The following is a 1,153,433-nucleotide window of genomic DNA, read 5'->3' on the forward strand; positions in this document are numbered from 1 at the left end:
TTAGTGGGGGATATGCCGGGCCATGAGGTTGCAGATTGTGTTTGAGTACAATTCTGCTGCTGCCGCTGATGGCCCACAGCACCTCATGGATGCCCAGTCTTGAGCAGCTAGATCTGTCTGAAATCTATCCCATTTAGCATGATGGAGGGTATCCTCAATGTCGAGGCAGGGCTTCGTCTGCACAATGACTGTGCAGTGGTCACTCCTACCGATACTGTCATGGACGGATGCATCTGCGGCATCTGGTTAGTGAGGATGAGGTCAAGTATGTTTTTCCCTCTTGTTGGTTCCCTCACCACCTGCCGCAGACCCAGGATCGCAGCTATGTAATTTAGGACTCACCAGTGTTGTTACCGAGCCACTCTTGGTGATGGACATTGTTCCCCCACCCAGAGTACATTCTGCGCCCTTGCCACCCTCCGTGCTTCCTCCAGATGGTGTTCAACATGGAGGAACAGTGATTCATCAGCTGAGGGAGGGCGGTAAGTGATAATCAGCAAGAGGTTTCCTTGCCCATGTTTGACCTGATGCCATGAGACTTCATGGGGTCCGGAGTCGATGTTGAGGATTCCCAGGGCAACTCCCTCCCGACTGTATACATCTGCACTGCCATCTGCTGGGCCTGTCCTGCCAGTGGGACAGGACATACTCAGGGATGGCGATGGTGGTGTCTGGGACATTTTCTGTAAGGTATGATTCCATGAGGATGACTATGTAGTATGTCAGGCTGTTGCGTGACTTGTCTGTGAGACAGCTCTCTCAATTTCGGCACTAGCCCCCAGATGTTCATAAGGAGGACTTGGCTGAGATTGCCATTGTCATTCCAGTGACTAGGTCGATGACGGGTGGTCCATCTGGTTTCATTCCATTATTGTGACTTTGTAGCGGTTTTGATACAACTGAGCTTGCCAGGCATTCAGAGGACATTTGAGAGTCAACTACATTGCTGTGGGTCTGGAGTCACATATAGGCCAGGCCAGGTAAGGACAACAGATTTCCTTCCCTAAAGGGCATTAGGAAACCAGATGGGTTTTTACAATAATCAACAATTTGTAAATGTGTTCCTTTTTAAAAGTATTTCTAGCTCTATGATTGTTATTAGACTTTTAATTCAAGATTTTTATTGAATTTAAATTCCACCATCATGGGATTTGAACCCTAGTCCCCAGAGTATTATTCTGGGTCACTAGATTACTAGTCCAGTGACAATACCACTACACCATTGCCTCTGCTGAAACATGTATATACATTGTTATAGACATACAAGTCTTACAAAGAACAAGCCACGCTGCCAGTCATGCACCCTACAAATAATCATAGTTCTTGCTTCAAAGTTAAGTTTTTGTATTGGCAGTCCCAAAAGTACAGTGTATGCACCATTTTTCTTTCAAAAACCCCATTCCACAGTTATGCACCAACAGGCCACATTGCTTTCTTTCTAAGACCACATTTCTCAGTTTAGTAGTATCAGATCGGGCTCCTTTATTTTAACAATTTCTTTCTTAGTTATGTACTTACAAACCTCATTTCTCATCCAAAAACCTCATTTTATGCTGTCTGGCAGATCTAATTTTTCATTTCCAGAAACCTTCCTCCAAGCTATTACACTTGTGTTTTAGATTTCCTCCTTCAAGACTTCAACTCCCCAGTTACGTACTGAGTGACAGATTAAGTTCCTCTAAGCTTTACTTGCCTGTTATTCGCTGACAACACTCCCCTTCCACTACTACATGGGGGCATTTCCTGTGTGCCAGGTCCAGAGAAACTAGAAACACATAAAAAGGAGAACATTTACAATTTTGCTACATCGAGTAATCTTGGAAAGACTTCCTCCTTATTTATTTTTCAAAGCCCTCATTTGCAGCCAAACACTGGCTTTTTTTGTCCATCCACCACTTTTTTTTAGGAGGCAAACTTGCCTATTAAAAAAATATTATAGCAATTCTTCACACTGGATCAGGTGATTTTGACAATCACAAAGTCACAAAGCAATATTAATGAAATCGGCGCTGCCAGTCTTTTAATTTTAATACCTGTAGGTTCTTTGGCACTTATAATTTTTCATCTCATTTACATTTGTAACTTGCCATAGATTGAATGAAAGTGAAGTAACAGAACTGAATATTGTTGTATAGCAAATTTGCTTCTGAGTATAATATTCAATCAGACAAATAAATTATTAACTCAGTTCAGTAGCAGAGTAGGTATGTGTTAACAAGAAGTGCTGGTAGTTCCCTGGTGTTAGCATCGTCTCTGGTAATTTAGTGCTAGTGTGAAGGAAGCACACCAGGTCCCATTCACCCATTACCCTTGTGCATGCCGACTTACATTTGCTCCTGGTTAAGCAACATCTTGATTTTAAAATTCCCAACTTTGTTATCAAATCCTTCTTTGGACTTTCCCTGCCCAATCTCAGTAATCTCCTTTGGCGTTACCTCTGAGATACCTGTGCTTCTCCAACTCTGGCTTTTGTGCACCCCCGATTTTAGACACTCCACCTTTGGTGGCCATTCTTTCAGCTGCTGAGTGCCTAAGCCCTGGAATTCCCTCTCTAATTCTCTGTACCTCCCTTTCCTCCCTAAAGACACTCCTTAAAACCCACCTATTTGTCCATGCTTTTGGCCACCTGCTATAATGTGGCTTGGTGTCAAATCTTGTTAGATAACGCTCCTGTAAAGTACTGTAGAATGTTTTACTACATTAAATGTGCTAAATAAATGCCTGTTGTTGTTGAATGTAGATTGTATCATTGTATTTGTCCTAGCACTTCTGACAGTGATAAATAATTTCCAAGTCAGTATCTATTTAAAGTATTCAACTCAAGTACTTTACTCAAGCTTCCTATCTCTATTATAGGTCTTTGGCTCTAAATGGTAATGGGAAAGTCAAGTTTGGAAGCACCAAAATAGAGACAGTGGACAATTTCAAGTACCTTGACTCTGTGATAAACACCAAAGTTACATCCAAGAATAAGATCCAGGTTAGATTAGCTACAGCAAGAAGTGCCTTATGTAATGTCTGGAAGCTCAAAAGCATCAGCATGAAGCTGAGAAAACATCTAGTACAGTCACTAGTGTGGAGCCTTGCACTCTGTAGATGTGAGAATTGGACTCTGAGGAAAGAGGACGAGAGGAGGACAAAAGCTTTTGAAATGTGGGTATTGCAAAAGATTCTTTGAATCAGCTGGATGGACAGGAAGACAAATGAGTGTGTTAGATCAAGAGTTCAGGAATCAAAAGGGTTGCTGAGTACAATTAGACAGAGAAAGGTAGCCAAGCACATTAGAAAGGAAGACCTGACGGCCTTGTCCTGACAACAATTGAAGGATAAATTGAGGGTAAAAACAGAAGAGGAGGAAGAAAAAATGGGATGGGTGGATAGCATTAAGAGATGTCCTGAGGAAGGCTTGAGGAAAGCTAGACAGAAAGCAAGACAACGCCAATGGCCCCACTAACACTATGGTGAAAACAAATGAAGAATTACCCTATGATCTGGATACATTTGGCTACAGTGAATATCACAGTTTAGAACTAGTGACCATTTTGAATAATATGCTGTAGTTTAAAATTTGAGTTTCAAGGGTACAGTACATTGATAGTAATAGGTTCGCCAGTTGCAATCCAGCAGTTTCCATACAAACGTTAAGAAAGACTGAGTGAGTTAACTCATGTTGATTTCACCCTTCGCCTGAAAGGTGTGGTCTTGTGGCTCAGATAGTCACACCCCTACCTCTGAGCCAGAATGCTGGGTTCAAATCAGACTCCAGGCCTTGTTGGCCATGAAAGAATGAGCCACTGATGTAGGCAAGCCAGTGTGTATCAGTGCTGGCCACAGCCATGGGTAAATGACAAGGGTTAGCAGTAGGAAGGGCATCCAGCTGTAAAGCCACCTGCTGAATCCAAAACTGATGGTTGATTATAGATGAAGAAAGACGATCAGTCAGCATTATGGTCACCCCCCATGTGACATGAGTAAAACTGAGAGAGATGAGAGATGTCATTCTTCTCCTAAAGATTTAGTCCTAAAATGTCAGGATCTTGAGGACAAAGTTATTGTAATCTGATTGGCTAAGGAGAGAATTTGGAATGGTGCCCAGTTATAAGGTGGTGAGGTCGGTGGCAGGTGTAGGGCAAGGGTGGCAGGTAAGTGCTTGGGGGCAGGTTGAGAGATGGATGGGTGAGAGGCTAGGGTGGTAGATGGGTGGCAGGTGGTTGAAGGAGTAGGTTGGCAGGGGTAGGGTGGCAGGTAAGTGGGTGAGAGGGGAGGATGGTCGGTTGGTGAGTGAGCCAGTGAGGGGGTAGAGTGCCAGGAGGGTGAGTCAGGCTGTAGGGTGGAAGGTAAGTGCGTCAGTGGTTTGAGTGGCAGGTAAGTGGGTGAAGAGGTACATTGCTAGATGGATGGGCAGTAGGTTGGCAGGTGAGTGGTTAGGGTGGCAGGTAAGTGGGTGAAGGTATAGGGTGCTAGGTGGGTGAAGGGGTAGGGTTGCAGGTACGTGGTTGGGCCATAGAGTGGCAAGTGGGTGGATGAGTAGTTAGGGTGGCAGGTGGGTCCGTGAAGGGGTAGGGTGCCAGTTAAGTGGGTGAGGGAGTAGGGTGGTCGATAAGTGGATGAAGAGGTAGGGTGGTTGGGGGTAGGTAGCCTTGTCAGGGGCCGGTCAGGGGTGTAGTCATGTGGTCGGGGCTAGTTGGGTCAGAGGTTAGTTGGGTCGGGTATGTTGGCGGTGTGCGGATCTGGGAGGTCAGGGGGCTGGGTGGGTAGGCGTGGCGGGGGGTCCAATGGGGAATTGTGGGTCAGTGGTATAGTTTCCCAGGTGTTAGAACTGGTTTTAATCCTTCCAACCTTTCCTGGGTAACTATTCTGGTAAGTGTTTTGGAGGGTTACAGAATCAAGGGAATTGCCCATCGGAAGTCCAAACTTCCTGGGAAATTCCTGCGTTGGGACTTCCAAGTGATCCACCAGCACATCTTGGGGGTTTACCCCTGGAGATTGGAAGTTCTGGGCCAATATGTATTTGCATTTACATAGCATTAGGTAAAAAAAGGATAAGCAGAAGTCAGGAGTTTTTCAGAGGGCTGTAGGTTTGGGTAGTTGTGAAGGGAGCAGTATCCTACATACGATAGAACTCTCAAAGCTACAGTGTGGCACATCCAGAGTCCTGGGAACAGATGACAGCCCGGCTCCCTCAAAACATATGGGCCCGAGTTTTCACAAAGTCGGAACAGCTTTGCACTTTAGCCAAAATAGCACCAGAGCCCCAAATCCGGGAGTCCCACCACCTCCACCACAATCATAACCGGCACCCACTATTTTTGCTGGGGGTAACATTATTTCACACATCCACGGTTCACTGAGGCATTGGCACATTTAAAAGTGCAGCTGCTCTCAATCAAAAGCAATTTTCATCACCCAGGTTTCTGAAACACAACTCCAGGGCTCTCCAGATTCGAGGAAATGTCTAAACCAACTGGAGCTCTTCGGAGAGGTCAGGTAGCCTTTTGAAGAGGTTAGGTACCCATTTAGGATTGTTAAGAGTAGACATGAATGTGCATAAAAGGTGGATAAGGTCTGTGGAACTGTCAAGCTATCATATCATTTAAATCCCCTGCCTTTTAAATTTTGAGGAAAAAAGCAGCCTGCTTGTGACTCAGTTGAAAGAAAATTGGTGCTTGCAATTTCAATTGATGTTTGTTGACATAAGCCTGAGGCATATCATTATAGGATTAGGTTTGACTGCTTTCACAATTTGTCATTATCACAGTGGGGGCCTGTAAATTCAGTTTGACTGATAGCTCCAAGTGGTTATAAGGGATTAGCTGTCTTTGATATGAATATGAAAAAAACTAACATTTGTAAGGGTTAAGCACTTGAATGGATCTAAATGTATCGGATGGGCTTTTATCAATAAGTGTTTTCGTAATATAGTGAAGTCTGTGATAGATAATTATAACTTTAGTTTATTTACCTCAACATGGTTCCTGAGGTTTGCCCATGGTAGATACTGGGTGAGTTGGCATAGGGGCTATAAAGGGCTATGGGTATGAGTGGGGGGGGTCATGAGGGTCATGAGTTAGCACTAAGTTGGCTTGGAGGTTATGGTGGCCATAGGAGATGGGTAGAGGGGCATAGGTTGGAATGGAGAGAATGACTGGCCATGGGGTGGTGGGCATGAGTTAGCAAGGATGAGGCATGTGACTTGAGGGTTGAGGGCCTTAATGTTTTTATTATAAGTGGGATGAAGTCCCAGCGCACCAAGGGGGCCCTTTAACCAAGCTGCCTCGGCACTCAGCAACCACTGTGGCTCCCTCCAGAGTTTTCGCGGCGGCAGACCTGACTCTAGTTAGCAGCCACGCCCCTGGAAAGAAAATCGGAACATTCGAGGAAGTTTCTCCCGACTGTGTACCCAACTCAGGAGCAAAAATTCAGCATAGTGAGGAAAACAGAGGAAAATATTAAACTGTCTATAAAGAAAAAAATGCAAAAAGCTGGTATCAATTTCAATTTGTGCTTTTATTTTTTTTCAATGTAAAAGACAATAAGGCATTACAGGCAGGATATTTATATATCCAATTCACATTGCAGAACAGTAAGCTACTAAGATAAGCCAATTTAAACAACTAAGCAACTTTTAAATGTAACCTTTAAAATTTATTCAAGTTTTGAACTTTGGCTATATCATTCAGTGGGGGGAGAACTTCATTTTACGTTAGCAATCATGACCAAGTTTCTAACTTCCAAGCAAGACAGTAACCGGTGCTCCTGATGCAGACCTGTGTCAGATTGATAAGAGTATCTCCACGTTGTACTGTAACCTACTTGATATGCATTGTTTGATACAGAGGCACATCTTAAGTAGAAAGGATTTACTGACAGCACCAGTGTCAGGCAATGCACTCCAAGCATTGAACCTTGTATGCCCTTGGCCCTGTAACAGACGGCACATCGCAGACCTCTCACCACAAGAACTGATTAGATCCACAGGAGATTTGTGATGGTGATGAAATGCCAGAATTGAAAGGCATAGGTGAAAAATATTCAATCTTATTTCTAATGGACCAGTGACCCTATAACCAACAGTGTACAAGACATTATCATGCAAAAGCTGTCAACCAGTTAGTTAAGTGATGGAGTATTTCTGGTAAACACCTCATTATTGATGCTTCTAACAATGGATAACTATCAGGTTTATTGTAAGAATTAAAAGAGAATTAAGGTATAGATTAAGCCAATTTATATTTGGATTAGGAAATGAACCCTTCCTAAGAATCTGCTTACTTTTTAGAGCAGTTTCAACATCTAAAGTACTTGGATCTCCCTTCTAATCTTCCATGTGCACACTGACTTATATCATGCAAACACATTGTAACTTCACATAGTTAGAATCATTTAAGTAATAAATGTAGCCTCAGTTTTAATAAATAAAAATAATTCTGGCATTTGATAAATAATTAGTGACTTCATTTGCTTCTCTCTAGCAATTCATTCATACTAGCCAAACATTTAATTATCTTGCCAAGTAGTAAAGACTTTTAAATGTGCTTATTTATCTATTACCTTACCTGAATCAATTATGAAGGTAGTCAGTGTCTCCCAAGTGCACATATGAAAGCATTATGACTAGTTTCCCAAACTATTTAACAACACTGATAAAATAAAGCACATTGGCTTAAAAATAAAGCACTTGATAGTTGTTATCTATGGGCAGAATTTTACATCCTGCGGGCAGGGGCGCGCCCGACCCGATCGGGCGTAAAATAGCACACGATGACATCAGGTGAGCATTCTGACATCACCGCGCACTCGTGCAATATGTCGGTCGGCTGGCACGAGTGGGTGCTGGAGCCACGCCTGCCATTAATTAAGAACAATCCTATTGATGGCGATTTTTCATTGCCTGTGCGATTCCATGCTCGTTACATGGGCAAAACGGGCAGGAGGTCAGCCGACATTTTCAAAAACCTCAACCACAGGCGGGATAAAAAGGGTCAGCAGCATTGCCAGTGCGAGTAGTGGGAAGTTTGGTACATAGTTTCTTGCTGGTGACTTATTGGTACTAGGCAGCTTCAGCTCTGTTTGGGGCTTCATTCTTAACATTTCCAGGTTTCATTTCAGGACTCCTTGGTGTTTCCAAGGGCTCTGGAGGATTCAGACCAAGGGCCCCAGAGGATTCAGATCATGTGGACCTTTCCAGGTAACAGACAGCCTTCCGTTACCCTGGTGATGGGGAGTGTGGTCTCCGTTGGAGGCCCATCCTCTGAGGAGGAAGAGAGGGGCAGAATGGAGATGAGGTCAAGTGCCGCAATGCAGCCTCCAGGGGAGGGAACTGTGGGAGGAGAGGCACAGGTACAAGTGGCGCAGGGCCAGCAGGAAGTTCAAGATGGAAGGGATCGCAGAGGACGCCAGTATCCTGCTGCCAGGGTTTACAGGTGGCGGTGCAGCTACCTCAGTATGTCTGAGGTGCAATGTTGAAGGAGGCTCCGCTTCTCCAGGGAGACCGTGACCTCCATTTGTCAGATGATCAGCCCTGACATCAGCTCCGACTGTGGGTGGACACCCCATGCCTGTGGCTCTGAATGTCACAGTGGCCCTTAACGTTTATGCCTCCAGTTCTTTCCAGGGCTCAGTGGGGGATCTGTGTGGAGTCTCCCAATCAGCTGTCCACAGTTGCGTCAAGCTGGTGACAGAGGTTCTGTTCAGGCAGGTACTGACCTTTATTCTTCACCATACGGACGAGGCCAGTCAGGCACAGTGAACCAGAGGCTTCGTAGCCATTGCTGGCTTCCCCTGTGTCCAGGGTGCAATAGACTGTACACATGTGGCCGTCAAGGCGCCAGCAGGTGAGCCCGGTGCCTTCATCAACAGGAAGGGCTTCCACTCCATGAACGTGCAGATAGTGTGTGATCACAGGATGCAGATTCTGCAAGTCTGTGCAAGGTTCCCTGGCAGTTCCCATGACGCCTACATCCTCAGACACTCCCAGGTGCCGAGGCTCTACAGTGCTCCAGCCTGACTGGACGGATAGCTGCTGGGTGACAAGGGCTATCCATTGAAGAGGTAGCTCATGACGCCTCTCCGCCACCAAAGAACAGAGGCAGAGAAGCATTACAATAAGAGTCATGCCTCCATAAGGGCGCTGATAGAGAGTACCATAGGCCTTCTTATGATGCGCTTCCAATACCTGGATCGTTCAGGGGGAGCACAACAAAACCCCCCAGAGCAGGTGTCACTTATCGTGGTTGCATGCTGCACTTTCCACAACCTGGCACTGAAAAGAAGGGACCCACTGGAGGAAGAGGATCTTGACACAGCTGCACAGGCCACAGAGGATGAGTCCAGTAGTGAGTCAGAAGAGGAGCATGGTGAGGAGAATGCTGAGGACATGGAGGCAGACCTTCGTAACCTCCAGGGAGGCAGGGACACCAAGGACGCCTTGATCCAACGCTCCTTCAGCTAGGATGCCAAAGATCAGCTTTGACTGCATGCCAGGGCTGCTGCCTCCATCCTGGATGTCTGAAAGGACCCTTTCGTTTGAACCCAAGGAACACTCAGTACCTGTGCACTAAAGTTCAGAGCCACTTACGTCCAGCATTACATACTCGCATACCCTGTACCAATAAAATAAAAAGGGGAAGCATAGTCAGGCCATGACGACAATCCAAACAATTTACATAACCTTCTCTGGTCTACATTCCCAGACCAGTATAGATAATATAAACATGAACATAAAATCACCTGTGATCTGTCCCTCTTGTGCTCATGGTGCCTTTAACTTACGTTTGTGAGTGCTACGTCTTGGTGCTGCCCCTCCCAACCCCCGCCCCACACTGGCACTGGCATTGGAGAGACAGCCTGCTGACTTTGCTGTCTTGTTGGCCTTGATGGCCTTGGCGGTTGTCCCCTGGCCGTGGAGCCTGTGCTAGCCCCGCCTGGGAGGGAGCGGCCAGTGTCATGGCTGGCATCTCCACAGTATTGCAGCCTCATCAAATGTCATGTCACTGGCGGAGCTGCTACCACCATCCAGAGCACCCCGAGAGGAACCCGCAGAGCTGACAAGCAGCTCGCGAGGTTGCTCTGGACCTCTCTGCTCACCATTGATGGACGGGCACCTAGCTGAGATACTGGGTGCCTTATCCATCTCCTACACTGGCACTGACCATCTGAGTTCACTAACTGTGTGAGGGCTTGCAGGTCCGAGTGCAAACCCAGGAAACTCTCATTCTGTCCCTGGAGCTGCCTCTGCATGAGAGTCGTCACTCTTTCAGTGGAGGAGGCAGTGTGCTTGGCCATGAGAGCCAACACTGTGCTCACACTCCGCATGGACTCCTCCATAACAGAGACCATGGCATGCATACCACCATGGATCTCCGCCAGATCCTCCTGCACATCTCGCTGGACATCCAGCATCTACCGCCTAATAGATACTCCGAAGGCTCATCATCTACCTTCGGCTCAGCATCGCCCTGGTCCCCAGCAGTCCTCCGACTGCTAGAGCCCTGGGCACTATCTTCACCTGCCTGCATCTCAAGCGAGTGTGAAGTGCCCTCACCAATGTGCACTGAGATACTAGTCGCTGATCTAATTCCCACCAAGGTGCTGGTATCTGCGCTGATGCCTGCTTCAGAGAGCAGGTGTGACACAGGTGCAACTGCAGCCTGGTGGTCCTCCGGCATCAGGGGTGGCCCTTCGGGGTCCACAGAGCGAATGCCTGCTGGTGAACCTAAAAGGGAAAACAAGGACATGTCATTTGTTAAAGTCGTCACTCTGTCAATGTGTATGTCAGGCACCCTGGTGAGACAACAGAGTTCTGCATCACAGTGCCATCATCTTTCAATGATCAATGAGGACTCCAGGTGTGAGGCTCCCATCAATGAAGACGCTACACTAGAATGGTTGCACAATCCGAAACTCTCACCACTGTGCACTGCGCTCTTACCTTCGTCTGGCACCCCCCACATCTCTATGTCCGGTTGCACATGGGGCATGCTGGCTCTCGAGCTCCAGGATGTCTTGCTCAAACCTGGTGAGCAGCAGCTCAACAAGTACCTAACTATTTTAATCCCATTTTCCAGCACTAGACCCATAGCCTTGTATGCCATGGCATCGCAAGTGCACTCCAAATACTACTTAAACGTTATGAAGGTTTCTGCCTCTACCACCTTTTCAGGCAGTGAGTTCCAAATTCCCACCGTCCTCTGGGTGAAAAAATTCTTCCTCACATCCCCTCTAAACTTTCTGCCCTTTACCTTAAATCTATACCCCCTGGTTATTGATCCCTCCACCAAGGAGAAAAGTTCCTTCTTGTCTACCCTATCTATGCCCCCCATAATTTTATACACCTCAATCATTTCCCCTCAATCTCCTCTGCTCCAGGGAAAATAACCCCAGCCTATCCAATTTCTCCTCACAACTAAAACTCTCCAGCCCAGGCAACATCCTGGTAAATCTCCTCTGCACTCTCTCTAGTGCAATAACATCCTTCCTATAATGCGGATTCCAGGATTGCACACAATATTCTAGCTGTGGCCTAACCAGCGTTTTATACTGGACCAACATAACCTTCCTGCTCTTATATTCTACGCCTTGGCTGATAAAGGCAAGTATCCCATATGCCATCTTAACCACCTTATCTACCTGTCCCACTACCTTAAGGGACCGGTGGACATGCACACCAAGGTCCCTCTGATCCTCGGTGCTTCCAAGGGTCCTATATTCATTGTGTATTCCCGTGCCTCGTTTGTCCTGCCCAAGTACATCACCTCACACTTATCCAGATTAAATTCCACTTGCTACTGCTCAGCCCAGCTGACCAGCCCGTCTATATTCTCCTGTAATCTAAGGCTATCCTCCTCACTATTTACCACCCCACCAATATTTGTGTCATCTGCGAACTTATTGATCAACTCTCCTACATTCAAGTCTAAATCATTTATATGTACCACAAATAGCAAGTGACCCAACACCGATCCCTGTGGAACCCCACTGGACACAGGCATCCAGTCAGAATAACACCCCTTGACCATCATCCCCTGCTTCCTGCCACTCAACCAATTCTGGATCCAATTTGCAAAATTACCTGGGATCCCATGAGCTCTTACCTTCATTATCTGTCTCCCATTTGGGACCTTATCAAAAGCCTTGCTGAAGTCCAAGTAGACTACATCAATTGCATTGCCCTCATCTACGCACCTGGTCACCTCTTCGAAAAATTCAATCAAATTGGTCAGACTTGATCTCCCCTTAACAAGACCATGCTGACTGTCCTTAATTAATCCCTGCCTCTCCAAGTGTAGATTAATTCTGTCCCTCAGAATTGCTTCCAGTAGTTTCCCCACCACTGACATTAGACTGACTGGCCTGTAGTTGCCTGGTTTATCCATTCCTTCCTTCTTGAATAACGGTACCACATTGGCTGTCCTCCAGTCCTCTGGCACCTCTCCTGTGGCCAGAGAGCTGTTGAAAATTATTGCCAGCGCCCCTGCTATCTCTTCCCTTGCCTTACTCAACAGCCTGGGATACATTTCTTCCGGCCTGGAGATTTATCTACTTTTAAGCCTGCCAGACCACTTAAAACCTCCTCCCTTTCTGTGCTAATTTCTTTAACTATATCACAGTCCTTCTGCCTGATTTCCATACCCATGTCACCCCTCTCATTTGTGAACACCAACACAAAGTATTAATTTAGAACCCTACCTACGTCTTCCGGCTCCATATACAAGTTGCCACCATGGTCCTTAATGGGCCCTACTCTTTCCCTAGTTATCCTCTTACTCTTAATGTACTTGTAAAATAACTTTGGATTTTCCTTTATTTTACCTGCTAATGTTTTCTCATGCCCTCTTTTTGCGCTCCTAATTTCCTTTTTAAGTTCCCCCCTACACATTCTACACTCCTCTAGGGCTTCCACTGTTTTGAACCCTCAGTATCTGCCATAAGCCTCCCTTTTTCTCTTTATCCAATCCTGTATATCCCTTGACATCCAGGGTTCCCTGGGTTTGTTGGTCCCACCCTTTGTCTTTACTGGAATATGTTGGACCTGCACTCTCCCTATTTTCTTCTTGAATGAGTCCCACTGCTCTGATGCAGATTTACCTAAAAGGAGCTGCTCCCAGTCCACACTGGCCAAATCATATCTGGTCTTATTAAAATCGGCCTTCCCCCCAATTTAGAACTCCGATTTCCGGCCCATCCTTGCCCTTTTCCATAACAAGCTTGAATCTAACGGAGTTATGTTCGCTGTCTGCAAAATGCTCCCTCACTGATACCTCTACCACTTGCCTGGCTTCATTCCCTAAAATTAAGTCCAGGACCACACCCTCTCTTGTAGGACCTTCTATGTACTGGCTTAAAAAGCTCTCCTCACTGCATTTTAAGAATCCCACTCCCTCTAAGCCTATCACACATAGTGTGATAGTTAATGTTGGGGAAGTTGAAATCCCCCACTATTACTACCCTATCATTTTTACACTTCTCTGAAATTTGCCTACATATCTGCTCTTCTATTTCTCTCTGACTCTTTGGGGGCCTTTAGTACACTCCCAGAAATGTGATTGCTCCTTTTTTGTTTTTCATTTCTACCAATATGGCTTCATTTGAGGAGCCTTCTAAGATGTCATCCCTCCTTATGCTGTAACTGATTCCTTGATCAATATTGCAATACCCCCTCCTCTTTTACCTCCTTCCTTGTCTTGCCTGAAGACCCTATATCCTGGAATATTGAGCTGCCAATCATGTCCCTCTCTCTGCCATGTCTCAGTGACAGCAATGACATCATACTTCCATGTGTTAATTTGTGCCCTCAACTCATCTGCCTTATTCATCAGACTCCTTGCTTTAAAATAAATACCATCCAACCTTGCCAAACTCCCCTGTGCCATAACTGGCCTATAATTTCTATGCCTTCCAGACTCACTTGCTCTCTTTTCTAATTTTGGCTGTGTATCTCCCCCTGCTGAATCTCCTCTCATGATCCCATCCCCGTGCCAGTTAGTTTAAACCCTCCCAACACCACGAGCAAACCTCCCTGCAAGTCCCATTCCGGTTCAGGTGCAACTCTTCTGCCTTGTACAGGTCCCACTGCCCCCAGAAATGGCCCAAATGTCACAGAAATCTAAAGCCTTCCATCTTGCACCATCTCTCCAGCCACGCATTCACCTGGACTAATCTCATATTTCTATACTCACTAGCACGTGGCACTGGAATTAAACCACCGGACGTAATCCACAGATTACTATCTTTGAGGTCCTGTTCTTTAATCTGCTTCCTAGCTCCCTAAATTCTGCTTGAAGAACCTCATCCCTCTTTCTACCTATGTTGTTGGTACCAATATGTACCACGATCTCTGTCTGTTTGCCCTGCAGCCGTTCAGTGACACCTTTGACCCTGGCACCAGGGAGGCAACATACCTTCCTGGAACCACGTCTATGGCCGCAGAAATGCCTGTATGTTCCCCTTACTATCATGTCCCATACCATTATTGCTCTTCCCTTCTTTTTCCTCCCCCCACCCTCTCCGTGCAGCTGTGCCACTCACAGTGCCATGAGCATGGCTGCACTCCCCAGATGAACCATCACTCTTGCCGTTTTCTATCACTGATGAAAGGTTCTCGAGCGAGATGCACCCTGGGGATTTCCTGACTACCTACCTGACACTTTTCTTCTGACTGGTCACCCATTCCCTCTCTGTCTGCACTTCCTTAAGCTGTGGGATGATCACGTCTAAAAACGTGCTATCCACGAAACTCTCAGCCTCGCGGATGCACCTCAGTGTCTCCAGCTGCAGCTCAATCTCTGAAACTCGGAGCTCAAGTAGCTGCAGCTGGTGGCTCTTCCTGCACACGTGGTCGGTCAGAGCACAAGGACTGTCTAGGACTTCCCACATGTTGCAGGCGGTACATAACACAGGACTGAGCTGCCCTGCCATGCCTTTAGTTGGAAAAAAAAACCCTTACTTTAAGTTAAATACAATTAAAAAATGTTAAATTATTTATGTACTTTAAATAAAAACTAGAACTCTTTCCTTTCCTTAGCTTAATTTATTTTAAACTGGAAAGAAACACTTACCCACTACTCACCCATCAGCTCTCACCTTTGTGCTGACGTCACTTTTTGAAGCTTCCCCGCACTCGCGCTAGTTCTGATCTCTCCGCCGCTCTCTTCTGCTGTCTTGTGATGTCACTCTTGTTATTTTCAACAAGAACTGACTGCAGGACACTTCTCAGACTGCTTCAGTGTGATGCTGACTGCAGGATGCTGTTCCCAGACTCACATCCGAGTTGTGGCCCTCGAGCCGCAAGGCACCCAGTCCAAGCAGCCAGGGCTCACCCCCTTGGACAGCTCTGGCATCATTGACAGTTGGCACTCAGACTCTAGGACCCCTGAGGTCCACAGGGGGACGGCCACACCTTAACACTTCGGTATACTGAACAATGCCAATATGGTACTCACCCTTCCTGAGCACTTCTGGCACTGCACCCATGTGCGCCGCACCATGCTAAGGCTGCTCACTGGCGCTGCCATCTGCTCTCATGCCCTCTCAGTGAGGTGCAGTGGCCTCTTCTTTCCATCTCTGGGAGCAAGGGTGTCACTCCTGGCAGCCACCCCCTCCAGGAGGACGTCGAGGCACTTGTTCAAAAAGCAATGGGCCAAGTGCCCAACTGACCTGCCCTCCCGCCTGCGGTGTCCAGCCGTACTCGACTCCATAACTTTGATATTGAGAACTTAGAGGAGTTGTTCTTCTGTGGTTGCCTTCCAAGGGCTGCCTGAGCTGTTTTTAAATCAGTCGCCGGGTTGCCATTGGACCTGGCGGTCGACAGGCCCCTGCCCCCACTCGGCCCTTCCCGACCAGTGAGACACGTTTCATGCTGGACAGTCCTTAATTGGCCCTCCAGCGTGAAATCGCGGTCAGGGGCCAATCGTGGGCGGTGGACCATTTCTCAGCCACTCCCGTAGCCCACCCACCATGCCCGCCCGAAAACCTCAAAATCCTGCCCTATGTCCTTTCCACTCTTTTAACTGAATGCTGAAACATTGATCATTTCACCATCCACAAACATTTATATTAAGTCATTACCTTCACAAATGAACTAAAACATAATGTTGGTACTGACCAGTTGGCCAGGCAATATCAGTGGAAAGAACAAATGAGTTAACATTTCAGATGTGAACCAACTGTCAGTTATGGGCTACACACAAAACATTAACTCATCTGTTCTCTCTCAAAGATGCTGCCTGACCTTCTGATTTGTTCCAGTCTCTGCAGTTTTATTGTGTTCAGATGGGAAATAATACATGTGTGGTAATATTCATACTGGACTATTGCTGCAGGAGTCCTGAAGTATTGACACCAGCCAGGCACTATCTCATTTATACCACAGGTCCCTCATTTGAATACTTCTATCTAAGAGAATAAAACACATTCAGAGGTCCTACTGTTATGCCTTAGAGCCCCAAAATTCCATGTTGAGTCAGCTGAAGTATGGCAGGTTGGGGTTTCCATCCATCCAACATCCCCAGCGGTCCTCATCATAAACTGCGAGGTTAACTGATTATTATTTTGCTGGCGAGATCAAAGGCGCATATCCAGCCATTGATGTGGGAGCCCCAAAGAAGTTATAGAGGGGACGAAATGGCGAGAATTTAGTGGCACTACATTTAAAGCTCAACAACTCTTGCAGTAGTATCAGCATGCAGCATTCTGGAGGCATTGTTCCAGCAGGAGCCTGCCAAAAGAGGTCATCCAGCTTCTCATTGTTGTCAACATCTTCCTGGCTGAATTTAGGACAGGGTTGATGAAATGATGGAAATGGGTGATAAGCAAGTTGCCAAGAAAACAGTCAGGACAATGCAGAAGGGGGATGCACAGTTACTGAGAAGTTATTCGCTAACCACAGGAGTTGTATCCACTGCAGGAAGCTGTTTAATGACTTCACAAGGTTAGCATAGGAAAGTCTGATGGCAACAAGCTGCCATTCATCTACATTAACTTCACAGAATATAAACTAAATTAATTCAAATATGCAGTTACAAACATAAGGATGAAACCCAATGGACTGTACAGACTCCTTCACGAGGAACAATTAAATTATAACACTGGAGAATTTTATGATGCATGTATACACTTTTATGACTCTTTTTCTCTGTGGGAATTCTAAGACAAGTCATATGAATACCCCAAAAGTAGTAGAGTGGAAAACAGAAGAAAGATAAACCAGAGGAAAAAAAAGGGAAAAACATTAAAAAAGGAAAGGAAAAGGGAAAGGAAAAACTGATGAAAAAGATTCAATAAAGAACATACCAGCATTGGAAGAGTAGAGACTAGCTGAGATGTAAGGCTAGAAAAGTGGGGAAGATTTAGTGATTTACAAAGGAGGAAAAGGAAAATGAATGCATTCACAGGCAGGCAGCCAATGGAGGTTATTGAGGTCAGAGGGATGATTAAGTGTTGCAGGCAGCTACAATTTGAATGAGCTGGAGTTTCTGTATGGTGGAGATTGAGAGTGCTACAAGGAGAGCATTGAAAATTGACCCTAAGGTGATGTAGGATTAATGAAGGTCTCACTGGTGTCATAGGGACTGAAACAGACATAGATGGTCTTGCTGATACATTGCATGTGGGTTTTGAAATTCAGATTAGGGTCAAATAGAAGACTTAGAATTGAAATTGTTGGCTTCAACCATAGAAATTAGTAGGCAAGAGGTCTTGTTCAGTGAGTACCAGGAACTAGGAGCTAAATTACAGGTCCAATGGGACCTGTCACGGGCATAAGAGCTGTACTCAAGCATGAGGTGAGAGTGACTACCTTTGACATTAAAGGCAGCATATGACCAAATGTGGCATCAGGGACTCTTAGTAAAACTGAAGTAAATGGGAATTGGGGGAAAACTCTCCACTGGTTAAGGTCATACCTAGCACGAAGGAAGATGGATGTGATTGTTGGAGGCCAATCATCCCGTTCCAGGACATCACTGCAGCAGTTTCCTACATTACGACAGTAATGACACTTCAAAAGGACTTCATTTGCTGTAAAGCACTTTGAGATATCTGGTGGTCATGAAAAATGCTATGTAAATGCATGTCTTTCTTTCTTTTTAGTGTCCAACCATCTTCAGCTGCTTTAGCAATGACCCTCCCTCCATCAAAAGGTCAGAAGTGGGGATGTTTGCTGATGTTTGCACAGCATTCCCTTTTGTGAAACCTCAGATCCTATAACAGTCCATATCTAAATGCAGCAAGACCTGGACAACATTCAGGATTGGTCTGAAAAGTGGTAAGCAACATTTGTGCCAGGAAATGCCTATCTCCAACAAGAGAGAATCTAACTATTCACCCTTGGGATTCAACAGCATTACCATTGCTGAATCTTCCACCATCAATATTCTGGGGGTTACCATTGACCAAAAGCTTAACCGGCCTAGCCATTTAAATACTGTGGCTGCAACAGCAGGTCGGGGACTGGGAATTCTGCGATGAGAACTCACCTCATGATTCCCTAAAGCCTGTCCATCATCTACATGGCACAAGTCAGGAGTGTGATGGAATACTCTCTGCTTGCCTGGCTCAGTGCAACTCCAACAACACTCAAGAAGCTCAACACCTTTCAGGACAAGGCAGCCCATTTGTTTGGCAACCCATCCACCAGCTGAAACATTTACTCCTTCCCCCATTGGTGCATAGTGGCAGCTGTGTGTACCATATAGTTGAAAGCTCCTTTGACAACATCTTCAAATCCATGACCTCTACCTTAAGGGCAGCAGATGTATGGGAACATCACTACCTACGCGCTGCCCTTGAAGCCACACAGCATGGCAGCACATCGCCATTCCTTCACTGTTGCTGAGTCAAATACCTGGAATTTCCTTCATAACTGCACCTACACCAGGTGGACTGGAGTGGTTTAAGAAGTTGGCTCACCACAACCTTCTCAAGGACAATCAGAGATAGTCACATCGCATGAAAGAATGAAAAACAAGTTTTCCAATGACACAAATGTTAGGCAGCATTGTAAACAATATAGATGGAAGCATAAAAATACAAAGTGATATTGACAGTTTAAGTGAAAGGGCAACAATCTGGAAATGTATTTCAATATGAGCAAGTATGAGGTCATTGATTATGAATGTAGAAAGGTTAGAACAGGGTACATTCTCAATGGTGAAAAGCTAGAAAAAGTAGAGATCCAAAGAAAATTAAGGGTCCATGAACATAGGTCATTAAAATATCATGGTTAGGTGCAGAAAATAATCCATTAACCAAATGGCCTTTATATCTAGATGGTTAGAATACAAGGGGTTGGGAGTTATGTTACAATGCCCTAGTTGAACCACATCAGGAATACTATGTTCACTTCTGGGCACCAGACCTGAGGAAAGGTATGTTGGCATTAGGGGGAGTGCAGCATAGGTTCAGCAGAATGATCCCTGGACTGTGCTGGTTAAATTATGAGGAGAGATTACACAAATTAGTGTTACATTCTTTGCATTTCGATGTTTAAGGGATGATTTGATTGAAGTTATCCAGACATTAAGGGAAATTTAAAGGATAGACAGGAAGTATTTTCACTATTGGGGAGTCCAGAACTAGGTAAAGTAGACTCAAAATTAGAAGCAAACCTTTCAGGAATGAAGTCAGGAAACACCTCTCCACTCAATGGTGGTATAAGTTTGGAACTCTCTTCTGTGAACAGCAATTGATGATAATTCAATTGTTAACTTTAGATTTGAGTGATAAATTTTTATCAACTTAAGGTATTAAAAGATATGGGGTAAAGGCCGGCATTAGGAGTTAGGTTGCAAATGAATCATGATCCCATTGATTGACAGAACAGGATCAAACATCCTAATGGTCTCCTCCTGTTCCGATGTCATTTAGAGCAGCTATTTGAGCCGAGCTTCCAACACCAAACATGGCCCTCTGATATCGGAGAGAGCAGAGCTGAAAGAAACTATAAGCATACTAGGGACTTCCTCGGTCCCAGCCTTTCTATGTTGAGAATTGGTATTCCAAGAGAGTGAGTCATTGAAGTGGGGGATGTTTTAGAATGGTAGTCGACCAGAAAGGCAAATGTTCTGGAGGCATCGTACTGGAAAAGTTGATCTGAACTGGGGCTGCGAGACTGTGGAGTTGTTGAGCGTCATGAGTTTTTTTCCCACAGAAAAGAGCTCCATGGGCAGAGACCATCATGAAGATGGTAAAAACTGTGCTGCAGCCACAGATATGCGGCCTGGCACAGGCCCAGTTCTCTAGGTGCAATAGACCTGCACATTATTTTTACATCAAGGAAAAGTCATTTCAGGGGAAAATCTTGGGAAAGAGAATTCTTGAGAAGCAAGAAATTTTAATGCCATGACAATGAAATATTATCTTAATGAAATACCTCGATGAAATATCCAGTTATGAATTGGATGTCCTCAATGAATTCAATTTGTTTAGATAGGATATGGAGTTGTGTTTCTTAGATCTTGAAGTCACAGAGCCCTACAAGCAGACAGTAAAGTTAAAGATAGTGATTGACAATGAAGGTCATCATCGCATCAACACTTCTGAATTGTCAGAAGCAGACCAGAAAGACCCATCTGAACTCTGGATACTGCAAGAGGATCATTTAAGAGTTACCATCAACTTCACAATCCATTGACTTTAACAGATGGCCTTTGACAAAAGCCCAAAGGAGCTATTGACCAGTTTCTTAGTAGATGTTGGGACAAAAGCAGAGATTCTGTTTTTTCTGATGCAGAATTCACTGACAGAATAATGGAGCTGGTAATCATATCGATTTCAAGAGAGACATTTCAAAAGGATCTGCTTGATAAGGAAAAGGGGCACAACATTGACTTAAAGATGGAAGAACATACAAGTCTTTAGTTGCAGCCGGCAATGTCTGTAAGCATTGGGGCAGCAATAACCATTGGTGAGGTAGCTAAGGCACCCAGACAGGACAAGGCATGTGGCAAGTGCAGTCTAATGCGTAATCATGTAACTGTCCTGCATTTAGACCATGCCTTGCAGGTACCTCTAAAAGGACACTGGGCAAGATTGTGTAGAAAGTCTGACAGCAAGGAAGCGGTCAGAAGCCACAGCAAGCCAAAGCTCAGCAAAAACAGACGCCGCAAAATGGCAAGAATAAGGAAGAGTTCAACAAACACCAATTCAAACACAGGCATGTCTATGAGGTAGGCAGTGACCTGGACAGCAAAGAAGGCACTGAGAAAGATGAACATGAGTTCAAAAGTGAAAAAGCTTTCCATATAGGTGACAGTCGCACAAGGTGTGGGTGTAATCACCCAACTGGAAGTTTTCACCACAGTTGAGATCATACGTCCTAGTAAAAGTGGCAAGCACAAACTACAGCTGAAGATAGACATTGGGGCACATGGCAACATTTTATCACTGCGGATATACCTGGAGAAGTGGAAGTCTATGTTACAGCCAACAAGGTCTAGGCTCACAGCATAAAACAGTTCGCCAATCTACTGCGTGGAAGTATTGACAGTGAAGTACAGAGCTGGAAGTTTTGCATGATTACCACAAGTTTTCTGCATTGTTGACACTGATGGACGAGCGGTAGCAGGACAGCCAGCATACAGTGAGCTCTGGATTGTGACGATTCAGCATTCAACATCAGTAAAGCAGTAATGGTAGATAGTCAAGGCAAGCATGACCCAATTGAGTCTATTCAAGATCTTCCACAGAAGACCCAGATAGGTGTGACACCGTGGGCAGCTTTATAGTTGATGTCATTCTTCACCTGAAAGACGAAGAGTTTCTTCCAGTGTTCCTTCCGGTCTTCAAACGAACAGTCTTGGAACAAAAAGGGATTATTCGCCATGTATAGCAGCGTACAGATTTGTCTAGCTCTATAATCACTATGATTAAGAAAGACAGCTAGAAGGGGCAGAATTTTCTGCACCAGAGATGAAGTGTGGGATGGGTTTGAAAAGCAATGTGTTTCCCGCAGGCCTGCATGGCAGGTTTCCATGCCAGATCATCAGCTTTTTAGCATGAATGTGAAGCACATTGTATTTTGTGGTGGGGCGGGCTGGGATTCACCCGCTCCACCGTGACTTCATCAGATCATCTTTCCAGGTGCCATATTTAAACCGCACCCTCGCACATCATTCACTCTCTACAGCCCAGGGCTGGTTGTGGCTAGTGATGGCCCCCAAAGGAAAGCAGCCGACTGCCTCCAAGTTCAGCAACAATATGCTGGGGGCACCTCTGGACACTGCGGAGGCACACTGAGACATTTTTTACCCCTGTGATGTCAGAAGGAGGTCCACCAACCTCACCATGCCAGCTTGGGAGCAGGTTGCCAGGGCAGTCAGTGCCAATGCTCCTTAGAGGAGGACCACCATCCAGTGCAGGAAGAGGATGAATGATCTCATCCACTCCGCCAGGGTAAGTCAACCTTCTCCTCACTTTCAACTCTCACTCTCACAGGCTCACCTGGCATTCGCAATGTTACATTCCATAGGGATCTCACACAGTACCACCATGAAGGATACCACCACTGACTCCACCGCACACACTTTGACATCTTCATCTTTTCTCACACCCTTTACAGCTCACGTCTTCAGCCCTTACACAGGACCATCCAACACACACAGAGGTCAGGCATCCTTACCATTTGCCTTGGCATCCGCCCTGCTCACGGTCTCTCCATGTGTCTTTACGCCGGACAAGAGCACCCACAACAAAAAGCAGAGACCCCAGACTGGAGCGGGGATGCCTGAGCTCAGGCCCCTCACCATCTCTGAAGACTATATGGCAGAGCTGGTTGGCGAGGACCTGGACAATGCCTGCGTCCAGGGTGAGACTGGTGCCTCCCAAGCTGGTGAGAATCCATCAACAGCTCATGGGTCACCCGACAAAACTGTGAGTGCTTTGTAGTGTTCTTGACTCTGCAACCTCATTATCTCTTCTCTCCTTGACAGGCATCAGCAGCAAATGGAAGGGGCCCAGCAGCAACCAGCCCATCAGCCCCAGCCCCCATAACACCTTGGATGAGGATCTTGTGGACCCACTAGATGCAGAGCCATCACAGCGTTCACCCGCACCCTCCACCAGCACAGAGACACACACCTTGGTGGGACCTAGTTCCAGAGCAGGCTCGGGATCTCAATCTGCTGAACACAGCACAGGTTCTGGTCCACAGCAGGTGGAGGCCGTGACATCCAAGGCCACTGGCTCTTGGAGGAATGCTGACAGCCAGTCTCCTGCAGAGTCCAAGTCAGATGACGAGCCCCTGGACTCGGCCCTCACACAGATGTTGGAGCTGCAAAAACAGACACAGGAACATCAAGCAGGGTCACCAGATTGCAACAGACGATGGAGGAGTCCTTCCATGTTCAGTTTGGTGTTGTTGCTTCAACATGCCAGTGCACTATGGTCAACACTGGTAGGATGGTGATCGCCATGGAGACCTTTGTTCAGGACATTGCACCTGATAGTCACCAGGATCTGCACTCCATCAATCTAGCCGTAGGTGGGATCCATCAGTGGCTAAGTGAGAGGTGGGCGGGGCAACTTGACCTCACTCCAGGTGCTCCTCCTCAAGTAGTCAGGCATGGGCACCCATAGGGAGGAGAACCAGCAGTTGGACACCCTGTGGCCATCCACTCAGGTGACTCCAGGAGTGTCCAGCTGATCTCAATCCCCCCTTTCAGAGACACCATCATCTGCAGCTTCACAGGCCAAGGAGGGTACACTTGTCCCACAGCAGGAGACCCAAAGCAGGTCAGGGCCCTCTGGGCATCAGTCCTGTAGCAGTCATCAGGCTGCTTGCACCTCTGCTGTGGATGTCAGGGAGGTACCAAGATGTAGTGATAGGGTAAGAAAAATTAAGAAAAGCTAAGAGCGCAAAGGTAGCGTGAGTGCCCAAAATCCGTATAGAATTTGCATAAAAGTAAATAGATTTTGACTCACTCCACTTTTCATGTTGTGTTTGCCTCTTCTATCTGGTGAAACGCTCTATAGTTTTTCACAGATGCTGCCCCACTCCTCCCAGATGTCTCCCATAGTCTATTTCCACTCTATGGTGTCTAGAACCATATCCTTATAGTGCCTGGCCATTCTCTGCACAGTATCAACATGAGTGAAGCCTCTGCCTCTAAGAAATTTGTGGTTGGCCAAGGCATCTCTGAGGCCTGCTTCAGAGGTTCACATGATGTTGCCTCATGAGTTTAGAACCTGGAGGCTGCTTTAGCCCCGATGTTTCTGCATTATAGAATGCTCAATGTGGACCTTACAGGATTGAATAGTGATGCACATGGAGTGGGTACATCTTTCATTGGCCTCCATGTACTTTCCATAAGTCTTGAGTGAGTTTCGCATGTGAACCCAAACTCGACCTCTCATGTCCACCTGCTATGTTACCTCATGCCAGCAAGTACACCTGAGCATCACCCCAACATTAATCCCCACCTTCCATGATTTAAAGGTATGAACCTCTGATACATACTGAGTCTTGCAATTCCTGGTTAAAACTGTGTGATCTTGGAGTTGTGTGCAGCAGCCCCACATGTCTGACTTGGACATGGGAGGACGCAGCGCTGGGTCAGAAGGTCTGGCTAGCGTCTCATCACATTAAACCTCTGCCAGCTCTGAGTTGGTCAATCGACATGGTAATGTGCTGCTTACCATTGCATTGGTGTGCCTGGGTTTCATGTGCATTTATCAGACTGTTGGAATGAAAATGTGGAGATCACAAATGGGATCAGAGCAAGTCTCTGAGACATCTGACGTGTGCTCTTTATTATCATCGACTGGGGTCCTCAAGGCCCAGATGCACTGTCATCATTTGCTTTCAGGCCCACAAATGCCATGGCTAGGCTGCAAGGGACATTGGGAGACTTCAAATGGAGGCATGGTCATGAGTGCTTGACAGATGTTGGACTATACTGCTCCTGAAGATTTCACACTCCACTGAAAGGTGAGCTGAAGTGCAGCCTTGCATCCATTACTGCAAGTTACAGATGACTGCGTCCTGATGATATATCTAATGCTGGGGACTGGGTATGATGATGAGGCCTGAACACTTGTTTTGCCTAAATGATTAGGGATGGGCAATAAATGCTGGCCTAGCCAGCGACGCTCAAATCCCGTAAATGAATTAAAAAAAATAATTTGGGTCAGTTAAATGAAAATAGAGAGCTGTAGTTCCTCAACACAATCTGAGAAATGTTGCCAAGGGTGGAATTTTCCGAGCCCCATGGTGGCGGGCGTGATAGGTGGCGTGGGCGGAAAATATGGCGCAATCTGCTTCATGAGGGCGTGAAGGCAGGCTGCGATTGCCCACTCAGCCCGCCAACGGCTGGCCACTTTCCCCGCCACCGGTCGATGGGAAGCTAGTTGTAATACATTAGCATATAATTAAAAGACCATCCCGCCCGGCTTTTGGAACCCCGCCGTATCGGTCCGTCCGCATCGGCGGGAAAGCATGTCGCCGTGTTTCACAACAGCACACAGGCGACGTACACTTGGGGGGAATTGAGGTGAGTGAGCAGCAGCATTCTCCACAGCTCGCCCATTGTTTACAGGCCTCGGGGCGCCGGGGGCAACCAATGCCTGGCCCCGGAGGTGACTGCTGAGGGGGAAGGGGATGATGGCTCCAATGTGCGGGGGCGTGCTGGCCTCGGAGGCAACTGCTGAAGTGGGGATGTCTAGGGGCAAATGCTGATCAGCCTCGGAGGTGACCATTGTTGGTGGGGGGCAGGTTGGGTGGTGGTGGGGGGGGGGTCAAGTGCTGCCCTGGCGCTGCATCTTGCACACAGGCAATCGAGGTGAGGGAAAGGTAAGTGAGGGCAGAATGGCCACACATTAGGGACGCCTGTATAAACTGATTATGCTTCGGAAACTGAGACAGATCAGGCGCAGCCACAGTGATATGATTGGGGTCAGGCTCCTAGCCTGCCCGCTCATGCAAGCAATGCGGAGGCACCAAGCGCTCCATACCTTACCCCCTGCCACCCCACCCCCCTACCCCGTCGGCACAGACTTCGAGTCCGCCACCACTTTATTGGACCGCGGAGCAGTTGGACTGCACACGCTGTACAATCTCCTCGCCAACGCTGGTCATGTAGCAGTCACTGCTGGAGGTGCTCACAGCCCCTTGCAATCTCAGCATCCTGGTTTGGACCAGTGTCCCCATGGTGCAGGTTGACAGGGCAGCCATGCTGCGCACTCATCTCTGGCCATCCGAGGGGTGACCAGCACTCTCCAGGGAGCATTAAAGGGCTGACACACGGCCAGGAAAGGTGCTAAGCACAGCCATGATAACCATGTCTCTCTCTCTCTTTCATGCTGCAGGAGGACCACGTCAGGCTCATGGATCCTGGTGACCTAGCTGTATGCCTGATTGCCTTGAGAGACTGTAGGAGACTGAGAACAGAACAACTAAGGCTCCTGACTGCGCAAAGGCAGGAGCAGCAACTTCATGAAGAAGGGGCAGCAGGGGCTCCCCACAAGCTGCACAGGAGTGACATCGAGCCATGGTCTATAGACCCCACCAGCCATTCCTGCAGATGACTGAGAACCAGTGTCACCGATGACTGCATATGTCTAGGGACCTGATAGTTCACGTCTGCCACTTATTGCAGGATTTGGCGCCAAGGGGACATGGAGGGTATCCACTGCCAGTAGCTGTGAAAGAGACCACGGTGTTCAATTTCTATGCCAGTGGCTCCTTTCAGGGCTCCACAGGTGACCCCTGTGGGACTTCACAATCCACCACCCACAAATGCATCCATGAGGTCACGGATGCCATCTTCTCCATGGTACACAGCATTTCGCCTGGGACCGGGAGAGCCAGGATGCAAGGGCCATTGGATCCGCCCTGATCTCGGGATTCCCACAGGTGGAGGGTGCGATTGACTGCACCCATGTGGTGCTCAGGTCTCCACCACTACACTCAGTGGACTTCATCAACCGCAAGGGCTTTCACTCACTTAACGTGCAGCTGTTGTGCGACCACCAGAAACGCATCGTGCAGGTAGGCACACAGTTTCCTGGGAGTGTGAATGACACCTACATCCTGAGTCGCTCGCAGATCCCTGGAGTCTTCCAGGGTCCACAGAGGCTGCAGGGTTGGCTCCTCAGGGACAAGGGCTACCCACAGAGGCCGTGGCTGATGACACCTGTGCAGCGGCCTCAGACTGCAGCAAAGCAACGGTATAATAAGGCTCATGCAGCAGGTCACAACTTGGTGGAGCAGACCATTGGGATGCTGAAGATGCAGTTCCGGTGCCTGGACCAGACTGGTGGAGCCCTGCAATACAGTCCACAGAGGGTGTCATGCGTCATTGTTGTCTGTTACGCCCTTTACAACCTGGTACACCACTAGTCACTGCCTGCCATCCGGAAAAAGACACATTTATTCCCACTCTTTGTTTCCGGTCTGTCAACCAATTCTCAATCCACGCCAGTGTATTACCCCCAATCCCATGTGCTTTAATTTTGCCATTAGCCTCTTATGTGTCATTCCGATCTTTAGTTCGGCGGGCTGGCACTGGAGTTGGCTTTGTGCCCGCCAAACTGTCAAAGGCCTGTTAACCCCATTAATAAACTAATTAAAGTAATTGTCAGAGCTACCCATCCAAGCTTAAGGTTGGCGGCAGGCGAAGAGTCCAGGCGGCCTTCGCATTTTTCATGAAACCTCATCCACGGGCAGATTTATTCATGAAATTAAGGTTTTTATCAAAATTCATAAACATGTCCCAGCTCATGTGACACTGTCACATGAGGGGACATGTTTGAATAATTTTTTTCTTTTTTTTCCCAACATTTCATAATGAAATTAATCTCCCTGAGCCAGCTTCATGCCTCAGGGAGATTTCTGCACTCTTTTGATTGCAGGCCCGGACTCTCCCTCCTCCCCCCGCCCCACCGCCCGCACAGGTAGCCTTAAGCACTTAATTGGCCCGCCTTCGTAAAATGACAGTGCGCAGCCAAACGCGGGCGACAATCAGCTCTGCGCCCACTCCTGACCGGCCCACCTGATTGGGAGAAAATTCTCCACTTAAACTGCCTCAGTCACCAATCTCCAGTTGAAACTCTCTGCTGCAGCCAAACACAGCACTCCAGTGCAGTAGGGTGGTAATTGGGCCAGGTTGGATTTGTCCAGATTTTTGGGGGCGGGACATATCTGGGCAGTTTTTCAAATTGCTGGGTAGATCACAGAATCACAGAATTGTTACAGTGTAGAAGGAGGCTGTTCGGCCCATCGTGTCTGCACTGGCCCTCTGAGCTTTTTAACTTGGTGCCCATCTCCTGCCTTTTCCCCGTAACCCTGCACATTGTTTCTACTTAAATAATCATCCAATGCCCTTTTCAATGCCTCAATCGAACCTGCCTCCACCACACTTCCAGACAGTGCATTTCAAACCCTAACTACTCGCTGTGTGAAAAAGTTTTTTCTCACCTTGCATTTGCCTCTTCTGAAAAACACTTTAAAACTGTGCCCTTTGGTTCTCGATCCATCTATGAGTGAGAACAGTTTCTCGCTATCTAGTCTGTCCAGACCCCTCATGATTTTGAAAACTTCTATCATGTCTCCTCATCGCCTTCTCCTCTCCAAAGAAAACAGTACCAACTTCTCAAATTTTTCTTCATGACTGAAGTGTCTCATCCCTGGAACCGTTCTCGTGAACCTCTTCTGGACTCTCTCCAATGCGTTCACATCCTTCCTATAGTGTTGCGCCCAGAACTGTACACAATACTGCACCTGAGATCTAACCAGTGTCCTATGTAATTTCATCATAACCTCCCTGTTCTTGCACTCTATGCCCCTATTAATGAAGCCTAGAATACTGTATACTTTCGAAACAGCTCTCTCTGCCTGTCCTGCCACCTTTAATGACTTATGTACATATACACCCAGATCTCTCTGCCCCTGCACACCCTTTAGAATAGTATCCTCTATGTTATACTGTCTCTCCATGTTTTTTGTACCAAAGTGTATCACCTCACATTTTCCGCATTAAACTTCATCTGCCACCTATCTGTCCGCTTCACCAATGTGTCAATGCCCTTTTGAAGTCCTACACTGTCCTCCTCACAGTTTAAAATTTTCCCAAGTTTTGTGTCATCTGCGAACTTTGAAATTGTCCCCTGCACATCAAGACCTAGATCATTTATATATATCAGGAAAAGCAAGAGTCTCAATATCGACTCCTGGGGAACTCCACTGTTGTATCTGTAATGCAGCTGCAGAACTCCAGTATTGTAACTGTACTTGAACAGCTTGGCTAAGGGCAGAGCTAATTCTGGATCAGTAGTCTTAATTACCACTGCTGGAAGTTTGTCAGAGCCCATAGCCTGCAGTATCCAGAACCTTCAGCCATCTCGATCAGTGAGGGGAGACTTCGGCCTGAGTGAGACAGAGATTGACTGAGTATATTTGGGAATTTGGTTCAAAGTGGGAATTTGGTGCATATGGGAAATAGGTGCTTTAGGTAAGGTTTTCTGCAAGAAGTGCAACTTAGAATAGGGTGCTGGGAGTTGGGTAATTAAGGGAGTTGGGGAAGGGAGGGAAAGAGCCTTCAACAAGTTGTCATACTCTGCTCCTGGAGAAGAAGCTAGTTATTTAGTGAGTACCTGGTAAGTAACTAAGGTTTCTTCTATTCCTAAGGTTCAAAATAGTTTAGCAACTGGTGGTAAAGTTAATAAAATATATAAAAACAAAAGTAAAATATATAATTGAATAAAATAATTAAATAGCTAATTAGAACACATTAAGGATGTCAGGTCAGGTAATATGTGTCACAGCTGCAGGGTGTGGGAGCTCCTGGATGCCAGTTTGATCCGAACACATCTGCAGTAAATGTCTGAAGTTGGAGCAGCTTTGGCTCAGAGTTTATGAGCTGGAGGTTGAACTACAGACACAGTGATGCATCAGGGAGGGCCAAAGTAACCTGGGTTATTTGTACCAGGAGGCAGTCACAGCTCTGAGGAGGTCTTCTGATTTGGTCAGTGGTCAAGGACAGGAGAGTGTGACTGCAAATGAGGCAGGTAAGGGGGTTCAGAGGGCAGGAGCGCAGAAGCTTCGATCCTTGCAATTGTCTAACAGGCTTGAGGTTTTTTCAGTTTGTTTGGATGAGAATGGGGGCTGCAGGGCGGATGAGCTAACTGTCCATGGTACCGAGATACAGGCAGCCATTCAAGTGGGGGGAGCAAAAAGGAATGTAGTGGTAGAAGGGGATAGTGTAGTCAGAGAGATTGACACCGTTCTCTGCAGCAAAGAGCAAGAGTCCAGTCGACTGTGTTGCCTGCCCAGTGCCAGGATTCGGGACATCTGCTTGGGACTGGAGAGGAACTTGCAGTGAGAGAGGGAGAACCCAGTCATTGTGGTCCATATAAGTACTAAGAACATAGGGGAGAATTTTCCCCCCAATGGGCGGGCTGTTCGGGGGTGGGTGCAGGTGGGCACAGAGCCGATTGCCACCCGCGATCGGCTCTGCGCTGCCATTTTACATGTGCGAGCCAATTAAGGCCCAACCAGCGTGAAGCGGCTCCCGAGGATAGCAGGAGTGGGTGGGCAGTGGCGGGGGTGCAATGACTGCCAGGCCCAATGGTGACCTGGTGGCCTGTTCAAATAGAGCGCTGGCAGCCTTGCAAAGGCTGTTCATCATGGCCAGCAGAAGGGCTCCCCAGAGCGTTGCTGGACAGCAGGCCAGGCCAGAGGGTAGGGCAGCAGGGCAGTGTGCCCCTTGGTTTTCAGTTGAATGTCTAGCTGCCCTCCTGGAGGAGGTGGCAGGACAGCGAGAAGTCCTCGTTCTGAGGGACGGGAGGTGGAGGCCCTCTCTCCACCTGACCAAACATGCCTGGGAAGAGGTGGCAGACATAGTCAGCTCTCATGACGTGGTGTGACACACGTGGGTCCAGTGCCACAAGCGATTCAATGGCCTCTTGCGCTCGGGAAGAGTGAGCACCATGTTGGCAGAGGTCACTTAACACAGCAGGTAGGCTTTTCACTCCCCCCCGCCCCCCCAACCATCCCCCTCATATTCTCTCCCCCCACCCCTCCCACCTACCCACCCACCTCTGAGTGCAGTTACAGTATTGAATCCTTCACGGCATGTTTCCCTCACTAGGTGGGCCAGCAGATATTGCTGATGCCTAGTTGACTTTAAAGGGTAGTGCTCAGATGGGTTCTGCACCTGCAGCGTGTGTGACACTGACACCCAGAGTAGAGTTTTTGGGACTACCTCAAGGATCTGCACCTAGGCGCAGTACTGGAACTGCAAAACGTGTCAAAGTCAGGGTGCTAACATGCTGGCGGGGGGTAGCTTCCAGGTGGTGGGGCACCAATCCATCTGTTGCCCTTGGTGTTCTATGTGCTTGTGCCTCCTTGCTTTGCAAAGTTAGACTTTGTGGTGCCAAATGTGATGGAGGCAGCATGTGGGCAAGGGGGGGTCAGCCCTGGCTTCTTTGTGTGAGTGTGCAGCAGCTGCGGGGTGATGAAGCACTGGAGTCCTGCAATGTCCCACTCTGGTTGAGTTGGCAGGGATGTGATGGGAATCCAGGTACAGGCTGGACTAATCAATGTTCTTCTCTCCTTTTCAGGAGAAGACTGCACACAATTCCACCAAGTGGATGTGGACTGGCGGAGGCCAGGCCCTGTTGGCCATCGTCACCAGATACGAGCAGGAGACGATGGATCCGGAGAGGTGCCATGTGCCATGTGCGTCATTTTACATGTCGGCGTGTGGGGCCTGTCCCCACATGCCAATGAGAAAATTCTGGCCATAGGCAGGACAAAGAAGGAAGTTCTGCATAGTCAGTATGAGAAGCTAGGCACCAAATTAAGAAGCAGAACCTCAAAGTTCATAATCTCTGGATTATTACCTGAGCAATGTGCAAATTGGCAAAGGACACATCAGATTAGGGGGAGGAATGTGTGGCTCAAGGTCTGGTGTGGGGGAAGTGGGTTCCAGTTTGCGGGGCACTGGCACCAGTACTGGGGGAAGTCGGATCTGCACCATTGGGACGGTGCTGGGACTGGTGTTCTTGTGAGCTGCCTAACTAGAGAAGCAGAGAGGGTTTTAAACTAAACAGTGGGGGCAAGAGGTCAAATTTGGGAAGATGTGGCAAATCAAAGAGCTGACAACATGCAGAAGAAAAAGGTATCATTACGGGAAATGAAAAACAGACCGTGACAGGAAGGGACAGAAAGTGCAAGCCTAACAGTAAGTCAACAGATGAAACTAGAGGTTATAAAAATAATAAAACCTAAAACTAAAAGCTTTGTATCTGAATGCATGTAGCATTCGAAACAAAACAGATGATCTGAGAGTGCACAGAAATAAATGATTACAATTTTTGATGGTCATTACGGACACATGGCTGCAGGAGGACATGGATTGGGACCTGAAAATTGAAGGGTACAGGATATTTAGGAAGGACAGGAAGCGAGGAAAATGTGGAGGGGTGGCTGTGTTAGTTAATGATGGAATTAGCACAATAGAGAGGGACGCCCTACATTCAGGAAACCAGGACATGGAAACGGTGTGTGTCGAGATGCTAAATGGGAAAGGCAAGAAGTCACTTGTGGGAGTTGTGTACAGGCCCCCTAACAGTAACCACATGGTAGGGTGGAGCATAAAGGAAGAAATAATTGGATTTTGTCAGAAAGGCACAGCAATAATCATGGGAGATTTTAATTTACATATAGAGGGAAAATTTGGTGTATGAGAGAAAGCTAGCCAGAAATATAAAAACAGATAGTAAGAGTTTCTATAAATATTTTAAAAAGAAACAAGTTAACAAAGTGAGTGTTGGTCCGATAGAAAGTGAGTCTGGAGAATTGATAATGGAAAACAAGGAGACGGCAGATGAATTGAACAGATATTTTGCATCAGTTTTCACTACAGAGGAAACAAGTCACATTCCAGAAGCAGCTATAAACCAGGAAATGGAAGTGGGGAGGAAGTCAGGAAAATTACAGCCTCCAGAGAAGTGGTACTGAGTAAATTAGGTCTTAAAAGGAGTGTTTGGTGAGATAGTTGATGCATTGGTTTTAATTTTCCAAAACTCCCTAGATTCGGGGAAGGTCCCATTAAGTTGCTGAAGGGAAGAAGAGACCCCAGAGCGAGGGCAACTCCACCAAGGGCAATAGGAGACCCCACAGGGAGGGCAACAAGAAATTAAACAGTTGAAGGGACAGTTGATTGTCCTTCAGGATCAAATGCAAAAGGAATGCATAACCATTCAGCAACATGAAGAAATGAAGGCCGGCTCAACAGTAGAATGGAAACACAGCAGAAGTAACGCAAAGAGGGCTCAGGGGAAACCCTGGTAATTGGAGTGGGCTCACAAGAAGCCCTGGGGATTGTGTATAGCTGGATACAGCCAGGAGACAAGAGTTTGGATAAACTCTAAGGCAGTGCCAGTGCAGTGAAGCTAGGTGTCTAGCAAAGAGATGAAAAATCACCTAAATGAAGCTATAGAGGCTTTGGAAGCAAAAGTCACAGACTTTCCCAAGAAGCAGACAGATAATAAAATTTTGGGAGACTCAGCCACTGAGCTCAGACAAGTTGAACTTTCAACTTAAAGAAGTCTGGCCAACAATGAAGTCAAAAAGAAGGCCAGGATTAAAGTTTGTGCTAGAAAGAAGAAGACCTGTAGAAAGAAGATACAGAAACACTAATTGGGCCTCCACCCGGTTGAGGATAAAGTAAGAGGCATAAGAGAGATACCTGCGCCAAAGAACGCCTCAGAGCTCAAATCCTTCCTAGGAATGATCAACTATTATGCGAGGTTCTTACTCAAATTGTCTACAGTGCTTCCCCCACCCCTGCATTCTCTACTCAAAAAGAGCCAATGTTGGTCTTGGGAGGCACCCCAGAAAGAAGCTTTCATAAAGGTGAAACAACTGTTGCACTCATTCAATTTATTAGTGTGTTTTGGCTGGGTGAGGGAGTTGGAGCTGACATGTGACGCATCCCCCTATGGAGTGGGAGCAGTGCTCTCTCATCAGATGGACAATGGCATGGAGCGGCCAATAGGTTATGTATCAAGAACGCTCACCACAGCAGAAAAGGGATACTCGCAGATAGATAAAGAAGGCCTGTCCATCATCTTTGGCATCAAGAAACTTCACCAGTATGTACACGGCTGCCATTTAACAACCGTTTCAGACCACAAACCATTACTAGGATTGTTTAGTGAGGGCAAGGCTATACCACCCATACCCTCAGCAAGAATACAATGATGGGCTTTAATTCTGGCAGCATACAAATACAATTTCACACATCGGCCTGGCAATCAAATTGCAAACGCCGATGCCCTTAGTCATTTGTCTTTACAAGAAAATGATGAGCACTTCCCCATTTCACAGGAACTTGTTTTACAATTAAATTTCTTAGATTCATTGCTGGCATGTGCTCGACAGATCAGACACTGGGCAAGTCGGGACCCAGACCTATCTCAGGTACGAGAACAAATGCTACATGGTTGGTCACAGGTGCCCATATCTGATGAAATGAAACCGTACTTCAACAGAAGACATGAAATAACCAGCCAGGATGGCATCTTATTGTGGAGAGCATGAGTGATAGTTCCTCCAAAGGGAAGGGAGCTACTTTTAATCGAACTACACAGTGCCCATCCAGGAATTTCCTGAGAGAAGACCACAGCACGCAGTTATCTATGGGGGCCAGGGATGGATGGTGAAATAGAGAGTTTAGTGAAGCACTGTGTGCAATGTCACCAACTACAAAAGTTGCCAGCGACAGCTCCGTTACACCCATGGGAGTGGCCAGGTAGACCCTGGACACGGTTACACATTGACTATGTTGGACCTTTCCTGGGAACAATGTTTCTGCTCATTGTCGACGCCCATTTAAAATGGTTGGACGTATATGAGGTGATGGCACCAATGTCGGCCACTACAATTGAGAAACTACGGGCAGAATTGTGCCGTCGGTGAGCAGGGGGCGGGGCCCGTTCGCCCACACGTAAAATGACGTGGGATGATGTCGGGTGGAACCCCCGACGTCATCCCGTCCCATTTAAATTTTCGGGAAGGTGGGGGTGCAGCAAAATCAGCTGCGGGCCCGCCGACCTGTCACTGGTCAATTGAGGCCATTGACAGGATCAATCAAACAATTAAAGGACCTGCCCGTCCAACCTTAATGTTCGTGGGTCAGCCAGGAGCCCTGGCGGCAAATGGAAAAAACATGAAACCTCATCCACTGGCGGGATGAGGTTTCATGCAGGGTTTTAAAAAGTTTAATAAAGTTATAGTGTAAATTATGAACATGTCCCATCTCATGTGACATTATCACATGAGGGGGACATGGTAGGGAATTTTTTAAAAAACATCTTTTTCAAAGTGGAAGCGATCTCCCTGAGGCTGCACTTAGCCTCAGGGAGATGTGCGCTCTTTCGTGTGCATGCGTGAAAGAGCACACTTTCGCTTTTGGGGAATTCCCCCTGTCTGCACAGGAAGCGCATAGCGCTTCCCGCCAGACGTCACGCTGGGCGGGCCTTAATTGGCTCACCCACGTAAAATGGCAGTGCGGCCCGCTTCTCCGGTGGGGATCGGCTCCCTGCCCGCCGGAGATTGGGTTGGGCCCGCCCGCCCGACAGGCGGAAAATTCTGCCCTACATCAGAGTTTTGCCAGTCACGGACTACCAGAAGTAATCGTTTCCAAAAACAGCACAGCATTTATAAGTGCTGAGTTTCAATGGTTCATCAGCCTCAATGGTATCACTCATGTGAAAACTGCACCGTACCGCCCTTCCTCAAATGGATTGGCCGAAAGGGCGGTTCAAACGTTCAAGGTAGGCATGAAAAAGCTAACTGGCAATTCCTTGGCAACCACGCTTTCTTATTCATTACAGGACTACCCCTCACACAACAACAGGTGCCACAACTGTGGAGTTATTGTTGAAACGCCATCTCAGGATGAGATTGAGCTTAATAATGCCGAATTTAGAGAGGAAGGTGGAAAGGAGTCAGGGAAGCCAGAAAACTCGACATGACTGGCATAGTTGTGAGAGGAAATTTACTGTGGGAGAGCCGGTATACGTGAAAACATTTCGGGGAAAGACCAAAGTGGCTACTGGGTGAAATAAATGTGGTGACTGGACCTCTATCTTACCATGAGGAAGTGGAAGGCCGGATTATATAATAAACATGTGAACCATTTAAGGAAGAGAGAGACAGCTCACTAAAATTTGGTTCCACCAGTGATCATGACTAGGTCTGCATTTCCTGTCGAGGATACTCAACCCAGGACTGACATGTCTGATGTTGCTGTAAGAGTTGAGGATGCAGAGCTGCAAATGCCCACTGGAGTACCTGATGTTCAGGCAATTCCAGAAAAGGAGGTTTCTGACAAAGAATCTGAAGTTGTGGAGCTGTCACGCTCCACACTTACCAGGGAAACCACCTGAAAGACTGAACTTGTAAATTTTTTACCCAGTGTAAATATTATGTTGTCTTTAAATATATGTATTTGTAAATGTAATATGCATAGCTGAGTTAAAGGGGGAGGGAATGTAGTAATTATGGGTTTATTCAGTGTATAATATACCTTTTAGAATAATACTTGTTCAGGAAGATCACATGATCTGTGGTAACCAATAGGAGAGTAGCGCCGGCTACCTCAAGCAATCAGTGCTGAGATGGAGTTGGAGTTGAAAGCACACATGTAGTTGCTGCTGAGTATACTGTAAATAAACCCAAGAAGTGCCTGCAGATCAACTCTATCATTAATAGTACAACTCGGGGCCATCCTACAACACAAAGATACTGTAAATGAGAGCTACAAGCCTAATTATACTCTGGGCTATAACAAGTATCCATGTCACATTCGAGCTGTTATTTGACTCAGAGAACTTAACAATTTTTCGTGAACCTTCAGTATTTCCATTACTAAAAACCTTCTTACATGGTGAAATGGTACTAAAAGCAACTCAGTGTCCTATTTAAAGCAAACAAAATCAACTTGTTAATGGAATTCCATTTCCATACCAATGGGCTGGTTCCCAACAACATTGATTGGGTGAGGTAGTCAGGAGCCTGACTGTTGTTTTGGAACAATGACAAACTTTCTATCGCACTCAAAGCAACTCAAACCCTTTTAATGGATTGCTCAGGCTTATGTTGCCAAAATAACTGCATGTGCCCACTCATAAGCATAACAATTATACTGCTACCACTCTCTTATAAAGAGCTAGTCACAATCATCTAACATTTTCCAAATATATTTTTAGCTTTGAGTCAAACTGCTAAAGGTCAAGGATAAAATATAAGTTCTGGCAGCTTCATTCAAATCCCTTGTGACTCCAGTGAAAAGAATAAAACCTGCCCTTAATTTACCAATCTTACCTTTCGGGAAAATTGTTTTAATATTTTTTTTTAAGAAGGGAGAAATGAAAGTGTTACCTCAGGAAATGGAGAGTATCCTTGTGATGTTGAAGTTCATTTACATTAAGCACTGTTACTGAGTTCAAAATCAATTAGTTCCTTGAAATAAATATCTTAATAGAAATAGAAAATGCAGAAAACACTCACCAGTATCTGTGGAGAAAGTAACGGAGTTAACAGGCATCATCAATTGCATGCATGCGGTTCTGCAGGCACCCACATCGAGGGGAGTGAGGATGATAGATTGTCTCGCTGTTTCAATGGATGATTGTTCAGCAAGGAGGCCAGTTGTTCACCTTCGAGACTGGCGTCACCTCATATATGAGGTTAAACCAAGACTTGATCTGCAGAATCAGTTGCAAATATTACATACACAATCACCGATAGAGGGGTGGATGAAGGCACTGGCTTTGTGACGTGCTTACTTGTCCTCTAGTGCTCTGACTCTGTTCTGGTCAAATATTGAGATTGCTTGATGGCAGATACTTCTCCATTTGGATCTGTCCAAGGTTCTTTTTTTCCCCCATGTAGTGTGGTCCAACTTACAGAGACTGAATTTCAGAATGTCTTTTTATCTAAATTTGGGAGATCTGATGGTGTGGGTTCCCGTGCTCAGCTGGCTATTTAATACCACCTTTGAGATTCGGGAATCCTCCATGAAAACCACATGGCTGACCCAGCGAAGCTGAGCTCTGATGAACATATTCTCGGTACCAGGTATGCAACACCTTCCAAGAACTCCAGTGTCATGGATTTTGCCCTGCTACTTGATGTTGCAGAAAAACCTTAAGCAATGGAGGTTGAATGCATCTAGTTGCTTTCTATGACACTGGTAGATTGTCCATGCTTCACAGTCATAGAGAATTAATGTGAGAACCAGTGTCTGGTAGACTTTGATCTTTGTCTTGAGACAAGCCCTGTGCGATCTCCATTGTCTGTGAGTGAGCCTACCAAATGCTGAGCTTGCTTTTTCCAGGCAATGGGCGATTTCATCATCAATGTATTGTTGTTGGAGAAGATACTCCCAAGATAGAAGAACTCCTTAAATGAGCTGAGGGGTGTATTGTTGATTGTGACTATGCGATCTTAGAGATAGAGGCAGGTTGGCACAAGATCTCTGTCTTTTTAAGACTATTGTAAGGCCAAAGCATTTTGAGGCTCAAACAAAGAGGCAACAAGCAGCTGGATGTCCTTTGGAGTTGCGTATGAGAGCACAGTAGTCCACAAACAGGAGTTCACTTAGCAGCTGTTCTGTGATCTTTGTGTGAGCTTTGAGTCTTTGCAGATTGAAGAGGTTTCTGGATATCCTGAACTGAATGACTACTCCTATGTCGAGATTTTTTAGTGCATACAAGAGCATAGTCAAAAAGTAGATGGCAAACAGAACTGGAGCCATTGCACAGCCTTGCTTGGTACCACTGGTGACAGGAAAAGTATCTGATATGGCACCATTCTGCATCACACTGGCCATCATAAAATGAACGGGACGACCCTGATCATCTTTTCAAGGCAGTCATATTTGTACAGCACCTTCCCTAGGCCTTCACAATTTACTGTGTCGAAAGCCTTAGTCAGATCAACTACATCATGTAGAGCTCTTTATTCTGCTCATGGGGCCATTATTGAATTTGATACACTGCAAAGGTCATGTCAACCGTTCTTTGTCCAGCATGAGAGCCACACTGTGATCCCACAACTGCAGAGGCTACCACTCTCTGAATATGCAATTTGTGTGCAACCACATCAAGGAGTTCATATCAGGTAATGCCTGTTATCGTAGCACCAATGATGCTTTTATCCTGCAGCAGTCTACAATATCAACAATCCTTGTGACTCTAAGAACCATCACAGATAGCTCCTTGACAATAAGGGCTAACCACTGCACACATGTGAGGAGAGAGGACCTTCAATAATAGTTGTGATGTCACCTGCAGCACCATGGAGCAAGCCATTGTTCTGAAACAAAGGTTTAGCTGCTTAGTTCACTCAGGCGGATTTTTCCAAGGGGGTGTCCATGTTTGTGTGGGGGTCTGTATTCTTCACAACCTTGAAATTCTGAGGTCCCAGCCACTGCCTTTTGGTGTAGGAAGGCTACCTCGGGAGGAAGAGGAAGAGGTGGAGGAGGCAGGGAGGACAGCACATCCACTATGTGCAAGTGGGTGAAGCGAGAGAGTTTTGCTTGAACTTTCCCACTCGAACACGGATGCTGCATTTTCTAATAGTACATCAATACCATCCATACCACCTTGGCATGGGTAGCAGCAATCTTGACTGGTTGGCTAAGAGGCAACTGCAAGAGCAGAGGGCAAGTGGCAACAGTGGGAGCATAAACGTCATCCTGAGAGAGGACTACAGGTTCATGCCCATGTCACCATTGCCATTCCTACAGGATGACACCTAAACAATTCTCATAACTTGCTGGAGTACTGATTTCTGTGCTGATGTGTGAACCAGCATGCCCCATTAAGCACTGAGATCCATATCTACAATGGTACCTGTCTGTGCCTGATTGGCAGCAGTGTGAGTCTGCATATACCAGCAACCAGGATCTCATGATCTCCATTTGAGCTTTTACTACTGCACTGAGACATCTAGATGCCTCTACTGGGCTGCAGTGGAAGTTTGAGACAGTAGCCAGCAGAAAGACCATCATGGGTTGGTCTGGCAATGCTGTGATGGAGCTGCCCACCACTTCCATTGTGGAAATCATGGGCTCTAAGCTCTGTATGATATGACATGGTGGAACTGGACTTCTCCATGATCTTTGCCAGTGATTGGATGAGTCAGATCAAGGCCCAGTGTTTCTTCCTCAGTTGGACTGTTGTCCTCATCCTTCCTCACAAGGCTGCAGTGACTGAGCAGCTGACAGTTCTTGACAATCTGAAAGCATAAAAGCATAAGCGGAGGTGAGGCGAGGAGTAAGGGAAGGTTGGGTGGGGAGGAAAGCAGGAGATTCATGGTCACACCATCAGCAGGTTCCATTTCACAATGAGGGTGAGTAGTGATGGAGAAGCTTCATCATCCTCAATAACCTTGGCAGCACCAGGTGCTACTGGCACTCTGTGGCATTGGTCCTGATAATTTAAAGAATCATCTCCTCCAGGGCATTGATAGGATGCGAGCGCGTTGGCCCTCCTCACTTCTGTGTATCTCCCTCCTGTTGTGGGTCACATTTGCCTCCAAGAGAGAAGGCAGAATGCCAGTGACTGGGGAGCAGTACTTTACCACGGGCTTTGGGACCACAAGGTTTGGATGAAAAGGGGTCCCAAGCAGCGTCCAGGAGAGGGGGGTGCACAAGGTACTAAATACCGGGGCCCGTGCTCTAGGGGGACCCCAGCTCATTGGCCAAGTAGCCTGTCAATCTGGATGGTCAGTGTTCAAAGCAGCCAATCTGGTGCATCGGCCATCCCGAATGACAGGATACATGGCCAATGATTGCTGTTGTTCTGAGTTGGATTCCTCAATCCTTTCTTTCTTGGTTACCTTATATCAGAACTCGTGTGAGGGCTGTTCTTTCTTTCCATAGGAAGTTGGGCATTGATGCTTTCTTCACTTCAGACCTGGCTGCAGTGCAATGTAATGTAAAGCACCTAGTGCCTCACCACTACCCCCATGAAGCCTTTCTCAACCTCCTCCCTCTCAATGGTGTGTGGCTCTGGCCCCTGAGCCGGGCCCTCCCTGACCCAGCCTCCTCCCTCTCAGTGGTGTGGGCCTGAGCTGAGCACTTCCTGACCCAGCCTCCCCCTCTTGCTACTTTCACAGCCGTCCCAAACTCCTCTTCAGTAATATTAATCCTCAGGAATTAATTAATAAAACCACCTAGAGTAAAGCATTAACATCAGAAGAACATAATGTTGATGTAATGATGATGTAACATCACATGATCGAGTAACAGAGATCTTGGAAGCAGAAGTTCCAGCCTCAAACAAAGGTGCCAATATGTATACAGCAGCTGAAAATAAATAGTAATGGTTTTAACAATTACAGTCTCGGGCAGCTGACTTTAGGAGAATAGACAAGCCCCAAAGAACCCTGTCAACACCCAAACACATTACTAAACATGGTGGCAGTGGACAGCCAGTAAAAGACTCAGAAAAAAACTCCAAGAAGCAGCTACAGACCTGGCAAGTCAACAGATCCTTCAAAGAAGAACGAAAGGAACATATTCAAAACTCACTAAAATGTTGGAGCATTGCGGGTACAGCAGATGCAAGCTGAGACACAGACCTGGAGTCCAGATAACAGTGAGTACAGACCTGAAGAAACAAGCAGCAACAGTAAAGCAGCAACAATTCCCAGGCTCAGTAAAATCATGGAATCCACATTGCCATTCCCAGAATGATTTGAGAGAGTTTAGGGCTCGCAAAAGGTTCAGCACTGGGATAACTGAAGAAAGAGATTTTCAAGATATAGAACCACTTCTACTTTGCACAAAAAAGAACAAAAGATTGGGTCAGTACATTATTCTATGTGATTGGGGCTATTGCTGACGATATCATGGCAAGCCAGAGAGTCAGTGAGACTTCAACTTCTTATGAAGAAGTCCAGTAAGCATTTGAATTCATATTGCAGTGTTTACAAAAAAAATTAATTATTAAAAGAGATAAAATTTAACAAGCGAAAGCAAAGACGTGGTGAGATCATGAATTCATTCATCAACAATCTATACAGGCTGGCAGAAAATTACAGCTATGGAATACTGAAGGTTTGATTGATTTATGATCGAATGGTAGTTGGGGTCTTGGATGAAGCTCTATCAGAACTCTTGCAGACAACAGAGGAGTTAACTCTGTCCAAAGCAGTACAAATTGTGAGACAGCCTGAGCTCGGAAAACAAAATAGAGCATTTGCCATGGAGGAGGCGAGATTCCATGGAAAAGAGTGAATGAGGCCATTCAGCATGTACACCAGAAGTGAGAAAGCACACCAAAGCAGAAGCCTGTGAAAATGAGGAAGAGTGTGCCAACCGCCATCTTGAAATGCTCATGGTATAGCAGGAAAAACCTGTTCAAGCGGGAAGAATGCCCAGTAGTAGAATGCCCACAACTGTGGAAAAATAGGACATTCTAAAACTATCTGCTAATTCTACTGATCTAAAAAGCTGACACCCTGCGAAAAGAAGGAAGAAGTATTGAAGGCAAATCACATACAAGAAGTGGAAGAACCACAGAGAAAGAAAATAACTTTGCCAGCGGAATTAATTAAAAATGAAAATAAATACTGCTGTATTAAACTTGAAGTGGACGGGAACTCCACAGAGTTTAAATTAGACACAAAGGCAGGAGTTTCTGTCTTATCCAATAAAGTAAAATGGCCTGAGCCCATTACACTACAGCCTTCACCTATCAAGATATAGGGTCCATCTGGGACTAGACTGAAAGTCATAGGCTAACACATGGTAAAATTGAACCTCTGTATGTCATCCATAATCAAATTCTCCCTTACTAAGAAGGAAGTCATGCTTATTGAAGCTAATCTCTAAAGGTGACGAAGTTGCTGATCAACGTTACAGCATTTCATTCAGGAAAGAATTTCCAAGATTATTTTCAGGCACGGAAAGAGTATATGCCATATGGCTGGCTCCACAAGAGAAGAGCATGACCGTAGAGTTAGAACACTCCTGAAAGTCTTACAAGCCTACCATTGAATGAAAAACATGAATTTGCCAAACCTCTGATTGCATTTCTAGGTCACATTGTACAAGCCTCTGGAAAAGCCATCAATTCACAAAAAAACAAAGGTGCTAAGAGAGTTTACACACATTACTGAGCTTCAGAGATTCCTTGGTATGGTCAACAAAGTAGGCAAGTTCCTACCAAATTTGGCAAAGGTTAATGAGCCTTTGAGGCAGCTGTTGAGACAGGGTCAACAGTGGTGCTAGAATGTGGACCAGCAAAATGCTTTTGAGAAATCAAAAATCTTTTAATTTCCCCTGGAATTTTGGAACATTATTTTCCCGATCTACTGACCAGGGTAGCAGCAGATGCTTCATCAACAGGTCTGAGTGCAGTACTATTTCTAATTCAAAGAGATGCTAAACATAGACCAGTTTACTACACTTCAAGGTCACTCACAGACACAGAGAAAAGATATGCTACAATTGAGAAGGAAACATTGGCAACAACATGGGTATGCGAGAAATTCTTGGATTACGTGATGGGATTGCAGTTCAAAATTGAAACAGACCATCAGCCATTAGTCACTCTTCTGAGCATGAGAGGTTGCAAATGTGCCATCTAGAATCCAACGGTTCAGATTAAGATTAATGAGACATGACTCCATAACAGAATACTTTCAAGAGAAGTACCAGATGACAGCAGAAACATTATCAAGTTGAAGAACCAATCTCGAGGATTTGCATTTCATCAAGGACATGGAAGCATATAGATCTCTCATTACTCAACACCTACTGGCTACTGCAAAGAAGCTGTAGGAGATAAAACAAGCACAGCAGCAAGATGACAAATGTGTCCAGATAAGAAAATGCTGTCTGGAAGTATGGCCAGACTATACTCCTAGCAATCCAGTGCTACGTCAGTACTTCAAACAGAGAAAGCACCTCACAATCATTGATGAGCTCCTAGTTTTTAATGACAGAATAATTATTCTGAGAACACTCCAGCTTGATATTCTTCAAAGATTTCATCAAGGTCACTTAGGGATAGCAAAATGTCGAGCGAGAGCCCAGCAATCAGCCTGGTGGCCCAGCGTTACTTATTCTATAGAAGAAATGATTTCTAATTTTCTAACGTGTACAATGAATAGCCAAGAGCAAAAAGAATCACCATCACTTTCTACTTTTCTGTCAAGGCCTTGGGAGCACCTGGGAATGTATTTATTTGATTTTAAAGGCAAAACATTCCTTATTGTCATTGACTACTATTCAAGGTGGATTGAAGTGACCAGATTTCACAGCATCACAGCGGAAGCAATCATTCAATCTCAGAAAAGAATTTATGCAGCACCTGACATTTCGGACATTGTGGTGTCAGATGATGGTTTGCAATTTGCTAACGAACTATTCCAAAGTTTTGTGAAGGAATATGGATTCATTGACGTAAAGAGCTCACCTCAGTATCTTCAAGCAAATGAAAAAGCCAAGGGAGGTGTACGAGCGATCAAAGATATGATGAAGAAGAATGAAAATCTTTTATTAAGGAGAAACCATGGTGCATTAATATCCTTGGAAAGAAAGCCAATAGAAACTTGAGCTTACTACTCAGATCCTGAAGGAGATAAAGAAAAAGAAATAAGACAAAGCTCTGCAGCCACCCAGGAGCAAGAAATTCATACTGAACAGAGAGAGTGGAAAGTCCTCGACCTCAGAAAGAGATCAGAACAAGATCAAGGAGATTGGTCAAGGCACTTCAGAGAGTAACCCTATGAAATTTGAGACTCTGAGACCAGAATTTTTAGCTCATCGGGTGGGTGCGCGTCAGACCCAACCGAGTGTAAAATGACGCGCGATGATGTCGGGCGAGCGTCCTGACATCATTGCGCACTTGCACGATATTTCGGCCAGCAGGCATGTGCCTAAGTCGGCAGCGCACTCGTCGACAATTAAAAGGCCTATTAAGACCATTAAAAAGGTAATTGAATGAAATTTTTTGCTGCCCGTCCAGCCTTACGGTTGGTGGACAGGCGACAAGGCCAAGCAGCCTTTGCATTTTTTGGGAAACATGATCCATGGGTGGGATGAGGTTTCCAACAGCAAATAAAAATAAAATAAAAATTTAAAAATGTAATTAATAACATGCCCCTGCTCATGTGACAGAGCCACATGAAGGGACATGTTTTATAAGATTTTAGAGATCTTTATTTTTTATTTTGAAAAATGTTCACCTCCCTGAGGCAGCCCTGTGCCTCAGGGAGCTTTTCCAGCGTGCACCCGTGTGCATTCGTGAAGTTTGTGCTCCTCCTCCTCCCCCCACCACACAGGCAGCACTGAGCTCTGTCACGCGCAACTTACGGGCCTTAATTGGCCCACCAGCGCAAAATTGCGGTCCGGCCCCGATCACAGGGGGCGGTTGGCTTCCCTTCCCGACTGCCCCCACTGAGCCCTCCTGATGAGGGAAATATCCTCTCCTCTGGAAGGAGATGTAGGAGAATGTATAAAATTAGGATAATGACTTGGAGGAGATGTAGAGTAAAGGTTATGGTTCCAAAGAAAATCAATTTCCACCTCCAGGCTTGCTTCAACAGGCTCCATTTTAGATAGATATTCATGACACAACTGTAGGTTCAGTTTTTGCTTCACACAATGCTTTAATAATGTTCATGCAGTTCAATCTAGAATCTGACACAAGACAACACTTATTTTAGAGTTTAATTCAAGCCTATCACTCAATTTACACTACAATACACTACACTACACAATCCAAAGCTGCTTAGTGCTGATACAAAATGAGTAATGCAAATGCACCGTATTGCTGTAGTAGATGCCCAGGATAACCCTCATCCCTTTTCCTATTATCCCATGTTAATGTTGCAATCCTGTCACAATGAAGTGCATGTTCTAGTTGTATGACAGTGGCTGTTACTAATTGGTGAAAGGTTAGGGCATTATTTTTAACTATATATAAGAAACAGTTTCCCCCCACTTTTGCTGGGGTGGGGTGGAGGGAGGGAGGTGGTGCTGGTGGGGAGGGGAGGAAATGGAAGTAAGGAGGAAAAGGGAGTCTGTACCTATGTTCTTGGGATTTTGTGAATAAACCTATGTTAAGGAAAGACTGGCTCCAGATTCCTCCTTTACTCAGTGAATGAGAAGTGAATTCTAAAATCCCAAAGACAGGAAACCTGGTTAAAGACTGTACACTAGTGTAAAATGCAGCAAAAATCCTAATGCTAATTAAGGCCTTGAAACTCATCAGGACACAATCTCAGCAGAGTTAATGGAGTCAGTGGAATGACATCCCATCAGCGCAAGTGACCCAGACGCACTCCCCAACACTGGTCCTGTGCCCCTTGGCCCACATGCAAGAATTTCCTTTGAGAAGAAGTCCAATTTCTTTGACTGGACCCATTGGTATGACCAACTTTCAACTATTTTGCACCTAGTATCGATAATCTGTGTCAAGATCAGGAGTAACTTACAACCAAGTTTGTCAAATTTATTAGAGTTCTTTGAAGATTGATGAAGGGACCTAGTAGCTGTACTATATTTGGATTTCCAAAGGCATTTGATAAGATGCCACTTAAAATGTTACTTCACAAGATAAAAGTTTATGGTGTTTGGGGTGATATATAAGCATCTTACATAGTAGAGGACTGGCCAGCAAATAGAAAACAGAGAGCTGGGATAAATGAATCATTTTCAGGATGTCAAGCTGTAACTAATGGAGTGCAACAGGGATCAATTCTGGGGCCTCAACTGTTTATGATCTATATTAAGAGCTTGGACGAAGGGACAAACTGTATTGAAGTTAAATTTGCTGATGGCATAGAGATAGGTAGGAAAGCAAGCTATGAGGAGGATAAAGAAAGTCTGCAAAGGGACATAAGTACGTTTAGTTGAAGTGAATTGTAATCCTAGCCCCTTTTTGGGACTCTTTCAGATCAGGCATACTCCTCAGATGACCAATCGCACTTAAGGTGGAGAAAGACATACCTCATAGAAATGGATCTGAAGAACTGATCTAACTCTTCCCAAAGAAAAGGAATCACCAGAGAATATTATTATCCTCCAGATAGCCTTTTTAACAAGCTTTAGCTAGATTATAACAACCCGGGTATTGTAAGGGTCAGGGCATCTCTCCTCACCAATGTACCTCTTCACAGGTGAGTGTACAGAGATGGGTTTTTGAGTTTGGATACTGAGGACTTTATGAGACAATATATTTTCTAAATTATATAACAGCTTAATAAAGAACTGGACATCTAATTCACTTTTGATGGTAATTCAAACGCAACATTAACAGTTCTAGGAAAAGGAGGCATAATCTTGTTCCTAATAGAGAAGCCAAGCCTAATTTAATGTTACAGAGAGATATTTAAGATATCCATCAATATTTAATTCAGTATTTTCCTAAACCCCTGAGCAGAAAGCTACCAAGTCTAGCAAGAAACTTCTATCCCAAATAAGGTGAGAACCACCATTATTACATTACAGCAGCTACCTTTACCTTAGCAGATGCTGGAGTGAATCCAATGAATCTAAAAATCCTACTGTGTAGTTCTAATATTTATACCCTAAACAGACTAAACCAGCAGGAAGCATGTTGAGCACTCATGCTGGGCAACATCCTTCGTTTCTCATCAACATCATTCATTTTTAGTCAACATCCTTTCAATAAAACAGGATACGGAGAGATGCAGATAGTGGTCACTTCCTTGCAACAACCAGTTCCCAGGATTCAGTTAGCAAGTTATTTGGGGTCATCCTTAAGTTCTCCATTGTTAGGTTCTAGAATCTTACAATTTACCAATGCCTTGCTGAGGTGATATAAAGGCTAATTCCTGCTTTTTCAGAATTGCCTTGTGTTAGAGGATACACCACAGGGTGTTGCTATCCTTGAGCACACAATTATGCCAAGGCATGTTGATAAACTTTTAAACCTTTGTCCAGCAGATGAACTCTGCTTTTAATTTTTAATTCCTACTTCATAGGAGAATCACTTTTTTAAATATTACAACTCAGTATTTATTGCTGCATTCCATCACATAGTGAGTGGACAGAAATCTAGCGGATGGTATATAATGTGGGAAATGTAAGGTTGTCCACTTTGGCAGGAAGAACAGAAAAGCAGAATATTATCTAAATGGAGACTTACTTACTTAGATTAAGTTCCTCCGGTCCTGTGCAGGACAATGGGCAACAGAACTCTGTCACCGGCCCTGGTCCATTGTAATTTCTTTCACTCCAGCCAAAGTGAATATAGAGAGAGACTGGAGAATATTGCAGTACAGGGGGATCCCGGTGACCTTGTACAAGTTGTGGCACTGCAAGTGTAGGCCTAGATTGGTTTCTCAAGTCCATGAACAAGCCATCCTCCAGCAGGTCTCAACTAAACACAACTGGATCCATACTATTTTCCTGTGGGTTCCACCAGCCTCCCACTGGAATTAAGGAAGAAGTCCAACAAACTCTATGCAGACTTTTGGAGACATGAGCCTGAATTTTACACTCTCCGGCCAGCAGATTTGTAGATGGGGAGGTGAGCATGAATAGCATGAATGGGCTTCTCGCTGGGTTCCCACCTGCCCCGACCTCTCAGCAATTTTATGCTGGGGCCGGCAAGACCTCGGATGGACCGCCCACTCTTGCCCCAGTTGAGGCCCTTAGTGGCCAATTATTGACCGCTTAAGGGCCGTTTCCCGCCCAGCCTCAATTTTTAGGAGGAATTTTGAGGGAAACCCAAAAATAATCGGATTTAGGTCTCGGGTGGGAAGTGGTGGCGCTTCCATCAGAAGCCCTCTTCTAACTTTTCCCCCCCACTTCCCCTTAAGGTCCATTAACCACTGAATCTTCCATCCCCAACCCCTGTTCTCTCCCCAACACCCCAATCCTCTATCCACCCTCTCCAGGCATCCCCTGCCCTCCCCACCCCGAAAATCTACCCCTTCCTGGAATCCCAAGGCTTAGGTTGCGGGGACTGTGTGCAGTGTCAGTCCTGCCCATTGCAGCTTCTGGCGCTCTAGGGACTAGAGAGCTGCCGGTCACTCAGATTGGTGGACAGCTCTATAAGGCAGGACTTCCTGCTAAGTGAGGGGTGGAAGTCCCGCTTGCAGCCAGTTAACGGTCATTGGAGCATGAAAGGGCTGCGGGGCAGGCAGTGTCGGCGGGGATGTGTTCCCCGCCGACTCTTCAGCTGGTGGGACAGGAAACCCCACCACCCTAAAAATCCTGCCCATAATGTTATTTTGCATGTATGACTTTGCATCTGAGAGCCTTTCATACCAGGAACATGTAAGAGGGGTAAATTTGGTTGGATGTTAATACCATTCAATTAGGGTCATAAAACAGGGTAGCAGGTATCTTGTAACTGCTAGAATTGTAACTGAACCAACCAATAGAACATTTCTACTCATGCTATGGTGTGTGACAGTGATCAAAGCTAGCAAATCTAACTACAAAGTTTGGATTATTTGATTAATATTCAATTATCTCACCTTTATTTCTGATTGTGTTTCATGAAATCAATTGTGTTGACAGATTGTAATGGAGTTTGGAACAAGGCCATGGAGATAAATATGTTCATCTCTGTACTCCAGCAACATCTAAAAGAATTTCTGTAGCAGGACATAGTGTTCTTCTTTAATTGGCCTCTTTCATGTGATTGCCGCAGGTCAAAGACATTTATGCTGAATTTTAGATATATAATGAAGTCAACCTCTGCAAACTGGAAGTCAAAGTGAGTTGAGTAATATTCATGGACAGTAATGATAAATAAGTTGAACCACCAAAAAAAGGAAGTAAAAGTACAATGCTTAATAAAGAGCACAGTGGATTATATTACTCTGCTTTCATCTGTAGATTTGAATCCCTTGAAAAACTGAAAACGTGAAAGTCTTCATTTTGTTTCAGGATTGCTCAGGGTCCAAAATGAAATTAGACTGAATGTCCTCTGCCTATTCTCAGAAGAAATTAGCTCATACCACAGACCTCCTTCACATTTAATTTAAATGAGGTCACCTCACTCAGTGAGGGCAGAGAAATACATGGAGTGTGGAAAAATAGAAACCCTGTAGCGCAGAATAAGTATTTTGTGAGGATGTGACCAAATCACTTTGGTGGGATAGTTTCAAGGATGTTTTCCCACATGGGGAATCTAGAACTAGAAGGCACAGTTTCAGAATATCGGGTCTCCCATTTAAGAAGAAAATGGGGAAGGGATTTTTTTCTCAGAGGCTTCTTAGTCTTTTGAATTTTCTGCCCCAGAGAGCAAGGGAGGCTGGGTCATTGAATATATTTAAGACTGAGTTTGACAGATTTTAAGGGAGCCTGGGACCAGGCAGAAAAGTGGAGTTAAAGCCACAATCAAATCAGCCATGATCTTGTTGATTGGCAGATCAGGCGTGAGGAGCCAAATGGCTTACTCCTGCTCCTATTTCATATGTTCTTTTGTTCTGAAATTCTTTTACAGTAGCTACCCAAAATATAATCAGACCTGGAGTGCAAAGGAAAATATGTTGTCACCTAGTATTGTTATTAGGTACTTTATTGAAGTACTCACATTAGGATCACAAGATGAACCTTATGCAAGACTTTTTTCTGTTTTCGGTAAATCGTAGAATTTTGTAGCACTTTCACTTCCTCAGTTGAAGTACGCTCCCAGTTTTGCCAGAGCTGTCAGTACCTCACCAGGCTGATCATTGCTCATGAGCTAACTTAGACAGTGAGTGCTGGAACGTAATTCAAACATAGGGCACCACCACTAAGGCCCAACATTTCAACTACCATTTAAGGCCCTGCTGGACTGCATACCAGGTCTTGCTGCAGCAATTTAAGAGCACCATCTTCCCAAACTTTCACTGCAGTTCTGCTGCTAATCTCCCTTATATGGTAATAATATTCAAGAGGATACGATTATGCAGAACAGCCATGAAAACATTGAAAACTATCCAAAGATGTTGTCAACAGATGTTGTCAGGAGGGTCACTCTAAATGTTCGTGAATTATTGAAAATTATTGGTCTGCAAATGCGAAGTTCTAGTGACCAGAGTTAGACTGGTGACAGACATTTTTTTATTCGTTCACCAGATGTGGGCATTGCTGGCTAGGCTTACATTTATTGCCCATCCCTAAATTGCCCTTAAGAAAGTGGTGGTGAGCTGCCTTCTTGAAATGTTGCAGTCCATGTGGTGTACCCATGCTGCTGTTAGAGAGGGAGTTCCTGGATTTTTACCCAGCGGCACTGAAGGAATGATGATATAGTTCCAAGTCAGGATGGTATGCGTCTTGGAGGGAAACTTGCAGTTGGTGGTGTTCCCATGCACCTGCTGCCCTTGTCCTTCTAGGTGGTAGCAATTGCAGGTTTGGAAGGTGCTTTCTGATTTTATGGTGGAGGGAAGGTCATTGATGAAGCAGCTGAAGATGGTCGGGCTGAAGACACAACCCTGAGGAACACTTGCATTAATGTCCCAGGACTTAGATGATTGACTTCCAACTACTACAACCATCTTTTTTTGTGCTAGGTATGACTCCAACCAGTGGACAATATTTCCTTTGATTCCGATTCACTTTAATTTTCCTAGGGTTCCTTGATGCTGCACTAGGTCAAATGCTGCCTTGGTATCAAGGGCAGTCACTTTCACCTCATCTCTTGAGTTCAGATCTTTTGTTGTTGTTTGGATCAAGGCTGTAATGTAATCAGGAGCTGAGTGGCTCTGGCAGAGCCCAAACTGAATGTCAGTGAGCAGGTCATTGCTGAGTGAGTGCCACCTTAATAGCACTGTCAAAGACACCTTCCATCACTTTTCTGATGATCAAGAATAGACTGTTGGGGTGATCTTTGACTGGATAAAAGCAAAATACTGCAAATGCTGGATATCTGAAACAAAAACAGACGTTTTTCTTTCAGTCTGAAGAAAAGTCATACGGATTCAAAACGTTAACTCTGTTTTTCTCTCCAACAGATGCTGTTCGACCTGCTGAGTTTTTCCAGCATTTTCTGTTTTTGTGTGTGATCTTTGACTAGGTTGGATTTGTCCTGCTTTTTGCGGACAGGAGTGGGCAGTTTTTAACATTGCCTGATAGATGCCATTGTTGTAGTTGAACTGGAACAGCTTGGCTAGGGGCATGACAAGTTCTGGAGCACAAGCCTTCAGTACTATTGCCAGAATATTGTCAGGTCCCACAGCCTCTGCAATATCCAATGCTTTCATCCGTTTCTTAATATCATGTGCAGTGAATCAAATTGGCTGAAGACAGGCATCTGTGATGATGGGAACCACAAGAGGAGGCTGAGATGGATCATCTACTTAACGCTTGTGGTTGAAGATTGTTGAAAATGCTTCAGCCTTTGCACTGATGTGCTGAGCTTCCCCATCATTGAGGATGGGGATATTTGTGGAGCTCCTTCCTCCAGTTAGTTGTTTAATTGTCCAGCACGATTCATGACTGGATATGGCAGGACTGCAGAGCTTAGATCTGATCTGTTAGTTATGGTATTGCTTAGCCCTATCTGCTGCATGCTGTTTCCACTGTTTGGCATGCAAATAAGTCCTGTGTTGTAACTTCACCAGGTTGACACCTCATTTTTAGGTATGCCTGGTGTTGCTCTTGGCTTGCCCTCTTGTACCCTTCATTGAATCCTCTGGCTTGGTAATAATGTTAGAATGGGGAATATGCCAGGCCATGAGGTTACAGATTGTGATTGTATGCAATTTTGCTGCTGCTGATGCACCTCATAGATGCCCAGTCTTGAGCTGCTGGATCTGTTTGAAATCTATCCCATTTAACATGGTGGCAGTGCCACACAATGCAATGGAGGGTATCCTCAATGTGAAGGCAAGGCTGTCTCCACAAAGGGCTGTGCAGTGGTCATTCCTAACAATGTTGTTATGGACAGATACACCTGCAACAGGTGATTAGCGAGGGTGAGAGCAAGTAAGTTTTTATTCTTGTTGGTTCCCTCACCAACTGCTGCAGACCCAGTCTAGCAACTAGGCCCTTTAGGACTAGGCCTTTAGGACTAGAGATAGCATTGGCCATGGAAAGCACTATAAGAGATTCAAAAGTCATACAGGGTGCGCAAAATGATGCTGCCCTCCACATCAGGTGGGAAACCTCAGCCAAAAATGCGAGACTCTGCCGAGAAACGGGAAACAGCCCCCTCAGCTGAAAAATAAGAAGGAATGACTTAGCAGCGAAATCAAAGAATAATTTCAACAGAGGTGGAAACAAGCAGTCCTTTAACGATCGGCAGTTTAAAAAAATTGTATGTTATTATTGTCACAGAAATGGACATATAATGAGGCAGTGCAAGCAAAGATTCAAGGAGGCTTGTAAACAAAAGAAAAAACCCAGTGAGACCTACAATGTAGAAGAGCCTGAAAAAACAAATTCAGACATTTACTCATTGTTTAATCTGAAAGTTGTAAAGACAGAACCAATATTTGTCACAGTGAAAGTAAATGGCAGACCTGTTAGAATGGAAGTGGACATAGGAGCTTCCAATACAGTAATTGGGGGACATACCTTCAGATATCTGAATAATGGTGAATATCAATTAAATTGAGAAGAAACTGTCAAACTAAAGACATGCAGAGGTGAAGGCATTCAAGTAAACGGCATAGGCAGAGTAACTGTCCATTATGGAAGCCAATCGGCACAGCTACTGGTGTTGATATTGAGAGGCAGAAAACCAAGCCTTCCAGGGTGAAAATGGCTTAGGGAAATCAATCTTGAGTGGCCACTGAGATTCCAAAAGGAAGCTGGACGCATTTCTGTTTTGGAAAAGGAATGTGTTAGGACTCAACAACCTGAAGAAACGTAGGCTGTCTTAAGCCAAAACATGGTTGAACAACAGAGGGAAATCAAAGAGACCCTACTTGATGACAGGGTTTGAGATGAGGTGAGCAACCTTCAAAAGGAGAAAGAAAACCTGCTGAAAGACCTTCACACACTACAAGATTCCCTCAGGTTAAAGATGGTACCTCTGGAAAAGTACAAAGAAAAAGAGAAAGAATTCAGCACTTCTCTGAATGAACTGAAGAATGAGTTGGCAGAGAAGGCACAAACAATGTTCCATTTTCCAGGAGGCAGCAACAAATACAAAAAAGGATGGAAAAGCTGAAGAATCAGCTAAATGAACCAAAAGAGGCTTTGGAATCAAAGCCGGAGGATTTTCTAAGAAGCAGAGATAATGAAATTTTAGGAGATTGAGCTATTGAGCTCAGTCAAGAGGAGCTTGCATCTGAGAGTAGTCTGGCCAATAGTGAAGTCGAAAAGAAGGCCGAGATTAAATTCTGTGCTAGAAAGAAGAAGGCACACAGAAAGAAGATACAGAAATACTAATTGGGCTTTAATTCTGGCAGTATACGAGTACGCTTTCATACACAGGCCTGGAAATCAAATCTCAAATGGTGCACTTAGTCGTTTGCCTTTAAAAGAAAATGACGAACATATCCCAATTCCACAGGAACTTGTTTTACTTTTAAAATTTCTTAGATTCCTCACCAGTATGTGCTCAACAGATTAGAGACCCAGTCTTATCTCAAGTACAAAAACAAGTGCTTTATGGTTGGTCACAAGAGCCCGTATCTGACTAAATGAAACAATACTTTAACAGAAGGCATGAAATAACCAGCCACGATGATATCTTATTGTGGGGAGCAAGAGTGATAGCACCTCCAAAGGGAAGGCAGCCATTGTTAATTGAACTACACAGCGCACATCCATGAATATCCCGAATGCAGACCATAGCATGCAGCTATCTATGGTGGCCTGGGATGGATGAAGAAATAGAGAGCTTAGTGAAGAATTGAGTGCAATGCCAGCAACTGCAAACTTTACCATCAGCAGCTGTGTTACACTCATGGGAGTGGTCAGGAAGACCATGAGTATGGTTAAACATTGACTATATGGGAATTTTCATGGGAACTTTCAATGAGCATGCTTTCCTCTCATTGTCAATGCCCACTCAAATGGATGGACATACATGAGGTGAAGTCACCAATGTCAACTGCTACAACTGAGAAGCTACCTCAAAGTTTTGCCATTAACAGACTACCAGAAGTGGTCATTTCTGATAACGGCACAGCATTTATGAGTGCCGGGTTTCAATTGTTTATCAGCCTCAATGGTATCACTCATGTAAAAACTTCACCCTACCACTCTTCCTCACATGGACTGGCTGAAAGGATGGTTCAAACATTCAAGGCAGGCTAACTGAAACTAACTTCCAAAGCAACCAAGCTAGCATGCTTTCTTTTCCATTATAGGACTACCCCTCGCACAACAGCAGGTGTCACACCTGTGGAGTTATTGATGAAACACTGTCTCAGGACATGATTGACCTTAATAATGCCGAATTTAGAGGGGAAGGTGGAAAGGAGTCAGGGAAGCCAGAAAACTAGACACGACTGGCATAGTCGTGAGAGGAAATTTACCGGAGGAGAGACGGTATACATGAAGAACTTTGGAGAAGGACCAAGAGGTTACTGGGTTAAATAAGTGCAGTGAATGGACCTCTATCTTACCACGTAGAGGTGGAAGGCCGAGTCATATGGAGAAATGTGGATCATCTAAGGAAGAGAGAAACAAATCACCAAGGGCAGAATTTTCAGGGTGACGTGCAGGGGGACGGGCTCCACACATCAGCGCGTAAAATGACGCGCGGTGACGTCGGGCGAGTGTCTCTATGTCACCGTGCGCCATCGCGATATTTCATTGGTCGGGCGCGCCATGATGTTCGACGCGTGCCCGCCATTAATTAACGCGCTAGTTAAGGCCCTTAACGCGCCAATCGACACCGATTTTCAGGCGCTCTTGCGATCTTCGGCTCAGCGCACGGACGCAACGGGCAGGCGGGTAAACAACCTTTTAACAAAACTCATCCACAGGCGGGATATGAGGACTCAGTGGGGTTGTCAATGTTTTATGTGAAGTATTTATTGCAAAAAGTGTTTTAAACTTGCCTGTGTGATCTTTAGCAGTTCAGAACGAATTACAGCAGCTTTCTGTGTATTTTGAACCTTCAGGTCAGCACTCTGCAGTCAGTAATCTTTATCGGGCCTGCAGCTTTCTGGAGGCCTCCCTTTAGCCTGGGTATGGGTTCTGACATGTCCACTGGAGGCAGCTCCTCTGAGGAGCAAGAGAGGGCTAGAATAAGGAGGAGGCCAGGAGTGGACAATCAGCCTCCAGAGGAGCCACCTTTAGGAGTACATGCGCAGGCACAAGGGGCGCAGGGCCAAGAGTTAGTCCAAGGTGGAAGGGGCCACAGAAGACGCCACTATCCTGCTGCCAGGGTATACAGGCGGCGAAGCAGCTACCTCAATATGACTGAGGTGCAGTGCCGAAGGAGGCTTCGACTGTCGAGGAAGACAGTCAACTACATCTGTCAGATGATTGGCCCTGAGATCTCCCCTAACTATGTGGGTGGACACCCCATGTCAGTGGCTCTGAAGGTCACAGTTGCCCTCAACTTCTATGTCTCTGGTTCCTTCTGGGGCTCGGTGGGTGATCTTTGTGGTGTCTCCCAGTCAGCTGTCCACACTTGTGTCAAGCAGGTCACAGACGTGCATGCAGGCATGCATTGACCTTCACCCACTACCGCTGCGACCAGGCAAGTCAGACACAGCGAACCAGAGGCTCCACGGCCATTGCTGGCTTCCCCCGTGTCCAGGGTGCTATAGACTGTACACATGTGGCCATCAAGGCGCTAGCAGGTGAGCCCGGTGCCTTCGTCAACAGGAAGGGCTTCCACTCCATGAACGTGCAGATAGTGTGTGATCACAGGATGCTGATTCTATAAGTCTGTGCAAGGTAGCGAGGCAGCTCCCACCACGCTTACATCCTCAGACAGTCCCAGGTGCTGGGGATCTTCAGTGCTCCAGCCCGGCTGGATGGTTGGCTGCTGGGTGACAAGGGCTATCCCCTCAGAAGGTGGCTCATGACGCCTCTCCGCCATCCAAGAACAGAAGCTGAGTAGCGGTACAATAGGAGCCATGCCTCCACAAGGGCTGTGGTGGAGAGAACCATTGGTCTTCTCAAGATGCACTTCCGTTGCCTGGACCACTCAGGGGGCGCACTCCAGTACCCCTCAGATCGTGTCTCGGTGATAGTGGTAGCATGCTGCGCTCTGCACAACCTTGCGCTGGAAAGGGGGGACACAGTGGACGATGAAGACCTTGACGCAGGGGATGCGGCTGCACATAATGAATCCAGCAGTGGTTCGGAGGATGAGGAAGCACAGGGCAATGATGACGCTGACCTGGGACTACACCAAGGAGGCAGGGACACCGAGGAGACTTTAATCCAACGATCCTTCAGCTAGTTCCACACAAATGGATCAGCAGGACCAGCCTTGCCTGGCGCTTCCATACGTGGCACTTAAGCGCTAAATTTTCCACTTCATCAGCTGCAACTAAGGGCTTTGTACATAAACCTCAATGTCCACTCAAACACTCATGATATGTCTGTGAAACATACAAATGCAGCACAAAGGAGCCTCCCTCAGCCATGGTAACACATGTGGATTCTATACTCATCCATCATATCGTGCAACAAAATTAATTCCTAACGTTACAACGTCAAAAAATATAAATTCCCTAATCTTGGGCCAACACAAAAGCACCAGTGAGAAACCCGTAGTGTGCCTAAGGTACCTTATCCTTGTGTTTAGGGGTGCTACGTCTTGGTGCTGCCCCATTGCTCGGAGTGGCTTCTGAGACAGCCTGCTGACTCTGCTGTCCGGTTGGCCTCGATGACCTTGGCAGATGTCCTCTGGGTCGTGGAGCCAGTGCTGGCCCCGCCTGGGAGGGAGTGGCCAGTTCCGCAGCTGGCATCTCCCCAGTCGTCGCAGCCTCAACGGATGCACCGGTCACTGGCAGAGGGGCGGAGGAGCTGCTGCCCTCATCCGGAGCGCCCTGAGAGGAGCCTGCAGAGATGACAGGCAGCTGCTGCGCCGACGTGAGGTCGCTTCGGACCTTCCTGCTCACCATAGATGGATGGGCACTGAGCTGGGACACGTGGTGCCCAGACCATCTCCCACAATGCCAGCTGTGAGGGCTTGCAGGTCCAATCGCATCCCCAGGAGAAGCTTGTCATTCTGCTCGAAGACCCTCTTCTTGAGAGTCGCCTATCTTTCCATGGAGGAAGCATGACGCTCTGACATGTGGTTCATGGCATCACTGACACTCCATGTGGATTCCTCCACCATGGACACCAAGTGAAACACATTCTCATGCAACACTCCCAGATACTCCCGCACACCCGGCCACATTTCCTGCAGCTGCTGTGTAGCAGACGACTCCAGAGGCACATCATCACGGCTCGACTCAGCATATACCTGGTCTCCTGCAATCCTCCAGCTGCTGGTGCCATCAGCACTCTGTCTCTGCCATCTCCTCCAGCGATTGTGAAGTGCCCTCTCCACTGTGCCCCAGGACAATAGCCGATGTAGCAAGCACCACCGATGTGCTAGTCTCTGCGCTGGTGCCTGCCTCGCTGAAATGGTGTGACGCATATGTGACAGTTCAGGCCTCTCAGGTGTGAGAGGGGGCATCTGCAATTCCTCCTGGTGGCCATGCTCTGATGATGCTGAAATTAACAACAAGGACAGGGGATCAGTTAGCATCCACAAAGTGACTTACTTCATCCCTTTCCCCCTGGCTCATTATGCGCTCAACCTTCCAGAACCTAAGGAGACGAACATTGGTGGAGAGGCAAATAATCAGGAGGAGACCCGAACATTATGGGCAGATACAGACGGGCTGGTCAGATGGCCTAAGGAATGGCACATGGAATGTTACGTGGATAAGTGTGAAGTGATGCACTTGGGCAGGACAAACAAGGTATGGGAATACACGAGAAATGATAGGACCATAGAAAGTAAAGACGATTAGAGGGACCTTGCTGGGCCTGTCGACAGGCCCATTAAGGTAGCGGGACAGGAACATAAGGTGTTTAGCATGGTAAAAGCCATACTTGCCTTTATTAGCCGAGGAATAGAATGTAGGAACAGGGAGGTCATGTTGCAAGTGCAGAAAACACTGTCGAGGCCACATCTACACTTCTGCGTTCTGTTGTGATCAGTGCTTCATGGGAGGGATGTGATTGGAGTGGAGAGAGTGCAGAGGTTCGTGACCAGGATGCATGCTGGCCTGGAGAATTGGAATTATGAGGAAACATAATTTGCCGTGGAGCACAGGAGATTGACGGGTAACATTATTGAGATTCATACCATTATGAGAGGCATAGATCGGGTGGACAGAATGCAACATTTCCCCTTGGTGGAGGGATGACTAACCTGGTGACATTTATTTAAGGTAAGGGGCATGAGATTGACAGGTGAGGTGATCAGGAATTTTTGGACAGAGTAATCTGGGACGCACTGGCTGAAAGGGTGGTGGAGGCACAAATCCTCCTAAGATGTAATAAGTATTTGGATGTGCTGTAGCGATGCCATGGCATACAAGGCCATGGGGATAGTGGTCAGAAATGGGATAAGGTGACCTTGGAAGGTGCTAGACACGCGCATCTTCGAAGATGCATCTGGGAAGACAGAGCAGATGGGACTGTGGGCCTCAAATACCTGGCCGCTCCACCCCAGCCTCACCAACACCAGTGGACCTGGGCACATAGCGCCTTTCTAGCTCCAGGGCCTCCTGCTCAAAATAGCTCAAGATGACGAGCTGGGCCTGGCCGCCACCAGTGCGCGAACGTTTATGCACATTTTTCTCCTGCAGAACAGAGAAGACCATTTATTGGGGCTGATCGCTCATGTACACTGCACGTGCACGCCGCACCCCAACCACATTGGCCCATCTGAGGCCTCCAGTGCCTCTTGTCCACGCTACTGGTGATTGGACACAAAAATATAGTACAGCTGCTCCCAACCACCCCCAATGGCCACCTTGGACACATTCTGCACCCATCGCTTTCAGAAACACACGGTCTTAGCTCCCATAGCAAGGAGGTGCAACTAGGTGCAGTGCCGGGGCCACCAGATGGCTCTTGGCCACGAGACCTTGAGGCTCCCCTTCCACAATCTCATCATCGTGAATAGGACATGTGTTGGAGTTCTGAGTATGTGCCTAGCTGCGTCTCCTGCAGGTTGCCCCCAGTCTAGTCAAGTGCGACTAAGAGCAACACATGGTGCAGTGGAGAACCCATTTTCCCATGAACCACTGAGGCTGATGTAAGCGTGGTCACTATCTGCTTGACCACCCAGCGTGCAACAAATGCCCAACATGATTCAATGTAGTCACGACAGTAAGACTTGTAGTGGGGGGGCCCTCAAAGGCTAAGGCTACCTGCTGGGTTAAATGCCTAAGGCCAACATGATATTCACCCTTCCAGAGCGCAACAAATCATTGAAGCGCTTATGGCACTGGATCCTGGTGCGCCGCACCACGTCCCGGGAGCTCACCACCTCCGCCACCCCCTCCCGGGCACAGTTCATCATGTGGGGGGCCCCCCTCCTCCCATCCTGGGGAAACATCACCCCCCGCCGTGCTGCCACCTCCTCCACAAGGGCAGCAAGGTAGGCATTGGAAAAGCGAGGGGCACATTGGCCCCCCGCTGGCCTACGCTGCAGCCTGCCCTGCTTCTGGCCCACACCCTGCAGCCAGCCCTCCTCCTCTGGCCTTCCCTCAACATTGGCCTGCTGTGCAGATCCCCTGTGGTGCCACCTGCAGCTGACCATTGTGAACAGCCTAAAGGAAGCTGCCAGGCCTTTTTTTATACAGACTGCCGGGTCACCATTGGACCCGGCGGTCTGTACACTCCCGCCACAAACTTCAGACTCCCGCTCTCCACAGGAGTGGGAAATGCACTGGGCGAGTCTTAATTGACCTGCCCGTGCAAAATGGTGGCGCGGCCCAGATCAGCTTCAGCCTGCCTAACAGAAAATTCAGGCCCAAAAATTGATCCCACCAGTGTTCACAACCAGGTCAGTGTTTCCTGTTGATAGTACTCAACCGTTACAGACATGTCTGACATTCCTGTAAAAGTTGAGGATACAGAAATGCAGGTTCCCACCAAAGCACCTGATGTTCAGGCAATGCCGGAAAAGGAAGTTCCTGACAAAGCATCTGAAGTTGTAGAGCTCAGACGTTCTACACGCAGAAGGAAACCACCAGAAAGACTGAACTTCTAAATTCCTTAACCAGTGTAAATATTTTGTTCTCTTGAGAAATTTGTACTTGTAAATATGACATGAATATCGGAGTAAAGGGGGAGGGATGTGGTAATTATGGTTTTATTTTGTGTGTAATATACCTTTAAGAATAATGCTTGTAAAGGAAGATTACATGATCTCTAGGAGAGTAGTGCGGGCTACCTCAGTAGTCAGTAGTTAGTAGGGTAGAGAAAGAGGCTGGGATTTTCCGTGGGCGAGGTGACGCCTCAGCCAGAAGTCCATTGACTTGCGGCAGGACCGGAAGATCCTGGCGGTGGGCTGGTGTGGAAAATGCCGCCCAGAGTTTGAGTTGAAAGCACACATGTAGTTGCTGCTGAGTACCTTGTAAATAAACTTAAAGTTGCCACCTAAGAAGTGTCTGCTGATCAACTCTATCAATAGTACCAACTCGACCACCACTCACAACACGAGGCCAGCAAGATTACCACTGCATCAACGCCTGGATTCCAAGGCCAAGAGCAAAATGGGGCTTCCTGATGAGTAGTTTAACAAAAGTTAGCAGTTTTACTTTCATTTGGCCACCTGCTGCAAGAGACTTTTGGTGCATCAGAGCCAACAACTGGAAGGATGCACCCTGTGGCAATATGAAATATACGTTGCATTTATTAAACCTCTGGACAAATGAACAGCTCTACAAAATTAACTCATAACTTTCATGGACGCATTTTAGCACTCCATCAATTGTCAACCTTTCTATAGGGGAGAAGAAAATTACCTATTTGTTATTTTATGCAATTTTATAGCAGGAAGCATTCAAGAGTCTGAAATGGAGAAGCAGGAGAGGAAACAATCGTGAACAGAAGGATGATTAAATTTTACGATGATTGTTAAAGTAGATTCTTACTGCCAATGATTTATAAAAACTTTATGACATCAGTTGGAGTGTTCTTTCAGGATTGATATGATAATCAACCCTCTCATACCCTGTAGTATTGCTCAGCTGGAGACTTGATGTATATTTGCAAGGAAATCTCAAGTTGATATTCTCAAATCTGAGCTCCCTCTATTTCCATAAAACTATATTCCATTTCTGAAATGCTACTTTTCATGTTGTGCGTGAAACGCAATCTGAACCTAACGATAGCACCTCACTTGGTGATACTACATTGGTTCGAACATTTTTGGATTTTTAAAAAACCTCTTTACACGTTAAAACCCGCAAGAGGCTGGAGATTACAATTCATTAACATCCATTATGGTAATCATCTAAGGTTAGATAAATATTCCTGTGGAATTTTATGAACAGTATACAAAACAGCAAAGAATAACCAAGAATAATAAGGAGTGAGAAATTAGAGCAGGGGAGACAGTTAGCTAGAAAAAATATTAGCAGGATATAGATAGCAGGAGTTTTCTACAGGTATTACAAAAGGGAAAGATTAACTAAAGTGAGCATTTGTCCTCTAGAGAGTGAGCCTGGAGAATTAATAATGGAAAATAAGGAAATGGTGGATGAACTGAACTGGTATTTTGCATCTGCCTTCACTGTAGAGGATGAAAATAACAACCAAGAAATAATTGTGAATCAGGAGGTGAAAGGGAGAGAGGAACTTCAGCTGCTTCATCACTGACCTTCCTTCAATCATAAGGTCAGAAGTGGGGGTGTTTGCTGATGATTGTACAATGTTCAGCACCATTCGCAACTCCTCAGGTAATGAATCAGTCCATGTCCAAATGCAGCAAGACCTGGACAATATCCATGCTTGGACTGAAAAGTGGCAAGTAGCATTCGCACCACACAAATGTCAGGCAATGACCATCTCCAACAAAAGAGATTCCAACCATTGCCCCTTGACGTTCAATGGCATTACCATCATTGAGTCCCCCACTTACAACATCCTGGGGGTTACCATTGACCAGAAACTGAACTGGACTAGCCATATAAATACTGTAGCTACAAGAGCAGGTTAGAGGCTAGGAATCGTGCGACGAGTAACTCACCTGACTCCCCAAAGCCTGTCCACCATCTACAAGGCACAAGTCAGGAGTGTGGTGGAATACTCCCCACTTGCCTGGATGCATGCAGCTCCCACAAGAACCTTAACACCATCGAGGACAAAGCAGCCTGCTTGGCTGCCCTCACATCCACAAACATTCACTCCCTCCACCACCGATGCACAGTAGCAGCAGTGTGTACCATCTACAAGACGCATTGCAGGAATTCACCTCGGCTCCTTCGGCAGCACCTTCCAAACCCACGACTGCTACCACCTAGAAGAACAAGGGCAGCAGATAAAAGGGCACACCACTTGCTGGAAGTTCCCCTCCAAGTCACCATCCTAACTTGGAAATATATTGCCGTTCCGTCACTGTGGCTGGGTCAAAATCCTGGAACTCCCTTCTTACCGGCACCATGGTGTACCTACACCACATGGGCTGCAGCGGTTCAAGAATACACCATCTCACGAGCAATTAGTGATGGGCAATAAATGTTGGCCATCAGCAGGAGATTTCCTTGCCCATGTTTGACCTGATGCCACAAGACTTCATGGGGTCCAGTGTCAATGTTGAGGACTCCTGGGGCAACTCCCCCCAGACTATATACCATTGTCCTGGGACAGGTCATACCCAGGGATGGTGGAGTCTGGGACATTATCTGTAAGGTATGATTCCTTGAGGGTGACTACGTCAGGCTGTTGCTTGACTGGTCCTCTCCTAATTTTGGCACTAGCCCCCCCCAGCTAGCTGTTTGCAGGGTCAACAGGACTGAGATTGCCATTGTCATTTCCAGGTGACTAGGTCAATGCAGGGTGGTCTGTCCAGATTCATTCCTTTTTTGTAGCAGGTTGTTACAACTGAGTGGTTTGCTAGGCCATTTCAGATTCAACCACATTGCTGCGAGTGGGTAGGCCAGAAGGGCATTAGTGAACCAGATGGGTTTTTACAACAATCATTTCATGGTCATCATTGGACTTTTTAATTCCAGATTTTTATTGAATTCAAATTCCACCACCTGCCGTGGCTGGAATCAAACCCAGGTCCCCAGAGCATTACCCTGGGTCCCTGGATTACTAGCGACAATACCACTAGGCCATCACCTCCCCATGTCATAACCTGCTTAATAATAGATTCCATCATTTTCCCTGTGACAGATCTTAAGCTGACTGGCCTGTTGTTTCCTCCTTTCTGTCTCCCTCCTTTCTTGAATAGAGGAGTCTGCAAAGGGACATAGGTTATTTATGTGAGGGACAAAAATTTAGCAGATGGAGTATAATGTGGGAAAATGTGAACTTGTCTACTTTGGCAGGAAAAATAGAAAAGCAGCATTTTATCTAAATAGAGAGAGGTTGCAGATCTCTGAGGTAAACAGGGATCTGGTTGTCCTGGTACATGAATCAGGAAAATTTAATATGCAGGTACAACGAGTGATTAGGAAGGCAAATGGAATGTTGGGAAGGGGAATGGAATATAAAAGTAGGGTTGTTTTGCTACAGGGCGTTGATAAAACCACATATAAGGGTACTGTGTACAATTTTGGTCTCCTTCTTTAAGAAATGACATAATTGCATTAGAAGCAATTCAGAGAAGGCTCACTCGACTGATACCTGGTAGGAGGGGATAATGTTATGAGGAGAAAGTGGAAAGGTTGGGCCTGTATCCATTGGAGTTTAGAAGAATGAGAGGTGATCTTATTGAAACAAAAAGATCCTGATGAGACTTGACAGAATGGATACTGAGAGGCAACCTGCTAAATGTATCCAATGTGATCGTCAGGTTACCTGGCTTGTACCTAATCTCACTGTCATAACCTTGACTCTTATCAAGAGATGTTGAAAACTTGGCAGTGCACTGGTCAATGGCTTTTGCCAAATCATCCCTAGTGACTTCTGGTCAATCGCTACCACAAATCTTTTGCCAAATTAATAGGCATGAAAACACATGGTTCTAAACACTAAAGCTAATGTTTCCCATTCAGAGTAGTTGGATTGTGTTACAGACAGAGATTTTGAAGCAAATGCAATCAGTTTGCTTTTTTGTAATATACATGCTCCCAGACCTTTCTGTGTAGTCACCTCCATTGGATCGTAAAATTGCAATGTTGATGCTTCTGATAATTTCTGCCTCAGTGCTTCAAAGAAGTATTTTAGGTCTTTGTGCCAAAGGAAAGGCACATCCTTTCTCAACAGCTTCCACAGGGTGGATGATTTTTGAGTGAAATTGGGAATGTATGGAGATAGGAAGTTAAAGAGCCTTAAACCTCTTTGAAGATTGTCCTTATCTTGATGAGTTGACATGCTTTAATAGCCTCTATTTTACTTGGATGCCAGTACTGGAATAAATAGAACTGAAGGAATTGATCTGCTGCACATTGATAACACATTTCACACTGTTGAACTGGCTAAGAGATGGTCCAAAAGGAAGTCATTGAAAACAGTCTCATCTGAACGGGATACAAAATGTAGTAAGCTCTTGGGACCTCTCTGCAAGATGTACTGACCAGTATCTATGCTTTGCATCAAGCTTCGAGAAATACTTTGCATCTGCAAATTTCAGATTTAAACTCTTCTAATGTAGGTATTTTCTAAGAACAATGTTTCAAAGCTGCATTTAAATGTCATGGATCAAGGCATATTCTCAATGATTTGTCCATCGTTATGACACATGATTGAGCTGCACCAATCAATGTGTTTTTGTATACTTCTAATGATTCCATCTTTCCCCATTTTAACTAATTTGACCTTCAATTTGAATTGTAAGAGGAAGCTGCACTTATGTGGTGGATCAATTGACAGACTTGTATTACCCTGCAAGTGTAATGTTGCAGTTCTTTTGAAACTGCCAAGTTTGATGAAATATTCTGGATATTTTGATGTTAGGCTGTGAATGGAGATGATAGGATTAGTTTCTGAGGTTCATCTGCTCTATGAGGTCTGACTGATTCCATGGATTGTCATTAGTGTAAGGTCACAGCATGCCAGTAGACTTGCGATCGGCATGCCTTTAGCCTCCACGATATAGAACATCTGTGACACCGAGATGGATTGATTGCACTTAAGTCATAGGACATGGAATTAGCAAACCGTGGTACAGTGAAAGTTGTGCAGTAGTAAGTTTCACCATGGTCTTCCATGACTGTGGATACATGCCTTTTAAAATTTGCAGAGGTAGCATGTTGGCACTTGCCCCTGTGTAAGTCTTGGCCAATAATGAGTAGTTACCAACTTTCTTAGGGCAGATAGTTCGAATCTTGGATGGTATGGTGGTATTTATGTTTTTCAGGGGACTGACAATGTGAAACTTGTGTTCACCGCTCTTTGTCTCCTCGTGCACGTCATCGTCATTTTATGGTTTGTCAATCACCTCATGTATGTATTTCTTAGGAGATATCGGACAGTCATTCTTATTGTTTGAAGGTACCCATTGTGTACGGCCTACCTGGCTCAGTGCCAGGCTCTTTGTAGCTGCATCAGCCTTTGTTCTTGTGCACAATCATTGCCAATGACCCTTTCTGCTACATTGCTACATGCCTTGCAGAATTGCTGGAAAGCCCAGGTTGATGAAGCTTATGGGTCCTGGGCACAACCCCAATTGTTGACGCACTCACTAGAACACCTAAACTTAGTAAAACATTTGGAAGGTGTGTCAACAACTGGGGTTATGCTTTGGACTTGTAAGCTTCATCAACCTGCGAGGATCACTTTGTACTTATGTCCTTCCTTGAGCCGTTATTCAATGCTATATGTTTTGGGCTTGATTAGCAGATCTTTCTGCAATGCTTCCATGGGAATGGATGCATTCACCAACTCAACAATTTTGTCTCCTAGTCCTGCATCTGAAAAATCACAGTGCAATCACAGTCTCTGCATCTGCTAATGGATTGGTCTATGGATTCTGTAAGCTGTTGTCCAAATGACATGCACTCTAATTGATGAATGCCGAATTTTAACTTGATTCTGAACTAGCTTTCCAATGTAGTCCATATCTTTTTGGGATCCTTTAGCTCTTCTCCTGTTAATCCTGACATTTTCAGCCTGTGTAGACCTTTATTCCTAATTGCTAGGCAATTTTTTTATGGCCTGCTTGTCTGGTCCAGACGCACCTGAATCAAGAAACCATAGCTCTGTACACTGTTTTAAAATTTTGAATTCCGTTAGTAAGTCAACTGCACCCCAATTCAAACTGGTGAACTTTATAGACATTTTGACAATATCACTTTGACCTTCCTCCTTGTTTTATTCAATTTATTGCTCAACAACTCCCAAAGCCACCCGTTATAATTGCAACCTTCTCTGGCCCGCTTTTTATAATGGTTTTATTTGTTTGATTTTTTTTGTTTGACTCTCCCTCACTTGCTATCGATCCGGCCCACACCCTGGTCACTTGCCTTTCCTGACTGAGCTAACCCGGTGCTGGTCCTCTCGACACATTGTCCCACTCAGGGAACTGACAGGTTATGCACTGCAATCTCACCACAATGGATCCGTCTGCTTACCAGCTCTTTATTTGAGCACAGTGTCTTCAAAGCTTTTCTGTGCAAAGTCAGCAGGCTGCAGTTTCGACACTCTCCAATGCTGTGACTCCATTGCAGTCTGACCAAAATATCTAGGGTCATTACATGCTATGAAGCACAATATAAGGCTGTTCACTATGTTGTACCTGTACTTAACCTTGCTGCCATGCTGTTTGACTACCACTAAATACCATGTTGTGTTTTTATAATGATATAGGCACCAATCATTCATAAGGGATTATGTAAATATGTTATTGGTTCATTTAATTAGGCTAGGCACATGAGAACATTTATACAAAGGTAGAGAGTTTGAAGACATCAGTGGTAGAGCTGTGTGTGCTGTGTTCTGCTCACAGGCCAAAGTGAAATTGAGACTGGATTACATGACGCACTTCCCAGCTAGTGGTGGCATGCTGCTATTCCTTAAAGGTATATTACAACACTCCTAATACGGGATGAAGACTCCAATGTCTGGAATGCCACCCCCGGACTTGGACCACACACGTTTACTTGGATGTTCTTGTCCTGCAGGAAGACAGAAGTATTGATTGTCATCCCAATGGTTGCATAAGCAGTTCAGGAGCACGGATGCCCATGGCAGCTGCTGAGCCCTCCCCAGTAAGTGATTAACAAACAGGATGTCCTGTAACTGATAGAACATTGAGAGCATGAAGTGGCTGATACACACTTAGTGCACATGTCCCATCTGCTGGTGAGTGCTTCAACCCAAACTGTTGTCTAACATCCTTGTGCGTTTACACACTTACACTGCCTGATGCCTTTCTGAGTGTCAATTTTCAATGAGTAGACAATGTCACTTACCCTGGCAAAGCAAAGCAGAGCAGATCATCCATCCTCTTCAGGCAATGCTGGGCATTTCTTTCGTTGGCCCCAAAGGTGCTAACCTCTGCTGTGACCTCCATCCAGGCTGCCATTGTCAGGCAGCAGGGCCTCTTGCTGCCATCCATGGGAAACAGTACCTCCCGTCTTTGCTGGATGGCCTGGAGGAGAATCTCCAGGGAGGCTTCACTGCACTGTGGGGCCACATGTTATATGCTCTGGGACATTCTTGTTGATAGACTCTTGAGGATCAGTGAGACTGAAGCTTCTGGCCTGCAATAAACGAATGGCTGTCTGGGTGCTCTTTAAATATGGTACCAGACATTCGAGCCATGATGTAATGGCAGGGACAGCCAACTTCCTGCATGATCCCACTACAGGATGCATAGGTAATGAGCTGAACAGCGCAAGATTGTGCATGGTCAGCCCGCCCAGTGGGAATCACTCCCACTTCCATACCCGGCACAAAACATAGACTCCAGAGCAAAAGATTCCAGCTAGAGTGTCAGCTGCCTGCATTAAAACAAACAAGTTGGCTTAACACAGACTAACGATAGAGTTCAAGTTATCCATTTTTAAGTCTGTACAGCCCTTGACCAATTGCAAGTTCTTCTATCTAGTCTGTCTATTGTATAACAATTGTTCCCTCTGTCAAACATGTTTATGACAACTCAGTAAATGATGAAAATCGATAATCAGGAAATTTTCCAATGTCCGATGTGGAGAATTGACTGTAACATTTAGTTTAAGGATACTTTTCAGTAAAAATCAATTTATGACCGAACATGGGACTCAAAACCATGACCTGAAAACTAAGATTCTCATTACTTACCTCATTACCTACAAGAATAATGTTGGTAGGAGAGACATGATATCAATAACTCCTGTAACATAGTCAACCACCAGTGACTGCTCAGTAAGTTAACTCAAATTAGTTGAACCCAATTTTGTGCCTCCAAAAGCAGGGGTGTAAACCTTATTGTGCAAATTGTGTAAAGCTTATAATATTATAGCTGGAGCCAGCTTCTAAACATTGTGAGACACAGTTCCACATCTGTGCATGAGCCAGCTGTGCATAGAAACATAGGGCAGAAATTTACATTCGACCGATTCGGTGGCGGGCAGGTGGCCGATTGCCGCTGGCGAAACGGGCCGCGCCGCCATTTTCCACGGACGGGCTGATTAAGGCCCACATCGCGGCTTTGCGACTCCCGTGGAGAACGGGAAAATAGTTACGTGGGCGGGCGGCCTCAGACTGCTAGTTCCAATGGGGAGCCGACAGCCTGTTTAAAGAGTGGCCAGGCAGCCTGCTTGAGGCAGTGCACCATGGCCACTCAGAGAGGTAGAAATGCTCCAAGGAGGGCAGAGGAGGAGGAGGTGGAAGAGGAGGGGGGCAGGCTGCAGGAGAGGCCAATGAGGGGGCCACTGTGCACCCAGATTCTCGGACGCATGCCTTCCTGTCCTCCTGGAAGAGGTGGGAAACCAACGTCAAATTCTGTATCCTGAGGATGGGAGGAGGAAGTGGGCAAGGCTGTAAGCGCCCATGATGATGTCAGACGCACTGGCACACAGTGCCAAAAATGCTTCAACGATTTGCTGCTCTCCGGACGGGCTATTTGAGGCAGAAGGCAGCCTTAGCCTTTGCCCACCACCATGTATGGCTGCCGTTACTGCATAGGGCATCTGTCGCATGCTGGGTGGGCAAATGGGTACTGACCATGCTTACATCAGCCTTAGTAGTTGAGGAGAAGAAGGGCTTTCTTGCGCAGCATATGTTGGTTTCTGTGGCATTTGAGTAGTTTGGGGGCAAGCTGCAAGGGAGGCCGGCAAACACATACTCAGAACTCCAACACATGTCGCACTGATGGTAATGACATGGTCCCAGGGGTGCCTCAAGGTCTTTTGGGCAAGTCCCATCTGCTGGCATCGGTGCTGCACCTATTTGATCCTCCTTTCCATGTGCGCTAGGACCCGTGTGCTATTCAAAGTGATGGACGCCAAATGTGTCCAAGGGGACCATTGGGGGAGGGGTTTGGGACCAGCCGTACTATCTTCTGGTATCACTATCACTACTATCACTAGTAGTGTGGACAGGAGTTGCTGGAGGCCTCATATGGCCCACTGTGGTTGGGGTGCGGCATGTGCATGCAGAGTACATGAGCGAACTGTCCCAATAAATCCTCTTATGTGTTTTGCAGGCAAAAAGTAACCACAATGCCTGGGTGTGCCTGAGGACTGGTGGTGGGTGCGTCCTCCTCCAGCGCCTCACCCCATTCGAGGAGCAGGCCATGGAGCTGGGTAGGAGGCCAGGGTGGCCGGGAGCGGTGAGGCTGGGGTCCAACGGGCAGGTATTTGAGGTCCAAAGTCCCATCCACTCTGTGTGCCCACCATCTAAACCATTGATGGTTGCTGCAATTGTTAATGCTGCAACACTGCTCATTCACTGACTGAGGCATTCTGATGTCTGGGTCATGCAGAAGGGACCCTCGTCCCCTTGAGGACTAGCCTCTCCACTACCTTCCAAAGTCACCTTATCCCATTTGTGACCACTATCACCATGGTCTCACATGCCATTGGATTGCCGCTGCACACCCAAAGACTTATTCCATTTTCGGGGGTTTGGGACCTCCTGTGCCCTTTCAGCCAGTGTGCCCCACATTACTTTGTCCAGAAGGTCTTCAGCACCTCAGCTGTGATCCTCATGACACTCAACTTAGATGAATGCCACCAAGTTACTCATCTCTGCATCAAGGGGAAATGTTGCCTTCTGGCCACCCGGTCTATGCCGCTCCTTACAGAATGAAGGGCAATAATATGACCTCTCAATCTCCTGAGTTCGGCGGAACGACACAACTGTTTGAAATGTTTCCTCATCCGCGCAACTATTCAGGCAACAATGCATCCACATCAGATACCTCTGCACTGTCCCCTCTCCTCTGGTTCTTTACAAGCCATGTGCCAATCATGAGGCCATCTGACCAGCCTGTCTGCATGTGTGTTTAATGCTTGGGGCACGTCGTGACTCATTTGGACCTCACCAATGTTCTTTTAAGGGTCTTTGAGGGTGAGCTACTTACGAGGCTGGGGGGGGGGGAAAGGGATGAAAGGTTGAACTGACTGTACGCTAACTGATGCACTGTCCTTGTTGTTAATTTCAGCATCACCACCAGAGCGACCTGCACCTCGACTCCGTAGCCCCCGTTCACACCTGAGGGCCAACATGTGCAACTTGCGGCACATCATTTCAGCCAGCCAGGCACCAGCGCAGACACACACACCTCGCTGGGGAATTTACCGTCGGCTAGTGTCCTGGGTCACAGTGGAGAGGCCACTCCAGCAGCCAGAGGGCTGCAGGGGACAAGGCACATGCTGAGTCCGGCACTGATGACGTGCCTCTGGAGTTGTCCCCATTGCAGCAGCTGCAGGACAGTCGGCAGGAAGTGTGTTTGTATCTGGCAGAGTTGCATGAGGGAGTGGTTCAGTTGGTCTCTGCGACGGAGGAATCTAGGCAGAGTGCGCGTGAAGATTCCTCCCTCAGGGCAGAGCTTCAGGCTTCCTTCAATGAAAGACTGGCGACCCTCATAGAGAGGGGCTTTATCCAAATGGATCAAAATATGATTGGGATACGCTCTGACCTGCAAGCCCTCACAGCGGTTCTGGCCACAGGTGGTGTTTTCCATTGTGGGAGATGTTGTGGACACCAAGCGCTGGCACTCAGTGCCCATGCATCTGCGGTGAGCAGGGAGGTCGAAAGGGACCTCACGTTGGCGCAGCAGCTGCCTGTCATCGCTGCGAGCTCCTCTCATGGTGCTCTGGATGAGGGCAGCAGATCCTCCGCCCCTCTGCCAGTCAACGTTGCTTCCGTTGAGGCTGCAACAACTGGGGAGGTGCCAGTTCAGGAACTGGCCACTCCCTCCCAGGTGGGGCCATCACAGGCTCCACGGGCCAGAAGACGCCCGCCAAGGTCATCTAGGCCAATAGGATAGCAGAGTCAGCAGGCTGACTCACAAGCCACTCCGAGTGATGGGGCGGCACCTAGACGTAGCACCCGTAAACAAAAACATAAGGCACCTTAGGCATTCTCTAGGTATGTCACTGGTGATTTTGTATTGGCCTTAGAATAGGGACCCCTTTTTGTAACATTGTCGAATTATCATGTGGGCTTTAATTATGGACAGAATAAAGTCTGCCTTTGTTACCATGGCTGAGCGTCTTTTCATTGTGGTGCTTTTTTTCATTTTCACATAATTATCATGAGTGTTAGAGTGGACATTGATGTTTCTGTACTAAGCCCTTAGTTGCAGCTGATGAGGTGGAAGATGTAGCACCTAAGCGCCAGGCAATGCTGGTCCTGCAGATCCATGTTTGTGGAGCTAGCTGAAGGTTCAATGGATTAAAGTGTCCCGGATGTCCCTGCCTCCTTGCTGTAATAGTGGGTCGGCGTGCTGCCCCTTAGCATCGCCCTGTGCTTCCTTATCCTCTGAGCCACTGCTGGATTCATCATGTGCAGTCTCATCCATTGCATCAAGGTCTTCATCGTCAAATGCATCCCCCCTTTCCAGCGCAAGATTATGGAGAGCGCAGCATGCTACCACTATCACAGAGACGCGATCAGGGGGGTACTGGAGTGCACCCCCTGAACGGTCCAGGCAACGGAAGCGCATCTTGAGAAGACCGATGGCTCTCTCCACCACAGCCCTTGTGGTGCCGTGGCTCCTATTGTAGCGCTCCTCAGCTTCTGTTCTTGGATGGCGGAGAGGCGTCATGAGCCACCTTCTGAGGGGATAGCCCTTGTCACCCAGCAGCCAACCATCCAGCCAAGCCAGAGCACTGAAGAGCCCTGGCACCTGGGAGTGCCTGAGGATGTAAGCGTCGTGGAAGCTGCCTGGGTACCTTGCACAAACTTGCAGAATCTGCATCCTGTGATCACACACTATCTGCACGTTCATGGAGTGGAAGCCCTTCCTGTTGATGAAGGCACCGGGCTCACCTGCTGGCGCCTTGATGGCCACATGTGTACAGCCTATTGCACCCTGGACGCGGGAGAAGCCAGAAATAGCCCCAAAGCCTCTGCCTCGCTGTGCCTGACTTGCCTGGTCCCAGCGGAAGTGGATGAAGGTCAATGCCTGTCTGAACAGAGCGTCTGTACCCTGCTTGACACAAGTGTGGACAGCTGATTGCGAGACACCGCAAAGATCACCCACCGAGCCCTGGAAGGAGCCAGATGCATTGAAGTGGAGGGCAACTGTGACCTTCAGAGCCACTGGCATGGGGTGTCCACCCACACAGTTAGGGGAGATGTCATCTGACAGATATAGTTCACTGTCCCCCTTGACAGTCGGAGCCTCCCTCGGCACTGTATCTCAGTCATATTGAGGTAGCTGCTTCACCGCCTGTATACCCTGGCAGCAGGATAGTGGCATCTTCTGCGGCCCCTTCCACCTTGGACAACCTCTTGGACCTGCGCCCCTTGTGCCTGCGCCTGGCCTCCCAATGGTGGCTCCCCTGGAGTTTGATTGTCCGTATTTGCAGCTGATCAGGTGGAAGATGTAGCACCTAAGTGCCACGTGTGGAAGCGCCAGGCAATGCTGATCCTGCTGATCCATGTGTGTGGAGCTAGCTGAAGGCCCTTTGGATTAAAGTGTCCCAGGTGTCCCTGCCTCCTTGGTGTAGTAGTGGGTCAGCGAGCTGCCCCTCATCATTGCCCTGTGCTTCCTCATCCTCTGAGCCACGGCTGGATTCATCATGTGCAGCCTCATCCATCGCGTCAAGGTCTTCATCGTCAACTGCATCCCCCCTTTCCAGCGCAAGATTGTGCAGAGCCACCACTATCACACAGACACGATCTGGGGGGAAACTGGAGTGCGCCCCCTGAGCGGTCCAGGCAATGGAAGCGCATCTTAAGAAGACCGATGGTTCTCTCCACCACAGCCCTTGTGGTGCCGTGGCTCCTATTGTACCGCTGCTCAGCTTCTGTTCTTGGATGGCGGAGGGGCGTCATGAGCCACCTTCTGAGGGGATAGCCCTTGTCACCCAACAGCCAACCATCCAGCCGAGCCAGAGCACTGAAGAGCCCCGGCACCTGGGAGTGTCTGAGGATGTAGGCGTCGTGGGAGCTGCCTGGGAACCTTGCACAGACTTGTAGAATCAGCATCCTGTGATCATACACTATCTGCACGTTCATGGAGTGGAAGCCCTTCCTGTTGACGAAGGCACCGGGCTCACCTGCTGGCGCCTTGATGGCCACATGTGTACAGTCTATTGCACCCTGGACACGGGGGAAGCCAGCAATGGCCGTGAAGCCTCTGACTCGCTGTATCTGACTTGCCTGGTCGCAGCGGAAGTGGATAAAGGTAGATACCCATCTGAACAGAGCGCCTGTAACCTGCTTGACACAAGTGTGGACAGCTGATTGGGAGACACTGCAAAGATCACCCACTGAGCCCTGGAAGGAGCCAGAGGCACAGAGTGGAGGGCAACTGTGAGCTTCAGAGCCGCTGGCATGGGGTGTCCACCCACACGGTTAGGGGAGATCTCAGGGCCAATCATCTGACATATATAGTTGACTGTCTCCCTTGACAGTTGGAGCCTCCTTCGGCACTGCACCTCAGTCATATTGAGGTAGCTGCTTCGCCGCCTGTATACCCTGGCAGCAGGATAGTGGCGTCGTCTGTGGCCCCTTGCACCTTGGGCAACCTCTTGGCCCTGCGCCCCTTGTGCCTGCACAAAGGTGCCTCCCTTGGAGGCTGATTGTCCAGTCCTGGCCTCCTCCTTATTCTATCCCTCCCTTCCTCCTCAGGGGAGCTGCCTCCATTGGAGAGGTCAGAACCCATAGCCCCAGGCTAAATGGAGGCCTCCGGAAAGCTGCAAGGCCGAAAAAGATTACTGCGTGTAGAATGCTTTCACTTTACACAAAAACCTCATGGACATCGATGAGAACTACTAACAATCACACAGGTATGTTTTAAACACTTTCATCAATTATAACTTCATGAAAAACATGAACAACCCCTCTGAGTCCACATATCCCGGTATTGCAAAAGTTTTCTTAAATAATCTCCTACCTGCCTTCCCGTTGGGCCCGTGCGCCGACCCGAAGTTCGCACCGGCCCCTCAAAATTGTACACAATTGGCAAGTTAAGGGGCATAACGAGCCCTTCAATTAATGGCAGGCAAACTGAGCATGTCCGCCCACCGAAATATCATGATGGCGCGCGCTGACATCGGCACGTGTCATTTTACCCGCTGAGGTGTGGGCTACGCCATCCGCACATCAGCCAGAAAATTCTGGCCTGTGTGTGGATTAACAAAGGTGAATGTGATGAAAGAAGCGGATTCATATTCCATACCACGGTTGGTATGTTGACAAAGTGGAACAAGCACATAAACCTCCCTGCACACCCCCCCAACCCCTGCCACCTCCCCACTATCTAATCTAAAGCCCTCTCTGCAGCACTAGTTATACAACCTACCAGGACACTGGCCCCAGCACAGTTCATCTGTTGAGCTTCTTCTTTCCCCAATGCTGGTACCACTGCTCCATGAATCAAAACCCATTTCTACCAGTCTCTGAGCCAAGTGTTCAACTCACTGATCTTATTTATCCCATGCCAATTTACTCGTGACACAGATAGCAATCCAGAGATTATTATGTTTGTGGCTCTGTTTTTTTAATTTAACCCCTAACTGCTCACACTCCCTCAACAGAACCTCGTTCTTAGCCCTACCTATGTTGTTGGCATCGATGTGGATCATTACAACTGCATCCTTCCCCTCCCACTCCAAGTTCCTCTCTAGCCCCTGAGGAAATGTCCCTAACTCTGGCACTGGCAGGGAACATGACCTTTGGAATTAACAGGGGAGCATTCTCCACATGTCAGGCGGGCTGAGTGAGAGTGGGTGCAGGTGGGCGCGGACCCGATTGCTGCCCACGATCCGGTCTGTGCCGCCATTTTATCCGGGTGGCCAATTATGGTCCACCCGGCATATTTCTCAACTCCTGAGGGTAGCGGGAGTGGCCAGGCGGCAGCGGGTGTGAATAGACTGCCGGGTCCAATGGCTTGGTAGCCTTTGCAAGACTGCTCACAATGGCCGGCAAAAGAGCACAGCATGCAAGTCCGGAGGGTAGGTCAGCGGGGCAGGCCAGGCCGGAGGGTAGGCCAGTGGGGCAGGCCAGGCTGGAGGGTAGGCCAGTGGGGCAGGCCAGGCCGGAGGGTAGGCCAGTGGGGCAGGCCAGGCTGGAGGGTAGGCCAGTGGGGCAGGCCAGGCTGGAGGGTAGGCCAGTGGGGCAGGCTAGGCTGGAGGGTAGGGCAGCAGGGCAGTGTGCCCCTTGTTTCTTGGGTGAGAGCCTAGTTGCCGCCTGGAGGAGGTGGCAGCGCGGCAGGAGGCCCTGATTCCGAGGGACGGGAGGCGGAGGCCTCCCCAGCTGACCAAACATGCGTGGGAGGAGGTGGCCGAGCATGTGAGCTCCCATTATGAGGTGCGGCGCACATGGGTCCAGTGCTGTAAAAGATTCAACGACCTCCTGCGCTCGGGAAGGGTGAGTACCATGTTGGCTGAGATCACTTAATGTAGCCGTCACCCTTTCCCCCCCAACCACCCACAACTCTGAGTACAGTAACGGCATTGAATCTTTCATGGTATGTATCCCTCGCTGGGTGGGCCAGCAGATATGTCCCATGCTTAGTTCACCCTGAGAGGATTGAGCAAGGATGGGTTCTGCACCCACAGCATGTGTGACATTGACACACGGAGTATCGACTCGGGGTGAAACTCAAGGATCTGCACCTAGGCGCAGTGCTGGAACTGGGAAGCATGTCAGGGTCAGGGTGCTAACATGATGGGAGGGGAGCTTCCAGGTGGCGGGGCATCAATCTATCTGCTGGTCTTTATGTTGCACGTGCCTGTGCCTCCTTGTTTTACAAGGTTAGACCATGTGATGCCACACGTGAAGGAGGCAGCATTTGGGCAAGGGGGGGTCAGCCCTGGCTTCTTTGGGTGAGTTGGCAGCTGTGGGGTGACGAAGCACTGGAGTCCTGCAATGTTCCACTCTGGTTGAGTTGGCAGGGATGCGATGGGAATCCAGGTACAGGCTGAACTAATCAATGCTCTTCTCTCCTTTTCAGGAGAAGACTGCACACAATTCCACCGAGTGGATGCGGACTGGCAGAGGCCAGGCCCAGTTGACGATCCAGGCACCTTTTGAGCAGCAGGCCATAGATCTGGAGAGGTGCCATATGCCCAGGTCCACCGGTGGCGGCGAGGCTGGGGTGCCACGGGGAGGTATGTTTGCCGAGCACTCAGGTCACCATGTGTGTCCCAGCAGCCCTGGCACTGCTGAATGTTCAGTGATTGAAGTTTGCAACATGGGTTGACCATTGATTATGGAAGGATGAGTGCATAATGATCCAGGGGACAGACATGCACATTGACATTGTCTCCACTTTAACTAATCAAATGTCCTTGTTCTTCCTTTCAGCATCACTGGAGTAGGGCCAGGAGGAGGAGACAGAGGGGCCACCTCTCACACCTGAGGGCACAGAGGGAATCCACACACCAGCATCACACATCTCTGCCAGGCAGGCACCAGCGCAGATACTAGCACCTCAGTGGGAAGTAGGTCTGGAGCTAGTGTCCTGGGGCATGACTGTGAGGGCATTTCACACTTGCCTGAGGTGCGGGCAGAGTCAGAGAATGTCCAGGGTGCCAGCAGTCGGAGGACCGCTGGGGACCAGGCACATGCTCGGCCAGTGGCTGATGATGTGCCTCTGGAATTATCCATGAGGCAGCGAACGCTGGAAGTGCAGTAGGGTGTGCGGGAGGACCTGGTGGAGATACATGAGGCGTGGCATGGTGCCTGTGCTGGAGGAGTCCACGCGGAGCATCACCAATGCAATGAGCCCCATGGCCGAGCGCCATGCGTCCTCCATGGAGAGAGTGGCGACTCTCATGGAGAGGCTTCTCCAGGAAAACAATCAGGGCCTCCTGGGGTTGCGCTCGGACCTGCAAGCCCTCACACTGGCATTGACCTCAGCTGGTCATTGCCAGTGCGTGAGATGGATTGGGCACCAAGTATCCCAGCTCGGTGTCCATCCATCTGTGGTGAGCAAGGAGTTCCGAAGCGAATTCACATCGGCACAGCAGGCGCCTGTCATCTCTGCGGGCTCCCCTCAGGGTGCTCTGGATGAGGGCAGCTGCTCCTCTGCCCCTTTGCGTAACCGTGGCATCCGTTGAGTCTGCGGCGACTGGGGAGATGCCAGCTGTGGAACTGGCCGCTCCCTCCCAGGCGGGGCCAGCACAGGATCCACGGGCCAAAGGACGGCCACCAAGGTCATCGAGGCCAACAGGACAGCAGGGTGAACGGGCTGTCTCAGATGCCAGTGCCAGCGAGGGGACAGCACCTACATGTAGCGTAAATTTAAGGCACCTTAGGCACACCACAAATTTCTCACTGGTGCTTTTATGTTGGCCAGTAGTTGTTCATTGAAGACTTGGTGTGATGTGCCAAACCTTTTTTTTTGGTTTATGAAGTTACGTTTGTTCTCTCAATAAACTTTGGCATGTTGCCATGCCTCAGGGTGATTCCTTACTTCTGCAGGTGGGCAGGACCCATGATGTTATGGGTGAGTTGTTTGATATTGAGCTTTATTGACAAGGGCCTTAGTGAATGTTCCTATCCAGGCAGGTTTAACACTCAGGTATTGAGTATAGAGCCTGCAGCACTGGTGTGTGTTGAAGGTCCATGTGTGGTGGGCTAGCTGAAGGTCCTTTGGGTTAAAGCCTCCCAGGTGCCCCTGCCACCCTGGGGTATGCCCGGGCCAGCGTCTACCCCCTCAGCATTCTCCTGTGTGTGCTCACCCTCGGACTCACTGCTGGACTCATCATGTGCAGCTGGAGCAACTGCGTCCACATTTTCCTCATTCACTGCATCCCCCCTTTCCAGCGCCAGATTGTCGAGAGCGCAGCATGAAACCACTATCACAGAGACATGGTCTTGGGGTTTTGGAGTGCGCCCCTGGAGTGGTCCAGGCATCGGAAGCGCATCTTGAGAAGACCGATGGTTCTCTCCACCAGAGCCTTTGTGGAGACATGACTCCCATTGTAGCGCTGCTCGGCCTCTGTTCTTGGATGGCGGAGAGGCGTCATGAGCCACCTTCTGAGGGGATAGCCCTTGTCACCCAGCAGCCATCCATCCAGCCGGGCTGGAGCACTGAAGAGCCTTGGCACCTGGGAGTGTCTTAGGATGTAGGTGTCGTTGGGAGCTGCCTGGGTACCTTGCACAGACTTGTAGAATCAGCATCCTGTGATCACACACTATCTGCACGTTCACGGAGTGGAAGCCTTTCCTGTTGACGAAGGCACCGGGCTCAACTGCTGGCGTCTTGATGGCCACATGTGTTCAGTCTATTGCACCCTGGACGTGGGGGAAGCCAGCAATCGCTGCGAAGCCTCTGGCTCGCTGTGTCTGGCTGGCCTTGTCCCAGTGGTAGTGTATGAAAGTCAATGCACGCCTGAACAGAACGCCTGTAACTTGCTTGACACAAGTGTGGACAGCTGATTGGGAGATACCGCAACGATCACCCATCGACCCCTGGAAAGAGCCAGAGGCATAGTAGTTGAGGGCAACTGTGACCTTCAGCACTACTGGCATGGGGTGCCCACCCACACAGTTTGCGCAGATCTCAGGGCCTATCATCGGACAGATGGAGGTGACTGTCTCGCTTGAGAGACAGAGCCTCCTTCGGCACTGGACCTCAGGCATATTGAGGTAGCTGCTTCGCCACCTGTATACCCTAGCAGCAGGATAGTTGCATCTTCTGTGGTCCCTTGGGCTTCCTGTTGGCCCTGTGCTCCTTGTGCCTGCGCTTCTCCTCCCAAAGGTGGCTCCCCTGGAGGCTGAATGTAGACTTCTGGCCTCCTCCCCCTTCTAGCCCTCCCTTCCTCCTCAGAGGAGGTGCCTCCAGTGGAGAGCACAACTCCCATTCCCAGGCCAAGGGAAGGCTTCTTGAAAGCAGCAGGCCCCAAAAATGATCTTTACTGTAAAGTCCTGACCTGAAGGCGGTTACTCCTGTCCAAGCAGCTGGTATGAGTTTTGAAGTATTCCTGCTCACACAGGCAAGTGTCAGTAACTTTCACAATTAAATACCTGACAGATACCACTCGCGACCCCACTCACCCCTCTTATCCCGCCCGTGGATGAGGTTTATACAAATGTCTCCTACCCGCCTGCTCGTGAAGATCCTGTAGATCGCATGGGCCCTGAAAAATTGCTGTCAGTTGCTGCCTCAAGGGCCTTAACTACATGATTAATTAATGGCGGGTGCGCATCAGAGAACATCGCGCGCCTGCCCACCAAAATACCACGAGGGTGCGCGGTGACGTTGGGACGCTTGCCCAGCGTCACCACGCGTCATTTTATGCGTCGGTGTGCAGGGCCCACCCCGTGCAGGCCAACAGGATAATTCTGGCCACAGTGTCGCCTGCGGAGAAAATGATGTATTCCCTGCGGTCTTCTACTACAACTACTTTTCTTTCTACTCCTCCCACTTGAACGGCTCTGTGCACCACGGTGACGTGGTCAGTTTGCTCACCCTCCCTGCAGTCCTTGCTTTCATCCACACAAGCTGCAAGAACCTCAAACCCTGTTGTAAAATTGCAGTTTCTGAGGACCCTTTATTGCTACCTTCATAGGCCCCATATTTGCCTCACTTGTAGCCACACCCTCCTGCCCCTGGTCACAAGCGAAATTGAGAATACCTAGCCTAAGGTGTGCAACTTCCTCCTGCAAAGTGCCTGGGTAACTTTCCCCCTCCTTGATGCATCGCGGTGCCCAAAGCATGGACTGCAGCTCATCAACTCAGAGCTGAAGTTCCTCGAGCTGCAGGTATTTACTGCAGATGTGGCAGCCGGGGCTCACATCGATGTCCACCAGCTCCCACATGCAGCATCTGCAACACATTGATAAAAGCAAAATATTGCGGATGCTGGAAATCTGAAACAAAAACAGAAAATGCTGGAAAACTCAGCAGGTCTAACAGCATCTGTGGAGAGATAAACAGAACCAAGGTTTCAAATGCGTACAACTCTTCTTTAGAGCCAAAGGGAAGTAAAAATGTGATGAAATTTATACTGTTTAAGGGGAGTGGAGCAGATGAAGCTGGATAGAAGGCCAGTGATAGGTGGTGGCAAAGGAAATATTGCCAAAGATGACATGAACAAAAGGACAAAGGGGTGTTAATGTTAGTGGTACTGCCTAAAAGAGGTGCTGATGTTGGCATTTAGTTCAGAAAGCAGAATGTGATAATAGCAGGACAAGGGTAAGCACTCTGGAAAGAACAACATGAACAAGTGACAGATAGCCCTTGTGGGGGTGGGGTGGGGGGAGGGGATGGTGGTGGGGAAAAAAATTAAAAATAGGATAAAAAGTGGGGATAAAACAATGAATAAAAGTGAAAATAAATAAAACTAAAAAAGCCCGCTGCATTCGCTTCTCCCAACGCGGTCTCCTCTACATTGGAGAGACCAAACGCAGACTGGGTAACTGCTTTGTGGAACATCTTCAGTTTGTCCGCAAGCATGACCCAGACCTTCTTGTCGCTTTCCATTTCAACACACCATCCTGCTCTCATGCCCACATGTCCATCCTTGGCCTGCTGCAATGTTCCAATGAAGCCCAATGCAAACTAGAGGAACAGTAACTCATCTTCTGATTAGGCACTTTACAGCCTTCCGGACTTAACATTCAGTTCAACAACTTCAGACCATGAACTCTCTCCTACATCCAATCTCCTCATCCAGAGGAGAGAGCGAGAGGAGGACTCTGGGACAGGCAGTCAGCAGCACCTAGAGGAGTCGGGAGTTGAAAAGAAGCGCGAGAGGAGCCGGGAGTTGAAGAGGAGTGTGAGAGGAATCAGGAGTTGAAGAGAAGTGCGAGAGGAGTCAGGAGTTGAAGAGAAGCGCAAGAGGAGTCAGGAGTTGAAGAGGAGTGCGAGAGGAGTCGGGAGTTGAAGAGAAGCGCAAGAGGAGTCGGGAGTTGAAGAGGAGTGCGAGAGGAGTCGGGAGTTGAAGAGGAGCGCAAGAGGAGTCTGGAGTTGAAGAGGAGCACGAGAGGAGCTGAGAGTTGAAGAGGAACGTGAGAGGAGTCAGGAGTTGAAGACGAGCGTGAGAGGAGCTGGGAGTTGAAGAGAAGCTGGGAGAGCAGGGGTCACTGAGGGAGTTCGGTGAGTTGGGAACAAGGTGATCCTTTGAGTACCGTGAGTGCGGCCGGGTAAGCATTTACTACTTTTGTTGCTTATAGTTTTTAAGGTCTTATTTTGTGGTTCATCATTTGTAGGGGCTATATTCTGTAACAATGAGGAGCAGGGAAGAAGGGCCCGAGAGTAATTGATATTATGTATCTTCCAAAAGGTTTAATTTAATTTAAAGAGGTAAGTCATGGCAGGAGAGCTCAAAGCCATGGTGTGCTCCTCCTGCTCTATGTGGGAAGCCAGGCACATTTCCGGTGCCCAGGGCCAGCATGTGTGTGGGGAGTGTCTCCAGCTGCAGCTCCTGGAAGCCCAGGTTTTTGAGCTGGAGCGGCGGCTGGGGACACTGTGGACCATCCGCGAGACGGAGAGTGTCGTAGATAGCACGTATAGAGACGTGGTCACATCGCAGGCTAAGAGTCCACAGGCAGGAAGGGAATGGGTGACCACCAGGCAAAGCAAGAGGACTAGGCAGGTAGTGCAGGAATCTTTTGTGGCTATTCCCCTGCAAAACAGATATACCACTTTGGATACTGTTGGGGGGAATGGCCTCTCAGGAGAAAGCAGCAACAGCCAAATTTGTTGCACCATGGTTGGCTCTGCTGCACAGGGGAGGAGTAAAAAGTGTGGGAATGCAATAGTTATAGGGGATTCAATTGTAAGGGGAATAAATAGGCGTTTCTGTGGCCACAAACGAGACTCCAGGATGGTATGTTGCCTCCCTGGTGCTAGGGCCAAGGATGTCTTAGAGCGGCTAGAGGACATTCTGAAGGGGGAGGGTGAACAGCCTGTGGTCGTGGTACACATTGGTACAAACAACATAGGTAAAAAAAGGGATGAGGTCCTAAAAGCAGAATATAGGGAGTTAGGAAGTAAGTTGAAAAGTAGGACCTCAAAGGTAGCAATCTCAGGATTACTACCAGTGCCACGTGCCAGTCAGAGTAGAAATAGCAGGATATATTGGATGAATATGTGGCTGAAGAGATGGTGTGAGGGGGAGGGTTTCAGATTCCTGGGGCATTGGGATCGGTTCTGGGGGATGTGGAACAAGTACAAACTGGATGGGTTACACCTGGGCAGGACCGGGACTGATGTCCTAAGGGGAACATTTGCAAGAGTGGTTGGGGAGGGTTTAAACTAAAATGGCAGGGGGATGGGAACCTATGCAAGGAGTCGGAGGAAGGGGAATCAAAGACATGAACAAAAGACAGAAAGCGGAATAAGAAAAGTGATAGAGAAATCAAGGGCAAGAATCAAACAGGGCCTCAGTGAAAAATAGTGGGAATGGGACAAGTAATGTTAAAAAGACAAGCCTTAAGGCTTTGTGCCTTAACGCGAGAAGCATTCACAATAAAGTGGATGAATTAACCGTGCAAATAGATATACACAGGTTTGATATAGTCGGGATTACGGAGACATGGCTGCAGGGTGACCAGGGATGGGAGCTGAACATCCAGGGGTATTCAGTATTTAGGAAGGACAGACAAAAAGAAAAAGGTGGTGCATTGCTGGTTAAAGAGGAAATTAATGCAATAGTGAGGAAATATATTAGCTCTGATGATGTGGAATCTGTATGGGTAGAGCTGAGAAACACTAAGGGGCAAAAAACGTTAGTGGGGGTTGTATATAGATCCCCAAACTGGAGTGGTGATATTGGAAATGGCATTAAACAGGAAATTAGAGACGCATGTAATAAAGGAACATCTGTAATTATGGGTGACTTTAATATGCATAGAGATTGGGCAAATCAAATTCATAAGAATACTGTAGAGGAGGAATTCCTGGAGTGTATACGGAATGTTTTTCTGGACCAATACGTTGAGGAACCAAGAAAAGAACAGGCCATCCTTGACTGGGTATTGTGTAATGAGAGAGGAATAATTGGCAATCTAGTTATGCGAGGCTCCTTGGGGATGAGCGACCATAATATGAAAGAATTCTTCATCAAGATGGAGAGTGACATAGTTGACTCTGAGACTTGGGTCCTGAATCTTAATGAAAGAAACTACGATAGTATGAGGCGCAACTTGGCTATGATGGATTGGGAAACGTTACTTAAAGGGATGATGGTGGATAGGCAATGGCAAACATTCAAGGAGCGCATGGGTGAACTGCAACAATTATTTATTCCTGTCTGGCGCAAAAGTAAAATAGGAAAGGTGGCCAAACCAAGGCTTACCAGGGAAATTAGAGATAGTATTAGATGCAAGGAAGAGGCATACAAATTGGCCAGAAAAAGCAACAGACCCGAAGATTGGGAGCAGTTTAGAATTCAGCAAAGGAGGAGCAAGGGATTGATTAAGAAGGGGAAAATAAGGTACGAGAGTAAGCTTGCAGGGAACATAAAAACTGACTGTAAAAGTTTCTATAAGTATGTGAAGAGAAAAAGATTGGTGAAGACAAATGTAGGTCCCTTACAGTCAGAAACAGGGGAATTTATAATGGGGAACAAAGAAATGGCTGACCAACTAAATACATACTTTGGTTCTGTCTTCACAAAGGGGGACACTAATAACATACCAGAAATGTTGGGGAACACAGGGTTTAGTGAGAGGGAGGAACTGAAAGAAATCAGTATTAGTAGGGAAATGGTGTTGGGAAAATTGATGGGATTGAAGGCCAACAAATTCCCGGGGCCAGATAATCTACATCCCAGAGTACTTAAGGAAGTGGCCCTAGAAATAATGGATGCATTGGTGGTCATCTTCCGAGATTCTATAGACTCTGGAACAGTTCCTGCAGATTGGAGGGTAGCTAATGTAACCCCATTATTTAAAAAGGGAGGCAGAGAGAAAACAGGGAATTATAAACCAGTCAGCCTGATGTCGGTAGTGGGGAAAATTCTACAGCCCATTATAAAAGATTTAATAGCTCAGCACTTGGAAAACAGTGGCAGAATTGGACAGAGTCAGCATGGATTTATGAAAAAGAAATCATGCTTGATAAATCTACTGGAATTTTTCGAGGATGTAACTAGTAGAGTTGATGAGGGGGAGCCAGTGGACATGGTGTATTTGGACTTTCAGAAGGCTTTCGACAAAGTCCCACATAAGAGCTTGGCATGTAAAATTAAAGTGCATGGGATTGGGGGTAGTGTATTGAGATGTATAGATAACTAGTTGGCAGACAGGAAACATGCTTTCAAGAAGGAGTTAGATATAGCTCTTGGGGCGAAAGGGGTCAAAGGGTATGGGGAGAAAGCGGGAGCAGGCTATTGAGTTGGATGATCAGCCATGATCATAATGAATGGCGGAGCAGGTTCGAGGGCTGAATGGCCTACTCCTGCTCCTAGTTTCTATGTTTCTATATCTCTATCCTCACCCCTTTTTAATTCCCTTTTTTCAATATTCATTTTCATGTTTTAATTTTTATTTTTTGTCCACTTATTTTTATTTATTTTCATTTTTAATAATTGTTTTATTCCCACCTTTTATCCTATTTTCAATCATTTTTCCCACCACCATCCCCTCCCCCCACCCCACCCCACCCCCACAAGGGCTATCTGTCACTTGTTCATGTTGTTCTTTCCAGAGTGCTTACCCTTGTCCTGCCGTTATCACATTCTGCTTTCTGACCTTAATGCCACTATCAGCACCTCTTTTAGCCAAAACCGCTACCATTAACACCCTTTGTCCTTTTGTTCATGACATCTTTGTCAACCTCTCCTTTGCCTCCACCTATTGCTAGCCTTCTATCCAGCTTCACCTGCTCCACCCCCCTTAAACAGTATAAATTTCATCACTTTTTTACTTCTCTTTAGCTCTGAAGAACAGTCATACTGACTCGAAACGTTAACCTGTTTTTCTCTCCACAGATGCTGTGATACCTACTGAGCTTTACCAGCATGTTCTGTTTTTGTACCTGCAACATGTCACCTGCTTTAACATCTTTATTGTGTTTTATTTAACTAATTAAGTTTCAAATTTAGATCACTCAACTATTATCTGCAGTTAATTAATTAATTGATAAATTTAATGCAATACTCATATCTCCCCGGTACCAGTTTGTACTGCTGCCCCTGTTTAGAGGGATAAAATCTTAAAACTCACCAATCACTCACCTACCTTCTCATCTAATTAATGCCTTTGAACACTCCAGGTACTGGAGGCTGAAAAAAGATATTAAAAACAGAGCGTCCTTTCCCCCTCTGCACCAAGTTCCCAGGTTAGCACTCGTTCCTCATCGTACTCAGACCTCGTTGTCTCCATGCTTTATTATGATATCAAATCCAATCTCATAATGAATCCCAGAAACCAAGTGCCCAACCATCTTCAGATGATTAATCAGTTCCACTAACCTGTACAAGGTGGAATCTCGTAAAACATTTGTCCTCGTACTCCGTTTTAAATACTGGGGCTGTCTTTTCAGATTGCGCTCCTGTGTAAAGAAGCAATCATCAATCACCTCTTTGAAATCCCTTGTATGTTCTCTTCTTCATCTGATTTGTCCTAATCATTGCCTTTCCTAAAGCATTGCTTGCAGGGTGTTAAAATCATAAGATCATAAGAAATAAGGGCAGGAGTAGACCACTCAGCCCATCGGGCCTCCTCCATCATTCAATAAGATCATGATTGATCTGATTATGGTCTTATCCCCATGCCTGCCTCCATAATCCTTGACTCTGTTGCAGATCAAAGATTTGCCTAACTCAGACTTGAATATGTTCAACAACTAGTGCACTCTGGGGAAGGGAATTCCCAAGACTCATGACCCTCTGAGAGAAGAAATCCCTCCTCATCTCCGTCTTAAATGGGAGACCCCTCACTTTGAAATTGTACCTCTAGTTCTAGATTTCCCCATGAGGGGATCCCAAAGATCATGCTGTCCACAACAGCCTTTTTTGTAAAAATAGCTTTTGAGGGATAGCAACCATAAGGTTGTTCCATGTTCCACCCAAACCAGTAACACAGAATGCTATTCACTAAAGACCTGCACGCTGACAGCAATCCTTTTTAAAGTTTAAAATCTCAAATGTAAAAAATTGTATCTGCCTAACATATATATGCATTTTGCTTCTGATTGGTTCTTTATTCTAATTTCTGCTGATATTACAGTTACAGTATCAACCAGAATGAAATGCGCCCAAGTATATTATGAATAATGCCTTGGCTCAGTGGTAGCACTCTTGCTTCTGATGCAGTTCAAGATCCACTCTGGAGACCTGAGTGCACAATCCAGTCTGGCACACCAATGCAGCTTGAAGAGAGTTTTGCACTGTTGGACATGCTGTGTTCTGGGTGAGACATTAAATCATGGCCCCATCTGCCATCTCGGTAGCCGCAAAAGATCTCTGGAATAATTGAAGAGTAGGGAAGATCACCTGATATCCTAACTAACAGTTATCATTGCATTGATCTCACTAAAACATATCTGGTTGCTTAACTCATGATATTTGTGCGACTTGCTTTCCAATTTGACTACCATGTTTCCCCACCTTAAAAGGAATTTGATGGGTGTGAACTAATTCAGGACATCTCAAGGTCATGAAAATGCTATACAATTTTTTTTTCCCTTTCCTGTTGTACTGAAACATATTGACAGTGGAATGTTAACAATTCATTACACCTCTGCTTGAAAAAGAAAAGTTGATTTGGGAGAGTGATATTTCAAACATTCCCTCATATGTCCATGTCGTACTGAATTTCATTTCTTTTACTGACTTCTAACTATTCAACAACAACAACTTGCATTTATATATCACCTTTAACATAATAAAATGCCCCAATAAGACACTCCACCTTTGTATTATAAAGCAAAATTTTACACAAAGCCACTCAAAGCAATTGTAGGTCAGATGACCAAAAGTTTGGTCAATGAGGAAGGTTTTAAGGAGTGTCTTAAAGGAGAGAAGACAAGCGGAGAGGCGTAGGGAGGGAATTCCATAGCTTAGAACCTAGGCACCTGAAGGTGAGGCCACCAGTGGTGGAGTAATTAAAATTGGGGATGCTCAAGAGGCCACAATTAGATGAGTGTAGAAATCTCAGAGAGTTGTGAGTGTACTCAAATGATTACAGAGTAGGGAAGGGGCGGTGCCATGGAGAGGTTTGAAAACAACTATGAGAATTTTAAAATCGAAGCATTGCTTAACCAGGACACAGTACAGGTCAGCAGAGTTTTAGATGAACTTTTGTTTACAGAGTGTAGAATGTTGTTGGGGTGCAGCCAGGAGTGTGTTGATGTAGTCAACACAAGAGAAACACAGAAGAGTTTCAGCAACAGATGAGCTGAGGCAGGTGTGGGGCGAGGTGACCATGAAAATAGGCTGTCTTAATGATGGTGCAGATATGTGTCAGGAAGCTCATATCAGGGCTAAATATGATAGCAAGGTATCATTCCATGAACAACTCTGGTTCAACTTCAGACAGTTGCTGGGGAGAGAGATGGAGTTGATGGCTGGTGAAGGGAGTTTGCAGCGGGGACGGAAGTCAATGGGTTGAATTTTTACGTGAATCAAGGAGATACAGCATCCGGAGCCGAAAGCAGGTTCTGAGCCTGTGTGAGCGGATTGTGTACATGTGAAAACTAATGCTGTACTTTCAGATGATGCTGCTGAGGGGCAGTATATAGATGAGAACTAGAAGGGTGCCAAGGATAGATCCTTGGGAGACACCAGAGGTAATAATGTGGGAGCAGAATAAACTGTTGCAGATGATACTCAGGCTATGATTCGCTAAGAATGGAACCAAGTGAGAGCTGGCAATGGTGGAGAGGCTTTGGAGGAGGATGGTGTGGTCAACCATGTTAAAGGTTGCAGACAGGTCGAGAAGGATGAGGAGGGAAAGTTTATCCTTTCACAATCACATAGGGTGTCATTTGGGACTTTGATAAGAGCTTTTTAGGAGCAGAAACCTGATTAGAGGGATTCACATACAGACTTTCAGGAAAGATATACACAGGTATGAGAGGGAACAACATGTTCAAGGACTTTGGAGGTTTCAAGGAGTTGGAGATGGCATCATAGTTTGCAAGGATGGTGGGTTCAAGGGTTGTTGTTTTGAGGAGAAAGGTGACATAGGCTGATTAGGAGAGAGGGACAACACCTGAAGAGAGAGAACCATTAACAATATTGACGAGTATTGGAACCAGGAAGGGAAGATCCCAGCGATGGCCCCAGTCAGCCCACAAATGGACAGTTAACTGTACAGGTTGGCTGCCCACATCAGTGCGGTGGGTATCTTATGCAGACTCTGACGTGACTGTGGGCAGGTGTCGGGCCACTTCTTCTCAGAAACTCTTCCTGGCCACACCTCGAAGCCTGCCTCCAAGGATCGGGAAGATCCTGTCCAACATCTCTCAACAAAAACGGCAAAAGAAGCCAGACAACTTAATTTGTACAATGAAAATATTTCTATTTGAGTTAATTAGTGAACAAAACCTTTAAACGATTTGGAATTCTGAATCTGAAATGAAAATACAGAAAACAACTGCTGCTAATGAATATTACGAAATGTTTTTAAAAATTAACTGAATTGAAAAGATCATGTTATTGTATAATTTTAACCACAACATTTATAATTAAGCTTCATGATGAACAATTAGCTCTTTGCAAAGGACTAAGAGTAAAATTTGTAACACCCAATTAATAATTTTTAAAACAAGTACCAATTATATCCAGGAATAGCATGTTTTTGGCCAAATTGGTGAATGGGTTTAATTATAATGCTAAATGAATTTAAGTAAAACTAAGCAATCAATCTGAAAAGAAATGTAATTATAGATTGAATGGAAAATATTGTTAAAATTAATTCAGTGTGGTCAGGTCACTGTTGGAATTAGATAATGAAATTTACAATAAAAAAACTAACCTGAATCCATAAACACTGAAATAATATGTAATTTAATGGTGTTTTACTACTATAGAATAACAACATAATTCCAGCATTCTTTGGAATATATATTTGATTAGCTGTTATCAGCAGGGCTGAAAAAGACATCTGGTCATTAATTTTTAAGCATGAACACCACACTGAAAGCTGAAGATATTTTTAAATTTAGTATCTTTCCTTATTGCGTAACAGTTTCAATTTGTAAGGCATTGGTTAGTTTTTTGAGAAGAGGGATATTGATAGTAGATTTTGAGAACAGGATAAAAGGAGAGAACCATTAACAGCATCAACTAACATGAGGGCCAGGAAGGGAAATCGAGTGGTCTGCAGTTTAGCAGAAATAGGGTTGAGGCAGAAATAGGGTGTGCCATCTCCACGATGCACCACAGCAACTCGCCAAGGCTCCTTCGACGGCACCTTGCAAACTCATAACCTCTGCCATCTAGAAAAACAAGGGCAGCAGAAGACACTCGCTGGCTCCCCTCCAGGCCACACACCAACCTGACTTGGAACTGTGTCACCTTTTCCTCACTGCCACTGCATCAAAATTCTGGAACTTTCTCCCTAACAACATTGTGGGTGTTAACTGCACCAAATGGACTGCAGTGGCTCAAGAAGGTGGCTCACCACCACCTTCTCAAGAGTAGTTAGGGATAGGCAATAAATGCTGGCCTGGTCAGCAGCGCTCACATCCCATGAACGAATTAAAAAATAAATGCTGCTACTTTTACAGGTATTCCTGGGGCAAAAATTTTCGCTTGGCAGGCGGGCGCACGCCCAACCTGCTCGAATTTGAAATGACGCGCGTTGATGTCAGCCGAGTGTGCCGACGTCACTGTGCAGTGGCACGATAGTTCGGTCGGCGGGCGCACGCTGGAGCTGGCAGCACACCCGCCGACAATTAAAAGGCCTGTTCAGGTCATTAAGGAATCAATCGAATTTAAATTTTCGCTGCCCGTCCAACCTAACGATTATCAGGGTCACATGAGGGGACATGTATCATAACATTTTCATTATTTTAATTACTTTTTTTTCATATGTCTTCATCTCCCTGAGGTAGCTCTGTGCCTCAGGGGGATTATGCAGTGCTCACTCGCGCACATGCACGAAGTTTAAGGCCTGCCAGCATGAAATCGCGGTGCGGTGCTGATCGCGAGCACCCTGCCAAGCCTGCGCACCAGGGGCAAAATTCTGCCCCTGCATTTTTCAAAGGAAATGAAGAATATCCAGTTAAAATAGGCAAGAAAATTAAATCAAAGTTTTGTTTTTCCTTTCTAAATCTGATTCTGAATAATACCACTGTTTTCAAGAATTATTGCCTGGAACTCTATGGGCAGGATTTTCCCCCCCCATCGGGTGGGAAGTTCAGGAGCGGGCACATGCGGGAATGCCACCGATCAGCGCCCCCTATTGGGGGCGCGCCGCCATTTTACATGCGCGGGCCAATTAAGGCCCACCCAGCGTGACGTCCACCAGGAAGCGCTATGCGCTCCCTGTGCGAGCAGTGGGAAGGTGGGGGGAATCCCTAAGCCAGGAGTGCGCTCTTTTGCACTGCCTCAGGGAGATCAGTGCCAAATTTAAAAATGTTAAATATCTAGAAAAATAAAATTTCCCTTACATGTCCCCTCATGTGAAACTGCCACATTAAACTTTTATTAAAATTTTAAAAACCTACATGAAACCTCATCCGGCCTGTGGTTGAGGTTTCACGCTTTTTCTGAAGCCCGCCAAGGCTCCCGGCCTGCCCGCCAACCTTAAGGTTGGACGGGCAGGTCCTTTCACCAGTGCTGCTAGTTTTTAAATGGTCTCAATTGGCCGCTGACAGGCCGGCGGGTGCACAACTGATTCGGCTTCGCCCCCGCTGACCTGAAAATTGAAATGAGGCGGGGTGGCGTTGGGAGTTCCGCCCGACGTCAACCCACATCATTTTACACGTCGGTGAGCGGGCCCCGTCCCCCACTCGCCAACCTCAATATCCTGCCCTATTTTTTACCAAATTGTCCTAGAAACAAGATCATGCCTGGAAACAGGCACATTGGGGGGTGGGACGCACATGCTGCATGTTCCTGATCCTGTGGCCCTCGGCAGCTGCTTAAATCCATACTGGGAACTGATTGAAATTATTCCAGCGTGCAGCCAGGCTACCTGTGCTATTCACTAACTGGTGTCCTTCTGTGGAATGGGAAATCAGGTGTCTCTGATACCGCTTAAAGGCAGCCAGTAGCTCTTCACGGGAGGTTCTCTGTGGCACCAGACAGCTGGGAAACTGATGAAACCATTCTGAATGTACACACCATTCAGCTGCAGTTCACTTCCAGTTGGTTTTCCACTCAGAATAATAGTTAATGAATAAGTGTTAATAGGGATCAGCATTGGAAGATTATGTTGAAATTTGTTTTAAATGAAATTATGGAATTCATGCTCCCCCACTGATTGGTTTGATGGTAGGTGGGCGCTTGTTAAGTCCAGGGAGTGGCCTGCCCGCCACCTACCCGCACACCTCTGCCCTCACCACAATTATACCTGTGGAGGGAATGGTGTCAGGCAGCCTGCCAGCCAGTGATCCAGTTGAGACTTAGGTGCGAAATTAATGCCCACTTAAAGGCCTCATCCCACCAGCACCGGGATTTAACAAGCAGCAGGAGAGTCCCATGCCAAGCACCATGCCTGACAGGTTTCCCTGTGTGGGCATGTGGTGAGCAGGGGGGATCCTCCTTAATGAGCCAAGATGTTACACCCCTCCCCACCACGTTGCCCTCCCCCCTCCCACTCCCCCCTGGGGCCTCAAACCCAGCACCCCACCCCCATCCCCGCCTCGCCTGGGCCTACCAATTTGATACCCGGTGAGACCCTTAGCACATACCTAAATCCTACCCAGCACAGCATGCCTCTGTCCCGAAATGCTACAGAGTTGCCAGCCTCTGATTGGCCAGCAGCTCTCTGAGATGGGATTTGTTGATCCAGAAGGACGGACGTCCCACCTCGAGTCTACTAACAGCCAATTGGTCATTTAGTGACTGCAGGACAGTTAGTGTTCCCCTCTGTGGGCTCTCCCCAGAGCTTTTAGCTGGGGTGTGGAGCAGCGAATCTGGCGTCTCATATAATTGGGTCCTATGAGTTTGTTTTCAGAAGGCTTCAAGTTAATTCTGCCACAATTAAATGATTTTTCTTTCTTACTATAAGATTAAAGCTACTTGTAAAAGAACTACATAACAAATTACCTGAAATCCATAGCCAAGTGTTGGGCCATTTCTCAATTTACAACTGTGATATATGTGAAAATATAAGGCAATATGAATAGAAACACATTTATGTTAAAAGTGGACCTCCAACTAAACAGTTGCCTCATTTAGAGCATACATCTCTCAATATGAAATTAAATATTCATTAAAATCTGTGTGCCACATACACATGTAGGGCAGAATTTTCCATTTGTCGGGCGGGCGGGCCTGACCCAAACGCGGGCAGGTGAGGACAAGGTTGCCGCCAGCGATCGGGGCTGCACCGCCTGTTTACATGGGCGGGCCAATTAAGGCCCACCCAGCATGACGTCCGCCGGGAAGCGCTGCACGCTCCCTGTGCGGGCAGAGGGGAAATCCCTAAAAGCGAGAGTGTGCTCTTTCGCACATGCCCAGGAAAGAGCGCACTCATCTCCCTGAGGCTGGGTGTAGCCTCAGGGAGATCAGCTCAACTTTTAACAATATTAAAAATAGAGAAAAGAAAAATCCCTTACATGTCCCCCCATGTGACAATGTCACATGAGTTGGGACATGTTCATAATTTACAGAACAACTTTATTACAATTTTTAAAACCCGACATGAAACCTCTTCCAGCCACTGGATGAGGTTTCATGTTTTTTCTAGTTGCCGCCGGGGCTCCTGGCCTGCCCGCCAACCTTAAGGTTGGACGGGCAGGTCCTTTAATTAGTTAAATGATCCTGTCAATGGCCTCAAGAGGCCATTGAAAGGTTGGTGGGCCCGCAGCTGATTTTGCTGCGCCCCCGCCTTCCTGAAAATTTAAATGGGGCGGGGTGACGTTGGGGGTTTTGCCCAACATCATCCCGCGTCATTTTACGTGTCAGCGAGCGGGCCCCGCCCCCTGCTCGCCGACGGTAAAATTCTGCCCATAGTGTTGTCATGCAATGCAAAACAAAGATTCTACCAATTTAAGGCAATTAATGCAAATTCTACAAATTCATATTATGGACCTTCTCTTTAAAAAAAAAATGCTCAGAGAAACAGAAGTTCTGAAACAAGTGCGACTTTATTGCTAATAAAGTCAGATCCTTAAATACAAGATTATTTATTTTTCCACTATTCTTATCACACCTTTTCCATCATTTTTTCTTGCTTTTGTGATCACTTCAATTAATTTCCTCTTTCTTTCTTTGAAGTTTTCCATTTTCCAGTATCTTTCTTATTTTTTTTACCACTTTAACTTTGCCCTCTGGTAACAAATTTCAAGAAATTTGAACAATGAAGCAATGTTTAAAATAGAAATTATTGCAATTCAGTCTCATTACCAACTACAAATAAAGAACACGAGGCATAAATTGTATTATTTATCAGAATTTACTGAGCAGTATGCACATTCATCAATCTCTGTACCAATCAGCATCAAAACAATCTTAAAAGTGATTTTAGTTGCACTGGGTGCAGAAGATGATTAACTTCATCTGCACATCATGCAGACTTATTAGATAACACTTAAGGTATATTACAAAAAATGTTGAGGCACTGGAAAAAGTGGATAAGTGGATGAGGGAGGAAAATAGAAAGGCATCTTCATAGAGATAAATGATGTAAGATGGGAGGAGACTTATGTGGAGCATAAACAAATGTGCTAGACCACACACAATATCTTACAAAAAGGTTGTAGAGGCACTGGCGATGGCGCAAAAAATATTTATGAGCTTGAAATCAAATCTAAGATGTTAAATCTTTCAGAAAAGATTAGACAGGCTATGGTTCATTTCTCTAAAAAAGAGAAGCCTGAGAAGTGATCATGTAGAGGTCTACATGATTATTATAGAGTTTGATAGGGTAGACATAGAGAAGGTGATACCGCTTGTTGGGGGGTGTCCAAGACCGGCTGCAGTACACCAGTACGGCTGTCCCAGTACAGTGACAACACTGGCACAGACCCGGCAAAGTGGAAAATTGCCCAGTTATGTCCTGTACACAAAAAGCAGGACAAATCCAACCCAAACAATTACCGCCCCCATCAGCAGGTTAGAGGCTAGGAATCCTGTGTTGAGTAACTCACCTCCTGACTCCCCAAAGCCTGACCACCATCTACAAGGCACAAGTCAGGAGTGTGATGGAATACTCTCCACTTGCCTGGATGAGTGCAGCTCCAACAACACTCAAGAAATTGACACCACCCAGGACAAAGCAGCCCGCTTGATTGGCACTCCATCCACCACCATAAACATTCACTCCCTCCACCACCGACGCACAGTGGCCGCAGTGTGCACCATCTTCAAGGTGCACTGCAGCAACTCACCAAAGCTCCTTTAATAGCACGTTCCAAACCTGCAACCTCTACCACCTAGAAGAACAAGAGCAGAGATGATTGGGAAGACCACCACTTGCAAGTTTCCCTCCAAGCCACATGTCATCCTGACTTGGTTCCTTCACTGTTACTGGGTCAAAATCCTGGCACTCCCTCCTTAACAGCACTGTGGATGTACCTACACCATATGGACTGCAGCGGTTCAAGAAGGCAGCTCACCACGGACAATAAATGATGGGCAATAAATGCTGGCTTGGCCAGCGTCGCCCACATCCTGTGAAAGATTAAATAAATAGGTAGATCAATAAATGAATATAAAGTAGTCAGCAATAAATTCAATAAGGACTTCAGAAGAAGTGTCTTTACCTAGTCAGCAATTGGAATGTGGAACTTGGTACCACATGAAGTGGTTGCAGTAAATAACATAGATGCATTTAAGAAAAACTGGATAAGTACTGGAGGGGAAAAAAAATCGAAGGCTATTTTGATAGGTTGAGGTGATGTCAGGTGGGAGGAGGCTCATGTAGAACATAAACACCAGCATGGAGCTGTTGGGCCAAATGGCCTGTTTTTGTGCTGTAAATTATATGTAAGAATGTCATCCTGTAACTCATTGTAAAGAAACTGCTCCAGCTCACTGAGCTATTACCATTGAGTTTACCTTACAGGCTCATTTTTCCTCTTATTTAACAATTTTCTTTCAATCCACACAAATTTTTTTATACCATTCTGGTAATGTGTTACTCACTGGCTTACCTTTTTTTATATATTCATTCGTGGAGTGTAGGCATCGCTGGCTAGGCCAGCATTTATTGCCCATCTATCTCTAATTGCCCTTGTTCAGGGGCATTTTTTTTAAGAGTCAACCACATTGCTGTGGGTCTGGAGTCACATGTAGGCCAGACTAGGTGAGGAGACTCCCTTTACTAAAGGGCATTAGTGAACTAGATGGATTTTTAACAACAAAAATAATGACTTCATGGTTATCATTAGACTTTCAGATATTTTCTGAATTCAGATTCCACCATTGTGGGATTCAAACTCAGATCCCCATAGCATTACCCTGGGACTCTGAATTATCAGATCAACAACAATACCATTATGCCACCACCTCACCCTATCTCTCATTGGCACTATTAAAGAGCTAGGTAACACTCTCCCCTAGTATTGTAGTGTGATAAGGGGTGTACAGCTGACAGAACATAAGAAATGTGGAAGGTAAGGAATAGAAAAGACAATATTAATTATATCATTTCCCATGTACTTAGAGCCATACATAGAAGCCACTGACGCCATTTCTTTTACTAGATCCCAAACAACAGATCCAAATCCTTCTACTCCCTGTCATTTTTTAAACAAATTGTGCATTTACCAATCTATAATATAGACTATTTTTGGATCCTGTACCCTGGTTTGTCAGGACTTTAAGAATCCGCGTTGCATAATTGTTTCGGGATGACCGAGTTGGTACCAAGACAGGGAAGAACAGTAGATCGTTCTTAGAAGCAACACATTCTGTTTATTTACAAAAAGAACTCAGCAGCTACACTTGTGTGCTTACGACTCAAAACTCTGTCTTTACACTTCGAACTCTAACTCTAGACTACTGACCTGAGGTAGCCCGCGCTACTCTGCTATTGGATACCAAGATCATGTGATCTTTCATTACACATTCATCTTAAATGTATATAACACATCAGATTACTACAACTATGCCTTAACAATTATGAACTACACTATTTACATGACTAGCATCATAGTTTTTTAAAGATTTGATTGTAGTTATTGCTGGAATAGCTGCCTTCCATTACAAATAAAAAAGAACAGGTGGTGATGTTGTAACTAACCAAACTCATATGGAAATCTGCCAGTTTGAAACTCAATTTATCAAATCCTTTTGGAAAATGATTTCATCCTCCATTTTTTCATGTGCCTGTGACAAAGGGTTCCAAATAAAGTTATGATGTAACCAAAAATACATTGGATGGAATTTTCCATTCTACAGACTAAGAATGGTGGTGGGTGGGAAAGTCTGTGTGGCTCCCACTGAGCGGCAGGGTGGATTTTCGCACCAGATCTTCTTCTTTTAAGCTCATTAATTATGCATCAGCGAAGAGCTTGTTGAATCCCATGGTGGAGCGGGCAATGATTCGGCCACCCTGCCGTTACCCCATCGGTGCCAGGATCTCTGGCCCATATTTAAATGGCACCCACACACACATTTACTTATTGCAGGTCAGGTGTGGGCTGAAGGTCAAAATTTGCATGGTGCCCAAAAGGAATAAACCCTCTGAGGCCTCCCTGGAGAAACTCCACTCCAAGAAAGATGAGAGGTCTTCTTTCTGAGGGATGGGAGCAGGAGGTCCACCAAACTGACCATGCTGGCCCGGGAGGGCGTCACTAGGGCGGTCAGCACCCACAAGCCACAATAAAGGATTGCCCTGCAGAGCAGGAAGAGAATGAATGATCTCATCCGCTCTGCTAAGGTATGTGAACCTTCTCCTCACTCCAAACTCACATTCTCATAAGGGCATCAGGCAGTCTTAGCAGTAGGGTCCACAGAGATATCACACATGACCAGCAGATGGAACATCAGCACTGATTGTCTGACAGACACTTTAAGGTCCCCATCTCATGTAAAATCCTACACAAACAGCACCTTCATCCCTTTCTCAGGCTCAGCACACACAGCAGGCATGCATGCTCCTGAACTGATCTTTCATCCATAGTTCTCACAGTCAATCCATCTGTCTTTATGCAGAACAAAAAGGGTGAGACCGAAGACCGGAGGAGGGACCTCAGAGTTGAGGACCGTCTCCAAGTACGAGGAGCAGGCCACAGTGCTGGCTGGAGAGGATGGAGATCATTCCTGCACACAAGGTAAGATTGGCCTCCCTCAATAAGCTATTGAGGGTCTATCAAGTATATATCGGTCACATCCACCAGCGCAGATACACACATCGCAGTGGGACCTGCTTCTAGAGTAGGCTTGTGTTCATAACCTGGTGATCACCTCACAGACACGAGTCCACAGCAGGTGGAGGCAGTGACAGCCGAGGTCTCTGACAGCCTGAGGACTGCTGGAGACCAGGATCCTGCAGGGTCTAAGTCCGTTGATGAGCCTCTGCAATCAGCCTAAAGACAAATGGTGGAGCTGCAAAGACAGGCACGGGAACATCAGGCAAACTTGTCAGAGGCCATCAACAAACTAGAACAAAGAATGGAGGAGTCCATCCACATTCTGTCTGATGTCGTTCTCCAGCATGCAAGCACATCAAAGTCTCAATGGGGAGGGTGGTGGCCACCTTGGAGACTCAGGTCCAGCAGTTTCTGCTGGATTTGCGCTCAAGCCTACACTCCATCACTCTAGCCATGCATGCATTCCAGCAGTGGCTAGGCGAAAGGCGGACAGGGCACATTGACCTCCCTCCAGGTGCCCCTTCTCCCCAAGGAATCAGGGACGGGCCCTTGGGCACCTTAAGGGAGGAGGAGCGTCAGCCTGATACCCCAAGGGTATCCACCCAGGAGGCTTCAAGGGCGTCCTGTGCTCCAAATACCCTCTGCCTGTTACCAATGAACTCCAGCAGGTCAAGTCGAGGAAGGTGAACCTGACCCAGAGCAGGAGACCCTTAACAATTCGGGACTTTCCAGGCCTCGGGCCTCCAGAGGATGCCCAACAAAGTCATCTCAGACAACAGGGCATAGCAGTCAGCAGGTTTCTTCCACCTATGCTCTGGCTGTCGGGGCTGCACCTAGATCATAGCAATAGAGTAAAAAAAATTAAGAAGTTGTGAATGCACAATGGTGGCACGAGTGTTCAATCACTGTGTATACTTTTGGTCTCATCCCTCTCCAAGTCTCAGGTATTAAATGGCTCATTATGTTGCAATAAGCAGTGTCCATTCAAGGCTACCAAATGACCCCCTGCCCCAATGATCTCCCATCTTGTCCCTCAGTTCCATGAAGTCTCACTCAATCTCATCACAGCCAATTGCCTTTAGTTCCACATCAGCAAAATGAACAAAGGCACTTCCTATATGAAAATGATAGTTGGACAATGCACATGTAAGAGTCACGTTATCATCAAAGAGCCAACCCTGCATGTGCCAAGGGCCCTCAAAGATCTGTAGTACCTATGAGTGACACAAGTTACAAGATTCGTGAGAGCTCCCTGGGTACCTAGCACAAACATGCTGAATCTGCTTTCTGTAATCACAGATTAGCTAGAAATTTAGGGAGTGAAATCCTTTTCTATTAATGAATTTCACAGGCCGCTTCCAGGAGCTCTCAAGGCTACATGTGTGCAGTTGATGGCATGCCCAGGCCGCCCCTTGTAGGTGAAGTACGTCCTGGAGGTCCACAGGTGAATGAGCACCCCCCTCTGATATTTCTGCACATTCACAACAAGGGTCTTGATCAGGGTGAATACACTAATGTTCGTCAGTAGCTTGCCTCCATTAGCCTACACATTCATTGTTGACAGTTTGTACTAATGTCATGGCTGTAAGCATTGTGTCCTGTAAGCCATGATCATCAAAATGAGAATATTGAGGCTTGAAGTGCACATGTAGCTTCTGTCCAGCAACCGTGGACCTTGATTGTTTCACCCTCCTACCCTTTTTACATGCCTTTGTCAGGAACAAATGTCCAATTAGACCAACTCAAATGTAACCCCAAGTCTTAATGATTCTCACATAATACGCACCATTAGTAGAGGAGCAATGCCCCTTTAATGGTCATTTGACCCTCAAAGCCAGTACTCAATTGAGCCTTGTTCTCCATGGCTTGAGCAAATAATTAGTAGGGTGCCCCTTCACTCGGCCCAATAGAGTAGTCCTGAACTCCTCCCACATGTCTTAAGACCCCCCATATTGTTTTTTTTTAAAGTTTGCTTTTCCAACTGCGTCATTAACCATTAAAGGCAAAGATGGTTCTCCTAACCTTTGTGAGTGCCGCCAACACCTTCCAGCCTCACCTTGTCACCCACCAACCTCCCCCCATCCTCCTCCACAGTCACCGCCTCCTAATTCCCATCCCTCCTGTTACTATTCAGCCACCCTTGTTACCTTTGACCCTATCATTGTTAACATGGATGTTCTCCCCATAGTTCCCTTCAAGGTTGATGTTCCCTTTGCCTTTTGTTGATCTGACCCCTTCCTTTCCTGAGGCCACATGCACCCTTTCTTTCTAAGACCCACCCCATGTGACCAACCAATATCCCCTCATGACTTTACAATTGCCGAACTACTGAATCCAGGTGCCTCCCTTCAATATAACAGTGCCCTCTGCTTCCCAATACTATGATTCCAACCCCAGGAAAAAATGCCTCAGCCCTACATACCATTCTCTGCATGATTGTCACTGCCAGAGAGGTCTTCCCCCACGCAAGACTGTGAACAGACATGGGTGCCAATAAGAGCCCTCTAACATGGACCACGGAGCCCCAAGAAAGTCTGCTCAGTATGCCCCCGACAGCATGGCCTCAGACCCAGGACAGTCTGCTCAGTATGCCCCAATGGTGTGGCCTCAGCCTAACTCCTCCTCTGGCAGTCTCATAACTCTTGCCCCGTGACAGTCTTTCTCTACTCACGTCGAAAGGAATTTTCCCATTCTGCCCGTGGCGGGTTTCATGGTGGGCGGGAGTGGAGCATCCAGTGGCAGCAAAAAGTTGGATACCTGCTGGCATTAAAAACAGTTTGCAATTTCCCCGATGGTGGGTTAATGGCGGGTCGATTATCCCACTGACTAGTGGCATGAACACCATTTGCATTCATTAACATGTCATGAACGCTCATTTAAACAGCTGCTCGCCGGAATCTTGCCAGGCCTTCCAATCTTGTGTCACACCAGCAGGAAATTACATTGGCCTCAGGCTCATTTGAAAAGGGGTGGTGTGCACCAAGTCAGACCTCAGTTCACAGGTAACTTCGAGGTGAGTGGAACATACCTGCCATTGCACTGTGCCAGTCTTGTTGCGATGAACGTCACACTGCTGAGGCTGTAGGGTTGGTCTGCTCCTGCTCTTTGCTTACTTTGTCCCGAAGAACACCGCTGTGCTGTGGCAGGCCTCCACTTTCAGATAGTGACCAGTCCTGTGGCTGGGGGTGGGGAGTGCAGGGGTCTTCTACACCTGGTCGCTGAGACCATTATCCACAAGGACACCACTGCAGTGATAGTCAGAACTCCAATTTCAAAAACTAGCACTTTGAGAAGGGGTATGGCATGAGGCAAGGGCGTGGATGACAAACATAAGGTGGGCAATGGGGAAGGAATGCTGTGGAAGGGTGAAAATGATGGGGGTAAAGGGGAGAGAAGGCTTTTAGGGGGAAGGGTGAACATGAGGGGGTCAATGGGGAGGGAAGGCTGTGGAATGGCTGTGAGGGGGAAAGGCGAACACAAGTGGGTCCTTGTGGTTGCCCTCCAACTTGTTGTTGCTTATTATGACGCGGCTGATAGTGTTCCAGGCGGATCAAATCCACAAGGGAATCTTGATCCTGCTATCACAACGGTTTTGCAATTTGTATTTATTTTGAGATGCATGCATTGAATTCAGAAGTAATAAGTCCACCAAGACGTTTAGAAGCTGCAACACAAATTAAAACATTTATTAACAAAAGAAAATTTGTCAAACCCATAAATAAGATTCCAATTACTTAATACTATAGTAAATATTAAAATTCCTGTCTAACCTGACTCCCAAATACACCCCCTTATATGGCAACAGTTCCAAAGAGATTTTAAAGTTAGAAAGACAGGCCAGAACAATTATCACCTTTAAGGGCTAGATGTAGCAGACTCATGCGGACATGGTTTACGGCTGTTTCACAAGCTTCTGCTAGATGTCACAGGGCCTCTCCCAATGTAGCCTTTCATTCTCCCTTATATACGTTTTCTCTCTTTTTAATCGGTAAATTCTATTGTTTGATATTTATTTGCAAATGTACTTCTCCATAATATAAACTCTTCATAGTGCCAATATTGTCAGTAACTTTTGGGAAAAATAAACACACTGCCTGGCCTAGCTTCTCTTGTTAGATGTAAACGTGCTACTATCTCTGAAATTCAAACCCTCCCAATTTATTGAAAAATGCAAATTCTTCTCACACCTTACATTCCAAGATTTCAGCTATGTTTACGTATTTAGCATTTCAAACCCCTCTCTGCCCAACTCCTTTTGATATTTCCAAACCTCCAGACCAGTTGTCTCGATTCAATTAAATTCCACACACACATAGAAGCTATCCAAACACCACTATTAACCTACTTTTACAATAAATCACAACAATATTATGCAAATTATTATACTTTCATAACATTGCCACAAGAGTGATCAGGAATCTGCTTAGAAAGAAAGGAGGAAGATTTCCTTGGGATGAAAGCCACTGAAAGTCAAGGGCTTCATTAGCACTGTTAAAGGGCTACTCAGAACTCAATGGCTTCACATCAGTCACTGCATCTCAACAGTGACACAATTGAATGTAGAATTTGGGAATGCAGGCAATAGTGAAGGAGGCACAGCTGTATATGGCATTCTGTCAATGAAGGCTTGTCACGTATTCACCAGATTTGACACTCCTAACGGGCCAAAGGGCATCCACTCATTGACAATGAGCAACTGATATATGCCACATCAGAGATTGGAGCACAGAGCCAGATTGGGTCACTAATTTCAGTTAAACCTGAGCATCCCACGCAGGGCTCAAATACATATTTACATATCTGCAATGCCATCTTAGTCACCTCGATGTATATGCTAGTGTCTCAGGGACAAGGTGGCATCTGCCACCATGCAAGTAGGGCAGGAAAAACTATGGACCCGTACAGTTTCCAAATGTCTCATCTTCTGAGCTTCGCTTCTTGCCCCTTGAATCATTAATGTCTTCAATGTTTCCTTTCAGAGAGAAGGCAAAGCGCATAGGGATCCAGGGTTCAATGCTGCCTTTATCAGGGTCCTAATTCAATGGAGTGGGTGAAAGAGAGAGAGGCAACACCATGCGCAGCCCCAGCAGGAGGCCACACCTGAGGGGCATGTTCAAAGGGAGCCAGAGCATGAACAGGACGGTCAGGAAGACAGACTCAGACAATGGAGACAAATTGCCAGACCTAGGGTTTATCGTAAAAGTATCTCATTTTACAAATGAGTGAGAGGCAACGCCATGCACGTCTGCACTTGTCCTGAGTTCTGGTACATCACATATGCCACATTTTTCGTGATGACCTGATGCCATGTGGAGTTAGAAACATAGAAAATATGTAATTTGGCCCTTCAAGCCTGCTTTACCATTCAATATGATCATGGCTGATCCTCTATATCAACACCAAAACCCCTGCCCTCTCCCCATACCCCCTGATGTCTTTAGGGTCCAGAAATCTATCTATCACCTTCTTAAATATGTTCAATGACTTGGCCTCCACAGCCTCCTGTGGTACAGAAGTCAATAGGTTCACCACCCTCTGAGTGAAGGAGTTTCTCCTCATTTCAGTCCTAAATGGCCTACCCCATACCCTGAGATTGTGACCATTTTTTCTAGACCCCCAGCCAGAGGAAACATCATCCCTAAATCCAGTCTGTCCAGCCCTGTCAGAATTTTATACTTTTCAATGAGAGCCCCGCTCATTCTTCTAAACTCCAGTGAATACCGTTCCTCATATGGCAGTCCTGACATCCCAGGAATTAGTCCAGTGCACCTTTGTTGCACTCCCTCTGTAACAAGCATATTTAGGGTAGGACAGGTAGAGCTCAATAGGGGGCCAGTGATAGGTGGAGGCCAGGAAGAGACTGTCAAAGATGTCATAGACAAAAGGAAAAAGAGGTGTTGATGGTGGTGATATTATCTAAGGAATGTGCTAATGGGGACATTAAGGGTAGCAAGCAGGACAAGCTAGTGGCAGATGGCCCTGGTGGAGCCTTATTGCGAATGCTTTGTGCATTCAGATACAATGTCTTTAGACTTGTCTTTTTACACATTTTTTTTGACTTATGGCCCTATTTGCTGCTAGGCCCCGTTTCCTCTGCCTCCCACTTTTGCTTTTTACTTTTCTGTCTTTCTTTTCTATCTTTGTCTCCCTGTCTTGTGTCTCCCCACTCAGTTCCCCATCCGCCTGCCACTCTAGTTTAAACCCTCCCCCACAGTACTAGCAAATACCCCTGCGAGGATATTAGTCACAGTCCTGTTGGGGTGCAACCCATCCAGCTTGTACAGGTCCAATCTTCCCCAGAGTTGGTCCCAATGCCTCAGAAATCCAAATCCTCCCTCCTGCACCTTCTCTCCAGCCACGCATTCACCCGGTCTATTCTCCTATTCCTGGTCTTGCTAGCTCATGGGAATAATCCTAAAATTACAACCTTTGAGGTCCTGCTTTTTAATTTATTTCCCAGCTCCCTATATTCTGCTTGCAGGACCTCGTCGCTCTTTCTACCCATGTCGTTAGTACCGATATGGACCACGACCTCTGCCTATTCAAACTCCCCCTTCCGAATGTCCTGTAGCCGCTCAGTGACATCCTTGACCCTGGCACCAGGGAGGCAACATACCATCCTGGTGTCATATCTGTGGCCACAGAAATGTCTGTCTGTTCCACTTATGATAGAATTCTCTATCACTATTGCTCTCCCACATCCCCCGCCATGCAGCTGAGCCACTCGTTGTGCCACAGACTTGGATCTCACTGCATTTCCCTGAGAAACCATCTCCCCCAGCAGTATCCAAAACAGAAAATTTGCTAGAGAGGGCGATGGACCCAGGGGACACCTGCACTACCTGCATAGTGCCTTTACTCTGTCTAGCGGTCACCCATTCCCTTTCTGCCTGTGCACTCTTTACCAGCGGTGTGACCATCTCGCTGTATGTTTTTAAAAATGTATTCATGGGATGTGGGCATCATTGGCTAGGCCAGCATTTATTGCCCATCCTTAATTGTCCTTGAACTGAGTGGCTTGCTAGGCCATTTCAGTGGATATTTAAGGCCACATTGCTGTGGGTCTGGTCCACATGTAGCCCAGACCAGGTGAGGACAACAGATTTCCTTCCCTAAAGGACATTAGTGAACTAGATAGGTTTTTACAACAATCTACAATGGTTTCATAGTCCTTAGACTTTTAATTCCAGATTTTGTATTGAATTCAAATTCTACCATCTGCCGTGGTGGGATTTGAACCCAGATCCCCAGGTCAGGAGACACAAGAGAAGGATTACCCTGGGTCTCTGGATTACCAGTCCAGCGACAACACCACTATGCTACCACCTCCACTTATTGATAAAGATCTCAGCACTGCAGATGCTCCACAGCCTCTGCTTCAGATCCAAAATGCAGGTTTCAAGTAGCTGCAACTGGAGACACTTCTTGCACACATGGTCACCATGGACACTGGAAGTGTCCCTGACTTCCTACATTGCACAGGAGGAGCATGCACATGCAAATACACATACACATCAGATAAATCAGCACCGTAGACGGCCTGCTTTTATGCTCCCTGAATCTAGCTTCTGAAAACCTGTTTAATTCAGTTATCCAATTAACAGAGGCATGAGGGAGGAACTGGCCAGAATTGACTGGGAGATGAGCCTAGCAGGAAAGACAGTGGAACAGCAATGGCAGGAGTTTCTGGGAGTAATTTGGGACACACAGCAAAAATTCATCCCTAGGAAGAAGAAGCATACTAAAGGGAGGACGAGGCAACCATGGCTGACAAGGGAAGCCAGGGACAGCATAAAAGCTAAAGAGAAAGCAGACAATGCGGCGAAGAGCAGTGGGAAACCAGGGGATTGGGAAGCCTACAAAGACCGACAGAGGACAACTAAAAAAGAAATAAGGAGGGTAAACTAGCCAGTAATATAAAAGAAGATTGCAAGAGTTTTCTTAGATATATAAAGGATAAGAGAGAGGCAAAAGTGGACATTGGGCCGCTGGAAAATGACGCTGGAGAAGTAGTAGTGGGGAACAAAGAAATGGCAGAGGAACTGAATAGGTACTTTGCGTCAGTCTTCATGGTGGAAGACACGAGTAACATCCCCAAAGTTCAAGAGAGTCGGGGGGCAGAGGTGAGTATGGTGGCCATTACTAAGGAGAAGGTGCTAGGAAAACTGAAATGTCTGAAGGTGGATAAATCACCTGGGCCAGATGGATTACACCTCAGAGTTCTGAAGGAGAAAGCTGAGGAGATAGTGGAGGCATTGGTGGTGATCTTTCAGGAATCACTCGAGTCAGGGAGGGTCCCAGAGAACTGGAAAATCGCTAATGTAACCCCCCTGTTTAAGAAGGGAGTGAGGCAAAAGATGGGAAATTACAGGCCAATTAGCCTGACCTTGGTCGTTGGTAAGATTTTAGAGTCCATTATTAAGGATGAGATTTCAGAATACTTGGAAGTGCATGATAAAATAGGGCAAAGTCAGCATGGTTTCATCATGGGGAGGTCATGCCTGGCAAATCTGTTAGAATTCTTTGAGGAGGTAACGAGTAGGTTAGACAAAGGAGAGCCAATGGACGTTTTCTACTTGGACTTCCAGAAGGCCTTTGACAAGGTGCCGCACAGGAGGCTGCTCAGTAAGATAAGAGCCCATGGTGTTAGAGGCAAGGTACTAGCATGGATAGAAGATTGGCTGTCTGGCAGGAGGCAGAGAGTGGGGATAAGGTGGTCCTTCTCAGGAAGGCGGCCGGAGACTAGTGGAGTTCCGCAGGGGTCAGTGTTGGGACCACAACTTTTCACTTTATACATTAATGATCTAGATGAAAGAACTGAGGGCATCCTGGCTAAGTTTGCAGATGATACAAAGATAGGTGGAGGGACAGGTAGTATTGAGGAGGCGGGAAGGCTGCAGAAGGATTTAGACAGGTTAGGAGAATGGGCAAAGAAGTGGCAGATGGAATACAATGTGGGGAAGTGTGAGGTCATGCACTTTGGTAGGAAGAATGGAGGCATAGGCTATTTTCTAAATGGGGAGAGAATTCAGAAATCTGGAGTGCAAAGGGACTTGGGAGTCCTAGCCCAGGATTCTCTTAAGGTTAACTTGCAGGTTGAGTTGGTAGTTAGGAAGGCAAATGCAATATTGGCATTTATTTCTAGAGGACTAGAATATAAAAGCAGGGATGTGCTGCGGAGGCTTTATAAGGCTCTGGTCAGACCACATTTAGAATATTGTGAGCAATTTTGGGCCCCATATCTCAAGAAGGATGTGCTGGCCCTGGAGAGGGTCCAGAGGAGGTTTACAAGAACGATCCCAGGAATGAGAGGCTTAACATATGAGGAACGTTTGAGGACTCTGGGTCTATACTCAATGGAGTTTAGAAGGATGAGGGGGGATCTGATTGAAACTTACAGAATACTGAAAGGCCTGGATAGAGTGGACGTGGGGAAGATGTTTCCATTAGTAGGAGAGACTAGGACCCGAGGGCACAGCCTCAGAGTAAGGGGAAGACCTTTTAGAACAGAGATGAGGAGAAACTTCTTTAGCCAGAGAGTGGTGAATCTATGGAATTCATTGCCACAGAAGGCTGTGGAGGCCAGGCCATTGAGTGTATTTAAGACCGAGATAGATAGGTTCTTGATTGGTAAGGGGATCAAAGGTTACGGGGAGAATGGGGTTGAGAAACTTATCAGCCATGATTGAATGGCGGAGCAGACTCAATGGGCCGAATGGCCTTATTTCTGCTCCTATGTCTTATGGTCTTATGGTCTTATGGTCTAGCTACAAGCAGAGCCTGAATGAGCCCTGCTTTAAAGCTAAACTAAAAGTCACCTTCTCCCAGCCCAAGGAGCAACTTTTAGTTAATTGCATACTTAAGGGAAGACTAGACCAGATAGAAATTAGCCCTTAAATTAAATTAACCCTTAAAACTTCCTCAATTCACCAAACCCCAACAGGAGCTTTCTAATGCAGCCCAAAACAATACTCCTGTGCAGACAAGGCAGCACCAGAGATGGTTTTTATGCTCCTTGAATCTAGCTCCTGCAAACCTATTCCAGCCAGCTGTCCAATTAACTAACTGAAAGCAGAGCCTGAATGAGCTCTGCTTTAAAGCTGGACTAAAACTCACCTTCTCCCAGTGGGAGGGTATCCCCTGCCAGTGGCTTTGAAGGTGACCACAATGCTTAATTTCTTTGCCTCTCGGTCTTTCCAAGGATCAACACAGGATCTGTGTGGCATCTCTCAATCGGCAACACATTGATGGATAAAGGAGGTCACAGATGTCCTTTACAGAAAGGCACATCATTATGTCATTATGTGTGCTCCAGGCAAAAATAGCCGGACTGCAACATTCACTGGTTTCACCTCCATCTCAGGCTTCACAAGAGTTCAGGATGCAATAGACTGCACCGATGTGACTATACAGGCTCCATGGCAGCAGGCCTTAGTGCTTATAAACTGCAAGGGCCATCATTCCATCAATGTACAACTGGTGTGTGATCACCAGAAGCACATACTGCACATTGGTGGAAGGTACCCTGGGAGTTGCCATGACTCCTACATCCTGAGTCACTCCCAAGTCCCTGAGATTTTCAAGGGGCCATTACGTCTGCAGGGAAGGCTGCTTGGAGTTAAGGGGTATCCACTGAAATGCTGGCTGATCACACCGGTGTGTCACCCCCAGAGTCATTGAAGGAGAGGTACAACACTGCTCACAGCTCCACATGCTGCCTTATAGAGCAGGCCATAGGGCATCTGAAGATGTACTTCAGATGCTTGGACCACTCAGGTGGCGAACTCCAATGCATTCCCGACAGAGTTTCCAGCATCATCGCAGTGTGTTGCGCCCTTCACAATCTGGCAATCCAAAGAGGTGAATCCCTGCCAGAGGATGAACTGGAGGAGGATGAGAGCTCATCGGAGGATGAAGATCTGGAGGCTGGGGAACCTCAGGAGGCTGCTGAGGGTCAGTATGAGTGCGATCACGCCATGGAGGAAGGAAGACGTGGGAGACGTGCCCGTGATACGTTAATCGCTGACAGGTTCCAAGAAGAATAAAGTTAATGAGGGAATATGGGCATATCTCTCCTAACCCTCATTGCCATTTTCTTTCATCTCAGGCATGCTTAACTGCTCGCAGTGAGAACGAATCCTGCATTTACACTTGTGCATTCTGCCCTCATGAATCGCCAGGCCATGGTCTTTGCTTTGATCTGCGATGCCCTGTCAGTGAGCTCACTCTGGGAACTGACAGTCCACTAAGGAACAAAAGCGATGTGATAGAAGGCTTGAAACCTTCTCCGCCATCTAATGATGCAAATACTACTGTGGCTGAGATGTGGACATGCCCAGGGATCTCCTCCTCCTGCGTGTGTTTTTTCTTCTGCCGCTACCACTGAGGAGACACAAATGCTGCTGGAATATCAATGCTGATGAGCTGCCCTCACTCAATGGTGTTCCTTAAGGGAGAAGGGTTAGAACCGCTTACATCACACATTTCCAATAAAGATTTAAACACATCCCCCTGACATCACACAAGGGTGCGGAGACTAGTTCAACTGGGGTTGACATCACAGGAACGTGACTCTCACAGTGGGACACTATCACTGAGTGGGAGCAAGGCTAAACCTTGAAATAAGAGGCTTCCAAAGTGCAAAATCACAATGCCTTCAAGTTGACAGGGACATTCACATAACCTTCACATAACCATCAAACGTATTCATAAAGTGCAATTTCTTTACATGTATAGCACACCCGTGACCCAACAGTGACATCAAAATTTCTTAACTTTCCTAACTCTACCGCTATGCCTGGGTGCAGCCCCATCCACAGCAGAGGTGGAGGCAGCCTGCTGACTGCTACGTCCTGATGACTGCAATGACCTTGGTGGACGTCCTCTGGTGGCCCAAGGCCTGGAGATCCCTGGCCTGATAAGGGTCACCTGCTCAGGGGCAGAAGCACCCTTGGTGACCTGAGAAGCTGAAGTGGATAGGGTCACAGGCAGAGGGGGTTGTGAGCGGCTGTACATCCTTGGAGTGTCCTGAGAGGATGCCCCTGGGGTGTCTGGCTGATGCCCATCCTCCCTGTGGGTACCCAACGGCACTGTCCTGACTCCTGCAGGAGGTGGTGCACATGGAGGGAGGTCAAGGTGCCTCATCCCCATGTCACCTGCATCTTGATGGTGCCCCCCAGGGTGTGTGACCATGGAGTGCAGGGCCGAGTACAAATCCGGCAAGACCTGCTGGACCAAAGTCTCCATGGTGGTCACCAGCCTTCCCATGGTGACCTTGAGGTGCTCGCATGCTGGAGCCACAACATCAGACACAACATGAATGGACTCCTCCATCGTTCACGCTGGTCTGCTGAGTGAATGCCAAACCTTTGCCTGATGTTCTGCCGCCTGTTATTGCATCTCCAGAATTGATTTGATGGCCGCTTCCAGAGGCTCATCATCTGACTTGCACTGAGCAGGTGGCTGGTCTCCAGCAGCCCTCTGAGCACCAGAGACCTGGGCTGTCCATGCCTCTGACTGCTGCGGGGACAAGTCAGTGAGGTGTTCTCTAGAAAGTGAGTCCTAGCCTAATCTATAGCTGTGCCCCACCAATGCTTGTGTCTCTGAGCTGGTGTGGGGTGCGTGTGAGTGCTGCAGCAGTTCTTCCAGAGCTTCCTCTTCGGACATGCTCTGGAGGCTCGCACAGGTGCTTGTCTGCTTTGTGGACCTCGATCTGCTGGTGCCTAGAAAATAGAAAATAGTTTCAGTTGATGAGCATGAGCAAGGTAAGACTACATATGAGTCACTGTGATTGTCAGGACTTGTTGAAGTGATGGAGCTGTGATCCATACTAGGTTGCTGGGAGAGGCTGATCTCCCCTTCCCCACAGGAGGGATCCCTGTCCTCCCCTGCCAGCTCGGCTGCAGCCTCCTCAAACTCACTGTGGGCAATGATGTCGGCCGTCCCTCCCCCGGTCTGCGCTCTCTCGCGCCTGTTGTGCGCCAGCTTGGCCCGTATGAAGAAGAAAGAAAGGCATGTGATGAGAAGGGATGAGAAGAGGTTGTGTACGATGTATGTCCACTGTATGTGGTGAGCCTTCCTCAGAATGGCCAGAGGATGGGGTGTGAGCAACATGAGAAATGGAATGGTGGCGGTGTAACAGTCTCTGTGAGGGAATGTGTGTTGATATATGTCTGCCACTACTGGTTGTGTGAGATCCCTGAAGAGAGTAGCCGTGTGAGTGCACACTGCCACATTGGGAGTTCGATATTGGAGGGAGTTGAAGGGTGACTTTCCCTGAGGGAGCAGATGAGATCATTCATCCTCTTTCTGCACTGGACGCTGACCTGCTCTGCAATGACCTCACAGGACGGAGAGGTGAGGCTGGTGTGCTTCCTGCAGCCATCCCTGGGATACAGGACATGCCTGTGTACCCGTAATCCTTTGATCAAGGCCTGGAGGGCCTGGTGGGTCAAGCGGCGTGATGCCTTCTTCTTGAGGCTTTTGGCCTTCTTCTTGTGGCTGGAAGACATCTCTGCATGTGTTCTGAAGACAGGTGGGCTGAAGAGAGTAAGGTGTATGTGTTGGACTGGCGTTCAAATGTGGCACCCAGACCTTCAACATCGCCAGCTGATGAATCAGCTCCTGACCTGCCAGGAGATTTGGCCCGATGCTCGCTTGTGCATAACTAATGAGCTTCCAAGCGCAGAATTGGGCGTGAGTTCCCTCCATTCCAGCCAGCGGGGTGGGCGCTGCCGAAACCACCCCCCCCCACCGCACATTGTCTCATAAATGGAAAATTCCGCCCTTTTTTCCTTGACAGCCCCCCAAATCCTGCCTCCATCTTCCCACTTCCCCCTCACGTTCCAGCCCCACCCACAGTCCTGCCTCTGTCATCCCCCTCCCCACTGGTCTTGCTTGCCGTGCCCAGTCTTCGCACAGCTTGTAAAACAGACACCCAAACTCTCGCAGCAATGCTCTTAAAGCTAGGCAAAAGCAGCGTTGACTGGCTTTGAAGTCATTGATGAAGTGAAGCTTATGAAGCGCATATCACTTATATACGGTCTGGAAATAGACCGTTCTAATTATCCGCTGGAGGGGTGCTTAACTTGGAGGAGGAATGTAATTCTGGTGAGTTTGCCTTTTAATGAGAATTCATGAGATGCAAATGGAGCTCCCGACGTAGATCAGCAGGAAACTCGACCCGCCTTTAACCCGGCCTCAAAGCTGGGAGAACAAAATTCCAAACTAATTTTCTGCCGCTGGGAAACTGACTTTTGCCACTCTCGAAGTTTTGTGCCCCGCCCACAATGATTCCAGCTACAGAAACTTCTGCCCATCCTTATTTTTGAATCACTGTCGAATAAATGTTGGCACAGTCTTGGCACATGTAGCACGTGTCGGTAGAGTTCTCTCATTGCAAGTGGTAAACTGCTCCCTTATTCTGGAATAGTGTTATGATATTTCTCGATTTAAGTCAGAAAATTATCTTCACAAATGCCTACATTTTCACTTCAATGAAAGTAACAGAAAATATTTTATAAATTGAGAACGCAAGAAGAGGTGGAGGTTTGTACAAAGTAAGAAATCAACAAGTTGAGACCAAATTGTTTTATATTACTTCATGCTCATAAAACCTCAATGAGGAAAAGCCAAATGGAGGATAAAGAAATGGTTATTGCATGCTAACAGGATTCATTCTGCTTGTGATAAATGACATTACTCCTGCTGCATCATTTTAGATATGATTGGCAAGTCAAATTTGGCACACTTTTCTGGAACCACTGAAGTGGAAGTCAAGCTGGTTGACAAGTATAAAATCCACATTACTTTTCTCGATTCATCACACATTGATGGAATTATGTTTAAACCCATGTAGAGTACAAAGAGCAGCATTTACAGAATATCTATAGAGATTATAGGTCTCAATAACAAGCCTTATGAATACAGTCAGATTTTACTTCATTCATTATATCATTTATTTATTTTGTGGAGATCATTATGGTCTTGAATTAACAATACTATTGGTGTTAATGGGTATATTTCCAGAGGGAAGTCACTTAAACTTATTCTACCTGGCAAAAATTGGTAATGCAGCGATTAAAATCAAAGTGGTTCATATAACATACTTTTACTACCCTACAGTTATCTTCAAGCAACTATGAATTTATGTTAATTGTGGTCTTATTTTATAAATAGGACCCCAAAGCTACTTTAATAGCCTACAGAGTGGGATGTGCACTCTGGAAGCTTCATTCAGAAGTGCCTGTTGGACTGGAAGCAAAGGCCTCTCCATGGTAATTTTTAAAAAAAATGTAATTATGGTTTTATTTAGTGTGTAGTGTACCTTTAAAAATAATACTTGTTAAGGTAGATCACATGATCTGTAGTGACCAATAGGAGAGTAGCATGGGCTCCCTCAGCAGCCCTGCAGAGATAGAGTTGGAGTTGAAATAACATGGGTAGTTGCTGCTGAGTAAATTGTAAATAAATTTAATGTTTCCTCCCCAGAAGTGTCTGCAGATCAATTCTATCATTAATAGTACAACTCAGCCACCCTACAACAAACTGGTGACAAGGATAAATCAGATCCAGTACTGTCCCTGGCCCAGCGATTGTGAATATCTAAGGATAATTAAAAAGAAAGGAAGATATACTCACCAAGTATGCTGTCACTTTAAGTTAAAGAAAAAACCGGCCCTGATCCAAATGGCTGAGAAGTCCCCGGAGTACTCCCAACATTTAAAAAATAACACCAAAATTGCAAGACCCTGAGTGAGAATCCGCATGATGGGTGAGCAAAACATTCAAAAAAGAGAATCCGCACTTAAATTATAAAATAGGCAGCAGCCCCACAGGCTCAGCTTGCAAGTAAAAAAAAGAAAAACCCCTGCAGAATCACCCAGAAAAGGGAGAAGAAATCACTGCTGTGTTTTTTCCAAACAGGAACAAAGTTTTACGAAGTTAAAAGAGAAGACTCACGTCGCGGGGATCCCACCAAAACTTGCAAAACACGGGAAACACAGCACAGAAAAACCGACAGCAGCAGAGGCAGCATGGGTTAAAAAAAACAAGGCGACTGCTCTTAAGGTGGCAACATATTTAAAGTAGTAAATACAATAAAAATGGCTATGGTAAATTAGAAGAGACCACAGAGAGAGCGCCTCTCTGCCTTGGGGAACAAGAGACCCCAGAAAGGGCAACTCTTCCCAAGGGAATAAGAGACCCCAGAGAGAGAACAACTATGCAGAAGTCAACAAAAGGCCCCAGAGATAGGGCAACTCTGTTGAAGGCAACAAGAGACACAGAGAGAGGGCAACTCCACCAAGGGCAACAGGAGACCCCAGAGGGAATGCAACAAGAAATTAGCTGAAAGAACAGTTGATTATCCTTCAAGATCAAATGAAGACTGTCTTAAACAATAGAATGGGAACACAGCAGAAGAAAATCGAAGAGGGCTCAGGGAAAGTGCTGGGAGTTGTATATAGCTGGATATAGGAGACAGCAGTTCAGATAAACTCCTAGGCAGTGCCAGCTCAGTGAAGCTAGCTGTCTAGCAAAGAGCTGAAGAATCAGCTAAATGATGCTAAGGAGGCTTTGGAAGGAAAATTTGTAGAACTTTCCAAGATGTGTGTAGGTAATGAAGTCATGGATAGCTCAACTACTGAACTCAGGCAAGTTGAGCTTGCATCTGAGAGAAGTCTGGTCAATAGTGAGTTCAAAAAGAAGGCTGGGATTAAAGTCTTTGCTAAAAAAAAAAGAAAAGCGCACGTTCCAAGCGAGGGAGGTAAAATATTTGGGTCCCTGGGTAGATTCACAGGGCCTCCACCTTGTTGAGGAGAAAAGGAGAGGCATCAGAGAGGCACCTGCACCAAAGAACGCCTCAGAGCTCAAATCATTCTGAGGAGTGATCAACTATTATGCACGGTTCTTACCTAAACCGTCTACAGTGCTGGCTCCCCTGCATTCTCTACTCAAAAAGAACCAACATTGGTCTTGGGAGGTGCCCCAGAAGGAAGCTTTCATAAAGGTGAAACAATTATTGCACTTATCCAATTTATTAGTGCATTATGGCCAGGTGAGGGAGTTGGAGCTGACATGTGATGCATCTCCCTACGGAGTGGGAGCAGTGCTATTTCATCGGATGGATGACGGCACAGAACAGCCAATAGATTATGTATCAAGAACGCTCACCATAGTGGAAAAGGGATACTCGCAGATCATCTTTGGTGTCAAGAAATTTCACCAGCATGTACAAGGCCGCCATTTTACAATCGCTTCAGACCACAAACAATTGCTAGGATTGTTTAGTGAGAGCAAGGCTTTATCACACATAACCTCAGCAAGAATACAATGATGGGCTTTAATTCTGGCAACATACGAATACACTTTCGTACATAGTCCTGGCAATCAAATCGCAAATGCCGATGCCCTTACTCATTTGTCTTTACAAGAAAATGATGAGCACATCCCAGTTCCACAGAATATGCTGTGACATTCCACATGTACCAGGAAACTACCTGAAAGGCTGAACTTGTAAATCCCTTACCCAGTGTAAATATTATGTTGTCTTGAAAAACATGTACCTGTAAATATATGTATAGCTGAGTTAAAGAGGGAGGAATGTAGTAATTATGGTTTTATTTAGTGTGCAATATACCTTTAAGGATTATGCATGTTAAGGAAGATCACATGATCTGTAGTAACCAATAGGAGAATAGTGCCGGCTACCTCAGCAGTCAGTGCAGAGATAGAGTTGGAGATGAAAGCACATGGGTAGTTTCTGCTGAGTACATTGTAAATGAAGTTACTGTTTCCACCGAAGAAGTGTCTGCAGATCAATTCTATTATTAATAGTACAACTTGGCCACCCCACAGCACTTGTGTTGTGCCAACATGTGAAGTAGTTCTCCTGAATTATTGGTTGCTGCAACCCCTGCCTTCCTGAAACTTTTCGACCCTGTAATTTACCATCGCCAAGTATTATATTTGCCCAAATCCAAGCAGCTGCCTCTGGACATCAATTTAGTTTGAACAGTTGAGCGGGTCCTTTTAAAATGGACCAAACATCCCACTGCACCTCCTTTTTCTTTTCCTTTAAAGATAATTGAAAAAGAAAACCGGAGGATGTGTAAAAAAGAAGCTTTCAATTCACTTTTGCCTGTTTTACTCCAAGACTAATTCCACCACTTTGCCTAAAAAAATTCCAACAGCTCACAAATATTATTCCTGTAAAGGCATGGCTTTGGGGGCAACAGTAAACTGCTTCTGCTCTGTAGAGAAAAGAAATCCTCTTGCGGCAACAGTTTTACTAATATCCTCTCAAAGGAGATGTATGCATGAGTTCCTGAACAAGTGAGATTGTTGTAAGCTCACATGGGAACAAACAATGTAGCAAATGGTGCAGTGTGTGATGATATGGTTAACTTTAGTTGTTGAATTCTGGCCAAGGTTCCATAAATTGCATATGGAAATGTACGGTGCAATCAAGTGTGAAAGGTATCATCTGTAATATTTTGATCAGCTGTCATTCTTTGATGGAGATTCATAACCATCTGCAATGCAGAAGACTACAAATCAATCTCCTAGGTCACTCAACTAAACAAGGCACAAATATGCAACCAGCAGCCAGAAAGTTAAAAATCAGAAATATTTCTCTCGGTCAATTAAGAATTAAGCATGGATCGTTGTAATATGTGGCACAATATCACATAATGTACAAGCCATAATTTTAAAGTAATTAAATCCGTCAGTTCCACAATTTGAGTTGCACCAATTTTACACTAATGGAAAATGACTTATTCCTGCTGATGGCCTGGGGAAGAACTTAAACCAGAATTTCATTGCTCAACTTCAATAGAACACAGGGGCCAGGATTTTGCCCTCATCGGCGGGCTCGGCGGGGGTGGTGGGAGCGGTTGGGAAGCCGACCGCTGCCCGCAATCAGGCTACGACCACAATTTCACACTGGTGGCCCAGTTAAGCCTCGCCCAGCGTGAATTGCGCTCTGCAGCGTTGCTGTAGGGGGGTGGTGGGGGTGGTAATTGGAGGAGGGCGAGGGCACAAGTTCACACATGCGTGCGGGTCACGCGCTGGAAAAGCTCCCAGAGGCACAGAGCTGCCTCAGGGAGATGAAGATTTATGAAAATAAAAAATAAAGAACTTTAAGTTGTTAAAAAACATGTCCCCTCATGTGACTCTGTCACATGAGCAGGGACATGTTATTAATGAAAAGTTAAAATTTTTATTTTATATTTAATTGCTGTTGGAAACCTCATCCCGCCTCTGGATGAGGTTCCCTAAAAAATGCAAAGGCCGCTTGGCCTTTTCACCTCCCCGCCAACCGTAAGGTTGGACAGGCAGCAAAAAATTACATTTAATTGGGGCTTTAATGGCTTTAGTAGGCCTGTAATTGTCAGTGGGCGCGCTGACAACTCCCGCCTGTGCCCACTGACCGAAATATCGCGCAAGTGCGCGATGACATCAGGACGCTCGCCTGACATCATTGCACGTCATTTTACGCTCGTCCATGCATGCCGCTTGACAAGCTAACAATTCTGGCCAGGAAGAGAGAGAATGTTGCAAGCTGTGCCATGTGGAGGAAAGTGGTACTGTCACAAATGCCAACTCTCTTATCCTCAAGACTTCAGGCCAAGGCCTGAAAACAGTCAGGGCTAACAACTTACTTGCCTATTTTCTGGGTTTGGTGTTTGCGATTCACACCCTACCAGCATCAGCTTCATTGGAGATGGGCAGCATGCAGTATTGGTGCTGTCACCTCATTTATGCGATTGCAGTGTGGGGCCATGCAAGTTCCTCACTGCTGGCTGCCTGTTTGTGCATCTGGCAACCTCTGTGCTCAGTGAGGGGCCAAACAGTTTTGTGCTGAGAGCATGTGTTGCAGCCAGCACCCAGTTTTTAAAGGCTGTCAATCTCCCTAATAGGGAAACTGCATTGAAAGGCACTGCTGCAATTTAATGCATGGAAAATGAAACACCAGCGCAGAGACTGGGTCCCAGAGTGACAATGCAGTGCTGGAGGTGTTAGTGGTGGAGATGGGTGGGAGGAGAGATGCCACGGTCCTGCAGAGGACCAGGAGGCCCTCAGTAAGTGAGTGGGAGCAGGTGACCAGGGAGGTCAATTCCCGGTGCCTGTACGCAAGGACCTGGCAGCAGTGCCACAAAAGCCCAATGAATTCATGCAGGTGGGAAACATCAGGAAATGCGACTTCACATAACATTTCCTACCCACTACACCAGCAACCTCTCACACTGCTCAATGCACCACACCCTATCACACACGCAGCAGCACTCCCTGGCACCAGGGCTCACTCTTCATTCAGATACACACACCTACCAATGCTGCTAGCCTCACACCCACCTTCACTGCCTCCAGATACCTTCAGGTATTCAGCTATGGCATGCACATCACGCTACTATGGTGCTACACAATCGGTGGCATTTTGCCCTGTCCCTTGCAGGACAAGGTATCACACAATCCAAGAGAGCACAGCAGTGTCAGTGGGAGACAAAGATCTCTTCATTTCCTCAACCCCAACAGAGGAGATAGGTCTCAGTATCATGGGGCCAGTTGCAACGGAACCCATGGCATCTCACATCACTGAGAACATTGATGATAGCATGTTCCTGCCTTATATGGACTCGAAATGTTAACTCTGTCTTTCTCTCCACAGAAGCTGTTAGACGTGCTGAGTTTTTCCAGCATTTTCTGGGTTTTTTTCATATTTCCAGCATCCGCAGTATTTTGCTTTTCTCTTTTCAATTGCCAGCTCCCCCATCCTGCTATCTGGCCTAATGAACAAGCTGCTGATAGTGTGATCATGGACCTCTTGCTTCCCACCCCAACCCCATTTCCCGCACATCCTTCTGGCTTTCAGACAGCCGGGAACTGCTACCTGGCCAGCCACAGCAGTCTCAAGAGGAAAAGAGAGAGGGCGCAAGCACAGCACTAATGGAGAGGTCCTGTCACTAATTGCCCTGACATTTGCAGCCACCAATTCTGGCACTGCACTTACCTTGGGAGGCAAGTATAAAGTTGGGGTCAGCATGTGGTGTGTCACGTGGGCATGAGGGAGCTGCAACCAGGACAGGGTGAAACAATGGTTCCTTTCACCAGTTCACCAAAGGGCAAGGTCACAGATGAGTTCTGCTGCAGAGGACTCAGATGAAGACTTCAATCCGGCAGCATATGGAACAGCACTGATGGGTACGCACACTGAGATGTGAGGTGCATTGATTGGCCTGCCAGATAGCTTCCAGTCACTGTCAAGGCGCATGGAGGAGTCTAACTCCAAGTTGGTGCAGCATTTGTCCTTTCCACAGTTCCTACCCCATTTTCCTATCATTCTGCAGACCCAGAGGTGCTGCCACTTGCTGTCCCCATCGCTGTCGCAGCCTTTGTGTGGATGGTCATTTGCTTCCCTGCCCTCCATGAGAAGATGCAGCAACACTCTCTGGCGAAGCCAGGAACTCACCACAACACCTGCAAGAAGACTCCAGAGTACTTTCAGACACTTTGCAATAGCAAAAGTTCTTAAAAATGGGTGCCTGACCCTTAAAGAAAGGCTCGCGCTGGGCCTATCTGGCAGCTTCATGCCTGTTGTTTGACAAATGACAAACAAATAGGCTGCCTGGACTTGCTCAGTCAAAGGTGTCCTGAAGTTGACTGGGTGCTGTGATGTTAGGATCGTGCTGCTTCACAACCTGTGCTGCATGTTGTGGATGCCAGAATGCATGCCCTTCTGAAGAGGGATTTCTCACCTTAGAGTGGACTCATCCAAGATTTGCACGAGTGTGGTAAGTGGCGTTTTACCCACTGGCCTCAACAACAGCTTTTCATGCCGTATTGCCCCTTCCCAGCATGTCTTGCCTCATAAGTCATGCATTCCCGGGAAACATGCCGGGTGGCTGGCAGGACAGCCTCCGATTCGCCTGCCCCGCTGTTACCTCAGGCCTTCACTAAACCAGGTGCCATATTTAAAAGCCGCCCCTGCAAACATCTAGCACTCTTCAAGGGGTAGAAAGCTGCTGGGAACTGATAGCTGCCAAAGGGAGGAAACATGCTGCCCCCAGATTTAGCAACACCTCCCTTGGGCACCTACTGGAAACAGTAGAGGCTCACCAAAGTCCTCTACCCCGCTCTTGTCAAAGACCAGCAAGCAAGGTAACCAATCCAGCATGGGAAGTTGTGGCAGCTGTGGTCAGCGCCAATGCCCTGCAAAAGAGGACAGCCACCCAGTGCCGCAAGAGGATAAATGATCTCTTCCGTTCCACCAGGGTAAGTCACTCGTCTGATCACTCTCAACTCACAAACTCACAACCTTATCACACATCCACAAGGATCTCACTCACTGCCAGTTCAAGGGGCATCGCCATTCACTCTCCCACACACACCTTCATCTACCCTGCGGATCGTGTCCTCATCCCGTCCATGGCCCCACTTACACCCACACGTGCCAGGCATCCTTCTAATCTGGCCTGGCAGGCATCCTTCTTACACTCTCTCCACCTGTAGTCATGCAGGACAAGCTGGCAAACAACAAAGGGAGAGGTCACAGACTGGTGGAGAAATGCCTGACATCAAGGTCAGCACAGACCTTGAAAAGAGAGTCATCCAGCCGGTCCTTGACTCAAACCCCAAAGGCACCTTGGAAGAAGAATCTGATGGCAGATGATCTGATGATCATTGAAGGCCAGCCATAGCGCTCACCCATACCCTGGACCAGTGTAGAGCCACACACCTCGGTGGGACCTAATTCTAGAGTGGCCTCGGGATCACAATCTGGTGAGCACATTACACTGCCTGATCCACAGCAGGTGATGGCAGGGACTTCCCAGGTTTCTGGCATTCAGAAGACTGCTGGAGTCTGGAAATCTGCTGAGTCCCAGTCAGATGAGGAGCCTCTGGACTCGCTCATACCTCAGCTGGAGCTGCAAAGGCAAGCTCGGGAACATCAGGAAGGGATGGCTGCTGCACTCCTCAGATTGTGATGGAAGAGTCCGTCTGCCTTCAGCCTGAGGTGATAGCGCTGGCTCAACAATGGTAGGATGACGGCCACCATGAAAACCTCCAGCAGTGTCAATGCAAGAGGGGTGCAGGCAGCTCAATCTCACTCCAGCTTCTCCTTCTCCTCAAGAGGTCAGCCAGGCACCATAGGGAGGAGGGTCAGCAGGTGCACACCCTGGGGCCATCCACCCAGGTGACTCCAGGAGTGTCTGGCCCATCCAAAGCCTTTCTGTGACCCCTTCAGCTCCAGCTGTACAGGCTGAGGAGGGTGCCATTGCCACACAGCAAGACCACGAAAGCTGGCCAGGGCCCTCCAGATCTCGGCCCTCCAGAGGACGCCCATCAAGGTTGTTACGTACAGGGTGTAGCAATCAGCAGGCTTCCTCCATCTCCACCGTGTATGTCAGGGGAGCATCAAGACGTAGCAGCAGGGCTAGGAAGGTAAAGAAGATGTAGTTGCACAGCCTGGGCATGGGTGCTACTCACTTGTACATAATGTTAACTATTGTAAATAAACTCCAAAAATGTCACCCTGTCTACGGCTGCTTTTTATGATGAGCATGTTTGTGTCAGTCTGACGTGAAAGCTTGGTCCCTGCACAAGATGAAGGCAGGTGTCTAAGCCTAGGGCCTCATCCCTGTGCTTTGCTCAACCTTCCCAGCACACTGATGGTGTCCCTTCACAAACGCTGGACACATCAATGATACCCGCACTTTGATGCGGCTTATTATGGCTGCCAGAATGTCCTGGGCTAGAGGCACAGAGTTCCGTCATTTCCTCTCTGTGCTCTCAGCATGGGAGGTGCAGCTGGCCCCCCATCTCATCAGCATCTGTGTCCAATGACAGTGTGGTGCTGAAGGGTTCAACTCATGAAGGATGCCATCGGATTAGGAGAAATTAAAGTTTCCCTGCTGCATCTCCATGATGTGACCCTGTACACAGAGCGCAAGCGAGGTGTAATCAGCCAGACAGGAGTCAGACATTCACATAAGCTACGTAAGGATCCTTGGAGTGCCCCCATTACATGTTGTCATCATCCTCCTGGAATGTAGGGACTATGGGCATCCACTGTCTCCATGACAGGAGCCTTATCACAGAGGGTATGTGTGGTGCCATCAGCCAGATAGGAGTCAAATGCTCAGAGATGCAATGTGAGGACCTGTGGACTGTCCTCACTGCATGTGGTCATCATCCTTCACAAATCTAGCAGCTGTGAGGACATCTGGAACGTGCCTGCCTCGTCTGGGTAATGCAATGAACTCATCGCTGGCATCCTCGCCTTTGAGGACCTCCTCAACCTTGCCCCGGCAGCATCCTCCTCATCGGAGGAGAAGAGCAGCTCCTCCATCTCCTCCTAAGCCAGCTCCTCCCTGCCTTTGCAGTGCCAGATTGTGAAGGGCATCATCAACCACATCAGCCACTCTGTGGGTAGCCCTTGTCCCCGAGGAGCCAACCCTGCAGCCTCTGTTGACCCTGGAAGATGTCAGGGATCTGATACTTACTGAGAATGTAGGAGTCGTGGATACTCCCTGAGAATCATGTGCAGACCTGCAGGATGCATTTGTCGCAAATCAGCTGAAAATTCAGCGAGTGGAAGCCCTTGTAGTTGATGTAGTTGACTGCTTACTGCCGTGGAGATCTGAGTGCCAAATAAGTGCTGTTGATGGCACCCTGCACCTTTGGGAAACCAGAGATCTGCGCAAATCCCAGCACTCTTGCTTCCTGGCTTTCTTGGTCCTCGACAAAATGCACAAAACTGTGTGCCTTCGCAAATATGGCGTCCATGACCTCCAGATTCACCTATGTGTGGAGGCTTGTGATATCTCACAGAGGTCATCTGTGGAGCCATGGAAGGAACCACTGGTATAGAAATTAAGCACTGTGGTCACTTTCACAGCCACTGGCAGTGGATGCCCTCCATGTCCCCATGGCGCCAAATCCTGCAGCAGGTGACATATGTGACCCACCAGTTACCTGGACATGTGCAGTCTTCGGCAACACTGGTTCTCGGGTCATCTGCAGGAATAAGAAGCGCCGTCTGTAGACCCCGAGTCGAGCTAGGTGCCAACACATGATGACTCGCTGTGGATCTTCAATGGCATGTGCGGGAGCCTCTTCTTGAGGGTGCTGCTCTTCCCTCTGTCCAGCCTGGTGCCTTCATTGCTCTCTTCTCCTTCATCTCTGCTCCCTGTAAGCCATGAGGCATACAGCTAGGTCACCAAGCTCCATGATCCTGATGTGCTCCTCCTGCAGGATGAAAGAGAGCGATGCGTGGGTTAGTATGGGTGTACTAAGAATTTCTCTTGGTTAAATCTGAAGGCCCCTTAATGCATCTCAGAGAGTGCTGGCCACCACTTGGATGGCCAGAGTTTATTGCACTGCATGGCTGCCCGAGATCCCACCCACCTCTGTCCCGCTCCACCTGACCGATTAGCGGCAGCTTTGCCCAATGGACTGCAGGCTGTGGTCTCAGCTCAGGCACAGACATACTCCTAACCCACACTGCAAGGCTGCACTGTTAGTTAGAACCATGGGGGAGACTGGTCCAAACCTGAATGATGACATTGCAAGGGGCTGTGAGCACCTCCACCAGTGACTGCTCCATGGCCAGCTTTAGCAAGGAGATTGTACAACTTGCCCAATCGTCCAATTGTTCTGCAGCCCCCTAAACCACACATTAATCTGCAGTCTGTGCCCAAGGGGGTGAAAGGTTCAGGAGCATTTGGTGGCACTTTCATGCCTCTGTGTGGCTTGAGTGAGCAAATAAGCTAGAGGCCCAACTCCACGCATGTCAATGTAGCAGCGACTGAACTGTCTCAGTTGGGGAAGAATGCTCACTTAATACAAGGTTTTCTTAATACGCGGCTGCTCCCCACACCCACACCCACACCCCTCAGGTGCTTGTGCATCAGACAGTGCTGCCTTGCTCCATACCCTTCGCCAAACACAGGGCAGTCCTTGCCCCAGCATCACACTGTCAGCCAGCTTGGAAAGAGCGACTGGCCTGTGCCCACGCCTGAATGCTCTTCCTTGAAGTCGAACAGACAACCCTCGTGAGTGCTGCAGAACATTAGTGTGCACTCAACCCTGAGTTCCTCTTAAAGTTCAGCTCACCAGCTGCACATCTTTTAAATGCTGCTGCGAAACATTTCAGTGTGCAATCACACCGACGTGCCCAGATGATCCAGCATGGGGGAAACAATTCAGGCGGGCAGGCAAGATAGTGAGCTGCAAATACATTGAAATTAGGCTCTCAGCATTGGGTGGTGCAAAAGGCAGTCTGCCATTGAAGGACGGAGTGGACGATCGCAAACTGGTTTCACGACAGTGTGAAACCGATTTTTGGCCTTCACGTCATATTGTCCACTCATGCCTGCCATAACATGCGACGCCAATGGGAGCGGAAAATTCTAGCCTCAGTGTTTATTATGGATTTAACAATGGTTAAAAAATTCATATATTCATCTTCTGTTTTCAAGGATTTTGGTTTGAAAAATAGATTGTTAAACATTGCATTTTCTTTTGAAATTCAAGCCCTTCTTTGGGAGCTTGCAGAAATGATCTGTTCAGAACATAAGAAATTCGAGCCGCAGTAGGCCATTTGGCCCATCAAGCCTGTTCCGCCATTCAATAAGATCCTGACTGATCTGATTGTGGTGTTGACTCCACTTTCCTGTCTGCATCCCACCATAACCCTTGACTCCCTTGTCAATCAAAAATCTGTTGAACTCAGTTTTGAATATATGCAAAGGCCCAGCCTCCACTGCTCCCTGTAGAAGAGAATGCCAAACACGAACAGCCCTCTGAGAGAAGAAATTCCTCATCCTCAACTCCATCTTAAATGGGAGATCCCTTAATTTTAAATGGTGACCCTAGTTCTAGACCCCCCCATGAGGGGGAACATCCTCTCAGAATCTACCCTGTCAAGCCCCCTCAGAATTTTATATGTTTCAAAAGATTACCTCTCATTCTTCTAAATGCCAATGAGCGTAGGCCCAACCTGCTCAACCTTTCCTCATTAGACAAACCCTTCAACCCAGGAATCAATCCAGTGAACCTTCTCTGAACAGCTTCCAATGCAAGTATGTTCCCCCTTACATAAAGTGACCTAAACTGTAGGCAGCACACTGGGTATGGTTTCACCTATGCCACAGGTTTAGCAAGGCTTCACTACTTTTATACTCCATCCTCCTTTTAATAAAGGCCAGTATTCAATTTGCCTTCCTAATTTCTTGATGTATCTGACTTTTTGTGATTCATGTACAAGAATGAGATCCTTCTGTACTGCAGCATTCTGCAATTTTTTAAATATTCATTTACAGGATATGGGCATTGCTGCCTAATCCAGTATTTATTATCCTTTCCTAATTGCCTTGAGAAGGTGATGGTGAATTGCCTTTTTGAACTGCTGCAGTCCATTTGGTGTAGGTGCAGCCACAGCGCCGTTGTGGAGGGAGTTCCAGGATTTTGACCCAGCGACAGTAAAGGAACGGTGATATATTTCCAAGTCAGGATGGTGAGTGGCTTGGAGTGGAACTTCCAGGTGGTAGCATTCCCATGTCCTTGTCCTTTTAGGTGGTAATGGTCGTGGGTTTGGAAGGTGCTGCCTAAGGAGCCTTGATGAGTTTCTGCATGAATGAGAAGCACCGTTACACACTGCTGCCACTGTGCATCAGTGGTGAAGGAAATGAATGTTTGTCAAAGGGGTGCCAATCAAGCAGACTGCTTTGACCTGGATGATGTCAAGCATCTTGAGTAGTGTTGGAGCTGCACTCACCCAGGCAAGTGGAGAGTACTCCATCACACTCCTGATTTGTGCCTTGTAGATGGTGGACAGGCTTTGGGGAGTCAGGAGGTGAGCTACTCTCTCTTTTTATATTTTTATAATATCCAATGTATTAATGCTGTTGCTTTAAGACTGTTTAACATTCCCTCAGTACTGACACATTAAAGAAAAGAAAAGCTGAAGTGAAGCATAATCACTGAGTAAAGAGTTCAAACTAGAAAGCTTACAGCCTCCGTATCAATTATTAATATTTTATTAAAAAATGTACAACCTGAGGGGCATTACAAGCTGGTAAAACATGCAACAGAATCAATGAATTAAGAGCTCAAATGGTATATATTTGCATAGTTTGAAGAGATTTCAAAAGATTTATCTAGTGCAATATCTATATCCCACAAATCTATCTGTGATACTGAATTCAGCAGCTCTTTTTTCTGTTGTCACTGCCACAGTATTGACTAAGCACACATTGGAAATGATGACCTAAGTCAACATGTTGAAGAGAGGCCAATTTAGCCAGGAGAGCAAGAACACTGAAGTAAAAAGTTCATAGGACTGTGTGGGCTTTGGTGAAAGAAACAGATTTCAGTTTCTCCAATGTTTCCTGAAGGTCTTGCCTCAAGATTGTTTATTCCATACTTAAGACTCAAAGCACCATTAAGAGAACCAGAATAGAAAGAAAGGCTTGCATTAATATAGTGCCTTTCGCAACCAGTGGATCAAAGCACTTTACAACCAATGAAGTACTTTTGAACTGTAGTCACTATTGTAATGTAGGAAATAGGGCAGCCAAGTTGGGCATTGTTGTGTTTTATGCCCCAGAGATATGCAGAGATAATACACTCTAGGTTAAATGCCTGACCAGGAATTTTATTCAATGCTTTAAAATGTCTGCTCTCATGCTTCCAGCTGCCTACCAACAGTTTAGTTTCTCTTTCTTCCAGGCTTAGCTAATCACACATGGTGAGCAGTCAACAGACATACATAATTAACCACCAAATAATTGAACACTACAGGCACAACAAGCTTCCACAACTAGCATTTGAAGAGCATTGGGGGTGAAATTGATTGTTGTGTAGAAAAGGCGATTGTGATTTGGCAATCAGTTTTATATCCTGCCCAATTTTCTTTTCACAGGGAGTATGATGGGATGGTCATTTAAAAGATAAAGTGCCTTATCAGCAATTGTGAAACAGAATGTTCCTTCCCCAGTAGAAAATGTTGCAACTCACGAAAACTTTTTTTCGAGCCATAAGCATATTTCCAAATGAACTTTTGAACACCCTAAATTCTTGCCTACAATTAATTTATTATTTAATGCCAATGAAACAGCTTAAATTCCTATAAGGAGCACATCTACTTGGAGGGGTGGGGTCTTCAGGCAGCTTTATACCTGTCCAGATGGGATTTTTTTCATTCTTTCATGGGATGTGGACATCACTGACAAGGCCAGCTTTTGTTGCCCATCCCTAATTACCCCTTGAACAGAATGGCTTGCTAGGCCTTTTCAGAGGGCAGTTAAGAGTCAACAATGTTGCTGTGGGTCTTGAACTACATGTGGTTCAGACCAGGTAAGGATGACAGATTTCCTTTCTGAAAGGAACACTAGTGGACAGATGGGTTTTAACAACAACCTGTGTTAGTTTCATAGTCACCATTACTAAGGTCAGCTTTTAATTCCAGATTTTATTAATTGAATTCAACTGCCATGGATGATATTTGTACCCATCTCCTCAAAGCATTCACCTGGACCTCTGGATTACTAGTCCAATGATATTGCCACTATGCTATCACCTTGGGCACAGTGCAAATTGGACTTGCATGGTCCAAACTGGTAAAATGTGCATCAAATGAAGCTGAGAATCTGTTTGACATCACAATCTGGCTACTGTGAAAGATTCTGGTGCTCATGTGGTTCATTCGCACTAGCACTCTCACCTGCTTGGTGTGCTGTTTATCTGTGCCAGAAGTAGTTGGAAGTAGCGTGTCAGTCTTTTTCAGCAACCCAATTTTTTCAGCCATAGTCCTTTACAATCTAGGAAACCCTTCTATATCTCATGATACTTCACCTGTAATTATCCATCTCATAAACAAGCTGTTGGACTTATGAAGTTAACTATATTATTAATAGTAGCCAAAATATCCAGAAAATATCCCAGGCAAAGGACTATCATAGAAAACATTTGTAGATAGCATTTTCAATTTGAGAAGACATTAGACTAAAAATTCATTCCTACAACAACTACGTAGTAAAACATCCCAAGGCACTTTGTAAGGATGTAATGACAAAAAAAAATTGCACCAAGCCACAGAAAGAGTAGATCCAATCAATGAACAAAATATAACCCAAAATGGCCAGTTGGCATTAGGGGAGATTGATTCAAATGACCTAGTTGCTACTTAGATTTAATGGCACTCTTTTTTTTAAAGAATATAACACCTAGGAGAACTGGTAGGCTATATAGCCCCTCAAACCTATTTACCCATTTAATAAGATCATAGCTGAACTTTTACATCAAATCTACTTCACGCCCTGTCTCCATATCCCTTTATTCTCTTAATGTCCAAAAATCTATCAATCTCAGTCTCGAGTATAATTAATGACTGGACGTTCACAGCCCTCTTCAGTAGAAAATTTCAGATTCATTCAAAACCTTTTGGATAAATAAATTTCTCTTCATCTTAGTCCTAAATGGCAAACCCTGTATTCCCCAACCCACACCCAACCCCTAGTTCTAGATTCTCCAGCAAAGGAAAACAGTTTATTAGCATCTGCCCTGTAAAGACTTCAAAGAATTTTAACATGTTTTAATGAGTTCACCTCATATTCTTCTAAACTCCATAAAGTATAGACCTGTTCTACTCAAACTCTCCTTATAGGAAACCTTTTCCTCCTATAGGAATCAATTTAGTGAACCTTTGTTGCACTTCCTCTAAGGCAAGTACATATTTCCCCAGATAAAGAAACACTACTCTAAGTGTGGTCTCACCAAAGCCCTAAATAACTGCAGCAAGGCTTCCTGGGCTAAAAAAAATCATTTTCTCACCTTTTCAAGGACAGGGGTCACTGTAGCGCAGGCAGAAGCCACCCAATGCCTTAGTGTTACAGTGGAAGGTCAGAAAGAGGTAATGAGATCCACGTTTGCTGTCATGCAGCCCCAGACCACTGCCATCTTGGCTATGGATCTCAATGCTGGAAGAGGCTCGCAAGGTATAGCAGCCACCTTGCAACCTGTCTACAAACAGATTACTTGGATTGCTGAGGTGCCTTCCCAGGGGAGTGACAGTGGGGGAGGGGGTTCCTTGTTTATCTGAGAACATCTTTAGCTGTGAATGAGGCAGTCAATGGAACTGCAAGTTTCAAAAATGTGCCTCAGATCAGTTGAACTGCTGTGTGAGATCTCAACCTGCTGACATTGAGAGTTTCTAGTGCATGCACAGCATAGCCATACTAGCGTCCTTCCTACAGGGTGCTGCACAAGCTGTACCAGAAGGGGCAAGAAGTGCTTTGGGTACCATTTTCTGAGTTCAGAGCTTGTATAGCACCAGCACCAACAGTGTTATGAAGCCCAATTTCACAGCCCCTTGTGCCAGGACTTTCCAGCCTTGACACCAGCAGGCATCGTCACAGGCAGGATGGGACAATTTAGGGAGCCATTAAAAGTCAATGGCTCTCCTCATTTTGGCCCTAAGTGGCTTCCCCCTTATTTTGAAATTGTGCCACCTGATTCTAGGTTCTCCAACCAAGGGGCACATCTTACCTGCATCTATCCTGTCTATCCCTTTAAGTGTTTTGTAGGTTTCAATGCGATCACCTCTCATTCTTCGAAACTCTAGAGAATACAGGCCCAGTTTTCCCAATCCCTCTTTATAGCACAGACCTGCCATCCTGGGAACAAGTCGGGGGAACCTTCATTGCACTCCCTCCATGACAATAATATCCTTCCTAAGGTAAGGGGACCAAAACTGCACACAGTACTCCAGGTGCGGTCTAACCAAGGTTCTGTACAATTGAAGCAAGACTTCACTACTCCTGCACTCTTGCGATAAAGGCTAATATACCATTAGCCTTTCTAATTGCCTGCTGTAACTGTATGTTAGCCTTCAGTGACTTATTGACGAGGACACCCAGGTCCTTTTGTAAATTTACACTTTCTAATCTCTTACCAATTAAGAACTACTCTGTGCATCTGTTCCTCCTAACAAAGTGGATAGCGTTACATTTTTCTACATTATATTCCAGCTGCCGTGTCCTTGTCCACTCACTAAGTCTGTCCAAATCCCCTTGAAGCCACTTTGCATCTTCCTCACAGCACATTCCCACCTAGCTTTGTATCATCCATGAACTTGCAAATGTTTGGTTCACACATCCAAATCATTGATATATATTGTGAACAGCTGGAGCCAAAGTACTGATCCTTGTGGTACCCCACTAGTCACAGTCTGCCAACACAAGAATGACCCCGTTAATTCCTACTCTCTGTTTTCTGCCTGTTAGCGAATCCTTAATCGATGCCAATATATTACCTCCTATCCCATGTGCTTTACTTTTGCTAATTAACCTCCTGTGGGGGCATTTATCAAAAGCCTCCTGAAAATCCAAGTATACGACATCCACCGACTCCCCTTTATCAATTTTGTTAGTAACATCCCCAAAAAAATCCAATAGGTTTGTCAAACATGATTTCCCATTCATAAATCCATGTTGATTAGCCCAATCATTTCATTAACATCCAAGCGTCCATTTACCACATCCTTTATAATAGATTCTAGCATTTTCCATATGACTGATGTAAAGCTAATAGGTTTGTTGTTTCCTTTCTCCCTCACTTCTTAAATATTGGAGTGACATTTGATACCTTCCAATCTGCAGGAACCATTACAGAACCTATAGAATTTTGGAAGATAATCACCAATGCATCCGCTATCTCGATAGTTACCTCTTTCAACATCAACTTAGCATCTTCATTGTCCAAACCCATGACCGCTGCCGTCTAGAAGGACAAGGGCAGAAGACACATGGGAACACCACCACCTGGAAGTTCCGCCCCCAAGTCACTCACCATCCTGACTTGGAAATGTATTGCCGTTCCTTCACTGTCTCTGGGTCAAAATCCTGGAACTCCCCCCCTAACCACACTGTGGTGTACCTATGTCACTTGGACTGCAGCAGTTCAAGAGGGCAGCTCACCACCACCTTCTCAAGGGCAATTAGGGATGGGCAATAAATGCTGCCTAGCCAGCGACACCTACATCCCATAAATGAATTTTAAAAAACCACTCTGGAATGTAGGCTATCAGGCCTCGGGTCGCAAGGACTTATCAACTTCAAGTCCCATTAACTTCTCCAATACAACCTGCTTACTAATACAAGTTTCCTTCAATTCCTCATTCTCCCCAGTCCTTTGGATTTTTAATTCTGGGAGATTTCTTGTGTCTTCCTCAGTGTAGATAGACACAAAATGATCATTTAGCTTTGCTGACCTTTCTTTATTCTCCCTTATAAATTCCCCTGCCTCTGCCGGCGATTTATAAATTCCCTTGACTCTGCCTGTAAGAGACTTGCTTAATCACTTAACTGGTCTATATTCCTGCACTGCTTCTTTACATCCTCCTCATCGCTCACTTTCCCACCTAGCTTGCTTTAAAAAAAATGGTCAGGCTGTCCAGTTTATATCAGTGGCTTCTGGTGCTCGTTAATTGTCCTTGAGACAAAGTTGTTCACTTACCATAGCACCCGCACTCCATAGATAGGGGTGAAGTTTCCTTTTATCTATTTGAATCAATCCAGTACTTCATGAGAAAGAAATCAATGCTTTAGCATTTCTTCTGGCCCAAACATGTTTTTTTTAAAAAAACATGATAAACAACACCTCAGAATGCAAGATGTTTAACATTGCACAAAATACTGGTGAATAGAAACTTATTAATTCATAAGTTAGAGACTGCACTGTTGTAAATGACTGGGGTTGAATTTACATCCACAATTTATATATAACTATCCGCCACTGACTGCATTTTGCTGGAGAAATTGGCATATGTGCCTTTATCGGGAGAAGCTGCTGTGGTTTTGGTCATGAATTCCATTACATTGAGATTGTAGAGAATTGTTTTAAATAGATTTTTACAGGAAATATGAAAAGATTACAGGGCAGCAGTGTATTATGTAACCTGAGCTCAACTGAACTGTGCAGCTACACTAAGATAAAAGCTAAAAACTGCGGATGCTGGAAATCCAAAACAAAAACAAAAGTACCTGTAAAAACTCAGCAGGTCTTGCAGCATCTGTGGAGAGGAGCACCGTTAACGTATCGAGTCCGCATGACTCTTCAACAGAACTAAGGAAAAATAGAAAAGGGGTGAAATGTAAGCTGCAAAATATTTGGCAATAAATGCCAAAATTCCATTTGTCTTCCTTATTACCTGTTGTACCAGCATACTAACTTTCTGCGACTCATGTATGAGGACATCCAGATCCCTCTGCACTGAAGCATTCTGCAGCTTATATTTCACCCCTTTTCTATTTCTCCTTAGTTCTGTTGAAGAGTCATGCGGACTCGAAACATTAACTGTGCTCCTCTCCACAGATGTTGCCAGACCTGCTGAGTTTTTCCAGGTATTTTTGTTTTTGTTTTGTGCAACTACACTCTTTGCGACTAAACATATACCAAATACTGTCAATATGGATGTAATCTTACAATTTAGTGCATGAAAATTCTAAAATATTAAATTTGATAATTAAAGGTTTTGAGTATTATTGGCCTTACGAGTTTCCTGGCCACAGCCAGTAATATTTATTAATAGAAAAGTATTCTTCTCTAAATGTGCAGCTAACCTGTGATCACTGAAAGCAAATAATGCATGTTTGTGTGAGGTACCCTAGGAGGTTACATTTTGAGTCACTCGTGGGTGCCACAGATATTTGAGGGCCCTCGGCGTGGCTGATGATGCCCATTTGCTATCCACAGAGTGCATCTGAGGAGAGAAACAATGCTGTACATTCAGCCACAATGTCCTCAATAGAGCAGACTATTGGCCTCTCAAAGATGCTCTTCAGATATGTGGATCAATCAATTGGGGTTTTCCAATACTTTCCACAGAGGGTGTCCTGCATCATTGTTGTTTGCTGCCCTCTAAATAACCTGGTGTTGCAAAGCAGGGAAGGGTTGCCACATGCAGACATGGAGGAGGTACACGTCTCCTCAAACATGGAGGACATGGAACGGGATGATTTTGGAAAGGCAAGGATTCTGATGTGACATATGGAGAGGCCATTACACGGGCACGACGCGGAGCATGTGACGGTGAGACACTCATAGCAATGAGGTTCCAGGAGGAGTACATAAGAACATAAGAACATAAAAACTAGGAGCAGGAGTAGGCAATTCAGCCCCTCGAGCCTACCCCAACATTCATTACGATCATGGCTGATCTCATTTTGGCCTCAACTCCAATTTCTCGCTCTCTCCCCATAACCTTTCAACCCATTACTAATTAAAAATCTGTCTATCTCCTCCTTAAATTTATTCAGCGTCCCGGAATCCACTGCACTCTGAGGTAGTGAATTCCACAGATTCACGAACCTTTGAAAAAAGTAATTCCTCCTCATCTCGGATTTAAATCTACCATCCCTTAGCCTAAAATTATGGCCTCATTCTAGAATGCCCCAGAAGGGGAAACATCTGCTCCACGTCTACTTTGTCTATCCCCTTTAGCATCTTATATACCTCAATTAGATCTCCTCTCATCATTCTAAACTCTAGCAAGTAAAGGCCTAAACTGCTCAATCTCTCCTCATAAGACAAGCCCCGCATCTCTGGAATCAATCTAGTGAACCTCCTCTGAACCGCCTCCAGTGCAACTACATCCTTCCTCAAATAAGGGGACCAAAACTGTGCACAGTACTCCAGGTGCGGTCTCACCAAGGACTTGTACAGTTGCAACAACACTTCCCTATTTTTATACTCTATTCCTTTGGCAATAAATGCCAAAATTCCATTTGCCTTCCTTATTACCTGTTGTACCTGCATACTAGCTTTCAGCGATTCATGGACGAGGACACCCAGATCCCTCTGCACTGAAGCATTCTGAAGTTTCTCTCCATTTAAATAATAAGTCGCCTTTTTGTTCTTCCGACCAAAATGGATAACCTCACACTTATCCACGTTAAACTCCACCTCCAAATTTTGCCCCATTAACCTAACCTGTCCATAACCATTTGTAAATTTCTTATTTCTTCAATGCAACTTACTTTTCCACCTATTTTGGTGTCATCTGCAAATTTAGCTATAGTACCTTCTATCTCTGAATCCAAGTCATTAATATAGATTGTAAATAGTTGGGGCCCAAGGAGCGAACCCTGTGGCACCCCACTAGTTACAGCTTGCCATCCAGAAAAAGACCCATTTATCCTGACTGTCTGCTTTCTGTTGGTTAGCCAATCCTCTATCCAAGCTAATTTTTCACCCCTAACTCCGTGTGATCTTATCTTTTGTGCAGCACCTTATCAAAGGCCTTCTGGAAGTCCAGATATACTACATCTACAGGATCCCCATTATCCACTTTGCTTGTCACATCTTCAAAGAACTCTAGCAAATTAGTCAAACATGATTTACCCCGTTCTTGTCTACACAGGGAGCAAGAATCTCAAACCTGTTGGATAAGGGCAAGGGCTGAGGCTCCTGCAGTGCTACTTCCTGGATCCCTCTACCTACCTCACTCATAGTCACACCCTCCTGTCCCTGACCACTGGCCGAATTTAAGGTAGTTAATCTAAGGGGTGTGACTGTCTCCTGAAACACAGCGTCCAGATAACTCTCACCCTCCCTGATTTGTCGCAGTGTCTGAAGCTCAGACTCTAGCTCATCAACTCTGAGCCAGAGTTCCTCGAGCAACCAACATTCGCTACAGGCGTGGTCACTAGGAACCACAATGGGGTCCACCAGCTACCACATCATGCAACTACAACACATCACCTGGCCCTGCATCTCTATTTTATTTAATTCGTTTTTAAATTTGTTTTTAAATTTCCTACTGGTCTTTAGTTTATCAATCTGTAAAATATTTCTCCTATTTACCTTTAATCTGAAAGCAAGTTAGAATAGAGATTCAAAATACACTTTTTAAAATCAATTGGAACTCGCTCTCTCTGCTGAGTTGAAGCTGAAGTGTTAGGCCTCCGATCCTGGGCCCCAGTAGTCACCCTTAATCTGAAATCCACTTAGAATAGGTAGTTCAAGCTAATAGTTACTTACCAACCAATGAACTTACGGTTTTCCTGTGATGTCACTTTTTTTTTCACTCGACGACGGTGACTGCAGAGGACACTCCTCTCGCTCTCTCCTCTAGCTGCTTCTGACTGCCTGTCCCAGGGTCCTCCTCTCGCTCTCTCCTCTAGCTGCTGCTGACTGCCTGTCCCAGGGTCCTCCTCTCGCTCTCTCCTCTAGCTGCTGCTGACTGCCTGTCCCAGGGTCCTCCTCTCGCTCTCTCCTCTAGCTGCTGCTGACTGCCTGTCCCAGGGTCCTCCTCTCAGTCTCTCCTCTAGGTGCTGCTGACTGCCTGTCCCAGAGTCCTCCTCTTGCACAGGTCAAGACAAGCTGAAACAAGTGCAGATCTCTTATCCCTTTGATGCAGGTGTAATGAACTTGATTTTCCAGACAGGTTTGTCATAAGAAACAGTGAACGTTCTTTATAGGGTTTCAGCAGCAGTTACATGCTTCCATCAAGAACCACAACTAGACACAAACTCCACCCCTAAGGTTCCCCGCACTTCAGGCTTGTTCATTCACACTGTCATGTGATACTGCACGGTACAATAAGTCTTAAAGCTACAGTCACTACATTCCTTAAAGCTACTGTTATTACACATGGCAGACATTAAGACCTTCTTTGTCATCTTCAATATCTAATGAAAGGTTATAAATCTCAAAATGTATAGTCACATTCAAGCCTAAAGATGGCCTCACCCTTGGGAGGCTAAGCACCCTAGGGAACATGTGGCCAATGTGTAATGTGATAAGCACCCCACCAGTACTCACTCTAAACAACTACACATTGTGCAGTCCTTTCAACCATGGGTGAAAATTTCACTGGCCATGGCAGCCTTTAAGAGGCGGAAATGCCACTGCAAACATCAATACACTCATGACAGTGTGACAGGAGCTTAGCAAGGCAGCTAAAGGAGGAAAATCATCTACTAATGCTTATTGCTTGACTGTCTGAGGACAGAGCTACTTCCAGACAGCAGCATCGTTCCAAATGCCAACTCTCTTATATCATTAATGCTGATTTACTGAACCCCAAGATGCCATTGCTCTTCAGGATGCTGTGATCTGTCACTCTACAGCATGGATGCAAACCTGCGAGTTAGGTTACTCCTGTAAGCGCAAAGAGTTCTATAGCAGGACGATCGTGAGATCATTGACAAGCACTCATGACCTTGCAATCGTCGCAAGCCTCCAAAGTTAATGTCTGACACTGCCTTGGCATCTGGGAGAGAGATGGCCCGGTCAGCATGACAAAGCATTCAATGATAACTTAGCACCCTCGTAAATACTGATGAGCGCTCAGAAGATGTGCCAGAGCATCGCTTTCATTTCGCTTCAGTCCTCCACGTTTTCCATATCCCAAAGTGCCATATTTCAGATGAACCTGAAGACACTGATTGTACAGATAAGTAATGAAATCCATATTGCTTGTCCTTCTGTGACCTAACACAGGGATTCCGTCAAGCCAAGCTAGGCAGGCCTTTAGGTGCAAACTAACACCCTCGCACATAATAGGCCAGCATCATGAGGATGAGCACGAGCCTCTGACATCACAGACTTATTATCATCGAGCAGACATTTCAAATGACAACAAGTGGAACCAACTTCCATTGGCCTGCATCATGCATGTGGAGAGTGGGAACTAATAAAGGAGTAATGTTCAGCTGTAAACACGGTAATGAGATAATGCTGCAGGCAGGCATAAAAAGCTATGGTCCTCAATGATAAATTATACTGTAACCAAATCCTGATAGTCATAAAATGAAGGCCATAGCAAAGTGAACTTGGTTGAAATTACTCCACCATGGGTCGTGGTGAATACCTATTGCATCCACAAAAAACAGACTTAATGCTGCTGCATCAGGATAATCAATAACCTTCCAAGGACAATTCTCATGAGGTCACATTATATGACCCTCTGATGTAACGCTTACGGGTGCATCGTCCAACCATCATGTTCATACAGGAACTGCCTTTGTTCAGATGTTCCCCTGCCTGTCTTTGTATCTCCAAAATTTGTCTTCGGGTCGACTGCAGAGTCTCGTCATCAGACTCCAATTCAGCAGGGGCCTGGTCTCCAGCAGTCCCCCAAGTCCCAGAGACATCGGCTGTCACTGCCTTCGCCTGCTGTGAACACGTGTCAGTGAGGTAATCACCAGATAATGACCCTGAGCTATTCCAGATCTAGCATACACTGAGGTGTAAGTATCTGCACTGGTGGAGGGTACAGGTGAACGCAGTGATGGGTCTTCTACAAATGGACCCTCAGCATCCTCATCTTAGGCGAACTGGGGGCAGGGGCTGAGGTGCTGGCTGGAGGATGTCCTTGGCCTTTTCTTGCTGGTACCTGGGATAGGGAGGAGGGAGAATTAGTGATTGACTAGGCAAGCTCCTACATTTTGTTTCACTCATAATCATGGTCTGTGTGTGGCCAATGAATACAGGATGCATCTTCACTGGCTTGTTGGGGGAGACCAATCTCATCTTCTGTGCAGGAGCAATCTCTGTCCTCACCAGCCAAATCAACAAGCCTCCTCTTCGAAGGGAGAGAGGACACGCAACTCTGGGGTCCCCCCCCCACCCCACCCAACCCTGGCCTGGGATCTCTCCTTCTTGTTGTGGGCTATCTTGTCCTGCATCAAGATAGACGGATTGATTGTGAGCACTATGGATGAAAGTAGAGTTCAGAAGTATGCTTGACTTCCGTGTGTGCTGAGCCCTCCCCAGTAAGGACTGAAGATGCCATTTAAGCAGGATCTTACATGAGATAGCAAGCTTAAAGTAGCTGGCAGACTTTCTATGCTGATGTCCCATCTGCTGATTGAATGTGCCACCGCTGTGGACTCTAATCCTTAGACTACCTGATGTTCTTATGAGAGTGTGAGTTTGGAGTGAGGAGAAGATTCACTTACCCTGGCGGAGCAGGTGAGGTCATTCATTCTCTTCCTGCACTGCAGGACACTCCTTTTCTCTTTGGAGAGGGTGCTCGCCACCCTGGCAACCTCCTCCCAGGCTGCCGAGGTCAGGTGGGTGGGCCTCCTGTTCCCATCCCTCAGAAGGAGGATCTCCCACCTTTCCTGGAGAGCCTCGAGGAGAATTGCCAGATAGCCTCGCTGAACTGTAGAACTGAGGGTTTGGTCCTTTTGTGTGCCATTTTTTCATCATCACATCAACACCTGAGTTGCAGAGAGGGAATGTGTGTTTGGGTGCTGTTTAAAATTGGCACTAGGGCCTTCAACCCCATGAGGTAACGCTGGGGCGGACGAATCACTGCCTGCCCCGCCATGAGATTCAACAAGCTCCTCGCTGATGAATAAATAATGAGCTGAAAAGCAGAAGATTGGGTGCGAAAACCCGCCCCACCACCCAGCTGTAATCACACTGATTTTTCCACTCGCCTCTGCACTTAGTCTCCAGAATGGAAAATTCCTTCCTGAGAGAGAGAGAAAGAGAGACTTTTTAAATTACACCTCATGTTGTCCAGATCATACATGCAAACTGGGAAGGAAGTCATATTTACTGTCGAAAGAGAAGCTTAACCAATAACATTCACCTGAAAAAAATGGAGATGAGTTGGAGATTAATGAGAATAATCATGCAAATTAGCACTCTGAATCCGACTTGTCACTGCTAATAGTTGTTGAGATGTGATGTGTATACACCTTTAAGGAGGTGTTTCTTAAACAGCTGTCAATCATTACCACCACTGACACAGCAAATGAAGTTTACTCCCATGACTATCAGTCAGTCAGCAAGCAGCAGGGTAGAGAGCAGATACTTATCCTGTCTTCCAGTGAACTTTATCTGTATATAAACAAAAAACTACTGCGGATGCTGGAAATCCAAAACAAAAACAGAATTACCTGGAAAAACTCAGCAGGTCTGGCAGCATCAGCGGAGAAGAAAAGAGTTGACGTTTCAAGTCCTCATGACCCTTCAGCAGAACTGAGTAAAGTTAGGAGAGGGGTGAAATATAAGCTGGTTTAAGGTGGGGGGGTGGGGGGAGAGAAGTTGAGGGTGGGGTGATTGTGGGGATAAGCAAGCAGTGATAGGAGCAGATAATCAAAAGATGTCACAGACAAAAGGATCAAAGAGGTGTTGAAGGTGGTGATATTATCTAAGAAAATGTGCTAATTAAGAATGGATGGCAGGACACTCAAGGTACAGCTCTACTAGGGGTGGGGTGGAAAGACTGACAAGGTATTAGTTGTAGATTTAAAAATAATGGAAATAGGTGGGAAAAGAAAAATCTATATAAATTATTGAAAAAAACAAAAAGGAGGGGGAAGAAATGGGGTGGGGATGAGGGGAGGGAGTTTAAGATCTAAAGTTGTTGAATTCAATATTCAGCCCGGAAGGCTGTAAAGTGCCTAGTCGGAAGATGAGGTGCTGTTCCTCCAGTTTGCATTGGGCTTCACTGGAACAATGCAGCAAGCCAAGGACAGACATGTGGGCAAGAGAGCAGGGTGGAGTGTTAAAATGGCAAGCGACAGGGAGATTTGGGTCTTTCTTGCGGACAGACCGCAGGTGTTCTGCAAAGCGGTCGCCCAGTTTGCGTTTGGTCTCTCCAATGTAGAGGAGACCGCATTGGGAGCAACGAATGCAGTAGACTAAGTTAGGGGAAATGCAAGTGAAATGCTGCTTCACTTGAAAGGAGTGTTTGGGCCCTTGGACGGTGAGGAGAGAGGAAGTGAAGGGGCAAGTGTTGCATCTTCTGCGTGGGCATGGGGAGGTGCCATAGGTGGGGGTTGAGGAGTAGGGGATGATGGAGGAGTGGACCAGGGTGTTTTTGGGTCCGCAAGAAAGACCCAAATCTCCCTGTCACTTGCCATTTTAACACTCCACCCTGCTCTCTTGCCCACATGTCTGTCCTTGGCTTGCTGCATTGTTCCAGTGAAGCCCAACGCAAACTGGAGGAACAGCACCTCATCTTCCGACTAGGCACTTTACAGCCTTCCGGGCTGAATATTGAATTCAACAACTTTAGATCTTAAACTCCCTCCCCCCATCCCCATCCTGTTTCTTCCCCCTCCCTTTTGTTTTTTTCAATAATTTATATAGATTTTTCTTTTCCCACCTATTTCCATTATTTTTAAATCTACAACTAATACCTTGTCAGTCTTTCCACCCCACCCCCACTAGAGCTGTACCTTGAGTATCCTGCCATCCATTCTTAATTAGCACATTTTCTTAGATAATTTCACCACCTTCAACACCTCTTTGATCCTTTTGTCTGTGACATCTTTTGATTATCTGCTCCTATCACTGCTTGCTTGTCCCCACAACCACCCCACCCTCAACTTCTCTCCCCCCCCACCCACCTTAAACCAGCTTATATTTCACCCCTCTCCTAACTATACTCAGTTCTGCTGAAGGGTCATGAGGACTCGAAACGTTAACTGATTTCTTCTCCGCCGATGCTGCCAGACCTGCTGAGTTTTTCCAGGTAATTCTGTTTTTGTTTTTTATCTGTATATAGTCTTATCTTCAAATAAAGAACCCATATTATTGCTTCACCATTCCATGCATGATTGATACATTTACGCTGAAAGAAAGAATAATGATAGTTAATCCTTTTCTAAAACTATAAACCATCATTTATAAATGCAATGCTCCTGGATTACCCTGCTGTTGGCACGCTTCAGAGTGCTTTTCATTACAAAGGCAGTTATGGTGCAGTTTCACAGGAGGTTCCTTGTCTTCATGCATTGTGCACCAAAATCATAAATCTATTCTTATGGAATGAAGTCTGCTCTTAATTTTTTTTGTCTTATCTCTCTAAACGCTGTTTATTAGCTTAAAGGTGTGTTCTTTTAAAATACTGTGCAATAATAGAACAATAGCTTATTTCAAAACTCCTAATTGGTTAATATTTACTTGGGTATTTAGCTCCAGCATCTAGCCTCAATTTCCTAACCTATTTATGGGATTTATAGTTTATAACTTTGCCTGGATTTCCCTCTCAGCAATCTGATTCCCACATGTAACCCCTTATACCATGTGAAAGTGATCCTTGTGTGATCCTCATTCTATCCCCTCATCTCTTGAAGGGATTCTGCTTGACATGTTATTTTATAGGCAAACATTCCAAGCAGAAGTCCCATATTCAAGTTTTTCACTTTGAGCTGCTGAAGAGTCTAGGTGGTAAAGTGTATGCTCCAAGTCAATTCTGCACTGCTTCAAGGACATCCTGTGTATTCATTTTGCAACCATTGTGTCAGTGTATCGTAAACAACTAGAGGTCATAGGACCATTTTCGCTATCTGAAAGAGTTACTATCAAAATAAGCTGATTTAAGCAATGCCTCAATTTTAAAATCGTCATCCTTGTTTTCAAGGCTTTGTCCTCCCTATCTCTGTAATCTCCTCCAGCCCCACAAACTTCTGAGGTATCTGCGCTCCTTAAAACTTACCTCTTTTACCAAGCCATCGGTCATTTGTTGTAACATCTCTTTATGTGGCTCGGTGTAAAATTTTGATTGATAATGTCCTTGTGAAATAACTTGAGATATTTTATAATGTTAAAGATGCTATGGCCTGGATTTTCGCCATGACAGAGCCTCTCCATCATTGCAAAAATCCTGGAAATGGCCGAAAATCCTAAGTCCTGCCACTGAGCCTGGAATTTCCCATCATCACAGGAGTGGAGTCGGGCCAAGGTTTGCACATGTGGGCCATTTAAATCACCAGCTGCCTCCACGGAAGTGGGATTTTGGAAGTCTGGAATCACGAGTGTGCAGATTAGAACAGGTAAGAATCTTCGTGGATTCTAAGGATAGCCAGGAGGTAAGGTGCCCTTTTGGATAGGGTCCTGGGACACCTTTGGGAGAGGTAAGGCACCCTTTGGGAGAATTAGGCACCCTTTGGGATTGTTTAAAGTCAACATGATTAAGCACTATTTATGCACAAACTCATTGGAACTGTCAGGCTGTAGAAGAGTGTCCAGCTGTCCAGGAAATGTCCAGCTGTCAAGGAAATGTTAAAGAGCTGTCCAGTTGTCAAATCTGTCAAGCAACTATACAAGGATACTATGTGAGGTGGCATGGAGTGGTTAAGGGCAAATGGTGGTGGGGAACATGCATTAGAATAAGTTGGCACTAGGTTGGCTTGGGGGTAAGGGGAATGGGGGTGGGTAGAGGGGCATTGAGTTGGCGTAAGGGTATGGGGGAATAGGGGTAGGTAGAGGGACACTAAATTGGAATAGAGATGTGAGGGGCCACAGGGGGTGGGCAAAGGGTAACTAAGTTGGCATAGGGGTGTGGGGGCCATGGGGATGGATGGAGAGCATGAGTTGGCATATGTTGGCAAAAGTTGGCATGGGTGGGACACATGAATTGTGTACGGGAGGTGAGGAGACAAGGAGTGAGGGCCCGAGGGATGCTTTATGTCTTTTAAAATATTTCATTCATTCAAACATAATACCGGGGCACAGGAACAGGCTTTGCACCCAGCCCACCTCCGTGCCCAACAGCCTGTGGATTCATTCCGGGGTTGCCTGCCCCAACTCCTGTTTCAGTCCACACACCCCCACCCACCACCGAACCCCCCGCCTCCAAACCCTCCCACCACCCCCCCTCCCCAATCCCTGCACCCCACCCCACCCCAGCCCCACCGGGGTCTCCTGACTCCGCAAATCTGACCAGGGGACAAAAATATGGGCCTATATAAAGACAAGATGTTGTTAGATAAAATTATTTTTCATCTATCTGATACAATTCAGTCACCCAGGATAGGGAGAAAAGACATTTATCAAGCTCGCTCTCCACAAGTCTCGCACATAGAATGGCACCATTGGGGAAATGTTAAAGTATTTGTCCATTGAGGGTAAAGAACATATCTGGATGACCCAATGGCACAAATACACAACTTCCATTGATGCAGTCAAAACCTTAGCAAGCAGTCAAAACTGAAAGACACAATCGGCACTGTACGGTATTAGCAATCTGAATTTAATTTGATGTTTTGATAAACGTCTCTGCTGCCTCTCCCTATCCTGCCCAACTCCCCACCCAATTTCTTTTTAGTTAGCCTCCTGCTGCTTCAGTAGAGTTCCTGTCAATAAATAAATCACCTTTATAGCAGTAACAGAGTTAATTAAAACATCCTGCAAGAGGCTGAAACTAAGGAGAATTGCTCAGTCTTGGGCATGTTAGCATCAAACTCTCTGCCAATTTCAGCTCCCCAAAGAGGTTACCTGATTTTTTATATGTATTTGAACTTGAACCATGAAATGCAGTATATTCAAAATCAATAATATCAAGTCCCACCTTCAACTAAAGAGCTTACATGAATATAAACTACTGAGAACGTGCAGGTGTTGCGCCGATTTGAAATTCAGCTTTGTAGAAGCTGCCTACACATTACCTAGATTCTGTACAAACTTTCCAGAAGACTGTTCAATGTAATTTATGAATGAAAAGGCTAGTTCTGCTGTTTTTCCTCCATACGTAAATTTATCAAACAGCAGTTGTTCTTTTTCAATTTTGTGGTTAGGGGCCCATGGTCTTTAACTTAGCTCACTGAAAATGAATGTGGATTTTTAAATGTCGAGGTTTCTGCAAGACTAATTTGATAAAGGTAGGCCTAGATTTTGCAGAATTGTGGAGACTCCATGGAGCTTCTAAAATGGCAGACAGCCCAGAGATTTGGAAGTCCCACCCTCATTTCTGATAGATCCAATTTTTACCAGTATGCGAAAGAGAGTGGGGCATGATTCACACATGAGGTAAACCCAAATTCAGCAGGGCCATTTGAACTCAGTGCTGAGTTCAAACAAACCCCATTTTGCCTTTGTAAGAGCCTTAACCTGCAGTGTGGGAGTCACAAAACTTTAGAGTAGATGTAAATGCCCTTGAAGGGCAGGTAAGGTCTGTAGAACTGACAATATGAAAAGTTATTTAAAACCTTAGCCCTTTAAATATTAATAAAGCAAACTGCCTATGTCAGTGAGAGTTGAAAAAACTCTGTTCTCACAATTATAATAGCTGTTTGTTGACATTTCTCCACGGGCTATCGTTATGTCATTATGAATACTTCACTGCTTTCCACAAGCTGTAATTATCTCAGCAGGAGATCCTAAATTCACAGCTTGATCGACAGCTCAAAGAGGTATTAAAAGATTAGCTGTGTTTGATGTGGGGCATGAATGGAAGTACGTTTTATAAGAAATTAACCTCCTGAGATTTAAAAGGTTTGAATGAACTTTCAAGAATAGGAGGTTTTTTTTTAAATGTATTGAAGGCTGTATTAGATTTTTAGAATGCTATTTTATTTCATCTCAACATGGCTCCTGAGTTCTTTCCATGGTGGATGCTGGGTGAGTTTGTATGGCCAGTAAAAGGGCCAAGGGGGTGGGTGGGTTGGCATAAGTTGGTAAGGGTTGGCATGAGTTGGCACATATTGGCATGAGTAGGTATGGAGGGTATAATGGGTGGAGGGGTGAGGGATGGCTTTCTATGCAAAATGTTACCTTATAAGTTTGGTTGCAATTGGAGAAATAAGAGGTTAGGGGGAATTATGTTGGATGGCTGCCCATGTTGGGCAATTGTTCAAAATAATAATTTCTATTACTTTCTTTTCAAAAGAGTTTCTTGTCTTGTGGGTCCCTCTGGCAAAGACGCTTTTAGTACCTTTTGGTGAGGACTAGAGGGCCTAAGACGCCACAATATAAGTGGGACAAAGTCCCAGAGAACCAAGGTGGGCTGATTAAAAGGACTACCTCAGCACTCATCCACACCCCGTGGCTGCCTAGGCTCCACTTCCAGAGCCAGCAGGCTCCAACCCACACCCACAACCCCCGGAGAGAAGATCACACCATTTGGGAGCCTTTCTGCTAAGGCAGGTCCAATAAGCTGGAAATTTGCCAAGTTGTCTTTCATGATCATGGCCCCTTCAATGCTTCATGGATCCTCCAGCTCTGATGACCACCCTGGTCTGCAGCGGGAAAGGAAGGCCTCCTCCATTGACTGGTGCCCACTGCATGCATCGGAACCACTCCAGTGGTGACAAAATGCCAGCAGGGCCACAAAATTGCCTCTAATTGGGCCTTAACAAGTGTAATTGGCTGCTCACCTCCATGGAGTGGGTAGTCGATCTGATTCCCAATCTGCCCTTAGGAAAGTTCCTCAATGGTGGGAATGCATCAGGAAGTCATCGTGGCACAGCTCCCTCCTATTTTCCTGGCTGTCCCACCTCTAAGCTGGCCATCACGGTGTCAGGAAAACTCAGCCCAAAGTCACCAGGATATATCTCTATTCAATCAGTTTTGCTGGAATTCTACATTATTCCACTGTTCTGGGAAGAACTGCATCCTCTCAGCAAGTGGAAATGCTGAATAAAATAATCACATACTCAGTCCCATGGGTCAACATCATATGACCTGTTCTCAGAATACGTAGGCAATAAGTTTATATCTATTTCATTTTTGCAGCAAGGTCATCATTGACAATACCAGTGATGCATCACATAGCTCCGACAGTAACTGCATAAATGCTGTAAATACTGATGGTAGACTTGCTGTTTTCAACTCTAGTAATTTGAGTTAATACAGACAAAAATGAGGGGCATAAAATATTTATAAAACCTTTCATCTTTTATTTAAACACTGGACCTAAAACAAAAGCTTTACTTTCTCTCCAGCTGTTTTACTGGTCAAGAGTTCTCTGAAGAACACAACAGTGAACTTCAATCCATACAATTCAAACAATGTCCCACATGGTTATTATTGATCAATCAGAATTACTGTGCTGAAACAACAATCCCATTTGTGCTATGGTAACTTTGAAAAGACTGACGTGAATCAAAGGTAGTTTTACTATCATCTTCACCATAGTCCATTGTCCCTGAAGGGTACCAGTTGTGCACAAATTCAATCAATTTTGGATTTATTGGACTTTTCAAAGTTAAACTCAGTTCTATGATTAAAAATAAATGATCTCAGAAAAAGGTCCTCCAAGCAGTTTCTGGCTTACGCTCCAGAATTGTCACATTATCTATTTATGTCAGAATTAGAAGAGGCAGGAAGCTCAAAAGAGAAGTATTCCTTCTAAACATATGGGACAAAAGCTTTTTTACCTACTGCTCCATCTGCTGATCTGCTGAATATGCACAATAATTTTACAGTTGTTGTGATTGCAATCTAAAATCATAAGTTCATAAAAAATAGGAGCAAGGATAGGTCATTCAGCCCATCCAACCTGTTCTACCATTCAATATGATAACTGCTGATCTGATTGTGGCCTTCACTCCACTTTCCTGCCTGCCCCATAACCTCTGACTCCCTGGTAGACCAAAATTCTGCTTAACTCTGCCTTGAATATATTCAATAACCCACCCTCCACTGCTCTCTGAGAACAAGAATTCCAATGACTGACAACCCTCTGAGAGAAGAAATTCCTCTTCATCCCTGTCTTAACTGAGAGACCCTTATTTTTAAGTTGTGCCTCCTGATTCTTGATTACCCTACGAGAGGAAGCATCCATTCGGCATGTACCCTGTCAAGCCACCTCAGAATTGTATATGTTTCAATAAGATCACCTTTCATTCTTCTAAACTCCAATGTGTATGGGAGGCCCAACCTGCTCAACCTTTCCTTACAAGACAACCTCTTTATTCCAGGAATCAACCTTGTGAACCTTCACTAAACTGCTTCCAATGCAAGTATAACCCTTCCTTAAGTAAGGGGACCAAAACTGGTGTGGTATCACCAATGCCCTGCATAGTTGTAGAAAGACAACTATTTTTATACTCAATACTCCTTGAAATTAAGTCCAACATTCCATCTGCCTTCCTTATTACTTGCTGTACCTGCATGCTAACGTTTTGTGTTTCATGCATGAGGACACTCAGATTCCTCTGTACTGCAGAATTTTGCAGTGTCTCTCCATTTAAACAATATTTTGCTTTTGCATTCTTCCTGCCAAAGGAGGAAGCCTCACATTTGGCCACTTACTTAACAGACTTTGCAGTTGTATCCTCTTCACTACTTTCTTTCCTACCTATTTTTTTATCATCAGCAAATCTAACTGCAATACAGTAAGTCTCTTCATTCAAGTCATTAAATTAGATTACAAATAGTTGAGGCCCCTGCACTGATCTCTGTGGTACTCCGCTAATTACAATTTGTCAACTTGAAAATGTCTCATTTATCCTGACTGCCTGTTTCCTGTTGGCTAGCCAATCCTCTGTTTAAGGTAATATATAACCCCCAACACCATGAGCTGTTATCTTGTGCAGTGAGCTTTTATGTAGCAACTTGTCAAATGCCTTTTGGAAATCCAAATACACTACATCTACTGGTTCTCCTTTATCCATGCTGCTTGTTACATCCTCAAAAAAACTCCAATAAATGTGTCAAAATGATTTCCCTTTCACAAAACCATGTTGACTTTGCCTGATCGCATTATAGTTTTCTGAATGTTCAGTTACTAACTCCTTAATAATGGATTTGAGCATCTATCGCAATGACAGATGTTAGGCTAATTGGCCCATAAGATTGTTGCCTTCTGTCTCCCTCCTTTCTCTAAATGCAAATGTATTGAGTTTTATTTCATATATTCATTATTATTATGAATGAAATGTGATAAAATTAGCGAAATTGTTACTGTGTTTTATGTTGGTTTGTTTGCCTTAAAGTTTCTGCTCGATTGCAGTGGTTTCCTTGGTGTATTTCAGCCAAAATTGCCATAACTGTGCAAAAGATTCCAGAATTTTAAGCACAGTTTATTTTCAGTAGAGCTCTGATTTCTACTAGTTATTAAAAATTCATGCTGAAAAAGGCCCCGCCGACAGAATTGGCCATGCCTCCAGGATGGGAAGAGTGTCCTGCAGTCAGCATCACGCTGAAGCAGTCTGGGAAGAGCGTCCTGCAGTCAGCATCACGGTGAAGCAGTCACTTCAAAAAGAGAGCTGATTGGTGAGTAGTGGCTAAGTGTTTTTTTCCAGTTTCTTTTCTCCTGTTTAAAATAGATTAAGCTAAGGAAAGGTAAGGGTTCTAGTTTTTATCTGAAGTACATAAATAATTTAACTTTTTTACCGTATTTAACTTAAAGTAAGGGGTTTTATTTCAACTAGAGGCATGGCAGGACAGCTCAGTCCTACATTATGTATCACCTGCAACATGTGGGAAGTCCTGGGCTCTTCTTGCGCTCTGACTGACCACGTGTGCAGGAAGTTACACCAACTGCAGCTACTTGAGGTACGAGTTTTGGAGTTTCAGCGGCATCTGGAGGCACTGAGGTGCATCCGCGAGGCTGGGAGTTTCATAGATAGCATGTTTTTAGACGTGGTCACCCCACAGCTTACGGAAGTGCAGACAGAGAGGGAATGGGTGACCATCAGTCAGAAGAAAGGTGTCGAGGCAGTTAGCCAGGAAATCCCCAGGGTGCATCTCGCTCGAGAACCGTTTTTCTCTGTCGGAAAACGGTGAGAGTGATGGTTCCTCTGGGGAGTGCAGCCACGCTCATGGCATTGTGAGTGGCTCAGCTGCACAGTAGGGGAGGAAAAAGAGGGGAAGAGCAATAGTGGTAGGAGACTCGATAGTAAGGGGAACAGACAGGCGTTTCTGTGGCCATAGGCATGGCTCCAGGTTGGTATGCTGCCTCCCTGGTGCCAGGGTGAAGGATGTCACTAAACGGCTGCAGGGCATTCTAAAGGGGGAAGGAAAACAGACAGAGATCGTGGTACATATTGGTACCAACGACATATATAGAAAAAGGGATGCGGTCCTGCAAGCAGAATTTAGGGAGTTAGGAAGCAGATTAAAAAACAGGACCTCAAAGGTAGTAATCTCTGGATTAGTTCCAGTACCACGTGCTAGTGAGTATAGAAATAGGAGGTTAGACCAGATGAATGCGTGGCTGGAGAGGTGGTGCAGGAGGGGGTGCTTTAGATTTCTGGGACATTTGGACCATTTCTGGGGGCGGTGAGAGCAGTACAAGGCGGACGGGTTGCACCTGAACCGGAATGGGACCAAAATCCTTGCGGGGAGGTTTGCAAGTGCTGTTGGGAAGGGTTTAAACTAACTTGGCAGTGGGATGGGGTCCTGAGAGGAGGTTCAGTAGGGGAAGATACACAGCCAAAATTAGAAGAGAGAGAAAGTGAGTCTGGAAGGCATAAAAATTATAGGCCAGTTAAGGCACAATGGAGTTTGGCAAGGTTGGATGGTATTTATTTTAATGCAAGGAGCCTGATGAATAAGGCAGATGAGTTGCGGGCACAAATTAACACATGGAAGTATGATGTCATTACTGTCATAGAGACATGGTAGAGAGAGGGACATGATTGGAAGATCACTATTCCAGGATACAGGGTCTTTAGGCGAGACAGGGAAGGAGGTAAAAGAGGAGGGGGTAACGCAATATTGATAAAGTTGATCAAGGAATCAATTGCATCAGTAAGGAGGGATAACAGCTTAGAAGGCTCTTCAAATGAAGCCATATGGGTAGAACTGAAAATCAAAAAAGGAGCAATCACATTGCTGGGAGTGTACTATAGGCCCCCAAAGAGTCAGAGAGAAATAGAAGAGCAGATATGTAGGCAAATTTCAGAGAAGTGTAAAAATAATAGGGTAGGAAGAGCGGGGGATTTCAACTTCCCCAACATTAACTGGGTTAGTCATAGTGTGATAGGCTTAGAGGGAGTGGAATTCTTAAAATGCATCCAGGAGAGCTTTTTAAGCCAGTATGTAGAAGGTCCTACAACAGACGGGGCGGTCCTGGGCTTAATTTTAGGGAATGAAGCCGGGCAAGTGGAAGAGGTATCAGTGGGGGAGCATTTTGCAGATAGTGATCATAACTCTATTAGACTCAAGGTTTTTATGGAAAAGGACAAGGACAAGCCAGAAATCAGAGTTTTAAATTGGGGGAAGGCTGATTTTAATAAGATCAGATATGATTTGGCCAGAGTGGACTGGGAGCAGCTACTTATAGGTAAATCTGCGTCAGAGCAGTGGGACTCATTCAAGAAGGAAATAGGGAGAGTGCAGGTCCAACATATTCCAGTAAAGATTAAGGGTGGGACCAACAAATCTAGGGAACCCTGGATGTTGAGGGATATACAGGATTGGATAAAGAGAAAAAGCAAGGCTTATGGCAGATACCGAGGGCTCAAAACAGCAGAAGCCCAAGAGGAGTATAGAATATGTAGGGGGAACTTAAAAAAGAAATTGGGAGAGCAAAAAGGGGGCATGAAAAAACATTGGCAGGTAAAATATAGGAAAATCCAAAGTTATTTTACAAGTACCTTAAAAGTAAGAGGATAATTAGAGAAAGAGTAGGGCCCATTAAGGACCATAGTGGTAATTTGTGTGTGGAGCTGGAAGATGTAGGTAGGTTTCTAAATGAATACTTTGTGTCGGTGTTCACAAGTGAGAGGGACGATGTGGGTATGGAAATCAGGCAGTAGGATGTGAAATAGTTAAAGAAATTAGCATAGAAAAGGAGGAGGTCTTAAGTGGTCTGGCAGGCTTAAAAGTAGATAAATCTCCAGGCCTGGGTGAAATGTATCTCAGGCTGTTGAGTGAGGCAAGGGAGGAGATAGCAGGGGCACTGGCAATAATTTTCAATACCTCTCTGCCACAGGAGAGGTGCCAGGGGACTGGAGGACAGCCAATGTGGTACCGTTATTCAAGAAGGAAGGAAGGGATAAACCTGGGATCTACAGGCCAGTCAGTCTAGCCTCAATGGTGGGGAAACTATTGGAAGCAATTCTGAGGGACAGAATTAATCTACACTTGGAGAGGCAGGGATTAATCAAGGACAGTCAGCATGGGTTTGTTAAGGGGAGGTCATGTCTGACCAATATGATTGAATTTTTCGAAGAGGTGACCAGGTGTGTAGATGAGGGCAATGCATTTGACGTAGTCTACTTGGACTTCAGCAAGGCTTTTGATAAGGTCCTGCATGGGAGACTGATAACAAAGGTAAGGGCCCATGGGATCCAAGGCAATTTGGCAAATTGGATCCAGAATTAGCTGAGTGGCAGGAAGCAGAGGGTGATGGTCAAGGGGTGTTTTTGTGACTGGATGCCTGTGTCTAGTGGGTTTCCACAGGGATCATTGTTGGGTCCTTTGCTGTTTGTGGTATATATAAACGATGTAGACTTGAATGTAGGAGGGTTGATCAGTAAGTTCACGAATGACACGAAAATTGGTGGGGTGGTAAATAATGAGGAGGATAGCCTTAGATTATGGAAGGATATTGACGGGCTGGTCAGATGGGCTGTTCAGTGGCAAATGGAATTTAATCTGGATAAGTGTGAGGCGATGCACTTGGGCAGGACAAACAAGGCATGGGAATACACAATGAATGGTAGGACCCTGGGAAGTACCAAGGATCAGAGGGACCTTGATGTACATGTCCACCAGTCCCTTTTAAGGTAGCAGGATAGGTAGATAAGGTGGTTATGAAGGCATATGGGATACTTGCCTTTATTAGCCGAGGCATAGAATATAAGAACAGGGAGGTTATGCTGGAATTATATAAAACGCTGGTTAGGCCACAGCTAGAGTATTACGTGCAGTTCTGAAATCCGCATTAGAGGAAGGATGTGATTGCACTGGAGAGAGTGCAGAGCAGATTTACCAGGATGTTGCCTGGGCTGGAGAGTTTTAGTTATGAGGAGAGATTGGATAGACTCCCAGGGGGCATAGATTTAAGGTAAGGGGCAGAAGGTTTAGAGGGGATGTGAGGAAGATTTTTTCACCCAGAGGGTGAAAAGAGTTCACACCAACCTCCAGCAGGATTCGCGATCCGCCATGGCGGAGACCATCGGATGATCCCACTGTGTTTTCACACCAGCGTGCAACTGATTCCTGCCCCCCCCGCCGAATTCTCCCCACCCCACCCACCATGACGCCTGCTGTAAACAGGAGGGGACAATTCTGCTCTTTAGGTAAATCATGCCTTTTCTATTTGCTTAGTCTCTTATTTCAGAAATTCTTCAGAAATCAAGATTACGTCAGGAGATATTCCACATATCTCTTACACGCTACAGTACAAAGTGATCAACAGCACAAACTTCAAGATAGAAACAAATTTAATTCCATTTAAGTAATTCTGGATGTTTGCCTAATGCTGTTCCTGATGCTGTCTTTTCACAATGCCTTAAAAGCCTGCTGGTGGGTCTGGAGCTCAAGTTCCTTTATTTTCTCAGAGATTATTGGAATTAAAATGTATCAAATGCTCTGTGTTAACTCAATTGATAACATTTCTCGCCTGGCGGCCGAGATGGATCATCCACTTGGCACTTCTGGCTGAAGATTGTAACAAATGCTTTAGTCTTATCTTTTGCACTGATGTGCTGGGTTCCTCCATCACTGAGGATGGGGATATTTGTGGAGCCTCCTCCGCCACTGAGTTGTTTAATTATCCACCACCATTCACAACTGGATGTGACAGGACTGCAGGGCTTAGATCTTATCTGTTGGTTGTGGAATTGCTTAGCTCTGTCTATCACTTGCTGCTTATGCTGTTTGGCACGCAAGCAGTCCCGTGTTGTAGCTTCACTAGGTTGACATCTCATTTTTAGGTATGCCTGGTGCTGCTCCTGACATGCCCTCCTGCCTCTTCATTGAACCAGGGTTGGTACCCTGGCTTGGTGATAATGGTAGTGTGGGGAAATATGCCAGACCATGAAGTTACATATTATAATTGAGTACAATTCTGTTTCTACTGATGGCCCACTGCACCTCAAGAATGCCCAGTCTTGAGTTGCCAGATCTGTTCAAAATCTATCCCATTTAGTACAGTGGTAGTGCCACACAACACGATGGAGGGTATCCTCCATATGAAGGTGCGACTGCGTCTTCACAACGACTCTGCGGTGGTCACTCCTACTGATACTGTCATGGACAGATGTATCTGCAGTGGGCAGGTTGATGGGGATGAGGTCAAGTCTGTTTTTCCTTCTTGTTGTTTCCCTCACCACCTGCCACAGTCCCAGGATCGCAGTTATGTCCTTTAGGACTCGGTCAGCTCGGTCTGTGATGGTGCTACCAAGCCACTCTTGGTGATGGATATTGAAGTCCCCCACCCAAAGTACATTCTGCTCCCTTATCATCCTCAGTGCTTCCTCCAAGTGGAGTTCAACATGGAGGAGCACTGATTCATCAGCTGAGGGAGGGCGGTACGTGGTAATCAGCAGGTGGTTTCCTTCTCCAGCTTGACCTGCTACCATGAGACTTCATGGGGCCTAAAGTTGGCGTTGAGGACTCCCAGGGCAACTCTGTCCTGACTGTATACCACTGTGCTGCCACCTCTGCTGGCCGGTCCTGCCGGTGGGACAGGACATACCCAGGGATGGTAATGGTGGCGTCTGGGATATTATCTGTAAGGTAAGATTCTGAGGATGACGATGTCAGGCTGCTACTTGACTAGTCTGTGAGACAGCTCTCCCAATTTTGAACCAAGCCCCCAGATGTTAGGAAGGAGGGCTTTGCAGGGTCGACAGGCCTGAGTCTGCAGTTGTCGTTTCCGGTGCCTAGGTTGATGCCTGGTAGTCAGTCTGGTTTCATTCCTGATTTAATTTTCTGTAGCAGTGTGAATGGCTTGCTTGGTCTTTTCAGAGGGCATTTAAGAGTCAACCGCATTGCTGTGGGTCTGGAGTCACATTTTTTTTCTTCATTCTTTCATGGGATGTGTGTGTCACTGGCAAGGCCAGCATTTGTTGCCCATCCCTAAACGCCCATGAACTGAGTGGCTTGCTGGGCCATTTCAGAGGCAGTTAAGAGTCAGCCACATTACTGTGCATCAGGAGTCATGTGTAGGCCAGACCAGGCAGATTTTCTTCCCTAAAGATCATTAGTGAACCAGATGGGTTTTTACAACAACTGATGATGGTTTCATGGTCACCATTGCTGAGTCTAGCTTTATATTCCAGATTTATTAACTACATTCAAATTCCACCAGCTGCCGTAGTGGGATTTGAACTCATGTCCCCAGAGCATTACCCTTGGTCTCTGGGTTACTAGTCCAGTAACAATACCAATGTTAGCACTCCCAAACCCCCAACCTCGAGGGGAGGCTATTGCTTTCCATCACAAGAACAATTAAGCTGTTTGTATTAATGAACAAGGCATCGATGATCTGCTTGATGCACTTGTGCATGTGTAGATGTGTTAGTAATAACCTGGGAGGAACCAGAGCATCAAAGTTCATGGTAGTGGTCACCTGGAGAGCCACTGGCAGTGTTGTCCTTAAAAGTGGAGGTTAGCTGCCAGTCATGGCCTTCTTGACATACCTAAGATTGTAACAGGAGTTCCTCAGCATAGTGTCCTTGGCCCAACCATCTTCAGCTGTTTCATCAATGACCTTCCCTCCATCATAAGGTCAGAAGTGGGGATGTTTGCTGATGATTGTGCAATGTTCAGCATCATTCATGTTTCCTCAGATACTGAAGCAAGCCAGTCAATGGTTCCCATTCCAAAATGCATTTCCTAACTACCAACTCCATTCCTCTCCATTTCAGCAACACCTGGACAACATTCAGGCTTAAACTGAGAAGTGGCAAGTTACATTCACGCCACACAAGTGCCAGGCAATGACCATCTCCAAAACGAGAGAATCCAACTGTTTCCCCTTGACATTCAATGGCATTACCATCACTGAATCCCCCAATATCAAAACCCTGGGGGTTACCATTGAACAGAAACTGAACTGGACCAGCTATATAAATGCTGTAGCTACAAGAGCAGGTCAGAGACTGTAAATTCTCTGGCGAGTAACTCACCTCCTGACTCTCCAAAGCCTGTCCACCATCTACAAGCCACAAATCAGGAGTGTGATTGAATGCTCCCCACTTGCCTCGATGAATGCAGCTCCCACAACAGTCAAGAAGCTCAACACCATCCAGGATAAAGCAGCCACTTTATTGCCACCCCATCCACCACCCTCAATCCCTCCACCACCAACGCACAGTAGCAGCAGTGTGTACCATCTACAAAATGCACTGCAGCAACTCACCAAGGTTCCTACGACAGCACCTTTCAAACCTGTGACCTCTTACACCATGAAGGACAAGGGCAGCAGACACAAGGGAACACCACCACCTGCAAGTTCCCCTCCAAGCCACTCACCATCCTGACTTGGAACTATATTGCCATTCCTTCACTGTCGCTAGGTAAAAATCCTGGAACTCTCTCCCTAAGAGCACTGTGGGTGTACCTACACCACATGCAGTGCAGCAGTTCAACAAAGCAGCTCACCACCACCTTCTCAAGGGCAATTAATGAGGGGCAATAAATGCCAGCCTAGCCAGCGATGCCCACATCCTGTGAAAAACAAATGCCTCCATGGATAATGATGGTACCCCCGTGACAACCATTCCAATTCTCTTTTTCTGCAAAACACTGAAGGATAGAATAGCGCTCAATTCATATCCTATATTGTCAATTTCAGTTTTAACAATCAAAAATGGAGCAGCTCCCTTTAAGGAATCTCTCCTTAAAAGGTCAGAGCATGACTGACTTTTAATTCTTATTACCTGTGCTGCATTGAAGGCTGCATGGTTACTTTGTGAAAAACAGGGTGTTTCTTGAGGATTTATTAACTTGCCAGTTAACATAATAGCAATAAATAGAAAATCTTAGGTGTGGTAAGCCTTCAAACATGCTGGATATATCCTTCCTGTACATTAAGTTGTGCTAGTCTTCCCCTGAAAAAAATCAACCTTTACCCCCACTGTCCATGCAAACTACCGTCCCATCTCCATCCTCCCTCTCATCGCCAAAGTCCTTAATGTGTTGCTACCTCCCAAATTCATTCCAATCTTTCCTGAACATCATGCTTGAATTCCTCCAATCAGGCTCCCACTCCAGCCAGAGTAGCAAAATGGATCTTAACAAAGTCATAAATGGTATGCTATGTGACCTGCCTACAGCCTTTGACACGATTGATATCATTGTCCTTCAACGTCTCTCCACTGTCTCCCAATGCGGTGGGACTGTTCTCATTTAGTTCCATCCTGATCTACCCAATTGTAGCCAGAGAATCACTTGCAATTGCCTCTCTTCGTGCTGCCACACCATTAGTTCTGGTGTCTGCCAAGGATCTATCCTTGCCCCATCCTATTTCTCATCTACATGCTGCCCCTCAGCAACATCATCCAAAAGCACAGCATTAGTTTTCATGTATATGCTGATGATACCCAGCCCTACCTCACCATCACCTCTGTCAACTCCTCCACCATTGCTAAATTATCAGACTGCTTATCTGACATCCAGTATTGGATGAGCAGATATTTCCTTCAATTAAATATTGGGATGACAGAAGCCATTGTTTTTGGTACCTGTTCCAAATTGTGCTCCCTAGCTACTGACTCCATCCATCTCCCTAGCAACAGTCTGGCATTAAGCCAGTCTGTTCACAACCTTAGTATCACATTTGATCCCAGGATGAGCTTCCAGCTTCATATTTGTGCTATTCTTATGAGCGCTTTTATCGACCTCCGTAACATCACCCGCATTCACCCTTGTCTCAGCTCATCTGTTGCTAAAACCCTCATTCCTGCTTTTGTTACCTCTAGACTCAACTATTCCAATGCACTCCTGGCTGGTCTCCTACATTCTAATCTCCATAAACTTTCAGAACTCTGTTACCCCTGTATTAATTTGCAGCACATCCATTTCCCTATCATCTCAGTGCTCACTGACCTACATTGACGTCCTGTCAAGCAACTTCTTGACTTTAAAATTCCCATCCTTATTTTCAAATTGCTCCATGGCTTTGCCTTTCCCTATCTCTGCAGTCTCCTCCAGCCTCCTAACTCTCCAAGTTATCTACACACCTCTAATTCGGAACATTTGTGCATTCTCAATTATAATTGCTCCACCACTGGTGGTCATTTGGTCATCTGTCCGAAATATCTCCTTTTGTGGCTCGGTATCAGATTTTGTTTTATAATACTGCTGTGAACCGTCTTGGGAAATTTCATTACATAAATGTAAGTTGTTGTTGCTGTGGTCTATAATGAAGGTTTTAATAGCTTCAGCCTCAGAGCTTAGATGTGGTTCAAATGTTTCATATTCTAGTGCTAAGTGCATGCTGGCTTATTGGCAAAATGTGCCACTGTGTCATTAAATGTGTACTTTATATTGAACATTGCAACATTTTGAATTTACCTTTTGCCTGCTGATGCAATGCGTCAAAATTTCAATAATGTGGATAACAAATTTCCAGATCAGTTTACTTCTCCCATATTCCTGAACAATAGTGTTGATGTAAATTTTTAGCACTCTCAAAGTGAAGAAATGCATTAATTAACAGAAGTATTTTGGTCTCTATGAAATGAGAACAATATTCAGTGTGGTACAGACTTGTATTTCTATTATTTGCTGTGCTCATTTTCTCATCATTCTTTTATCCTAACTTAGTTATTGATACATGTTTTAGCCTTTTCAAGCATACTTCCAATTAAAACTGTGCAATATTAAAATATGAGAGTAGCATAACTTTCACATGAAATTTAATTTGCCTCCACTTTCCATGAGTGGTATAAAAAAGATCTAAGGTAAATATGAAGCACTAATTTAATTTCCCCTTTTGCCAGTAATCATAGTCATCCATTTATTGTACCTGGAACGGCTGGATCAATATGAACTCGGAGCATTGTTCTGAAACTTTCCATCAATTAAATACAACCAGAAAATGCTAGAAATGCTCAGCAGGCCAGGCAGCTTATGTAGGGAAGGAAACATAGTTAGCAGGCTGCATTTTAGCACACGAACAAGGGTGTCTTGGGTTTGAGTAAGATATTAAAATTTTAAATATCTGAAACCTGCTCCCAATTCATCTCTAACCCACCCACTTCTGGGTTTTACTGAGAGATGGCAGGAAGAGGCAGGCAGGCAACCAACTCCCAGGACTCAGGTTGGCAATTTAAATATTTTACTGAGGCTGGCAGCTCTGATTGTGGATTTTATATTGGATAGCTAGGTTCTCCAGGGAAACCTGGAGGGAGGTGAGGGCATGCTGGTGTTAGGTATTTCATTCTCCCCCCACCCCCCCAACCCCTCTTGACATTCCCACCTGATACCAGGATCAGAGCCCTTGATATATAATGCTGTTGCCTTTTGTGATCTCCAGATGTTGTTAACAATCACACTTTAGACTTTGGAAGTTCAGAACTCTTTCAATTTAATATTGTCATGCTGTCTTGAACATGTAGGTCCCAGATTTAACTAATTCTGGTACACATCACATCAGTCTCTGCTGTAGCTGTGAAATGTGGCCCCTCGGAACACTACACACATTAGCTCTTAGCCAAGTATCTTCTAGCTATTTACAGACATTTACATATAATACAGCAGTATATAACAGCCCCCCTCCCCCACCTTGGCTTAAACCCCCCCAGAGTCGTGCCTCAGACCTATATAGTCATGCGGCCCACTCCAGGGCGGTCTCCACAGGATGAAAAGCCAAACTTGCTAATCAGGCTGAGACCAATCAAGGCCAACAGACACAATGGTTGGCAAGGCCAGCAGACACTCTGACGAAGGATCATACGGACTCAAAACGTTAACTCTGTTTCTCTTTCCACAGATGCTGCTCGACCTGCTGAGTTTTTCCAGCATCTCCTGTTTTTGTTCCGACAGACACATATCATGGGTTATTGTCCGAAACTCCTTGTGCTGCCTCCCTCTCCTTCCCCTCTCCACCAAATGTCCTGCTTACGTAACCCACCTCTTTTATTACCCAGGCCAATATTTTAGGTCGGTGACCTTTTGGGATTTGTTACAAATGTAACAGGTTTTAAGCAATAGAAAGGCAGGAAAAGGGATGGAGTGGGGAAGAAAAAAAGGAGGGTCCATGATAGGGTGGAAGGAGGGAGAGATTGAATAAGCAGCAGAATTATTACCAGCACCTGCTGTCTGGAAAAATGGGAGCAGAGATTATATGATCTGAAATTGTTGAACTCAATGTTGAGCATGAAATATTGTAAACTTCCCCAAACTTTCATTAAGCTTCATTGGGCAGTGTAGGAGGCCAAGAGGTAGAGTGAGAGTGAGTAACAGGGAAATAAATGGCAAAAAACTGTTAGCTTGGGGTCACACTTATGGGGCAGAATTTTATGGCCCCGTTTCAGCGGTGACAGGGCCGTAAAATGGGGTGAGCCGTTATAAATCCCATTGACAACAGCGGGAATGTAAAATCCCGCTGTCATAAAATACTGCCCATGGATTGAATTTAAGTAAAATCATCACCCAATCTGTGTTTGGCCTCCCCAGTATACAGGAGGCCACATCCTGAGCAGTGGGTACAGTATAACAAATTGAAAGAAGTACAAATAAATCACAGTTTAACCTGGAAAGAGTGTTTGGGACTTTGAATGGTAGGAAGGGAGGGGGTGAAAGGGCAAGAGTTACATCTCCTGTGCTTGCAAGGGATTTTTTTTTTAATTACTATTTATTCATGGAATGTGGGCATCACTGGCTAGGCCAGCATTTATTGCCCATCCCTAAATGCCCATCCCTAATCGTGGTGGTGAGCTGCCTTCTTGAACCGCTACAGTCCATGTGGTGTAGGTATGCCCACAGTGCTCTTATGGAGGGTGTTACTGGATTTTGACTCAGCGACAGTGGAGGAATGGCAATATATTTCCAAGTCAGGATAGTCAGTGGCTTGGAGGGGAACATGCAAGTGTTGGTGTTCCCGTGTATCTGCTGCCCTTGTCCTTCTATGTTGTGGGTTTGGAGGGTGCTGTCTAAGGATCCTTGGCGAGTTACTGCAGTGCATTTTGTAGACGGTACATGCTGCTGCCACTGTTCATTGGTGGTGGAGGGAGTGAATGTTTGTGGATGGGAGTGCCAATCAAATGGGCTGCTTTTTCCTAGATGGTGTCGAGCTTCTTGAGTGTTGTTGGAGCTGCACTCATCCAGGCTTTGGGAAGGGGAATGGGTGATGAGGATGCTGAAAGATTGGAGCAGCTTTTGCAGAAGTGACACCTTTATATAGCCTGGCAGTATTTCTGGCAATGATATTGCATTTTATGTATTTTCTACCCATACACCTCCAATCAGTTTGCCTTTATGTGTGATGCATTTTTTGAGAAAATTGACGAGGGAAACTAAACTGTCTTTCTGCACATTGGTCTATTTTGCAAATCTGCAAACATATTTCATTTTCATTAATGGGCTCACCTCAGTGTTTGTTTAAGGAGTATCTGCCTTTAAATATTTCACAATCATTTTAAAAACAAATGAGTGTGACAACAATGAATGTTGCATTTTACATCATATTCTGAAGGACTAGCACCTATGATCTTATGGGGCAGCGTTTTCCCGTCGGCGAGCCCGCGTAAAATGACACACGGTGATATCGGACGGGCGTCCCCTCATCATCATCTCGTGTCATCCTGATCCTCAATTCGGCGGGCATGCAGCGGAGTCAGCTGCGCGCCCGCCGAACTGTCAAAGGCCTATTAAGGCCTGTTAAAAACTAATTAAAGTACTTAACTGAGCTGTCTGTCCAACCTTAAGGTTGATGTGCAGGCTTAGAGCCCAGGCGGCGTTCACCTTTTTCAAGAAACCTCATCCACAGGCGGGGTCAGGTTTCCTGAAGGATTTATTAATTAAATAAAGATTTTTGAAAAATTCATTGACATGTCCCAGCTCATGTGACACTGTCACATGAGCTGCGACATGTTTTAAAAGTTACGTTTTCCTTTACTTAAATTTTGAAACCTTAAACTGATAGCCCAGAGGCACAGAGGTGCCTCAGGGTGATCTCTGCGCTCTTTCACGCGCATGAAATTTCTGCCCATGCACTCCAAAATATAAAGGATGAAAATAATCAAGACCTTCAAAATGGAATAGGTCACCAGTTGATTTCAGACATGATACAATTTATGGACAAATAAATGCAGTCCCTCAGGCCATCTTCACAGCTAGTTCTGTTGCTAAAATTCATTCTAGGGAAGTGTGAATTCAAAAAAAACTGTATTTATCTTATCAGCGTGCATGGCAGAGGCATTACAAGTGAAACAATATCAAATTTCCAAGCTCAGTGCTGCAAGGGTAGATAAGATCAAGAGATTCTGAAAGTGCAGATTCTGCTTCTCTTGCAGCAATTTACACCAAGACTGGCTGTATAATAATGCCCACATCACCCTTCTCACCTGCTCCATTTCCAAAGACAATCTTTAAGGTAGCATCTCAAGATCTCTTGTGGGCACAAATGTGGCAGGCAGTATATCCGTTACAGGGAGCTTCACCACCTCAGATAATGTAGATCACTTCTAAATGTTACTATTGTGCACATTTTAGGTAGATGTAGGACTACAAAATGGACATGGCCCATTGCCGGGCATAGGAATCACAGTGCTCAATTTTACAGTGCCTCACCAAGCTGATGCAGGCAGCATGCAAACTTTGTGATTGCAGCATGCAGTCCTGCGCTCCATGCGCTGCTGACTGATTGTATTCTCAACTGGGGCTTCAGCTGCATGTGAGGTTAGGACTGTGGTGAATTATAATCCTCGCTCCTTTTTGGGACAATCCCAGATCAGCCGTAATTCTCAGTTAATTCCTCTCAAATTTAGGTTGAAAAAGACTGGTCCTCAGTATACTCAATAGGTCTGAAGGACTGATCTATCCCTCCCTAGAGGAAAGGAGCTCCCTAGCCTTTTCAACAAGTTTGAGCCAAATGATAATATTCCGGGTATTATCAGGGTTTGGATATAATCCCTCAGCAATATACCATCTGCCAAAGAGAGTATGGAGTCAGGTTCACGATTTCACAATAGAGAAGACTATGCGAAGCAATATAAAACCTAAATTATATAGATCTTTATTAAAGAACTGAACATGCAATTCAGAGTGTGGTGAAAACTGCCAATCACAACGTTCAAAAGTTCTAGGATAGGGGAGAAAATACAATTTTTTTTCAGTAGAGAATTTGGTTTTTAAATTCAATTATTGTTTCAGTGAAATGCTTTAAATAAGACATCTGTTGGATCCTGGTCACTAGTTTAGTTGGACTAATGGATCCTGGTTGCGTGCTTGTTTCAGGATGGCGGAGTTGGTACCATAGACGTAACAGATCAGTTGACACTTTTTATGTAGAACACATTCTATTTATTTATAAAGAAGCTCAGCAGGTACACTTGTGTGCTTACAACTCAAACCCTGTCTCTACATTACAGACTCTAACTCTAGATTACTGACTACTGACTGCTAAGGTAGCCAGCACTACTATGCTATTGGATACTAAGATCATGTGATCTTCAATTAAAGCACTCTTCTTAAAGGCATATTACACATTAGATTACCATAACATTCATCAATTATTAAAGTAACATTTACCTTAATTCCCCGAGTGAAGACGACAGAGTTGGTGAGATTACTCTATCCTAGCTAGGAAGAGACTTATCATTACCGTACCCTAATAGTTGTACCTTTACCTTGTTGCAGGCATCTAGTTCATAATTCGTATGTTTTAGAATAGAATTTTTAGTTTTAGGATTTAAAGGGTAGAATCTTACCTATGGTGGGTGGGCTGGGCGGGAGCGGGTGTGGAGCCAAACGCCACCCGCGATCAGCTGCGCGCCGCCCGCGATCGGCTGCGTGCTGCCATTTTATGCAGGCAGACCAATTAAGGCCCGCCCAGAGTAACGCGCAGCTGGAGCGTTACTTGTGCGGGCGGGGGGAGGAGGGAGAATCGGAGCCTGTGCTCTTTCGCACTTGCATGCTAAAGATCGCAGCAATCTCCCTGAGGCATGGAGCTGCTTCAAGGAGATTAAGTGGATAATAAAAGTTTTTTAAAAATAAAAATAAAAATTATTTAAACATTTCCCCTCATGTGACAGTGTCACATGAGCTGGGACATGTTTGTGAAGTTGACAAAATGTATTTATTAATTTTATTAAACCCTCAGGAAACCTCATCCTGCCCATGAATGAGATTTACTGGAAAATGCGAAGGCCTCTTGGGCTCCTTGCCTGCCTGCCAACCTTAAAGTTGAACGGGTAGCATTGTTAATAGGGAAAATTGCTTTCTTAATGGCCTTAAGGCAGCGCGCACCCGCCAAACGCAATATCGAAATGACACGTGATTACATCGGGACGCATGCCCAACGTCATCTCACATCATTTTACGCCTGCCCGCGCATGCCGACGGCAATATTCTGCCCACAGTTTTAACTGTAGATAAAAGGGGCATCTGGTTAAGACACTGATAAATAACCCTAATGTAAAGGCAAACTAAACAAGTCTAGGTTTAACTAACTCATATTTATCTTACAAGATCAAAGTTGATTTTGGAAAAAACTTAAACAATAGGTGACCCACCTCTGGGCCTCTAAGCGGAACCAGAAAGTCTGGAGACAGGGTGTTGTGAGAGGTGGACGAGTTGTTATTATTGATAGAGTTGATTAGCAGACACTTCTGAGGTGGAAAACTTCGAGGACAGGGTGTTCACTTTGTTGGGCAGGCACAGCATGTGGGCCTGGGAGCGGCCTGCAATCGGACCCCAACTGCGATTTCACGCGAGCTGGTCAGCCAGTGTGAAAGGTGCACTGAAACGCTCAGTGCTGCCAGGGTGGGGGCAGCAGGAGGGTGAGCGCTGAAATCTGTGCATGCGTGGGGTAGCACCCACTGACAGCTCTCTGTGGGCACAGAGCTGCCTCAGGAAGCTGAAGAATTGGGCACTGACCAATAAAGATTTTACATATGATACAAACATGTCCCCACATGTGTCCCTAAGGGGGACGTGTTAAAAATGATTTTGAAACATTTTTTTAAAATTGCTGCTGGAAACCTCATCCCGCCCATGGATAAAGTTTCATAAAATATCCAAAGGCCGCCCGGCCAATTCGCCCACCCGTCAACCATAAGGTTGGACGAGAAATTGCGTTCAATTATTTGTTTAAGGGCCTTAAAAGGCCTCTTAATTGTCAGTGGGCGTGCTGATGATTTTCACCTGCGCCCACCAACCAAAATATCGCATGAGTGCGCAATGATATCGGGACGCTCGGCTGATGCCATTGCATGTGATTTTACACCCAATTGGGATGGGCACGTGCCCACAGGATGCAAAATCCTGCCCTAGTTTATTTACAAAATTACTCAGCAACAACTATACATATGCTTTCACTTTAAACTCTACCTCTGCACGACTAACTACTGAGATAGTTCACGCTACTCTCCTATTGGGTACTAAAGATCATGTGATCTTCCTTAACAAGCATTCTTCTTAAAGGTATATTACACACTAAATAAAACCATAATTACCACAGAGGGCCATTACATCCATTAGGAATATAAGATATTCATATGGGTTACAGAATCAAGGAGTTATGTTGAAGGTAATATAATTGATTTATATTTCTGTTTGTGACCATCCCAAAGCATGCCACATTGTCACAGAGATGGGCTCCATGGGTAAAAGGCTATTTTGTTTATGTTATTTGGCCATTTGCTTAGAAAGCAGGCAATTTCAGTTTTGCTTTAATGTAGACTGCATCTCACTGAGTTGGGAGAGCCAAAGGAAATAAATGTTAGTCAGTCCTGCATCTTAAACAGAGAAAATACTAACTTTATCATTGACTGTGCAGAATGCACGTGAGGCTTGAGCTCAGTTTGGAATTGGTGAGGGGAAAAGAAGCTGGAAGATTTTCCATTTTGAAGTTACATTCATTAACCTTGACTACCATGTGAGGCCATTGAACTTTGAACTTTTTCTGACACTACAGCCAGCTCATCAAGGCCAGACTCCCTAAATTGATCTCCACGACTATCTACTCCAATTTCCTTCACGGCGTGTGCCTGGAGGGCCATCTGGCCCCCTGTGGACACCTAACTCCTTTCCATCTCCTTTCCATCTCTTGGACTAAGGGCTCCGGCCCTGCATCTGAGAATCTTGGAGCATCTCTTTGGCCTGTTGTTCCATTGGTAGACTTATTCCTTCTCTGAAACACTTTCACAAACAACTCCACTGGCTGGTGTAGCCTGAATGTACCTCCCATTTTAAGAGGTGCAGGCTGCCTTTAAGAAGCACAGGATCATTGTAAACCGTGTTGTGAAGGAATCCAGGTAAAGAAATGCTGCTATAATGAGGGGTTATAAGGTTAAAAGAGTTATCTCTGTAAAAATAAGAGCTTAAAAAATTAAAAGTGGTTCAAAATAGAGTTCAGTCTGAATGTAGGAACTTGCCTCTTCTTACAGCAATAAGGGAATCCCTGATAAGACAGATGCACAAGTAACATTTTTTTTGCAAACTGTTAGTTTAGTAGGTTAGTGAATGTAACTTCAAAATGCCATATCCTAACCACTCCAGCACCAACCTCACATACTCTTCAATGTCCCATATCCTCATTGTTCACCTATTCAGGACATGTGCCTAACATTCATCCCTTACTTCATCATCACACATTTACCGCTGCTATGAGCCTCATACCCACATCGCACAGCTTCAACATACTTCCAAATTTTCAGCTATGACAGGCTATCATCCAAACACATTGCAACACACTCACTGACACTCTTCCCTCCCTCTTGCAGGACAAGGTCACACATAACAGAAGGGAACTGGCAGGAGGACAGGCGCGCTGTATCTCCTGAGCCCTTTGTAGGAGACAGTGATCTGATTTATTGGGCATCAGTAACTGAGGCCATTGCGACTGGCATCACCAGGAACATTCAGGATGGTGGTATGATCCTGCCTTATGTGCCTTCTTAAATCCCACCTCACTCTCATCCTGCTATCTGGCATGAAGTGCAAGCTGCAGATGGTGTGACCTTGGACCTTTTGTTTTCCACCCCACACCCTCCTTCCCTCACACCAACCTTTCTCTTCCCATCATCTGTATTCAGATACTCAAGCACTGCCATTTGGTCAGTCCCAGCAGCCTCACTGTGTAGAATGTGAGTAGGAGCAGGCATCTGATGAAGAAGCACCATCACTTGATTTGACATTCACAGCCACCATCTCAGGTACTAGCACTGCACAGGACCTATTTGTGGTGGGTCACTGGGTATGAGTGGTCAACAGCTAGGCCAGGGAAAAGATAGCCCGTGTGCCAGCTCACCAGATGGTGAGGTTACTGCTACAGAGGACTCTGATGAGGACTTTGATGGGGTGGTGTACAGGAGAATACTGATGGCTGTGCATGCCAAGATGCTAGGTGCATTATGAGGCTCATCAGACAAACTGTTATCACCGTTCAGAAGCATGGGAGACTCCAGCTCCAACTTGGAAGAGACTATTGGGCAGAGCTTGGAGCCTATCTTTTCCAGCGTGGAAATGATGGTCAACACCATTAGAGCACATGCAAACCCAACCATGGTGCAATGCCTAGTGTCAGCTTCCATTGCCACTCAAGCAGAAGCCATTCAACATCTCAGGGGAAAATCAGACTGATAAGATCCATGCTTGTTGCCTTGGGGACTCGGACTGTTGCCATCTTGGTTGCAGACGTCAGTGCTCAAAAGAGCTTGCAGGGTATCACTGCCCTGTACTTGAGGGGACCATTTTAAGGATGAACAGGGTTGGTACAGCCATGTTTTGCAATGGAAGGAAAGTTGACTGTTCCTCCGCGGTATTAAATCCAGGAAATTTTAACTCTCAAGCCTCATCCATATGATCGTGGTTGGTCTTCCACCTGAACCAGCAGGAAAAGCTCTGTGGCTGGTGGTAAGAACAGGATTTTATGCAGCGGGAGGCTGTCACCATTGACCAAATCATATGGTCCTCGGTAATCAGGTAAGTGGGTCTGTTAAGGAGGGAGGTATCGGATGGTTGGAGGGGGAGGGCAGCCGAGGGAAGGGAGGGCCCTGAAGGAGCACTGCAGATTGAAGAATCCTCACTGATGTATAAAAGTGGTTGAAATTGAATAACCCCTGAAAACAAGTGGCATGTTGTGGAGAATGAATAATCTGAGCCCATTGTTTGAGCTGTGAATGGGATGCAATTTTTGTGCTGCCTGCTCACTTCCATTGGCTGGACACATCATCAGGGCCCAATCTCATGAGTGCCTAGCACTACTTAAAGGGGAGGTACACTCTGGCTGCTGATGATGCTGAGATAATTCTGAATATTGAGTGTCCAGAGGTTAGCCCGTAAGATTCCAGATGTAGTGCAGGAAGAAGTTTAATGATTTTGCATGAGTTGTGAAGAACCTTCAAATGCCATATCCTCCAACATCACTAACCTCCTGCACTGCACTTTTTTCCACATCCACACCACTCATCTGCCAAACAGTCTCTATCAATTAGGACTCTTACCTAACATTCATATATTCTCACTGAAACACTTGGCAAATCTCACCACTTACACTGGCAGCTATTCAACCATGACAAACACACCACCCAAATATATTGCGTGACATCCACTGACATTCTTCCCTCTGTCTTGTAAGATAAGGTGCTAAACAACAGGGGGCTGCAGGAATTAATAGAAGGGCAAGAGGCATATCTGTATGTCCATAGAGGAGACAGTCCTGGCCATTGTGGGAGAGGGCGTTGCTGAAAGTCCTTCTCTCCCTTTTCTTCCTCCCTCTTCTCCTTCTTCACCCATCCAGAATAAAGAAGACCTGCAAATTGATTCCCATGATTTTAACCATTCACCCTCCAGCCCCATTTCTGCCAGGCAGGTAGAATTAATCTCGGGTCTACATAATGTAAGAAGAAAACTGCAATGGAAAATCTGGTGAATAGTGAAAACACTGCTGTTTGAAGGCATTTGTTTATACAGTAGTCTCAGATGCAATCCCCCTAGCTCAAGTTGACACATGAATTAACCAGCCAAGAGTATGGAGAGTACCTGTCTGCTCTCATTCACTCCATTTCTTTCCAAGGGGAAAACTTACCCTCCAAGTTCACTATCACTGATAAGAAATAGCATTGACTTCACTAGTCATTAGAGAGCTGAAACTCATTGAACCATATCCCCAGCAAACATAGCTCAATTCTTTGTGTAATTTGTACTGTTCTATACTGTTCCAAAAAATTACCAAAGTGTAGAAGGGAGTTGTTTAATGTTTAAAACAGCCTAATCAAGCCAGCCGGATGTAAAGGCATATGCCAATTAATCAAATGCTTGGAAAATGTTTACATATTAATAGGCAGTGTATATACACGATGACAGGAACAAAACAAAACACTGTGGGGAACTTTGGCAGCTGCAACTCATCTGGGCAGGGAGGTTGGGTGGGGGGAAGGGCAAAATAAAATGGAATAGGGGGCTTACCCAGGGCCTGACATCCTGATCCAGCCAACTGTAATTTTGCATTGGATGGACCAAAAATATCTTGTCCCAGTGACGAGCCAACTGTTTAACCTCCTAGCCACTTAAGGACTCTAAACCTTAAACCTGCATGGCATTCCAATTAGTAAAATCTGAAGGAAAGTGAATTTAGAGCCAGGGGAGACCCAGACAGATCATATTAACATTCTTTTGGGTTTCCTTATGGCGAGAAGTGCTCCTCTGAACCTTACAAGGAAACCTTAAGATTTTCCTTTCAAAATGACCATGAATCCCTCTAGACCCCACCTTCCTCCCTATCACCATCTCCTCCTCCACCAACCATACACCCAAGTACCAGGAATCATGCCCCAACATCAGTCTCCTGCCACACCACCATTTCACTTCTGCTCCCACTGGCCATGTGTTGATTTCTGCTGAGTTCCAAGGGGAGTGCTACCTGTAATATGGAAATTGCACCCAGAGACTACATTCTGTCTAGGCCTCACATCGCATTGGCAGGTGAGCTTGCTTGGTGCAAGCATGCACTGACCCACTCAATAGGTATAAACTCATATCTATTACATGCAAATTCAAAATTTTATGTTACATTCCAGGTTCTGAAGTGTGGTGTACAAAACTAGAGGTCATAAATATAAAATAATTATTAATATAATTAATAACTAAGGATGTGGACTGGGCTTTAAACAATAGATGGAGGGGAAGGTTCGGGTGAAGAGAGTTTTAAAAATCTAAAGAGAATGGTCGAGGCATCAGAAGAGTATAGCGATGTGGGAAAAGGCAAGTAGACTGGGACAGGAAGGGACAGAGAGTTTAACAAAATTGTACATTAAGTGAATAATATCTTTGCAGGGAATAGAAGTAGAAAGATAAAAATAAAGGTTCTTTATTTGAATACACAAAGCATCTGCAATAAGATAGGTGAACTAGCGGCACAAATAGAGATAAATGATTTAGATCTAATTGCCATTACAGAGACATGGTTACAAGGTGATCAAGGTTGGGAAATAAATATTCCAGGGTATACAATATTTTGGAAAGGCAGATGAAATGGCAAAGGAGGAGGGGTAACCCTGATGGTAAAGGATGACATAAGGACTTTAGAGAAAATGGATCTGGCCTCAGAAGATCATGAAGTGGAATCAGTATGGGTAAAAATGAGAAATAACAAGAGTCAGAAAACACTGGTGGGAGTAGTTTTTAGGTCCCCTAACAGTGGTATACTGTTGGGCAGAGCATTCAACAAGAAATTATTGGAGCTTGTAACAAAGGAAATGTAATAATTATGTGGAACTTACTCTTCATATAGTCTGGGACAATCAAATTAGCAGGAGTGGTCTAGGAAATGTGTTTGTATAATGTTTCCATGACAGTTTTTTGAAGCAATATGTTTGGAACTGACTGGGGAAGAAGCATCTTAAATCCAGGGCAAAATTTTATGTCCCGCAGGCAGGTGCACGCCTGACCTGATTGGGCATAAAATAATGTGCAATGACGTCGGGCGAGCGTCCCGAAATTATCATGCACTCATGCGATATTTCAGTCGGCGGGCATGCACAAGAGTTGGCAGCATGCCCGCCAACACTTAAGAGGCCTATTAAGGCCATTTATCAATTAATTAACAGCTATTTTTTGCTGCCCTTCCAACCTTACGGGCGGGATTAGGTTTCCGACATTAATTAAAAAAAAAACGTTTTGACAGAATTTTTATTATGTCTATGTCCATGTGAGTGAACCCTATGTGGGGGCATTTTTTTCATATTTTCCCCATTTTTATTTAAGGGTTTTATATTCTTCAGCTCCCTGAGGTAACTCTCTGCCTTCAGGGAGCTTTCATTGCGCGCTTCCTCACGCATGCGGAGACTTCAATGCTTGCCCTCCTCCCGCTCCCCCCGCCCCCGCCCCTAGCCCCCACCCTCCCAACCCCGGCAGCTCTAAGTCTTTCAGCATGCGCTTCACTCTAGCTGACCATTAATTGGCCAACCAGCGTGAAATCGCAGTCAGGGGCCGATCACAAATGGCAGATCATTTCCCAGCCACCCCTGGGTCCACTCGCCCCGTCCGCCTGGCAACCTGAAAACCTTGCCCCTCGTACTGTGTAATTAAGCGGGGTTGATTAGTAATAGTAAAAGATCCACTGGGAGATAGTGATCATAATACCTTTCAATTCCATGTTAAGTTTGAAAATAACATATTCAAATCGCAAACAAGAATCTTAAACTTAAACGAAGCCAATTACATAGGGATGAGGGAAGAACTGGCTATGGTTAATTGGATAAATAAAACTACAAGGTATTGATGTAAATGAACAGTGGGAAACATTTGAAGAAACAATTCAAAATGTTCAACAAAAATATATTCTATTGAAAAACAAAAACTCAGCAAGAAAGACCCATCCGTAGCTCAGTCAGGAAAGTGTTAGATTGAGTGAAGAGGTTTACGATGTTACAAAACACAGTAGCAAGTCTGAGGATTGGGAGTGCTAGAAACTAGCAAAAGGCCACCAAAAAGTTAATAAACAGGGACAAATAGAATACAATGGTGAACTGGTCAGAAATATAAAAACAGATTGTAAGAGCTTTTACAAGTATATAAAAAGAGAGTAGCTAAAATATACTTTGGTCCTTTAGATGCAGATACAGGAGAAATAAGGGATGAGGAAATGACAGAGGCAGTGAACAAATATCTTGTGTCTGTCTTCACAGTAGAAGGCATAAGTTTCATACCAGAAATGGATGGTAACATAGGGGCTAAAAAGATGAGGAAATTAAGATAATTAATATCAGCAGAGAAAAAGTACTGGGGAAACTGAAAAAAGTGAAATCTGACAAATCCCTGGGGCCTGATGGCCTACATCCCAGGGCTCGAAAAAAGATAGCTATAGAGATAGTAGATGTGATAGCGATGATTTTCCAAGGTTCCTTAGATTCAGGAACAGTCCCATTAGTTTGGAAGTTTTCCAATGTTGACCCAATTTTTATGAAAGGAGAGAAACAGAAAACAATGAACTATAGGTCAGTTAGCCTAACATTAGTTGTTGGGAAAATGCTGGAATCGATTATTAAGGACATTTTAACAATACACTTAGTATGATTAGAACAAGTCAACATGGTTTTACTAAAGGGAAATCCTGTTTGACCAATTTATTAGAGTTTTTGAAGATGCAACTAGTAGGATAGATAAAGGGGAACCAGTAGATGTCGTATACCTAGATTTCCAAAAGGCATTTGATAAGGTGCACACGAAAGGTAATACAAGATAAGGGTTCATGGAGATGGGGTAATATATTAGCATGGATAGAGGATTGGTTAATGGATAGAAAGCAGAAAGTGGGCATAAGCGCGGATTTTTCAAGTTGACAGACAGTGAATAGTGGAGTACCTCAAGGATTAGTGCTGAGGTCTCAGCTATTTGCAATCTATATTAATGACTTAGATGAAGAGACAGAGAGTAATGTATTTAAGTTTGCTGATGATATCAAGCTAGGTGGAAAGGTAAGCTGTCAGGAGGAGACAGAGAGGCTGTAAAGAGATACAGGCAGGTTATGTGAGTGGGCAACAAGATGGCAGATGGATTGTAATATAAGGAAATGTGAAGTTATTTGTAAAAATAGAAAAGCTGAATGTTTTTAAAGGTGTGGAACTTGTAAGTATTGATGTTCAAAGAGACTTAAGTGTGCTCATACAAGTAATGCAGAAAGTGAGCATGCAGGTGCAGCAAATAATTAGGAAAGCAAATGGCATATTGGTTTTTATTATAAGGGGATGGGAGTACAAAAATACAGAAATATTGCTACAACTGTATTGGGTTTTTGTGAGAACACACCTGGAATATTGTGTGCAGTTTTGGTCTCCACATTTAAGAAAGGACATATTTGCATGGGAGGCGGTACAGTGAAGGTTCAATAAATTGGTCCCTGTGATGAGGGGGTTGTCCTATGGGAAGCTGAGAAAATTGGGCTTATATTCTTTGGAGTTTAGAAGAATGAGAGGTAATCCTATTGAAACATACAAGGTTCTGAAGGGACTTGATAGGGTAGATGCTGGGAGATTGGGCGAGATTTTGCAGCCTTGCCCGCCACCGGAATCATCCAATCCCACTTAAAATCAATGGACTTTTGGTTGGGCCACCAAATCTTCCATAGCAGGTCCTGCCACAACGGGGCCGGAAAACCCCGGCCATTGTTTCTGCTGGTCAGGGAATCTAAAACATGGGGGCACAGTCTCAGGTTAAGGGGCAGTTCATTTAGGACTGAGATGAGGAGGTATTATTTCACCCAAAGGGTTGTAAATCTTTGGAATTCTCTACCTCAGAGAGTTGCTCCATCATTGAATAGATTGAAGGTTAGGATAGACAGATTTTTGATCTCTCAGGGAATTAGGGATATGGGGAACAGGCAGGAAAGTGGAGATGAAGCCCATGATCAGTCATGATCATATTGGATGGCAGAGCAGTTTCAGAAGGTCACATGGTCTGCTCTTGCTGCTATTTCTTGTGTTTTTGTAATAAATCCAATAAGGAATACCTGAAAAAGCTTCTTTACTCAGAGAGTCCTTGACATGTGAAAGTTGCTATCACAAAGGGTGATGAGGTTTCCAGAATAGATGCATTTAGTGAGAAGGCAGGGAAGTACATGAGGGAGAAAAGAATAGGATATGCTGATAGGGTGAGACGAAAAGGGTGAGAGGAGGCAACGGGGCCAAAGGCCTGATTCTGTGTTGTAGTATCTTAATTGCTCCATAATTTTGGTTAAGGACTAAGGGACTTAGATCTTGTGGTAGAAATAATGGTGAAACTATTGATAGTGAGGTCACCATTATTAAAGTTTAAATTGGACAGCAATTTCCATGGATCACAAATGGACAGTTGGACACAGACATCTGAAAGTTGCTGTTTAAGTTGCCCTGTGCCTCCAGAAGCTTGTTTATATCAGTATTTCATTGAGACGCTCAGCATTCCACCACTTGGAGCAGTGTAAATTTGCTCTGCTCACATGATAGAAACCTACTGAACTCACTGGAAGAAGTTATGGCTCATCCATTCCAGCCTAAGTAAATTTGTAATGCCATTACTTGTTCTATTACTGACAAACAACCTCTCTGTCACTGAAAATTAACTTGTATAAATGTGGAGCTGCATTCCTTCAAATTTTAATTAATGTTGGGGATTTTAAAAATAATTTAATTGTTTTCAGCTTTTTCTTTGTTCACTCTGTCCATCTCTTTATTTCACTTTCTGTACATGATTTAATATTTAATCAAATATTCTAATTTATACATTCTGGTTCTGACTCTGCACTGCTCAGTGAGGATTCTCCAATCTGATTGATTAAGGAGACAAAGGGCCAGATTTTCATCTTGGAGACATGTAGCTGGAGTCAGGAAATTTACCACTTGGCAGACCCACCTTGGCAAAAACTGCCTCGTCTGACACAGTTTTTGATACTTGGTTGCGGGGATGGGGGTCGCTGATATGCGGGATGGATTCAGGTCTGTTGCCCCTAGAAGCAGAGCAGAGGCGACTGCAGGGATGGCTGAGCACTCAGGTAGGCTGTTTAAAAGGCCCTCCTTGGTTCTATTGGATGCTGTCCCAGTTGTTTGCTTTTATTTTAACGCCTGTATTCCTTATCCTTCATGCTCCCTCACACTTCCATGCTTACACATGCCAACCCATGCCATCCACATGCTCCAATGGCTCCTTATATCATCCATGCCAACTCATGGCAATTCCATGGCCATTCAACCAGTATACACACTGCACAGAATCAATGAACCTAATAATAACAATGGCATGTGTGGAAGTGCTTACAAATACCCATTCATAATTTTCTTTAACAAAACTGCTGATGATACAAGCCTCTAAAAATGTCAATCAACCAGACCTTTACAGTATCAATAACAGAAGCTACAAGCAATTAACACTTCTTTATCTTGTGCAAATAGGGATTCATTATCCATGCTTGGCTGAGAGCCCAGACTGCCATAAAAGGTTTTACATTGTTGACACAGCTAGGGAAAGCTTTGCCTGATTGACAGCTTTATGAGATTACAATAAGCATTACTTTTCTGTGATCTTTTTTGTCAATGACTTAATTTTTATTTAGATATGAAGATATGAACATATGAATTAGAAGCAGTAGGCCATTCTGACCCTCAAGCCTGCCTGCCATTCAGTAAGCTCATGACTGATCTGATGGCAGGCTCAATTCCACATTCCATTGCCTAACCCCGATAACCTTTGACTGTCTTGTTAGTTGAGAATCTACCTACCTCTGCCTTAAAAAAAATGTCCCTGCTTCCACCACTCTCTGGGGAAGAGAGTTCCAAAGATTCATGAACCTCTGAGAGAAAAAAAAATTCTTCTCAGCACCATCTTAAATGGGAGACCCCTTATTTTAAAACTGTGTCCCCTAGTTCTAGTCTTTCCCCTTTGCATACTCCTTATGTCCTTTTCAAGTCCCCTCAGAATCTTCTATGTTTCAATAAGATCACCTCTCAATTTTCTAAACTCCAATCTAGCCTGTCCAACCTTTCCTTGTAAGATAGCCACCAAACACCCAACATCCCAGGTATCAGTTGAGTGAAACTTCTCTGATCTGCTTCTAACACATTTACATCCTTTCTTAAATAAGGAGACCAAAACTGTACACAGTACTCTCGATGTGGTCTCATCAATGCCCTGTACAACTGTAGCAAAACAACCCTACTTTTATATTCCATTGCCCTTGCAGTAAACAACAACATTCCATTTGCCTTCCTAATCACTTGCTGTACCTGCATACTAACTTTACCTCATTCATGTGGGACACCCAGATCCTATTTGACAGCAGAACTCTGCAATAATTCTCCATTTAGATCAAGCTAGTCCAACTGGCAGCCTGCAAGGTGCATTGTGGCCTCCGGGCCCTCTGGAATTGGCCCACCAAACTTGTTGACATTCAACTGACTTACATTTGAAAAATGCTGCAAAGCTGCTCATCTGCTCACAGGCTGGTTTCTCCCTGCATTTGCTGCTGATGGGCTGGGCAGCAAATGCAGGGAGAAACCATCCTGTGACTGAATGAGCAGTGGGGAGGTCAGTTTTCAAGTTAGGTTCCAGGAGCCGAGGTGTGCCATGGAGCAAGAGCAAGGGGTAGAGTGAGCCTTGGAGTGAGAGGGAGAGTAAAACCGAGCCTTGAGAAGGAGAGGTAGGGTGGGCCACAAGAGAGCAATGGAGAGCAGGCACCAAGAGGGAGGAGGGGGAGGGGGCCTCAGAGCAAGGGGGGAACGGGCCCCAAGACAGAGAGAGAGAGATGGCCTCGGCATGTGGGTGAAAGCGAGAACGGGTCTCGGAGTGAGAGGGAGAGCGGGCCTCAGAGCGAGGTGAAAAGCAGGGCCCAAGAGGGAGAGGGAGTGTGGGCCCTGAAAGAGAGAAAGAGAATGGATATTGGAGCAAGAGGGAGAGCGAGAGTGGACCTTGGAGTGAGGCGGAGAGCGAGAGAGGGCCTTGGAGCAAGGGAGAGCATGGGTCCCAGAGCGAGGGGGAGAGCGGGCCCCAAGAGGGAGAGGGAAAGCAGGCCCAAAGAGAGACGGGGGTAGCAGGCCTCGGAGTGAGGTGGACAGCGGCCCCGAGAGGGACAGGGAGAGCGGGCCCCGAGAGGCAGAGGGAGAGCAACAGCGAAGATCAGAGCGAGAGTTAGAGCGAGAGTGGGCCTTGGAGTGAGTGGGAGCGCAGGCCTTGGAGCAAGGGGGAGATTGGGACTCAGATTAAGGGGGAGAGTGGAAATTGAGAGGGAGAATGGGCCTTGGAATGAGGGAGAGAATGGGCCTTGGAGCAAGGGGATGAACGATAACGGGCCCCATAGTGAGCGGGAGAGCGAGAGCGAGAGCAGGCCCGAAAGCGAGCAGGAGAGTGGGCCCGGGAATGAGAGAGAGAGCAAGAGTGTGCCTCGGAACAAGGGAGAGAGCAGACTTCAGAGCGAGAGTGGGGTGAGATTGAGGTGTGTGTGTGTGTGAGAGGGGTGGGTGGGTGTGAGAGAGAGAGAGGGGAAGAGATTGAGTGTGTGTGTGAGGAGCAAGAGTGAGACTGTGTGTTTGTGTGTGTGTGTGTGAATTGGGGAGAGTATGAGAGTGTGTGTGTGTGAGATAGGGGGGGAGTATGAGTTTATGTGTGTTGTGTGTGTGCTTGTGTGTGAGAGAGAGAGAGGAGAGGGGAGAGCCAAGAGAGAGAAAGAGAGGCCAGGAATTTCAGTGGTCGGGCGGGATCGACGGGTGGGCTTGGGAGCAGTCGAGGAGCCGACTGCTGTCCGTGACTGGGCCCCAACTGCGATTTCACGCTCGCTGGTCAATTAATGGTCAGCTAACATGAAACGCGTGCTGCAGCGCTCAGCACTGCCAGGGTGGAGGCAGGAGGAGCACGAAAGTTCACGCATGTTCGCAGGTGAGTGTAGGAAAAGCTCCCTGAGGCACAGAGCTGCTTCAGGGAGCTGAAGATTTTCCAAATAAAATATAAAGATATTAACATGTTAAAAATCATGACCCCTCATGTGACTCTGTCACACGAGGTGTTATGTTTTTTAACTCTCGCTCTGAGGCCCACTCTCACCCTTTCTCCGAGCCCCGCTCTCCCATGTGACTCTGTCACATGAGCAGGGGCATGTTAGAGATGAGTGCAAAAAGGATTTTTTTAAATCACTGGTCGCAACCTCATCCCTTCCGTGGTTGAGGTTTCACCAAAATTGCAAAGGTCTTTTGAATCAATTACTTCGTTTAGGGCCTTAATAGGCAGCTTAATTGTCGGCGGGCGCGCTACCAACTCCCGTGTGTGCCCGCCGAATAAAATACCATGTGAGTGCGCAATGACATCGGGATGCTCACCCAACATCATTGCGCTTCATTTTACACTCGTTCGGTCGAGCACACGCCGGCCCGATGAGTGCAATATTCTGCCCTGAGTGTGTGAGGGTGTGTCTGGCTGCATCCCAGTCTCAGAATTCTCATTCACCCTCACCTCCACACACCAACACGCTCTGTCAACCAGCCTCACACTGGGTGTGTGAATGAGCACCCTGAGACTGGGAATGAGCCAGGCATACACATATACTCACCCTCTCACACTCTAATCATCATCATTATTTATTACTCATTTAAAAAACAAATCAGTTTATTGCTTTGACATTGTTTTTTTGCTCAGCAAGTTGTTTCGTTTCATACAGCATTGTTTCAGCATTTTTTAAAATTCATGTTTAATCTTGTGCCAAATCTTATCTTTCTGAAATTTGCTCACTGGCCCCTTGAGTGAGAAAAAAATTAAAATGTGCCCCCCTCCCATGCGAAAAGGTTGGACAAGCCGGATTTAAATAATATGTTGCTTTTCTATTCTTCATACCAAGGTGGACATGTTCACATTTTTCCACATTATACTCCATCTGCCAATTTTTTCACTCACTCAATTAACCTATCTATGTCCTTTTGCATACTCCTTATGTCCTCTTCATAACTTACCTTCCTACCTATCTTTGTGTCATCTGCAAATTTAGCAGCCATACATTTCATCCCTTCATTCAAGTCATTGATATAAATTGTAAATAGTTGAGGCCCCAGCACTGATCCCTGTGGCACTCCACTCATCACATCTTGACAACCCAAAAGCATTTTTTAAGCGGTTCCATGCATGACATCATTTCTGTGGGGATCATTTACTCTGTACAGAGTGTATACTGAATGAATGGCATAGAAATGCCATGAGTTGGTATGAGGGGTGTTACTGACTGGAGGGGGATTAATTTGAACAGCCCTGATTTCTCCACTCACTACCCATCCATAAACAGAAAGGGGTTTTTGATTTTTGATTTCCCCCTTTATACGTGGTACTGTATTTTCCCCAACCCTTTAGTTTTGGAGTTATCCAATCCTCCATTAATAGCCCCACAAAGGGGATTGCACTGTCCACCCTTTTTACATTCATACAATAAAAGAGGTATAAGGGAAAGAAAGAGGTTCAGGGCAAGACCATGGTTAAAATAAGAGTTAAGGTTTCATGTGAGCCCAGAATCCAGAATGGCATATTCCTTCAGAGATTAGCAGGCTGAAAATGTTGCAGTGTATTCTGACTTTCCAGAAGTGAGGACTTCCATGGTGGAAGAAGGCATGTAGAGATGAATTAGTCTTGAAGGCACAGATACAGATGTTCCAAGGTTCCAGTAATTCACCGTGTAGATGAGGGCCAGACCGTTAACCTGAACAGAAGTATTTCTGTTGCTACCTGTTGGATGATAAAATGGTAGACAGAGGCAGGCTTTTTTCCTGGAGTCTTGCTCCTCTTCTGAGGTCAAACAGGGACTGAAGATAAAATTCAAGAGCTGTATAATTAAAGGAATTGAAACAGCTCAAGTCTCGGTCATGTGACAAGGTGGTTTCGGGTCGAGCTATTCAGCTAATGAGTTGATTGGTTGAAAACCATTTTATTATGGAGAAGGTAATGGTGAGGCCATTAACAAAACATTGGAGATTAGGAGTCACAAATAGCTCTTCCTTTGTTCTGGTTGGTGTAGGCTTATAATCTACAAATCCATTGTGTTGGCTTGGCTGCAATATTTATACAATAAAGTCACATTCCAGGATGATGAGTTGGCATTTGTCCATTGGAACAACTTAGAATCCTTCAGAAACCAGCATGTGATCAGCTGCAGCCATTTTTCTCAGCCCAGCAATTGTCCACATGAGGGGCCATTGAGCTTTGGTGGGGGCATGAGTTGGCATGGAGGTGGTTTGGGGGCAAGGATAAGACTTTTTAAACTAACCTTTCAAAAGGTTCTGAATCCAACTCCTCAGTTCACGACTCCTCTGAGGGATCATGAACTATAATCATAGAGAAGTTGGCCCAGTTCAATAAAAATTGCAGGCGCTAGGAGATGCCTATCCCTGCAATGGAAGTGGCCAGCTCCGGAGTCCAGGGTGCAGGTTTGTTACCCACACCCTTAGCCCACACAACCGAAAATTGGGGTCGCTGGGAATGGGGGCAGGAATCTTGGAATCGGAATCCATCCGCCATTTTTAAATATTCCTCACCTTTGTTCCAACATGGTCGGAGGCATGAAAATCTGGGCCAAACAGCTGCTTGCCTTGTTCAAACATATCCCAGATCCCTGCATAGGACTCTATGCAGAAATTACTTTCAAGTCACTGCAAGTTCGAATGCAAAAGCCCATAGAAAGTCTGTGCCTGTGTAGAAAGTCTGCAAATTCCTGTATTGAACACAGCTTGTATTCATTACATAGGAAAATGTCCCAAAGCGTATCATTAGAAATGTACTCAAAAAAATTACAGCTGCCTCTTAAATATAATAGTAATATCCAGCAGTGGCAATATTATAAAATCAGGCTATCCCATGGGTAAATGCTTGCACTGCTATAATTTGCAATGTTACTGTCAATAAGTACAACAGCAAAATTAATGAAGATTATGAAATTCTGCTGTTACAGATCAAGGACAATAATAAGAAACATTGTAAGAAAATGGTAGAAGCCTCCTTTGATTCTTAAAATATTGTATGTTTCAGATTGAGTACAAAACAGAAAGGTAGCTATAGATTGTACATAAAGTCCATTAACTGCAGTAACTACAGTAGCATTTTAGAGAATTAGCTGACACTTAATGATTGTTCTGCCAACTCTAGCCTCAATGATATTTAGTTCTGTATCTATTCACAGCAAAGTTGATTTTTTTTTATTGGGGTTCAATTTATACTGCTAATTATGTAATACATGATGTTAACCTTCCCCTAAAATATTTGCCAAATATTGGAAGCAGATATCAAATGAAACAAGCAATTTTCTTGGTTTGTAATGACCTTTCAGCAAACCAAGATCATGTTCTGAAAAGCGATTGTTGTTTAAAGCTATTCATTTGTCATATATTGATCATAATTGCATAGAGTTACCATAGATATAGTGCCATACCATTATAACAGAACATATGTTTGACCCTGGCCCGATAACAGGTCACTGCTACGTTGTGGGAGGGGGTGGGGTGCAGGATGTGAGGGAGTTTATGGAGCCTGCAAGAGCAGGAAATGTGGCGTATGGAGTGACTGAATTAGGCAGGAGCCAAAATTTCTATCTCTCAACGGTGGGTTAAGATGCAGGAATTAAGTCAGCAGTGTGTTTGTGGCGTGTTGGGCCTCATGCCATCCTGTAGCGGGTTCCCACTTTAATACATTTGCAGTCCATGTATACTCATTAGAGTAATTTTAAAAAGAAATACACCCAACCTTCAAGATAAAGTCAGTGGTGTATAAGGCACCCGCTTCATGGTCCTTTAAAGGTGGTGTGCATTAGCTTTGTGCAGTTGTGTCTGAGATCAGCAGCTTTCCTTATTTAACTCTGTGGCAGAAGGGAAAGGAGCAGGATAATGGCAGCTTGATGGAGGCTCGGGACTGGCAACAGTGAGTCAGTGGTGAGGGGAGAGGGGATTATGCATTGGGGCCAAAGGAATGGAAGAGGGATCTAAAGGAGTGCATAGGGTGGGACCAGAGGCATTGAGGAGTGGAAGACAGAAGGGCCTGGCATCCTGGGTGTGGTGGGGATGGTGGGAACAGTCAGTCAAGATAAGAAAATGAGGGGCCTAGAGGGCGGTGTCAGTACTGTCCACATGTGGGTCCATTTCAGGGTGTTGGCTGCCAGAGTCCTTGTGGGGCTTTGAGTTCACCTACTACATTTCAATTATCCCCTTTGAGAGTGATCTCGGACAATGTCCTTCACAATGCATAGAAGGGAGGGCCGGCTGGGCCTGCAAGTTCAGCCATGTCTCACAGAGTGGCAAGTACAACACTGGACACTAACGTGAACATTCAATGAAGAGCGAATGCAAAAACACAGCATAGGGCAGAATTTTCCATGCCTGTTGGCGTCGGACGTGTTCAGCGGCATGAGTGGACAATATGGCAAGAAAGCCAGAAATCAGTTTCAGAACATCATGAAACCAGTTTGTAATTGTCCGCTCTACCCGTCAATGGCGGGCCATGTTTCCCACTGTCGGACATTGGGAACTTCATTGTAATACATCTGCGTATCATTATAAGCCCAGCTCGCTGGAATCATCCCCCACACTGGATCATCCAAAATCAAACCGATGTGTTTCACAACTGAACATAAGCGACGTGCACCTGGCGAGCTGCACCTCGCTGGGAACTTTGAGGTTTGATGACCTACCTTGCTTCGGTCAGCACTTGCAGTCATCAGCGCCAGACTTCACAGACAGCACCACAACACTTTTAGGGGAGCCCATGGGCAGGTCTCTACCCACCAGGTCAGCCATATGTGGGTGGCTTTTCAATGGCTGCAGGGCAAGGTCTTGCTTGAAGAAGGGGGAGAAGTGACGTCAGGCAAGGTAAGAGGCTGCAGGGCGAGGGCTATACTGGGAAGGGGGATATCCCGGGCTGTATCTGGGGGCACAAGTTCATCTGTTCAAGTGGCCTCGAGATGGTGAGGGCTGAGGAGGCAGTGTCCAGAGGAGATCAGGCCAGATGGAGATGTGAGGGTGTGTGTGAGAGAGTGAGTGGTGATATCCCTTGAGCTGGCAGTGAGTGAGATGCCAGTGAATGTGCGATTGGCTTGAGTGTGTGAGTTTGGAGTGATGAGATGGTTGCCATACCCTAGCTGCATGGATGAGATCATTCATCCTCTATCTGCATTGGATGGCCAACCTCTTCTGTGCAGCATTGGAACTGATCACCACTGCCATCGCCTACCAAGCCGGAGTGTTAATGTTGCTGCACCTCCTGCGACCAGAACAGGGGTAGAGGGCATCACAGTGGGCCTTACGGCATCCAAAAGGTGCTTGAGGGACACATCACTAACCCTTGGGCCTGCAGTCTCCTTGCCTTTCAGGGCCATGTCTACTGTGCATCAGTCCTGGGCTCGGAGCACTGAGAGGTGTACATATGGCTGCACTTAAATGTGGTGCCCGACGTGATGAAGCGGCGAGGTGACAGCATGGCAGCCGAACAGGAGCCTGCCTGCCATCGAAACAGCGTGTTTCCCAGGAACGCATAATTAATGAGGTCAGACTGGGATGATATGGTGTGAGGAGCCACCATTGCATTCGGCAAGTAAAACGCTCTTTTTCCCTGCCCGCTAACGCACTTAGTGCAAGTCTGGGATGATTCCGTCCTATAATTTCTTCCACAATAAAGAAATATCCCTAACTCTCCTGTAACCAACATGAGGCAGGCCAGTACAGTTAGCTCACTAACTAAGCTGGATCTCAACAAATAACAATGATGCACATATGAATAAAGGTTAAACCAATTAAATATTTACAAATGAAATTTAAATGTGAAAAACACCCATACCACCTTTTGTACTCTCAAGAAGTCTTATGTTAATGGCAATGTGATTATGGAGGAAAGTTGTGACTGTGATGCAGAATCTCCCTATTTACCCAGGAGCTCTTTTATAACCTACTTGTAATTGCAACATTATCAGCTGACAGCAGTTTTCACTACTGAAAAGCTTCCCCCGCCACAGGATCACACGTGTCTCCTGTGCACACTGCTGGCACTTTAAATTATAATTGTAATCACATTGGGACCAGCAAAATAAGTGGCACGCACTTCCTGTTCCAGTGGCAGGAACGGCCTGTCACAAATAAAATTCCCCCCGTTTGTCTGTCCATTCTATATTTTATTGGCTATTAATTGTCCATGGTTTCTTTGTACAAATAAGCACACATTTTTTCACACAGAAGCTTTGTGCTGGCTGGGGGCAGGGTGGGGTGGGGGGGGGGGGCTGTTGATGTCCAAAAATAATCCTAAAAATAGTTAATACTACTGTAAAAAATATCTACATCATATAGGAGAAAGACTGTGCCTCTTGGGGTTAGTCATTGAATCCAGGACATGAAACATGAGCAACTAAATGGCCATTACAACAGAAATGTTGTAAACTTTTAAAGACTTCAAAATTTTGTATTTACAAATTTATCTCCATTTTCACCATCTTCATCTTCATCTTGGATGGCTTAAATGAATTCAATACACTCAGATCTATAATGATTATAGTAATAGAGCTGAGCTGTAGGTAGTGCTGCATTTCATTGAAGACATACAAGTAAAAATAGCACCCCCTTACTCTATTATCATGACCGCAATAACACACTGTTATAAATCATTATAATCTCCAACATTATTGCAGTCCCTTCACAATTACATTTTTACACCATTCTTCATGCATGCCTTTTTATGGCTCCCACTCAGCATCATAAATTCTACTTTGTTTACTAATAAATTGGCTTTAAAGCAGACAAAAGGATCAATGCCTTTGACAGGGAACAACTAATCTTCAGAAAACTTAGAGAAAAAAATATAAAATGCAATTCTCTGTTTATCATTGCTATGTGTGTCCTTATATTACCACTCTATTTGTAAATGTAACTAGTCATGTTGTGTAGGTGGTGTAATCAGCAGCAGTGACCTTCCAGTGCTTTGTATGTGTTTCTGCACAGTGTGTTAGTGAGATATTTGACTGGGGAAATGTGGGTGCAATTGCAGCTGAATTTGACCATATGCCTATCACCTATCACCATGAGAGCCATTGCAATAGACGGTCACTGAATTCTGATCAGAAGCAAAAAGCTTGTTTGGCTTTATTTCCCTTTATCTCTTCCATGTCCCAGGTGCAATGAGCCAGTCATGGTGTCCTAACACAAAGATAAAAACAAAAAGCTAAAAGCTACTGCGGATGCTGGAAATCCAAAACAAAATAAAAACAGAATTACCTGGAAAAACTCAGCAAGTCTGGCAGCATCGGCGGAGAAGAAATCAGTCAACGTTTCGAGCCCTCATGGCCCTTCAGCAGAACTGAAGCATAGTTTCAACAAGGGAGAAATATAAATTGGTTTAAGGTGGGTGGGGGGGAAGAGACGCATTGAGGGTGTGGTGTGAGCAGATAATCAAAAGATGTCAGAGACAAAAGGGTCAAAGAGGTGTTGAAGGTGGTCTTGCATTCTTAATTAGCACTTTTCTCAGACAAAGACCACCACCTTCAACACCTCTTTGACCCTTTTGTCTCTGACATCTTTTGATTATCTGCTCACACCACACCCTCAATGTGTCTCTTCCCCCCCACCCACCTTAAACCAATTTATATTTCTCCCTTGTTGAAACTATGCTTCAGTTCTGCTGAAGGGCCATGAGGGCTCGAAACGTTGACTGATTTCTTCTCCGCCGATGCTGCCAGACTTGCTGAGTTTTTCAGGTAATTCTGTTTTTATGGTGTCCTAACAACTTACCACAGATCAGGGACTGAATCTAGCACATTACCGGCCTGAGTGACTCAGTACCACAAAATGTACTTACTGCACCACCAGGGATGCTATTTACGTGTTATTTGCTCTTAAACTGTTTATTTTTAAAAGGTTTGTAACCCAACACTTGGGAAGTACAAATAAAAGGAATAAATAAAAGAATCACATGCTAGAAATATAGAGCAGAAAATTGTTAGAGCAATTGGACCATTCAGAACAACACAACACAAAGCACTCCCGAGGTGTTATTGCCAAGATTTTTGACTTCTGTTCTCCCCAGCCCATGATTTTCTGCTTATTAAAAACAATATACTGGCAAAAGTGCATAATAGCCTTGAAAAAGATGATAAAAGCTGCTTATAGAGAAAGTAATAAAGTCTTTAATGTGTTGACCCAGAATGCACTTTTATGAGGCATGTCAAAACCCACCTCACAGAATAACCCAGAGTCACATCAAAGCCAAAATATTAGAAAAATACAATCAAAAACTTTGGCCCAAAGAGGAAGGCTCTACTGGAGGGCTGGAAAGTAGAAGATTAAGGGGAATATACATAACTATATTTTGTAATATTTGTCAATCGTCAGCATCAGCATCCATATATCCACAATACAGATCTGGTGCTGTCAATCTTAGGTATAAGAGATTGGTCACCCAGTGTTACATTATAATTCTCTGTCTTAAGAGGTTGCAATTTTATTTTCCTCAGGATCGTCAGCTCTCAGCTCTATATGAAGACAAGTAGTAATGCTTCATTGCAAATGTAATAGTACTGTAGGAACATTTTCCTTATAAAAGTCATAAATATTGAGAATGCTGTGATTTCTGTAATTCATGATCTATGCATCAGTCAGTCCTGTATGATAAAGAATGTAGAATATGTTAAGAAATCCGCTATTCTCAGCTTACATCATATGAATCTAGAACAAATTTATTTTCAAAGACCATTGCTTGGATTATGCATGGTTGATTTAAAATTAGGTTATAATTCAACAAGGGATACATTTGGAATTATAATGGATGCACAAAGTGCCAATGAAATCTGTTAAAGTCTGTATCTGAAAAGTGCATGTCATATTCATCAACAATGCTGTACCAAATGTGCAGCTTCATTTTAAATAATTACAGAGGTTCAAGTTCAGTTTGTGCACAGATGCATCTATGAATCTTTCTGATAGCTAAAATTTCTCCTGATTTAGGTTTGACACTTACTTGGATAATTTCCAAGCATTTTGTGTGGTAAGATAAGCATTCTCCCACGAGAGAGGCAAGCTTTTCTGTAATACAGTCCTTAGCAGAGGGTCATAATACAGCAAAACCCTTCAAATTAATATTGAACCTTCTCAACTTAAAAAAAAGAAATCAAAACACCTTTACTGATTTACTGCAAGAATTGAGCTTTGACGTAAATTATTTTCCCAAGTGCAACTTGTCTTTTAGTCATTTAGGTGGATGCTCTCCTGTGGTCTTGAAATGGTAAGTCAAAGATTATGGCCACTCTCTCTCCTACCTGTGTCTTTATGTTGTTATTTCTATCATTCACTTATATTTCCTTTCTTCTGTCCTGCTTTAAGAGGGCATTAAAATTACTAAATGGTTTTATAGGGTAGACATAGAGATGTTTCCACTTGTGTTCACGGCTAAAACTAGGAGGTCATAAGTATAAGATTGTCACTAATAAATCCAATAAAGGGTTTAGGAGAAACTTCTTTACCCACAGACTGGTAAGAATGTGAAACTTGCTACCACATAGAGTAGTTGAGGCAAATAACATAAAAATTAATTCTGTTTTTTAACCCATCATTTTGGCTTTAACAGCCAGCGCATAGGTTTACTGAGCTGCCAGGGTTAACAAGGCGAGAACACAGGGAGGGAGTCATTGATCAATAAAACTGACAGGATGAAAAGTCTTTAAAAAGACTATTTAAAAGGCCTGTGCTCACAGCATTTGTTCAAAGTGTGTTTTCACTGCATCCAGTGATTTCCTATTTTATGGAAGTCATTTTGCCTACCTTGGACTTTACTCACCTTGCTCTGATCTTCCTTGCTGCCAACCTCCATTGCAGCAAAGGAGTAATTTATCTTGGATATCTGGTCAGGATTAAGAGGAGCACAACACCAACAGGACCAGTACCAGGAACAACACCAACAAAGCAGCCACAGAGGACAGAAGAGATAGACACAGAGCACCAGCTCAAAGGGAATTATAGATCCAGCACAGGATATACAGGCTGAAGATCAGCTTTCTCGACAGTATCAGTGCCTCAGGAGACTCAAACATTCACAACAGGTCACTGCTCACATCTGTAACATATTGGAAAAATATCCATTTGCTAGTGAACCAGGTGGGCACGCATTGCCAGTCGGTGCCAAGGTCACTACAGCCCTGAATTTCTTCATGTTCAGCTCCTTTCAGGGATCTTCTGGTGACATCTGCAAGATTTCACAATCTGCTGCCCACAAGTATATGTCCTGGGTGACCATTGCCTTGTTTATATCCACTTTGCTACTGATGAGGCCCATCAGAAACAGAGTACTGTCTCATTTGCTGCAGTGGCTGGATTCCCAGAGATACAGGGAGTTAAAGACTGCACACGTATGGCAGTTAAGGAGCCTTCAGTTCATAGAGGAGGTGTTATCAATCAGGGGGATTCCACACAATTAATGTTCAGCTCGTATGTGACCACCGGAAGGTGTTTTTTATGCATGTCTGTGCAAGATATCCAGGAAACTGCCATAATGCTTTCCTTCTGCAATGCACACATCTTCAACAGGTATTTGTACCTGGAAGCAGAGTCGGTGGGTAGCTTCTTGGAAAAAGGACTAGTTTGGAAAAGTTTGGAGGCAGCCACAGGACTCCCATGTGTGGAGGCAGGCTATATAAAAGGCCTGCCTCAGTGCAGTGACACTTCATCCCAGTTAAAGTAAAAGCATAAAGGTCCACAAACCCTCACCCCTTGTGCCCCTTCACCCTTCAACACTCCCCATGCCCCATCCATGCCACCTCAAGCTCCCCACCCACCCCCTTTGAGGAGCCCGTAGTGATCAGGGGGCCTGTAGTTGCTTATGGAGCAGCCCATGAAGCCATGACAGACTCATCCAGGCATGGTTCAGGTGAGCTCAGTGTGTGAATACTTATGGCATGACAAGACTAAACCCACTGCCTCATCCAACCCGCACAAATCATTCCCACAGTCAAAAATCTTACCATTTCATCCACACCCTTTGCATGTCTTCCACGTCTTCCACATTGAAAATACTGTTCTCCTAAAGGCTAGTATATATTTGGAAGACAGGAAAGAACAATGGAAACTTTAAACAAAATGCATGATTAATTTACAATGTGCAATACTTTAACACACTGACATTTTTATAATCACCCAGGTGAATCTCCTTGTGCAACTAAAGAAGTTTTTATTTTCCTTTTCTGATTAATTTGACATGGTGCTACCCCTTGGGGCTTGAGCAGAGCTGGAGGCAGCCTGCTTGTCCACTGCACTGACAGCTGAGATGCTAGTGATGGCTGTCGTCTGGGCTTTGGGGTCTGTGAGCACATAAGAACATCAGAAATAGGAGCAGGAGTAGTTCATTTGGCCCATTGAGCCTGCTCTGCTATTAAATAAGATCATAGCTGATCTGATGGTGACCTCAACTCCGCCTTACTGTCTGCCCCCCATAATCCGTTGACCCCCATATTGATTAAAAATCTATCTAACTCAGCCTTGATTATAATCAATGACCCAGCCTCCAATCCTTGCTGGGAAGAGAATTCCAAACCCTAACGATCCTCTGAGAGAGGAAATTTCTCAACTCCATCTTAAATGGGAGAATGCTTGAGGGGAATATTATAGCAACCTCTCTCCCTCCCAACCCCACAACCCTGATGGGCATGTTTTTGGTGGGGGAATATGCAAAATATGTCAGGTGAGTAGCCCATTGCCTTCCCACCCACCCCCAGCCCGGTCCCCTTAATATGGGTGTGGGTAAGGAGACAACAGCCACATGCCCTTAAGCCCATTGAGCCCCTTTACCATCCAATTAAGTGGAAATTAAAGGCCTCAATCCGCCTCTGTTGCCATAATATGCTGGACAGTGGAAAAGAGGCGAGAGTGGGAAGGATGTTTTTTTCACGAAAGTTGGATGAAAAAGGGGAGGAATGGTTGGTACCTCTTTGGAGATGCCCTATGTGCATTAGGAGCACCCCCCACCCCTGAATATCGTACCACCTCTGTGTGCTACATTGCCTGGGCTCCAAAACTCACACCTCCCAGCCCCCTCTCCCTAAGGCACCCAGTCCATTCCACAAGAAATGCCGGACTCACCTTGTCCGATGTCCATGACGCTTCTTCTAGGCCTCCTTGCAGTCCCAGCAGCTCCCACTACTCTGTCCTGATGCTGCTGGGACTGCAAGAGCTGACAGCCAATCAGATTGGCTGGCAGGCTCGAGGGTGGGACTTCCTTAGTCCAACACTCAGCTTGTTAAGGCTGCACTACAGCGTAATATTGCTGCTGGGTGGCCTATTTTAAAGTTGGTCTGTTCTTCTTTGGGGAGGTGGGGCGGGTGGGGGGTGGGAGGATGGGGGGGTGCGGGAGGTGGTGGGGGGGTGCAACTGAGCAGTACAAACCCCATCCAAAAAATATTCAGCCCCTAAATTTGAAACTGTTCTCGCTAGCTCTAGATTCCTCCGTGACAGGAAGCATCCTCTCAGTACCTACCCTGACAAGCCCCCCAGCACCTTATATGTTTCAAGGAGATCACCACTCATTCATCTGAACCCCACTGAGTATAGACTCAGTCATTCCTCATAGGACAACCTTGTTATTCCAAGAATCAATCTAGTGAACTAGGCTCCCACCAAAGACTGTTCCACCCACACCTCTGCAGTGGGGGGATTCAGTCATCGGGACAGGACGTAACTTATGGCAGTTGGGATGAGGGAGGCACGGGATGTCTTGAGCAGAGTTGCTGTTTCCATTTGCTCTTTTTTCTTTCCTCTTATTGGCCTGGATTTTCACCCTGGAGGCGGCTTGGCCCACCCACCTCCGGAGAAAGTGCCTGCAAAGGCAAGATCTTCATCGTTGCGGGGGTGGGGGGTGCGAGTCGAGCCAGGCAACCTGGGAAAAAGTTTGGAGGCATCCACAGGGGCTGCCATGCGCAGAGGCAGACTATTTAAAAGTCCCAGCCCCGTGTGTGCACTTCATCCCAGTTAAAGTAAAAACACAAAGACCCTCCAGCCCTCACCCCTCACACCTCCTCACCCCCCAAACACTCTCCATGCCACAACCATGTCCCCTCATGCCCCCTCTTCCAAGATCTGCCCTTCCACCCACCCCCATGGCCCCTCATGCCCCTATGCCAAGCTATGGCACTCCATGCCCAGTATACACTATATTGAGCTAATGAACCTTATGTGACAGTAGTATGTGTTAAAAAAAGTCCTTTAAAAACAGGTAATTTATTCATAACTTTCTACTATGTTGAAAAAAAGTCATTTCACTACAAGCCAATAAATATGTCAATCATCCAGACCCTTGAAAATATCAAGATGAAAGACTACAGACCCTTGAAACCATTTAACGTTGTGTAAACACATACTGTGAATTTGACAGCAGATATCAGAGAGCCTGAATTGTCAATCAAGCAATATTTTCTCTAAGGCACAGGTGTTTCAACAAGTGTAATAGATTTCTGGGCTCTCAGCCAAGCCTCATTATGTATGCTTAGCTGAGAGCCCAGACAACTATTAGAGTACGCAAACACCTATGCTCCAGAAAAAACATTGTTGATTGGCAGCTAGGATCTATGATATCTGCTGCCAATTTCACAATGTTAGATGGTTTCAAGGGTTTGTTGGTTTTTTATTGCTTGTTTGTTATTGATGCTTTAAAGGGTGGGGGGATTGACAGTTTCATTGGTTTGTAGTGAAATGACTTTATTTTTAACACCGTAAAAAGTTATGAATGGATAGCTTTTTTTAACACACCCTACTGTCACTATAGGATTTGTTGGTTCTCTACAGTATAGAGATGGGCATAGGTGTGCCATAGCTTGGTAAGGGGGGCATGAGAGGCCCATGGGGGGGGTGAGTGGAAGGGCAGAGCTTGATACAGGGGGAATGAGGGGCCATGGGGTGGTGATGGGTAGAGTTTAGTATAGGGGGCATGAGGAGCCATAGGCCTTGGGTGGAAGGGCAGAGCTTGGCATAGGGGGCATGAGGAAGACCTTTAGAACTTACCTTTTAAAAGGTCTTGTCATGTGGACTAGGGTTCACAACTCCTTTAGAGGTCTAGTCCAACTCCATGAAAATTGCAGAGAAGTAGGACATACCCATCTCTGCAATGGAGCCGATCAGATCTGGGGTGCCGGGTGTGGTTGTTTGAAAGGAACCAGTCCGCATCCTTTAAATATAATCCCAAAAATCAGACAGCCCAGGATTGGGGTTGGGAATCCTGGAATGGAGAGCTGCCCAACATTTTTAAAGGGCTACCGGGTCATTCCAACTCAGTGAAAATCCAGGCTATGGTCCACCTGCACTTCTCTGTTACCCATTTTGGCGGGGTGCCGAATGGCCAAGTTGAAGTTTTCTTCCATCTTGTTTAAACTGGCAGTCTGAGTTTGCAGCACAGTTCAGGGCTAGCATGCACTTGGTTACCTGTCATGTCTGATGCGCTATTCAGGTGGCCACTCACTCCATGGTGAAGGACATCAGCACAAACACACTGAGACATCAGGACACTCATTTTTGTGATAAATTCCTCCAACCTCTCACCGAGAGTGTGCAGTGTCTCTGGAAATGCTGACAGAGGCTGGGATTCTCCGGCCTCACCCGCTGCCGGGATTTTCCAGACCTTGCCAAAAGCCAATGAGCATTTGGCTGGCCTGCTGCATCCCCCACAGTGGGTCCCATCACAGCAGGACGCGAAAATCTCAGCCAGAATCTCACACATTCCCTGTCGCTGTTCCAGAATGGGATGACCTCTGAGGCTCAACATCTGCATCCAGCTGAATGGAACTTGAAGGGCCCTGCATTGCTCCTTGTTGCTGTCTCCAACATCTGTTACTAGTCATGTGTGAAGTGTGGTTCACCATGTGGCAACTGAGTTATCTCCCTTAGACTCACCTCTGAGGTGTGTGTATCTGAGCTGATGGAGGATGCTGATGAATCATGTAACAGTGCATCACCAGAGTGTGCAAACCCCTCAGGGACTCCTCATCCTCCTCCTGCACCAGCTCATGTGTCACACTTGATGGGTATGTAGGAGATGAAAGACGTGATTTAGGATGAAATAGGGAAAGCATTAAAACATCACAAAATTGTGCAGATATTTACATTGCAGTTAATGGTGACACTGAGTGGTATGTGCCAGGTGGCAATGTGATTCCTAATTCAGCACCAAGTATGTAGGAGATCCCGCCTTCCCCAACCCCACCCCATCCCTCCATTGCCAATGGCCATGCACTCCGCTGCCCTGCCAATCACCAAGACTGCCTCTTCCACAGCGGTCAGGCTGGCTCCGTTCCCTGCCTCTCCCTGGATTTCTTTCCCACAAGGAGAGAAAGCAGAGAATTATGAATGTGAGAAATGGATTGTGTGGAGAGGATGGAATGACATTTGTGGAGGGTGACTGTAAGGGATGAGTGTGGGATAGAACTAGGTTGAAGGTGAGTGAGAGTGCTGGCTGTTCAAATGGAACTGTGAGGCGGTGCCTGGAGAGATAGGAGTGAGTGGAGCTTCAAGGTCTATTGGCCTGAGGAATGCTGCACAGGAGAATGCTGCAGAAGTCAAAGTGTGGGATTTGACACCCAAAAGTAGAATTCCATTCGTCGTTCCTGCCCTCATGAGATCATTAAACCTCTGTGGCATTGAATTCAGGTTCAAGGAACCATACTCCTTCTGCTCTCTTCCTCCGTCACTTCCACCCATGCCTGCTTGAATTGAAAGACACGCCAAATCCTGTGAAACAGCACTGCAGCCTTTCATAACTCGCAGCTGGACTTATGGGGAAGAGTCAGAGACCGGGGATGAGGGGTTGTGCGGGGGGGTGGGGGGTGGTGGGGTGGAGGCAGCCTTCCCGTGTCTCACCTCCATCCCTGTGGTTGCTGAAGCCTGGGGAAGCAATGTGCTGTTGAGCCATTCTGACCGCTGCAAGAGTCCCTTTAACTAGAACTCCTTCCATTAACAGCTGTAGGTAGTCACCATGCCTGTGCTCTGTGACTAGTTGTGAAGCTTGGAAATAGGATGCTAATGCCAAGGCTGGCTTAAGCAGCCACAAGAAAGCCCCCTTCTCTGAGAAGCAGGTGCCTGACCAGCTGCTCCTTCCAGGAGCATGTCTGTGAGGCTAAAGTTCAGCCCTAAATCTTCCTGCTTCAGTTCCTCTCTTTCCTCCTTTAAACTGCTCCTGAAAACTTATCCTTTTATCAAGCTTTTCATCAGCTGGTCTTATGTGTCCTTATGTAACAAGGCACCAAATATTGTTCGATAATGCTTGGAAAGTGTTTCAGAACATTTAGTGTGTTAAAGGTGCAATGTACAAGTTGTCGCTGTTAGACTCATAAACTCATAGATGTTTACAGTGCAGGAAGAAGCCATTCGGTCCATTGTGTCTGTGCCGGTCAACAAAGATCTGACTACACATCCCATTTTCCACTGCTTGGCCCATAACCCTGGAGGCTATGGTAACGCAAGTGAATATCTAAATACTTATTAAATGTTATGACAGTTTCTGACTCAACCACCCTTTCAGGCAATGAGTACCAGGCTCCCACCACCCTCTGGGTGAAAACATTTCTCCTCAACTCACCTCTTAGCCTTCTACCTCTTACCTTAACTCTATGCTCCCTGGTTATTGACCTCTCTACTAATGGAAAAAGTGCCTTCCTATCCACCCTATCTATGCCCCTCATAATCTTATACGCCTCTAACAGGTCCCCTTTCAACCTTCGCTGTTCCAAGGTAAACAACCCCAGCCTATCCAATCTTGCCTCAGAGCTCAGACCATGCAGCCCAGGCAACATCCTGGTAAATCTTCTCTGCACCCTCTCCAGTGCAATCACATCCTTCCTATAATGTGGTGACCAGAACTGCACACAGTACTCCAGTTGTGGCCTAACCAGCATTTTATACAATTCCAGCATGACCTCCCTGCTCTTGTATTCTATGTCTCACATAATAAAGGCAAGTATTCCATACGCCTTCTTATCCACCTTATCTACCTGCCCTGTTACCTTTAGGGATCTATGAATATGAACAACGAGGTCCCTCTGATCTTCAGTACTTCCTGGGGTCCTACCATTTCCAGGGTCCTACCTGTTGTATAAAATATAGAGGAAAATTCCAATGGTGGGGTCAGGGGATGAATGTAAACCTACTGGCAATGTGCTACTGCATCATGGGGTGTCTAGGAGAATTTGTGAGTTATCCCAGGAATACATCCAGTACACATTTATAAGACCTTTGAGAATTGATGTGTCACTGTGTCAATGTAAAGCCTACAAAACTTACCTGGATAAAGGAAATCAATCCATTTTGAAGCTTTCATTTCTCTTTAGTGCAAAGGCCTTTATCAGAGGACCTGTGGGATGCTCAAAAATATATTAGTGGTTTTACCAGATACATTGCTTGCACGCTTACAAAGAAAACTTGCATTTATGTGGCAACCACAGGATGTCTGAAAGTGCTTTACAACCAATGAAATATCTCTGAAGTGTAGTCACTGTTTTAAGAAATGCAATAACCAAATGCTCAGAGCCGTCTCATAAAAACAGCAATGTGATAACGACTGGATAATTCGATTTTTTTTCTTATGCTGGCTAAGGCATAAATATTGACCAGCGCACTGGGAATATCGCCCCCACTCTTCTTCAGAATTGTGCTATAGTGATCTAAGAGGACCTCCGGCTGGTCCTTGGTTTATCATCCAAAGGTAGCAGCCTGAGAGTGCAGCACTCTCTCAGAGCTACACTGGAAATATCAGCCTAGACTTTTGTGCTAGAGTGGGGACTGAACCCACAGCCTACTGGCTCAGGGGCAAACAACTGAACCACAGATGAGGGCACACCTGAACCATGTAAAATACTTCATGCTAGGATTTGGAATGAGGTTTACAGTATTAGATATAGATGGACAGGTGTTCTGCTCTGCAGACTTGCTTTAGTCGTGAAGTAGACTATAATCCTAGCCCCTTTTTTGGACTATTTCCAATTAGGCATATTCCTCAGATGATCACTCTAACTTAAGGTTGAGAAAAACAGGCCTCATATAAGCGGTCTGAAGAATTTACCTAACTCTCCTGGAAGGAAAGGAAACACCAGAGAATATTGCAGTCTTCCAGATAACCTTTTTAACAAGCTTCAGCTGGATTATAACACCCGGATATTATAAGAGTCTTGGCATCTCTCCTCAGTAATGTACCTCTCCACTGAAGAGTGTACTAAGATGGGTGTTCAAGTTTGGATACAATAGATTATATGAGACAATATATTGTATAAATTATATAAAAGTTTATTGAAGATCCGAACTTGCAATTCACATTTGATGGGAAATCAACGACAATATTGATAGTTTCAGGAAAATAAAGTATAACCTTGGGCTGAATCTTTGGCTTGGCGAGTGGGGGCGGGGCCCACTCGCCGAGGCATAAAATGACGCGGGGTGACGTCGGGTGTGCGTCCCGACATCACCGCGCGTCATTTAGATTTTCAATTCGGCGGGCAGGTAGCAGAGTTGGCTGCGCGCCCGCTGAACTGTCAAAGGCCTGTTAAGGCCATTAATTAACTAACTAACCCTATTGAGAAAGCTGCCCATCCAAACTTAAGGTTGGCAGGCAGGCGAAGAGCCCAGGCGGCCTTAGCATTTTTCATGGCGCCTCATCCACGGGCGGGATGAGGTTTCATGAATGATTTTGAAATCTTGGAAAAATTTTTAATAAAATTAATACACATGTCCCAGCTCATGTGACAGTTTCACATGGGGGGACATGGTCTAAAGATTTCTTTCTCCTTTATTAAACTTTAGAAACTTTAAACTAATCTCCCTGATGCACCTCTGTGCCTCAGGGAGCTTTCTGCGCTCTTTCACGCACATGCGCGAAAGAGCACACCCCGACTCAGGGAACCCACCCCCTGCCCGCACAGGGAGCGCACAGCGCTTCCGGGTGCGCATCATGCTGAGCGGGCATAAATTGGCCCACCCATGTAAAATGGCGGCGCGGACCTGATCGGGGGTGCCAATTGTGTCCGCGCACACCCGTGCCTGCCCCTGCACAACCCCCCCGATGGGGAGAAAATTCTACCCCTGTTAGAGAATTAGAGAATCCAGCTTTAAATAATGGAGAAGATTTTCCCCTCATTGGGCATGCGTGGCAGGAGGGCCGGGGAGAGGCTGGGAAACAATCCGCCATCCGCGATTGGGCCCCAACTGCAATTTCACGCTGGCTGGCCAAAATTAGTTTTTTAAAAATGTATTTTATTTTTAATTAACATCAGAAACCTCATCCCGCCCGTGGATGAACTTTCCTCAAAAATCCAAAGGCCACTTGGCCTATTCGCCCGCCAACCATAAGGTTGGAAGGGCAGGGAACAATTCACTTCAATTGATTGGTTAATGGGCTTAAATGCCCTCTTAATTGTCGGCAGGTGCACTGTCGAGTGCACCCGCCGACCAAAATATCGCGCACTATTTTACTCTCGTGCATGTCGGGACATTCATGGCACCATGCTTGCAGACAGGACATCAGTACAAGGACTGGGTATCGATAATTATTGTCAAGGCCATTGAAGGACTACCAACACAAGGCTAACTATGGCTCGTAGGACCTGGGTCTTTTGACCCAAATTAAGACCCTCGTTGTGAATATGCAGTCACGTCTGAGTGGAAGTTCAGCCATCTGTCATCCTTCAGGATGATCTCATCCTGCAAAGGATGGCCTAGGTATACAATGTGCAAAGTAAGGGAAAGCCAAGGGGTGGAGACTGCATTCTTGCCTTGTATATGGAGAAAGACCATTCCACAGAGACTCAATTGTCTATTCACAGAAACAAGGGGGAGTGGAGAATGCAGGCTGCAGGTAATGCTGCCTTGGTGATAGCTAAGATTTGAATGAAGAGAAGAAGGGCCCGTCACCGATTGTCACAGCTCCAGGAAGACTATCACCCTGAGGAACAAGAGCCAATTGGGCTCCAGGAAGACCCAGATGCTGATGAGAAGGGGCCAAATCCACAAAGACATTTGGCATAATCAAGGGCCCATGAAAGATGCAGCGCCTACATGGAGATAAGTGAAAGACAGTGCCGCAGGCACCTTTGCTTGTCTAGTGATTATGGTAGCTCACATTTGCCACTTTCTCCGTGAGGAACTCATGACAAGTGGACTTGGAGGACATCCAGTCCCTGTAGCTCTGAAGGTCACCACTGCAATGAATTTTTTTGTCTGCAGATCCTTCCAGGGCGCCTTTGATGACCTTTACAGAATCTCACAAGCGGCCACACACAAATGCATTAGGGAGGTGGCCGATACCCTTTTCAATAAAGCTCACCATTACATGCAGTTCCACATGGATGATGCAAGCCAGGCTGCCAGAGCTATTAGATTTGCTGTGATCTCACGCTTTCTGCAAGTGCAGGGCACCCTCGACTGCGCACATGTGGCCTTGAGAGCTCACTGGCAGCAGCCTGTGAGATTCGTTAATAGGAAAGGATTTCACTGTCTGAACATCCAGCTTATTGGTGATCACAGAAAGCAGATCATGCATGTTTGTGCTAGCTATCCAGGGAGCTCTCATGACTTGTACATTTTGGGTCACTTGCAGGTGTCAGAGATATTTGAGGGAGCTCGGCGCTTAGAGGGTGGGTTCCTTGGTGATAAGGAGTTATCCCCAGAAGGCATGGCTAATGATGCCCATCTGTTGGCCACGGAGTGCATCTGAGGAGAGATACCATGCTGCGTATTCAGCCACAAGGACCGTAATAGCACAGACTATTGGCCTCTTAAAGGTGCATTTCAGATATTTAGACCGATCAGGCGGGTCTCTACAATACTAAGTACAGAGGGTGTCCCACATCATTGTTGTTTGCTGTGTCCTACACAATGTAGCACTGCAAGGGGGGGTATTTTGCCACGGGGAGACATGGAGGAGCTAGGTATCTCCTCAGATGTGGAGGATGTTGAAGGGAATGATTCTGAAGAGGGCGAGGATGCAGATGAGTCACATGAGGATGCCATAGCATGGGCACAATGTGGAAGAGGTGCCCGTGACAACCTCATAGCTACAAGATCCCAGGAGGAATAAGCTGAAAACAAATTGTTACGAGGCAGTTCTCTTCATGCTTTGATGCAGGGGACACTACAACACCTTCATTTTCATCTTCAACGTGTCATAAAAGGTTAACAACTTCACAATGATCACTGAGGAAAGATAAGAAGCATAAGTCACCTTCAGCCCTAACGATGGGGTCATCCTTGAAAGGTGCAGGAACCTAGGGACCATGCGGCTGCTGTGGAATGTGCTTAGCACTTCACAAGAGGACATCCTCAAGCAACTGCACATAATGCAGTCTTTTCAACCATGGTGTGAACAAGTCAGTAGATATGGCATTCTTCAAGAGGCTGAAATGGTATTGCGCACATTGATGCACCCATGCCAATGTGACAGCAGCCTAGCAAGGCGGCTCTAAGAGGAAAAACATTTTTTAATGGTTAGCACTGGTCCATCTCAAGAGGGAGCTACATGCGGACAGCACCATCTCTCCAAACGCCAGCTCTCATGCATGATTAATTTTAGTTTCTACACTATAGGTCATAGGTCATTGATTCTAAGCTCCAAGATACCATCGGACATCAAGACACAGTGATCTGTAACTTGGCATCATTCACCAAAATCTGGGAGTTAAGTTAGCATTGTCCTCACAGAGAGTGGTTCGGTAGGACCGTCACGTGATTACTGACAAGCATTCATTACCCTACATTCGTCAGAAACATGCCAAGTATATGTCCTGCATTGCCTTGGCATCTGGGAGAGATGTGGCCCAGTCAGTTTTGACACAACAGTCAATGATAACTTATTCCCTTCATCAATACTGCTGAGCACTCAGGAGATGTGCTGGAGCATCGTTTTCATACAATCACAGTCCTTGACTTAGTTCATTTCACAAAAACCAATTGTTTCTAGGAACCCGAAGTCAATGAGTGCACAGTCATGTCATGACTTATGTATGGATTTGCATTCTGTGACCTCAGAGGGATCCTGTGAAGCAGTGCTAGGCAGCTACTCAGGAACAAACTATGATTCTCACAGGTAAGTAGACAGGTCATCAGGATGAGCGCACATATCTGACATCACACACTCATTCCCCTCTAGCAGACATTTCAAATGTCACCCATTGGAACCAGCTTCCATTGTTAAGTTTCATGTATGTGGAGAGTGTGAATGAATAGAGGAGTAATGTTCAGCCTTAAATGCGGAGACAATACCACATTGCAAAGAGGCATGAAAGGCTATAGTGCTTGACGATGAATGCAGCTTTAACCAAAACACCTCAGTCACAAAATAAACACCATTGCAAAGTGCAACTGGGTGAAAAGACTTCAATGTTGGCTGTGGCAAATGCTTATGACATCAACATACTGTAGACTTCTGTGCACAGCATCAGGAGATCATATCGCTGATGAACAATTCTCATGAGGTCGCATAATGTCTGCCGAAGATGTAAGGGTTACATGTGTCTTGACCAGCCATCATTTTCATACAGGAAGTGCCTTTGCTCATGTTGCAGGTATGGAACTAAAGATGATTTCACTGTGATGGGATTGAGTGACACTTAACGAAACTGAGGGACAAGATGGAAGATAATTAGGATGGAGGGGAATTCATCTTGAATGAACATAGAATTTGCATCACATCGATTAGCCATTTAATACACAAGACATGGAGGAGATAAATGCAAAATATATCTATAATCATTCAGATTACATACCCATGCCACCATTGTGCATTCAAAACTTCTTAAATCACCTAACTCTACCGCTGCATTTAGGTAGAGTCCCAGCATCCGCAGCAGAGGTGGAGGCAGGTCTGCTAAATCCTGTTGTCTGAGATGACTTTGGCAGGCATCCACTAGATGCCTGAGGCTTTGAGGGCTCCAGGCTGCAAAGGGTGTCCTTTTCTGGGGCAGGCGCACCCTCCTTGGCCTGACCTGCTGGAGTTGACGGGGTCATGGATAAAGGGGATTTGGAGTTGCAGGACACCCTTAGAGTGCCCGAGGGCCTGGTCTTCAACAGTCCTCTGAGTGTCAGAGATCTTGGCTGTCACTGCTTCTTCCAGCTGTGAACATGTATTTATTAGGTGATCACCAGAATGTGATCCCGAGCCTACCCTAGAACTAGGACCCACCGAGGTGCATGTATCTGTACTGGTGGAGGGTGCAGGTGAACGCAGTGATGGGTCTTCATCAGTTGCTTCCCTGCCTCCTTATCTGAGGTGCTCTGGAGTTCTCCCTCCGCATTTTCTTGCTCATGGCTGGAATAGAGAGAAGAGATAATTAGTGACTGGCTAGACATATAGGTCATAGGTCATTGTCTGCATATGACCTATGTCACGACCAGTCCCTGGGCCAAGTCCCGCGCTTTGTTAACTTCCTGAATGAGACCCCAATTTTGTTACACTCCTGGATGAGAAGGAATGGGTTGGCTCCCCTTCCTTATCCAACCCCCTTGGTTGGTCACAACAAGGTTAATTTAAAAAGGATCCCTTCCCTTGTGGGTACCTTTTCCTAGTGCAAATGTATTTATTTTTAGGAGGAGCCAATTTAATCAGGCTTTCTTGAATCAAAGAGAGAGTAAGTTTATTAGTTACTAAAACCCAAGAAAAAAATAATAAAAACACGGCACACATACACACGGATTGGAAATGAGAAGTTAAGAATTCAAACATAAGTTTAAAAAATTGATACTAGTAAGTTTTGGCTGGAGGAGGACAGCCCCTACCCCAATGTTGCTCGCATTGATGGTTACTTTAAATGCTTGGTTAAAGTTGGTAACTGCAAGTGCAGGCTTGCTGATTAAAATGGCTTTCAGCTTTTTGAAAGCTGTCTGGTATTTCTCAGTCCACACTACCCTTGCTTTTTTCTGTAGTAGGTCTGTGAGCAGGGTGGCTACTGTGCTGAAATTTGGGATGAACTTGCGATAGAACCTACACCTCCTCAAGAACTTCACAATTTCCCGTTTCATTGTGGGAATGGGAACTGTGCTACTTTGTGGCTCTGGGCAGTACTTGTCCTTGACTGACTACAAGTCCTAGATATGTCACCTGAGCCTTAGTGAGCTTGCTCTTTGCGCGATTGACCACTAGGTCAGGTGGCTACTTTCTAGAAGAGGGCTTCCAGTTGCTCTAAGTGAGTTTCCCAGGTGTCGCTGTACACTAGGAGGTCGTCTAGGTACACTATGCAATTGGATAGGCCTGCCACTACCTGGTTCACCAGCCTTTGAAAGATGGCTGTGGCATTTCGGAGTCCAAATGTCATGACTCGACACTGATGTTATGCATCCACTGTTGCAAAGGTGGAGATTTCCTTCACACAGGCAGACAAGGGAACCTGCCAGTATCCATTGTGTAAATCTATCTTTGTAATGTTGGCTGCTTTACCTACCCTGTCTATGCAGTTTTCCAGCCAGACTATCAAGTAGGAGTGGACTCTGGTCACTGCATTAACTTTTCGGCAGTCAATGCAGAACTTGTGGAGCTGTCCAGTTTGGACAGAAACAGAACTCGAGAGCTCCAGCTGCTGCTTCTAGGCTCAATTAGTTGGTGCTCCAGCAGGTAGTTAATCACCCCCCGAACCTGGGCCAGCTTCTCTGGACCTAGACGATAGGCATGTTGCCTTTTGGGGGGTGCCTCTCCCACATCCACATCATGTAGAGCTAGTGTGGTGCAGCCTGGCTTGTCCCTGCATAAGTCTTTAAATGTAGTGAGCAGCCTCGTCAAGTCTGCTTGCTGTTCTGCACTTAGTTGGGTGAATAAGGAGTCTAAGTTTGTGAATATCTCTGCGTTGGTTAGTTGGGTAGTAGGGGGCTCAATGTGGGCCTCACCTATGTCTCCCTCCAATTCATCCCCACTACTACCTTCATCCTTTAGGTTGGTGGCAATGGGAAAGACCATTACCTGCTCATCCCCTTCTCAGCTGTGATTTTTCTTTATTGTGTTGTCTTGACACAGCCTTTGCTTTTACATGGGGCCTCAGTTAGATAGTTTACCTCCCTGAGCTTCTTTTCTACTCTGGATGGGCCACTGAACCAGGTTTTTAAGGGTTCACCTGGCATTGGTAGGAGCATTAACACAGTCTCATGGCTGAAAAGTTCGGGCCCTGGCATGTTTGTCTGCTTGTTTCTTCATAGGTGTCTGGGAGATTTCAAGTGTTCTTGGGCCGCATCATAGACTCTCATGAGTTGCTCCCGAAACATTGTTACGTAGTCTAGCATGCAGACTTCCTCCTTCTGCTCTAAAAACCTCTCCTTGATTCACTTCAGGGGTTTTGGCACTTGGTGCTTGTAAACTAATTCAGAGTCAAACCGGTGGATTGGGTGAGTCCATGGTAGTGAACAGAAGAAATCCCAGTCCTTTATCGCAGTCATGAGGGAACTTGTGGCAGTATGCCCTGATCATTGTTTTGTGGGTCTGGTGGTAACATTCTAGTTCCCCCTGCAACTGCGGGCGATACGATGAAAAATTCAGCTGGGTCACACCTAGGTTACCCATGACCTCCTGGAATATTTTGAACATGAAATTTGAGGCCTTATCTGACTGGACGTGGGCAACCCCATACCTGGTAAAGAATTGGGTCAATTCCCTCACCACTGTTTTGGCAGATATAGTTTTCAGGGGAACAGCCTCTGGGAAGCAGTTAGCCACATCCATGATGGTAAGGATATATTGGTAGCCCCCTTTTGTTTTGGGGAGGGGCCCCACACAGTCCACTAACACCTTGCTGAATGGTTCCCCGAGAGCCGCCATGGGAATCATAGGTGCAGGTTTTATTGCAGGCTGGGGTTTTCCCACAACCTGGCAGATGTGGCAGGTTCTGCAAAACTTTACTACATCCCTGTGGAGATGTGGCCAGTAAAAATGGTAGCTGATGTGGGCTTGGGCTTTGCATATACCGACATGCCCAGCCATCGGAATTTCATGAGCTAGCCATAATATTTCCCTGATGAGTTTCCCTGTAGTAACATTCAGGGGCTGCTTCTGCCTCAGCTTCAGTATATGCAGTCTGAGCTAATGTTTTTAACAGTGGGTCAGCTTGCTGGTCTGCTACCAAAGACAATCTATTTATTACCTCCTTAGGGTCTTCTAGATTCCCAAAAAAAGGTTTCAGATAACCAGGCCATAGGGTCTTCTGTCTGCAGTGGCACTTCAGTCTCCAATGACAGAGCTTGTCTGGCCATGGACCATGTTAGCACATAGTCAGAGAAAATGCCAGGCACTTTCTCCTGTAGCTGTTCTGTTTCCCTGACCTCAGTGGGCTTCTCTGAGTGAATTACCACTGACTATGAGCAGCAAAAAAGGCTGTTTTAAGTGTGTACCAGTTAGTGCTGGGGGCATACTGTCAGAAATTCCATTCCCTCAGGAAATAGCCTGACCAAACGTACCTGAAATTTGAAAGGCTTAAGCAACTTGCTTTTGACCAATGGGTGCGGGCACTTAAAACAGAAGCCACTTACGAAAACCTCCATCAAATAATTGGGCTTCTCTGAGACCATTGGGGATTCTATTGCCTTTCTTCCCATTAGGTCATTGCTGAGAAGCAAGTTGACTCCATCCACAGGCAAACTGGAGGCAACTCCCACGGTTACTGGTCCTAACATAAGGTCGCACCCCAGATGCACCGAGTATAAAGGGAGGGGCACGTACCCTCCTTCAATCCCTTTTACCAACACCTTGGCACTTACTGTACTCTCTGGTGGAAAGATCATGCCTTTTCCCAGCAGTCAAGTTTTGCTGGCCCCTCAGTATCATTATAGGCTTACTCACCTCACCCTGGGGAAATGTGGCCACCTTCCTTCAGCTACAAAATCCTCGTAACTCTCAGGGCTTTGTTTAAACTCACGCGCACTCTCAGAAGTCCATCTACAGGGATTCGGGGATGCAGTCAGGGCCATACTCTGGTCTGCTATGCTCTCTGACTGACTCCCATTCTCTGAACGGGGTGTATGTGCCCCAAAAAATGCCATTGGTTTTTCCCGTAACCTCCAGCAGCTGGCCCAGAGGTTCCCCTACCTTTCGGCAGTTAAAACATACAGGCTTCTTGGCTTCACTTTTCATCTCAGCGCCACTCTTTCTGTCCTGAGGAGGACCCCAGCATCTCCTTCTCGCCCATGGGTGCTCAGTTTCCTATCACTCTCTCCACCTCCATTCTTTCCAGTTGGTTGGGGGTGACTTGGGGAGGGTCTCTTCTGGGACAAGGCTTTGTAGATCAGCTCATAATCATCAGCCAGTGTGGCTGCTTGACTGGCCTCTGTTGACATCTGTTCCTTTATGTGTGTTCTTCTTGGGAAGAGTATGGAGTTTTTAAACTCCTCAAGGAGAATTATTTGATGGAGGTTTTCGTAAGTGGCTTCTGTTTTAATTGCCCACACCAATTGCAAGTTGCTTAAGCCTTTCAAGTTTCAGGTGCGTCTGGTCAGGCTATTTCCTGAGGGTACGGAATTTCTGACGGTATGCCCCCGGCACTAACCGATACACACTTAAAACAATCCTTTTTGCTGCTCATACTCAGTGGTGATTCCCTCAGGCAAGAGGGAGTAAACCTTGTGAGCTTTTCCTGCAAGCTTACTTTGCAGTAGTAGGGACCAATGTTGGACTGGCCACTTTAACTGCAGTGCTAACTACTCGAAAGACATAAAGAAGGCTTCCACCTCTGCTTCATCAAATTTAGGGATTAAATGAGCAAACAGGATTGCCTCAGCCCTTAAGTCTGAGCAAGTGGTATCTTCAAGGTACACAATCCTGTCCCTCAGCTCGAGCCATTTTAGTTTAAATTCCCTTTCCCTCTCTCTGTCCTGAAATTATCTCTCTTCTCTCTATGCCCTTTCCTGTCTTTCCTCTTTCTCCCTTTCCCTTTCCTTTTCTCTTTCCTGAAATTCCAATTTCTGCTGCTCCAATTTTTATCTCTCTACTGCTACTCTATCCATTTCATCGTCCTCAATTTCCATCTGTAGACCATTGGTCAAACCTTTTAAAATTTGGGGTTTCCTGGCTTTCAGGCAAAATTCTAATCCTAAGGACCTCGCTTGCTCTTTTAACTATTAGAGGGACAGAACTGTTAAATTTTCATAAGCACGTCCCTTCTGTCTGCAAAAACATTAGGATCAAATGTGGACATTTTTACACTTTAGTAGGGCAGACTCAATAAAACTTTTTGCAGTTTTTAAAATTGGTTTCAACTGAACAATTTACTTCCCCCATTCTAAGTCTTTCATTTTGTCTGTGGGAACTTTTCCAGATGAGCACCCAGTTTGCTATGACCAGTCACCGGGTGAGGCTCCCCCAGTGTTAACTTCCTGAATGGGACCTCAATTTTGACATGCTCCTGGGTGAGGAGAAACGAGTTGGCTCCCCTTCTTTATCCAGCCCGCTCGGCTGGTCACAACAAGGTTAATTTGAAAGAGATCTCGTCCCCTGTAGATACCATTTCCCAGTCCAAATATATTTATCTTGAGAAGGATCCAATTTAACCAGGTTTTCTTGAGTCAAAGAAAGAGTAAGTTTATTAGTTACTAAAACTCAAGATAAAAAATATAAACACAACACACAGAGACATAAATCAGAAATGAGAAGTTAAGAGTCCAAATAAAAGTTAAAAGAAAAATATACAAATTATTCTTTGGCTTGCCCATGAGGCATAGATGGTGCTATGTTATAGCTGTTAAGTTGGATGATTCTGGTGAAGCTGACTTTGGCAGTTTCGCCATCAGTTTGGAGATACTTGGTATTGCAGGGTAACTGAAGAGGCTGTCCTATTTTCTTTCTGATTGTGGCTTCTGCTGAGACTTGCCTCCAACAACAGAGAGAGAGAGGGAGACTTCACCTACAAATGCATGGGTGGCTATTTGGTCTTCTTGTTCTCACAGTACACCAGCACACATTACACTGCTCTGCAACTAGCTTTTTAACCCATTTTCCTTGTGTATTCCATGAGGAGAAAAAGTCATCTTGCATTCATCTCGGAACTATTTACACATTCTGAGATATAAATCAACAGGAGATGGGTTTTTGGGTGATTGCTGAGATGTACAAATTTGTCTCCACAAACACAGGAAGTTAAAGTTCAGTCTTTTGCATCCTTCCTATTTCACTTTCAAGTCTCTCTGCTTGAAAAAGGCCTTGACACCTTTTCAGGTGCGATATTCCATATTCTCTCAGGACTGGTCTGTCAGTATAATCCACATTAGGAATCCAGAAAGTCACTTTACATTATCAGCCATCTTTTGCTTAGTGCCCTTGCTTGTGTTTCTTTAAAAACACACACGTCTGCTTAAAAAGTTCAATATGCCCATAAGTAATTTGTGGCTGTAATTGCCTTTTCATGACACATGTGTATACTGGATAAACCCTCACTGACTTATTGGGGAGGCTGATATCACCTTCCCTGAAGGATCGATCTCCATCCTCTCCAGCGAGCTCTGCTGCTTGCCCCTCGTGGGAGGAGACAGCTCTGAGTGCTGAGGCCTCCCCCTCCAGTCTTGGCTCTCTCCCATCAATTGTGGATGATCTTGTTCTGGATAAAGGCAGATGGATTGACTGTGAGCACTATGGATAAAAGAGCATTTCAGAAACATGCAATGCTGCTGTGTGTGCTGTGCCTTCCCCAGTAAGGGATTAAGACACCCTTTGTGCAGGATCTTACCTGAGATGGTAAGCTTAAAGTGGCTAGCAGACATTCAACGCTGATGTCCCATCTACTGATCCCTGTGGACTTGAACCCTTTGACTGCCTAATGCCAATATAAGAGTGTGAGCTTGGACTGAGCAGAAGTTCCACTTACCCTGGCAGAGAACATCAGATCATTCATTTCCTGCACTGCAGGGCACTCCTTTTTGAAACCATGGGTGCTGACCTCCCTGGCAACCTCCTCTTAGGCCAGCGTGGTCAGATGGGAGGACCTCCTGCTCCCATCCCTTGGAAAGAGGGCCTCCTGCCTTTCTGGCACAGACTGGAGGAGAATCCCCAGCGAGGCCTCGCTGGACCATGGAGACAAGGGTGTGCTGCATCTGGTCAGCATGGTAATGTAGGCATTCAGCCCACACCTAGCCTGCAGTGAGTGAGTCTGTGCGGGTGCCGCTAAATAGAGTGTCAGGGCGTTCACCCCTATGAGGTAACAGCGGGGCGGATGAATCACTGCCCGCCTCACCACGAGATTCAGCAGGGTCCTTGTTGATGCATAATTAGTGAGCTGAAAAACAAAAAATTGGGCATGAAAATCTGCCCCACTGCCCAATGGGAATCGGATCAACTTTCCCGCCTGCCACTGTACTTAGTCTCCAGAATGGAAAATCCCATCGAATGACTCTCAAGTTTTAATCAGGGCAATTTCTGACTTTTTTATTCCAAAACCACATCAGAACTTCTGTAAAGTTACATGTCACAGCATGGATATCACTGATCAATAAATTTATATCAACTTGGCACTGTCAGTTTACAAAGACTGTAAGCTTTTATTTGTTTACTGAAGATCTTAAACTTGCTACTGACGCTTGCCACTTTCTGCGAAGGGTGCAAAGCAATTCTAGTCTTACATGCTTTGCTTAATCTGTGCCAGGCTGCAAAATATTAAGAGACTGCTAATGCAAAGTCTATCTCACCTCCTCCTTAGGGAAGTGCAAGATTGTTAATTCAAGCTCTATTCAAATTAAACCGGTTGGCATTTTTACAGGGCATTTCTCCAATTTAAATTAAGGATTAACTTGCATTGAATGACAGTTGTAATATGTCCCTACATATAAACAAGTTGAAGATTCCGGTCTCTCTGAAGTTCACCTTTTATGGCTGACTGGAGAGTTAGTCATATTGGTCATTGTACGTTGAATGTACATTCAAGTAAAATCCCGCCATTCGGTTGGGGGAGGGGGGGGGGGGTTATGTTCCCGCGAAACCTCACAAATGGCGAAATCGTGACCGACAAGCATACTTTATAATGGGAGTCAATTAGACAAGTTCCAGCCATTTTAAAATTTTACATGAATAAAGGATTAAACGTAATAAAAACTATGGCCAGAATTTTCCAGCCTCGTCCCAGTGGGGACAGGACTCTAAAATGTGACGAGCCATTTTAAACTCCATTGACTTTGCGGGAATGTAAAATCCCGCTGCCTTAAAATTCCACCCTATGTTTTTAATACATTTAAAGAGGAATTTGCTGGACAAATTGTATAATAAAACAAGTAAACAAGTAAAATGTAAAATTTGTCACACTTATAGTGCTTTACTTGAGATTGGAGCTGGAACTGTGATTAGGAATTAAATCGCAGCAACAAGGAACACCCATGTGAAAACAATGGCTGACGACGCACATGCAGTGCACACTTTCGACTACAGGAAATACATCATGGGCATCTTTTTTTAAAACGTTAGGTGTTTTTTTTCTTTGTTTTCACATTTTCTAAAGATGGCTTCTATTTTTTAGTTTTAAAACTGCGGATAAGTGAACATTTGGGTCCGGTTTGGGTGAACTGGTCGGATAAGCACATTTACTTTTAAGGTGGCTTTTGGACGTCCAGTGCATCATAGAATCACAATTTACAAGTAATCATGAAGCTGCCAGCAGAGTCAGGTGTTCCTCCCCTTCCCAAGAAAATAGCGGTGTTAAAATGGCCATGAGGTGGGAAAAATGTATAAGTGATTTTGATTTTGATTTGATATTTTTTATATGTTGACTTTAATTCCATTCCATCTGGTTTTCACTGAGTGAAAGGGACTAAAACTCCCCTACTGAGTTTCTATAACCAAGCAACCATCCTTTTCACACAGAGAACGTTACGTGTGGAACTCAAACGATCTTTCACATGCAGGAAGAATTTTTAATTTCACATTTTAATTCAGTCAAAGAAAAGGCAAGTAATAGGGTAATGCTGCTCCCATACTGCAACTGTTTTAAAAAACACAAGTTTGCTGCCGTGTGCCTCATTTTAACAGGTAAATTCATGTTGTTGGCTGGCACCAGACTATCGATTAAGTACCTGTCTATCTTCATAATGCATTCACTAGTCAAATACTGATAACATCAACCCTGTTTTGTAAATTTGAGATTCAGGGGCTCAACCACATATGCTCCAAGACATGGCTTTTTATGAAACATCATATCAATCAACTGGGTGACACACACCACCACAACAACAAATGGAAGATATTAGAAATGCTCTGCCTCCGAGCTTGTCCAGCACAATTACTTTCAATCAAATAGGAACCCAACCTGCTCTCAAAGAACATATTGAAGAATTCAAATTAATCACACTTGTAACATTTATATTTTTGTACATTTTTTTCTTTTCCCTTCCGTTTTTGATCATATAAACTATTAAGTGCATTTCACAATATAAACAAAAGTATAATTAAGAATGTTGGCATATAATAAATTAGCTCTTATGCCACCAAGTATTTTATCAGTTCCGTTGAGAAAATAAAGCTATGTTTAATGTTATGAGCACGTGCTATTTTGTGGGATGAAGGCCTCCTTCCTGTGTTTGTTATAATCTGATCCAATAGGGGATATGATACCATGGCAAGAATTTTCTCATTGGCATGTGAGGGTGGGCCCCGCACACCGACGTGTAAAATGATGCGCGGTGAGGTTGGGCGAGCGTCCCGACGTCACCGCGTGCCATTGTGATATTTAGGTGGGTGGGCGCACAATGCTCTCAGATGCACGTCTGCCATTAATTAATCATGTAGTTAAGGCCCTTAAGGCAGCAGTTGACTGCAATTTTTCAGGGCCCATGCGATCTTCAGGACGTTGCACGGGCGCAACAGGCAGGTGGGTAGGAGGCATTTGTATAAACCTCATCTACGGGCAGGATAAGAGGGGTGAGTGGGGTCGCGAGTGGTATCTGTTAGATATTTAATAGTGAAAGTTACTGACACTTGCCTGTGTGAGCAGGAATACTTCAAAACTTATACCAGCTGCTTTGACAGAAGTAAAAGCCTTCAGGTCAGGACTCTACAGTAAAGATCATTTATTTAGCCTCAATTGTACCACTGCTCGGCCTCTGTTCTTGGATGGCGGAGAGGTTTCATGAGCCACCTTCTGAGGGGATAGCCCTTGTCACCCAGCAGCCATCCATCAAGCCGTGCTGAAGCACTGAAGAGCCCCGGCACCTGGGAGTGTCTGAGGATGTAAGCATTGTGGGAACTGCCTAGGTACCTTTAACAGACTTGCTGGGCTGAATTTTTCCATCAGCGAGCTGGGGGCGGGGCCCGCTCGCCGACGCGAAAATGACATGGGATGACGTCGGGGGGAACCCCCAACCTCGTCCCGCCCTATTTAAATATTCAGGAAGGCGGGGGCACAGCGCGATCAGCTGCAGGCCCGCCAACCTGTCAATGGCCAATTGAGGCCATTGACAGGGTAGTTAAAACAATTAAAGGACCTGCCCGTCCAACCTTAAGGCCGGCGGGCAGGCCAGGAGCCCCAGCGGGCTTCTGAAAAAACATGAAACCTCATCCACCGGCGGGATGAGGTTTCATGTAGGTTTTAAAAAACTTTATCAAAGTTTTTGTGTATTTTATTAACATGTCCCATCTCGTGTGACATTGTCACATGAGGGGGACATGTTAATGATTTTTTTATTTTTCTATTTTTAAAGTTTGAAAAACTTTCAGCTATCTCCCTGAGGCAGCACTTTGCCTCAGGGAGATGTGTGGTGTTTTGTGCGCATGCGCGAAAGAGCGCACTCTCGCAGTTGGGGAATCCCCCCGCCCGCACAGGAAACGCATAGCGCTTCCTGTCGGGTGTCACACTGAGCGGGTCTTAATTGGCCTGCCCACTTAAAATGGCGGCGGGGCCCGCTTCTTCGGTGGGGATCGGCTCCCTACCCGCCGGAGATTGGGCCCACCCGCCCAATAGGCTGAAAATTCAGCCCGCAGAATCAGCATCCTGTGGTCACACACTATCTGCACATTCATGGAGTGGAAGCCCTTCCTGTTGATGAAGGCACCGGGCTCAGCTGCTGGGCCTTGATGGCCGCATGTGTACAGTCTATTGCACCCTGGATGCGGGGGAAGCCAGCAATCGCTGGGAAGCCTCTGGCTTGCTCAGCCTGGCTTGCCTGGTCCCAGCGGTAGTGGATGAAGGTCAATGCATGCCTAAACAGAGTGTCTGTCACCAGCTTGACACAAGTGTGGACAGCTGACTGGGAGACTCCGCAAAGATTGCCCACCGACCCCTGGAAAGAGCCAGAGGCATAGAAGTTGAGGGCAGCTGTGACCTTCAGCACCACTGGCATGGGATGTCCACCCAATGGGAGAGGGGCGGAGGAGCTGCCGCCCTTATCTGGAGCGCCCTGAGAGGAACCCGCAGAGACAACAGGCAGCTGCTGCGCCGACGTGAGGTCGCTTCGGACCTCCCTGCTCACCGTGGACTGAGCTGGGAAACTGGATGCCCAGACCATCTCCCACACTGGCAATGACCAGCTGAGGTCAATGCCAATGTGAGGGCTTGCTGGTCAGAGCGCATCCCCAGGAAGCCCTGATTGTTCTCCTGGAGGAGCCTCTACACGAAAGTCACCGCTCTCTCCATGGAGGAAGCACGATGCTTGGACATGAAGCTCATTGCATCAGTGATGCTCCACATGGACTCCTCCAGCACAGACACCATGCCACGCATAGCCTCATGTATCTCCGCCAGATCCTCCCGTATACCCTGCTGCACTTCCAGCATTTGCTGCCTCACAGACGATTCCAGAGGCACATCATCAGCCACTGACCGAGCATGTGTCTGGTCCCCAGCCTTCCTCCGACTGCCAGCGCCCTGGGCACTCTCTACTCTGCCCACACCTCGAGTGAGTGTGAAGTGCCCTCACTGCTGTACCCCGGGACACGAGCCAAAGATCTAATTTCCATGGAGGTGCTAGTATCTGCGCTGGTACCTGGCTGGCAGAGATGGTGTGATGCTGGTGAGTGGATTTCCTCAGGGCCCTCAGGTGTGAGAGATGGCCCCTCGGCCTCCTCCTCCCGGCCCTGCTCTGGTGATGCTGAAAGGAAGAACAAGGACATTTGATTAGTTAAAGCGGAGACAATGTCAATGTGCATGCCTGTCCACCGGATCATTATGCGTTCATCCTTCCACAATCAATGGCCAACCCATGTTGCAAACTTCAATCACTAAACATTCAGCAGTGCCATGGCTGCTGGGACACACATGGTGACCTGAGTGCTCGGCAAACATACCTCCCTGTGGCACCCCAGCCTCACCGCCACCAATGGACCTGGGCACACGGCGCCTCTCCAGATCCATGGACTGCTATTCAAATGATATCAAGATGGCCAACTGGGCCTGGCCTCCACCAGTCTGCATCCACTCTGCGGAATTGTGTGCAGTCTTCTCCTGAAAAGGAAAGAGGAGCATTGATTAGTCCAGCCTGTACCTGGATTCCCATCGCATCCCTGCCAACCCAACCAGAGTGGGACATTGCAGGGCTCCAGTTCTGCATTACACCCCGCAGCTGTCACACACTCACACAAACAAGCCAGGGCTGACCCCCCACCATTGCCCAAATGCTGCCTCCATCACATTTGGCAGCACAAGGTGTAACCTTGCAAAGCAAGGAGGCACAAGCACTTGGTACGCAAAAGCTAGTAGATGGATTGGTGCCCCGCCACCTGGATCTCCCCTCCCAGCATGTTAGCACTTTGACTTTGACCTGCTTCGCTATTCCAGCACTATGCCTAGCTGCAGATCCTTGAGTTTGCCCCTGATTCTATACTCTGGGTGTCAGTGTCACACATGCTGTGGGTGCAGAACCCATCTCAGCAAAACCCACATGGTCAACTAGGCATGGGCAATATCTGCTGGCTCACCTAGCGAGGGAAACATGCCGTGAAGGATTCAATACTGTACCTGCACTCAGAGTTGTTGGGGCGGGGCGGGAGGATGGGGCGCATTGTGGGGAAAGGCTGATGGCTGCATTAAGTGCCCTCAGCCAACATGGTGCTCACCCTTCCCGAACGCAGGAGGTCATTGAATCTCTTGCGGCACTGGACCCACGTGCGTCGCGCCATATCATGGGAGCACACACTCTCGACCACCTCCTCCCATGCACGTTTGGTCAGGTAGGGAGGCCTCTGCCTCCCGTCCCTCAGAAACAGGACCTCCCGCCACACTACCACCTCCTCCAGGAGGGCAGCTAGGCTCTCATCCGAAAAACGAGGGCACACTGCCCCACTGCCCTGCCCTCCGGCCTGGCCTGCTCCACTGGCCCAACCTCTGGACTTGCCTGCTCACCAAGAGCCCTCTGGTGAGCCCTTCTACCTGCCATTGCGAGCAGCCTTACAAAAGCTGCCAGCGCTTCGTTTAAACAGGCCGCCGGGTTGCCATTGGACCCGGCGGTCAGTGCACTCCCGCCACCGGCTGCCCACTCCTGCTGGCCTTGGGAGTCGAGAAATACACTGGGCGGGCCTTAATTGTCCCGCCCACGTAAAATGGCAACGTAGACCCGATCACAGGCAGCAATTGGTTCCGCGTCCACCCGCGTCCGCTCCTGCTCGGACTGCCCGACATGGGGAACATTCTCTCCCACAAGTCTGCATGCATTCAAAATGGAGATGGGTGCATTGTCTTTGTATGGGAGTATGGGTTACAGCTGATGCTCCAAGTCATTGAAACAAAATAAAGAGTGATAGATCTTCAATTTGTTGGATACTATTAAACGTTTGCCAGTGAGTCAGCAGCTTATTTTAGATCTCTCCCGAGTTGTATTTCCACAATGGAGTGATAAAAACAGGCTGCTGACTCACGAGTGCCCATCTTACAGTATCCCACAAAGTCAAGATCAGTCCCAGGAAGTTTCACTCTGCATTTGAATGTGCTACACTTCACTTGTAATTCCTGATGGGGGCGGGGCCCGCTCACCGACATGTAAAATGACGCGTGGTGACATCAGGCATGTGTCCCGATGTCACTGCGTGCCCGCTGAACTGTTAAAGGCCTTTTAAGGCCTGTTAAAAACTAATTAAAACAATGAAATGAGCTGCCCATTCAACCTTGAGCTTGGTGGGCAGGCGAAGAGCCCAGGCGGCCTTTGCATATTTCATGGAACCTCATCGACGGACAGGATGAGGCTCCATGAAATGTTTAAAAAATCAGTAAAATTTTTTCCAAAATTTCATTAACATATCCCAGCTCATGTGACACTGAGGGGACATGTTTCAAAAGTCTAAAAATCCTTTATTTAAAAGTTTAACACTGAAACAAATCTCCCTGAGGCACTTTTGTGCCTCAGGGAGATCTCTGAGCTCTTTCATGCGCATGTCTTAATTGGCCCATCCAAGTAAAATGGCAGCGCGGACCCGATCGGGGGCGCCAATTGGGTTCACACCCGCCCCCGCCCACCCCCGCGCACCCCCTCCCCGACAGGGGGAGATTTCTGGCCATAGAATTTATGGCACAGAAACAGGCCATTCAACCCCTGTGGCCAATGGCTTTTTTATGTTTCACACAAGCCTCCTCGTGTGGAACATATTGAGACATATTTTGCCCCATTCTATCAAAATATCCATATTTTCCTTTCTCCCTCATGCACTGATCTAAGTTCTCCTTAACTGTATCTGTGCCATTGTCCCCAATCAATTCTTATCAGTCTCTTTGGTGCAGTGACCTACACACTCAATTAAAAACATACTACTCTGCTAAAGTAACATGTAGCAACTTCAATGACATTGTGCACAGTGGTCACATGCAGCTGCACCCCCTCTTGGCATTATATCCTCTAGAGTCGCTAACTGTAATTAAATGTATTCCTGGAGGTTTCATCATCTGATTTTCCCCCACGCTCCACGCACTAGTCGGCTAACACATCCATCCTGGTGATGCACTGTCTTCCTATCCCAATTGGAAAGCAAAAGAGGCTTGTTACCCAATTGGATGATGCTTGACTGACAGCCAAACAGCCTTTTTTCCCATATTCAACATTTTTATATCGGGTAAAGAGAAATGCTCAAAGAAAATGAAAAAAAACAATATTTTTTCTTCATCTCTTCAGGGTCTCACATGGTGTCTTGGAGATTGATTTTCAATTCCTGGGGCAGAATTTTGAGGTCGGTGTGCGGGCCTGTGCCCAACCCTAACGGACACAAAATCGCACGAGATGACATCGGGCGAGCGTCCCGATGTCATCCCACTCTCGTGTGATATTTCGGTCGGCGGGCACGCACAAAAGTCGGAAGCGCGCCTGCCCACAATTAAGAGGCCAATTTGTGTAATTAAAGGTGCAATTGTCCCTGATTTTTTGTGGTCTGCCCAACCTTACAGTCGGGGGATGAGCAAGTCAGTCAGGCGGACTTTGTATTTTCCATGAAACCTCATCCAAGGGCGGGATGAGATTTCTGTTATTAAATAAAAAGAAAGTAAAATCTATGGACAGCATTTTTATCATGTACCTGTTCAGGTGGCTGATTGTGATGCTTGGACATTTTTTTCATGATTTAAAAAATTTTATTTAATTGTTTTCATGTCTTCAGGTCCCTGGGGCAGCTCTCTGCCTTCAGGGAGCTTTCATTCAGTGTTCGGCCACGCCTGCGCTTACATCAGCACCCACCCTCCTCCCACCCTCCACCCCAGCGGCGCTGAGCATTTCAGCGCGCACTTCACGCTGGCTGGCCGTTAATTAGCCAGCCAGCATGAAATCGCGGTAGGGGCCGATCGCTGTCAGTGGTCTGTTCCCCGGCCGTTCCCGGGCCTGCCCATCGAGCAGCCCGCCAAACTGAAAATCTTACCCTGGAGACTCGAGATCAAGCCTGGAGTACTGGCAACCCTAATATCCTCTCAGTCTGAGCAGTGACCAGTGGGCCACAGCCATTGTCCCTGAGGCCAAAAGCTGTGAACTGCATCAGGAATCTGCTTGGCATCTGCAGCTGACTGGGAAATTCAAATGAGCCGGATTTGTATCATTTAGACTAAATTCGAGTTTGACGCATGATTGAGAAGCATGAAACTGACCATAACTACAAATAATTTGCTGATTGGACAGTTTGTCCTCATGGGCAAGACTTACGATTTGGAGCAGGGTTAAATCACCGGGAAGAAATGTAGAAAGCCCTGCCACTTCAATTGATATAATCAGGAAAGTGAATGCTTTCAGACTGCAAAGAAAGTGGAAAACCTGCCCATTACATTTTACTCAATACTCATTAGTTTACTGATTTAGACCTTAATATGGTTAGATTAAGCTTGCAGCTTTTGAAAATGCGACCAAAATATGGTTAACATCAACAGCCACTGCAGTCTGACCTTTTGAAAGCCTTAATACAAAAAATTAACAGACGCTGCTCAGCAAGAAATTTTTCCCAGTTCCATCAAGTTCAGAGACAACAGCAAAATACTTCAATCTCACAGAAATGGCGCATGACCAACTACTATTATCCTCTTCTTTGCTGCTGTACTTGCCATTAGTTTTAGTAAGTGGTTCAATTAAATAAGATTCAGAACAACTAATACACTGGGGCAGCAAACTCTTCATTTTAATTTCCACCATTAAACTAATCATATCAATCTAGCTTTAAATTATAGCTAGTAAAATCTATACACAAAGAAACAATGATTACATCCCCTTGAAGCTATAACACCAACTATAAACAGAGATGTGGACAGTCAAAACAGGGAAGCAGAACAAATCCTATGAATGTTTCAGAAAATCATATGTACTGATTAGGTAGCATACCACAAAGCATATAATTCAATATAATTAAAATTTTCAAATATTTCCAAGAATTTGTTGGATCTATTTCTGGAACAATTGCTATTTAAACCCTTTTACCATCGCCTCTAGAACTTTAATGAGGTATGGTAGCTCCCAGATAACTAAATGAAAGTGCACAGCTTAATTTAAAGTCATATAAACAGTTCAAACAGGTCTACAAATGCAAAATAGAATTTGTCCAAATCCTCCACTTTTCATGTGAATTTCACTCCTGGGTCAGCTTTGCAGAGACAGGAGAATTTCTGGCTTGGTGAAACGTACCTTTAAAAGTGACTGCCTGGAAATCAGATTTTTGTCCAGTGCATTGGGGGTTTGGAGGGGGTGGGGTGTGGCTGGATTAGAAGTCAGGGCGGGAAACCCCTGAAGAAGCGAGGAGGCTGCCGGTAGCGGAGGTGGGCTGGGCAGAAGACCTGCCTCAGGGATCTGGCACGGTGCCCAAAAAAATAAATAAATAAAACATAAAGGCCTGGATTTTCTGGCCCCATTGAGGGTGGGACCAGCTGCGGGCGAGGCGGAGCCCCAACCAGAAGTCCATTGACTTGCGGCAGGACTGGAAGATTGTGGCACTGGGCAGGTGCGGAAAATCTCACCGTTCATTCCAATGCACAATCCCTTATAACAACAAGCATGGCAATTCATAGTTCCACATCAAAGAGTCTATAAGCATTTGTAGTTGTTAATCAAACTGTGAAATGGCAGGCACCCTACTGTGATAATGGATGTTTGTGGAATCAGTCAAGCAGCAGTAATCCAGTAAGAGAAGCCCTTATGCTCATGCCAACAGACAGGGAGAAATAGCAAGCCATGTTTTTTTTAACACTCCGGGCATTTATTTTCCAAGATTTAAAGGGCAGGACTTTTAAATGCCCTGACATCTTGACAGCTCCCTTTGACAGGTGCTTTTGAAAGGTCCTCTTGACACTTTTCACAGATCCAATGATGGGTCTCATTGACAGGTGCCTTTGACAGTTTTAACAGTTGATTTTGACAGGTCTCTGACAGTTCCAATGAGCTTGACAGTAATAAGTGTATGCACTTATTACGTACATATATGCCTATTTTTCACAATTTCAAAGGGCACCTTACCTCCCCCAAAGGGCATGTGACCTCCCCCAAAGGGCAACTGACCTCTCCCAAAGGGCACCTGACCTCCCCCAAAGGGCAACTGACGTATCCCAAAGGGCACCTTACCTCTATAAAAGGGCACCTGACCTCCCCAAAGGTGTTTTGGGATCAGATCCATAGGGGTACATTATGTCTCCAAAGTTGTACCCCGGCTATCCAAACAAATCCACAAAGTTCAGACCTGCTTTTACCAGGTTTAATCTGCACACCTTGTGTTTCGCACTCCAAGGCTGCAAAAATTCCACGTCAATGGAGGCAGTTGCTGTTTAAATGGCCTGCTGCCTCTGTAAAATGTGCAGGCATGAACTACCCCCTGTGAAAATGGGAAAGGCCATATTCATGGGCAGGGCTTACTATTTTTGGGTAGTTCCACTATTTTCACCACAATGGAGAAGCTATCCATCATGCTGAAAATCTGGGCCCAAAAGAAAGGCTTCGATATTAGCCCTCCCATGATGGGCAGGCGAGAGTCAAGGCTGGGGCAGAAGGAGGGGGATGGTTGGGGTTAAAGACTTTAATATGGGGAAAACGTCCTCAACAAACTGCGCACATGATCACCCCCATTTGTACGATGGATATTGGGGCATCCAAATATCCTGCCCTTATTAGCATATTTGTATTAACAAAGTGCAATTGAGAATCTGATTTAAAACTTGCTGCTGCTTCGCAGATTTTTTAAGGATTGGGAAACCCAGCAGTGAAGGGGGACCGAAGTCACTGACTCCACAAGGTAAATGCCTCCCTCAGCACTCCTTGTGGGCCAGGAGAAATAGAAGTGTTCTACCCAGAGTCTCAAGGAGGCCTGCCGATGGAAGCCTTTTTCTTCCCTTGTGCCATTTTTGCCAACCTCCCCCCACCTCTGCCCAGCTTGAAAGGCCTCAAACTCTCCCAGCCACTATCACTCACCTCCCTCATTGTTGATCCCTGATTCTCAACCTTCCCCCTCCCAATTGCCAGGGACTGTCCCTAAGGGTCACTGGATGTGGCCTACTGCCACTGATTTCTCTCCCCACCTCCCTTCCCACACAAATCTGGCTGTGGCCAGGCTGTCAATTTGATGAGCTGCCAGGCAGGAAATGGAACAAATCAAATTATTGCCATTAAGCTCAGCAGGAAGCCTGCATCTTCCACCTTGCTGGATTCTTTAGCTGTTATCAGCCACCCTGCAGCCTGTCCATCTTACCTTAAATGCAGGGGCCAATACCCCAGAATTTGCTACAAGAATAATGTTGACTTCACATGCACAGTGCTCCAATTTTAACATGGGATTTGTGCAAGAGAATCACTAATACATATTTAGTAAGCTGACAGCCCAGGTCATGACAGGTTTGGCTCTACAGAGTGTCAGCACATGTAAGTTCCTACTTCTTGGCACAAAACTATCACAATTGGCTGCATAAGAGGTCCAGGCCTCAGTCTTGATTCACGCATGTAGACATTTTTCTGGGTAATTTACAATCAAGTTTTATAATGACAAACTAATGCCTCCTGCAATAACAATAACAGAAGTTCAGAGGGACCCCACCTCCACCACAATCAGATCACCCCCACAAACCCCCCCAACCCCATCTCCCCCACCCACAGCCTGCGGTTGGGCCCTCCTGGTGCAATTGAAGCTCCCCTCTAGCAATTGGGCCACCCCCACAAAACCATTGACTGCCTTCCCCTCGCTATCACCATCCACCCACATGTCTGCCTCCAGTGCGTCACCAACACTGCACCCCTCCCAACCCAAACACACCCCATCCCCTCCCCACACCCCGTTGACCCTCCAAACTACTTGTAGCCACACCAGCCTCCCCTCGTGACATCTATGGCAGCAGCAGGAAGCCTCCCTGCACTGGGGCTGCAGCCTTTGCTGCAGCGTTTCACACCCAACAGGTGCCCAATCTATCAATCAAGGTGCCTTCTAGGTGGCAATCCTATTGAAAAAAAAACACACATGCCCGTGGAGTTAAAACTCAACAGTGTTACCAGAACCCCTCCCTCCTGACTTGGAAATCTTGTCGCAGTCAAGATCAGGGGTGAAGAAGTATGAAAAATGACCAGCTGTAACTAAGATCTCCCAGCACATGCTGTATTAGACCTGCTCAGAGTAGATTTAAAAGCCACATTTGCTTTCAAGGAAAAATGGATAAACTGAAATAGAATATTCACAAAATACTGCACCATACATTTCCCTAGTAATAAATATTTACACAGTAAATAAATTACTTGCTTTTATTGTTGGGTTTTAATATTTTATAACATTAAAACCCTGCCAGTACTAATATATTTTACATTACTTCAAAAGAGCATTTTGTGCAGTATCCTTGTGTAGATTTATGGTTAATGTCCATGTTTATGCAGAATAAAACAATCCAAATCATGTGTGACTTCAGCATGTGTATGCCTCATTGCACTGTTGAGCTGGAGAGATGAAAGATTGCAGCTGTGCACTCTGTGTGAAGCTGCCCTGTGAAAGATACTTCTGCGCAAAGGAAAACTTTCAAAACTCTGATTAGATTCATCAGTGCTTGCTTCTTACCTGAGCTAAACTACATGCAACTCTTTAATCTCCAAGTCTACCATAGCCACTAACAGGTAGATTTCCTAATCATCATCACTGGTGACAAACTCTGCCCATTGTATGTGTAAAACAACAGATAAGAGCTTCATTTTAACATTGAAATGTATTTTAACAAACATATTTCTATAAACATAGGGCAGAATGTCCTGCTGTCACTGGTGGTGAGCTGGGATGTGGGAAGGGGATGTTAATAGGCGGGATAACAGTGTACCACAGCCCTGTCACCTTCTCACCTCCACCGGAATTAAGTTCTGGATGGAAAGGTCCTTCCTGTCCCGCTGCCAATTGAGGCCTTTAAGTGGCCAATTAATGACCACTTAAGGGTCCCATCCTGCTGCCACTGGTATTAATCCAGCTGCAAGCGGGCCTGTCACCATGCGATGTGCACAGCAGCTAAAACTATGCAGCCAGCTTGTCACCTCTGGCGGTGGGGGTTGGAAATCCCTTGAACAAAGGCACTCAGTGCCTGATCGAGGGCTCAACTCTCCCCACAACCCCCACCCCACAAAACCACCCCCAAGTTACTTAACTATGGCTATTGGTTGCCCCATGATCCTGGGACCTCAGTAGATGTTTGTCCTGCAACGGCCATTGTGGGACTGCTGAGCACAAGAGCTGCCAGCCTCTGATTGGCCGGTAGCTCTTACTAGGCGAGATTTCTGCCCCCAGGTCTTGATTCCAGGGAAAGACCCACGTCTGGTCTCAACACTGCCTCATTGGCTTGTGATTCAACTGGTCTTTCTGAAAAGAGGCTGCATGGGTCTCTCACCAGACTTCTGATGCCTCAATGAGATTCCGCCCATAATTACCAGTGATTCTCACCAGAAATCTGATCTACATTGAGCTTGCCTGTATAAACTGTGTGGTAGGACCAGGCATATTTAGCAGGCAAAGGCAAACTTACTAGTCAATTTTAGTACTTTCCATCAATCATAAGCAGGTGCTAGCAGCCTGAAAGTAGCATTAGGTCACTTACTGCTATCTTGGGTGGGTTCTTGGATGAGCTGCCAGATCACTTGGCTGTTCCAGGTTGGAGGCCACTTGTGGCATAAACATTGAGGTCCTGTGACTTACAAAGGGCCCTGTTGGCAATTTGAGGTTTAAATCATGCAGCATTCATTGTACTGACAACAAGTAGCCTCAATAAATGATAACACTCTATTAGCTTAGTGGGTGACCACTGGAGGCTGTTCTGAAAACAGTCAACAGAAATGTTTAACTTTTATTTTTGTGGGGTCAGGAGGAACAGAAATGCCCCAACTGGCATGGCAGAAATACGTTAGCTAACTGCTGGCCATCTCCATGCTCACCTCTCCTTTTCCCAGACTCCCGATTTTGGCCAATTCCGCATAAGAATCAGCTGATTTTCCCTCCCACCCAAATGATGAGTTGACTCAGAGAGCTGGCTTGGCCTGTGTAGGTTGTTAGCTGCATGCAACTGAGGCTTGGACCTTCAGTTGAAGAAGAGGATGAAAGGAGAGATACATGAAATGTCAGACCTCAAAAGTTGACCACATGTGCTCACCCTTACTCACAAAGCTGTATTTCCAGTCAGAGGCAAACTCCTCCAAATATGCCATGGAAGATGAAGGTACAGTTTATATTTTGTCCAGACATTTCCCCCTTCTAGCAAAAGGTGAAGCAGTGCCTTTAAACAAAGCTGCAGCCTACTTACAACCAGCTCTCATGGGCAGGCCAGATCAGGGCCAGAGGCTTGTTATAAATAGTTTGCCCTTGGGAAACCCCATGAGATCAGTCCAGCACAATTTTAGCGAGCATTATGCTCACTGCTCCAAGGTGCAGCCACTTTAGCAGCGGGACTGTGAGAAAATTTACCCTCAGGTTCCTCAAGCTGGGCAACCAGTTCTTCCTGCGCTTCAAAGGCCATTAAAACTTGCTGTTACCCTGACCCAGGAGTTTTTGCATTGTAAGCATCATCTTATAGAAATGACGAGCAAAATGTTTGCTTACTTGACACTGGATTATAAGTAAACTGAATGTTGTAAAGTTTCACTATAACTGAAACTGAAAAATAGAAACAGATCACGGATTGAAGCTCCTTAAATAATCTTTGAGGGAGCTTTATATAGATATTATACATGACTTTGAGGGATAAAGCACCATTCACTAGAATCAATCCAGACAGGAAAGGTTTAAGCTTTGTTTTAAGTAAAATGAAAAACCAGTCAGCTTTTCTTTTACCTTTGTGTGTTGGACCTTAGCTCCATTTTTCTTAAAAGGTTTTTTTTTGGACCATTCATCTTAAATTATAGATGTCTTTTCAGCAGTATGGACATTTTGATTTTTGTACCAGGGAATATACTGCAGAATTTTGTCAATTTTTCTTTTTCATGAGTACACCGAAAATCAATACAGATAATTTTACATTTCTGCTGTGGATTCCTTTTCTATTATTTTACTGGCTGCATGTGGTAAAAAAAAACCTGTACAAATCAAGTGGTTTGCATTCAAGAGTAACAATAGTAGTTGTCTGTTTTTGCAGTTGGGTTCTGATTTGCTTTCTTATTATATTCACTAGAGATTCCAGTATCATTGTAGTTCATCGTTTGGTGAAAATAACTTTGCAGATTTTCGTTGAAACCTGGTGGAAATCGGCTGAAAGTGCCCTTCTGTCGACAAAGTCCTTTAAGTGTTTATTATAAACATCTGCACCTACAGTACAAGCCAGTATGTTTTTATAATTCTGCTGTAAAGCATGGCCAATATGCCAGATTGATGGTCTGACCTTCAATATATACAGGGGTTAATCTTACTGATAAACTGCCGCATCTGTTTTTATTATTGCAGAGAGAGTGCTGCTGATTTAAATTGCTGACCACGCATTGCTCTCTGCTCAGAACAACAGATGTCTTGAGCATACATGATACATACACGCACAGAGCCCCTTCACAGATGTTCAAAGCTGCTTAAATTTTTAATCTTGATGAACATGATCAAAATTCAACTTTAGAAAACATTTAAACGTTTTTTTAAACTAAAACAAAGAGGTAAATTTTCATCTTCACTAACCGAAGGGGAATCAAGCTGGGCAGATCAACTACACTTTGTGAACCTGCCTGAATGTTATTACATTGATTCCAATCACAGTGAAAATTAACAATCCCCCCAAAACTTTTGAAAGATAACTTTTGACCAATTGTAGTGATAATTGCAACAAGTGAGAACCTAATCATTGTAATAATGCCTTCTTAAGGTGGCACATTGCAAAATGTTTATGCTCCATCAATTTGACAGCTATACTCACAAAGTTATACCAGAACCTTTGCTTTATGGAACAAACTATCATGAATTAATCTAAGAGTTACCGTGTAATTGGGGTTGATTTTCAAACAATTGCTTTCATTGGGTGGGAGGTGGGTAGATTTACTCAACCACTTGGGGGTATTGCTAACTTCTAAGTGCAGACAAAATGTACAAATATCTTAGTCCATTAACATTTTTTCCAGGTGATTTTATTCACCATATTAAGATAATCATACGTTTATAAAATGTAATTTTTTTAACTCCATCAATTCATGCATCTAAAAAATGATCAGTTGCCAGAATCTAAAAATGTACATATAAGATAATCAATGAGTTTCTCTTTTAGAAATAGCAATTAAACAAAGCACAGTTTATTTACTAAATGCTAGTACATTAGTAACACTGCAAGATTCCTCTTCCACGTATTTAATGCGTGTTATCAAGCTTCATATTTTTCTTTTTGAGCTTCTGTTTGTTTGCCATTTTCCCCAATTTATTCAGATCGCATATACTAACCTGGTTGCTTCATCTTTGTAGACCAGATGTGTTCTGTGTACAGCAGATTTCACTTGAATATCTACATGACAAGTCAAACAATTTATCATCTCAAGAGGACGTAGCTAAGGTTTACTGAAAAAAAGCTCAGCATTAGAAAATTGGTCAGTGTATTAAAACGCAATCATTTTACATTATCTGCACTTACCAGTGACGACTGCACGAGTGTTCCAGTGATATAAGTACATAATTAGCTCATCCATATTCTGTTCCAGAAATGAAATTTATTTATTCTATTTACTTAATACATTTGATTCTAATACATGTAAATTCAGTGTTGCTTCCTCATCTTGGCCACAAAGTAATGTACCTCTGCACTTAAAAACCTGAGGGAAAAAAAACAATTTCCCTCCTCCTAGTCATCAATCTGTCTATAGCAGCATATTTCTCATGAGCAGATCACCTAAATCCCAAAAATGAAAGGATATTTCCTTTGGGGAGCAACTGTTTCAGGAAACTCAAATGGATTTCTGGGGTCTCAGCCAATCCTCATTATGTATGCTTGGCTGAGAGCCCAGGCAGCTTTTAGAGCACAAGAGTACCTGCTTCCCATAGGAAGCATTGTTTCATTGACAGCTCAGGCTCTCGGATCTCTGCTGTCAATTTCATAATGTTTGTCTACATAAGCTGTGCTTTCAGGGGTTTGTGGTTTGTGATGTCTGATACTTCAAAGGGTCTGAATGATTGATACTTTGATTAGCTTGAGTGCAGACTTTATTTTCAACACAGGAGAAGTTATCAATGAATTACTTTTTTTCAAATCCTTTTTTACACATGCCGCTATACATTATAGGGTTCATTGGCTCTATAAAGTATCCAGTGAGTCAATGGGCATGAGAGGACATATGGGCAGGTGGAAGGGCAGAGCGTGGCATAGGGGACATGAGGGGCTTTTTGAATTTACTTTTTGACAGGTCCCCTGTGGCAGATGAGGGTTCACGAAGCCTCTGAGGGGTCGTGAACCATGAATCTTGAAAAGCCTTTAGAAAGTAGGACATGCCTACCCCAACATGTTGGGAGTGCCAGATTTAGGCTTTTGACAGGAACCAGCCCGCAACCTATAAAGGTACTCCCAAAAATCCGAAAGACCTGGAATAGTGTCGAGAATCCTGGAATCGGGACTCTCCCACCATTTTTAAAGGGCTCTGAGCCAGACCCCATTCGGTGAAAATCCAGGCCAATGTTTCCGATTATAGCCTGCCTGATGAAACTCTGTTTTGCTCTCTGTCTCTACAGAGCAATTCCAACATTTTTTTTGCTTTTATCTCAGGTTTTCGGCATCTGCAGTATTTTGCTACACCATGGTCAGGATTTTTCAGCTGGCATGCGGGGGCGGGCCCAACATGCTGACACATAAAATGACGCGTGATGATATCGGGCGTGCGTCCCTACATCATTGCACTGTCTAGCGATGTTTCGTTCGGCGGGTGTGCGCCGGAATTGGCTGTGCCCCTGCCGATATTTAAACAGCCTATTAAGGCCTTTAAGAAAGTAATTAATGCAATTGTTAACACTGCCCGTCCAACCTTAAGGTTGGTAGACAGGCACAAAGGCCAAACAGCCTTCACATTTTTAACCTCACGTCCATGAGCAGGACGAGGTTTCCTAAAGCTTTTATTAAATAATTTTTTTTAAATTCCGAGATATAAAAACATGTTCCATCTCATGTGGCACAGTCACATGAGGGGACATGTTTAATTAAAGTTTTCCTCCATTTATTTAACTATTTCAATATCGATTCAATCTCCCTGAGGTAGCTCTGCACATGCACGAAAGAGTGCTGACCCGACTCTCCCTCCTCCCCCTGTCCGCACAGCTGGCGCTGAGCGCTAATGCTCGTGTCTTACACTGGGTGTGCCTTAACTGGCCCGCCCACGTAAAATGGCTGTGCAGAGCCAATCGTGGGTGGCGATCAGCTTTGCAACCACTCCCACCCGCTCCTGCCGAGCCCACCCATCGCCTGAAAAATTCAGGCCTTTTTCTTTGAAACTCCTTCTAGAGCTACACAAATCCATAATATCTCGGTTATGGACACCCATTCAGATGTCCTGCTGGTTGGCCCAGTTGTTTTAAATGGCAGGTAGCATGCACCAGGCCCATGAAATTAACGATAAAATACATCATTGTTACTCTAGAAATACCTAGAAAAAGTAATCCAAACCATCCCCGCTGATGCAATTATGGATGAAGATATTGGATAGGGGACAACCTTGATGGTGCATAATCTGGGCTCACAAATGACGAATGCCTGCCTGGGCAAAGTACTCATGGCACTGTTTCTCAGAAGGAGACAAAGGGGGTCATTATTGCCTTCACCATCTGGACTGTAACCTGGCAGAGAGGATCACTTGCCTAATGTAGAAAGCTGCCTGATTTTCATTCATTGAAATAAATGGGATGGAAATGAGCAGGTTCTACAGCCAACAGGCTATCTGCTCTGCCAAAATATTGCCCAGGCAGTGGAGGTGAAAAATGGCCCCCATTGAATTCTGAAAGAAAAAGGGTTAGAAAATGCAAGCAAGAAAGACTTGTTTTTATTCATTCACAGATGTTGGTGTCACTGGCTAGGCCAGCATTTGTTGCACATCCCTAACTGCCCTTGAGGAGGTGGTTATAAACAGCCTTCTTGAAACACTGCAGTCCGTGTGGTGTAGGTGCACCCACAGCACTGTCAGGGAGGGCGTTCCAGGATTTTGACCCCAACGACAGAGAGAATGGGATTCTGTGTGGAGCCCCCTGCTCCAGTTGGTTGTTTAAGTGAGAGGCGATGGTGTAATGGTATTGTCGCTGGACTAGTGATCCAGGGACTTGGGGTAATGCTCTGGGGCCCTGGGTTTGAATCCTGCCATGGCAGATGGTGGAATTTTAATTCAATAAAAATCTGGAATTAAAAATCTAATGATGACCGTGAAACTATTGTTGATCGTTGTAAAAACCCATCTGGTTCACTAATGTCCACTGGTTGGAGTCATACCTAGCACAAAGGAAGATGGTTGTGGTTGTTGGAGGTCAGTTATCTCAGCTCCAGGACATCACCACAGGTATCCTTCAGGGTAGTTTCCTCTGCCCAACCATCTTCAGCTGCTTCATCAATGACCTTCCCTCAATCACTAGATCAGAAGTGGGGATTTCGCTGATGATTGCACAGTGTTCAGCACCATTCATGACTCCTCAGATACTGAAGCAGCCCATGTCCAAATGCAACAAGATCTGGACAATATCCAGGCTTGAGCTGACAAGTGGCAAGTAACATTCGCCCACACAAGTGTCAGGCAATGACGATCTTCAACAAGAGAGAATTCACCCATCGCCAGCCCCTTGAAGTTCAATGGCATTACCATCACTGAATGCCCAGATATCAACATTCTGGGTGTTACCATTGACCGGAAACTGAACTGGACTAGCCACATAAACGAGGAGGTCACAAGGGCTAGGAATAGTGCAATGAGTAACCCACTTCCTGACTCCCCAAAGCCTGCCCACCATCTACAAGGCAGGAGTGCGCTGGAATACTCCCCGCTTGCCTGGATGAGTGCAGCTCCCACAACACTCAAGAAGCTTGACACCATCCAGGACAAAGCAGCCCACTTGATTGGCACCACATTCACAAACATTCACTCCCTCCACCACTGACGCACAGTAGCAGCAGTGTGTACCATCTACAAGATGCACTCCAGGAATTCACCAAAGCTCCTTAGTCAGCATCTTCCAAACCCATGACCCATCTAGAAGGACAAGGGCAGGAGATAGATGGGAACACCACCACCTAGAAGTTCCCCTCCAAGCCTTTCATCCTCCTGACTTGGAAATATATTGCCGTTCCTTCACTGTCACTGGGTCAAAATCCTGGAACCCCCTTCCTAACAGCACTGTGGATGCACCTACACCACATGGACTGCAGTGATTCAAGAAGGCAGCTCACCACCACCTTCTCAAGGGCAATTAGAGGTGGGCAATAAATGTTGGCCTAGCCAGTGAAGCTAACATCCCACAAATGAATAAAAAATAATTGTCCACTACCTTTCACAACTGGATGTGGCATTCTTGCACAGCTTTCATCTGATCCATTGGTTGTGGGATCTATTGCACGCTGCTTCCGATCTTTGACAGGCAAGTGGTCCTGTGTTGTAGCTTCACCAGGTTGATACCTCATTTTCAGATATGCTTGGTGCAGCACATGGCATTACCTCCTGCACTCTTCATTGAATCAGGGTTGATTCCCCATGTTTGATGGTAATGGTGCAGTGGGGATTATGCCCAGTTTTGAGTTTTGAGTTGCTAGACTGATTCAAAGTCTATAGTACGGTGGTAGTGCCACACAATGGAGGGTATCCTCAATGTGAAGACAGGACTTTGCCTCTACAAGGACAGTGCGAGTGGTCACTCCTAGCAATACTCTCATGGACAGATGCATCTCCGACAGGTAGATTGGTGAGCACGAGGTCATATAGGTTTTTACGCTTGTTGGTTCCCTCATCACCTGCCGCAGGTCCAGTCTAGCAGCTATGTTCTTTAGGGCTCAGATAGCTCAGTCAGCCGTAATGCTACTGAGCCACTCTTGGTGATGGACATTGAAGTCCACCATCTAGACACTTTCTGTGTTCTTACCACCCTCCAATTGATGTTCATCATGAAAGAGCTGAGGGGGCGGAGGGAGTGGGGTGCAGTCGGTGGTAATCAGCAAGAAGTTTTTTTGCCCATGTTTAACCTGATACCATGCAACTTTGTGGGCTTCTGAGTCAACACAGGACTTCCAGGACAAGTCCCTGTCTACTACATACTACTGTGCCGCCACCTCTGGTGGGTCTGTCTTACTTGTGTGACAGGGCATACCCAGGGATGGTGATGGTGGTGCCTGGGACATTGTTTGTAAGGTATGATTTGATGAGTATGACTCTGGCAGGCTGTTGCTTGATTAATCTGTGGGATTGTTCTAATTTTGGCACAAGCTCCCAGATGTTAGCAAGGAAGGCTTTGCAGGGTTGTTGTTTCCAGTAACAAATTTGATGCTGAATGATGCATCCAATTTCATTTAGCAGTTGTTTGATATGACTGAGTGGCTTGCAAGGCCGTTTCAGAGGGCACTTAAGAGTCACACGTAAGTCAGACCAAATAAAGACAGTCAATTCCCTTAAAGAGGCATTAGTGAACCAGATGGGTTTTTACAATAATTTAATTCCAGAGTTTAATGAATTGAATTTGAATTCCACCAGCTGCCATGGTGTGATTTGAGCCCTTGTCCCCAGAACATTAGCCTGGGCCTCTGGATTACTACAACAACATTGCCACTATGCCACCACCTTCCTTGCATTTACATGACACCTTTCATGACCACAGAATGTCCCAAACCATTCCAGCCAATGAATTACATTTGAAGTGTAATCATTGTTGTAATGTAGGAAATGTGGGGAATGTATGCACATCAAGCTCCCACAAACACCAATGAAATAAAAAGCTTAGGCTGTCGGTTTTAAACCATTGAGGGATAAATATCACCCAGTACTGGGGAAATTTCCCCTGTTCTTCTTCAAACAGTGTTGTGGGATCTTTTACATCCACCTAAGTGAACAGTCAAGATCTTGCTTTAATGTCTCGTCGGAGGTGACACCTCTGTCCTACCCCTAACCCTCACCTCTGTCAGTGCAGCACTCCCTCAGTACTACACCAGAGTGTCAACCTCGATTCTGCACCCAAGTCTCTGAAATGGGAATCGCACCCAAAACTTTTTGACTCAGAGGTAGGAGTGCCACCTCTATCCCACGGTTGACAAAAAATTGTGTAATTACATACTTTATAAAGATCATATAGCTCTCAAAAGTGTAAATGGTAATTGTTCATTGGTTATGTAGATAAATAAGTTTAAGTCATTATTCGATAACCACTCAATATTTTTTCCTAAAGCATATGGTCTGAAGTACAATAATGCACTGTTGTTTAATGTAGATCTGAAGTTGCTCTGCCCTGCATCAAAATCCACTCAATCATCAGTGATTGTACAACCTGCATATTCCTGGAGGGATGGCCTGTTGCTTAGTAACCTGTAGGCTGCAATTCAGCATCCATAGACTTAAAATGGTTGTTCTTCAATATTTAAAAAAGTACCCAGAATCTGCAACAAAAATATAATTTACTCATAAGATTATTTGGATATGAAGAATAAATTGCACATTTAAAAAGAGATTGTTTAAGCAATTATTAAAATGTAAACTATTATCAATAATATTATCAATAATTTTTAATGGTATAGCCTCAACTCTTCCTCAAGCAATATTTGTCCTCATAATGTAAGTAAGGTGAACTAAATAATAAAATAATGTTGCTTCACTCTTGGTAATGTTTTTGCTCCCTTCAGTGAGTGCACTTTATAGACGATTTGAAGCAGGTCATTAAGCCTGGCACTGAATGTAGTTATGTGAGCCTGAACAGAAGAAATAAAAAGGAATTTATTAACTCCCACAACACATATCCACACTCAGTGGTGTGAATGTGATGCCCTGTTTTAACATCCACTTCACAGGGCTGCCGATGAGTTATTTTGCCCAATGGGTTTTTGAGATGGTTTGGTTCTGAGTGCACGAATGAAGAAGGGATGCCCAGAGGTGATCGACAATAAAGCACAGTAATTGTACAGATAAAAAGAAAGAACATAGAAAAGAAAGATAGACAAAATAGGATGCAAGGGAGATAAAATAAAACAATAGTTTTACAAGACAAACTTTATTAGGATTTTTTTTAAAAGTGAGTATTACATTAATAAGCTTCCAATAATCTCAGAACTACATCAGTGATCTAATTAGATTCCAGGACTTCACAGTTTGTGTGATAAAATTATAAAAACATGGCAGTTCCAAGGAGCACAGGATGCCTTGTAGATGTTGACAATCTAAGGATTACTCTAAGATAATCATGTTGAAAATTGTAAAAACATTTGAAAATTAAAACAGGTAATGTTTAATTGAACATTACAGTCCAACAATGTAGGTATGATGCATTGTGGCTAAGTTACTGAACTAGTAATTTTAAAGCCTGGACAGATGATCCAGTGACATGGGGCTGCAACCAGGCACCAATCTGGCAGTTGGGGAATTTAAATTTAGTTAATAATGTAAATCTGGAATAAAAAGCAAGTATCCATAATGTGGCCATGAGAATACCGGAATGTCATAAAAACCCATCTGGTTTACTAATGTCCTTGAGAGAAGGAAAACTGCCATTATATTCAGTTTGACCTATGTGGAAGTCCAGACCAACAGCAATAGTACAGCCTCCTTCGAAAGCCAGTGCATATCAGAAGCAGAGAGAAAACGCCAGAAGAGGAAACCCCGAGCCAGCAACTCTTCCAAAACTCAATTCGCCCGCAGTATCCTGCAGCAGAACCTTCCGGGCATAGAGCAGCCATAGCAACCATCTATGCACACACCAGAACCCTACCATACACCCCAGATGATGAATATGGTCATCTTTGCCTTGAAGGAAGGACAAGAAGGACGTTTCAAGAAGACGGTTCAATACCACCTCCTCAATGGCAAGTAGGGATGAGCAATAAATGTTGGCCCTGCCAGCAACTCCCATTTCCTGTGAATGAATTTTTAAAATTGTCACATTAATTGACATTCTGCAAGCTTGATTAGATTGCTTAATTAAAGACATGCACCAGAGGATTTCCTGATATTTCACAAAAATATACACTAATAGTTTTTACCTTAGAATAATTTTACTTCGAGTTTTCAAACACTTGTAGTCAACTGTGTAATTCAACAACTCATTATTTTGATAATAAATGCCATATCACTGTTCCTACAAATTAATGCCAGTAACATAATTAAAAGGTGTCAGTCAATTCACACAATCGATTCTCTTGCACCTTTCTTTGGTTCAAAATAGGTAATATTGTTTAAGATCTCCATGCAATGTTCCATTTCACGCATTGTTTTATATTGTAAGCTGCTTTATGATAATTTGTGTCAAGGCTACAATTCAATATATATGTAATAATTATCATTAGTCAAAATTTGTCTTTTATCCTACTAATTCATGAGATACATATTCGTTTGTGAGCTTTATTAATCAACATCTCCAACCTACTTCAGCAATCTCCCAATATGCAATTGGAAGAATTCCTCTCAAATGTTTAGCATTTCTTTTGGCACGAGCAAAGGCACAGGCTTTGGGCGTGAGAAGTCTGAGATCAGGAGTTTCCTTTCTCATGAATGGATTTGTGTTCCTGTCTCGCAAGAGACCTTTAGACTGCTCACTGCCTACCATCCCAGGAGATACTTTGGTTATGATCTTCCAGAGTTCTGGAGATGCTAGAAAGGCCCCTAGGTATTGGAAGGCAGCAAATGAAATCCTGCTATTCAAGAAAAGAGGAAGGAAGAAAACAGGTAATGACTGGTAGGTCACCTAATATCAGCAGCCGGGAAAAGGCTAGAATGTATTTTTAGGACCATGATGACAAGGCACTTGATTGGCTTGAGCCAACATGGATTTATGGAAGGGAAATCAAGCTTGACAGATCTGTGTGAGCTTTTTGAGGATATACCTAGCAAGATTGGTAAGGGAAAACCAGTGGTTGTAATGAATTTGGATTTTCAGAAAGCATTCAATAAGATTCCGTGCAAGAGGTTAGAATGTAAAATGAGGGCATCAGGGTAATGAGGACTCAGAGTAATATATTACTTTTTCCCCGTCCTTTGAGGCAAAGGTAACCACGTTCTTCATCTGGGGTGTTTGGTAGGTTTTTGGTGGGTACGTAGTATGCTAAGGCCAAAATGTGTCTGGAAGGTTCTGCTGCAAATAGGACAGGATACTGCAGACAACTGAGTTCTGATTGAGATGCTGGCTTAGGATTTTCTCCCCTTACGTTTTCTCTCTGCCTCTGGTGTGCGCTTGCTTTTGATGGAGGCTGCACCATTTTTATTTGATTGTGCCAGGTGCAGTGATTCTGGGCGAGCTTCTTCCAGGACTCAAAACTCCTAAGTGAAGCCTTCAAAGTGCCCTTTTAGCACTTCCTTTCACTGCCATGAGAGTGCACACCAGACTCAAGCACTCCATAGGAAATTTACTTTGGTAAGTGAATGTCAGACATTCTGTTTATATGACCAGCCCAACTCAATTGTGACTGTCTCAATATGGTGTGGATACTTGACATACCAGCCCAGGTGAGCATCTCAGTCTCTGGCATTTTGTCCTGCCATCTGATCTTCAGAAGGTTCCAAAAGCAGCTCAAGTGGAGCAGGGCATAAAGTGTCTACAAAAGGATTTAGATATGTTAAGCAAGTGTGCAAAAACTTGGAGAATAATGTGGAAAAATGTGAACTCATCCACTTTGACAGGAAGAATAGAAAAACAGTTTATTACTTAAATGGAGAAAAATTACAAAACTCTGTGTACAGAGGGATTGGGGTGTCCTGGTACATGTATCACAAAAAGCTAGTATGCAGGTGCAGCAAATGGTTAGGAAGGCGCATGGAATGTTGTTGTTTATTGCGAGGGGAATAGAATATTAAAGTAAGGAAATTTTACTACAATTGTACAGGGCATTGGTGAGACCACATCTAGAATACTATGTGCAGTTTTGAGAAAGGATATAGTAGCATTAGAAACAGTTCAGAGAAGGTTCACTCAGCTAACTCCTGGAATGATGGTGTTAATTTATGAGGAAATGTTGGACAGATTGGGTCTGTATCAGCAATTCGCCAAGGCTCCTTCAAAAGCACCTTCCAAACCCGCGACATCTACCACCTAGAAGGACAAGGGCAGCAGATGCATGGGAACACCATCATCGGCAAGTTCCCTCCCAAGCCACACACATTCCTGACTTGGAACTATATCGCCGTTCCTTCACGGTCACTGTGTCAAAATCCTGGAACCCCATCCTAATAGTACTGTGGGTGTGCCTACCACATATGGAGTGCAGTGATTCTCCAGCAACATCTCAAGTGCAATTAGGGGTGCTGGCCTAGCCAACGATGCCCACATCCCATGAAAGAATAAAAGACATTATAGTTTGAAAGAATGAGAGGGGACCTTATTGAAACAGAAAAGATCCTGAGGGGCTTGACAGGGTGGATGCTGAAAGGATGTGCCCCCTTGTGGGAGAGGATAAAGCTAGAGGACACAGTCTAAAAATAAGGGGTCTCCAATTAAAGATTGTAGTATGAAGATGTTTTTTTCCTCTCAGAGGGTCATTAGCCTGTGAAATCCTCTTGCCTACAGACCAGCGGAGGCAGGATCATTGAATATTTTTAAGGCTGAGTTAGGTTCTTGGTTGAAAAGGGTGTCAAAGGGTATAGGGGATAGGCAAGAAAGCATTCTTGAGGCCACAACCAGAGCAGCCATGATCTTATCAAATGGCGGAGCAGGCTTGAGGGGCTGAATGGCCCACTCCTGCTCCTAATTTATATGTTTGTATGTTCGCATGTAAATTAAAGTGGTTGGTCTGAAAGTGGCAAGATGCTGGTATGCAGGGCAAGTCTTGCTTGTATAGAGGCGACCATTGCTATTACAACTGCTAACCCCATTTTTCTGATGACCCCTTCCCACCCTGATGATCTGCACCGTCTCTTGCATTGAAGTCACCAAAAATTATTAGTTTGTCTGACATTGGTATAGTAGCAAATAAGGAGTGAAGGCCATCATGGGATTTATCCTTGAGGGTTGCTCATGGTAGGGGTGTACAGACTGATAAGAGTTGCTTGCCTGTTGCTATGCTGGAGGAATTTAAGCACCATCAGATGATAATTAACACCCTTGAGAAAGTAATTCAACTCACTGATGAGAAGTTTCATGACAACAAAGCCTGTGCCATCTTTGCGCCATTCTTCTTTTCCATGGTGTTATGACCCAGCTGATGGTAAAGCTGAGTTATTTAAAAATCCCAGAGGGAAACTTTAAACGTAAATTATATTTTTAAGGGGTATGTTTGAGATGCAACTCTAAATTCAGGAATCAGACCACCAGGTTCTCAAGAGGTTTTTATTTTAATCTAAATGGAACATGTTGTTAAGTTACAATACATTAAACACATACACATGGCTAAAAAATTACTACTATCATAACTTTTAACAAATTCCCAGACTAACCTCCACGAAGGCAACAGCTACCCATACAGTTTTAAGCAGACACCAGGCAAAGCATGTTTACCTTACAAATTCGAGATGAGGTCCCTTTCACTTTGGTTCCTTGCAGACACAGTGGTAGGCTTACAGGCTTTGCTGTTACATGCCTCTGCCCTGTACACACAAAAACTGTTGTCTCTTATATCCAGCACAGCTCATTAAATGTAAATTCTCATTGAATCGCCAGCCCCCTTGAAACTTCATCTCTTCTAACAATAAAACTCCTTTCTTAGTACCAATGTTGTTAGTAATATAAACATATTGCTTGGTCTCTGCTAGCTAGGTGTTAGGTTTCACCCCAGTTCTTGAATGCTCTACTTAAAAAAATACAAATGCACTCTACCTCTCTTACATCTCAAAACTAGTACACATCAAAGCACCCAGACCAGCTGGCTTTAATCCAATTAAGATACGCCCACAAACTAAACCTCTATTTTTACAAGAAAAATAATTTCCAATAATATATACATTAATAGGTTCATGACATCTCCCTCCTTATTAAAAAATTAGTGTTATAATTCTAAAATACGGCATCATTTTTAATAACCCATCTCACACTATTTCCTATACTTATTACACTATTAAATTACCAGATGCAAGGATTAACATCACTCTACATATACACACAAGTCCTTGGTATCAACAGAAATCACTCCAGTTCAGTATCTAGGTTTTTTAAAATGTCCAATTTTCCTTTAAGCTTTAAACTTATGATAACACATCTGCAAACAGATTTTCTCTTTCAGCAATATGTATAATCTGTAGATTAAATGGTTGGAATAATAGACTCCATCTGAAAAGCCTTGCACTTTTGTTTTGAAATTTGTCCAAAAACTTGTAAGGATTATGGTTTGTATAAACAATTATTTCTGATTAATTGTTTGCAGCATAAGTTTCAAAATGCTGCAATTCTAACAATAAACCCAAAGCCTCTTTTTTGATGTCTCTGTTGTACATTCAGCTTCCGTGAAAAATACCCTATCGGTTTTGCAATTCCAGTGTCATCTTCTTGTAACAATACAGCCCCAATGCATACATTGCTTGCATCAACAGCCAACTTGAATTGCTTGGTAGAATTGGGTACTGCCAAAACTGGTGTCGTAGTTAATACAGTTTTCAAACTATCGAATGACTTCTGACACTCCAGTGTCCATTGGAACATCTTGTTCTTTTTTAATAGTTCAGTCAGTGGAGCAACCACTTGGCTAAAATTTGGTACAAATTTTCAGTAAAACCCACTCATGCCCAGAAATCTCAAAACTTCTTGTTTTGTTGTAGGCACTGGGAAATCCACGATAGTCTTGACTTTCGCATCTCTCGGAGCCACCTTACCATGTGCAATGGAATGGCCTAGAAACATAACCTGCACTTTTGCAAATTCACTTTTAGCCAAGTTCATCACCAAATTAGCTCCTTGTAGTCAAGTAAATAATTCTTCCAGATGCTGTAAATGCTCCTCCCATAACTGACTGAAAACAATTAGATCATCAATATAGACAGCACAATTGCTTAGACCTGCAATTATTTTGTTTGTCAGTCTTTGAAATGTCACAGATGCATTCTTCATAACAAATGGCATGATTTTAGGATGATATAGTCCACCTGGCATTACAAAAGCTGATATCTCCTTTGCTCTCTCTGACAATGGTACCTACCAATATCCTTTTAGCAAGTCAATCTTTGTGATAAATTTGCTTGTCCCACTTTCTCAAAGCAATCTGCCAACCATGGTATGGATTATGAATCAGCTTCTTTCATCACATTCACCTTTGATAATCCATACACAGTCTTTATGTTCCATCCAGTTTCGGTAGCAGTACAATAGGCGAACTCCAGTTACTGCAACTTGACTCAATGATTTCATTTTGAAGCATGAAATCAGTTTCTTTTTGTACATGTGATAACTTTGCCAGATTTAATCTATAAGGATGTTGCCTTATTGAAGATGGTATTTCTATACATACATTATGTATAGCTAAATGTGTTTTCCCCAACATATTTCCACAAATAGATTTGTGTGAGTGTAATAGCTTTTCCAATTCACTTTGACAATTGTTTGGAAGGTAACTCAATATGTCATTTAAATTTTCAAAAAAAAAAACCCTCATTATTTAATTTGATTAGAAGAAAATCAATTTCAGAGTTATGCACTTCTACCCCTTTCTCATCATCCATCTAATACCTCTTTTTTTTCCTCTTCCCTGTCAAAGTACTTCTTAAGCATATTTACATGACACACCATCTGTTTCTTTCTTCTATCTGAGTATTTTTTAGATCATTTACTTCACTCAATTTCTTTTCAATCCTGTAAGGCCCACTAAATCTTGCAATTAATGAATCACTTAGTACTGGTAACAAAACTGGAACTTTCTCTCCAGAACCAAAGCTGCGAGTTTTAGCTTTCTTATCTGCCTTCATTTTCATCACTTGCTGTGATATCTTTAAATGTTCCCTAACCAACTCACATGCTCTGTTCACTCTTTCCCTGAAATTTGGTATATAATTCAGGAGAATAGTTTCTGAATTTTGACACACTAATTTCTCGTGAATCAATTTCAGTGGTCTCCTTACCTCATTGTAATAAATGGGTTCAAAAGGGCTAAAACCAGTCAATGCATTAGGACTGTCTCTAACAGCAAATAACAAAAATGGAATTCCTGTATCCCAATCCTGCGCATAATCCTGACAACCCATAGTTTTTAAAGTTTGATGCCATCTTTCCAAAGCTCCTTGTGACTCCAGATGGTAAGCTGTTGACTTAAACTGTTTTATCCCCAAACTGGTCATTACTTCCTTAAACAGCCATTACATGAAATTTGACCACTGATCTGATTGTATTTCTTTAGGTAAACCATATCTTGTAAAAAAAATTAATTAACTCCTCCATAATCTTCTGAGTTGTAATATTTATTAAAGGTATCGCTTCAGGAAACCTGGTAGGCACATCCATTATTGTCAGTAAATACTGATTTCCACTTTTAGCCTTAGGGAGGGCTCCTACACAATCAATCAAGGCCCTGGTAAAAGGTTCTTCAAATGCTGCTATTGGGATGAAAGGTGCCGGCTTAATCATTACTTGTGGTTTTCCTATTATTTGACATGTGTAACAGGTTCTACAGAATTTGACTACATCCCTATGCAATCCTGGCCAAAAAAAACCTTGGTATCTTTTCCTGTGTTTTCCTAATTCTTAAATGTCCCCCCATTGGAATTTCATGAGCAATCCTCAGAATCTCATTTCTATACCCTAATGGGATAGCAATCTGATGCACCTCCGTCCAGCTTTCATTTGCTGAGACATGATACAACCTCCATTTTCTCATCAAAATATCTTCCCAAGGATAATAACATACCAGAATACATTTTGCTTCTGTTTCTGAATAAGCTTTCTGATATAACTGTTTTAATTGCAAATCATTTTTCTGTAACTGTCCTGTATTCCTTTCTCCTGAACAATGTTATCAAACACAATGCCAGCTAATTGGATTTTGACACCTGTTTCTCGACATTGAACTGCCTGCTTAACTAATTTGTCTTGTTCATCCCTATGAGTCTTTGATCTTGTTACAATACAATCAGGAAACAATCCAGGATGCTCCTTCTGTAACACCTCTGTTGAAAATACTTCTACAGGTGCTCAACTACCATAGGCATCACCCACATTTGCGATCCAGCTATAGCATTACCCAAAGTAAATTGAGCCCCTGCAATGGACAATTTTTCAACCACTCCAACTATAACTTCACCTGACTTCTATTTGCTCTTTTAATTTACTTTCCATAATGGAATAGATTTAGAATCTCCATGAACCCCACTTATTATTACCTGCCCCTGCAATACTCCCTTTGAACAACAAATATCACTATTCCATGACATTAAGGATTGACTAGCCTTAAAATGCTCTTAAAATGTCTCTTAATATGTTAAAATCTTTACCTACTCCACCCTGTACACATGGAAAGACTTTCCCTTCACATACAAAATCTTTAGTCATTTCTGCAACCTGCTCCTCAAAATTCTCTTGAGTAAACTATGAACAAATTCGCACTTCTTCACCTTTCATTGATTCTCCCTCTTTCACCTGTACACAAACCATTTGTTTCTCCTGTGCCTGAGCTTCAGAACCCACAGTACTTTTATTCCCAGAGCTTTTCTGTACGCCAACAATTCCAACAGATTTTTCCTGCAATCTCCAACATACTGACTGTGTGTGCCCCACTTTATTACAATGAAAACACCTCAATTTTTGAATGTCACTTCTACCTTCAGCACCTTCCTTTTTATTCTGAGAAAAAACTTCCTGGGAACTTCCAGCTACTCCTTCTGTTCCCTGACTACCTACCTTCTTTTCACCTTCCCACTTTTTACCCTTTTCCAACTTAAAAAGGTGACAAAAAATTGTTTAGCTCTATGAATTAACTCATAATCATCAGCTACCTCTGTTGCTTGTCTTACAGAATCAACCCTCTGTTCTTCCGCATGAGTTCTCACTGCTGAAGGAATTGAATCTTTAAATTCTTCCAAAAGAATTACTTGACTAAGAGCTGCATAGGTTGTTTCTGTTTTTAACACCCATATCCACCGGTCAAAATTACTTTGTTTTACTCTTTCAAACTCAGCATAAGTTTTCCCAGGCTGTTATCTCATATTCCTAAATTTCTGCCTGTATGCTTCAGTGACCAACTCATATGCACTCAAAATAGCCTTTTTCGCCACATCATAACTCACTGACATTTCTTCCGATAGCGAAACATATATCTCCTCCACCCTACCTAACAACTTAGACTGTAATAATAATGTCCAGTTTTCCTGTGGCCATTTTGTCTGTTTAGCTAGCTTCTCAAATGAAATAAAGAATGCGTCAATATATTTTTCCTCAAGCTTTGGAAGAGTTTGTCTAAATTTAAACATCTCCCCACTGGGTTCGACACTGGAGATAAATCCTTCCTCACCTACTAGCATCTCTTTCTTAACTGCCAACATTTTTAGTTGGAATTCTCTCTCTCTCTCCTTTCCTCTTTCTTCCTTCTCTATTTTCACAATTTCCAATTCCCTTTTAAAAGCATTTCTCAGTCCTTTGCTTCTAAGTTAAGCTATCGAGTTGGGGGAATTTATGAGCACAGTGGCAATCCAAGGATAATTGCTGCTGCTCAGAGGATCCTGGCCATTAAAAAAGAACAGATCTTTCCTGTGGATTTAACAGCTTCTATTGTCTACCTAAAGAAACTGATGTACAATGGCCTCACAGATTTATTGATTGTCGAATGGAATTCCACAGAATGGGTGCAAGGAGAACTTATTCTATCATAAATAGATACAAATTGATGAAACTCAAACTTTATTCTATGTCTGGGACCATTTGTGTTGACAATGGAAACCAGATACTCTGACACCTGACAGAAAAAAGCTTGTGATAAGGAACGTTTATTGACACGCATTTTGAAAGTAGCCTAATGTCAGTCAGCATGGGAGACAAAGAGACTCAGAGGGAAGAGATACCACACCCAGCAAAGGAAGGGCCCTGCCTAGAATCCACCAACAGGTAGAGAAGTGAGGCTAGCCTTTTACCTACTGATTTGAAGAACAAGACAGTTCTTTGTTACAGGGGCTCAACTCTACCTGGACTGGAGCAAAGCCAGGAGCCTGCTATTGCATGTAGCAAGCCACTGTGAATTCTTCAGCAGAAACATTCAACCTCTATTTCTTCAGTGAAACAAAAGAGAATCATTCGGCCTGCAATGTGTCAAGCTTCCATCTCAAAACACTCAAGTATAACAGTAATTTTCTGGACTTTTTAAAAACCTAAGTGCATACTACCTCTTTGTAATCAATTTTTTGTATGTGTGTGCATGTGCATGTGCATGTGTGTGTGTGTGCGCGTGTGTGTATGCGTGTGTATTTGTGTGTGTGTGTGTTTGTGTGGGTATGGGTGTGTGCGTGTGTGGGTGTGGGTGTGTGTGGGTGTAGGTGTGTGTGTGTGTGTGTGTATGTGGGCGTGGGCGTGTGTGTGGGAGTGGGTGTGTGTATGCAATGTTGTGTGTGTGCGCGCGCGTGTGCACGTGTATGTGTGTATGCGTGTGTGTGTGCATGCGCGCGTGTGTGGGTGTGTGTGTGTGTGGGCGTGGATGTGTGTATGCAATGTGAGTGCACGCGTGTGTGTATGTGTGTGTGTGTGTGTGAGAGTGGATGCTGTTGCGAGTACATTTGGGTGTTGAGAGACAAACATCTATTATTCCTTCTTTTTTTAAAACTATGAGAAAACCTGTCTATTTGTCTGCTCTTGGGAGTCACAGTTCTCAAGGGGTTAAAACACTCTTTCCCATTCAAGCAAATCTATCTGAGGTCAGTTGAGAGGTGGCAAAAGAGGGAACTATCCTACTGTCTCCCCAGCATCTGTAACAAGTCTCAAAGCTGGTGTAAATCCTTTCTGGGCAGAATTTTCCTATTGGCATGCAGGGGCGGGCTGGCACGTCCGTGTGTAAAATGACGCGTGGTGACATCGGGCGAGTGCCCCAATGTCACTGCGCACCATTGCGATATTTCATTGGGTGGGCGCGCGATGATATCTGATGCGTGCCCGCCATTAATTAACGGGCCACTTAGGCCCCTGACTCACCAATCAACGCCGATTTTTCAGCGCCTGTGCAATCTTCGGGTCGGCGCACGGGTGCAATAGGCAGGTGGGTAGGAGACATTTGTATATACCTGATCCATGGGCAGGATAAGAGGGCTCACTGGGGTAGCGCTGTCAAGTATTTATTTTTCAAAGTTATTGAAACTTGCCTGTGTGATCTGCAATACTTCAAAACACAAACCAGCTGCTTTGGCTGGACTCATAACCCACAGGTCAGCACTCTGCAGTGAGGAATCTTTTCTGGGCCTGCAGGTTTCAGGAAGCCATCTGTTAGCCTGGGAATGGGAGCTAAGCTCTCCTCTGGAGGCAGCTTCTCTGAGGAGGAAAGGAGGGCTAGAAGGGGGAGGAGGCCAGGAGTGGACATTCAGCCTTCAGGGGAGCCACCTTTGGGAGGACAGGCGCAGGCACAAGGGGTGCAGGGCCAAGAAATGCACCAAGGCGGAAGGGGCTGCAGACGATACCACTAACCTGCTGCCAGGGTATACAGGTGGTGAAGCAGCTACCTCAATATGTCTGAGGTGCAGTGCCGAAGGAGGCTCCACCTCTCAAGGGAGACAGTCAACTATATCCGTCAGATGATTGGGCCTGAGATCTCCTAACTGTTTGGGTAGACACCCCATGCCTGTGGCTCTGAAGATCACAGCTGCCCTCAACTTATATGCCTCTGGCTCCTTACAGGGCTCAGTGGGTGATCTTTGCGGTGTCTCCCAATCAGCTGTCTACACTTGTGTCAAGCAGATCACAGACGCTCTGTTCAGATGTGCATTGACCTTCATCCACTTCCGCTGGGACCAAGCAAGCCAGACAGAGCGAGCCAGAGGCTTCGTGGCCATTGCTGGCTTCCCCCATGTCCAGGGTGCAATAGACTGTACACATGTGTCCATCAAGGCACCAGCAGGTAAGCCCGGTTCCTTCATCAACAGGAAGGGCTTCCACTCCATGAACGTGCAGATAGTGTGTGACCACAGGATGCAGATTCTGCAAGTCTGTGCAAGGTACCCAGGCAGCTCTCATGACGCCCACATCCTCAGCCACTCCCAGGTGCCGGGGCTCTTCAGTGCTCCGGCTCGGCTGGATGGTTGGCTGCTGGTTGACAAGGGCTATCCCCTCAGTAGGTGGCTCATGATGCCTCTCCACCATCTAAGGACAGAAGCTGAACAGCGGTACAATAGGAGCCACGCCTCCACAAGGGCTGCGGTGGAGAGGACAATCGGTCTTCTCAAGATGCATTTCCGATGCCTGGGCCACACAGGGGGCGCACTCCAGTACCCCTGAGATTGTGTGTCGCTGATAGTAGTTGCATACTGCGCTCTCCACAATCTTGCGCTGGAAAGGGGGGACACAGTGGACGATGAAGGCATCGACGCAGTGTGTGTTGCTGCACACGATGAGTCCAGCAGTGAGTCTGAGGATGAGCATACACAAGGAACTGCTGAGAGGGTAGATGCTGACCCAGGCATACTTCAGGAAGGCAGAGACACCCGGGAGGCTTTAATCCAACAAACCTTCAGCTAGCACATCACAGATGGACCTCCAGGACAAACCTGGGCTGCAGGCTCCATGCGCGACATTTAAGTGCAAAATTTGCCAGGTTATAAAAAAGCTGAATGTCCAACAAAGCACTCGTTCCATTTTTGGAAACCATCCACATGCAGAAGAAAAGAGGCACCCACGGTGACATATCTGAATTTAATATGTCAAGCAAACAAATGTATGCAAAAAAAAGACAATAATGTTACAAATCAGAACAAATCATAAGGACCTTATCTCGGGTCAACACAAAAGCACCAGTGAAAAGCCCATGGTGTGCCTAAGGTGCCTTATTTTTTTTTTCCGGGTGCTGCGTCTTGGTGCTGCCCCATCAGTCCTCGCGCGCTCTGCCGCGTTTTGAGCATTCTTCTCCTGAAAATGAGAGACGAGCATTGATCAGTGTAAATTGTACATGGACTCGCTTTGCGCATGGTCCACCCCAACCAGAGTGGGACATAACAGGGCCCCAGTGCCTCCTCATCCCGCTGCTGCCGAACACGCACACAAAGATGCCAGGCCTGTTCCCCAACCCACCTTGGCCACATGCTGCCTACAGCACATTAGGCACCACACGGTATATCCATCCATAGCAAAGAGGCGTGAGCACATGGCACACAGAGGGCAGCAGATGGTTCATTGCTGCACCACCTTGAAGCTCCCCTCCCAGCATGTCATCACCCTGACTTGGACATGTCCTGCAGTTCAAGCGCAGAGCCGAGGCGCAGCTCCTCCAGGTTGCCCCCAAAACGCTCATGTGGGACTCAGTGTAACACATGCTGCGGGTGCAGAACCCATCTCTTCACCACCCTCTCAGGGTGACCTCGGCATGGGCAATATCTGCTGGCCCACCCAGCAAAGGACAAATGCCGTCAATGATTCAATGCAGTCACAACACTCAGACTTGGGGGGTGGGGGGTGGGGGCAGCAGGGGGGAAAGCCAACCTGCTGGGTTAAGTGACCAATGCCAACATGGTACTCACCCTACCAGCGCGCAACAAGTCATTGAAGCGCTTGCGACACTGGATCCAGGTGCACCGCACCACATCGCGGGAGCTCACCACCTCCGCCACCTCCTCCTAGGCATGTTTCATCATTTGCGGGGGCCTCCTCCTCCCATCCTGGGGGACCAGCACCTCCTGCCGTGCTGCCACCTCCTCGAGGAGGCCAGCAAGGCAGTCATCTGAAAAACGAGGGGCACACTGCCCCCCCGCCCTACTCTCCGGCCTGGCCTTCCCCGAAGGGCTACCCTCTGGCCTGGCCTGCCCCAATGGCCTACCCTCCAGACTTGCATGAACTTCATTGCCCCTCTGCACAGCCCTTCACCCAGCCATTGAGAGCAGCCTTTCCGAGGCTGCCAGGACCTTCCTTCATACAGGCCGCTGGGACGCCATTGGACCGCTATGCACGGGAGTTGTGAAGTACGCTTGGTGGGCCTTAATTAGCCTGCCCACGTAAAATGGCAGTGTTGACCTGATCGTGAGCATCGATTGGGTCCGCGCATGCCCGCGCCCGCTCCGGCTCCTGCTCCGCCCCCATGCCAACCAGAAAACTCAGCCCTTTGAATTGGAACTTTCTTTAGGAGGTTCACCAATTAGGTAGCATTCCCATTGGCCCAAAGTAGCAATCAGTTATATGTTTGTAAATAAACTGGCATGTTCTTTCACTTGCAGCTATGTTATTTTTGATGTCTCTGGGAAAATCTCATCCAAAACAACTAAAAGCAACATTATTAATGAAGATGCTAGCCAATAAACCTATTTTATTAGGTTGCCTGGATTAAATTCCACCCATGGTACGCATCCATGCTGTAGCCAAGACAATGGAAATTCATGCTCACACAGAGCAAAACTTAATCCTGCCAATTGAAGAACTGGCAAGAAAGTGGCATTGCCTCAATTGGGGAAGGCCCACCATATTAAGTGCCTATCCCACCCCCACCTCTGAGAGCTGCTGCCAATCAGAGGCCAGCAGCTCTCCATTGTAGGCAGTGCCAAGTGGGAGCAGAGTGGGATGCTGGCAATGCACCCATCAGAGGCCCAAGATCAACAAGGTGCCTGAGGCCATAGGTGAGTGAGTATGGGTTGTGCGTTACAGGGTGAGGGTCATGGCTGAGTGGGGCCTGGGTCGTGGGAGAGGGGGCAGAGAGGAATTGGATGCAGGCGCAAGGTGGTGGCTTTCAGCAGACACCCTTGGTTTGGTTTTTGGGCATCCTGTATAATGGGAAGAGGCCCTTAAGTGGGCATTAATTGCCCACTTAAGGGCCTCAATTAGCACCCAGGCAGGAAGGCTGTCCATGAGTCTTCCTGACCAGAGACGAGAATGCACTCGGGTCCCCACCTGACAACTTCCTGCCCAGTTAAATGCCTACCTTGCCTCCAAACTTGCTGCCAGGAGGGTATTAAATTCTGCCCATAGTATTGTGAATTACACTGCCCACCACGCCATGCATGCTGATCCCCGACTACTTGACCTGGAAAACACTGTAACCCATGCTTGTCACTAATCCAGCAATAAATTAGTGACCATACTCTTTAGGTGAACTATATGTGGTCCCTACAGAGTTAAGATAATTCAAAGTTGACTTAGCTGCAAATGGAAGTTCAGGATCAACTCAATTATCAGTAGCAAATGTGATAGCTGAACAGAAACCTGAATCAGACGGGGGTCCTGCAGTTATCCAGGGCAAATGGCCAGTCTATTTCACTGCAAGAACCTGGAGATAGGGAGAGGTTCAACTTGTTATTCAGGGCTTGGGCATTTTCCCAGTCACTGTAAATAACCCAGAAAGCCAAGCCCTAATAAGCAGGCTAGTCATATTTGGACAAGTAGCAGAAAAGTTATTGGCTTGAATTTTTCAGTCAGTATGCGGGAGTGGGACCAACATGCCAACGTGTAAAATGACACATGATGATATCAGGTGCGTGTCCCAACATCATCGCGCAGTCTCGCGATGTTTCGTTTGGCGTGCATGCGCCGGAGTTGGCTGCCCGCCTGCCGATAACTGATAGGCCTATTAAGGCCATTAACAAATTAATTAGTGTCATTGTTACGCTGCCCATCCAACCTTAAGGTTGGTAGTCAGGTGCAAAGGCCAAGCTGTCTTTACATTTTTAGGACACGTCACCCACGAGCGGGATGAGGTTTCCTCAAGCTTTTATTAATTAGATTTTTTAAAATTCCGAAATATGAAAACATGTCCCATCTCATGTGACACAGTCACATGAGGGGACATGTTTCTTTAAATTTTCATTGGTTTTTATTAATGTCTTTAACAATTGGTTCAATGTCTCTGAGGCAGCTCCGTGCCTCAGGGAGACTGAAGTGCCCTTTCGTGCACATGCGCACTCTCCCTCCTCCCTCCACCCGCACAGGTAGCAGTGTGCTCTACCGCTCGTGTAGTACGCTGGGTGGGCCTTAATTGGCCCGCCCGCGTAAAATAGCAGCGTGGTGCCGATCGCAGTTAGTGGTCAGCTCCGTGACCGCCCCCAGCCATTCCCGTCGGGCCCGCCTGCCGACTGAAAAATTCAGGCCATCATTTCCATTCTTTGTAAAGCTACGGTTTGATCTGGCTAAACCCCAGAAATACCCCTACACACGTTTGTTCTGCCAACTTGTTCCATTGTGCCTTAGACTTAAATAAATGGAAGAGGTCCTTACATAGCCCTGCACAATACTTGGCAAACACAAAACCTACAAGTTTGTGGTTTCTCAGTGTTCTGAATCAGGGTCTCTTAAACATGGCAATGATTTCTGATGCATGTCAGGCTAATTAAAAAAATCTGCCAATTTATGGAATTCCCAGCCCATTGATATCAAACAGACCTCAGCCTCAATAAAACTGTAAATGCTTCATGCATGCTCAGTTACTGTGGTGTTTATAACTGTTATTTAGCAGTAATAAAGGAACACAAACATTTCCCATTTATTGTCAGTTTTATACAACATATGGCTTGCATTATTTCATTCTCTCTGCACTTGTTTGTATTATATTATAGCAACATTATGCTTTAATATTAATGAGGCCCATCATGGCCTTATGACAGGACCTCATTATATAACAACTGTTTACAGCTGCTACCATTTTAAATACATAATAACCAATTTATTTCCTATGTTTGGTACACAACAATAGCATTTCTTTAGACAATCATATTTATTATTTTATTGATATAATTATAAGTAACAGAGTTTAATACTGGAAGACCAGTTATGATCTCCCACTGTATAATGACATGCATTATTTGAAGTGTATGTGCTGAAGTATTTGATTTGAAATATTGCAATACCCATGCATAAAATTCCACAGCGCTCTGATAATCCATGTTGTAGGTAATTGTGATGGTACAGTGATTTTTTATTCTGAAATATGAAATTGTTCAGTGAGAAAAAAATCACAAGGCTCTTTTGCCCCCTTTACTAATACAGATAAATAGTTTGTGCAAATGCAGTAGACCCTGGAATAATGAGCCAAGAATGAAAAATCCAGGTAGATTCCTGTGCTGTCAATGTTTACAATACACTATGTGCAAATACAACATCGGTTTTCCTCCTCAAAGGCCTACTCCTGCACCTGGCCAACGTAGCTATTAACAAGTCTAGGCAGCGGGTGGTTCAGGGGTTGTCCAGTCTGACTGTCTGCCCCTCTATCACGGCTACGTTTGCGGCCGGGTGGGTCTGGAAAAGGAGCAAGCGGTGTCCACTGGTATGTTAGAGGCCTTCCGTGATTGGTGGGCGCCGCAGGGGCTGGGGTTCATCATCACCCCTGGAAATGATGTTTTGGTTTAATTAGTTAAGTTTCCTTTCATGCTTTTTTTTTTAGTTATGGTGCCCCACCAGGGGCTGTCACCCCCCTGCTTTATTGATTTTTGTTTAATTTATTGATTTTTGTTTTACTGAAAAGAATATAACATGAGTTTTGATAAATCAGTCAGCAGCCCTCTAATAGCTTGATAGAATTCAGTAATTAAATGCTCCACCAATGATCAGTGTCATTGCTTTTTTACTACCTTCGTCAATGACTTCTTAAATTTGCTTTTGGGATGTGGGCATTGCTGGCAAGGCCGGCATTTTTAAGTACAATAACTGTCATGAGAGAAAAAGTACTAGGGAAACTAATGGGGCTAAAGGCCGATAAGTCCCCAGGACCTGGTGGGTTGCACCATAGGATATCAAAGGAAGTAGTTACAGAGATAGTGGATGCACTGGCAGTAATCTTCCAAAAATCTTCAGATTCTGGGAAAGTCCCAGATGATTGGAAAACTGCCAATGTAACACCCTCATTCAAAATGGGAGGGTGACCAAAAACAGGTAACTATAGGCCAGTTAGCTTAACATCTGTCATTGGGAAAATTTTAGAGTCTATTATAAAGGATGTAATAGCAGAGCATTTAGAAATGCATAATATAATCAAGCAGAGTCAGCTTGGCTTCATGAAGGGGAAATCATGCCTGACAAATTTATTAGAATTCTTTGAGGAGGTAACAAGCAGGATAGATAAAGGGGAACCAGTAGGTGTAATGTATTTGGATTTCTAAAAGGCATTCGATAAGGTACCGCACATAAGGCTACTTAATCAGATAAGAGCTCATGGTGTTGGGGGTAGTATATTAGCATGGATAGAGGATTGGCTAACCAATAGAAGATAGAGAATTGGGATAAGGTGGGCATTGTCAGGATGGCAACCTGTAACTAGTGGAGTGCCACAGGGATCAGTGCTAGGGCCACAATTATTTACAATATATATTGATGACTTGGATGAAGGAAGTGAATGTATTATCGCCAAGTTTGTGTTATCGTCAAATAGGGTGGGAAGGCAAGCAGTGAGGATAACACAAAGAGTCTACAGAGGGATATAGACAGGTTAAGTGGCAGATGAAACATGGGGCGGAATTTTCCCAGAATTGCACATAGTGCGGTAGAAGGCGGGTAAAATGGAGGCCTACTCACTGAAGAAAATGGCGGGTTTTCGTGCCATATCTTCCCGAGCCCGTCTCATTATTCATTCATTCCCGGGAAACACGCTGTTTCCATGGTGGGCGGGCTCTCATTCGCCCACTCGCCATCACCCCGCTGTTGCATCACGCCGGCCACCATCTTTAAAAGGCAGCACCAGCAAAGTGCTCATCGCTACAAGCTCACTGCCCAGGAGACATGGCCAGCAAAGGAAAAAAGGCTGCAACCCCCAGCTTCAACGACGGGTCCCTTGAGCGACGGCTGGATGCCGTGGAGGCCTGACGGGATTTGCTCTACCCCTGCTCAGGCTGCAGGATGGACAGCAAGTTCACCAACCTGGCTTGGGAGGTGATGGCAGCGGTGGTCAGCGCAAATGCCCTGCAGAGGAGGACAGCCACCCAGTGCCACAAAAGGATAATGATCTCTTCCGTTCCGGGTAAGCCATTCTTTTCATCATTCCCAACTCACACACACACACAAACCCATCACACATCCACAGGGCCCTCACTCACTGCCAGTGCAAGGGACATTACCATTCACTCTTTCACACACGCTGTCATTGTCCTCATCCCATCCATGGGACCACTCACCACCCATAAGGTCAGGTATACTTATCATCTGGCCCGGCAGGCATCCTGATACACTCTCCCCATCTCTACTGGTACAGGACAAACTGGCTCACAACAGGAGGGAAAGGTCGCAGACAGGTGGAGGGATGCCGGAGATCAGAGTTTTGACAGAATTCGAAAACAGAGTCATCCAGCTGGCCGACGATGACTGGGACCGGTCCTGGGCTGACGGTGAGGTCGGCGCTGCTCTACCAAATGAGGATCCAGCAGTGCAACATCCATCAGACAACCATGCCATGAATGATGTGTCCTCTTTCACAGGGCACTGCCATGCACTAATTATCTCCCCTTGCTTTTGCAGGCACATCTGCCAAACAGCCGACAAAGTCCATGACCCAGGGCCTCCAATCAAGCCCCAAAGAAACCTCTGAAGATGAATCTGGAGGCACCCTCCCTAAAGTCCCATCACCGCATTCACCCACACCCTCCACCAGCACAGAGACACACACCTCGGTTGGACCTAGCTTTAGAGTAGCCGCAGGATCACAATCCGGTGAGCACGTTGCACTTTCTGATCCACAACAGGCGGAGGCAGGGACTTCCCAGGTCCCCGGCACTCGGAGGACTGCTGGAGGCCAGAACGCTGCCGAGTCCGAGTCAGATAACGAGCCTCTGGACTTGGTCATGTCACAGTTGCTGGAGCTGCAAAGGCAAGCTCAGGAACATCAGGAACTCCTCAGATTGCAAGGCACGATGGAGGAGTCCGTCCGTCTTCAGGCTGACGTAATAGCGCTGACATTGCTACACACCGAGGTCAACACCGGCAGGATGGTGGCTGTCATGGAGACATTGGCGCGGGACGTCGCTCCTGCACTGCTGCGCGGGCTTAACTCTATTGCTGTTACCATAGTTGGCCTCCAACAGTGTGTACGTAAGAGGGGTGCTGGGCAGCTCGATCTCAGTCCAGCTACCCCTTCTGCTCACGGAGTCAGCCAGGGGCTCTCGGGCACCCATAGGGAGGAGGATCAGCAGGTGCACGCTCCGGGGCCATCCACCTAGGTGACTCTGCGAGTGTCCAGCCCATCCGAATCCTCTATTCCTATGACCTCCGCAGCTCCAGCTTCACAAGCCAACAAGGGCGCCACTGCCACACAGCAGGACCCCAAAAGCAGGCCGGGGCCCACCAAGTCTTGGCCCTCCAGAGGACGCCCAACAAAGTCATCAAAGACAAGGCGTCACAGTCTGCAGACTGCCTCCACCTCTGCTGTGGATGTCTGAGCACCTTTAAGTAGGGCTAGTCCCCATCACACCAGCATCTGCGACCAGTGATGCTGTGCACCAGCTCCTAAAGGGCTGAGGTGCTGAAGGCGAACTCAGCATCAGATGTGTCTAAAGTTTCATGGTTGCGTCTCTGAGCTGGCCCTGATCATGGTGCACAAGCGAGCTGCCCTCGGCCAGACAGGAGTCAGACATTCTCAGGGGCTATATGAAAATCGATGAAGTGTCCTTACTGCATGTTGTCATCATCCTCCTGTGATCAAGCCACTATTAGGGCCTCCACTGCATCTCCATGACAGGGGCATTCTCACAGAGGGTATTGGTGCTGAGATAAGCCAGGCTGGAGTCAACTGTTCACAACTGCAATGTGAGGGTCTGTGGGCACACCTCACTGAATGTCGTCATCATCCTCCACAAATCTGGCAGCTATGAGGGCCTCCTGAGTGCGCCTGCCTCGTCTAAGCAGTGCAAGAGCCTCATCCCCATCATCGTTACCACTGAGGACCCCCTCACCCTCATCCTTGTGGGTGTCCTCCTCATCGGAGGACACCTCCAGCTCCTCCATCTCATCCTCAGCCAGCTCCTCACCCTGTTGCAGTGCCAAGTTGTAAAGGGCGCAGCAGACGATGTGTGACACCCTCTGTGGACTGTATTGCAGGGTTCCACCAGACCGGTCCAGGCACCGGAACCACATCTTCAGCATCCCGATGGTCTGCTCCACCAAGTTGTGAGCTGCTGCGTGAGCCTCATTATAGCGTCGCTCTGCTGCAGTCTGAGGCTGCCGCACAGGTGTCATCAGCCAAGGCTCTGCAGGTAGCCATTGCCCTGAAGGAGACAAACTTGCAGCTTCTGTGGACCCTGGAAGACTGCAGGGATCTGCGATCGACTCAGGCTGTAAGCATTGTGCACGCTTCCTGGAAACTGTGCGCATACCTGCAGGATGCATCGCTAGTGGCTGCATACCCGCTGCATGTTCGGTGAGTGAAAGCACTTGTGGTTGATGAAGTCCACCGAATGTAGCGACTGAGACCTGAGCGCCACATGAGATCAGTCAATCACACCCTCCACCTGTGGGAATCGTGAGATCTGGGTGAATCCAAGGGCCCTTGCAACCTGGCTGTCCCAGCCCTGGGCGAAATGCGTAAAGTTGTGTGCCAGGAAGAAGATGGTATCCGTGACCTCATGGATGCATTTGTGGATGGTGGATTGTGAAATCCCACAGAGGTCACCTGTGGAGCCCTGAAAGGAGCCACTGGCATAAAAATTGAGCACCGTGGTCACTTTCACAGCCACTGGCAGTGGATGCCCTCCATGTCCCCTTGGCGCCAAGTCCAGCAGTAAGTGGCAAATATGAGCCACTATGTCCCTAGACATGTGCAGTCGTCGGCGACACTGATTCTCAGTCATCTGCACAAATGGCAGGCGGCATCTATAGACCCTGGGTCCCAACCAGCCATGGCTCCCTGTCGCTCCTGGGCAGGGTGTGCGGGACCCCTGCTGCCCCTTCTTCCTGAGGTTGCTGCTCCTGCCTTTGCGCAGGCACAAGCCTCAGTCACTCTCCCCTCCATCTTCGCTCTCTGTAGGCCATTAGGCATACAGCTTGGTCACCAGGATCCATGATCCTGCTATAGTCCTTCTGCAGCAAGATAGAGAGAGAAAGACGTGGTTATCATGGCTGTACTTAGCACCTTTCCAGGCCCTGTGTGACCGCCCATTAATTCTTCCCGGAGAGTGCTGGTCACCCCTTGGATGGCTAGAGATGAGTGCGCTGCATGGCTGCCCTGTCAGCCTGTGACATGGGGGACACTGGTCCAAACCAGGATGCTGAGATTGCAAGGGGCTGTGAGCATCTCCAGCAGTGACTGCTACATGACCAGCGTTGGCGAGGAGATTGTACAGCGTGTGCAGTCCAACTGCTCTGCGGTCCAATAAAGTGGTGGCGGACTCAGAGTCTGTGCCGACGGGGTAGGGGGTGTCTTGGCGGGGGGTAAGGTATGGAGTGCTTGGTAGCCCTTTAGTAGCCCATTGCTTGCATGAGCGGGCAGGCTAGGAGCCCGACCCCAATCATATCACTGTGACTGCACCTGATCTGTCTCAGTTGCAGAGCCATGGTCAGTTTGCAGGTGATCCTAAGGTGTGGCCACTTCCTTCGCCCACCCTGACACCCACCTCGATTGCCTGTGCATGGGATGCTGCGCCAGGGCAGCACTTGACACCTCCATCCCCCACCCCCGACAATGGTCACCTCCGGGGCAGGACGGCACTTGCCCCCAGACAACAATCCCTCAACAGTCGCGTCCGAGGCTGGCTAGCTCACCCCTGAACACCGCACCAAGCCCCCCACCACTCCACAGTCGCCTGCGGGCCCAGGCATCAGTTTCCCCCGTCCCCCCGGCGCTCCTGAGCCCTGTAAACAATGGATGAGCTGTGGAGAATGCTGCTGCTCACTCACCTCACTTCCCCCAAAGTGAAGGCCGCCAAGTACACGTCGCCTGCGTGCTGTTGCGGAACATGCCTGCAGGGTTCCAAGAGCCTGATGGGATGGCCTGTTAATTATATGCTAATGTATTACAATTAGTTTCCCTGCGGGAAAGGCAGCCTGCCATTGGCGGGCTGAGCAGACGATCGAAACCTGCCTTCCCGGCTGTCGTGCAGCAGGTCGCATCTTATTTTCCGCGCACCCCACCTATCGCGCCTGCCGGCAGCAGGCTCAGAAAGCTCCGCCCATAATGGGGGAAAATGTGGGGTTATGCTCTTTGGCAGGAAGAATAGAGGAGCTGAGTATTATATAAATGGAGAAAGACTGCAAAAGGCTACAGCACAGAGGGATTTGTGAGTCCTTGTGCAGGAATCACAAAAAACTAACATACAAGTTCAGCAGGTAAAAGGGGAGGAAAATTGATTGTTGGCCTTTATTTCAAAGGGAATGGAGTATAAGAAGAGGGAATTCTTGCTAAAACTATACAAGGCACTAGTTAGACCACACCTAGAATACTGTGAACAGTTTTCGTCTCCTTATCTAAGGAAAGATATACTGGCATTGGAGGCAGTCCAGAGAAGGTTCACTAGGTTGATCCCAGGTATGGAGGGATTTTCTTATGAGGAGTGGTTGAGTTGTTGGGCCTGTACTCATTGGAATTTAGAAGAATGAGAGGCGACCTTATTGAAATATATAAGATTCTTAGGGGGCTTGACAGGGTAGATGCTGAGAGGTTGTTTCCCCTTGTGGGAGAGTCTAGGGCCAGAGGGCATAATCTTAGAGTAAGGGGCCGCCCATTTAAAACAGAGATGTGGAGGAATTTATTTTCTCAGAGGGTAGTGAATCTGTGGAATTCTTTACCACAGAGAGTTGTGGAGGCTGGGTCGTTAAGTATATTCAAGGCAGAGATAGACAGGTTTTTAATAAGTAAGGGAATCAAGGGTTATGGGAAAAAGGCAGGAAAGTGGAGTTGAGGATGACCAGATCAGCCATGATCTCATTGAATGGTGGAGCAGGCTCGATGGGTTGAATGGCCTACTTCTGCTCCTAAGTCTTATGGTCTTATTGTCTTACAACAGATTAAGCCATTTCAGAGGTCAGTGAAGAGGCAAACACAGTGAGGTGTTCTGGGATCATGTGTAACCATAGAATAAGGATGGCAGAGCTCGTTCCATAAAGGACATTAGTGAACCAAATTGGTTTTTACAATGGACAATTTCATGGTTACTATTACTGATACTAGCTTTGGATTCACAGAATTTAATAAATTCCTCAACTGCCATGGCAGGATTTTAACTCATGTCTTCGAATTAATTGCCCAGGCCTCCGTTAACATAAGCACAATGCCACCATAGGATATAGGTGTTAGAGGAACAGGATGCAGGTATTTAGATTTTTGTGAGCCTTAGAACAGAGACAAAAATAAATGACGACTCACAGATCTTGATGTAATGGGTTCATGTTTGGCAAATGGCCTTTCACTTGGATAAAGAGAGGCTTGGGTTTTGTCGGCCAACAAGGGCCTGTGCACTGGTTGGAGAACTGGTGGGGAACTCTGTCAGTTCCATGGGGGTCACCCAATGAAATCAAGTGTGAGCACTGTTGGGCCTTTCCTGCGATTGAACTCGCAGTGACATTAGTGCCCGCTGCTGAGGGCTGCCGGCCAATCAAAGGTGGCAATGCACCCACCAGATACCCAGGATCACCATGGAACCCCAGGCCAAAGGTGAGCGAAAGCAGGATGAGGGGGTGGGGTGCAGGTGGTCGGAGGCAAGGACAGGTGAGTGGCTTTAAGTCCCTCTCCCTGCACCCTCCCCAACCCTTCCCACTATCCCTGAAGCCAGGTTCCACAATCAGACACTGAGTGCTTGACTATGAAGCACCCCTATCCCTGTCAGGTCACTGGCTACAGGGTTTGCAGGGCATCCTTCCAAGGGCACAGTGAAGCCATGCGACCCTCATGTTAATCCCTGAGCCACCACTAAATTGCAGTGGATTCAGGGATAATGTCAATTGGCACATCCCACCTCCAGAGGCCAAGATTCCCACGTCAACCCCTTCCACCCTCCGACGTAAAATGGGGGAGGCTTTACTGCCCCCAGGGCACTGATGTGGGACATCTCCTGTGCTTAAATGGACACAGCCACCATTTTTCCTCGACGGTTGCATTAATTCCAGCTCATTGTGTTATGCCCATGGGCAGGCCCAACTTACATCCGACAGTTTAGAGAATTTGAACACTGTTAAGAAAGAGATCTTGGTGTTGTAGTACATAACTCTTTTAAGGCTCATAACCAGTGCTGTAAAGTGATAATGGAAGTAAATATCAGAATTAATATTGAATATTCTAGAATATAGAAAAATATATTTGATTACATTGCTGAGGTGAATCAATATGAAACAAAAATAACTTACTTTGTCCTTGCATAAAACCTGTTTAAGCCTCACTTACAATACTGTTATGATTCCTTCACATATTGTTATAAAAGACTTCGGAACAGGTTCATGGGACACCACAAGAATTATACCCAGCTTAAAGTACCTTAGTTACATAAGTATACTTAAAGAGCTGTGCCTATTTTGTCTACTTACTTTAAAGGTGTATGGGCTTCAGGTTTACAATACGGTTGTTTGAAATAATGAAGGTATTAAACAGAGTTCATGTCGACAGGCAATTTAAATTAGATTCAAGATAATGATTAGCTTTCAGGTTGTATTTGAGAGAGAGATAGTGAAAGATGAAAGCAATAAACTGGAAAAAGCCAACCCTGAAGGAATAAGGATGGAGGTCGGGAGAAAAATATTGACATACAAAAAGATAGAATAGTGGACAATACTTGAAGGAGAGATTGATAAAGTTTAAAAGAAATATATTGCATTGAAGATAAGAGTAAACTCTTATGAACTAATGAACTATGAATAAAATTAAATTAAAAAGGTATTCATAAAGTACATAAATATTAAAGGAGAGGAATGCTAAAGGATAATTAGGAAGGCAAAGAGAAAATATGAAATGAAATTATCAAAGAATATAAAAAGAAATAGTAAAGTGTCTTATAGTTATATAAGTAACAAAAGGAAAAGATAGGGATAGAGCTACTAAGGGCTGAACAAGATAAACTCAAATGAGATCATGTTAAACTGGCAGGAATATTGAATAAATACCTTCCCTCTGTTTTAACTGTAGAAACTAACAAAGAGCAGTTCATGAGGTAAAGGGAATTTTGCAGCAGTTAAGATAAAAAATAATGGAGCTATTAGATAAACTGGCCAAAATGCCAAACAACACAAACAAGCTAGCAAAATGGTTAATAAATGGCAAAGAAATGTTAGTGACCAGAAAGAAAGATATAAAAAGACTGTCTAAAATCCAACTTGAAAAAATGGTGTAGAAGATGTCAAAGGCAGCAAATTGTGGTGATCTGTATGAATGCAGGTATTAGAAAGATTTCAACAAACTACGATTGCCAAAGAAGAGAAATATAGACAGATGGAAGAATGCCTGCCTGGTGTGACTATACCATCAACTGGGTTGTATTCCAGATGACAGCTTTGTGGTACAATATGCTTCTCGAGGATTGGTTTACAAAGCCACCCAAATGCTCAACAAAGATCCAACCAGTCTGAAAACTCCACTTTTTTAATGTGAGAAACAATCTTACTTGATTATCGAACGATTGTCAAGGGAGTTGGTTTACATTATGGTTCCAATAAGGTTTACAATTTATAGACAAAGTTAGCACTGATGGCATAGGAGGAGTGCATTAAATAATGTCTAAATTGCTTCTAGCTAGGTTACATTGGTATGCGCAATTGCATTCTCTGGCTCTGAAACATCTCCGCATGTAAAACAGTTCTGATTTGTTTTAGACTGGTAGCTGTCCCATTAAATCAGACAAAATATATGAGACTTTAAGAAGCTCCTTGCAGCATCATCTGATTTCATTATATTTCTACAGCCACATGAGGGGTAAAAATGATTCCCCTGTCTGACCACTCCAAAACTGACCATAACAGGATTTTGTTGTAAATTTAGTGAGGACGAAGGTATTTACTCACTGTCTGTGCTTAGCCATTTATGTGATAATTGCAAAGAAACTAGTCGGGCAGGCTTTTTTGAGTTTGAAACAAAAAAAGGGTTAGCTTTCATTGAGTTAAAAACCGACCCAGAAAAAGATATAAAAATATTTAGAAAAGTAAACCAGTGTCTTGATCTTTGCACCCCATTTACAGGCACACACATGCAAAATTTAGATGTTATCCTGTAGCCAAATTAAAGTTCAATGTTGAAAGGTAAGAAAATTGAAAGTTCACTGTTTATAATTCCTTTGCTGGTATCTGTGGCTGTGGCAGGCTTTTCTCCACAGTCATCTTGAAGTTCCAGGAGTGGAAGCCCATGTAAAGCTGCAGTTGCCGCTTTACTACTAGAAGTAAACTCCAGACTTTGATGATTTTTGCACCTGATGTTCCTTTCAATGGAAATTCAATATCTCTGCGCTGGATTTTTAAACTGTAAAAGATAGGGTCTTAACTTTGGAGAGATGAGACGGGCGCTTGTTACTGCTTCACTGGCAGCTTTTCCAGACTACTGCTTCAGTAGCTTGCATGTTATATTAAGATATTCAGAAAATAGTTACTTCAGTCACATGAGCTCTCTCCCTATAATCATTTCAGAAGTTGTTTGTTTAGCTGATGTCTGAACTGACTGGCTTTTGTTACCTGGCCAAGATGATTAGATTCTGTAATGTCCCAGCCATTAACTAATGAATATCCATTGTCCATCTTGATGGTATAAGGAGAACACAATGTAACTATTGTCCTAGTAGAATTTCTGCCTCCTCTTGAGAGGTAGCCTTATAGAAATGCAAATGTGAGTGAAGTTTTCAGTAAATCCTTTTGAAGGAGTTCTTGATGTCAGCAAAAGTAAAATTTCAGAGAAGGATGTTGTGGCATGTCTGAATTGTAATTCACATTGGAACTTTCCAGAAACTGGTCAACTTGCAATACCAGATGTCAGGCGACTTGTGGCAGCCATCTTAAGTCAGTGTCTTTTCTTGCTTTTAAAAAGTCCTTTTAAGCAGTTCAATATATGTTTGATCAGCTGGTGAAATTACAGGTTGATATCGCTCGTGCACACATCACATCACCATAACAACACATAATGTAAAGTTTGCTGTTATAATCTCCCCAGAAACTGGTTTGGGAGTCACTTTAACACATAATTTTCAGATATATACAGACTTTCAGTTAGGAATATGACAACCTATTATTTTTAACTCAGCCTTGCAGTTAAGAATTTCTAACAGGCTTGCATAATAAGATAAGGTCTTTAAATAGGATTGGTAGGAAACAAACATAACCCACTATATAAGAAAGAAAGACCAGAGAAACTGAGGGACTATGGGTCAGTTAGCCTAACATCAAAAGTAGGAAAAATGCTAGAATCAATTGTTAGGGATTTGGTAACAGGACACTTAAGAAATCATAATATGATTAAGTAGAATCTACACAGATTTATGGAAGGGAACTCGGGCTGAATTTTTGCCACAGAACAGGGAAAAAGGAGGCAGGTCAGAAACCCGCCTGTGGTGTGAAACTGATTAAATTTCAGATTTTCACAGGAGTGAGCCCTGAATTGATATGGGAATTGGTTTCCTAACTATTTAGAATCAGTGAAGGTGGGAATGGAGGAGACGAGGTGAAGTGTGGGGCTCATTTTGACACCCTACAGAAGCCATCTCTGAGGCTGCTGGCTGTCCTGTGGGAGAGATCTATGGTTTGTGACAAACGTATTCCACTGAACTAGGGGGAAGTGAGATGGCACAGAGGAACTAGATGCCTGGCACCCAAAGCAGGGCAAACCCTCACTTCATCAATACTGTCCTGGGTCTAATACTGGGGGGTATGAGGGAGAGGATGAGGTGCACTTCGCAGAAGGTGACAGGAGGAAGCCATCTCATCATGCTACAGGCACATCTCTCTGTTCCGCATCATCCCCTCCATCTCCAAATCCTCCTCTTCTCTTAACTCCTGCTCCTCCTCTGATGAACCATCTCCTTCAAGGGCTTCACCAGCCTCAAAATCCTACCTCTCTGGAGGTATGGATGTTATGGAGGGTGAAGCAGATCACCACAGTGACTGATACCCTTGCAGGGAGGTATTGCAGGGCAGCACATGACCAGTCCAGAATCACGCCTTCAGAAGCCCGGTGACCTGTTCGGTGGTTAATCTGCTGATGAGGTGCCATTGATAATACAAGCGCATCTGTCTGGGGCTCTTGTAGAGGGGTCAGTAACCATCTCTTCAAGGGACATGCCTTGTCCCCTAGGGTCCATCCACACACTTCAGGGGTTGGAGTGGAGATCTGAGGCAGCCTGGACTAGTGGAGGATGAAGGAGTCATGGCAGTTGGCAAGAAAACAAGAACACACATGGAGGAAACTCTTGTGATCACAGGCTAGTTGGACACTGAAGGAGCGAAAGCCTTTCCTGCTGATGCATCTTACTGGCCAGTCACAGGAATTGAGAGATAGAGACAAAATTCAATGTCCACTGTAGTTGTGAAGCCGAGTCTGTCATTAAATGAATGTGCAGTCCAACTCTGGCAATGAGATGCAGTGGTGTGCAGCCATTTTTGAGATGCCACTAAAGGCCACAGCTGATCCTTGGAAGGAGCCAGAATGAAAAGGCTCAAGCCCACAGTGACTTTGATCATTACTGGCAGGTCATAGAAACCAGGGCTACAAGGTACAAGGTCTTCATCAACGAGGGCACAGGTGGCTGTGGCCATCTGCCTGGAGAGTGTCAGTCTCCTGTAGCACTGGTTCTAGGTCATCTCTGTTGAGTAAAAGGTTAACACTAACACTATGCTAATAATAGCTACTAAACATATGTACAAGGAGCTATGTCATAATGATGTCACTCAAAGAGAGATGAGTGAGAAGAACCCAAGGGAGGAGCAGTGTACTGATCTTCTGTAATCTTGTATTTGGTTAGGAATGCAAATAAAAGTACATTTAAGGAAAGATCTCTGCCTTCAGCCAGATCCCTTACTAGATTAAGATACCCAATGTCTCCCGAGACAAACCAACAAAACGGGGGAGTGCAATGGTGTTGTCGCTGGACTAGCAATTCGGAGATGCAGGGTAATGCTCTGGGGACCCGGGTTCAAATCAATAAAAATCTGGAATTAAAAGTCTAATGATGACCATGAAACCAGTGTCGATAGTCATAAAAATCCATCTGGTTCACTAATAATAGGGAAGGAAATCCGCTGACCTTACCTGGTCTGGCCTACATGTGACCCCAAACTCACAGCAATGTGCTTGACTCTTAAATGCCCTCCGATATGGCCTAGCATGGCACTCAATTGTGTCAAACTGCTACAAATCCTCAAAAAAGGAATGAAACCAGACGGATCACCTGGCATCAACCTAGGCACTGGAAACGACAACAGCAAAATCAGCCCTGTTGACCCTGCAAAGTTCTCCTTACTAACATCTGGGGGCTAGTGCCAAAATTGGGAGAGCCATCTCACAGGCTAGTCAAGCAACAGCCTGACATGGTTATCTCCACAGAATCATACCTTACAGATAGTGTCCCAGACACCTCCATCACCATCTCTGGGTACGGCCTGTCCCACTGGCAGGACAGGCCCAGCAGAGATGGCGGCACAATGGTATGCAGTTGGGAGGGAGTTGCCCTGGGAGTCCTCAACATTGACTCCAGACTCCATGAAGTCTCATGGCATCAGGCCAAACATGAGCAAGGAAACCTCCTGCTGATTACCACGTACCTCCGTCTCTCAGCTGATAAATCAGTGCTCCTCCATGCTGAACACCACTTGGAGGAAGAATGGAGGGTGGCAAAGGCACAGAACATACTCTGGGTGGGGGATTTCAATGTCCATCACCAAGAGTGGCTCGGTAGCACCACTACTGACCAAGCTGGCCAAGCCCTAAATGCATGCAAGTCCTAAAGGACCAGAGTCCTAAAGGACATAGTTGCTATACTAGGTCTGCAGTAGGTGGTGAGGGAACCAACAAGAGGGAAAAACATACTTGACCTCATCCTCACCAACCTGCCTGCTGCAGATATGTCTGTCCGTGACAGTGTCTGTAGGAGTGACCACCATACAGTTGTTGTGGGGACGAAGTCCCACCTTCACATTGAGAATACCCATTTTGCATGGGATAGATTTCAAACAGATCTAGCAACTCAAGACTGGTCATCCTTGAGGGTCTGTGGGCCATTAGCAGCAGCAGAACTGTACTCAAATACAATCTCTCACCTCATGGCCCGGCATGTCCCACACTCTACCATTACCATCAAGCCATGGGATCAACTCAGGTTCAATGAAGAGTGCAGGAGGACATGCCAGAAGCAGCACCAGGCATACCGAAAAAAAATGAGGCGTCAACCTGGTGAAGCTATAACATGCATGCCAAACAACATAAACAGCAAGTGATAGACAGAGCTAAACAATCCCGCAACCAAAGGATCAGATCTAAGCCCTGCAGTCCTGCCACATCCAGTCGTGAATGGTGGTGGACAATTAAACAACTCACTGGAGAAGGAGGCTCCACAAATATCCCCATCCTCAATGATGGAGGAGCCCAGCACGTCAGTTCAAAAGGTAAGGCTGAAGCATTTGCTACAATCTTCAGCCAGAAGTGCTGAGTGGATGATCCACCTCGGCTTCCTCCGGAGGTCCCCAGCATCACAGATGCCAGCGTCCAGCCTATTCGATTCACTCCATGTGATATCAAGAAACGGCTGAAGGCACTGGATACTGCAAAGGCTATGGGATCTGACAATATTCCAACAATAGTACTGAAGAGATACACACAAAAAGCTAAAAGCTACTGCGGATGCTGGAAATCCAAAACAAAAACAGAATTACCTGGAAAAACTCAGCAGGTCTGGCAGCATCGGTGGAGAAGAAATCAGTTAACGTTTCAAGCCTTCACGGCCCTTCGGCAGAACTGAAGCATAGTTAGGAGAAAGGAGAAATATAAGCTGGTTTAAGGTGGGGGGGGCGGGGGGGGAAGAGAGAGGTTGAGGGTGTGGTGATTGTGGAGATAAGCAAGCCGTGATAGGAGCAGATAATCAAAAGATGTCACAGACAAAAGGATCAAAGAGGTGTTGAAGGTGGTGATATTTGTCTAAGAAAAGTGCTAATTAAGAATGGAAGACAGGACACTCAAAGTACAGCTCTAGTGGGGATGGGGTGGAAAAGACTAACAAGGTTTTAGTTTTAGATTTAAAAATAATAGAAATAGGTGGGGAAAGAAGAATCTATATAAATTATTGAAAAAAAGGGGGGGGGGGGGAGAAACGGGGTGGGGATGGGGGGAGGGGGAGTTTAAGATCTAAAGTTGTTGAATTCAATATTCAGCCCGGAAGGCTGTAAAGTGCCTAGTCGGAAGATGAGGTGCTGTTCCTCCAGTTTGCGTTGGGCTTCACTGGAACAATGCAGCAAGCCAAGGACAGACATGTGGGCAAGAGAACAGGGTGGAGTGTTAAAATGGCCAGCGACAGGGAGGTTTGGGTCTTTCTTGCGGACAGACCGCAGGTGTTCTGCAAAACGGTTGCCCAGTTTGCGTTTGGTCTCTCCAATGTAGAGGAGACCGCATTGGGAGCAACGAATGCAGTAGACTAAGTTAGGGGAAATGCAAGTGAAATGCTGCTTCACTTGAAAGGAGTGTTTGGGCCCTTGGACGGTGAGGAGAGAGGAAGTGAAGGGGCAGGTGTTGCATCTTCTGCGTGGGCATGGGGAGGTGCCATAGGTGGGGGTTGTACTAGAGCTGTACTTTGAGTGTCCTGTCTTCCATTCTTAATTAGCACTTTTCTTAGACAAATATCACCACCTTCAACACCTCTTTGATCCTTTTGTCTGTGACATCTTTTGATTGTCTGCTCCTATCACGGCTTGCTTATCTCCACAATCACCACACCCTCAACTTCTCTCTTCCCCCCCCCGCACCCCCCACCTTAAACCAGCTTATATTTCTCCTTTCTCCTAACTATGCTATAGTACTGAAGACTTGTGCTCCAGAACTTGCCATGCCCCTAGCCAAGCGGTTCCAGTAGAGCTACAACACTGGCATCTACCAGGCTAAGTAGAAAATTGACCAAGTATGTCCTGTACACAAAAAACAGGACAAATCCAACCCGGCCAATTACCGCACCATCAGTCTACTCTCGATCATCAGTAAAGTGATGGAAGGGGTCATCAGCAGTGCTATCAAGCCGCATTTGCTTAGCAATAACCTGCTCACTGACGCCAAGTTTGCACTCCACGAGGGGCGCTCAGCTTCTGACCTCATTACAGCCTCGGTTCAAACATGGACAAAAGAGCTGAAATCCCAAGATGAGGTGAAGTAGGAGTGACTGCCCTTGACATCAAGGCAACATTTGACCGAGTGTGACATCAAGGAGCCCTAGCAAAACTGGTGTCAATTGGTATCAGGGGGAAAACTCTCCTCTGGTTGGAGTCATACGCAGCACAAAGGAAGATGGTTGTGGTTGTTGGAGGTCAGCCATCTCAGATCCAGGACATCACTGCAGGAGTTCCTCAGGGTAGTGTCCTAGACCCAAACATCTCAGCTGCTTCATCAATGACCTTCCTTCCATCATAAGGTCAGAAGTGGGGATGTTTGCTGATGATTGCACAATGTTCAGCACCATTCGAGAATCCTCAGGTACTGAAGCAGCCCATGTCCAAATGCAGTAATACCGGGACAATATCCAGGCTTGGGCTGACAAGTGACCAGTAACATTCGCACCACACCAGCAATGACCATGTCCAAGAAGAGAGGACCTAACCGTTGCCCCTTGACATTCAATGGCATTACTATTACTGAATTCCACACTATCAACATCCTGGGGGTTACCATTGACCAGAACTGAACTGGACTAGCGATATAAATGCTGTGGCTACAAGAGGAAGCCAGAGGCTGGGAAACCTGCAATGAGTAACTCACCTCCTGACTCCCCTAAGCCTGTCCACCATCTGCAAGGCACAAATCAGGAACGTGATGGAATACTTTCCACTTGCCTGGATGAGTGCAGCTCCTACAACACTCAAGAAGCTTGACACCATCCAGGACAAAACAGCCTGCTTGATTGGCACCACATCCCAAAACATTCACTCCCCCCACCACCAAGGCACAGTACCAGCAATGTTTACAATCTACAAGATGCACTGCAGGAATTGACCAAGGCTCCTTAGACATCACCTTCCAAACCCACAATCATTACCATCTAGAAGAACAAGGGCATCAGATAGATGGGAATATTACCAGCTGGAAGTTCCCCTCCAAGTTACTCATCATCTTGACTTGGAAATATATTGCCATTCCTTCACTGTCGCCGGGTCAAAATCCTGGAACTCCCTCCCTAACAGCAATATGGGTGTACCTACACCACATGGGCTGCAGTGGTTCATGAAGGCAGCTCATCACCACCTCCTCACGGGAAATTAGGGATGGGCAATAAATTCTGGCCCAGCCAGCGAAGCCCACATCCTGTTAAGGAATTTAAAAAAACGGATGGTGGCAGCATTGATTGTAAAAGCAATAACAATAAGGTAAATGCATAAGACTTATAATAATGAAAGACTTTAAGTAAGCTAATGTAATTCCATATCCATGGGATAAAGACTTGGGGTGGGGGTAGGGTATAGTATAAGGGTCTGGGTTAATGTGGGACTGAGTGCAGTACTGCCCACACAGAAATAATAAGGAACAGTGGAAACAGCCTGGAGAGAAGCCCAGCAGTGACAGAGAGCATGGGTAAAGGACTTTGAGGCCAACCTGGTAGTCAGACCAGAAAGGCAAACCGTGATGACAGTCCAGTAACTAGCACGGAAAGCAGAGCAGGAAGCGAGAACCTTGACCCAGGGTGAGCATTGTCTTCTACCCTACCTCTCCCAGAATTGTCCCAGAACATTAAAAGATGGTTTGTTAATATATAGATAGTGGTCGATGTTTTTGAAGAAACCTCCTCAGACTTCCTATAATCTCGGGAAGATTTGACACCAAGTTAGGCTGTATAACTGGCTATAAGCTAAAAGCAAAGTACTGCAGATGCTGGAAATCTGAAACAAAAAGAGAAAGTGCTGGAAAAGCTCAGCAGGTTTACCAGCATCTGTGGAGAGAAAAAAAAGTGCTAACGTTTCAAGTCCTTATGACCCTTCTTCAGAGCTAAAGAGAAGTATCTGGATCTTCTATCCAGCTTCACCTGCTCCACCCCACCCCCCCTTTAACAGTATAAATTTCATTACATTTTTACTTCTTTTTAGCTCTGAAGAAGAGTCATAAGGACTCTGTTTTTTTCTCTCCACAAATACTGTTAGACCTGCTGAGTTTTTCCAGCATTTTCTGTTTTTGCATAACTGGCTAGGCAGGCTGAGGAGCAAAGGCAAAATCAAGTTTTTGTAAGGGATGAGAGAGAAATTCCACAGGAAAAGTCCAGTGAAACCATTCATTTTGTTGAATGTGAAATTGAAAGTACATCACAGCAACAACCAGGGAAACACATCAAAAGGGCGCCAACAGCCATTTCCAATGCCCCCACTACGTCACGGAGATGATCCACAGGCACGAAGAATGTCCCACCTGAACCGTATAGTGGTATAGTGCCGTGGGTGTGGCAAGGTTGGTCATTTTAAAACAATGTGTTGTTCAAAAAAGCCTGTGTTTGCAAAGCAGAAAGAGGCTCTGTACAAGAAATACAGGAACCAGACAACCAGGAAGTCACTTTCCCAAGGGAAATAAAAGAAAATAAAGGCTAATACTGGAGCGCTAACATTGAAGTCAACGGACATGTGGCATTTGAATTGGATACAGGAGCTGGAGTCTCAATTTTATCTGATGGACTTCAGTGGTTGCAAAAATTACTCTGTAATCTTCATCAACCCAACTCTAAGGTCCAGGAGGAATCAAACTAAATGTTAAAGGTCAGCTTAATGCAACATTAAAATACTAGGATAGAAACATCTCTTATACAATATGAGCAGAATTTTCCCATCCCGCCTGCTGCCGGGATCACCCAGTCTTGCTGAAATGCAATGGACTTTTGGTTGGACAGCTGATCTACCGTGTTGGGTCCCACCATGACGGGGCCAGAAAATCCTGGCCTATGTGCCATTCAGAACCAGGAATGCTCTTTGTTGAGCAGGGAAGCCTGTATAGATCTGAATTAATTCCTAAAGTAGGTCAAGTCAAAGGACAAGAAGATAGAACTTTATTTGAGGAAGTTAAGGCCTTCATGACCTCAATCACTCAATACTTGCCAGCAGCAGAGCGGAAGTTGCAAGAATGTCAAGAGGCTCAAAGGTGAGATGAAGAGTGTAGACAGATTCGCACATGCTGCCTTGATGGACAGCCACAGCATATTCCTAGTAACCCTATCCTGAGTCAGTACTTTGAACAACGTTGCCACATTAGCATCATAGATGACCTCTTGGTCTATAATGAGCGATTGGTGGTACCATAAGCTCATGGCATGCTGGACGTTGGTCTCTGACAATGGACAACAATCCTTTGTAACAGCATATGGATTTGTCCACATCACAAGATCACCGAAGTACCCTCAGGCCAATGGGGAGGCTGAGAGAGGGCTATGTACCATGAAAGACCTGCTTAGAAAAATGAAGACTTTGAGCTAGCCCTGCTCAATTATTGCCCTACACCATTGCAGAATGATTTCACCCCATGTTTGCTTTTGATGGGCTGCCAGCTAAAAATCCAACTTTCTTTCGTTTCCCACACATTGATATCAAATGTCACGGTAGAAGGCAATGGTCATACCAGAACAAATGGTAGAAAGTTACAAAGCAAATCAGGCCTGTACTATCATAATGGTAATGGTTATAGAACGTGCCTGCTAAGGAAGTCTTCCTAGTCTTCTGTACGTTAGCAGCAAGTCTTTATTAATTACTTGTAACTATATATGATATATCAACACTACACTAACCCTAGCTCTGGGTCATGTGTCTTCTTACATCACTGTGTGGGCAGTACTGTACTCAGTCCAACATTAACCCGGTATATGCCAGACCCTTACACTATACCTATCCCAAGTCTTTACCCATGGATATGGAGTTACAATGATTTACTTCAAGTCTTACATTGTTATAAGTTTTATGCATTTACCTTATTGTTACAACCTTTAATGCTATTTCAACATTATCGTTATTACATTATTAGCACTGTTACAACATTCTCACTACCCCATCTACCCTTTAACTCCTTGAAGTTAGAGATTTGGGCAGTCTGGAGGCCATATAATCCTTCTATATCTTGTCCGTCATTCTGTTAGAGGAGTGGTTAGCTCTGTTGGTACTGGTTCTTGCTGTTGGTTTCAAGGTTGGACTGGCATTTGGGTATGCTTTCATTCTTTTCTTCCATTTGTTACACATAGGAGAGAGAGAAACTGAACTTCTTTATCCTCTCCCCCTTTGTCAGTAAACAGAGATGTTTTTGTATTATTCTTAAAGTAGGCTATGGCATGTTTCCCCAAACCCTAAGTTGGTGTTATTCAGTTTACTAATAACTCACAGTAAACTCACATTATGATTAACTCAGAAAGTTAGGTTATTCTGTTAAGATCTCCAACTGAGGTTACCCCTGGACAAGCCTGATCCCAGAGTGGAACCCAGCTTGATGGATCCTAACTTTTAATTGTTTGTTTAGATACGTGGAGAGGAGCTACTGAACAGAGTCACCGGAGTCAGCTAATGGACTTTTAACAAAAGAATAAAACAATTATTAAACAAGAAAAGGTGAATTATATTACAACACTACTTCACCAACAACTATATCTTTACAGATATATACAAATTTGTACAGGTAAGGCAAATTACAGAAGCTATCTTATACTCTAATGTCCACAGTAAGTACATAGTCCATGTACCAATAGGCACCCTGTGGTCAGACACACCACACTCTGAAACCAAGTGACAAATGCCACCTCAACCAGATGCTATGGATCTCTCCTCAACTCCCCCCAGGTCCTTGTCACGCCGTGAGCCAACCAGTCTCACTGCACTCCATCTTTCACACGAGGGTTTCTAATCTCTACTCACCTTGGAATCTTCTCCCAAACCGACGATTTTTCTCAGACACCTTCTGCAAGGGTTCACCTCCAGGTTTCAAACTCTCCTTCTGATGTTCCTCTTCCTTGGGTTGCCACACGCATTCAAGCTGTCTTCCACACATTCCCTCTCACTGACTCCGCTGTGACCAGTACCACTGCTTCACATGCCCATAGGAAAGAGTTATAGACCATTATTTCCATTATTTTTAAATGTATTTCCACCCATCATTTTTCTATACCTTTTATGCCCTTTTAGTCTTTTTTCACCCCACCCCCACTAGAGATAACTGTACCTTGCTTGTCCTGCTCTCCACTCTTAATTAGCACATTCTTTTAGATAATATCACCACCTTCAACACCTCTTTGTTCTTTTGTCTGTGACATCTTTTGGTTATCTCCTCCTATCACTGCTTGCTTGTCCCAACAACCCACCCCCCCACCCCCCTTCTCCCACCCCCCTTAAACCAGCTTATATTTCACCCCTTTCCTATTTTTACTTAGTTCTGTTGAAGGGTCATGAGGACTTGAAACGTCAACTGTGCTCTTCTCCGCCGATGCTGCCAGACCTGCTGAGTTTTTCCAGGTATTTCTGTTTCTGTTTTAGTTATAGACCTTCAATTGTCTCTTTGTACATTCTTGCCTCACTTTAAATCTGCTTTCTGCAGCTTTTTTTCTTTAAATATGAAGCTTGGAGCCTTTCTTTTTGCCCTTTACTCTTAACTTCATTATCAGGACCCTTTCCATATTCCTGTCCTTCATTTGACTAGATGGTCTTCTTGAGGCTTTCCCCTCTTTCGCTCCCCTGAATTTTTGGGGTTTTTCTTTAGCTTGGGACTGGCTATCTTCCCTTCTTGCTCCAGTCCCTCTCTGGCATTTACTTTCAACCAACTTTAGCTTGGAGCTGTCTATCTGTCTCTTCTGGACTGCTTCTCTGGCAGCTATCTTCAAAACCAGCTGAACTCCAATAGCTTCCAAAACAAACTGCTGTTTCTAGCTTTTCTGCGTGTGTCTGTGGGAGGGGCTTGGCTATTGGACCCCTCTTGCAAGGTGGTGGGAGGGGGGCAGTGTTCGCAACCTCACATACATATGCACATGTATATAGTAAGGGGGGATAGAAAAGAGGAAGATTTACAACCATGGGCAACAACAATAAAAAAAAACACAAAAGTAAATGTTAGTTAACATGGGGCAGAATAAAGCTGCCTCAGGGAGCTGAAGAATTTTGAAAATAAAAATTAAAGAATTTAAAAATGTTTACAACATATCCCCTCATGTGACTCTGTGAGCAGGACCATGTTAGAAACTAGTTTGAAAACACTTTTTTAATCACCGAACGAAAACTCATCCCACCCATGGATGAGGTTCTGCATAAAATCCAAAGGCCGCTTGGCCTTTTCGCCTGCCCGTCAACCATAAGGTTGGGCGGGCAATAAAAAATTTCATTTAATTAGAACTTTAATGGCCTTAATAGGCCTGTTAATTGTCAGCGAACGCGTTGCTGATCGAAATATCACCTGAGTGCACAACTACATTGGGACACTGCTCAACATCATCGCGCAACATTTTACACTCATTCGGGTTAAGCACGCGCCCACCCAATGAGCGTAATATCCTGCCCATGATTTCTGGAGCCCAAGCAGTCAAAGTCCATGGGGTGTTTCCTTAGTGGTTGAGTTCATTCCAGATGAGTTTCTGCTTGGAGACAACAATGCAAAAATCCTTGAAATGAATAATGATGCAGCATGGTGGGGTTTCTGAGCTTAGGCTGCTTCGCAGGCGATGATCAGAGATGCTTGGCAGGCTGAGACTTTTTTTAATTGGTTACAACAACGAACCTATAGTTCTGAAAGAGAAGAGTGATCCAAAGACTCAGGGCGGAATAGTGCTTTCCCATTGGCATCAGGCATCATGGTGGGCATGAGTGGTCAATATGGCGGGAAGGCCAAAAATTGGTTTAACCCTGTCGGGAAACACGTTTGCAACCATCTGCTTCACCCATCAATGGCAGGCTGCACTTCTGGAACTTCATTGTACTACATCTGCATATCATCTGCAGTTGAGGTGAGTCGTGGGGGGTTGGGAGAGGGGGCAAGGGCAGCACTCTGGTTGAAGGTAGTGCACAAACACTTTCGGGGTGGGAGGTGAGGGAAATGGCCACGCATTAGGAAAACCTTGTATAAGATGGCCATTCATCTGCAGCTGAGACAGTTCAGGCATAGCCACATTGACATGATTGGAGTGGGGCCTCTAGCTTATCTGCCCACTCAAGCAACGCAGAGGCAGGGAAGTGCCACCAAGTACTCCAGAGCTTTTTACCCCTGGGGCACACACTGCAAACTAAGAAGTATTTTAGTGGACTGCAGAACAATTAGATGACTGGGTACAATGTACAATCTCCTTGCAAAAGCTGGCCATGGAGAAGTTATTCGTGGAGGTGCTCACAGCCTCTTGCAATGTCATCATTCAGGTTTGGACCAGTCTCTCCCATGGTTCAAGCTAACAGTGCAGCCTTGCAGTGCAGGTTAGGAGAATGCCTGTGCCTGAGCTGAGAGTACAGCATGCAGTCCAACAGGCAAAGCTGCCACCAATCGGTCAGGTGGAGTGGGGCGGAGGTGGGTGGCCTTTCGGACAGCCATGCTGCGTACTAAACTGTGGCCGTTGAAGTGGTTGTCAGCACTCTCTGAGATGCATTAAGCGGCCTTCAGACTTAACCAAGAGAGATTCTTAGTACGCCCATGCTAACCCAAGCATAGCTCCCTCTTTATCCCTGCAGTGGGAGCACATCCAGAAGTATGGAGCCTGGTGACCTAGCTGTATGCCTCATGGCTTACAGAGAGCGAGATGAAAGGGAAGAGAGCGATGGAGGTATCTGACTGGGCAGAGGGAGGAACAGCGCCCTCAGGAAGAAGGGGCGTCTGGGGCTCCCGCACATGCTGCTGAAGAGCCACAGTGAGCCATTGCTGGTCAGCGCCTAGCTATAGATGCCACCTTTCATTCCTACAAATGACCAAGAACCAGTATGGCCGAAAACTGCGTATGTCCAGGGATCTGGTTGGTCGCATCTGGCAGCTGCTGCAGGGTTTGGTGCCGGGGGACAGGGAGAAAATCCACTGCCCTGGCTGTGAAAGTGACCGTGATGCTCAATTTATATGCCAGTGGCTTCTTTCAGGGCTCCACAGGTGACTTCTGTGGTATATCGCCTGCCCCCGCCCATAAATGCATCCAGGAGGTCACGGACACCATCTTCGCGGAGGCACACAGCTTTGTGCATTTCACCCAGGACCAGGAAAGCCAGGATGCAAGAGTGGTGGGATTTGCCCAGATTTAAGGTTTCCCACAGGTGCTGGGTGTCATTGGCTGCACTCACGTGGGGCTCAGATCGCCGTTGCAACACGTGGTCAACTATGTCAACTGCAAGGGTTTTCACTCACTGAATGTTTAGCTGCTGTGCAACAACCGCAAACACATCCTGCAGATCTGCGCACAGTTCCACAAACTAGGTGTCCACAACTCCTACATTCTCAGTCGGTCACAGATCCCTGACATCTCCCAGGTTCTGCAGAGCCTGCAGGGATGGCTCCTTGGGGACAAGGGCTACCCACAGAGGACATGGCCGATGACACCAGTGCGGCCTCAGACTGCAGCAGAGAGAAGGTGTAATGAGGCTCATGCTGCAATTCGCAACTTGGTGAAGCAGACTATCGGGATGCTGAAGATGAGGTTCCGGTGCCTGGACCAGTCTGGTGGATCCCTGCAATCCAGTCCACAGAGGGTGTCACGCATCCTCTTCGCCTGCTGCGCCCTTTACAACCTGGCTCTGTAATGGGGAGAGGAGCTGGCTGAGGAGGAGGTGGAGGAGCTGGAGGTCTTACTCGTTGAGGTGGATGAGGATGAGGAGGTCCTTGAATGCAAGGATGCCAGCGATGGGGCCATCGCACTGGCCAGACAAGGCAGGCGCACTTGCGAAGCCCTCATAGCTGCTAGATTCATGGAGGATGATGACAACATGCAGTAAGGAGACACCATAGATCCTCACATTGCATCTGTGAACATTTGACTCCAGCCTGGCTGAGGGTAGCACACATACCCTCAGTGATAAGGCTGTTGTCATGGAAATGCAGTGGAGGCCCTTATAGACACTAGATTCCTGGAGGATGATGATGACATGCAGTGAGGATACTCCATAGATCTTCACATAGCCTCTGTGAATGGTCTGACTCCTGTCTGGCTGAGGGCAGCCCACTTACACTCTGTGATCAGGGTCATATTATGGAGACACAGCTGTGAAACTTTAAATGCACCTAATCCTTTGTCAGCCTTCAGCACCTGTCCCCTGCAGAAATACAGTGTCACCGGTCACAGATACTGAAGAGATGGGAGCCAGCCCCACCTCAAAGGTACTGAGAGCACACAGAGAGAATGACGGTACTCTGTGACGCCAGCCCACTACATTCTGGCAGCAATGATAAGCACCACTGAGGTGCAGGCATCAGTAATGTGTCCAGTGACTGTCAAGCTGGACCATCGCTTTGGTCTGAAAATAACACACTGCACAGGGAAGAGACCCTGGACTCAGACAGCTGCCTTTATCTTATGCAGGAGCCAAGGCTTCACATCTAAGTGACACAAACACTGCTTATCATAACAAGGAGCCATAGGCAAGGAGACATTCTTGGCAGTTTATTTACAATAGTGAACAGTGTGCATAAGTGATTAACACCCATGCCCAGACTGTGCTTCCTGACTGGTCTCAGCTGCAGCTTGTTACTGCTGAACTGTGTGCAGCTGCTGTGGGTGTGCTTGGTGCTGGCTGTTCTTGCTGTTGTTTTCCTGTGGCTGTTCCTGCTGCTGTGGGGTTTCCTGTGGCTGTTCCTGCTGCTGTGGGATTTCCTGTGGCTGTTCCTGCTGCTGTGGGGTTTCCAGTGGCTGTTCCTGCTGCTGTGGGATTTCCTGTGGCTGTTCTTGCTGTTGTTTTCCTGTGGCCGTTGCTGCTGCCGCGGGATTTCCAGTGGCTGTTCCTGCTGCTGTGGGATTTCCAGTGGGTGTTCCTGCTGCTGTGGGATTTCCTGTGGCTGTTCCTGCTGCTGTGGGATTTCCAGTGGGTGTTCCTGCTGCTGTGGGATTTCCAGTGGCTGTTCCTGCTGCTGTGGGATTTCCTGTGGCTGTTCCTGCTGCTGTGGGATTTCCTGTGGCTGTTCCTGCTGCTGTGGGGTTTCCTGTGGCTGTTCCTGCTGCTGTGGGGTTTCCTGTGGCTGTTCCTGCTGCTGTGGGATTTCCAGTGGCTGTTCCTGCTGCTGTGGGATTTCCAGTGGCTGTTCCTGCTGCTGTGGGATTTCCTGTGGCTGTCCCTGCTGCTGTGGGATTTTCTGTGGCTGTTCCTGCTGCTGTGGGGTTTCCTGTGGCTGTTCCTGCTGCTGTGGGATTTCCTGTGGGTGTTCCTGCTGCTGTGGGATTTCCTGTGGGTGTTCCTGCTGCTGTGGGGTTTCCTGTGGCTGTCCCTGCTGCTGTGGGATTTCCTGTGGCTGTCCCTGCTGCTGTGGGATTTCCTGTGGGTGTTGCTGCTGCTGTGGGATTTCCTGTGGCTGTTCCTGCTGCTGTGGGATTTCCGGTGGCTGTTCCTGCTGCTGTGGGATTTCCTGTGGCTGTTCCTGCTGCTGTGGGGTTTCCTGTGGCTGTTCCTGCTGCTGTGGGATTTCCAGTGGCTGTTCCTGCTGCTGTGGGGTTTCCTGTGGCTGTTCCTGCTGCTGTGGGATTTCCTGTGGCTGTTCCTGCTGCTGTGGGATTTCCTTCGAATCCTCAACTGGAGCAAGAAGACTACTGCCAATAAGGCTCCTGCTGCTGCTGCTGTAACTACCTGCTACTGCAGGGCAGGGCCTTGTGAGGCCAAGCAAGACATGAAGAGCCTGGGAGTAGGAGTTTGGGGAGAGCCGGAGGGAAGAGGACCCGACTCCAGCTGGAGGGGGAGGACTTTTGCTGCAAGAGGTGGATGCCCGGGGGAGAAAAGAACTGTCTTTTTTCTGTCTGGTTGTCTGCAGGGGGAGGAATAGAACATCCAAGCAGGGAGGGCTCTGAGAGACTGAACTTTGAGGGGAAGAAGACCTCTACCCTACTCTGCCCTCTCTTATCTCGCCTGGGTTAGCGAGCACTGCCCAGAGCCAGCTCCATCTACAGATATTTACCATCGTTCCTGAACTGTGCTTGGGTGGTGCTAGCTGCCCAGGTGAAGACTCCTCTTCCCCCTGCAGCAGAACATTGGAACACTACCCACCCCCCACCACCTTTGTCCTCTCTGTCTCCCCCTCTCTACCCTTTGCTCTCCCCTACTCCCACTTCCCTTTGCCCTGTTTGTTGTGTATATTTTACCTGTATTGGGGTGGGTGCAGCACTCCCGGATGGCGGCGACAACATCTTTGCCAGTGGCAGGGCTGCTCGTGCCACCTATGCGGGGGCGGTGGCTTCTTCGGCCCCTGCATCGCCTGTGGCCCCGTCACCATTTAAATTGCTGAAACGTCAGCTTGGGGTGAAGTGCTACACCCACCCCACAATGGCCATCGAGACCTGCATAAAGGCTCCTGGCCGGAGTTGTCAGCCCCTCAGACTGCAGCCTCGAAAATGCCCGAGAAGGCCGTGTTCTTTCTAAAGACTGACTGGGTGGTGCAGCTCACCCTCGAAAAGAGGCTCACGGTGGGAGGGGCATTCCTGGTGGTGGACGCTCTGGAGGCCTTTGCAGAGGCAGCAGCAGAGAGGCTTTCGCCCCCGATGGGCTCCTCCTCCCCCAACCTCTGTCATCTGAGAGAGGCAAGGTCGGGGGTGGTGCCGATCCCGCTCGGCCTGAAGGATGCCAGGAGGACCTCATAACTCATGAGGTTGGATGTGTCCCCTCCCTCAGTGAAGAGGTGGTGGCGTCTCCACCCCATAAGTCCACGCTCTGTGGGGAACCCAAACCCCCCCCGTTCCCTTGTTGCAGTCCCCTGAGCAGGGCCCCTCGGGGGTCAGTGAGGTTATTGCCCTTACGGAGATGCCCCACCCCCAAAGTGCCATGTGACTCGCCACGGGACTGCAGCAGTCCCCTCATGGCCCCAACCGTTATGTCATTGGGTGGCAGTGACGAGGAAAGCCTCTGCGCTCCCTACCAACCTTCAGCGCCGGGCACCTCCGTCCTAGGTCCAGAGCTTTTTCCAGACTTGCCAGGCAACCCAGTGCCTGAGGGGTAGTGGGGCTCTGAGCCGCCGCCACCCTTTGGCTCATATCCCCAAAGGAGACCAGAGAGGACCCTTCTGCCCTTGATCCTGGGGGTGGGATTGAGGTGGAGATGGAGCCGATTGGCAGCTCCGAACCAGCCCCCGTACTCAATACAGGGGAGGGGTTGGAAGCTGGAGGAGGGCGGGGTTTTGGTGGTGAGAACAGGGGACTACTTAGAGTCATTGTTAGATGAGGTGATGGATCCCCTGGTGTCCCCCACCAATTCTCCCCTCATCCCTTTATGGGAGCTCCAGGATTTTTTAGCGAGTTATTGCGATCGCTGAGACAGGGTCCAGTCGGCCCTGGACCGGTGGTATTCTTTTCCTCTCGTGTTCTGGCCCACACAGGAGGCCCTAAAAGCCCCTGGCCTGGATCAGAATACTGAAGAAGGGTCCGCACATTTCTCGCTAGGATCTTGAAGGGGAGGAAGGATTAAAATAGTCCTCACCTCCTTACACTGGACGTGCTAATGGTAGCCCATATTTCTGACAATGAAGACTACCATAGCCAGCCTCAATATCCATGGCAGCAGGAACACACAGCGCAGGTTCCAGAACCTCTCAGTCCTCAGGGACGGGAAGTATGCAGTGTGCTTCCTGCAAGAAACCCAAACCATTCAGGGAGACAAAGCAAAACAAAGTAGGGGACGTGGCGCTTCACTTTGTGAATGTGTACGCTCCCCTGGGCGCGCAGCAGCAAGCGAGCTTCTTTGAGGAACTGTCCACTCAGCTGGGCTCCATCGACGCGGGTGAGTGCATCATCCTCAGGGGGGAGTTAAACAGCACCCTCGAGGCCTGGAACCATCATGGTACCCAGCACCACATGCTAGGTGTGAGTAAGCTGAGGGGCCTGGTCGGGTCCTTCAGCTTGATGGATGTCTGGTGAAATCTCCATCCTGACTCCAACGTTTTCACTTTCGTGTCACCTGGAGTTGGAGCGTCCAGACTCGACCGCCTTTACCTTTCCCAGGTGTACGTGTCCTGCGTTCTGTCGGCTTCTGTGCAGCAGGTTCCGTGCACGGACCACCGTCTGGTGTGGGCGGAGCTCGCTCCATCCTGCACTCGGACAGGGTCCACGTACTGGCACTCTAACAACCTGCTGCTGGAGGATGAGCAGTTCCGGGACTCATTCCGTCATTTCTGGGCCGGCTGGAGAAGGAAGTGGGGAGGGTCATGAGGACTCGAAACGTCAACTCTTTTCTTCTCCGCCGATGCTGCCAGACCTGCTGAGTTTTTCCAGGTAATTCTGTTTTTGTGTTGAAATGGGGAGACTGATCCTCCTTGAGGCTCTGGTGGGATGTGGGCAAGGCTAACATCTGTGTCTGCAAGAGGTTCAACAAAAAGGCGAAAATTCAGGGTCGAGGAGTCTGAGAAGGAGGTGCTCGACCCGGAGACATGTCTCCGTCAGCCCAACGTGGACTCGGCCCTGCGGCTGGTGTACAATGAGGAGAAGGGCGCGCTGCGGGACCTGCAACTTGTCGGGTCCTGGGGTGTGAATCCGGTACCTCAAGGACCTGGACCGTGGCTCCCCCTTCTTCTACTCACTGGAAAAATGGCACGGGGTCCGTCAGCAGCTCCATACACTGCTGGCTGACGACGGATCCCTTGTCTCAGATCCAGAGGGCATCAGGGCCATTACCTGAGATTATTACACTGCCCTGTTCTCTCCGGATCCATCCATCGAGGATGCTCGGAGAGTATTGTTGGAGGACCTGCCGCAGGTCGGCCCGGAGGGCGCCGGAAAGCTTGAATCCCCTATAAGCCTGGGGGAGCTGACTGGTGCCCTCGACAGCCTCTCCGGGGGCAAATCCCCGGGACTGGACGGGCTGACCATGGAGTTCGTCAGGGCGTTCTGGGACGTCCTGGGGAACAGCTACGCAGGGATGCTGGGGGAGGCTATCGCGACCAGAGATTGCCGTGATTGCCCTGCTGCCTAAGAGGAGGGCTCTCCGCCTGCTTAAGAGCTGGTGCCCGGTCTCCCTCCTCAGCACCGATTACAAGATCTTTGCCAGGGAGGGGAGTGCGTCAGGGCTGCCCCGTCTGGCCAATTGTATTCTATCTACGTGGAGCCTTTCCTGTGCCTCTTGCGGAGGAGGTTGTCGGGATTGGTTCTCCGCGGGTTGGGCATCGGGGTGGTCCTCTCGGCTTATGCCGATGACGTGCTCCTCATGTTCACTGACCCGGCTGACCTGCGGAGGATGCGCGAGTGCCAGGAGGCCTACTCTGCTGCGCCCTTTGCCAGGATCAACTGGGACAGTTGTCCTGGACTCCTGATGGGTCAGTGGCAGATAGACCCCATACCCGAGACGCTCAGGTCTTTCACCTGGAGCAGGACTAGCCTCCTCTACCTGGGGGTCCATCTCTGCCCTGCTGAGGAATCCTGGCCAGCGAATTGGCAGCAGCTGAAGACAAAAGTCACCACTCGCCTGCGGCGCTGGACAGGACTGCTCTGAGTGCTGTCTTACCGGGGTCAAGTTCTGGTCATAAACTAACTGATTGCCGCCATGTTGTGGTACCGGCTGGTCACTTTGACCCATCCCCCGGACTTTGTCACAAAAATCCAGAGAATACTTATCGACTTCTTCTGGGACAAAAGGCTGCACTGGGTCGCTGCTGAGGTTCTGAGTCTCCCGCCTGTGGAGGGCGGTCAGGCGCTGGTGTGCCTACGCACCCAGGTGGCGACCTTCCGTCTTCAGGCTCTGCGGCGATACCTTTACATTGAGCCCCCTCTGAGATGGTGTACATTGGCAATGTATTTCTTCCGCCAGGTGCACAGCCTGAATTATGACGTGCAGCCCCTGTTTATAGACCTGAGGGGCCTTCGTGGCTCCTTGCAGGCGTTGCCCGTCTTTTACCAGGGCCTGATCAAAGGCTGGAACATGGTTGCCTCACGATGCAGTTCTCTGCCGTCAGGACTAACGGTTCTCATTCTTTTCAGTGGCTGGCGGAGAGGAAGGCTGTGGCTGCCAGGGTGACCAGGATTGAGGACGTTCTGGGTGGCAGAGGAGTGGGCTGGATGCTACCAAAGGAGTTGGTGTATCGCCCATCCGTGGATGTCTGGCTTGTGGCCATTGCCATTCAAGACCTTAGGACGGCCGTGCTCGCCCCCGGCGTCTTTCTGGGTCTCAAGGTGGCGCAGGTGTGCGGTGGTCTTCCATCCGAGCGTACCCCTGTTTGGACGGAATTCCATATTGTCCCCAAGCCCCGAACCTTCCCTCGGGAGACAGTGCCCCATAACCTGAGTTGCCTCATGGAAATGCTCTCCGTGGGCTGCTGCTGCACACCCTTCACTTCCTTGCCCTCGCCCACTGCCTGGACATGCCCTGGCGTGCCTTGTTGCCACAGTGGAGGTCTCCAGTGGGGGGCCCTCTACAGAGGTGTCCTCCCATTTTCCATCGGGGACCTGGGGTGGAGGGTGTTGCATGCAGCAGTCCCATACAACTGCAGGATGTGTCAGTTCACGGACTCCCAAGGTACCTACGTCTTTTGTGGCCTTGTGCAGTCCGTGGACCTCATGTATGTTAATTGTTGTAGGTTACACCCCCTCTTTAGTTTCTTGAAAAACCTTTTACTGTTGTTTTGTTTGCATTTCAGCCCCACGCTCCTGATCTACGGGTGTGGAGGGGGGGCTGAGAGGGAAGAGGACCTCCTCGTGAACCTGCTCCTGGGCCTGGCCAAGTCGGCCATTAACAGGTCCAGGCAGCGGGCGATCGAGGGGGTCATCCGACCCGACTGTCTGCCCCTCTCCCACAGCTACGTTCGTGGCCGGATGTCCCTGGAGAGGGAGCACGCGGTGTCTGCCAGCAGCGTCGAGGTCTTCCATGTCCGGTGGGCACCGTGGGGACTGGGGTGCCTTTTAGACCCTGTTAATCACATTTTGTTTTTATATCGGTAAGTTTCCTTTGCATTTTGTCTTTTGTTTTTGCAGCTTCCCTTTAAGGGGCTGCTTTTACTTTGTCCCTGGTTTTGTTTATTTAGTTTAATTGTTTTGACTCAAAAGAGTTACATCTTCTTAACCTTCCTAACCCTGCTGCTCTATCTTGGTGTTCCCCCGACATCTGCAGCGGAGGTGGAGGCAGCCTGCTGACTGCTGTTCCCTGTTTGTGATGACCTTGGTGGGCGTCCTCTGGAGGGCCGAGACCTGGAGTTCCCCGGCCTGTATTTAGGGTCCTGCTGTGTGGCAGTGGCACCCTCCTTGGCCTGTGGAGCTTGAGTTGTTGCAGTCACAGGATGAGCTAATTTCAATGGGCCAGACACTCCCAAAGTTACCTGGGCGGATGGTCCCGGGGTGTGAACTTGCTGATCCTCTTCCCTATCAGAGCCCGAGGGCCCCTGGCTGAATCCTTGAGGAGAAGGGGTAGCTAGAGTAAGATCAAGCTGCACCGCATCCCCCTCGCTTACTGCACTGTTGGAGGCCAACTTTGGTGTCAGCAATGGAGTTGAGCCCACGGAACAGTGCAGGACTGATGTCCTGGACCAAGGTTACCAAGGCGGCTGCCATCCTACCAGTGTTGATCTTGGGGCATTGGCATGCCGGCATGTTCACCTCAGACTGAAGACGGAGAGACTCCTCCATCGTGCTTTCAATCTGAGGAATGCAGCGGAAATCCCTTCCTGATGTTCCTGAGCTTACCTTTGCAGCTCCAGCAACTGAGGTATGACCAAGACTAGATGCTCATCATCTGACTCGGACTCAGCAGATATCTGGCCTCCAGCAGTCCTTTGAGTGCCAGAAACCTGGGAAGTCCCTGCCGCCGCCTGCTCTGGATCAGGCAGTGTGATATTCTCACCAGATTGTGACCCCAAGGCTACTCTAGAACTAGGTCCCACCGAGGTGTGTGTCTCTGTGCTGGTGAAGGGTGTAGCGGAGTGCTGTGACAGTCTTCAATTGGGGTTTCAGCAGATTCCTCTTCCGAGGTGTCGTGGGGTTTGATTGGAGGCCCTGGGTCATGGAACCCCTCACTTTTTCCCAGATGTGCCTGCGAAAGCAAGGAGAGCTAATCAATGCATGGCAGTGAAACAGGACACATCACTCGCTGTACGGTTGTCTGATGGATATTGCACTGCTGGATCCTCACTTGGTTGAGTACCTCTGACCTCACTGTCAGCACAGGACTGGTCCAGCTTGTCGCTGGTCAGCTGGATGACTCTATTTTCAAAGTCTGTTAGAACCTTGATGTCAGGCATTCCTCTGCTGTTTGAGATCTCTCCTTCTAGTGTGCCAGCTTGTCCTGCATGAATACAGCTAAACTGTAAGCAGGATGCCTGCCAGGCCAGATGATAAGGGTGCCTGGCATATGTGGGCGGTTCCATGGACAGAATGAGGACATTGAAGGTGTGTGTGAGAGAGTGAATGGTGATGTCCCTTAAACTGGCAGTGAGTGAGATCCCTTTGGATGTGTGATGGTTTGTGAGTGTGTGAGTTGAGAGTAATGAGAGGAGTAACTTACCTTGGCAGAACGAGGAGATCATTCATAGACTTTTGGCACTAGATGGCCTGTCCTCTTTTGCAGGGCATTGGCACTGATCACCGCTGCCACCGCCCCCCCAAGCTAGGTTAGTGATGTTGCTGCCCCTCTTGCAGTGGTAGAGGATATCATGGCTGGGCTCCACGGCTTCCAAAAGGCGTTCCAGAGACGCATCACTAAACCGGGGCGGGGGGGGGGGGGGGGGGGGGGGGGGGGGGTGGGCTGCAGTTTTCTTGCCTTCCAATGCAGCATGTCTTCCATGCAGCAATCTGGGCTGGAAGCACTGAGAGGTGCGTGAGCGGCTGCACTTTAAATATGGCGCCAGGCGTGAGGAAGCTGTGAGGTAACGATGTGGCAGGCCCGCCTGACATCAAAATGAATGTTTCCCGGGAATGCATGGTTAAAGAGGCAGGATTGGGGCAATACGGCATGAAAAGCCGTCATTGTGGCCAGCAGGTAAAACATTCTTTTTCCCACCTGCTACTGCACTTAGTGCAAATCTGGGATGATTCAACCCTCAGTTTAAAAAGTCAACACCCTGATGACAATGTAAGATCTCTTTTCAAAGAGGATCCAAAGGAAATACTGAATCCCGAGGATAGAAAGCACAGAGAATTTCTTCTGGGTCTGCAATTTACACCTGCTCGTATTCAAAAGTCAGGGACACTATCAGATGTCAGCACTGTTGCTCTTGAAAAGGTTACCTAATCTAGATTAAGGTTGTCCACCATCCAGCCCTTCTCCAACCTGGCCTATTTTTCCTGTGGCTTCTTCTTCTATTGTCACCAACAGTAGACCTGACCCTGCCTTTTTCAGTGGCCGTACTTTCTCAATTTCCACTTCTTTTCTTCAGCAAAGCCCTATGAGATGCTGGGGCTCCGATTTTCTTGACAGAAAATTCATTGCTTCTTCGCTCTGTTCAGCAGATGCTAAGGACCCTTCACCAGAGCTGCATGATGGCTGAAGAGCTGAGAGGGTCAAGACTGAAGTTTAGGTTGAACATGTACGAGCAGGGGAGAGAGAACACCCTGAGTGGGACACAGCCAGAGTGGGTATTCAGAATTTGGTGCAAAGCGGGAATTCGGTGCATAGGGGACGGGGTGCTCTTTGCATTTTTTCCTTGCTATCCAACTTGTTAAATCTTCAGAGCGTGGATCTTGCCCTGCTGCAGCAGGAGAGGCTACAAGGCAAAGGAATCACTGGTAAGTAGTGGGTAAGGCATTTACTACTTTAATTGCTTATAGTTTAAGGACTTTTTGTGCCTACAGTTTGTATATTCTACAGTAACGAGGATCAGGAAAGAAGGGCCCTCGAGTAATTGACTTAAAATGTTTAATTTAAAGGGATATGTCATGGCAGGAGCACTCAAAGCCGTGCAGTGCTCCTCGTGCTCCATGTGGGAAGCCAGGGACATTTCCAGTGCCCGGGAGCAGCATGTGTGCAGGAAGTGTGTCCAGCTGCAGCTCCTGGAAGCTCGGGTTTCAGAGCTGGAACGGCGGCTGGGGACACTGTGGAATATCCGCGAGTCTGAGAGCACCATGGATAGCACATTTAGAGAGGTGGTCACACCTCAGATGAAGGGACTTGAGGAAGGAAGGGAATGGGTGACCACCAGGCAGTCCAAGAGAAACAGGCAGGTAGTTCAGGAGTCCCCTGGGGTCCTGCTCGCAAATCGGTATTCCATTTTGGAGGCTGATCAGAGCGCTGGTTCCTCCAGGGAGTGCAGACAGAGCCAAGCTTCTGGCACCACAAGCAGCCTGTCTGTACAGGAGGGGAGGAAGGGAGGAAGAGCAATAGTAATAGGGGACTCTATAGCCAGGGGAACAGATAGGCGCTACTGTGGCCATCAACTTGACTCCAGGATGGTATGTTGCCTCCCTGGTGCCAGGGTCTGGGATGTCACTGAACGGCTGCAGGGCATCCTGAAGGGGGAGGGTGATAAGGCAGAGGTCATGGTACATGTTGGTACCAATGACATAGGTAGAAAGAGGGATGAGGTCTTGCATCAAGAATTCAGGGAGTTAGGCAGTAGACTAAAAAGTAAGACCTCTCGGGTTGTAATCTCTGGATTACTCTCAGTGCCACGTGCTAGTGAGCACAGAAATAGGAGAATAGGGCAGATGAGTATGTGGCTTAAGAGTTGGTGCAGGTGGGAGGGTTTTAGATTCCTGGATCACTGAGACCATTTCTGGGGAAGGTGGGACCTGTACACGGGACGGTCTACATCTGAACCAGAGCGGGACTAACATCCTTGCAGGCGGGTTTGCTAATTCATCAGGGGGAGGGGACACAGAATGTTAGCAGAATAGGGACACATCATGATACAGTAAAACAATCAAGTCAGAGGGAGTACAGCTGCAATAATCTTCAAGGGAGTAAGGCAAGGCTGGATGGCCTCTACTTTAATGCCAGGAGTATTACAGGTAAAACGGATGTGTTAAGGGTGAGGATTGACACGTGGAATTGTGATATAGTAGCCATCACTGAGATGTGGTTGAGGGAGGGCCAGGATTGGCAGCTCAACATTCCGGGATATAGAATCTTCAGGCAAGACAGGGGAGGGGGTAAAAGAGGAGGAGGCGTTGCATTATTAGTTAAGGAGTCAGTTACTGCAGTAAGGAGAGACGATATCTTAGAGGGGGCATCAAATGAAGCTTTCTGGGTAGAGCTTAGGAATAAAAAAGGGGCAACCATATTATTAGGTGTTTATTATAGACCCCCAGATAGTCAGCAGGAAATTGAGGAGCAAATATGTGCACAATTTGTGGAGGTGTGTAAAAACAATAACAATAGGGTAATTATATTAGGTGATTTCAACTTTCCCAACATTAATTGGGCTAGACATAGTGTTAAAGGCTTGGATGGAGTGGATTTCTTGAAATGTGTACAGGAGAACTTTTTAGATCAATAAGTAGAGGGTCCAACAAGGGACGTTGCATTGCTGGGGAATGAAGCTGGACAGGTCGCTGAGGTGGTGGTGGGAGAGAATTTTAGCAATAGCGACCACAGCATGGTACAGTTTAAGTTTGTTATGGGCAAAGAAATAGACAAGTTGCAAAAAAATGTTTTGGACTGGGGGAGAGTGGATTTTCATAAATTAAAGCAGGATCTTGCCAAGGTAGACTGGGAACAGTTACTTGTGGGAAAATCTACAGAGGAACAGTGAGGGGTGTTCAAAAAACGAAATGGGGAGGGTACAGGCTCAACATGTTCCCTCTAAGGTGATAAAAAGGAATAACAAGCCCAGAGGACCATGGATGACCAGAGATATTCAGGTTACGATGAGAAGGAAAAGAGAGGCTTTTAGCAGGTACAAAGGAAGCAAATCAGCAGAGGCATTAGTGGAGTACAGACAGCGGGGTGGAGCTTAAGAAAGCAATTAGGAGAGCAAAGAGGGGATATGAGAACGCTCTGGCTGGTAAAAGTAGGGAAAATCCCAAAATATTCTATAAGTATATCAATGGGAAGAGGATAACCAGGGAAAGAGTAGGGCCCATAAGGGACCAAGGGGGCAATCTATGGGTGGAGCCAGAGGACATCACTAGAGTGTTGAATGAATACTTCACGTCCGTCTTCACTCAAGAGCATGAGGATGAAGGTATTGAACTATGGGAGAGAGACTGCGAGGTTCTTAAGCAAATTGATATAGGAAGTGACAAGGTATTGGAGGTGTTGGCAAGCTTAAAAGTGGACAAATCTCCAGTTCTGGATGATTTGTGTCCCAGACTGCTGAGGGAGGCAAGGGAGGAGATCGCAGGGGCTCTGACCCAAATTTTTAATTCCTCTCTGGCCACGGGGGAGGTGCCAGAGGACTGGAGAACAGCTAATATGGTTCTGCTATTTAAGAAGGGTTGTAGAGATAAGCCAGGGAACTAAAGGCCAGTGAGTCTCACGTCAATGGTAGGGAAACTATTGGAGAAGTTTCTGAAGGAGAGTATCTATCTCCACTTGGAGAGGCAAGGTTTGAGCAAGGATAATCAGCATGGCTTTGTCAGAGGGAGGTCATGCCTAACAAACTTGATTGAATTTTTTGAGGAGGTGACCAGGTGTGTAGATGAAGGTAGTGCAGTTGATGTAGTTTAGATGGATTTCAGCAAAGCCTTTGACAAGGTCCCACATGGGAGACTTATAAAGAAGGCAAATGCACATGGGATACAGGGTAATTTGATAAGGTGGATTCAAAATTGGCTTAGCTGTAGGAGGCAGAGGGTGATGACAGAAGGATGCTTTAGTGACTGGAAGCCAGTGTCCAGTGGTGTACCACAGGGATCTGTGCTGGGTCCCCTATTATTTGTCATTTATATAAATGACATAGATGACTATGTGGGGGATGGGATTAGTAAGTTTGCGGATGATACAAAAATTGGCCGGGTGGTTAACAGTGAGGTTGAGTGTCTTGGGCTACAGGAAGATATAGACGGGATGGTCAAATGGGCAGATAAGTGGCAGATGGAATTTAACCCTGAAAAGTGTGAGGTGATACACTTCGGAAGGAGTAATTTGACAAGGAAGTATTCAATGAACGGCATGACACTGGGATGTTCTGAGGAATAAAGGGACGTTGGCGTGTGTGTCCATAGATCTCTGAAGGCAGAGGGGCACGTTAGTGGGGTGGTGAAAAAGGCATATGGGACACTTGCCTTTATCAATCGAGGCATAGATTACAAAAGTAGGGAGGTCATGTTGGAGTTGTATAGAACCTTGGTGAGGCCACAGCTGGAGTACTGTGTGCAGTTCTGGTCGCCACATTATAGGAAGGATGTGATTGCACTGGAGAGGGTGCAGAGGAGATTCACCAGGATGTTGCCTGGGATGAAACATTTAAATTATGAAGAGAGGTTGGATAGACTTGGGTTGTTTTCGTTGGAGCAGAGAAGACTGAGGGGCGACCTGATCGAGGTGTACAAGATTATGAGGGGCATGGACAGGGTGGATAGGGAGCAGCTGTTCTCCTTAGTTGAAGGGTCAGTCACAAGGGGGTATAAGTTCAAGTTGAGGGGCAGGAGGTTTAGGGGGGATGTGAGGAAAAAGTTTTTTATCCAGAGGGGTGGTGACGGTCTGGAATGCACTGCCTGGGAGGATGGTGGAGGTGGGTTGCCTCACATCCTTTAAAAAGTACCTGGATGAGCACTTGGCACATCATAACATTCAAGGCTTTGGGCCAAGTGCTGGTAAATGGGATTAGGTGGGTAGGTCAGGTGTTTCTCACATGTCGGCGCAGACTCGATGGGCCGAATGGCCTCTTCTGCACTGTGATTCTGTGATTTTGTGATCAACACAGCAAGATATACACGATAATAATTCATGGTGAGGACAATGTGGCATTTCAGTTGGTAACCATTGCGAATGTATTTCTTGCAATAATAAATACCAATTAACTCAACTATTGAAATATACAGATGTAAAACAAATATCGACAGTGTCATATTCTAAATATAAGCACACTGAAAGAAGTTGCCTAGTCTTTGTTGTAAAAAAAATGAGTCTTAGAAAATGTTGGATCAAAAATACACAATGTTGGAACCAGAAAGATATTGGTAAATCTTTCAGATGTATGCATGAGAGCTAAGATTTTGTTATTCTAATTACTGAGGAGTCATGGCATTTATTACACAATATTTTTTCAGTGAATAAATGCGACTGCAAGTCAACTTTCAATCATTGTGGCAATTCAAGCATTAATAAGCAAACAATAATTTTCTACTTTATTTATTTAGACCTGTTCTGTAAAATTTGCCTAAGGATTGAAATGTGTCATTATTTTTGAGATTTATAACATTTCTAAGTTACTGAATATGAAAGCTTTTGATGGAATTTTCCATACAATTCTGTGAAAGAGGGAAGTGGTGCTAATTAGATTGCACATTACATTGTGACCTTGCAGGGGATGCTTCAGGCTGGGGTTCTGTTTAGTGGAACCTTTATTAACGTAGGATTCATGTATAATGTGAATTAAAATGCCATTTTCACCTAATGCCTTGCCTGTAAGAATCAATGGACTTAAATTCTGCATAATATGCCACCTAAATTAGACAAGGGCAATTAAAAAAAATTCTCTCAAATGGAATTTCTTTTATCATGGTAACCTACTTTTAAAGGACCATCAAACAGAAGCATTTTCCTTTACCTACATTTCTCATTTATAACCATACTGACACACATCTGTCTTTTATTTATAAGATTAGAATTTCAAGGAGCAAAAACCATTAGAAATGTAAGTAATGAGGGAGAAAATGGCAATGATGCATGCAGGTACTTCCTCAAGAGTCTGAGGCACCATCTGCACTGTCTCCTTTCAATCACAAGCAGCCTCCTTGGATTGTTCTGTTAGCTTGCAGTTTATTGTTGCTGAGCAGGCTTGTTTGATGATTAGCCTGCACAGGGAGGGCGAAGAAAGTCAGGCTTCTAACAGCATACCTTGTTAAAATGCAATGGGCAAAGTAATGCATTAATTAGTCTTTGCAGTGCAGACCAACCGAATCATTACTTATTATTACTGTTATTTTGTTCCCTCTACACTTGTCAGAACTAACTGTAAAAGATGCAAAACTCAAGACCTTGGAACGGGCAGCAAATGAGACAGTATCAGATGTGGCGAGAAGCTAGTAACTAACTCATAATAATGATAAAAGCTTCTCCTTTAGCAAACAAAAAATAATCAGCAAATATCAATTTAAATATAAGAGGCATAAACTGTTTCATTGCTATGCCTGATGTCCTACATGTATGGAATGAACAAAATGTATTGATACAAGCAATATTCAAATCTCTTTGGCAGGAATAAACCTGTTGCGAAGGGAAATTTCGTCATGGTGGTGCACTTCCTAATCATGATAAACAACTTTTGGTTTTGACTCCTGTAATGCAATAATAGTCTACTGCAGCTTTAATGTACTGGATGCACTTTCAAGAACTCAGATCTACATTTTAATCAATTATATTTTACTGCAATTAAAATCAAACTTTAGTAATAAGCCTTTAGCTTTATCTAATATGGTTAATATGTTAATCAATTAGAGCGTCAATGCTTATTATTAAAACCCATTGCTTTTCCTGCAGAAATGTAATTTGCCAAATGTCTTTTTTACAATAGACTTAATTACATTTGCAAGGTATGAGTATCAGAGTAAGAATTGGTATATGTATAGTCACTTAACATTCACAAATATATTTTATAAATACGCACGGACAAGACTGTATGGATTTTATGTGCATACACATATGTTTTACTGGGAAAATTTTCAGGTGACCAACAATTAAGTTACAGGCAAGCAGTTGAAGCCCTCTGCATCCACAATCCAGTCAGTCTGAAGCCTGACCAGCTTAACAGCAGACCTCAACATCATTCCAAGTGATGGACCAAATGCACTCCTCTACTGCAAGATTCTTTGCAGGCAAAAAAAGTCATAGAAAGGCAAATGGGTGCACTGTACACAATAGCAAGGAAGTGACATTGAATTTGTACAAGAAATTGTTTAGGCCACAGCTGCAGCATTGTTTATAATTCTGGCCATTCAATTATAGGAAGGATATTGGGTAACCTGAAGATTGAATAAAATGTTAAGAGGAATGAGACCATTTCAAGAAAGGCTCAATAACTGGATCTAATCTTACTGTAACAGAAAAAATTAAGGGGGAGGTGTCTAAATGAAGTTTTAAATTAAGGAAAATTGTTTCCATTGGATCATCGTTTCAGATTTCCAGAGCACCAAGTGAGCCTTTTAAACAGCCCACTTCCACACCCAGCAGCTCCTGTGGCTGTCTCCGAACTGTTTCCGGGGACACTGGATCCGATTCCAGCATGTCCCACCAGAATGCAAGTCCTTCCTTTTCAGACACTTTCTCCTGAGGAGGGCTGGCCAAGCCAGGAAAATTCCCAACTCCTGCTACCCACCTCTAGGATTAAAATCCAACCCTATGTGCCTGATCAGGCCAATTTTTGACCCAAAGATTTTTGAGAACATTGGACAGAATGTCGTAGAAGGTAGTGGGATCCTAAGTACAGGATTTGCTTCCATTTATTTCCTCTCTGCCGCCACTGTGCCTCTATAATAAGAAGTTATGACTTAAAGCATGATGCAACTTGATTGACAATTTGTTACCATTTTGAGGATTAATAGCAAGCTCCTCCCAGTTATTAATGACAACGCTGCCTTGCTTCATGGAGAGCTCCAGAGTGTCTTTGAAGCATTTTCTTTACCCTTCCCTGGAACGCTGGCCATCTGAGAGCTGGGAAAACATGATGTGGCCCAAGAGATGCTTTTTCACCAACCGGACACAGTGGCCAGGATTTTCCCCTCGGCGATTTGGGGGCGGGGCCCGGTTGCCGAGGGGAAAATGATGCGGGATGATGTTGGGAGGAATCCCCGACGTCATCCCGGTCCCTTTAAATTTGTAGGAAGGCGGGCGGATAGCAAAATCAGCTGTCCACCCGCCGACCTGTCAATGGCCAATTGAGGCCATGACAGGCTATTTAAAGCAATTAAAGACCGGCCCGTCCAACCTTAAGGCTGGCGGGCAGGCCAGGAGCCCCAGCGGGCTCCAGATTATTGATGAAACTTCATCCACTGGCAGGATGAAGTTTCATGTCCTTATTTTAAAATATTAATGAAGTTTATGTGGTCTTTATTAACATGTCCCATCTCGCATGACATTGTCACATGAGGGGGACATGCTAACAATTTCTTAGTTTGTGTACTTTTAAAGTCTTTTGGACTGTCACTGATCTCCCTGAGACAGGACTTTGCCTCAGGGAGAAGTGCGCTCTTTTGTGCGCATGCACGAAAGAGTGCACTTTGACAGTTGGGGAATCCCTCCCCCCGCCCGGAACAGGAAGTGCTGTCGGGGATGCCGCTGGGCAGGCCTTAATTGGCCCACCCACTCAAAATGGCGGTGGGCCCATTTCAGTGGCGGAGGTCGGCTGCCCACCCGCCGCCAAGCCGGTGGGGCCCGCCCACCATCCAAGGGCAAGATTCTGCCCAGTGTCCAGCCCATCAAAATTGGTTTTGCAGGAGTTTTGCCTTTGTGCTTGTGGAGCTGGCTTCAAGAAGGACCCTAGGGGTTGTTCGACGGTTCTCCCATGAATCCGAAAGATTTGGTGGAGGCATCGCTGATGGAATTTTGCATTCTTATATGTCACTGATACACAGTCCAGTTTTCACTGCTCTCTACACTAGGACTTTTATTGACTTCCATTGGATGGTAAATAAATAACAAGAGGGCATAGACAAATTTTGTCACCAGAAAATTGAAGGGGATGACATTATAATTGTTTTATAGGCACATTTTTTAACATGTAATGCTTCAGCGCACTTGGCTTTAGAGACAAAAGCCGGGCAGAAGATCCCACCCAGAGACTATGCAACAGATTTTCCTTCTCTGTGCTTAGGCATAACCAATCGCCTGGGTAAAAGTGCGCAGAAGAAGTCAGGACCTGAAAGATCACGTACCTGAGAGAGCCACCTGATCTTCCCTCATCTACTTATATATTGTAGATAGATACAGTATCAATTTTTAGAATCACAAATCTTCCCTCTCTCATTTAAACTGATGAAAAGTCAGGTAAGCTCTGGACCAGGTGTGCTACCTTTGCTGCTTTATTTATTTTCCTTGACACAATCCATTCAGGCAATGAAAAGGAGGGAAATCTTCTCCAACTACTGCGTTTAAAAGGGAATTGCATAAATAGTTAAAAAGAAAGAATATAAAATTATGTGGAGAAATGGGTTAAAGAAGATAGCATCAGTTGAAGAATTGGGTTGTGACACAGGTATCATGGTTTTCTGTGTAACATTCTTGCTTTCTTCAACGTAAACTTACCAATCATACACAAGGTGCATGTACATCTCCCCCTTTTGTCTAACTAAAGGCTTACGCTTAAAGAATCAAAGTATTTACATGACAACAAAATAACATTTCATCTGAATGTGCTTTAACACACAGCAATAAATTTGCAAGTCTTTGAAACATATTGACGGTTTGTTTTTCTGTCCATCTTCAGTTATGGTGATCTTTGCTAGAGGCTGCTCTATGTTTTCAGAATGCTGGCTAGGGGTGCTTTCTTTGTGCTGTGTTTTAGACAATGTTCTAGTCACAATAGGATTGCTTGCTATTTCTGGTTGTGATGTTGTTCTGATTTGGCTCTGTTTCACCACACTGACTTCCCATTTGGCATTTGTACTTGATGCAATCTTGGTTCTGGGCAGAGGATGATGATTTTTGCTGGATTACAGGTGTCATCAGTGGGGTGTTGTACTTGAACTTTCTGTCCAACGTTCAGGTGGGTAATTTGTTACCCGCATACCCGCATCTTTCACCTTCCCTGTTTTTGGAGTACTCCTGGGAGTATCAATGGGTGATGACAAAGGTGGGCTGTCTGCCGAATAGTCGTTCTGCATTGGTTTCACGGTGCAAAGTTTGCAAGTTTGGAATCGGCATACGTATTTGTTTAAACAGTGTCATATAATCTGTTGGCTAATGATCTGCGTTGCAGAGTTATGTGATCTTCTCCCAGGGTAAGCATAAGGTTTCCAATGGTGCTTCTTGTGGTCCCTGGTCTTTGTCATTGTCTTGACGATACCATGGATGGGGACCAAGGACAGTTCCTTGCTCGCTGGTAGGCCTGTGATCACTGGACCTGTGGGGTGCACAATATAAGATATCTGGTGTGACTAGGGTGAATTGTTGTAATGACACTTAAGTGTAATGGATCCCAGGGACGGAATCTCTGAGCCATTGTACTCAGTGAGCTTGGCAGAGGTTGGTTGAATCATCACTTGCCACTTCTGTGCTAACATACATTTCTGTGTATGAAATAGAAGGGTGTTTGCACCTACACCAGTATCCAATTTTGCATATAGGTTATGCTGACCCTTCCTCTGTGGGCATCTAATCTGGATGGTGGCAAAGGCTTTGGTTGGTACCACTGTGCCAATACATTCTTTGATGTTCACCATGCTGAATGTCTGCTCACTTTGTGTGTCATCCTCATCAACTGACTGTGTAGTTTGGCTAGACATTCTGTAGATCTTGTCATTACACTGTTGTTATCTGCTCTTGGTCGTTTAGAATGCTGTACCTGGCTGGCCTCCGGCTTTGGCTTCTGATGATGTCCAACCAGTTGTTCTGGCTTTTGCTTTCTGCATTGGCTCTTCCATTGTACCCTGGTGCCACATGTCTTGCATACAGTGTTCAAATCTGGGCATTTTCTGGTTGCATGTATGAGGCCGCACCTCTTGCATTGCCTGTATTGGCTGCTGTGCCAATGGTGGATGAATTATGCATTGCCTGTCTAACCATTAGCAAGGTTGCTTTCTGATTTGCATCCACTTTGTAGTAGTGCTTCCACGGTATAACCTTTACCTTGGTCCAAGAATATTTTTTCATTGGGTAAATGCTATCACAAGCTTGATTATTCTGTCAGCTAGCTCTGTTGCCGTGAAGTCACGTTCATGCCCCTTGTCTCTGCGTCTACAAATGAAATGGTCAATGGTCTCCGTCAGTTGTTGCCTGAAAGACATGAATTCCAAATGAAGTATTCTGAAGTTGAGCTTCACTCGTAATTGATTGGAGTGTTGACCATATTTTTCTGGATTTTTAAGATGATCATCAAACAGGCCTGACATGCTCAGTCTGTGGAAGCCTTCATTGCCAAGAGCAATTTTAATTTTAATAGCTTGTTTATCTGGGACGGAAATATTGAGGTCTGGAAGACAAAGCTTGATGCATTGTCGGAACAAAATAAACTGAGATAGGAAATACGTGCAAAATACTGCAGATGATGGAGATCAGAAGCAGAAAGTGCTGGAAAAACTCAATAGGTCTGGCAGCATCTGTGGAGAGAGAAACAGTGTTAATAGCCAGAATATTGCCATTGCCATGCGGGGGCGGGCCCGACACTCCGGCACGTAAAATGACACGCAATGACGTCAGGCGTGCGTCCCAACGTCATTGCACGTCATTTCGATATTTCATTCAGCGGGGACTCTCAATGGCCTGTTATGACCATTGAAAAACCAATTAAAGTTGTTAGCGACACTGCCAATCCAACCTTAAGGTTGGCGGCAGGCAAGGAGCCCAAACGGCCTTTGTGTTTTTCAGGACCCTCATCCATGGGCGGGATGAGGTTTCCTGAAGGTTTAATAAATTAATTAAATAAATTTTGTAAATGTACAAACATGTCCCAGCCCATGAGGGGACATGTTTAAATAATTTTTCTGTTCATTTATTCAAAAGTTTTATTATGAACTTAATCTCACTGAGGCAGCTCCATGCCTCAAGTAGATTGCTTCACTCCCTCCTCCTCCCGCCCGCACAGGTAGCGCTGAGCACTACGAGCCGCATGTTATGAGGGGTGGGCCTTAATTGGCTCACCCACGTAAACTGGTGGCACACAGCCAATTGCGGACGGCGATCAGCTCTGTGCCCGCCCCTGCCTGCTCCCGCCCAGCCCGTCTGCCATAGGTAAGATGCTGCCCAATGTTTCAAATCCAATATGGCTCTCCTTCCGAGCTGATAGGAAATAGGTTGCTGTCCAATTGAGTATTGGAAATTTTGTGGTCATCTTTCAGTTTTTTGCAGGATATTTAATGCTATCTGGAACTTTTCATCCTAAGCAAGTTTTTTTTTCCCCCAGCTATTTTAGTTAATTTAGCTCTGAATTCTAATATCTTTAAGTGGCCACTGCCTTAACTGGCCATAAAATGTTTACTTCGGCGAGTGGGCACGCGCGTGCCCGACCTGCTCAAGCATAAAATGGCATGCGTTGACATCGAGCGAGCGTCCCAACATCAACGCGCAGTCGCACGATATTCCGGTTGGCGGGCGCGCACTGGAGTCGGCAGCGCATCCGCTGACAATTAAAAGGACTATAAGGTCATTAAAGGGTCAATTAAATAGAACTTTTCAATGTCCATCTAAGCTTATGGTTGGCTGGCAGGCATAAAGGCCATGCGGCCTTTACACTTCTTTTGAAACCTCATCCACGGGCGGGATGAGGTTTCCAACAGCAAATAAAAATGAAATTAAAATTTCCAGATTTCACTTATACCATGTCCCTTATAATCTTAATTATTATTTTTAAAAAAACTTTCCAGCTCTGTGCCTCAGGGAGATTCTCAAACATGCACTCGCGCACATGCGCAAAGCTCCTGCTCGCCCCACTCGCACTCCCCCGCTGCCCGCACAGGCAGCACGGAGCGCTGCTGCTCGTGCTTCACGTTGGATGGGCCTTAATTGGCCCGCCAGCGTGAAATCGCCTTCCTGCCTCGATCACGGGTGGCGGTTGCCTTACTGCCCTCCCCCGCCAAGCTTGCCCGACAAGGGCTAAATTCTGCCCATAGGTTGCTTAGTTTGACTGCAATGGTTGGGCTGTTCAATCTTTCTTATTTTTCCTGGTTAAACTCTAAGCTTCACCCACTATGCTGTAATTTGGGTGGGACAATGGCTGCAGACTTCAAAAATGAAAGCAAAACCCATAAAAAAAAGCTTTTTTTTTTGCAGGCTTCTTCTAGATATTAGGAGCTGTTCCTGGATAGATTATTTTTCCCAGTTCAGTCTGCAGTATCTAGTTTCAGCAGTAATTAAGTTTCCTGCCTGTGGAGTGTTAGCTGTGGCTCAGTTCATAGCACCCTCGCCTTTGAATCAGAGGGTTGTGGGTTCATGTCCCACTCCCGGAAACCAAGAACTGTGATTGTACTCGGAAGAGTTGCAATCTGTGACTGTTGATAACTCGAAAGAATTTTTTTTTTAAAGTGAGACCATCTGCAGTCTGCTGCCTAATTTCTGCTCCTGCTTAAACTCTGCAGCAGTTAGGCTTTTACTAATTAAGCTCTCCCAAATCTGAACAATCTTACCAGAGCCCAACGACGGCAGGCTGGAGAGAGATGCAATCTCAGACTGAAGGTATGTTGTTGTCGGGTTCCTACTGGGCTGCAGAGCCCTTACACACTGTGAGTCTTGATAGCTTATAACATGTCCCTATAACATTTCACTTTCACACCAGCTCTTTTCTTCTATTGTGTGTGACGGGGTTGAGGATTGTATATTTTGCAGGCACATCTTCAAAACCCATGCTTCCACCATGTTGCATTCTTCTTTTCTTCGACATAAACATACCAAACATGCACAAGAATCGGTGAACCAATAATGTGGGTACTTTATTTGAATATAAGACTATATACAGATTGTATTCACTGCAAGACTTTGAGGCACTGTTGATTGCAGTCTGCCTACAAGCCACGGGGCTAATACATCATATCCTGTGAATGTATTTGTTTACATTATATAAGTAATATATTCATATGTAAATGTTTTATATAACTTGAATTGAAAATGTGTATCTGTTTTTTACATTGATATAAAATCTTGAAATATCAATTCAAAACAAAACGGGTAGTGGTGTGTTAATAATGCATGCTATTATTAATATACAAATTGGCTAGCAAGTTCATGGGGCTTAAGAAATACACAGTGGGTTTCAAATCTCCAAAAATTGCTGGTTAATTTATATGGCTCCATTTGTGTTGTACAATGACATCTCATCTTTAACCTCCCCTATATTTAAGATGTGCTGGATGAGCACGTTAATTATCTATTAAACTGTCTGTGGAAAGTTGTTCTGCAAAATGTTCAGCTAAATAAAAACTGAGAAAATCGTTGCTTTCAAGAGTACAATTCCAGGTGCTTGCTTTAAAGCGTGGGACTCCGTGGTTTCTCAGCACAAATCAACTGGTGTTCTGTTTGGTTCCACTGCCATTTAACTGCTAATAGACACCATTTGCTGGAGGTAGTTCTACTGTCATTCTAATCTGTTTACTTCATGCTGTCACGACTCACTGGGGATAGCGCACTGCAGTATCAAGCCCCACTGCTCCCCGAGCCCTGACAAATGTGAGAAGTTTAATCAGACCACCAAATTGCCCCAATTCTACTTATCTGTCTAATTTAGGTTAAAAGAATACAAGCACCAGTTTTGTAAACTTAACAAGTAAATAACTGTTCATTAAACAAATTGTCTATAACCAGTGGCAAAAGAATGAAATATGAACTGCTAACTTTTAACTCTATAACTTAAACTCTACCCCTTCTTACACACACACACAAACGGCAGAATTTCCCCCTGGTTGTGCGGGAGCGGGCATGAGTGGGCGGGTTCCCAATCGGCGCCCCCAATCAGGGGCGCACCACCATTTTATGTGGCCGGTCCAGTTAAGGCCCGCCCAGCGTGACATGCGCCTGGAAGCGCTGTCCGCTCCCTATGCAGTCGGGGGCGGGGGGGATTCCCTGAGCAGGTCTGTGCGCTCTCTCACGCATGTGCGCGAAAGAACACATAGATCTCCCTGAGGCAAAGTGCCGCCTCAGGGAGATCGGCTCAAATGTGAAAAACATATTAAAGAATAGAAAAAAAATTACAGACATGTCCCCTCATGTGACACTGTCACATGAGCTGGGACATGTCCATAACTTTTATTTGGAGAGTGTGTTAAGATTTTAAAACCCTCATGAAACCTCATCCCGCCCGTGGATGAGGTTTCATGTTTTTTCTGAAGTCGGCTTTTTCTGACTCGTCTGTGCGCCGGCCGGCCTGAAAATCTAAATCATGCAGGGTGACATTGGGACGCACGCCCGATGCCACCCCATGGCATTTTATGCCTTGGTGAGCGAGCCCCGCCCCCGCTCGCCGACCGGAAAATGTTGCCCACACACACAAGACACACAAAACATGGGGCAGGATTTTGCACTCGTTGGGCGGGCTCGGCGGGAGCAGTCAGGAAGCCGCCTGCGATCAGGGCCGGACTGCGATTTCACGCTGGCAGGTCAATTAAGGCCCACCCAGTGAAATGCATGTGGCAGTGCTCAGCGCTGTCTATGTGGTGGGGGGAGGAGGGCGAGTGGGGAACTTCGCAAATGCACACAGGTGTGCACGGGAAAAGCTCCCTGAGGCACAGAGTTGCCTCAGGGAGATGAAGAATTTAAGCAATAAAAATAAAGAATTTTAAATTGTTAAAAAACATGCTCCGTCATAGCACCAATCCGGAGTTCAGTATTAGATGGGTTGACTTTGATTGCATTCTTCCAAATTCCTTGCTGACACGAGGTGGTCCCTCAGCACTTGCAGCCTATGGTTCTCTGGTTGAAACTTGCTTTTAATGTCTCTACTGGTGATTTTTCCTCTTTTCCTCCTGACTGAGGTTTCTTAAAGGAAGTAGGATACAGCGGTGTGAGGAATAGCCAGCTAGCTACAATGGCAGGATTACTGGAGTCTTGCAAAACACAGGAGAGAGAGGTTTCAGACCTTTCCTCTTTTCAGGCTAGGAGCTGATCTACTCCACTATCCTCACGCAGAACCTGCCACTTGGTCAGGAGCCAATCAAAATGCCATCACTAGGCAGTTCCCTTTTAAACCAGGTCTCCTTTCCGGCACCATTCTGTCCAACCTGGCACACACTGTTCCAGAAGATAACAGCATCGTAGATTTTCTTCTTCGTGCTCCAGTGAACATCTCTTTTAAACAGCAGACATGGTAGTTTTTAAAGCCACAGTCCAATCTTAAAACCAAAAAATGAAAATATGTCCTTTACAATACTGAATTAAATATTTTCTCCATTGTCCCTGTATTTGACCTTTTCAAAACAGGATAAGTTTTGTTACAGTATTGTTTTGGCTTCCCTGTTACTTGATGGTTTATTTTGTTTTTTCAAGCAACTGAGTAGCTCTTGTTCTCTATATTGTGGTTTATGTCATACACATTTTCAGCGATCATGTTGTGTTTTCTCATTGCTAATAAACAACAGCTAGCTAAAAGTTTGATGTACCTGCATCGTTGTCATTACTGTGATGGAACAGACCCCGTGGCCCCCCAAAGTGAATGTTGTTGATTTTGTACAAACTGTGAGGATAGTACATTAGCACAGTTAGGGCAGGCCATATAAACATTTTAAGAGTTCATCAACAAGGTCTAAAGTGTCAGAACAGCTTAAAAACATTCTGACATTGCAGGTGTGGTGGAAGGTTCTCACACACAAACAGAGTAGCCCAAATGTTTCCAGCTCTAAACGGAGCAATCATGCAATCCCTTCTCTGGTGTTCTGGAACTTTTTACCAGCCTTATTTTGGCCAGGTTATACCCACTCTGAGCAAGTTTCATTGGATCTATCAGCAGGTGTTACTGGGTGGAGTTTCCTTGTAAACCTTCCCAGTCATGTCTTCTTGACCTGGAGGTGGCTGGCAAGAGACCCTCTGACAGCCCATCCAACAGAATTTCCCAACCTCCGTTCCAGGGACAGAATTCTGGTGGAACACGGTTCCATCCCACTTTCCACACCCCGTTCTCCTGCTACTGACTCCAGTGCATGGTTCCAGACGTGTGAAAAATTATCTCCGAGGAATCCGATCAGTCAATGTTCCCCAACATGGTAAATCAAAAAACTCATTCCTTTCAAATTTGTATTTGATATTAAAACTCAAAACTCAATTGGGCGTAATGGAAATCTGCTTTGATAACTTTTCAAATTCTGTGAAGATTATTTATGAGAACATTAAGAATATGGATTGAAATCTGTAGAATAACTTTCTTTTCACTCAAGGCGTGTTTTGCTATTAGTAAAGCAAATGGGTATTGCTGTCTTAAAAAAAACATAGCAAAGCATTAAAGGCAAACTGCTTAGTTGTTCAACATTTAACTACTTTATGAATCATCAAATTTGCACACAGTCTATCCTTCTGCATACTGAATCAACTGGTCCAAGGACAATATTGGCAGAGACCTGACATCCATTTAGGTGGGCATTAGGTCGCTGAGAGATAATGCTAATTAGCTTAGTTTTGACATAGTATCCCAAATAGTTGGCATACTTCCGGAACAAGTACACTGCATGAGAAACTAAATACCAAATGTGCTATGTATGAGTGGATCCTCTCAACTTTTCTGCAATTTTTTGTGGATGGCATGTCATTTTATCAATGACGTTTTAAACAGCATCCATTTATTGAATTAAATGCACAGCTCTTATAATTTTGAATGGGGACTTTTATTGGTGTTCTGCAATTTGGAATAGATCAACCTCCATTGTATTCTTTTGTTTTCTTCCACTCTTTAATGAGGCCAGAATTTATCTGGACAGTGCAGGTGGGCCTCAGCTTCACATATTTCGTAGTAACCATTTTGACTAACTTTCAGAAGAATAGAGCTGAAAAGACCCTTCTTATCCAGGGTCACTTATGTTCCTTTTTTTTATTGCACTTGGTTCAGGCTCATTTCATAATATTCCTTTAAGTTGTTCCCTCAGTTTGACAGTGACAACACCATCTTAACTTCCCTGTCCTTCTGAATCCCTGTTGTCAGTAAAACTTGAAGGTCTCTGCCATTTCCAATTTTACTTCCTAATATTTCCTTTGATCTATTACAGCCAATGGCCTCAGGATTTATATATTTTAATGCCACTAGCCTTCTACTTTAGTTTATCTTTTATTCCACTAGTGAGTCAGAAAATTTGATTTATGTCTTTTAGGATAGTGCTACATATTTATTCTGATATTGATATAAGAATGGTACTGCTCGCTGTTCTATCAGTAAAGTATTCATTTTCTCCTTTAATGACTTTGGGAGACATTCTCAGCCTGTTTTGTGTTACAAAATCAGAATTTCATTCCTTACAAACAGGTTTATGATGTTATTATGTGTAGCACATGGACAAAATCACCCCTCCCCCATAGACTTTAATGTTCTGTGAATGTAAACAAAAAAACCTTACTACTTCTTCTGCCATCCCTAGCATCACCCCCTGCCTAAATGATCACTTGTTGTACTGAAGCTAATTATCCACTATTTCGGAATCCTTTTTTTTGGCTGAAGCATTTTTTACTTGTTTCCTATGCAATCATATCTTTCACTGCCCAAGAAATTCAGACCATGTTTTTGAAATTATCCTGTCATTCCTTAACAATATTTGAATTGTGCCATTGGTAATTTCTTTTGAAAGGTAATCCATTTTTTCATTGTTATTTTCTTATTGACTTCAGCTTTCAAATCAGCACTGCTTAGCTGTGCCTTCCTCGTTGCAACACACTGGCTTTTTGAAAAATTCTATTTTCTGCTGCTGTTTCTAGCCTCTACTTAGAGCAAAATATCCCATCTATATATATATCCATCCTCTAATTGCAAACTTCACCCTGCTCACAGCTAACTGTTAAATCAAATGCAATTTCCATCTTTTACACTTGAGTGGTCAACCATATGCCTGTTATAGAAATTGTCCAATTTTCATCAATATTGATTTCAAAAACACAAAGACAGACATGAACGATGCGATAGTTACAACATTCAAAATTAAGAAAATTATGGGTTGGATTTAATGCAATTGGTCATTACAGGAAACATGGCAGCCAGGCCCACTTAATTGCGGGAGGCCCAATTTAGTGGTGGCTCAGGAATTAAACGGGCGGCTAGCTTTCCTGGACCCTCAGATGGTTGCCCATCAAACCGTGTTGTAGTCAGGCACTCAGTGCTTGATCAAGGGTCTCAGCATCAAGAAGGGGGCACTGGGGCACTGCAGCCACCACCATGCCCTTGCCTCTGACCATCCCTGCCCCAACCTCCTGCAACCCCCATCCCACGACCCCATCCCACCTTCACTCACCTTTGGCCTGGGGTTCCATGATGATCCTGAATCTCTGGTGAGTGCATTGCCACCAGCTGCCACTGCTCTCACTGGCGCTAGCAGCTGTGAGGAGCTGCCAGCCTATCAGATGCAGGACTTGCACTTCCAGGGACTTCAAACATGGGGAAGACCCAACAGTTGCCACTTAAATGCCTGAAGGGCACTTGATTCCATCAGGTCCCCCACCTGGAACTGTCAGAGGTTCCCCGCCTGTTCTCTGACTGGTGGGTGAGATCCCCCGTCAGCCCAACAGCATTCTGGTCTATGTTTCAGTTCTGGATGTAAGCTTCAGAGCTGATTCATTGTTTTCTATCTGTCATTACAACATTATGTGTCAAGAAAGCAAAAAATTGTAATATTTTTCATCTGGTAGTATCACTGGCATCTTATGTACTGGAAGACAGCTGTTGGGGGTTTCTAAATATGTTTTTTTTTTGTTATTCATGGGATGTGGGCATCCCTGGCCAACATTTATTGCCCATCCATAATTGCCCTTGTTCAGAGATCATTTAAGAGTCAACCACATTGTTGTGGGCCTGGAGTCACATGTAGGCCAGACCAGGTAAGGACAGCAGATTTCCTTCCCTAAAGGGCATTAGTGAACCAGATGGGTTTTTATGACAACATGGTTATCATTAGACTTTTAATTTCAGATTTTGTTATTGAATTCAAATTCCACCATCTGCCATAGCAGGTTTCAAACTCAGGTCCTCAGAGCATTACCCTGGATCTCTGGATTACTAGTCCAGTGACAATACCACTACACCATTGCCTCCCCAATTAGACCAAGAGCCAGAGTGATTGCAAGAGTCTAAAACCAACAGTAAGAAGTGGTTTTGATATGTTAATGAACCAAGAGGAACTTCAATCAGAGTTTTACATAAAAGCAATAACAGGAGTGTTTCTGAATTGAGGTGCTTTAGTTCGAAGGGTGATACATGCATGTCGTAAAAATGTGTAAGTAAGGTAAAGATATGGTAAGTTTATTTTTTATAAGTCTAAGAGCTAGGGTAAAGTAGCGTATAATCAATTGTGGGGAGAAAGCATTTCTGAAGACAATGGTTGAGACAATAGAGAGATCAAAGGGAAGGAATGCATTTACAGAAATACTGAAGCCTAGGTGGGAGTAGTTGTTTAGATCTCCCAGAAGACAGCAGGATAGCTGGTCAGAAATCCCAGAAGACAGTGTGAACAAGGCTAGGCTGGAAGAACAATGTGCTGTCAGCCTCAAAGCTCAAAGGGGAAAAAAGGCACTGTGTGGTAAAACTTACTGGAATTCTATAGATTTTGAAATCTATAAGGATAGTTGCTGAACAGAAAAAGGGAAAGTCAGCTCTGAGTGTAGTTAAATTAAGATCTTGTGAAACTGTTTTAAAGTACTATTTACTGTGTGAAGCCATTCTTGCATTGAAGTGTACTTGTGTTTTTTTTTTGCTTTATTCATTTAATAAATGTTTACTCTACTATAAAGTCACCACAAGTAGTTGGAGATATCATTTTCTGATTTCAGAACCTCTCGTCATACTATACAAATTGCAAAAACTGTTTTGGCAGATGTTTTAAGTTTCCCTCTGGGATTTGGGCAGCTCAGCATTTACCATCGGACATGCCATAACATATGACAGTGATCACACTTCAAAAAGACTTTATTTGCTGTAAAGCATTTTGGGATGGCCTGAAGTTGTGAAAATTTGCGATAAAAATGCAAATATTTCTTCTTTTCTTTCTTTCTATAAAATTTCTCAATTCTCTTTCCAGTATCTTTGCAGTTTGTGCAAAGCCTTCCCACCACTAAAGCAAAGTCTGACATGGAGTTCCTTCTTCACTACTTATTCACATCTGTTTTAACGTAGGCTGCACAAGATTTTTCATGACTGGATTTTATCAGCACCTTTAACAAGCAAAATGCTACACTTTCCAACTTTTTGCTCATTTTTTGGGGTACATTTTTGAATAGGATCAACTAAATAGGGTCATTTCTCCTTGTAATATATTTTCTGTTTGCGTGCATTTATGTTTCTCTAAAATGTCAAGCAGAGAGAGAGGTTATGATATATTTTGCATTTAATATGAGAGATATTGTTATAGCTGGCAAAATAGGGGCAAAGAAGAGCAAATATTTTTGGTATCTTCACATATACTTTTTACTTTTTGGGGAACAGTGGGGAAAAATTGAAAGGATTAGCAAGCCATTTATCAGCTTGTTGGACAGCATCATGAATGCTCCTTCCATGGCCAACAAGTTATGGGATAGGGCTTGAAATGGAGCTTCTGGCTCAGAGGCAGGAGCGCTACCCGGCTGAACCACAAGATCTCTGGAAAAGTAAGTCAGAGTCTATTTAGGTTCTGAGACAATGGGTGGAACCTTTCGTTTTGATCAGGTATCTCACATGCTGGCTGAAAAAGCAGCGAGACACCCACGCTGACTCTGAGTTGGAAGGCCTGCTGTGTCTTGTGCCCAGCAGGCAGTTAATTGGGCAGCAGCAGGCCTTTGTCCAGGCTGAGGATCCTGGAAGAGGACTTCCCACCCACCAAGCGCTGCTGGTCAATCAGAGCCCAGCTGCACTTGCAGTCGGCAGTGCCATGGAGGAGGCTGCTGTCGGAATAACACCCTGAAGTCTGAGGATTGCGGAGTGACCAAGGAAAAAGGTAAGTGCTGTTGGGGGGGGTGGGGGAAGTCTCACAGGGTTAGTGTTGCAGGGTGGTTGAGGGCTGGGGGGTGAAGGGGTGTGGTCAGCAGCAAGGGCAGGGATTGGCTGTCAGTGGCCACCACCCCTGCCCCATGCCCATGCCCTTGATCATGCACAGAGTAGTGCAGGAAGCCCGCACAGTTTTAGCAGGTATGCAGGCCGCATGTTGGCAGGCTGTTTGAGCTAGGAAGATTGCAGTGGATGTGGGATGAGGCCCTTAAGTGGTTGTTAATTTACCACTTAAGGGGCTCAGGTGGAGGTGGGGCACAAAGTTCGTCCATGGGCCTTCCCACCCAGAAGTTACTTCCAGCGGAGGCGGGAAGGCATCAGGTATCAGTCCCGATGCCAACTCACCAAACTTTCAGGACTGCCCACCGCCTTCCTTGCCTCCTGTGGGGGACGAAGATTCCAGCCGTTGATGTTTGCAGATAGATTGCTGAAAGTTTGAAGCAAATGAGGATTTTTCCTTTACTAAGTACCTAACAGCTAACCCAGGCTGATTTTCTTGAGTTATTTGTAAACTTTGGGACAGGGTGAATAACTATACAAAGATGCTGGGAGTTATGGTAATTAAGGTTTTAGTTAGTGTGTAATATACCTTTAAGGATAATATTTGTCAAGGAAGATCATATAATCTTTAGTACCCAATCGGAGAGTAGCACAGGCCACCCCTGTAGTCAGTAGTGTAGAGATGAAGTTTGAAGTGAAAGTACACGTGTAGTTGCTGCTGAGTACCTTTATAAATAAACATAAAGTTTCCACCTAAGAAGTGTCCTCATTTCTGTCTTCAATGAGCGACCCCTTATTTTTAAACAGTGACCCCTAGTTCTAGATTCTCCCATAAGAGGAAACATCCTCTCCACACCCACCCTTTCAAGACCTCTCAGGATCTTAAAGGTTTTAATTAACTCATCTCTTACTCTTCAAAATTCCAGTGGATACAAGCCTAACCTGTCTAGCCTTTCCTCATAAGACAACCTGCCCATTCCTGCTATTAGTCTAGTAAACCTCCTCTGAACTACTTCTAACGCATTTACATCTTTATTTAAATCAGGAGACCAGAACTGTACACAATACTCCAGATGTGGTGTCATTAATGCCCTGTACAGCTGGAGCATAACCTCTCTACTTTTGTAATCAATTCCCATCACAATAAATGATAACATTCTATTAGCTTTCCTAATTACTGCTGTACCTGCATACTAACCTTTTGTGATTCATGCACTAGAACACTCAGATCCCTCTGAATCTCAGAGCTCTGAAATCTCTCACCATTTAGATAATAAGCTTCTTTTTTATTCTTCCTGCCAAAATGAACAATTTCACATTTTCCCACGTTATACTCATTATACATTGGACAGAATTTTGCCCATGTCGGGCGGGCAGGCCCCACCAGCTCGGCGAGCGGGCAGCCAATCACCGCCACTGAAATGGGCCCCGCCCCCATTTTAATTGGGCGGGCCAATTAAGGCCTGCCCAGCGGGCCACCTGACGAGAAGCGCTATGCGCTTCCTGTGCGGGTGGGGGGATTCCCCAACTGTCAGAGTGCGCTGTTTCACGCATGTGCGTGAAAGAGCGCACATCTCCCTGAGGCAAAGTGCTGCCTCAGGGAGATCGCTGAAAGGCTGGCAAATATAAAAACTAGAACAATAAAAAGTTCATTAACATGTACCCCTCATGTGAAAATGTCACACGAGATGGGACATGTTAATGAAATAAACAAAAACATTATTAAATGTTTTTAAAACCACTATCAAACCTCATCCCGCTACTGGATGAGGTTTGTAAAAAAATCACCTACCTGCCTGCCTGTTAAGCCCGTGCGCCGAGCCAAAGTTCACATGGGCACCTCAAAATCATCGACGATCGGCAAGTTAAGGGCCTTAACAAGGCCTTTAATTAATGGCGGGCGCGCGTTCCGCTGCATAGCGCACCCGCCAACCGAAATATCACGATGCCGTGCACTGACATTGGGACCCTCGTGTGACGTCAGCACGCGACATTTTAAGCACTGGCGTGCGGGCTCCGCCACTCACACGTCAGCCAGAAGATTCTGCCCATTATGCCAGATCTTTGCCTGCTCACTTAGCCTATCTATGTCACTTTGAAGCCTCCTTTACTTTCCTTTGTTTTGTCAGCAAATTTAGCCACCATTCCTTTGGTCCCTTCATCCAAGTCATTTATATAAATTGTAAAACTTTGAGGCCCAGCACTGATCCCCATGGCACATCGCTCATCACATCCTGCCAACCAGAAAAAGACCCATTTGTGCCAAATCTCTGTTTCCTGTTAGCAAGCCAACCTTCTATCCATGCCAATATGTTTTTCCCTACACCATGAGATTTTATTTTCTGCAATAACCTTTGATGTGGCACTTTATCAAATGCCTTCTGGAAATCTAAGTACAGTACATCCAGTAGTACAGTACGGTTCCCCTTTATCCACAGCGCATGTGACTCCTTCAGGGAACTCCAATAAATTGGTTAAACATGATTTCCCTTTTACAAAACCATGTTGACTCTGCCTGATTGCCTTGAAGTTTTCTAAGTGCCCTGCTATAACATCTTTAATAATAGCTTCTAACATTTTCCCTAAGACAGACGTTAGGCTAACTGGCTTGCATTTTCTTGTTTCCTCCTCCCTCCCTTTTTGAATGAAGGAGTAATATTTGCCATTTTCCAATCTAATGGAGCCTTCCCCGAATCTGGGGCATTTTGGAAAATTAAAACCAGTGCATCAACTATCCCACTAGCCACTTCTTTCAAGACCTTAGGATGAAGTCCATCCAGACCTGGGGATTTGTCAACCCACAGCCCCAACAATTTGCTCAATACCACTTTCCTGGTGATTGTAATTATCCCAAGTTCCTCTCTCCCCTCCATTTCCTCATTTACAGTTATTCCTGAGATGTTACTTGTGTCCTCTATGGTGAAGTCCGAAGGAAAATACCTGTTTCATTCACCAGCCACCTCCCTACTTTCCATTATCAATTCCACAGACGCCCCCAACATAGGATCAACGCTTAATTTTCTTATTTAAATATCTATAGGCCTGAAACTTCTGTTTGGTATGCGGGGGCATGTGTCCCGATGTCACCACGCATCATTCCGACCTTCAGTTCAGTGGGCGCGCACCGGAGTTGGCTGTGCACCCGCCGAACTGTCAAAGGCCTGTTAAGGCCATTAATAATCTAATTGAAGTAATTGTCAGGGCTGCCCGTCCAACCTTAAGGTTGGCAGACAGGCGAAGAGCCCAGGCGGCCTTCGCAATTTTCATGGAACCTCATCCACAGGCAGGATGAGGTTTCATGAAGGGTTTATTAATTCAATAAAATGTTTCAAGAAAATTCATAAACATGTCCCAGCTCATGTGACAATGCCACATGAGGGGACATGTCTGAATAATTTTATTTATTCTTTTTCTCAATTTTTGATAATGAATTGAATCTCCCTGAGGCAGCTCCGTGCCTCAGGGAGATTGCTGTGCTCATGTGCGAAAGAGCGCAGGCCCTGACTCTCCCTACCCCCCGACCTGCACAGGTAGCGCTGAGCGCTTCTGGGTGTGCATCACACTGGACGGGCCTTAATTGGCCCGCCCACGTAAAATGGAAGCACGCAGCTGATCGCGGGTGGTGTTTGGCTCCGCGCCCACCTGCTCCCAACCGGCTCACCCGACAGGGAGAAAATTCTATCCGTCTTTATGCTACTAGCTAGCTTTCTCTCATACTCTAATTTTTCCCTCCTTATTAACCTTCTTTTCACTCTTTGCTGTTCTTTATATTCTTTCCAATCTTCTGACCTACTACCCATCTTTGCATAATGATATACTTTTTCTTTAACTTTGATACTGTCTTTAACTTTTTTATTTAACCACAGATGGTAGGCCCTCCCTTTGGAATGCTTCTTTCTCATTGGAATGCATATATTCTGTGTATTCTGAAATATCCCTTTAAATGTCTGCCACTGAACTTCTATTGACCTATCCCTCAACCTCATTTGCCAGTTCACTTTACCTAGCTCTGCTTTCATGTCCTCGTAATTACCCTTATTTAAGCTTAAAATACTAGCCTTGGGTGCCCTCGTTTCTCCCTCAAAATGAATGTAAAATTCAATCATATGATGATCGCAGCTACCTAAGGGTGCCTTCACTATGAGGTAATCAATTAATCCTATCTCGTTGCACAATTCCACCTCTAGTCTAGCCCGCTCACTGGTTGGCTCCAGAATGTGCTGTTCTAAGAAACTATCCCAAAATCATTCTATGAACTCCCCATCTATGCTACCTTTGCCCATCTGATTTTTTCCAGTCTATATGTAGATTAAAATCCCCCATGATTATTGCCGTATCTTTCTGGCAAGCTCCCATTATCTCTTCTTTTATACTCTGTCCTACTGTGTAGTTACTATTAGGGGGCCTGTACACCACTCCCACGAGTGACTCCTTGCTACTTTCATTCCCCATCTCAACCCAAACCGCTTCTACATCCTAGTTTCCTGAACTTAGGTCACCCCTCTCTAATGTGCTAATACCATCATTAATTAACAGAGCCCTCCCTCCACCTTTTCCTAACTTCCTGTCCTTCCTAAATGTCACATACCCTTCAATATTCAGGTCCAAATCTAAGTCGTCCTGTAGCCATGTCTCTGTAATGGCTATCAGCTTGTGCTTATTTATTTCTATTTGCGCTATCAGTTCATCTGTTTTGCTTTGAATGCTATGTGCATTTAAATGCAGAGCCTTTAGTTTTGTCCTTTTATTGTTTTTGTAGCATCTAGCCTTATCTGCTGATTTACTCTTAGATTTCTACTCTCCGTCCTTTCCTGTCACGGTCTGCTTAACATTTCCCATATTAAATCTTGTCTCTCCTGCCTTGTCTCTATGGCTTAGCACATCTTCCCAAATTTGATCACTTGCCCACACTATTCAGTTTAAAACCCTCTCTACTTCCCTAGTTAGGTGGCTCGTGGGGACACCAGCCCCAGTACAGTTCAGGTGTAGACCGCCCCAACAGTACAGATGTCACCTTACCCAATACTGGTGCCAGTGCCCCACGAACCAGAACTCACTTCTCCCACACCAGTCTTTGAGCCATGTATTCATTTCTCTAATCTTATTTGTCCTATGCCAATTTGCACGTGGCTCAGGTAACAATCCAGAAATTATTGCCTTTGAGGTTCTGCGTCTTAATTTGGTGCCTAGCTGGTCATACTGACTATGCAGAGCCTCCTTCCTCATCCTGCCTATGTCATTGGTACCTACATGGACCTTGACCACTGGATCCTCCCCTTCCCACTGCAAGTTCCTCTCCAGCCCTGAGCAGATGTCCTGAAACCTGGCACCGGGCAAGCAACAAGCCGTCTGTCCTCTCGCTCTTTGCTGCAGAAAACAGTGTCAATCCCCCTCACTATACTGTCCCCTACTACCACTACATTCCTTTTTGATCCCCCACTTGGATGGCTTCCTGTACCATGGTCAGTTTGCTCATCCACTCTGCAGCCCCCATTCTCATCCAAACAAGCTGAGAGCCTCAAACCTGTTGGGCAATTGCAGAGGCTCACACTCCTGTACTCCTGCCCTCTGGGTCCCCTTACCTGCCTCACTCGTAGTCACACCCTCCTGTCCCTGACCCCTGACCAAATCAGAAGATCCTATCCGAAGTGGCGAGGCTGCCTCCTGGTAAAAAGCATCCAGGTAACTTTCTCTCTCCCTGATGTGTCGCAGAATCTGCAGCTCGGCTTCCAGCTCAATGACTCTGAGCCAAAGATCCTCAAGCCACAAACATTTGCTGCAGACATGTTTGCCCTGGGTCACAATGTTATCCAGGAGCTCCCACATGCTGCAGCCTTGACACATCACCTGTCCTGCCATCCTTAATGTGTTTTAAATATAATTACTTAATTATATTAATCACTTATTTATGTTGCTTTCTTATATATTTTATTAACTTTACCACCATATTGTGTACTATTTTAAGCCTTAGGAATAGAATAGAACTTACCCACTTACAGCTAGCCCCTTTCCCTGTAGTAGAGCAAAAACTAATTTCTATGGGGTGATAAAGATAAAAAGAGGAAACAAACAACTCCTTCTCCCCTCTAGTAATTATGGTTTTATTTAGTGTGTAATGTATCTTTAAGAATAATACTTGTTAGGCAAGATCAGATGACCTGTAGTAATCAATAGGAGAGTAGCGAAGGCTACCTCAGCAATCAGTAAGAGATAGAGTTGGAGTTGAAAGCACACACATAGTTGCTGCTGAGTATATTGTAAATAAACTTAATGTTTCCACCCAAGAAGTGAATACAGATCAGCTCTATCATTAATAGTACAACTCAACCATCCTACAACATCAACCCCTTCACCGAACTCCCCTCTCACCAAAGTCCAAGTCATTCATTCAGTTAGTCAGCTACACTCCATTTGCCAAGGTTGCACTAAAGAACCCTTAATTTATAGTAAACTGAACTGGGGCTACGATGATCCAGAACTCTCTCTGTAATGATTGTTGGAAAGCCCCACCTGAGCGGTCCAAACATCTAACGCTCATCTTTAGGGGGCCTGCCATCTGCTTAATCACAGACCTGGTGGAGGCATGTGCAGCAATGTAGCTCTCCTCTGTGGATGGTGAACTGGCGTCATCATTGAGGTTTTCAGGGGGTATCCCTTGTCACCAAGGCACCAGGCCTGCAATCGCCAAGGTCCTTCAAAAACTTGTGGCACCTGGGAGTGGGTCAGACTGTATGCATCATGACATTGGGAACTGAGCACAAACATGCAGGGTTTGCCTTCTTTGATCACAAATGAGCTGCATGTTCAAAGAGTGGCATCCTTTCCCATTGATGAATGTGACTGGCTGTTGCGAAGGAGCTCTCAAGTCTATATATGTGCAGTCAAATGCACTCTGCAGTTACGGGAAACCTGTGATTGCTGCAAATGCTAAAGCTCTTGCAGCCTGGCTTTTGGGATCCAGGCGGAATTGAACAAATTGCTGTGCTCTCCTGAACAAGGTGTCTGTCACCTCTCGGATGAACTTTGTTAATGGCATGTTAATTATGTTGTTAGGATACAAAGATAAATGGCATATTTTAATTAAGTTCTTTGAGCACATACAAATAGGAAACAGCTGTGACACTGAATGTGTGAGGGGAGAGCTAAGAGACTGGACAACGTTGATAAGTCGATAAACTCTCTCAGTCAAGAACAGCTGTGTCTTGGTTTTAACTTCATCAACCGGCTAAGAATCTATTATCGTTCATAACAGATAACGCTTGGCCTAAAGGTAAAGATTGGAAACTAAGACTTATTATCAGACAGAAGGTTGTAATTGAAATTACTTTGGAAAGGAATGGCTGAACTCAAGGGCGGAATCGTCCCAGATTTGCAGTAAGTGTGGTAGCAGGCGGGTAAAATGCCATTTTACCCAACAGCTGCAGTGGCAGCTTTTCACACCGTGTTGTCCCAAACCCATCGCATTAATTATGCATTCCCGAGAAACATACCATTTCTATGGCAGGCGGGCTCTCATTTGCCCGCCTCGCCATCTCTTCGCTGCTTCAGCACACCAGGCACCATATTTAAAGTCCAGCCACGTGCATACCTCTCAGTGCTTCTAACCAAAGACTGCTGCAAAGAAGAATGCAGTGGCGGCTTACTGTAAAGTTCTCTACCCCCGCCCTGGCTGCAAGATGGGCAGCAACTTCACTAATCTGGCTTAGGAGGTGGTAGCAGTGATGGCCAACATCAACACCCTGCAAAAGAGGACAGCCACCCAGTGCCACAAGAGGATGAACAATCTCCTCCGTTCCACCAGGGTAAGTCACTCTTCTCATCACTCTCAACTCACACAGTCACAAACCCATCACACATCCACAGAGCCCCCACTCACTACTGGTTCAAGGGACATCACCATTCACTCTCTCACACATACCTTCATTGTCCTCATCCCGTCCATGGGACCACTCACCACTCACACATGCCAGGCATACTTATCATCTGGCCTGGCAGGCATCCTGATACACTCTCTCCATCTCTATTCATGCAGGACAAGCTGGCACATAACAAGAGAGAGAGGTCGCAGGCTGGTGGAGGAAAGCCTGAAACCAAGGTCCTCATAGACTTTGAAAATAGAGCCATCCAGCTGGCCGGCGAGGATCTAGACCATTCCTGTGCTGACGGTGAGGTCGGCGCTGCTCTACCGAGTAAGGACTCAGCAGTGCAACATCCATCAAACTAACATGCTGTGAGTGATGTGTCCTGTTTCACAGGCCACTGCCATGCACTAATTATCTCTCCTTGCACATCTGGGAAACAGCCAACAGAATCTACAAGCCAGGGCCTCCAATCGAGTCCAGAAGAAACCTCTGAAGAGGAATCTGCAGGCACACTCTTTGAAATCCCATCACAGAGCTCACCCACACCCTCCATCAGCACAGAGACACACACCTTGGTGGGACCCAGCTTTACAGTAACCTCAGGATCACAATCTGGAGAGCACATCACACTGTCTGGTCCGCAGCAGGCGGCAGCAGGGACTTCCCAGGTTTCCAGCACCAGGGAGACTGTTAGAGGCCAGAAATTTGCAGAGTCTGAGTTAGATGATGAGCCCCTGGACGTGGTCATGTCACTGTTGCTGGAGCTGCAAAGGCAAGCTCAGGAACATCAGGAAAGGATGTCCTCTGCACTCCTCAAATTGCAAGGCACGATGAAGGAGTCTGTCACCCTTTAGGCTGAGGTGATAGTGCCGACATGACAATGCACCAATGCAAGGTCAACACTGGTAGGATGACAGCCAACATGGAGACCTTGGTCCAGGATGTCGCTCCTGCACTGCTGTGTGGGCTCAACTCCATTGCTGATGCCATATTTGGCTTCCAGCAGTTTGTTCGCGAGAGAGGTGAGAGGCAGCTGAATCTCACTCCAGCTATCCCTTCTCCTCAAGGAGTCAGCCAGGGGTCCTTGGGAACCCATTGGGAGGAGGATCAGCAGATGTGCCCCCCCGGGGCCATCCATCCAGTTGACTCTGGGAGTGTCCGGCCCATCCGAATCCCCTCTTCCTGTGACCTCAGCAGCTCCAGCTCCAAAGGCCGAGGAGGGCACAACTGCCACACAGCAAGTCCCTGAAAGCAGGCCGGGGCCCTCCAGAAGACACCCGCCAAGGGCATCACAACAGAGCCTAGTAGTCAGAAGACTGCCTCCACCTCCGCTGTGGATGTCTGGGGAGCACCAAGACGTAGCAGCAGGGTTAGGAAAGTTAAATAAATGTAACTCTTTCGAGTTATCAACAGTCACAGATTGTAACTCTTTTGAGTACATTCACAGTTCTTGGTTTCCAGGAGTGGGACATGAACCCACAACCTTCTGATTCAAAGGCGAGGGTGCTATGAACTGAGCCACAGCTGACACCTCAAGTTAGATAAAGGTAGTTGCACAGCCTGGGCATGGGTGTTAATCACTTGTACATACCATTCACCATTGTCAATAAACTCCCAAGAGTTTGTCCCTGCCAATGGCTCCTTGTTCTGATGAGCAGTGTTCATGTTACTCAGATGTGAAACCTTTCTGCACAAGGTAAAGACAAGTGTCTCAGTCCAGGGTCTCTTCGCTGTGCCCTGTGCAGCTCTCAGACCAGTGAAGGTCCGGCCTCAAATTCCCTGGAGACATTACTGATACCTGCACCTCGGTGGTGCTTGTCATTGCTGCCAGAATGTAGTGGGCAGACATCACAGAGTTCTCTCATTCTCTCAGTGTGCTCTCAGCACCTTTAAGTGGGGTTGGCCTCCATCTTTTCAGCATCTGTGTCCACTGATGCTGTGCTCCTGAAGGGGTCAGGTGCTGAAGGTGGACAAAGCATCAGGTGCTTCTAAAATTTCTTGGCTGTTTCTCCATGATATGACCCTAGTCACAGACAGCAAGCCAGCTGCCCTCGGCCAGACAGGAGTCAGACATTCTCAGAGGCTATGTGAAGATCTATGGAGTGTCCTCACTGCATGTCATCATTATCCTCCTGCAATCGAGCGACTGTTAGGGACTCCACTGCATTTCCATGACAGAAGCATTATCACAGAGGGTATGTGCACTGCCATCAGCCAGACAGGAGTCAAACGTTCACAGAAGAAAGGTGAGGATCTTATTGTGTCTCCTCACTGCATGTCATCATCATCCTCTAAAAACCTAACAGCTATGAGGGCCTTCTGAACACACTTGCCTCGAGTGGCAACTGTGAGGGCCTCATCCCTGTCATCACCACCTTTGAGTACCTCCTCACCCTCATCTCCATCGGTGTCCTCATCGGAGGAAACCTCTAGCTCCTCCATCTTTTCCTCACACAGCTCCTCTCCCCAGTGCAGCGCCAGGTTGTAAAGGGTGCAGCAGGCGACGACGATGCAGGCGACCCCTCTGTGGACTCCACCAAACAGGTCCAGGCACCGGAGCTTCATTCTCAGCGTCCTGATGGTTTTCTCCATTACGTTACGAGTTGCATCATGAGCCTCGTTATATCATCGCTCTGCTGCAGTCTGAGGCCACCGCATGGTAGTCCTTGTCCCTGAGGAGCCATAACTGCAGATTCTGTGGACCCTGGAAGACTTCTGTGACTGACTGAGAATGTAGGAGTTATGCACACTCTCTGGAAACCATGCGCAGACCTGGAGGATGCATCTGTGGCAGTCACACACCAGCTGCACATTCAGTGAATGGAACCCCTTGCAGTTGACATAGTTGACCGCTTGTTGTGACGGAGATCTGAGCACCACGTGGGTGCAGTCGATGGTACCCTGCACCTGTGGGAAGCCTGAGATCTGGGCAAAATGCAATTGCTTTTGCATCCTGGCTGTCCTGGTCCCAGGTGAAATGCATAAAGTTGTGTGCGCTCGCGAAGATGGCCTCTGTGACCTCATGGATGCATTTGTGGGTGGAGGCTTGTGAAATCCCACAGAGGTCACCTGTGGAGCCCTGAAAGGAGCCACTGACATAGAAATTGAGTGGCACGCTCACTTTCATGGCCATTGGCAGTGGATGCCCTCCATGTCCCCATGGCGCCAAACCCTGCAGTAGCTGGCAGATGTGACCGACCAGTTCCAGTTTCTAATAGTGACATTTGAAGGTGTCAAAATATTTTACACTTATCTTTCAGATTGTTGCAGATTCCTCACAGGCTTCCCCTAGTGGTCACAAACTCTCCAAGGACATTCATTTCTTTGGGTGTTGAGGGGGCAGGGGTGCTTCTAAAACCCACACCAGCACCAGAAAATAGCATGGAAAAGGAAATTCAATTTTCCTATGGTCCTCACAATGACGACTTGGGCCTCAGAAGAGGTGTATGTGCATTTTGCACCCCAGGCCTTCCTGACCCGTGAAAAGGGCAGATGAAAATAACGTGGGGTTGGGAAGGCAGAGGAAATTTGATATTTCAGCCAAAAGAAAAATCACACTTTCATGTTTACTGACCTGATTCCTGCCTTGACTGGGAAATAAAAATGCGGCACCAGATCATAACTGCAGAAAGGGCACTCTACCCTTCTAATAATAACTGTTACTTGCCTTTGCTAGGCACTATCAGTGATTCAATCTAGGAACCACCTGCTCCTTGGCATCTTGGCACTACTATAATCCTCCCATAAGTTACTGCCCTTGCTGGCATCGTTGGTGTCAAGCACTATATATCCATCAAACAAATCCTGACTTCCAGGAGCTTGTGTACTACCTGCATCCGTGTCTTCGTGCCTATTCCCTGTCCCCCATTCCCCACTATCCCCCACCCCACACTGAACCTTTCCTGCTCCCATGTAATGTTGGACTGTCTCCAATTGGATCTCAAGCTTAGTGATGTTAAATGCAAAAATAGACATAGAAAATGCAGGAATGAACCTGCTGAGAAGTTCTCCTGTTCTTTTCTGTTTTTCTGTTCTTATTTTGATTTCCAGTGCCCAGACTAATTTGCTCTTGTAATTTAGTTATTTCTTACACCTGTGTTTGTGTTATATCAATTAGCCGAGGTTAACTAGAACCCAGCATGATCTCCAGTAGTTACACTTGTCCAGACTGGAGATTAATAAAGCAGACACGTCAAGCTTCTTGAGCGTTGTGGGAGCTGCACTCATCCAGGCAAGTGGGAAGTATTCCATCACACTCCTGACTTGTGCCTTGTAGATGGTGGACAGGCTTTGGGGAGTCTATGCTTACACCAGGAGTGCAGTGAATTCTACAGTGTGGGCAGGCAGTGTGAACAAGATAGAAGTCCCCTTTGATTCTTTGCTTGCTCCCCGGTATCGTCAATTCAATCCGCATCATTGACAGCACAACCCCGCCTTTTAGCACCATCTCTCTCCAACTGTCCCTGCCCAGAAATCCTCTCCCCCACCCAACAGGACCACCACACCCATGACACTTGGCGCTTCCTTCCTCCATACCGCACCCTCACCTAAGTCTAGTGTTGGATAAAGCTATGTATACCAGCCAGCATGGTGACAACTTCTAGCTTGTAACCTTTACTGTATGTTTGTAAGTAGTTCTAAGAGTCAATAGAGACTTACAGTTAACCTACATATGAGTGAAAATACTTCTTCAGACCTATATCCAATACCCTAAAACATGGATACAGTTTGTGGAGAAATCTAAAACCTCGCAGAAAATGCAGAGAAAAACGAAAATGCTGGAAGACTGAGGAAATGTTCAGCAAATATGAGGGGCATGGACAGGGTGGATAGGGAGCAACTGTTCCCCTTAGTTGAAGGGTCCGTCACAAGGGGGCATAAGTTCAAGGTGAGGGGCAGGAGGTTTAGGGGGGTTGTGAGGAAAAACTTTTTTACCCAGAGGGTGGAATGCACTGCCTGGGAGGGTGGTGGAGGCGGGTTGCCTCACACCTTTTAAATAGTACTTGGATGAGCATTTGGCACATCATAACATTCAAGGCTATGGGCCAAGTGCTGGTAAATAGGATTAGGTAGGTAGGTTAGGTGTTTCTCACGTGTCGGTGCAGACTCGATGGGCCGAAGGGCCTCTTCTGCACTCTGTGATTCTGTGATTTTGTGAAATCAGTCTGACCTGAAAAGAAGCTCAAAAGCAGAGGTACAGAGGAAAAAGTGCCAGGTTAAAGCTCCAAATAAAGGCTTGGAAGCTGGAGACAGAAATTTAAAACTCCTTACTGCATAGAAGACTCCAATGAATATCCTTTGGAAGTTCAGCTTCAGATCCCAGAATGCAGAGTCAGCTGTTCAAGCAGAGGTGAGTCCAAACTTTTAAATTCCAGGATAAATCAAGCCGTGAAAACTTTTGAATAGTTCAGTGGTCAGAAATTTCCATTTAAAACCTCTGTTGGAAAAGCCATGCCCAAACATGTGGCAAGCATGCTCGCTCCACAAAGTGAAAAAAAATTATTATTTTGGAAGGACCACGACTAAAGAATCAACTTTAAAGACTAGCCAAGGCCAGGATTCATCATTTTTGTGAACCTAAAGCATAGCGCTGACATTGAGAAGACTGCACCTGGTCAATCCAAGCAGCCACCGTTTAATTTTTTTCAAGTTGAGTGCAATCGCCATTGTAACAGAGCCCACCAAAACCAGTAGATACGGGAAATCCCTTTGTCTGCAAGTGAGCGATGATGCCAGATAGCAATTCTCAAAAATCTTAAAGCAGAACCTGCACTTTAAAACTTTTAACCATTGATCAAAGTTCCACTCTTCCAGAATGATTTAGACTAAGGCAAGGGCCAAGCCAGACCCAAAAGTGGGTGCCTTGGAGGAGAAAATGTTTAGTTCTCAGGAGTACATCAGGAATCATAAAAAATGCAAGTTAATATGTTTGTATACTCGTTTGGTGTATTTGCAGATGAAGCAATCCGAATGCAAAGTATTGATGAGTCCTCAAACAGCTTTGATGAAATATTAAAAGCCTTTGACAAATTCATTAACCTTCAAATTACAGGGCGCAGAGAGCTTAAATAGAAAACCTCCAGTAAAAGCTACAAAAGGGAAGAAGACATGACACAAGCAAGCCACACAAAGGCACCAGAGGTGCAAAGAACTTTCTGGAAGTCCCAAAAATATATCTTTGGAAACCTCAGCACATTACCCGAACTGCAATAGCAGGTGGCAGTACAGAGCAAGCAGCTGACTGTAACTGAAGGAAGGCTATTTGATGAAGTCCAAAATACACAAACCTTGCAAAAGGAAAATTAAATAAGGTTGGGAAAATGTTCACATAAATGCTGAATTGGAAGATTTGAAATAAGAAATTCAAGCTGAGTATATACCTTTGAAAATGCATATGCAATATGGAAGATATGCAATATGGCAGAGCAAATCCAGACTTTGAAAGCAGATAAGAGAAATTGTACAAAGCAGGTTGATGATCTAATGAGTGAATTGAAAGTGTACAAGGAGCAGCCAGAGACCATTGAAGAAAGATTCTGAACAGAACTGAATGCCCAGGTGAAGTTGTCAAATTTATATAAGAGTTCTGCAGATAACTCTGAAACAAAGACAACTCAATTCACCAGTGTAGTTGCTGAGCTGAAAGAAAAGATTCATAAGCTTGAAAAAACAACTGGAAAATAAAAATGTCCTCAAATATTTGGGTAAAATTGTGAAAGAAGTGGGAACAATGATTCCAGTTTTGAAACTTAAACTTCCACATGCATTGTGATGACCCACATGATGACGGAAGAAGCAAAAAAAGCGACAAAGAGACAAGCACAATGTTCGTCCGCCCCGCAAAAAATGAGTTTGAGTAGCAACCACCGATCAGTGCAACAGCTGGACCGACCAAGCGTGGTTCAACATGAAAGAATGGAAGAAAAGAATGAAAACATACTCAGATACCGGGAAAGCCTCCAGACTAATAGGAAGAACCAGCAAGAACCATCAGAGTCTATCACTCCTCCGACAGAAGTGTGAACAAGATTTGGAAGGGTTATAAGGCCTTCAGAGTGCCTGAACCTTTGAATTCAACGACCTGAAAGGGGGAGGCGGGGCAGTGATAATGTAGCAATGACAATGTAAAATAAGGATTGTAATAACAATGTAAGACACAAGGTAAACTATAATTACTTAAAATGCATTGGATAAAGATTTTGGGGGAGGTGTAGTCTAAGGATTTGGCACATGTAGGGCTAATGTGGGATTGAATACCGTACCACCCGCACAGTGATGTAATAGAGCATATGACCTGCACCCAGTGTCAGTCTAGTGTTGGACAGAGTTGTGTGCACCAGGCGGCATGGAGACATCTCCTAGCTTGTATCTTTTACTATATATTTGTAAATAGTTCTAAGCGTCAATAAAGACTTACAATTAATCAAAGTATGACTACAACGATTTCTTCAGACCTACCGAACTATATCCAACAGCCTCCCACCCTGCTTCAGACAGCCCTGCCCCGTTGCCTTTTGCCTGCTGCCACCCCATCTCAATCATGGCCTTTTGTGAAACAATGCTTCCCAGGAAGGAAAAAGTAGTGGCTACTCACTCCAACTCCAGCAAGTACATTACTTCGCCTGCTGCATGCCACTTATATACAGTCGTGAATCTGAAAGCACATATTTCTCACCTGCAGAGAACTTAATTTGAAAGGTACACTTAATTCTGATGGGATTGCCTTTTAATGAGCATGCATGACATGCAGATGCATGCAAAAGGCTTTCCCAATGCTTGCTGCTGGGAAGCTTGACCCACATTCAAACTTCCAAGAACTTAACTCTTTAGTTTCATTCTGCCAACAGGAAGTGGATTTTTGGCCTCTTGCGCAATTATGTTCCCCTACCCACCAAGCTTCCTGCTCCCAGGAGCAGCACTCACTCCAGTTCAGGACAAAGGTCCTTGACTGGTTCAGTTGCATCATTCTGCTGACCGCTTAACATCTTGATTGGCTTCACTTGTACAGAAAAACCTTCTAAATACCTATTCAATAAACAGCTTGTTAGACAGTCCCACATTCCACTTGAACTCTTATTGAATGGTGGGGCAGGCTCGAGGGGCCAAATGGCCTTCTTCTGCTCCAATTTTGTATGTTTGTATGTTCATATTCCAATGGTTTTTAATTTAATTAGAAGTCTTTCATTTGGATCTTTGTCAAGAACTTTATGAGAATCTATGTAAATAATATAATTTGGAGAGTCACTATCTGCTTTACTTCAACTTCCTTAAAGAAGTCAGCCTCTCCCCTTTTAAGGAAAAATGCAGATTGAAATTAAAAGTCTTAAGAACAGAGATGGCCCTGTGTCATTACATATTAGCGTACCATTAGCAAGAACATCAAGGTTTGTATTTCATCTTTATCTGGTAAAGACACTGTCAAAGTGACCACCAAAAAATAAATCAGTCAGTCGCTTTGGAGCCAGCCCATCTGCATCTGGTGATGGTAGAGGTTTAGATAAAGAGAAAGGCAGGCTTGCAATTATATAGCATCTTTCAAGACATCTCAAAGAATTTTACACTTAATGAAGTGCTTTTGAACTGTAGTCACTGTTGGCAATATAGGAACCACAGCAGCTAATTAGTACACAGCAAGGCCCCACAAATAGCAATGAGAAAAAATAGGTGTTGGTTGGGGAGTAAATATTGCCCACAGCAGTAGAGAGAACTCCCATGTTCTTCTTTGAACTAGTAGCATGAATCTTTTACATCTACTCTAGAGAGCAGATGAGGCCTCAGTTTATTGTTTCATCCAGAACAGCTTGGCAACAATGCAGAATTCTGCCAGTACAGCACCAGAGTGTCAGCCTAGATTTTGTTCTCAAGGCCCTGCAGTGGGATTCAAACCTAAGACTTTCTGACTCAGACTAAAATGCCACCCACTCAGCCACAGCTAATACTAAACTCTAATGTCAGAAGTGGGATTAGAGGGTTTGCCAAGTCAACCAAAAACAAGTTTGATGCAGACATAGTTTTCTATGAGAAATCTTAATTCTTTGAGTAGGCACGATGTTTGACATTACTATACAGCTGTGATTTGGAATGTTCCTATAGAGTGAAAAACAAACTAAGGTGCAGATCAAGTAATCTCCCCTAGAAAACTGTGTGCCTGTCCTTGTTTCAAGCAGTGCAAGCACTACCTTATCAGTTTTTTATGTATTAATCCACTAAATAAATCCTGATATAGCATCTTGCCAACACATGGTACAATATGACTGCTTGTCAAACCATGTTAATTGATTGGAACAACAGCTCACAATCACTATGTAGCAGTTATGATTTTATTTAGTGTGTAATGTACTTTTAAGAACAATACTTGTTAGGAGAGATCACATGATCTGTAGTAACCAATAGGAGAGTAGCGCCGGCGACCTCAGCAGTCAGTGTGGAGTTAGAGTTGGAGTTAAAAGCACACATGTAATTGCTGCTGAGCGTATTGTAAATAAACTTAATGTTTCCACCCAAGAGTTGTCTGCAGATCAACTTTATCACTAATAGTACAATTCAGCCACCCTACAACAAATTGACAACAAGGATAAAACAGGACTGGACAGGAGAAATCAAGCTAGAAAGAAACCGACACTGTACCTGGCCCAGTGATTGTAAACAGCAAGCTCCGTTAGAATTGAAAAAGTTACCCCCTCTCAAAATGCCACAATTTGGGAGAAATGATCCTTTTGAACCAGCTACAGATGATTGGTCTCACGTACACAGCCACCATTTTACAATCATTCAGACCATAAACCATTGCTAGGATTGTTTAGTGAGGACAAGGCTATACCACCCATAGCCTCAGCAAGAATACAATGATAGGCTTTAATTTTGGCAGCATACGAATACACTTTCGTACATAGGCCTGGCAATCAAATTGCAAACACCAATGCACTTAGTCGTTTCCCTTTACAAGAAAATGATGAGCATGTCTTACTTCCACAGGAACTTGTTTTACTGTTAAATTTCTTAGATTCCTCGTCAGTATGTGTTCGATAGATCAGGGACCGGAAAGGTCGGGACCCAGTCCTATCTCAAGTACAAGATCAAGTGCTACGTGTTTGGTCACAGGAGCCCGTATCTGATGAAATGAAACCGTACTTCAACAGAAGACACAAAATAACCAGCCAGGATGGCATCTTATTGTGGGAAGCACGAGTGATAGTTCCTCCAAAGGGAAGGGAGCCACTTTTAATTGAACTACACAGTGCCCATCCAGGAATTTCCCAAATGAAGACCATAGCACACAGTTATCTATCATGGCCTGGGATGGATGGTGAAATAGAGAGTTTAGTAAAGCACTGTGTGCTAATGTCAGCAACTGCAAAAGTTGCCAGTGACAGCTCCGTTACACCTATGGGAGTGGCCAGGTAGATCCTGGGTGCAGTTACACATTGACTACGTTGGATCTTTCCTGGGAACAATGTTTCTGCTCATTGCCGACTCCCATTCAAAATGGTTGGATGTATATGAGGTGAAGTCACCAACGTCGGCCGCTACAATTGAGAAACTACGTCAGAGTTTTGCCATTCACGGACTACCAGAAGTAGTCGTTTCCGATAACGGCACAGCATTTATGCGTACTGAGTTTCAATGGTTTATCAGCCTCAACGGCATCACTCTTGTAAAAACTGCACCATAACACCCTTCCTCAAACGGACTGGCCGAAAGGGCGGTTCAAACATTCAAGGTAGGCATGAAAAAGCTAACTGGCAATTCCTTGGCAACCAAGCTGGCACGCTTTCTTATTCATTACAGGACTACCCCTCACACAACAACAGGTGCCACGTCTGCAGAATTATTGTTGAAACGCCATCTCAGGACGAAATTGAGCTTAATAATGCCAAATTCAGAGGGGAAGGTGGAATTGAGTCAGGGTAGCCAGAAAATTAGACACGACTGGCATAGTCGCGAGAGGAAATTTACAGTGGGAGAGCCGGTATACGTGAAGAACTTCGGGGAAGGACCAAAGTAGTTACCGGGTGAAATAAGTGCGGTGACTGGATCTCTATCTTACCATGTGGAGGTGGAAGGCCGGATCATCCGTAAACATGTGAACCATTTAAGGAAGAGAGAGACAAATCACTAAGATTTGGTTCCACTCGTGTTCATGACCGGGTCAGTGTTTCCTGTTGAAGATATTCAACCCAGGACTGACATGTCTGATGTTCCTGTAAGCGGTGAGGATACAGAACTGCAAGTGCCCACGATGCACCTGATGTTCAGGCAACTCCAGAAGAGGAGGTTCCTCACAAAGAATCTGAAGTTGTGGAGCTGTGACGTTTCACACTTAGCAGGAAACCACCTGAAAGACTGAACTTGTAAATTCCTTACCCAGTGTAAATATTATGTTGTCTTGAAAAATATATACTTGTAATTATAATACGTATAGCTGAGTTAAAGGGGGAGGAATGTATTAATTATGGTTTTATTTAGTGTGTAAGGTATCTTTAAGAATAACACTTGCTAGGAGAGATCATATGATCTGTAGTAACCAATAGCAGAGTAGTGTGGGCTCCCTGAGCAGTCAGTGTAGAGTTGGAGTTGGAGTTGAAAGCACAAGTGTAGTTGCTGCTGAGTATATTGTAAACAAGTATAATGTTTCCACTCAGGAGGTATCTACAGATCAACTCTATCACTAATAGTGCAACTCGGCCACCCTATAACATGCTGCCTGCCAAAAACACCCCAACGGCAAAACATAATGAAAACAGTAGCTGGAAAATGAAGGACAAATCCTTAAATTTACATTATACGTTATATAGAATGTACATTCCAAAGTAGCAACATATTTCAGAATTGAAGTGGCATTTGGTAAACTGTTCGAATTTTGCTTCCATAGCTTGAAAGAGCCTCTCAACCATTCACCACCTTATTACTTTGGGATACATTGTAGACTACTAGCTACCATCATGAATTTTTTAGTGTCTTGTCATACTATTCTGCTAAGAAAATATGGTGACAATTTATGATAGGTGGGGAATCTCAGTCATATCAATAACAATCAGCAGTGTAACTAATTCGGAATGGCTTCACATGTTGAAGATGTTCTTTCATTTTGTTTCAGTCATCATTTCTTGACTGCTGCAGGGCCTCTATTGAATTAAAGAAGCAAAAAAAACATGTTTATATTATTACTCTAAAGGCAGTTTTATTGAATTAACATCTATTTTAAAAGCAACCAGAGTAAGAAACAAAATGAAGCAAAATAAGAAACAGCCATCATCTAAATGATTAGGATAGGGTTCTTGAAAAAACCTGAGCTGATATTTAAACGCAACCTAATGCATTCCTTCAGGGGTGCAGATAGATTAACAGCAGCTGAAACAAAACGATGGAACTAGTTTATAATTCAATGAACTGTGTGCAATAATAAAAGTCCAAAGTTGAACGATTTTAACTTTGACATGTCAGCATCTTTTTATTAGCAATTTAAGTTATGAGCCAAGAAATTGCTGCCATTCATTTATTTTATTCTTTCATGGGGTGTGGGCATTGCCGGCTAGGACAGCATTTGTTGCCTATCCCTAATTGCCCTTGAAAGGTGGTGGTGAGCCGCCTACTTGAACTGCTGCAGTCCATTTGGTGCAGGTACTCCCACAGTGCTGTTAGGAAGGGAGTTCCAGGATCTTGATCCAGCAACAGTGAGGGGATGGTAATATAATTCCAAGTCAGGATGGGGTGTGGTTCAGACATGAACTTGCACCAATTCAGAATTTTCAAGCATCCCATTCTAATCATTTAGATGATGGCTGTTTCTTATTTCGTTTCATTTTGTTTCTTACTCAGGTTACTTTTTAAATAGATTTTAATTCAATAAAACTGCCTTTAGAGTAATAATATAAACATGTTTTTCTGTTGCTTCAATTCACTAGAGGCCCTGCAGCAGTCAAGAAATGATGACTGAAGCAAAATGAAAGAACATCTTCAATATGTAATCCCAATATGTGAATCCAGGACAAAGCAGCCCACTTTATTGGCACCACATCCACAAACATTCACTCCCTCCACCATTGATGCACAGTAGCAGCAGTGTGTACCATCTACAAGATGCACTGCAGGAATTCACCAAGGCTCCTTAGATAGCATCTTCCAAACCCACGACCACTACTATCTAGAAGGACAAGGGCAACAGATAGATGGGAACACCATCATCACCTTGAAGTTCCCCTCCAAGTCACTCACCATCCTGACTTGGAAATATATTGCTGTTCCTTGCTGTCGCTGGGCCAAAATCCTGGAACTCCCTTCCTAACAGCACTGTGGGTGTACTTACACCGCATGGGCTGCAGCGGTTCAAGAAGGCAGCTCACCACAGCTTTCTTAGGGGCAATTAGGGATAGACAATAAATGCTGGCCCAGCCAGCGAAGCCCACATCCCATGAATTATTTAAAAAAATAATAAATTACACTGGTGTTCCAATGCATCTGCTGCTCTGGTCGTTCTAGGTGAGTAGACATCACAGATTTAGAAGAAGCCACTATTAGTGAGCATACACTTTGAAGGGAAGTTTTAACTTACATGTGGCCAGATGGTGGAACAGACAAGCCCACCAACCAACCCTCTGGTGGGAGACCATTTCAAGGGCCAGGCCTCACTAACATACATCTGACCAGCTGCACATCCCAAACGGGTGGCTGTCCACAGCTCATCAATTCTAGTTTGGCATTATATTGGATGACTCAAAGATTGACTTACCCATCAGAACATCAGTTTCTTGGGGTTGTGAATGACATTGTGAATAGGAGGAACCCAGGGCAACACTGGCCTACACTCCTCTTGTGGAGCCTGGAGGAACGCACCTATTCCTCCTGACCCTCAAGAAATGCTTTCAGTGCTTACCACTTCAGGCCTCTTCCCCTTGCCTGCTCAGGTTTTGCTGTGTCAAACATCCATGGGATGCAATTCACCCAGTAGAGTGTTAATATTACATCAGGATCCCATGTACACCACAGGACTCTGATTTGCAATATTTTGCCTTATGAATGTCAGTGTTGTCGGTGTAGGTGAATGCCAGATTAAGAGCAGAAATGCTCAACAGCAAGATAACATTTGACCAAGTATGACAGCAGGGGTCTCCAGCAAAAACTGCAGTCAATGTGCATAAGACAGAAAGCTCTCCTGGCTGGAGCCATAGCTGCTACATAGGAAGAAAGTTGTAGCTGTTGGTATTGTGTTTCATGCCTCGGAAATACGCAGTGATGGCATATCACCAAGTTCTATGGACTTTATTACAAATGCTTTTCCTTAAAATGTCTGCTCCACAAGCTTACTACTTAGTTTCAGTTTCTCTTTCTCTGTAATCATGCCCACTGGCTTGACTAACAGCATTCGGCACAGAGAACAGTCAACACACACACATAATCAAACACCAAATAATTGAACACTTGAACACAACAGTTGGAAGGTAATTCACGCAACTTCAGAACATCACTGCAAAAGTTCCTCCAGGAAGTGTCCTTGGCCCACCTTTCTTCAGCTGCTTTATCCGATGTCTTCTCTTCATCATAAATCAGGAGTGGGGATCTTGGTTGAAAAGTAGTTTTCAGCTCCACAACTCTTCCAATCGTGAAGCAGCCCATGTAAATCTACAGCCAACCTTGGGCTGACATATGGCAGGGAATATTTCCAATACATCAGTGCCAGCCAATGACTATTCCCAACAAGACAAAGTCCAAATACCCACCATAAAGCCTCCATCCATCAATGGCACAACTTTTGCTGAACCCTAATCATCAACAGCTTGGGGATCACCCCTAATCAGAGTATTAACCACACCAGCCATAGTAACGTCGTGACTATGCGAATAGGGACAAATCTGGGTGTTTTACAATGACTTGTTGGCCTTCTAAACACTCAAAGTCTCTTCGTCATCTTCAGAAATGTGATGGGAAACTCATCATTCACCTGATGGATATAGTTGCATCATCCCTCAAGAAGTTTGGCAACATCAAGTTGTTTGATTGATCAGTGCCCTGACACTGGATTCAGTACCCGTCCACTCCAATGCCAGTGCACTGTAACCTGTAGATAGTTTGTACTAGACCTACAGCGCACTGGCGATGGAGCGATTGGATACTGAATCCAGTGTCAGGGCACTGATCAATCAAAGGACTTGATGTCTCCAACCTTCTTGAGGGGTGATGCTCTGAAATCGCTTCTCCAAACTCTGTGCTTAAATCCAAAACCAGCATTACTATGGGAACACCAGCACTTCCAAGTTCCCCTCCAAGTCACACACCACCCTGACTTGATCAAGCAAATGCAATACACCTCCATCACTGGATCAAGATCCTTGAATGTCATCATGGGTGCACCATCAAATTAGGGACTACAGTGGCTTAAGAAGAAGATCCACTATCACCTTCAAGGGTAATACTGCCAGAATCCTGGAAAGAAATAAAAGTCCCAAATATTTGATAGAATTAGATGTGAAATGGGAGTGATCCCTGCTCCCAAAGATAAAGGCCCAAGCAATGTGAGAAATTGGAATCTGGGCCTCATCCGAACAATCGTCGCTCTGCAGGCAGCTCACCCAACTGAATAAGAAAATTTCAGGCCACCTGTTTCAGTAGCAGCAACTGTCAGGTATATTCCCAGAGGGGACAGGTCAACCGCAGAGGTACTGATAATAGTTGGCAGCAAGTATCAGGAAGGCTGTGGAACCGGAATGCATTATTTACCCAGAAGGAAAAAACAGTTCAGACTAGTACTCTTATTTCCCAGTTTTTACTGGTGTTCCTTTTTAAGGTATACAAGACCAGTTCGGACCAGTATTCTTATTTCCCAGTTTGTACTGTTTTTTCCTTATGGGTAATAAAAATATGAAGCGTAACTTTTCTGCGGTGCTCACCACTTAGGCCACATACCTGTCCAGAAAAACTCGAGCAGAGCAAGTCTGATTTTCGGTTGATGTTGCTCAGGCATCTCCGTTGTGAATCCACACAATTGCACCTCATTCAATAATCAATTTATAGCCCCAATCTTGTTTATTCTGCACAAATAATCTTATTTGTAATTTTTTTCATTGAGTTCTATGGAATTACCACAGGGGTCCTTATTTTTTTAAAAATATAACCACACTGTTGCATATACATTGTAGAGACAGGCACCAGCTATGTCTATATAGATAATTGGACCACTTCAGGTTAATTTCCAGGCAATTGCATTTGGCTCAATTTGGCTGCTTTGCTTTATCACAAAATGGCAGCACACACTGAATGGGGTTAAAAGACAATATCAAACATTGGATTTCATTTTATTTATTCTATGTCCACAATCTAATTATTTCAGCAGTATATTACCAATTTACACAAAAATAAAATTCATTCAGATCAATTCAGTTTCAGTTTGAAAGCTGATATTCCTTTTTTTCTAGGAATATCATGACAGGAATGCTAGAGTCAGATAACGCATTATTCTGGCTGTCTTGGTGTGTACAAAGACGTGACTAACTCCATTCTTTTTATTATTCACTAGCTAATGAAAGTACACAGTCACCATTCTAAACCCATGGGCCAGGATTTCCCGTTCGGCGGGGCCGCTCGCCGACACGTAAAATGACGCGTGGCGGAACTCCCGACATCACCCCACCTCATTTCAATTTTCAGGTGGGCGGGGGCTCAGCCGAATCAGCTGTGCGTCCCCCGACCTGTCAACGGCCAATTGAGGCCATTGACAAACCCATTAACGTAATTAGTGGACCTGCCCGTCCAACCTTAAGGAGCCCTGGCTGGCATTGGAAAAAGTATGAAGCCTCATCCACGGGCGGGATGAGGTTTCATGTAGGCTTTTCAAAATTTAATAAAAGTGTAAGTAAAAGTGATGGACATGTCCCAACTCACGTGACTCAGAATTTTCTTTTTCTGTTTTGAATATTTTTTATTGTAGAGCCGATCTCCCTGAGACAGTACTTAGCCTCAGGGAGATGAGTGCGCTCTTTCGTGCATAGCGCTTCCTTGCGGATATCACATTGGGTGGGCCTTAATTGACCCGCTCACGTAAAATGGCGGCGCGGCCCCAATCGGGGGCGCCGAGCGGAGGCGCGCCTCCACATGCTCGCTCCTGAATTTCCCCCCCCAATGGGGGGAAATTCTGCCCATGGATATGGGGACAAAATGCTACTTGTACAAGGAGAGATTCTGACCAAGTAACATACCAGTGTCGTTTTGGCCACAGTTCAAGGTTTTAAGTATTGTGTTACATTATTAAAAGGGGGTGCATCATTTCAGAATATTAGCATTTACATTAAATTAGAAAAGTTATTATTTTCTCAGTTGCCATTTCAGTTTTTTTTCAATCAGCACTTCTGCCACGGAATGAACACAGGCATGACATCCACAATTACAAATCCTTAGGGAACCACTTTACACCTGTAATATGGGCACAGACCAATCAAATTTCTAGGCTAATGCATTTTGACTAGTTTCCCTAGTCTATGGACATGCATTGCTATCTCAAGAAAAGGTTATCCTGGCTATCAAGCAAATTTTGAACTAATTAGTTTCTGAGTACAGTTAACAGCAAAAGCAAATTGAAACTGTGAACCTATTTTGACAATTTTGTATTAAGGGCACTGCAACACTTAAAGCTGGTTGAAACCAATATTCGCCCACATTTATCTGGAATAGCTAAATATATCATATATATTAAAAAAAACAAGATATTAGAAATTGGTCTGGACCCAGGCTCAGCACTGTGCAGGAGGCACAACCAAAATCTAATTTCTACCCCGCAGTTTTTTTCTCTGTGTGACGCAGGTAGGAAACTGCCTTCATTACAGCCATGTCTTCTGGGTAAAAGTGGAACCAAATAAATATTTAACATTACAATAATCTTAGTAAAAGATGTTGCAACTCATTGAGGTGGATTTTGACTTTGTGTGGTTGTCACCCATTTTACACCCCTCCTGATTTTCATCTCAGTCACTTCAGCACCAATTTCCTGTGGCAACTGATTACAGTCACCACAGAAGGCAGTGTGCACTTTGCATAGTTGCATTGAAAACATTGCTTTGCCTTGGTCCCATGTCACATTGGCTATGTGCAGAATCAGGATTTAACAGATCTCCTTCGACATGCAGGCCTGGCTGATTAAACTTAAAGTTTGATATTTTGTTTAAAAGTAACCCATTTGGCATGGAATCGTTTTTGTTATCAAATGTAAAATGAAAGGTGTTTGCAGTTACAATACCATCCATGATGATTAACTATTTGTGTTAGTGACAAGGCAATGTTATTTGAAGAAAAAACAAACATTGATTTATCGGATGTAAATAAATAATTTATTTAAACAATTGTTGTATTCCTTGAAGAATTACAGGAGAATAATTCATGTTTTTGATTCAGTTAAATCAGGCATTTCAGGATACCTTTTGCCTTAGTAATGATATTCTTTGAATTACTAATATTTCATAAGAGCAAACCAATAGGTGGAGTAGACCATTCGGCCCTTCGAGCCTGCTTGCTATTCAATACGGTCATGGCTGATCTTCATTTTCATCTCTACTTTCCCACCCGTTGACTATATCTGTTGATTTCCCTTGAGATCCAAACTCTGTCTGTCCCATCCTTAAATATATTCAGTGATTGAGTAGCCATCTCAGTACAGAAATTTCTCCTCATCTATGTCCTAATTGATGGACTTCTTATCTTGAGGCTGTGCCTCCATTTCCTAACCTCTCGCCAGGGAATATAGTCTCTTAGTGTCTACCCTGTCAAGACCCTTCAGGATCTTGTATGTTTCAATAAGGCCACCTCTCATTCTTCTAAACCCCAGACAGTATCATCCCAGTTTACTTGGGCCTGAATTTTTGAGCAGATGGAGAGGTCTGCCATTGAATATAGTGCACAAGCATTCAGGGTGGGGGTTAGGTTGGGCGAGGGAAGTGGCCACACATTCAAGAAGCCTGTAGAAAATGACCATTCCTCTGCCACTGAGGCAGTTCAGGTGCAGCCACATTGATATGATTGGTGTCGGGCTCCTAGCTTACCTGCCCATTCAAGCAATGCAGAGGCATCAAAGTGCCACCAAGTGCTTCAGAGCTTCCCCCCGCCACTGCTCCCCTCCTCCCACCCTCAGGCACAGACTGCGCATTCATGAACACTTTAGTGAACTGCAGAGCAGTTGGACTGCACACGTACAATCTCCTCGCTAAAGCTGGCCATGGAGCAGTCGCTGCTGGAGATGCTCACAGCCCCTTGCAATGTCAGCATCCTGGTTTGGACCAGTCTCCCCCATGGTTCAAGCTAACAGGCCAGTGCACTAACATCTGGCCATCCAAGTGGTGGCCAGCACTAACCGGGAAGCGTTAAAGACCGTCACACTTTACCAGGACAGGTTCCGAGTACACCCATGTTAACCATGTGTCTCTCCCTTTCATCCTGCAGGAGGAGTACATCAGGATCATGAAGCCTGGTGACCTATCTGTATGCCTGATAACCTACAGAGCGTGAAGAATATGGAGGAGAGAATAACTGAGGCTCCTGGCTGCGCAGAGGCAGGAGCAGCAACCTCAGGAAGAAGGGGCGGCTGGGACTCCTGCACACGCCGCTCAAGAGCCACAGCGATCTGTCACAGACCAGCGCCTAGTGACACCCAGGGTCTATAGACGCCGCCTTTCATTCCTGTGGATGACTGAGAACCAGTGTCACTGAAGACTGCGCATGTTTAGGGAACTGGTTGCTCACATCTGCCAGTTGCTGCAGGATTTGGGGACATGGAGGACATCCACTGCCAGTGGCTTTGAAAGTGACTACAGCGCTCAATTTTTATGCCAGTGGCTCCTTTCAGGGCTCCGCAGATGCCCTCTTGGGAATCTCTCAAGCCTCCACCCACAAATGCAGCCATGAGGTCTCAGATGCCATCTTTGTGAGGGCACAAAACTTTGTGCATTTTGCCTGGGATCAGGACAGTTAGGATGCAAGAGCAATTGGATTTGCCTAGATCCCAGATTTCCCACAGGTTCAGGGTGCGATTGACTGCACTCATGTGGCGCTCAGATCTCCATCGCAAAACACGGTGAACTACATCAAGCACAAGGGGTTCCATTCGCTGAAAGTGCAGCTGGTGTGCGGCCACCAGAAATGCATCCTGTAGGTGTGCGCAAGGTTTCCCGGGAGTGTGCACGATGCCTACATCCTCAGTCGGTCAAAGATCCATGATGTATCCTAGGGCCCACAGAAGCTGCAGGGATGGCTCCTCGGGGACAAGGGCTACCTGCAGAGGCCGTGGCTGATGACGCCCATGAGGCGGCCTCAGACTGCAGCAGAGCGACGGTATAATGAAGCTCATGCAGCAACTCGCAATTTGGTGGAGAAAACCATTGGGATGCTTAAGATGAGGTTCTGGTGTCTGGACCGGTCTGGCGGAGCCCTGCAATACAGTCCACAGAGGGTGTCACACATTGCTGTCATCTGCTGCACCTTTTACACCTGGCACTCCAATGGGGTGAGGAGCTGGCTGAGGAGGAGATGAAGGAGCTGCACGTCTCCTCCGATGAGGAGGATGCCAACAGAGATGAGGCTGAGGAGGTCCTTGGAGGCGACGATGATGGGGATGAGGCCGTTGCACAGGCTAGACAAGGCAGGTGCTCTCAGGAGGCCCTCATAGCTGCTAGATTTGTGGAGGATGATGATGAAATGCAGTGAGGTGAGGCCATAGTTCCTCACATTGCATTTGTGAACATTTGACTCCAGTCTGGCTTTTCGCAGCGCAAATACCCTCTGTGAGAATGTTCCTGTTATGGAGATGTGGTGGAGGCCCTAACAGTCACTTGATTTCAGGAGGATGATGATGACGCAGTGAGGGCACTCCATAGATCTTCGCACAGCCTCTGAGAATGTCTGGCTCCCGTCAGGCCAAGGGCAATTTGCTTGCGTTCTATGATCAGGTCATATCATAGAGACACAGCCATGAAACTTTAGAAGCTCTGATGCTTTGTCTGCCTTCAGCACCTGAACCCTTCAGGAGATGGAGCACAGCATTAGTGGCCACAGATGCTGAAGAGATGGGGACCAGCCCCTCCTTAAAGGTGCTGAGAGCACATCGATGGAATGAGAGAACTCTGTGGCGTCTTCCCACTATATTCTGGCAGCAATGACCAGCACTGCCAAGGTGCAGTTATCCGTAATGTCTCCAGAGAGTGAGGCTGGACCATCACTGTGGTCTGAAGGCTGCACAAAGCACAGGGAAGAGGCCCTTGATGAAGACACCTGCCTTTATCTTGTGCAGAAAGGTTTCACACCTGAATAACAAGAACACGGTTCATCAGAACAAGGAGCCACAGTCAGGGAGACATTCTTGGGGTTTATTGACAATAGTGAACATTATTGTACAAGTGAGTAACACCCGTGCCCAGGTTGTGCAACTAATTCTTCTTAACTTTCCTAACCCTACCACTATGTCTTGGTGCTCCCCGAACATCCACAGCAGAGGTGGAGGCAGACTGCTGACTGTAATGCCCTGTCTGTGATGACTTTGGCGGGCTCCCTCTGGAGGGCCGAGACTTGAAAGGCCCCGGCCTGCTTTCAGGGTCAGGCTGTGTGGCAGTGGCGCCCTTGTTGGCTTGTGAAGCTGGAGCTGCGGAGGTCACAGGAAGAGCAAAGTCGGATGGGCTGGACACTCTCGGAGTCACCTGGGTGGATGTCCCCGGGGTGTGCACCTGTGGTTCCTCCTCCCTATGGGTGCCCGAGGGCTCCAGACTGACTCTTTGAGGAGCAGGGGTAGCTGGAGTGAGATCGAGCTGCCCAGCACCCCTCTCGCGTACACACTGTTGGAGGCCAAATATGGCATCAGCGATGGAGTTAAGCCTACGCAGCAGTGCAGGAGTGACCTCCTGGACCAAGCTCTCTATGGCGGCCGCCATCCTACCAGTGTTGACCTCGCTGCGTTGGCATGCCAAGGCTATCACCTCAGAGTGAAGGTGGACGGACTCCTCCATCATGCCTTGCAATCTGAGGAGTGCAACGGACATCCCTTCCTGATGTTCCCAAGCTTGTCTCTGCAGCTTCAGCAACTGTGACATGACTGAATCCAGAGGCTCATCATCTGACTCAGACTCAGCAGTGTTCTGACCTCCAGCTGTCCTCTGAGTGCTGAACACCTGGGAAGTCCCTGCCGCTGACTGCAGTGGATCAGACAGTGCGATGTGCTCACCAGATTGTGATCCCGAGTCTACTCGCTAGGTCCCACCAAGGTATGTGTCCCTGAGCTGGTGGAGGGTGTAGGTGAGCGCTGTGATGGGACTTCAGGGAGGGTGCCTTCAGATTCCTCTTCAGAGGTGTGTTCGGGGCTTGATTGGAGGCCCTGGGTCATGGACTGTGTTGGCTGTTTGGCAGATGTGCCTGCGAAAACAAGGGGAGATAATTAGTGCATGGCAGTGGCCTCACAGCATGGCTGTCTGATGGACGTTTCACTGCTGGATCCTCACTTGGCAGAGCAGCGCTGACCTTACCATCAGCACAGGACCAGTCCCAGTCATCGCCGGCCAGTTGGATGGCTCTGTTTTCAAAGTCCGTGAGGACCTTGATTTCAGGCATTCCACCACCGGTCTGCGACCTCTCTCTCTTGTTGTGTGCCAGCATGTCCTGCATGGATAGAGATGGAGAAAGTATAAGCAGGATACCTGTCAGGCCAGTTGATAAGTATGCCTGGCCTGTGTGGGTGTAGAGTGGTCCCATGGATGGTATGAGGACAATGACAGTGAGTGTGAGAGAGTGAATGGTGATGTCCCTTGAACTGGCAGTGAGTGAGGGCCCTGTGGATGTGTTTGTGAGTGTGTGAGTTGAGAAAGATGAGAAGAGTGACTTACTTGGCGGAATGAGGGAGATCATTCATCCCCCTGCAGCACTGGGTGGCTGCCCTGTTCTGAAAGGCATTGGCACTGACCACCGCTGACATCGCCTCCAAAGCTGGATTGGTCATGTTGCTGCCCATCCTGCAGCCAGAGCGAGGTTACAGGACATCCTGGTCGGCCTCCATGGCATCCAGAAGCCGCCCGAGAGACCCATAATTAAACCGGGGTCTGCAGCGTTCTTCCATTTCAGGGCCATGTCTCCTGTGCAGCAGCGGTGGTCTGGAGACACTGAGATATGTACTTGTGGCTGGACTTTAAACATGGCGCCCAGCGTGATGCAGCAGCCCCCGCCCACCATGGAGACGGCGTGTTTCCCAGGAGCGCATAAATAATAAGGCGGCTTTGGGATGGTACTGCGTGAAAGCATCGTTTTACCCGCCCACTACCGCACTTAGTGCAAATTTAGGAAAATTCCGCCCCATTAGTTTAGCCAACTTGAAAATGCTCTGTTTATCCTTATTGCCTGTTTCCTGTCCATCCAAGTGAATATATTGACCCCAATTCTATGAGCCCTTGGCCGGAGTTTTACGGTATTGAGCGGGTGCACAGTGGTCACGATCTCGTGTAAATTCGGGCGAGAAGACATTGGAGGTTGTCCCAACGTCATCACACCGTCACACGATATTATGGTTGGCAGGTGGGCATGGATATTGGAAGCGTGACCGCTGAGAATTAAAAGTTCAATTTACCAGGATTTTACATGGCCCGTGCAATTTCACACTCGGTGCACGGACCACTCGCCCAGGCGGCCATCACGTTTTTAATTAAAACTCGATCCAGGGCAGATGAAAGGTGAACAGGATCTTGGCAAGTTGAGTAGGTAGGTATTTGGCTGTGAGTTGGTTGGAGATGGTTTTCAGACAGTTCATTGCATTTTCTCTGTGATCTGGAGGACTCTTGGTTCACCAGCATTTTCAGAGGCTTTCTGCCCAGAGCCCCCCTCAGTGCACAATACTGCGCAATCTGTATTCAGCAAATGGGGATTGTCTTCTCTGCTACAGGGACCTCCTCAGAAGAGGAGGAGAGGGCAAGAAGAGAGAGGAGGCCAGGTGCCCGTAGGCAACATCCCAGAGTGTGACCTGTGGAAAGTGAGGTGCAGACAGAGGGGGCGCAGGGCCAGCAGGAAGTGCAAGGCAGAAGGGACCGTAGAAGATGCCATTATCGTGCAGCGAGAGTCTATAGGCAGTGCTCTTGCTACCTGGACATGTCTGAGGTCCGGTTCTGAAGGAGGTTCCACCTCTCCAATGACACTAGGACCTCCATTTGCCAGATGATTGGCCCAGAGATCGCCTCAAACTGTGTAGGTGGCCACCCTTTGCCAGTGGCTCTTAAGGTTACAGGGACCCTGAGTTTTTTTTTTTGCCTCAGGTTCTTTCCAGTGCTCAGTGGCAGATCTATGTGGCATTTCCCAATTGGCTGCCCACAGCTACATCAAGCTGGTCACTGATGCTTTGTTCAGATGGGTCAGTATCTTCATGCATTTCCAACCAATGAAGGCAGCCAAGCTGAGCAAGCCTCAGGCTTTGCTATACTTGCTGGCTTCCCCCGCATCAAGGGAGCCATAGATCACACACATGTGGCCATAAAGGTGCCAGCAGGTGAGCCGGGCAACTTTGCCAACAGAGCAGGGTTCCACTTCCTGAACATCCAGTTTGTTTACGACCACAAGACTCAGATTTTGCAGGTCTGCGCCAGGTACCCGCGCAGCTCCCATGATGCGTACACCCTGTGACACTCCCAGGAGACAAGGCTCTTCATCGCTCCAGCTTAGTTGGACGGTTGGGTCCTGGGTGACAAAGGCTATCCCCTGAAAAGGTGGCTCATGATGCCACTCCAACACCCAAGGATAGGAGCGGAGGAGAGTACAATCGAAGATGTGCCTCTACAAGGGCAGTAATTGAGAGGACCATTGGGCTGCTCAAGATGAGATTCCGCTGCCTGGACTGATCAGGGGGAGCACTTCAATATCCTCCAGAGCACATCCCACTTATTGCCATTGCCTGCTGTGAGCTGCACTATCTGGCTCTGTTAAGAGGAGACCAATTGGAGGACGAAGACAGTGATCCTGCTCCACATGCTGCAGAGGATGACTCAAACGTTGGGCCTGAAGAGGAGCCAGAGGAGTACCAGGGTGAGGAGGTAAAGGCCAATGTGCCTCTCTATGAAGATCTCTATGGGAGGCAGGGAGGCCAGGGAGAGCTTGATTTTGAGAACTTTCACCTAGGTATTCAATGCAAGAAGTCAAGGTGATGGCTAGGGTAGCACCACCTTAATAATCTTTCCTGATGAGACAATCCTGTCACCCTTAAGTCAAGGTCTGACCTCTGAAATAAAGTTTGCGTCCCTTCCTCTGTGTCAAATGCAACTCCCAGGCCTATTCCCTTTCTAAAGCAGGAAGCACACTAAAGCTGCTGCAGATAATGAGACATTTTTATAATGAAGGCACATATACAAATGAACCAGTGCACACGTGCCAAGGAAACATAAATCACCCATGACAACCCCTTTTGTGACCATAGGGACTTAAACTTCCGTTTGTGAGTGCTACGTCTTGGTGCCCTCCCCCCACCACAGCCTGCTGATTCTGATGCCCTGTCGCCCTTCATGACCTTGGTGGCCGTCCTCTGGTCGGCGGAGCCTGTGCAAGCCCCATCTGGGCGAGAGAGTCCAGCACCATGGCTGGGATCGACTCAGCTGTCACAGTCTCATCAGATGCAACAGCCACTGGCAGAGGGGCGAAGGAGCTGCTGCATCATACACATCACCCTGAGAGGGGATTGCAGATGTGAGCTGCAACTCGTCCGCCAACATGACGTTGGTTTGAACCTCCATGCTTGCCATCGATGGATGGGCAGTTAGTAGAGTCACCTGGTGCCTCATCTATCTCTCACACTGGCAATGGCCTGCTGAGGTCAATTGCCAGTGTGTGGGCTCACAGGTCTGTACATGACCCCAGAAAGCCCTGATTGAGTCCCTGGCACTGCTTCTCCATGAGTGTCACCGCACTCTCTATGGAGGAGACTGTTCGTTCAGAGCTCCAACTCAACACAGTGCTCATGCTCTGCACGAACTTCTCCAAGACAGAGACCACGGCGCACAGGCCCTCAGGGATCTCTGCCAGATCTTCTCGCACATCCTGCTGACATCCAGCATCTGCCACCTGATGGACGACTCCAGAGGCTCATCAACTGCCGGACTCAGCATTGTCCTGGCCTCCAGCAATCCTCTGGCTGCCGGAACCTCCTGGGCCCAGTGCCCCTGCCGGTCCTCAGGCAAGTGTGATATGCCTTCACCACTGTGCAGAACCATCTGACCCGACAGGCTGATGCTCACCGACGTGGACATCCACTTCCGGGCCTCACCGATCACACTCCCATGCCAAATGTAAAATTCAGGCCCTTATCTTGCATATTAGCCTTTGTGTGATACCATATCAAATGCCTTTTGAAAATCAAAGTATACTACATCAACTGGTTCCCTCTTATCAACCTCACAAGTAAAAGCCTCAAAAATGCTAATAAATTAGTCAAAACATGATTTTCCTTTTGTAAAACCATGCTGACTCTGTCTGATTCTACGATGGCTTTCCATGTACAATGTTAAGACTTCCTTTATAAGAGATTTCAGCACTTTCCTGATGATTGATGTCTGGCTAAGTGACCTGTAGTTCCCTGTTTTCTCTCTCCCTCCTTTCTAGAATAACAGTGTTACATTTGCAAGCTTCCAATCTGATGGAATATAGGGAATATTGGAAAATCTTAACCAGCATATCCACTATCTCTGCAGCTAAATCTTTAGAGCCCAAGGATATAGATAATCTGGTTGTGTGTATCAACTTTCAGTCCCTTAAGTTTCTGTAATACCTTCTCTCTACTAATATTAATTATTTTAAGTTCCTCACTCTTATTAGCCCCTTGGTTACTCTTTGGCCAGGATTTTCCATGCCCAACGGCACCTGGCGTGTTCGGTGGTATGAGCGGATATTATGGTGAGAAGGCCAAAAATTGGTTTTACAGCATCATGAAACCAGTTTGCGATCATCCGCTCCATCCACTGATGGCAGGCTGCATTCGTCACTATCGGATATAGGAACCTCATCATAATATCATTGTAAGGCCAGCCCACCAGACTTATCCCGCCCCCATTGGATTGTCACCCATGTCGGCGGGAAAACACGCCAATGTGTTTCATAACTGCGTATATAAGGTGTGCACTTTGCGGGCTGCACTTCGCTCAGGACTTCAGGACTGTTTGCCTACCTTGTTTCGGTCAGGATTCGCAGTCATCAGCACCAGGCTTCACAGGCAGCACCACATCACTTTTAGGGTAGCTCACGGGTAGGTCTCTACCTACCAGATCAGCCATATGCGGGTGGCTTTTCAACTGCAGAGCAGGGGGAGGAGTGGCCTCAGGCAAGGGAAGAGGCTGCAGGCTGAGAGCTGAACTGGACAAAGAGGGTGCCCCAGGGTGTGTGTGGGGACACATGTTGATCTGTGCAAGTGGCCTCAAAATGGTGAAGGCTGAGGAGGCAGTCTTCAGAGGAGATGAGGCCAGATGGACATGTGAGGGTGTGTGTGAGAATGGGTGGTGATGTCCTTTGAGCTGGCAGTGAGAGCCAGTGAATGTGCGATGGGCTTGAGCGTGTGTGCTTAGAGTGATGAGATGGTTGCCATACCCTGTCTGCATGGATGAGATCATTCATCCTCTATCTGCATTGGATGGCTAATCTCTTCTGTGCAACATTGGCACTGATCGCCTACCAAGCCAGAGTCGTAATGTAGCTGCCCCTCCTGTGACCAGAGCAGGGGTAAAGGACATCACAGCAGGCCTCCACAGTGTCCAAAAGGCACTCGAGGGCTGCAGTCCTCTTGTCTTTCGGAGCCACATCTTCTTTGCTGCAGTCCTGGGCTGGAACCACTGAGCACGGCTGTACTTTAAATGTGGTGCCTGGTGTGATGAAGTGGCGAGGTGATGGCGTGGCGGGCAAATCAGAGCCCGCCCGCCATCAAAGCGGCTTGTATCCCGGGAATGCATAATTAATGCAGCGGGTTTGGGACAATGCGGTGTGAAAAGTCGCCACTGCGGCCGGTGAATAAAACATTGTTTTACCCACCTGCTACCACACTTCGTGCAAATCTGGGATGGTTCTGCCCTTTATTTCTGGTATGTAATTTGTGCAGACAGGTTTAAAATATTTGTTCAATATTTCTGCCATTTCCTCATTCACCATGATAATTTCTTCTGCCTTTGCCCTTAAGGGAGCAACGTTTGCCTCAGGTACTTTACTTTTTTATATCCTTGTGGAAGCTCTTACAAACTCTTTTTATATTCCTGGATTGCTTACTCTCGTATTTCCACTTTTATCAACTTTCTGGTCACCCTTTGCTGATTTCTAAAATTCTTCCAATCCTTAGCCTTACTATTATTCTTCTCAACATTTTAAGCCCCTTCTTTTAATCTAATTTAATCTTCTTTTAATAATGATAACACTAGCATTAACTTCCCTCGTAAGCTACAGATTAATCATTCATACTGAGTTATGTTGTTTAATCAAATGTGTGTTTTGTTGAAAATGTTGAATAATTTCTTTTGTTGTTCCTCACTGTTTATTTACCATCTTGCCTTTCAATCTATTTAACCAATCAACCTTAGCCAGCTTTCCCCTTATACCTATGTTTTGTTTAAGTTTAAGATTCTTGTTTTGGACTCAAATGTGTTGCTATCAAACTTAATATGGAATTCAATTGTATTATGATCACTTTTTCCCAGAGAACCTTTTGCTAAGAGATTACTAATTAACTGCCTTATTACACTATACTGGATCTAAAATTGCTTTGTCGCAAATTGGTTCCAAAGTGTCCTCTTCCAGGAAACTGTCATGAAAACATTCTACAAACTCATCTTCCAGATTACCTTTGCCAATTAGATTAGCCTAGGCTATATCAAGATTAAAGCCCCCATAATTATTACACTGCCTATGTTGCCAACTACAATTATTTATTACATCATGGTCGCCCAACAACATAACCACTGTTTGGGGGCCTATAAACTACTCTTACAAGCTTTTTCTTACCTTCATTATTTCTAATCTCCACCCATATGGATTCTACTCCCTGATCTTCTGAGCCAATATCCATTCTTGCTACAGTCCTTATGTAATTCTTTGTTATCAAGGATACGCCTCCTCCTTTTCTATTCTGCCTTTCTTTTTGAAAAGTTGTGTGCCTTTAAATAATTATTTCTCAGCTTCAGTCACCTTGTCACCATGGTTTGATTTTCAAGTCGGGTTTGAGAACCTGGCTCTCAGATAATTTCCAGGTCCTGACCCCATGTCACATCTATGTTGCTGATGCAACACGATCTTCAAATGTGAATGCCCAATTGTTCCGGAGGTGAACTCAACACCCAGTTAGTGCTGCTGCACATTACCAGGAGGTGGGAGCTGCCTGCAAAGCACGAGCAGCAAAAGCAGGGGACGACCATGAAGGAGCCTGCTGCTGTCTTTCAGAAGGGAAGAGACAGTGCATCTGAGGGTCAGCAGTCTCACCAAACACAAAAGTGACCAAACGGCCGATGAAAGATATTACGCAAAATCCAGAGCAAAAACCCCTAGTTCCCAAAATTTTTCATCGTTGAACGAAAATCACTTAATTCCTGCCTGCATTGAATCTGACAGCTGTGCGCTAATATGTACCAGATTGTTGAGCTTTAGTGATTTATGACTTGAAAATCTCTCTCTCTCCCTCCCCAGTCGGTTAGCAAGCTCATCAAGGTGCTTAACAGGTTGTTAATTGGAGATGAGTGCGTTCTCGACTCATCACCCCCACCCCCACCCCCTGCCCCGTCCTCACTTTGAAAACTCAAGTGAGTCCTGGGCGCTCCAGGATACTCCCGAAGTGTTATTTTCAAAGCACGCCTGTTCAGATCCCCATCAGCAATTGAAAATCCCAGCCTGTGTCTTTGTAATTCCAATTAGATATAAACTATTTATTGCTATTTGTGCCACTAGTTCATCTTTTTGCTCTGAATGCATTCAGATAAAGAGACTTTAATATTTTACCCTTTTTCTTTGCATGGACCTTATTCCCTGATGTACTATTATCCCTTCCTGTCTCACTCTGCTTCGCTTTGCCAAAATCACTTTACTGACCTATTGCCTCAACTTTTCTCCTTAGATTTCTAAATCTACCTTCACTTGCTCCACTCCATGCTCTTTTAATTTGAAGCTTTCAACATTATATGGCTCTCTAGTTTGTGCCAAGAAAAGGCCTTTTATATTGTTACAATCTCTGTCATTAACAGTTATTAGCTGAAAAGATGACACAATAAGATTTCACATTTTAAGACTTTAACTGTAACCGAAGACTAAAAATACAATTGACTAAACATTATCTTTGTAGGAAACTTATACGTTAAACCACACTACAACTGAAAACATACTTCATAGATACACCTTACACTGTCCTTTAAAAAGACATTCAATTCCACCTGAACTATCACAAGGTGATTCCTAGCACCCGAAGGTTTACTTCTGTTCTTTTCCTTTCTCAGCCTGGGAACTTATATTCTCAGAACTGTCTTTCATAGTAAGGGTTTTCCCCTGGAGATTCTTCCTCCAGTGCAAGCTAGGTGAATCTTCCAGCCTCATCTTAGCTCCTCATAAATTTGATCTTTTCAATCGAGTGAAAACTTCAACCTGCATTTCTATGGGGCGGACTACTGCATCTTGCTGCCTATATCTGCTCTCTCTCTCCTGGATCCTGGTAGACTAAACTTGTCTGTGCATTTTAGAGATATTTTAGACTCCTCTCCTCTCAAAGCCCATCTCCATGGCAACATGGATCATATGGGCCTTGTATCCATTTAGAAATGATAAATAGCTATCCTTGAGACAAACTGTCTTTTATCTTGGAACTAAAGGGGCAGTTTAAAGCACAGCTGTTTACACCATCTCATTCTCAACACTTCTCTGGAACATTGGAGACTGACAGTCTAACCAATGTTAGCACACAGGCTGCTGCCATTGTCTCCAAGTCTAAACAGCTTGCACCTTCCTCCCAATAAACAAGTTGGCTGGTTTTAATCTCTAACACTCAAACCACTCAGGCAGACTTCAGAGCAGGTCATGTGACCCCCTTCATTTTACCCTAAATTGAAGTCACAGTCCAAAACATAATTTTCTCAACATCAATTGTAACAATAGATCCTGAGATCTAGTCCTTCCATGATGTATTCCACTCATTTAATCACCTCAATTAAAGTGACCAATTTATAATGCACTCTTTCTTTTTGAGCTCTGTTGAAGGATCTCTGGGTAAGATGTTATTCTACCTTTCCTCTTTCCAGTTGGCTCTTCTGTGTAGCCATCATTTTCTGCTTTGACCCATTTCAATTTTATAGTATTTCAGTTCTGTTTATCTTTAAAAGAATAGTATCATTTGAGACATAAACCTGAATGGCCTAATGTGCAGGTATCCAGTCTGGCAGTGGTTACAGATTCTGCAGTAATTCCCTCTGAAGATTTAGCAACAATTTTGAAGATGAAAGCTTACCTCTTTCAAACTGTTTAATAAAACATGAACATAGTTCATGTCATGATTACCATATAGAGTTCTCGAAGTTGACTTTGTGTAGTCTTCTTGATTGCATGATACCTCAAAGCCTTTGAATAATTTAATTGTACATGCAGACTTAGAGGTCCCAATAATAATTGTGAGGCAGGAAGAGGAGAGTTGTTGGGGTCATGCGGCTGGGGGATTTGTGGATGGGAAACTGGGAAGTACAGTTTTCCCATTGATCCTACCAAATTAAACCATCAAACCTATTTAAAATTTTCTCAGCAGGTTTTCTGTCAGCCAGATAGAAAGCAGCCTGTGAGTAGATCAGAGGTAAGGTGGAAATTGCAGGTTTAAGGGGAACATCAGTTGTAGGGCATGAGGGCACTTGACATTGCTTTGGGGAGATGGAGAAAGTTGCAAATTGTGGGGTCAGGGGAGTCAGATATTGTGAGGCTGGGGAATGGGATATTGCAGGGCTGGGATAGAGTGGGATATCGGGGGGCTTAGGGAAATGGATAATGTAGGAGGTCAGGCAGCCGATGGTGTTCCATCATGGAGGGGTAAACTGGGAACCTTATGTGGGGGTAAGCACTCCTGCTGTTTCAAACTCACGAGCAGTGCAACAAAGGTGCTTACCATATGGCTCCGGCTGTTCTTACCTCCACAAAGCTGTCGGGTTTCCTCAGGTCTGGGAAAACTGGGCTGGCCTGCAGATGTTAAAAATTAAGCTGTATTTAAAATGGAGTCATGCAGCTTCATTTAAATATTTTGCCTGACTCATCTCTTGAGAGGCAGTTTTAAGTCAGGATGACCTTTTTTATTTCTTAGAATTTTGTTTTATAATGGCTCATCGCAGCTTTAATACAACAGTCGCTGTTGCTATTCCCCCCACTGTCCCCAAGACATGGACCTTTAAAAACTCATGCACTTTTTCCTATGAAACAGATGTCAATTCAGAATTCAGCATCATATACAAATCCTTGAATAAGCCCAACGACATTCATCTACGTTAGAGTCAAATCTGCTAGACTCTCATGTGAGTATGCTTTTCTGGAAATAAATTCTAGTTAAAAATGCTGGAGGGTTTAAAGAGCCAATGTTTGAAATTGCACAGGGAATTCAAGCCTGGTATTGTCCCTTTCTTGTCCCACAAACGTGTTCATGGGCAGAATTTTCCCCCAGTTATGGGGGGGAAGTTCAGGAGTGGGCACACCTCCAATCAGCACCCCCGATCTGGGGCGCACCACCATTTTACGTGGGGGGGCCAATTAAGGCCCATCCAGCGTTACGTACGCAAGGAAGCGCTGTGCACTCCCTGTGCGGGCAGGGGGCTGGGGTGGGGATTCCCTCAGCCGAGAGAGCGCTCTTTCACGCATGCACGTGAAAGAGCGCACTCATCTCCCTGAGGCTAAGTGCTGCCTCAGGGGAATCGGCTCCATAATAAAAAATCTTAAAAACAGAAAAAAAAATTTCCCTGACATGTCCCCTCATATGACACTATCAAATGAGTTGGGACATGTTCATCACTTTTAGTTACACTTTTATAAAATTTTTTAAAACCTACATAAAACCTCATCCCGCCCGTGGATGAGGTTTCATGCTTTTTCCAATGCCCACCAGGGCTCCCGGCCTGCCCACCAACCTTAAGGTTGGACGGGCAGGTCCACTAATTACGCTAATTACTTTGGCAATGGCTTAAATAGGCTATTGACAGGTTGGCGGGTGCACAGCTGATTCGGCTGAGCCCCCGCTGACCTGAAAATTGAAATGAGGCAGGGTGATGTCAGGAGGTCCGCCCGATGCCATCCCGCGTCATTTACGCGTTGGCGAGTGGGTCCCACCCCCCGCTCACCAACCGGGAAATCCTGGCCCATATAACTTAAGAAGTAGTTCAGTTACTTGCAAACTTCAAAACGAACAAACCTGCAAGAAGATAATGTCAATTTTCTAAAAGCCGTTTTCATTCCTTTGACTAAAAACATTCTAATCAATCTATTACAGTATACAGGATTGAAAGTTAAACTATGTACTAACAATGATTTTGTGGATCACAAATTGATAATGATAAATCTAAAGGATGTGTTATGGTTATAAAAGCTGAAGCATTGAAAAATGAAGAAGTGAAAAATGTACCATGCATAAAGATCTACACCAGCCTATACCTGGTCAAGTTCCTGCCCACTGCTGTATAAGACAGGTCACTGACTCTCTGTGTGCCAGGAGAAGGGAATACATTATGTCCATTCTAGTTAGAGAGAAGCAGGCAGAGTGAGCATGCAGCTTCACAAGGATACCAAGCTCCCCCAAAGCGCAGGGTGCATTGACTGTACAGATTTCACTTTGCAGCCGCCACATCGAAGTACAAAGATATACCCCAGCTGCAAGCAGAATCTTTTTTTATTATCCTTTCACAGCATGTGGGCATCGCTGACTACATCAGCATTTGTTGCCCATCCTAATTGCCCTCGAGAAGGTGGTCGTAAGCTGCCTTCTTGAACCACTTTAGCCCATGTGCTGCAGCACCCACAGTGTTGTTAGGGAGGGAGTTCCAGGAATTTGACCCAGCGACAGTGAAGGAACAATGATATTGTTTCAAGTCAAGACGATGTGTAGCTTGGAGGGGAACTTGCAGGTGGTGGTATTCCCATGTATCTGCTGCCTTTGTCCATCTAGGTGGTAAAGGTTGTGGATTTGGAAGGTGCAGTCGAAGGAACCTTGGTGAGTTGCTGCAGTCCAACTTGCATATCGTAAACCACTGCCACTGTGCATCAGCGGCGGAGGGAGTGAATGTTTAAGGTGGCAGTTGGGGTGCCAATCAAGTGGGCTCGATGGTGTAGAGCTTTTTGAGTTCTGATGGAGCTGCACTCATCCAGACAAGTGGAAAGTGTTCCATCACACTGCCGACTTGTGCCTTGTAGATGGTGAACAGGCTTTGGGGAGTCAGGAGGTGAGTTTCTCACTGTATAATTCCAAGCCTCTGACCTACTCTTGTAGCCACAGTATTTGTATAGCTCACCCAGTTCGGTTTCTGGTCAATGGTAACCCCCAGGATGCTGATAATGGGGGATTCAGTGATGGTAATGGCATTGACTTTCAAGGGGAGGTGGTTAAATTCTCTTTCGTTGGAGATGGTTATTGCCTGGCACATGTGTGGCAGAAACTGAACTGGTCTAGCCATATATATACCGTGTCTACAAGAGCAGGTCAGAGGCTAGGAATTCTGCAGCGAGTAACTCACCTCCTGACTCCCCAAAGCCTGTCTACCATCTACAGGGCACAAGTTAGGAGTGTGATACTCTCCACTTGCCTGGATGAGTGCAGCTCCAACAACACTCAAGAAGCTTGACACAATCCAGGACAAAGCAGCCCAATTGATTGGCACCCCATCCACAAATATTCACTTCCTCCACCACTGACGCACAGTAGCAGCAGTGTGTACTATCTACAAGATGCAACTCCACTAACTGGAAGTTCCCCTCCAAGCCACTCACCATCCTGACTTGGAAATATATCGCCAGCGCCACTGTTGCTGGGTCCAAATCCTGAAACACCCTCCCTAACAGCACTGTGGGTGTACCTACACCACATGGACTTCAGCAGGTCAAGAATGCAGCTCACCAACACCTTCTCAAGAGCATTTAGGGATGTGCAATAAATGCTGGCCCAGCCAGTGAAGCCCGCATCCCTTGAATGAAGTTTCTAAAAAAAAATGTTATTTGCCACTTATCTGCCTAAGCCTGAATGCTGTTCAGGTCATGCTGCTTATGGACATGGGCTGCTTCAGCATTTAAGCAGTTGCAAATGCTGCTGAACATTGTGTAATCATCAGTGAACATCCCCACTTCCGGCCTAATGGTACAAACATGCGAGCATACCAATTAAGAGCAGGAGTAGGCCACTCGGCCCCTCGAGCCTGTTCCATCATTCAATAAGATCATGGCTGTTCTGATTGTAACCTCACTTCCACATTCCCGTCTACCCCTGATAACCTTTCACCCCCTTGTTTATCAAGAAACTATCTAGCCCTGTCTTAAAAATATTCAAAGACTACCGCCTTTTCAGGAAGAGAGTTCCAAAGACTCATAACCCTCTGAGAGAAAAAAATTCTCCTCACCTCTGTCTTAAATGGGTAACCCCTTATTTTTAAACAGTGACCCCTAGTTCTCGATTTTCCCACAAGAGGAAACACCCTTTCCACATCCACCATGTCAAGATCCCTCAGGATCTTATATGCTTCAATCAAGTTTCCTCTTACTCTTCTAAACTCCAGCGGATACAAGCCTAGATGGTCCAACCTTTCCTCATCAGTGTCATAACTCATTGGGGACAGTGCACTTCAATATCAAGCCCCATTGCTCCCCGAGCCATGACAGATGTGAAAAAGTTTGACCAAACCACCAGATTTCCCCAATTCTTCCTAACTGTTTAATTTAGGTTAACAGAATACGAGCACCAGGTTTGTAAGCTTAATAAGTAAATAACTGTTTATTGAACAAACTGTCGTTAGCCAGTGGCAAAAGAAAGAAAACTGAATTGCTTAAACTCTACCCCCTTCTTAAATCCCTATACACACTCATACAAGACACATAAGACACACAAAAACATGAATTTTAAGGGTGTGATAAAACAGTTCAATAGCACCAATTCTGGAGTACAGGATTCAATGGGCTGATTTTGATTGATGCCTTTCAAATTCCTCTCAGTTCTTGTTGATGACACGAGGTGGTCTGCCAGCCCTTTCAGTATTTAGTTCACTGGTTGAGCACTTGCCTTTCAATGTCTCTAACAGTGATTTTCCCTTTTGCCTCTTGATAGGGGTTTTCAGAGAGAGAGAGAGAGCAGGTTATAGAGATATAAGAAGAAAAGGGCAGCTAGCTATTATTGTGGAATTACTGGAATCTCCCACACACAGGAGGGCGAGGTTTTAGATCTTGTCCCTTTCAGGCTAGGAGCTATTCAGCTGCATTGCTTCTCACACAAAGCCTGGTCACCTGGTCAGGAACCAATTAAAACATTGTTGCCAGGCAGTCTTCTTGGTCCAGGATTCCTTTCCAGCACCATCCTGTCTTTCATGGCACACTCTGTTCCAGAATGGCTGCATTGTATATATCTCTCATCCTGTTCCAGTGGACATGTCTTTCAATCTGCAGCCATTGTAAGTTTAAACCACAGTCCAACATAAAATAAAAAGGTATGTTCTTTATAATAGTCCATCAGAAATACAAAAGATATGTTCCTTACATAGAGACAACCCTCCCATTCCAGGTATTAGTCTACACCATACAGTATGCCCTGTATAACTGTAGCATAACCTCACTACTTTAGTATTCAGCTCCCCTCACAATAAATGATAATGTTCCATTAGTTTACTTAATTACCTGTTGTTCTTGCATACTAGCTTTTTGTAATTCACGCACTAGGACACCCAGATCCCTCTGCATCTCAGAGCTCAGCAATCTCTCACCATTTAGACAAAATGCTTTTTGTATTTTTCCTGATGGAGGGAAGGCCATTGATGAAACAGCTAGTCTAGCACATTACTCTGAAGAATTCCTGCTGTGATGGGTCTGAGATAATTGACCTCCAACAACCACAACCATTTTCCTTTGTGCTAATAAAAACAGAATTACCTGGAAAAACTCAGCAAGTCTGGCAGCATCGGCGGAGAAGAAATCAGTCAACGTTTCGAGCCCTCATGGCCCTTCAGCAGAACCAGCTTTTAGCTTTTTGTTTTTTCCTTTGTGCTAGGTATGACTCCAACCAGTGGAGAGTTTTCCCCCTGATCCCCATTGACTTCAGCATTGCTATGGCCCCTGGATGCTACATTCAGTCAAATGCAGCCTTGATGTAAAGGGCAGTGACTCTCATCTCACCTTATGAATTCAACATTTTTGTCTTTGTGGCACCACAAGTGGCTCAGCTGCACAGGAGGGGAGGAAGAAGACTGGGAGAGCAAGGATGATAGGGGATTCCATAGTCAGGGGATCAGACAGGTGTTTCTGCAGCAGTAAGCGTGACTCCAGGGTGGCGTGTTGCCTTCCTAGTGCCATGGTCAAGAATGTCACGGAGCAGCTGCATGTCATACTTCTGGGGGAGGCTGAACAGCCAGAGGTCCACATTGGTACCAATGACATAGGTAGGAAGAGGGATGAGGTCCTGAAAGCAGATTTAAGGAGTTAGGAAGGGAATTAAAAAGCACAAATTCAAGAGTAGTAATCTCAGGATTACACTCAATGCCACATGCTAGGGATCATAGGAATAGAGGGATTGATTGATTGAGCACATGGCTGGAGAATTGGTGTAGGAGGGAGGGAATAAGAGTTCTGAGGCATTGGGACCAATTTTGGGGCATGTGGAACCTGTACAAGCTAGACAGGTTACACCTTAACAGGATCAGGGCTAATATACTCTCAGGAAGATTTGTAGTGCTGCTGGGGAGGGTTTTAACTAGCTGGTTGATGTGGGATGGGAACTTCAGGGGTGGCTCAAATTGAAAGGAAGTAAAGCTGGTAACAGGAAGTAGAAAAGAGGCAAGTGAAATTAGAAAACAGGCAAAACAAAGGTGGGCATTAACTAAACCTAGAATGCGGAATAATGTGAAAAAGTCCAAGTTATGTTCACTCTACCTGAATGCACGCAGCATTCACAACAAAGTAGATAATTTAAAGGTATAAATAGAGGTAAATGGGTATGACCTAACTGTTATTACGGAAACGTGGCTGCAGAGTGACCAAGACTGGGAATTGATAATTCAAGGATATTTGACATTTAGGAAGGACAGGCTAAAAGGAAAAGGAGGTGGTGTTGCACCGATAGTAAGGAATGGGAAGAGTACATTAGCAAGGGGGGATGTCAGATTGGAAGAACAAAATATTGAATCTGTTTGGGTGGAGCTAAGAAACAGCAAGGGGCAGAAAACATTGGTAGGAGTTGTTTATAGGCCACCAATCAATAGCGCTAGCGTGGGGCATGGTATTAATCAAGAGGGTAAAGAAGCATGTAACATGGGTAATACAGTAATCATGGGTTGACCTCAATCTGCATATAGACTGGGTAAAGCTAATGAGTACTAACACTATGGAAGACAAGTTTCTGGTTCTGGTTTTCTAAAGCAGTATGTTGAGGAACCAATTAGAGAACAGGCTATTCTAGATCTAATATTATGCAATGAGAAAGGGCTAAATAATAATCTTTTTTTATAAGAACCTTTAGAGATGAGTGACCATAATATGATAGAATTTTACATTATGTTTGAAAGTGAGATAGTTCAATCTGAAGCCAGGGCTTTAAATTTGAACAGAGGAAATTATGAAAGTATGAGGGAAAAATTGGCTGAGGTGGATTAAAAGGAATGACAGTACATAGTTTACAGCAATTGTACATTCCTTTAAGGCACAAAAACCCAAAAAGAAAATTCAGTCAACTGTGGCGAACAAAGGAAGTTAAAGATTGTATAAGAATAAAAAAGGCCTATAAAAGTTGCCAGAAATAGTAGTTGAGATGAGGATTGGGTGGATTTTAGAATACAGCAAAGGAGTGCCAAGAAACTGATAAAGGAAGGGAGAATAGAATATGAATGTTAGCTAGCTAAAAACATAAAAATGGCCTGTAAAAGCTTCTATAGGTATGTAAAAAGGAAACATTTGGCTAAGACAAACTTGGGTCCATTACAGGCAGAGTCAGGAGAATTTATGATGATGAATAGAGAAATGGCAGAGAAGCTAAATGATTACTTAGTGTCTGTCTTCATTGAGGAAACCTCAAGAAATCTCTCAGAATTTGAGATCCAAGGGGTTAGAGATAATGAGGAATTGAAGGAAATTTCTATTAGTAAGAAGGTTGTATTGGAGAAAGTAATGGGACTGAAGGTTGCTAAGTCCCTGAGGCCTGATGATCTACATCCCAGAGTGTTGAAAAAGGTAGCTATGGAGATAGTGGATACATTGGTGATTATTATGTTCCTTCTGTCGGGCCGCTTTGCTCGCGAACACAGTTGCATGCATATCTACCAGTGGATGAGTTGGCAATCAATATACTACAAGTGCAGAGACAAATATAAGATGAAGCACATGCTGTTTACTTACACAAGAACAGAGCACTAACACAGTGTGTGCTTTTCAAACCAGACCCTATTCTGAACTGCTGATTAACGTTATAGCCCATGCTGCACAGCAATTGGGTAATACAGTCATGTAGTCAATCTGCTCACATTCTCTTAAAGGTGTATTGCATCTCAGGTTACCACATCCCTCCCCCTTTACTTGAAAGTACAATTTATAATCTTTATAATATATAAACTATTTACATATATAAATTATTTACAAATTCAGTCTCTCTGGAAGCTTCTTCAAACTTGTCGAACGTCATAGTTCTACGATTTCGGATGGTTTATCCGAGGCCTCCCTCTCAGGAATCATCTGTCCACTAGGCTCTGCAGTAGGAACCTATAAGTTTCTCTCTTTGATTCTCTCAGGCTCAACAAATCCTACAGGCACTTCCAAACCAAGGGAAGTTCCTTCTACATGTGGTGTAGATTCCAAATGGAATGCTTAGCACATCCTTTCTTTTAGATCTGCTTCCCTTTTCCTGAGGCGATCTATGTGTCTCCTAATTATCTGACTTTCGACAATATGTGATAGGGAAGGGGTCCTGTCACTGCACTGACTTCACCTGGTAGCCATTTGGGCCCATCCCCAAAGTTCTTTGCAAAAACTGTGTCTCCAACAGTGAAATTTCTTTCACGACTAAGGCAAGCATGGCCATTTTTCTGGGCCTTCTGACTTCTCTCTACCATCCCCATTAAATTCGGCCTTATGAGACTCAAACGTGTCCTGAGGCGTCTCTTCATCAATAACTCTGCGGGGACAATACAGGTGTGGTGTAGTCCAATAGCTGAGTAGGAAACATGATAATCTAGTTGCAATAGAGTCTCCATCCAGCTTGTTTATTCCTGACTTGAAGGCCTGGGCTGTCCTCTCAGCCAAACCATTGAATGCAGGGTGGTATGGCGAGGTCTCAACAGGTGCGACGTGTGAATCTTTGGAATTCCCCGCTGGTGAATGCCGTTCCATTATCAGACACTATTATCTCTGGTAAACCGTGTATTACAAACTCTGACTCAACCTGTCTATGGTGGCAGCAGATGTGGGTGATCTCATCTCGTATACATCCATCCACTTCGAGTGAGTGTCTATAATCAAGAGGAACATTGTGCCCAAAAAGGCCCCATGTAGTCAACATTGAGGTGGACCCATGACACTTCTGGCCATTCCCAGGGATGCAATGGAGCAGAAGGGGGCTATTTCTTTACCTGTTGGCACTGGATACAGCTCCCAACCATGTTTTTGATTTCTGTGTCCATCCCTGGCCACCATAAGTAGCTGCACACTAACATTTTCATTTTAGAGATGCCAGGGTGAGCACTATGCAATTCAGCCAATAATGGCTGTCTTCCTCTAGGAGACACAATGACTCTCGCTCCCCACAGCAAGATGTCATCCTGGCAGGTGAGCGCGTATCTCCTATTAAAATAGGGTTTCATTTTGTCTGACTTTCGTTCATTAGACTATCCCTTTAAGGCTTGTTCCCTGACGTGAGACAAAACTGGATTACAGTCTGTCCTTTGTTTGGCAAGTACAGGTGACGAATCCAGAAAGCTTAATAACAAGAAAAGTTCTTGAGGAACGGGGACGTTCACATTGCTGCCTTTTAAAGGTAATCAGCTCAGTCCGTCAGCATTTGTAACCTGCCTTCCCAGCCAGTGGATAGAGGTATAATAGTAAGCAGCTAGAATCAGTGCCCACCTTTGGATGCGTGCTGAGGCAATTGGGGGCATTGCCATATCTTCCCCAAACAAGCCTAGTAGTGGCTTGTGATCGGATACAAAGATGAAGTGGCAACCATGGATGTACTGGTGGAATTTCTTAACACCAAATACAATGGATAAACTTCTTTCTCTATTTGTGAGTATCTTGGTTCTGCCACACTGAGTGTTCTTGACACATAACCAATGGGCATTTCGGAGCCATCTGCCATCCAGTAGGGGAATACTGCCCTTACTCCATAAGGGGACACATCACAGGTTAAAATTAGTTCTTTCTTTGGGTCAAAATGTACCAACAGGGCCGATGAATGTAGCAACTGCTTTACTATCATAAAAGCCTGTTGTTGTGGAGCTTGCTAAGAACACCTTTGGGTGTTCTTGAGTAAACCATATAATGGAGCCAGTACTGTTGACAAATTTAGGAGAAAATAGCCATAGTTGTTAATCATTCCCAAGAAGGACTTGAGTTCTACGGTGTTTTTCAGGGCTATTGCCTCACGAATGGCTCTTACCTTGCCTTCTATTAGGTGAAGGCCCTATGTCCCAGGTAAACCACTTCTTTTGCTTGGAAGGTACATTTTTCTCTTTTCAAATGTCAAACATAAAACGTCGAACTCTGGCTTGTGAGAAATGCTTCAATACCACTTCCAGGTTAGCCAGGTATTCTTCAGCAGTTAGTCCTGTTACAAGGACATCATCGAGATAAACCACCATGTGGGGTAAAGCTTGAAGTAAATTTTCCATAGTCCATTGGAAAATGGCACAAGCCAATGAGACTCTGAAGGGTAACCTGGTATATTGGTATAATCTCTTATGTTTGTTGGCTCGACTTGCTGGTAAGTGTGGCTCATGTTGAGTTTCATATATGCGGTTCCCCCTGCTAGCTTAGAAAGCAATTCATCAATTTTTGATATAGGATGCCTGTCAAGTCCGGTCACTTTGTTAACAATCAACTTGCTGTCCCAGCATATTCGCACACTCTGGTCAGGTTTAGTACTGGAACTAAGGGCGCTGCCCATTCGGAAAATTGTACAGGTTGTAAGACTCCCAACCCTTCAGGCCTGTCTAATTCAACATCAACTTTTGTAATGCATAGGGGACTGGCCTCACCTTCAAGTATCTGGGCGTCGCCCCAGGATCCATGTGGATTTTAGCTTGCAGCCCCTGAATCTTCCTGAGCTCTTCCCTGAACACAAATGCATGTTTCTGTAATAATTCTTGCAGATCTTTCATTCTGAGTTGAAAAATCACAGTCCACTCCAACTTTGTTTCTTTAAGCCAATTCCGACCAAGTAGACAGTAGACCTGCTACCACTATCAGGGGTAAATTAACAGACTGGCTTCCATACTGTACTGGAACCTTGTATATACCTCTTACTCGTATATCTTCAACACTACACATCTTTAATTTAGCACCTAAATTTTCCAGATTTAGTGAGTGCCCTCCTCCATTCAGGTATTTGAATGTATGTTCCCCTATAACTGCCGTGGATGCCCCTGCATCCATGTCTATTCGGGTGGGTTTTCCGTCGACTTCCACTGGATTGGCTCTAGTTTTACCCATGTTTAAGCTGTGTAGTGAGTAAATATCTGACTCTGTTTCTTCTGGTTCCTCTATTATGTGGATTTCACAATTTCTACCTTTTTGTTTAAAATCTTATCGCAATCTGTCTTTACAGTATCGCATAATGTGCCCATTACGATGGCAGTAGAAACACTCGATTCTTTTAAATTGTTGTTAGTTTGCGAGCTGTCTGGTTCCATTTCTGCTGTTACTAATGTGGGTTTTCCCTGTTAAACCAGTGCATTTGCTGGTCTGTTAAAGGTATCTGTTTCCCGCCATTACATGGAATCCTGCACTTCCACGCCATTTCTAACCGGTGCTTCCCTCCCGACGTGATGGATGGCGCCATTTTGTGCTCCCTTGATTGCTCCTGAATCCCTGAATGTGCTTTCCAATGTCAGCGCCAAATCCAGCGCCTTGATGAAGTCTAAGTTTGTTTCTGACAGCAACCGTTGTTTGAACAGTGTACTGGTTAACCCCACACACTAATCGGTCCGTTAACATGTCGTTAATCAACGTCCTGAACTCACAGTGCTCTATCAGTTGTTTTAAGACTGCTACATAGCAAGCGACTGTCTCTCCAAGGGCGCGACACCATGAATTGAATTTACAATGCTGCGTTGTTACTGAAAATTTCAGCTGAAAGTGGCTTTTCACAAGGATTACCAACTCATCAAAGCTCTTGGAACCCAGGGCTACTGCACTTAGTGCAAATCTGGAACGATTCCACCCATTGATTTCGCTTACAATGTGACAATTATCTGAACTGGTTTATGAAAAGTAAATTGCTCTTTATTTCATGATTTTACAAAAACATTATTGGTGAATTTGCTTAAAGATTTACAGAATAAAAACAGAGCCCTTGTAAAGAAAAAAGGTTGAAAATGGCTGATTTATACCACATTTATTATTTTTTAATGCTGTATCACTGCTATGCGACTTCTCCAGGAAATCAAGGCTGCTTCCCTGGCCTGGACTTCAGGTGGGGCCCATTTATATCCTTCTGAGGGCTGGTACTTCTCATCTCACCGAACAGATTAGCCTCCAAAGGTATGCTGGAACAATAAGATTGGAGAAGTGAGAATTCCCAGTTTAGGGATTCTCTACCCCAGTTCTGCCTGACACAAGAGACTATGTTTGTGGAGGATGGAGATTCTGCCCCAGTCAAGAGCCTCCAGAAATTCCCAGCAAAGGTAAGGACCCAATGCATCTGGGTTCTCACCCATACCCAGGGACTTCTGTGGCACTCTTAATGGAGATACACCAGAAGTGTATCACAAGGCCCTTGGGGCTATTTTGTATTTTGCATAAAAATCAACGGACAGGATTTTGCCGTCGACGAGCAGGGGGCGGGGCCCACTCAACGACACGTAAAATGACGCGGGATGACATCAGGCAGAACCCCCGACTTCACCCCGCCCCATTTAAATTTTCAGGAAGGCTGGGGCACAGCAAACTCAGCTGTGGGCCCGCCAACCTGTCAATGGCCACTTGAGGCCATTGATAGGATCATTTAACCAGTTAAAGGACCTGCCCGTCCAACCTTAAGGTTGGTGGGCAGGCCAGGAACCCCGGCGGCAAATACAGAAAACATGAAACCTCATCCAGCGGCGGGATGATGTTTCATGCAGGGTTTTAAAAATTGTAATAAAGTTGTTCTGTAAATTATGAACATGTCCCAACCCATGTGACATTGTCACATGAGGAGACATGTAAGGAATTTTTATTTTCTCTATTTTTCAATAGTGTTAAAAGTCAAAGCGATCTCCCTGAAGCTGCATTTAGCCTCAGGGAGATGTGCGCTCTTTCATGAGCATGCGCGAAAGAGCGCACTCTCACTTTTCGGGGTTCCCCCCCGCCCGCACAGGGAGCGCATAGCACTTCCCGGCGGACGTCACGCTGGGTGGGCCTTAACTGGCCCTCCCACGTAAAATGGCGGTGTGGCCCGCTTCGCTGGCGGCGATCGGCTCTGCACCCGCCGGATATTGGGTCGGGCCCACCCGCCCGACAGACAGGAAATTCTGCTCAACTTGTTTTTATATCTTTCAATAGTCAGTTTTCAGCATCATTGGTTCATTGATTCCTTCTTTAGCTGCATATTTTGTTGCTTATATCTAACTGTGTAAAAAAATACATTCTACTTGAAGTTATACAGCTGTTCCGTGGCATAAGGTTTCTAGATTTAGGAGTAATTTCAGCATTTGATTTTCTATATTCTAAATTTATGATTCAATATTTTGTCTGCTTTTATTGTTATAAAATATCATCACTTACCATCTCCTATACACACTAAGCCAGGAGAAATTCGGAACTGGGTCCTTGGACTGTTTTTGATTTGGTTTTCCACTTCCACTATTACCATTCTTACAGCAGTAAATTGCAGACTTTAAAAACCAGTAAGGTTACTCAGTGCTCAAATATCTGACTGATTATCATAAGCAGGAGTCAGCAATTAACTAATATTACCTTTACTAAATTGGCTTCAAATTGATGGGTTGGAGAAATGAAACCACATTGTCCATTGACTGTGGATTGATGAGTCTCCATAATTAAATACCCGACGAGGATGCAAAGTGCAATGAGGTAATTAAATCTGCATTTTTCATATCCAGCATTTGAATACTAAGATCGGCTTAATTATTCCCACTCAGATACAAAAGTAATTTCTTTACTCATATTTATTCACCATCAATACTTGAGCGGAGAGTCAGAATTTGTACCATGTTGGGTTCTCCTGTATCCAATGTGTTCCACTGAGAAATAACATAGCGTACTAGCTACTTGATGAGAATAATATAGCTGAGAACAATATGGCATGAAAACTGATTCAGTCTTTGACCATAGAATCAGAATTCTTCTTTTAAGGGCAGAGTTTAAGCAGAACAGGACCTCCACCCACTCCTTTAAACCTTCCCTAGTTCCAAACTATTTCCTTTGGTCTGGAGTTAGTCACCATGCACTGCAGGCTGTTGGATTCTCACCACCAAGTGAAAGTCTACCATTGTGGGCCTGGAAGATCTCAAAAGAGGGGGCAGGAAATGTAAAGGGGTAGGAGGGCTCTGAAGTTGAGCGGACGTGTTCTACAGTGGCCCTCTGATGAGACTAGGGTCACCAACAAATAAGTGTTCAGGGTCTAGTACAGTTGAAGATTAAGTACAAATTTAATTTACCACTTTTCAGTTCACAGTTTTATTGGAATAAATAACAAATGCAGATAAATCAGCAGATACAAAACCATTTAAAACCATCACTACACAGAGGATAACAGAGTTGAGTGTGAGCAATGGAATATGGGAATGTGCAGAGCCAGAGAAGGCCTTTTGACAGTCCTGCAGGCAAGAAGGCATGTCAGAGTGATCAGAAGCCAGCATTACCTGTTTGACTGTACCTGTCAAGGTGCCACCAACCATTTCTGCAGCCCATCTGCAAGTGACTGTGATGATCTGCCTTCTCAAGAAAGGGGGAGGTATGCCAAACCCTACCATCTGTTGCATGGACACAGTACAACATAGAGCTTGCATGTTTGCAGGGACAGGTAACAGTCAGTTGTTAACTGAAACTTGGCGCAGCTTCTTGCAGTCAAGCTGTGGTGATGACTTATTGGTGCAATGGCTTAGAAGAAACTCCTCATCATGCGCTTTTCACTTAGGAACATCCCTCTTTTTGACACTTTAATTGTCTCCGTCCCTTTAAATTCAATATAACTAAGCTTCTTCTCCTACCAGTGACGCATTTCCTCGATGCATCAGAGTTAGAAAAAAAGAACTTACATTTATAAAGTGCCATTCACATTCTGAGGACATCCCAACTTGCTTCATAGACAATGAAGTGCATACAAAGTGTGGTCATTGTTGTAATGGGCATACCTGGCAATTAATTTGCATACAGCAAGACCCAACAAACAGCAATTAGATAAATGGCCTGATAATCTGTTTTCGATAGTGTTACTTGAGGGATAAATGTTGGCCAGGTCACTGGGTGAAATCATCTACCCTTCTTCATAGCATGCTATGGGACCTTGTAAGCCCACCTGACTGTGCAAAACTGGCTGAGTGAACAAACTTAGTTAGTCTTTTCTTAAGGTCTCAAAAGTCATAAGTGCCAATGCCCAACCAATCCAATTCACTTCACAATGAGATTAGGAAACAGCTGAGTGCTCTGGATACCGCTGGGGTTACATATTCCAAAAACATTCCCTGAACAAAGCTGTTCCAATTCAGCTGCAATACTTAGGAAAATTGCTTAGCTATCGCCTATTCACAAAAAAAAGATACATCTAAGCATTCCGATTAATGCCCTGCCAGTTTCTTTATAATCAAAGTGATGGAAGTGGTCATCATCAATGTCATCCACCAAACCTATTCATCCATTACACATTGACATTCAGTTGATCACAGTCTTGATCCAGGTATAGAATTAAGAATTTAATGTTAGGAGAGAAGCGAGACTCACTCTCCTCACATCAGCATTGAATTGAGCATGGCACAAAGGAGCCCTGGCAAAACAGGTAATTTCAGACTGAAGTGAGGAGGAATTTATTCAGTCAAAGGGTGGTAAATATTTGGAATTCTCCACCCCAGAGGGCTGTGGAGGCTCAGACATTGAGCAAGTTCCAGACAGACATCAATAGAATTATAGATACTAATGACATCAAGATATATTGGGATAGTGGGGAAAAAGGGCATAGAGGTAGATTATCAACTATGATCTGTTTGAATGGCTCGACAGGTCGGATGGCTTACTGCTGCTCTTATCTTCCTAAAAATGAGGTGTGGCCAGATTGGCCAGAAAAATCGGAGGAAGGTAAGTACGTTATTTTTTGTCTGATCGGTGTTGGAAATAGGGGTTCCAATCCTCATTGGAAGACCTGGGCCATGGTGATAAGTATTATTTACTGCTAGACAATATATCTGAGACTGAAAATCAAATATTACAAGCATGGAATTTCATTCAGGTTGGAAGTCTGTGGCTAGTTTGAAACCGTAGGGATCTGTACTTGGGCCCCAATTGTTCACAATCTATATCAATGATTTGGATGTGGGGACCCAATGTAATATTTCCAAGTTTGCAGATGACACAGAGCTAGGTGGGAATATGTGCTGCGAGGATGATGCAAAGACGCTTCTAGGGGATTTGAACAGGCTTAGTGAGTTGGCAAGAACATGGCAGATGGAATATAACATGGATAAGTATGATTATCATCTTTAGTAGGAAGGAGGTGCAGAACATTTTGTAATTGGTGGGAGATTGGGGAGTGTTTATGTCCAAAGCAACCTGGTTGTCCTTGTTCATAAGTCACTGAAAGCTAACATGCAGGTGCAGCAAGGAATTAGGAAGGCAAATGGTAGGTTGGCCTTTATCACAAGAGAATTTGAACACAGGAGTAAAGATGTCTTGCTTCAATTGTATAGAACAGTATTGCGTACAGTTTTGGTCCCCTTTCCAAATGAAGGATATCCTTGCCATAGAGGGAGTGCAGTGGGGGTTCACCAGACTAATTCCTGGGATGGCGGGACTGTCTAATGAGGAGAAATTGAGGAAACTCGATCTGTGTTCTCTAGAGTCTAGAAGAATGACAGGTAATCTCATTGAAACTTACAAAATTTTTAAGGGGCTAGACAGGATAGATGCTGGAAGGATGTTTGCTATGACTGTGGGGTCTAGAATCAGGGGATCCAGAGGGGAAAGCTATTTAGGACTGAGATAGGAGATATTTCAGAGGGTAGTGAATCTTTGGAATTCTGTGTCCCAGAGGGTTGTGGAAGCTCAGTCACTGAGTATGTTTAAGGTAAGAGATCGATAGATTTCTAGACACTAATGACATCAAGGGGAACGGGAATAGTATGAAAAAATGGCATTGAGGTAAAAGATCAGCTATGGTCTAATTGAACGGCAGAGCAGGGTTGAGGGTCTGATTGGCCTACTCCTGCTCCTATGTTCCTATGTTCATTCTTTCAAGTTTTAATTGTTGTTAGATATTTTAAAAATGTAATGTTTTAAGTATTTTTAAAAATTTCCTTCTATCTCTTTTGTTTTTCTCTCTTAATCTAATCTTTCTTATCCTCTATTTGGGCTGGATTTTCAGTGAGTCAGGAGGACATAGGAGCCCTTTAAAATGGTGGCTGGGGCACTATCCCAGGGTTCCCAACTCCATTTCCGGGCTTTCCAATTTTTAGGAGTGCCTTTTAAGGGTGCAGTCTGGTTTGGGATGTAAGCCTACACCCTGCACTCTTGATCTGGCTGGCTGCATTGCGGGGATAGGCATGTCCTAGCTGTCTGCAATTTTTATGATGTTGAGCAGCTTTTCAAAGAGTTGTGGTGCACGGCACCTCGGGGGTGTCATAAATTATAGTCTGCATGATTGTACCCTTTGAAAAGTAAGATCATGCTCCCCATGCCAAGGTATGCTCCCCAACAACCTCTATGACCCCTCATGTCCCCCCGATGCTAACTATGCCCATTCACCTACAATATACTGTATAGAACCAATGAACCCTATAGAGACAGCAGGATGTGTAAAAAAGAGCTTTTTAAAAAATTAACCCAGTCATTCATTGACAACTTTTCACTCTCTTAAACAAAAACTCCTTTCTATTACAGGCCAATATGTGTCAGTCATTCCGACTCTTTAAAGCAACAGTAGTAGAAACTGTAAGCACCTGAACACTCTTTATCTTGTGTAAATAAACATTGTGAAATTGACAGCATAGATCAAGAGCAAGAACTACCAATCAAGCAACATTTTCCCTGGGGCTCAGGTGTTGCAACAGACTAATAGATATCTGGGCTCTTAGCCAAGCCTCATTATGTATTCTTGGGTGGCATTCCAAAAATCTATTAGCATACTAGAACACAGGAACTCCAGAAAAAAACATTGCTTGATTAACACCTCTGGCTCTCGATCTTTGCTGTAAATTTCACAATGTTTATTTACACAAGCTAAAGTAGTCTCAAGTGTTTGCAGCTAGTGCTATTGATACTTTAAAGAACCTAGATGATTGACACTTTTATCAGCCTATAGTAAAAGGAAGGTTGTTTTCAAGAAAGTGGAAAGTTATCAATAATGCCTTTTTTAAGATCTTTGTTACACATCCTACTGTCACTATAGCGTTCATTTTTTCTATACAGTGTTTAGTGGGTGAATGGGCATGGAACTTTCATTGCTTGACATGGTTTTATGAGGGGTCATAGGGGGTGTTTGAGGGGCATACCTTGGCATGGGGGCATGAGGGGCCATAGGAGATGGCTGAGGGCATGAGGTGACATGGGTGGGGCATGGGGAGTATGAGGGGTGAAGGCTGAAGGGCCGTTCTGTTTTTATTTGAACTGGGATGAAGTCCCACAGCATTAAGGCAAGCCTTTTAAACAGCCCACCTTGGCACCTGGCAGCCTCTATGGCTAGATCTGAACTTTTGCCTGGATCGGCTGGCCTGAATGCAGCCCGCACCTGCTCCCTCATGATGAAAAGCCCATCCTTGTGGGCTCTTTCTGCCGAGGGCGGGAAGTCGGGCCTAGCCAGGAATTTTTCCGAATGATGCCACCCATGTCGAGGCTGAAAATCCCGCCCTTTACCTCTGCTTCTGGGTCTTATTTGGCATTGAATTCATCCTCTCTAATTTTCACTTCCTTTGGTATCCTTACATTGTATAGTTCTGATGGGCTAAGGAGATACCCTGTTTCTTATCCTGATTCATTCAAGTTCCAGGTGCCCTGTTTTGACTGCCTGCAACATTATCAACTTGCACTTTCAGCAAATTACAGTGAAAAAAACTTTAAGCATTAAACATACAAGGGCAGGCCTAAGTAACTGGCAAGCGGTGTTAGAGACCTTGCTACAACAAAAGCTGATGCTTATAAATAATTGCAAAATGGGTGTAGGGAAATAAATGGGCAGGATTTGTAGGTCGGCATACGGGTGCAATCGGCGGGCCCGGGACCGAACGGGAAAGGGACTGCTGCCCGTGATTGACTGCCAACCACGATTTCAGGCTGGTTGGCCAATTAACGTTCAGCCAGCGTGAAACGCACACTGCAATGCTCAGCGCTGCCAGGGTGGGGGCAGGAGGAGGGCGGGCACTGATGTAAGCATAGGTGCGGGGGAGCTCGGAATGAAAACTCCCTGAAGGCAGAGAGCTGCCTGACGCAGCTGAAGAATTTAAAAGCAGTAAAGAAAGATTTTAAAATCTGGAAAAAAATGTCAACGCGTCACAATCAATCACCTGAACATTTGCATGGTGAAAATTCTGTCCATACATTGTTTGTTATTTAGTAAAGGAACCCTCATCCTGCCCTTGCATGAGGTTTCATCAAAAATGCAAAGTCCGCCTGGCAGATTTGCCCGTCCGCCAACCGTAAGGTTGGATGGACCACCAAAAGTCGGGGACAATTGAAACTTTGATGGGCTTATTATCCCTCTTACTTGTCGGTGGGTGCCCTTCCGACTTTCACGCGTGCCTGCCAACCGAAATATCACGCGCGTGCGGGATAATGTTGGGACGCTTGCCCGACATCATCATGCGCTATTTTACACTCAAGTGGGTCAGGCATGTGCCCGCAAGCCAAGCTAAAAATTCTGCCCAATGTGCCTGAACTTTAAAAACAGAAAGTTTTCCACATCTATTCCCCTATCAACTGCTAATTCTCCCAGAGAGAAAAGGCAATCCGTCCAGTGATATGGCGAGAATATCATAGTGACGTTTTACATTTGTTCAGCTGTTATGGAATATCTGTCAAGATCTGTGTACATATAATTAGCTTTACAGTAGCAGGTAGAATCAATCTGCTCAAAGCTACTTCATTTGATTTTGCTTTCAGTGCAATGATTTACTGCACTCATATTGAAACAGATTTGACATCTGAAGAATTCAGCTTTGATGGTGGCTGACACATAATCAAAAAATTCACCACTGTTGACAAGCCATAGAGATCAAAGGTGAACCCTTGCCACATTTCATGTTCATATTTATACTGTGCTGATGTGCAGATTCTAAAGCTATATAAAAAGGAAACTGTGATGAAGAGTTTAATTTTCCTATCAGGATGACTCTGAGGGGGGTAAAGGGACAAAGATGAGGTGCATTCTAGAATGGGTGGGCAAGTAACAAAGGGTGGGATGGTCCCAGATTTGCACTAGCAGGTGTGAAAATAGGCGTTTTACCCACCGGCCGCAATAGCGGGTTTTCACGTCATACCGTCCTTTTCCCACCTCATTAATTATGCAGCCACAGGAAACATGCTGTCTCACTGGCAGGCGGCCTCCGATTTGCCCATTGTGCCATTACCTCACTGCTCCCTCATGCCAGCCATTATATTTAAGCCGCAGCCACGCGCGCACTTCTCAATGCTCGCAGCCCAGGGCTGATCCAGTGAAGACATGGCCCCAAAAACCAAGAAGAGAGCAGACTACCTGATTCGGCAGCACATTCCTGGGATGCTTTCTGGATGCCATGAAAGCCCACTGCGATGCCCTGTATCTCAACTCTGGCTGCTGGGGGCCCATCAGCCTTACCACTCTGGCTTGGGAGGCGGTGGCAGAGGTGACTAGTGCCAATGCTGCATTAAAGAGGTCAGCCATCCAGTGCACAAAATGGATGAATGATCTCACCCATGCCACCAGGGTAAGACAACCATCTTATCACTCTAAACCCACACGCATAAGGCAATCACGCATTCACTGGTATCTCACTCACTGCCAGCTCAAGGGACATCATCACTCACTCTCTCACACACACCCTCACATCTCCATTTGGCTTCATCTCCCCTGGAGACTGCTTCCTCAGCCCTCACCATCTTGAGGCCACTTGCACAGATCAATATGTGTACCCACACACACCCTGGGATACCCTCCTTTCCCAGTGCAGCCCTCGCCATGCAACCTCTTCCCTTGCCTGAGGCCTCTTCTCCCCCTTTCCCAAGCAAGCCCTAGCCCTGCAGCCATTGTAAAACCACCCCCACCTCAAGGCTGGTCTGCTATGTAGAGAGCTGCCCATGAGCCCTAAAAGTGATGTGGTGCTGCCTGCAAAACCTGGGGCTGATGACCACGAGTGCTTCCCAAAGCAAGGTAGACAAACAAACCTCAAAATCCCAAGCAAAGTGCAGCTCACCAGGTGCACGTTGCTTATGTACAGTTGTGAAACACATCAGTGTGCAATCACACCGACCTGCCCAATAGTCCAGCGTGAGGGTGGATGATTCTGCTGAGCAGGGCTTATAATAAAGTGCTAAAGTATTGAAATTAGGTTCCGCTCACCCCCAACGATGCCCACTGCCATCGGGACCAGACGATTCCGCCGAAAGTTAAAAATTACCCTCGAGGGTGTGGGTAATTTAGTTGAGTTAAGAGGAAAGCTTTGAAGTTGAGATCATAAAGCATTCAGCCTTGTGGAGAGAACTTATAGTGGAAGCAAGGCATTGTGGGGCTGATTTTCACCAAGGTACTGTCCGGTTTAGGCCTGTAAATGGAAAATTATGGAATGTCAATTCCCCCCAAGAAGGAAACCTCCCAAGTACTCAATGGGCCAAGATCTGCCTGTTCGGAATTTAGGTGGATCTTGATTCAAGTGGTCAGTTTCCTGTTGGTAACAAGTGTGGGCCTTCTTAAGATATTGAAAAATTGGTCAAAGGACTCAATTAAAATCCCAATGCAATTTCCGTGAAAGGTGATGATTTCCACATTTCCAACACTATTTAAAAAGATTCTCGGCTATTCTCATTTAAAATGCTGCAAATGTTCATGAGATGTTTAGCTTACTGTTTATCATAGTTTTTGGCAAATTACTTTTCAATGATTAAATTAAATCAGCAGGGTTTTGGGCTTTGCACAGATTGTAGATGTTTCCCCAAGTTCAGGGTGTCATTGACTATACCTTCAGTATTTTTCAGGCTGCTTATGATATAACTAGGATAACACAATCTGCCCAAACATCAGAATCGATAGTCACCTGATGCTGTACCATCACCAGCAACTACATCACCACTCTGCATACTGGGGTTTAAAAATGGTTTATCCTTTTACTGGCTTACACATATCCCTTCATATCACTCAGGTGCTAGCCCATGCTCTCTTACCTCATCTAGTACTCTAGTGGTATTAAAGCATGTGAGGCAAAAGGTTGCTGTGGCTCTTGAAATGCACATGATTAATAATCTCTGTGGGCCAGGCTACAGAATTCGTCAAATCAGCTGCTGCTGGGGCAGTCTAGCCCACCTGGCATTGTTGTGCAGTGACAGGTATAGGTTGAGGGGGTGGTGAGGGTGCAGATGTACCAGCTGAGAGAGGGCACCATGTTTCACTCCCATTCTACTCTTATGCTATTGGGATGAGGTTCTGACTGAATTCTGGGAATGCAGACTGTAGGATATCCATAATCAGATTGAACTCCTTATCCATTTGGTCTCCGACCCTGATACATTTGGTTGTAATGATATAGCCAGAGTTTGCATAGCCCAAGTATGAACCTCTCTGAGAGATTCTGACTGGTGCCGTAAATTTATATATGAAAGGCATAGCTGCAGTGTCACTTTACCACATGCACTGTGGCTGTCGTGACAATGGCATGCACCAAAACCCTACACAGTTTAGTAATGGACTCCTCCACAATCTTTGACATGTTGCAGTAACTCTTTGCCAAGCAATCTGGTACAGGCAACAATTATTCTTTTAAAAGCCAGGCCTCTAAAGTCTGCATCTCTATCCTAGTTCTTAAGTGGAAGCAGACTCTGAGCTTGCCTTCCAGTGAACCATTTCCTTAGCTTCCTTTTCAACCTGATCCTGCTCATATATACTGAATAAAACAGCCAGTACTGGCTGCTCTAACTGACTGTTTAACCAGGTTCTTCCGATTTCCTGCTGGCACTTGGAAGAATAAAAGCGAGTGATGGTTTGGGAGGCTTCTCCCCCTTTGTGAAGCTGCCAAATGGGAGTTAGCTGTAGGACCTGGTGTTAGGTCGGAGAGAAATAGTTGAACATAGAAGGGCATGATAAGCAGTAGCAGATGACTGGCAACTCAATGCAGTGTCAAATTGTGATGCTATATAAGTTTAAATCTAAGGGAATTTGTGAGCAAAAGGGTTAAGTGGAAAGAGCAAAAGAAGTAAAAATACCCAAAAGCCCTTTTGTATATAGCTTCCAGCTTGGCCATCCCCTATGATGTGTGGTATCATTCAGTCAACAATGTCGGTGGCAGCCTCTTCCGCTAAAGTCAAGATTAGCAATGGGACCTCTCTCTTGAAGTGTCAAACTGATTGTTTGTCAGTTTCTGCTGCAAGCAATTGAGTGCGGGTTAGAGTGCACCCTATTAAAGATTATGGTAAAGTGAATATGTCTGAAGAAGCCAAACATAGGACTAGATTTTTCCAGAGTCATGGAGACTCCGTGAACCTTTAAAAATGTTGGGTGGGACCCAGATCCAGAGGTCCTATCCCCATTTCTGACAGATCCCATTTTCACTGTTAGGGGAATGGGGATGGAATGTTAATTATACATGAGATAACCCCAAACTCAGCAGGGCTATTTGAACTTAGCGCTGAGTTCAAACAGACCCCATTTTTTACTGGAACAAGGGTCTTTTGCTGCAGTTTGGGACTTATGAATTTTTAGAGTAGATGTAATGATGTAGTCATGAAGGGCAGATAAGGTCTATGGGGCTGTCAAGCTGTCAAGTGATTTAGATAGCCCGCCCTTTATAAATTGAAAAAAAAAAGCAACTTGCATATGTCTGAGTTGAAAAAGAATCTGTGCTAGCAATTTCAATTGCTACTTGTTGCCATAACCCTAAGTGCTATCATTATAACATTAATACTGCTTGACTGCTTCCACAGCCTATCATTAGCACAGTGATGGATGGTAAATTCACAGCTTGATTGACAGCTCATAGCCATATTAAAGGATTAGCAGTCTTTGATGAATACAATGTTTGTTTTAATACGGGATTAAGTACTTGAGGGGATAATATATATTGAATAGGGTTCATAAATGACAGTATTTTTTATATAGTGAAGCCTGTAATAGATATTTTTTAAATTATTTCATCTCAGCATGGCTTCTGAAGTCCCCCCATGGTGGATGTTGGGTGAGTTGGCATGGAGGCCGTAAGGGCAAAGTGTGGTGGGTGAGGTTGCATGTATTGAGTTGGAACTAAGTTGTCCTAGGGCCAAAGGGGCCATGCGGGTGGGTGAAGATCATAGGTTGGCAAAAGTTGGCATGGATGGGCATTGGAAATGGGTGGAGGTTGAGAGTCTGTGAGGGGGTGAGGCTTAGTTGTCCTAATATTTAAGGAAACAACTGGATGAATTCCCAGAGAAATGAGGTGGTAATTTTAACCAGACTCCTCTCAGTACTCGGCAACCCCTGTGGCCGCCTTCAATTTGCATCCGGGGTGGTGGGCCAAACTCCATCCCACACCCGCAACTATACCCTGCGGAATGAAGATCTTCCAATTCAGAGCACTTTTTTCCCAAGGCGAGTATGGAGAGCTGAGAGATTTCTCAGCATTGCGAGTGGAAGTGAGCACACTGAGAGGAAGAAGCATTAGCAAATATGGGAAAAAGAGAGGATTAATGTGAGGGCAGTAGCTGATGTTGAGTGTGTGAGTGCAAACAGAAAACGATGTAATGAACTGTTCCATTGTAATTGAAGGAGGGGCCTGTTCAGTGAGAGGTGGGTGGGAGGTCAGGGAGAGTTGTTAGTGCTTGGGCTGAAGTCCAGTATTGCAGGGCTGGAAGGGAGAAAGCCAGATATAAAGAGTAAAACAAAAACAAAAATACCTGGAAAAACTCAGCAGGTCTGGCAGCATCTGCGGGTAGGAGCACAGTTAACGTTTACCTTGCTCATCCTGCTTTCTACCCTTAATTAGCACATTCCTTTAGATAATATCACCACCTTCAACACCTCTTTGTCTTTTTGTCTGTGATATCTTTTGGTTATCTCCACCTATCACTGGCCCTCTATCCAGCTCTACTTGTCACCCCTCCCCCTCCCCCCGCCCCCCACCCCCCGCCAACACACACACACACACACACACACACACACCACCCCCCCACCCCCTTAAGCCAGCTTATATTTCACCTGTCTTCTATTTTTACTTAGTTCTGTTGAAGGATCATTCGGACTCGAAACATTAACTGTGCTCCTCTCCGCAGATGCTGCCAGACCTGCTGAGTTTTTCCAGGTATTTTTGTTTTTGTTTTGGATTTCCAGCGTCCGCAGTTTTTTGCTTTTATCTCAGATATAAAGAGTATTCTTACCTCGGCAATCTTGATTATTATCAGTTGTCAGGAAAATGTTGGAATTCATTATTGAGAAACCCTTAATAATGCACTTAGAAAATCATAGCATCATCAGAGTCAATATGATTATACAAAAGGAAAATTTTGCTTGACAAATTTGGTAGAGTTTTTGAGAATGTAACTGGAAGGGTGGACAAAGGGAAGCTAGTAAATGTACACCATAAGGCATTTGATAAGGTGCCACATAAAAGGTTAATACACAGGATAATGGCTCATAGTGTTGGGGGCAATATATTGGCATGAATGGAGAATTGGTTAATGGGCAGGAAGCAGAGAGTAGGGAACAAATGGGGTATTTTCAAGTTAGCAGGCTGTAACTAGTGGAGTGCTGCAAGGATCAGTATTGGCAGTTCAGCTATTTGCAATCTAATCACTTAGACAGAGACTAAGAATAGTGTATGCAGTTTACTGACAATGTAAGAATGCAAGATATGAGGATGACACATGGAGACTGCAAAGTGATATTGACTGGTTCCATGAGTGGGCAATTGACAGATGGAGTACAATGTGGGGAAATGTGATGTTCTTCATTTTGTTGGTAAGAATAGAAAAGCCAATTTTTTTAAAAGTGTGATACTTTTAAATATCGACGTTAAGTGAGACTTGAGTGTACTTGTACAAGGAACACGAAATGTTAACTTACAGATACTGCAAGCCTTTATGAAGGCAAATGGCATGTTGGCTAGGGACTGGAATACAAAGGCAACGAAGTCTTGCTACAATTGTATAGAGCATTGGTGCAACCACTCCTGCACAGCTTTGATCTCCATATCTAAGAAAGGATATCCTTGCCTTGGAAGTGGTACAGCGAAGGTTCACTAGATTAGTTTTTGGGCTGAGAGGATTGACCCAAGGTGAGAGGCTGAGTGAATTGATTCTATACTCTCTGGAATTGAGAAGACTGAGAGGTGACCTAATTGAAACACACACGATTCTGAGGGGGGTTGACAGAGCAGTCACTGAGAGGTTGAGATGCTGAGGAGGTTTGACAGAGCAGTCACTGAGAGATGAGATTCTGAGGGGGATTGACATGGCAGTCATTGAGAGATGAGATTCTGAGGGGGATTGACAGGGCAGTTATTGAGAGATGAGATTCTGAGGGGGATTGACATGGCAGTCATTGAGAGATGAGATTCTGAGGGGGATTGACAGGGCAGTCATTGAGAGGTGAGATTCTGAGGGGGATTGACAGGGCAGTCACTGAGAGATGAGATTCTGAGGGGGATTGACAGGGCAGTTATTGAGAGATGAGATTCTGAGGGGGATTGACAGGGCAGTCATTGAGAGATGAGATTCTGAGGGGGATTGACAGGGCAGTCATTGAGAGGTGAGATTCTGAGGGGGATTGACAGGGCAGTCACTGAGAGATGAGATTCTGAGGAGGGTTGACAGGGCAGTCACTGAGAGATGAGATTCTGAGGGGGATTGACAGGGCAGTTATTGAGAGATGAGATTCTGAGGGGGATTGACAGGGCAGTCACTGAGAGATGAGATTCTGAGGGGGATTGACAGGGTAGTCATTGAGAGGTTGAGATGATGAGGGGGGTTGACGTGGCAGTCACTGAGGTTGGAAATCTGGAACAAGAGGTGCACAGAGTCAGGACGAAGGGCTGGTCATTTAGGAGTGAGATGAGGAGAAATGTCTTCACTCAGAAAGTTGTAAATCTGTGGAATTCATTTTTCCAAAGGGTTGTGAATGCTCCATTGTTGAATATATTAAACGCTGGGATAGATTTTTGCTCTTACAGGGGATCAGGAGATATGGGGTGTGGAAAGGAAAGTGGAGTTGAGGCAGAAGATCATCTATGATTGTATTGAATGATGTCTCCAGGGGCCATAATGTCTACTCTTACTCCTATTTCTTATGTTCCTATGAATGCTTTGTCTACTTATCACTACTGAAAACTTCACCTTCCCTTTAAGAACTGCAGGTTGGCTTTAAGAAGTAGCAAGCCCATTGAATTTTCCACACTCTCAGAGAGATGCTTTAATGCAGCATAATTAATGCTGGCAGCTTGCTTCATACATAAATATGGTCTGACAATATCATGAATTGGTTCTCCCACTGCCTTTATTGGGTGTGTGGAAAATATGCCAAACCTCAATATTTTTTGCTCCTCTTAATATCTTATTCTTCTTCCCCTCCTACTCCATCACACAGGATATTGATATTCTTGCAAAGATGACATGAAGATATGCAAAAGCTGTGTAATTTCTTACATTTCGTGCAGTAAAATGTCCATGTTCTGTAGCCTAGATTCAGATTAATGAAGCGAAAATGGCAAGGAAATCAATAATGAGACTTAAGGTCAAGAAGGGAGTGAGTGCAAACAAATATAGCCTAACAAGGCAGTCTTTTTAATAATGCCCAATAAGCTGCAGTTATACAGAGCTGGCAGTTAATGAATTAAATTGAAGACTCAGAAATTGAAATATAGATATATATATATATATATATATATATGCTTATATATGGAATTCATTCACAATCATTTTGCTTCTCAATGCCTGGGACTTACCACTGAAATTAATGGCAGGGCTATTAAATATAAATAATTGCATCTGTTGATCTAAATTTATGTTCTATCTGGATGGAAAAGACAACAACAGAAATTGCCAATTTCTTCTGAGAAATAAAAACTATTTAAGCCTGTGCATGACAAGAAAATTGCTGAGATGGATACACAGTTGGAAAATCAACTTTCCTGCAAAAAGTGGCTGCTAAGATTTATTGTTCCACCCCCTCTCAAAAATAAACTCTTAAATGGCAAAATAATTAGCCATGGAAATCTTAATGAAATGGCCCTCAATTAGCTCCTGATCGTAGGCCATCATTGAGGAATGCCATTATTCCTTCACCTCATTACTAGAACTCATCGTGCCTCGAAACTTTATTCTCTATTGGGAGTATACAAAGGCACCCCATTACATCCCCTGCACAGACAATACTCTGATCAGATACTTTATTTATCCAGGAATATTGTTAGGACTGCCCACCAAGCAGTCTTTGTGGAGACTTCACACTGAGGTCATCCTCCATCATGTTGTGGTATCACTGTGCTAAATAGGATAGAGTTAGAATAGATGCAGCAGCTCAAAACTGAGCACACATGAGATGAATGTTAAGCAGCAGAAGCAGCATGGCAGAGACAGAGCTAAGTAATGCCAGAGCTCTCAAGTTTGATCACATCCGATCATGGATGGGGGTGGACAATTAAACAATTAACAGGAGGTGGAGACATCATGAACATCCCCATCCTCATTGATGGCAGGATGCATCACATGAAAAGACAAGGTTGAAGCATTTGCAACCATATTCAGTCAGAAGTGCTGAATGGTTGATCCATCTCAGCTTCTCCTCAGGTCTCTACAGTTACAGAAGCCAACCTTCAGCTTATTTGATTCTCTTCACAGGATATCAAGAAATGACTGAAAGCACCGGATACAGCAAATCCTATGGAGCCAAACAACATCATGCTTTTGGTGCTGAAGACTTGTGCTCCAGAAATGGTTGTGACTCTAGTGAAGCTATTCCAGTACAGCTACAACACTGGCATTTACATTACAAAGTGGGAAAAAGGAGGAAAAATCCAGTTCAGCCAATTATCACCCTGTTATCTCCTTTCAGTCATCAGGAAAGTGATATAAGGTAGTGGATGCCATTAAAATTGCTATCAAGTGGCACAAACTCAACAATAACATGTTCACCACTGCTTAGTTTGGATTTTGTCGAGGTCAAATCCATTCCAGACCTCATTACCACCTTGGTCCAAAGATAATAAGCAAAAGAGTTGAATTCCAAAGGTGAGGCGAGAGTGATTGCCTTTGACATCAAAGCATTTGACTGAGTGTGAAATTAAGGAACCCAAGCAAAATTGAAGTGAATGGGAATCAGGGGAAAACTCTCCACTGGTTGGAGTCATACCTAGCACAAAGGAAAATGGTTGTGGTTATTGGAGGCCAATCATCTCAGTCCCAGAATATCATTGCAAGTGTTCATCAGGGTAGTGTCATAGGCCCTACCTTCTTCAGCTGCTTCATCAATTGCCTTCCCTTTGTCATAAGGTCAGAAGTGAAAATGTTTGCTGACAATTGTGCAATGTTCAGTACCATTTGCAACTCCTCAGATAATGAAGCCATCGATGAGCAACAATATCAAAACTTGGGCCGATAAATGGCATGTAACACTTGTGCGAGCACAAGTGCTAGACAATGACCATCACCAAAAAGAAAGAGTCTAACCACCTCCCCTTGATATTCAGTCGTATTACTGTTAGTGAATCAACCACCATAAACACCGTGGGGTCAACATTGACCAAAAACTTAGTAGTGACATATATATTGAGGCTACAAGAGCAGATCAGGGGCTAGGTATACTGTGGTGAGTAATTCACCCCCAGGCTCCCCTAAGTTTTTCCACAAGGTACAAGTTAGGAGTGTGATAGAATATTGTCCACTTATCTGGATGAGTGCAGCTTCAACAATACTTAAGAAGCTCAACATCATCAGGGCAGAAGAACCAGTTTGATTGGTGCCCTATCCACCACCTATACATGTATTCTCCCCACCACCAGTGTACAGTGGCAGCAGTGTGAATCACTTACAAGATGCACTGCCACAACTCTCCAAGGTTCCATCACCAGCAGCTTCCAAACGTGCAAACTATACTTTCTAGGAAGACAAATGCAGCAGAGGCAACGGAACATCAGCACCTGCAAGTTCCCCTCCAAGTCACACATTTTTCTGACTTGGAAATATATCGCCATTCCTTCATCGTCACTGAGCCACAATCCTGGAACTGCCTCCCTATACAACATTGGGAGTATACCTTCACCACACAAACTGCCGCAGTCCATGAAGGCACAAGAGCAAGGACACAAGAATTAGGAACAGGAGTAGGCCATTCAGCCCCTCGAGCCTGCTCCGCCATTTAATAAGACCATGACTGATCTGATTGTGAGCCTGTCCTGCCTGATCCCATAACCCTTGACTCTTTTGACTATCAAAAATCTGTCTAACTCAGCCTTAAATATATTCAATGAACCAGCCTCCACTGCTCTCTGTGGAAGAGAATTCCTCAGACTAACGACCTTCTGAGAGAAAAAAATTCTCCTCCTCTCCGTCTTAAATGGGAGACCCCTTATTTTTAAACAGTATCCTCTAGGTCTAGTCTCCCCCATAAGGAGAAACATCCTCTCAGTATCCACGCTGTCAAGTCCCGACAGGATCGTATATGTTTCGATAAGATCATCTCTTATTCTTCTAAATTCTGATGAGTATAGTTTCAAGCTGCTGAACCTTTCTTTATAAGGTAAGCCCCACATCCCAGGAATCAGTCGAGTGAATCTTCTCTGAACTGCTTCTAATACAATTCTATCCTTTCTAAAGTAAGGAGACCAAAACTGCACACAGTACCCTGGATATGGTCTCACTAAGGCCCTGTTCAGCTGTTGCAATGCTTACCTACTTTTGTACTCAATTCCCCTTGCAACAAACGCCAAAAGGGTGGTGAAAGCATAGTCAATAGTAACTTTCAAAAGGGAATTGGGTAAATACTTGAAAAGGAAAAAAAATACAGTGCTATGGTGAATGGATCAATTGGATAGCTCTTTCAAGGAGCCAGCATAGACAAGGTGGGCTGAATGGTCTCCTTTTGTGCTATATGAATCGATGAACTTATTCAGTCAAGTCTGTTGTTACTAGTTTAATTATTTTTCCCTTGTCTTTTGTCCTTTCCTTAAAATAAGCCAACGTCACTCTGTCATTACCTCGCTCACTACAATAGTACAAGTGGCACAGAAATGACAGAGGACCCCCTTGTTTGCCTCCTAACTCCCTGCAATGCAGATAAATGTTCCTAACTCAGTGCTCCAAATTGGGGGCTGGATCAGTGTGCTCGGTCAGGAGCTCTGGCATGCTGAAGCCAATACAATCTGATGTGGGATGCTCCTGGATCGATCAGGAGCCTCACAAAGCACAGGGGACCATGCTGAAGTGATGCAGAAAAGCAACATCCCGGCACTCAACAGCACTCTGCCTTCACCACTAGTCTCTCAGAAGTGCCACCACCTTCGGAAATTGTTTGGGAAACTTTCTTTCCCCCCCTTCCCCAGCTTGGGGAGGGAGGCGGGACATGCAGAAGCGTCACTATGCTGACACTATAACACAGATGATGCAATTCAATCCAGCATTGCATTATTGCACTGCAAGTTCAAATAATTAGAAAAATATGTACCAGGCAATTCTCATGGTGACAGTACCCCCATGAGATATTTTACCCATCATTGTTGCACAAAGTAAACAGAATCTTTCACAGATTTTACATTGGATCAGCAGGAGGCCATTCAGCTCTTTGAGCTTGTTCCACCATTCAGTTAGATTGTAGCTGACCTTTATCTTAACTCATCTTGGTTCCGTAATGCTTAATATTCTTGTCTAACAAAAAAGTTTGCATGAAAAGGTTTCCTTTTAATGTTCCCCTGATAACCTACTATGTAAAGGCACAAGCTATTGTAGCACCATGACCTGTAGACCAGGAAGGTTCTGGGTTCAACCTGTCAGCATGAGCTCTGCAGTTGGTCATTGAATCTCTGAGTTAGGCTGGCTGGGCCAGTTTCCGGCTCCCAAACACTCTCCTACAGCCACAACTGGAAACCAAACACATGTGGACATTGGATAGAATGGCTGCGATTTAGGAGTCCACAGCTGGGGTCCTCTACTCCTGTGCCCTGCAGAATTAGGAGAGCTTTGGGATCAGCTATGCCTCAGTGGGGCCACATTCTCAGCTCTTAGCCAAAAAGTTGTGGGTTCAAGCCCCACCCCATAGGCTTGAGCACAAAATCCAGGCCGACACACCCAGTGCAGGACTGAAGGAGTACTATATGCTAACATACATACGATTTAGGAACAGGAGTAAGCCATTTGGCCCCTTGAGCCTGCTCTGCATTCAATAAGATCATGACTGATCTGACTGTGACTTCAATGTCACTCTCCTGCCTACTCCCAGTACCCTTTGACTCCCTTGTTAGTCAAGAATCTATCTACCTCAAGGCAGCTCACCACCACCTTCCTAAGGACAATTAGGGATAGGCAGTACATGCTGGTCTTGACAGTGATACCCACATGTCATGAATAAATAAAGAAAAATATGGTGCAAAAGCTGTAGGGTAAACTTAATTGGGATGTAACACAGTTCAGTTCACTGCTTCACCTTTCTGTTTATGAAACCAACAGTAATGAGTAATATCTACTGACTGAAGACCTAAATCCTGTCTATGCCATATGTTTTCCTTTATCTCAGCTGAGTGCACAAGACCTATGTTTGCCAGATCTATGCTGGTAGTTACTATGCATCAAAAGCTGGACTGACGTGCTTAAAAGACAATGGTCTGGATTTTCCTGTCTGCCGCTAAGGAATGGTATTCACCGTTCATCTCGCTGACAACGGCCCACAGACAGTCTGAGGGCTTGTTAGTGGAGATTTCCTCTTGTCCAATGTATTTTTCAGCACAGAGCTCATTACAAGAGATCTGAACAGTGTGTTAACAGTGTAAGCAACCGTGCGACTCTTCAATCAATCAGATTAAAGAATCTTCACTGAGATCTGCATAGTTCAACCCGGAAAGTATATAGCAAGAAACATGCCTTACTTTAAAATCATATACAGAAGGTAAAATAAGGATTGAAAAATATAGGTAGGGATAAGGGAGAGATATTAAAGAGGCAAGCAGAAAAAGTTAAAAAAAAATCAGATTTTTAACTTTTTTTCAGATCTCCAACACTAATTTTCTTCTGAGAGAATGACATCAGACTGTAAAATTAAATTTTCAGGGTCACAGAGATCATTTAGCAGTAATTATCACAATCATGCCATTAAAACCTGTAGTAATCTGTCTAAGGGCAGATCCTCTGCTTACTCCTCCACATCTCGTGTTTTTGAGTTTTCCTCTTCAGTTGCTCATAAGAGCCTCCGATTTACAATCTTAATGAACACTATGACTAGAGAAAGAAGTACATGACATGGTTTTCCGTTACCTTCATCATGTGTGCTTAAAGGAAACACCAGTCCTCTTCCTGGAGGATCTCCACCTGTAAGCAACCATTGTCTCTCGAGGTTCTAGCTCTTCTGCCATCACCACTGAAAATTCACTCGTAACTCTGAGCAAGGGACACTTACCGGGGCCTGGGGTAGCTTGCAAAATGGCAGGACGTTCACCCCCAGAGGTCTCAAATGACCCTGCCCTTGCATTAAAACTTACTTATTTTTGAATGCACCAGCCTTATTTTTTTCAGCTGTTTATAATGCAAAACCAGTGGCCAATACAGCAAGTTCACACCTTTACAGTCAGTTCAATGCCAAGTCTTATCAGCAGTAGCACACCTTATGGATGAGCAAGGTATCTCTGACAGCAGTTCCTGGGTTTCTTCATTTAAATACACTCATGCATATTCCAGAATGTGTCAGAGTTCGTCCATTATAACAGTGAGCACTGATTGCCTGACCGTTATTCAGACCTTAGTCATTATAGAAAAATTAAGAACAACATAAGTAGGTTTGCATGTAAGAATTTTTTTGGAAAATCAAAACCATGGACATTGTTATAGATTTTCTAAAAGATTAATAGTTCAGCAGAAGCTGCTTGAATTCAGCTAAATGCGGAAGGATACAAGAAATAAATATATCAAATTTTATTTGAATTCAATGCCACATTTGCAATGAACCAAAGGTATTGTAAAATTAAATAGATAAAGAAAAGTATTCTTTTGTCCCAAAAGTTGCGACTAACAAGAATTTCTGCTTTCAGGGGTTTCCGGCATCTATTCCAAAAGTTCCTGTGTATGAACAATGCAACTTATGTGATCATTAAAAAGCATGCAATTAGGAAATCAAACAAGTTATGCAAGTTATGATTTTTTTGGAAAATAGTTCTGGCATTTAAAACCAGATTATTCTGAAAACAATATTTTACTTTCCTTTTAAGTTCCAGTTTATTCCCTACACCTTTCTCCTTGTGAAGATGGTTACTTGAGCAGAAACACAATGTTAGATGATCAAAGACAAAAGAGCTTAAGAAATAGGAACAGGGGTGGGCCATTCAGCTCCTCAAGCCTGTTGTGTCATTTACAAAAGTGATGGCTGATTTTCTACCCCTAGTCGATTTTCCCATCCTAACCCTATATCCATTGATTTCCAAAATTCTATCGGTCTCAATCTTGAATATACTCAACAATTGAGTCCACGGCCTTCGGGTAGGGAATCCCAAAGATTCACAATGCTCTGAGTGAATAGTTTTCTCCTTATTTCAGTCCTAGATGATTGACACCTTATTCTGAGATGATGACCTCCAGTTCTAGATTCTCCCCAGCCAAGGGAAACAGCCTCTCAGCAAATATCCTACAACGCTGTCCAAGGATTGCAGCTGTGTCAATGCGATCATCTCTTATTCTTCAAGCTATCCAGAAAATATTAGCCTCAATCTCCCCTGATAGGACAACTCTCTTATTCCAGGAATTAATCTAGTGAGCTTTCATTGCACCCCCTCAATGCCAAGTATATCCTTCCTTAGTAAGGAGATAAAAACTGCACTTCTGATGTAATCTCACCAATGCTCTATACAATTGCAGTAAGACTTCTTTACTCTTACTCCCCAATCCTATTGTTTGATTTCCTAATTGCATGCTGTGCCTTGACATGGCGGAGGTCGGGAGGGGAGGAGTGTGCAGTTCAGAATAACACCAACAGCATAGGTTCAATTCCCATACTGGCTAAGGTAGATTTAGGACCTGCCTCCTCACACTGCCCACCTGGAGAGGAAGGCAATGTCAAACCACCACTGACAAAAGCTACCAAGAAAACAGCTTAGAATGAAGCATCAGCAGGACAATAAGCTAGGTTCTGACTTTAGGCGGAGCGCACATGAATGAATGGACCTGTGTGTTAAATTTCTGTGTTTATATGTACAAACATACTCAAATCCCTCTGTATACCAACATTTACTATTTTCTCAACTTTTAAAAAACATTCTGCTCTTTTATTTTTCATACTAAAGTGGATAATTTCATAATGCATCACATTACACTCCATCTGCCACTTTGCTGCCCACTCACTTAACCTGTCTATATTTCTTTTCAGCCTCTTTGTGTTCTCCTCAGAATATTCTCCCACCAGCTTTATATCATTAGCAAACTTAAATAAATTGCACTCAGTCCTCTCATCTAAATCCTTGATTTTAATTGTTAGTAGCTGAGGCCAGTGTTCTCTGTAGACTGCGTGGGTGTGTGGCTGTGCAGCAATCCACAATAGACCTCAGAGCAAAACAAACAGGACACACGCAACCATGCCTTTTGCCATGTGTGAAATTGTGACCATTCAACAATCTTAAAGGGGCCATACAGTGCAACAAACAAGCCATGCACTTTGAAAAGAAATCAGGGGAACATTGCCTGAGGCCCAAGCACTGATCCTTATGCCATTCTATTACTAACAACTTGTCAACTCAAAAATGGTCCATTTATTTAAGGCCTCCAACTTCATACCAGAAGAACACTCTTCCAAGATTTGCCCTTACAGAAAACAGAAGACAAAGCAGTAATGGCAAGGACAGGCTTAACTAACAGAAGTGAGTATAATTCTACAACTATTCTCCCTAAACATTTTAAATCACCCCTGTTGAAATAGTTTATTGATCTATCACTAAAAGAAGGGTCTTAATTTGTAACATTGAGAATCCAATACTGCCATAGGTACACCCATTTTAATAGGGCAAACATCCAACAAGTGAAAACAGCTTTAAAGGTGAAGGATACCCCTCTTGTTTAAGCACTTGGAACATTTTACTATGTTAAAGGTGCTATATAAATGCCAGTTGTTGTTGCTGCTGCTGAAAAATTCTCTTTTTTGCACTTTAGATGGCATGAAAGGTTACAGTTGATGATAACCATATCAAGGACAGAAGCTCCACAGATTTATTGCTTATGATTAATGCAAGTGGAAAGCAACATGTCCTCTGAAATTATGGCGTGGGATGCTAGCGTACAAACTCCTAGCACACAGAAATGCTTAAAACTAGAGGCCTACAATTCAGGCTTTTTCACAACATTTTGAATTAACATTTTCAGCAAAAAATAACTTATTTACAGAGGTCCTATGAACAGAAAGCGTGCCAATGGAAAACTACTGACTTTTTCACCACATGATGAGGATAATATGGGCTGACCACACTCTCCTTCCGTACCCCAAAGGTGGCACATTTCAGAGCATTCTATTCAGAATAACAATATTAACAGAATGTATTTACAAATAAGATAAATACACAGGAACAGAAGAACACAGTGAGGAACAATGGGGTAGATTTTAAATTTTGGGCAGCAGGCTGGAAAAGCACACCAGCTGGCTGCTCATTCTGGCAGCAATGAGGCTGGAGCCATTTTGAGGTACAGGCCATATTTCAAGAGAATCAGCATCTCCTTAACCAATGAGATTTAAGGATGGAGAAAGAAACATAGGGATCACGGAGAAGGAAACTGCACCAGTTGCCTCTCATGCTGCACAGCCCCCAATTACCCACCATCAGCAGTCACTGGTGCTCAGGACTCAGGCCTAACATCTATATGCTCCACCTCACCCTCATGTACTTACCAATGCTGCCGACCTCACTTCTTGCTGCTTCCACATGCCTCCAGTTATCCCACTATGACAGGCACACCTCCCAAACCCAGTGAAACACATTCACTGGCATCCTTCCTTCTATCTTGCAGACCAAGGTAGCCCATAACCACAGGAAGCAGAGCAGAACTGGGTGAGGGGGGTGGGGTGCGGGGGAACAAGGACACTTACATCCCCTGAGCTCTTTGATCATGATGGTTCTCCACTTCGTGGGGCCAGCACAACACAGCTCGTGGCATCCGGCATCACTGAGAGCAGTGATGATGATGGTGGTGGTACGTTCCTGCCTTATGTCCCTTCTCAACTTCCAGCTTATCCTCATCCTGCTATATGGCATGGTGAGCAAACTGCTGATGGTGTCATCATGGACCACTTGCTATCCAACCCCTCCCAATTCCTTCATCTCAATATTTCCTTTTTGATTTTCTGCTTCCTGACAGTCCAGAACTGTCAGCTGACCAGCCCCAGAAGCCTCAGAAGGAAGAGCAAAAGCAACACAACAGCACTGATGAAGAAGCACCATCAGTTGATCTGACACTCACAGCTACCAGCTTAGAAACTGGCACTCCATGACCTGTGGAGAGTAGTGTAGAATCAAGATCTGCATGTGGTGAGCCATGGGGCATGGGTAAGTTGCAGTCAAGCCAGAGGGTAAGGATAGTACTTGTGCCAGCTCACTAGAGGGCAAGGCTGCAGACAAATTCTGCTGAAGGGACTCAGATGAGGACCTCAATGGAGTGGCGTACAGGAGAATACTGCTGAACATGTACACCAAGATTATTGGGGCATTGGCAGGTCTGCCAGACACCCTGTCATCACCTTGGCACAAGGCATTGAGCAAAGGTTGGAGCCCGTCCTTTCCAGGATGGAGGTGGTAGTCATCTCAATGGCAGCACTTGTGGAACTGATCATGACGCAGCATCTGATAACCACGATCTCAGTTACAACTACAGCACAGGTGGAAGCCACATAATATCTGAGTGTTGTAATGGAAGCTCAAACACAGGCCAAGAGGTCCATCCATGCAGGCTCAAGCTGCTGCCACCATGGCTGCTGATCTCAGTGCTTAAAGGAGCTTGCAGGATCTCACAGTGACTCAGCAATAGACCCTCAGCAGATTACTAAAATTGCTGAGGTGCCGCCCCAGGGGAGTGGCAGTGGCTCCATAGAGTACAAATCTGTTGTCCCCTTTCAGGATGACAGGATCCAACCTCCCACAACTCTGCCAGTGCCTTTGCTGTTGCTTTTCAGCCAGCCCAGGCTGCTGCCACCCATGCCAAAGTGATGTAGTCCTAAGTTGTGCCATGAAAGCATAGGGCTGCTTTGCGTTGTTCTGCAAACCATCTGCAGTCTCCCCCACTGAACGTCAGCAACCTTCCACCAACTGCTGCAGCCACCAGGGTAGCACTGCATAGGAACACTAGGACAAGTAAGAACAACCACAACACAGGCACCACAGGAATTCACAAGGGTAAATAGTTTATTTTTGACTGTGCCATTGGGTACATTGTTTGATAAAGATGTTATGACAACAATTTTGTTAGTGTAGGATTCTGTGTTACTCAGTGCCTATGCTGTGAAGGACATTCCCATGGTCATGCCATCACAGCGGACACTGTGAAAGGAGATTGCAAATGTGAAAGTGGGCTATAGTAGAGCAATGGTGGTGAAGAGATGCTGTATTAAGGGAACTGAAATCTGAATAGGCACTTATGGACAACCCGTCTAAACTGAAGGCATCCTGGATTCCTCTTCTCTGCCTTCTTCTCATCCTCCTCCATCTGCACAGAGCTTGCCCTCTTTGTAAACTCAGCTCCATCCACCTGTCAGGTTGCAGGCCCAAAGACACTGCAACTTCAGCCGCTATACCAATTGCAGCCATTTTGTGGACAAGTCATCCAATCCTCTGCCCTGCCTGTGAGAATGCAGTAACAATCCTTGCCAAATCCAGCAACTCACCACAATACTGCAAAAACACCTCACAGTATTTGTACAAACTTTCCAATAGCAGCAATCACTCAAAATCACCTCACCTGAAAGGAGGATGGCAGTTTCTTTAAATAGTATGATTGGGAGGTACCTGTTACAGATGAACACATGTTCAGCTTTGAGAGACTAGCCAAAGAGATAAGTGGACCTGATTGAAATGGATTATGTGCGTCAAGTGGGCCGGAACGGCAGTTTGATGTCACAGGGAAGGTGGTGGTGGTGGCATAATGGTATTGTCACTGAACTGATAATCCAGAGACCCTGGATAATGCTCTGGGCACCAGTGTTAAAAGCCCCACCACATCAGATGGTGGAATTTGAATTCAATAAAAACCTGGAATTAAAAGTCTAATGATGACCATGAAACCATTACCGATTGTTGTAAAAACCCATCTGGTTCACTTATGTCCTTTAGGGAAGGAAATCTGCTGTCCTTACCTGATCTGGCCTACATGTGACTCCAGACCCAGCAATTATGTTCTCCAGTTTAAAATAGATTAAGCTAAGGAAAGGTAAGAGTTCTAGTTTTTATTTAAAGTACATAAATAATTTAACCTTTTTTTACTGCATTTAACTTAAAGTAAGGGGGTTTTTTTCAATGAGAGGCATGGCAGGGCAGCTCAGTCCCATGTTATGTACTGCCTGCAACATGTGGGAAGTACTAGATGCTCCTTGCGCTCTGACTGACCATGTGGGCAGGAAGTGCCACCAGCTTCAGCTACTTGAGCTCCGGGTTTCGCAGCTTAAGCAGCAGCTGGAGGCGCTGAGGTGCATCCGTGAGGCTGAGAGTTTCGTTGGCGGCACGTTTTTAGATGTGGTCACCCCACAGCTTACGGAAGTGCAGACAGAGAGGGAATGGGCGACCATCAGTCAGAAGAAAGGTGTCAGGCAGGTAGCCAGGAAATCCCCAGGGTGTATCTCGCTCGAGGACCATTTTTCTGTGTCGGAAAACAGTGAGAGTGATGGTTCCTCTGGGGAGTGCAGCCACGCTCATGGCACTGTGAATGCCTCAGCTGCACAGGATGGGGGGGGAAAAAAAGTGGGGAAGAGCAATAGTGGGAGGAGATTAGATAGTAAGGGGAACAGGCAGGCATTTCTGTGGCCGTAGACGTGACTCCAGGATGGTATGTTGCCTCCCTGGTGCCAGGATGAAGGATGTCACTGAACGGCTGCAGGGCATTCTAAAAGGGGATGGTAAACAGACAGAGATCACGGTACATATTGGTATCAACGACATAGGTAGGACGAGGGATGAGGTCCTGCAAGCAGAATTTAGGGAGTTAGGAAGCAGATTAAAAAACAGGACCTCAAAGGTAGTAATCTCTGGATAACTTCCGGTGCCACGCGCTAGTGAGTATAGAAATAGGAGGTTAGTCCATATGAATGCGTGGCTGGAGAGGTGGTGCAGGAGGGAGTGCTTTAGATTCCTGGGACATTGGGACCGTTTCTGGGGGCGGTGATACCTGTACGAGGTGGACAGTTTGCACCTGAACCGGAATGGGACCAACATCCTTGCGGGGAGGTTTGCTAGTGCTTTTGGGGAAGGTTTAAACTAACTTGGCAGGGGGGGCGGGATCCTGAGAGGAGGTTCAGTAGGGGAAGATGCACAGCCAAAATTAGAAGAGAGAGCAAGTGAGTCTGGAAGGCATGGAAGTTATAGGCTAGTTAAGGCACAAGGGAGTTTGGCAAGGTTGGATGTTACTTATTTTAATGCAAGGAGTCTGACGAATAAGGCAGATGAGTTCAGGGCACAAAGTAACAAATGGAAGTATGATGTCATTCCTGTCACAAAGACATGGTTGAGAGAGGGGCAGGATTGGAAGATCAATATTCCAGGATACAGGGTCTTCAGGTGAGACAGGGAAGGAGGTAAAAGAGGAGGGGGTATCGCAATATTGATCAAGTTGATCAAGGAATCAACTGCATCAGTAAGGAGGGATGACATCTTAGAAGGCTCTTCAAATGAAGCCATATGGGTACAAATGAAAAACAAAAAAGGAGCAATCACATTGCTGGGAGTGTACTATAGGTCCCAAACAGTTAGAGAGAAATAGAAGAGCAGATATGTAGGCAAATTTCAGAGAAGTGTAAAAATAATAAGGTAGTAATAGTGGGGGATTTCAACTTCCCAAACATTAATTGGGCTAGTCATAGTGTGATAGGTTTAGAGGGAGTGGAATTCTTAAAATGCATCAAGGAGAGCATTTTAAGCCAGTACGTAGAAGGTCCTAGAAGAGAGGGGGCAGTCCTGGACTTAAATGTAGGGAATGAAGCCAGGCAAGCGGTAGAGATATCAGTGGGGGAGCATTTTGCAGATAGTGATCATAACTCCGTTAGATTCAAGGTTGTTATGGAAAAGGACAAGTATGGGCTGGAAGTCAGAGTTCTAAATTTGGGGAAGGCCCGATTTTAATAAGATCAGATATGATTTGGCCAGAGTGGACTGGGAGCAGCTATTTTTAGGTGAATCTGCGTCAAAGAAGTGGGACTCATTCAACAAGGAAATAGGGAGAGTACAGGGCCAACATATTCCAGTAAAGATTAAGGGTGGGACCAACAAATCCAGGGAACCCTGGATATCGAGGGATACACAGGATTGGGTAAAAGGAAAAAGGGAGGCCCTTGGCAGATACCGATGGCTCAAAACAGCAGAGGCTTTAGAAGAATATAGAATGTGTAGGGGGGATCTTAAAAAGAAAATTAGGAGAGCAAAAAGGGGGCATAAAGAAACATTGGTAGGTAAAATAAAGGAAAATCCAAAGTTATTTTACAAGTACATTAAGAGTAAGAGGATAACTAGGGAAAGAGTAGGGCCCATTAAGGACCATAGTGGTAATTTGTGTGTGGAGCCAGAATACGTGACTAGGGTTCTAAATGAATACTTTGTGTCGGTGTTCACAAGTGAGAGGGACGACATGGGTATGGAAATCAGGCAGAACGACTATGATATAATTGAAGAAATTAGCATAGAAATGGAAAAGGTTCTAAGTGGTCTGGCAGGCTTAAAAGTAGATAAATCTTCAGGCCCAGTTGAAATGAATCCCAGGCTGTTGAGTGAGGCAAGGGAGGAGATTTCAGGGGCGCTGGAAATAATTTTCAATACCTCTCTGGCCACAGGAGAGGTGCCAAATGACTGGAGGACAGCCAATGTGGTACCATTATTCAAGAAGGGAGGAAGGGATAAACTAGGGAACTACTGGCCAGTCAGTCTAACCTCAGTGGTGGGGAAACTATTGGAAGCAATTCTGAGGGACAGAATTAATCTACATTTGGAGAGGCAGGGATTAATCAAGGACAGTAAGCATGGTTTTGTTAAGGGGAGGTCATGCCTTACCAATTTGGTTGAATTTTTCGAAGAGGTAACCAGGTGTGTAGATGAGGGCAATGCATTTGATGTAGTCTACTTGGACTTCAGCAAGGCTTTTGATAAGGTCCTGCATGGGAGATTGATAACGAAGGTAAGAGTCTATGGGATCCAAGGCAATTTGGAAAATTGGATCCAGAATTGGCTGATTGGCAGGAAGCAGAGGGTGATGGGTGAGGGGTGTTTTTGTGACAGGATGCCTGTGTCAAGTGAGGTTCCACAGGGATCAATGTTGGGTCCTTTGCTATTTGCTGTTTGTGGTATATATAAACGATGTAGACTTGAATGTAGGACGGTTGATCAGTAAGTTCGTGGATGACATGAAAATTAGTGGGGTGGGAAGTAGTGAGGAGGATAGCCTTAGATTACAGAAGGATATAGACGGGCTGGTCAGATGGGCTGATCGGTGGCAAATGGAATTTAATCCGGATAAGTGTGAGGTGATGCACTTGGACAGGACAAACAAGGCACGGGAATACACGATGAATGATAAGAACCTGGGAAGTACCGAGGATCAGAGGGACCTTGGTGTGCACGTCCACCGGTCCCTTAAGGTGCCAGGACAGGTAGATAAGGTGGTTAAGAAAGCAAATGGGATACTTGCCTTTATTAGCCGAGGCATAGAATATAAGAGCAGGGACGTTATGCTGGAACTGTACAAAACACTGGTTAGGCCGCAGGTGGAGTATTGCGTGTGGTTCTGGAATCCGCATTATAGGGAGGATGTGATTGCACTAGAGGGAGTGCAGAGGAGATTTACCAGGATGTTTCCTGGGCTGGAGAGTTTTAGTTATGAGGAGAGATTGGATAGATTGGGATTATTTTCCCTGGAGTAGAGAAGATTGAGGGGGGACATGATTGAGGTGTATAAAATTTTGAGGGGCACAGGTAGGGTAGACAGGAAGGGACTTTTCCCCTTGGTGGAGGAATCAATAACCAGGGGGCATAGATTTAAGGTAAGGGGCAGGAGGTTTAGAGGGATGTGAGGAAGAATTTTTTTACTCAGAGGGTGATGGGAATCTGGAACTCACTGCCTGAAAGGGTGGTAGAGGCAGAAACCCTCATAACATTTAAGAAGTATTTGGATGTGCACTTGCGATGCCATGGCATACAAGGCTATGGGCCTAGTGCTGGAAAATGGGATTAGAATAGTTAGGTACTTGTTTGACCGGCACAGACTCAATGGCCTGAAGGGCCTTTTACTGTGCTGTAGCCCTCTATGACTCTATGACAATGTGGTTGACTCTTAAATGCCCTTTGAACAAAGGTAACTAGGATGGGCAATAAATGCTGGCCCAGCCAGCAACACCCACCTCCCATGAATGAATAAAAAAAACAATCTGACCAATTGGGAAGCTTCCATTTGAGGCATGGCTTGGCCATTCGAAAGGTCTTCACAGGCTGGGCACTGAGTGGGCCATGCAGCAGCACTATACAGCCAAATTTCTTCGCCATCATCTTTATTGTTCACTTGCTGCTGGAGATTTGAAGAGGATTTCGAAACACATCAGGAGACTTTCTGGGACACTTTGACAAGACTTCAGCTACATGTCTTCTCAAAATTCTCTGAGGACTTCACCTAAAAATATTAAGTGCTGTGCTACTCTACCTTATTGGACACATAATAGGGATCATAAGGAGAGCTGATCTGCTTGGTCATGGGTATCTTACTCATGGTATCCATTGGTCTGCAGGATAAATAGGAAGAGGATATGAGTTAGGCAGAGCAGCACCGTCTGCTGCAAGAGATGGGGAAAGAAGGGCTCCTTCCTCACTCTGGGTATTGGACATCCCTCATCCTCTGGTCCCTTTTCACCAGGACCTCAAGTATCATGGAGAACCTGTCATCAATCCCCTTGGTCCCTGAACCAGCCCAAAACCTGCCACTTGAGCCTGCCTTCTTGCATGGAAGTGGTGTAGATGGCGAACCTTCCCTCTTACTGTCTAATTCCAGAGTCTAATCTGAACCTGTCCGGATGTTGTAGAATGGTCAAGGCTGACAACTCAGTACAACTCTATTATTTTAACTGATTGCTGTACCACCGATAACATGCAAACGTCACTACCCTGCTCCGTCAAATTTGCTTCAATACTCACACTGTTGCCTTTTACTCTCCTTAATTTCAAATAGGACTCACCCTGACGATTACTCAGTAAAGTATGTTCCCATCTATGCGGATGATCAAACCCATCCATGGTTACGCTTGCAATTGCCCCCTTGTCCGATCCTGTGTTCCTGAAAAGCCCATTGTAACATGCTACAATGGGGAAGATTCTGGTCTTATCAGCATCATTAGATTGATGAATGAGTTTTGCACTCTGAAGCAGTTTTTGGAATTAGCATTTCCAAGGGACGTGGGTGCCGACCCAGATTTAATGAAACCACAGCCTCTTGCTTGTAAGCGCTGCTTACAGCTTGGCCACAGAGTTCAATGGTCAAAACAGTCACTTAAATCTGCACAAACATGCCTCATTGTGTGGTCTGATTGCATCAGCTATCTCTTGGTTAACTTATTCATGAAGTCACTTCAGCATGTCTGTTTCTCTGTTTGAATAATTTCATTTCAATTCCCAGCTTGCTTTTCTTTAAAGTTCAGTTAAAAATCTCATTGGCCAGAACTTTCCGCTCGTCGGGCAGGCTCGGCAGGGGCAGGTGGGGGCAGTCAGCTCCACACCTCGATTTTACGCGGGCCGGCCAATTAAGGCCCCGCCCAGTGTAAGGTGCGACAGCGGCAACAGCGAGAAGGGGCGGGGAGGGGGCGAGAGCTCAATGCCCACCGGGTCCAGTGGCGACCCGGAGGCTGATTCAAAAGTGGCCCAGGCAGCCCCTGGACAGCTGCCATGGAGGGTTGCAAAGTCATCATGAAGGACCCAGTCGCTGGTGGACATGGCAGGTGGAGGGCAGGTCTGCGGGGCAGTCGGCCCTGCGTTTCTCTGACGAGTTCCTCGCTGCCCTCTTGGAGGAGGTGGCAGAATGGCGAGAAACCCTTGTCCCCAGGGACGGGAGGAGGAGGCCCCCCCCACCGCCTCAGCAAAAGGGCCTGGGAGGAGGTGGCATCCTGGGTCAGCAGACACGATGTGGTGAGGTGCACATGGGTCCAGTGCCAGACATGCTTCAACGATCTCCTACGATCAGGAAGGGTGAGTACTGTGTTGGCATGGGTCACTTAGCACAGCAGTTAGGAGCTGCCCATCCCTCCCGTGGATCTCACAGGTCTTACAGTGTGAGTGGCAAATGTCATGGAGGCAGCATCTGGCCAAGGGGGTGAGCCCTGGCTGCTTGGACTGAGCGTCTTGCGGCTCCAGGGTCACTGATCAGCTGCGCGCTGCGAGGTGTTCCTCAGGTGGGGTTGGCCAGGCTGCAATGGTAATGCAGGTACAGGGTGGACTAATCAATGCTGCTCCATCCTTTCAGGAGAAAATATCCCATAACAATGCCAAGAGGTTGTGGATTGGCGAGGGACCGCCCCACCTAGTCACCTTGACCCAATATGAGCAGGAGGCCATGGAGCTGGAGAGGCGCCATGCACCTAGGTCAACCGGCTGCGGTGAAGTTGGGGTGCCACAGGGAGGTAAGAGTGCAGTGCACTGAGGTCAGAATGTCTGTCATTGCAACCATTCCACTGTTGTCTCTATATAGATGTGAGCCTTGAACCTGTAATTCGCATTGACAATTGAAAGACGAGGGCACTCTGATATGGGTGCCATACATACGCAGTACCAGTGTAATGACTTCAACTAATGACATGTCTCTGTTCTTCCCTTCAGGCTCACCAGCAGCCCATCAGGGTCAGGAAACTGAAGGCCTGCTGCTGACCCCAGAGGACAGCACCCAACAGAACACACCTGCATCACACCCTCTCTGCCAAGCAAGCACCAGCGCAGACACCAGCACCTCGGTGGGCATTAGATCAACAGCTAGTACCTCGGAGCACATTGGTGAGGGCACTTCACACTCGCTTGAGGTGCAGGCGGAGGCAGAGAATGCCCAGGTCGCTGGCAGTCAGAGGACTGCTGGGGCTCAGGGACATGCTCAGTTGGTGGCTGATGATGTGCTCTAGATTGTCCCTGAGGCAGCAGATGCTGGAAGTCCAGCAGGGTGTGTGGGAGAATCTGGCGGAGATGCATGAGGGAATGTGTGCCATGGTCTCCGTTGTGGAGGAGTCCTTGTGGAGTTTGAGCAATGCAATGACCCTCATGGCCGAGCGCACTGCCTCCTCCATAGAGAGAGTGGTGAGTCTCATGGAGAGGCTGCTCCAGGAGCTGAAAAAGGGGTTCCTGGGGATGCTCTCGAACCTGCAAGCCCTCACAGTGGCAATGGCCTCAGGTAGTCAGTGTCCGTTTGGGAAGTGGATTGGGCACCCAGTATCCCAGCTAGGTGCCCATCCATCAACAGTGAGCATGGAGGTCCAGAGTAACCTCAGGTTCGCACATGAGCTGCCAGCCATCTCCTCTGTGTGCTCCGGATGAGGGCAGCAGCTCCTCCGGCCCTCTGCCAGTGACCGTGGCATCTGATGAGGCTGCAGCGACTGGGGAGAGCCAGCCGTGGCACTGGCCGCTCCCTCCCAGGCGTGGCCAGCACAGGCTCCACGGACCAGAGGACGCCCGCCAAAGCCATCAAGGCCAACAGCACAGCAGAGTGAGCAGGCCGTCTCCAATGCCAGCACCAGCAAGGAGGGAGCACCTAAGCATAGCACCCGCAAACGAAAACTTAAAGCACCTTAATCACAACATGGCCTGAGCATGGGTGATATTTGTTTTCCCCACTTTTAATTTCATTCTTAATTGGTGTGATGGAGAACACCTCCGAATTTCATTTGTTAACTTTATACAGGCACCAAATCATTAAATGCGTTTTTGTACAACAAGCCTCTGGGTGCTTCATTTGTTCTGCAGGTGCAGGGTAACCCATGATGTTATGAGTGACTTGTTTCTCATTAAACTTTATTGAAATGGCCAATAGTGCATGTTGTTGACCAAGCAAATGTCCCTGTCAGGGATCGAGTATGGAGCTTGCAACCCTGGCACATGGTGGGGTTCTTCTTATTTGGTAGGCTAGCTGAAGGAGTGTTGGCTCAAAGCATCCCGTGTGTCCCTGCCTCTCTGGAGGTTGCCCAGGTCAGCGTCTATCCCCTCAGCGTTCCCCTGAGCATGCTCGTCCTCGGACTCACTACTGGACTCATCGTCTGTTGCCTAAGCAGCTGTGTCAAGATCTTCTGCCTCCACTGTGTCCCCCTTTTCCAGTGTCAGGTTGTGGAGAGCACAGCATGCAACCACTATCAGTGACACACAATCTGGGGGGTATTGGAAGAGCCCTCTGAATGGCCCAGGCACCGGAAGCACATCTTGAGAAGACCTATGGCTCTCTCTACCACAGCCCTTGTGGAGGTGTGGCTCCTGTTGTACAGTGCTCTGTCTCTGTTCTTGGATGACGGAGAGGCGTCGTGAACCACCTTTTGAGGGCAAAGCTCTTGTCACCCAACAGCCATCCATCCAGTTGGGCTGGAGCACTGAAGAACCCCGGCACCTGGGAGTGTCTCAGGATGTGTCATGGGAGCTGCCTGGGTACCTTGCACAGACTTGCAGAACCTGCATCCCATGGTCATACACTATCTGCACATTCATGGAGTGGAAGCCCTTCCTGTTGACGAAGGCACCGGGCTCACCTGCTGGCGCCTTGATGGCCACATCTGTGCAGTCTATAGCACCCTGGACGCGGGGGAAGCCAGCAATGGCTGCGAAGCCTCTGGCTCGCTCTGCCTGGCTGGCCTCGTCCGTGCAGTAGTGAATGAAAGTCAATGTACGCCTGAACAGAGCGTCTGTCACCAGCTTGACACAACAGTGGACAGCTGACTGGGAGACTCCACAAAGATCACCCACTGAGCCCGGGAAAGAGTCAGAGGCATAGAAGTTGAGGGCAGCCGTAACCTTCAGTGCCACTGACATGGGGTGTCAACCCGCACAGTTGAAGCTGAGCTCAGGGCCGATCCTCTGACAGATGGAGGTCACTCTCTCCCTGGAGAGGTGGAGCCTCCTTCGGCACTGCACCTCAGACATATTGAGGTAGCTGCATCGCCGCCTGTAAACCCTGGCAACAGGATAGTGGCGTCTTCTGTGGCCCCTTCTGCCTTGGGCTTCCTGTTGGCCCTGTGCCCCTTGTGCCTGCTCCTCTCCTCCCAAAGGTGGCTCCCCTGGAAGCTGAATAGGGACACCTGGCCTCCTCCCCCTTCTGGCCCTCCCTTCCTCCTCAGAGGAGGTGCCTCCAGCAGAGACCACAATCCACGTTCCCAGGGTAAGGGAAGGCTCTCCGATACCTGGAAGGCCCCTAGTGGTATGAATCTTCCGGGGGCCTGAAAAATAACACTGAGTCCTGAACTGAAGCCTCTCATTTCTGTCAAAGCAGTTCTGAAGTGAAATGAAGATGCCTTGTTCACACAAACAGCAGCAAGTTATAAGTTAAAGTAGAAACTACTCGCATTAACAAGCGCAGTCACCCCTCTTATTCCACCCGTGGATGAGGTTTTTGGAAATGTGGCCTGCCCGCCTGCCCGTTTGGCCTGTGCGACGACCTGAAAATCACATGGGCCACGTAAACTCCAGGATAGTTGGTGTCTCAAGGGCCTTAACTGGACAGTTAATTAATGGAGAGCGCACATCCGTCTTCATCGTGCGCCTGCCTAGCGAAATATCGCGAGGGTGCGCATTGACGTCGGCATGCTCAACTGACACCAACGCACTTCATTTCTTGGCTGAACGTGTCAGGCACCTAAAAATCCTGCCCATTGGTTCCTAGGATACAGAACTTGGCCCATTTCATGAATGCCCAATTATAAACTGCCTTTGCAGTACAGTACCATTAATATTGGCTCCCTTTAAGTTAAATGTGTTCTTACTGAAGGAGTGGTTACAGTGGGTGAGAGGAGCCCACATATATTGTTCCTCGAAAATTGCTTCTTTTCAGGAATTGATTGCGAAACCTGCAGGTGTTTCTGCTTTAACACATCCAAAGACAGTTAAATTATGGTAATCAGTAATTAGGACCAAAATCGTATGTTTAAACCACACTTTCAAACAGGCAGTTCTTATTAGTGTAGAAGCCACTTAGCAGCTTTAACCAAAATGGCCAATATTTATTCATCAACTTCAACCTAAAACAAGTAATCTGGTCATTGCTATTTTTGGGACCAAGCTGTGTGCAAATTGGCTGCTTTGTTTCCCGCATTACAACATCGTAATGCTCTTTCAGATGCCCTGTGTTTGTGATAAGTGCAATATAAACACAAGTCTTTACTTTTCTCTAACAACAGAAATAAGCGGGAATTTAAAAAGCTTTGTCAAATTCCCTGGAATAACAGGAACCATCAGTAAAATAACATAACCTGTTAATTATATATCAATAATGTTTAATTATACGCAGGTGCAGAGCATTAATTTGGATTTCACCTGGAACACACATAAAGAGATAATCCACGGCTATGTTTGTGGCTGGATGTCTTGGAGATGGAGCACATGGTGTCCACTGACAGGCTTCAGGCCTTCCACAACCAGTGGGCATGGGCATGGGCATGGGCGTGCTGGAGTGCATTATCAGCCCCCAAAATGACATTCTCATTTAATTATGTAAGGTTTCTTTAAATTTTCATTTAGTATTGCCCCTAAATCGCTGATAGATATTATATTAGAATTATATCCCTTTGTTAAGGGGTTCATTTCCAAATTGTATTCTCTAATCTTTTCACGACACTGCCCTTCGCTTTCCACCTTAAAAACTCTTCGGGAGCAAGACTTTAACTCAGGCTTATCAGAAGTCTATTCTCTCTCGTGTACATTCCTCATCTGTATGTGCAAGACATGGGTTGTTCTAATTTAAAATCGTACCCATCCATCTATCCAAGGTGAAATTATCTAAGATTTATCCAAATTTTAATCCAACCTGTGATAAATGTCATACTGCCCCAGCCTCTCTAATTCATATGTACTGGTTGTGTCCTAAATTGGCTTTGTTTTGGACAAACATTTTAGGTCACCCTCACATATTTTCAGTAGCATCATTGAACCTTCTCCTAATACAACATTCTTTGGAGTGGAACCAAACAGCACCCCTCTTACAAAAATTCAGACTGATGCACCTGCATCACTTGGCTGGACGTATTATTCTATTAAATTGGAAACAGTCTTCCCCGCCTTCTTTTACTAATTGGTTACGTGATCTTATGCAGAATCTTAAACTTGAGAAAATAAAGTACACTATAAGAGGCTCCACTGATGGATTTTATGTAGCTTGGTGACCTTTCTTAGATTATTTTGAGGAACTACAGCTCTCTACTTTCATATAACTGACCCTAATTAGGTTGTATGTATTATATCAGGTTCTTTTTTTATGGTTTTTAAATTTAAGAAAAACTAATTTAGTTACAGTGCCCTTTAAAAGGCTTTCAATTAGTTCACTGCTTTTCCTTTATTGGTTAATTATTTTTTGTTTTCATTGGCACTCAGAAGAGCATAAGGAGATATTTGCGTGGCTATGTTCACAGCTGGGTGTTCTTGGAGAGGGAGCACGTGGCGTCCACTGGCACAATTGAGGCCTTCCACAACCGGTGGGCACCACGGTGGCTGGAGTGCTTCATCAGCCCTTTAAAACCACGTTTTAATTTAGTTAGATAAGTTTCCATTAGAGCTTTGGTTTTGTCATAGTGACCCTTAGGGATTATCACATTATTTTAATTTGTTCTGCTCAGAAGAGTGTGACGAAAGAATAATAATTTTCATAATATTTTTCTGGTTTATTGTGAAGTAGGTTTATGGGGGTAAGTACAGTTGGGTCTGTCTGTGTGATTTAATTACATTTGGAGCCAAGTAGACTGCAAGCTTTAAATCATCAAAAGAAGCTAGGTGATGATGATGCTAATGATTAAACATGGATGCTGGCTTAGCATGTAAGGTCTGAAGGGAACTTGCATTTTTAGATAAATGAAAGGATTTTTGGATTTCGAAGAGATCTTAGTCTGTTTACAACTAACCAGGTAAGCAATGTTAAGGAGTGTGTTTATTTTTCCCAAAGGTTATTGACAATATTGGCAACATGAAAGTTTTATATTATGAGGAAGATACAGTTTCAAAGGCATATGGAACAATATAATTTACATATTAAAAAGAGAGAAACATATATAAAGGAGACTGAAAGGCTATGCGGGAGAAGGCCATGTAAGATCTAAAAGGAGTGTGTGAAATAGCCTTAATGAAGCCTCCAGCCATTTGTGCATTAATCTGCTATGTAACAAAACTGAAGTTGGGGAAAGGCCAGTTGGAATTCCACTGACAGGTGGGTATTGTGTCAACTTGCTGGTTCTGTTTTAAATCTAAAATCTATTTTGGACTGTTGCCTTAAAGGGGGTGTAACTGGGGGTCAGGTTAATTAGGAATTTTAGGAGTTATTATAGCAGTTAATAATTGTAGTATTATGTATGTGCTTGAAATCTTTTATTTTGTTAACAAATATTTTATGAAAATTAAATAGAACAGAATCTGTGGCTGAATTGTTGGACATTAATAATATAGTTGAAACCTTTGATAATGATGAGGCTCTGAACATGAATACAGTAGTATCCAAGGTGACACTATGAAAATGAATGCAATAGTATCCAAGGAGTTGCCAATATTTCAGGTCACAAAAGCTACTTACCTCTTCAAAGACTTAGTTTCAAAGCAAATGAAAAATATTATAGAACATCTAGGGGTTACAGTGAATTCAAGATCTATTGAAACTCCAACTAAGACTACAGATGACATGAATTAATATGAGGTAGAAGATGAAAAATAAGTAACTTCAATCACTGTAATATAAATTTCCTGCTTGTCTTTGCCTGAAAAGGCATAAATTGAACAAAATGGATTGAAAATTGGAGTGGAGAACAGTCCCACATAATTTCCTGGCCACATCTTCTGGTGTCTAGAGCTGACAGATTCTATATATAAAAACACATTTAATAATACATTAACCTGATATTTCTGTCTGGCTATAACCAATTCATCTATCCTAAACATCCAAAGTTGCTAGGCCTGAGCTGTTGATGGTAAATTTAAAGAGTCCTATCTAAACACTGCAAGGAGAATTTCCCAAATCAAAATACTCGATTTCAGGCAGGTCTGGTAGCATCTGGTGAGAGAGAATCAGAGTTAACATTTGAGTAGCTGACAAAAGGTCATCAAACTTAAACATTGGACTGAATTTTACCAGCCCTTTGCGGGCTGGCAAAATGGAGTGACAAGGTTTCAGATAAGCACCCGATATATTCCCATTGTTGCACCATTTTGCTAGTGGCAGGAAAGATTGCAGTCTAGCTGCCCTCCTGGATCCTAATTGAGTCACTAAAGTGGCCAATTAAGGACCAAATCCCACCTCCACGGGGGTTTTGCAAGCAGGGTGTCTGATACCACGGGAGGAGGCTGAACCATAAAACCTGGCTGTTTTCCAGTGGGTATCAGTGGGAGGCTCCTTTATGGGCTCACTTTTGCCCATGACCAACTGCAATGGTACTACTGGTCCACAGAGATCCCCCCCACACCCCAGCCCCAGCTATCCCAAACCCCACTTACCCCTCTACAAAGATCTTAACTACCAATGTGCCCTCATCCACCAGGTGCACCATCAGAAATGAGGCTGTTGAGTTTCCAACCCTTTGAATGGGCCAGCAGCGCTTGGTGGCAGGCCACTGTACTTACTATGGCAGTAGCCACTTAATTTGCTGCCGTCAACGTTATGTGACCTCGAGTCCTGCCGCTTGCTAAAGTGGGGTCGCCCTTTGGTTTTGGCCCCAGCGGTGGGATTTCTGCTGCCTGCTCAAAATTCAGCCCTAAATGAACTTTGTTTCTTTCACCACAGCTGTTGCCAGACCTGCTGAGTATTTCCAGAATTTTTAGTCTTTATTTTAGATTCTCAGTATCCACAATAAAATACTTTTGGAAAGGGAATTTCAATCTTTTTATGCTTCTTTTGGTTATCGAAGTACATTTGTGGCAGCGATTGCTCCACTACTATTTCTGCCCCAACCTCATTAATAGTGACACAATGAGACCTATCTTGTATTTTTGTTTTGTGACAGAACAGGAGGATTAATACAGGAATACCAGACCAGTTATACACAGCTCTGCCAGTGGCAGTGAATGTCACTGGCCAGGATTTCCTGGTCGGTGACCGGAGGTGGGGCCCGTTCACCGACATGTAAAATGACGCGGGATGACGTGGGGCGGACCTCCCAACATCACCCCGCCTCATTTCAATTTTCAGGTGGGCGGGGGCTCAGCCGAATCAGCTGTGCGCCCGCTGACCTGTCAATGGCCTATTGAAGCCATTGATGAAGTAATTGGCGTAATTAGTGGACCTGCCCGTCTAACCTTAAGGTTGGCGGGCAGGCCGGGAGCCCTGGCAGGCATTGGAAAAAACATGAAATCTCATCCATGGGCGGGATGAGGTTTCATGTAGGTTTTTAAAAATTTAATAAAAGTGTGACTAAAAGTGATGAACATGCCCCAACTCCTGTGACATGAGGAGACATGTCAGGGAATTTTTTTACTTCTGTTTTTAAATTTTTTTACTGTGGAGCTGATCTCACTGAGGTAGCACTTAGCCTAAGGGAGATGAGGCATGCGCAAAAGAGTGCACCCTCGGCTGAGGGAATCCTCCCCGGCCGCACAGCACTTCCTTGCGGATGTCACACTGGGTGGGCCTTAATTGGCCCACCCATGTAAAATGGCGGCGCACCACCGATCAGGTCACACCTCCACGCGCCTGCTCCTGAACTTCCCCCGACGGGGAAAATTCGGCCCACTATAATGCTTCTGGATCTCCTCGAGCCTCTGGGTCATTGCAAAGCAATATCAGCTTCAGTATAGTCAATGTATATTGGTGGCTAGGGTAGCACAGTAGATGTGTTACTGGGGAAATAAACCAGGGTTGTGAGTTCAAAACTGGCTGTGGCAGTCAGGGAATTTAAATTCAGTTAATAAAATAAATCTGGAATTAAAAGCTAGTATCTGTAATGGTGACCATGAAACTATCAGATTGCCGTAAAAACCCACCTGGTTCAGGGAACTTGTCATCATTACCAGTCTAGCCTGTAGGTGCCTCCAGCCTGGAGGCAATGCAGTCGAACAAACTCAGTTCTATCAAAAATGCTGCCATAAACTATAATAATGACCGGCACCATGTTCAGACATGACAAAGGTACACCTGTTGACCAAGGACAGTCCTCCTTATTAATATCTAGGTACTTGTGTCAAAATTGGGAGAGCTGTCCCACAGACTAGTCAAGCCCAAGCCTCGCATAGCCATACCCACTGAATCATACCTTACAGACAATGCCCAAAACTCCTCCAGAGGACAGACCCACCAGAGATGGCAGCAAATTGGTATACAGTAATAAGGGAGTGGCTCTGGGAATCCTCAACATTGACTCCGGATCCCATGGAATTTCATGGCTTCACCTGCTAATTGTCACATTCTGTCCTGCCTCAGCTGATGAATCAGTACTCCTTCATGTTGAACAGCACTTGGAAAAAACACTGTGGGTAGCAAAGGCACAGAATGTACGCTGGGGTTGGGCACTTTAATGTCCATCACCAAGAGTGGTTTGGTAACACTGTAAGTGACAGAGCTGACAAAGCCCTGAAGGACATAGCTTCAAGACTTGCCTTGGAGTAAGTGGTGACCCCATTCTCACGGATCTACCTGTAGCAGATGTAGCTATCTTTTGCAGTATTAGTAGAAATGACCACCACACAGCCTTTGAGCAGACAAAGTCCCATCTTCACGTTGAAGATACTCTCCATTGTGTTCTGTAGCTCTAGCACCATGATACATGGGAGGATGGATTAAATTGGATATTAATGTGAAGTTGTGGACCATCAGCAGCAGAGAATTGTAGTCTATCACAATCTGTAGCCTCATCGTCCCGCATCTCCCTTATCTACCTTTACAATCAAACCAGGGGGCAAACCCTAATTCAATGATGAACGTAGAAGAGCATGCCAGGAACACATCGTGAGTTATGATGTTCTAATTGGCATCTATGGGCAGAATCATCCAGATTTTCACTAAGTACGGTAGCGGGTGGTGAAAACGATGTTTTACCTGCTGGCTGCAATAGCGGTTTCTCACGCTGTATCGTCCCAAACCTGCTGCATTAATTGTGCAATCCCAGGAAACACACCATTTCAATGGTGGGCGGGCTGTCATTTGCCCGCCATGCCATCACCTCACTGCTTCATCACGCCGGGCGCCACATTTAAAGTGCAGGCGCGCGCAGGCCTCTCAGTGCTTCCAGCCCAGGACTGCCGCACGGAAGACAGGATAGCCCCGAAAGGCAAGAAGACTGTAGGCCCCCTGTTTAGTGACGCATCTCTCAAGCACCTTTTGGATGCCATGGAGGAACGCTGTGATGTCCTCTACCCTCGCTCTGGCTGCAGGAGGGGCAGCGACATCACCAGCTTGGTTTGGGAGTTGGTGGCAGTGATGGTCAGCACTAAAGCCCTGCAGAAGATGACAGCCACCCAGTGCAGAAAGAGGGTGCATGGTCTCCTCCGTTCCACCAGGGTAAGTCACTCTTCTCATCACTCACAGCTCACACACTCACAAACCCAGCACACATCCACTGCCAGTTCAAGGGACATCACCATTCATTCTCTCACACATACCTTCATTGTTCTCATTCCATCCATGGGACCACTCACCACCCACACATGCCAGCATATGCCAGGCATACTTAACATCTAGCCTGGCAGGCGTCCTGCTTACAGTCTCTCCATCTCTATCCATGCAGGACAAGCTGGCACACAACAACAGGGAGAGGTCGCAGACCGGTGGAGGAATGCTTGACGTTAAGGTCCACAAGGACTTCGAAAATAGAGCCATCTGGCTGGCCAATGAGGATCTGGACCTGTCCTGTGCTGACGGTGAGGTTGGCGGTGCTCTGCCAAGTGAGGATCCAGCAGAACATCAGACAACCATGCTGCGAGCGATGTGTCCTCTTTCACAGGCCTCTGCCATGCACTAATTAAGTCTCATTGCTTTCGCAGGCACATCTGCCAAACAGTCCGCAAAAAAGCCCCAAGGGGAGCTCAGAAGAGGAATCGGCTGAAACCCTTCCTGAAGACCCATCACAGCGTTGACCCAAACCCTCCATCAGTGCAGAGACACACACTTTGGTGGGACTTGGCTTTAGAGTAGGCTCGGGGTCACAATCTGATGAGCACATCGCACTTTCTGATCCACAGCAGGCAGCGGCAAGGTCTTCCCAGGGTTTCTGGTACTCAGAAGACTGTTGGAGGCCAGAAATCTGCTGAGTCCGAGTCAGATGATGAGCCTCTGGACTCGGTCATATCACAGTTGAAGGTGCTGCAAAAGCAAGCTCGGGAACATCAGGAAGGGATGTCCGCTGTACTCCTCAGATTGCAAGGCACGTTGGAAAAGTCTGTCCGCCTTCAGGCTGAGGTGATAGCGCCGGCATGCCAACACGATGAGCTCAACACTGGTAGGCTGGCGGCCGCCATGGAGATCTTGGTCCAGGACATTGCTCCTGCACTGCTGTGCAGGCTGAACTCCATCGCCGACTCCATAGTTGGCCTCCAACAGTGTGTACATGAGAGGGGTGCAGGACAGCCTAATCTCAATCCAGCTACCCCTTCTCCTCAAGGGGTCAGCCAGGGGTCCTCACACACCCATAGGGAGGAGGATCAGCAGATGTACCCCCCAAGGGCCATCTATCCAGGAGACTGTGGGAGTGCCCGGCCTATCTGAATCCCCTCTTCCTGTGACTTCTTCCTCCTCAGCAACTCCAGCTTCACAGTCCAAGGACGGTGCCACTGCCAAATGGCAGGACCCCAAACACAAACCAGGGCACTCCAGGTCTTGACCCTCCAGAGGACACCCACCAAGGTCATCAAGGACAGACAGGGCGTCACAGTCAGTAGGCTGTCTGTACCTTGGCTGTGGGTCTCCGGGGAGCACCAAGAAGGAGCGGAAAGGTTAGGAAGGTTAAGAAGATGTAGTTACAGAGCCTGGACACGGGTATTAATCACTTGTACATAATGTTCACTATTGTAAATAAAATTCCAAGAATGTCTCCCTGCCTGTGGTGCCTTGTTCTGATGACCAGTGTTCATGTCACTCAGGTGTGAAACCTTTCTGCACAAGATAAAGGCAGGTGTCTCAGTCCAGGGCCTCTTCCCTCTGCTTTGTGCAGCCTTCAGGCCAAAGTGATGGTCCAGCCGCACACTCACTGGACATATTAGTGATGCCTGCACCTCAATGGTGCTCATCATTCCTTCCAGAATGTAGTGAGCAGGTGTCACAGAGTTCTGTCATTCTTTCTTTGTGCAATCAGTATTTTTAAGGCGAGGCTGGCCTCCATCTCTTCAGCATCTGTGACCAGTGACACTGTGCTCCTGAGGTTTTATGGCTATGTCTCCATGATATGACCCTGATCACAGAGCACAAGCGAGCTGCCCTTGAACAGACAGGAGTCAGACATGTCGTCGCCATCCTCCTGCAATTGAGCAACTATTAGGGCCATAAGCCAGTCTGGAGTCAAACATTATACATGCAATGTGAGGATCTATGGTGTCTCCTAACTGCATGTTGTCATCATCCTCCACAAATCTAGCAGCTATGAGGACCTCCCGAGCGCCTGCCTCATCTGGTCAGTGCAAGGGCATCATCGCCTTCGAGGACCCCCTCACCCTCATCCTCATTTACATCCTCATCATCAGAGGAGACCTCCAGCTCCTGCATCTCCTCCTCAGCCAGCTCCTCACCCTGTTGCAGCGCCAGGTTGTAAAAGGCACAGCAGACGATGACGATGCGTGACATCCTCTGCAGACTGTATTGCAGGGCTCCACCAGACCAGTCCAAGCACCAGAACCTCATTTTCAGCATCCATATGGTTTGCTCCACCAAGGTGAGGGTTGCAGCATGAGCCTCATTGTACTGTCGCACTGCATCAGTCTGAGGCCACCGCACGGGTGTCATCAGCCACGTCCGCTTGTCCCCGAGGAGCCAACCCTGCAGCCTCTGTAGACCCTGGAAGACATCAGGGATCTGTGACTGACTGAGAATGTAGGAGTCATGGACACCCCCTGGAAACCGTGCGCAGACCTGCAGGATGTGTTAGTGGCGGTCGCACACAAGCTGCATATTCAGTAAATGGAAGCCCTTGTGGTTGACATAGTTGACCGCGTGTTGCGGCGGGTTTCTGAGTGCCACGTGAGTGCTGTTGATCGCACCCTGCACCTGTGGGAAACCCGAGATCTTGGCAAATCCAATCACTTTTGCATTTTGGCTCTCTTGGTCTCGAGCGAAATGCACAAAAGTTATGTGCCCTTGCAAAGATGGCATCCATGACTTCAAGGATGCATTTGTGGGTGGAGGTTTGTGAGATCCCATAGAGGTCACCTGTGGAGCCCTGAAAGGAGCCAGTGACATAAAAATTGAGCACCATGGTCACTTTCACAGTCACTGGCAGTGGATGCCCTCCATGTCCCCGTGGTGCCAAATCCTGCAGTAGCTGGCAGATGTGAGGGAGGCTATGGCATAATGATATTGTTGCTGTACTGGTATTCCTGTGACCCAGGATAATGCTCTGGGGACCCAGGTTCAAATCCCACCATGGCAGAGGGTGAAATTTGAATTTGATAAAAATCTGGAATTGAAAGTCTAATGATGACCACAAAACCATTGCCAATTGTCATAAAAACCCATCTGGTTCACTAATGTCCTTTAGGGAAGGAAATTTGCCGTCCTTACCTGGTCTGGCCTGCATGTGACTTCAGACCCACAGCAATGTGGTTGACTCTTAAAATGCTCTCTGAACAAGGGCAATTGAGGATGGACAATAAATGCTGGTCTAGTCAACAACACCCACATCCCATGAATGAATAATAAAAAAAATGTGACCAAACAGTTCCCTAGACATGGACAGTCTTCAATGACACTGATTGTCGGTCATCTGCAGGAATGAAAGGTGGTGTCTACAGACCCTGGGGCTAGCTAGGCACTGACCAATGACGGCTCACTGTGGCTCTTCAGTGGCATGTGCGGAAGCTCCAGCTGCTTCTTCCCCCGAGGGTGCTGCTCCTCCTTCGGTGCAGCCAGGTACCTCCGTCGCTCTATTTTCTGTTGTCTCCACTCTCTGTATGCCATGAGGCATACAGCTAGTTCACCAGGCTCCATAGTCCTGATGTACTTCTGCAGGATAAAAGAGAGAGACACATGTGTTAGCATGGGTGTACTAAGAACTTCTCTTGGTTAAGCCTGAAGGCCCCTTAATGCTTCCCAGCGAGTGCTGGCCATCACTTGGATGGTCAGAGTTTAGTGCGCTGCATGGCTGTCTGAAACCCCAACCAGCTCCACCCCGCTCTACCCGGCCGATTGGCGCCAGCCTTGGCCATTGGACTGAATGCTGTGCCCTCAGCCGAGGTGCAGGCATTCTCCTAACCCGCGCTGCAAGGCTGCACTGTTAGCTTGAACCATGGGGGAGACTGGTCCAAACTGGGAGGCTGACATTGCAAAGGGGCTGTGAGCACCTCCACCAGTGACTGCTCCATGGCCAGCTTTAGCAAGGAGATTGTACAATATGTTCAGTTGTCCAACTGTTCCACAGTCCACTAAAATGCTAATTAGTTTGCAGTCTGTGCCCAAGGAGTAAAAGCTCTGGACCACTTTGTGGCATTTTCATGCCTCTGAGTTGCTTGAGTGGGCAGATTGGCTGGAGGCCTGACTCCAAGCATGTCAATGTGGCTGCGCCTGAACTGCCTCAGCTGCAGAGGAATGGTCACTTTATACAAGGTTTCCCTAATGCGTGGCCACTTCCCTCCCCCACACTCCGCACATGCTTGTGCTCTACCTTCAACCGCAGGACAGCCCTAGCCCCTCTCAACCTCCAACACGCCTGTGCAGGTAACCCAGACAAGCGCTGTGCAACGCTACTGTGCGCTCACCTCTGAATTCCCCTCAAAGTGCAGCCCGCCAAGTGCACGTCTTATATATGCTGTTGTGAAACACATCGGCGTGATGGTGGACAATCCAATTTGGGGGGTGGGGGGGATGATTCCGCAGGTCTGGCCTATTAATGATATGCAGATATATTACAATGAGGTTCCCAATGTCTGATGATGGGAAATGCGGCCCGCCATCGAAGGGCTGAGCGGACGATCGCAAACTGGTTTCATGATGTTGTGAAACCAATTTCTGGCCTTTTCCACACATTGTCCGCTCACGCCACCGAACACACCTGATGCCAGCAGGCACTGAAAATCCCAGCCTATATCTCAATGCTTTGCCTATAAGGGGTTGTATTTTATTATCTTATTGACATGAGTTAATAAAGAATATTAATCAGACACTTTGGCTAGAGTTTTCCAGGCCTTCATGCTGGTGGGATCTTCTGGTCCCACCAATATGAACGGAGATTTTAGAGTGCCCACTGGCCCTGCTGCAAGGGAACCCACCGGGGTTGGGGTGCCAGGGGTGGGGGTGCCAGGGGTGGGGGTGGTGGGGTGGGAGGGTGGGTGCTAGAAAATTCCAGCCTTTGTGTTTCCTAGTCCTTGAGCCTGTATCAAAGGTAAAGCATGCATGACAATATCTTATAATACTTCCACATAAGTACAAAGGGGAAAAAGGACAATATCCCATATAAACCCAACATCATTGCTCAAATGAGGGGTTTATTCGCCTTGGGCCATAACTTTGGCGGAGGTTTGCTAAAACCCCTCTTTTTGCGAAAAAGGAGTAGGTCTGAGGAAATTCCTGGCAAAATAATTTATTCTTCTTCCCAAATGGACAACAGAAGGAGATGCATGATTTTACAAGTAATAGGAATGCCAATGGACCAAGTGATTATAGATTGCACTACGTGACTCTGCATACCCCATTGCACAATGTCACTGTCAGATAAATCACAAGTTATTTGACCGCTTGAAAGTTCAGCTCATTTGCAACCATCATCACAAGGTAATTTAAGTCAATATTCCAACCCCAGAAGTTGTCTGGACACCTTCATTTTAGAGTGTTTTATCCTCCCACAGATATTTGCTCCAGAAAGGTAACTGTAATATCAAGGCTATCCCTTACAGCCATGGTTCATTAGCATATGTGGAATCCCAAGGGCACTACTGAAGGCTGGTTTAAAAAGAATGCATCCTTCCACAGGAGTAATATATCGCTGTTCCTTCTCTGCCGCTGGGTCAAAATCCTAGAACTCCCTCCCTAACAGCACTGTGGGTGTACCTACACCACATGGACTGCAACAGTTCAAGAAGGCAGCTCACCACCCTCTTCTAAAGGGCAATTGAGAAGGGCAATAAATGTTGGCCTTGTTCCATCCCATAAAAGAATCAAAAAAGCATAAAGCACATCATACATATCCTGAGGCATTGTCAAGTCTGGGGATATCCTCCTGTACAGCCTATTAAAGTATCAGGCATCATGGTATTCTGTTACATGCTTGAGGCATTAACATGAGGCCCTAGAAAACAAAAGAACTCAGCAAGGAGAGAAAGAGCAGTCTAAAGAGACAGGAATAGAATCCATTGCTGGCTACAAGAACCAATTGGCAAGATTTCACATAAGAGGCCTTCTCCGAACATGGAAACCTATTCATTTCATTAATTACTCTAGTGATTGATCTTTGCCAGCTTTTATTAACTTTTATTTAATGCACTCAAACAACTCCTGAAAGTTGCTGAAACAGGATTCAAAATCTTAGAAAGGGTATTCTTTATGCCCTGTAAACCAACATTTCTTTGGTATTACCTTAAAAGTGATGTGGATCAATGTCTACTCTATTGTTCTCTGATACATTATCCCAAAAAGGCAGTGCATGCTGTGTCAACTTCAATTTTCAGGACTGAGATTCATAGATTATTGTTAGATAAGGGTACCAAGATCTATTAAGCGAAGGCAAGTTGAGTTTCAGATTAACCATGATATAGAATGGTAGAACATGGTTGAGTGACGGATTGGCCTTCCACTGTTCCTAAGTGACAACAGCCATTCATGTCAACAGTCAGTGTTTACTGAGCCTCTTCAGTTTGGCTGTACTTGCTGAGGGAATTCATAATTTTTACTGTCTCGGGCACTTCTTGGTAAGTCAACGAAGGGCAGCAATATTCGCTGAACGGGCCGATGTGTGCCCAACCTGCTTCAGCATAAACTGATGCGTGATAACATTGGGTGAGTGTCCCAATGTCATCGTGCATTTGAGTGATATTTTGTTCGGCAGCGTGGCGGGAGTCGACAGCACACTTGCCGACAATTAAAAGGCTTATTAAGGCCATTCACAATGTAATTGAATTAAATTTTTCACTGCCCGTCCAACCTTATAGTTGGCGGGTGGGCGAAAAGGCCAAAGGGGCCTTTGCATTTTTTGCAAAACCTCATCCACAGGCGGGATGAGGTTTACACCCTAATTTCACCCTAATTTCTAACATGTTGCTTACTCATGTGATACAGTCACATGAGGGGACATGTTTTCTGACATTTTAAAAATCTTTATTTTTACTTTTCAAAACTCTTCATCTCCCTGAGGCAGCTCTTTGCCTCAGGGATCTTTTCCAGCGTGCACGCACATACATGCGTGAACTTGCGCTCGCTCCCTCCTCAACCCCCAACAGCAGCGCTGAGCACTGCCCTGCGCATTTCACGCTGGGTGGGCCTTAATTAGCCCACCAGCCTGAAATTGCGGTCCGGCCCCGATTGCAGGCGGAGGTTGGCTTCCCGACTGCTCCAGCCCGACCCCACAGAGCCCGCCTGACGTGAGAAAAATCCAGGCCTGAGTGTACATGTGTGGGATTTCGTGCTTACATGAAAGCCAAAGTTTTACACTGTAGGTTAGGGGAAATCTTTAGGCCTGTTATGCTTTGGCCTGGTACTGGATAGAAGATAGATTATGAGATTAAAAATTAGTTTTCTCTGAATTTTATGACACCACTGTTGATTTTATATTATTGGTTAATGACAACTTTACAATGTCTCTGTCCTAACTCATGAGCTGTTAATGCAGAGTAAATTATCCCTGCATTAAGAAAAGTGAGATAGGCTCAATCAAATCACATGGAATTAAATCAGTTCCATGACTGAACATGGAACTAGCTTAACTTTTTTAGTGAAGGGATATAAAATAATCTGACAATATGATGAGACAAAGTTAAATAGCTAGAATAAATTAATCTGATTTAGGCATGATTATTGACTGAAAGGCTGGTTATTAATATTGCTTGAAGTATTCTCTTTTATATTGACAGCTTGAAGCCAGTGACATCATTAGGAATTGTCAGCCCCTAATAATACAATGATTTTTAGTTCAATATTATATGTTTTAAAATGGAAAATACTTTGGAAGGTAAGAAAATCAATGTAGCTAATATTGAGAATACCATTGTTATGGGAGGAGTGGGGCAGAGCTTTCCCAGGCCCTTAGAGGAGGGGGTTTGTCAGCATGTTCCCGTCCCCTGCTGGTTTCCCAAGGGCAAGTTGGTGGAGATGTCAGAAACCGAAGCGGCTGAGACAGGAAAACAATTAAACTCAATAAGGGGGAAAATAAGAAGGATTTTCCCAGTGCAACCCATCTTTCCCAACAGCAGAGCAGTTCGATGCCATTCCCATTCTGGCAATGAGGCAAAGACGAGGGTGGAGGAGGAGGGGACTGCCTCAGTGAAACTCTCAAGCTGTGAGGACTTTGATCAGCTACACTTAACATCCGCCGTAATGGCCAGGCTAAGAGGCTGCCATAAGCAATCCTGGCAGAGAATGCTGTCACTGCTTGGCAGCTGAGTGCCAACTGCCTGGAAGGCATTCACCTGAGCAGCACTTCACCACCCTCACCTACACTTCCCTACTGCCGGCCTTCAGAGCAAAAATGGAGCAGCTTACGCAGCTACACCGTCTCCCTCTGCTGAGGGTCTGCGACATGGGGTTTCCCATGGTAACATGATCCAGCAGCAGTGGGAATAACACCAATAGTGGAACCAGCTACTTTCTACACAGCCACATGTCTCTCCATAGAGCAGAGGGAGTGGACAATGAGATGCAGATGGAAGAATGCGAGAGGGTCTATAGAGAGAGGACCAGCGATTCTGAAATATGTGAGCACCGTGCCTCACGAGGCTCAGGCTCTGATGACAGGTTACTGCTGACATTTTCATCGTCATAGTGGTAGGCCACCTTCCCAATGACCCAGGTGAGTACGCATTGCCAATGCCTGTCAAGTTGGAAGTTCGCCCTGCCCCTGCCTTTCATAACCCCACATACCTGACTCTCACCAAACTGTTCTCCTAGGAGAAATGCAAGAAGGGGGATAGGAGTGTGAGGAATGGCTTGGGATCAGAGGAGTGAAGGACAACTTTTGAGTATGGTGCCTGTGAGGCATGGGTGCGTGAGGCCAATAGACTGAGAGAGAGTGTGAGGAACCTGCAGAGAGAGCATTGAATGGAGCTGCAAGGTGTGCTGACCTGAGAGTGCTGTGCAACAGAATGCTTGGCAAGTCAGATAGTGAGGTTTGTCAACTGACAATATTACGCTACTCACATTTTTTCCCCTCTTGAAGCTTCCTGGTCCACTGCTTCCAGGTTAGTGGGGCACACTACTGCTTCTCACTTCCTTAGCCACGCCCATTCATGCCTGCTTGGTTAGAGATGCTGTCCTCCCCTTCCCATCCTTAGGAGAGTTCACCTCACTGCAGTCCCTCAGCATCCTCAGCTCCACCTCCAGGTAAGGATGGGAGGACCAGGGACCAGCCTTCCCAGGTCTCCTCACCATTCTGTAAGGTGCTGCAACCTGAAAAGTCCAAGTCCTAGTGAGTTTGTCTGGCATATAGAGTGGTCTCTTTAACCCTTCTTCTGAAAAAATAGCTGCATAATTCCACTTACCCTTCCTAATTGGCCAAGAAGCCCAAAGGCAGGCCCATAATTGGCTTGCTCTGGTAAAGAGCAATTGGGGGGCTGACTGCTGTGGTGATCAGGTTCATGGACAGAAATCCTCACTTGGCAGGTGGGCGGTGCCCGACCCGCTCGAGCTCGAAATGGCACGTGTTGACCTCAGCTGAGCCTGCCGGCGTCAACGCAAGGTCGCGCCGGAGCCGGCAGACAATTAAAAGGCCTGTTAAGATAATAAAGGAATCAATTAAATTAAAATTTTCGCTGCCCGTCCAACCTAATGATTAGCAGGCAGGCAAAAAGGCCAAGCAGCCCTTTGCATTTTTTTGGAAACCTCATCCATGGGCGGGATGGGGTTTCCAAAAGCAAATAAAAATAAAATAAAAGTTTTGCAATTGAATTAATAACATGTCCCTGCTCATGTAACAGATTCACATGAGGGGACATGTTTTATTACATTTTTATTTTCTTTATTTTTTTTATATCTCTTCCTCTCCCGGAGGCAGCTCTGTGCCTCAGGGAGATTAAGCAGCGCTCACTCGCACGCATATGCAAAGTTCGCACTCGGCCCGCTCGCCCTCCTTTCCCCCTCAGCGCACACAGACAGCATTCAGCGCTGCTGTTCGTGTTTCACGCTGGGCGGGCCATAATTGGCCGACTGTTTCCCGACCGCCCCTGTCCGACACACCGAGCCAAGGGCAAAATTCTGCCCCATGGCTCGAAAATGGTCCTGACTTCCAAAACAATGCTAATTAAAGAAAATTCAGCCCAAGATTAGAGAACACAACACTAGCTCTAAGGCATTGTGTACCTTTAAGGTGTCTTTGTCTATTGCCAGTAAACTTTAGCCTGTTTTCTGTCATAGGCATTCAATTAACCCTTCATTTGGATAGTAGGGACGGCCATCATTATGAAAATTATTATGAAAATTATACATACCCATTGAAAAAAAGATTTTGTCTTCTTTTTTAATATCCACGAAACATGAATCTGAGCCATTCTTCATTTATGTAGGAAACTGCATTCTGTTGATCCCATACATCAGTGCAGAGAAGTGGTAATTCTTTAGTCAAAAGAAAATATACCGAAATTGGTACAAAAGCTGTAAAAATGCAACACTTTTCCAATGGGACAGGCAGAGTGCAGTTGACTGCGTTCTAGTTAATTGAGGAGATGACAATGTTCTTAGAGAACAGTGGAAAGAACCATTGTTTCAGTTCTGTTGAAGAGTCATACGGACTCGAAACGTTAACTGTGCTCCTCTCCGCAGATGCTGTCAGACCTGCTGAGTTTTTCCAGCTATTCTTGTTTTTGTTTCAGATTTCCAGCATCCACAATATTTTGCTTTTATCTTAGTATTATTTAATTAGTTTTATTCATTCTGGGGATGTGAGCATCACTGGCTGCATTTATTACCCACCGGTAATTGACCCAGAGCAGGTAGAAGTAAGCCACCTACAGCTGAATGGTTTCCAAGGCCATTTCAGGGGCCAATTAAGAGTCAACCAGATGGCTCTGGGTCTGGAGTCAAATGTAGGACAGACCAGGTAATGACAGTAGATTTCCCCTCCTGAAGGATCTTAATGGACTTCGGGTTTTTACAACGATTCAGTACTTCCATGATCATTATTAATTAAAAACCAGCATTTTATTCCAGATTGAATTTAAATTCCCCCATCTGCCGTGGTGGAATTTGAGCTCATGTCTCTGGAACACTAGTCCAGTGACAGTAGCACTAAGTTACCATTCTGGTTAAGATGTTCTTTTGTTTGTTGGGATACAACAATTGGATGTTTTGAATGGTCACAAAGTAATCAATAATCAGAAAAAAACAAGGGCAGAATTGTCCTAGAAATCGGCAAAGTCTGGTATTGGGCGAGGAATCGGCATTTGACCCACCAATGACAATGACGGCTTTCTCTGTCGTATCGTATGCCACTTTGTTTAAAACATTGAGAGGCATGGGTTTCACATCGGATTGCTGGAGGGACGGTGCGGTAATTTGAGCTGTGTCAAGCATTCCTGTTGGAAGCTACACCACAGGTAGACGGTAGAAGGAACTCCTCTTGCTTTGGAAGTACCTGTAGAACCTGTTGAGCCTGAAAGAATCGAAGAGGCAAAAATACAAGTTCCTACTGGGGAGCCTAGTGGACAGGCAACTCCTGAAAGGGAGGCCTTGGATAAACCATCCAAAACCATAAAACTATGACGGTCGACACGTTTGATAAAGCCTCCTGAGAGACTGAATTTGTAAAAAGTTCATTTTTGTAAATAGTTAATATATTGTAAAATGTACTTTCAAGTAAAGGGGGAGGGATGTGGTAATGAGGTGTAATACAGAATGTGAGCAGATTGACCACGTGACTGTGTGACCCAATAGCCATGTAGGCTGGGCTACCGTGTTACTGTTAGTCTAGAGTAGGGTCTGGCTGGAGAAGCATACATCATGTTAATTCTCTGTTGTTCATGTAAATAAATAGCATGTGCTTCATTTCATATTGGTCTCAGTGTCTGCTGCATGTTGTAATCGACTCGCCTGCCGACAGGTAAGTATGCAACCGGTTCACGAGCAGAGCGACCCATAGTTAAAACTTAACAGACGGCTTCTGATTCCCCCAGCCCACTGTGAAATCAGGCCTTCAGTGCCATATTTAAAGGCCAACCCTGCACAGGGATGGCACCCTCCAAAGGATAGGAAGCTGCTGCGAACTGATGGTTGCCAAAGATAGGAAACATGCTGCCCCCAAATTTAGCGACACCTCCCTTGAGCGCCTACTGGATGCAGTGGAGGCCCCTGCTCTGGACAAAGAACTTCATCCAAGGTGACAAATCCAGCATGGGAGGTGGTGGCAGCAGTGGTCAGTGTCAATGCCCACTAAATGAGGAAAGCCATGCAGTGCCAAAAGAGGATGAAGGATCTCCTCCATTCCGCCAGGGTAAGTAATTCTCATCACTCTCAACTCACACTCACAAACCCATCACACATCCATAGGGACCTCACTCACTGCCAGTACAAGGGACATCACCATTCACCATCTCACACACACTGCGGGTTGTGCCCTCATCCCATCCATGGCACCAAATACCACCCACAAATGACAGGCATCCTTCTCGTCTGGCCTGGCAGGCATCCTGCTTACACTCCATCTATATTAATGCAGGGCAAGCTGGAACACAAGGAAAGGGAGAGGTCACAGACTAGTGAAGGAATGCCCAACATCAAGGTCCTCACAGACTTTGAAAATAGAGCCATCCAGTGATGATCTGGGCCATTCCTGTGCTGATTATGAGGTCGACGGTGCTCAATCAAGTGAGGATCCAGCAGTGCAACTCAGACAACCATGCTGTGAGTGATATGTCCTGTTTCAGAGTCCTCTGCCATGCACTAATTATCTCTCCTTGCTTTCGCAGGCACATCTGGGAAGCAGCCAAGCGGGTCCATGACCTAGATCCTCTAATCAAACCCCGAAGACATCTTTGAAGAGGAATTTGCAGACACTAAAATTGAAGACCCATCACAGTGCTCATCCACACCCTCCACCAGCGCAGAGACAAATACTTTGGTGGGACCTGGCTCTGGAGTAGCCTTGGGGTCACAATCTGGTGAACACATCGCACTGTCTGATCCATAGCAGGTGGAGACAGAGACTGCTGGAGGCCAGAAATCGGCTGAGCCCAAATCAGATGATGAACCTCTTGACTCAGTTGGTCATGCCTCAGTTGCTGGAGTTGCAAAGGCAAGCTCGGGAACATCAGGAAGGGATGTCCGCTGCACTCCTCAGATTGTAAGGAGCGATGGAGGAGTCCATCCACCTTCGGGCTGAGGTGATAGCGCTGACATGCCAATGTACCGAGATCAACACTGGTAGGTTGGCGGCCGCCATGGAGACTTTTGTCCAGGACATTGATTATGCACTGCTGCAAGAGCAGCGCTCCACCTCTGAGGCACTTGCAGGCATCCACCAGTGTCAACGCTAGAGACGGGCAGGGCATCTTGAACTCACTTCAGCTGCCCCTTCCTCTCAAGGAGTCAGCCAGGGGCCCTTGGAAACTCATAGGGAGGAGGATCAGCAAGTGCGCACCCCGGGGCCATCCACCCAGGTGACTCTGGGAGTGCCTGACCCATCCAAATTCCCTCTCTCTGTGACCCCCAGCATCGCCAGCTCTGCAGGCCAAGGAGGGTGCCACTGCCACACAGCAGGACCCTGAAAGCAAGCCAGGCCCCTCCAGATCTCAGTCCTTCAGAGAATGCCCACCAAAGTCATCACAGACAACAGGATGTAACAGCCAGCAGGCTACCTCTACATCCGTTGTGGATGTTGGGGGAGCATGAAGACATAGTGGCAGGATTAGAATGGTCAAGAAGATTTAGTTGAATTACATGGGTACTTGTATTTAATGATGTGCATTGAAGATATGCTCCCAAGAATGTCTCCTTGTCTATGGCTTCTTGTTATGATGAGCGGTGTTGATGTGCTTCCTGTATAAAATGAAGGCAAGTGTCACAGTCCAGGGCCTCGCTCTGTTCAGTGTCTAACCTTTTGAGCACAATGATTGTCCAGCTTCAAAGTCTCTATCCAGATCAGTGATGCCTGCACCTCGATGTGACTTGTGTTTGCTGCAAGGATCTCGCACCCAAGTATCATAGGGTTCTGTGATGTTCTCCGTGTACTCTCAGCATCTTAGAGGCTGCCCCACCATCTCGTCGCCATTCCTGACAGGTGAAGGTATGGTGCTGAAGGGAACAAGTGGTGAAGCCTGCCAGAGGATCAAGTTGTCTTAAAGCCCATGTGGCCACTGTTTCTCAGCATTGTCTCCTTGATATGAGCCTCTTCACAGAGTGTATGTGCGCTGCCCTCAGCTAGACAGGTGTCAGATGTTCCCAGATGCAATGTGAAGATCTCAGGAGTGCCCTCACTGCATCTCGTCATCATCCTCCTGGAGTCTTGTGTCAGTGAGGGCCTGACAAGCATGCCTGCCTCATCTGGAAGTGCAGTAGCCTCATCGCCTGCACCCTCGCCTTCCAGGACCTCATCACCCTCATCCATTTCAACTTCTTCAACATCGGAGGAGGCGTGCAGCTCTTGCATTGCCTCATCATCCAGGTCCTCCCCCTTTTACATCACCAGGTTGTGTAGCGCACAGCAAGCCACTATGATACGTGGTTCCCCCTGGGCGTGAGTACTGGAGTGATCTACCAGATCTATCCAGGCTGGCACCCAGCCCGTGAAGCCCACATCCTGTGAATGAATAATAAAAAAAAAATTCAGGATGCCAATGGGGTGCTCAACAAAACTCCATGTTACAACATGAGCGTCATTGTACTTTCTCTCACCAGCAGTCTGAGGCTACCGCAGCGGTGTCATCAGCCATGCCCTTTGTGAGTAGCCCTTGTCCCTGAGGTTCCCTTCTCACCCTTCCCCCCTTGCACTGTTGCCCTTGCCCCGAGGTTCCCTTCCCCCTGGCACCACAAGCCAGCCATTTTTCAAGCTAGAACACTAAAATAAGTTGTCTTTTGTTTATCGTTTTTCTTACTGCATTCAGTGACCCTTGGACTGCAGGCCGGGGCGATGAGTAGCCTTATGGTGGTCACCAAGCAGGTGTCGGCTACTAGGTGGGTGCCCAGTAGGCTCCGTCACCATGGAGCTGCCTCAGGGAGATGAAACGTTTTTAAAAACGGAAATGAAAAAAATAAAAATATAATAAAACATATTCCCTCATGTGACAGAGTCACATGAGCAGGGTGTGTTATTAATTAAATTTTAAAACTTTTATTTTATTATTATTTGCTTTTGGAAACCTCATCCCGCCCATGGATGAGGTTTCCAAAAAAATGCAAAGGCCAACGGGCAGTGAAAACTTTAATTTGATTGATTTTTAATGGCCTTAACAAGCCTTTTAGTTGTCGACGGGTGCGCTGCTGACTCCTGTGCACGCCTGCCGACTGAACTATAAAGTGACTGCGCGTTGATGTCAATAGGCTCGGCCGACGTCAACGTGCGTCATTTTACACTTGATTGGGTCAGGCGCATGTCCGCCTACCAGGCGAAAATTTCTGCTCTAAGTTGGGGCTATCCATTTTGGGGAGCTGTTATGGAACAGACCAATTTAGGGTTATTCTTTGTGCTTTAGAAAAATCTGTCTTTCTTCTTTTCTTCTAATATATAAATAAAGTGCTTTCTCCTTTCAATAAAGCTATCTCTCTTTCTTTTTACTTATTGTATCTCTTTTTTATATATTAATATATTATCAATAATAATTGTCATATCATCATTATTATTATTAATATTCAATAAAATTGCTGTTTTAACACATTTCTTGTCATGGTCATTCATTCCTGTTACATCCAGAGTATGGCTCCGAGCCTAAGTGAGACACTGCAATGGGACTCTCAGGCCCTCCTACAACAGGTTGTGGTCATCAATGGCAAGGGCAGCATTTATTTTCCACTCTTAATTACATTTGTGAAGATGGTGGTGGACCACCTTCTTACAACTGAGAGGCTTGCTATGCCATTTCAGACATTGCTGTTTGCTGTATGTCTGGAGTCACATATAGTCCAGACCACATAAGGATGGCAGATTTACTTCTATAAAGAGCTTTAGTGAACCAAATGGATCTGGTGGCTTCATGGCCAAAATTACTGAGATGAGCTGTTTATTCCACATTTATTTAATTAATTTAATTAACTTCACCCCCCTGTAATTTGAACTCTTGTCTGGAACATTAGTTAAGGACCCTGGGTTACTAGTTCAGTATCATAACCACTATGGGAGGTGTCAGCTGTGGCTCAGTTCATAGCACCCTTGCCTTTGAATCAGAGGGTTGTGGGTTCATGTCCCACTCCCGGAAACCAAGAACTGTGTTTGTACTCGAAAAGAGTTGCAATCTGTGACTGTTGATAACTCGAAAGAGTATCATAACCAACATACCCCATGACTACAAAGAGCTGCAGCAGGTTAAAAGAGTAGCTCTCATTATCTGTCTTTCACAGCAACCTTTTCCAAATAAATAATTTTTTTCTACTGATGTAAGTTCAGTGAAAAATGCTTGGAAATTAAATTGCTCTGGTTGGCAGAAAAGTATTTCTTCCCAGCAGAGAAATATTTTAACTATTTCAAAATTTGCTGAGTTGTCCTTTAGTACCTGGTGACATTGCAATGTTAATTGACATGAATAATAATGTCATTCATGCAATCAAGGATGGAGGGATTGGGAGAGACCTTAGACATGATTGTTAATGCGGAGAATTAGGAATTGTTTATCTAAGTGCTCTTCTATGACCTTCTGCTGAAGAACTCTGTTTACAAGTAATGGTTGGAACCCTTCCACATCATTGCCACCCTCAAAGACATTAGTGTACTCTCCATCATCATGCTAAAGACTTTTGTCCAATGGTAGCTTCAGGTGTCGCCCCTATTTCAGAGAAAAATTATCTCTAACATACAGCAAGCCATGACCTTACAAGATACAATATCTGAACTGTGTTGCAGAAAGTCACCAAACCAGGCATTGGAATTATTGCTTGAAGATTCCAATTTGCTGCTCAATAAAAGCTCCAGCTGATTCCAGTATCTGATATTGTGCATTTCAGTAACCGATGGATGGGGTCTTGAGAGGAGCCGTAAGCCATGTGTGCAAAGGGTAGTACTTGTCTTCAATCAAACACCTTCTTGCTTATTGTGCCAGAACAAAGATTGCTGCAAGATAAAAGTGTCATGGCAGCTGCCAAGGGAATAGGCACAGGCCTGTATGGTCCCCTGTTGATAACCACACAACAGGCACATTAATGGAATGGAAGCCCTTGGGGATTTGTGTTGGTTTTGGAGTTGTCTGCAGAAACCTGAAGGAGCCTACACAGTGAACTGGGTGCGGCCAAATGACATTCAAGGCTTGAGGGAAATCTGAAATCTGTGGGACTCCCAAAACCCTATCCTGTTACTTCTCATTGTCCATGCAGAACATGCTGAAAGTATTTGCTTGAGCAATCATGGCATTAATCACCTGTTTAATGCAAGCATGAACTTCAGATTTATTGATGGTGCTCGTATCCCCCAAGGCTACATGGATGAAGCAGAATGCTAAGGATTTGAGGGCTGCGATGACCTAGCAATCGAAAAATTCAGCACCGCCATAGGTGCACAATCAGTATTCATCTTCTATTCCTAACTATATCTGATAGGTTGAAAAACACGATGTTGACAGGTTTTTTATTTCAGGATAAACTATAAATCATTTATTGCAAGAAAGAAACACTGGGCTGAATAATATGACTTGCCCCCGCAACCTCTGGAAGCAAAGTCGGCATGGAGCTCCACGTCAGCCCACACCATAGGCATAGCCCTCCGCAGCCGGGCTAAACAAAGGTCAAGTGGAACTTCTGCCCCTCACTAGGGATGAAGTCCCGCCCTCGGGATCTGCTGGCCAATCAGATTGGCTGGCAGCTCCATCAGTCCCGGCAGTGCTAAGAGTGCGTTAGTGGCCACTGCCAGGGCTGCAAGAGAAGAGGAAAGGCCCAATCAATCCCCAGAACAAGGTAAATCCAAAGTCTTGGGTAGGAGGGTTTGCGTAGGTTAGGGAGGGGGGGAATACAGGGGGGATTGTTGGGGGATGGATTTAAGGCTGAATGTGGATAGGAAGAAAGGAGGGGCTCCATCTTTGAGGAGCTGCCCCACCGATCCACAAAGGGCACACCCAGAAAATAGAACCCTCCCCTCCTTCCTTCCCACCCTTTGATGAAATTATTTGAAAAATCGGGCCTCCTGCACCCGCCCAACTGCCCAGGCCAGGTGTTTTATGGAGTGGGCAGAGTATTATCAATGTCAACTGGCTTGGTAATGAGTCTAATTGATCCTTGATTCCCCATTTAAATATGGAGGGCAGGCTGCCACTTTTGTATTATCGGGGTGAGCTTGGGGGCGGATGGGAAGGTGGTGGGTTGGGCACCCACCCTATTTTACATGCCCCTGCGCCAAAAAACATGCCTGGCAACAGCACATAAAATGCAGCCCGAAGGGAGACTTTTCTCCCAGTCAGGGGGGCGTTTGGTGGGAGCAGACATGGGCGTGCGCACAGCCGATCGCAGTGCCACTATTTTACATGGACCTGCGCTCTTTCGCGAGACGCAGAAATCTCCCTGAGGCACAGATCTGCCTCAGGGAGATTAGTTTAAGTTCCAAAAAATTTTAAAAAGGGAAAAAAAAAATTTTCAGACATGTCCCCTCATGTGAAGCTTTCACATGAGCTGGGGTATGTCTTTTAATTTTATTAAAAAATTTTACAAGACTTTAAAAACCTTCATGAAACCTCATCCCACCCGTGGATAAGTTTCCATGAAAAATGCGAAGGCTGCCTGGGCTCTTTGCCTGCCCGCCAACCTTAAAGTTGGACAGGCAGCTCATTTTATTGATTTAATTTATAGTTAACTGGCCTTAATAGGCCTTTGACAGTTCAGCAGGTGCGCAGCCAACTCAGCTGCCCCACCCCCGCTCACCGAGCTGAAGATCCTGCCCTAAGACTATTATGGTTAAATAATTTTAGGATGCTTTTCTTCAGAGACCTTCAAATTGAGTTCCTACATATAAGTTAACACTTCATTACTCACTGATTTCTGTCTCTCACAGCAATCTGAAAATGTAGTTGATCTGAATGAACTACAGAAATGGTGAAAGTTTTCATATACATTTCAGTGTAAGACAATTCAGACCAATTATTCAAGAAAGATCAAAGACACAAGGGAGTGTCTGGAACATTGACATCTTTGATGAACAAATGTTAACGTCTAGACCAAGTCTCGTGTATTGAAGAACTGATAAATATTGGAGATAATGTCCATTATCTGACTCATTACCAGATTAAATAAATAGGTTGCCTTTTTGGCAAAGTGCAAACATGTTATTCGCTAGTGGTCCCATCAGGAAAGGCGTTTTAAAAGGCCTTTTGGCCATTATGTACTGAGGGGCTATAAAATGTGTAGATCCCATCTGGCTGTATGCTTGACATGAAATATATATTGTAAAATTGTATTGCAATTGTATTGAAGCACCTCAGAATGTAACAAGCTGTATGGAGAAAAGTTGAATTTTATTGGACTTTCTGTCCAATATTCAATGTGAAATAGTTTGTAGTGTACTTTATAAATTTTATGAATAAAATATATTTTTGGAAAAAAAGCTTTCATTTTAATCCAAGTTAGCTCTAATTCATTTATATTTCTCTATATACAATTGAAACAACAAGAGAGAAAAAAAATGTAGGGCAGAATTCTTCCCCCTGTTGGGGGGAAAGTTTAAGAGCGGGCGTGCGGAGGCGCGCCTCTGTTTGGCGCCTCCAATCTGCGCCCCCAATCGGGGACGCGCCGCCATTTTACATGGGCGGGTCAATTAAGGCCCACCCAGTGTGACGTTCGCAAGGAAGCGCTATGCACTCCCTATGCGGGCGGGGGGATTCCCTGAGACGGGAGTGCACTCTTTTGCGCATGTGCATGAAAGAGAGCACTCACCTCGCTGAGGCTAAGTGCTGTCTCAGGGGAATCGGCTCCACAATAAAAATTCTGAAAAATAGAAAAACAAAATTTCCCTGACATGTCCCCTCATGTGACACTGTCACATGAGTTGGGACATGTTCATCACTTTTAAATGCACTTTAATTACATTTTTAAAAACCTACATGAAACCTCATCCCGCCCGTGGATGAGGTTTCGTGCTTTTTCTAATGCCCACCAGGGCTCCCGGCCTGCCCACCAACGTTAAGGTTGGAAGGGCAGGTCCATTAGTTAGTTTAATGACTTTGTCAATGGCCTCAATTGGCCGTTGACAGATCGACGGGCACACAGCTGATTCGGCTGAGCCCCCTCCAGCCTGAAAATTGAAATGACATGGGGCGACGTCGGGAGTTCCACCCAACATCATCCCGTGACATTTTACGCATCGGCAAGCGGGCCCCGCCCCCTGCTTGCCGACTGGGAAATCCTGGCCGTAATGTCACAATGATGTTGTAATAATAGGAAGAGGATCATTAAGGGATAGACAGGATATTACCACAAATAACAATAAAGAGGTGGCAGGACTGTTAAATAATTATTTCACTGTGGTATTAACCACAGAGGTAGAACAGGTAGAAGTGGCAATGAATGATGATGAGGTGAGCAATAAGATAGCTGCATTTAAAATAAAAAAGAGATGATGTATTGAATAAACTAAACAAGCTCAACGGAGATAAAGCCCCTGGTCCGGATGAAATGCATCCATGGATGGGATTTTCCTGCCCCGCACGCTGCCTGGACCGTCCGGTCCCACCGAAGGCCAATGGACTTTTGGTTGGGCCGCCTAATCTCCCCCAGGAGTCCCGCCACGACAGGGCCGGAAAATTCTGGCACATGTATTTTAAAAGAATCTAAGGAAAAGATGGCAGAGGCATTGTGCACAGATTTAATAGGCCATTAGAAAAAGCTATAGGGTTGAAACTTACCTATGTCGGGCGGGCTGTTCGGGAACGGGCGCAGGCGGACACGGAGCCAATTGCCGCCTGCGATCGGCTCCACACCACCATTTTACACGGGCGAGCCAATTAAGGCCCGCCCAGCATGAATCGCGGCTCCCGAGAACAGCGGGAGTGGGCGGGTGGCGGCAGGAGTCCAGTGCCTGCCAGGTCCAATGGCGACCTGGCAGCCTGTTTAAAAACAGCGCAGACAGCCTTCCAAAGGTTGCCACCGATATCGCACAGGAGGATGTCTGACAGCGGTCTCGGAGAGCAGATCAGGCAGGAGGGCAGGTCGGCAGGGCATTGTGCCTTGAGATTTTCAGATGTGTGCCTCGCTGCCCTCCTCAAGGAGGTGGCAGCATGGTGCGACATCATAGTGCCAAGGCACGGGAGGAGGAGGCCCCCTACACATGAGGAAACGTGCCTGGGAGGAGGTGGCAGAAGGGGTCAGCTCCCACGATGTGGTGCGACGCACCTGGGTGCAGTGCCACAAGTGGTTCAATGACCTCTTATGATTGGGAAGGGTGAGTACCGTGTTGGCATGGGTCACTTAGCACAGCAGCTAGGTTGGCCCCCCTTGTCTGACCCCCAACTCGGAATCTTGTTTTTGTGTTCATTCATTTACAGCATGTGGCCTTCACTGGGTGGGCCAGCATTTATTGCCCATGCCTAGTTGCCCCTGAGAGGGTGGTGGTGATGCCTTCTGCATCTGCTCTGCATGTGGTGCCGGTGCACCCACAGTGCTGTTTAGGGGTGAGCTCCAGAATCTGGACCTAGATACAGTGATGGAACACCGAAACATTTCAAAGTCAGGATGCTGACTGACTTGGAGGTAAACTTCCAGATGGCAGGGTAGCCATTCATCTGCTGCACTTGTCCTTCTAGGTGGTAGTGCTTCTTGGTTTGGAAGGTCTTACAGTGTGAGTGGCAAATGTGATGGAGGCAGCATCTGGGCAAGGGGGTCAGCCCTGGCTGCTTGGAATGACTGTTTGGCGGCTCCAGGATCACGAATCAGCTGAGCTTTCCTCAGGTGGGGGTGGCCAGGCTGCAATGGCAATGCAGGTACAGGGTGGACTAATCAATGCTCCTCTCTCCTTTCAGGAGAAGACAGCACACAATAATGCTGAATGGATGTGGACTGGCGGAGGGCAGCCCCACCTACTCATACTCACCAGATACAAGCTGGAGGCTCTCATGCTGGAGAGGTGCCATGCGCCAAGGTCTACTGACCGCGGTGAGATTGGGTTGCCACTGGGATGTAAGAGTGCCGTGCACTGAGGTCACAATGTCTGTCACTGCAACCATTCCACTGTTGACTGTATGTTGATTTCAGCATCCAACATGGGATGCCCATTGATAACGGAAGGAGGAGCGCATCATGATCCAAGTGCCAGGCATGCACATTAACAGTGTACCGACTTCAACTAATCAAACATCCTTGTTCTTCCTATCAGCCTCACCAGGGCACACCTGGACTCAGGAGGCAGAAGGGACCACCACTGACCTCTGAGGGCACAGAAGACATTAACGGACCAGCGTCACACCCTCTCAGCCAGGCAGGCACCAGTGCAGATACCAGCACCTCGGTGGGGATAAGATCGTCGGTTAGTGTCCCAGGGCACAATGATGAGGGCACTTCACACTCGCTTGAGGTGCAGGTGGAGGCAGAGAGTGCCCAGAGCGCTGGCAGTCGGAGGAATGCAGGGGATCAGGAACATGCTCAGTCGGTGGCTGATGATGAGCCTCTGGAGTCATCCCTGAGGCAGCAGATGCTGGAAGTCCAGCAGGGTGTGCGGGAGGGTTTAGCGGAGATACACGAGGGAATATGTGCCATGGTCTCCATGATGGAGGAGTCCATGCGGAGCATGAGCAATGCATTGACCCTCATGGCCAAGCGCAATGCTTCCCCCATGGAGAAAGTGGCGACTCTCATTGAGAGGATCCTCCAGGTGAACAATCAGGGCTCCCTGGGGCTGCGCTCGGACCTGCAAACCCTCACAGTGGCATTGCCCTCAGCTGGCCAGTGTCAGTGTGGGAGATAGATTGGGCACCCAGTATTCAGCAAACCTCATCCAAGGGTGGGATGAGGTTTCCGTTATTAAATGAAATAAAAATAGAAACCTGTGGACAGCATTTTTGTAATCTCTATGTTCAGGTGCCTAATTGTGATGCTTGGACATTTTTTTTCCTGATTTTAAAAACTTTATTTCCTGGGTTTCAGGTCTTCAACTCCCTGAGGCAGATCTCTGCCTTCAGGGAGCTTTCCCTAATCACTTGTTCGCACTCGCATTGAGGTCATTACCTGCCCTCCTCCCCCAACCCTGGCTGCATTGAGCTTTTCAGCCATGCGATTCACACTCGTTGGCCATTAATTGGCCAGCCAACATGAAATCACGGTCAGGGGCTGATCACGGTTGGCGGTCCATTTCCTGACTGCTCCCGGGCCCGCCGATCGCTCCCGCCTGCTGAGCTGAAAATTCAGGCCCTTATCTCACTTTAAGCAGCCTGACACTGCATCCGTGCCAGAAGTGCTCCCCCTGGTGTTGTGGCACAAATTAATGCAGCTTTATTTCCAGGGGGGCAGAACTGAAAACTAGAGAAATTATGCTAAACTTGTATCAAACCTTGGTTTGACTGCACTTAGAGCACTGTGTGCAGTTCTGGCCACCATGTTACAGAAAAGGATATAGGTGCACTGGAAAAGATGCAGAGAAGATTTGCAGAAATGCTTGGGTATAGATTTCAGGAAAAGATTGACAGTTTAGGTATTTTTTACCTCGAGAAAAGAAGGCTCGGGAGTTACTTAATAGAGGTCTTGAAGATTATGAAAGATATTAAGAGAGCAATACAGAGAAAATGCTTCCTCGTTTGGGGAAGAGCATGATGAGAGGCCATCAATATAAGATAGCCATCAAGAAATCCAGCAGGAAATTCAGACGAAACTTCTTCACCCAAGAGTAGGGGAAATTTATTAGTTTACCATCTTTATAATTGGCCATTTTTGTTAGCTATTCATTGACTGACTGTCTTAATTCATCCTCAGGAATTTGCAGTTCCTTATCTGTTCGATTGTAATCTATTGCAATTTAATGAATATGTAATTTCAGGCAGGTGCAATTGTGATATAATAGGCTGCAATAAAATAGTGCAATGTCCAAGATGTCAAGGATGAAATGAGCACAAGATCCAAAAGTACAGCTGTAATTAAACTGAGGCCTACAGTACAAAATATTACATGCCACTATATCAAAGTATTTTAGTAAATTTTGTACATGAAACAGTTAACTTCAGCCTGTTTTTTGCAGCAAAACTACAAAGATTTTGTGCTTCAGATTCTGCAAAGAAGTGGAAAATTGATATGATTTGAGTTTGCTCTATGCAACCCAGAAGGTCAGATGTGAAAAAGTTCAGAGGAAGTCTAGCTGATGACCTCCCAATCTGCATGATCAGCAGATTGATAATAGATACATCCTGCTCAGATAACTGTGTCCAGCTAATTTTGACAGGGTGTTGCAGTAATGTAACATGCCTGTGCAGCCAACTGAAAATGGTAACAATTGCATTAAATAGTTGTTTGATGCCCTCCAGATAGTCCATATCTCCTGCTCTCTCAAGTTGCAGAACAAGGAAGTTTCAAAGAGAAACTTTTGACCTCTGAGCTTGCAATAGCCCTTGCTTTTGGTGTATACAAAGGACAGCACTTTGGACAATCCTGTAAGATTTCATCTTTTTACATGTTTGTTTTCTGTGCTCTGTTAGTGGCTTTTTTCATTTCCTTCATATTTGCCTAACTTACTTCTGGTCAAAGTTTTAAAAATTGATTGACATGAAAACATGTATTGCTAATTCTTAACCAAATCAAGGGCAGAATGAGTGAGTGCTCCTCCAGACTGATAAGACTTTTGGGCAGACTATTTTGAACATTGTCCTATCTTTCTAGCATTTTATTATAAGACTACCTTTTCATTTGCTATGAGTTTTGGAACATTAAGGTAATTCCTTCAATCCTCTCTTAATCTTTTTGGTTGAAATTTTTGCGCAAACATTCACATCCTCGAGCCCCTAACATGTGCCTTCAACCCTCATGCAATTTTGCTTCTATCATTGCCAATAGAAATACATTGACTTGCTGTCAAAGGTCAATCACTTAAACCGTTGTAGCAAATATTCTACACAATGGCTTAAATTACTCTCAGTATTAAATGATGTTTTGTAACCTGAATGGAAATCTTTGATAATCCAGCATTTAATACTTAAAAGGCCTGAACAGAGCAATTCAGTTCCTTGTAGTGTAGTATCTGAGAGAGTGCATGTCTCCCAGTACTTTTAGTCCATCCAATTAGTTCTATACTGCAGAGGTATACCTTTAGTTAATCAGACAGGGTATGTGTAGCAATTATAGTTATGATAAACATAGGGCTGTAGCTTTAAGAATAATCCTCTTGTCACATGATCTGTGTAAACCAATGAGTTAGCAGCACAGGGAACCTCTAGGCGAGAGTTCATCTTTAGTTATAGAGTTCAGCTGCCGCTGCTGTCTTGTAAATAAAGCTCAATGTTTCATTCACCAAGAAAAGTTGTCTGGAAAATCAACTCTATAACAATATGTTGATCAGACCATCTCATTTAACAGTTTAAGAATATTGTACTGAGTACAAAGTGAGTGCAACCGGATTTTCATGTTAGAGATGGGATTTGGGATGTGGGACTAACCCCACCCATACGATTCTGCCTCCATCTCGACACTATCGACAGGCAGGATCTTCCAGAGGTCCAGGTCCTAAGTGGCCTGGAGGCATGAGTGGAGGTGGGCCAAGCTCAGAGTGGGCAGGTTAAAAGGCCCATCTCCGTATTCAAAAAACCTCAGTGCAGTGCTCCCAATGCAATCAGGGGTGAGCATGTGGTAGATGGTGGTGTACTGGTAATCTCACTGGGCTAGTAATCAAGCAGCCCAGGTTAATGTTCTGGGACCGTGGGTTCAAATCCCACCACGGCAGCTGGTGGAGTTTAAATTCAATTAATAAATCTGGAATATAAAGCTAGCCTCAGTAATGGTGACCATGGCAGCTATCATTGATTATTGTAAAAACTCATCTGATTCACTTATGCCATCTGGGGAAGGGAATCTGCCATCCTTACCAAGTCTGACCTCCATGTGACTCCAGGCTCACAGCGATATAATTGACTCTCCACCACCCAGTTCAAGGGCAATTTGGAATGGGCAACAAATGCTGGCCTCGCCAGTGATGCCCACATTACATGAAAAAAAAATCAGTGGCTCATTCGTACGCAGTTGATATTCTGACCACCTTTAACCCTCCCTCACCCTTAGCCCCTCACTTTCACCCATTATCCACTCTATGAACCAAATTCACAAGTCCTATTATAACAGTTGGAAGCCGTTGAATATTCCATAAAACTTCCTCAGTAGACAAATACGCTCCTCAAACCAACTGCGTAAACAACGTCAAGCAAGCACCTATAAAATGATCAGGAAGTTGAATTGTAGTTAAGAGTCCATAAAGCTCCCTGAGTAAACAAACAGACTTCAGAACTGCTACCCTGATCGACTGATATCCAGACTGAATACATAAAAGCAAGGGTGGGGGGGTGGGGGGAATAAACATTTACACATTGTTATCATACTGGGCTGCCCTTTCAATAGTGTGAAATGTACTCTAAGGGCAGAATTTTACATCCCGTGGGCAGGCATGCGCCAGGCCCAATCGGGTGTAAAATAGCACGCACTGGCACGATATTTCAGCCAGGGGGCATGAGCTGCGCCCGCCATTAATTAAGAGGCCATTAAAAAGCCAATTGATGGCAATTTTTCATTGCTTGTGAGATTTTGTGCTCGTCGCACAGGCAAAACAGGCAGGTGATGACAGGCGGCCAGCCGACAATTTCAAAAACCTCATCCACCAGCGGGATAAAAGGGGTGAGCAGCATTGCCAGTGTCAGTAGTGGGCGGTTTGGTACATAGTTTGCTGCTGGTGACTTATTGGTACTTCATCTCTGTTCGGGACTTCATTGTTAGCATTTCCAGGCTAAATTTCAGGACTCCTTGATGTCTCCAAGGCCCCTGGAGGATTCAGACCGTGTGGACCCTTCCAGGTATCAGACAGCCTTCCCTTACCCTGGTAATGGGGATTGTGGTCTCCGCTGGTGGCACCTCTTCTGAGGAGGAAGAGAGGGGCAGAAGGGAGAGGAGGCCAGGTGTCCCAATGCAGCTTCCAGCGGAGGGACTTGTTGGGGGAGAGGTGCAGGCACAAGGGGTGCAGGGCCAGCAGGAAGCCCAAGGCGGAAGCGGCCACAGAAAACGCCACTTTCCTGCTGCCAGGGTTTACAGGTGGTGATGCTACCTCAATATATCTGAGGTACAATGCTAAAGGAGGCTCTGCCTCTCAAGGGAGACAGTGACGTCTATTTGTCAGATGATTGGACCTGAGATCAGCTCCGACTGTGTGGGTGGACATCCCGTGCCTGTGGCTCTGAAGGTCACAGTGGCCCTCAACTTCTACGCCTTCAGCTCTTTCCAGGGCTCCCTGGGGGATCTGTGTGGAGTCTCCCAATCAGCTGTCCACAGTTGCATCAAGCTGGCGACAGAAGCTCTGTTCAGGTGGGTAATGACATTTATTCTTTACCATGCAGATGAGGCCAGTCAGGCTGAACGAGCCAGAGGCTTCGCAGTGATTTCTGGGTTTCCCCGCATCCAGAGGGCAATCAAATGCACACATGTGGCCATCAAGGTACTAGCAGGTCAGCTAGGTGCCTTCTTGAACAGGAAGGGATTCCACTCCATGAACATGCAGATAGTGTGTGATCACAAGATGCAGATTCTGCAATTATGTGCAAGCTACCCTGGCAGCTCCCATGATGCTTATATCCTGAGACACTCCCAGGTGCCGAGGCTCTTCAGTGCTCCAGTCCAACTGGATGGATGGCTGCTGGGTGACAAGGCTTTCTGTTGAAAAGGTGGCTCATGTTGCCTCTCCGCCACCCAAGAACAGAGTCAGAGCAGTGTTACATGCCTCCATAAGGGTGGTGGTAGAGAGGATCATAGGTCTTCTCAAGATGCACTTCCGATGCCTGGACCATTCAGGGGGAGCACTACAATACTCACCAGAGCAGGTGTCACTGAGAGTGGTTGCATGCTGCACTCTCCACAACCTGGCACTGGCAAGGGGGGACCCATTAGAGGAAGAGGAACTTGATGAAGCTGCACAGGCCACAGAGGATGAATCCAGTAGTGAGTCAGAAGGTGATCACAGTGAGGAGAATGCTGAGGGTGTGGAGCCAGACCTCAGTAACCTCCAAGGAGGCAGGGACACCAGGGATGCCTTGATCCAATGCTCCTTCAGCTAGGCTGCCAAAGATCTGTTCCTACCACATGCCAGGGTTGCCGCCTCCATCCCAGATGTCTGAAATGACTCTTTCATTTGCACCCAAATTCCACTCAATGCCTGTGCAATAAAGTATCCAGCCACTCACGTTCAGCATAACATACTGGCGTACCCTGAACCAGAAAGAAAAAATGTGAAGCGTACTCAGGCCATGAGAACCAAAGCAAATTTAAAGTTATCATCACATTGAAATCATTATGGCAATTACTGGTGTTGATGTCCATGCCAGAAGACAAATAAACCAAACATAAATGAACAGAAAATCACCAGTTCTTGCCTCAACAAGAAACTTTGTCTCTTTCTTTCAGGCGCAAAGGAATGCAAGCTCCAACAACTCATCGACACCAACACCCATCCAGGACCCTCCACCCCTGCCTGTCCCTCTGTCCCCATCCCGTTTTCCAATCCCAGCCCCGGCCGTGTATTCACCAGACCTTACCCTCTCCGACGCTGAACGTTCAGTGCTCAGCAAAGGACTTAGTTTCATACCCTTACGCCCTTATCTCAATGAATTTCAGGCTCGGCACGATGCTGAACTCTTCTTCCGCCGCCTTCATCTCTGTGCTCACTTCTTTGGGCAGGGGTCCTCCCCCCGTTCAACGGATCCTTTTACCCACCTCCAATATTCTCCCTCCACCTGGACCCCTCCCTCTGGATTCTTACCTTCTCTTGATCTTTTCATTGAGAACTGTTGGCGTGACATTAGTCGTCTCAATTTCTCTGCTCCTCTCACCCACTCTAACCTGTCTCTCTCTGAACTTGCTGCACTCCATTCTCTCAGGTCCAACCCTGACATTGTCATCAAACCCGCTGACAAGGGTGGTGCTGTTGTTGTCTGGCACACTGACCTCTACCTCGCAGAGGCTGAGCGCCAACTCGCAGACACTTCCACCTACCTCCCCCTGGACCATGACCCCACCGCTGAACATCAAGCCATTGTTTCCAGGACTGTTACTGACCTCATCTCCTCTGGAGATCTTCCTTCCTCGGCTTCCAACCTGATAGTCTCCCAACCTCGGACGGCCCGCTTCTACTTCCTATCCAAAATCCACAAACAGGGCTGTCCCGGCAGACGGATCATGTCAGCCTGTTGCTGCCCCACGGAACTCATTTCTTGCTATCTTGACTCCATTCACACTCCCCTTGGCCAGTCCCTTCCCACCTACATCCATGATTCCTCTGACGCCCTACATCATATCAACAATTTCCAGTTCCCTGGCCCCAACCGCCTCCTCTTCACCATTGTCGTCCAATCCCTCTACACCTCCATCCCCCACCGGGATGGTCTGATGGCTCTCCGCTTCTTCCTCGAACAGAGGCCCAAACAATCCCCATCCACCACTACTCTCCTCCGTCTGGCTGAACTTGTTCTCTCACTGAACAATTTCTCCTTAAATTCCTCTCACTTCCTCCAAATAAAAGGTGTGGCTATGGGTCCCCACATGGGCCCCAGCTATGCCTATCTCTTTATGGGGTATGTGGAACATTCCTTGTTCCAGTCCTACTCCGGCCCCTCCCACAACTCTTTCTCCGGTACATCGATGATTACTTCAGTGCTGCTTCATGTTCTTGTCTGGACCTGGAAAAATTTATTAATTTTGCTTCCAATTTCCACCCCTCCATCATTTTCACATGGTCCATCTTTGACACTTCCCTTCCCTTCCTTGACCTCTCTGTCTCAATTTCTGGTGATAGACTGTCCACCAATATCCATTACAAACCTACCGACTCCCACAGCTACCTCGACTACAGCTCCTCACACCCCGCTTCCTGTAAGGACTCCATCCCATTCTCTCAGTTCCTTCGCCTCTGTCACATCTGTTCTGATGGTGCCACTTTCAAAAACAGTTCCTCTGACATGTCTTCCTTCTTCCTTAACCGAGGTTTTCCACCCACCGGTGGTTGACAGGGCCCTCAACCGTGTCCGGCCCATCTCCCAAGCATCCACCCTCACACCTTCCTCTCCCTCCCAGAAACATGATAGGATCCCCCTTGTCCTCGCTTATCACCCCACCAGCCTCTGCGTTCAAAGGATCATTCTCCGCAATTTCTGCCAACTCCAGCATGATGCCTCCACCAAACACATCGTCCCTTCACCCCCCCCGGCGGCATTCCGCAGGGATCGTTCCCTCCGGGACACCCTGGTCCACTCCTCCATCACCCCCTATACCTCAATCCCCTCCCACAGCACCTTCCCATGCAACCGCGGCAGGTGCAACACCTGCCCCTTTACTTCCACTCTCCTCACCGTCCAAAGGCCCAAACACTCCTTTCAAGTGAAGCAGCATTTCACTTGCACTTCCCTCAATTTAGTCTACTGCATTCGTTGCTCCCAATGCGGTTTCCTCTACATTGGAGAGACCAAACGCAGACTGGGTGACCGCTTTGCAGAACACCTTCGGTCTGTCCGCAAGCATTACCCAGACCTCCCTGTTGCTTGCCATTTCAACACTCCACCCTGCTCTCGTGCCCACATGTCCGTCCTTGGCCTGCTGCATTGTTCCAGTGAAGCTCAACGCAAACTGGAGGAACAGCACCTCATCTTCCGACTAGGCACTTTACAGCCTTCCGGACTGAATATTGAGTTCAACAATTTTAGATCATGAACTCTCTCCTCCATCCCCACCCCCTTTCCGATTCCCCCCCTTTTTTGCCAATAATTTATACAGATTTTTCTTTTCCCACCTACATCCATTACTTTTAAATGTATTTCCATCCATTGTTTTATCTCTACCTTTTAGCCCATTTCGATTCCTTCGCCCCACCCCACCCCCACTAGGGCTATCTGTACCTTACTTGTCCTGTTTTCTACCCTTAATTAGCACATTCCTTAGATAATATCACCACCTTCAACACCTCTTTGTCCTTTTGTCTGTGACATCTTTTGGTTATCTCCACCTATCACTGGCCCTCTATCCAGCTCCACTTGTCTCACTTCCCCTTAAACCAGCTTATATTTCACCTCTCTTCTATTTTTACTTAGTTCTTTTGAAGGGTCATTCGGACTCAAAACGTTAACTGTGTTCCTCTCCGCAGATGCTGCCAGACCTGCCGAGTTTTTCCAGGTATTTTTGTTTTTGTTTTAGAAAATCACCAGTGAACTGTACCTGTCATGCTCATGGTGCCTTAAACTTACATTTGCAAGTGCTACGTCTTGGTGCCCCCACCTTGTTGGCAGCAACATTGGAGACAGCCTGCTGACTCTAGTGTCTTGATTGTTGGCCTCGATGACCTTGGCGGTCGTCCTCTGGCCAGTGGAGCCTGTGCTGGCCCCACCTGGGAGGGAGCGGCCAGTGCCACGGCTGGCATCTCCCCAGTCATCACAGCCTCATCAGATGCCATGGTCACTGGCAGCGGGGCGGAGGACCTGCTGCCTTCATTCAGAGAGCCCTGAGAGGAGCCTGAGAGATGACAAGCAGCTCATGCACCAACATGAGGTCGCCCTGGACCCCCCTGCTTGCCATTGATGGACAGGCATCTAGCTGGGAAACTTGGTGCCTCATCCATCTTCCACACTGGCACTGACCACCTGAGGACATTGCCTGTGTGAGGGCTTGCAGCTCCGAGCGCAACCCCAGGAACCCCTGATTCTGTCCCTGGAGCTGCCTCTCCATGAGAGTCACCACTCCCTCAATGGAGGAGGCAGTGCGCTCGGCCATGAGGGTCAACGCAGTGCTCAAGCTCCACATCAACTCCTCCACAATGGAGACCATGGCACACAGACCCTCATGGATCTCTGCTAGATCTTCCCAGACATCGCTCTGGACATCCAGCATCTGCTACCTAATGGATGACTCCAGAGGCTCATCATCTGCCTTTGACTCAGCATCGTCCTGGTCCCCAGCAGTACTCCGCCTGCCTCCTGATACAAAGCATCCAGGTAACTTTCCCCCTCCCCGACATGCTGCAGTGTCTGCAGCTCAGCCTCCAGCTCAATGGCTGTGAGCTGATGCTCCTTGAACCACAGATGCTTACTGCAGACTTGTTTGTCCTGGATCACACCGGCATCCAGGAGCGCCCACATGCTGCAGCCTTACCACATCACCTGTCCTGTCATTCTGAATGTGTTTTAATTAATTATTTAGTTATATTATTTACTTATTTATTTTTCATTTTAATATATTTTATTAACTTCACCACCAGTGCGTATATTATTTAAAATCTTAGGGCTGGAATAGACCTTAACCACTTACCAGATGCTCACCAAACAGCTAGCTCATTTGCCCATAGTAGAGTAAGAACCAATTCCTACAGGGTAAAAAAGGTAATAAGAGCAAAAGGAAAGGAACACCTTCTTCCCCTCCTCAGCGAACTTCCCTACTCACCAAACTCCCAGGCATGCACTCAGTTCCAAAGCTACACTTGTTTACCTCAGCGAGATGGTGTATCTCAGGGAGCTTTATTTAATGTATTGGCAACAGCATTAATTGATTGCGGGCAGAAAGTTATGCAGTAACATAGGAATAAGTTATGGGTTGGTCTATTCAATATAAAATGAATTGGAATTCCACTGTTTTAAGTCTTATTAACTGAAAACTGCTGCTTTTCAATGTATTTCTAAAGAGTCCACTTGGGAAATACTAGCATGCACATTCACGGTACACAGAAACCAATATATTTTGTGAAATAGTCAATTTAACTGAAAGCAAGCTAGCCATTCTTGCTGCAAAGAGATTGGGTTTTATGACTAATGATTACTTTTATAAATAATTTACCAGCAATGATACTTTTGCAATGTATTTGTGATAAACAAAAATTGTGGTCAATCACACCATTATAGTATGAAAGCAAGTGATTCTTGGTATCAAGAATATGCAGCTTTTCCTTTGTAAAGATTAGGGGACTGAAATTACTTGGAATTTTTCTGTGTTTCCCCCACATCTCCTATGAGATATCAGTGGAAACAAACCAAACCTTGGGGGGAGGTGGGGTGGGGAGTGCGGGGGGGAGGTGGGTGGCAGAGCCCACAGTGGATAAGGTAGCTTATTCTTAAGATAGGAGTTCCCATCGCTGAGCCTGGTGTGCCCTAACCCTTGCAATTGAGGTGCCCTTTCACTGACAGAGTGAACTCCAGTAGTGTGGGCATTGGAACACACCAAGAGGAACAATCCCAGCATAACCCTCTAGATTGTGACCCAAGGAATTTCTTGAGTTTATTCAAGAAGATTGGTTTCTTCCCTTTAGTCCTCACAATTGACTTTCTGCTACAAACATTAAATTGACTTCCAACTACATTCCACAATTTTACAGTAAAAGTGAAAGTCATTTAAAAGTTCATTGCGATCGCAACTTTAAGGCACTTGGAGCCAGATTTTCATGGTCCCGAGCCGGACCAAATGGAAGCAGGGCCGGAAATAAATGTCCGCCAAACCACACCTCCAGGATTCTTGCTTCCAATTCCACTCTCGGCCATTTTCATGAGGATAGAACAGGGAATGGGCTCTGGAACCTATCCATTCTTATGAAGGAGGCAAGTGACAGCATTCTAGGTTCATTGAGAGCCAACCCAGTTTTCATGGAGACGGCCAGACTTTGGCAGCTGGTGAGTTTTACATCAAGTGCTTAAAGGCATGAACCATGAATTGGGGGCAGGAAGTGTTTAAAAGGTAGATAAGTGTTTTTTTGCTTCCTTTACTGTTCATCATTAAATGCTATTGCATGAGTTGTATCTATGTTGAGTAAGATGAGTTATGACAGTGTCTTAATTGGAAGATGTAACAGCCCCTCAAATAATGTGTTTGCCCGATTGTTACTTCTGCCAACTGTCAAATTGTCAAATAAAAGATAAAGTAAAAGATTGTAAATGTGGAAATGTCTTCAGATGAGTTTAAAAGTTCATCTAATAATAAAAACTTAGGGCTGGATTTTGAGGTCAGCGGGTGGACGCGGCCTAGGTGGAGCAGCTGGGAAACAGCCCGTCACCCACAATCGGCCCCCGACTGCGATTTCACGCTGGTGGGCAAATTAAGGCCCGCCCAGCATGAAACACAGCTTTTCACTGGTCGGCAAGGGCCAAGCGGGGGTGGGGGCCTGTCAGCCGCCTGATTCAATGGCGACCCGGCGGCCGGTTTAAAAACGGCCTAGGCAGCCCTGGAAAAGCTGCCATGGAAGGACGTCTGTTCCGATTTGTCTTGGTGGAGTTGAGTGCAGCTGGAGATGCCAAGCAGGGGGGCAGGTTGGGTGGGAACTTGGCCCCCTGCTTTTTGGATGAGTGCCTCACGATCCTGCAGGAGGAGATGGCAGCCAGGAGGGATACCCTTGTCCCCAGAGATGGGAGGAGGAGGCCACTGCACCTTACAAAGAGGGCATGGGAGGTGGTGGAATTACTGGTGAGCAGCCATGACATGGTGCAGTGCACATGAGTGCAGTGCCAGAAGAGGCTCAATGACTTGCTCTGCTCAGGAAGGGTGAGTACGATGTTGGCATGGGTCAGTGTGCAGAAGAGTTAAGATGTGGCTAACCCCCCGTGGAGCTCAGGGGTGCTAGAGTCTGAGTGCCAACTGTCAATCACGCCGGATCTGGTCATGGAGGTGAGCCCTGGCTGCTTGGACTGAGTGCCTTGCAGCTCGAGGGCCACAACTCGGATGTGCCCTGTGAGGTGTTCCTCAGCTGGGGTTGTCTAGGCTGCAATGGTGCTGCAGGTAGAGAGTGGCCTAATCAATGCTCCTTTGTCCCTTCAGGAGAAGGCGAGTCATAATTAAGCAGAGAGGGAATGCAGAGGCGGAGGCCTGCCAACCTGCTGCTGTTCAGCAGGTTCGAGCAGGATGCCCTTGGGTTGGAGAGCCGGCATGCTCCCCAAGCAACCAGGCTTGGAGAGGCAGGGGTGCCAGACGAAGGTAAGAGTGCAGTGCACAGAGGTGAGAAGTTTGGATTGTACAACCATTCCAATGTAGTATCTTCATCGATGTGAGCCTCGAACCTGGAGTCCCCATGGATCATTGAAAGACGATGACACCATGATGTAGATCTCCATTGTCCCACTAGGGTGTCTGGCATGTACAGTGACAGTGAGATGACATTAACTAATGACATGTCCTTGTTCTCCCTTTAGGTTCGCCAGCACACACTCACTCTCTGGACCCCATAGGGCCACCCCTGATGCCGGAAGACTACTGGGCTTCACTTGTACCTGCATCACACCCGCTCTCTGTACCAGGCACCAGCGCAGATACCAGCACCTCAGTGGGCATTAGATCAGTGTTTAGAATGTTGGTGCACATTGGTGAGGGCACTTCACACTTGCTTGATGAGGGAAAGTTACCTGGATGCTTTGTATCAGGGGGCAGCCGCATCTCTTAGGTCAGGGTCTTCTGATTTGGTTAGCGGTCAGGGACAGCAGGGTGTGACTGCGAATGAGACAGGGCAGGAGTGCAGGAGTCTCAGCCTTTGCAATTGTCCAATAAGTTTGAGGTTCGCTCAGCTTGTTTGGATGAGAGCAGGGGCTGCAGGGTGGATGAGCAAACTGATCATGGCACCATGGTACCAGAAGCCATTCAAATTGGGGGAACAAAAAGGAATGTAGTGTTAGTAGGGGGCAGCATGGTGAAGGGGATTAACACTGTTCTCTGCAGCAAAGAGTCCAGGTGGCTGCATTGCTTGCGTAGTGCCAGGGTTTGGGACACCTAATCAAGGCTGGAGAAAGACTTGCAGTGGAAGGGCACAGATCCAGTTATCATGGTCCATGTAGATACCAATGACATAGGTAGAACTAGGAATGAGGTTTTGCATAGAGAGTATGAGGAGTTAGGTGCTAAATTAAAAAGCAGAACCTCAAAGGTAATAATCTCTGGATTATTTCGTGAGCCACGTGCAAATTGGAATAGGGTACATAAAATTAGAGAGACTGGTGCGGGAGAAGTGGGCTCCCAGTTCATGGGGCACTGGCACCAGTACTGGAGAAAGCGGGGGCTGTAGAGTTGGGACACTCGGCACCTGAACCATGCTGGGATCAGTGTTCTAGTGAGCTGCATAACCAGGGAAGCAGAGAGGATTTTAAAATTAAATAGTGGAGGCAATGGATCAAATTTGGGAAAATGTAGTATATCAAAGAGCAGAGAAAAGATGAGAGAAAGGTACTAATGTGGGAAATGATAAACAGACATGACAGGAAAGGACACAGAGCACAGGGAGTACAAATCTGAGAGTAAATGAGCAGATAAGGCTAGAGGTTACAAAAATAACAAAATGACAAAACTAAAGGCTCCGTATCTGAATGCACATAGCATTCAAAACAAAACAGATGAACTGAGAGTGCAAACAGAAATAAATAAGTAAAATCTGATAGCCATTACAGAGACAAGGCTGCAGGATGGCATAAATTGGGACTTGAATATTGAAGGATACGTGACATTTAGGAAGGACAGGAAGTTAAGTAAAGATGGGGGGTGGCTCTGTTAATTAATGATGGTATTAGCACATCAGGGATGGATGACCTAAGTTCAAGAAACCAGGATGTCGAAACCATTTGGGCAGAGAAATGATAAAGGCAAGAAGTCACTTGTGAGAGTGCTGTGCAGCCCCTCTAAAGGCAACCATACAGTAGGACAGGGTACAAAGGAAGAAATAATGGAAGCGTGTCAGAAAGGTATGGTAATAATCATGGGGGATTTTAATCAGAATAAAGACTGGGAGAATCAGATGGCTAAAGGTAGCCTAGATGAGGAATTTATAGAAGGTTCTCAGGATCATTTCTTCGAACAGCACATTCTGGCACCAACTAGAGAGCAGGCTATACTAGGCAACAACATATTGTGCAGCAAGATAGGATTAATTAATGACCTCATAGTGAAGGTGCCCCTAGGTAGCAGCTATCATAATATGATTGAATTTTACATTCAGTTTGAGGGAAAGAAATGTGAGTCCAAGACTAGTATTTTAAGCTTGAATGAGGGCATGAAAGCGCAGTGAACTGGCAAATTAGGTTAAGAGATAGGTCAATAGAGGTGCAATGATGGATATTTAAGGGGATATTTCAGAATGCACAGAATAGATACATTCCAACAAGAAATAAAAATTCCAAATGGAGGACCCACCGATCATGCTTAACTAAAAAAGTTAAAGATAGTATCAAACTTAACAAAGGTGCACATAATTGTGCAAAGATGGGTGATGGGTCAGAAGATTGGACAGAATAGATAAAAAAAACAAAGAATAACCAAAAGATTGATACGGAAGGGAAAATTTGAGTATGTGAAAAAGCTAGTTAGAAATATAAAGACGGACAGTAAGAGTTTCATAGATATTTTAAGAAGGAAAAGATTTAACAAAGTGAGCATTGGTCCTGTAGAAAGTGAGCCTAGGGAATTAATAATGGAAAATGAGGAGATAGCAGATGAATTGAATTGAATTGATATTTTGCATCGATACAAGTAACATCCCAGAAATAGCTGTAAATCAGGAAATAGAAGTGAGGGAGGCACCCAAGAAAATGACAATCACTAGGAAAGTGGTACCGAGTAAATTGTTGGGCCTGCAGGCTGTCAGGTCCTCGGGTCCTGATGGACTTCATGCTAGGGTCTTAAAAGAAATGACTAGTGAGATAGTTGATGTATTGGTTTTAATTTTCCAAAATTTGCTGTGTTTGGGGAAGGTCCCATAAGATTGGAAAATAGTGAATGGAACTTATTTATTCAAAAAAGGAGGGAGACAGAATGCAGGAAACTACAGGCCAGCTAGCTTAGCATCTGTCATCGGGAAGCTATTATTAAAGACATTATAGCAGTGCACTTGGAAAAATTCAGGGTAATCAGGCAGAGTCATGGTTTTGTGAAAGGGAAATCATGTTTATCCAATTTATTGGAGTTCTTTGAAGAAGTAACACATGCTATGGATAAAGGGGAAATGGTGGATGTACTGTATTTAGGTTTCCAGAAGGCGCTTGATGAGGTGCCACATCAAAGGTTATTGTGGAAAATAGAAGTTCATGGAGTAGGAGGTAACATATTGGCACATATTGTAGATTGGCTAGCTAACAGGAAACAGAGGGTAGGCATGGATGAGTCTTTTTCTGATTGGTGGGATGTAATAAGTGTGTGTCACAGGGATCAGTACTGCAGCCTCAAGTTTTTACAATTTATTTACATGACTTGGATGAAGGGACTGAAGATATGGTTGCTAAATTTGCTGATGACAGAAAAATAGGTAGGATAGTAAGATGTGAAAAGGACACAAGGAAGCTACAAAGAGATATAGATAGGTTAAGTGAGTGGGCAAAAACTTGGCAAATGGAGTATAATGTGGGAAAGTGGGAAACTGTCCATTTTGGCAGGAAAAATAAAAAGAAGCATATTATCTAAATGGTGAGAAATTGCAGAGCTCTGAAATGCAGAGAGATCTAGGGGTCCTAATGCATGAATTGTTAAAAGGCTAGTATGCAGGTGCAGCATTAGGAAAATAGGAAAGCTAATGGAATGTTATCACTTATTGCATAGGGAATTGAATACAAAAGTAGGGAGGTTATGCTTCAGTTTTACAGAGCATTGGTAAGACCACACCTGGAGTACTGTGTACAGCATTGGTCGTATTTAAGGAAGGATGTAAATGCATTGAAAACAGTCCAGAGAAGGTTTACTAAACTAATGCTGGACTGGGCGGATTGTCTGATGAGGAAAGGCTGGACAGACTAGGCTTGTATCTGCTGGAGTTTAGAAGAGGTGACTTGTTTGAAACATATAAGATCCTGAGGGGTCTTGACAGGGTTAGTGTGGAGAGGATGTTTCCTCTTGTGGGAGAATCTAGTACTAGGGGCCACTGTTTAAAAATAAGGGGCTGACAGAGATGAGGAGAATTTTATTTTTCTCCCAGAGGGTTGTGAGTCTTTGGAATTCTGTTTTTCAAGAAGCGGTGGAAGCTTTGAATATTTTTAAGGCAGGAAGATAGAATATTTGTAAGGTAGATAGATCCTTGATAAGCAAGGGGGTGAAAGTTTACTGGGTGTAGGCGAGAATGTGGAGTTGAGGTTACAATCAGATTGGCCATGATCTTATTGAATGGCAGAGCAGGCTTGAAGGGCCGAGTGGCCTACACCTGTTCCAAATTTGTATGTCCGTATGTTTATACTGATGGTATTTAGTATAGAGGCATTCACAGTAGAACTGTAGCAATTGTAAGGTAGCCGGTTATAATGTAAACATAGGTCATGGACCAACTGCAGAGGAAAGGAGCAAGACTCCATGGAAGATGCATTCTCACTTCATTTTCCTTCAGAGTCTAGTCAGGCCTTGCCGTGGGCAGCATAGTGTCAGTGCAACAGTTTTGTACAGATGCTAAGCTTACATTACAGATACACGGTGAGATTCTCTCAAAATTCAAATCACCACTTTGCACGTGTAGGTAAATGTGTCCTGTCTCATACATTTAGTAAGTCAGCACAATGCATCAATGCTGCAGGCATCATAAGAAGTCAGAAAATTCAGTTTGCGTAACCATACATATATCTACCTAAAGGCACATCATTCATTGGCACTAGTGGGCAGAATTTTCTGCCCATCGGGCGGGCGGGCGGAGCAGGAGCGGGTTCGGGCAGGTGCAGACACACACACATACATATACACAGACACATCCCACTATTACTCTATTTTACAATAAATTCCAATAACATTGTAAGAATTATTATATCTTCCTGGCATCCCCCTCCTTATTAAAAAATGAATCGTCATAATTTAAAAAGACGGCTTCATTTTTATTAACCCAGTTTATACTATCTCCTATACTTGTCTATATATTTACACTATTACATTACCAGATGCATGCATTAACATAACAATATATATACAAATCCTTCGTATCAACAGAAATCATTCCAGTTCAGAGTCCAGGTTTTTAAATGTCCTGTTTTCCCTTTAAGCTTCAAACTCTTGATAAAACATCTACAATCAAATTTTCTCATCCAGCAACATGTATTGTCTGTAGATTAAATGGTTGCAGTAATTAACTCCATCTAAATAGCCTTGCACTTCTGTCTCGAAATTTGTCCAGGAACTTTAAAGGATTGTGGTCCACATAAACAATTGTTTCTGATGAATTGTTTGCCACATAAATTTCAAAATGCTGCAACGCTAACACCAAACCCAAGGTTTCCTTTTCGATCGTTGAATATCTTCTCTGCTGTACATTCAACTTTCATGAAAAATACCCTATCGGTTTTTCAATTCCATTTTCATCTCGTAACAATGCGGCCCCAATGCCTCTTTCGCTTGTGTCAATGGTCAGCTTAAATTGCTTAGCATATGGGGTACTGCCAAAACTGGTGTCGTAGTTAGTACAGTTTTCAAACTATCAAATGACTTCTGACACTCCTGCATCCATTGAAACATCTTGCTCATTTGTAATAGTTCAGTCAGTGGAGCAACCACTCGGCTAAAATTTGGTGCAAATTTCCAATAAAAACCACTCATGCTCAGAAATCTCAAAACTTCTCATTTTGTTGTAGGCACTGGGAAATCCACAATAGTCTTGACTTTCATATCTCTTGGAGCCACCTTACTATGCTCATGGTATGGCCTAGATATGCAACTCGTGCTTTTGCAAATTCACTTATAGTCAAGTTCATCACCAAATTAGCTTCTTGTAATAAAAAAAAAAGCAATTCTTCCAGATGCTGTAAATGCTTCTCCCACCTAGGACTGAAAACTATCAAGTCATCAATATAAACAGCACAATTGCTCGGTCCTGCAATTACTCTATTTGTCAGTCTTTGAAATGTCACAGGTGCATTCTTCATACCAAATAGCATGACTTTAAACTGATATAGTCCATTTAGCATTACAAAAGCTGGTATCTCCTTTGCTCTCTCCGATAACTGTACTTGCCAATATCCTTTTAGAAAGACAATCTTTGTGATAAATTTTGATTGTCCCTTTTTCTCAATACAATCTTCCAATCGTAGTATAGGACATGAATCTGCTTTTGTCACCACATTCGCCTTTTGATAGTCCACACACAGTCTTTGTGTTCCATCCTTTGTTTTGGTACAAGTACAACAGGCAAACTCCAGTTACTGCAGCTAGACTCAATGATATCATTTTGAAACATGAAGTCAATCTCTTTCTGCACTTGTGAAACTTTGCTGGATTTAATCTATGAGGATGTCGCCTTGCCGCAGATTAAACTTCAACAGACACATCATATATAGTTAAAAGTGTCCTCCGCAACATATTTCCTCAAATAACTTTGTGTGACAGCAATAGCTTTTCCAAATCACTTCTACGCTTGCCTGGAAGGTAATTCAATATTACATTTAAATTTTCAAGTACTTCCTCATTATCCAAATTGTTTACAGGAAGATCAATTTCAGAATCCTGCATTTCTACTTCTTTCTCATTATCTACTGCCACTAACACCTCCTTTTGGTCCTCTACCCTGTCAAAGTACTTTTTAAGCATATTTACATGACCCACCCTCTGATTCTTTCTTCTTTCTGGAGTATTTATTAAATAATTTACTTCACTCAGTTTATTTTCAATCCTGTAAGGCCCACTAAACCTTCCCTTTAATGAGTCTCCCAGTACTGGTTACAGAACTAGCACTTTCTCTCCAGCAACAAAATTCTGAGCTGTAGCTTTCCTGGCTGCTTTCACATTTATCACTTGCTGGGATATCTCTAAATGTTCCCTAGCCAACTCATATGCTCTGTCCAATCCCTCTCTGAAGTTTGATACGTAATCCAGGGAGAGTAGTTTTTGAATTCTGACCCGCCAATTTTTCATAAATCAATTTCAGTGGTCCCCTTAACTCATGAGCATAGACTAGTTCAAAAGGACTAAAACCGGTTGATGCATTAGCAGCGTCTCTAATAGCAAATAACAAGAGTGGAAGTCCTCTATCCCAAACTTGTGGATAACTCTGACTATACGTTCTCACCATAGTTTTTAGAGTTTGATGCCATCTTTCCAAAGCCCCTTGTTACTCAGGATGATACAGTAATACAATAAATTCCAAGAACACTGTGACAATTAATATATATCTCCCTGACACCTCTGTGGGAATTGCCCGGGAAGTTTCAACTTCCAATGGGTGATTCTGATGCTCCCTGGGACCCTCCATGAAAGTCCCTGACCCTGAGCTTGAGTCGGAGACTTTGGACATTCCCTATCTACTTACCCAGGAAATGTTAGAAAGAAAAAACCTTGTCTAACTTGATAACTGCAGAACAGAACCCAGCCTCCCCCACCCTCAATCACTCACACTGACCACCACCAACCCCCCGACTAACCCCTCACAAACCAACCGACTAGCCCCCAACCATCTGACTACTCCAGACTGACTACCACCTCAACCAGCCACTACCACACCCACCTGTCACCCTATTCATCTGCCACCTCAACCACCTACCACGCTATTCAGTTATTACCATATCCACCTACCACCTCCCTAACCTGCCACTTGCCACCTGCCACCTCATTCACCTACCACTCTTCACACTTATTACCTCACCCACCTATTACCTTACCCACATACCACGCTACCCACCAACACCCTACACACCTAACAGCTCACCCACCTACCACTCTACACACCTGCCACTTCACCCACCTACCACCTTACCCACATGCCTCCCTAACCACCTACCACCTCACCCACCTACCACCCTACATGCCTGCCACCTCATCCACCTACCACCTTGCCCACATACCACCCTACCCATCTACCACCCAACCCACCTGCCACATCACCCACATTCCACCTGACCAACCTACCACCTCATTCACCTGTCACCCTACCCACCTAACACCTCACCCACATGTGGCCCTACCCACCTATGACTCTATCCACCTACCACCTCACCTACTTTACCCACTTACCAAATTACCTCACCCACCTTACCACCATATCCATTCACTCATTCATCCACTCACCGTTCAACTATCCACTAACATTCATTCACTTACATTCAGTCACTAACATTCATCCATTCAACCACTTACTAACATTCAAACTGGACCTTTAAACTTACCATATGGCAGCTAGTGCCATAAAAAGGAGTGTGTCCTGATTTACCCCAAGCCCCTCCCCCACCCCCTGACTCTACTCTGCTGCAACAGAGCTCTCTGAGGTAGCTCTACTCCGCATTTCTTGTAAAGAAGAGCTTGCAAGAAATACGGAGCAGTGTCGAATCAGGGAAAGTTCAAGCAGAGCAACAATCTGGCGATGATGGTCGGTCCTCAAAAGATCCAGGCCATTATTTCCACTTTTTCTTTCTGTCTCTTTTGTTTCCCCTGTGTCTTAATCCCTTCTTTATTTCCCTCACTTTATTTCATTTTCTGTACATAAATTAGCATTTAATGAACCCCTACAGGTCTAGAGTTCTAGTTTTCAAAATAGACAGCATGGGTAAGAGACAACATAAAACTAAGAGAAAAGGTATACAAAAATGCAAAAAATAGCACAGATCCTGGAAATTAGAAAGATACAAAGAACAGCAAAGGATAACAAAGCAAACAATAAAAGCTACATACGTGGAGAATGAAAAGGTACTGACAAGGGATTTCAAATTCAACACAAACATCTTTTACAATTACATTAAGAAAATAGGATGATCAGAAGCAATGAGGGCCCTTTAGAAACTGATAATGGTTATATTATCAATGAAAATAAAGAAATAGCAGACATGCTTACATTACTTCAGCATAGAGGAAAAGGTCAATATACCAGACGTCCCAAGGAAACTATTATTGAATCAGGGATAGAGAGTCAGCAAAGTTAAAGTAAGATAACAGTATTGGAGAAGTCAATGGCACTAAACAGCAAACTCCAAGACTATTACTTTCGACCCAGGGTTTTAACTGAAGCAGGTGGGACTAACTATAGTCTTCCAAAGTTCTGTTGATTTGGGAACTGTTCCTTTGGATTGGAAAATTGTACATATCACTTCATTATTTAAGAAAGGTCAAAGAGTGAAACCAGGGAATTCTAGACCTGTTAGTCTAGCATCTGTTATCCAGAAATTAGAGACTATTATTAAGAATAGATTGACTAAACGCCTTTGAAATTTTTCAGCTAATCAGAGAGAGCCAGCATAGATTTATAAAGGCAAGAGCATTCCTGGTGGATTCGATTGAATTTGTTGGAGAGATGATTCAAGTAATGGACAGGGGAATGTCTGTGGATGATATGGATAAGGACTCCCAAAAGGCATTTGATAAAATCCCTCATAAAAGACCGCAAGCTAAAGTTGAATCTCACGGAACTGAAGGCAAATTACTGACCAGGTTAGAAAATTGGCTAAGCGGCAATTTAGATACCATAAATGGTGGATGTGACCGGAGGTGTCCTGCAAGGATCTGTGTTAGGGCCTCAACTATTCACTGTATTCATTAATGACTCGGATAATGGGATAGAAAGCCGCATATGCAAATTTTCCTATGACACAAAGATAGGGAGTGTTGTAAGTAGTTCTGATGGAAGCATAAAATTACAAAGAGATTATGTGAATGGGAAAAGCCGTGTCAAATAGATTTCAATGTAGGCAAATGTGAGGTCATCCACTTTGAGTGAAGAAATTTCTCCTCAACTCAGTTCTAAATAGCCAACTCCTTGTGCAGAGAAAATGTCTCCTATCACGTGAGCAGGGACACATTATTAATTAAATTTTAAAACTTTTATTTTATTTTTATTTGCTTTTGGAAACCTCATCCCGCCTGTGGATGAGGTTTCCAAAAAAGTGCAAAGGCTGCTTGGCCTTTTCACCTGCCCGCCAACCATTAGGTTGGATGGGCAGTGAAAAAATTAATTTAATTGATTATTTAATGGCCTTAAAGGCCCCTTAATTGTCGGTGAGCGTGCTGCCGAGTCCGGTGCGCGTCTGCCGACTGAACTATCGCGCGGCTGCGCATTGATGTCGGCACATTCGGCTGACGTCAACGCATGTCATTTCACACTTGAGGAGGTCGGGCGCACGCCTGCCCAATAAACAAAAATTTCTGCCCCATCTTCCCTTCCAGCATCTACCCTGTTAAGCCCGTTAATAATTTTACATGTTTCACCGAGATCACCTTTCATTCTTTTAAATTCTAGGGAACGTAGGTTTAGTGTACTCAATCTCTCCTCATAGAACAATCTCCCTATCCCAGGCATCAGTCTAGTAAGTTGAATTGATTGATTTTAATAGCTCACCACTTCATTCCCGTTGGGCAGGCTGGACTAAAATTGACTCCCTTGCCTAGTTTAAAACATTCCTTCTTATGGTCATTCTGTTCATCAGTGGTGATGAGATGGATTCAGCTTTGTGGCAGGTTCAATTACAGAAACTAGTAAACTGCAACAAAACATAAATAGGAAGAAGAAACTGTACACTTACCATCCAGTCATACTTTTGAAAGCAGTATTTCTGTGAGCACAAAAGGGAAAGTAAGAGAGAGAGAGACAGAGAGAGAGAGAAAAAGAACACAAGAAAAATAAGTAGCAAAATGATTTTTTGACAATTGCTTAATTATAGAGTAGATAATAATATCTGCTAAATTTCCTGGATTGAAGAATTTCATTTACAATGTTTCCAATTCCCCTCCCTCGCTCAGTTTTCCATGGTCCATCTCTGATTTATTGAACTAGTTAATGAATCTCTGTCATGTTTATTTGCTTTGGTGACTCCACCAGAGCCTTTAAAATGCCCAGGGCCAGAATTTTGTGCTCTGTGGGCGGGCGTGTGCCTGACCCGTCCGGCCATGAAATAGTGCGGGATGATGTCGGGTGAGTGCCCTGACGTCATCGCATACTCGCGCGATATCTCGCTCGGTGGGCATGTGCGGCAGTCAGAAGTACTCCCACCGACAATTAAACAGGCAATTAAGCCCATTAAGGAAGCACTTGAAAGCGATTTTTCATGGCCCGTCCATGGTTGGCAGATAGACCAATTGGCCAGGTGGCCATTACATTTTTGTTCAAATCTTGATCTAGGGCAGGATGAAATCTCTTTGGGGGAATAAAATGAAAAAAGATATCTGGGGACTTTTTTTAATGAGGTATGCTTTCAGGAGCTTGATTGTGCTGCATGGGCATATTTTGCAACATTTTTTTTTGTTTTGTTTATTCTGTGGAGGTCTGCAGCTCCCTGAGGCAGCTGTCTGCCTTCAGGGAGCTCACTGGAAGTGCTCACCAGCACCCGCGGTGATGCTGGTGCCCACCCTCTTCCTGCCCCCACTGAGCCTTTCTCAGCACATGCTTCACGCTGGCTGGCTGTTATTTGGCCAGCCTGTGTGAAATCGCGGTCGGGAACCTATCACAATTGGGGGCCTGTTTCCCGCCTGCTCCTGGGCCTGCTGATCGTGCACGCCTGATGAGCGGAATATGCAGGCCCTGAGCTTTCAGGGGTCAAAGACACCTTTAGCTACTCTTGGACTATTCCCTGTGGTTCTTCTCTTAACCTCTCTCCCTCCTCTCACAGCGATGGAAGTAGTGGTCCCCTTGTCCTTATCTTCTATCCTACCATATCTGCCATATTTTCCAAATTATCTTCTACCATATAATATGGTGACAATAAATGAATAACTGTAGATATACTCTATATAGGTATACTCTAACATAGAAAAAGCTTCCAAAGGTGCACCACAGAGACAGAAGGGAAAGAATGCACACTGAACCAATGAAGGAGACTCTAGGGAGGGTGACCTTGGTAAAGGCTTGATAAAGGACTTGGGTTTTAAGTAGGGTCTTAGAAGAAGAATGAGGCTGATAAGTGGAGGGTTTCAGGAGGAAATTCCAGAGTATGGAGCACTGAACACACATCTGAACACAATGTCTGGAGTTTAAGGGAATGGTTTACATGAAGGAAGAGAGCTGTGACAGGTGGATCTGGTGATTTTCTCACTCACCACTTCTCTCACTAGTGTCCTCATTGTCTGAGGGTTGCTAAGCATGGCTTTTATTGTTATCACTTTGGGGCAAGGTGAGGAGGTAGGCCCTGAACCAACTCTGTTGGTGTTATTCGACACCAAACTCAAACCATCTAGCCAATTGAGCTAACTGGCCCCAATCTTATTCAAATGTTGTTTATCTTTTGGTTCTGATAACACCCTCAAAATGTCCTAACCTGTCTTCCCCTTTCCAGGTGCTGACTAACCGGCTGTGTACGCCCAACATTTTTAATGTTTCCTTTTTATCTAAATACTTGTTAAAGCTATGTTCTTTTCTAACACCAAAAACAAACTTCTCTGGTATTAGAGCCTCTGGCTCACTGTGCCTGGCTTGCCTGGTCCCAATGGAGATGGATGAAGGTCAATGCACGCCTGAACAGAGCGTCTGTGACCTGCTTGACACAAAGATCACCCACTGAGCCCTGGCAGGAGCCAGAGGCATAGAAGTTGAGGGCAGCCGTGGCCTTCACAGCCACTGCCATGGGGTGTCCGCCCACACCATTAGGGGATATCACAGGCCCAAACATCTGACAGATATAGTTGGCTGCCTCCCTTGAGAGACAAAGCCTCCTTCGGCACTGCACCTCAGACATATTGAGGTAGCTGCTTCATTGCCTGTATACCCTGGCAGCAAGATAGTGGTGTCTTCTGTGGCCCCTTCCACCTTGGACTACCCCTTGGCCCTGCGCCCCTTGTGCCTGCGCCTGGCCTCCCAAAGGTGGCTTCCCTGGAGGCTGAATGTGCACACCTGGCCACCTCCCCCTCCTGGCCCTCGCTTCCTCCTCAGAGGAGCTGCCTCCAGTGGACAGATCAGCTCCCATATCCAAGCTAAGGGAAGGCTTCCTGAAACCTGCAGGCCCAGAAAAGATTCCTCACTGCAGAGTGCTGACCTGAAGGTTAAAAGTCCAGACAAAGCAGCTAGGATGCGTTCTGAAGCACTGACTGATCACACAGGCAAGTTTGAAAAACTTTCAACAAGAAATGCTTCAAGAGCAGATTCACTACCCTGCCGAGTCCTCTTATCCCGCCCGTGGATGAGGTTTATACAAATGTCTCCTGCCCGTCTGCCCGTTGCGCCCATGAGTCGACCCGAAGATCACACAGGCGCCGAAAAATTGACGTCGATTGAACACTAAAGGGCCTTAAGTGGCCCATTAATTAATGGCGGGCGCGCATCAGACTTCATCGCGCGCTCGCCCAGCGAAATATCGCAATGGTGTGCGGTGTCATCTGGATGCTCGCCCGACGTCATCACGCGTCATTTTACACGCAGACGTGCAGGGCCCACCCCCCGAACATCAAATGGAAAATTCTGCCCCATGTTTCTGCTCCCAAAGTGCTGGACTGAAATGATGCTGATGATGTTGCAGGAAAGCTTGGGCCTGCTCAAAAACATTCCAGGCAACTGGTGTTTCCAAACAATAGATGTTTGGACTGGAGAGCTAAGTAACAGTGTGTCTGCATGGGACAGGGGTCAGAAAGGGCCTGGATCAATGCCATCTGGGAGCTTTGCAGCTACACAACCTTTACATTTGCTCTACAGGTTTCCCTCCAAATGATTGAAACTGGTTTTGATAGCTTCTTGCACTCTGAAACTCAGTGCAACTGGGCAGAGGTGTACGCAGCCACTGAGCTTGCAGTACCAACAAAGATTACTGATGTAATGTGTCCAACATCAGCATGCTTCTGGAAGAACCACTGCTCTATGGTGCTAGGCAGCTGTTCCTTATTGGTGAGCACCTTGATCACATACTCCAAAATAACAAATTGCACTCCACAGAACACAATCATATTTTTAAATCTTTTGTTCCCAGTTCCTGAAAATGGAAGAAAGAAGTGCATCAATGACATCACCTCGCCAAACAGCCGGCGGTCATCATTCGGTTAAATGTGTTGCTGGTCCTAATATTCCTAGCATGATAAAAAATACTCTGATAAGCCACAATGTCAATCACCTCACCCGGATACTTCCAAACCCTTGTGCCAGGGGGATACTGCCTTCATTTGCTGATGAACGTGTGGGCCGTCTGCAGCGTACATGGTGTGATATGCTTGTGAACATAGCAATGTCATTAATTGCAGGGGGTCTGTGGACCCCCACTTCACCTCTATGATTTCAATATCAATGAATGGTATTGATACAGTTAAGTCAAATAAGTCATCTTCACATACTTTACATGGTAATAGACATCACTAGTTCAAGCTGTGCTCTTACAGCCTTGGTCTGCACGTAGCACATAATCTAGATGACTATATTATGCAGCCAGTTAACACCTTGTACATAGCTGCCTCTCATCAGTGGTTTGAGCGGAGTCTATTGAATGCTTCATCCACTCAGCACCTGATTTAGGTTCTACTTGAAAATCTCCCTCTCCCAAACATCACGTTCTCCCATAGAGAAAGTCGCTGGATTTTAGTTGTTGAGCACACCAAGCTGGATATTTGCTGCAAAAGCAGCACTCAATCAGCACATATAGTGAAATAGGCTTTCCTTTTATGAACAACAGCCACAATATCCCCTGTTGCTCTGCTCTGCACAGCGGGTAGGGCATCATCCTTTTATTACAATTAGTAAGGCTTTTAAGGCATTTAATAAGCACCTAATGGCCTCCATGTAGACTGATCATTTCTTTTGTTCCTTACCTGAACAACATGGGAACAGAAATTATTGATAATCTGTGGGCTTGGTCCTGGTTGCATCAGGAGGTGCTAATTATTTGCTGTGTTAATGGATTTCCAATGACCCTGAAGCTAAGAATTAGTTGTTGTTCAAAGGCAAAGGCCAGAATTTTCCATCCCCCCCATGGCGGGTACCCCCACGGTGGAGTTGACGACCCATTGAAATCTTCATTCACATCGGCAGGACGGGAAAACCCCACCAGCATGAAGGGCTTGAAAATTCTAGCTAAAGTTCTTTAAGCAAGCAGATGCTTAACTATCAACTAAAACCTTACAGCAAATAATTGTGCACTGCCCATCATGCACGGTGGTACTTCTTGCACTTGGTTATCTCTTCGTGCTTCAAAACTGCAATGTTACAAAATGAAACACTCTGGCACGGATTTTCACCACGATCGAGAGACTCTCTGTTGTGGCAGAAATCCCGGAAATGGCAGAAAATTCTAAGTCCCAACTCCGAAACCTACATTTCCCATTTCGTAGGGGAGGGACTGGAGTCAACCCGGGGATCGCGCATGCATAGTTCGTGAGCTTCCTCCACTGAAGTGGGCTTTTGAAAGAACAGGAGTGTGGAATCCAGGGGCTGCTGAATAGAAGAGGTAACAGGGAGTCTGAACTTGGTACATGTGTTTGGATAATCAGGGTACCCCTTTGGATAGGGCCTCGGGACACCTTTGGGAGGTGTAAGGCACCCTTTTGGAGAGGTAAGGCACCCTTTGGAATTTTTAAAAGTGAACATGATTGTGCACTTTTTATGCACACACTCATTGGAACTGTCAAGCTGTCAAAGAACTGTCCAGCTATCAAGGAACTGTCAAAGATATCCATGATGTGTCAAACTTGTCAAAGCTGTCAAAGCTATCCAGGAAGCATCAAAGCTTTCAAGGAACTGTCCAAGGATACAAGGTGAGTTGGTATGAAGGGAGTAAGGGCAAAGGATGGTTGTTGACAGGCATGAGTTGGCACCATTGGCATGGGAGTATGGGAGCCATTGGGGGATGGGTGGGAGGTCATGGGTTGGAATAGCTTAGCGTGGATGGGAGTTTGTGGGGGTGAGGGCGGTGGGGGATGGGGCTTGGAGGAATATTTTGTATTTTATTACTAGTTTTTATTCATTTAAACACAGCACTGGAGCACAGAGGCAGGCCTAGCGCCCAGCCTGCACATTTGTTCTGAGGTCACCCGCTCCAACTTCTGTTTCAGTTTGCACTGATAGAGCAAATAGAGATGAATATTCACGATCTAACAGCCATTAGAGAGGCATGGCTACAGGATGACACAGGTTGGGACCTGATCATTGAATGGTATGTGACTTTTAGGAAGGATAGGAAGTTAAGGAAAGGTGGAGGGGTGGCTCTGTAAACTAAAGACAACATTAACACAATAGAGAAGGATGGCCTAAGTTCAGGAAAACAGGATATGGAAGCGGTTTGGGTAGAGGGGAGGAATGAGAAAGGCAAGAAGTCACTTGTGGGAGTGGTATACAGGCCCCCTAACAGTAATCGCGAGGTAGCATGGAGTATCAAAGAAGAGATAGTGGGAGATTGTCGGAAAAGTACGGCGATTATCATGGGGGATTTTAATCTACGTATAGACTGGAACAACCAGACGGGCAAAGGTAGCATGGATGACGAATTCATAGAATGTTTTTGGGGTAATTTCTTATATTAGCATGTTCTGGAGCCAACACGGGAGCAGACTATACCAGACCTGATATTGTGCAATGATATAGGATTAATTAATGACCTCATAGTGAAGGGACCCCTAGGCAGCAGTGATCAAAATATGATTGAATTTTACATTCTGTTTGTCGGAGAGAAGACTGGGTCTAACACTAGAATTTTAAATTTAAATAAGGACAATTACAAGTGCTTGAACGCAGAGCTAGTGAAAGTGAACTGGCAATTTAGGTTCAGGAATAGGTCAATAGAGACTCAGTGGCAGACATTTAAGGGGATATTTCAGAATATGCAAAATAGATAAATTCTAACAAGAAAGAAAAATTCCAAGGGGAGGATCCACCACCTGTCATTAACCAAAAAAATTAAAGATAATATCACACTTAAAGAAAAAAACATATCATTGTGCAAAGATGGGTGGCAGGTCAGGAGATTGGACAGAATATAAAAAAACAGCAAAGGATGACTAAAAGATTAATAAGGAGGGGAGAATTAGAGTACAAGAGGAAACTAGCTAGAAATATAAAGACAGATAGTAAAGAGTTAACAAAGTGAGCATTGTTCCTATATAAAGCAAGTCTGGGGATCTAATCATAGAAAATAAGGAGGTGGCAGATGAATTGAACAGGTATCTTGCATTGGTCTTCACTATAGAGGATATAAGAAACATCCCTGAAATAGCTGTACGTCAGGAATTGGAAGGGAGGGAGGAACTCAAGAAAATTACAATGACCAGGGAAGTGGTACTTAGCAAATTGTTGGAGTTGTAGGTTGACATGTGCTTGGGTCCTGGTGGACTTCATCCTAGGGTCTTAAAAAAGCGGCTAGTGAGATAGTTGCTGTATTGGTTTTTCCAAAATTCACTAGATTCGGAAAGGTTCCATTAGATTGGAAACTAGCTAATGCAACACCTTTATTCAAAAAGGGAGGGAGACAGGAAACAGGAAATTATAGGCCAGTTAGCTTAACATGTGCCATGGGGAAAATGTTAGAAGCTATTATCAAAGACATTATAGTAGGGCCCTTAGATAAATTCAAGGCAATCAGGCAGTCGACATGGTTTTGTGAAAGGGAAATCATGTTTATCTAATTTATTGGAGTTCTTTGAAGAAGTAACAGGTGCTGTGGATAAAGGGGAACTGGTGGATTTGCTATACTTAGATTTTCAGAAGGCATTTGATAAGGTGCCTCATCAAAGGTTATTGAGGAAAATAAAAGCTCATGCTGTAGGGGGTAATATATTGGCATGGGTAGAAGATTGGCTAGCTAACAGGAAACAGAAAGCAGGCATAACTAGGTCATTTTCGGGTTGGCAGGATGTGACGGGTGGTGTGCCGCAGGTATCAGTTCTGAGGCCTCAATTCTTTAAAATTTATATAAATCATTTGGATGAAGGGCCCGATGGCATGGTTGCTAAATTTGCTGATGACACAATGGTAGGCAGGAAAGTAAGTTGTGAAGAGGTTACAAAAGGAGATGGACAGGTTAAGTGAGTGAGCAAAGATCTGGTAAATGGAGTATAATGCAGGAAAATTTGAGGTCGTCCATTTTGGCAGGATGAATAAAAATGATGCATGTTATCTAAATGGTGAGAGATTGCAGAGCTCTGAGATGCAGAGGTATCTGGGTATCATAGTGCATGAATCGCAGAAGGTTAGCATGCAGGTGCAGCAAGTAATTAGCAAAGCTAATAGAATGCTTTTGTTTATTGCGAGGGGAATTGAATACAAGAGTAGGGAGGTTATGCTTCAGTTATATAAGGTATTGGAGTACTGTATATAGTATTGTTCTCCTTATTTAAGGAAATATGTAAGTGCATTAGAAGCAGTTCAGAGAAGGCTCACTAGATTAATACCTGGAATGGGCAGGTTATCTTATGAGGAAAGGCTAGACAGATTAGGCTTGCATCCACTGGAGTTTAGAAGAGTAAGAGGTGACTTGATTGAAACATATGAGATCTTGAGAGGACTTGACAGGATGGATATGGAGAGGATGTTTCCTCTTGTAGGAGAATCTAGAACTCAAGGTCCCTGTTTCAAAATAAGGTGTCGCCATTTAGGATAGAGATGAAGAAATTTTGTTTCTCTCAGTGAGTTGTGATACTTTGGAATTCTCATTCTCAAAAGGTGGTTGAGGCAGAGTCCTTGAATATCTTTAAGGCGGGGGTGGGGTGGTGGTGAAAGGTTATCAAGGGTAGGCAGGAATATGAGGTTAAAATCAGATCAGCTATAATTTTACTGAATGGCGGAGCAAGCTCGAGGAGCTGAATGACCTACTCCTGCTCCTAATTCATATGTTCATATGTTTGCATGCTCAGGCCTCACTCCCCCCACCCCACCCCCACACGCCAACTGAAAATCTGACCTGCAGATGGAGATTTTTAAAAGTCGGATTCGGTTCACTGAGCCGGGAAATATCCCAAATCAGTGAACTCGACCCAGGGATGGAAACCTGGGCCAATTTGCTAACATTTTCAAATAGGCTATGTTAAAGAAATGCTATTATCAGTCTCTGGCTCATTATATCATGGCATCAATTATTGATCCCTGAGGGATATTATTAGAGTTTTTATAACCAAAATGTTATGATTTTGGCAATCGTCTATACATAAAAGTAATTTAGTTATGAAGTTCTGGAGATACTATGACTCCTTATTTTCTTCCAGTTCATGGCCTGGATTTTGGCCATGGACCCGGAAAAAAGAGCTGGGATTGTTTTCGAGTCAGAAACCCACCCCTGTTGGGAAGCTGATTATAGTTAAGATTTTTATGAAGGTGAGTGCTTAATTGATTTGGAGATAGTTTTCCTGTCCAATTAGATTCAGTGGGGAATGGGAACGGAGGCGGGGCAGATGAACTTTGGGATTGATTTCAAGTCTCCATGGCAGCGGTCACTGAAATTGCTGATTGTCCTAAGAGAGAGATCCCTGGTTTGTGCCAAAGCTTTCCACAGCATCAGAGGAGAGTGAGATGTCATAGGGGAGCTGTAGGTCCAGCACATAGGACAGGATAGCCCCGCACTTCATCGATGCCGACCTGAATCTAATGTTGGAGGCTGTGAGGGAGAGGAGGCAGTTCCTCTTCCCGGTGGATGACAGAAGAAGGCTATCACATCATGCAGAGCACTAAGTGGATTTCTGCCTACTATTTTCCTCCATTAGCACTTTATAAATGATGGCACTTCAATCATATTATACATTTTATTGCTGCCGTATCAAGAAAAGTGGTGTGAATTGGTGAAAGAGGTAATAGGATTCACCATGGTGAGGGAAAAGCCTGTGGGCTGTTGTGCTTTCTTCATTGATGGTAAGTTACTAGATGTTCCAGGTTGCATCTTCCATGAATGTATTAGCACAAAGTATCTCAGATTCTCTTCCATGGCCCTCCACCTAAGTCAGAGGGGCTCAGTTGAAATGTCCCTGAATCAGGAGATCTTTGACATTCATGGCACCTTCACGAGCCCCTCACACCCTGAGCCATGCCCAATTACCTCATCGTGCAGCAGGGGCACCTCTCTGTTCAGCGACATTGCCCTCCGCCTCCACTTCTTCTCGTGTCCATAGGTTGTGCTTTGTCATGCCACAGAAGATGACTATGTCACTCTCTTTCTATGACATTATTACTTTCAGATTCCAGCCAAAGCATTAATCAAAACAGCAAAGGTTATCCTGTATTTCACATGTTGTGGCATCTGATAGCAAGTGGCTCTGTACAGTAGATAAACATAATATTGAACAATACCACTGCCTGTTGGTCCAATTCATCAGGCAATATTGAAACAAAAAGCAAAAGAAAAATTGCAGGTGCGAGGAATCTAAAACACAAGCAGAAAATGCTGGAAACATGTCAGGCAACAGCCACAAAGAGAAAGGTGAGGTGAGAGTGACCACCCTTGACTTCAAGGCAGCGTTGTGTGGCATCAAGGAACTCTAGCAAAATTGAAGTCAATGGAAATCAGGGGGAAAAAATTCCACTGGTTGGATCATACCTATCACAAAGGAAGGTGGTTGTGGATGTTGGAGGCCAATATTCTCAGCCCCAGGACATTACTGCAGGAGTTCCTCAGGGTGGTGTCCTAGCCCCATCATTTTCAGCTGCTTAAATAAAGGTTTCCCCTCTAATTAAGGTCAGAAGAGGAGACGTTCAGTGCCATTCGCAATTCCTTAGATACTGAATCAGACTGTCCATATGCAGCAAGACCTGGACAGCATTGCTGATCAGCCTTGGCCGATAAGTGGCAAGTAATAAAATAGGACTTGGTTAAATGACAGCAATTATATTAGTTTGAGATAATGAAAGCCATAATGAGTGGAATAAAATAAATTAAAAGAAATTGGAGGCACAGAGATGTGAATAACTGAGGCAGTCATTGGCTGGGGGAGTGGTAAGGAGGGTAGGAGTGGAAGAACAAAAATCTAGTAAAGCAGAGGAGGGACCAGGAGCTCGGAGTCTGTGAGAAATAAAGACATTCTTTAAAAGCTACCTCTTAGACAGAGCTGCTCCTACAGTTCTTCAATGTGGCGCAGGAGCATCTGGGGAAAGAAAGGGCAGAATCATCCTAGATTCGCACCAAGTGTGCTGGCGGGCAGGAAAAAGGATGTTTTACCCGTTGGTCACACTGGTGGCTTTTCACACCGTATCATCACGATCCCGCCTCATGCATAATGCATTCCCGGGAAACATGTCGTTTCGATGGCGGGTGAATTTTGAATTGTCCACCACGCCATCACCTCGCTCCATAATTACACCAGGTGCCATATTCAAAGTGAAGCCACGTGGACACTTCTCAGTGCTTCCAGGTAAGGACTGCCTAAAGAAGACATGGCCCTGAATGGCAAGAAGGCTGCAGTGCCCCAGTTCTATGACCTATCCCTCAAGCACCTTTTAGACGCAGTGGAGGCCCTCTGTGATGTCCTCCATCCCTGCTCTGGCCGCAGTAGGGGCAGCAACATTACCAATCCAGCATAAGAGGTGTCGATAGCGATGGTCAGTACCAATGCCCTACAAGAGAGGACAGCCACCCTGTGCCGATAAAAGATGAATGATCTCTTCCGTTCCGCCAGGGTAAGTCACTCTTCTCATCACTCTCATTTCACACGTTCACAAACCCAACATTCATTCACAGGGATCTCACTCACTGCCAGTTCAAGGGACATCACTACTCACTCTCTCACATACATCTTCATTGTCCTCATCCTGTCCATAGGACCACTGACCACCCACACATGCCAGGCAAACTTGTAGCCTGGCAGGTGTCCTGCTTACACTCTCTCCATCTCTATTCATGCAGGAAAAGTTGGCACACAACAAAAGGGAGAGGTGGCAGACTGGTGGAGGAATGATTGAAATCAAGGTCCTCATGGACTTTGAAAATAGAGCTTTTCAACTGGCCAGCGAGGATCTGGACCGGTCCTGTGCTGACGGTGAGATCGGCAGTGGTCAACTAAGTGAGGGTCCAGCAGTACAATATCCATCAGACAACCATGCTGTCAGTGACGTGTCCTGTTTCACAGGCCACTGCCATGCACTAATTATCTCTCCTTGCTTCCACAGGCGCATCTGGGAAACAGCCGACAGAATCCACAACCCAGGGCCTCCAATCAAGCCCCGAAGAAACCTCTGAAGAGGAATCTAAAGACATCCTCATTGAAGACCCATCACAGCGCTCACCCACACCCTGTACCAGCGCAGAGACACACACCTCGGTGGGACTTGGCTTTAGAGTAGCCTCAGGATCACAATCTGGTGAGCACATCGCAATTTCTGATCCGCAGCAGGCGGCGGCAGGGACTTTCCAGGCATTCAGAGGACTGCCGGAGGCTAGAAATCTGCTGAGTCTGAGTCAGATGACGAGCCTCTGGACTTGGTCATGTCACAGTTGCAGGAGCTGCAAAGGCAAGCTCGGGAACATCAGGAAGGGATGTCCACTGCACTCCTCGGATTGCAAGGCACGGTGGAGGAGTCCACCCACCTTCAGACTGAGGTGATTGTGCCAGCATGCCAATGCAGCGAGGTCAACACAGGTGGGATGGTGGCTGCCATGGAGGCCTTGTTCCAGGACATCGGTCCTGCACTGCTGCGCGGGTTGAAATCCAGCACTGACACCATAGTTGGCTTCCAACATTATGTATGTGAGAGGGGTCGGGGCAGCCTGATCTCAATCCAGCTACCTCTTCTCTTCAAGAAGACATCCAGGGGCCCTCGGACACCCAAAGGAGCAGGATCTGCAGATGCACACCTCAGGGCCATTCACCTAGGTGAATCTGGGAGGTTCCGCCCCATTTGAATCCCCTCTTCCTGTGACCGCAGCAATTCGAGCTCCACAGGTTGAGGAGAGAGCCACTGCCACACAGCAGGACCCCGAAAATAGGCTGGGGGCCTCCAGGATCTCAGCCCTCCAAAGGATGCTAGTCAAGGTCATCACAGACAGGGCGTCGCAGTCAGCAGGCTGCCTCCACCTCTGCTGTGGATGTTGAGGGAGCACCAAGACGTAGTGGCAGGGTTAGGAAGGTTAGGAAGATATAATTGCACAGCCTGGGCATAATGTACATAATGTTCACCATTGTAAGAAAATTCCCAAGAATGTCTCCTTGTCTATGGCTCCTTGTTTTGATGTGCAGTGTTCGTGCCACTTGGATGTGAAACTTTGGTTCCTGCAAAAGATAAAGGCAGGTGTCACAGTCCAAGGCCTCTTCCCTGTGCTTTGTACAGCCTTCAGACCAAAGCGATGGTCCAGCCTCACACTCACTGAAACATTACTGATGACTGCACTTTGATGGTGCTTGTCATTGCTACCAAAATGTCATGGGCAGGCATCACAGAGTTCCATTATTTTTCCTGTGCTCTCAGCACCTTTTAAGAGGGGGCTGGTCCTATCTCATCAGCATCTGTGACCAGTGACGCTGTGCTCCTGAAGGGGTCAGGTGCTGAAGGCGAACAAAAGATCAGGTGCATTTAAAGTTTCTCGGCTGCATCTCCATGATATGACCCTGATCACACAGCGCAGGTGAGCTGCCATCGGCCAGACAGGAGTCAGGCATTCATTGGTGATATGTCAAAATCTATGGAGTGTTCTCGCTGCATGTCGTCATCATCCTCCTGGAATCAAGCCACTATTAGGGCTTCCGCTGCGTCTCCATGACAGGAACATTATCACAGAGGGTATGTGCACTGCCATAAACCAGACTGGAGCCAAGCATTCACAGATGCAATGTGAGGATCTATGGTGTCTCCTCACTGCATGGCGTCATCATCCTCCACAAATCTAGCAGCTACGAGGGCCTCCAGATCCCTTCAGCTTCTTCTGGCCAGTGCAATGGCCTCACTGGCGTCATTGTTCCCTTCAAGGACCTTTTCACCCTCATCCCCATCGATGTCCTCCTCATCAGAGGAGACGTGCAGCTCCTCCATTTCCCCCTCAGCCAGCTCCTCTCCTTGTTGCAGCGTCGGGTTGTAAAGGGCGCAGTAGGCGGTGATGATGCGTGACACCCTCTGTGAACTATATTGCAGGGCTCAGGCCCAGGCACCAGAACCTCATTTTCAGCATCCCGATGGTTTGCTCCACCAAGTTGTGAGTTGCAGCATGAGCCTTGTCATACCTTCTCTCTGGTGCAGTCTGAGGCTGCTGCACGGGTGTCATCAGCCTTGTCCTCTGCAAGTAGCCTTTGTCCCCAAGGAGCCATCCCTGCAGCCTCTGTGGACCCTGGAAGACATCAGGGATCAGTAACTGACTGAAAATATAGGAGGCATGGACACTCTCTGGGAACCGTGCACAGTCCTGCAGGATGTGTTTGCAGTGGTCGCACACCAGCTGCACATTCAGCGAGTGGAAGCCCTTGCGGTTGACATAGTTGACCCCTTGTTGCGATAGAGATCTGAGCGCCAAATGAGTGCAGTCGATGGCACCCTGCACCTGTGAGAAACCCAAGATCTGGGCAAATCCAATCACTCTTGCTTTCCTCGTCCCAGGCGAAATGCACAAAGTTGTGGACCTTCGCGAAGATGGCATCCGTAACCTCATGGATACAGTTGTGGGTGGAGGCTTGTGAGATCCCACAGAGGTTATCTGTGAAGCCCTGAAAGGAGCCACTTGCATAGAAATTGAACACCACTGTCAATTCCACGGCCACTGGCAGTGGATGCCCTCCATGTCCCTGTGGTGCCAAATCCTGCAGCAGGTGGCAGATGTAACCGACCTGTTCTCTAGACATGTGCAGCCTTCGGCGACAATGGTTCTCAATTATCTGCAGGAGAGAAAGGCAGCGTCTACATATCCTGTGTCTAGCTAGGCACCGACCAGCAGCAGCTCGCTGTGGCTTTTTAGCGGCGTGAACAGGATCTCCAGTCGTCCCTTCTTCCTGAGGCTGCTGCTCCTCTCTCTGCCCAACCAGGCACCTCCCTTCTCCTTCGTCTCCACTTTCTGTAAGCCACAAGGCATACAGCTAGGTCACCAGTCTCCATGATCCTGATGTCTGCCACCTGCAGGATAAAAGAGAGAGAGAGAGAGAGACGCGTGGGTTAGCTTGGGTGTACTAAGAACCTCTCTTGGTTAAGTCTAAAGGCCCCTTAACGCATCCTGGAGAGTGCTGGCCACCATTTGAATGGCCAGAGATTAGTGCGTGGCATGGCTGCCTGAGACCCCACCCACCTGCGCCCCTCTCCAGCTGACATTGGACTGCATGTTGTGTTCTCAGCTCAGGCACAGGCATTCTCCAAACCCACGCTGCAGGGCTGCACTATTAACTTGAGCCATGGGGGAGACTGGTCCAAACCGGGGTGATGACATTGCAAGGGGCTGTGAGCGCCTCCACCAGTGAGTGCATATCCAACTTTAGCAAGGAGATTGTCCAACATGCCCAATTGTCCAACTGTTGTGCATCCCAGTAAAACTCTCATTAGTTTGCAGTCTGTGCCCGAGGGGTAAAAGCTTCAGGAGCACTTGGTGGCAATTTCATGCCTCTGCGTTGCTTGAGTGGGTAAATAAGTTGGAGGCCTGACTCCATGCATGTCAATGTGGCTGTGCCTGAATTGTCTCAGCTGCAGAGGGATGGTCACTTTATACAAGTTTCCCAAATGCGTGGCTGCTTCCCTCCCCCACACCCAGCACATGCTTATCCACTACTATCAACCACAGCGCAGCCCTTGCCCCCACCCCCCAAGTTGACTCAACCGCAGTGCAGCCCTTGACCCTGCCCCTCCCCTCCTGCCTGCCCCACAACCCGCCTCAGCCACAGGGCAGCCCGTGCCATGGCACCGCAGTGTCAGCCAGCCGGGAAAAAGCGACTTGCCTTTGCCCTCACCTAAATTCGCTGTGCTTGAAGTCAACAGGCAACCCTGGCGAACGCTGAGCAACGTTACTGTGCACTCACCTCCGAGTTCCCCTTGAAGTGCAGCCTGCCAAGTGCATGCCTTAGATATGCTGTCATGAAACATGCCAACATGCTCGGATGATCCAGCGTGGGGGGATGAGTCTGGCGGGCAGACCTTATAATAATATGCAGATATATTACACTGAGGTTCTCGAGGTCCGACTGAGGGAAATGCGGTCTGCCATTGACAGGCAGAGCAGGTGATTGCAAACTGGTTTCAAACATCAGGAAACCAATTTTTGGCCTTCTCACCATATTGTCCACTCATGCTGCCAAACACGCTCAACGCCAGTGGGCATGGAAAATTCCGGCCAAAGTCTTTTTATGGCACTAGCTTCCTTATACCAAAGACAATTTGACAAGCTTGGAGAAAAGGTAAGTGTACAAGGTAAGTGGGTGGGTGGGCAGGGTGGGCTGGGCATTGATGAGGGGGTTAGGGGGTGGAGGGATAGTTGAGGGAGTCGGATGGGGGCATAGACAGGGGTGGGGGAGTGCGGGGTAGTCAGAGGATTAGGGTTGGGGGATATATGCGTGATCAGGTGTGGGGATTAGTCGGGGTGTGAGGAGGGGTAGCCAGGGGATGGAGGGTTTGTCCGGTGGTCAGTGGAGCAGTCAGGGGCTCCAGTGGGGAGTCAGGGGGTCAGTAGTATTGTTACCCAGGAGTTAGAACTGGTGCTAATCCTTCTAACTTTTCCAAGGTAACTATTCTGCTAAGTAAGTCGGAACAATCCTAAGTCACCAGCTTTAAATTGGATTTTCAGAGTTCCAGAGGCAGGATAATTGCCCAACGGAAGTGGAAGCTTCCTGGGCAATTCCTGTGCAATCCTTAATGTGGAGACTTCTGAGAGGTCCCCAAGTACATTGTCTGAGGTGCCTCCAGGGTATGACCCACCGGAGGCCAGAAGATCTCTCAGCCTCTGTTTCTCCAGAAATTCTATAGATCTTCTGCTGATGTCATGATTTGACTAAGTCCACCCAATAGCAATCTTGCCAGTGAAAGTAGGCTGCAGTCAGGAACCTATGTTGCTTGGGGGTCAGAAGAGCAGGGGCACCTCACTATGCTTCCGATCATAACATCAGATAAGGATTCATAGAGCTTCTAGATAAACAGAGTGAACAGCACTTAGACCATTCCTGCAGGATTTTCACATATCTGTCACCAAAGTTACAACTCAAGGTTGAAGGGTTCTCAAAATTCCCACATTTTTCATATCATCAACAAGGATATGACTTTTGGACTTTTATGGCAGAGGACCCAACAGCTGAGTTAAGTGTAGAACACTACGGCCCATGAAGGCCTGGGACTGGACATGCCCGGGCTTGTTGAGTGCAGTGTGGATTGTTGCCTGTAACCAGACAACGAGAGGAGACAGAATACACATTCTTCCCTTTAAAACAATCAACCCAGAGAAAGACTTCATCTTACACGAAACTAAAGCCCATCAAAATCTTGCATAAATAATCGCTACTATCTACTAAGGCAGGAAGGCCGCAATCAATGCAATTATGCAAATTTATCAATGCTGCACATATACAGTGGATTTCAGTTCAAGACTAGTTATGGGGACAGGAAGACAACTATAAACATCATGCGAGAAGACAGCAATCAATGCAATTATGCGAACCTATCAATACTCCACATATACAATGGCTTTCAGTTTAAGACTAGTTAAGGGGACAGGAAGACAACAATAAACATCATGCGAGTCCATTAAAAACAACAAGACAACAATCACCTGAAGAAGCCCAAATCAGACAAAGAACTAACCTTGATTTGGTTTCAGATCAGAAATTCGAAAGAAACAGTATAACTGGGCCAGCAGTTACGAAGGGGAGGGGGGCACAGGAGGATGAGCAGTTTTGGAGCGGTTGAAGCAGAGTTTAAGGAGGGAGAAGTAGCTGAGCCAAGCGGAGGGAGAAGATCTGGAGATTTGCAGGCCCGCAGGCAACATCACGGCGAGGGGCACGGGGTGGCAGGCTCAACCGAAGACAACAAGGCCGCAACCGTAGCCCTCCACGAAGATCGACCACCCACAACCGCGCCCTCCACCCAACTGAAGAACCTTTGCAGATTCCACAGACCAGGACCATGTGGGGACGGCAGGCCCCAGAGGACACAAAGAGCGTAGCCCAAAACTGCAACCGGCTTACCTGGCTGGATTTCAAACTGTCAAGGATCCCTGGTTGGTGAGCATGATCCCTGACCTCTCCTAGTTCAATTTAGTTAGGTTTTGGGGGTGGGACAAAGGTAAGGGGATTAGTAGCGTGATTTTCCCTTGTTAGGCCGTGTGTTCCCCATTCTTAACTAAGTGTACTTTGTAGGTCTGTATAATCTCAGTGTAATCCTAATGTTATAAGTTCATTTGTGACTTCAATAAACCCAGTTTTTTTTTTCTTGCACCAAAACCAGTTGTCTGCTGCACTTTGTCACAACCCCAAAATAAATCCAAGGTCGAGAACCCAGGGAGTGGGAGCGATTCGGACCGCTCAGAAGTCAGAGGTGAAGCTGAAACACACCAACACCCCCTACAAGGTCTGCATCACAGCACGTGTACCCCCTTCCAACCAACGAGATATTGGGAAATTTAACTCTGCCCATGCCCACAGTGGACAATTGGGAGAACTCCCTTGAAATTCAACCCCTCCATTTTGAAATATTAGAAATCTGAAGCAACAACAACTTATATTTATAAAGCACCTTGAAGATAATAAAACACCTCAAGATGCTTCACAGGAGCAGCATATAAAAAATATGGTACCACTCAGAAGGAAAACAGTATTTGGGACCAGTACTCATATTTTCCAGTTTTATTTGTGTTCCATTTTAAGGTATACAAGAGTTCGGACCAATATTCTTATTTCCCAGTTTTTACTGTTTTCTCGTTCTGAACAAACCACACAGGGACATATTAGCCAAACCCTCAGTTAAAAGGGCGTGTGTGTTTTGATGGCTTCGTTGGAATGTGACATTTCTATTAGAATTAGCCTCCTGTTCCTCTGGAATGGGCTTTCCTGTGCCTGCTTCCTAGTTATTATGGTGGTGGTGGTGGTGAAGCAACAGGAGTACAGCACGAAAACCACTGCCATTTTAACCCCACTCCTACTTGCTACATTCCCTATGGGAAGGGGCAGGTAATAATTGCCCCTAATTGTTGGTTTGAACAATGTATGTCAGCTAAGATACAGACAGAACATGATTCAAAAAGGTGTTGGAGACAGGGGAGAAGGACAAACTTACTAGCCAGAGCTAACATGGGCATGATGCGCCAAATTCCCCCAGTAGTTAGCTGAAGCCAGAAATGTGACATTTCAATTTCTACCCTAATCCCATGTGTATGTCCCAACCTTTATTTTGTCCTCTGTAGCATGATTGAAAAGTGAAAGATAATCAGTGCATTTTACTTCAATATTTGTTTTCTGTGAGAATTCTACAATGTGATTAGCTGCTTGGCTTGCTTGATGACATCACTGTTGCTGGACCCCTAGAGATCCCCTATAGTTGGCACCAGGATCAAACTAATGTTGGGAAAGTTGAAATCCACACCACAGAGATTGCTGGCTCTTTGTGGGCAGCTTTCTTCAAGGTAAGCAGCGAGCACCAGCACTGACTGCTGACTACAGGATCTGGTCTATAATATCCCAATGACAAACTAACATTTTTGTACAGATTTATTATTTGAAAGCAATTGTCCTTTAGACCATACACAGGGATATTGAACTTTACACACTTCGCTAAAATAATTTAAGTTTTGATTTAAGGATACTTTTATTACTGTAAACTTTCCTAATCTATTTATAAAATGTCCATATTTTTGATTTATACCCTCAGATTGGCATAAGCAGCAAGATTAATTTCCCTATCTGAAAAATCCATAAAGTGATCTGCCATTGAAAGGAAATGAGACTGTCAACAGTTTAACTGGTAACCAGTAGCTGTGACCTTCCTGTGTTTCACAAGTGAAAAGGTCAGAATATTTGGTTGTGGATTAGAGGCCTCAAGGCTTTATGACCAGTGAACAGTAGAAAATGCCATAAGCACAAATTGAAAGCCATGCACCATTGGCTGAAGCTGAGTCTACATTATATGTTACAAAGATGAGGAGCTTAAGTCTAAAATGTCAAACAATGGAAGACTGCATACTGCTCAAGAAAGCTTTCAGCTGAAAGTGGAACGCAAAGCCTTGAGTTGTCAGGTCAAGGCATAATTTTAAATAAGTAACCGAATTGGTGCTGTCCTTTTTTAGTGGTGTTGACATCACAGGCTAATTCTGCCAACATTTATATGGGTCACACTAGCTAAACCAAGCATGACCTGCTTAGATGGTAGGCCTGATAATGAAAACATATAAATGGAAATAACCGAAAGATGAGTCTTAAAGATTTCAAGTGATGGGGCTTGAATATTTCCTTTGGCAGCTTGTTCCATTGTGGGCTTGTCCTTGGGAAGAAAGCTTGTTGACACACAGTCTTGGAAACAAACAGTCTTTGTAGTTTGTGTGGATGACTACCTCGTGTTTCGTCATTGCCAGAGGGCACCAGGGTCTGTCAATTCCCACTAGTCCATTCCATATTTTATAGAACATGGTCAGTCTATTTTTCCCCTCCTCTGCCGTAGTGATTCTCATTCCAAGGGCTGGATTTTACACCACCCCCGCAAGGGGGGTGGGGGGGAGGGGGATGCAAAAAATGAGGGGTGGCTAGCTCACCACCTTCTTGCCAACCCCATGCTTTCCCTCATAATATGGGATGGGGGGTGGTGTTGGTGGGAAGGCACCAAAGTCATTAGTCGGTGTGCCATATGTAAATAAATAATTAGGGGTCAATTGAGCTTGTTTACAAGCCAATTGACAAAATTCTACGCTTCCCACATTATAACATGGTCGGCCTTGGCAAGCAGTCAAGAATGGCCAGCCCATTGTTCCAAAAGGTTTTTAAAAGTGCAGGAAGGAAGGGGGTACTATCTTTGAGGGGGTGCCCTTTGCGCATCAGGGGAACCCCCCAAAGATAGTACCCCCCTTCCTTCCTCCCTGCCTCCATGGCAAAACTCACAGCCCCACCTCTCTTATCCTCCCGTTCTAAGGTGTCCGATCCCTCCCCACCCAATATCCCTTACTTACCTGAGAGTGGGATCAACTGGGGCCTTCATCCTTGGCCTGCTTGCAGTCCCAGCAGCCCTCACTACTAAGCTCCGGCATTGCTGGGAGTGCAAGAGTTGCTGGCCAATCAGATTGACTTTTAGGGCAGAACTTCCTCCCAGTGAGGGGCAGAAGTTGCACACTTTCCTTGTTGTTGCTGCGGGACAGACTTCTTTCTCTTGGTTGGTTTCTGACCAACTTTTAAGTCGTGGGGGGAGCAAATAGTATGTCCCCCCCCGCCCCATAAAATCCAGCCCCAAATCTCTGATCAAAGATGTGACACTGGTGTATTCCCCATACTGATTCAAGCAGCATGTCTTTGCATCACTTCTTTCTTATTTATATCTCTCACCGTATAAGGGCCCCACACACAAATTGCATACTCCTGGATTAGACAAATAAATATTTGGATAGTTATAACTCTCATATTTTTGCTGCAATATCAAAGATTCTTCCTCAGAAATACAAGAACCCTGTTTGCTTTGGATGTTATTTGCTGAACGTGGAATCCCCATTAAAGGTTGTTTTTAAGATGAATCCATGGTTATGGATGTGTATCTACCTTTTGGAGAATTAGATTGCAGAAATTAAACCTTCTTGTAACCAAAGCCTGAAATTGTTTTCTATTTGCCTGTTGGTGTCACAGCAGCAACAACTTTCCTTTATATAGCAGCTTCAACCTACAAAAAAACATTGCATTATGCATCACAGATGTTCGGAAAATGAGCCAACACTTCATATTTAAAATTCTCATTCTGGTGTTTAAATCTTTTCATGGCCCTCCCTCTTTCTGTGTGCTACTTCAGCCATACAAGCTCATTCTCACCAGAACTCTCCATTCCGCCACACCAACCTCTTTTGTTTCACTCCAGTCCCCCCACCTTTGCACTGATATTGATGGCCAGGCCTTCAGCCATCTACTTCCCACTTTTAGAATTCCCTCCCTAAACCTTTTGGTCATTCTTCCTATGCCTATGGGGAGCTTGGTTTTTGCTAGCAGCTTACCTTATGTATGTTAACAAAGGGTGATCCAGAAAATCACCCAGTTCCCCTGTCAACCACTATAGGTGGCCACCTCCCTCACCCAGCCCAAGGTCTGGATGTTTGCTGCTTGGCCACCGTTTTAATCCTGATTCAAACTTCAGCCTTCCAAACTAAAAAGTGGGCATATTCAGCATTCCTTAGTATTTATTCCGCTGCATTCCTGCTTAGGGTATACTTGCCCAATGCTGGTAATCTAATTAGGCTGGATTTTAAGAGGTTTGTGGGTCTCTGCTTCGCAGCGTAAAAGTCAGGCATGAGCCAACCTCCACTTGGCCAGCTTGCTCCATAGTCTTTTAATGGCCGTCAGGTTGATAATTGGCTTAAGGCGGGCCTTCCGTCCCCATCTGAGGAGGAAGTCCCACCTCCGAGAGCTACCAGCCAATCAAATGGCCAGCAGTTCTATAGTCCCAGCAGCGCCACTAGGAACAGTGGCCACTGCTGGGACTGCAGCCAGTCCTTAAGAAGGCATGTTGGGATTGAGCCCGGTCTTTAAGTTAAGTCCAGGTCTTGCTGTGGTCAGGCTGGAAAGCTCCACTGCGGGGATCAAGGGGGTGTTGGGTGCCAGGGTGGGCAGGGAAGTGGGGTAGGGGAAATGGGTGGGTGGGAACACATATGGGGGTGGAAGGAGCCTCCAATGGGCATAGGGGATCCACGAAGGAGGCAACTCCTCCCTTTAAACAGCCACCAGCTCACCAAGTGGTACCTACCAGGCTTCACGCTTAGCAGCAGCCACCAGGAAAAATCCCAGTGGCAGCAGGAGGAGGCCCTTAAGTGGCCATTGATTTTCCATTAAAAGGCCTTAATTGGCCCACGGGTAGGCAGGCCTCTCGTAGCCTCTCTTGTCGCTGATAAAATTGCAGCAAAGGCTGGGGCTGGGTCGAGGGTGGGCAGGTAGCTGCTGGGAATGATGGTCATGGCATGGTGCTCAATTTTACAGCCAACCCTGCCTGTCAACCCACCCCCATGGGACCATAAAATGCAGCCCAATTATATGTAGGCTACAGATTTATTTTATATCGTATAGTATTGATGTAAATAGGAGTCTTGTGGAATTATAATCAAAAGGAATTACAGAGTGACAGCAACCATATCTATATGCATGAAGATAGTACCGTAACTATAATTGCAATGTTTTTCAATTGAAAAGTGCTGAGTATTGTCTAACATTGCTCTCTTCATAAGTAAAGACAGAAAATGTTGGAAATAGTCATAGGTCTGGCAGTGTCTGTGTAGAGAAAGGCAGAGTTAATGCTTCAGGTTGATAAACTTTCATCAGGGTGCTCACTCTCGTCATTTTGTATAATAATTATTTAACTGAACATTTTATGTTCATTTTTTAAAAAACTTTTTTTTTCCTTAGTTCTGTTGAAGAGTCATACGGACTCAAAACGTTAACTGTGTTCCTCTCCGCAGATGCTGCCGGACCTGCTGAGTTTTTCCAGGTATTTTTATTTTTATTTTTGTTTTGGATTTCCAGCATCCGCAGTTTTTTTGCTTTTATTTTATGTAAGCGTTTAATTCAGCTGATGCAGAGCAATGTGTGACTCAGTGTCATATTGTCAAGATTCCACCTTCAGAATTCTGAGGGTGCCTGCTGTGACATCCTGGTTCATTCCTCTATCACCCACAACAGACCCTCCCAATCCCATGACACCTTACTGTGCAAGCACAGGAGATGCAACTCCTGCCCTTTTGCATCCTCCCTTTTCACTACCAAGGTCGCAAAACCTTCCAGATGAACTTCTTCCAATTTAATGCATTGTGTTGGTGGAGCAATGATGGTTTAGTGTGTAATGTACCTTTATGAATAATAGTTGTTAGGAAATAACACATGATCCGAAGTAACCGATAGAAGAGTAGCGTGGGCTACCTCCGCAGACAGGGTAGAGATAGAATTGGAGTTGAAAGCACCCATGTAGTTGCTGCTGAGTATATTTAAATAAACTTAATGTTTCTACTCGAGAAGTGTCTGCAGATCAACTCTACTACTAATAATACAACTCAGCCACCCTACAACAAACTGGCAAAGAGGATAAAACACAATTGAACAGAAGAAATCAAGTTAAAAAGAAATCGGCACTGCACCTCGCCCAGTGATTGTAAGGAACAAGCTCTGTTCGAATTGAAGAAGTTATCCTCTCTCAAAATACCACAATTTGGGAGAATTGATCCTTTTGAACAAGCCACAGGTGATTTGTCTCAATACATAGAATGCCTCACGTTCTTTTTTTCAAGCGAATAAGATATTGGGGGAAGGGAAGGGGCGAGCGATCCTCTTAAGTACCAATGGGAGCAAAATCTACGGTTTGATTTGAAGTTTCACGGCACCCAGTGCCCCAGATTTGAAGAATTTCAATGAACTGGTGGGCCTCGTGAAGGGTCACTTTCAACACAAGCCCTCAGTCACGATGCAGAGGTTCAGGTTTAATTTGTGAAATCGAGCCCCGGGTGAGGCAATTTCATGCTATGTGGCAAATTTGAAGCAGCTAACAGAATATTGTGAGTTTTGTACGACTCTGAATGACATGCTCAGAGATTGTTTAGTGTGTGGTGTGAAAGAGGACATTATTCAGAAAAGATTATTGTCCGAAGTGAATCTGAATTTCAAGAATGCCTTACAGATAGCACTGGCCATGGAAAACGCTGTAAGAGATTCACAAGCAATACAGGGTGCGCAAAATGGTGCCGTCCTCCACATTGGGTGGGAAAGATCAGCCGAAACTCGCGCAAAAAAGTAAGACTCTGCTGAGGAGCAGGAAACAGCTCCCGCTAACCGAAGAATAAAGAAAATTAACTTAGCAACAAAATGGAAGAATAATTTCAATAGAGGTGGAAACAAGTAGTCATTTAGTGATTGGCAGTTTAAAAAAATCGAATGCTACCATGTCACAGAAATGGACATATGGTGAGGCAGCGCAAGGAAAGATTCAAGCAATCTTGTAAACAAAAGAAAAAGCCCAATGAAATCTACAATGTAGAAGAGCCTGAAAGAAATATTTCTGACATTTTCTCGTTATTTAATCTGAAAGTTGGAAAAACAGAACCAATATTTGTCACAGTGAAAGTAAATAGAAAACCTGTTAAAATGGAAGTAGACACGGGAGCTTCCACTACTGTAATTGGGGAGCATACTTAAAGATATTTGAATTATGGTGAACATCAATTAAGTTTGCAATGAAAAGCTGCCAGGATAAAGACGTATACAGGTGAAGACATTCAAGTAAAAGGCATAAGCAGAGGAACTGTCAATTATGGAAGCCAATTGGCAAAGCTACCAGGGTTAGTATTGAGAGGCAGAGGCCCAAGCCTTCTGGGGCGAAATTGCTGAAGGGAAATCAACATTGATTGGCCACTGAGATTCCAAAAGGAAGCTGGAAGCATTCCTGTTTTAAAAAGGAGTGTGTAAGGACTCAACAACCTGAAGAAATGCAGGCTGTCTTAAGCCAAAAACTGGAAGCACAACAGAAGAAACTCGAAGAGACCCTGCTTGATGACAGAGTTCGAGACAAGATAAGCAACCTTCACAGGCAAAAAGAAAACCTGTTGAAAGACCTTCACACACTACAAGATTCCCTCAGGTCAAAGTTTGTACCTCTGGAAAAGTATGAAGAGAAACAGAAAGAATTCAGCTCTTTTCTGAACAAACTGAAAAATGAATTGGCAGAGAAGACACAACAATGTTCAATTTTCCAGGAGGCAGCAACAAATACAAAAAAAGAGACGGAGGAGCTGAAGAATCAGTTAAATGAAGCCAAAGAGGCTTTGGAAGCAAAAGTCGCAGAATTTTCCAAGAAGCATACAGATAATGAAATATTGGGAGACTCAGCCACTGAGCGCAGAGAAGTTGAGGTTGCATCTAGGAGAAGTCTGGCCAATAGTGAAGTCAAAAAGAAAGCTGAGATTAAAGTCTGTGCTAGAAGAAGGCACACAGAAAGAAGATACAGAAATACTAATAAGGCTTTAATTTTGGTTGCATAGCAATACACTTTTGTACATAGGCCTGGAAATCAAATCACAAATGATGCCATTAGTCGTTTGCCTTTACAAAAAAATGATGAGCACGTCCCAGTTCCACAGGAACTTGTTTTACTGTTAAATTTCTTAGATACCTCACTGGTATGTGCTCAACAGATCAGAGACTGGACAAGTCGGGACGCAGCCCTATCTCAAGTACGAGAACAAGTGCTATATGGTTGGTCACAGGAGCCCGTATCTGATGAAATGAAACCGTACTTCAGCAGAAGACATGAAATAACCAGTCAGGATGGCATCTTATTGTGGGGAGCACAAGTGCTAATTCTCCCAAAGGGAAGGGAGCCACTTTTAGTTGAACTACACAGTGCCCATCCAGGAATTTCCCGAATGAAGACTATAGCACGCAGCTATCTATGGTGGCCTGGGATGGATGGAGAAATAGAGAGTTTAGTAAAGCACTGTGTGCAATGTCAGCAACTGCAAAAGTTGCCAGTGACAGATCCATTATGCCCATGGGAGTGATCAGGTAGACCCTGGGAGCAGGTTTCATGAGGGTTTTTAAAAATTTAATAAAAGTTTGATTAAAAGTGATGGACATGTCCCAACTCATGTGACAGTGTCACATGAGGGGACATGTCAGGGAAATTTTATTTTTGTACATTGACCATTTTTACATTTGGAGCCAATCTCCCTGAGGCAGCACTTAGCACTTAGCGAAAGAGCACACTATCGGCTGAGGGAATCCCCCCCGCCCGCACAGGGAGTGCATAGTGCTTCTTGGTGGACGTCACGCTGGGCAGGCCTTAATTGGCCCGCCCACATAAAATGGTGGCGCACCCCCGATCAGGGGCGCCGATCAGAGGGGGAAATTCTTCTCAATGTTCCCACTCAAGAAGCGTCAGTCGATCAACTCTATTACTAATAGTACAACTCAGCCACCCTACAACAGTTGGCTGCTCATGATGTGGCCTAGTATAGTTTGTGGAGCCCAAATGAAGATTAGGTGATCACTTTGTGGAACATCTCTGCTCAGTTGACAAGAATGACCCGAGTTTCTCGTTATTTTAATTCTCCACCCACTCCCACTCTACATTGGCTTCCTACACTGTTCTACTGAAGCTCAATTTAAGCTCTGGGAACAGGTACTTTACAGCCTTCTGACTCAAAAATTTCAGATGATAATCTTTACTCCCATTTCCTCAGACATTGTTGCTGCTTTTGTCATTCACAGCTTCTCTACATCCATATTTTGATTCTTTTATTGTCCCATGACCTCCCTTTTTGCCTTGCACTATCATTCATTTTGCCATTTAATCTTCCCTGTCTTCCACCATTTTATTCTTTCCTCCCTTTCCCTTCCTCTGCCCATGCAAAAACCAGTTACATCTCTAAACTTTTTCAGTTCTCATGAAAGGTTATCGACCTGAAACATTGATTTATTTCTTTCTCCACAGATACTGCCTGACCTGCTGAATATTACCACCACTTTCCATTTTTATTTCAGATTCTCAGCATCCACAGTATTTTGCTTTATTTGCAAAGATTTTCTTTCTGGTCACAAAATGTAGTGCAATGTGGATTGCTTGTATTGTTTTTTGCTTCAGAGGGCAATGGTGCTATTTTTATATTACTTTCTAACTACCAAATAAATGAATTCCTCCGGAAATTTAAAAACTGCACCTTTTACACCTTAATACACAATGAAGCAGTCACCTCATTTACCAAGCGCTTCAGACAAGATAATCTACACTGCAGTAACTGGTCTGTTTTTGATGCTTTAAGATGTATCTGTTTCAATCTGTACGTGTGTTGCACTTGCTTAACAGTAGAACAACCCTTGACATTGGTTTGAAGCCAGAGGCTAATTTTTCAAAATAACATCTCTGAAATAGATGGTAGATTTAGGAGGCACAGAAGATAAACATTGGGTGAAAAATTCAAATAATATATGAACAAAAGCAATTTAAAAAGCAAGTGCAAAGCTGAAACAACAATGGAATTGAAAATTTCAGGAAGATAGGAAAAGGACTCAAAGAGGGATATCGGGGCTACTATAATTATGGTTTAAAAAGACTTAAATTGCATTTTAAGTATTTATGTTAATTAGGTAAGATAATAAAACTTACCATGATGCATGAATATTTTTCTTATTGCAATATTAATTTTTATACCAGCATAACCATGACCTCAATGAATGCCTTAAATTGAGAGCAATTCTGTCCGATTGGATTTTGCCTGTGTTGTCTGAGTTGATTTTTTTTAATGTACAATATTTCTGGTTGCACACAGCAATTTCCACCCCCCCCCTTAAAAATAAGGCAGTAACTTGAACTGTGCCAATAATAGTGATGTAAAGTGCTATTAATTAGAGGAAAGGTTTATATAAAATCCCAAGCATCTAATTTAGTGGAAAGACAACTCATTGCAAAACCTGGTGAGCCATTGATTTGGTGGGGGGGACTTATCCAATGAAAAGTGCAGGAGGGCATGCCAGAAGCAGCACCAGGTGTACCTAAAAATGAGGTGTTAACCTGGTGAAGCTACAACATAGGACTACTTGCGTGCCTAACAGCATAAGCAGCAAGTGATAGACAGGACTAAGCGATTCCACAACCAACCATGGATCAGGTCTAAGCTCTGCAGTCCTACCACATCCAGTTGTGAATGATGGTGGACAATTAAACAACCCACGAGAGGAGGAGGAGGCTCCAGAAATACCCCCATTCTCAATGATGGGGAGCCCAACACATCAGTGCAAAAGTTAAAGCTGAAGCATTTGCAACAATCTTCAGCCAGAAGTGTCGAGTGGATGACCCATCTCAGCCTCCTCCAGAGGTCCCCAGCATCACAGATGTGAGTCCTCAGCCAATTCAATTCACTCCACGTGATATCAAGAAACGGCTGAAGGCACGGGACACTGCAAAGTCTATGGGCCCTGACAATATTCCAGCAATAGTACTGAAGACTTGTGCTACAGAACTTGCCGTACCCCTAGCCAAGCTGTTCCAGTACAGCTACAACATTGTGGAAAATTGCCCAGGTAGGTCCTGGACACAAAAAGCAGGATGAATCCAACCCGGTCAATTACCATCCCATCAGTCTACTCTCCATCATCAGTAAAGTGAGGTAAGGGGTCAACAGTGCTATCAAGTGGCACTTGCTTAGCCATAACCTGCTCACTGAAGCTCAGTTTGGGTTCTGCCAAGGTCACTCAGCTTCTGACCTCATTACAGCCTTGGTTCAAACATGAACAAAAGAGCTGAACTCCAGAGGTGAGGTGAGAGTGACTGCCCTTGACATCAAGGCAGCATTTAACCGTGTGGCATCAAGGAGCCCTAGCAAAACTGGAGTCACTGGAAATCGGGGGGAAACTCTGCGCTGGTTGGAGTCATACCTAGCACAAAGGAAGGTGGTTCTGGTTGTTTGAGGTCAATCATCTCAGTTCCAGGACATCACTACAGGAGTTCCTCAGGGTAGTGTCCTAGGCCCAACCATTTCCGCTGCTACATCAATGGCTTCCTTCCATCATAAGTTCAGAAGTGGGGATGTTCACTGATGACTGCACAATGTTCAGTACCATTTGCAATTCCTCAGATGCTGAAACATGTCCAAATGCAGCAATACCTGGACAAAATCCAGGCTTGGGCTGATAAGTGCCAAGTAACACTTGCGCAATAGAAGTGCCATGCAATGGCCATCTCCAACAAGAGAGAATCTAACCATTACCCCTTGACATCCAACGGCATTATGACTGCCAAATCCCCCACCATCAACATCCTGGAGGTTACCATTGACCATAAACTGAACTGGACTAACCATAAAAATATTATAGCTACAAGAGCAGGTCAGAGGCTAGCAAACCTGCAGCAAGTAACTCACCTTCTGACTCCCCAAAGCCTGTCCACCATCTTCAAGGCACAAGTCAGGGGTGTGATGGAATACCCTCCGCTTGCCTGGATGAGTGCAGCTCCAACAACATTCAGAAAGCTTGACATCGTCCAGGACAAAGCGGCCCACTTGATTGGCACCACATCCACAAACATTCACTCCCTCCACCACCGACAAACAGTGACAGCAACATGTACCATCTACAAGATGCACTGCAGAAACTCACCAAGGCTCCTTAGGCAGCACCTTCCAAACCCACAACCGCTACCATCAAGAAGGACAAGGGCAGCAGGTCGTTGGGAACACCACCACCTGGAAGTTCCCCTCCAAGCCACTCACCATCCTGAAATAGAAATATATCGCCGTTCCTTCACTGTCACTGGGTCAAAATTGTGGAACTCCCTCCCTAACAGCACTGTGGGTGTACTTGCATCTCAGGGACTGCAGTGGTAATTAGGGATGGGAAATGAATGCATGCCTAGCCAGCGACACTGAATTAAAAGATAAGAACTTGAAGCGAGTTCTGCTCCAATATCAATCTGCTCTCATCTCACAATGGTAAATTTAACCATTAGGTTGGTGGGCCAAGATGCTATCTCAAAGACTTGAGGTGGTTGGGTGAGGGGGGCAATTCACAATGGTCTCTTGTTCTTGCTCCCAAACACAGAGGACGGAGTTTTCCTAGAGTTGCATGAAGTGAGGTAGCGGGTGGGCAAAATGGCGCCCTATCTGCCGACAGTGATGCAGATTTTTGCGCCGTATTGTCCCAAAACCCACTTCATTATTTATGCATTCCCAGGAAACACGATGTTTCCGGTTCCTGTTCTCGTTCGCCCTCCCGCCATCACCTGCCGTTGCATCACGTCAGCCGCCATCTTTAAATGGCAGCTGCCAGCACAGTGCTCATCGCCACCACCTCACCACCACTGGATGGGAGACATGGCCTGCAAAGGCAAAAAGACTGCAGCCCCCAGCTTCAACACCGGGTCCCTCGAGCGACAGCTGGATACTGTGGAGGCCTGCTGGGATGTCCTGTAGCCCCGCTTTGGCAGCAGGATGGGCAACAATGTCACCAACCCAGCTTGGGAGGTGGTGGCAGCGGTGGTCAGCGCAAATGCCCTTCAGAAGAGGACAGCCACCCAGTGCCGCAAAAGGATGAATGATCCCCATTCCACCAGGGTAGGTTACTCTTTTCATCACTCTTAACTCACACACTCACAAACCCATCACACATCCACAGGGCCCTCACTCACTGCCAGTGCAAGGGACATCACCATTAACTCTCTCACACACACCATCATTGTCCTCATCCCATCCACGGGACCACTCACCGCCCACTCAGGCCAGGCACATGTATCATCTGGCCCAGCAGGCATCCTGATACACTCTCCCCATCTCTATCCATGCAGGAAAAATTGACACACAACAGGAGGGAAAGATTGCAGACTGGTGGAGGAATGCTGGAGTTCAAGGTCCTTAAGAAATTTGAGAACAGAGCCAGCCAGCTGAGGGGGACTGGTCCTGTGCTGACAGTGAGGTTGGCGCTGCTCTACTAAGTGAGTATCCAACAGTGCAACATCCATCAGACAACCATGACGTGAGTGATGTTTTAAGTGCCACAGGCAACTGCCATGTGCTAATTATCTCCCCTTGCTTCTGCAGGCACATCACTCCAAGAGCCGATGGAGTCCATGACCCAGGGCCTCCAAGCCAGTTTGGAAGGGACATCCAAAGGGGAACTGGAACGCGCCCCCCTACAAGTTCCGTCACAGTGATCACCCACACCCTCCACCATTGCAGAGATACACAACTCGGTGGGACCTAGCTCTAGAATAGGCACGGGATCACATACTGGTGAACGCAGTGCACAGTCTGATCCACAGCAGGCGTAGGCTGGGCCTTCCCAGGTCCACGACATTTGGAGGGCTGCTGAGGTCAGGAACCTGTTGAGTCTGAGTCACATGACTCGGTCATGGCACAGTTTCTGGAGCTGCAAAGGCAAGCTTGGGAACATCAGGAAGGGATGTCCACTGCACTTCTCAGATTGCAAGGCACGATGGAGGAGTCCGTCCGTCTTCAGGCTGAGGTGATAGTACCAGCATTGCAACGCACCGAGGTCAACACTGGCAGGATGGTAGCCGCCATGGAGACCCTCGGTCCAGGATGTCACTCCTGCACTGCTGCGCGGGCTTAACTCCATCGCTGATGCCATATTTGGCCTCCAACAGTGTGTACATGAGACAGGTGCCAGGCAGCTCGATCTCACTCCAGCTACCCCTTCCCCTCATGGATTCAGCCAGGGGTCCTCGGACACGCATAGGAGGGGGATCAGCAGGTGCACACCCCAGGATCATTCACCCAGGTGACTCAAGGAGTGACAGTGACCGGCCCATCCGAATCCCATCTTCCTGTGACCTCCGCAGCTCCAGCTTCACAGGCCGAGGAGGGCGCCACAGCCACACAGCAGGGCCCCGAAAGCCCCTGGGCCCTCCAAGTCTCAGCCCTCCAGAGGACATCCACCAAAGTCATCACAGACTTTGGTCACAGTCAGCAGGCTGTCTCCACCTCTGCTGTGGATGTCCGGGGAGCACCAAGACATAGTGGCAGGATTAGGAAAGTTAAGGAAATGTAGTTGCACAGCCTGCGCATAGGTGTTGGCCACTTGTACATAATGTTCACTATTGTCAATAAACTCCCAAGAATATCTCCCTGCCTATGGCTCCTTGTTCTGATGAGCAGTGTTCTTGTCACTCAGATGTGAAACCTTTCTGCACAAGGTAAAAGGCAGGTGTCTCAGTCCAGGGCCTCTTCCCTGTGCCCTGTGCAGCCTTCAGACCACAGTGATGGTCCATCCTCACACTCCCTGGAAACATTACTGATGCCTGCACCTCAGCAGTGCTGGTCATTGCTGCCAGAATGTAGTGGGCAGGTGACAGAGAGTTCTCGCATTCTCTCTGTGTGCTCTCAGGACATTTAAGGTGGGGCTGGCCCCCATTGCACCAATGTCTGTGACCATTGATGCTGTGCACCAGCTCCTGAAGGGCTCAGGCGGTGAAGGTGGACACAGCATCAGATGCGTCTAAAGTTTCATGGCTGCATCTCCGAGATGGCCCTGACCATGGAGCACAAGCGAGCTGCCCTCAGCCAGACAGGAGTCAGACATTCACAGAGGCCATATGAAAATTCATGGAGTGTCCTCACTGCATGTTGTCATCCTCCTCCTGCAATTGAGCGACTATTAGGACCTCCACTGCATCTCCATGACAGGGGCATTCTCGCAGAGGATATTGGCGCTGCGACAAGCTAGACTGGAGTAAAACGATCACTGTGATGTGAGGATCTATGGGCACATCTCACTGCATGTCGTCATCATCCTCCACAAATCTGGCAGCTATGAGCACACCTGCTTCCTCTAGCTAGTGCGAGAGCCTCAGCCCCGTCATCATCACTGCTGAGTACCTCCTCACCCTCATCCCCGCTGCCGCCCTCCTCGCCCGAGGAGACCTACAGCTCCTCCATCTCCTCCTCAGCCAGCTCCTCACTCCGTTGCAGTGCCAGGTTATAAAGGGTGCAGCAGACGACGATGATGCGTGAAACCCTCTGTGGACTGTATTGCAGGGCTCCACAAGACCGGCCCAGGCACCGAAGCTGCATCTTCAGCATCCCGATGGTCTGCTCCACTAAGTTGTGAGCTGTTGCATGAGCCTCATTATACCGTTGCTCTGCTGCAGTCTGAGGCCGCCGCATGGGTGTCACCAGTCACAGCCTCTGTGGGTAGCCCTTGTCCCCGAAGAGCCAGCCCTCCAGCCTCTGTGGACCCTGGAACACTGCAGGGATCTGCGAGTGACTCAGGATGTAGGCGTCATGCACACTTACTGGAAACCATGCACATACCTGCAGGGTGCATTTCTGGTGGGTGCATACCAACTGCACGTTCAGTGAGTGGAAGCCCCTGCGGTTATGAAGTCCACCGTGTGTAGTGACGGAGACCTGAGCGGCACATGTGTGCAGCCGACTGCACCTTGCACCTATGGGAATCCCGGGATCAGGGTGAATCCAAGGGCCCTTGCATCCTGGCTGTCCTGGTCCCAGGCGAAATGCACAAAGTTGTGTGCCCTTGAGAAGATGGCATCTGTGACCTTATGAATGCATTTGTGGGTGGCGGTTTTTGAGATCCCACAGAGGTCACCTGTGGAGCCCTGAAAGGAGCAACTGGCATAGAAATTGAACACCATGGTCACTTTCACATCCACTGGCAGTGGATGTCCTCCATGTCCCCTTGGAGCCAAGTCCAGCAGTAAGTGGCAGATGTGAGCCACCAGGTCCCTAGACATGCGCAGTCGTCAGTGACACTGGTCCTCAGTCATCTGCAGGAATGGCAGGCGGCATCTATAGACCCTGGGTGTCGCTAGGCGCCGACCAGCCACAGCTCGCTGTCGCTCCTGGGCAGTATGTGCAGGAGCTCCTGCTGCCCCTTCTTCATGAGGTTTCTGCTCCTGCCTTTGCACGGCCAGGAGCCTCAGTCGCTCTCTCCTCCGTCTTCTTCGCTCTCTGTAGGCCATCAGGCATACAGCTAGGTCACCAGGATCCATGATCCTGACGTGGTCCTCCTGCGGCATGTAAGAGAGAGAGAGAGAGACGTGGTTAGCATGGGTGCACTTAGCATCCTTTCCTGGCCCTGTGAAGCTGTCCCTTAATGCTTCCTGGGAAGTGCTGGCCGCCCCTCAGTTGGCCAGAGATGAGTGCGCTGTATGGCTACCCCGTCAACCTGCAACATGGGGTCACTGATCCAAACCAGGATGCTGAGATTGCAAGGGGCTGTGAGCACCTCCAGCAGTGACTGCTACATGGCCAGCGTTGGCGAGGAGTTTGTACAACGTGTGCAGTCCAACTGCTGCACATTCCAGTAAAGTGGTCGCAGACTCGCACTCTGTGCAGGAGTGGTGGGGTATAAGGTCTGGAGGGCTTGGTGGCACTTTGGTGCCTCCGCATTGCTTGTGTGGGCGGGCAGGCTAGCAGCCTGCTAATCATATCACTGTGGCTGCCTGAACTGCCTCAGTTGCAGAGGGATGGTCAGTTAAAACAGGTGTCCCTACTGCATGACCACTTCCCTCGCCTACCTTGCCCCCACCTCAATTGTTTGTGCGCAGGGCAGCAGTTGCCCCTCGACACCCCCACCCTGAGTACAGTCACCTCTGGGGCCAGGCAGCAGTTGCCCCCAGACACCACCTTCCCCCTGCCCCGAGTACAGTCACCTCCGGAGCCAGGCAGCAGTTGCCCCCGGACACCCCCCAGCACAACCCCCCTGCCCACCCACCCCCCCACCCCGCTGACTACAGTCAACTCCAGGCCCGGGTGGCACTTCATTCCAGCCCCCCGGCATCGCTGATGCCTGCAGAGCAACGGGCGACCCTGGCGAGTTGTGGGAAACGATGCTGTTCGCTCACCTCAGTTCCCCCAAAGTGAAGGCCACCAAGTGCATGTCGCCTGTATGCCCTTGTGAAGCACATCAACATGCTTTCCCGCCGACGTGAACGGATGATCCGGCTGGGGTCCAGAGCCTGGCAGGATGGCCTTTTAATGAGATGCTGATGTATTACAATGAGTCCCTGACGATCGCTGGCGGGAAATGCGGCCCGCCGTTGGCGGACTGAGCAGATGATCATGACCTGCCTTCCCGCCGTCATGAACCAGATGGCGCAATATTGTCCGTGCCCACCACCTATCACGCCCGCCGCCATTGGGCATGGAAAATCCCGCCCAAATTATTCTTGGAATTTAACAGCCAGCATCAAGAATGGCTATATTTATTTTACAGATTCTGAACCATCTTACCTTTGAAAGAAGAAGCTGTCATTAAAGATTGTATTTGTAACCTGTGGAGGGTAGCATATAGATGCTATCACTATGGAAATGTTCTAATCTTCATTCATGTATTTCATGTAAATAAAACAGCCATTGGTCTGAAGCTGTGCCTTGAAAGGCACTATTTTGGTCCACCAAAAGAACAGTCCACACATGGCAGCACACTATGGTCCCTAGGTCAAGCTATTGCTTAACCTGAAATTGGGCAAAAATGGGTAAACTTTGGATCATAGGGCACACAACACCCACCTATGTGAGTGATAGGTAGCATGTTACCCAAGAGAATAACTAATGTAAAAAAATAAAACTGATGGCTCTAGGAAGACAGAATCTACCCACAATCTGCAAGCAATACGGAGGTTAATAATTATACTGTTCCTTGTTAATGCATGATTTCCTAAATAATAGGCTTTACATTATATAAGGAATGACAGCAAGATCAAAGGCAAAACAGAAAGCGGCCACTTGGAGTAATATTTAAAGAGACCCTCCACAGCTCACTGGTAAAGCTGCTTTTAGAAATATTTTTAATGTGGTAGTTTATGCATTTCTTTTAAAGGAGTTGGAATTATTTGCAGTTGCTGTTGTAGGTTCTAAATGTATGTTGCCTGCTGCTCCACACTGCAGCTTCTCTTTGTGCTGCACAAAGAAGTGCATTTGTCCTTTAAATTGCTGTTGAAGCCCTTGAGAAATGATTTCCCAGATCAATGAGTTGTCTACGGGGAGCATGTTTCACATTAGTAGCTCACCACATGCATGTTCATTTGGAATGTACAGGACCCCAGACCTCCACCATCCACAAACAACCCATCCCCCCCACCACCACCACCACCAACCCCAACTCCTACAGACAACCATTGTTCTCACCCTGGCTACTGTCCACCCATTTATTGCTCACACACAAAATCACCCTCCATATGAGCAACAACAATATCAGCAAATTAGTAATCATTTCCAAATCTGTAAGTGGTGGTGAAAGGTTTTACCCAACTAATGACACAGACTTTCTTTTGCGTTTTTCTTACATTGAAGGGTGTGTAGCGTCATCAAATTGTGGACCTGCATTTGTGAAAAGGTCACTATTGCAATTAAAATGGCTTCAAATGATAAAATACAGATCTTTGACATTGAAGGCATGTTTGTATTTGGTTTCAAACTGGTAGATTTTGATGTTTAAACCCTCAGATTCTTATTTTCTTGTATTGATGGAAAATTATTCAAACATTTTTTTGACTGTGTACTTATTTTTAATTCTTCCAACAAGTGATGCAACCAAAAATCAAAGAATAATGGAATTCTTGCAACAAAATTTACATTCTCAGATCATCCGTATTAGTAGGATTTACAGTGGTGATTGGATTAGAAACATGAGGGGAGAAATCACATGTATTCACAAATGTGTGCACTATGCTAGTTGAGGAGATTAGTCTGTCAATTTAAATAATAGGTAAGTGTATGTCAGACTGTAATGTGATGCAGAGATATTTAGGGGACAATGTTCACTGTAACTGGCTCTGCTGTGTTATGTTTCATTTCACATGATGAAAAAATGTCATTCTCTAATTACTTGTTCTTCCATCTGGAACAAACTAAATGCAAGTGCAAATTATTTGTTCATGTTTCATTTCATCATGTCCAAACCCAGTTCTAATTTTCTTTTGAATTTTGTATAAATCCAATTTTTGGAATTTGCTTACACAAATCTCCATTTTAATACAACAGCATGCAGTATTTGATAACAATCTACTGAGTACAAAGCAAATGCTGACATTTTTCATTTTGAAACAACCTTATATACAGCACAACCTACCAAGCTTGATCAGTTCCCCCTCTCCCTTTTACAATAAACATTACATTTAGGGTAACTTCCAACTTCAGCAGGGGCAGAAATCTGGCTGTTTTTGGGCTGATTGCTCATGATACACACTGGCAGATTTCCCTTTCTATTGAACTTCACCCTCTGCTGATGAATCAGGAATTCTCCATGTTGAACATCACTTGGAGGAAACACTGAGGGTAGCAAGGCCACAGAATGTACTCTGGAGTGGCAGGGGGAGGGGGACGTCAATGTCCATTCAGTGACTTCAGCCGGCCAAGTCTTCAAGGACATAGCTGCCAAATTGGTCTTGTGGTAGGTTGCGTGTGAATCAACACAAAGGGCTAGCCTATTGGACCTAATTCTCTCAAATCTACCTATTGCAAATGCATCTGTCCATGATGGTAATGGTTGGAGTTCTCATGGAGTCCAAGTCGTGTCTTCATACTGAGGACATTATACTCTATAACCTCATGACCCAACAGATCTCTTTCTTCCATCAATAATCCATGTGATAAAACCTGGTTCATTGAGGAGCGTAGAAGAACATGCAGAACAGCACCAGGCATGCCTCAAAATGAAATAACAAATATTGGTGAAACAACTACATAGGACAACGTGCCTGATAAACTGCAAATGCATCATGGTAGAAGCAGAGCTAAATGATCCCAAACCAGACGATTTTTGGTTACTGATTTTTAGAATCAATGTATAAGAAATATTGGAACAAAGTTAAGACATTACTTAATATCTGTGATTTCTGGTTTGCTGAGATTCCTGGGCCATGTTATTGTTTAACTTGGTTTTGGACAGACTCCAGCAGGACCTCACAGTGTAAGAAAGAAAGAAAATCCACCGAAGAAAGGAAGGCAACAATTGCAGAGACACAAAAACAGAATATCCTTTAGGAATGATCAAATTCATACTGGGTTGGATTGGATAGTGCCTGAAAACAGGAGCAGTGATTTTGATGCATGGTTATCTCATGCCCATTCAGTGTATAGCAGATAGCACATCTGCCTCAGTGGCTTTACCACAATATAGCTAGCTTGAATTTATCCAATAACCTGCTGGAATTGCAAGATTAAGGGGAGTAATGAAGGATGCTATATAATACAGTATGTCAAAAACAAACCGAAAACATCAAAAGATGCAAGTGAAAAAGTGCATTGTGTGCTGCATGCGCACAACTGACGAGCCAAGTGCGTTCTCTGTAGCTATTGGACAGTCGCCTGTGAAAGTCTTTTTCATTAACATGTCTTATGCAGCGTGCTGCAGCTTAAACTGATCATTATGTCACTATGTGTTTTTATTCTTACGGGCTGAAACAGGAAAGTCTGCTGAGAAAGCAATGGAGATGCAGCATCTAAAAATGATGTGTATATTGAAGAGGCTAGAATGGAAAGGTAGAAGTCTATAGAATGCTTGGGTGATGCCCTTATTGAGGGAGGTGACCATATTAATTATTTTGTACAATTATGCTCGCATATCTTAACTGTGCCAGTGATTAGGGGGCAAACCCTAAACATTCACAAAAATGCTTCATGTATAAGTAAGCTGCAAACATGCAGCTTTTAAAAAATGTTTTCCTCAGGGGAAGTTTCTGGGACTTGTTTGATTATTGTTTTATTTTATTTTCTTCAAAACTGATTGCAAAGACTTGTCTCAGTTAAGGAAGATATTCCCTGGAATAAATGCATTATCTGCTTTTACAAGAGTATTCTTGTCTTTGTACTTATGGAAGTCAAAAATAACAGTGATTATCTTGATTTTAAAAATTACACTAAGTTCTCATTTTGTCGATTTTACCGTACCATCATGCACTGGAGTTTTTTTTTGCAAATATTAATTCTTTCAGTTTGACTGAAATCAGGGGTGGTTAAATTGTATGGTTCCTGAAAATGGGCTTGGGGATCATGATGCATGGTTAACCCATTCCCTTTCAGTGTCATCCAGGCAGCACACCAATCTCACACTGCCTGCTCATTATAATGATTTCAACATGAAGCCACTGCTACCCTCACTGTTCATTGAGTGGTACAAAAGCAAAATACTGCAGCTGCTGAGCATCAGAAAGAAAAAGAGAAAATGCTGGAAATATACAGCATGTCTAGCAGAATCTTTGGAGAAAGAAAGAGGATTAACATTGAGAAACGTTGGACTGGATGTTTAATACTGGTCACTGTCCAGATCAAAGTCAAGTGGGCAGGTGGCCTCCATACTGGTTGATGAAATGCTGGTCCCTGACCACGAACCATTTTGAAAGAGGGGGGCTCAGAGTCAGACTGACTGCTCACTGGAAAGCGGTGGATAGTCATTTTAGGTTAATTACAGTTAATTAAAGGGCCTATTAAGGCCCTGTTCTCATTCTGATTGAGATTTTCAGTCAGCAATGGGGGCCACCCATATTGAACTGGATCACGTCCGGCCCAACATAATTGGCTGAGGGTGGGAAGTAAGTGGGGAGGGGCATGGTGGATCAAGTAGAAGACACCCTCTTTCGCAACTGAATTGGCCGCATGGCCACATTTGAGACCTTTGCCCCCTGAAGGGTTTGCCCCTCCAGGATGATTGCCAGGCAGATGTGGCTTTTTAAAAAACAAAAGTTACCTACCTGCCCTTGACCTTCACCGTCACCACGCTCAGATCGGCCGTTCTCGTCTTTGGACTGTGGGACTGTTGATCTCTGAATGCTGCAAGGCCTCCTATTGTCCCTTCAGCATCAGGAGATCTCTGATTGGCCTTTAATTGATTGAAGCTTTTAAAACCCTGATAGGCATGTCTGAAGCCCCCATTTCCGGTTCATGAGGCCTGACTAAAAATTCAGGCAATTAACTCTGTTTCTCTCTCCACAGATGCTGCCAGACCTGATGAATGTTTACAATCTTTTCTGCTTTTATTTCTGCTCATTGGCTGCATGCATCAGCAAAGCGTTCAATAACGTTAGATAGAAACATCTACTACTTAATGGTGAGAGGTATTGTGCCACTTAACATTTCAAATCTAGCTGATCTTCTGTTCCATCAAAGCCTTCAGACCAGTTGTTTTAATTCAATTAAGGCGCACACACACACACACACACACACACACATGCACACAGACATAGACACAGGCCCCCACTACTACTCGACAATAAATTCCAATAACATTATGAAAATTATTATATCTTCCTGACACCCAGTTTTTGGAGGTCTTGGTGGAGGAGATGGAAAGGAGAGATCCTCTGTATCCTCAAGAGGCAAGATACCCTCCAGAAACAAGATTAGAAGGAATTGGGAATGGATAGTTGCAGAGCTCAATGCCCTGGACGGAATTTTATGACCCTGTCGCGGTGGGGGTGGAGCCATAAAATGCAGCAAGCTGTTCAAAATTCCATTGACTTCGGTGGGAATGTCAAATTCTGCCGGCGGGTGGGGCCATAAAATTCCACCCCATGAGTTTCACCCCAAAGATCTCTTAGCCCCAGTGCTAAGAGAAGTTTAATTGTCTCACACAAATGTCAAGGTCAGTGAACATTAGAACATAAGAGCATAAGAACTGGAGTAGGTCACAAGGACCCTCAAGCCTGCTCCACCATTCAACACAATCATAGCTGATCCTCAGCCACAACTCCACTTTCCTGCCCACTCCCCATATCCCTTAATTTCCTGAGTGACCAAAATTTTTTCTATCTCAGTTTTAAATATACTCAACAACGGAGAATCCACAACTCTCTGGGGTTGAGAATTCCAAAGATTCACAACCCTTTGAGTGAAGAAGTTTCTCCTCATCTTAGTCCTAAATGATCAATCCCTTATTACGATTGTGTCTCAATATTCTAGATCCTCCAGACAAGGAAACAAACTCTCAGTGTCCACCCTGTCAAGCCCCTTCAGAATGCCGTATGTTTCAATCAGATCACCTCTCATTCTAAACTCCAAAAAGTTTAGGCCTAAGTCTCTTGGTCATCCTTCTCACCCCAGGACCCAATCTAGTAAACCTTTGCTGTGTCACCTCCAATGCAAGTATATCCTTCCTGAAATATGAATGCATCTTTAAATGCCACATTCTACCAACTGCACCACTAATCTCAGCAACTGCTCAATTCACCGCAAACTCATTACTCAGTTAACAATAGCCTCTGTCAGAACTTACACATGACATTTCTATGATTTACCTGACCCATGCACACTAAGTGCTGTTGCAAGCCTCAACCCACATCTCACAGCTTGCATAAACTGGCAGCTATTCAACCTTGAAAGTCACATCAACCAATTATATTGCATTTCACTCACTGCCAAATCCCTTGGTCTTGCAGGGCTGGGGGGTATTCAACCAGAGTCAGCAAGAACTCACTGGAGGGGGAGAGATGCAGATGCAAGTTCTAAACCCCGTGGAGGAGACAGTGTGACTATAGGAGGCCCATTGCTGTGGCTGTGTGATGGCCCTGATGCCACTGAAGATGACAGTATCCTAGAATCATAGAATAATTACAGCATAGAAGGAGGCCTTTCGGTCCATTGTGTCTGTGCTGGCTCTCTGAAGGAGCAAGTCACCTAGTGCTATTTTAACCGTAGTGCGCCAGTCCCGACAGCGGAACTGGAAGTGGGTGCCACATCCGCTCTCTTGCTTTTTGCCAGTCCCCAATTAAAATTTAAAGTGCCTGAAGCATGCAGGGAAGACACGTGTGACCATACATTGGGGGATGCTTTTCAGTGGTGAAAGCCGCTGTAAGCAGATAATGCAACAGGCACAGGTGGGCCATAAAAGAACTTCCTGAACAAATAGGGAGGCTCTGGATCACAGCTACAATGGTCCTGCCCAACAACACTTGCCATTAAGGCAAGACTTATTGAGAGCACAAAAGTGACATGGGTGTTTTTCAAATTTAAATTTCACTTTTAAATATTTCACATTATATTGGTTTCACTTAATTCATTTGTGTGTCATCATTATTTGTTGAGACTAGCTTAGTCAGAAAGCTAAATGTAACTGGCACACCTCATGGTTGTCACGCATTGATGGTTACAGAGAGTTAGGCACATTTCTTTAGTGTGGAAGAAACAATGTTATGTTTTTGCATTCACTCTTTATTTAATGCTCATGTTAGTGTCCAGTGTTGTACCCGCCACTCTGTGGGACAAGGCTGAACTTGCAGGCTCAGCTGGCCCTCCCTTCTATGCATTGTGAAGGATGTTGTCCAAGATCACTCTCAGTGGGCAGTCGAAATGTTGTAGATGAACTCAAAGCCCTGTAAGGGCTCTGCCAGCCAACACCCTGAGATGGACCCACATATGGACAGTATTGATCCCACCATTCAGGGCCCTTATTTTCTTAACTTAACTGACTGTCCCCGTCACCACAGCCCCATCACACCTAGGATGCCAAGCACTTTCCTCTTCCACCTCCCTATGCCCCTGACCCCATCCTCTGTGCTCCTTTGCATCACAGAGTCACAGAATCTTTACAGAGCAGAAGAAGGCCAATTAGCCCATCGAGTTTGCACTGGCTCTCTGAAAGAGCATTCTACCTAGACGCATTCCTCTGCCTTATCCCATAACCATGCACATTCTTTCTTTTCAGATAGCCATCCAATTCCCTTTTGAATTTTTCAATTGAACCTGTCTCCACCACCCTCTCAGGAACCAAACTCCAACCACCCTCACATCACTTTTACTCCTTTTGCCAATTACTTTGAACCTGTGCTCCCTTGTTCTCGATGCTCTCTTGAGTGGGAACAGTTTCTCGCTATTTACCCTGTCCATATCCATCAGGATCATGAATACCCCTACCAAGTCACCTCTCAACCTTCTTTTCTCCAAGTAAAACAGTCCCAACCTCTCCAATCTATCCTAATAGCTACAGTTCTTTATCCCAGGAATCATTCTTGAGAATCTCCTCTGTGCTCTCTCCAATGCCTTCACATTCTTCCCTAAGTATGGTGCCCAGAACTGGACACAGTACCTCAGATGAGGCCAAACTAGTGTCTTATACAAGTTCAACATGACCACCTTACTCTTGTACTCAATGGCCCTATTAATAAAGCCTAAGACACTAAATGTTTTATTAGCTGCTCTCTCAACATGCCCTGCCATCTTCAATGAATATGTACATATTCAGGCCCCCCTGTTCCTGTACCTCCTTTAGAGTTTCTCCCTTTATTTTATACTGTCTCTCCATACTCTCCTGCCAAAATGAATCACCTCACACTTCTCTGCATTGAACTTCACCTGCCATTTGTCTACCCAATCCACCAACATGCCTATGCCCTTTTCAAGTTCAAGACTATCCTCCTCACAGCTGACAACATTTCCAATCTTCGTATCGTCTGCAAATTTTGAAATCATGCCCTGAACACCACAGTCTAGGTCATTAATATATATCAGAAAGAGCAAGGGTCCCAACACTGACCCCTGGGGAACTCCACTACAAACCTTCTTCCAATTTGAAAAGCACCCATTAACCACTACTCTTTGTTTCCAGTCACTCGGCTAATTTCTGATCCAAATGCCTACTCTCCTTTTTATTTCATGAGCTAGAATTTTGCTCACAATTCTGTTATGTGGTGCTGTGTCAAATGCCTTTCAAAAATTCATGCAGACCACATCAACAGCGTTGTCCTTATCAACCTTGAATCCCTCTTCCACTCCCCCATATCCGAGCCCACTCACCCCTTCCCCCCATCACCCCTGAATCACCCTTGCTGGCCCCAAGCCTTCAAGCAAGCTGCCATTCTCCTGCTTCCTGTCTTTGTGATATAGAGTTAAACTGGGAAAGCTGCTGACCTCAGACACAGCTGCACAAAGCCGGCTGTTGCACATCACCTTTAAACGAACGTGAACCAGGATTCTCATGTGCCACGGACTCAATATTGAAGGTAGGGGGTAATTACAAAACATTTTAATAATGAAAATTTATGACATGCAATTTTATTACAGATAGGAACCCATCACATGAGGCTCGACCTACCACAGACATGTTGCTGGCTTAGTCTCTAAATTTGAACACGCCGACAGGAAAGTGAAATTTCAGCTCCCACCTAATTGAGTTACCATGCTCACCATATTTCTCGCTCTTACAGGCCTCATAAAGTTCCCCAGCCCCGCCTTCCCCCTATAGCACTGCACATTCTTCCTCATACCAAATGCTCCTTCTCACATCTCGCTTGCCCCTCATTCCAACTCTCCTGTCTTACAAGCTGTGGATGGTGTAAACTTGCACTTTTTACCTTCTCCTCTATCCTCACCACAACAAAACCCTCATGTCTTTTTGATTTCAGATACTGAAGATCTGCAACCTGCCCAGCAGTCAATGGTAGAAGAGCAGCAAGATGGTGGTGATGAAGATACACTTGTCACTTTGATTTCACACTTGAAGTCACCAGCTCAGATACTTGGATTGAGCACATCTTAGAAGATAGGCTAGAGGTGGGATATGCACATGGTGAGACACACTGCATACATGCACTGCGCCTAGGATAGGAGGCAAGGATAGCGCAGAGCCAGCTCACCACAGGGTGAGGTCATCCCACTCATTATTTCTGCTGCACAAGACTCAGATGAGGATTTTGATGGGCAAGGTTACTGAAAAAAAGGCTGCTGGGTGTAAACACTGATATCCTTGGTGCATTGTTAGGCTTGCCAAAAAGTCTGCATTGAACCCCAGGAGTATGAAGGGGTCAAGTAGCACAGACAGGAACCCAACCTTTCCTTCACGGATCAGGCAGCCAACTCCACCAACATGCATATGGAGCCAACAACGATGCAGTATCTGATAACCAATGTCTCAGTTTCCACTGCAGCACAAACAACAGGCACCCAAATCTGAGTACTGTACTGGAAGCTCAGACTGCTGTCCTGATGGTTCTGGACACCAATATTCAAAGGGGATTGCAGAGTTTCACAAAGTTCAGCCATCTGTGCTCCACCAGATTACTAGGATTGCTGAGGCACCATCCCTGGGGGAGTAGCACTGGCTCCATGAAGTACAAACCTACTGCCCCCTAGCAGGATGACAGCTTTCATCTTCCTGCCATTGCCACTCTGCCAATCCCCTTGAGTTGCCTGTCAGCCAGCCAGTCCCAACTGCTACTGCCAATGCCGAGATGGTGCTGACTGAAGCCGGGCCTTGAGGGCCAAAGTTGCTTGAGGAATTCTTCCAAGGCCAACTGCAGTCTCCTCGCTGAAAGTTGGCAGTCTTCCACCAGCCATGCTGCAGCCATTGGGGTAGAACTGCATAGGAGCATTAGGACAGGAAAAGATACATGGAAGACAGACACTAAGAGAATACACAAGAGTGATTTCTTTATTTTATGGATGCAATTTGGCATAATTTAATTTATTAATTTGATTTGGAAAGTGCATTTTATGTTGGCTTTTATTTTTGCATTTTGGTCAAGGGGACAATGTGATGGTCAGTGACAGAGGAAATGTAAGGAGTGCACTGTTGGTGAATAGAGAATTGGGGTCGAGGTCACTGGTACCACACTTGAATTAATTCTGCACATATAACCCAGATAGAAAAGGGCTGTCCAGGTAACAGCTTCCCTTTCTTTTCTTCCTCCTTTTCTTTCTCCTCTTCCTCCTTTACCTCGTGCTTCTATTATTTAGCTTCTTTCCTGATAGGCGACTCCAAGGGCTGTTCCCTCATGATGGCAAAGTTATGCAGCATACATTTTGCAACCTTAGGGTACCTTGAAGCACCATAAATATGGGCCCAATATTTCCCCCAATGGGTTCAATGTCCCATGTGACACAAAGTGAGCATTAACAAAGCAGAAAGCAGGTTACAGGGACTACCTTGTGTAGTTTTTGATTTGAAAGTTATAGCAAAAGCTCCCAATGCAACCACGAGCTGCCTGTTTAAATGCCTTGCTGTGCTGGTGAGCAGAGCACCTGTTGAATGTGACTCTAGCTGGTGTTATATTCAACATATGCTCTGTTCACAAGCACTAGTTGTGTGCAAACAGGCAAATCCTGGATGTGTCTAGAGGTTTGGTAGTGATTTTAAAATCAAGAATGGCATAAGATAGGTTTTATTTTGATGAAAGAATTAAAAGACTGCATTCTTGGTTACATTGGTAGTAGACAATGTGATGGAAAAATAAAATGTTTTTACCAATTAACCGATTTCAAAGTCTGTTTAAAGCAATGGGGATATTTTTCACTTTGAGGGTAGAAAGCAGATCGTCCTGGATTAGTCTATTTTACATCCTGTCTAATATTCCTTCCCATTAAGTTTCAAATTGGCTTGGGTTTATTGAGTGGTAAATCCATTGTTAATCATTGTACTCCTGCACTGAAAGTGAAAATTACTCCAAAAATAAAAAAAAATGTAATTGACCATATATGGATTTGGCTTTCCTGACATTTGTGATGATCTGCTATAATAGAGTTGTTCAATATACAACCCGTATGGCCAGAATCCAGACCACCAAAGGTTCCTATCCAGCCTACCAACCTTTCATAACTTGCACTGGAACAAACCTCACACCATGCGGACCACCCTTAAACAATGGGGAGATGGCATAGTGGTACTGTTGCTGGACTAATAATCCAGTGATTAAGGGTAATACTCTAAGGACCTGGGTTCAAATCCTACCATACCCAATGGTGGAATTTGAATTTAATAAATATCTGGAATTAAAAGTCTGATGATGACCATGAAACCATGGTCAATTGTTGTAAAAACCCTGCCCCTCGAGACTGCCTGTCTGTGTGAAACATGCAGGGGTGAGCACAGCCTCAAGAATACCTGGTCTGCCTTCAGACCCCAAATTAGAGCTTGTGGGGAGGGAAGGAACTGTCATTAATAGATGGTGCAGTGTCTCCCCTATCAACAGTATTTTAATTTGTTTTATTGCAGGCATTGCTCACAGAACCAAGTCTAGAAACACAGGCGGATCAGTTAAGAGCCAGTTTCAAAGAGGGTGAGTGTTGGTGTGGAAGTCGGTCCCTGCTTTTTGTGTAGGTCTTCTTGTTGCATCAGTTTGGGCTGCAGTGGAGGTGGAGAAGAAATTGAGTTTAACCCCAAGGCCTTTTAAACCCAGTTCAGCCCAACAATTTCTGATGTGGGACTGTCAAGGGAGGTAGATACTAGGAGAGTTTAGGCTGTCCAACAGTCCCTGTCCATTAAATCTAAGAGTGTTGTTTTAGGAATAAGGATTTTGGTCAAGGATTTTAATCCATTTTACATTTCCAGAGTCTTAAATTTGTTCTTGGGATGTGGACATCGTTATCAAGGCCAACAACATTCCTGACATGCGAACACCTATCTGGAACACTCCGCATCGCTATATCAAGTGTGCAAGCCATGGGCAAGCTATAACAATGTCAGAAACCTCACTAAAGCAATGTTCAATATAGTGACGAGAAAATAAGTTAATAAATTAGTCTTCTCATTTGAAGCTTGCTCATAAAAATGCACTTTTTGTTGTTTTGATTAATAGCAAGATACTTTTCTCAAGTCTTTCCTTTCTGAAATTTGCTCACCAATCCTGTGAGGGGAAACAAAATTGAAATGTGGCCTCTGATGCTAAAAGGTTGTACACCCCTATATGCACTATAAGTGAAGTTGACAGCTTATACTGCACCTACCCAATGAATTAATGTTTTATTTTATTTTACTGCAGTTAAGTATATCCATCATTGCATTGCTGAATATTATCAAAACATACAAAATCCCTTAATTTAAATTTGATGGGCATTTATCACAGCTGTTGAAAATTATAATTTCGGCTTACTAAACTTCACTATCTCTGTTTACCAAATAAATGCAGCATAGTTGTTATCTTCTCCAAAATTGCAGGATAAACAGCATCTGTTTGGTTTTGCAAAATATCAAATCTTGATGTGAAAGCTTCTGAATTAATATGAGTTAAGAGCATGGAGGTTTCTCTTTTGGTGGAGGTGAAACATCGGCAGGAGTACATGTGATCATTATTTATCCCACAGAAATTCCCTTTCCAATGAAGTCATTGCTTCTCACCTCACTCACCTCATGTCGCTGTTCAACTCCCTTTATTCCACCCCCCCTCATTGCTGCATCTCATTATTCCTCTCATTCTTTCCCTCTTGCACACTTCCCTTCCCCTTCAGCGTACCATTTCTCCCTTCACTCCTCTCCAATTCTTCTACCCTTTCCTCTTACTTGTTGCTTTACTTGAGTCTACATCCCTCAGCCCTCTTGTCTTCTGTCCTCATGATCTTAAGAATTGGTGTATCACCTGGTCATAGGATTTCATAATATGTCCCGTCATTTTTACTTGGTGTACATTTAACAAGTACCCTGAGTGCTTTAAATGAGCTGCCAGTGAATCCTTGGAGTAATGGTGAGTTGGATTTTCATGGAGAAGCAGGAAGGTCGAGTTGGAACACTTGCCGATTCGGCAGACATGTCTCCTTTAAAAGCGCGCTCACCCAACATATTTTCAATCTGGGGAGCTGGGGGTAGGATGGAGTTGAGCCCGCTTCCTCTGGAAGCAATTTGGAAGTGGCCACAGAGGCATGCGAGTGCAAAGGCAGGCTGGTTAGTAGGCCCACCTTGGTTCTCTGAGGACTTCGGTCCAGTTGTATTAAAGGCTGTTAGGATCCTTTAGCCTTCACACCTCACAGCTCATCTTCCCACGCTTAACCCTATGACCTGCTCATGCTTCCCATGCATCCTCCCTGCTTCCTCTGCCCTTCCTTGCTCCCTCATATGTCTCATGCCCTCTCCATGCCCCCTCATATCCTTGCCCTCCCCATGCCCTCTCATATACCCCATGCCCTCCATGCCCCCTCATATCCTCCATGCCCCCAGTGTATGCTTCATAGCTAATAACCCCCATACCCACTCTCAGGAACCATAACTTTGAAACAGAGATAAAAAAATAAACTTCTAACAATCGAATAGAACTTTCACTCAAGCAAAAAACCTCTCATTCATAAAACCCATTAAAAAAAAATTAACTCCCCTCAAGTGGTCAATCTGTTGTGAAAACAAACACCTATTTCACTTACTACATCCTTTAATAATCCCTTCAAACTGTCAATCAAAATGTGAACCCAGACCCTTGAGGAGATAAGTGGTTTTAGAACTTTTAAAACTCAGCCAAGCATTCATAATGGACTCAGCTATAATAACAAACCTTTAGAAATCTAAACAAAGGAGTCTATTGAACTTGCAAAAAACAGATGGCTAATGATTTTTTCCAAGCTATATCAGATGGCCTGTTAGCCAATCATTCCAGCAGCAGGTGTCTTTTTTTTTACTCTTAAGTGAAAGCTGCAAACTTTTAAGGGCTGAGGATTTAAACCATTTCAGATTATGACACTTAGACAGACCTTCAATCTAACCTGCAGAAGCATTTACACCACCTCCATAAAATCATGGTTCCTGCACCGCAGGTTAGGGGTATTGGAGCAACAAAAATTGGATGTGTTTGTACTCAGCAGTCAAATCAAATAAATTTATTTTATTCATTCATGAGATGTAGCCATTGCTGGCTAAGCCAATATTTATTGCCCATCCCTAATTGCCCTTGCGAAGGCAATGGGAAGAGCTGCCTTCATGAACCGCTGCAGTCCATGTGGTGTGGATAAACCTATAGTGCTGTTAGGGATGGAGTTCCAGGATTTTGACCCAGCAGCAGCGAAAGAACGGTGATACATTTCCAAATCAGGATAGTGAGTGGCTTACCAATAAATTGCAGACCATTATCTATAACGATCCCTCTAGGCACACCAGATAAACTGAAAATAGCAAACAGAGTGTGCCCGACAGTTCTGCTTGATATGTTGTGCAAATGTCGATTAATGGGGTACTTGGTAAAGTAGTCGACGATGACGATGGAGCCAGTGCCATGGACGTGAAAAGTCAGAAGTGATTTTGGAGCAAAGATGGGGAGGAACTTCATCTGGTTCTTTGTGCTGACTTGGCACATGCTCTTGGCATGCCTCACACTTCTTGATGATGACTTCAATGTTATTGTTCATAACCGGCCAATAGACTGCCTCTCGCGCAAGTATTCTCATCTGATTTATGTCCATGGTTGAGTGATGAAGTTGTGAAGAATATGAGGTTGCAAAGATTTTGGTACGATGACCTGCCTGCCTTTAAAAATTACTCCCCGGGGGATACTTAGCTCATCCTCATAAGGCCAAAATGTTCTCATGTGTTCGTGGAAATGCTGAATTGAATCAGACCATCCTTCATTGATGGTTTTCGACAGTTTCTGTAGTGTAGAATCATTTTCTGTTTCTTGTTGTAGCTGTTGGCATTTGTATTGCACAAAATGCACCAGGTCAATTTGGAGAACATCTTCCAGTTTGATGTCAACGAAACCAACTTGTAGATCTTAGGAAATATCTTCTGTTTTCACTGGATTAGACAATCTGCTAAGTGTATCCAATATGACCATCAGGTTACTTGGTTTGTACCTAACCTCAGAGTCATAACATTGAATTTTTATCAAGAGACATTGCAATCTGGACAGTGCATTGGTCAATGATTTTAACCAAATCATCTCCAGTGGCTTGTGGTCAGTCTCTAACACAAATCTTTTGCCAAATAGATAGGTATGAAATTGCATGATTCCAAACACTAAGGCTAAAGTTTCCCACTCAGTATAGGAGTAGTTGGATTGTGTTACAGATATAGATTTTGAAGCAAGTGCAGTTGGTTTGCCTTTTTGTAGTGTGCATGCTGCCAGACCTTTCTGTGAGGCATGTATCTCCAGGGTAGTTTTCTCCCTAGGGTTATAAAATTGCAATGTCGATGCTTCTAATAAGGACTGTTTCAGAGCTTTGAAGAAGTATTGGCGGTCTTCATGCCAGAGGAAAGGCACATCCTTTCTCAGCAATTCCCTTAGCAATGAAGATTTTTGAGTGAAATTGAGAATGTATGGAAGCAAGAAATTAAAGAGACCTAGACATCTTCAAAGATCATCCTTATCTTGAGGAGTTGGCATGACCTTAATATTCTCTATTTTACTTGGACTGGGACATAGGCCAGCACTGGAATAAATAGAACGAAGAAATTGATCTGCTGCATGCTGATGTCACATTTTAGATTGTTGAACACTAATCCTTTATTATGTGCCGCTTGCATCAATAAGTGCAGATTATAATCATGTTCTCGCTTTGTTCTTCCCACTAGAGCTATGTCATCTGCGATACAGATGCATCCTGGCACAGTGCATGTAATGCAGTCCACATGAGCTTGAAAGAGATTGTAGCTAACAGCCTGAAAGGAAGTCATTGAAAACAGTATCGTCCAAATGGGGTATGAAATGTAGTAAGCTCTTGGGGCTTCTCCGTGAGATATACTGACCAGTAACCATGCTTGGAAGGATATCGACTGCATTCCCATTATCAATTAATCAATTGCTTCTTTATAAAATTCTTCTTATTTTTTCAAACAGAATATTAATTTTAAAAGTCTCTGTTTGCTGTCTTTGATTAACCAATATATTTCTAACTACATACTCAGTTTATGAACATTATGCTACATTTCCTGCAATGTCAGTCTTAATAATGAGCTCACATTCCAGTGTTCAAATCCATAGCTTTCTGATTTAAAAGCAAGGATGTTACCAACCAAGAAAAGGTTACACTAACCTGATCGGTCCAACACATTGCAGGGATTGCAAAACTAAGACAATTAATGATCATCATTAAGAAGAAGTAGAGCAGTCCAAAAGACAAATGGAGAAAGAAGGTGGTGAGAAGGATTGACTACTGACTATCATTATTCACACATATAGCTGACAATTCCAATGGACTCAGTCCACTAGAGCGATTCTGCAGGAAAGATACATTGTATTCAGGTACGTTATCGATAAGACCATAAAACTAAATCTGCTACAAATACACAGTAACATAAGTTATTGACCTATGCATTGCATATTATTTTTCCTATTGTAGGAGGTGTCTTTAACCAAAGGCATTTAGACCAAATGCGTGGCTGAAAGGAGCAGGTCATGTCCTCTCACCTTTTCGAAAAGGAAATGGAGGGTATAGGATGAACAGCTGAACATAACATGTGGCAAATTTAAACTATAGGACAGATCTGTTTTGTTTATTCACAAATGCATATCTTAACTGTTCAGATGTATTGCAGCAAGTGTAAAACAGAAACTGTAGTCCACTGGCAAATGTGTTATGTATTCTTTATGCAGCAATAACATTCCTAATTAGCATATATGTATTCATCATGTGCCCCTTTCTTCCTTTTGCAGTTGTGGAAGTATCAGGCTAGGCCATCTTATTGACAAGATTCACCACAGCATTCAGCATAATAATTATCATCATATTGTCATCATAACCTGAGCCAAGCATTAGTTTGATGCATACGGACTTGAGAACATTTTCAGAAATGGAATAGAAAAACAAAGATGGGTCCAAGAATCCTTGGACTTGTACCACTGCTGTGACAGGCTAGGAATCCTGCTGTGCAGCTGCCGTCTATTCCGCAACTTTTCGGAGCACCCATGGTCAGAGCAAGGTCAAAAAACTAAAATAATCTTGGTAGACACCCACTCCCATATGGATCCACTTTGGGTGCCTGCTTACTGGGTGGAGGGGTGGGGAGCGGTGTGTAGAGAGGGCTACAGTAGAAGAGAAAGACACAGTGCTGCATGATCCAATGGGAATTTGGTTGTCAGGACCTGACCATAAATTCCCCTCTTGGTATTCCTTTATAAAAGGACCAAATTTAAGAAAATATTCACAATTCTGGGGTCCTCTAGGTTAGGAGATTGTTTTGGAGACTTCAGTGGGTTCCAGTTTTGTTAATCCATGTACCTGAATGCTAAATTACAGAATGAAGGTACCCTCACTGGGGAGACCTCACTTTCACGTGGCATTTCTGCCTTTTCTCTCTGAGTTAACAGCTTTTTACACCGTTTCTCCAGATTCTCCATCAATCATCCCCTGAAGCTGTGGCAGACAATCAATGGAAATGGTAACCCCTTTACTTCACAAGTCTTCCCCTTCTTCGGCAGTCTTTTGGAATGGAGGATGACTTGCTTTCACTCTAATTCAATGGGTTCTGAGATGACTGATAAGTCCCACACATGATTTGCAGACTCTGCCACATGTGGGGCAGGTGGTGCTTGAAGGTTTGGGTAAATGGGTTGGTTGGAGATTTGTGCAGTCCCTCCAACACCTTAACTTCACCTCTGCACATTCCTGAATGAGCCTTCTACCTTTTGCCCAGACACAAGCCAGGATCTCTCATGAGTTAACAGATGTGTTTGACCTCTTCAGAGATGCTTTGAGAACACCCCTAAAGCACTTCATCTGTCCTCCTGCGAGTCTCCTGCAACCATCAAGTCCAGAAAACTAAGGCCCTCTTTCAACCAGCTCCCACTGCAAAACACCTTGCCCTATCAATTAAGACCAAAGGTGAGGTCCTGGAAAATGTGAACCATTTTCCATACCTTGACATACTAGTACTCAGAGCGATATTGACCAACTCAAGCTCCTCAATTATCATCCCATGGTACATTCTGTCTAACTTGTCTCTTCTTGACAAAGGCAGACATAGATTATAAAATTCATCATCACCTCCACAAAGCTTTACTTCACAGATACTGTGTGGTGACCACTCCTTCCAATGTAATTATAGATAGATGTGTCTATGACAGGCACTTCAGGCAGTCAAGTAGGTTACTGGAGCATGTTGCTGGTACTGCCAAGCCACTCTTGCTAGTGGACTTTGAAGCCCCCACTAACTCTATACTTGGTGTCCCTGTTCGCATCAGTGTTTCCTTCGCAAGTTGTTCATTAGTTGCACGGAATAGGGGATAGAAGGAAGTAATCATCAAGAGGTTTCCTTGGCCTTATTTGGCCTGAAGTTGAAAAAAGTCATGAGGTCCAGAGTCAATGACTCTATACCACGATGCCCCCAACTTTGGTGAGTCTATCCTGCTAGCTAGACAGAACATACCATGGGATGATGATTGAGGAGTTTGAGTTGGTCAATATCGCTCTGAGTACTAGTATGTCAGTTTGTGACTGAAGTTATCTGTAGTCAGCTTTTCAAACTTGGGCTCTAGCTCCCAGATGCATCTCGCAGGACTGAGATTGCTCAAATATTTTCTGAATATAATGCTAGGATCATTGCCAATAGGTTTTTCTTATACTTGTATTATTATTCATTTCTATAGTGATTGTTTTATAACTGATGTTATGGCACATTAAAGAGGATGAAGGATATTAAGAAGCCAGTTACATAAAATTAAAATAAAATTTAAATAGAATGCACAGCAGGGAAATTCATCCTACCAGGTCTATGCCAGTGTTCATGCTCCATATAAGCGTCCTGCCACCCTCCCTCGGCTAACCTTCATACCATCACTTTTTATTTGTTTTTCCCTCAGGTATTTATTTAGCTACCCTTCAAATGTATTTATGATGTGTGCCTCAACTACTTCTTGTGATAGAAGGTGCCCCATTCTAATCACGCTCTGACATTTCTCCTGAATTCACTATTGGATTAATTATTGGCAATCTTGTATTTATGGGCCCTAGCTTTGGTCTCTCCCACTAGCGGAAACATCTTTTCTACGTCTACCTTATCAAACCATTTCATAATATTAAAGCTGTCCATCAGATCACACCCTGCCTTCATTTTTCTGAAGAGCCCAAACTGTAAATGTTTGCTGCTGGTATAACCTTTCATTTTTGATATTATCCTTGTAAATCTTCTAATGTACCTTTGCCAGTGCTTCCATATCCTATATGGAGGCCAGACTTGTATTTAAAATGTGGTATAACTATGGTTCTGTATAAGTTTAAATTAACTGTAACATAACAGAATTATCAAACTGTTGATTATTACAACAAGTCAACAGCTTTCATGGCCATTTTTTAGTCCACAATCAATACATTTATTGAATTCAACATCACAGTTGCCATACTGGGAATTTGAACTCATAATCTCTGTCATATCATAATCATTATACAATTATACCCAATCTTCTGACACAAAGTACAACCACCAAGAGACAGCACCCCAACTCAAGCTGACATGGGATAGCAGGGGAAATAAATCTTCTGCACTCGAGCTGAAAACTGTGCTTGGTTATTGGTGACAATATAGCAGAGCCCAATATATGATGGTATTTGAAGCATTTAAGTGTGGGACAAGGGGCAGAATTTTTCGCCGAGCGGGTGGGCACACACCCAGCCCGCTTAAGCATAAAATAGCGTGTGATGATATTGGGTGAGCGCCCTGACATCATCGCACACTCGCGCGATACTTCAGTTGGCGGGCGGGAGCGGGGGTCAGAGCCGCATCTACCATTAATTAAAAGACCAGTTAAGGCCACTAAAAAGGCAATTGATGCTGATTGTGCGTTGCCCGTGTGATTTTGCGCTCGTCGCATGTGCAAAACGGGCAGGCAGCCAGCCGACAATTTGCAAAAACTCATCCACGGGTAGGATAAAAAGGGTCAGCAGCATTGCTAGTGTGAGTAGTGAGGAGTTTGGTACATAGTTTGCTGCTGGTGACTTATTGGTACTTGGCATCTTCATCTCTATTCGGGGCTATATCGTTAGCATTTCCAGACTTCATTTCAGGTCTCCTTGGTGTCTTCAAGCACCTCAGAGAATTCAAAAAGTGTGGACTCTTCCAGGTATCAGTCAGCCTTCTGTAACCCTGGCAATGGGGATTGTGGTCTCTGCTGGAGAGACCTCCGCTGAGGAGGAAGAGAGGGGCAGAAGGGAGGGGAGGCCAGGTGTCCCAAAACAGCTTCCAGGGGAGGAACCTGTGCGAGTAGAGACACAGGCACAAGGGCCGCTGGGCCAGCAGGTAGTCCAAGGTGTTAGGGGCTGCAGAAGATGCCACTATCCTGCTGCCAGGGTTTACAGGCGGTGATGCAGCTACTTCAATATGTCCGAGGTGCGATGCTGAAGGAGGCTCCAACTCTCCAGGGAGACAGTGATCTCCATCTGTCAGAGGACCGGCCCTGAGATCAGCTCCGACTGTGTGGGTGGACACCCCATGCCAGTGGCTCTGAAGTTCACAGTGGCCCTCAACTTCTATGCATCCGCCTCTTTCCAGGGGTCAGAGGGGGATCTGTGTGGAGTCTTCCAATCAGCTGTTCATAGTTGCATCAAGGTGGTGACAGAAGCTCTGTTCAGGGAGGTATTGACTTTCATTCATTTCCATACGGACAAGGCCAGCCAAGCTGAGTGAGCCAGAGGCTTTGCAGTGATTGCAGGATTTCCCGGGTGCAATCGACTGTACACATGTGGCCATCAGGGTGCCAATGGGTCAGCAGGTGCCTTCATCAATAGGAAGGGCTTCCACTCCATCAACGTGCAGATGGTGTGTGATCACAGGATGCAGACTCTGCAAGTCTGTGCACGGTCTGTGCCCTGGCAGCTCCCATGACGCTTTTATTGTGAGACACTCCCAGGTGTTGAGACTCTTCAGTGCTCCAGCCCGACTAGATGGATGGCTGCTGGGTGATAAGGACTACCCCTTGAAAAGGTGGTTTATGCTGCCTCTCCACCACCCAAGAACAGAGGCAGATGGTCTCTAGGTAGGATACTTGATGCCTCATCCATCTCCCACACTGACACTAACCACCTGAGGTCAGTGCCTGTGTGAGAGCTTGCAGGTCCGGGTGCAACCCCAGGAGCCCCTGATTCTGTTCCCGGAGCTGCCTTTCCATGAGAATCACCACTGTCTCAATAGAGGAGGCACTGCACTCGGCCAAGAGGGTCAATGGCGTGCTCATGCTCCACTGGACTCCTCCATAACAGAGACCATGGCATGCATACCCTCATGGATCTCCACCAGATCCTCCCACACATCCTGCTGGACATCCAGCATCTGCCGCCTAATTGACGACTCCAGAGGCCCATCATCAGCCTTCAACTTAACATAGGCCTGGTCTCCAGCAGCTCTCTGACTGCCGGTGCCCTGGGCACTCTCTGCCTCCATCTGCACATCAGGGAGTGTGAAGTTCCCTTACTGCTGTGCTCCAACATTCTAGCCGAGGATCTAATGCCCGCCAAGGTGTTGGTATCTGCACTGGTGCTTGGTTCAGAGATTGGGCGTGACGCTGGTGCATCTGGAGCCTGGCGGTCCTCTGGCACCAGGGATGGCTCTTCGGGGTCCTGTGATTGGGTGCATGGTGGCAAATCTAAGGGAGAACAACGACATGTCATTAGTTTAAGTCATCACACTGTCACTGTGCATGCCAGGCACCCTGATGAGACTATGGAGATCTGCATCATGCTACCATCGTCTTTCAATGATCCATGGAGAATTAAATTTTGAGGCTCCTATCAATGATGTGACTACACAACAATGTTTGCACCATCCGAAACTCTCACCTCTGTGCACTGCATTCTTACCTTCACCTAACACCCCAGTCCCTCCACAACCAGCTGACCGAGGTGTGTACCGGCTCTCCAAGGCATCCTGTTCATACCTCATGAGAATTAGGAGGTTTTGGGGGCCTCCGCTGGTCCATCACCTTTCCATGCTGTTATGGGTCATCTTCTCCTGAAAGGACAGAGGAGCATGGATTAGTCCACTCTCTACCCGCAGCACCATTGCAGCCTGGCCAACCCCAGCTGAGGAACATCTTGCCGGGCACATCTGAGTCGTGGCCCTCAAGTCACAAGGCACCTAGTACAAGCAGTCAGGGCTTAACCCCTTGGCCAGCTCCAGTGTCATTGACGTTTTGCATGCAGAGTCTAACACCCTTGAGCTCCATGGGGGGATGGCGAGACCTTAACACTCAACACACTGATCCATGCCAACACAGTGCTCGCCCTTCCTGAGCACACCAGGTCGTTAAACATCTTGCAGCACTGGACCCAGGTGCGCCGCACAACATCATGGCTGCTGACCAGCACTGCCACCTCCTCCCAAGCTCTTTTTGTTAGGTGCGGTGGCCTCCTCCTTCCACCCCTGGAAACAAGGGTCACCCTCCTGGCAGCCACCTCCTCCAGGAGGACCGCGAGGCACTGATCAGAAACCTGGGGGGCTGAGTGCCCACCCGACCTGCTCTTCCACCCAGTGTCTGCAGCCACACTGGAAGCCATAAATTCCTGTTGACAAAAACAAAGATGTCTTCTTCGCTGGCAGAATTCCAGGGGCTGCCTGGGTCATTTTTAAACTGGCTGCCGGGTCACCATTGGACCCTCTGGCCGACAGGCCCCCATCCCCACTCGGCCCATCTCGACCAGTGAGGAGGTGTGTTTCACGCTGGGTGGGTCTTAATTGGCCCGCCAGCGTGAAATCGCGTTCGGGGGCCATTCACGGGCAGTGGCCTGTTTCCCGGCCATTCCTGGGCCCGCCAACCATGCCCACCCGCTGAACTCAAAATGCTGCCCAAGATGGTTTTTGGCAAATTTGACAGATATGGCTTTCCCCTTCAAGAAATGTCACCCAATACTTTTCTCTGAATAAAATAAAAATATGATGTTATGTTTTATGAAATTGAATGTTCCAGTCATTAAAATATTACATGTCTTCTAAGCTCAAAATGGCTGATATGCCATGCTTGGAATGCAAATTCACAAAATGTGTTCTATGATTGTCAACAACATTTTAAATGTGTTCTCAAGAATTCTAAGGGATAAATCTACCTCTTCTCATCATAATGAACAATGTTACTTGCCAGCTATTCTGTGATTTGCAATGTTTTACATGCAGAAACATCTTTCAGTTATAAATTTGATGGACATTTGGTTAAAATATTAATATTTTAATTTGTAATTAGTACTAAGTTGTTAGAAAATATAATATGCTTTACACTGAATAAAATAGTTTATTTGAAGAGTCATCAAATATGATGCTTGCAAAACAATTAATGCTTCTTAAAACAATCTTTAACCTCCAGAGTGAAAGCATTATTATAAAGAAGGCAGAAGGGAAAGAACTTGGGAGCAGTCAGGTTGCTGCATAGTTAAGAACTCAGATGTGTAACCATGCATAACTTTAGTGTGTCCAGACAAACAGCTTGTCTGTTTAGGAAAGGATTCCGCTGCTTAACATTTAACTGACATCAACCTTTACAGTTTGGAGCAGAGTGAACTAACACCAGAAGGAAGTGAGATGATGAGCAAAGGAAGGCAATGAATGCAAAGACAATATAAGGAACAATTCCATGCAATGTTCTGGCTAATGAAAGAAGAGGAGAAAGTAGGAGGGGTGAGAAAGTGAATGGCCCTCAACATGCAAATCTTGCATTCTGTTCTCTGTGACCATGTCACCTGAATTTTCTCTGGTTGGAAGTTTCTGAGCCCGCTGGTGATGGGTGTGATAGGTGGCGTGCGCAGAAAATATGGCAGGAATCACTTCACCAACGGCAGGTCGCAATCTTCCACTCAGCCCACTGATGGTGGGCTGTGTTTCCCGCCATCAACCGGCGGGAACTAATTGTAATACATTAACATATAACTAAAAGGCCATCCCGCCAGGCTCTTGGAACCCCACTGTATCGTCCGTCCATGTCGGCGGGAAAACACGCTGATGTGTTTCACAACAGCACGCAGGTGACATGCACTTGGCGGCCTGCACTTAGGGGGAACTGAGGTGAGTGAGCAGCATAATCCACTGCTCGCCTGTAGTTTACAGGCCTCAGGGGCGCTGGAGGAGGCTGCGAGGGAAACTGATGACTGGGCTGGCTGGTGACTGCTGAGGGGTCGGGGGTGTCTGGGGGCAAGTGATGGCCAGCCTCAGAGGGGGGTCAAGTGCTGCCCTGGCACTGCATTCCACGCACAGGCAATCGAGGTGGGGGCAGGGTAAGTGAGGTAAGTGGCCACGCATTAGGGACGTCTGTATAAACTGACCATGCCTCAGCAACTGAGACACATCAGGCACAGCCACAGTGATATGATTGGAGTCAGGTTCCTAGCCTGCCCGCTCATGCAAGCAACACAGAGGCACCAAAAGGCCACCGAGCGCTCCATACCTTACCCTTCCACCAGGCACAGGCTTCAGGTCCACCACTCCTTTATTGGGCCTCGGAGCAGTTGGACTGCACACATTTTGTACAATCTCCTCGCCAATACTGGCCATGTAGCAGTCACTGCTGGAGGTGCTCACAGCCCCTTGCAATCTCAGCATCCTGGTTTGGACCAGTGTCCCCCATGTCGCAGGATGACGGGGCAGCCATGCAGCGCACTCATCTCTGGCCATCCGAGGGGTGACCAGCACTCTCCAGGAAGCATTAAGGGGCCGTCACACAGGGCCTGGAAAGGTGCTAAGTGCAGCCATGATAACCATGTCGCCCTCTCTTTCTTGCTGCAGGAGGACCACATCAGGATCATAGATCCTGGTGACCTAGCTGTATGCCTGATGGCCTACAGAGACCGTAGAATACGGAGGAGAGAGCAACTGAGGCTCCTGGCTGCGCAAAGGCAGGAGCAGCAACCTCAGGAAGAAGGGGCAGCAGGAGCTCCTGCACACACTGCCCAGGAACGACAGGGAGCTGTGGCTGGTAAGCACCTAGCGACACCCAGGTTCTATAGACGCTGCCTGCCATTCCTGTAGATGACTGAGGACCAGTGTCGCTGATGACTGCGCATGTCGAGGGGCCTCATGGCTCACATCTGCCACTTACTGCAGGACTTGGCGCATCACACGGAGGGCATCCACTGCCAGTGGCTGTGAAAGTGACCGTGGTGCTCAATTTCTATGCCAGTGGCTCCTTTCAGGGCTCCACAGGTGACCTCTGTGGGATTTCTCAATCCACCACCCACAAATGCATCCATGAGGTCACGGATGACATCTTCTCCAGGGCACACAACTTTGTACATTTTGCCCGGGACCGGGACATCCAGGATACAAGGGCCATTGGATTCACCCTGATCTCAGGATTCCCACAGCTGCAGGGTGCGATTGACTGCACTCATGTGGCGCTCAGGTCTCTGTTGCTACACACAGTGGACTTCATCAACCACAAGGGCTTCCATTCACTGAATGTGCAGCTGGTGTGCGACCACCAGAAACACATCCTGCAAGATTCGCACGGTTTCCAGGGAATGTGCAAGACACCTACATCCTGAGTTGCAGATCCCTACAGACTTCCAAGGTCCACAGAGGCTGCAGCACTGGCTCCTTGGGGACAAGGGCTACCCACAAAAGCTGTGGTTAATGACACCCATGTGGCGGCCTCAGACTGCAGCAGAACGACGCTATAATGAGGCTCATGCAGCAGCTCGCAAGTTGGTGGAGCAGACCATCGGGATGCTGAGGATGCGGTTCAGGTGCCTGGACTGGTCTGGTGGGGCCCTGCAATACAGTCTGCAGAGGGTGTCATGCATCATTGTTGTCTGCTGTGCCCTTTACAACCTGGCACTGCAACGGGGTGAGGAGCTGGTTGAGGAAGTGATGGAGGAGCTGCATGTCTCCTCCGATGAGGAGGACGCTGATGGGGATGAGGGTGATGGGGTCCTCGGTGGTGATGATGATGGGGATGAGGTTCACGCACTGGCTAGATGAGGCAGGCGCACTCGGGAGGCCCTCATAGCTGCCAGATTTGTGGACGATGATGACAACATGCAGTGAGGTGTCCCAGTAGATCCTCACATCGCAGTTGTGAATATTTGACTCCAGTCTGGCTTATCTCAGCGCCAATACCCTCTATGAGGATGCTCCCGTCATGGAGATTCAGTGAAGGCCCTAATAATCACTCAATCACAAGAGGACGATGACAACATGCAGTGAGAACACTTCATCGATCTTCACATGGCCTCTGAGAATGTCTGACTCCCGTCTATCTGAGGGCAGCTCGCTTGTGCTCCATGATCAGGGCCATCTCAGAGACGCAGCCATAAAGCTTTAGATGCATTTGATGCTGTGTCCGCCCTCAGCACCTCAGCCCTTCAGGAGCTGGTGCACAGCATCACTGGTCGCAGATGCTGGTGTGATGGGGGTTGCCCCACCTTAAAGGTGCTAAGAGCACGCAGAGAGAATGCGAGAACTCTGTGTCACCTGCCCACTACATTCTGGCAGCAATGACCAGTACTGCCAAGCTGCAGGCATCAGTAATGTTTCCAGGGAGTGTGAGGCCGGACCATCACAGTGGTCTGAAGGCCGCACAGAGCACAGGGAAGAGGCCATGGACTGAGACACCTGCCTTTTATTTTGGTGCAGGAGTGTTTCACATTTGAGTGACAAGAACACTGCTCATAGAACAAGGAGCCATAGGCAGGGTGACATTCTTGGGAGTTAATTGACAGTAGTGAACAGTATGTACAAGTGACCAACACCCGTGCCCAGGCTGTTCAACTAAGTCTTCTTAACTTTCCTAACCCTGTCGCTACGTCCTGGTGCTCCCCAGACATCCACAGTGGAGGTGGAGGCAGCCTTCTGACTGTTACGCCCTGTCTGTGATGAATTTGGCGGGTGTCCTCTGGAGGGCCAAGACTTGGAGGGCCCCGGCCTGCTTTTGGGGTCCTGCTGTGTGACAGTGGCACCCTTCTCGGCCTGTGAAGCTGGACGTACGGAGGTCACAGGAAGATGGGAGCCAGGTGGGCCGGTCACTCCCAGAGTCACGTGGGTGGAATGCCCTGGGATGTGCACTTGCTGATTCTCCTCCCTATGGGTGCCCGAGGGCTCCTGGCTAACTCCGTGAGCGGAAGGGGTAACTGGAGTGAGATCGAGCTGCCCAGCACCTCTCTCACGTACACACTGTTGGAGGCCAACTATGGTATCAGTGATGGAGTTAAGCCTGTGCAGCAGTGCAGCAGTGACATCCTGGACCAAAGTCTCCATGGCGGTCATCATCCTGCTAGTGTTGGCCTCAGTGCGTTGCAATGCTGGCACTATCACCTCAGCCTGAAGATGGACGGAATCCTCCATCCCGCCTTGCAATCTGAAGAGTGCAGAGGACATCCCTTCCTGATGCTTCCAAGCTTGTCTCTTCAGTTCCAGCAACTGTGACATGACCGAGTCCAGAGGCTCATCATCTGATTCGGACTCAGCTACATTCTGGCCTCCAGCAGTCCTCTGAGTGCCGGGGACCTGGGAAGTCCCTGCCTCCGCCTGCTGTGGATCAGAAAGTGAGATGTGCTCACCAGATTATAATCCTCAGGCGACTCTAAAGCTAATTCCCACTGAGATGTATGTCTCTGCAATGGTGGAGGGTGTGAGTGAGCTCTGTGATGGGACTTCAGGGAGGGTGCCTTCAGGCTCCTCTTCAGAGGTTTCTTCGTGGCTTGGATTGGAGGCCCTGGGTCATGGACTCTGTCGGCCGTTTAGCAGATGTGCCTGTGAAAGCAAGGGGAGATAATTAGTGCATTGCATTGGCCTGTGAAACAGATAACCAGGATGGTTGTCTGATGGATGTTGCACTGCTGGACCCTCACTTGGTAGAGCACCACCGACCTCACCGTCAGCACAGAACCCCTCCTGGTCATCGCTGGCCAGCTGGATGGCCCTGTTCTCGAATTCTGTGAGAACTTTGAATTCCACCGGTCTGCAACCTTTTCCTTCTGTCATTGCCAGTTTGTCCTACATGGATAGAGATGGGGAGAGTGTATCAGGATGCCTGCCCAGCCAAATGATAAGTGTGCCTGGCCTGTGTGGGCGGTGAGTTGTCCCATGGATGGGATGAGGACAATGATGGTGTGTGAAAGAGTGAATGGTGATGTCCCTTGCACTGACAGTGAGTGAGGGCCCTGTGGATGTGTGATGGGATTGTGAGTGTCTGAGTTGGGAGTGATGAAAAGAGTGACATACCCTGGCGGAACGGAAGAGATTATTCATCATTTTGCGGCACTGGATCGCTGTCCTCTCCTGAAGACCGTTGGTGCTGACCACCGCTGCCACCGCCTCCCAAGCTGGGTAGGTGACATTGCTGCCCATCCTGTGGCCACAGCGGCGGTTGAGCACATCTCAACGGGCCTCTACAGCATCCAGCAGTCGAGGGACCCGTTGCTGAAGTGGGGGGCTGCAGTCTTTTTTCCTTTGCTGGTCATGTCTCCCAGGCAGCAGTAGTGAGCTGGTGGCGATGAGCGCTTCGCTGGAGGCTGCCTTTTAAAGATGGTGGCCGGCGTGATGCAACAGCGGGGTGATGGTGAGCAGGCGAATGAGAGCCCGTTCGCCATGGAAACGGCGTGTTTCGCAGGAGTGAATATATAATGAGGCGGGCTCAGGACGATACGGCGTGAAAACCCACCATTTTCATCAGCGGGTAGGACTCCATTTTGCCCTCCCGCTACTGCACTTAGTGCAATTCTGGGAAAATTCAGCCCTCTGCTTTGGTCTGCATTTTGGATGCTACTTCAGACCAGAACCATGAAATACTGCAGATGCTGGAAATCTGAAACAGAAAAATCAGAAAATGTTGGAAATATTCAGCCGGCCAGGCAGCAGTTGCTGAGAGAGGAACAGAGTTAGCGGGTGGAATTTTAACTCAACAGCCCTAGTCACAGCACAGGGCAGAAGTGGTTTGGGAGCCTGCAGCTTTTGCCATGGCTTTTTAACTCAGCCACGACATTAGCAACCCACTTCCGGCTTGTAGCCAATGAAGTAGGTTTGGAATGTAGTTGCGATTCTAGTGTGGGTAATGCAGTAGTGAGTGTGCACACAGCAACTCTGACAAACGTCAATGTGATAATCACAAGGCCATCTGTTTCTGTGAAGTTGATTGAGGGATAAATATTGCCCAGGACACCTAGGATAACTTCCCTGCTCTTCATTGAAATCGTACCATGAAATCTTTTGTATCTACACAGGCAGATTAATATCTCAATCAAATGACAGCACCTCAGACAGTTCAGCATTTCCGCATTAGTGCACTGAAGTGCCAGCTTTGACTTTTGGCTCAAGCCCTGGGAAGAATTTTACGGCCCCGTCACAGCTGGGGCGGGGCCCTGTTAAAATGTCTGTTCACTTCAGCGCCAGTGTAAAATCCCGCCAGTGTAAAATTCACCCCTGGAGTGGGACTGGAACCCAGAACCTTGTCATGCAGAGGTGAGAATGCTACGAACTAAGCCATAACTGACACACATCATGAGCTATCATGAGTCAGAACCAAAGTACAAGCCTGCCCCTGATAATGCATGTTATGTTAGTTCTAAACTTCAGTTTCTCAGCAATTTAGGTCTTGTAATATGTATGCACAGGTAATTCACCCAAAGCTTAAAACTATTTCAAGTGGTGGCTTATCATTACATCTAACAAATGTAGTTTAACAGTGAATTTGGACTCAATTTAATTGAAGAAGATAGCACTGAATTTTAGACGGGAATTAAGGAAAATATGCAAATTGGTGTTTTCCCCCGGAAGTAGAATACTGTGGGTCACCATTGACCAGAAACCTAACTGGACCAGCCACATAAACACTGTGCCTACAAGAGCAGGTCAAAGGTGGGTTATTCTGTGATGATTAACTCACCTCCTGACTCCCAAAGCCTGTCCACCATCCATAAGTCACAAGTCAGAGGTGTGATGGAATACTCTCCATTTGTTTAAATAAGTGCAGTTTTGACATGTTACAGCCACATAAGAAGGGGTAAAAATGACTCCCCTATTTTCCCATTCCAAATCTGACCGTAACAGGATATTCTGTGAATTTAGAAAGGATGTGTTTTGCCAATACTGCAGGAGTCCCATTATGTACACTTTCGATTATAAAGAATTAGTCAGACACGTTCCCTGAGTTTAAACAAAAAACAAAATAAGTTTATTGAAACTATTTACTGAATTTTTAAAAAGTAAGTAAATCCCCACCATCACTCACACATCACACACATTCCCTGGGCCCACACACACACATTCGTATAAATGGTAGGATCAGAGGATTGCTTAAGGGATTTTTACAGTTCTTAAAGAAGATAAAACAAAGGAGTATAAGGTTAACTATTCTTTGGCTGGTCTCAATGTGGTAATTCCACAATGCAGCCATGTTGTTCACTTGTCTTCCTGGGTGTAGTTGCATGGAGCAGATTTCCATGTTTTATTCCCAAAAGATATCAGTTTGCAGGAGATTTCTCTTTTCAGGGTGGTTACTTTGCAAATCCGGATGCAATACTTTCGAGAGAGAGAGAGAGAGAGAGCTTCTTTGCAGCCTTTCAATTCAGTATTCTGATCTCTGACCCCTCTGACTGGGTGAACAGTTCTTAAAGTTCTGCTGACTGTATATTCCAGAGGAATTTTATTACCCCAAGTCTGCTATAGTCATTGTTTTTTCAGAACAGGTAATTGCATGTTGATGTCTCATCCCAGAAACTTCTGAAAAGTTTCAGGATAGTGTAAAAGCCAACAAGAGATGGGGTCTTTCACAGTCCCCAGTGGGTTTGAGTGTCTGTTCCTTTTCAGCCCCCTCGGTGGAATGCAGGTTTGTATATTATGGCTGGCTGGCAGTCCTCCATTGTTTTAAAGGATTGCAGTTCATTGTTTATTTAAAATCCAGCTAGAAAAAGAAGAATTAGAAATTGTATCTTTCTTTTCTAAAGAAAAAGCATATTCTCATAATGAGTAACACTCAAGAAGCTTGGCACTATCCAGGACAAAGCAGCCCACTTGATCGGCATCCCATCCACCACCTTAAGCATACGCTTCTTCCACCACCATCACAATGTGCAGAAGATGCACGACAGAAACTCACCTTCTTTGACAGGTACTTCCAAACCCGCACCCTCTACCACCTAGAGGAATGAGAGGAGCAGGTGAGCAGGAACACCAGCACTTGTATGATTCACTCCAAGTCACAAACCATCCTGACTTGGAAATATATCTACATTCCTTCACCTCTGTTGGATCAACATGCCGGAATGTCCTACCGAACAGTACTGTGCGAGAAACTACACAACATGGAATGCAGCAGTTCAAAAAGGCAGCTCACCCACCACCTGGTGAAGGGTAAATAGGGATGTGCAACAAATGCTGGCATTGCCAGTGACACTCAAATCCCATGAACAAATAACAAAAAAACAATTTGGCACTTGTGACAATGTCATGAGAGCATCAAACATCTAACCTTAGCAGGTCTGGCAGCATCTGCGGAGAGGAGCACAGTTAACGTTTCGAGTCCGAATGACCCTTCAACAGAAGTTCTGTTGAAGGGTCATTCGGACTTGAAACGTTGACTGTGCTCCTCTCCGCAGATGCTGCCAGACCTGCTGAGTTTTTCCAGGTATTTTTGTTTTTGTTTTGGATTTCCAGCATCCACAGTTTTTTGCTTTTAAACATCTAACCTTACTCAGTTTCACATGGAATGTAAAAAGCTAATAATTTGGTGCCCAAAATAGAAAAAGCTTAATTTCTCTTGAGAAACACAAAAAATCTATAGAAATTTGAGTCACAAAGAATGAGTTGCCAGTGATATCCTATTCAGTGAGACCAATTTTCTTTCTGCTCAAGAGAATAAGAATGCTGTAATAATTACATAATCAATGCATGACTTTATTTTTCATGTAAATTTTGTTACTCTTCATTTGTCATTATATCAGTCTTTGGATATGCACTGCACACAGGGAGTCACAACCAAATGTAATCCTTGGGTGAAGGGAGGTTGAGTGACAGGGATCAGGGATAATTATATACATACAGGTAAACATGTATAATCTAAAATATATAAATATTCATCCACCATTTTGTAGTTACATGTTTCTGTATTTATCTTTATGGGCTGAATTCTCTGGACGGAGAGCTGGGGCGGGGCCCGCTCGCCAACATGTGAAATGACGCAGGGTGACGTCGGGCAGGCGACCTAACATCACTGCGCGTCATTTAGATCTTCAGTTCGACGGGTGTGCAGCCGACTCAGCTGCGTGCCCGCCTAACTGTCAAAGGCCTATTAAGGCCTGTTAAAAACGAATTTAAACAATTAAATGAGCTGCTGACCAACCTTAAGGTTGGTGAGCAGGCGAACAGCCCAGGCGGCCTTTGCATTTTTCATGGAACCTCATCCACGGGTGATCATGAAGTGTTTAAAAATCCAATAACATTTTTTAAAAAATCATTGATATGTCCCAGCTCGTGTCACACTGTCACGAGGGGACATTCTTTTAAAGTTTTCAACCGCACTCCCAACTCAGGGAACCCCCCCCTGCCTGCACAGGGAGCGCTCAGCACTTCCGGACGTATGTCATGCTGGGAGGGCCTTAATTGGCCCGCCCACATAAAATGGCGGCACGCACCCGATTGGGGGCGCCGATCGGGTTCGCGCTCGCTCCCACCTGCCCCCGCACAACCCCGCCTGAGGGAGGTCAAAATTCAGCCCTATGTCATACATTGACTTAATATTATTTTCAGCTAAACAACAAATTTGATGGCAATTTGGGGAGCAGAGAAGAATGTAGCACAGGAGCTTCTCTGCAGCACATGTTGTATGATGTTGCATGTGCCTGCATGCCATTGTAATGTAAAAGTGCTTGGCAGAGCAAGGATTAATGTGGGATTGGAGAATAGCACTGCCCACGGTATGATGTATAGAGTCACATGGTAATAGACTGAGGGAACAGTCTACAGAGAACACCCTGGAACCAGTCTGCATGGAGGTAGCAGCACTATGCATGACAGTAACCTGGTATATGTAAATAGTTAAAAACCAACAATAAAGGGTTCATGTTTAAATATACAAGTCTCAAGGTCGCATCTTTGAGACATCTAAAGAATGCATATTACAACACAGGCCTAGAAGCTGGGAGATACAAAGCTAAGGTGCTGCACAGCTGGCATTGGTGATAGGTTGCAATTGAAGTGAGCCATGTTTACAAAGACAGTTTGCATTACAAATGTAGGCATAAGAATTTATGATGTGAAAAATCAATTCCAAAGTTGAACATAAGTAATGACAATCTGAGCTAATGTTTTGTTGACAGGAAGCCTGCATAAACAAGAGCTCAAGAAGTCGGTCTGACACAATCCAATCAATGGTGATGAAGCAGTTCTGAAGGATCAATGAAGTCAGCGGCTACAAGAAGCAAGCAAAGCAAAGATGCATTTAAGGGAAATCTGGATAAGCACATGAAGGAGAAAGGAATATAAGATATGCTGGTGGGGTTAGATGAAGATGGGTGGATGAAGCCAATACCAGCACGAGCATTGACCAGTTGGCCTGCTTTTGTGCTGTAAGTTTGATGTATTTCTATGTAATGTAATCATCTAACAGCAAGGAGGCAACTTCAGAGCAGGATGTGTGCCAGTAGGAACAGATTTGAGCTGCTCATTGTAGAGTGGAAAATTCCCAGGAGAGGAGCAAGAAACTGATCTACAGAAACAAGCCAAGTACTGAAATTTATGAAATTAACTAAAATATATCAATATTAAATATCTCTTTTTTTTTCTATTCAGCTAATTTGAGGAGATTGTTATCTATTCATTTTTTTATGGGGAAGATTCATAGCATCAATAATGATTCTTTTCTACCTCCATCCAGTTTAAAAACTTAATTCTATTTCCACCTTTTAACCAACTTGTTAACCATAGTGCTACATGTTGAATAATGAGTTTTTCCTGTGCTGAACCTGTCAAAACCCTTTGAAAATCTGTATACTAAACATTTGCAGCATTTTTTTTTATCAATGCACTATTATCTCCATCAATTTGTTAAGCATAACTTACTTTTTGCAAAGCCATCTTGACTTTCTCTAATTAACCCATATTGCTCAAGGTAAGTATTAATTTTATCTCATATTGTGCCCTCTAAAAGTTTACCCACTAATAATACTATGCCAACAGATGGTATCTAGTTTATTCCATTGGCAATCCTGTCCTCTGGAAAAACATTCATGTGTTAGGTTGTTTAAAAGATTATGATCAGAAGCACCGGTATTCTCCTTTGATGTTCCCAGAATTCTAGAAGGCATGCTATCAGGGCCTAGTGCCATTTCTAAATTGAGTTCAATCGGTTTTTAAATATTATTTCCTTATCTTTAGTTATTCTATTTAATTGCTCTACATCCTCCTCCTGCACCCTTTCATTCCCACCACCACACTCTTCTGTAAAAGCCAAGGCAAAGTAATTGTTTTATTTCTCTGTCATGCCTTCAACCTCTAAAAAAAATTCATTTGAATCACAAATCAGCCCTAACCACTTTTAAGTACCTTTTCTTTTTATGCTTTCGTAAAATCTTTTCCTATTTCCCTTTATATTACCTAGCACCTCCTCTTACCTTCTGTGAACTCCTTTTGTTTCTGCTCTATATTTTCTATGCTCAGCTGGTTTTTTTATACTTTCCCCCTAGATTTGTCATACGTCTATCTTTTAAACTCTCATTTTAATTTCAATTTCTCTTGCCATAAAACGATCTCTACATTTCGCTGCATCTCCTTTACATCTTTTGGAATTGTGCAAGCTTTTCTGGTCTAAACACTAATCATCGCCTATTGAACATTTCCCTCGTGCACTGTTTTATTTTCCACTTTACCTCATTGAAATGAGCTTTTATTTCCGATCAAGCTTTGACTGATCTTGCTCCTTTTCTATTTTTATGTTGAACCTAATTATGTTATTAACACTGTTTCAAAGATGTCCCTTGCCCTTACATTACCTACTTGCCTTATTTAATTTCTTAGAATTAGACCTTATCTGAATTGGATTACAAACACATTGACCTATGAAGTATTCCTGGACAGACTGTAGAAATTTCTTTCCTAATTTACCGTGCACAATTTTTGATCCTAGTTTATCTCTGTGTAATTAAAATGACTCATTATTATGGTATGTTTCTTTTCCTGCATTTTTCTTTAAATTGTCTACATATCTCTTCCTCTAACTCTTTATTGTTTAGTGGCCTATAATATCCTCCCAATAAAATAACTATTCCCTCCAGCTGTTTAATTCTATCCAATTAGACTGCCAAATTAGCTTTTGCGATCACTCCTATATCATCTCCATGTTCTAAAGCTGTAATTGAATCTTTGAGTAACACAGCCACAACTGCAGCCATTGTTTTTCTAATCTATCTATCTTAAATATTTTGGAACCAGGACTGTTCAGCTCTCACTCCTGCCCTGTTAATGCTATTTTGTCATATCCTCTCCCAAATAAATTATCCTGCCAGCACACCATTTTTTTTCCATAATACTTCATGTTTACAACATAGCCCCAGCTCCTCTGGTCTGTTTGGTGATCATATTTATTTTATTTTGTCCTCATGATTTTTGTAAATATTTCCTGCACTCCTTGTCCACTTCCCTCTCCTTTCTATTTCCTTACTTTGTTCTTTCCTTTCCCTAAGCCATATTTGTTTAAACCCTTCCCTAAAGTGCTAACATTTTTTTTATTTGTCCATGGGATGTGAGTGTTGCTGGCAAGGCCAAGATTTCATGCACATCTCTAATTACCCTTGAGAAGGTAGTGGTGAGCCACCTTCTTGAACTGTTGCAGTCCACATGGTGCAGGAACACCCACAGTGCTATTAGGAAGGGAGTTCCAGAATTTTGATACAGCGACAGTGAAGGAACGGTGACGTGGTTCTAAGTCAGGAGCGTGGCTTGGAGGGGAGCTTGCAGGTGGTGGTGTTTCCATTCGCCTGCTGCCCTTGTCCTTCTAGACAGTAGAGATTGTGTGCTTGGAAGGTGTAGGTGAAGGAACCTTGGTGAGTTGCTACTCTCCCAGTAATGACATTGGTCCCAGCTCTGTTCACGTGAAGTCTTTTCATCCTATACAGGCAACCCCTGCCCTAGAACTAGCCCCTCTGTCCCAAGAATAGTAACCCTTCTCTCCTACATCATCACTCCAGCCACGCATTCAATTCCCTACATGGACTAGCAAGTGGCCCTGGGCATAATCATGAGGCTACCATCCTGGAGGTTGAGATGTTTAATCTATAACCTAATTGCTGAAACTGCCTGGTAGGACCCCATTTTATTTCTTCCTTTGTCATTGGACTTTCATTTTAAATAAACGATTATTGAAACTGTAGTGAGAGAAGCTTCTCGGGACATAAACATTAATCAGATATTATTTTAGTAACTGTTAAAATATACAGTGATGACATCCATCAGCTACAGTTACACAGTATAGTTAACTGTTTGTGGTGCAATGAGGTAGATGGAGATGCAAAGGCGATTAGTAACTTGGACAGCCAGAATGCAGACTTCTGTAAAAACAATTATCTTTACATGGTTGAAAAATATAGAATTAATAGATATTTAATTGAGTGAAATCAAATTTTCAGCCATCATGCACATTTATAGTTCCCACATACAAGAGGATACTACCAAATCTTTCCTCCTTTCTAGTGTTGTTGAATTATTGATAAAGCATGTGTTGAATCAAATGTCTGAATCGAGGAATATTTCAAAACCCAGTGTGCTTGTAACACTCTGAAGTCACTCTGAAAATGGAAGATCTTTTCACATCAGAGGTTATAAACTGATATCCAAAGGGATTATTCCGTATCAAAGTCTGAAGTGGTACAATAATTTGTAAGGCCTAAGAATCGTTTTGTGAAATGGAATTTAAGCTGTTATATCCCAAACCCCATTCATTATTCAAAGATGTTTGGGGTTAAAAGAATTGAACTTCCATTAGAGTGCATCAGTTACATCACAGAGTCCATAAAAATATTCCATAGTTACATTATTAATGGCACAGGGCAAGGTTTTGTCACATACGTCATGCACAGAGCAGAAATCATATTAAAAAACATTGCACAAGTCCTGAAGCCAGCTACATTAGTGAAAATATAATTATTTATTCAGATATAAACAAGCTGTTTTTTTTTTCTTTTTCTTATTGAACTGCAATGTTGATTTCAGTTATTTGAAGAATAATGACAGAAACCAACTTGTTATGACTGTTTTTTCTGAACAAGCTTATAATTCATCACCATGCTTATAGTCTAATGATGGTTGCTATGGGACTTCTCTAAAGAAATTTTAATAAAGCTTTGACTTAGTGTTATTCTTCTACAGGTTCAGTGTTGAATTAAACATGAGGCTGAGAGTTATGCTAACAGTATATCGACTGACAGCGGTATTGCCTCTGCAGAAATTATTCAAATATTGGTGTGACATTTTCTGTAAAGATTTATGGCTGTCCGTTATTACATCTTTTACAAATTTCACAAAGGTTCTTTACATCTCATTATTACTGACTTCTCCCTGAGTATTATGTGACCATATTCTGTACTAAACACATCTCTCAACCTTAATTTCTATTCAGTGCATACCATCTGAAAAATACAGCAAAATGGTTACTGAAGCATAAGATACAGTTAATGAGTTTTACCCACCCAACTTTATTGGCTTCATCTTTAGGCTTTGGCTAGAAGTTATATAATTGATCATTTTACATAAATATGTCAAAGTCTCCAAAGGCAACATGCTGGTAGTGGACAGTAAGATCCCTAGAGAACTGTGCAAAGTATTAAGTAGTGCATGTTTGTCTTCTTGCTATATGTTAGCCATGTTCACATGCTATGCCTAGGACATATGAACATATAAACATACGAGCATATGAATTAGGAGCAGAAGTAGGCCATTCAGCCCCACAAACCTGCTCCACCATTCAATAAGATCATGGCTGATCTGACTGTTGCTTCAACTCCACATTCCAACTACCCCCAACTACTCCCTTGTTAGTCAAGAAGCTATCTACCTCTGCCTTAAAAGTATTCAATGACCCTGTCTCTGCCACCCTCTGGGGAAAAGGGATCCAAAGATTCATGACCCTCTGAGAGAAAAAAACTCTTCTCGTCTCCATTTTAAATGAGAGACTCCTTATTTTTAAACTGTGTCCCCTAGCTCTAGTATCTCCCACAAGGGGAAACATCCTTTCAGCATCCACCATGTCAAGTCCCCTCAGGATCTTATATGTTTCAGTAGGATCACCTCTCATTCTTCTAAACTGCAATGGATACAGGCCCAGCCTGTCCAACCTTTCCTCATAAAATAACCCCACCACCCTGTCCACCCTCATCCCAGGTATCAGTCAAGTTAGGGCAATGGTTTAGTTTACAGCACAGTTAGGATAATTCTACAATCAGCCGTGCCTCAGTTGGTAGCACTCCTGCCTCTGCATCACAAGGTGGTTAGTTGAAGTCTCATTCTAGAGCTTGAGCACAAAAATCAAGGCTGACACTCCAGTGGATGAGATGTTAAACCAAGGCCCTTTCTGTCCTCTTGGCAGGAAGTAAAATATTTCATGGCACTATTTCAAAGAATAGAGGTGGAATTATCCTATTGGATAATTATCCCATAATCAACATCACTCAGGCATTTTATCTAGTCATTATCATATTGCTATTTGTGGGAGCTTGCTGTGCACACTAGCTGCTGCGTTTCCTACATTACAACAGTGACTACACTTCGGAAGTAAATCATTGGCTGTAAAGTGCTTTGGAATATCCAGTGATCACAAAAGGCAATATATGAATGCAAGCCTTTCTTTTTCCCTTTCTACAAACTTGTCATGACCTTAGCATTCTAGAAATATAAGTCCAAGTGGTATCTGAATGCTGTTGGTTCTCTGTCCCTGAAAACCTGCAAGATCTGCTGATGCACTTCCGGTGTATGTCTTTCAGGAGTACACCTGAGGGGTGGGAAATTAAATAGGTTGGGTCTTGCCCATGCTGTGAGTTTCTGTTGTTTCCTGTTTGGGGGCACAACCTCCATCTGCCCCAAACATGACCTCAACAGCAGAGGATAATTGGCCTGAGGCAGAGGATTCCCACACCTGGAATTTTCTTTTCCTCAGCTTCCTTTCCAATGAACACCTTGCACACCAGCCTGCCAGCACTCAAAGTAGTAGATATAGTGCTCACCTGAGGGCACAGGCCCACCCAAAAATTACCTGCATTTCAGTAGCATTAACCCTCTTGTGAAGGAGCCAGATTATCCCACGAAAAATGTTGTCAGCTGTCTTCACCACTCTTCACGTTCTTCCCTCTTTCTCACAGTCACCCAAGATGGTCCATAGTGACACAAGTACTCACCAGCCATATGCTGATGAGACAACCCTGAATACTTGAGCAGGGTCAGAGTCAGAGTTCAATGGTTGACATTCTTCAACACTTATGCAAGCAATGTGATTCTGATGATTTTCAGGAGTTTACTTTAGTAGACCGGCATATGAATATCTTGCTCACATAACATAGGGAAGAATTTTCCGGTTGGCGAGCGGGGGCAGGGCTCACTTGCCGACTCGTAAAATGACGCACTGTGACATCAGGCGGGCGTCCCGACGTCACCGCGTGTCATTTAGATTGCCAGTTCGGTGGGCGTACAGCCAACGTGACTGCTCACCCGCCGAACTGTCAAAGGCTTATTAAGGCCACAAAGAAAGTAATTAAAGTTGTTAAGAATGCTCCCCATCCAACCTTAAGGTTGGCGGGCAGGCGAAGAGCCCAGGCGGCCTTCGAATTTTTCATGAAATCTCATCCACGGGTGGAATGAGGTTTCATGAAGGGCTTATTAATTAAATAAATTTTTTTGAAAAAATTAATGGACATGTCCCAGCTCATGTGACAGTTTCACATGAGGGGAGATGTCCTTAAAATTTTTTTTTACCTTTATTACATTTTTCAGAATTTAAACTAATCTCCCTGAGGCACCTACATGCCTCAGGGAGATTTCTGCGCTCTAGCGCAGTCCCCAACTCAGGGAATCCCCCCACCCGCACAGGGAGCGCACAACGCTTCCGGGTATGTGTTACGCTGGGCAGGCCTTAATTGGCCCGCCCACGTAAAATGGCAGCGCACCTGATCGGGGGCACTGATCGGTTTCGCGCTTGCTCCCACTTGCCCCTGCACAACCACCCCGACGGGTGGAAAATTCAGCCCATACAAACTTTGAGTCTGACCAATTCCTCAACCAGTCTAACAGGTGGAGCACTGAGATACAGCACAAAATCCCAACTCTGACAGAAAAATTGTCATAACCATTTCTGCAAAATTCTGTTGGCTACAGAGCAAGTCTGCCAACCATCTGGATTCCTCATCTGAAGGAAGAAGTGTGGTAACTAGTTACTAAAGAGCAAAAAGCATCAATCTACTTACCCATAATTTAGCTCACTAGTAGTGATCTTGCCCACTCTCAGTATATCATCGTGCTTAACCACTTAGTGCTGTATTAAAGAAGGACACCTGTGTCAGAGGTGCTGTCTTTTGGATCAGATGTTAAACAAATGCACATGGGACAATTCATAGAAGAGTAGATGAATATTAAAAATATTCTACATATGCATAGTATACTTGCCTGGCTGAGAATGTCATGATTGATGTATAGGCCACCAATTTTTGCAATATGTTCAGAGAACTAGGGATCTGATTGCAATATAAAAATTCTTGAGATGTTCAAACAAATGTAATTTCAATGCACTAATTGCAAGTACACGTGTCTAGCCCATAGATTTTCCTAAAGTTTAACGTCACCCAGTTACAACAATTCTTGCTGAATTCTGAAAACCTAAATGCAAAGCAATCCTTTTATTTCAAGAACTATTTACAAAGAAGTTGATCGTTGTTGAATTCTGGGAAAAAAAGAGATGCCACTTTTATTTATGCTAAATTACAAAGATTTTATTACCAAGGAACTGTATCTCATGTTTGTTGCATTTTTTCTTCTTGGGCGGACTTTGCCAAAGCGGGCAATGTCCCTTCATCAGGGTGGTTTCCAGGTCACCTGTCCATTTGGGTAAGAGGTAAGGGATAGCAGCCAATTAAGAACAGCAAGCATGCCTTCCTTGGCAAAACCACTGAGAGTAGTGGTGGCCACTGCTAAGGCAGCAAGAAGAAGGCAAGACCTCAGAATGGAGGCTCCCTCAGAAGGTAGGCAATACGTACATTTTTAAGTGAGTCAAGAAGGCAGGTCTCAGCGAATGGAAGGGAATCCTCTACTGCGGCAGTGTTCGGTCATCTTTGCTGCCAGCAGCCCTCTCCCTGGGCTAAAGTGCCTCAAACTCCAATGGCACCCCCATCCACCCAGGAAATGTCTGGGAAGCCGCCTCCATGCAACTGGTGGCCTTCCCATGTAGTGGAGACCCTTCCCACAACTGGCAAAATGCTGGAATCCTGCAAAAATCACCACTAATTGGGCCTTTAAATATTCAAATTGGCTACCCACCTCCATTTGACTGGCAGCTGAGCAGCAGCCATTCCCGCCATTGGAAAACATCCCCGGCGGCAGGGCTCTGTTGGAAAATCATCCTGATGCCGTTCAGCATTTTACCAGCTACCCCCCGCCTCTGTCCCTGCCACCAATGCGCTGATAAAATTCCACCCCATTTCCCGATTTGATTTTTTTAACATTTCACAATACTGCAATTAAATATGAAATGGCAAGATATAATTCACAGTTGTGAACAGTAAATGCACCAAAGTGTCTTATTATCATCATCCAATAGCTCCAAAGGTAATTTTTATTCATTTGTCATTGACCTAGTTTAGATTTCTAGCTCCATGATTCTTCACAACTATAAATATCTGGAAAATATGGTTACATGTCATCACATTTATCTTATCAACAATCGCTGGTACCAGTAATACAAATATAAGAAATTGATGGACAGGGAAAGAACAATTGGTCCATCAAGCATGCCACACACCATGGTGGCAGGAGTGTCGTGCTAAACATTTCCATTGCCCTTTCCTTCTCCTTCTCCGGTCCGGTGTTGAACAATGGTTATTTAATGCAGGCCAGGTGGACAAACACTTCCTTATTACCATCACTTAGCAAGGTTTAAACAGTTTGGGGTGAATTTCGCAGAGTTTCTCCTACTCATGCACCGTAACTTCTGTGGAAAAGCTGAGGAAATTCTGATAAGAAAACTTCCACCATTATTTGGGAGTTTCTGTAGCTCTTCGATTGAATTTACCACCAATGATTGGGTAAATCTCTTTAGACATTCAACTCCTTCATTTTATCTTCGTAATTTTAGTCTCACTGACACTGTAAGTGTAAAGTGACTTCATAATAAATTATCAAACTATGCGGCCTTTGCGCCCATCTTTTTTATAACTTCAAATCACACTTAATCACAATTAAGATGGATATGAGGAGAAATTTCGTCTCTCAGAGGGCCGAACTATTTTGAACTATTGGCGAGTTAAGGGTTATGGGAAACAGGCAGGAAAGTGAAGTTGATGCCAAGATCAAATCAGCCAAGATCTTATTGAATGGTGGAACAGGAATTGAGGAGACTTAATGCCTGCTCCTGCTCCTATTTCTTAAGTTCTTATGTTGTTATATTCTTAAGGGACTTTCAATATAATGGCCAATCACATGTGGGCAGAGCTACATACGAACCTACAAATCTACGAATTAGGAGCAGGAATTGGCCACTTGGCCTAATAATAAGGATAATAATAATAATAAAAATATTAATAGTGAGAGGCAGCTCACATAAATCACGGAATTTTAAAAAACATTTTTCATGTTTACAATTAACTGCCATTAAAATTAGATGAAAAATAAAAATTCAGCATTACAATATGTTGAATCAATAGCAACATTTGGCATGGAATTTCTGACCAAGCAAACATAAGCCCAAGTGGAGTGCTGTACAAATCGTATCTGATCCACGTTGTGCTAACCTTGCATGTGTTTCTCGGGCCTCTCTAAGCCTAATATCGTGCATGGACTCCAGGCATGGAAAACGCTTGTGGTTGGGAGCTTATCCATAGTTGGGGAAGAAATTTGCTGTTAGCTGCTACATGCTGTAATGCCACACCCCCCTCCTCTTGTTTTAGGAACTTTGGAAATCAGTAAGATTCTATGAGAAAACAATAGGTAAAATGTTCAGAGACTCCATACTAATCACAGGGGCTCCTGTGCAGCGGACAACCTATTGGAAAATAGTGAGCATAACATCTGCAATTTTTTTCTCCACAATTGGTTTTGGATTTACCATGTAAGAACATAAGAAATGAGAGCAGGAGTAGGCTATTTGGCCTCTCGAACTTGTTTTGTCATTTGGCTGATCTGATTGTGGCCTTAACTCCACTTTCCTGCCTGCTCACTATAACCTTTAACTCTTGTAGATCAAGAATCTGCCTAATTCAGCCTTGAATATATTCAATGGCTCAGCCTCCACTGTTCTCTGGAATAGAGAATTCCAAAAGTTAACCACCCTCTGAGAGAAGAAGTCATTCCTCATCTCCATCTTAACTGGGAGGCCCCTTATTCTCAAACTGTATCCCCTAGTTCTAGATGCCCCCATGCGGGGAAACATCCTCTTAACATCTACCCTGTCAAGCCTCCAAAGAATCTTATATGTTTCATTCAATCATCTCTCAATCTAAACTCCAATGAGCAGGGGCCCAACCTGCTTAATCTTTCTTCAGAAGACAACCCCTTCATCTTAGGAATCAACTTAGTGAACCTGCTTTGAACTGTCTCCAATGCAAGTAAATCCCTCCTTAAATAAGGAGACCAAGATTGTATGCAGTACTCCAGGGGTGGAAAATTACCAGGGCTGGGGGAAGGTGAACAGCTCGCCTACAACATCCCCCACCTGACCCCCTGGAAGCAAAGTCAGCGTGGAGCCAACCCACTCCATACCAGGCCGCCCCACAGCCATTAAGCGTGGTTGGTGGGCTAAACAATGGCCGAGTGAGACTTCCACCCCTCAATGGGGAGGAAGTCCTGCCCTCGGGAGCTGCCAGCCAATCAGATTGGCCAGCAGCCCCTTCAGTCCAGGCAGCACCAAGAGCGCGTTAGGATTGCAAGAGGAGGGGGATGGCCCAATGGATCACTGGAAACAAGCAAATCCTTCGGCAGTGAGTATTTGGGCAGGTCAGAGAGGGATGGGTGGAGGGATGGGATTAATGCTGCAGGCAAGTAGGAAGAAAGGAGAGGGTTCTATCTTAGGAGATCTTCACTCTGATCAGCAAAGGGCAACCCCTGAAGATTGAACCTCCCCACTTCTTTCCCTCCCTTTGAAAAGATTATTTTAAAAATCGGTCTGCCCACTACCACCCGACTGCCCACACCAAACATTTTATGGTGTGGGCAGTGTATATTATCAGGGTTAATTGGCTCGGTAACAAGTCTAATTGACCCTTGATTAGCCATGTAAATATGGCAGATGGGCTGCTGACTTTGGCCCCTGCACCGACCCCCGTATTATGGGGACGAGCTCGGTGGTGGATGGAAAGGCGGTGGTGTGGGCACCCATCCTATCATACATGCCCCCAGCCGAAAACACACCCAGCAGGTACATGTAAATGAAGCCCAGGGTGTGGCCTTGGCCTTGACAAAGCCCTGTACAATTGTAACAACACCTCCCTACTTTTATACTTCACTCACTCGCAATCGAATCCAACATTCTATTTTACCTTCCCAATTGCTTGCTGTACTTGCATGCTAATTTTTTGTGATTCATGTACATGGGCACATGGATCCCTCTGGACCACAGCATTCTGCAGTCTCTCTCCATTTAAATAATAATCTGCTTTTCTATTCTTCCCACCAAAGTAGACAACCTCACATTTTCCCACATTATACTCTATCTTCCACATTTTTGTTCACATTTAACCCATCTAAACCCATTTGCAGATTCTTTGTGTCCTCCACACAACCTGCTTTCCTACCTATTTTTGTAGCATCAGCTAATTTGGCTGCAATGTACTCAATCCCTTCATCCAAGTCATTGGTATAGATTGTAAATAGTTAAGGCCCCAGCATAGATCCCCTGGCTCACCAGTAGGTGCAATTAGCCAATGTGAAAATGATCATTTCTTCCTAACTCTCTATTTCCTGCTAGTTAGCCAGTCCTCTATCCATGCTAATGCATTAGTCTCAACACCATGAGCATTTATCTTGTGTAGATCTTATTATTCTGTCGCTTTATCCAAATACACTACGTTTTCTGGTTTCCCTTTATCCACCCTGCTTGTTACATCCCTGGAGAACTCTAGTAAATTTCTTAAGCACGATTTATTTTCCATAAACCATGTTGACTTTGCTTGATTGTATAATGATTTTCTAAATGCCCTGCTACTAATTCCATAATAATGGATTTCAGCATTTTTGCAATGACAGATGTTAAGCTAACTGACTATAGCTCCTAGCTTCTGACTCTCTCCTTTCTTGAATAGAGATGTTGTGTTTGCAGTTTTCCGATCAATTGGGACCTTTCCAGAGTCAGTGGAATCTGTGAAGTCCCCCCCAAGTCTTTGGCTGCAATGTCAGTTTAAGTTATAAATTGGAGCTTGTACTTGTAATCTTTAGAATGATCGACCTAAATGGAGTTGGTGTATTTGGTGATCGCTTTGGTGCCTTCAGAGACGGCGTGTTTGGCCAGTTCCCCGGCAGCATGAGACGGAGGGTGCTCTCAATCTCTCTGGCCAAAATGGTGTGGCGCTTGTTGTAGTGAATGAGGTGTGAGGCCTCGGAGGCGATGTGCTCGAAAATGTCGACAATGAAGGAATTCATAACACTCATGGCTTTGGATGAGATCCTGGTGGCAGGGTGGACCTGGGTCAGCATCCTGCACATGTAAGTGGAATAGCTCTGCTTGCGAGACTTCCTCTACTTCTTGGGCGGCTTCTTGGTGGCTTTAGTCAGCGACTGTTTCGACGCCTTGCGGGACGCACCGCCCTTTGCCACAGCTATGGGCCAACTTCCCATTCCTAATTATCCTGAAAGTTTGGAAGTTGGTCTTCTTAAATTGCTGCAGTCCTTATGTTAACGTTGGTGCACAATGGTGTTAGTTGGGACATTTAAGGCTGTTTCATTATCAAAGGACTTCTGGGGGGCTTATCCGATTGGTAAAATGTGCCATGGGATGTGCTTTGTGTTCTTGTTGTCTTTTGGATCTCTGATGTTGATAACAATCACACTTTCAGCATGGAAAGATGAGAGCAGACTGTAGCATGACTAATCTTGGGAACAGTTCTTCAGTCCCTCGATGTTAGTGAAGGGAGCTTTGCAGGGTCAACAGGTCTAGGATTAGTTGTCTTGTTCTGATGCAATGTTTGTTCATTTCTGCCACGTCTGCCGGATTTTTCTCTTGTTTTTTTGCTGTGTAGTCATTGTTTACAATTAAGTGACTACACCACTGTTGAGGTTATTATGTGTTAGCCATGTAATTCTGTGACTGGAGTTATGGATATAGGCAGCAGATTTCAGTTGGACTTTTACAATAAGCTATCTGCTGTCATTATTATCTTTCCTGCTAGTGGCCTATAACTTACTGTATTGAATTCATTTTCACAGCTTGTCATAGACGGATTTGAACCTGGGTATAATGACTTGACGTACCGGACAGGTTTCTACATGAAACAGATAACTTTATTACAGAGCGCCTTTCAGAAACTACTTGCCTGAACAAGGTCCTCAAATAGAAACTGCCCCCCTCCCCACTCCAGATTACCCACGCTTAGGGCTCATTGGTCAGAGTCTCCAAGAACAATAGGCAGTAGAAAAGGCTATAACTTCAATTATTACATTTCCTCCCCCTTTAGTTTTATTTACATTTCCTGTTTACAGAGAATAACTCACACCATATAAATATATATAAGTCATGTGATTAAAAATTAAGGGCAGAATTTTCCCTCTGTGGGGGGGATTGTTTAGGAGTGGGCATGTGGAGGCGCGCCTCCGATCGGCGCCCCCAATCGGGGGCGTGCCGCCATTTTACGTGGGTGGACCAATTAAGGCCCGCCCAGTGTGACATCCGCAAGGAAGTGCTATGCGTTCCCTGTGCGGGCCGGGGTGGGCGGATTCCCTGAGCGCACTCATCTCCCTGAGGCTAAGTGCTGCCTCAGGGAGATCGGCTCCTGTGTGAAAAAAAATGTTAAAAACAGAACAGATAAATTCCCCTGACATGTCCCCTCATGTGACACTGTCACATGAGTTGGGACATGTCCATCACTTTCATTGACACTTTTATTAAAAATCTTAAAACCTAGATGAAACCTCATCCCACCTGTGGATGAGGTTTCATGCTTTTTCTTAAGCCCACCAGGGCTCCTGGCCTGCCCCCCAATCTTAAGGTTGGACAGGCAGCTCCATTAACCACTTTAACTACTTTGTCAATGGCCTCAATAGGCCATTGACAGGTCGGTGGGCGCACAGCTGATTCTGCTGAGCTTCTGCCGACCTGAAAATTGAAATGAGGCGGGGTGACATCGGGAGTTCCACCCGATGTCATCCCGCATCATTTTACGCGTCGGTGAGCGGGCCCTGCCCCCCGCTTGCTGATCCTGGCCTAAGTCTCTGAGGTGGTTTTCTTATTTGGTTAGAGCAGTGTAGTTCTACCACTTGAGGTTTTTCCACTGGATCAGAAACTACAGCATCAGGTACATCATTAGAAAGTGGCAGCTTAGGGTTTGGCAACTCTACAGAGACATCGGGTATGCCTATTCCAGGTCGATCTGTCACCTCAGGGATTAATGGCTCAACGTTGATCATAGGCGGAATAGCTGGTTGTGGAATGTCTCTCATGTTTTCAAACAATTCGGTCTTCCACTTGCACCTGGAAGGACAAGGGACCAGTTTCTGAGACAATTGTACCAGGAGCCCAACGACATCCACTTCCAAAATTTCACACAAAAACTGTATTTCCAACATTGAATCTGTGAGCTTTGCTATGAATATCGTGATTCAACTTCTAATTACTCTGATTCTTCTCTACCTTCCCCTCTAAGTTTGGAAACACCTGACTTAACCTTGTACATAGGCGGCGTTTCATTAATAATTCAGATGGCTTTGAGCTCGTAGATGAATGAGGCATTATACGATAATTGAGAAGAAAACATGGAAGTTGAGTTTCTAAAGTACCTTTGGATAGTCTCTTCATTCCAGATTTTGAAAGTTTGTACAGCTCTTTCAGCTAACCCATTTGATGAGGGATGGTATGATGCTGTTTTAATATGTCTGATTCCATTTAAACTCGTGAATGTCTGAAACTCTGTACTGGTAAAGACAGTACCATTATCCGAAATGATGACTCCGGCAGGCCATGTATACTAAAATATTGACACAGATTTTGAATAGTTGTGCTTGACTTTCGGTGATCTGACTTCATACACATCCATCCATTTAGACTGTGCATCTACGATCAATAAAAACATGGTACCTGAGAATGGTCCTACATAATCAATATGTAATCTAACCCAGGATCGAACAGGCCGCTCCCACAGGTGCAGTGGAGCTGAAACAGGCAACTTCTGTTGTTGCTGACACTAAAGACAGTGCTTGACCATGCTTTCAATGTCACTATGCCTGGCCACCAAACCTTGCTTTGCACTAGCATTTTCATCTTCAATATGCCTGGATGCTCACTGTGAAGCTCTGTCAAGAGTTTTTCTCTTCCTTGCAAAGGGATGACTCTTGATCCCCACAACAAGATTCTACCTTGACAACTTAACTCTGTTTTACGGGTATAGAATGGTCTCATCTCTTCAGACACTGGTGAATTTGACCACCCTTGCAATACAAGGTCTCGGGCTTATGACAAAATTGGATCTCTGTTTGTCCATTTCATAATTTGCTTTGCACACACAGGCAAAGAATCCAAGATACACAGTACAAGCACAGCTTCTTGTGGCACTGGAGCATGTACAATGCTATCTGGTAATGGCAGATGACTGAATGGGTCCGCATTTACAATATGCAAGCCAGGACAGTGCATAAAGGTATACACATATACAGATAATATCAAAGTCCATCGTTGGATTCTTGCTGAGGCTATTGGCGGAATGGTTCCATCCTCACTGAATAAACCCATTAATGGTTCATGGTCTGTCACAATGGTGAAATGTCGTCCATGCAGATACTGGTGGAGTTTCTTCACTCCAAATATCACCGATAAACCTTTCTTTTCTAGTTGGAAATAACCCTTCTCGGCTGCAGAGAGGGTTCTAGAGACATAGGCAATTGGCCTTTCTGATCCATCTTCCTTCCTATGTGATAACACAGCTCCCACACCATAAGGAGACGCATCACATATTAGTACCAATTCTTACGATGTGCCGTAATGTACCAGTAAACATGATGAATGTAGTAGCTTCCTAACTTTCACAAAGGCTTCTTGTTGTTGTTGTGAATTCCATGACCAACAATGATTCTTTTTTAACATCAAGTGTAATGGTGCTAACACTGTTGACAAGTTTGAAAAGAAGCGGCTATAATAATTGACCATGCCCAGAAAAGACTTGAATTCAGTTACACTGGATGGAGAGGGCGCCTCTTTGATTGCCCTAACTTTCTCTTTAACCAGCTACAAACCCATGGCATCTGCCCGGTGACCCAGGTAAGTAACTTCTGGTGCTTGGAATGTACATTTCTCTTTCTTTAATCGTACACTGGCTTCCAAGAATCTTCTTAACACCTCTTCCAAGTTCGCCAAATGTTCAGTTTCAGTTGACCCTGTGTTCAGAACATCATCCAGATCCACTACTATTTGGGGAAGTCCTTGCAATAGACTTTCCATTTTCCTTTGGAGGATTGCACATGTAGACGATACTCCAAAGGATAGGTGAGTATATTGACACAGGCTCTTGTTGATGGTTACATACCACCTAGACATGCTATCCAGCTCTAGCTGTTGGTATGCTTGGCTCATGTCCAGTTTGGTATAGGATTTGCCTCCAGCTGGCTTTGCATACAAGTCATCTATCCTCAGGATAGGATATTTATCTAGATTAGCTGCTTTAGTCAATTTATAGTCCCCACAAATATGTATAGTTTGATCAGCTTTCATCACTGGGACTATGTGCGCTGCCCATTCCAAAAATTGGACATGTTGGATGATGCCTAGCTTTTCTAACTGACACAATTTTGCATCCACCTTCTCCTTTAAGGAATAAGGTACAGGTCTGGCCTTAAAGAAATTGGGTGCCACCTGAGAATCTATGTATATTTTTGCTTGCAAGTCTTTTAACTTGCCTAATTTGTCATGAAATACACTGTTCATTTTCCTTAACAGTTCAGGAACTCTTCCTGTTCTCAAGTGAAATATTTCAGACAGGTTGAGCTTAATTTTTTGTAACCAGTCTCAGCCCAGAAGACTAGGTCCTTCACCTGTCACAATGATCACTGGAAGCTGGGCTATCTGTTGCCTATAAGACACAGGTACTGTGGTGATGCCCATTTACCTGTATGGATTCTCCAGTGTATGTCTTCAATTGTGCCATTGTTTGCTCCAGACTCAGTGGCTGGGTACCTTCATTTAGGTATTTAAATGTGTGCTCTCCTACCACTGTGCTTGAGGCTCCCGTATCTACCTCCATGATTAATGGCTTCCGATTTACTTGGATTGTGATACTAATGTGTTCAGTTTCTCCTGCTGTGACATTGTACAGGGGATTGATGTCAGTATTGGCAGCTTCACTTGTATTTGTGGGTGTTAGGAATGAGTTTTTGCTTTAAAGTTTAAGTTTGATTTGTATTTCTGCATCTGTGTGTTAAGAAAGGTCAAATGGAGTTTTAGTTTCACTTTAAAAGGCTGCTTGCATTTCTAATGAGAGGTTTACGACCCCTATAAAGTGAAAGTAGAGACACAGCAGTAGGAAGAACAATGCTGTTGCCTAGCAACAGTGGGGCCAGATAGGCAGGTTCCTCCCACAGACACACACACACACAGAAGAAGAAAGACAGTGGTTTATTTTGCAAGCTGTTTGAGTTCAGTTGGTTTGAAGACAGCTGTGAAGCAGAAGCAGCTTAAAAGGGGACAGATAGCAAGTCCCAAGTTAAGAAAAACCCCAGAAATCCAGGGGAGTGGAAGAAGAGAATGTCCAAAGTAGACCTTCTAGTTAAAGGAAGGACAGGAGCCTGGGAAAAGGTCCTGTTAAGTGAAGTTAAGAGTGAGCGGCAGAGAGAAAGGCTCCAAGCTTCAGATTTAAATTGAGAACAGCTTGCAAGAAGCAAGAAGGTTCAAAGTGATGACTGAAGGTCTGTAATTTTTTGCAATGGGCATGTGAAGCAGTAGTGTACTATTAAGGCTGAGTTGGTGAAAGAGAGTGCATGGAAGACAGCTTGAGTGCATGTGGTGACCCAGGAAGAGGAACATCAGAAGAAGAGTTCAAAACTCTGGAGGTCAAGTCTTGTGGAAGGTGTCTGAGCGAAAACGTCAGTTTGGGAGAAGATTCCAGGGCCAGGTCCTGGAGAGTGGAGATTGAAATCCCTCGTGTGAAGGATGGAATTCAATGAGACTGGTTGGCTCACGGTTTGACAAGCATCTGCGAGGAGTTCGGGAGAGATCCATAGCATCTGTTTGGGGTGGCATCTGACACTTGGTTTCAGAGTGTGGTGTTTCTGACCACAGGGTGCCATTGGTTTACATGGACTGTGTACCTACTGTGAACATTAGAGTATAAGGTAGCTTTTGTAACTTGTGTTTCCTTACAAATCTGTATACACCTGTAAAGATACACTTGTGGGTGAAAGAATATTGTAATATTATTCATCTTTTTTTGTTGAATAAATGTTTTATTCTTTTATTAAATGTTAATCAGCTGACTCCTGTGACTCTGTTCAGTCGCTACTCTCCACATATCTAAATAAACAAAATAAAAGTTAGGATCTATCAAGTTGTGTTCCATTCTGGGATCAGGCTTGACCAGGGGTAACCTCAGCTTGGATCATACAATTTAAACCTCTGCCTTATTACGGATGGCTTTGCCTGATAATGTGACTTCATAAGGACTAATAATTCGTTAAAGGACTTCGAATCGGGCGCATTTGGGGCCGTCAGACTCTGGATGAGATTGTATGTCTTGCTATTGCATACACTTTCTGCTTCTCCTCCGTGGTGATTTCGTTCACCATGAAATAAAAACCAAGGTGTTCTACATACTGGCTGCAGTCTTCCATAGATACGTCATAAGGATTGATTCTGCCAAAAAGTGGCATGACTGGTGAGTATACTTTTCTTTTTCTCTTCTTAAGATCTGATGTACTCACATTCACAAGGTGAGGTGCAGCGTCGGAGCTATTTTACCCTCATCACCAAATGTAATGACTTGACGGACCAGACAGGTTTCTGCTTGAAACAGATAACTTTATTGCAGAGAGCTTTCCAGAAGCTACTTGCTTGAACCAGGTCCTCAACTAGAAAACCCCACTCCCCGGATTTCCCGCGCTTAGGGCTCATTGGTCAGAGTCTCCAAGAATAATCATGTGACCCTTGAGAGGCATAAAAAAGGCTATACCTTCAATTGCTAAACTGGCCTTCTCACCCAGTACCATAACCATTACACTATCTTGCCTACTGGCACCAAGTTCTGAGACAGCCCTGAGTTGTGCCGTTTCTCAGGAATCTGCACAGGAGATGTATAGAATAAGGTAACAATGCAGCAAAATGAGCATAATAATGTTAGAGGAGAAACTAAACAGCAGAATCTTCCAGTCGGTGTGCGGGGGCCAGCCTGACACACCAACGTGTAAAATGATACGCGACGATTTCAGGAGTGCGTCCCAACATCATTGCATGCCATCATGATATTTCATTCGGCGGGCACGTGCTGGAGTCGGCTGTGTGCCCACCGAAATGTTAAGGGCCTATTAAGGCCATTAGAAATTAATTAAAGTGTTTACAAATGCTGCCCATCCAACCATAAGGTTGGCAGGCAGGCGAAAAGCCCAAGCGGCCTTAGCATTTTTCAGGAAACCTCATCCACGGGGCAGGATGAGGTTTCCTGAAGCTTTTATAAAACAAATAAATACATTTTCCCACCTTTACAGACATGTCCCAACTCATGTGACACAGCCACATGAGGGGACATGTTTGAATAAATTTTTAAACCGATTATTAAATTTTTTTAATATCCATTCAATCTCCCTGAGGCAGCACTGTACCTCAGGGAGATTCCTGCATTCTTTTACGGGCATGCGTGAAAGAGTGCAGACCCCGACTCTCCCACCTCTCCCCGCCCGCACAGGTAGCGCTGAGCGCTGCCGGCCGCACATTACACTGGCTGGGTCTTAAATGGCCTGCCAGCATAAAATGGCAGCGGGCAGCAGATTGCAGGCAGCAGGCAGCAGATTGCAGGCATCAATCAGCTCCGTGCCTGCTCCCACCCAGACTGCCCACCACAGGAAAAGTCCTGGCTAAAAACTATTTTAGAAAGTACTTCAAGCATCATTTGAGGATAAGTGTTTCTCCAAAGAAACTGTTCAGGCCCTCAGCTATATACTTCTTTACTGAAGATGTGGCGCACCAGTCTTCTTGGTGTTTCTACAACTGCACACTCTGCTCAATGTTTCAATTCTACTCAGGCCTTGAATGTGGGTTGATCTCCTCCTCCTCCATAGTTAAGCCTCTTTGTACTGCAAAGTTGTGAAGCAAGCAGTAGATAAAGAGAATGTGTGAAATACCGCTGGGCCAGAATTTTCAGCTCTTGGGTGGGCGCGATTGGAGGGCCCGGGAGCTGCCGGGAAACGGATCGCCAACCATCGGCCCCCGACTGCGATTTCACGGCCAGCCAGTGTGAAGTGCACACTGAAAAGCTCAGCACTGTCGAGGTGGGGCCAGGAGGAGGGCAGGTGTGGGCGAGCACTGACAGAAAGCTCCCTGAAAGCAGAGGCCTGCCTCAGAGAGCTGAAGACCCAAAGCCCTGGAAATGAATTTTTTTGAAATCGGGAAAAAATGACAAACCATCACAATCAGGCACCTGAACATAGAGATTACAAAAATGCTGTCCACAGATTTCTATTTTTATTTTATTTAATAAGGGAAACCTCATACTGCCCTTGGATGAGGTTTGATGAAAACTGTAAAGGCCGCTTGGCCGATTCGCCCGATCGCCAACCGTAAGGTTGGACGGGCTACGTAAAATGACAGGCAATTGCGCCAGTGTATACTGTAAGACATTCTTAGTCTATTGAAACATTTGAAGCTCTACTTCAAAAATTCAATGGTATATTCTATAATGATCCAATTGCTGTACAGATTTCAATGAACTGGGCTCTACATATGCCTGTGTAGTCACAAGGGTGCGATTATCCAGAGTAGATTTGGTCTTTGAGGGTCCATCCTTTCACGTTGGTGCCACCTTCAAAAACATCTGATAAAGATCAAAAACATCTTAAAGTGTGTGGCTGCTGCCTTAAAAGCAGGCATAGATCTCCAAAATGCCTTATTGTTGGTCACTGACCAGCTGGAAATTGAAGCATAAGAGCCTTTTCTGTTCACTTGAGCCAGTCTCTTGTGTCAAGAGATCCACGTAGCCAGATGGCTATGATCAATGACCCCAGTACATTGGGGAATCCAGCAGTAGAGTGGAATTAAGCAGCTGTGGCATTCCGGTGTTGCTGTTCAATAGAACAGGAGATGCTGGTACTGACAGAATTGAACAATGTATCTGCCATGTGTTTGATATAGCTGTGAACAGCAATCAGACATCTATGGATTGCAAACCTGAGACCACAAATGTCCCTATATTATCATGGAAGGAGTCAGAAGCATAAAAATTGAAGACCATAGCCACCTGTACTGGAACTGGCAGTGCCCTCCTTGCAGTGGACGTTATAAACAAGTCTCAGCTATAGACAGTATACCTCTGTAATTCTCTTCATGCTGAACCTGAACTTATGGAGGCAGTTCCCCTCAGTCTTTGTCTGACAGCTGGGCCTATGAAGGGTTTGATAGTATTTTGGCAGTTGTGCCAGTTTTGGCAGTCACTGGTACAATCTGATATCAGGGCATCCCTTTTCACGAATTTCCATTAAACCCTATGAGAAGACGGCACTGAAAGTAATCTCCATAATCTACACATCTGTGGCAGTTAGAAGAAGCGAGCAGTGCAGCTTCAGTAGATCAGTTACCTACATGCAAGAATCAGGCTGGCCTTTAATGTCTATTTGAATAGGCAAAGATTAATATAATGCACAGGCAGGATTTGAAAATAGAAAAATGACAGGTTGCATGTGTAAGCAATATTTATCAGGAGATTTGCAATGCTAATGAAGGGTTGACATGTGTCATGTGAAAAAAATGTGCATAAGGAACTAGAGCAGGGATTTCACACATGGACTGGATTTGATGAAGGGACTCACCACTCAGGCACTTAACTGGACAGCAGGGGGCCTTCCCCCGAATCAAGGAACCCGGGAGCAGAAGTCCCGTCCACCAAGAGCTTCTAGTCAACCAGAGGCCGGCAGCTCTACTGAACAGCAGCGCCCCTGCCAAGGCAGTGGTTGCTGCCAGTATGACACCCACAGGTGCGTTAGGATCATCATTGAATCCCAGTCCACATGTAAGTGATGGCAGGAAAGAGGCCACAGGGTGGAGGTTACGGTGAAGGGGGGTCAGCAGCAAGGACAGGGAGTGTCTCAATGCCGGGTCTCTCAATCAAGTACTGAGTACCTTTGAATGAGGGATCCTCCGGGCCCGCAAGCAACCTGCATGCCTTTGCTTTTTGTGCTCCCTGCATGACGAGCCCTCTGCCCGCTGCTGAGTTAATACCAGTCAAGTGGGCATTACTTGCCCACTAATGGATCTCAATTGGTGGTGGAGCGGGAAGGCCGTCCATAGGCCTTCCCACATGGATTTAATTGGGGTGGAGGCAGAAAGGAGGCGGCCCCCACCATCAAACTTACCATAGGGGAGAGCATTAAATTCTGCCTATTGTGTCAAGTGGGCAGAAAGCAAACAAGTTGAGAAACTGATGATTTTCTGGCCTGTGCATGCATTGATCACACTCTGTAATCACATAAATTGACAGGAATATTCAGGCCATGATATCTTCATTAAAATGCTCTTTTCCCCTTTAAATGTGATATTTAAAAGACCAATGCATTTTTGTGTTTTACAAAATACAGAAAGTTTTTGTTGCAAAGTTATATCTGTAACAGAGGAGGATACTGCAGTCCACCCACAGTAACAACAGGAGTGTAGTATGAGTGGTTGAAATTGTACTGTCAGCACTGTTGAAGTGAATAACACCATAAGGCATTTAGATATACAAAATGCCAGTGGGAATCTTGATGAACTTTGTAGGAGACCAATGGTGATATGATCTTTTACCCTCCCTCAATTCTTTCTAAAGGAGCATGCTGAATATAATTTTATGCAGACTCTCAAAAATTGATCGTGAGATAAGCAATTTCTGAGTCAAATCCAGTCTTACTTGCAATCTCATGAAATCTTGGGGCAGAATTTTATGGCAGTGTGATTTTATGTTCCCGCCAAAGTCAATGATGCTAAGAATGGCTCAACGCATTTTATGGTCCCATCTCCACCCCAACAGGGCTGTAAAATACTGGCCTTGGGGTTTTTCTGACATTTGCTGCTGATATTTTTTTTAATTCTTTCACGGAATGCGGATGTCACTGGCTAGGCAAGCATTTATTTCCCATCACTAATGAGCCTTGAGAAAGTGGTGGTGAGCTGCCTTCTTGAACTGCTGCAGTCCATGTGGCGTGGGTCCACCCACAGTGCTGTTAAAGATGGAGTTCCAGGATTTTGACCCGGCAACAGTGAAGGAACAGTGATATATTTCCAAGTCAGGATGGCGAGTGGCTTGGAGGCGAATTTCCAGGTGGTGGTGTTCCCATTTTGCCTGCTGCCCTTGTCCTTTTAGATGATCGTGGTCGTGGGTAGGAAGGTGGGTAAAAGACTAGGGTAGGAGGGTGAATTCTTCTTCTACACATGCTTGGATAACGGGTAAGATTTTTTTTTTACTTTTCATAATGCATCTTCAGATGCTGTAATAGAACTTTTGTAATGCATTCAGACCTGTTAGAGATTAAATAAATCGCTAATGAGGTTTCTAAACCAATTGTCAATCTGTATTGGGTTTTGTTTAACAATATTAAAACCTTAAGATTTTATTTGATTTTCAAGATGTGTCTCAGGATCTATGAGACGGTGGGTTGGCATTACCTTTCATGTTCCACACCAGTTCCAAATTCACCGTGGTGTGCCCTCTGAACTTGTTTGGTCCTAAGAGTCATTGTTGTGCATCAAATCCCTGATAATAATGGGGAGCATGTGGGCTGCAGGGCCGGGAAGGGAGGGTGAATTGCCAGGAAACCTGGAAATACAACTTTCCCAGAGGCAGAAAACCTTTTACATTTTTTGGATTGTTTCCCAGTTAATGAAATTAGAGGCTGGCTGACTGACAGAAAGGTAGGCCTGCAGCACCCGTCCACAGTCAGGAATTGGACATCAAGGGGAAGGGGAGGCGGATGGAGGGGAAGGTGGCGTGTCAGGCATTGGCAGGTCCGATCTTGGGGATATCCAATTGAGAAGATGGAAGCAGAGAATTTGGGAGACCGGCGGGGAAGTGGGGGGCGGGTAGAGTGGAGGTGTAAAGGCATTCCTGATCTCTTGCTCCACAAGCAGTGCTGGAAAGACACTTACCTGTTCCAGGCAGCTGGTTTCCCCTCCCTTCAGCTGCTTGGTTGCCCAAGACCTGGGAAGTAAAGCCAGCATGATTAATTTTGGAACAGAGAATAAAATCTTAAGCATGCAGCCTCATTAAAATATTTTAATGACCAGCCCACTTCCAGAGAGCAGGTTGGTCACCCGCCCTCCAACTGACCTGCACAAATGGACACATTGGAGGAGGCTTTGGGTTAGTTCCCCATTTATTTTTTACTTTTAAGCCCCCACCCACCTACTCACCCCTGCTGCCTCTTTGTGTATTTGTATAGTGGAAAATATACAGGGGGGCTCAATGAGGTAGTTTTATTTTATTCTTTCATAGGATGTGAGTGTTGCTGGCAGGGCCAGCCTTTGTTGGCCATCACTAATTGCCCTTGAAAAGGCAATGGTGAGCTGTCTTCTTGAATGGCTGAATGGAGGGGGTTAAAATTGCAACCACCCCTCATGCAGTCTTTCTTTTTAAGTGTGTTACAATTCCAGGTGTAAATAACAGTCATTAAGTATGCTCACAGCACTAAGGGCTATGAAGTTAAAGTGCTTATCACTTTAATCAACCGGCCTTCTATTAATTACATAGCTTTAAAACTGATCAGCAATATTCAGAGTTTAAATTATTCTATCTGGTCTGCACCATAGATTAAAGATCAAGGTGCTTGCCATCTTTGTCAACTGATAATGTTATTAATGTTGCACAAAGCTGTACCCAGAAAGATAGATGGGGTAGCAGAACGTCACAAATGATACTGTCACTTTAGATAAGTCAAATAATAATGAAAGTAAAAGATCAGAGTACATAAATAAATTTTACTTGTAGCAAGACATGCGTAAATTACAAATGGGGGAGGCAGGAGATGTGTTTGTGGGATTGTTCTAGGGCTTGGAGGCTCAGTCAAGAGTTGTCAGATTGCATTGGATTTATGGTTTCAATTGATGTATAAGACATGATACTGGCATGCTGTGGAAATTTGTGTAGTGGAAAATATACAGGGGGCTCAAGGAGGTAGTTTTATTTTATTCTTTCATAGGATGTGAGTGTTGCTGGCAAGGCCAGCCTTTGTTGGCCATCACTAATTGCCCTTGAGAAGGCAGGGGTGAGCCATCTTCTTGAATGGCTGAAGATCATGTTGTGTATGTACACCCAAAGTGCTGTTAGGAAGGAAATTCCAGGACTTCGAACCAGTGACAGTGAGGGCACAATGATATAGTTCCAAGACAGGATGGTGAGTGGCTTGGAAGGGACCTTGCAGGCGGTGGTGTTCCCATGCAACTGCTGCCTTCCTAGGTGGTATAGGTCGTGGTTTTGGGAGGTGCTGCCGAAGGTGCCTTGATAAGTTGATACAGCATATCTTGTATACAGTACACACTGCTTCCACTGTGCATCAGTGATGCAGGAAGTGAACGTTTAGGTTTGTCGATTGGGTATAATCAAGCGGGCTGCTTTGTCCTGGATGGTGTCGAGCTTCTTGAATGTTGTTGGAGCTGTACCCATCCAGGCAAATTGAGAGTATTCCATCACACTCCTGACTTGTGCCTAGTACATGGTGGACAGGCTTTGGAGAATCAGGAGGTGAACCTCTGCCTGTTTATAGTGATGCAGACAGCATGGAAACTTTGTGCTGCCTACTAATTATAATGATTGTGGCATTCAGTCCAGTGCTCAATGCACTGCTGCATGGCTGTATGTCTCAGCAGGGAGCTCAAGTTCACAATGAGGCTTGCCCCACTTAAAGCTAGCCTGCACTACTTAAAGTTAGTCTGTACTTCCGAAAGGTGGGGTGCATTCTGGCTGCAACAGCGACTGGAACTTCTTACAGAAGAGTTAAAGACCAAAAAGAAAGTACAGAGACAGCACAACAGACCAGAGAGTATTCCTCATGGTTCTCATGCACTGCACTTGAGGCATTTGTGCAGGCGCACAGAAGGAGAGAGGTCCTCTTCACACAGGACCAGGAGGCTCCCCTGACAAGTACTGAGGAAGCAGTGGGAGCAGGTAGCTATTGCAGTCAATATAAGCAATCTAAACCCAAGACCTGGATGCAGTGTTGCAAAATTTTGCAATGACTTCACATGCATAGTCAATCAAGGTCAGTGAATGCATCTCGAAATGCCATATCCTACTAAATTCATCACTAACCTCACACAGTACTATCCCATTCACCACAGCCTCTTCATTTGCCTATAGACAACCTTTCTCAAGCATGACTCATGCCAAACATTCAAAACTTCCTAACCATCGCAAACTTAATGCAACTGCCAGCCACACACTCGTATATCACAGCTTGCAAACACAGTCAGCCATTGGTACATCACCCAAACAAATTTCATTCGCACACTTCTGTGCCTCTTAGAGGACAAAATGGCCTATAATATGTGCAGCAGCTAATCTGCAGAGGGAAGGTACGGCTATATATGCCATAGACGAGATGGTACTGGGAAAAATTGGGGTGGCCGTCACTGAGGCCATGGCCAGTGCCCTCAGTTAGTCACAACAAAGGTTTTAAGGGCAGAACTTTCCATTCGGCGTGCGGGCATTTGCCCAACACGCCAGAACATTAAATGACGTGCGATGACGTCAGGCATATGTCCCGAAGTCATCGCGAAGTCGCACGATATTTCATTCGGCGGGTACGCACCGGAGTCAGCTGCGCGCCCGCCACTAATTGATAGGCCTATTAACCAGATAATTATCCTGAATTTTACGCTGCCAATCCAACCTTACAGTTGTCGGGCAGGCGACAAAGCCAAGCGACCTTTACGTTTTTTAGGAAACCTCATCCACGAACGGGATGAGATTTCCTAAAGCTTTTACAAATTAAATAAAAGCTTTTTCTGAAAAATGAAAACATGCCCCATCTCATGTGACACAGTCACACAAGGGGACATGTTTCATTAAATTTTTATTGTGTTTATTTATTTTTTTAAAAAGCGCTTCAATCTCCCTGACTCAGCTCCGTGCCTCAGGGAAATTGAAGTGCTGTTCGTGAAGCACTGGGCCCGACTCTCCCTCCTCCCCCCGCCCACACAGGTAGCGCTCAGTGCTACTGTTCGCGATCCATGCAAGGGGGGCCTTAATTGGCCCACATGTGTGAAATCGTGGAGCGGAGCCAATCGCGGGCGGCATTTGGCTCTGCGACCACTCCTGTCAAGCCCACCCAACGAATGGAAAATCCTGGGCTAACACTTCTTTTCCCAGTAAATGCCTTTTTCAATCCAAATGTATTTGTTCGCTAATAAGGAGCTAATCAAACCAGGTTTTCTTGAGTCAAAGAAAGAGTAAAGTGTATTAGTTACTGGCCATGATGGTTGTGTTGTGGAGGAGAGTCATGGTCAGCATTCACATAATTAGAGATATGCTGCCACGAGAAATATAATTGAGCAGATAATTGGGAGCAAAGGTTCTGCTGCCTCAACTGTTTGGAGCTCTCTTCCGCAAATGACAGTGAATGCTGGGTGTAGTAACTGTAGCTTTAAGGAATGTAGTGACTGTAGCTTTAAGACTTATTGTATTGTGTAGTATCACGTGTGACTGAATCAGCCTGAAGCGCGGGGAACCTTGGTTGAAGGGGGAGTTTGTGTCTAGTTGTGGTTCTTAATGGAAGCATGTAACTGCTGCTGAAGCCCTATAAATAAAGTTCACTGATTCTTATGAGAAACCTGCCTGGAAAACCAAGTCCATAACAACTGGCGATGAGGACAAGTTGGTTCTGGCGCTGTCCCTTGCCCAGTGAATGTGAGTATCTTGTTTTAAACAGAAGGAAGGGAAAATATATTCACCAGGTATACAACGTTTTGGCAGGATCAGCCCCTTCGACTCATCCACAGAGGATTGGAGTCAATATATAGAACAGCTCGGTTTCTTTTTCCAAGCAAATTATATAACGGTGGAGGGAAAAATGAAAGCAATTCTCCTAAGCGTCTGTGGGAGTAAAACGTATAATTTAATCGATAGTTTGATGGCCCCAAACGTTCCTGGTTCGAAGACCTTCAGCAAATTGATAGACCTCGTAAAGGGTCATTTTCAACCCAAACCCTCCGTAATCATGCAGAGGTTCAAATTTAATTAGAGAGTAGGAGCCCTATTGGAGACCATAGCAACAGACGTAATGAAGTTAAAACAGCTAACTGAACATTGTGACTTCCGGGAGACCCTAAATGATATGTTAAGTGATCATTTGGTCTGTGGTGTGCACGATGATGCCATTCAACGACAGTTATTAGCTGAAGTAAATATCGATTTTAAAAGAAGATTGGAAATAGTGCTTGTGGTGGAAGCACTGAGCGGGATTCGCAGGCCTTTCAGGGTGTACAAAATGGCGCTGTGTTACAGTTGGGGTGGGAACAAACCACCAGACGTGGCGCAAAAACCAGAGAGTCAGCTATGCAGCAGGAGACAGTCCCTGCTACCGAAAATTTAAAAAAATATACAGGAGGCAGCTCAGCAGCAAATCTGAAGATGAATTGTTACTGATGTGGAAGTAACCATATCCCTGAAACTTGCCGTTTTAAAGAGGTGGAGTGCCATTATTGTCATAAAAGTGGGCACAACTGTAGCAATGTAAAGTAAGATTGAGACAGACTCCCAGGCAGCAAACTAAACTGATCAAAGTAGATAATGTGGAATGCAGAAACCACTAATTCCGATTATTATTCCCTATTTAATGTGAAAGTAGGGAAAACAGAGCCAATCACTGTTACTCTGCAAGTCAATGGAAAACCATTGATTATGGAAGTGGATACTGGTACATCAACCACTGTAGTGGGAGAGCACACATTCAAATATTTAAACAAGGGTACTCAACAATTGAATATGGAGCAGACTTCAGCCAAATTGAAAACGTATACTGGTGAATTCATACAAGTGAAAGGCATTACCACAGTACCTGTTTATTACAAGCACCAGACAACACAGCTCTCTGTGATTGTAGTGGAAGGTGAAGGACCGAGTCTTCTAGGCTGTGATTGGTTAAAAGAAATTAAACTAAATTGGTCTGAAATTTTCCAGCTAAGAGCTAAAGAAATATGACAAGGTCTTTCAAGAGGGACTGGGGAAAATCAAGGGCCTGCAGGCTAAGGTCTATGTAGACTCTGAAGCAGCTCCTCGTTTTTAAAGCCCGGCCTGTGCCTTATGCCCTGAGGCAGAAGGTTGACATCAAATTAAACCATTTAGAGAAGCTGGGTATTATTCAGCTGGTTCAATTTTTGGAATGGGCAGCACCCATAGTCCCTGTCCTGAAACTGGATCAGGCCATCCATACCTGTGGATGGCCTGCCAATGCTGCCAAGTTGGATTAGTACCCTATTCTCAGAATCAAGGATCTGTATACCAAATTAGATGGAGGGAGGACTTACACTAAATTAGATATGAGTCACGCATATCAGCAGCTGGAACTGGATGATACATCCAGAGGATTTGTAATCATAAACAGGCTCAGAGGGCGGGATTTTCCGCACCCGCCCACCGCCGGGATCTTCTGGCCCCGCTGCAAGTCAGCGGACTTCTGGCTGGGATGTCGCCTCATTAACGGTGGATCTCGCTTGCAACAGGGCTGGAAAATTCTAGCCAAAGGGTTGTATCAATACACATGCCTGCCTTTTGGTGTTTCTTTGGCCTGCGTTATTTTCCAGAGGATGATGGAGAGCTTGCTGCAAGGACCACCTCAAGTCGTGGTCTACCCGGATGGCGTCCTATTAGTAACTGGGTTAACAGAAGCGGAACATTTGGCTAACTTGGAAGAAGTCTTAAAATGATTCTTGGAAGCAGGGTTGCACTTGAAAAAGGAAAAGTGCACCTTTCAGGCAAGTGAAGCCGCTTACTTGGGCCACCAAACGGATGTCTAAGGGTTACACCCGGTAGAAGAAAAGGTCAAAGCTATTAAGGAGGCCCCCTCGCCTACAAACGTCTCAGAGCTCATCATTCTTAGGTATGGTAAATTACTATGGTCAATTCCTACCCAAATTATCAATGGTCCTAGCCCCTCTGCACTCATTATTAAAGAAAAAACAACATTGGTCTTGGAAGTCACCTCAAGAAGAAGCCTTCATGGAAGCTAAACAGCTCTTGCACTCTTTGAACTTGTTAGTATAATTAACAAAAGAATTGGTACTAACGTGCGATGCATCCCCCTATGGCGTGGGAATGGTACTATCTCACAAGATGGACAACGATTCAGAAAGGCCAATAGGCTATGTATCCAGAACCCTCTCTAAGGCTGTGAAGGGTTATTCACAAATCAAGAAAGAAGGATTATCGATTATTTTTGGAGTTAAAAAATTCCATCAGTATGTACATGGCCAACACTTTACAATAGTATCTGATCGCAAACTGCTCTTGGGTCTGTTTAGCTATCCCTCCCATAGCTTCCGCAAGAATTCAAAATTGGGCTTTGATTTTATCAGCATATGAATTAACTTTTATGCACAGACCAGGGATGCATATAGCTAATGCAGTTGCCATAAGTCTCCTTCCTTTGCAGGAGAGCATTGAACAGGCTCCAACTCCCCAAGAGATTGCCTTAGTGATGAATTTCCTGGATTCTTTGTCAGCCTGCGCAAGACAAATAAGAAGAAAAACAAAAATACCTGGAAAAACTCAGCAGGTCTGGCAGCATCTGGGGAGAGGAGCACAGTCAACGTTTCGAGTCCGCATGACTCTTCAACAGAACTAAGGAAAAATAGAAAAGAGGTGAAATATAAGCTGGTTTAAGCCGGGGTGGGGGGGCGGGGGGGGTGGGACAAGAAGAGCTGGATAGAGGGCCAGTGATAGGTGGAGATAACCAAAAGATGTCCCAGACAAAAGGACAAAGAGGTGTTGAATGTGATGGTATTATCTAAAGGAATGTGCTAATTAAGGGTAGAAAGCAGGATGAGCACTTAATTAGCACATTCCTTTAGATAATATCACCACCTTCAACACCTCTTTGCCCTTTTGTCTATGACATCTTTTGGTTATCTCCACCTATCACTGGCCCTCTATCCAGCTCTTCTTGTCACACCCACCCCCCCTCCCCCACCTTAAACCAGCTTATATTTCACCTCTTTTCTATTTTTCCTTAGTTCTGTTGAAGAGTCATGCAGACTCGAAACGTTGACTGTACTCCTCTCCGCAGATGCTGCCAGACCTGCTGAGTTTTTCCAGGTATTTTTGTTTTTGTTTTGGATTTCCAGCATCCGCAGTTGTTTGCTTTTGTCAAGACAAATAAGAAACTGGATGAACCGTGATCCAGTCTTGTCTCGAGTATGAGACTAAGCATTGAAAGGATGGTCCCAGAAACCAGCCCCCGAAGAATTGAAGCCATTCTGAAAGGAATGAATTGAGTAGTCAGAATGGTATCCTATTATGGGGTGTACAAGTCATCATTCCTTCACAAGAAAGGGAACCATTCTTAACTGAGTTGCATCGCATGCATCCTGCAATTTCCAAAATGAAAATGCTTGCAAGGAGCTATATCTAGTGGCCAGGTAGAGACAATGATATAGAAAAAAAATGGTTAAACACCTTCTCCAGTGCCAGCAACTTCAGACGCTGCCTGTTGCAGCCCCACCGCACACGTGCGAATAACCTGGTCAACCGTGGGTGAAACTGCACATAGATAATGCAGGTCCATTTCTAGGCACCATGTTTCTACTAATAATTGATGCACATTCCAAATGGCTAGACATGTATGGAGTTAGACCGCCAATGTCAGGTGCGAATATAGAAAGGCTACACCAAAGTTTTTCTATACATGGATTGCCAGGATTCATTGTCTCAGACAATGGCACTGCATTTCTCGCACTGAATTTCAAAGAGTCATGAGCCTAAATAGTAACAAACACATAAAGACAGTAGTATCACCCATCATCTAACGGATTGGCCAAGGGAGCAATACAAACTTTTAAAGTTGAGATGAAAAGTTACCGGGAGATTAATTGGTGACTAAACTTTCACGTTTCCTGTTTCATGATAGAATGACCCCCCACACTACTACAGGTTCAACACCTTCAGAATTACTTATGAAGCACCACTTTCATTTGAGATTAAGCCTGCTTCTTCCCAATTTGGAGGGGAAGGTAGAGAACAGTCAAGGGAACCAAAAAGCAACTCATGATTTGCATAGTCAAGAGCAATAACTTACTGTTGGTGAAACAGTATTTGTATGAAACTTTGGTGGTGGATCGAGTTGGTTACCTGGTGTAATAGTTTCTGTGACCGGACCGTTGTCGTACCACAATGTGGTACGTGGAAGGCTGGATCACCTGAAAACACGTGGACCATTTGAGAAGAAAGGAGATACCTCAACAAACCGATATTCCACCTGTAACCATTGTAGAACCTGTGGTTCCTGTTATGTTTGATCAATCAAGGTTAGACATACCAGATGTCTCTGTCGGAGTGGATAACACTGAGCTGCCTGTGCCTAAGGAGGTACCTGATGTTGCTGCAGTGCTAGGAAATGAAGATTCAGTGAGAGATTCTAATGTTGTGGAGCTATAATGTTCCACCCCGATCAGGAAACCACCCGAGAGACTGAACCTATAAATTCAGGGAGGCGATGGTGTAGTGGTATTGTCGCTGGACTAGTATTCCAAAGACCCAGGCTTTAAATCCCACCACAGCAAATGGTGGAATTTGAACTCAATAAAAATCTGGAATTAAAAGTTTAAAGATGACCATGAAACCATGGCTGATTGTTGCAAAAAACCCATCTGGACTAATGCCCTTTAGGGAAGGAAATCTGCCATCCTTACCTGGTATGGCCTACATGTGACTCCAGACCCATTCTTAAATGCCTTCTGAAGGAATAAAAATAAATAAAGAACCTGTGTATATATTTGTAATGTCATGAATGTAGTTGTTCTTGTAAATACAAATTATAAAAAAAATTAAAGAGGGAGGAATGTAGTTACTGTAGCTTTAAGACTTATTGTATCACGTATGAATGAATACGTGGGAACCTTAGGGGTGGGGGGGTTTTTGATGGAAGCATCTAACTCGTGGGAACCTTAGGGGTGGGGGGGGGGGTGGGTTTGATGGAAGCATGTAACTGCTGCTGAAGCCCTGTAAATAAATTTCAGTTTCTTATGAGAAACCTGTCTGTAACACTGGGTTAATTGTTAATTTTGAACCTGAGACTGAAAGGTTTCTGTTAACCAAAGGCATTATCGGGTATGGAGACAACAGTGGTATTATGACTTTAAGTCACAGATCATCTCATTGAGTGGTGGAATAGGCCTACTCCTGTTCCTATGTTTCTGGCCAGAAATAACTTCCTGCCTGCTGCTGATCTCTCTGTGGTCTCCCAAGATTTCCCCCTCCTCCCCACCCACCCCCATAAGGACCCAGATCTGGCAACCTAATTAGAGTATAGACAGGATACTTCCAGTTGTAAGTGGATTCTGTATAGAATGATCCATAGAATGATCCATAGAATGCCATAAAATTACTGCCCAATCACCACAATCCTTTAGAATTTTAATATTGCAGTAAACCATACAGGCTTCTGCATTTGATAAAAAAACTAAAACAATCCCTTCCTCACAATCAGGCTCAATGTTTAAGATGTATATATATTCTACTTAATTTTATGATAAAATTATGAACCATAATAAATCATTGTCAACCAACTGTTTAAATAAATAAACCCAAATATTTAAATAGCAAGGAATCTAAATTACTAATGTGCCAGAGTGAATTCATCCGTTTGCATTCACCAATGCAATGAGCTTATTGGTCGTGTTTGGTAAAATAATTATCTGTGTAAATTAAATGTTTGGATTGCTGATCTCACTAAATATAGATGTGTCTAAATGAGCAAGTGAACGTTTAGCATGTCACAGCCAGTTTAATTATTACAGTCAGATTATTACAAATATTAAATAGTACAACTGTTTCCACTTGTTTTGAAAAGTAGATTTACTTATCTGTACAACAACAGGAAAAACTGCTTCAGAGGCACAGTTTTATTCATTATAATACATTCAGCTATTCTACTAAATATAGCCAACCAGAAGTCCTTCTTTAGACCCTGACACTGTAAGTGCAGTGAACATTTATTCCCAGTAATTGCCTGGTGTCATCTGAAGTATCTGCTGTCACCAGCTGAAATCCCACAATGATTAAAAAGCTAGTGAGACTCTTTCACAGGAGTTTCAAGGACTGCAGGGAATATTATCTGGAAATTGCTGGAGGTAAGGACATGATCGGACATTGTTTGACAAAAAAATTGCCTCACAATTACAGTCTGAAGTGACAGGGGCAGAAGTACAGATATGTCAAGGAAAGGACAATGGCTAACCTGACATGAGAGTACATTTAACAGAAAACCACTGGCAACACTATGCTAAATTGCTCCAGCAGAATGGAAGAAAACACCATTCAAGCACTGGAAGAAAAACATAATCAAATGCTTAAAGACAAGCTCCAGCAAAAACACTTTCAAAAAAGAACTAAATTATTTAATGTCAAACACAACTACATATTATGCACCAATATCAGATGGGCAATAAGATTGAAGTTCATCCCATTGTATAGGTCTGTTCAGGGAACTTGATAAGCTGTTTCAACAAATCGGTTTTCTGTTTCAGGAATGCAGTCCTATCCCACATGAGAAAATCTGCCTTAATCTTCTCCTACCCAGTTCTCATGACCATCTCCATTACATTTAGTAATTGTCTGGGGCAGATTTAATTAATTTGTGCAAAACCATGTTTGAAGCATTTCATGATTTATGGTTATCATTACAGTAAGAAAACTATTTCTGATGTTTGAGTAACTTTATTACTCTAATAGTTTGAATTTCAGCATTGCAGAGCTCTGCTGAAATCTTTCAGAAGTAGTTGGCTGGGACGGGGCCAGTTCCCTGAACACGGAGACAATCTAAAGGCTAGGGGAAGAATGCACCAATGGGACACATTGGCTGCTGTTCCTGACACCTTATGGACACAAAAATTTTGTTTATTTTTTTTATTCAGAGAATGCTCAATTCATACAAAAAATGATGTTCTCATGAATTATTTATTCAGCTTACTAATGCAAACATTTATCATATGCTGTGATCCATCATTAACCTCTCTAAATTTAATGGGTAAATGTCTGTTTTATGCAAAAATGAGTTTAATGCCATAGTTATTACCAGCTCAAAAACAACAACTTGCATAAAAATAGTACTTTTAATATAGCAAAACAACCAAAGGTGCTTAACAGGAGTGTTTTCAGACAACAATGCTGATCTAAAGACTGAGACATCAAGATAGGTAAAAGCTTGGTCAAAAAGTTGGTTTTGAGGAGCATCTTAAAAAAGCAGAGAGAGACTTAGAGACTGAAGGCCAGGCCACCACTGGTGGGCAAAGGAAACGGCAATATGCACAAGGCCAGAGTTGTAGGAACACAAAGTTCTTGTAGGGCTGAAGGATGTTACAGAGATAGGGTGGGGGGTGAAGCTATGGAGGGATCTGAATACAAGGATGAGAATTTAAGTCAATATGTTGGTGAACTTGGGAGCCAATGCAGGTCAGCAAGCATAGAGACAATAGGGGAACAGAACCTGGTGTGAGGTTTCCAGGTAGCAGAGGTTTGGATGAGGTTACGTTTTTGAAGGTAGAAGATGGGAGGTCAGCAGGAGAGTATTGAAGCAGTATAGCCCAAAGTTAACATAACATGGATGAAGGTTTCAGTAGCAGATGGACTGAGACAATGGTGGAGATGGCTGATATGCACAGAGGAGTGGAAGGATTGAGAGAAGCAGTAGTGAGGTAGAGCTAGCTGTTATCAACACATGTGTGGAACCTGACATTGTTTTTTCAGATGAGGTCACTGAGGGGGCAACATGTAGATAAGAAATTTGGAGGAAGTCAAGGATAAATCCTCGGGGAATTTCAGAGGTAACAGTATAGGGACAGGAAGAGAAACAACTGCAACAAGTACTATGGTTACAGCTGGATATGTAAGAGTAGAAATCCCACTCAACTTGACAATGGAAAAGAAGTGTTGGAGGACGTTGGTGTGAATAACTGTGCAAAAGCTGCAGGCAGTTTGAGCAGCTTGAAGGGGAATATTGCAGCATAGTCACAGTAACATAGGCTGCCATTAGTGACTTTGAAAAGGCCATTTCATTCCTGTGGTGAGGTGAAACTTGGTTGGAGAGGTTCAAACGTGGAATTGCAGGAAAGAAGTGCAAGGATTTGAAAGATGATAACATAGTCAAGAACTTTGGGAAGGAAAGGGCAGTTGGAGATTGGGTGGTAGTTTTCAAGAACAGTGGAGTCAAAGGTGGATTTTCTGAGGATGGGAGTGATGACTGCAGCTTTGAAATCGAGGGAACGCGGGAGAGGAACCATTTAAAATATCAACAAACATGGGGACCTGAAAGAGAAGTTAAGTAGTCAGCAGCTTGGTGGGAATAGGGTCCAAGTCACAGGAGGTGAATCTCATCGACAAAGTAAGCTTGAATAGTACAAAGGAGGATAATCTTGAGAAATATGCAAGTTCATGGCCAGGGCAGTGAGGAGCCTTTTTATTTGTTCCGACTTGGTGAGTGAGGACAAGAGATGGAATTAGCAGGTTAGCTTAACAAATGGTCTTCATCTCAGTGACAAAGTTATAGGGATTATGCATGGGAGGGGAGTTGTAGATGGTGTTACCAATCATACTTTCGGCTTGGTGAATCTGCCAGGACTGGGTGAGAAAGCTCAGTTCTAAAACTGCATAATGAATTGCACATATTTTCTACATGAAATTCAAAAACATGTTGTTAACAAAAGGTGCAAGAACTATAGAACAGTGATGATGAGGATTTTAATTATCTTAATCAAAACAGGGATAATAACAAATGGCAAAGAGGAAGAGGAATTTCTGAAGTGTGTTCAGGGGAATTTTCTTGGCCATTATGTTTTCAGCCCAATGGGAAAGAGCCAGGAAACTTGCTAGCCTCCCCTCTTCGAGCCCTTACCTGATCAAAGATTGCAGTTGATTTGGGTGTATATGTATAATATGTTCAGCCTTATATTGTTTGGTGTATTACAGTGCCATGTAATTGAGGGAAATGTGTCATTAGAGTCCTTGTATTCCTGGGCAGTAGGGACACTAACACGTCCCTTTTGTTTAGTGTGTTAAGAACATGAGGGTGTCTTCAACAAAAAGAGGCTAATGTGATCAATGCTATCAGTTGCTGAACAATCAACTGTGTTCCTGAAAATGACACTGACCATCTTGAGGCACTTTGATGAGTGCTGGGCCCAGGACCACAGACCTAGTTACCCTCCTGCAAGACTCCACAGTAATTTTCTTTCCTCCAGTTCAGGTGGGTGCCCCGGCTAGCCTACAGGTAGAACTGGTGCCTGCCCAAAATATTTTTCTTAGTTCCAGGAAATAGCTTGGGCAGAAACAGGCAGGAGGAAGTTCTACTCTGCACAATATCCAATCCCAGTGATGACCCCCTTGGAAATTTAGCAAGGTACAGTGTGATTATTTTAAAAGATATTCCCATATACGTGAGTGAACCATTGGTGTCATCAAAAATAAGGTCACTGATTGAGCACCTTGAAACAATTGCAGCATTTGACATCATATGGAAAGGCTTTTTTCAGTATTCCTAAGACGCCTAAAATTCAGACAATGAGAACTGACTGATAATTTAATTTCAGCTGTGAATCTTGTGAAGGGCCAGAGAATTTTCATTAAACCCATGGCACTAATTATACTAATGTGCTCCACAAAGATTGCATGAACACCCTGTTTTTTTTTTTCCATTATTTAATGCAGTGTTTGCCCGTGAATGGTGACCTTGAAAGCTTTTATTACCACACAAAAATGTTTTCAAGCATGTAAATAATGCCAAAGTAAGAAATGCTAATACTGTTGTTTTGATTGAATCTGACAAATTGTTTCAAGAATGTAGAAAATGTTGTCCAAAGCTTGTTTCATAACACTGGCAGCACAAAAGCAAGGTCTTATTTTATAAATCATCCAACATTTTGTGAAATGAATCCATGTCCTTGATTTACTAACTGTATAAAATACCGTTTATTCAATCTTTCTGAGAATTGTTTGAACATTTCCTTGCTCAATTTTGTACTAGAGCTAATAGTAAAATTCGATGTAAATCACGTGAGTGAAGGACTAAGGGTCTGACTAATTATAAATATGATTTTAATCAATCTCCTTCCTTAAAATTGCTTTGCGATGCCATTAAATATGCCACAATTAAACAACTTCTGCTTTCAATAACATGAAAAAATAATCCAATTCAAAATAACATAAATTTGTCAAAGCCATTAGACTATCCTGTCTGTTTTTCACACGTCTGATGCAGAAATGAACTGCAAACCAGTTCATTTTTCCTTAGTCTCCAAGGCATTATACAATATTCTTTTTTAAATTGCCATCGCTGTTTCAAGCAATTTTTATGAACAATTAAAATCTGAAGATGATGAATATGGCTAAATATGTTTTTCTTGTCTTGTGAGGACTGGAGGAATGACACAGTGCCAGCTGACATTAAGGGCAGAATTTAATGCCCTCCCTCATAGTGAGTTTAGTGGTGGAGGGCATTTAATCAGGCGGGAGGGTGCGCTGGGTTCCCCGCCACCTTCCTGCCTCCACTCTGATTAAGCTCACGGCAGGAAGGCCTGTGGACGGCCTTCCCATCCTGCTGCCAATTGAGGCCCTTAAGTGCGTAATTAATGCCCACTTAAGGGCCTCGTCCTGCTGTCAATGATATTAACCCAGCAGCAGGTGGTGGTCTTGCCATGTGGGGAGCATGAAAAGTAACCCATGCTTTGAGGGGGTCCCTCGTTCAAAAGCATACAGTGCCTGATCGAGGGTCCCGGCATTGGGAAGGAGGTTGGCCTGCTGAGAGCCACCCATTTGCCCTTGCTGCAAGCACCCCCTCCCCCATGACCTACAACCTCTGATTCTGCTGTCACTCACCCGTGGCCTGAGATCCAGCAATGATCCTAGGCCTCAGGTGGATGTTGTAGCAGCAGCAGACACTGTCTCCCCAGTACCATCACTGCCGGTCTCTGATTGGCTGGCAGCTCTCAGCAGGCCAGATTTCCATCCCTGGGGTCTTTGACCCTGGGGAAAGTTTGCTGCTGCCCCATTAAATACGTGAGCGGCAACTAATGTGGTGGGCCTTCCCTAAAAGAGGTGACAGAGAGCTCTCGCCAACTCGCCAGCTGGCAGGCAAAACCCCTGTCGCCTCCAATAAACGCTGCCCTAAGTGTGTACCTACCCGTTTCAGTAATCAGATTTTAATAAAAGCAAATGAAACAACTAAAAGAGCTAATTAATATTAGAAGATAGGTCATTTTGATCTGGCATAATCCCCATTGCTGATAGACAGCATGTTTGAGCGAGTATCATTTGTCCATTCGACATAATGTCCAGTATAACATGGTAGCGCTAGAAGAATGTTGACTCCCTCAGCAGCATCTGGAGCTCCCAAAACAAACCTCCTTACTGCCAGACTCTAGACCTGACCAAGGTCCCTGAGCACAGCAGCACCAAACTCACCTGGGGACACTGGAGGAGCGGGGAGCGAGGCCATTATTTAACAACCCAAAACACCCAATTAAGGCACTAAATTTTAACTGCTGAGATTATTGTGCACAAAGTGTTGGTTTGGTTAAATATAAATATATTTTTAAAACATGCATCGTTTTTTTCATATGTACTCCACTCATGACATCACAGGTAAGCGCAGTGGTGCTGCCAACATAAATGAAACATTTAAAGTCTTATAACCAGCTCCTTTGAAATTAATGTTATTGCAAATAGATAAAGGTTGTCTCATTTTGGCTGATATAAATGATTGCCCATTTTAATTGCCCATTTTAACAAGGTAGCGTAGGGGTTACTTTAGTTACTTTCTTCAGGCCGATAGGATGAGGAATAGGTATTGAATAATACTTTTCTTACCTAGACCACCATTGATTTGAAAAGTTCATGCCTATACCAAGCTATTTACATGTAAAGGAATTAAAGATACCACTAGACCAATTAAAACAAAACCTTGCAAGAATAGGTACATCAGTAGGACTGACAGAATGAGGTAATTCAGTGCCACCAAAAAATGCAACTCCTTCCTGCAAGCATGTGGTTGCAAATTCATGAGTGCTTCTGCGGTCGATTGTTGATTCAAATGTTCAAGTCACTTGAAAGCAGCTCATTTTACTTAAAAACAAATTTAAGTGCATGGCAGCAGATTTCAGTTAGAATGAAGTTAAGGATATGCAAACAGAGGTAATCTATTTTTTTAATTTTTACATTCCTCCCACTCTATGGGAAATAATTGGCCAGCATTCAGTGTGGGGTTGCAGGATTATAACTAATATCCTATCAAGCTGTGCATCGACATTTTGATTGCTGAGTTATTAATAAGTTTCAGATGTTATTTTCAAATCTATGGGCAAGAGCACTGAAATGCTAGAGGGGATTTAGAAAAAAGAATGATAAAGGTGTGGAATTTCCTGAGTGCTATACCTGCTCTACCACCCTTTCTTTGCCAGAAGTGTGGTGAAAACTCCATTGATGCATGTAAATTAGGTTTCTGCTGTTCTTCCAGCAAAGATGTGGGCCCGGATTTTCATCCTCAAGGTGGGAATTGTGAATTGGGCAATTTCCCCTCCTGCCTGGCAATGCCTGCCCACGTTATTTTCATGGCAGGGTGGTGGGTGGGCTGCAGTCTGGGCCACTGCCTCTGGAAGCAGGCCTGAGGTCGGAACAGAGACAGGCAGATGACGAGGCTGGTTAGAAGCTTCCTTTCACTGGGCCAGCAGCCCAGTTCTGTAAATGTGTTAGGCAACCTAGCCCTCACCCCTTAGCCCATACCCAGCTGCCATGCTGTCTCCATACACCTCATGCCCCTCCATACTTCCTGTGCCCCCTCCATACTGAGGCTTTATAAGGCTCTGGTCAGACCACATTTAGAATATTGTGAGCAAGTTTTGGCCCCGTATCTCAGGAAGGATGTGCTGGCCCTGGAGGGGGTCCAGAGGAGGTTCACGAGAATGATCCCAGGACTGAAAGGCTTAACATATGAGGAACGTTTGAGGACTCTGGGTCTATACTCGATGGAGTTTAGAAGGATGAGGGGGGATCTGATTGAAACTTACAGAATACTGAAAGGCCAGGAGAGAGTGGACGTGGGGAAGATGTTTCCATTAGTAGGAGAGACTAGGACCCGAGGGCACAGCCTCAGAGTAAAGGGAAGACCTTTTAGAACAGAGATGAGGAGCAACTTCTTTAGCCAGAGAGTGGTGAATCTATGGAATTCATTGCCACAGAAGGCTGTGGAGGCCAGGTCATTGAGTGTATTTAAGACCAAAATAGATAGGTTCTTGATTGGTAAGGGAATCAAAGGTTACAGGGAGAAGGCGGGAGAATGGGGTTGAGAAACTTATCAGCTATGATTGAATGGCAGAGCAGACTCGTTGGGCCAAATGGCCTAATTTGTGCTCCTATGTCTTATGGTCTTATACCCCATTCCCCTTTAATAACCCTTATATACTCCCATTCCCCCTCATATGTCTCATGCCCCTTAATATTTCCCATGTCCCCTACATACCCTCCAATATCTCTCATGCCCCCCATACCTCATACCCACTCACCCAATATCCACTAGGAACAAGACTCGTGAGTCCTTGAATGAAACTACAAATACTTTGAAAAGCTCATAAATCAGTTAACAAAAAAAACCATCCATTCAAAAACCTCTTCAAAACTTATTAACGGCCCATAAAACTGGCAATCAAACAAAGTTCTCTTCACAGCTTTGTAAGCAACCCCTGCTGAGCTGAACCCATTTGTGAGGTTTGGAGCTCAGCCAAGCATTCTTAAGGAACTCCAAAGCAAAGCTATGTCAACAAAGCCAATAGAGCTGAATATGTTAAAATCTTTTGAAGTAGTAGAGTAGGTGGTCATATGCTCTACAACTTCAAAAGAATGACCAGAGGACTGATCTGTCAATGAAAGAAAATATCAAAGTACAGGGTCCAAATGACACTTTAAAACCGGAATCTCAATACTGTTGATTGCAGAAGAGCAAAAAGATCTTAATGCATCTGAACACTTGCACAATGCTTGTCAATTTAATAGTAACATTCCTTTTAAGAACAAAGCCCTATCATTAATCATAGTATTAAAAACACATTTAATTGATTATACACCTATATTAAGACATGAAGTTGTCAACACCCTTTGAGCTTAGATGACAATGGGTTACCCATTTTAGCCTAAGCTTCCTCTGATTCATGACTCCTTCTAACAACACAGGTCCAACTTAATGGAGAATGGAGTCTAAAATGCCTGCCCCAGCAATGGCATCGGCAAGATTGGCATTACTGTGTGCAGGCTCACTACCCACATGATGCAAAATGAGGCAGAATCCCAAAATCATGGCCAGAATTTTTCACTGAGTGAGTAGGTGGTGCCCGACCCATTCGAGCGTAAAATAGCGCGTGATGACATTGGGCGAGTGTCCCAACATCATTGTGCACTTGTGTGATATTTCAGACAGCAGGCGCACGCTAAACTCGGAATCATGCCCGCCAACAATTAAGAGGGCTATTAAGCCCATTAACGGTGCAATTAACTAGGATTTTTCACTGCCTGTCCAACATTACGGTTGGCGGGTGGGTGAATCAGCCAGGTGGGATGAGGTTTCTGTATTAAAGAAAAAAATCTATGTGCAGAATTTTGATAATATCTATGCTCAGGTGACTGCTTGTGTTGTGTGGATAATTTTTTCCGGATTTAAAAATCTTTATTTGATACTTTTGAAGTCTCAGCTCCCTGAGGGAGCTCTCTGCCTTCAGGGAGCTTTCTGTGAGCACTCCCTCGCACCCATGCTGACTTCAGCATTCGCCCTCCTCCCGTCCCCAACCCAGGTAGCACTGATCATATCAGCATGTGCTTCATGCTGGCTGGCCATTAATTAGCAGGCCATTGCCTGGCTGATTCCGGGTCTGCCATTCGGGCCCACACTCCAACCTAAAAATCCTGTCGCATGTCTCACCCATCATTTTCAAATCCCCCCTCCTCTGTTCCAACAGGGATGGAGGCATGAAAATCTAGGCCTTGCTGGGTGAACGTGAGTAAATTTGAGTAAATATTTAGACAGAATGATTGCAGGTTTGGGGATGCTAAGTTATAAGGCAAGCCTCAAAAAGCTGAACTTGTTAAAGGTTGAGTAGAGGACTTAAGTCTTAAAAGTGCCAAGAAGCATAAATGATGTAGATGGAAGCAATCCCCTTGGCCTGGGCTGCGAAATCAAAATTTTGATATTTAAATTTATTGATGATATACAAGCAGAGGGTTTAGTAAAAAGATGGTCATGCAGTTTAATGCGGAGCAACATAGGTGACACATTTTTAAGAGGAGGATACACTTTGTGAAAAGACACTGAAGACTGTGGGAGGAATTTTCCCAGCCCACTGATGGCGGACGTGATAGGTGGCATGTGCGCAAAATATGGCACGACCTACTTCACAACGGAGTGAAGACAGGTCACGATCGTCCACTTGGCCCCCGACGGCGGGCTGCATTTCCCGCCATCAGTTGGCAGGGATCTAATTGTAATACATTAACATATAATTAAAAGGCCATCCCGCCAGTCTCTTGGAACCCCACCGTATCATCTGTCCACATTGGTGGGAAAACACATCGACGTGTTTCACAACAGCACACAGGCGATGTGCACTTGGCGGCCTTCACTTTGGGGGTAGTGAGGTGAGTGAGCAGCAGCGTTCCCCACAGCTCGCCCGTTGTTTACAGGACTCAGGGGCGCCGGGGGTGGGGGCAACTGATGCCTGGTTCCAGAGACAGCTGCTGAAGGAGGGGATGGTGTCCAGGGGCAAGTGCTGGCCCACCTTGGAGGCAACTGCTGAGAGGGGGGGCAGCTGGGGGCAAGTCCTGGCCAGCCTCGGAGATGACTGTTGAGGAGCTGGGGGGTGGTGTCTGGGGGCAAGTGCTGGCCTTCCTCGGAGGAGACTGCTGAGGGGGTGGAGGTGGGGGAGGGGTCAAGTGCTGCCCTGGCGCTGCATCCCACACTCAGGCAATTGAGGTGGGGGGCAGGGTAAGTGAGGGAAGTGGCCACGCATTAGGGGCACCTGTATGAACTGACCATACTTCTGCAACTGAGACAGATCAGGCGTCACCATAGTGATATGATTGAGGTCAGGCTCCTAGCCTGCCCGCTCATGCAAGCAACGGAGAGGCACCAAAGGGCCACCAAGTTCTCCATACCTTATCACCCACCCCCCCACTGGCTGATAACACCTGTGCAGCGACCTCAGACTGCAGCAGAGTGACGATATAATGAGGCTCATGCTGCAACTCGCAACTTGGTGGAGCAGACCATCAGGATGCTGAAGATGTGGTTCTGGTGCCTGGACCGGCCTGGTGGAGCCCTGCAATCCAGTCCACAGAGGGTGTTCTGCAACATCGTCGTCTGCTGCGCCATTTACAACCTGGCTCTGCATCAAGAAGATGAGCTGGCTGAGGAGGAGATGGAGGAGTTGCACATCTCCTCCAATGAGGAGGACAAGGAGGACGCCAACGGGGATGAGGGTGAGGAGATCCTCGGTGGTGACAATGATGGGGATGAGGCTCTCGCACTTGCTAGACAAGACAAGACACTTGGGAGGCCCTCATGGCTGCCAGATTTGTGGACGATGATGACACATGCAGTGAGGTGTCCCCATAGATCCTCACATCGCAGTTGTGAACGTTTGACTCCAGTCTGGCTTATGGCAGTGCCAAAACCCTCTGTGAGAATGCTCCTGTCATGGAAATGCAGTGGAGGCCCTAATAGTCACTCGATGGCAGGAGGATGATGACAACATGCAGTGAGGACACTCCATAGATCTTCACATGGCCTCTGAGAATGTCTGACTCCTGTCTGGCCGAGGGCAGCTCGCTTGCGCTCCATGATCAGGGCCATCTCAGAGACGCAGCCACGAAACTTTAGATGCATTTGATGCTGTGTCTGCCTTCAGCACCTCAGCCCTTCAGGAGCTGGTGCACAGCATTACTGGTCGCAGATGCTGGTGTGATGGGGACCAGCCCCACCTTAAAGGTGCTGAGAGCACACAGAGAGAATGAGAGAACTCTGTGGCGCCTGCCCACTACATTCTGGCAGCAATGACCAGCACTGCCGAGGTGCAGGCATCAGTAATGTTTCCAGGGAGTGTGAGGCTGGACCATCACTGTGGTCTGAAGGCTGCACAGAGCACAGGGAAGAGGCCCTGGACTGAGACACCTGCCTTTATCTTGCGCAGAAAGGTTTCGCATCTGAGTAACAAGAATATTGCTCATCAGAACAAGGAGCCACAGGCAGGGAGATATTCTTAGGAGTTTATTGAGAATAGTGAACAGTTTGTACAAGTGATCAACACCCATGGCCAGGCTGTGCAACTACTAATACCTAACTTTCCTAACCCTGCCGCTACTTCCTGGTGCTCCCCGGACATCCACAGCAGAGGTGGAGGCAGCCTGCTGACTGTGATGCCCTGTCTGTGATGGCTTTGGCAGGCTTCCTCTGGGGGCTGAGACTTGGAGGGCCCCGGCCTGTTTTTGGGTTCCTGCTATGTGGCAGTGGCACCCTCCTCGGCCTGTGAAACTGGATCTGCAGAGGTCATAGGAAGAGGGGATTTGGATGGGCCGGTCTGGCAGAGTCATCTGGGTGGAAGGCCCTGGAGTGTGCAGCTGCTGATCCTCCTCCCTATGGGTGCCCCTGGCTGACTCCGTGAGCAGAAGGGGTAGCTGGAGTGAGATCGAGCTGCCCAGCACCCCTCCCGCGTACACACTGTTGGAGGCCAAATATGGCATCAGCGATGGAGTTAAGCCCGTGCAGCAGTGCAGGAGTGACGTCCTGGACCAAGTCTCCACAGCAGCCACCATCCTTCCAGTGTTGACCTCGGTGCATTGCAATGCCGGCGCTATCACCTCAGCATGAAGACGGACTGACTCCTCCATTGTGCCTTGCAATTTGAGGAGTGCAGCAGACATCCCTTCCTGTTGTTCCGAAGCTTGCCTTTGCAGCTCCAGCAACTGTGACATGACCGAACCCAGAGGCTGGGAAGTCCCTGCCTCTGCCTGCTGTGGATCAGAAAGTGCATTGAGCTCACCAGATTGTGGTCCCAAGGCTCCACTAAAGCTAGGTCCCACCAAGCTGTGTGTCTCTGGTGGAGGGTGTGGGTGAGCGCGATGACGGGACTTCAGGGAGGGTGCCTTCAGATTCCTCTTCGGAGGTTTCTTCGTAACTGGATTGGAGGAACTGGGTCATGGACACTGTTGGCCATTTTGCAGATGTGCCTTTGAAAGCAAGGGGAGGTAATTAGTGCATGGCAGTGGCCTGTGAAACAGGACACATCACTCACAGCATAGTTGCCTGATGGATGTTGCACTGCTGGATCCTCACTTGGTACTGCAGCGCCGACCTCACCATCAGCACAGGACTGGTCCCAGTCATCACTGGCCGGCTGCATGGCTCTGTTTTCGAATACTGTCAAAACTTTGATCTCCTGCATCCCTCCACCTGTCTGCAACCTTTCCCTCCTACTGTGAGCCAGTTTGTCCTGCATGGATAGAGATGGGGAGAGTGTATCAGGACTCCTGCTGGGCCAGATGATTACTGTGCCTGGCCTGTGTGGGTGGTGCATGGTCTCATGGATGGGATGAGGATAATGGCGGTGTGTGTGTGAGAGTGAATGATGATGTCCCTTGCACTGGCACTGTGAGGGCCCCGTGGATGTGTGATGGGTTTGTGAGTGTGTGAGTTGGGAATGATGAAAAGAGTGACTTACTATGGCAGAACGGAGGAGATCATTCATCCTTTTGTGGCACTGGGTGGCTGTCTTGCTTTGCAGGGTGTTCGCACTGACCACCACTGCCATGGCCTCCCAAGCCAGGTTGATGACATTGCTTCCCATTCTGCAGCCAGAGTGGGGGTAAAGCAAATCCTATCAGACCTCGTTGAAGTGGGAGGCTGCAGTCTTTTTGCCTTTGCTGGCCATGTCTCCCGGACAGCAGTGGTGAGCTGGTAGCGATGAGCACTTTGCTGGCGGCTGCCTTTTAAAGATGGCGGCTGGCATGATGCATCAGCGGGGTGATGATGAGCGGGCAAATGAGAACCCGCCCGCCATGGAAACGGCGTGTTTCCCAGGAATGCCTAAATAATGAGGTAGGCTCGGGAAGATATGGCGTGAAAACCCGCTGGGTAGGGCTCCATTTTACCTGCCCGCTACCACACTTAGTGCAATTCTAGGAAAAGTCTGCCCTATGGATTAATAGCGACCCATACTGGGTTTAAATAAGTCGGCCTAGGAATTAGAGTGTGGCACAATAGCCCATGGGTATGTAATCAGTGGCAGAGACAGGGGAATACAGCGAGTGGGGTATGGAGATAAGAGCAATCTCTGTCGCTGGGGCAGCCAGGATACGCACTAACTAAGTTTGTGCTTCATAGCTAGTTAACTTACTTTTTATTTGCAGGCTTTTAGTAGGGTTGGCTTCCCTTGCCAGATTTCCAACCAGTTTGAATCCCATTGTATTTCCTGATCAAATTTAGTTTAAGGCTGATCTGCTTTGGCTTTTGCCAGAGGAGGTTGCCCTGCATGATTTTTTGCCCCGCTCCTCATATTTCGGAGGCTTGTGCAAACAGCATAAGTTGCCACATCAGTGCAGCACTGAGATACCATTGTTTGGATGAGACACAAAACCAAAGTGCCATCTGTCATCATGGATGAATGTTAAAGATCCCATGGTATTATTGAAGGAAAAGCAGGGACATTGTTCCTGTGTCCCAGGCAACATTTACCCCCCCCCATCCAATATAGGGTCTATCTGTTCATTTATTTGATTGCCACTTGAGGAACCTTGTGATGTACAAATTGAGTGCAGCATACGTGCACAATGGAACAATGACTACACTTCTCAACCTCCTGTAAAACCAGCAAATGAAGTGGGATGCCATTATTTCTCTCAAGGCAGTACAATTAGCTCTTCCCTAAGGAAACAGGCACATATGGTAAGGTTTCAATAGATTTGAGTTCAACAATTTTAGATCATGAACTCTCTCCCCCATCCCCACTCCCTTTCCGAGCCCCCTTTTTTCCAATCATTTATATAGATTTTTCTTTTCCCACCTATTACCATTATTTTTAAATGTATTTCCATCCATTGTTTTATCTCTGCCTTTTAGCCTATTTCGATCCCTTCCCCTTCACCCCACCCCCACTAGGGGTATCTGTACCTTTATTATCACATTCCTTAGATAATATCACCAGATTCAACACCTCTTTGTCCTTTTGTCTATGACATCTTTTGGCTATCTCCACCTATCTCTGGCCCTCTAACCAGCTCTACTTGACCCATCCCCCCTTATACCAGCTCATATTTTACCTCTTTTCTATTTTTCCTTAGTTTTGTTGAAGAGTCATACAGACTCGAAATGTTAACTGTGTTCCTCTCCGCAGATGCTGTCAGGCCTGCTGAGTTTTTCCAGGTATTTTTGTTTTTGTTTTTGTTTTGGATTTCCAGCATCCGCAGTTTTTACTTTTTTCAATAGATTTTACTAGGTTCCCCTATCTCAGGCCAGTAATATAGCATTGAACCAATTGACTACAGAAAAACTGAACACCCAGCAACAATGAGGATGCAAATAAAGGGAAGATATGTCTCATGCAGCACCCTTTCTGGGTCTTGAGCATCTGGATCACTGTTCAGTCACTGAATTATGGGCACATCCAATTGTTAACAGGAAAAAAACAGGACTTTAATTGAGATTTTTAACCTTTTTGGGAGCTGCTCATGGCAAATATCTCACTTCCTGACCAGTCTATCCTAGATGTGCATTGGAAGCACAATAGGTGTTTACTGGTGCATTATGATATTTATTATATATTGCACAATTAGAAGACCTCAATGTTCTATAGTGCCATAGGACACCAAAGATTGTATTTTTGGCTACAGATTTTTTTTAAATGTCGAAAAGCAATGCTAATCCTAATTCAATTAGACTGGTATAATTAATTGAACAGACCTGGGCGGTCAGCATTGATAGATTTCGACACTAAATAACTACGACATTGAAAAGGCTGACAGACAGCAATTCAGTTTTATACTGATAATGTTTTCTCTCATACCTTAACTAAACTATTCTGATTGCCACTGACTTATGTTACATAAGAGACAAAGGAATGCCATACCCAGCAGGGCAACTACAAGAAAAACATTTGCGATCTCTTAAGTTTTTTCACTTGTCAACCCTCTGTTCCATCTGGTGTGGTCGGAAGAATAACTCCAATTAGTCTCTGGCTATAATTTTCTGTTGCCAAGCTCTGTAATAACTCATACGCTTCTTCCATGGTCCCTGCTGTACGGATGACTTGAACTTAAAAATAATTTGCATAATCACCAAGAATCTGGTATTTTCAGCATGTTCTGTTCTGCAGTCATCTTATTTACATTATGGAGTTGATAGTGCAGTCCCATTGAAGTGCCACTGTTATTATGGTGATAAGCAACGCTGCAGTGTTGGTGGCTGACCCTCTGCTATGAAGTAGGAAAGCTAATTAAAATAATTCAGGTGTGATCCCAATGCATATCCAGGGCAGACGTGGGTCAAGAGGTGAGATTTTGCCACAGGCGGTATGTAAAGTGGTTAAAGATCTTAAAGAGTTGCTGGTTAGCCTTAATGATATCCTGCAAATAAGTGAGTGAGTGAGAAATGGCTTCAACTGCAGTACAAGTCTTGCAGTACAAATTCCTTCATGGAAAGGTGCTCTTATTTGGAACAGAAGGACATCCTGCAGTCAAAATCTGCATTAGAGCAGCCCCTAGAAAGCTTACAGAAAGGGTTAATGCAATCTCATATATATCTCAATTTTAGGATCGGATGAAAAAATAAGTTACTCTTCTCCAAAAGGTTGCCAAGATAAGTAAAGGTTCAGTAAGTGCATGTATAGAGTAAAATTATAGAAAATCTTGCCTCACTTAATTTCAGTAAACTTATTGTAGTAGAGAAAATATTCAAGTGCGTCACATTATACACATTAATAGCCTAATCACTTGACAGAAATGGGAGGAATTTTAATATGGAGAAATAAGTGGATTTGGACATGATTAGGGGAGGAGTGAAACTCTGTAAAAATGCAAAGTGCACCAGGAAACTCTTTCGAGTTATCAACAGTCACAGATTGCAACTCTTTCAAGTACAATCACAGTTCTTGGTTTCCGGGAGTGGGACATGAACCCACAACCCTCTGATTCAAAGGAGAGGGTGCCATGAACTGAGCCACAGCTGACACCTCAACCCAGGAAACTCTTTCGAGTTATCAACAGTCACAGATTGCATCTCTTTCGAGTACAATCACAGTTTTTGGTTTCCAGGAGTGGGACATGAACCCACAACTCTCTGATTCAAAGGAGAGGGTGCCATGAACTGAGCCACAGCTGACACCTCAACCCAGGAAGCTGTCTTCAAGCCATTGACTTCTGCATTTAGTTCAGGTGTGTTAGGCTGTTTGTGCACAGTTCCCTCAGGAGAGGCAAGTTGCCTATTAACATATGCTAATTGCTCATTGGAGCTATATTTACCTCACTCAAACTTAATGTCACATCCACAGGTTTCCCAGGCTTTCTGAAACTCACTATTGAAAGCAATAAGGCAAGAACACAACAGCAATTGAGAGGGCTATTTAGAACTCATGGAAATATCACACTCAATACACAGTACACACAGCTGCTTTACCTACCACTGGGAAAGGATTTGTTCACAATTGTTTTGCTAAAATTATTTTCTATACTTTGGAAATTTTCAAAATCACACCAGGATGGGTGACACTTTGCCTACCTTACAATGGAGCTCAGACAAGGAGCAATATGACAACAGCAGCAGCCTGAGACCTGCAGCTAGGCAGCAGAGAAGGGACCAGCAGAGGAGTGCTCACAGCAGCACTACCCACAACACTGGGTGTACAGGTAGATGCTGAGTTTCCATGACATCTCAGAACAGCAGTATTCCAGGAGGTTCAGGTTGTCATGTCAGATAACTGCAGTCTCCTGGAAGAAGACCTGCTGCCTGCTGAACCTGCTGGCTATGTGTTACCTGTGGTTGTCAATGTTACTACGCACTTCCCTTTTGGCCACTTGATCCTTCCAGGGCTCAGCCAGAGACGTAGCAAGGATTTTCCAGTCAGTGGTGCACAAATGAATACTTTTCAATGATTCCCCTTTTAATCGATGGTCCCCAGAATACAGCACCTTTGCCCAACTGTACAGAACTTGGAGAAGGCTGTACTCTCCAATGTGGACTCTACAATGCTGTCCCTGCCATTACCATCTGCTTTTGCTCATTTCTGAAATGTGAGTCACCAGGTGAAAACCCAACAACAGTATCTGCCTAACTGAACAGATGGAAGTGTGAGTATCTGAGCTGGTGCATGGTAAACATGAGCCCTGTGATGCTTCAATCACAGAACAAGTCAGCTGCTCTGAGGATTCACCATCCACAAGGTCTGTGGACTCCTGATGCATGTGTCTCAATCTGTTAGAGGTAAAATGTATGAATTATTACTTGCAAGAGAAAATTGTTGCAACTTATAATCATCAAACTTATAATGATTTGCTATTAAAATCAGGTCAACATGACCGAGTGCCGTCTAACATGTGAATTGCTGATAGTTAATTGTGTCACCAGGTAGCTGAGTGTTCCTGATTTTCCTCAACTGCAATAGCCAGGAACACTGAAACATCAATGACCTCCAGGACTTCATTCTCTGCAGCTGTGAACTGGGATATCTGGATATCCCATCTTCAGTTATCTCCCTCTCCTCATGTTCTGTGCTTTCTTCTCTTGCAACAGGGCAAGAACAGATCTACAAGTGACTATAATACCATGTGTTCACCTAATGGATAGAGTGCATTTGCTCAGGATGACTATCATGAAGAGATGTAAAAATGAATTAGGATGAAAGTTAGTGGTAGTGGTGGATGGAGAGGTGAGGATACAAGGAAGTACATGGAAAGAGAGGTGTGCTTGTAAGGTAAATAGGAATAAGGAGTGATGGGATAAAGTAGGTTTGACAAGGCAGAGTGAGGCATTGGGGTGATGCATACAACAGAATGTAGGTGACGTACCTCTTGGGTCATTAAAGTGTTCCCTCCACAAAATCCAACTGCATGTCTCTTATTTCTGGGTATGATTCTCACTCTTCAGCTCCTCACAGCCTCCAGCAGTACACCAAAGGAGGCAGCACTGAAGCAGGGTAAAACCTACAAATCCTGAATCTATTGTTAAAATTCTTACTTACGATCCTAAACTCCTTCAACTTCCATCTTTGGATTGGCCCTTTGAACACTGGAGTTGAAATCATGTCATGAAAGTCCTCATCCCCTCACTGCTGTGCATTTGACAGCAAACTGGAAGTAAGATGATAATGAGGTCACAGCCTTAAAATTCCAAATACAGGCATGCTGAAATTCCTCTCAGGCCTTCCATACAATGTTGGAAACACTTCTCTGCACCTTCACCATCTCGAACATGCCTCCAAGTTCATATCAGGACCATTGAGCTTAGGATAAGTCAATTTACTCTCAACGTCTCAGCTGAAACTGTGGCACTGTAGCAACATTCCATATTTCTGTACACTAGTCCGTCCAATGCACAAACACAAACCTCCCCCCACCCACCCCGAGCCCCCAAATTCTGAGAGAATGTTAATCTCCTGAGAGATATGTTTTAAAGTATAAATTATACCAACCTTTTTCCAAAGCAAAAAGGTTAGAAATACAAAAAACAAAACACTCACAAATTTAAAAATACTGTCATGTTCCAGTATATTATGAACTCTCAGTCAATATTTTATATTTTTAAAAGCCAAAAAGGCTACAAAAAGATAGCTACACAAGGATCGCCTGACTTCTCTTGTGAATTGAAACACTGTCCTGTCTCAAGAGGGAACAAAAGCAATTTTCCAGACTGATGTTGGCTCAATGTCTTTTCTCCGAAACTAATTTAAAAATGAATGTAAAAAAAAATGTACTTTAAAAATGGATGGGTCATTCAGATACAAAAATACCAACTGCCTCAAACTCCCAAGGTGTGAAAGTCATCACACAAGATGCATAATCAACCTGGCCACCACCTTATTTGGAAAGAGGACCTTCGACTTGTAACAGGTCACATATGGTAAGACATCTATGTTTATGGCTTGCTTTTAAAATAGCAAGAACCTGTTCTGGAAAAAAAATCCATCAGGCAGCCATCGAACCAGCTGCAAGTCAATTACGCAGCCAAGGCCATAAACAGCCATACCTTGAAAGTGGGAGAAAGACTCTCCCCAACCTGTTCCAATTTCAAGTTCACCTGAGAAACAAGCTCAAGAAACCTTGCAGCTTGCTGAGAAACCTCTGCTTACAAAACCTTCACTTCAACTAAAAGCATTAACTCTTCTAAGGAACTACAGGCCTGCCATGAAAGAGAAACTAAGACAAACATTCTTTGTAACCATATTGTTTATTCTTCATCTGTATGTAATTTTTGTGTGAGTGATAGTGTGTGCATCGAGTGAGCAGACATCACTTTTTTTAATCCTCCAGGGCAAATGGAAGATAGTAAATAGCCTTCTTTATTTTTTAAAACTCACAAAAAAGCCTGCTGCTGAAATTATTACAATTGGGACAACCACTCTGTGGGTAAGAAAATACACACACCTCACATGCAAAACACATAGCTCGCAGGCTTTAACACAATACATGAAATTCTGTCCATCTCACCACCAGCTGGTACAAAACCAGCCAGTGAAATCACTAAATCATTTCCTTGTATAAAGAACCTTTAATGTAATGGGCTAAAAATTGAATATGTTTGATTTGCAGGCCCAGGGATCACAATGCGTGACCATTGCACTCCCGATCAGGGCGATACAGTCAGCACACAAGTGCCATGTTGCCTGTCCACGTCTGTGGTTGTGACATGCAGCTCCGCAGTAAAAACGCTGCTGATTGGCTGCACGCTCAGCAGGTGGGCCCAGGTTTCTGCAAGGCTAGCACTAAGCAAATCTAACCTGCACTCCTTAAAAAAGGGCATTCTGGTTCTCTGATTCAGCTCTAGAAGCCAGTCCCTGAGCTGGAAAGGAAGAGAGACATCAAGGTTCCACAGGGGACTAGGACGCCCTCAACACCAACACTGAGAAGGGAATGGGAGCAGATAGCCATGGAGGTCAAAGCAAGGAGCCTGGCCCTGGGGACCATGATGCAATGACCTCACATAATCTGCATTTTCAAATGAAATATCCCACCAAATGTACCATTACTGCACAGTTTACCACATCTCCATCACTCACCATCAGTGATCACATTCATATTCTCCCCCACACACTTACACATTTACCACTGCTCAAAGCCCTGCACCCACTTTCAGTTAGTCAGCTATGACTGACAGATCGGGCTAAAACTTCTGAGGAGTGGCAATCATGATCCACTCCACCCCTTTTTTCTACCTTGCACCAAAGCATTTATGGCCCATACTTCTGAACCGGACCTCTTCAGAAATGCGGAATATACCTGTTCTGGGAGCCTTTCTTCATAATGCAGGATTTTCTGGGGAATCAAAGCCAGGCCCCTTTTTTACAGCACTAGCTGTCTTATTTTGGTAAGTATTCACTGACACAGTGAAAGGCTTTGGGACATTTAATTAGCCATTCACTGTGCTGGTGAATGAGTGTGAGTGGGTAGGGTGCAAGCTGGGTACATAGGGTGGCAGGGTGGTAGAGAGGTGGCAGAGTGGAAGGGTGGGTAGGGTGACAGGATGGTAGTTGAAAGGGTGACAACTAATTTAAGATTATCAGTCATGCTCGCAGTGTGGCTCACTGACATGTGCTAGAAACTACAAATGTTCACCATCAGGGTCCTATCCTTTGCAAACAAACAGAAAGAGCATGTCCATGCATTGCACTTTTTTCAACTAAACAAAAACTTGGGGGAACAGCCATTCTCCGGTTCATTCCCGATGGCAATTTCTGGACCAATTAGAATTGACCTGCTTGGTTTGGTTTGAATTTAAACAAACGCTTGGCGGTTAAATATTCCCTGGTGCTTTCTCCATGGTAACGCTTCTACAAATCAGAGTCCACTTGCCAACCAATCAGCACTCTCTTCTCATGCAATATAAATTGTTATTGCCTTTAGAATTGATATTTTTGTGAACCTGTCCTGATGAGTGCACGATGAAAAGGTTTGACAGCATGCAATATTTTTCGGCAATACTCAAGTTCTGCACTACCAAACAACACTCGTAAAATGATAATCTCAATTGGGGTTCTGTTTTGACAACTGGAGAGAACTGTTGATTTCGTTTGATTGACAGCTTTAAGTGGCTATAGCAAGTTCTTTTTGTGATCTCTCATCAATATCTCAATGTTTATTTTCACAATATTAAGAAGTATGAAGTGTTTCAAGCCTCTGTTATTGATACTTTAACGGCTTATCTGATTGACACTTTTACAGGATTGTAGGAACAGCAGTTGTTTATAAAAGAAGATTTGCAAATGAGTGTTTTCCTTTCCTGATCAGTTCCACCAATGCCATGGTTCAAATCTGGCTCATTGGTTCTGTACACTGTGAATGCTGGATGAATTGGGTATGGAAGGACAATGAGTTGGCATGGAATGTTTGAGCAGGGCATGAGTTGGCATGAAGGGCATGGAGATGGCATGTGAGTTGGTTGGGGCATGAGGAGGTGTGAAGGGTGAGGGCTGGTGAGCCTAAGAGCCTTTAATACAACTGGTGAAGGTCCCATGGAATTGAGACGGGCCTTCTCACCAGCCCGCCTTGGCATTTGACCATCCCTCTGGTTCATTCTGCATTCTGCTTCGCAGGTTAGCAGCCCTCCTCTCTGCTGAGGCAAATCCGGTGAGTCGGGAAATTTCCTGCCTTGACTTACCCGCCTGAGTAGCGAAAATCCAGCCCTTGCTCTTTTATAATGATCTTTCACCCAACCTATCAACCGGAATTAACTGGGTAACATGTTATAATGAGTAAAATAATGAAGGTGCCAAGACTCCAGATTTCCAGTCAACGTAGTCCAAAATGACAGCAATAGCATCAAAACTTAGATGAACTTAATCCTTGATGTATGTAAGTGACGGCCATATAGGTCTTGGGGCTAGGTTCAAAGCAGCAAAGGATTGTTTAAGGGGGATTACAGAAACAGAGGGCGGAATTTTCAGTTTGGTGGGTGGGCCCGGTGGGCAGGCCTGGGATCGGCCGGGAAACAGGCTGCCGCTCACAATCGGCCCCCAACCGCAATTGCACACTGGCGGGAGAATTAAGGCCCGCCCAGCTTGAAACGCAGCTCCCCACTGAGTGGAAAGGGCCGGGCGGGGACAGGGCCCTGTCAGCTGCCAGGTCCAATGGCGAACCAGCAGCCGGTTTAAGAACAGCACAGGCAGCCCCTTGAAGCCTGCCACGGAAGAACGTCTCTTCTGTCTCTCATTACCTAACATGAGGTTGAATAACCTGCTGTGCTCAGGAAGGATGAGTACCATGTTGGCATGGATCAGTGTGGTGAAGATTTAAAGTCTGGCTGTTCCCCCCGTGGTGCTCAGGGGTGCTAGAGCCTGAGTTTCAACCGCCAATGATACCGGAGCTGGCCAAGGGGATGAACCCTGGCTGCTTGGCATGAGTGCCTTGCAGCTCGAGAGCTGCAAGTCGGATGTGCCCTATGAGGTTTTCCTCAGCTGGGATTGGCCAGGCTGCAATGGCGCTGCAGATAGAGAGTGGACTAATCAATGCTCCTCTGTCCTTTCAGGAGAGGACAAGCCATAGCCAATCAGAGAGGTCATGGACAGGCGGAGGCCCACCCAACCTGTTGCTGCTCATCAGGTTTAAGCATGATGCCCTTGAGCTGGAGAGCCGGCATGCTCCACACGCGACCGAGAGGCGGTGGTGCCAGATGAAGGTAAGAGCGCAGTGCACAGAGGTGAGAGTTTGGGATTGTGCAACCATTCTAATGTAGCCTCTTCATTGATGGGAGCCTCAAACCTGGAGTCCTCATTGATCATTGAAAAACGATGATACCATGATACAGGTCTCCCTTGACTCAACAGTGTGCCTGGCATGCACAGTGACAGTGTGATGACTTTAATGACATATCCTTGTTCTCTCTAGGATTCGCCAGCACGCAGTCGCTCTCTGGGCCCCAAGGGGCCACGCCTGACAGCAGAGGACCACGGGGCTTCATTTGCACCCGTGTCACACCTGCTCTCTGAACCAGGCACCAGCGCAGATACCAGGCCTCGGTGGGCATTAGATTGGTGACTAGTATCTCGGAGCACAGCGGTGAGGGCACTTCACACTCACTTCAGGTGCAGTGAAGGCAGAGATTACCCAAGGCACCAGCAGTCAAAGGACTGCTGGGGACCAGAACGATGCTAAGTTGAAGGCAGATAATGAGCCTCTGGAATTGTCCATTAGGCGCCAGATGTTGGATGTCCAGGTGGATTTGCGGAAGCATCTGGCGGAGATCCATGAGAGTGTGTGTGCTATGATCATTATTGTGGGGGACTCCATGCGGAGCATGAGCACTGCGTTGACCCTCAAGGCCGAGTGCAATGCCTCCTCCATTGAGAGAGTGCTGACTCTCATGGAGAGAGAGAGATTCAAGAATTCAAGAAAAGAATGGTCAGTGCCAGTGTGGGAGATGGATGAGGCACCCAGTATCCCAGCTAGGTGCCTGTCCATCAATGGTGAGCAGGGAGGCCCAGAGCAACCTCACATTGGCACACGAGCTGCTTTTCAAATCTGCAGGCTCCTCTCAGGGTGCCCTGGATAAAGGCAGCAGCTCCTCCACCCCTCTGCCAGTGACCATGGCATCTGGTGGGGCTGCGATGGCTGGGGAGATACCAGCCTTGCCACTGGCCACTCTCCCCTGAGGTGTGGCCAGCACAGGCTCCACTGGCCAGAGGATTACCACCAAGGCCAACAAGACAGCAGAGTCAGCAAGCTGCCTCCAATGACGGTGCCAGTGAGGGGGGGGCACCAAGACATAGCATGTGGAAATGTAAGTTAAAGGCCCCATGAGTACAAGAAGGACTGTTCATGGGTGATTTTCTGTTCATTTATGTTTGGTTTATATGCCTATTGGGTGTGGACATCAACACCAGTAATGGTAATGGTAATGCATTCAATGTGACAATTGATCTGATGGCCTGAGTACACTTCACCTTTTTTTCTGGTACAGGGTACGCCAGTATATAATGCTGGGTGTGAGTGGCTCAATACTTCATTGCACAGGCACTGATTGGACTTTGGGTTCAAATGCAAGGGTCAGTTCAGACATCTGGGATGGAGGCAGCAGCCCTGGCATGAGGTAGGAGCAGATCTTTGGCAACCTAGCTGAAGGAGCGTTGGATTAAGGTGTCTTTGGCGTCCCTGCCTCCCTGGAGGTTACCAAGGTTTGCCTCCATGCCCTCAGTGTTCTCCTCACCGTGCTTCTCTTCTGACTCTACTCAATTCATCATCTGTGGCCTGTGCAGCTGCGTCAAGACCCTCTTCCGCCAGTGGGACCCCCCCTTGCCAGTGCTAGATTGTGGACAGCGCAGCATGCAACCACTATCAGTGACACACGCTCTAGGGGTATTGTAGTGCTCCCCCTGAATGGTCCAGACAATGGAAGCGTATCTTGAGAAGACCTATGGTCCTCTCTATCATGGGCCTTGTAGAGGCATGTCTCCTATTGTAATGCTGCTCTGCCTCTGTTCTTGGGTGGCAGAGAGGCGTCACAAGCCATCTTTTCAACACATAGCCCTTATCACCCAGCAGCCATCCATCCAGTCGAGCTGGAGCACTGAAGAGCCTCAGCACCTGGGAGTGTCTCAGGATGTAAGCATCATGGGAGCTACCAGGGTAGCTTGCATAGACTTGCAGAATCTGCATCCTGTGGTCACACACTATCTGGACATTCTTGAGTGGATTCCCTTCTTGTTGACAAAGGCACACGGCTGACCCGTTGTTTCCCTGATGGCCACATGTGTGCAGTTGTTGGCACCCTAGATGCGGGGAACCCAGCAATCGCTGCAAAACCCCTGGCTCGCTCTGCCTGGCTGGCCTCGTCCTTATAGTAAAGAATAAAGGTCAGTACCCGTCTGAACAGAGCTTCTGTCACCAGCTTGACACAACTGTGGACAGCTGATGGGGACACTCCGCAGAGATCCCCCACTGACCCGTGGAAAGAGCCAGAGGCATAGAAGTTGAGGGTCACCGTGACCTTCTGAGCCACTGGTATGGGGTGTCCACTCACACAGTTGGAGCTGATCTCAGGGCCAATCATCTGACAAATGGAGGTCACTGTCTCCCTTGAGAGGCGGAGCCTCCTTTGGCATTGCACCTCAGACACATTGCGGTAGCTGCTTAAAAGCAAAATACTGTGGATGCTGGAAATCTGAAATGAAAACAGAAAATGCAGAAAAAACTCAACAGGCCTAACAGCATCTGTGGAGAGAAAAAAAAACCAGAGTTAACGTTTCGAGTCCGTATGACACAGACTCGCGACATTAACTGTTTTTTTTCTCTCCACAGATGCTTTTAAACCTGCTGAGTTTTTCCAGCATTCCCTGTTTTTGTTTGAAGTAGCTGCATTGCTGCCTGTAAACCCTGGCAACAGGATAGTGGCGTCTTCTGCGGCCCCTTCCGCCTTGGACTTCTTGCTGGCCCCGTGCCCCTTGTACCTGCACCATTCCTCCCATAAGTCCCTCCCCTGGAAGCTGCTTTGGGACACATGGCCTCCTCTCCCTCATGCCCCTCTCTTCCTCCTTGGAGGAGGTACCGCCAGCGAAGACCACAATCCACATTACCAGGGTAATGGAAGGCTGTCTGATACCTGGAAGGGTCCACACCTCTGGGGACCTTGGAGACACCAATAAGTCCTGAAATGAAGCCTGGAAATGCTAACAATGAAGCCCCGAACAGAGATGAAGCTGCCAAGTACCAATAATCAACCGGCACCAAACTATCTCCAGAACTCCTCACTACTCACACTGGCAATGTTGGGGACCTTTTTTATCCTGCCCTTGGATGAAGTTTAGCAAATTGTCGGCTGACTGTCTGCCCATTTTGCCAGTGCGATGAGCGCGAAATTGCACAGACAATGTGAAATTTAGTTTAATTGCCTTTTTAATGGCCTTAACTGGCCTCGTTATTGATGGTGGGTGCAACTCCAACTCCGCCACACACCCACCAACTGAATTATCGCACAAGTACGTGATGACGTCAGGATGCTTGCCCAATGTCATCAGGCACTACTTTACACTCGAGCAGGTCAGTCAGGCGCGTGCCCACCCGCTCAGTGAAAAATTCCACCCAGACAGATCAATCTAGACATGAGGTATGACAGACAACTTAGCAAAAACTTTGCTGGAACCAATGTAAAATGTTACCTTCCAGACAGCTCATAAAATGCTAAGATATTTTGAAGCTTGAGACTTTGAGGCAATTAAAAAAGCATGAATAATATTTAAGAGATTTAACTTAGAGTTATTAAATCTTGGAGATTTTGCAAGCCTGAATTAACAGATGCAATGCAAAAAAACAACCACTTTATTAACTACATTTTGCTTATCTGAGATTGCACACTATTTACAGTGGAGTATATGTATGAAACACATTTTCATCTAGTGAACCTGACTTATGAAACAAAAAATGCAAGAGCCAGCCATCTGTAAGGACAAAGGAAACAGACATGGAAAAAAGGAAGGTTATATCAAGGTGGAGACACTAATTTAGAATTTAACTTTATCATTTTTGGATTATTATGAGTGCACCAATGTGTATAAATTAATAAAAATACTGACTGAGACAAGGCATCTGTTTCTCAAGGTTAGAAACTGAAAGATGTTGATTTGAATAAATAAATTGTTTCTATGATAGATGTAATCAGTAAGTTCACTGAAGCAGCAAGCAAGTCATTTGCAGCCCGATGTTGTCCAAGACAGGGAAACGTGTTATTGTGGTTGAGCATACATGTACTTTTGGGCAAGAAATGCAGGAATATATAAGCATACTGTATGTGTTGATATAAATGTATCTACGTTATCAGAGGTTTTTTTTTGAAAAATATACTTTATTCATAAAATATCTGGAAGAACATTACAAACCATTTCAAAATCACCATCACAAAAGTACAATCAGATTCAACTTTTATACATAGATCACAAGGTGCATCAATACAATCAATGAATATTACAATCATTTCAATATGGTCAATGCAGACAATCAGACAATGGTATTGGAGTTATCCACATACATCATGTTGCACTCTGAGGTGCTTCAATACAATTATAATACGATTAGTATTCAATGCATACATCCATTTTGAGCTGTACAGCCTGAGGGGCTCTAAACAGTTCCCAGCCCCTCGGTGTACTGTGGCAGAAAGGTCTTAGACAGCGACCTTTCCCCGTTGCGCCTTTGCGGCGGCTGCCCCAAGCTTTAGTGCGTCCCTCAGCACGAAGTCCTGGACTTTGGAATGTGCCAGTCTGCAACACTCGGTCGGGGACAACTCTTTGCGCTGGAAGATCAACAAGTTTCGGGCAGATCAAAGAGCGTCTTTCACCGAGTTGATGATCCTCCAGCTGCAGTTGATGTTTGTCTCGGTGTGTCCCTGGGAACAGTGTAGAGCACAGAGTCCTGTGTCACAGAACTGCTCAGGATGAATCTCAACAGAAACCACTGCATCTCCCTCCAGACCTTCTTTGCAAAGGCACATTCAACAAGGAGGTGAACAACAGTCTAGTCCCCACCACAGCCACCTCGAGGGCAATGTGCAGAGGGGGTGAGACTCCTGGCGTGTAGGAAGGATCTGATGGGGAGGGCCTTTCTCACCACCAGCCAAGCTACATCTTGGTGCTTGTTGGAATGTTCTGGCGATGCGGCATTCTGCCAAATGACTTTGACAGTCTGCTTGGGGAACCATCCCACAGGATCCACCCTCTCCTTTTCCCGCAGGGCCTCTGAGACGTTACGTGCTGACCACTGCCTGATGGACTTGTGGTCAAAGGTGTTTCTCTGCAAAAGTTTTCCCACCAGGGACAGGTGGTACGGCACGGTCCAACTACTTGGAGCGTTCCGCGGCAGCGTGGCCAGACCCATCCTTCGCAACACCGGGGACAGGTAGAACCTCAGCACGTAGTGACACTTGGTGTTTGCAAACTGAGGGTCTACGCACCGCTTGATGCAGCCGCACACAAAGGTGGCCATCAGTATGAGGGCGATGTTGGGCACATTTTTTCCCCCTTTATCTAGAGGCTTGTACATCGCGTCCCTGCAGACACGATCCATTTTCGAACTCCAGATAAAGCGAAAGATGGCTTGGGTGATCGCCATCGCGCAGGAGTCTGGAATGGGTCAGACCTGCGCCACGTACAGCAACAGCGAGAGTGCCTCACACTTGATGACCAGGTTCTTACCCGCAATGGAGAGGGAGCGTCGCTCCCACATGCCCAGTTTTCTTTTCACCATAGACACTCACTCCTTCCAGTTTCTAACGCATGCCCCGGTCCCTCCGAACCATATCCCCAGCACCTTCAGTCCGTCAGCCCTGACGGTGAAGGGGACAAAGGATCGGTCAGCCCAGTTCCCAAAGAACATGGCCTCGCTCTTGCCACGATTTACTTTGGCTCCCGAGGCCAGTTCGAACTGGTCGCAGTTGTGGATCAGTCTGCGCACCGACAGCGGATCTGAGCAGAAGACGGCGACATCGTCCATGTACAGGGAGGCTTTGACCTGAGTGCCTCCACTGCCTGGGATTGTCACTCCACTTATGCCCGGATCCTTCCTGATGGACTCAGCAAAGGGTTCTATGCAACACACAAAAAGGACAGGGGAGAGAGGGCAGCCCTGCCTGACTCCAGATTTAATAGGAAAGCTTTCTGATTCCCACCCATTGATTGAAACTGCGCTACTGATGTTAGTGTAGAGCAGTAGGATCCAATTGCGAATTCCCTCCCCAAACCCCATTTTGGAGAGCACATCCACCATGTAGGTGTGCGATGTTCTGTCAAAGGCCTTCTCCTGATCCAGGCTGTTGAGGCAGGTGTCCACACTCCTGTCCTGCACTTAGGCAATCATATCCCTGAGTAGCACGAGGCTGTCAGAGATCTTCCTGCCCGGCACAGTGCAGGTCTGGTCAGAGTGGATCACCAATTCCAGAGCCGCCTTGACCCGATTGACGATGACCTCGGACAGAATCTTATAGTCCACATTCAACAGTGAAATGGGTCGCCAATTTCTAATTTCCTCCCTTTCCCTCTTGTGCTTATAGATGAGGGTGATGATGCCTTTCCTCATGGATTCTGACATGCTGCTGGCCAGAAGCATATTCTCGTACACTTCTAGCAGGTCTGGGCCCAAAGAGCCGAATACAACTCCGCCGGCAACCCGTCGCTTCCAGGAGTTTTACTCTTCTCGAAGGACTCAAGGGCCTTAGTCAATTCGTTAGGAGTTAGCGGTTTGTCCAGGCTCTCCCGTGTACTGTCGTCTAAGACCTCCATGATAGAGGACCGGAAGGACTGGGAGGCTGCGCTGTCCGTGGGCTTCACGTTATACAATCCGGCATAAAAGGATTTGCTGATCCTCAAAATGTCGGACTGCGATGACTTTACTGAGCCGTCTTCTTCCTTCAGGCTGCTGATCACAGAGCTCTCTCTGTGTACCTTTTTGAAGAAGAAACGTGAGCACGTCTCATCCTGCTCCACGGAGCGGACTCTGGAATGGAAGATGATCTTGGAGGCCTCCGAGGCAAAGAGCGAGGCTTGCTGGCTCTTCACCTTTTGGAGTTCCTCCTTAACATCGACTGCAGCCGGAGCAGATTCTGCATGTTTTTCTGGAGTTGGGACATTTCCCTCTATTCCTTTCTAGCTTTCTGAATGCCTTTGAGAATGAAAAACCTCTTGATGTTTTCCTTGATCGCTTCCCACCAGTGTGTCAGGGATTCACAGAGGGGTTTCACGGTTCTCCAACCTTTGCAATCCCTCTTGAGTTCCTCAATGTTCTCTGGGGTCAGCAGTTGCACGTTTAGCTTCCATGCCCCCCTGCCCACCCTCTGGTCTTTCTCTAAGTGACAGTCAGCCAGTAGGAGGCAGTGGTCAGAGAAGAACACCGACTTGACGTCGGTGGATCTGACTGCGAACGCATGGGCACAAACAGGAAGTCTATCCTGGAATGGATGGACCCATCTGGCCGCGTCCAGGTGTATCTACACTGGGCTCCGTCTGCAGGGTTGAAGCCGTCGTGCAGCTTGGCATCCTTAACTGTTTCCATTAGGGATCTGGACGTAGCGTCCAATCTGCTGTCGGCCCTGCCAGATCGTCCAGCCGCATCGATGATGCAGTTGAAGTCACCGCCCAGAATGACCGGCCTGGAGGTCGCTAGCAGCAGTGGGAGCTGCTGAAAAACCGCCAGCCGCTTGGCCTTTTGTGCCGGGGCGTACACGTTAATTAACCGGAGTGGAGCATTCTTCTACATTATGTCTACTATGAGGAGGTGCCCGCCCACCACCTCCTTTACCTCGGAGACGGTGAAATTGCCTCCCCGCAGCAGAAAACCCAGACCGGAGGAACGAGTCATTTCCTCCTGACCAGATCAATGGCCCATGGGACCACCATCGTGACCGTTGCCTGTAGGAGCTGAGGTGCGGTATCGCACACTCCTGCAGAAACAACAGGTCAGCTTTGACCTTGGCAAGGTAGTCCAAGGTTGCAACACATCGCGTAGTAGATTTAATGCTACACACATTTATGGATACAATATTTACACCCATTTTAAAGCATTTAGTCTTTTACCAAACCTGTTGTCTCTGAGAGTCCCAGACCTTTGGTCTGCTCCTGCATACCCATAGTGTTCACAAATTGCCTCACTTTGGATGGGCTGAGGAAACTGTCCTGAACCTCCCCATTGGAGATGTTCTGCTCAGGTGGCATCTGGGGGTTCGTGTAGAGAACAGGATTTGAAATGTCCTCTGTTGGAGAAGAATCTCCAATCCTCCCCCCTCTGGGGCGTTGCTGCTCCCGGCTTCCCGGAGCTGGGGTGCACTGAGCGCTTCACTGCTCCCAGCTTCCTGGGGCTGGAGTGCGCTGGCCTCTTTGGGTTGTAGGCAAAGTTGGGGTGCGCTGGTCTCCTCATTGTCTCCAATGTTCTGGAGCTCGGGTGTCTCATCCTCCTACTCCCTAGAGCTTTGCCGCTTCTTCTGTTGGTGCCGCCCTTGCACTTCTTTGTCCGAAGAGCAGCTGCCCTTGTCATCCATGTCGGATGGGAGATGCCTCTTGCCACTTGTCTGGGAAGTGGCTTGGTCCTTTCTTAGCCCCTTCTTCCTTTTGGCTCTCTTCACCAGCTGCCACTCTCCCTGCTGATTTTCCGCTGCTTCGTCCTCCTCCATTGATTCGCTCTCCTGAGGAGTGGGAGGTTCAGGGGGCAGTGCTGTTGATTGGCTGTCTGCTGCCTCAATCTTTTCCTCCACCTTGTCTCTCTCTGTGTCCTCCTTTGTCCCGTTGTTCTCACTGGGGGCCTTGGTGGTTGGAGTGTTGCAAGTGCCCTTGGTAGTAGTGACACGAAGCATTTCTTCTGCTTCCCCCTCGTTGGCTTTGGCTGCCTATGCATACTTATGGAGGCAGCGTTTGGGGCAGGTCTTGTAGAGGTTGCAGCACTTAGTCTGTTTGCAGTCCTTTGTCTGGTGCCATTCCTGTTTGCAGTTCTTGCAGAGGGAGGCACTGCAGTTGGCCGCCACATGACCAGACTTGCCGCATGAGCGATAAAGTTTGGGCTGCCCAGCATAGACAAGGTAGCCACGGCTTCCCCCGATAGCGAAGCTGGAAGGAGGGTGGAGGATGGCTCCCTTACCATCGGTCTTGAGCGTGACCTTAACTTGGCATTTGCAAGTCCAAATCCCGAAGACGTCTCTAACCTCGGTGCAGCTCCCAACCTTGGCGATGTACCTGGCGAGGAAGGTGAGCACATTGGCGACAGGGACGTAGGGGTTGTAGAGATGCACCGTCACCTCACGGTCCCATTGCAACGGCAGAGCAAAGAGCGGCTCCACCGTCAGGATCTTCATCTCCGGCTGGTCTCTCTTCTCCTCGAACACCTTCAGGAACTTGACGCAAACTGCCACACGCTTGAAAGTCATGTCGAAACATCCAGCGCTGGGGAAGTCCTGCAGGGAGTAGATCTCCTCCACTTCAAATCCACACACCTTCAACAGGATCCGCTTGATGAAGAAGGCCCGATCCATGGGTGCTCCTCCTTCGCTGTCCTTCACCGTGACCCGGACGGTGTTAGGTACCCCATGGTATGGGGCTCGACTGGTTATAGCCATCGCTTCACGACTACACTTGATCTTAGCCAAAAGGCCGAGAAGCGATGGTTAGCAGAGGTGCGCCTTTTGCTATGTGTTGAATCACTACTAACTCTTTTCCATCAATGTATAGCATTCAGCAGGTATTAAAACAACACCACCTTACAGTCATGGCAATATTGCTTTCACATATGAGTGTTAAAGAAGTCAACTTGTTGAAAAAAAATCTTTTTAACACTCTATGTTTCTGCAACAGAGATCAATTTTAGGAATGAACCATTTTGTGCACTAAATTTTAAATTTAAACATCTGCGCTATGCTCACAAGTTCCTGTCAATCACTGATCAGCAAATTGGGGTTAACAATCAGAGGCTCGAAGCAAAACTATTACAAAACCTTACTGAAGTTGACCACAGTGTTGCTGAAATTGTTTCTAATATTCTCCTGGATTTCAGAGCGTGGCTGTTTAAAAAAAAAAAAATCAGGAAGGCTGTTTTTTCATCAAATTGCGGTATTCAGTTTTCTGCTTGGAGGGTGGCACAGTGGCGCAGTGGTTAGTGCTGCTTCTTCAAAGCTCCAGCGATCCTGACTTCGGGTGCCTGTCTGTGTGGAATTTGCATGTTCTCCCTGTTTCTGCTGGGTGCTCTGGTTTCTTCCCACTGCCCAAAGACTAGGTGGATTAGCTACAGTAAATTGTACCCCCTGTGATGTTCTGGTGCCTTGTCCTAGGTGTGCCCTGCCTAGTGCCCATTGTCTGTTAGGATAGGCTCTGATTTCCTGCGACCCTGACTCAATGAAGTGGTTCTGGAAAAGTAAGTGAGTGAGTTTTCTGCTTTGCATTAGCGTTCTTAAAATAATGACCTGTTAAGCAGGCAGGCGAGGGCTGATCAGAATGGAGCACTGTCAGATTCGTAGATTGCAATATTTGCTTAAAGGTATTACATGAAGATGCCATTTCAACACTCCACCCTGCTCTCATACCCACATGTCCGTCCTTGGCCTGCTGCAATGTTCCAGTCAAGCTCAACGCAAACCGGAGGAACAGCACCTCATCTTCCGACTAGGCATTTTACAGCCTTCCAGACTGAATATTGAGTTCAACAATTTTAGATCATGAACTCTCTCCTCCATCCCCACCCCCTTTCCGATCCCCCTTTTTTCCAATAATTTATATAGATTTTTCTTTTCCCACCTATTTCCATTATTTTTAAATGTATTTCCATCCATTGTTTTATCTCTACCTTTTAGCCTATTTTGATCCCTTCCCCCCACCCCACCCCCACTAGGGCTATCTGTACCTTGCTCGTCCTGCTTTCTACCCTTAATGTCACCTATTAGCACATTCCTTAGATAATATCACCACCTTCAACACCTCTTTGTTCTTTGGTCGATGACATCTTTTGGTTATCTCCACCTATCACTGGCCCTCTATCCAGCTCTACCTGTCCCATCCCCCCTTAAACCAGTTTATATTTCACCTCTCTTCTATTTTTCCTTAGTTCTGTTGAAGAGTCATACGGACTCGAAACATTAACTGTGTTCCTCTCCGCAAATGCTGTCAGATCTGCTGAGTTTTTCCAGGTATTTTTATTTTTGTATTGGATTTTATATTGAATTAACACCTCAGCATAGAAGCATGTTGAAGCAAAATATGAAAATAATAAGTGAGCACCTAAATCTGTCAGTTTCATTCAAATACAGCAGAAAATACCTTCAGGCAAAGTCAAAATGTCCTGGGGAATTTCAACAAAACAGTGACAATAAACATTAGATGAAACCCAATTCAGCGTGTAAAATCCTTAGTACACCAAGGAACTCTCATTGAATACGTGTGTTTGATAGTCCTACTGTATTTTTATTTCATTATTTTATTTAATCTTTATTAGTAATTTTCTTTTGCCAAAATCTAAACTTGTGTAAATTAAACTATTTTTAATGTTATGTTCCATTTTATCTGTTGTGTCAGTTTGACAAATGGCTCAAATCAAATAACTTGTTCTGTGATCAAAAGGCTAATATAGCTGCCAAGTGGAAACAAAAAATTGAAGCATGTTTCTGGTTTTTTTTAACAGCTAGTGATATTTCCTTCATGTGAGAGGAGATTTGCTACCATAAATATCACTAGGTATCCTTTCCTGATACCTTAGCTTTGTGCCTATAATATAAAGTAGAAAGGAATTTGTGACTTAGTCTGAAAAATAGCCACTTTAAATAAAGGTAAAACTGAAGATAAGGAAACAGTTGTTGAAATAGTGGGAGAAATTGCAAATGAGCAGATGCACTCTAATAACACAATGAAAATGGAAAGCAAATCAGAGAAAAAGGTTGATGCAGTGACCCTGGGCTTATGGTCGAGAAGCTGCATTCACACTGAATGTGGATCAGAGAAAATGGAAAATTGCAACAAAGCAGTCAGAAACCAGTCATAGTAATCCTTCCAAAAATTTGAAAATCTTACAAAACTCACTAGTTCACAAACGTTGTGCATCATTGGCATATTATGAAAACCAATTCATATTGCTTTGGATATACCTTGGGACATTTTCTCTGTAAAGAACTGTGTACATGCAACCTGTTACTGTTTTTGAATTACGAATATTGTAAGGAGTGACACATGGCTATGGATGCACACTATACTGAAGACCTGACACTCAGTGTAGTTCTGAAGTAGTGTTCTGTTGTGGACAATGCCAAATATGGATGAGATCTTAAAATTAGGCCCTATCTGACTGTTCCAATCATTCAGATTGTTATAAAAACAAAAAACTGTGGATGCTGGAAATCCAAAAAAAAAAGCAACAGAAATACCTGGAAAAACTCAGCAGGTCTGGCAGCATTGGAGGAGAGGAGTACAGTTGACGTTTCGAGTCCTCATGACCTTGTTCTGTTGAAGGGTCATGAGGACTCGAAACGTCAACTGTACTCCTCTCCGCCGATGCATTCAGATTGTTATGATCCTTGACCAGAACTCTGACAGTTTGGTATGATCCAGTTGGGGACCAGTAACGTTTTGTTTAAAGTAGACAAAGTTTGAGATCCAAGGTATTTGCTAAGAGAATAAAGCCACAAGATTCCAAAGTTTCCGAACAAACAAAATAAACTTTACTATACAAAGTCAGAAAAGTAAAACAATTTACAATACCTATCGTATACTCTAACATTCAGAATCTGCATGAAGTACATGTGAATTAACAGGCAAATTGTGGTCAAACCCACTACACTGCAGAATGAATGGCAAATACGACAAAGACAGATCCCATGGATTTCTCAGCAACCCAACCAGATGTCAGTGTTTATTGGGTTACATAATTTCATTAAAACTCCATCTCCTTTATGAGGAATCGCAAGTTTCTACTCTTCCTTTTCGAAGACCTAGCCTTGAAATTCTCTCCAAAAGTCGGTCTGACTCGGACAGCCTCAACGACTGCTCACCTCCCAGAGTTATAATCTGATCTCCTGAGATTCTGTTCCCCTGCATTCCTAAGTTTGCACTCCAGCACCATCTCACTGGCACAACTTCAGCTCTTCGGCAGAAGAGGTACCTTTGCCTCAGCCAGTGGTCTCCACCTCCCTGTGGCTCTTTATCCAGTTCTCTCTCTCTCTCTCTGGGGCCTCTCCCTGTCTCCTGTACCCTCTCCCTGGGTTCCCTCTTTGGCACCTCTCCCTGTTGCCTCTCCCTGTCCCTGTCTGGGACTCCTCTTGGTTATAGCATCTCACTGCTGGGCCTGTGATTGGGGTTTTAGTGCCATTTTCTTTTTTCATGCTGGCACGTTGGGCCCTTTTCCTCAGCCCAAAGAACTCCAAACACTGGGATGTGCATGCGCAGCCCATTCCCAATCTGCGCATGCGTGGAGATTCCTGGGACCTGTTGGCACTTGTAGTTCCCAAACTCTGCCCGCTGACAAGGTAAGTTGGGATTCTTAAACACGATGAATGTTCAATATCCATTGGCACTATCTAGTCATCTTCTCCAACACTTGCCCTGCACCAACGCCATGTTATTGTGTTGTTGAGTTGAAGTAGTTTCAATAACTCCCGAAGACTACTGGCTGCAAACACTCTAACTTTATTGTAACATATTTACAGTTATGAGAACATTCCCTTATACTTGCTTCTTTCCATTGTGAGTTTTCCTAGACTCTCCGATCACATGAGCATATGTCACTTTCTTCTGTGACATCACAAAGTATTACAGTTAACCCTTTATAGGACTTAGTCTCACATACTTCATTATACTACAAACACCCCAAAACAGATTGATCTGTATTTGTTTCAGTGACATCTGTGGATTCTTGCTGTTCACACACACTAGCTATTAAATTAGCCAACATAAAGAAAGGGTTTGCACCTGACAGATTCTTTATTTTCACAAATGTTCCAAAGCACTTCACAGACAAGTGCTGTCACTATTGTTTTGAAGGTCCAAGATCTAATTACATCAACTCATGCATATGAATTTCACATTGCTTCATTTCCCCCTCATTCTCTTTCAGGATGTAACTAGTAGGGTGGATAAAGGGGAACCAGAGAGGTAGAATAAGGAACACAAAAATTTGGCATGCATGTACAGCAAGCAATTAGGAAAGCAAATAACATGTTGGCCATTATTGCAAAGGGATTGGAGTACAAGAATAAAGAAGCCTTGCTATAATTATAGGGGTGTTGGTGAGTCTACACCTGGGGCAGGATTTTCCGGTGGTCGAGCAGGTGCGGTGGGCGGGCCTGGGAGCAGCCCGAAAATGGCCCACCGTCTGTGATCAGCCCCCGACTGCAATTTCACGCTGACTGTCCAATTAACGACCAGCCAACATGAAAGGTGCATTGAGGAGCTCAGCACTGCTGGGATGGGGGCAGGAGGAGTGCAAACGTTAAAGTCTACGCATGTGCAGGGGAGCATGCACTGAAAGCTCCCTGAATGCACAGAGAAAATGCTCAGGGAGCTGAAGAACTGCCGAAACAAATATAGAGAATTTAGAAATGAGAGAAACATGCCCCCACATGTGACTCTGTCACATGAACAGGGACATATTAAAAATGATGTAAACATTTTTATTTGTTTTTTAATTACTGCTGGAAACTTCATCCCACTTGTGGATGAGGTTTCCTCAAAAATCCGAAGGCTGACCGATTTGCCCACCTGCCAACCATAAGGTTGGATGGGCAGTGAAAAATAGCTTTCAATTATTTGATTAAGGGCCCTATTAGGCCTCTTAATTGTCGGAGGGTGTGCTGCCAACACTTGCGCGCGCCCGCTGACTGAAATATCGTGCGAGTGCGCTATGATGTCGGAACGCTGGCCTAATGTCATCGCACATTATTTTACGCCCGATTGGGTCGGGCGTGTGCCCACCCCCAGGACATAAAATCCAACCCCTGGAATAGTGTGTGCAGTTTTGGTCACCATATTTAAGGAAGGATATACTTGCCTTGGAGGCAGTACAAAGTGAAGGTTCATTAGTTTGGCCCCTAGGATGACAGGGTTGTACTATGATGAGAAGCTCAGAAAATTGGGTCTATATTCCTTGGATTTTAGAAGTTTGAGAGATGATAGAATTGATATAGTCAAGATTATGAAGGGGCTTGACAGGGTAGGCACTGAGACAATAAAAGCGGGTGCTGGAAATCTGAAATAAAAACAGAACACGCTGGAAAAACACAGCAGCATCTGTGGAGAGAGAAACAGAGTTAACGTTTCAAGTCTGTATGACTCTTCTCCAGAACAGAGATACTGAGATGGTGTTTCACCTGGGCTGTGGAACCTGGAAAAGGGGACTCAGATGCAGGATAAGGTCCTAATCATTTAGAACTGAGATGAGGAGAAGTTTCTTCACTCAAAGAGTTGTGAATCTTTGGAATTCTCGACCGCAGAGGTTTATGGATGTTCCATCGTTGAATATATTTCAGGCTACCAAGGGATATGGGGGATGGGGGGAGGCAATGGTGGGAGGACAGTAGAGTTGAGTTGAAGCCGAAGATCATGTTCGCATTAAATTGCTTGGCGGCCTGTGCCTGTTCCTATTTTTTATGTTCTTAGGTGCTGACACATGACTGAATCCAGATCCATGAATATGCTGTGGCCTTCCTGCACCTTATCTGAGTGATCATCTTTGTATGCTTCATTTACTTTTGAACAATCTGGCCAGCTGTAACATAGACTTTGTAGCCTGGGTTTTCAATTCCTAAGCACCCACTGGAGCAGCATAATTGGATGACCTATAATGGAAATGGGCAGGGCACGTTTCCACCAGAGATCTGTCCACTTTCACATCATTACCATTCTCCAGCATCATTAGCATCAGCTGGGAAGCATGCTGAAAATAGAGAGTCATGAGGTAGTGAGACCACCTTCCCTCAGTGTGAACTCAATCTCTCAATCAAGTGAAATGGGCATCCAGTGTTGCCCAGAGAAAAGACAGAAATAGATTCAAAAGAGCTCCCCATCAACATTTGTAACATTTTCAGATACTTTGGGAACAATTTTCTATTTGTGCCTGAAATGGTCACGAGGTCAGCAGTGGACTGTCCATCCATCCATCCAAAGAGCTTTTCTGGTAGGTCCAAAAGGAGAGCTATTGCTCCGCCTGGCTCCTCAAAAGTAAAAATGAAACATTCATTCGACCACTTTTTGAGGAGCCTCCAGTGGCCACTTTAAAGACTGCTACTTAGGCCGCTCAGTAATACAAGTGGACAGAGTGTACCTGGCACATGCTCTGCCTATTAGTACCTGAAGTTTGTAATTGGGGTCCCATAACATCTAGCATAGGTCCTCTAATCTGCTTACATCAGAAACAGCCGGGTATGTTGCTCGCCCATTTATAGGCTGCCTGAAAATTGCATCAGACATCTCTCGGGTGTCAAAAGGTCCCACCATCCTCCCCCTGCCCCCCAGTTTACTGGTGAGAAACAAGTGGCCAGCAGTTGAAAATCAGCCGCCTTACTTCTGAGTTGATGTTGCTGGCAGCTTTCTTTGTTGTTGCTAAATACTTTCCTGTTCTGTGGCACTTGCCGTCCCCATTTCAGGAACACATAGGTCAGGATTTTCCCCTCGGTGATTTGGGGGCGGGAGCCACTCGCCGAGGGCAAAATGACGTTGAGAGGAATCCCCGACGTCATCTCGGTCCCTTTAAATTTGTAGGAAGGCGGGCGGATAGCGAAATCAGCTGTCCGCCTGCCGACCTGTCAATGGCCAATTGAGGTCATTGACAGGCTAGTTAAAGTATTTAAAGACCTGCCCGGCCAACCTTAAGGCTGGCGGGCAGGCCAGGAGCCCCAGCAGGCCCCAGATTATTGATGAAACTTCATCCACTGGCGGGATGAAGTTTCATGTCTGTTTTGTAAAAAAGTATGTGTTTTTTATTAACATGTCCCATCTCGTGTGACATTGTCACATGAGGGGGACATGGTAATAATTTTTTAATGTTTGTACTTTTACACTTTACTTACCTGTAACGAATCTCCCTGAGACAGGGCTTAGTCTCAGGGAGAAGTGCACTCTTTCGCACGCATGCGTGAAAGAGCGCACTTTGACAGTTGGGGAATCCCTCCCCCCCACCCCTTCACAGGAAGCGCATAGCGCTTCCCGTCGGGGATGCCGCTGGGCGGGACTTAAAATGGCGGCGGGCCCCGTTTCAGTGGCAGGGGTTGGCTGTTCGCCCGCCGCCAAGCCGGTGGGGCCTGCACGCCATCCGAGGGCAAGATACTGCCCATAATGTGGTCCCCGTTGGCAATTCCCCTGTCTCTGTGCTTTTTGGAAGAAATGGAGGAGCAACAAAGATAAGCGGAAGCAGAGGTGTAAGGCACAAATCTGACACTAATCTCATACTAGAATATACATCCAGATATACTACAATCTTCAATTGCCTCAGGGACAATGGCTTTTCTAAGGAAGCCATTGAATTATACTGCATGCTACAACCATATAGCCCACCTCAACCACAAGCACCATCCTGCCACCCTGAATCTTGATACCACAGGAGCATTTCCAGCTGCCACAAGGATGTCACTAAAATGAGGTCATCAGGTGAGTACAGATGTTTTGTTAGCTCCAAGAAGCAATTCAATGCACACTTTCATGAACAACACGTAGCATCATGACAGGGCTCAGTAATCCTACCAAATGGCAGAATTAATAAATGTTCAAAGTGATAGAGATTGTACCCACATGATAATACTTGCTCCCTTGATCAATGCCACTATCCTTGTCAACAGGAAAGCTATCCACTCATTCAATGTGCAGGTTATTCTGCAGCAGTAATACATAATGCAAATGAATGCTCTTTAGCCTGACAACCACCGATACCTCTTCATTTTAAGGAATCCAACATGCCAGCATTCTTCCACGCTGAACAGGAAATCCTGGGCCATCAGGGTTGTCTTCTGCAGCCATGGCTGATGATACCTATGCAGCCTTCCAGTAAACACACTGAACATTGATCCAATGATACCCATACAGCAACCCCTCTGACATTTCGACAGCAACTACAAACTTTCTTGCAGCCAGAAAGATTTTTATAAGACATGGCCTTTAAGCTGCTGCAGGCCATTAGATCCTAAAGTAATGCACTATTTAACTGCACTTCAAGTTAATAAATTGTCACAAGTCTGATTACAGTACTGATATGGACCAATTATCTGTAGATATTTACATCCAGTGCCTCAGGCTCACCCAAATTAATCTATTAAATAATCTATAATCTATAAATTAAAATTACAATGAGGTCAGTATAAGTAATGTCAGATGAGTACCATACCTAACCTGTCAAAATTCGGATAGGAATCTTGCTCCAATGAAAAGTATATGAGCTGTCCTCAGATGTCCTTATACTAGAGATCCCTTTGTTGAAAACCATGTGATATCACTGTCAGAGCGAGAGGTGCTGTTGAATCTTCCCTTAACCATGGATACTTTGGTTGCCAGGTTTATGTAATTTCATGTGCTATAACCAGGCAGGAAATGTAACTATGGCCTGAATTTTACATTTGGCGAGTTCAGTAGGCCAGGATCAACTGGGAAACGGAACGCCAACCACGATCGCCCCCCCGACTGCGATTTCATGCTGGCTGGCCAATCAGTGCTGCCAGGGTGAGGGTGGGCGATGACGTCACCGCGGGCGCAGGTGAACGCTGCGAGAGAGCTCCCCGAAGACAGACAGCTGCCTCATGGAGCTGCAGACCTTCAAATGATTAAATAAGGGTTTAAAAAGCTGCAAAAAATGTCCATGCATCACAATCAAGCCCCTGAAATTATACATCATAAAAATGCTGTCCACAGGTATTTATTTTTATTATATTTCATAACAGAGATTTCATCCCGCCCTTGGATGAGGTTTGATGAAAAATGTTAAGTCCGCCTGGACGACTGGCCAGTCCGCCAATCGTAAGGTTGGACGGCTATGAAAAATCGGAGACAACTGCACTGTTAATGGGCTTAATTGCCCTCTTAATTGTCAAGCGAAATATCACGTGAGTGCGCAATGACATCATCTCACTTGACTTTATGCCCGATCAGGGCGGGCAAATGCCCACCCACGGGATGCAAAATTCTGCCAAAGAGAAGCCACTACAGTTGAAGGAGTTACTTCATTTTGGAATGGTAAAACAAAAAAAAGTTTATATAACTTGCCCATTAATACATCAACCTAAATTTTGAATACATTTCAGAACCAAACTCTATCGCTCCCTTTTTTACACCTTTAAAATAGATTGCTTTTGGTTCTATTACCTTACACATCCATCAGGCAAGCTGTTGTGCCTGTAATGGTGAAGACACTGTTTTGAATCCAGATGATATAGTTATTCAAGTGAGCTATTGGTGACAGAATTCAACGCATTTCCTGTGTTATAGTAGTAGGATCATAATTGTGCTTGCATTTACACTTGCTAGGTGTTAAAAACTGATAGGATTTCGATGATTGTGCTAGAAACATGATTCCACTTCTGGAGCAGAGTCACCTGCTTTCCTGTTTGCTTTGTGACAACTCAAAATGTTTACACTTATGGCCTTTAGACACTCAATCGACCTTTCATCAGAACTGACCTAAAATAGAGTCATAGAGTTATGCAGCACAAAAACAGGCCCTTTGTCCCATTGTTTCCGTGTTAATTCTCTCTCCACAGATCCTGCCAGATCTGCTGAATGTTTCCAGCATTTTCCAGGATCTGCAGTATTTTGCTTCTGTTCAAGCTGAAATGGCAACCAGGGGCAGGGTTTTATGTCCCGCAGGCGGGCACACGCCCGATCCCACCGAGCATAAAGTAGCATGTGATGACATCGGGCGAGTGTCCCAACGTCATCCCACACTCACGCGATATTTCGTACGGCAGGCTTGCACGAGAGTCGGCAGCACGCCAGCCGACAATTAAGAGGCCTATTAAGGCCCTTAATCATTTAATTTAAACCTTTTTCTTACTGCCTGTCCGACCATACAGTTGGCGGGTGAGCAAATCAACCAGGACGCCTATTGATTTCTTAGCAAACCTCATCCACGGGTGGTTTGAGGTTTCAACAATTAAATTAAAAATAAATTTAAATTTTTGGACACAACTTTTATTCTGCTTATGTTATTGTGATTTAGTCCCATGTTGGGACATTCTGTTAAGATTTTTATAAATCTTTATTTTTGATTTTAAAATTGTTCAGCTCCCTGAGACAGCTCCCTGCCTTCAGGCAGCTTTCAGTGCGCGCCCCCCGCTCATGCGCAGACCTTTGCGCTCGCACTCCTCCCGCCACAACCCCGGCAGTGCTGAGCCTTTCAGTGTGCCTTTTATGCTGGCTGGCTGTTAATTAGCCATCCAGTGTGAAATCGCAATTGCGGGTGGCGGACCGTTTCCCAGCCGCTCCTGGGCCCGCCCACTGTGCCCACCTGACGACCGAAAATCCTGCCCCGGGATTCTGGGACCCTGGTACGTGTGTTGAAATGGGCTTTCTGCCCTATTAGGCAGGCAACTTTTGTCAGCCTTTATCAAATGGCGCCAACCGCATCATTAGGTTTAGTAGGTGTTAATGAGGCAGTATGGCGGCTGAGCCTTGTGGTCTATATTTTCTTTTGTATCATTTCCTTTTAACACCAAAGTGGGCTAGAGAGTATTCTGAAAGAGTGTTAATTAGTTTCCTGCTTATGGCATAAATAGGTTCCAAGAAATGCCTATGTGACCTGAGGTTGCCATGGGGATAAGCAAAGGGTAAATAGAAAAATAATTGCAATGGCGCTGGGTCAACTGTGGTTTCCCACTTGGCAGTTCAGAGCGCCCTGAGAATTTATGTAAAGAGGAAATAAGCAATGTTCTCTCTGAACAGTTTTCTGTTGTTCAGTCTTTGAAAAGGTCCCGGTGTTGAGAATAGAGCAGAGACTGTGTTACTATGTGTGTTATCCAGTTGGAAACAGCAAAGAGCTGAAGACAGGAAGGGCAAGGCTGTGTATTGAACAAAACCCATTCCTGCTGTTTCACTGTTGCCATAGCCCACTATACCATTTAAAAAGGCCAGAGATGGGAGCCCCTGGGGATTCTGTGCCAGCAGGACTGTCATGACCTGAGTGAGAGAGAGTTTGTAGACATATGACTGCATGGCCTGCAGCAGTTCAAGAATGCAGCTCACCACCACTTTCTCAAGGGCAACCAGGGATGCACAGCCAGGGAAGCCCACACCCCACAAATCATTTTTTTAAAAAATGGTAACTGTGTCTAGGGATTTCAGATGGTGAATGTGACTCAAGGATTGAAATGGTTCAGTGGGAAGTGAGAGATCTGACATTGTGGAGGCCAAGTTGGAAAGACTGTGAGATTGCACATTGCAGCACATTTGTGCAGGAACTAATGCGAGTATTTGTAACTACATGAGGTGTATCCTTATGTGCTGCCTATTTAAAGTGAAACTTGCCTTTTTATTTGAAACACTTTTCACCTGTTCATTAATGTTTAAATTATCTTGATTTTAGTTGGTTTGCTACAGTAAAAGTTTTATCAAGTGAATTCTTGGCCAGCAGTTTTCTTTCCGTTGGCATCATTGGGATCCTTTTCTTTTTAACAATGTTTTGGTCCCTATCGAGATTGGAACAAGAGCCTATTTTGAGGCTATTCACTGCCTTCTCAACACCATGCCTGGCAAGTTAAAATAGACCCTATTAAGTTTTCAGTTTCCTCATAATAGCCAGATTATGTAGCACGCAGCATGGTGTCAGCTGTGGCTCAGTTCATAGCACCCTCGCCTTTGAATCAGAGGGTTGTGGGTTCACGTCCCACTCCCAGAAAACCAAGAACTATGATTGTACTCAAAGAGTTGCAATCTGTGACTGTTGATAGCTCGAAAGAGTATAAATGTTGATACCCACTCAGCTCAGTACTTCAGGGTTTCTCCACAGCAGTCCAGGCAGTGAAAACATTGTTTGAGGATGCCGATGATCTGCATTATAATGTTCCATATGTCAGCCTGTCTATCACAGTCAGCATGCTTTGTAAGTGTGCATGGGTTCTAGACTGGAACAATGAGCCATGCCACGAATGGATAACAGTGGACAAATTTTGACTTACTGTGGTGAGTAAATTACAACCAACACAGGTTAAAACTGGAGCCTGGCATTTAAAATGGCAGCGCTGACTTCAGCTCAGCAATTCACATTGATTGATGTCATAACCCATCTGCTATGCATGCTGCCGATGGCCTTTAGTTGCACAAACCTGTTAAACAAGGCGGCATCCAGAGCACTTCCCATCGGAAGTGCATGTGTGCATCTTGCGACACATTTTTGAGCATTAGGAGACTGCATACTGCCTGAAAACAGGGCGTGATTTCACCCCCTTGTGTCTGTGATTCCCATGAGTTTATTTCTTGGTTTTACTTGTGTAAAAGCAGGCATTGGCATTGATCTGCAAGTTTGAAAAGAAATACTAACCTAGAGCCTCTTACATCGATTCTTTTGCGCCTCCTGCACCATATTTTTCAGAAGTCCTATAGCAAGTCACTAACCTGCTCAGGAGAGTACGTGGTATAAGAAGAACAGGGGAAGTAAAGTGACAGGAAAAGTTTCTCTGCTAAATATCTTACCATCTCTTCTTATCTCTAGAAATGAAGGTTTGCGACTAGTGAAGGTCACGACAGCTACAGGTGGGTCAAGGTCAATGCATTGAATGCCAGCTTGAGTCAACACATTTAAGAATGTGAATTTCTGCAAGTTTAGCAATCTGCTATTCTAAATTCCAGAAGTTAGTTGATCAGAGGAATTGGAAGATATGCCTCCTATAAACCATTTCAATTCAGTACGTGTCTGCTTTCTTACTTATTGGTTAATACTAGAACGAAGGAATCATTTGCTAAACTGCAATTAATTTTATACTAAAACATTTATTATTTCAAATCCAGAAGGAGCCCACTCTAGGATTAGAAAGATTAAAAAGCACATCATCCAGATATTGCTGACAATTGCTGATGATAAACATTTACCTCTTTGATTTCACCTTGGTGTCAGTTTTCTGGGGTAAGTTTAGATGTCAGCTCAAAACTCACCCATTCTATCCAAAATTAGGTTTGAGGAATTAAATACCCCTGGTCTCAGAGGTGTACCCCACCCGATTCACTGACACACCACTGCAAGGAGAATCTCCAAAATGTACATTCACTGGGTATAGAGAGAAATATTGCTGAGGCTATCAGCTCCCACCAACCCACTCATCCTCCCGCACCTAGACATAGAACAGGAAACACATCACTAGAGTAGCTCTTTACTTCTCCAGATCTCTCAACAACATGTGGCAACAGGTCTTTTCCCCTCCACCACCACTCTCTGCAAATCTCTCCCCTCCATCACATCTTTGCCCACTCAAATCAGGAGATCACAAAAATCGCTTTCACGTCATCATAAAAACCAGCTTGCGATCGTCCATTCCACACATCAATGGCGGATCACATTTCCTACCGCCATACATCAGGAACCTAATTTCAATACTTTAGCAACTCATAAGCCCTGCTCATCCGAATCATCCCTCCAAGCTGGATCATGGGCTCACATTGTCATGTATGCATGCCAACGTGTTTCACAAGGGTACACAAGTGACGTGTACTTAGTGAGCTGCACTTCACTCAGAACTTCAAGGTTTGTTTGCCTACCTGGCTTTGGGCAGCACTCACAGTCATCAGCGCCAGGCTTCGCAGGCAGCAACTGTCTACCTACCAGACCAGCAGTAAGGCAGGGGTGGCTTTTCAATGGCTGCAGGGCTAGGGATTGCTTGGGAAAGTTGGGTATCCCAGGGTGTGTGTGGGGGCACATGTTGATCTGTACAAGTGGCCTCTGATGGTGAGGGTGAGGAGGCAGTCTCCAGGGGCAATGAGGGCAGATGGAGGTGTGAGAGAGTGTGTGAGAGAGTGAATGGTGATGTCCCTTAAGCGGGCAGTGAGTGAGATACCAGTGAATGTGTGATGGCCTTTTGAGTGTGTAGGTTTAGAATGACGAGATGGTTACCTTAACCTGGTGGTACGGATGAGATCATTCATCCTCTTTCTGTACTGGATGGCCAGACTCTTCTGTGCAGCATTGGCACTGACCACCACTGCCACTGCCTCCCAAGCTGGAGTTGTGAGATTGCTGGACCTCCTGCAGCCAAAGTGGGGTAGAGGACATTATGATGGGCCTCCAAAAGGTGTTCCAGAGACGGGTCACTGAACTCTCCTTGGCTTGTCTTCACTGGAGCAGTCCTAGGCTGCAAGCATTGAGAACTGTGTGTGAGGCTGCACTTTAGATATAGCATCCTGAATGAGGAAACAGTGAGGTGGTGATTCAGAGGCCACCCACCAGCGATATGCGTATTTCCTGTGCCTACATAATTAATGTGGCGGAAAGTGGATGATACAGCGCAAAAATCCACCCTTGCGGCCGATGAGAAAATTTTCTTTTCACACCCGCCACCACACTTCGTGCAATTCAGGAAAAATTCCAACCAACATCTTTACATTTTGACTGCCTTTTGCATCTTCTGCAGGTGCCCCACACATCTGTACTCTCCTTTCTTTGAGAAATGCAGTAACTCTTTCCCTCTCTCCCTCTCTCTCTCTTTCTCTCTCTCTCTGCAGGACAAGACACATTCAACACCAGGAAGAGGAGTAAAACCAGGGAAAGACAAAACAATATTACAACGCTGTTAGAGCTGGAGGAGCAAGTTTTGAAGATGCGTGTCCCTACAGTAGTTGTCATTTGAGGGCAAATTGTATCTGGGAGCTTCTGTGAACAAAGTATTTGATTCTTACTTACACCCTTGCATAAACCTCTGAAAAATGCACAATGATCTAACTTAACTATATCAAGCTGTTTCCTGATGTGTCATCTACTATCGTGTGGCTCCTTGGTGTCGTTAGGAAATAGAGATAGTTTAAGTAAGTTATATTTGTATTTTCTGAGTGTTAGGAATGGGTTTCAGCTTTAGTGTTTAAGTTTGATTTGTATTTCTGTACCTGTGTGTAAAGAAAGGTCAAATGGAGTTTTATTTCACTTTAAAAAGGTGCTTGCATTTCTAATGAGGAGTTTTATGACTCCTAAAGAGAAGGTAAACAAATAAAGGTAGAAGAACTGGCTGTTGCCTAGCAAGAGGGGAGCAGAGAAGCAGGCCCCTCCCACAGACACACAGAAAAGAAACGCCATTTTGATTTGGAAGCTGTTGATGTTCAGTTGGTTTGAAGACAGTTGGGAAGCAGAAGCCACCTAGAAAGGGAAGATAGCCAACTCCAAGCTAAATTTGGTTTTAAAAGCAGCTGCCAGGAGAGACTGGAGCAAAGGGGACAGATAGCCAGTCCCAACCTAAAGAAAAACCCCAAAATCCAGGGGAATGTAACAGGGGAAACTCCAAAGAAGACCTTCCAGTCAAAAGAAGGACAGGAACTGGAAAAGGTCCTGTTAAGTAAAGTTAAGAGTGAGGGGCAGAGAGAAAGGCTCCAAGCTTCAGATTTAAAGAAACAAAAGCTGCAGAAAGCAGATTTAAAGCAAGAATAGCTTGCAAGAGACAAGAAGGTCCAAAGAGACAACTGAAGGTCTGTAACTCTTTGCTATGGGCATGCGAAGCAGTTGTACTGTTGACAGCTGAGTCAGCGAGAGAGAGTGCATGTGAGATAGCTTGAATGCATGTGGTGATTCAGGGGAGAAGAACATCAGAAGGAGAGTTCAAAATCCTGGAGGTAAACTCTGGAAGAAGGCATCTGAGAGAAAGCATTGATTTGGGAGAAGATTACAAAGTGAGTTCTTGGAAAGTGAAAATTGGAAACCCTCGTGTGAAAGATGGAGTGCAGTGAGACCGGTTGGCTCACAGCGTGACAAGCATCTGGGGGTAGTTGAGGAGCGATCCATAGCATCTGGTTAAAGTGGCATCTGTCACTTGGTTTCAGAGTGTGATGTGCCTGACCACAAGGTGCCTATTGGACTGTGTACTTACTATGAATATTGAAATATAAGATAGCTTTAGTAACTTGTGTTATCCTTACAAATCAGTATATATCTATAAAGGTCCAGTTGTGGGTCATGGAGTATTGCAATATAATTCATCTTTTCTTGTTTAATACATGTTGTTTTATTCTTTTATTAAAAGTTCATTAGGTGACTCCGATGACTCTGTTCAGTAGCCACTCTCCATGTATCTAAACAAATAAAATAAAAGTTAGCATCTATCAAGCGGGGTTCTACTCTGGGATCAGGCTTGTCCAGAGGTAACCTCAGCTTGGATCATAACAGTGTCACCTTAACTTTTGCTCCTTTTCTCTTTCTCCAAAATCTTTCTTGATAGGGAGCAGTGGAAATGTTGAGCCCCAGACGTGGGAATGGCCGCAAAGCAACCGGAGCTGCCCTCTATCATAATTTTAGCACATTTGCTTCTTGACCATCCCCTTCACCACCATGACAAAATATCACCTAGGTCAGACTGCATGGGCAGCAGCTGAAATGTTGCAGTCTGAAGCCAGGCCCCCTCAGACTCACACTCTCAGAATCTACCAGTTACAAAACATAGTAAGCAACACAAATTCAGCAACCGTTAAGTTTTGTTCATTGGGTTGGCTGTTGGGCAGGACTTCCAACCCACCCAGTTAAAATTGCATTGGAGCCACATAATTGTCACTGGATTCCTATTTGAAAGTTTTCATGAGGTACCTGCCTCTTCCAGTGGGAGCCTTTCTGAACGCAATCAGCTACAGACTCGAAACGGTGATCAATGAGTTTATAGCAAGAATGTTGCAATAAATTGATTTTCCAAATTTGAACAACAAAATCACTCCATTCCTTTCTCATGGCCAGGGGTAAATTTGGAGCTTGCTGTTATGGAAAGGACTAGGTAGATATCTGGGTAAATTCAAAATTACTTTTATATACCCCAGCATTTTTTAAAAGATTCACACAATGTCTGTCCTTTGTATACCTGAGAGCTGTACTCTCACTGTCTGCAACTTACAACAGACACCTAAGGTAGATTACAGTGTTATTCAGTCAGGCACTATGTCCCTCTTCATTAAGGAGGGAACACAGCGTCAGATTCATTCATTTCTCTAAAAGTGCAGAGGAAGAGTTTCTTACGAAACAACATTTTTAGGTCATTGACTACTTTCCGAGGGTTCTGTTGTGGTTGCTCCTTCCCACATAAAGATAAAGATTCCATTTTGTTGATACAATCATTGCAGCAACCACAAAAGCCTATTTTCTCTCAATACAATGGTGATTTGTCAAATCCCAAAAATAGTTCTGATACATAAATAATTTTACCCTTGTACATTTTCTCACTTGGAACTTATTTATTTCTAATTATGACCATTATGTTTCCCTTGTAGTAAATTCTAATGGATGAAAAATTCATATCCAAATAGGGATATGCATTTGCAGTGTACAATAATGCAAGGAACATCAACCCACTTGAAATGTCAAGGAATGCCTTGAGCTATCTATGAGACTCCAAGGATATGTTGGTTAAGCAACCTATTACCACAAATAAACCACTTAAGTGAAAACTAATGACTTGTCTATGATATCCAAGCTTTAAGCAATAATATTTTGCAGCTGACAACAGAATGAATGGCACTCCTAACCTCTACTAAACCATTCCTTGTAAGTTACTATAAAAAGAGTTTCAATGCCAGGCACTGTACAACCTTAGTCTAGATTGTGTTAAAACCAGATGAGGAGTGAGCTGGCTTCCCTTTTATTCAGCCCCCTCAGTTGCTTGCAACAAAAGTTCACAAAAATTCTTTTCCCATAAATACCCTTTCCAGTCCAAATGTTTTTACTTTTTAACAAGGAGCCAATCAAAGCAGGTTTTCTTGAGTTGAAGAAAGTGTAAGTTTATTAGTTACTAAAACCCAAGAAAAAAGTTATAAAAGATGTGATGACACACACATATACACAGATCTCAGAAGTGAGGAAGCTAAGAGTACAAATAAAAGTTAAAAGAATATACGAATAAGTCATTTGCTTGTCAATGAGGCATAGATTGTGGAACGTTGTGGCCATTTGAAGTTAGATGAAGTTTCCAGTAAAATTCTGGAGTTGGCCTGGTTCAGGTCTGCACTCTGTTGAAGACAACATTGTTTCCAGTGAGAGAGGGAGAGAGAGAAATCTTACTGCTCTCTTCCAGCAGTCTTTTCAGAAGAGTGCCTTCTTTCTTTTCCTCCTCCTTGTTCTTCCTTCTCTGTTTGTCAGAGCCAGTTTTAAACTCATCCCTATATTCCTGGAAGGAACTTCAATTAGCATGTCTTGCATTCCTTGTTGTAGTAATCCCAGTTTTTTGATCTTTCATCTCAGAAACCTTTTGACATATTTTTCAGATAAAAATCAGGAGGAAAAGGAGTTATTTTGTCCTCCACAGGGGGCTTTGAGTGTCTGGTGGCGTATAAACTGGCTAGGTAATAAGTCCCATTGTTTTCACAGAATTACAGTGGATTAAAAGGCCAGAACTTTGCATTTTTTATGCCTTCCTTTCAAGAGTCTCTGTTTGAAGTGGGCTTGACACATCCCCACCCCACCCCCAAAGCTGGATGTGAAATTCCACGTAACAGGTCTGCAACGCAATTCATATAGATTTTCCAGAGAAGTGATCAACTTTACAGCATCAGATATCAGGCGACTGCTATTATGGTCTTTATTTGTTTTTTAAAAAAACAGGCCTTCTTTACACAGTTCAATATATCTGTGGTTAGCTGGTGAAGTTGTAGGTAGGTCTCATTCAGTCATCATGATATCTCCATCCCACAAGGAAATTAAATGAGATTCACTTTCATTTCATTACATGGCAAAAAGAGAAAAAATATATAAAACAACAAACACACTCATTCCGATTCACTCTCTTAGCCTTGGTCTTGATACCCAGATGACCTTAAACTGTGTTAGGCCCTAGATAACCTACTGGTACATTGCTTGTTTTTTTTCCTTTCAGGTAGTTGGTTAATTCAGTTAAAGATTAGGCTGGTATCAGGGTTCTGGAGTTGCTTTGTCTCTGGTGGTAGTCAACTTTGGTCAGTAACCCTGAGCCTGTCCCTTGCTGTAACGCCAGATTATGCATCGTCTGAAGGGTTCTCAAAATTCCCACATTTTTCATATCATCAACAAGGATATGACTTTTGGACTTTTATGGCAGAGGACCCAACTGCTGGGTTAAGTGTAGAACCCTGCAGACAGGAGGCTAGGATGAGAGGAGACAGAATACACATTCTTCCCTTTAAAACAATCAACCCAGAGAAAGACTTCATCTTACACGAAACTAAAGCCCACCAAAATCTTGCATAAATAATCGCTACTAACTACTAAGGCAGGGAGGTGACAATCAATGCAATTATGCGAACCTATCAATGCTCCACATATACAATGGCTTTCAGTTCAAGACTAGTTACGGGGTCAAGAAGACAACGAAAAACGTCATGTGAGCCCATTAAAAACAAAGAGACAACAATCACCTGAAGAAGCCCAAATCAGACAAAGAACTAACCTTGAATTGGTTTCAAATAAGAAATTAAAAAAAAACAGTATAACCGGGCCACCAGTTACGAAGGTGAAGCAGACATAGGAGGGTGAGCAGAGTTTAAGCAGGTAGCTGAGCCAAGCAGAGGAAGGAGATCTGGAGGTTTGCAGGCCTGCAGGCAACATCATGGCGAGGGGCACGGGGTGGAAGGCTCAACCAAAGACAACAAGACCACAACTGCAGCCCTCCACAAAGATCGACCACCACAACTGCGCCCTCCACCCAACTGAAGAACCTTCGCAGATTCCACAGACCAGGACCACATGGGGACGGCAGGCCCCAGAGGACACAAAGAGCGTATCCCAAAACTGCAACCGGCTTACCTGGCTGGATTTCGAACTGTCAAGTAACCCTGGTTGGTGAGCATGATCCCTGACCTCTCCTAGTTCAGTTTAGTTAGGTTTTGGGGGTGGGACAAGGGTAAGGGGATTAGTAGCGTGATTTTCCCTCGTTATGCCATGTGTTCCCCATTCTTAACTAAGTGTACTTTGTAGGTCTGTATAATCTCAGTGTAATCCTAATGTTATAAGTTCATTTGTGACTTCAATAAACACAGTTTTTTTCTTACACCAAAACCAGTTGTCTGCTGCACTTTGTCACAACCCCCAAATAAGTCCAAGGTCTAGAACCCAGGGAGTGGGAGCGATTCAAACTGCTCAGAAGTCAGAGGTGAAGCTGACACACACCACCACCCCCTACACGTCTAAGGGTTTGGTTGTTTTACCTGACTGTTATCCCCCAGATTGTTACGAACAGCCAAGCTGTCCTGGGTTACCTGTAGGAGCATCCTGTGGCCCTCCCCCTATCTTCATGTCTTCAATAAAGGAAATAAATGAATGAAGCTTTCACTATCCTCCAGTCGTAAATGGACCAAGAACACTGTGACTACCTTGATCCATTTTATGAGTGGAGCATTCTCTCATTTTCACAATTGAGTCTTGCAGAGCACTCTCAAGGTCTGAGATGGGCCATGTATTTGGTGGGTAATGTGGATCCTGGGAGGTCAGTTTCAAGGCATTGGGCAAGAGTGCGTGCTACATTGAACTTTGGGATATATGGATAGTTGGGTATTGGAGAAATTAGTTTATTTACAAAGGAGCATTGTACCAGTGGCTCTGGGGAAAGCAAATGCAAAGATATATTTTGGCACAGAATGGAGGCAAGCTCCTTAAATAATGTTTAAGGTCTGTCGAGACACATGCGTATCTACAATAGCATATTAAAAATGGCCTGCGGATTTGAACAAGTCATGTAGTTGCCATTTTATTATTAGAAGTATGTGATCATCCTAGTCCAATTTACATTCATACATCTAAAGCTATGCTATTATCAAAAGCATTCTTCTGTTCGAATCTAGATGGATAGGGGCACAATGGGGTGACATAGTGGCAATACAATAGGACAGGAATTGTTTTATTGGAATGTGAATGAATAAGATTTGATTTTGAGCATAAATGTTTTGCTTAATATGATTGGTAAATAAGGAAACTAGAAAACAAACAAATGCACCAACATACATAATGACAGACATGAAGACTTGGATATTCCTGGAGGTGAGATGAGAGTGACTGCCCTTGACCAAAGGCACATTTGACCAAATGTGGCATCAAGGAGCCCTAGCAAAACTGGAATCAATGGGAATCAGGAGGAAAACTTTCCATTGGTTGGAGTCATACCTAGCACAAAGGAAGATGGTTCGTGGTTGTTGGAAGTCAATCATCCCAGTTCCATGACATCACTGCAGGAGTTCCTCAGGGTAGTGTCCTAGGCCCAACCATCTTCAGTTGCTTCACCAATGGCGTTCCTTCCATCGCAAGGTCAGAAGTGGGGATGTTTGCTGATGATTGCACAATGTTCAGCACCATTCGCGACTCCACAGATACTGAAACAGTCCATGTCCAAATGCAGTAAGACCTGGACAGTATCCAGGCTTGGGCTGACAAGTGGCAAGTAACATTCATGCCACACAAGTGTCAGGCAATGACCATCTCCAACAAGAGAGAGTCCAACCATCGCCCTTGATGTTCAATGGTATTACCATCACTGAATCCCCTACTATCAACATCCTGGGGGTTACCATTGACCAGAAACTGAACTGGACTAGCCATATAAATATTGTGGCTAAAAAAGCAGGTCAGAGGCTTGGAATCGTGCCATGAGTAACTCGCCTCCTGACTTCCCAAAGCCTGTCTATCATCTACAAGGCACAAGTCAGGAATTTGATGGAATACTCCCCACTTGCCTGGATGCATGCAGCTCCCAGAAGAATATTGACACCATTGAGGACAAAGCAGCCCGCTTGGCTGCCCTCACATCCACAAACATTCACTCCCTCCACCACCGATGCACAGTAGCAGCAGTGTGTACCATCTACGAGATGCACTGCAGGAATTCACCAAGGCTTCCGACAACACCTTCCAAACCCACAACCACTACCACCTAGAAGAACAAGGGCAGCAGATAGACGGGAACACCACCACCTGGAAGTTCCCCTCCAAGTCATTCACCATCCTGACTTGGAAATATATCGCCGTTCCTTCACCGTCGCTGGGTCAAAATCCTGAAACTCCCTCCCTAAGAGTACTGTGGGTGTACTTACACCACATGGACTGCAGCGGTTCAAGAAGGCAGCTCACCATCACCTTCTCAAGGGCAACTGGGGATGGGCAATAAATGTTGGCACAGCCAGCGAAGCCCACATCCCATGAATGAATAAAAAAAAAAGTTGTTCCAGAATGGCGAGCGGGACATGAGTCTGGAAAACCTGCCCCATTTACCACAGACTTCATTTTTGCCAGAGGGGAAGGAAAAGGCGTGGAATCATCCCAGATTTGCACTAAGTGCAGGAGCAGGCAAGTACAACGTACCCCTCAGCTGAAATGGTGTCTTCTCACACCATATCATCCCAAACCTGCCACATTAATTATGTATTCCCGGGAAACATGCCATTTCTGTGATGGGCAGCTTCGCAATCACTCACTATGAGATAATCTCACCGCTTCATCATGCCGGTGCCATATTTAATGTGCAGTCACGTGCACACCTCCCGGTGCTTCCAGCCCAGGGTTGCTGAATGGAAGAAATGGCCCTGAAAAGCAAAAAGACTGCAGCCCCCAGGTTCAGTGATGCGTCCCTCAAGCGCCTTTTGGATGCCATGGAGGCATCTACCCCCATTCTGGCCACAGAATGGGCAGCAATGTCACCAATCCGGCTTGGGAGGTGGTGGCAGCGGTGGTCAGAGCCAACACCCTGCAAAAGAGGACAGCCACCCAGTGCCACAAGACGATGAGCGTTCTCCTCCGTTCCACCAGGGTAAGTCACTCTTCTCATCACTCTCAACTCACGTACTCACAAACCCATAACACATCCAGAGGGCCCTCACTCGCTGCCAGTTCAAGGACATCACCATTCACTCCCTCACACTCACCTTCATTATCCTCATACCATCCAGTGCACCACTCACCAACCACACACTCCAGGCATACTTACCATCCGGTCTGGCAGGCATCCCACTTATGCTCTCTCCATCTCTATCCATGCAGGACAAACTGGCACACAACAAGAGGGAAAGGTCACTTAACAGTGAAGGAATGCCTGAAATCAAGGTCCTCACGGATTTTGAAAACAGCCATTCAGCTGGCCGGCCACTATCTAGACCAGTCCTGTACTGATGGTGAGATTGCGCTGCTCTACCAAGTAGAGCAACATCCATCAGACAACCATACTGTGAGTGATGTGTCCTGCTTCACAGACCACCGCCATGCACTAATTTTCTCCCCTTGCTTTCGAAGGGACATCTGCCAAACAGCCAACAGAGCCCATGACCCAGGGCCTCCAAACAAGCCTCGAAGAAACCACTGGAGAGGAATCTAAAGGCATCCTCCTCGAAGTTCCCTCACAGTGCTCACCCACACCCTCCACCAGTGCAGAGAAACCCACCTTGGTGGGACCTAGCTTTACAATAGCCTTAGAATCACAATCTGGTGAGCACATCGCACTTATTGATCCACAGCAGGTGGTGGCAGGGACTTCCCAGGTCTCTGGCACTCGGAGGACTGCTGGAGGCTAGAAATTTACTGAGTCTGAGTCAGATGACAAATCTCTGGACTTGGTCATGTCACAGTTGCTGGAGCTGCAAAGGCAAGCTCGGGAACATCAGGAAGGGATGGCTGCTGCACTACTCAGATTGCAAGGCACTATGGAGGAGTCCATCCAATTTAGGCTGCGGTGATAGCGCTGGCATTGCAACATGCCGAGGTCAACACTGGTAGGATGGTGACTGCCATGGAAGCCATGGTCCAAGATGTCGCTCCTGCACTGCTCCGCAGGCTGAACTCCATCACTGATGCTATAGATGGCCTCCAACAGTGTGTACGCGAAAGGGGTGCTGGGCAGTTCGATCTCACTCCAGCTACCCTTCTCCTCAAGGAGTCAGCCAGGAGCCCTCGAGCACCCATAGGGAGGAGGATCAGTAGGTGTACCCTCCAGGATCATCCACCCAGATGACTCCAGGAGTGTCTGGCCCATCCGAATCCCCGCTTCCTGTGACCTCAGCATCTCCAGCTCCACATGCTGCGGAGAGTGCTACTGACACACAGTAGGAACACGAAGGCAGGCCGAGGACCTGCAGGTCTCAGCCCTCCAGAGGACGCCTGCCAATGTCATCACAGACAGGGCGTAGCAGTCAGCAGGTTGCCTCCACCTCTGTTGTGAATGTCTGGAGAGCATCAAGACGTAGCAGCAGGGTTAGGAAAGTTAAGAAGAATTAGTTGCATAGCCTGGTCATGGGTGTTAATCACTTCCACATAATGTTCACTATTGTAAATTAACCCCCAAGAATGTCTCCTTGCCTATGGCTGCTTGTTCTGATGAGCAGTGTTCTTGTCACTAAGATATGAAACCTTTCTGCACAAGATAAAGGCAGGTGCCTTAGTCCAGGGCCTCTTCCCTGCACTTTGTGTAGCCTTCAGACCAAAGTGATGGTCTAGTCTCACACTCCCTGGAAACATTACTGATGCCTGCACCTCGATAGTGCTTGTCATTGCTGCCAGAATGTCGTGGGCAGGCATCACAGAGTTCCATCATTCTCTCTGTGTGCTCTCAGCACCTTTGATGTGGGACTGGCCCCCATCTCTTCAGCATCTGTGTCCAGTGATGTTGTGCTCCTGAAGGAGTCAGGTGCTGAAGGCAGACAAAGGATCAGGTGCTTCTAAAGTTTCATGGCTGCATCTCCATGATATGACACTGATCACAGAGCACAAGTGAGTTGCCCTCGGCCAGACAGGAGTCAGACATTCTCAGAGGCTATGTGAAGATCTATGGAGTGTCTTCACTGCATGTCGTCATCATCCTCCTGCGATCGAGTGTCTATTAGGGCATCCACTGTGTTTCAATGACAGGAGTATTATCACTGTATCAGTGATAATGGAGCATAATAGGAGCATTGTCACTGTATCACTGCACTGCTGTGGTGCTTGGAGGTATAACCTCTCCTACTGCCCTCAGAGGGGTCAGGTGATTACTGACCAACGAGTCCTAAGCTGGGTAATCTTAGGCGCGGACCTGGTTCAAACATGTAGCTTGTAAAAGAGCTCCGTAATAAAGTTATCTGTTTCAAGTAAGAAACCTGTCCAGTACTCAATTTGGCGACGAGGGTAAAATAGCTCCCACGCCACACCTCACTCGTGAATGTGAGTACATCAGTTCTTGAGGAAAGAAAGAAAAGTATACTCACCAGTCATGCCACTCTTCAGCAGAATCGACCCTTACAACACGTGCATGGAAGACTGGAACCAGTACATACGGCACATTGGTTTATATTTTGTGGCAAATGAAATAACAACAGAGGAGAAGCAGAAAGCAATTCTTTTTAGTGTCTGTGGTAGCAAGACATATAATCCCATCCACAATCTGAAGGCCACGAATGCACCCAATTCTAAATCTTTTAACGAATTGGTAGACCTCATGACGACACATTTTCAGCCAAAGCCATCGATAATTATGCAGAGGTTTAGGTTTAACTCCAGAGTAAGGGCCCCGGGAGAGTCCACCTCAACTTATATAGTGAAATTGAAGCAGTTGACAGAACACTGTGAATTCGGAGACACACTCAATGATATGTTGCGGGATCGGTTATTTGTGGAGTTCACGACGACGCCATTCAGCACTGTTTATTTGCAGAAGTTAACATTGGTTTGAAGCTCGCCATGGAAATAGCTCTAGTCATGGGAAGTGCTGCGAGGGACTCACAGACTTTACAGAATGTGCAAAATGGCTCCGTTCTTCAGTTGGGGCAGGAACCTGCCGCCGGGCGTGACGTGAAAACCAGAGAGACAGCTGCGAAGTGTCTGCTGCTCGAAAAGCAAAAAGGCCTAGTGAAAGCATCTCAGCAGCAATTCAGAAATTAACCTGTAACAGATGTGGGAGTAACCATGTACTGGAAACCTGCAGATTTAAAGAGGCAGAATGTTGCTACAGTCACAAAAAAGGGCATGTTATAAAGCAATGCAGGATGAAATTGAGACAACTAATCAGACAGCAGACCAAGATGATTGAAATGCATTATATAACAGAACCAGAAGCTGCTGATACTGATATCTATTCCCTATACAATGGCAAAGCAGTAAAAACTGAACTAATCACCATCACCCTTCAAGTGAATGGAAAGCCTCTAGTCATGGTGGTTGACACAGGAGCCTCGACCACAGTGGTGGGAGAACATACATTTAAATTCTTAAATGAAGGTACCCAGCCACTGAATCTGAAGCAAACCACAGCTCAATTGAAGACATACACTGGAGAGTCAATACAGGTAAAAGGCATCGCCACAGTACCTGTGTCCAAAAGGCAACAGACAGCTCAGTTCAAGTGATCATAGTGACAGGTGAAGAACCTAGTCTTCTGGGCTATGACTGGTTACAAAAAATTAAGCTCAACTGGTCAGAAATATTTCAAGTGAGAACAGAAGGGATCCTTGAGCTGTTAAGGAAGCATGACAGTGGTGAATTGGGAAAGATAAAAGGCTTACAAGCAGAAATATATGTAGATTCGGAGGCAACGCATCGGTTCTTTAAGGCCAGACCTGTGCCTTATGCCCTAAAGGTAAAGTTGGATGCAGAATTGTGCCACTTAGAGAAGCTAGGCATCATCCAGCCAGTCAAATTTTCAGAATGGGCTGCACCCATAGGCCCTGTGATGAAACCAGATCAAACTATTCACATTTATGGAGTCTACAAATTAACTGTGAACAACGCTACTAAATTAGATAAATATCCTACCCCAAGAACAGAAGGTTTGTGCGCTAAGCTAGCTGGAAGTAAACCCTACACTAAACTGAACATGAGCCATGCATACTAATAGCTAGAGCTGGATAGCATGTCTAAAGGGTATGTAACCATCAACACACACAAGGGCCGGTACCAATATACACATCTACCCTTTGGAGTATCATCTACCTGTGCAATCTTCCAAAGTACCATGGAAAGTCTATTGCAAGGACTTCCCCCAAGTAGTAATACACCTGGATGATGTCCTGATCACAGGATCAATGGAAGCCAAACATTTGGCTAACCTAGAGGAGGTTTTAAGAAGATTTTTGGAAGCTGGTGTATGATTGAAGAAAGGGAAGTGTACTTTCCAAGTGACTGAAGTCACTTAATTGGGTCATTGAGTGGATGCCCAGGGGTTGCATCTGGTAGAAGAGAAAGTCAGGACATTAAAGGAAGCACTGAACTCAAGTCTTTTTAGGGCATGATAAATTACTACAGCTGCTTCTTGCCAAACTTGTCAACAGTGTTAGCCCCTTTACACTTATTATTGAAAAAGAACCATCATTTGTCATGGAACTCACAAGAAGAAGAAATCTTTGTAAAAGTCAAGAAGCTATTACACTCATCATGTCCACTAGTACATCATGACCCATCAAAAGAATTAATATCAACTTGTGATGCATTCTTTTTAAGGTGTGGGAGCAATGTTATCATACAGGATGGAAGATGGTTCTGAAAGGCCAATAGGCTATGTCCCCAGGATCCTCTGTGCAGCTGAGAAGGGTTATTCACAACCTGAAAAGGAAGGTTTATCAGTAATATTTGGAGTGACGAAATTTCATCAGTATCTGCATGGTTGACATTTCACCATTGTGTCAGACCATAAAACCATTCTGCCAATAGCCTCAGCAAGAATTCAATGTTGGGCTTTGATACTATGAGTACACCTTAATGCACCGCCCTGGCTTGCATGTTGTTAATACTGACGCACTCAGTCACCTTCCGTTACCAGATAGCATTGTACATGCTCCAGTGCCACAAGAAGTTTAACTTGTGTTGACTTTCTTGGACTTCTCAATGGTATGTGCAAAGCAAATCAGTAATTGGACAAACAAAGATCCAATTTTGTCAGAAGTCTGAGACCAGGTGCTGCAAAGATGGCCCAATTCACCAGTGTCTGAAGAGATAAGTCCATTCCATGCCCAAAAAACAGAGTTAAATTGTCAAAATGGAATCTTTTTGTGGGGATCAAAAGTTGTCATCCTTTTGCAAGGAAGGGAACCACTCTTGATAGAGCTTCACAGTGCGCATCCAGGCATATCGAAGATGAAAATGCTTGCGCGAATCTGTTTCTGGTGGCCAGGCATAGACAGTGGCATTGGAAGCATGGTCAAGCACTGTCTCCAGTGTCAGCAACAACAGAAGTTGCCCATTTCAGCTCTATTGCATCCATGGGGGTGGCCTGGTTGACCCTGGGTTAGACCAAATATAGACTATGTAGGTCCATTTTTAGGTACCATGTTTATATTGATCCTCAATGCGCATTCTAAGTGGGTGGATGTGTATGGAGTTAGATCACCGATATGATGCGCAGCAATTGAAAAACTGCGACAATGTTTTGGTATACATGGCCTACCGGAAGTCATTGTTTTGATTAATGGTACTGTGTTTATTAGTGCAGAATTTCAGAGATTCATGAGTTAAAATGGGATCTGACATATTAAAACAGCACTATATCATCCCTCATCAAATGGGTTAGCTGAAAGAGCTGCGCAAACTTTCAAATCAGGAATGAAGAGATTATCCAAAGGTACTTTAGAAACGCGACTTTCACATTTTCTTCTCAATTATCGTCTGACTCTTCCTGCAACTACAGGTTTAACACCGTCTGAATTATTGATGAAATGCCCTCTTTGTACAAGGTTAAGTCTGGTGTTTCCAAACTCAGACGGGAAGGTAGAGAAGAATCAGAGTAGCCAGAAATTGAATCACAATATTCATAGCAAAGCTTGAAGATTTACTGTGGGAGATACAGTTTTCATGCAAAATTTTGGAAATGGTCCTAGTTGGGTTCCTGGTATAATTGTCTCAGAAACTGGATCCTTGTTTTTCCAAGTGGAAGTGGAAGACCGGATTGTTCAAAAACATGTGGATCATCTAAGGAGTAGAGAGGCATTTCTACAACCAGTTATTCCATCTGTAATTGATGTTGAACCTTTAATCCTTGAGGTGACAGATCAACCTAGAATAGACATACCTGATGTCTCTGTTGAATTGCCTAATCCTGAACTGCCACTGTCTAAGGATGTATCTGATTCTGCAGTTCCTGATCATGTCGATCCAGTGGGGGAATCACAAGTGGTAGAGCTACGCCACTTTAAGCAAATTAGAAAACTACCCCTGAGACTTAGTTTTAATCACATGACCTGTGTATATATGTATATGTTGTGGATTAAAATATTCTTTGCATATAGGAAATGCAAAAAATCTAAAGGGGGAGGAAATGCAGTGATTGAAGGTATAACCTTTCCTACTGCCTTTAGGAGTCATGTGATTGCACCGACAAATGAGCCCTGAGCACAGGTAATCTGAGGGGCAGAGCTTTGCTAGTCGTGGACCCAGTTCAAGCATGTAGCTTCTAAAAATAAAGTTATCTGTTTCAAATAAGAAACCTGTCCAGTACCTCATGTTCATTATAGCTGCCATAAGCCAGACTGGAGTCAAATGTTTATTGATGCAATGGAAAAATCCATGGTGCCTCCTCACTGCATGGCATCATCATCCTCCACAAATGTAGCATCTATGAATGCCTCCCAAGCATGCCTGTCTCATCTGGCCAATGCAAGGGCCTCATTGCCATTATCGTTGCCTTCAAGGACCTCCTCACTCTCATCACTGTCGATGTCTTCATCGAAGGAGACCTCCAGCTCCTGCATCTCCTCCTCAGCCAGCTCCTCTCCCCATTGCAGCAGGGCACAGCAGGTGATGATGATGCATGACATCCTCTCCGGACTGTATTGCAGGGATCCACCAGACTGTCCAGGTACCGGCACCTCATCTACAGGTCTATGTCACCAACCTGATGGTTTGTTCCACCAAGTTGTGAGTTGTAGCATGAGCCTCATTATAACTTTGTTCTGCTGCAGTCTGAGGCCACCGCACGAGTGTCATCAGCGTTGTCCTCTACTGGTAGCCCTTGCCACCAAAAAGTCAACGCTGTGGTGCCTGTGGACCCTGGAAGATGTCAGGGATCTGTGATCAACTGAGAATGTAGGAGTCGTTGACACTCCCTGGAAGCCGTGTGCAGACTGTAGGATACATTTGTGGTGGTCACACACAAGCTGAACATTCAGCGAATGGAAGCCCCTTGCAGTTGATATTGTTGACTCCTTGTTGCGGTGGAGATCTGAGCACCATGTGAGTGCAGTCGATCACTGCGGGGGAAACCCGAGACCTCGGTAAATCCAATCGCTCTTGCATCCTGGCTCCCTTGGTCCTGCGTGAAATGCACAAAGCTGGTTGCCTTTGCAAAGGTGGCATCTGTGACCTCATGGATGCATTTGTGGGTGGCGGATTGTGATATCCCACAGAGGTCACCTGTGGAACACTGATAGGAGCCATTGGCATGAAAATTGAGGACCATGGTCACTTTCACGGCCACTGACAGTGGATGCCCTCCATGTCCCCATGGCACCAAATCCTGCAGTATCTGGCAGATGTGACCGACCAGTTCCCTAGGCATGCACAGTCTTCAGTGACACTGGTTGTTGGTCTTTTGCAGGGATGAAAGGTGGGTTCTATACGAATGATGGCGCGCTGTGGCTCTTTAGCATTGTGTGCGGATGCCCCAGCTGCCCCTTCTTCCTGGGGGCAGTGCTCCTCCCTCTGCGCAGCCAGACGTCTCTGTCACTCTCTTTTCTGTTGTCCTAGCTCTCTGTATGCCATACGGCATACAGCTAGTTCACCATGCTTCATGCTCCTAATGTTCTCCACCTGCAGGATAAAAGAGAGGGACGTATGGGTTAGCTTGGATGTACTAAGGACCTACCTTGGTTAAGTCTAAAGGGCCATTAATGCATCCCAGAGAGTGCTGGCCACTGGATATCCAGAGTTTAGTGCACTGCATGGCTGCCCGAAAACCCACCCATCTCTGCCCCACTCCACCTGACCGATTGGCACCAGCCTTGCCCATTGGACTGCATGCTGTGCTCTCAGCTCAGGCGCAGGCATTCTCCTAACCCGCACTGCAAGGCTGCACTGTTAGATTGAACCATGGGGGAGACTGGTCCAAAACAGGATGATGACATTGCAAGGGGCTGTGAGCACCTCCACTAGTGACTGTTCCATTGCCAGCTTTAGCAAGGAGATTGTACAATGTGCCCAGTCTTCCAACTGTTCTGTAGCCTACTTAAACGTTCATTCGTTTGCAGTCGGTGCCCAAGGGGTGAAAAGCCCTGAAGCACTTGGTGGCACTTTCATTCCCCTGCATTGCTTGAGTGGGCAGATAATCTAGAGACCCGACTCCACTCATGTCAATGTGGCTGTGTCTGAACTGCCGCAGCAGCAGAGGAATGGTCACTTTATACAAGGTTTCCCTAAAGCGTGGTTGCTTGCCTCACCTCCCACCCAAAACGTGCTTGTGCACTACCTTCAACTGCATGGCAGCTCTTTCTCCCACCCCGAGTCGCCTCAACCTTGAAGTCCAACAGGCGACCCAGCGAGTACTGCGCAATGTTGCTGTGCACTCACCTCCGAGTACCCCTCAAAGTGCTGCCCGCCAACTGCACACCTGCACACCTTATATATGCTGTTGTGAAACACGTCAGTGTGATTGGACGGACAATCCAGTGTGAGGGGCTGATTTCGGCGGGCTGGCCTTAGAAAGAAATGCTGATGTATTGCACTGAGGTTCCCGACATCCGCTGGTGGGAAACATGGCCCGCCATCAACGGGGTAAGCGAATGATCACAAACTGGATTCGCAAGGCCATGAAACCAATTTCTGGCCTTCTCGCCATATTGCCTGCTCACGCCACCGAGCACGCCTGATGCCAGCGGGCACGGAAAATTCCGCCCCAGGGGTGGGTCATGACTCCCACAGGTGGCAAACCCAAATTCAGCAAGGCCATTGCACTCAGCGCTGAGTTTAAACAGACCAAATTTTCACTGGAGCAAGGGGTTATCCTGCAGTGTGAGAGTTAAGAATCGTTAGAGGCGCTGTAAATGTTGATGAAGGGTGGATAAGGTCTGTAGAACTGTCAAGCTGTTATGTTATTTAAATGGCTAGCCCTTTAAAAATTGAAAAAACCTGCCTGCCTGTGTCTGTGAGAGAAGGAATTTCAATAACTTTGTTGGCATAACCTTAAGTGCTACCATTATAGCATGAGGAATGCTTGGCTGCTTTCCACAATTTATCATTATCACAGTGGTGGGGGGGAGGTGGGGGGGTGGGGGGGAGGGTGGGATTTAAGTTCATGGTTAGATTGACAGCTGAGAAATGGGGAGAGGTGAGGGAATGTGAGAGGTGAGGGCTAGAGGGCCCAAAGTTTAAGAAAACAACAGGGACAAAGTCCCAGAGAACCAAGGAGGGCCTTTTAAACAACCTGGTTCAGCACTTGGCAACTCCTGTGGCCACCTTTTATCTACATCTGGGGATGGCAGGCCAACACCATCCCGCATCCCCACCCAGCCCCCACAAAGAAGTCTCACTGGTCCATCTAGACTGCCCCATATAATTGTGATACCTAGTGCATCAAAGTACAGGTCTATGTCACCTACCTGGAGCTATGTGATACCCTGGGTGAGACAATAAAACAGAGAAAAGTCCAGGTCAATTAGTGAAATGTCTGAAAACTTCCTTTCCAATTTCTTTAAGTGATCACAACTACCCCAAGAGATCACATAGATCTGAATGTATATTACAGGTTAACTACCTATATGAGCTGATATCCACCCCAACCAGAAACAGGTTTAGCTCCCTCTTGAAGAAATTCAGCACATCATTGTTCACCACACGAGGTGGCCCCACTGATCAACTAATTCTCTGGAATAAGGAGCACTGGCCAACACCTAACCTAGTTCTGTCCATACATAACTTGTGTGAGCCCTGGTTTCTCTAACCTCTTCTGTTGACATAATTGGTCTGCATAAATACAATATAGTTTGTTCATTAAATAATAAACTTCTACCAAATTGCAAGCATCTACATATTTCAAAGATATACAGATCCGGCTCTTTCAGCCTATCTGGGTAACTATGATGCTTTAAACTGGGAAGTAATCTTGTGGGCCTCTTCTACTCCATTTCCAGAGCCTCAATATGTGAAGTGACCAATACTGGGCACAGTATTCCAAGAGGCCTAGACTTCTCATACAAGAACAAAATGGTGTACTTTGTTTTATCATGAATTGTCCTGTAAATACCATCTCAAACTCTGTTTGCTTTAGCTATAGCTTCCCATAAAAATTGGTCATGAGTTTTAGAGCATGGTCCACTAAATCACTCAGATGAAACAAACAATTAGAAAAAGGAAATGATACAAAGAAAGGCTGTGTTTTAACAATGAATTTTCTGCCAATTTTCTTCCTCATAAATAAAGTCTCTGGGGGGAATTTTACATTTTGTCAAGATGCAAAATGGTTGATATTCGATCGATCACACATCACACCTAATCTAATATAACTCATTTTCCTCAAACTTTATTCATGAGGAAAACATTTGGCACAAAAACTCAAATGGTTAAGATGTAGTTTATTGGCTGTGAACATAATGCCTAGAGAAGTCAAATCTCTAAAGTACCAGTTGTAGAAGGATTGAGAATGCTTATATTCTCTTTGGTGTACAACCGCTGAAGTTAATCTTTGTCTACAATGGGGCTAGGCTAGGGTCATTTAGAATCGATTTGCACTTGAATAAGTCAATCAGTTTCATTTGTCTAATTGCTCGGTCAAATAATTTAGCTCCACAGCAGCAATTGACTTGATTTCAAGCATTTTTTTTAGAAGAAATTAAATGCCAAAATGTAACATTGTAAAATTTTAAAAATTGAAAAGCAATTTAGAAAATATGGTTACAATACAATTGTATTTCTTACCTGTAAAGTTACTGCATTACTGGCCTTGTTCACTGTATTACTCCATGGCTGCTCATGGTATTATTCTATTAGTAACGGTGTTATTTGATGACATTGTCAACTGTTCTATTTTAGGACTTGGCCGACTGTAATACACTATGACACTGTTAACTGTATTGCTTTACAATGATGTATATTCCCTCTTGCCAATAGCAGTCTTCTCTTTTCAAGTACAACTCAATTTGCAATGCAAGTTTACCTTGTGGGCCATATAACATGTGTCCCAACAACTGTTTAATTATTCAGAACATCCAGGCACACAACAGAAGGAATCAGTCTAGTCTGTGAGATCCATGACTAGCCTGGGAGATGGATTGGAGAAAATAGGGGATAAGTTGTCGAGAAGGAGAGAGGGAACTCACACTCAAATTTACCTATCACTCGGTACCCTGTGTTGGGGGCAGTAGGGAAGTCAGCTTCTCAGGAGACAGGGTACTTTGTGAAAATTCTCATGCGCTGACCTGGATTAAGTCATTGATATGTCTGCTTTTGGCTATGACATATAGTACACTAAAGTTGGACATTTTCCAAGCCATCCTGCTAAAAGACAATGGGGTGGATTTTAGTCGAGTCGGGATGACTGGAGAGCCCTTCAAAAATGACGGGTCGGTCCCAATCCCAGAATTCCAGACCCCATTCCAGGGGTTTCTGATTTTCAGGAATACCTTTTAAGGGGGGTTGGGGGGGGTGCTGGTCCAGATCACAAGCCCAAACCCTGCACTCCCGACGTGGTCAGCTCTGTTGTGGGCATAGGCAAGTCCTAACCCTCAACAATTTTTATGGAGTTGGGCCAGCTGTCCAAAGAGTCATGTTTGAAATGTCTTAGAAGTGTCATGAACCATAGTCTGCATGAGGGAACCTATTGAAAGGTAAGTTCAAAAGGTCCCCCTCATGCCTCCCCCATGCCAAGGTATTCACCCCAACTCCCTCCCCCTATTGCCCCTCATGCCCCCATATCAAGGTATTCCCCCTCACCCACCGCCAAGGCCCCTGATTCCCCCATGCCAAGGTATACCCCAAAACAACCCCTATGGCCCCTCATGCCTCCATGCCGAGCCTTACCCCCAAACAACTCCTAATGGTCCCACATGCCTCAATGCCAAGCTATGCCCCTGCAAACAACCCCTATGACCATTCATGTCCCCATGCTAAGGTATGCTCGCACCAACCCCCTATGGCCCCCCCAAGCCGATTCAACCACTATACACTTTATAGAAGTAATGAATCCTATAGTGACAGTGGGAGGTACTAAAGGCATTCATTGATAACTTTTCACTTTCTTAAAAAAAAATTCCTTTCTACTACAATCCAATAAAAGTGCCAATCATCCAGACCCTTTAAAATATCAATAGCAGAAACTGCAAGCACTTGAAACCTCTTTATCTTGTGTAAGTAAACATTGTGAAATTGACAGCATAGATCAGACAGCCAGAGCTGTCAATCAACTAATGTTGTCCCTGGGACTCAGGTGTTTCACTGTTCTAATATATTTCTGAACTCTCAGCCATGAATACGTAATGAAGCAGCACACCCACCAAATAAAATATCACGCGAGTGCGCAATGGTGTTGGGACGCTCGGCTGCCCAACGAGTGAAAAATTCTGCCCTATGAGTTGGTAAAGAAACTATGAGAGATTCATGTTAAAATAATTTCGCAATGGTTAAGTGCTCAACCATGAATTATTTTACATGTCAGCTCCCAATAGCAAATTCCCTCAGTGTTTTTTTCATTTTGACTTTAAAACAAGGTTGTCAGAAGAATTCACTCACTTCCTGTTCTTTCTCTTCAATAAAAGTCATGCAATCGTTGATTTATTATGACTGTTGCTCAACTAATTTGTGTCACATATTTCACCCATTCTCCTTTAGGCAAACTCAGCATCTAAAGAACTCAGCATATAGAAAAGTTCTTCAATAACTTGGCAGCAATCTAGAAAGAAGGACTAAAGCAATTATGTCTTCAAACAGTAACTGAAACACAATTAATTAAATTACAGAATCCATATTCAAATATGTTTTATTAGTTAAATATTATAAGCTGTCTCACCAGCAACAATTATATCTTTGGATTTTTTAAAGTAAATCTGAAGTATTTAAGTAATTAGTCTCTTGCTCAAATGAATTGTTCAGCTGTAATTTGATAAACCTACAGAAAATATGGTATTAGCTATCAAGAGTTCATGTAAGAACAGTGCAGCAGAGAAACACTTAGGCCTGAATTTTCAGCTCGGTGGGCGGGCACATTTGGCGGGCCCAGAGAGGCCGGGAAAGGGACTGCGACTGCGATTGGCCCACCGCTGCGATTTTATGCTAGCTGGCCAGTTAATGGCCAGTCAGCGTGAAATGCGTACTGAAAAGCTCAGTGCTTCCAGGGTGAGAGCGAGAGGAGGGCAGGCGATGACATTTCCGTGGGCACGGGCGAGCGCTGAGTGAAAGCTCCCTGAAAGCAGAGAGCTGTCTCAGGGAGCTGCAGGCCTGAAAGCCACAAAGTAAAACTTTGAAAACCAGGGAAAAAAAATGCCCAAGCATCACAGTCAGGCACCGGAACATATAGATGATAAAGATGCTGTCCATCAATTTTTATTTTTATTTCATTTAAAAAGCTGAAACCTCATCCCACCCTTGGATGAGGTTGCATGAAAAATGCAACGTCCGCATGGCTGATTCACCCGTCCGCCAACCATAAGGTTGGACGGACCACGAAAAATCGGAGACAATTGAGCCGTTAATGGGTTTAATTACCCTCTTAATTGTCAGCGGGCGCGCTTCCGACTTTTGCACGCACGCTGAGTGAAATATCGCGCGAGAACGGGATGACACCAGGACGCTCACTCGACGCCTTCTTGCACGATTTTACGCCCGATCGAGCCGATGTAAAATTCTGCCCTTAAGGTTAGACATGGTTTCAGACAACTTATAAGAATTGAAGTAATTGATTACTTCTGCAGGATGCTGACACACAAGCTGTTGAAAATCCTCCAGTGGAAGAATCAAACCATCCAAAGAAAGTAGATTGTCGGCTTTCAGCTGGCAATGTTAATGCTGAATGGTCACACAGAACTTTGAAGAGAAATTTGCTGGAAAGTGGATAAAACAAAACTCACCACTTGGTAGTGTTGTATCTGTCTGGCAGCTGGCTTTTCACATTCACGAGAAAAGTCCTGTCAAGATTGGATGCATAAGTGCCTCTGATCTGAATTTTTAGAAGAAATGTTGATGGAGCACTAGCTATAACTTAGATTTATATAGAGACGTTGCTGGGGAAGTTGTCCCAGAGCAACTCCCGGAGGGAGAACAATTGCAAAAGTATTGTTAAGAAAAATGACTGGAAAAAAATGATCAGGAAAAGGGCAAGGGAAAATGTAGCAAGGGGAAGAGACTTGATAAGGGGGTTGTAGAGGATGATTGCGTGGCCATTAATGGAGAAGCGGAAAAGAAAAGGTGCTGCACAAGAGGCCACAATCAGAGACTGAACGGACTGGGGTCTATGCCAATAAGAGATCATAATGAAAGGTTATTAAGTTTATTTGAGACCATACTAGCAAAGTATTAATCATTCGTTATGGAAAAGAAAATCAGGCTGAGTGTTAAAGGGTTTCTAGTTTGCTATTGTTCATTTTGTTATATTGCACAAGACAAATTTCCGCTCCTACATGTTTCCTTAAACTGTGATGTTGTGTTTGAGGCTGGGAGTTTGTCAGTTCATGTGTGTGAGAGCGCGAAATGCTGGGAACCAATCATTTTCTTAATGTTAACAGATAGCCCACACAAAGGCTGGGATTTTCTGAGCCAGCTAATATCGGGCATGTTCGGTGGCATGAACGGACAGTATAGCGAGAAGGTCAAAAATCAGTTTCACAACGTCATGAAACCAGTTTGCGATCGTCCGCTCAGCCCTTCGATGGTGGGCCACATTTCCCACCATCGGACGTCGGGAACCTCATTTTAATACATCAGCATATCATTACAAGGCCAGCCCGCCAGACTCATCCCCTCCAGCTACATCATCCGCCCACATTGGCAGGAAAACATGCCAGCGTGTTTTGCAACAGCATATATAAAGTGTGCACTGGGTTACTTCACTTCACTCAGGACTTCAAGATTTGTTCGCCTACCTTGCTTCGGTCAGCACTCGTAGTTATCAGCGCCAGGCTTCGCCGACAGCACCACATCACTTTTAGGGGGGGCTCACGGGCAGGTCCCTACCCACCACCCCAGCCATAAGGTGTGGGTGGCTTTTCAACAGCTGCAGGGCTAGGGATTGCTTGGGGAAGGGGGAAAGTGGCCTCAGGCAAGGGAAGAGGTTGCAGGACGAGCGCTGTACTGGGAAAGGAGGGTATCCCAGGGTGTGTGTGGAAGCACATGTTGATCTGTGCAAACCAGACCCACGCCTACTGAAACATCTGTTAAGTTTATTGCAGCCACATTAAAATGCCCAACTTCATAGGCCACACAATTTTCCCAGAGGTAGGTGGGAATCCGGAGCCCTTGGGAATAATGCCCAGTGTATGGAGGCGTGAATAGCAGCAAAGTCTAGTCAGCAGGCAAGCGAAGTCTTTGGAACTTTATTTGAATTGTTTGAACTGGCTGAAAGGTCTCACTGAATATACTGAATTGTTGCAGGAACTGATCATGTGAGGATGGAGAGGCAGGGGTCAGGTCCCTGCCACCTCAGCGGTTGGGAAAACAAGTGGCATGGCCTGAGCATTGGGACATTGAACTAGGCTGCTCGGACATCACCTAGGCAACAGGAAAGGGGCACCTGGAAATAGAATTCCTCCATCACACATAGAGCGCATCGAGGCATTGCAATGGCAGCATTCTCAGTGAGGAAGGATCCCCGGGTATTGGAAGTGCACAGCCAGGGGGGAGAAGGAGGTATTACCCAGAGTGCAGGATATACCAGAACTGGAAACGCTACCTGAACATGTCAGAAAGGCAGCGCCGAAGGAGACTGTGACTCTCCAGGGAGATGGCCACAGACATTTGTGCCCTTGTCAGTGAGGCGCTCACACCTCGTTCTATTCATAGCCAGGCCCTGCCAGTAACAGTCAAGGTAACTGTCACCGCAATTTCTTCATCTCTAGATCATTTCTGGGGTTAGCTGTGGACCTATGCAGCATTTCACAGTTGGCTGCACACAGCTGCATCACAGCAGTCACAGATACCCTCTTCACCAAGACTGGAGACTGCATCAAATTTTCAACTGATGGGATGTCCCAGACTCAGAGGGCACTTGGATTTGTCATAATCGCCAGGTCCCCACAAATCCAGGGCATCATCGACTGCACCCATGTGGTCATCAAGGCACCACTGACAGGCTGGAGAGGTTCATCAACAGGAATGCTCCATGAATGTACAGCTGGTGTGAGACCACACAAAAAGCTTCCTGCATGACTATGCACGCTTTCCTGTATTGATGAATATATTCTCTGCCATTCAAGCTTTCCAGTGCTCTTCTATCTCACTGCTCCACTTGCCCTCATCCCCCCTGCCTACACAAGCAGCGCTGAGTGTTGCTGCTCATGTTTCACGCTGGGTGGGCCTTAATTGGACCGCCAGAGTGAAATCGCCTTCCCAACCTTGGTCACGGGCGGTGGTTGGCTTCCTTACTATCCCTGCCCTCCCCCGCTGAGCCCCCTGACAAAGGCAAAATTCTGCCTCTAAAGGCCGTTCATTTACATTTCTCAGGGAATAATGGAAAGAATTATGGAGTTAATTCCCCAAAGCACCAGTATAAATTCCGGACACTCTTATTGATTTAATCATGTAAATCAGTTGCCCTGATGTTATGCTCTTCACGGCATAAACATCCCTATTGTTGCAAAACACCAAATCCTCTAACTCCCCATAAACACTGCCACCGGTGATCAATTCATTATCGAGGTAATTTAGCTGGCAGTTCTGCTTGCCTATTTATTGATTACAAGACAAGCAATCACCTCACCTCTCCACTGTTTTCTTAAAAATGAAACCATTTAGCCAACTAAAGCTACCCATAGTGGGGCAGAAGCAGAGGTTCGAATGAAAATACAGAAACTTTCAGCAAATGGTTGACGTAAAAACACAAGAAAACATGGAACAAGAAAAGGCAATTTGTCCAAACAAGTTTAATAATGCATATTAAATAATGGAAGAAAATTGAAGATTTATTAGTCCTTCATTAGTTTCCACAAGAACCCATTTAGAATGTATGAAGTAAAATAACCCAAAGGTTTTAGATAGTGGACTCTTTTATGCTTCCGTAAGTTCCCACTTCAGTCTTCAAAATTATTAATGAATCACATCATTTCAGTTTAATGTAACAAATGAATGTATTAAACAAACTATGAACAAGTGAATAATCTAATAATGATAAATTATAATTAAATGTTTACAGTGCTAAGACCCTTAACTACTCAATTAAACAAAATAATGAAAAATATAATTAAATACTAAACTACATTTACTGCATTACAACAATACACTTTAAGAATATTCCACGGGGGAGGCACTGGTATAGTGGCATTGTCATGATTCTAGTATTCCAGAGACCCAGGGTAATGCTCTGGGGATCGGGGTTCAAATCCCACCTCAGCGGATGGTGAAATTTAAATTCAATGAAAATCTGGAATTAAAAATCTGATGATAACCATTGTTGTGAACTATCCGGTTCACTAATGCCCTTTAGGGAAGGAAATCTGCCATCTTTACCTGGTCTGGCCTACATGTGACTATAATCTGGTTGACTCTTAAATGCCCTCTGAATGAGGGTAGTAATGGATAATGAGGGTAATTATAGATGGGCAATAAATGCTGACCTAGCCAGTGATGCCCATATCGCATGAACAAATTAAAAAGAAGCTGTTTGCGAGGTCCCATGGTCAAGAAAGTCATGATATAACTGCATGTGTTACTAAAAAGGGAGACATGTTGCTGAAGCTTTTCATTTTGCATCCTTCAAGACAAATGCAAGAAGGCAAAATTTCAAACAATCATAAAAATTTATACCATTTATATATTCTATAGGTGCTGATTGGTTGGCAAGTCGACCCTGATTGGCCAAGGCATTGCCACAATGAAAGCAATGGGAAACTATGGGCTCCTCAAGCTTCTGGGTAATTCAAAAAAGGTGCAAGGCTTGAACATATTCCTTTTGTTGCAGAGAACGGACCCCTGCATATGTATGCATGTTAATTTAGCAAGTGTAAATGAGGCATGCTATGAGACCAACTGATTATCTTGAATTGGTTGTTAGTGTAGCTACTAGTGCACTCAGGATTGTTCAGCAATTGAGGAATCACATCTAACAGCCAATGTTTTGTTTTGGGTTTTGCAAGAACGGGGTGGTTGAATATGGTCTGTACTTTGCTTATTATGAACTACTGAAGGAACATGTTGTTTGATTTGGTCAGCCAATCGTTGGGATGCGTGGCCTACGTATCTGGCATCACACCAGCACTGAAATTCATACATGACATTGCTCAATTCTGTTGTCGGCAAAATGTCTTTTTGGACTATTTTCCTGTTAGTAGAAAATACCAACCCCGTAACCACTGCATGAAATAGCTGCTTAACCTGTTGTTCAAATTTTTGAGTATTTTGCCTTTCCAGGGTAATTTGAGGTAGAGTGGGCACTTTGCAAGTCTGAAAGTGGCAGCCTTTGGTCATTTTGCAAGTTTGAATGATACACAGTGAACAACGATCTGATCGTTTGTCAACAAATCAGTACTCATTTCACCTGTAGTATATATTGCTGTGATCGTTTGACTTTGGCAATCTTGTGTTTCTCCTGGTGAGTGCAAGTTGAAAAGCTTCAGCAATATTCAAGTTCAATACTGCCAAGCGACTATTTGTTACTTCCTGTTCCAATTGCCCACTCACTCTGTGCCAATGAGATGTTATGTCTTCTTTTTTACAAAAAGTGTGGAAATTAAGTTCCATTATGTCCGGTTGGTCTGTGAAATGAAAATCCCAACCATGAGGAACCAATTAATCCCAAATGCTGTGCTAATAAGGTATCTTTATTTGACACAATTCATGATGGTAAATATACACACGGTTTGCATGAGACAGGTGCCAGGTTTGATTCCAAGACTGTACCTAGTTACCTAATCTTAGGGGAGGCTATAATTGCTGAACAACCTCCTTATAAAGGACTGATCTATGTAGCAGAAGAAGTCACGCTCACTATGTTAACTTATACAGCATTAAAATAATTTTTTAATTTAAAAAACACAAAGGTAGATAAAGCATGTACATTTTAATGAAAAGCAGTATGTACAGTATGCAATTCTTGATAACAAGGGAAGGACAGAATGGGAAACATTAGCTGAAGGAGATAATTTTGGCTGTTATTACTACTAGATACGTTTTAAAAAACAGATTTTAATGGAAAAAGAGCATGAAAAACTAGTTCCTGAGAGGGTAATGTTTCAATTTTTTTATGTGTTTAAATGGGGTTTTCACTACACTTCTGTTAAAGTTACAGTGGCAGAGTAGGAGGATCTCTGAGAAAATTCCTGGTCAACACAGCAGAGAAGAATCACATAGAAGAATACAAGAATAAATGGCATTTAATTAATGGGTTCAATAACAATAACAACAAATTAACAATATTTAAAGATAGCAAACAAACACATTTGGGAATAAGTTACAATAGCAGAACTGCAGAAAAGCCCATTGTGAAAAGTCGGTTCAATTAGAAACTGTTTCAATGGACAAAGCATATAGCCTGATAATATATGAAAATAACAAAAATGGAAATAAAAACAATTAGGAAATATGTAAAGGACAGAGAGAAAAGATAAATGCAGTCCAGCACAGAAAAAATGAATGCAAAAGCAAATGTGGAATGGTTAATTTATTTATTTTCAAAATTATAACCTAATTATTTGTGTCAATAAGAGGTGCAGCGAAAAAGGTTAATTTATCAAACCAAAAGATAGAAAGGAAAATTATTGTTATTGATCGAGAGGCAATCCATTAAATTATTTATTGACTTAATTCTGTAAGGGTGTACAGCATATTCAAAATTAATTATTATTTATTTCTCAACAAGGCATGGAGGGGATCGTTTAAATGAATTATCTGTGGGTTAACCTCTGACAAAAGGATAATCACCTGAACCATCTATAGGTTATAGCCAAAGGATAGAAGAAATTGATTAAATTAATTATTCAGCGATTTATTATAGCGAGGAGACTGACTGAAATAATTGATTGTTCTAAATTGGATAGGAAGATTGATTAAATTGATTGAATAAATTAATCAATAGATAGTTTTATTCTGTGAATGATAAATGAGTTTTAGATAGATGGAGGAAGAAATCAGTATAAAGCCATGGTGAAATGCAGGCAGAAGTTGCCTTTCAAAGGGCTGATTTCCAGGATTTCAAGTAGAACTGTTTTATGTGTAATCTCTGATTAAGATCATGAAAATGGTCTTCCTCGAGTATCCGGATCAGGAAAAATAGGCATGAGAGGCAGGCTGGGGTTTCGCTCTTACTAAGCTCCAGGCATGACTGCAAAGGATACGGTGCAAAAGCATTTGCCTCAATTAAATGTCAGGGGCAGAATTTTCCCCCCTTTGGGGGGTAAGTTCAGGAGCGGGCATGTGTAGGCGCGGCACTGATCGGAGCCCCCAATCAGGGCGCACCACCATTTTACGTGGGCGGGCCAATTAAAGCCCGCCCAGCGTGACATCCACCAGGAAGCGCTAAGTGCTCCCTGTGCAGGCAGCGGAGGGGGGGGCGGATTCCCTCAGCCGGGAGTGCGCTTTTTCACGCACGTATGCAAAAGAGTGCACTCAGCTCCTTGAGGCTAAGTGCTGCCTCAGGGAGATTGGCGCCTAATTCAAAAATGTTAAATATAGAAAAATAACATTTCCCTGACATGTCCCCTCATGTGACACTATCACATGAGTTGGGACATGTCCATCAATTTTAATTAAACTTTTATTAAATTTTTAAAAACCTACATGAAACCTCATCCCACCCATGGATGAGGTGAGGTTTCGTGCTTTTTCTGAAGCCCGCCAGGGTTCTAGGCCTGCCCGCCAACCATAAGATTGGACGGGCAGGTCCATTAACTAGTTCAATTACTTTTTAAATGGCCTCAATTGGCCGTTGACAGGTCGGCGGGTGCACAGCTGATTCGGCTGCACCCCCACCGACCTAAAAATTGAAATGACGCAGGGTGATGTCAGGAGTTCCACCCGACATTATCCCATGTCATTTCACACGTCGGCGAGCGGGTCCCGCCCCCCGCTCGCCGACCTCAATATCCTGCCCCAGACTTACAGAATCCAGGCAAAGTGATCAACACAACTAAATGAATTGAATCCATGAATTCAAGCTCAACTAAATTCGACTGAAGGAGACCGTTTGACTCTTTGTGCCTGTGTCAGCTCTTTGGTAAAGCTATCAATTTAATCGAGGTTCCACGCTCATTCTGCACAGAGGAGAAAGCTACAACACAATACAAGCTACAATAGAGACTCTATGGTTAGTATGCTAGAGTGTAATACATTCCATGTAATGTGCGTAGAGCATTGCAGCTTATGGGGTTAATGATCATTTGAAATCAAACACAGCCAAAATGTGATGAAAGTGGATTTATGCCAATTAAACGATGGAACAAGCAGAATCATGAATCTTAGCTCAAAATTTTACATTATCTGAATAAAGCTGTGACCATATCTGCTAACCGCGAATAATAAAGAGCCATAAATGATTGCAAAGCTATGATGCATTGACAGACAGCAGCATGGAATAACAGACGTCAATTCAAATTTCCAACTTGCTTGAATTTCTTACCTCATCAAACATACCAAGCATAGGACCAGCACTGCCCCATTCAAAAAAGGAAAATTGAGAATTGTTGTTCATAGTTCCATTAAGGTTCCTCTGTGTTTTGCTGTTAAGACCCATCCTACACAAATTCCAATTAATCAGGAATGCTGTCGCTTGTATTCTGTCCTGTGCAGGCCTTTTCTCACCATGACCCCTATCCTTGCTGACTTCAATGGTTTCCCAAACACCAAAAACATTGGTTTCAAAATTTTCAACCCCACTCATTTTTTTTCATTGACTGGACAACCATCCGGGGGCCAGTTAGCTCAGTTGGCCAGACGGCTAGGGTGTGGTTCAGGATAATAGTAACAGCACAGGATTCAATCCCCATTCTGGCTGAGGTGGACTTGGGGCCTGCTCCCTTGCACTGTCCCATAATTAACTCACAGCATAAGCAATTGAAGAGAAGCCTGGAGAAGAAGAAATGAATAACCATGATGTTGACATGAAAAATGATAGTCAGAGCAGCACCAAGAATGGGAAATGTAGAAAGAAAAATTAAAAATGAAAACACAGAGTGAATATGACTATTTTACAATGATTTTGGACCAATATCATAACTACACTATCATTGCAGTGGTGATTAAATTATAAATTAAGGAGCAGGAAGGTCTGGATATGTTGAGAGGTTTGTCAGGCCAGAAATGATTTTAGCACAGTATGAAGAATGGCAAAATCTTTAATCTAAGAACTAGATTTCATATTGCCATCAGAATACAAAGCTTCTTTTAAAAATTCTCTTCTCTTTAATCAAGTTAATGAATGAAAATTTAGATTAATCACAAGGTGTGCAGAAAACACATTTAATCTTATGATGTACATAGTAATTTTAACAACCTTGTTGCCTTCTCCGAGATCTAATTTTAAACTTCTCAATGCTGGTGTTTGAGACACTCTTTAATTGTCAATATTTGAACAGCATGATGAATTTGAGGCATGTGTTTGGTTACCGATTTTAATTTATAGTAAGTTACTGAATACGTACAACAACAAATCATTTACCAGGACAATGCCTGGATTTTGTGTACATTAACAGAAAATGCTGGAAAAACTCAGCAGGTCTAACAGCATCTGTGGAGACAAAAAAAATAGAGTTAACGTTTCGAGTCCATGTGACTCTTCTTCAGAGCTAAAGAGAAGCAAAAATGTGATGAAATTTATACTGTTAAGGGGGTGGAGCAGGTGAAGCTGGATAGAAGGCCAGCGATAGGTGGAGGCTAAGGAGAGATTGACAAAGATGTCGTGAACAAAACAGCAAAGAGGTGTTAATGGTAGTGGTACCGGCTAAAAGAAGTGCTGATGGTGGCAGAAATCACCATAAGGTCAGAAAGCAGAATGTGATAAGAGCAGGACAAGGTTAAGCACTCTGGAAAGAGCAACATGAACAAATGACAGATAGCCCTTGTGGGGGTGGGGTGGGGGGAGGGGACAGTGGTGGGAAAAAAGATTGAAAATAGGATAAAATGTGGGGATAAAGCAATGAATAAAAATGAAAACAAATAAAAATTAAAATAAGTGGATCCAGTTCCCTGGCCCTAACCGCCTCCTCTTCACCATGGATGTCCAATCCCTCTACACCTCCATCCCCCACCGGGATGGTCTGAGGGCTCTCCGCTTTTTCCTCGAACAGAGGCCCGAACAATCCCCATCCACGACCATTCTCTTCCGTCTGGCTGAACCCGCATGGGCCCCAGTTATGCCTGTCTCTTTATGGGGTATGTGGAACATTCCTTCTTCCAGTCCTACTCAGGCCCCCTCCCATAACTCTTTCTCCGGTACATCGAAGATTGTTTCGGTGCTGCTTTATCCTCTCATCTGGACCTGGAAAAATTTATCAATTTTGTTTCCAATCTCCACCCCTCCATCACTTTCACATGATCCATCTCTGACACCTCCCTTCTCTTCCTTGACCTGTTTGTCTCAAATTCTGGTGATAGGCTGTCCACCAATATTCATCACAAGCCCACCGACTCCCACAGCTACCTCAACTACAGCTCCTCACACCCTGCTACCTGTAAGGACTCCATCCCATTCTCTCAATTCCTTCGCCTTCGTCGCATCTGTTCTGATGATGCCACTTTCCAAAACAGCGCATCTAACATGTCTTCCTTCTTCCTTAACTGAGGTTTTCTACCCACGGTGGTTGACAGGGCCCTCAACTGTTTCAGACCCATCTCTGCCGTCACACCTTCCACTCCCTCCCAGAACCATGATAGGGTCCCTTCCCTTGTCCTCACTTTTCACCCCACCGGCCTCCACATTCAAAGGAACTTCCTCCACCATTCCCGCCAACTCCAGTATGATGCCACCACCAAGCACATCTTTCCTTCACCACCCTCCCCCCGTTGGCATTCTGTAGGGACCGTTCCCTCTGGGACACCCTGGTCCACTCCTCCATCACCCCCAACACCTCATCCCCCTCCCACAGCACCTTCCCATTCGATTGCAGAAGGTGCAACACATGCCCCTTTACCTCCTCCCTCCTCACTGTCCAAGGGCCCAAAAACTTCTTTCAGGTGAAGCAGCGCTTCACTTGCACCTCCTTCAATTTGGTCTACTACATTTGCTGCTACTCATGTGGTCTCCTCTACATTGGAGAGACCAAACGCAGACTGGGTGACTGCTTTGCGGAACACCTTCGGTCTGTCCGCAAACCTGACCCAGGCCTTCCTGTCGCTTGCCATTTCAACAGACCATCCTGCTCTCATGCCCACATGTTCGTCCTTGGCCTGATGCAATGTTTCATTGAAGCCCAACATAAATTGGAGTAACAGCACCTCATCTTCCGACTTAACATTGAGTTTAACAACTTCAGACCATAAACTCTATATTCCATCTTCACCTCTTTTTTATCCCCTTTTCTCAATATTCATTTTCATTTTTTATTTTTTATCCACTTATTTTTATTTATTTTCATTTTTATTAATTGTTTTATCTCCACTTATCCTATTTTCAATCTTTTTTCCCATCACCATCCCCTCCCCCCAGCCCACCCTCACAAGGGCCATCTGTCACTTGTTCATGTTGTTCTTTCCAGAGTGCTTACCCTTGTCCTGCTATCATCACATTCTGCTTTCTGACCTTAATGCCACCACCAGCACCTCCTTTAGCCCTTACCACTACCATCAACACCCCTTTGTCCTTTTGCTCATGACATCTTTGTCAATCTCTCCTTTGCCTCCACCTATCGCTGGCCTTCTATCCAGCTTCACTTGCTCCACCCCCGTTAGACAGTATAAAGTTCATCACATTTTTACTTCTCTTTAGCTCTGAAGAAGAGTCATGTGGACTCGAAATGTTAACTCGTGTTTTTCTCTCCACAGATGCTGTTAGACCTGCTGAGTTTTTCCAGCATTTTCTGTTTTTGTTTCAGATTTCCAGCATCCGCAGTATTTTGCTTTTATTTACATGCACATTATTCTGGCTGTTCATACACCTTGGTAAAATACGGTTTAAGGTTTGAAATCATAAACAGAGCTATTTAAATGCTGCATATTCTGGCCAGAATTTTTACCTTGCATGCCCGACCCGAACGAGTGTAAAATGACGTGCGATGACTTCGGGCGAGCGTCCCAACTCCCCTGTGCACCCGCCAACAATTAAAAGGCCTATTAAGGCCATTAAAGTTATAATTGAATTAAACTTTTCACTGCCAAGACTTTCCAAAAGGCCAAGCTGCCTTTGCATTTTTTACGAAACTTCATCCACGAGCGAGATGAGGTTTCCAACTGCAAGTAAAAATAAAATAAAAATTTAAACATTTAATCAATGACATGACCCTGCTCATGTGACAGAGTCACATGAGGGGACATGTTTTTTAACATTTTAAAAATCTTTATTTTTCATTTTCAAAACTCTTCATCTCCCTGAGGCAGCTCTGTGCCTCAGGGAGCTTTTACAGCGTGCACATGGGCACATGCGCAAAGTTCCCCGCTCGCCCCCACCCGACTCAGGCAGCGCTGAGCACTGCAGCACGTGTTTCACGTTGGGTGGACCTTAGTTGGCCCGCCAGCGTGAAATCGCGGTCGCAGCCCAATCCTGGGCAGCGGTAGGCTTCCCGACCACTCCCGCTTGCCCCTGCTAATCCCGTCCGACGAGGGCAAAATCCTGGCCTTTGTTAAGAACCAGTGGTAGGTGATGCTATATGTCAGAGATTTATAGGTGCATGTGCATTACAGGCTCATGAATGCTATGTTAGATCATTTACTACACTGTTCTAAACGCTACTGTGAGCTGTACCCATGAGATGAAAATCTCCCACTCTGTGTTTGACACTCTCCCACAGTTTCTTGTCATGTTTGAGTTAGACCAAGGACCCTCATCACATGAGTTCAGAAAGACCATTGATTGCTTAACAAGCAGTAAGGCTGCAGAAAGAAGGGCTTTCAGGCAAGCTGCCCAAGCACATTAAGTCCCATCTCCTGCCATACCTTCAAGACCTCCTCTCTTTGGAAAGATGGGATCCATTGCACAAGACATGCATGACACAAAACTGGCCATGTTCTACAAAAACAAAGGGGACAGAAGAGACTGCAATAATGCAGGGGCATCTCACTCCTTAGCATCAGTGGGAAGCCCTTCTCTAGGGTCATGCTTAAAAGACTCCATCTACTTGCAGATCAAATGTATCCAGAAGCAAAGAGCAGTTTCAACACTGGCAGATCTATAATAGACATGATCTATTCCAGAGTCCTGCTACAAGAGAAGAGTAGAGAACAGGATTTTGTTTGTAGATGCTCTCACAAACACACATTTTCAGTTTCATGACTGCACAGCCACCATACATAGTTGCAATGCCTCATATTGTTTTGTTGCCACTTTGATGTCAGCCAGTTTGAGCGACTTTGCCACTGCATATAGGCTTACGTAGTTAGAGGTTGTTTGGCAGTCTTCTCCTCATGACTAGTAGGACTGACTGTCGGCGAGTTCACAGATGTCATGAAAGATAATCCGTTGAACTGAGCTTGCCTGGCTAATACTCAACATGTAACTCATATTCTTGTAGTTTGAGTATCCAACGCTCTATTCAAGTAGATAGTTTGCTTTGTGGATTGTTGAACAAGCTTTCTAATGGTCTATGATCAGTTATTACTTCAACCTTGTTATACAAATAGAGATGAAAATGTAAGATATACCATATGATTGAGAGCGCCTCTCTCTCTGTTTGTGAATAATGTTGTTCTATGGGTTTTAGCAATCTGCTTGCCATGGCAACAGTTGATAGGTTACTCGCCTTGTCAGCCTGCACGAGAACATCACCTAAGCCAATGGGGCTTGCATCCATAACGAGCAGGATGATTTTCTCAGGGTCAAAATAGGCATTTGTGCAACTTGTTGATAACTGTTGTTTGACCTGGTGTACAGCCTGTTAGTGTGATGCAGGCCACTCCCACTTGATAATCTCTTTTGTCAGACTGCATAGGGGCCAGATAATGTAGCGAGGTCAGGAATGAAATAACTACAGTACATAGCAGACTCTGGATTTCCTGCATGTTTGTGGGATCTGCAGCATTTGCCATGGTTTCAATTTTCCCTGCATCAGGTGATATGCCTTCACCACTAAACACATGACCAAATAATTCAATTCTGCTTTTGTTGAACAGGCACTTGTCTCTGTTCAAGGTGAGGTGACATTCTCTAAGATGTTGTAGACATGCAAGTGCCATGTCTCAAATTCCCGTTCAGTGTGCAGATGAGGTTGTTGATGTTTTTGATGTTCAGCTTGCCTTGAAGTCCTTGAAGTGCCGACTGAATCATGTTCTGAAGTACCTCAGCTGCCGAAATGACTCCAAAGTTGAGCTTCTTTTACCAAAAAAATCCAATGTGAGTGAAGAATACTGTAAGTTACCTAGATTATTCTGCAAGCTCAATTTGATAGTAGCCTGCATCAAGATCAAGTTTAGCAAAGTGTTTAGCACCATCCACTTTCTCTAAGATATCATTGATTGTTGGTGTCAAGTGTCTTTCTCGTTGTGTAGCTTGGTTTGGTGACCACATATCTTGTTCCTGGGTTTCTTGATGACTTGTATGGGTGAGACCAAAGGGGTAGGCTCATCCCCAACTTTCCCAACAATGTCAAGATCAAGTGGATGCTGAAGTGCCTTCTCTGTCTGCTTTCTGACATGAAATGGTATCCGTTGCCATTGATACATTGATATACTACATTGATACACACATGCATCTTGCATTTAATACTTTTCAGTTTGCCCATACCAATGAAGTAGTCAGCATAGAATTCGAGAATGTTGTTGGTACGTGTAGAAATCGAGTATCTGACTGCAATCATGTGCAGACCTGTTGCTATGTGGAAGTGTGGCACATTCTCGAGTTATGGGATAGAATGCAGCATTCATTCTAATGTCTTTGAATGGGACTGGCATTTCAAAAATCGGAACAACTTCAGAGTCGTTTGTCACTGTTATAAGGAAAAAAAATTCTTCTTCCTCGGTTTGCAGAGAATGGGACAATCCTGAAGTTTGTTGAATGTTTTGATTTCCATGACATTGACAGATGCTCCTCTTTCTATAAGGGCATCGACATCCAAGCAGCCAATGGTCACCGTCACACATTGCTGGCTGTTGTATCTTTAAGAGAACACAGAAGTACATTCAGGGTCATCTGCCTGTACATTGACTACATTCTCTCACCCTTTTGCTGTGATATGTGTTCTAGGCACTCTTCTGTTGCTATTGATCTTAGTGGCTGATTTTGCTGATGAGTGACAATCACAAGCAACATAACTGAATTTTCCAAAAGCTTTACACTGTCTGCAGGACACTCCGTCCAGTGCAGAAAAGCACCACCACAGTGGAAACATTCTTTGGAGAAGTCGCAACTCTCCTTGTGAGATTGCTGTTGATGCTTTGCAGGCAGCTTTCTGGCACATGAGCAATGGCAGCATTCACAGGAGTTGAACTTGGAGTGTGGTTTTTACTGTTGGCAGCCTCAGCTTCAATAGCTCTGGACTCTGAAAACAATAATGATCTTGCTAACTCCAATAACTGTGTCTTTCTTCAGTGTACTGCAGTATAGATGACTGGAGAGACCACCTTCCGGTATGTGTGTTTTGATTCCACGTTTGACATTTTCAACATCACCGAAGTCACAGTTAGTTGTTGGTTGCCTCAATCGCATGCAGTATTGGCCAATCATCTCATTTGCTGCTTGCTAAGTGTGATAGAAGACAAATGTTCAGTATATTGTATTTTTCTTGAGTGTGAAATATGTTGTTAATGCATTTTTTCTGAGCCATAGTCATTTTGCACAGGTGTATGTGTCTCAAAAATATCTGTCAATTCTTCACCTCATAAAGGAGAAATAAGGCCTTTGTCCTGTAGTCATCTGTGATTGCAAAACCTGCCATCGCACCTTCGAAATGTTGCAGCCCCTTCTGCCAATGTGGGAATACAGTTGATGGCTCCAAATGCACATCAAAAGGTGGTCGATTGGTCATACTGTATTGAGCTGCAATGGTGTGATAGTGTGAAAGAAAAGCTTTTCTGTAATGACCTGAGTTTTTTTTATTGTGTGTATGTGTGTGTGTGCCTCTGTGTATATCTAACACAGCCCCAGTATATGTCCCTAAGTCGCCAACTTCAAATGCTGACTGCAGAAAGTAGACAAATACCTTCCAAAAGTTTCGTACCTGAAAGCAATGTTTCCTATTTCCCACCACCCTAGTTACCATTGTAAAGTTCTTGGGAAGAAACAGTAAGGTATTCAGTAAGAAGCATTCAGAATAGAAGAGAACTGCAGGTACCGGGGGGATTTTATGGAGCCCGCAAGAGTGGGCAATGTAGCTTGCTGGGTGACTGAATGAGGTGGGAGGTGAAATTTTGATTTCCCACCGGCAGGTTGAGATGCAGAGATTTAGTCAATGGCTGTCCTGTGGTGGGTTTGTACTTGTAATACATTTGCATGCCATGAATACTCATTAGCATAAAACCTTTTAAAATCACATCCTACCTGCAGATAATGTCAGTAGCGCACAACACTGGACATTAAAATGAACATTCAATAAAGGGTGAACAAAAAAAACATAACATTGATTCTTTCACAGTAAAGAAACGTCCCTAACTCTCTGAAACCATCACTGCATGCCAACCATGTATATGCCATTACATTTCGATCTCTAAGTTAGTTTCAACAAATAATGATGATGAACACATGAATAAAGTGTATTTTTTAAAGTGTAAACAACAAAATGCGAAATGCTTACAAGTGAGATTTAAACTTGAAAAAATACCCATGCCACCTTTGTGCTCTTAATAAGTCTTATGTTAATGACAATGGTGTTGAGCAGGAAAGCTGTGGCCATGATGCAGAGCCTCTCTGTTTGACCAGGAGGTTCTTTTATAACCCACCTGTAGCTACAACATTGTCAGCAGTTTCACCACTGAAAAGCTTCCACTGCTGCATGATTGTACATGTCTCCCATGCACACTGGCTGCACAAATTTTAATTGTAATCACATAGGAAATGGGGAAAAAGCAAGTGAGCAGAATTGGTGCTCACCACTGTCAGAAATAGTGAGCCACTGATAAAATTTAACCCTTGGATCTTTTTTGTTTCTCTCTAGACTTTTGCTGCAGGTACATATGTGTATGGTAGCCTTAAGTGGACAAAATGCACAATGCAATTTTCAATGCACTACAGATCTTATTAAAGCATTCAACACTGTCAGCAGGGAATGGCTCTACAAGATTTTGGAGAAAGTGGGTTGTCCGCCAAAACTCCTCAGTCTCATACACACCTTTCATGACAATATACACTTTACTGTGGAGTTTGACTGCAGCATTTTCAAAGTTTCAGGGTGAATAATGGAGTGAAATAGGGCTTTGACCTAGCCTCCACTTCATTTGGTATTTTCTTCTCCATCTTCCTGACCTTAGTCTTCCTTGAAGATATGGAAGGAGTTTACCTGCATACTGGCAAGCTCTACAATCTGTCCAGACTGAAAAGGAAAACAATAACACATCACGTCCTGATCAGAGAATTCCTCTACACTGATGATGCTGTGCCAGATGCTCACATGGAATCTTAGCTACCAAGACTTACAGATTGTCTCTCCCAAACCAATAACTTGTTCTCCCTTCTTATAAGCGTCAGGAAAACTGATTATGGGACAGGGTGCCACATCTCTGCCCTTGTTCACACTAAATAACACCTCATGGTTAGAAGAGGTTAGCAAATTCTGCTATCTTGGGTGCATGATGACAGACAATCTATCTCTTGATGCAGAACTTGATACACACATAGAGAAATCAGCTACCACCTTTGGCCAACTCACGAAATGTGCATAGAATAATATCAAGATGATTCTTAGGGCCATGATGCTGGTGTATGAGGCCAGTATTCCCGGCACCTTGTATAACTGTGAAATATGGATGACTTACAACAATCAAGAAAGAAAATGCAACAACTTTCGTCTTCACTATTTGTGGCACATTCTGGGCATCTCATGGAAGGACAAAATCACAAATGCAACAGTCCTATCAAAGGCACTTCTCCCAAGTATCTTGGCACTCATTAAGCAACAGCGACTTTGATAGCTCAGCCATGTTTGGAGGATGGAAGACAGATGGATACCCAAGGATTTTCCATATGGCGAGTTAGCCGAAGCCAAAAGAGCAACAGGATGCCCAAAGCTCCACTCCAAGTATGCTTGCAAGCAGGGAGACACTAGCCAATGACAGGGGAAAATGGTGAGATCACTTGTGGGCTGGTGTGTGGCACCATGATGACCAGTGGCTACAGCAGCTTGGCAACTGGCACCAACACTGAAAATGACAACCCACAACAACACCTGGTAAGCACTTTGTATGTAGCAGAACCTGTCTCTGATGGATCGGTCTCTTCAGCCATCAGCAAAAATGCATCATGTGAAGCTATCCCATCACCAGTGAATTTGATTTGCTGCATGTCCAACATCTTTAGTAGATGGAAGGATGCTGATGACAAGTGCAGCTGAGTAGACTTGGGAATTTCTGCTTACCTTGCCAGCAGTGCAAGTGTTATATTATTTGGCCTAGCAATGGTATTCTTTTCACACCATGAATATTGCATTTGAATAATTAAAAAATATACTTTTTGTCAGTTTTGGTCACAGCAACTCTCAGTTTCTATGATGTAATGGTGCACCCAAAGGCAAATATGCTGAAATATGACTTCCATGTTTCCTGGAGCTATTATAAGAACAATCCTCATTTGCCTTAAGAATAAAATGAATAAATCCAATTCTATGTATAAAAATGATGGAGATTAAAATAAAGTGCTCTCATTATCTTCACCAATTCACCAGTTATGTTTATGCCTTGTGTTGTAAGGGTGGCTGAGTTGCTACTATTGATAGAGTTGATCCGTGGACACTTCTTGGGTGGAAACATTAAGTTTATTTATAATATACTCAGCAGTTAATTACATGTGCGCTTTCAACTCCAACTCTATGTCTACACTGACTCCTGATGTAGCCTGTGCTGCTCTCCTATTGGTTACTACATGTTGTGCGTGGTGGCTGAGTTTGTACTATTGATAGAGTTGATCAGCAGATACTTCTTAGTTGGAAACTTTTAGTTTATTTACAAATGTACTAAGCAGCAACTAAACATGTGCTTTCACTTCAAACTCTATCTCTATACTAATAACTATTAACTACTGACTACTAACTGTCAACTACAGAGGTAGCCCGCGCTACTCTCCTATTGGGTACTAAGATCACAAAGAAACATTGATCTTCCTTAACAACATTCTTTTTAGAGATATATTACAAATATGATAACACTATAATTACCACACTACAAATCACGTGACCTTCCGCAACAAGCATTCTTCTAAAAGGTCCATTACATAGTAAATAAAACCACAATTATTACATTTCACCCCCTTTAATTTGGCTATGCATATCATACTTATAAGTAGACATTTTTCAAGACAACATAATATTTACACAAGGTAAGGAATTTACCGGTTCAGTCTTTCAGGTGGTTTCCTGGTACTTGTGGAACATCCCAGCTCCACAACTTCAGATTCTTTGTCAGAAACTTCCTTTTCCGGAGTTGTCTGAACATCAGGTGCTTCGGTGGGCACATGCAGTTCTGTATCCTCAATTCTTACAGGAACATCAGACATGTCAGTCCTGGGTTGAGTGTCCTCAACAGGAAACGCAGACCCGGTCATGATCACTGGTGGAAACAAATCTTGGTGATTTGTCTCTCTCCTCCTTAAATGGTTCACATGTTTACGGATGATCCGGCCTTCCATCTCCATGTGGTAAGATAGAGATCCAGTTACCGCACTTGTTTCACCCGGTAATCATTTTGGCCCTTCCCCGAAGTTCTTCACGTATACCGGCTCTCCCACGGTAAATTTCCTCTCGCGATTATGCCAGTCTTGTCTCGTTTTCTGGCTTCCCTGACTCCTTTCTACCTTTCCATCTAAATTCCACTTTTATTAAGCTCAATTTCGTCCTGAGACAGCGTTTCAACAATAACTCCACAGTTGTGGCACCTGTTGTTGTGTGTGGGGTAGTCCTGTAATGAAAAAGAAAGTGTGCTAGCTTTGTTGCTAAGGAATTGCCAGTTAGCTTTTTCATGCCTGCCTTGAATATGTGAACCGCCCTTTTGGCCAGTCCGTTTGAGGAAGGGATGTACGGTGCAGTTTTTATATGAGTGATACTGTTGAGGCTGATAAGCCATTGAAACTCAGCACTCCTAAATACCATGCCATTATCGGAAATGATTACTTCTGGTAGCCCATGAATGGCAAAATTTTGACGTAGTTTCTCAATTGTAGCGGCTGACATTGGTGACAACCTCATATATGTCCAACCATTTTAAATGGGCATTGATAATGAGCAGAACCATTGTTCCCAGGAAAGGCCCAACATAATCAATGTGTAACCGCACCCAGGGTCTACCTGGCCACTTGTATTGGTGTAACGGAGCTGTGACTGGCAACTTTTGCAGTTGGTGACATTGCACACAATACTTTACTCAAACTTTCAATTTCACCATCCATCCCTGGCCACCAAAGATAACTGCGTGCTATGTCTTTATTGAGGAAATTCCTGGATGCGTACTGTGTAGGTCAATTAAAAGTGGCTCCCTTCCCTTTGGAGGGACTATCACTTGTGCTCCCCATAATAAGGTGCCATCATGGCAGGTTATTTCATCTCTTCTGTTGAAGTACATTTTCATTTCATCAGATACAGGCTCCTGTGACTAACCAAGCAGCACTTGTTCTCATACTTGAGATAGGACTGGGTCCTGACTTGTCCAGTCTCTGATCTGTAGAGTGCATACAAGCCAGGGGTCTAAGAAATTTAACAGTAAAACAAGTTCCTGTGGAACTGGAATATGCTCATCATTTTTTTGTAAAGGCAAACGACTTAGGGCATTGGCATTTATGATTTGATTTCCAGGCCTATGTACAAAAGTGTGTTTGTATGCTGCCAGAATTAAAGCCTTATGTATATTTCTGTATCTTTTTCCTATGTGCCTTCTTCTTTCTAGTGCAAACTTTAATCTCGGCCTTCTTTATGATTTCACTATTGGCCAGACTTCTCTCAGATGCAAGTTTAACTTGTCGGAGCTTAGTGCTTGAATCACCCAATATTTCATTTTCTTTCTGCTTCTTGGAAAATTCTATGACTTTTGCTTCCAAAGACTCTTTGGCTTCACTTAGCAGATTCTTCAGCTGTTCCGTCTCTTTTTTGTATTTGTTGCTGTCTCCTGGAAAATTGAACATTGTTGTGTCTTCTCTGCCAATTCATTCTTCAGTTTGTTCAGAAAAGCGCTGAATTCTTTTTGTTTCTCTTTATACTTTTCCAGAGGTACAAACTTTGACCTGAGGGAATCTTGTAATGTGTGAAGGTCTTTCAGCAGGTGTTTTTTTTCCTTTTGAAGGTTGCTCACCTTGTCTCGAACTCTGTCATCAAGCAGGGTCTCTTCGAGTTTCTTCTGCTGTTCTTCTAGATTTTGGCTTAAGACAGCCTGCATTTCTTCAGGTTGTTGAATCCTTACACACTCCTTTTTCAAAGCAGGAATTCTTCCAGCTTTCTTTTGCAATGCCAGTGGCCAATCAAGATTGGGTTCCCTTAGCCAATTTCACCCTAGAAGGCTTGGGCCTCTGCCTTTTAATGCTAACCCTGGTAGCTTTGCCAATTGGCTTCCATAATGGGCAGTTACTCTGCTTATGTTTTTTACTTGAACGTCTTCACCCATGTATATTTTGAGCTTGGCAGCTGTTTTTCCTAAACTGAATTGATGTTCACCATTATTCAGATATCTGAAGCAATGTTTCCCAATTACTGCAGTGGAAGCTCCTGTGTCAACTTCCATTCTAACAGGTTTGCCATTTACTTTCACACTGTGAGAAATTTTTTTCAGCCTTTCCAACTTTCAGGTTAAACAACAAGTAAATGTCTGAATTTGTGGTTCCAGCCTCTTCTACATTGTAGGTTTCATAGGGCTTCTTCTTTTATTTACAAGCCTGCTTGAATCTTTCCTTGCACTGCCTCATCATACGTCCATTTCTGTGGCAATAGTCGCATTTAATTTTTTTGAACTGCTAACCCTAATCCCCAAGATTGCTTTTGAATCTCTTACTGCATTTTCCATTGCCAGTGCGATCTCTAGCACCTTCATTAAATCTAAATTCACTTTGGACAATGATCTTGTCTAAATAGTGTCCTCATTCACACCACACACTAAACGATCTCTGAGCATATCATTTAGAGACGTACCGAATTCACAATGCTCCATTAGCTGCTTCAAATTTGCCACATAGCATGCGATTGTCTCACCCGGGCTCTATTTCACCAATTAAACCTGAACCTCTGCATCGTGACTGAGGGGTTTGGTTGAAATTGACCCTTCACAAGGTCCACCAATTCATCGAAATTTTTCGACTCTGGGGCACTGGGTGCCATCAAACTTCGAACCAAACTGTAGGTTTTGCTCCCACATATACTTAAGAGGATCGCTCGCCTCTTCTCTTCCCCTGTAATCTTGTTCGCTTGAAAAATGAACGTGAGGAGTTGTATGTATTGAGACCAATTGTCTGTGGCTGCTTGAAAAAGATCAATTCTCCCAAATTGTGGCATTTTGAGAGGGGATAACTCCTTCAATTCTAACGGAGCTTGCTGTTTACAATCACTGGGCAAGGTGCAGTGCCGATTCGTTCCTAGCTTGATTTCTTCTGTTCAATCCTGTTTTATACTTGTCGCCAGTTTGTTGTGATGGTGGCTGAGTTGCTACTATTGATAGAGTTGATCCGCATTCACTTCTTGGGTGGAAACATTGGGCAGGATTTTCCCCCCGTCGGGGGGGGGGGACGTTGATGGGCTGGCACGTGCGGGTGTGCGGCGCCATTTTACGTGTGCAGGCCAAATAAGGCCCGCCCAGCGCAAAGTCCGCAAAGAAACGCTGTACGCTCCCTGTGCGGGCGGTGGGGAAATCCCAAAATCAGGACTGTGCTCTTTCGCACACACGCACAAAAGAGCGCACTCATCTCCCTGAGGCTAAGTGCTGTCTCAGGGAGATTGGCTGTTCAGTGACAGAAATTAAAAATAGAAAAAAAAAATTCCTGACATGTCCCCTCATGTGACACTGTCATATGAGTTGGGACATGTCCATAATTTTAACAAAAACTTTATTAAAATTTTTTAAAACCTACATGAAACCTCATCCCGCCCGTGGATGTGGTTTCACGCTTTTTCTAATTCCCGCCGGGGCTCCTGGCCTACCTGCCAACCTTAATGGCCTCAATTGGCCATTGACAGGTCGGCGGGCGTGCAGCTGATTTTGCTGCACCCCCGACTACCGGAAAATTTAAATTCGGGAGTTCCACCCGATGTCACCGCGCGTCATTTTACGTGTCGGCAAGCGGGCCCCGTCCCCCCGCTCACCAATGGGAAAATCCTGCCCATTAAGTTTATTTACAATATGCTCAGCAGCAACTGCAATGTGCTTTCAACTCCAACTCTATCTCTACATTGACTCACGAGGTAGCCTGCACTGCTCTCTTATTGCTTACTACAGATCATGTGATCTTCCTTAACACGTATTATTCTTAAAGGTACATTGCACACTAAATAAAACCATAATTACTACACCTTGATAGTGTGTTCTTTAGGGATGCCATTATTGATTAAGCACCGAACATACAGTAATTAGTTACGATGAAAATCTGTTTTCTCTTTAGTCTTTCAAGCTTTCAAATGGCAGTTAGTCACAGAATCATACTGCAGAAGAGGCCCTTCGTGAGAAACACCTGACCTACCTACCTAATCCCATTTACCAGCACTTGGCCCATATCCTTGAATGTTATGATGTGCCAAATGCTCACCCAGGTACTTTTTAAAGGATGTGAGACAACCCACCTCCACCACCCTCCCAGGCAGCGCATTCCAGACCATCATCCCCCTCTGGGTAAAAAGGTTTTTCCTCACATCCCCCCTAAACTTCCTGCCCCTCACCTTGAACTTATGTCCCCTCGTGACTGACCCTTCAACTAAGGGGAACAGCTGCTCCCCATCCACCCTGTCCATGCCCCTCATAATCTTGCACACCTCGATCAGGTCGCCCCTCAGCCTCCTCTGCTCCAACGAAAACAACCCAAGTCTATCCAACCTCTCTTCGTAACTTAAATGTTTCATCCCAGGCAACATCCTGGTGAATCTCCTCTGCACCCTCTCCAGTGCAATCACATCCTTCCTATAATGTGGCGACCAGAATTGCACACAGTACTCCAGCTGTGGCCTCACCAAGGTTCTACACAACTCCAGCATGACCTCCCTACTTTTGTAATCTATGCCTCGACTGATAAAGGCAAGTGTCCTATATGCCTTTTTCACCACCCCACTAACATGTCCCTCCACCTTCAGAGAGCTATGGACACACACACCAAGGTCCCCTTGTTCCTCAGAACTTCCTAGTGTCATGCCGTTCATTGAATACTTCCTTGTCGAATTACTCCTTCCAAAGTGTATCACCTCACACTTTTCAGGGTTAAATTCCATCTGCCACTTATTTGCCCATTTGACCATCCCATCTATATCTTCCTGTAGCCCAAGACACTCAACCTCACTGTTAACCACTCGGCCAATCTTTGTGTCATCCGCAAACTTACTAATCCTACCCCCCACATAGTCATCTATGTCATTTATATAAATGACGAATAATAGGGGACCCAGCATAGATCCCTGTGGTACACCACTGGACACTGGCTTCCAGTCACTAAAGCATCCTTCTGTCATCACCCTCTGTCTCCTACAAGTAAGCCAATTTTGAATCCACCTTATCAAATTACCCTGTATCCCATGTGCATTTGCCTTCTTTATAAGTCACCCATGTGAGACCTTGTCAAAGGCTTTTCTGAAATCCATATAAACTACATCAACTGCACTACCCTCATCTGCACACCTGGTCACCTCCTCAAAAAAATCAATCAAATTTGTTAGGAATGACCTCCCTCTGACAAAGCCATGCTGACGATCCCTGATCAAACCTTGCCTCTCCAAGTGGAGATAGATTCTCTCCTTCAGAATTTTCTCCAATAGTTTTCCTACCACTGATTTCATCACTGTGATTCAAAGCCACTAGCATCCTTTATAATATGCAAACTCCTTCTGAAAGCTTGAGTGGCTAAGGGGAGAAGAGATTTTCAGCTTGATTTATTTTAAAAGATTGGACATGATTAAACACCAACTTACAGTAAGTCCAAAACAGGCACAAATTCAACAATGCTGAGTCAATTGTTTCCACCCAAGAGTATCAGCAGGAACACAAAGGCAAAATGCTGCAGATCCTGGAAATCTGAAATAAAAATAGAAAATGCCAAAATACTCAGCCAGTCAGGCAGCATCCATGGAGAGAGAAACAGAGGAATTTCAGGTCTGTGACCTTGCTGTAGGAATCAACAGGAAGCCTGAATCATTTTTAAGTTCAAGCCTCATTAGAATACAATCATTGAAGACTAAAAGGAAGCTCAGCAAAGCTGTATTGTCAAAAATCCAACAGTTCCAGCTCCAATTTCCTACAAAAACTGCTCCACTGGCTTGGCCAGTTACTCTCCATTACAGATGGACCAAGCAAATGTGGTACCTGGAAATTACAGATGGGGTCCTACAACTATTGTGGGCCCTTGAATTATATATCTAACCTGCCTCCTGCCTTTTTCAGGCTGAACTGCTGGGCACTCATTTATATGTTGGCCTGAAAATAGCAGCAGGCAAACCTTGGGCACCCAAGGTGCTGCTTCTATTATAATTTTTAACAACCAGACAACTGGTAAACTGGGACACAGGCTGTTGAAAATCACTGCCCCCTCCCCCCTGCCCCAACAATTGTGACTTCAAGATAAGAAATAGCTAACTTTGTGTGGACTTTAAAAGTTTCATGTGGTTTGAAATTATTGTTTAAATTTTAAAAACAATTATTCTCTTTAAGTAGCACAGGTTCAGATATTATGGAATCCTTAATCCAGAAATCTTAAGGCTGTTTCAAGTTCCAGTGTCGAGAAACTATCCTCTTTCTCCATGATAGCAAGGAGGACAAAAGTGAACAGGCAATTTATCCAGGAAACAATGTTGGCATATCATTAACTTTCAACTGCATAGGCATATCCAGAAATAGCATGCCTATGCCCAGAGGGTAAGACATATATAGCACAGCATTAGAGTAAAAAGAGCATGAACAAGAGAGCTGGCACAAGATGTAGAATTGATTTGAACATGTCCAACAGGAGCTGGAAACACCATTTTGAGATTTGTTCTGCAAGGTAGCAAAGTGTATTTTTAATTGAAAAGCCCCAATCACATATCGAAGATAAAAAATAATTTTCATTTGTAAATGTGTAGTTTTGTTCTCACCAATCTTATCTGCTAGTTTTTTTCACATACTTTCCTGAAGCCACCAACTCCTCATGCAAGTATGTTTTTACAAAGACTGGCATCACTCCTGTTGAGAGGCCATCATACATGGGCAATAAATGTGAACAAGTTGTTCGGCCAGAGACTGCCACCAAAAGGCACATGTTTTTTTTTAAAAACGCTTTTTTAAAACATGCCTGTGGCGTCCTGCTTACACTTTCTCCATCTCTATTTATGCAGGACATCACAAGAGGGAGTGTTCGCAGACTGGTGGAGGAATTCCTGAAATCAAGGTCCTCATGGACTTTGAAAACAGAGCCATCCAGCCGGCCGGCAATGATCGGGACCGGTCCTGTGCTGACGGTGAGGTTGGTGCTGCTCTATCAAGTGAGGATCCAGCAGTGCAACATCCATCAGACAACCATGCTGTAAGTGATGTGGCTTGTTTCACAGGCCACTGCCTTGCATTAATTATCTCCCCTTGCTTCCACAGGCACATCTGGAAAACAGCCGACAGAGTCCATGACCCAGGGTCTCCAATCAATCTCCGAGGAAACCTCTGAAGAGGAATCTGGAGGTTGAAGTCCTGTCACAGCGCTCACCCACACCTTCCACTACCGCAGAGACACACACCTTGGTGGGACCTAGCTTTAGAATAGCCTCAGGATCACAACCTGGCGATCCATGGCACATCATGGCACACCACACTGTCTGATCCACAGCAGGTGGGGGCAGGGACTTCCCAGGTTTACGGCACTCAGAGGACTGCTGGAGGCCAGAAATTTGCTGAGTCCGACGACGAACCTCTGGACTCGGTCATGTCACAATTGCTGGAGCTGCAAAGGCAATCTCGGGGGCATCAGGAAGGGATGTCCGCTGTGCTCTTCAGATTGCAAGGCACGATGGAGGTGATAGCGCCTGCATGCAGACGCACCGAGGTCAACATTGGCAGGATGGCAGCTGCCATGGAGACCTTGGTCCAGGATGTTGCTCCTGCACTGCTGCGTGAGCTCAACTCTATCGCTAATGCCATAGTTGGCCTCCAACACCGTGTACGTGAGAGGGGTGCCGGACAGCTCGATCTCACTAACCCTAACCCTCCCCTTCTCCTCAAGGAGTTAGCCTGGGGCCCTTGAGCACTTATAGGGAAGAGGGTCAGCAGGTGCACACCTGGGGCCATCCATCCAGATGACTCTGAGAGTGTCTGGCCCATCTAAATCCCCTCTTCCTGTGACCTCAGCAGCTCCAGCTCCACAGAGCGATGAGGGTGCCACTGCCACACAGCAGGAGCCCAAAAGCAGGATGGGGCCCGCCAGGTCTCGGCCCTCCAGAGGATGCCAGCCAAGGTCATCACAGACAGGGCGTCACAGTCAGCAGGCTGCCTGCACCTCCGCTGTGGATGCTGGGGAAGCGCCAATGCATAGCAGCAGGATTAGGAAGGTTAAGAAGAATTAATTACACAGCATGGGTGTTACTCAATTGTACATACTGTTCACTATTGCTAATAGACTCCCAAGAATGCCTCCCTGCCAGTGGCTCCTTGTTCTCATGAGCAGTGTTCTTGTCACTCAGATGTGAAACCCTTCTGCACAAGATAAAGGCAGGTGTCTCAGTCCAGGGCCTCTTCCCTGTGCTCTGTGCAGCCTTCAGACCAAAGTGATGGTTTGGCCTCACATTCCCTGGACATATTAGTGATGCCTGCACCTCGGTGGTGCTTGTCATTGCTGCCAGGAAGCCACGGGCAGAGTTCCATCATTCTGTTGGTGTACTCTCAGCACCTTTAAGGTGGGGCTGGCCTCCATCGCCTCAGCATCTGTTACCACTGACGCTGAGCTCCTGAAGGGCTGAGGTGCTGAAGGTGGACAAAGGATCAGATGCTTCCAAAGTTTCATCCCATCATGATGAGATGGCCCTGATCAGGGAGCACAAGCGAGCTGCCCTCGGCCAGACAGGAGTCAGACATTCTCAGAGGCTATGTGAAGATCTATGGAGTGTCTTCACTGCACGTTGCCATCATCCTGCTGCAATCGAGTGACTATTGGGACCTCCACTGCATCTCCATGGCAGGAGCATTCTCAAAGAGGATATTCATACTGCCATAAGCCAGGCTGGAGTCAAACGTTCACAGGTGCGATGTGAGGATCTATAGGGTCACCTCATTACATGTCATCATCATCCTCCACAAATCTGGCAGCTATGAGGACTTCCCGAGCTTGCCTGCTTCATCTGGCCAATGCGAGGGCTTCATCCCCGCCATCGTTGCCTTCAAGGACCTCCTTACCCTCATCATCATCGGTGTCCTCCACATCGGAGGAGACCTCCTGCTCCTCCATCTCCTCCTCAGCCAGTTCGCCTCCCTGTTGGAGCACAAGGTTGTAAATGACACCGTCTGTGGACTGTATTCCAGGGCTCTACCAGATCGGTCCAGGCACCGGAACCTTATCTTTAGCATCCCGATGCTCCACCAGGTCGCGAGCTGCAGTATGAGCCTCATTGTACCATCGCTCTGCTGCAGTCTGAGGCCATTGCATCAGTGTCATCAGCCACGGCCTCTGCCTTGTCCCTGTGGAGCCATCCCTGCAGCTTCTGTGGACCGCGGAAGACTTCAGGGATCTGTGACTGACTGAGGATGTAGGCGTCATGCACACTCCCTGGAAATCATGCACACACCTGCAGGTGGTCGCACAGCAGCTGCACATTCAGCGAATGGAAGTCCTTGTGCTTGATGTAGTTCACCATGTGTTGCAACGGAGATCTGAGCACCACCTGAGTGCAGTCGATTGTACCCTTCACCTGTGGGAAACCTGAGATCTGGGCAAATCCAATCATTCTTGCATCCTGGCTCTCCTGGTCCTATGTGAAATGCACAAAGTTGTTGCCCTCACAAGGTTGGTATCGGTGACCTCATGGATGCATTTGTGGGTGGAGGCTTGTGAGATCCCACAGAGGTCACCTGTGGAACCCTGAAAGGAGCCACTGGCATAGAAATTGAGTGCCACAGTCACTTTCACGGCCACTGGTAGCGGATGCCCTCCATGCCCCTGTGGCACCAAATACTGCAGTAGCTGGCAAGTGTGACCAAATGGTCTTCAGCAACACTGGTTCTTCGTCATCTGCAGGAATGAAAGGTGCCATCTATAGACCCTGGCTGTTGCTAGGTGCTGACCAGCGGCGGCTTGTTGTGGCTCTTCGGTGGAGTGTGCGGGAGTCCCAGCCGCCCCTTCTCCCTGAGGTTGCTGCTCCTGCCTCTGTGCAGCCAGGAGCCTCAGTCGCTCTCTTTTCTGTCATCTTTGCTCTATGTAGGCCATCAGGCATACAGATAGCTCACCAGGCTCCATGATCCTGATGTACTCCTCCTGCAGGATGAAAGAGAGAGACACGTGGTTAGCATGGGTGTACTAAGAACCCATCCTGGTTAAGTCTGAAGACCTCTTAACACTTCCCTGGCCACCACTTGGATGGCCAGAGATTAGTGCGCTGCATGGCTTCCCGAAACTTCATCCACTTCCGCCCCACTCCACCCGACAAATCAGCGGCAGCTTTGCCCATTGGACTGCATGCTGTGCTCTCAGCTCAGGCGCAGCCATTCTCCTAACCCACACTGCAAGGCTACCCTGTTAGCTTGAACCATGGGGGAGACTGGTCCAAACCTGAATGATGACATTGCAAGGGGCAGTGAGCACCTCCACCAGTGACTGCTCCATGGCCAGCTTTAGCAAGGAGATTGTACAATGTGCCCAGTTATCCAACTGTTCTGCAGTCCACTAAAATGCTCATTAGTTTACAGTCTGTGCCCGAGGGGTGAAAAGCTTTGGAGCACTTGGTGGCACTTTGATGCCTCTGCGGCATCAGTGGGCAGATAAGCTAGAAGCCCGACTCCAATCATATCAATGTGGATGCACCTGGACTGTCTCGGCTGCAGAGGAATGATCACTTTATACAGATTTCCCTAATGCATGGCTGCTTCCCTCACCCACCCTACCCCTGACTCCAAATGCTTGTGCGCTATGTTCAACAGCAGCTCTGCCATTAACCACCCCCACAACAAGCCACCTCAATGGCAGGGCTACCCTCGTCCTCCCCCCACAAGTCGCCACAAAGGCAGAGCTGCCCTTGCCCTCTCACCCAGTGGTCCTCGAGTTTGATGTCCAAAAGGCGACCTTGGCAAGCCCTGCACGACGTTACTGTGTACTCGCCTCCGAGTTCCCCTCAAAATGCAGCCCACCAAGTGCACGCCTTTTAAATGCTGTCATGAAACACATCGACGTGCTTTTCCGCCAACGTGGATGGACGATCCAGCAGCGGGTGGAGGGTGGGCACGATTCCGGTGGGCTGGCCAAATAATGATATGCAGATGTATTACAATGAGGTTTCCAACGTCCGATGGTGGGAAACGAGGCTCGCCATTGGAGAGCTGAGCGGACGCTCATGAACAGGTTTCACGCGTTCGTGAAACCGATTGCGCTATGTTGTCCACACATGCCACTGAACACGCCCGACGCTGGCGGCCTTGGAAAATCCCGGCCTCTGATTCCACTGCCCCTCCTACTTTGTCATCATCTGCAAATTTGGACCAGTTCGCATTAAGTTTCTTAATCTACATGATTAATTATGATTAATTAGAATTCAAATTAGAAACAGTAGATATCCCACGACTGAGCCCTGGGGCACTCTAGTGACTATATTCCCTCTCACCCTGATATTATTCCTCTACCAAGTATTTGTTGTTTAATAACCTTCAGCCAATTTCATATCAGTTCCCCAAACTATTTTGAATTCCCACAACTTTGACCTCACATAATAGCCTTTTGGACATCTAGGTGTGTGGCAGTGGTGGGTTCTTCACAGTCCATCTATGTTCTTATCTCCTCGATCAATTACGAGTTGGTAACAGGTTGCCTGTAACAGTGTGGGAGCACATTGACTGTCCCTATGCTCTAATTGAAGTGACAACACATCAAGAATCTTAAATTAGGTAATTTGCAATAAAAACAGAGAGAAACAGAGCTAATGGGCTGAATTTTATGGTCACCCGCCAGGCATGCTTTTGGCAAGGGGGCACATAAGATATGACCAGTGGGTAGCCCGCCATCTTCCTGCCCACCCCTGACCCGGTCCCCATAATACAGGAGGTAAGGCGCCCTGCTTTAGCCTACCTGCCCTTAGGCCTATTGAGACCCTTAAATGGCCAATAAATGGCCACTTAAGAACTTCAATGCACCTGCACTGCCATAATACGCTGGGCAGCAGAGGGCAGGCAAGAGGGGAAGGCCGATTTTTTCACCAAAGTTGGTGAAAGGGCAGAAAGGGAGGGGAGTATATCCTTTGGGGATGCACTGTGCTCATCAGGGACATAATCTCTAAGATTGTTCCCCTGCTTTGTGCCTCCTTATCTGGCCTCCAAAACCTGCTCCCATATCCCCTCACCCACTCCCTAGGCCCAATTTACCTGTCTCCGGGATCCATGCTATTTTCTTCAAGAGGCTGCTTGCAATCCCAGCAGCACCTACTGGCACTGCAATAGTTGTCAACCAATCAGATTGTTCAGCAGCTCTGAAGGGCGGAGTTCTCACTCTCTGCTTGTTAAGGCCACCTGCAGCCTAATATCACTGTAGGTTTGCAATCACGGTCAGTTTGCAACCAACTTTTCTAACATGGTAGGCGGGGGGTGCGAGCAATGCGTCTCACTCCCCACAAAATTCAACCCAATCTTTTAGGTCAATGATCTTTCATTAGAACTTGACCTGAAGTGTTAACTCAGTCTCTCTTACCACAGATGCTGCCAGAACCACTGACCATTTCCAGCATTTTCTGTTTTTATTTAAGGTTTCCAACATCTGCATTATTTTGCTTTTGTACTAGGTAAGTTGTACTTTGATGAGTAATTCAGAGCTTGTACGCATTATGGTGCATTTGTATAATTAAGGAGGCCCACAGCTGAGATAATACCATGAACCATGGAACCTCAAAATGTATTAGTATCACCATAGCAACAGAGTATGAACTGTATCATTAGACCGTGTCAGGTACTTCATCATTTCCTTGAAGCAAGCTCTCATAATGAAACTCAAAATATATTGAGAATAAATTTAAATGCATATTATTCCTTTCAAATATAAGCAGCATAACATCTGCCTTGCTGGTGCAAGATGCAATTATGGACCCAATAGGACATCAAATGCTTGTGACTTCATCAATGCAATAACCACAGGGACACTATCAATACATCACTCCTCATTGCTTTATTCAAAAAAATTACAGATTAACTACAAAGGAAGTATAGTACAAAAAATAATTTAGTTTTCCAATGTATATAGGCCAACTGATGAAACAATATATTCTATTAATTTGAACATATAAGTCATGGGAAATATTGGTTTAAAGTCAAAACAGTTTAAAACTAAAAGCTGTCCACCCAATAACCCCAAAAAAACAAATGTCCTGTGATTGATTTAGTCTTTTTGATTTTCTTGCTCCTTCACTTGAACTCAGACTGTAGAGTTGTTGAACAAGAACCTTTCTAATATCTCACACAGGTTACATGTCAAAACACGCTTAAAATGACATCAACGCTATAACTTTGAAAGATAATATTTCGGAGGAAATCAGTTTCTCTGCAGGGAGCCACATACATAAATCATAGCGGGATTTCAAACGCACTGTGTAATACTGGAGAAATATTGTGAAAAGGGCCAGTGTTATTTTAGGGTTCAGATCTGTCACCATTATTTTCATCTTGTTATTTTTTCCAAAAAGTAAGTTGGTGGAAATAGCCATCGAGTCTAGCCTAATCATCTCCCAAATTGTTCTAATAGCCCTACATACTCAGGATATCAAAAGATCTTTAAAGCAGCAGCAACGAAACTCCATTACGAAATAATTTCTCATGTAAATATTCTCACAGGAGGAAGCCGCTTATGTAAAGCTTCCTGTGAGTTTAATGACGTACAAGTGCAGAATATGTGTCATGTTGAAAAGTTTTTGATGGGGCAGAATGATGGCACTTTCAGATGTGAGATTAGTAATGTTGCTGCTGCTCTATTTAAGTTTGCTACCTGTTTTGTGAGATGGCTGCAGTATTAACTGATCAATTTCAAATGAGTTAATTCCCACTGCATTGTGCCGACCTTTGACAGGCTTTTGACACGAGGAATGGCACAAATCACAGAAAACAAGACAATCCCATCAGTTCTTTTCTAACATTTGAAATTTCACCAGCTGTTTAGAACGCACTGCCCAAATCAGCCAGCAAGAATTTAAGTATAGACGTGCGGATCATTCCTCTCCCAGGTTCAGAAGCAGCAATAACTTGTATCTATAGCATACCCTCTAAAGGAGAAAAATATCCATGGTGTTCAGAAGAGAAAGAGGAACATATTGAAGATAGAAGGAGGGATGGAAAGCTTGCCAAGGAAATGGGTTTTGAAAAGACATTTTTTTTAATTTGGGGATGCAGACAGTAAAAATGGAAAATATCTGGAAGGGAACGCTGCAGAGTCTCCGCTGGAGGGCCCACCTTGGGACAAAGGATTGGGGAGTTGCAAAAGAAAACAGAGTCAGAGAACTAGAGGGCATTGGAAAGCTAACGAGGGTCACAATGTAAAATGGAATAAAACTTGAAGAGAATGACAACAAGGATCTTAAATTCAATGATGGCAGGTGTAATGAACTTGAGGTACCGGACAGGTTTCCTACTTGAAACAGGTAACTTTATTACAGAGCTCTTTTAGAAGCTACATGCTTGAATCAGGTCCATGACTAGAGAACTCCGCCCCCTGGGTTACCCACACCGAGCGCTCATTTGTCAGAACAATCACGTGATCCTTAACAGGCAGTAGGAAAGGTTATACCTTCAGTCACTACATTTCCTCCCCCTTCAGTTTTGTTTCCTATTTATAAAGAACACTTTAATCCACAATAGGTCATGTGATTAAAGATTAATTTTCTGAGGTGGTTTTCTAATTTGGTTAGAGCAGTGTAGCTCTACCACTTGAGATTCTACCACTGGATCGACATGATCAGTAACTGCAGCATCAGATACATCCTTAGAAAGTGGCAGTTCAGGATTAGGCAATTCAACAGAGACATCAGGTATGTCTATTCTAGGTTGATCTGTCACCTCAAGGATTAAAGGTTCAACATCAATTACAGATGGAATAACTGGTTGTAGAAATGCCTCTCTACTCCTTAGATGATCCACATGTTTTTGAACAATCTGGCCTTCCACTTCCACTTGGAAAAACAAGGATCCAGTTTCTGAGACAATTATACCAGGAACCCAACTAGGACCATTTCCAAAATTTTGCATGAAAACTGTATCTCCCACTGTAAATCTTCAAGCTTTGCTATGACTATTGTGATTCAATTTTTGAATACTCTGATTCTTCTCTACCTTCCCCTCTAAGCTTTGAAACCCCAGACTTAACCTTGTACGTAGGCAATGTTTCATCAGTAATTCAGACAGTGTTGAATCCATAGTTGCACGAGGAGTCCTACGATAGTTGAGAAGAAAACGTGAAAGTCTAGTTTCTAAAGCACCTTTGGATAACCTTTTCATTCTTGATTTGAAAGTTTGTGCAGCTCTTTCAGCTAACCCATTTGATGAGGGATGATATAGTGTTGTTTTAATATGTTTAATTCTACTTAAACTCATGAATCTCTGAAATTCTGTACTAGTAAAGACAGTACTATTATCCAAAACAATGACTTCCGGTAGTATGTATACTAAAACATTGGCACGGCTTTTAAATTGTTGCACACAATGCCAGTGATCTAACTTCATACACATTCATCCACTTAGAATGTACATCGACGATCAATAAAAACATGGCACCTAAGAATGGTCCTACATAATCAATATGTAATCTAACCCAGGGTTGACCAGGCCACTCCCACGGATGCAGTGGAGCTGAAACAGGCAACTTCTGTTGTTGCTGACAATGGAGACAGTGCTTGTCCATGCTTTCAATTTCACTGTCTATGCCTGGCCACCAGATATAGCTTCGCAAAGTATCTTCATCTTCAAAATGCCTGGATGCGCAATATGAAGCTCTGTCACGACTGGTTCTCTTCCTTGTGAAGGGACGATAACTGTTGAACCCCACAACAAGATTCTATCTTGACAACTTAACTCTGTTTTAGGGGTGTCTTCAGACACTGGTGGATTTGACCACCCTTGCAATACAAGGTCTTCGACTTTTGACAAAATTGGATTTCTGCTTGCCCAATTCACACACACAGGTGACGAGTCCAAGAAATTCAGTACAAGCACAGCTTCTTATGGCAATGGAACATGTACAATGCTATCTGGTAATGGAAGACGACTGAGTGCGTCTGCATTTGCAATATGCACACCAGGACGGTGCAGAAAGGTATACTTATATGCAGATAATATGCAAGCCCAACGCTGAATTCTTGCTGAGGCCATTGGCGGGATGGCTTTATCCTCACTGAATAAGCCCATTAATGATTTATGGTCTGACACAATGGTGAAATGTCAACAATGCAGGTACTGGTGGAATTTCTTCACTCCGAATATCATCGATAAATCTTCCTTTTTAAATTGTGAACAACCCTTCTCAGTTGTAGAGAGGGTTCTGGAGACATAGCCGATTGGTCTTTCAGAGCCATCTTCCATCCTGTGTGATAACACAGCTCCCACACCTTAAGGAGATGCATTACAGGTTAATATTAATTCTTTTGATGGGTCATAATGTACTAGTTTACATGATGAATGTAATAGCTTCTTAACTTTTACAAAGGCTTCTTCTTGTTGCAAATTCCACAACCAACGATGGTTCTTTTTTAATAGCAAGTACAATGGTACTAACACTGTTGACAAGTTTGGCAAGCAGCAACTATAATAATTTATCATGCTCAAAACAGGCCTTGAGTTCAGTGGAAGGAAGGAAGGACTTTCCATTATCCTTTGGAAGATTGCACATGCAGATGATACTCCAAAGGGTAGGCGAGTATATTGGTACAGGCCTTTGTGCATGTTGATGGTTACATACCCTATAGACATGCTTTCCAGCTCTAGCTGTTGGTAAGCATGACTCCTGTCCAATTTGGTGTAGAATTTGCCTGAAGGTAGCTTTGTGTACAAGCTGTCTAGCCTTGGGATAGGATATTTATCTAGTTTAGCAGCCTTGTTTACAGTTAATTTGTAGACCACAAATACGAATAGTTTGATCTGGTTTTATCACTGGGACTATGGATGCTGCCCATTCTGAAAATTGGACTGGCTGGATGAGGCCTAGCTTCTCTAAGTGACACAATTCTGCAACCACCTTCTGCTTTGGAGCATAAGGGACAGGTCTGGTCTTAAAAAACTGGGGTGCCACCTCCGAAACTACATATGTTTTTGCTTGTAAACCTTTTATCTTTCCCGATTCAGCATGAAATATGCCGACGTGCTTCCTTAACAACTCAAGAATTCCTCCAGTTCTCACTTGAAATGTTTCTGACCAGTTGAGCTTAATATTTTGTAATCAATCGTGGCCAAGAAGACTAGGTCCTTCACCTGTCAATATGATCACTGGAAGCTGGGCTGTCTGTTGCCTATAGGACACAGGTGCTGTGGCGATGCCCTTTACCTGTATTAACTCTCTAGTGTATGTCTTCAATTGAGCCATGGTTTGCCCCAGATTCAGTGGCTGGGCACCTTCATTTAGGTATTTACATGTGGCTCTCCCACCACTATGGTTGAGGCTCCTGGGTCTAGCTCCTTCACTAATGGCTTCCCATTCACCTGAAGAGTGATGGTGATTGGTTCAGTTTTTACTGCTTTGACATTGTACAGGGAATAGATATTGGTATCGGCAGCTTCAGGCTCTGTTATATTTGCATTTCAATCATTTTGGTCTGCTCCCTTATGGGTTGTCTCCATTTCGCCCTGCATAGCTTTATAACATGTCATTTTTTGTGACAGTAATGGCATTCTGCCTCCTTAAATCTGAGGTTTCCAGTACATGGTCACCTGCACATCTGTAACAGATTAACTTCAAAGTCACTTCTAAAATGCCTCCACTAGGCCTTTTTGCTTTTCAAGCAGCAGAGACTGTCTCCCGCTTCTCTGCTGTCTCTCTGGTTTTCTCACCAGGCCCGGCTCCCGCCCCAACTGAAGAATAGCACCATGTTGCATATTCTGTAAGGCTTGTGAGTCCCTCACAGCACTTGCCGTGGCTAGCGCTATTTCCTTGGCGTTTCAAATCAATGTCGACTTCTGCAAGTAAACGGTGCTGAATGGCGTTGTTGTGAACTCTACGAACTATTCGGTCCAGCAACATATCATCGAGTGTGTCTGCGCAGTCGCAGTGCTCAGTCAACTACTTCAACTTCGCTTTATAAGTTGCAATGGACTCTCCCTTACTCTAGAGTTAAGCTTAAATCTCTGCATTATTACCGATGGCTTCTACTGAAAAGGTGTCTTCACCAGGTCCACCAACTCGTTAAAATATTTTGAATTGGGTGCGTTCGGGGCGATCAGATTGCGGATGAGATTATATGTCTTGCTACCTCATACACTCAAAATGATTGCTTTCTGCTTCTCCTCCACGGTAATTTCATTCGCCATGAAATAAAAACCAAGGCGCTCTACATGCTGGCTCCAGTCTTCCATAGTCACATCACAAGGGTTGATTCTGCTGAAGAGTGGCATGACTGGTGAGTATAGTTTTCTTTCTTTCCTTAAGAACTGATGTACTCACATTCACGAGGTAAGGTGCAGCATCGGGGCTATTTTACCCTCGTCGCCAAAAGAAATGAATTTGATGTAGTGGTTAGGCATCTTACTTGAAACAGATAACCTTATTACAGAGATAAAAACAAAAAGCTAAAAGCTACTGCGGATGCTGGAAACCCAAAACAAAAACAGAATTACCTGGAAAAACTCAGCAGGTCTGGCAGCATCGGTGGAGAAGAAATCAGTTAACAGATCTGTTTTAGAAGCAACATGTGCTTGAACCAGGACCACGGCTAGAAAACTCCACCCCCCTGTGATTACCCTCGCTTGGGTCTCATTCGTCAGAACAATCCTAATAGGCAGTAGGAAAGGTTATACATAAGAACATAACATAAGAAATAGGAACAGGAGTAGGCCATTCAACCTCTCGAGCCTGCTCCACCATTCAATAAGATGGCTAATCTTCTTGTGTTTCGATTTCCATATTCTCATCTAGCTCCAATAACCTTTGATTCCCTTGCCTAACAACAATCTATCTACCTCTGCCTTAAAAATATTCAATAACCCCCGCCTCCACCACCTTCTGAGGCAGAGAATTCCAAAGTCGCACAACCCTCTGAGAGAAAAAATTCTCCTCATCTCTGTCCTAAAAGGGCGACCTCTAATTTTAAAACAGTGCCCCCTAGTTCTGGACTCACCCACGAGAGGAAACATCCTTTCGACATCCACCTTGTCAAGATCTTGTATTCTTCAATCAAATCACCCCTCACTCTTCTAAACTCCAGTGGAAACAAGCCCAGTCTGTCCAACCTTTCTTTATAAGACAACACACCCTTCCAGGTATCAATCTAGTAAACTTCCTTTGAACCGCCTCCAGTGCATTAACATCCTTCCTGGATACCAAACTGCACACAGTATTCGAGGTGCAGTCTCACCAGTGCCCTGTATAACTGAAGCTTAACATCCTTACTTTTATGTTCAATCCCTCTCTTAATAAAGGATAGCATTCCATTAGCCTTCTTAATAACTTGCTGTACTTGTATACTAACATTTTGTGACTCATGTACTAGAACACCTAGGGGAGAATTTTCTCCCCGTCATGCGGGCTGGGCGGGAGTGGGTGGGCCAATTAAGGCCTGCCCAGTGTGATGCGCACCCGGAAGCGCTCAGCACTCCCTGTGCGGGCGGGGAGAGGAGGGAGAGTCAAGGCCTGCTCTCTTTCATGCATGTGCGCGAAAGAGTGCAGAAATCTCCCTGAGGCACGAAGCTGCCTCAGGGAGATTAATTTCATTATGAAAAGTGAAAAAAAAATTAAAATTATTCAGACATGTGCCCTCATGTGACAGTGTCACATGAGCTGGGACATGTTTATGTATTTCAATAAAAAATTTTATTTAATTTATAAAGCCTTCACGAAACCTCATCCCGGCCATGGATGAGGTTTCATGAGAAATGCAAAGGCTGCCTGGGCTCTTCGCCTGCCCGCCAATCTTAAGGTTGGACGGGCAGCCCAGACAATCAGTTCGACTAATGAATAAATGGCCTTAATCGGCCGTTGACAGTTCGGCGGGTGCACAGCTGATTCTGGTGCATGCCCGCCGAACTGAAGATCGGAATGACGCACGCCCGACATCACTGCGTGTCATTTTACATGTTGGTGTGCGGGGCCCGTCCCCACATACCGAACAGAAGATTCTGCCCCTAGATCCCTCAGCACCTCAGAATTATGCAGCTGTTCTCCATTTAAGTAATACTCTTTTTTTGTTCTTCCTGCCAAAGTGAACAGCTTCGCATTTTCCTACATTAAACTCCATTTGCCAAATCTTTGCCCACTCACTCAACCTATCTATATCCATCTGCAACCTCCCCATGTCCTCTTCACAACATACTTTCCAACCTATCTTTGTATCATCCACAAATTTAGCTACCATGTCTTCACTCCCTCATCTAAGTCATTCATGTAATTGTAAAAAGTTGAGGCCCCAGGACAGACCCCTAGGGGACTCCACCCATCACGTCCTGCCAATCAGAAAAAGACCCATTGATGCATACTCTCTGCATTCTGCCAGCCAGCCAATCTTCTATCCATGTTAATATGTTAGCCCCTACACCATGTGCTTTTATTTTCCATAATGATCTTTGATGTGGTACCTTGTCAAATGCCTTCTGGAAATCCAAGTATAGTACGTCTACAGGCTCTCCTTTATCCATTGTGCATGTTACTCCTTCAAAAAACTACAATAAATTGGTTGAACATGATTTTCCTTTCACAAAACCATGCTGACTCTTTCCCATTGCCTTGAGCTCTCTAAGTGCCCAGCTATAACCTCCTTAATGATCGATTCCAATAACTTACCCATGACAGACGTCAAGTTAACTGGCCTATTTTTCTATTTTTTCCTGTTTTCTGCCTCCCTCTCTTCTTGAATATTTGTTACTTTGCATTCTGATGAAACCTTTCCAGAATCTAGCAAATTTTGGAAAATTAACACCAGAGCATTGAATACCTCATTAGCCACCTTTTTTAAGACCCTAGGATGTAGTCCATCGGGACCCGGAGACTTCCAGCCTGCAGCTCCATCAAATTGCTCAGTACCGTTTCCCGAGTGATTTCAATTTCACCAGGTTCCTTTCTCCCGTTCACCTCTTGATTGTCAGGTATTACTGGAATATTTTTTGTATCCTTTATAGTGAACATAGTTGCAAAATATTTGTTCATTTCCTTATTATCTACTATTAACTCACCACTGTCACTATCTAGAGGACCAACACTCACTTCACTTGCTCTTTTCCTTTTTAAATATCTGTAGAAACTCTTGCTATCCATTTATACATTTCTAGCTAGCTTCCTCTCGTACTCTAATTTCTTTCTTCTGATTAGCCTTTTAGTCATTCTCTGCTGTTCTTTATACCCATAGAACCATAGAAAAGTTACAGCACAGAAGGAGGCCATTTGGCCATTCTTGTCCATGCCAGCCCGAGGACACCCAGGTGCCCTTTCTAATCCCACCTTCCTGCACCCGGCCCATAGCCCTGCAGCTTACAGCACTTAAGGTGCAGATCCAGGTACTTTTTATAAGAGTTTAGAGTTTCTGCCTCTACCACCAATTTGGACAGCGAATTCCAGACACCCACTACCCTCTGCGTAAAAAAGTTCTTCCTCATGTCCCCCTTACACCTTCTGCCACTTATCTTGAATCTATGTCCCCTGGTTCTAGAATTCTGCACCAAGGAAAACAATTTTATCCTGTCCATTCTATTTATTCCCCTCATAATTTTATACACCTCAATCAAGCCACCTCTCAGCCTTCTTTGTTCTAAGGAAAATAACCCTAACCTATCCAATCTCTCCTCGTAGCTACACTTTTCTAACCCTGGCAACATTCTTGTAAACCTCCCCTGCACTCTCTCCAGAGCTATTACGTCCTTCCTGTATTGTGGTGACCAGAACTGCACACAATACTCCAATTGTGGCCTCACCAGTGTTTTATACAATTCCAACATTATATCCTTACTTTTATATTCTATACCTTTGCAAATGAAGGAGAGCATTCCATATGCCTTCTTTACAACCTTGTCTACTTGAACAGCTGCCTTCAGGGACCTGTGTACTTGTACACCAAGATCTGTCACTTCATCTACCCCTCTTAGTATATTCCCATCTATTCTGTAATCCCTGTAACTGTTTGACCTCCCTAAATGTATGACCTCACACTTCTCTATGTTAAAATCCATCTGCCACTTTACCGCCCACTCCACCAACCCATCTATATCGTTTTGCAGATTATGGTTATCCTCTACACTATCCACTACTCGACCAATCTTTGTGTCATCTGCAAATTTCTCAATCGTGCCCCCACGTTCATGTCCAAATCGTTAATATATAACACAAACAGCAAGGGTCCCAACACCGAGCCCTGTGGAACACCACTTGGGACAACTTTCCATTCACAAGGGCATCCATCGACCATTACACTTTGTTTCCTGTTACAAAGCCAACCTTTTATCCAGTTTGCCACATTACCCTGAATCCCATGGGCTTTTACTTTCCTGACCAATCTATCATGTGGGACCTTGTTAAATGCCTTGCTAAAATCCATGCACACAATATCCACTGCACTACCTTCATCAACTCTTCTTGTCACTTCCTCAAAGTATTCAATCAAATTTGTGAGGCAAGACCTTTCTTTAACAAATCCATGCTGACAATCCCTGACTAGTCCATGCCTTTCCACATGACAGTTAATCCTATCTCTCAGGATTGATTCTACTAATTTGCTCACCACCGATGTAAGACTAACTGGCCTATAATTGTTTGGCATTTCCTTTGATCCCTTTTTAAACAATGGAACTACGTTTGCATTTCTCCAGTCCTCTGGTACCTCCCCTGTATCTAGTGAAGATTGGAAAATCATCCTCAGGGCATCTGCTATCTCCTCCCTGACTTCCTTCAGCAGCCTCGGAAACAATCCATCTGGCCCTGGTGACTTATCAACTTTCAAGGATTTCAACCCTTCGAGTACTTCCTCTCTCTTTATGACTATCCTGTCCAATATCTCGCAGTGTTCCTCCTGGACTACTATATCTACATATCTACATCCTCCCTTTCCTTTGTAAACATGGAGACAAAATATTCATTCAAAGTCCTTCTCACAGCCTCTGCATCTACACACAAGTTTCCATCTTCATCTCTGATAGGTCCCACTTTTTCCTTAACTAACCTTTTAGCATTAATGTATTGGTAAAACATCTTTGGGTTATCTTTGACTTTACTTGCTAATCTTTTTTCATGCCCTCTCTTTGATTTCCTTATTTCCTTTTTTACTTCGTCCCTGCACTTCCTATATTTGTCTAGGCTATCTGCAGCGCTTAGTTCTTTGTGCCCATCGTACACTTTCTTTTTCTGTTTGATCTTCCCCTGTATTCTTCTAGACAACCAGGGGGTTCTAGATTTGGCAGTACCACTCTTATTTTTGTAGGGGACATGTCTATTTTGTACAAATAGGATCTCGCTTTTTAGTGCTTCTCACTGGTTTTCCATTGTTTTATCCTCCAGCAGTGCTGTCCAGTCCACCTCAGCCAAGTCCCTTTTCATTTCTGCAAAATTTGCCTTCCCTCAGTTCAAGACTTTTACTCCTGCCTTATCTCTGGACTTTTCCATGGTTATGCTAAATCTAACTGAATTGTGATCACTGTCCCCAATATGGCCGCCAACTGTCGCTTCACCCACTTGCCTGTCTTCGTTCCCCAAGACTAGGTCTAGAATTGCATCTCCTCTCGTTGGGTTTGTCACTAATTGGTTGAAAAAATTTTCCTGGACACACTGCATGAATTTTTCTCCCTCAGTGCCCCAGTGAATCCCAGTTGATATTAGGATAATTGAAGTCTCCTACAATTATTGTCCTCTTGTTCTTACAAGCAGAAATTTGCCGACATATTTGTTCTTCTATCTCCCTTTCACTATTTGGGGGTCTGTAGTATACTCCCAGTAGTGTGACTGCCCCTTTTTTATTTCTAAGCTCAATCCATAAAGCCTCATTTGTTGACTCATTTAGTATATCATCCCTTCTCACAACTGGAATTGATTCTTTAACCATTAGTGCAACCCCCACCCCCTCCTTTTTTATCTCCTACTCTATCGTGTCTGAAGACTCTATAACCAGGGATATTAAGCCGCTAGTTTTGTCCCTCCTTTAGCCACGTCTCCATTATAGCAATGACATCCTGCTGCCATGTGTCTACCTGTGCCCTTAACTCATCTACCTTGTTTGTAATACTCCTTGCATTGAAGTATAAACAGTTTAACCCTGTCAATTTCCCTTGCTGGACACTTTGTAAATTTTGCTTCCCCTGTAACTCCACGTCTATCACAACGTCCCTAGCTAATGTTCTACCTCCATTTTTCTGATCTAAATCTGACCTATCTGATCCTACTCCTGGGATCCCATCCCGCTGCCACACTAGTTTGAATACTCCCCAACAGAACTAGCAATTCTGTCCAATCATCTGTCCTGCCACTCATCTTTGCAGAGTTGTATGCTTTTCCCTTAAGTTTGACATCTTTAGTTAACCCCGAATGGTGGGTCCTCCCTTTAGAACTTTTCTTTATAGTAGGAATGTACTTATTCTGAATACTCTGAAATATCCCTTTAACTGTCTGCCAGTGCTTCTCTATTGATTTATCCTCTAGCCTAGTTTCCCGGTTCACTTCAGCTTTCATACCCATATAGTTGCCCTTATTTAAGTTTAACATAGACTCATAGGCCTGAATTTTTCTGTTGGCGAGCTGGGGGCAGGGCCTGCTCGCCAACGCGAAAATGATGCGGGATGATGTCAGGGGGAACCCCCGACGACATCTCGCCCCATTTAAATATTCAGGAAGGCGGGCGGACGGCGCGATCAGCTGTCCGCCCGCTGACCTGTCAATGGCCAATTGAGGCCATTGACAGGATCATTAAGGCAATTAGATGCCCTGCCCATCCAACCTTAAGGCTGGTGGGCAGGCCAGGAGCCCCAGCGGGCTTCTGAAAAAACATGAAACCTCATCCATTGGCGGGATGAGGATTCATGTCTGTTTTTTAAAAGTTTAATAAAGCTTTAGTCATATTTATTAACATGTCCCATCTCATGTGACATTGTCACATGAAGGGGACATGTTAATAATTTTTTTATCATTCTATTTTTGATATTTATAACACCGTCAGTGATCTCCCTGAGACAGCACTTCGTCTCAGGGAGATGTGCGCTCTTTCGTGCACATGTGCAAAAGAGTGCACTCTGACAGTTGGGGAATCTCCCCCCGCCTGCACAGGAAGCGCATAGGGTTTCCCGCCCAGTGTCCCGCTGAGCGAGCCTTAATTGGCCTGCCCACTTAAAATAGCGGCGGGGCCTGTTTCGGCGGCGGCAATTGGCTGCCCGCCCACCGCCGAGCCAGTGGAACCCGCCCACCCATCAAGGGCAAAATTCTGCCCATAGACTCATAGGGCAGAATTTTCTGGATGGCAGGGGGGGCGGAGTGGGAGTGCGCGTGGGCAGATGCAGACCCGATCGCTGCTCGCAATCGGACCCACGCCGCCATTTTACGCGGGCGGACCAATTAAGGCTCGTCCAGTGTACTTCATGACTTCTGTGCCTAGCAGGAGTGGGCGGGCAGCGGCAGGCGCGCTCAGCCCGTCGGTTCCAATGGCGTCCCGGTGGCCTGTATAAAGCAAGGCCTGGCAGACTCATAAAGGCTGCTCACAATGGCTGGGTGAAGGGCTCTGCAGAGGGGCAATGGAGGTTCTGCAAGTTTGGAAGGTAGGCCACCGGGGCAGGCCAGGCCAGAGGGTAGGGCGAGGGCCAATGTGCCCCTCATTTTTCCGATGAGTGCCTTGCTGCCCTCCTTGAGGAGGTGGCAGCACAGCGGGAGGTGCTGGTTCCCCAGGACTGTAGGAGGAGGCCCCCCCACATGATGAAACGTGCCTGGGAGGAGGTGGTGGAGGTGGTGAGCTCCCATGATGTGGTGCGGCGCACCTGGATCCAGTGTCACAAGCGCCTCAATGGCTTGTTGCGCTCTGGAAGGGTGGGGACAATGTTGGCATTGGTCACTTAACCCAGCAGGTCGGCTTTTCCCCCTGCTGCCCCCAACCCCCTCCCCAAATCTGAATGTAGTGACTGCATTGAATCATTGATTGCATGTGTCCTTTGCTGGGTGGGCCAGCAGATATTGCCCATGCCGAGGTCAGTCTGAGAGGGTGGTGAAGAGATGGGTTCTGCACCCACAGCATGTGTTACACTGAGACCCTCATGAGTGTTTGGGGGCAACCTGGAGGAGCTGCACCTAGGTGCAGTGCTGGAACTCCAGGACATGCCCAAGTCAGGGTGATGACATGCTGGGAGGGGAGCTTCAAGGTGGCGTGGCAACGAACCATCTGCTGCCCTCTGCGCTCCATGTGCTTGCGCCTCTTTGCTATGGAAGGATATACCATGTGGTGCCTAATGTGCTGTAGGCAGCATGTGGCCAAGGGGGTTGGGTGGGGGTTGGGGAACAGGTCTTGCACCTTTGTGTGAGTGTTCGGCAACAGCAGGGTGAGGAGGCATTGGGGCCCTGATATGTCCCACTCTGGTTGGGGTGGGCTGTGTGCGAAGAGAGTTCATGTACAATTTGCCCTAATCAATGCTCTTCTCTCATTTTCATAACGCTGCAGAGCGTGCGAGGACTGGCAGCGGCCAGGAGCAGATCGTCATTCTCAGCTGGCTTGACCAGGAGGCCCTGGATTTGAGAGGCACCATGCACCCAGGTCCACTGGTGTCAGTGAGGTTGGGGTGCCACGGCCAGGTTTGTATGCCCAGTAGTTATGTCAGCATTGTTCTCCCAACAATAGCAGTGCTGAATGTTAATTGATTTAATTTTGCTACATGACTTGACCATTGCTTACGGAAGGGTGAGTGCATAATGATCTGGGGGACTGGGATACATTTTGACATTGTCTCCACATTAACTGATCCACTGTCCTCGTTCTTCCTTTCAACATCAGCAGAGCATGGCCAGGAGGAGGAGTAGCAGATGCCCACTCTCACACCTGAGGGCCCTGAAGTCTCACCAGCGTCACACCATCTCTGCCAGGCAGGCACCAGCGCAGAAAGTAGCACCTCAGTGGGAGTTAGAACATCGGCTAGTGTCCTGAGGCACAGTGGTGAGTGCACTTCAGAGTCACTGGAGGAGCTGGCAGAGACAGAGAGTGCCCATGGCACCAGCAGTCGGAGGACTTCAGGGGTCCAGGCACATGCTCAGTTGGTGCCTGATGATGTGCCTCTGGAGTCGTCTGCTACGCAGCAGGGGCAGGAAATGCGGCCGGGTATGCGGGAGCATCTGAGAGAGATACATCAGGCTGTGCTTGGTTTGGTCTCCATGTTGGAGGAGTCTACGTGGACGCTCGCCAAAGCAATGAGCCACATGTTCGAGCACCATGCATCCTCCATGGAGAGAGTGGCGACTCTTGTGGAGAGCCTCCTCCAGGAGACGCATCAGGGCTTCCTGGGGATGCGCTCTGACCAGCAAGCCCTCACATCAGCATTGACCTCAGCTAGTCACTGCCAGTGTGGGAGATGGTGTGGGCAGCAAGTTTTCCAGCTCGGTGCCCATCCATCCATGGTGAACAGGGAGGTCCAAAGTGACCTCATGTCAGCGCAGCAGCTGCCTGTCGTCTCTGCGGGTTCCTCTCAGGGTGCTTTGGATGAGGGCTGCAGCTCCTCCACCCCTCTCCCAGTGACTGTAGCATTCAGTGAGGCTGCGACAATTAGGGACATGGCAGCTGTGGAACTGGCAGCTCCCTCCCAGGCGGGGCCAGCACAGGCTCCACCGGCCAGAGGACGACCGCCAAGGTCATAGAGGCCAACAGCACAGTAGGGTGAGCAGGCTGGCTCAGATGCCACTCCCAGCGATGGGGCAGCACCAAGATGTAGCACCTGGAAACGTAAACATAAGGCACCTTAAGCATACCACGGGTTTCTCACTGGTGCTTTTGTGTTGGCCCGAGATGAGATCTTTATGATTTGCTTTGAATTGGAACACCCTTTTTATTTTGTTTTGTTAGGTTTCTTTGCTTGTGATATTAAATTCAGACATGTCACCATTGCTGAGGGTGCCTCTTTTCTTCTGCAGGGGGATGGTTTCCAAAAATGTTAGGAATGCTTTGTGGGACATTCAGCTTTATTAACAAGGCCCTTAGTTACTGTTCCTAACCTGGACGATTTGGAACATCAGTATCGAGAATGGAGCCTACAGCCTAGGCTTGTCCTGGAGGTCTATCTGTGGTGTGCCAGCTGAAGGTTCAATGGATTAAAACCTCCCGGGTGTCCCTGCCTCCCTGCAGTGTGCCCGGGTCAGCGTCTATCCTCTCAGCATTTCCCTGTGCCTGCTCATCCTCGGACTCACTGCTGGACTCATCGTGCGCAGCCGCAGCCACTGCGTCAATGTCTTCATCGTCCACTACGTCCCCCCTTTCCAGCGCAAGATTGTGGAGAGCACAGCATGCAACCACTATCACCGAGACACGATCTGGGGGGTACTGGAGCTGAACGGTCCAGACATCAGAAGCGCATCTTGAGAAGACCGATGGTTCTCTCCACCACAGCCCTTGTGGAGACGTGGCTCCTATTGTACCGCTGCTCAGCTATTGTTCTTGGATGGCGGAGAGGCGTCATGAGCCACCTTCTGAGGGGATAGCCCTTGTCACCCACCAGCCAACCATCCAGCCGGGCTGGAGCACTGAAGAGCCCCGTCACCTGGGAGTGTCTGAGGATGTAGGCGTCATGGGAGCTGCCTGGGTACCTTGCAGCATCCTGTGATTGCACACTATCTGCACATTCATGGAGTGGAAGCCCTTCCTGTTGACGAAGGCACCGGGCTCACCTGCTGATGTCTTGATGGCCACATGTGTACAGCCTATTGCACCCTGGACACAGGGGAAGCCAGCAATCGCTGCAAAGCCTCTGTCTCACTGTGTCTGGCTTGCCTGGTCACAGCAGAAGCGGATGAAGGTCAATGCATGGCTGAACAGAGTGTCTGTAACCTGCTTGACACAAGTGTGGACAGCTGATTGGGAGACACCGCAAAGATCACCCACCGAGCCCTGGAAGGAGCCAGAGGCATAGAAGTGGAGGACAACTGTGACCTTTAGAGCCACTGGCATGAGGTGTCCACCCACACAGTTAGGGGAGATCTCAGGGCCAATCACCTGACAGATATAGTTGACTGTCTCCCTTGAGAGTTGGAGCCTCCTTTGGCACTGCACCTCAGACATATTGAGGTAGCTGCTTCGCCGCCTGTATACCCTGGCAGCAGGATAGTGACGTCTTCTGTGGCCCCTTCCGCCTTGGACTACCTCATGGCCCTGCACCCCTTGTGCCTGCATCTGTCCTCCCAAAGGTGGCTCCCCTGGAGGCTGAATGTGCACTCCTGGCCACCTCCCCCTTCTAGCCCTCCTTTCCTCCTCAGAGGAAGTGCCTCCAGTGGACAGTTCAGCTCCCATTCCCAGGCTATGGGAAGGCTTCCAGAAACCTGCAGGCCCAAAAAAGATTCCTCACTGCAGAGTGCTGACCTGAGGGTTAAGAGTCCAGACAAAGTAGCTGGTGTGCGTTTTGAATTATTGCAGATCACACAGTCAAGTTTCAATAACTTTGAAAAATCAATACTTGAGAGAGCACACTCAGGACCCCAGTGAGCCCTCTTATCCCGCCTGTGGACGAGGTTGATATAAATGTGTCCTACTCGCCTGTTTGTTGTGCCCGTGCGCCGACCCGAAGATTGCTCGGGCGCCGAAAAATCAGCTTCGATTGGTTAGTCAAGGGCCTTAAGTGGCCTGTTAATTAATGGCGGGCACGCAGCAGATACCATCGTGCGCCTGCCCAATAAAATATCGCGATGGCGCGCGGTGACGCCGGGACACTCGCCCGACGTCACCGCGTGTCATTTTATACACAGACGTGCAGGGCCCGCCCCCGCATGCCAATGGGGAAATTCTGCCCATAGACATTTACAGCACAGAAGGAGGCCATTCGGCCCATCGTGTCCATGTCGGTCAATAAAGACCTGACTACACTAATCCCATTTTCCAGCACTTGGCCCTTGGCCTGGAGGCTATGGCAATGCAAGTGAATATCTAAATACTTCTTAAATGTTACGAGAGTTGCTGACTCAACCACCCTTTCAGGCAGTGAGTTCCAGACTCTCACCACTCTCTGGGTGAAAAAAATTCTCCTCAACTCAACTTAGCCTTTTACCTCTTACCTTAAATCTATGCCCCCTGGTATTGACCCCTCTACTAATAGAAAATGTGCCTTCCTATCCACCCTATCTATGCCCCTCATAATCTTATACACTTCTATCAGGACCCCTCTCAACCTTCATTGCCCCCAAGGTAAACAACCCCAGCCTATCCAATCTTTCCTCATAGCTCAGACCCTCCAGCCCAGGCAGCATTCTGGTAAATCTTCTCTGCACCCTCTTCAGTGCAGTTACATCCTTCCTATGATCTGGTGACCAGAACTGCACGCAGTACCCCAGTTGTGGCATAAACAGCATTTTATACAATTCCAGTATAACCCCCCTTGTATTCTATGCCTTGGCCAATAAAGGCAAGCATCCCATTTACTTTCTTAATCACCTTATCTACCTGCCCTGCTACCTTCAGGGATCTATGGGTGTGCATACCAAGGTCCCTCTGATCTTTAGTACTTTCCAGAGTCCTATATTCATAGTGTAATCCCTTGCCTTGTTAGCCCTCCCCAAGTGCATTACCTCACACTTTTCCGGGTTGAATTCCATTTACCACTGCTCTGCCCACCTGACCAGTCCATTGATATCCTTCTGCAGTTTACGGCTATCCTCCTCACTATTTGCCACCCTACCAATTTTTGTGTCATCCGCGAACTTCTTGATCATATCCCCTACATTTAAGTCCAAATCATTTATGTACACCACAAACAGCAAGGGCCCCAGCGCCGAGCCCTGTGGAAACCCTCTAGAAACAGACTTCCAGTGACAGAAACATCCCTCTACCATCACCCTCTGCTTCCTGCCTCTCAGCCAATTTTGGATCCAATGTGCCACTTTGCCTTGGATCCCATGGGCTCTTACTTTCTTGACCGGCCTGCCATGAGGAACCTTATCAAAAGCCTTGCTAAAGCCCATGTCAACCACATTAAATGCTTTACCCTCATCAACACTCCTGGTTACCTCCTCAAAAAATTCGATCAAATTTGTCAAACACGACCTTCCCTTAACAAATCCATGTTGACTATCCCTGATTAATCCATGTCTCTCCAAGTGCAGATATACTCTGTCCCTTAGAATTCTTTCTAGTAACTTCCCCACCACCAAGGTTAAATTGACTGGCCTGTAATTTCTTAGTCTATCCCTTCCTCCTTTTCTTAATAATGGGACAAATTAGCAGCCTTAGATACTAGTCTTAGACCCGCTCTTCTCCCTTTCAAACTGGATACCTTCAATCACTACAGGGGGTCAGTGCCAGCGAGGTGGAGATGATGGGTACACTGGATTAATGCTGGTTAAGGTGTGCATGGAAGACTTTTGAAAGATTTACATCAGGAAGAGAATGGACCCCCACGAGGAACAGCACTAACAGATTTCCTGCCATTTCTTCAGGGTTTCTGCTTATCTTCTCCTGAAGTCACAGCAAGAGATCGGGACAACTTTGCAGACATTGTACTCTTTATAATTCATGCAGACAGCAGGGTGGAAGGTTAGTGAAGAGAATTTGGAGAAATCAACTGTAGAGGTGGTTGAAGTTTGGACAAGATATTTTGGGCTGAATCTTCTGTGGAATGGCAATCACTGTTGGATTGCCAGTCCGCTCTTTTTTACCTACCCGAGACTGGAGCTGCAAATTTCTCACCCAGATTTCTGACCTGGGCCTGCTGATAAATGTGCAGCATAGCTGCTCCAGAAGGTCCTGTGCAGTGCAGCAGTGTCAAGGGGTGTGAAGCCACACTCCCTTTTTATGGCACCAGCTGCCATAAAGCAGGTAAGGGGATGGGCTGGGTTTGGGCAGGGGAGGTTATTTGGGAATTGGGAGGATGGTCGGGGGTGGGGGTGGGGGGAAATGAAGATAGTCGGTCGGTGGGGGGCATAGGAGATAGTGGGGGGGTGCGTTGGTGGGAGGGTGGCTGGAAGTGATGGGATTAGTCAGGGGATGTGGATGTGGAGATGGTCAGGGGTATTGGGGGTGGGGGTGTGGGAGGGTAATGGGGCATGTGGAGCATGTGGAAGGGGTTGGGGGTGTGGTGTGGTACTCTTGGGGGTGGGGAGCTAATCAAGGGTTAGGGGGGGTTGGGTGTTCAGGGGGCGGAGCGATAGCCGGGTTGGTGGTGGCGGGGGCGGGGGGGGGGGTGGTGGGGGGGGTGGTGGGTGGGGCGCGGTCGGGTGATAGTTGTGTTGTGGGGGGTGTTGGGAGGTCAGGTTGAGGAGGTCGGGGGGTCCAGTGGGTGGGGGGGTGGGGAGGAGCAGGGGTCAGTGCCGTAGTTACCCAGGGGTCAGAAGTGGTTTTAATCCTTCTAACCTTTCCTGGGTAACTATTCTGCTAAGTGACTCGGAACCTTCCAAAGTCTTCGATTTAAATCAGAGAATGAAAGATCTGGGCCTTTGAGTCAGTGATGTACAGAGTGAATATAAACAATGTTGCAAAGATTAAGTGGCCTTGGTATATAGGGCTTGATGTTCTGCTCTATCCCAAAGACAACACCAAGGAAGATTCAGAGGCAATGGTACAGATCACTAAAACTATGGCTTTGGTTTTCTGGATGCTCACTTGGAGTAAATTCTGGCACATCCATGATTTTCTGTCATGCTCGGAGTATGTAACACAAAAGCCTTCATGCAGCTGAGCAAAATGGTGAAGAGGTGGAGGTGAGCACTATCAGTGTCAAGTCTGTGCATAACATCGGTAACAACACAATGGGCAGGATTTTTCGCTGAGTGGGCGGGCGCGCGCCTGACCCACTCAAGCGTAAATTGACGGGGGTTGACATCGGGCGAGCGTCCCAAGGTCATCGCGCACTAACGCTATATTTCGGTTGGTGGAAGTTCGCAGTGCACCCGCTGACAACTAAAAGGTCTATTAAGGCCATTAAAATTGTAATTGAATTAAATTTTTCACTGCCCGTCCAACCTTATGGTTGACAGAGTCACATGAGGGGACATGTTTTTTAATATTTTAAAAATCCTTATTTTTACACTTCAGCTCTGTGCTTCAGGAAGCTTTTCCAGCACGTACCGTGTGCATGCGCGAACATGAGCTCTCACCATCCTTCCCCCCATCCCCCCCACACACAGGCAGCACTATAGTGTGCGCTTCATGCCGGGCGGGCCAATGAAATCAGGCGGGTTCTATTCTGCGCATTCGATTCCCACCACACCGGTTTTCTCCATGTGACTAGGCGATCCTTTATACCCAAGCCCAAAAGAGGAAATGTTGCCTCCCTTTTCTTTCAAATTTGCTTCCGCCTCGAAGATGGATAGTGGGAGCAAGAAATCAGAAGAAAAGGCTAAAAGTTTTAATTTTAAACAGTTAGCAAACAAACATATAGAATCACATCACATTTCGACCTCCCTCAGTTCCAAAGAAGGGTCATATTGGACTCGAAATGTTAACTCCCTTTTTCTCTCCACAGATGCTGCCAGACCTGCTGAGATTTTCCAGCACTTTCTGTTTTTATTTCAAATTTCCAGCAGCTGCCATATTTTGCTTTTATTTTATATGTGCAATGTGTTAGTAAAAGCAGAAACACTAAAATTGGCTAAAGAGAAAAGGACAAAATAAGAACCACATGAAGAGCACAACTGCACAAATATTTTTACTTCAAATTATGATATTGGGATTTATTTTTGTACTTGAGAGCTAAAAGTGGAGATTTTTTAGGGGTTGTGTCCAGACTCACTGGATTGCACGGGCATAGTGTGTTTGAGTAAAATCTGGAAGGTCCAAATGCACAACTATAAAGGAACCCACGTGACTTTACCTATGTAAACTAATGAGAAAAAATTGGGAGTGTTTCTTTCAACTCCAACCTGTTCAGTTTGAACATTATTCACTTTCCCAAAGCCGATTCAGTACACCAGGGGTACAGATCCTGGAGAATGTGGTTAATATTACAATAATAGAGCTATTTTTTCATGTTTTATTTGCTTTATTGCTTTAATGTTAATTTATGGTTCGGTGGCACAGTGGGTGAGCTAGAATTTAAAAATTGATAGGCCAAGGAAGATTGGAATTTTTGAACCTGCTGCCATGTGGAGTTAGCAAAAATAATTGAATATTACATGAAAGGATTACCTTTAGTGGTATCTATGAAAGTTAAAATTAGTTAACAGAAGTCAATATGGATTTTTGAACAGGCTCTCTTGGATCTTTGTGTGCAATGCTAGTTTAATGGATGGCACTATCCCAGTCCATGCAGATAATATTTGATTCACTATCTCCCAACAGATTGATAGTCAATGTATAAACTAATAGAATGAGAGAAATAGTGAAAATGAAGCACAAACTTGTTAAGCAACCATTAAATAAATAGCTTTGGTCAGGCAATTCTCAGATGATGGATTTCTGCACATGATGGTCATTTTCATCATTTTTATAAACAGCTAAGAAGGAGAGGTTGAATATTTTTCATCCCTCCCATCCACCACTGGTGCACTCATTATAAGGGGAAATTCCATCCACTGCTAAATTTGTTAATGAGACAAAGGGCAGAATCTTCAGCTCGGCAAGCAGGGGCGGGGCCTGCTCGCCGAGGCATAAAATGACGCTTGGTGACGTCGGGTGTGCGTCCCGACATCACCGCACGACATTCAGATTTTCAGTTCGGCGGGCGTGCACCCGAGTCAGCTGCGCACCCGCCGAATTGTCAAAGGCTTATAAAGGCCAGTTAACTATTAATTAAGACAATAAACAGAGCTGCCCGTTCAACCTTAAGGTCGGCGGGCAGGCGAAGAGCCCAGAAAGCCTTCATATTTTTCATGGAACCTCTTCCACGGGCGGGATGAGGTTTCATGAAGGTTTTTAACGGTTTGAAAAATTTTTAAATAAAATTCATAGACATGTCCCAGCTCATGCAACAGTTTCACATGAGGGGACATGTCCTAAATTTTTTTTTCCTTTATTAAAATTTTTTAAACTTAAACTAATCTCCCTGAGGCTGCCTGTGCTCTTTCGCACGCATGCACGGGAGAGCGCAGGTCCTGACTCAGTCAACTCACCCCCACCGTCCGCACAGAGAGCGCTCAGCGCTTCCAGGTGTGGGTCACCCTGCATGGGCCTTAATTGGCCCATCCTTGTAAAATGACAGTGCCCAGCCTATCGCGCGCGGTGACCGGCTGTGTACATGCCTGTGCTCGCTCCCGCACAACCCCCCAGACAGGGAGAATATTCTATCCAAAATATGTGGGAAGCGAAAATGCATAATGCAATTAGATATTGTTGAACGGGTTTTGGTGAAATTTAACTCTTGAAATAAGGATTGGCAGGTGGCACTTAATGTGGATAAACTGAGGTAATTCATAGGAGTGAAAACTAGATGATTTTACTTTGACAATTCTGAAGCAGAAAAAGCATTTAAGGCCACTTATGCAGTTGCCTTTGAAAGTGAGAGTGAGAGCAAGGAAGGGGATGAATGACAGTGGCCCTATTAGGTGGCACTTAATAAAGAAAATGTAATGTGAGTGTACAGTCCTGGAAGTATTGTTCTGGTACTGACTTTGAATAATATATAAATAAAGCATTACATATGTTTTAGTCACTATGCCATCAAATAGGATATTATACATTAGAAAGGGAATAGGACACAGCAGAAAGACTTTTTGAAGAATTTTTCACTCAGTGGAAATTGGACATTACAGAAGTTAAATTCTAAGGAGAACATTTTCTCCTTGTTGGTGGGGGGGAAGTGCGGGAGTGGGCGTCGGTGGCCGGCCTTCTGATTGGCACTCCCGGTTGGGGGGGTGTCGCCATTTTATGTGGGCGGGCCAATTGAGGCCCGCCCAACGTGACATCCGTGACTATGCGCTCCCTGTGCAGACAGGGGGTATTCCCTCAGCCGGGAGTGCGCTCTTTCATGCATGTGCACAAAACAGCATGTAGATCTCCCTGAGACAAAGTGCTGCCTCAGGGAGATCGGCTCTGATTCAAAAGTTGACAGAAAGATAATAAAAAGATTTCCCTGACATGTCCCCTCATGTGACACTGAGTTCGGACATGTCCTTAACTTTTATTTAAACATTTGATAAACATTTAAAAGCCCTCATGAAACCTCATCCCACCCGTAAGGTTGGAGCGACAGGTCCATCAATCAAGTTAATTAGTTTTTTAATGGCCTTAAAAGGCCATTGACAGTTTGACGGGTGTGCAGCCGATTTGGCTGTACGCCCGCCAAACTGAAAGTCTAAATGATGCAGGGTGATGTTAGGACACACGCCCGACGTATCCCCGTGTCATTTGACACGTTGGTGAGCGGGCTCCACCCCCGCTCACTGACTGGAAAATCCTGCCCTAAGTTGCAAATTACCGCTCTTTTCCTGCCCTCGGTCCATCTCAAAGCCGTAGCTGAGGTTCCCACCTGCAGTTCAGACGAGGTTCACTTGGTTGATTCCTGGGATGAAGGGACTGTCTTATGAGGAAAGGTTGAGCAGGTTAGGCCTATATTCATTGGAGTTTACAAGACTGAGAGGTAATCTTATTGAAACATAAGATTATGAGGGGGTTGACAGGGGAGATGCTAAGAGGATGTTTCCCCTTGTGGGGGGGTCTAAAAATAAGGGCACCATTTTGAAATGAGGGGTCCCGCTTATTTAAGGGGGATGAAGAGGAATTTATTGTCTCAGACAGTCATTAATCTTTGGAATTCTCTACCCTAGAGAGGAGGAGATGCTGGGTTATTGAGTATACTTAAGGCTGAGTTAGACATATTTTTGACCTACAAGGGAGTCATAGGTTATGGGGGAAAATAGAGTTAAGGCTGCAATCAGGTCACCCATGATCATATTGAATGGTGGAGCAGGCTCGAGAGGCCAAATGGTCTACTCCTACTCATATTTCTGATTTTCTTACATTCTCATGCAGTAGCCTCATACATTTATATTAATAGGGATTGTATTATTCAGCTATGCCAACGAAACCATGTCTACAGCCTGCTGGGTAGAATATCCACCATTCAACATTCTGTTGGGGTTGTCAGACCAAAGCAGAGGCCCAGCAAGGCAGAGTGGGCCCATTGGATTTTCAGGTTCATTGTCTTCTTAAACTTTGGAAGATCCAGTCCATGAAGAATAGGAATAACGGCACTAGCTACTAGGTAGTTTATAGACAGACCCATTTGGCACACCTTCACAGATGAATAGAACACTATGATTTGGAAGTTTCAGTTCAGCTGCTTCCTCTCACTAACCTCTCTTTGTTCCAAATCAATCCTTTGCTTCCCACAATGAGCCATCACATCCTAATCCTGAGCCTCAACACCAGCACATTATCTGCTCCCATTGTCAAAGCAAAGAAAAAACCTCAAACAGTCCCTATATCAAATATTCCAGCGATTTATTACAACAAAAGCGATACTTGGTTCTGCCAAGGTACAAACTCCTTGTGAGCATGCAAGAATCTCTATTTTCTATTCTAGCACTTAGTCTGTGTGGTATCATAGCCTGAGAAGTAGACTGTAATTTATTATGAATGAAGTGAGAAGTAGATGGCCCTTTTTTCACAGTCAATGTTCCCTCTAAATTTTTTATTGTGCCATTTATTTAAGTGCACATCCCCTTTTAATGTTCTTGTGTGATGTAAGAGGGACAATTTGTATGCAGCCTGCACAGGGATTCTTGTGTGGCTGCACAGCCACACAGTTCAGAAGGAACATTGATTAGGGTGCACAAGCCCCAGGACGCACATCCGTTAGTCTGACTTGGCAGCCTGGTCCTGCAAAGACAATTCTTCTGAAAGGAGATGATGGTGTGTTCCTCTGTGTAACCTCTATAAGGGGTTGCAGCCACTGAGGCATCCTCTTACCAGCCACTCCATTGGTACTAGGAACAGGATTCTGATTGCCAATGATCAGCTGGGGAACAGATTTCATGGAATCAGAAAATCCTTGAAATAGTCAATGAAAATATACTTAGCCCTTTGGAAATACTGCCCTATCTCCTTGCACATCTCCAGCCATTGGCTTCCTTGGCTTGCCTCATGCCAATTTCACACCTGCACTATCTGCATTCTCTCACTGTGTTAGTGTTTCTCTCCTGTTGAAAGCAAAGCAGTAGGTGAATGACAGTGTGAGTAAGTGTCACCAGTATTGCCAGAGGTAAAAGGGGCTGCAAGGTCTAGTGTTTCAGTGATCTTTTCAGCTGTATTCTGGTTTGTTGCCTTAGATAACACAAAGCAGTACTGCAAACTTTGGTTTGCTTGAGCAGCATTCTATCTCAATCAGCCACACAAACGAAGAAAATGGTAGCTGGTGAAAAGATTGAAAAATGCATGGAAGTAATAAAGGTATATGTTTTCATGAGGACACAGAGACACCCAGGACTGTATTTTCACAGAGTCAGGAAGATTCCCCAGACCATTAAAAATAGTGGGCGGGATCTGGATTTTTGCCGGGGAAGGGCAATGGGGAGGGTGGGGGGGTGGGGGGGGTGGTGGGGTGGTGGGCGCTGAATCACACAGGTGGAAACTCAAACTCAGTAGGCCCATTTGAACTTCGTGCTGAGTTAAAGCAGAGTCCATTTTAACTGTTGCAAAAGTATTAACCTGCATGGGGAGTCACAAATACTTTATTCTTTGAAATGTAAAGAGAAACTGGCTACAGCTGTTAGTAATTGTTTTAAAAAAAAAACTCTACTGGACTGATTTGATTAACAGGCTAGCTGATGTAACATCTGTTGCAGTAGTTTCAATAGAATTATTTGTTAACATTTCCCTATGGTCTATTCGTTATGAATGCTTGACTGAGTTTCAAAAGCTACAATTATCCCAGCAGGGGTCTGAGTTCACAGTTTGATTGACAGCTTAAAGAGGCTATCAAAGGATTAGGGTATAAACAGGAGTTTGTTTGTTTTTACAAGAGACTTTCACTCAACGAGGTTTAAAAGCTGTGATGCTTTAATGAATGGGGAGTTGCTTTACACTGGCAAGCCTGTATAGTGAGAGTTGTACTAGAATTTTAGAATTTTTTTTCATCTCTACATAGTTCCTGAGGTTTGCCTATCGTGGATACTGGGTGAGTTGACATTGAGTTGACATGGAGGGTAGGCGGGGCCATAGGAGGTGGGAAGGGTTGGGGGTAAGGGTGAAGGGTAAGCATTAGAGGACCTAAAATTTTCTAAATCAACTGGGACCAAGTCCCAGAGAACTGAAGTGGGCCTTCTAACCAGCCCACCTCGGCACTTACTTGCCCCCGTGCACTGCTAGCATTTGCTTCTGGGGTCAGCAGGCCCAAGATTGCCTGCACAGTCCTCCCTCCACCCGAACCCCCACCACCCCATGGCCTCAAGTGAAAATCTCATGATGCAGAGCACTTTTTACTGAGGTGGGTCCAGAGAGACAGGAAATTTTCAAATTCGAGCTACCTGCCTTGGTAGCCAAAATCTATACCCCCAGACTCCAGTCCCAAATACCAGAGCAGTGTCAAAGTCAATTATTGCCATTGGTTCTGCTTTGTGTGCTGTTAAATCCCAAATGTTGGCACATCCTCCCCTAGTGGCCTGACATGCCTTGGCATTGTGCGCAGCCATCTTCTTCAGGAGTGCTCAATGTTAATTGGTTACTTCAGACTTCAGGTTCTGCTGACAGAATAATCCAGAATTCATGGAATGGATGATACTAATTGTATGTGTAAAGGAGCAGGGACCTAGCGAGTGATATTTCAATGTGCTGGCATACATTACAGATGTGAGACATTTGACATGAATACTACTGAGTAGCTTTGCTTCTGGTGCAAAGATTATTGTGCCACATGAAATCCCAAAGAGCTTGACTACTGTTCCAGGGAATAGCATGGGTTCTTGGTGATTCAGTTATCAACTATGTTATTTGTATATTTAGAGTGATTACGAATTTCATTGTCAAAACAACAAAGGTATTTCTAATGTGCTAATACTCAACTTGAAGTTGATTTTTGAAATAAAGTTGCTCATTTAACTTGTGGAATGACATTGAGCAGCCTCTGTTTCATTGCATACGTCTGTTGGCTTCATACTGACTCTGAACTAGTAGAAAATCAACATTAGCTATACCATACAAAATCCATTGAAGGTAAAGGCCCCTAAAAACTGTATCCCTTGTAACTATATGGGTTGATCTTCAACCCATGAGTTATCAATTATTTTGATTTACTTTGTTTCATTCTACAACCTGGGAATAATCTGATGTTGCTGGAAAGCAATTGCTTTTATTCAGTGAGTTACCAGGGACACTGCCGGATAGAATAAAACCAATGATATGGTACTCAACATACACTGACACATTAAACTGTCTTTGGTTGAACAGGAACATCCACTGATACATGCACATTACCTTCCAGGAGCAACAGTAGTGCCTAAATCCAACAAATTCTTATTGATCACTGTTTTGAGGCTATGCTCTTTCCTTTTTGAAAACACGGATTTTAAACGCTCAACTGACTGGAACTTTTGAAATTTGAATCAAAATGGAGCAAACGGCTTAAAGATGCAAGGCCATGTTCCAATATGAAAGTGAGAAACCAACTAACTCTGGGGAGTGTGAAGAGAGAGACATTTCCTATAATCCAAACACCATTGAAACTCACAACTGGCTAAGGAAGAGACATGAAAAATGCAAATTATTGGATATTGAAACAATGGCTACCAAGGACAGATCCACCCAAAATCTCTTGGAAATACACAATGGATGAAGTATTTCAAGGCAAGGGCTGCCAGTCACTAGATAGAGATTACAAGTGACACAGATGGTGGTGTCCAGAAAGCCTTCAGCAGAGGAAACAAGCTGAGGGCTGCTTGCTTACTCCCTCTCTCTCTCTTTTGGAATAAGCGTATCGCCTGTTTCGAGAAGCCAACTATACCAGAAATCTACCAACAAACTGAGATCTCATAATAACTTCAACATCTTCTACATCTGACCGCATCCAAGAAAACAGCTATCCTAAATCAGCTGCATCATTTAAAATCTACGTCTCAAGAACAATCAAAAGGCACTTAACCATATATTCTTTTACCTTCTTTCATTTGGGCTCTAACTCCCTTTTTTTTCTGATATCTATGTGTATGTGTGTGTGTGTGTGTGTGGAGCTGCAGGACTACATGAGGGTCGACTGTCTGACGTCACGTTTTTATTATTTTTCTTGGGTTGAGGGGTTAATAAATTTGGTCTTTCTTTGACTCAGGAAAGCCTTGTTTGATTGGTTCCTTGTTGCTCACAGCTTAAACAGTTATCTGTGCATTCTGATTCAGAAAAGGCATATTCTCCTGAAAAAGATACTTAAACCTTTGTTGTGACCACATGAGGGGAGGTTGAATAGAGGGGAGCCGGTTCACCCATTCTCACCTGGTCATGATAAGCAGGCAAAGATTTAGGCCCAAAATTTTCTCACTTTGTGACACAAGCGCAACATTTTTTTTCTGTTCTTGCGACATAGGTGTCGCTGGCAAGGCCAATGTTTATTGTCCATCCTTATTGTCCTTGACCAGAGGCTGCATCTTACCTATGTTGTGTGGGCTGGGCAGGAGCCGGCAGGGGCGGGTGCGGAGCTGACTGCCGCCCGCCATCAGCTGCACACCGTCATTTTACGTGGACAGGCCAATTAAGGCCCGCCCAGAGTAATGCACGTTCTGGAGCACTCAGCTCTACATGTGCGGGCGGGGGGGACAAGGGAGAGTTGGGGCCTCCACTCATTTGCGCATGCGCACAGAAGAGTGCAGCAATTGCCTCAGGGAGATGAAGTACATAATGAAACTTTTTAATAAATAAAGAGAAAAATTATTCAGGCATATCCACTCATGTGACAGTATCAGTTGAGCTGGGACGTGTTTGTCAATTTAGCAAAATTAATTAATTAATTTTATTAAACCTTCAGGAAACCTCATCCCGTCCGTGGATGAAGTTTCCTGGAAAATGCAAAGGCCGCTTGGGCTCTTCGCCTGCCTGCCAACCTTAAGGTTGGATGGGCAGTGTTGTTAATAGGGTTAAGTACTTTCTCAATGGCCTTATTAGGCCGTTGACAGTTCGGCGGACGGTAGCCACCTCTGGCGCGCACCCGCCAAACGAAAGATCGAAATGGCACGTGATGACGTTGGGACGCATACCCGACGTCATCTTGCGTCATTTTGCGCATTGGTGTGTCGGGTCCGCTCCCGCACGCCAATGGCAATATTCTGGCCCAGGTGTTTGAGCTGCCTTCTTGAACTGCTGCAGTCCATGTGATGCAGGTACACTGACACCATAATACCAGTGCTTACTGGGAGAATTTAGGCCCTAGCATATTGTTGCACTTGCACTTGGGTACAAGGTCAGAACCAAAAGAGCAATGCCAAAAGAAACAATTCTTATTTTGTAAAATCAATTTAATAGAATACACAGCATTGGGCTTGTAATAGTCTGTTGAGGATTGGATTGGATTCTTTGAACAAAGATATAGGAAGGTAGAGGAAGGGAAAAAAAATCAATATTTTAATTGTACCGCAACATGGCAATTTCTTATTGACCAGACTGATCACATTGAAGAAATAACTTTAATGGAAATGAAAATAATAATAATAACAGGAACTAATGTTTCAAATATAAGGGAAGGAGACCTGTCATTGTCAGAAATGACTGTTTTCTGTTTGAATGGTGCTGCCGACTGAGCTCAGTTTGTGAGCTCTTTCAATACTCCAGGTTATGTTCTGGCTTTCTGATGGGGTAAATAAAATCTTGAATTATGATCCCCAGGTGTGGTTTCCTTTATTTGCAGACTAAATAACTATTGCCTATTCTGTTCAAGTGAAAGTGATTTTCACAACCCAGGTGAGTGATAATTCAATCTGGTGGAGAAACAAGACTAATAACTTATCCCAGAAAATGATTACTGTCAACTGTTGTGCACAGACTTCCATAACAAATGCATAATATATAGATTCTAATAATGTGCCCTGTACTTAACAAGACTGATACGACCATAATACTGGTCGTAAGATATCATAGGCAAGATTACAGATGTGTAGCAGGGTGGAACTATTGCCCATTACTCTGATCCTGTGCCAAACCATTGTGATGGATGTCCTGCACCTGTACCATGCTGCCAGTGGAAAATTAGAAAGTCAGCTTACTGCTTTCCTACTAGCCAAGGAGAGTTGGGGCAGTGTGTGGAGTGTGTGGGGTTGCAGGGGGCGGGGTGAAAACTGAGTGCCTCAAACACAACCTCAACCTACTGCAAAGTTCTTGTAGGCACTACTGGACAATCTACATGTACTTAGTTCTTCATGGGGCAGGTCAGCCTCAGAACCCCCAGTGGCAAGAGGAGGAGGAGCAGGAGCAGCCATAAGAGCATAAGAAATAGGAGTCGGAGTAGATAATCCTGCCTCTTCAGCCTGCTCAACCATTCAATGTAATTATGTTGATCTTTGGCTTCAACTCCACTTTCCTGTCCACTCCCCAAAACCCTTGATTCCACAAAAGACCAAAAATCTGTCCATCTCAGTCCTGAATATACTCAACGATTGAGAATCCACAACTCTCTTGGTAGAGAATTTTAAAGATCCACAACCCTTTGTGTGAAGAAATTTCTCCTCACCCCAGTCCTAAATGATCAGTCCACATGGTATCTGTAGTAATTATAGTTTTGGGAAATGTTGGACTGTAGCTTTAAGAATAATCCTGTGATGTAAGGGCACATGATCTGTATAAACCAACGTGTTAGCAGCACGGGGTCCCTCTACAGAGGAGAGTTCTTCTTTAGTTATGGAGTTTGAGGCACACGTGTAGTTGCTGCTGCTGTCTTGTAAGTAAAATGAAATGTTTCCACTAAGAAAAGTTGTCTGAAGATCAACTCTATAACAATGTCCCAGTACCTCAGATTCCTCAGGCAGAGGAAACAGCCTCCCAGTGTCGAACCTGTCAAACTCCTTCAGAACTTTGCCTCTCGTTTTTCTAAACTTGAGAGTAGACACCCAATTTAATCAGCCTCATATCATAAGACAACCTTCCCATCCCATGAAGCAAAATAATGAACTTTTGCAATACTGCTTCCAATTCAAGCATGCCCTTCCTTAAATAATAAGACCAAAACTGCATAGTACTCTAAATGTGGTCTTACCAAACCCTGTACAATTGTAGCAAGACTTCCTTGTTTTTGTACTGCAATCCCTGTCATTGTAATAAAGGCCAATGTGCTATTTGCCTTTCTAATTTCTTGCTGCACCTGCACACTAACTTTCTGTGTTCCTTGTACGAGTACACCCAAGTTCCCCTGAACATCAATGTTTAAAAGTTTCATACTTTTCTATTCTTACTAGAAAAGTGAATAACCTCGCAGTTTCCCATATTTTGCTCCATCTGCCACATTGTTGCCTGTTCACTTGTCCCGTCATGGCGGGATTTTCCCACCCCACTGCTGACACAGCAAGCACACCAAAAGTCCATTGACATCAGTGGGACTGGAAAATTCCAGCCTATATCTCTTTGTAGCCCCTCTGTGTCCAGCTCACAACGTACATTCCCACCTAGCTTTGTATCAACAGTAAGATTAGATACATTACTCCCTGTCTCTTTATCTAAGTCATCAATACAGATTGTAAATAGCTGAGGTCCCAGAATTGGCCTTTACAGCGCATCACTAGTTACAGACTGCCAACTTGAACGTGCTCTGTTAATCCCTTCTCTCTGCTTCCTGTCCAATAACCAATCCTATCCATCCTAATATGTATCACCCCCAATGACATGACCTTTTGTGTGGCACCTTATCCTTTTGGGAATCCAGGTACACTACAACTAGTGGTTCCCCTTTATCTACACTTCCAGTTACATCCTCAAAAGCTAATAAATCTGTCAAACATGATTTATTTTTCTTAAAACTATGTTGACTCTGATCATTCTACGATTTTCTAAGTGCATTCTTAAGACTCTCTTAATAATAGATTCCAGCATTTTCCCAAGAGAAAGGGAAAAGAGGTCTGATCTGGAGGGAGACCAAATAAGAGGAGTGTGTGTGTGTTCATAGGAATTATTACCCTCTAAATAGGTTAGAGACTCAGTAAAGCATATTTGCACTTCTCTGTGGAGCAATGCACAAGAAAGTTTCATTTCTCTAGTGCCGTGATTCTTAAACTTTTTAACCCCCCCTTTCAAATGGATTAGTAATCACAGACGCACCTACACCCCCCAATAATGTAATACAACGGGCCATAAATTCCGAGCTCCCCAGCATCGTATTGGGAGGATACTCCAAAGATGCACTGGGAAATCCCCTTTAGAAGTTGCCTGGTAAGGTTTGCATGGCAATTTCCCAGAAGTGCAAACTTCCCCAGGGCAATTGTCCTGCACTGGGGACCATTTAAAAATGCATTTTAAATCGGAAACTTCCAATGGTTCAGACTGGGTTACGCCAATTGGATTAAAAACACTTCTAACTTCTGGGTAACTATTGTACAGACCGAGGTAACTCCCCCCACACTCTTGCCTACTCCCCCCAGTGGAACTCCCCCATCCCCGACCCCCCATGGGTTTTTCCCAACCCCTCCTGACTACCCCTTTCATGTGTTTCCTCCCACCCCCAATGGGCTACAACCCCCACAGGGACTCTCCCCACCCCCACCCCTGCCAGGGACAACTCTTCCCTCTACCACCAACCGCACACCGCGCCGCCCCCCACCACCCCCCCCCACCCCCACCCACCACCACCGGCCTGACCTGACCCAGCCAAACCCTACCTGACCTGGCCCAACCCAACAAAACCCGAGGCCTGACCCCCTCCACCTCTGACTCCCCCACTTCCGACCTCCCTGAGCTCCGACCCCTCTGACCTTCGAACACCCAGCATTCCCTCTCCTCCCCTTGTCCACTGACCTTCCCCACTATGATCCCCCCACCCACGAACACCCAAGCTCTGAGCCCCCGGCCTCCGATGCCCCCCACCTCCGACACCCCTCCTCCCACCCCGTGACCTCCGACCCTCCCCAGCTTCAGATCTCCGCAATCTCCAAACTCCCCTGACCCCCAAGCCCCTGACCTCCGACCCCCCCGATCTCCAATCCCTCCCCCAACCTCCAAACCCTTTCCATTTCCCTTAGAGACTTACCTCCTCCCTGGCCTGTCAGGGACCTTTAAACTTTAATGGACATTTAACTTACCTGGCTTACGGCAGCTAGTGCTGTAGAAATGGGGGCGTGGCTTTCTTCCCTTTGACAGTCCGACACTTAGATGCTAGCCCCGGGGGATGTGCTGCACTGCCTGGATCTTGCCCAGCTTGAGTGGGCACGTCAGGTGAGACAGGCTGGAAAAATAATTAAGGTAAAAAGTGGGAACGGAGTGGCAATCCGATGCTGATTGCCACTCCGAGGAAGTTCACGACCAATACTCATAATATGAAAGTGCAGCATTTAAAGAATGTTTTAAGAATGCTTCTAGAAAACAGGGATTTACTTACAAATATCAGGCAGATGGGGCGCCTGCTTCTCACTGCAGTGTTTGGTTTTCCTTGACAGAAGCCCAGACATAGGAGGAGCTCGGAGAGAGTAGCAGCATGGAGAAAACTGAGCCCGGAGAGAGCTGGAGCCTGGAGAGAGCAGCAGCCAAGAGAGACAGATAGAAAGGTCCTTGAGAGAGCAGGATCATGGAGAGAGTAGAAGCATGAAGAGAACAGGAGCACAGGGATAGAAGCAGCATAGAGAGAGCAGGTCCCTAAGGAAAGCAGGGCACACCTTGGACTCACTTCATCTTGATTAGGGCCAGTTGCCCACATCATCAACCTGTAAGGCCAGTCCTGTTTCACAGACCCCATGGAAAGTCCCGGTGGACCCCCAGGAGTCCGCAGACCCCACTTTGCAAGCAACTCCTCAAAAGAAGCTTTTAGAGTCCTCTCACCTCCAGCGTCAAGACCTTTACCTAACTGCTGCAGGTAGACTGTATTGCCTATCACAATTAAAATCACTGTGCCTGCTCCTTTCAATCGATATCGGTAACATCAGTCAGGCTGTAGGTCATGTCAGGTAGCTGTTGCCATGTGTGGTAGGAGAAATATCTTCATCTCATTCCCTGTGGACACTTAGATGTAACAGATTAAAGTTCTGGGGCCTGTACAAATTGTAGAATTCCCCAAGTCCAGGACTGCACCAATAACAATGGTAGGCTCCTTCAGACAACACCATGTTTTCATGGCTTACAAGAGGTTCCAAATTATTACTGTGCAACTAGCATGTGATCATCACAGCACATCATACAGGTCTGTTCCTACTTTCATAGCTACTTCATCCCTCGGATCTTTGCATCTATATAGTAGGTGAGAGGCTAGCTGTTTGGGATATCAACTATCCCCTGCACAATTGGCTCGATTCCTCTATGCTCAATGCTACAGTCAGATTTGTGGCCTTATCAAGCAGGTCATTGGAGTGCTTAAAAAACAATCCTGATGGCTTCCTGCAATACAGCCATCACAGAGACTGGAAATTAGGGCCCCCAATCCCAACCCCGGGTATGGGATGGCATATGGGGGTGGGTGGGAGAATAAAATTGAGCATCAGTCCAGGAGCGCCATTCCTGCTGCCTACCTGCTCTCAATGCAGTTTTAGTAGCTGCAGGAGAGGTGTCAGTAGGCCACTCACCTGTGGCTGATTGAGGCCCTTAAATGACCACGTAATGGCCACTGAAAGGCCTCCTCCCACCACTGCTGCAATTTTGCCCCAGCAATGGAGACTGGCACCATGTGTCCAGCCCGCCCATTGAAAGCTTGCGGACTGGTGGCCAGGCAAGAGAGGATGCCAATCGGAACAGCCCCAGAGTATGACCTTTCCCGTGTTTCCCCTCCCCCCAGCCATGTCCACCCCTGTCTCCCAACCCCCCTCAGAATTGCCTACCAACCTGATTCCGGCAGGATGGCGGACTCACCTTCAAGCCCAGCTCCATCGAAATGCTGCTTCACTTGTAAGGAGTGTTTGGGCCCTTGGACGGTGAGGAGGGGGGAAGTAAAGGGGCAGCATTTCACTTGCACTTCCCTCAATTTAGTCTACTGCATTCACTGCTCCCAATGTGGTTTCCTCTACATTGGAGAGACCAAACGCAGACTGGGTGACTGCTTTGCGGAACACCTTCGGTCTGTCCGCAAGCATGACCCAGACCTCCCTGTCACTTGCCATTTCAACACTCCACCCTGCTCTCATGCCCACATGTCCATCCTTGGCCTGCTGCAATGTTCCAGTGAAGCTCAACGCAAACTGGAGGAACAGCACCTCATCTTCTGACTAGGCACTTTACAGCCTTCCGGACTGAATATTGAGTTCAACAATTTTAGATCATGAACTCTGACCTCCATCCCCACCCCCTTTCCGATCTTCCTTTTTCCAATAATTTATATATATTTTTCTTTTCCCACATATTTCCATTATTTTTAAATGTATTTCCATTCATTGTTTTATCTCTACCTTTTAGCCTATTTTGATCCCTTCCCCCCACCCCATCCCCACTAGGGCTATCTGTCCCTTGCTCGTCCTGCTTTCTACCCTTAATGTCACCATTAGCACATTTCTTAGCTAATATCACCACTGTCAGCACCTCTTTGTCCTTTTGTCAATGACATCTTTTGGCAATCTCCACCTATCACTGGCCCTCTATCCAGCTCTACCTGTCCCTCTATCCAGCTCTACTTGTCCCATCCCCCCTTAAACCAGCTTATAGTTCACCTCTTTTCTATTTTTCCTTAGTTCTGTTGAAGAGTCATACGGACTCGAAACGTTATCTGTGTTCCTCTCCGCAGATGCTGCCAGACCTGCTGAGTTTTTCCAGGTATTTTTGTTTTTATTTTTGTTTTGGATTTCCAGCATCCGCAGTTTTTTGCTTTTATCTTTGAGAAACTGGGTGTTATACAACCTGTGCCATTCTCAGAATGGGCAGCACCCATAGTCCCCGCCCTTAAGCCCGACCAAAGCATCCGAATTTGTGGAGACTATAAACTGACGGTTAACAAAGTAGCCAAATTGAACAGGTACCCCTTTCCAAAAATTGAAGATCTGTATGCCAAGCTCAAAGGAGGAACAACATACACAAAGTTTGACATGAGTCATGTTTATCAACAATTAGAATTGGATAATGCCTCCCAGGAATTTGTCACAATTAATACCTACAAAGGGTTGTACCAATATACACAATTGCCTTGCGGTGTCTCCGCAGCTTGTGCCAACTTTCAGAGAACAATGGAAAGCTTACTGGAGGGACTGCCTCAGGTTGTAGTCTATTTAGATGATGTATTGGTGACAGTATTAACAGAAAAAGGGCGTTTGGCAAACTTAGATGAAGTCTTAAAATGTTTCTTGCAAGCTGGAGCGTGTTTAAAAAAAGAAAAGCGCACGTCCCCAGCGAGGGAGGTAATCTATTTGGGTCTCCAGGTAGATTCACAGGGCCTCCAGCTGGTTGAGGAGAAAGTGAGAGGCATAAGAGAGGTACCTGCACCAAAGAATGCCTCAGAACCCAAATCATTCCAAGGAATGATCAACTATTATGGACGGTTCTTACCCAATTTGTCTGCAGTGCTGGCTCCCCTGAATTCTCTACTCAAAAAGAACCAATGTTGATCTTGGGAGGCACCCCAGAAAGAAGCTTTCATGAAGGTGAAACAATTGATGCACTCATCCAATCTATTAGTGCATAATAACCAGACGAAAGAATTAGTACTGACGTGTGACGCATCTCCCTATGGAGTGGGAGCAGTGCTATCTCATCGGATGGATGACAACACAGAACGGCCAATAGGTTACGTATAAAGGACGCTCACCACAGCGGAAAAGGGATACTCGCAGATAGAAAAAGGCCTGTCCACCATTTTTGGTGTCAAGAAATTTCACCTGTACATACACGGCCTCTAGTTTACAATCATTTCAGACCATAAACCATTATTAGGTTTGTTTACTGAGGAAAAGGCTATACCACCCATAGCCTCAGCAAGAATATAATGATGGGCCTTAATTCTGGCAACTGTCCTTACCTGGTCTAGCCTACATGTGACTCCTGACCCACAGCACTGTGGTTGACTCTTAAATGCCCTCTTGAACAAGAGCAATTAAGGATGGGCAATAAGTGCTGGCCTACATCCCTTGAACGAATAAAAAAAGTACAAATACAATTTGTACATAGGCCTGGCAATCAAATCGCAAACGCCGATGCCCTTAGTCATTTGCCTTTACAAGAAAATGATGAGCATGTCCCAGTTCCACAGGAACTTGTTTTACTGTCAAATTTCTTAGATTCCTCACTGATATGTGCTCAACAGATCATAGACTGGATAAATCAGGACCCAGCCCTATCTCAAGTGCAACAACACATGCCACATGGTTGGTCTCAGGAGCCCGAATCTGATGAAATGAAACTGTACTTCAACAGAAGACATGAAATAACCAGCCAGGATGGCATCTTATTTTGGGGAGCACGAGTGATAGTTCCTCCAAAGGGAAGGGAGCCACTTTTAATCGAACTACACAGTGCCCATTCACGGATTTCCCGAATGAAGACCATAGCACGCAGCTATCTATCATGGCCTGGGATGGATGGTGAAATAGAGAGTTTAGTAAAGCACTGTGTGCAATGTCAGAAACTGCAAAAGTCACCAGTGACAGCTCCGTTACACCTATGGAAGTGGTCAGGTAGACCCTGGGTGCAGTTACACATTGACTACATTGGACCTTTCCTGGGAACAATGTTTCTGCTCATTGTCGATGCCCATTCAAAATGGTTGGATGTATATGAGGTGAAGTCACCAACGTCGGCCGCTACAATTGAGAAACTACTTCAGAGTTTTGCCATTCACGGACTACCAGATATAGTCGTTTCCGATAATGACGCGGCATTTACGAGTGCTGAGTTTCAATGGTTTATCAGCGTCAATGGTATCATTCATGTGAAAACTGCACCGTAACACCCTTCCTCAAATTGACTGGCTGAAAGGGCGGTTCAAACATTCAAGGCAGGCATGAAAAAGCTTACTGGTGATTGATTCCTTGGCAATCAAGCTAGCACGCTTTCTTTTTTATTATAGCACTATCCCTCACACAACAACAGGTGTCACACCTGCGGAGTTATTGTTGAAACGCCGTCTCAGGACAAGATTGAGCTTAATAATGTAGAATTTAGAGGGGAAGGTGGAAAGGAGTCAGAGAAGCCGGAAACCTCGAATGACTGGCATAGTCGTGAGAGGAAATTTACCGTGGGAGAGCCGATATACGTGAAAAACTTCAGGGAAGGACCAAAGTGGTTACCGGGTGAAACAAGTGTGGTGACTGGTCCCCTATCTTACCACGTGGAGAAGGAAGGCCGGATCATCCATAAACATGTGGACCATTTAAGGAAGAGAAAGACAAATCATCAAGAGTTGGTTCCACCAGTGATCATGACTAGGTCTGCGTTTCCTGTTGAGGATACTCAACTCAGGTCAGACATGTCTGATGTTACTGTAAGAGTTGAGGATACAGAACTGCAAGTGCTCACTGAAGCATCTGATTTTCAGGCAACTCTGGAAAAGGAGGTTCCCGACAAAGAATCTGAAGTTGTGGAGCTGCGATATTCCACACGTACCAGGAAACCACCTGAAAGACTGAACTTGTAAATTCCTTACCCAGTGTGAATATTATGTTGTCTTGAAAAATATGTACTGGTAAATATAATGTGTATAGCTGAGTTAAAAGGGGTGGAATGTAGTAATTATGGTTTTATTTAGTGTGTGATGTACCTTTAAGAATAATACCTGTTAGGAGGGATCACATGATCTGTAGTAATCAAAAGGAGAGTAGCGCAGGCTACCTCAGCAGTAAGTGTAGAGATAGAGTTGGAGTTGAAAGCACACGTGTAGTTGCTGCTGAATATATTGTAAATAAACTTAATGTTTCCACCCAAGAAGTGTCCGCGGATAATCTCTATCAATAGTAGCAACTCGGCCACCCTTACAACACAAGGCATAAGCATAACTGGTGAATTGGGGAAGATAATGAGAACACCTTATTTTAATCTCCATCATTTTTATATATAGAATTGGATTTATTCACTTTATTCTTAAGGTAAATGAGGATTGTTCTTATAATAGCTCCAGGATATAAGGAAGTCATATTTCAGCATATTTGCCTTTGGGTGCACCATTACATCATAGAAACTGAGAGTTGCTGTGACCAAAGCTGATAAAAAGTATATTTCCACCCAAGATGTTTCCATCCAAGAAGTGTCTGCCGATCAACTCTTTCACTAATAGTACAACTCGGCCACCCTACAACAATGCCACAGCCACACAGCAGGACCCCGAAAGCAGGCCGGGGCCCGCCAGGTCTCGGCCCTCCAGAGGATCCAGGTCATCACAGACAGGGTGTTGCAATAAGCAGGCTGCCTCCACCTCTGCTGTGAATCTCAGGGGAGAACCAAGATGTAGCAACAGGATTAGGAAAGCTAAGAAGGTGTAACTCTTTTCGAGTGAAAACAATTAACTAAATTAACAATAACAAGGGATAAATCAAGCACAGCCCCTAATTCAGGTCAGCTGTAAAACCAAGGACAAAGTTTAAAGGAAACTTACAAACATTAAACCAAAATATGATTAAAGGGGTCAACAAAACACCCCAGTCCCCGCGGTGCCCACTGGGCACGGAGCTAAGAAGGTGTAGTTGCACAGCATAGGCAACGGTGTTAATCACTTATACATAATGTTCACTATTGTAAATAAACTCCCAAGAATGTTTCCTTGCCTATGGCTCCTTGTTATCATGAGGAGTGTACATGTCACTCAGAAGTGAAACCTTGGTTGCTGCACAAGATAAAGGCAGGTGTTTCAGTCCAGGGCCTCTTCCCTGTGCTTTGTGCAGCCTTCAAACCAAAGTGATGAACCAGCTTCACTCTCCCTGGACACATTAGTGATGCCTGCAGCTCGATGGTGCTGGCCATTGCTACCAGAATGTCGTGGGCAGGCATCACAGAGTTCCATCATTCTCTCTGTGTGCTCTCAGCACCTTTAAGGTGGGGCTGGTCCCCATCTCTTCAGCATCTGTGACCAGTGACACTGTGCACCTGAAGGGGTCAAGTGCTGAAGATGGACAAAGGATCAGGTGCATTTAATGTTTCACAAGCTGCGTCTCTATGACAGGGGCCTTATCACAGAGGGTATGTGCGCTGCCATAAGCCAGACTGGAGTCAAACATTCACAGATGCAATGTGAGGATCTATGGTGTCTCCTCACTGCATGTTGTCATCATCCTCCACAAGTCTAGCAGCTATAACGGCCCTCCCAAGTGTGCCTGCCTTGTCTGTCCAGTGTGATGGCCTCATCACCATCATCCTTGCCTTCGGGGTCCTCCTCGCCCTAATCTCCATTGATATCCTCCTCACTCCATCTCCTCCTCAGCTAGCTCCTCTCCCCATTGCAGCACCAGGTTGTAAAGGGTGCAGCAGGCAACAGTGATGCGTGACACCCTCTGTGGACTATAGTCTGGGGCTACACTAGACCGGTCCAGGCACCGGAAACTCATCTTCAGCATCCCAATGGTTTGCTCCACCAAGTTGTGAGTTGCAACATGAGCCTTGTTATACTTTCGCTCTGCTGCAGTCTGAGGCTGCCACATGGGTGTCATCAGCCACAGGCAATCTTGCATCCTGGCTTACCTGATCCCAGGCGAAATGCACAAATTTGTTTGCCTTCGCGAAGATGGCATCTGTGACCTCATGGATGTATTTGTGGGTTTAAGCTTGTGTGATCCCACAGAGGTCACCTGTGGAGCCCTGAAAGGAACCACTGGCGTAAAAATTGAGAGCGGCTGTCACTTTCACAGTCACTGGCAGTGGATGTCCTCCATATCCCCCGGCAGCAAATCCTGCAGTAGGTGACAGATGTGACCGACCATTTCACTGGAATGCACAGTCTTCAGCAACACTGGTTCTTGGTCATCTGCAGGGGTGAAAGGTGGCGTCTACAGGCCCTGGATCTAGCTAGGTGCCTATGGGGAATGGCTTTCTGTGGATCTTCAGTGGCATGTGACCCAGCCGCCCCTTCTTCCTGAGGGTACTGCTCCTCCCTCTGCCCAGGTGCCTCTGTCACTCTCTTCTCCTTCGTCTCCATTCTCTATAAGCCATGATGCATACAGATAGGTCACCAGGCTCTATGCTCCTGATGTACTTCCCCTGAAGGGTGAAATACAGAGACACCTGGGTTAGCATGGGTGTACTAAGAACCTCTCTTGGTTAAGTCTGATGGCCCCCTAATGCATTCCAGAGAGTGCTGGCCACCAACAGATCTTAGTGCACTACATGGCTGCCCATGACCCCACCCAACTCCACTCCATTCCACCTGATCAATCAGCAGCAGCTTTGCCCACTGGACTGCGTGCTGTGCTCTTAGCTCAGGCTCAGGCATTCTCCTAACCATGGGGGAGACTGGTCCAAACCAGGATACTGCCAATACAAGGGGCTGTGAGCACCTCCACCAGTGACTGCTCCATGGCCAGCTTTAGCAAGGAGATTGGGCAACGAGCGCAGACATCCAGCTGTTCTGCAGCCTACTAAAATGCTCATTAGTTTGCTGCCTGTGCCCGAGGCATGAAAAGCTCAGAAGCACTTGGTGGCACTTTCATGCCTCTGCATTGCTTAAGTGAGCAGATAAGCTAGAGGCCTGACTCCAAGCTTGTTAATGTGGCTGCAGCTGAACTGTCTCAGCTGTGGAGGAATGGTCACTCACTTTATACAAGGTTTCCCTAATGCACGGCTGCTTTCCTCCCCTTGACCCCCCGGCCCCCTGGTCCCCCATGCTTGTGCACTGCCATAAACTGAAATGCAGCCCTTGTTCCGCCACCCCAGGTCACCTCAACCGCAATTCAGCCCTTGCCCCCACCAAGTCGCCTCAACCACAGTGCATCCCTTGTCCCAGCACTGCACTGTCAGCCAGCTGGGAAAAGGCAACTTGCCTATGCCCTCACGTGAATGTGTGGCACCTCAAGCTTGAAGTCCAACAGGCGACCCTCACGAGCGCTGCGCAACGTTGCGGTGCACTCCTCCCCGAGTTCCCCTTGAAGTGCAGCTCATCAGGTGCACGTGTTACATACGCTCGGATGATCCAGCGTGGGGGATGATTCCGGCTAGCTGGGCTTACAATGATACCCAGAAGTATTATAATCAAGTTCCGAGGTCTGACGGCAGGAAATATGGCCCACCATTGACAGGCACAGCGAGCGATTGCAAACTGGTTCCACAACACCATATTGCCTGCTCACGCCCACCATGACGTCCGTGTCGGTCCAGTGGGCACAGAAAACTACGCTCAATTACTTTTACAGACTCAGCCTGTTGTGCGGTATATTGTACCGTAGGTTAGGCTTCACCCTCTGATGTGAGCATCACGCCATGCCAGGATTGCCATTGTTGATTTATGCTATTCTAGCTGTTGTTAGGTAAATTTAATTGGTCTTTAATTACATTTTTCAATTAATAATACCTGATTCAAATGAACAACAGCGCACCATATGGGCAGAAGAATTTTTTCTTTATCTTATCAACATCAATATAATTTTTCATAATCAGATCCTGCCAAAGTTATGATGTTCCGTAGCTTTTGCCATAACTGCAGTTTCTAGAAATATTAAAGTATATACAGTTAATATGCATTAATACCTAAAAATAAAAATCCAGTCTTTGCAATATACTTATTAATTACATCAGTTCACGAATTATAACTGAATCAAGGTTACACTCATTTGTTTCATGACTGACTTAATATGGAACCAACATATTTAATTAATATAGAATATAAAACACAGGAAGTGAAATGGCTGTAGAAGCCACATTTAATATTAAAATAGGTTCCTTGACTTTGTTACATATTACAGTGGGCACACTATAAAAAGCATGACTGACCAGGCCTGCCTGCAATTCCAAATATGGGGCTAGATGTTCGCTCCTGAGGTGAGTAGCATGAGTTGGGAAATTTCCTGGCTCAATGCACCTATCTCAGGCAAAAGTGTCGTGTCAGACCAGATTTCCACTCTGAGGAGGCGAGTGCAGGATAGGACTGGCCCACAGCCCCCCAGTGCAGCTCGGATGCTATAGGGGCTGCCGAGTGCTGAAGCAGGCTGTTTACAAGGTCTGCCTCAGTTATTTGGGACTTTGTCCCAGTTGTTTCCTTATATTTTAGGCCTCTCGCCCTCACCCATCACACCTCATCATGCTGCCAAATCCCCATGCCACCTCCATGCCCTCATGCCAACTTATGCCAACACATGCCCCCTGGTCCCTTATATCCCCCCATGCAAACTTAATGCCAACTCATGCCCCCAGACCCCTTAAATCCTCCATGCCAACTCACCCAGTATCCACCAAGGGAAGACCTCAGGAGCCATGTTGAAATGAAATAAAATAATGGTCTAAATATCTATTACAGTCTTTACTATAATATGAAAGTCCATTCAAAACTTTTAAATCTCCTCATATACTTAATCCCTTATAAAAATAAACAAACTTGTATTCATAATTCCACATTAAATACAGCTAAACCTTTAATAACCTCTTGGGGCTGTCAATTAAAGTTTTAACTGAGGAGCTCCTGCTGAGATAATTATAGGTTGAGGAAAACAGCCAAGCATTAATAATGACATAATGATAGCCCTTGGAGAAATGTCAACAAACAACTATTGTAACTTTTAGACCAGTTTTTTTCAACACTCAATGGCACAGGCAAGCTGAGGCTTCACAGCTTGAGCTTATTAACCTCTCACTGGTACAGGCAGGCTGATTATTTTTAATGTTTAAAGAGCTGGAGATTCCCTCCACCATTAATGCACAATGGCAGCAATATGTACCATCTACAAGGTGCACTACAGGAACTCACCAAGCCTCCTTAGACAGCACCTTCCAAACCCATGACCACTACCGTCTAGAAGGATAAGGACAGCAGGTACATGGGAACACCACCACGTGGAAATTCCCCTCCAAGCCACCCACCATCCTGACTTGGAAATACATCACTGTTCATTCACTGTCGCTGGGTCAAAATCCTGGAACTCCCTCCCTAACAGCACTGTGGGTGTATCTACACCACATGGACTGCAGCAGTCCAAGGAGGCAGCTCACCATCACCTTCTCAAGGGCGATTAAGGATGGGCAATAAATGCTAGCCTAGCCAGTGATGCCCACATCCCATGAATGAATAAAAAATACCTTATCTGCTCTTAATGAGCATTTATGTCTACTCCAAAAATGTATGACTCGAACACAGCCCTTGCTACAGTGAAAATGGAGTCTGTTTCAACTCAGCATTGAGTTCAAACGGCCATGCTGAGTTTGGGTTTCCTTCATGGTCAGAATTTTCTGCCTGTCGGGCGGGCGGAGCAGGAGCAGCTGTGGGCGGGCATGGACCCAGTCGGCGCCCGTGATCGGGGCCGTGCCGCCATTTTGCGCGGGCAGGCCAATTAAGGACCGCCCAGCACATTTCCGACTCCCGTGAATAGCGGGAGTGTACGGGCGACGGTGGGCGTGCACAGACCGCCAGGTCCAATGGCGACCCGGCAGTCTGTTTAAAGGAAGACCTGGCAGCCTCCTATAGGTTGCTCACAATGGCCACGTCCAGGTCACACCGCAGAGGGTCAGCTGAGCAGGGCATGCAGGAGGGAAGGGCAAAGGAGCAGGACAGCCTGCAGGGCCTGCCACAGGAGCAGGGCAGGCTGCAGGGGAGGCCAGTGGGGGGGCTAATGTGCCCCTCACTTTTCTGATGACTGCCTTGCTGCCCTCCTCGATGAGGTGGCAGCACAGCAGGAGGTGTTGGCCCCCCAGGATGGGAGGAGGAGGCCCTCCGGGGAGAGAAGGCAATGGAGGCCTAAGATGGGCCACTGTGGTTGGGGTGCGGCGTGCGCGTGCAGAGTCCATGCGCGATTAGCCGCAATGAATGGTCTTCCCTGTTTTTCAGGAGAAGAATGCTCACAATGTTTGTGACCGTTGAAGGACTGGAGACGGCCAGGCCCAGCTCATGATTTTGAGCTGTTTAGAGCAGGAGGTTTTGGAGCGTGAGAGGTGCCATGCGCCCAGGTCCACTGGTGTCGGTGAGGCTGGGGTGGAACGGCCAGGTATTTGAGGCCAACAGTGAGATCCGCTCTGTCTTCCCCCATCCATAGCACTGATGATTGTTGGAATTGTTAATGTAGCAACATTGCTCATTCACAGACTGATAGAGTCAGAGGTGTGAGTCATAGACAAAGGTCCCTCGGCCCTTCGAAGATGCGCGTGTCAAGCACCTTCCAAAGTCGCCTTATCCCACTTTCCCACCACTATCCCCTTGGCCTTGTATGACATGGCATCGCTACAGCACATCCAAATACTTATTACAAGTTAGGAGGGTTTCTGCATCCACCACCCTTTCAGGCAGTGCCTTCCACATTCCCAACACACTCTGTATGCCCAAGTTCCTCATCACATCGCCTGTCAACCTCATGCCCCTTAACTTAAATCAATGCTACCTGGTTACTCATCCCTCCGCCAAGGGGAAAAGTTCCTTTCTTTCGACCCTATCTATGACCCTCATAATGTTATAAACCTCAATAATGTCACCCCTCAATCTCCTCTGCTCCAGGGGAAATAACCCGTCTATGTTATGTCTCCTCATAAGTCAAACTCTCCAGCCAGCCAGCATCCTGGTCAGCGACCTCTGCACTCTCTCCACTCCAATCACATCCCTCCCGTGAAGCGCATTTCACAACTGCACGCAGAACTATAGCTGTGGCCTAGGCAGCATTTTCTGCACTTGGAACGTTACCTCCCTGTTCCTACATTCTATTCGTCGGCTGATAAAGGCAAGTATTGCATTTACCTTCTTAAACACCTTATGTACCTGTCTCGCTACCTTAACGGGCCTGTTGACATGCCCAGCAAGGTTCCTCTGATCCTCCTTACTTTCCACAGTCCTACCATCCCTCGTATATTCCCGTACCTTGTTTGTCTTGCCCAAATGCATCACCTCACACTTATCCACATAACATTCCATTTGGCATTCCTCAGGCCATCTGACCAGCTGACTGCAGGGGACCAGGCACATGCTGAGTCGGTGCGTGATGATGTGCCTCTGGAGTCGTCTGCGATGCAGCAGCTGCAGGAAATGCGGCCGGGTGTGCGGGAGCATCTGGGAGTGTTACATGAGACTGTGCTTCACTTGGTGTCCATGGCGGAGGAGTCTACACGGAGCAGCAGTGATGCAATGAGTCTCATGGCAGAGCGTCATGCTCCCTCCATGGAGAGAGTGGCGACTTGTGGAGAGGGGCTTCCAGGAGAACAAGCAGCTTCTCCTGGGGATACACTCGGACCTGCAAGCCCTCACAGCGCTGGTGGCCACAGCTGGTCAGTGCCAATGTGGGAGATGGTGTGGGCTTCAAGCTTCCAAGCTCGTTGCCCATCGATCGACGGTGAGCAGGGAGGTCCGGGGTGACCTCATGTCGGCAGAGCAGCTGCCAGTTGTATCTGCGGGCTCCTCTCAGGGCGCACCAGATGAGGGCACCAGCTGCTCCGCCCCTCTCCCAGTGACCACTTCACTGGGTGAGGCTGTGACGACTGGAGAGATGCCAGCTGTGGAACTGGCAGATCCCTCCCAGGTGGGGCCAGCGCAGGCTCCACGGGCCAGAGGACGACCACCAAGGTCATTGAGGCCAACAGGACAGCAGGGTCAGCAAGCTGTCTCAGATGCCACTCCCAGCGATGGGGCGGCACCAAGACGTAGCACCCAAAAACGTAAACATAAGGCACCTTAGGCACACCACGGGTTTCTCACTGGTGCTTTTGTGTTGGCCCTAGATTATTTGTTTCTGCTTGAATAACATTTTGTTTTGACTTTGTGAGAACTTCTGATGGTGAAAATTAAAACCAGATGTGTTACCATGGCTGAGGGTGGCTCCTTTGTTCTGCATTTGTGTGTTTCACAGACATGTCATGAGTGTTTGAGTGGACATTGAGGTTTATGTCCAAAGACCTTAGTTGCAGCTGATGAAATGGCAGATTTAGCAGTTAAGTGCCGACTATGGAAGCGCCAGGCAAGGCTGGTCCTGCTGATCCATTTGTGTTGTGCTAGCTGAAGGTTCGTTGGATTAAAGTCTCCCGGGTATCCCTGCCTCATTGGTGTAGTCCCGACTCAGCGTTCAGCCTCTCATCATTTCCCCTCTGCTTCCTCATCCTCAGAATCAGTGCTGGGCACGTCGTGTTCAGCCGCAGCCACTGCATCAACGTCTTCATCGTCCACTGCGTCCCCGCTTTCCAGCACAAGATTGTGGGGAGTGCTGCATGCAACCACTATCACCGAGACACGATCTGGGGGGTACTGGAGTGCGTCCCCCTGAGCGGTCCAGGCATCGGAAGTGCATCTTGAGAAGACCGATGGCTCGCTCCACCACAGCCCTTGTGGTGCCATGGCTCCTATTGTACTGCTGCTCAGCTTCTGTTCTTGGATGGCGGAGAGGCATCATAAGCCACCTTGAGAGGGGATAGCCCTTGTCTTCCAGCAGCCAACCATCCAGCCGGGCCGGAGCACTGAAGAGCCCCGGCACCTGGGAGTCTGAGGATGTAGGCGTTGTGGGAGCTGCCTCGGTACCTTGCACAGACTTGTAGAATCAGCATCCTGTGATCACACACTATCTGCACATTCATGGAGTGGAAGCCCTTCCTGTTGACGAAGGCACCGGGCTCACATGCTGGTGCCTTGATGGCCACATGTGTACAGTCTATTGCACCCTGGACGCGGGGGAAGCCAGCAATGGCTGCGAAGCCTCTGGCTCGCTGTGCCTGACTTGCCTGCTCACAGCGGAAGTGGATAAAGGCGGATACCCATCTGAACAGAGCATCTGTAACCTGCTTGACACAAATGTGGACAGCTGATTGGGAGACACCGCAAAGATCACCCACCGAGCCCTGGAAGGAGCCAGAGACATAGAAGTGGAGGGCAACTGTGAGCTTCAGAACCACTGGCATGGGGTGTCCGCCCACACAGTTAGGAGAGATCTCAGTGCCAACTATCTGACAGATATAGTTGACTGTCTCCATTGACAGTTGGAGCCTCCTTCAGCACTGCACCTCAGTCATGTTGAGGTAGCTGCTTCTCCGCCAGTATACCCTGGCAGCAGGATAGTGGCATCCTCTGCGGCCCCTTCTACCTTGGACTATCTCTTGGCCCTGCGTCCCTTGTGAATGCGCCTGTCCTCTCAAAGGTGGCTCCCCTGAAGGTCGATTGTCCAATCCTGGCCTCCTCCTTATTCTAGCCCTCCCTTCCTCCTCAGATGAGCTGCCTCCAGTGGACATGTGAGAACCCATACCCAGGCTAAAGGGAGGCCTCCGGAAAGCTGCAGGCCCGATAAAGATTCCTGACTGCAGAGTGCTGACCTGAAGGTTCAAAGTACACAGAAAGCTGCTGAAATTCGTTCTGAACTGCTACAGATCACACAGGCAAGTTTAAAAAACTTTCTGCAATAAATACTCACAGACCAGATTGACAACCCCACTGATTCCTCTTATCCCGTCCGTGGATGAGTTTGATTAAAAAGTTTCTTACCCGCCTGCCAGTTGTGTCCGTGCACCGACCTGAAGATCGCACGGGCGCCTGAAAATCAGCGTCAGTTGATGATTTAAGGGCCTTAACTAGCCTGTTAATTAATGGCGGGCGCGCATCGAATTTCATTGCGCACCCGCCCGGTGAAAAATCGCGATGGCGCGCCGTGACATTGGGACACTCACCCGACGTCACCACGTGTCATTTTATACACTGACATGCAGGGCCCACTCCCCACACATCACCCAGAAAATTCTGGCCCATGTGTGAGTCACACTCCATTCACTTTCCCCCACCAGTGGAAATTGGAACTTTGGAAAATGGAGTGGAGCTTCCGAATCCAGATACTGCCTGCCATTTTTAAAGGTCCATGGAGTCTCCATGTCTCCATGAAAATCCGGACCATTACGTTTGAGCCTACAGGTCAAAACATTCCTACTTAACATGCATAGCTTTATTTTAGCTGAAAACAAACCTAAACTGAGGAATAGTGCCATGGCCTACAGAATATATTCCAGACAAAAAATTTCTCTAAACATGTTGCTGGCAATTTAGCCTGATCAGCAGGGAGTCTTCCACCTGTGCCTGTTCCTCTGCAGAAGCCTGCTATTCTTTCCCAGCAGGGTGGTAATTATAATATTAATTATTTCTATTATCTCAGTGGATGGGGATATGAATAGCATCCCCTTGCTGCTTAGATAGATGTTTACCAAACAGGCCTGAAGCAAAAGCTTTTGAAATAACTGTCAGTCATTCTCTTAGTGACCATAGCAATCACAGACTTGCTCTCCTAGTGACAAACAGTGACATTGTTATTTCACAAAGCTGAGGCAGTGATAACCTAGACCTGGTTCCATTTGTTTATGAGCAATAATACAAAGAGAAACAAGCCACCTTCCCTTGATTTACTATATTTTATCTGGACATTAATGTTTAAACTCAAGACCCCCTTATTCCTTTCAGAGGCAGCTAACAGTGTCTTATTTCAAATTCATAATTAAAAATTTCATATGAAAAAATATAGGCCTAAACGTTTGTAGGGTGTTTGGGTACGTGCACTATACAAGCTTGTTCACATGGTCATGAGAGCCATCTAAAATTGGTACCAGCTGTTTATTATCCCAATGCAGGGGTACAGCCAGTGCTACCTATGTTCTTGATTGCTCATGGACCGGTTGGGATGGCTCATGGAATCAGGCTTGGCTGACGCCACTTCAAGACAACCAACACCTCTGAAAGGGGAGATATACTCTCTTTGTCAAATAGAAGCATTGATAAAACATGCAGTGAAATATTGTGAGGGAAATGTACAAGTATGCATGCTCAGCTTCTGGACTTAGGTCTCCTTTACACTTATCAGGAGGAATTTTCCCATCCAGTCAGCGGCAGGTTTCGTGCTGAGTGGGGCCAGAAAATTTGGAGTGAGACCAAAAATCGGAAATGATTTCTGCCTGCACCATTAAATTGACTCTATAAGGCGGATGTGCTCAGGTATTACTTTGAGACCAGCTTCAGCCGTCCCTCCATGCCCGTCACTGTGTCTCCAATCTTCCTGGAACCCCACGGGGTGAGTGTCTCTCTGCTGGTGGAGGGTTCGGGTGAATGCAGTGACGGATCTTTGTCGGATGGGCCCTCAACTTCCTCGTCTGAGGTGGGCTAGGAGCTGGGGCTTATGTTGGCCCTAAGACCCTAAGTTCCTGCAAGAGAGAGAAGAGAGATTTAGTTCCTGAGCAGGCAGATTACAAGACCCGATGCTACTCACTGTGAATGTCAGGAGGTGAAGAACTCATGGAGGTCTCATCCACACTAGGTTGTTGGGAGAAGCCGATCTCCCTTTCTCCACAGGAGCAATCCCTGTCCTCCCCAGCCAGCTCAGTGGCATCATCCTCAAATTTGAGCAGCTCTGTGACGTTGGCCGTCTGGGATCTCTCCCATCTGATGTGAGAAAGCTTGGACTGCATGAAGACAAAAGGAAGGAATATGATGAGAAGCAATGAAGCAGGGATTGGGAAGCATGCATTCCTCTTGTGTGTGGTGAGCCCTCTGCAGAAAGGGCTGAGGATGGAGTTTGTGCAGCATGATAGATGAGAGATGGTGATGTGAAAGTACCAATGAGACAATCAGTGCTGATATATGTCCCGCGCTAATGTTGTGTGCCATCCCTGAAGAGTGTGACCCTTTGAGTGCATGATGCCATGGAGTGAGCTGAAGGTTCACTTACCCTGATGGAGTGGATGAGATCATTCATCCTTTTCCTGCAGTGGATGATGTTGTGGGGGCAGTTGCCAGCTGCACTGACCTGCACTGCTATTGCCTCCAAGGCTGGAGAGTTGAGGCTGGTGTGCTTCCTGGAGCCATCCTTCAAGTAAAGCATATATCGGTGTTGGCATGCTCCTTGTATGAAAGCTTGGAGCGAGTCGTGGCTAACCCTCAGGAAGCCTTCTCCTTCTGCTGCTGCGCAGACATCTCTACAGGTCTCCTGAAAGACAACTGGGCTAGAGAGAGTGAACATGTGTGCTTGGGTGGCTTTTAAATATGGTGCCTGGAATTTCGACCCCATTAGGTAATGGTGGCACGGACGAATCAGTTCCCGACCCTCCATGTGATTTGGAGAGCTACTCACCTGTGCACAATTAATGAACTTCCGAGCGTGAAATCGAGCGGGATTTTCCATCACTCTGACCAGCGGGAAACGTGCCACAGAACCTGCCCACCACTGCACTTAGTTTTAAAAATGGAAAATTCCACCCCTCCTTTCTCTGCTGAACTTTCATCCACAGAGACTTTATTGTTTTAGTCCCACACCCTTGAACACTGTCCCTAAGCTCCTGAACCTTGATACTGTCCTTCCTCCTAATCCCTCTTTGAAATCTATTTATTTGATGTTGCTTTTGGCATCAGCCCCTAGCCCTCCTTTACCATCTCCATGATGTGTACAATTACAAAATTTTTTTTTGCATTATTTGAATAGGTTTTGAAAATCAATTCCATGTGCTTTTATTTTTCCAAACATTAAGTTCTCAAAATGCATTTAATATGGTTTCTTTCATAAGATAAATAATCTTGAAGGTCTTTATCAGCACATCATGCATGAACTTGTGCTAAGTGATTTTCAAATGATTACAATTGATTTTCTTGTCAGAACTCACTGGGGCCAATTTTTTCCTCAACATCCCAGTGATAAGGTTATTTACACCAACATCAAGGGATTTTCTTCTTGGAAGGCAAGTATTTTGTTTGCAACAGTATATGAGGAATCCCTTTTAAACTGAATCAAGTATGCAACAAATACACAGAGAAGAATGTCTGGCAATGGCTGGGCTAGTAAAAGGTGAAACATTCCTGCATTCCATCTTGTGCAGACATTATTAATCATTTCCGTGTTAGGGACAGATAAGGAGCTGCCATAACTCCTCCTTTTTTTGGAAAGTAATAATTTTTGGCAATTCGACTTGTACATCCACACACTGGATTTATTTTCATAAAAACACAGAGATTACCCTAACAAAGAACCAATATATTCTGCATTGCCAATTCTGTGCTCAATATATTCTGCATTGCCAAAATGACTGCCAATCTGATCAGAGTAGCATGCAGTGATTTAAGCATCTGGTTATTTGGTGCCAAATAGGGCTTATTTTTCTTTTTGTAAAGAGCAGGAAATTTTAAAGATTGCACAGTGTAAATACCAGATGCACTAGCAAAGACAACAGCAAGTGCACTGAGCTTTAAGCTCCAATTTAAACACCCCAAGTCTGACATGTATAGCCTATACATGGGTTAAAATCAAGGCAACATCCTTCCCGCTCCTCTCCACAAATGCCGTTTTTGCCCTGGGGTTTTGGGTGCCACATGATGCAAGCAAGTCAGAATCCGATATATAGTCAAATATTAGAGTACGATTGCATCATTTGAACTGCAATGTAAATTTAACATCAGGCCACCAGAATTAAGCAAAGTGCTGACCAAGACGAGGAAAGATGCCATAAAGTGAATCCAGGACCAGAGGAGCTCTAAGGATGTGTTTTTTAAAGATTCCTTTTAGCTTCCTTGTGGTCCAGGAGGTGCAGGAGTGTTCCCCTGACCACAGAATGAAATCTTGGGCCTCCCCTGCCTCAGTCTGCCCCTTGACTGTGAGAGCCTCAGGTTGATCAACATTGAAGAAATCAAGTCTTCAGGTGACAACCGTACAGATTAGGGTTTCAGGCAGATTGAGGCAAGGTTGGAGGTAAGCAATGTTACAGAGTTGCTAGTTAGAGTGGAGAGACTATAGGGTTGGTAACTCAGTTTGGGATTGGACAAGGTGTTGAGGGTGCAAATGAACTGGTTCAGCCTAAGGCTACAGCTGAAGAAGGGCATACAATTGGCGGTGAGGGCAGGAGTTTGTGATAGTGGCCAAAGATAATAGCTTTGGTTTTCTCAAAATTTGTGGAAAGAAGATGCAGTTCACCCAAGCTGGGTGTTGAACAAGCATTCTGATAGCACAGAGTTGGTCGAATAAGATAATGGAGGGATAGAGTTGGGTATCATTAACTGACATGTGGAAGGTGACCCACATGTCTGCAGATGATGATGCAAAGGGGCAGCATTTAGATGAGGAAGCAGATGAACTAAGAATTGATCAACGAGGGCTCTGGAGGTGTGGAGAGATATCACTGCTAGAGATGTCCTGCTTATGTTTGGAAATGTACATGAATGCACTGCATCTATACAAGCCCAGAAGTACCTGCGTTTTCTGCTCTGGGGCATTAAGATGAAGTGAGTTCCCTTGTGCAAGTCTTCCCTCTGCCTCGGCCTTACATCAGAAAGCTAAGCACAAAACAATGTCATTGATGCAGGCCTACCTATATTCCAGTAGAAATGCTTTCTTAACTGTGACCTTCGATCTCTGCCTCTGGGACTCTGTACTCAGCAGGGATTTTTGCACAAGGCTGAATGTCTGCTTTCTTTTTGGATGCTCCTCAAAATGATAATCTGATAGACAGGAGAAGAAGAACCAGAGGCAGGAAGCTAGAAATGATCTCATCTTAGTTCCATGGGACTATTGGGTCTACGCATTAAAGTTAGGGGGTCAACCATAGAAACATCTGGAATTCCTGGGGCAATGAAATAAAGGAATGATGGATCTGGCAAAATAGATCTGAGCTTCTGCTCTTGAATGGCTGTTTCCTAGGGTCAACACCAGGATATGGGCTCTATCATCATGATTACTTTTAAAATGTAGAACTAAATAATATCACCTTGGTCATGTTGATCAAATTCTGCTATTCCTGCAAAGGAGGCAACTTTGGTTTGCTCTAAAATTCAGAGCACCATACAACATCTGCAGGTGATGCCACAGTCTCATGATGTATTTTGGTATATACAGAATTGTGTTAACTCTCAACCTGTTATATTTTTACTGATGTATTACTCCACAAATGAGTATGTCTCAGAAGAACTGGTGTAATTGGAGACACTTTGGGTTCAGCAGTTCTATACTAGAACTTCCAGGATCCAATTACAATGGTCCAAATGTTTCAAACAGCAGCAAAGGAAAAGCATTTGTCATTCACTATGCTGACAGCTGCCCACAAAGTTTTTGTGGACTTTCGAGTGGACACTTGCTGTCTTTGGGCATCTGACCCAGTGTGGTGCTTCTACGGGCATATGTAGCATGTTAGAGCAGGGAAAGCAACAGCATGGCACTTAAACCAGCTGAAGAATTCTCACTGAGCCCTGCAGAGTTCAAACCAAGAAGTATCAACCAGGAAGTATAAATTAGATTTAAAGGATGTGCAGACATTAAAGTAAAGATTTGGAACAAACAATGGGATTAAGTGAGAGAGGTAAAAGAGACAGAGAGAAAAAGTTTAAAAAAATGTAATCTCCAAATGAATTACATTCTGCAGGAATGAGACTTCATACTTGAAAACTTCAGTGTCAGAGGTGTTGTTTGGCAATAAATAAAACTTAGCACACCTTTAAAAATTTATTTACATCTGAATAGATCAAGTCTCTTTTTCTGCCACGTTTAGTGGGTTACTAATGGGTAAGTAACACAACTTCTTGCCCTTACACTGATTTCAATCCTAAGCATGGCTTGTGGAGCAGCAGGATAACTCAGACTACAACTTCCGGATTCCTGTATTTAATTGCACATGGACGGACTCCAGAAGTTGATGCCCAATTTACTCCAGGATAATGTTGAGTGCTGTTAGTCTTACTGATATTATCAATGTAAAATCCACATCAATATTGTGAACATAAACATAGACTGTTACACAATCAGTATTGCGTTCTCTGCCATCGGGTGTCGGGAACCTCAATGTAATACATCTGCATATCATTATAAGACCAACCCGCCTGACTCATCCCCCACCTCTGGATCGTCTGCCTCATCGGCAGGAAAACACGCCAGTGCAGAACACGTCTTGACAATTGTGATGTGCAGAAGTCAGGATTAATCGCTAGGGCCTTGCTCACATCGCAGTCATCTGAGGAGCAGAAGATGCTGGAGCCTGACAGCAATGGCACATTGGAGGAACATCCATGGTTCACTGGGATCCTCATGGACATGGCTCTGCTGCGAAACAGCTCACAGAAGTTGAAAAATCACCATTGATGCTCACAACGCATGATGGGGGCGGGAGAGCAAGATCTAGGACCGACTGGGAGAAGAAGTGTTGGGGAGATGAGGTTGGGAGGGGTGAGTTAAGGTATCAGGAGGGTGAGGTGGGGAGTTCATGGAGGTGGAGGGGGTAATGGGGGAGAAGGTGGCAATTGGAGAGGTAGATGTAGTTGGGGTGGAAGGTTTAAGGAAAGGAGTTCGAAGGGGAGAAGGAGTGTGTCGCGGGGAGGGAGTCCAGATGAGAGGAAGGAGTGCAGAGAAGGGAAGGTGTTCAGGGAGAGGAAGGAGTGTGAAGAGGGGAAGGTATCCAGGAGGAGGAAGGAGTGTGGAGAGGGGAGGGAGTCTAGGGGGGAGGAAGGAGTGCAGAGAAGGGAAGGTGTCCAGGGAGAGGTAGGAGTGTGGAGAGGGGAAGGTGTCCAGGGAGGAGTGTGGAGAGGGATGGGAGTCTGGGGGGAGCAAGGAGTGCAGAGATGGGAGGGAGTAAGGGGGGAGGAAGAAGTAAGGGTGGAGGAAGGAGTCTGGAAGGGAGAAGGCATAAAGCTGGAGGAAGAAGTGAGGGTGACTGAGGGAGTCAGGAAGGGGGAAGGAGTAAGGCTGTAGGAAGGCGTGAGGCTGGAGTAAGAGATAAGGCTGGAGGCAGGGGTCAGTGGGGGAAGGACTAAGGTCAGCGGAAGAAGTAAGGGTGTCTGGGGGAGTCAGGAATGGACAGGGGTTGAGTAGGATGGGGTGGGGAGGTCCAGGGGGCTAGGAGGACTAAGGGGGGGTGAAGGGGTTTTGGGAGGGAAGAGATCCGGAGAGAGAAGGGGTTTTGGGGGGAAGGGGTGCAGAGGAGGGAATGTGGGGAAGGGGTCCGGAGAGAGGGATGTCCAGGTGAACGTGCAAAGGAGAGGTCTGATGGGCCTATGACTGCTCCTGTAGAGTGAACTGAGGTTGGGCATGGTGTGGGGAATGGTGAGAATGACTGAGGACAGAGTGAGGTGGTAGGGTGAGAGGGTGAAGGTTTGACGTTAGTGGTAGAAGGGACTGTGAGGGTGGTTGGTGAGGACTCTGAGGCAGACAGGGACCTTGGGGGTGGAAAGGATGAGGTCGGGGAGGTGAATGTGGAAGGGGGTGGGATTTTTGGGAAGGAAGGGAATGTGCACATTCACCTGGACATCCCTGAAGGAAACGTTTGTGGCTGATATTGTCACGGAGGGGAGATGTAAGGTGATGCCAGGGGGGTCAACTGTGATGGGGGAAAGGAAATGTGTGAATGGGGGAGGGGAAAAGATGGGGGAGTACATGAGAAAGCGAATCCAGACCATGCTGTCCAAATCGAAAGTGAAACGACAGTTGTGGTGGGCGAGATCAGGTGCTGCATGGGAGTGTGATCAGTGGGTGGGTGGAGATGCAGGTCAGCTCAGATGGACAACTGAAAGAAAACCCCAGCAGGCAGCATTGAAAGTGCTCAGGGCATTGAGGTGAGTGTGATGTGTGAAGGATCCACGTGCGTGGGAGAGTGCTTGCACAAGGCTTTGAGAGGCTCTGTCACACACACACACACACACACACACAGTTCTCCCTCCAGAATCACTCATTGGCCAACAGCTACCAGTGGTGGTATTAGAAGGCAGAGGACCAAGCCTTGTAGGTCGAAATTGGTTGAAGAAAATGAAACGTGATTGACCAGTGAGATTTCAAAAGGAAGCTGGAAGAGTTCCTGAGTTGGAAAAGGAACAAGGCAAGGTACTTCAGAGAGAGCCCGGAGAGTCCAAGGACTGCAACTGGATGAAAAAGGAGTGTATAGCCATTCAGCAACCTGAAGAAATGAAGACTGTCTTAAACAACGACATGGAAGAACAGCAGAAGAAATTTCAGAAGACTTTGCTGAATGACAAAATTCAAGATGAAGCGATTGAGCTTCGGAAAGCAAAGGAAAACCTGTTGAAAGACCTTCACACACTACAAGGATCCCTCAGGACAAAGTTTGTGCCTCTGGAAAATTATGAAGAGAAACAGGAAGAATTTAACAGTACTTGTTAGACCACACTTAAAATACTGTGAACAGTTTTGGTCCCCTTATCTAAGGAAAGATATACTGGCATTGGAAGCTGGCCAGAGAAGGTTCACTAGGTTGATTCCGGGGATGGAGTGATTTTCTTATGAGGAGAGGTTGAGTAGGTTGGGCCTGTACTCATTGGAGTTTAGAAGAATGGGAGGCAACCTTATCGAAACATATAAGATTCTTAGGGGGCTTGACAGAATAGTTGCTGAAAGGTTGTTTCCCCTTGTGGGAGAGTCTAGGACCAGAGGGCATAATCTCAGTGTAAGGGATCGACAATTAAGAGATGAGGAGAAATTTCCTTTTTCAGAAAGTAGTGAATCTGTGGAATTCTTTACCACAGAGAGCTGTAGAGGTTGGTTTGTTAAGTATATTCAAGGCTGAGATAGACAGATTTTTAATCAGTAAGGGAATCAAGGGTTATTGGGAAAAGGCAGGGAAGTGGAGTTGAGGATTATCAGATCAGCCATGATCTCATTGAATGGCGGAGCAGACTCGATGGGCTGAATGGCCTACTTCTGCTCCTACGTCTTATGGCCCATACAAACCAGTTGGCAGAGAAGATGCAGCAATGTTCAAGGTTCCAGGAGGAAGCCAACAGATACAAGGAGACAGAAGAGCTGAAGAATCAGCTGAATGAATCTAAAGAGGCTTTGAAAGCAAAAGTTATCGAACTTTCCAAGATGCGAGTAGATAATAAAACCTCAACTACCGAACTAAGACAAGTTGAGATTTCACCTGAGAGAAGTCTGGTCAACAGTGAAGTCAAAAAGAAGGCCGAGACTAAACTCTGTGGTAGAAAGAAGAAGACGCGTAGGAAGAGGATACAGAATTATTGATGAGGCACTGTCTTCGAAGAAGGCTCAGCCTGATACTTCCCAATTTGGAGGGGAAGGTGGACAAAAGTCAAGGGAACCAAAAAGCGACTCATGATTTACATAGTTGTGAGTGACAATTTACTGTTGGAGAAGCAGTATATGTAAAGAGTTTTAGTGGAGGACTGAAGTGGTTACCTGGTAAAGTAAGCTCTGTGACCGGACCATTGCCATACCATGTGTAAGTGAAGGGCCGGATCACCCGTAAGCATGTGGATCATTTAAGCAGAAGGGAGATACCCCAACAAAATGATGTTCCACCTGTAACCATTGTTAAACCTGTTGAAGTTGCTCAACCAAGGACAGACATGCCCGATGTCTCTGTAGAAGTGGATGACACTGAACTGCAAGTGCCTAATGAGACACCTGATGTTAATGCGGTTCCAGAGAATGTGCTTCATGCAAAAGAATCGCAAGTCGTGGAGCTGCGATGTTCTACACGGATCAGGAAACCACCTGAAAGCCTGAACTTGTAATTTCATGATCTGTGTAAATATTGAAATGTCATGAAATAAATATCCTTGTAAATATAAAATGTGCAGAAAAGTTAAAGGGGGAGGAATGCATTAATTACAGTTCTGCTAAACGTAGGACTTTAGCTTTAAGAATAATCCTGTGTTGTAAGATCACATGATCTGTGTAAACCAATGAGTTAGCAGTGCAGGGAGCCTCAAGGAGAGAGTTCTTCTTTAGTTATAGAGTTAAGTATACACATGTAGCTGCTGCTGTTGTCTTGTAAATAAAGTTCAATGTTTCCACCAAGAAAAGTTGCCTGGAAAATCAATTCTGTAACAAAGACATCACAGCAGGCCTCCACTGTGTCCAAAAGGCGCTCAAGGGACACATTGTTGAACCTGGGGGCTGCAGTCTTTTTGCCTTTCAGGGCCAGCTCTTTAAATATGGTGCCCTGCATGATAAACCTGGCTTCCATTGAAATTTAAAGATCCTTGACAGGCCAGGGAGAAGATGAATGTTTAAGGTAAGTGGATAGGATTTGGATAGCGGGGGGGTAGGAGGGGGGTGGTCAGAGGTCAGTGATGTCGGGCCTTGGGTGGGGTGGTGGATTTGGGGTATCGGCCGGGGGTCGGATCTTAGTGGAGGGGGGTACAGGGTGGGCAGGACCTCGGGGGCAAGTCAAGTCAGGCTGGGTCGGGTCAAGGGAGGTTGAGATGGATTAAGTTGTGGGGGGTAGTCGGGCATGTGGGGGCAGGGTTCGGGGTGGGTCGGGCCTGCAGGGTGGGGAGGCGGTTGGTTCTATCCGGTCTAGTCGGGTCACGCCTGCGGGGTTGTGGGTGGGGAGGTCGGGTTGGGGAGGTGGGTCGGGCCTGCGGTGGGGGAGTGGTTTGGACGGGTCAGGTATGGGGGTAGTCAGGTCGGGTCTGGTCGGGTCAGGGTGGGGTGTGGGCCTGCAAGAGGTCGGAATCCAATCGGAGGGTCAGGGGAGTTGGGAATACCGTGAGAGGGGTGGTTAGTCAGGAGGTGGGTTAGTCCTGTGGTGGGGCTAATTGGGGAGGTGAGTCCCCTGGGGAGTGGTGGGTGTGGGGGGAGTCCCATTGTGTGGGAGGTGGTTGGGGTCAGTCTGGTTCTTTACAATAATTACCCAGATGTTAGATGAGGTTTTAATTCTCTTACCTTTTTCTGGGTAACTATTTGTGTCACAAATAGTCGGAACCATCAAATGTTTGCGATTTAAATTGCATTTTTGGATGGTTCCCAGCGCAGGGCAATTGCCAAGAGGAAGTCTATGCTTCTGGGCAATTGCCATGCAAACCCTTACTGGGGAACCTCCGATGCAGATTCCCCAACGCAACTTTGGGGTACACCCCCACCCACCCCAAATCTGTCGTCTGCGAACTTGGAAGTTACAAGGGTTGTTGAAGAAGGAATTTTGGCCAGGCAAACAAGAGAACTCCTTATTCTCCTTTGAATTCTATCACGGGAATTTTTACATTCATTGGAACATGAAGATGGGTTATGACTTATCTGAAAGACCTCCAACAATGCTGCCCTCCCTCAGTACTGCAGTGTTGGCCTAGATTTATGCTGAAATCCATGATAAGGTCTGAATTAGCAATATCCTGAGATAGAGATAAGAGCGAAGGAGTCAAACTGATAACACTATTTTATAAACACAAGGGCATACCATGTCGTGGACAATGCATGATTATACCATGCCAGAAGATTTCCTATTGTATTGGTCCAGTTGAGTGTAGGAATGCAGAGTGGCTATTTGAATTATATTATCAAGGTCAAATAGCACTTTTATGAATGTTCTACGAAATGTAATGATACTTTTGATTTAAATTCCATGATTATATTCAAAATTGTATGGACATTTTAAATTAATGGTTGTTATTATTATGGGGCTGAATGCTTATGGAAACTTGACTCGGTCCAGCCGGAAGCTGTGCCACAAATTCTACTGGAATTTCTGAAGTCCTAAGAGTCACATCTATTTAAATACTGGTGACAGGCATCTAAACCATGAGGAGTGCATCTCAGGCACCCGCAAGTTTGAAAGGTGACAAAATCCCACTCGCCTTCCATCCAGTCTCTCAATCTGGCTGGCTGTCAGGTAGAAGTCTGTAAAAGATTATTTAATTGATCTTAATGATAGAGCTCCCACATCCTCAGCCTTGCTGGGTTCTTCACCAGGAGGAGGGAGAATTCTTTTGTTGACATTGTCCTTAGCATTGTTACTTAAAGGTAAGTACAATAACATAGCTGACATTTGTGTGACAACTCTCAGATTGATTAAAATGAACCCTTGCATCTCAGAGCTATTTTAAACTAGGATACTTTAAAGGCCATGTCAGTCATCAGTGCTAAGTGAACACAAAAACCATCTTAATACATAAAGTCCATCAACTGAGCCCTGAGCTACGTTTAGCCTTTGTTGTACTAGACTTATGGCACACTTTATGCTGTTACTGGGTAGATATGGAAACAAATGTGTTCTTCTCCAGTGTTGTTTTCCTTCACCTTAATTACACCGACACTGTGGAATATGTTGATCGCCTCCCACATCTTGGCAGCCACCTCTCTCAAAAGGCCTCCTGATCCTGTTCTGAGATTAGGTCATTCTGTTTTGGACTCCAGGCATGAAACTTGGTCCTTAGACAGACTATAGATACACCCTGGCATATGCTTAACACTTGTTTATTAGTACTACTTCTAAGCAGGTTACAGAGTAGGCACATGGATCTTAGGCATGATTCCAACTTCTCTTTCTCAAGAGTCTAACACATGACTGACTGATGTCAGTGGTACATCATCATCTATGTTATACATTAGCATACCCCATCTGTTAACCTTTTACACTACACCTCTCCTACCAAGTATACTATTCTACTTTTTAATGACAACATGAAAGTACGGCTGGGATTTTCCGCAACAGACCGTGACAGGCATGTTCGGTGGTGCGATCAGAGAATCTCACAAGAAGGCATTAGTCTCACTTCCTGGCGACATAAATCCAGGACGTGATTATCCTCTCCCACCGTAACTGGTGGGCCGCGTTTCCCACCGCTGAACGTCAGTTACTTAATTTTAATAAATTTGCATTTCATTATTGTGGCCACATGTCGGAATCATCCCCCCCAAATCAAATTTAAATCCCATATTGGTGTGATTTCACAACAGCATGATTTGCGACTATCTTCAAATGTCATGCACCTGGCGACCTCAACTTCGAGGGGCACTCGGAGGAGGGTGCACACATCTTTGCACAGCGTTCACGATGATCCCAGCGGCTCCGCGGATTCGGGGGATCACAGGCAAGTCTCCACAGCAGCTTCTTCGTGACTCGCTTGTGGTGCCGGGAAGAAGGGTGAGAAGGGAATCTCGGGGCAAGGGTGACAATGCCATGGGAGGAAGGTCATGGCAGCACCGACTGTAGTTTGAGCACTAACACAACAGGGGCATGGGATGGGGGAAGAAAACGGCCGGGCTAATGGCAAAACATGGCAAAGATGAGCACTCCACTGCAGCTGAGAGCGTTTAGCTTGAGCTTAATTGACATGCTTGGAGTCAGCCGAGTCAAGTAAGTGTGCCCACTCAAGCAGCACTGATTCTTCACAGTGCCAATGATTGCTAATCTACTGTTAACCCCTTGCGCGCATACTCCAAACTAAAATGAGTGCTATGGTGCTGTAGGACCATTGTGCGACTGGACAAGCCTGAGGAACCTATTGGGACAGGTGGCCATCAAACAGTGAGGGAGGGGTCTGCTCCTAGTCCCTTGCATTATGTTTCAGTTGACATTGAAATGTCACCCTCATGGTACAAGCAAACCGCTTTCCAGGTTAGGAAAATGCCTGCGCCTGAGCTGAGAGTTCAGAATACAGTCAAGTGGCTGAAGCTGATGCCACTCAGTCATGTGATGTAGGGTGGTGCTTGGTGTGGGCATAGTGAGCTATCATGTGCACTAAACACTTGGCATCCATGTGGTGGCCTGGCCTCTCCGGCATGCATCAACGGGCATTGAGAATTAGCCACAGGCGATGACTTGACCAAGGGTGGTCCTTAGGAGACAATTGCTGACCCTTGCACCTCTCTCTTTGATAGCGCAGTGGGGAGACCATCAGGAACATGGAGTCTGGTCATCTCGCTGTCTGCCTGATTGTTTATAGGCAGGACAGAAGAAGGGGAAGAATGCGAGGGAGGTGCCTGGCTCACCAAACGGAAGAACAGGTCACTGAAGACCAAGGGGCAGCACAGCCTCCTCCGCACACAGAGAATGAACCCCACAGAACCGTCGCTCGTAGGCGCATCTCTAGACCCAGGGCCTACAGGCGGTGAGTGTGCTACCTGCAGATTAGTGAGAACCGATGTCGCTGACATCTGCATATGTCAAGGGAACTGGTCATGCACATATGCCACCTTCTGCAGGATATGGCACCATGGGGACTTGGAGAGCATCCATTGCCAGTGGCAGTGAAGGTGACCGCCACACTCAATTTCTACAGCAATGGCTCCTTCCAGAGCCCCACTGGGGGTCTCTTTGTGATCTTGCAAGCCTCCACCCACAAATATATCCAGGAGGTCATGGACGCCCTTTTTGCCAAGGCACACAGCTTTGTAAATTTTGACAGGGATCAGGTGAGCCAGGAAGCAAAAGCGTTGGGATTTGCTGAGATTTCCGGATTCCCACAGGTGCAGGGTGTCGTCAACTGCACCCACATGACTCTTAAATCTCCATGGCAACAAGCAGTCCAGTATGTGAACCGCAAAGGCTTCCACTCTGTCAATGTCCAGCTGGTCTGTGACCATAACAAACGGATCATGCAGGTGTGGGCAAAATACCCTGGAGGCGTCCACGACTCATACATCCTCAGCTGTCTTAGATCCCTGACATCTTTCCAGGGACAACACAGGCTGCAGAGCTGGCTCCCTTGGAACAAGGGATACCCATAAAAAATGTGGCTGATGACACCATTGCAGCAGCTTCAGACTCCTGCTGAGAGAAGGTACAACGAGGCTCATACTGCAACCCGGAGTTTGGTTGAGCACATCACTGGCATCCTGAAAATGAGGTTCCAGTGCCTGGATAGGTCTAACAGAACACTCCGGTATTCTTCCCAGGGGGTGTCACACAACATAATGGCTTGCTGCGCACTACACAACCTGGGGATGCAAAACGGGGAGCACCTGGATGATGAGGAGATGCAAGTGATGCACGACTCCTCCGATGAGGAGGAAGTCAAAGGGGATGAGGGTGATAAGGTCCTGGAAGGCCTGGAAGGTGAGGCGAACGCACTGGCTAGATGAGGCAGGCATGCTTGTCAGGCCCTCATTGCCACAAGATTCCAGGAGGATGGTGACAAGTTGCAGTGAGGACACCCCTGAGATCTTCACATTGCATCTGGGAACATCTGACACCTGTCTGGCTGAGGGCAGCGCACATACGCTCTGTGAAGAGGCTCATATCAAGGAGAAGCTGCTGAGAAACAGCGGCCACATGGGCTTTGAGACAACTTGATCCTTTGGCAGGCTGTTCCCTTCAGCATCACAGCTTTATCCGTCAGGAATACTGTTGAGGTGGGGCAGTAGACCTGTCTCTAAGGTGCTGAGAGCACACAGGGAACAACACAGAACCCAGTGGTGCTTGGGTGTGAGATTCTTGCAGCAAACACAAGCCACATGTAGGCTCACGCATTACTAATCTGGACATTGACTTTGAAGCTGGACTTTCACCATGGTCTATAGAGGAGAGGCCCTGGACTGCGACACTATCCTTCATTTTTGTGCAGGAATCGAGGTTTCACATCTGATTGATGTGAACACCGCTCAACATAACAAGGAGACATTCTTGGGAGTGTATTTACAATGCTCAACATTAAGCACAAGTGATTAATGCCCATTCCAACATTGTGCAACTAAATCTTCTTAACCTTTCTAACCCTGCCATTATGTCTTGGTACATCCCTGAAACCCACAGCGAAGGTGGAGGTGGCCTGCCGACTTCTACGCCCTGACTGCGATGACCTTGGCGGGCATCCTCTGGAGGGCTGAGACCTGGAGGGCCCCAGACTTCTTTCGGCACCCTTTTCGGCCTGTGGAGCTGGAGCTGCTGGAGTCACAGGAAGAGGGGATTTGGATGGGCCGGACACTCCCGGATTCTCCTGGGTGGATGGCTTTGGGGTGTGCCCCTGCAGATCCTCCTCCCTATGGGTGCCCGAGGACCCTTGGCTGACTCCTTAAGAGGAAGGAGCAGCTGGAGTGAGATAAGATCGTACCAGTTCTGCAGCTTCAGAAGTGTAAAAGATTCTGCCGCAGCTTCTGTGCTGACATCCAGCTCTGGAGGGAAGAAGACTTTCAGCTGGACCAATGGGTGTCAATGGACTTTAACCCCTGGAAGATATCTTTAGCAGTGTGATCCTCTACAGACTCTGACATGGACTCAGGAAAGGCATCCTCACTGGATGATTCTTCATGGAGAACAGGAGATAAAGTAGGCGATGCACTGGTAGGTTCAGTGGAACTAAGATCTGAATGCTGCTCAGCCACAAAAAACACAGCTGATTCTTCTAAAAAGACAATAGAGATGTCATAAGGTGCGTCCAACAATGGGGAAGATGAATCATTCTCTCAGATCTCCACCTCCAAGAGGTCACTCAGTACTGCAAGGGATTCTTCCTCATCACTCACTAGGAAAAGCCAATTCACCTCCAGCAGGGCTTTGTCTGAATTGTCACCACCTTTTAGCAGCATCTTCTGTATCCTCCATCCCTGGCCTTCATGAAGAACTGAGAGAGGCATAACTTCAGTCTCTGCCTGGGGTCTCCTGGATTGTGTCTCCATGAAAGAAAGAAACTTGCTGCTCAGTGTATAAACTGCCTCAGCTTCTGAAGACTGAATTTCCACTCTTCTAAGTAAAAGGTTGAAGATTGTTGCATAAAGGGCTATGAGTCGTTCAAATCATTAGCATTATCTGTTTTTCCTAGAAGTATGTTGGCATAGTTCTAGGAATCAATAAGGATGTACGTTGATTGTGAAGAACATAGAGAAATCAACTATCTGTTGCCCCTTGTAGCTAGGAAGGGCAATAATTCTGCCTTTGATTGGAATGTCTACCCTGCCTGGACCTTGTAACTCGATGTCTGATGGATAAAGCGCCATTAGCTGAAGCCAGTCCTGGTCACCTGCTAGTATGTTAGCAGATGCTCTATTATTGATTTTAAAATAAGTATTGACACCTTGAATCATCACAGACTAGTAGTCTGGATTAAGACCATCTACTTCCCTAGGAGCTCTGTAGGGTCATCATTTCCTGGACTATCCATTTCTTGGAAGGAATATGTTTTGTAAATATTTTCTCATTTGCAACTTTGATTAAAATTGCTAGATTTGCAGATATGCTTGAAATGTTCAGTTTTGCCACACTGGAAGCATTCTGTATCCCCCTGCTGGGCAGTCCTGGTGTCCATCCTGGGTTTTCGTATCACAATGCAAGCATCTCAAAATGGCTGCCGGCGTGGAGTCTCCCGCACTTCCAGTTTGTTTTTCAGGCTTTTGTATGGGCGTGACTGCTGCCCGTGGGCCTACCCAATCTACAGAGCCATGTGAAGCTTTGGTGTCGCTACGAACTATAGCCCGGTTAAATGCTCTAAGCTTGGCTTGCATCACATACTGGACCACTTGATCTTATGTAAGATCATCTTTGGCCTGCAGAAAGTCAATAAATTTCTCATCCTGAACACCCACAACTATGCTATCATGAATTAGCTCATCCTTCAGTGCCCTGTATCCACAAGAACTAGCTAGGCAATTTAGTTCAGCTAGGAATAATTCAATCGATTCCCCAGGACGTTGTGACTGCTGGTTAAAATGTATTCTCTCAATCACTAAATTTTGCTTCAGACTAAAATAGGTGTCAAAGGCTTTAATAAAACCTGTGGTGGATTCCTGCACACCCTACATTACAAGAACGTCATCTGCTACTGGACCTACTCCATAAAGAGAGGAACTTACTTGAAGCTTTGGCTGTTTCTCATGAAGGCCTGATGCTGTTCGGTACCAGGGGAAATGACGGTCCATAAATCCCACTGCTGGCCTCTCTGCGGGCCCTCAAGGCAGTCAAACAGGTGGGGCAAGGGCAGGGACTGCTCACCAGGTACAGTCATTGTTGCCTCTCTCCAGTGTGCCTTCTACCACTGAAAATTCTCGAGCTACTTTCAAGGGTTTCTTCACTCTGAGGTTACTTTCATGACACAGATGTCTTTTGCTTCCATGTCTCCATCGCTGCTGCCATGTTCTTTGATTGTGTCCTTCTGTCTTGGACTCAAGGCATGTGACTTGGCTCTTAACAGACTGTGGTATCTGCTTAACACTTGTTTATTAGTACTACTTCTAAATGGGTTACAGAGTAGGCGCATAGCTCTTAAGCATAATTCCAACCTCCCTCTTGAGAGTCTAACACATGACTGACTAGTGTCAGTGGTACATCATAATCTACATCATATATTAACATATCTCTTCTGTTAACCCTTTATACTACAGATCCAACACTGGATCAGCTGCACCAGCTCAGGCTTCTGCAAACTATAACAGTGAGTGTTTGACAACAAAAACCTTTGCAAGTCAACAGAAGTCCTAGTGTACGGAGCAGTTGCCATCACCACATTCCTGTACTGCAGTGAGATCTGAACTGTGTATCAGCAACACATAAGAGTGCCAGGGAAATTCATCAGCAATGCCTCCACCGCATCCTCCGGTTTCCATGGGAGCACCGTTGAATAAATGCGAGTGTCCTTCTTGAAACCAGCTCCACAAGCATTCAATTAAACTCCTGCAAGATCAACTTCAATGGACAGGCCACTCTGTCTGGATGGCCAAAAAGCATCCTCTCCTACCAGGTCCTCAACTCTCAAATGGCTAATGTTCCAGGGAGGACAAAGAAAATGCTTCAAAGACACTCTGAAGCTGTCCTTGGAGCATAGCAGCATTGACATTAATGACTGGGAGGAGCTTGCGACCAATTGTTCAAAATAATGACCACTTGTCCATCAAGCTGCATCATGCTTTGAGTCATAACACCTTAAAGATGAGGCAGAGCAGTAGCAGAGAAGGAAAGAAAATGAAAGAAATCCTGCATTCCAGATCCCACTATCTCGTGGATCATCCTGCTCCATGTGCTCAAGATCTGTGGTTCGAGATTCTGCCTGTTCAGTCACATGAAAACCCATGACAGAAACTCATGACCCTGAGTAGACACCATCCTCGAATCAAGGGACAGCTGATGATTACACAAAATTCTCCAAAATATTAAAAATGAAAAGAGGGAATTTAAATGCCAATTAGCATAACTCATATTTTTCTAACTGGAATGTTCAAGCAAAAATGGCTCTATCTAGTCATTTTCTTTTTGCAATAATGAGTTCAAGGTTAATGCATGACCAGTCACTTCATAGCTACCCAACACAGAACATGTTGCTTGAAATGTATAACTATCTAAATGAGTGTCATGTCTGATTAAAAACCATGCATTGTGTAGATCTGGATAAATGTCTGGCAATTTGATCATTTCAGCTCTTCTTTACCAAATCTTAATGTGTTCTTGACTGGTGGTTCTGAAGTCAAGGAGTTGATTTTTGTGTGAGTCTTTATCAGGTGTGGTGTACATTCCATTTTGGGAAAGGCTGAATCAACTGTCATGGGCTTTAGATATAACAGGCAAGAAGCCAGCACTAATTGTGCTATTTGTAGACAGCTGGAGGGCAAGAAATCCAGCAGGATGACCTCCACTCAAAAGGCAGACTGCATTTTAAAGGAGAGGTGCTCTTTTCAAAGGTGGTCAGCGAAGAGCGATTACTGAAGCAGCAGGCAGTATGGTTCCCTGAATCTCTAATGCAGCTGTGCAGTTGCTCATGAGGCAAATAAGGAGTGGGGTTGTTTCAAGGTCCTGGTTGAAACATGGGGAGAAATGTAACAGCCTCATAAGACCTTCCAATGCCAGGCTCTCCTTCACATCTTCATAATGCTCTCTCCAGCCCTGTGCCATCCTCCTTTAGCCCCAGCACTGTCAATCCTTCCCTCTGCTGCTTTGTGAGCCCCTCCTCCAAACACAATAGGACACTTTGCAACTCTTCCTTCTGCTTATACTCACACAATCACCAGCTGCTACCAGGAATATAGTTGCAGAATTAGGCCATTCAATTCTTCAAGGCTTTTGTGTTATTAATTCATAGCTGATCTGTACTTCGACTCCATTTACCTGCCTGTTCCTACCTAATAGAAACATTATTGATCTCAGAGACCTCTTGGCTACACTTGCTGTTGCAATCTCTCAATATTCATGTTACATTAATTTGCCTCACCCAGCTTCAAAACACTTCAATAGAGCATCACTGCACTTCTATTCCATTTAAAGGAGAATCTGGCACAGAATCAAAGGAGGAAGTCCTGCTAGAACACAAACTCTTGACACCAATTGAGGAGGTGACTATTGCTATCATTGGGAAAGGGAAGACACAAGACATTGGAGATGGCCAGACTGGAGGTCATGCGCAACAAGTGATTGGGTATCTTTGCTTCCTTTCCTCTTTTCCACATAACTCTCTTGCTCACAAACGCTTACACACATTCAGCATGTTTACCTAATGATTACTCTTGCTATTACATGTTAACCTATGTACTTTTATACTTTTCCTAAGTTCTTCAGGTGACTTGGGTCCTGTAGCCACACAGCCTAAAGAGGAGAGTGCCTGCTGAAGATGCACAATCACTATCACTCTTCACTATCGCACCATCATAGAGGTTGGCACTCCTTGTGATTATAGTTAGTAAGTTAGTGAGGTCTGAATTTGGTGATTCACCAAGCACAAATGAGCAGAAATAAGTGCAGGGAGAAAGAACAGCCCTGGAAACTAGGGAGCCAACTCACCCCAACTCAGCTGCAAGGGACAGAGATGTAGTTTTTAAAAGAAAAATGCTTTCAATGCACCATCAATGGAACATTAGTGAAGATTTTCAGCAGAGGCAACAACAAGTTGTCTGGTCGTGGTAAAACTGGAGGGAAAGGGTGCGCCGTGGTCAAACCTTGCTCTTCCAGAGCCGGTCTCCAGTTCCCCATTGGCCGTTTCCACCAGCTGCTACATAAGGGTCACTAAGCTGAGCGGCCGGGGCCAGGGCCGGCGTCTATCTGGCCGCCATCCTCTAGTATCTGATGGCCAAGATCCTCGAGCTGGTCGGCAATGCAGCCCAGAACAACAAGACTCGTATCATCCCCTGCCACCTGCAGCTCGCCATCCGCAACAACCAGGAGCTCAGCAAGCTGCTGGGAAGGGTCATCATAGCCCATGTTGGGATCCTACCCAACATCCAGGCTCTGCTGCTGTCCAAAAACCCAGCAAGGTTTATGCCTGAAGGGCTGAGATCAGAAAAAGATCGATGGATCAGTGCATTGTATTGCCTGTGAAGAGATTGGGGATTAATTTTCAGAGTGTAGAAGTGTCCATTACAGATACATCTGGCATTCCACCACATGTACCAACACCACAGTCAACTATGGAGTGTGTGGTCATCTCAAAGGAAGCTGCAGCTGGTCCCTCCTTGTGAGAGGTCTGAGATCCCAGTAGTAATATCTCTCAGACATACTCATGCAATGGCTGAAGCAGACTGTTGTGTTCTTCATCCTCATTACATTATACAGGCTGGGAGACCAATTGATTTGGGGCTTCATTCAAAGCACCAATGTCTTATAGCCTGGTCACTCACAGATCAATGTGAATGCTGTGTCATAACCTAATAGCAGGAGCAGTTGTGCAATGGGAATGGAACATATTGGGCCATAACTTCCAACTAGCGTTGAGAAGGGATGGTCCGCAGGATTTAGAAGAATAAATACATCCTGAACTGCCCTTGAAAATGAGGCTGACGCTTCTGTTCACCGGAGCTGCTTGGGGCCTGCATCGAAAGACTCCTCGGAGGCCCCAGTGAAGTGCAGGTCTGGCAGATTCAAGGAGGCCACGCCCCCTTTTTTACAGTACTTGCTGCTGGAAAGCAGGTAAGTTTAAGGGGCCAGTGAAATTGACAGGCCGGGGAAGAAGGTAAGTGTCAGGTACATACACCGTACATCCCAGCAATTGGCTGATTGAATCAAACAGCATGTTCTTTCGGTCGTTCGTAATAGGCAGAGTACAGACTGCTCAAACAGTCAGGTTTGCAAAACCCAAAACTGAACATTTACTGTTAGATGTGATTCCACAATTGGAGAGCATTTGCTGAACAATCCTACCTTACTAATATCTACACGAGCAACAATTTAACATAATCAGTCGAATTAGTAACATGACTCATTTACTCTTGCTAGAAGTGACATATATTCATTCACAAGCACCACTTATCTGCAAACAAAAATAATATGCTCAGGCCTTTCCTCGTTCTTGAAATTCCTGGGAGTTTGGTGAGCCTGGAGTTCCCCGTTGTTTTCTCCATGGCATTGCCTCAGCTAATCCAAGTGGATTTAACAACCAATCAGTACTCTTTTATTCTTGGAGTATAAATTGTTGTGATTGTTTGAAATTTGGCATTCTAGCATTGGTCCTGATGAATGCTAGGTGGAAAGCTTTGGCAATCCCTGATAGTTAAGGACTACGTATATTTCTGTGAGATTTTCACCGGTAGCCTGAACACACCCGCTGCCACAACGATTTTCCCGTTGTACACGGGAGTCACTCACAATTCTGTGATTCTACATGCCTTATATACAGTGATGCAGCAATTAACATGGGGCAGGATTTTTGCCCTAGACGGGCAAGCAGGCCCGACCGACTTAGCAGCAGGCGGGCACTCGATTGCCGCCGCCGAAACGGGCCGCACCGCCATTTTGCGCAGGTGGAGCAATTTAGACCCACCCAGCGGGTTAGCGACTCCCGTGTACAACGGGAAAATCGTTGCGGAGGCGGGTGTGTCCAGTGGGGAACTGACAGCCTGTATAAAGAGTGGCCAGGGAGCCTGCTTGAGGCAGTGCAACATGGCCACTGACAGAGACAGGCTGCTTTCAGGGCACAGGAGGAGGAGCAGGAGGAAGAGGGGGACAGGCTGCAGGGTAGGCCAGCGGGGGGCCACTGTGCCCCTCGCTTCTCAGAGGTCTGCCTTGCTGTCCTCCTCCAAGAGGTGTCCAACCATCGGGATATTTTGTATCCAGAGGATGGGCGGAGGAGGGCCCCCCACGTCACCAGGCAGGTGTGGTAGGAGGTGGCAGAGGCAGTAAGCGCCCATGATGCTGTGTGGCGCACAGGGACCCAGTGCCACAAGTGCTTCAATGGTTTGCTGTGCTCTGGAAGGGTGAGTACCATGTCGGCCTTGGCCATTTGACCCAGCAGGTAGCCTTAGCCTTTGAGCCCCCTCCCCAACGTCTTAGTGTCGTTACTGCATTGGGCATTTGGCGCACGCTGGGGGTCAAACAGATAGTGACCATGCTTACATCAGCCTTAGTGGTTGAGGAGAAGATGGGTTCTCCCCGCAGCATATGTTGGTGTTTGTCGCATTTGAGTAGTCTGGGGGCAACCTGCAGGGGAGGCAGCTAGACACATACTCAGAACTCCAACACATGTCTTATTGATGGTGATGAGATGGTGGAAGAGGAGCCTCAAGGTATCGTGGCCAAGAGCCATCTGCTGGCCTCAGCGCCGAACACAGTTGCGCCTCCTTGCTTTGGGCGCTAAGACCCGTGTGTTATTCAAAGTGATGGACGCCAAATGTGTCCAAGGTGGCCGTTGGGGGAGGGGGTTGGGACCAGCCATACTATCTCCTGGGGACTGATCACCAGTAGTGTGGACAGGAGCCGCTGGAGGCCTCAGATGGGCCACTGTGGTTGGGGTGCGGCGTGCACGTGCAGAGTACATGAGCGATCAGCCCCATTGAACCCTCTTCTCTGTTCTGCAGGCAAAAACCAAACACAATCTCAGGGAGCGCCAGAGGACTGGTGGTGGACACGCCCTTCTCCAGTGCCTCACCACCTTCGAGGAGCAGGCCATGGAGCTGGGGAGGAGGCAGGCGGCCAGGTCGGCAGGTGTCGGTGAGGCTGGGGTGCAGCGGCCAGGTATTTGAGGTCCACAGTCCCTTCCACTCTGTCTCCCCACCATCCAAAGCACTGATGGTTGCTGCAATCGTTAATGCAGCAACACTGCTCATTCACAGACTGATACAGTCAGACGTGTGGGTCATACACAAAGGTCCCTCGGCCCCTTGAGGATGCGCGTCTCTAGCACCTTCCAAAATCGCCTTATCCCATTTGTGACCACTATCCCCATGGCCTAACATGCCATGGCATCACTGCTGCACAGCCAAAGACATTTTGCATTTTAGGAGGGTTGGTACCCCCACCACCCTTTCAGCCAGTGCATCCCACATTACTGTGTCCAAAAGGTCCTCAGCACCTCACCTGTCAACCTGACGGCACTCAACTTAAATAAATGCCACCACGTTTCTGATCCTTGCGCCAAGGGGAAGTGTTGCCTTCTGCCCACCCAGTCTATGCCCCTCATAACGGTATGAAGGTCAATAATGTGACCCGTCAATCTCCTGTGCTCCATGGCAAATGTCGCAAGTGTTTGCAATGTTTCCTCATAACCCCAAATCTCCAGGCCAGCATGCATCCAGGTCAGGTACCTCTGCACTCTCCCCACTCCAATGGTACATAACATGCCATGTGGCATTCCTGAGGCCATCTAACCAGCCTGTCTGTATGCACGTCTAATGTTTGGGACTCCTCTTGACTCTTTTCCATCCCAACAATGTTCGTCTCCTTAGGTTCTTGAAGGGTGAGTGACTTATGATGCTGGGGGGGAAAGGGATGAAAGGTGTTACTGACTGAACGCTAACTGATGCACCGTCCTTGTTGTTAATTTCAGCACCATCACCGCATGGCCGCCCCCAACACGTCCAGAGCACCCCCTCCACCCCTGAGGGCCAAGACTTGCAACTTGCGGCACATCATTTCAGCAAGCCAGGCACCAGCGCAGCGACAAACACTTCGGTGGGGAATATAAGGTCGGCTAGTGTCCCGGGTCACAGTGGAGAGGGCACTTCACAATCGCTGGAAGAGATGGCACGGACAGAGAGTGCTGATGACGCCAGCAGCCGGAGGACTGCAGGGGACCAGGCACATGCTGAGTCCGACACTGACGATGTGCCTCTGGAATTGTTACCAATGCAGCAACTGCAGGGCAAGCAGCAGGATTCGCGGGAGCATCTGGCAGGGTTGCATGAGGGTGTGCTTCACTTGGTCTCTGTGGTGGAGGAGTCCAGGCAGAGTATAAGTGAAGGCATGAACCTCAGGACAGAGCTTCAGGCTTCCTCCATTGAGAGATTGGCGACTCTCATGGAGAGGGGCTTCCAGCGGATTGAGAATTTTCCGATTGGGTTATGCTCTGACCAGCAAGCCCTCACAATGCTAATGGCCACTGGTGGTCATTTCCAACATAGGAGATGTTCTGGGTACCAAGTGTCGGCGTTCGGTGCCTATGCATCTGCGATGAGCAGGGAGGTCCAATGTGACCTCACATCAGCGCAGCAGCTGCATGTCGTCGCTGCAAGCTCCTCTCAGGGCGCTCCGGATGAGGGCAGCAGCTCCTCCGCCCCTCTGCCAGTGACCGTTGCATTCATTGAGGCTACGACAACTGGGGAGGTGCCAGTTCTGGAACTGGCCACTCCCTCCCAGGTGGGTCCATCACAGGGTCCATGGGCCAGAGGACGGCCGCCAAGGTCATCGAGGCCAATAGGACAGTAGAGTCAACAGGCTGTCTCACAAGCCACTCCGAGTGATGGGGTGGCACCTAGACGTAGCACCCACAAACGAAAGCATAAGGCACGTTAGGCACTCAACGGGTACATCACTGGTGATTTTGTGTTGGCCCTAGAATAGGGAAAAATAGTTATGTTTGTCAGAGCGACGTTTGTGTTTGATGTTGGACTTTTCTGACCATGGCTGAGGGTGTTTTCTTTGTGCTGCATTTGTATGTTTCACAGACATATCATGAGTGTTTGAGTGGACATTGATGTTTCTGTACTAAGCCCTTAGTTACAGCTGATGAGGTGGAAGATGTAGCACCTAAGTGCCACGTGTGGAAACGCCAGGCAATGCTGGTCCCGCTGATCCATGTGTGTGGAGCTAGCTGAAGGTTCGTTGGATTAAAGTGTCCCGGGTGTCCCTGCCTCCTTGGTGTAGTAGTGGGTCGGCGTGCTGCCCCTCAGCATTGCAATGTGCTTCCTCATCCTCTGAGCTACTGCTGGTTCATCATGTGCAGCCTCATCCAGGGCGTCAAGGTCTTCATCGTCAACTGCATCCCCCCTTTCCAGCGCAAGATTGTGCAGAGCGCAGCATGCTACCACTATCACCGAGACACGATCTGGGGGGTACTGGAGTGCGCCCCCTGAGCGGTCCAGGCAACGGAAGCACATCTTGAGAAGACCGATGGCTCTCTCCACCACAGCCCTTGTGGTGCCATGGCTCCTATTGTACCGCTGCTCAGCTTCTGTTCTTGGATGGCAGAGAGGCGTCATGAGCCACCTTCTGAGGGGATAGCTCTTGTTACCCAGCAGCCATCCATCCAGCCAGGCCGGAGTGCTGAAGAGCCCCGGCACCTGGGAGTGTCTGAGGATGTAGGCATCGTGGGAGCTGCCTGGGAACCTTGCACAGACCTGTAGAATCAGCATCCTGTGATCACACACTATCTGCACGTTCATTGAGTGGAAGCCCTTCCTGTTGATGAAGGCACCGGGCTCACCTGCTGGCGCCTTGATGGCCACATGTGTACAGTCTATTGCACCCTGGACGTGGGGGAAGCCAGCAATCGCTGTGAAGCCTCTGGCTCGCTGTGTCTGTCTTGCCTGGTCCCAACGGAAGTGGATGAAGGTCAATGCCCGTCTGAACAGAGCGTCTGTAACCTGCTTGACACAAGTGTGGACAGCTGATTGGGAGACACCGCAAAGATCACCCGCCGAGCCCTGGAAGGAGCCAGAGGTATAGAAGTGGAGGGCAACTGTGAGCTTCAGAGCCGCTGGCATGGGGTGTCCGCCCACACATTTAGGGGAGATCTCAGAGCCAATTATCTGACAGATATAGTTGACTGTTTCCCTTGACAGAAGGAGCCTCCTTTGGCACTGTACCTCAGTCATTTTGAGGTAGCTGCTTCGCCGCCTGTATACCCTGGCAGCAGGATAATGACGTCTTCTGCGGCCCCTTCCACCTTGGACAACCACTCGCCCCTGCGCCCCTTGTGCCTGTGCCTGGCCTCCCAAAGGTGGCTCCCCTGGAGGCTGATTGTCCACTCCTGGCCTCCTCCTTATTCTATTCCTTCCTTCCTCCTCAGAGGAGCTGCCTCCAGTGGAGATGTCAGAACCCATACCCAGACTAAATGGAGGCCTCCAGAAAGCTGCAGGCCCGAGAAAGATTACTGTCTGCAGACTGCTGAGCTGAAGCTTCAAAGTACAGAGAAAGCTCTTGGAAATCGATGTGAACTGCTAACAATCACACAGGCAAGTTTAAAACACTTTCTGCATTAAATACTTCAGGAAAAACATGAACAACCCCTCTGAGCCCACATATCCCGCCAGTGCATGAGTTTTGATGAAAAATCACTTACCCGCCTGCTCGTCGGGCCCGTGCGCTGAGCCGAAGTTCACACAAGCTCCTCAAAATCCTCATCGATTGGTGACTTAATGGCCTTATCAAGGCCTTTAATTAATGGCGGGTGCGCGTCGCACTGCATAGCGCGCCGCACTGCATAGCGCGCCGGCCAACTTAAATATCACAATGCCGTGCGCTGACGTCAGGACGCTCGTGCAACATTTTAAGCGCTGGCGTGTGGACTCTGCCACCCACACGTCAGCCAGAATATTCTGCCCATGGTTTTAGATTGAGTACAATCCTGTTACATGGGAATGGGCTTTTCAAAATCAATGTGGCTGTATATCATCACTGTTGAGCAGGTAAATTCCATACTTACAAATGTGTGACATCCACCTTGTCATTTAATAGAACATTCAGTCACAGGATTCTTCAGATGTTTTTGATTAGCAAATATGGTGTAATCATTGCACAACATTGGTTCTCCATGACAGCATGGGCAGAATTTTACGATCCCCTGCAGGTGGGTTTGCAAGCGGGGAGGGCGTAAAATTCTGCGGGTACCTATTCTGCCACCTACCACCCATCCCCAACATGACATCAATTTAATAGGTGGCGGGAAAGGCTTCGGGCAGCCCACCCTCCCTCACACCAATTGAGCCCCTTAAGTGGCCAAATAATGGCTGCTTCAGGGCCACTTCCCACCCGGCTGCAACTCTTCAGCCAGCAGAAGGAGGTCAATGATGGGGTGAAAGCCTAGCAGGTAAGCCTGATTAGTCCTTGGGTGGGAGAAAGAGGGCTGCCTCCTTCACAGTCAAAGAGAAATGCTAGTGCGACTTGGGCCTTGAGCCCCAATTGTTTGCACTGATTTTGCCCATCCCCACACATTGTAAGTGTGGGCATATTGTAATGAGATTAGCGGGACACTTGGGCATAATCTGACATCTGCAAACTGGACGCAGCTTCAGGCATGATTTTGGGTACAACATCCGGGTACTGTTCCCACAGCGGAAACGCTACCCACCAGACTGTCAGACATATGAACCAAAGACAACCCAGTAGCACCAACAGCTAAGACATTAAATTCTTTAAGATGTGTGTTGTTCAAATTGAAGGAAGGAGGAATAAACCACAGTTGTGCCATTAATCTTCATGTCCTGGATTTACTGTGCTAGAATTTTCAGAGTACTATGAATGGACAGCATCAAGGCATACCACACATTTCACTGTTTTCTGAGATTAAGGGAGAAAGAGATTGCCTTAGGGAGATGAATAAAAAGGAAATGTTCTGTTTATGGATCGCTGGTTGAAATTTATGGAGGAGAGGTAACTATTTATGAGAGATTAAATAACATTTTAATAAACCAGAAACTGGCGCTGAAACTGAATTAAAACTGAGGATGCTGTGAACAATTGATAAGGGGATCATTCAGTGAAAGATGGGGCAGCTAATAATAAAGTTTGGACTGGTCTAAATACTTCAAGATAACGTAGTTTAAGGAATCAAGTGTTCTTTTTATTCGTTGAGAACATCGCTGACAAGACCAGCATTTATTGTCCTTGAGAAGGCAATGGTGAGCCACTTCTTGAACTGTTGCAGTCCCTGTGGCGTAGATACACTCACAATGTTGTTAGCACCCAGATTTTGATAGTGAAGGAATGGCCACATATTTCCAAGTTAGGATAACGTGTGGCTTGGAGGGGAACTTGCAGGTGGTGATGTGTCTGCTGCCCTTGTCCCTCAAGGTGGTTGAAGTCGCGGATTTGAAAGGTGCTATCGAAGGAGCCCAGGTGAGTTTCCACAGTTCATTTTGGATATGGTACACACAGCTGCCATTGTGCACAGGTTGCGGATGGAGTTATTTTTTAAGCTGGTAAATAGGGTACTGATCAAGTGGACTGCTTTGTCCTAGACCTGGTATCAAAAGGGGCCTAAATGAATCATTGTGGTGTTTTCGTGAATATTTGAAGCATTGGATATAAGTTGTTGTAAATTTATGAAAAAATTAGCAAAGTAGAAAAAGGCAGCACAATTATAATTTGCATATTTTAACTATTATGGGTCTGAAATGGGTTATCAACAGAATAGCAGTAGTATAACAATCTATTGAATAACCCATTCAGAACATTGTGGATACTTCCAGGTGAGAAATCTTAACCGGATTTAGCTTTTAGTACTAAATAGTTGGAATGTTAAGTCATTTCTTGGGTGAATATCTGAACTTGCTGTGATTGTTGTATCTTTAGATTTTTCATTTGGTAATGCAGAACTTGAGTATTGCTGGAAAAAAGACGTGCTGTTGAAGCTTTTCATCTTGCATTCATTAGGGCAGATGCAAGAATGCCAAATTTCAAAGGGAGAAATAATTTATAATTCAGGAGAAAATAGTGCTGATTGATTGGCAAGTCAATTTGATTTATTGAGGCTTTGCCATGGAGAATGCAACAGGCAATTATTGTCCCCCATGCTTTTGTTTATTTAAAAAAGGGAAATGCCTGGAATGTTCCTTCTTCCTGAAGAGGAGAGGACAAGTCTCTGCATATGAGTATATGTAGGTACTAGCAAGCATATGTGAGCCACCTGACTGACAATCTTAAATTGGTTGTTGCTGTAATTCTTAGCACACTTGGGATTGTTCAGCAAGTGCTGTCCAATTGTGGAATCACACTAACATTGGACATTATGCATTGAGTTTTGCTAACAGCTTTCAGGTCCTAAAGAACATTCAGCATGGTTTTGTGAAAGGGAATCATGTTTAACGAATTTACTGAAGTTTTTTGAAGGTGTAATATACGCTGTGGATAAAGGTGAGCCTGGACATGTGCTGTACTTGGAGTTATGGGAGGCATTTGATAAGGTGCCACATCAAAGGTTATTGCAGAAAATAAAAACTCATGGCAAAGGGGGTAACATATTGGCATGGATAGAAGATTGGCTGGCTGGCATAAAATAGAGAGTATGCATAAATGGGTTTTTTTCTGTTGGCAGGATTTGATGAATGGAGTACTGCAGGGGTCTGCTGGGACCTCAACTTTTTACAATTTATATCAATGACTTAGATGAGGGGAGTAAAGGCATGGTAGCTAACTTTTCAGATGACACAAAGATAGATAGGAAAGTGTGTTGTGAAGAGGACATAAGGAGATTGCAGACAGATATAGATAGGTTGAGTGGGCAAAAATCTGGCATATGGAGTATAATGTGGGAAAATGTGAAGTTGTTCACTTTGGCAGGAAGAATAAAAAAGCAGACTGTTACTTAAACGAAGAACAGCTGCAGAAATCCAAGGTGCAGAGGATTTGGATGTTCTAGTGCATGAGTCACAAAAAGCTAGTATGCAAGTACAGCATGTAATTAAGAAGGCTAATGGAATGCTATCCTTTTTTACAAGAGGAATTGAACATAAAAGTAAGGATAAAAGCAAAATACTGCGGATGCTGGAAATCTGAAACAAAAACAGAAAATGCTGGAAAAAGTTAGCAGGTCTGACAGCATCCGCGGAGACTGAAAAACAAAGTTAACATTTTGAATCCATATGACCCTTCTTCAGAGCTGAAGAGAAGTGGAAATGTGATGAAATTTGTACTGTTTAAGGGGAGTGGAGCAGGTGCAGTTGGATTGTAGGTCAGCGATACGTGGGAACAAAGGAGGGATTGACAAAGATGTTATGAACTAAAGAAAAAAGGGATTGTTAATGGTAGTGGTTAGTGCTAAAAAAAGGTGCTAATAGTGGCATAAAGGTAAGAAAGCAGAATGTGACTATAGCAGAACAAGGAGAGCATTGTGTGAAAGGGTCATACGGACTCGAAACATTAATTTTATTTCTTTCTCTCCACAGATGCTGTCAGACCTGCTGAGTTTTTCCAGCATTTTCTGTTTTTGTATAAAAGTAAGGACGTTATGCTTCTGTTATACAGGGCATTGGTGAGACTACATCTTGAATATTGTGCAGTTTTGGTCTCCTTATTAAAGGAAGGATGTAAATGCATTGGAGGCATTTCAAGGGAGATTTAATAGATTGATACCTGGAATGAGCAGGTTGTCTTATGAGGGAAGGTTAGACAGACTGGGCTTGTTTCCACTGGAGTTTAAAAGAGTGAGGGGTGATTTGATTGAAGTATATAAGATCGTGAACGGCATTGGCAAGTTGGACGTGGAAAGGATGTTTCCTCTTGTGGATGAGTCCAGAACTAGGGGCACTGTTTTTAAATTAGGGGTCGCCCTTTTAGGACAGAGATTAGGAGAAATTTTTTCTCTAAGTGTTGTGTGACTTCGGAATTTTCTGCCTCAGAAGGCGGGGGAAGTGGGGTCATTGAATTTTTTTAAGGCAGAGGTAGATAAATTCTTGTTAGGCAAGGGAATCAAAGGTTATTGGGGTTAGATGGGAATGTGGAATTCGAAACTGTACTAACTGAAGGCATAGCCTCTCCTACTGTCTCGGGGCCACGTGATTGCTCTTGGAAGCTCCAACCAATGAGCCCTAAGCGTAGGTAATCCGGGGGTTTGGGGGGGCATGGGGGGGCTTCTTGTTGAGGACCTGGTTCAAGCATGTAGCATCTGAAAAGCTCTCTGTAATAAAGTTAACTGTTTCTTGTTAAAACCTGTCTGGTACATCAAGTCATTATATTTGGCAACAAGGATAAAATAGCTCCGACGTTGCACCTCGCCTTGTTAACATGAATACATCAAACCTTAAGAAAAAAGAAAAGAACACTCACCAGTAATGCCACTCTTTGGCAGAATTGATCCTTACTATGCGATATGGAAGTCTGGAGCCAGAATGTAGGGCGAAAGAAATTACTGTGGAGGAAAAGCAGAAAACAATTCTTTTGAGTGAATGTGGTAGCAAGACATACAATCTCATCTGCAACTGAGGCACCCGAATTCTGGGTCCTTTAACAAATTAGTTGACCTCGTAAAAATGCACTTGCAGGCAAAGCCATCTGTTGTAAAGCAGAGGTTTAAGTTTAATTCCAGAGTAAGGGCCCCAAAAGAGTCCATCGCAATCCATATAGCAAAGCTGAAGCAATTGACAAAACACTGAAACTTCAGAGACACACTCAATGATATGCTGCGGGTCTGATTAGTTTGTGGAGTTCACGACAGCACCACTCAGCGCTATTTACTCTCAGGAGTCAACATCGATTTGAAATGCACCATGGAATTAGCACCAGCTATGAAAAGTGCTGTGAGAGACTCACGGGCTTTACAATGTGTGTAACATAGCACTGTTCTTCATATAAGGCTGGAACCTACAGCCAGGCGTGGCGCGAAAACCAAAGACACAGCAGCAAAGCCAGAGGCAATGTCCGCTGTTAGAAAAGTGAAAAAGCCTAGTAGAAACACTTCAGCAGTGACTCCCAAGGTTAATCTATTATAGATGTGGGGGTAACCAAGTACCGCACTCTTGCAGATTCAAGGAGGCAGAATGTCATTACTGCCATAAGAAAAGTTATGTAATAAAGCAATGCACAGCAAAATTGAAACGGCCTATAAAGCAGCAAATCAATATGATCGAATTGTAAAATACAGCAGAACTTGAACCTGCCGATACTGACATCTATTCCCTGTATAACATCACTGCTGTAAAAACTGAACCTATTACTGTCACATTCCAAATGAATGGGAAGCTATTAATAATGGAAGCAAATGTGGGAGCCTCAACCACAGTGATGGAAAAGCACACATTTCAACACCTAAATGAAGGAACCCAACCACTGAAGCTGGAGCAGACAGCTGCTCAATTGAAGACATACACTGGAGAAACTGTACAGGTAAAGGGCATCGTCACAGTACCTGTGTCCTATAGGCAACAGACAGCCCAGCTTCCAGCGATCATAGTGACAGGTGAAGGATCTAGTCTTCTGGGCTGAGACTGGTTACAATAATATCAAGCTTAACTAGTCTGAAATATTTCACTTAAGAACAGGAGGAGCTCCTGAACTGCTAAGGAAATACAACAGTGTATTTTGTGACAAATTAAGGAAGTTAAAAAGCCTGCAAGTAAAAATATATGTGAATTCTCAGGTGACATCCCGTTTCTTTGAGGCCAGACTTGTGCCTTATGCCTTAAAGGAGAATGCAGAATTGTGCCAGTTAGAAAAGCTGGGCACCATCCAACCTGTCCAATTTTCAGAATAGGCAGCGCCCATAGTCCCTGTGGTGAAGCCTGGCCAAACTATATGCATTTTTGGGGACCATAAATTGACCGTGAACAAGACAGCCAAATCAGCTAAATATCCTATCCTGAGGATAGACGACTTATATGTAAATCTACCTGGAGGCAAATCCTACAGTAAACTGGACGTGAGCCATGCTTACCAACAATTAGAGCTGGATAGCACGTCTAGAGGATACATAACCATCAACACACACAAGGGTCTTTATCAATTTACTCGCCTACCCTTTGGAGTATCGTCTGCATGTGCAATCTTCCAAAGGACAATGGAGTCTTTTGCAAGGACTTTCCGAGTAGTAGTATACCTGGATGATGTCCTGATCACAGGGTCAACAGAGACCGAACATTTGGCCAATGTGGAAGAGGTGCTAAGAAGATTCTTGGAAGCAGGAGTACGACAGATAATTGTACTTTCCAAGTGCCAGAAGTTACTTATCTGGGTCACAAGGTGGATGCCATGAGTTTGCATCCAGTAAAAGAGAAAGTTTTGACAATCAAAGATGCATCCTCTCCGTCCAGTGTAACCAAACTCAAGCCTTTCCTGCGTATAATCAACTATTACAGCCACTTCTTGCCAAACATATCAACAATGTTAGCACCATTAGGCTTGTTGCTAAAAAAGAATCATCATTGGTCATGGCATTCACAACAACAGGAAGAAGCTTTTGTGAAAGTTAAGAAGCTATTATATTCATCATGTTTGTTTGTACACTATGACCCATCGAAAGAATTGGTATTAACATGTGATGCGTCTCCTTATGGGAGCTGTGTTATCACACAAAATGGAAGATGAATCAGAAAGGCCAATTGTCTATGTCTCAGGAACCCTTTCCGCAGCCAAGAAGGGTGATTACCAACTAGAAAAGGGAGGTTTATCAGTGATATTCAGAGTGAAAAAACTCCACTAGTACCTGCATGGTCGACATTTCACCATTGTGTTGGAGCATAAACCATTAATGGGTTTATTCAGTGAGGATAAGGCCATTCCACCAATAACGTCAGCGAAAACTCAACATTGGCCTTTGATATTATCTGCATATTGGTATACCTTTATGCATCATCCTGGTTTACATATTGAAAATGCAGATGCACTCAGTTGTCTCCCATTACCAGATACATTGTACATGCTCCAGTGGCACAAGAAGCTGTGATTGTGCTGAATTTCATGGATTCTTCATCATGTGTATGAAGCAAATTAGAAATTAGGCAAACAGAGATCCATTTTTGTTGAAAGTCAGAGACCTTATATTGCAAAGGTGGTCAAATTCACCAGTGTCTGAAGAGATGAAACCATTCCATTCCCAAAAAAGTTAAGTTGTCAAGATGGAACCTTGTTGTGGGGATCAAGAATTGTTGTCCCTTCACAAGGAAGAGAACCACTCCTGACAGAGCTTCACAGTGTACTCCAGGAATATCAAAGATGAAATTGCTTGCACGAAGCTATCTCTCGTGGCCAGGTATAGACAGTAACATTGAAATCATGGTCAAGCACTGTCTCCATTGTCAGCAACAACAGGATTTGCCTGTTTCAGCTCCACTGCGTCCATGGGAGTGGCCTGGTCAACCCTGGGTGAGACTACATATTGATTAAGTAGGACCATTTTTAGGTACCGTGTTTTTATTGACCGTAGATGCACATTCTAAATGGATAGATGCGTATGAAGTCAGATCACCGACATTGAACACAACTATCGAAAAGCTGCGTCATAGTTTTAGTGTACATGGCCTACCAGAAGTCATCGTTTTTGATAACGGTACAGTCTTTGCTAGGACAGAGTTTCATAGATTCATGACTTTAGACGGAATCAGACATATTAAAACAGCATCATATCATCCCTCATCAAATGGGTTAGCTGAAAGAGCTGTCCAAACTTTAAAATCTGGAATGAACAGGTTATCCAAAGATACCCGAAAAACTCAACTTTTCCGTTTACTTCTCAGTTATCCTCCGACACCTCATTCAACTACAGTTCAACGCTATCTGAATTATTGATAAAATGCCACCTAAGTTAAGTCTGGTGTTTCCAAACTTAGAGGGGAAGGTAGAGAAGAATCAGAGTAATCAAAAATTGAATCATGATGTTCATAGCAAAGCTCGCAGATTCATTGTTGGAGACACAGTTTTTGTGAGGAATTTTGGAAGTGGATCTTGTTGGGTTCCTGGTACAATGTCTCAGGAGCTGGCCCCTTGTCCTTCCAGGTGGAAGTGAAAGACCGGATTGTTCAAAAACATGTGGACTATCTTTGGAATAGGGAGGCATTCCAACAGAGGCATCCACCTGTGATTAACGTTGATCCATTAGTCCCTGAGGTGACAGATTGATCTAGAATAGACATACCCAATGTCTCTGTAGAGTTGCCAAACCTTGAACTGCCACTTTCTAAAGATGTATCTTGTGCTGCAGTTCCTGATCTTGTTGATCCTGTGGAAGAACCTCAAGTGGTAGAGCTATGCTGCTCTAACCGAATAAGGAAAGCACCTCAAAGACTTAATCTTTAATCACCTGGGTTGTATATATGTGTACGTTGTTGGATATTCAAATGTTCTCTGTAAATAGAAACTGTAAAAAAACTAATGGAGGAGGAAATGTAGTAACTGAAGGTATAGTCTCTCCTACTGTCTATCAGGGGTCACGTGATTGTTCTTGGAGGCTCCGACCAATGAGCCCTAAGCACGGGTAATCCAGGGGTGGGGCGTCTTGTTGAGGACCCGATTCAAACATGTAGCATTTGAAAAACTCTCTGTAACAGAGTGAACTGTTTCTTGTTGAAACATGTCCAGTACATCAAGTCACCACAGAAACACAAACAGATCAGCCATGATCTTATTGAATGGCAGAGCAGGCTCAAGTGGCAGAATGACCTACTTCTGCTCCTATTTCATATGTATGTATGTTCATGAGTATGTGTGATGCGCAGCAGCCCTAGCAGAAAATTATGACATCATTTTGCATTAAAATGTGCTCAGAAATGATCAGTAATCATTTGATACACAAAGGTCTAATTTGAAATGTTTTTCATTAGTTATCAGTTTCCATTGCCATCAAATGTGATCAAAAGTGTTCAGTAGGCATTAAAAGCATCCATTGGCATCAAAGGCAATCACCAGGCATCAAAACCAATCATTCGTATCAAAAAACGATCATCAAGCATCAAAAGTGGTCATCAGGCATCAAAAGTGATCATTGGCATCAAAGTTGATCATTCGGCATCAAAAGCGATCCTTGGCGTCAGAAGTGATCACAAGGCATCAACAGTGATTGTTAGGCATTAAAAGCGATCATTAAGCCATCCAGTCATCTATGCCCTACCTCGCTCACCACTCAGCTTCTATTCACTCTATTCACTCACTCATCCCCATTTCCTTCTCCACCCTCCCACCACCATGACTTCTCCGCCTTGTCCAGATGTGGGAGAGCTTACACCCCTTCCGCAAACACCACCGCCACACCCCCACCCCCAGCTCCACTCTCATCTCAGGTCATAAATCAGAGCGCCCTGCACTCTCTCTTGGCCTCAGACTTGCTCTTGGCCCCAGGCCGCAGACCTACAGTCTTCCCCCTCCCCGGCCTTGGTCTTGACCTTACTCTCTCCCCCAGACTGCGGTCCCGTACTTTCCCTTCGGTCATGGACCTGTGCTCTCCCTCTGTCTGCAGTCCCACTCTTGGTCCCATCCACCAGCAGTGACTCAAACAGCAGATGCAGCACCATGAAGATGGCTTAGCGCAGGAAGGGACAATGTAGACTGTACATAAGCTACTGGGGGCATGACCTCTGCATCTCCCAGTCATAAAGCAAGTTAAAGGCAGTTGGCTTTTGTTCAAATATTGCCAGCAATGCGTGTACCCGTGTGCATGTGTCTGAGATGTGGTCATGTGGTATAAGTCCTTTCTATATTGAGGTTTGATAGTGAAGATAGTGAAGCACTGGGGACTGAAATGCTGCATTTTTGTAGTCTATTATGGCTATGCTCTGGGGAAATTGAACTGTATTCCATTCAACTACTGCTCGTTATTATATTATATTATAAATTCACACATTACTGCTGACAATCCTTGTTGAATTGGACAAGGAGGCTGCTGTGTCACAAAATAAAGCATTTTTAAGTCCCTGACACTGTGGCATATGGCATCCTGGGTCACAGCCACTGTAGCCTATGGCAGGATGTCGAAGTATAAGCATCAATGCAATCCTTACTTTTATTGCCATGGTTAAAACAGTCTTATTCATTGACTGTGTGTCCAGACTGAATGTAGAGAAGATAGGATAGTTTGTGACTATATCTTTGTTAATGGCCCAGATTTTCCTTTCCCAATAGTGATGAATGCTGAAACATTCACCATTGCTGAGGGCCACAATGGCACTGCAACTTCCAGTGATCTCACTTGAGCCAAAATCTGTAAATTGCAGTATGCTTCAATTGGCTCTGGATGAGCTCAATCTAGACAATGCTTGCATGCCATACCGCATCAGCTGGGATTTAGAAAAATACAAGGCATGAAATTGTTGATGTCAACTGATGTCTGAAACTTAGATTTTGTCATGGTTGCTAGAACTTAGAAGTTTTCCTCAGGAACAATCACTTCAGATGTCAGTTGAATGTCTCTGAGGGCAGTTAACTGATGCTAAGTGATCACAAATTATGTTGTTTGATTGCTGTGTGATTTCAATTGATGTCAGTTGATGACTAATGATCACTTTTGGGATGTCAAATGATGGCTAAATTATGACCTTTGCGCACAGATGATATCAAATGATGGATAAATGATCACTTTTGAACACAGATGATCACAAATGAGCACACATGATGCCTGTTGAATGCTTTTGAACACAAGTTTTGATATCAGAATTTTCTGGTAGGGAGGATGGCTTTGATGCACCCTGTTTCAGCATCAAGCTTGCACAGTGAGCAAATGGCTTAGGGCCTATTTATGAGATTGCTGATAAGGCCAATCTTATAGTGTGTGTAGCTGTAGGAATCCCAATGTATAGATTGAGCAGTGAAGGTAGGCTTACAGTAGAAATTAGCAGAGAACCCATTAGCAGATTTGCCAACTTGCATGACGAGGAAAGTGAGCATGTTTAATGGCTCCATTTCAAAGGGGAATTTTAGCATGGGATGGAGTGTATTAAGGTTTGGAAGGAATTTTTTACTTGCAGCTCAGACTTCATGCAAACATGAAGCCAGCCATTTCACATGCTACAATGCGGTAGCAACATAAGTGGTATTTTCCACCAACAGGATTCTGCCATCATGCCAAAAAGACATTCTGCCTACCACAATTGAGTAATGCAGTATATGAGTTTCAGTGTGATGTGATGCCAGGTACGTAGGCTGTACATCCCTATGACTGGTGGATCATATCAAACAGCACATCCCTTCGGCCGTTTACAATAGGCAGAGTACTGACTGTACTCAGCCAGCTTGTGCTTGCACAGCTCAGAACATAATGTCTAATGTTCGACTTGATTCCAACATTGGACAACATCTGTTGAACAATCCCAAATGTGTTAAGAATTACACTAACAGCCAATTTAAGATTATCAATCAGGCTCACAATATGACTTCCTTACACTTACTAGAAGTTCTATATATATTTATACTCAGCAGCCTGTCCTCGACAAGCAAAAAGAACATGACCAGGCATTACGCTTTTTTTGAATTAAACAAAAGTGTGGGAGACAATAGTTCCCTGGTACATTCTCTATGGGAACTCATTGACTAATCAGAGTTGAATTCTCAACCAATCAGCACCCTTTCCTCATGTGATATAAATTGTTGCTCCCTATGAAATTTGGCAACCTTGCATCTGTCTTGATGAATGCAAAATGGAAGCTTTGACAGCATGTCTTTTTTCAGCAATACTTCAGGTTTTTACTAATGTGGCAGTATTACACAGGAGAAACTTGATGTCACTACATAATTTAATAAAATAAAAATTTTAATGCGCAAACAAAGACTCAGAGAGGGCAAACTGTATTACAGTGATTGGTAGTAATGATAAGAAAATAACATAGTTTCTTAAATGATTTGGAAGGAGAAATAAACTTCATATTTCCCAGGAATACAAAATAAGTGAGAAGAGGGTAAGCTGAAACCTCAGTGGTTGAACAATGACATTCTGAGGGGTTATACAATTATAAAAGGAACCTTGAAATGTACAAATGGCCAAATTGACAGGAATATAGAGACAAAATAGCCAAAAATACTAAAAGAAAAATTAAGGTTGCATTGCAGAAAAGAATGTCAAGGGAAATGGTTAGGATTTTGAAAGTTATTTTTGAGGACAATGTACAATCAAGGACTGGAAAGGTCTTTTGAAAGATTTGTTAGGTTAGGCTGGAAACAATGATAGAGAAATGGCTGATTATTCACACAGAGATCTTAGCCTAGATTTTACAATCAAGTATACCCAGGAGGACCCTGGTGGAACAATCACTGAGTACACAAAAAAAAATTACACTTGCTCACATATCCATTCAACATTTTCCAGTGCAAGTTCCTATATCTACTTTCTTAATAGAATTCACCTTAGTAAACTTTATCTACTGGATTTACAGAAAATCTCCACCCTCCATCATCCTGCTGCCCCACCCAGCTGGCCTTCTTTCCCAAAGTCTGTATCTATGGGTGGAATCATCCCAGATAAGCACTAAGTGCAGTAGCGGTCAAGAAAAAAGTCATTTTACTCACTGGCCACAATGGCGGGTATTCGCGGCATATCACCCCATTCCTGGAGCCTCATTAATAATGCATTCTTAGGAAACACTCTGGATAACTGGCAGGGTGGCCTCTCATTCACCTGCCCCACCGTCACCTCAGGCCTTCAGTAATCCAGGCGCCTTATTCCAAGGGCATCTCTGCACAGAGCTAACCCTCTCTAAGGGATAGGAAGCTGCTGCAAAGTCTTGGGTGCCAAAGGAAGGAAACATGCTGCCCCAAATTTAGCGATGTCTCCCTTGGGCATCTACTGGATGCAGTGGAGGCCCTTTATGAAGTCCTTTACCCCCTCTCTGGATGAAGGCCAGCAAGCATGGTCAACAATCCAACATGGGAAGTGGTGTCAGCGGTGGTCAGCACCTACGTCCTGCGAAAGATGATGAATAATCTCCTCCATTCCACCAGGGTAAGTCACTCTTCTCATTACTCTCAACTCACACACTCACAAACACATCCACATGGATCTCGGTCACTGCCAATTCAAGGGAAATCACCATTCACTCCCCCACACACACCTTCATCTGCCCTGTGGATCATGTCCTCATTGCGAACATTGCACTACTCACCACCCACAGATGCCAGACATCCTTCTCAGCTGGCCTAGCAGGCATCCTGCTTACAATTTCTCCACCTGTATTTATGCAGGACAAGCTGGCACACAACAAAAGGGAAAGGTCACATACTGGTGGAGGAATGCCCGAAATCAAGGTCCTCAGGACTTTGAGAATAGTCATCCAGCTGGTCCACGACGATCTGGACCATTCCAGTGCTGATGGTGCAGTTGACGGTGTTCAACCAAGTGAGGATCTAAAGTGATGGTCCGGCCTCACACTCACTGGACACATCAGTGATGCCTGCACCTCAGTGGTGCTTGTTATTGCTGCCAGAATTTCGTGGGCAAGTGTCACAGAGTTCCATCATTCTGTGTGTTCTCAGCACTATTTGAGGTGGGACTGGCCCCCATCTCTTCAGTATCTGTGTCCAGTGATGCTGTGCTCCTGCAGGGGGCAGGTGCTGAAGGCTGACAAAGGATCAGGTGTATTTAAAGTTTCACGACTGTGTCTCCATGATAAGTCCCTGATCACAGAGCACAAGTGAGCTGCCTTCGGCCAGACAGGAGTCAGACATTCACAGAGGCAACGTGAAGATCTATGAGGTGTCCTCACTGCATGTCATCATAATCCTCCTGGAATCTAGTGACTATTAGAGCTTCTGCTGTGTCTCCATGACACGATCCTGAGCACTGAAGGTATGTGCGCTGCTATCAGCCAAACAGGAGTCAAACATTCACAGATGCAAGGTGAGGATGTCAGGACTGTCCTCATTGCATCTTGTCATCATCCTTCACGAATCTTGTGGCTATGTGGGCCTCCCGAATGCGCCTGTCTCATCTGGCCAGTGTGACGGCCTCATCTCCAGCATCCTCGCCTTTGAGGACCTCATCACCGTCATCCCTTTCGATGTCTCCCTCATCGGATGTGACGTGGAGCTCCTTCATCTCTTTCTCAGGCAAGCCCTCGCCTGGTCGCAGCACCAGCTTGTGGAGTGCGCAGCAAGTGACGATGATGCGCGACACCCTCGGTGGACTACATTGCAGTGCTCCACCAGGATATAATTTCCAAAGTCCGGGTTGCAGCATGAGCTTCATTATACCATCACTCTGCTGCAGTCTGAGGCTGCCGCACGCGTGCCATCAGCCTCATCCTCCTTGGGTAGCCCTTGACCCAGAGCAGCAAACACTGCAGCCTCTGTGGACCCTGGAGGATGCCAGACACTGGAGATCTAAGGATGTAAGAGTTGTGGATACTCCCTGGGAATTGTAGAATGTGTTTATGGTAGTCTCACACCAACTGAACATTCAACTTTGTAGTTGATAAGGTTGATTCCTTGTTGCCACGGAGATCTAAGCGCCACATGTGTGTAGTCGATGGCACCCTGCACCTGTCGAAAACCTGAGATCTGTGCAAATCCCAGTGCACTTGCTTCCTGCGAAATGCATAACGTTCTGTGCCTTTGTGAAGATGGCATCCGTGACCTCCTGGTTACATTTGTGCGTGAAGGCTTGCAAGATCCCGCACAGGTCACCTGTGGAGCCCTGCAAGGAGCCATTGGCGTAGTAATTGAGCACTGTGGTCATTTTCACGGCCACTGGCAGTGGATGCCATCCATGTACACGTGGCGCCAAATCCTGCAGCAGGTGGCATATGTGATCAACCAGTTCCCTAGACATGTGCAGTTTTCGTCAACAGTGGTTCTCAGTCATCTATAGAAATGACAAGCACAATCTATAGACCCTGGGTCTAGCAAGGCACCTACGAGCGACTGCTCTGTGTGAATTTTCAGCTGCATGCGCAGCAGGCCCTGCTGCCCCTTCATCTTGAGGGAGATGCTTCTCCCTTTGCCGAGCCAGGTGCCTCCTCCACTCTCTTTTCCTTCTTCTCTACTCCCTGTAAGCTATGAGGCATACCGCTAAATCACCAGGCTCCATGGTCCTGATGTCCTCCTCCTGCAGGATCAAAAAGAGATGTGTGGGCTAGCATGTGTCCTAAGAACCTCTCTTAGGTAAGCCTGAAGGCCCCTTCACACATGCAGGAGAGTGCTGGCCACCACTTGTTTTGGCCAGTGTGTAGTGCGCTCATTGGTTGTCTGAAACCCCACTCACCTCCGCCCCACTCCACTTGACCGATTGGCAGCAGCTTTGCCCATTGGACTGAATGCTGTGCGCTCAGCTCAGGTGCAGGCATTCTCCCAACCAGCACAGCAAGGCTGCACTGTTAGCTTGAGCCATGGGGGAGACTGGTCAAAACCTTAATAAAGATGTTTTAAGAGGCTGTAGCACCTCCACCAGTGACTGCACCATGGCCACCTTTCATAAGGAGATTGTGCAACTTGCCCAGTCGGCCAATTGTTCTGCTGCCCCCTAAAACGCACATTAATTTGCAGTCTGTGCCCAAGGGGTGAAAAGCTCTGGAGCATTTGCTGGCACTTTCATGCTTTTGCATTGCTTGAGTGGGCAGAAAAGCTTCAGAGGCCCGACTCCAAGCATGTCAATGGAGCTGCTGCTGAACGGGCTCAGCTGAGGAAGAATGCTCACTTTTGACAAGCTTTTCCAAGTGCGTGGCTGCTTCCTTCACTCCCACCCCCACCCCCACCACCCATCCCCCCACCATGCCCCCTGGCATACGCTTGAGTATATCCTTCAGTCTATGCTGCCTTGCCTCCCCACCCCCACCCCAGCATGTGTGTGTGTCCATCCTTCAGTCTACGCTGCCTTGGCCCCATTCCCCCGGGCCTGGCGTGGACTGGACACCTTCAGCACTGCACCGAAAACCAGCCAGCAATAAGCAACTTGCCTGTGCCCTCTTGATGTCCTACGGGCAAGGCTCGTGAGTGCTGCGCAAGGTTGTGTGCACTCACCTCCATGTCACCGGGTGCATGCCTTTTAAAGCCAGCCATGAAACACACTGTTCTGAAGTCACGCCGACATGGGGGGGTGATTCTGGCAAGCAGCGCTTATAATGAGATGATAAAGTATTGAAATTAGGTTCCCTAATTGCGGCAGTGGGAAATGGTGGAGCAGGTGGAGTGGATGATCACAAACTGGTTTCACCCCACCCCCAGCCCGCCATGATGCCCGACGCCATCAGGGCCAGAAAACTCCGGCCTACATCTTCTGGAAAACTGTAATTAGATTCTTGATCTTCATATTTTAACACTGGCTTCATTTCCATAGAACCATAGAACATTTCAAGTGGTATCTCTCCTAACTGAACTTTCACTGGTGATGGCCAGCATTCAAGAACTGTGCTGTGTATATATAAGTTTGTTTTTTCTTCCTCTCTTTACTCTCAAATGTATTTCATTGGTCCAGTCATTTCATAAATCTTCAAGTGCTTAAATTCCTTATTAACCACTTCTTTACTAAGTACTGATTACGTCATTGTTTTGAATTAGCCCCCTGGCAGCTTTGTTGCTGAATTGTAATTATTACTGCAATGTTCGCCCATAAAAAATTTACAAATAAATATGTATTTAAAATTCACAACTGTCACAATCAACAATACAACATCAACTCAGTTCAGAAGTTATGCTGCTTTAGGAGTATCCTCTCCAACAACACCACATTGAATGATAAAATCCCCCATTGCCCAGCAAAAGCAAGCTCAGCATTCAGCAGGCTCACCCACAGGTTTTGGAGAGACCATGAAGTCTGCCTCAAGACAACGATCAAAGTCTACCAGGCAGTGGTTCTCACATCACTTCTCTATGGCTGCAAAGCATGGACAATCTACCAGCATCACTTAAAGGAACTAGATACATTCCACTTTCGATGCTTAAGGTTTATCTGAGATGTCAAGTGGAACGGCAAAATCCCTAACACTGAAGTTCTTGCAAGGTGCCTTTTACCTGGTATCGGGACCCTGCGCATCAAAGCTCAGCTTTGCTGAGTCAGACATGTGGTTTGCATGGAGGATTCCCACGTACCAAAGACGGCACTCCCAGAAAGCAGTGGAGGCACAGTCATTGAATATTTTTTAAGGCTGAGGTCAATAGATTATTGATTGACAGGGGAAATCAAAGGGTCAGGGGGTAGACAGGAAAGAAGAGTTAAGGCCACAATCAGATCAGCCATGATCTTGTCAAATAGTGGAGCAGGTTCAAGGGGCTGAATGGGAAACCTTGCTCCTAATCCATACACATGTATGTTTGGTATTATACAGCCTGCAGAGCACAGAAACCCACACCCAGAGGATGTCCCAAACCTAGGTACAAGAATAAAACATTCTGGAAGCCAATCTCAGAGCCCGTAAGTTGGACCACACTATGTGGGAAAAAAGAACCCTGCACAGATCCAAATGGTGACGTGTCAACCATCAAGCAATCTCAACATTTGAGGAGAACAGCCAGGTCCTTACAGGACAAGTGGGCAGACTGCCATGACAGTGCTTTTACCCACCCCTCAAATAGTGACTTAATAGGTAACATTTTCAATCAAATCTGCAAATAAAAATTTGGTTTAACCTCAGATATGAGATGGCAACATTCTAGATAGTGAACAGCTTGTCTCTTTGCTAAACACTCAACCGGCCAACAGGAGAATCCATCATTTAAACGTTCAAAAAAACCTTTCTCATCAACCACTTTAGCTTTTTACTTTCCAATGTGAGGGGTGGGACCCACCAGCATGAAGTAAGCAAACAGAGTCTGAGAGATATTGTGCTTTCTGTTCCTCGCTCTATTAGCACTGTAAGACTTTAGTAATTTTTCTTTGCAATTTTCTAACCCCCTCCACCTCCCATCATCACTTATGGCCCATAGGTCCATTACTCTTCAATTCTGTTTGAAACCTGTTTTACTTTGAGTCAATCCATCTTGTATGGCAGACAAAGTGTGAGGGGGAAAATGTGATAGGAGGGAAGCGACGCTTACAGGAAATAATCACTATGCACCACGTTTTTAATATATTACCAGTGATCTATGTGAGTATTACATGAAGTGCATTAGAGAATGTGCAGTTTTTTTTTACTTGTCTCTGTTATTGCTGTGACCCTCACTGTATCACATTCTGCTATTTCTGTCTCTCCCTTTTACCTTCTGTTCTTTATCCATAACTCTTTGTTACTCATAACCTGAATAATTTTTAAAAATTTGTCCCCTGGCTTTTCTTCAAATAATTTCACACACACAAACATACACATACATATGCAAACACAGCCTCTCTATTAAAAAAAACTTAAGGTTAATTTTGCCTTAGCAAATCTTTTGAAATATCTCCTCTTTTTTCCAAATTATTTGAAAAGTTACTGCGCAGAAATTACCAGAGCTAAAAAAAGGAAAATACAATCAATTCAGCTGACTGAACAGTACTGATATGTCTAGGGAAATCAGATACACTGATATGCTCGGACTGAACGATCTGTATTCAGCTAGCAAAATTACAGTTCTGGCTAAAAAATCAGCCTGGATTTTGGATTCAAAATAACAATGAGGCTATCAGCACTCACCATTATTATGGAGCAAATTGACCATAACATCTGGAGTCTGAAAATATACAGTTAAAAACAGAAATCCAGAAGTTGCTGTCAGATTAGCACTGCCCCTCCACAAACAGTGCTACACCCTTACCTTGCTGAGAGATTAAACATTGAAAACAGTGTAAGAGTGTGAAGTTGTTGTACTTACCTACAAGTTACCCATGCAACATGCCAGAAAAGATGAGGATTTGTGCATTCAGTTGCATTCAGTTATAAATGAATATTTAATAGGGTGATAATTCTTAATTACTGCCAAAAGACCTCTCTAACGCTGAAAATATAACTTTACAAAGGTGGATTTTCATTCCTTCAGGTTTAATAATTATTGGAGATTCTGGGCTGGAGTTTGTGGAGCCCGCTGGAGCAGATAGCGGATGGCCTTACCGAAGCGCATGGGAGACTGCCCATTAGAACGCCAGCAGCAAGAAAAAGACTCTCGATTATGTCAGTGGCAGAAGCACAAACAAATGGGAAACTCACTCCTTTATTAGCAGCAACTTCATAAATGTGCAAAATCAACTGTTTGCAGGCAATTTAAACGCAATTTTCTGGATTCAATATAGCTATTCAATTAAATGAAACTGACACAATCTCCTGTGCCTTCAATAACCTTCCCATTGAATATTGGTGACTTAAATATAGCTCCTCTGACCCACTGTAAGAGATCTAGGGTAATGAAGAGAAGAAGTAGTGCGATCGATATTCCACTTCTCTCATATATCCGTAATGATCTCCTTAGAAATGCCAGATAAACTGAAAATAGCACTTAGAGTGTGCTTGACAATTGTGCTTGAGGCATTAGGCAATTGTTGAATAATGTGGTAAAAGTAGTTGACAATGACAATGAAGTCAGTGCCATGGGCATGAAAGACATCAGATGCAATTTTAGACGAAGAGTAGGTAGAGACTTCGTGCATAATCAATGGTTCTTTGTGCTGACTTGGCATATGTTCTTGACATGCCTTGCACTTCTTGATGTTGACGTCAATGTTATTTTTCATAACCAGTCAATAGACTGCCTCTCTTGCAAGTCTTCTCGTCCTATCTATGCCCATTTATGAGTTATGTAGTTGTTGAAGAATATCAGGTTGCAAAGATTCTGGTATGATGACCTGCCTACCTTTAAAAATGACTCCCAGGAGTTGCCTAGCTCATTCCGGTAAGGCCAAAATGGTCTCATGTGTTTGTGGACATGCTGAGTTGAATCAGACCAAACAACAATAATGCTTTTCCACAGTTCCTGTAGTGTGGGATCTTTTGCCATTTCTTCCTGTAGCTGCTGGCATTTACATTGCACAAAACATACCAGATCAATTGACAGACTTGCATTCTCCTGCAAGCCTAATTTTGCAGCTCCTTTGAAACTGCTAATTTTGTTGAAGCACTCTCGATATTTCAATGTTAGGTCATGAACTGAGGTGATAGGAGTAGTTTCTGAGGTTGATCTGCCATGTGATGTCTGACTGATTGCATGGATTGTCACTAGCATGAGGTCATGGCATGTCATTTGACCTGTGTTCGCTGGGCCTTTAGTCTCCATGATGTAGAACATCTGTGACATCCAGGACTATGATCCTGCTCTTGGAATAAGTGAACTGTTGTACACTGAAAGTTTCACAGCAGTAGGTTTCGCCATGGTCTTCCATGTCTGTGGATTACATGTCTTTTAGAACCGGCAGAGGTAGTATGTTGACACTTGCAATCTTGGCGAACTGTAAGCTGTCACTCAAAAGCCCGCAAAAATTCTGCAGTAAGTGTGATAAACAGTGAGCGCCATTTGTTTGCCACTGACAGCAAAATCTGGGCCTACACTAACATTGAAATTGCAGCAGAGTGATACCTACTGGCACCACAGGAAAATGCAACGGAGAACTGTGTACAATTTAACTTGGAATCCCCAAAGAATATGCCTATATAGCCGTTTTCAATGGAATACGCCCCCAATTACAAATTTTAATATCTTGGAGATAGAACACAAAAAGTGATTCAGTCCATACATTCCATTCTTTACACAGACCATGTATAATTTGCTTAATCGTAGATTTTACCTCTCTTAATTCTCAAAGAGAATGAATAACCACAAGTAAAACACCTGAAACCATAAAAATACTGTGAAATTTATCCTTCTTTGCCTTCTGCTCGTATTAATGCTGCATAAATCTAGGGTATTAATCTAAAACTACAGTCTATGTTATTCAGTCCTGATTAGTTGCATTCACAGATGGCAGTTCCACGTTTCCAACAGCTGAAAAAAGTATGATCTTTCGAACAATCAATCCTGCTCTTAACAAGATATTTCTTGAGGTTCTTTCTTAAATTTTTTGAGTAAAATATCATTAACCATTAATACCATTAATTTTGCTGAAATTCAAATTTATATCATCATTATTCTGAGGAAAAATTATTTGGGTTTTATACTCATCCTCCAGTTTGGAGAACATAATTCAAATTCAGTAGACTATGCATCAAACCTCCCTTTCAAACTTCTTTCGTGCAATGAAAACAGTTCAATTTCATGGTTATCTCTTAAGAACATAGAACCTTAAATCTATGAATGATCCTTTCACTCTCCTTTGAACTATTATGCAAGGCATCAGTGTTCTTTTAAAAACTCTGCTGGGTTTTACCAGTCCTGTGGGGATGGGCTGGGAGGTGGCGGGGGGAATGCATAACATGGTGAGGGAAGACCGGGGGTGGCTGGAGTGCCCATCATCTTCACACTGCCATGGCATTTCACCAGTGGCAAGGAAAGTGGAGGACGGCCTTTCTCACGGTGGCCAATTAAGGACCTCTTCCCACCATCACTGACATTTTGCCAGCAGCGAATGGGCTCTCTGCCACTTGGGCCTCCTTTTCTGAGGGGGAGACCTCCTAAATGAGCACTCAATGGCCCACAACGGAGACCCTGGCTGCAATAGCGGCCCCCAGGGCCACCGGCCCCTGCCCTCACCACTCCAAGCCCTTTGCCATGGCCTGCCTGACTGGTCCTAATGGCCCCAGCCCTACAGATCTGTTTGGAAGGGCAGCCTGCACATCCTCTCAGCTATGTGTGGTCCCAGCAATGGCCACCGCTGCTGAGACTGCTGAGCTGCTGGCCCTCCAATTGATGGGCAGCTCTTGGGGCCAGTCACTCATCCTTTAAAGGGATTGGAGACCCAACAGCAACTAATTTTGTTGCCGGATGGCCAGGAAATATGGCCAGGATTACACAAACAGCCGAGGCAGGACTTTTTCTGGCTTTCAGGCCCATCGTCAGGGCCCGGAGTATGCTGACAAACTTCTGGTCAGTGTGCAAAAGTGCACATGATATCATAAATGCTGCCTCATCACTTATACAAGGCTAAAATGAATTATAATTTTCAATCAAATGTTCTAGAGATGCCTCTTAATACTAAATTAACTACATTGGATGCTCTCATTGTATAGTTCTCACAGCCAAATGCTTTTCTTTCAACCTTAATTCATGAATGCTCATTTTTTCCTGTCTATTATATCTTTGAACTTTATTTAGTGCCTGTGTGATCCATGTGAACTAATGTCGAGTTTACCCGTTCACCATTTGTCACCACTTGGGTTTTTGTAATAATTCCTCCTGGGCTTCCCACTTTAATTTACGTTCTATGTTTTATTTAAAAATAATCAATTTGTGTGTGCCCGAACATTAACCGAAAAATCTTTTCTTAAGGATTACTTATCAGAAATGTGTGCATTGCCAGCGTTATTCCAGCAGGCCATAGGCAAAACACTGCAGGGCCTTCCTGGTGTAATCTGCTTCCAAGACGACATGCTCATCACTGGGAGAAACCTCCCACCTCATTTAGAGAACTTAGATGGGGTCCTGCATAGACTAGAAAAATACAGCAGCTGCTGTAAGAAATCCAAATGCTCGTTCCTGAAGCCCTCAGTAGAGTACCTGGGACATGTGATCGATGAAACTTGCCTCTCAGCTTCACTCAGAAAGATGGGGGCAGTGGGGATAGCCCAAAAATATTGTGGAGCTTCGTTCATTTCTGGGACTTGTGAATTACCACGGCAAGTTTATTTCCAGTTTGGCTACCAAGGCGGCAACACTGAATAATCTGCTGAAGAAGAATGCAAAATGGGATTGGTCACAAGCCTGTCAGGAAAGTTTGAAGGAACTCAAGCAAGGGCTCACTTCTGCTATCTCAATTAAAAGTTACCTGTCAGCCTGCCTTGTGGTGCATCTTGATATGGTGTTGGAGCTGTCATCTCCCACACATTTCTTGATGGCAGTGAAAAGCCGATGCATACGCCTTATGCACATTATCCAAAGCAGAACAAAATTATGCCCAAATTGAGAAGGAAGCTCTTGCACCAACGTACGGAGTCAAGAAGTTCCGTCAATATTTGCATGGGTGAAAATTCACGTTAATTACAGACCACAAGCCTTTGACCTGGTTGCTTAGCCTGAAGTCACAAACCCCGACACTTGCCGCCACACACCTACAAAGGTGGGCACTGATCTTATCTGCTTACCAGTATGAAATTACATTTTGCTCTAGTGAGAATCACGGAAATGTGGACACACTTCCCAGACTTCTGTTACACCACAGCCTCACAACCCGAAGTGAAGTCACTGCTTTCAATGTGAACCAGATAGACAAGTTACCTGTTAAAGTGGATCAAATTCAACTTGAAACACAGGGGGATGCTGTGCTCTCCAAAGTTTACCTGTACACATAGAAGGCTTGGTGTGTACCTCAAGAAGTGACTACTGAACTTACGCCTTACTACATGCGTAGATTTGAGCTGACTCTGCAAGATGGTTGTTTGTTATGGGGAATCAGAGATGTTATTCCTCCAAAATCCCAAACACGAGTGTTAGAAGAACTTCACCTCAGTCACATAGGAATCATCAAAATGAAAGCATTAGCTTATCTACATGTATGGTGTCCACACCTGGATAAAGACATTGAAGGCATGGTCAGTGATTGCCTTCCATGCCAAGAAATGAATCCTTTCCTGCACCTGCCCCATTACATCTATGGGCTTGGCCTAACCACCCAGGCAGAGACTTCATGTGGACTTTGCCAGACCACTTCCCAGACATACGTTCCTGATTGTGGTGGATGCCCGCACAAAGTGGCCTCATGTTATTCACATGATGTGGATTACTTCAGCAAAGACCACTGATGCTCCCCGGAATGTGTTCACTACTTTTGGATTGCCGGAGCAAACTGTGTCTGATACACGGTTGACATGAATTTCAAACATCCCTGAAAGACAATGGGATCAAGCAGATTCTCATTTTGCCTTACCACCTATCTTCAAATGGTGAAGTGGAGTGCTTTGTCTAGATATGTTGAAGGGGAGGACGCAAATAGATTAAAAGTTGAAGCTGAAGAGCTTTTTAATGATGTATTACAACACTCTACATTCAAGAACAGGCGTATCTCCTGCTAAGCTGATATTTGGAAGACGACTGCGTACCAGAATGGATTTGCTGTGTCCAGATTTGAAAGGAAAGATTGGTTCAAGGCAACTTGATCAGAAAAGGTCACATGACACAAGTAAACCAGCTTGTGAGTTTAATCTGGATCAGTCTGTTTGGGTCCGAAATTACTCTGCAACACCAAAGTGACTCCTGGGAAGAATCATCAAGCGTCGAGGACCACTGACCTATGATGTTGAATCTTCCTGTGGAATCTGCAAGAGACACACAGACCAGATTTGAGAAGCCAAATCCAAGGAACCAAATTTCCAGGGATCTGCAGTCACGGTGGAAGATTTCTGGGAAACATCTGCTCCAGTTGGTGAAACCTGACCTGATTCAACTGACAAACCTGTAGCACCTGTAGTCGCAACTGTTGAACCTGAACAGAAACAAATGGAACAGCAAGACCTTCCATTTCTAAGCAAACAAACTGAGATACTTAAGCCAACACTCCTCTCTGAGCAAAGTGAATCTGCAAACCGCCTGACCGATTTGTTCCTGGCTAAAGAGGGGAGATGATGTGATGTTTGTGTTCAATGTTTATGCTTTTTTGTAAAAGGACATTTTAGTTAAAAAGTAGTATTATATAAAAAACCTGTCAGTAGGGTGTGCGAAGTCCCGGATGTATTGGCCTCTGGTGTAGAGTAAGGAATAAAGGAACCTTCTGCTTTTTTTTTAACACACGAAGCTGGGGTTCAGAAGCAGATAGCTGTGTGTGTATTCTCAATTCTTAAGAAGTGACATAACACTTCAAAGTCCACTGGTTATTGATCTGTTAACTGAAATGCATCCTTCCTATCCACTCTATCTAGGCTCCCCATAATTTTATACAGCTCAATTAAATCTCCCTTCAGCCTCCTCTGTTCCAAAGGAAACAAACCCAGCCTATTCAATCTTTCCTTTTAGTTAAAATTCTTCACTCCTGGAAACATCCTCGAAAATCTCTTCTGTATCATTTCTTTTATGATCACTTAATTTCTGTAATGTGATAACCAGAACTGTATGCAGTACTCTAATTGTGATCTAACAAGTATTTTATACAGTTCTCTCATAACCTTCCTTCTCTTAAATTTAAGGCCTTGGTCAATGAAGGAAAATATCCTGAATTCCTTCTTGACCTCATTATAGGACCATAGAACCATAGAAAAGTTACAGCACAGAAGGAGGCCATTCAGCCCATCTCGTCCGTGCCAGCGCAAGGACACCCAGGTGCCCTTTCTAATCCTACCTTCCTGCACCCGGCCCATAGCCCTGCAGCTTACAGCACTTTAGGTGCAGATCCAGGTACTTTTTAAAAGAGTTTAAATTTTCTGCCTCTACCACCAACTTGGGCAGCGAATTCCAGACACCTACTACCCTCTGTATAAAAAAGTTCTTCCTCATGTCCCCCCGACACCTTCTGCCACTGATCTTGAATCTATGTCCCCTGGTTCTAGAATTCTCCATCAATAGAAACAATTTTATCCTATCCCCTCATAATTTTGTACATCTCAATCAAGTCACCTCTCAGCCTTCTTTGTTCTAAGGAAAATAACCCCAACCTATCCAATCTCTCCTCATAGCTACACTTTTCTAACCCTGGCAACATTCTTGTAAACCTCCTCTGCACTCTCTCCAGAGCTATTACGTCCTTCCTGTATTGTGGTGACCAGAACTGCACACAATACTCCAGTTGTGGCCTCACCAGTGTTTTATACAATTCCAACATTATATCCTTACTTTTATATTCTATACCTCTGCCAATGAAGGAGAGCATTCCAGATGCCTTCTTTACAACCTTGTCTACTTGAACTGCTGCCTTCAGGGTCCTGTGTACTTGTACGCCAAGATCTCTCACTTCATCTACCCCTCTTAGTATATTCCCATTTATTGTGTAATCCCTGTAACTGTTTGACCTCCCTAAATGTATGACCTCACACTGCTCTATGTTAAAATCCATCTGCCACTTTACCGCCCACTCCACCAAACCATCTATATCGTTTTGGAGATTATGGCTATCCTCTACACAATCCACTACTCGGCCAATCTTTGTGTCATCTGCAAATTTCCCAATCGTGCCCCCCATGTTCACGTCCAAATCGTTAAAATATAACACAAACAGCAAGGGTCCCAACACCGAGCCCTGTGGAACACCACTTGAGACAAGTTTCCATTCACAAGGGCATCCATCGACCATTACCCTTTTTTTCCTGTTACAAAGCCAACCTTTTATCCAGTTTGCCACATTACCCTGAATCCCATGGGCTTTTACTTTCCTGACCAATCTACCATGTGGGACCTTGTCAAATGCCTTGTTAAAATCCATGCACACAACATCCACTGCACTACCTTCATCAACTCTTCTTGTCACTTTCTCAAAGAATTCAATCAAATTTGTGAGGCAAGACCTTCCTTTAACAAATCCATGCTGACCATCCCTGACTAGTCCATGCTTTTCTACATGACAGTTAATCCTATCTCTCAGGATTGATTCAGCTAATTTGCTCAAGACCGATGTAAGACTAATTGGCCTATAATTGTTTGGCATTTCCTTTGATCCCTTTTTAAACAATGGAACTACGTTTGCATTTCTCCAGTCCTCCGGTACCTCCCCTGTTTCTAGTGAAGATTGGAAAATCATCCTAAGAGCATCTGCTATCTCCTCCCTGACTTCCTTCAGCAGCCTCAGAAACAATCCGTCTGGCCCTGGTGACTTATCAACTTTCAAGGATTTCAACCCTTCGAGTACTTCCTCTCTCTTTATGACTATCCCATCCAATATCTCACAGTGTTCCTCCTGGACTACTATATCTACATCCTCCCTTTCCTTTGTAAACACGGAGACAAAATATTCATTCAAAACCCTTCCCACAGCCTCTGCATCTACACACAAGTTTCCATCTTCAACTTGGATAGGTCCCATCTTTTCCTTAACTAACCTTTTAGCATTTATGTATTGGTAAAACATCTTTGGGTTATCTTTAACTTTACCTGCTAATCTTTTTTCATGCCCTCTATTTGATTTCCTTATTTCCTTTTTTACTTTGTCCCTGCACTTCCTATATTTGTCTAGGCTATCTGCAGTGCTTAGTTCTTTGTGCCTATTGTACACTTTCTTTTTCTGTTTGATCTTCCCCTGTATTCTTCTAGACAACCAGGGAGGTCTAGATTTGGCAGTACCACTCTTATTTTTGTAGGGGACATGTCTACTTTGTACAATTAGGATCTCGCTTTTTAGTGCTTCCCACTGGTTTTCCACTGTTTTATCCTCCAGCAGTGCTGTCCAGTCCACCTCAGCCAAGTCCCTTTTCATTTCTGCAAAATTTGCCTTCCCCCAGTTCAAGACTTTTACTCCTGCCTCATCTCTGTCCCTAACCATGGTAATGCTAAATCTAACTGAATTGTGATCACTGTCCCCGATATGGTCGCCAACTGTCACTTCACCCACTTGCCTGTCTTCGTTCCCCAAGACTAGGTCGAGAATTGCATCTCCTCTCGTTTGGTTTGTCACTAAATGGTTGAAAAATTTTTCCTGGACGCACTGCATGAATTTTTCTCCCTCAGTGCCCCTTAAATTGTTTCAATCCCAGTTGATATTAGGATAGTTGAAGTCTCCTACTATTATTGTCCTCTTGTTCTTACAAGCTGAAATTTGCCAACATATTTGTTCTTCTATCTCCCTTTCACTATTTGGGGGTCTGTAGTATACTCCCAGTACTGTGACTGCCCCTTTTTTATTTCTAAGCTCAATCCATAAAGCTTCGTTTGCTGACCCATTTAGTATATCATCCCTTCTCACAACTGGAATTGATTCTTTAACCATTAGTGCTACCCCCCCTCCTTTTTTATCTCCTACTCTATCGTGTCTGAAGACTCTATAACTTGGGATATTTAGATGCCAGTTTTGTCCCTCCTTTAGGCAGGTCTCCATTATAGCAATGACATCCTGCTGCCATGTGTCTACCTGTGCCCTTAACTCATCTACTTTGTTTGTAATACTCCTTGCATTGAAGTATAAACAATTAAACCCCATCAATTTCCCTTGCTGGACACTTTTTAAACATTGCTTCTCCTGTAACTTCAGGTCTATCACAACGTCCCTAGCTAATGTTCTACCTCCATTTTTCTGATCTGAATCTGACCTGTCTGATCCTACTCCTGGGATCCCATCCCCCTGCCACACTAATTTAAATACTCCTCAACAGAACTAGCAAAAGCCCCCACAAGGACACTGGTCCCAACTCTGCCTGGGTGCAGCCCGTCCAGTTTGTACAGATCCCACCTTTCCCAGAACTGGTCCCAGTGCCTCAAGAATCGGAACCCCTCCCGGCTACACCTTCGCTCCAGCCACATGTTCATTTTGTCTATCCTCTTATTCCTGCTCTCTCTAGCACGTGGAACTGGGAGTAATCCTGAGGTTACTACATTTGAGGTCCTGCATTTTAATTTATCTCCTAACTCTCTGTACTGAGCTTGCAGGTCCTCATTCCTTAGTTTACCTATGTCGTTGGTTTCAATGTGTACCACGACCACTGGCTGCTTACCTTCCCTCCCCAGAATGTCCTGCAGCCGCTCTGTGACATCCCGGACCCTGGTACCAGGGAGGCAACATACCATCCTTGATTCACGTTTGCGTCCACAGAAGCATCTGTCTGTGCCCCTAACTATTGAATTCCCTATCACTATAGCCCTGCCACTTATTTTCCTCCCGTCCCTCTGAGCAGCAGAGCCACCCACGGTGCCGTGAACTTGGCTGTTGCTGCTTTCCCCTGAGAGGCCATCTCCCCCAACAGTATCCAAAGCGGTATACCTGTTAGAGAGGGGGATGACTACAGGGGACTCCTGAGTCTTTTACTGTTCCTGATGGTCACCCATTCCCTTTCTGCCTGTGTAATCTTCACCTACGGTGTGACCACCTCGCTAAACGTGCTATCCATGACTTGCTCAGCATCACAGATGCTCCACAATGACTCCACCCGCAGCTCCAGCTCCGAAATCCGGTTAGCTAGAAGCTGCATTAGCTAGAAGCACCTTCCGCACACATGGTCAACAGGGACGCTGGAAGCATCCCTCATTTCCCACATCCTGCAGGAGGAGCATATCACGGCTCTGAGATCTCCTGCCATGACGTCCCTCTCGATTAAGATAGTTACTCCCTTAAAGAGATACTCTAGCTCGGAGCCTTATTTATGTTAGCTAGGAACCTTGTTTCTTGACTAATTATACTTGTACAGTACTACTCTATACTTTTTTTTAGCTCCTACCTCAGTATCAAGCAATGAATAACTTTAATAGATTGGAAAAAATAACTCAGCAGGATTTACTCACCAATCAGCTGCTTTCTTTAAAAATCCACTTTCAGAAGAGTGTCCCTCACAGGTCTGGAGCACTCTTGAAGGCACTTCCTCTCCCTCTCTCTTTTTTTTGGTTTGAGGAGGAGGAAGGGATGGAAACACGATAGCAATGTAATGTTTGGTGCTATTCCATTCTTTGTCAGTGGGTCCTCCTCGATTCCCTTCTGAGTCGCGGTGTCTGCGGTGACTTCTCCCAGAATGCTTCAGTCACTTCTCACTAGCACCCTCTGTTGGATGCTCTTCCTCCTGTTGAGTGCAAGAGTCCTTCTCCTCGATTCCCTTCTGAGTCGCAGTGTCTGTGGTGACTTCTCCCAGAATGCTTCAGTCACTTCTCACTAGTGTCCTCTGTTGGATCACCTGTCCTGCTACTTTCAGGGATCTGTAGACTCCAACATCTCTCTGTTCTTCTACACTTCTCAGTTTCCCACTATTTGTTGTGTATTCTCTTGCCTTGTTTTCCTCCCCAAATGCATTACCTCCACTGGAATTCCATATGCCATTTTTCTGCCCACCTAATCAGCCCATTGATACTTTCCTGCAATCTACAGTCTACAGCTTTCTTCCTCATTGTCAACCACACAGTGCATTTTCATATCATTTGTGAACTTCTTAGTCATGACCCTTACCTTTAAGTCTATATCATTGCTATATACCATAGATACTGAGTCTGGCTAAACCTGGCACAAAACAACGTTACAGTCACAAAAAAAATATCCAAAGACCATTACCCTATTCTCTCTGCCACTGAGCTAATGTTGGATCCAACTTATCTCTTTCCCTTGGATGCCCTGAGCTTTTAATTTCTTGACCGGTCTGCTATGTGGGACCTTGTCAAAAATCTAACTAAAATTTGTGCAGACTACATCATATCTGCTACACTCATTGCCCCTCCTAGTTACCTCCTCAAAAAATTCAATCAAATTAGTCAAATCCCCGCTGACTGTCCTTGATTAATTTGTATCTCTACATGACATTTTATATTATCTCTCAGAATTTTTTCCAATATTTGCCAACCACCAAGGTTGCTGACCAGCCTGTAATTACACAATCTATCTCTTGCATCCTTTTTAAACAACACTAGTCCTCCAGCCCATCAGCACCATGTCTGTAATCAGAGAAGATTGGAAAATGATGGTCAGAGCCTCCACTGTTTCATTCCTGAGCAGCCTGGGATACATTTCTTCTGGATCCGGTGATTTATCCACTTTCAAAGATACTAAACACCTTAACATTTTCTCCCTTACTATCCCACCCAATATGTTCACACTCCTCCTTAACTACAATGTCTGCTTCTTTCCCTTCTTTCGTGAAAACAGGTGTGAAGTGGTCATTAACAACCACGCCCATGGCTTCCGCTTCTACACACAAATTAACATATTGATTTCTAATTGGCCCTAGTCTTTCCTTAGTTATCTTCTTGCACTTTATGTTTTTATAAAACAGCTTTGGGATTTCATTGATTTTACTTGTCAATATTTTTTCGTGCCATCTCTTCATTTTTCTAATTTCCTTTTTAATTTCACCACTGCAAGTTCTGTACTCTCTGGGCCTTAATACAAAATCACTGTTAATTTTCATTCTGCTTGGCTTCTTAAGATATGGCCCATTTTTCACACCTACCCACATTTCAAGCCACAGTTAATGCCCAAGTGACTCTTGAACACCAACACACTGGTTCTACATGTCTCCCTCAGGCCTTCTATGATTGGAAGTTTCCTACTTTAAAAGCTACCGCAGATAAGTAGAATGCTTAACTGGGACTTGGATGTTGAAGAGGTTAAAGTCAGACAATTGAAGTGCTCTTCTGGAAGACAGGCTCCAGCTGTAGCTTAATGAAAGGTACTGAACAGAGCAACCTTGAAGAGATAATTAAGGGATGAGGCCTTTAGTGCCTCTGCATTGCTTGCATGTATTTACAGAACTGAACCAAACCAGTTTCTATTATTCTACAAAGAGAATATCAAATGGTGCTGTGAGTACATCATATTCTGTGACCTTTTGGGCTAAAAATACTAGGGATCAAGTTCGAGACATCAAAGATTCCATCCAAATGTAAGTTACTGTGGGGCTTCTAGGCTCAAGTGATTGATAAGATACATCTTATGGGCAGAATTTTCCGAGCCCGCTGGTGGCGGGCGTGATAGTTGGCGTGTGTGGAAAATATGGCGCGACTTGCTTCACGACGGCCTGAAGGCAGGTCGCGATCGTCTGCCCAGCCCACCAACGGCGGGCCGCATTTCCTGCCATCAGTCAGTGGGAAGCTAATTGTAACACATCAGCATATAATTAAAAGGCCATCCCGCCAGGCTCTTGAAACCCCGCTGTATCGGTCCGTCCACGTCGGCGGGAAAGCACACCGATGTGCTTCACAACAGCACACAGGCGATGTGCACTAGGCGGCCTTCACTTTGGGGGAACTGAGGTGAGTGAGCAGCAGCGTTCTCCACAGCTCACCCATTGTTTACAGGACTCAGGGGCGCCGGGGAGTGGGGACAACGCTGGCCAGCCTTGGAGGCGGCTGCTGAGGGATGGGTGTCCGGGGGCAAGTGCTGGCCAACTCGAAGGCGACCGTTGTCGGTGGCGGGGGTTGGGGGGGGGGACAAGTGCTGCCCTGGTGCAGCATCTCGCGCACAGGAAATCGAGGTGGGGGTCCGGGTAAGCTAGGGAAGTGACCACGCATTCGGGACGTCTGTATAAACTCACCATGCCTCTGAAACTGAGACAGATCAGGTGCAGCCACAGTGATATGATTGGGGCCAGGCTTCTAGCCTGCCCGCCCATGCAAACAACGCAGAGGCACCAAAGGGCCACCAAGTGCTCCATACCTTACCACCCACCCCACCCCCCAGGCACAGTCCCTGAGTCCGCCACCACTTTATTGCACCGCGGAGCAGTTGGACTGCACACGTTGTACAATCTCCTCACCAATACTTGCCATGTAGCAGTCACTGCTGGAGGTGCTCACAGCCCCTTGCAATCTCAGCATCCTGGTTTGGACCAGTGTCCCCCATGTCGCAGGATGATAGGGCAGCCATACAGCGCACTCATCTCTGGCCCTCCGAGGGGTGACCAACACTCTCCAGGAAGTATTAAGGGGCAGTCACACAGGGCCAGGATAGGTGCTAAGTACACCCATGATAACCATGTTTCTCTCTCTCTTTCATGCTGCAGGAGGACCATATCAGGATTATGGATCCTGGTGACCTAGCTGTTTGCCTGATGGCCTACAGAGAGCAAAGAAGACAGAGGAGAGAGTGACTGAGGCTCCTGGCTGAACAAAGGCAGGAGCAGAAACCTCATGAAGAAGGGGCAGCAGGAGCTCCTGCACACGCTGCCCAGGAGTGACAGCGAGCCGTGGCTGGTTGGTGCCTAGCAACACCCAGGGTCTATAGATGCCGCCTGCCATTCCTGCAGATGACTGAGAACCAGTGTCACGACGACTGCGCATGTCTAAGGACCTGATGGTTAACATCTGACACTCACTGCAGGACTTGGCGCCAAGGGGACATGGAGGACATTCACTGCCAGTGGCTGTGAAAGTGACCACGGCGCTCAACTTCTATGCCAGTGGCTCCTTTCAGGGCTCCACAGCTGACCTCTGTGAGATTTCACAATCCGCCACCCACAAATGCATCCATGAGGTCACGGGTGCCATCTTCTCCCTGGCACACAGCATTCCTTCCGGGACCAGGACAGGTAGGATACAAGGGCCCTTGGATTCGCCCTGATCTCGGGATTCCCACAGGTGCAGAGCACTCATGTGACGCTCAGGTCTCCGTCGCTACATTCGGTGGACTTCATTAACCGCAAGGGCTTTCACTCATTGAACGTGCAGCTGGTATGCAACCACCCGAAACACATCCTGCAGGTGTGCACACAGTTTCCAGGGAGTGTGCATGACACCTACACCCTGAGTCGCTTGCAGATCCCTGGAGTCTTCCACGGTCCACAGAGGCTGCAGGGTTGGCTCCTCAGGGACAAGGGCTACCCACAGAGGCCGTGCTTGATGACGCCCGTGCGGCGATCTCAGACTGCAGCAAAGCCACGCCTTAACGAGGCTCATGTTGCAACTCGCAACTTGGTGGAGCAGACCATCGGGATGCTGAACATGTGGTTCCGGTGCCTGGACCGGTCTGGTGGAGCCCTGCAATACAGTCCGCAGAGGGTGTCACACATCATCATCATCTGCTACGCCCTTTACTACCTGGCACTGCAATGGGGAGATGAGCTGGCTGAGGAGGAGATGGAAGAGCTGGAGGTCTCCTCGGATGAGGAGGACACTGATGGAGATGAGGGTGAGGGGGACCTCGGTGGTGACGACGATGGGTATGAGGCTCTCACACTGGCTAGACGTGGCAGGCGTGTTCGGGAGGCCCTCTTAGCTGCCAGATTTGTGGAGGATGATGATGACATGCAGTGAGGACACTCCATAGATCTTCACATAGCATCTGAGAACGTCTGACTCCTGTCTGCCAAGGGTAGCTCGCATGCACTCCATGATCAGGACCATTTCAGAGATGCAGCAATGAAACTTTAGATGCATCTGATGTTGTGTCCGCCTTCAGCACCTCAGCCCTTCAGAAGCTAGTGCACAGCTTCACTGGTCACAGATGCTGGTGTGATGGGGGCCAGGCCTGCCTTAAAGGTGCTGAGAGCACACAAAGAATATGAGAGAACTCTGTAGTGCCTGCCCACTACACTCTGGCAGCAATGACCAGCATTGCCGAACCGCAGGCATGAGGCTGGACCATCACTGTGGTCTGAAGGCTGCACAGAGCACAGGGAGGAGGCCCTGGACTGAGACACCTGCCTTTATCTTGTGCAGAAAGGTTTCACACCTGAGTGACACAACACTGCTCATCAAAACACGGAGCCACAGGCAGGGAGACATTCTTAGGAGTTTATTGACAATAATGAACAGTTTGTACAAGTGATTAACACATAGGGCCAGACTTTGCAACTACTTTTACCTAACTTTCCTTACCCTGCCATTACATCTTGGTGCTCCCCGGACATCCAGAGCAGCGGTGGAGGCAAACGGCTCACTGTGACACCCTGTCTATGATGACTTTGGTGGGCGTCCTCTGGAGGGCCGAAACTTGGTGGGCTCCGGCCTGCTTTTGGGGTCCTGCCATCCTCCTCAGCCTGTGAAGCTGGAGCTGCGGAGGTCACAGGAAGAGGGGATTCAGAATGGGCCGGTCACTCCCAGAGTCACCTGGGTGGATGACCCCGGAGCGTGCACCTGCTGATCCTCCTCCCTATGGGTGCCTGAGGGCCCGTGGCTGACTCAATGAGTGAAAGGGGTAGCTAGAGTGAGATCCAACTGCTGAGCATCCCTCTCACGTACGTACTGTTGGAACCCAACTATGGCATCAGCGATGGAGTTAAACCCGCGCAGCAGTGTCAGAGTGACATCCTGGACCAAGGTCTCCATGGCGGCCGCCACCCTCCCAGTGTTGACCTTGGTGCATTGCAGTTCTGGTGCCATTACCTCAGCCTGAAGACGGACAGACTCCTCCATCGTGCTTTACAATCTGAGGAGTGCAGCAGACATCCCTTCCTGATGTTCCTGAGCTTGCCTTTGCAGGTCCACCAACTGTGACATGACCAAGTCCAGAGGCTCGTCATCAGACTCGGACTCACCAACCTTCTGGCATCCAGCAGTCCTCCGAGTGCCAGGGACCTGGGAAGTCCCTTCCTCTGCCTGCTGTGGATCAGACAGTACCATGTGCTCACCAGATTGTGATCCCGGGGCTGGTCTATAACTCAGTCCAACTGAGGTATGTGTCACTGCGCTGGTGGAGGGTGTGGGTGAGCGCTGCGACAGGACTTCAGGGAGGGTACCTCCAGATTCCTCTCCAGAGCTTTCTTCAGGGTTTGTTTGGAAGCCCTGGTCATGGACTCTGTCGGCTGTTTGGCAGATGTGCCTGCAAAAGCAAGGGGAGATAATTAGTGCATGGCAGTGGCCTGTGAAAGGGGACACATCATGGCATGATTGTCTGATGGATGTTGCACTGCTGAATCTTCATTTGGTAGAGCAATGCCAACCTCACCGTCAGCACAGGACCAGCCCTGGTCATCTCCAGCCAGCTGGATGGCTCTGTTTGCGAATTCTGTCAGAACTTTGATCTCTGGCATCCCTCCACCTGTCTGAAACCTCTTTCTCCTGTTGTGAGCCAGTTTGTCCTGCATGAATAGAGATGGGGAGAGCGTATCAGGATGCCTGCTGGACCAGATGATAAGTATGCCTGGCCTGTGCGGGTGGTGCGTGGTCCCATGGATGGGATGAGGACAATGATGGTGTGTGTGAGAGAGTGAATGGTGATGTCCCTTGCACTGGCAGTGAGTGAGGGCCCTTTGGATGTGTGATGGGTTTGTGAGTGTGTGAGTTGGGAGTGATGAAATGAGTGACTTACCCTGGCGGAATGGAGGAGATCATTCATCCTTTTGTGGCACTGGGTCGCTGTCCTCCTCTGCAGGGCGTTTGCGCTGACCACCGTTGCTACCACCTCCCAAGCCAGGTTGGTGACTTTGCTGTCCATCCTGCAGCCAGAATAGGGGTAGAGCACATCCCGGCCGGCCTCCACGGCACCCAGCAGTCGCTTGAGGGACCCGTCATTGAAGCGTAGGGGCTGCAGTCCTTTTTCCTTTGCTGGCCACGCCTCCCAGGCAGTGGTGGTGACCAGGTGGCAAAGAGAGCTTTGCTGGCAGCTGCCTTTTAAAGATGGCGGCTGGTGTGATGCAACAGCAGGGTGATGGCGAGCGGGCGAATGAGAGCCCACTCGCCATGGAAATAGCGTGTTTTACAGGAGTGAATAAATAATAAGGTGGGCTCGGGATGATATGGCCTGAAAACCCACCATTTTCATTGGTGAGTAGGACTCCATTTTACCCACTCACTACCGCACTTAGTGCAATTCTGTGAAAATTTATTTCTTAATAAAGTACTAAAGAGTAAAAATTGCTGACTCTAGATACTTGAGTCAAAATCCTGAATTCCCTCCCTAATAGCATTGCGGATGGATGTGCATACACCACATGGACTGCAGTGACTCAAGAAGGTGGCTCACCATAACTTTGTCAAGGGCAATTAGGGATGCCACTAAAAAAAACTGGCCTTGCCAGCGATGTCCACATCTCATGAACAAATAAAAAAGTAGAGTTAGTCAATTGGAATCGCACACAGCAGTTACCCCTGGAGTACACCCCCAGCACTTCTCTAACCTCTTTGCAATCTGAGCATCTCTTCTTTACCCTGGCTTTTTATTCCTGCTGCTCAGTTATTTTCACCAACACTGCCTTTTAAATTCAGTTGAGATGAATGCCAAATACTTTCAAATTATTAATACTTTCATGTTCTGAATCTTCTAGAAAAGAAAAAGAAAACAGCTTTCGCTGTAGATTTTAAAACAGAACTGATTGACCGACGGGTCGATCTGAAGAAATGCAGAGATGTTTCCCTAAATTTTCCAAATGATCCAAACAAAATAATTAATTCAAAGAACACTTTGGGCTGGATTTTCATGGAGGTGGGGAGGCTTGGTGGAGGGTTCAAAATGCTGAGCAGGACCTGGATCTGGAAGTCCTGCCCTCATTCTCACCATTTCCAATATTGATAGCTGTGTGAAAGGGGGGCACACGTGGCTTTTACAAATCAACTGGGCCATTTAAAGAGATAGGAGCAAACAGGAAATCATGATTTTCACTGTAAAAAGGTGCAAAAATCACTCTGTGTTCCACAACTTGCTACTGAGACGTGAACACCTCTGGAGGCCTGAGGTAAAGAATTCTAAGCCTTATGTAGAGCTGTGCAAGGTATCAGGTTGAAAGCTGAATTTTTCCCTGAGATAGAGGCTGCTGTATGAAGTCAGGGAAGGGGCGGTGGGGTGACTGGAAAAGAGCAAGGGCACAACCATGTGGGCTCCTCTTCATCATTCTTTGCCTCGTAAGCAAAGAGGGCGATATTTCAGTCTCCCAATCTTACTGAGTGTGCAGTGTGTTGTCCACGAAGGAAGGAAGGGATGTTGAAGAAATTGGCATGGGATGCTCACACATGCAGCGTGTAGTGGAAAGGTGGAGGCAGCAGCCTGCAGCTAGAGTCATGGTGCCCGGGCATGAGGTGGCAGAGCTCCCAGTCAGAACAGCAAGAAGGAGCACAGAGAGATATCACCCTGAGCGAAGGGTATGCTGGAACAGGTATAGCTTCCTCAAAATGACCAAAATTCAGTGCAGGCGGAGGCTTAGAATGTCTTGGGAAATGGTCAGAGAAGTCTGGGCCGCATTGGAGGCAGAGCACATGCCACAAACAACAGTGGCCCAAGCCCTACCAATTTCCATGAAGCTTAACGTGGCCCTCAACTTTTATGCAGCCGGATCCTTCCAGAGCTCTGTTGTAAGGCCTCTGTGGCATCTTGCAATCAGCCACTCGGAGGGGCATAACATCAGTGAACAATGCCCCCTTAGCTATGGTAGTGGAGCACTTTAATTTACCAACAGATGTGGAGTCTCAGAGCCAAAGAGCAATGTGGTTCATGTCAATAGCTGGCATTCTATATCTGCAAGGTGTGATAGATTGCACACACAACACCATCAAAGCATCATCACAGGAGGTGCACAGATACATGAATACTAATCTTATCATTCCATCGACATCCAGCTTGTATGCAACCACAAGAAGGCTTTCCTCCACATGTGTGCAAGATTCCCTGGAAGCTGCCGCGACTGTTTCATCCTGAGAGAGTCAAACCTGCTTCACCTTTTTTAGCCAATACTCCATGTCCATTGCTCGCTACTGGGTGACAAAGGTTACCCATTAAGGAGAAGCTGCGTTCTTCACTATGCCAAGCAGTGATGGTGGCAGAACCAGGTTTTCACAGCAGTCACCTTCAAACATGGGCAACCATTGAGACTGGCCTTTTAAAAATGTGTTTTCAATGTCTTGACAGCTCGGGAGGAGCATTGCAATCCTCTCCTGCGAGAGAGTCAAGGATAGCGGTGGCCTGCTGCACACTGCATAATATGGTACAGTGAAGGGGCAAAAAGACGCAAGACTGGTGAAATAGATCACTCATTGGAGGAAGAGGTGGAGGAGGAGATGGAGCTATCTCCTCAGATGGAGATGTAACCGAGGAGGACAAACAATTGGATGAGGGGGACACTTGGGGGAAATAATAAGAGGCCTGTCTGGGCACCTAAACCAGCTCAGCACATGGCACCATAGCAAACAGAGAGGACCTAATACAGTGGCACTTCTCCTAAACAACATTGAGGATCTCAATGCACCGTTGGAAGCAAATGGCTGCCCAGTCATTGCAAGATGAGTGCCCGTGATACCATAAGCACCTCACATCTTCCAGGATATGCCCATTCTGCCACAAGAGAAAAATATCTGCACTTGTCCTTCAGACTGTCTGGCATCACAATGGCTAAAATGTTCACCTTCGTAAGTCTGCATACGGCCATCTTGAGAGACTGACCTTGAGATGCCCTGTGACAGAAGGGCCTGAAAGTGTTTTTTGGAGGCTGTCAAATACACGGTGAAGAATTCTCCATGAATTCTCCAAACTAACTGAGGCATGGCCCCTTTGTCAAGAGTGTTCCTGTGCAATGTCAGTTGCGACTCAGGACATGTAGATATCATGGACACACCAACAGAAATGCTGCAAACCCGAGACTGGGCAGCATAAAATAACCTCACTACCACAAAAGTACCAGGCAATGATAACCTCCAACAAGACAGAATCCAATCATCTCCCCTTGACATTCATTGGCACTACCATTACTAAATCCCCCAGTGTCAACATCATGGGGGTAACCATTAACCATAAATTGAACTGGACCAGCCATATGAATATATAGCTGCAGAACCAGGTCACAGGCTGAGAATCCTGCAGCGAGTAACTCACCTCCTGACTCCCCATCCACAAAGCACAAGTCAGGAATATGATGGAATGCTTTCCACTTGGCTGGATGAGTCCATCTCCAGCAACACTCAAGAAGCTCAACACCATCCAGGACAAAGCAGCCAATGTGATTGGCACCCCATTTTGCAACTTAAACATTCTCTCCCTCCACCACCAATGTACAGTGGCAGCAGTGTGTACCGTCTACAAGATGCGCTGCAGCAACTCAACAGAGCTCCTTCAGCAGCATCTTCCAAACCCATGACACCTACCATCTAGAAGGACAAGGGCAGCAGATGCATGGGAACACATTCACATGCAAGTTCCCCTCCAAGCCACACATCATCCTGACTTAAAACTACATCGCCGTTCTTTCACTGTCACTAGCTCAAAATCATGGAATTCCATCCCTAAGAATTCTGTGGATGTACCTACACCACATGGACTGCAATAGCTCAAGGTGGCACCTCATCATCACCGACACAAGGATGATCAGGGGTGGGAAATAAATGTTGAGCTGGCCAGCCCATGGTTGACTGCTATCAGCAGTGGATGTTTTACTGAACACCCGATTTGACCATGATGGACATGCATGACCTCACCTTTCACAACTGGCAGGTGATTGAGGGATCGGCTTCTGGCTGCAATCCTCAGTGGCACTGGTAAGATCATGCTGTTGTATGTTTACCTGGCTATTGTATGCACCATTGACCAAGTATAGACGATTACATCCATCCTTTGATTAGTTTTGTGTATTTACAGAAAAGATATAGTTAACAATGCAAGATAAAAAAAACACGTGAACACATCAATGATTGAAACACCATGGTGCCCTTTGAGTTCAAACACTCCTATGTGGTGTCCCCACCCCTGCGTTGCCTCGGAGGAGGTGCAGGTAATCTGCTCACTTTACTCTATGTAAGGCATTGAGGAGCATCGCGGCTGACCTCTTTGTGCAGGTACCCATTGGGAATCTGCTTGAGACTGCGAGGCCTGCAATTCTGCAGGGGTATCCGTGGTCACTGGAGCATGTATCATAGATGAGTGTTCTGGTGGAGAGGCCAGAGAAGCAATGAAAGATAAGTGAGCAGAACTGCTCGCTGCAGCCTCATGCTCCTCTGCAACCTCCTTAGCCCAGGGTTGGATTTCTGGAGGCTTAGATGGGCTGGGCTGCTAGAGCGCAGCCATCATCCATTCCAACATCTGTTGTGCCACCAGCGAGAATGTCCTGTTATGGGTATGCAGCTCCGCCTGTATTCCATGGATGTCAGCGCTCATACTCTGAATGGAATGTTCCAGCCTACTGAGTGAGCCTTGTTCCCTTTGCAGGGAATTACGCTGCTCCTGCATCCACTACGAATGATGCTGCATGTGACTCTCCATGAGATTCGCCAGTCTCTCATAGTTGGAGTTCATGCGCTCAAGCCACCGAGGTGAGGTCAAGCTCATCACCACAATGTACTCTTCTACCCGCAGTGCATGCTTCACATCTGCTGCTGCTGATCCAAGAACTCCCACAATGTGACTCCTGAGGCCCCACTTCTATGCCAGCTGGAGCATCATCGTCACTGCCCCCCTTCCTCTGAGGGAGACTATGCACAGGAGTCTCTGATACTGACACCTCCTCCTGCATTCTGGTGCGGTGACCTTAGCCACATGCAATCAAATCTAAATGCTTCCCTCCTCAGTGCTAGTATCTATGTTGGTAGATTATGGGCTGGTCAGATAGGACAGTACTTTCTCAGACATCTCTTCGTCCTCCTCCTCCTCCTAATGTCCAAGAGAAGGTCTGGCGCTGCAGGGGACGGGGTTGGGTGTGTGGCTATGGGATTTGTGTGAGACACAACAGAAGATAATTAGTGTAATCCTTGTTCAGTGTGAGCGCTCATGCAGTTACACATCATTATCAAAATCCATATGAGCAGAAGCCTTGGCTTGGAACTTTTTCGTCAGACTCCACCATGTGGCAATTGCCCATTATGCTTGACCGCCTCCCCTGTGTTGAACACCATCACCACCACCAATGAAACCATGATCAAAGGTGCCTTTGACACCACCTTTGGTACCTACTATGGGCCATTCATCTCCTACACTAGCCTGGGAAGGCACATGAGTTATCTGCATAGCCTCTCCTCCACTGGACGAATCACCCTGAGGTTTGCATGCCCACCCGCTGTCTGGGCCATCGCCTTAGCATTTTGAGCTCTCTTCACCTGCAATTGAGCAAAAAGATAAATTCAGAGGCATTGAATCCTGCATTCATGTACGAGCATGATCCATGTGGCCTTGTGTCAAAGTGGGCATTCAGATGCCACCTGATTTATGCTTGGACATACAGAAGTGTCATTTCCATTCAATCATCCTTGTTGATGGTGACGTACGCAGCAACTGTGTCCCATCTAATGTCTCAGTCATCTGAGACCCAAACCAGAGGCAAATGAATGCTTCAGTCTAACAACTCACCTTCCCTGAGAGCACCAAGCCGTGGAACTACTTGTGGCACTGATTCCATGTTCGGACTTATTCACCCGATGCACTCACTGCAGCAGCAGTTGCCTGATATGCTCTCTCTGTGATGGGAGGAGGTTTATTCTACTTGATGGATATAGAGTATCCCTCCGACCTTCAACCCCCTGCACCAGGATCTCAAGGTCCTGGTCACAGAACCTGGGTTAGGTTAATCAATAAGACTCAGACACGCTTCTCCTCTGGAACATTCTGCCATGGCAATGAATAAAGCACATGGATGAATCATAATTCTCTCTTTATGCTGCACCACTCAATGCCCATGTGCAACCATCTGCTGGAGCCTTCTTGACAAGGAGAGCACAGAATTATGCTGGTGGCGGCGGGCGGGTGGAGGGGGCCATTCCATTTGTGCATTATGTGTGAGAACCCCAGAATTTTATGGTATGGTCTGGAGCTTACAGGACCCTGTTGCAATACTCCCTTAAAGTCACACATGCCTGCGAGGAGTGTGCTGATGTCATGGTCATGGGAGAGGCACTTTTGGGTGTGCACACTTGAAAATATGACATATGAAATGGCATATGACTGGACATGAAGGATCTGCAGTGGAGGCTTCTAGGGTGCCCTGATACCAGCCCCTGTGGTGTCCTGCTCATTTCACTTGCTGTACAGTGTCATGACCTGCTGTAGCTGCAAAGATGTTGACATCTACATGGCTGGGTCTGGAGGATCTTTGCAAACAGTGAATGTCAGCTGTGTGGACATGCCTCACACAAGTTTATTTCCACAAGTTATAGAGGTTTCAAGTGCTTGCAGTTCCTGCAAGTGATACTTTAAAGAGTCTAGATGATTCACACTTTTATTGGCCTGTAGTAAATAGGAATGTATTTTATGAAAGTGGGAAGTTATCAATGAATGGCTGTTTTTTAAAGCTTTTTTTACACATCCTATTTTCACCGAAGAGTTCATTGGTTATGTACAGTGTATGATGGGTGAATGGGCATGGAAGTGCCATAGCTTGTCATGAGGGGCAGGAGGGGCCATAGCAGGTGTGTGGGGGACATGCCTTGACAAAGAAGGCACACGGAACCATTGGGGGTGGGCAGGGGGCATAAGGTGCCATGGGAAGTGTGTGGGGGTGAGGGGGTGTGAGGGCTAGAGGGCCTTATTTTTTACATTATAACTGGGAGAAAGTCTCACAGCATCTAGGTGGGTCTTTTAAACAGCCTTCCTCAATGCCCGCAGCCCATGTGGCTGCCTCTGAACTCTTTACGGTTTGGCTGGCCTGACTGCAGCCTGCACTCACCACCCTGCCCCCCAACACCCCCACCCAATGAAAATTCTGTCTTTGCGGGCACCTTCCCCCAAGGCAGGAGGGCTGGGCCAAGAAATTTCTCTTCTCCCACTACCCATCTCGAGGATGAAAATCCAGCACTTATATTCATATGACAACATAATGAAGTCTCATCCTATGCAGCTTTGCAACCCCTTCACAGCTTCCTTCCGGTCAGTCACAGTGAGTAACTTCCAGAGTGGCCCTGCCTCCTAAATCGGTCACACCTCTGCCTCCGAAGTGTTTCCAGGATCAGCTGGCTCGATTTCAGAGCCACCTTTCCACGGAGTGGGCACACGAAGCCGAACATTTCCCGACTCCAGCTGCCCACTTCAAGGATGAAATTTCAGCCCTTTATCATTGGGAGTCCAATAAAAAATGTTGATTCAAAATTCCATACTAGAAACTAACCAAAATATCAGATGTCAGGGAAAAAAAGTTAATGTAGGTCAGAATTATGGAGTAACAACAGCAGTAATTGGCCTCCAGCACTGATTTATAGCTTGATCTGCATTTTATTGAAGGGTGCTGTGCAGAGTTTTCATGTACACAATGGTCCTCAGTGAAACGCTGAGGTAAAGCGCTACAGGTGAGTGAGGCCACAGTGTTGATGCAATTGTACCATTTAGTGTTGTTTATCTTTTAAAAAAAAATTACTGAAATATATCACAGAATCAGACATTTAAAGGAGCTCTGTGACAAACAGGAAAAATATTGTAGTATTGACTGTATATTAACTCATAGCATTTTTTCCCTGAATTCCTTAGTAAAAGGATTTTCAAGGTAGAAGCTGGCTATCCTGTTAAGCAGACCTGTGATAGGTTCCGTGGTAAAATCAGAAGAATTAAAGAGCTTTATGCCCTCTTTTAATTCCTATTTAATTAAGAATAATTTTCAATAAATTGCTGAAAAATGGATCTAGGTTGGAGAGAAAGAACTGTTAACTCTCCCAAAATCTTAAACCTTACTTATGATGGATTCTCCCTTCACTTCGACAGATGAGTATTCAACAAGTTAAAAAAAGACCAGTTTACAGTCTAGGTTGATGTTGTCTCATGTGTGACATTAGGCCAAGTCTAAATTTGCATAGCCGATTGCAAATACTGCATATGAAGTCAGCGTTGGAGCGATGGGTGGAGGCATTGGCTTTGTGCAGCACTTGCTTGTCCTGAAGGCACTTGACTCTGTTCTCCTCAAATGTGGAAACCGCTTGATGACAAAGACTTCTCCATTTTGGTCTGTCCAAACATTTTTTTCCCATGCATTGGGATCCAGCTTGCAAGCTCTGAGGTTGGCTTTCAGATTGTCTTTCTATCTAAGTTTGGCATGTTCTGTAGTGTGGGTTCCCATGCTCAACTGGTTGTAACCTTACTTACTCTGAAATTTTGGCCCTTAACTTCAAAGCCTTGGGGTGTTGTAACTGGGTTGTACCTCAAAAATGCCCTGGGGGACCCCTTCCCCGGATGTTTCCAGGTAAGGATTGCATGACAATTGCCTGGGAGGTTCAAACTGCCATTGGGCAATTATCCTGCAATCACAACCATCTGAAAGTATGATTTAAATCGCTAACTTGAGACGGTTCCGACTGTCTTATAATAATAGTTACCCAGGAGAAGTTAGAAGAATTAAAAGCACTTCTAACTCCTGGGTAACTATAGTATTGACATCCCCCGACCCCACCAAAGGGAAACCCCCTGAGCACCTGACCCCCCTACTGACCACATCCCCACTGACCAGCCCTGCTGAGTGACCACCTGACCACCCCCCCGACCACCCAGCCCCACCTCACTGACCACCCAAGCCTTCCCAATACCCAATCCCCTGTGATCACTTGACCCTCACCCTCCACTAACCACTCCCCCACTGATCATCCAACCCCCACCTTCCACTGACCAACTGTCCCCACCCACTGTGACCAATCTCCCTCCAACCGACTGACCACCTGACCGACCAACAACCCCCAACTGATCGACCACCCCCCCCCAAACGACTGACACCCCTCCAATGCCCACCCCACCCAATTGACCCCTCCCCCGACTGACTGACCCACAACCCCACCTAACCCCCCCAACCCTACCCATTTACCTTAACTTATCTTCTCCCTGGTTTATGAAAGGGTCTGGATCATTAAACTTACCTGCTTTACGACAGCTGGTGCTGTAAAAAGGGGGGTGTGGCTTCCTTACCCCCCGACTCTTCAGCTCTTGGCACAAGGCCTCGGGAACACGCTGCACTAAACAGTTCTCACCCAGCCAGAGTCGGAAGGTCGGGCGAGAACAACGTGGATGGATTTCCAGTTAAGAAACTAGGAGCGGAGTGGCAATCCGATTCTAACTGCCATTCTACGGAAGTTCAGGCCCTTTTTTTTGTAAGGGTGTATTTTGTGAATTCATCAGCCAGTGCAGTGGTTTGCCAAACAGCAACCCATATTCAGGCTTAAATAGATGAAAACCCTGTGAGGCCCACTCACTTCTGCATCTAAATTGCCAATAAGCAGCCCTGAAACACAAGTGAAATATCTTCCTAGTATAGAATATCTGTGAAATTTTTAATCAACACTTTCGCTGCAACCTCTGTGACAAAGCATGTTTTTTATCAATCATTTTACGTAGGTTATTTACAAAGAATAGAAAATTAACATTTTAACAAATGGTTATTTGATTTAAAATTGGAGTAAACTTGTGTTCCAAACAATATTTTTTTGGAAGAAAATTAAGCAAAAATATTTTCGTACTCAACTCCCTATAATTATCCAACTAGTTAATTCCAAATATTTATTAAAAGAAACAGATCCAAACCACTGCTCTGTGTGTTTGTTATATACTTTCTGATCTTTGATGAGTTCAAGTTAATAATGCTACCAGGAGACAAGTTATGAAAAAAATGCTTGCTAGGGATTCACTGCAAAGCTCATTCATCTTATATTCCATTAAAATTTGCAGGCACTGGCGTTCAACTGAAGCATAAAAATATTATACCTTAGTGTGCTTTACCCCTGACAATGAGTAAGACATTACAATGGTCAAAGTTTCCTGTGTCCTTCATTTTGGCAAGCTATTACAAGCCAAGGCAATAACTTATCAGAGCATCGAGCCTGGTACCCTGTATATATGAATTCAAGATGGCCAGTGGGGAATGTTCTGCAATGTTTGAGTAAAAAGCTTTCCAAAAATAGATCACACTTGACAGAACGGATTTTAATGCCTACATCCTTGCTGATGCTTCAATATTCAACCACAGTTCAATATGTTATCTCATTAAAACCCCTCAGCTTCATTTGCAAAACTATTGCTTGTTAAAATTTTATTGCGTTAACTCTTGTTTATCCAGCCTGGATAAATCAGATTAATAATGAAAAAATACACAATGTAAATTAACTCAAAGGAAAACAGCAGCAATTTAGCCATATGTCCTTGCATGAGAAGCAAATGATTTGGAGCCCTAAGAGCTATTTCTAATCTCCTGCTGTATTGATTCACATATAATTTACTAAGCTATCACTGCAGAGGCTTCCCTGAAATGTTTGTTACAGTTAAAGTTTCTTCTTGCTTACAACTCTTCACTGAAGGACATGTGCCAGGTTCCTTTCTTGTGCGGTTATGCAATCTTCTGGGATGTTTCAATTCTGGTATTTGCATGAACTTATGAAGCTTGATGGTTACAAAAACTTCAGAACACTCATGTGTTACATCTATTTTGGGCTTAAACAAATCTGCAAGCTTAATATTTCCACAATGGTCCAGTGATTTTCTTGAATAATAAAACACGACAATAACCTTTAAAGTTAAATTTTTAAAAATCAATAATTAAATCATTTCAAGCAAAATTGCTATCATACCTGTAATATAACAGAAAATGGGGGTAGGCAATGAGACAGCTAGTTGATAAAGCCATAAAGTAATCCATAAAGAGTACAAAAGCAAATCATTGGTTAGACTGCCATTAGATTTTTGCTCTAGTCTTGGGCAACCTATTTTAAAATGAATGCCAAGTCAATGGAAAGGGTACAGAAAAGATTTGCTTACACAATACTAGGGCTCAGAGGCTTGGCTCTGAAAAGACATGAGGGCTACTTTCAAAAGAACCCATGAAAAATGGAGAAAATGAAATAAAATATTAAGAGTGCATCATAAAATTACCTTAAATTACTTGAATATACCTGTAAACTAAGAGGAGATCTAACACAGAGCTTAAGGTCTTCTTCTTATCGTGTCCACAGACAGTCTATACATAGCCCAGCCAGAACTGGACACATTTTTGCGCCTTGATGTTGAATTCAGCAAGATCTGCAACAGTGCAGGGTTCCTCTAGCGATAGGCATTGCAGGAGATGTTGCATAGTCTGTGGCTCAGTTCCACATTCACAAGTTGTCGGGCTGGTTGTATATCCCCATTTGCTTAGTGACACCTTTGAACGACCTACACCAGTCCTAAGTCTGTTAAGGCACTTCCAGGTTGCCCAGTTGCAATTAGCTCCTGGGGGAAGGCTTTCATCCGGTAGAATTTCCATCGCTGGGAGTTGTTCGAGACTGGCAAGCCAGTCTTTCCATAAGGCGATGCGGGCTTCAGATGGGGTTGATTGTAATGGAACAACACTGTTCATGAAGCTCTTCCTTGACTTTAGGCGGCTGGGTGTAGATGTATGACTATGTAGAGGGTGCCTGTCATCTGATGTTTGACAGAGGCGCTCTTTCTTGCTGGCTACCATTCTTATATCAGGGGAAGCGATGCCCGCCAAGATATATAGGCTGTTGGTGTTTATTGGTTTTAAACAACCTGTGATAAGTCAGCAGCTTGCAATCAGAACGGCATCCATCTTCTTAGCATGAGTATATCTTTCCCATGCAGGGCAGGTGTATTTGGCAGCAGAATAGCAAAGAGTAAGTGCACTGGTTCGCAATGTTTTTGAGCTTGCTCCCCATTTTGTGTTAGTGAGCTTATTCTGGATGCTGTTTCGTGCACTCGCTTTTGTTTTTGTCTTTTCGATGTGGTTCTTGAAGGTGAGGCATCTGTCAAGGGTGACTCCTAAGTAGATAGGGTGCTCGCAATGCGTCAGTGTTGCTCCACACCAGGTTACTTTAAGCTGGTGTTTGGCTTCACGGTTTCTGAGGTGGAATGCACAAACTTGCGTCTTTGATGGGTTTGCACGAAGGTGGTTTTCTTCATAGTAGGATGTTAGTCCCTCCAAGGCCTCAGAAAGCATTTTCTCCACTGTGTTAAAATTAGTGCTTTGGGCAGTAACACGTAAGTCATCAGCATATATAAAACGGCTTGTGACACCGTCTATAGGTTGGTCATTCGTGTAGATGTTGTACAGCAGCGGTGTAAGCTTAAGGTTAGGAGACATTCTAAGAACACAATAGGGGGAAAAAAGTTCCCTTCACTGGGCATGAGTCAAGAATTAGAGGGCAAAAATTTAACGTCATGATCAAAGGAATGGAGGGAGATATCAAGAGGTTCTACCCATGTATTGGCTAGGACAGGGAAAGCCTTCTCAGAGTCAGAGATAGAGGGCCAAGTTTTCGTGAAGGAGGTGGGAAGCCTGAGTCAGGAAGGTTCCCGACTCCACAAATCTGTCTCTGTTCAGGAGCCCACCATATTTTTACCCTGGAGAGGTGGGTCGGAGTGGAGTCGGCCCTGCTGCCTCCAGAGGCTGGCCTAGGGTGACATAAGTGGCAGGCAGATGGGGAGGCCAACAGTCCAGGAGGCCCATCTCCATTCACTGGGACATCAGTTGTAAATATGACTGTCAGGCCATTGAGCCCTCACCTCTCCCTCTCTACTCATCCTCATGCTCCCATGCCCCTTCACATTTTGCATGCCCATTTCCACTTTACACAGTCTGAGGAAGGCATAGAATGAGAGATAAAAGTACAGAAAATGGAACAACAAGCAAGACAGAAAGCTCCTAGGTTCTCTGATGCACTGGAGGTGGGAGAGCAGGAAGATAAAAGGTATAAAAATTCAGTGTTTTCACAGTGGCCCAGGAGGCCCTCAAGTTACACTCTGAGAAATGAATGGGAGCAGATAGCCAAGGAGGTCATTTCCTGGTGCCTAGTCCTGAGAACCTGACAGTGGAGCCACAAGGTATCCAACCACCTCATTAGTGGTAAAGGTTAGTGAATGCCTTTTCGCAAGACATCTCCCACCTTTGGCTCCACCATTCTCTCATGCAACTCAATGCATCACACCCCAATCAGCAATCAGTAGTAATCAGGACCCAGGCCTAACTTTCAGATAGTCCTCCTCACCCTCAACCTGCCAATGCTGTCAGACTCATACCCAACTCTAACTGCTTCCAAATGCTTCCAGCTAGTCAGCTATAACAAGCACATTGCAACACACTTACTGGCATTTTTCTCTTTTTCTTGGAGGACAAGATGGCCTGCAACAGGTGGGAACAGAGCAAAACCAGGAGACTGACATGCCTGCAAGATCTGAGCCCTGTAGAGAAGATGGTGTTCCGCATCTTGGGGCCAACCATGACGGGGTCAATTGCTTCTGCTGTTGCTGGGGACATTGAGGATGATGGTATGTTCCTGCCTTATGCCCTTTCCCAAATCCCACCTCACCCTCATCCTGCCATCTGGCATGAAGTGCAAGCTGCAGATGGTGTGACCATGGAGCTCTGGTTAAAATAATAAAAAAACTGATCCAGTCACCTTGTGAATTCCCTTAGTGCCTGTCTTATGGATGCCTTTGCCTTGATTAATGCCCCCAATATCAACCCCCACTACACCCCACACAGCAACCTTCCTTTTTTACATTTATGCTTACAGATACAAAAGAATGCCAACAGATCACTACACGCTCATGAAGAAGGGTATCTGGCCTCTGGGGAAGAAGCACCATTACTTGATCTGACACTCACAGCCACCAGCTTAGGTGTTAGCATTGGATCTGTATGTGGTGAGTCACTTGGCACTCGTGGGCTACAGCAAGGCTCAGGGAAAAAGATAGTTTGTGCGCCAGCTGCATGAAAAGGAATGTTGCAGATGAGTTCCGCTGAAGAAGGCTAAGGTGAGAATGGTGATAGGGCAGCATACAGGAGAACGCTGATGTTCATGCACCTGAAATGCTTAGTGCCTTGGCTGACGTGTCAAGCAGCCTGCAGCCATTGTCAAGGAACATGGAGGGGTTTGTCTCTAACTTGGCACAGGTCTTGACGCAGAGCTTGGAGCCCATCCTTTCCAGCATGGAAATGGTCACCAACTCCACAACAGCACTTGCAGACCCACTGTGATGCAACACCTAGTGACTGATATCTCAGCTTCCATTACAGCACATGCAAAAGCCACCCAAAGTCTCAATACTGCAGTGGAAGTTCAGGCTAAGATCCATGCTTGCCGTCATGCAGGCTCAGATTGATACCACCATGACCGATTATACCAGTGATAAAGGAGGATACAGGCTCTCACAGCATCCCAGCCTTGCCTAGGATTGCCAAGGAACAACCCTGTGGCAGTGGCTCAATGGTGCACAAACCTGCTATCCTCTCTCAGGATGGCAGTATTCATGTAGCCACCACTACCATTCCTCAAGTGTCCTTGCTGGTGCCTTTCTGCCAGCCAGTCAGACTGCTGCCACCCATGGGTGGGACAGTCCAAAGCCTAGTCCACAAGGCCCACAGTTGCACAAGGTTGTCCTGTAAGGCCAACTGCAGTCTCCACCACTGAAAGTCAGCAGCCTTCTACCTGGCACTGGGGTAACATTAGATAGGAGTACTAAGCAAGGCAAAGACATCCATAAGACAGGCAATAAGGGGAATTACAAGGGTGAATAGATCAGTTTTTTGATGATATCACCAAGGAGCAGCATATTATTGCAAGTGTTGTTGGATGAAGCTGTTACGGATTTTTTTTTGTTGGTGGCTTTTATTTCAGGACTTTGGTCAAGAAGACACAGTGTTAAGAACATATGAACATTCGAATTAGGAGCAGGAGTAGGCCACTCAGCCCCTTGAGCCTGCTCCACCATTCAATAAGATCGTGGTTGACCTGATTATAACCTCAACTCTACATTCCCACCTACCCTGGATAACCTTTCACCCTCTTGCTTATCAAGAATCTATCTAGTTCTGCATTAAAAATATTCAAAGATGCTGCTTCCACCGCCTTTTGAGGGGCAGAGTTCCAAAGACTGCAGCTGAGACACTTATCCATGCCTTTCTTACCACTAGACTTGAATATTCTAATACAATCCTGGCTGGCCTTCACATTCTACTCTCTGTAAACTTGAGTTCATCTAAACTTCTGCTGCTTATGCCTTAACTCGCACCAAACCCTGTTCCCCCATTGCCCCCATGCTCATTGGCCTAAGCTATGCCCCAATTTTAAAATTCTCATCCTTATTTTCAAATCCCTCCATGGCTTCACCCCACCCAATCTCCTCCAGCCACTCAACTCTCCCAGATATCTGCACTCATCTAATTCTCGCCTCTTGAACATCCCCAACTTTAATCGCTCCACCATTGGTGACTGAACCTTCATTTGCCCTGGCCCCAAGCTCTGGAATTCCCTCCCTAAACTTATCTGCCTCTCTACCTCATTTTCCTCTTTTGAGACACCCCTTAAAACTTGTTTTGCGTTGTCACCAAGCTTTGGTGAGGTTTTACTGTTACCATGTCTTCTTGTCTTTCTGTACCTTCATAAGGCTTTGCTTCTCCTATGACAGATTTGAGATAATTGGTATAGTTTTACTTTAAACAATTTATTAAGGACTATTCACAAAGATCTCCGGGTAAGCATATAGACACAAACTATTCTGCACCTAGCTCTCTTGAAGCTTCTTGGTCATCTGACTCCTGATGTCACAGGCACAGCATTAATATCATCATATTCTTGTTAACATAACCATTAACCCATTACTCTGTAAAACGTACTGCTTTGATCAAGCTTTTGGTCATCTGACCTAATATGTCCTTATGTGTCATCTTTTGTTCTATAGTGTTTTTGTAAAGCACCTTAGGATATTTTACTACATTAAAGACACTATTTAAATACAATTTGTTATTGTTTCTCCTGCCTTCCAACTCCTCTGGCCTCCTTGTTATAACAGCATCACTCACTTGAAAATCCAATATGTTTGCAAAATGCCTCCAGCAACAATCAACTCAGTACTTCTACTAACTGCGCACCAACAAAAATAATTCAAGAGCACCTCAGCTGGAAGTTGGATGGTTGGCCTTTAAAAATGCGAATGCAGGGTCCCTCGTGCATCTGAAAAAAATGCATGTTTAGCTGAGGTGTTTAAGAGAAGACGTGAGCTGAGGCTGTGTGGTTCAAAATGACATATTCTGCGACAATCATCCTCCGAGGCTGTTTGACATCACAATCTCCCCACTCTGTGTGCACCTCACGGGCTATGCAGGAGGTGGACAGAAGCATTGCAGCTGCCGTTATTTCACTGCTGGGCTTCCCGTACTGCTGGGACCAGCCAAATTTCACAGCCAAAGGGTCTTTCCAAGAACCACTCCAGATGGATAGGTCAAATGGCCTCTTCTCTTTTGTAAACTCTATAATTTTACAGTGGTACAACCAGGCTTAATTCAGTTGTGAAAAAGACCTTCAGAATTCACTTGTAACCTTCGAAAAATCATGCTATTTTATTTTCACAACAGGGATTAAATGTCCATCACTCATACATTTTAACAGCCTGCAATCAAAATAGCAGACAAATAAAGCTTTGCTACAGGCAATTTCATGCAACACAATATATCATTAATGGAAACTACTAAAAACTGATCCATCATGTTGTGCCTGTAATAATAAGCCGTAACTTTTCTCAAGTAGCTAACTTGTCATGTACCTTGAATACATGACAAAGGATTTGTCAGTCCAACTGGGGAGTTTGCAAAACTTTTTGAGAAGTAACTAGGCAATGAATTGTAGAATCTATTTCACAACTGTGCTATGAAAATCCTTAAGGGCTATTGAACCTGAGACGAGTTGTCATAATCCAATGTGCAATATACCCTTAAGACAAACATTGCAATGTAAGATCACATGATCTTGATACCCAATAGCAGAGTAGCGCAGGCTGCCTCTGTAGAGAAGTCTTGAGTTAGAGTCTGAAGAGAGGAGGCAGAGTTGTGAGTTGTGTGCACACAAGTGTAGCTGCTGAATTTCTTTTGTAAATAAACAGAATATGTTTCTTCTAAGAACGGCCCACAGATCTTGGTACAAACTCTGTCACCCCGAAATAAGTGTGCAACCCGGATCCTTTACTCCCACAAACCAGGGCACTGGATCCAACAGGAGTACATATAGCAGGGTATGTTTTGACTCTGTGCAAGTGTGCAAAAAGCCCATTTTACATCTCTTCATATTTTTATTTCCATCAACTTTCGCAGACCTTGCCAAAACATTCAACCTGCATCTTCCTTGCTTGCCACTGAGATTTCCTTTGCTGCAAACAGCAACTTCCTAAAATCCCCTCCTGCCCATCAGCTCGCTTCATCCAGGCAATGGACCAATAGCATAGGGATGATGTCCCAGAATTGAAAATAACCCAAGTTTCAAAGTTAGGCCTACAAATGGGAATTATACTGAGAAATTCCTCAAGGTTAGACCGACTCCACCAACAAACATTGAAGTTTTGCTAGAAACTCTCAAAAGGAGAATTTTGGAGGGACATTTATCCTATGTGTAAGCTTTGAGGACATTCTCCCAGAATGTGCTGCAACTGGAAGGATGGCCAGTCCACATCTGTCCTCTACAGAAATATCTCAGAAGGTTTAGCTTCCTTGCAAGCAGCAATACAGCTGCCTTCAAATGTGCAGCTCTAGCTAAAGGGCAGCAGCCAGGGTCTCCACCTCCCAGAGAAGAAAAGACTGGAACTCTTGAGGGAGCTGGGGATGGATTGAAGCACAGCATGGATCATGCCTACCAGACTGTGACCAGTGTTGTGATTTCTCACTGCTGGACCGACCTGATTGAAGTCATTAGGTCAGACAACTCACTGTCGGTTCAGATCCAGGGCCCAGCAGATTAATAGTGGTTGGCGTCATGTTGCCTGATATTAATATCTCTCAGGCAACCAGCATATGCTAATATTCCTGCAATCCCTCTCAAAACTGAATTTTGTGCAGGTGGCAGAAGTCCTGCCACCGGAGCCAAAAGCAGGAGACAAGCCCACTTCATCTGGCAGCAGCATCCAGGAAGGCATTTTGCCACCAGCAGCCAATTAAGTGACCACCGCCAAAGCTGCTGTCCCCATTAAGGATGACAACCCACACCCAACAGCTAACAAGCCAATCAGGGGGCTAGCAGCTCAGCAGCCTCAACAGCACCACAACTAGTGGTGGCCATTGCTTGGGGCTGTAAACCAGGGAGAGGGCATCTCAATGGTTGGGCACCCATTTAGGCAGGCATCCAACTACTAACTGACCCTGATGGCAAAATTAGATTTCAGCAGGAAGATGTTGGTGAACCTCACCCCCCCAATCCACCCCAACTATCCCCGAACCCCCGACACCTTCCAGGGCCATTTTGCCAGTCTTGCTGCCTCCTAATTTATCCTCAAAGGGCTCAGAAAATTCCAGCTAAAGTCTATGGATGATGCTGGGTAAGACCAGGCTAATTGGAGCTTCCTCCAAAAACTTAGCCAGCAACAGTTCAGTGATAGGAACCAGCTGGTATGGGTTGAAGGGTTCTCAAAATTCCCACATTTTTCATATCATCAACAAGGATTTTGGACTTTTATGGCAGAGGACCCAGCTGCTGGGTTAAGTGTAGAACCCTGCAGACAGGAGGCTAGGATGAGAGGAGACAGGATACGCATTCTTCCCTTTAAAACAATTAACCCAGAGAAAGACTTCATCTTACACGAAACTAAAGCCCAGCAAAATCTTGCATAAATAATCGCTACTAACTACTAAGGCAGGAAGGCTGCAATCAATGCAATTATGCGAACCCATCAATACTCCACATGTACAATGGCTTTCAGTTCAAAACTAGTTACGGAGACAGGAAGACAACGATAAACATCATGCGAGCCCATTAAAAACAACAAGACAACAATCTCCTGGGGAAGCTCACCAAAATCAAACAAAGAACTAACCTTGACTTGGATTGGATAAGAAATTTGAAAAAAACAGTATAACTGGGTCACCAGTTATGAAGGTGAAGCTGAGACAGAAGGGTGAGCAGTTTTGGAAGCTGACACAGGAGAGAGAGCAGTTTTGGGCAGTGAGCAGTTTGGAGCGGTTGTAGCTAAGCCAAGCGGAGGGAGGAGATCTGGAGGTTCACAGGCCCACAGGCAACATCACGGCGAGGGGCACGGGGTGGCAGGCTCAACCGAAGATAACAAGGCCGCAACCGCAGCCCTCCACAAAAACCGACCACCCACAACCGCGCCCTCCACCCAACTGAAGAACCTTCACAGATTCCACAGACCAGGACCGCATGGGGACGGCTGGCCCCAGGGGACATGAAGAGCGTACCCCAAAACTGCAACCGGCTTACCTGGCTGGATTTTGAACTGTCAAGGAACCCTGGGTTGGTGAGTATGATCCCTGACCTCTCCTAGTTCAATTTAGGTTTTGGGGGTGGGACAAGGGTAAGGGGATTAGTAACATGATTTTCCCTCGTTATGCCGTGTGTTCCCCATTCTTAACTAAGTGTACTTTGTAGGTCTGTATAATCTCAGTGTAATCCTAATGTTATAAGTTCATTTGTGACTTTAATAAACTCAGTTTTTTTTTCTTGCACCAAAACCAGTTGTCTGCTGCACTTTGTCACAACTCCCAAATAAGTCCAAGGTCTAGAACCCAGGGAGTGGGAGCGATTCGGACCGCTCAGAAGTCAGAGGTGAAGCTGACACACACCACCACCCCCTACAGGGTCCAGGGCCACCTCAGTACATTTTCAAAGCATATGGAATCTGTTTGGAGGGTGTTGGGTTACAGAGTGTTTCTCTTAAAAAAAGTCTTTGTAGTGTTCAGTAGGATAACTTGGTTAAGTAGAATTATTTACACATGTACAATAAAGAGTACAGGCTAGGAGCTATCTCATGTTTAGGTCTTAACCTGTCTCTGCTCAACACCACACTGACCGTGAGCCTGGGTCATTTGCCTTCTGACATCACTGTGTGAGCAGTACTGTTCTCAGTCCCATATTAACCCTATATGTGCCAAACCCTTATACTGCACCTCCTCCCAAGTCTTTGTATCTAATGTACATGGATTTACAATAGTTTACTTCTTGCATTACATTATCAGTCTCAAATATTTACATTGTTGTTGCTACATTATCACTATTATTACATCATTGCTTTTACTGTATTTGCACTATTACAACATATTCACTACCCCACCTCCCCCCTTCAAGACTTTGAATTTACAGGTTTAGGTGGCCTGGAGGCCTTATATCTCTTCCATATCTCATTCGCCATTCTGTCGGAGGAGTAGTAGGCTCTGCTGACTCTGTTCTTCCTGTTAACTTGGAAGTTAGACTGGCATTTGGGTATGCTTTCATTCTTTTCTTCCATTGCTTCATGTTGAACCGCATTTGGCCAGTTCAGCTGTTGCGTTGATCAGTGGTTGCCTCTAGTATAAATCGTTTCTTGCAGGGTGGACAAACATTGTGCTTGTGTCTGTGTCACATCTTTCTTTTTTTCTTTCTATGTGTAGGCTTTATGCGCTGTGTGGCTAAGGAGGGGTGTTCTGTGGTGAGAAGAAGGTTTTTTTGCTACTTTCACCCCTATTTTTTTTGTTGATGATGGGAGACCCTGTTACCAGATTCCAGTGTCCCTTGTTGTCATGATATGTTGGCTGGAAGTTGCAGGGTGTACACGGTGGTTCCTGTGTCAACCACCTGTGACATCATAGTAGTTGGAGGTAGAAGTTTCTTGGATTGTTGATCACTCTCTTGTGCCACTTCCACTGGAAGCATTGTGGTTATCTCGTGGATAGGGCTGTCTGACCTCTGGGAATTTTCATGAAAATGAACAAACCTGCATGGCGAACATAGAAGAGAGTTCAGAGCTGAAGTCCGAGTCTGAATACTCTTTAGCATTTGAGTATTCGGGGCCATGCAGTTCTGGTTGGCTAATAACAGCGGTTGTCTTGACATCCTCTCTTATCTGGAGGAGATTCAAGGCTATGCAAGCGTCCCTGCTTAAGAGAGAAAATGGCTGATTACTGATGAGGTACTTCATGTCAAAGAATTGTTTTTTGCCATAGCTCAGTGGTTCCAGGGTCAGGCCAATGACAGGAAATCGAATTCTTCCTGCCCCGTAAGGTGGAGGGGTCATTGTTTGAAGTCAGGGGTCTTTGAGCCATGGCTCCTTGTCTGACTGGGCTGTCATGCTGGCACCTGAATCTAATTTAAAATGTGTCAGATGGCCATTGACAAAGATGCCTACATTCTAGAATGAGAAACCATAATCTTTGACCTCACCCAAGAAGCATTGCCGTGTGGCTTCTAGGTTTTCGGTCTCAACCTCATGAATTATTTTTGGGCCTTCTGCACTGTTGTGGTAAAAACAATAAACCAACCACTCTGAGTCTGTGAGCTTTAAGTAAATAAAGATTTGAATTCAAGCATATGCTTGCATCCTGGTTGATTTCCAGGGTCTCCCTTTCTGATACAAAGTCTGTGTAACAAATTTATAGCTTTTAGTTATCACATTTCACTACACTGCCTGGTACAACCTTCAATCTCTTTAACACATACATCACAAAACCTAATTAATGAGCTGGACAATCCAAGCTCACAGATGTTCCCTGTAATCTCACCCTTTAGGCTTTGGGAAGCCTGTTAGAGTTTGGTATCCAATAGCCCCCTGTCTGTTTTCTTATTTCCTTAACACCTTTTTTACTCAAGCCGTGAAGGCCATTAAATTTTACAACTTGCATTCTCATCTAGGTTCCCACAGTAATGACTGCACATCCCATCATGCTTAGAAAGTGCTAGCTATATTGTCTACTCTGAGGCTATTAAATATTTTAATATCAACAAATATGAAATCATTCCATTTACCCCATCTCATGTGCGTTTCTGGGTTTTTCACATGTACAGTTTGCCCTAGTTCCCCCACCCTGTTACAGTGGAAGCCTTGGGGGGTACTCACAGAACACTAATCTCTTTTGTGAGGCCACTTTGCACTGCAGCGCTGGCCAGGTCATTCTGCTGGCCAGTTCAAGAATTCCTTTTCCTGATTTGGATTGTCCCTGTGTCTTTGTGATCTGATAAGCTGGACTGAGGGTTGGCTTCTGTCCCATGTTTTATCATCTTCCCTTAAGATTGGATTGCTGCTCATGGAGTCTAACTATCTGGGTTGCCTTGTCCAGGATTAGATCTTCTTTAGCTTATAGGAGGCCAGAGAGTATTCTGTCTGGTAGACCCACAACTATTCTGCCTCTGATGGGTTCAGACTTTAAACCTCTGCATTCACAACCCTCTGCCATCCTGTAGAAATCATGTATGAAAGAATCAATGGGTTCCCCAAGAAATTGTACTCTCTTATTGAATTTAGCTGTCTCCAGTATTTTATTGCTTCACATGTTAAAATAAATGTCAAAAGGTTTTAAAACCTCCTCAAATTTGGCAGATGGCTCATTAATACCTTGTCATACAATGATGTTATCTGCAATTGGGCCTATAGAGTAAAGCAGCGTGTTCACCTGCTTTTCTTATGAATTTTTATTTAAACCAGAGGTGATGCTGTATCTTTAAAAAATTTCCTCCAAAGACCCAAATTTGTGACTGGCCTAGGCCTTGGGTTAGTCCAAATTGAGTTGGAAGTGTTGAATTGTGATCCATGTTAAAAATGTTTAAACTGTATGTGCAGCTTTAAGAGCTGACATGTTTCAAGATGGCTTTGCCGTTGACTCCAAGATAAAGGGATTTCCTGCACTTGCTTGTTTTGGCAGGCTCCACAAAATGACATTGGTGTGCTTCTTGAAGAAGACTCTTGATAATAGCTGCCTGGATCGGCTGTGTGCTGACTTCTTTCGTTCCGCTGTTTGCTAAGATGAGTAATTTAAAATTAGAATTTAAAGTCTTGCTTTCCATTTTCAAGCTGGAGGGCCGTGACATTAGCGAGGGATTTAAATAATTTAATTTTTGTCTGATCTTTTGAGTTCAGAGGCCATCTATTGGGGCTTCGACTGGGGGATCACGTTTTGTGACGGGCTTTCCTTCAACAGCGCCTCTGACACTGTAGTAGGGAAAGAATTCTCAGGGCTGGCTGCAGCCTGCAACTTTAAAAGATTTAGCTCACCCTTGTGGGCTCTGTGAACTCTGCGCTCTGGAGCTAGACTTCCAAGGGGAGATTCAATCGAGTCTCCTGCTGCAGTACAAATCTCTGCCTTCAGCTTCCATGTCTTTTCTCTGGGTCATGTGCCTTCTTACATCACTGCGTGGGTGGTATTGTACTCAGTCCCACATTAACCCTGTATATGCCAGACCCTTATACTACGGAACCACAGAGTGCCCTTGGGGAGCACTGAGTTGAATCACACACATAAGAGAGAGGAAGATACATTTCGGCATGAAGAGCCAAGAAGGAGCAGAAACAATTTTCTTCTTGGTAAATAAACATTTGGATCTTGTGCTTTCTTACTTATGTTCATGATAATCTTTCAGGAAAGGGAACACTTACCTGGTGTGGCAAAAGTCTGGTTAAGCCAAATTTGTGGCAGTGGAGTGAGTCTACAAATCTTTGTGATGAAGCTGGCAGCTGCCCAGTGGCATTCCTGGAGAGGTGCAGCTATCAGACACAGAGAGATCCTCTTAAGATTTGATGTCATTAGTACAAAGAGAAGGGTAGTACCTGTCCTGTAGCATACTGCCCGATTCTCCTGGGTACATCATGCAGCGGCAGCCTAAACCTCAGAAACCTCTGTGCACTGAGAAGTGAAACTCTAGCAGGGGCTTTGACTGACATAGATATACAATGCCCCAAAAGATCAAACCATCGGTTAAGGTTATAACGTTAAACCATCCCATCTGGTTTAACTAAAAAGCCAGAAGAAGAGCAGGTGAATATGATGCTTTACTTTACAGGCCCAATTGCAAACAATGGCATTATAAGACACGGTATTAATGAGCCATCTACCAAATGCAAAGGGAGCTATAAGGAGGAATGCCTAAAAGCTTGGTCAAACACACATGGTTCTGCGGATGATTTTAAAGATGAAGTGATGAGGTAGAGCAGTTTAAAACTGGACTTCCCAAGAGAAGGAGTACGTGTGGTTGAAACTCTACCACCAATTGTAGGCTGAAGGGGAGGATGCACAGAATCAGAGGAACCAAATATTTGTGAAAGGATATAAGGCTGGTGAAGATTGTACAAATATTGTGAATCCAGGGTTGTACATTCAAGCCTTACTGCACCTACTTGAGCATATAATCTGGACTCTCACTTGAGATGCTCTCATCTCAGATGGGGTGTTAAACTGAGAGCCCTTATGCATTCTTGCATGGGCGTAAAAGATTCCCACAGCAGTAAGTAAAGAAGAATTGACCAATATTTATTCCTCAACCCCTATCATTAAAAAAACAGATTACCGGATCAATTGTCTACCTGCTGCTTGTGGAACTATGGTGTATGCAAGTTCATCATTGTGTTTACTTACTTTACAAATGTAATTAAACTTCAAATTCATTAGCTGTAAAGTCTTCTGGAACATCCCAATGGGTGTTTTGGAAATGCAATTTCTTCTCTCGGTTATTGATGACTTACCAAGAAATGTGTCCACCTACAAAACAATGCTCGCCAGTGCCCCGCAACCTCACTCGCCTCGCAGAAATGCCCACTGTGCCCCTTCGGCACGGCATGGAGGGGTTTCCTGTATGGGAAACCCTTCACTTCCTTGCTTTCGCCTGCCATCTGGACATGCCCTGGCGTGCCTTGTTGACATCTGGCAGTGGAGGTCCCCAGTAGGGGACCCTCTACGGGGATGTCCTTCCCCTTTCATTCGGGGACCTGGGGTGGAGGGTGTTGCACGCAGCAGTCCCAAAGAACCGTAGGATGTGTCGATTCATGGGCTCCCAAGATGCCCGCATCTTTTGTGGCCTTATGCAGTCCGTGGACCACGTGTACGTTAATTGTTGTAGGCTACACTCCCTCTTTAGTTTCTTGAAAAACCTTTTACTGTTGTTTTGTTTGCACTTCAGCCCCACGCTCCTGATCTACGGGAGCCCGGTGCGGAGGGGGGCCGGGAGGGAGGAGGACCTCCATGTGAACCTGCTCCTGGGCCTGGCCAAGTCGGCCATTAACAGGTCCAGGCAGCGGGCGATCGAGGGGGTCGTCCGACCCGACTGTCTGCCCCTCTCCCACGGCTACGTTCACGGCTGGGTGTCCCTGGAGAGGGAACACGCGGTGCCTGCCGGCACTGTCGAGGCCTTCCATGCCCGGTGGGCACCGCGGGGACTGGGGTGTTTTATTGACCCCTCTAATCGCAATTTAGCTTAATGTTTGTAAGTTCCCTTTAAATTGTGTCTTTTGTTTTTGCTGTTTAAAAGAGTTACAAAGCAGTGCTAAATTTCATGAAAAGTATTTATTCCAGACTTTTTGGTGCCAATGAGCCATATCCAAGTTCTAAGTTCAGATATTTTATTCACACAACTTCAAGTCTGTATTAACCACAATTGAATGGACTCAGATGAAGTCAGTGCAGACCCTAGTGAAGCTTATGAAGAAGGCAGGCAGTGGGGAAAATGGAATGCCTTCAATGACCCTCAATAAACAACAACAGCAGAGATGAACATTAAAACTGGGAGATAAACTGAGACCCTTGCAGTATAAACACTGTGAACAGTACTTAATGCTTGGAAAAATATTGCCTGCGCATGATGGTAACTTGTGGTCTGTGTTTTTCTTAATGAATAAAAATGCCACCTTGCATTTGCCCTGGATATTTAACAGGCAGAATTTTTCGCTTGGTGTGCAGGTGCACACCCAACACATTCGAGCATAAAATAACACGCGATGATGTCTGGTGGGACTCCCAATGTCATCGCACACTCACGCGATATGTCAGCCGGCGGGCACGCGCAGGTGCCAGAGCCATGCCCGCCATTAATTAACAGACACTTAAGGCCATTAAAAAGTCAATTGATGCCGATTTTTTGTTGCCGTGCAATTTCGTGCTCGTCACATGGGCAAAATGGGCAGGCGCCCAGCCAGCAATTTCAAAAACCTCATCCAAGGGACATGTCAGAGGAACAGTTTTTGAAAGTGGCATCATCAGAACAGATGCGACGGAGGTGAAGGAACTGAGAGAATGGGATGGAGTCCTTACAGGAAGCGAGGTGTGAGGAGGTGTAGTCGAGGTCTTCGCCTCCGTCGCATCTGTTCTGATGACGCTACCTTCAAAAACAGTTCCTCTGACATGTCCTCCTTCTTCCTTAACCGAGTTTTCCACCCACGGTTGTTGACAGGCCCCTCAACCGTGTCTGGCCCATCTCCCGCGCATCCGCCCTCACGCCTTCTCCTCCCTCCCAGAAACATGATAGGGTCCCCCTTGTCCTCACTTATCACCCCACCAGCCTCCGCATTCAAAGGATCATCCTCCGCCATTTCCGCCAACTCCAGCATGATGCCACCACCAAACACATCTTCCCTTCACCCCCCCGGCAGCATTCCGTAGGGATCATTCCCTCCGGGACACCCTGGTCCACTCCTCCATCACCCCCTACTCCTCAATCCCAACCTATGGCACTTCCCCATGCCCACGCAGAAGATACAACACCTGCCCCTTCACTTCCTCTCTCCTCACCATCCAAGGGCCCAAACACTCCTTTCAAGTGAAGCAGCATTTCACTTGCATTTCCCCTAACTTAGTCTACTGCATTCGTTGCTCCCAATGCGCTCTCCTCTACATTGGAGAGACCAAACGCAAACTGGGCGACCGCTTTGCAGAACACCTGCGGTCTGTCCGCAAGAAAGACCCAAACCTCCCTGTCGCTTGCCATTTTAACACTCCACCCTGTTCTCTTGCCCACATGTCTGTCCTTGGCTTGCTGCATTGTTCCAGTGAAGCCCAACGCAAACTGGAGGAACAGCACCTCATCTTCCAACTAGGCACTTTACAGCCTTCCGGACTGAATATTGAATTCAACAACTTTAGATCTTGATCTCCCTCGTCCATCCCCACCCCCTTTCCGTTTCTTCCCCCTCCCTTTTGTTTTTTCCAATAATTTATATAGATTTTTCTTTTCCCACCTATTTCCATTATTTTTAAATCTATACCTGTAATGCCCTGTTAATCTTTCCACCCCACCCCCACTAGAGCTGTACCTTGAGTGTCCTGCCATCCATTCTTAATTAGCACATTCTCCTAGATAATATCACCCCCTTCAACACCTCTTTGTTCCTTTGTCTGTGACATCTTTTGATTATCTGCTCCTATCACTGCTTGCTTGTCCGTACAACCACAGCTTCCCCCAACTTCTCTCTCCCCCCCCCCCCCCCCCCCCCCCCCCCCCCCCCCACCCCGCCCCACCTTAAACCAGCTTATATTTCACCCCTCTCCTATTTTTACATAGTTCTGTTGAAGGGTCATGAGGACTCAAAATGTCAACTCTTTTCTTCTCCGCCGATGCTGCCAGACCTGCTGAGTTTTTCCAGGTAATTCTGTTTTTGTTGTTGCAGATTCTACAACTCTGTGCAAGGTACACTGGCAGCTCCCATGACACTTACATCCTCAGACATTCCCAGGTGCCAAAGCTCTTCAGCACTTCAGCCTGACTGGATGGTTGGTTGCTGGGTGACAAGGGTTTTCCACTGAAAAAGTGTCTCATGACATCTCTCCGCCACCCAAGAACAGAGGCAGAGCAGCATTACAATACGAGTCATGCCTCCAGAAGGGCGGTGGTAGAGAGGATCATCTCAAGATGCGCTTTCCATGCCTGGACCGTTCAGGGGGAGCATTACAATACCCCCCAGAGCGGGTGTTACTGATAATGGTTGCAAGCTGCACTCTCCACAACCTGGCACTGGTAAGGGGGGACCCACTGGAGGAAGAGGATGTTGTCGGAGCTGCACAGGCCACAGATGATGAATCTAGTCATGAGTCAGAAGAGGAGCACGGTGAGGAAAACACTGAGGGTGTGGAGACAAACCTCAGTAACCTCTAGGGGGGCAGGGACATCAGGGACACCTTGATCCAAAGCTCCTTCAGCTAGGCTGCGAAAGATCAGCTTCAACATCATGCCAGGGCTGTCACCTCCATCCCGGATGTCTGAAATGACCCTTTCATTCGCACCCAAAGTCCATTCAGTGCCTGTGCAATAAAATATCCAGCCACTCATGTCCAGCATTACATACTGGCGCACCCTGTACCAGAAAGGTAAAAAGTGAAGCATACTCAGGCTATCAGAACCAAAGCAAATTTAATGTTATCGTCACATTGAAAGAATAATGACATTACCATTACTGTTGTTGATGACCACACCAGCAGACATATAAATTAACATAAATGAACAGAGAATCATCTGTGACATGGCCCTCCTGTGCTCATGGTGCCTTTATACCTTACATTTGTGTGTGTGCTACATCTTGGTGCCCCCCACCTCGGTAGCAGTGGCATTGGAGGCAGCCTGCTGACTCTGATGTCCTGTTGGCCTTGATGACCTTGGTGGTCATCCTCTAGCCAGTGGAGCCTGTGTGGTCCCGCCTGGGAGAAAGCAGCCAGTGCTATGGCTGGCATCTCCCCAGTTATCGCAACTCATCAGATGCCACAGCCACTGGCTGAGAGTTGGAGGAGCTGCTGGCATCATCTAGAGCACCCCGAGAGGAGCTGCAGAGATGACAAGCAGCTCATGCACCATTGTGGGGTCACTCTGGAGCTCACTGCTCACCATTGATGGACGGGCTGGGATACTGGGTGCCTCATCCATCTCTCAGACTGGCACTGACCACCTGAGGTCAGTGCCTGTGTGAGAGCTTACAAGTCTGATCCCAACTCCAGGAACCCCTGATTCTGTCCCTGGAGCTGCCTGTCCATGAGAGTCGTCACTCTCTCCATGGGGGAGGCATTGTGCTCGGCCATGAGAGTCACTGCATTGCTCATGCTCCGCATGGACTCCTCCACAACAGAGACATTGCACGCAGACCCCCATGGATCTCCGCCAGATCCTCCCACTCATCCCGCTGGATATCCAACATCTGCCACCTAATGGATGACTAATGGAGGCTCTTTATCTGCCTTCAAATGAGCATCGTCCTGGTCCCCAGCCGTCCTCTGACTGCCGGCGCCCTGGGCACTCTGTGCCTCCAACCGCACCTCAAGCAAGTGTGAAGTGCCCTCACCAATGTGCACCAACATTCTAACTGCCAGTCTAATGCCTACCAAGGTTCTGGCATCTGCACTGGTGCCTGGTTCAGAGAGGTGGTGTGACGCAGGTGCAAATGAAGCCCACTGGTCCTCCTGTATCAGGGGTGGCCCTTCAGGGTCCAGACAGTGAGTGCATGCTGGTGAATCTAAAACGGAGAACAAGGACATGTCATAAGTTAAAGTTATTGCACTGTCACTGTGCATGCCAGGCACCATGGTGAGACAATGGAGATCTGCATCATTGTGTTATTGTCTTTCAATGATCAATGGGGACTCCAGGTTTGAGGTTCCCATCAATGAAGAGACTACATTAGAATCGCTGCACAATCGGAAGCTCTCACCTCTGTGCACTGCGCTCCTACTTATGCATGGCACCCCTGTATCTCCACACATGTCGAGTGTGCCAGCTCTCCAGCTCAAGGGCGTCTTGCTCAAACCTGCTGAGCAGCAGCAGGTTGGGTGGGCCTCCACCTGTACGTGCCCTCTCTGTTTGATTATGGCTTGTCTTCTCCTGAAAGGACAGATGAGCATTGATTAGGCCATTCTCTACCCATTGCAGCCTGGCCAACCCCAGCTGAGGAGCACCTCACAGGGCACATCCGAGTCGTGGCCCTCCTGCGGCAAGGCACTTGGTCCAAGCAGACAGGGCTCACCCCCTTGGCCAGCTCCAAGGTGATTGACAGTTGGCACTCAGACTCTAGCATCCCTGAGGTTCATGGGGGGATGGCCATACCTTAACATGTCTGCATACTGACCCATGCCAACACAGTATTCACCCTTCCTGAGCGAAGCAGGTAATTGAACCTCTTCCGGCACTGCACCCATGTGCGCCGCACCACATAATGGCTGCTCACCAGAATTGCCACCTCCTCCCATGCACGCTTTGTGCAGTGTGGTGGCCTCCTCTTCCCAGCTCTGGGAACAAAGGTATCCTGGCAGCCACCTCTTTCATGAGGACCGCGAGGCAGTCTTCTGAAAAGCAGGCCACCGAGTGTCCACCTGACCTGCCTTCCCACTGCTATGTCCAGCTGTACTTGATTCCATCACTTGAATTTTGACAATGCAGAACAGACGTTCATCCGTGGCAGCCTTCCAAGGCTGCCTGGGCTGTTTTTAAACCAGCCGTTGGGTCGCCATTGGACCTAGCCGCTGACAGGCCCCCATCCTCCCCCTGCTCAGCCCTTCCCAACCAGTGAGAATCGCACTTCATGCTGGGCGGGCCTTAATTGGCCCACCAGCGTGAAATCGCAGTCGGGGGCCGATCACGGGCAGTGGGCCTTTTCCCAGCTATTCCCAGGCCCGCTAACCTCAAAAATCTGCCCAACATCGTTCACCTAGTGTGGCAGCCAGAGAAAAACTAGATAAGTGAGGCGCTCAGAACAGGACTGTTCGGAACAGAGTTCTTGCTGCGTTGGCTACAGAAAGGCAGCGGGAGGTATAAAAAGACGACTGACATTTATAGAGCACTTTTTACAACTTCAAGACCTCTCAAAGCACTTTACAGCCTATAAAGTATTTTTGAAGTGCAGTCACCAATATAGGGAGGAAACGCGGCAGCAATTTGTGTACAGCAAGCTCCCACAAACAGCAATGTGATAAAAATCAGATAATGTTTTTAATGATACTGTTTGAGGAGATCCTTCCTCTCAAGAGGAAAAAGGGTGACCTGGCTTATCTCATACAAAAGTGCTTAACACTTGATTTAACTGCTTTATTTTCATAAGCATGAGCTCTTCCTTGTCAAGTATTCTGCACAGAATTCTGGGTTCCTGGAATAAGACTTAATGACCAATTTTCAGTATTGTGTCACTGATGGGGAACCTTGCCCACTGGTGATACACATCAGCAAACTATGGGCCCACAGTCCATGATATTCTATCCATAAAGTGTAATAGACAGAAAACCATGGACAACTCACCCTATAATTACTGATTTACTACTTATCAAGGATACCTGTTGACAGCACAAACTGGGTAATTACCTCCTAAATATCAGAAGGATGTTGGCAGTTGTAATATATCGGAAAATGTCAAATACACTATCTCAAAACTCTCTGGTATTGTTGGGAAGAATCACTGAGCCATTAGACCCAGGTAAAGACTGCACCTCATCGGTAAATTTAAGGATCTGATCTATACTGCAGAGTACAAGAAGAGATAGTCATCATCATTTGCAGTGCGCAGTAATACTCATGTATTTCAGCTTGGCTGAAGAATATACCAGTTAACTTCAACCCCTGTCCTAGAAGCAGCCCCATTTCCTACTGCAGCTTCCTCCTGTTCATCCTGCTCAGTATGACAAACTTGGATATCTCTTCTGAGACATATTGTAAGGCATCTCCTGAATGGCCATGGGGCCAGAATAATTGTTTGAGGGTGCCATTTATTTTTGTTCATTCTGAGAGTATGTGTGTAGCTACCAATCTCTGCACTTATTCTTCCTGTATAATTGAGAAGGCCTTGATGAACCTTCTTCTTCAATCACTGCAGCCCATGTGGTGGAGGTACCCCCACAGTTCTGTCAGGGAGGAAGTTCCAGGATTTTGACCCAGCAACTATGAAGGAGCAGCAATGCATTTCCATGTCATGATGATGTGTGACTTGCAGGAAAACTTAGAGGTGGTGGTGCTGTAAAGGAAGTGACGTATTTAATGAAGACATTGGAATGTTAATTACATTACTGAAGTAAAAATTAAATGAAATTGTGCAATAATTGAACTAATTGTCAAAAAGCTAGTCAACACAAGACACAGAAAGCACAGGAACTCATAAAAGCACCTTGAATGCCTTGTTATTGGAGGACAGCCAAATACCTGTAGACCCTCGACAGTAAACAACTGACACTCAAGGTTTCAAAGTAAAAAAGATTGATAAGACTCCTTTTTTATATTCATTCATGGGATGTGGGCATTGCTGGCTAGGGCAGGATTTATTGCCCATCCATAATTGCCCTTGGAAGGTGGTGGTTGGTTGCCTTCTTAAACCGCTGCAGCCCATCTGGGGTAGGTACACCCACAGTGCTGTTAGGGAGGGAGTTCCAGGATTTTGACCCATCACATTTGACAGACAACTCCAACAAACCAGCCCTCCTAACACTGCACTGAAGTGTCAAATCTAGCTTATGTGCACAAGTCCGGTACCTTAAACTCATAAACTTCTAATTCAGAAGTGTGAGTGCTGCCAATGAGCTAATCTATCATCAGCAAATGCCGACAAATTCCTTCAGTACAAACTCACCCAACAGAATGCTGAGACATTAACTCATTCTAATACTTGGTATCAAAGTAACAATATGTTGAGATTAATATCCTGTATTCTAAAAGTGGAGAAGATCCTCCAATGTGTGTAACAGTTCTTTGCTTCACCCAATGGGAGAGAGGTCTATCACCAGCAAAAATATTTATGGGGCACAGAATAAAAATCAATCTACTTAGAAGCTTCCCACATCTAGTGACACATGAGGCCAACAAAGCACATGTGTACATCTGTTTCCATAGCTAGTTTTCCCTGGAACAAGTCACTTGTCTGCTGCCAGAGGCTATAACTTGAGGGGCACCACTCCAAGCAGTTCATAGAAGGTTTGCTAGATTAATACCTGGAAAGGGCGGGTTACCTTGTGAGGAAAAGAGGGACAGGTTAGGCTTGTATTCACTGGAGTTGAGAAGAGTAAGAGGCGGCTTGATTGAAACATATAAGATCCTAAGGGGTCTTGACAGGGTGGATGTTGGGAGGGTTTTTCCTCTTGTGGGAGAATCTAGAACTAAGGGTCGCCCATTCAAGACAGAGATAAAGAAAAATTTTTCCTTATAAAGGGTTGTGAGGCTTTGGAACTCTCTTCCTCAAAAGATGGTTGAAGCAGAGTCTTTGAATATCTTTAAGCAGAAGTAGAAAGATTCTTGATAAGCAAGGAGGAAAAAGGTTGTCAGGGGTAGGCTGGAATGTGAAGATAAAATTAGATCAGCCGTGATCTTATTGACAGGCGGAGCAGGCTCAAGGGGCTCAGTGGCCTATTCCTAATTTGTATGTTTGTCCGCATCAAACATGGCTGACCAGGAGTTTCTTCCACTCTTACTGCCTGCCACAGGCATATTGAAAGGATTTACAGGTTGATAATTAACCTGGTTGACTGCATTGTGAATACATCCTCTGTGGTCATCAGGTCCTAGCGTGGAACTTGAACCCAGAACTTCTGGCCCAGAGGCAGGGTCTCTATCCACTGTGCCACAAGACCTCCACCAAGATGCTTTATAAGGAGCAATTAGTGAAGCAATTTAGAGGCAGTAAAGTAACAAAAGTTCAACAAAAAACATTGTTTTGGTAACAGAACACAGCACTGAAATCTAATGACAAAGTGTGACTTATAACTTACATCAAAATACGTAGATGTACATTCCTCCATGGTGACACTTGGTGGAAACAGAAGAAGTTGCCACTTAAACATAATCACCAGGATATCTGAGAAGTAAATAAGGAGGCAGCAACCAAACAGTGTGCCTTGTCCATATTACGCTTTGAACCGTCTGGTAGCTTAGAGACCAGCAGTAAAGTGGATTTAAGACTATGACTAACACTAAGCCTTTTATGTTCTACCAGCTGCGCATTTGCAGAGGCTAGCCATTTGTGATTTGCCGATTTTCTAACTGATAACAGGCAGACAACACTGGTTCATTTATTAAGGTTTCCTGCAGCTTTTCAAAGGCTGCTTGGCATTCTGCTGATCATACCAAATTTGCCTGTTTTCTTAACAAATTGGTGAGAGGTACAGCTATTGTTCTGATGTTAGGCACAAACTTCCTATAAAACCCACACTTCCCAAAAATCCCAGGATTTCTAGTTTAGTTTTAGCAATGGGAAATTCTATTAGTGTTCACTTTTGTTGTTCTTGACAAAACTTGCCCGTGTCCTATGATGTGATCTAGGTAAGGTACCCTTGCTTTTGCAAATTCACTTTTGGCCAGATTTATAACTAAGCCAGCCAACTGCAATTGCTTAAACAGGTCCTCTAATTGCTTTACATGTTAGTTAGGTACTTCAGCTACGACGTGATTCATAAGTCTTTGAAATGTAGCTGGGGCATTTTTAAACACAAACAGCATGACTAGACATTGATACAATCCTCTCGGTGTAACAAAGGCAGATATTTATTTAGCCTTTGATGTTAATAGCACTTGCCAGTACCCCTTCAATAGATCAATTTTAGAAAGAAATGAGGCACTGCCAACTCTATCAATACAACCCTCTAACCGAGGAATTGGATACGAATCTGCCCTCGTTATTACATTCACTTTCCTGTGGTCTATACAAAATTTAGTGGATCCATCCAGATAAGGAACTAATACTACCAGTGAACTCCAGCCACATTGGCTAGGCTCAATCAATTGATAAAAACAAAAAGCTAAAAGCTACTGCGGATGCTGGAAATCCAAAACAAAAACAGAATTACCTGGAAAAACTCAGCAGGTCTGGCAGCATCGGTGAAGAAGAAATCAGTTAACGTTTCGAGTCTTCATGACCCTTCGGCAGAACTGAGCATAGTTAGGAGAAAGGTGAAATATAAGCTGGTCTAAGGTGGGGGGCGGGGGGAGAGAGAAGTTGAGGGTGGGATGATTGTGGAGATAAGCAAGCAGTGATAGGAGCAGATAATCAAAAGATGTCACAGACAAAAGGATCAAAGAGGTGTTGAAGGTGGTGATATTATCTAAGAAAAGTGCTAATTAAGAATGGATGGCAGGACACTCAAGGTACAGCTCTAGTGGGGGTGGGGTGGAGAGACTAACAAAGTTTTAGTTTTAGATTTAAAAATAATGGAAATAGGTGGGAAAAGAAGAATCTATATAAATTATTGAAAAAAATAATAATAAAAGGGAGGGGGGAGAAACGAGGTGGGGATTGGGGGAGGGGGAGTTTAAGATCTAAAGTTGTTGAATTCAATATTCAGCCCGGAAGTCTGTAAAGTGCCTAGTCGGAAGATGAGGTGCTGTTCCTCCAGTTTGCGTTGGGCTTCACTGGCCCTCAACTGTGTCCGGCCCATATCCCACGCATCCGCCCTCACGCCTTCTCCTCCTTCCCAGAAACATGATAGGGTCCCCCTTGTCCTCACTTATCACCCCACCAGCCTCCGCATTCAAATGATCATCCTCCGCCATTTCCGCCAACTCCAGCATGATGCCACCACCAAACACATCTTCCCTTCACCCCCCGTGACGGCATTCCGTAGGGATCGTTCCCTCCGGGACACCCTGGTCCACTCCTCCATCACCCCCTACTCCTCAACCCCCACCTATGGCACCTCCCCATGCCCACGCAGAAGATGCAACACCTGCCCCTTCACTTCCTCTCTCCTCACCGTCCAAGGGCCCAAACACTCCTTTCAAGTGAAGCAGCATTTCACTTGCATTTCCCCTAACTTAGTCTACTTCATTCGTTGCTCCCAATGCGCTCTCCTCTACATTGGAGAGACCAAACGCAAACTGGGCGACCGCTTTGCAGAACACCTGCGGTCTGTCCGCAAGAAAGACCCAAACCTCCCTGTCGCTTGCCATTTTAACACTCCACCCTGTTCTCTTGCCCACATGTCTGTCCTTGGCTTGCTGCATTGTTCCAGTGAAGCCCAACGCAAACTGGAGGAACAGCACCTCATCTTCCGACTAGGCACTTTACAGCCTTCCGGGCTGAATATTGAATTCAACAACTTTAGATCTTAAACTCCCCCTCCCCCCATCCCCACCCCGTTTCTCCCCCCTCCCTTTTATTTTTTTTTTCAATAATTTATATAGATTCTTCTTTTCCCACCTATTTTCATTATTTTTAAATCTAAAACTAAAACTTTGTTAGTCTTTCCACCCCACCCCCACTAGGGGGGTGTACCTTGAGTATCCTGCCTTCCATTCTTAATTAGCACTTTTCTTAGATAATATCACCACCTTCAACACCTCTTTGATCCTTTTGTCTGTGAAATCTTTTGATTATCTGCTCCTATCACTGCTTGCTTATCTCCACAATCATCCCACCCTCAACTTCTCTCTCCCCCCGCCCCCCCAACCTTAGACCAGCTTATATCTCACCTTTCTCCCAACTATACTCAGTTCTGCCGAAGGGTCATGAAGACTCGAAACGTTAACTGATTTCTTCTCCACCGATGCTGCCAGTCCTGCTAAGTTTTTCCAGGTAATTCTGTTTTTGTTTTCAATCAATTGATTGTCCAGCATATATCGGAACTCTGTTTCTAACTGAGCTTGTTTTTCTGGGTTCAACCGGTAATGATGTTGTTTTATCAGCATTGAGTCTCCTACGTCTGCGTCATGTTTAACTAATGTAGTACATCCAGGTGTACCCAAACAAATTCCTTTATACTTTCTAAGTAACCTTATTAGATTTTTCCTTGGTCCTTCCTCTAAACATGGGAACACAGTGCCTAACTGTTCCAGTATTGTAGGAGGTTCGTTTTGTGCACTGTCTACTTCTCCTTCTATCTTTCCCTTACTGTCTCTGTCATCCTCCACTACTCCAACACCTGGCACACTTGATCTGTATCAGCGCCCACTCTGCGATGATATTGCTTCAACATGTTTATGTGACATAACCTTTTCTTCTTCCTATGCTCAGGAGTATCTATCAGATAAGGCACTTTACTAACTCTCCTAACTATCTAGGAGGGGGCCACTGAATTTCACGTTCAGGAGTTCACCCTGCAAAGGTAATAATACCAATACATCAGCTCCTGCTTGGAATGTTCTAGTTGTAGTATGTTCGTCTGCCAATTCTTTCATTTTGGCTTGGGAAATTTTTAAGTGCTCTCATGCTACTTTACATGCTCCTGTGAGTCTTTCTAGAAACATGGACACGTAATCCAACATGGAGTATTCACCTCAAACAAAAACGAAAATAGCTGGAAAAACGCAGCAGGTCTGACAGCGTCTGCAGATAGGAACACAGTTAACGGTTTGAGTCTGTATGACTCTTCATCAGAACTAAGAAATATAGAAATGAGGTGAAATATAAGCTGGTTGAAGGGGGTGCTGGGACAGGTAGAGCTAGATAGAGGGCCAGTGATAGGTGGAGGCAAAGAAGAGATTGCCAAAGATGTCATAGACAAAAGGACAAGGGGGTGTTGACAGTGGTGATATTAACTGAGGGATGTGTTAATGATGACATTAAGGGTAGAAAGCAGGACGAGCAAGGTACAGATAGCCCTAGTGGGGGTGGGGTCGGGGGAAGGGATCTAAATAGGCTAAAAGGTAGAGATAAAGTAATGGATGGAAATACATTTAAAAATAATGGAAATAGGTGGGAAAAGAAAAATATATATATTTTTTTAAATTATAAATTATTGGAAAGGGGGGATTGGAAAGGGGGTGGGGATGAAGGAGAGAGTTCATGATCTGAAGTTGTTGAACTCAATATTAGGTATGGAAGGCAATAAAGTGCCTAGTTGGAAGATGAGGTGCTGTTCCCCCAGTTTGCGTTGAGCTTGACCGGAACATTGCAGCAGGCCAAGGACGGACATGTGGGCATGAGAGCAGGGTGGTGTGTTGAAATCGTAAGCGACAGGGAGGTCTGGGTCATGCTTGCGGACAGACCAAAGGTGTTCCCGCAAAGCGGTCACCCAGTCTGCGTTTGGTCTCTCCAGTGTAGAGGAGACATCATTGGGAGCAGCGAATGCAGTAGACTAAATTGAGGGAAGTGCAAGTGAAGCGCTGCTTCACTTGAAAGGAGTGTTTGGGTCCTTGGACGGTGAGGAGGGGGGATGTAAAGGGACAGGTATTGCACCTTCTGTGGTTGCATGGGAAGGTGGCGTGGGAGGGGGTTGAGGTGTCGGGGGTGATGGAAGAGTGGACCAGGGCTTCCCGGAGGGAACGATCCCTGTGGAATGCCGCCAGGGGTGGTGAAGGGAAGATGTGTTTGGTGGTGGCATCATGCTGCAGTTGGCAGAAATGGCGGAGGATAATCCTTTGAATGCGGAGGCTGGTGGGGTGATAAGTGAGGACAAGAGGGACCCTATCATGGTTCTGGGAGGGAGGAGAAGGTGTGAGGTTGGATGCGCGGGAGATGGGCCGGACACGGTTGAGGGCCCTGTCAACCACCGTGGGTGGAAAACCTCGGTTAAGGAAGAAGGAAGACATATCAGAGGAACTGTTTTTGAAAGTGGCATCATCAGAACAGATGCGACGGAGGAGAAGGAACTGAGAGAATAGGATGGAGTTTTTACAGGAAGCGGGGTGTGAAGGGCTGTAGTCGAGGTAGCTGTGGGAGTCAATAGGCTTGTAATGGATATTGGTGGACCAGAAATTGAGACAGAGAGGTCAAGGAAGGGAAGGGAAGTGTCAGTGATGGACCATGTGAAAATGCTGGAGGGGTGGAAATTGGAAGCAAAATTAATAAATTTTTCCAGGTCCAGACGAGAGCACGAAGCAGCACCGAAGCAATCATCGATGTACTGGAGAAAAAGTTGTGGGAGGGGGCCGGAGTAGGACTGGAACAAGGAATGTTCCACATACCCCATAAAGAGACAGACATAACTGGGGCCCATGCGGGTACCCATAGCCACACCTTTTATTTGGAGGAAGTGAGACGAGTTTAAGGAGAAATTTTTCAGTGAGAGAACAAGTTCAGCCAGACGGAGGAGAATAGTGGTGGATGGGGATTGTTCGGGCCTCTGTTCGAGGAAGAAGCGGAGAGCCCTCAGACCATCCTGGTGGGGTATGGAGGTGTAGAGGGATTGGACGTCCATGGTGAAGAGCAGGCAGTTGGGGCCAGGGAACTGGAAATCGTTGACATGATGTAGGGTGTCGGAGGAAACACGGATGTAGGTGGGAAGGGACTGGACAAGGGGAGAGAGAATGGAGTCAAGATAGCAAGAAATGAGTTCCGTGGGGCAGGAACAGGCTGACATGATCGGTCTGCCGGGACAGTCCTGTTTGTGGATTTTGGGTAGGAGGTAGAAGCGGGCCGTCTGAGGTTGGGAGACTATGAGGTTGGAAGCTGTGGAGGGAAGATCTCCAGAGGAGATTAGGCCAGTGACAGCCCTGGAAACAATGTCCTGATGTTCAGTTATGGGGTCATGGTCCAGGGGGAGGTTTGCTTTTATATGGAGTACTCACCTTTCTGCTTTTGGAATTTTTCCTTAATCGCTTTTAATGGACCTCTTGTTTCATGACCATAGATCAGTTCGAATGGACTAAATCCAGTAGATTTATTTGAAGAATCTCTAGTAGCACATAGTAAGAAATCTAATCCTTTGCCCCAATCCTTTGGGTGTTCATGGCAATAGGTCTCAATTATGGTTTTGAGAGTCTGATGGTATCTCTCTAAAGCTCCCTCTGTCTGTGGGTGATAGGAGTAGGTTTTAGTTGTTTGATACCCAAATTGCAGATTATGCCCTGGAAAATTTTAGACATGAAGTTCGAACCTTGGTCAGATTGTATTTGAATTGGTAGACCATAGCAAGTGAAAAACTAAGTTAACTTTTCCACTACTATCTGAGCTGTAATTGTCCTTAAAGGAATAGCTGCTGGAAATCGAGTTGTCATATCCATGATTTTAAGGATATACTGATGTCCTGCTTTCGTTTTGGGTAATGTCTAATTACAATCTACTAATACCCGACTGAATGGTTCTTCAAAAACTGGTATGGGTATTAAAGGTTCTGGTTCGATTATATGTTGAGGTTTACCTACTACCTGACCTGTATGGCACATTTACAGAATTGTACTACATCCTTCTGAAGCCTTGGCCAGGTAAAGTGCCTGTTTATCGATGCTTGGGTTTTCTGTATTCCTACATGTCCTGCCATAGGGCATATGCTACATGTAATATCTCCTTACAATATTTGGGTGGTACCACTATCTAATGAACAGCCATCTATTTCTCATCAGCAGGTCTGTGACCGTGTCTCCACTCCCTCATCAGATCTCCATCTTTAATGTAATAGCGCTCCACAACTCCTTCCACCTCAGCTCCAGTGTGAGCTGACTGTGCTAATTTGTTTAACTCTGGATCTGCTTCCTGGGCCTCAACTGATGAAGACATGCCGAACATTTCCATTGAATTACCTCATCCTTAAAGAGATTTTTGGCTACTCTAACATCTGCTCGTGGTATTACTTTGACCTCTGGTGATGGACTTTGTTTAGCCATTGCTCTGGTCACCAGACACAATGGAAAAATACCAGGAGTTTATTCTTGTTACTGTTCCGTCTCTTTAGCCTCTCTCGGACTTTCCATAATTATGGGGTAAGCTATAACCTTCACTCCTGCCAAATCATTCCCCAGGAGTAAATCAACTCCATCAATGGGTAATTTCTTAACCACTCCTACAACCACCGATCCAGACAACAAATCACATTCCAATTGCACTTTGTACAATGGAACCAGGATATACCCTCCACTTATCCTGTTTAACAGTCCTTTAGCTTTCACTGAATGCTCTGGAGGGAAAACTAGATCCTTCTCCAGCAAAAGAGTTTGAGTAGCTCCTGTGTCCCTTAATGTAGTTATGGGTTTAGCTGCATCTTTGATGAAAAAATTCAGGCAAAAACCCTTTATACCTCTCATCTACCTGATTCACTTCACCTGCATTCACAGCAGTGTTTACCTCCAGGCCCTTATTTGTAGTTAAAGCTACAATTTTATCCATGGCATTTTCTTTTTGAGTTCCCTTTTCGACTCACTCTGATGAACTCCAATAAGTCCCGTGGGCTTCCCTCGCAAATTGCAGCATTCTGAGTGAATGTGCCCCACATTATTACAATGGAAACACTTAGGCCTTTGAGTTTCACACCACCCTCAGTACCTTCCTTCCTGATCTGGGGAGGAGATCTCAAGGTATTCCCAGCTATCCATTCTTTACCCTGGTGACTTGCTTTCTTTTCACTCTCCCATTTTCTATCCTTTTCAAGTTTATGGGGGTGATGGCAAAAAGTTTAGTTTTATGAATCAGCTCATAACCATCAGCCATTACTGCTGCCTGTCTAGCAGTTGCAACCCTTTCGTCTTCAGCATGGGTTCTTATTACAAAAGGTAGGGAGTTTTTTAATTCTTCCAAGAGAATGGTCTCTCTGAGAACTTCATAGGTCGTTTCAACTCCTATCCATTTGTCAAAACTACTTTGCTTAACCCTTTCAAATTCAATGTAAGTTTGTCCAGGCTGTTTCCTTAAATTTCAAAACTTTTGTCTGTATGCTTCAGGGACCAACTCATATGCACTCAAAATGGCCTTTTTCACCACATCATAATCCCTAGAAACCTCCTCTGACAGTGAAGCATAAATTTCCTGTGCTCTACCTGTCAATTTGCTCTGCATGGGCAATGTCCAGTTTTCCTTAGGCCAGTTCATCTGTTTAGTTATCTTCTCAAATGAAGTAAAGAATGATTCAACATTCCTTTACTCAAATTTTTGAAGAGCTTGTTCAAATTTAAACATCTCCCCATTGGGTTCTGATTGGGAAATAAGTCCTGCCTCACCTACTGGTGTCCCTTTTTTAACTGTCAGCATTTTAAGCTGGAATTCTCTGTCTTTCTCTTTTTCACTTTACGTTCTTTCCTATTCAAATTTATGGGGAGAATTTACTGTTCGGTGTGCAGGGGCGGGCCCCGCACTGCAACGCTTAAAATGACATGCGGTGACATTGGGCGTGCGACCTGATGACATTCCAATCTTCCATTCGGCGGGCGCACACCTTAGTTGGCTGCGTGCCCGCCGAACTGTCAAAGGCCTGTTAAGACCATTAATAAATCAATTAAAGATATTATGAAGGGTCATGAGGACTCGAAACGTCAACTCTTTTCTTCTCCGCCGATGCTGCCAGACCTGCTGAGTTTTTCCAGGTAATTCTGTTTTTGTTTTGAATTTCCAGCATCCGCAGTAGTTTTTTGTTTTTTAATTAAAGATATTGACAGGCCTGCCCACCCAACCTTAAAGTTGATGGGCAGGCGAAGAGCCCAAGCAGCCTTAGCATTTTTCATGAAATCTCATCCACGGGCGGGATGAGGTTTCATGAAGGGTTTATTAATTTAATAAAGATTTTTAAAACATTTGTTAAACATGTCCCAGCTCATGTGATGCTGTCACATGAGGGGACATGTGTAAATGATTTTTCACTTTTTTTATTTTTGTGTTTCACATTGAATATAATCTCCCTGAGGCAGCTCGGTCTCTCGGGTATTCCTTCCAATTTCAAATGCTGTGCCATCTCTTCAATTTGCCTCCTAGCTTTGGCGGGCAATCCTACTCTTAATTTACTTGCCAATTCGATTAACCTGGCTTTTGGGACCCCTTGTAAAATCGTCAGAGGCATCTTTTCCACTTGCAGGAAAGCTTTAGCAGTTTCCAGTACCATCTTATTTTTGACAGTACAAACCTAGTCCTTTATTACTTACTAAATCTACACCAAAATCGCCATTGTCTTTTGTTCCAAAATATCCCAGACCCGAGCCCCTAAACTTTGTCACGACTCACTGGGGATAGTGCGCTGTAATATCAAGCCCCACTGTTCCCCGACCCGCGACAAATGTGAAAAGTTTGATCAAACCGCCAAATTGCCCCAATGCTACCTAACTATTTAATTCAGGTTAACAGGATATGAGCACCAGGTTTGTAAACTTAATAAGTAAATAACTGTTTATTGAACAAACTATCGTTAACCAGTGGCAAAAGAAAGAAACTTGAATTGTTAATTTCTAACACTATAACTTAAACTCTACCCCTTCTTAAATCCCTATACACACAGATACAATACACATAAGACACACAAAAACATAGATTTTAAGGGTGGGAAAAAACAGTTCAATAGCACCAATTTCGGAGTACAGGATTCAATGAGTTGATTTTGATTGATGGCTTCCGATTTCCTTTCGGTTCTTGTTGATGATATGAGGTGGTCTTCCAGCACTTTCAGTGTTTAGTTCCCTGGTTGAGCACATGCCTTTCAATGTCTCTAACAGTGACTTTCCCCTTTGCCTCTTGACAAGGGTTTTCAGAGAGAGAGAGAGCAGGCTATAGAGATATGAGAAGATAAGCCAGCAATCTATTATTGTGGAATTACAGGAATCTTACACACACAGGAGAAAGAGGTTTTAGGTCTTGTTCCTTTCAGGCTAGGAGCTATTCAACTGCATTGCTCTTCACACAAACCCTGGTCACCTGGTCAGGAGCCAGTTAAAATGCTGTTGTCAGGCAGCTCCCTTGGTCCAGGACTCCTTTCTGGCACCATCCTGTCTTTCATGGCACACTCTGTTCCAGGACTGCAACACTGTATATGTCTCTCATCCTGTCCCAGTAGACATGTCTTTCAACTTGCAGCCATTGTAATTCTAAGCCACAGACCAACAGGAATAAAAAGATATCTTCCTTACAGAAAAACTCATAAACTGGCCTAAGGCCGTCATTTCCAGTCCTGAAAAGTGCCCAGTCTATCACAGATTACCCTGGAAGGACAAGGTATCTCAAAAATTTGAGCAACAGGTGAAGCTAGCTGTTTCACGCTGCTACTATGCAGTAGCAACACGATTGGTATTTGCCACTAACAGGATGCTGTTGTCAAGCAAAAAGACATTCTGCCAATTATACAAATGGGTAATGTGGTGTATGAATTTCAGTGTCAGTGTGATGCAAGGTATGTAGGCCGTACGTCCCAAAATATGCAGATTGTATCAAACAGCATGTCCCTTCTGCTATTCCCAATGGGGAAGGCACAGACCATATCTAACCAGCCTATGCTTGCAAAACTCAAAACACAGTGTCCGACATTAGGTGTGATTCCGCGGTTGGGCAACATTTGCTAAATAATCCTCAGTGTGCTAAGAATTACGCTGACAACCAATTTAAGATCATCAGTCGGGCTCGCAGCGTGGTGCATTTGTGTGTACAGTAAACTACTTATATTAATACACAGGGCCCTGTTCTTTGCGGACAGAAAGCACATGTACACACATTGTGCCTATTTCAGCTAAACAAAATAAGCAACAGCCATTTGCTGGGTTCATCTCCCCACAGAAATATCTTGACCAATCAGAGTCAAGCTGCCTGGTTTAAATTTCAAAAACATGCTCAGCAGTTAACTGTCAGTCACCATCAACTGGTGCGTTCTCCATGGAAACACCTCTACCAATCAGAGTCCATTTATCAACCAATCAGCACTCTCTTCTCATACAGTATAAATATGTTGTTCCCCTGACATTGGTATTTTCGTGTGAATTGTCCTGATGATTGCTAGATGAAAAGCTTTGACAAGAATGTCTCTTTTTTAACAATGCTCAAACTCTTCTGCATTGTGGAAAGATTGCCATGTATCTGCCACTTTAACAGCATTAATTATCCAACTAGTTACAAATAATTTCCACATTGGTAAAAAAAAAGCGTTGAGTTTATAACCACAAATTGATTGCTCTAAATTTAAATTTCAAGATTAGGAGAATAAAAAGAAATTAGGGCCTGAATTTTGCAGTCAGTGACAAAGCAATGGTGCTCACCACTGACCTTGAAGAAAGTTCCCCACAAAGTTCACAGAATCACTGAGTTACAGAATTGTTACAGGACAGAAGGAGGACCAGAGTATCTGCACCAGCTCTCCAAATGGGCAACTATAATAAATAGGAACAGGAGTAGACCATTTGGCCCCTCGGGCCTGCTCCGTCATTCAATAAGATCATGGCTGATATGTTTGTATTGAGTTCTGCATCCCCAATGTACCCCCGATAACCTTTGATTCCCTTGTCTAATAATAATCTACCCATGTCTGCCTAAAAAAATTCAATGACCCCACCTCCAATGCCTTCTGAAGCAGAGTGTTCCAAAGTTACACAGCCCTCTTAGAGAAAAAAAAGTTCTCATCTCTGTCCTAAACGGGTGACCCTTAATTTTAAAACACTGTCCCCTATTTCTGGACTCGCCCACAAGAAGAAACATCCTTTCCACATCCACCTTGCCAAGACCATTGAGGGTCTTGTATTCTTCAATCAAATCACCCCTCACTCTTCTCAACTCCAGTGGAAACAAGCCCAGTCTGTCCATCCTCTCTTCATAAGACAAATTCCAGGTATCAAACTAGTAAACCTCCTTTGAACTGCCTCCAGTGCATACACATCCTTCCTTAAATAAGGAGACCAAAACTGCACACAGTATTCTAGATGCGGTCTCAACAATGCCCTTTATAGCTGAAGCATAACATCCTTACTTTTATCTTCAATTCCTCTTGTAATAAAGGATAGCATTCCATTAACCTTCTTAATTACTTGCTGTACCTGCATACTAACTTTTTATGTACTAGACTTATGTACTAGAACACCTAGATCTCTCCGCACCTCAGAACTATGCAGCCATTCTCCATTTAACGAATACTGTTTTCTTATTCTCCCTGCCAAAGTGAACAACTTCACATTTTCCCACATTAAACTTCATTTTCCAGATCTTTGCCCACTCACTCAACCTCCTTACGTCCTCTTCACAACATATTTTCCTACTTGCCTTTGTGTCATCGGCAAATTTAGCTACCATGCCATCGCTCCCCTCATCTAAGTCATTCCCCCCCTTCACCCATAACCCTGCACATTCTTCCTTTTCAGAGAACAGTCTAATTCCCTTTGGAAAGTATTGATTGAACCTCCCTCCACCACAGTGCAATCCAGATCGTAAGCATTCACTACATAAGGGCATTTATTCTCATATCGCCTTTGCTTCTTTTGCCAATTACTTTAAATCTGTGCCCTCTCATTCTCAAATCTTTCAAAAAAGTGGGAATATTCTCACCCTGTCTACTCTGTTTCGGTTCCTCATGATTCTGAATACCTCTATCAAATCTCCACTCAGCCTTCTTTTCTCCAAGGAAAACGGTCCCAAATTCTCCAATCTATCTTCATAACTGAAGATCCTCATCTCTGAAACCATTCTCATGAATCTTTTCTGCACCCTCACTAATGCCTTCCCATCCTTCCTAAAGAGTGGTGCCCAGGCTGGATGCGATATTTTAGCTGAGACTGAACAAGTGTCTTATACAAGTTCAACATAACCTCCTTGCTATTCTACTCTAAGCCCCTATTAATATTCTATTTCCCTATTAATATGCTTTATGACTTTATTGCTTTATATATGCACCATATGCTTTATTAATTGCTCTCGCAACCTGTCTTGCCACCTTCAATGACCTATGCATGTACATACCTAGGTCCCTATGCTCCTAGACTCCTTTTAGAATTGTACCCTTCATTTTGTATTGTCTCTGCATATTCTTCCTACCAAAATGAATCACTTCACATTTCTCCACATTGAACTTCATCTGCCATCTGTCCACCCCTTCCACAAACTTGTCTATATCCTTTTGAAGTTCTACATTTTCCCCCTTACGATTCACAATGTTTCCAAGTTTCATAGGAACTGGAAACCTTGAAATGTGCCCTATACACTAAGGCCAATGTGATTCATATATATCAGGAAGAGCAAGGGTGCCAACGCTGACCCCTGAGGAACCCTGCTACCTTCAGCCAGAAAAACATCCGTTAACCATTACTCTCTATCTCCTGTCACTCAGGCTATTTTGTATCCATATTGCTACTGTCCCTTTTATTCCATGAGCTATAACTTTGCTCACAAGTGTTCCGCTTTAGCAATTTCCTTTTGAAAGTCCATGTACACCAAATCAACAGTATTGCCATCATTAACCTTCTCTGTTATCTCTTCAAAATACTCCAACAATTTAGTTAAACATGATTTTCCCTTAAGAAATCCAGGTTGGCTTTCCTTAATTAACCTGCATTTGTCCATGTGACTAATGATTGTTTCTAGAAGTTTCCCCACCACCGAAGGTAAACTGAATGGCCTGTAGTTGCTGGGCTTAACTTTACACACTTTTTTGAACAAGGGTACAACATTTGCCATCCTCCAGTCCTCTGGCACCACTCCCAAGCCTATGGAAGACTGAAAAATTATGGCCAGTGTCTCTGCAATTTCCACTCTCACTTCCCTCAGTATCCTTGGGTGCATCGCATCTGGTCTTGGCTCCTTATCAGCTTTAAGTGCAGACAGCTTATCCAATACCTCCTCCTTATTATTTTTAAACCTTTCTAGTATCTGTGTTACCTCCTCTTTTGCCAGACCCTGCGTAGCATCTTCTTCCATGGTAAAGACAAATGCAAAGTATTCATTTAATACCTTAGCTATGCCCTCTGCCTCCATGTGTAAATCCTCTTTTTGGTCTCTAATCAGCCCTACCTCTCCTTTGACAACCATTTTACTATTTAAATGTCTATAGAAGACTTTGGGATTCCCCTTTATGTTACCTGCCAGTCTCTTTTCATGCTCCCTCTTTGCTTCTCTTATTTGCTTTCTCATCTCCCTCTGAACACCCTAATTCTCATTTGGAGATGGAACCAGGAAAAACTCTGATGCCCTACATCATACATTCCGTTCTCTCTCCCCTTGCCCAGTTTCTTCCCACCTACATCCATGATTCCTCTGATGCCCTACATCATATCACTACGTTCTCTGTTCCCTTGTCCAGTCTCTTCCCACCTACATCCAGGATTCCTCTGATGCCCTACATCATACAGTCTGTTCTCTTTCCCCTTGCCCAGTTTCTTCCCATCTACATCCACGATTCCTCTGATACCCTACATCATATCAAAAATGTCCAGTTCCCTGGCCCTAACTGCCTCTTCACCATGGGCATCCAATCCCTCTACACCTCCATCCCCACCAGGATGGTCTAAAGGCTCTCCGATTCTTCCTTGAACAGAGGTCCAAACAAGCCCCATCCACCACCACTCTCCTCTGTTTGGCTGAACTTGTTCGCTCACTGAACAATTTCTCCTTAAACTCGTCTCACTTCCTCCAAATAAAAGGCATGGCTATGGGTACCCACATGGGCCCCAGTTTTGCCTGTCTCTTTATGGGGTATGTGGAACATTCCTTGTTCCAGTTCTACTCAGGCCTCCTCCCACAACTCCTTTTTTCGGTACATCGATGACTGTTTCAATGCCGCTTCATGCTTTTGTCCAGACTTGGAAAAATTTTATCAATTTTGCTTCCAATTTCCACCCCTCCATCACCTTCACACGGTCCATCTCCAACACTTCTCTTCTCTTCCTTGACCTCTCTGTCTCAATTTCTGGTGATAGACTGTCCACCAATATTCATTACAAGCCCAGCGAATCCCACAGGTACCTCGACTACAGCTCCTCATACCCTGCTTCCTGTAATACTCCATCCCATTCTCTCAGTTCCTTCACCTCCATCGCACCTGTTCCGATGATGCCACTTTCCAAATCGGCACTTCTGACATGTATTCCTTCTTCCTTAACCAAGGTTTCCCACCCACTGTGGTTGACAAGGCCCTCAACCGTGTCTGACCCATCTCCCGCGCCCCTGCCCTCACACCTTCCTCTCCCTCCCAGAACCATGATAAGGTTCCCCTTGTCCTCACTTTTCACCCCACCAGCCTCCGCATTCAAAGGATCATCCTCCACCATTTCCGCCAACTCCAGCACGATGCCATCACCAAATACATCTTCCCCTCACCCTCCCTGTCAGCATTCCATAGGGACCCTTCCCTCCAGGACACCCTGGTCCACTCCTCTATCACCCCCAACACCTCATCCCCTTCCCACAGCACTTTCCCATGCAATCGCGGAAGGTGCAACAACTGCCCCTTTACCTCCTCTCTCCTCACCGTCCAAGGGCCAGAGTATTCCTTTCCTCACCATCCAAGGGGCAAAACACTCCTTTCAGGCAAAGCAGCGCTTCACTTGCACCTCCTTCAATGTGGTCTACTGCATTCACTGCTCCCAATGCAGTCCCCTCTACACTGGAGAGACCAAACGCAGACTGGGTAACCACTTTGCGGAACACCTTCAGTCTGTCCATAAGCATGACCCAGACCTTCCTGTCGCTTGCCAGTTCAACACAACATTCTGCTCTCATGCCCACATGTCCATCCTTGGCCTGCTGCAATGTTCCAGTGAAGCTCAACACAAACTGAACAGCACCTCATCTTCCGATTAGGCACTTTACAGCCTTCCGAACTTAACATTGAGTTCAACAACTTCAGACCATGAACTTGCTCCTCTATCCTCACCCCTTTTTTTATCCCTTTTCTCAATATTCATTTTTATATTTTTTTATCCACTTATTTTTACTTATTTTCATTTTTATTCATTTATTCATTGTTTTATCCCCACCTTTTATCCCATTTTCAATCTTTTTCCCCCACTACCGTCCCCTCCCCCCACCCCACCCCCACAAGGGCTATCTGTCACTTGTTCATATTGTTCTTTTCAGAGTACTTACCCTTGTCCTACTATTATCACATTCTGTTTTCTGACCTTAATGGCACTATCAGCATCGTTTTAGCTCTTACCACTACCATCAACACCTCCTTTATCCTTTTGTTCATGACATCTTTGCCAATCTCTCCTTTGCCCCCATCTATCGCTGGCCTTCTTCCAGTTTCCCCTGCGCCACTCCCCTTAAACAGTGTAAGTTTCATCACATTTTTATTTCTCTTTAGCTCTGAAGAAGAGTCATACAGACTCGAAGCATTAACTCTGTTTCTCTCTCCACAGGTGCTGTTAGACCTGCTGAGTTTTTCCAGCATTTTCTGTTTTTGTTTCTAATTGTCATTTGTATTTTCTACCTGACATCTGTCATAAGCACACTGTATCTTCTTTACTTTAATTTCTATCTCTTTTGTTACCCAGGGATGTAATGATCTCTGTGGCATGGATTTCCCCTTTCCAGACATCAAATTGAATTTGGTGCTAAATCAAGGGGAACTCCAAGCATATTAGTAACAGTGATGACATCAGAGTAAGCAGCCAATCACACAGAAAAATTCTCACAGAGAACAAAGCAGGAAGTTAAAATAATTGATTTATCCTTCACAGTTCAAATATCAACTTACAGAAAGTGAAATAAAGATTGGGAGATAAACATGGTATTAAGTTGAAGCTGAATTAATATGAACAAACTTCAAAAAAATGATATGGACGTTTTTTTAATCCTAATTGAGATATTCATACTCTACGAACAGAAAATTAGTTTTTCAGGGCCAGAGATGTTGTTAATCAGTAATGACAAACTTAGTACAGGGTATGCCATTACAAACTGAGATACACTTCATTAAATGTGGTGTAACTCTTTAAAAGGTTTTTATGGAGAGACTAATAGCTTAAACGTGGAAGTTCTCGTCAGTTGATAACAGCCTTGGGGGGCTTCAACAATGCATCCTATGATAAAGTACAGAATCACTGACAGAAACTGCTGGATTTCCATGTTCAACTGCACATGTGCAGACCCCAGAGGTTCCTGTCAGTTTTAGAAAACTAATGATCCCAAATGCTGACAGCCTCACCAATGCTGACTTCCTCAAATGCAGGCTTATATCTTAAAATGTAACTGACTTCAATATGTTTGCAAGCTGGATAACAAATCAGAATTCATTGATTGGAATAGTGCAATAGGGTTATGCAAATAGAATTCTGGGAACTGTAGCTAAGTAACTGAGAACTACATCCAATGGACAATAACCCATCAACTTTCCGCCATTGTCCCTAGCTAAATGCCACTATGTGTTTTGCAGTATTGCACTTTCCTTTCTTGCTTTTTTTAAACTCCAAGAAAACCACCCAAGGTGCACTGAAACTTGAAGTGAAAACAGGAAATGCTGGAAATACCCAGCAGGCCAGGCAGCATCTATGGAGAGAAAAACAGAGTTAACAGCTGAACTTTCTTGCAGGCTTTGGGACCAAATGGGTGTTCCGAGTTTGCCATTGCTGACAGTGGGACAGACAGAGGGATATTCCTGAAGGCAGCCCTCTAATTAGCCACCTCTGAGATCACTGTGGTATTAAGGATGGCTGGCAGGCTCCCAAAGCTGCTGGCAAAACCATGGGGCTGGCAGCTCTGAAGCCTCAGCAGCTCCGCCAACTGAGTTGGGCATTGCCGAAATAGTTCAGCGATCGACAGGGCGATATGGAGGTGCCCTCAGAGAGGTGAGTTTAAAATAAAATTTCAGAAGGGCCACTCAGGTAGACCCCTCTGTTAGAGGAGGAATCCTTCCAGCTAGTTTGTTGGGGCTATGGGTGCTGTGGCGGCTGCCTTTCATGCTCGTGTCATTTTGCCAGGGACCTCAGATGTCGATGATCCCTCGAAATGCTGCACAGAGGCTGCCTCCATGGAGCTGGTGGCCTCCCAATGCAGGGGTTGGCCACTTCGCTGTCAGTAAAATGCCAGTGGGCCAAAATCATCTCTAATCGAGGCCTTAATTATGGTAGTTGGCTGCCCACCCATGTTCAATGGGCAGCTAATCCGGGTTCATTCCAGCTGCTGGCACTTTTCCCCAGCAATCGGAACTGTAACAGGGAACTGCACCTACACGGCTCCCTGCTATTTTCCCAGCCCTCCTGCCTTCACTCCTGCCACCTCGGGTCTGGGAAAATGCTGCCCAACATTTCAAGCTGATTAACTTTCATGACTCATTCTTAACAATGATGTTCGTTTGTTTAGAATCTGTGAGGTCTTTATGAAACTCCCTCTTTCCCATGACAAAGTTAATCTGTGGAAAAACCAATGCACACAGCTTCCTACAAAATAAATAAATAAGTTAGCCAATTTGAATGTCAAACTTAAATGTAGTTTGGCTGTTTCATTTGTGTCTTATTGTCCAAAACAAATTCTCTGAACTGAATTTTACATGCCCCTGGCAGGCGTGTTTCTTGTGGGGTTGGGGGGGGTGGAGAGGTATGTAAAATGGGGTGGGCGCCTATCCCACTACCTTCCCATCCACCCCCAAGCTCTCCCCCATAACACAGGGGGCGGGAGGGCACTGAAATCGGTAGCCAGCCCGCCATATTTAAATTAATAATTAAGGGTCAATAGGCTTGTTGTCAAGCCAATTGACCCAGATAATATGCTGTCCACAACACAAAACGTTTGGCATGGGCAGAAGGGCAGGAGTAGAAGCCCATTTTTTAAACTTAAATGTTTAAATCGCGGGGAGGAAGGGGAAATCGATCTTCACGGGCTGCCCTTGGCCGAACACGGGACAGCACCCTTAAGTCGGACCCCCACTTCCTTCTTATCCACTCCTTCCCTCAAGCTTATCCCCTCCCCCCCGGCCCCTTGACCTAATCTACCCAAACTCACTTGGCCCAAGGCCCAGACTTAACCGTTCTGGGGATCCATGGGCCTTGATCTCCTTAATCTTCTTTTCCTTCTGCATTCTCAGCAATGGCCACTGACCCATTCCTGGCACTGCCAGGACAAACTGGTTGGATGGCAGCTCCAGAGGGCTGAACTTCTGCCCCGATGTTGTCCAATAAAGGGTGGAATAATACTGGTTGTGGGGGGGAGGGGGCAAACAGCACACCCGCCCTGGAAACCACATCAGTGTGGAGCTGACATGCTCCACACCGTCCCATCCTGCACCCATAAAGCACTGTAGGGCAGACTAACAAGTGCCAAGTGAGACTTTCATCCCTCATTGGGGCGCAAGTCTCGCCCTCTGGAGCAGCTGGCCAATCTGATTGGAGTCTTGGGCTGGGGGGATTTGCGTAGGCTCGGTAGGGGGTGGGGAGAATTAGTTAATGTTTGAGTTGACGGGCAATATGATCGGCGCAGGCTTGGAGGGCCGAAGGGCCTGTTCCTGTGCTGTACTTTTCTTTGTTCGTTGTTCTTTGTTGAGAATGAGGAGGCGGGTTTAAGGGAGGGTGCGGGTAGGAAGGCAGGGGGGTAAAATTCAGCCCCATGTGTTTTCAACTTGGTGAAGCTGCAATCAAAAAACTAATTTTCAACTATCATCATCTGTTAAAACTATTCTACTTGAAAAAGATAAACACCAATGAAAGCAAACATGATTCCTGAGCCATTATCCATTCGTAACTCTTGTCAGTCTATTTAGAATCTGTTTGTTAAAGACATGTTTCAGAAACTGTTTCTATACCAAAAAGCCGCGATTTAACACTTGGACCTTGTTAATCCTTTTTAGTTTCCTATTCACATGTCTCTACATGCTACAGGGATGGATTGAGCTCCACAGTTGGACTGCCTGTAAATATACCAGAAGAGACTGGGCTTTTCCAAGAGTTTCCTCCAAGAAACTGGCAAAATGCCAGATTTTATTTTTAAGACCGTCAATCTAGATTCTAACGTAGTATATGTTTGATGATTGGAATAGCTGTTATTTTGCTAATACCTTTGTATTCCTGTGCAATATCTTTTCTGCAAATAAATTTGAGAACTATTGGGCCACCCCATGTGGTCAGCTGGCAGAATACACAGGCTGATTGACTGTAAGGCCTTATTTAAATAGACCACTTGAGGTGCTCACCCCAAACAGGCAGCCAGAAGCAGCTTGTCGGGTTCAGGTGGTAGAATATTAGTTGACCAAAAGGTTGCCCAGATGGCAGCAGGGTAAGTGGAGGTATGGGAGGATTTCAGTCAACATAGAAAGAGGGGAACCCAAAAAGGCAGCAGCTTAAAGTTCTCCAAAGGAGAACTCCGGCTCCTTCTGGGCCACATAAAGTGTTTTTTTTTAAACTTCATTCACGGGATGTGGGCATCGCTGGCTGGGCCAGCATTTATTGCCCATCACTGGCTGCCCTTGAGAAGGTGGTGGTGAGCTGCCTTCTTGAACTGCTCCAGTCCATATGGTGTAGGTACACCCACAGTGCTGTTAGGAAGGGAGTTCCAGGATTTTGATCTGGCAACAGTAAAGGAACGGCGATATATTTCCAAGTGACTTGGAGGGGAATTTCCAGGTGGTGGTGTTCTTGCCTATCTGCTGCCCTTGTCCTTCTAGGTGGTAGTGGTCATGGGTTTGCAAGGTGCTGTCTAAGGAGCCTTGGTGAATTCCTGCTGTGCATCTTGTAGCTGGTACACACTGCTGCTACTGTGCATTGGTGGTGGAGGGAGTGAATGTTTGTGGATGTGGTGCCAATCAAGCAGGCTGCTTTGTTCTGGATAATGTCAAGCTTCTTGAGTATTGTGAGCGCTGCATGCATCCAGACTAGTGGGAAGTATTCCATCACACTCCTGACTTGTGCCTTGTAGATGGTGGACAGGCTTTGGGACGTCAGGAGGTGAGTTAACTTGTTGCATGATTCCTAGCCTCTGACCTGCTCTTGTAGCCACAGTATTTATATGGTTAGTCCAGTTCAGCTTCTGGTCAATGGTAACCCCCAGGATGTTGATAGTGGGGGATTCAGTGATTGTAATGCCATTGAACATCAAGAGGCGATGGTTGGATACTCTCTTGTTGAAGATGGTGATGGCCTGGCACTTGTGTGGCGCAAATATTACTTGTCACTTGTCAGCCCAAGCCTGGATATTGTCCAAGTCTTGCTACACTTGGACATGGACTGCTTCAGTACCTGAGAAGTCGCGAATGGTGCTGAACAATGTGCAATCATCAGCAAACATCCCCACTTCGGACCTTATGATGGAAGGAAGGTCATTGATGAAGCAGCTGAAGATGGTTGGGTCGAGGACACTACCCTGAGGAACTCATGCAGTGAAGTTGACCTCCAACAACCACAACTATCTTCTTTTGTGCTAAGTATGACTCCAACCAGTGGAGAGATTTCCCCTGATTCCCATTGACTCTTGTTTTGCTAGGGCTCCTGGTTGCCACACTTGGTCAAATGGGACCTTGGTGTCGAGGGCAGTCACTCTCACCTCACCTCAGGAGCTCAGCTCTTTTTTCCAAGACTGTAATGAGCTCAGGAGCTGAGTGGCCCTGGCGGAACCCAAACTGGGCGTCATTGAGCAGGTTATTACTAAGCAAGTGCCGCTTGGTAGCACTGTTGATGACCCCTTCCATTACTTTACTGATGATCGAGAGTAGACCGATGGGGCAGTAATTGGTTGGGTTGGATTTGCCCTGCTTTTTGTGTACAGGACATACCTGGGCAATTTTCCACATAGCTGGGTAGATGCCAGTGTTGTAGCTGTACTGGAGCAGTTTGGCTAGGGGCGTGGCAAGTTCTGGAGCACAAGTCTTCAGCACTATAGCTGGAATATTGTCAGGGCCCATAGCCTTTGTAATATCCAGTGTCTTCAGCTGTTTCTTGATATCACATGGAGTGAATTGAATTGGCTGGAGACTGACATCTGTGATGCTGGGAACCTCCAGAGGAGGCCGAGATGGACCATCCATTTGGTACTTTTGGCTGAAGATTGTAGCAAATGCTTCAGCCTTATCTTCTGCACTGATGTGCTGGGCTCTTCCATCATTGAGGATGGGGATATTTGTGGAGCCTTCTCCTCCAGTGACTTGTTTAATTGTCCACCACCATTCATGACTGGATGTGGCAGGACTGCAGAGCTTAGATCTGATCCATTGGATGTGGGATCGCTTAGTTCTGTCTATCTCTTGCTCCTTATGTTGTTTGGCACACAAGTAGTCCTGTGTTATAGCATCACCAGGTTGATACCTCATTTTTAGGTATGCCTGGTGTTGTTCCTGGCATGCCCTCCTGCATAGAGTTGATCCCCTGGATTGATGGTAATGGTAGAGTGGGGGATATGCTGGGCCATGAGGTTACAGATTGTGTTTGAGTACAGTTCTGCTGATGGCCCACAATGCCTCATGAGTGACCAGTCTTGAGTTGCTAGACCTGTTTGAAATCTGTCCCACTTAGCACAGTGGTCGTAGCGCACAACACGATGGAAGGCGGGACTTTGTCTCCACAACCACTGTGCGGTGGTCACTCCTACTGATGCTGTCATGGACAGATGCATCTCCAGCAATCAGGTTGGTGAGGATGAGGTCAAGCATGTTTTTCCTTCTTGTTGGTTCCCTCACCACCTGGCACAGGCCCAGTCTAGCAGCTATGTCATTTAGGACTCGGCCAGCTCGGTCAGTAGTGGTGCTACCAAGGCACTCTTGATGATGGACATTGAAGTCCCCCCCCCCAGAGTATATTCTGCACCCTTGCCACCCTCAGTACTTCCTCTAAGTGATGTTCAACATTGAGGAGCAGTAGTTCATCAGCTGAGGGAGGGCAGTACGTGGTAATCAGCAGGAGGTTTCCTTACTCATATTTGACCTGATGCCATGAGACTTCATGGGCTCCGGAGTCGATGCTCAAGATTCCCAGGGCACAATGTCCCTACTGTATACCACTGTGCTGGGCCTATCCTGCCGGTGGGACAGGACATACCCAGGGATGGTGATGGTGGTGTCTGCGACATTATCAGTAAGATATGATTTTGTGAGGATGACTATGTCAGGCTGTTGCTTGACTAGCCTGTGAGACAGTTCTCCCAATTTTGGCACAAGTACCCAGATGTTAATGAGGAGGACTTTGCAGAGTCGACCGGGCTGTGATTGTCATTGCCGTTTCCGATGCCTAGGTCAATGCCTGGTGACCCATCCAGTTTCATTCCTTTTTTGCGACTTTGTAGCAGTTTGATCACTTTTGACAGAGTGTGGCATCCAGGAGCCCTAGCAAAACTGGAGTCAATGTGAATCAGGGGGAGTGTGATGGAATACTTCCAACTTGTCTGGAACGAGTGCAACTCCAACAACACTCAAGAAGCTCAACACCATCCAAGCAGTCATCTCATCAGCCATCTTAAACATTCAGTCCCTCCACCATCGGTGCACAGTGACTGTGGTGTGAACTGTCGTTGGGTAAAAACCTGGAACTTTCTTCCTAATTGCACTATGGGTATTCCTGAAACACATGGGGCTGAATTTTGCCGTCGGCGAGCAGGGGGCGGTTCCCGCTGGCTGTCGCGTAAAATGACACGGGATGACATCGGGGGGAGCCCCCGACATCATCCCGCCCCATTTAAACTTTCAGGAAGGCGGGGGCGCAGCAAAATCAGCTGTGGGCCCACCGACCTGTCAATGGCCAAATGAGGCCATTGACAGGATCATTGAAACAATTAAAAGGACCTGCCCGCCCAACCTTAAGGTTGGCAGGCAGGCAAGGAGCCCCAGCGGGAATTAGATAAAACACGAAACCTCATCCACCAGCGGGATGAGGTTTCATGTAGGGATTTAAAAATTTTAATAAAGTTTTAGTGTAATTTATGAACATGTCCCATCTCATATGACATTGTCACATGAGGGGGGACATGTTAAGGATTTTTTTTTATTTTTAACGTTTTTAAAACTGTCAGCGATCTCCCTGAGGCTGCACTTAGCCTCAGGAAGATGTGCGCTCTTTTGTGCGCATGCGCGAAAGAGCGCACTCTCGCTTTTGGGGAATTCCCCACCCCACCCACACAGGAAGCGCATAGCGCTTCCCACCGGACGTCACGCTGGGCGGGCCTTAATTGGCCCACCCAAGTAAAATGGCGGTGGGGCCCGCTTCTCTGGTGGGGATCGGCTCCCCGCCCGCCGGAGATTGGGTCGGGCCCACTCGCCCGACAGGCAGAAAATTCTGCCCATGGGCTGCAAAGGTTCATCACCATCTTCTCGAGGGCAGTTAGAGATGGGTAACAAATGTTGGCCTAGCCAGCGATACTCACATCCTATGGAATAAAACTAATTAAAAAAGTGAACCATTTTGATTTAAACTCTCACACTTTGCACTAGGAAGAGGTATTTTAACATCCACCTGTACGTTTAGACTGTTTGCAGAGGGTGAGTGGTGTGTCATTTTCCATCATCAAAGGTAAGAGGAAAATATGGAAGCCGATGGATTCTCCAATAAACAATGAGTATAACTCGTTAGTCATTGGCAATGCCAATGCAAGCATGACAGAGAATAAATAGACAAGGTTTGTGTCTAGAAAAAATTAGCTTGCATGTGATAAGGGCAAAAACAAAATTCAAACTGGTATCATTCTTATCTCCCTCTGTGTTCCCGTCAGCTCTATAATTTTTCACATTGTTTCTATCTTGCACTATGGCTTTTGGTCTATCACTTCGGTTACTTAATGTAAAAAAATGCTCAATGTAGCTTTAAAGCTTTTGTGATCCATGCTGACATATACAAATATGGTATCAGTAATAATCTTAAATTGGCTTCTATTCACACACTGCGACTGTTGTCAAAGGAATTCCAAATCAGTTATTGCATGTAGATCAACCTTGACTTGAGCTTGTAGAAGTTTTATCCATGAATAGAACTCACAGCTGCATAATTAAAATTAAAGTTTACATTTGCTTCATGCAGAAAAATAAAGCGTGTAAATCAAAAAGAGGAAGTTCAAGCACTGTCAACTCAAGCGACAAAAATACTTGGCTTTCGGCGTTTTTGCCTCTGGCTTATCAACTATAAATAGGTCTGCAAAAGCCTCTCAGAAACCATAACCTGTGTTCCCTACTGATATCTGAGAAATTAATTTAGTAAGAAAACTGATAATCAGTGCAAGCAACACACAAGAAATTCATTCAAATACTGAGCTTTGAAGTAATTTAAAAAGGGATTTTTTTGGGGATTCATGCACAGCAACAGCACATAAGAATACTTTAAGATTTGTCAAACTTATTTTACTAATAAGAAGCTCTTGACTTTTGGGGATGGTAGGAATGAAAGCTTTTCAAGAGTAATCTATGTTCTGTACATAATCAAAACCATGAAGTATTAAAAATGGAGAGCATTCACAAATCTTTTTTAAGGACATTGCACAGTGCAAACAATCGTTAATGATGTTTTTTGATGGTCAAACTACTAAAATTTATATTCATGATGATTTTACTTTAATGTGTTAGAAATTATAAACTAATTACATGCACATTTAAAACATAATGTTAGGGAATAGGCTTTGGCACGAGGAAATGGTAACTGTATTCAACAGATGCAGGAAACTATAAACAGAAAGGACCAGAACTTCCGATGAGTGGCAATCACAGTCTGACTGCCACTGAGCTCCTTTTTACTTACACTGAAATGCAGCTGCACATGACCTTCCAACTCAGGCCGGCTGTGGCAGTAAGGCGCGGTGCTGTGGGTTCCCAAGGCCTTGTGTCAAGGGCAGCAGTGTTGGAAGGAACAAAGTCATGCCCTCTTTTTAACACCACTACCTGCAAGAAGGCAGGTAAGTTTAAAGGTCTCAGCCATTTTGAGAAGCCAGGGAGAAGCTAAGTGTGTAAGGTGAGTCGGTAGGATCGGGGCGGGGAGGTGTGGTGGGTAGGGGGTGGGATAGGGGCTTATTGGGAGGTTGGGGAGTCAGTTGAGGGGCTGTCAGGTGGTCGGAGGGAGCCAGATGGTTGGGGGTAGTCAGGTGGTCAGTTGTAAGGTAGAATGGGTGGGGGTTAGGCAGGGGTCAATAGGTGAGGAGGGCATTCAGGGGCTGGAGCAGAGTTGAGGGGTTGGGGAGGTGGTCAGACTTTTGGAAGGGAAGTCAGAGGGGTGTGGGTGCAGTTGGGGGGGGGGTCAAACCCATAGTCGGGGTGGGGATTGTGGGTGGTAGTCAGGGGCTGGAGGGTAGTCGGAGGGGTGTGGCGATAGTTGGGGATAAGGAGGGTAGTCTGGATGTCAAGGGGTCCAGTGGAGTTGCAGGGTAGTCGGGGTGTCAGGAGAGTAGTCATGGGAGTGTGGGGGTCGTCAGGGACTGGGGTTAGTGGGGAGGTCAGGAGGATAGTCGGAGGGGTGTGTAGGGTAGTCAGGGGCTGGCAGGTAATCTGTGGGCTGGGAAGGTAGTTGGAGGGGTGTGGGGGTAGTCGGGGCTGGGAGGTAGTCATGGGGTTCAGGAGTATAGCCTGAGAGTTGTGGGGGGTAGTCGGGGCTGGGAGATGGTTGGTGGATCGGGAGAGTAGCCGGAGAGGTGTGGGGGTAGTCGGGGGTCAGGAGGGTAGTTGGGAGGTCAGGGGGTCCAGTGGGGGTTTGCGGGTTGTTGGGGAGTCGGTAAGGTAGTCACGGGGGTGTCGGGAGGTCTGGGGGATCAGGAGGGTAGTTGGAGGGATGTGGGGGGGTTGTCAGGTTTTCAGGAAGATAGTCAAGCATTAGGAGGCAGTTGAGGGAGTTCATTGGGAGGCTGGGGACAAGACGGGGGCAGATCCAGTGGAGGATTAGGGGTGGTCGGGCAGGGGTCCAGATTGGTGGATGGGGGGGGTGGTGCAGCGGGGAGGCACAGTGGTCAGTGCTATAGTTGCCAGGGGTTAGAAGTGCTTTTAATTCTAACTTTTCCTGGGTAACTACTCTGGTAAGACAGCTGGAACCATCCAAAGTTTCAGATTTAATTCGGAGTTTCAGATTGTTTCCCGTGAAGGGTAATTGCCCATTAGGAGTTTGAGCTTCCTGGGAAGTTGCCGTGCAGCCCTTGCATAGGGACCTTCGGGGGGCTTCCTCCAGCACATCTTCTGGGGTACCTCCTGTGTACAATGCTCCAGAGATCATAAGTTATGGGCCAGCAGATCAGGCAGCATCTGTGGAAATAGAAACGGAGTTATGGGCCACATTATTCACCCCATGACAAATGGAAGAAGGTTTGGTGAGGTTAAAGACTTAAATACGGGTAGCATATCCCCAATACTCCGCACACACTGCTGCCTTTTCTCCAGTGACAGTTATCTGTTATCAACAAAGTATCTGAATTTATTTAAATCAATCTCCCTCCGTGCAATTCAGCTTTGAAATTTGCTGCTATGGTGGTGGTTTCCAAGGGGTCGGGAAACTCGGCAATCAGTGGTGGTGAGAACTTCTGGCTGCACAAGGTAAGTGCTTTTTAGTGTTATGGCACAGCTAATGGTAAATGCTGAGTTGTTCAAATCCCAGGGGGAATCTTGAGACAACTGCCACACTATTTTTGCAATTTGTATGTTTCAAAATGTGGGCTTTGAATTCAGTAGTAATAAGACCACTGAGCCTTATAGGTTTTTACAAAACTAGATTAAATATTTATTAATAAGAGAAATGATTTTAAGCACACACATGTGTCTACAAATTACTACTATAATAACTTCTAAATCCCCTAATTAATCAGATTCCCAGTTACACCTTTGTTAAGGCAATAGTAAGACAAATATATTTTAAAAGACCCAGGCAAAGAAACATGATACCCCAAACAATCCAATTCAAAGTGAGTTTTCTTAACTTCAGTTCATTGTAGATAGCGGCTTGACGTGTAGATGCTGAAGGCTTTTCACACTTGTTAGGTCTTAAAATGCCTGCCTTAACATACAGCCTTCTCTCCTTTTTACATATTTTCCCCCTTGAATGCAAATTTCCATTGTTTCATTATGTCTTTGGACTTTACCTCCCTGATCATAAAAATTTATTATAGCACCAATTTTACCAGTAATATTTAGGAAAAATAAAAACTGTTTCTGAACTCAGCCTGCAACCCATAGCAATAGAAATAGCAATAGAAGGGGGAAGTGGTCCTTAATTGGTCATTTAAGGGCCTCAGTTGGCACTAGCACAGGCGAGTCACAAGTAATGTTGAGGTGGGGGCATAGGCAGGTAGGTAGACACAAAGAAAAGCACCGCCTGCAAAACCATTGACTGGGAGTGTAAAATTCTGCCCAAAGTATTTTTTGTTAAGCAAGAATTTTTTATTAGCTACATAATTTTTCTCCTGGATTTCGTGTATTATGTCCTGAAGATTAGTTTTGAATTGTTGGAGATTCCAAGGCAATCCTGGAGTTTTGATAACTGTACCACAACCCCTTTACTTTGGGTTATTTCTGTCCTCCACTGCACCCGAACCAACTCCCTGGGCCAATATTTCAGGTCAATGACCTTTCATCAGAACCTCTATTCAACCTGAATCTGAATTAAATTGTTTTGCTCTCGTAACAATGATCTGATTTTACAGTGCTGAATGGAAGGTCAACCACCGTGAAGAAATTGCAGCCACATTCATTTCATACACTAGAGATTTTCATTCCTACTTGTAATAACAACTGCTGTTAACAATTGGTTCCAGGTTGAGGTTACAGTCATATCTCCAGAGATTCAGGTCAGCTCCAATAACACCCGGTTTTAATTATTTTTCTCCTTTAAATGGGGGATGTGTGCTCAAATTCCAATGCCTGCTATTGAAGAAAATTTGGCTCCAATAAAGCAGATCTTTCCAATATGTGTATGCACAGTTCTCCCACAAACATTAGCAACCTTTCCTGAACTTTACACTGGACTTGCATATAGAATTTGCTAGCAGTATTATCAAACAGATTTAAATCATTCAAATTCTACTGTACTCAGTTCTTCCTCCTCTAATTCATTTATAAGATGAGAACATTGCTGGTAAGTCCAAAATTTATTTCCCATCCCTAATTACCCTTAAGGTGATGGTGAGCAGCCTTCTTGAACCGCTGGCATCCATATGTTGAAAGCTACTCCTACAGTGCTGATAGGCAGAGATCTCCAGGATTTTGATCCAGGAATGGTGAAGATACAGGGAAGCATTTCAATGTCAGAATGGTATGTGCCTTAGAGGGGAACTTGCAGGTGCTGGTGTTCTCATGTGCTGATGCCCTTGTCCTTCTAGGTGGTAGAGGGTGTGGATTTGGGAGGTGCTGTCAACAAAGCTTTGGCGAGTGGACAGAGGACTGGCTAACTAACAAGAACAACAGTTCAGACAAATGGGTCATTTTCAGCTTGGCAAACTGTAACTAGAGAAGTATCATAGGGACATATGCTGCGGCCTCAACCATTTATGATCTATAATAATGACTTAGATGAAGAGATTGATTGCATTGCAGTCAAATTAACTGACAATATAAAAATAGGTAGGGACACAATTCATGATGAGGATACAAATAGTCTGCGAAGGAATATTGATAGGTTAAGTGAGTGGGAAAAGATTAGGCAGATGGAGTACCATGGGGAAAATTGAGGTTATCCACTTTAGCACGAAAAATAGAAAAGCAGAATCTTATTTAAATGGGGTGAGATAATAAAATACTGTAGTACAGAGGGATCTGGGTGACTTTGTACACAAATCACAAAAAGTCAGCAGGCCTGTACAGCAAATAATTAGAAAGCCAAATGGAATGTTATTGCGAATGAGGTGTAAGGGTGGAGATGTCTTGCTATAACTGTACAGAGCATTGGTGAGACCACACCTAGTACACCCAGTTTTGGTCTCCTTACCCAAGGAACATATTTGCAGTGGAGCCAGTTCAGATAAGGTTCACTCAGCTGAATCCTGGGATGAAGGTGTTGTTTATGAGGAAAGGTTGCGAAAGTTGTGCTCATTGGAGTTTAGAAGAATGCGAGGTGATTTGAAGAGGCTCAACAGACTAGAGTAGATGCTAAGAAAATGTTTCCCCTCATGGGGAAATCTGGAACTGGGGGGGCACAGTTTAAGAATAGGTCATCTCCATTTAAGATCGAGATGAGGAGCAATTCTTTCTTTGGAATTCTCTTCCACAGGACAATGGAGATTGGGTCCACAGGGACTGCAGTTGTTCAAGAAGGCAGCTCACCACCATCTTCTCAAGGGCAATTAAGGATGGGCAATAAATGCTGGCCTAGCCAACGGTGCCCACATCCTGTGAATGAATAAAAATATATATAGATTCAAGGCTGAGTTACACAGGTTTTTTTGATCAACAAGTGAATCAAGGGTTATGGAGGGCAGACAGGAAAGTGGAGTTAGGCCACAATCAGATCAGCCATGATTTTATTGAATGGCAGAGCAGGCTCAAGCAGACTGCCTAGGAAGAAGGCCTACTTAATGCTCCTTTTATTTTATCTTATGCGTAGATGCACTGGTGGTGGAAGGAGTGAATGTTTAAGGCAATGGCTGACCAAGTGGCTGCTTTGTCTTGGAGTGTTTGGAGCTACTTGAGTGTTGTTGGATTTGCTCTTGTCCATGCCAGCAGAGTGTATTGCATCACACTCCTGACTTGTGCCTTGTAGATGGTGGAAAGACTCCACCACAGAATACCTAGCTCCTGACCCACTTTTGCAGCCACAGTATTAATGTAGCTGGTCCAGTTAAGTTTCTGTTCAATGGTGACTACCATCGAATGTCGAGGGGAGATGGTTAGATTTTCCTTTGTTGGAGATACTCATAAATAACACATAAGTGCCAGGCAATCAGACCAAGCCTAGATGTTGTCCTAGTCTTGCTGCATGCTTCCGTAGGTAAGGAGAACAAACTGTACACAGCTCTCCAGGTATGGTCTCCAGCATACTTTCCCTTTCCAATAGATGCGATCAAACATTTACTCCCCTAATTACTTAGTGTACCTGCATGTTTGTGATTCATGTACAAGAACAACCAGATTCTTCTGAATATCGATATCTTGGAGTCTCTCACTATTTAATAATTTTCCATTTTTCTATTTCTCCTACCAAAGTGGATGACTTCACATTTCACCACATTCTTGCCCACCGTAGCTAGCCCTTCAGCAAGAATGTATTTAACCCAAACAGGAGCCGACATTAAAGGTCAAGCGACTGTACTGCAAAGGCAGTTTGTAAATGGATAATTGTCAGAAAAGTCCAAGTTTCATACCCCAGGAACAAATGAGACTTCTGACTGAACTTAAAAAAAAACACAAGATGGTAGCTTAAATGAAATTATTCATAGAATTCTTCCGAGGAAGTCCCTTGGGATTGAGGTTGACTTGCTTCCATGCTATTTCTGATGGTTCTGAGATGGCTGATAATTCCAATATGCAATCTGCAGACTCTGGGCAGGTGGTGCTTGAATGAGATTTTTAGAGGTTGTGCGCTCTGTCCAACACCTCAACTTTGCCTCTGCATGTTGCCTATGAAGTCTCTCAATGTGTTCAATGTCTTCCCGAATGAACCTTCCCCATTTTGGTCAGTCACAAACCAGGGACTCCCATGAGACAGTGGAGATGTTTGACCTCTTCAGGGGTGCTTTGAGGGCATCCTGAAAGCATTGCTGCTCTCCTCCTGGGAGTCTCTATTATTCACAATAAGAGGTTGTGGTGGAAGAATTAATCCAAGCTGGTCTTTTGGTTCAAGCTGGTTTATTTTCAAGACAACTCCTCAGCGCTACTGACGTCCAAGTAGCTTTCACACAAAAGACTGAATTTTCCCCCCCGTCGTAGGGGGGAATGTTGATGGGCGGGTGCGCTTCCGATCGGTGCCCCTGAACGGGAGCGCAGCACCATTTTACGTGGGCGGGCCAATTAAGGCCCGCCCAGCGTGACGTCCGCAGGGAAGCGCTATCCGCTCCCTGTGCGGGCGGGGTGGGGGGTGGGGGGGGGGGTGGCGGGGGAAATGCCTAAAATCGAGTGTGCTCTTTCGCGCATGAAAGAGTGCACTCATCTTCCTGAGGCTAAGTGCTGCCTCAGGGAGATCGCCTCTTTGAAAAATATTAAAAATAGAAAAAAAAATTCCCTTACTTGTCCCCTCATGTGACAATGTCACATGAGTTGGGACATGTTCATAATTTCCAAAAAAGTTTATTAAAATTTTTAAAACCCTATATGAAACCTCATCCTGCCTGTGATGAGATTTTGTGTTTTTTCTACTTCCTGCCGGGGCTCCTGGCCTGCCCGCCAACCTTAAGGTTGGACGGGCAGGTCCACTGATTACTTTAATTGCTCTGTCAATAGCCTCAATTGGTTATTTTACTGCGTCCCCACCTTCCTGAAAATTTAAATTGGGCGCGGTGACGTCAGGAGTTCTGCCCAACATCACCGTACGTTATTTTACGCGTCGGTGAGAGGGGCCCCGCCCCCACTTGCCAACGGTAAAATCCAGCCCAAAGTGTTTCAGCTGTTTCTTTTTATTCTATTTAGATGGGATAATCAATGCCCATTACCTGTTTAACTAGCATTGTCTTTAATTGCCATGCAGTGTGATTATTTATGCATTGACAGATTGCCCTCTTTTCTTTTTAAAATTAAAACTTTGAAAAAAACTTAAAGAACATTTTTTTCAACAAACAGAAGGAAATAATGTCACATATTTCCACATCTATATAGTTCCCGTATTTCCTTTTTTTTCATTGCATCATTATAACATAAGACACCCCTGTTCCAATACATTTAATAATTTCTTAGAGTAGGATTTTCTTTTTGTAAAATAGTCTGATAGTTGGTGACTTGCGTCAACCCATTGTATCTTATGGATCTCTCTTCTCTCCGACATTTCTTATATGCTGGCTAGGTGTTTTCTTGGCCTTTTTTCAGTGACACTCTTTGTGGAATGAACGTTGTCCCAAAGAGACCGGTTATCAACATAACGTTCTATGGGCAAACTTAACTCACATTGCCCTTTATATAATATTTCTGTCAGTATATTAGATAAGTAAACCCCCATATCTAATGCTTCTACCAAGGACAGCGTTTCAGCAGCTAAGGTGCTTTTCACTATCTCTTATTTTCTTGGCCTCTCAACCCAGCGGGCAACATTTATCATTCATTCCCACCAAGAATATGATAAACTCTGCTGTGCTAGAATACCCATCTGGAAGATTTGAATGTGAAGCATCGCTAAAAATGACCAACCTCATATCTTCTGGATCACCCAAGGCTGAAAACTTGAGCACACATCTCTCAGAGTTTAATTTTTTTTTATTAAGTGTTTTATTTGCTCTCAGAACTTGCTCAACTGTAGAATGTTTCATCGTGGTACTTGGCTCCAACACATCATAACCAGCATCAGGCCTAGTCTGAGTGCACAACCAGTTCAACCAAATGAGTGCGCAACCAAATTTCTCAACTGTTCCGTTTCTTCCTTGGTAGCAGGATCCTCTTTGTGAGTATCTAACCTGAGTTATTGGGATATGATTAACATTTTCTAGATAAGATAGCTGATTCAATGTGACTCCTAACTTACTCTGCTTAATGTGTAAGCCTATGTATTTAAAGGCCCCTGAAGCCTGACTTCCGACCTAGAATTCCTTCTTTATCTTCTCAATTACCAGTAGTACAAATTCTACAGAGTTTCTCCACCAGAAAATCATCAACATGCATGATAAAGATTCCAGCTAGTTTCTCCTTATGGTACCAGTAGAATATCGCAGGGTCTGCCTTTAATTGGCTACAACATGTTTTCAACAGGACAGACCTCATAGAAAAATACCAAACTCTTGATGCATCATTCAACCCATAAACACACTTGTTCAGATTCCATAGCTTTCCTTCTACATCCCTGGCTTCTGTGGGTGGTTTCAAATAAAAACTTCTCTTTGAAACTTCTCCCCCTGTAAAAATGCAGCCTTTATATCAATTGATTTGCACTCCCAGGAATAGGATGCCAAAATCGCTAAAAAATCTTCAAACTCACTTCCCCCACTGTAGGCGAGTCCACGCTGACATCTTGATCTCCTAGTCACTCTTCAAAGCCTCAGGCTACTAATCTCGCTTTGGCCTTAAATGTGCCATCAGGAGTATCTTTTCTGTACAGATCCATCTGTGAGATAAAGCTGGCTGTCCTCTGTCAGGTATTTCAGGGTATACCCCAAATTCCTTCCAACTTTCTAACTCTTTCCATTTGGCTTCCTTTTTCAGCTTATTTTCCAATTTTATTAGCAGCTACTAGAATCTCCTGGTCATAAGGAATTCTACTTCTATTGAGATTGCTAGCTTGCTCTCTGGTCTTCCTTGTTAAGCTACGGCCTCTACTCACATTCCTCTCCCTTTCTGGACTGCTACTACATGATCATTCTCCCAGGCGAGCAGAACCCTGTTCACAATCCATAGCATTGTCCTGTACCTCAGTATTACTTTGTTCATAGTCAGTCAACCCTGTAACTGCCATCATCTGCTCCTCATAACTACCCAGTGTGTGTATATTTTTTTTTATATAGTCAGTACCAATTAAACCGCGAAGAATGTACCCTAAAAGTTTGATTGCTGTGTTGCACAACTACTTTCCCATTACTCCCTATTACCTTGCCAGGTCCTTTCCACTCTTTCTGGCCTTCCCTTTTATAATATACCATGTGTCCTTGTCTAAACTCTATTCCTGATGATCTTATCTGGATCTTATGCGGTGCCATAGGGCCCGCCGAATTTTTTCCAAAACTTCAGCTTTAATTAAAGCTTTTCTGCCCGCATGCAAAGCGTTCAGATGAGCAGAAAAAGTGGAGCTAATCCTAGTCCCTTCTAGAGCAGGGGGAGCATCCAATAACACCGACGGCAACTTTGGATTTCTTCCATACGCCAACTGGTACGGACTGTACCCCCAACCATTTGCAGAGAGTTATTTGCGTGCACCACCGATGCTATTTGCAATTTACAATCTGGTTGATCTGCCAATATTTTATGTAACATGTCTTCTATTACCGCATGGTTTCTTTCACAAAGACCATTTCTAAATGGGCTCTCAGCTACAGTGTGCATAACTATGATGTTTAAATTTTCACACACATCTCGAAATTCATCACTGGCAAATTCCCCACCATTACCTGTGAGGAACTTCATTGGTGTTCCTAATTCTGTTCCTAACCATTTCTCCATTACCTTATCGACAATGGTCCTTTTATCTTTACTATGCATCGCAGTGGATAGGCTAAATCTGGTTGCTAGATCTATGAAGTGTAGTAAAATATACCCCTATCCTTATCCCAAACTTTCAAGTCCATTGCCACTGCATCATTAAACTCCCTGGCTATGGCAAGCTCACACCAGGATCCAGTGGTGTCTTGCGATTTGTAAGGCAAATTTTACACTGAGCAGTGATTTGTTCAATGAGGTCATCATATCCTTTATCGACCACTCCCGCATCTCAAAGTAGAGTCTTCAGTATCTGTGGCACCGGATTTGCAAATTGTCTATGTAATTTCCAAATGATCTTTTTCTCCACCAAATTCTTATTCTCGGCAGTTAACAAAATGTCATGAACTTTGATGAGAAATGTCTGGCTTCCTCAGTGGCAAGCAGTAATGGCTTGACCGAGTAAAATGTAGGTCCACATTTTTTTTCCAAACATGACTGCCCTATCATTCTTCATATCTAGCATCATCTGAGCCTTCTTCATCGCAGATCAACTCAACAATAGTGGTATCTCACTAGAAATCACATCAGTACTGATAAACAGATTGATCCCTGCTCTCTTACAATGATGGACCACCCGTTTGGAGGATGTTCATGTATTGTTATCTCCGAACCTGAAGCAGGTAGAGCTTTCATACTCCTTGACCTTCCACTGGTCTGCCTAATCGAGAGACTCCAGATAGCAGTCAAGCCATTCCATTCCACACACTGTAGAAGTACAACCACTGTGCAGAACTGCACAGTTGAAGGGATCTACCATCGAGATACTCATCACTGGATTCAAACTCTGATCAATACAATTCCATCATGGCAGTCACCATCATCACTCTCAGTTTCAGATGAATCCATCTCGTGGGTTACTTCAAAAACACAATTCCTTCTCTGGGTGTGGGCAGTGCATTGCGTAATGGTACTGGGGATCACACCGAAAACACTGATTAACCATTCCCTGTGCATTTTTGGGTTTAAACATCTATGGTCACCATCCCAGACACGCTTTTTGTCCCGAATCTCAAATAGGCTAGGGTTACGAGACTTTTCAGATCTCTTGTCATTAACCCCATCTTTGTATTGGAATCTTCATCTAATATTTGTTCGACCGCGAAATTCAGCCACCATTGCATCCCCTATCCTTTGTTTTACAGCATAGTTGTTCACATTTGCTAAGAAAGTGGCAGGGAACAACTGTTTCCCCAGAAAATTTTTCAGAGCAGCAGCCAGTTGATCTGGGAGGGGTTCTTTCTCCTGGAATTGAACCCCTGTTAGTACTAAAAGAATATCAACATGAGAAGTGCGAGCACAGTCCAGTAATTTAAATGCCAATACCGATTCTGGAATTTCAAGTTCAAATCTCCGTAGTCTCCTGTACCATTTATCAAAATCCATGATATTCCATGGACTGATCATCTGATTTCCTAAACCTATCAAAGATCATCCAAACTTCACACACTTCCCATAACTCATCCTTTTTGTAAAACTTATCCAAAAATTGTAACAGAAGGTTCAATCCCTCTTCATGATCCAAATCATCCACTTTCCACTCTGAAAATACCTTACTCCTTATCTTACTTTTGGCTGGTAATGACAACACTTGCTTCTTCCGGAGATTGGAGGTAACCTGGGTCCACATTTTAACTTCAGCCTTCCATTGCTGATAAGGTTCAGAGTCAGAAAAAATTGCTGGATAATCAAAGCTTGTGATTTTGCACCTTCCTTCCACCATTCCATAACTTAAATTGTCAGCAGCAGTACACTTCTTTTCCTTCAGAGGATTAAGACAAAAATCTTCATATACAGCAATCAATCAGTAAAGCTTAAAGTTCATCCTCTGCTACCATGTTACTCACAAGAAGAGGTTGTGGTGGAAGAATTAATCCAGACTGGTCTTTAGGTTCAAGATGGTTTATTTTCAAGACAACTCCTCAGTACTACTGACTTCCAAGTAGTTTCCACATAAAATTTTCCAGCGGTTTCTTTTTATTTTATTTAGATGGGATAATCAATGCCTGTCACCTGTTTAACTAGCAATTGTCGCTAACAAGGTGATTGCCATGCAGTGTGATTATTTATACATTGACAGTCTGAGTAGATCAGTTTCTTCTGGAATCTGGTGTCAGGCCAACACATGACATAAGCCACCCAGTGGAACTGGATTTGAGCGATTAATGCCTCGATGCTGGCATGTTAGCATGTGAGAGGACGCTGTTGTTGAATTGCATTTCTTGCCACTGGATTTGGAGGGCCTTACAAAGGCACTGCTGGTGGTACTGCTCCAGTGCTTTGAGGTGCCTACTGTAGTTTGCTCCGAAGCATATAGGAGCGTGGGTATCACTGCTGCCTAGTAAACCATGACCTTAGTGGTTTGAGACCCTGGTCCACAAACACTCTTTTCCTCAGCCAGCTGAGGTCTGAGCTGGTACATTGGAGGCAATGATGAATTTCATGTCTATGTCTGCCTTCGTTGAGAGAAGGGTCCCAAGTTACAGAAAATGATCCACATTTTCCAGGATCTACTATTGTTCTTAATCAACGGGGGACGGGGGGGTGGGGTGGGGGGGGGGGGGGGGGGGGTGTTTTGCTATGGGAGCTGGCTGGAAGAGGACCTTAGTTTTCCACATGTTGAGTGAAATGCCTATTTTTCCATGTGCTTCAGAGAAGGAGTCAACAATGACCTGGAGCTCAGTTTCTGAGTGGGTGAGCATGCAAGCGTCATTTGCATACTGGAGCTCAATGATTGAGGTAGGAGTGATTTTGGTTTTGGATTGAAGATTGAAGAAATTCCTGTCTGTTGTGCAGATTACCCCCAAGCCTGTGGATAATTTTCTGGAGGTGAGGTGTTGTACTGTAATAATAAAAATGGAGAAGAGGGTTGGTGCAACAACACCAACTTGTTGACCCCAATCTTCGCTGAGGTAGGGTCTGTAGTGGTTCTGTTGGTGAGGATCATGGCTTGCATGTCACCATGGAGTAGGCTGAGGATGGTGCCAAATTTCTGAGGGCAGCCAAATTTGTGGAGGAGACTCCATAAGCCTTCATAGTTGACAGAATCAAAAGTTTTTGTGAGATTGTAAAAGGTAATGTGGTTGGCCCTGTTCTTTACATTTTTCTTGGGTTTGCCACGCAATGAAGATCATGTCTGTGCCTCTCAAATGCCAAAAACCATACTGCGACTCTGGAAGGAGCTCTTCAGCCACTGGGAGGAGGCATTGAGGAGGATCCTTGCAGTGGTCTTCCCTGTGCCAGACTGCAGGGAAACTCCTCTGTAGTTAATGTAATCAGACTTGACTCCCCATTTGAATATAGTCATGGTCACAATGTCCCTGAGATCGCTGACATGCGCTCCTCTTCCCAGGTGAAGGATATGAGGTTGTGCACCCGCGCCATGAGTGTGTCTCTGCTAAGTTTCAGAATTTGGCAGGGATGCCATCTGCTTCAGCGGCATTTTTGTTTTTCAGCTGTCAAGTGGCTTTTTGACTTCATTTAGGACTGGGGTAGCACCATGACTGAGCTGGATGGGGTATTGAGGAATGGAGTTGAGGATATTCAAGTCGAAGACAGAATCTCGGTTGAGGAGTTCTGCAAAATGTTCTCTCCAGTGAGCACTTATTGCTTCCCTGTCCTTGATGAGCTCCGCTCAGAACTTGGCTCTCAGCAGGATGGGCTCTTGAGTGTTTAGGCCACAGATCCTCCTGACAGCGTTGAATAAACCACATTTAGTGTTGGTTTCCATGAGTTTTTGGATCTCCTGCGCTCTTTCTACTCACCATTTGTCCTTCATGTTGCGGGTTTTACCCTATATCACTGCCTTCAGCCACCTATAGGACTGTTGCTTTTCGCTTGAGGTATGGTGAAGTTTCCAGTGCATGAAGGCTTTGCGCTTATGCTTGATTAGATCCTGTATCTCTTGGTCATTTTCATTAAACCAGTCACAATGTTTCCTGGTAGAGAAGCCAAGAGCCTATTCGCAGGTTCTTATTACGGTGGACTTTAGGGTTGACCAGGCACTATGGCCACACTGTATCTCCTGGTGACTGGAGATTGAGAGGTTGGCAATGAGCTGCTGATTGAGAAGGGCTGCGTTGGAGGGATCCTTGAGGCCTTTGTTGTTAATTTTCTTGTGATATTGCTCCTGTTGCCTCTGCTGTTTGGGGGCCAGGCTGATGGAGATGGTCAATCGTAAAAGGTGGTGATTGGTCCAGCAGTCATCATCACCTGTTATGGCGTGAGTGATGTGAACATCTCTGCAGTCCCTTGCTTGAACGATGACATAGTCGAACTGGTGTTAGTGTTTGGGCCTTTGGTGTCACTTTGTGCTCGTTTCGCTGGCTGAACAGGGTGCTGGTCATGACAAGGTCATGTTCTCGACATTTTATCAGGAGGACGGCTCGATTGGAGTTTACTTTCCTGCCTCCTTCCTTACCTATCTCACCCTTTCAGAGATTCATGTCTTTCCCAACTCTGGCATTGAAATCTCTGAGAAGGATCAGTTTGTCACCTGCTGGTACTTGAGCTAGATATTGCTTAAGTTCAGTGTAGAATCCCTCCTTGGCCTCATATGTTACCTCAGGTGTAGGAGCATATGCACTGTTGACAGTGGCATGCTGATTCCTCATTAGAGTGAGCCAGGCAGACATGAGGCATGGCTTATCCCACAAAGGGAGCTGCTGAGATGCCAGACAAGGTCATTTCCACCCGTGGAGGCGTCATTCCTCTTCTGGAAGGCCCTTCAGGGAAAGGTGTATCTCATCTTGCTCCTTCAGTTGGTCTTTTCCTGCATAATGTGTCTCACTCAAAGTGGCCAATGTCAATGTTGAGGCGTCTGAGTTCCCGAGTTATGATGGTGGTGCAGCCCTCAGGTCTGTCACTGTTGAGGTTGTCCATGAGGGTTCTGACATTCCAGGTCCCAAAACTCATGTTGATGAGTGGAAAATTCCCATGTATGGTTAATTTTAACATGGGGTCATGGGTTGTCACTGCATACCCACTACCACACAGTCTCAGCAGAGCAGGGCCTTGATCCAATGGTCAGGGGGAATCAAAGACGATTGGAGGCCAGGCTCTACTGTGAGACATTAGCACGGTTTGTGCATTACCTTCCAAAGGTATGATAAGACAGACACAGACATGGTGAAGTGACTTCATGAGATAGCTGATGCAATCAGACCACACAATGATAATTATTTGTTCAGATTTAAATGACTGTCTGGACCATTGGACTCTGTGGTCAAGCTGTAAATAGAACTTACAAGCAAAAGGCTGTGGTTCCACATCCCTTGGAAATGCTAATTCCAAAAATCTGCTTCATCGGGCAAAACCCATTCACCAATCTGATGATGCTTATAAGACCAGAGTATTCCCCATTGAAACACCTTTTATATGTGGGCTATTCAGGAACACAGGATGTAGAATTGATATAAGATTTAAGATGTATAATCAAATGGGGGTGTGGAGAGGGATAGTTTGTGTCAATCATTTTCACGGGTGTAATTTCTTTGCACTGTAAGAAACATGTGTTTACGGACAAGGGAGCAACTTGCAAAGATAACCACTGGTGGATTTGATCATCCGCACAGATGGGAACATACTTTACTGATTGTCAGGGTGAGTCCTGTTCGAAATTAAGAAGAGTAAAAGGGAACAGTGTTTATGAGTATGATTGAAATTGAAAGGACGTTTGCATGTTATCAGTGGTACAATAAACAGTTAAAAGAATACTGAGTTGTACTGAGCTGTCAGCCTTGATCACTTTACATCTTCCGGATGGGTTCAGATTCTACTGTGGAATTAGTGTGTAAAAGGGAAGGTGTGCGTTCACCTACCTACATCATTCACTTCACTACCAATGATGTCAAGCTGAATGGCATATATTTTCCTGTTTTCTCTCTGCGCCAGCTCTCCGTAGGGATAATTTACCTAGTGTCACTCCTCTGCCTTCTCCACATACCCCTGCACATTCTTCCTTTTCAAATAGCAATCCAATTCCCTCTTGAAAATCTTAATTGAATCCGCTACCACCACACTCTCAAGCAGTGCGTTCCAGATTCTAACCACTCACTGCATGAAAAAGCTTTTCCTCATGCTTCATTCATTCGCCATTGCTTCTTTTGCCAATTAACTTAAACCTGTGCTCTTTGGTTCTCAATCCTTCCACCAATAGGAACATATTTTCCCCATCTCTTCTGTCAAGATCCCTCATGATATTGAATACCACCATCAAATTTCCTCCCAACCTTTTTTTCTCCAACGAAAACAGTTCCAACTTTTCCAATCTATTGACGTAACTGGAGTTCCTCATCCCTAGGAACCATTTTTGTGAATCTTTTCTGCACCATCTCGAATGCCTTCGCATCCTTCCTAAAGTGGCATCCAGAACCAAAACCAAACTCCAGTTGAGGCCGGACCAGCGCTCTTTACAAGTTTAACAAGCTTCCATGCTTTTATACTCTATGCCCCTATTAATAAAACCTAGGGTGCTGTTAGCTTTATTAATCACTCTCGCAAACCATCCTGACACCTTCAATGATTTATGCACATGTACACTCAGGTGCCTCTGCTCCTGCACCCACTTTAGAATTGTACTTTTTATTTTATATTGTCCCTCCATGTTCTTCCTACTAAAATGAACTGTTTCACATTCCTGTTACAACCAGGTAAGGAGGAGTAAACCGGCTCCCCTTTATTCAGCCCCTTAGGCAAATTATGTTAAGGGATAGGTCAATAGAGATGCAGTGGCAGACATTTAAGGGGATATTTCAGAATACACTGGATAGATACATTCCAACATGGAAGAAAAATTCCAAGGGGAGGACCCACCATCAGTGGTTAACTAAAAAAAATTAAAGAAAGTACCAAACTTAAAGAAAAAGCATATAATTGTGCAAAGATTGGTGGCCGGTCAGAAGATTAGACACAATATAAGAAACAGCAAAGAATGGCTAAAAGGTTAATAAAGAGGAAAAAATTAGAGTATGGCAGAAAGCTAGCTAGAAATACAAAGACAGATAATAAGAATTTCTATAATTAAAGAGGAAAGAGTAAACAAAGTGAGCATTGGTCCTATAGAAAATGAGTCTGGGGAATTAATAATGGAAAATAAGGAGATGGCAGATGAATTGAACAGGTATTTTGAATCAGTCTTCACTACAGAGGGTACAAGTAACATCCCAGAAATAGCTGGAAAACAGGAAACGGAAGGGACTCAAGAAAATTACAATCACCAGGAAAATGGTACTGAGTAAATTGTTGGAGTTACAGGCTGACAAGCCCCCGGTCCTGACAGGCTTCACCCTAGGGTCTTAAAAAATTTGGCTAGTGAGATGTTGATGTGTTGGTTTTAATTTTCCAAAATTCCCTAGATTTGGAGAAGGTCTCATTAGATTCGAAAAATCAGATTAATTAAGGGAGTTAGGAGTTATTATAGTAGTAATTTGTAGAACCTATGTATGTACTTAAATTCTTTTCTTCTATTAATAAATGTTTAATTTAGTTCTATAAAAAAACCTCTAAGCCTTAATGGACTTATTACTACTGAATTCAAGGCACACATCTCAAAATAAAAATACAAATTGCAAAACAGTTGTGGCAGCTGTTTCAAGTTTCCATCTGGGATGTGAGCAGTTCAGCATGTATCATTCACTGTGCTATAACAAAACTGAGGGCTCCTCGTGGGATACATCTGAAATTCCTTGATTGGTTTGGAGTAAGTGAATCTTAAGGTTATGAGTACGAGAAGCACTTTGAATTAAGGAGTTGGTGTGAGGTATTTTTTATTTTTTTAAGGGGTGAGACTACAATATGGCTTTGGCAGTTGCTAAGGCTTGTCTGGGAGTTGAAGTTATAACTTTGGTTGCTTTATAAAAGGCAAATAAAGCCAAGTTATTGGAACTGGCAGATAAATTACAATTAGGATTACCTGCAGGGGTAAGAAAATCAGCCTTAATTGAAGGTATAGCACAGCATTTGCAATTGAAAAGAATACCCAAGAGACCAAGTTCTCCAAAGGATGGGTCATTGGAATGAGCACAAATTCAGTTGCAAATGAAAAAAATTGGAACTAAAGGCAGCAGAAAAAGAAAAAGAATGAGCATTCCAAAGGGAACAAGCAGAAAGGCAGGAGAGAGAAAGAAAACAGGAAAGGGAATTAGAAATGGTGAGGTTAGAAAAGGAGGGAAGCGACAAAGAGCATGAGAGAGAATTCCAGCTTAAAATGCTGGCAGTTAAGAAAGAGACACCAGAAGGTGAGAAAGGACTTATTTCCAGGTCAGAGCTCAGTGAAGAGATGCTTAAATTTGTACAAGCGTTTCCAAAGTTTGAGGAAAGAGATGTTGAAGCATTCTTTTTTCATTTGAGAAGGTAGCTACACAGATGAAATGGCCAGCGGAAACATGGACATTGTTGGTACAATATAGGTTGGTGGGTAGAGCACACGAGGTTTATGCTTCACCATCAGAAGAAATGTCGGTGAACTATGATAAATTTTAAAAGGCTATTTTGAGGCATATTAGTCAGTTCCTGAGGCATACAGGCATAAATTTAGGAATATGATGCCTGGGCAAACCTAAATTGAGTTTGAGGGAGTAAAACAAAGAAATTTTGATCAGTGGATACGGACATAAAAGATAGAGACGATATATGCAACTCTCAGAGAAGTAATTCTTTTGGAAGCATTTAAAAAGATTCAATTCCTTCAGTAGTGAGAACTCATGTGGAGGAACAGAGGGTTGAAACAATAAAACAAGCAGCAGAGACAGCTGATGATTATGAATTAGTTCATAGAGCTAAACCTTTCTTTTGTCACCCTTTTAAATCAGAGAAGGATAGAAAGTAGGAAGGTGAAATGAAGGTGGGTAGTCAGGGAAGCGAAGGAGTAGGTGGGAATTCCCAGGAAACCTTTTACTTAAGAATAAAAAGGAGCGTGCTGAGGGTAAAAGTGACACACGAAGTCAGTGTATTGGAAATTACTGGGAAAATCTGTTGGGATTATTGAGGTGCAGGAACGTTCTGGAAGTAAAAGTACTGTGGGTTCTGACATTCAGGCACAGGAAAAACCAATGTCTTGTGTACAGGTAAAACAGAAGAATCAGCGATAGGGAATGAAATGGGAATGTGTTCACAATTTAACCAAAGGAGTTCTGAGGAGCAGGTTGCATAAATGTTTAAAGATTTTATATGTGAATGGGAAGCCTTTCCATGTGTACAGGGTGGAGTAGTTAAATAAGTTAAATTTTTAAGAGGCAGAGGGGCTAGTCAATCCTTGGTGTTGTGGGATAATGATATTTGGTGTTCAGAGGGGGAATTGCAGGAACAGGTGATAATAAGTGGGGTTCGTGGAGATGCTAAAACTATTCCATTGTGGAAGGTAGATTTAAAACGTAAGTGGAAAACAGGTGAGGTGATTGTTGGAATAATGGAAAAATCGTCCATTGCAGGTGTTCAATTTATTTTTGGTAATGATATAGCTGGGTCACAAAAGTGGGTGATGCCTATGGTAGTAGAACTATTTTCAACAGAGGTGTTGCAGAGAGAGCATCCTGGATTGTTTCCAGATTGTGTGATAACAAGATCACAGGCTCACAGGTTGAAACAGGAAGTTAAGAGGCAGGGAAAAGGTGTGGAAGTTCAATTAACTGACATTGTTTTTGATAAGATTGCTCAGGAATAAAGAATGGAGGGTAATGCAGCTGAGGTATTTAGCTCAAGGCAGTTGGTTGGGTTACAGAAAAAGGATATTAAAATATGACAGTTATATCAAACAGCTTACTCAGAAACAGAGGCAGAATGTATTCCAGGACATTATCACCTTAAGGGTAATGTTTTAATTAGAAAATGGTGGTCTTACCATGTTTCATAAATGAAAGCTGGAGGGAAGTACATCAGATCATTATACGATTTGAATACAGATATGAGATTCTAAGAATACCTCATGAAATTCCAATGAGGGGACATTTAGGAATTAGGGAGACACAGGCAAAAATACAAAAACTATTTTACTGGCCTGGATTGCATAGAGATGTAGTCAAATTCTCTAAAACATGTCAGGTAATAATTGAACCACAAGCACCTCTAATTCCAATTCCAGCATATGAAGAACCTTTTACTAGGGTCATGATTGATTATGTTGGACCCCTCCCTAAGACTAAAAGTGGAAATCAGTATTTAGTGACAATAATGGATGTGTCTGCAAGGTTTCCTGAAATGATACCTTTGAGAAATATTACAAAATAGAGAATTGTGGAAGAGTTGACTAAATATTTTACAAGTTATGGTTTACCTAAAGAAATACAATAAGATTAGGATTCAAATTTCATGTCACAGCTGTTTAAAGAAGTAATGAACAGTTTGGGGATAAAGTAATTTAAGCAGCTTACCATCCTGAGTCACAAGGACTTTTGAAAGATGGCACCAAGCTTTAAAAACTATGATGAGGTTGTATAGTCAGGATTATCCACAGGATTAAGATAAGGGAGTTCCATTCTTTTTATTTGGTATTATGAATGCTCCTAATGTATCAACTGGTTTTAGTCTTTTCAAAATAGTTTATGGTCATGAGGTAAGGTGACCACTGAAATTGATTCATGAGAAATTGCTGGTTCAAAATTCAGAAACTCCTCTCCCGGATTATGTATCAAACTTCAGAGAAAGATTGGATAGACCATGTGAGTTGGCTAGGGAATATTTAAAGATATCACAGCAAGTGATGAAAGTGAAAGCAGACAGGAAAGCTACAGCTTAGAATTTTGTTGCTGGAGAGAAAGTGTTAGTTCTGTTTCCAGTACAGCGTGACTCATTAAAGGCAAGGTTTAGTGGGCATTTCAGGATTAAAAAGGAGTTAAGTGAAGTAAATTATTTAATAAATACTCCAGATAGAAGAAAGAAGCAGAGGGTATGTCATGTAAATACGCTTAAAAAGTACTTTGACAGGGGAGGGGACCAAAAGGAAGTGTTAGTACTAAGAAAATGAAGTCGTCTTTTTAAATTATGATGGTTCATTTTCCAGTAAGGAGGGGGGTGTCATGAAAATATAATAATTTTTATAACATTATTGTGATTTATTGTAAAGGTAGGTTAATAGTGGGGTTTGGATTAGTTTCTCTGTGTTTATATGTGTGTGTGGTGGATTTAATTGAATTAGAGACAGCTAGTCTGGAGCTTTTGAATTATCAGAAGGGAAGCAAGGTTTGAAATGCTAAATACGTAAACATGGCTGAAGTTTCAGAATGTGAGGTATGACGAACATTTGCATTTTTAGATAAATCAGAGTAGTTTGAATTTCAAAGTGATGATAAGACATTACACCTAGCCATATGAAGCTAAGTCAAAAAGTGTGTTTATTATTCCAAAAGATTACTGATAATATGAGTGCTATGGAAGATTTATATTATAGAAAAAGTAAAGTTGTAAAGGCATATTGGAACAATGGAATTTACATTAAAAAGGTAGAAACATGTATAAAGGAAATGAGGTTATGTGTAAGGAGAAAGGAATTCTAAGGTCTAACAAGTGTGATAAGCCTCCAGCCTCTAGGTATCAAGTTGCTGTCTACAGGAACTGAAGCTAATAAATAATTGTGTGCTTTGCCTGGGTCTCTTGAAATTTATTTGCTTTTACCATTGCCTTAATGGAGGTGTAACTGGGAGCCAGATTAATTAGGCTGGGTTAGGAGTTATTATAGTAATTTATAGACTTGTGTATGTGTATAAAATCTTTTCTTCTATTAATAAATGTTTAATTTAGTTTTGTAAAAAAAACCTCTAAGCCTTGGTGGACTTATTATTGCTGAATTCAAGGCACACATCTCAAAATAAAAATACAAATTGCAAAACAGTTGTGGCAACTATTTCAAGCATCCCTCTGGGATTTGAGTAGCTCAGCATGTACCACCCGCTGTTCCTTAACAACCTGGTATATGAGGATGGGCATGTGCCCTTCCTCAATATCCTTTACTGATACCTTGCCACTTACTACACTCTTATGGAAAGGTCTTGCCTTTTCCCAGCTGTACAGTTTAACTGGCCCGTGTATCTCTTAGTATTACTATAGGCTTACTTGCCTCACCCTGTGGAAATGTGAGCACTCTTCCTTTTGATACAAAGTCCTTGTACCTCTCAGGGTTTTGTTTAAACTCACCTGAATTCTCAGTAGTGCGTCTGCATGGATTTGCCGCCATAGTCAGAGACATAGCCAGGTCTGCTATGGCCCCTGGCTGACTCCCATTCTCTGCACGGAGTTTATGTGCCCTGACAAATCCCACAGGTTTTTCCCATAACCTGTGGCATTCAGCATGGAGGTGTCCTACCTTTCGGCAGTTAAAATACACAAGCTTCCTGACCTCGCTTTTCTTCTCAGCACCATCTTTTCTGGCCTGAGGAGGGCCCCCTGTTTTTCCAGCTGTCCCCTCTCTCCCATGGGTGCTCAGTTTCCTATCACTCTCCCATCTTCTTTCCTTTTCAATTGGTTGGGGGTGACTAGGGAAGGGTTTCCTTTTGGCGTGAGGGTTTGTGGATCAACTCATCAGCATTGCTGCCTGCCTGGCCCCTGTTACTTTCTGTTCCTCTATATGCATTCTTATTGGGAAAGGTGTGGAGTTTTTAAACTCCTCAAGGAGAATTATTTCACAAAGGTTCTAGTGGGTGACCTCCATTACAGTGCCCAGACCCACTGGTTGAAAGAAAGTTGCTTAAGCCTTTCAAATTCCAGGTATATCTGGTCAGGCCGTATCCTGAGGGTACAGAATTTTGACAGTACGCCTCCAGCACTGACTGGTACCCACTTAAACAGCCCTTTTTGCTGCCTCATAGCTGTGGCACTTTCCTCAGGCAAGAGGGAGTAAAACACATGAGCTTTTCCTGAAAGCTTACTTTGCAACAGCAGGGGCCAGTATTGGACTGGCCACTTTAATTTCTGCGCTGCCCATTTGAGAGAGATAAAGAAGGCATCCACCTCTGCTTCATCACACTTAGGGATTAAATGGGCAAACTCTGTTCTTAAGTCTGATCTAGGGATATCTTCAAGGGACACACTGGGGTCCCCTCTTCTCAGCTCAAGCTGTTTTAATTGAACCTCCCTTTTCTTTTCTCTTTCCCTTTCCTGGTATTCCCTCTCTCTCTTCTCTCCATTCCCTTTCCTGCCTCTCTCTTTCTCCTTTTACCTTTCCTCGAATTCACTCTCTTCCCTTCATTTCTGCAATTCTAGTTCCAATTTCCACTGCTCCATTCTGAATTTCTCTGCTGCTGGTTTATCCACTTCAGTGTCCTCAATTTCCACCTCTAGATTTTTGGCCACTCCTTTTAAAATTTCTGGGTTTTGGGTGAAATTCTAATTCTAAGTGCCTAGCTATCCCTTTTAACTCTTCGAGGGACAGAATTTTTAAATCCTCATAAGTAACTTTCCTCTCTTCTGGTATCAAATGTCAACATTTTTTTTACTTTGGTAAAACAGACCCAAGAAACCTGAGCAGTTTTTATATTGTTTTTGAAGAAACAATTCATTTTCCCCACTCTGACTCTTTCCTTAATCTGTGGGAACAATTCTGGATAAGAGCCCCCAATTTTGTTATGACCAGGCAAGGAGGAATGAACTGGCTCTCCTTTATTCAGCCTCCTCAGTTGGTTGCAACAAAGGTTCTTTAAAATTTCCCCATAAATGCGTTTTGCAAATGCATTTTGCAATCCAAATATAATTACTAATTAATAAGGAACTAATCAAACCAGGCTTTCTTGAGTCAAAGAAAGAGTAAGTTTATTAGTTACTAAAACCAAGAAAAAATAATAAAAGACACAACACACACACACACACACATCAGAGAAGTAAGAAGCTAAAGTCCAAATGAAAGTTAAAATAATATACGATTAAGTCCTTTGCTTGTCCTTGAGGAGTTGATTGTTGTACATTGCATCCATTTGAAATGAGCTGGTTTACTTTAAGTTCAGGTAACTGCTCCTTGATGCAGCCAATCTTAGCTTCATAGAGAGAAAGAGAGATAGAGAGATTCCTTTCTGCTCCCTTCAGCAGTGGTTCCATGATGACTTTTATTTTTTTTTTCTCTCTTTTTCCGGCTTGGCAAAACCAATTCTTAAACCTCTTGCCTGTGTATTCCAAGGAGGAATTTGATTGACATGTCTTGCAGTCGTTATTGTAAGTAATCATTACAAGTAATCCCATTTTTGATCTTTCATCTCAGAAACTTCTGACACATTTCATGATAGTAGAAACTAACAAGAGGTGGGGTTATATCATCCTCCACAGGGGGTTTTGAATGTCTGTTGGGTATCTAGCTGATTAGCACTTCCCATTGTCTTGACAGAATTATAGTTGATTGATGTCCATTGCTTTGCACTTTTAATGCCTTCCATTCAAGAGTCCCTTTTTGAAGTGGACATTGATACCCCCAGGCATGGAATTTCATGAGAAACATGTCAGCAAGCAATCCATATTCTAACTTTCCAGTAAAGGGCAATTTATAATTCCAGACATCAGGGGCAGAATTTTCTGCCTGTCGGACGGGCAGACCCAACCCAATCTCCGGCAGACGGGGAGCAAATCCCTGCTGGACAAGTGGGCCCCACCGCCATTTCACGTGGGTGGGTCAGTTAAGGCCTGCCCAGTGTGACGTCCGGCGGGAAGCGTATGTGCTTCCTGTGCGGGGGGGAGGGGATTCCCCAAAAGTGAGAGTGCACTCTTTCGCACATGCACACGAAAGAGCGCACATCTCCCTGAGGCAAAGTGCTGCCTCAGGGAGATTGCTTACACTTTGAAAAATATGAAAAATAGGAAAAAAATTCCTTAACATGTCCTCCTCATGTGACAATGTCACATGAGATGGGACATGTTCATAATTTATATAATAACGTTATTAAACTTTTTAAAACCTTGCATGAAACCTCATCCCACCGGTTGATGAGGTTTCATGTTTTATCTATTTGCCACCGGGGCTCCTGGCTGACCCACCAACTTTAAGGTTGGACGGGCAGGTCCTTTAATTGTATAATTGATCCTGTCAATGGCCTCAATTAGCCATTGACAGGTCGGCGGGCCCGCAGCTGATTTTGCTGCGGGCCCGCCTTCCTGAAAATTTAAATGGGCCGGGATGATGTCGGGGGTTCCGCCTGACATCATCCCACGTCATTTTATGCATCGGCGAGTGGGCCCTGCCCCCTGCTCGCCGACGGCAAAATTCTGCCCCAGGTGACACATGGCAGCCATTTTTGTTCAGCATATTTTCTTGCTTTTTTAAAAAAAACAGGTCCTCTTTAAATAGTTCAATGGTTTCTATGGTCAGCTGGTGAAGTTATAAATAGATCTCACTCAGTCACAATTTCCCATTGTTGTGACACTTCTCTGCATTATATTGCATCTGTCATATGTCTACCCATTCCACCAACCTGTCTATATTGTTTTGAAGTCTTCACATTTCACAATGCTTCCAAGTTTCATACCATCCTCAAATTTTGAAATTATGCCCTGTACGTCAAGGTCTAGGTTATTAAAATATATGTCAGGAAGAGCAAGGGTCCCAATACCGACCCCTGGGGAAATCCACTACAAACCTTCCTCCAGGCTGAAAAATATCCATGAACCACTATTCACTGTTTCCTGTCACTCAGTCAGTTTCATATCCATGTTGCTACTGTCCCTTTTATTCCATGAGCTATTTCTTTGTCTTCCACAAGTCTATTGTGTGGCACTGCATCAAATGCCTTTTGGAAATCCATGTGCACTACATCAACAGCATTACCCTCTCTGTTACCTCTACAAAAAATCTCCAGCAAGCTATTTAAACATGAATTGCCCTTAACAAATCCATGCTGGCTTTCCTTAATTAACCCACATTTGTTCAAGTGACTATTAATTCTGTCCCAGATTATTATTTCTAGAAGTTTCTCCATCACAAAATGTAAACTGACTGGCTTGTTGTTGCTGGACTTTGAACAAGGGTCCAACATTTGCAATTCTCCAGTCCTCTGGCACCACCCGAGTCTATGGAAGACTGGAAAATTATGGCTAATACCTCCACAATTTCCACTCGCACTTCCTTCAGCTGGTACCTTATCAACTCTAAGTACAGACAACCTATCCAATACCTCCTCATCAGTTTTATACGGCTCAAGAGTCTGAATCATCTCCTTTCTCACCATGACCTGCGCAGCATCTTCTTCCTTGATAAAGACAGATGCAAAGTAATCATTTGGTACCTCAGCCATACCCTCTGCCTCCATGTGTAAATCCCCTTTTTGGTCCCTAATCAGCCCCATTCCTCCTTTAACCACCGTTTTACTATTTATATGTCTATAGAAGACTTTTGTCTCCCTTTTATATTGGCTATTAGCCTCTTTTTATACTCTCTTTGCTTCTCTTGTACGCCTTTTCATTTCCCCTCCCATGCTTCTATATTCAGCCTCGTTCTTGATTGTAGTGTCTACGGGACATCCGTTATAAGCACACTTTGTCCTCTTCATCTTAATCTCTATCTCTTTTGTAACCCAGGGAGCTCTTGACTTGTTAGCCCTGCCTTTCCCTTTCATGGGAATATGCATTGAATGTGCCTGAACTATCTCTTCTCTAAATCAAGCCCATTGTTCAGATACTGTTTTGCCTGCCAACATTTGATTCCAATTGATCTGGACTAGACCCATTTGCACCTCATTAAAGTTGGGCCTTGTCATTTTCCATAGCCAACCTAAATCATATGATATCATGATCACTTTCCCCTAAATCTTTGCCTACTGACACATGATCCATTTGGCATACCTCATTCCCAAAAACCAAGTCCATCAGTGCCTCCTTTCTCGTTGGATTGGAAACAACCTGCTGCAGAAAACTTTCCTCAACACATTCTAGGAACTTTTGCCTCTCTCTGCCCTTTACATTACTGCTATCCCGGCCTACAGCAAATGGAGTGCAGTCAACTAACTGAGTAAAGACTTGGAGTTTGGTGAGAGGGGAGTTTTAAATATTAATTTTCTTCTTAAATTTTCCTCTTAAAATCTAATCTAGTCTGTAATTAGCAGTAAATGGAAAATGTACAGTAAATCAGTAAGCAGGCTAAGTTCTTTCTTTCTTGCAGTTTAGGCATGGTAAACTCATTCTCAGCTATAGGAGCTGGGTAGTTAATTAGCTAATTGGTTGAATCTGGTTACTGTAGCCGCAGTTCAATTTACTATAAATCCAGGGTTCTTTAGTGCAGCCTTGGAAAATGAAGTGTAGCTGACCAATTGAGTGAAGACTTGGGAGAGTCTGACGAATAAGGCAGATGAGTTGAGGACACAAATTAACACATGGAAGTATGATGTCATTGCTGTCACAGAGACATGGATGAGAGAGCGGCAGGATTGGCAGCTCAATATTCCAGGATATAGGGTTTTCAGGTGGGACAGGGAAGGAAGAAAAATAGGAGGGAGTATTGCAATATTGATCATCAAGGAATCAATTACAGCAGTAAGGAGGGATGACATCTTAGAGGGCTCCTCAAATGAAGCCATATGAGTAAAACTGAAAAACATAAAAGGAGCAATCACATTGCTGGGAGTGTATTGTAGGCCCTCAAACAGTCAGAAAGAAATAGAAGAGCAGATACGTAAGCAAATTTCAGAGAAGTGTAAAAATAATAGGGGAGTAATAGTTTGGGATTTCAACTCCCCGACATTAACTGGGTTAGTCAAAGTGTGATAGGTTTAGTGGGAGCAGAATTCTTAAAATGCATCCAGGACAGCTTTTTAAGCCAGTATTAGAAGGTCCTACAAGAGAGGGGGCGGTCACAGAATCAGAATCACAGAATCACAGAATCACAGTGCAGAAGAGGCCGTTCGGCTCATCGAGTCTGCACCGACACGTGACAAATCCACCTGACCTACCTACCTAATCACATTGACCAGCACTTGGCCCATAGCCTTGAATGTTATGATGTGCCAAGTGCTAATCTGGGTACTTTTTGAAGGATGTGAGGCAACCCACCTCTATCACCCTCCCAGGCAGTGCATTCCAGACAGTCACCACCCTCTGGGTAAAAAGGTTTTTGCTCACATTCCCCCTAAACCTCCTGCCCCTCACCTTGAACTTATGTCCCCTCGTGACTGACCTTCAACTAAGGGGAACAACTGCTCCCTATCCACCCTTTTCCATGCCCCTCATAATCTTGTACACCTCAATCAGGTTGCCCCTCAGTCTTCTCTGCTCCAATGAAAACAACCCAAGTCTATCCAACCTCTCTTCATAACTTAAACGTTTCATCCCAGGAAACATTCTGGTGAATCTCCTCTGCACCCTCTCTGAGTGAAATCACATCCTTCCTATAATGTGGCGACCAGAACTGCACACAGTACTCCAGCTGTGGCCTCACCAAGGTTCTATACAACTCCAACAAGACCTCCCTAGTTTTGTAATCTATGCCTCGATTGATAAAGGCAAATGTCCCATATGCCTTTTTCACCACCCCACTAACATGCCCCTCTGCCTTCAGAGATCTATGGACACACACGCCAAGGTCACTTTGTTCCTCAGAACTTCCTAGTGTCATGCCGTTCATTGAATACTTCCTTGTCAAATTAATCCTTCCAATGTGTATCACTTCACACTTTTCCATCTGCCACTTGTCTGCCCATTTGACCATCCTGTCTATATCTTCCGGTAGACCAAGACACTCAACATCACTGTTAACCACCAGGCCAATTTTTGTGTAATCCGCAAACTTACTAATCCTACCCCCCACATAGTCATCTATGTCATTTATATAAATGATGAATAATAGGGGACCCAGCACAGATCCCTGTGGTACGCCACTGGACACTGGCTTCCAGTCACTAAAGCAGCCCTCTGTCATCAACCTCCGTCTCCTACAACTAAGCCAATTTTGAATCCACCTTGTCAAATTACCCTGTATCCCATGTGCATTTGCCTTCTTTATAAGTCTCCCATGTTGGACCTTGTCAAAGGCTTTGCTTAAATCCATATAAACTACATCAACTGCACTACCCTCATCTACACATCTGGTCACCTCCTCAAAAAATTCAATCAAATTTGTTAGCCATGACTTCCCTCTGACAAAGCCATGCTGACTATCTCTGATCGAACCTTGCCTCTCCAGGCAGACCATCCTGTCTATATCCTGGATTAAGTCCTGGACTTAATTTTAGGGAATGAAGCTGGGCAAGTGGCAGAGGTATCAGTGGGGGAGCATTTTTCAGATAGTGATCATAATTCCGTTAGATTCAAGGTTGTTATGGAAAAGGACAAGGGTGGGCCAGAAATCAGAGTTCTAAATTGGGAGAAGGCTGATTTTAATAAGATCAAATGTGATTTGGCCAGATTTGGACTGGGAGAAGCTACTTTTAGGTAAATCTGCATCAGAGCAGTGGGACTCATTCAAGAAGGAAATAGGGAGCATACAGGGCCAACATGTTCCAGTAAAGGCAAGGGTTGGGACCAACAAATCCAGGAAACCCTGGATGTTGAGGGATATACAGGATTGGATAAAGAGAAAAAGGAAGGCTTATGACAGATACCGAGGGCTCAAAATAGCGGAAGCCCGAGAAGTGTGTAGAATGTGTAGGGGGGATCTTAAAAAGGAAATTAGGAGAGCAAAAAGGGGGCATGAAAAAACATTGGCAGGTAAAATAAAGGAAAATCCAAAGTTACTTTACAAGTACATTAAGAGTAAGAAGATAACTAGGGAAAGAGTAGGGCCCATTAAGGACCATAGTGACAATTTGTGTGTGGAGCCAGAAGACGTAGGCAGGGTTCTAAATAAATACTTTGTGTCGGTGTTCACAAGTGAGAGGGACGACGTGGGTATGGAAATCAAGCAGAAGGGCTGTGATATAATTGAAGAAATTGGCATAGAATGGGAGGAGGTTCTAAGTGGTCTGGCAGGCTTAAAAGTAGACAAATCTCCAGGCCTGGATGAAATGTATCCCAGGCTGTTGAGTGAGGCAAGGGAGGAGATAGCAGGGGCACTGGCAATAATTTTCAATACCTCTCTGGCCACAGGAGAGGTGCCAGAGGACTGGAGGACAGCCAATGTGGTACCATGATTCAAGAAGGGAGGAAGGGATAAACCAGGGATCTACAGGCCAGTCAGTCTAACCTCAGTGCTGGGGAAACTATTGGAAGCAATTCTGAGGAACAGAATTAATCTACACTTGGAGAGGCAGGGATTAATCAAGGACAGTCAGCATGGTTTTGTTAAGGGGAGGTCACGTCTGACCAATTTGATTGAATTTTTCGAAGAGATGGCCAGGTGTGTAGATGAGGGCAATGCATTTGACGTAGTCTACTTGAACTTCAGCAAGGCTTTTGATAAGGTCCCACATGGGAGACTGATAACGAAGGTAAGAGCCCGTGGGATCCAAGACAATTTGGCAAATTGGATCCAGAATTAGCTGAGTGGCAGGAAGCAGAGGGTGATGGTCGAGGGGTGTTTTTGTAACTGGATGCCTGTGTCCAGTGGGGTCCCACAGGGATCGGTGTTGGGTCCCTTGCTGTTTGTGGTATATATAAATCATCTAGACTTGAATGTAGGAGGGTTGATCAGTAAGTTTGTGAATGACACAAAAATTGGTGCGGTGGTAAATAGTGAGGAGGATAGCCTTAGATTACAGGAGGATACAGACGGGCTGGTCAGATAGGGTGATCAGTGGCAAATGGAATTTAATCCGGACAAGTGTGGGGTGATGCACTTGGGCCGGACAAACAAGGAACAGGAATAAACGATGAATGGTAGGACTCTGGGAAGTACCGAGGATCAGAGGGACCTTGGTCTACATGTCCACTGGTACCTTAAGGTAGTGGGACAGGTAGATAAGGTTGTTAAGACAGCATATGAGATACTTGCCTTTATTAGCCAAGGCATAGAATATAAGAGCAGGGAGGTTATGCTGGAACTGTATAAAACGCTGGTTAGGCCTCAGCTAGAGTATTGCGTGCATTTCTGGAATCTGCATTATAGGCAGGATGTGATTGCATTAGAGAGAGTGCAGAGAAGATTTAACAGGATGTTGCCTGGGCTGGAGAGTTTTAGTTATGAGGAGAGATTGGAAAGACTGGGGTTATTTTCCCTGGAGCAGAGGAAATTAAGGGAGGACATGATTGAGGTGTATAAAATTATGAGGGGTAAAGATAGGGTAGACAGCAAGGAACTTTTCCCCTTGGTAGAGGGATCAATAACCAGGGGGCATAGATTTAAGGTAAGGGGCAGGAGGTTTAGAGGGGATGTGAGGAAGAATTTTTTTTTACCCAGAGGGTGGTGGCAATCTGGAACTCACTGCCTGAAAGGGTGGTAGAGGCAGAAACCCTCATAACATTTAAGAAGTATTTGGATCTGCACTTGCGATGCCATGGCAAACAAGGCTATAGGCCCGGTGCTGGGAAATGGGATTAGAATAGTTAGGCTTCTGATGAAGACTCTTTTGATGAAGAGTCATATGGACTCGAAACGTTAACTATATCCTTCTCCACAGATACTGTCAGACTTGCTAAGTTTTTCCAGCTATCTTTGTTTTTGTTTGAGATTTCCAGCATCCGCAGTATTTTGCTTTTATCTTAGAATAGTTAGGTGCTTGTTTGACCGGCGCAGACTCAATGGGCCAAAGGGCCTTTCTCTGCACCATAGGCCTCTATGACTCTATATGAGAGTGTGCGAGAAAGAGCAAAAAGAAGGGAAAATTTTCCCCCCGTCGGAGGGGTTCTGCGGAGGCTGGCAGGATTGGGCACGAACCCGACTGGCGTCCCCGATCGGGTGCATGCCGTCATGTTACATGCGTTACAAGCACTGTGAGCTCCCTGTGAGGGTGGGGGGGATTCCCTGAGTCGGGGCCTGCACTCAGTGCCTCAGGGAGATTCGTTTAACTTCTGGAAAATTTAATAATGTTGAAAAAAATTTAAGGGCATGTCCCCTCATGTGAAACTGTCATTAAATTATTATTAAATTAATAAGCCCTTTATGAAACCTCATCCCGCCCTTGGATGAGATTTGTTGAGATTTAGTGAGAGGGGTGTTCAGTGAAGGGGGAGGAGTTGTTCATTTCTTCTTCCAACTTTCTCACCCCATAGGAATTGGTTCTTGCTCTTCTATCGGGAAAGGAGCTATCTGTTTGAGTTTGTGGTAAGTAGGTAAGTTCTATTCTATCCCTAAGCTTTAAAATAGGACATAATTTGATGGTAAAATTAATAAAATGTGTAAGAAAGCAACATAAATAAGTGATTAATATAATTAAGTAATTATTTAAAACACAGGAAAGAACGCACTGCTCCCTGAGACTAAGTGCTGTCTCAGGGAGAGCACTGAATGTTTAAAAAACTTTAAAAATAGAGAAAGAAAAACATTATTAACATGTCCCCCTCATGTGACAATGTCACACGAGATGGGACATGTTAATAAATATGAGTCAAACTTTAATAAACTTTTTAAAAACTGAGATGAAACCTCATCCTGCCAGTGGATGAGGTTTTATCTTTTTTCAGAGGCCCGCTGGGGCTCCTGGCCTGCCCACCAACCTTAAGGTTGGATAAGCAGGTCTTTCAATGAATTTAATGATCCTGTCAATGGCCTCAATTGGCCATTGGCAGGTTTGTGGGCGAACAGCTGATTGCGCTGTCTGCCCACCTTCCTAAAAATTTAAATGGACCGGGATGATGCCGGGAGTTCCTCCCAACGTCATCCCGCATCTTTTTCCAATTGGCGAGCGGGCCCCGCCCCCAAATCGCTGACGGGAAAATTCTTGCCATGGCTACAGGGTGACATGATTGGGACGTGAATATTGAGGGGTGTGTGACATTTAGGAAGGACAGGAAGTTAAGAAAAGGTGGAGGGTGGCTCTGTTAATTAATGATGGTATTAGCACATTAGAGAGGAATGACCTAAGTTCAGGGAACCAGGATATTGAAGCGGTTTGGGTTGAGGTGAGGAATGATAAAGGCAAGAAGCCAATTGTGGGAGTGATGTACAAGCCCCCCAAATTGTAACTACACAGTAAGACAGAGTATAAGAGAAGAGATAATGGAAGCTTGCCAGGAAGGTACAGCAATAATCATGGGGGATTTTAAAATACACACATATTCTGGAAAAATCAGATGGGCAAAGGTTGCATGGGTGAGTTCATAGAATGTTTTTGGGATAGTTTCTTAGAACAGCACATTCTGGAGCCAGCCAGAGAGCAGGCTATGCCACACCTGTTATTATGCAACGAGATAGGTTTAATTGATAACCTCATAGTGAAGGCACCCCTAGGTAGCAGCGATCATCTGATTGAATTTTACATTCATTTTGAGAGAGAAGTGAATGCGTTCAAGACTGGTATTTTAAACTTAAATAAGGTCAATTGTGAGGGCATGAAAGAGAGTTAGCTAAGGTGAACTGGCAAATGAGGTTAAGGATATATGTCAATAGATGTTCAGTGGCAGACATTTAAAGGGATATTTCAGAATACACAGAATATATACATGTCAATGAGAAAGAAAACCTCCAAGGGGAGGGCCCACTATCCATGGTTAACTAAAAAAGTTAAAGACAGTATCAAACTTAAAAAAAGTAAAAAGCATATAATTGCGCTAAGACATTGGAAAGAATATAAAAAACTGCAAGGATGACAAAAAGATTAATAAGAAGGGAAAAATTAGAGTATGAAAGTAAACTAGCTAGTAACATAAAGATGGAGAGTAAGAGTTTCTATAGATATTTAGAGAAGAAAAGAGTTAACAAAGTAAGCGTTGGTCCTATAGAGAGTGCATTTGGGGAATTGATAATGGAAAATAGGGAGATGGCGGATGAATCAAACAGGTATTTTGCTTTGGTCTTCAATGTAGAGGACACGAGTAACGTTCCAGAAATAGCTATAAATCAGGAAATGGAAGGGAGGGAGGAACTCAGGAAAATTACAATCATGAGGGAAGTGGTATTGAGCAAATTGTTGGGGCTACTGGTTGAGAAATCTCCAGGTCTGGATGGACTTCACCCTAACGTCTTGAAAGAAGTGGCTAGTGAAATAGTTGATGCACTGGTTTTAATTTTCAAAAATTTCCTAGATTTGGGGAAGGTTCCATTAGACTGGAAAATAGCAAATGTAACTCCTTATTCAAAAAAGGAGGGAGACAAAGCAGGAAACTATAGGCCACTTGGCCTAACATCTGTCTTAGGGAAAATGTTAGAAGCTATTATTAAAGAGGCTATAGCAGGGCACTTAGAAAAATTCAAGGCAATCAGGCAGAGTCAACAGGGTTTTGTAAAAGGGAAATCATGTTTAAATAATTTATTGGAGTTCTTTGAAGGAGTTACATGTACTGTAGATAAAAGAGAACTGGTGGATGTACTGTACTTAGATCTCCAGAAGGCATTTGATATAATGCCACATCAAAGGTTACTGCAGAAAATAAAAGCTCATGGTGTAGGGGGTAACATATTGGCATGGATAGAAGATTGTCTAGCTAACAGGAAGCAGAGAATTGGCATAAATGGGTCTTTTTCTGGTTGGGGGTTGTGATGAGTGGTGTGCCACAAGGGATCATTGCTGGGGCCTTAACTTTTTACAATTTATATAAATGACTCGGATGAGGGGACCGAAGGAATGGTTGCTAAATTTGCTGACGACACAAAGATAGGCAGGAAAGTAAATTGTGAAGAGGACATAAGGAGGCTAGAAAGTGACATAGATAGTTTAAGTGAGTGGGCAAAGATCTGGCGAGTGGATTATAATGTGGGCAAATGTGAAATCATTAATTTTGCCAGGAAGAATAAAAAAGGAGCTTATTATCTAAATGGTGAGAGATTGCAGAGCTCTGGGAATTGGAGGGATCCAGGTATCCTAGTGCATGGATCACAAAAGATTATTATGCAGATACAGCAAGTAATTAAAAAGCTAATAGAATGTAATCATTTATTGTGAGGGAAGTTGATTGCAAAAGTAGGGATGTTATGCTTCAGTTGCACAGGGCATTGGTGAGACCACATTTGGAGTATTATGTACAGTACTGGTGTCCCTATTTAAAGAAAGGTGTAAATGCATTAGAAGCTGTTCAGAGAAGGTTTACTAGATTAATGCCAGGAATGGGCGGGTTGTCTTATGAGGAAAGGCTGGACAGGCTAGGCTTGTATCCACTGGAATGTAGAAGAGTAAGAGGCGACTTAATTGAAACCTTTAAGAACCTGAGGGGTCTTGACAGGGTGGATGTGGAGAGGGTGTTTCCTCTTGATGGAGAATCTAGAAGTAGGGGACGCTATTTAAAAATATGGGGTCGCTCATTTAAGACAGAGATGAGAAGATTTTTTTTTCTCTCAGAGGGTAGCAGAGGGTAGCGAGTCTTTGGAACTCTCTCCCTCAAAAGGCAGTGGAAGCAAAGTATTTGAATGTTTTCAAGGCAGAGCTAGATAGATTCTTGATATACAATGGAGTGAAAGATTACCAGGGGTAGGAGGGAGGTTACAGTCAGTTCAGCCATGATCTTATTGAATGGCAGAGCAAGCTCGATGGGCCAAGTAGCCTACTCCTGCTCCTAGTTCGTACATTCATATGATTCAGAAAATGGTGGCACATCTGGATTGCCATGATATAGTGATGCGCCACAAGTGTCTATGGCTTCCTTGAGCAGCACATTAGTGAATAGGCTTGCAATGTCGAACGAGCACATTAGGCACAACATTGCTATCAATATTCAGGTTGCATATAGTTTTTGCAGAGGTGAAAGTATCTTTCACCATGTATGTGAAAAACTCACTCAGAACTAGGGCCATGATTTTCCAGCACCCCCGCGGTGGGCCCGGCAAGCCATTGAAATTTCCATTCGCATCAGCGGAACCGGAAGATCCCGCCAGCGTGAGCAGCTGGAAAATTCCAGCCTAGTTGTGACAACTCACTCAACCATTTGTCCAATTCATATTGCGCAGAAGCAGTTATAGATTAGATAGGGCATAATGGGACATCACTTCTGTGGGTCTTGTGTGTCATGTAAACTTCCTGTCAGTCAAGGACAGAGGACAAGTGGCAAAACCTAGGAACATGTTTCTCTCTGCATTTTTAGATGATAGAGGCCAATTCACACAGCAAGGAAACTTGCTGGTAAAATTAACTGAGTTTGGGACTGATTATCAACAGCATTTTATACAAATGAAACTGGGTACGTTTAATTATAGGAGCAAGGTAACTTTTTGGGATTGTCACAAGATAATTAGTAACTTCAAACAGTGTCACTAAGGGAAAGAGACAAGGCTGTTCCACATATTGCTTTTGTTACAGAAGCTATAGAACGTATTTTCTGAGCTCCAGCTCTGAGGTCATACTGCAAGCTTATCACTTCTATAAAACAGACCCCAGTGAATCTACCAGTGTGTACCACCCTGTCATATTAAAAGCAAGCTCTTGACCTGGATTGGGCCTGGTTCTGGGAACTTCCCAAAGGAGTGGGTATCAGGAGTCCAATGGCTGTGTACTCTCAATGCTCAACCGGTCCAAGCACTGCACTGCAGAAATCAATAAAGCAAATAAAATGCTGGCTCTGATAGCAGAAACAACAGCATACAGGTCAGAGGAAGCCTTGCTCAAACTTTGGATGCTCTGATCAGACCTAGTAACTTATAACCCATTACCTTTGGGATGAAGAGGTTTCGCCTGAGTTCCCTTTTTATTCCTAATTTATTGAGACTAAATTTATGTCCTGTTGTATTTGTACCTTCCACCATCATGAACAACTTTCCAGAATCATTTGATTTCAATTCTTTTCCCTACTCATTTTTCAATTAGGTTACCTTTTCAAAGAGAAAAAGGCATAACGTCCTTAATATTTCTTCAATTTAGAGCCCTGAAGCCATATCAATGATAACAACTTCCCCTCCACCCTTTAATAATAGCATAGTTAACAGATGATCAGCATTTTTTTTAATTCATTCATGGGATGTGGGCATCGCTGGCTGGGCCAGCATCTATTGCCCATCCGTAATTGCCCTTGAAAAGGTGGTGGTGAGCTGCCTTCTTGAACCGCTGCAGTCCCTGTGGTGTATGTACACCCATCGAGCTATTAGCAGCCTATGTAGGCACTGATGCACAGAAACAATATAACTTTTTTTGATTTGTCCTGTCTATCTTTACAAATTCAATCCACTCATTTATAAGCCTATTCTGGTGCAGTTAAGCGCTATATTAGCGGCTCATTGTGTTAGAATCATATCTCTCAAGACTGAGATCTTTTACAAAATGGAAGGACCTGTCATGATCTGGTCATCTGGACGCTAACCTGGGATTTTTTTTTAAAAAGGCCATAAGTTCACCTTGCAACTGTAAACCAGCAGGCTTCTTCCAAGAAATCATCTGAGCTTTTGGTACTTGAGGAAGATCTGGTTGTTTGTTTTAAGCGGCAATCATTTTAATTGATGGAGAAAAAAACTGCAAAGGAAGGTTGATAACTTGTTGGAAATCACATGGGAGAGAGGGAAAAAACTTAAGTTATGAGCCTGCTTGTTTTGAATGCAATCTTGTTGGAGAACAAGCTGAGGAAAGAAGGGCCTTGACTGGCTCCCTCTCTCTACCCTGCCTCAAATTGTGTGTGACTATCAACCTGTAGCCAGATCTGAGTGTAACCAGTCTGCATTTGAACCTGCAAAGCTGAACCATTTGGTGAGGACTCCCAGGCATCCACTGGGACCAGCAGCCCATCTGCACATGAGAGAACTCCAGGTCGACAGTGTTGAGGCCTTGTAGACTTTATCCTTCATTTTATAACACACATCCTCCAAATCCCATCCCTGCAGAGGGACTCTATCTGTCTGTCCCTTGTTTGTGTGTGTGCTGGGGGAATTCTTTAGGAAGAGATAGATAGTTATACTTCCCGATTATAATTGTGTGTTAACCAGTACTTGCAACTTGTTAAAAGAAGTTTTGTTTTAAAATTAAATTAATCATTCTGAATTTTTTGAGAGAAGCCTAGTCTGAGTCTCTTTGCTTCTGGGTACCTAGAGGTATAGGTACACAGTTGGCCATTTCAATGAGAAAATCAAACATTTAAATTAATGGTATGGCCTGTGGAGTAGTGGGGCTTGATAATTTGCACACTCCTCCCATCCCGGTCGTAACAATTGATTTATCCTGGACAACATCTAGATCCCTTCATAATCGTCATATTGGGTGGCATTTTATGCCTGCCCCAGGGTGTGTTGGCAGGGAGAGGAATGTAAAATTGGGCACCATGCCATGGGCACTTGTCAGTGCCTACCCATACACCTCAATTTTATTTACAGCGGGGGGATGGGTGTGGCATAGGGAGGCCTGCCTGCTCATGGGTCACTTAAGTGGGCCAATTAATAACCACTTAAGGGCCTCTTCTCACTGTATCTTTCACTGCTCGGGCTTGTGGTGGGCAAGAGACAGGGTACCTCCTTTGTGGGGTCCCTGAGTCCATCAGTGCCCTCCGCAAGGTCCAACCCCACATTTTTGTTCCTCTGCTGCCCTTTCCGCCCTGGCACCCCACATCCCTAGCCCCCTCACTGGGCCTGCCAGTCTGACACCGGCATCACCCCTACCACTTACCTTCACTTCTGTCTCCATCAATGATTGTCATTGTGGACTGGCTGCAGTCCCAGCAGTGGCCACTGCCCCCAATGGCGCTACTGGAAACAGAGAGCTGCTGGCCATTTAGTGGGAACCTCGGCCCAGCGTAAAATCCTGGCCATGAAATCAGTGATTTATGGAACGCATAGGCCAGGATTTCCCGGTTGGCAAGCGGAGGCTGGGGCCCGCTCGCCAACGCGTAAAATGACGCAGGATCCCGACGTCACCCTGCCTCATTTGAATTTTCAGGTCAGCAGGGGCTCAGCAGAGGCCATTGACATAGTAGTTAAAATAATTCATGGACCTGCCTGTCCAACCTTAAGGTTGGCGGGCAGGCCAGGTGCCCTGGTGGGCTTAAGAAAAAGCATGAAACCTCATCCACGGGTGGGATGAGGTTTCATGTAGGTTTTAAAATTTTTAATAAAAGTGCCAATGAAAGTGATGGACATGTTCCAACTCATGTCACATGAGGGGACATGACAGGGAAATTTATCTCTTCTGTTTTTTAATTTTTTTCAAACAGGATCCGATCTCCCTGAGGCAGCACTTAGCCTCAGGGAGATGAGTGCGCTCTTTTGTGCGCATGTGCTAAAGAGCGCACTCTTAGCTCAGGGAATCCCCCCCCCCTCCCCGCCCGCACAGGGAGCGCATAGCGCTTCCTTGCGGACATCACGCTGGGCAGGCTAATTAAGGCCCGTAAAATGGCGGCGCGTCCCCAATCGAGGGCACCGATCGGAGGCGTGCCTCCACGCACCCGCTCCAAAACTTCCCCCAAATGGGGGGAAAATTCTGCCCATACTTTCTGTTATTTATCCAGATAGAACTCAATCTATCACCTAATGACCAGTTACCTAAAAGGCATAAATCATTCAGACTTTAGTTCATTGAAGTTCATTATTGATCCTACCTCTTAATTTCATATGATCTGCAATCCTGGAGATTTTGCTTATATGCTATTATCCAAATTATTATTGTTTCAGGGTCCAGATGGGGACTGTTAAGGGTTTGCCTGTTACCCTAAGAATGCTACCATAGACTGTTATTCATTTTTTTAAAATCTTGTTTATTTAGAGATCTACGTACACCTCAGTACTCTACACAAGGTTACACTTCTGCTTCCCATCAGCTCTCAGTCTGAGTCATGTGACATTGCATCATAGTTACATCAGCAGTTACATCAGTATCAGGTAGTCCTGATGTTAACCCCTAACTCTACGTCTCCCCCCAAGTCTTTATCCGACTATATACATTCTCCTACATCTCCCAACAAAGTTTCAGACTTCACAGAGTTAGTCTTTGTGGTGGTGTGGCCAGTCTCATTGATCTAGTCCTCATTTCATTTCAAGGTTGAGGGCAAACTGCACTCTCTTATCATCCTATAGGAGTATTATCGACTTGAGTTTCTACTTATTTCTGGTTCCTTGTCTCCATTTGGATCTACAAAGTATGTCCAAGGTTCATTGGTTTCCTTCACAATGGTATCAAGGGTCTTCGGTTCCTATTGATATATCCATGGTCCACCTCAATTCTATAAGACCCCAGTAGTGGTGCACTTTCTATTACAATGCCTTCTTTCTGTTGACCTTGTATCCACACTCACTCCCTGGGCTATAGCACTTTCAAGTCTCGTGCTCTGTGTCTGAAGTTGAAATTACAAACGTAACTGTCTCTTTGTTGCTCCTCATGCTTCCTCACTTTCTCACAATCATCTGAGGTAATGTTAGGTTGTAGTGTTTGTTGTAGAGCTGGAAGTTGTGTTCACAGCCATCTTCCCATCAATAGTTCTGATGGCGAGAACCCTTTCTTTAGCGCTGAGATTCTGTATTTAAGAAGGGTTAATTTAACATCTTTGTTCTTTTTCATCAAATCCTTGATTGTTCAAACTCTTCTTTCTGCTTCTCCATTCGACTGAGGATATCTAGACAAACTAGTCACATGCATGAAACCACGAGTAGGGACATGTTATAAATCAAATCTTTTTAAAAATATTCTATTTTTATTTGATGTTGGAAACCTCATCCCGCCTGTGGATGAGGTTTCCAAAAAAAATCCAAAGGTTGCTTGCACTTCTCACCTGCCCGCCAACCATAAGGTTCGACAGTGTTATGACCCAGCAGTTGGTAAAGCTGACTTATTTAAAAATCCCAGAGGGAAACTTTAAACAACTGTCATAACCTATATTTTTAAGTGGTGTGTTTGAGAAGCAACTCTAAATTTAGGAATCAGGCCACCAGTTCTTGAGAGGTTTTATATTAAACTAAATGAAACATTTTATTAATTTAAACAAATTAGAAGTATATACATGGCTACAAATTACTACTATCATAATTTTTAACAAATTCCCAAACTAATCTCCATTAAGGCAACAGCAACCCATAGACTTAACCAGGCACCAGGCAAAGCATTTTCACCTTATGAATTCAAAATTAGGTTCCTCTCACTTTGGTTCCTGTGAAGACAGTTGTAGGCTTACATCTGCTTTGATCTTACATTGCCTCTGCCCTGCACGCACGAAAATTGCTATCGGTTATATCCAGCACATCTCATTGAATGTAAATTCTCATTGTATCACTAGCTTCTTTGAACTCCACCTATTCTAACGATAAAACACCTTTCATAGTACCAATTGTATTAGTAATATAAACATTGCTTGGTCTCTGCTAGCTAGGTGCCAGATTTCACCCCACTTCTTGAATGCTCCATTCAAAAAATGCAAATTCACTCTACCTCTCTTACATCACAAAACTAGTACACATAAAAGCACCCAGATTAGCTGGCTTTAACCCAATTAAGACACACCCACAGGCTAAACCTCTATTTTAAAAGAAAAATATTTCCAATAATATTATATACATTAATAGCTTCATGACAATGGGCAGCAAAAAATTTAAGTTCATTGATACTTTAATGGCCTTAATAGGCCTTTTTAATTGTCAGCGGGCAAACTGCTGATTCCTGCGCATGTCTGCCAACCGAACTATCACGCGACTGTGCGTTGACATCAGGATGCTTGCCTGATGGCATTGCCCGTCATTTCACGCTTGAGTGGGTCGGGCGTGTGCCCGCCCGCCTGCCGAGGTGAAATTTCTGCCCTATGTTGTTTTATTGTTGCCTTAACAGAGGTGAAACTGGGAGTTAGATTAATTAGGGAAGCTAGGAGTTATCATAGTAGTAATTTGTAGACCTATATGTGCTTAAAATCATTTGTTCCGTTCATAAATGTTTAATTTAGTTTTGTAAAAGAACCTCTAAGACTCGGTAGACTTATTACTACTGAATTCAAGGCACGCATCTCAAAATAAAAATACAAATTGCAAATACAGTTGTGGCAGCTGTTTCAAGTTTCCCTCTGGGATTTGAGCAGCTCAGCATTTACCACACATTGTGCCATAACAAAGGCACAAGGAGTGTGATGGAATACTCTCCACTGGATGAGTGCAGCTCCAACAATACTCAAGAAGCTCGACACCATCCAGGACAATGCAGCTGGCTTGGCTGGCTAATGCACCAATCTAAATGTTTCACCACCTCCACTACAGGCACAGTGGCTACAGTATGTACCATCTACAAGATGCACTGCAGCAACTGACCAAGGATCCTTCAATAGTACCTTCCAAACCCATGACCTCAAGGGCAGCAAACACATGGGAAACCACCACCTCCTCGTTCCCTTCCAAGGCACAAACCATCCTGGCTTGGAACTATATCACCATTCCTTCACTGTCACTAAGTCAAAATCCTGGAACTCCCACCCTAACAGCACTGTGAATGCACCTACACCATGTGGACTGCAGTGGTTCAATAAGGTAGCTCAACACCACCTTCTCAAGGGCAATTAGGGATAGGTAATCATACTGGGTTCTCCAGCGATGCCCACTTCCCAAGAATGAATAAAAAAAAGGACTGGAGGAGACCACTATCATCCATGTGGCCAGTCCCATTTTTAAAAAATTGTGCTATTTCACCTCATACTCAAAAATCACCTTTTTTGCCAAATAATTATCGATTTTCCTGTTGAATTTTCCAACACTATCCATTGCTACTCCAGGTAGGTCATTCTACTTACTCACCACCAGCTGTACAAAAGTTAAATCCAAACCATCTCTTTGCTTCCCCTTTACTGGGCTTAGAATTTATTGCTGGTTAACAGGTTCTGTTTGAATTTTAGAACTTTGCTGTTACTTTCACTGCTCCTTGTACATCATGTTGATTAACAATCCATTTGATCACACAGAATATGAGAAAAGAGAACCCATCTGACTGGGTTAAAGGTGAAGTTGACTATATTTACTTTTGCAATTACAATAATTTTAAGGATTGATCTCAGTTTAGGGCTATATATCTCTAACTAGCTGGTCTGGATGAAATTTCAATAAGGTTTTTTTTCAGATAGTTAATGCTGCCTGATTGAGAGCAGCTCAGAGTCTGTAATTCTCTGCAAGCTGCCATGGACATTTTTAATTGCTGTAGGGAGCCATTGCCAGATTATGGTGAACAATGCTGTGAACTGATGGAATGTTTTCCCACAAAGTAAAATTAATTTCTGCCACTGCTGAAGTTAATCCTCAGACTTGTAAATCTCATATACAAAACCCCCTTCCCACCCCACCCTCCCCCAAAATCCTGGAGGTTTTTACCACCATAAACTAATATTAAGAGCAGAATTTTGCCCTTAGCATGCAGGATCAGCGGGCCATTAGGTTGAATGGGCAGTAAAAAATTAATGACAATTGATAACTTAATGGCCTTAACAGGCCTTTTAATTGTCGGCGGGCGCACTGCCGGCTATGGTGCGCACCCACCGACCGGACTATCGCACGACAGCACGTTGACATCGGCACGCTCGGGCCGAGGTTACCGCACGTCATTTCACACTTGGTCAGGTCGGGGCCGCACCCGCTCACTGAGCTAACAATTCTGGCCTAAGTTCATATTTAAGATGACGTCATAATTTTCAACTTCAGTCAGTTGTTTGACTTCCTGGTAAATGCAGAGCAGCTTGTATCTGAAAACAGTTAAAATGTACAAATTCCTTCACTATTTTGGAAGATTTAATGTTAATTAAGATTATGGTTAATGTAAGATTGAAATTTTACTTTTACAACTAATGTGTGAGAATTGCAATAACTACCGTATCAGCTGCATGTTCTTGACTCTATGTTAATAGATGACGAGAATATCATTCTAAACAAAAGGCAGCACAAATCATGGATAACATGAAATTTAGTGAATACTTGAGAGTGGATTTGAACCACCTGTGCCCATGAAAACTGTATCATATGAGACTTCAAATCAGTGGAGCTGTTTTTCTGTCCATGGCTCTCTTCAGACCTGGTGGACAAGCTACCTGCTTGATTCAGGTGGGAACCTCACAGGTTTATGTAAATCAAGATCCCATTATGCCTTGAGATAGAAATTACAATCCAACTTGAGGCAGCAACAGTTCACAAATTGTATTTAAAGGGAGGGAGTAGGAACAGCATTTGAGAGAGGGTGAGCCCAGGGTGGCAGAAGCTCATAATTATTTTTGTGGTATCTGGAGGAAAACTCCTTCTGGCCTCATCAATAAACTGATTTTTTTTTACTTCCCTTGATGTATCCAGAGTGGAGTTTCCACCCAATAACTGTAAACATAACTTTGGGTGTCTTCTATGCATAATGGGACCTCGATTTGCATACATTTGTGAGGTTTCTGCCTGAATCAAGCAGGTAGCTTGTCCACCAGGCTTGAAGAGAACAACGGACAGAAGATCAGGACTACTGATTTGACGTTCCATATGATCCAGTTTTCACGGACACAGGTAGTTCAAATCCACTCTCAAGTACTCACTAAATTTCATGTTATCCATGATTTCTGGTGGACTTCTGAATATTAACTATGGTAAAGCATCTTCCCTAGTAGTATGTCAAGAGGTTGTCATTTATTATAAAATTGCTTCTACCTTTATATCCCTTATGGTTGTTTCCAGTCTTACTCCTTCCTCCCTGGGATATCAAAATCCCACATGATTATCAAACTGTCAACCCCTTACTTGCTTGAAGAGCTCAGATTTTGCCTGCCCATCTTAAGCTTGTAACTAACTGTAGTTACCAATTATTATTTTATTGTCTTGTGCTAATTGCTTTTTTTTATTTTCACTTCTACTGTCATGTCCACTCTTTCACCATCTAGTTTGTTGTTCCTTATCAATAGTGCCATTGTTCCCCCTATTTTAATAAGGCAATCTTTGAAAAATATTCCATGTCTCATTAGCTCCAACTCTCCTCCATCTTCCCATTCTCCTATACATTTGGCTGGGTATTCTGGGATAATGTGGTGTGAGCTCTTCCCACTATATTCAAAATGCTTCTCAGCTTTTCAACCAGTATTTGAGATATCCTGGAAGATGTCTGTGGACAGATCCGCCTGGCCTTCTGACTTAAGAACACTGTGTGGATATAGACAGAAGGAGCAAAGAAAATAACGGAAATATTAAGTGGCCGATTTTCATATGCGTTTATTCTGGGGAACTCATCCTTAGGGGATAAGAAAAAAAATGGGCTGAACTTATCAAAACTGGTTTCTGCCCCTTTTATATTAGAGTCATAGAGTCATAGAGGTCTACAACACAGAAAAAGACCCTTCAGCCCATCAAGTCTGCGCCGGTCAAACAAGTACCTAGCTATTCTAATCCCATTTTCCAGCACTAGGCCCATAGCCTTGTATGCCATGGCATCGCAAGTGCACATCCAAATACTTCTTAAATGTTATGCGGGTTTCTGCCTCTGCCACCCTTTCAGGCAATGAGTTCCAGATTGCCACCACCCTCTGGGTGAAAAATTTCTTCCTCACATCCCCTCTAAACCTCCTGCCCCTTACCTTAAATCTATGCCCCCTGGTTATTGATCCCTCCACCAAGGGGAAAAGTTCCTTCCTGTCTACCCTATCTATGCCCCTCATAATTTTATATACCTCAATCATGTCCCCCCTCAACCTCCTATGCTCCAGGGAAATTAACCCCAGTCTATCCAATCTCTCCTCATAACTAAAATGCTCCTGCCCAGGCAACATCCTGGTAAATCTCCTCTGCACTCTCTCTAGTGCAATCACATCCTTCCTATAATGTGGATTCCAGGACCGCATGCAATACTCTAGCTGTGGCTTAACCAGCATTTTATACAGTTCCAGCATAACCTTCCTGCTCTTATATCCTATGCCTCGGCTAATAAAGGCAAGTATCCCATATGCTTTCTTAACTGCCTTATCTACCTGTCCCGCCACCTTAAGGGACCAGTGGACATGCACACTAAAGTCCCTCACATTCTCGGTATTTCCAAGGGTCCTACCATTCATCATGTATTCCTGTGCCTTGTTTGTCCTGCCCAAGTGCATCACCTCATACTTATCCAGATTAAATTCCATTTGCCACTGATCAGCCCATCTGACCAGCCCGTCTATATCCTCCTGTAATCTAAGGTTATCCCCCACACTATTTACCACCCCACCAATCTTCATGTCATTCGTGAACTTATTAATCAACCCTCCTACATTAAAGTCTAAGTCATTTATATATACCTCAAACAGCAAGGGACCCAACACCGATCCCTGTGGAACCCCACTAGACACAGGCATCCAGTCACAAAAACACCCTTCGACCATCACCCTCTGCTTCCTGCCACTCAGCAAATTCTGGATCTAATTTGCCAAATTGCCTTGGATCTCATGGACTCTTACCTTTGCTATCAATCTTCCATGCCGGACCTTATCAAAAGCCTTGCTGAAGTCCAAGTAGACTATATCAAATGCATTGCCCTCATCTACACACCTGGTCACCTCTTTGAAAACTTCAATCAAATTGGTCAGACATGACCTCCCCTTAACAAAACCATGCTTGGAGATATTGCTTGGAGATTTTGGAGATTTCCTTGGTGATGGGGGTGTGGGGAATCTTGCTGGGTGCAGTGCGGGTGGGGGAACAGAGTGCGTGCACCAAATCATTTAATACAAATCAAAAAATAAGGACTAAACAGTGTCGCCCACATCATCTTGGTTTCACCGCAACAGAAAAGTGTCCATTCAGTGCAACACTGCCTTCAGCTGTACAGTCAACCCATACTGATGTGAGAAACAATAAACAGCAAAGGTACTTAGAGAAAATTGTAAGTACTTTTTTTTATTTCAGGCACCAGACATCATCTTCAGAGATGAAAGCTTTCTGTCTACTGTTTTATGACAGCAGCCAGAAGGCCCCCACAGCTGGCAGCCACCACTTCCACTCCTTGTTTCCAACAACTAGGTCCTGCCAAACATGAATCTGTAAATGCAGCAGCTTCAGGTTGTGTCAGACAGAATGCAATTTGTTTGAGCTCCGCCTGCCTAGCAACAGACTTGAGCAGAAAATTGTCCCCTAAATATTAATGATCCATCAGTATATTTAGCAATGCTGAATCTTGTAATATTTAAAAATACCAACTATAAATATGGTGAACTGGAGCACCAGCACAGTGGCAGGCTGTAATGGATGCAGGAGTCCCAATCACAGACATATCACTCTAGAGAGTACATCAATGGGATGTCATGTGCTTTCTCATTGTTGTCAGGGAAAGCTGTATGAAAAGTCATCAGCACACCACTCCAATACACCTGCTAAAGTCAATTCAAGGTGGTGCTGACATAAAGTTGTCCACCTTCTTGGCCACTGTTTTGACAATTCTGCTAAAGCCAAATGGAAGTGAAAATCAGGAGAGGTGTTGAACAAGTGAACAAGCTGTTCCCATTGACCAGAATCTGAACTGGACTAGGCATATAAATACTGTGGAACAAGAGCAGGCCAGAAGCTAGGAATCCTGCAGCAAGTAACTCACCTTCTGACTCCCCGGAGCTGTCCAACATTTGCAAGGCACAAGTCAGGAGTGCAATGGAATGCTCTCCACTTGCCTGGATGAGTGCAGCTCCCACAACACTCCAGAAGCTTGACACCAACCAGGACAAAGAGGCGTTTTTGATTAGCACCCCACCCACAAACACACATTCACTCCTTCCAATACCAGACACAGTGGCAGCAGTGGGTATCACCTACAAGATGCACAGCAGGAACTCACCAAGGCTCCTTAGAGACTACCTTACAAACCCAAGACTGCTACCATCTAGTAGGACACAGCAGACAGATAGGAACACCACCACCTGGAAGTTCCCCCCCAAGCAACTCACCATTCTGAACTGGAAATATATCGCCGTTCCTTCGTTGTCACTAGGTCAAAATCCTGGAACTCCCTTCCTAGCAGCATGTGGACTCCAGCAGTTCATGAAGGCAGCTCACCACCACCTTCTCAACAGCAATGAGGCATGGGCAATAAATGCTAGACTAGCTAGTGATGTCTTCATCCCATGAATGAATAAAAAACAAATCACTTATTTCACACTTACAAAGACACTATCGACAGACAGGGGAGGGTCAGTGGGGCTGCATCACGGGTGGGGGAGGGAAGTTGGTGCTGGTTAAATTCATAAAAAATAGGAAAGACAGCACCAACCTGCTGAGAACTGTCTACCTTTGGGTACCAACTGAGCAACTCACTCTGGAGAGGTTTCATTGAAATGATCCAGTGACCCTCAGACTTCAGCAGCCATTGAATACAACTAATGATTCTCAGGGTTCAGGAAACCCACCAGCTGTAGGGAGGTAGCAGCTGCCCAGGTGCAGCTGGTATTTTAGAGAAGAGTTGGTTGACCAGGAGGTGCAGGAGTGATATGTATCTCTCTACACCCAAGCTCACCCCAACAAATACTCCCTCCTCGCTGCGGTACTCCCACACACCCCTCTTAATTCCAGATTGTTGCTGATTGCTGGGTATGGATCCCAAATGCAGCCTTCTACTGCAGGCTTTCAGCCCTGGCAGCAGACAATCCTCTTATAGTCACTAGCCAAGCAGGAAACAGTATAAAACATGTTAATGATGTACTGTAATTAAATTCAGCAGAATCTCCTCCTTCTCCGTATTTGCTGGTTTCCCAGCCACAGATACGCACCCTCACTCTCTCCCTGAAAAAAAATCAGGGGTAGTGACTCCTTATAGAAATAATTCAAGCAAAGAATTGTCATGTACATATCTTTAGCAAAAATATTACTTTCAGGACAAAGAAGATTAACATTCCAAGAAAATATATACGCAAAATATGTAACTTTGATGCTTCCAATACTAAACATCACAATGTGCTCTTGGCCAGAACGCTGAAATAAAAGCCACCACAAAACAAATATTACAAATTAACTAAATCAAGCAAACCATTCAAAATTGCATACAAATGTCAACTAATGACCCTTGTGCATTCCCTTAATGCCTGTTTTCCATCTGCCTTTGCCTGTCTTAGTGTTCCTACAGAGTGCTATTTCTTTGGCTGCAGCATGGCCGGTGGAAGGTTACTGACTTTCATTGGTGGAGACTGCAAGTGGCCTTGTACGATGACCTCAAACAGCTCTAGCTCTAGAAGACCTGGCTTCGGACTGTACCGCCAGCAGTCTCGAGCATAATGTCCCTGGCGGAGCGGCAGGTGCGGGAGGATGAATGCTGTCATTCTGAGAGAGGATGGCATGTCATGCACCATGAAAACACTGCCACGCCTCTAGGGCAACAACTCACCAATCGAGGTAATCTGTTGGAGCACCAATTGGTGGACTGCTTTGAGAGCTTGTATGATCCTTTGAGCACCGGTATCCACATTCATGATGGCAGCAGGCTGAGTCTGCCATTGCAATAAGCTGAGCTTGTATGCCTTCAGCCTGAGCTTCCACTGCAGCACTCAGACAGTAGATGGATTCTGCTTGCTACATATTGGAAGAGGAGAAGTCAGCCATCAGATGCTGCATCATGGTTTCATTAAACAAAAACAGAAAAATGTTGCAAAAACTCTGCAGGTCTGACAGCATCTGTGGAAAGTTAAACAGAGGGGAGAATTTTCTCCCCATCGGGAGAGTTGCACGGGTGTGCGTGCAGCCATTCGCCGCCCACGATCGGCTGGGTGGCACCATTTTACATGGACAGGCCAATTAAGGGAGCTGAGCGCTCCCTGCGTGGGCCGGGGGGGAGTTTCCTGAGTCGGGACCTGCGCTCTCCTGTGCATGCGCATGAAAGAGCGCAGAAATCTCCCTGAGGCACAGAGCTGCCTCGGGGAGATTAGATTAAGTTTAAAAAATTTTAATAAAGGAAAAAAAATTTTTTAGGACATGCCCCCTCATGTGAAACTGTCACATGAGCTAGGACATGTCTATGAATTTTTTTAAAAATTTTTTCAAATCTTTAAAAACCTTCATGAAACCTCATCCCGCCCATGGATGAAGTGCCATGAAAAATGCGAAGGCCGCCTGGACTGTTCACCTGCCCGTCCAACCTTAAGGTTCAGTTTATTGTTTTAATTGATAGTTAACTGGCCTTAATAGGCCTTTGATGATTCAGCAGGCGCATAGCCAACTCGGCTGCACTCCCGCCAACCTGAAAACCTGAATGACGCGCGGTGACATTGGGACGCACGCCCGATGTCACCGCGTGTCATTTTATGCCTCTGTGAGCAGGCCCCACCCCTGCACGCCAAGCCGAAGATTCTGCCCAGAGTTAGCGTTTCGAGTTCATATGACTCTTTTGAAGTTGGATACCACTTGGACGCTGGAAAGAATGGGCCTGAAGAGCTGCGCAAAACAGTGTGCAAAGTTGGTGCTAGAATTCTCCATTTTCCTTGACTGTAACCAATGGCTTTCTGGCAGGCATGCCAATGCACTTAGTATTTTTGTGTGCAAACCCAGCAGTCCTTTCCTGTTCATCACCTCCTCAAAGTCCCCACCTGAGCCTTTGCAGCAGAACTGTTGTGTGACCTCACTCTCTGGTGAGCTAGCACGTGTCTTCTCCTTCCCTCTGACCTGGCTGCAGGTCACTCATGCCCAGTGCCTCATCACATGTAGATCCCACTTCTAAGTTACCCTCTAAGATTCACACAGTGTCAGTATCTGAGCTGATGGCTGCAAGCGATAGAGTGAGTGACAGCATTTCTTCACCATTAGCCTGTTCCTCCTCTGCCAATTTTTACTCCAGTGTCACTGGCTAGGAGAGCTAGCAAGAAGAAAGGCACAAGGGTACATCTGCGGTGTAGGGGGAGTAAGGGAAAGCAGGAGGTGCATCCGTAAACCACTGTACAGCTTGTAAATCTGAAGAGATTGTGGGATGATGTGGAAGTGAGTTGCTGTCATCTTCAATGGTTCCAATGATGACAAGCACATGGGCGTAAGGGCATGCAGCTGTGCCTATCCCCTCTGGTTAGGTGTTGTTATCTGTTACTGTGCATCATCTTGTCCTGCAAGAGAGAGGGACGTGTGTCACTGACTGTGGTGCAATATGTCTGGCTGATGTGCCTGTCATGGTTGAAAAGCTGACAGTGTGTGCAAGCTGTGAGATGTGAGTGTGAAGCTTGCTGCTGTCTAAGCGCGTGAGGCTGAGGTAAAGCTATGAATGTGAGGTATGAGTCATGGTTGATAAAGAAAGATGGTAAGTGAGTGAAAAGGATGTGGTGAATTAAGCAGTATGTGAAGCTAGTGATTCAGTTCTAAAGATATGGCATTTGAAGATGCATTCGCTAATTGTAACAGCGCCTATGTTGTCATTGGACTTCTTGCAGCACTGCATCCAGGTCCTCGTGTTACACTGCTGACATTGATTGCAACAGCTATCTGCTTCCATACCTTCATAAGGTTTGCCTGGAGGGTCTACTGCTCCCCTATGAATAGAGGACCTTTCTCATCCTGCCCATCTTCTCTGTCAAGGTCTCAAGAGTTGGATCAGAGAACACAGGAGCATTTTCTCTGTCCTGTTGTACCATATTCACTGTTTTTACAGGTTAGGTCCCCTCCCACTTCCTGCACCTGCTACAGCCAGAATATGCCTCCTCTCTAAGTGGTATGGTTTGGTTTTAAGTCGCGAGGTGCTTTTAAACTTTTAGAGGTGCTGGCCTTACACAAACTTGGGTCCCCTGCTGAAGTATGCAGAAGGCAATCATTTAAATGAGCAGGCAGCATGGCGTTTCTAAGATGCCTGCATTGAGGAACAGGCATGGATTGCCATCCTCGCATCTGTTTTTGATGGCTAGCACATTCTAGCTCATTTCATTTTCCATTACATCAATACATATGTGATACACAGTGCTGCTCTTTATGTTCATGAAATTTGTATTTACATTTCTGAATTCTAATTCTTAGCTTAGCCCTATTTATGTAAGCGAGTCTTGTGTTCATGTTTAATATTTAAATTGCCTGCAAATTGCATAATAATCTATATAAAGGAAACAGATTGAGATAGCTTGAGGCTAAGCTTACAAAATACATATGCAAAATACATTACAAAATACATATTAGTTAAAAATACAGATGAATAGACAGCAGAAGCTCAAGAGATATTAGGGTCAAAGAACAGAGAAGATTCACTTCACAGGGCAGGAAGTTCTACTGGCTGACGTAGTTGCAGAAACCCCAAAGGTTTTAATAATGAAAGAAAACATCCCTAAATCTGCATATCCATGAAAATTCAGCCAGGATATTAATGCCTGATTCAAGGTGAAGCCACAAATCAGGATAATCTCAAATTGTTAAATAAGGATGTATTCCCCAAGGAAAGAAGAAATTTTGACATTAACTAATGGAAAGCATGTGTATCTATTTATCCCAGTGCTGGTCCTAAGCATTAGGTTCCTGACAGGAGCACCAATTCTGAATCACTAGGCTTACCTTTTAGTTTATATTCAAGTGGTCTGGACATGCGTCCCAATAACTGACTAGCCTTTTCATTTACAGATTCGCAATAACCAGGAACATCCAATAAACGTTCAATAAAACCCTTTTTATTTCCTGTCTTGGCTAATTGTCACTTTTTCAATGTTTGCACATTTCATGTTTTTTCTCTAGTACCCATTGTTTTACGTTTAGCTACATTAAAGCCCAGCTGCTTCCAAATTGTTCCAAATCTCTGAACATGATCAATCTCCTTTGTAAGTATCACCTGGGCACATTGCTTAGTATTATCAGCAAATATGCATGATCATTCAACCTTAGAAAGTGTGGTTACAAATGATGCCACTACAATGATCCCTGGTGACCTGATTCACTATCCATCTGCCATTATTAACCTCAAGAAAGTTGACAATAATATGATGAAATGTTACTTTCTGGAAAGGACATATGGTGATCTTTCCATGTGAGTTCTAAATATCTGTACATTCAATTACAATTTTTATAATGTGCGTCATAAGTACCCTTGTGATAATTTGCACTGCATAATGCTCTTACTGACTATTTGAGAGTTTTGGCAAGGTGGCAGCAGAAAAGATGTCATAGCATAGCCACTGTTATGTGGAAATAACATTATAATAGAAACATTATAGAAAACACACACATGTAATTGGAAATTTAGGTTAAAATTTGGTAATGGCCTGTTTTTGAGAGCATAACCAGTGCATGACCTGAGCTAGGTAGTCTGATGCTAGCCTGAAATTGGGCCTTGGCCTCTTTTACATTATTTGGATGGGCTGACAGTGCCTATCCTACCTCCAGAAACAGTTTTCCCATTTAAATTGGTGAATTCCAAACCACCCTCCTGGGAGGGGTGGGTAGCGAAACAACAGGGAGGGACAATTCAAGAATACTGTTCTGCTGGGGGAGCTCCTCCTGACTCCACATCAAAATTTTATGAAGATCTTTGTATTAAAAACCTTGTTTTTTTTCACAGCCACTACCTTGGTTGCAGCAGTCATTGAAACCTCAAGACTCATTTTCTCAACAAAACAGAGATTTAGTTCTCCTAATCCACACATCAGGTCTTACTGTAATCTTTTTTGTTCCTTTGACGTTATTGATCTCACCTTGTGAATGTTTTATTTGTTAAAGGCATTATTTGACCACAAATGCTTGTGAGTTTTGTTGTTATTTGCCTTTGGTACCTGCCATGATTCAATGGAAGCACTCTTAACTTTAATCCAGAAGATCATGGGTTCAAGTCCAGTTATTACAATCCCTGTAGAAACCGATAAGTTTTCTAAAACAAAACTTGAACTTCCAACTGATAGCTGCAAGGGTGACACAGGAAGATTTCATGCTTTAAGACATTTACTGTATCAGAAGACTAAAAGTACAATTGACTTAACACTGGCCAGAACTTTCCCGTCGGCAATTTGGGGGCGGGGCCCACTCGCCGATGGGAAAATTATGCAGAATGATGTCGAGAGGAACCCCCAACGCCATCCCGGTCGCTTCAAATTTTTAGGAAGGCGGTCGGACAACGAAATCAGCTGTCCGCCCGCCGACCTGTCAATAGCCAATTAAGGCCATTGAGAGGTTAATTAAGATCATTCAGGACCTGCCCATCCAGCCTTAAGGCCGGCGGGCAGGCCAGGAGCCCCAGCGGGCTCTTGATAATACATGAAACCTCATCCACTGGCGGGATGAGGTTTCATGTCCGTTTTTAAAAAGTTTAATAAAGTTTATGTCGTTTTTATTAATATGTCCCATCTCGTGTGACAATGTCACATGAGGGGGACATGTTAATAATATTTTTATTTTTCTATTTTTTAACTTTTGTGCACTGTCACTAATCTCCCTGAGACAGCACTTAGTCTCAGGGAGCAGTGCGCTCTTTCGCGTGCATGCGTGAAAGAGTGCACTTTGATAGCTGGGGATTCCCTCCCTCCCCCCACACAGGAAGCTCATAGCGCTTCCTGTTGGAAAAGCTGCTTGGCGGGCCTTAATTGGCCCGCCCACTCAAAATGGCGGCGGGCCCCGTTTCAGCAGCAGGGGTCGGCTGTCCTCCTGCCTCCGAGCCGGTGGTTCCCGCACGCCCACCAAGGGCAAAATTCTGCCCACTATTTTTGTGGGCAACTTATATTTTAAACTACAGAGAGAACTTTCCCCTTTTACTTTTAACACATTCAAGAATCCCACATCCCAGAGTATACTCTACACTTTCCAAAGTGATTCTTAGCTCTTGAAGGTTTATTTCCATCTCCTTCCTTTCCCTGCTAGGTAATATTTAACCCCAGGGATATTTTTCCTGGAGATTCCCCCTCTAGCGCAGTCTAGGTGATTCTTCTAGCTTCATTTCAAATCCTCGTGAATTTGGTCTTTCCAATCTGAGTGCAAGCTCTTACCCACATTCCTGCATAGTGAACCAGAGACTTTCAGTCTCCAGCTATTCATTCTGTCCCAGATCCCCTGGCAGATTAACATTTCTGTGAGTGTTATGTCAATAAAACATGAAAAGAAATGAAAACTGTATGTATCCAAACTTTACTCTTTTTTTCTATTCTAAAATGGACTTCACCTGATTCTCAAAATGGCTGCTACAGGTCATCTGACTCACAAGATTGGTCATCCGTTCTGGGAGCTACTAATAGACATTACAAGAGTGAAATAGTTCCACTGTCATCCTTGTGGAATCTCACAACCCATTGTAAAACCAAATTATAATCATGAAACTAGATGACTAACAGGCGAACTGACTCCCCCAGCTGGGCCGATAACAAAGACAGGGACATCGAATCTTATTATACCTGAAGAAGTGTTAACAGCCATAATTTCACACCTAAGGGAAACAATGGATTTTGACCAAGACTTGCAAGACTGCAATTAACTTATTAATGGGCCATGTCACATGACCCCATGCTTCTAGCCTTTGGGATCATTTTACTATTACATTTCTAGCCTCACAGCTCAGACCGCTGAGTTAACATCAAAGAGAAAGAGCTCCAGCAGCTCTCGGCTGATCAAGCAGCCGGCCCCCATTCTCAACTCCTTGAAGTCTATTTGATCACCTGACAAGCGGTCTAAGCACAGAAACTCCATTGTGCAGCAGCGCTATTCATTTCAAGGATTTTCGTGTTGCCGTCTCCAACCAAAAACTCATCTGGACTGAATTCCACCACAAAGGGAACACCCTTTGAACTTTGACATCACCAGTGTTCATTTCTGTGGTTCTTTTACTGTTGTTGCCCATAGTTGTAAATCTTCCTCTTTTCTATTCCCCCTTACTTTATGTGTGTGTGTGTGTGTGTGTGTGTAACTGTGTGTGTATTTGCATATGTTGTATATGTGTGTGTTGGTGGGGGTGGGGGGAGGGATTGCAAACACTCCCTCGCCCTGATTTGAATGTGAATAAACTAGCCTTCTAAGTTAAGTTATGCTGCGAGTTATTTTTCAATTGGATCACAAAATAGAGGGTTTGGGGAAACACACCACAGCCTACTTTAAAAATAATTCAAAAATACCTCCACTTACGGAGAGACTGGGAGAGGATAAAGAAGTTCAGTTTTTTTTCTCTCTCTCCTGTCCGTAACAGTGAGTTTCAGGGTCATCTTTCAGAAAGCCTGTAAACTGATCCCACAATGGTTGCCGAAGAACTCACCCCCTCCGTGGCAATGTGAATCACATGGGTCTTGTATCCAGGTAGAAATGCTGATTATTCTTGCGACCCCAAACTCTCTTTTATCTTGGAAGTAAATGGTCAGTTTAAGTGCAACACTTTAGTCTGACACTGTCAGCACCTTCCTTGAACCTTGGAGACTAGCAATCTAAGCACTGTAAACACAGATGCTGCTGCCATTGTCCTCATCTTACAGCATCTTTCCAGCAAAACAATTTTTAACAGTCACATTGCCCAGGCGTGTTGTTAGGTAGACTTCAGAACCGGTCACATAACTCCCTTCATTTTATCCTAAATTAGAGACACAGTCCCAAAACATAACAATTTTATAAATTTTGTGGGGGGCCCAGATCTCGCAGTCTGCAGACTGTTGGAAACTGGACATATGACCCAAGGTGTGTGTCAGGATCCTGCAGAAATCCCAATGCACTGCCCTCTGTGGGAATTCCCTGTGAAGTTTGAAGTTCTGATGGGCAATTCCCCTGGTCCCCGGGACCCTTTCAAACACCTCCGACCCTGAGCTACAGTCAGAGGGTGGAATTGTCCCAGATTTGCAGTGAGTGCGGAAGCGGACATGTAAAATGACATTTTATCCACCGGCCGCAATGGCAGGTTTTCACACCATTTTGCCCCCTTCCTGCCTCATAAGTTATGCAGTCATGGGAAACACGCTGGATCGCTGGTGGGCGGCCTCTAATTTGCCCGCCACACCGTTACCTGCAGCCGCGCGCACAGTTTTCAATGCTTGCAGCCCAGGACTGCTGCAATGAAAACATGGCCCCGAAAGTGAAGAAGAGTGCACCCCCCCAATTCAACGACGCACCCCTGGGATGCCTTCTGGATGCCGTGGAGGTCCACTGTAATGTCCTCTACCCCCACTAAGGCCGCGACAGGCCCATCAGTCTCACTACTTGGGAGATGGTGACAGAGGTGGTCAGTACTGATGCTGCACAATAGAGGTTTCCCATCCAGTGCAGAAAATGGATGAATGATCTCATTCGTGCCGCCAAGGTAATTCAACCATCCCATCAACCTCAACTCACCCACTCCCAAGCGTATCACACATTCACTGACATCTCACTCGCTGCCAGCTCAAGGGACATCACACACACACACTCACATCTCCATCTGACCTCATCTCTTCTAGAGATAACCTCATCATCCCATCCATGGCTCCACTCAGCACACATGCACGCCTGGCATCCTTCTTATTTGGCCTGACATGTGCCTTGCTCATGTTCTCTCTGTTTGTCTTTATGCCGGACGAAATGGCGCATAATCGATGGGAGAGGTCCCAGACTGGGGATGGAATGCTGGACATCAAGACCATCACTCCCTTCGAGAGGACATGGACCACTCCTGCAACGATGGCGAGGTCGGCAGCGAACACCCAGATGAGGATTCGGCACCGCATAATCCCTCTCTCAACTCTACTCTGAGTCCATTGTTTTGTGTTCAATACTACTGCCAAGCACTAATAATCTCCAATTTCTGTCTAGGCAGATCTAACATATTGCCCTCAGACAAACTTGACCCAGACCCCAGCACCAAGGGCACCTCAGATGAGGATCCTGAGGGCAGCACTGTTGAAGACCCATCATGGCGCTCACCCACAAGCTCCACCAGTGCAGCGACACATACTTCAGTGGGACTGTCAGGAAGATATAATAATTTCCATAATGTTATTGGAACTTATTGTAAAATAGAGTAATAGTGAGATGTGTCTATGTGGCCTAAATTTTACCTTCGACGTGCGGGCACGCGCCCGACACGTCGGAATGTAATATAAAGTGCGGTGAAGTTTGGCGTGCTTCCCAATGTCATCTCGCACTCAAGCGATATTTCGTTTGGCAGGCGCATGCAGAGTCGGCTGTGCGCCTTCCGATAATTGAAAGGCCTATTAAGGCCACTAAGGACCTAATTAACTTAACCTAATGCTTTGCAGGTAGGCAAAAAGGCCAAGCGGCCTTTACATTTTTTAGGAAACCTCATCCATCAGTGGGATGAAGTTCCCTAAAGCTAATACAAATTAAATAAAACCTTTGTTTTGAAAATAAAAACATGTCCCATCTCACGTGACACAGTCACATGAGGTGACATGTTTCAATAAATCTTTATTGTCTTTATTTATTTTTTAAAAAGCACTTCAATCTCCCTCAGGCGGCTCCATGCTTCAGGGAGTTGAAGTGCTCTTTCACGCACATGCGTGAACTGTTCCCTCCTCCCCCCGCCCGCACAGGTAGCGCTCAGTGCTACTGCTTGTGATCCATGCTGGATGGGCCTTAATTGGCCCACCCGTGTGAAATTGCGGTACAGAGCTGATCGCAGGCGGCAGTCAGCTCCCCGGCCGCCCTCGCCCGCTCCCGCCGAGCCCACTCAACTAGCGAGGCAGCTAGGCTGGGTGCTTTGATATACGAAGAGCAGTTAGGTTTGAAATGTTAATTAGGTAAACATGGGGAAATTTAGAAACATAGGTGTCAAGGGAATATTTACATTTTTAAATAAACCAGGCCATATTGTTTTCAAAAGAGGGCATGAAATGTATCACCTAACCAGGTAAAGTTTAGAAAGAGTGTGTTTATTTTTCCCAAAGATTACTGGTAAAACTTAGTTTATGAGACCTTTTTATTACCAGAAAGATAAAGTCCAAAGACATATTGAAACAATGGGAATTTGCATTCAAAGAGGAAAATATGTATAAAGGAGAGAATACGGTTTGTAAGGGAGGCTGTTTAAGATCCAACAAGTGTGAAAAGCCTGCAGCCTGTATGTACCAAATTGCTGCCTCCAGGGATTGAAGTTAAGAGAACTCATCTTGAATTCGACTTGTTCAGGGTATCATATTTCTTTGCCTGGGTCTTTTAAAATCTATGTTTCTTACTGTTGCCTTAACAAAAGTGTAACTGGGAGTTAGAGTGATTAGGGGATTTAGAAGTATCACAGTAGTAATTTGTAGATCTATGTATGTATTTAAAAATCATTTCCCTTATTAATAAATGTTTAATCTAATTTTGTAAAACCTATAAGACTTTGTGGTCTTATTACTATTGAATTCAAGGCACGCATCTCAAAATTTATACAAACTGCAAAACAAGTTGTGGCAGTTGTTTCAAGTTTCCCTTTGGGGAAACACAGCATTCACCATCAGCTGTGCCATAACAAGGACCTAGATGTAGAGTAGCCTCAGGATCACAATCTGGTGAGCACAGCACACGATCTGTTCTACAGCAGGTGGAGGCAGGGACATTCTTGGTCTCCAGCACTTGGAGGACTGCGGAGGCAAGGAATCTGCTGAGTCTGAGTCAGATGATGAGCCTCTGGACTCAGTCCTCAATCAGTTGGTGGAGCTGCAAATACAATCACGGGAACATCAGGAAGGGATATCCAGTGCACTCCTTAGATTGCAAGAGGTGATGGAGGAGTCCATCTGCCTTCAGTCCAAGGCGATAGCTCCGGCATACCGATGCACCGAGGTCAACACTGACAGGATGGCAGCTGCCATGGAGACCCTGGTCCAGGACATCAGTTCTGCACTGCTGCGCAGTCGTTGATGCCGCAGTTGGCCTCCAACAGTGTCAACGTGAGAGGAGTGCAGGGCCACTCAATCTCACTCCAGCTTCCCCTTCTCCTCAAGCAGTCAGCCAGGGGCTGTCGGACACCCATAGGGAGGATGATCAGCAGCTTGACACCCTGGAGCCATCCACCCAGATGACTCCGGGAAAGTCCGGCAGATCTAAACCCCCTCTTCCTGTGATTCCCGCTGCTCCAGCTCAACAGGCCGGAGAGAATGCAGTTGGCCAACCAAAGCAATCCAGGGTTCTCCAGGCTTCGGCCCTCCAGAGGACACCAGCCAGGATCATCACAGACAGGACGTCGCAGTCAGCAGGCTGCCTCCACCTCCGTTGTGGATGTTGGGGGAGCACCAAGACATAACGGCAGAGTTAGGGTGGTTAAGAAGATGCAGTTGCAAGGCCTGGGCATGGGTGTTAATCATTTGTGCATAATGTTCACTATTGTAAATATACTCCCAAGAATGTCTCCTCGCCCATGGCTCCCTGTTATGATGAGCAATGTTAGTGTAATTCAGATGTGAAACCTTGGTTCCTGCACAAGGTAAGGGCAGCTGTCTCAGTCCAGGGCCTCCTCCCTGTGCAGTGTGTAACCTTCAGACCAAAGTGATGGTCCAGCCTCACACTCACATTAGTGATGCCTGCACCTCAATGGTGCTTGTCATTGCTGCCAGAATGTAGTGGGCAGGTGTCACAGAGTTCCATCATTCTCTCAGTGTGCTCTCAGCACCTTTGAGGTGGGGCTGGCTCCCATCCCTTCAGCATCTGTGACTGGTGATGCTGTGCTCCTGAAGTGGACAGGTGCTGAAGGCTAACAAAGGATCAAGTGCATTCACAGTTACATCTCCATGATATAGCCCTGATCACAGAGCACAAGCGAGCTGCCTTCAGCCAGACAGGAGTCAGACCATTCACAGAGGCTATGTGAAGATCTATAGAGTGTCCTCACTGCATGTCATCATCATCCTCCTGGAATCTAGTAACTATTAGGGCCTCCACTGCGTCTCCATACATGAGCCTGAGCAATGAGGGTATGAATCTTGCGGCTATGAGGGCCTCCCGAGAGCGCCTGCCTCATCTGGCCTGCCTGATGACCTCATCACCCGCATTGTCACCTGCAAGGATCTTATCACTATCAACCCCTTCGAAGGAGACGTGTAGCTCTTCCATCTCCACCTTAGCCAGGTCCTCCTCCTGTTGCAGCCAGATTGTGTAGCGCAGCAAGTTACGATGTTGCACGATGCCCTCTGGGGACTGTACTGCAGTGCTCCACTGGACCCGTCAAGGCACTGGAACCTCATTTTCAACATGCCTATTGTTTGCTCCACCAAAGTCCAGGTCGCGGCTTGAGCATTGTTGTACTATTACTCTGCTGCAGTCTGAGGCCACCGCATTGGTGTCAGCAGCCACATTCTCTGCAGGTAGCACTTGTCCCCCCAGGAGCCAACCCTCCATCATCTCTGGACCCTGGAAGATGTCAGGGATCTGAGACCTGCTAAGGATGTAGGAGTCATGGAATGTCCCTGGGAATTGTGCACAGACCTGTAGGATGCGTGTGAGGTGGTCGCACTCCAGCTGAACATTCAGAGAGTTGCCCTTGCAGTTGACATAGTTGACTGCTTGTTGCCATGGAGATCTAAGCATCACATGAATGTAGTCGATGGTACCCTGGACCTGTGGAAAACCAGAGATCTGTGCAAATCCCAGTACCCTTGCTTCCTGGCTTTCCTGATCCCAGGGAGAATGCACAAAATTTTGAGCTTTCACCAAGATGGAGTCCATAACCGCATGGATACACTTGTGCATGGAGACTTGGGAGATCCCGGTCAGCTATGGAGCCCTGGAAGGTGCCAATGAAGTAAAAATTGAGCTCCACGGTCAATGATGCTCTCCATTTCTCCATGGCACCAAATCCTGCAGCAGGCGGCATATGTGACTGACCAGTTTCCTAGACATGCGCAGTCTTTGGCGACATGGTTCTTGGTCATCTGCAGGAATGAAGGACAGTGTCTATAGACCCTGGGCCTAGTGAAGTGCCTATGAGTGACGGCTCTCTGTGGATCTTCAGCTGCTTGCGCAGCAGGCCCTGCTGCACCTTCATCTTGAGGGAGATGTTCCTCCCTTCACCGAGCCAGGTGCCTCCGCTGCACTCTTCTTCTTCTCTGCTCCCTGTAAGCCATCAGTCATACCACTAAATCACCAGACTCCATGGCCCTGATGTTGTCTGCCTGCAGGATCAAAGAGAGAGATGCTTGGGAACCTCTCTTGGTTAAGTCTTAAGGCCCCTTCACGCATGCCGGACAGCACTGGCCACCACTTGAATGGCCAGTGTGTAGTGCTCTCATTGGCTGCCTGAAACCTCACCCACCTCCACCCCACCCCACTTGACCAATTGGCGGCAGCTTTGCCCACTGGACTGCATGCTGTGCTCTCAGCTCATGGCCAGATATTCTCCTAACCCACATTGCAAGGCTGCGCTATTAGCTTGAACCATGATGGATACTGGTCCAAACATTAATAAAGACATTGCAAGGGGCTGTGAGTGTCTCAACCATGGCCACTTTTTGCAAACGGATTGTACAACTTGCCCAGTCAGCCAATTGCTCTGCTGCCCCCAAAAATGCAAATTAGTTTGTAGTCTGTGCCCGAGGGGTGAAAAGTTCTGTAGCGTTTGGTGGCACTTTCATGCTTTTGCTTTGCTTGAGTGGGCAGAAAAGCTTCAGAGGCCCAACTCCAAGCATGTCAATGGAGCTGCTACTGAATGGTCTCAGCTGCGGAAGAATGCTCACTTTTGACAAGCTTTTCCAAGTGCATTGCCACTTCCCTCACAACCCACACCCCACCCTCCTGCCCCCGGCACGTGCTTGCGTACTTCCTTTGGTCCATTGGTGTTGCCTTGTCCCCACACCCAGCCCGGCCTGACCTGCACTGGAGTCCTTGCCCTAGCACCGCACTGGAAGCCAGCCAGGAAAAAGCGACTTGCTTGTGCCTCCCTGAATGCCCGGTGCCTCTTCCTTGATGTCCTATGTGTGATGCTTATGAGCACTGCGCGAGGTTGTGTGCGCTCATCTCCAAGTACACCTCGAAGTTCAGGTCGCCAGGTGTATGCCTTTTAAAGGCAGTCATGAAGTACGCTGTCTGAAGTCATGCCGACATGGGCAGTAATTTTGACATGGGGGGTTGATTCTGGCCTGAGGGCACAATGGTGTGATGCAAATGCATTAAAATTAAATTCCAAATGTTGGACGGTGGGAAACATGGGCCGCCATTGCTGGGCGGAGAAGGCGATCGCAAATTGTTTTCACAATGACATGAAACCGATTTTTGACCTTCTTGCCATATGGTCTGCTCATGCCCTCCATGACACCTACCGCCAGCAAGATCAGATAATTCCACCCAGAGACTTTGAACAGTTCTATGGTATGGCCTGAATAGTTGTCCAGGAAATGTTAGACAGCAAAAAAAATAGTCTAACTCCAGGGTAACTACAGAGCTGTTCCTCCAATCATTCACACTGACTCCCTCTCAATCTTTTGGCTATCCTCCTGACTCCCAAATAGTCCTCCTGACTACCCCGACCACCTTCCCAACCCAATCCGACTACCCTTCCCAACCACTCTAAGCCCCGACCCAACTACCCCTCTGACCAGGGCTAGCTACACCCACCACCCGACCTGATTAGGCCCTGACCTGAGTACCCCTACCAACCCAACCTGTCTAACCCTGACCCGCCTAGCCACTCACCCACTTACTCACCTCACCCACCTCACCCACCTACTCAGCTCACCCACCTGCCACCCTACCCACCTGCCACCTACCCACCTGTCATCCTACCCACCTGCCGCTCTGCCTACCTGTCACCTCACTCACCTACCGCCCTACTCACCTGCCACCTACCCACTTGTCATCCTACCCACCTGCCACTCTGCCTACCTGTCACCTACTCACCTGCCACCCTACCCACCTCCCACTGTACTCATCTACTACCCTACCCACCGAACACCTCACCCACCTTCAACCCTACCCACTAACAACCTCACCTACCTTACCCTCCTAGCCACTTACCCATCCTAGCCACTTACCCACCCTACCCATTATCTCACCTACCTACCCACTGTACCACCCATTTACTCATTCATTCATTTACCCATTCACTAACATTCACCCATTCACTCATTTACAAACGTTCACATTAGACATTTAAACTTACCAAATGGCAGATAGTGCCATAAAAAGAGGAGGCTCTGAAGAAGAGTCATATGGACTTGAAACATTAACTCTGTTTCTCTTTCCATAGATGCTGTCAGACTTGCTGAGTTTTTCCAGCATTTTCTGTTTTTATGCCATGCAAAGAGGGTTTGTCTTCTCTTCCCTCCAGTGCTACAGCGCTGCGATGGAGTTCTCCGATGGATGCTGTGCTCTGTATTTCTGGAGAACCCAGGCATGGAGACCTAGTAAGGAATGCAGGGTAGTGTTGGGGCATGGAAAAGTTCAAATGGATTGCCAATCTGATGATGATTATCACTTCGCGCAAACCCATCAACGACACAAGTTTATGCATTCCACCTCAGAAACCGTGAAGCCAAACGCCAGCTTAAAGGAACCTGGTGTGGAGCAACACTGACGCATTGCGAGCACCCTATCTACTTAGGAGTCACCCTTGACAGATGCCTCACCTTCAAGAACCACATCGAAAAGACAAAGGCAAAAGTGAGCGCACGAAACAGCATCCTGAATAAGCTCACTAACACAAAATGGGGAGCAAGCTCGAAAACATTGCGAACCAGTGCACTTACTCTTTGCTATTCCACTGCCGAATACGCCTGCCCTGCATGGGAAAGATCTACTCATGCTAAGAAGATGGATGCCATTCTGAATGCAAGCTGCCGACTTATCACAGGTTGTTTAAAACCAACAAACACCAACAGCCTATATATCTTGGCGAGCATCGCTCCCCCTGATATAAGAAGAATGGTAGCCAGCAAGAAAGAGCGACTCCGTCAAACATCAGATGAGAGGCACCCTCTACATGGTCATACACCTACACCCAGCCGCCTAAAGTCAAGGAAGAGCTTCATGAACAGTGTTGTTCCATTACAATCAACCCTATCTGAAGCCCGCATCGCCATGTGGAAAGACCAGGTCGCCAGTCTCGAACAACCCCCAGCGATGGAGATTCTACCGGATGAAAGCCTTTCCCCAGGAGCTAATTGCAACTGGGCAACCTGGAAGTGCCTTAACAGACTTAGGACTGATGTAGGTCATTCAAAGGTGTCACTAAGCAAATGGGGATATACAACCAGCCCGACAACTTGTGAATGTGGAACTGAGCCACAGACTATGCAACATCTCCTGCAATGCCTATCGCTAGAGGAACCCTGCACTGTTGCAGATCTTGCCGAATTCAACAACAAGGCGCAAAAATGTGTCCAGTTCTGGCTGGGCCATGTATAGGCTGTCTGTGGACACGATAAGAAGAAGACTCTGTGGAAGATCGGGGCCCTCATAATTATAATGTCGACCCCACCAAGAGATCAAAATTCATCAGTGTTTTGATAAGTTATCAAAAACACTATTCAAAATAAAACAACTTATAACATTCTAGACACTTTAATAAGTAACTTACTACATGCAGTCAAGTAATTTTCTCCCTAATGCTGTCACATTTTGCCATTAAACACTCCTTCTTGGTAGCATCACAAGGTTTAACCTGTATCCATCAAATGCATGTAACAGTTAGGAGTTCAGGAATACCTTTCGTAGATGTTTAAAGTTCTTTCTCTCATAGAAATTACAGTTTGTTTCGCTGCTGCTGGTTTCATATTCCGATATGTGTTGGAAATCTCTATTCTTCCACTAAGTAAATTTCACAGTGTTTCCATATCCTCAGTTAAAAGATTTCCCAATCCATTCAGTCTGGGAAATTTTATCACGACTGTTACTAGCAGACAATCCCTGGAATTTTCAAATTCCATTCGATGTAAACTGTTACTCAAGATGAAATGCTTTATCATAATTCCTTTTATCATCTGATTTCAGTCTATCTCTTCATTTTCTATAGAACCAGACATCATTGTCAATAGAATGGTGACTTTTAAACACAGCTTTTGAACCATTAGATTCAAGTTCTGACTGCAGAACTCTAATCTCCTTAATGGCGTTAAATTCTTTATTGTCCACATTGGTAAAGAATGTCTGAGCCAGACAAAGAACTGAATGGTCCTCCTCCTGTTTAAATGCAGGGATGCTTTTATCTTTAAGTTCATTCCCAAGGTTTAAATTTTCAGCATTCTCCTCCTGGAGAAGCATTGCCTTCTCCTGTGTAAGCAATTCAATTTGCTGTTGAGTAAAATATTCTTTAACCATTTTAGGAACTTTGCTGAAGTTATGTCGATCCACTAATAAAAATCCTAATATTCTCTTTTAATCTGCTCTCAAATTATTTTACATTCTTTCTACTTTATGTCCCCCAACTCAATATGAGCTTAGTCCAATTCCTTCTGAGCAAGGGTCACAGCTTCTTCATTTTGAAGTTTTGATTTGTGTTTTAGGGCTTGAATCGATTCTTACAGTTCCACAGCAACAGCCTTAGGTAAAGCAGTCATTCTATTTCAGAGCGCTCTCTCTCTCTTTGTTTGTCCATTAGCCTGGCGTGCTACTACTGCATTCTTTTTTGACATCTGTGGCTTAAAGTCAGACACAGTCCATTCATTTCTCGCTGTCCTGAACTCATAGGGCAGGATTTTCTGGCCCCGCCCACTTCTGGGATCATCCAGTCCCGCCGAAAGTCAATGCTCTTTTGGCTGGGTCATGGGGGCATCCCACCATGATAGAGCTGGAAAATCCTCACCACAGTTGTCAATATGATGTATTGAGGCCAAATTTTTGTCGAGTCAAGGAGATTCCATGGACCTTTAAATATGGCAGATGGGACCCGATTGTAGGATTCCCGCTTCACACGTGATGCCCCCAACCTCTGTTGGCATAGGATAAGCAGTTCAAACCTGGCCAACTCCATTTCAGATGCTGGCATCTCCTAGCTGCCCACAATTTTCATGGAGTTCAGGTCAACTTCTCAAGGACTCGTAGTTCACAGCCCCTCAGAGGAGCCACACACAGTGTCTGGATGTGGGAACCTTTTTAAAGATAACTTTAAGGGGTCTTCATGCCAACGCATGCCCCCCATCCACCCCCAATGGCCCCTCATACCTTCCATGCCAACCTATACATCCACTGACCCCCTATGGCCCTTCCTACCCTCCATGACAAACATGCCATGTAAAGCATCATTATGTAAGCTTTGCTGAGAGCCCAGATTTCCATTTCTTTGATGAAACAGGAGCACAGAAGGGAACACAAGGTTATTTTCTGTGATCTATTTTATCACTGACTCAAAGTTTATTTGCACAAGATAAAGAGGTGTCAAATATTTTTAGCTTCTGTTTTTGATACTTTAAAGCTCTGGTTTATTGACACTTTTATAGGGTTGCTGCAGCAGCACTTTTTGTGAATTGTTGTTGTCTAAGCATTTCCACACATGCCATTGTTACTGCAGGGCTCATTGATTCTGTACAGAATGTATACTGGGTGAATTGGCGTGAAAGTGCTATGAGTTGGCATGGAGAGTATGAGTGGCCATTAAGTAAGTGGGGGCATTGGTTGGCATGGTGGGGATGAGGGGACATTGGGGAGAGTGGGGGGCATGAGCTGGCATGGGTTAGCATGGATGGGCATGGTGGGGTGGGTGGGGGAAAGGGGGTGAAAGGGGTGGGGACTAGAGGGCCTGACGTTTAACTAAACAACTGGGATAAAGTCCTAGAGAACCGAGGTGGGATTTTTAAATATCCTGTCTCACCACACAGCAGCCTGTGCCCACCTCAGATCTGTGTTTGGGGAGCAGTGGGCTTGACTCCATCCCGCACCCGCCACCTAGAGTGAAAATTACCCATCTGAGTCACTTTTTCCCAAGGCAGGTGCACTGAGACAGGACTTTCCCAACTCAAGCTACCTGACTTTATGGTGAAAACACAGCCTTTGACACAATCTTTGTAATCTCAGAGGTCTGAACTGTTGACTCTTTGGTCACCTCTTGAGTCAAACCATTGATTTTTTCCAGCAGACCCGAAGACAGGCATATGTTTTCATTGAATTTGCTGATACCTCCTTATCTCTAATAATTTCAATAGACCTTGTGGAAATGTCTGGAGACAGCACATGGTCTCCTGCCAGATTGTTTCCTGAGATATGCTCAACATTATTAATACGCAATTTGGACACCACTCCCATAATATCAGAACCACTGACCAAAGCACTGTTAAAGTCACTCTACACAATGGAACAGGTAAACAATTTCCATCAATACAATTTTATTTAGCAAACTCTGTGGAGAGAAATTCTCGTCTTTTGCTAACATCAGGATATGAGCCAATCACGTCTTTCTAAGGGTAGCAATCTTTTTGGCCTCTTTATCAGGCAAAAATAGAGTTACTTCATCCTCAAATATAAAACCAGTGTATTTTTTTCTGCTCTGATATACACCCACTGTAAATACATAAGATGTCATCTGTCGCAAGCTTCACTCACTGGTACAGCATGTTCAGGTACAACACTAGACCTGCCTACAAAGGCTTAGCTTTGAATTTCCAGCAGTCTACTTATAGTCTTGTCTAATGGCAAAAGTAATATGTTGGCCCCATTGAATCATACCTATCTCCCAGACTGTCTTTTTCACTACCCTAATGTTTGCTGCCACCAATATGTTTAGGGATAATTCATAACTATCAGCCCTAACAGCCACTTCCCTTATTTTAAAGGAATACTGTTTTAAAATTCTTCCATTAACATACCTTTTAAGGTTTTCAAAATCTTGATCAAGATTCATCACCCTATACCATCGATCAAACACCATTTTTCCTCTGGCAAATTAGTCAAAAGTCTGATTTTGTTTCTTCCTCAGATTTCCTAATTTTTGCCATTAAGCTTCTGGAATTAATTCATATACATTAAGCACAGCAGTATTAACAATATCATAATCTGCAGACTGTTCATTTGAAAGGGTTGAATAAACCTCCAATTCTTTTCCTACTAACACATTTTGTAAAAAAAAACATCCAAATTTCTCATACATTGTAATTTAGTAACAATCTTCTCAAACAAGACAAATCATTTTTCAACTTCTTCCTCACTGACTTTAGGCACAAGGTAAATATCCCTTGACAAATCAAAACTAGGAGTTAAACCAGACCCATCTTCAAATCTATAATAAAAATAAAAGCAAAAAACTGCGGATGCTGGAAATCCAAAACAAAAATAAAAATACCTGGAAAAACTCAGCAGGTCTGGCAGCATCTGTGGAGAGGAGCACAGTTAACGTTTCGAGTCTGAATGACCCTTTAACAGTTCTGTTGAAGGGTCATTCGGACTCGAAACATTAACTGTTCTCCTCTTCGCAGATGCTGCCAGACCTGTTGAGTTTTTCCAGGTATTTTTGTTTTTGTTTTCCATCTTCAAATCTGCCTGGTTTCCCTGTTCATGTAATTGAAGCCTGTCTCTGTACAGTTTAAATATTCTGGCTTTCCTCTCTCTTTGCAGTTCAAAGCTTTCCTTTTCTTTTACACTTTGAAACTCTCTGGCCCAGATTTTCGCGCCCGAGCTGGGTGCACAGGAGAATTCCCAGCTCCTCAGCTACCCAAACTTCCGATTTTTGGTCTGGGGGTGCAGGCTAGAATAGGATTCAGGGCAGATGACCCCAGGAGTAGTGAGGGGTCAGAGGTGGGTCTGGCATGAGTTGGGAAACTCAGGCGCGGATAAAAAGCAGGCCTCCATGAAGGCCCATTTGAGACGTAGGTTATCAATGCCGAAGTCACTGTGCCTTGGAGGAGACGTCATTGCTTTATCAGGTGAGTGTCCAAGCTGTAAATGTTGTCCAAATGTTAGCTGGCCCTGGAATAGATGGCCCATCAAGGGCTTTCCCTATGGGAGAACTATCATTGTTGCCGCCTAATCAATGGTTACTCTGCTGAACCACTGAAAGCATGGAGCGTATTCACAAGACACAGTCACGGAGATGGCATCGTCTTTCCACCACTACCTGGTACAGATATTATGCAGTCATGCTGCCAAGACTCAGTGGGTGCATGAATGATGAAGAGTGCCATGCTCATTATCCCATCTACTTGCCCTCTTGCCACCCATCTATCAGGATACACCCACACTTTGACCCTTCACCAGATCCCTCACAGTTGCACACTGTCATAGCATAGTGTGACTAAGAGGGGGGAACCATTAGAGCTGTCAGTGGTCACGGCGCACAGCATGCTACCTTGTAGTCACAGCAACAACATACATGGCACCAAGCAGAGCCATTTTCTCCACCAACCCTTACCAGAAATCATTGATGATATGGTGAAAATGGTTAGTGCACGGAAACACACAAAAATGAATGAGAGCTTTGAAATCTGAATGGCTCACGGCCCTCTCCTCCGGGCCAGATCATCGCTTGGGCATCAAGAGGAGGGAGAGATAACAAAGGAGGCAGTGTCACACCCCAACAACTCAGATACAAGCACTTTGGAGGTATGTAGTGCATCTGTAGAGTCGCTGACACAAGGATGAAAGTCACCGCACTAGAGTGCAGAAGGAAATGTCAGAGTCAGAGACATCTGTGCACAGTCTCTCTCAGAGGAGGGAGGAAAGTCATGATAATGGCAGGAAAATGGAGTCTCAGGAGTCACCTTTTGGACACAGTATTTAGATAATCAGCAGCAGATGTGTGGACATTTGGTGGAATTCCCTGAAGCAGTGGGAGCTCTTGGACTGTGAATGGAGGAGTCAAGAGCTCCACATTGTCTCAGGTACATGAGCTCTGACCATGAGAGAATGGCCAATCTCATGGAGAGGCACCTGCTGCTTCACTCAGAGCAGACGCGAGAGTAGCGTCTCAGCCAGGAAAGGATGCAAGCCTCCTTTAGGAGCCTGAAGCATCCATTCAGGGTATGAGCACTGACATCCATGGGATACATGACGAGCTGTGCAGCCTTAACAGGTCGGTTGCACTGTTGGCACAGCGGTTGCTGGAATGGACGACTGCTGCGCACCAGCAGCCAGCCCCATCAACCCCACCTGAAGGCCAACCCAGTGCTGCGCAGGTCACTGAGGAGGGGGAAGGTGCTGACAGCTGCTCAATGCCTTCATCCTCCAACATCTCCCAAGCACCTCCGCCAGAGCCCTCATCTGCTCCACCTGCAGAGACTTGGAGGCCAAACTCTAAAGGAGATCCTTAACAGACACCTGCATGACATTGCGTACAACACATTTGAGCACTTATTGAACATATTTACTTACACTTGTACATGAATCAGTGAGTGTTTGTCCACTAGAGAGCTCAAAAAGAATGGTACATTATGAAGGTGGTTCTTACCAGTAATAATGAGGGCAACATGCTGAAATCCATCTGAATGTGCCATCAACAGGATCAGGGCTGCCGGCTGGTTTATGATGCTCCAGTGGGCTTCTCCCTTCTTTGCTGTATCATATAAGTTGCCCGTGCTCAAAGGCTCGAGCACTGAGATGCTCCTTGTATCTTTCATTGTCCACCCAAGGGAGGCTCAATGATCAGGCTCTATGAACAGATGCTGGGCAGCAGGTGACTCTCAAGCTGAGTACAAGGCATTCATCTGTACTGCAGTGTTACACATTGGCCTAGATGTAGGCATCACAGCTCGAGCAGCCATGTATTGTGCGTGTAACATTGGTCATCTGTTGTGTCCATTACTTTCGCTACATTTGTGCTCCAGGTGTCACAGGATGTGCTTTGTGAGGGAAGCAGAGGTATGTGGAAGCCAGGAATGTTGCATGTGGCGCCAACATCAGAAACCGGACCATTGGCCGGAATGGATGGTGCGTAAGTTCTGTCAAAGAGCAGTTGTTGCCCAGTTATGGGCTCCTCGTGTGTGAGATGCCTTATCTTCATGTATGCTACAACATACAATCCTATTAGCATGTATAGGGTTTGAATTCTGACACCATGTCTCTCTCAGCATTGTGGCCATGGTTTGATTATGGACAATTTGGTGGGATGGGCCCCTCAATTACAGTCACTGGTGTTCATGTGAAAGGGCGGAGAGTGATGGGAAGTTGTGAATGACTTATTACCATGTGTCTTTGCAATATGATGAGGTCCATGGTTGTGATGGTGAGTGTTGCAGCCATATGAATATGACTGAGTCAATCTCACTGATGTTTACTCTCTCCCTTGTGGCGGATGGGAAGTCCCTTGAGCAATAGTGGAGTCAATGTACCAGGCTCTTTAGGTGGAAGGATGTCACCAGGGACTGGCTGATGGCAATTGTGATATGGGAGGACCTTATGAGAATCTATTTTACACAAGGACCCATCTGGCGATGATCCCCTCCTGCACAGGGTCAGTCCTGTCTACATGGCCATGCCCACCAGCTGCTCTGCCATTGGCAGCCTCCTCATCCTCACCATTTTGGAATCTTCTGAGTGGACAGGGGCTTCCTGCTCTTCTTCCTCATCTTCAGAGGTTGGAGCTCTGCCAATGGCCTTGTCATCACCGATTTGTATGCCCCACTGCTGTGCAATATCATGCAGCATGCAGCACATCAATACTATTCTTGATACACTTGCTGGGGAAAATTGTAGAGCTCCACCTGAGTGACCAAGGCACCTTAAGGGCATCTTTAAAATGCCAGTTGCCTGCTCAATGGTAGTACCGGTGATGACATGGCTGCGGTTGTAGTTGGGCTCTTCCTCCATTAGTGGGCTCCTAAAGGGGGTCATTATCCAACTTCTTAAGGGGTAGCCTTTGTCCCCTAGAAGCCAACCACAGGTCTGTGTTGGTGGCTGAAATAGCCAAGGGAGTTGGGAACTCCTTAGTATGAAGGAGTCGTGGCAGCTGCCAGGAACCTTTCACACACTTGAAGGAAGACCTTATGGTGGTCACAAAACACCTGGATATTGATTGAGTGGAAGGACTTGTGGTTGACAAAGGTGTCCGCATGTAGATTTGGGGCCTTTATGGCAACATGGCTGTAATCAATAACACCTGAGGGAAACCTGCTAATTGGGCAAAGGCCCTGGCTCTGTGCATCTGAGATGCCAAATCTACAGGACAATCAATGTGATTCCCCCACATAAGCAAACAGGGCATTAATTACAGTCTTACTACACTGTATGCTTCTGACTGGGATATGCTGATCCCTGGAAAGATCCTGAGGTATAGAAGTTGACAGCAATGGTTACCTTCACAGTCACAGGCAGGGCATGGGGGTCAATGGATTGTGGATTGAGTTGCTGCTGGACCATGCAACATATATCTGTCACCACCTCGCAGCTTAGCCTCAGTCAACGCTTAGTCGGACACCAAGTTCCATGCCTAGGGTCCAAGATAGAAGGACCATCTCAGAACAGTAGTCATTTTAACTTTCAATAAATACAGCAAAGGTCACTGTGAAATCTTGTTTGTTTAAACTCTGGCCAAAGCAGTGCACTCATCTCAGCCTATGGATTCGAAATCCTGCAAGAGCCCCCAATTTTTTTATATTCCACACAGAGACTGATAACTTTAAAAAGAAACAAATTCAAACTTCCAGTTGATAGCTGAAAGGATGACACAATAATATTTCACATTTTAAGATGTTTATTTTAACAGACAGACTAAAACCATTATTGACTGAAAACTGCTTTGTGAGTAACTTATACTTTAAACTACAGGACAGAACTTTTCATTTCTTTACTTTTAATGCAGCTGAGAAATCCCCTTCACAGGTATACTTTACACTTTCACTTAAATAGTCATATAATTTTCCCAGACCAAGTCCAAAATGATTCTTAGCTTCTGAGGGTTTATTTCTGTTTCCTTTCTTTACCAGCCACCTTTTAACCCCAGAACTACCTTTCATGGTGAGGACTGATCAGGAGATTCTCCCTCTGATGCAAGCTAAATGAATCTTCCAGGTCATTTCAAATGCTCATGAATTTCAATCTGAGTGTGAGCTCCCACCCGCATTTCTAAATGGTGAACCATAGAGATCTTCGGCCTCTAGCTGCTCTCTCTCTCTCTCTCCCAGATCCTGACACTTATCTGTGCATTTCAGAAATATCTTTAAGAAAACCCGTAACCTGGTCTCATAATTGTTCCCTAAGAACTCTACTCCTCTCAAAGTCCATCTCCATGGCAATATGAATCACATGGGTCTTGTATCCAGGTAGAAATGTTGAGTAATTATTCTTGAAACTCCAACTCTCTTTCATCTTGGAAGTAAATAGACAATTTAAAGCACAACTGTTTATATCCCAACATTCTCAACACCTTTCTCAGACTTGGAGACTAGCTGTCTGATCATTGTAAACACAGATGCTGCCAGTGTCTCCAAGTGTGAATATCTTACACCTTCTTTCCAGAAAAACAACCCAGGCCTCCACTTAATCTTTAACAACTACATTACCCAAGCCTGTTGGTAAGCAGACTTCAAAACAGGTCACATGACCCCCTTCATTTTACCCTAAATTAAAGACACAGTCCCAAAACACAGCACTTTTATAAAACTCATATTTCTAACACCGTTCAGAGACTTGAGTACATAATTTTCAGTGCAACATGAGGAAGTGCTGCTTTGTTGGAGGTGGTGTCTTTTAGATGGAATGTTAAGTTAAGACCCCATGTACCCTCTCAAAGATCCCACAGCACTATTCAGAGGAGAGCAGAGGAATTGGTACAATATTCTGGCCAATAGTTATCCTCAATCTACACTTAAAATTCATGATATTCTCTTTTATTTCATTGTTATTTGAGTGAGCATGCTGTGAACAAATCATCTGCCATTTTTTCCCACATCATTACAGTGATTACATTTCAAAAGGCTGTAAAGATCTTTGGGGCATCCTGAACTCTTGAAAGGTGCTGTAAAAATGAAAATCCTTTCCTTTTTCTCTTTTTGATAAATGTTTATCACCTGGATGAGTATACAGAGCTTAATTTTAAAATGTGTGAATGACACATGGTGACCAGTAAAGAATACAGCAACAGACTTCAGGAGGACATAGACTAACTGGTGAAATGGTTAGAATGGTGAAATTTAATGCTGAAAATTTTGAAGTGATGCATTTTGGAATGAAAAGTTAGCAGAGGCAGTATAAACTAAATGGCACAGTTTTAAAGCAGGCATAGGAGCAGAAAGACCCAGGGGTTCATAAATCTTTGAAGGTGGCAGGACAAATTGATCAAACTGTTAAAAAAGCATATGGGATCCTTTTCTTTAAAGAAGGGAATATTTCAGTACACCTGTTGAGAAGACAGCATATAAATATCAGCCTAGCATGTGTTTCAGTCTGCCTGCATGTCTTAAAAGCAAACTGCCCCTCTAAAAGCTGACTGTCCGTACAGCAAGTGGCTCCAAGGAGAGATACACCAAAAGGAGCAGGTGTGGGAGACGGGGCTCCCAGGTTTCCAGATGCAGTGCTGGAGGGCTTCTTACAAGAGTTGCAAACTGAGAGAAGCAATGGGGTCAGGAGACTTTCGGGGCACAACCTTAGAAGAGTGGCAAACAATCTCAATTCCAGGAGTCTGACCCCATGGACCTGGTTGCAGTGACCTCACACAGATGACCAAGGTCAATGAATGCATCTTCATCGGATATCTCTCACCCACCACACCAACAGTTGGGTTTGGTTAGGGTTAGTGTTAATGCTGTTCAATCCATCGCGCTCCCCGTCACTCACTCAGCAGCTGCTAGGACTCATTGTTAACATTCAGATACTCAGTCTCCCCTTCACACTCTTAGCAATGCCTCACACCCACCTCCTGCTGCTTCTACACACTTCCAGCTATTCAGCTATGGCAGACACATCACTCAAACACATTGTAACATACTCACTGACATTCTTCACGATTTTTCTTGCAGTACAAGCTGAGACATTACAGGCAGGAGCAGTGCAGAAGTCTAAATTGTGCAGGTGCAGGCTGCACAGCAGTCCAGAATTCACCAACATGGGGCAAACAGGCCATGAACCAGAAGTGGTCCCTTTAAGGGGTCCACGTGTGCAGCTTCACAGCAACCTTTAAGGGACCACACAGTACAACGACCAGGCCACATAGTGCAAAGGGATGTTAGAGGGAACATTGTTTGCATCTCCCAAGCACACTGGAGGAGAGGCCAGCTGTGACTGAGGTAATTGAATCTGACATCACTAAGAATGTTGAGGGTGTTGGTACATTCCTGCCTTATGCCTTTTCTCAAATCCCCCCTAATCCTTATCCTGCTATCTTGCATGAAGGGCAAAACCCCTTCCTTCTGCCCCGCTCTCTCATTCTGTACTTATTCTTTGAGATAAAGGAGAACTGCCGCTTGGCCACTCAGTGCAGCCTCATGAGGAAGGGAGAGAGCTGCACCATACCTCTGGCAATCAAGCATGTCACTAGCTCAGACAATCACAGGCACCAGCTCGGACACGGGCACTGCACAAACTTTAGAGGGTAATACAGAATTGTGATCAGCACGTGGTGAGTCACCAAGCATGAGTGGGCTGCAGCCAGGCCAGGGGAAAGGACAGTTCAACAAAGGCTGAGGGCACGGATTTGTCCTGCTGCAAATGAAGATTTAGATGGGGTGGCCTGCAGGGGAATGCAGATGGTCACACACACAGAGATGCTCAATGCATTGGCAGGGCTGCCAGGCAACACGTTATCACTGTCAGGAGTCAAATGGCACTTACTCAGCAAAACCTGCTCACTGCAGCTGGATTTTTGTCCTTTGAGCAAAGAAGCAAGATTATGAGGAGTTTCGGTAAAACAGGTGGAGATATTTCCACGGGCAGGCAGGCTGGTAACCAGAGGACACAGATTTAAGATAATTGGCAAAAATGCTAGGGAGGAGGTCAAAAGAAATGTTTTTATGCAGGAGTCTATGATAATCTGGAATACACTGCCTGAAAGAGTGGAGGGAGCAGATTGAACAATAATGCTCAAAGGGGAAGTGGGTATGTACTTAAAAGGAAACATTTGCAGGGTTATGGAGAAAGAGCAGGAGAGTGGAAGTAATTGGATTAAGAAATTGACAGTAACATAGGAGTTAAACGAGTGAGGAAATTAAGGAAATTAACTTGGCAGAGAAAAAGCATTGGAGAAATTTAAGGGACAAAAATCTGACAAATCCCTGGACCTGATGGACTACACTAGGCTTGTCCAACCCATGGCCTGCAGGCCACAACCCAGCCTCTGTATCCGGCCTGTGGACTCACTGTTCAAACTATGGGTAAACTCAATGAAAGAGCTGCAAGGAGCTGCTCGTCCAATTACAAGCCAGTTCTCTCCATGTTTGCAGCTGATAGGCTTGCCAGTGAGCCTATCAGCAGTAAATACGATAGAGAACTAGTCTTTGATTGGAGGAGCAGCGAGCAGTGTGAAGGTGAATGGGTTCTCCTTTGTTTTCACCTCTCTCTTGCCCTCCTGTGCACATGGAACACAGGACCAGAGCAGGTTGGGGAGACGACGAGGAAACGCAAAGTTGTAGCAACAGCACTCCCCTGTCTGCCCTGCCCGCCCGCAGCAGCTGGAGTCTCTGACAGGAGTGAGGAAGTGGGGAAGCGCAGTTTGGCACTATCAAAGCCATTGAACTTTCTTTCCAGTGTAATAGTTTAAGCCTGGTTCATTTTGGGAAATCAGCACAGCAGCCAGTCCACAGTCTCACCTGGGTATTTGTTTATTTGATTACAGATTATGGCCCATAACTTCGGAGTTCTAGGGCAGTGTATCTGGGGGGTTTCCCAAAGATGTGCCGGGGAACACCCCCTGGAAGTTGCCAGGTAAGGATTGCATGATAATTGTCCGGAAAGTTCAAACTTCCAATGGGCCCTGCACTGGGAACCATTGGAAAATTCGATTTAAGTCGCAATGGTTCCAACTGTCTTACAGCAATAGTTACCCAGAAAAAGTTAGAAGAATTGAAACTACTTCTAGCTTCTCGGTAACTATTGTACTGACCTCCCTTGACCCCACCATGGGACACCCAACTACAACCCCCCACCAGCGCCCCCCCCAAACCATGGGACCTCCCATACCACCCCCTGACCCCCACAGGACCCGCACCACACTACCTCCGACCCCCATGGGATCCCTCCCATATACCCCCAACCCCCATGGGTCACCCCAACTAACCCCCACCTCCACACTAGTCCTCTATCCCCTCCCTCAGACTAACCCCGCAACGCCCCCCCCATGGGATATGCCAACTACCACCCTGACCTACACATGATCCCATGGCTACAAACCCCAAACTGCAACCCCACTCAACTACACACCCCCGACTACACCCCCTTCAACTACAACCCCCACCAACTACACCTCCCGCGATCAAACCCCATTCCCCAGAACACCTAACCACACACTCCCCCACCCCTCCCACTGAACACCCGACCTCCCCACAATGGAATATCCGATCTTCCCATACCCACCTTGGACCACCTGCCCAGACCAGTCAACAACCCTGCTCCTCTCGCCGCCCCCTACCCCCCACCGGACGACCCTATTCTCCCCCAATCCTGCCCACTTACCTTATACGCCTACCTTTTCCCTGGCTTCTCAGTGACTGGAGCTTTGAACTTACCTGCTTTACAGCTAGTGCTGTTAAAAAAGGAAACTCACTGCGCTGGAGTGATCTCGCCCAGCCCGAGTCAGATGATCAGTTGAGATAGGAGCAGCTGGATTTCAAGCTAAGTCAGTGTGAACAGAGTGCCAATCCGACTCAGTTGCCAACCCACTGGAAGTTACAGGCCTATATATTTTTTAAAATACTGAAATAAAATATCAAAATCTGCAAATACACGCGGAGCTGACTGAGAACATGATATGAAATCCTGCTACTTCCTGATTGTGCTGATCGGCTGATCGCACCACTGGCCTTCCCAAGCAAGGGAGGCAAGCAAGGGCTTGAGAGAAGGGAGGCAAGAAGGGTGGCAGGAAAGGAAGCAACAGCTGTTTGGGAATCGAGAGGTGTTTGGGAAGGCCTTCAGAGTGGGAGGACGTTGGGAAGGCCTAGGAAGTGGGCGGAAGGTGGGAATGCCCACGGAGCGGCAGGAGAATGGGAAGGCCCGCAAAGTGGGAAGCAGCAACATGGTCCACAGAGTGGGTGGAGGTCAGGAAGGCCCACCAAATGGGAGGAGGACTCACCAGCCATCTTCTGATTGATTCCTCCTGAGATAAAATATCCAAACTTCACAGGCCCAAGTAGAGGGTGAGTCTGTGAGTAAGTGAGCGAGCCTGTGTGAGTGAGTTAGTCAGTCCGTGATGGATGAGTCTGAGTAAGTCTGTTGGTGAGTCTTACTGAATGAGTCTGAGTGAGTCTGTGTGAGTGAGTCTGTGTGAGTGAGTCTGTGTGAGTGATTCTGAGTGGGTGAGTCTGTATAAGAGAGAGAGTCTGTGTGGATGATTGAGCTTGTGTGAGTGAGCAAGTCTGAATGAGTGATTCTGTGAATGAATCTGATTGAGTGAGTCTGTGAATGAGCCTAAGTCTGTGTGAGAGAGTGAGTGAGTTTGGGTGAGTGAGTCTGGATGAGTGATTGAGTGAGTCTGTGTGAGTGAGCGATTGAGTGAGTCTGTGAGAGAGAGTGAGTGAGTGAGTGTCTGGGTGAGAGAGTGAGTGAGTGAGTCTGCGTGAGTGAATGAGTCTGAGTGGGTGAGTCTGTGTAAGAGAGTGAGTCTGGATGAGTGAGTTAGTGAGTGAGTGAGTGAGTGAGCCTGGGTGAGAGAGTGAGTGAGTGAGTCTGCGTGAGTGAATGAGTCTGAGTGAGAGAGTCTGTGTGAGAGAGTGAGTCTGGGTGAGTGAGAGAGTGAGTGAGTGAGCCTGGGTGAAGGAGTTAGTGAGTGAGTAAGTGAGTGAGTAAGTCTGGGTGAATGAGCCTGGATGAGTGAATGAGTCTGGGTGAGTGAGTTAGTGAGTGAGTGAGTGAATGAGTTTAAGTGGGTGGGTGAGTGAGTGAGCCTGAGTGAGAGAGTGAATGAGTCTGGGTGAGGGAGTGAGCCTGGATGAGTGAGTTGGTGAGAGCAAGGACCCTGAGACTGAGAGTGAGGCAGACATGTACACACCCTGCCCTCCTCCTCCTCCTCCCCAAAAAACCTATCCACAAAGCAGGCCAGGAGAGGAGGGAAATCCAGGCTGAAAGACAACCCACTTCTGACCCCTACTTTCTAATGAATTTCACCGAGGCCATCACAGAATGTGTGCCACCAGAGGTGAATGCAAGGTCAGTGTTTGTTAAACCCAACTCCTTAGCCCAGCCCCAGTCCCCATCCTGTCCCTGGTGATTAAAGCTTGGGGTGTGGTTTGCCTCTCTCTAGCTCTGCTTCTTAAGCAAAAAGGCAAAAAAGGCTTTATTGCTTAACTCTGTTGCTTGACACTTTTTAATGGTCAATTTTATTTATTACTTATTTTAATTATCAGTTTATTGCTTTGACAATGTGTTTTTTAAATGTATGTTTGATGTTGTGCCAAACCTTATCTTGCTGAAATTAGCTCATCAGCCCCTTGAGTGAGAAAGAAATTGAAATGTGGCCCCGGCGTGAAAAGGATGGACAAGCCTGGACTACACCTTCGGGTTCTAAAAGCAATAGCTGCAGAGAAAACGATGTGATGGCTATGATTTTTGAAAAATCCTTAGATTCGGGAATAGTCCCAGCAGATGGGAGTTGGCAAATGTTATATCACTTTTCAAGAAAAGAGGGAGAAAGATAACAGTGAACTATAGGCCAGTTAGCCTAACATTAGTTATTGGGAAAATACTGGAATCTATTAGTAAGGAAGTCTGAACAATGCACTAAGGAAAGCATAGTATGATTAGAACAAGTCAACATTGTTTTACTGAAGGGAAATCTGTTTAATAAATTTATTGGTGTTTTTTGGGGATGTAACTAGTAGGGGGATAAAGGGGAGCCAGTAGATGTAGTATACCTGGATTTCCAAAAGGCAATTGATAAGGTGCCACACTAAAAGGTTAATAGGCAAGATGCGGGCTCATGGACTTGGGGGTAATACATTAGCATAGATAGAGGATTGGTTAATGGATAGGAGGCAGAGAGTGGGCATTAATGGAGCATTTTCAAGTTGGCAGGCAGTGAACAGTGGAATGCCGCAAGGATCAGTGCTGGGGCTCAGCTATTTATAATCCATATTAATGACTTAGAGGAAAAGACAGAGAGCAATGTATCTAAGTTTGCTGGTGATAACAAGGTAGGTGGTAAGGTAAGCTATGGGGAGGATATCGAGAGGCTGCAAAGAGATATAAACATGTTAAGTGAGTGGACAATAAGATGGCAGATGGAGGGAAATGTGAAGTTATTCACTTTGCTCATAAGAATAGAAAAGAAGAATATTTTTAAAAGGTGAGAAACTTATAACTACTAATGTTCAAAGAGACTTGGGTGTGTCCCTACAAGGAATGCAGAAAGTTAGTATGCAGATGCAGCAAGCAATTAAGGGGGTAAATGACATGTTGGCTTTTATTGTAATGGGTTTGGAGTGCAGGAATACAGGAAACCCATGATCATATTGAACTATGGAGGAGGCTCAATGGACCATGTGATCTACACCAGCTCCTGTTTCTTGTGTTCTTGTAAATAATTACACAGAATTACATAAGTAGAGAAAACATGCTATTTCCCCATTATTAACTTTCACCACTTTGATCACAGTACATACTTAATTAAAGTCAGTTAAAAAAGCAGCCATTTTTTACTATCATATCTGCTTCCTTAAGCTGAGAAGCAAAGTGACCTAAATTGCAAAAAGAATTAACAGCATGTTATGAATAACACAATATACATAGACCAAAAATCACATTGAATATCCTCCATATTTTACACAACACAAAATACACAGTCATAGAATTCAATGCGTAAATAGGAAAAATTTCAGTCTAATCAAAGAGTAGAATTTAATTTTGCCATCTATGTGCACTAAATAATTAGAACTCTTAACGTAAAGCAAAATTATTACCATCAATACTGCTTATAATTAATACTGAGAACATTTCTCCAATACACAGGTTGCAGCACCAATTAATCCTACCTACACAGCTAAATACTAGATTGAAACTTAACATTTCTCATTTGCCTCATAGCACCAACTGGCTTGAAGACATCATTAGCAGCTTCGCATCACCAGATGGTGATGAAAGGGTGTACACTGCTGCCAAAAACAAATAGAAATCTAACAGTTCAATGTATTTTAAATTTGTTTATTCTCCCTGTGGAGGCAGAATGGTCATCTAAACCCCATTTCTGTTTAATCACTCGCAAAAATCTATTTTTATGACATCTAATTTAAAAACCCCTCCTGTGTTGACATTTTCAGAGTTCCATGTACAGTGTCCAAGTGAATTTTTATCAGGTTCACTATATCTTTCTTGTCAATAAAATACCACTGGTTAGAAAGAAAGACATGAAGTTCCAGTTAATAAAATATGCAGTGGGAGAAATTGGTTTCACATCGTTTCCCGGCGCAAAGTGAGTGACACACGTCAAACATATGCTTGAAGACAGAGGGTGGAAGTTTCCATTCTGGAGAGTAAATGTGGTGGAGGGCAGAATAATCAGCACGATTCCCCCTGGGTGGCGGGGCGGGTTTTCGTATCCAATCTTCTGCTTTTCAGCTCATTATTTATGCATCTGCGAGGCGCTCGTCAAATCTCATGGCGGGACAGGCAGGCAGCGATTCATCCGACCCGCTGCTACCTCATGGGGTCAAAAGTCTTGGCATCATATTCAAATGTCATCTGGACACACAGTCACTCACTGCAGTCCAGGTGTGTGCTGATGAGTCAACCCATGACAACTAAAAGAAGCAAAACGTCTGCTCCACAGCTCAGCAAAGTCTCCTTGGGGCTTCTCTTCCAGGCCATCCAAGAAAGGTGGGAGGTCCTTTTTCCTAGGGATGGGAGCAGGATGTCCTCCTACCTGATCTCAATGGCCTGGGAGGAGGTCAGTTCTGAACAAAAAATGACTGCCCTACAGATAGTGAATGATCTGACCCGCTCCGCCTTCTCCTCACTCCAAGCTCACACTTTCATAACAGCATCAGGCAGTGTAAGGGTTAGAGTCCGCAGGAATGTCACACACCACCAGCAGGTGGGACATCAGCACTGATTGTCTACCAGCTACTTTAACATCACCATCTCATGTAAGATCCTGCACAAACAGCATCTTCATCCCTAACTGGGAAGGACTCAGTACACACAGCAGTTATGCACGTTTCTGAACTCCTCCTTCACCCATGGTGCTCATAGTCAATTCATCTGTCTTGATGCAGGACAAAATAGCCCACAACAAGAGGGAGAGACCCCAGATTCGAGGGGGGACCCCAGCATTGCATGTTCTCTCCCCCTTCGAGGCCACTGAGTTGGCTGGTGAGCACAGAGGTCATTCATGTGCAGAAGGCGAGATCAACCTTCCCCAATAAGCCAGTGAAGATGCATTCATTATACATCAGCCACTGAAGGTGAGTGGCCTATAGTGTAGGAGCCTGCCCAACCAACCATCAATTCTCTCCTCTCTATGCCAGTTACCAGCAAGAAAAGGCAGAGGAAGAAGTCCAGCCAACACCTCAGCCCCAACCCCCAGTTCACCTCAGATGAGGATGCTGAGGATCATTTCTAGAAGTGTCATCACTGCGTTTACCTGCACCCTCCACCAGCGCAGATACGCACACCGTGGGAGAGGGGTCTAGTTCTAGATAAGGCTCGCCGTCACTATCTGGTGATCACCTCATCCACAGCAAATGGAGGCAGAGGCAGCCGAGGTCTCTGACACTCAGAGGTCTGCTGGAGACCAGGCCCCTGCAGAGTCTGAGTCTGCTGATGAACCCATGCAATCGCCCCTAAGACAAATGTTGGAGATGCAAAGACAGGCAGGGGAACATCGGACAGAGCTGTCAGAGGCCATCATTAGGCTGGAAGAAAGGACAGAGGAGTTCGTCCATGTTCTGTCTGATGTCGTGGCTCCAGCATGTGAACGCATCAAAGTCTCCATTGAAAGGGTGGCAGCTGCCTTGGAGATCCAGATCCAGCAGAATGCACAGGTTCTGCTGGATTTGCTCTTGGACCTGCACTCCATCACTGTAGCCATGGGTGTGTTCCAGCAGTGGCTAGGTGAGAGGGGGACAGGGCACCTCAACCTCCCACCAGGTGCCCCTTCTCCTCAAGGAGTGAGGGAAGGGCCCTCAGGCACCTAAAGGGAGGAGAAGCATCAGCCTGATATCCCACGGACATTCACCCAGGAGTCCCCAGGGTTGTCCTGCTGCTCCAAATCCCCTCTGCCTGTGACCCTATCCACTCCAGCAGGTCAGACCGAGGAGGGTGCACCTGCCCCAGAGCAGGAGACCCTTAGCAGTCCGGGGCCTTCCAGGCCTTGGATCTCCTGAGGGCGCCCGCAAAAGTCATTTCAGACAACACGACATAGCAGTCAGCAGGCTGCCTCCACCTCTGCGCCAGATGTTGGGGATACACCTAGACGTAGCGGTAGGGTTAGAAAAATTGAGATGTCCTGAAAGCACAATGGTGGCAAGTGTTCAATCATTGTGTATAATTTTCACCTTTGTAAATATATTTCACTTTTATCTCTCAAAGCCTCAGGTACTGATGTGATGTCCTGCATTAATTCTAGAGCACCAGATGCCCCCCCATCCCAATGATCGCCCATCTTGTCTCTCAGTTCCACATAGTCTCACGTAATCTCATCTCAGTCAATTATCTTTGGTTCCAAATCCACAACATGAACAAAGGCACTTCTAACATGAGAATGATGGTTGGATAATGCACATGTAATGCTTACATCTGAGGATCACAATATGTGACCTCACGAGTATTGTTCTTGGTAGGCTAGTGATTATCCTGATGCTGTCTGTTCTTTGTGCATGTTGTCTTTATCACGAGCCACATCACAGTCTTTTCATCCAAATGCACTTTGCAATGGCCTTTACTTTATGACTGTGAGGTTTTGGTTAAAGTATTCATCATTGTCGAGAACCAGAGCCTAGCATGCCTCCCTGTAGCGTTATTTCGTCTCTCACTTTTCAGGCTTAACATTACTCCTTTATTAGTTCTGACACTCGCCATCCATGATGCTGAGCGATGAAAATTGTTTCCACCCTGTGACATTTGAAATATCTGGTAGACGGGAATGAGTGTGTGATGTCAGAGCTATGTGCTCATCCTGATGATGTCGGCCAATCACCTCAGAGGATGCTGCTTTGCTCCTGAGCAGCTTCGTAGTGCTGTCTGTCAAAATCCCTATGTTAGGTTACAGAATGCCAATTGATATTGATTTCATGACATGACTGTGCAAGGATTGACCTTTGTGAGGTGGACACTGTCAAGGACTGTAACGATATGAGAGCGATGCCCCGACACATCTCCTGAGTGCCCATCAATATCTATGAAGGGACTAAGTTATCATTAAAAGCTGTGTTAAAACTGACTGGGTCACAGCAGATGCCAAGGCAATGCAGGTTGTAAACTTGGGAGGCTTCCGACAAAGGCAGGGTAATGGATTTGGTCAATAATCGCACAATGGTACTGCTGAACCACTCTCTGTGACTAAGATGCTAGTCACTCACGGGTTTGCGTCCATGTTGTACTGTAACATATAATTGCGTCCTGATGTCCGATGGTATCTTGGGGCTCAGTATCAAGATGTGGCCTCTGCATTAATCTTGCATGAGAGCTGGTATTTGGAGAGATGGTGCTGTCTGATTGTAGCTCTGTCTTCAGCTGGGCAAGTGATACAAATGATGGAGGTTTTTCCTCTTCGAACCACAAGGCTAAGCTCCTGTCACACTGGCATGAATGCTTCAATGATTGCAGTAGCATTCCTGCCTCATGAAGGCTGCCATGGTCAGTGACCTTTTCATGCCATGGTTGAAAGGCCTGCACTATGTGTAGTTGTTTAAGAGTGAGCGGTGGTGAAGTACACATCCCATTACACTGCCGCCACTTGCTCCCTAGGGTACTGCGCCTTCCAAGGAGGACCCCATCATTAGTCGAAGGTGACTTATGCTTCCTCAGTTCTCATTTTGAGATTGATGACCCTTTATGAGATGTTGAGGATGACAATGAAGGTCTTATTGTCTCCCCTGCATTGAAGTATGAGGAGAACTGTGCTGGCAGCAATTTGTCATCACCTTATTCCTCCTGGAATCTTGTTACTATGAGGTTGTCACAGGCACATTTTCCGCATCGTGCCCGTGCTATGGCATCCTCATTTGGCTCATCTGAATCTTTGCCCTCCTCAAAATCAACCCCTTCAAGGTCCCCCTCTTCCATTTCTCCATATGGCAACTCATCCCCTCTTTGCAGCGCTATGTAGTGTAGGGCACAGCAAACAACGATGATGTGGGACACCCTCTGTGGACAATACTGGAGAGCTCCACCTGATTGGTCCAAACATCTGAAACACAACTTTAAGAGGCCAATAGCCTGCTCTATTGAGGACTTTGTGGCTGAACGTGCAGCATTGTATCTCTCCTCAGATGCACATACTTCGTGGATGATGAACAGGCGTCATGAACCACACCTTTAGAGGGTACCCCTTATCACTGAGGAACCAAGCCCCTATCCACTGAGGGCTCTCAAAACTCTGTAGCACCTGCAGTTGACTCAATATGTAAGAGATGTGAGAGCTCCCTGCGTACCTAGCACAAACACGCATGATCTGCTTTCTGTGATCACAGATCAGCTGGACACTGAAAGAGTGAAATCCTTTTCTATTAATGAATCACACTGGCTGCTGCCAGGAGCTCCCAAGGCCACAAGTGTGCAGTTGGTGGGAAGCATGAAAACACATCCCACAGCTCTGGCAGCCCGGCTTGCTTCATCCATGAGGAACTGTATGTAATGGTGAGCTTTATTGAAAAAGGCATCTGTCACCTCCCTTATGCGTTTATGTGTGGTTGTTTGTGAGAGTTTTGTGAGATTCTACAGAAGTCCCCAGTGGAGCCCTGGAAGGATCTGCTGACAAAGGAGTTGAATGCAACGGTAACCTTGAGAGCTACCAGCATTGGATGGCCTCCAATTCTGTGCAGTGTCAGTTCTTCATGAAGGATGTGGCAGATACAAGCTACCACACCCCTAGACAAGCAATGGCATCTGCGGCACTGTCTTTCGCTCATCTCAAAGTATGAACTGCGTCTCCTGTAGACCCTTGGTTGCGCCAAACATCTCCATGAATTTGGTCCCTCCTCGCCAGCAGCTGGGTCTTCCTGGGGCCCCGCTGGCTCGTGTTCCTCAGGGTGATGCAATTCCCTGAGCTGTACCATATGGAGACCTTTTTCCTCTCACTTGTTTCAAACCTATCAAGAAGGCAGAGTTGCCTGCAACCTGCATTCTCCAACCCTCCTTGTACCTGTGGAAAAATAGATTTGAGACATCATTACACTTTCCACTTGAATGCTTTCCCTCCATCTCCAAGCCAGGAAGCCAGTGTGAAGCCCTAGGCCTGCCCTAAGCCGGCCCTTCCAGCTGAAGCATGTCCTGAAATTTCACAGGTGAGTGAGCATCCCCCTCCAATATGGCTGCGCATTAACAAAGAGGCTCTTGATCAGGGTGCATACACCCATTTGCTGTAACCCTCAGTCAGCCTATAGTCACCTTGCCTCCATTAGCCTAGATGCTAGTCTCACCTTGTACTAATGTCATGGCTGTAAATGTTGTGCCCCGTAAGCCATGACCATTAAAATGAGAATATTGAGGACTGTAGTGAGCACGTAGCTTCTGTCCAGCAGCCGTGGACCTTGATTGTTTGATCCTCCTTCTGTTTTTACATGCCTTTGTCAGGGGCAGGTGCCCAATCAGACCAACTCAAATGTTGCCCCAAACCTTAATGGATTGCCACATGAATGCACACCATGAGTAAAGGAGCAATACTCCTTCAATGGGCATATGACACATGAAAACAGTACTCAGCTCAGACTTGTTCACCATGTCATGAGCACATAATTATTAAGGTGCCCCTTCAATCAGCCCAAAATTGTAGTGGAGAACTCCTTACAGACACCTTCAGACCCCTCCCCTATCATTTTCTTGACGCGTGTTTTTCCAACTGCGTCATTACTGTGTAAAGATGAAGATGATGCTGCTAACGTTCGTGAATGCCACCAATACCTTCCAATCTCCCCCTGTCACCCACCAACTTCCTCCCATCCTCCTCCACAGTCACTGCCTCCTAATTCCCATCCCTCCTGTAACTATTCAGCCTCCCCAATTACCCTTGACCCCGTTGTTGTGCATGTAGATATCCCTGTTCTCACCCCCATTCCCTTCAATGTTGATGACACTATGCCATTTGTAGATCTCACCCTCTCTTGCATGCAGCCATCTGCACCCTCACTTTCAGAGCCCCCACCCATGAGACCATACAATAACCTCCCATGTCTCTGACTTTGCCGTCCTAGGGAGTATAGATGTGCTGTGCCATCAATGTAACTGTGCCCTCTGCTTCCCAGTACTGACTCCAACCCACAGGACCAAATGCCTTAGGTGACTGACCACACTCGACACACCATTCTCTGCATAACCATCACTACCCAGAGAGGCCTTTCCCTGCCCAAGACCGGGACCAAGACATACGTGCCATGCAGAGCCCTCTAACATAGTCCACACAGACCCAGGACTGTCCATTCAATATATGCCCGACAGTGTGGCCTCAGCCCCAAGCCAGCCTCTAACTCCTCCTTGGACAGTTTTATAACTCTTGCCACAGCAAAGTCTTTCACTACTCCACTCTGTTCCTTTAGCACCCCCACACCCCCAAGCCATGTCTCTGTCTTCCCCCCTCCCATCCCATGTTCCACTAAGCCACTCCCAGTCATGCTCCGTCTTCTCCCCTTCCCTTTGTTGTTGGCTCACGGGCATCAGCCTTGATGCAGAATCTCAGAAGCACCGGGATATCGCAACAGTGCTATTGAAAGTAGGCAAAAGCAGCGTCTACTGACCTCGAAGTCGTTGATGAAGTGAGGTTCGTCAGGTGCACGCCACTTATATGCAGCCAGGAAACAGACTGCTCTAATTATCCACTGGTGGAGCGCTTAATTTGGAAGGGGAATATGATTCTGCTGAGTTTGCCTTTTAATAAGCATTCATGAGATGCAAATGAATGCAAATATATTTCCTGACGTGGATCAGCGAGAAAGTTGACCCATCTTTAACCCATCATCAAAGTCAGAAGAACAAAATTCCAAACTGATTCCCCGACAGCTGGAAACTGACTTTTGCAAACACTCCAAATTTTGTGTCACCACCCGCCACGATTCCTGCTGCTGGCTGGAGGGTAAAATTCTACCCAGAGACCTGAGGCTGACTGGAAACTGGACATCAGGCCTCATCTCCATAATACTGGGAAGCTGTGGGCTTCAGTCAGGCATCGAGAGGCAGATTGCCAACCTGAACCTTTACAAAATCAGCCAGGGAGGCGAATGGGAGAGGGATGAGCAGACCAACAGCATTGTCTGCCGTATTGTTGTAGAGCCATGTATAATATATATATAGAAACAAAGACTTGCATTTATATAGCACATTTATGATCACCAGAAGTCTCAAAGCACTTTACAGTCAATGAATTACTTCTTTGAAATGTACTCACTGTTGTAATGTAGGGGGCAGTAAATATGAGCACAGCATCTCTCACAAATAGCAGTGTGGTCATGACCAGATAACCTGATTTTTGTGATGTTGAGTGAGGGATAAAAATTGGACAGGATACCAGGGATAGCTGCCCTGCTCTTCTTTGAAATAGTGCCATGGGATCTTTATATCCACCCAAGCAGGCAGATGGGACCTTAATTTAACATCTCATCGAAAGGACAGCACTCTCAGTACTGCACTGGAGTGTCAGTTTTGATTTTTGTGCTCAAGTCCTGGAGTTGGACTTGAACCCAGAATGCTACCACTTGAACCCAGCTGACACTCCATTAACACATGCAAGTATTCACAGAACAATCTCACTCTCTCGCTTTACATAGTGCCCTCATTCTCCAAGAGTTGCTAATCATGGCTCAGTGATGTCATGATACCGCAATGGGGCAAGTAGATGAAGCAGGCTGCAAACCAGGCAGATTGGTCTCTCACTGTCATTAAGCACCATGTTATAACCAACTGAGTTAACCTGCCCTACAAAAAACAATCAGACTCGCCAGAGGAGTTTGTTTTTTTTAATTTTCAATGCTGGTTTTCAGTAATAACATCACAGTAGGCAGCTGGAGAAAGAGAGTCATAATCATGAAAGGCATGGATTGCCTGTTAGTGGGATATGGTCGAGGATATGGAACATGCCAGCAGTCAATAGGAGAACAAAGGATTATGTAGAATGATATGACTCTCTGGTCTGATTAGAACCAGCTGTTGTTTCCAGATTTAATAAAACCCCTTATTATCCTTTCATAAGAATTAACTACTCCCTTCAAAGAATTCATTTAATTTGAGTGAATACAGTTTAAAAACTAACACAGCCAGATAGACGGATTAGAGGGTAGCTACAAAGAATATTAATGCATTGCCTATATAGATATTCATGCACTTGGATTTTGTTCATAAAGTGACCCTACACCTGCATCCTTTACTTTTTGAGACATTTCAGGGGTTCGAGAGAACCTTACGGTCAGTAGAGGGATGGAGGAAAGGCCGGGGTAAAGGAGACCTAAGCATTCCTTTTAGGGCAGGTAGGACACATCCTGCTCCTGGCCCCAGAAGTAAAGTTACCTGGAGGTCACGGATTCAAATCCCACCATGTCAAGTTGCGGAACTGATTGTATAAATCTGATATTTTGTGGGCCAGCCCAGAAGATAATGGCCGTGAGAGCCGGCAGATCATTTCAAAGACACAACTAGCTCCCCAATGTCCTTCAAGGAAGGTAACTTACCATCCCTACCTGCTCTGGCTGATATGTGACTTTAGTTTTGCACTACAGGGAAATTTTTACTCCCTCCAGGCAGAACAGAATTTAAAATCCAAGCAGTGGATATTACACTCTTGTCCTACCTTGTGGCCTCACTAGCTTTGCTGTTTTCTTGTGCGGTTGACCCAAATTCATGTGCAGATGTAAATCGGCGTCTTATGATATTAGGGCCCTGTGCAATTTTATCTGCCTACTGAGCTCATTGACACTCGACTCAACAGCAGACACTAAGCTGAAGCTCTGCCAGGGAAGTTTAAAGCTTCTCTTTGTGGACATCATAAAGAAAGCTTGGACTGCTGGCATCCCAGGCTCACAAACCCTTCTGAACCCCACCCCTGAGCCAGGGACTTGCTGGAATGTTGGCCTGGCATTTTCCAGGCCCATCCAATCATCACAGGCCCAAAGGCACTGCAAGCGGCCTCTGGATGGTGTAATGTTAATCGGGTCCTGCTGCTAAAATGAACCAGCCCTATCATCACAATTCCAGGATGGACAGCCCTTAAGTTATGCTACCTTTTTGTCTAGAAGTTAAAATTCTCCTTGTATGGTTGACCCTTGATGCCTTCTGAAGTAGCCTAGCAATCACTACAAAGGTGCAATGCTGTCTTTTCAGTCAAGACAACTTGAAATAGGTAGCATATGCAACGTTGCCAGTACCATCCATATCGAAAGAACAAATGTTTTAAAAAATATTTAGAATAGGAAGTTGTACAAGTATAAGTTTTCTAATTGCACTTTCCACATTAGTCATAAAGGAAGATGTTCCTAGGTATCTGCCTAGATATACTGGATTGCATACAGCATGAAAACGAAAATATGAAAATCAGACCAGTCGAAGCACACACCCATAAAGAAACTCATCTGACTTTCCTTCAATTTAAATAGCAGTGAAATAAACTGCACTATTCTTCAATTAATATTACTGCAACTTTCAAAGAAAGACCAGTTGAATTGTGAAGCCAACCAGAGTTTTACTGAGAGAAAAGATCATGTACATCTATGCTGATTTCTAAGACATATGGGAATAAAGTCAATAAATAAAGACAGACTAGCAGTTTCTTTCCTCTTTCTAATTTGATTTATTAAAAGGAGTTGAAATTTAAAAACAAACAAACCCTCTTTGAGGGAAACAGATGGGATGGGAGGAGAAAGGTTGAGCGAACTTGGTGAAAGTGCGGAGATCTCTGCCTCTCAGCATCCACGAAGGAGCAAGTAGGAGTGGGGGATGGAGGGTTAATGGTCTAGTGAGCGATGAAGGATCAAGGAGGAGGGGGCGATAGAGGGGCTGAGTGAGTAATTCAAAGTGAAAAGGGTAGATATAGTAATGGGAGTGAAGGATGGTAGGAAGGGGAATGGATAATGGGAACATGAAGAGAAAAGGGACCTACTAGAGGAAGGAGGTACAGGGGAGAAAACAAGTGATTGGAACTAGTACATGGCATATCTTCTTTCATCCCCTTCCCAAAGCCTGCAGCCATTGGTGTCTCCTTTTCACACCGCAGCAAACCGTACTCCCTATCACCTCTCATCCGAAGGGAAAGATGAAAAATACAGAGAAAGAAGAAGACAGAGAGAGAAACAAAAAGAAATTAATGGGAGAGAAGCAGCAGGGAACTTAAAGGAAGAGATGAGCATATCAAGAGCAACAGAAAGAAAGAACAACACAAAGTCATCAGCAACAGATAAGAGAGCGATTATATTCTTCAATTTACTATGTGCAATGCCTTTTGAGATCACCTAGCTTCTAATAAATATTTAATTTAGTTTGGGCTTCTGCTTTAAAATTTCAGCAAAGTGTAATAAAGATGTAAATAATGACTTTCCCTTGCTCTGAAATATATTTGCATGAAGAAGTGGGTGAGTGATTGAACATGAGAGGAAACATAAAAATTAATATTTGCAATTCATAAACATTTAATGCAATGAAGCACTGGCGAAGTGTGCCCAATATAAAGTACATTTAAGTGTCAATTTCTTCAAATTGTGTTTTATGTGTTATAATAGAAAAGAAAAGTTGCAATTTTGACATGGTAAAAAACATTTCATTTAGCTATTTATTTTTTAAACAAGGGTATTCCTTGCCTTCAGGTTTAAAAATGATTGTCTTGAATATAAATTCGGTGAAATATCAGATTTGCCAATTTTACTTGTTGTTTAGGATATGTTTCTTTCAACATTTAGTTTACTAATTTTACATATTATAATATCTTATCGATATCTGTCACTCAAAGTATCTGAGATTTCTGCTTTTAACTAGCCAATAGTTTTTGCCTGAATTTAAATCATTATTGTTATTATTTGTGACATATTTTGAAGTGTAGGAACACTCCAATTTCTCTGGTTGTTTAATTGGAAAGAGTTGTATAAAATGTCAGGATGGTCTAGCCTTAAAAAGCCTTTAAAAACAATTAAGATCAATCAGGGACAACTCCTAGCCTGGAGGGAAATAGGCCTGAGTTTTCACTGAGTCCAGTTGACTTTGGAACCCTTTAAAAATGGCAGGAAGGTCCCAATTCTGGGAATTCCGACCCCATTCCTGGGCTGTCTGATTTTCGGGAGTGCTTTTAAAGGGTACAGGCTAGTTCCGATCAGAAGCCCACATCCGGCATTCCCAACCTGGCCAGTTCCATTGCAGGGATAGGCATGTCCTACTCTGCAATTTTCATGGAATCAGGCCAGGTTTTTAAAGAGCTGGGGTTCACAGCCACTTAGAGGAATCATGAACCCTAGTGTTCATGAGGAGATCTTTTAAAAGGCATATTCAAAAGGTCCCCCTCATGTCCTTTATGCCAATTCAGGCACCTCCACCCACCCTTATGTTCCCTATTCCAAGCTCTGCCCTTCAACTTACACCTTCAGACCCCTCATGCCCCCATGCCAAGCTCTGGCACCTCCATGCCCATTGACCCACTGTACATCTTCTAGAACCAATGAACACCATAGTATATAGCATTATGTGTAGACAAAAGCTTTGGAAAATGTAATCCATTGATAACTTACTCCTATGGTTGAAATGAATTCTGAACTACAAGCTAACACATGTGTCAAACATCCAGGACTTTTGAAATTTCAAAAACCACAAACACTTGAAACAGCTTAAAATGTGTCAACAATGTGAAATTGACCTCAGAGAGCCTGATCTGTCACTCAAACAATGTTTTCTCAGGGGTGCAGGTGTTCTCATCTGGACTCCCCAGGTAGCTATTTGAATATTAGAACTGCTGCTCCCCAGAGGACACATTTCTGAATTTGCAGTTAATAATACCTGGCCAGACATCAATGAGAGAAGTAGATGGCAGCTGTGAAAAAAAAAAGAAAATATAGTATGTTGGCGAATCTGTAGCGAAACAGCTCCGATATCAGTGCTACCAACTGGCAGTAAAATACCTGCAGTATAGCATGTAGCATGTGACAGCTCCTCAGAGGGAACCCCAGAGATCAGAAGAACTGATGTTATTTATTTCATAAATGCTGAATCTTCTGTTAATAAGACCCAAGTGAGAGGGATGACGTGGGTATGGAAATCAGGCAGAAGGACTGTGATATAATTAAATAAATTAGCATAGACAGGTTCTAAGTGGTCTGGCAGGTTTATAAGTAGATAAATCTCCAGGCCCAGATGAAATGTACCCCAGGCTATTGAGTGAGGCAAGGGAGGAGATAGCAGGGGCGCTGGCAATAATTTTCAGTACCTCTCTGGCCACAGGAGAGGTGCCAGAGAACTGGAGGACAGCCAATGTGGTACCATTATTCAAGAAGCGAGGAAGGGATAAACCAGGGAACTACAGGCCAGTCAGTCTAACCTCAGTGCTGGGGAAACTATTGGAAGCAATTCTGAGGGACAGAATTAATCTACACTTGGAGAGGCAGGGATTAATCAAGGACAGTCAGCATGGGTTTGTTAAGGGGAGGTCATATCTGACCAATTTGAATTTTTCAAAGAGATGACCAGGTGTGTAGATGAGGGCAGTGCATTTGATGTAGTCTACTTGGACTTCAGCAAGGCTTTTGATAAGGTCCTGCATGGGAGACTGATAACGAAGGTAAGAGCCCATGGGATCCAAGGCAATTTGGCAAATTAGATCCAGAATTGGCTGAGTGGCAGGAAGCAGAGGGTGATGGTCGAGACGTGTTTTTGTGACTGGATGCCTGTGTCCAGTGGGGTTCCACAGGGATCGGTGTTGGGTGCCTTGCTGTTTGTGGTATGTATAAATGATTTAGACTTGAATGTAGGAGGGTTGATCAGTAAGTTCGCGGATGACACAAAAATTGGTGGGGTGGTAAATAGTGAGGAGGATAGCCTTAGATTACAGGAGGATATAGATGGGATGGTCAGATGGGCTGAACAGTGGCAAATGGAATTTAATCCAGATGAGTGTGAGGTGATGCACTTGGGCAGGACAAACAAGGCACGGGAATACACGATGAATGGTGGGACCCTGGGAAGCACCGAGGATCAGAGGGACCTTGGTCTACATGTCCACTAGTTCCTTAAGGTAGCAGGACAGGTAGATAAGGTGGTTAAAAAGGCATATGGGACACTTGTCTTTATTAGCCGAGGCATAGAGTATAAGAACAGGGAGATTATGTTGGCACTATATAAAATGCTGGTCAAGCCACAGCTAGAGTATTGCATGCAGTTCTGGAATCCGCATTATAGGAAGGGTGTCATTGCACTAGAGAGAGTGCAGAGGAGATTTAACAGGATGTTGCCTGGGCTGGAGAGTTTTAGTTATGAGGAGAGACTAGGCTTATTTCCCCTGGAACAGAGGAGATTGGTGGGGGACATGATTGAGGTGTATAAAATTATGAGGTGCATAGATAGGGTAGACAGGAAGGAACTTTTCCCCTTGGTGGAGGGATCAACAACCAGGGGGCATAGATTTAAGGTAAGGGGCAGGAGGTTTAGAGGGGATGTGAGGAAGACATTTTTAACCCAGAGGACGGTGGGAATCTGGAACTCACTGCCTGAAAGGGTGGTAGAGGCAGAAACCCTCTTAACATTTAAGAAGTATTTGGATGTGCACTTGCAGTGCCATGGCATACAAGGCTATGGGCCTAGTGCTGGAAAATGGGATTAGAATAGTTAGGTACTTGTTTGACCGGCACAGACTTGATGGACCGAAGGGCCTTTTTCTGTGCTGTAGACCACTTGACTCTATGACTGTATGGATTAGAGCATGGGATTGAAAGGGGCTTCATGGTAAGCATAAGCATAACACAGCATAAGTTGCTGACGCCTTCCTTTGGAAACATAGATGACAAAGCTAACTCTTCTGATGTACCTAAATTGTATCTTTTTATGATTTACTATCTTATTTAACTACCTTCACCATCTCATTTAAAGTGTTCTCAAATGCCTAAATGTTCGTCCATTAATTGAGATTTCAGGCAGCACTTACTTTCATGTTCCCCATGTAACTACCAAAAAGCATTCCTTTTCTAAAAGTCAGACAGCATCTATGGAGAGAGAAATAGAATTAATGATTCATTGACCTAAAATTATAAAACTGGTCTTGATCTCCTGAAAGGTAGCCACTGCTGTGACTCCACGATGATGGAGAGGGTGTCTCCATGTTGAGGCCCCATCAGAGAGAAGGTAAGTTTATTTATGCAATATGTGGGGGCCAGGCAGGCAGGCCCTGCTGATTGGGGTGTGGGGGTGAGGGTGGGTGCACCATCCGATGGTGGTGTCATAGCCATGATGGTGGTCATCGTTGTCTGAGGGGGTGAGAAGGCTCTGTCGACCATGGAGCGACTATAAAGATGACTCCCAGCCCAGGAATCCACTGGGAGGCTGCTAGGGTTTACCTGGCAGCCTCATCACACCACGGTGCCACCTCCAGATGCTGGTAAAATGTTGGCAAGGATAGGAGGTGGCACTTAATTGCCACAATTGGCTGCCCAGTGCCCTTGCCGCACAGCTGAGATGCCCATCGCTGGTAATCTGCTGTCGTGGCAGGAAGGCGCAAGTCTTTCCTCCCAGTTCCTCCCTTTCCTTCCACTGCCATGTTACCGGCCCTCCAGTCTTCCAGTCCATCTCCATAGAGCTTATAAAATCCGACCCAAGAGTTCTCCTGTGACGCATGGAAGGACCTCCCCAGTGTTAAGTGTCAACCCCACTGAAAGATCTCCCCCACTTCCCTCCCACCCAGTGTTTCTCCTTCCACAGCTGCTGCCTGATCCACTAAATGTTTCCAGCATTTTGCACTTTTAAATCAGACAACCAGCATGCCCAGAATTTTGCGTTTCTTTTTCTACCACCTGGCTCTCATGCAACATGTATGGTTTTGCTCAGCATCAACCTTTTTCTCGTCCTAGTGTTGAAGATTGAGCACATTTATTGCCCTGAGCACTCCAGCACGTGTGTGAAATGTGAGATGCAACCAATAATGATGGAAATCTAATAGACTCCAGGAGCTTTATGGTGGGCCAACATTCTAAATGCCAAGAACAGATGGTGAATTGGTGCATGACACTGGCAATAGCAACCCACACAGTCCAAAAAGAAAAATCGTGTAGGCATTATTTTATCATTCCTTAATGAACCGAGAGCTATCATCAGAAAAGAACAATTTTAAGATATGAGTGGGATCCAAAACTGGCCTTGTCCAGCCATGATTCCAGTGGGAATGATGCAAGCATTCTTCTATTCAGGGCACTGTGTATCCAGGGTAAATTAAGGGATAATCGGTGGAATCTTCAGGTAGCAGCGAGGTTGTCAGTGGTTGGGTCACAAGTGCACGGCCCTTCCACTCGTAGGCGGGATGGCTGTTAATGTGCAGTCAGCCGGTGGCCAGCCAATTAGGTATTCATGCACAGGGAGCGCAGCGAATCATGCTGCGGGGACAGGCAGAAAGTTAACCCATTCCCCCCCAATACCTCATTGGTGAAAGGTCAGGACACCACATTTAAATGACACCCCAACAGGCATTCATTCCCTGCAAGCCAGGAACATCAGCCTTGCTATCTGAGAGGGGGGGTTTGGGAACTACAACTGCTGACACGCCCTCTTCATCTGCCACCTGGATCCCTGGAGCTGTTGCCACCCTATACCAAAGTGGCAAATGTCTGAGTGCAAAGAGTGGCCCCACAGTTAAGTGATGCCTCTCTATAGGTTCTCCTCCAGGCTTCCCTGGAGTAACGAGAGGTCCTATTTCCCAGGGCTGGCAGCAGGAGGCCCTCCTTCTTGTTCTGAGCACTTTTGACCAATGGGGAGCCCTATACTTAGCGTGGTCCACACCCTGGTCTCCACCCCATGATGAACTCCATCCTGAAGATTCATTGCAGAAAAGTTTTCTTGTTGATGCAGCCATGTCCGTAGAAACTCACACAATGACCCTGTGTCATAATTATGGTATTATTTAGTGTGTAATGTACCTTTAAGAATAATACGTGTTAGGAAAGTTCACATGATGTGTAGTAACCAATAGGAGAGTAGCGTGGGCTACCTCAGCAATCAGTGCAGAGTTAGAGTTGGAGTTGAAAGCACACATGTAGTTGCTGCTCAGTATATTGTAAATAAACTTAATGTTTCCAACCAAGAAGTGTCTGCAGGTCAACTCTATCATTAATAGTACAACTCAACCACCCTACAACAAACTGAAGACAAGGCTAAAACAGGACTGAACACAAGTTAAAAAGAAATAACACTGGTCATGGAAAGCATAATCCACATCAGGGGAGGCGCCTCAGTCGAAAGAGACACGAAAAAGTGAGACTCCTCCAAGACGGGAAACAGCCCCAGCTAGCCGAAAAATAAAGAAAAATAACAACAGCGAAATCAAAGAATAATTTTAATAGAGGTGGAAACAATCAGTCTTTTAGCGATTGGCAGTTTAAAAAAATCGAATGCTATGATTGTCACAGAAATGGACATATGGTAGTGGGGAAAGTTCTGGAGTCCATTATAAAAGATTTAATAGCTGAGCATTTGGAAAACAGAGGTAGAATCGGACAGAGTCAGCATGGAATTACGAAAGGGAAATCATGCTTGACAAATCTACTGGAATTTTTCGAGGATGTAACTAATAGAGTTGATGAGGGGGAGCCAGTGGATGTGGTTTATTTGGACTTTCAGAAGGCTTTCGACAAAGTCCCACATAAGAAATTAGCGTGTAAAATTAAAGCACATGGGATTGGGGGTAGTGTATTGAGATGGATAGAAAACTGGTTGGCTGACAGGAAACAAAGAATAGGAATAAACGAGTCTTTTTCCGAATCGCAGGCAATGACTAGTGGGGTACCGCTGGGACCCCAGCTATTCACAATATATATTAATGATTTAGATGAGTGAATTAAATGTAATATCTCCAAATTTGCAGATAGCACAAAGCTGGGTGGGAGGGTGAGCTGTGAGGAGGATGCAGAACTGCTTCAGAGTGATCTGGGCAAGCTGAGTGAGTGGGCAAATGCATGGCAGATGCAGTATAATGTGAGGTTATCCACTTATCCACTTTGGTAGCAAAAACAGGAAGGCAGATTATTATCTGAATAGCTATAAATTGAGAGAGGGGAATGTGCAACGAGACCTGGGTGTCCTCGTACACCAGTCGCTGAAAGTAAGCATGCAGGTGCAGCAGGCGGTAAAGAAGGCAAATGGTATGTTGGCCTTCATAGCCAGAGGATTCGAGTTCAGGAGCAGGGATGTCTTGCTGCAATTATACAGGGCCTTGGTGAGACCACACTTGGAATATTGTGTGCAGCTTTGGTCTCCTTATCTGAGGAAGGATGTTCTTGCTATAGAGGGAGTGCAGCAAAGGTTTACCAGACTGATTCCTGGGTTGGTGTGACTGACATATGAGCAGAGATTGAATCGGTTAAGATTATATTCACTGGAGTTCAGAAGAATGAGGGGGGATCTCATAGAAACCTTTAAAATTCTAACAGTACTAGACAGGGTAGATGCAGGAAGGATGTTCCCGATAGTGGGTGAGTCCAGAACCAGGGATCACAGTCTGAGGATACGGGGTAGACCATTTTGGACTGAGATGAGGAGAAATTTCTTCACCCAGAGAGTGGTGGAACTGTGGAATTCGCTACCGCTGAAAGTAGTTGAGGCCAAAACATTGTATGTTTTCAAAAAGGAGTTAGACATAGCCCTTGGGGCGAAAGGGATCAAAGGATATGGGGAGAAAGCAGGAGCAGGCTATTGAGTTGGATGATCAGCAATGATCATAATGAATGGTGGAGCAGGCTCGAAGGGCCGAATGGCCTACTCCTGCTCCTATTTTCTATGATGAGGCTCGTAAACAAAAGAAGAAGCTCAATGAATTCTACAATGTAGAAGAGCCTGAAGCAACAAATTCAGACATTTACTAGTTTAATCTGAAAGTTGGAAAGACAGAACCAATATTTGTCACAGTGAAAGTAAATGGCAAACCTGTTAGAATGGATGTGGACACAGGAGCTTCTACTTTGGTAATTGGGGAACGTACTTTCAGATATTTGAATAATGGTGAACATCAATTAAGTTCAGAATGAACAGATGCCAATCTAAAAACATATACAAGTGAAGACATTCAAGTAAAAGGCATAAGCAGAGTAACTGTCCATTATGGAAGCCAATTGGCAAAGCTACCAGGGTTAGTATTGAGAGGCAGAGGCCCAAGCCTTCTGGGGCGAAATTGCCCAAGGGAAATCAACCTTGATTGGCCACTGAGATTCCAAAAGGAAGCTGGAAGTGTTCCTGTTTTGAAAAAGGAGTGTGTAAGGACTCCACAAGCTGAAGAAATGCAGGCTGTCTTAAGCCAAAAACTGGAAGAACAACAGAAGAAACTCGAAGAGACCCTGCTTGATGACAGAGTTTGAGATGAGGTTAGAAACCTTCGAAAGGAAAAAGAAAATCTGTTGAAAGACTTTCACACATTACAAGATTCCCTCAGGTTAAAGTTTGTACCTCTGGAAAAGTATGAAGAGAAACAGAAAGAATTCAGCACTTCTCTGAACAAACTGAAGAATGAGTTGGCAGAGAAGACACAACAATGTTCAATTTTCCAGGAGGCAGCAACAAATACAAAAAAGGAGATGGAAGAGCTGAAGAATCAGCTAAATGAAGCCAAAGAGGCTTTGGAAGCAAAAGTCACAGAATTTTCCAAGAAGCAGACAGATAATAAAATTTTGGGAGACTCAGCCACTGAGCTCATGCAAGTTGAGGTTGCACCTGAGAGAAGTCTGGCCAATAGTGAAGTCAAAAAGAAGGCCAAGATTAAAGTCTGCACTAGAAGAAGGCACACAGAAAGAAGATACAGAAATACTAATAGGGCTTTAATTCTGGCAGCATACCAATACACTTTCGTACATAGGCCTGGAAATCAAATCACAAACGTCGATGCCCTTAGTCATTTGCCTTGGCAAGAAAATGATGAGCACGTCCGAGTTCCACAGGAACTTGTTTTATTGTTAAATTTCCTAGATTCCTTGCTGGTATGTGCTCAACAGATCAGAGACTGGGCAAGTCGGGACCCAGTCCTATCTCAAGTATGAGAATAAATGCTACATGATTGGTCACAGGAGCCCATATCTGATGAAATGAAACCGTATTTCAACAAAAGATGCAAAATAACCTGCCAGGATGGCATTTTATTGTGGGGAGCACAAGTAATCGTTCCCCCAAAGGGAAGGGAGCCACTTTTAATTGAACTCAAGCCCATTAGACATTCTCTGGCATCTCACTCACTGCCAGCTCAAGGGATATCACCACCCATTCTCACACACATACCCTCACATGTCCATCTGGCCTAATTTCCTCTGGATACTGCCTCCTCAGCCCCCACCATCTTGAGGCCACTTGCATAGATCAACATGTGCCCCCACACACGCCTCCTACCCTAGTAAAGTCATTGTCCTGGAACCTCTTCCCTTGTCTGAGGCCACTTCTCCCCCTTCCCCAAGCAAGACCTTGCCCTGCAGCCAATGAAAAGCCACCTACATATGGCGGATCTGGTAGGTAGAGACCTACCTGTGAACCTCACTAAAAGTGATGTGGTGCTGTCTGTGAATGACTGTGAGTGCTGCCCGATGTAAGGTAGGCAAACAAACTTTGAAGTCCGGAGCCAAGTGCAGCCCACCAGCTGCACGTCACTTATGTGCTGTTGTGAAATACGTCGGTGGGTTTTCCTGCTGATGTGGGCGGACAATCCAGCAGGGGCGGGGATGATCCTGGTGGGCTGGCCTACTAATGATATGCAGACGTAATACAATAAGGTTCCCGATGTCCGATTGAAACACGGACACCATCGTGAAACCAATCGTACCAGATTGTCTGCTCGTGCCACCAAACGCGCCCGAAGCCAGCAGTCACGGAAAATCCAGGCCTAGGGGTGGAGTGACCCACATTAGGCCCCTCACTCACTTTGAGGAGCGTGCCATTGCGCTGACTGGTGAGGACGTGGACCATGCCTGCGGCGATGGTGAGGTCGGCGTCGAGCAACCACGTGAGGATCCTGTACCCAATCATCCCTCTCGCAGCACAACTGTGAGTGCTCTCTCTCCTGCTTTTGACTCTGCTGCCATGCACTAATTATCTCTACTTTGGTTCACAGGGAGCTCTGCCAAGTGACCAATACCCTCAAAAATCCAGTCCCTCAGCTCCATCCAGGTCCTCACCTCCAGCTAAGAGGACACCTCCTCCATCGAAGAGCTGGAAATAAGCAGCCTGGAAGACCCGTCACAGCGCTTACCCACACCCTCCACCAGCGCAGAGACACACACTTCGGTGGGACCTAGATCTAGAGCAGGCTCGTGTTCACAATTTGGTGATCACTGCACGGACACGTGCCCGCAGCAGGAGGAACAGGTTCAGCCAAGATCCCCAGCACCTGGAGGGCTGCTGTGGAACAAACAGCTGTGAGGTCTGAGTCAGATGACAAGCCTCTGGATTTGGCCTTTCAACTCATTGTGGAGAGTCAGCAGGAGGTGGGGGAACATCACACTGAGCTGTTGGAAACCCTCAACAGAGTGGAGGACTCTATCAGAGGAGTGTGTCCTCCGCTCTCTGTTAAGTGGTGCCCACATGTGCACGCATGGTGGTCTCCATGGTAAGGATGGCGGATGCCATGGTCCAGCAGGACATGGAGATGCACGCAGACTTGCACTCCATCGCGATAGCCATGGGTGAGTTCCTGTGGTGGCGGCATGAGAAGGAAATGGGGCACCTCAACATCCCTCCAGGTGTTCCTTCCCCTCAAGGAGTCAGGCCAGGTCCATCGGGCACCCAAAGAGAGGAGGAGCGGCAGCTGGACACACCTGTGCCATCCATTCAGGAATCTCAGAGGCTGTCTGTCCCCTCCCAGTCCCCTTTGCCTGTGACTCCCTCAACCTCGTCCTCTGTCACTGCAGAGGGAGCAGCTGGCCCACAGGAGGACAGCCAAAGCAAGCCGGGCCCCAAGGCCTCGGCTCTCCAGCAGACGCATGCCAAAGTCATCAGAGGCAACATCGCCAAACATTGCACAGGCTGTCTCCACCCCTGCTGCGGATGTCAGAGCAACGCCTAGAAGAAGTGGTATGTCTAGAAAAGTTAATAAATTCTGATCACAAGTGGCTGCACAGGTGAACACATTTTGTCACTTTTTAATCTGAAAGTATATTCACTTGCATTGAACATTGTGTAATGATGTTTTTCAGCTTCATTAGCAGGTTTTGCAAGTCCTCCCACTGCATCTCCCTGACTAGCAGTTCAGCTGCACACAGCCGGAATACAAGTGAACCTGGAGGGAGAAGTGTGTGTGTGGCAGGACCTATCAGAGCCTCATGTAAACACTCCCAGAACAGCGGAACCTTCATCCATCACACTCATCTCAATATCCTGAGCATTTTCAATGCTGCCGGCTGGGGTTCACTTTCAGTTGTCCATCTGAGCCGACCTGCATCTGCGCCCACCCACTGATCACACTCCCATGCAGCACCCTTACCCGTCCAACACGAGGCTCTGCTCACCTTTGATTTCGACAATGATGGTCGTAGATAAGTTTTTGAACAGCTCTCCTGTCCTTTCCCCTCCCAGTTACCCATGTCTTTTCCCCCATCACTGTCGGCCCCTCCTAGCATCACGTACCCCTCCCCAACCTGAACCCTTGTCTTTCCAGGATGCACCCTTACCCTCTGACCCTTCCGGCTCCCTCTGCCCCCCTCTCATACTCACTATTCCCTCCGACCACACACACATTCAGTTTGCTCCCCAGGAGGCAGTCATTAACTCCATAGACCCCTCCTTGCACATTCACCTGAACATCCCCCACCCCTTACTCCCACCTCCCCCCTTACTCCCTCCTCCCCCAGACACCTTCCCCCCTCTAAACTCCCTCCTGTTCTGGACACCTTCCCCTCTCCAAACTCCTTCCTCTCTCTGAACTCCTTCCCCCTTTGAACTCCTTCCTCCCTCCCTTAGCCTTCTTCCCCCTTACACCTACCTCTCCACTTGTCACATTCTCCCCCATCACACACTCCTCCCCCCATATTCCCTTCTCCCCCTCCCAACCTCACTAGCCCCTGACACCTTCATTGCCCCCCCCTCCCAACACCTTGGTCCCCCCCCCTCCCAACTTCACACTCTCCCCCCACTCTGCCTCCCCCAGCCACTCCAATACACTTGTCCAGACGTGTTCTGGGCCGGCATGTTTTCCCATCAGCGTAACGGTAAATCTGGGGTGGCGGGGGGGGGATGATTCCATTCGGGCCTTACTTTGCATCCCATTAGCGGGATGCAAATTGCGTTCACGCCGGCCTCCAGCGGGATTGGTGTTCCATGGCGGACATCTTCGGAATCTGGCCTGAAACCAATTTTTGGCCATCTCGCCATATTGTACCCTCACCCACCATGACGCCAATGGAGCCAGAAAATTCTGGCCACAATTTGTGACAGTGTGAGACATGCTATGATGAGGGTATATCAAAGATGATAATGTTTTCTTGTATTCTATCTTATAATTTAAAAAAAGAAACAAGACGAGCATGCTCAGATATGGCAGCAGTGAACAAGAGACTTGGGGCAGAATTTTCTGGGTGGCGTGTGGGGGACGAGCCCTGCACATCAGCGCATAAAATAACGCGCGGTGACGTCAGGCAAGCGTCCCGACATCACTGCGCGCCATCGCGATATTTCGTTGGGCGGGCACGCGATGAAGCGTCTGCCATTAATTAACGGGCTAGTTAAGGCCCTTAAATCAGCAATTGACGCCAATTTTCAGGCGCCCGTGTGATCTTTGGCTCGGAGCACGAGCTCACCGGGCAGGTGGGTAAGAAAATTTTTAATACAACTCATCCACGGGCGGGATAAGAGGGCTCCGTGGGGTTGTCAATCTGGTCTGTGAGTATTTATTGCAGAAAGTTTTTTAAACTTGCCTGTGTGATCTGTAGCAGTTCAGAACGAATTCCAGCAACTTTCTGTGTACTTTGAACCTTCAGCTCAGCACTCTGCAGTCAGGAATCTTTATCGGGCCTGCAGCTTTCCGGAGGCCTCCCTTTAGCCTGGGTATGGGTTCTCACATCTCCACTGGAGGCAGCTCCTCTGAGGAGGAAGGGAGGGCTAGAATAAGGAGGAGGCCAGGAGTGGACAATCAACCTCCAGAGGAGCTACCTTTAGGAGTACAGATGCAGGCACAAGGGGCGCAGGGCCAAGAGGTTGTCCAAGGTGGAAGGGGCCACAGTAGACACCACTATCCTGCTGCCAGGGTATACAGGCGGCGAAGCAGCTACCTCAATATGACTGAGGTGCAGTGCCGAAGGAGGCTCCGACTGTCAAGGAAGACAGTCAACTATATCTGTCAGATGATTGGCCCTGAGATCTCTCCCAACTGTGTGGGTGGACACCCCATGCCAGTGGGTCTGAAGGTCACAGCTGCCCTCAACCTCTATGCCTTTGACTCCTTCCAGGGCTCGGTGGGTGATCTTTGTGGTGTCTCCCAATCAGCTCTCCACACTTGTGTCAAGCAGGTTACAGATGCTCTGTTCAGATGTGCATTGACCTTCATCCACTTCTGCTGTGACCAGGCAATTCAGGCACAACGAGCCAGAGGCTTTGGGGCCATTGCTGGCTTCCCCCGTGTCCAGGGTGCAATAGACTGCGCACATGTGGCCATCAAGGCGCCAGCAGGTGAGCCCGGTGCCTTCGTCAACAGGAAGGGCTTCCACTCCATGAACGTGCAGATAGTGTGTGACCACAGGATGCTGATTCTACAAGTCTGTGCAAGGTACCCAGGCAGCTCCCACAATGCCTACGTCCTCAGACACTCCCAGGTGCCGGGGCTCTTCAGTGCTCAAGCCTGGCTTGATGGATGGCTGCTGGGTGACAAGGGCTGTCCCCTCAGAAGGTGGCTCATGACGCCTCTCTGCCATCCAAGAACAGAAGCTGAGCAGCGCTACAATAGGAGCAATGGCACCACAAGGGCTGTGGTAGAGAGAGCCATTGGTCTTCTCAAGATGCACTTCCAATGCCTGGACTGTTCAGGGGGCGCACTCCAGTACTCCCCAGATCATGTCTCGGTGATAGTGGTTGCATGCTGCGCTCTCCACAATCTTGCGCTGGAAAGGGGGGAGTCAGTGGACGATGAAGACATTGACGCAGGGGATGCGGCTGCACACGATGAGTCCAACAGTGATTCGGAGGATAAGGAAGCACAGGGAAATGATGAGAGGCTGAACGCTGACCTGGCACTACACCGAGGAGGCAGGGACATCCGAGAGACTTTAATCCAACAAACCTTCAGCTAGCTCCACACAAATGGATCAGGAGAACCAGCCTTGCCTGGCACTTCCATAGTCGGCACTTAAGCGCTAAATCTGCCACTTCATCAGCTGAAACTAAGGGCTTTGGACATAAACTTCAATGTCCACTCAAACACTCATGACATGTATGTAAAACATACAAATGCAGAACAAAGGAGCCACCCTCAGCCATGGTAACACATCTGGATTTAATGTCACCATTATATGGTGCAACAAAATGAAAGCAAAATGTTTTTACAACAGCAAGAAATAATAATTTCCTAATCTAGGGCCAACACAAAAGCACCAGTGAGAAATCCGTGGTGTGCCTAAGGCGCCTTGTGCTTACATTTACAGGTGCTACATCTTGGTGCCGACCCATCGCTTGGAGTGGTATCTTAGACAGCCTGCTGACTCTGCTGTCCTGTTAGCCTCGATGACCTTGGCGAACGTCCTCTGGCCCGTGGACCCTGTGCTGGCCCCGCCTGGGAGGGAGTGGCCAGTTCCACAGCTGGCACCTCCCCAGTTGTCACAGCCTCAACGGATGCAACGTTAAGAGCTGTTTTGGTACCGTGACAGGGGCAAAAACCTGATCTGAGGGATCCAAACATGGAGTTCCAGGAAAGATGGGCATGGATTTGGGAGGTGGCAACACATTCAAGGACTTCGGAAAGGAAAAGGAGATTGGGCGGTAGTTTGCAAGGACAATGGGATCGAGGAATTTTTTTGGAAGGAGAGGATGAAGATGGCAAACTTGAAGAAGAGAAGGACATTGCCTGAACAGAGCAAATCATTACCAATATCAGTTAACATAGGAACCAGGAAGGGAAGTTGAGTAATGAAAAAATGTCAGTTTATGAGACATCAACTACAACTGAGATAGACCAATATGAAAGAAAATGATATGGCCACACACACAGCTTTGATGGGATGTCATATAAAAGTAACTTATTTTTAAATGCACAGCAAATATAGCTCCTGTTTCCATTTTTTCCAAATGCAACAACCACTACTGTCTACTAGCCAGCTGTCCAATCAACATATTCCCAAAAAAGGAGTACTGGCAATAAAACCCACATTGAATTATTCACAGCAGGTTCTTTTCAGATCAGTAAAGAACCAGCAGGGGAGAGAGCAGCCACCAGTCGTCAAATCCTACACCTATTTCTGAATGTAAAAAAAATACATGACAGCTAACACTTTTTGGGGTATTACAGGTGACTTCAGCATGGTGTTGATAGTAAGACACATATTTAACCAGATGTCGGCTGACGGTGTACTTAGTAAATCATTTCCATAGCTTTGGTTTATTAACCCAGCACACTCAAATTGAGCTAGCACAAATTTTCACATGCCTCTCCAGCATCTGTGGTTAGTGCCCTTCCAAAACATCTTGAATAGCAACACAAGATGTATCCAAAGGGTGTTAATATAAGGGGTGGGGAGGGGGGAGTGGAAATTGGTCATAGCAGCAGAGCAAAACATGCTCATAATGAATCAGCAGCCTGTTATGCACTGTGCCAACATTTAATTCCATTGATCTGGAAAAGGTTTTTTAAATTCAAACTAAGTAAAACTAAACTTCAGTAGAATGAAGATCAGGCAATGAAAAATCATCTGGTGATTCACTACGATCCCCTTTCGCTCTGCTGGCATACATCGCTTTCATCCCTAAGAAGCAGAAAAAAGGCTATGACAAATCACATTGATCACTTCCAAGATGTTTCAACACACTACACCATTATATGTTATCGCCCTCTGGTGGCTAGAAGCCTGTTCCCATGTGGGCATGACCATTTTGTATTGCTTATTGTACTGCTTGATTTCATGGTTGCATTAAAGCTTTATGTTTCACCTAAACATTGGTGATATTGTGATCCAGTTTATATGCCAACCTGAAGGTAAACACAGCCTACTGGCACTATATGAATTCCCTTTATCACCACCAGCCCAACTAGAGTAAGCAAGGAGAAAATAAACAGAGAAGTGAGGTATTAAAATCAGAAAGGAGATCCACTGGGACTTGATTTGAAATTTATTTATATTTATAGGGCCAAGCAAATTCCAGTTCGACAAACACCCGTATTCATTTCAAATAAATATTTTCTGGTGTCTTACTAAGGACATCAGAGAATATGCTGAAATGGGAAACATGAAGCAGTACAGAATGACATTAACACACACCCGTACATTTGATTCAGACAATGATAACCATTAGTAACTTTACCTGAAAGGATAAATTTTCTCTTTTAATTAAGGTCAAGGTGCCACATCAAAGATTATTACAAAAAATAAGAGCTCATGGTGTAGGGAGTAACATATTAGCATGGGTAGAGGATTTTGTAACTTAACAGGAAACAGGGAGTGGACATAAATAGATCATTTTCAGGTTGGCAATGAGTGGAGTGCCGCAGTGGTCAGTGCTAGGGCCTCAATTATTTACAATCTATATTAATAACTTGGATAACAGGATCAAATGCATGGGTGCTAAATTTGCTGATGACACAAAGATAGGTAGGCAAGTGAGTTGTTACGAGGGGATAAAGAGACTGCAAAGGTTAAGTGAGTGGGAAAAAATTTGGATATAGGGTATAATGTAGGAAAAGGTGAACTTGCCCACTTTGGCAGGAAGAATCAAAAAGCAACATGTTATTTAAATGGGAAAGCGATTACAGAATTCTGAGGTACAGAGGGATCTGGATATCCTGGTACATAAATCACAAACAGTTAGTATGCAGGTACAGCAACTGATTGGGAAGGCAAATGGAATGTTGTCATTTACTGCAAGGGGAATGGAATGTAAAGGTAGTGATTTAATATCAAAATACTGCGGATGCTGGAAATCTGAAATAAAACCAGAAAATGCTGGAAAAACTCAGCAGATCTGAGCGGAGAGAAACAGAGTTAATATTTCGAGTCCATATGACTCTCCTACTATTATAAAAGTAGTGATGTTTTGCTACAGTCGTTTAGGGCATTGGTGAGATCACATCCAGAGTACTTGTGCAGTTTGGTCTCCTTATTTAAGAAAAGATATAATTGCATTAGAAGCAGTTCAAAGAAGGTTCACTCAACTGATTCCTGGAATGAGGGGGTTATCCTATGATGAAAAGTTGGAACTTAGAAGAATGAGAGGCAATTTTATTGAAACGTATAAGATCCTGAAGGCAGTTGCCAGGGTGGATATTGAAAGGATGTTTCTCCTCGTGGGAGAGACTAGAACTAGGGGACACAGTTTAAAAATAAAGGATCTCCCATTAAAGACAGAGATGGGGAGGATTTTTTTCTCTCAGAGGGTCATGAGCCTGTGGAACTCTCTTCCCCAGAGAGCGGTGGGGGGCAGGGTCACTGAATATTTTTAAGGTTGAGTTGGATAGATTCTTGATTGACAAGGGTACAGGGGTAGGAAGGAAACTAGAGTCGCAGCCACAATCAGATCAGCGATGATTATATTGAATGGTGGAACAGGCTCGAGAGCCCAAATGGCCTACTCCTGCTCCTAATTCATATGTTTGTTTATTCATATTACTTTTATTGTCCTAATGTAATTGAAAACACAAAAGTCACAATATTGAGCTCCATAATTGGGCTACATTACTGGAGGGCCCGCACAACGCCTGATGCTAAGAAGACTGCAATGCCATGCATGTGCCAAAAGAGTCAGGAGTGGTTACATCATGTCCTCACCCAGCCACTCCAGCTGATTTGACACACATTATGGAAACTTAGGCCATGCAGATCCAGTGTACACGTGTAATCATTCTGAGCTGAACATGTGTTACACTGCATGGGGAACCGCAACCTCTCAGCCCACTGGTGCTATTTAAAGGGACAGACATTCAGCTTGCCAGGTGAGCTGTTTTTGACTTACCTGTGCTGTGCCAAAGTTTCTAGGCTTCACCAATTCACTTTCTGGAATAGAAACTGTGACTTATTATTGGAGGTCTGTTGGTGAATTGGTGCGTCCATACAGGGAGGGCCCAGGATTTTGTCACCTGTCCACAGGGCCAGGAAGAGAAATCCCCTCCAAGCCATACACCACCTTAACTTGGACCTGTAATCGCCGTTCCTTCACTGTCACTGGGTCAAAATCCTGGAACTCCCTCCCTGTGGGTGTCCTTACACCACATGGACTGCAGCGGTTCACCTTCTCACGGGCAATTAGGGATGGGCACTAAATGCTGGCCTAGTCGCCGATGCCCACACCCCATGAACAAATAAAAAAAGATCCTGCAATAAAAGTCACCAACAACAACCTTTCCAAGCCATCTTTATCCAAAAAAACATACAACTTATACAAATAAAAATGTACTCTTCATATCTATACATTCCCTTAGTGGGTGCTGTTTCCTGTCCTAGTGTTCCTGTGCAGTGCTAGCTCACTGGCTGTAGGATGGCTAGTGGAAGGCTTCAGAATTTCACCTTGGGGGAGACCGCAAATGGCCTTGCAGGATGCCCTCAAGCAGCTCTGGCTTAGGAAGCCCGGCTTCAGACTGGACCACTGTGGCATGGGTGACAACAGTCTGGGCTGGCTGGTTGACAGGCAACAGCCAGGGTACAAGTGAAATGGCAGTGGTGGGAATATGAATGCTGTCATCCTGAGAGAGGACAGCAGGCTCCTGGTTAATGGTGCCACTGCCATGCCCATGGGGTAGCACCTCAGCAATTCCAGTAATCTTGCAGCAGTCTGAGGCTGCATGGCACCAAGGATGGATCCCGTGACCTCTCTCTGAGCTTCTGCTGCAGCACTGAGATGTTGGGAGGATTCTGCCTGTGCTTCAATGGAAGCTGAGACAGCGGCCAGCTGGCGTTGCATCATGACTGGGTCCACAATTGCAATCACAGAGCTGGGCACAACTTCCACATTGGCTAAAATGGGTTCCCTGTACACATTGTCAATGTTCTCACTAATGCAAGATGGAGCAGCTCCAACACAGCCAGGCTCATGGTGTGGAACACTCTTTCTTCTGTATGGCCCAGGTGATGCAGGTAGGCCTGTCCGTTGTTGATTCTGCTCTGCATTCTATTGTGTAGCACTGTTTTGCATGATGTGGCTGTCATAGCTGAACAGCTTGAAATATGTGGAGGCTGCAAAAGGTGGGTGTGAGACAGGTATTATTGGAAGGTGTGTGAGGGTGAGGTGGATGAATTGGATGAATTTAAGACCTGACCCTTGACTGCTAGGGACTGTGGATGGTTAAGTAATGCGATGTGGTGCATTGAGCAGCATGAGTGGTTGGTTGTGTGGGAGGAAACAGATGTCATGTAAAGATGCATTCACTGACCTTGATCACCCATGTGGAGTCATTGAATTTTTGCTGGTACTGCTGCCAGGTCCTTGGGCCCAGACTCCTTGCATTGACTTCCCTTGCCATCTAATCCCATTCTCTTTGCAGAGTGTTCCTTAGTGGCCTCCTTGCACTGCCCCATCCACCCCTCCAGGAAACATGGCCTCTCTCCTCTTGCCCCCTATGAGACTAAGGTCTCCAACACTGCATCCGCAAGCCCTGGGGCCCTTTCTCTGTCCTGGTGCTCCATTTGTTTTGTTTCCAATTGGAAACAGTCACAATACTGGCAATGAGCAGCATCCTTTAAAAAAGTGCAGACTTTCTTTAAGGGTTGGAGACCAGCTGGAACATGTGCTCACCTCACACATTGTTAGGCTCCCTGTTGAGCATGCAGCCAGCTAGAAGCAGAGGTTGTGCTTGGCTGCACGCCACAATTAGCTAACTGAGGTGACAACATGAAGTTTGCTTGCTGCCTGCTTCAATGGGACCGAGCGTGGGCTGATTGTGAATCCTAAACCCCACAGATAAAAATGGGTGCAGACAAAATTTTAACCCAGATCTATTATAATCAGAAATTTTTACTTTGATCTATGAAAATGATATGTTAATAAAGTTAGGTATTCTTTCACAGGAATGTTAATCTTCCAGAACATAAGTAACTTCTAAGCTCTTCATCTATTCCCACATTTGAACAAAAACTAATTTAACTTATTTATTTAGTTCTGTTTTCTTATTAAATACTATGCTTCCCACTGATTTACAGTTAACTAAAAATATCTTTCTGTAAGCAAAGATTTTTTTTGAAAAAACATTCAAATGCTTTTAAAAAAGTGTGTAGGATAGATACAACATATACCACATCACATTAATCATTAAAGTATTACATTACAGTAGAAATTATACTGATCTAAGTGACACCGCTAACAAAATTAGCAAGTAGATCACTCACTATATATATGCGCCAAGTCATCTGCATTCCACTGCAAAGCCCATTAAGGCACATTCTTTTTTCCTCAACTGCAAAATCACAAGCAAAGGTACTCATACCCTGCTGCTATGGTGATGTTACCTCCAGTTTTATAGCCTTAATCACTTATACTTTAATTTGTTACAATAAAGATCAAGGCCTGGAGTTCCCTATGTGGCACCAACCCAGAATGTGCGCCCATTTTGCAAAAGTCAAATTATGCCCAATTATCCTCTCAATCTCATTAGAATACACTCAAATTAAAAAGGCATGAATTGGCATAGGAACATGAGAAGGCCATTCAGCCCATCGAGCCTGCTCCACCATTCAGTACAGTCATGGCTGATCAAACATTTCAATGCCTTTTACCGACACTATCCCCATAACCATTTACTGTATTGTTAATCGTAAATCTATCAATCTCTACCTTAAACATACTCAATAACTGAGCTTCCACAGCCCTCTAGGGTAGAGAATTCCAAAGATTCACAACCCTCTGAGTAAAACAATGTCTCCTTATATTGGTCCTAAGTGGCTTCTCCCTTATTATGAAATTGTGTCCCCTGGTTCTGGACTCCCCAGCTGGGAGAAACATCTTACCTGTATCTACCTTGTCTATTCCTTTAAGTATTTTGTAGGTTTCAATGAAATCACCTCTCATTTTTCGAAACTCTAGAGAATATAGGCCCAGTTTCCCCAATCTCTCTTCATAGGACAGTCCTGCCATTCCCGGAACAAGTCTGGTGAACCAACATTGCACTCCCTCTATGGCAATAATACCCTATCAGTGGTAAGGGGATCAACATATCACACAGGTGCAGTCTAACCAAGCTTCTATACAATTGAAGCAAGACTTTATCACTCCTGTACTCAAATTCTCTTGCGATAAAGACTAACATTTCATTAGCCTTCCTAATTGCCTGCTACACCCGCATGTTAGCTTTCAGTGACTTATGAACGAGGACACTTAGATCCCTTTATATATCTACACTTTCTAATCTCTTACCATTTAGGAAATATTCTGCACATCTGTTCCTTCTACCAAAGTGGATAACCTCACATTTTTCCAAATTATGTTCCATCTGCTATGTTCTTGCCCACTCAATAAGTCTGTCCAAATCCTTGTGTAGCCGCTTTGCATCTTCCTCACAACACACATTCCCGCCTAGCTTTGCATCATCTGTGAAATTGGAAATGTTACATTTGGTCCCCACATCCAAATCATTGATATATATTGTGAACAGCTGGAGCCCAAATACTGATCCTTGCGGTACCTCATTAGTCACAGCCTGCCAATGCGAGACTGACCCGTTTGTTCCTACTCTCTGTTTTCTGCGTGTTAGCCAATCCTTAACCCATGCCAGTATATTACCTCCTATCCTATGTGTTTTTATTTTGCTAATCAACCTCCTGTGAGGGACTTTATCAAAAGCTTTCTGAAAATAAAAGTATACTACATCCATCAACTCTCCATTATCAATTTTGTCAGTAACATCCTCAAAAAACTCCAACAAGTTCGTCAAACATGATTTCCCTTTCACAGGTCCATGCTGACTATGCCCAATCAGATCATGATTATCCAAGTATCCATTCATCACATCCTTTACAATAGATTCTAGCATTTTCCCTACTCCTGATGTAAGGCTAATAGGTCTGTAGTTCCCTGTTTTCTCTCTCCCTCCCTTCTCAAATAGTGGGGTGACACTTGCTACCTTCCAATCTCCAGGAACCACTCCAGAATCTATATAATTTTGGAAATTGATCACCAATGCATCCACCATCTCTATCGCAACCTCTTTCAACACTCTGGGATGCAGAATATCAGGTCCCAGGGACTTATTAGCTTTCAGTCCCATTAATTTCTCCAATACAACCTTCTTACTTATACTAATTTCCTTCAACTCCTCATTCTCCCTAATCCCTTGGATCTCTAAATCTTGGAGATTTCCTGTATCTTCCTCAGTGAAAACAGATACAAAGTAACCATTTAGCTTCTCTGCCATTCCTCTATTCCCCATTATAAATTCTGCTGACTCTGCCTGCAATAGACCCACATTTGTCTTAGCCAAACGTTTCCTTTTTACATATCTATAGAAGCTTCAGTCTGTTTTTATGTTTTTTGCTAGATTGCATTCATATTCTGTTCTCCCTTTCTTTACCAATCTCTCAGTCTTCCTTTATTGTATTCTAAGAACCTTCCAATCCTCAGGTTTGCTACTACATCTGGCAACTTTATAAGCCTTTTACTTTTAATCTTATACAACTTCCTTTGTCAGTCACGGTTGATTGAAGCATTTTGGATTTTTGCACCCAGAAGGAATGTATAGTTGCTGTAAGCTATGTAATAGTTCTTTGAAGTCTAACCATTGCCTATGTACAGTCATATCTTTTAATGTATTTTCCCAATCCACTTCAGCCAATTTGTGCCTCATGCCTTCATAATTTCCTTTATTCAACTTTAACATCCTTGCTTCAGAGTGAATTACCTCACTTTCAAATATAAAGTAAAATTCTATCAGCATAAATGAACAGAAACAATCCGGGCTCAAGAAAACATCAAATCCACACCAGTCTTGAAATTAGAAGTTTTAACTCACTTAACCATCATTCATGCACAATATATTGAAGAACATGCCACTGGGGATGGTTTTTAATGTAACTTGTACTTATGCTATAAAAATGCACAAAAAGAAACTGAAAATACAGAACAGGTCTGAACGATTATTTTTTGTTAAGAAAAAAGCACTCAAACAAAAAAAAAAGCAACAGGCAACGTTTTATTCTTTGACTCCTGGTTTTTGTTATAACTGGTCAAGGGAAAGGCGGCAAAGGGCTGGGCAAAGGGGGAGCCAAGTGGCACCGCAAGATCCGAGACAACATTCAGGGCATCACCAAGCCTGCCATCCGCCGCCGCCTGGCTCGGCGAGGCAGCATCAAGCACACCTCCAGCCTCATCTACGAGGAGACCCAGGGGGTGCTCAAGGTCTTCCTGGAGAACATCATCAGGGACTTGGTGACCTACATGGAACACGCCAAATGCAGGACAGTCACTGCCTTGGAGGTGGTGTACGCCCTGAAACACCAGGGCCGGACCCTGTACGGATTCGGTGGTTGAAATTCTAGAAGGAAAGAGTTTTGATTCATTTGAACGAAAATCTTAAAACAACCCCATAGAATTGGAGATGAAAAAAAACAGGCTTTGTTCCTCGCTACCCCAGAAAATCTGGTCACAATGTTGAAGGCTTTTTGAAAATCCAGGTATATGGACAAAGTTCATCCCTTGGAAGATGCAAAGGTAAGAAAATTGAACTGCCCTGGTTCGACATTTATAAAACAAAATAAACTAAGCCAATACTAAAGAAAGACTGCAGACCACCTGGTCGGCATGAGAAGGAGAGCAAGTTATTCTATGATGTAAGCTGGTAACAAAATAATGAATTAATACAGAAACTTGACCAAATTTACCAGCATGCCTTGAGAGGCTGAGGGCTGTGTTAAAATGAAACCTTCTCTAAAAAACTCACTGATGCAAGACATTCTGAGAACTGAGGATAACTTTATTTTCTAAGCAACTGATCAAACCAGATAATATCAGTCTGAAAGTGGACAACTGTACTGTATCTGTGCTTAAAGTGAGGAAAGAAACCTTGCAAAGTCTATAAATGAGATATAATTTAACGCACCTTGAGGTCTGATTAAAGGAACCAGAGCTGGAACAAATTGGAAAGAATGCCAGTTCAGCTGACGTAAGTGGTACAAAAGAAGGGAACACTCCCATTTTAGTCGGATTGTAATACAGAATTGTTTAACTGTGTGTTTAAAGTTTCAATTTACTTGAAGGCTGCACAAACTAACACAAGCTGACATTGATTGATGATGTCTGGACTTGTCTTCTGTTGAAATGCAGAGAAGTTAACTCCACAAGCAGCAATGTGTTTTCTCTCTCATGCTTCCTAGTATTAGTTTAGCTCTATTCCTAATACTCACTAAGCAACAACTTGTAAGAAGTCAGTGATTTGAGGGATTCTTGACTGCTTAATTATCCCGGTGGTCTTGGAATGCGTGACTAAGAAAAGAAGAAAGGGAGGGTGTTTTGCTGCTGTTTGTATGATAATGATCTGAAGACATTCACAGCACCAAAGGTGATGGAAATTTACTGAAGGATGTTTAAGAATGGGTGAGCAATATCAGGATGGGTTCTAACTCTATGGTTTAAACAAAGGATTCAATATACCATTCAACATTGTAGCCAAAGGCAGATGTTGATAGGACAGTGAGGTCCTGTCAGTGTAAGATCATTTCCACTATTGAATGATATGTATGAAAGTTGTCGCTAAAGGAACTTTGTTGCTGCAGTAAGAGGGAAGAGTGACTTGGTCAGTTACTGAAGAAACTATGATTGATGTGAAGTAACTATTCTTGGGTGATTGTATATGCTTTATTTTGAACATTTTAATGTAAGTGCTAAGTAGTCTATAGCAGCCATTATATTGCATGTTCTTTTGATGTCTGGGTTGTTTGGTAAATACTAATATCTAGCTCAGATATTTGAATGTGTTCCATTATTCTCACAATTTTGGAACTTGAGTACAGCAATGAGACTCAAGCCTTACAATGAGAACATAGAAAGGGTGTGAAAAACAAGAAAGTTTTGGGGTTGGCATGCTTCAACTAGCAAGACACTGCAAGGATCAGGACTTGGGTCTCAGGTATTCACAATCTATATTAATGATGTAGCTGAGGGGACTGAGTGTGTCATATCCAAATTTGCCAATAATAGAAAGTTAGGTGAGAAATTAAGCAGTGAGGAGGATACAAAGAAACTGCAGGTGGATATAGACAGGTTGGGTGAGTAGGCTAGATATTGTAGATGGAATATGATGTGGTGAAGTGTGAAGTTATCCAGTTTGGCTGGGAAAATTAAAAAAACAGAATATTTTTGAATGATAAAAGACTGGGAAATGGCTTCATTCAGAAGGACTAGGGTGTCCTTCTACATGAATCACAGGAAGTTAACTTGCCGGTTCAGAAGCAATTAGGAAGGCAAATGGTTAGTTGTGTTTTTTTAAAAAGGGATTGGAATATACGAGTAAAGAAATCATAGGCCAGGATTTCCTGGTCGGCAAGCGGGGGGGTGGGGCCCACTCGCCGATGCGTAAAATGACGCGGGATGACGTGGGGTGGAACTCCCGATGTCACCCTGCATCATTTCAATTTTCAGGTCGGCAGGGGCTCCACTGAATCAGCTGTGCACCCACTGACCGCTCAACGGCCTATTGAGGCCATTAATAAAACAATTTAGATAATTGACAGGGCTACCCGTCCAACCTTAAGGTTGGTGGACAGGCCGGGAGTCCTGGCGGGCTTCAGAGAAAGCATGAAACCTCATCCACGGGCGGGATGAGGTTTCATGTAGGTTTTTAAAAATTTAATAAAAGTTTAACTAAAAGTGATGAACATGCCCCAACTCATGTGACAATGTCACATGAGGGGACATGTCAGGGAAATTTAATTTTTCTATTTTTAGCATTTTTATTTTACGTTTAGAGCCAATCTCCTTGAGTCAGCACTTAACCTCAGCGAGATGAGTGCGCTCTTTCATGCGCATGCATAGCACTTCCTGGCGGACGTCACATTGGGTGGGCCTTAATTGGCCTGCCCATGTAAAATGGCGGCGTGCCCCCAATTGGGGGTGCCGATCGGAGGGGCGCTGCCACGCGCCCGCTCCTAAACTTCCCCCCCAATGAGGGGAAAATGCTGCTCATACTATCATTATACAGGGCACTGATGAAGCCACATCTGGAGTGCTGTTTGAGATATTACACTAATTAAGAATTCTGCACCAGCTTCAGGACATGTGCTGCATCTCTTCTCATGCCATAAATGTCTTTCCTGTGATATCGTAACTAAAACTACATACTCTATGTACTGGGATGAACTAGTGCCTGGCAAAGGCTCAGTATCACCTCAAAGAATTATAGTCTACTCTATATACTGTACAATGTAGCAATGCTGTTTGCCTTATTTACTGCTGCAGCATACTGTGCCGTTTATTCAATGATCTATCAACTAATGCACAATTTCGCCGTCTTTTGTTTGCCTGATACCACTTCTATGGGCTGGATTTTCACCGAGTTGGGACAACTCCAGAGACCTTTAAAAATGACGGGCAGAACCCAAATGCAGAAGTCATGCTCTCATTTCTAGCCGACATAATTTTTTCCGTTGGGGAAAGGGGGTAGGAATGAATTACACAGGTATGAAACACAAATCTGTTAGGCCATTTGAAAATAGCGCTGAGTTTAAACAAACTGCATTTTCACTGTTCCAAGGGCCTGGACCCATAACATGGGAACAAATTTATGGAGGAGATGTAAACACTCCTGAAGGGTGAATAAGGCCTGTTTAAGTGTCATGATCTGAAGTAATCTAAAAACAAAAGAACTAGGCTGCAGCTGTTAGTTAGAATAAAAAAACACACTGCCAGAGCGTATTGATTGATGGGCCATCTGGTGTAGCTTAGAAAAAAATCCGTTTGTTTCTGCAGTTTCAATAGACAATATTGTTAATACTTCCCAAGGGAAATTACAGCTGAGATGACTACAAATACTTGAAGATGGTCTGGAACCATTTAGCTTAGTGGGTGGGGGGGTGGGGGTTGGAGGGTGGCTGAGTTCATATTTTGATTGGCATCTTTAAGAGGCTATTAAAGGATTAGCTGTCTTTGATGTGGTTACTGAATAGAAGCGTGTTTGTCTTTATAATAGATTGACCACTTGATGGGGTTTAAAAACTTTGAATGCATCTCATGAATGAAAGGTTCTTTTTTTGGTAGCATATGTGCATGAGTGAATGGGAGCTGGAGTGGCTCATTGGGTAGCTTTCCTGCCTCTCAGCTAGAAGGCCCTGGGTTCAAGTCCCACTCTAGGACTTGTTGGCTATGAAAGATCCCAGTGACTAGTGCAAGTAAGCCAGCATATATTGGTGCTGCTCCCCAGCCTAGTTGAATGGAGAGGGTTAGTGGAGAAGGAGCATTTAGCTGTAAAGCCACCTACCCAATCCAAAAAATAATGGCTGATGTGAAGGTGGTCAACCAGCATTATAGTGATCCCATGTAGCATGGGAAATATCAAAAGAGGAACCAAAGGATTATGAATGAGAGCTCATTAGATTGTTAGAAGTTTTTTCTTTTCCGGCTCCACACAGCTACCAAAATGGATGCTGAGTGAGTGGCTATGGAGGAGGCATGGGGAGTATGAGGTTGCATGGCAGGGCATGGAGGTGTGAGGTGGCATGGGGATGAATGGCATTGTGAGGCTGCATGGAAAGAGCATAGGGTGTGGGAGGGGCAGTGAGTGGTGAGGATTCGACGGCCAAACAGCCTTTTATAAAACTGGAGTTTTAAGTTTTAAATCTTAGAGAAGAGGTGGGCCTTCTAACCAGCCTGCCTCAGCACTCGTGGCTGCTTCCAAACTGCTCCAGAGGTGGCAAGCCCAACTCAATCATGCTCCCACCTCCCAGGAGCAAAGGTTGTGTGTGACAGGGATCTTTATGTCGAGGTGAGTCTGCCAAGCTCTGATGAAAGGATATCAGGTCGAAAGGTTAATTCTGTTTCTTTCTCCACCGATGCTGCCTGACCTGTTGAGTATTTCCAGTATTTTCTGTTTTTATTTTAGATTTTCAGTATTTTGCAGTATTTTGTGTTTGTATTGGTACCAAAGACTCTCCTGTTTCCTTAACTTTCTGCTTATACGATGGCACTACAACCAGTTTCTTAACAGTTGTCATATGATGCTCACATTCCTGACTACAACTACACTCAATAAGTGCCGGCTTTTTTACTCCTACATCACACCCATGGTTGCCCACATTGGTGTCCTCTTATTTCCGGTTGAGTTACGTTTTCAACTTTTCATCCACGGAATGAAAATTGAACAGGTTCTTTAATGGGCAATTCACTCTACTAGATTACCACCGTGCAGTGAAAGAGAAAATGTACCCCAATGTATTTCCAACAGTATCAATAGACTTTATGGTACTAGTATTGTGCATATCACAATTTGATTGTGATGTCAAGTGCAGTTATCCTACAGTCTCTTCTTTCAAGATGCTTCTTACTTTGAACTTGTTTAATCAACCCAAAATTTGTTATTAAAAAAATACAGAGTTGTTTTGCTCCTGTTCCTGCTATAGTCTTCCCAGCGAGCTTCTGGCAAATGAAATGACTCTCTGACAATACCACTCTAACGGGCAGAATATTACGCTCGGTGTGCGGGTGTGCACCCAACATGCCTGAGCGTAAAATGACACACGCTGACGTCGGGCACGCTTCCAGACCTCATCGCGATCTTTCGTTCGGCAGACACGTGCCGGAGTCGGCTGCGCACTCGCCGATAATTGAAAGGCCGATTAAGGCCATTAACAAGCTAACTAAATTCAAATCTAAGCTGCCCATCCAAACTTATGGTTGGTGGGCAGGCGAAAAGGCCAAGCGGCCTGTGCATTTTTTTAAGAAACCTCATCCACGAGCAAGATGAGGTTTCCTGAAGCAATAACCGTTAAATGAAAACTTTATTTTGAACTTAAAAACATGTCCCATCTCATGTGACAGAGTCACATGTGGGGACGTGTTTTATTAAATTTTTACTGTCATTATTAATTTTTTTTAAAAAGCGTTTCAATCTCCCTGAGGCAGCTTCATGCCTCAGGGAGATTGAAGCGTTCTTTCCTGCGCATGCGCGAACTGCGCGCCAGTTCCACTCTCCCTCCTCTCCCCGCCTGCACAGGCAGCGCTAAGTGCTGCCGCTCATGATCCACGCAGGGCAGGCCTTAATTGGCCCACTGGTGTGAAATCGCGGTGCAGAGCCGATCGCGGGCGGCAGTCAGCTGCCCGACTGCCCCTGCCCACCCTCGCCGAGCACCCCCGCCAAGGGCAAAATCCTGCCCAATATGTTTGTGGTGTACATCTATATGCTCACTCCAACTCAGAGAACCATAGCAGGTCCCTTCCACTAACCTCTTCCCCTTTACTCCTCTTTACCTCAAACAGTAACACCACAATATTAACTGTAATAAATCCCTGTAATAAGTCCAATTCCTAAACCCTCATATTCCCTTTTACCCAGCTGGCTGATCTTCTCTATCTCTATCCTCCAATTTATACATTTTGAGATGTCTTCCATTCTGCATCTTATTTTAGCCACAACTCAATACTTACACAATCTAAACTTGTTAATTCAAAAAATTCAATTCATAGATAATTAAAATTCTTCATCACATAGTACTAAAATATCCCTAGCCCAGTCTATTCCAATTGCTTAATTTGAAATATTGGACAATTCAAATGTCTTAACACATAATACGACTCTGGATTAACAGGAGTAAATTGTAATTAATAATCCTTGTCACCAACATACAGTTCCAGATTGCCTCATTTATTCTTATTGCTTTTTGGATTTATATAATTTATTTTAAAGCACTCCTTGGTGCAGTTCTTCCTGGCTTTCTCACTCCTCCTTCCTTAGTTGACATTCATCTTAACCTGTTCTATATTTGCTACTCCAAGCATGTTCCCTGTGTGGTTCAATTCAATCCCTTCTGTTTCCTACCTTTATACAGAGGGAATATGGATATTGAGGCTTATATCACAAATGTCAAAAATACAACTGCATTAGAGCACTAGCTTGAATAGTTTCCATGATCTAAGTCTGGACAATAGCACTAAAGCAATTAAGGAAATTTGACGAAGAATCTTAGACAAATAAAGATACTTTTGCAGATGGGCAATGACCTTGTAATAGATTGGAGCCATCCAGAGATAATATTGCTCTTTAAATGTTGAGGAGTAGAAGAAAGATACATATATCAGCTTTGAACAGTAATATACTTGTTCCTGTTCTATTTGTGGAGACTCTGATTGATCCATAGTCCTTATACCAGATTGAAAGGAGAATAAAGTTTCTCAGCCTTCCAACAAATTTTCTCAACTGAATTAGACAATAAGCAAATTCCAAGACAATGTTCACATTTATGCAAAAAAAATCTGTGCAACTAATAGTGAGGTAGACAATATCCTGTATTTCTAACATTTTGTATAAATTAGTTTATAAATGTGCTTGTTGGTATGAGCTAAACTTAAGACTGAAACTTTTAATGGCGTTGTGTTCATTTTATTATTTCAAGCTGTGCTTGCTGTCTGGTTTGAATTTATGCTAATTGTTCCTTTATTATTGTCAAAAAGAAAAGCTGATTCAAATGATAAGTAATATAATTTTACTTAATTAAATATCACCATGATGTCATGCATCAGTGAGTGAATAAATATTGAAGTTGTTTACATTACATCTACAAGTGAATTGAATTATTAAGATATCTTAAAAAGTCAAGTTTCTAGATTACCTAGAACTTTCTTCTGTTAATAATTTTTTGGACAATTTTTGATATCTGTAGATTAGTTGCAAATACTATAATATTCATGCAAAGAAGTTATTATGTGTAGAAGGCATTACTCGTTGCAGGAGATGGTTCTGAAGTTTACTGCAAACTTATACATGGAGTCATTATTTCTGTTTATAAGCAAATTTTGAAAAAAGCTCTGCAAAGTACAAACATTGCATGGACAAACATAATGCTTGGAAGTTGCTAAAAGGCCGTAACATTGATCATTATTGCTTTCCCTTCTAGACTTTCAGTTTTCCTTATAGCTTAATTAAACTCATGTTAGGAAAACCTAATACAGATTCCGTAATGATTTTAAGTGGACCACAAATTGGATCAGAAAAATAATTTTCAAGAAACGGATTTTGCTGAGCAATGCCTCAGTTTTACAGATTTTAAAATTGTGGCAACAATGGGAATAAATAGCACGATGTCAATCGTAATGGCAAATTAATTAAAGTATCTATCCTTTACCCAAGAATATGAACGTTCATTCAAATTTGATATCTAGTCATATCTCATGATAAACAAAGTCAGCTGCATTCCCACTCAGTAATGCTGCATAAATATTCTTAAATCCTATCAAAAAAGTTTCCCTAAACTAAACTTAATCAGCCTAACCATTGTAAGGACACCCTATTAAGAGTTATTTTGAAAGTGATCTATTTTTATAGCGCCTAATTCTATTTTGAATGCTAGAAACTGAGCATTAAGGCTTGCCACATCTGTGTTTATGTTGTAATAAAGCCATTAATATTTGATTCAAGGAGGGCAGGGAGGGCACATTTTTCTTCTTGGTTAAATGTAATTTAATCTTCTGAAAATATGGCTATGTTTGTCTCTGTACTGCTATTCGCAGCAATGTTTATATGCTGGGGATTTAACATTTTGATGTGTTTCCAAAATGGATTATGCTCAAAGCACACATCTGAATCCCTCAAAGGAGCACATATTCAAATGAATTATGTTGGTATTTTGTTAAATGAAAATATATTGGTTGCCACTGCATGATCCAATAGTAGTAAAGTAGTTGTATCCTTTATGTTAATTCAGTTATATTATCAACGTTCGACAGAAAGAAAAATCAACATAATGAATAGCATGAGCATTTCACTTTGATCCATAGACTTCATCTTAGTACATTCCTCAAAAAATGAGATAAAAACTCCACAAATAGAAAAAAACTATAATTGCCCTATTGTTCTCCAATGCAGGAACAAATATCATGTTCACTCACTGTCCAGAAAATTATTCAAGTTTGCAGATCATTCATTTCATTTTATCAATGGTTGTACTGAATGTCTTTGAAAATATTTAGATCCCTTCCTCAGCTTTGATCATACATGCACCATAATGATTTGCCCTCACTGATAACTTAATTGGTTTTCCCTTTATCGGAATTTCAGTAATCAAAGTTGAAAGAAGTCTGAAAGTTATTACTCCCCAAATAGAGGCTAATAGTGTCCACCCTATACATACCAATGTTGTAGACAATATTCCATATTCAATAGGAATATATAGAACTGATAATATTGCATGGGAATTTATGGGCAACTGATTATTGAAGTTACTATGAGGTGGTTCTCATAGAAAGAGAAATACAGGACATTCAGTTCCCTCAAGCTTGATTCGCCATTCAACTGAATCATGTATAATCTATATCTCAAATCCACTTAGCTGCCTTTGGTCCATATTCTTTGATACAATTACCTGACAAAAATCTATCAACCTCTGGCTAGTCTTTATTAACACCTGCAGTTAATATGAATTATGATGATGAGGCCCAAGGACAAATTTAATTTGGTTGGAATCATGCCATGTTAGGGTTAGTAATGAATTTAGGCCCCAGTAAAAATGTTAGTGAGAGTATTGCATCTACAGCATGTTACTCTGGTATAATTTTATACATCCTAAATTCTACGACAAAATTCAAACCATCTTTCCAAAGAAGTCTTAAATAAAAACCATATATTGATGCAGAGATAAATGTTTAAAAGTTAAAAGACAAAAATTTATAGAGGATCAGTAGTTGTTGTTGAAAACTGTGATAATATTATTGCTCATGGTACTGAAAAATAACTCACTGAGAGTTATGGCTTGATCAAGTGTTGTTGCTGCCTAGGTTCACCTCTTTAGGGAAGAATACTGGTGAAGTGGGACCAAAGGCCTTCGGCAGGTACGTGCTGGGCTCAGCTTAGAGTGAAAAGAGCCCACTACAAGGCCTTTTCCTTCCACTTAGGGAACTTGGCAACATTAAGAAGTGGCATTGAGAAGTCTGTCTGCAAGTATGACCCAGACCTACCTGTCGCTTGCCATTTCAACACGCCATCCTGCTCTTATGCCCACATGTCTGTCCTTGGCTGCTGCAATGTTCCAGTGAAGCTCAACGCAAACTGGAGGAACAGCAACTCATCTTCCTACTAGGCACTTTACAGCCTTCCGGACTTAACATTAAGTTCAACAACTTCAGATCATGAACTCTCTTCCCTGTCTTCACCCCCTTTTTAATCCCTTTTTAAAAATGTATTTTTTATTATTTACTTATTTTTAATTGTTATTCATTTATTCATTGCTTTATCACCTTTTCTATCTTTTTCCCCCAACCACCGCCCCTCCCCCCAACCCACCTCCCCAAAAGGGCCATCTGTTACTTGTTCCATGTTGTTCTTTCATAGAATCCTGACCCTTGTTCTGCTATTAGCAAATTCTGCTTTCTTACCCTTATGCCACTATCAGCACCTTCTTTATCCCTTACTACTACCAATAACACTCCCTTTGTCTTTTGTCCATGACATCTTTGGTAATCTCTCCTTAGCCCCCACCTATCATTGAGCTTCTATATTGTCTTACCTGCTCCACACGCCTTAAACAGTATAAATTCCAACACATTTCTACTTCTTCTTAGCCCTGAAGAGGAGCCGTATGGATTCGAAACGTTAACTCTGTTTCTTTCTCCATAGATGCTGTCAGACCTGATGAGATTTTCCAGCATTTTCTGTTTTTATTTATTATTTATTATTATTGAGATGTGGCAGCTTGTGAGACGGGTAGGACAGAAATCCATTGATGCCCCTGAACCATCACTTGCATGCAGTGGGGAGGAATGGAGCTGCCAGTGGCAGTCCTGGCGTGAGCAGGGAAAGGGAAACCCCAGTCAGTCTGACAAGGTAGCACTCCACCTCACTGCCTGAGTTTTATCTCATTCACTACCGTGATCTATAAAAATAGCTTTCAGTCCCTTAATCCCACTGGATTTCAGATGGGATTGCTGAGAAGAATTGCCCCTCCAAATGGCAATTCTGGAAATTTCGATGGCCCCTACATTTAGCAATTTGCTGCTGCAGTCATGTAAAAATGCACACACATCTAAAAAGCTAATGTAATGTCATGTAAAAAGCTAATATTGAAGATACCAGATTATGAGTGATAACAATTCAGTTTCTGCAACAAATAATGAGACCTAGTTATGGTCAGCTTTGCTGGTGGAGATTTTCAATGTATTCTATTCCCCATCACTTCGAATTTTGCTTGCAATCTTTATATTTTAAATAAAATATGGCTATGAAATGGTTCTCACGTAACAATGGGCACAAAGTGGGCAGCATGTCTGAAACCTCAGGCCTAAGGATTGCTTAAAATTGGGCCTTGGACCCAATTTACATAGTACAAGTGAAGGTCCAAATTTTCGTCACGACAGAAGGGCTCTGCATCTTAATCAAAATGGTGCCGGAGCCCCAAATCCAGAAGTCCTGCCTCCATTTCCAACAAATCCTATTCTCACCGCAGGGATTGGGGGGTGGGGAGGGGCTGGTGACAAAGGTGGGATGTAATTCACATATATGGGAAACCTGAAATCAGAAAGACCATTTGAACTCAGTGCTGAGTTCAAACACATTTCCCTTTCCTTTTGTGTGGTTTATGATTGTTAAAGCGTAGATGTGTGTGCATACAAGGTGGATAAGGTCCGTGGAACTGTAAAACTGACAAGTTATTTAAATTTCCTGCTCTTCAAATTTTGAAAAAAAAGTTTTCTGTGACACAGGGCTGAATTTTCTGGCTGACGTGTGGGCGGCGGAGCCCGCACACCAATGCTGAAAATGTTGCGTGCTGACGTCACGCGAGCGTCCCGATGTCAGCACACGGCATCGCGATGTTTCGGTCGGCAGGCGCGCTATGCAGCACGACGCGCACCCGCCATTAATTAAAAGGCTTTTTAAGGCCATTAACTCGCCAATCAACCAGGATTTTGAGGGGCCCGTGCGAACTTTGGCTCGGCGCACGGGCCCAATGGGCAGGCGGGTAAGTGGTTTTTTTAAAAACCCCATCCAGTGGCGGGATGAGGTTTGATATCGGAATTATAAAATTGTAATAAAGTTTTTGTGTATTTCACTAACATGTCCCATCTCGTGTGACATTTCCACATGAGGGGGACATGTTAATGATTTTATTAATTTTCTATTTTTAATGTTTCAGTGCCTTTCAGCGATCTCCCTGAGGCAGAACTTTGCCTCAGGGAGATGTGCGCTCTTTTGCACACATGCGCGAAAGAGCGCATTCTTGCAGTTGGGAAATCCCTCCCCCCCACCCCCCCTCCCCAGCTGCACAGGAAGCTCATAGCGTTTCCCGTCGGCATCACGCTGGGCGGGCCATAATTTGCCCACCCACTTAAAATGGCGGCAGGGCCCGTTTCGGCAGCAGTGATCGGCTGCCCACCCACCCATCAAGGGCAAAATTCTGCCCACTGAGTTGCAAAAAATTGGTGTTTGCAGCTTTGATGACTGTTGATGTAAGCCAGGCTGAGAGGGGATTGAAAGAAGTATTCAAAATCATGAGGGGTCTGGGCAGAATAGATAGAGAGAAATTGTTCCCACTAATGAAAGGATTGAGAACAAGAGGGCACAGATTTAAAGTAATTGGCAAAAGAAGCAAAAGCAACATGAGGAAAACCTTTTTCACACAGCAAGTAGTTAGGATCTGGAAGGAATTCCCAGAAGTGTGGAGGAAGCAGGTTCAATTGAAGCATTCAAAAAGTAATTAGACTGTTACCTGAAAAGGAAGAATGTGCATGGTTACAGGGAAAAGGCAGGAGAATGGCTCTAAGGTAATTGCTCATTCGGAGAGCTGGTGCAGATATGATGGGCTCAATGGCCTCCTTCTACTCTGTAACAACATTGTGATTCTGTGATTCTGTCATCATTATTATATTAGTACTGCTTGACTGCTTCCACAACCTATCACCACAGTTTTTGGGGGGGTTTATGGGACCCTGTAGTACACAGTTTAATTGGCAGTTACTGTCTTTGATGTGAGACTATGAATACAAATATTATAAGGGATTATGTACTTGAAGGATTTAAATGTATTGAATGGACTTTTATCATTTTTTTAATGTAATGAAGTCTGTTATAGATATTTAGAACTTTATTTTATTTCATCGCAGTATGGCTCCTGAGGTTTGCCCATGGTGGATACTGAGTGAGTTGGCATGGAGGGTGTAAGGGCAAAGGGTGGCAGGTGAGGGGTCATGGGTCAGCATGAGTTGGCACTAGGTTGGCTTAGGGGCATAATGGCCATGGGAGTGAATAGAGATGCATAGGTTGGCATGGAGGGCTTGAGGGGCCATGCAAGTGGGTAGAGGAGCTTAGGTTGCCAAAGGGGTCAATAGGGGCCATGGGGTTAGGTAGAGGGGCAAAGGTTGGCATGGAGGGCATGCGAGACCATGCTGGGTGGATGGAGGGCATGAGGTGACATTAGTTGGCATGAATGGGGCATGGGGATTGTGTGGGGAGTGAGGCCATGTGAGGTGTTAGGTCTAGAGGGCCTTACTGTTTCTACTACAACTTGGACAAAGTCACAGGTCACTGAGGCAGGCCTTTTAAACAGCCCACCTCGGCTGCCTCTGCACCATTTCTGGGGGCGGCAGTCCTGATCCCAGCATACACCTGGTCTCCCGGAGTGATAATCCAGGGGCTCAGGGCAGTTTCTCCCCCCTCGGGTTTGCGGAGTTAGAAAATTTCCCAACTCTGTGCACCTGAATCAGGAGTGAAAATTTGGGGCAAGATTTCCAATTTCATGACCTGAATGCCATTTTTAAATTGTTGCAGTGAGTTGGTCACTAACTAAGTTCTCAACAGACCCACAAGTCATGACAAGAACAATTGGGAAGGCTGTTCTCGGGTAACTCACTGGTTTGTTCAATTTGACTGCTAGTGTTCTATCTTTGTTACTTTGGTTGTGTTGACATTATGGATTTGGTGATTGGGATTCCGTTAGATATACAGAACGGTTACAGCACACAAGGGGACCATTTTGTCCATCAAGCTCATGCCAGCTCTCTGCATTAACAATTTAGCAAGTTCCCCACCCCGGCCCTTTCCCCATAGCCCTGCATTTCTTTTTCCCTTCAGGTGATTATCCAATTCCCTTTTGAAAGCCACAATTGAATCTGCCTCCACTGCCTTTCAGACACGGTATTCTAGATTGTAACTCATTACCGCGTAAAAAAGCATTTCCTCATGTCACCTTTAGTTCTTTCGCCAATCATTTTAAATCGGTGCCCTGTGGATCTTGACCCTCTGCCAGTGAAAATGGTTCCTCTCGGTCAACTCTGCCTAGAACCACCATGATTGTGGCTGGAATAAGTGGATGAAAAGCCAAAAGTCCTCTCCTCCAGCTACAAGAAGAAGAGGCAGACGGAGGAAAGTGTGGGGGAGGAGACCCAATTCCTCCTGTCAGCCATATCCACCAGAACCGTCACAGCAAAGAAACAGAGGGCTCTAACAGCAGTTATTTCAGAAGACAGCATTGATAAGCACCTCTTTTTTAAGGCATGATGGCTGCCTGTGAATCATGGCAACCCCATCTGATTTCTCACTCTAAATGGATGAGCTACAAATTGCAAGTGCAAGGAGGGCTGAGAGCTCATCCCTCCTATGGCAATGAGGCTGGTGCATCAGAAAGTTATGTGCTTCATACCATCGGCTTTGAGTAGGCACAGCAGATGCCTTCCCAAATTTGGACAGAAGTTGAAAATTTCTTCTCTGATAAGCCAATGCCCTAAATTAAGAGGAGTGAAGGTGAGCAATTATAATTCTTATTTTACAAAGAGATTATTTTTGGCTGGAATATCAATTTAATTTACATGAAGGCAAAATACATCTGTAAGCAAAGAGCAGGCTGAGTAAAACTGGTAATGGGGTAGGGCTATGGGGAATGAGCAAATAAGTGGGACTAATTGGATAGCCTGTCAAAGAAACGTCAAGCATGGTTCCCTGAATGGCCTCCCTTCGTGCTGTATAATTCATATGATGATATGAACATAAAGTGGGGTTGATACTTTGAACCCTCTTTAATAAAAACAGAAAATGCTGGAAGGGAAGAGTAGGCTGCTCATGACTTTAAAGAGAAGGGCAGGTTAACAATTTGGGTGTCTGATGTAAGGTCACAACCAAAACATAGATTTTTGACTTCCAGCCCTGGGATCAGTAGCTACAGAATTGATTCTAGCCAGGAAATACATCATTCATATTCTATGACTCCAAATCAAACTGTCAGGATCAGGAGAGAAGTTTATGCATGTTTTGCTCGCAGCCAGTAAAATTAGAAAAGTTTTGAAACTGTGATTGGGGGCTTTCACACTCGTAAAACATTTTTAAAATTTTGCTTCGTTTTATGACTGAGTCCCTTTAAAATACAGTCTGACACCACAATAAAGCAATACCTCATGTTCTGTTAAACTCAGGCTGAAATAGTCTACTCCCGTTGGTGGCAGGCCTCATGGTGGCTGTGAGCAGACAATATAGTGAGGAGGCTAAAAATCGGTTTTACGCTGTTATGAAACCAGTTTGTGATCGTTCGCTCTACCAGTCAATGTTGGTAACTTAATTTTAATGAACTTGCACCTCATCATTGTGGCCGCACACTGGAATCATTCAAATTTACTCCCCACATCAGTGTCACTCGAGAACAGCATGATTTATGATTGCCTGACAAGCTGAACTTTGAGGGGAACACAGCCTGGTGAACATCACCCATAAGACATCAAGGAAGAGGCGCTGAGTATTCGGTGGGGGAGCAGGCAATTTGCTTTTTCCTGGCTGGCATTCAGTGCAGTGCCAGGGCAAGGGCTCCAGTGTGGGTGAGGCAAGGGTAAGGGGGCAAGGCAACACAGACTGAAGGATGTACACAAGCACATGCTGTTGGGGGGGCGGGGGGGGGAGGGGCTTGGTGGGAGCAGGCTGAGGGAAGCGGCCATGCACTTGGAAAAGCTTGCCAAAAGTGATCATTCTTCCACAGCTGAGACCATTCGTCTGCAGCTCCATTGACATGCTTGGAGTTGGGCGCCTGGAGCATTTCTGCCCACTCAGGTAACGCAAAAACATGAAAGTTCCACCAAATGCTCCAGAAATTTTCACCCATCGGGCACAGACTGCAAATTAATGTGCGTTTTAGGGGGCAGCAGAACAATTGGCCGACTGGGCAAGTTGCACAATCCCCTTATGAAAGGTGCAGTCACAGGTGGAGGTGCTCACAGCTCCTTCCCATGTCTTTATTAAGGTTTGGGCCAGTATACCTCATGCTTCAAACTAACAGCGCAGCCTTGTAGTGTGGGTTAGGAGAATGCTTGCGCCTGAGCGGATAGCACAGTACGCAGCCTAGTGGCAGAAGCTGTCACCAATCTGTCAAGTGGAGTGAGGCGGAGGTGGGTGGGGTTTTGGACAGCCATGAAGCGCACTACACACTGACCAGCCAAGTGGTGGCCAGCACTCTCCTACGTTCATGAAGGGGCATTGAGATTTACCAAGAGAGGCTTTTAGTACACATCTTCTCTCTCTTTGATTCTGCAGGAGGACAACGTCAGGATCATGGAGCCTAGCGATTTAGCGGTATGCCTCATGGTTTACAGGGAGCAGGGAAGAAGGAGGAGAGTGTGACAGAGGCATCTGGCTCACCAGTGGGAGGAGCATCACCCTCGAGATGAAGGTGCGGCAGGGCCTCCTGCGCATGGAGCTGAAGATCCACAGTGAGCCGCCTTTCGTAGGCACCCTGCTAGACCCAGGGTCTATGAATGGCACGTCATTCCTGCAGATGACTGAGAACCAGTGTCACTGAAGACTGCGCATGTCTATGGAACTGGTTGATCCCACCTTCTGCAGGATCTGGCACCACTGGGACATGGAGGGAACTCACTACCAGTGGCCGTGAAAGTCACCATGGCGCTCAATTTCTCCGCCAGTGGTTCCTTCCAGGGCTTCACAGGTGACCTTTGTGGGATCTCGTAAGCCTCCACCCACAATTGTATCCAGAAGGTCACAGATGCCATTTTCGCGAAGGCAGAGAACTTTGAGTATTTCAACCGGAACCAGGAAAGTCAGGAAACAAAAGCACTGGGATTTGCACAGATCTGTGGTTTTCCACAGGTGCAGGGTGCCATCAATGGCACTCATGTTGCGCTTATATCTCCGTAGCAACAAGCTGTGAACTACGTCAACTGCAAGGGCTTCCACTCGCTGAATCTTCAGCAGGTCTGCAACCGGCGAGAATGCATCCTACAGGTCTGCAGGATTCCCAGGGAGCATCCATGACTCCTACGTCCTTAGCAGGTCTCAGATCCCTGACATCCTCACCTTGCACCTGTGAACATTTGACTCCTGTGTGGCTGATGGCAGCGCACATACCCTCAGTGCTCAGGGTCCTGTCATGGAGACGCAGCAGAGGCCCTAATAGTGGTTCGATTGCAGGAGGATGACGACGACATGCAGTGAGGACACTCCATAGATCTTCACATGGCCTCTGCAGCTGTCTGACTCCTTTCTGGCTGAGGGCAGCTACTTGCGCTCTGTGATCAGGGTCATATCATGGAGATGCAGCTGTGAAACTTTAAATGCACCTGATTCTTTGTCTGCCTTTAGCACCTGTCCTCTTCAGGAGCACAACATCACTGGTCACAAATGCTGAAGAAATGGGGGGCCAGTCCCATCTCAAAGTTGCTGGGAGCACACAGAGAGAATGAGAGAACTCTGTGTCGCCTGCCCACGACATTCTGGCAGCAGTGACAAGCACCATCGAGGTGCAGGCATCACTGATGTGTCTGGTGAGTGTGAAGCTGGACCATCACTTTGGTCTGAAGGTTACACACTGCACAGGGAAGAGGCCCTGGACTGAGACACTTGCCTTTACCTTGTGCAGGAACCAAGGATTCACATTTGAATGACACGAACACTGCTCATCATAAAAAGGAACCACATACAAGGAGACATTCTTTGGAATTTATTTACAATAGTGAACATTATCTACAACGGATTAAAACCTGTGCCAATATGGTACAATTGCATCTTCTTAACCTTCCTAACCCTGACTTGGTGCTCCTCTGACATCCGCAGCGGAGCTGGAGGCAGCCTGTTGATTGCTGCGCCCTGTTATCTGTGATGACCTTGTTGGGTGTCCTCTGAAGGGCTGAGACCTGGAGGGCCCCTGCTTGCTTTGGGTTTCCTGCTGTGGGCCAGGTGCACCTTCCTCGGCCTGAGCAGCTGGTGATAATGGGGGTCACAGGCAGAGGGGATTTGAATCAGCCAGACATTTCTGGAGTCATCTGGGTGGATAGCTCTGGGGTGTCGAGCTGACGGTCCTCCTCCGGCCCCCGCTGAATCCTTGAGGACAAGGGGAAGCTGGAGTGAGATTGAGCTGCCCCAAACCCCCCTTGTACTGATCCTGTTGGAGGCCAACTATGGTGTCAGTGATGGAGTTCAGCCCGAAAAGCACTGTGGAACCGATGTCCTGGACCGAGGTCTGCATGGCTGCTGCCATCCTGCTAGTGTTGCCCTCAGTGCTTTGGCATGCTGGTGCTATCACCTCAGACTGAAGGTGGACAGATTCCTCCATTGTCCCTTGCAATCTGAGGAGTGCACCAGACATTGCTGCCTGATCTTCCCGTGATTGAGGACCGAGTCCAGAGACTCATCACCTGACTCGGACCCAGCATATTCCTTGCCTCCAGCGGTCCTCCGAGTGCTGGTGACCAAAGACGGCCCTGCCTCCACCTGTTGTGGAACAGATTGTGTGTTGTGCTCACCAGATTGTGATCCCAAAGCTGCTCTACATCTAGGTCCCTCCGAGGTGTGTGTTGTTACATTGGTGGAGGGTGTGGGTGAGCACCATGTCTTCAATGGTGCTGCTCTCTGGTTCTTCATTCAAGGTGCTCTCAGCGCTGGGGTCAGGGTCAAGGTTGCCTGAGGGTGACGTGGCAGATTTGCCTCGGAGATAAATTGGGGAATATTAATGGTTGGTAGCCACGTTGTTCTGTGAACACACCATCCTGCAGTGGGCTCGGAGTAGCATTGAGAGACGGATGATGTAGTGCAGGGTCCTCACATGAATAAAAACAAAAATAACTGGAAAAACTCAGCAGGTCTGGCAGCATCGGTGGAGAAGAGCACAGTTCACGTTTCGAGTCCTCATGACCCTTCGGCAGAATTGTTGAAGGCTCATGAGGACTCGAAACGTCAACTGTGCTCTTCTCCACCGATGCTGCCAGACCTGCTGAGTTTTTCCAGGTATTTTTGTTTTTGTTTTTGTTTTGGATTTCCAGCATCCGCAGTTCTTTGCTTTTATCCTCACATGAATGCTTGCTGCCGACCTCACCGTTGCCGCAGGAACAGCCCATGCCCTCTCCGGCCAGCTCCAACATGCACCTCTCGAACCGAGTGAGGACCTTGATGTCCGGCACTCCACTCCCAGTCTGGGACCTCTCCTGTTGATTGTGCGCGATCTTGTCCTACATAAAGACAGATGGAGAGAGTGTGAGCAAAGCACAGGCCAGGTCAAATGAAAAGGATAAAAGCAAAATACTGCGGATGCTGGAAATCTGAAATAAAAACAGGAATTGCTGGAAAAATTCAGAAGGTCTGACAGCACCTGTGGAGGGAGAAACAAAGTTAATGTTTCAACTCTATAGGACTCTTCTTCAGAGCTAAAGAGAAGTAGAGATGTGACAAAATTTATACTGCTTAAGTGGGGTGGAGTAGGTAAAGCTGGATAGAAGGCCAGCAATAGGTCGGGGGTGAAGGCGGGCGGGGGGCTAAGGAGATATTGACTAATATGTCATGTACAAAAAGACAAAGAGAGTGTTAATGGTAATGGGAAGGGCTAAAGAATTTGCTGACAGTGGCATAAAGGTAAGAAAGCAGAATGTGTTAATAGCAGAATAAGGGTCAGCATTATGTGAAAGAACAACAAGGAACAAGTAACAGATGACCCTTTGGGGGTGGGGGGACAGGGCAGTGATTGGGGAAAAGAAGATAGAAAAGGGGATAAAACAATGAATAAATGAATAAAAATAAAAATGAATAAAAATTAAAATAAGTAGATAGGCATGGTTGGGTTAAGACCTAGAATGGGGTCAGTGCCATACCTGTACTTTCCACTGTAAATATCTACATAGTTATGAATTGTTAATAAAGGCTTGCTGTTAATACACTCCAGATTGGAAGCCTACTTCATGGTGTCCGAAGCAGGATTCTTCAGGAAGTACCTCAAAAGTAGCTAAACGTTGTTGTATCATTGTCACTGCATTAATCTGGCTCAAAGATGTCTCCAGCCATATCAGGTTGCAATAGGATCCCAGATTCTTTCCATCTTGATTTTAAAAACTGCTCCTACAAAAGTAAAATATTGTTTATCAAACCAGTGACTGTCCAACAGTATGGCACTTTGAAGATAGTCTTTCTTTTACTTTTACTGTGGTTAAAGTTGCATTAAAAACAATTTCCAAAATGCCTTTAAGGGCTTCACATAAAAGTGAAAGGTTGTTTCCAAAAGATTTGCCTGCAGGACACTATTAGATTCTGTAAATTATTCCCTGCATTGATTTTGTTGTATAATGTAACACATTGTGAGAGCATATTTTAAAACAGTGCATTCAAGATCAACAGCAAAGAGATTTGTGAAACGGATTCAGCAACAGAGGGCAGAATTTTTAGGTTGGCATGCGGGCGAGCGCCTGACCCGATCGGATGTGAAATTGCGGGTGGGAAAGGGAGATTGAGTGAGTGTTGGAGAGGGAGAGTGAGTGCGGGTGGGAGAGATGACAACGGGCAAGCGTCCCAGCATCATCACGCGCTCGCACGATATTTCGGTGGGGGGGTGTGCACAACAGTCAGAGGCACACCCACCGACAATTAAGAGGCCTATTAAGGTCATTAAAGTTGCAATTGTCTCTGATTTTTCATGGTCCATCCAATCTTACGGTTGGCAGACAGGCGAATCGGTCAGGCAGACTTCGCATTTTTCATGAAACCTCATCCAAGGGCAGGATGAGGTTTCCTTTATTAAATTTTTTTAGAAATCTATGGACAGCATTTTTATCATGTATATTTGTTCAAGTGACTGATTATGATGCTTGGACATTTTTTTCCAGATTTTAAAATCTTTATTTATTGCTTTTAAATTCTTCAGTTCCCTGAGGCAGCTCTCTGCCTTCAGGGAGCTTTCATACAGCGCTTATCCAGACCCGCACTTACGTCAGTGCCCACCCTCCTCTGGCCCCCACCCCGGCAGCGCTGAGCATTTCAGTGCGTACTTCATACTGGCTGGCCATTAATTGGCCAGCCAGCGTGAAATTGTGGTCAGAGGCCCATCGCGGGCAGCGGTCCGTTCCACAGCCGATCCTGGGCCCGCCAATCGCGCCTGCCCGCCGACCTAAAATTCCTGCCAATGTGCTGAATTTTGCAGCTCTCTCGGGAGGGGCTGGGAGGTGGGTTTGCGGGGAGCCCTTAAAACGCCAGCAGCAAGAAAGAAGGCAGGCAGCCCTGAGCTACTTAAATGGCCAATTAAGGACCTCTTCATGCTACTGCTGGCATTTTACTCGTAATGAATGGGCCCTCCGCCATATGGGGAAACTGTTAAGCCCTGGCTACCTCACAGTGGGATCGGGGATTGGGAGTCCTCCTATTCGGGCACTTTTTGGCCCGAGAGAGCCCCTGGCAGCACCGGTGTACCCTGTCCTCACCAGCTCCCCCTCCTTTAGGCCCTGCCTGACTGGCCTCAGCACCCCAACACCCCATTTCACTGGTTGGGAATGCGTATTTCTTTCACGGTGACCTCTACCTCCGGGTACAGTCCTAGCAGTGGCCACTGCTCCCGGTGAGACTGCTAAGCTGCTGGCCCCAGTTGGCTGATAGCTCCTGGGTGAGGCCGGCAGTCCTTAATAGGCATGGCCACTCTCGCATGAATCAATTAGTAGGCTACCACCCATAAGTTGCAACCCCGGGTCCCACAGGCCGCGGAAGCGATGTCACCACTCCCCCCTCCCACCCATCCACCCACCACATTCAGAGCCATCAGCAGAGCTCCCACTACAAGAACAAAACTCTGCCCTATGATTTCCACATTGAAGAAAATAGGTTGGCAGACAACAGAGCGTCCGTGAGGTGTCTTGTGGGCTAAATGTGGCTCACAATTTACATTGTTTCAGTCAGAAGCTCCTGTAGATTAATGGCTTCCTTGTGCCTGTGCATACACTGAACCTTGGCAGAGTTGGACCTCAGGGACTGAGATTTTGGCCCACTCTGATGTCGGGAATATTCAGCCCTTTGTATCTATCAGACTCTTACCTTTCTGTTTGCATCAATGTTGTTCTTTTCAGCTGCATTTTTTTTACACATGAACGTTTTGTTTCAGATGGTGGTCTTGATTTTCATTCATGCGGCTAAATCCATTTTTCCTGTGTGTAGGAGTCTCATCATTTAGCTAAATGAGGCTCCTGGCATTTTTTCCCTCATATTATAACATAATCAGATGTGGTCTACTGACCAGTTTTACTGCATGTACAGCCCTCAGCTTCTAAAGATTGGACATCTCCACTGCACGTGAGTTACATTACTGTTTACATTGTTTTAAAATCACTCAAACAGATTACAATCTGGAAATAACCCAAACTGCAAAGAAAGGATTAATATAGGGTAAAATTCAACTTCCACAGAGGCACAAAATGAGTGCTAGCAAATTGACCACCCGTTATACATCCCACCCAGTCAATCAGGCTGTATAACAGCTGACGAATGTGCTAGTCCTGCCAAAGTTGAATTTTACTTCCCAAGGTTAGAATGGTCATAAAATCTTCGAGTCAGCACAAACTTCTGAAAAAGAGGGAATGACTCCTGGATAGAATGACTCAACAGTGCATTGAAGTTCCAATATCCTTTATAATGAACTGATTCAAAGTGACTTTTAGCCTACAATTTCCCACACAGTAAATTATCACCCTCTGCCCTTCATCAAGAGGGATGCAATGAGCAGAGACCACACAAAATGAAGAGTCACAAGGGCCGTTATCTTGCATTCCCTCAAGATCAGTTCTAGAATTGCTTTGGTAGCAGCCTTGCAGGTTTCTGTCCTACCTGGAAATTGCATGCGATGCAGGAAGTCTGCATAAAGAAAGCAACCAACACATTGCTGAAATAAGGATTTATAATACAACTGGCTTTACCCTCTTGGACCCAGCAAACACTGAAGAGGAAATATTATATGCAGGGCCAAGTAAATGGAAAGGCACAAGCAAAAAGGGGTAAAATTGTTCCTACACACATAGGTGCCGGAATCAGGAAAAATACCAATGCACATCTACCCACAGAACATGTACATCATTTTTTAGGGGACAGTTAGATCTAATAAACCCCAACAAGTAGGGTCACTTTAGACTTTCAGTTCAGTTCAGCATTCACTGGGAATTTTTTTCTGCATGAATAGTCATCTGCAGCTTAAATTTAAAGGAGGTTATATCAGCACTGTTGTAAGCCTAGTCACAATCTTAAGAGTGCCCTCAATTGTTCCATGCCTCCTGCTTGTAAGATGGTCAATTAGTCTTAACTGAGCCATCAATTTCACCCAAGTTTCCAATTAATGTATACATTCCAAATACTACTTCAGGTTAATTCCCTTACTATTTATTTGAAGCTAATTTAACCTTCCATGATATCTACTGGCTGTATTTTTTGTCAGAAGCAGCCTAACAATTTTGCTGCCTCTTGCATGTCTTTTAAAATGGCTTATTTCCTCTGTTTCTCAGTAATTCCAGAGGTAACCAATAGTTTTATTAGTCAGCATGCTGGGTATCTTCTGTAGACCATCTCCACTGAGAGTGCAGTGATTGCATTATTTTTAACAGCCATTCTGAGAGAATCTTCTTTCTCAGTTTTAGTTTGACTTTGTCCTCCTGTGGCAAAATTTATTTGATCAAGATTTGCACATTGCTCTTTTTAAACAAAATACCATTTACCTTCAGCATCCTCTCAGGAAACTGGTTTCACTTTTAGGTTTACTTCCCACTTGTTCATTCTCATTTCTTTCTTGGCAGCCCACACAATAGAATCCAAATAAAAACTACTTTGGATTACATGGATGTTTGAGAGGATTTGTGCCCTTCATCAGGAGATGTATGTGTACCAGGATATCCTGAGTCAGCTCAGTTGCATGTCAAATGGAGTAGCCATTGATGTAAATTCCTTCTAAAATGAGTGCATGAGAAAAGGACAGTGCTCAGCTATAGGCCGGGTGGGGGAATGGGGGAAGAGTTGACCAGATGTGGAAGAACCACTTCATTTGGCTCCCAGTTAACTTCCCTGCAAGTCCCATCAATCGCAAAGTTCAAGAATTATCTCTACAGCAGGAAACTCTGCACCAGTCAGGCAAGGTAGCAAAGCATAGCCCCAAACACAGGAGAAGAACACACAAATTTACTGATTTAAATCTGCTAAACCTCCCCGGTGAGAATTGAAATCAGGAGGTACAGAGTTGTGTGTCTGTGTGTGCGAGTGTGTGCGTGTGTGTGTGTGTGTGTTTGATATCCTGAAGACATTTTTTTATTCATTTACAGGATGTGGGCGTCACTGGCTAGGCCAGCATTTATTGCCCTCCATGAAAAAGATCATAAACTGTTTCAATCAAACCATACTTTTTTGTTTATTTAAAAAGTAGACTTTGCTGAACCAAAAGATGAATGACTCAGGTCATATGATTCACAAGTTGGCAATGGTTTCTGGAAATTTCCAACAGCATTTACAGTACAAAAGCTCAACTCTCATCCTTGTGGAATGTTACACCTCTCATTGTGAGGACACATTACGATCAACGAAACCAGGGATCAGGATACAACCTGTCTCGGCAGTCTGGTCCTATAACAAAGGGAGAGCCATTAAAATCCATTATACTGGCAGAGACACTAATAGACACCATCTATCTCCTAAGGTGAACAATGAATTTTGACCAGAGGCATATAAATTGCTTGTTAGCCTGAAACTGACTGATTAATGGGCAACATCACATGACCTAAACTTATGGCCTTTGTAAAGTTTTAACATTACATTTCTAGTCTCACAACTCAGTTTGCTGTTAAACCTTCAGCCTGCAAACATTACAGTTGGACTTCAGGCTGACTAAAAGCCTGCATCAAGTCCAAGCCTCCTTGAAGCCTGTTTCACTGGAAGATCCCTACCATCGCCTGTTGAACAGACCAACCTCTGTATACCAACCTGATCTCGCTGCGCCACCATTAACTTTAAATGAATTCTGCATCTTCTGCTTCAGCTAACTGTTATAACCACAGCTGGTATTAACTGCTGTGCAAACCAAACCCCAGAGTGAAACTTGGTTTACAGCCCACAGCCGTTTTTTTAATTCTGATAACGAGAAGAAGACATACTGATCTCAGAAGTAAGGGGTTCAGTAACACTTCAGGGATTTTTAAAAATTAAAAGGATAAGTATTACTAACAAAAAAATAAAAGAAAACTTAAGCACTCAAGATTATAGTGAGACAATTAAGATTAGTCTTACAAAACATTCCCCCAAAACTCTCTATTTGGCCAAACCAACAAGGAAACACCTTCCAAGCAATACTCCCTTATAGGTGTTTAAATATGAAATCCAGTAATATTACACAAGGCAAACTGCTGTAGCTTCAATAAAGGTGTACCACATGACCTTCCCCTCTTCCACTCTGTGGTGGAATTCACTTCAGAATAAAACTGCTTGCTGCAGCCCAAGACTTTCCTGGCTTGACTGGATGAGTGATTCAAACTGCATCTTCTTCCAGCCCAGCGCTTCAGCTATTTCAACAGTTAAAACAGCTCCAGCTATCTCCAGCCATCCCTAGCTCCCTCTCCAGCTCAACATCTAAAAGCCAGCTATCCACAGTAATTCTAATATACCTTTTTTCCCTATCATCTCAGTCCCATTGTTCTCACACACCTCTTTGAAACTCAAACCCTTCCAAATAAGATCTTTCATGTTTCCATCTTTTCTTTACTTTTGGGTCAATAAGATACCATATCCTCGCTACTTGTTTACCTATGAACTCCTGTAAGATGCAAACATTTTCCTTTTTATCTACGGCTCCTTTTTGATATTCAAACAGCCTCTCAATTTATTTAAAAATGCAAATGTTAGATCTAACCTATTTACTTGTGCCTAAACTTAACACCTCTATCCTTCAAACCCCCAGACAGCCTGACCTTTATCAAACTCTTGCCCAGATTAATTAAATCACATACATACACATAGACTCCTAGTCTTCTTTACAGAATAATACAATATTCCCCCAAAATATTTTTAAAAATCCATTCTCACATCTTTCACCTTAACAAAAAAAAAACATAATTCCAAAAAGATGGTATAATTTTTGAACCCATTTCTTATTCCTTACTACATTTAACTATACAAACAAAACTATTACACTATGGTGTGCATTCATTAACCATGAAAATATATACACAAGTCTTTTGTAAAAATAGAGTGCATTCCAGTCCATTCTCCATTTGCCAATATGCAAGTTCTTTGAATTTTAAACTCTTGACAATTCACCTGGTATCAAATTTTCTCATCCAGCCACATGTATAATTTGTAAATTGAACAATTGCAATAATAAACTCCACTGAAACAGTCTTGCAATTCTGTTCCAAAACTTTTCCAGAAACTTCAAAGTGTTGTGGTCAGTATATATAGCCGTCTCTGAAGAATTGTTTGCAAAATAAATTTCAAAATGCCGCAAAGCTAACACCGAACCTAAGGTCTCTTTCTCTATAGTTGAATATTTCTTCTGGCCTATACTCAGCTTCTGTGAGAAATATCCTACCGGCTTCTCAATTCCTAGTCCATCTTCTTGTAGCAATATGGCACCAACACCGACATCACTGGCATCACTAGCAAACTTAAACTGCTTTGTATAATCAGGTGCTGATAGAACAGGTGTAATTGTTAGTACAGCTTTCAAGCTGTCAAATGCATTCTGACATCCTGTATCCATTGGAATTTTTTTAAATAATTCAGTCAGCAGAGCAACCACACTGCTGATGTTTGGAACGAATTTCCAATAAAATTCACTCATGCCTAGAAATCTCAAAACTTCCCATTTCATTTCAGGCACTGGGAATTCCACAATAGCTTTCACTTTTGCATCTCATGGGATTACCCGACCATGTCCGGCAGTGTGGCTTAAATGTGCAACTTGCGCTTTTGCAAATTCACAATTAGCCAAATTCACAACCAAATTGGCTTTCTGCAGCTGATCAAATAATTCCTTTAAGGGCGGAACTTTTTACTGAGCGGGCAGGTGCAAGCGGCCCGGCGCCATCGCGCACTCGCGCAGTATTTCACTTGGTGGGCATATGCTGGAGTTGGAGCCGCACCCGCCATTAATTAACAGGCCAGTTAAGGCCTTTGACAACCCAATTGACAGCGGCTTAACATTGCCCATGTGCTTTTTCGCTTTTCACACGGGCAAAACTGGCAGGCAGGAAGCCCACAATTTGCAACTCCTCATCCACAAGCAGGATAAGAAGGGTCAGCAGCTTTGTTAATGTGAGTAGTGAGGGGTTTTGACGATAACTTGCTGCTGGCGGCTTATTGAGATTTGGCAGCTTATTCTCTGATCAGGGGTTCAATCTTAGCATTTCCAGGCTTCATTTCTGGACTCATTAGTGTCTTCCAGGCCCCCTGAGGATTTGGACTGTGTGGATCCTTCCAGGTATCAGACAGCCTTCCCTTACCCTGGTAATGGGGATCATGGTCTCCGCTGGAGGCACCTCCTCTGAGGAGAATCATAGGGGCAGAGGGAGAGGAGGCCAGATAACCCTGTGCCTGCTTTCAGGGGAGGGACCTGTGAGAGGAGAGGTGCATGCACAAGGGCCACAGGGCCAGCAGGGAGTCCAAGGCAGGAGGGGCCAAAGAAGACGCCACTATCCTGCTGCTAGTGTTTACAGGCGGCGATGCAGCTACCACAATATGTCTGAGATGCAATCCCGAAGGAGGCTCCGCCTCTCAAGGGAGGCCATGACCTCCATTTGTCAGATGATTGGGCCTGAGATCAGCTCCGACTGTGTGGGTGAACACCCCATGCCAGTGGCTCTGAAGATCACAGTGGCCCTCAACTTCTATGCCCTCGGCTCCTTCCAGGTGTCAGTGGGGGATCTGTGGATCTGTGTGGAGTGTCCCAATCAGCTGTCCATAGTTGTGTCAAACTGGTGACAGAAGCTCTTTTCAGGTGGGCATTGACTTTTCTTCATTTCTGTGTGGAGGACGCCAGCCAGGCTGAGCGAGCCAGAGGCTTCGCAGCGATTGCTGGATTCCCCTGCATTCAGGGTGCAATCGGCTACGCACATGTGGCCAGTAAGGCACCAGCAGGTGAGCCCGGTGCCTTCGTCAACAGAACGGGCTTCCACTCCATGAACGTGCAGATAGTGTGTGATCACAGGATGCAGATTTTACAAGTCTGTGCAAGGTACCTGACAGCTCCCATGATGCCTACATCCTCAGACACCCCCGGGTGACGAGGCTCTTCAGTGCTCCTGCCCGGCTGGATGGAAGGTTTCTGGGTGGCTCATGACGCCTCTCCGCCACCCAAGAACAGAGGCGGAACACAGTACAACAGGAGCAGTGCCTCCATAAGAGCTGTGGTAGAGAGGACCATAGGTCTTCTCAAAATGTGCTTCTGATGCCTGGACAGATCAGTCGGCGCACTAAAACACCCCCCAGGGCGGGTGTCACTGATAGTGGTTGTATGGTGCACTCTCCACAATCTGGCACTGGCAAAAGAGGAGCCACTGGAGGAAGAGGATCTTGACGCAGCTGCACAACCACAGAGGATGAGTCCAGTAGTGAGTCAGAAGAGGAGCACGATGAGGAGAATGCTGAGGGTGTGGAGCCAGACCTCGGTAGCCTCCAGGGAGGCAGGGACACCAGGGATGCCTTGATCCAACGCTCCTTCAACTAGGCTACCGAATAAGAGCTACCACCTCATGCCAGGGTTGCCGCCACCATCCTGGATCGCAGAAATGATCCTTTCCTTGGCTCCCAAGATACACTCAGTGCCTGTACAATAAAGATTCGAGCCACCCACATCCAGCATTACATACTGGTGTACCCAGCACCTACAAAATAAATGAAGCATACTCAGGCCAATAACATAAAAGCAAATGTAATTTTATGTTGGAACTCACATAGTTTTGAACAGAAAAAAACTGGTGTTAGTAGTCACACCATTAAAAAAAGAAAAAGGGAATGGAAGAACAAAAGATCACCGGTGACCAGTCCCTCTTGTGCTTAAGGTGCTTTAAACTTACGTTTACAGGTGCTACGTCTAGGTGTACCCCCTAGCTGGCATCAGCATTGGAGACAGCCTGCTGACTCTGCTGTCCTGTTGGCCTTGATGGCCTTGGCGGTCGTCCTCTGACCAGTGGAGCCTGTGCTGGCCCTGCCTGGGAGGGAGCGGCCAGTGCCACGGCTGGCATCTCCCCAGTCACCGCAGCCTCATCAGATGCCGTGGTCACTGGCAGAGGAGCAGAGGAGATGACAATCAGCTCGTGCGCCAATGTGAGGTCGCTCTGGACCTCCCTGCTCGCCATTGATGGATGGGCACCTAGCTGGGATACTGGGCGCCCCACCCACCTCACACACGAATACTGACTGGCTGAGGTCAGTGCCTGTGCGAGGGCTTGCAGTCTGAGCGCAACCCCAGGAACCCCTGATTCTATTCCTGGAGCAGCCTCTCCACGAGAGTCACCTCTCTTCCTGCAGGAGGCATTGCGCTCAGCCATAAGGGTCAATGTCATGCTCGCACTCCGCAAGGACTCCTCCACAATGGAGAGCGTGAAACACATACCCTTTTGTATCTCCCCCAGATCCTCCTGTACATCCCACTGGATGTCCAGCATCTGCTGCCTAATGGGCGACTCCAGAGGCCCATCATCAGCCTTCGACTGAACCGCGTCCTGGTCTTCAGCAGTCCTCTGACTGCTGGTGCCCTGGGCACTCTCTGCCTCCGCCTGCACCTCAAGCAAGTGTGAAGTGCTCTCACCAATGTGCACCGAGATGCTAGCCGCTGAACTAATGCCCACCGAGGTGCCAGTATCGGCGCTGGTGCCTGGTTCAGAGAGTGGGTGTGACGCAGGTGCTTGGGGAGCACGTTTGTCCTCAGGTGTCAGGGGTGCCCTTCAAGGCCCGGAGAGCGAATGCCTGCTGGTGAACCCAAAAGGGAAAAGAAGGACATGCCATTAGTTAGAGTCATCACACTGTCACTGTGCATGCCAGGCACCCTGGTGAGACAATGGAGATCTGCATCATGGTGCCATTGTCTTTCAACGATCAATGGGGACTCAAGGTTTGAAGCTCACATCAATGAAAAAACTGGGCTAGTATGGTTGCACAAGTGAAACTCTCACCTTTGTACACTGCACTCTTACCTTCGTCTGACACCGCAGCCCCTCTGCGGCCGTTTGACCGAGGTGCATGGCGCCTCTCGAGCTCCAAGGCCTCTTGCTCATACTTGGGGAGGATGAGGAGGTGTGGGGTTTCTCTGCCAGTCTGTGACCTTTCAATATTGTTATGGGATGTGTTCTCCTGAAAGGACAGAGGAACATTGATTAGTCCACTCTCTACCTGCAGCACCATTGCAGCCTGGCCAAACCCATCTGAAGAGCGCCTTGCAGGGCAGATCCAAGTTGTGGCCCTTGAGCCGCAAGGCACTCAGGCCAAGCAGCCAGGGCTCAGCCCCTTGGCCAGTGTTGGTGTGATTGACAGTTGGCACTCAGACTCTAACACCCCTGAGCTCCACAGGGGGATGGCCAGCCCAAAACAATTGAACACACTGACCCATGCCAACATGGTACTCACCCTTCCTGAGCACAGCAGGTCATTGAAGCACTTCCGACACTGCACCCAGGAGCACCGCACCATGTCGTGGCTACTCACCCAGGCAGCCACCTCCTCCCATGCCCTCTTTGTGAGGTGTGGTGGCCTACATCCTCCCACCTCTGGGGATAAGGGTGTCCCTTCTGGTAGCCACCTCCTCCAGGAGGGCAATAGGGCACTCGTCAGAAAAACAGGGGGGCCGAGTGCCTCCCCCGAATCTGCCATCCTGTCCTTTGTTTGCTGACACTCTGGACTCCATCTTGCAATGGCAGACAGATGTCCTTCCCTGGCAGCCTTTCTGGGGCCACCAGGCCGCCATTGGACCCAGCGGCCGACAGGCCCTGCCCCCATTCAGCCTTTCCCAGCCAGTGACAAGCTGCGTTTCCCACTAGGCGGGCCTTATTTGGCCCACCAGTGTAAAATCGTGGTCGGGCCCCGATCGTGGGCAGCAATTGGATTTCCGACCACCCCCACCCGTCCCACCGAGCGAACCCAACAAGGGCAAAATTCTGCCCTATGTTGTAAATGTTCCTCCTGTGTTTGACTGAATACTATTAAGTCATCAATATAAACAGCAAAATTGCTCAGTACTTCAGTCACTTTGATTGTCAGTCTCTGAAATGTTGCTGGTGCATTTTTCTTACCAAAAGGCATTACTTTGCATTGATATAGACCATTCAATGTCACGAAAGCTGATATCTCATTTGCCCTTTCCGATAAGGATACATGCCAATATCCTCGCAGCAAGTCATTTTTTGTGGTAAATGTTGACTATCCCACTTTCTCAATACAATCTTCCAACCATGGAAGAGCATATGAATCTGCTTTTGTTACTGCATTCACTTTTGGGTAATCAATACATAGGGCAGAACTTTCCCAAATTTGCAGTGGCGAATGGGCAAAATGGCGTTCCATCCTCTGACGGCGATGGTGGGTTTTCACGCTGTGTCGTCCCGAGCCTGCCACATTTCTTATGCATTCCCAGGAAACACGCCGTTTCCAGGGCAGGCAGGCTCTCATTTGCCTGCCCGCCTCACCCTGCTGTTGCATCACGCCAGCCGCCATGTTTAAAAGGCAGCTTCCAGTGCAACGCTCATCACCTCCAGCTCACCACCATTGCCCGGGAGACATGGCCAGCAAAGGAAAAAAAGACCACAGCCCCCCCCACTTCAACGATGGGTCCTTCAAGCGACTACTGGATGCCGTGGAGGATGGCCGGGATGTCCTGTACCCCCATTCTGGCTGCAGGATGGGCAGCAACATGACCAATCCAACTTGGGAGGCGGTGACAGCGGTGCTCAGGGCCAACGCGCTTCAGAAGCAGACAGCCTCCCAGTGCTGCAGGAGAATGAATGATCTCCTCCATTCCGCCAGGGTAAGTCACTCTTCTCATCTTTCTCAACTCACACACTCACAAACCCATCACACACCCACAGGGCCCTCACTCGCTGCCAGTTAAAGGGATGTCACCATTCACTCTCTCTTACACACCGTCATTGTCCTCATCCCATCCATGGGACCACTCACCACCCACACAGGCCAGGCATATTTATCATCTGGCCTGACAGGTGTCCTGCTTACACTTTCTCCATCTATATCCATAAGACCATAAGACATAGGAGAAGAAATTAGGCCATTCGGTCCATCGAGTCTGCTCCGCCATTCAATCATGGCTGATAAGTTTCTCAACCCCATTCTCCTGCCTTCTCCCCATAACCTTTGATCCCCTTACCAATCAAGAACCTATCTATCTCGGTCTTAAATACACTCAATGACCTGGCCTCCACAGCCTTCTGTGGCAATGAATTCCATAGATTCACCACTCTCTGGCTAAAGAAGTTTCTCCTCATCTCTGTTCTAAAAGGTCTCCCCTTTACTCTGAGGCTGTGCCCTCGGGTCCTGGTCTCTCCTACTAATGGAAACGTCTTCCCCATGTCCACTCTATCCAGACCTTTCAGTATTCTGTAAGTTTCAATCAGATCCCCCCTCATCCTTCTAAACTCCATCGAGTATAGACCCAGAGTCCTCAAACGTTCCTCATATGATAAGCCTTTCATTCCTGAGATCGTTCTCGTGAACCTCCTCTGGACACTCTCCAGGGCCATAACATCCTTCCTGAGATACAGGGCCCAAAATTGCTCACAATATTCTAAATATGGTCTGACCAGAGCCTTATAAAGCCTCAGCAGCACATCCCTGCTTTTATATTCTAGTCCTCTCGAAATAAATGCCAACATTGCATTTGCCTTCCTAACTACCAACTCAACCTGCAAGTTAACCTTAAGAGAATCCTGGACTAGGAACCCAAGTCCCTTTGCACTCCAAATTTCTGAATTCTCTCCCCATTTAGAAAATAGTCTATGCCTCTATTCTTCCTATCAAAGTGCATGACCTCACACTTCCCCACGTTGTATTCCATCTGCCACTTCTTTGCCCATTCTCCTAACCTGTCCAAATCCTCCTGCAGCCTCCCCGCCTCCTCAATACTACCTGTCCCTCCACCTATCTTTGTATCATCAGCAAACTTAGTCAGGATGCCCTCAGTTCCTTCATCTAGATCATTAATGTATAAAGTGAAAAGTTGTGGTCCCAACACTGACCCCTGCGGAACTCCACTAGTCACCGGCCGCCATCCTGAGAAGGACCCCCTTATCCCCACTCTCCACCTCCTGCCAGACAGCCAATCTTCTATCCATGCCAGTACCTTGCCTCTAACACCATGGGCTCTTATCTTACTGAGCAGCCTCCTGTGCGGCACCTTGTCAAAGGCCTTCTGGAAGTCCAAGTAGATAACATCCATTGGCTCTCCTTTGTCTAACCTACTCATTACCTCCTCAAAGAATTCTAACAGGTTTGTCATGCATGACCTCCCCTTGATGAAACCATGCTGACTTTGCCCTATTTTACCACGCACTTCCAAGTATTCTGAAATCTCATCCTTAATAATGGACTCTAAAATCTTACCAACGACCGAGGTCAGGCTAATCGGCTTGTAATTTCCCGGTCTTTTGCCTCACTTCCTTCTTAAACAGGGGGGTTACATTGTTGATTTTCCAGTCCTCTGGGACCTTCCCTGACTCCAGTGATTCCTGAAAGATCACGATTAACGCCTCCACTATCTCTTCAGCTATCTCCTTCAGAACTCTGGGGTGTAATCCATCTGGTCCAGGTGACTTATCTACCTTCAGACCTTTCAGTTTTCCTAGCACCTTCTCCTTGGTAATGGCCACCATACTCACCTCTGCCCCCCGACTCTCTTGAACTTTGGGGATGTTACTCGTGTCTTCCACCGTGAAGACTGACGCAAAGTACCTATTCAATTCCTCCGCCATTTCTTTGTTTCCCACTACTACTTCTCCAGCGTCATTTTCCAGCGGCCCAATGTCCACTTTTGCCTCTCTCTTACCCTTTATATATCTAAAAAAACTCTTGCAATCTTCTTTTATATTACTGGCTAGTTTACCCTCATATTTAATCTTCTCCCTCCTTATTTCTTTTTTAGTTGTCCTCTGTTGGTCTTTGTAGGCTTCCCAATCCCCTGGTTTCCCACTGCTCTTCGCCGCATTGTATGCTTTCTCTTTAGCTTTTATGCTGTCCCTGACTTCCCTTGTCAGCCATGGTTGCCTCGTCCTCCCTTTAGTATGCTTCTTCTTCCTAGGGATGAATTTTTGCTGTGTCTCCCAAATTACTCCCAGAAACTCCTGCCATTGCTGTTCCACTGTCTTTCCTGCTAGGCTCATCTCCCAGTCAATTCTGGCCAGCTCCTCCCTCATGCCTCTGTAGTTGCCTTTATTCAACTATAATACTGTTACATCTGATTCCAGATTTTTCCTCTCAAATTGCAGGGTAAATTCTATCATATTATGGTCACTTCCTCCTAAGGGTTCCCTCATCTTAAGCTCCCTTATCAAATCTGCCTCCAAATCCATGCAGGACAAGCTGGCACACAACAAGAGGGAGAGGTCACAGACTGGTGGAGGAAAGCCTGAAATCAAGGTCCTCACAGAATTTGAAAACAGAGTCACCCAGCTGGCCAGCAATGACCGGAACCGGTCCTGTGCTGACGGTGAGGTCAGCAGTGCTCTACCAAGTGAGGATCCAGCAGTGCAACATCCATCATACAACCATGTCATGAGTGATATGCCCTCTTTCACAGGCCACTGCCATGCACTAATTATCTCCCCTTGCTTTCACAGGTACACCTGCCAAACTGCCAACAGAGTCCATGACCCAGGGCCTTCAGTCAAACCACGAAGAGGAATCTGGGGGCACTCACCCACACCCTCCACCAGTGCAGAGGCACACATCTCAGTGGGACCTAGCTTTAGAGTAGCCCCGGGGTCACAATCTGGCGAGCACATCACACTGTCTGATCCACAGCAGGTGGCGTCAGGGACGTCCCAGGTTTCCTGGCACTCGGAGGACTGCTGGAGGCCCGAAATTTGCCAAGTCTGAGTCAAATAACAAGTCCCTGGGATCAGTTATGTCACAGTTGCTGGAGCTAAAAAGGCAACCTCGGGAACATCAGGAAGGGATGTCCACTGCACTCCTCAGATTGCAAAGCATGTTGGAGGAGTTCATCCAGCTTCAGGCTGAGGTGATAGCGCCAGCACCAAGGTCAACATCGGTAGGGTGGCGGCTACTATGGAGACCTTGGTCCAGGACTTTGCCCCTGCAATGCTACTCGGTCTCAACTCCATCGCTGATGCCATAGTTGGCCTCCGACAGTGTGTACATGAGAGGGGTACTGGGCAGCTCGATCTCACTCCAGCTACCCCTGCTCCTCAAGGAGTCAGCCTGGCGCCCTGGGCACCCATAGGGAAGAGGATCAGCTGGTGCACACTCCAGGCCCATCCATCCAGGTGACTCTGGGAGTGTCCGGCCCATCCGACTCCTCTCTTCCTGTAACCTCAGCAGCACCAGCTCCACAGGCCAAGGAGGGTGCCAATGCCACACAGCAGGACCCCGAAAGCAGGCTGGGGCCCTCCAAGTCTTGGTCATCCAGAGACGCCCAGCAAAGTAATCACAGGCAGGGCACCGCTGTCAGCAGGCTGCCTCCACCTCCACTGTGGATGTCCAGGGAGCAACAAAACGTAGCGGCAGGGTTAGGACAGTTAAGGAGAATTAGCTGTACAGCCTGGGCATGGGTGTTAATCACTTGTACATACTGTTCGCTATTGTCAATAAACTCCCAAGAGTGTCTCCTTGCCAATGGCTCCTTGTTCTGATGAGCAGTGTTCATGTCATTCAGATGTGAAACACTTCTGCACAAGATAAAGGCAGCTGCCTCAGTCCAGGGCCTCTCCTTTGTGCGTTCTGCAGCCTTCAGATCAAAGTGATGGTCCAGCCTCACACTCTCTGGAAACCGTGTGCACACCTGCAGGATGCATTTCTGGAGGTCACACACCAGCTACACATCCAGTGAGTGGAATCCCTTGCAGTTGAAGTAGCCCACCATGTGTAGCAAGGAGGCCTGAGTGCCACATGAGTGCAAGTCAATCACACCCTGCGCCTGTGGGAATCCCGAGATCAGCGCGGATCCAATGGCCCTTGCATCCTGGCTGTCCCGGTCCCAGGTGAAATGCACAAAGTTGTTTGTCATTGAGAAGATGGCATCCGTGACCTCATGGATACATTTGTGGTTGGCGGCTTGTGATAGCCCTCATAGGTCACCTGTGGAGCCCTAAAAGGCCGCGGTCACTTTCATAGCAATTGGTTGATGTCCTCCATGTCCCCTTGGCGCCAAGTCCTGCAGTAAGTGGCAAATGTGAGCCACCAGGTCCCTAGGCATGCGCAGTCATCGGCGACATTAGTTCTTGGTCATCTGCAGGAATACAGGCTGCACCCATAGAACCTGGGTGTCGATTGCGCCAACCAGCCACGGCTCACTGTCGCTCCTGGGCAGCATGTGCGGGAGACCCAGCAGCCCCTTTTTCCTGAGGTTTCTGCTCCTGCCTTTGCGCAGCCAGGTACCTCAGTCGCTCTCTCCTCCATCTTCTATGGTCTCTGTAGGCCATCAGGCATACAGCTAGGTCACCTGGCTCCATGCTCCTGATGTGGTCCTCCTGCAGCATGAAAGGGAGAGAGACGAGGTTATCATGGGTGTACTTAGCACCTTTCCTGGCCCTGTGTGACCGACCCTTAATGCTTCCTGGAGAGTGCTGGTCACCCCTCGGATGGCCACAGATACATGGCTGCCCTGTCAACCTGCGGCATGGTGGAGACTGTTCCTAACCAGGATGCTGAGATTGCAAGGGGCTGTGAGCACCTCCAGCAGTGACTGCTACATGGCCAGTGTTGGCAAGGAGATTGTGCAATGTGTGCAGTCCAACTGCTCCGCGGTCCAGTAAAGTAGTCATGGACTTGCAGTCTGTGCCGGTTGGGTGGGGGGGGCTATTGGGGGTGGTTGGGGGGCTGGCGGGGTAAGGTCTGGGGCGCTTGGCAGTGGCACTTTGGTGCCTCCGCATTGCTTGCGTGGGTGGGCAGTCTAGGAGCCTGACCCCAATCGTATCACCGTGGCTGCACCTGAACTGTCTCAGTTGCAGAGGAATGGTCAGTTTATATAGGCCACTTCCCTCGCCTACTCTGCTCCCCACCTCGATTTCTTGTGTGCGGGATCCAACGCCAGGGCAAGAGTTGCCCCCCACCCCTAGCCCCTGACAACAGTCCACTCCGAGGGTAGGCAGCAGTTGCCCCCGGACAACACCCTGACAACAGTTGCCTCCGAGGCAGGGCGGCACTTCACCCCGGCCCCCCGGCGCCGCTGAAGCCTGCAAAGCAACAGGGGGCCCCGGTGAGCTCTGCAGAACAATGCTGTTCACTCACCTCCAGATCCCCCAAAGTGAAGGCCACCAAGTGCACGTCATATGTGTCATGAAACTATTAATGTATATAATATTTTGGAAAATATTTTTCTTTTAAAACAGAGGTTTAGCCTGGAGGTATGTCTTAATTAGATTAAAGCCAGCTAGTCTGGGTGCTTTTATGTGTACTAGTTTTGATATGTAAGAGTGATAGCATGCATTTGCATTTTTTGAATGGAGCATTCAAGAAGTGGGATGAAAACTTGACGCCTTTCTCGTAGCTACCAAGCAATATGTTTATATTACTAATAAAATTGGTACTCTGAAAGGGGTTTCATTGCTAAAAGGTGAAGTTCAAAGAGGCTGGTAAGACAATGAGAATTTGCATTCAATGGGGCTGGTAGGTATAACTTCAGCAGTTTTCGGGTGTGAAGAGTAGAGTTAATGTGAGATCAAAAGGCAGCTGCGAGCCTCCAACTGGCTCCACAGTGAAAGGAACCTCATTTTGAATTTGTAACGTGTAAACGCTTTGCCTGGTGTTTGGACATAGACACAAGCTTCTATCCACTTCTGTACCTCCTCAGTCCAAAAATTTGTGAATAAAATCTTTACCTAAGTGTTGTTATCCGTGAGCTACTTTGTGATGGAGAGTTCCAGCTAGGAATGTAAGAGCAAGTATGTTAACCTTTCACCTTTGCGATGGGAACTCTAGATTTTCCTATTGTCATATGTTCTGCAACACTTTAACATATGCTATTACTGCAAAGTCCTGGTTCCTACTTTACATCTGGTGATGGTATGGTAATTCAACTACATACAGCTTGTAATCAAAACAGTCAAAGTGCTTGACTGAGCTATGAATCCCTTAACCCTCTTAGAAAGAATCAAGTAGGATTTCTAATGACAGGTGGCAGTGAGTAGTGAGAGTTTACTGTGTTTTCCAGGTGTTTCATTGAATGTAGCATCTTAGTCAAATTTCATGCCAAGCATTAAGTATGGGAGGTCTTAAAGACACTGTGCAAAGTATGTTCTATGGTTCTTCCAATCAGTCTGAGACAAAAGTTCGCTGTACATTCCAAAATGTACCAAGTGTCAAGAAGCAAATTTCCTGAAGGATGCATGCCCCAGATATTATACCTTGCCTCTCAAACAGAGGGAATTGCCTGGAGAGCCAGAGGTGACTTCGGTGGCAGACGGGCCGGTAAATTCATGCCAGAGGATGTTGTAGTGATTGCTCGACATATTGTTGCCTCCTCACAATTTTTCCAGAGGCTGCTTCACGGAGAAGATAGTTTCCAGCCCAGCAGTGGTGGGAATGCAATCTACCCAATTAAGAAGCCATTTGACAGAGCTAATGAAGGAACACAGTAATTTTACCGGCATCATGTTGGCTCCCCGCTCTGTCAGCACACTGGCAATAAAAGGAAACAGCTGCACAGCAGGAGGTGGAGGCTGCATTACAGACATGATTACAGCACTGAAGGGGGTCATTCATCCCATTGAGTTGCTGTTGATGAAAGATGTTGAAATGACAATGACAGAAAATATCAAGGCTGCTGTCTTTCCATCTCATCATCTAGCCATTGAGTGTGGAGTTCATGAAGATGGATGCCTCTGATCACCACAAGCCTCATGGATTCTCAGCTGCTTCCCTGGTGCTGTTGGTGGCTCTGTTGCTTCCCTGTCACTCCTGCTGTTTGGGCCTCAGCAGCACTCCCACTAGTTATGCAATGAGGGCTTCTGGCCTCCTCTGCAGTGGGTTGTGCTGTCCTGAGCTCCCACCTCCAGAATCCACTTGTCACCCTTAATTGGATGGGGAACTCAGAGACAGCCTACTAATTGGTTGCCACCCTGTAAAATAAAGCCAGCAGACATGTTGCAACGGTGGCTAAGGTCAGAACCCGGAAATCACCCCTCGTTCCGATTATTTTTAAGTAGGCAAAGTTCTTTATTTTAAAAGTCTTTATTTTAAATTAGTGTGTGGACTTAGCATGTATTGCAATGCTTCCCCATCCACCCACCAGTCTCGGAAGCCCCCACCCTTTCTGGCCTGGCTGGCTATATGAAGGGCAGACAGCGATGTACTTCTTACAAGGCCAAACAGGATTTCCCAACTAAGGTCAGGACCTGTGGTAATCTGAGATGCAATGTACCTTTATGAGAATGTGAGCATATTGACCAAGTGACTGTATTACCCAATGGCTGTGTAGCGCAGGCTACAATGTTAATCGGTAGTTTAGAATAGAGTCTGGTTTGAGAAGCACACATGTTAGTGCTCTGTGACTTGTGTTAATAAACAGTATGTGCTCCATCTTACATTGGTCTCTGTGTCTATAGTCTATTATTTGCCAACTGACCCACCGGTAGATAGGCGTGCAACCATGTTCACGAGCAAAGTGACCCAACGGAAGGAACATAACAACTGGCAACGAGGCAAAACACGACCAGTCAATGACACCAAGGAAAGCCACAAAAATTCTACTGATGTGCAGGTCAATTGTAAGTACAGCCCTCACCATAGTCGTCGACATTATCTCCCTCCAGTTTGCCATGATTTGGCTGTATCGAACCGTTTGATCAGACCACCGATGATTGGTCACATTATATTGAATGCCTCGCATTCTTCTTTTTGGCCAACAACATATCAGGGGAGAAGAAGAGGTGGGCGATCCTCTCATTGACATGTGGCAGTAAAACATACGGCCTAATTCGTAGTCTAACGGCACCAAACACCCCAGATTCCAAGAGTTTTAATGAGTTGGTAAATTTTATGAAAAGCCACTTGCAGCCGCAATCCTCAGTAACAACGCAGTGTTTTAAATTTAATTCGAGATGTCACGCCCCTGGAGAGACAGTCACTTGCTATGTAGCAGCCTTAGAACAACTGATAGAGCACTGTGAGTTTGGGACATCGATTAATGACATGTTAAGAGACCGATTAGTGTGTGGGATTAACGAAGATGCCATTCAAAAAAGGTTGTTGTCAGAAATGAATTTAGACTTCAGTGACCCTGGAGTTTGCACTCGCAATAGAGAGCGCAGTCAGGGATTCAGGAGCAATCAAGGGAGCACAAAATGGCGCCATCCATCACGTCGGGAGGGAAGCGCTGGTTAGAAATGGCGTGGAAGCTCAGGATTCCACGTAATGGCGGGAAACAGCTACCATTAACAGAACAGCAAATGCACTGGTTTAAAAGGGAAAACCCACAATAGTAACAGCAGAAATGGAGCCAGGCAGTCCACAAACGAACAACAATTTAAAAGAATCGAGTGTTTCTACTGCCATCATAATGGGCACATTATGCAATATTGTAAAGACAGATTGAGACAAGATTTTAAACAAATAGGTAGAAATTGTGAAATCCACATAATAGAGGAACCAGAAGAAACAGAGTCAGATATTTACTCACTACACTACTTAAGCATGGGTAAAACTAGATCCAATCTACCTGACAGTGGAAGTCAACTGAAAACCCATCTGAATGGAGGTGGATACAGGGGCATCGACAATAGTTATAGGTGAACATACATTCAAATATCCAAATGGAGGAGACCACTTATTAAATCTGGAAAATTCAGATGCTAAATTAAAGACGTATACTGGTGAAGACATACGAGTAAGAGGTATATACAAGGTTCCAGTACAGTATGGAAGCCAGTCTGTTAATTTAACCCCGATAGTGGTAGCAGGGGAGGGTCCAAGCCTACTTGGCCGGAACTGGCTTAAGAAAATAAATTTGGAGCGGACCGAGATTTTTCAACTCAGCAAGAATTATTACAGAAACATGCCTCTGTGTTCAGGGAAGAGCTCAGGAAGATTCAGGGGCTGCAAGCTAAAACCCACATGGATCCTGGGGCAACCCCAGATACCTGAAAGTGAGGCCAGTCCCCTATGGATTACGAGAGAAAGTTAATGTTGAATTAGACAGGCTGGAAAGGTTGGGAGTCTTACAATTACCTGTGCAATTTTCCAAATGGGCAGCACCCATAGTTCCAGTACTAAAACCTGACCAGGGTGTGCGAATATGCAGGGACTACAAGTTGACTGTCAACCAAGTGGTCAGGCTTGACAGGCATCCTATACCAAAAATTGATTAATTGAACTCCAAGCTGGCAGGGGGAACCGTATATATGAAACTCGATACCAGCAAGTCGAGCTGGAAAAGGCCTCTTCAGATTTTGTGACTATCAACACACGTAGGGGGTTATACCAACATACAGGTTACTCTTCGGAGTCTCATCGGCTTGTGCCATTTTCCAACGGACTATGGAAAATTTACCTCAAGGTCTACCCCACGTGGTTGTTTATCTCGATGATGTCTTAGCAACAGGGCTAACTGATGAAGAACACCTGGCTAACTTGGAAAAGGCATTGAAGCATTTCTCACAAACCAGAGTACATTTGAAAGGAGAAAAATGTATCTTCCAAGAAAAAGAAGTGATTTACCTGGGTCATAGGGTTGACTTGCAGGGTCTTCACCCAGTAGAAGACAAGGTGAGAGCTATCCAGGAGGCACCAGCACTGAAAAATGCCACAGAACTCAAGTCCTTCTTGGGAATGGTCATTTTCTCCCAAATTTGTCAATAGTACTGGCTGAATTACACAGGTTACACAAGAAAAATCACAGATGGACTTGGCAAGCTCCACAACAACAGGCTTTTACAGTTGTTACATTCATTGGCCCTGTTGGTGCATTTCGACCCAAAGAAAGAATTAATTTTAACCTGCGATGTATCCCCTTATGGAGTAGAGGCAGTACTCTCCCACTGGATGGTGGATGGCTCCAAACGGCCAATTGGTTACGTTTCTAGAACACTCGTGTGGCAAAACAAAGATACTCACAAATAGAGAACGAAGGCTTATCTATTGTATTTGGCGTTAAGAAGTCCCACAATACATCCACAGTTGCCACTTCATCATTGTATCCAATCACAACCCACTACTAGGCTTATTTGGGGGAGGTAAGGCAATACCCCCAATCATCTCGGCACGCATCCAAAGGTGGACACTGATTCTAGCTGCTTACGAATATACTTTTATCCATCGGCCAGTAAGCCAGATTGCCAATGCTGACGCACTGAGCTGATTACCTCTAAAAGGCAGCAATGTGAACGTCCCCGTTCCTCAAGAACTTGTCTTGTTATTAAACTTTCTGGATTCGTCATGAGTACTTGCCAAACAAAGGACAGACTGCAATCCAGTTTTGTCTCACGTCAGGGAACAAGCCTTAAAGGGATAATCTAACGAACCAAAGTCAGATGAAATGAAGCCCTATTTTAATAGGAGATGCGAGCTCACCTGCCAGGATGACATCTTGCTGTGGGGTGCGAGAGTCATTGTGTCTCCTAGAGGAAAACAGCCATTATTTACTGAATTGCATAGTGCTCACCCCGGCATATCTAGAATGAGAATGTTGGTGTGCAGCTACTTATGGTGGCCAGGGATGGACACAGAAATCAAAAACATGGTCAGGAGCTGTATCCAGTGCCAACAGGTGCAGAAATAATTGTCCCCTTCTGTTCCACTTTTTTGGGCACAATGTTCCTCTTGATTATAGACGCTCACTCGAAGTGGATGGATGTATACGAGATGAGATCACCCACATCTGCTGCCACCACAGACAGATTGAGTTGTAGTTTTGCGATACATGGGTTACCAGAGATAACAGTGTCTGATAATAGAACGGCATTCACCAGCGGGGAATTCCAAAGATTTACAAGTCTCAATGTCATAACATATGTTAAGACCTCGCCATACCACCCTGCATTCAATGGTTTGGCTGAGAGGCAGTCCAGGCCTTCAAGTCCAGAATGAAAAAACTGGATGGAGAGTCTATTGCAAATAGATTATCATGTTTCCTGCTCCGCTATAGGACTATGCCACACACGACCACCGGTATTGCCCCTGCAGCGTTGTTAATGAAGAGATGTCTCAGGACACATTTGAGTCTGATAAGACCAAATGTAGAGGGGAGGGCAGAGAGAAGACAGGAGGCCCAGAAAAATGGGCATGATTACCGCATTCATGAAAGAAACTTCACTGTTGGAGACACAGTTTTTGCAAAGAACTTTGGAGATGGGCCCAAATGGCTACCGGATGAAGTTAGTGCAGTGACAGGACCCCTTCCCTATCACATAATGGTTGAAGTGTGGATAATTAGGAGACACGCAGATCACCTCAGGAAAAGGGAGACAGATCTACAAGAAAGGATGCGCCAAGCATTTCATTTGGAATCTACACCACATGTGGAAGGAACTCCCCTTGGTTTGGAACTGCCTGAGAGAGCCGAAGAGACAAACTTACAGGTTCCTACTGGAGAGCCTAGTAGACTGGTGACTCCTGAGAGGGAGGCCTCTGATAAACCATCCGAAGTCATAGAACTACGATGTTCAACACGTTTGAAGAAGCCTCCAGAGAGACTGAATTTGTAAATAGTTTATTTGTTTAAATAGTTGATTTATTGTAAAGATTGTAAATTGTGCTTTTCAGTAAAGGGGAGGATGTGGTAATATGAGGTGCAATACACCTTTAAGCGAATGTGAGCAGATTGACCACGTGATTGTATTACCCAATTGCTGTGTAGCACGGGCTACAATGTTAATCAGTAGTTTAGAATAGGGTCTGGTTTGAGAAGCATACATGTATTAGTTCTCTACTACTTGGGAACACCAAGATGGGAACACCACCACCTGGAAGTTCCCCTCCAAGTCACTCACCATCCTGACTTGAAAATATATCGCTGTTCCTTCATTGTCGCTGGTCCAAATCCTGGAACTCCCTTCCTAACAGCACTGTGGGTGTACCCACACCACATGGGCTGCAGCGGTTCAAGAAGGCACCTTCTCAAGGGCAATTAGGGATGGGCAATAAATGCTGGTCCAGCCATGGAAGCCCACATCCCGTGAATGAATAAAAAAAACTTGTGTTAAATAAGCAGCATGTGCTTCATCTTATATATATTGATCTCTGCATCTGCAGTATATTATTTGCCAACTCACCCACCAGTAGATGGGCGTGCAACCATGTTCACGAGCAAAGCAACCCAACAGAAGGAACATAACAGAGCCTATAGTGTGTACACATTCTGACCTTTTCCTGAATAATTCCATCAAATTCCCACCAAAGTTACAGCAGGAGTCCGATGGAACTGTCAGAGAAATTCAGTACCCAATACCCCGCTATTTCTCACCCCCCGCCCCCCCACCCCCACCTCGCCACTCAGTACCTTGAACCTGCTCCTTTCTGTGAGGAATCATACTTACCTCATATTCCAACTCATAAGTTACAAACCCTGCTAATCCTTAAGGCTGTCTTCAAATCAATAACAGGATTTTCATTGAATTCTGACCCTTGATTTTGTTACCTGCTTAATTCACCCAGTCAAGCTTACCAGTCTTCATACAGTCCTGAGAGCAGTTTCTTCTGTTTTCTTCCTGAACTACCCTTATAGACATTCAGAAGGGGTTGAAACATGCAGCACCAGGCTTTTCCAGCAGACATGTGCCTCGTGAGGTGCCACCGCTCTTCAAGTTCTCAACAACTTTCCTGTCAGTCACTGAATGGGAAAAGACAAAGAAGTTTTTAGTTCCATGTGGGTCACAAAGATACTGAGTTTGGTTGTTTCACATATTTCACCACAGCTACATTGACTCTTCAGCTCAAACTCCAGACTGATTTTATCCAGAGTGTCACCAACTATGTACAGATTGCTTAATATTTGAAATTGCTCTTATTATTTTCAAAAAGCCAATTGATTTGTTTGTTCAGCTGTTAAATAGATCTTGTTAGCTGATTGCTCAATACCATCACCAACAGCTCTTCGAACATCTATGCCTTGCACTTTTCCTTTCTGCCACCTGAAAACACTTGCATGGGTAGAATAAGCATGCTCCAATGTCACATTGTGCTCGCCCAGAATTCATTGGATAGTTTTCATTGTCTCCAGTTCGGCAGTAATCTGTCAGACGTTTATTGACCCACCTGATCGATTTTCACTCCTGTGATTTCAGTGTATTGAAGATCAGGTGGTTCTATAATGGACAGATGATCCACTCCACCAGATTGCATCCTGGTGTTGAAGATGAAAATCTACCTCACATTTTTCTCAGCTCTGAAGAAGAGTCATATTGGACTTGAAACGTTAACTCTGTTTCTCTCTCCACAGGTGTTGCCAGACCTGCTGAGTTTTTCCAGCATTTTTGTTTTTATTTAACATTTTCTCTGTTGCTGGCTGATTAAAACATTGCACTTTGTGTCAAATTGCTGTTGAACTCCACAGGTATAACAGCAACCAGTAAAATATCATCAAATATAAAAGATTGAGTTATGTAGTTATACAGTGGAAAGGCACCAACTTTCCTTCACACGTGACTTACAAATTAATTAGCTCCATCGCATCTGCAGAAGAAGTGTTTACTTTCCCAGCTAAAAATTGCTTTAGCTGTGATGTGGTGGTTTGTCTTACTTTTAAAATGCTCTGGGTGAGATTTTTATCCAGCCAGTACTTGGATGGTCCATTTGGCCCATCAAGATTGTGCCATTGTCTCTCTCTACTCAATTTAATACCAATCTCTTGCTTGTACCCCAATCTCTTTAACATTGTTTTTCAAACAACTACCCAATTCCCCTTCGAAATAATTCATATCAATTGCTTTTTCCGGGAAGTCAGCTTGCTAACCACAGTTTGTGTAAAGATATTTTGTTCTAACCTCCTCTTCATTTCTTTCTGGCTATATTAAATTTGTGTCTTCTATTAAATTTGTGTCTTTCCACTATCATCTTGCTAGTCAGTGGATAGGTTGTATCCTATTGCTACCCTTCATCACCTTGAGGCTCTCTTTTGGGTCAGCTCTCAGTCTCAGCTCCACCCATAACACAGGGCTGAGCACAGCAAATCTAGTTGCAGCAATATGATTTATTTTAGTTTTCTTTATGACAGTCTTTGGAGAAAATCTTCATCCTCAATAGAATGAAACCAGTTGGGTTTGCGAACAGGTGGGTGATCTGTGCTGCTAGATCACAACCCAGATATTGAAGAGAAAAATCCACCCCAGCAAGTTCATCCTTGCTACAAACGACCAAAATCATTATCTGTCCCACCTTGTATCTGTGATTTATTTCTCTGCATCCAGGCTATCTCTGGTTCTCATTCTTGGTTTTATCCCCCTGTCCCAGTTACACCCAGTTAATCAGCCTCTCTCTCATTCAATGTTTATCTGTGATTTTTGTCACTCTGTTGATCTGTCTGCCTATCTGTCTCACTCTGTTCTGGCATAAGTCTGTAGTTTTATTTTTCTCTCTATCCCAGACTGAGAAAGCAAGTTAACGAGGGAGTTATATGAAAAGACATGTGAGTTTTCTTGAATGCCTCTGAACCAGAAGGTTGTGGGTCCAAGTCTCACTCCAGCCACTTGAGCACAAACTCAAGACCAACACTCCAAGAGGGTACCGCCTTGTCAGACGTGGAATCTTTCAGATGCATGTTAAATTGCAGATCCGTCTGCTCTCTCAGGTGGACTAAAGGATTCCTTGAGGCTATTTTGAAGAAGAGCAGGGAGGTTCTCCCTAGAGTTATAACCGGTATTTGTCCTTCAACCAATTTCACGAAAAGCAGTTATTTGGTCTTTACAGCACTGTTTGTGGGACCTTGCTGTGCACTAATTGGTTGCCACGTTGCGCTACATTACAACACTGACTACATTTCAAAAATACTTCATTGGCTGTAAGGGCATTGGGACATCCTGATGTTGTGTAAGACATTCTATAAATGCAAGTCTTTCTTTCTTTCACTAAAAGTGAAGGTCTTTTTCATAATATAGTGACCAGAATTGTAGACAGTACTCCATGTGGGGCCAGATCTGTGCTATTTGCAAACTCAAAATCACTTCCTGAGAATTGTGCTCTATTCCTCTGGCTATACAGATCCTATCTGCTCTTTTTATTGTTGCCTCATACTGTTCTGATGGCTTCAGTAGTTTATCCACGTTCTTCCAAATATTTCTCCATGTAGATTAACATAATATATTACATTATAATGCCACTGTTTATTATTTCTTCCTAATTTCATGAATTTACATTTGTCAACATTAAATTACATCAGCTGAGCTCCTCAGTTTTTCCAGGCATTTCTGCATTTAATGAACCTGTCCTCTGTTGTTTGCAGTTTTTCCCAGTTTTTGTATCCTCTGTTGTCCTGGAGAATTTTGTTCCTGGCCCAAACTCCAAGGAATTTATAAACTTTATAAACAGAAGCACCCTCAGCACTGATGACTTAGCTCCACATACAACCACTTGTTGTTTCCACAAATTTTCAGCAGCACTCCATCTGTGCCATGTCTACTAACCTTCTGGGCCAATTTCCTGTATATGGCACTTCATCAAAAGTCTTATTGAAATTTAAATTAGTAACCTCCACAGAAATTCATAAGGCTCATTTCTCTTCTTTCTATTCTTAAAAAGCAACAATTTCTTGGGGCTATGTTCAATCCCCAAATGCCATTTAAAGTGCATCCGACATCATGTTGGCTGAGGCACTATCTGGGTGTCCCTGGCTGCAGCCTGAAGCAAGTGTTGGGCCATGTGCATATCCTAATCAGGGGCTGAAAGCCTGTTTCATGACCTGTTCCAAAATTTGACAGGGCTAAGCAAGACATGCCACGGCCAGGCTCCACTCGAAGCACGTCGACCAGATTGTACCGAATACAGGCCTAACAAATTTCTGTGGCAATAATTTTCATCGAAATTCAATCTTACATTTAAACTATGACTTATAAATATTTGAAAATAAATTTCTGATGAAGTTAATTTGCAAGTGTTCAGTACAGCTCTGATCTTGCAAAGAGCCTTGTATAACGAGTGCATACAGTAATATTTTATTTTAATATCTCACTATAGTTTTGACAGAGTTGATCTGAATTCAGTTACATGGTGATTGTATTCTGAAAGGCTGGGGTTTCAAACAGTAGAAAACACAATGCTATCCAAAACCTCAGATTGTATGTGTAATGAAACTCATTAATCACTAATTGAAATTTTTCACAAAGATTTCATCAAGTAAAAATGACTTGTTTTATGATGCTAATATAATCTAATCTTTTACTTTAGCAACCTAGCCTAAGCTGACAAAATAAGTTTAAAAACTGAGCAGATGAAAAAATACTCACAAACCCAAAAATCTTCTATTGGCAAGTAAATAGTAAGCCTTCAGTAAGACATGGGGCCTATTCGGGACAAAGAGGGTGATTTGCGCTGAGGCACAAGGCAAGACTAGAATAATTAATGAGTACTTTGTATCAGTGTTTACCAAGGAAGAGGGTGCTGACAAAATGTTGGTAGAAGCAAGGATGGTACATGAATGGGCTAATAATTGATAGGAAGGGTGTACTGGAAGGGTGGCTATGACTGGACTGATTAAGTCATCTGGTCCGGATGAGTTGCATCCCAGGTTGCTAAAGGAAGTGGGATTGGAGGTAGTTAAAGAGCTTACCATAATCTTCCAATATTCCCTATAACACAAGGAGAGGTGCCAGAGGATTAGAGAGTGGCAAATGTGACCCCTTATTCAAGAAACAACATTTCTAGTAAATCAGCTTAACATTAGTGGTGGGTAAGGTTTTAGAAACAATAATCAGTGAAAAAATTAACAGGCTCTTGGAGAGGTTTGAGTTAATTAAGGAAAACCAGCACAGATTTGACAAAAGCAGATTGTGTTTGACTAATCTAATTGAATTTTTTGATGAAGTGACAGAGAGCATGATGAAGGGAAAGTAATGGATATTATCTATGTGGATTTTAAGAATGGCTTTGAAAAAGCACCACATAAAAGGCTGCTTAATAAAATTGAGGCTCATGAAAAGCAGGGTTAGTGTCAGCTTGGATAAAAAATTGGCTTAAGGACAGAAAACAGTGAATCATGGTAAATTGTTGTTGTTCGGACTGGAGGATGGCATACAGTGGTGTTCCCAAGGGTCAGTGCTAGGATCACTGTTTTTTTGATATGTACAAATGACTTGGATATTGGAACCTAAAGTAAAGTTTCAAAATTTGTTGATAATTCCAAACTTGGAGGTGTGGCAGACAGTGAGATCATACCAATTGATAATACCAACATGACATAGATAGCAGAATGGGCAGACAAGTGGTAGATGGAATTTGATACAGAGAAGTGTGAGGTGATGCATTTTGGTAGAAGGAATAGGAAGAGGCAATCTACACTAAATGACATAGTTCTAAAAAGTGTACAGGGACACAGAGACCTGAACATGCATGTGCAAAGATCTTTGAAGGTGGAGGGACATGTTAAGAGAGTGATTAGCAAAGTGTATGGGATCTTGGGCTTAATAGTGGAGGCATTGAATACAAAAGCAGCGAAGTTATGTTGAACTGATATAAAGTTCTGGTCAGGTTGCAACTAGAGTACTACATCCAGTTCTGGTCATCAGACTTTAGGAAGGGCATAAGGATCCTTGAGAGGGTACATGTTTACCAGAATGGTTCCCGGGATGAGGGATTTTAGCTACAAGGTTAGTTTGGAGAAGCTGGGGTTGTTTTCCTTGGAACAAAGGGGATTTAGGGGAAATTTAATCAAGATATACAAGATTATGACAGATTTAGATAAAGTAATAAAAAGAAAAGCTTTTCCCATTTGCTGATGATACAAGGACCAGGCAACACAAATTTAAGGGGAGGAATTTAATGCTGGCTGAGAGAGTGTGGAAGAGATGGATAGGGGTGCTCAATAAGGCGGGAATTGAAATTTCAAGTTCCTGACTTGGGATAGATGTGCCAAGTTCTCTTGGTGGTGGGTTGAAAGCAAGATGGTAGTGCTGACGGTATGCGGCGGGAAGTTAATTGTAATGAATTTTCATGTAATAAATACTTATTAAAATACGTTTTTACAATTAAATGCTACCTTTGAAATTAAGTTGGAGGTGCACAGGAAACACAGGCCTTCAATTTCATAACAAAAACAGAATTACCTGGAAAAATTCAGCAGGTCTGGCAGCATCGGTGGAGAAGAAAAGAGTCGACGTTTCGAGTCCACATGACCCTTCAACAAAACTGATGTATAGTTAGGAGAGGGGTGAAATATAAGCTGGTTTAAGGTGGGGGGCGGGGGGAGAGAAGTAGAGGGTGGGGTGGTTGTAGGGACAAGCAAGCAGTGATAGGAGCAGATAATCAAAAGATGTCACAGACAAAATGATCAAAGAGGTGTTGAAGGTGGTGATATTATCTAAGAAAAGTGCTAATTAAGAATGGATGGCAGGACACTCAAGGTACAGCTCTAGTGGGGGTGGGGTGGAAAGACTGACAAGGTATTAGTTGTAGATTTAAAAATAATGGAAATAGGTGGGAAAAGAAAAATCTATATAAATTATTGAAAAAAACAAAAGGGAGGGGGAAGAAACGGGGTGGGGATGGGGGGAGGGGGAGTTTAAGATCTAAAGTTGTTGAATTCAATATTCAGCCCGGAAGGCTGTAAAGTGCCTAGTCGGAAGATGAGGTGCTGTTCCTCTAGTTTGCGTTGGGCTTCACTGGAACAATGCAGCAAGCCAAGGACAGACATGTGGGCAAGAGAGCAGGGTGGAGTGTTAAAATGGCAAGCGACAGGGAGGTTTGGGTCTTTCTTGCGGACAGACCGCAGGTGTTCTGCAAAGTGGTCGCCCAGTTTGCGTTTGGTTTCTCCAATGTAGAGGAGACCGCATTGGGAGCAACGAATGCAGTAGACTAAGTTAGGAGAAATGCAAGTTAAATGCTGCTTCACTTGAAAGGAGTGTTTGGGCCCTTGGACGGTGAGGAGAGAGGAAGTGAAGGGGCAGGTGTTGCATCTTCTGCGTGGGCATGGGGAGGTGCCATAGGTGAGGGTTGAGGAGTAGGGGGTGATGGAGGAGTGGACCAGGGTGTCCCGGAGGGAACGATCCCTACGGAATGCCGCCAGGGGAGGTGAAGGGAAGATGTGTTTGGTGGTGGCATCATGCTGGAGTTGGCGGAAATGGCGGAGGATGATCCTTTGAATGCGGAGGCTGGTGGGGTGATAAGTGAGGACAAGGGGGACCCTACCATGTTTCTGGGAGGGAGGAGAAGGCGTGAGGGCGGATGCGCGGGAGATGGGCCGGACACGGTTGAGGGCCCTGTCAAAGACCGTGGGTGGAAAACCTCGGTTAAGGAAGAAGGAGGACATGTCAGAGGAACTGTTTTTGAAGGTAGCGTCATCAGAACAGATGCGACGGAGGTGAAGGAACTGAGAGAATGGGATGGAGTCCTTATAGGAAGCGGGGTGTGAGTAGCTGTAGTCGAGGTAGCTGTGGGAGTCAGTAGGCTTGTAATGGATATTGGTGGACAGTCTATCATCAGAAATTGAGACAGGGAGGTCAAGGAAGGGAAGAGAAGTGTCAGAGATGGACCATGTGAAAATGATGGAAGGGTGGAGATTGGAAGCAAAATTAATAAATTTTTCCAGGTCCCGACGAGAGCATGAAGCAGCACCGAAGTAATCATCGATGTACCGGAGAAAGAGTTGTGGGAGGGGGCCAGAGTAGGACTGGAACAAGGAATGTTCCACATACCCCATAAAGAGACAGGCATAGATGGGGCCCATGCAGGTACCCATAGCCACACCTTTTATTTGGAGGAAGTGAGAGGAGTTAAAGGAGAAATTGTTCAGTGTGAGAACAAGTTCAGCCAGACGGAGGAGAGTAGTGGTGGATGGGGATTGTTCGGGCCTCTGTTCAAGGAAGAAGCAAAGGGCCCTCAGACCATCCTGGTGGGGGATGGAGGTGTAGAGGGATTGGACATCCATGGTGATGAGGAAGCGGTTAGGGCCAGGGAACTGGAAATTGTTGATGTGACGTAAGGTGTCAGAGGAATCACGGATGTAGGTGGGAAAGGACTGGACAAGGGGAGAGAGGAGGGAGTCAAGATAACAAGAAATGAGTTCCGTGGGGCAGGAACAGGCTGACACGATCGGTCTGCCGGGACAGTTCTGTTTGTGGATTTTGGGTAGGAGGTAGAAGCGGGCCGTCCGAGGTTGGGCGACTATCAGGTTGGAAGCTGTGGGAGGAAGATCTCCAGAGGAGATGAGGTCAGTGACAGTCCTGGAAACAATGGCTTGATGTTCCGTGGTGGGGTCATGGTCCAGGGAGAGGTAGGAGGAAGTGTCTGCGAGTTGACGCTCAGCCTCTGCGATTCAATTTCATGACTGGTTAAAGCTGGTTCCACTCAATTAATGTCCAATTAGCCTGCGACCACAGAAGGCAGAGAGTTGTTTCTGTCGTGTAGTGATTGTCATGTTTGTTTTACACACAAAAAGTCCCCGGTTCGAAGCCTGGCAGAAACATAGTCAAAACTTGCTCATCCCAGTGTGAGGAGAAGCTCTATAATTCACATTTGCTGTTGAACATCAACACGAGGCAGATCCTCCAGGTGTGTTCTCAGTTCTGAGAGAGCTCTCATGATTCTTACATTCTTCACAGCTCCCAGGTGCCACTGTTACGTGAGTCCCACACACACCTGCAGGGATGGATTCTGGATGACAGGGGTTAACCCCTCAAGGCCTGACTGAAGGCATCAGTCAGAAACCCTCAAACTCCAGCTGAGGAGTGGTACAGTGAATCCCATGGTACCACAGGGCTACAATACAGCAGACCATCGGAATGTTGAAAATGAGGTTCCGCTGCCTGAACCACTCCAGCAGAGCTCTCCAATATGCTCCTCAGAGTGTCTCAAGGATTATAGTGGTCTGCTGCTCGCAGCATAACCTCATGCTGAAGCAGGGAGGACTTGCCAGGATCAGACATAGAGGAGCCACACTCCTCAGTGGATGAGAAAGATAGAGAGGAGACATCAAAGCAGGAAGGGCAGTACACTGGGGTTTCAGCATCAGATGCCAGGAGCATGGAGAGGCGTGCGAGGGAGGTCCATGAGTCACTCATTCTGAACAGGTTGCCTTTGAAAACAAATCAGCTCTAGGCCTTGCACCGATGGGACCTCTGCATATCTGCTCGACAACAAATCACCAATGAATGAAGGCAAGCTCTTATTTTTATGCTTACAGTGACTACGACATGGTGCAACCTTAACATCTGCAGCTGAGATGGAGGCAGGCTGCTGATGGCCCGCCTGAGGACTAGAGGGCCCCGGCATACTGAGGGACTCCCTCCCGAGTGCAGGCGAGGCACTGGGGTCACTGGCCGAGGGGCTGAGAAGCAGCTGCTGACCCCTGGAGTGGCTTGAAAGGAAACGCCCGAAGTGGATGGCTGGCACTTCTCCTCCAGCTTTATGCTGAATGGCACCTCCCTGGTTACTGCAGGGTGATGATGGGGGGGGGCACCTGGAGGATTGTCCAGGTGCCTCGTCCCCTCTCTCCTGACTACTACTGCATAAAGCCCATGGCCAGAATGACAGCATGCAGCACCAAGCTCAGATACAGCATCCACTGAGTGGTCTGCTGAACTTGGCTCTCCATGATGGTCACCAGCCTCTCCCTGGAGGAGGCCAAGTGTTTGCCCACCTGGGACATGGCAGAAATCTTGACCTGGATGGACTCCTCCATCACCCACGCATGCCTGCACAATGCCACTGGCAGCTTCGCCAGATGTTCCCTTGCTCATTGCTGTATTTCCCATAGGTTCTGTATGGCCATCAGCAGAGGCCTGTAATCAGACTTGAGCTCAGCAAGGGGCTTGCGCCCAACAATCCTCTAACTGTCAGGTCCCTTGGCTGTCACAGCCTCCATCAGCTGCTCCGCGGAGTCTGGCTGTGATGTGCTCACCAGAATGTGACTCCGATTTTAAATGCAACCTGTTACGATCTGCATAGACACTGATAACTTTTAAAAAGAAATTTCAATTCACAGTGACCAAACTGAAGGATCACACAACATGATTTCACATTTTAAGGCTTTAACTGTAACAAACAAAGTAATATAAATGGCATCTAAGCATTAATTAGTAGGCAACTAGTACCCTAGACTACAGAAAAGATATTCTCCCCCTCTTTTAACTTCCTAACATGATCAAAAACCCCACACTCCATTAATACATTACACCACACTTTCCACAACATTGTAGTCTTTACAGGAACCAGTCCAAAGTTACTCCCAGCTTCCAATAGGTTCACTTCTCCCCATTTTGCTGAGTTGTAACATCCAGTGTCCATTGGAAGCCATTTTCCTCAATCTTCCGAGAATCCTCAAACCTACTTACAGCACTGAGACCCTCTCCAACAGCTCCTTCTCCCAGTCATTCCAAGATGCAAATTGTCCAGTGTTCTTAAATCTCTACCAGTCTCTTCAGCTAGAGAACAAGCTCCCACCAGCATTGTGCCTGGTGGCTAACAGAACAACCTATTCCCCTGCTGTCCACAACAACTGCTGTTTTCTCCTCTCTCTCTCTTCAGAACACTCTGTCCCTCTCTCTCTCTGCCCAGGGTCTCTGAATCTGACTGCCTGAGAGTATGTAAGTCTTCCCATAGCAAAGTCTTCTGCTTCCTTCTTTGTGTTCAGGTGTGAAAGCCAGCATTTTACTTTAAATAGGATTTGACCTGGGCTACCGGTTGCCATGGCAGCCCAGTCATACAAACTTATCAATGGACAGAACTAGTAGGAGACTTCCCTCTCCACTGCTCCATTTTACCTTGAGACAGTATGAAATAATCATCTTATAAAACCTTGTACTCTTACAGATTGCATATCTACCAAGGTGACTGTATCTGCAGTGATAGAGTGTGCGGGGAAAATGTGTGACATTGCACCCTCAGGGACTTCGATATCCCCCTCCTCACAGGTGGACTGCAGGGTCATGAACAATGGATCTGCTGGTGCCTCTGGAATGTGAGCACTGGGGAACACAAAGAATTAAGTTCACATTATTCACAATCCCTTTTCCCATTCCTCTCTGGTACACATCTTTTCTCCCCACTGGTTGGCACCAGGCTCAAGGCCTCCTCACTCTCTTATCTCTGCACTCCTGCTTCACCCTCCGCAGTTGCCTGACCATCCTGCTGTCTGATCATTTGAACCACCTCCTTGTCTGTAGGTGCAAAAGCCCTTATGTCAGGCACTCCTCCACCCATCTTTTTCCATCCTTTGGCATTATGTGCCAGTTTCTCCTGCAAACAGAGGGGGAGATGAGTCTCAGCTTGATGGACACCTAACGCCCCCTTAACAGCATGCATCCCTCTGACAGATCATGGGGCCTCCTGGGTAATCTGCCCACACATGGACTGTCATGTTACTGGAACTACAATGCAAGCGTGAGCCTGCAAATTCTGGCCCACAAACATCCAGGCCTCATGATGCATCTGCTGCTGCACCTTATACAGCAATCTACCACCTGCCCGCTTCTTCTTCTCACTGAAAGACATAGCTTGTTGACCTCTTGAGAGCCACATTGATCTAATACTCCTGTTCTACTCACCCTGATGATGTGGAGTAGGTTATTGACCCTTATCCTGCTTTAGACCCAGCAGCAGGCAGGTGATTCACCACATGGGGATCCCAAAAAGTAAATATGTCTGGGGTTTCTTGCAGGCTTCCAGGTTATCCCTAGTTGAAAGCCGCTTAGTGCCTGATCGAGGAACTTGGCATCAAGGTGGGGGGATGAGGTGGGTGGAGCCGTGTTAAGAGCCACTTCAGCCTTTTCCGTCAAACCCTTCTCCACTCCTCATGACCCCCACCATGCAATGCCCCTTGAATACCACCCCCCCACCCCCACACACAACAGCATCACTCACCTGTGCCAGGTGAATGTAGTACCAGCAGCAGCCAGCATCTCCACCGTGGTGCTGCCAAGCAATAAAGAGCTGCCAGCCTCTGATTGGTTGGCAGTTCTCAGTGGGTGGGACCTCCACCCTAGGGGTCCTTGATCTCGGAGAAGGCCTGCCGCCGCCCAGTTAAATGCCTGATTCGCACTTAATTCAATGGGTCTTCCTGAAAAGCGGCATTGTAGGGCTCTTGCCGGCTCTCCAGCTGGCAGATGATGTTGCCTTACGACTTAGAACAAATATTACAGATCCTTGTCCAGAAAGGTGAGTGAATGACAAAGGGAAAAATTCACTATGAAATGCAGCAATCATAGCATGTAGCCCTGATTTTGACCTCCCACACCCAACAAGGATGGAGGGTGCAAGGAGTTAAATATCATAGTCTTCTCACATCATATCCACACTCCATATTGTCTTATCAGGTGCTTTTCATATATCTGCTGAGGCCCTCACTCCAAAGATCCATTGTTGAGATTCATAAGTTGGTGTCCAATAATAACATTCAGACCCCAACTTTATTTTAACCTCAAACCACAAAGCTGATTCTCCCAACTGGGAAACTGTAGTGAGAAGACTTTAAGGCCAGGAGTGTCCTAGGAAAGTATAAACTTTTGAATTGTTGAAGGTTTCCCTGCGGAAAAGGAGAAGCAGAAGTATTCCTCCAAGCATCACAAGAATTCCTCGGGCATCTTGTGCTTCCCTTCCGCGCCGACATCCATGTCAATCTCACTGAATTTGAGTGAGCGTTGGGCCTGGGCAATTAGATTGAGGGAAAGTTAAAATTGGAGCTCATTTCTTTTCCATTTTTTCCTGTTTCACCACACATAACTCAGAGCTGAGGTAACTTGTATGTAGGCCTCCATCAGCATTGCCCTGTAATTGGCTGTGGGAACAGTTCAGAATGATTGTCACAAATTTGGATCCACCATAGATATTTTCTCAGATTCAATAGCATTAGTCGTTCCCTTGGTTGGTCTGTGTGTCCCCATCCCCTTCCCAGAGCCAAGTCCATCAGCCTAACTTGACAATGATCCTTGCTATATTCAAATGGATAGAGTTGGCACAGCAGCAGCAAGTGTAAATTTCTAGACTGTCTTTTGACAACATTGTGTCAGCCAATGAATTCAGGGTGGGAGTTATAAACTTACAGCCAACAATGTATTTTACAACAAAGCCTACTTCTAAAATTTATTCAAAAAACAGCAAACTGAACTCATGACTGAAATTGCAGCAGCCTCTCTGGGTACCAGCACAGTGATTTCTTGAGCCTTACACAGTGAGTGGAAAAAGTTACACACAAAGGATGTGATTTTGCCAGCAGCGTGCCATTCCCAACACTGTAACTGGAAGAGTGCATCACTTCCACTCTCTTAGCTCTGTAATTAAGGAAGACATTGGTACGTTAGATAGAGATGACTTTAGGTCTGGAGATCAAGATGTAGAATCAGTTTGGGTAAAGATGAGAAGTAGTAAAGAGAAAAAGTCACTTGTGGTAGTGGTTTACAAGCTCCCTAACAGTAACCACACAGTAGGCCTGGGTTTATAGGAAGAAACAATGGAGGCTTGTGAAAAAGTTATGGCAATAATCATGGGTGATTTTAATCTACATGTAGTTTGGATGAATCAGATTGGTAAAGGTAGCCTGGAAGATGAGTTCATAGAGGCCAGTATCTTCTGCGCATCCCAGTGTTGGATTTGGGGGGGCAGCACAAAGATGCACTGGGGAATCGATCTGGCAAGTTCCCAGGTAAGGATTTGCATGGCAATTGCCCAGAAGTGCTAACTTTCTCTGGACAATTGCACTTGTGCTGGGAACCAGCTGAAAATGCAATTTAAATCACAAACTTTGGATGGTTCCGCCAGGGTTATACCAATAGTTACCCAGAAAAAGTTAGAAGAATTAAAACCTCTTCTAACTTCCGGATAACTATTGTAAAAGCCCACGCCAACCTCACAGGACTACCCCACACTCCCACTCCCCCCTACCCACAGGAGCCCCCACATCCCCCCCCAACACCAAACCCTTTCCCATCCCCAAATCTCAGACCCACTCCTGACCTTGGAACTACCCCCAACCTCGATCCTCCTCCTCGACCTCAGACCCCCTGACCTCCCCAACCTCGGACCTCCCCCCAACCTCAGAAACCCCCCAACTTCGGACACTGCCCTAACCTCGGAACCAGAAACTCACTCCTGACCTCGGATCCCCGCCCCTCCCCGACCTCGGATCCCCCTCCCCCCTAAGCTCGGAACCCACGGTCCTGCCCTTCCACTCGTACTCAGACCCCCCGAGCTCGGAGCCCCCTGACCTCGGACCACCACCCAACCTTGGACCTCCCCTGACCTCGGACCCAACATCCCCCTTCGACCTCAGACACCCCCCTCCCCCTGACCTCGGAGCCCCCAACCTCAGACCCCCTGACCTCAGAACCTATGACCCCACTCCCACCTGACCTTGGAATCTCTAACCCGACCTTGGAACTGACCCTCTCGACCCAACACTGGAACCACTGATGCTCCGTCCCAGCCCCCCACCCCTCCACCTCCCTGACCCGACTTTGGAACCTCCAAACCGCCCTCCTCTGACCCCATTTCTGAACTCCCCCGACCTCCCCCTCCTCCAACCACCCCCTCAGACCACACCCCACTCCAACCCCCTCACCACCCCCCCGTCAGCCCACACTCCTCTCCAAACCCCCCACTCCTCTGATACCCCCATTCTGACCTTCCCCCCCTCCTGAACTCTTGGACCACACCCCCTTCGGATCCCTCCCGACCCCCCGACACAGAACCCCCGACCTCAGACTCCCCCCGACCTTGGACCTCGGACTCCCACCCCCCAGCCCCTGGTCCCCCTACCCCACCCCGAGGCCGGATACCCAACGTCCCCCCCCCCCCCCCCCCCCGACCTTGCCCCACAGACCCTCCAAACACCACCCCCACCCCGCCCCGACCTTGGATCCCCGGACCACCAACATACACCCCCAGCTACCAAATCCTATGCACTGACCTTAGACACTTACCTTCTCCCTGGCCTGTCAGTTTTCCTGGCCCTTTAAACTTGTCTGCTTTACAGCAGCAAGTGCTGTAAAAAAGGGGGCGTGGCCTCCTTGAATACACTGGATCTACTCTTTGCTGGGGCCTGCAAGGAGTCTTTTGATGCAGGCCCCAAGCAGCTCTGGCGAACCGAAGTGGCCACGCAATTTTCAAGACCAGGTAAGCACATATTTATTTCTTCTAATTTCTTCGGGCCAGCACTTTCTGATGCTAGTCCTGAGTGTTGTTGAGGCAACATGTTCTAGCACCAACCAGAGAGCAGGCTACACTAGACCTGGTAATGTGCAATAAGACAGGATTAACTCATGAATTCATATATGGGTCGTGAATCTGTGGATTTCACTACCTCAGAGTGCAGTGGATGCCGGGACGCTAAATAAATTTACGGAGGAGATAGACAGATTTTCAATTAGTAACGGGTTGAAAGGCTATGGGGAGAGGGCGAGAAATTGGAGTTGAGGCTGAAATGAGATCAGCCATGATTGTAATGAATGGCGGGGCAGGCTCGAGGGGCTGAATTGCCTACTCCTGCTCCTAGTTCTTATGTTCTTATGTTGTATTGATGGCACCCCTAGGTTGCAATGATCATAACATGATTGAATTTCACATTCAGCTTGAGGCGTGGAGGAATGGATTTAAGGCTAGTGCTTTAAACTTAAATAGTTATAAGGGCATGAAGACAGAGCTGACTAAAGTAAACTGGGAAATTAGGTTAAGGGATAGGTCAGTAGGGATGCAGTAACAGACATTTCAGGATACTCAGAAAAGATATATTCCAATGAGAAAGAAAGGCTCTAAGGGAAAGACGTATCATCCGTGGTTAAATAGGGAAGTTAAAGATAGTATCAAATTGAAAGAAAAAGTGTATAATTCTGCAAAGGTGAGTAGCAAATCAGAAGATTGGAATGGGGAATTAATAATGGAAAATAAGGAAATAGCAGATTAATTGAACAGATATTTTGCATCTGTCTTCATTGTAGAGGATGCAAATAACATCCCAGAAATAATTGTGAATCAGGAGGTGAAAGGGAGGGAAGAATTTATTACAATTACAATCATCAGGGAAAGGGTACTAAGAAAATTATTCAAACTAAAAGCTGATAAATCCCCGAGTCCTGAGGGACTTCATCCTGGAGTTTTAAAAGTAGTGGCTACTGAGATAATAGATGCATTGGTTTTAACTTTCCAAAATTCCCCAGATTCTAGAAAGGTTCCATCAGATTGGAAAGTAGCAAATGTGACTCTTCTATTCAAAAAAAGAGGGAGACAGAAAGCAGGAAACTACAGGCCAGTTAGCTTAACATTTGTCATAGAGAAAATGCTGGAATCTATTATTAAGGAGATTTAGCAGGCGCTTAAAAAATCTCTGCAATCTGGCAGAGACAACATTGTTTGTGAAAGGGAAAATCAGTTTCAACTAATATATTGGAGTTCTTTGAGGAAGTAACAAGCAACGTGGATACAGGGGAACTTGTGGATGTGCTGTACTTAGTTTTCCAGAAGGCATTTGACTAAAGGTCAAGGTGCCTCATCAAAGGTTACTACACAAAATAAGATGCTCATGGTGTAGGGTATTAGTATGGATAAAGGGCTGGTCAGCCAGCAGGAGACAGAGGGTAGACATAAGTGGGTCATTTTAGAGTTGGCAAGATGTAGTGAGTGGAGCGCTGCAGAGATCAGTGGTTCAACTATCTAAAATTTATATCTATGACTTGGATGATGGGACCTAATGTATGGTTGCTGAGTTTGCTGATGACACAAAGATAGGTTGGAAAGGAAGTTATGTAGAGGACATAAGAAGCCTGCAAAGGGACAAACATAGGTTAAGTGAGTGGGCAAAAATTTGGCAGATGGAGTATAATGTGGGAAAATGTGAACTTGTCCACTTTGGCAGGAAGAATAGAAAAGCAACATATTATTTAAATGGAGACAGATTGCAGAACTCTGCAGTACAGAGATATCTGGGTGTGTCCTGGGACATGAATCGTAACAAGTTAATATGCAGATGCAAGTGATTAGGAAGGCAAATGGGATGTTGTCATTCATTGCAAGGGGAATGGAATATGAAAGTAGGGAATTTTTGCTATAGTGTACAGGATGTTGGTGCAACCATATCTGGAGAACTGTGTACAATTTTGGTCTCTCATTTAAGAAAGTACATACAGTAATTGCATTAGAATCTTTCAAAGAATGTTCACTCAACTGATTCCTGGGATGTCGGGGGAGGGGGGTTATCTTATGAAGAAAGGTTGGAAAGGCTGTGCCTGTATCTATTAGAGAGACTAGAACTGCATCACAGTCACAACTTTCCTGCCTAACTCCAATTGCCATTAACATAAGTCTGGAGAGCACAAAGGTGGCGTGGGTGTTTTTCAAAATTAAATTTCACCTGTAAATATTGCACATTACATTGTTTTCACTGCATTCATATGAGAAAAATCATCATTCATTGAGACTAGCTTAGTCAGAGAGCTAAATGCACTGGCATGCCTCATGATTGGCACGCATTGGTGGTTACAGGGCAGTTAGGGACATTTCCTTTATTGTGGAGGAAACAATGATTTCTTTTTTTGCTCAATCTTTATTTAATGGTCATGTTAGTGTCCAGTGTTGTACTCGCCACTCTGTGAGACATAGACGAACTTGCAGGCTTGGCTGGCCTTCTCTTCTATGCGCTGTAAAGGATATTGTCCAAGATCACTCTCAGCAGGCATAATTAAAATGTAGGTGAACTCAAAGCCCTGTAAGGTCTCTGCCAGCCAACACCCTGAGATAGACCCACATGTGGACAGTACTGGCTCCATCCTTTCGGCCCCTCAATTTCTTATCCTGATTGACTGTTCCCACCACCCCTTCCCCCACCACACCCAGGACACCAGGACCTTCATAATTCACTTCTCTATGCCCCCCAAACCCACTCCACTCCCCCTCGCTGCTGACCCACCCTTGTTGGTTCCAAGCCTACATGAAAGCTGCCAATCTCCTGTGCCTCTCCCTCATGATGTAGAGTTAAACAAGGTAAACCTCTGACTTTATACACAAACCCGACTGCCACTGTAGGGGCTCCCCTTTTCCCTCAGAGCCGATCCCCACACTCAAGTTCGTGACACCAGATTCACAAGTGCATGGCTTGAACAGAATGACCAACGAGACAAGTTTCTTCTGATAATTCACAATCACTTTATTGAATCATTCACAACCCCACGGTACAAAGCCCCAAAATTTAAAACAACCCGTTCCCAGTACCCGACATGAAGTCACCACTACTTGGGCTTAAACTTACAAAAATGCTAATTCCTACGACTCGGTTTAAACTGACAAAAACATAGGCAAAAAACCATGGGCTGAATCTTCTGGTTGACGTGCAGGTGGCGGAGCCCGCACATCAGCACTTAAAATGTCACACGAGCGTCCCGATGTCAGCGCGCGGCCTCGCGATGTTTCGGTCAGCGGGCGCGCTATGCAGCACGATGCGCGCCTGCCATTAATTAAAGGCCTTGTTAAGGCCATTAAATCACCAATTGACAAGGACTTTGAGGAGCCCGTGCGAACTTCGGCTCGATGCACGGGCCCAATGGGCAGGCGGGTAAGTGATTTTTAACAAACCTCATCCAGTGGCGGGATGAGGTTTGATTGTGGAATTTAAAAAGTTAACTATAGTTTTTGTGCACTTCATTAACATGTCCCATCTCGTGTGACATTTTCACATGAGGGGGACATGTTAATGATGTTTTTATTTTTCAAGTTTTGAACTTTCACCACCTTTCAACGATCTCCCTGATGCACCACTTAGTGTACTCTCGCAGTTGGGGAATCACCCCCCGCCCGCACAGGAAGCGCATAGCGCTTCCCGTCGGGTGTCCCGCTGGGAGGGCCTTAATTGGCCCGCCCACATAAAATGACGGTGGGGCCCGTTTCAGCGGTGGTGATCAGCTGCCTGCCCGCCGCCGAGTCAGTCAGGCCCGCCTGCCCATCAAGGGCAAAATTTGTCCCATGTCTTGTCCTGAAACTTTAAGAAAAAGCCCTCAGACCAATATCACCAAGATATGGCTCAAACACGTTACAAGGTACTAGCAAAAAACACCACATTTTCGCCCCAAACCTTCACAAAACCCTCAGACCAATATCACTATGATTTGACTGAAACTTACAATCTCCAACATGGATGGTCTATCTGATGTTGACTGTAGGCCTGAGTCAAGGTGACCAAACTTGACCCTCCTTTTGACTGCAGCCCATAACCTTCAGGCCAATATAACCACGATATGGCTGAAAATACTTACAATCCCCAACACGGCTGGACTGTCCAGTGTACACTGTAGGCCTGAGTCAAGGTGACCAGCCCTAGCCCTCCTTCCAACTGTGGCCCAGATACACAGATCTGCTCTTCTTTTGTAATAAGTTAGCTCATTTATGCCAAAACATATTTCTCGTTGTTCCAATACCTATTTAGTTGATTCCACACAAAGTCCAGACAAATGTCACCAGCTTCTGCTGGTTGAAATAATACAGGGTTTTCCATAGAAGATGAATCCAGATGAATATTATCAGTTCTCATTGTATGAGTAATTTTCCTGCTGTTTGAGGTGGCACAGTAATAGCACAGCAATAGCACCTCACTCCAAAGTTAACGAGGATTTGAATGACCTTATTCCAGTGTCTGTGATGCAGACCTTAGTTGCATAATTCCTTGAGTGTATTTTATTGATGATATGTCCTTTGTGCCATTGTATTGGGTAATCAGGCTTCTTGATTGCATTAGGTGATGGCAGGTAATGGCAGTTCCCTGGTACCATTGTTCCCCAATAGCAGTCGGTCAATGACTAAACCCTATTGATGAGTCATTGTTTTTTTTACTAAATGTCGGAATTAACCTCTTGCTGCCCAACCCTGTACTTCTGACTGCAGCTTATCTTTCATAATTATAGTTCAAATCATGAGGTCAAAACATGTCCATGGGTTTGAAATTATGTTCCATAAATTTCCCAGTTGGAGGGGATTCCAAACCTCCTTTAGACAAACATGAACTGGGTGCCACACAATCCTTGTGCATCACTGACTTTATCTTGAAGGTAGGATGTAATTTTAAAAGGTTTTACACGAATAAGTGTTCATGGCATGCAAATATATTACAACTATGAACCCGGCACAGGCTGGTGTGAGGCTCGACACATGGCAAACACCCCGCTGGCTTTAATTCAACATCTCAAATTACCATTGGGAAATCAAGATGTTGCATCCTGGCTAATTAAGTCATGCCACATTTCCCGCTCTTGTGGGCTTCATAAAATCGCCCCCAAAAAATGTCCATAAAATCAACCCCAGTCGCTTAGAGCAGTGTGGTCCCTATTTCAAGATTGACAGGGGAATTACCCAATCAGCTCCATTCTGGCCGGAACAGTAGTGGCACTATGTGCAGCCTAATATCAATATGCTCAGGACTTCAGGAGTTCAAGAAAATTCATCGCTACTTTCTCAGACTTAGGATGGAACATTTTTAAAATTAGAGAAACTCAATTGTTGCCCATTTCTTCATAGCTTTAAAATAAGCTGACCAGGGAGGAAAGCTCTGTGCAGGTGCACATGAAAATCCCCTGTGCGGCTCAAACTAATCACAACACCAGATCCCCAATCCAGTCCTGATTGCACGGAACATGACACAGATCACCGATACTGATCTTAGTGAAGTCAGTCAACAGCATTAGGATTGGTAGTGGAAAATGATGAGTTGTTAGGGAAAGGTATTAAACCATGAGGGAACCTTCAAAGGATCAAGGATTTAGTGAAACATTCAGATATCAATCAATTTTGCTGTTAGCTAGAATGCTATCATAAAAGTTGAAAAAACAAATTGACACCATTGTTAAAACTATCTAACCAGTGATAACAAGTGAAAAACAGCCCAAATCTTTTTCAAAGCCTCATTGGAATACCATTTTGAACTTTCAATTATGAAATCTTAAATCACCATTAAGTATAAAGTATTATTAAAAATAAAGAGATTCAAAATATTTATTTAGTCACGGAAGTGCATTTAGCCCTGAATGATGTTAGCATCATCCACCAGTCCAAGTAATCAACTGCAAATAGTTTACAGGAATGGATTACAATTTTATATAAAAGATCAAACATCACTATGGCTTAAATATAAAAATGTAAATCTGCTAATGGACTAGAATTTGAAGTTTTAAAATCAACTTTGGTTATTTATGTTTTATGAGACAGTAGCATATGATTAAAATAGACATTATATAGAGCAGATGCAATCATTAATAATTCAAAAGCATACAAAAGACAGCCCATAGAAATGTACTTAATATTCACAGCAGGGCTATCACTGTGTTTTTTTAAAGCCAGATTTCACTTTAGCAGCTGCTACCTAATTAGGTTTGATGCAGAACTGTTTGTGATTGGGAGGCGGAAAAGATTTTACAGTTCAATATGAACAATAAATTACAACAAATACCCGGCATAAAATGTAAACCATTATATATTGTCCAGCAATATTAACTCCTGTAATAAAATATACGACATGATAAATACTGAGCTATTGAAGTGACGAAGAACTCAGGTTCATTTCTGCATCCTTCCAAGTTAGCTGATCTTATGCAAGTGTTAAGGACAGGAGAGGGACAGGCAACTCTACTTAATTCCTCTCACCATCTATCCATAAGCAGAAAGTGTTATGAATTATTTTTTAAGCACACAGTGGCGTGTTTTCCAAAACCCTCAATTTGTGTGATCCAATTTACTAATAACCCACAGGAAACACGTGTTTTGATTAACCCAGAAGGTTAATTTGTTTCACATTCAAAACCGGGGCTGTTGTTCTGCCTGGAAAGCTGCTTCTTGATGGTTTACCAGTTGGATGTTAAACAGCAGACTGATTGTGAGGCTGAAAATGTAATGTTAAAACTATCCAAAAAGGCCAGAGGCTTGGGTCATGTGGCATATTGCATTAATGGTTAATTGCATCTTAATAATCAATTTTTGTGTTTCTGGCCTGAATTCCATTGTTGCTCCTTAGGAGAAAGGCAAGTGGTTATTAGCATCTCTTCCAGTACAATGAGTTTTGATCTCTCTCTTTTATGATTGTTCCAGTTAGGGGAGCCAGTTCATCTCCGTTTCCTCTGTTTTCATTGATTACAAGGGGTATTTACAATGAGATTTGAGATTCCGCAGACTGAGCGAGGAATTCCTTTGTTCTTGTATCTCCTGGTGTTAGTTCCTGGAGCAAAGGGCCAACACTGTGGTCAGGTGACTTGTAGCAGCCATCGTTATTGGTTCAGCAGAAAATCTGCTTTTAAAAAGATAAAAGATAGCAATAAGAAAGTTTTGAACATACAGTGTTGGATTTCTTTTCATGTCGTAGGAACCTAACACAGGGTATACATGAAGCCTAGAAGGGGAAATATTGCTCTATAATTACTACTCATATTGAAAAGTTTGTGTGTATGTGTGTCCATATGTGTATAAAAATATATATGTCATATATATGTGGGCGGATGCTACTCAATGTCTGATGGTAAAATCAAGTTTGGTCTTGATTCCCCCATGCATAAATATCCTACAGGGACTCACCACTTAGCAGTACCTATACAGTCAGATATATTAGGTGTATCATTAGGAGATGTGTCTATGAATTTGAGAAATTCAATGAATTTTGATATTAACAGTCTTTGAGAAAGAAAGACTTGCATTTTATATAGCACTTTTCACAACCTCACAGTGTCCCAAAGCACATTCACAGCCAGTGAAGTACTTTATAATTGTAGTCTCTCTTCTACTGTAGAAAACACAGCAGCTAATTTTCGTTCAATTAGGTTCCACAAGCAGCAATGAGATAATGAGTGGAATTTTCTGTGACAGTTGGTGTCGGACGTCTTGACGAGCATGAGTGGACAATATGGCGGGAAGGCCAATAATCGGTTTCACACCGTTCCACTCATCAATGGTGGGCTGCGTTTCCCACCACGCACATCGGGAACTTCATTTTAATACATTTGCCTATCATTATAAGCCCTGCTCGCCGGAATCAAACTCCGTATCAAATTTACCACCCATGCTGGCAGGAAAACACGTTGGTGTAGAACGCAGCTTGACAAGCGAGACGTGCAGAAGTCGGGACTAACCGTCAGGCCTTTGCTCACATCGCGGACATCCGAGGAGCAGACGATGCTGGAGCCCTACAACAATGAGACCCTGTAGGAACATGTGCATCGCATGCTGGGTGGATTCTAATGGACCTGGTTCAGCGGTGAAGCAGCTCACGGAAGGTGGAAGGTTACCACTGTGGGTCTACTTTGCGACAGCAGTGTCTTGGCCATGGCCTGCTATGGATGATCATCAAGGGGGTGGAGAGGAAGGTGCAGGTTTGACTGTGAGAGGAAAGTGTACCAGGGTGTGGGGAATGATGGTGGTGAGGGTGGGTGTGATTGGGAGGAGGGAATCAGGTGTCAGGGAGCTGAGGTTGGGAGGGAAAAACAATGGTATCAGGGATGAGGTTGGGAAGTGAGGGAGGGAGTACAGTGGGGGAGGAGGGTGTAACGGGTGAGAATGCAGCACTGGGAAGGTAGTTGTAAGGGGGAAGAAGGTGTAAGGGAAGGAGTTTGGCGGGGAGAAGGAGTGCAGGGGGAGGAAGGAGTCCTGGGGACGGGGACAGGGGGAATGTCCTGGTCAATTTGCAGAGGAGGTGTCCATAGAATCAATGACTGGCTCCTGGGGAGAGAAATGAGGGTGGGCATGATAGGAGGGAATAGTGAGAATGAGAGGGGGCAGAGTGAGCCGGTAGAGTGGGAGGGTGAGGGTGTGATGGTAGTGGTAGAAAGGACGGCGAGGGTGGTTGGTGGGGACTTGGAGGCAGAAACGGACCCTGGAGGTGGGAAGGATGAGGTCAATGTGGATGGGGATGGGATTCTTGGGAAGGTGGGGAACGTGCATGTTCACCTGGACATCCTGGAAAGAAAAGGGTTCTGACTGGTAGGTGAGGGTGGGGAGGTAGGAGGTGATGCCAGGCGTGTCGACAGTGATGGGGTAAAGGACACGGGTGACTGGGGGAGGGGAAAGGACAGGGAAGCTGAAGAAAAACTTTACCAGTACCATCTTGCAAAACCGAAAGTGAGCGGAGCCTCGTGTTGGGTGGGAACTAGTGCTGCATGGGAGTGCGATCAGTGGGTAGATGGAGAAGCAGGTCAGCTCAGATGGACAACTGAAAGAGAACCCCAGCAGGCAGCATTGAAAATGCTCAGGGCATTGAGATGACTGTGATGGAGGGATGGAGGGAGGATCCACGTGCGTGGGAGGGTGCTCACACGAGTCTCCGAAAGGCCCTGCCACACACATGCTTCTCCCCTCCAGAATCACTTGTAGGCTGGCTGTGTGCGGCTGAACTGCTAGTGGAGTTGCATTCAGGGGGATGGCTTGCGAAGCCTGTAAATGAAGCTAAAAAACACCAATACACATTATTCAGTGAAAGTAAATGTATTTTCCAATTATAAAGTGATAAAATGTGTTCACCCATGCAATCAACTGTGAGCAGAAATTCTTAACTTTTCTAGATGCTGCCCTGACATATACAGCAGGGGTGGAGGCAGCCTGTGCAATGTTTGGCCCTGTCTTCTGAACAGCCGAGGTCTTAAGGGCTCCGGCTTGTTTTGGTTGTCCTCCTGTGAGCCAGTTGCTCACTCTGCGATGACAGGAGATGAAGTTGAGGAGGTCACAGGTAAAGGGAACTAGAAAGGAGAACACAGCGTCTGAGATTCATGAGTGGATGACCCAGGGGTCTCCAGCTGCCCCTCATCTTCCCGTTGGGTGCCCGAGAGCCCTGGCCTGACTCCTTAAGAGGAAAGAGCACCTGGAGAGACATTGAGGTGCCATTTTCCTCTCACGTTGCCACTGAAGAAACTCACCCATGGCTACTGCGATGGAGTGCAGGTCTGTGAGCATCTCCGCATTCTGCATGACGTCCGTCATCCTTCCCTTGGAGACCTCCATATGTGCACATGTGGGCACCACGTCATCAGAGAACAGGTAGACACATTCCTCTGACTTGCATGCCAATCTGTTGAGGACTTCCAACAGTTCTGCGTGATGTTCCCCCACCTTCTGCTGACTCCCCAGGATGATTTGGAAGGCCAATTCCAGAGGCTCATCATCTGACTCGGACCTCACAGATGCCTCTTCCCCAGCAGTCCTCCAAGTGCCGGAGAGCTTGGCTGAACCTGCCTCCTCCTGCTGCGGAGAGGTGTCTGTGTGGTGACCACCAGATTGTGAACCCGAGCCTGCTCTAGATTTAGATCCCACTGATGTGTGTGTCTGTGCTGGTGGAGGGTGTGGGTAAGTGCTGTGATGGATCTTCCGGGCTGCTTATTTCCAGCTCTTCAATGGAGGAGGTGTCCTTTTGGCTGGACGTGAGGGCATGGATGGAGCTGAGGGACTGGCTGGCTGTGGGTGTCAGTCGCTTGGCAGAGCTCCCTGTGAACCAAAGCAGATATAATTACTGTTTGGCAGCAGAGTCAAAAACAGGAGAGAGAGCAGTCATGTTAGCATTGAGAGAGGGATGATGTGGTGCAGGATCCTCACGTGGGTTTTCGCCACTGACCTCACCATCACCACAGGCATGGTCCACATCCTTACCAGTCAGTGCGATAGCACGCTCCTCAAAGCGAGCGAGGGGCCTAATGTGGACCACTCCACCCCTGGGTTTGAGACCTCTCCCTGATGTTCTGAGCCAGCTTCTTCTGCATGAAAACAGATGTAGAGAGTGTGAGCAGGACACATGACACCGTGTGGAATGTTTGTGTGATGAGCGGAGCCATCGGATGAAGATGTGAGCTCCAGAGGATGTGAGCCTGATGCAGATGTGAGGGTGTGTGTGAGAGTTAGTGGTGTTGACCCTTGAGGTGTGAAATCCTTGTAATTGTGCTATGGGTTTGTGACTGTGAGAGTTAAGAGTGATGAGAAGAGTGACTTACCCTGGCGGAACAGGGGAAGCCATTCATCCTCTTTCGGCACTAGGTGGCTGTCCTCTTTTGCAGAGCATTGGCGCTGACAACACTGCCACTGCCTCCCATGCTGGATTGGTGACCTTTCTAGCTGATCTTCCCCAGAGCAGGAGTAGAGGACTTCGGGTGGGCCTCCACTGCATCCAGCAGGCACTCAAGAGAGGCGTTGCGAAATCTGGGCCAGCACATTTCCTCCCTTTGGCAGCCATCAGTTTCCAGCAGCTTCCTATGCCTTGAAGAGTGCTGGCTCTATGCAGGGGCAGCCTTTAAACATGGAGACCGGTTTATTGAAGGCCTGAGATGACGGAGGGGCGGACGAATCAGAGGGCGCCCCACCAGCGACCCGGCGTGTTTCCCAGGAATGCATGATTAATGAGGTAGAATTGGGACGATATGGCATGAAAAGTGCCATTGCAGCCTGCAGGTAAAACACCCTTTCCCCCCCCCCCACTATCACAATTAGTGTAAATCTGGGACGATTCCACCCAATGACTCAATACTCTGTTTTAGAGACGTTGGTTGATAATAAATATTGTCGAGGACACCAAGGAGAACTCTTTTGCTCTTCTTTGAAATAGTGTCATGTGTTCTTCCTCACCTCGATAGCTCAGTATTTACAATGTCATACATTTGACGACGAGTTAATATTGCTCCCGGACAATGTATAATGGCTCACGTTTTATGTGAAGTATTTTTTGTGATTTGTTGTTTCTATAGAACTGTAAAATATTTGCCTTCTCCCAACCTGGGAGGAGTTACAGATTCAGTTTAATGCCTCATCTGAAAGATAGCACCTCTGACAGGGCAGCACTCCTTCAGTTTTGCGCTGGAGTGTTACCCTAGATTTTATGGAGCAGTCTTTGAGGAACATCTGGTTCTTAGCTGCCCTTGGTTTAAATTCTTATTTTGAACACTGCCAGCAGTGTATATTCAGAATTCACCCATATGCTCTGACTTATCATCCATTTAGGAAGTGATATCGTGTTCAAGAGTCCAGGCACATGAAGTTCTAAAATGTACAGTACAATAATTAACGTTACTATAGAGCAACACTGCAACACTGATGAAATTTAAGTGTACAAGTTACTAAAGCATTGAATACATTTTTGTACTGAGAAACCACAGGAACAAGGAAGAGCCTGTAGAATTGTATATTTGAAATCTAAAAAGAGTGAGAAAGGAATATTCATTTTAGTATTAATAGAGATAGACAGGAAAAGTTTTGATGCAGAGCAAGATTGGAGGCTAGATTTGAGGGAGGGATTATCTCAGGTGACAAGTCATTTTTATATCCTGCCTGAGAGTGCAAGAGAGATGCTACTAGAACTCCTTAGACATGGGAACAGTATTCAAGTGTTGGATACATTGAACAAACTTAGGCCTAGATTTTCCTTATGCAAAACCCTCTGTTTTCAGAAACTAAATAGAGGCAAAGTTGCACGTGACTTACATAGTCCTACCCAAAAGAGACGACCAAAATTTAGCTCTGAAAAGCCTACCAGTATCAATACTCGTCTGTCCTCAACTCACATTGCCACATGTAAATGGGACAGATGGATTTTCAAGTGTGTCCCACAATTTTCGCAAATTGCTGCTTTTAATCCATCACAGGAAACGCTGTCACTATATAAGTGGTGGTATGAGTGACACAGCAGAATCCCTGAAAATGGAAAAAAGGAGGCCGTATTTGATGAAACTTTTACAGAATTCTCAAACATTGCTAGAACAGTAATTTGTTTGTCTTTGAGCAGTGGCATTTCACTCCCAACATAGTTCTCCTGCCATTTGAAGTTGGTACTGGAATTTTACATTTTGGATTGAGGATTTCCCATGGGAACCTCTCACTTCCTGTGTGATGTAGATGAGGAGGATGTGGAAATGGAAGAAGCTATAGCGTAGGAACTAAGGGCTGGATTTTCATTCTTGAGGTGAGTAGTGGGAGTCAGGAAAATTCCTGGCTTGGCCTACACTCCTCGGGAGAAATCACCCACAAGGATGGGATTTTCATTGTGGGGCGCAGGTGTGGGCTGCAGTCAGGCCAGTCAATCCAGGGGCTGACAGGTGTGGAGGTGGGGTTGTTTAAAAACCCCACCATGGGTGCTGTGGAATTTTACCCCAATTATAAAGAACACAGAAAGACCCCCCCAGCCCCCATTCCTCACACCTGCTTACCCCCACACACTCCCTTGCCCCATCCATGCCATTTCATGCACCCCCCCAACCACTATGGCCCCTCATGCCCCCATGCCAAGTTATTGCACTTCCATGCCCATTCACCCACAATACACTGTATAGAACCAATGAACCCACTAGTGACAGTAGGATGTATGAAACAAAGCTTAAAACAAAATAGTCATTCATTGATAACTTTCCATTTTGTTCTTTATATGACAGCCCAATAAAAGTGTCAATCATCCAGACCCTGTAAAGCATCAATAGCTGAAACAGTAAGAACTTGAAACTCTTTATGTTAAATAAACATGATGAAATTGACAGCCTAGATCAAAGAGCCAGAGCTGTCAATCAAACAGTGTTTTCCTGGGGCTCAGCTGTTTAAGCAGGCTAATGGATTTCTGAGCTCTCAGCCAAATCTCATTATGTATTCTTGGCTGAGAGCCCACAAATCTATTAGAGTGCCAAAACACCAGAGTCCTGGGAAAACACTGTTTGATTGACAGCTCTGGTCCTCTGATCTAAGCTGTCAGTTTCACAATATTTATTTACACAAAATAAGGAGGTTTTAACTGCTTGCTGCTTCAGCTATTGATGCATTAAAGGGTCTGGATGATCAAAAGTTTTATTGGCCTGTAGTAAAAAGGAGTTTTTTTAAGAAAGTGGAAAGTTATAAATGAATGACTGTTTTTAAAGCTCCTTTTTAACACATTTTATTTCTTCTATAGGGTGCATTATTTCTATACCGTGTAAAGTGGGTGAATGGGCTTGGAAATGACATAGCTTGGCCTGGAGGGCATGAGGGGCCATAAGGGATTGGTGGGTACATACCTTGGCTAGGGGACATGAGGAGGACTTCTGAGGTGCAGTGAACAACAGTTTTTTGAAAAGTTGGCCTGACTCCATGAAAATTGCAAAGGACTGGGGCATGCCTACCCCTGCAATGGAGCCAGCCAGGTCAGGAGTACAGGGTTCAGGCTCATGACCTGAACCAGCCTAAGCCTTGAACAGGCACTCCTGAAAATTGGAAACCCTAGGAATGGGGTCAGGAATCCTGGAAGCGGGACCTGCCCACCATTTTGGATCACTGAAAATCCAGCCCTTAGAGTGAGCCATCATAGAAGATGCAGGTTTCTCACACATCAATACAAATCTTATTGAGCTTATAGGTCCAGGAGGTCTTAGAATTTTCTGTCTGCCAGTGCCACAGAAAACTATTCTTCCCCTTGGAGGCTGTTAGATTTATGCCAGCTGATGTTGAATACATGTATTTCAGTAAGGAGAACAGAATGATCTGTAGCAGAGAAAGTGACCACTTACTTGAGGTTTCTTTGCCACTATTAAGTCCATTATTAAGGAATAAATAGCAGGACATTTAGAAAAGCTTAACGCAATCAAACAGAGTCAACATGGTTTTGTGAAAGTGAAATCATGTTTGACAAATTTGCCAGAGTTCTTTGAGGATATAACAAGCAGAATTGATAAAGGGGAACCAGCAGATGTAGTGTATTTGAATTTCCAGAAAGCATTCAATAAGGTGCTACATAAAAGGTTACTGCACAAGATATTGGGTATTACGGTATTGGGGGTAATGTATTAGCATGGATTGAGGATTGGTTAAACACAGAAGACAGAAAATCGGGTCTTTTTGGGTCTTTTTCAGGTTGGAAAGATGTAACTATTGGAGTGCCACATGGATCAGTCCTAGGGCCTCAATTATTTACTATCTATATTAATGACTTGGAGGAGGGAGGTAGAGTGTAATGTATCCAAATTTGCTGATGATATAAAAATAGGTGGGAGGGCATGTTGTGATGAGGACATAAGGAATCTACAAGGGGTTATAGACAGATTGAGTGAGTGGGCAAAAACTTGGCTGATGGAGTTTAATGTAGGAAAGTGCGAGGTCATGCACTTTGTTAGGAAAAAGCAAAAGGCTCCAAAAAAGTGCAGCACAGAGGGATCTGGGTGTTCTTGTGTATGAAACACAAAAAGTTAGCATGTAGGTGCAGCAAGTAATTAAGAAGGCAAATGGAATTTTGGCCTGTATTGCTAGGGGGTTGCAGTTTAAAAATAAGGAAGTCTTGTTACAACTGTACAGGGTGTTGGTGAGGCCGTACCTGGAGTACGTGTGCAGTTTTGCTTCCCCATATTTAAGAAAGGATATACTGGCACTGGAAGCAGTTCAAAATTGATTCACTAGGCTGATTCCTGGGATGAAGGGGTTGACTTATCGAGGATGGCTAAACATGTTAGGCCTTTATTCGTTAGAGTTTAGAAGAATGAGGGGTGATCTTATTGAAACGTACAAGTTTCTGAGGGGGCTTGACAGGGTAGATGTTGAGATGATGTTCCCACTAGTGGGGGAATCTCGAACTGGAGGACATAGTTACAGAATAAGGGGACACTCATTTAAAGCTTAGATGCGAAGGAATTTCTTCTCTCAGAGACTAGTGAATGTCTGGAATTCCCTACCTCAGAGAGTTGTGGAGGCTAGATCACTGAAAGTATTTAAAGAGGAGGTAGATAGATTTTTGAAATATCAGGGAGTTGAGGGCTATGAGGAGCTGGCGTGAAAGAGGAGTTAAGGCCTGGGGCAGATCAGCCATGATCTTATTGAATGGTGAGGATGGCTTGAGGGGATGAATGGCCTACTCCTGCTCCTATTTCTTATGTTCTTATGTTCTTAATATATCTTTCCAGGCAGCATCAAGTGACGTTTACCACTTTAGTCAGGCAACAGTTCATTTATGCATAAGGAAAGCTCGACTCAGCAGAACCTTGCAGCCTTCTCCTCAATGCACACACATGGGATGGGATTTTCATTCAGGGGTTGGGAACCTCATGTCAGGTGCAGTTCCGGGTCCCAACTCCCCACAGGATATTCCTGATATAACAAACTCAATTTTGAAAGTGTCAGTCGATTAATGGCCAAGGAGCAGGATCAGCCTCCAATTAAGGATGGCAGGTGGGCTTCCAAGGCGAGCGGGCCAATGAGAAACTCTCTAGCACTGACCGATCAGCAACTGCACCAGCCAAGGTGGGAGCTGCTCATTCATATTGGAGAGAGTTAGGGCACCTCAATATAGAGGCTCCCTATGAAGAAAAGATCAGATTTTAAAAAAATTTAAATGGTCATAGCTCCCTGACTGTGATCGTGGAGGGGCAACCACTTTACAGGATGGATAACATCTGCAGCTTTAGTCTGGCAGCCATGATGGTTTATGAGTGGATGGGGTTCCCTTATGGAATTAATCATGGCCGCCCTTTTCCACCATGAGGCCACTTTGATGCACTGGCCATGTCTCAGCTGTGCAATGCGTATATGCCACTGGAAATCCCAGTCGGCATGAGAAAGAGGGCATTCTTGGCCCCTTAAGTGCCCTCAATCCACTTTCAGGTTGTTAGCCACCATTCCAACCCAAACCTGTCTCTTTAAAAATAGCTCAGGGTCGAGAACATGGCGTCAATCCAGCATGACATCCAGTATGCAAGATTGCGGGCAGCGTGCCTGCAATCCTGACCCCACAGTTGACTGGAAACCCCACCTGGTACACACTTTCCAGTAGGATTAGTGATCAAGAATAGGGGCTATGGGGGAATATTTCCATTTTTAGCATACAACTATCCCTGCATGAGATCAGCCAACTCAGAAGGGAACAGAAATGAACTGGAATCTTTCATAGTCTCAATGGTTCAGTATTTACATACCACATATTTACCCAATAACCCATTGCAGTTAATATTGATGTTCCTGTATATATAATGGTGAATATTTTAGGTGACATGCTTTTTGCAAGCAGTTAAATTCTACAGACTAGGAGGGTCACAAATGCAGGGAGAAATTGGTGGAATACATGTTGCCTTCAAATCGCTATGTGACAGCCCCATCAATGTAACTATTAGGAAAGTTAATTCTATCAATATTCAGCTAGTGTATAATGTCAATCACCTCGTCACATATATTTTCATCATTTGACAATCCACTGAGGGCTCAAAACCATATATCATGTTGGTTGATTGATAAACAGGGATATCCCCTGGAGTAAGGGCTAAGCATTCCAGTACAGCATCTGTAATTAAAAGGGGAGAACAGATATAATGAAGCCCTTGGGACTACAAGACTGTGATAAAGTAAACCATAGAATTCTGAAATCTTCTTTTAAGTACTTGGGCAAATCTATTGGAATACTGGAGTAACATCGAGAAAAGTCTCCAGGATGACTAGCGAACTTACTGTGTGCTGCATAATGGCAGAATGCAGATAGGATTACAATTATCTGTCGCTGAAGAAGATGGCAATAAAAACCCATTCCCGATGATTAGTTTTCTCATCCTACTGTCCCCAACTGCCTCATTAAGTCCTGTGCTGCAAAAGACACCTGTATCTTGCTACCTGCGCACAGTGGCAGCAGTGTGTACCACCTATAAGATGCACTGCACCAACTCACCAAGGCTCTTTCGACAGCACCTTCCAAACCCATGACCCCTACCACCTAGAAGGACAAGGGCTTCAGGTGCATGGGAACACCACCACCTGCAAGTTCCGCTCCATGCCAGACATCATGCTGCCTTTGAACTATTATTGTTCCTTCACTGTTGCTGGGTTAAAAATCTGGAAGTCCCTTGTTAACAGGACTATGGGTGTACCTACAGCACATGGAGTGGTTGAAGAAGGCAGCTCACTACCACCTTTTCAAGGGAAACAAGGAATGGGCAACAAATGTTGACCTTGCCAACAATGCTCACATCCCATGAAAGAATAAAAAAAATCAGTCACCATTTCTCAACCTTTGAGGGTTTGGAAGATGCTGTTAAAGGAAGTTTGGCAAGTTACTGCAATTCATTTTGTACAGTATACTCTACTGTTACTGTACACTGGTGGCAAGATATTGACGACTTTTGCAACACAGGTCTTAATGAGGCAGCTGGGGGTGCATTAAAAGGAGAAATTAATATTGCTACTGAAATAGTGCTGTTAGGAAGGGAGTTCCAGGTTTTGGACCAAGCGACAGTGAATGAACTGCAAAATAATTCCAAGTCAGGATGAGTGCATGGCTTGGAGGAGAACCTGAAGGTGGTGGTATTCCCATGTATCTGCTGCCCTTGCCCTTCCTGGTGTTAGAGGTTGCAGGCTTGGAAGGTGCTGTCAAAGGAGATTGACAAGTTGTTGCAGTGCGTCATGTAGATGCTGCATACTGCTGCACTGTGTGCCAGTGGTGGAGTGAAAGTTGAAGGTGGTCGATTGGATGCTGATCAAATGGGCTGCTTTGTCCTGGATGGTGTCGAGCTCCTTGAATGTTGTTGGTACTGCACTACCCCTGGTAAATGGGGAGTATTCATTCATCTCCTGACTTGTGCCTTGTAGATGGTGGACAGGCTTTGGAAAATCAGGAGGTAAGTTAATCGCCATAAAATTCCCAGTGCCTGACCTGCCCTTTTTGCCACAGTACTTATATTGCTGGTCTTGTTCAGTTTCTGGTCAATGGTAATCCCCAGGATGGGAATGGTGGTGGATTCAGTGATGGTAATGCCATTGAATGCCAAGAAGAGAGAATTATTCTTATGGTAGCAAGATCATGGGATGTTGGGTCCAGGTATGAAACTCCTAATGTACTGACATTGGAGAGGGCCTTTTGGAAGTAGGCTCATGGTGATTCTTGTGAGACAGAAGGGAGTGGATTTAAACTCTTGGGCAGCAGATTAATGGAGTGGGTTAGCCACCTGTCCATTCCAGCAACAAAGAATCAGGAGACATTTTGAGGCCCAGGTCTCATTTAATTAGAATGGCAAGCTATAGGCGGCAATTGATACAGAGCGTTACATTTGAGCCGGTGCAAAATAGGGTGGCCCAAGGTCGGAGAAGATAAGTCCTGCAGGTGGATTCTGGAGAGGGGGTGAGGGGGATTCTAAAATTTAATTGGAATGTTATGCATGTCATAAAACTGCGATTCATATATTAACAGTACCTACTGCCTGAAACAAGCAGGAACTTCTGTCACCCAGTAATACACCCACATAAAATTGGCAGCAGCCTAAGCATCACTGTTAAATGAGCCATAAGTCTACCTACCCCATTTTGAATGAATAAATCCCCTGGTCATACTGATTTCACCGAGTTAAAATCAGCCCACTTCTGCTGGCCAGGCATGCTATTGGCTGGTGGGACAACAGATTGAATAGTCCAAATAAGAGATGGAATCCCTTTGAAAGTGTGTGTTAAATTTAAAAGCATCCCTGAAGCAGTAGTAGCTGCTACACTTCAAATTCCTCCTGCCAACATTGCTGCATAAATTTCATAGACTGGGCCTTCTCTAGAGTTTTCTGCATGGCAGGTTTGCAATTTTCATACATGACATTGCATCGTTCTACTAAGTGCATGTAGTGGGCTGCTCTCATTTATTCATTATCTCAACCGTAGGTATTAAGACCATCTCCCCACTGCCACATGAGATCAACGTCCCTATAGAATTGTTCTTTTGAGACTGGTTCCCTGGGATCTAATTCCTAAGTTTCTTGATGTCAGGAAATACTTCATCGTACAGTATTCAAAATCCAGGAATTCCCTTCTCCAAAAAGCTGTTGAGGCTAGGTCAACTGGGAATTTCAAAGTTGAGACTGATAGACTTTTTATTAGGCAAGGTGTTAAAAAATATGGAACCATGGTGAATAAATGAAGTTAAGATACAGGTCAGCCATGACCTACATGTATAATGGACCTGACTTGAGGAGCTGTACAACAAAAATTAGGAGCAGGAGTAGGCCATTCAGCCTCTCAAGCCTGCTCCACCATCCAATAACCTCATTGCTGCTTTAATTGTGGCCTCCACTTTCCTGTATGTCCACACCCACCCCTCCCCCCATAACCCTTGAATCCCTTGTCGATCAAAAATCTATCTAACTCAGCCTTAAATATATTCAATATCCAGCCTTCATTGCTCTCTGGGACAGAGAATTCCACAGGCTAATAACCCACTGAGAGAAAAAAAATTCTCCTCATCTCAGTCTTAAATGGGGGACCCCTAACTTGTGGTCTACTCCTATTCCTAAGTTCCACTCCCTAGATTTTCAAAGTCATTGATACTTTACTCTGTGAAAACCTGTCTGACTTTCTAATCTTTTCCTCCCAAGTGAGTGTTTCGGGCTGGTGTTAAGAGCCTGTTGCTGTGGTAGAACTGGTGAGGATGGGGCAGGAGATGCATGGCTTAAAGCGTCCAGCTGTTTCTCTGGCTGATTGTCCTCCTCCTCCAAACCATCCCTTGGAATGTTAAAAATACAAAATCTCTCATAATTGTGGAAACAGTCACAAGTCTCCTTCAAGAAATTGCGGCCGAGGCAATACCAATTTATACACTTTGATAATTCACCTGAAGCTGAAACTAACTGTGGTCTCCCTTGCGCTGTCTTTTTAACAAACTGCTCTTGGCACTTCACCTCCACATCTCCCACAGCTATTGTAAGGTACAGCGAAGCTTCCTCCTTGTACGTATCAGAATTTGAAAACAGGAGGCTTCTTCTTCAGCTGCTTTTCTTTGACTACAGTTATGTGTAATCTTTCCTTCTGCAGGGAAGGAAGACAGTGATGAAGGAACCTGAGTGCAAATTACACTTCACTTTACCCAGCTCCACATCCATCCTGTGGTTATAATGCTTGCTGGCTCCCTTTAAGACAACACAAGCTCTAATAGCAGGAAACATGTGTTTCGACAGTGGTATGGAATTAACTAGATACATTGGGCAGGATATTGAGGTCGGCGAGTAGGAGGCAGGGCCCACTCGCCAACGTGTAAAATGACGCGGGATGACGTTGGGTGGAACTCCCGACACCACTCATTTCAGCTTTCAGGTCAGTGGGGGCGCAGCCAAATCAGCTGTGCGCCCCCAACCTGCCAAGGACCTATTGAGGCCATTTAAAAAGTAATTGAGCTAGTTAATGGACCACAGGCGGGATGAGGTTTCATGTAGGTTTTCAAAAATTTGATAAAAGTTTGAATGAAAGTGATGGACATGTCCCAACTCATGTGACAGTGTCACATGAGGGGAAAAGTCAGGGAAATTTTAATTTTGTGCATTGACCATTTTTGAATTTGGCGCCGATCTCCCTGAGGCAGCGCTTGGCCTCAGGGAGATGAGTGCGCTCTTTCGTGCACATGCGCAAAAGAGCGCATTCTCGGCTTAGGGAATCCTCCCCCTACCCCCGCCCACACAGGGAGCACATAGCATTTCCTGGCGGACGTCATGCTGGGCGGGCCTTAATTGACCCGCCCATGTAAAATGGCGGCGCACCCCCGATCGGGGGCACCGATTGGAGGCACGCCTGCACTTCCCCCCCAATGGGGGGAAATATCTTCCCATTATTTATTCCAGAGATTCCTTGTGAAGAGTGTAGGTTTCCCCTCGGTTAATGATACAGGTGGGATGATAGGTAAAGGAGAGAATTATGCATCTATCATCCTTACAGGAAATGCATGGGAAAAAGTGCCTTAGATGCAATGCTAAAGTCAGTTAAGTCTGTTCTACACTGACTACTTCTGCCACCTCTTGCTGACAGTGAAATAAGTATTTTTTTAAATGATTGCTATTTTTTTAGTGTCACAGCACAAACTCATTTTAGGCTACACAACTGTAATACATGAAGCCATTTCCAATCCACCTGTGTCATAGCAGTCAGCAGAGGCTACACTGTAACAAAGATCAAAGGAAACTCCTGGGCATCTCTGGGTTTGAAGCCTTTCGTTATATTCCTGCCAAAGTTAGAGCAACACCGGATTCAATAAACCAAGGGCTTTTCATTTCAGAATATTCTCTTCCTCTTACTCCTGTTACAATCAATACGTACATTACAAGGTAATACCAAAAGTTAAAAATCAACTCCATATAAGGAGAAACTAACAAGGGACCAATGACTGCCAACAACTGAAGCAGCACCACACCCTGACTTATGAGCACCTTTTCCAATCAGTTAACAAGATCAGTTACCCTCCTTACTTTTGTTCTCTTATTGCTCATTTCTTTCCTTTTACATTTAATTGTTAATTCACCCATGTGAATATATTGACCATAAGCTTGTGTTTACATTAATCCCTAAGCAGCGGCCAGACTTTAGCATAAACTTTAACTAAAAAGGTAATTTTTTGCATAGGTTTTCTCATCTGTCAGATGACTGGCTTGGCATTCATACACTGACACGCTTTCAACTAGCTTACCCAATTACGACACAACCTTTATCAGGTAAGTCACACAGCACGTTTAAACTGCCGATGTTGGAAGCCTCAGTCTTTGTTCAAGTGTTCAGTGGTCACAATCTTGGAATTGCTGTGTAGCCATATAATTATAGCATCAATGAGTTATTTCAAGCTACTACAATGTAAGAATCATAATATCCTACTTAACAAATTAAGGTCAACAGTTAATATTACTACAAAATCAAAATACCCCAAGTCAGAGCAGAATTCTGCTACTACTCTTATTAACCCTTTCCTTACATTGTGTATTGGTTATTGTTCAATGCCCTCTTTCCTGTTCACTTGCTGATCCAGCACCAGTGATAGGGAGGAGCACTGTCCATCTACCAAGAACAAATTTGCAACCAATTATGAGCTACTATACAATTTTAACTTTAATTTCTGCTGGCATGAAGCTCTTAATAAAACTGCAATTTTCCCACAGAATTCTCCAGCTTATTATTATAGCTCAGAAATGCTGAGTTCCAAAACACAACCTGTCGATAACACCAAAGAAAGCCGCGGAAATTCAACAGGAGTAAATCAGCCGTACCTTGCAAGGCAATTGTAAGTACCATAAGACCATAAGACATAGGAGCAGAAATTAGGCCATTCGGCCCATCGAGTCTGCTCTGCCATTCAATCATGGCTGATAAGTTTCTCAACCCCATTCTCCCTCATCAAGTACAGCCCTCATCATAGTCATCGAAGCTACCGCCCTCCAGTATGCCACAGTTTGGCCGTATCAAACCATTTGATCAGACCACTGATGACTGGTCACATTATATTGAACGCCTTGCATTCTTCTTTTTGGCCAATGGCATATCGGGGAGGAGAAGAGGCGAGCGATCCTCTTAGCGACATGTGGTCTAATTCGTAGTCTATCAGCACCCAATGCCCCAGATTCCAAGGGCTTTGATGAGTTGGTAAATCTTGTGAAAAGCCATTTTCAGCCGAAACACTCAGTAACAATGCAGTGTTTTAAATTTAATTCGAGGTGTCACGCCCCTGGAGAGACAGTCGTTTACTATGTAGCAGCCTTAAAACAACTAACAGAGCACTGTTAATGACATGTTAAGAGACCGATTAGCGTGTGGGATTAACGAAGACGCCATTCAAAAAACGTTGTCAGAAACAAATTTAGACTTCAGCAAGGTGCTGGATTTGGCACTCGCAATGGAGAGTCAGGGATTCAGAAGCAATCAAGGGAGCACAAAATGGCTCCGTCCTTCGCGTCGGGAAGGAAGCGCCGGTTAGAAATGGTGCTGAAGCGCTGGGCTCTGTGGAAAGTTGGGAAACAGCCACCATTGACAGACCAGCAAAAAGCAATGGTTTAACAGAGAAAACCCACAATAATAATGGCAGAAATAGAACCAGACTCCCTGCAAGTGAACGACAATTGAAAAGAATCGAGTGTTTCTACTGCCACCATAATGGGCACATTATGCAATATTGTAAAGACAGATTAAGACAAAACTTTAAGCAAAAAGTAGAAATCGTGAAATCCACATAATAGATGAACCAGAAGAAACAGAGTCAGATATTTACTCACTACACAACTGAAAAATGGATAAAACAGAGCCATCCATGATAGCTATAGGTGAACATACATTCAAATATCTGAATGGAGGAGGCCACTCATTAAATTTGGAAAAAATCAGATGCTGAATTAAAGATGTGTACTGGTGAAGACATATGAGTAGGAGGAATATGCAAGGTTCCAGAACAGTATGGAAATCAGTGTGCTAATCTACCCTTAATAGTGATAGCAAGCAGGGCACCCAGTCGCCTCGGAAGAAACTTGTTCAGAGAAATTGATCTTGAGAGATTACTGAGATCCCAAATTGTGCCACTAAAAAGGTATGAAGAAGAACAGAAATAATTCAGCATATCTCTGGCAGAGATGAAGAATAAATGAGCCGAGAAAACACGACAATGCTTAATTCTCCAGGAGACAACTAACAAATATAAAAAAGAAATGGAAGAGCTGAAGAATCAGCTACGTGCAGGCCAAGAAGCTTTAAAAATAGAGACCCCTGTGTTTTCAAAGGAGCTGACAGATGCGGAAATGCTGGAAGACTCAACCACTGAGCTCACTCAACTTGAGCTCATAGCTGAGCCTAGTCTGACCAATAGGGAAATTGAAGAGGAAGCTGAGATTAAAGACAGCACTGCCAAGAAGAAAACCCATCAAAAGAAGACACATAGGAAGAAAAGCAGAATTACTAACAAGGACCCGAATTTTTTTTTACACAACAGGAAGCTAATCATATCATGTTGAATTTAGCCTTGCCCAACATCCTGATTTTGAGAACCTTCCTGACAGCTGACCTTCATATTGTTGAACCTGGAGGGGAGGGGCAGCAGGAGTGCATGTGCCTGGGCCCAAAGAAGGGTGGAAACCTTCCCATTGGAGTCTACACCACAGGTAGAAGGGACTCCACTTGGTTTGGAATTACCTGTAGGATCCATTGAGCCTGAGAGAGTCAGAGAAACAAACTTACAGGTTCCTACTGGGGAGCCTAGTGGACAGATAACTCCTGAGAGGGAGGCCTCGGATAAACCATCCGAAGTCGTAGGACAACATTCAACACGTTTGAAGAAGCCTCCAGAAAGACTGAATTTGTAAATAGTTTATTTATGTAATAGTTGAAATGTTGTAAAGATTGTAAATTGTACTTTCAAGTAAAGGTGGTAATCTGAGGTGCAAATACACCTTTAAGAGAATGTGAGCAGATTGACCACGTGATTGCATTACCCACTAGCTGTGTAGCACGGCAACAATGTTAATCTGTAGTTTAGAATAAGACCTGATTGGAGAAGCACACATGTTTTAGCACTCTGTTACTTGTGTAAATAAACAGCACGTGCTTCATCTTACAATGGTCTCTATGTCTGTAGTCTATTGTTTACCAACTCATCCACTAGTAGCTAGGCATGTAATCATGTTCGCAAGCAAAACGACCCGACAGAAGGAACATAACACCCTCGCAATAAATGATAACATTCTATTAGATTTCCTAATTACTGCTGTACCTTTTGTGATTCATGCACGAGGACACCCGGATCCCTCTGAATCTCAGAGCTCTGCAATCTCTCACCATTTAGATAATAAGCTTTTTTTTTTATCCCTCCTGCCAAAATGAACGATTTCACATTTGCATTACCTACATCCTTCGGAACCGAGAATCTGGGGATTGCTTGTAGTCACAGCAGTGGCCACTGCTTCTGCGGAGAGGCCGGCAGCACTCTCAGGTGGAACTTCCTCCTGAGTGTGGAGTGGAAACCTCGCCTCCAGCCAATTAATGCTCCTCGGAGTGTTGGGAGGCTGCGGGGCGACCGGTAGCACGGTGGGAAACCCCGTCACCCCTTAAATTCTGCCCCATTAATCTCAGTTGTAAAATTAATAATTAACCTAGTGTCAATTGTCATTTACAAAAGAGAATTCAAAACTTCACCACACTTTGCATGAGGGAGAGTTTCCTAACTTCACTCCTGAAAGGCCTGGCTCAAATTTTCTGACTATTCCCTCCAGTTCTAGACTCCCCAATTAGTGAAAATAGTTTCTTCCGATCTATTCTATCTGTTCCCCTTAATTACATGAAAACCTCAATCAAATTACTCCTTATTCTTCTGCTGCTTGTTTAATCTCCCCTTATAATTTAACTCTTGGAGTCCAGGTATCATTCTAGTAAATCTACACTGCACTCCCTCCATGTTCAATAATCCTCCCTAAAGTGCGGTAACCAGGAATGCTCACAGTACTCCAAGTGTGCTCTAACGAGGGCTTTGTATAGCTGAAGCATAACTTTTACTCCCTTGTAATCTAGTCTTGCAGAGTTAAAGGCCAACATTCCATTAGACGTGTTGCTTATTTTTTGTGCCTATTCATGATATTTTAGTGATCTGTATACATGGACCCATAACTCTCTTTGGACCTCTACGTTTTCTAGTTTTTCACCATTTAGAACGTACCCTACTCTATCCTTTTTAGGTTCAAAGTGAATGGCCTCACATTTGCCTACATTGAAACCCATTTGCTACATTTTTACCCATTCACTTTATCTATCAATATCTGTTTGTAATTTTACATTTTCATCCACTGTGCTGCCTACCTTTGTGGCATTGGCAAATTTGGAAATGTGGCCTTCTACCCCATCATCTAGGTCATAAATGAATACATAAATGAATAGTTGAGCACCCAACACAGATCCTTGCACTAGTCAGATCCTGCCAATTAAAGTATTTGCCCATTATCCCTACTCTCTGCCACCTTTCATTCATACAATTTCCTAATTAGGTCAGCAGCTCCATGAACTTCAGCTTTAGGTAACAGTCTCTTATGAGGACTTCATCAAATGCCTCAGGAAGCTCATATAAATAACATCCATAGACATTGCCTGTCCACCAGGAACACATCACAAAATTTCACACGTCCACAATTCCAGAAAATGAAAGCCTGGGAATGTATGATAATGTGCTAAACACTCCTGCGGTATGAATGCATAATGGAATATTTAACCCCAAGAATCTAAAAGCACACCATACTGTTGTACCATCAGATTTCATTTTGTGTATGCTGAACAAATAGATCATTAACTAAAACTAAGCTCCTCTGAACTGTGATACAGTCTGTATGTGAACCATTACTGCCTACACTGTAATCACACATGAACTCTATGCTATGTGGATTCCACTGGAAACTATCTTCACAAAGAACACAGCTCTTTGAGGACCACATAACACTTCCTCACTAAAACAAACAACATTTTCTGGACTTTCTACGCACAATAATAAAAGATGCCTATCTAACATCAGTGACTGCACTTCAAAACTTAGTTTGAAAGGTCCACTCCAGAGATTTGAGAACATAACCCAGGTTGACACTGCACTGAAGTACAAATGCAGTGCTGCACTGTCAGAAGTGCCACCCCCAGATCCCATCTGGCCATTGCATGTTTTGAAAAGAACAGAGTTCTCTTAGCAGCCTGGCCAACATTTATGCCTCAATCTAACCCTAACCCTACCAAAAGCAGATCACCTGATAATGTATCTCAATTCTATTTATGGGACCTTGCTGTGCATGAATTGGCTGTCGCATTTTTCTGCATAAAAACATAAACTTCAAAAGTAGTTCATTGGCTGTAAAGAATTTTGGGACATTCTGAGGTCATAAAAATAGTATATAAATGGAAGGACATTTATTTCTTAATAAAACATTTTGAGATGATCTAAACAGAGATGGTTGGGGGTTAGGGGTGGGGTGGGAGGAAGTTAGTTCAGTTGCCTAGATAGCTAGCATGAAGAACAACAACAGCACGGGGTTCATTGCCCATTCCAGGTAGACGTAGAATTGGGCCTGCATCCTTCTCCTGTTCCGCAGCAAAATCACAGCTAAGCCATGGTTCAGCAACCCTCAAATAATTGAAGATACTACCTGGAGCAGAAGAAGAAACAGCTGCTGAATTCTTGTGGCCCGGGATACTCAGGTATGTGAAGCTATGGCTGGTGTGGAGAAGAGGATAGGAGGCCAGCAGCCATGTTCAGAAGCCAGAGATTGGAGGAAAGGAATCAAGTCAGGAGTAATTTTTCTTTAAATGTGAGGTTGGGAGGAGTGATTCTGCTCTGCTGGGCTCCACTTTCAGATAGGTAAATTCGAATAACTTACCTTTTAGGTATTTGGCAGTTCTAATGTCTATCTGAGGGAACACCAATCTTGAAGTGGAGCCCCAAATAATTGTTAGGTCCCTTACCTGGATATGCAAAGGGCATAAAGCCTGTTTCAGTTGAGGGTCTTGGACACCTATTTGTTCCGTTACCAATTTGATGTGGTGTGATACACTTAAGGCAGGATATATGCATCTACTTGCTGCCCACTATATTAGTGGTCAGTAGGACAGTTAGTGGCAAAATGCAGGTGTTACGCAGTCAGGTTTATAGACCATGATCTCTTTAGACATCTCCCAAGTAGGTGTGCCTATTCTGAAGGCTCAACCCTTGGGAAAAGACCAAGTGGGTACCAAAATGAAGTACAATTGTAGTTGCCGTTGTTCCCTCTGCATGAACTCCCTATTCCTCGAATTGGTATTGCAAGACTCAGTGGAATTCTTATGCCCAATTTTGTGGTTACTACTGATGTGCCAGTGCTGTCTTAAAAACAGTATCTACAAAAGGAGCCTTGAAATGCAAATATGTAGCTGCAAATACCAGCAGAAGGTTATGTACTGAAGATAATGCAGACACACTGTAGGACAAGAAATCAAAATAGAACTTGAAATAAATACTGAACTGTGAATTACAACCTTCAGATTCAAACCCCGAAAGGTAGAGCAGCAAATCTCGGCAGTGTCAATTATATACATATTGAACTGAAAGAGTGAACAGATGAGAAAGCGGATTTCAGAATGGAACTAATTTCCATAAGGCTGCCTAAGTGGTATGATAGGACTCCTGCATTTTCAATGTAAGGTCTTCAAAGATTTTCCAAATTTACAGCTCACAGATCTCTGTGAATTCTGGGCTTTTTGCCTAATTTATTTAAATGAGCACCCAGATTTCAACACTGTTGAATTAAGGCTCGTGATGGCACACAAAGTGAGTCTATTCAGCTATGAGTGCCATCATCAAAGCCAAACCTATCTGCTTCTTCACTCAACATGTGTCTGTATATGGTTACAAAATTGGTTGTTATTTTCCAAAATTCCGTAGATTCTGGAATGATCCCATCAAATTGGAAAATAGCAAATGTAACTCCTCTATTAAAGAAAGGGGGGGAACAGAAAGTAGGAAACAACAGGCCAGTTAACTTAACATCTGTCATAGGGAAAATGCTGGAATCTATTATTAAGGAGGTTATAACAGGGCACTAAGAAAATCTCAATGCAATCATGCAGATTCAACACGGTTTTGTGAAAGGGAAATTGTGTTTGACTAACGTATTAGAGTTCTTTGAGAAAGTAACAAGCAATGTGGATAAAGGGGAACCTGTGGAGGTGGCATACTTAGAAGGCATTTCACAAGGTGCCACATCAAAAGTTACTATTTTTCATGAGTTCATGGTGTAGGAGGTGACATATTAATTAGCATGGATAGAGGATTGGTTAACTAACAGGAATCAGACAGGAGCAATAAATGGGTCATTTTCGGGTTGGCAAGTTATAACTAGTGGAGTGCCACAGGGATCAGTGTTGAGGCCTCAACTATTTACAATCTGTATCAATGACTTGGATGATGGGACCTAAATTTGCTGATGACACAAAGATAGGTAGGAAAGTAAGTTGTGAAGAGGGCATAAAGAGTCGGCAAAGGGACATAGATAGGTTAAGTGAGTGGGCTAAAATTTGGCACATGGAGTACAATGTGGGAAAATGCGAACTTGTCCACTTTGGCAGGAAGAATACAAAAGCAGTATGTTATTTAGAGACAGATTGCAGAACTCTCAGACTTTTTTTTATTCATTCATGGAACGTGGACGTCGCTGGCTAGGGCAGCGTTTATTGCCCATCCCCAATTGCCCTTGAGAAGGTGGTGGTGAGCTGCCTTCTTGAACCACTGCAGTCCATGTGATGTATGTACACCACAGTGTTATTAGGGAGGCAGTTTCAGGATTTTAACCCAGTGACAGTGAAGGAACAGTGATATATTTCAAAGTCAGAATGGTGAGTGAGTTGGAGAGGAACTTCCAGGTGGTGGTGTTTCCATAAGAACATAAGAACTAGGAGTAGGAGTAGGCAATTCAGCCCCTCGAGCCTGCCCCGCCATTCAATACGATCATGGCTGATCTCATTTCAGCCTCAACTCCAATTTCCCACTCTCTCCCTATAACCTTTCAACCCGTTACTAATTAAAAATCTATCTACCTCCTCCTTAAATTTATTCAGCGTCCCGGCATCCACTGCACTCTGACGTAGTGAATTCCACAGATTCACAACCCTTTGAGAAAAGTAATTCCTCCTCATCTCTGATTTAAATCTACCACCCCTTAGCCTAAAACTATGGCCTCCCATTCTAGAATGCCCCAGAAGGGGAAACATCCGCTCCACATCTACTTTGTCTATCCCCTTTAGCATCTTATATACCTCAATTAGACCTCCTCTTGTCCTTCTAAACTCTAGCGAGTATAGGCCTAAACTGTTCAATCTCTCCTCATTAGACAAGCCCCGCATCTCTGGAATCAATCTAGTGAACCTCCTCTGAACCGCCTCCAATGCAACTACATCCTCCCTCAAGTAAGGGGACCAAAACTGTGCACAGTACTTCAGGTGTGGTCTCACCAATGCCTTGTACAGTTGCAACAACACTTCCCTATTTTTATACTCTATTCCTTTAGCAATAAATTCCAAAATTCCATTTGCCTTCCTTATTACCTGCTGTACCTGCATACTAGCTTTCAGCGATTCATGCATGAGGACACACAGATCCCTCTGCACTGAAGCATTCTGAAGTTTCTCTCCATTTAAATAATGAGTTGCCTTTTTATTCTTCCGACTAAAATGGATAACCTCACACTTATCCACGTTAAACTCCATCTGCCAAATTTTGGCCCATTCACCTAACCTGTCCATATCCATTTGTAAATTTCCTATTTCTCCATTGCAACTTACTTTTCCACCTATTTTAATGTCATCTGCAAAGTTAGCTATAGTACCTTCTATCCCTGAATACAAGTCATTAATATAGGTTGTAAATAGTTGGAGCCCAAGGACCGAACCTTGTGGCACCCCACTAGTTACAGCTTGCCACCCAGAAAAAGACCCATTTATCCCGACTCTCTGCTTCCTGTTGGTTGGTCAATCCTCTATCCAAGCTAATATTTTACGCCCAATTCCATGTGATCTTATCTTGTGTATTAATCTTTTGTGCAGCACCTTATCAAAGGCCTTCTGGAAGTCCAGATATACTACATCTACAGGATCCCCATTATCCGCTTTGCTTGTCACATCTTCGAAGAACTCTAGCAAATTAGTCAAAGAAGATTTACTCTTCATAAAACCATGCTGACTCTGATGGATTGCATTTTGACTTTCCAAATGCCCCATTACTACTTACTCAATAATGGATTCCAACAATTTCCCAATGACAGGCATTAAACTAACTGGCCCATAGTTTCCTACTTTCTGCCTCGCTCCACTTTTTGAATAAGGGTGTTTTATTAGTATTTTTTCAATCCACTGGAACCTTTCCAGAATCCTGGGAATTTTGGAATATTATAGCCAAGGCACCCATTACCTCTGCTGTCACTTCCTTTAAGACCCATGTGTCTGCTGCCCTTGTCTTTCTAGATGGAAGCAGTCGTGGGTTTAAAAGGTGCTATCTAAGGAGCCTTGATGAGTTCCTGCAGTGCATCTTGTATATGGTACACACTGCTGCCACTGTGCGTTGATGGTGGAGAGAGTGAATGCTTGTGGATGGGGTCCCAACAAAGTGGGCTACTTTGTCCTGGATGGTGTCAAGCTTCTTGGACTCAACAAGGCAAGCGGAGAGTATTCCATCACACTCCTGACTTGTGCCTTGTAGATGGTGGACAGGGTTTGGGGAGTCAGTAGGTGAGTTAGTCACCAGAGGATTCCTAACCTTAACCTGCTCTTGTAGCCACAGTATTTATATGGCTAATCCAGTTCAATTTTTGGTCAATGGTCACCCCAGGATGTTGACAGTGGGGAATTCAGTGATGATAATGCCACTGAATGTCAAGGGGCGATGGTTAGGTTCTCTCTTGTTGGAGATGGTCATTGCCTGGCACATGTGTGGCACGAATATTACTTGCCACTTGTAAGCCCAAGCCTGGATATTGTCCAGGTTTTGCTGCATTTGGACATGGACTGCTTCAGTATATGAGGAGTGACGAATGGTGCTGAACATTGTACAATCATCAGCGAACATCCCCACTCCTGACCTTATGCTGTAAGGAAGGTCATTGATGAAATAGCTGAAGGTTGGGCCTAGAGCACCACCCTGAGGAACTGCTGCAGTGATGCCCTGGAGCTGAGATGATTGACCTCCAACAACCACAACCATCTTCCTTTGTTCTAGGTATGACTCCAAACAGCGGAGAATTTATGTCACACTCAGACAGTCACTTTCAACTCACCCCTGGAGTTCAGCCCTTTTGTCTATGTTTGAACCAAGGCTATAATGAGGTCAGGAGCTGAATGTCCCCGGCGGAACCTAAACTGAGCGTCAGTGAGCAGGTTATTGTTAAGTAAGTGCCTCTTGATACCACTGTTGATGACTCCTTCCATCACTTTACTGGTGATCGAGAGTAGACTGATGGGGCAGTAATTGGCCGGGTTGGATTTGCCCTGCTTTTTATGTACAGGACATACCTGGGCAACTTTCCACATAGCCAGGTAGATGCCAGTGTTATAGCTGTACTGGAACAGCTTGGCTAGGGGCATGACAAATTCTGGAGCACAAGTCTTCAATACTATTGCTGAAATATTATCAGGGCCCATAGCCTTTGCAGTATCCAGTACCTTCAGCCATTTTTTGATATCATGTGGAGTGAATTGAATTGGCTAAAGATTGATCATAAGACCATAAGACGTAGGAACGGAAGTAGGCCATTTGGCCCATCAAGTCTGCTCCGCCATTCAATGCGATCATGGCTGATCTGATAATCTTCAACTCCACTTTCCTGCCTTTTCCCCATAACCTTTGATTCCCCTACTGATTAAAAATCTGTCTATCTCCGCCTTGAATATATTTAACGACCCAGCCTCTACAGCCTCTGTGGTAAAGAATTCCACAGATTAACTACCATCTGTGAGAAGAAATTCATTCTCATCTCTGTCTTAAATGGGCAACCCCTTCCTCTGAGATTATGCCCTCTGGCCCTAGACTCTCCCACAAGGGAAAACAACTTCTCAGCATCTACCCTGTCAAGCCCCCTAATAACCCTATGGGACTAATTTTCCTGTCAGCAAGCAGGGGCGGGGCCCACTCGCCAACACATAAAATGGGGCGTCCCAACATCACCGCATGTCATTTAGATTGTCAGTTCGGGGGGCGTGCAGCCGCGTCAGCTGCACACCCGCCGAACTGTCAAAGGTCTATTAAGGCCCTTAAGAAAGTCATTAAAGCTATTAAGAATTGCCCCCCGCACAGGGAGTGCTCAGCGCTTCAGGGCGTGCGTCACACTGGGTGGGCTTTAATTGGCCCGCCCACATAAAATGGCTGCGCATACCGATCGGGGGTGCCGATCAGTTTCGTGCTCGCTCCTGCCCCCCTCCCCACACAATCCCCCCCCAACGGGGGGAAAATTCTCCCCTATATGTTTCAATAAGGTCACCTCTCATTCTTATATACTCCAATGAGTACAGGCCCAACCTACTTAACCTCTCCTCATAGGAAAATCCCTCCACACCCGGGATCAAACTAGTGAACCTTCTCTGGACTGCCTCCAATTCCAGTACAACTTTGTTTAGATAAGGGGAACAAAATTGTTCACAGTATTCTAGGTGTGGTCTAACTAGTGTCTTGTTTCATTTTAGCAAGACTTCCCTATTTTTATACTCCATTCCCTTTGAAATAAAGGCCAACATTCCATTTGCCTTCCCTATTACCTGTTGAACTTGTATGTTAGCTTTTTGGGTGTCATGCACGATGACCCCCAAATCCCTCTATGCTGCAGCTTTCTGCAGTCTTTCTCCTTTTAAATAATATTCAGCTCTTCTATTCTTCCTGCCAAAGTATATGATGTCACATTTTCCCACATTATATTCCATCTGCCAAGTTTTTGCCCACTCACTTAGCCTGTCTATATCCCTCTGTTGACTCTTTGTGTCATCCTCACCACTTGCCTTTCCGCCTATTTTTGTGTAATCCGCAAACTTGGCGATAGTACATTCACTTCCCTCATCCTTGTCATTGTAAATAATTGTGGCCCCAGCACTGATCGCTGTTGCACTCCACTAGTTACAGGTTGCCATCCTGAAAATGCCCCCCTTATCCCAACTCTCTGCCTTCTAATAGTTAGCCAATCCTCTATCCATGCTAATATACTACCCCCAACACCATGAGCTCTTATTTTATTAAGTAGCTTTATGTGTGGTACCTTATTGAACGCCTTTTGGAAATCCAAATATATTTTGGTTTCCCTTTATCTATGCTGCTTGTTACCTCCTCAAAGAATTCTAATAAATTTGTCAGGCATGATTTCCCCTTCATGAAGCCATGCTGACTCTGCTTGATTATAATATGCATTTCTAAATGCTCTGCTGTTACATCCTTTCTATTAGACTCTAACATTTCCCAATGATGGATGTTAAGCTAACTGGCCTATAGTTACCTGTCTTTTGGCTCCCTCCTTTTTTGAATAAGGGTGTTATATTGGCAGTTTTCCAATCCTCTGGGACTTATCCAGAATCTAAGGATTCTTGTAAGATTACTACCAATGCAGTCACTATCTCTGTAGCTACTTCCTTTAATATCCTAGGATGCAACCCATCAGGTCCAGGGAACATATCAGCCTTTAGCCCCATTCATTTCCCCAATACCACTTCTCTAGTGATAGTTATTATATTTATTTCCTCCTCATCTTTTGCCCCTTGATTATTTAGTCTTGGAATGCTATTAGTGTCTTCTACCACAAAGTATTTATTCAACTCCTCTGCCATTTCCTGGTTCCCCATTATTATTTCCCCAGCCTCATTCTGTAATGGGCCTATGTTCACTTTGGTCTCTGTCTTCCTTTTTATATATTTAAAGAATCTCTTACTGTCCATTTTTATATTACTTGCTAGTTTATCCTCAAAGTTTATTCTCTCCCACTTAATTAATTTTTTGGTCATCTTCTGGAGGTTTTCAAAACTTTCCCAATCCTCTGGCTTACCACTAATCTTTGCCACATTGTATGTTTTTTCTTTCAGTTTGACACACTACTTAACTTCCTTGGTTAACCATGGTTGGTTTATGCCCTTCTTTGAATCCTTCTTGCTCGCTGGAATATATCTTTGTTGTGAGTCATGAACTATTTTCTTAAATGTCTGCCATTGTTCAGCAACCATCTTTTCAGCTAAACTCCTTTCCTAGTCCATTCCAGCCAACTTTGCCCTCATTCCTTTGTAGTTACCCTTATTTAAGTTTAGCACAGTTGTTTCCGACCCAAGTTTCTCACTCTCAAACTGAATGCTAAATTCTACCATGTTATGGTCACTGTTTTCTAGGGGATCTTTTACTCTGAGACAATTTATTAAACCTGCCTCATTAAACATTACCAGATCCAAAATAGCCTGATCCCTGGTTGGATCCACAACATATTGTTCTAGGAAACTGTCCCAAATACACTCTATGAATTCTTGCTCGTGGCTACCTCTGCCAATTTGATTTTCCCAATCTACATGAAGATTAAAGTTGCCCATGATTAATGTACTGCCTTTTTAACACGCCCTCATTATGCCCTGATTTATTCTCTGTCCTACAGCATAGCTACTGTTAGGAGGCCTATAGACTACTCCCACCAGTGTCTTCTACCCCTTGTTATTTTTTACCTCCACCCATTTGGACTCTACACCTTCTGATACAAGATCCTTTTTTGCTATTGTACTTATTCCATCTCGTACTAACAAGGCTACCCCACCACGCTTTCCTTCCTGCCTGTCTTTTTGAAAAGTTGCATCCCCTGAATATTTAGTTCTCAGCTTTGATCTCCTTATAACCAAGTCTCCGTAATGGCTATAAAATCATACCCATTAACCTCTATTTGTGCCATTAATTCATTTCTTTTGTTCTGAATACTACGTGCATTTAAGTAAAGAGCCATTAATTTTGCCTTTTTATAATTTTTACCCCCTTTGACCCTATTTGCTGCTTTTTTTTATGTTTGGGCACTCTGTCCCTTCCTGTCACAGTCTGGGATTCATTGCCTAAATAGCTGCCCTGCAATGCTGCCATATCATTTTGCTTTGTGAGCCTATGTATCTCGGGCATCTGTGATGTTGGGGACCTCCAGAGGAGGCTGAGATGGATCATCCACTCACACTTCTGGCTGAAGATTAAAGCAAATGCTTTAGCTTTATATTTTGCACTGATGTTCTGGGCTCCCCCATCATTGAGGACGGAGATATTTGTTGAGCCTCCTCCTCCAGTGAGTTGTATAATTGTCCACCAGCATTCACGACTGGATGTAGCAGGACTGCAGAGCTTAGATCTGATCCGTTGGTTGTGAAATCACTAAGCTCTTTCTATCACTTGCTGCTTATGCTGTTTGGCACGCAGGTAGTCCTGTGTTGTAGCTTCCCCCAGTTGACACCTCATTTTTAGGTATGCCTGGTGCTGCTAATGACATGCCCTGCTGCACTCTTCATTGAACCAGGGTTGATTCCCTGGCTTGGTGTTAATGGTAGGGTAGGGATATGCCAGGCCATGAAGTTACAGATTGTGGCTGTGGCTTTAGGAGAGTCACAGATATAAGTGGGAAGAGAATGGACAAGGAGAGAAAATTAAACACAAGATAGGAAGAAATAACTTCAGTGGGGCAGGAACAGGCTAAATAATGACTCTACCAGGACAGTCCTGTTTGTGGATTTTGGGAAGGAGGCAGAAGCAGCCTTTTTGGGCTTGGAGGAGGGTAGGAGGCTGTGGAGGGAAGATCTCCAGAAGAGATGGTGTCAGTGTCAGTCCTGGAAACAATGACTTGATGTTCGGTGGTGAGGTCAAGTCTATTGGGAGTTAGGAAGAAGTGTCAGTGGGTTGGCGCTCAGCCTCTGCAAGGTAGAGGCCGGTACAGCAGACAACAACAGGTTTGATAACAATATTAGGGTTAGACCTGAGATAACGGAGTGCAGCAAGTTCAGAGGGAAACAGGTTAGTGTGAGTGAGGAGAGCAGAGAAATTATGATGACTGTGTCACGCCAGTAGTTCTCAAAGAAAAGACCAAGAATGGGTAAGAGGCCAGAGGGACAGGCCCAGCCGGAGACTGGGGGAAAGGGTCCACTGGTCGCGGAGAGCACCTCTGGTCAAAAAATGAGCATGGAGATAAAGGTGACGGAAGAAGAGCTCAACATTGTGTTGAGCTTGAAATCCATTGAGGTGAGGGCATAAGGGGATAAAACTGAGTCCTTTGCTACTTACAGATCATTAAGCCTCAGAAAGGGGAATGTTGGAGGGTATTTTGAATTTGAAGGCAAGAGATGGGATTAGAAGAAGAGATGGCGTCAGAGGGGAGTGAAGGGAAAGAAAGATCTGGAGGGGTGTTGATAATTGTGGGTTATTGGAGCTTGTGTTCTTTAACAGCTGAAAGGAAGAGAAATGTTTTTTTTGTTAAAGGCTCAGATGAGTCGAAGGATGAAATGAACCTGTGGACTAGGACAGCTTTGGGATAGAGTGAGTCGGTGCTGCTGGAGAAAGAGGTCGGGATAGAGCCATGTGCTGCCACATGTACAGAGTGTGGGTCTCAGGATGCAGCGACAACAGCAGTCCGAGGAACATTATCTCGGAGATACCTGTAATCCTGGGTGTATTTGAAATATGAAGTATGGAACTTCAGTTGGAATCCATGTGGAACAAGTCTGAGTGGAGACAGTTGCTGAGGAAGGAGATGTGGTTGTGAACGCAAGTTTTTGTAGAAACCTTATCAAACATCAGGAGGGAAATGGAAAGCAGTGAAGGTGAGCGAGGAGAAAGAGACAAACGGAAATCCCGTCGGAGAGGTAGGCATTCCTGGAAGAGAAGTGGCAGCGAATTACAGACTAAAGTGAAAGCAAAATCCTACTTAGTTGGTTGATGGATGTCACAGAGCAGTTGCAGATGAGTTATAGTGGATGGCTCAAGACAGACAAGTGTGACACACCATGACAACAGACCCCCTGGTAGGAGTAGCTACAAGCAGGAGTTCAGTGGATGCTGGAAATCTGAAATGAAAACAGAAAGAGCTGGAAATGCTCAGCAGGTCTGGCAGCATCTGTGGAGAGAGAAACAGAGTTCACTATTCAAGTCGCATAAGTGCACCAACTCCCAAAGCTAACTCAACCACACTTCCTCACACTTTGCCTCCTGTAAGGACTCCATTCCATTTTCCCAGTCTCTCCATTTCCATTGCATCTGCTCTGATGATGCTACCTTCCCTGACAGCGCTTCTGATTTGTCTTCCCTTTTGCTTAACCAAGGATTCCACCAACCACCCCCACCCCCCCACCACCACTGTGGTTGACAGGGCCTTCAACCATGTCCAACCCACTTCCTGCACTTTTGCTCTCATCCCTTCCCTCCCTCCCAGAACTGCAATTAGGTTCCCCTTTCCTCACTTTCCAACCCACCAGCCTCCACATTCAAAGGATCATCCTCCATCATTTCCGCCACTTCCAGCGTGATGCCACGACCAAACACATCTTCCTCTCCTCTCCCCTGTCAGTCTCCAAAGGGACTGTTCCCTCCACAGCACCCTGGTCCACTCCTCAATCACATCATCCCCTTCCCATATCACCTTCTCAGCAATCGCAGGAGGTATAACATCCTGCCCTTTTATATCCGCTCTCCTCACCATCCAAGGACACAAATACTCCTTCCAGGTGAAGCAGCAATTTACATACTTTTTTTTCAATTTAGTATGATATATTTGCTGCTCACAATGCAGTCTCCTCTATACTGGGGAGACCAAATGCAGATTGGATGACCGCATGGCTGTGCGCCTCTACTCAGACCACAAGCACGACCCCAAGCCTTTGGTTGCAATTAATTAACTTGCTCTCATGCAATTTTCATTGAACAATTTCAGACCATGAACTCTGTCCCCCATTTTGATTCTGATTTTTTTGCATTGTGCCGGTTTGAATTTGGTTTTCCACGTTTTGCTTTTGGACAGAGCTGTTTGGACAGATGACACAAAGATTGGCCAGGGGATTAACAGTGAGGTTGAGTGTCTTGGGCTACAGGAAGATATAGACGGGATGGTCAAATGGGCAGATAAGTGGCAGATGGAATTTAACCCTGAAAAGTGTGAGATGATACACTTCGGAAGGAGTAATTTGACAAGGAAGTATTCAATGAACGGCATGACACTAGGAAGTTCTGAGGATCAAAGGGACCTTGGTGTGTATGTCCATAGACCTCTGAAGGCAGAGGGGCATGTTAGTGGGGTGGTGAAAAAGGCATATGGGACACTTGCCTTTATCAATCGAGGCATAGATTATAAAAGTAGGGAGGTCATGTTGGAGTTGTATAGAACCTTGGTGAGGGCACAGCTGGAGTACTGTGTGCAGTTTTGGTCGCCACATTATAGGAAGGATGTGATTGCACTGGAGGGGGTGAAGAGGAGATTCACCAGGATGTTGCCTGGGATGAAACATTTAAGTTATGAAGAGAGGCTGGATAGACTTGGGTTGTTTTCATTGGAGCAGAGAAGACTGAGGGGCAACCTAATCGAGGTGTACAAGATTATGAGGGGCATGAACAGGGTGGATAAGGAGCAGCTGTTCCCCTTAGTTGAAGGGTCAGTCACAAGAGGGCATAAGTTCAAGGTGAGGGGCAGGAGGTTTAGGGGGGATGTGAGGAAAAACATTTTTACCCAGAGGGTGGTGACGGTCTGGAATGCGCTGCCTGGGAAGGTGGTGGAAGTGGGTTGCCTCACATCCTTTAAAAAGTACCTGGATGAGCACTTGGCACATCATAACATTCAAGGCTGTGGGCCAAATGCTGGTAAATGGGATTAGGTAGGTAGGTCAGGTGTTTCTCACATGTCAGTGCAGACTCGATGGGCTGAAGGGCCTCTTCTGCACTGTGATTCTGTGATTCTGTTCAGTATTCTGGTATTTACACTCACTCTGCACAAACGCTTTGTCTCTTCACTACAACCATTACCACTTACTTTGCATTTTGTTTAATGACATCTTTGTCATTGAATCTCTCCCACCCTCTACCCTATCCCAGACCTTTCCTTTTTTTCTTCTTCCCCCTCCCCCTTTTTAAAGGCATAAAACCCATCACATTTCTACCTTCCTTCAGTTTTGAAGAATCATATTTGACTCAAAATGTTAAATATGTTTCTCTCTCCACATATTCTGCCAGACCTGCTGAGTATTTCCAGCACTTTCTGTTTTTATTATGAAGAGTAGGAATCCTGATTAATTTCTGTTCCCTTCAATCTTGGGACTTCAGGCAAACAATTGTCTTCTACCATTGCTTTGGCTGAGATCAGTTGGTCAACAGACCTGAGGGAGTATAAACCATTATCACCTTGTTTTGAAAGTGAATGTGGTTATTTGGTCACACGACATGTTTCAGCTAGGAGGCCAGTCTAAAATGAAGGCAAAGCATGCTCATTAATATTAATCGAACGAGCTGGCACACCTTCACACGCAGCTCATCCATTTGCGGAAATAAATTTACGTCACTTGCCTTTCCAGCAGCTAAGTCCCATGGGGGTGGTTTGGAGTGGCAAGTGGGGACGAGGGGAAGCGATAAGAATACAGTTAAGCACTCCTGCTCCCCGCAACAATTATGTTCAATTTCTTTTTAAACTTACACTTTTCTGGAGATTGCAAGCAATATTGAATATTGGCAACAGGATCCTAAAACAGGTACCAGGTCACTGATTTGCACATGTAAGGGGCCTAACCACTGTTTTAAGCAGCTAGCAGAGATGCCTGAGAAATTGCCCAACCCAATGGGCAGAATTTTACATTTGGCGTGCGGGTGCACACCCAACACGCCTGCGCGTAATATGGCGCGCGATGATGTCGGGCTTGCGTCCCAACGTCATCGTGCACTCATGCGATATTTCATTTGGCAGGCGCGCGCCAGCGTCAGCTGTGCACCTGCCGATAATTGAAAGGCCTATTAAGGCCTTTAACAAGCTAATTAAAATCAAATTAACGCTGCCCGTCCAACCTTACAGTTGGCAGGCAGGCAAAAAGGCCAAGCGGCCTTTACATTTTTTAGGAAACCTCAAACACCTGCGGGTGAGGTTTCCTAAAGCAAATAAACATTAACTAAAAACTTTATTTTTGAATTAAAAACATGTCCCAGCTCGTGTGACAGAGTCACATGAGGGGACATGTTTTTTTTTAATTTTTCCTGTCTTTAATAATTTTTTTAAAAAGCACTTCAATCTCCCTGAGGCAGCTCCTCACCTCAGGGAGATTGAAGCGCTCTTTCGCGTGCACGCGCGAGCTGCGCGCTAGGCTCCACTCTCCCTCCTCACCCCGTCTGCACAGGTAGCACTGAGCGCTGCCACTTGCAGTCCACGCAGGGCGAGCCTTAATTAGCCCACTTGCGTGAAATCGCAGAGTGGAGCCGATCGTGGGCGGCAGTCGGCTTCCTGACCGCTCCCACCCGCTCCCGCCGAGCCCGCCCAACATGGGAAAAATTCTGGCCAACATCTGGTCAGACCTTGGCTCCCAAAAGTTTGGAAAGTCATTGAAGAATGGTAAATATTTAAATATGGAATATTAATCCAAGATTGAAGTGTGCTGAAGAAGTTTGAAATTAGTTGTTTACACAATAAAGGAAATAAATTATTAAAAAGCTGAAGGCCCATTTTTTAGAATTCATTTACGAGATGTGGCATCACTGGCTAGGCCAGCATTTATTGCCCATCCCTAATTATCCATGAGAAGGTGGTGGTGAGCTGCCTTCTTGAATCGCTGCAGTCCATGTGGTGTAGGTACACCCATAGTACTCTTAGGGGGGGAGTTCCAAGGTTTTGACCCAGCGACAGCAAAGGAATTATGATATATTCCCAAGTCAGGATGGTGAATGGCTTCAGGGTGAACTTCCAGGTGGTGATGTTCCCATGTATCTGCTGGACTTGTCCTTCTAGATGGTACTTTTAGACTCTGGGTCCTGATAAAATGCACTCAGATCGTGAAACATAAGTAGGAGAAAATTGGGGAGCTTAGATAGAAACGTTCAGTAGTTCAGTGAAATCTTGGGAAGTACTTGAGAATTGGAAAGTGATCTTTTTTATTGCATATTTTTAGAAAAAACAACGGAATGATCTTTCTGGTCTAGATAACTCACTATCAGCAAACAGCGAATTATGCACTGAGCCATTGTGGAGATCCCAGGTTGACCCATTCCAATAAATGTACAACCTTTGTCTCAATCTGTTCAACATAAAGAAAAGTCATGAGGTTTGTTTTTATCATCGGCACATATCAGGGTCAGAATTTTCCAGTGGTCAGGTGGGCTCTGCGAGTGGGCCCGGGAGCGGCCTGGAAACTGACCACCGTCTGCGATCGGGCTCAGACCATGATTTCACACTGGCTGGCGAAATTAACAGCCAGCCAGCGTGAAACACGCGCTGCGGTGCTCAGCGCTGCCGGTGTGGGGGCGGGAGGAGGGTGAGCGCTGAAGCATGCACGTGGATGCGCTCAGTAAAAGCTCCCTGAGGCACAAAGCTGCTTCAGGGAGCTGAAGATTTCTAAAATTAAAAATTAAAAACTTAAGCAATGTTAAAAACCTGTCTCCTCATGAGACTCATGTCACATGAGCAGGGACATGTTATGAATGGAATTTATAAAGTTTTTTATTTAATTTTTATTTGCTGTTGGAAACCTCGGGCAGAGTTTTGCCCTTGATGAGTGGGCGGGCCCCACCGGCTCAGCGAAGCGCCCACCCGGCTCAGCGAAGGGCGAGCAGCCAATCAACGCCACCGAAACCGGCCCCGCCGCCATTTTGAGTGGGCGGGCCAATTAAGGTGTGGGGTGTGGGGGGAGGGATTCCCCAACTGTCAAAATGCGCCCTTTCACGCATGCACACGAAAGAGCGTACTGCTCCCTGAGACTAAATGCTGTCTCAGGGAGAGCACTGAAAGTTTTATAAACTTAAAAAATAGAAAAATAAAAAAATTATTAACATGTCCCCCTCATGTGACAATGTCACACGAGATGGGGCATGTTAATAAATATCACATAAAGTTTATTAAAGTTTTTTAAAACAGACATGAAACCTCATCCCGCCAGTGGATGAGGTTTCATGCTTTTTCAGAAGCCCGCTGGGGCTCCTGGCCTGCCCATCAGCCTTAAGGTTGGACAGGCAGGGCCTTTAATTGGCTTAATTATCCTGTCAATGGCCTCAATTGGCCATTGACAGGTCGGCGGGCGGACAGCTGATTGCGCTGTCCACCCGCCTTCCTGAATATTTAAATGGGGCGGGATGACATTAGGGGTTTCCCCCGACATCGTCCCACATCATTTTCGCGTCGGTGAGCGGGCCACGCCCCCAGCTCACCGACGGAAAATTTCTGGCCCTCATCTCGCTCATGGACAAGGTTTCCTAAAAAATCTAAAGGGCACTTGGCCTTTTCACCTGCTCGCCAAACATAAGGTTGGACAGGCAGCGAAAAATTTAACTTAAATTATCACTTTAATGGCCTTAATTGGCCTGTTAATTGTTGGCTGGCGTGCTGCCGACTCCCTCACCCGCCTGCCAACTGAAATATCACGCGAGTGCGCGATGACGTCAGGACACTCGCCCGACATCGTCGCGTGTCTTTTATGCTCGTTCGGGTCGGGCTCTGCCCAAGTGTGTAGTGGGCAGAGCTATTGGGATACCCGTCTGATGTCACTGGCAAGAGGCTTGAACCTTTGGCTTGGTTGGGCCTTGTTACAATGGTGTCATCAAGGTGCCGAATGAGGTTTGACAGCCTGTTGACGGGTGGGCATTTGAAGGTGACAGCTGCAGAAACCAGTGTCTCACCTAGAGAAAGGTCAGCAGTGTTGCATTAAGGAGGAAGGGAGAGATAATCTCGGGGTGTGGTGAGTAGGAGGGATCATGGAACCGGCAACAGCTGGTAGGATCTTTTTGGTGGAGCATTTCTGTTCTTCCTCGCCCCTCAAATGTTTTCAGGACAATTGGTTCAGCTGCTCAACCCAGTGCCACATGGTGAAGCATGCATTCTGTCCAGTGCATCAGGGTTTTAAATACCATGTAGGATCATTACTTAAACATGTTGAGTAGGCATCCGCCTACCAGCCACTTACTTTGAGACCCACTTTTTATTTTGCTTTGTTTATACCCAAGAAAGGGATGGTTGGCTTATGAAAATTGCTCCTCATTTCCAACAATCTAGCAGGTATATAAATAATGTTTTATCATTATTATCAATTAAGTTCTTCAACAGCAGAGCAAAGAGTAAAAATGTTAGATTTTAGGTTTAAGCTGTTTGGTATTAAAAGCTAAGGGGTAAATCATTATTACACCTCCCAGAAATTAGCACAACTATTTCTTCTCTCTCTGTACAACAGTGTCCCGAAGCAAGGAGGACATTTGCCACAGAGTCATGACAAGATTTTGCACGTGAAGTCTTTTAATGTGGGGAGGCTGTTGCACTGCAGCTACCATACAGTTCTGGATGACCAGGAAACTCTCCCACTCTTACCGCCTGTCATAGGCACATCAGAAGGATTTACAGGTTGACAATCAAGTTGCTTGGCCATGTTCTGAACACACCTTCTGTGGTCATTAAGTCCTGGGGTGGACTCAAACCCAGAGCTTCTGGGACACTACTCACTGTGCCACAAAAGCTCTTACTATTTCCTCTAACGTGGTGGCAGCAGGTTTGCTGAGGAGTCTGATATCACCAGATACTCTTAAGCTGTCCCTATTCTACAGATAAAGGCTGGACCAAATGCCACTGAGGCCAATATTACAGCACAGTTTACACAATAGAGGCATTCCTATAACCACATAATAGCTTATGCCAACATCCTATGAGAAAAAAGTCAAATCTGCCAAGCAAGCTTGGAAAGTCATTGAAGGATCGTAAATATTTAAATATGGAATATAAGTCCAAGATTGAAGTGTGCTGAATAATAAATGCTAGAAGTTTGAAATTAGTTGTTTATTTAATAAAGGAAATCTATTATTAAAAAGCTGAAGACTCATGAACTGAAAGTTAATAAAACACTGGACCTGATGATCTACATCCCGGAGTCTTGAAAGAGCTGGCTGTAGAGATAGTAGATGCATTGGTGATCATCTTTCAAAATTCCATAGATTCTGGAATGGTTCCTGCAGATTGGAAGGTAGCAAATGTAACCCCACTATTTAAGAAAGGAGGGAGAGAGAAAACAGGGAACTACAGACCTGTTAGCCTTACATCAGTAGTAGGAAAAGTGCTAGAAATCTAGTATAAAGGATGGGATAACGGAATGATGAGAAAATAATGGTAGGATTGAGCAGAGTCAACATGGATCTATGAAAGGGAAGTCATGTTTAACAAACCAGTTGGAGTTTTTTGAGGATGTAACTGTCAAAATAAATAAGGGGGAAAAAGCGAATGTGGTATATTTGGATTTTTAACAGACTTTTGAAAAGGTCCTGCACAAGGGGTTAATCAACAAAATTACAGCACATAAGATTCAGGGTGAAAAACTGACATGAATTGAGATAATGGAGAGAAAGCAGAGAGTAGGAATAAATGGGTCATTCTCAGGTTGGCAGGCTGTGACTAATGGGGTATCACAAGGGTCAGTGCTTCAGCCTCAGCTATTCATATTTTATATCAGTGATTTGGATGTGGGGACCAAATGTAATATTTCCAAATTTGTTGATGACACAAAACTAGGTAGAAGTGTGAGCTGTGAGGAGGATGCAAAGATGCAGAGATCGATAGATTTCTAGATAGTAGAGACATCAAGGGATATGGAGATAATGCAGGAAAATGGCATTGAAGTAGAAGATCAGCCATGATCTAATTGAATGGTGGAGCAGGTTCAAGGGGCCGAATGGCCTACCCCTGCTCCAATTTCCTATGTTCCTATGAAGAAAGGCTCAGTGTCCTGATTAAATGCATTCAGACTGTGAAGCAAAAATCTGAGAATATTGGAGAGATCTGATAGAAACATCAATAAAATCTTGGGAAGTACTTGGGAACTGGAAAGCGATGGATTTTTTTTGCATAATTTTAGAAAAAACAATGCATTGACTGTGAGAATTATTGAGCAGTTAAGCTTGACATTATTGACAAAAAAATACTGCAGAGCACGATAAAGGAGAAAATCAAGATCATCTATGAAAGATAAACCTGCTCACTTAAAGTTGACATGGATTTATAAATAATAGATTAATCCAAAGAAAATGCTTTACTTTCTTAAGGAGGTAACTAAATTTTAAAATGGAGAGCAGGCAAAATACACGTTATTGATCTGAGCTGCCAAACAACCTTTGATAAAGCATCTCACAGGAGATTGATAGAAAAGAATTGCAATAGTTTGTTTGTGCACTTCTGAGTACAAAAGTTGCATTTGGGAACTTGGGTTTATAGATAGAGTAAGAGACTATACAAGCAAAGAGATTGTGTTAGAACTACTGATTAGGCCTCAGCTGGAATGTTGTAGACAATCCTGAACAGCACACTTCAGAAAAGACATAAAGGTCTTAGAATGGATACAGAGGAGTTTCCTAGGATGCTACCAGGGTGACAAACTTCAGTGATGAGGAAAGGTTGGAAAAGTCAGGATTGTTCTCAGGAAACAGAAGGTGAAAATGTGAGCTAATAGAGGCTTTCAAGATGATGCGAGGTTTTAATAGAGTAGGTAGAGAATAATTCAGCCAAGTTCATGGCACCTGTGGCTCTGCTGCTCAGAGGGGCGGGAGGAAAACACGTGGCAGGGCTATAGTGATAGGCGATTCAATAGTTAGGGGCACAGACAGACACTTCTGTGGCCGCAAAGGTGAATCAAGGATGGTATGTTGCCTCCTTGGTGCCAGGGTCCAGGATGTCACAGAGCGGCTGCAGGTCATTCTGGGGAGGGAAGGTAAACAGCCAGTAGTTGTGGTACACATTGGTACCAACGGCATGGGTAAACAAAGGGATGAGGACATACAAGCTCAGTACAGGAAGCTAAGAGGTAAATTAAAATGCAGGACCTCAAATGTAGTAACCTCAGGATTACTCCCAGTTCCACGTGCTAGCGAGAGCAGGAATAAGAGGATAGACCAAATGAGCAGGTGGCTGGAGCGATGGTGTATCCGGGAGGGGTTCCAATTCTTGAGGCACTGGGACCAGTTCTGGGGAAGGTGGGACCTGTACAAACCGGACAGGCTGCACCCAGGCAGAGCTGGGACCAGTGTCCTTGCGGGGGTTTTTGCTAGTTATGTTGGGGAGTATTCAAACTAGTGTGGCAAGGGGGATGGGATCCCAGGAGTAGGGTCAGATAGGTCAGATTCAGATCAGAAAAATGGAGGTAGAACATTAGCTAGGGCCGTTGTGATAGACATGGAGTTGCAGGAGAAGCAAAGTTTACAAAGTGTAAATTGCGAGGGAAATTGATGGGGTTAAATTGTTTATACTTCAATGCAAGGAGAATTACAAACAAGGTAGATGAGTTAAGGGCACAGGTAGACACATGGCAGCAGGATGTCATTGCTATAACGGAGACCTGCCTAAAGCAGGGACAAAACTGATAGCTAAATATCCCTGGTTATAGAGTCTTCAGACACGATAGAGTAGGAGATAAAAAAGGAGGGGGTGGGGGTTGCACTAATGGTTAAAGAATCAATTCCAGTTGTGAGAAGGGATGATATACTAAATGGGTCAACAAACGAGGCTTTATGGATTGAGCTTAGAAATAAAAAAGGGGCAGTCACACTATTGGGAGTATACTACAGACCCCCAAATAGTGAAAGGGAGATAGAAGAACAAATATGTAGGCAAATTTCTGCTTGTAAGAACAGAGGACAATAATAGTAGGAGACTTCAACTGTCCTAATATCAACTGGAATTCAAACAACATAAGGGGCACTGAGGAAGAAAAATTCATGCAGTGTGTCCAGGAAAATTTTTTCAACCAATTAGTGACAAACCCAACGAGAGGAGATGCAATTCTAGACCTAGTCTTGGGGAACAAAGACAGGCAAGTGGGTGAAGTGACAGTTGGCGACCATATTGGGGACAGTGATCACAATTCAGTTAGATTTAGCATTACCATGGAAAAGGACAGAGATAAGGCAGGAGTAAAAAGTCTTGAACTGGGGGAAGGCATATTTTGCAGAAATGAGAAGGGGCTTGGCTGAGGTGGTCTGGACGGCACTGGTGGAGGATATAACAATGGAAAACCAGTGGGAAGCACTAAAAAGCGAGATCCTAATCGTACAAAGTAGACATGTCCCCTTCAAAAATAAGAGTGGTACTGCCAAATCTAGACCCCCCCTGGTTGTCTAGAGGAATACAGGGGAAGATCAAACAGAAAAAGAAAGTGTATGATAGGCACAAAGAACTAAGTACTCCAGATAGCCTAGGTGAATATAGGAAGTGCAGGGACGAAGTAAAAAAGGAAATAAGGAAATCAAAGAGAGGGCATGAAAAAAAGATTAGCAAGTAAAGTTAAAGATAACACAAAGGTGTTTTACCAATACATAAATGCTAAAAGGTTAGTTAAGGAAAAAGTGGGACCTATCAGAGATGAAGATGGAAACTTGTGTGTAGATGCAGAGGCTGTGGGAAGGTTTTGAATGAATATTTTGTCTCCATGTTTACAAAGGAAAGGATGTAGATATAATAGTCCAGGAGGAACACTGCGAGATATTGGATGGGATAGTCATAAAGAGAGAGGAAGTACTCGAAGGGTTGAAATCCTTGAAAGTTGATAAGTCACCAGGGCCAGATGGATTGTTTCCGAGGCGGCTGAAGGAAGTCAGGGAGGAGATAGCAGATGCTCTGAGGATGATTTTCCATCTTCACTAGATACAGGGGACGTCCCAGAGGACTGGAGAAATGCAAACGTAGTTCCATCGTTTAAAAAGGGATCAAAGGAAATGCCAAACAGTTATAGACCAGTTAGTCTTACATCGGTGGTGAGCAAATTAGTAGAATCAATCCTGAGAGATAGGATTAACTGTCATGTGGAAAGGCATGGACTAGTCAGGGATGGTCAGCATGGATTTGTTAAAGGAAAGTCTTGCCTCACAAATTTGATTGAATTCTTTGAGAAAGTGACAAGAAGAGTTGATGAAGGTAGTGCAGTGGATGTTGTGTACGTGGATTTTAGCAAGGCATTGACAAGGTCCCACATGGCAGATTGGTCAGGAAAGTAAAAGCCCATGAGATTCAGGGTAATGTGGCAAACTGGATAAAAGGTTGGCTTTGTAACAGGAAACAAAGGGTAATGGTCGATGGATGCCCTTGCGAATGGAAAGTTGTCTCAAGTGATGTTCCACAGGGCTCAGTGTTGGGACCCTTGCTGTTTGTGTTATATATTAATGATTTGGACATGAACATGGGGGGCACGATTGGGAAATTTGCAGATGACACAAAGATTGGCCGAGTAGTGGAAAGTGTAGAGGATAGTCATAATCTCCAAAACGATATAGATGGGTTGGTGGAGTGGGCGGTAAAGTGGCAGATGGATTTTAACATAGAGAAGTGTGAGGTCATACATTTAGGGAGGTCAAACAGTTACAGGGATTACACAATAAATGGGAATATACTAAGAGGGGTAGATGAAGTGAGAGATCTTGGTGTACAAGTACACAGGTCCCTGAAGGCGGCAGTTCAAGTAGACAAGGTTGTAAAGAAGGCATGCTTTCCTTCATTGGCAGAGGTATAGAATATAAAAGTAAGGATATAATGTTGGAATTGTATAAAACACTGGTGAGGCCACAATTGGAGTATTGTGTGCAGTTCTGGTCACCACATTACAGGAAGGACATAATAGCTCTGGAGAGAGGTCAGAGGAGGTTTACAAGAATGTTGCCAGGGTTAGAAAAGTGTAGCTATGAGGAGAGATTGGGTAGGTTGGGCTTATTTTCCTTAGAACAAAGAAGGCTGAGAGGTGACTTGATTGAGGTATACAAAATTATGAGGGGAATAGATAGAGTGGACAGGAAAAAATTGTTTCCCTTGATGGAGAATCCTAGAACCAGGGGACATAGATTCAAGATGAGTGGCAGAAGGTGTAGGGGGGACATGAGGAAGAGCTTTATTACGCAGAGGGCAGTGGGTGTCTGGAATTCGCTGCCCAAGTTGGTGGTAGACGCAGAAACTCTAAACTCTTTAAAAAATACCTGGATCTGCACCTTAAGTGCTGTAAGCTGCAGAGCTGTGGGCCGAGTGCAGGAAGGTGGGATTAGAAAGGGCACCTGGGTGTCCTCAGGCTGGCATGGACAAGATGGGCCAAATGACCTCCTTCTGTGCTGTCTATGGTTCTATGGTTCTAATTATTCCCTGTGGTGGGTGTCGGAGAATTATAACACCATGCAATCATGGAATACCACAGGAGACCATTCAGCCCATTGTGTTTATGCCAGCTCTCTGCAAGAGTTACTTAGCTAGCACCACTACCCTGCCTTTTCCAATAGCCCTGCAGTTCTTTTCTCTCCTGATAATTATCTAATTTTCTCTTGAAATTGAATCTGCCTCCGCCACACTCTCAGGCAGTGCATTCCAGATCCGAACCACTCCATGCATAGAAAAGCTTTTCCTCATGTCGCTTCATGTTCTTTTGCCAATCTCCTTAAATCAATGTCCTCTAATTCTCTACCCTTCCGTGAATGAGAACAATTTCTCCCTATATACGCTGTCCAGGCACCTCATGATTTTGAACATCTCCATCAAATTTCCTCTCAACCTTCAGCCTCTCATTCCCACAGCCATTCTCATAAATCTCTTCTGAACCATCTCCAATGCCTTCATATCCTCCCTAAAATAGACACAATACTCCAGTCAAAGCTGAACTTGTCAAATATAAAAGTTCACCTTCTTTGCTTCTGTACACTATGTCTCTATGAATGAAATCTTATTCACCACTTTCCCAACTTGCCACTTTCATCAATTTGTGCACATAACCCCCCAGATCCTCCTCTGCTCCTGCAACCCCTTTGGAATTGCACCCTTTATTTTATATTGCCTTTCCTCATTCTTCCTACCACTCCTCTGCACTAAATTTCATCTGCCATGTGACTGTCCATTCTGCCATGTGTCTGAGTCCTCTTGACGTCTATCAGAATCTTCCTCAAAGTTCACAATACATCCAAGTTTTATGTCATCTGCAAACTTTGAAATTGTGCTCTGCACACCTAAGTCTAGGTTATTAACATAATTCAAGAATGTAGAGTAAAGGGTTAACATCAGGAGCACCTGACACTGTTGTAACTACTGATGTAACAATGATGCAATGTCACATGACTAAGAGACTGAGATCTGGTGGGAAGCGGAAGTGCAATTTCATGTAGAGTATTGATGAGTATATAGATCTATAAATAAACAAGAATGTTTTTTATGAATAACAGTCCATAGCAGCAGTCTTAGGGTAACAGGCAAATCCTAAAAGAAACCCCATCTAGAACCCGAATTCAAGACAAAACATTGAGGCAGCTGGTGGTTTCTGTCCACTGTCCATGTGCACCACCCAAAACATGGTGGCAGCGAACAGAACATAAAGACCCAGAATACCTCCAAAAGAAAACTTCAGACCTGAAAGACCTACAAATCCTTTGAAAAAGGACAAGAAGAAAAAACATTGAAGACTCACCTGAGAATGGAGCATTGTGGGTGCTGCAAATGCAAGCAGACACACAGACTGAACTTCAGATAGCAGTGAGTACAGATCACAGTCAAACAGCCAAACTACTGAAGCAGCAACAAATCCAAAGCTTAGGGTAAGCATGGAGTCAACACTGCCATTCCCAGAACCACTCCGAAGCACGGAAGACTTGCAACAGGCTCAACGCTGGGACAATTGGAAGAGACTCTCCAGATCCAGAACAGCTTCAGATTTGCATAACAAGGAACAGAAGGATCAGGTCAGTACTTTATGCAGTAGGGGCCATAGCAGATGATGTTATTGCAAGACATGACATTGATGAGGCTTTGAGCTCTGAGGAAATGCTCTGCGCATTGGATTCGTACTTCGGTGTTTGAAAAAATTTGAGTGAGTGAAATTTAATAAGAGGAAGCAAAAACTGTGTGAATCCATGGATTCATTTATAAATGACCTGTACAGACTCACTGGGAATTACGACAATGGGACCCTCATGGATTAATTAATGTGCGATCACATAGTGGTTGGGGTTTTAGGTGAAGCCCCGTCAGATCTTTTGCAAACAAGGGAAGATTTAACTCTTACAAAAGCAGTGCAAATAATGTGACAGACTGAACTTAGGAAGCTGAACAGAGTGGTTGTTCATGGGGAAAGCGATGTCCCTTGGAGGAAAATGAGTGAAGCCATTCAATATATTGGACAAAAAAGAGAAAGTACAGTGAAGCAAAAGCCCACAAAAATTGGCAAAGAGCACAGCAACCACCATCTTGAGATGCTCTTGGTCTGGCAGGAAAGCCCTACTGAAACAGGAAGAGTGCCCAGCAGGGGGAGCTAACTGCCTCAACTGTGGGAAGTTCGGACATTTTAAAATAGTCGCAGATCCGAAGATCATAGATCATAGGAAGAAAGGGAAAATAACAGCAAAAACAAATAACCTACTTAGGAGAAGTTAATGAAACAGAAAATAACTATTGGAGCATTAAAGTAGAAGTTGATGGTCATCCCACAGAATTCAAGCTAGATACTGGGACAGGTGTTTCAGTAATATCTGATGAAGCAAAATGGCTTAAGAATGTACTTGACACCATCCTCTGTCAGTAGCAAGGTCCAGGAGGGGTTACACTAAAAGTATTAGGCCAACACTTGGTCAGGTTAAGATACAAGGATAAAGAAATTGTGGAACCCCTGTATGTGATAAAGAACCAGGAATCACAATTACTGAACAGAAAAACATGTTTACAGCTGAAGCTTATTTACAAGGTTGATTAAATTGCTGCGAGTAGTCCAGTGAGGTGTTCAGGAATGAATTTCCATCCCTATTCTCAGGCTTAGGAAAGCTGAAAACAGAATATCACATACGCTAAAGGCAGATGCTAAACCTATGGGCAGAATCGTACCAGATTTGCGCTATTTGTGGTAGCGGGTGGGAAAAAGGACGCTTTACTGCTGGCCACTATGGCGGGTTTTCACACCCTATTGTCCCAATCCTGCCTCATTAATCATGCATTCCAGGGAAACATGCCAGGTCACTGGCAGATGTCCTCTGATTCACCCACCCCACCGTAATCTTAGCCCTTCAGTAAAATGTGTGCCACATTTAAAGACCTCCTCTGCAAAGATCTAGCACTCTTCAAGGGTTAGGAAGCTGCTGGGATCTAATGGCTGCCAAAGGGAGGAAACATGCTGCCCTCAGATAGAGTGACACCTCCCTCAAGTGCCTACTGGATGCAGTGAAGGCCTGCCGCAATGTCCTCTACCCCTGCTCTGGGCAAAGACCAGCAGGCAAAGCCACCAATCCAGCGTGGGAGGTGGTGGCAGTGGTGGTCAATGCCAATGACCTGCAAAAGCCACCCAATGAAGAAAGAGGATGAATGCTTTCATCCATTCTGCCAGGGTAAGTCGCTCTTCTCATCACTCTTATCTCACACACTCACAAATCCATCACACATCCACAGGGATCATACATTTCAAGAAACAACACCACTAACTCTCACACACACCCTCACATCTCCATCAGGCTCATACCCTCTGGAGCTCCTCATCCTATCCATGGCTCCGCTCACCACCCAAACATTCCACACAGTGCCATGTGTCCTGTTTACATCTCCCTACATCTGTTTTCATGCAGGGGAAGCTGGCTCACAACAGCAGGGAGAGGTCCCAGACCGGGGGTGACCCGCATTAGGCCCCTCACTCACTTTGAGGAGTGGTCATCGCGCTGACTGGTGAGGACGTGGACTGTGCCTGCGAAGACGGTGAGGTCGGTGGCGAACACCTTCCTGAGGATCCTGCACCACATCATCCCTCTCTCAACGCAAATGTGAGTGCTCTCTCGTCTGCTTTTGACTCTGCTGCCATACAGTAATTATCTCTACTTTGGTTCACAGGGAGCTCTGCCACGCAACTGACACCCTCAGCCAACCAGTCCCGCAGCTTCAATCACGCCCTAATCTACAGTCAAGAGGACACCTCCTCCATTGAGGAGCTGGAAATAAGCAGCCCAGACGACCCGTCACAGCGCTTACCCACACCCTCTACCGGCACAGAGACACACACCTCACTCAGTGGGACCTAAATCTAGAGCAGGCCAGGTTCACAATCTGGTGGTCACCGCACGGACACATGTCCACAGCAGGAGGAGGCAGGTTCAGCCGAGCTCCCTGGCACTTGAAGGACTGCTGGGGAAGAGGCATCTGTCATGTCCAAGTCAGAGGATGAGCCTCTGGATTCAGTCTTCCAACTCATCATGGAGAATCAGCAGAAGGCAGGGGAACATCATGCAGAGCTGTTGGAAACCCTCCACAGAGTGGCATGCAAGTCAGAGGAGTGCCCCCATGTGTGCGTATGGAGGTCTCCATGGGAACGATGGCGGACGCCATGGAGACCCTGGTCTAGCTGAATGAAGAGATGCGTGCAGAGCTGCACTCCATCGAGGTAACAATGGGTGAGTTCCTGCAGTGGCAACGCAAGAGGGAAGCGGGGCGCCTCGACATACCTCAAGGACCTCCTTCCCTTCAAGGAGCCAGGCCAGGGCCCTCGGGCACCGGAAGGGAGGAGGAGTGGCAGCTGGACACTCCTAGGTCATCCACTCAGAAATCTCAGAGGCTGCTCCCTTCCTCCAAGTCCCCTTTGCCTGTGACCCCCTCAAACTCATTCTCAGCCCCAGCAGAGGGAGTAGCTGGCCCACGGGAGGAGAGCCAAAGTAAGCTGGGGCCCCCAAGGCCTCAGACCTCCAGAGGATGCACACCGAAGTCATCAGAAGCAACAGGGCCAACCATTGCACGGCTGTCTCCACCCCTGCTGTGGATGTCAGGGCAGCACCTAGAAGAAATGGTAGGTCTAGAAAAGTTAAGAATTTCTGATCACAAGTGGTTGCACAGTGAACACATTTTGTCACTTTATAATCTGAAACTATATTCACTTTCACTGAATAAACATTATGATGTCTTCCAGCTTCATTTAGAGACTTTGCGAGTCTTCCCCACCACCCCCACACCCCAACTAGCAGTTTAACTGCAAACAACTAGCCCACAAGGGCATGAGTGATTCTAGAGGGAGAAGTATGTTTGTGGCAGGGCCTTTCGGAGCCTCATGTAAACATTCTCCCACACACGCAGAGCCTTCACTCATCACACTCATCTCAATGTCCTGAGCATTTTCAATGCTGCCGGCTGGGATTCTCTTTCAGTTGTCCATCTGAGCTGACCTGCATCTCCGCCCACCCATTGACCACACTCCCATGGAGCACCTGTGCCCCTACAACACGGGGCTCTTCTCACTTTCGATTTTATAAGATGGCTGTTGTGAAGTATGTTTTCAGCTTCCACATCCTTTCCCCTCCCTGTCCCCCATCACTGTTGACACCCCCCCCACCCCCCACTCCCCGGTATCACCTTCCACCTCCCCACTGACACCTACCAGCCAGGACCCTTTTCTTTCCGGGATGTCCAGGTGAACAGGCACATTCCCCATCTCCCTGAGAATCCCACCCTCACCCACGTTGACCTCCCCAACCTCCTCCTTCCCACTCCCAGGGTCTGCACCTGCCTCCAAGTCTCCACCAACCACCCTCGCTATCCCTTCGACTGAGTCCGACGCCCGGTCACCCTCCCACCCTACTGTCTCACTCTGCCCTCTCTCGGTCTTACCATTCCCTCCAACCATGCCCAGCCTCATTTCGCTCCCCAGGGGGCATTTATCGACTCCATAGGCTCCTGCCTTGCATGATCACCTGAACATTCCCCTCCTTACACCTCCCTCCCCTGTAGGGGGTGGTGTGTGTGTCAGCTTCACCTCTGACTTCTGAGCAGTTCGAATCACTCCCCACTCCCTGGGTTCTAGACCTTGGACTTATTTGGGGGTTGTGACAAAGTGCAGCAGACAACTGGTTTTGGTGCAAGAAAAAAAAACTGGGTTTATTGAAGTCACAAATGAACTTATAACATTAGGATTACACTGAGATTATACAGATCTATAAAGTACATTTAGTTAAGAATGGGGAATACACAGCATAACGAGGGAAAATCACGCTAATAATCCCCTTACCCTTGTCCCACCCCCAAAACCTAAATAAACTGAACTAGGAGAGGTCAGGGATCATGCTCACCAACCAGGGTTCCTTGACAGTTTGAAATCCAGCCAGGTAAGCTGGTTGCAGTTTTGGGGTACACTCTTTGTGTCCTCTGGGGCCTGCCGTCCCCACGTGGTCCTGGTCTGTGGAATCTGCAAAGGTTCTTCAGTCGGGTGGAGGACGCGGTTGTGGGTGGTCGATCTTCATGGAGGGCTGAGGTTGCGGCCTTGTTGTCTTTGATTGAGCCTGCCACCCCGTGCCCCTCGCCATGATGTTGCCTGCGGGCCTGCAAACCTCCAGATCTCCTTGCTCCGCTTGGCTCAGCTCCCTGTTTAAACTGTGCAAAACTGCTCCCAACTGCTCACTGCCCTGTGTCAGCTTTCAAAACTGCTCACATTTCTGTGTCTGCCCAAAAACTGCCCACTTCAGATCCCCTGGCCTAGTTATACTGGTTTTTTTTTTGAATTTCTTATCTCAATCCAAATCAAGGTTAGTTCTTTGTTTGATTTTGGTGGGCTTCACCAGGTGATTGACGTCTCGTTGTTTTTAATGGGCTCGCATGATGTTTATCATTGTCTTTCTGCCCCGTAACTAGTTTTGAACTGAAAGTCATTGTATGTGTGGAGTATTGATGGGTTCGCATAATTGCATTGATTGTGGTCTTCCTGCCCCCATAGATAGTAACGATTATTTATGCAAGATTTTGATGGGCTTTAGTTTTGTGTTGATTGTTTTAAAGGGAAGAATGCGTATTCTGTCTCCTCTCATTGTCTGGTTTCAGGTAAAAGTCCAAAAGTCATATCTTTGTTGATGATATGAAAAATGTGGGAATTTTGAGAACCCTTCACCCCACTTACTCCTTCCTCCACGCTTACTCCTTCCTCCCCCTGGACTCCTTCCCCCCTTCGAACTCCTTCCTCCCTATGGACGCCTACCTCCTGCCAATGCCCTGCCCCCCTCCGAACTCCTTCTTCACCCCAAAGTCTTTTCCCCCTCTGTACTCCTTCCCCTCTCTGAACTCCTTCCCTTACACCTTCCTCCCATTTACACTTACATCCTCACTTGCCGCATTCTCCCCCAATACACCGTCCTTCCCCCCCCTGTAATCCCAGACACCACCACCCCAACCTCATCTGGACACCATTGTTCTTCTGTCCCAACCTCACCCCCGACACCATCGTTCCCCCATCCCAACCTCACCCCCAACACCATCGTTCCCCCATCCCAACCTCACCCCTGACACCATTGTTTCCCCATCCCAACCTCACGCAACACCCCCCACCACACCATCACTCCCCCCCTCCAAATCTCAACACCCTCCCAGACACCATCATTTCATCCCCTCGCCCCTGAGCCTCACCTCCGCCCTCACCGGTACACCTTCCTCTCCCAGTCAAACCTAGACCTTCCCCTCCCAACACCCCCTCCAGTACACCTTCCACTCTCACTCACTGCTGGACCTTCCTCTCCACCCTCTCAATGATCATCTGTAGCAGACCATGGCCAAGACACTGATGTCTCAAAGAAGACCCTCAATGGTGACCTTCCACCTTCTGTGAGCTGCTTCACAGCAGAGCCATGTCCATCAGAATCCACCCAGCATGCAATGCACATGTTCCTCCAGGGTTCGGTTGCTGTCGGGCTCCAGCATCTTCTGCTCGCTGGATGTCCATGATGTGAGCAAGGCCCTGACGGTAAGTCCTGACTTCTGCACATCACACTTGTCAAGACATGTTCTGGGCTGGTGTGTTTTCCCATTGATGTGGGCAGTAAATTTGATGTGGGGGGATGATTCCGGCAAGCAGCTGCATTGAAATGACGCCCCCAATGTGCAGCAGTGGGAAATGCGGCCTGCCATTGATGGGTGGAGCGGATAATCGCAAACTGGTTTCATGATGGGGTGAAACCAATTCTTGGCATTCCCGCCACATTGTCCGCTCAGGCCTGAAGCCAACAGGGACGGAAAATGCAGGCTTTTATGTCTCTTCACAGTGAGGAAAGTCCCTCACCCACTCTTCGAAAAGTCAAGAGCAAGATTGAATACATGTTACAACAAGGGGTCATCTCTCTAGTAACCATACCGTTGAAGTGGTGTTTTGGAACGGTCACAGGACCAAAGCCTAATGGTTCAATTAGAATCTGTGTGGGCGTGACTCAATTAAACAAGTCGGGGGTCGAGTGTGAGATCCAGCCGATGGCATCAATGGATGAAAGTCTCAACAAATTAGCAAAAAGCACCCACTTCACAAAATTGAATACTAACAGTGGCTTTCAGCCTTTGGATAAAGCACCCAGATTGTTAACTATTGTTAACATTATTGTTTTAACAGGATACCATTCGAAATTGCTTCTGTACCTGAGATATTCCAAAGAATATTTCTCAGGCCCTGGAAGGCACGGAAGGAGTAATATGCCATATGGATTTCATTTTAGTACATGGTCCATCAAAGGAAGAACATGACCATTGAGTGAGAGCAGTCCTTAAAGTCCAGCAAGAAGCAGGTTTGAAATTAAATGGCAAATGTGAATTTGCAAAGCCTATGATAAAATTCTTAGGGCACGCTCTGCAAGCTTCAGGAATTATGGCCGACCGACAGAAAGCTAAGGAGATTAGAGAGCTTCCACAGCCTAAAAACATCACAGGATTACAAAGATTCCTTGGGATGATCAATCTTGACAGGGATCTATGTGCCATTATGGCAGCTGTTGAGCTAAGGCTAACAGTGATGCTGAAACATGGGTCAGAAAAATGTTTTTGACAAAACCTAAAATCTCTTGATATCACCAGAGATGATACTGCACTATGACCCAGAGCTGCCAACAATTGTAGCAGCAGGTACATCATCTACAGGCTTGGGCACAGTGTTGTATCAAGTTCAAAAATATGGACAAAGACGACCAGTTTATTGTGCCTCAAGATCATTCACCGATACTAAGAGATATGCAACCATTGAAAAAGAAGTATTAGCAGCCACATGGGGCTGCGAGATGTTCTTGGATTATGTGAAGGGATTGAGGTTTAAACCGACCACAAGCATTTGATTGCTCTTCTTAACCTAAAGGAAATTGCAAAAATGCTGCCTAGAATTCAATGTTTTAGACTGAGACTCGTGAGATATGTTTCAGTTACTGAGAATGTTCAAGGGAAATATCAGCCAATGACAGATGCATTATCAAGAATCCCAGTGGAAGGAATCAAACTGGAAGATTAACATTTTATTGAGGAAGTGGAAGCATATACTTCACTCATTACCAAACACTTACCAGCCAGTGAGAAGAGATGACAAGAAATGAAGTAAGCACAACAGCAGGATGATGAATGCACCAAAATAAAGAGCATTGCCAGAATGGATGACCAGAGTACACTTCTAACAACCCAGTTCGTCATCAATGCTTCGAACAGAGAAAACATATCACAATCATCAATGATTTCTTAGTTTTTAATGACAAACCAGACATCCCTAAAACATTTCAACTCGAAATTCCCCAGAAATTCCATCAAGGTCACTTGGGAAAGCGAAATGCCAGCAGGAGACCAGCAGTCAGTTTGGTGGCCAGGCGTCAGTCAGTCCATTGAAGGATTAGTCACAAATTGCCTTATGCGTACAGTGCATAGTGAACAGCAGAGCAAACCATTGGCACCATTTACCTTTCCTACAAGGGCAGGGGAGAACCTGGGAATGGATTTACTTGAGTTCAAATATAAAGTTTTCATTGTCATCATCGATTACTACTCAGACAGTTTAACATGAGTAGACTGCATGGCACCATGATGGAGGCAGTCATTATATCACTAAGAAGAATCTTCGCAACACATGGCATCCTAGACGTTGTGGTGTCAGACAACAGGCCTCAGTTTGCTAGTGAGCTGTTCCATAATTTTGTGCAGGAATGCGGTTTCATGCATGTGACTAGTTCGCCTAGATATCCTCAGTCGAATGGAGAAGCAGAAAGAGGAGTTTGAACAATCAAGGAATTGATGAAAAAGAACAAAGATATTAAATTAACCCTTCTTAAATACAGAATCTCAGCGCTACAAAAAGGGTTCTCGCCATCAGAACTATTAATGGGAAGATGGCTGTGAACACAACTTCCAGCTCTACAACAAACACTACAACCTAACATTGCCTCAGATGATTGTGAGAAAGTTAGGAAGCATGAGGAGCAACAAAGAGACAGTCACATTTGTAATTTCAACTTCAGACACAGAGCACGAGACTTGAAAGTGCTGCAGCCCAGGGAGAGAGTGTGGATACAAGGTCAACAGAAAGAAGGCATTGTAATAGAAAGAGCTCCACAATCGAGATCTTATAGAATTGAGATGGACCAGGGGAATATCTGAAGGAACCAAAGAGCCTTGATATCATTGAGAAGGAAACCAATGGAACTTTGGACATTCTTTATAGATCCGGATGGAGACAAGGAACCAGAAATAAGTAGAAATACCACAACTACCCATGTCGATAATACTCCAATTGAACAACAAGGGAGTGCAGTTCGTCCTCAACCTCGAAACAAAATCAAGAACAGGTCAAGGAGACTGGTCAAGGCACCACAGAGACTAACTCTGTGAAGTCTAAGACTTTGTTAGGAGATGTTGGAGTATGCACATAGTTGGTATAGAGGCTTGGGGGAAATGTAAAGAGTTAATATCAAGAGCACCTGATACTGATGTAACTGCTGATGTAATGTCACATGACTAAGGGTGGAATCATTCCAGATTTGCGCTAAGTGCGGTAATGGGTAGGTAAAACATTCTTTAACCCGCCAGCCGCAATGGCGGGTTTTCACTCTGTATCGTCCCAAATCCACAACATTAATGCCTTCCCAGGAAGCATGCCATTTCCATGGTGCCCGCCCGCCATCTCCCCGCCGCTTCATCACACTGGGCACCATATTTAAAGTCCAGCCACACACAAACATCTCAGTGCTTCCAGTCCATGAGTCCTGCAGGGAAGATTTCCATGAAAGGCAAAAGACTGCAGCCCCAGGTTTAGCGACATATCACTGGAACGCCTTTGGATGCTGTGGAGTCCTGCCGGGATGTCCTCTACCTCGCTCCGGCCACAGGATGGGCAGCAGTGTGACTAACCAGGCTTGGGAGGCAGTGGCAGCAGTAGTCAGTGCCAATGCCCTTCAAAAGAGGACAGCCACCCAGTGCCGCAAGAGGGTGAATGATCTCCTCCTTTCTGCCAGGGTAAGTCACTCTTCTCATCACCCTCAACTCACACAGTCAAAAACCCATCACAAATCCACAGGAATCTCACTCACTACTAGTTCAAGGGACATCACTCTCTCACACTCACCGTCATTGTCCTCAACCCATCCATTGGACAACTCGCCACCCACACAGGCCAGGCATACTTATCATCTGCCCTGGCAGGCGTACAGCTTACATTACCTCCATCTCTATTCATGAAGGATAGGCTGGCACACAACAAGAGAGAGAGGTCTCAGACCGGTGGAGGAATGCCTGAAATCAAGGTTCTCATGGAATTTGAAAACAGAGCCATCCAGCTGGTGGGCAATGATCTGGACCGTTTCTGTGCTGACGGTGAGGTCAGCGGTGCTCTACCAAGTGAGGGTCCAGCAGTGCAACATCCATCAGACAACCATGCTATGAATGATGGTCCTGTTTCACAGGCCACTGCCATGCACTAATCATCTCCCCTTGCTTCCACAGGCACATCTGGGAAACAGCCAACAGAGTCCATGGAGACCTTGGTCCAGGATGTCGCTCCTGCACTGCTGCATAGGTTGAACTCCATCGCTGATGCCATAGTTGGCCACCAACAGTGTGTACGTGAGAGGGGTGCTAGGCAGCTCAATCTCACTCCAGCTTTTCCTGCTCTTCAAATAGTCAGCCTGGGACCCTCGGGCACCCATAGGGAGGAGGATCAGCAGATGAATACCCCTGGGCTATTCATCCAGGTGTCTCCGGGAGTATCCGGTCCATCCGAATCCTATCTTCCTGTGACCTCAGCAGCTGCAACTCCACAGGCTGAGGAGGGTTCCACTGGCATACAGTAGGACCCCAAAAGCAGGCCGCGACTCTCCAAGTCTCGGCCCTCGAGAGGACGCCTAACAAGGTCATTGCAGACAGGGCATAGCAGTCAGCAGGCTGCCTCCACCTCCACTGTGGATGTCCGGGGAGCACCAAGACACAGTGGCAGGGTTAGGAAAATTAAGAAGAATTAATTAAACAGCCTGGGAATGGGTGTTAATCACTTGTACATAATGTTCACTATTGTCAATAAACTCCCAAGAATGTCTCCCTGCCTATGGCTCCTTGTTCTGATGAGCAGTGTTCTTGTCACTCTGACGTGAAACATTTCTGCACAAGATAAAGGCAGGTGTCTCAGTCCAGGGCCTCTTCCCTGTGCTTTGTGCAGCCTTCAGACCACATTGATGGTCCGGCCTCACTCTCCCTGGACACATTACTGATGCCTGCACCTCGATGGTGCTTGTCATTGCTGCCAGAATGTCATGGGCAGGCGCCACAGAGTTCCATCATTCTCTCTGTGTGTTCTCAGCACCTTTAAGGTGGGGCTGGTTCCCAACCCTTCAGCATCTGTGACTAGTGACACTGTGCTCCTGAAGGGTTCAAGTGCTGAAGGCGGGCAAAGAATCAGATGCTTCAAAAGTTTCATAGCTGGGTCTCTATGATATGACCCTGATCACAGAGCGCAAGTGAGCTGCTCTCAAACAGACAGGAGTCAGACATTCTCATTCGCTATGTGAAGATCTATGGAGTGTCCTCACTGGATGTCATCATCATCCTCCTAATCAAGCAACTATTAGGACCTCCACTGTGTCTCCATAACAGGAGCATTATCACAGAGGGTATGCGTGCTACCAAAAGCCACACAGGAGTCAAAAGTTCACAGATGCAATGTGAGGATCTATGGGTCACCTCACTGCATGTCATCATCATCCTTCACAAATCTAGCAGCTATGAGGGCCTCCCGAGCATGCCTGCCTCATCTAGCCAGTGCGAGGGCCTCATCCTCATCATCGTCATCTTTGAGGCACTCCTCACCCTCATCCCCGTCGGTGTCCTCCTCATCAGAGGAGACCTCAAACCCCTCCATCTCCTCCTCATCCAGCTTCTCTCCCGTTGCAGCACCAGGTTGTAAAGACCACAGGAGACGATGACGATGCATGACACACTCTGCAGAATATATTGCAGGGCTCCACCGGACCGGTCCAGGCACTGGAACCTCATCTTCAGAATCCCAATGTGCGACTCCACCAAGTTGCCAGTTGCAGCATGAGCCTCATTATACCGTCGCTCTGCTGCAGACTGAAGCCACCGCACAGGTGTCATCAGCCACGGCCTCTGCAGGTAGCTCTTGTCCCCGAGGAGCCATCCCTGCAGCCTCTGTGGACCCTGGAAGTCTTCAGGGATCTCTGACCGACTGAGGATATAGGGGTTGTGCACACTCCCTGGAAACCGTGCGCACACCTGGAGGATGCGTTTCTGGTGGTCGCACACCAACTGCACATTCAGCGAATGGAATCCGTTGCGGTTGATGTAGTTTACCGTATATTGCAACGGAGATCTGAGCACCATGTGAGGGCAGTCAATCACACCCTGTACCTATGGGAAACATGAGATCTGGGTGAATCCAATCGCTCTTGCATCTTGGCTGTCCTGGTTCCCTGGCGAAATGCACAAAGTTGTGTTCCCTCGCAAAGATGGCATTCGTGACCTCATGGTTGCATTTGTGGGTGGAAGCTTGTGAAATCCCACAGAGGTCAGCTGTAGAGGCCTGAAAAGAGCTACTGGCATAGAAATTGAGCACCGTGGTCACTTTCACAGCCACTGGCAGTGGATGCCCTCCCTATCCCTGTGGTGCCAAATCCTGCAGTAACTGGCAGATGTGAGCAACCAGTTCCCTAGACATGTGCAGTCTTCGGCGACACTGGTTCTCGGTCATCTACTGGAATGAAAGGCGGCGTCTATAGACCCTGGGTGTCACTCAGCGCCGACCAGCGACAGCTCACTGTGGCTCTTGGGCAGCGTGTGCGGGAGCCCCAATCACCCCTTCTTCCTGAGGATGCTGCTCCTGCCTCTACCCAACCAGGAGCCTCAGTCGCTCTATCCTCCATCATCTTCACGCTCTGTAGGCCATCGGGCATACAGGTAGCTCACCAGGCTCCATGATCCTGATGTACTCCTCCAGCAGGATGAAAGAGAAAGTCACGTGGTTAGCATGGGTGTGCTAAGAACCTGTCCTGATTAAGTGTGAAGGCCCCTTAATGCTTACCAGAGAGTGCTGGCCACCACTTGGATGGCCAGAGATTAGTCTGTTGCATGGCTACCCGAAACCGCATCCGCCTCTGCCCCACTCCACCTGACCGATTGGCGACAGCTTTGCCCATTGGACTGCATGCTGTGCTCTCAGCTCAGGTGCAGGCATTCTCCTAACCCGCACTGCAAGGCTGCACTGTTAGCTTGAACCATGGGGGAGACTGGTCTAAACCTGAATGATGACATTACAAGGGGCTGTGAGCACCTCCAGCAGTGACTGCTCCATGGCCAGCTTTAGCAAGGAGATTGTACAACGTGTGCAGTTGTCCAACTGTCCTGCAGTCCACTAAAATGCTCATGACTTTGCAGTCTGTGCTGGAGTGGTAAAAAGCTTTGGAGCACTTGGTGGCACTTTGATGTCTCTGTGTTGCTGGAGTAGGCAGATAAGCTAGAAACCTGAATCCAGTCATATCAATGTGGATGTGCCTGAACTGTCTCAGCTGCAGAGGAATGGTCACTTTATACAAGGTTTTCCTGATGCGTGGCAGCTTCCCTCCCCCATCCTACCCCTGCCCCAAATGCTTATGCACTATATTCAATGGCAAGACTGCCCTTGCCACACCCCAACAAGTCACCTCAACCGCGAGGCAGCCCTTGATCCCCTCCCACAAGTCGCCTCAATGGCAGGGCTGCCCTAGACCACCCCCCAACGCGCCTCAAGCTTGAAGTCTAACAGGCGGCCCTGGCGAGCGCTGCACATCGTTGCTGTGTACTCACCTCCAAGTTCCCCTCAAAGTGCCAAGTGCACGCTTTTTACACGCTGTTGTGAAACACATCGGTGTGTTTTCCCGCCAACGTGGACAGACGATCCAGCCAATGGGGGACGACTCCGGCGGGCTGGCCTGTTAATGATATGCTGATGTATTACAATGAGGTTCCCGATGTCTGATTGGCGGGAAACGCGGGCCGCCGTCGGTGGGCTGAGTGGACAATCACGAACTGGTTTCATGCCGTCGTGAAACGGATGGCACCATATTGTCCGCTGACACGACCGAACATGCCCAGCTCTGGCGGTCACCAAAAATCCCAGCCTGAGACCTGGGGGAAAGTAGAAGTCTAACCTCCGGTAGAGTGCTGAGATATACAGAGATCTGTAAATAAACAAGAGTGATTTTCATGAAAAACGGTCTATGATAGCATTCTTAGGGTAACATGCAAACCTTAAACCCCATTTAGACCCCGAACTCAAGACAAAACAAAGAAAAGCAGTGGTCCTTATAGTGATCCCTGGCAACCCTATTATAGATCCTTCACCAGACCAGAAAACATGTGTTCACCAGTACTCTGTTCCTGTCACTCAGCCAACTTCGTATCCATGCTGCCACTGTCCATTTTATTCCATGAACTTCAACTTTGCTGAAAGCCTATTATAGGGCACTTCATCAAAAGCTTTTTGGAAGTCATGTACACCACAACAATCACATTACCCTCATCAACTCTCTACCTCAGCAAGTGGGTCAATAACAACAACAAGTTGCATTTGTATAGTTCCCGTAATGTAATTAATCATCTCAAGGTGCTTCACAGGAGCATCATCAAACGAAATTTGATACTGAGCCACTTTTGGAGATATTGGGCTGATTTTTTTCAATGACGACCAAGTCCCACCTGAAAAGGCCAAAAATGAGATCTGACCCCGCACGGGTGGGCAGTGTGATCTTGGTGTGGCATTTTACTGGCAGGAGTCAATTAATAGGCCAAAATCAGGGCCACTGTCCAAGTGGGGATGGCAGGCCATGTCCCCAGAGCTACCAGCCCAACCAGAGAGCTGGCAGCTCAGCAGCCTCAGCCCCTGCTGGGGCTGCAAGATGAAAGAGGGAGTGTCTCAATGCGGAGGTAGCCTCAAAGGCAAGTAAGCTTGTTTCACTGAGCTAGGGCCATGAAGGCAGGCTATAGTGAATGGTCAGTGTGGGGAAAGGGTTGTGGGGGTTGGTGTAGTTACCTTCAAGTGGTGGTGCCATAGCCCTAGGAGCAGCCATTGCCACCAGGGTGCTCTCCATGGCCATGGAGCAGTCACAAAGTAGGGCCTCCACCCTTGCAAACCTGCTATGGGGTGCCAGAGTTTACCTGGTGGTCTCCCCAGGTGATGGCAGCCCCTCCTAATGTGGGAATAATGCCAGCAATGGCATGAGGTGGCCCTTAGTTGGGCACTTGATTGTCTCAATTTCCACCCGGGGGGTGGGGGGGAGGGGGGTGCAGGGGGGTTGGTGGGGGGGCTGCACCACTGCGGTTCCTGCCTCTGGCAATATGCCATGATGGTGGGAAGACACTGGGCTTGCCTCTTAATGCCTTCCCTCACCATATTGCCAGCTTTCCTACATCCCAGCCATTTCCAAAGGGCTTGGAAAATTCAGCCCTACAAGGTTACAGACAAGAATCAGGGATGTAGACTAAGCATGATCACTCTTTGAAAGAGCCAGCACAGGCTTGATGGTACAGAATGGCCTCCTTCTATGCTGCAAGTTTCTATGATTCAATTTTATAGTGCATTTACAAACAACACATTTATGAATTAACTACAACTAACACACAATGGAATATATTTCAACTTTGTTCAATCGCGAGATGAATGATAATGAATCGGCAGCCTACTTTACATCTCTCCTGGTGTAAATTGTTTTTCGGGTCAATGTAGGGATGCAAAATGAGCTGCCAATTCACTACCACCTAATTTAACACTGTTGCACAAACTTAAAATCTATCCCAAGTAGATTGAGGTAACAGGGGAAAATGCACAAATTTGCAAAGAACAGAAAAGCAATAGATTAAATCACAAGCTAACCAAATACAGAATAGAAGATGATTATTAAGGAATATTATTCAATCCTCTAACAAGCAAATGCTTACTGGAGCTAGGATTTTGACAACTTGCACAAACAAATGAACCAAAACAGGGTTAAAAACATAAAATGCCGGAAACACTCGGCATGTCTGGCAGCATCACATGTGCAGTATTTGCACTTGAATCAAAACAGGATGCTGATTTTGCAATACACCAGATTAGCAAGAGACAAATACCACTGAAAATACCTTGGATAAACAAGCCATGTGCATGAATAATTGACAAGTGACATTTAGTGTTAATAAAATAATTATGAAAAATACAACTTTCATTGCAATATCAATTTTGCATGGTAATAGATATATTGTTAAGGAACAGGGTTTGGAAATGATTTCAGTTCAGTTTTTACAAAGGCCAATCGAATTCGGTTCCATTCCCAATCACTAACATTACTAAAGAGTACAAAACGCAAACAGTAAATTACAAAGAACTACCATTGCCAGAAGCATGTAGAGCACAGTATCAATGCATAATTCATCAGTTCAATCTCAATTATAACATCACATTTACTTTGAGTCATAATGAGTTCATAGAATTGAAACAGATACAAGAGTATAATCACTTTGGTGTGAGGAAATGAAGGTGGGCCTGTCAGGTAAATATAAATATCTTATACCAAATACCTCAAGGGCAGAATTTTTCGTCCCATGGGCGGGCATGCACCCGATCCGATCGGAAGTAAAATAATGTGCGATATTTCGACAATTAAGATGCCTATTAAGGCCCTTAAGCAAGCAATTAAACAGAATTTTTCATTGCCTGTCCAATCTTACGGTTGGCGGGCGGGCGAATAGGCCAGGCGGCCTTTGCATATTTTGCAAAACCTCATCCACGGACAGGATGAGGTTTCCAACAGTAAATAAAAAAATCATTTTTAACATGTCCCTCTTCGTGTGGCTGAGCCACATATGGGGACATGTTCATATTATTTGTAGAATCTTTATTTTTCATTTTAAAAATCTTCAGCGTGAAATTGCGGTCGGAGTCCGATCATGGGCGGCGGTCTGTTTCACAGCCGTTCCGGGCCCACCTACCACGCCCGCCCAACGAAGGAAAAATCTTGCCCCATATCTAGTTATCTTGATGCAAAGCTCTTGTCTGCATCATCAAGTGTGTTTCCATTACTTGTAATGTCGCAACTGTAAATCTTCTTCTGAAAATTTATACGATGCATCCTTAATTATTACAAAATTATTATTAATAAAAGAACAGCTTTCTAATCTGATGTAAATTCAGATTTTATTTAAAATTTTCCAGATTATGGTTTTATGTTTCCAATGTTGTTCCATTTTCAATACATTTATTTCTTTTCCTTTACTGTGTTTTTTTTCCTCCACGCTTCTAACATCTCGTTTATTTAAATTGTCTTAAAAGATAAGAAAAACTTGCAATTACATATCACCTTTCACATCCTGAGGGTCAAATCACTACGTTTGAAATATGGGGCAGGATCTTCCAGTTGGCAAGCGGGGCGGGGCCCGCTCGCCGACGCGTAAAATGACATGGGATGACGTTAGGTGGAACTCCCGACATCACCCCGTGTCATTTACATTTTCAGGTCGGCGGGGGCACAGCCGAATCAGCTGTGTACCCGCTGACCTGTCAACGGCCTATTGAGGCCACTGACAAAGTAATTTACATCATTAATGGACCTGCCCGTCCAACCTTAAGGTTGGCGGGCAGGCCGGGAGCCCTGGCGGGCTTAAGAAAAAGCATGAAACCTCATCCATGGGGGGGATGAGGTTTCATGAGGGTTTTTAAATATTTAATAAAGGTTTCAGTAAAAGTTATGGACATGTCCCAACTCATGTGACATGAGTCACGTGAGAGGACATGTTAGGGAAATCTTGCTATCATTTGTTTAACAATTTTTAATTTGGAGCCAATCTCCCTGAGGCAGCACTTAGCCTCAGGGAGATCAATGCGCTCTTTCGCACGAAAGAGCGCACTCCTGGCTGAGGGAATCCCCCCCCCCGCCCGCACAGGGAGTGCATAGCGCTTCCAGGTGGACGTCACATTGGGCGGGCCTTAATTGGCCCACCCACGTCAAATGGCGGTGCACCCCCAAATGGGGGCGCTGATTGGAGATGTGCCTGCCCGCACCCACTCCTGCATTTCTCTCTCAACAGGGGGGAAATTTTTCCCGTGGTGATTGGTGTAACATAGAGAAACATAACAGCCAACTTGCACAGAGCAATGACCCACAAATAGCAATGAAATGACTGATCAGCGAATCTATTTTTAATGGTGTTGGTTAATGTTGGCCAGGACACCGAGAGAAACTTCCCTGCCCTTCTTCAAATAGTGGCATGGGACATTTTATATTAATATGAGAGGCTGACAGAACATTAGTTTTAACATCTCACCTGTAAGAAAGCACTGCTCTGAAGTGCCAGTCCGGATTATGTATTCCAATCTTTTTATTCAAAGTGAACCTTGAACCCATGATTTTGACTCAGCAGATGTAGTATAAAGGGTTAATGTTAAATATGTAAATAGGCAGTCCACATCATTAGTGATGTAATTTCACATGACAATAGTGTATGCTGATGGATAGTTCTATGTGAAACCTCGTATTGTACATAGTTAGTAGAATATTTAATAAAAAGGTAAAGTCTCCAGCAGTCTCTATCAACCCTGACCAAGGACTACTTCATCTACGATGCACAGTGTTGATAGCAGATGGTGACAGCTGAAAACATGACAGAAAAGGCAGCAAGTAAAGAGGCCAGTGACTGGAAAAAGCTACAAATGAAATAACTGCAGGACAAGGACAGTGCGTGAAAAATGTCAGCAGAACTCAAAGAAGGGCTAAAGTGAAGAAAAGCCATGGATAAAATCTTACCTCTTCAGAGTTCGTCAACCACGTGGAAGGCCCAGATCAAGCTGAGAAGTGGTAGAACTGGCATCATACATTTACCAGGTACAGAGCACCTTTGGAACTAGCAGAAAAGGCTAGCGAGGAACAGCTCAATACCCTTCTCTACACTATAGGCAGTAGTGCTGATGATATAATGGTCACTCATAGCATAAATAAGGGGTGGAATTTTATGGACCCTTCCATCAGTGCTCAGAAGGTCCTTCCATCAATGGACCTTTGAACGGCTTGCCGCATTTTCTGGACCCACCCCCACCGCGACGGGGCCGTAAAATTCCACCCAAAGAGACAGCGACATATGAAGAGGTTAGAAAGCCTTTGACACATTTTTCAGCCTTGGAAGGAGCACCACTATAGAAAGGGCAAAGTTCAATAGATGTACCCAAAGACCAGAAGAAAGTGTTGATTCCTTCATTTACAATTTATATTGACTAGCTGAAAATGGCAAATTTGGAGCCCTGAAAGACAAATTAATTCAAGATCGTAATGTTGTAGGAGTCTCAGAGGAGACTTTATCAGATTTTCTACAGTCGAAGGAGGAATTTATGCTACCAAAGGCTGTGCAGTTAAAAAGTGAGAAAGCAAAATAGTGGATTTATTTGAGGCAACAAGGAAATCTCATAGAGAGGAACAACTGACAGTGCAGTCTGGAGGACACAGAAGTAGCAACGCGCCTACTCAAAAACAGCCACCATTACTCAGTGTACTCGCCGTAGAGGGAAAAGGCTGCTCCAGAGTGAAAAATGCCCCACCAAAAATGGAAAGTGCCATTCCTGTAAGAGGAGAGGACATTTTAAATCTGTATGCCACAGCAAAAATCTTCTAACGCAGAAAGTCAAGGAGAAACCAATTAAAACACGTCGCATTGAAGAAATTTAAGATGAAAAAGACAATGAAGAGCTATTCTTGGGAGAAATTACAGGATATAATGGGAACTATTGGAATGCAGATATTATGGTCATGGACATAAAACAAACTTCAAATCAGACACTGGAGCAGGAGTTTCAGTCCTTTCAAACAAAGAACAGTGGCTAAAACTAGACTTCCTCCAGCCATCAACCAAATAACTCCACTGTCCAGGAAGCACTCAGCTGAAGGACACAGAACAGTTAAATCCTAAGCTTCAGCACAAAGGATGAGAAATCACAGAAACTTTGCATGTGATCCAAAACCAAGAGTGTTCATTTTTAAGCCAAACAACTTGCACAGATCTACAACTCTTCTATAAAGTAGATGAATTGGGGGGCCAGGAAAAACCAACATAATTCAGGACAGAATTTCCAAACTTATTCAGAGCTCTTGAGAAGACTGAAACAATTACCCTGAAGCGGGAACACCAAAACCTGATCGAACCATGTGAAAACATTGAGAAAACCAGGCAGAAGATTTCCCATGAACAGCAGGTGAAGGAATCACAAGTCCATTACAGGGAAGGGCAGCTTATATCAAGCAAGAAACAGGTAGTCAAACTGCAACAAGGAAAACAACAAACAAAGGTGGACGCATTGTCATGCATTCCTGTTGAAAAACCTGAACAGGAGGACATAAATTTAATTGAAGCTGTAGAGTTCTACACATCATTGACCACCAGCAACAACACAGAGGCCAAATGAAATTCAAAAGGCACAAAAAAACCAATGAAGAACGTGCTAAATGTAGGGAATACTGCAAAAATTAATGGCCAGAGTATGTTCCTAATGATCTCATCTGAAAGCAATACCTCACGCAGCAATGGCATTTTCAGTGTCATGGATGACCTGCTGATTTATGATGAGAGATTGGTTATACCTAGAGTCCTCAGGCTCGAGATCTTTCAGGCAATACAACAGGAACGCCTGGACATTACAAAGTATTGTGCCAGGGCATGAAATTCTGTTTGGTGACCCAGGGATCTCAAATCATTGGAAGAAATTATTTCAAACTGCATCACCTGTGCAATCCATCACCAGGAGTGAAGGGAGCCACTGAGAGTATCCTCATTCCAGTCCAGACCATGGGAATGTCCCAGAATGGACCTTGTTGAGCTCAGGGTGAAGGCATTCTTCACAATCGTTGACAATTACTCCAGATGGATTGAGGTTAAAAGCCTTCATGGTACAACCTCAGAAGCTGTCATTAAATCACTAAAAAAAAAATTTGCCACACATGGCATTTCAGATCTAGTAATTTCAGACACTGGCTGACAGTTTGTAAATGAATGTTTTAAACAGTTCACAGAAGACTATGGATTTTTCCGCTTGACTAATTCACCCAGATACCCGCAAGCAAATGGAGAGGCCAAAAGAGGAGTAAGAACGGTGAAGGCCTTGTTGAAGAAAAATGGCAATATCCACTTGGCACTATTGAGCTACCATTCTACACCACTCCAGAATGCTTTGGCTCCATCAGAATTTCTAATGGGAAGACAACCACAGGCTCAACTTCTTGTTCTTCCACACACGCTCATGCCATGTCTCAAAGCAGCAGAGAAAGAGAGAGTAAGAGAGAAGGAGAATGAGTATCTTGCAAATCAAACTAGAAACTACAATCAACATCACATAGTGCAGGATTTATCAGAACTCCAGCCAGGTGAATCAGTCTAGATTTGTGACCAGAATCGTAAAGGCCGAATTTTGGAGACAACACTACATCCACAATCTTATCTTGTAGAGACTGAAAATTAAGCAGTGAGAAGAAACAGAAGCACAATTATATCTACAAGAAGAAGACCCCCAATGGAATGGATCAACTATCCAGACGACCAGGAAGACAACCTGAATGGAGAGCCAGTGGTCTCTGATGATTCACATACCATCCTACTGAGTTCAACAGAGAACACAGAGAAATTGAATCCTATGCAACATTCAGGAGAGTTGAAAACAAGGTCAGGGAGATTAGTGAATCCACCATAATGTTCACCTGTGTGAACCAGGAATGAAGGCAGAGACTTCAGGGGAAGATATCGGATAATGTAAATAATGTATTATTAGGGTCAGAGACATGGAGGGAGATAAAGGGTTAATATTAAATATATAAATAGACAGTTAACGTCATCATTGTGTAAGATCACATGACAACTGAGTATGCTGGAAGATTGTTCTATGTGAAGCCTCGTGCTAAGCCTTGTACTGTACATAGTTAGCAGACTGTTCAATAAAAGGTAAAGTTTACCAACAGCCTAGCCTCCAGCAGTCTCTATCAATCCTGATCGAGGATAACCTCATCTAAGACCCTCAACGATGATAATAGAGATAGGCTGACAGAACTATAGATTTAACATCTCACCTGAAACAAAGCACCTCCAACAGTACTGCATTGAATTGCCAGTCAAGATTTGTGTTCAAGCCTCTAAAGTGAGCCTTGAACCTATGATTTTGATTCAGCAGGCAAATGCTTCATTGACCCTAAGCTAATGTTTTTGCGACACCATTTCAGTATACAAGTTGAAGTCCACAATCCTGCTCTCCTGGTAATGAGACAAACTCAATGGGATCATGGATCAGAGACTTCAGATGACAATGTTAGTTTTAAATTTAGAACCCAAGACATGTCTTCCGGACTGGGGGCATGGATTGAAAAGTTAGTCCTTAGTGTATCAATATCCTTCAGTCAGTTGCATCCATCTTTTTTCTAAATGTCAGCACAAGTCAGTAATGAACTTTCAAGTCACTCTGTTGCCTGTGATAAAACAGCATTCACGTAACAACATACACAGGGATTCAGGTCAGGCGTCCAACTTATACCTGATTTTATACTTGCTTGACTACATGTTGGGTGTCCAAATGAAACCCACCTCATTCCTGACAGTCGGGTTAAATTAAAATCAAGGCTAAAGAAAATAAGGGTGAAATTAATGCCCACTTAAGGGCCTCACCCCAGGCGGGGGATTCACCATTCAGGAAGCCTGAAAAGCAGGCTCCTGGGGGGAATCCTTCATTCACTCAGTGCCTGATCAAGGGACTAGACATTGGGAAGGTGGGGGTGTGGGGAGAGGTGCTGGTGCCTGATGAGAGCCAGCCCTTTTCCTTTTCTTCCAACCTCCCTCCTACCCCAGACCCCTATCCGATCCCTCCCCACAACCCTAATTCTGCCCTCACTCACCTGTGGCCTGGGTTCCTCAGTGATCTTAGGCCTCTGGTGAGTGCATTGCCAGCAGCTGCCACTCCTCCCGGTGGCGCTGATGGGCATTGGAGAGCTGCTGACCTCTGCTTGGCCAGCAGCTCTCAGGGGGGCAGGATTTCCGCCCCCGTCCCTAATCCAGGGTAAGGCCTGATGCTGGCCATTAAGTGCCAATGGCACTTTAAATCCAGCAGGCCTTTCCCAGTGGAGGCAATGTGGGGCACCCACCGGTTCACCATCCGGCAGGTGAGACTTCCTTTGCCAACATTAAATTCCACCCTAAGTAAGACAGTGTGTTAACACAATGTTTGTGATAGCTGCCATACTTCTGTCCGGCCCTCTATCCATTATGTCTACATAAGTCTCTTTAATTTGGTTTCAGAGTAGCTCCCTTTTACTGTGTCCCACTTGGTCCGGCAAGAGAAAAGAGATTGTACTTTTTGTGAGACCTATTAGAGATCTTCATGTCAGTGTAGATGGTACATGGAAGAAGCAGCTAGCCTGGGGAAGTGAGGGGAATAATTGTGAATACAATAGGGAGTGCAAGTGGCAGCAGAAGGAAAAACAGTGAAATGTGCTGGTGTATTAGGAGAATGACAGGGAACTGGGGAAAGGTTATAAATGCCAGGACTACAGGTGGTACGAAACTGAGGAGAAAGTAGGAGGAGTACAAATTGGAGTATTACCATAGCACCCCAGACTTAATCTAATCAAAACACTGAACCTTTTTTGTCACTGCTGCCAGGCAGTCAGAAATGCCACGTCCACTGTTCAGTAACCTCTCTCACGGTTGCTGGGCTATGTGCCTTGGCACCTTTTTCCTATGAGCCAGATACTGGACCTGCTTCCTTCTGCTGACCTCCACCACAAAAACCCTTACAATGCTGTTTGATAATCTTGAGGCCCTTGCAGTACTCATTCTGACTGTATTCACCATGCTTAAAGTCAATAACTTGCACAGGTAGATTGCACCTCCCCTTTGAATGGTGCAGGTATCACTCCTGGCTCAATTCCTTATCACCAAAAATGGCGAGCTACCAGTAACCTGTGTGATTAGCACTGGAAGCTCAGCCATCACATTAAAATGAGGCTGAAATCTGAAAATGGTCTGTGCCTCTCACTCTTGTCATTGGATGTCCCACTTAACACCATTTTGGGTAGAAGGTGAAAGTTCCCTCCATTATATGACGTGTAAGGAAAGTCCACCCAGAACAATTGAATAACGGGAAGTAAAAGTGGGATGTTTTGCATAATTTCAGCAATACATAAATGTAAATGTAAATCAATCCCATACCATCTACAAGTGCATGCGTACATTCAAAACATATTTTCAGTAAAGCAGATACGTAAATTCTTTTCATTTCTTCTGTCTGTGTAATTCTATAAAGGACGATCATTGCCCCAAGAAACAAAATACAACAATATTTAATCTAAATTCTTTCTTAATAATTTATTTCAATATTTAGATTTCTCTGTTGCCTTTATATTACTCAAATTTTTTTACGCAATCTTACATTTTGATGTTACAATTCCTTTAAGCTTCGCCAGATTATTTAAAGTAGCTTTACTGCATTAATGACAGAAATCATTGACCTATATGTTCTGTTTCTCTGTTTTCATAGAGTGAAAAACAAGGGGAAAATGTTATCTTCTTTACAGATGCAGACTGTGGGTCTTTATAGAAAATGTAACTTCATTATACACTTTTCTTAAATCAATCACCGATCACTGAGTTTCATATTCTAACATAATTCAACTAATATCTTAGGGCTTAGATTTGCAATGGTTTGAAGCATGATTTGAGGGAACATGACTGCCATTAAGATCCTTGAAGACCAACATATTTACATTTAACAGGAGGAGAGGGGACTCAGTAGAGCGAATACCTCCGCCATGCTGTGTTAACTCAAAATTATTATAATTACACAGCTCTTGCTTGAGGCTTTTCCCTGCCTGGTTGACCCTGTGCAAATACAAAGCTGAAAAAAGAAATCTTTTTAGTAAGAGCTTCCATCTCACTGTGGAGACTTCAGGCCAATCCTATTCCAACAACCTGTTCTGAAAACTCTGCTTACGTTTTGACAGCTGTGACAAATGGCACTACAGCAGCTGAGGCAATCCACAATATTCTAAAATAATCAACAACATGCCAAATAAAACAACCCATAACATTCTAAAAAAACAAAGTCAATTTGTCCTATCTCCTAATGTTAGCAGATCATTTTAAAAATTCCAGGATTTGGTCCAGATCCATATCATCACCAAAAAACTAATCAGTTCTTCGTGGGGCCATACACTATCTATCTAAAAGGTTTAGTTGAAGTCTGAACATTAGTGTTTTTGAGATAAATTGTTTACAAACAGACTAATAAATTGGACAAAAATATTACCTCTGTCCATTTCCAGTGGAAAAGGTAATAATTAAAGTAAAACCAGGCAACAGCATTAATTGAAGGACTGCAAATATTTCCAGGGAGAAACTGATTAGGAACTGAAAGGCCTTCTGTTGTATGTTTCACTGGGTTTCACAAGATAACAGTCTTAATAAGATACTTCCTACAATCTTCATGCATTCTATTTCACTGATTGTAAAATGATGATACCCTTTACTCCACAACATGATGTTTGAATTTTCAGTTGCTCTGACTGTTGCTGAACATTTTCATACTAGTGCTGCTTGCAATAATTATTATATAACTATTCTTATATTAAGAAACAGTTTATTGATCTGCTAACAACCACAATTCCATGAGATACAAGATATACTGAAAAATAACTGCATCTAACCAGACGTAAAACTGCTTCTTGTTTTCATAAGCTGTTGACAGAAGGCTAGCCAAATCCCCACCATAACACAAGCCCATTTATCACATTAAGAGAGGCAATTTTAATCTGACCCAACGGACAGGCAACAGGCAATTTTAGGTCAAATGCCCATTTTACAACAGAGATAAAAACAAAAAACTACTGTGGATGCTGGAAATCCAAAACAAAAACAGAACTACTGTTCTGCTGAAGGGTCATGAGGACTCGAAACGTCAACTCTTTTCTTCTCCGTCGATGCTGCTAGACCTGCTGAGTTTTTCCAGGTAATTCTGTTTTTGTTTTGCCCATTTTACAATCCAGCCGATTTTGTTCTCCATTCATTGAATAGAGAGTAAAATAGTGAGCGGTGTAAAATGAGTGGCCGGCCTGAATCTGCTCTTTGAGTTAGGTTAAAATTAGGGCTATATATGTCATGATAATAGCTGATCGTGGTAGAGAATTCTGGTATTAGACACTGTATGGTACTCTGTACTATATATGGGGTCAACTGACCTGGGAGTTGAAGGTCAAATAGCACATGTTGGAGCCTGCCTTGATAGGGCTCAGACACTGCAGTTATGTGTTCATGTTAGGAAAATGTGTTATCAATAAAGTTAGCTCAGCTACAATGTTGACAGCCTGTCTGCATCATTAAAAAAATGAAGCATGAAACCAGGCAATATAGCCCCACTTTTCAGAATCCTTCCACCTAAGCGCCTGCAGGTATCCACAGGTGTGGTCCCTGGCACAGGGTAAGGAGAAGGGTGGGCATGAGCAGAGGATTCATGGCCCAGGGAGATGATAAAGTCTGGGCTAGGGAAGGGTGTGCCTGTTGTTGCTTAGAGGAGCACATCTGCTTCAACTGGCACATAAGGAACCAAAGGAAAGGTTAACGCATAGTGATAGGTACCAACTGACCCTGGCTACTGTTCCCAGCTGGGAATAGAGGGTTACAATTATAGGTTTGTACGAGAAAAGGTGAGAGGGTGTTCAAGTGGAGCATGAATCAGCATGGACTATATGGGCTGAATGGCCTGTTTCTGTGCCATATATCATTTGTGATCCTTCTTAATGCTATGTTTAGCTTGGCGGGGAAACCATCAATGCTTACCCACTCAGACCTCAGGTTAAAATCACAGATTCTACCTTGATAACATTAGCAGTACCCAATCTGCATATTTAAAGATGATGCCATCAGCTTGGGACAAGTGTTCTTGCCGCCTGCAATTTAAAAGTGCAGTTGACCAGATTGGGGCTGAAAAGAAGAGCATTACTACCCTGCTCCATTTTAACTGTCCCTGTTGGATTTCTACCAGGCTGGAAGAGGGGGCGGCAATTAAAACTGACACATGTATGTTTCAAATTGGAATTCATTGCAAAATCGTAGCAATAAACAAATTGAACCACTGAGCAATCTTTCTGCATTCCACATGACCAGATGCACAGCATATTGGTCCAGATTTTTACTCTCTCTCCCTCTCCCCTCTAGTCTGCTGCATCAATGGTTCCAGCCCAATCCATTACCAATTCTCTGCCATCCCCAAAAGTGGAAAACAGCAATAGGACTGCTTGCAGCCCAACACACATTGGGCTTCTTTCAGCTTATTTTAGAAGCCTCAAGGGTTCCGCTGAACAAAAAGTAGCTACAAGGCTCATCAATCCTCCAGGATAACAGCCAATGTACCTCATGGACTGAGCTGGACCAACTGAACACATTAGGACTTAGCTGCCTGTGATCCACACATATGCTATCCCAACACCTGTTACTTCATTAAAGCGTAAAGTCCTTTTAAACCTACTTAAAGGCATAGTGATGCTGTTAATTTCTAATTAAAACAGGCAATGGAACAAAATTTGTTGTCAAAGTCATGGTGAGGTTAATGGCGCTTCCATTATTTAGGCATAAATGGTGCAGCAACTTCAAGCAAAGGGCTAATTTGCACTTAAACGCAATCATCCAAAAGTTACTGTCCAAGTTGCTCTGTCCCACTGTTAACTTCACAGAAACACCATCTTGCATTGTGCTTGCCAGTCGAAATGCAGTGAATAACAGACAAGTTCAAAAGCTGGTGGGGTGGAGGGTAAAGATGTTGGGGAGTCGGACAGCACAGGAGGATGAATCGCCATTGTGAGGGGGGTGGATAAAGTAGAGCTTCATTGTATGGAGTGAATGGGACACAATAAGGAGGGTTAGGGGAGCCCAATATCGTGGGATTGGAAGGGGGTGGTGTCAGCTGATTGTGAGGGTTCCATGCTAGTGGAAAAGGTAAGCTTGTTGAGTCAAGATAAACATTACTGCTCCTCCTGGCCCACAAGCTGCACAATAAAGGCGCTCGCCTCATGGGCAGAATTTTTCCATCGGCATGCGGGGGCGGGACCTGCTCGCCGACGCGTAAAATGATGCGGGGTGTTGTGGTTGGAACTCCCAACGTCACCCCATGTCATTTACATTTTCAGGTCAACGGATGCGCAGCAAAGTCGGCTGTGCGCCCGCTGACCTGTCAACGGCCTATTAAGGCCATTAAGAACCAATTCAGATTATTAATGGACCTGCCCGTCCAACCTTAAGGTTGGCGGGCAGGCTGGGAGCCCAGGCGGGCTTGTGAAAAAATATGAGACCTCATCCACAGGTGGGATGAGGCTTCATGAGGGTTTTTAAATTTTAATGAAAGGTTGCAATAAAAGTTATGGACATGTCCCAACTCATGTGACATTGTCACATGAGGGGACATGGCAGGGAAAATTTTTTAATTCCTTTATGAAAAGTTTCAAAACGGAGCCAGTCTCCCTGAGGCAGCACTTAGCTCTTTCATGCGCATGCACAAAAGAGCGCACTCCCGGCTGAGGGAATCCCCCCCCGTCCGCACAGGGAGCGCACAGCACTTCCTGGCAGACGTCATGCTGGGTGGGCCTTAATTGCCCCCCCCCACCACGTAAAATGGCGGTGCGCCCCGATTGGGAGCCCGCCCACTCGCACCCGCTCCCGCTCTCCCCCCCCAGCAGGGTGAAAATTTTTCCCCATGAGTCCAGCCCTTCTCGTCTGCTTTCATTTGCCAGGGTTTCTCAGGTCAGAGGACCCTGAGCTGCAGATTTTAAAAATAAATCTCGAGTTACAATGGGGCTGTGTAGCCTCTTAAAAAATTTTAGTGACAGACCCACCTTCTGAGAGCAGATCAATCATCAGCCTTCAAATCCTCCTCCATTAATATTGAAGTGCATGAATTGGATTTGTGCTTCACATTTTTTTTGTTTTTACCCTTTATACACTCTTATGATGATTAAGATTACACCCCTTTAAAAGGTAGCTAAAATTTCAATTGTATCTCAGCCATTGCTCACAATTTAAACAACTTCTATTATCTGAATGTACGTATTGATTGAGCTTTTGACATGAACAGGATTTCCCTAAAGACTGAGTTCGTGCAAAATAAAAAAATAACCTAAAGTGCCAAAGTAGGTTTAAGTATAAGTGATTATCAGTCCTTTGAATATTGAAGAAGGATTTCCATATCACGGCAATAAGTAGATAGCTTTTATTAAGCTCATTATCTTCCAACACTTCAGTGCGATCTACAAGCTTATACAGCTAAAGAGATTAAAGTTAAGGAGCACAATTGAAGTACCCATAAATCTAAGTTAAAGGCACAACCGTGCCATGTAGCTTCAATATTTCATTCTATGCAACGCAAAACAAGGCAGCTATTCTATAGAATGTGGAAACTCGGGTGGAAATCCAGCCCCTCAAGCCTGTTCAATCATTCGATCAGAGCATCTGTACCTCAGCCCCATTCTTCCACTTCCCTTGAAAGCCTTCCTCCTCCTGGTGACCATGGACTTCCACTGGATTGGTCCATGATTATGCTTGACAAAGTACTGCAGTGGTTTGCTGTTGCCTTCTGCAGTATGGCTGACCAGGAAACTTTCCTGCTCTTACCATCTGCTATTAGGCACATTGGAAGGATTAACAGGCTGATAATCAACCTGTTTGGTGACGTTATGAACTCACTTTCTGTGGCGATCAAGTCCTGAAGTGGCACTTAAACCCAGAGCTTCTAACACAGAGGTAGGGACGCTACCACTGCATTATGGTGCCATTGGCCTCCATTTGATGCCCTTAGCCAGCAAGAATCTTGATACTTTAGAAAACTTCAATTCACCAAGCACCCTCAGCTTTTTGAGGGACCTGCTTCCATAGGGCAGAATCACCCACTCACGTTGGCGGCGGGCATGCTTGGCGGTGTGAGCAGACAATATAGTGGGAAGGCCAAAAATCGGTTTCACACCATCATGAAACACGTTTGCAATCGTCCGTTCTGCTCGTCAATGGTGGGCCGAGTTTCCTGCCATCTGACGTCAGGAACCTCATTGAAATGCATCTGCATCTCATTATAAGCCCAGCTCGCTGGAGTCATCCCCCTACTCTGTATCATCCAGCATGTCAGCATGATTGCACGCTGACATGTTTCACAACAGCAGAAATAAGGCGTGCACGTGGCAGGCTGCACTTCGTGGAGAACTTTGAGGTGGATGCACAGTCACTTTGTGCAGCACTCGCGAGGGTCGCCTGTTGGACTTCAAGGTTGAGGCACCGCACATTCAGGCGAGGGCACAGGCAAGTGGCTTTTTCCCGGCTGGCTGACAGTGTGGTGCCAGGGCAAGGGATGCCCTGCGGTCAAGGCAAGTTGAGGGGGGTAAGAGCAACATTCCAGTTGAGGTGAGTTGGGGGGGTGGTGGTGTGGCAAGGGCAGCACTCTGGTTGAGGCAAGTTGGAAGACAAGGGCAGCACTCTGGTTGATGGTAGTGCACAAGCACATGCCGGCTGAGGGGAAGGAACCGGCCACGCATTAGGGAAGCCTTGTATAAAGTGACCATTCCTCCACAGCTGAGACAGTTCAGGCGCAGCCACATTGACATGATTAGAGTCAGGTCTCTAGCTTCTCTGCCTACTCAAGCAACGCAGGGGCATCAATGTGCCACCAAGTGCTCCAGATCTTTTCACCCCTTGGGCACAGACTGCAAACTAATGAGCATTTTAGTGGACTGCGGAACAGTTGGAAACTGGGCAAGTTGTACAATCTCCTTGCTAAAGCTGGCCATGGAGCAGTCACTATGGAGGTGCTCACAGCCCCTTGCATTGGCAGCATCCCGGTTTGGGCCAGTTTCCCCCATGGTTCAAGCTAACAGGGCAGCCTTGCAGTGCAGGTTAGGAGAATGCCTGCACCTGAGCTGAGAGCACAGCATGCAGTCCATTGGGCAAAGCTGCAGCCAATCAGTAGGTGGAGTGGGGCAGAGGCGGGTGGGGTTTCGGGCAACCATGCAGCGCACTAAACTCCAGCCAACCAAGTGATGGCCAGCACTCTTTGGGATGCGTTAAGGGGCCTTCAGAATTGACCAAGAGAGGTTCTTAGAACACCCATGCTAACCCACCTGTCTCTCTCCTTCATCCTGCAGGAGGAGTACACCAGGAGTATGGAGTCTGGTGACCCAGCTGTATGCCTCAATGCCTCATTGTGTACAGAGAGCAGAGACGAAGGAGAAGGCAGCGACGGAGACACGCAGCTGGGCAGAGGAAAGAGCAGCACCCTCAGGAAGAAGGGGCGGCTGGGGCTCCCATGCATGTCGCCGAACAGCCATAGTGAGCTGTCGCTGGTCAGTGCCTAGCTAAACCCAGGGTCTATAGACACCACCTTTCATTCCTGCAGATGACCGAGAACCAGTGTCACTAAAGGCTGCGCATGTCCAGGGAACTGGTCAGTCATATCTGCCACCTGCTGCAGGATTTGGCACCACAGGGACATGAAGAGCATCCACTGCTCGTGGCCGTGAAAGTGAAGGCGACACTCAAATTTTACATCAGTGGCTCCTTTCAGGGCTCCACAGGTGACCTCTGTAGGATTTCACAAGCCTCCACCCGCAAATGCATCCATGAGGTCACAGATGCCATCTTCGCGAAGGCACACAACTTTGTGCATTTCACCCAGGAGCTGGAAAGTCAGGATGCAAGAGTGCTGGGATTTGCCCAGGTCTCATGTTTCCCACAGGTGCAGGGTGCCATCAACTGCACTCACGTGGCGCTCAGATCTCCGTGGCAACAAGAGGTCAACTGTGTCAACCGCAAGGGCTACATCACGCTGAGTCTTCAGCTGGTATGCGACGACTACAAACGCATCCTGCAGGTCTGCGCATGGTTCCCAGAGAGTCTGCTTGACCCCTACATTCTCAGTAGGTCTCAGGTCCCTGACATCTTCCAGGGTCTACAGAGGCTGCAGGGTTGGCTCCTCAGGGACAAGGGCTACCCACAGGGGACGTGGCTGATGACACCCGTGTGGCAGCCTCAGACTGCAGCAGAGCAAAGGTACAACAAAACTCATGCTACAACTCGCACCTTGGTGGAGGGAACCGTCGGGATGTTAAAAATGAGGTTCTGGTGCCTGAACCGGTTTGGTGGAGCCCTGCAATATAGTCCACAGAAGTTGTCACGCGTCATTGTTGCCTGCTGCACCCTTCATAACCTGGTGCTGCAACGGGGTGAGGAGCTGGCTGAGGAGGAGATTGAGGAGCTGGACATCTCCTCTGATAAAGAGGATGTGACCGAGGATGAGAGTGAGTCAGTCCTTGAAAGCAATGATGCCAGCAATGAAGCCATTGCACTGGTCAGATGAGGTAGGCATGTTTGAGAGGCCCTCATAGCTGCTAGATTCATGGAGGATGATGACAACATGCAGTGAGGAGACACTATAGATCTTTACATTGCATCTGTGAACGTTTGACTCCAGTCTGGCTGAGGGTAACGCATATACACACTGTGATAATGTTCCTGTCATTGAGATGCACTCGATGTCCTCTAACAGTCACTAGATTCCAGGAGGATGGTGATGACATGCAGTCAGGACACCCCATAAATCTTCACATAGCCTCTGTGAATGTCTAACTCCTGTCTGGCTGAAGGCAGCTCGCTTGCGCTCTGAGATCAGGGCCATATCATGGAGACGCAGACAGGAAACTTTAAATGCACATAATCCTTTGTCAGCCTTCAGCACCTAACCCCTTCGAGAGCACAGCATCACTGGTCACAGATGCTGAAGAGATGGGACCCCAGCCCCACTCAAAGGAGCTGAGAACACATAGAGAAAATGACAGAACTCTGTGACACCTGCCAACGGCAGTCTGGCAGCAATTGCAAGCACCATCAAAGTTCAGACATCCCTATTGTTTCCAGTGAGTGTGGAGCCGGACCGTCACTTTGGTGTGAAGGTTACTGTAGTAATTATGGTTTTATTTGGTGTACCTTTAAGAATAATGTTTGTAAGGGAAGTCTTGAACTAGGGAAGACATATTTTGCAGAAAGGAGAAGGGACTTGGCTGAGGTGGACTTGACAGCACTGCTGGAGGATAAAACAGTGGAAAACCAGTGGGAAGCACTAAAAAGCGAGATCCTAATTATACAAAATAGACATGTCCCCTACAAAAATAAGAGTGGTACTGCCAAATCTAGACCCCCCTGGTTGTATGGAGGAATACAAGGGAAGATCAAACAGAAAAAGAAAGCGTACGATAGGCACAAAGAACTAAGCACTGCAGATAGCCTAGACGAAAATAGGAAGTGCAGGGATGAAGTAAGAAAGGAAATAAGGAAATCAAACAGAGGGCATGAAAAAAAATTAGCAAGTAAAGTTAAAGATAACCCAAAGATGTTTTACCAACAGACTAATGCTAAAAGAGTAGTTAAGGAAAAAGTGGGACCTATCAGAGATGAAGATGGAAACTTGTGTGTGGATGCAGAGGCTGTGGGAAGGGTTTTGAATGAATATTTTGTCTCCATGTTTACAAAGGAAAGGGAGAATGTAGATATAGTAGTCCAGGAGGAACACTGTGAGATATTGGATGGGATAGTCATAAAGAGAGAGGAAGTACTCGAAGGGTTGAAATCCTTGAAAGTTGATAAGTCACCAGGGCCAGATGGATTGTTTCCGAGGCTGCTGAAGGAAGTCAGGGAGGAGATAGCAGATGCACTGAGGATAATTTTCCAATCTTCACTAGATACAAAGGAAGGTACCAGAGGACTGGAGAAATGAAAACGTAGTCCATTGTTTAAAAAGGGATCAAAGGAAATGCCAAACAATTATAAACCAGTTAGTCTTACATCGGTGGTGAGCAAATTAGTAGAACCAATCCTGAGTGATAGGATTAACTATCAAGTGGAAAGGCATGGACAAGTCAGGGATGGTCAGCATGGATTTGTTAAAGGAAGGTCTTGCCTCACAAATTTGATTGAATTCTTTGAGGAAGTGACAAGAAGCGTTGATGAAGGTAGTGCAGTGGATGTTGTGTGCATGGATTTTAGCAAGGCATTTGACAAGGTCCCACATGGTAGATTGGTCAGGAAAGCAAAAGCCCATGGGATTCAGGGTAATGTGACAAACTGGATAAAAGGTTGGCTTTGTAACAGGAAACAAAGGGTAATGGTCGATGGACACTCTTGCAAATGGAAAGTTGTCTCAAGTGGTGTTCCACAGGGCTCGGTGTTGGGACCCTTGCTGTTTGTGTTATATATTAATGATTTGGACGTGAACGTGGGGGGCACGATTGGGAAATTTGCAGATGACACAAAGATTGGCCGAGTAGTGGATAGTGTAGAGGATAGCCATAATCTCCAAAACGATATAGATGGGTTGGTGGAGTGGGCGGTAAAGCGGCAGATGGATTTTAACATAGAGAAATGTGAGGTCATACATTTAGGGAGGTCAAACAGTTACAGGGATTACACAATAAATGGGAATATACTAAGAGGGGTAGATGAAGTGAGAGATATTGGCGTACAAGTACACAGGTCCCCTTAAGGCGGCAGTTCAAGTAGACAAAGTTGTAAAGAAGGCATATAGAATGCTCTCCTTCATTGGCAGAGGTATAGAATATAAAAGTAAGGATATAATGTTGGAATTGTATAAAACGCTGGTGAGGCAACAACTGGAATATTGTGTGCAGTTCTGGTCACCACATTACAGGAAGGACATAATAGCTCTGGAGAGAGGGCAGAGGAGGTTTACAAGAATGTTGCCAGGGTTAGAAAAGTGTAGCTACGAGGAGAAATTGGATAGGTTGGGGTTATTTTCCTTAGAACAAAGAAGGCTGAGAGCTGGCTTGATTGAGGTGTACAAAATTATGAGGGGAATAGATAGAGTGGACAGGATAAAATTGTTTCCCTTGATGGAGAATTCTAGAACCAGGGGACGTAGATTCAAGATGAGTGGCAGAAGGTGTAGCAGGAGCATGAGGAAGAAATTTTTTATGCAGAGGGTAGTGGGTGTCTGGAATTCGCTGCCAAAGTTGGTGGTAGAGGCAGAAACTTTAAACTCTTTTAAAAAGTACCTAGATCTGCACCTTAAGTGCTGTAAGCTGCAGGGCTATGGGCCGGGTGCAGGAAGGTGGGATTAGAAAGGGCTCCTGGGTGTCCTCGGGCTGGCATGGACAAGATGGTCCGAATGGCCTCCTTCTGTGCTGTAACTTTTCTATGGTTCTATGGAAGATCTCATGATCTGTAGTAAACAATAGGAAAGTAGCGTGGGCTACTCAGCAGTCAGTGCAGAGCTACAGTTGGAGTTGAAAGCACACGAGTGGTTGCTGCTGACTATATTGTAAACATGCTTTATGGGCAGGATTTTCTGGTTGTCGGGCGGGTGCGGTGGATGGGCCCTGGAGTGGTGGTGAAACGGTCCACTGCCCGCGATCGGGCCCCAACAGCGATTTCACACTGGCTGGCTAATTAACAGCCGGCCAGCGTGAAAGGTGAGCCGGAACGCTCAGCGCTGCTGGGGTGGGGGCGGGAGGAGTGCGAGTGCAAAAGGCTGCACGTGTGCCGGGGAGCGCTCACTGAAAGCTCCCTGAAGGCAGGGAGCTTCCTGAGGAAGCTGAAGAATTTGTACAATCAAAAAGAAAGATTTTTAAAATATTAAAAATATGTCCCAACATAGAACATAGTAACAATAGCAGAAACATAATTTTCTCCCCATCGCGGGGGCATGGACGGGAGCGGGAGCGGGCGGGCACGCAGCCAATCATCACCCGCTATCGGCTGCGCATCGCCATTTTACGTGAGCGGGTCAATAAGGCCCGCCCAGCATGACAAAAGAGTGCAGAAATCTCCCTGAGGCACAGAGCTGCCTCAGGGGGATTAGTTTGATTTCTAAAAATTTTATTAAAGAAAAGAAAAATGTAAAGGCATGGCCCCTCCTGTGACAGTGTCTCATGAGCTGGGACATTGTAATGAATTTTATTTAAAAATTTTATTAAACTTTAAAAATCTTCATGAAACCTCATCTCACCTGTGGATGAGGCTTCATGATAAATGCAAAGACCACCTGGGCTCTTCACCTGCCCGCCAACCTTAAGGTTGGACGGGCAGCTTGGTTAAGTATTTTAATTGATATTTAAATGGCCTTAATAGGCCTTTGACAATTCAGCTGGCAAGCAGCCAACTCTGGTGCACGCCCGCTGAGCTGAAGATCGGAATGACGCGTGGTGACGTCGGGGCGCACGCCCGACGTCACTGTGCAACATTTTACGTGTCAGTGAGTGGGGCCCGCCCCCGCTCACCGACCCGAAGATTCTGGCCAATAAACATTATGTCAGTTGGAAACCTTGTGCCGCCTGTGGATGAGGTTTCATAAAAAATCCAAAGGCCGCCTGGCAGCTTCGCCCGCCTGCCAACCGTAAGGTTGGACAGGCAGCAAAAATTGCTTTCGATTACCTGATTAAGGGCCTTAATAGGCCCCTTGATTGTCAGCAGGCATGCTGCCAACTCTCCCACGTGCCCGCCCACGGGACATAAAATCCTGCCCAATGTTTCCACCCAAAAAGTGTCTACAGATCAACTCTATCACTAACAGCACAACTCGACCACCCTACAACAAACTGGCAACAAGGATAAAACAGGATTGAACAGAAGAAATCAAATTAGAAAGAAATTGTCACCGTACCTTGCCCATATGTAGCAAGCTCTGTTAGAATTGAAGAAGTTATCCCCTCTCAAAATGCCACAATTTGAGGGAATTGATTGTTTTGAACCAGCCACAGGCGATTGGTCTCAATACATAGAATGCCTCATGTTCTTTTTTCAAGCAAATGAGATTACAGGGGAAAAGAAGAGGTGAGAAACCCTCTCCAGTACTTGTGGGAGCAAAACCTATGGTTTGATTCGAAGTTTGACAGCACCCAGTGCCCCAGATTTGAAGAATTTCGATGAATTGGTGGATTCAGTGAAGGGTCATTTTCAACTCAAGCCCTCAGTCATGATGCAGAGGTTCAGGTTTAGTTAGTAAAATAGAGCCCCAGGTGAGACAATTGCATGCTACATAGCAAATTTGAAGCAGTTAACAAAACATTGTGAGTTCAGTACGACTCTGAATGACATGCTCAGAGATCAGTTGGTGTGTGGTGTGAAAGAGGACACTATTCAGAAAAGATTATTATCCAAATTGAATCTGGATTTCAAGAAGGTGCTAGAGATAGCGTTGGCCATGGAAAGTGCTGCAAAAGATTCACAAGCAATATGGGGTACGCAAAATGGTGCCTTCCTCCACGTCAGGCAGGAAACCTCAGCCGAAAGTAGCGCAAAAAATTAAGACTCTGCTGAGAAGCGTGAAACAGCTCCCGCTAACCAAAGAATAAAGAAAAATAACTTAGCAGCTAAATTGAAGAATAATTTTAATAGGGGTGGAAACAATCAGTCTTTTAACGATTGGCAGTTTAAAAAAATCAAATGCTACTATTGTCACAGAAATGGACATATGATGGGGCAATGCAAGGAAAGATTCAATCAGGTTTGTAAACAAAAGAAGAAGCCAATGAAATCTACAATGTAGAAGAGCCTGAAACAACAAATTCTGACATTTACTCATTGTTTAATTTGAAAGTCAGGAAGACAGAACCAATATTTGTCACAGTGAAAGTAAATGGCAAACCTGTTAAAATGAAAGTAGACATGGGAATTTCCATTATAGTAATTGGGGAACATACTTTCAGATATTTGAATAATGGTGAACATGAATTAAGCTTGGAACAAACAGCAACCAGCCTAAAAACATACACAGGTGAAGACATTCAAGTAAAAGGCAGAGTAACTGTCCATTTTGGAAGTCAATCGGCAATATTACCAGTGTTGGCATTGAGAGGCAGAGGGCCAAACCTTCTAGGTCAAAATTAGCTAAGGAAAATCAACCTTAATTGGCCACTGGGATTCCAAAAGGAAGTTGGAAGCATTCCTGTTTTGAAAAATGAGTGTGTAAGGACCCAACAACCTGAAGAGATGCAGGCTGTCTTAAGCCAAAATCTGGAAGAACAGCAGAAGAAACTCGAAGAGACCCTGCTTGATGACAGAGTTTGAGTCGAGGTTAGAAACCTTTGAATATTGTGGAGAAACCACACAAGCAGGCTTCCCTGGAACACATATGGCATCTTGGCATGCATAAAATCCACTTCAGTGACTGTGCAACACTCATGTGCAGATGACTGCCTTCACTATGGCACTCATGCTTGAAGTGCACCTGATACACTGGGTTTGCCCTTTGAGTTTAATCATTGATCCTCCCTTAAAGGAAACCATTGACAGACAACAAATGCTGTAAGGAGCATCTGAATGCACAACCCTTGGTGTTCTCCTACCTTATCTGAAGGTCTGCATAATAAAACAACCTTCCACTGCCAGATATGCATGTGCACACCCTTGCGCCCGATATATTCAATGAAATATGGACTTCATCATTCAGTCTTCAGTGCCAATGATAAGAACGACCTTCATTCTATTAACATTCTCGTTGAGGGTAGTAGTGAACAAAAGCAGACTGAAACATTTTTGGCTATTGTGATGTGTATTTACTAAGTGTTTCATTGTGATATGTACAAAGTGATAAGAAATGAAACCATGGTGAGCCCATTAGTGATTAAGGCAACGGGGCACCATGCACTTGCAAACACTCCGACCAAGTGCTACATGTTGTCTCAGAGGAGGTGGAGGCAAGCTACTCAACTCTCATTGTATATGGCATTGAAGAGTGTGGTGGCTAGCCTCATCATGCAGGTACCAAATGGGACCTACATCAGGCTGTGGCCTCTGCACTTTTGCAGAAGTATTCATTGTCACTGGCACAAGTAGAGCAAATGAGGGCTCTGGCGGTGGGGCTGCAGAGCTAGAAGTGGTGCTGAGATTCTCTCAGAACCTTCACTCTCCTCAATAACCTCCACAGCCCTAGGTTAGCCTGCAGGTGGGTTAGGAAGGGCTGGCTGCTGGGGTGCAGCAGTCATTCATTCCAGCAACCTCTGTGCCACAGTGTGAATCTCCTGTTAAGTGAATGCAGCTCCTCATGTATTCCATGGAGGTCAGGGCTCACATTCTGAGTGGACTGCTCCAGGTTACAGAGTGGGTCTTGTATCCTTTGTAGCAAGTGCTCTTGCATCCACTGTGAGTGATGATATATGTGCTTCTCCATGAGATCGGCCATTCTCTCATGGTCAGAGCTCATGTGGTCGAGTCTCCGAGACAAGGTGAAGCTCATCACCATCATGGGCTCCTCCACTCGCAGTGTATGAGCTTGTATTGCCTCAGAGAACTCTGCTAGATCGCCACACATCTGCTGCTGATACTCCAAATACTGTGTCCCATAAAGAAATACCTCATTGCCTAGTGGAGCATCATCATGACTTTCCTCCTTCCTCCCAGGGGGACTACGCATAGATGTTTCTAACTCAGGCACCTCCTCCTGTACTCTGGTGCAGTGCCCTTCACCATGTGCCACTGACTCTAAAGATGTGCTACGTCCATCTGAAGTACTTATAACTGTCTTGATGGAGTGTGAGCTAGTCAGATGTGACACTGCCACCTCAGACATCTCTTCCTCCTCCTAATACCCAAGGGATGAGGTGGCTTGGGATGGTGGGGGGGTTGGTGGAGAGGGGTGAGCGAGTGGCACTGGGACCTGTGTGAGACACTAAAGTGCATAGTGAAATTAATGAAATGTAGCCCTTCACATTGTGAGAGCACACTGTGATACACACCATTGCCTTCAACTATTATCACACTGCCCTTTTCATGCAACCCAACCTTCATGCTCCCTCTCATACCAATGTCCCCTATTGCTCAGTGAACTAACAGCACCATCTCCACCATTACCACTGCGCTACAAAGTGCCTCTAAGTGCCACCTTTAGCACCTGTTACAGGTGATTCTCCATCCCCGACAACCAGTCAGGCAGGCATCCTGGCTACCTCTATGGCTGTCTCCTCCACATTCCTAACTGCAGTTGCCTTGCAGACCCACCCCTAGTCCAGGGCATCTCCTTGGCATTATGGACCTTCTTGTCCTGCAGATACAACATAAAGAATAAAATTAGCCTAATGTATGGTACTGCCAGGGAGATATTTCTTGAATACATCAATGCATCACAGTGGACATTCACATCAGTGCACCTACAAGAGCAGCTTGGACATACAAGCCTCCATATTCTAGGAGACCTATGGTCTCCTAACATAGCTGCAGCATTCAGATGTGAACTATCACTTGGACCTCTAATCTTCTGCCCAATAACTCACCTTGCCGGTGCACAGCAGGTTGTGGAACCTCTTCCCACACTGAACCTACAATCTTCCCTCGTTCCCTGCTGCACTCGCAGCGGAGGCTATCTCCTGCCATGCCATCTTGGTATGTTGTGGATGATTTCCACTGACCACTATGACATAATATGGAGCGTTATCTCTGGACCTCCTCCACTAGGATCTGCAGGTCCAAGTTACCGAAACGAGGCACAGCCCCTCCCACTCCTTCCCAATTTTCCCTTCTGAGACACTCTGGCATGAGAAATGGATAAAGAAAAGGCATGTAAGGCATCCAACTTCAAAGGTCTTATACACATATGTCTGTTTACATACACGAACCATGCTTTCTATCTCATCAATGCCTAATGTTGGGGCAGGGGGAGTGGGCAATGGGTCTGGATGAATGCAGGATAGCCTGGCTTTTGTCTCCATCATGTCCAGATGGCATGCTCTGCTCCCAAACACTAACTACCCTGCTGGTTTGCTTTCCCTAAGTCACACTGTTATGCTATGACAGTGTGCAGCTGTGAGGGTCCTGGTCAAGGCACAATTGCATTGCCGCAACCCGAGAAATGTGATAAAAAGATGTTTTCAAATGCAATACACTTCCCTTGGTGTCCTTTGAAAATTCATCAGTAATTAAATTTGATTAATGCTGATATATTTAGAAAACCGAAATATCTTTTGCTGGAATTACCAATCCCCTAGGACTAACAAAATAAAGTTTATGTAAAGATTTGGCCAGTTTTGAGGCACTGGAATCCATTTCCACTTTGGCTGATATTCTTAAATAAAATAAAAGGCTGGATGTATGGCAGTTTGCACATATTAAGGTAAATTCAGCAATCCCCTAGTTCCAGCAGGGACCTCGCTCGCAAGGAGCAGAGGTCACAGGTGGGGCAACATTGCGGTTCCAAATTACCGACTAGTGCTTGCTTTGAAGAAGTCTCCCTCTTGGAAGTGTACTATGGTTCAATTTACTTGCAATATTTTTCTGCTTGTAATGAGCATGCCAACATAGAAGCAGAAATTTCTATTAAAAGGCGAAAAATCCCTACATTATTCAGTGCTTTTTTTTACTTAAGGCTCTTTGGATACAATAAACTGCACATACCAGTCATGGTGAGGTATCCTTTCCACTTCTAATAGTAAATGTAAATTAGGTGACCAGTTTGTCAAATATCCATATTTCTTCCAAAAATGAAACCCACAGCTTTCCGTGGCTCTCCTCATTCCATGCCCAGTTTGATATGCCTGTCATCAGCCTCCTTCACACTTCAAACCCAGCCCAGAGCTCACTTCAGGGACAGAATATTGGCCAAGAGTTTCTGCTTTAGGCACAAATTGTATTAGTTGCAAGAAGCTTTTCTTGCCTTAATTTCCTCTCAAATTTATTTGCATCTGGGCTAATGTAAAACCTTCCATGAATCAGTGCAATCAGATGCAACATTTTAGAAAGTAATTTGTTTTAAAACAAAATGTGTTGAACATATTCCTTGACATATTTAAGAGTGATGAATTGATGCAATTTTATTAACAAAGGTGAAATGGATTTATTACAATAGAACAATATGGGAAGTATTTATTAGTTACATTGGTGTACCGTAGCCAGTTTCTCAGTAATTTTTCAAAAGAATAAAGCATTTAAGATGTGCATGTTCATGGACTTGACATATAAAAGAAAATTTGAGTTTGAGAGTCTCCTCGAAGGCCTGCAAGGAGGTGCAATTTGTGGAAACTCGCCATAGTTGATAATTAGACCTGGGGTGCAGCCAGTTTTGTAGGTGGGTGCTAACATCATGTGCAATGTGTTTTGAACCAGCACAAAAGGTCACAGAGAGTCGATTTGTGCTGGTCAGAGATCTAAACTCTCTCTGGTCTAAACACTAATATAAATGCCAACCATCAATGTTTTATGATGACAGTCAGCATTTTGTGGACCTTGTCAGCATTTGCTGATACAAATCAAGGCAATCGAATCCCCCTATCACAATGGCAAGAGTCCCTTTTCAGACTGTTTCTCAGCTGAAAACTCTTGCAAGTGACTCATCAACAGGAAAACATGTTCAAACGGCTTGGCATCATGATATTTTTAAAAGATTAATGTACTTATAACTAATAGATACCACATGGCATTGCTCCTGGATAGTGAGGATCTAGAGATTAAAGTACCGTAATTATATTTTCCAAATTAATTTTGAAGAATACTATACTTTCCACCAATAGTAACTTTTAGAAATCTGAACTATGACCAGGAAACAAGGTAAACTATTTGTAACTTTGAAATAAATGACCAAGCAGTCAGTATCAGGAAAATGTAGAAGGGGCAGAGTATGTAACCACAGAGCTGTGTCAATCTTTAAATAGAGTATACATCAAAATAGAACACCATTTTTAAATAAAAGCAGAAAATGCTGGAAATCATCAGCAGACCTGGCAGCATCAGTGGATGACCTTTCATCAGAACTTTCAAATATACTATAATTGAGTTTTAGTTGCAGACTGGCCAAGGTACCAGGGTGGGCGAGGCAGAATTATTACAAGGGGCATCAGGCATAAATGAGCCAAAAGCCACATCACCTATGAATGATCATGACACACCGTCATTAGGCCCTGGGACCTCTTAAGCCAATTCCACTTCACCATCCTGACTTGGAAATATATCGCCATTCATTGTCGCTGGATCAAAATCCTGGAATTCCCTCCCTAACAGCACTGTTACCTACACCACATGGACTGCAGTGGTTCAAGAAGGCAGCTCACTACCACCTTCTCAAGGACAATTAGGGATGGGCAATAAATGCTGGCCCAGCCAGCGAAGCCCTCATCCCATGAACAAAATTTTTAAAAATATCTAAATCCAAGTGGAAAGTGTGTTCCACTAGCACCTATTCTGTGCTGGTTTGAACACATGAAAGCCAGTGGGCAACGCTAATGAATGTTCCTACCTCTCATCGCAGGAACACACGTCCTTCAAAAGATATAATGAATTGCACAGAAAAACATACTTCTATGAATTGCCGCAATGCTTCCTACATGAAAATTTCTGCCTTTGTTGTGAATAATTTGAAGTCAGTGTCCTGTCCTGTACTTTAACACCCAAAGCTTATATACCTGTAGTGTGAGTATCAATGTGAGATGCACATATTGGTCCCAAAAATCCTCAAGTGGAAGATTTGGGATGCTATGTGGATGAGGAATGGAATTTGGGGTGGGACCCATTTATGTCAAGTTTCTGCCTTATTTCAAGTGCATTGGGGTTTCGGTGGTACAGAGATGAGCAGGTCATCCACCCAACCCCTCACATCGTGGATGATGGGGAGCTGGCTGGATGACATCAACATTTCCACAAGTCCTGCTTCCAGTGCTCCCAATGTACTGCAAGAGGCATTTACTTCACAGAGATGGAATTGGAGAGTGCCAAAAGGGCAATGACAAATTTCCAACTGCTGTAAAGAAAACAGCCTTCCTGGAAAGGGGCCATTTTTAGTTAACCGCATCCAGCTTCTACTGCATCTACCGGCACTTTACACAAATGGCCAACTTGTCAATCAAAGAAGTCAGCCAGCTGGTGAGCCAGTTGGCCATCTGTTCAACCATTGTTGACACAGCTTTGCATTGGAATCCCAGTATGAATACTTGGTTGAGTTCCAAGCCCAGTGAAGAATTCAGCTCAGCAGGGGGTTGTTTACACAACTGTGAAGGGACATTTAGCTTTATTTGACCGTTTTATGTGCTTGTAATAACTATCTTTCTTTTAAGTGGTTTTTCAATGCCTGATTGTTTATCTGGACAATATTAAGAGGTGTTAAGAGAATTAAAGCTTTTTTTCAATGGGAGTATGAATGGCTGTATTTGACTGATAATTTTATGAGCATTTAAAAATCTTCTCAGTGTTATTATAGGGCTCATTGGCTGTGTAGCCAGTGCATACTGGAAGAGTGGGTATGAAGGATGCATGGGCTGCATGGAGGGGCATGGGGGAATTGGAAAAGTCATGGGTGGCATGGAGCTAGAATGGGGTGTATGGAGAATGCATGGAGGATATGGAGGGGGCATGGTGTGGGTGGGTGAGTGGTAAGAGCTAGGGGGCCTAACAACCATGTTGAGAACTGGGCTGATGTCCCAGCAGACAAATATGAGCCTTCTAACCTGTCTGCCTCAGTACTCACCCACCTTCTTTGCCACCTCATGACTGCTTTGGGGGGCAGAAGGCCCGACTCCAGACTGTGCCCACTTCCTCGGGTGGGCGGGCATTACCAGAACTGAAATCCCTTCGTCAGAGATGAATATCCGACCCAAAGCACACCAAAAAGCAAACTCATTTCTTACAGAGGCTTGACTACTAGTGTGTACTTTCTCATTACATCAACACTTTCTTTTATCTATATGGCAGATTTAATGAGGTAAACTTATGTCAAAAGCTGAAGATGATTTAAGACTGTGGCAAGGCAAAAACTCAAACTATTATTCTTTGCAAAACCCCAACAGCCATTGTGAATCTTCATAGCTTTGATATCTTTCCTATTATGAGGTTCCCAGGACAATGTGACTGAAAATCTGTTAGTTGGGATCACACCTACAGTGCTGACCTGTGTGACCCTGACCATAGGAGTAGAGTCAGTAAAAGAGCAACGCATTGGCATAGGGCAAACGGCAACCCACCCAACCACAGCTACATCTCAGATTCCCACCTGCCCCATGCTACTTGAAGCTCTTGCACCTGCCAACTATCTGGTATCTTCCAGCTGCACCCCCCTCCCCTCCCCCCCGCCCCCACCACCCACACACCAACCAGTTACAGCACCCTTCGCTTCCCTGTATAAGGGGTCAATACTTAAAATAAATTCTGAGGAATAATGGGCATTTTCAGGGGTCCAAGCTGCTTCCCTAACCTGGACTTTCCCTCCCTCCCATCCCTACTTGCACCGCGCTGGAGACTGGTGATCCAGCGCATGGACCCCCAGAAATACATTGAGTCCCTTACAGCTCAGTGAAGTGGGAGCTCACTCAGGAAATAATTCTGAAGGCTAATGGAAGCTGTAACGGGATGCTGATCGGCAAATTGAATGGGCAAAAACCTGGTAAATGCAATTTAATTAATTAAAATCACCCAGGCGTCATGACATAGCCCCCTACAATCCTGGTTCCCACTCTGAGTTAAAATAGAGGCTTGGATTTTATGGCCCAGCCTTAGGAACACTGCAGTTAGAGTGCTCTATATTGTTTTGGACTCCACACAGAAGAAAGGACATTAAGGCAATAGGAGGCAAAAAGTATAAGTTCACAAGGATGCTGCCTGCTATAGGAAACACAAATACAAAGAAAGACTTGAAATATAGGGCTGATTTCTTTAGAACAGAACAGAATCTGTGGTAATTTGAGAGAGGTGTTTAAAATTATGCAGGGTACATAGAAACAAACGGTTTCTGGTGATTGAAGCACACTAGAATTAGGAGACATAGGTTTAAGTTTAAATTTAAGAGACTGGAAAAAAATATATAAAGAAGCTCAAGAGGCTTTAGAATGCACTGCAGGAATTAAGTGATTGAAGCAGAAATTAAGTAAGCATTTAATATTGAAGGAAAGGTTGATAAAGGGGGAACACAGTGGGCACTTGGAATTACGACTCCTTTCCAGGTAGAGGATAGACACCAGCATGGGCTGGTTGGGCAGATCAACTAATTTCTGTTTCTGAACTTCTCTGTAAATCTACGTATGTAATCCTCTGCTCAGCTGCTCAATTTCTTTCTGCTTGTCTGGTTTAGTATATGGCAGAGATAATATTCCCTCGCTTACTAGCCTTAAGGTCTTGCTTTTTAGATTCTCTACTTCCTTATATTTCTTATACAAGATCCATTTTGCTATGCTACCAGTGTTGTCAGTTCCCATCTGGACTCTAACCATTAGTTCTTCACTCAGCCCTCCTGAAAATCAATCTGCATGCTCCATGATGTCTGTTCATGTCCATGGCTAAATTTGTCTGTACGCTTAACCAGAGTCTCCTGGTAACACTTGTTTCCTGTTATGCTCACGGAAACATAGGTAGTACCAGGTAGTGCTATGTTCCATTGGACCGTGATCCACATAGTATCCAGAGTGGAAAATTTCACCTTAAGTGTAATGGTGGGTGAGAAATTCGGCGCGGTTCCCACCAGCCAGTGTGGCGAGTTGCCATGCCAGATCATCCGCTTTTCAACTCATTATGTATACATAAAGAAGCAGAACATTGTATCTCGTGGCGAGGTAGGCCAGGATTCATCTTCCTCTCCGTTACTTCATTGGATCATATTTCTGGGCACTATATTTAAACAGTACCTGCGCACACATTCAGTCTCTGCAGCCTAGGACATGTTGTGGTGAGTGATGGCCCCCAGAAGAGACAAGCACTGTGCACCCAAGTTCAGCAACAAGGCACTGGTGTCACTCCTTCAGGCAGTTGAGGACCAGCAGGAGGTCCTTTATTCCTGTGATGGGAGCCGGTCGTCCACCAACCTCACCACCAAGGCTTGGTAGGAGGTCGCCAGGGCAGTCAGCGTCTGCGGTCCTCAGAAGAGGACCGCTATTCAGTGTCGAAAAAGGATGAATGATCTCATCCGCTCCAGCAGGTTAAGTCAACCTTCTCCTCACTCTCAACTCACACTCCATCAGGCATTCACAGGGTTACAGTCCACAGGGATCTCACACACTACTAGTAGAAGGGACATCACTACTGACTCTCTCACATTCACTTTTACATCTTCATCTCTTGTCACATTCTGCACTAGTTGTATCTTCAGCTCTTACATAGGTCCACTCAGCCCATACAGAAGGCAGGCATGCTTATCATCTGCTTCAGCATCCATCCTGCTCACAGTCTGGCCATCTGTCTTTATGCAGAACAAGATGGCCTAAAACAACAGGGAGAGACTCCCAGACCGGAGACGGGATACTGGAGCTCAAACCATTCACCACCTTTGAAAAGCAGGCAGCAGAGCTGGCTGGCATGGACAGGGGCCATTCCTACACTGAAGGCAAGATCAGCCAGTGAGGCCCCGCCCACTTGTCTTTGCCCATCTGCCAAAACTGAGTGCTCTTCATTGTGAGTGGCTGTCCAGCCAATCACTAATTATCTCTTCTTTCTATTACAGCCACCAGCAAGAAAAGGGGGAGGCACACCACCAGCCAGCCCATCAGCCCCAGCCCCCAGATCAGGATGAGGATCCTGAGGACCTACTCGATGTAGAGCCTTCACTGCGTTCACCTGCACCCTCCATGAGCGCAGGGACACAGGCCTCAGTGGGACCTAGTTTTAGAACAGGCTCAGGGTCGCCATCTGGTAAGCACAGCACAGATTCAGGTCCACAGCAAGTGGAGGCAATGACAGCCAAGGTCACGGACACTCGGAGGACTGCTGGAGGTCAGGCTGCTGCTGAGTCCGAGTCCGATGACGAGCCTCTGGAATCAGCCCTCAGAGAGATGTTGGAGCTCCAAAGGTAGGCTGGAGTACAGCAGGCAGGGTTGTCAGAGGGCATCATCAGATTAGAACAGAGGATGGAGGAGTCTGTCCACATTCTGTCTCCCCGTGACCCTGAATTGGATAAAGTGGTTCTGGTAAAGTGAGTGAGTGAGAGCACAATGGTGGCATGGGAGTTCACTCAGTGTTTATAGTTTGAACATCTGTAAATATATTTTGCTTATCTGGAAGTCTCATCTAGTGAATTACTCTTCTATCTGATGCAATGCTGTGAGGTCATACATGTGTATCAGATGCCCCGCCCCCTCCTCACTTATGTCCCATCATGTCCCTCAGGTCTATGGTACACAATCCTAGTACAGTGAGTCACCTTTCTGTCCGCAGCAGCAACATGAGCAAAGCCTGGTGCTCTATCAACATGGTGTTTGGGCAATGTATATCTTAGACTTGTGTCAGAGGATCATATCATGTAGCCTCATGAGTATAGATTTTGCAGTTTGGGTTATTCTCCTGATGCTGCTGCACTGAAGACTGGTCTATGTGGATCTTAAAGGTTTTAATGGTGACCCGAATTGGAGTCATCCTAACCCATGCATTTTTCAATGGCCTCGATGTAATGTTTGTCGGGCTTGAGTGCTCAAGTAATAGTCGGTGACCATAGCAGCTCATGGCAGCCTGAGGCATGAAATCATGGCCGCACGCACAGCTCGATATTACCCCTATAGTAAATAGTCATTTGGTAGTACAGAACTTGAGTGTTGCTGAAAAAAGAGACACTTTTGTTGAAGCTTTTCATCCTGCACTCATCAGGAAAATTCACAAGAAAATGTCAATGTCAGGACAAACAACAAATTCATATTGTATAAGAAGAGAGTGCTGGTTGGTTGGCAAGTGGAGGATGCTGCTTTGGACCTGAAGGTCTGGCTAGCGTGTCTTGGCATAATACCTGAGCTAGCTCTCCGATAGGCAATTGACATGGTGAAATATCATTTGTGTCCCAGGTTTCCTTGTGTACATCCAAAACTGCTGGAGTGAAAATGCAGAGGCCTCAAATGGGATCAAAGCAAAGCTTCTAATCTGATGTGTGCACTTTATTATCAACAAAGTTACTAAGTAATGCCTAAATGCAATGTCAACGTTTATTGGGCCACCTCACACCCAGATGCCAAGGCTACATTGAACGTGAACTTGGGAAGCTCCATACGAAGGCTGGGTCATGAGTGCTTGTCAAAGATCAGATGATGATGCTGCTGAAGCTCTCTCTGTGCACACATAGGTGACCTGACTCACAGGCTCGGATCCATGACTGAGAGTGACAGATCACCCCGTCCTAAAGAATGATCTCATGCTGGGGACTCAGGACGAGGATGAGGCTAGAACATTATCCTTGCGTAAGGGATGGCCTGTGAAGAGATGCCGCATCCCTGATTGAGGTCAGACCTCAGACATTCAAGCGAGAACCAACGACTGGTGATTGTCCTCCTTGAGGCCCCTTGCAACACTCCAGGCATACTCTTATGAGTGCACTGAGGATTGCAGTGCTGCTCCTGCCTCTTGAAGGCTGCCATAGGCAGTGAAATATTGGGGTGAAACACCATGTATAATTTCTTCACAGTGCACACTGGTGGAGTTTTTATCCCATAACAGAATGACCACATGCTCCAGAGGATATCTAGCCTTCCAAGGATGAGGCCATCATCACATCCATCATGATGTCTGCCACTGGTGGAACCAGAAAATCCATGAACATTTTCTTTCTTCAAAAAGAGCCCCTTACAGACTGATCCCTAAACCAACTGGAGAAGGACTTGACTAGATTCCATCTTTGTGTACTCCCACTGTGACAATCTTTCCCAGGGTACAATTTTGAGTACCCTTTCTTCTCCCTTTCATCTTTTCTCAGTCCTTCCCTTCCTTTCCAACCTCAGCCATGCCATGGAATGTCTGGTCTAAACTTTTTTCCAGTTTGTGTGGCTCAGTGAGGTGATTCTCAAGTTTAACTATTTACAGCTCAAATGTAGCAACAATGACGATTAATAGAAATGAATCCTTGTCCAGGCCTGAATATATATACATCTTGTATGCTGTGCATTTCACTGGTCTCCCATGTTACATACCCTTTTCATAAATGGCCTTTAAAACTTTGGCTTATGCCTGACATTTATTGTCTCTCACCTTTTGCCTCTACTAACTTAAATGTAAACACCTATGCTTCATTGTTCATTCCTCGCGCCACCCTGTTAGGAGATGACAATCTAAATAGAAACTAATCAACATAATTATTTGAATGTGTAGCTTGATATGGGCTACACTCCGCCATTGCAGACATATATCTGGATGAAACTAATACGAACTGAAAATATTTCATGTTCATATACATAAGTTAAGCCTGACCATATCTTTAACAGTTTGTGGTTTAAGATATAAGATATATGTGGAATAGATGAAAGAACCACAACTAAACATTTGAATTGCTGCAGGCAGATTTTCAGCTTTTCACAATTATTTCTGTATAGTTCTATATAATAGCAGAACCTTTCAAGGTAACATCTTTTGTGCCAATCAGTAATGGTACCTTTGGTGAGTAGTTTCCTGCTGCCAGTATTTATTTAATTGAAGCTGCATTCAGAAAGGAGCTACATGAAACAGTTTTGCTTTTGCCACTGATGAGTCCTGTCTGGAACCATAACTCTGGGCAAGCTGTCTCAAGCAGGTTGAAATCAACACACATTATTGCTTAATGCAGCCTAGTGTGCACCACTTAAAATGCAGTCCACTATAGCATCTGTGGGCTACCAGATGAAAAGCCACATCAACAATGAGCACAGCTATAAACTGTTAAATAGCCATAGCATTGACATGCTGTGCTTTAAGAGGGGAAATTAAATGTCAGCTTCTGGCACTGTAAAGTCTGCCAAAAGGAAGCCAGATGGACGAATAAACTGATAATTGAATATAGTTTAGGTATAAAAATAAAAATACCTAGAAAAACTCAGCAGGTCTGACAGCATCTGCGGAGAGGAACACAGTTAACGTTTCGAGTCCGTATGACTCTTCAACAGAACTAAGGAAAAATAGAAAAGAGGTGAAATATAAGCTGGTTTAAGGGGGGGTGGGACAGGTAACAAGGCAAAAGAGAGAGACGGAAATCCTGTTGGAGAGAAGAGCAATACTTCTTCAAGGTAGGCATTCCTTGAAGACAAGTGGCAGTCAATTAAACACTAAGATAAAAGCAAAAAACTGCAGATGCTGGAAATCCAAAACAAAAATAAAAATACCTGGAAAAACTCAGCAGGTCTGGCAGCATCTGCAGAGAGGAACACAGTTAACGTTTCAAGTCTGTATGACTCTTGAGCAGAACTAAGGAAAAATAGAAAAGAGGTAGTAGTGGTCTTCTCTCCAACAGGATTTCCATCTCTCTCTTCTGCCTTGTTACCTATCCCACCACCCCCACCGCCCCCCCCCCCCTTAAACCAGCTTATATTTCACCTCTTTTCTATTTTTCCTTAGTTCTGTTGAAGAGTCATATGGACTCGAAACGTTAACTGTGTTCCTCTCCACAGATGCTGTCAGACCTGCTGAGTTTTTCCAGGTATTTTTATTTTTGTTTTGGATTTCGTGAAACCATCATTGATTGTCATAAAAGCCCATCTGGTTCACTATTGTCCTTTTGGGAAGAAATCTGACATCCTTACCTTACCAAGTCTGGACGACATGTGACTCCAGATCCACAGCAATGTGGTTTGACTCTCAACTGCTAAAAAACCTGACATAGTCATCCTAACAGAATCATATCTTACAGATAATGTCCCAGATGCGACCATCACCATCCCTGGGTACGTCCTGTCCCATTGGCAGCACAGTGGTATACAGTTAGGAGGGAGCTGCCCTAGGGATCCTCAACATTGACTCTGGACCCCATGAAGTCTTGTGGCATCAGGTCAAACCTGCTGATTACCATGTATGTCTGCCAACGCCACACTGCCCTGCACACCCCAACTCCCCTCAGCTGATGAATCAGTGCTCCTCCATGTTGAACACCACTGAGATGGCAAACGCACAGAATGTACTCTGGGTGAGGGACCTCAATGTTCATCACCAACAGTGGCTCAGAAGCACCACTACTCACCAAGCTGGCTGAATCCTAAAGGACGGAACTGCTAGACTGGGTCTGCGGCAGGTGGTGAGGGAACCAACAAGAGGGGAAATATACTTGACTTCACCAAACTGCCTGTTGTAGATGCATCTGTCCATGACAGTATCGGTAGGAGTGTCCAATGCACAGTCCTTGTGGAGGTGCAGTCCTGTCGTCACATTAAGGATGCTCTCCATCGTGTTGTATGACACTACCATTGTGTTAAGTGGGTCAGAACTAGCAACTCAATGCTGGGCAACCATAAGGCTCTGTGGGCCATCAGCAGCAGCAGAATTGTACTCAACCACAATCTGTAACCTCATTGACCAGCATATACCCACTTGGCCATAACCACCAAGCCAAGAGGTCAACCCCTGGTTTCACAAAGAGTGCAGGAGGGCATGCCAGGAGCAGCACCAGGCATACCTAAAAATGCGGTGTCAACCTGGTACAGCTACAACACAAGACAACTTGTGAGCCAAACAGAATGAGCAGCAAGCAACAGACAGGGCTAAGAGATTCCACAACCAACGGATTAGATCTAAGCTCTTGCAGTCCTGCCACATCTAGTCATGAATGGTGGTGGACAATTAAACAACTCACTGGAGGAGGCTCCACAAATATCCCCATCCACAATCAGTACCAAAGATAAGGCTGAAGCACTTGCAACAATCTTCAGCCAGAAGTACTGAGTGGATTGTCCATCTCGCCCTCCTCCGGAGGTCAGCAGCATCACCGGTGCCAGTTCTCAGTCAATTCGATTCACTCCATGTGATGTCAAGAAATGACTGAAGGCACTGGATGCTGCAAAGGCCCTGAAAATATTCTGACTTCTGTACTGAAGACTTGTGCTCCAAAAATTGCCACGCCCATAACCAAATTATTCCAGTACAGCTACAACACTGCCAACTACCCAGCAATGTGGAAAATTGCCCAGGTATGGCCTGTACACATAAAGCAGGACAAATCAAACCCGGCCGATTACTGCCCCATCAATCTACTCTCCATCATCAGTAAAGCAATGGAAGTGGTCATCAACAGTACTATCAAGTGGCACTTGCCTAGCAATAACTGGTTCACTGAGTCTCAGATCAGGTTCTGCCAGGGCCACTCAACTTCTGACCTCATTAGAGCCTTGGTTCAAACATGGACAAAACAGCTGAACTCAAGAGGTGAGGTGAGAGTAACTGCCTTTGACATCAAGGCAGCATTTGACTTAGTGTGGCATCAAGGAGCCCTCTCAAAACTAGAGTCAATGGAAATCAGGGGAAAAGCTCTCTGCTGGTTGGAGTCATACTTAGCACAAAGGAAGATGGTTCTGGTTTTTTTAGATCAATCATCTCAGTTCCAGGACATCACGGCAGGAGTTGCTCAGAGTAGTGTCCTACGCCCAACCATCTTCAGTTGCTTCATCAATGACCTTCCTTCGATCATAAGGTCATAAGTGGGGATGTTTGCTGATGATTGCACAATGTTCAGCATCATTCGTGACTCCTCAGATATTGAAGCAGTTCATGTCCAAATGCAGCAAGACCTGGACAATATCTAGGTTTGGGCTGACAAGTGGCAAGTAACATTTGTGCTACACAAGTGCCAGGCAATGACCATCTTTAACAAGAGGGAATACAACTATCGCCCCTTGACATTTAATGGCATTATCGTCACAGAATCCCCCACTATCAACATCCTGGGGGTTACGATTGACCAGAAACTGAACTGGAATAGTCATATGAGTAACGCGTCTATATGTTGTTGCTGTTGTTTAGATAGCTATGCAACTGTGGAAATTGACACAACTGAGCTGATTCTAATTCATTCTTCAGCAGTCAGTTTGGTGAACCTTTGTGATTTTCACATCCCTATGTAAGGAGTTCTCAGGGAAATTATGGCACCCCAACTCTGCCCCAGCTTTAACTCAGCCATGCTTAAGAATTAAGCCTGGGACTTTATACTCTGCCTGGCTTTATACTAAAACTTTATACCTGGTTGCATTTTTACTCACTTGAACTGAATCACCCATACCTTGCAAGTGCATGCTGATCTTGTTTCATCACATTTTGTTTTTCTGAATCACTAAACAGTCCATGGTGACTTATCAGGTGAATGTTCATGTTGATTCTGATGTTTGTTTTATCTTATCTTCCCTTCTATTCATTCCACATACTCCTTGCAATGATCATTATTGTGTGAACAACGCAAAATTAGTTTCTAATGCTATACAGCTTTAATCATATCCCATAAAGTAGCTTCTCAGCTTTGTTAATTTCAAATTATTCAATTGGAGATTTAGTCGCTCATTACTGAAGCATGGGATATAACCAAATGCTTACAACATACATGCTGTGAATTTTGCAAGCAGGGGCTGGTTGAGTATGGTCTGTATCTTGCCTGTTGTGAACAGTGGCTGGGCGGTGGAGATGGGATGCACCAGATGAGAAGTGGAAGCGCTTTGAGTGGGGTTCCCAATTCCATGTAACTCTTTCACCATCATTCCTCTCATGGCCCACTGCGTTTCACTGCTATCACTGATGTCATTTGACATCACGCATTCATGCTCAATTGATGTCTCTAATCTCTGTACAATTATGAATAGTCTGCTTGAATAGCCTGTCAGTGTATCGCACATTCTTTGCTGCTGCTCAATGATTATGCTTTTCTTCATTGGCCCCAGGGATACAGCGTTTATGTTCAGCTGAGTAGAGTTTAAAGAGGGCTGTACTCTCTGAAGCAAACTCTCCATTGCTGTTCCTGCCACCACTCTCTGCTCCTGCTTACCTGTAAAACGTGAGTCTCTTGGTGAAAGCCAACAACTGTCTAACTGGATGGACTGAAGTGTAAGTATCTGAGCTGTTGCATGGTAAACATGAGTCCTGTGATGGTTCAGCCTCAAAACTAGTTAGCTCCTCTGAGGATTTATCATCATGAGCTCTATGGATTCCTGTTGCATATGTCAAGGCCCTGTCAGAGATATGAATTACCAGAAGACCATAAGACGTGGGAGCAGAAGTAAGCCATTCGGCCCATTGAGTCTGCTCCGCCATTCAATGAGATCATGGTTCATCTGATAGTCTTCAGCTCCACTTTCCTGCCTCTTCCCCATAACCATTGATTCCCTTACTGATTAAAAATCTGTCTATCTCCGCCTTGAATATACCTAATGGCCCAGCCTCTACAGCCCTCCGCAGTAAAGAATTCCACAGATTCACTACCCTCTGAGAGAAGAAATTCATCCTCATCTCTGCTTTAAATGGGCAACCCCTCACTCTGAGATTATGCCCTCTGGTCCTAGACTCTCCCACAAGGGGGAACAACCTCTCAGCATCTACCCTGTCAAGCCCGCTAAGAATCTTATATGTTTCAATAAGATTGCCTCTCATTCTTCTAAATTCCAATGAGTACAGGCCCAACCTACTCATCCTCTCCTCGTAAGAAAATCCCTCCATACCGGGAATCAACCTAGTGAACCTTCTCCGTACTGCCTCCAATGCCATTACATCTTTCCTTAGATAAAGGGACCAAAACTGTTCACAGTATTCCAGGTGTGCTCTAACTAGTTAGTTAGTTAGTTTTAGCAAGACTTACCTATTTTTATACTCCATTCCCTTTGAAATGAAGGCCAACATTTCATTTGCTTTCCCTTTTAACTGTTGAACTTGTATGTTAGCTTTTTGGGATTCATGCACAAGGACTCCCAAATCCCTCTATACTGCAGCTTTCTACAGTCTTTCTCCATTTAAATAATATTCAGCTCCTCTATTCTTCCTGGCTTAGTGCATAACCTCACATTTTCCCACATTATATACCATCTGCCAAGTTTTGCCCACTCACTTAACCTGTCTATATCCTCATCTAGACTCCCTGTGTAATCCTCACCACTTGCCTTCCCATCTATTTTTGTATCATTGGCAAATTTGGTGATAGTACATTCACTTCCCTCATCTAAGTCATTAATATATATTGTAAATATTTGAGGCCCCAGCACTGATTCCTGTGCCACTCCAATAATTACAGGTTGTCATCTTGAAAATGAGCCCCTTATCCCAACTCACTGTCTTCTATGTGTTAGCTAATCCTATATCTGTGCTAATATACTACCACCAACACCATGGGCTCTTATTAAGTAGCCTTATGTGCAGTAGCTTATCGAATGCCTTTTGGAAAACCAAATATATTACATCTACTGGTTCCCCTTTATCTATCTTGCTAGTTACCTGTTAAAGAATTCTAATAAATTTGTCAGGCATGATTTTCCTTCATGAAGCCATGCTGACTCTGCTTGATTATATTATGCATTTCTAAATGCTCTTGCTATTACACCCTTTATAATAGACTCTAACATTTTCCCAAAGATGGATGTTAAGCTAACTGGCCTATAGTTACTTGTTTTTTATCTTCCTCCCTTTTTGAATAAGAGTGTTACATTGGCAGTTTTCCAATCCCCTGGGACTTTTCCAGAATCTAATGATTTTTGGAAGATCACTACCGGTGCATCCACTATCTCTGTAGCTACTGCCTTTAATTTCTGGGATGCACTCCATCAGGTCCAGGGGACTTATCGGCCTTTAGTCCCATTAGTTTCTCTAGTACTTTGTCACTTGTGATATTATTGTATTTATTTCCTCCCCCTCTTTTTCCCCTTGATTATTTCACATTGGAATGTTCTTCGTGTCTTCTACCGTGAAGACTGAAGATAAGTATTTATTCAACTCCTCTGCCATTTCCTGGTTCCCCATTATTATTTCCCCAGCCTCATTCCCAAAGGGGCCTATGTTCACTTTGGTGTCTCTCTTCTTTTTTGTATATTTAAAGAAACTCTTACTGTCTATTTTTATATTACTTGCTAGTTTACCCTCAAAGTTTATTTTCTCCCTCTTTATTTATTTTTTGGTCATTTTTGTTGGTTTTTAAAACTTTATCAATCCTCTGGTTTACCACTAATCTTCGCCACATTGTATGTCTTTTCTTTTAATTTGATACTGGGCAGAATTTTCTGGCTGATGTGCGGGTGGCGGAGCCCACACGTCAGCGCTTAAAATGTCGCGCGCTGACGTTGCGCGAGCGTCCCGACGTCAGCGAGCAGCATCACGATATTTCGGTCGGCGGGCGCGCACAGCAGTGGGACGCGCGCCCGCCATTAATTAAAGGCCTCGTTAAGGCCCCTAACTTGACAATTGTCCAAAATTTTGAAGGGCCTGTGTGAACTTCGGGTCGGCGCATGGGCCCAACGGGCAGGCGGGTAGGAGATTTTTTAATAAAACTCATGCACTAGCGGGATATGTGGACTCAGAGGGGTTGTTCATGCTTTCCACAAAGTTTTAATTGCAGTAAGTGTTTTAAAGTTGCCTGTTTGTTAGCAGTTCACATCGATTTCCAAGAGCTTTTTGTGTTCTTTGAAACCAGTCTGCAGACAGTAATCGTTCCCGGGCCTGCAGCTTTCCGGAAGCCTCCATTTAGCCTGGGGGTATGGGTTCTGACATCTCCACTGGAGGCAGCTCCTCTGAGGAGGAAGGGAGGGATAGAATAAGGAGGAGGCCAGGACTGGACAATCAGCCTCAGGGGAGCCAACTTTGGGAGGCCAGGCGCAGGCACAAGGGGCGCAGGGCAAGAGGTTGTCCAAGGTGGAAGGGGCCACAAAAGACGCCACTATCCTGCTGCCAGGGTATACAGGCGGCAAAGCGACTACCTCAATATGACTGAGGTGCAGTGCTGAAGGAGGCTCCAACTCTCAAGGGAGACAGTCAACTATACCTGTCAACTGGTTGGCCCTGAGATCTCCCCTAACTGTGTGGGTGAACACCCCATGCCAGCGGCACTGAAGCTCTCAATTGCCCTCCACTTCTATGCCTCTGGCTCCTTCCAGGGCTCGGTGGGTGATCTTTGTGGTGTCTCCCAATCAGCTGTCCACACTTGTGTCAAGCAGGTTACAGACGCTCTGTTCAGACGTGCATTGACCTTCATCCACTTCCATTGGGACCTGGCAAGCCAGACACAGCGAGACAGAGGCTTTGCGGCCATTTCTGGCTTCCCCCACGTCCAGGGTGCTATAGACTGCACACATGTGGCCATCAAGGCGCCAGCAGGTGAGCCCGGTGCCTTCGTCAACAGGAAGGGCTTCTGCTCCATGAACGTGCAGATAGTGTGTGATCACAGGATGCTGATTCTACAAGTCTGTGCAAGGTACCCAGGCAGCTCCCACGATGGCTACATCCTCAGACACTCCCAAGTGCCGGGGGTCTTCAGCGCTCCAGCTCGGCTGGATGGTTGGCTGGTGGGTGACAAGGGCTTTCCCCTCAGAAGGTGGCTCATGACGCCTCTCCGCCATCCAAGAACAGAAGCTGAGCAGCGGTACAAAGGACCCACGGCACCACAAGGGCTGTGGTGGAGAGAGCCATCGGTCTTCTCAAGATGCGCTTCCGTTGCCTGGACCGTTCACGGGGCGCACTACAGTAACCCCCAGATTGTGTCTCTGTGATAGTGGTAGCATGCTGCGCTCTGCACAATCTTGCGCTGGAAAGGGGGAAACGCAATGGACGATGAAGACATTGACGCAGTGGATGAGGCTGCACATGATGAATCCAGCAGCGGCTCAGAGGATGAGGAAGCACAGGGCAATGATGAGGGGCAGCACATTGACTCGCTACTATACCAAGGAGGCAGGGACACCCGGGACAATTTAATCCAACGAACCTTCAGCTAGCTCCACACACATGGATCTGCAGGACCAGCATTGCCTGGCGCTTCCACACATGGCACTTAGGTGCTACATCTTCCACCTCATCAGCTGCAACTAAGGGCTTAATACAGAAACATCAATGTCCACTCAAATACTCATGATATGTCTGTGAAAAAGTCAAATGCACCATAAAGAAAACTCCATCAGCCATGGTAAAAAAAGTGGACTTTATTATGTCCAAAATATAACAGAAACATTTCCATTGCAAACATAAGTATAATTTTCCCTACTCTAAGGCCAACACAAAATCACCAGTGACATAGCCGTTGAGTGCCTAACATGCGTTATGCTTACGTTTGTGGGTGCTACGTCTGGGTGCCGCCCCATTGCTCGGAGTGGCTTGTGAGACAGCTGCTGACTCTGCTGTCCTGTTAGTCTCAATGACCTTGGCAGGCATCCTCTGGCCCGTGGAGCCTGTGATGGCCCCACCTGGGAGGGAGTGGCCAGTTCCAGAACTGGCACCTCCCCAGTTGTCGCAGCATCAATGGAAGCAACGTTGACTGGCAGAGGGGCGGAGGAGCTGCTACCCTCATCCAGAGCGCCCTGAGAGGAGCTCACAGCGAGTACAGGCAGCTGCTGCACCGACATGAGGTCCCATTGGACCTCCCTGTTCACCGCAGATGCATGGGCACTGAGCGCCGACACTTGTTGCCCAGAACATCTCCCACGATGGGAATGACCATCCTTGGCCATTTCCACTGTGAGGGCTTCCAGGTCGCAGCGTAACCCAATCAGAAGAGTCTCCATCCGATCGAAGCCCCTCTCCATGAGAGTTGCCAATCTCTCAGTGGAGGAAGCCTGAAGCTCTGCCCTGAGGTTCATGCCTTCACATGCACTCTGCCTGGACTCCTCCATCACAGAGACCAACTGAAGCACACCCTCATGCAACCCTGCCAGATGCAAACGCGATTCCTGCCACTTGTCCTGCAGCTGCTGCATTGGTGACAACTCCAGAGGCACGTCATCCCTGCCCGACTCAGCATGTGCCTGGTCCCCTGCAGCCCTCCGGCTGCTGGCGCCATCGGCATTCTCTGTCCCTACCATCTCCTCCAGCGATTGTGAAGTGCCCTCTCCACTGTGCCCCGGGACACTAGCCAATGGTAAATTCCCCACCGAGGTGTTTGTGTCTGCACTGGTGCCTGGCTGGCTGAAATGATGTGCCACAAGTTACACTTCTTGGCCCTCAGGTGTGGAGGGGGGGCTGCAGTGTCTTTGGGCGCGGCCATGTGGTGGTGATGCTGAAATTATCAACATCAGTTAGCGTACAGTCAGTTAAACCTTTCATCCCTTTCCCCCCCAGCCTCATAAGTCACTCAGCCTTCAAGAACCTAAGGAGACGAACATTGGTGGGGTGGAAAAGAGTCAAGAGGAGGCCCAAACATTAGACGCGCATACAGACAGGCTGGTCAGATGGCCTCAGGAATGCCATATGGCATGTTATGTGCCATTGGAGTGAGGAGTGTGCAGAGGTATCTGACCTGGATGCATGCTGGCCTGGAGAGTTGCGGTGATGAAGAAACATCCCAAACACTTGCGACTGGTCACATTATTGACCTTCACACCGTTAGGAGGGCATAGAATGGGTGGACAGAAGGCAACATTTCCCCTTGGCGCAGGGATGAGTAACGTGGTGGCATTTATTTAAGTTGAGTGCCATGAGGTTGACAGGTGAGGTGCTGAGGACCTTTTGGACAGAGTAATGTAACTGGCTGAAAGGGAGGTGGAGGTCCAAAATCCCTAAGATGCAATAAGTCTTTGGCTGTGCAGCAGCGATGCCATGGCATGTTAGGCCATGGGGATAGTGGTCACAAATGGGATAAGGTGACTTTGGAAGGTGGTGGAGATGCGATTCCTCAAGGGGACGAGGGACCTTTGTGTATGACCCACACGTCAGAGTGTCTCAGTCTATGAATGAGCAGTGTTGCTGCATTAACGATTACAGCAACCATCAGTGGTTTGGATGGTGGGCAGACAGAGTGGATGGGACTGTGGGCCTCAAATACCTGGCCGCTGCACCCCAGCCTCACCGACACCTGCAGCCCTGGCCGCCAGCCTCCTCCCCAGCTCCATGGCCTGCTCCTCAAAGGTTGTGAGGCACTGGAGCAGGGCGTGCCCACCTCCAGTCCTCTGGTGCTCCCACTGATTGTGTTCACTTTTTGCCTGCAGAACAGAGAAGAGGATTTATTGGGGCTGATCGCTCATGTACTCTGCACGCGCATGCCGCACCCCAACCACAGTGGCCCATCTGAGGCCTCCAGCGGCTCCTGTCCACACTACTGGTGATCAGTCCCCAGAAGATAGTACGGCTGGTCCCAACCCCCTCCCCCAACGGCCACCTTGGACACATTCGGCGTCCATCAGTTTGAATAACACACGGGTCTTAGCGCCCATGGCAAGGAGGCGCAACTAGGTGCGGCGCCGAGGCCAGCAGATGGCTCTTGGCCACGACACCTTGAGGTTCCCCTTCCACCATCTCATCACCATCAATAAGACATGTGTTGGAGTTCTGAGTATGTGTCTTGCTGCCTCCCCTGCAGGTTGCCCCCAGACTACTCAAATGTGACAAACACCAACATATGCTGCGGGGAGAACCCATCTTCTCCTCAACCACTAAGGCTGATATAAGCATGGTCAGTACCCATTTGCCCACCCAGCATGCGCCAAATGCCCTATGCAGTAACGACAGCAAGACGGGGGGTGGGGAGGGGGCTCAAAGGCTAAGGCTACCTTCTGGGTCAAATGGCCAAGGCCGACATGGTACTCACCCTTCCAGAGCGCAGCAAATCATTGAATCTCTTGCGGCACTGCGTGCCTATGCGCCACACATCATCATGGGCACTTACAGCATCACCAACCTCCTCCCACGCCTGCCTGGTGACATGGGGGGCCCTCCTCCTCCCATCACCCGGATACAATATATCCCGACGGCTGGACACCTCTTGAAGGAGGACAGCAAGGCAGGCAGCAGAGAAGTGAGAGTCATACTGCCCCCCACCGCTGGCCTCTCCTGCAGCCTGCCCCCCTCCTCCTGCTCATGCTCCTGTCCTGTAGCTGCCTCTCTCTCACCCCGAGTGGGCATGTTGCACTGCCTCAAGCAGGCTGCCTGGCCACTCTTTATACAGACTGCTGGTTCCCCATTGGAACCGGCAGTATGAGCACGCCCGCCTCCGCAACTATTTTCCCGTTCTCCACGGGAGTCGCTAACCCACTGGATGGGCCTTAATTGGCGCGCCCACGGAAGATAGCGGCACAGCCCGTTTCGGCGGCGGCAATCGGCTGCCCGCCTGCCACCAAGTCGGTCGGGCCCGCCCGCCCATCAAGGGGAAAATTCTGCCCACTATTCTTAACTTCCTTGGTTAACCATGGTTGGTTTATCCCCTTCCTTGAACCCTTCTTCCTCACTGGGATATATCTTTGCTGTGAGTCATTAACTATTTTCTTAAACGTCTGCCATTGTCCATCAACCGTCTTCTCTACTAAAATCCTATCCCAGTGCAATCCAGCCAACTTTGCCCTCATTCCTTTGTAATTACCCTTATTTAAGTTTAGCGCAGTTGTTTCCGACCCAAGTTTCTGCCTCCCAAGCTGAATGCTAAATTCTACCATATTATGGCCACTGTTTCCTAGGGGATCTTTTACTCTGAGATCATTTATTAAACCTGCCTCATTAAATATTACCAGATCCAAAACAGCCTGATCCCTAGTTGGATCCACAACATATTGCTGCAGGAAACTGTCCTGAATACACTCTATGAATTCTTAGCTCATGGCTACCTCTGCCAATTTTATTTTCCCAATCTATACAAAGATTAAAGTCACCCGTGATTAATGTACTACCTTTTTTACATGCCCTCATTACCTCTTGATTTATTCTCTGTCCTACAGTATAGCTACTGTTTTGGGGCCTATAGACTACTCTCACCAATGTCTTCTTCCCCTTGTTATTTCTTACCTCCACCCACATGGATTCTACATCTTCCGATCCAAAATCTTTCTTGCTCTCGTGGATATTCCATCTTGTACTAATAAAGCTACCCCACCACCCTTTTCTTTCTGTCTGTCCTTTTAAAAAGTCACATGCACCTGTATATTTAGTTCCCAGCTTTGATCTCCTTGTAACCACATCCCTGTAATGGCTATAAGATCATACCCATTAACCTCTACTTTCCCCCTCCCTGAGGTAGCACAATGTCTGCAGCTCGAATTCCAGCCCCTTAACTTGGATCTGAAGTTCCTCGAGCTGCAAACACCTGGTACAGATGTATTTGCTCTGGATCACCTTGGTGTCCAGCAGCTGCCACATGCTGCAGCAGCAACACATCACCCGTCCTGCCATTGCTATCATATTTTATTCAAATTATTAATTAATTACTCTAGTATCCCCGTGCTTTACACTTTATTATAATTATTTTTTATTCATTTATTTTGTTCCGAATACTACGTATATTTAAGTAAAGAGCTATTAATTTTGCCTTTCTACTATTTTTTCCCCTTTTGACCCTATTGTTGCAGTTTTTTATGTTTGTACACTCTGTCCCTTCCTGTCACACTCTGGGTATCATTACTTAAATAGCTGCCCGGCAAGCTGCCCTATCCTTTTGCTTTGTAAGCCTATGTATCCCCTCTCCAGAGTTCTCCCCCCGCCCCACTCACTGACTCTATTTAGTTTAAAGCCCTCTCTACAGCCCTAGATACTCAGTTCGCCAGGACACTGGTCCCAGCACGGTTCAAGTGAAGCCCATCCCACCAGAATAGTTCCCTTCTACCCCAGTAATGGTGCCAGTGCCCCATTAACTGAAACGCATTCCTCCCACGCCAATCTCTGAGCCATGCATTTAACTCCTTGACTTTAAGCCAGTTATTCCTTGGCTCAGGTAGCAATCCCGGGATTATTACCTTGGAGGTTCTGCTTTTCAATTTAGCTCCTACCTGTTCAAATTCTTTCAGCAGAACCTCCTTTCTAGTCCTATCAATGCCGTTGGTACCCACGTGGACGACAACAACTGGATCCCTCCCCTCCCACTCCAAGTCCCTCTCCAGCCCTGAGGAGATGTCCTTAACCCTGGCACCAGGCAGGCAACACAGCCTTCAGGAGTCATGCTCACGGCTGCAGGGAACTGTGTCTCTCCCTCTAATTATAGTGTCCCCTACCACTGCTACATTCCCATTTCCTCACCCTTTATGGCTGAATAGATCCCTGTACCACGATGCCATGGTCAGTTTGCCCATTCTCCCTGCAGTCCCCGCTCTCATCCACACAGCTTAGAAGAACCTCGTAGCTGTTGGACAGTTGCAGGGGCTGAGGCTCCTCAAATACTAGGGCCCCCATACCCGCTTTACCTGAAGTCACACCCTCCTGTCCCTGATCACAGACCAAATTTGAATTATCTAACCTGTGAGGTGTGACCGCCTCCTGGAGCAAAGTGTCCAGGTAACTTTCCCCCTCCCTGATGTGGCGCAATGTCTGCAGTTCGGATTCCAGCTCCTTAACTCGCACCCGAAGTTCCTCGAGCTGCAAACACCTGGTACAGATGTATTTGCTCTGGATCACCTTGGTGTCCAGCAGTTCCCACATGCTGCAGCAGCAACACATCACCCGTCCTGCCATTGTTTCATATTTTATTCAAATTATTAATTAATTACTCTATCCCTGCTCTTTACACTTTATTATAATGATTTTTTATACATACTAGCATAAAACAATATATTACTGGCAAGGTAAAAATGCTGCAATTTTGAAAGCAAGTTAATGTGCCTGCATGTGTTTGACACATAGATTGCTGATATGTCACTATCTCACCAAGTAGTTGGGATGTCCCTATCTTCCCATTCCGACAACCAGGGATGCTGACCCCAGCATCTCAGCATTTGCACCTCTCTAAGATTTGTGGAGGTACACTCCTAATTCTCTCCCTTGTGTTTTTTGCTCTCTCCTCCTGCTGTAAGGGAAAGAACAGAGCTATAAGTAAGTGTAACAGCATGAGTTAACCCAATGGAGGGAGAGCATTTGGTGATGGAAGGAACATAGTGAGGCATGAAATTGCTGTGACACTCCCTACCCCACACCTTCTCTTTCCTTTTGTCCAGTTTGCTTTGAAGTTCAAAAATCTCATTATTCTCTTCCCAATGAAGTTTGGACAGTTCCGTTAGTTTTGGTTTTTAATTCTGCATTCAACCAATTATTCTGATTCACCAACCATTCCTTTTCCTGATCAAGGCATTTTCCATATTTCATAGCAACTTCTGATGCTTGAAGTTCATCAAGTTTTAACTGAAGATTGACCTTTGTTAAATTTGCTTCTACATTTAGACATTTCAAGCCCTCAGTTAAGTGTTCTACTTTCTGTGACTAATTCTCAATTGTTCTCACCAATTCTCTTCTTTCATTAGCATACTCCTCTTTCATATGTGAAAGTTGATTTTTTACATGAATCAGGTTTTCCTCCAATTGCTTGTTATCAGCTATAAGTGTTTTATTTTTGGCTATAGTAGTTTTCTGAAGTTGGTTAAGATCAACATTATCAACCGCCTGCTGCAAAACAGTCATTACCACATTACTGACCACATTAGCCACATCATTACCCAGAATAAAATCTACCCCTTCAATAGGTGATTTAGGAATAATTCCCACCATAACAATTCAATTTACAAAGTGACTTTGTAAGTTAACTTTACACAAATAAACAGGTTTATAAATTCCATTAATATCCCTTATTAATATTTTTTCCTTCATAAAACTACTCAGAACACAAGTCATATCATCAGCCACCATCAATGATTGATCTGCCCCTATAACTCTCAAAATCTTAACGTTTATTTATTTTGTTGGAGGAGTAAGGAAACACTTCTCCGTTTGACACAAAACATCCAGATCCTCTATTAGCCTGACTTTCTTCACCAGTTATCAAAGAAGAATTCTCTGGGCTCCTTGAACTATATCCCCCTTTTCTGTATGTTCTGAGGGAACACGATTCACCTGTACTACTGCTATAGTTTTAACAACCATTTCCTTTTCTGAGGCAACCTTTCCTGAGGATTCCTTAGGTGTTTCTACAGCTGCAATAGGTCTACCATTTAATCTCCAGCAATCTGCCTTAATATGTCCCACCTTGTTACAATGAAAACACTTAGGCTTTTGAATGTCACTTCCACCCTCAGTACCTTCCTTTCTGGTCTGAGGAGAAATTTCCTGAGAATTCCCAACAGTCCCAACTCTTCCCTGGCTACTTGCCTTCCTTTTGCCTTCCCTTCCTTTCACCTTCCCATCTTCTACCCTTCTTGGGTTTATGGGGATTATGGTAAAAGGGTTTAGATTTAAGGACCAGTTCATAATCACCTGCCATCTCCACTGCCTGTCTAGCTGTTTTAACCTTCTGGTCTTCAACATGGGTTCTAATTACAAGAGTAAGTGAATCTTTAAATTCTTCCAAGAGAATTATTTCCCTAAGAACTTCATATGTTGTCTCTACCTTTAATGCCCTTATCCAACAGTCAAAATTACTTTGCTTTACCCTTCCAAACTCAATATAGGTCTGCCCAGGCTGTTTTCTTATATTCTGAATTTTCTGCCTGTACGCCTCAGGGACTAACACATTAGCACTCAGAATAGCCTTTTTCACTGCTTCATAATCCACTGATACCTCTTCTGAAAGTAAAGCATGAACCTCATGAGCTCTACCTACCAACCTAGACTGTTAAAATAATGTCCAGATTCATTTTGGCCACTTCATTTGCCTAGCCACCTTTTCAAACAAAATAAAGACTGCCTTGACATCCCTTTCCTCAAACTTTGGGAGAGCTTTTACAAACTTCAACACCTCACCACTAGACTTTAGGTTGAAACGTTTTTTTCATCATCAGATCTTTCCTCAGAATCTGAGGTCTCTTTTTTTAAGGTCCAGCCTTTTAAGCCAATATTCCCTTTCTCATTCCTTCTCTCTTTCCTCCATTGCTAACTTCTCCCTCTGGAGGTCAGGTTTTCGCATTTCCATTTCTCTTTGAAATATTCTCTCTTTTTCCTTTTCTGCCCTTTCTTTTTCTTTTTCCTCTAATTCAAGCTTTTTCAGTTCCAATCCTCTATCTTTTTCTCTTTCTTTTCCTTCTCTTTCCATTGCATATTCAAGTTGCTTCATTTGCAACTGGATCTTAGCTAACTCAATTGACTCGCCCCCTGGAGAACGCGCTCGCTCTGTTATCGCTCCCAGTTTTATATGTTGTGTTATTATCTCAACTCTGTCTGCTTTCCTCACCCCTTTGCGTAGTTCTAATTCCAGCTCATCCGTCAATTCCATCAGCTTACTCTTGGATACTTTCTGTATACCAGTCGGGTTTACATTTTCCACTGTAAAAAAGTCTTAGCAACCTCCAAACCCATTTCGAATTCCAACCCATATCATACCTCACAGCCACTCCAATTCCTTTGTGCAGTATCTCTTTACCTCCAGGTAATTGGTAAAAAGATTCACAGATCCCAACACAATTCAAGGATTTCCAATCCCACTTTATAACAATAATCCTGAACCAATTATTATTCTGCATTCAATCACCCGCTGTCTGCACTTCAAATCCCACAAGAGCCTTCACTTTGTTATGATCCCAGCTGAGATTACCCCTGGACATGCCTGGTCTCAGAGTGGAATCCAGCTTGATAGATCCTAGCTTTTATTTGTTTGTATAGTTAAGTGGAGAGTAGCTACTGAACAGAGTCACAGGAGTCAGCTTATGCACTTATAACAAAAGAATAAAATATTTATTAACAAGAAAAGAGGAACTATATAACAATATTCCTTCACCCAAACCTATACCTTTGCAGATATATACAGATTTGTAAGGATAACACAAGTTACAAAAGCTATCTTGTACTCTAATGTCCACAGTAAGTACACAATCCATGTACCAATAGGTACCCTGTGGTCAGACCACCACACTCTGAAACCAAGTGACAGATGTCACCTCAACTAGATGCTATGGATCTCTCTGCAACTTTTCCCAGACACTTGTCACACCATGAGCCAACCGGTCTCACTGCACTCCATCTTTCACATGGGAGTTTCTAATCTCCACTCTCCAAGACCTCGCCTTGGAATCTTCTCCCAAACCGACGTTTTCTCTCAGACGTCTTCCACAAGGGTTCACCTTCAGGGCTTTGAACTCTCCTTCTGATGTTTCTCTCCCCTGGGTCACCACATGTGTTCAAGCTGCCTTCCACACACTCTGTTTCACCAACTCAGCCATCAACAGCATCACTGCTTCACATGCCCATAGCAAAGAGTTACAGACCTTCAGTTATCTCTTTGGACCTTCTTGCCTCTTGAAAACTGTTCTCACTTTAAATCTGCTTTCTGCAGCTTTTATCTCTTTAAATCTGAAGCTTGGAGCCTTTCTCTCTGCCCATCACTCTTAACTTCGCTTTTCCACGTTCCTGTCCTTCCTTTTGACAAGAAGGTTGGCTTGGGATTTCCCCTGCTTCACTCCCCTGGATTTTGGGTTTTTTCTTTAGCTTGGGACTGGCTATCTATACCCTTTGCTCCAGTCGCTCCTGGCAGCTACTTTCAAAACAACTGAACTCAAACAGATTCCAAGATCAAACTGCTGTTTCTCTTCTTATGTGTATGTCTGTGGGAGGGACCTGCCTCTCTGAACCCTTGTTGCTAGGCAACAGCCCAATTCTTCCAGTCTTGCTCATTTACCTTAGCTTACAGTCATAAAAACCTCATTAGAAATGCAGCCATCTTTTTAAAGTTAAACTAAAAATCAATTTGACCTTTCTTAATACAAAGGTACAAAAATACAAGTCAAACTTAAACTTTAAAGCTAAAACTCATTCCTAACACCCATAAAATACAAATACAACTTACTTAAACTGTCTTTATTTCCTAACACTAATTAAATAAATAATGTTAGAAAGACATAACAGGGATGATGGTGTGCCTTGACTGCAACATGTGGGAACTTGTGGAATGCACTGCATTCCCAGACAACCATATCTGAAGTAAGTGTCCGCAGTTCGAGCAACTTTGGCTCAGATTTGCTGAGGTGGCGTCTGAGCTGCAGACCTTGTAGGGCATCAGGGTGGGACACTTGTACCAGGAGGCAGGAGGTTAAGTAGAACTTTAGAATTGGTCAATGGTCAGGGGCAGGATGTTGTGACTGCAAATTAACCAGGTATGGGGATCCAGCTTATAGTGATGGGGGAGCCTCTGCCCTCGACTTTGACCAATAGGTATGAGGTGCTTGCTACCTGTGTAGATGAGAAGAAGCATTACAGGATGGATGAGACTACTGACCACAGCAACAAGGTGCAGAATGCCATTCAAGTGGCAGGTGCGAAAAGCAATGTGGTAGAGATAGGGGACAGTACAGTCAGGGAATAGATACTGTTCGCTGCAGCTGAGACCAGGAACTCTGAAGGTTTTGTTGCCTCCCCAAAGCCAGAATTAAGGACATCTAATGGCTGGAGATGAGCCTGGATTGATGGGGGGAGGATCCAGCTGTTTTCGTCCATGTAGGAACCAACAACATAGGTAGAACTAGGAATGATGTTCTGCTGAGAGAGTTTGAGGAGTTAGGGTCCAAATTAAAATATAAAACTTCAAAGATGATCATCTCTGGATTATTACCTGGGCCACATGCCAATTGGCATTGGGTCAATCAGATCAAAGAACTAAACCTGTGCCATAAACCACATTGGATTCTCAAAAGGCATTTGATAAGGTGCCACACAAAAGGTTAATAGGCAAGTTAAGGGCTCAAGGAGTTGAAGGTAATAAATTTGCTTGGCTAGAGGATTGGTTAATGGACAGAAAGCATAGAGTAGGGTTAAATGGGACATTTTCAAGTTTATTAAAGGATCAGTGCTGGGGTCCCAGCTGCTTACAATCTATATTAATGACTTAGACAAGGAGACAAAGAGTAATGCTTGCTGGTGCTACAAAGCTAGGTGGAAATGCAAGCTGAGGTGAGGACACAAATTGTCCTTTGTGACACACAATGGCAGCACTGTGTACTATCTGCAAGAGGCATTGCAGCAACTCACCAAGGTTCCATCAAGAGCACCTCACAAACCCACGACCTCTACTACCTAGAGAGACAAGGGCAGCAGATACACGGAAACACCATCATTTGCAAGTTCCCCTCCAAGCCACTCACCATCCCGACTTGAAACTATGTTGCCATTTCTTCACTCTTACTGGGTCAAAATCATGGAACTCCTTTCCTAACATCATTGTGTGTATACCTACACCACACGGGCTGTAGTGGTTCAAGAAGGCAGCTCACCTTCTCAAGGACAATAAGGGATGGACAATAAATGCTGGTGTGGCCAGTGACACCCATATCCTATGAATGAATAAAGCAAAACTAAGAGGCTGCAAAGAGATATAGACAGATTAAGTGAGTCAGCAACAGGTAACAGATGGAGAATGGGGAAGTGTGAGGTTATTCACTTTATTAATGAGAATAGAAAAGCAAAATATCTTTAAATGGTGTGATGTTCAGGGGTGTACTCATACAAGGAACACAGAAAGTTAGCATGCAGGTACGGCAACAATTAGCAAGGCAAATGGCATGTTGACCTTTATGAAAGTGGATTGGTGCATAAGAATAAAGAAGTCTTGCTACAATTCTACAGGGCTTTAGTGAGACCACACCTGGAATACTGTGTGCAGTTTTAGTGCCCATATTTAAGGAAGAATGTATTTACATTGGAGGCAGTGCAGCGAAGGTTCGCTAGATTGTTTCCTGGGATGAGAGGGATGTCCTATAATAGGCTGAGTAAACTTTGTCTATATTCTCTGAAATTTAGAAAAATTAGGGTGATCATTTAGGACTGAAATTAAGAGAAATTTCTTCACTCAAAGTGTTGTGAATCTTTGGAATTCTCTGCCCCAGAATGTTGTGGATGCTCTATCATTGAATATATTTAAAGGCTGAGATAGACAGATTTTTGTTCTCTCTTGGAATCGATGGATATCAGGAACAAGCTGGAAAGTGGCGTTGAAGCTGAAGATCAGCCATGATTGTATTGAATGGTGGAGCAGGCCTTATGGCCTACTGCTGCTCCTATTTCCTATACTGATGTTCTTATGTTCTAAGGGAAGTAAGGGCAGAAATTGCCATTATCTTCCAATCCTCCTTAGATACAGGATGTTACAAGAAGATTGGAGAATTGCACATGTTGCACCTTGTTCAAGAAGGATGTGAGGATAAACCTCAGCTACAACAGGCCAGTCTGTAGGAATTTGGTGATGGGAAAACTTTTAGAAAGGATAGTCGAGCACAAAATTAATGGTCACTTCAAAAAGGGTTGAATAATTAAGAAAAGCCAACATGAATTTGTTAAAGTCAAATCATGCTTAATTAACTTGCTAGCATTTTTTTGAGGAGGTAACAGAGAGGGTTGATGAGGGTAATGCAGTTGGTGTGGTGTACATGGGCTTCCAAAAGGCGTGAGATAAAGTGCTACATAATGAGCTTGTCAGCAAAGTTGGAGCCCATTGAACGAAAGGGACAGGGGTGACAAAGTTGGATGAGTGACAGGAAACTGAGAGGAAAAGTTATATAAAAGCAAAATACTGCAGATGCTGGAAATCTGAAATAAAAGCAAAAATAGCTGAAAAAGCTCAGCAGGTCTGACAGCATCTGTGGAGAGGAAGACAGAGGTAACGTTTCGAGTCCGTATGACTGTTCATCAGAACTAAAGAAAAATAGAAATGAGGTGAAATATAAGCTGTTTAGGGGGGTGGGACAGGTGGAGTTGGATAGAGGGCCAGTGATAGGTGGAGGCAAAGAAGAGATTGCCAAAGATGTCATAGACAAAAGGACAAAGGGGTGTTGACGGTGGTAATATTAGCTAAAGGATGTGCTAACGGTGACATGAAGGGTAGAAAGCAGGACGAGCAGGTGACAGATGGCCCTAGTTGGGGTGGGCTAGGGGGAAGGGATTGAAATGGGCTAAAAGGTGGAGGTAAAACAATGGATGAAAATAAATTTTAAAATAATAATAGAAATAGGTAGGAAGAGAAAAATATATTTAAAAATATATATATAAATTATTAGAAAAATGGGGGATCAGAAAGGGGAGGGGATGGAGGAAAGAGTTCATGATCTGAAGTTGTTGAACTCAAGGTTAAGTCCGGAAGGCTGTAAAGTGCCTAGTGGGAAGATGCGGTGCTGTTCCTCCAGTTTGCATTGAGCTTCACTGGAACATTGCAGCAGGCCAAGGACGGACATGTGGGCATGAGAGCAGGGTGGTTTGTTGAAATGGCAAGTGACAGGGAGGTCTGGGTCATGCTTGCGGACAGACCGAAGGTGTTCCGCAAAGCGGTCACCCAGTCTGCATTTGGTCTCTTCAATGTAGAGGGGACCGCACACATGTTGATAAACTAACATCTATGTGATAATTGCCAATTTTAGGCACCTGTTTCTCACCCATTCAATACATGTAACATTGAACTCACTCTATCAGGAATGTAAATTCACACTGGTTATCTTTGTGCACTAAATAATAAATGAATCCTTGGCTTCAACAGCGAATGCAGTAGACTAAATTGAGGGAAGTGCAAGTGAAGTGCTGCTTCACTTGAAAGGAGTGTTTGGGCCCTTGGACAGTGAGGAGGGGGGAAGTATAGGGGCAGGTATTGCACCTTCTGCGGTTGCATGGGAAGGTGCCGTGGGAGGGGGATGAGGTGTAGGGGATGATGGAGGAGTGGACCAGGGTGTCCCAGAGGGAACGGTCCCTATGGAATGCCGCCAGAGGGGGTGAAGGGAAGATGTGTTTGGTGGTGGCATCATACTGGAGTTGGCGGAAATGGTGGAGGATGATCCTTTGAATGCGGAAGGCTGATGGGGTGATAAGTGAGGACAAGGGGGACCTGATCATGGTTCTGGGAGGGAGAGGAAGGTATGAGGGCGGATGTGCGGGAGATGGGCCGGACACGGTTGAGGGCCCTGTCAACCACCGTGGGTGGAAAACCTCGGTTAAGGAAGGAGGAAGACATGTCAGAGGAACTGTTTTGGAAAGTGGCATCATCAGAACAGATGCGACGGAGGTGAAGGAACTGAGAGAATGGGATGGAGTCCTTACAGGAAACAGGGTGTGAGGAGCTGTAGTCAAGGTAGCTGTGGGAGTCGGTGGGCTTGTAATGGATATTGGTGGACAGTCTATCACCAGAAATTGAGACAGAGAGGTCAAGGAAGGGAAGGGAAGTGTCAGTGATGGACCATGTGAAAATGACGGAGGGGTGGAAATTGGAAGCAAAATTAATAAATTTTTCCAGGTCCAGACGAGAGCATGAAGCAGCACCGAAGCAGTCATCGATGTACAGGAGAAAGAGTTGTGGGAGGGGGCCGGAGTAGGACTGGAACAAGGAATGTTCCACATACCCCATAAAGAGACAGGCATAGCTAGGGCCTATGCGGGTACCCTTAGCCACACCTTTTGTTTGGAGGAGGTGAGAAGAGTTTAAGGAGAAATTGTTCAGTGAGAGAACAAGTTCAGCCAGACAGAGGAGAGTGGTGGTGGATTGGGATTGTTCAGGAAGAAGCAGAGAGCCCTCAGACCATCCCGGTGGGGGATGGAGGTGTAGAGGGATTGGACATCCATGGTGAAGAGGAGGCGGTTGGGAACAGGGAACTGGAAATTGTTGATATGATGTAGGGCGTGAGAGGAATCGCAGATGTAGGTGGGAAGAGACTGGACAAGGGGAGAGAGAATAGTTTCAAGATAGCAAGAAATGCGTTCCGTGGGGCAGGAACAGGCTGACACAATCGGTCTGCCGGCACAGTCCTGTTTGTGGATTTTGGGTAGGAGGTAGAAGCGGGCCGTCCGAGGTTGGGCGACTATCAGGTTGGAAGCTGTGGGAGGAAGATCTCCAGAGGAGATGAGGACAGTGACAGTCCTGGAAACAATGGCTTGATGTTCAGTGGTGGGGTCATGGTCCAGGGGGAGGTAGGAGGAAGTGTCTGCGAGTTGACGCTCAGCCTCTGCAAGGTAGAGGTCAGTGTGCCAGACAACAACAGCACCACCCTTGTCAGCAGGTTTGATGACAAAGTCAGGGTTGGACTTGAGAGAACGGAGTGCAGCAAGAAAGAGAGAGGTTAGAGTGGGTGAGAGGAGCAGAGAAATTGAGACGACTGATATCACGCTGAGAGTTCTGAATGAAAAGATCAAGAGCAGGTGAGAATCCAGAGGGAGGGGTCCAGGTGGAGGGAGAATATTGGAGGTGGGTAAAATGATCCGTTGAACGGGGGGAGGACTCCTGCCCAAAGAAGAGAGCACAGAGACGAACGCAGCGGAAGAAGAGTTCAGCATCGTGCCGAGCCCGGAATTTATTGAGATGAGGGCGTAAGGGTGTGAAACTGAGTCCTTTGCTGAGCACTGAACATTCAGCATCAGAGAGGGGAAGGTCAGGGGGTATGGTGAATATACAGCCAGGGCTGGGATTGGAAGACGGGATGGGGACAGAGGGACAGGCAGGGGTGGAGGGTCCTGGATGGGTGTTGGTGTCGATGAGTTGTTGGAGCTTGCGTTCCTTTGCACCCGAAAGAAAGAGACAAAGTTTCTTGTTAAGGCATCGGATGAGACGAAGAATAAAATGAAACTGGGGGCAAGGACAGCTTAGGGATAGGGTGAGTTGGTGCTGCTGGAGCGAGAGGTCGAGTGTGTTCATATGGCGGCGCACCCCACCCCCTTTCCGATCCCCCTTTTTTCTAATAATTTATATATTTTTTTTAAATATATTTTTCTTTTCCCACCTATTTCTATTATTATTTTTAAATTTATTTCCATCCATTGTTTTATCTCCATCTTTTAGCCCATTTCGATCCCTTCCCCCTACCCCACCCCCACTAGGGCCATCTGTCACCTGCTCGTCCTGCTTTCTACCCTTCATGTCACCGTTAGCACATCCTTTAGCTAATATCACCACCGTCAACACCCCTTTGTCCTTTTGTCTATGACATCTTTGGCAATCTCTTCTTTGCCTCCTCCTATCACTGGCCCTCTATCCAGCTCCACCTGTCCCACCCCTCCCCCGCCCCCCCTACCCTCCCCCCCGCCCCCCTCAACCAACTTATATTTCACCTCATTTCTATTTTTCTTTAGTTCTGATGAAGAGTCATACGGACTCGAAACGTTAACTCTGTCTTCCTCTCCACAGATGCTGTCAGACCTGCTGAGCTTTTCCAGGAGTAGTTATATGTCGGATTGAAGGAAGGTATATAGTGGTGTGCCTCAGAGGTCAGGACTATGACCATTGTTCTTCTTCATATATATTAATGATCTAGACTTTGGTGTGCAGGGCACAATCGCAAAATTTTCAGAAGTCACAAAACTTGTGAAGCATTGTGAAATGTGAGGAAGATAGTCATAGACTTCAAGAGGTGATAGACACGCTAATGGAATGGGGGGACACATGGCAGATGAAATTCAATGCAGAGAAGTGCAAAGTGATACATTCTGGTAGGAAGAACAAGGAGAGGCAATATAAACTAAAGGGTATAATTCTAAAAGGGGGTGTCAGATGAAAGGGACCTGGAGATACATGTGCACAAATTGTTGAAGGTGGCAGGATAGATTCAGAACAAAAACAAAAATACCTGGAAAAACTCAGCAGGTCTGGCAGCATCTGCGGAGAGGAGCACAGTTAACGTTTCGAGTCCGAATGACCCTTCAACAGAACTAAGTAAAAATAGAAGAGAGATGAAATATAAGCTGGTTTAAGGGGGGTTGGGACAAGTAGAGCTGGATAGAGGGCCAGTGATAGGTGGAGATAACCAAAAGATGTCACAGACAAAAGGACAAAGAGGTGTTGAAGGTGGTGATATTATCTAAAGGAATGTGCTAATTAAGGGTAGAAAGCAGGACGAGCAAGGTACAGATAGCCCTAGTGGGGGTGGGGTGGGGTGAAGGAATCGAAATAGGCTAAAAGGTAGAGATAAAACAATGGATGGAAATACATTTAAAAGTAATGGAGATAGGTGGGAAAAGAAAAATCTATATAAATTATTGGAAAAAAAAGAGGGGGAATTGGAAAGGGGGTGGGGATGGAGGAGAGAGTTCATGATCTCAAATTGTTGAACTCAGTATTCAGAAAGTGGTTAGGAAGGCACACATGATCCTGGGTTTTATAAAACATTGGCTTGATCTCAACTGGAATGGTGAACTGGATTTTGTGATGACAGCGGGGATCCCGCCAGGGCTAAATATTGGTCGGGGGGTGGGGTTTTTGGGAGGGGGAAATGAATCTATTTTGACAGTGAGTGGGACCAGTGGCCACATCTTGTCAGTGGCAACCAATTAATTGGCTACCACCAGGGTGACTGTCCCTATTAAGTACACCTGCCCATCTCCAAGAGCTGCCAGCCAATCTGAAGGCTGACAGCTCAGCAGCCTCAGCAGTGCCACTAGGAGCGGTGATCACTGCTGAGGCAGAACCAGGATGATGAGGCTGTATCAACCGCCATATGCTCTCAAATTCAGGTTAGTGAGGTCTGGGGAACCTGGGCCAGTCAAGTAGGTTGCAGTGCAGCAGAGGGTGTGTCTGAGGGCATGCAGCTCCATGCCACCAGAGGGGCCTCTCCATGGGTGGGTAAAATGTTAGTGGAGGTCGGAAGCAATCCTCGACTGGCCACTTAAGTGGCTTGATTGGGCTCCAAGCGGGAGAGCCATCCACCACTTTTGGCACAGCGGCATGGCGACAGGGTGACAATGGGCACAACACTCATTACCTTCCTACATCACCTTGCCAGCCTTTCCACCTCCAAGCCTGTCCATAAAGGGTAGGTAAAATTGAGCCCATTGTATCAATTCTGGGCACTACCCTTTAAGGAGTCTTTGGAGAAGTTGTAAAAAAGATTTACGAGAAAGGCTCCAGAGAAGAGGGGCTTCAATTATGACGGTAAGTTGGAGAACCTGGGATTGCCCTCCTTAGAAAGGAGAAGGTTGAGAGGAGATTTGATAGAGGTGGTTAAGGTCATGAGGGGTCTAGGCAGAGTAGATAGAGAGAAATTGTTTCCTTTAGCAGACCGACTCAGGCACAGTTGACACCGATTTAAGGTAATTGGCAAAAGGTGACACGAGAAACATTTTTTTACTCAGCGAGTGGGTATAGGACTGGAATGCAGTATCTGAGAGTGTGATAGAGGCAGATTCAATTATGGCTTTCAAAAGAGAATGGATAAAAACGTGAAGATAAAAAATTTCCAGGGCCTTAGAGAAATAGCGGGGAGTGCAACGAGTTAAATCATTCTTACAGATAGCCGGCATGGACACGACATGCCGAATGGCCTCCCTCTGTGCTCTAATCTTTCTATGGTCCTATTCTATAATTCTAATTGAGCATGAGTGTTAATTGTATATTAATTGTATTTAATTATATGCAGGAGCTGGGCGTTAACTGGGCATTCACTTGAGCACCCTTTATATGGAGACAGACTAAATCTGTGCTGGTTGGGTTTGGAGTGTATGTAATTCTGTAAATAATTATAGGAATATGTAAAGATTGGCACCAGTTCTATCCTTCACTGGCTTTCTGGAATAGAGCAATAAGGAGTGATGTGACGGTGTAGGGTTAAGAAGGCAGAGTGAGTGGATGAGGTGGCGCACACTGCAAGATTTAGGTGAATGCACAACTGTACACACCCTTCCTGACCTGGTAAAGTCAATAAAGCACTTTCTGCATTGAATCCAGGAGTGAAACACAATGTCCCTGCTGCTAACCTTCTGGGCCACCTCCAGCCATGCCTTCTTTACATTTCATTGCTTGGGAAATGTATCTCCGTGCAGCTCCTCATGACCATCAAGAGCACATCAAACAAGGCATCATTAAAGTGCAGCACAAACTTTGCTTGTCCTGATTTTATACTGAGAGTTCTTACTCCACTGCTTCCAACTCCAAGCAACTGTGAATTTCATCTTTGGATAGGTTCTTTAAGTACTGGAACAAGGGTGGAATCATGTGGGTTCCCTTCATGTCCGCTGATGTGCAATCGATGCCAAACCCGGAAGTAAAGTGATATTAAGGTGGCTGAATTAAAATGTTTCAGACAGCTACAGACAGGTTTCCCAAGCGATATCAGACCCCCACCAACCCCTGCCACAAATGCATATCCCAGTTAATATAGGGGTCAAAGACTTAAAGTGCAAAAAAAAGATCATTCACTCCGACAAAACTGAAACAAGCTTTTTCTCCATATCATCCACCTAGTCTACCCCCACGCTTGCTCCCTGCCTGCCATTAATTAAGAGGCCACTTAAGGCCATTAAAAAGTCAATTGACGCTGATGTTTCATTGCCCGTGCGAGTTCACTCTCGTCGCACAGGCAAAACAGGCAGGTGGCCAGCCAGCAATTTCAAACACCTCATCCACCAGCGGGATAAAAAGGGTCAGCAGCATTGCCAGTATCAGTAGTCAGGGGTTTGTAGATAGTTTGCTGCTGGTGACTTATTGGTATATGGCAGCTTCATCTCCATTCGAGGCTTCATTCTTAGCATTTCCAAGCTCCATTTCAGGTCTCCTTGGTGTCTCCAGGCCCCCAGGAGGATTCAGCTGCGTGGACCCTTCCAGGAATCTGGCAGTCTTCCGTTACCCTGGTAATGGGGTTTGTGGTCTCCACTGGTAGCACTGCCTCTGACGAGAGAGATTGAGGCAGAAGGGAGAGGAAGCCAGGTGTCCCAATGCAGCTTCCGGGGAAGGACCTGTGGGAGGAGAGGTGCGGGAACAAGGGGTGCAGGGCCAGAGGGATGTTCAAGGCAGAATGGGCTGCAGAAGATGCCACCATCCTGCTGCCAGGGTTTACAGGCGGTGATGCAGCTACCTCAATATGTCCAAGGTGCAATGCCGAAGGAGGCTCCGCCTCTCAAGGGAGACAGTGACCCGCATTTGTCGGATGATTGGACCTGAGATCAGCTTCGATTGTGTGGGCGCACACCCCATGCCAGTGGCTCTGAAGGTCACAGTGACCTTCAACTTCTATACCTGCAGCTTGTTCCAGGGCTCAGTGGGGGATCAGTGTGGAGTCTCCCAATCAGCTGTCCACAGTTGCATTAAGCTGGTGACAGAAGTTCAAGTGGGTACTGACCTTTATTCTTTACCATATGGATGAGGCCGGCCAGGCTGAGTGAGCCAGAGGCTTTGCAGTGATTGCTGGGTTCCCCCGCATCCATGACTGCACACATGTGGCCATCAAACTGCCAGTGGGTCAGACAGGTGCCTTCGCCAACAGGAAAGGATTCCACTCCATGAAGGTCTAGATAGTGTGTGATCACAGGACCAAGATTCTGCAAGTCCGTGGAGGGTACCCGGGCAGCTCCCATGATGCTTACATCCTGAGACACTCTCAGGTGCCGAGGCTCTTCAGTGCTCCAGCCCAACTGGATGGACGGCTGCTGGATGACAAGGGCTATCCGTTGAAAAGGTGGCTCATGACGCTTCTACGCCACCCAAGAACAGAGGCAGAGCAGTGTTATAATAGGAGTCATGTCTCCACAAGGGTGGAGAGGACCTTAGTCTTCTCAAGATGTGCTTCTGCTGCCTGGGCCATTCAGGGGCTGCACTACAATACCTCCCAGAGCGGGTGTCACTGATAGTGGTCGTATGCTGCGTTCTCCACAATCTGGCACTGGCAAGGGGGGGACCCACTGCAGGAAAAGGGTCTTGATGCAGCAGCACTGGCCACAGATGATGAATCCAGTAGTGAGTCAGAGGAGGAGCACGGTGAGGAGAACGCTGAGGGTGTGGAGGCAGGGACACCAGATACGCCTTGATCCAATGCTCCTACAGCTAGGCTACCAAAAATCTGCTTCCACCTCATGTCAGGGCTGCAGCCTCCATCCTGGATGTCTGAAATGACCCTTTCATTTGCACTCAAGTCCACTCAATGCCTGTGCAATAAAGTGTCAAGCCACTCATGTCCAGCATTACATACTGGTGTACCCTGCACCAGAAAGGAAAAAGGTGAAGCATACTCTGGCCATCAGAACCAAAGCAAATTTAATGTTATTGTCACATTGAAAGTATAATGACATTACCATTACTGGTATTGATGTCCACACCAGCAGACATATAAGCCAAACATAAACGAACAGAAAATCACCCGTGAACTGCCCCTCTTGTGCTCATGGTGCCTTTAACTTACGTTTGCAAGTGCTACGTCTTGGTGTCCCCCCACCCTTGCTGGCACCAACAATGGAGACAGCCTGCTGACTCTGGTGTTCTGTTGGCCTTGATGGTCGTCCTCTGGTCAGTGGAGCCTGTGCTGGCCCCGCCTGGGAGGGAACAGCCAGTGCCACGGCTGGCATCTCTCCAGTCAGCGCAGCCTCATCAGATGCCACGGTCACTGGCAGAGGGGCAGAGGAGCTGCTGCCACCATTCAGAGTGCCCTGAGAAGAGCCCGCAGAGATGACAAGCAGGTCATGTGTCAATGTGAGGTTGCTCTGGACCTCCCTGCTCACCACTGATGGACGGGCACCTAGGTATACCCAGGATACTGGGTACCTCATCCATCCCACACTGACACTGACCACCTGAGGTCATTGCCTGTTTGAGGGCTTGCAGGTCTGAGCACAACCCCAGGAATCCCTGATTCTGTCCCTGGAGCAGCCTCTCCGTGAGAGTCGCCACTCTCTCACTGGAGGAGGCAGTGCGCTCGGCCATGAGGGTCAACGCAGTGCTCATACTCCACATGGGCTCCTCCACAACAGAGACTATGACACCATACCCTCATGGATCTCCGCCAGATCCTCCCGCACATCCCACTGGAGATCCAGCATCTACCGCCTAATGGACGGCTCCAGAGGCTCATTATCTCCCTCCGACTGAGAATCAACCTGATCCCCAGCAGTCCTTCAACTGCTGGGGCCCTGGGCACTCTCTGCCTCCGCCTGCACCTCAAGCGAGTGTGAAGTGCTCTCACCAATGTGCACTGACATTCTAGCCTCCGATCTAATGCCCACTGAGGTGCTGGCACCTGTGCTGATGCCTGCTTCAGAGAGTGGGTGTGACACAGGTGCAGATGAAGCCCAGTGGTTCTCCTGCATCAGGGGTGGCCCTTCGAGGTCCAGAGTGTGAGCGCATGTTGGCGAATCTAAAATGGAGAACAAGTACGTGTCATGAGTTAAAATCATCACACTGTCACTGTGCATGCCAGGCACCCTGGTGAGACAATGGAGATCTGCATCATGGTGCTATCATCTTTCAATGATCAATGGGGGCTCCAGGTTTGACGCTTCCATCAATGAAGACACAACATTAGAATCGCTGCACGATCCGAAACTCTCACCTCTGTGCACTGCGCTCTTACCTTCGTTTGGCACCCCCGCCTCTCCAAGCCTGATTGCACGTGGGCCGAGGCAGCTCTCCAGCTCATGGGCGTTATTCTCAAAATAGCCCCATTTTCTCTTAAAATTAGATTGTCCTTTCCATAGGCAGAATTTAACTGATGGCAGGGTTTCCCAAAGAGTTGGCAGGAATCGCATCCCACTGATACTGGCTGCCCCTCAGCCACTTAACCCTCCAAAGGAGCATTAAATGGCTGGAGGCAATACTTCCATCCCTCGCTCAGGAGGAATTCCAGCCTCAGAGAGCTGCCAGCCAATCTGATTGGCTACCAGTTCTGTAGTCCCAGCAGTGCCACTAGGAATGCCAGTCGCTTTTGGGGCCACAAGCCCACTAGTCAGTCCAGGACCCAGGATGCAGATAATTTCCAGGAGTGTTGCAGGATGAGTGGGAGAGGAGGCCCAAGGGAAGGTAGAGGTGGGGTGGGGGTTGTAACAGAAAGGCTAGGAGGAGGGAGCACCCAGGGGAAGGCAGACATGGGTTGGGGGGCCTGGTCTCGAAAGGGGGCCTATGAGGCCCAAGCAGGGCAACCTGCTGGGCTTCTCCACCTGTCCCCCAACCCCCACCTCCTCCCGGCAGCCTCAAAATTGAGACTGAGTGGGAATTAATTAATTAATTGATTGATTGATTGATTGATTAATTGGCCATTTCAGCATCTCAATTCAGGTAGGAGTGGGCAGGGTCCTAGGATTTGCCTGTACCTGCATAAAATTGAGGCCAGGTTGGGGACGGGCGGGTGGGAGGGTGTGAAGACCATCGGAGTAATTTTATGGACCCCGCAGGCAGGGAATCATAAAATTCTGCCCATTGGCGTTATTCCTATTGTTCTGATCTTATTTTCAAAGTTGGCTCTCTCACCCCCAACGTGCAATTAGCTTCTTTATTGGCTCCAGTGCTGCTCAGCTATGTGAAGAAAATAAATTGGAGCCTCTACTATTACCACCATCTCTCCAGGCTGCAATATGTATGTAAAAGTGCATGTTGCGACAGCAACTCAAACTCCTTGGGTGACTGGTTGGCATAGTTGGCTGGACAGCTGGTCTGGATCAGATTGGTGCCAACAGCACAGGGTTCAATTCCTGTTCCAGCTGGATTGGATTTGGGACCTGCTTGGCTCGACAGGGTAGACGCTGAGAGGTTGTTTCCCCTTGTGGAAGAGTCTAGGACCAGAGGGCATAATCTCAGAGTAAGGGAACACCCATTAAAAACAGAGATGAGGAGGAATTTCTTCTCTCAGAGCGTAGTCAATCTGTGGAATTCTTTACCGTAGAGGCTGGGTTGTTAAGTATATTCAATGCTGAGATAGACAGATTTTTAATCAGTAAGGGAATCAAGGGTTATGGGGAAAAGGCAGGAAAGTGGGGTTGAGGATTATCAGATCAGCCATGATCTCATTGAATGGCAGAGAGACTCAATGGGCCAAATGGCCTACTTCTGCTCCTACATCTTATGGTCTTATACCTGTGGTGGAAGCGCTGGTGCTGTGGGTCGGACCTGCCTTTGGGCACAGAACTCAAGAAGAAGATTGGCTCAGTGGTGCATTTTCCACATATGCTTGCTCCTATTAAATCAGGCAAACCAAAAAAAAACTATCATACACTTATATGAAACACCAATGATATGGAAGTTTTGAATCCAAGACCAATTTAATTAATCTATTTCTATTTATTTGTAGGATTTTCTTTCCTGCACCAGAGTTTTTTCTCCCCCATGGAAAGGTCTAAGCAAGGCCTCCTTGCAAAATAGGTATTAAGCGTTGATAAATTTTAGCAGTGAAATGGGGGATTTGTACAGAAAGTTCTGCAGGCCAAACCTTCCTTAGCAGTGGCAACACATGAAGTCTGATGTCATACATTACAACAATTTCCATCAGTAAGGCTATCAATTCATCTGAATTCATGGTGCAAGATCAAGCCAAAGAGGGAAAGGCCAGTGTCATAATAGAACAGAAACTACAGGACACCATTCTTGACTTCCACACACCCACAATGTTACCTCCTAGATTCCATGCAGGTGGCAAATGAAAAAACAGCTTAGCCAAAAGACTATTCCCATCAGCTAAAATCTCAGAGTGGTAGTGGTACAATTAGCATTTTCTCTGATAGGTGTTCCCTAGATGTTCCAGTGGATGCTGGAAATCTGAAAGAATTGCAGAAAATGCTGGAAATACTCACCAGGTCAGGCAACACCTTTGGAGAGAGGAACTGAGTTAACGTTTCAGGTCGATGACCTTTCATCAGAACTGGAAAAAGGATGTAATAGGATTTGAGCAAGGGGTGGGTGGGACAGGGACCAAGGAAGGTCTGTGATATGATGGAAGACAGGAGAGATTGAATGGCAGAAGAATTAGTCTTTCTGGGTCAAAGGGAATGGTGATGGGGCCAGAAAAGGAACAAAGAAACAACAGATGTCCTGCGAGCAGGTGGGCTGCTGTCAGAAAGTGGAATTAAGTGAAAAATCAAAACATGCAAAGAAAAGGAAACAGTGTCGGGGCGAGAGAGTATATAGTGTTGAATTATTGAACTCAGTGCTGAGTCTGGAAGGCTATAAAAAGTGCCTAATTGAAAGATGAGGTGCTGTTTCTCAAGCTTATGCTGAGCTTCACTACAACAATGCAGCAGGCCAAGGTCAAAGAGAGCAAGGTAGAGAATTAAGATGACAGGCCAAGGGAAGCTCTGGGTCATGCTTACAAACTGAACAGAGATGCTCCACAAAGCAGTTACCCAATCTGTGTTTGGGCTTTCCAATGTAGACGAGGCCACATGGTGAGTAGCAAATACAGTAGGTCAAATTGGAAGTACACACAAATTGATGCTTCACCTGGAAGGAGTATTTAGGGCTTTGGACGGTGAGGAGAGAGTAGTTAAAAAGGCATGGGTTACATCTCCTGTGTTTGCATGGTGATGTGCCATGAGGAGGGAATGGAGTTTTGGAGGTGATTGCGGAGTGTACTAGAGTATCATAGAGGAAATGGTTCTTTCAAAATGCTGAAAGGGGAGGGCAGGGGAAGGTGTATTTGCTACTGGCATCACGCTGGAGGGGGCAGGAATGGTGGAAAATGATCCATTGAATATGGAGGCTGCTGGGGTGAAAGGTGAGGACAAGGGGAACCCTATCACGGTTCTGGAAGGGAAAGAGGTGAGAGCAGAAGTGCAAGAAATGTGGTCAACGTGATCGAGGGCCCTGTCAGTTATGGTAGGGGGGAATCCTCGGTTGAAGAAAGAAAAGGGTGTCAGAAGAGCTGGTGTGGAACATTGCATCATCGATCCAGATGTGACAGAGACAGAGGAACTGGAAGAAAGGAATGGAGTCCTTCCAGGGTACCGTGTGTGAGGAAATATAGTTGAGCTGTAGGAGTCAGTGGTCTTATAATGAATAATAGTTCATAGCCAATCACCAGAAATGGAGACAGAGAAGCCAAGAAAGAAAAGGGACAAAGTGACGGTGGACCATGTGAAACTAGGGGAAAGGTGGAAATTGGAAGCAAAGTTGATTAAGTTTTCCAATTCTGGTTGAGAGCAGGACATGGCATTGACACAGTCATCAATGCACTGGAAAAAAGGTTGAGGGAAGGGGCACGAGTAAAACTAGAACAAGGGATATTCCACGTATTCCTTAAAATACAGGCATAGCTAGGACCCCTGCAGGTACCCATAGCAACTACATTTAGTTGGAGGAAGTGTGATGAAATAAAGGAGAAATTGTTCAATGAGACAACAAGTTCTGCCAGGCAGAGGAGGGTGCTAATCAATGGAAGCTGGTTTGGCTTCCATTCAAGAAAGAAGCAGAGAGTCCTTAGGCCATCCTGGTGGGGGGCAGATTTGTAAAGAGATTGGATATCCATGGTGAAGAAGAGTCAGTTAGGGCCTAGAAATTAGAAACTTTTAAAGTGACAGAGGGTATCAGAAAGGTCACAGAAGCAGGTAGGAGGAAGCGGACAAGGAGAGAAAAAATAGAGTCAAAGCAGGAAGAAATCAGTTCAACGGGGCAGGAACAAGCTGAAATGATAGGTCTACCGGGGCAGTCACATTTATGGATCTTGGGAAGGAGATAGAAGCAAACTGTACGGGTTTGGAGAATCGAGTTGGGAAGCCAGAGAGGGAAGATCACTGGAAGAGATGAGGTCAGTGACTGTTCTGGAAACAATTGATTGATGTTCGGTGGCGGCCCCATGGTCCAGGGAGAGGTATGAGGAAGTGGTGGAAAGTTAGTGTTAAGCCTCTGCCAGGTAGAAATCAACAACGCCCATCTTGTCAGAAGGTTTGGGTTGAACTATGTTCCCCCCACTTCAAGTGTCTTAGTGTGACATAACACACTATGACACTTTTAACAGTTGTGTTTTTGGCTTTTCCATCATTGTCTTGATATTGTTACTTCGCGACTGTAGTAACATTCGTTCAAAGCAGAGGTGGAATGTTACAACCAAACTTAATAGCTTATCTGAGCAATTTGGATCGAAGCACATCATTTACAAGCACAATGGTAGCAATATGCTCTAATAATACTCTTCAAGCATACAATTTAGCTATTTCCAGTCTACTATAGACTATTAGCTATTTCTAACAGTTGCATAGACTGGCACCCTCCATCTATAGATCACTTCACTCAATGATATCCCTTATTTTTTTGCAGCCGGGCTGCTAATTCTAAGTTACTAACACGTAAGTACATACAATTCAGGCTGGCGATTATGATATAGATAAAGAAAATCATAGTACATAGAACAGAAAGCTACAGTTTACGACATCATTAACTATTAATGAACTTAACAGATTTTCAAGCTCCGCTTTACAAGTATCCAACATATGGAGAGTTTTTATTAATTGTTATTTCTCCCAAGCCCTTATTTGTCCCAATACAAATTGTATCCCTTTTTCTTTAATTTTACTCATTTTGACCATTAGCAGTGTGGTTATTCTATCCTGATTGTTTTAAAGTCAGTTTCTCCGTGGATGATGTATCAATGCCTTGATGATTTAAAATGTCTCATTCTACTGGCCACATTAACTATTTCGTGTCATGCTGTTAATCAAGAGGCACTTGTATGGGAACCATTCTTCAATGCATTTCATCATACATTTCCACATGTTAGTTGCTTCACATGTGACAGTTCACATCCGCACATTCTTGACTTTCAAAAGATCAAGGTGCCTGTCTCAAGATCTTTGTTTTACTTCCCTTGCATTGTCCCAATGTCTCAGGCGGTGACTAAAACATCAAAAGGGCACACGTCCCCAAGAGAAAGCTGTCAACTTACTAGTCTCATGTACACTTTCCGTTCACTAGAATATGTGTAAATACCAGACTGATATATTACATTAAACTAACCAGAGCCAATTATTCCTATTCCCATTTGGTGGTGCCTGATTTTCTTTCATTCCAAAATATATATCAATCTTGTATTTATTCACATTCTCATGAAAGGAAAATATAGATGAGACTAGTACGTTGATAGCTTTCTCTTGACGATGTCTGTTCTAGCCTATGAATTTTTTAAAGAAAACTGCATTTGATAGTCTGGTCACTACCCAAGATTTTGGGACTATGAAGAAGAAGATAAGCAAAGATCTTGAGTCAGGGACTACCTTTTGATCTTTTGATAGGATCACCTGAAAGTTAAGAATGTGTGGCATGATATTGGGATACCGGTGTGAATGTGCCGATGTGAAGCAACATGAGGAAATGTATGGTGAAATGCATTGAAGCATGGTTCCCATTCAAGTCCTACTTGACTAACAGCATGACATGAAATGGTTCTTCTTTCTTCTTTTCTCAACCTATTATATCTGTAAACATTTTCTGGGACCATTTTAATTTTCCTGTGATGATTCCAAAACTGTGCCCATGTTAAATCTGTAACTGTGGGTACAGATAAACTAACCCCGTTAAGCACGACAATATTTTGAGTGAGTCAGCATACTCCCTTGGAATTTGCAATAAAGAACTATAAGTAAGGTTTTTCATTAAAAAAAAATAGAAACTCCTACAACAGTCTGAGGGTTCCCTGCTTCTTCATTGAACTGGCACAACCAGTTTCCATCGACCACCACCTGCCTCCACCTGGCTAAACTTATTCTATCATTGAATAATTTTTCCTTTAATCATTTCACTTCCTCCAAATGGGTACCTCTATGGGTCTTATCTATGCCTTTCGTTTTATGGGATGTGTGGAACATTCCTTGTTCCAGTCCTACTTGGGCTTCCTCCCTCAACTCTTTTATTGGTACATTGGTGACTGTATCAGGGCTATATCCTGCTCTCACCCTGAATTGGAAAACTTCATCAACTTTGCTTCGAATTTCCACCCATCTCCAGTGCTTCCCTTCCCTTTCCTGACTTCTCTGTCTCCAATTCTGGCAATAGGCTAACTAATAATCATAAGCCCACTGACTCTCACAGCTACCTCGACTTCAATTCCCCACACCCTACAATTACACATTTTCGTGCTGCATTGTCCCCTTCCTGGTGTACTCACCTCATTAATACTGCATTCACGGGAAACACGCCGGATTGCTGACAGTGCAGCCTCTGATTCGCCGACCCCACCACCACCTCAGGCCTTCAATAATCCAGGTGCTATATTTAAAGGGTGCCCTTGCAAAGAGCTAGTACTCTCTAAGGCTGGAAAGTTGTGGCTGCCCAAGGGAGGAAACATGCTGCCCCCAAATTTAGCGACGCCTCCCTTGGATGCAGGGGAGGCCCGCCATGAAGTCCTCTACCCCGCACCCTGGGCAAAGACCAGCAAGCAAGGTAGCCAATCCAGCATGTGAGGTGGTGGCAGTGTGGTCAGTACCAATGCCCTGCAAAAGAGGACAGCCACACAGTGCCAAAAGACGAGGAATGATTTCCTTCGTTCTGCCAGGGTAAGTCACTCTTTTCATCCCTCTCAACTTACGCACTCACAAACCCATCACACATCCGCAGGGATCTCATTCACTGCCAGTTCAAGTGACATCACCATTTACACTCTCACACACACCTTCATTTGCCCTGCAAATCGTGTCCTCATCCCGTCCATGGCACCGCACACCACCCACACATGCCGGGCATCCTTCTCATATGGCTTGGCATGTGTCCTGCTTACACGCTCTCCAACTCTCTTCCCGCAGTACAAGCTGGCACACAACAAGAGGGAGAGGTCACAGACCAGTGGAGGAATGCCCGACATCAAGATCCACACAGACTTTGAAAATAGATTCATCCAGCTGGCCAGTGGTGATCTGGCCCGTTCCTGTGCTGACGGTGAGATCGGCAGTGCCCAGCAGTGCAACATCCATCAGACAACCATGCTGTGAGTGAGTTCCTCTTTTCCGCTGTTCCCTGCCATGTCACTAATTATCTCTCCCTGCTTTCGCAGGCACATCTGGGAAGCAGCCACGGGGGTCCACAATCCAGGTCCTCGACTCAAGCCCCAAAGACACCTCGGAACAAGAATCTAATGGTACCCTAAATGAAGATCCATCACAGTGCTCACCCACACCCTCCACCAGCGCAGAGACACACACCTTGGTGGGATCTCATGCTACTTTAGAGTAGCCTCAGGGTCACAATCTGATGAACACATTGTACTATCTCATCCACAGCAGGCAGAGCCAGGTACTTTCTAGATTTTTGGCGCTCAGAGGACTGTTAGAGGCCAGAAATCTGCTGAATCTGAGTCAAGTGAAGAGCCTTTCGACTTGGTCATACCTCAGTTGCTGGGGCTGCAAAGGCAAGATCAGGAACATCAGGAAGGGATGTCCACTGCACTCCTCAGTTTGAAAGGCACAATGGAGGAAACCATCTGCCTTCAGTCTGAGGTGATAGCACCGGCATGCCAATGCACCAAGGTCAACACTGATAGGATGGTGGCTGCCATAGAGACCTTGGTCTCCATCGGTCCTGCACTGCTGCACAGGCTGAACTCCACCACTGACACCATAGTTGACCTCCAACAGTGTGTGTGCATGAGAGGGGTGCGGGGCAGCTCAATCTCATTCCAACTTCTCCTCCTGCTCAAGGAGTCAACAAGGAGCCATCAGGCACCCATAGGGAGGAGGACCAGTAGCTGGACATCCACCCAAATGACTCTGGAAATGTCTGGCCAATCCAAATCCCCTCTTCCTGTGACCCCCGGAGCTCCAGCTCAACAGGCAGTGAAGGGTGCAGCTGGCCCACAGCAGGACACTGAAAGCAGGCCGGGGCCCTCCAGGTTGCAGTCCTCCAGAGGAAGTCTACCAAGGTCATACAGACTGAGCAGGCTGCCGCCACCTCCACTGTGGATGTCGGGAGAGCACCAAGATGTAGCGGCAGGGTTAGGAAAGTTAAGAGGATGTAACTCTTTCGAGTTATCAACAGTCACAGATTGTAACTCTTTCGAGTACATTCACAGTTCTTGGTTTCCGGGAGTGGGACATGAACCCACAACCTTCTGATTCAAAGGCGAGGGTGCTATGAACTGAGCCACAGCTGACACCTCGACGTTAAGAGGATGTAACTTTTCGCGTTATCAACAGTCACAGATTGTAACTCTTTCGAGTACATTCACACAGTTCTTGGTTTCCGGGAGTGGGACATGAACCCACAACCTTCTGATTCAAAGGCGAGGGTGCTATGAACTGAGCCACAGCTGACACCTCGACGTTAAGAGGATGTAGTTGCACAGCCTGGGCTCGGGTGTTAATCACTTGTACATAATGTTCACTATTGTAAATGAACTCCCAAGAATGTCTCCTTGCCCATGGCTCCTTGTTATGATGAGCAGTGTTCATGTCACTCAGATGTGAAACCTTGGTTCCCGCACAAGATAAAGGCAGCTGTCTGAGTCCAGGGCCTCTTCCCTGTGCTTTGTGCAGCCTTCAGACCAAAGTGATGGTCCAGCTTCGCACTCACTGGACACATCAGTGATGCCTGCACCTCGATGGTGCTTGTCATCGCTGTCAGAATGTTGTGGGCAGGTGTCACAGAGTTCCAACATTCTCTCTGTGTGCTCTCAGCAACTTTGAATTGGGGCTGGCCCCCCATCTCCTCAGCATTTGTGACCGTTGACACTGTGCTCCTGAAGGGAACAGTTGCTGAAGGTTGACAAAGGATTATGTGCATTTAAAGTTTCTGGGCTATGTCTCCATGATATGACCCTGATCACAGAGCACAAGCGAGCTGCCCTTGAATAGACAGGAGTCAGACAGTCGCAGAGGCAATGTGAAGATCTATGCAGTGCCCTCACTGCATGTCGTCATCATCCTCCTGGAATCTAGCAACTGGTAGGGCTTCCACTGCATCTCCATGACAGGAGACTGGGTACTGAGGGTATGTGCGCTGCCTTCAGCCACATAGGAGTTAAACGTTCACAGATCCAAGGTGAGGGTGTTAGGACTGTCCTCACCGCATCTTGTCATCATCCTCCATGAATCTTGCAGCTATGAGGGCCTCCCGAGCGCACCTACCTCGCCTGGACAGTGCCTCATAGCTGGCATCCTCGCCTTCGAGGACCTTACCACCCTCATCCTCTTCAACCTCCTCTTCATTGGAAGAAACGTGCAGCTTTTCCATCTCCTCCTCAGCCAGGCTCTCCCTCCATTGCAGTGACAGGCTGTGGAGCATGCAGCAAGCAACGATGATGCGCAGTCCACCCTCGATGGACTAAATTGCAGTGCTCCACTGATATCTGTTGAAGAACCGGAAACTCATTTTCAAAATTCCTATCATTTACTCCACCAAAGTCTAGGTCGCAGCATGAGCCTCATTATAATGTTGCTCTGCTGCATTCTGAGACTGCCACACGGGTGTCATCAGCCAGGTTCTCTGTGGGTAGCCCTTGTCACCAAGGAGCCAACCCTGCAGCCTCTGTGGGCCCTGGAAGATGTCAGGAATCTGAGGCCAACTGAGGATGTAGGTGTTGTGGATGCTCCCTGGGAATCGTGCGCAGACCCATAGGATGTGTTTGTGGTCATCGCACACCAGCTGAACATTCAGCGAGTGGAAGCCCTTGCAGTTGATGTAGTTGACTGCTTGTTGCCATGGAGATCTAAGTGCCACATGAGTGCAATCGATTGCACCCTGCACCTGTGGGAAATCTGAGATCCAGGCAAATCCCAGTGCTCTTGCTTCCTGGTTTCCCTGGTCCTGGTCGAAATGTACAAAATTGCCCTCACATAGATGGCAGCAGTGATCTCCTAGGTACACTTGTGCATGGAGGCTTGTAAGATCCCACAGAGGTCACCTTGGAGCCCTGGAAGGAGCCACTGACATAAAAACTAAGCACCGTGGTGACTTTCACAGGCACTGGCAGTGGATGCCCTTCATGTCCCTATGGTGCCAAGTCCTGCAGCAGGTGGCTTATGTAACCAAGTATTTCCCTAGACATGCACAGTCCTCGGCGACACTGGTTCTCAGTTATCTGCAGCAATGACAGATGCCGTCTCTAGACCCTGGGTCGAGTGAAGCACCTACAACTGATGGCTTGCTGTGGATCTTCAGCTGCTTGCGCAGCAGGCCCTGCCGCAACTTCATCTTGAGGGAACTGCTCCTCCCTTTGCTGAGCCAGGCGCCTCCTCCGCTCTCTTCTTCTTCTTCTCTGCTCCCTGTAAACCACGAGGCATACCGCTAAATCACCAGGCTCCATGATCCTGATGTTTTCCTCTTGCAAGATCAAAGAGAGAGACGTGTGCATGAGCATGGGTGAACTAAAAACCTCTCTTGGTTAAGACTGAAGGCCCCTTCACCCATGCAGAGAGTGCTGGCCACTTGGATGGCCCTCATTGGCTGTCTGAAACCCCACCCACCTCCGCCCCACTCCACTTGACCGATTGGCAGCAGCTTTGCCCATTGGACTGCAGGCTGTGCTCTCAACTCAAGCGCAGGCATCCTCCTAACCCGCACTGCAAGGCTGCACTGTTAGCTTAAACTGGTCCAAACCTTAATAAAGACATTGCAAGGGACTGTGAGCACCTCGACCAGTAACTGCACCATGGCCACCTTTTGCAAGGGATTGTGCAACTTGCCCAGTTCTGCTGCCCCCTAAAATGCACATTAATTTGCAGTCTGCACCTGAGGGGTGAAATGTTCTAGAGCATTTAGTGGCACTTTCAAGTTTTTGCATTGCTTGAGTGGGCAGAAAAGATTCAGAGGCCCGACTCCAAGCATTTCAATGGAGCTCAGTTATGGAAGAAAGCTCACTTTTGACAAGCTTTTCCAAGTCTGTGGCCCAAACAGAGCGTCAGTAAGTAGGTTATTTCTAAGCAAGTGCCACTTGAAAGCACTGTTGATGACCCTTCCCATCACTTTACTGATGATCGAAAGTAGATTGATGCCCGGGTTGGATTTGTCCTGCTTTTTGTGGACAGGACATTCCTGGGCAATTTTCCATAGTGCTGGGTAGATGCCACTGTTGTCGCTGTACTGGAACAACTTGGCTAGGGCCGTGGCACGTTCTGGAGCACAAACCTCCATTACTATTGCTGTAATATTGTTCAAGCCCATAGCCTTTGCAGTATCCAGTGCCTTCAGCCATTTCTTGATATCACGTGAAGTGAATCGAATTGGCTAAAGACTGGAATCTGTGATGCTGTGTGCCTTCGGAGGAGGCTGAGATGGATCTACCACTCAGCACTTCTGGCTGAAGATTGTTACAAATGCTTCAGCCTTTTATTTTGCACTGATGCGGTGGGCTCCCTGATCATTGAGGATGGGGATATTTGTGCAGCCGCCTCCTCCAGTGAGTTGTTTAATTGTCCACCACCATTTACGACTGGATGTGGCAGGACTGCAGAGCTTGGATCTGATCCACTGGTTGTGGAATCACTTAGCCCTGACTGTTGCAAGCTGCTTATGCTTTTTGACACGCAAAGTAGTCCTGTGTTATAGCTTCATAGGTTGACACCTCATTTTTAGACATGCCTGGTGGCGCTTGTGTCACACCCTCCTACACTGCTCATGGAACCAGGGATGATCCCCTGGCTTGATGGTAATGGTAGAGGGGGGGATATGCAGGGCCATGAGGCTACAGATCCTGGTAGAGTACAATTCTGCTGCTGCTGATGGCCCACAGCGCCTCATGGATGCCCAGTCTTGAGTTGCTAGATCTGGGAGAAATCTATCCCATTTAGCACAGTGATAGTGCCACACAACAGGTTGGAGGGTATCCTCAATGTGGAGAAGGGACTTCGTCTTCACAACGACTGTGCGGTGGTCACTCCTACCAATGCTGTCATGGACATATGCATCTGCGGCGGGTAGTTTGGTGAGGATCAGGTCAAATATGTTTTTCTCTTTTGTTGAGTCCCTGAACACCTGCCACAGACCCTGTCTAGCAGCTATGTCCTTTAGGACTCGGCCAGCTCAATCAGTAGTGGTGCTACCGAGCCACTCTTGGTGATGGACATTGAAGTCCCCACCCAGAGTATGTTCTGCACACTTGCCACCCTCAGTTCTTCCTACAAGTGGTGCCCAACATGGAGGAGCATTGATTCATCAGCTGAGGAGGAGGCAGGAAAAAGCGGCTTGCCTGTGCCCCCGCACCCCATCCACCAAATGCACGGTACCCCTCCCTTGATGTCCTGCGGGCGATGCTCGCAAGTGTTGCGTAAGGCCGAGTGCACTCATCTCCGAGTTCCCCTCGTAGTTCAGGTCACCAGGTGCATGTCTTTTAAAGGCAGTTATGAAGCACACCGCTCTGAAGTCTCGCCAACATGGGGGGTAAATTTGACGTGGAGGGATGATTCTGGCAAGCGGGGCTTATAATGAGATTCTAAAGTATTGAAATTAGGATCCTGACATGTGGCGGTGTGAAACACTGCCCGCCATTGACGGGTGGAGTGGACAATCACAAACTGGTTTTGCGACGACGTGAAACCGATTTTTGGCCTTCCCACCATATTGCGTGTGTCCCCCCTGCCCCCCGCCATGATTCCCGACAGATGATTCTGCCCACAGTCTTCCAGACGCAACACTGAGTTCAGCAATTTCAGACTGAAAACTTTGTTTTCTTTTCTTTGCATGTCTCGGTTTTTCTCTTATTTTTGCATTGAGACAGCGGCACACCTGCTCTCGGGACATCTTTTGTTTCCTTGGTTCTTTTCTAGCCCCATCACCATTCCCTTTGACCCTGTAAGAGCAATTCTTCTGTCATTCATTCTCTCCTGCCTTCCATCCTATCACAGAACTTCCTTTGTCCTTGTCCCACCCACCCCTTGCTCAGACCCTATTAAATCTCTAACTTTTCCCAGTTTTAATTAAAGGTCATCGACCTGAAATGTTTATTCTGCTTCTCTCTGTAGAGATGCTGCCTGACCTGCTGGATGTTTCCAGCATTTTAGGTTTTTCCTACAGTTTTGTATCTTTGGTTGTTCTTTCCCATCATGAGGCTGGGTTTATGTTACAGCTTCTGGTCTGAAACTGATAATTACACAAACAAGTCCAGCCAGACTTATTTATAAGCTGATTTATGATACTTGACAGCAAAGTAAATTTTCAAGAGCTGGAGAGATCATTGCACATGTATACTTATAAAAAAAACACTTGCAGAACAACTTTGCGAAAGTTTACGAAGTTCTCAAGAGGTACAAATTACTGTGGAGTTATACTGACATTTCTTCAGCACTGTGAACTGGAAATGGTTTTGCTAAAAATAATGGTTACATAACTCCATAAAGATCAAGAGGCGTAGAATAATTTACTGCCATCTTGACATCTGAGCTATACTGATAGCAGTAATCCTTTGGTTAATGTTCAAAGTAACAACAATTCAATGCTACTATTTGCTTCCAATCCTCAATAGTCCAGTATAAATACTTTACATTGCTACGTAGCTTTTATCTAACAACCTAGATCTAGCTGTCAGGACTGTAAGCGTCAGTCGATAGACGTTGACTGGATTAAATGAAGATTAGTTTATACTGATAAAGGCAGAAAAATGTGTTTAAAATTACAATGTAGTAAAAGGCCAAGCAGCTGAAAACCCACTCATTTCAAGACAGGAATATGTGTTAAAATTTCCATAGTTCTTTTCATGTGCTGAGCTATGACATGTTATAATCAGTATTTTAGATGTGGTGCAAAATATCATCCTCAAGGGATATAATAGATAATATTATAGCCCAATTAAGCTTTACAAGCACTTACCTCTTTTCTATCTGTTGATGATTGCACTAGATTATAGCCCTTTCTTTTAAAGAGCTATGCCCCAGTGTTTTCATGAAGAACAATGGTGAGCAGAGGATTATTCCACATTGGTGCATCAAACAATTGCATTCATGTTTGCAAAACTCATGTGAAACTCAAGATTAAACTTCAACATTGAAATCATTCCTTTTAAACTCTTGTTATTTTTTATATTGATATGTTACCTGTATTTTAACTTTGCTGTTCTTGTTTCTTTTGGTGTTGAGATTGGCCAAGGTAAGTAAACATAAATGTTCTCTAACCGCAATTCACTGTTCTCATTGTGACCGATGTAGGCCGCAAAGTTAGTCTCCATAGCATAGTAGTTCTAATGATACGGCAGCTGGTTGTGGAGAAAAATGGCAGGGGTTCCGCTCCTGATGACTTCCAATCACCATGTTGTGGAGGGTGATAGCGTGTTGAGTATGTGTATGAAGAGTGGACAGATTGTGACGTCATTAACTGACTTGACATCCACTCCAACATTTTGGACTTTCCTGCTCTGTTATGTATTGAATATCTTTTGAATGTCTTATTGAGCTTGCCGTACTTGGCAGCCAGGCATTGTGGGATCACAGAGTCCATGTTTGTTTTGGTTAAATTCAATTCAGTTCAATTACTGCAGTAGAATAAACAAGCTGCACTGTTCAATCGCCTCCACGAGTAATCTTCTTTCGAAGATATCGGCCGCGCCAATATTAAAATATAACAAATTGGCAACGAGGACGACGGACTTTGCGGTATGCCCCTCAAAAATTGAAACTAAAGTAAAGCAGCTAGTAAAAGGAAATTACTGGTCAAAAAAGCATGCCCGCTGATACTCCCAAAGCTCAGAGTTTAAAAAAAGTCCCTGCAGAGTTTAATAAAAATGAAAGGTGAAATGCTGCTGCTCTGAAGATGAAAAAGAAATGGCAATCTGAGCAGGGAGCAGTGCTGCAGCTATGGCTTTAAAGAATAAACGGGTCCCAATGCAACTGGCTGAGAAGTCTTCTCTTCCGAAGGTCAAAAATGCAAAGGGGATCTGCAGGAGCAAAAGTAAAAAGAAAGAGATAGCCAGCGGAGAAAGTGCTACAGTGATTTTTTTTCAAGCGCTTAAAGAAATAAGAGATCCACGATTGCGGGGGTCCCAAGAAAAGCACGGGAAACACTATAACATCAGGGCCAATGGCGGCAGACAGCCTCCAAAATTCCAAAACAGGACTAAAGGGAAAATGAAAGAATCCCAGAGAAAAGCAGTGCTCTTACTTTGAAAGTTTTAACAAGTTTAGAAAAGAAGACCGATCATCGCTGGGAGCCAGCCAAAAGCAGAAAAGCACGAGAAAATCACAGAGACCTAACTGGCAGCTGCTGACAGCCTGAGCTTTAAAAAAAGGGTACTATCTTAAAGTGATAACTACAAAAAAAAGGGAAACAACAGTAAACAAAAAGTACCTGACGAAGAAGAGAAAATAAAAATGACTATACTCACTGGACCCATGGGACATTTTAATTACACTGTTGAATAGTGGAGCACCTACACTGAATGCTTTGAGTATTTTGGCCTTGCAAATGGAATTGAAAATGATAGAAAGATGCTAACTTGTTTAAGTGTGATGGAAGCTAAAACTTTACTAAGAAGCTTGGTGTAGCCTGACAAACCTGGTGCAAAATCGTGTGAGGATATTGTGAAAGTCCTGGAGATGCATTCTTCCTGTAGGCCACTTGTCATAGCAGAAAGATTTAGGTTTCACAAAAGAAACCAAAAAGAGGGGGAAACAATTGCGCAGTATGTTGCAGTTCTTAAAAAGCTCACTGAACATTGTGAATTCAATGAAGTACTGAATGATATCCTCTGTGACAGGTTGGACTGTGGCCTTCGTACTGAAGCAATCCAGAAGCGCTTCCTCCCAGAGGCTAAACTCACTTTGCAGAGAGCCATAGAGATTGCAGTCTCCATGGAGCTGGTTACAAAAGAAGCACAGCGGCTGAGTGCATCAACTAGAGTGCATAACATGACAGCTGAGTGTGCACACAAGATAGCAAGCAGCCGAGAATGTTACTGTTATAGAAAGCCTGGTCACCATCCAGCTGAATGTTGGTGCAGGGACATTGGATGCCGTCAGTGTGACAAGAAGGGACACATTGAGCGTGCCTGTAAAAACAAAAAAGTAGCAGTGAATCAGAAAGGCAAACAAGAGAAAAAAGAATCTGCTGTCCGGCGTAACAAGAAGAAAAATCTGCATGTCATAGAGCAGGAACGGTGGACCAGAGTGACACAGAGTCCAAAGAAGAAGGACCCTCCACATCTAGTCAGTGGCAGGTTGTTCACAGGGCTATTGTTGCTGGGGTGGGGCGCGGGCGGGTGCCAACTAGTACATATGGAACTGGATACAGGGGCAGCAGCAGTTTCTCTGGTCCCAGATGCCATGTATAAGGAGAAGCTTAAACATCTTCCCTTGATGCCTACAAAATTTGCTCTGAAAACATATACAGGGGAATCTGTACCTATGATGGGCAGAATGGAAGTTAAAGTGGAACTAAATGGACGGGCTGCTAAGCTACCAATGCTTGTGGTGAAAGGCACCACCCAGCTTTAGTTGGATGGTCATGGCTTGAGACAAAAGCAAAGCAGAGTGTCAATTTGCTCAAATCGAATGCAAAGAACTGGGAATCATTTTTGGAATCTGGAAATTTCCCCAGCGCCTGCTTGGATGGAAATTCACACTACTGACTAATCATCGACCACTCACCTCAATATTCGGTCCACACACGGACATCCCTTCTTTAGCTGCAAGCAGGATGCAGCGTTGGGCATTGATGTTGAGTGCTCACACATATGACATCAAATATCGAAAATCTACTGAGCATGGCAATGTGGATGGCCTTTCGAGACTGCTGCTACCAGTCAGACATGTGGACACTGCTTGGAAAGACATTTTCTACTTTGCACATGTGGGCCTGAATTTTACCTTTGGTGGGCCTGCCCGATCTGCAGACCCGGGAGTGGTTGGGGAATGGACTGCTGACCGTGATCAGCCCCCGACCACAATTTCATGCTAGCTGGCCAATTAACAGCCAGCCAGCATGAAACGTGTGCTGTAAAGCTCAGCACTGCTGGGGTGGAGGCAGGAAGAGGGCGGGCGATGGCATTTCCACCAGCGCAGGTGGGCACTGCGAGAGGGTTCCCTGAAGGCAGATAGCTGCCTCAGGGAGCTGCAAACCTGAAAAAGCTGAAATAAAGGTTTCAAAAGCTGGAAGAAAATATTCATGCATCATAATCAATCACCTGAAAATGTAGCTGATAAAAATGCTGTCCACAGAAATTTATTTTTATTTTATTTCGTCACAGAAATTTCATCCCACCCTTGGATGAGGTTTGATGAAAAATGCAAAGGCCGCCTGGCTGATTCGCCCGTCCGCCAACCATAAGGTTGGGCAGGCAATGAAAAGTCAGAGTCAGTTGCACTGCTAATGGGCTTAATTTCCCTCTTGATTGTTGGCGGGCGAGCTTCCAACTTCTACATGCACCCGCTGAGCAAAATATCGCGCAAGTGTGCAATAACGTCGGGACACTCGCCCGACGCCTTCTCACATGATTTAACGGCTAATCAGGTCGGGCGCGCCCCTGCCTACGGGGGACGTAAAGTTCTGCCCTTGGAGAATATACCCATCACTTCAGTCCAAATCAAGAAAGTCACTCGAGTGGACCCAACATTGTCCAAAGCCAATAACGTTGTGATGAATGGCAACTCTTCCCTGAACTTCCAAGTCTCACCTGACCTTCATCCTTACGTTTCCAGGAGGATGGAGTTATCAGTCGCTTCAGGCTGTTTGCTTTGGGACATGTGAGTTGTTATTCCACCAGCACTGAGGACACTAGTGTTAGACCAACTGCATTCTGGACACAGTGAAATAGTTCACATGAAAGAGATTGCAAGAAGCTACTTTTGGTGGCCTGGCCTGGACCAAGACATTGAAGCCAAGGCAAGATCCTGTCCTTCATGTCAGAGTGTGAGAAACATGCCTCAATTGGCCCCCCTCCATCCATGGGATTGGCCGGAAAACCCTTGGCAGCGCATCCATGTCAATTTTGCTGGGCCATTTGAAGGAACAAGGTTCATGGTGGTTGTGGATGCTCATTCCAAATGGTCAGAAGTTACAGATGTCCTCCAATACAGCTGAGAGTACAATTCAAAGGCTAAGAGAAATATACAGAAGTTACAGGTTACCAAGACGACTTGTGACCGACAATGGACCTTAGTTTGTCTCGCAGAAGTTTGAGAAATGTTTGAAAAGTAATGGAATTCATTACATTACCTTAGCACCACATCATCCATCCATCAATGGATTAGCTGAGAAATTTGTTCAAACCATGAAACATGCTTTAAGTTCGGCATGAGGACATTCCTCCATTCAAAACTGTCTGGACGCATTTCTGCTGACAAATCGAAACGCACCACATGCTATGACTAAAGCATCTCCAGCATTCCTACTAAAGGGACAGCAACTGTGCATTTGCTTTGATCTGCTAAGACCAACAAAAACATGACACGTAGTGCAAAATCAACATCACAATCAAATGGAGAGAAGGGCACAAAGATCAAAGCCAAGATTTTTCTGTTCTGGACATAAGTTCTAGCCCATAATTATGCTAAGGAGCTAAATGGGTTCCTGCTACAGTGATTGCTCAGACAGGACCCCTTTCGTACACAGTCCAAACTGTGAATGATCTCACCTGGCGGAGACATGTTGACCAACTGTTGCAAGTCAAGCACCATTTAAGGATACACCTCTTATAGAAGAGCCATCTCCAAGTCAAGGAATGCCGACTCCAATTTCACCTCCTCAGTCTAGCCTGACTGAAGTTGAGGTCATCTCCCCTTCACCTGCATTAGACATACCATCAGATTCCACTGCAAGTCCTGGGTTGCCAACTGTCTCCAATGAGCATTGCTCTATTAAAGCGGCGGAAGTCCACCGTAATCCACACCAGGAGAGAAGGCCTCCTGAGTCTGAATTTATAAAGTCAGAGGCTTGAGATGGGTTCAACGGAAATAGAGACAGTCTACTCTCTTTCCCTAGTTCAGAGAATGTTTTGTTAAACTGACGTTTTCAATAAGGGGGGAGGAATATGTTATGTATCAAATGTCTTTTGAATGTCTTATTGAGCTTGGCGTACTTGGCAGCCAAGCATTGTGGGATCAGATTCCATGTTTGTTTGGGTTAGTTCAGTTACTGCAGTAAAATAAACAAGCTGTACAGTTCAATCGCCTCAGTGAGTATTAATCTATCTTTAAAAGGCATTGGCCGCACCAATATTAAAATATAACATGCTCCTCAGAGTCATACAGTCAAAATGGCACAGAAGGAGGCCATTCAGCCCCTCAAGTCCATGCTGGCTCTCTGTAGAGCAATCCAGTCACTCCCATTCCCCTGGTCTTAACTGTAGCCCTGCAAGTTTATTTCCCGCAAGTGGTCACCCAATTTCCTTTTGAAATCCTTGATCATCTCCATTTCCACCATCATTGTAAGCAGTGAGTTCCAGGTCATTACCACCCATGGCCTAAAAAAAAATCTTTCCTCACATCCCCCTGCATCGCGTCCAAAACCTTAAATTTGTGTCCCCTCATCCTTCTACCATCAGCTAATCGGAACACCTTTTCTCTGTCTACCTTAACTAAACCTGTCATAATCTTATACTGTGCACCTGTACCAGATCTCCCCTCATCCTCCTTTGCTCCAAGGAGAACAACCCCAGCTTCTCCAAACTAACTTTGTAGCTAAATTCTCTCACCCCTAGAACCATTCTGGTAAATCTCTTCTGCACCCTCTCAAGGACCTAGACATCCTTCCTAAAGTGTGGCGATCAGAACTGTACACGGTGTTACCGAACCAGAGATTTATGAAGATTCAACGTAACTTCCCTGCTTTTGTACTCAATACCTCTATTTATGAAGTACAAGATCTCATATGCTTTGCCAACTGCTGAGTTTTTCCAGGTAATTCTGTTTTTGTTTTGGATTTCTAGCATGTGCAGTAGTTTTTTGTTTTTATCTCATATGCTTTGCCAACTAATCTCTCAGTATTTCCTGCCACTTTCAAAGGTCTGTGCACACGAACCCTCAGGTCCCTGTGCCATTGCACACACTTGTGGGCAGAATTTTACTGCCCCATCATGGCAGGGGCAAACATCCATTGACTTCGGCGGGACCATAAAATCCCACCACCATAAAATTCCGCCCATTAAATTTATATTGACTCTCCCTATCCCTTCTGTCAAAATGCATCAACATAGGAATTTAGGGACACAGGAACAGGAATATAGGAGCAGGAGTCGGCCATTCAATCCCTCAAACCTGCTCCGCCATTCAGATAGATCATGGCTGATCTTCCAACTCAACGTCAATTTCCCATACTATCCCCATATCCCTTGATATCTTTAATATCTAGAAATTTATCGATCTCTGTCTTGGACATACTCAATGACTGAGCCTCCACTGCGCTCTAGGATAGAGAATTCCAAAGATTCACCATCCTCTGAGTGAAGAAATCCCTAGACATCAGTCCTAAATGGCCTACTTCTTATTTGATGACTGTGTCCCCTGGTTCGAGGCCACCACCCCCCAACCAGGGGCAACATCCTTCCTGTATCTACCCTGTCGAGCCCCTTAAGAGTTTTGTAAGTTTCAATGAGATCACCTCTCATTCTTCTAAGCTCTAGAGAATACAGGCCAGTCTCTTCAATCTCTCCTCATAGGACAATCCCGCCATCCCTGGAATCAGTCTGGTGAACCTTCGTTGCAATCCCTCTATGGCAAGCATATCCTTCCTTAGGTAAGGAGACCAAAACTGTACATAATGCAGCAGATGAGGTCTCACCAAGGTTCTATACAGCTGCAGCAAGACCTCTTTTCTCCTGTACTCAAATCCTCTTGCAATAAAAGGCCACTATACCATTTGCTTTCCTAATTGCTTGTTGCACGTGCATGTTAGCTTTCAGTGACTCATGAACAAAGACACTCAGGTTCCTTTGGACATGAACATTTCCCAATCTCTCACCATTTAAGAAATACTCTGCATTTCTGTTTTTTCTACCAAAGTGAATAACTTCACATTCACATCCAAATTATTTATATAGATTGTGAATAGCTGGTGCCCAAGCACTGATCCTTGTAGTACCCCTCTAGTCACAGTTTGCCTACTTGAGTATGACCCGTTTATTCCTACTGTCTGTTTTCTGCCTGCTAATCAATCCTCAATCCATGCCAGTATATTACCCTGAATCCCATGTGCTCTAATTTTGCTTACTAACCTCTTGTGTGGGACCTTATTGAAAACCTTCTGAAAATTCAAATACACCACATCCTCCAGCTTCCCCTTATCTATTCTGTTAGTAACATCCCCAAAAAACTCCAGCAGGTTTGTCAAGCATGATTTCTCTTTCACAAATCCATGTTGACTCTGCCCAATCATACATTATTTTCTAAGTGTCCAGTTATCACATCCTTTACAATAGATTTTAGCATTGTTCCTACTATTGATGTCAGACTAACAGGTCTGGAGTTCCTTATTTTCTCTCTCCCTCCTTTCTTAAATAGTGGGGTAGCATTTGCTAGTTTCCAATCTTCAGGAACTGTTCCAAAATCCAGGTTCCATGTGTTCTGGGCTGAAAGAATTAATGTGGTGGGACTGGAGAAACAGCATCACCCACATAATGATGTAAGACACACATGACCAAGGCTAGGATTTTGCCCTCGTTGGGCGGGCTCGGCAGGAGCGACCGGGAAGCTGATCGCTACCCACGACCGGGGCCTAACCGCAGTTTCACAATGGTGGGCCAAGTAGGGCCTGCCCAGCGTGAAACGTGTGTGGCAGCGCTCAGCGCTGCCTGTGTTGGTGGGGGGAGAGGAGGGCGAGCGCGCAACTTCACGCATGCGTGCGTATACACGCAGGAAAAGCTCCCTGAGGCACAAAGCTGCCTCAGGGAGATGAAGATATAAAAATTAAAAATAAAGAACTTTAAAATGTTACAAAACATGTCCCCTTCTGTGACTGTCACATGAGCAAGGACATATTATTAATGAAATGTTAACATTTTTACTTAACTTTTAATAGCTGTTGGAAACCTCATTCTACCCATGGATGAGGTTTCCTAAAAAATCCAAAGGCCACCTTCTGTAAGGTTGGACGGGCAGTGAAACATTTAGCTCAATTATTACTTTGATGGCCTTAATAAGCCTTTTAATTGTTGGCAGGCACGCTGCCAACTCTAACGCGTGCCCGCCAAACGAAATATTATGCGAGTGTGATGACGTTGGGATGCTCGCCCGACGTCATCGTGTATCATTTTACATTCATTCAGTTCAGGCACGTGCCCACCCAACAAGCTAAAAATTCTGGCTCAAGATTAAAGAAGGAGAAAGCTCATGACTTCGATTGAGTAATACCTGCTGTCTATAAATAGTTATGTCCCTCCAATAAACCAGTCAATGTTCAGGCATATCTATTTCTCTTCAATCATTCCTGAGCTAGTCGTAACCAACATGGTGGCAGAAGTGAAGGACCCCAAAACCTCTGAAAATGAACTTTAAAAAAGTTTGCAAGTCTGACCTGAAATAAAGGCGCCAAAACTGAAGACTTCAGTAAGACAGTTGAAAATCACTAAAAGAGCTCCATAGAAGATATGGAGGCTGAGAGGCAGAGAAAAAAATCAACTGTCCAGCTTACTAAGGGCTACATCGTAGTATGTGGTCGTTCGTGAAAAATCCTGATCCAGCAGCAGAATCAAAGAACATGGTGACAATCAAGGAAAGGTGAGCAAACCTTGAAAAAGCCTCAAAATCTTCACATTAACAGTGCAGTAAGCAGGCAACACTGGGGAAAAAATCCATATCAGCGAGCGCTGGTTTTGATACATCCTGCAGCCCGTGTGCAAGGTTATCACCATTGCACATGGCAACCGTGAGGCAGCAGTTGAAGAAAAAAAAAATGGGCTGCTTAAACCCCCAATGGGAGGGAAGCAGTGAACAGAGCTTAATAGTAACTTCCAGTGGTTAATTCCAACATTTTGCACGTTTAGGAATGATTATCATAAAGGGTCACTGACCACAGCGGGCATCAATGCGGGAAAACTCCATTGCTGCAACAAAAGTTTTAAAAGTGCAGGCAGATCTCCTAAGAGCTTAAAACAGCTTTGGATACCAAATTCACCTTGCCAGACCAATTTGGACACATATAAGGGCGAGAATTGGGCACTATAGAGGAAGAGATTTTTAAGATTCATAATTGCATCCGGATTAAACAATAAGTCAGAAGCTGAAAAAGTCAATGCATTATTGTACTCTTCTGGAGCAATTGCTGATGATGTGATCACAAGGCAAGGCATTCATGAAATATCAGACAAATTTGAAGGAGTTATTAAAGCCTTTGATAATTATTTTAATTTATCAAGTAACAAGATATTAGAAAGAGCCAAGTTTAACAAAAGGGCCCAGAAACCTGGTGAACCAATAGATACCTTAATCAATGACTTGTATCATTTGGCTGAAAGTTGCAATATGGTGATCTTAAAACTTTGCTGATGTCAGACCACATCATAGTCAGGGTTACTGATGACACCCTATCTGACCTACTGTAATCCGAAGAAGACATAACTTTAGAGAAGGCGATACACTTAGCCAATCAGAGGTTCGTCAACAAAATAGAGCCACACGAAGAGGAGAAAACAAACCATGGTTCAGAAAACCCCAATGATGGTACAACATATTAACTAAAAGAATGCCAAAGACACTCCAGGGGAAAAGACCCTTATGGAACAAAAGCTCAAGATGCCATTAAACCATACCACGATGCCAAAAAGCCCCACAGGCGCGAACAGTGCCCTTCAAGTACTGCAGAATGCCTTCACTGTAAAAAGATTGGACACTTTAGAAAGATGTGCAGAACTAAAACCTCTTGATATACAAAGGATAACAAGGGAATCTTTGCACACAAGGCCATGAACAATGTTGAGGAATCTCAATAACATTTCCTAGGCAAGATCAAAACCCCTCAAAGCCAGCCATGTGCACTGTCAATCTGTTGGGACTAATGTGCTGATTTTTTGACACTCTTCACAGAGGCCAATAACCCAGCCCCTTTGCAAGAAGATATCCAGTGGACAGAGGATAAATTTGTTCTGAGTTAAATGGTAATGAACCAGTTGGGCCA

The sequence above is a fragment of the Cetorhinus maximus genome, chromosome 18 (genome assembly GCF_964194155.1).
Source record: "Cetorhinus maximus chromosome 18, sCetMax3.hap1.1, whole genome shotgun sequence".
NCBI lineage: Eukaryota > Metazoa > Chordata > Chondrichthyes > Lamniformes > Cetorhinidae > Cetorhinus > Cetorhinus maximus.